At 43.0% G+C, this 1153433-nt stretch overlaps 3 protein-coding genes, 1 long non-coding RNA gene and 1 other non-coding gene across 61 annotated transcripts; 2 read left to right on the top strand and 3 right to left on the bottom strand.

Moving 5' to 3' along the window:
* The first annotated feature begins 163483 nt into the window (after positions 1-163483).
* LOC116974722 (arylsulfatase J-like) lies at positions 163484-184545 on the top strand. Its single transcript, XM_033023441.1, has 2 exons — positions 163484-164089; positions 182649-184545. The coding sequence occupies exons 1-2, from the start codon at positions 163782-163784 to the stop codon at positions 184018-184020; spliced, it is 1680 nt and encodes a 559-aa protein (XP_032879332.1). The 5' UTR covers positions 163484-163781; the 3' UTR covers positions 184021-184545.
* Positions 184546-290606: 106061 nt separating this feature from the next.
* LOC116974623 (calcium/calmodulin-dependent protein kinase type II delta chain) lies at positions 290607-560666 on the top strand. 19 transcript variants are annotated; one of them, XM_033023325.1, is made up of 21 exons: positions 290608-291278; positions 291762-291856; positions 361450-361509; positions 428271-428325; positions 460655-460720; positions 465157-465229; positions 476486-476588; positions 480893-480976; positions 483523-483617; positions 487121-487243; positions 487853-487936; positions 491444-491486; positions 496719-496756; positions 509266-509298; positions 520630-520689; positions 521253-521297; positions 525123-525171; positions 550947-551022; positions 556968-557062; positions 557163-557391; positions 558923-560666. In XM_033023325.1, the coding sequence occupies exons 1-21, from the start codon at positions 291214-291216 to the stop codon at positions 558924-558926; spliced, it is 1575 nt and encodes a 524-aa protein (XP_032879216.1). In that variant the 5' UTR covers positions 290608-291213; the 3' UTR covers positions 558927-560666. The 19 variants fall into 19 exon arrangements, with proteins under 19 accessions (XP_032879326.1, XP_032879216.1, XP_032879199.1 ...); XM_033023308.1 differs by having other exon boundaries at positions 496716-496756; XM_033023299.1 differs by lacking the exon at positions 465157-465229 and adding an exon at positions 464208-464280 and having other exon boundaries at positions 496716-496756.
* Positions 560667-600966: 40300 nt separating this feature from the next.
* On the bottom strand, positions 600967-601130 carry LOC116983423. Its single transcript, XR_004414685.1, has one exon. It is a non-coding gene; the product is annotated as a U1 spliceosomal RNA (small nuclear RNA).
* A 10194-nt stretch (positions 601131-611324) lies between these two features.
* On the bottom strand, positions 611325-1135483 carry ank2 (ankyrin 2). 39 transcript variants are annotated; one of them, XM_033023003.1, is made up of 54 exons: positions 1135405-1135483; positions 1053114-1053175; positions 1031318-1031410; positions 863192-863293; positions 856746-856844; positions 850349-850447; positions 819754-819852; positions 809205-809390; positions 805410-805433; positions 802454-802552; positions 797793-797891; positions 792377-792475; positions 790658-790855; positions 782844-782942; positions 782645-782743; positions 781757-781855; positions 778471-778668; positions 773921-774019; positions 770099-770197; positions 764567-764764; positions 762507-762605; positions 762033-762131; positions 759978-760076; positions 759442-759540; positions 755826-755898; positions 745073-745217; positions 738456-738467; positions 731977-732079; positions 731455-731558; positions 726987-727034; positions 725093-725125; positions 713889-714113; positions 712252-712350; positions 704577-704731; positions 697902-698113; positions 697559-697763; positions 692126-692222; positions 688971-689199; positions 688189-688314; positions 686200-686322; positions 677263-677295; positions 671006-671027; positions 662378-667966; positions 658863-658943; positions 655095-655226; positions 647959-648105; positions 639485-639773; positions 635880-636156; positions 633259-633348; positions 625154-625237; positions 624681-624845; positions 621160-621339; positions 616426-616517; positions 611325-611841 (listed from the first exon to the last, which is right to left on the bottom strand). In XM_033023003.1, exons 2-54 carry the CDS (start codon positions 1053132-1053134, stop codon positions 611658-611660), a joined length of 11859 nt encoding a protein of 3952 aa, XP_032878894.1. In that variant the 5' UTR covers positions 1053135-1053175; positions 1135405-1135483; the 3' UTR covers positions 611325-611657. The 39 variants fall into 39 exon arrangements, with proteins under 39 accessions (XP_032878894.1, XP_032878884.1, XP_032879036.1 ...); XM_033022993.1 differs by having other exon boundaries at positions 1135323-1135464; XM_033023145.1 differs by lacking the exon at positions 1031318-1031410 and having other exon boundaries at positions 1135323-1135464.
* Positions 978216-995004, bottom strand: LOC116974620. Its single transcript, XR_004412400.1, has 3 exons — positions 994831-995004; positions 991026-991028; positions 978216-978226 (listed from the first exon to the last, which is right to left on the bottom strand). It is a non-coding gene; the product is annotated as an uncharacterized LOC116974620 (long non-coding RNA).
* Positions 1135484-1153433: the final 17950 nt, after the last annotated feature.

The following is a 1153433-nucleotide window of genomic DNA, read 5'->3' as shown; positions in this document are numbered from 1 at the left end:
TGTAAGGCAGCAACTCTACCGCTGTGCCACCGTATCTCCCAAACTCTTCCTCTATGGTCCATTGCACTCAGTGGGGATGAGGCGATCATTTTATGGAGCGCCTGTGCTTTAACGCAACGGGCTTCTCAAGCTTCCAATTGTATGTCATTTTAACTCTTTCCCACTCCCTCACATGTCTCTTCTCGGCCTTCTCCATTGCTAAAGAGAGGTCAAACTTACAATAGAAGTGCATTTTCCATTTGGGTAGCTTATAACTAAATTGTATAAACATTGAACATTCGAATGTTAGGTAACCCTAGGAGAGAGAGGGGTGGGGGAGGTGATGTGAGAGGGGCGGGGCAGAGGTGGAGAGAGGGGATGAGGGGAAGGGGAGAGAGGGGTAGGGGGAAGGGAGAGGGGGAGAGAGAGGGGTGGGGAGTAGGGGGAGAGTGGTGGGGGAGGGGAAGAGGTGAGAGTATGGAGGGAGGGGAGAGGGGTAGCGGGAGTGGTGCAAGAGGGAGGGGGTAGGGGGAAGGGGGTGGGGGGAGAAAGGGGTGGGGGGATGGGGGCGAAGGGGGGGAGAGGGGAATGGGGGTAGGGGGGTGGGAGAGGGGGGGACGAGGGGTGGGAGAGCGGATGCGAGAGGGGCGAGGCAGAAGTGGAGAGGGGATGGCGGGAAGGGGAGAGAGGGGTAGGGGAAGGGAAGGGGAGGGGGGAGAGTGGGGAGGGAGGGGGAGAGGGGTAGGATGGCGTGGTGGAAGAAGGAGAGAGGGGTAGGGGGTGAGGGGACTATAAGGAAGCAACTACCGCTGCGCCATCATGCCGATTTATGCCAACCTTATTTATTGCAAAACACTATCCTGCCTTTTTGCGGTAGTTAGATCCTTGCAATAAATGAAACCCTCCTCTGTACAAAGCCAGCAACACAGAGTTGCTGGCAACAGGATCAAGGTCTCTAAAGCTGAGCGAGTAACATTTACTTTGCATTGTCAGGCAATATGTGAAAGAAGAGGCGTATTCCTTTGTGAATGGAAAAAGTGGGCATGTGGCACACAATGTCCACACCTGGACACCAATGAAGGATGTTAATTGCTGAGCAGTCTCTGTTCTAAGTGAAGCCTCCTCTGAGTATGCTTTCTCCCATTCTATGTACCCCAACAGATACAAGGCTGGAGACCACCTATGGGCACAGTCCTATCTTTGATGCTAATGTTATGGTATGTTGGTTTTTTACACTTTTAATCCATGTTCAGAACAAATCTGGATTTACCATAATTTAGTTTAGTTTAATTTAGTTTAGAGATACAGTGCGGTAATGGGTCCTTTAGCAGACCAAGTCTGTGCCGACCAGTGATCACCCCGTACACTAGCACTATCCTATAACATTAGGGACAATTTATAATCTTTACCGAAGCCAATTAACGTACAAACCTGCACGGCTTGGGATGGTGAGGGGGAATCCGGAGGACCCCGGGGGAAACCCAACCGGTCATGGGGAGAACAATGACCATATAACCAACACCTATAGTCAGGATGGAACCGTGGTCTCTGGCACTGTAAGGCAGCAACTCTACCACTGCGCCACCGTGCCACCCCTGCTGTGTCACAGGTTTGGAGAAATGGATTAGTGATATTTCATTAGCAATGAAAGCAACCTATTAAATAATGGATAAAAATGTAATCAGACTATTATTTCACTAAGGTGAAGGAACAAAGCATTGGAATAAAACCTTATCTAGTCCAGCTCCTTCATTCTAAATATATGTGACCACATTTCAGTTTCAATAAGCCCTCTTGCAGTCAATGACAGCTATAATATTTCAACCAGGTAACCTGAGACCTACACAGTAAGGTATATACATTTAATTAATTTATTTTTGATCAGTATCTGAAGCACTTGTAGGAAAATATACTGAAATTGCCATGAAATGCTTTTTTGTTGATATTGAACAATATGCATTCATTTCCACTGAGATATTCTCAACCGACCTTTTTCAATGCCTTATATATAATTTAAGCTGGAAAATACACATACACGTGCACATACAGAACAAGATCTTCAATTATGGTTTAAACATATTCTCATTGTTAAACAGTTGTAAAATTCATTGGTTTGTGTATTTGTGTTTTTATTTTCTTCAGTGTTCCATGTATCAGAATTGGTTCCTCACAGCAACTTGTTTGTTTTGGAACTCGGAAACATTGAGGATCTATTACATCTGTTACAGTGTGCAATGGCACGTTGTGCTTTTGGATTTTAAATGCCCCATGTAGTCCACTGTCAAAGTATCTACAGTCTCAGTATCAGTATCAGCTGCCAACAGAAAACATATGGTGGGACTCAGACATTTGGAATATCATTTTATTCATTTTATTTTATTACTTGCATATGATTATCATTTCTGTGGAAAATGTTCAAGTTAATGCTGCAGAAAGCCTGCCTCAAACCATCACTGATGAGGCAGATCAAACCAGATGTGCTGCTTCTATGAAAAAGAAATACATTTTCATGGCAAGGTGACAAAAGTTAAGTCGCTCGGGTGAATCTCCAATTTGTTCCTTTCAATATAAAAGGGATTTTGACATCAGATAAAAGGCTATTGTTCAGATCAATTTCACTGTAATTCTGTTAAATATATAATAATTATGCCTTGACATCTAGAAAGAGAGTTTGCTAAATAGTAGGAAGCAGAGGGTGGTGGTGGAAGGTTGGTCTTTGGACTGGAAGTGTGTGACTAGTGGTGTGCTTCAGGGACAGGTGCTGGGACCATTGCTGTTTGTCATCTATATCAATGATTTTACTTCGGAGTTACGTGAGTGACTACGTGAAGAAGCCCGCTAGGACGCATGCGTGTCATTACGCTACACGCATTGCGAAACGTCAGACGCGGTGGAAGGACGTTCCCCCGCGGCGGCAATTTGAAAAGCCGCTATTGCAGGTAAGATTTCTTACTCTGCCGTCTTTTTGCCCACTACAGGAGAAAGGCAAAAAGCAAACGGGGGCTGCGATGAAGCTGGTCAGGGAGGACCACGAAGCAGCGGACAGCCAGCAAAGCAGCCGTCGGCACAAGATCACCCGCAGTGGGATCAGCTGTGCCCTGTGTAGCCGCCGCGCCGGCCAAATCAACGCGGCCGGGCGGCAGGCAAAACACAAAACAAACAGAGTCGTGGACTCGGAGGAGTCCGACTCTGATACACCACGGGAGGCCAGCGACCGAGAGCGCTGGACCCGTATGGAATGGTGTTTGGAGCATCTGCTCCAGCATGACCGGCTCCGGGATTTGGAGTCAGGCCACTGTGGGCATATATCAAACCCACAGCAGCACCTTTTCAAGGGCTGCACAATATCTCCACCTTATCAGAGGGGAGCACCTCGAGTCAGTTCTGGGCTGACTTGGAAGAGGGGACCGCGGAAGAAAACACCAGTGCATGCATGGGGTGCAGGGTGAAGAAAAATTGCTGGATATGGTGGTAAGCTTCATGCAGCCAGACTAAACAGGGGCAAACCTGGAGCCTAAGCTTGCAACAAGCATTGACTACATGTCACTGAACCAGCTACAGGAACAGGCTGTGCTGGATACAACAGAGACATTTAACACCAGGAAACTGCATTTCCCTGAATGTGCCAATTGTAAACAGCTGCATCTGGAAGCACATCGGGCCACAGGCAGAAGCATGGATGTGAAGTTTCAAAAAGTCCTGAAGTTACTAAACTTCAGGAATAACCGCTTTTGCCCGTACGGTGGCACCACGGCCATGTCCCAAGGCCAACAGGACGCGCAGGCACTGCTATGCAACACTCAGCACGAATTAAATGGCATTAGAAAAAGTGCCATACAGCCAACGCTAAATCCAAAATTCGCGGGGCTGTGTAAGCCTGGAGCCACCAAACCGCCCATTCTCCTGTTCAGGAGGCAACTTGTCAAAGCAGGTAAAGGAGCTGGACGAAGAAGCCAGAACTTTGGGGTTAATTAAAGGATCAACCTACCCTGCTAAAAACCCACCATAACCTACGACAACACCCCTACATACCCACTGGCAGAACTGGTGAAATTCGAGGGCTCGGCACTCTAAACATGAGTCTTTTAGGCCATGGCCCAGGCCGACCCTCCTGGAAGATGCGGGTAACCCCAATAACACCAGCAACCAACCCGAAGAGCCAACCACCAGCACAGCAACGGAAGAACTTCAGGAAGAAGTAGTCCTGCCACTGGTAACAATGGAGGTAGGGGGTCTGGTTCCCCAAATAATATGGGAAGCATGGAGGTTGGGGGAAGACTGTATTAGGTTTTAAATGCATGGAGCATGCTAACATTCGATACTTACGTCTTAAGCAGTATCCAGGGATATGCCATAGAGTTTGTACACCAAAACAGCCCTCCAGTTCAACACAAACCAAACCGAGAATTTGTGCTCTCTAATAGGTAAAAAACAGAAGCACAAGTTGAACTGGAGCGACTTTACATAAAAGGTGTAATTCAGACAACACAACACGAACCATTAGAATTCGTGTCCAATATATGTACTAAAACCAAAAAAGATGGTGTTTGTCGCATCATCATAGATCTGACAAATTGAATACATTTTTGTACAATATATTCACTTCAAAATGGAAACCTTTGTTACTGCTAAACAACTAATTTCCAAAGGGTACTTCATGGCTAGCATCGATTTAAAAGATGCATACTATTCAGTACCCATACGAGGTGACCACAGACGTTACTTAAAATTTAACTGGATGGGACAACTCTGGCAATATAAAGCGCTGCCAAATGGCCTAACATCAGCCCAGGCTGTACACAAAAATTTAAAAACCAGGCCTAGCGTTTCTACGCAAACGCAAACATATGGTTATGGCATATTTGGATGACATACTCATGTGGGCATAACTTTGGAATTGGCCATACTAACTGTAACAGCCACAAAAACAGTTGTTTGGGAAAAACTGGGATTTATCATCCATCCAATTAAATCTAAACTAACACCGTCCACTACTATGGACTACTTGGGATTCACCATTGATTCAGTTCACAACGGTGACACTACCCAAGGGAAAGGCCAGAGAAATAATAGAGGTTGTAGCAACCTCATTGACATCACAAATCCATCCATCAGATTGGTAGCCAAAGTAATTGGTAAAATGGTGGCTGCTTTCCCAGCCACACAATTTGGATTACATTACCAAAACTTACAGAGAGCTAAAATTCAAGCTCTAAAAATCAATGCAGGTCACTTTAACAGACCTATGAGACTACCAATTCAAGCCAAAACGGAGCTAAAATGGTGGATCGATAACATCTGGCTTTGTTCCAAACCTATCATTGTCAGTAACCCTTCGATGGTACTACAAACGGATGCCAGTGCACTGGGGTGGGGAGCCACCAATACCATCACCAGCTGTGGAGATAGATGGACAGTGCAGGAGGCATCCTTCTTACTGACACTGGGTATAAATTACTTGGAAATGTTGGGTGCAGTTCATGGACTTACACACCACCAGCATGTTAGATTACAAATAGACAATACCACTGTGGTAGCATACATCAACCACATGGGCGGCAACAAATCGATATCATGTGACAATCTCGCTAGTTCAATTTGGCAATGGTGCATCCAGAGAAATATTTGGATATCAGCCACTTACCTACCACGGAGACTAAGTTTAGTGGCAGACACCAGGTCACGCAAATTTAATGAAAACACCGAATGGATGTTAAACAAAACAGTGTTTGCTGAAATCACAGCAAAATACGGGAAACCGGATATCGATCTTGTCGCATTTAGATGATATCTAACTATGTTTCATGGGAACCAGACCCTGGGGCAACGGCAACAGATGCATTTTCGTTGCATTGGGGGAAATGGTTTATTTACGCATTCCCTCCCTCCTGCCTCATCAGTCGGGTATGAAGGAAAATACAACAAGACTCTGCGTCTGGTATTTGGGAGTACCCGATTGGCCTACTCAACCATGGTTCCCAGTGGTGCAAAACATGGTATTCGAACCATGTATTACAATCCCACACAGACCAGATCTACTACTACATCCCGTGACGGGATAGCCATCCAAGCCATAAAGCTGGAACCTGCTAATTTGTAGAGTTTAAAAACACCGCTTCTACAATTGGGACTCACGGACCGAACAGCAAACATCATCTCGGCGGCCCAAAGAGAGTCAACCAAGAAGCAATATCTGGTCTACATCAGAAAGTGGGAAACGTACTACCATAAGAACAAAACCACCAACAGAAATATCAACATCCCATCTGTTCTGGAATATCTGGCAGGCCTCCACTATGATGAGGGGCTCAGCTACAGTGCCATCAACAGCGCCAGAAGTGCCCTGTCGACATACCTATGGCAAGGGACAGAGCGTTACACGGTAGGGACTCACCCTCTGGTAACCAAGCTCATGAGGGGAATATTTAACACAAACCCCAAAAAAACAGGTACTCCCATGTATGGGATGTAAGCATTGTCCTGAAAGCACTCAGGAACTGGTCACCAGCATCTACCCTGTCCCCATACAGACTAACGTTTTAAAAAACAGTCATGGTAATGGCACTGGTCACGGCACAGAGGATTCAGTGGACACAGACTGGACAACATGACCTCCTCACCTGACGATATTACGTTCCATATTTACGAACTAGTAAAACAGAACAGACAGGGATCAGCAGGCCTCAATATCCAATGTAGGTCATACCCTGCAGATGACCGCCTCTGTATAGTTAAACATCTATCACTATACATGGTGAAAACTAAAAACCTGAGAGGCAATGAGAAGGGACTGCTGATCAGCCATAAGAAACCTCACAAAAAAGTGACGGTCCAAACGATCTCGAGATGGCTGAAAAAGGTACTGACGCGGGCTGGGGTGGATACTAATGTGTTCAAATCTCATTCCACCAGGGCCGCAGCTACATCAGCGGCAGTACGACTGGATGTGCCCATGGACCAAGTCCTCGAAGCAGCAGGATGGTCAGGGGAAAGAACTTTCCAGTTATTTTATAACAAACCAGTGAGAGAGACTGGAACATTTGCAGAAAGAATTTTAAATTCTGTAAATTAATTAAAACCCATAAATAGGGTTATATTTGTGTTAATACATTTTATGATTTCAATAACGAATCATGTGCAATTATGTTAACACTATTCCTCCCACAGTCAAGGCAGACGTGTGCATGGACGTTTCTACGGCATGAGATCACAGAGCTTTGAAGTCTTCATGTAGTCACTCACGTGACTCCGAAGTAAAATAGTAAGATTAAACGAGAACTTACCAGTTTGAAGTTTGATCTGTATTTTATGAGGAGTTACGATGAGGGATTACGTGCCCTCCGCTCCCACCCAGATCATATATACTTAACTGGTACCTCTTCTCTAATCTTACTATGTTTAGTCATTACAGTTATCTGTGATCTCACACCGCTGCTTTGAAGAATGACACGCATGCGTCCTAGCGGGCTTCTTCACGTAATCCCTCATCGTAACTCCTCATAAAATACAGATCAAACTTCAAACTGGTAAGTTCTCGTTTAATCTTACTATTTAGTTAGTAAGTTTGCAGTTGACACTAAAGTAAGTACGATCATAGACTGTGAAGATGGTTATCGAGAATTACAAAAGGCTCTTCCACAGAAGACTGGAAGCCAAGTCATTGGGTATTTTTAAAGCAGAGATTGACAGGTTCTTGATTAGTTAGGAGGTCAGGGGTTATGGGGCGAGGCAATAGAATGGGGTTAAGAAGGAAAGATCGATCAGCCATGATTGAATGGCAGAGTAGACTTGATGGGCCAAATGGCCTAATTCTGCTCCTATCACTTATGAACTCTTGATCAGCTGGGTAAGTGGGCTGAGGAATTATAAATAGAGTTTAATTTGGGTGAGAGTGCAAGGAAAATTTATGACGATGTTGCCAGAGCTTGAGGGCTTGAGCTATACAGAGCGGTTGGGCAGCCTAGAACTTCATTCCTTGGACCTCGGGAGGATGAGGGGTGATCTTATAGAGGTGTATAAGATCATGAGGGGAATAGATAGAATAGATGCAGAGACTTTTACCCAGAATAGGAAAATAAAGAGCCAGATGACATAGGTTTAAGGTGTGAGGAAAGTGTATGGTTTTACTGATTCAACTGGGCTCTATCCCTGAAATTATTAAAGATGAATAGCAATAGGAACTGAAGGACAACCTTTTCCACACAGGGCAACCTTTTCCACGCAGAGCTAGTTAAGGCAAGCACTAGAACAATATTTAAAAGACATTCAGACAGGCACATGGAAAGGAAAGGTTTAGAGGAATATGGGCCAAATGCAGGAGAGTGGGACGTGCAGATAGGGCATCTTGGTTGGCAAGGGCTAGTTGGGCCAAAAGGCCTGTTTCCATGCTGTATGAATCTATTACTCTCAATGCATTTACGTGTGAAGTGTTGCATATTGGGAAGTCATATCAGGGTAGTACGTGCGCAGTGAAATGATAGGGTCTTGCTTGGGGCACGAGGTAGAGCAGGGGGATCCAGGAGTACAAGTACACAGCTTTCTGAATATGGTGTTGCAGGTAAGTAGGGTGTTGATGAAGGCTTTTTGCACGTTCACCTTTAATCAGTTAAGGAAATGAGAAGAGAAATTGAAGAAGGATTCACACTGTGTCCGGCTTCACAGTCGTGAATATAGAGTGAGTAGAGCAGGGGGCTGAGCACACAGCCTTGAGGTGCTCCAGTACTGATGGTTATCGGGGAAGAGGTGTTGTTGCCAATTCATACAGACTGTGGTCTATTGATGAGGAAGTCCAGGATTCAGTTGCAGAGGGATGCGCAGAGACCCGATGGCATAGTGGGGTAGCGGTAGAGTTGCTGCCTTACAGCGCCAGAGACCCGGGTTCGATCCTAACTACGGGTGGTCTGTACTGAGTTTGTACATTCTCCTCGTGACCTGCGTGGGTTTTCTCCCAGATCTTCAGTTTCTTCCCACACTGCAACGACGTACATGTTTGTAGGTTAATTGGCATGGTATGAATCTAAAATTGTCCCTACTGTGTGTAGGGTAGTGTTAATGTGCGGGGATCACTGGTTGACATGGACACAGTGAGCCGAGGTTCTTGTTGAGGTAGGAGTTAATATGCACCATAACTAATCTCTCAAAGCACCTTATCACCAAGGACGTTAGTGCCATCTGTCAATTGTTATTGAGGTATGTCACCATTTTCTACTTGGGCCCCAGTATTATTGACGCCCTCTCAAAGCAGGTGGGAATCTCATACCTCAGTAATGAGAGGTTGAACGTATCCGCAAAAACTTCAGCCATGTGGTCTGCACAGGTTTTAAGAACACGACCAGGTATATCATCAGGTCCAGACGCTTTACGAGGGTTCACCCCCCTGAAGGATCTTTGACGTCAACCTCTGTGACTGTGATTGTAATACTATCAGGAGCTATGGGGCCAAGGGAAGAGGTGTTGTTGCCAAGCTATGGGGCCAAGAACATCAGCGTTCTCCCTAACAAAGCGTGCGTAGAATGCATTGAGCTCGTCTGGGAGTGATGCTTCGCTGTTGCTTGAGCTGCCCCCTGATTTCGCCTTGTAGGAGGTGATGGCATTCAAACCCTGCCACAGTTGCCGAACATCCGCCTCATCTTCCAGCTTAGAGCAAAAGTCCCTTTTAGACTTTTTGATGGCCATATCACAAACAACAAATGTCCCACCACTGATTACTGCTAGAATAACAGTGTCAAGCTAGAATAACAACCCTCCACCACTACCTTCTGCTTTTTCTGATCAAGACAGCTTTGAATCCAAATTTCTTATGCCATCATTCAAATGAGCCCAAATTGTGATGTTCTTTTTAAGAAACGTTTCTCTATACTAAGTCAGTGGTGTAACTTTTCTTATCAGTTACGCTAATTAATGACTGTAGGGCAGGTGACAAGCTTTCTGCCAGATATTCCTCACAGTGGTGGCCAATTTTCCACATATTCTGTGGATTCATCGACAGCTGGAAGTGTATAATTTTCCAATTAATCTTTACAGCAGAAACTCTCCTGCATAGTATTTAGGGAATACATTCTTCAACTGTCACAATAGAATTCAAAAAATATCTAATTTGGCAACAATATATATATTAAGTGTTTCACTCTTTAAGTTCTATCCATTGAGATTCACAAATCTTATTCATTCATATGGACTTCTTTTGAACGAACAAATTTGAACATATCCTTTGGGAGCAAACTAATCCTTAGGAATTTGTGAGATCATAATTCACAACATAAGAACTTAAAATAGATATGCCGAAAGAGGGAAAAGTTTTATTTAATGAATATTATTGTCTTCTGTTCTGGGAAATGTTTTCAATCCCAGTTAAACATAATTCATACATGTTGAAGAAATATTGTGAGTGCAACCACCTTGACATCTCCTTAAAGTTATTTTTTTACTGATTCAACTGGGCTCCTTGCCTGAAAGGATGACTAATAAGGGTGGTTTGTCAATTATTAGATATATTTAAGTAAATAAGGTTTTCCAGTCTTAATAGTCTGGAAGTTATTTCCTCTATTTCATGTCTTGTGGTGTCTTGGCTGGTTTCCTTTGATTGGGTTGTAAATTAGGTTGGGATGCTAAGCATTGTTTGGATAATATCAGATTACCATCTATTCGCACATTATGCAGTATAATCATGCATGTTTTTTTTCCCCAATCTCCAGCCAGTTTGGGAAAAATTGTTCTTGCACTTTGGCGATACAATTAATAACTGGGATACATTTTTTCAGCAGTGATTCACCTAACTCCCTTGGTTCAAAAATGTTATTGCGCAGTTACATTATTTAATTTTCATATAGCTGATTGTTCAAGATATAAGCTCATAGCCTCTTAACAGAGCAAGCATCCTTATATCTTCTTAACAAACTAGATTTAAGAATAACAAAAACACATATCTATACATTAGATGCTGGAGGACTGACATAAAACACCAATTGCTGGAAACACTTCCATGGTTGGGCGGCATTGGTAGAAAGGGAAACAGAGACAACATTCAGTGATAGACACCAGCATCTCTGGAGAGAAGGAATGGGTGATGTTTCGGGTTGAGACTCTTCAACTAGTCTGAAGAAGGGTCTCGACCTGAAACGACACCCATTACTTCCATCCAGAGGTGCTGCCTGTCCCACTGAGTTACTTCAGCATTTTGTGTCTATCTTCGGATTAAACCAGCATCTGCAGTTCCTTCCAACAACATTCGGTGGTCAGGTCTGTGGCATTGAGCCTGGCCTTGTGGTACTGCAAAGAAGGGTAGCAACAGGCAGATCCATAGTGATAGGAGAATCATTAGTTAGTGGGATAGTCAGGCCATTCTACAGCAGCAAGAGTCTCCAGGATGGTGGGTTGCCTCCCAGGAGCCAGAGTTCAGGATATTTTGGAGCGGGCAACAGAACATACTCAAGGAGGAGGGCGAGAAGTCTGGTGTCATTGCAGGATGAATACAGGGAGTTAGGCAAAAGGTTAAAGAGCAGGATCTTGAGGGTAGTAATCTCTGCAATGCTCACGGAGCCACGTTAGTGAGGGTTAAAAAAGGAAGTTAGGACACGTGAATTTGTGGCTGAGAAGTTGGTGCAGGAGACAGGGATTCAGGTTACTGGACCATTGCGACCTCTTCTGGGGGAGAGGGGATGGACTGCACCTGAACGGGAGGAGAACCAATATCCTAGTGAGTAAGTTTGCGAGTGCTACACTGGACCATTCAAACTAGATTGTTAGAGGATGGGATCTGAATGCAGGACTGAGACAGGTGAGAGGCTGGAAGTCAGTTCGTAAGGTGATGGAAGCCAGTTGGTTCAAATTGCATTTATTTATTAATGCATTTATTAATGCAAGATGGCTGGCAGGTAAGGTGGATGAACTCAGGGCTGGGATAGGTATGAGCGACTGGGATATTATAGCTATTAGATACCTGGATAAGGAGGGACAGGGGGATGCTGCAAGGGAGAGGGCAAAGCTTGACCTGCTCTTAGGAAATTGGGAAGGCCAAACGACTGAGGTGTTCGTGAACAAGCCTTTTGGGAGCAGCACCCACAGTTCTATTAGCTTTATGGACAGTTATGGATAAGTACCGGGCAGGTCCGCAAGATAAAGTTCTGAATTTGGGCAAAGCCAACTTTGATGGTATTAGTCAGGAGCTTGCTAAAGTTGATTGGAATAGGAGGTTTGCGGGGGCAAAGGGACATCTGAAAAGTGGGATGTTTTTAAAAGGGTGAGGGTTGAGAGTTCAAGACATGCATGTTCCGAGAGCGAAGGACAAAGCAGCTGGGATTAAGGAACCCTGGATGACGAGATGAATTGAGGCTCTGGTCAGGAAAAAGAAGGATGCTTGAGCCAGATATAGGCTGTTGTGATATAGTGCAATCCTGGAGGAGTTTAGACTGAGGAGCATACTGAGGAGGGAAATCTGTGGGTCAATAGCACTTTATTTGTAAGGTAGACTGTAAGGTATACTATATAAGGCATAAAGTACAGTGAAATTCATTTTTGTATATGGTTCAGTACAAGTATCACTATACATAAGCATGTGTAGTAAGGAACTTCGGTTTACACCGAAGATTGACACAAAATGCTGGAGTAACTCAGCGGGACAGGCAGCATCTCTGGATAGTAGGAATGGGTGATGTTTTGGGTTGACCCTCCTTCAGACTGAGAATCAGGAGAAAGGGAAACGCAAGATATGGAAGGGTTAGGTGTGGTAAGGGTAAGGGCAGTGGTAAATCCCTTGATTCCACACCTTACCCTTCCATATCTTTAGTTTAGATAGGGTTTTGCCCTCTAGTGTTGGATATTTCCATTCTTTTTCCCAAGGTGGAAATGTCCAATGCTCGAGGGCATAGCTATACAGTAAGATGAGAGGGGGAAAGCTTAATGGAGATGTGTGTGTTTTTTTACGCAGGTAGTGGTGGGGTCTGGAAAGCATTGCCTGGGGTGGAGGTACAGGTGGGTATGGTAGTGGCGTTTAAAAGGCTTTTAGGTAGGCACATGGAAGTGCAGAGAATAGTGGGATATGAATCATGGAAAGGGAGATGAGATCAGTTTAATTTGACATCATGTTCAGCACAAACATTGTGGGTCAAAGGGCCTGTTCCTGTGCTGTAGTATGTAATCTGAGAGGCAATGTTAACGCTCAGCTTGGTGGGTATATGGAACAACCTGCCAGGGGAGGTAGTTGAGGCAGATGCTATAACAGTGTTTAAGAGACACTTGGACTGATACATAGATAGGAAGGGTTTGGACGGATATGGGCCAAACAGTTTAGCTCACAGCCCTCATTTACTGAGATAATGGCCCAGAACTTGCAGGAATAAGTTAGCAAATCTCTAAGGGTCATTAACAGAACATATGCCAGTGTTGGTAACTTTTACACTTACAAACATATACATATGTTCAAGGAAATTTGTCAGTCGCTGGCAACAACTTGGCTCTGGGTAACCAGCTGTGCTTGCAGTGCTTCCCAGCGTGGGAGCTGAAACATAGGCAAGAGGCCATCTGTATATGTTTTGCTGTTGGTAAAGAATCCTGTGGTTGGTTGGAGAAAACAAAATTAGTCCTTTTTTCTTGAATGGTTGAAAACAATTATGAGATCCTCTGGTCAGTGTTGCGTAATTTAAAACACAGTTATATTGGTTCTTAACATGAACAAACTCAATTAGTGACTTATCCTCTGCCAATAACTTTAAACCTATTACACCCCCATTGCGAAAAAAAAAAAAGACTTTATAAAAACACTCCATTGGCATCAACTGAATGAATACTGGAGACAAAACACATGCGGTGCTGGAGACACATGAGACTGCAGAACCGTGAACAAAAAAAACAAAGTGCTGGAGAAACTCAGTGGGTCAGGCAGCATCTGCAGAAGGAAATGGAGTCTTCTTCAGAATGTTGGAGTAGAGAGGGAAAAGCTGGTAAAGAGTGATAGGGGTGGGCAAAGCCTGGCAAGAGATAGATGGAGATCGACACAAAATGCTGGAGTAACTCACCAGGACAGGCAGCATCTCTGGAGTGAAGGAATGGGTGACGTTTCGGGTCGAGACCCTTCTTCAGACTGAAAGTTACGGGAAAGGGAAGCGAGAGATATAGACGATGATGTAGAGAGAAAGAGAACAAATGAATGAAAGAAAAACAAAGTAACAATGATAAAGGCCATTGTTAGCTGTTTGCTAAGTGAGAACGAGAAGTTGGTGTGACTTGGGTGGGAGAGGGATGGAGAGAGAGGGAATGCAGGGGTTACTTAAAGTTAGAGAAATCAATATTCATACCCCTGGGTTGTAAGCGGCCCGAGCAAAATATGAGATGCTGTTCCTCCAATTTAAGTTTAGCCTCACTCTGACAATGGAGGAGACCTAGGACAGAAAGATCAGTGTGGAAATGGGAAGGGAAATTAAAGTGTTTAGCAACCGGGAGATCAGGTACATCCTGGCAGACTGAGTGAAGGTGTCCAGCGAAACGATCGCCCATAGTCTCGCCGATGTATAAGAGTTCACATCTTGAACAATTGATACAGTAGATGAGATGCAAGGAGGAGGTGCAAATGCACCTCAGCCTAACTAAAAGGACTGTAGGGGTCCCTGGACAGAGTTGAGGGAGATGGTATAGGGACAAGTGTTGCATCTCCTGCGGTTGCAGGGGAAGGTACCTGGGGAGGGGGTGGTTTGGGTGGGAAGGGATGAGTTAACCAGGGAGTTGCAGAGGGAACAGTGTCTGCGGAAGGTGGAAAGGGTTAAAGATGGGAAGCTGTGAGTAGTGGCGGGTTCTCATTGGAGGCGGTGAAAATGTCGGAGGATTATGTGTTGTATGCGACGGTTAATGGGGTGAAAGGTAAGAACTAGGAGACTCTGTCCCTGTTGCGACTAGGGGGAGGGGGAGCAAGGGCGCAGCTGTGGGGTACCGAGGAGACTAGTGTTAGAGCATCATCTATGATGGAAGCTGTTCCTTAAAGAATGAAGACATCTCAGATCCTGGTATGAATCACCTCATTTTGGGTGTAGACAGAGGGATTGGTAGTAGGGGGATAGAATCTTTGCCGGACGCAGGGTGGGAAGAAGTGTAGTCGAGATAGTTGTGGGAGTCAGTGGGTTTGTAATAGACGTCAGTTGATAGTGTATTTCCTGTGATGGAGACGGTGACATCAAGAAAGGGGAGGGAGGTGTCAAAAGATGGTCCAATTGAAGTTAGATGGAGCACCAGGGGCTAGCGCAGGGATTCCCAACCTTTTTCATCCCTTTACCCCTGGAAACTTTAATAGCACATAACAATGTTATTTCACTTATTTATGAACAACTAATGATGAACAGATACTGTTATACCAGAATCAGTCAATGAGAAAAAATATGTACAAATCAAGAATCAACAAATCTACCCGCTGGGGGTAAATTTACCTGAGGTTGGGAACCCTTGGGCTAGCAGAATCAAGGGATATGAGGAGAAGGCAGGCATGGGTTACTGATTGTGGATGATCAACCATGATCACAATGAATGGCAGTGCTTGCTCGAAGGGGCAAATGCCCTCCTCCTGCACCTGTTTTCTATGTTTCTATGAATACAGATAGGTCGATACAGGCAAGGGGGGCTGTGATTACCAAATGGGTGAAGTAAATGACAAAGGCAAGAGGTGAAAATGGGGTAAGAGGATGTGAGATAAGAAAGAGGTGGAATTAAATGTAAAACATGAGGGGGTAATATTGGTGATAGAGGACAGGGAGAAGGGAAAGAGGGTGATGGGAGAAGTGGGAGATGAGCCTAAGGAGAAAGGAAAATGAACAGGGTGACAGTGGAAGAAAGGTGTGCACACAGGACTGAGAAAGGAGTTTGGGGGTTTACATGAAATTGGAGAATTCAGTACTCATGCCATTGGGTTGCAGGCTATGCAAGCAGAATAAGAGGAATGTGAAAACAAGCGGTGCTACTGATCGAGATTTACAAGCAAGCTGTTTCACTACTTTGAAGATAATTTCCAAGTTAGATTTTTCAAGTGGTTCTTTATGTTCAAATGTAAATAGAAGTATTTAGAACTTTCGAAGTGTTCATGTGTGTTTTGTCATTTATTGATTTTATTTTATCATTTATTTTTTAAGGTGTTTTTGGATGTTTGCGATTGTCTCAGAAGTATACATTTTTGTGTGTTTAAGGCTTATTATGCCATCCCAGCTGATCACATTTTTAAAGTGCAGCATCACACCACCAAGGATTCTTCCTGGTGCTGTTCAAAGGTTCCTGCTGGGAAGATTGCCAAGATATGTTGGTTTATTTCAACCGACAAGGATCAGCCAACTATGTTCTCAGCTAACCTCAAAATCTAGGCCATGAGTTTTTATCTCAGAAGCACCATTGTGTCAGCATCAATCTGAAACAAATATTCAACAAATCCTGCGATCTTGTATTTGTTGTTCATTAATGAGACACGGGGAGCTGATCTGACACATAAATGCATTTGACACGACCTGTAACCTTACCACCTTTAAACTGGGTTTGTTGATCCCTACAGTTCAAAATGTGATCTAGAGCGGAGAACTCTAGATCACAAATTGTGCAGAATCCATGAATTTCTGCAATGATGGGGAAGCACTATGGAAAACACTAATCCCTTAAAACGAATATTTTTAGTTTAGTTTAGTTTAGAGATACAGCACGGAAACTGGCCCTTCGGCCCACTGAGTCCATGACGACCAACAATCCCTGCACACTAACACACTATCCAAAACACTAGGGACAACGTACAATTTCTTTACCGAAACCAATTGACCTACAAACCAGGATGTCTTTGGAGCGATGGAGGAAACCGGAGCTCCGAAGAAAACCAAAGAAAACCCACGCAGGTCACAGGGAGAAGGTACAAACTCCATACAGAAAGCGCAGACGTACAGATCCGTAGTCAGGATCAAATCTGGGTCTCTGGCGCTGTAGGGTAGCAACTCCACCAATGCACCACCGTGTAATTAAATGTTGTGAAGGAATCTCCTGATCCCTCTAAACATACCTGTCCATGTACACATTGATATAACTTGATAGGTTTATAAATAACATACAAACCAAACTTATTGTAGAATCATAATCTATTCACTGGTTCCAAAATAACTGGCTCAAAGCTCTTGTTGGAATTTTGCTTACTCGTGATTTATTTTCAAAAAACTATTTTTGTACAATTCTACAAATAATGGACATACATTGCCATTCTCATGCTTTGGAGTCTGTTGTGTATAGAAATATATAAAGACTATGGAGATACAAGAAACTGCAGATGCTGGTTTACAAAACAACACAAGTGCTGGAGTAACTCAGCGGGTCAGGCAGCATCTCTGGAGAACATGGCTAGGTGACATTTCAGATCGTGACCTTTCTTCATGCTAATGCTGAAGAAGGGTCCTGACTTGAAACGTCACCTTTAAAGACAGGGGATTTGTTGCTCATCTTTGACTTGATTTTCTTAATTCTAAGGAAGGTTACAGAGCCATTTCCTGGCTGCTCTTAACTCAGTAGTAATACTCTCACCTCTACAGCAGTTGTCATGGGTTCAAACCACTCCACAGACAAGTATATCCCCATTTATCTTCAATGGTGTGTACGTCCTCGGATGTGTGCCCTCCGAAAGTCCATGATTAGCTCCTTGTTTTTTTTGATATTCAAGAGGAGGCCGGTGTCCTGACACCAGAGTGCCAGATCAGCCACCTCCTCCCGATAGGCTTTCTCATTGTTATCGGGGATCAGGCCCACCACCACAGTGTCATCAGCAAATTTGATTATAGAATTGGAGCTGAACTTAGCCACACAGTCATGTGTGTACAGGGAGTACAGTAGGGGGCTGAGGACGCAACCCTGGGGGGGTCCTGTGCTCAGGATGAGGGACTTCGATATATTTCCTCCCATCTTGACTACCTGGGGCCTGGCGGTGAGAAAGTCCAGGACCCAGGCACACAGGGGGGTGTTGAGCCCCAATTCCTGCAGCTTCTCGGCCAGTCTGGTGGGGACTATCGTGTTGAAGGCTGAACTGAAGTCTATGAACAGCATCCTTACATAGCCCCCCTTCTGGCTGTCAAGATGAGAGAGAGCGGTGTGCAGAACCTGGGAGACCGCATCGTCCGTGGATCTGTTTGGACGGTATGCGAACTGTAGCGGGTCCATGTTGCGAGGGAGGAAGGCGCAGGTGTGTTTCTTGACCAGCCTCTCAAAGCATTTCATGACTACCGAGGTGAGGGCCACCAGACGGTAGTCATTCAGACAGGCTGGGGAGGCAATTTTAGGTGTAGGTACAATGACGGATCTTTTGAAGCAGGCAGGGACCACGGACTTAGCCATGGAGAGGTTGAATATTGTAGTGAGCACCAGGGCTAGCTGCGTAGCACAGGACTTAAGTACTCGCCCCGAGATGCCATCGGGGCCTGCAGCTTTCCTCGTGTTCACCCGTGACAGGGCCCTCCTTACGACGTGCTCGGACAACAAGAATGTGTGCCCATCCCCAGCGATGGCCCTCCCTCCAGCCTGGCTAGCTAGAGAGCTGGCAGTGTTGTCGTTAGCTGGCAAGCCTGGGGTGATGTTGCCCGACTCGTAACGAGCATAGAAGGAGTTCAGGTCATCAGCTGAGGAGGTGCCGGCACTTCCGGATGGGGGGGGGGGGAGGGGGGGAGGGTGCTCCGGTAGTTGGTTACAGTCCGTAGCCCCTGCCACAGGCGTCTGGTGTCCTGCTGCTCCATCTGTGACTCCATTTTGCCTCTGTACATCCTTTTTGCGTCCTTCACCACCCTTCGCAGTCTGTAGGACTCCACCTTGTAGACGTCCATATTTCCGGATGCCAGGCCCGAGTTGTAGGTAGCGGTGCGAGCATTCAAGGCAACACGAATGGTCCCGTCCACCCAGGGTTTTTGATTCGGAAAGGTGCTAACCCTTACTGTGGGGACGATGTTGTCGGTTATTGTTGCGGTGAAGTCCGTGACTGCTTCCGCGAACTCACGGACGTCACTGGAACTTGCTTGGAACATATTCCAGTCGACATCGCTCAGTGCATCTTGCAGCATGGCCTGGGTCAGACCACCGCTTTACGTCCCTCGACACTGCCGCTTCCCGAACTATCCTCTGTTTATACTCCGGCAGCAGGAAAATGGCAGCGTGGTCAGATTTTCCTAAGGGAGGGAGTGAAACTGCCTTGTAGCTCTTCGGAACGGCGTATAGCAGTGGTCCAATGTTCTCTCCCCCCTAGTAGCACACGTGATGTGTTGGTAGAAGTTCGGCATGACCTTCTTGAGATTTGATTTATTAAAATCTCCAGCCACCACCATAGCCGCATCTGGGTTCTTGTTTTGGTGTCGACATAGCACATCGTGTAGGGCCGATAGTGCCACGTCGGTGTCCGCCTGCGGTGGAATGTAGACGGCTGTGACGATCACTGAGCCGAACTCCCGGGGAAGGTAGAATGGGCGGCATGAGATCGTCAGATGCTCCAGGTCCGGCGAGCAGGAACGGGAAAGCATCTTGATATTTCCAAGGTTGCACCAGTTGTTATTGGTCATGAAGCAGACTCCTCCACCCTTGGATTTCCCAGATGCTTCCGTTCTGTCAGCACGATGGACAGTGAAGGACTCGTTGGGCAGATTACCTGATCCGGAATCAGCGAGGTCAGCCATGTTTCAGTCCGGCAGAGGATGTTGCATGTCCCGCTGGAATCTGACCCTCGCCCTGAGGTCATCCAGCTTGTTTTCCAGGGACTGGACGTTCACCAGAAGAATGCTGGGCAGAGGATAACGAAAGGCTTGGGCTTTCAGCCTATTCCGAATCCCCCCCCCGCTTACCCCGCTGTTTTCTCCGGGTTTTCCTTGGAGCCGCGCTCCCATTGTTGTTGCCGCGGCGTTCTCTGTTGATCTCAGCTGGCCACGGTGGATCGGTAAGTACAGCGTTTAAAAAGTCTGCGTTTACGCTAGGGTTTAGATTTAAGAGGATTTCCCTGCCATACTTCGTTAGTACTAGGGAGTTAGAACTTAGAAATAAGTTAAAAAAGAACATGAAAGTTAAAAATATGCACAGTTTCCGCAGAGCTGCCATCTTGAAATGAGCTGCTCTGCCCAGGACAAGAAGGCTCTGCAGAGAGTAGTGCGTTCGGCCGAACGCACTATGGGAACTACACTCGCCCCCCTGCAGGAACTATACATCATAAGGTGCAACTCCAGAGCCAACAAGATCATGGGAGACCCCTTCCACCCCAGCAACGGACTGTTCCAGCTGCTACGGTCAGGCAAACGCCTCCGTTGCCATGCTGGGAAATCGGAGAGGATGAGAAGGAGTTTCTTCCCAGAGGCCATTAGGACTGTAAACTCCTATCTCACCAGGGACTAACTTTACTGAACCTTTTTACTGTTGTGTCTTTTTAAAATTGCTGTTTTTTTTCTTTTTTTCCCTCCCACAAATATGCAATATGTGAATTTGTGTTTCGGTTCCATTATGTTTTGTAGTTTTTTTGCACAATCCGTGAGCATTGCCACTTTTCATTTCACTGCACATCTCGTATGTGGAGGTGATGAATAAACTTGACTGACTTTGATAACCTGAGCAGGCACTTGAATTCAGGCCAATTCCACGATCAGAGACATAATTTTTAACTGAACTGATGCAGCAATGACAGGGGCAAAAGAGCTTTTACTATTATTTGGAGGAAACTGGTTGACATTTATTTGGAGAATCAGTCTGAAGAAGAGTCCAGACTCAAAATATTGTTTGTTCCTTTCCTTCCACAGATGCAGCGTGGACTACTGAGTTTCTCTGTCTGATTGTCATGCTGCTGGACATCTGTCTCTAAACTAACATGTCCAACCTTCTGTTGGATGAGAGTAAAACGGCTGCCACATTTCCCACATCACTGACAGCACTTGAAACTTTCTTCTGGCTATGAAGAACCTGGGACATACTGAGGTCATGAAAGATCCTCTTACAATGCAACGATTTGTCTCCAGATGAATAATGAACTGTAATACAGTTTTGTTTCTACAGATAATCCATTATTTTAGATTTTACCTGAAGTGACGTTCATGGTTTTAGTTTTAGTTTAGAGATACAGTATGGAAACAGGCTCTTTGGCCCGCCGAGTCCGCACCGACCAGCGATCCCCACACATTAACACTATCCTACACACACTAGGGACAATTTACACTTACACCAAGCCAATTAACCTACAAACCTGTACGTCTTTTGGAGTGTGGGTGGAAACCGAAGATCTCGGAGAAAACCCATATGGTCACGGGGAGAACTTACAAACTCCATACAGGCAACATCTGTAGTCGGGATCGAACCCGGGTCTCCGGCACTGCAAGCTCTGCAAGGCAGCAACTCTACCGCTGCTCCACTGTGCCACCCACCATTTTCCCATGTGTTGGAGTAGAATTTAACTTGTAGGTGTTTGAAAGTTAGCTGACTAGCACATTTATGTCAGCTTGTTGTGCCAATGCCTGGGGAAGTTTGGGTCTGGGACCAAAGCTTGGAAAATGCACTTGTCTGAGCTAAATTCCATCTGCCATTCTTTGGCTCACTTCTGGATCCAGATCCATCAGTAATGTTTGGAGTACAATATATATGGAGCTGCTATTGATGTGCTATTTATAATTACAGATCATTACTAAAATCCTTTTCTCTAGCCCCTCCAAGTTCTATTTCATATTCTCCTGCCCCACAATGAGTTTGAGTACCATGATTACATTAATGCATGATTACATTGGGCACAATAGGAAATTGCAGAATTGTCAGCAGGACATTTAAACCAAAGCCCATTGCTTAGGTTTGTGTTGTGGGTCACCTGTTTAGATGAGGAGTAACCAGATGATCTCCATGTATTCATCAACAACGTTATATTTATATTTAATGACCTGAAATTCTTCCTGTTATAAGTAAAACAAATTATGGTATTTATGAGTAATTAACAATGCACAAAGAGGTTGGTAATATGGAGCATTTTAGAGAGGAAATTCCAAAAGAGGAAGCCAAATTGACTGAAGGTATGTGTGATGGAACAAGTTAAAAACTGGACGAGCTTGTATTTCCAAATTGCCATGTCAACCCCAAAAGCCCTGAATATAGCTTAAGTCTGAGCAAACAAAGCTGTTTTTTGATATACTCGTTGAATATTCATCAACACAAATTCCACCACACCCAAAGCTTTAGGCACTTTTTTTCAGTGGAGAAAAAAAGCAAAGAGGTTGTGATATGCCCAAGGACATGGATGAATGCAAGTTGGATGGAAAGTTAAGGGCCTGTCCCACTTGGCCGTCATTTGCGTGCCATTTACGCGACCTGGTAGCGTGTGGGCAGCATGTGTATAGCGTGTGGGTAGCATGGGACAGGCGCATGGAGTGGCGTGGAGGAGTGTGGAATTGCACACGGTATCGCGCAGAGCTCCAGGATTTCGTTCTGCACGAAATCTTTGCGCGCCACCGGCCTGTCGCGTAAATGATGGCCAAGTGGGACACCCTGGATGCTGCTAAATAAGTAAAAGGAATTTGTGGCCGGGTGGGAAGTGTAGAGAGTGGAGCCAACTGCTGGAACGTGAGAAGCAGGAACACAAAGGATGCCAGTGCTGAACTTCAAATTCCTATGAGTCAATATCACCAACAACCTTTCCTGGACCACACATATTGAAACAATGACCAAGAAAGTACACCAACGCCTCTACTTCATGAGAAGGCTTAGGAAGTTTGTCATGTCCCCAGCAACTCTCACCAACGTCTACAGATGCGCCATAGAAAGCATTTTATCGGGATGCATCACAGCTTGGTTTGGGAACAGCTCCATCCAAGATCGCAAGAAATTGCAGCGAATTGTTGACGCAGCCCAGACCATGACACAATCCAACCTCCCTTCCATTTACTCCATTTATACCTCAAACTGTCTCGCCAAGTCCAGCAGCATAATCAAGGATGAGTCGCATCCTGGCCACTCCCTCTTCTCACCTCTCCCATCGGGCAAAAGGTATAGAAGTGTGAAAACGCACAACTCCAGATTCAGGGTCAGTTTCTTCTTTGCTGTTATCAGGCAACTAAATTATCCACCTACAACTAGAGAGCTGTCCTGAACTACTATCTACCTTATTCGTGACCCCCGGACTATCTTTGATTGGACTTTACTGGCTTTACCTTGCACTAAACATTATCCCCTTATCATGTATCTACACACTATAAATGGCTCAATTGTAATCATGTATTGTCTTTCCACTGACTGGTGAGCAAACGACTAAAGCTTTTCACTGTGCCTCGGTACATGTGACAAGAAACTAAACTGAAACTGAAATCGAAACTGCTACAAATTCTTGAGCCAGAAACAAAATTCTGGAGGAACTCAACAGGCAGCATTTGTGGAGGGAGATGGACTGACAACATTTCAGTCAGAATCCCTCTTTAGATTGCCTCCATCCATCATCCGCCTGACTTTATCCCTCCCTCCACTACCGGGTTCCATCTGCCCGTTATCATTCTATCACCTCCAGCTCTTGCTCACCGCTCTCGTCTCCACTCTCAGTTCAGGTGCAGGGTCTCGATCCAAAACATCTACAATTCTCTCCTTGTCCTGCTGAGTTCCTCCAACAGATTGTTTGTTGCTCCATAGTTTAATTGATTTAATAGTTGAATTGATTTTTAATAGTTTTGTTTATGCATATACATCAGAATTTCTCAGAAACATTTTGTCTTTGAAAGATCCAATTCGGTGAAGTAGCATGGCTTACCCAGCTGTCAAAATGTTTTCTTCTCTTCTGTCGGAAGGAGGGACTTTATTCTGGCCTCTCCATGTGTTCCCCTTCTGCCGACAGGGTTTTGTCACAAAGGATCCACCTGCGTTTTGTTAATTGGAGAATCAAGGCAGGTAAAATACTGCCAGCTACAAATTCTTAAGCCAAAAACAAACTCCTGAAGGAACTCAGAAGGCCAGGTAGTAACTGTGGGGGGGTGATGAACAAAAGATGTTTTGGGTAAAAACACTTCTTCAGATTGTCTTCATCCATCATCCCACCTGTCACAAACTCCCAACTCCACCCCTCCCTTCCCCCCTTCAGCAGTCTCGTGTATCTCCAGCTACAAATTCTTCTCCTCTTACACAATTTCTGGTGTTAAATGGGCACATTTGAAAGAAGAGTAATGACCTGCATTTTGCTGAAACGCAATGGTGCCTTAAGGCAAAGTGCAAAACACAGCATTTTCCATCAATCTCCCCTGCTATTTTGAAGTTGATGCAAAACCATATCATTGACCATGAAAGTCTCTGCAGCAAGTTAAAAGGGCTGTCCCACTAGGGCGACCTAATTGGTGAGTTTAGAAGAGTTTGAAAAAATGTCATGTTGAAGACCTCCTTCGACATCCTTCGACTATGTTGAAGACTAGTATCGACTAGCTACGACTAGTGGAGACTAGTACACACCGAATAGTGGAGAGTGAAGACGACCTCCTTTGATCTCCTTCGACTTCCCTTCGACTATGATGAAGACTATCTATGACTACCTTCGACTATCCTTGATTACCTACGACTAAACCTACGAGTAAAAAAAGTATCAATTATTTTTCATGGCGACCTTTTTTTACTCGCGGGCATTTTTCAACATGTTGAAAAATACGCCGCAACCTAACTGAGGCCTTGAGTACACGGGGACTACTCTCGAGCATGAAGGAGAGTTACAAAGACCTCCTACGATCTCGTGTCGACCATGCTGCGAGTATGAATCGAGGGCAAACTCGCCAGAACTTGCAGGTTAGGTCGCCCAAGTGGGACAGCCCCTTTAAGTCCAGCAATTATCAGTAGAAGTACCTTTTAAAGCATGAAGCATTTAAATGTTGACAATAACCCCTCACACCCAAAAAGTGACATTTAGAAATTAGTTATTCTCAATTCTTTGAGTAATTGTAGATTGAGTAATTTGGGTGATATTGATGTTAAAATGTAACGTGTCCCTTTTAACATACTGTATATTATTTTACCTTTCTTTCCCCTCTCTTTCTTCATCTGGAATTTCCCCTTTTAATTTATTTTTCAGTACCAGGCTTTGATTTTAAATATGCCTAGATATCAAACTTTGCTCTATTCATTTCTCAACCCTCAAATCTTTTTGATTAAGACGGCACGGTGGCATAGAGCTACCGCTTTATAATGCCAGAGAGCCGGGTTCAATCCTGGCTATGGGTGCTAGTCTGTACGGACTTTGTACATTCTCCCCGTGACCTGCGTGGGTTTTCTCCAAGATCTTTGGTTTTCTCCCACACTACAAAGACATACAAGTTTGTAGGTTAATTGACTTGGTATAAATGTACATTGTCCCTAGTGTGTGTAACTACTTTGGTTCCGTCTTCACTAAGGAAGACATAAATAATCTGCCGGAAATAGCAGGGGACCGCGGGTCAAAGGAGTTGGAGGAATTGAGTGAAATCCAGGTTAGCCGGGAAGTGGTGTTGGGTAAATTAAATGGATTAAAGGCCGATAAATCCCCAGGGCCAGATAGGCTGCATCCCAGAGTACTTAAGGAAGTAGCTCCAGAAATAGTGGATGCATTAGTAATAATCTTTCAAAACTCTTTAGATTCTGGAGTAGTTCCTGAGGATTGGCGGGTAGCAAACGTAACCCCACTTTTTAAGAAGGGAGGGAGAGAGAAAACGGGGAATTACAGACCAGTTAGTCTAACATCGGTAGTGGGGAAACTGCTAGAGTCAGTTATTAAAGATGGGATAGCAGCACATTTGGAAAGTGGTGAAATCATTGGACAAAGTCAGCATGGATTTACAAAAGGTAAATCATGTCTGACGAATCTTATAGAATTTTTCGAGGATGTAACTAGTAGCGTGGATAGGGGAGAACCAGTGGATGTGGTGTATCTGGACTTCCAGAAGGCTTTCGACAAGGTCCCACATAAGGGATTAGTTTACAAACTTAAAGCACACGGCATTGGGGGTTCAGTATTGATGTGGATAGAGAACTGGCTGGCAAACAGGAAGCAAAGAGTAGGAGTAAACGGGTCCTTTTCACAATGGCAGGCAGTGACTAGTGGGGTACCGCAAGGCTCAGTGCTGGGACCCCAGCTATTTACAATATATATTAATGATCTGGATGAGGGAATTGAAGGCAATATCTCCAAGTTTGCGGATGACACTAAGCGGGGGGGCAGTGTTAGCTGTGAGGAGGATGCTAGGAGACTGCAAGGTGACTTGGATAGGCTGGGTGAGTGGGCAAATGTTTGGCAGATGCAGTATAATGTGGATAAATGTGAGGTTATTCATTTTGGTGGCAAAAACAGGAAAGCAGACTATTATCTAAATGGTGGCCGACTAGGAAAAGGGGAGATGCAGCGAGACCTGGGTGTCATGGTACACCAGTCATTGAAAGTGGGCATGCAGGTGCAGCAGGCAGTGAAGAAAGCGAATGGTATGTTAGCTTTCATAGCAAAAGGATTTGAGTATAGGAGCAGGGAGGTTCTACTGCAGTTGTACAGGGTCTTGGTGAGACCACACCTGGAGTATTGCGTACAGTTTTGGTCTCCAAATCTGAGGAAGGACATTATTGCCATAGAGGGAGTGCAGAGAAGGTTCACCAGACTGATTCCTGGGATGTCAGGACTGTCTTATGAAGAAAGACTGGATAGACTTGGTTTATACTCTCTAGAATTTAGGAGATTGAGAGGGGATCTTATAGAAACTTACAAAATTCTTAAGGGGTTGGACAGGCTAGATGCAGGAAGATTGCTCCCGATGTTGGGGAAGTCCAGGACAAGGGGTCACAGCTTAAGGATAAGGGGGAAATCCTTTAAAACCGAGATGAGAAGAACTTTTTTCACACAGAGAGTGGTGAATCTCTGGAACTCCCTGCCACAGAGGGGGCAGTTCTGATGGGGAGGAACGGGACATTCAGCAACCGCGGGACATTCAGCAACCCCAAGTCGGCCGATCTGAGGGACCTGGAGTGGGTGAGAAGACTTTTAATGTAGGCGGGGGCAAGCCCATTGAGGGCTTTGTAGACAAAGAGGAAGGTCTTGAAATTTATTCGGAACCGCACAGGGAGCCAGTGGAGAGGGGCCAGGATCGGGGTGATGTGGTCCCTTTTTCGGGTGCCCGTCAGGAGTCTTGCTGCGGCGTTTTGGACCAGTTGCAGGGGGGATAGGGAAGATTGGCTGATGCCAGTGTAGAGGGAGTTGCAGTAATCTTGGCGGGAGGAGATAAATGTGTGGATGATCTTTTCGAGGTCATCAAACTGGAGGAATTGTTTTATTTTAGCTATCGTCCGAAGCAGGAAGAAGCTAGCTTTTACCACGGCATTGACTTGTTTGTCAAATTTCAATGCTGAGTCAAATATCACGCCAAGGTTTTTGACGTGAGGTTTGAGTAGTGGGGTAAGGCTTCCAAGGCTGCCTGCTATCATTTTGATTGAGTCCGAGGGGCCGAGAAGGATGACCTCAGACTTACTCTCGTTTAGTTGGAGGAAGTTCTGGGCCATCCAACACTTTATATCCTCGAGGCAGCGGGTAAGGTTAGGCAGATTTGATTGGTTTTTGGGCTTTAGGGGGAGATAGAGTTGTGTATCGTCTGCGTAGCAATGGAAGGAAATGCCGTGCCTTTGAATGACTTGGCCTAAGGGGAGCATATACAGGGAGAAGAGAATGGGGCCAAGGATGGAACCTTGTGGAACCCCACAGCAGAGGCTAGCTGGGGAGGAGAAAGAGTTTCCTATGTTGGTAGAGAAACTCCTTCCTTTGAGGTAGGAGATGAACCAGCTCAGGGCAGTGCCATCAATACCAACCCCGTACCGGAGACGGTCAATTAGGATGGTGTGGTCGACAGTATCAAATGTGCGGGGGTTGCTGGTTGGTGTCGACTCGGTGGGCCAAAGGGTCTGTTTCCACTCTGTATCTCTAAACTAAGTAAATAAACTAAACTAAACTGTCACATTGAGTTACTCCAACATTTCGCGTCTCTCTTAAACTAAACTAAGGGTCTGTTAGGGTTATCATGTACCCAGACCATTATTACCTCCACATCAGTTTCCAATTCAAGTAGCTTTGAAAACAATATATTGAAAACCTAACACATGCAAGCAAATTCTCTTCCCAATGTAATCTAAAACTGATTATTTTTGATGACATTAAAGCACGTGACTGCTTGGCCAGATGATGTTGAGTGCTTCCTCACAAGTAAGTCTATTACATTATGTCATGCTTTCTGCTGCACTGGATAAATAAAGGGCCTGTCCCACTTTCACGACCTAATTCACGACCTCTGCCCAGTTTGCCCTTGACACATACTCGCAGCATGGTTGTCACGAGGTCGTAGGTAGCAGGCCGTGATGCTAGTCGTAGGTACTCGTCGCATCAAGTAGGTCGGGGTGTTTTTTCTAGCCTGATGAAAAATGTCCACGAGTAAAAAAGGTCGTGAATTAGATCGTGAAAGTGGGACAGGCCCTTAAGATGTATTAGATTTGGGTGCGACTAGGATGTCAGCAGCCATTTCTGAGTCATTTATTCTATTTTATTCTACTGCTGTTTATTTTTTTAATACAAGATGCCCAGAAGTCTAATCCCTTGAATTATGACACACTTGAGCCTGATACATTTGAGGACAAAACTTCAACATGGAGCACTATCCATTCACTAGCATTATTGATATGAATGAAGTGTGCGTGTCTCAAATGGAAGTGGCGGCGCTGCCTTGCAGCTGCGGCTCGCCTGCAGTCCGTTTGTCTTTTCTGATTTTTGTTTTCTTTTGTCCTGTTTTTTACAGTTTATTTCGGTTTATTTAGCTGTGTGTGTGGGGGGGTGGGTGTAACATGTTTTTTGACTCTTCCTTCGGGGGGATGCGACCTTTCCTGCCGTATCCCCGTCTCCGTGTCCGTCTGTGCTGAGGCCTATCGCGGAGCTGGCGGCCTCCAACTGCGACCGACCTCGAGGCTGTGGAGGCAGAGCCAGGACTTACCAACGCGAGCCTGGCCGACTTCGGGGCTGTGGTTGCGACACAGCTTACGACCAGACTTTGGAGCCTCGGAGGCTCGGCCGCGGGCCAGTGGACGACATCATCGGGAGCTCGAGTTCTGTTTTCCAGAGCTCCCACAACTACAGCTGCGTCCGCTGGATTGGAGGACGGCAGCTTCGGCAGCTTCGACCGCCCCGGGCCGCGGAGTTTGAACCGGCCCGTTTGCGGAGCTCGGATTCAGCCGCGGGACTTACCTACCATCACCCGGCGGGGTCACAACATCGGAGGCTTGGATTGCCTCAGCGCAGAGGGAGAGCAAGGAGGGAAGAGACAATGACTTTGGGACTTTAAACTGTGTTGAGTGTTTGTTATTTATTCTATGTTATGACTGCAGGCTAAACCATATTGTTTGTTTTGTTCTGTTTTTGTCTTTTGTTTTGTCTCTTTTCTTATTGATTGATTGTGTTGTGATGTGTTTACCTTGTTTACCAGAGAGACTAAAGATGGAAATTAGCTACTGGCTACAATCTTGCGTATTACATGTAAATGTTTATTAATATGCACTGTCCCTATACAAATAAAACTAAATTCAAATTCAAATGATAAAATGCAGTGATTGAAATGTATGACAAAATGCAGTGGATGCACAATGGATGCATGGAGCTTAATGTTTTATCAAGGGCAGCATAATGGCGCAGCTGGCAGGGCGGCACGGCTGGTAAAGCTGCTGCCTCAGCGCCACAGACCTGGGGTTTGATCCTGACCTTGCGTCCTGACTTTGTGGAGTTTGCATGTTCTCCCTGTGACACCGTGTGGGGTTCCTCCGGGTGCTCTGGTTTACTCCGACATCCCAAATTCATGCGGGTTTTGTATGTTAATGAAACTCTATATGATTACTGTAGAAGAACTATCAGCACTCCCCGACTTACTTGATAGGCGACTGATGTAAACTCGCACTTATGTAAACAATTCTTTAAGCCCACTGACGCCCACGTGGACTCTGCATCAGAGTTCCCACGTGGTCAAAATGTAATAACAAGGAACTGCAGGTGCCAGTTTATACCAAAGATAGAGAAAAAATGCTGGAGCATCTCAGCGGTTCTTGCAACATCTCCAGAGACAATGGACAGGCATCGTTTCACATTGGGACCCATCTCCAGACTCATTGTGAGTCTGGGGAGGGTTCCAGACCTGAGGCGTCGCCTGCCCATCATCTCCAGAGATGTTGCCTGAGTTGCTCCAACATTTTGTGTCTATCTCCCCCATGGTCTCTGTGTAAATAGTAAATTTACATGTGCACTGTAGCACTTCCATTTCCGACTTATGCAAGGGTCAGCAAGACATGACACTTACGTAAGTTGGGCGTGTCCGCACTGTGGACCCGTTCTCGATGGACAACGTGGACTCGTCCGACCGAAGAACCTGTATCACTAAAACTAAAACTAAAACTAAATACAGAAAGAAATAGAGGTTCATAATAGAGGTATCTTGATAGATGGGGAGCAGGCTGGTCCGTTGACACTATAGGCCAAGGACAGGCTGAAAAAATAAATTGAAAAGTAAGCACAAAATTCATCATTGGTTCCTTGTGTATTTTGGAAATAATTCTCCAGATGTGCTGACATCGTTGTCCCTCTCTCCCTTCTGATTATTGTGATAACCTTCCTGACCCGTACTCTTTTCAGCCCTGCTGGTATCCTACGCTACAGGTTGTGTCCTCTATTTCTGCTACAATTGCTCCATGATTCTAGTCCTGAAATAATTATTGGTAATGATATGAATGGATAATGCTCCACGTTATTTTGTTCGCTATTGCAGTCTAAATATTAATATGCTTTATCGTGTTTTCAGTAAAGGGATGTGAGAGGAATACCTCAAACATCTATCTGCGGGCTCATAAGAAGCGATTTCTATGCTTAGGTTGGCTTCATATGGAAAAATGAGTATTCACTCCGCTTCACCTATGTCCAAATTGCTGCCCATGATTTCTGAGCTGTTTGCTGTCAAGGATATTAAATAAGTTGGCAGAATTAATTTTTCAAACCTTGCATGAAGAAGAATTCAAGAGATTTTTTCCAGACATTCTGTTCCGCGACGTTTTGTTTTTGTGCCTGGAGCTATTAACTTATACCTAGCCTTACCTAGCAACATAAACATAAATCTGGCAAATATAAACTGCTGAAATATTAGACAAAGGAAACTCATTGTTAAGATCATAAACAGTACTTAATGATAGAACACATTATTCATAAGTAACTTCAGTAAAAATATCTATGGAAGTGATCCAATATACTGGACAGTCATGAATAATTTAATCAAAGGAAAGGGGTTTTAATAATAATTTAAATTCTTCTGAAGACTGCCACTCATTTAGATTCTAACCATGCCTTAATAAGAAACGGCTGGCAGGCCAAGATAAATGTCTGTCTTTACTTACCATGATTTTTGCTTATTTTCAGGTTTTCATAAACTTGTTATCATTGAGAATCGTGCAGCCAAAAAAAACAAAGAAATATAGAAAATAGTTGCAGGAGTAGGCCATTCGGCCCTTCGAGCCAGCACCGCCATTCAATATGATCATGGCTGATCATCCAAAATCAGTACCCCATTCCTGCTTTCTCTCCATATCCTTTGATTCCGTAGAGAACAGTGAACATCATGTTCAACAGCAGTGAAAAGTCCACATCTGGTAGATGGCTTTAATTGCAATGGCAACATAGATGAGATCATCTATCCCCCTCTTTCCCCCTCTGAATGCACTGCCATTGAATCACTCCGCAAAAACCCAGATTGGTTCATCAAACCAGCCGACAAGGGAGGTGCCGTGGTAGTCTGGCGCGCCGATCTCTACAAAGCTGAGGCCACGCGCCAACTCTCGGACACCTCCTCCTACTTACCCTTGGACCATGACCCCACTGACGAGCACCAGGCCACTATTTCTAGCACCATCACCGACTTCATCAATTCCCACGCCCTGCCCGACCAAGCTTCCAACCTCATCGTTCCCCAGCCCCGCACGGCCCGTTTTTACCTTCTCCCCAAAATCCACAAACCCGGTTCTCCCGGCAGACCCATTGTCTCTGCGTGTTCGTGCCCCACCGAACTCATCTCCACATACCTTGACTCCATCCTATCCCCCTTGGTCAAATCCCTCCCCACCTATGTTCTAGACACCTCAGACACTCTCTGCCGCCTCCACGCATTCCACTCTCTGGGCCCTCACCCCCTCATCTTCACCATGGATGTCCGGTCACTCTACACCTCCATCCCCTACCAGGATGGCCTCGGAGCCCTCCGGTTCTTCCTCGACCAGAGGAGCAACCTATACCCAGCCACTGACACTCTCCTCCGCTTAGCGGAGTTGGTCCTCACCCTCAACAACTTTACATTTGACTCCTCCCATTTCCTCCAAACACAAGGCGTAGCTATGGGCACACGCATGGGCCCCAGCTACGCCTGCCTCTTTGTCGGGTACGTTGAACAATCCTTGTTCGAGACGTACCAGGGCCCCATCCCCGACCTCTACCTCCGTTACATTGACGACTGCTTTGGGGCCACCTCCTGCACCTACACACAACTGACTGACTTCATCCACTTCACCACCAACTTCCATCCGGCACTCCAATACACCTGGACGATTTCCGACACTTCCCTACCATTCCTTGACCTCACCATCTCCATCGCAGGGGACAGACTCCTGACCGACATACATTACAAACCCACTGACTCACATGGCTATCTGGACTACACGTCTTCCCACCCTGCCCCCTGTAAAGACTCCATCCCCTACTCCCAATTCCTCCGCCTACGCCGCATCTGTTCCCAGGATGAGACATTCCACACCAGGGCATCGGAAATGTCCTCGTTCTTCAGGGAACGGGGATTCCCCTCCGCCACCATAGATGAGGCTCACACCAGGGTCTCATCCATACCCCGTAACACTGCTCTCTCTCCCCATCCCCGCACTCGCAACAAGGGCAGAGTCCCTCTGGTCCTCACCTTTCACCCCACTAGCCGCCAAATACAACACATAATCCTCCGCCATTTCCGCCACCTCCAACGTGACCCCACCACTCGCCACATCTTCCCATCTCCCCCCATGTCTGCCTTCCGCAAAGACCGCTCCCTCCGCAACTCCCTCGTCAATTCTTCCCTTCCCTCCCGCACCACCCCCTCCCCGGGCACTTTCCGTTGCAACCGCAAGAAATGCAACACCTGTCCCTTCACCTCCCCCCTCGACTCCATTCAAGGACCCAAGCAGTCGTTCCAGGTGCGACAAAGGTTCACCTGTATCTCCTCCAACCTCATCTACTGCATCCGCTGCTCTAGATGTCAGCTGATTTACATCGGGGAGACCAAGCGTAGGTTGGGCGATCGTTTCGCCGAACACCTCCGCTCAGTCCGCAATAACCTACCTGAACTCCCGGTGGCTCAGCACTTCAACTCCCCCTCCCATTCCCAATCCGACCTCTCTGTCCTGGGTCTCCTCCATTGCCAGAGTGAGCAACAGCGGAAATTGGAGGAACAGCACCTCATATTCCGTCTGGGGACCTTGCGTCCGTATGGCATTAACATTGAATTCTCCCAATTTTGCTAGCCCTTGCTGTCTCCTCCCCTTCCTTAACCCTCTAGCTGTCTCCTCCCACCCTCCCATCCGCCCGCCCTCGGGCTCCTCCCCCTCCTCCCCTTTTCCTTCTTTCTCCCACCCCCCATCAGTCTGAAGAAGGGTTTCGGCCCGAAACGTCGCCTATTTCCTTCGCTCCATAGATGCTGCTGCACCCGCTGAGTTTCTCCAGCAATTTTGTGTACCTATAGATGAGATCATATTGATCTAAAATATTTTCTTCAATGCCAAGTAAAGTATTGATTGGCAAATCAATACAATCTTTAGTGACCACCAAATTAGTACAGTATTTGGATGGATAACTGTCTCCACTGTGTTCATCAAGTTAACTCCAACCCTGTTAATTTCCATGGCATGAAACATGGAAACATAAAAAATAGATGCAGGAGTAGGCCATTCAGCCCTTCAAGCTAGCATCGCCATTCAATATGATCATGGCTGATCATCTAAAATCAGTACCTGTTGGAGATCTATAAGAAGCAGAGCAGAGCCATCTCCATTATCAAGGACCCCCATCATCCATCACACCACATCTTCTCCATTCTGCCATCTGGGAAGAGGTACAGGAGCATCAGCTGCAAAACCAGCAGGATGCTACACAGCTTCTTCCCACAGGCAATAAGACTGGTTAACGGACTGTGTCCCCTCCCCATACATCATACACCAACACATCTAACCTCGCCCATACTTTGACAGCTAGGCAGGCACCTGTCAAAGTAAAGCCACTGGTCGGTCTGAATGTCTGTTTTTATTTCAATTTTTAGGCCTATTGTTAGATATAGGCTGTGGGCCGAGGAGCTTTATTCTACTGTTTCATGACCCAAGTCACCAAACTACATGAAATTTTCACATATTGTGTAAAAAAATTATATGATACGGCTGCGGCTCGCCTGCAGTCTGTCTGTTTTTACTTTTTTGTGTTGTTTTGTTTGTCTAGTTTAGTAAATGTTTTGGTTATTAGGTGGTGTTATGTGTGTGGGGGGGGGGGTGAAACAGGGCTTTCTGTCCCTCGACTTTTTTGTCGTATCCCCCTTCTCTTCTCGCGGGCGGCGGGGGGAGGGGGGGGTGGCTGTACATAATGCCGTCTGTAGCGGCCGTTTCCAGCCCCTGACCACGGGAGAAAAACGGAGGGTTATTGATCGCACTTTATAGGCTTCCATTGCAGTGAGAAATGGTCAGAAATGGTTGATGTTTCTGTATAAATGAATTGGTGATATGTGAACTTGAACTAGTTTTTCTATGGTAATAACCTATTGGTATTCTCATTAACATTCTTCTTGGTTTCTTGGTCCTCCAAAATATTCCAAATGGAATTTAAACTGGAGGTGGAATTTTATTAAGATTAATTAACATTATTTATTAACAATTATTAATTAATTTATTAATTATTATTAATTAACAAAATGTATTAACATTAAGAAGAGGTTGAAATTTTATGAATTGAAGTCCATGCAGACTTAATGACTATGAGATTTTTTTTTCTGTAGCTTCTACTTAAACTTGAAATAACTTATCAATTGTAGTAAATTACAGTGTAAGTCTCATTGACATTAAATAGAGGTTGACACTTTATGAATGGAAGTCCATGCAGACCTAGGTACTATGAGATGTTTCTTTCTCTAGCTATTCTGCACCCTCTGCTCCTGCACTTGAACTTGAAGTCCTATCCATGGCAGTAAATTACAGTGTAAGTCTCATTGACATTAAGAAGAGATTGACATTTTATGAATTGAAGTCCATGCAGACCTAAGTAATATGAGAGGTTTTTTTTCTGCAGCTTCTGCCCCATCACTCTTCAGAGCCTGTACACACAAAAGTGTTTTGTGTGGACATGCACTGTGCTTTAATGAACACTAATTTGATAATTTGCAGACTTGCCATCCCATCTACCTGGACATGCATACATGTTTAATTTCCTCATTGATATGTCGATATTGTCTTACATAATATAAAACATGAAAAGATGTAAAATACACCCTGACACATATTATCTTCTATTATTAGGAGGCAGAATGTATCCCGGGTTATCATGCAGAGTGCTATAGTCACTTCTGCAACATAACAACAATAAATTGAGCGATAGCAAAGTCTAGAAGGAAGAAAGGTAATGATAGGACAAACAACAAATCTTTTTACTTATGGTCATATGATGTTACTTTGAAAAATGAAAAGATATATTTGAGGATGTTGATTTATTTTACTTTTCATTCCTCTTCTGTTTTCATTTTCCCCTTTCAATTGAGTTCAAGATGCTGAAAAGCCTGAAGCAGGTGAATCACCTCAAGAAGCAGTTCCTGATGGTGAAGCAGATGAGCCGGCCCCAAAGAGACTGCTTCGATCCATGACAAGTCATAGTCAACAAACAGCAACTGTCGAGCACACTGACCGTAGGCATGTCCTACCAGCGCATTGCATCATTTGTAAAGGTTCAAAGTACACAAAATAAATAAATTGTGGAAAAAAATGATTATATAAAGTTTTATTTTAATGTGGATCGTTTCACTGTTTATTTGGTCAAATTATTTAAACAATGAGTGAATTACTTATGATAATGGCGTGCCGGTGAATGACTGCGACAATCCACCCACCGATCCACACATACATACATACGCACATCCACACACACACATCCATCCATACGCACACTTCCATGCATGCAAACACACACATACATGCACACATAAATCCGCGCACACACACACATTCACACGCTGACATACATGTACACATCCAAACATACATGCACACATACATCCATCCACACGTACATACACACTTACATCCACAGATACACGTTTGAAAGGCATACACAGACACACACACAAACTAGAGATAAACAATGCAACACTTTTAGGGTTCTTTTAGGTCAAAGGTAATAGCCCTCATTTGCAAAGGCACCATCGGGGGGGGGGGGGGGGCCTATAACATAAATATAAGCTCATTGTAGCTTAAAATGAATATTCATCGAGTAAACATCAGAGCATTCGATTCTTGGCCAGGATGTGACATTTACATCAGAAATAAGACAGGTCTCTTACAGGTCTGGCACTGCCCCAGTCCCACTATGGCCGTTACCCCCACTCTCCCCACTTTGGCAGTCAGCGGGGTTCAGTAAATGGGGAAACCTAGAGGATCTGTCCTGACCCTTTAATTAGACAGGTTCATGAGCCCTTAAATCCTGGGGCATCTGCTGCAGTCTCATTTAATTTCCTATTAAAGCGACTGGAACATGCCTGCCTGGCACTGCCCCAGTCCCACTATGGCCGTCACCCCCACTCTGCACACTGGCAGTCAGTGGGGTTCAGTAAAGGGAGGAACTCACAAGAACTGCCCTAACCCATTAATTAGGCTGGTTCAGGAGCAGGACCTCTGCGACAGCGTCATTAAAGAAAACACTCACAGTTATATTCATCATATTATTTTTATATAATATAATTATACTTAATTATATATGATAACATTCATATCAACAGGTTATATATATATATATATATATTGGTGTAATAATATATAGTTTAAATGGACTGCAACACGGAAATAGGCTGCCCATGGTGTAATATGGGCATTGGCCACTAGATGGCGCATATTTTCCCAATTTCATTTTCTAATTAGTTTAATTAATTAATGTGCAACTTTTGGCAATGACGAGTTATGACTTCCTTCTCAATTATATTTAATCTAAATCTGTGGAAAATTTCATGTAGTTTGGTGACTTGGGTCACGAAAACCTATTTCTAGACACATTTTTGATGCTCAGCCCACAGTAATTGGTATGGTAAAGCTATATGTATTTATTCTGTTTTCATTAACCGCACTGATGGGAACTGATCGAGAAACATTTTTTTTTGTTTCATCTGTTTATGTAAGTACTCAGTTAAAATGACATTAAAGTGAATACTGAATACTGAATACCAGCTTTTTCCACATATCCTTTGATTCTATTAGCCATCTATATTACTAAATCTCTGATCTTGATCACTTTTGGCCCACTGTGCTGCGATTTCCGACACAACGCCGCCACCTACGGCCGTCATTTTTGGCCACCTCGCTCAGAGCCCCCCTCCGCCTTACGGGTGCGGAGGATTTTTGTTATTGTTGAGATATTAATGTTTTTATAAAATTCACCATTCTCTCTGCTGCCCCTGCTGGAGGGAGGGGGAGGGACTATAAAACCAGGAAGTACTGTGCCTCACTCACTCTCTGCAAGATGGATGAAGCCAAGGTTTACGTCTCTCTGAGCTCTGAATAACACTGAACAAATGACTACACACCTGTGAGTACCCATAATGTGGTTTGAAAATGAAAATATGGTTTGTTTGAAGTAAAAAGGCACTGCCTGCAAATGGTTGTTTGGGTGCTTTGGCTTGAAGTTGAAAGACACTACTTACTGCAAATGGTGGCTTGGGTGCTTTGACGAAGTTGAAAGGCACTACTTACTGCAAATGGTGGGTTGGGAGCTTTGGTTTAAAGTTGAAAGGCACTAATTACTGCAAATGGTGGCTTGGGTGTTTTGGCTTGAAGTTGAAAGGCACTAATTACTGCAAATGGTGGCTTGGGTGTTTTGGCTTGAAGTTGAAAGGCACTACTTACTGCAAATGGTGGCTTGGGAGCTTTGGCTTGAAGTTGAAAGGCACTACTTACTGCAAATGGTGGCTTGGGAGCTTTGGCTTGAAGTTGAAAGGCACTACGTACTGCACATGGTGGCTTGTGTGCTTTGGCTTGAAGTTGAAAGGCACTACTTACTGCGAATGGCGGGGGTGATTTGGCTTGAAGTTGAAAGGCACTTCTTACTGCAAATGGTGTCTTAGGTGCTTTGGCTTGAAGTTGAAAGGCACTACTTACTGCAAATGGTGGCATGAAGTTGAAAGGCACTACTTACTGCAAATGGTGGCTTGGGTGCTTTGGCTTGAAGTTTAATTGCACTATTTACTGCAAATGGTGGCTTGGAAGCTTTGGCTTGAAGTTTAAAAAAATCACATTCTCCTGCTGCACCTGCTGGAGGGAGGGGAAGGGACTATAAAACCAGGAAGTGGTGTGCCTCACACTCTTGGGTGGTTGAGAGTTGTCCTTACTTTGGCTTGAAAGTTGAAAAAGCACTACTTACTGACAATGGTGTGGTGATTTGGTTGAAGTGAAAGGCATTGAATGTTGTTGGTGTTGCTGAATGAAAGGCACTACTTACTGCAAATGGTGGCTTGGGTGCTTTGGCTTGAAGTTGAAAGGCACTACTTACTGCAAATGGTGGCTTGGGTGCATTGGCTTGAAGTTGAAAGGCACTACTTACTGCAAATGGTGGCATGGGTGCTTTGGCTTGAAGTTGAAAGGCACTTCTTACTGCAAATGGTGGCTTGGGTGCTTTGGCTTGAAGTTGAATTGCACTATTTACTGCAAATGGTGGCTTGGGAGCTTTGGCGCTTTGGCTTGAAGTTTTAAAAAATCACCATTCTCTCTGCTGCACCTGCTGGAGGGAGGGGGAGGGACTATAAAACCAGGAAGTGGTGTGCCTCACACTCTCTCCAAGATGGATGAAGCCAAGGGTCACGTCTCTCTGAGCTCTGAATAACACTGAACAAATGTCTACACAACTGTGAGTACCCTTAATGTGGTTTGAAAATGAAAATATGGCTTGTTTGAAGTAAAAAGGCACTGCCTGCAAATGGTTGTTTGGGTGTTTTGGCTTGAAGTTGAAAGGCACTACTTACTTCAAATGGTGGCTTGGGTGCTTTGGCTTGAAGTTGAAAGGCACTACTTACTGCAAATGGTGGCATGAAGTTGAAAGGCACTACTTACTGCAAATGGTGGCTTGGGTGCTTTGGCTTGAAGTTGAAAGGTAATACTTACTGCAAATGGTGGCTTGGGTGCTTTGCTTGAAATTGAAAGGCACTACTTACTGCAAATGGTGGCTTGGGTGCTTTGGCTTGAAGTTGAAAGGCACTACTTACTGCAAATGGTGGCTAGGGTGCTTTAGCTTGAGGTTGAAAGGCACTACTTACTGCAAACGGTGGTTTGGGTGCTTTGGCGCGAGGTTGATAAGCACTACTTGCTGCAAATGGTGGCTTGCGTGTTTTGCTTGAAGTTGAAAGACACTAACTGCACATGGTGGCTTGGGTGCTTTGGCGAAGTTGAAAGGCACTACTTACTGCAAATGGTGGCTTGGGTGCTTTGGCTTGAAGTTGAAAGGCACTATTTACTGCAAATGGTGGCATGAAGTTGAAATGCACTACTTACTGCAAATGGTGGCTTGGGTGCTTTGGCTTGAGGTTGAAAGGCACTACTTACTGCAAATGGTGGCTTGGGTGCTTTGGCTTGAAGTTGAAAGGCACTACTTACTGCAAATTGTGGCTTGGGTGCTTTGGCTTGAAGTTGAAAGGCACTACTTACTGCAAATGGTGGCTTGGGTGCTTCGGCTTTAAGTTGAAAGGCACTACTTACTGTACATGGTGGCTTGGGTGCTTTGGCATGAACTGAAAGGCACTTCTCACTGCAAATGGTGGCTTGGGTCCTTTGGCTTGAAGTTGAAAGGCCCTACTTACTGCAAATGGTGGCATGAAGTTGAAAGGCACTACTTACTGCAAATGGTGGCTTGGGTGCTTTGGCTTGAAGTTGAAAGGCAATACTTACTGCAAATGGTGGCTTGGGTGCTTTGCTTGAAATTGAAATGCACTACTTACTGCAAACGGTGGCTTGGTTGCTTTGGCTTGAAGTTGAAAGGCACTACTTACTGCAAATGGTGGCTAGGGTGCTTTAGCTTGAAGTTGAAAGGCACTACTTACTGCAAATGGTGGTTTGGGTGCTTTGGCGTGAGGTTGATAGGCACTACTTGCTGCAAATGGTGGCTTGTGTGTTTTGCTTGGTTGAAAGGCACTACTTACTGCACATGGTGGCTTGGGTGCTTTGGCTTGAAGTTGAAAGGCACTACTTACTGCAAATGGTGGCTTGGGTGCTTTGGCTTGAAGTTGAAAAGCACTACTTACTGCAAATGGTGGCATGGGTGCTTTGGCGAAGTTGAAAGGCACTACTTACTGCAAATTGTGGCTTGGGTGCTTTGGCTTGAAGTTGAAAGGCACTATTTACTGCAAATGGTGGCAAGAAGTTGAAATGCACTACTTACTGCAAATGGTGGCTTGGGTGCTTTGGCTTGAGGTTGAAAGGCACTACTTACTGCAAATGGTGGCTTGGGTGCTTTGGCTTGAAGTTGAAAGGCACTACTTACTGCAAATGGTGGCTTGGGTGCTTTGGCTTGAAGTTGAAAGGCACTACTTACTGCAAATGGTGGCTTGGGTGCTTCGGCTTTAAGTTGAAAGGCACTACTTACTGCAAATGGTGGCATGGGTGCTTTGGCGAAGTTGAAAGGCACTACTTACTGCAAATGGTGGCTTGGGTGCTTTGGCTTGAAGTTGAAAGGCACTATTTACTGCAAATGGTGGCATGAAGTTGAAATGCACTACTTACTGCAAATGGTGGCTTGGGTGCTTTGGCTTGAGGTTGAAAGGCACTACTTACTGCACATGGTGGCTTGGGTGCTTTGGCTTGAAGTTGAAAGGCACTACTTACTGCAAATGGTGGCTTGGGTGCTTTGGCTTGAAGTTGAAAGGCACTACTTACTGCAAATGGTGGCTTGGGTGCTTCAGCTTTAAGTTGAAAGGCACTACTTACTGTACATGGTGGCTTGGGTGCTTTGGCATGAACTGAAAGGCACTTCTTACTGCAAATGGTGGCTTGGGTCCTTTGGCTTGAAGTTGAAAGGCCCTACTTACTGTAAATGGTGGCATGAAGTTGAAAGACACTACTTAATGCAAATGGTGGCTTGGGTGCTTTGGCTTGACGTTGAAATGCACTATTTACTGCAAATGGTGGCTTGGGTGCTTTGGCTTGAAGTTGAGAGGCACTACTTACTGCAAATGGTGGCTTGGGTGCTTTGGCTTTAAGTTGAGATGCACTATTTACTGCAAATGGTGGCTTGGGTGCTTTGGCTTGAGGTTGAAAGGCACTACTTACTGCAAATGGTGGCTTGGGTGCTTTGGCTTGAAGTTGAAAGGCACTACTTACTGCAAATGGTGGCTTGGCAGCTTTGGCTTGAAGTTGAAAGGCACTACTTACTGCAAATGGTGAAATGAAGTTGAAAGGCACTACTTACTGCAAATGGCGGCTTGGGTGCTTTGGCTTGAAGTTAAAAAGCACTACTGCAAATGCACTTACTTCCTGTTTGCTCTGTATATTCATTTTAGATACAACACTACCACTTACGGCTGTGATTTTTAGCCATCTTACTCAGTCCCCCTCCGCTGAGCAGGTGCAGAGAATTTTTCCCATCAATGAAAAATAAAAGTGTTATTAGTGTTTAAAAACTGTTGAGAATCTCTCTCCTGTCAATCACGCCCTGAAAGCCACACCATTTCTGGTCGGAGGGGGAGGGGTTATAAAATCCGGAAGTGTTGGTGTGGCTCGGTCTCTGCATGATGGGGGAGGGAGAGGTCATGACTGGCTGATCTGTGAATCAACTGAACACACTGAATGTCTACTGAACTGTGAGTTTGGTGTTTTGTGTGGTTTTATGGTGGTTTCACCCTGCATGAAATGGTATGAAGCTGCATTTGAATTTGGTGGCCTTCGACCCTGCTTGAAGTGGAATGAAACTGCACTTGAATTTGACGGCCTTGCATCCTGCTTGAAGTGGTATGAAACTGCACTGAATTTGGTGGCCTTGCACCCTACTGAAAGTGGTATGAAACTGCACTTGAATTTGGTGGCCTTGGATCCAGCTTGAAGTGGTATGAAACTGCACTTGAATTTGGTGGCCTTGCACCCTGCTTGAAGTGGTTGGAAACTGCACTTGAATTTGGTGGCCTTGCACCCTGCTCATAGTGGTAAGAAACTGCACTTGAATTTGGTGGCCTTGCACCCTGCTTGAAATGGTAGGAACATGGATTTGAATTTGGTGGCCTTGCACCCTACTTGAAATGGAATTTCAAGGAATAGTCATGAGTCAACAGCCAGCCCACCAGCCGTGAGTGAGCTGCCAGCAGATCAGGCTTGAGGGACTGAGCTGCCACCCCAAGAACCCATACCAGCACCCCAGAAAGCCCCCCCACTGGCCACCAATATTGGAATTGGTGGAGAGGTGGAATATTGCGTCTGGGGACCAGCCCTCCCGTGTGAACATGGGACCCAACGGGTCCCCCTTAGTCTAGTATGAGCTAAATCTGACTCTCTTGAAACCATCCAGTGAATTAGCCTCCACTGCCTTCTGTGAGAGAATTCCACAGATTCACAACTCTGGGTGAAAAAGTTTTTCCTCATCTCAGTCCTAAATGGCCTACTCCTTATGCTTAAACTGTGACCCCTGGTTCTGGTCTCCGCCACCATTGGGAAACATTTTTCTGCATCTACCCTGTCCAAACCTCTAAGAATTTTACATGTTTCTATAAGATACCCTCTCATCCTAAATTCTAGCGAATAGAAGCTTAGTCGACCTATTCTTTCATCATATGTGAGTCCCGTCATCCCGGCAATTCACCCGGTGAACCTAGGCTCTCACAGAGAGTGGTGAGTCTGTGGAATTCTCTGCCTCAGAGGGCGGTGGAGGCGGGTTCTCTGGATGCTTTCAGGAGAGAACTAGATAGGGCTCGGAGATAGCGTAGTCAGGGGATATGGGGAGAAGGCAGGAACAGGGTACTGATTGGGGATGATCTATTGTCTATTGTCTAGGCTGCACTCCCTCAATAGCAATAATGTCCTTCCTCAAATTAGGAGTCCAAAATTGCACACAATAGTCCAGGTGCAGTCCCACGAGGGCCCTGTAAAACCGCAGTAGGACCTCCTTGCTCCTAAACGCAAATCCTCTCACAATGCTGTACTTGCATGCTTACTTTCAGTGACTGATGTACAAGCGCACACAGGTTTCTTTGCATCTCCCTTCTCCTAATCTGACACCATTCAGATAATAATCTGTCTTACTGTTCTTGCCACCAAAGTGGATAACCTCACATTTATCCACATTATACTGCATCTGCCATGCTTCTGCCTACTCACCCAACCTATCCAAGTCACCCTGCAGCCTCATAGCATCCTCCTCGCAGCTCACACTGCCACCCAGCTTTGTATCATCTGCAAACTTAGAGATGTTACATTTAATTCCCTTGTCTAAATCACTAATATAGTATATTGTAAACAACTGGGGTCCCAGTACCGAGCCTTACGTCACCCCACTAGTCACTTCCTGCCATTCTGAAAAGGGCCCGTTAATTCCTACTCTTTGCTTCCTGTCTGCCAACCAGTTCTCTATCCATGTCAATACCCTACTCCCAATACCCTGTGCTCTAATTTTACATACTAATCTTTTGTGTCGGACCTTGTTACAGGCTTGTTACACTACATCCACTGGCTCTCCCTTATCTATTCTAAATGTTACTTCCTCATAAAATTCCAAAAGATTAGTCAAGCATAATTTCCCTTTCATAAATCCATACTGACTTTGACCGATCCCATCACTGCTTTCTAAATGCGCTGCTATAAAATCTTTTATAATCGACTCCAGCATCTTCCCCACTACCGATGTAAAGCTAACTGGTCTATAATACCCCGTGTTCTCTCTCCCTCTTTTCTTAAAAAGTGGAGTTACATTGGCACCCTCCAGTCCACAGGAACTTATCCAGAGTCGAGAGTACATTGGAAAATGATCACCAATGCATCCACGATTTCTAGGGCCACCTCCTTGGGTACTCTGGGATGCAGACCATCAGGGCCAGGGGATTTATCTGCCTTCAGTCCCTTCAGCTGCGCGGAGGCAAAATAGTGTCAACAGCATTCCATCTAAACGACAAGGAAGCTATGCGAGAGCAAGCTGTCTTCGTTAACAACAGGCGCTTGGACTTCCAACAAACACCCACTTAGCTCAGCGTAAAGCTGGGTAGGTCGCTTACATTTCGTCAACACCTGGCTGGTCTCCGCGACAAGGCCATGGCATGTAGCGGCCTCATCCGACGCCTGGCAGGAACAAGTTGGGGAGCCAGTCCATCAACTCTTTGCACCTCTGCCTTAGCTCTTGTGTATGCCCCAGCTGAGTTGGATGATCAGCCATGATCATATTGAATGGCGGTGCAGGCTCGAAGGGCCGAATGGCCTACTCCTGCACCTATTTTCTATGTTTCTATGTACTGCGTACCCGTATGGAGAAGAAGTAGACATATTAGCCTTGTAGACACGAGCCTGAACAGCAGCTTGTGAACCATCACTGGGTGCCTTCAACCTACTCCAGTCGAGCAACTCCCTATACTTGCGGGCATTCCGCCTGCAGGGATCCGAAGGCAAGCAGCAACTCTGGCACTATCTTGTCGTGCCATGGACCCAGATCATCTCCTCCATCAGGCTATCAGCAGAGAGCAGAGGCCACCCCGACTGAAGTCCCGTCACCCCTTTGCTCCACATGGAAAACAACTCCTAGCATCTATCCAGCCATCTGAGACAAAAGCACGTTGGATAGCCACCAAGTGGTCGCAGGAGTGGAAGGCAACCTCATCTCCATTACACAGCTACATCTCTTCACCATATAAAAGCTATCCAGGGTCTCACCTCCCCAGAGGAGCATGGGTGAAGCTCAACAGACTTTGTACTGGAGTTGGGCGTTTCAATGCCAGCATGTGGAGATGGGGACTCCGCCAGAGCCCAGCCTGTGAATGCGGAGCAGAACAACAGACAGCCAACCATGTCATCTCTGGGTGCCCGCTCTACCACCCACCAAATGGAGCTCAGGGCCTGGCAGACATTGATGGAGAGACAACAACCTGGCTGCTCAACACCCAGCTTGAGATCTAACTATTCCTTTAGTTTATGTTTCATTCGCAAGAAGAAGAAATCCCAACAGTTTACCTAACACCATTTTCTGGCTAATTCTCTTCAGTTCCTCCCTCTCACTAGATCCTCGGTCCCCTAGTATTTCCGGGAGATTGTTTGTGTCTTCCTTAGTGAAGGCAGAACCAAAGTACTCCTTTTAACTGTTCTGCCATTTCCTTGTTTTACATTATAACTTCACCTGTCTCTGACTAAGGGACCTACATTCATCTTCTTGAATCTTTTCTTTTTTACATACCTAAAGAAACTTTTACAGACTGTTACATATGCATGCTGATATATGTTTGTTGAAATCCTATTGAAAGATTGGCAGCAACCCAATTTGTGATTGTTTTAGAGTTTTGAGTGAATGTTCACTGATGCTCTTCAGCCAATTGGGTAAAACACAAAAACATCACCTTCACTGTATCCAATTGTTTTTTTGTAAGTTGTCATATTTCATAATTAAAGGACGTTCTTTTAGAAAGGAGACAAGGAGAAATTTCTTTAGTCAGTGGGTGGTGAATCTCTGGAATTCTTTGCCACAGAAGGCTGTGAAGGCCAAGTCAGTTGATATTTTTAAGGCAGATAGAAACATAGAAACATAGAAATTAGGTGCAGGAGTAGGCAATTCGGCCCTTCGAGCCTGCACCACCATTCAATATGATCATGGCTGATCATCCAACTCAGTATCCTGTACCTGCCTTATCTCCATGCCCCCTGATCCCTTTAGCCACAAGGGCCACATCTAACGCCCTCTTAAATATAGCCAATGAACTGGCCTCAACTACCTTAGTTGAGATAGATAGATTCTTGATTAGTACAGGTGTCAGAGGTTATGGGGAGAAGGCAGGAGAATGGGTTTAGGAAGGAGAGATAGATCAGATATGATTGAATGGCGAAGTAGACTTGATGGGCCGTATGGTCTAATTCTACTCCTATCACATGACTTTGTGACTTTCATTGGCTGCAAAGTATTCGGATTAAATACGAATGCAAGTATTTTATTTTGTTAATGCAGAATTCGGTTCCCTTATCTTATTCCATTATCAAGAAAAGAAGTTCAAAAAAAACCACAAGGTGATACGTTCAATTTACAGGACCTGTTCTCTTATAAACTTGGACTGACGGTGTCCTCACAATACATTTCAGCACGCCCTGGACTGCATTGTTATATGGATCAGTGTCCACTTAGTGTGATGTTTGGTGGACTGTGTGGGGTGGGAGGACCCGTTGCTCCTCCCGTGCAGCAGGTGGCGCTGCACAGGACAAAGGGAGATGTTTTGTATATGGTTCTCTCCTGTCTGTGCGTGTGTGTGTGTGCAGCCATTTTTAACTTATCTTGCTGTCAGTATTGAGTAAAGCATTAAAGATTTCTGGTGTAAATTGAAGACTATCAAGTTTTGTGCAGACCTAGAAAAAAAACACGAAAGTGGTGTCAGAAGTGCGATACTTCGGATTGCGTCCAAAAACCCAGATAAGAGCCTATTTTTTTTTATTTGAAAAAACCCCAGCTCAAACTAACATGTCTCAGCAATTCGATCGTTTCGATCCCGAGCGAGAAAGGTGGTTGTTGTATTTATAGCGCATTGAGTTTTATTTTGAAAGTATGGCAATTATGACTGACCAAAGGAAGAAGGCTCTCTTGTGTTCATCAATGTCTCCAGAAACTTTTGCACTGCTTCAAAATTTACTTACAGAAGAAGTAACTGAAGCCTCATATGCTGAAATCACAACGGCTTTGCAGCTGCATTTCGAAGAAAGTCGAAATTTCCCCGCAGCTCGCCTTGATTTCTACAGGACAGTGCAACAGGCAGGGCAATCGATTACTGAATTTCTTGCCGAACTTCGCACCAAGGCAAAGGCATGTGATTTTAAAACTCAATGCTGCGAAAAGTGCCAAGACAATGCGTTGCAGGATAGACTGGTCATGGGCTGCAGGCACGCATTCATCCAGCAGGTTACTGAGTAAATAACTGCACAAAATGGCCGGTGAAACAGCATCGAGGGTCCCTCAGGAGGTGCATACAGTTCGTCAGACTCATCCGCAACACCAGAAACCAGTTGATCGACCCAGAACAAATCCAGAGAAGGTGGGACAGTTTCTGAAGAGCAGTTCCCCTGTGGGGGGAGGATCGAAACACTGCTACCGGTGCGGCTCGACTGCTCATCATCACCGTAAGTGCCCGTATATCGAGTCTGTTTGTTATGCCTGTTACCGAAAAGGTCATCACACAGTGTGTCAATCTGTAGGAAAGCTGCGAAAGGGCAAGAAAGCACAAAACACAGTCAACCAAATCGCAGAGACCATTCCTATTGAAGTGCTCGGTGTGTCTATGATCATCGACAAGACGGGGATTTCGCTGCGGGTCTCGAACGTCGATCTACTGTTCCAGGCGGACACTGGTGCGGCTGTGTCGCTAGTGGGTCAGGACATCTGGGTGAGGATCGGATCGCCGAAACTGAAACCGGGCAACATCTGCCTTTTCGGATACGGATGACAGCCCATTCCCACGAAAGGCAAATGCATTGTTGCCATTTCTTGTAATGGTATGACACAGATGTTGCCGCTGATCGTCGTTGGTAAAAAAGGTACATCCCTGTGCACCATCGACTGGATCCATGCTTTCAAGCTTGACATGAACGCCTTGATCGACGATGGATTAACTATGGCATTGTCATCGACCACGGATTGCAACATGGTCAGCAAGTGCTTGAATAACCTGCGAAAACAGGACGTTGAATGGCACTGGTCCAAAGAGTGTGACCATGCACTCACCAGGTTGAAGGAGATGCTCGCCCAGAATACGCGTTTGGTCCATTATGACCCATCGAAGCCGATCTCGTTGGCCGCTGATGCATCGGGGTCTGGTCTTGGAGCACAAACGGCGCCGAACGGCAAGGAAGAACCAATCGCTTTTGCATCCTAAACGCTGACGACCGTCGAGAAAAACTACAGTCAAATGGAGAAAGAACAGCATTCAGATAAAGCAAATACTGATATCTCTTCAAAAGAGAACACTGAGGAAAACTCTGTTGATTCTGAGCATTTAGCAAGAGTTGTGAAATACAAAAAAGTCTGGAAAAAAGAGTGAAGCGAGGTCCAGCTAAATGGAGACGTTCAAACTGGAAAGGGGGAATGTGATGTTTGGTGGACTGTGTAGTGTGGGAGGACCGGTTGCTCCTCCCGTGCAGCAGGTGGTGCTGCACAGGACAAAGGGAGATGTTTTGTATATAGTTCTCTCCTGTCTCTGTGTGTGTGAGGGTGCAACCATTTTTGACGTATCACTGCCAGCATTGAGTAAAGCATGAAGGACTTCTGTTGTAAATTGAAGACTCTCAAGTGTTGTGCAGACCTAGAAAAAGAACACGAAACTTAGAAACAAATTTGAATTACTCTGATTTTTTTCACAGATGATCTCTTTAATCAAGTCTGATTTAATTTCTTGATGCGCCAGAATCACAAGGCTATAAATTATAAGCCCATCCAGTTTCCTGTTTGAATGTTATGATGGCTGTCAAGCAATGCTTTCATTTTACATTTGTGGGAAATCAGGGGAGTATACCATACTTACTCTTTCCCCATTTCTTCAATCAAAAAGCAGATTTTTGTGACAACTAATACATTTTCAGCAGCATATCTGTATCGTCTTAATATCCATACATCTAGTGGCCTGAAACTTAACAGCCCTATGCAGTGGCAAGTCTATCTAACAACCTGTTGAACATCACTGCAGCAATTATGCTTTGAAGATACACATGAATTATAATTATATTCATGCAGAAGTGCAAAATATTTGATTGATGAATAAATAATGCTCCATGAAATAAAAGTTCTGTTGGACATGTACATATATTGTGTATGTTTATTTTATTTTATATGTCTTCATGCATGTTAAATGTTCATTGATAAATCTTGGGAAAATTTACAATTTAACTCTCATTCGTTATATACATCAATGTTCAGCTGTTTGAGAAGGTGACATCAGCTAACATCAGATTTTTATGTTGTAATATATGGTGTCATCATAAAAATAATGCAGGAAACTTTATTTCTGTGCTTTTATGAAAAATTATATTCCAATAAAAATGTAAAGGATTTCAAATGTAACGATTGATCCAAGCACAACCTATTATGTTAAAAGAGCGGTCGCTCCAACCTACAACACACTGGTTGCATTCATGTGAAGAAGTACTAACTGAATACATTATTCCTAACACATAAACTGTGTTCAGTTTGCTTTTTAAGTGGGCTTTTGGAAATTAAAATAAGTGGAAAAGCCCTGGCGTAATTTCAGAGCGCAATTATGTTTGTAAGTAAAATAACTCCTAGTTTAGGATTAGTACACATGCAAGCACATACTTAATGCATGGCACACATTCAAGTTCAATGTGTTTTCAAGGAGAAATGGTTTCCGCTCTTTAAATATCTTTCGATACAACTGCCATATTTTTTCCATGTCTGTGCAGGTTTAATGAAGAAGTGGAAAACAAATCTCCAGTTTATACAGAGGCACAAGAAGGGCCTAAAGAAGGATCATGACCTGAAAAGTTGCCTATCCATTCGCTCCTCAGATACTGCTTGACCGCTGAGTTACTCCAGTACCAAGTGTTTTACCCAGTACCTGAAGGGGCTGCTCCTTACGTTTTGGCTGCATTTTAGCCCAACGCTCCTGATATTTGGGCACCCGGTACAGAGGGGGAAGGGTCGGGAGGGAGGGGTGGGTTTCCCTGTTGGTCAGCTCCTGGGCCTGGCCAAGATGGCCATTCGCGGTCCAGGCTAGTGGGTAGTCAACGGCCACACCGGGGTCGGCTACCTGCCCCTTTTCTGTCCCAGGAGAGGAACGGGGACTGTGGAGGCCTTCCGTGAACGTTGGTCATCGTGCAGGAGGTCTAGTGTAATACTGATGAGGATGACGATATTTTAAAATTAATGACTGTTGTTTTGTAAACTGCCACAGTCAGATTTGATCGTTTTTTTTTTTGTATGTTTGTTTTTGTTTTCTGAATAAAAGTATTTGTATTCAAAAGAAAAAGTGTTTTACCCAGTTTAAGCAGAGCTTTGTAACGTTTGACATAAGAGACCGATAAACAAAATGCACGTAGTAACACTAACCTCTGTTGGTCTTCACTTCATTATAAAATCAGAAGCAAGTCATAGATAGAAGAATAGATGCCATTTGTGAAACAAAACAATTTGTTGGTTAGCAATCTATCGTGTGCCTTGCTGACAATTGCTGTAATACTTTGGCTGGTCTTTATGTCTTTCTGTGTGAAAGCTTGTAACTCTACCAATCAAAACAGAGCCTTTTGCCACAAATGCATCAAATGCATAACAAGTCCTGAGCAAACTTTGTTACAGAAAAACTTATCGAAGATCGAAACAAGAGCACCAAGCTGTGCCCTGTCGCACAATGCAGTTTTCGAGCTTCAAGTCAACAAGTCAAGTTTATCTTAGAGTCATGGAGTCTTACAGCATGGACCTACAACCTACATATCATGTTTCTGTACACTGTGGATGGCTCGATTGTAATCATGTTTTGACTGGTTGGCACGCAACAAAAGATTTTCACTTTACACGTGACAATAAACTAAGATTTCACTTTACACGTGTCAAAATACAAAAACAAAAATTCTGTTCAGCATGACACGTAAAATTTTGCAAGACAAAAAGAAAGATGACGGCGCAAAAAACAATAAGACCTCAGTGCAAAACGCAATTAGTAAACGAACACAAAGTGCTGGAGTAACTCAATTGGTGAGGCAGCATCTCTGGAGAACATGGACGGGTGACTCTTCGTGTCAGGATTGTTCTTCAGGCCAGTGTACAATGGCAGTGCTCCATGTGGCAAACACCAAATCTCTATTTGCATTGGACTGCACAGATGCACAGAAGATTTTGTTGGCCTCCTTCTCTGCTTCACAGCAGCTCCAGGGCTGTTGTGTGGCACTGTGAGAATGAATTTCACATGGGCTCCAGAGAAGAGGTCATGCTTTGCTGTTTCACACAATTTCCCACAAGGGTTCGTAGATGGACTCCTCCATTCATCTACAGCAGGCCTGGCATTGCTTTCACCATCACACTGTGCATCCACTCCAGTCATATCAGTATGGAAATGAGGGCTCACCCTCTAGTAAGGCCCCACACCCTATGCCAGGTGCCAGATTGCAGCCGACCAGAGGTTGATGTGTCTCCCTGTGACACCCCTCACCGTGTCTGCTCATTCCTTGCTGTGCCACCCTATGATGGTGCTGTGGGGTGCCTGGCACAAAGATTCATTGCATACTTCATCATCATCATCTCCATCATCATCTGCATCCATGTCCTCTGCCTCCACAATCCCCGCACATTAACACTATCCTACACCCACTAGAGCCAATTTTTACATTTACCAAGCCAATTAACCTACAAACCTGGACGTCTTTGGAATGTGGGAGGAAACCAAAGGTCTGGGAGAAAACCCACGGGGGAACGTACAAACTCCATACAGCACCCTTAGTCGGGATCGAACCCAGGTCTTTGGCGCTGCATTCGCAGTGAGGAGGCAACTCTACCGCTGCGCCACCATGGCACCCCAGTTTGGGGCTTATGACTTATCTGCCGTAGAGTCACAGGATAGCCTCTATAATTTTTGGCAAAAACAAGCAGGCATTGTAATTGGACGATGCAGGGTCTTGACATCCTTTTGCCTCCACAAATGCTGCCTGAACTGCTGAATTCCCCCTGCAGTTTGTTTTCAGCTCAAGATTACAGCATCTGCAATCTCTTGTGTCTCTGTATGGGTGTGTACTGGATGGAAACCATTCCCATTTGTGTGGCCTCTCACGTGAGTCAACGAGGCCCGCAGCCATTGGTGCCTGGATCGACGGAGCCGCGGCTATGGCCTGGGTCAGCACCACAGAGGCGTCCGGAGAGGACCCGTTGGCGATAGCGGAGAGGTCGGTGTGGCAGTCAATGATGGCGCCGACCGACAGACGTGGACGGGCATGTTGAAGTGAGGACGCCACTTCTACGGGAAGGAACAATGGAGGACCCGGTGTGGGGGGACCGCCATGAGGGAAGGCGGGAGAACAAAGGGGGATCAGGCGCAGGGGTGCTTTGTAACTTTGTAAGCGCCCTTTATGGGCGACTATTTGTTTGTGTATGCAAGCAAAGAATTTTACTGTGACTTGTCACATGTGACAATAAAGTATTCAATGCAAGTCTCAATTCCCCTACTCTGTGCAGGAGATTCTGGAGTCTACCTGATTTATTCCTCTCATGATTTTGTACATCCTCAAAAGAGAGTGGGAAGAGGCAGCAGCACAGATCATTACAGTACTAGGAGTCTAGCCTGAAGCCCTGATGCAGTGCTGGAAGAAGTTTAAAGACCTTGATAGAGTTGTCAAGTAAGTTGATTTTAGGATTCGCACCCTACAAGTTGCCTCATTGAACTCAACAGTCACAAGTCGCAATCAATCAGGAGTCATACCTAACCCTTATATGTAGTCTGAAGAAGGGTCTCCGCCTGAATCGTCAACCAAGTCAAGTCAAGTCAAGTCAAGTCAAGTTTATTCGTCACATACACATACGAGATGTGCAGTGAAATGAAAAGTGGCAATGCTCGCAGACTTTGTGCAAAAAGACAACAAACAAACAACCAAACAAACTACAAACAGAATGGAACAGAATGACATATTCTTTTACATATTAAATATTGTGGGCGGAAGGAAAAAGGGAAAAAAAACAGAAAAAAACCCCCAGCAATTTTTTAAAAAGCAGTAGAAAGGTACAGTAAAGTTAGTCCCTGGTGAGATAGGAGTTTACAGTCCTAATGGCCTCTGGGAAGAAACTCCTTCTCATCCTCTCCGTTCTCACAGCATGGCAACGGAGGTGTTTGCCTGACCGTAGCAGCTGGAACAGTCTGTTGCAGGGGTGGAAGGGGTCTCCCCTGATCTTATTGGCTCTGGAGTTGCACCTCCTGAGATACTGCCTGTCCCGCTGAGTTACTCCAGCTTTTTGTGTCTATCTTCAGTTTAAACCAGCATCCGCAGTTCCTTCCTACACTTCATATGCAGTTCCTCAGCCCACAGTCCAAGCACTGTTGGAAGCCTAAACAGCCACAACTTACAGCTTTTACACATTACCAGCTGTTCAATCATTGCAACCACATTATCCAAGTATGATACTCATTTACAGGGGAATGTGATGCACAATGGGGGGGAAGCAGGAGGCGGGACTGAAGTGATAGAAGATGATGGTACATGCCGATCTTACCCTCCACTGCTTCAGTTCTTCCCTTATTTAGCTTCTGACTGAGAAGTTGCAGGTAATGTTAGAGCACTTCTTTTACATTCCTGCCTCCTCTCAGAACATGTAACCTGGTTGGACAGTCAATAAAACAATAGAAAACAGAGGCTTAATACAGTTATTCACTTTTACTCTTGGGGGGCAGCACAGTGACACAGCGGTAGAGTTGATGCCTTATAGTGCCAGAGATCCGGGTTCACTCTTGACTACAGGTGCTGTCTGTATGGAGTTTGTAAATTCTCCGTGTGATTGCGTTGATTTGCTCCGGATACTCTGGTTTCCTCCCACACTCCAAAGATGTACAGGTTTGTAGGTTAATTGGCTTTGGTAAAATAGTAAATTGTAAATTGTGTACGGGCTGACCTGGGTCATAGAAAATGGGTCGACTAGGCTTATATTCACTGGAATTTAGGATGGGATCTTATAAAAAGCTATAAAATTCTTAAGGGATTGGACAGACTGGATGCAGGAGAAATGTTCCCGATGTTTGGGGAGTCCAGAACCAGGGGTCACAGTTTAAGAATAAGGGGTAGGCCATTTTGGACTGAGATGAGGAAAAACTTTTTCACCCAGAGAGTTGTAAATCTGTGGAATTCTCTGCCCCAGAAGGCAGTGGAGGCCAATTTTCTGGATGCTTTCAAGAGGGAGTTAGATTTAGCTCTTAGGGCTAACGGACTTAAGGGATATGGGGAAAAAGCTGGAATGGGGTGCTGATTTTCGATGATCAGCCATGATCATATTGAATTACGGTGCTGGCTCGAAGGGCCGAATGGCCTATTCCTGCAGCTATTTCCCATGTTTCCATGATCGTTGGTCGGCGCGGACTTGGTGGGCCGAAGGGCCTATTTTCGCATTGTATCTCTAAATTAAACTAAACTAATCTGCCAGTTCAGATGTTGACACAGTGAATAATCTGGAAGACAGGGATGAATGCAGGTCAGTACCAATGGCAGCTCCCCAGAGAGATGCAGGAAAGATAGAACCAACGGCAGCTCTCAATGTTCTTAAGTAGGATTGTGCCTATGTACAGTAAAAATTTTACTGACCTGTATGCAAAAAACACATTTAATTCTACCTAGGTACATGTGACAATGAAGTACCATTAGAAACATAGAAACATAGAGACATAGAAAATAGGTGCAGGAGTAGGCCATTCGGCCCTTCGAGCCTGCACCGCCATTCAATATGATCATAGCTGATCATCCAGCTCAGTATCCTGTACCTTCCTTCTCTCCATACCCCCTGATCCCTTTAGCAACAAGGGCCACATCTAACTCCCTCTTAAATATAGCCAATGAACTGGCCTCAACTACCTTCTGTGGCAGAGAATTCCAGAGATTCACCACTCTCTGTGTGAAAAATGTTTTCCTCATCTCGGTCCTAAAAGATTTCCCCCTTATCCTTAAACTGTGACCCCTTGTTCTGGACTTCCCCAACATCGGGAACAATCTTCCTGCATCTAGCCTGTCCAACCCCTTAAGAATGTTGTAAGGGGTTGGACAGGCCCATTGAGCTCATCATAATGTGGATAAATGTGAGGTTATCCATTTTGGTGGCAAAAACAGGAAAGGAAAACAGGAAAGCAGACTATTATCTAAATGGTGGCCGACTAGGAAAAGGGGAGATGCAGCGGGACCTGGGTGTCATGGTACACCAGTCATTGAAAGTGGGCATGCAGGTGCAGCAGGCAGTGAAGAAAGCGAATGGTATGTTAGCTTTCATAGCAAAAGGATTTGAGTATAGGAGCAGGGAGGTTCTACTGCAGTTGTACAGGGTCTTGGTGAGACCACACCTGGAGTATTGCGTACAGTTTTGGTCTCCAAATCTGAGGAAGGACATTATTGCCATAGAGGGAGTGCAGAGAAGGTTCACCAGACTGATTCCTGGGATGTCAGGACTGTCTTATGAAGAAAGACTGGATAGACTTGGTTTATACTCTCTAGAATTTAGGAGATTGAGAGGGGATCTTATAGAAACTTACAAAATTCTTAAGGGGTTGGACAGGCTAGATGCAGGAAGATTGCTCCCGATGTTGGGGAAGTCCAGGACAAGGGGTCACAGCTTAAGGATAAGGGGGAAATCCTTTAAAACCGAGATGAGAAGAACTTTTTTCACACAGAGAGTGGTGAATCTCTGGAACTCTCTGCCACAGAGGGTAGTCGAGGCCAGTTCATTGGCTATATTTAAGAGGGAGTTAGATGTGGCCCTTGTGGCTAAGGGGATCAGAGGGTATGGAGAGAAGGCAGGTACGGGATACTGAGTTGGATGATCAGCCATGATCATATTGAATGGCGGTGCAGGCTCGAAGGGCCGAATGGCCTACTCCTGCACCTAATTTCTATGTTTCTATGTTTCTATCAGACACGTGAAATCTGCTGCAGATAATTCAGATGAAGGTTTTGTTGGAATAACTTCACGGGGAAGTTGATGGGAATGCAAAACAAATGTTTTGGGGAAATGTGTGTGAATGCTTCAGCAGGCCATGAGAATCCAGCGCCAGTCCGGCACAGAGTTTTTGAAAGGTGCCAACAAGGGACAATGGGTTCTTCCATTAAAATATCTGTTGAGTTGATCATCCTTATTCATCTGATGGTTACCACCTCCGGTTCCATTGCAGTAAAGCCTGCAGGTAGCAGAGTAGCTCAGTGGTTCAGTGTCACAGGAAGCAAGCATTTTCTCAGCACTTTCTCCCCTCCAGCAGAGTTGCAATTGTCCCATGAAATAAAACAACAGTATTGTCCCCCAAAATGACACTCATATTGTTCCCGCCTGGTCCCCCCTTTGCCTTTGCTGTTGTCTGTCATCCAGCCAGTGTAAACCACAGCAGACCAGAATGTGATCTGCAGTTCAAGATTTGATTTTCTGGACCTGGAGTAGCTAAGGCCACCTGCATGATTTAATTAACAAACGTGATTGTGTTAACTTTCATTTTTGCATTGTTGGAAGGAAGATGTTGTGTGGCAGAAGAAGGATGAAAGATATTTGGCATTTACTAAATGCAAAAATGGGGCTGTGATACTCCTTTTGTGCAAGCACTAGATAAACATTGTGTGTCTAGATTTCAGCCTTCCTCTGTTGCTCCTCTCCTGACTACTCCTCCTACAACTCCTTGTACGCCCCACCTTCCACCTGCTTTTGCTACTGTTCTAACAGCTTCTCATGGATAGGTGGCAGCAGAGGCTGCTGCTTTATGATGGTAAAGTGTACAGACTGCATCACCCGGCAACCAAGCCTGAGACCTGCACAGTCAAACCCTTCTAAGATATTGGGGAAAACCAAGTGTTATTTGAGGATTAAAAAAGACACCAGACCAATTCTTAATGATTGTTGGTCTCCATTTAATGACTTCTTGGATTCATGTGGTGCAACAGAATTGTAAAAACCAACTTTCAGGTCTGGGTGAAAGATGGTCAACAATATAAAAATTCATCTCCCATCTCCTATTTGCTAATCTCTCTCTTGCTCCTTTTTCTTTCTTACTTTTCTTCCTTACTATCTCTTTCTCTTTTCACACACACTACACGTTCTTCTACTCTCTTTTATCTTTCTCTCTCTCTCATTTCTTTTTTTTTTAAATGAAGATGTACATAGAATGTATCATGTCAACATATATTTGGCACCTGAAAAAAGGTGCCACTGTATTGTACTTACTTCTAATAAATAAAATTTTTTAAAAATAAAAAAGACGCCAGTGATGGAGTAACTCAGCGGGTCAGGCACCATTTCTGTAGAAGATAGACACAAAATGCTGGAGTAACTCAGTGGGACAGGCAGCATCTCTGGAGAGAAGGAATGGGTGACGTTTTGGGTTGAGACCTTCAGACTCATCTCTGGAGAACATAGACGGGTAATATTTCAGATCGGGACTTCTCCAGGCTGATAATGGGGTGGGCGAGGGAAGATGTAAGAAATGTGGGACAGGACAGGTGTAGGATTAGAGTAAATGGGTGGCTGATAGTCAGTGGGGTCTCCAGTCAGCCAGAGATCTCGTTACCTTTCCGTATCTTTCTCTCTATCATCATGATGTGGGGGGAGCCAGAGCACGTGGAGAAAACCCACGCTGTCCCAGGAACCCACGCAGAGAACTGTGACATCATGCAAACCAGCAACCCCCTCCCCAATCCCCCTCCCCTGCCCCTAATGACTATCTACACTTCATACTACCTCGAGAAGATACATAAACCATACAACCAGATTTAAGGACAGCCTAGGTAGGCACAATAAACTGGAGTAACTCAACGGGATCAATTGATAAAAGGAATGGGTGACGTTTCAGTTCGAGACCATTCTTCAGACTCAATGACAGCCTCTTCCCTGTTATTATCAGATTTGTGAACGGACTTCTCATAAGCTATAGATAAGTTGATTCCCCAATCTACCTCATTCCAACTCTTGCACGCTTCCTTTTATTTTCACTTCTTCTGTAACTGTAATACTATATTCCCAATGATTTGATTGAATTCCGGAACGGTTGTTTTATCTGGAGAGCATGCAAAGCCAAGTTTCTGCTGCATCTCGGTATATGTGACTATAGTAACAAATACCAACACCAGACAAAACCAGAGGCCAAGATCGAGCTCTATCTGTTCCGCCACTGCACCATCCAAATGTAAGACAAAGGGATCTTCTATTTCATAGCTCCTTTTATTCCACGGCCTTCAATCTTGATGACATCTAGTTGGTGCGCCTCGTATGTGTCACAGTGCCACCTTTTGGAATTGGCAATATCTTGTTATTGGTTGCATAAACAACAGTCAGCATGTCAGGCAGAAAACAACACAGAAGACATTTCACTCAGTCACACACAGGCCATCATGAACAGCACATCACAGAAAGTGAGGCACAGGTCCAACTATTCTCAGATAGCATGTCATAGAGGTGACCCTGTTTCAGACAGCACCTCACAGGCAGTAAAGGGGCCGTCCCACTTGGGCGACCTAATACGCGAGTTAAGAAGAGTGTCCTCGACCTTCAAGCTCGAGGGCACTCGCCTGGAAAGCCTCGAGCTGGATCGACCGTTCGCGTTGAAACCGCGAGCTGGATCGGCCGACCGCACACACACAAACACATCGCAAAAGCGGGGGCCAGGGAAAGCGGGGGAGCGCTGTCTGAAATTCACACCCGCGATGAAGAGGAAGATAAAACGGCTGCACAGTAACGGTAAGTCCTTTAGAGAGCGCGGAGGGGGGGGGGGGGGGGGCGAGAAGGGGTGGGAAGGGGAGAGCGGGGGAGAGAAGGAGAGAGAAGGGGAGAGAAGGGGAGAGAAGGGGAGGGAAGGGGAGGAGAAGGGAGGAGAAGGGGGGGAGAAGGGGGGGAGAAGGGGGGGAGAAGGAGTGGAGACACTTTTAAGAAGTATAATAAAGTTTAGCGAGCATTTAACCTACCGGTAGGTTTTCCTTGGTCCTGAAAACACCAAGGAGCCAATCAAAATGCCCGGTCAGCGAAGGAGATTGCCTACGGCTACCCTCGACTGCCTGTAACTAAATAGCGACCCCACTCCACTGCACTACCAGTCAAAAAGAACCATGCCGTCCAAAGTTTACTAGTGGGAAAATTTTCAACATGCTGAAAAAATGTCCGCGGCCTAGCTGAGGCCACGAGTATTCGAGAACTTCCCTCGAGCATGAAGGAGAGTTCCAGCGACCTCATAGGACCTCCTAGGACCATGTGTCGACCATGCTGTGAGCTTGAAGGTTGAAGACACTCTTCTAAACTCACAGATTAGGTCGCCCAAGTGGGACAGCCCCTTAAGACACTTTCTCTTCAGACCACATTGGAGACCTGACTTTATGACAAACATCCCAAACAACTCCGTAACACAGGACTCTCTGATTTCTGGGCTATTTCCAGGGACACAGTTCAAGACCGATATCAAGTGTTGCCGGGAGGCCATCAACCTGGTGAATGATGCCCTTTGCTCTGCCCGAAACTTGTTGGTCTTCTCACACAGCGAGATGTCTGACAGGGAATGTTGCTGAAATGAGGAGTAGGTGCTGAGAGCGTGGTGAAGCCAACAAGATGGCTGACTGGAGTAGGAGCACTTTCTAGGGGGCTTCCGCTGACAGACATTGAAGGGCAAAAATCCAGAAGGGCACCCCTTAAACAAGGGAAGAGATATCACCCAGGCATTTGAGTGGTAAGATAAAGATAGGTGCGAATGCTACTGATATTGACACTGAGAATGTATGAAGAGTTTTTGCACAGTTCTCGTTTTGTATATATTTTTTATTCTATGCAGTTTATTTTTGAAATCAAAATGCACATTGCCAACACCATCACATGGTGTAGACCAACCAAACTGCAGACAGACCCTGGTTAGGAAGCACAGCATGGGGAGATTTAATTGAGGTGTTTTAAAGTATTGTGAGGCCTGGACAGGGTGAACATGAAAGACTTATTTATTTAAAGGAAAGGATGATAATGAGTCATTGATTTAAGGCAAGAAGAAGGGAACTGAAAAGTTTATTTCACACAAGGTGCAGGAGGAGTTTGGAATTCATTGCCTTGATGTATTTTAGAAGTGGATACCCATATCACATTTAAAAACTGTCGGAATGAATATCACAGTGTACTGGTCCATGAATCAAAAGCTGCCACATGGGAACATCTGTAGACGGCTCATTATTAGACACAATGGGCTAAATAGACACCTTCTGTGCTGCAAATTTCTATCTCCAGATTCAGCCATAAATCATAGATTCATAGACTGATACAGCAGGGAAACGGGGCTTCGGTAACACTCATCCATGCCAACCAAGTTATCCTGATCTAGTCCCATGAGCCTGTATTTGGCCAATGCCCTTCTGAACCTTTTGTTATCCATGTACCTGTCTAAATGTATTTTAAATATTATAATTGTACCCACCTCAACACATTCCACTGAAAGCTGCTCAATCAGCTCTCTTGCACTAAAAAAAATGTATGTGGACTTTAATTTCCCAAAACTATGCGGCACTAAAGACTATTATAATGTTGTTTCCAAGCCAGAGGTTTGTGGGATTATATCTTGCCCCAGTGAACTGATCTACATCTTGCTTTAACCTCTGCTTTAATCCTGATCTAACCTTTGACAGCCTTCTTCACTATCCACACCTACTTCTCTGGACAGAAGGAATGGGTGATGTTTCAGGTCGAGACCCTTGTTCCGAGAATGTGTCCATGGTGGAACTGCATGCAGAAGAAACCATAAAATATAAAGGGAAAAAAAGCACAAGAGAGCCAGAAAGATAGATCACGGATAGTGTTCCTGGAGACCTCGACTGCATTTGACAAGCAGTTTGGGTCCTGGGAGATAGTGGTCTTTTTTTTTCTGATTAACAAGGCCTGATCACAGTCCTCAGAAGTAAACTGAGTTCAGAGATTTGGAACAGCATAGAAACATAGAAACATAGAAAATAGGTGCAGGAGTAGGCCATTCGGCCCTTCGAGCCTGCACCGCCATTCAATATGATCATGGCTGGTCATCCAACTCAGTATCCTGTACCTGCCTTCTCTCCATACCTCCTGATCCCTTTAGCCACAAGGGCCACATCTAACTCCCTCTTAAATATAGCCAATGAACTGGCCTCAACTACCTTCTGTGGCAGAGAATTCCAGAGATTCACCTGTGTGAAAAAAAAAATTCTCATCTCGGTTCTAAAAGATTTCCCTTTTATCCTTAAACTGTGACCCCTTGTCCTGGACTTCCCCAACATCGGGAACAATCTTCCTGCATCTAGCCTGTCCAACCCCTTAAGAATTTTGTAAGTTTCTATAAGATCCTCCCTCAATCTTCTAAATTCTAGCGAGTACAAGCCGAGTCTATCCAGTCTTTCTTCATATGAAAGTCCTGACATCCCAGGAATCAGTCTGGTGAACCTTCTCTGTACTCCCTCTATGGCAAGAATGTCTTTCCTCAGATTAGGAGACTAAAACTGTATGCAATACTCCAGGTGTGGTCTCACCAAGACCCTGTACAACTGCAGTAGAACCTTCCTGCTACTACACTCAAATCCTTTTGCTATGAATGCTAACATACCATTCGCTTTCTTCACTGCCTACTTTCAATGACTGGTGTACCATGACACCCAGGTCTCGTTGCATCTCCCCTTTTCCTAATCGGCCACCATTCAGATAATAGTCTACTTTCCTGTTTTTGCCACCAAAGTGGATAACCTCACATTTATCCACATTATACTGCATCTGCCATGCATTTGCCCACTCACCCAGCCTATCCAAGTCACCTTGCAGCCTCCTAGCATCCTCCTCACAGCTAACACTGCCCCCCAGCTTTGTGTCATCTGCAAACTTGGAGATGTTGCATTCAATTCCCTCGTCCAAATCATTAATATATATTGTAAATAGCTGGGGTCCCAGCACTGAGCCTTGCGGTACCCCACTAGTCACTGCCTGCCATTCTGAAAAGGACCCGTTTACTCCTACTCTTTGCTTGCTGTTTGCCAGCCAGTTCTCTATCCACATCAATACTGAACCCCCAATACAGTGTGCTTTAAGTTTGTATAACCATAACCATATAACCATATAACCATATAACAATTACAGCACGGAAACAGGCCATCTCGACCCCTCTAGTCCGTGCCGAACACATAATCTCCCCTAGTCCCATATACCTGCGCTCAGACCATAACCCTCCATTCCTTTCCCATCCATATAACTATCCAATTTATTTTTAAATGATAAAAACGAACCTGCCTCCACCACCTTCACTGGAAGCTCATTCCACACAGCTACCACTCTCTGAGTAAAGAAGTTCCCCCTCATGTTACCCCTAAACTTCAGTCCCTTAATTCTCAAGTCATGTCCCCTTGTTTGAATCTTCCCTACTCTCAGTGGGAAAAGCTTTTCCACGTCAACTCTGTCTATCCCTCTCATCATTTTAAAAACCTCTATCAAGTCCCCCCTTAACCTTCTGCGCTCCAAAGAATAAAGCCCTAACTTGTTCAACCTTTCTCTGTAACTTAGTTGCTGAAACCCAGGCAACATTCTAGTAAATCTCCTCTGTACTCTCTCTATTTTGTTGACATCCTTCCTATAATTAGGCGACCAAAATTGTACACCATACTCCAGAATTGGCCTCACCAATGCCTTGTACAATTTTAACATTACATCCCAACTTCTATACTCAATGCTCTGATTTATAAAGGCCAGCACACCAAAAGCTTTCTTTACCACCCTATCTACATGAGATTCCACTTTCATGGAACTGTGCACAGTTATTCCCAGATCCCTCTGTTCACCTACATTCTTCAATTCCCTACCATTTACCATGTACGTCCTATTTTGATTTGTCCTGCCAAGATGTAGCACCTCACACTTATCAGCATTAAACTCTATCTGCCATCTTTCAGCCCACTCTTCCAACTGGCATAAATCTCTCTGTAGACTTTGAAACTCTACTTCATTACCCGCAACCCCACCTATCTTAGTATCATCTGCATACTTACTAATCCAATTTACCACACCATCATCCAGATCATTGATGTACATGACAAACAACAGTGGACCCAACACAGATCCCTGTGGCACCCCACTCGTCACTGGCCTCCAACCTGACAAACAACCATCCACCATTACTCTCTGGCATCTCCCATTCAGCCACTGTTGAATCCATCTTGCTACTCCACCATTAATACCCAACCATTGAACCTTCTTAACCAACCTTCCATGAGGAACCTTGTCAAAGGCCTTACTGAAGTCCATATACACAACATCCACTGCTTTACCCTCATCAATTTCCCGAGTAACATCTTCAAAAAATTCAAGAAGATTAGTTAAACATGACCTTCCAGGCACAAATCCATGTTGACTGTTCCTAATCAGACCCTGTTTATCCAGATGCTTATATATATTATCTCTAAGTATTCTTTCCATTAATTTGCCCACCACTGACGTCAAACTAACAGGTCTATAATTGCTAGGTTTACTCTTAGACCCCTTTTTAAACAATGGAACAACATGCGCAGTACGCCAATCCTCCGGCACTATTCCCGTTTCTAGTGACATTTGAAATATTTCTGCCATAGCCCCTGCTATTTCTACACTAACTTCCCTCAATGTCCTAGGGAATATCCTGTCCGGACCTGGAGACTTATCCACTTTTATATTTCTCAAAAGTGTCAGTACTTCCTCTTCTTTGATCCTCATAGTTTCCATAGCTACTCTACTTGTTTCCCTTACCTCACATAGTATACTAATCTCTTATGTGGGACCTTGTCGAAAGCCTACTGAAAGTCCAGATATAACACATCCACTGGTTCGCCCTTATCACCTCTACTAGTTACATCCTCGAAAAATTCTATAAGATTCGTCAGACATGATTTACCTTTCGTAAATCCATGCTGACTTTGTCCAATGATTTCGCCCCTTTCCAAATGTGCTGCTATCCCATCTTTAATAACAGACTCTAGCAGTTTCCCCACTACCGATGTTAGACTAACTGGTCTGTAATTCCCCGTTTTCTCTCTCCCTCCCTTTTTAAAAAGTGGGGTTACATTAGCTACCCTCCAATCCTCAGGAACTACTCCAGAATCCAAGGAGTTCTGAAACATTATCACTAATGCATCCACAATTTCTGGGGAAATTTCCTTAAGTACTCTGGGATGCAGCCTATCTGGCCCTGGGGATTTATCGGCCTTTAATCCATTCAATTTACCTAACACCACTTCACGGCTAACCTGGATTTCACTCAGTTCCTCCATCTCATTTGACCCGCGGTCCCCTGCTATTTCAGGCAGATTATTTATGTCTTCCTTAGTGAAGACAGAACCAAAGTAGTTATTCAATTGGTCTGCCATGTCCTTGTTCCCCATGATCAATTCACCAGTTTCTGACTGCAAGGGACCTACATTTGTTTTAACTCATCTTTTTCTCTTCACGTATCTATAAAACCTTTTGCAGTCAGTTTTTATGTTCCCTGCCAGTTTTCTTTCATAATCTATTTTCCCTTTCCTAATTAAGCCCTTTGTCCTCTGCTGGACTCTGAATTTCTCCCAGTTCTCTGGTAGGCTGCTTTTTCTGGCTAATTTGTATGCTTCATCTTTTGTTTTGATACTATCCCTGATTTCCCTTGATATCCACGGATGCACTAACTTCCCTGATTTATTCTTTTGCCAAACTGGGATGACCAATTGTTGTAGTTCATCCATGCAGTCTTTAAATGCCTTCCATTGCATATCCACCGTCAACCCTTTAAGAGTCAATTGCCAGTCAATCTTGGCCAATTCACGTCTCATACCCTCAAAGTTACCTTTCTTTAAGCTCAGAACCCTTATATCTGAATTAACAATGTCACTCTCCATCCTAATGAAGAACTCAACCAAATTATGGCCACTCTTGCCCAAGGGGCCACGCACAACAAGACTGCTAACTAACCCTTCCTCATTACTCAATACCCAGTCTAGAATAGCCTGCTCTCTCGTTGGTTCCTCTACATGTTGGTTTAGAAAACTATCCCGCATACATTCCAAGAAATCCTCTTCCTCAGCACCCCTGCCAATTTGATTCACCCAATCTATATGTAGATTGAAGTCACCCATTATAACTGTTTTACCTATGTTGCACGCATTTCTAATTTCCTGTTTGATGCCATCCCCAACTCCACTACTACTGTTAGGTGGTTTGTACACAACACCCACCAGCGTTTTCTGCCCCTTAGTGTTTCGCAGCTCTACCCATATCGATTCCACATCCTCCAAGCTAATGTGCTTCCTCTCTATTGCGTTAATCTCCTCTCTAACCAGCAACGCTACCCCACCTCCTTTTCCTTTCTGTCTATCCCTCCTGAATATTGAATATCCCTGGATGTTCAGCTCCCAGCCTTGGTCACCCTGGAGCCATGTCTCCGTGATCCCAACTATATCATAATCATTAATAGCTATCTGCACATTCAACTCATCCACCTTATTACGAATGCTCCTTGCATTGAGACACAAAGCCTTCAGGCTTGTTTTTACAAAGCTCTTACCCCTTATACAATTTTGTAGAAAAATGGGCCTTTTTGATTTTTGCCCTGGATTTGTCTTCCTGCCACTTTTACTTTTCACCTTGCTACCTACTGCTTCTACCCTCATTTTACACCCCTCTGTCTCTCTGCTCACACATTTAAGAAACCCACCACCTCTTATTCTCTGTTTATTATTTATTTCTTCTTTCCCCCCCCTACATGTTGGGTATGAGTGCTTCCCTTCTCTGCCTCCTGCCTCACACACTGTCTATTAGCTTTCTCTCTTTGAGTCCCTCCCCCCAACCGTTCTAGTTTAAAGTCTCCGCAGTCCACAGCAGAAGAGATGTGACAACAATGTTTGGTTCTCTCTTGACTGCATTGATTGAACAGACTGTGTCTCATACTGCACTCATTGGGTGTCATGGGCTATTGAAAATGTGTTCATTTCTGTGCCAGGAACAGCAGAATGCAACTGTGGACTGTGTTTACATGAATAGTGCAAACTATTTGTTCTTGTTGCTAATTGTGGAATACATTTTCTCAAACATTAATTGGATCACAACCATAAAGTAATAAAACTAAATATAGACACAAAATGCTGATGTAACTCAGCTGGTCATGCAGCATCTCTGGAACAATTGTGGGCTCGACCTTTCCTTCATCATCTTGCTGGCTGTGATTTGTTCTTTTCATACCTTTTCATACCTTTCATTAATTTATTCTTTGTACCTTTTCATACCTCCAGTTTTCCTCTCCTCTGACTCTCAGTCTGAAGGAGGGTCGCGACCCTAAAAAATACCTATTCCTTTTCATTTGCGTGCCAAGGACACGTAAGTGGGACAGGCCCTTAACACTATCCTGCACACACTAGGGACAATTTACAATTATACCAAGCCAATTAACCTACAAACCAGTATATCTTTGGAGTGTGGGAGGAAACCGGAGATCCTGGAGAAAGTGCACAATTGAATCCAATATTTATTTGCTTTGAATTGACTTTGACCCTGAATTCATTTAATCTTTTCAGCCACTTTATGTCTTTGTTTTCATGCTGGTGTACATATGGTGTACATATAGCTGCTAAATTTGTATAAGATAATTATAAGCAGTTGAATAAGGGGTGGGAATGAATAAGCTTTAACTTCTTCCTGCTCCTTTTCGTACACATACGATTTCATTTATTTATAGATATTGTTTATGACACTATAAATATTCTTGTTTTCTTTATTGTATGCTGTTTCACACTTGCTTTTTATTCTTTTATTCTGTTTGAAATAAAGAATTAAATAAATAAATAAATGTCAAGTAAATATTTAAATTAAACTTTTCCTTTTCTCAAGAATACACATACCTGTAGTAACAAATATTTTGAATGATGCCTAGGACTTCCTGAAGCACTAGCAAGTACCAACAGTAGATCCAGAGCCTTATGAATATAATTTAAACACTCAATGTTGTTCAAATTTGGATAAATCAGACCTATAAGATTAAGCTGGACAAAATGCTGGAGCAACTCAGCAGGACAGGCAACATCTCTGAATAGAAGGAATAGGTGACGTTTTGGGTTGCGACCCTTCTTCAGCTGACCCGCTGAGTTACTCCAGCATTTTGTGTCTATCTTCGGTTTAAACCAGCATCTGCAGTTCCTTCCTAGAGAAATAAGATTAAGCAGTTGGAGCCAGCTATTCTTGTTATCTCTACAAATGAAATAGAATAACAGAACTTAATTAGTGGCGTCAGTCATTCCTGCAAGTATATGCAGTACACCAGAGTTTCTTTGGAATCACTAGACCATACTCAAATAGTCTGCATACAATTTACACACAAGATAAGGAAAGATTTTACTGGCTATCAAATCTCTCCCTTTCACGTACAAATTAGAAGTTTGAAATTCCACAGGCAATGATTTTTATCTTGTGTTTACTATTTGCTTTAAGTACAAAGCTTAGGTGGATATTTCAATTAGTATTTGATTCCACTGGTGCTCTTGCGCTTGAAGCACTGAAGCACTGAAATGGAATTATATGAAAAGTCACAAGTAACCCTGGAGGTTTCAAAATTGGTGATCTTTTCACCTCATCCATAACAACAGCTGGAAGCAAATAGTGCAAAAAGGCAAAATAGCACAATATGACTGTTTGAGAGGACAGGATTTTGATAACAAATTGAGAGGAATTAACAGAAAACACTACACTGGGCTTGAAGCCCATACATTTCTGGAATGTTTTAAAAATGTATCATTCACGCACGGAGTGCTGAGCCCTTACAGTGCAGACACTGCCCTTTCCTACTAACAGGAAGTTCACATGTTCTTGGTCGTACATTAAAAAAAAAATTTGCTTTGTGCAAGTTTTTGCAACAGTCATTAAAGAGCCAAGTGACTAGAATGTGACCGTCATCACATATGGTCCAAAAAGTACAATATTGCAGGGATAGAGCAATTATTAAATACAGAGTTAGTAAAAGCACAATATTACAGATACTGTGCAATTATTAAATCTGAGAAATATATGGTGCCTTCATACATGAATCACAGAAAGTTAAAATGCTACTATGACAAGCTAAGGCAAACACTAGGTGGTCAGTGCTGCGTGTACAAGGAAATCTTTCTGCAATTCTACAGAACTTGGTTGAAACCAAACTTGGAACGCTGTGCACACTTTTGTTTTCCTTACCTCAGAAATAATTATTTGCCTTGGAGGCAATGCAACAAACGTTTCTTCAATTGATTCCTGGGGTGAGAGGGCTGTCTGTTGAGTCAAATGGGTCTTTATTCTTTTTGTTTCATATATTTCAATGAGATAATCTCTTTTAAGAAATATGAGGTGATCTCATTGAAGTATAGTTGAACTTGGCATCATGTTCGCACGCACTTGGTTGGCCGAAGGGTATGTTCTTGTGTGGTGCTGTTCTATGTTCTATATGAGGTGATGAAGAACTTTGCAGGCTTGTCATTGAATAGTTTGACTGGAGAGATTAGAACATAAGAGCATTATCTCAAAATAAGGGTCAGATTTAGAATTAAAATCAGGAAGAATACAAGAAATTAGAATATCGTGATGGTTCAGAATTCCCTACTTCGGAGGGTTCAAGTCACTCTGAATGAAGTGCACATTTTCACAACCACATTTGTTTGTTGATGATATTCCACCTGTTTTTAGATTTAGCTTAGTTTAGTTTAAGATACAGCACAGAAACAGGTCCTTCGGCCCAACGAGTTCACGCTGACCAGCGATCCCCGCACACTAGCACTATCCTACACACTAGGAACAATTTATAATTTTTACTGAAACCAATGAACCTACAAACCTGTATGTCTTTGGAATGTGGGAGGAAACGGAGCACCAAGGGAAAAACTCAAGCGGTCTCAGGGAGAACATACAAACTTTGTACAGACAGCATCCGTAGTCAGGATCAAACCCGGGTCCCTGGCGATGTAAGGCAGCACCTCTACAGCTGTGCCACCATGCCGCCTGCATTGAAACTATTCCAGAAATATCTATCAAGAGAATTGATCCCACAAGCAGATTCCGTTCCTCCCCTTTTGACATATAATCTATCCCCCACAATTTCTCAAGTATCATGTAGCTTGGACGTGCCCAGTAAATTATGCCCCTGTCCCACTTTGGAAACCTGAACGGAGACCTCTGGAGACTTTGCGCCCCACCCAAGGTTTCCGTGCGGTTCCCGGAGGTTTTTGTCAGTCTCCCTACCTACTTCCACTACCTGCAACCTCCGGCAACCACCTGCAACCTCCGGGAACCGCACGGAAACCTTGGGTGGGGCGCAAAGTCTCCAGAGGTTTCCGTTCAGGTTTCCTAAGTGGGACAGGGGCATTAGGATTCCTGCTACCTAGACTCAGTTTGCCTCTGTCAGCCACTTTAGTGATTGATGATTCAATGAAAATGTTAGGCAAGCTTTCAAACACACTACAAGTTAACAAGAGTGGCAGAGGGTCGCGAAGATTGCTATAATCTTTCCCTGAAGATCAAGGGAGTGTGAATCTCTGCATCCATCCAGAAGGGAGAGCAAACTATTACATTCCTCTCTCCTTTGGTGTGTTTATTTAACCATCACATTTTGGATCCTGCTGGTCCTTCCTAAGCCTCAGAAGAGAGTGGAAATCAGGAATTGGAGGACCCCAAGGTCCATCGCTGCTAACACCACCTCCTTTACACATGTAAGAGAGAAATGGTCAATGTTTGTTTCATCATGGCCTGGGGAATGAAATCCTCCCAGCTAATGTGTTAGAAGTCAGTGGGGTATCGCAGTTCTAATCTTTCCATATTCTCCACCAATACCCCATTTAATGTAGGGCAAGGCTTTAGATTGGAATTCCCTTATGATCACAACTAAAGATCACAACCAAATGCCCTTTGTGCATTATGATCTGAGTGACACCAGCTACAGTAATAGAAATTCTCTCGTTGCTAATCTTTTATCCATAAGTGTACAGATATTTTGCCACTTCCCGTTAAAATGCAGCAATATTTCATTCTGACAACTACAGCACTGTTAAAAAAAAAAAGTAACATGAATTATGAGGTGCTATTGGAGCAGTTTCTCAGTGAGTTGTACAAAAGCAACCAGGAACTGTTTATGCAGACAAGTGCTAAGGGTTTCATACAGAACTGCATCATCCTGGAGCAAACAATTCCTTAATGAAGTGGAGGTAAAGTGCACATAAAGAACGATTTAGAAATCCAAGCTGTTGCATCAGTATTTGCCAGAAGTACATTAAGCAAATGAGATGTTGGCATGTATGCAAAGGTTAATATTGAGCACAGTAATGTGCAAAGGCAGCCACTTTATTACTCATTGCTTGGCAACATCTAGAATACTTAGAATCTGGATGTCATGCCACTAAAGAAATATGCAGCTATCAGGATACAAAAGAGAACAAGCAGGACTGATGAACAAGGGAGACTGGAGTATGAAGGAGACCTTTGTAAATGCTGCATGTTTTCAGTGGCACAAGAACAGACTGATAGATGAGGTGATTCCTGTTTTTATACATATTCTAAAAATAATAAGATAAAATGGATTAGGACAGGTTGGTTCACGTTATCCAGAAACGGTGCAGTCAAACAACATTGATTTTACTTGAAGTGTGGTAGAAAGAATAATAGGATTATTTTTATTAATATCTCTGGAAGCATCTGGCCAGAATTTACTGTTTGAATAATAACCCTTCTAATGGTGTTCACAGTTCCTAATGGACATATGGATAAATGTCCCACTCTCACTTATCACTCTCTCTCCCTCTCTGGGATTACGAAGAAGCTAACAGAGATGTTAAATGCAACAACTCTGGTTCAATGAACAAGCCACAAGCAGCAGTATCACTTAGCAATAAGGAGACAATGTGATCAAACTCCAGAATGAATGCATGCTAAATACATGCCAAGCAGACAAGAATAACATAATGGAAACAGAGTTGAAATATCCCACAGCCAACAAATCTAATCAAGGCACTTCAATGACGTACAGATATGAATATTGGGACCGGCATCAATTGGATGATCTCTCCTGGCGTTCTCCTACTGCGTATCACAGAGGCCAAATCCACTCATTCCAAGTATCAGGAAACAGCTGTGGATTTGATCAGGAATCATAGACTCTGAAAAATGTGACCACCAGGTTCAAGAATAGCTTCTTCTTAACACCATCTTGAACACTACACTGCACTAATCGCAACTATGAACTTTTATGGACTGTCCATATTTGTACCAAGTACTTTGGGGGATTTTTTGCACTAGTATTGTGGTTATTCATTTATTGATTTTTTTGTTTATTACACATTATATGCGTGTATTGTGTTTATAGGCCTGTTATGCATCTGCAAGTAAGATTTGACAATATAACACACAATTTGATTCTAGACTTGGTTTGGGAAAGTGCTGTCAAATAAATGTTGGCAAGCTGCCTCTGTATACACCACAAGTACTTTATGTGAATGGTGGAGGGTGAACTTGTTCAAAATAAATGAAGGGAAGACAATTCATTCTGCAGCATGCTGAGGTTCTCACATGTTGCTGAACATGAAAGTGTAAGAAATTAAAGATGAAACCAGTCATGCAGCCCTTCATATCTGCTCCTCTGCTTGTCTGCCACTCCATTTCTATGGCTGGATCTCCAACCCTTTAGATAGACACAAAATGCTGGAGTAACTCAGCGGGACAGGCAGCATCCCTGAAGAGAAGGAATCTGTGACGTTTCGGGTTGAGACACTTGCCCCTTAATTTTCTTTAAATCTTAAAATCTGTCTATTAATAAACACACTAAATAAATATCAGGGTCCAAAAATTACCAATGTTGCAGTTCTCCAAAATAAATTCTTTAACACCTCAAAGTTCAGTGAGTGAACCTTTATTGAGAGATTGTGTCCCAGGATTTAAATTTCACCAGCAGAGGAATTTATCCTCTCCGTAACTATCCGTTGTAAAACCCCTGTCTCATGGTGCGATCCCGAGTTTAAAACAAATCAAACTTGTAGTAATCACATAGAATTAACGTAGCGGGAACGTCGTAACACGTAACGCTAACGGCAGGTACTAAGGAAACTTGTTAACTCGTGAAAATCTTTCAACATGATGAAAGATTTCCACGAGTCAAATTCACTCTTGAAGTAAAATTTTTTAACTTTTAAACTCGTTGTAAGAACGTAGTAGCCCGTGAGTTCACCGTAGTGACTCGTGAGTCTACCGTGGGCACTCTTTAACTCAACGGGACAGGCAGCTTCTCTGGAGTGAAGGAATGGGTGACGGGATTGCGTTTCCAAAATTCTGCTGCGTCGTTGTGTTACTCCAGCACTGTGTGTTCACTTTTTGTCAACCAACAACTGCCCTTTCTTGTATATGACATTATTTGTATCCGTGGCAGTTGATTGTCACTCCCTTTAGTTTCCCAGGGGGTCGGGTCGGGTCGGGACGGGACGGGGGGCGGGGGGAGGGGAGAGAGTGGGAGTTGCTGCCTGGTCTCATTTATCCAACGAGTTACACTCTCTTTAAGGATTAATTTCTAAATAACCCGCCAATTTCTCTTCATTCGCTGTTATATCTGAGAACTGCTCCAGATGAACTCCTGGATTTGATTTTTTTTCCTCCCGGGGGTAAAAGAAAAAACAAATGCACTTAAAGCACCAGGGGTGGGGTAGAGGCGTACAACCAACGAACGGGGCGATATTATCCAGAATTAGTAAAATAAAACAAAAATTGGAGTACTGAATAATGGCACAGATTTGAGAGGTGCAGGAAGGAACTGCATATGTTGGTTTAAACCGAAGATAAGCTCAAAAAGCTGGGGTAACTCAGCGGGACAGGCAGCATCTCTGGAAAAAAGGAATGGGCGAGATTTCGGGTCGAGACCCTTCTTCAGACTGCAGTCTGCAGTCGCCTAGTCCATTTCTCCAGAGATGCTGTCTGACCCGCTGAGTTACTCCAGCTTTTCGTGTCTCTCTACGGATTTGAGAGAGTGAGATTCACTGCCAGACATCGTCGGTATATTAAATGTACAAGAGTCGTTTCGCATTACCGTAGTCAAGGAAACAGCAGCGTACCAATAGTCGGATTATCGTAGCGGTTTAGCAAAGACTTCTCTGCTGTCCGTATTTGGTGTTTCATATATTTGTTCTTCCCCCCTCCCCCCACCCTCCACATTTCCCTCCCAACTCCAGTCCCATCCCAACCCCCTGGGAAATTGAAGGGAGCGACAATCAACTGCCACGGATACAAATAATGTCATATACAAGAAAGGGCAGATGCTGGTTGACAAAAAGTGAACACACAGTGCTGGAGTAACACAAAGACGCAGCAGAATTTTGGAAATGTCACCCATTCCTTCTCTCCAGAGATGCTGCCTGTCCCGCTGAGTTAAAGAGTGCCCACGGTAGACTCACGAGTCACTACGGTAAACTCATGGGCTACTACGTTCTTATAACGAGTTTAAAAGTTAAAAATCTTTACTTCAAGAGTAAATTTGACTCGTGGAAATCTTTCATCATGTTGAAAGATTTTCACGAGTTAACAAGTTTCCTGAGTACCTGCCGTTAGCGTTACGAGTTCCGACATTCCCGCTACGTTAATTCTACGTGATTACCACGAGTTTGATTTATTTTAAACTCGGGATCACTCGTGGGTGGACTCGCACCGTGAGACAGGGCCATTACTCAAGATCTAATATGTTTCAGTCATATATTAAGTTAGAAAATGCTGGAAACACTAAGCAGATCAGGTTATGTTTCATTGTTCTTCTAATTCTCATTTTCTATACATCAGACACCAGGGGTCTAACCACTCCTCTGAAAATAACTCATTCATGACTGCAACGTGGTGAGTGAATCTTCCCTGCACTGCCCTCAAGGAATAACTATTCTTTTCTATGTGGGATTTCACCAAAGCCCTATACAGATGTAGCAAAGTCACTCCAATATTGCCCTCCATCTCCCATGTGATTCTGGGCAATGCCCCATTTGTTTCTCCAATAACTTGCTCTCCTAAATGCTGATTTATTTTTTTTAACGCAAATATCTCTCTGAACACCAATATCCCATAGTCTCACATTCATTAATATTCTGCCTTACTATTTTTCCTACCCAAGAAAATAAATGTATATTTCTCCACCATATACTCCATCTGCAGCATCTTGTCTTGCTGATTTATATTGGGTAGATTTATTAAGGCCCTGTCCCACTATATGAGTTTACCCAAGTGCTCTCCCGAGTTTAAAAAAAAATCGAACTCGTGGTATGTACGTAGAATGTACGTAGCGGGTATGCCGGAGCTCATGGATGTCTCTTAGTGGCTCGTAACATTAACGGCAGGTTCTCGGGAAATGTGGTAAGCTCGTGAATTTTTTTCAACATGTTGAAAAATGTCCACGAGAGCCCCGAGTACCTACGAGCAGCTGTTACCGTAATTCTCCGAGGTCGAATCAGAGGAAACTCGGGAGAACTCTTGAATTACCTCGTACAGTGGGACAGCCCCTTAACCCTTATTAATTCATGCCATTTATAATCTCCACTACACATATGTGCATGCCACCCTTTACAACTCTCAAGACCAGCAAGAGGAGAGCAGAGAGAGAGAGAGAGAGAGAGAGAGAGAGAGAGATAGAGAGAGAGAGAGAGGAAGAGAGGGAGAGAGAGGGAAGGAGAGAGAGAGGGAGGGAGTGGGGAGAGAGAGAGAGAGAGAGAGAGAGAGAGAGAGAGAGAGAGAGAGAGAGAGAGAGAGAGAGAGAGAGAGAGAGAGCATCTACGCTCTATGCCTCTCCCTCTCGCTATCTCTCTCTCTCTCTCTTCATCTCTCTCCTCTCTCTCTCTCTCTCTCTCTCTCTCTCTCTCTCTCTCTCTCTCTCTCTCTCTCTCTCTCTCTCTCTCTCTCTCTCATAGATGGCTGTTTAAATGGTCATGTTTGCATATGGAATAAAGATTGATCTTCACTATGTGTGTGTTGCTGTGGATCATTCATAACATGGTGTCTCAGCTAACTTAATATCGTACTTATATAATATCATTTTAAACATAGAAATACCCACAACAGATGGAATTAGAAGAGACTGGGAACAAGAATTAGCTATAAAAATTTCAAAAGAGAGCTGGGATAAACATTTACTACAGGTGCATAAATGCTCGATCAATGTACGACATACGCTTATCCAATTCAAAACATTACATAGACTATACTATTCAAAAACTAAATTAAATAAAATCTTTCCTAATGTTTCACCAATCTGTGATAAATGTCTGTGTCAAGAAGCTACCATAGCGCACTCTTTTGTTTTTTGTACAAAATCCAAAAATTCTGGCATGGAATATTTGATATTTTTTCAAAATTAATTAAAATAAAACTGGTACCAAAACCAGAATGGATCATTTTTGGGATATCGGAAGGTATCCCTGAATTAAACGTGTATCAGAAGAATTTAATTATGGGCTAATAATGGGGAAAAAAGCTCATACTTAAATTCTGGAAAAATGCGCCCACACCAACAATAAAAATGTGGATATCAAATATGTTTGAAACATTACATCTGGAAGAGATGAGATTCCTCTTAGCAGATAAAGCAAACCAATTCCAAAAGACGTGGTCTACGTTTATGGACCTATTACAAGCATGAGGTGCAATAGTAATTTTAAAAATAAATAAATAAATAAATGGTATCAGGACCTGGCATTGGGAGATAAAACAACAAAAACAGACTTGGTTGGTAGTCTTTCTGCGGAGTTTAATGTTATAATAGAGCGATTGTCCTTACTTTCTTTTTCTTTCTTTTCTAGGGTCTACTTTCTTACTTTACTTCCTTCTCTAACTTCTTTTCTAAGGGGCTTTCTTTTCCCAACACTCTCCTGCACTTCACAACTCTTGCGCACCTTCTTTACTTTCCTTACTTCTATCTTTTTCTTAAAGCTTTAAAAAAAAAAAAAATGAAGCGGTACAAAAAATGTATTAAGATATATGTGTTGTGTGTTATTGTAATTTACCGTACTTCTAATTAAAAAAAAATTAAAAAACAAAATAAACATGGTGTCAGAGTCTTGAACCACTTCACCAACTCTATTGCCTGAATTTATTTTAGTTTATTTTTGAACATCGAATCATGGCAGGTTCCTTCCATAAACCAAATCCTTTGGTGTTCGACAGTGAACTTGCCGAATGTTGGTGCATCTTTGAAGTGGAATTCGGAATTTTCATAGACGCTGCCCACCCTGGAGTTGCACCCCACACCATTGTATCAATTCTCCTCAACGTAGCGGACACAGAGGCTGCCCTGCGGGTGCAGGATTTCTACTATGCCCCAGAACATACCGATGCGGTAACACATGTTGTGACCCCGGCTGAGTCCATCAGAGACCCCATCTGCCTTCCCCGAAAGTTCAGAGACCTGTGCCAACTTCGCACTAACGTTATCATGGAGCACCACAAGTTTTTTTCTCGTACCCAACAAGAGGGCGAAACGGTCAAATCATACATTGGTGCCCTCAAGAGCATTGCAGCCAGATGCCACTTCCAAGACTGCGACGTGCTCATCCGCGGCAGACTCGTATATGGGAACTTGAATGATAAGGTGAGAAATGAATTACTCCGGGATGAAGAGTTTACACTAGATAAGCTTGAACGTGCCTGCCGGGTTACAGAATACACTGATACCCATACCAAAGCCCTGGGACTGGGGCCATACTCTGCCCACGATGTCCATGCCTTCTATAGGTCCCCGCGACAAACATTAACAACCCCTCGACAACTACCTACAGCCCCAGGGAGGGTAACTGATCTTCTGGTCCATAACCGTGGTAATTGCGGTGGCTCACACCCTAAATGGCAAAACTTGTCACTATTGCAAAAAGAAAGGTCATTTTACCCGATGCTGCGGCCCAGCCACAACAATCTCTCTATGCGCTTGGGTCCTCACTTTCCCACGAGCAACTGACAGAATCAACAGCTCCAGCAGAACCATGACCTCTCAAAGTCCCAGCCAACAACTGCTCGAACAATACAATGACCTCTTTGACAATCAGCTGGGCAGGCTTCCCACACAATACACCTTTGTAACCGACAAAGAAGTCATACCTGTCGTTCATTCTCCTCAACGAATCCCGCACGCAATGAAGGACCGGGTCAAAGCCGAACTAGACAGAATGGAAACACTGGGTGTAATAGCCCCTGTCAATGACCCCTCCTCTTGGGTCTCCACCATGGTTGCAGCAGTCAAGAAGACAAAGACAAAATAAGGATCTGCATCAACCATAAAGATTTAAACACTGCCATCAAACGGCCACACCACCCGATGCGAACGGTGGAAGAGGTCGCAGCCAACCTGGGTAAAGCCACAGTCTTCTCTGTCCTAGATGCAAATAACTCATTTTGGCAAATACTGCTAGACCATGCATCCTCCATGTTAACCACATTCGCAACGCCCTTCGGACGCTACCGATTTTTGCGAATGCCATTTGGCATCAATTCAGCCAGTGAGGTTTTCCAGCGTACTATGGAACAACTCTTTGCTGGCTACCCATGAGACATAATCGTGCACGACATCCTGATCACTGGGAGCAATGCACAAGAACATGACTCAACCTGAAGTGGGTCCTGGATCCTGCCAGGGAGGTAAATCTCAAATTCAACCCTCTCGTGCAGATTTTGGGTCGATGAAGTGACCACATGCTCACCAACAACGGACTCAGGCCAGACTCGTCTAAAACCAATTCCATCAATGAAATGCCAGCACCGACGGACGTAACAGCTCTCCAACGATTTCTAGGCATGGTAAACTACCTGGGAAAATTCATCCCAAACTTCAGCAAGCTGTCAGCCCCGTTGCGACAACTGACCCACAAGGATACATAGTGGTTCTGGTACCAGCACCAGCAGAGGGCATTTGAAACCCTCAAACAACTAATGTCTTGCGTTCCAACCCTCACATACTTCGATGCCAAGTTATCCGTCACCCTTACCTGTGATGCCTCTTAGTATGGACTGGGTGCTGCTTGCCTACAAAACGACGGTAAGGATCCCAGACCAGTTGTCTATGCCTCCCGTACCATGACCGACACTGAACAGCGCTACGCTCAAATCAAAAAGGAGTTACTCGCAGTAACATTTGCCTGCAAGAAATTCAGGGACTTTATCTTTGGCAACCCGATCACGGTTGAAACAGATCACCAGTCCCTGGTCATTATCCTCAGTAAATCGATCCACACGGCACCAGCGCGTTTACAACGCATGATGATGGAACTACAGAGATATGACATCAGATTAACCTACAAACGCGGTAAGGAGATACACTTAGCTGACACCCTCTCATGGGCAACTCGCCCAACCTGCAAAAAACACCTGTCTGATGATGAGCACGAGGGGTACATGGTTATGATGGTCTCCTGCCTTCCATCTGCCAGCTTAGACATCCTAGTGGCACAAACAGCTGCAGCCGAAATGCTACAATCGCTGGCCACTGTCATCAGCAGCGGCTGGCCAGACAAACAGCACCACCTGCCACAAGCTGTCCGCCCATTTAACCCTGTCCGCAATGAACTGGTCATTCAAGGCGGCGTCATAATGAAAGGACATTAGGCAGTCATCCCAACGTCTCTTCAGAGCAAGTACTTCAACATTGTCCATGGGGGCTGTAAACATGAGCCAGAAACCGTGTTTGATTTAAACACATCTTTAATGAGCACTAAAGCTTAACAGCGTTGATGACAACAGGTTATCAGTGCATCCTAGCTGCTCGAACTGGCAGTGCCAGGAATGAGTGTTAGTATAAGTGTTATAGTGGGGTGGAGTCAGTGATGCTGGCTTATGTGTGATTGGTTCACATGCATCATCAATCTACATCCTTCCCCCTTAGGATTAAGTGTGGAAAGGGCACCCATGCCATGGAGTTAAACATACTCGTCATATCTGTCTGGCGGCCTGCTAACACGTCCCAAGCGCGTGCGGACCCAGCCCTCCCCTCCCTCTCCTGAAAGATGAGGCGGAGAGCCTGGAGGCGAGAATAGCGCGGGAGAGGTTTGTGGGGACCAAAAAGGGAAACATGCGGTAGGTGAGGCCCCGTGGTTAGTGGAGGCCGAGGGATGAGGAGGGGTATAAGGCATGCTGGGACGGGTGGGAGACATCGCAGAAGGCAGCTGGAACTGGAACATAGATTTGCACATCTACAATTGTATTTTCAACAAATTTTGATGCAATGTACTCAATTTGTCTAGTTCATTGACATCAATTGCAAATAACTAAGGCTTTGGACTGATCCAAATGGTTCCTATTGGTACTAATTGACTGCCTTAAAAATGATTCTTTTTTTCATACCATCTGCTTTTTGTCAGTTCATCATCCGTCTTTCCATTGTAATATCTTGCCCTCAATACCATGAGGCTTTAAGAAAAATGTCACAATGAAATGCAGATGTCTGAACCTTTATTTTGAGCAGTCCCCTTCTATATGACAGGTCTTTGAATAACTTTTGGAAATCAAATAAAATAGTCTCAGCGTACCCTGCTATCCAATCTGCCAGCAACACACTCCAAGTGTCCCACTAAATTCGTCAGTTGCAACAACACTGCTTGACACAAGTCAGGGATGTAAAGCAATATGCAACACATGCCCACTTGATTGCGACTTCAGTGGGATTTGATGAAAGTGTTGTCGCAACTGACAAATGGATATGAGTTTTTGAAGAATCAGAGTTGCGTCATTCACTCCAAAATTCCACGTAGTACACTTGCACATAGCCGATCCAATTAATGTTTTAGTGTTGAGAGGGGTAAGAGTACAGGAGGCATTATTGAGAGAGGCAAGAGTACAATCAAGATTTTGGGGCCTTGACAGAGATCTTTACATCCTTTTCATTCACAGACAAGGTCCAAGAGGATTAGACCATAGGCAATATTGTTCCTCTGTTCAAGATGGAAAATAGAGCCAAACCAGGAAACGAGAGGGCGGTGAGCCTTGCGCCAGCAGTAGGAAATTCATTGGGGAAGATTCTTCGGAATAGGATCTATTCACATCTGGACATGCATAGCATTATTGAGAAAAATCAGCATGGTTGTGTGCAGGGAAGCCATGTCTTACAAACTTTATTGTACAGGGGGCAACAAAGATGATAGTAGGACATTGGCTGTTGTACACATGGACTGTAATGAAGCCTTCGACAAGGTCCCTCATGGTAGACTGATCCAGAAAGTTGGGGCACATGGAAACCACAAAGACTTGGTAGATTAAAATCAAAATTGCTTGGCCATAGAAGACAGATAGTTGCTATTCTAACTAGAAATTTATGATCAGTGGTGCTTCTCAAGGATCAGTGCTGGACCACTATTATCTGTTATATATTTAAAGATGGTTTGAACAGAAATGTAGCTGGGTTGACTAGTAAGTTAGCAGATGACACAAAAAATAATAGCGTTGTGGCAACTCCCGATTGTGGCTTCCTGAAAGTGGCAACAAATGAAATAGGGTGGTAAAGAAGGCGTACTGTACATCATAGTTGTCTTCTTTGGGCACAGCATTGAGTATAAAAGTTAGAATGTCAATGCAGTGGTATAAAATGTTAGTAAAAAATACATACACCGTGCTGGAGTAACACAGAGAATCATGCAGCACCTCTGGTTCTTCTGGAAGAGAGGAAGGGCAGGGCTGACAGGACTGTCAGACAAAGCCTGACAGGTAACACGTTGATACAGGTGAGGATGAGGGGGGGAGGGAAAGTTGATAGTCAGGTAAAGGATGGATAAAGGCCAGAGATGAAAAAACAAAAGGGAGACAAAAGGATTGAAGAGTTGTGAATTGGGAAACTAAAGGATAGAATGAAAGTGGAAGGGGAGGGGAGAGGAGAAATAGGTGCACGTCCAGGCAGGGCACATGGCAGGGGGAGGGGAGAAAAGAAAGGTGGGGTGTGGGGGAAGAAGGGGGAGAGTTGTAGTTATCTAAAATTGGAAAATTCAATGTTCAGATAGTTGGATCTACTCAAGCGAAATATGAAGTGCTGTTCCTCCAGTTTGCATGTGGCCTCGTTCTGGCAATGAAGAAGGCCCAGGATAGAAAGGTCAGTATGGGAATAAGAAGAGCAGTTAAAATGGTTAGCAACCGAGAGAACCAGAAGCACTGGCGGACTGAGCGCAAGTGTTCGGCAAAACAGTTGACGCTTTGTTCCGCCAATGTACAAGAGCCCACATCGGGAACACCAAATGCAATGGATGAGGTTAGAGTTAATGCACATAAACCATTGTCTCAGCTGGAGGGATTGCTGTGGTCCCTGGGCGGAGGTGAAGAAGAAAGTATATCGACAAGTTTAATAACTTTCATAAAGTCACATTTGGAGTAGGGTGTGCAGTTCAGTTTTGTGTGCTACAGGAAATATGTGGAGGCTTTGGAGAGGGGGCACGACGTTCACCAGGAATGTTGTCTGTATTAGAGAGTATGTGCTATAAGGAGAGTTTGGATAACTTAGCTTTGTTTTATCAGGGGTGTCGGAGGCTGAAGAATGACCTAATAGAAGCATATAAAATAATGAGAGGCATTGTCAGGGTAGATGGTCAGAGTCCTTTTCCCAGATGGAAATGTCAAATACTAAAGGGTATAGCTTCAAGGTCAAAGGGTGAAAGTTTAAAGAAGATTCATGAGGCAAGTCTTTAACATAGAGAGTGATAAGTGCCTGGAATGCACTGCCAGGGAAAGTGGTGGAAGCAGATAAGATAGCTTGATACATGAACAGGCAGGGTGTGCTATGACATATACAATGTGCAGGCAGATGTGCAGTTTAAAACAGCTTCATGGTCGGTGTTATGATATTTGAACTAAGTCACTCAGGCTGGTTGATATAAAAGTTGTTATTCATCAAGAGGAACTGATAATGTCCTGGAATCTCAAAACTCAATGTACATCGAGTCTTTATATTTTTTAAATACAAAGACGACAATAATGATTAACTACAGTTTCAATGACTATAATTATCTACTTGATGTTGAGTGTAGACATGTAACATGCAGAATTACATATTTACAATGTTAGCAAAATATAGCTGCCAAGACAGCTCTGAATATTCAAACACTTTTGCTGGGACTAAATAATTCATAGGGATGGACTAGAAGCTTCTGATAAACCCCCCAAATTAGCGTTGAGTACACAAATACCACAATTATTGACAGGAAAACAAATATGTTTTGGTGGTCTGAAGAACGACAACTGGAGTTTCCAACAGATCTTTATTCAAAAGTTTGATTTCCAGTATACAGGTTCTTTAGACATGTCTGCCCACAACGGTGGTCAGCCATGAACTAACGCGCGCAAGCAAAAACCGCGCGAAACAAGCGGCCCCTCCCGAGTCACGTGACCGCGGCTTCCGAACGCCGGGTTCGATCTCTGCGTACGCCAGCAGGCCCCGCTACAATGTTTTGTTTAATTTAGAGATACAGCATGGAAACAAGTGCTTCGGCTAACCAAGTCCGCACTGACCATCGATCACCAAATTCACACTAGCTCCACGTTATCCCATCTTTCTCCTCCACTCCCTACACACTAGGGGCAATTTACAGAAGCCAATTAACCAACAAACATCTTTAGGATGTGGGTGGAACCCGGAGCACCCGGAGGAAACCCAAACAGTCGCAGGGAGATCGTGCAAAATCCACGCTGACAGCACCCGAGGTCAGGATTGAGCCTGGGTCTCTGGTGTTGTGAGGCTGCAACTCTACCAGATATGTCACCTTGCTACCCATTATGTCTATGACCATGCTTGATGTGCAAAGTGACAAAACAAGTCCATTCTGGAAGCTTCCTTCATCTCTATCATAACGGTGTGGACGATTTCTGGTATGATCTAGGCCAATTAACATATCTATTGGCTTACATTCAGATGATACATATGAGAACAGGCAGCCCATCTGTTTCCAATGTACATGAGAACAGATATTTTGAAGACTAGTTCTTGTTTTGAATTAATGGCTGCTACTTCCACATATTATTACAACCCCTGAATAATCCCTAACATTAGCACAGACATCGTAGGCTGAAGGGCTTGTTTCCATTCCATGTCAATCATCCCTTTGCCTCCAACTATGCTGCCTGACCTGCCCAGTTCCTCCAGCCGTTTGTTACTACAGTATGATGTTGAGCATGAACGGGTCATTGAATTTCTTTTATTAACACATAGTTGTTGTCTGAAACTTTTTTGTTTGAAGTTATTGCCATACCAACATCATATTGTCCAGATTTAGCGGCACTTGAACCTTGAACCAGGTTTGTTTCACTTCTAAGGGAACGGAATAGTGCATTTACCACCAAATATGCCTCCCGCAGACACGGATGTGGGACATAGAAAATAGGTGCAGGAGTAGGCCATTCGGCCCTTCGATTCCAGCACCGCCATTCAATATGATCATGGCTGATCATCCAGAATCAGTACCCCGTTCCTGCTTTCTCCCCATATCCCTTGATTCCGTTAGCTCTAAGAGCTCTATCTAAATCTATCTTGAATAGAGAGAGGGAAAAATATTACTCATATGGAAAAGGAAGATGATTGGGCCTAGGCGATTGCCCTGAGTTTGTTCTGAGTGACCTTCTCTGCTCGAGGTGATTGATCACTAAAACAACACCACATTCCTTTGAGAAAAGGATGATTCCAGTCATTGAATTTAATTTTTCCTGGGGTCCTTGATGCTACATTTGATCAATTGCCACATTGATGGTGAGTAAAGCTGTCACCATCACTTCACTTCATGAATGTAGTTCTTTTGTGCTTTTTTGTACAAGGCTTAGATGAGGCCAGATCCAGAGGGAGCACAGAGTGATCATCAGTGAGCATGTTATTGTTGAAGAAGTGCCAATATTGTCAACATGGGGTGGGAGATTGCAACCTTCACGTGGTCCACCCTGTTTCAACTAATGCACTCAACCCGATGTGCACAAACAAATAGATCAAATAGAACAAGTTGACCTACAACTATAGGCTGTGCACACCATACGCAAGAAGAAGATTGTCCACATGACTTGATTAAAGGAAGCAATTAGCTGAACAAGATCTGTTCTGCTTCTTGTGAATCGGAGACACCTGGAAAATGTTGTACAGTGCAGGTAAAACTCCGGCAACATTTTCATCACCTTTTGATGTTGTTAAAAGATCAGATAACTACTTTGCATGAAGTATTAGATTCAGAGAGAGGAGTGGCAGTTCTTTTGTGGGCAAACATTCATCAGCTTCACATTTCCTTTCAAACCCGGATCAAATTGCATCAGTATTTCTTCTGAGTGCAAACCCTTGCTTTCCCACACAATTTTCCATGTTGTTTTTATTTCTCACAGGGATTCTCCTCGATGTCTTCATGCCTGCCGGCAGCTTGTTGCAGTTACGCTGTTACTCAGAATGACTGATTGCAAGGCACCTGCTCTCTCACCATCTCTCTCAGGCTCGCTCCCTTCTCAGTAGCTGTGCCAGCCCTATTATTCACGAGGGATGTGCTCCATGATCTCTCTACAGTTTAGTCCATTGATACTTACAGTCATTTGGCAAGTACTTTATTTTTGTAGGATCAAAGATTTATTGTGATTTGCTGAAACATGTCTATTTCTTACACTGAAGCAGCATGAACCTTGGGGAGGAATTGTTCGAGGAATTCATTTTTCATTTGTGTTTACTTCTTTTCACGCTGATTTTGGCACATCCCTGGCTTCGATACTCTTGTTTGCACAATTCCTCACAATGCCATTTCCTGCAGCATGTAATCCGTTCCCTCTCTTCATGTTTACCTGGATATTCTGATTCCAAAAGGTGACTCACTGCTGTGCCACCATGCCACCCTGTTCTATTATGAGTGATAGCATCAAGTTTAAACCCTTTATCGATCTCAGACATCAATCTCCACGTCATAGCAATTTTGTTTATGTATTGAAGAAGCCATTGAAATAAAACCACTAACAAAAAATCATGCACACGTCAAGAATATTTAAAAATAAAACTGAGATGGTTTATTTATATTAGTTTGAACTCACTGGGAGTAGTTTTGAGAATGATAATGTAAAACAGGTGATAAGGTTTCATCTGACTTTAGTTCAAATTATTTACATATCATTCTCCCATTTATACTCAGAATTATTACTAAGTTTTACATTATCATCCCCGTTGATCTACTGTATATTAGTTTAGAGTCAGCCAATGCCATTGATGCTCTTTAAATTCAATTTGCACTGTGGTTTCGCCCCATCTGTAAATCCAGCCTCTTGTATTTCGGCACCAATCCTCCCCTCACATCTGGCCTCCAGTTATCCACCCCTATGTTTCCTATATTTCTTTCCATAAATTTCGTTCCATAAAAATCTCTCTTCCTTTTAGAATCTCTTTGGCACCCACTTGTTGATTCAGCTTCAGATTCAGCTTTGGCACCCACTTGTTGATTATAAAGTGCACATAAATGTTAATGCTCCGGCAGATACCAGATAAAAGGCTTTGTTCTGATCTATCGTTCCTTTCATTGTGAGAAACATTTCTCCGTTATCTGAAATCCAACGTCACCACAGTACTTTTCTGCACTGGAAGCAATTCACAAAAGCTTTTCTCGAATCACAGTGGTGCAGCGGTGGAGTTGCAGCCTTACAGTGCCAGAGACCTGGATTCGATCCTGACTACAGGTGCTGTCTGTACGCAGGGGCAGAAATCGCTATCAAAACTTGGGGGGGGGGGACACATACGCGAAGCTTCGGAGGCTTCAGCCGTGGGGCTCTGTGGACGGTAATTAGCTCAGGATTCTTCCAGTTTCCAGCCCTGCGACATGGATGCTTCTACTAAGGGGCCGTTCGAATGAGTTAACTAGTGCAGATCTGTACCACAGATGTAAAATACACTGGACAACATGCTGGACAACATTATATAGGACAGGACACTTTCAAGCTGTATGGAAATCAAACTATTAAAACCAAGCAATATATAAATTATCTGCATTATAGGCATTATAGGCAACCTAAAACTTTGTATTCTTGGATGCATTAAACACAATTATATTTACTAAGGATTAAGGAATGCATATCAATGTAGCAGTTAACAGTGACAGTTAGCACATCGTTTTCGTCTCAGTCAGAGGAATGATGTGATAATCGACTCGAATCGTTCTCCAGTACACTACCCATTAAACCCGACACAATACTTTATAAAGCTTGTAATGAATATGGAATGGATGAGTATTTATCATTAACAAAGGATGACATTTTCAGAGTCTGTTCTGTTCAAAGTCTGAGCCAGCTGACCACGCATGCGGCCGTGACTCCTCGGCGGTTGGATGGGAACTGATTGCAAAATACATGTTTCACAAAACATGGGGGGATTGTCCCCCACCTGTGAAACATGGGTGGACACGCCCCCTGTCCCCCCCCCCCGGGATTTCCGCCCATGTCTGTACGGAGTTTGTGCATTCTCCCTGTGACCACATGGGTTTTCTCTGGGTGCACTGGTTTCCTCCCACACACCAAAGACATGCAGGTTTGTAGGTTAATTGGCTTTGGTAAAAATTGTAAATTGTTCTTAGTGTGTTGGATAGTGCTAATGTATGGGGATCACTGGTTGGCGTGGACTCAGTGGGCCAAAAGGCCTGTTTCCGCGCTCATCTCTAAACTAAAACTAAACTAAACTAAAACAAAAACTAAACTAAAAACAAAACCTGGAAATGGCACATCGTCTTATGAAGAAAGGTTGGATATGCTCAGCCAGAGTTCAGAAAAGTAAGAGGCAATTTGATTGAAACATATAAGAGCTTGAGGATATTGACAGGGTGGATGAGGAGAGGATATTTCTTCTTGTGGAAGAATCTTGAACAAAAGGACACTGTCTAAGATTAAGGAGTCACCTATTTAAGACAGAAATAAGGCAAAATATATTTTCTCTCAGAGGGCCATGAGTCTTTTGAACTATGCTCCTGAAAAGGTGGTGGGTGCAGTCTTTGCATCATTTTAAGGCAGAGGTAGATAGATTTGTGATTAGTGCGTGAATTAATATCATGGCTCGACAGGAATGGAGAGACAAGGATACAATTGGGTCAACCGTGATATGATTGACTTGGATTGGTGCAAGCTTGAAAGGGTTAAGTTGCATATTCCTGGGACTAATTCATCTGCTTCCTCACAAATCAACAGAATATTTTACATTTACAAACCATCAATGTCCCAACAATATCATCTCCTCCAGGTTATTCACTATTTATTGATCACTCATAATTGAACAGGGTGGCATGGTGGCACAGCAGTAGAGTTGCTGCCTTATGCCCCTGTCCCACTTAGGAAACCTGAATGGAAACCTCTGGAGACTTTGCGCCCCACGAAAGGTGTCCGTGCGGTTCCCGGAGGTTGCAGGTGGTTGCCGGAGGTTGCAGGTAGTGGAAGCAGGTAGGGAGACTGACAAAAACCTTCGGGAACCCCTGGGAACCGCACGGAAACCTTGGGTGCGGCGCAAAGTCTCCAGAGGTTTATGTTCATTATTCCTAAGTGGGACAGGGGCATTACAGTGCTTGCAGCACCAGAGACCCGGGTTCGGTCCTGACTACGGGTGCTGTCTGTACAGAGTTTGTACATTCTCCCCGTGACCGCATGGGATTTTTCCGAGATCTTCGGTTTCCTCTCACACTTCAGACAGGTTAATTAGCTTAGTGGAAGTGGAAATTGTTCCTAGTGTGTGTAGGGTACTGTTACTGTGCGGGGACCGTGGATAGTACCCCGTTCCTGCCTTCTCCCCATATCCCCTGACTCTGCTATCTTTAAGAGCCTTATCTAGCTCTCTCTTGAAAGTATCCAGAGAACCAGCCTCCACCGCCATCTGAGGCAGAGAATTCCACAGACTCACAACTCTCTGTGAGAAAAAGTGTTTCCTCGTCTCCGTTCTAAATGGCTTACTCCTTATTCTGAAACTGTGGTCCCTGGTTCTGGACTCCCCCAACATCGGGAACGTGTTTCCTTATATGTTTCAATAAGATCCGCTCTCATCCTTCTAAACTCCAGAGTGTACAAGCCCAGCCGCTCCGTTCTCTCAGCACTTTCTTGAGTGCAGGAGCACCTAAATGAGTACAGGAAATATTGCTGATCTCATGCTAGTATCTAATAAATTCTTGTCAGAGAGATATGCATAAGAACTGGGCTGGTCATGATTGTGGCAAAATGGCCATATATTTTCCAACCACTAACTAGACCTGATATGTGTGGAATGGTCACTTGGGTCCACACCCTTAAAATAATGCAGCAGATATGACTGGGCATTGCCCACTGAGTCTAACACCACCAGGAGAAAGTCCCGTCGCCTTTCTTTGAGTAAAGAATTGTGCGGGAACTATTAATCTTTGGTTTAATACTTTGTAATGCAGTCCTAATTATTTCAGATTAAAAAACTACAGATTAAGTTGGGAAGTAGCGGAGCTGGGAACACCTGGGAGGCATCTGAGTTAGCATTCATTATGTCATCTAGTAAAGAGTTGCTGTGGAAAATATATGGACCACACCAAAGTAAAACGAAAATATAGTCAAATAGACATTTGGACAGGCAAATGGATAGGAAGCGTTTAGAGGGATACGGGCCAAACAGGGCAGCCTGGTTGGCATGGGCAAGTTGGGATAAAGGGTTTGTTTCCATGCTGTATGAGTCAACGACTCCATAACTGCAGCTCTGCAGTTGTATTCAGTGCTCACAATGTGCCTTGACTATGTTGAAGAAACCCTTTCTTCAATGAGATGAGAGCAAATATCCCCCCAAAGTTGGAATCAAAGTTTTTAGGGTGAAGTTGCAAATGAACTGCGGGAGCTCTGTACAATAATGATATTTCAGCTAAGGTTGGGGCACGTTCTCAAGAGGGATGTGTAAAAAAAGTTGAAGCTCCATGGATAACTACAGAGGGAGGCAAAGAAGCCAAGCAGTGTGTAACGAGCACATGAGAGATGCCAGGTTGTTATAACCAGTGAGAATTAGACTGATTACAGAGGGAATGTCCCACTTGGCGATTTTTTCGGCGACTGCCGGCGACATATCAGTGTCGCCAAAAGATTTTGAACATTTCAAAATCCAGCGGCGACAAAAAAATGTTGCGACACTTGAGAAAACACCGCTCGTCATACATCATCATGCCGCATCACGCCGCATCACGCGGCAAATTTTTCAGTGACCTGATACATCAGTCAATGATGCCGGCAGTCGCCGAAATAAATCGGCAAGTAGGACAGGCCCTTAAGAAAATTAATCAAGAGACAAAGTGAAAGAGAGAGGGAGTGCGTGAAAAAGGCCAGCAGACAATATCAGGGTATCCACAAAGATTTTACAAGCATGTGAACAGGAAAAGATTTGTCAGAGGAGATCAAAAAGGAAATCTACTCATGGAGGCTGAGGCAGGTATATGGTATCAAATGAACGTTTTACATCAATCTTCACTGAAGGAGAAGATGCTCCTGGATGCACTGCAAAGGAAATGCAATTGACATTCTGGAAAGGCCAAAATTGGTAAAGGGGAACTACCAATAAAACCATCTGTGCTTAAAGTGAGTAAATCACCCTGACCAGATGGAATACCTTCTCGATTGCTGAGGCAAGGGAGGAAATTGCTGAGTTCCTTACCATTATTTTCCAAAAGTGTGTAGATGGAGTCCTGTGCTAGAGGACTTTGTGAAAATGGTGCTTGAGGACCAGCACCAAGAAAACAATAGCCCTGTCAATGTAACCGCAGCGGTTATAGTTATAGAGGCATAGAGTCATACAGCATGGAAACAGGCCCTTCATCCCAACGCTGACCAAGATGCCCATCTACGCTAGTCCCAATTGTCCACATTTGGCCCATATCCTTTCCTATCCATATATGTGTCCAAATGTATTTTAAATGGTGTTATAGTACCTGCCTCAACTACATCCGCTGGCAGCTCATTCCATATACCCACCACCCTCTGTGTGAAATGTCCCCCAGGTTCATATTAAATCTTTCCCCACTCATGCCCTCTGGTTCTCAATTTCCCTACACTGGGTAAACGAGTCTGTGCATTCACCCTCTCTAGTTCCCTCATGATCTTATCTACCTCTATAGGAATAAAGTCCTTGCCTGCCCAACCGCCCCCTATAGCGCAGGCTCTCAAGTCCTGGGAACAACCTCGTAAATCTTCTCTGTACACTTTCCAGCTTAACCTCAACCTTCCTAGAGCAGGGTGACCAACAATGAGCACAATTCTCTAAGTGCAGCCTCACCAATGTCTTATAAAGCTGTAACATCTCAACATCTCAATTCAATACCCGAACTGGTGAAGGGCAATGTACTAAAAGCCTTCTTGACCACTCTTTGTACCAGTAGCACCATTTTCAGGAAACTATGTACCTGCACCCCTAGATCCCAATGCTCTCCAATGCTCTCCAATGCCCTGCCTTTCACTGTGAAGGTCCTGCCCTGGTTTGACCTCAAAACGCAACACCTCACACTTATCTGCATTAACCTCCATCAACCATCCCTTCACCCACTTGACCAGCTGATCAAGATCCTGCTGTAATTTTTGATAATCAAAAATTGTGAAAGTTCTGGAAATAAAGTCATGACATCAATATTGCTGAGGTCATGGACTTTGAGGAATGGTGTTAAGGTACACAGTGGGATATAGATCAGCTACAGAAATGGGAGGAGAAATGCAGATTAATTCAAGCAAGGCCGAGGTGTTGCACTTTGGTACTTACTTGCTGCCTATTATGGCTCCTGGCATGTAGGGCAGCAACGAAGGTCCTCCACTCCTGTCTGATCTGGGCTAGCTTCTGGACACTACTCCAGGTCCCTTCCGGTGTCCAGTGCAGGGCTATTCTTGGGATGCTGTCTGGTTCTCCTAGCTTCTGTCGATAGCCCTGCAAGCCCATCACGCCCAGTAGTGTTGATTCCTTCAGTTGCTGTTTCTGTAACATATTTGTTTTACGAGACACGGTCGTTAGCCCTGTGCTCAACCTCCAAACTGGAGGACCAGTGGATCGCTCTTCGTCTCGCCTCTACCCTTCGACCTGTCCAGCATGGGAGACCCTAACAGGAGACGAATCTCCCGCTGGCATAGCTCTAGGGGTCACTAAGACACACAAGCTCCCCGACCACAACAAGGTTGCAATCTAATGGGGAGTGCACTTTGGGAGGTCAAATGTAAAGGAAAAATATGCAATTAATGTACAATTAATGGCATGACCTTCAAGAGCATTAATGTACTCAAGGATCTTGGGGTTCAAGTTCACAGCTCCCCGAAAATGGCAACACATGAAAATAGTGCTTAAGAAGGCATATGGTAGAAAAACAAGGAACTGCAGATGCCTTTTTTATACAAAAGTGTTGGAGAATATCAGCGGGTCAGGCAGCATCTCTGAAGAACATGGATTAGTGACATTTCAGGTCAGGATCCTTCTTCAGACTGGTTGTCGGGAAGGGGGAAGAAAGCTGGGGTAAAAGAGGAGCAGATTTTAAAGGAGATGTGCGAGGCAACTTATTTTACACAGACGGTGGTGAGTGCCTGGAATGCACTGCCAAGGTTAGTGGTTGAGATATTTACAATAGTGGCATTCAAGAGGTTTTTGGATAGGCATATGGCTATGAAGGGAATGAAGGAATATGGATTATGCACAGGTAGATAAAAGATGATCTTGGTATCATGTTTGCCACAGAGAATGTGGGCTGAAGGGCCTGTTCTTGTGCTGTACTCCTCCATGTTCCACGATAAAAATGCTGGGCGGAATTAACTATGATTGGATTATTGTGGATCGATTGCAGGGGTCGGCAACCTACAGCCCCTGGACCCGATCCGGCCCGTAACCCGAAATCATCCAGCCTGCAGGCATTTTATGTTCAATTAGTTTTTGCAACCTGGGAACTGCAGCCAGTCCCAGGGCACGCAGGGACCTGGTAACTGCAGCTAGTCCCGGGGCACGCAGGCGACCTGGTAACTGCAGCTAGTCCCGGGGCACGCAGGCGACCTGGTAACTGCAGTTAGTCCCGGGGACCCGAGGGATCTGGGAACTCTAGTTTAATTTCCATTTGGAATATTTTGGAGAATCTTGAACCAAGAATCAAGAACTGCAGAAAACTAATTGAAAAACACGTGAAAACTAATGTGAAAAACAACACCAAGTGTCAGACTAGGTAGTATGTATTATTAGTGTGTTATTACTAATTTAGGTATTATTAGTATGTATTATTACTAATTACTAATTTAGTTAGTATGTATTATTATTATTACCTCCATATATTAACTATGGCGTTAGATGTGGCCCGCCATCCGCTCACAGACATGGGTCCTGGCCCCTATGCAGAACAAGGTTGCCGACCCCTGGATTAGAGAAAGCTTGCATGGATTTGTTAAAGGCAGGTCATGTATGACTAATTTAATAGTTTATTAATGAAACTAACAGAGTGAGTCAATGAGAGACATGTGTTGGGGTGGTACTTCTTCCCCACAGCCATCAGGCTATTAAACACGACATCAAATAAGCTCTGAACAATAACAGTCTATTATTACTATTGCACTTTATCTGTTTATTTATTGTGTATATATGGTCTATAGACACAATGAACTTTATCTCCCATTATGTATTATGTTTATATATTCTGTTGTGCTGCAGCAAGTAAGAATTTCATTGTCCTATCTGGGACATCTATATAATTAAAAGTCTCATCTTGACCACTTCCTGTCTGCGCTGTATATTGATATTAAAATAAACGCTACCATATATCGCTATGATTTTTGGCCACCTTACTCACAGTTCTCCTCCGCTGAGCAGGCCCTGAGTATTTTTCCCATCGATGAAAAATAAAAAAGTTATGAGTGTTTAAAAAACCTTGAGATCCTCTTGCCTGTCAATCGCTGCGATGAAGGTAACGCCCATACCGGGGGAGGGGGGGGGGGCAGGATTATAAAACCCCGGATGCCTGGATGTGACTCAGTCACTCTGCAAGATCGCGAGGGAGAGGCCACGACTCTCATTCTAAGCTGTGAATCAACTGAACTGTGAGTCTGCAATGTACTTGCAATAAATGATTGGTTAGCCCTTAATTAAAATGCAATGAGCTGTTTGGCCTGCCCTGTGCTTGAAACTGCAATGGCAATGGAAATGAAATGAAAATGCAATGAGCTGTTTGGCCTGCCCTGTGCTTGAAACTGCAATGGCAATGAAAATGAAATGAAAATGCAATCAATGGCCTGCCCTGTGCTTGAAACTGCAATGGCAATGGAAATGAAATGAAAAATGCAATCAGCTGTTTGGCCTGCCCTGTGCTGGAAATTGCAATGGCAATGGAAGTGAAATGAAAATGCAATCAGCTATTTGGCCTGCCCTGTGCTTGAAACTGCAATGGCAATGGAAGTGAAATGAAAATGCAAACAGCTGTTTGGCCTACCCTGCGCCTGAATCTGCAATGGCAATGGAAGTGAAATGAAAATGCAATGAGCTGTTTAGCCTGCCCTGTGCTTGAAATTGAAATGGAAATGAAATGAAATTAGTTGTTTGACCTGCCTGAAACCACTAATTTCAGCCCACAAGGCCCCTATTAGCCGAGAAACCACTCCCTTTTGCCCAAAATGCCCGTATTAGCCCAGGAGGAGCATTTTGGCCCAAAAGGCCCGTGCCAGGCCAGGAAAAGTCCAGAAAAAATGCCTTTCACTGAGATTTCACTCAGATTTTGTTTTAAAAGAGCCCCTTCAGCCCATCAGGCCTGTAGTAGCCCAGGAGGAGTCCCTTTGGCCCATCAGTAAGTATTCCCCCTGTAAGTATTAAACCTCACCCCAGTATTTTTCTCCCTCTCTTCATTGGCTCCCTGTGAGATCCAGGCCAGAATAGACTTTCCTTCTTCATTGCTGAGATCTGCAAAAAAAGATGAAAAATGTCTAAAATTGATTCTCCACCCTCTCCCCCTTCTCTCTCACAGAGTCTCTCACCTGTTTTGGGCAGAATTTCTGGCAGTTTCTGAGCTGTCAGCCCATCAGGTCTGAGTGACTGAGCTGCCAGCCCACCAGGCCTGAGTGACTGAGCTGCCAGTCCACCAGGCCTGAGTGACTGAGCTGCCAGCCCACCAGGCCTGAGTGACTGAGCTACCAGCCCACCAGGCCGGAGTGACTGAGCTGCCCGCCCACCAGGCCTGAGTGACTGAGCTGCCAGCCCAAGAATACATTCGGCCCACAGTCCATACTAGCCCTCTGGAAACCAGTCCCTTCGGCCCACAATACCCATACTAGCTCTCCAGAAAGCCCCCCCACTGGCCATCAATATTGGAATAGGTGGAGAGGTGGGATATTGCATTGGGGGACCAGCCCTCCCGTGTGAACATGGGACCCAACGGGGCCCACTTAGTCTAGTATGACAATAAAACTCTCTTGACTCTTGACAGAGGATATTCAAAAGACATTTAATAAGGTGCCACATACTAGACATCATTCAGATAGTGGTCGGAAATCTTTCCGATCCTGCTTCTGAGTGGCAGTGCGGCTGATGTGATAACACTGCTGTCTCACAGCTTCAGCAACCAAGGGTCAATTCTGACGTCTATTGCATTTTGTGTGGAATTTGCACACTCTCCCTGCAATTGCATGAGCTTGCTCAAGTTTCTTCCCAAATCCTAAGGACGTGTGGGTTGCTGGGTTAATTGGCTGCTGTAAGTTGCTCTCAATGTTAGGTGAATTACAGAATTACAGAAGAGTTGATGGAAATATGGGGAGAATTAAATGGGATTAGTGTTGGATTAATATAAATGCTAGTGGGATGATCAGTGCAAAATTGATTGGTTGACCGGCTTGTTTTTGTGCTGTAAATCTCTATGACTCTAAGTAACAGGTATGTATTCAGTGAAATCCCTGTGAGACCAGAACTGAATCACTGCTTTTATTAATTGGGTCTATATGACACCATTTCTTGGAGTGAACCATGAAAAGATGCAGACAGATTGGTGAAGTGACAGGAGTGTGGCAGATGAAGTTTAATGCTGAATTTGACAAGCAGATTAAGAAGAGGCAATGTTAACCAGGGAGCATATTTCTAAAAGAGGTACTAAAGCAGGTAGATGTATAAATTATAGAATTTAATACAAAGAAATGTGAGGTGTTGCATTTTGGGAGCACTAACGTGGGCAGAACCTATACAGTTCTACATATGTTTAAGGAGATGGGGGAAAGATTTATTAGGAACCTGAGTGGTAACATTTTCACACAAAGGGTGTATGGAATGAGCTGCCGGAGGAGGTAGTTGAGGCAGGTACTATTGCAATGTTTAAGGAATATTTAAAGAGGTACATGGATGGGACAGGTTTAGAGGGATATAGGCCAAATGCAGGCAGGTGGGACTAGTGTAGCTGGGACATGTTGGCCGGTGTGGGCAAGTTTGGTCGAAGGGCCTGTTTCCATGCTGTAATACTCTATGACTCTACATCTGTTGTGCATTGAATGTGGCAAGCTGTATTGAACAGTAAGTGAAACCGTATTTAGGATCCTGAACTTTATAAATAGAAGTGCAAAGTATGAGAGCAGGTTATGATGCACATTACAAAACACATTATGAGGCACAGATTGGCCACACCTAGTCTTCATTTTGAGCATCATACTTTCGGAAAAATAGATGTGCAGAGGATATTTATAAAAAATGTTCTGAGGATGAAGGATTTTAGTTGTGATAAATTTAGTTTAGATGGACTGGAGAAGTTGGTCGTGCTCTTGGAGCAGAGAATCTAAAGGAAGTGATTAAAATCATGAAGGGTAAAGAGAAAAATGTTCCCATTGGTGCAGGAGTCAAGAACCTGGGAACATAGAATGAACCAAATCTGAATGAGGATTTTATAATATTTATAACAAACTAGACTGTGGGACCCGTTGGGTCCCAGCATCACACAGGAGGGCTGGTCATCCAACGCAATATTCCACCTCTCCACCAATTCTAATATTGGTGGCCAGTTGGTGGGGGGGGGGGGGCTTTCTGGAGCGCTAGTATGGGTGTTGTGGGCTGAAGGGACTGGTTTCCAGAGGGCTAGTATGCAAATTGTCTCAGTCAATCAAGCCTGTTGTGCTGGCAACTCACTCACTCACGGCTGGTGGGCTGGTAGTTGACTCACGGCTAATCCTTGAAATTCTATTTCAAGCAGGGTATAAGGCCACCAAATTCAAGTGCAGTTTCTTACCACTTCTAGCAGGGTGCAAGGCCACCAAATTCAAGTGCAGTTTCATACCATTAGGGTGCAAAGCCAATAAAGACAGCGAGTCATGACCTCTCCCTCCTCCATCTTGCAGAGACTAAGCCACACCCACATTTCCGGGTTTTATAACCCCTCCCCCCCCACCGGAAAAGGTGTGGCTTTCATGGAGTGATTGACAGGTGAGAGATTCTCAACATTTAAAAAAAAACTAATAACACTTTTATTTTTCATTGATGGGAAGAATTCTCTGCATCTGCTCAGCGGAGGGGGACTGAGTAAGATGGCCAAAAATCACAGCCGTAAGTGGTAGCGTTTTATCTAAAATCAATATACAGTGCAAACAGAAAGTAAGTGCATTTACAGTAGTGCCTTTTAACTTCAAGCCAAAGCACCCAAGCCACCATTTGCAGTAAGTAGTGCCTTTCAACTTCATGCCACCATCTGCAGTAAGTAGTGCCTTTCAACTTCAAGCCACACCCAAGCCACCATTTGCAGTAAGTAGTGCCTTTCAACTTCAAGCCAATGCTCCCAAGCCACGATTTGCAGTAAGTAGTGCCTTTCAACTTCATGCTACCATTTGCAGTGCCTTTTAACTTAATGCCAAAGCACCCAAGCTACAATTTTCAGTAAGTAGTGCCTTTCAACTTCAAGCCAAAGCTCCCAAGCCACAATTTGCAGTAAGTAGTGCCTTTCAACTTCAAGCCAATGCACCCACGCCCCCATTTGCAGTAAGTAATGCATTTTAACTTCAAGCCATTGCACCCAAGCCACCATCTGCAGTAAGTAGTGCCTTTCAACGTCAAGCCACACCCAAGCCATCATTTGCAGTAAGTAGTGCCTTTCAACTTCAAGTCAAAGCTCCCAAGCCACCATTTGCAGTAAGTAGTGCCTTTCAACTTCAAGCCAAAGCAACCAAGCCACCATTTGCAGTAAGTAGTGCCTTTCAACTTCATGCCACCATTTGCAGTAAGTGGTGTCTTTCAACTTCAAGCCACACCCAAGCCATCATTTGCTGTGTAGTGCCTTTCAACTTCAAAGCTCCCAAGCCACCATTTGCAGTAAGTAGTGCTTTCAACTTCAAGCCACCATTTGCAGTAAGTAATGCCTTTCAACTTCAAGCCATTGCACCCAAGCCACCATTTGCAGTAAGTAGTGCCTTTCAACTTCATGCCACAATTTGCAGTAAGTAGTGCCTTTCAACTTCAAGCCAATGCTCCCAAGCCACGATTTGCAGTAAGTAGTGCCTTTCAACTTCATGCTACCATTTGCAGTGCCTTTTAACTTAATGCCAAAGCACCCAAGCTACAATTTTCAGTAAGTAGTGCCTTTCAACTTCAAGCCAAAGCTCCCAAGCCACAATTTGCAGTAAGTAGTGCCTTTCAACTTCAAGCCAATGCACCCACGCCCCCATTTGCAGTAAGTAATGCATTTTAACTTCAAGCCATTGCACCCAAGCCACCATCTGCAGTAAGTAGTGCCTTTCAACGTCAAGCCACACCCAAGCCATCATTTGCAGTAAGTAGTGCCTTTCAACTTCAAGTCAAAGCTCCCAAGCCACCATTTGCAGTAAGTAGTGCCTTTCAACTTCAAGCCAAAGCAACCAAGCCACCATTTGCAGTAAGTAGTGCCTTTCAACTTCATGCCACCATTTGCAGTAAGTGGTGTCTTTCAACTTCAAGCCACACCCAAGCCATCATTTGCTGTGTAGTGCCTTTCAACTTCAAAGCTCCCAAGCCACCATTTGCAGTAAGTAGTGCTTTCAACTTCAAGCCACCATTTGCAGTAAGTAATGCCTTTCAACTTCAAGCCATTGCACCCAAGCCACCATTTGCAGTAAGTAGTGCCTTTCAACTTCATGCCACAATTTGCAGTAAGTAGTGCCTTTCAACTTCAAGCCAATGCACCCACGCACCCCATTTGCAGTAAGTAGTGCCTTTCAACTTCAAGCCACCCAAGCCATCATTTGCAGGAAGTAGTGCCTTTCAACTTCAAGTCAAAGCTCCCAAGCCACCATTTGAAGTAATAGTGCCTTTCAACTTCAAGCCAAAGCAATCAATCCACCATTTGCAGTAAGTAGTGCCTTTCAACTTCACGCCACCATTTGCAGTAAGTGGTGTCTTTCAACTTCAAGCCACACCCAAGCCACCATTTGCAGTAAGTAGTGCCTTTCAACTTCAAGCCAAAGCAACCAAGCCACCATTTGCAGTAAGTAGTGCCTTTCAACTTCAAGCCAATGCAACCAAGCCACCATTTGCAGTAATAGTGCCTTTCATCTTCAAGCCAAAGCAACCAATCCACCATTTGCAGTAAGTAATGCCTTTCAACTTCATGCCACCATTTGCAGTAAGTGGTGTCTTTCAACTTCAAGCCACACCCAAGCCACCATTTGCAGTAAGTAGTGCCTTTCAACTTCAAGCCAAAGCAACCATGCCACCATTTGCAGTAAATGGTGTCTTTCAACTTCAAGCCACACCCAAGCCACCATTTGCAGTTAGTGCCTTTCAACTTCAAGCCAAAGCAACCAAGCCACCATTTGCAGTAAGTAGTGCCTTTCAACTTCAAGCCAAAGCAACCAAGCCACCATTTGCAGTAATAGTGCATTTCAACTTCAAGCCAAAGCTCCCAAGCAACCATTTGCAGTAAGTAGTGCCTTTCAACTTCAAGCCAAAGCAACCAATCCACCATTTGCAGTAAGTAGTGCCTTTCAACTTCATGCCGCCATTTGCAGTAAGTGGTGTCTTTCAACTTCAAGCTACACCCAAGCCACCATTTGCAGTAAGTAGTGCCTTTCAACTTCAAGCCAAAGCTCCCAAGCCACCATTTGCAGTATGTAGTGCCTTTCAACTTCATGCCACCATTTGCACTAAGTAGTGCCTTTCAATTTCAAGACACACCCAAGCCAAGCCAACCAGGGGGGAGGGGAGGGGGGGGGGGCTTTCTGGAGCGCTAGTATGAACCATTTTAGAACCAATAGACATTTTCTGCAAGCTTTAGAACCAATAGTCATTTTTTTTGCAAGCTTTAGAACCAATAGACATTTTATTGCAAGCTTTAGAACCAATAGAAACTTTTTTCAAGCTTTAGAACCAATAGTCTTTTCTTTTTGCAAGCTTTAGAACCAATAGTCTTTTTTTGCAAGCTTTAGAACCAATAGACACTTTTTGCAAGCTTTTGAACCAATAGACTATTTTTTTGCAAGCTTTTGAACCAATAGACTTTTTTTTGCAAGCTTTAGAACCAATAGACATTTTTTTGCAAGCTTTAGAACCAATAGTCATTTTTTTGCAAGTTTTAGAACCAATGGACATTTTTTGCAAACTTTAGAACCAATAGACATTTTTTGCAAGCTTTAGAACCAATAGACATTTTTTGCAAGCTTAGAACCAATAGTCATTTTTTTGCAAGCTTTAGAACCAATAAACATTTTTTGCAAGCTTTAGAACCAATAGACATTTTTTGCAAGCTTTAGAACCAATAGTCATTATTTTTTTTGCAAGCTTTAGAACCAATAGTCATTTTTTTTGCAAGCTTTAGAACCAATAGCCACTTTTTGCAAGCTTTTGAACCAATAGACACTTTTTGCAAGCTTTTGAACCAATAGACTATGTTTTGCAAGCTTTTGAACCAATAGACTATTTTTTGCAAGCTTTAGAACCAATAGACTTTTTTTTGCCAGCTTTAGAACCGATAGACATTTTTTTGCCAGCTTTAGAACCGATAGACATTTTTTTGCCAGCTTTAGAACCGATAGACATTTTTTTGCCAGCTTTAGAAATGATAGACATTTTTTTGCCAGCTTTAGAACCGATAGACATTTTTTTGCCAGCTTTAGAACCGATAGACATTTTTTTGCCAGCTTTAGAACCGATAGACATTTTTTGCCAGCTTTAGAACCGATAGACATTCTTTTGCCATCTTTAGAACCGATAGACATTTTTTTGCCAGCTTTAGAACCGATAGACATTTTTTTGCCAGCTTTAGAACCGATAGACATTTTTTTGCCAGCTTTAGAACCGATAGAGACACTTTGTGCAAGCTTTAGAACCAATAGAGACACTTTTTGCAAGCTTTAGAATCAATAGACATTTTTTGCAAGCTTTAGAACCAATAGAGACTTTTTGCAAGCTTTAGAACCAATAGACATTTTTTTGCAAGCTTTAGAACCAATAGACATTTTTTGCAAGCTTTAGAACCAATAGACACTTTTTTGCAAGAATTAGAACCAATAGACACTTATTTTGCAAGCTTTAGAACCAATAGACACATTCTGCAAGCATTTTAGAACCACTAAGGACACTTACATTTGAGTAGACATGTGTTCAGTGTTATTCACAGCTCAGAGAAACGTGACCCTCTGCCTTCCTCCATCTTGAAGAGACTGTGTGGCACACCACTTCCTGGTTTTATAGTCCCTCCCCCCTGCCAGCAGCGGGGGCAGCAGAGAGAATGGGGAATTTTGTAAAAACATTAATATATCTGTCATTTTTAATCGACGGGAAAAATTCTCGGCACACATGTGGCGGAGGGGGGCTCTGAGCAAGGTGGCCAAAAATGACAGCCGTAGGTGGCGGCGTTCTCTCGGAAATCGCAGCACAGATGGCCAAAACCGGTCAAGAACAGACTTTTAGTAATATAGATGGTGAGGAGGTCTGTACCACATTCTCAGCTGATTTAGTTGTGGCAAATCCAACTATAGTGTTCATACATAGAACATAGAACAGGACAGCACAGGTGGAGGCCCTTCGGCCCACAATGTTTGTGCCGTACATGACTAGTCAAACTGATCTCAATTGCCTGTACATGATTCATATCCGTCTATTCCCTGAACTTCCATGTGCCGATCTAAAAGCCTCTTAAATGCCACTCTCATAACTGCCTCCACCACCACCCCTGGCAGTGCCTTCTAAGCCCCCACTACTCTGTGTAAACAAGCCAGGAGCTGGAATATGGATGGGTGCCCACTGGGCAGCGTGGATGTTGTGGGTCGAATGTGCACCTGTTTCAATGCTGCATGTGTCTATGAATTCATGACCCTGCAGTTTCCTTTTTGCCAAGCAAAATAATCCAAGTCCATTTCAAGTCAGTTAATAAATTAGCACAAATTTTTAATATTGGAGTTAATATATCACAAAGCAAGATAATATATCACAAGCCAATCATTTATAAAAGTTCGAGTGCTGCTGAAAAGGGCACCAACATGCTTTAACTTTAATCACTGACAGTTATTTACTACTGTGTAGTGGCAACACAACCCCGATACTGAAGGATCATTTGGAACTTGCAATTTTGCCCATTCTGGCCTTTCTAAAACTATCTTTGTACAGAATTGCTGTTTCAGAATTGCAAACACCGATGCCAGGGACATCCACAAGGTTACTTTGAAGAAGTCACTTTCAAATCACCACCAGCACATTTCTTGCAGCATCAGAGGGTCAAATACACTAGACCACTGAAATTCCACCACCATAGATGCCCATCACTCCATTCCTCACCATATCATTGGGAAAGTTGGACCACCTGGCTGTTCTCTTTTTTCATGCATATAGGCAGAGATTGAAAAGAGCAGCTCCAGTAGTGGAGATTGCATAGAACTGGGCAAGGGACGCAGAAGAATGATTCTGATACTGCTTTGCATTGGTAGAGGACTCAACAATGGACCTGAACAAATATGCCATGGCTGTTACCAACCAGATGGAAATGTGTGGAGGAGAATGTGGAGGAGAGTGTTCCCACCAAGGCATTCTAAGTGTTCCCTAAGCAGAAGCCTTGGATGAGTCAGGAGATCCGCAATCTATGACGGACCAGATCTTGTTTATATTTAGTTATATTTATATATTTATCTGTTATTGCCTGTAAAGATGTAGCAAGTATCATAGAAACATAGAAATTAGGTGCAGGAGTAGGCCATTCGGCCCTTCGAGCCTGCACCACCATTCAATATGATCATGGCTTGGAATATCATAATCATAATCATACTTTAATAGCCAAGTATGTTTTGCAACATACAAGGAATTTGATTGGCCATACAGTCATACCAATAAAAAGCAACAAAACACACAAAATACATTTAAACATAAACATCCACCACAGTGACTCCTCCACATTCCTCACTGTGATGGAAGGTGAAAAAAAGTTCAATCACTCCCTTTTTGCCCTCCAACGGTCGTGGGCCTCGAACCTTCCGTTGACGGGATGAACTTACTCCTGTAGCCAGTGGTGGGCCTCCTCGTCGGGGCGATCAAGCTCCTGCATCGGGGGTGAATCTCAACTCCCCCACGTCGGGCAATCTACCCCAGGTCAGGGCTAGTCGAACATCGTGTGGTTTTTGGAGCTTCACGACTCGGTCGCTACCCGAGACTGCGAGCTCCGCGATGTTAAAGTCCGCAGGCCATGGTTGGAGCGTCGATCCCAGGCAAGGAATCAGCTCCAATGTTAAGTCCACACCCCCTGGTGGGACTCAAAGTTAGATCCAAGCAAGGTCTCCAGCTCCATGATGATAGGCCGCCAAGCGACAAGAAATACGATCCGGAAAACAATCGCATCTCCGGCAAGGTAAGAGATTGAAAAGAAGTTTCCCCCTCTCCCCTCCCCTACCCCCCACATAAAGCAAACCAGAGACGTTAACACATACTTTTGAAACGCACTAAAAATAAAAATAAAAAGATGAAAAGGACAGACAGACTGTAGGCGAGGCTGCCATCGAAGCGCCACCCGGTGGAAATGAATTTCATTGTTCTATTGCTGTATATATGACAATTAAATTCCCTTGATTCTTGACACTAGACTCTTGACTAATAAGTCTTGGTAATTATTTGTCTAAATGCTTGTAGAGAATGACGCCACTGGTTTCTGGTGGGAGAAATTCAGTTGAACAGGTGGAGATTAGTTCACCCACTGAGCTGGAATAATTGAATGATGGAATAGTTATACATTTGGCAAATAGCCTGTTAACCAGTTTAGTGTTGCTGTTGATGGGAGAAGGCTGGCAGTCAGTGTAGGTTGCGGCTCATGTCAACAACTCCCATTTATTTTGTTTATTGGATAGCTGGACAGTCTTCATTCCTTGGGTGGCCTTAACTGAATTATTAAAATTGCCATGACCAATTTTTAATATCATCTTGTTGAGAGGGAAAAAAAAGAAAAGCTGGTTATTTAAATAAAATTGGAAACAAGGCAGAACTTGTAAAGAAATGAATTCAAATACCACACCAACTACAGAAGCAGACAAAGCATGTCAAATAAAAACAATTAGTTCAAGCTTTCTCTTCCACTGCTCAAACCAGTGATTATAGCCAATTTTACTTCGATAAACTTTGATACTAATGAGGCAGATCTATAAATCATTCATTCAAAATCTAGAAATAGCTGCATAATTACACTGGAAGGTACTGATTCATTGCTCTGCTTGAGTATTGACTAAATACTTGCCTTTGCATAGCAAGATCATATTATCACAGTAAAGAAAAACATAGTCGAGAACCGGAAAAGCAAATAATGCTGCCTCAGCTAGATGAGAGACCAAGGGTTGATGAAGGGTAGACATTTTAAAGGCCCTGGCCTCAATGATCTTCCTATCTGATTGATTAACACATAAAAATAATGCAGGTAAGTGGAAACATATGGGGTTCATAAATAAAAAACAGCTGGAATAGCTCTTGGGTAACAATGCTTCAATTGAGTCTTTTTATGAGAAAACAATAAATAGAAGCAGTTATATTCCACAGGGTAGGTTACTCTGGGAGGTTAGATCACATGGGATCCAGGGAGAGCTAGGTGATTGGATAGAGAATCGGCTTCATGGATGGAAGCAGAAGGTCGTGGTGGAAGATAGACACAAAAAGCTGGAGTAACTCAGCGGGACAGGCTGCATCTCTGAAGAGAAGGAATGGGTGACATTTCTTCCGACTGGTTAGGGATAAGGGAAACGAGAGATATAGATGGTGATGTGGAGAGATAAAGAACAATGAATGAAAGATATGCAAAAAAGTAACGATGATAAAGGAAACTGGCCATTGTCAGCTGTTTGTTGGGTGAAAACGAGAAGCTGGTGGGACCTGGGTGGGGGAGGGATAGAGAGTGAGGGAATGCCGGGGCTACCTGAAGTGAGAGATATCAATATTCATACCACTGGGCTGTAAGCTGCACAAGTGAAATATGAGATGATGTTCTTCCTATTTGCATTTAGCCTCACTCGGACGATGGAGGAGACCTAGGACAGAAAGGTCTGTGTAGGAATGGGAATTAAAGTGTCCAGCAACCGGGAGATCAGGTTGGTTCAAGTGGGCTAAGCGAAGGTGTTCCACAAAACGATTACCCAGTCTACGTTTGGTCTCGCCGATGTATAAGAGTCCATATCTTGAACAACGGATACAGTAGATGTGGTTGGAGGAGGTGCAAGTGACCCCCTGCCTAACCTGAAAGGGCTGTCGGGATCCCTGGACAGAGTCAAGGGAAGAAGTAAAGGGACAGGTGTTGCATCTTCTGCAGTTGCAGGGGAAGGTACCTGGGGAGGGGGGGGTTTGGGTGGGAAGGGGTGAGTTAACCAGGGAGTTTCAGAGGGAATGGTCTCTGCGGAAGGCAGAAAGGGGTGGAGATGGGAAAATGTGGCTTGTGGTGGGATCCCGTTGGAGGTGGCGGAAATTTCGGAGGATTATGTGTTGTATGCGACGATTGATGGTGTGGAAGGTAAGGACTAGGGGGACTCTGTCTCTGTTGCGACTAGGGGGAGGGGGAGCAAGGGCGGAGCTGCGGGGTACTGAGGAGAAACATGTGAGGGCCTCATCTATGATGTGAGATGGGATCCCCCATTCCCTAAAGAATGAGGACATCTCGGATGTCCTAGTATGGAACACCTCATCTTGGTTGCAGATGCAGTGTGGACAGAGAAATTGGGAGTAGGGGATAGAGTCTTTGCAGGAAGCACGGTGGGAAGAAGTGTTGTTGAGATAGTTGTGGGAGTCAGTGGGATTGTAATAGACATCAGTCAATAGTTCATTTCCTGTGATGGAGACTGTGAGATCAAGAAAGGGGAGGGAGGTGTTGGAGATGGTCGAAGTAAATTTGAGTGCAGGATGAAAATTGGTGGTGAAGTTGATGAAGTCCATGAGTTCTGCATGGGTGCAGGAGGTAGCAGCGATGCAGTCATCAATGTAACGGATATAGAGTTCGGGGATAGAGCCAGTGTACGCCTGGAACAGGGATTGTTCACAAAGGTTGTTTTTCATACTAGGCCTATGACTAGTGGGTGCACAAGAATCGGTGAGCCCATTGCTGTTTGTGTTTTGTATCAACAGTTTGGATGAGAATGAGACTAGGCATGATTAGTAAGTTTGCAGATGACACTAAAATAGGTGGTATGATAGACCTGGACCCCTTGTCATGTAAGCAAGGCATGATGAGCAAATTACTTCTTCTGTGATTTGTTCCATACCTCCATGAACTTTCAAGACATGCACATTGCATGAGTCGACATCCTGATGTCACCATTGGCTAGACGTCTGATTTAATCAGCACATAAATACCATGACTACATGAACAGCTTGGATTCAGTCTGCCATGGTAAATGACTACATCTCTGACTCCTCTAACAGGCACCTCCATCATCTATAACAGGGGTCTCCAAACTATGGCCCGCAGGCCACATCCGGCCCGCCACGAGATTTTATCCTGCCTGCAGCAAGCTCTTAACACGTTCCGTGCAGCGGTCTGTAAGCGAGTTCGGTATTCCGACTGCGCATGCCTAGGTCATCAGGCACTCGCCATAAACATTGTCGGGAGTGGATCTGCTGTTTTTAGACCTTCGTTTCAACTGGTGAGTGAGCGAGATCGTGCTGCTGCGTGGGGTCGGGGTCCGTGGTCTGGCCCGGGTCTCCGGCGCTGTTGAGTTGCTGCTGGGCCGTCCCCGTCCCCTCCCGGGTGCCCCGTCCCTGTCCGGGGGCGGCAGGAGGTGTCGGCCCGGGTTTGCTGCTAGCGCACGGAGGGGGTGCTGATTTCAGCTCGGCTCTTTGAGGGATTGCTGGTCGGTGCGGACCCAACACCCAGTATAGTCCCTGGTGGACTCTTCGCGAGTGGTGTCAGATAAGGAAACAGGAGGAGTGAAATGGAAAGCCCGAGAGGTATATAAATGGAAGAGGGCAGGGGAGAAGCAAAAGGGGGGAATAAAGGTGAGGTGATCCCGAATCCCTCATTTCTCTTTTATCCTCCTCATTCCTCTCCCCTCCAACCCATTTCACCTATATCCCTCTCTCATCACCTGTCCTCCCCTCCACAGATTCTGCCTCACCCACTGAGTTCTTCCTACATTTGGTGCTTTGACCTTACCTTTTAGGTTTGGATATTTCTGATTAGGTTTCTGCGCTACCTTTGAACCAAATCACTTATGATATCTTTAATATTGTGATAAGGTGATCTACCCCACCTCAGTGTTCACAGGCTGCCTTCAGCTTATGAAATGAGATATCGTTTCAATGTCTCTCCTGTTGTCCACTTTGGTAGGAACACACTCTCCTCATTCCATTCATTCTCCGACAGTCATAGCCACAACTTATTTTCTTCTTCTATCCACAATTCTTTTATCTTAGACACTTTTATCTTGGATTAAGATCCAGCACAAAAGCGATTAAATACACTTATGGGGCGGCACGTTGGTGCAGCGGTAGAGTCGCTGCCTTACAGCGACCGAGACCTGGTGCTGTCTGTACAGTTTGTACGTTCTTCCTGTGATCTCATGAGTTTCCTCCAGGTGCTCCAGTTTCCTCCCACACACTCCTCCTAATTTGTAGGTTAATTGGCTTTGGTAACATTTATGAATTGTCCTGGGTGTACGGGGTGATCGCTGGTCAGTGCGAACTCGGTGGGCTGAAGGGCCTGTTTCCATGCTATATTTCTAAAGTCCAAAGTCTAAACCAGGAACTGCATAAGAGTTTAAGAAGGAACTGCAGATGCTGGAAAATCGAAGGTACACAGAAATGCTGGAGAAACTCAGCGGGTGCAGCGGCATCTATGGAGCGAACAAAACCATTTCCTTCGCTCCATAGATGCTGCTGCACCCGCTGAGTTTCTCCAGCATTTTTGTGTACCCAGGAACTGCATATGCAGGTTTACAAAAAAAGGACAAAATGTGTTGGAGTAGCCCAGCAGAACAGGCAGCGCCTCTTGAGTACATGATAGATGTTATAGAATCAGGGTTTTACATATTCTGTTGTGCTGCTGCGAGTAAGGATTTCATTGTTCTATCTGGGATATATGACAATAAAACACTCTTGATTCCTGACTCTTATTTTAGCTCATCAATGTATTTGTGCAGTAACATAATGAAGAGGCTTGTGAGACCCCATGATTCCGAGAGCGAAGCCGTCGGAAGCACCAGCTTCTGGTAGGGCCACCCATGGCGGTAAGGTCGAGGATGAGGGTCCAGACTAAGAACGACCCAACCTACAAGACCTCAACCGCAGACCAGGCGAACAAAGTTATCTTGAACTCAACGGCTGTGAAGGCGGATGAAGGCTGCAACAGATCTGTCAGCTCCAATCATCTTGGTTCCCTTGCCATTGGAATTAGTTGATTGATTTGTGAAGGACCTTCTTGTGTGCTTCTTGGAGTGCAACATCAAGTACACGTTAAACAAACACACGCACAGGCGTCTCTCGTCGCAGTAACATAGATTTCTTAATGAATTATTCACTTGAGCATTTGAAGTCCATCCTCATAATTGGCTCCTCAATTAATTGTTTTGTTTTCAATATCTTCCATTTGTTTTACTTAAGATCTTTTTTGAGTTCATTAAATCTATAAAAATGACATTTCTTTATTTTTTCCTACGGCCCGCAAAAATGTGCCAAATATATAATGTGGCCCTCATGCTGAAAGGTTTGGAGGCGTCTGATCCATGACACATCTTGGCTTAATGTCGAAATAATCACACCACGTGACCAGAAGAATATAGCTCCAGCCAATTGTTTTTAAGATCACTCTATTCCTTTTTAGCTGCTCTTTATTAATCCTCCTGGGTAATGGTAGGTAATTCACTAGTGTAAATTACCCTTTTGTATAACTGAGTGCGTCAGAATCGAGAAGCATTGATGGGCATGGGAGACAGAGTTCATTATAGAGCTACAAGGCAACAATGCAGCTGGTAGAGCCGCTGTCTCCCAGAGCCAAAGACCCAGTTCAATCCTGACCTTGGCTGCTGTCTCTGTAAAGTTTGCAAGTTCTCCCTGTGACCATCTGGATTTCCTCTGGGTGCTCTGGTTTCCTCCCACATCCCAAAGATGTGCAGGTTTGTAGATTAAATGCGCTCTATAAAATTGCCCCTAATGCATAGGGAGTGGATGAGAAAATGGGTCAACATAAATCTAATGTAAACAGGTGATTGATTGATGGTTGGCCTGCACTCGGTGGGCTGAAGGGTCTATTTCCATGCTGCTTCTAAAGTAAACTGAACTACACGGGAATAAGATGATGAGGAAAGGGACTGATAGTATTGATCTACTGTGAAGCAGGATGAACCTGCCAAATGGTCTCTTTCTATGCCTTAATAGTTCAGCAAATAACTATCCTCTACACGACGCAGCATTCTTTCATGATCAATGTGTTCAAAATGCTCGTGCTTGTCTCACTTATAGATTGAGTGCGATTGATGGAAAAATTCAAGGAGATTGCGGGAGCCTTGACAAAGATCTTTGCGCCTTCTCTAGCAACAGGCGAGGTCACGGAAAACTGGAGAGTAATTAATGTTGTTCCTTTATTTCAGTAGTTTCTTCAGGATAGAATTACTTGCTGTTTGGAAGAGAATGGGTTAATTAGAGAAAATCAGAATGGCTTTGTATTTGGAAGTTCACATATTACTAACTTGGTCAAATTCTTTGGGGAGGGGACGAAGGTCATCGATGAGGGTAGAGTGGTGGATGTTATCTTCATGTATCTTTGATAAAGTCTTTTGATAAAGTCAAGTTGAATGTTGCTCACGTTGATAGGAGTAGGTTATTGGCAGGCAAAGGAATGGCCAGAAAGTGGGATGCTTATAAAAGTGGAGTTCAGGTAATGCATGTTCCTATTAGTGAAGGGCAAGGCAGAAGCTTGGATGACAAGAGAAATTCCAGAGATTTTGGTGGCCAAAAATGAAGGCATGGGAGAGGTGTACAGGAGGCAGCAGGGATGAAGTGTACCCCAGGAGGAGTTTCAGAAACTGAGGAGCACATTAAGGATAAGGAAGGAATGTACCTGTCCAAATGCCTTTAAGGAGGGGGGGGGGGGAGAAAGGGGACAAGAGATAGTTCTTGCAGATAATATTAAGAGAAAGCCAGAGATATTTTATGTGCATTAAAGAAAAAAATGTAACCAGAGCGAGAATAGAGGCCCCCAGGAATCAAAGCGGTCATCTCTGTGTGAAGCCACAGAGGATAAGCAAGATCTTCAATGAGTATTTCTCCTGTTTTTACAATGGAGAAAGAGATGTAGACCGGGAAACTTGGGGCAGTCAATGGAAGAGTTGAGGAGGTGCTGAACATCCAAATGGGTATGAAGGTAGACATATCTCCTGGGCCTGATCAGCTATATCCGAAGATGTAGTGGGAAGCTAGAGAAGAAATTGCAGGTGCCCTGGCTGAGATTTATGAGTCATCATTAAACACAGATGAAGTGCTGGAAGACTGGAGGGTGGCAAATGTTCTGCCTCTATTTAAGAAGGGTTGTAAGGATTAGCTGGGAACTACAGGCCAGTGAGCCTAACATCTGTGGTCAAAAAGTTACTAGAGAGAATTCTGAAGGGTATAATGTGCATACATTTAGATCAACAACGGCTGGTTATGGATAGTCAGCACGGTTTAGTACATGGGAGATCGGGTCTCACAAATCTGATTGAGTTTCTTGAAGATGTGACCATAAAGGTTGATGAGGACAGATCTACAGATATTGTCTATGTGGATTTCAGCAAGGCATTTGACAAGGTTCCACATGGTTAAGATCACATGAGATCCAGGAAGAGCTAGGAAGTGTAGGAAGGATCTGCAGATACTGGTTTATACTGAAGATAGACACAAAATGCTGGAGTAACTCAACGGGCCAGGCAGCATCTCTGGAGAAAGGGAATAGGTGACGTTTCAAATTGAAACCCTTCTTCATACTCATTCATGGGTATATGGAATGACCTGCTGGGTGAGGTAGGTGAGGCATTAACTACAACAACATCTAAAAGGCATTTGGACAGGTACTGTACATGCATGGGAAAGGTTTAGAGGAATATGGGAAATGCAGGCAGTGGGACTGGTGTAGGTGGAGCACCATGGTCAACATGGACAAGGCACGGTTTCCATGCTGTATGACTCTATGACTATAATTCACCCATGATAAACTGATCCAGAATATCAAGATGCATGGGATTAAGAGCGACTTGGACATTTGGATTCACAACTGGCTTGCTGAATAAAGAGGGGTAATGTGTGCCGTTTTCACACATTACCCCTCCATATCTCTAGACTCCCTCTCCGCTGACTCTCAATCTGAAGAAGGGCCTCGACCCAAAACGTCACCATTCCTTCTCTCCAGAAATGCTTGCTGTCCCGCTGAGTTACTCCAGCATTTGCTGTCTCAACACGCATGTATAGAAGTTGGGAGGTCATATTGCAGTTTATCAAATACATTGGTGAGGCCGCATTTAAAGTATTCATACTCAAAATCATAATCATAATCATATATTATTAGCCAAGTATGTTTTGCAACATACGAGGAATTTGATTTGCCATACAGTCATACCTATTAAAAAGCAACAGAACACACAAAATACATTTTAACATAAACATCCACCACAGTGACTCCTCCACATTCCTCACTGTGATGGAAGGCGAAAAAAGTTCAATCTCTCCTTTTTTTCAATATATCCAATCTTATAGAGGTGTACAAAATCATGAGAGGAATAGAATGGGTAGATGCCCAGAGTCTCTTGCACAGAGTAGGGGAATCGAGAACGAGAGGACATAAGCTAATGTGGATGTTCATGTTAAATTTTATGTAGTTGTGTGTCTTGTTGCTTTTTACTTGGTATGACAGAAAATGGTAAATCCATTTTTTTTGTATGTTCTTCTTACATACTTGGCTAATAAATTTCCTTGTAATCTTTGTAATCCTTGTAATGTGGTATGCTTGATTTCATAGTTAAAGGCATTGAGTACAAGAGTCAGCAAGTCATAATGCAGTTTTATAGGACTTTTCTTTGGCTGCTTTGGAGTATTGCATGCAGGTCTGATCATCCTATTACAGGAACGATGTGGATGGAGGCTTTGGAAAGGGAGAAGAGGTGGTTTACCAGAATGATGTAAGGAACTGCAGATGCTGGTTTAAACTGAAGGTAGGTACAAAAAGCTGGAGAAACTCAGCAGGACAGACAACATCTCTGGAGAGAAGGAATGGGTGACGTTTCAGACTGAAGAAGGGTCTCGACCCGAAACATTGCCCATTCCTTCTCTTCAGAGATGCTGTCTGTCCCTCTGAGTTACTCCTGCTTTTTGTTTCTATTACCAGAATGATGCCTGGATTAGGGGGATTAGCTATAGAGAGTGGTTGGACAGACGTGGATTGCTTTCTCTGGAATGCCAGAGAAAATCTATCAGGTCTCCCCCCATTGTGGACCTGACAAGTTTGAACCCTTTTCCCAGAATGAAAAAAACAAATACTGGAGGGCATATCTTTAAGGTGAGAGGGGAAAAGTTTAAAGGAGATGTGAAGGGCAAGATTTTTTACTCAGAGGGTGGTGAGTGCCTAGAACTCGCTTCTGGGGGTGGTGGTTGAGGCAGGTACGATAGTGACATCTGGGAGACTTTTGGATAGGCGTATGGATATATAGAGAATGAAAGGAGGCCTACAGAACAGCAAGGTCCAGTCTGAGGAAGGTCATCAGGGAAGCAAAGCACCGCTACACGAAGCGTATCGAGGAGCATTTTAACAGCTCAGACTCTCGACGCGTGTGGCAGGGCATCAGAACCATCACCGGCTACAACAGCTCCACACACGCACAAAGCTCATCCCTCCCAGACGACCTGAACTGCTTTTTTGCCAGGTTTGATTGCGCCGACAGCAGTGACAACATACGGGCACAGCAGGGACCCTCACCACCGGTGCTGACTCTGAGCCCCCACGACGTGAGACGGACCCTGCAGCACATCAACCCCAACAAGGCCACCGGACCTGACGGAGTACCAGGGCGGGTTCTAAAGCACTGCGCAGGGGAGCTGACTGCGGTGCTCACGGACCTGTTTAACACCTCCCTGCTGCAGGCCTCTGTCCCCACATGCCTCAAGACAGCCACAATCATCCCTGTGCCAAAACAATCAGCCATCAGGTCCCTCAACGACTATCGGCCAGTGGCGCTGACACCGATGGTGATGAAGTGCTTCGAACGTCTGGTACTGGGACACTTGAAGAACAGCATCCCCGCCTCCTTAGACCACCACCAATTTGCCTATAGGGCAAACAGGTCGACGGAGGACGCAGTGTCACTGACCCTCCACTCCACCCTGACACACCTTGACCAGCGGGACAGTTATGTGCGGATGCTATTCATAGATTATAGCTCCGCCTTTAACACCATCCCCCCCCATAAACTAGTCACCAAGCTGGACCACCTGGGCCTCAACACACACCTGAGCAGCTGGGTCCTGGACTTTCTCACCGGCCGACCACAGACTGTGCTCATGGGGAGGCAGGTCTCCTCCAGCATCACCCTGAACATCGGTGCACCACAGGGCTGTGTGTTGAGCCCCTTCCTCTTCTCCCTCTACACTCTCGACTGCAAACCCACCCACGAGGCCAACACCATATTAAAGTTTGCAGATGACACCATCGTGGTAGGCAGGATCACGAGTAACAACGAGGCCGCCTACAGGACAGAGGTAGAGAACCTGGTGAGCTGGAGCCGTGAGAACAACCTGATCCTCAACGCAGCAAAAACAAAGGAGATGATCCTGAACTTCAGGAGGAGACCGAAGACCTTCGTCCATCAGCCCATCACCATTATCGGCGAGACAGTGGAGGCTGTGCAGAACATCAGGTACCTCGGGGTCAACATCAGCCACGACCTGACCTGGACCGTCAACATCACGGCGACGGTCAGGAAAGGACTTCAAAGGCTTCACTTCCTGAGGTGCTTGAAGAGGGCACGTCTCCCACAACAGCTGCTGGTGAGCTTCTACACGTCAGCCATCGAGTCAGTTCTCACATACTGCATCACAGTATGGTACTCTGGCTGCACCGCAGAGAACAGGAAAGCTCTCCAACGTGTCATTAAGATTGCTGAGAGGATCACTGGCACCCAGCTCCCCAGACTGGAGGACATCTACCGGACCCGCTGCATCCGGAGGGTCAAGGGCATCATTAGAGACAGCACACACCCTGGACACTGCCTCTTCACCCTCCTGCCCTCAGGAAGACGATACAGGACACTGAGCGCCCGCACGACAAGACTAAAAAACAGCTTCTACCATAGAGCTGTGACACTACTGAACTCTATCCCCCTCCCACACTGATTCCCCCCCCCCTCTCTCTCACACACCCGCCCATACTCCTATATGTTTATAGTCTAATTTTTTAATAGTTCTTTTTTAAACGTATTTTTATACTCATATTCCTGTGCAGCTGGAGCTGCTCCAACAAAATGTCGTTGTCTTGTACAATGACAATAAAGATTATTATTACTATTATTATTATTATAAATACATATCGATTATGTGCAGGCAGATAAGAGTTGATCTTGGCACAATGTTCAACATAGATATTGTGGGCTGTAGGGCCTGTTCTTGTGCTGTACTGTTCTCTGTTTAAAGCAGTATTGTCAGAAAATATCTTCCTATCCTTATCACCCATTTAATATGCACAAATGATTGTATTTCTCTCAAGTGTACATTTATGTAGCAACTATATTTCTGCTTCTTATGAAGTTTTAGTTGTCGACATTTGAGCTGTAACCGCACATTCTCCTCTTTTATAAAGTTTAATTGGTTACACTTTTACGGGTTTTGTAAAGTTATGAGAACATTTTTTTACTATAAATTTTATAGTATTATGCTCAGTATAGTCAAATTATCCATTGAACCCTGCAAACCCAAACTGAACAAAAAACATTGGCCAGCCTTCTTGCCCTGACCTTCCGTTCAACAAAATATGTTTTTCTACGTGTAGTTAGGGTTTTTTGTGATAACGCAGAACTAGAGAAATCTTATTTGTGGAGTAATCTGATTTTAGGATATCTTGTATATAGAAAGAATCTCTTGAATATACATAAAAATGGCATCAGCTCATTCTCATCTTTTCTGACAGTTTGTCATTACTAGCTGATTATGTGGGAGATCACAGAAAACAAAGGGATATGATTAAGGATAAACAGAACAAGTTGCAGTTTATAGCTTGTTCATTTACTCCATGGATGCAATAAAAGAAAATTGGGTAATTGAAAGGCTATCAAATCAAATGAAACAATCTGTACTTTCTGATAATTCATTGGCGACCTTATTAACAATTTAACAATTAAAGTGCAATTTCTCTGAAAACGTAGAATTGCTCATCCAAGTAAAGCCAACTTTACTGGAACACATAAGTTATTCATTTTAATAGCAATCAATAAATTGTCTTAATTGAAAGGAAGTAATGATACATGTATTGGTTAACAAACAGGATGAGGTCAGTTAAATAGTTGCATGGACAATTTAACAAAGAGAGCTTTTAAAATAATAATACGCATTGGGGATACTTTGTTAAAGTTTATTGTAAATCTACCATTATAATTGGCTTGTCTCTTTTTGTAACCTAAGTAAAAATATAGTCGAGGTTTGATAGGAATTCCCTCCAGAAACTCTCCACAAGTTAGTACTGTCAGTACCATGGAAGTGAAAATGCCGTTGATCCATCCTGTTAAAAACATAGGAAATATATGGTTTTGATTTGCGTCTGACCACCAACAGCTGAAGAAACAAAATAACAGCTGGACTAATTATTTTATTTTATTCCTTGACTGTGTCATTCCATAACGTGCCAAAGGGAATCTAATCATTGTAACAGAATACCACTGCCCAATGGTGTGTAATGTTAAATAATGTTGTTAAACTGTTCACAGAAAAATAATCCATAAAAAGTCAAAGATAAGGCAATCTGTAATCTAACTTTTTTCAATTTAATTATTGTGAACCACAAGTTGTTCTGTGAATTTAATCATGCATTTAATACAATATTTAAATCAATGTATTCAATATATGTATAATTGTCAAAGCGAGGTTATTGGTTCAATTATAAATAAAGATGATCTAAAAGAAATGGTTTGATTTTGTTGGAGACTTGTGTTATTGCAATGATTCATTAAATATTTACACAGTTATTCCATGTTTTGTTCGATGTGAGCGTCTTAAGGAATGCATTGCTCGTTCGATTTTCATATTTGAACTTTGCCCTAAAAACATTTTGTCCTACAAAATTCTGGAAGAGCAAGCCAATAAAAAAGGCCTTAGTGAGGAATGAGCAACCATCAAACTCCATAGACAACAGCGCTGAGATAGAAATATCGGATTCATAGAGGAGTCTCCATTATGAATTAGACTCACAGCAAGTATGGAAAGAGAAATAGAATTACAAATCAAAGGAAAATAGGCACAGGAAGAAAAATAAGACAATTTTTCTTTCTGTGCCTATTTTCCTTTGATCTATATAAAATGTCTTTATCTATATCAAAATCTTAACTAATTCCTGAATATTAAACTCCACAGCTTCAACTGAAATTGCTTTTCAAGTCTTGAGTGATTGAGAGGTGCTGCAGAAATTTAAGAATATAAAACCATAAGGAACAGAACCAGGAATAGGTCAAATGGTCTCCCGGACTTGATTTACCATTGAGTTAAATTATGGATGATCCTCTGTCTTTCATTCAGTGTTCAAAAATTCATCAATGTTGAATGCAGTCAATTAATGAGCATCTACTTTCTGGGGAAGAGACTCAAAATCCTCTGCGTAAAGAAATGTCTTCTCATCTCAGTCCTAAATTGACAGCTTGCCATCTACCATGTTAATGCTCTTTAAAATCACCTGTAATTATTCTAATTGGCAGTTAGCATAGGGCAGTCTTATCCATGCTCTCCTCATGGGGCAATCCCTGGACCCATCAATCTGACTTCAAGGCAGGGGAATTCCAAAGAATTCAATCTGCACACACAGTACTTTTAATGAGCTTTCATTCATACAACCTCAGCAAAGCATTTGTACTCGTACCCTTTTGCACTAAGGACCAGCTTACAATTTTCTTCTTAATTGGTCCTGCCTTTTATCATTTTTCACGTCTCCTGAACCAACACTCTCAGGACTTGGAGACACAAGAAACTGCAGACGCTGGAGTCTTGCAGAAAGTCCCAGCCTGAAAGTCTTGTCGAAAGTCCCAGCCTGAAACATCACCCGTCCATGTCCTCCAGAGATGCTGTGTAAAGGGCCTGTCCCACTTTCACAACCTAATTCACAACCTTTTTTACTCGTGGACATTTATCATCATGCTAGAAAAAACGCCCCGACCTACTTGATGCCACGAGTACCTACGACTAGCATCACGGCCTGCTACGACCTACCTAGGACCTCCTACGACCTTCTATGACCACATGACGACCATGCTGCGAGTATGGGTCAAGGGCAAACTCGGCAGAGGTCGTGAATTTGGTTGTGAAAGTGGGACAGGCCCTTTACTCTGGCACTATGTGTTCTAATTTCAAGACTTCATGTGCACCAACATTTATTACTTTCTCACTGTCTAAAAGTATTCTGTTCCATATCCTTACAGCCAGAGTGCATAACCACAAAATTTCCCCACATTATACTGTATATGCCAGCTTCTCATCTACTTGTGTCTTCATAATTGATCACTGTGATATCTCTGTGGAAGCATATTCCCACTTCCTACTTTTGTTCACTTAAATTTTAATTTACTTTCAATTTAATATGAATCCTAAGTCTAAATTTAAATTTAAATTTAATTTACTTTAACTCCATATCCATGTGACTATATTACCATTATTTGTTAATATAAATAAGACCCATTGTTTTAAGTCTTAGAGTCATAGAGTCATACTGCACAGAAACCGGCTATTTGGCCTAACTTGTCCATGCCGACCAAGATGTCCCATCTAAGCAAGTCCCATTTCCTATACATTTCCTATACATATGCCTGTCCAAATGCCTGTTAACTATTATAGTACCTGCCACAACAACTTCCTCTGGCTGCTCGTTCTGTACACTCACCACCTTCTGAGTAAAAGAAGTTGCCCCCAGGTTTCTATTAAATCTTTTTCCTCTCACCTTAAGCCTATGCCCTCTAGTTCTTGAATTCCCCTATCCTGGGAACAAAGACTCCGTGCATTCACCTAATTAGTTCTCCTTGAAGTTCTCGAGAAAATCATTCCTTAGCCTCTGCGATCATAACCTTCCCAAACTGTCCCTAAATCTCAGGCACATGTGCTTTGGCAACATCTCGGCAAGATCTTCACGGCACTCTTTATGGCTCAATCACATCTTCCCGAAATTGAACATAAAACTCCAAATATGGACTCAAAAACATTGTACAACCGGAACATAATGTCTCAAACTCATGGATCCCATGCAATCTAATCTTCCAGAGCATGCAGAATGCTATTAAACGCCTTGATGAGGTCCAATTAGACTATGTCTTCGACAGTCCTCAACAACCTACTTGGTAATTTTTTCAAAGAACAATAACATTTCTGAGAGACAATCTCCCAGATATAAAAATGTGCTATCTATCCCTAATCAATCCATACATGTATATCTTATCCTTCAGAATCCTCTTCAGTAACTTGCCTAACACAGATACTAGGTACACTGGTCTATAGTTCCCAGGTTTTTGTTTGCAGCCCTTCTTAAATAGAGGCACCATCCAGTCATCCAGCACCTCACCTTTGTCCAATGATGATTCATATATCTCAGCCAGGACTCCTGCAATGTCTGCTCTAGCTTCCCACAGTGACCTGCATATACCTGATCAGGCCCAGGAAATGGATCTATCTTCATACTTCTTCATGCTTCCTTGGACAACTATCATCTCCTCCAAGGCCAGCAATGTGGCACAACTGGTAGAGCTGCTGCCTCACAGTGCCAGAGACCCATTTGATCCTGACCTCAGGTGCTATCTGTGTGTAGTTCTCACATTCTCCTTGTGACCACATGGGTCTATAAATTGCTCCTCATGTGTAGCGAATGGATTTAAAGTGGGATATGTTAACTGTGTCCACGTGGACCCTGTGGGCTAAAGTGTCTGTCTCATTGCTGAATCTCAAGCGTCAAGAGTCAAAAGAGTTTTATTGTCATGTGTCACAGATAGAACCATGAAATTCTGACTTGCTGCAGCACAACAGAATATGTAAACATAGCACATAATGGAAGTTCCGTCTGTTTATAGGCTTGTATTCACTGGAGTTTAGAGGGATGAGGGGGGTCTTATAGAAACATATAAAATTATAAATGGACAGGATGCTAGATGCAGGAAGAATGTTCCCAATGTTGGGCGAGTCCAGAACCAGGGGCCACGGTCTTAGAATAAAGGGGAGGTCATTTAAGACTGAGGTGAGAAAAAAAGAATTCTCCCAGAGAATTGTGAATTTATGGAATTCCCTGCCACAGAGGGCAGTGGAGGCCAAATCATTGGATGGATTGAAGAGAGAGTTAGATAGAGCTCATGGGGCTAGTGGAGTCAAGGGATATGGGGAGAAGGGAGGCACGGGCTATTGATTGGGGACGATCAGCCATGATCACAATGAATGGTGGTGCTGGCTCAAAAGGCCGAATGGCCTCCTCCTGCACCTATTTTCTATGTTTCTATGTTTCTATATACACATACACACATACTCAATAAACAAACAATTAACGTGCAATAAACTAAACTAAAGATTGGAATACGGACTGTTAGCCATTAACTTTCCCAACTTCCCTCATCTTCATGACTTTCTCTGTGCTGAAAACAGAGCAGAAATAATCATTGAGGACCTTTGCCATCCTCTGCGGCTCCACACGCACTGTAGATGAACTCTGGGAAGCTTAATTCTCTCACTACTTACCCTTTGTCATTTACTATAATGTATCTTTGGATTCGCCATAATCTTATCTGATTTCCTTCTTAATTATGCTCCTCAGTCCCCTAAACTCCTCCAGGGATAGACGACCCTATCTGCCTATACCTAACCCATGCTTCTTTCTTTTTCCTGACCAGGTCCTTAATTTCCCCTGTCATCTCGGGTTTCCTACTCCCACCTGCCTTGCCCTTGACTCTAACAGGAACATGCATACTTTGAACTCTCACTATCACATGTTTTAATCCATCCAACTTTCTGGGCGTCTCTCTGCCCACAAACAACCTACTCCAATCAACTTTTGTAAGTTCCTGTCTAATATCCTCAAAGTAGGTCTGCTCCAATTTAGAACTTTAACAGTGTGGAAACAGGCCCTTCGGCCCAACTCGCCCACACCGGACAACAATGTCCCATCTACCCTAGTCTCACTTGCCTGCGCTTGATTCATAACCCTCCAAACCTGTCCTATCCATGTATCTGTCCAACTGTTTCTTAAACAATGGGATAGTCCACTTGTGGGGACCTATGATTATTTTAAAGTTAATTGAACTGTGGTCATTGGTTAAAATGCTTGCCCACTGACACTTCTGTCACTTGCCTTGTCCAATTCCTTAGGAGTTGGTCAAGCTTTGTCCACTCCCTCTACATTTGGCCTTTGGAAACTTTCCTAGACACATTTGACAAATTCCACGACATCTAAAGCCTTGACACTATGGTAGTCCCAGTCTATATTAGGAGATTTAAAATCCACGACTGTGACAACCCTATTATTCTTTCAGCTGTCTGCAATAACCTGACATATTTCCTATTGACTATTTGGAAGCCCATAGTATTATAGACTCATCTTGACTCTCTGGATGATCCTTCAGTAATGTAATCTTAGACAATGTCTGTGATGCTCACCTTAATCAATAACGCACATCCCCCTCCTCTGTTACCCCTACTTTTATCTCACCTTGTAGCACCTGTACTTTGCAACATTATGCTGCCAACCCTATCCCTCTTCATCATATATGGTATCTGATTAAAGGCTTTATTTTTAAACTGCTGGGTCTACCTTATCTACTCTGCTACTTATGCCCACAGATTCTATTTTCCTTTCAAATACCTTCTTAATTCACAATAATCGTACAATTATAAAGCAGATTATCCACATACTTAATGATGTACTCCTGCATTTTGCCAAAAGTAAATGTCAAACTCATTAATCTATAGTTTGCTATTCTTTCTCTCATTCCAGTCTAACTAGTGTATTCCATTTATAGTCTTCCCATCTGCTGGTGTTGCTCCAATGTCCTGGGAACATTGTTATCCATCCACTAACTCGACACCACCTGTGCGATGTAGAGTTTTAAATCCAGAATTTTTTCTGTCTTCACTCACTCTGTTTAGGTTATCCAATACTTTTGGCTTCATGATATAATGACCATTATGGTCAGGCCCTAGGGAGTGTTGTAGAGCAGAAGGATCTAGGAGTACAGGTGCACAGTTTCCTGAAAGAGGTGTCACAGGTAGTAAAGAAGGTGGTAAAGAAGGCTTTCAGTACATTGGCCCTCATTAGCCAAGGCATTGAGTATAAAAGTTGGGACATTCTGTTACTGTTTACAAGTTATTGACGGAGTCGCATTGGGGGTATTGTGTTCCGTATTAGTCATTCTGCCATAGGAAGGATGTCAGTAAGCTGGAAAGAGTACAGAGAAGGATGTCACCAGGACTCGAGGGCTGACGATTGGGCAAGAGATTGGCAAGAAAGGACTTTATTCCTTGGAAAGCAGGAGGCTAAGGGGTGATTTTATAGAGGTGTTTAAAATCATGAGGGGGATTGATAGTGCACAGGGTCTCTTACCCAACTAGGGGATTCAAGAACAAGGGGACATGGTTTTAATGATAAAAAGGAACTGCAGATGCTGGTTTATAGAAACATAGACATAGAAACATAGAAAATAGGTGCAGGAGTAGGCCATTCGGCCCTTCGAGCCTGCACCGCCATTCAATATGATCATGACTGATCATCCAACTCAGTATCCCATTTGAGTATATAGAATGACCTGCCAGGGACCAAAGATGGACGCAAAATGCTGGAATACTTCAATGGGTAAGGCTATCTGGAGAATACCTGGATGGGCACCTACCCACTGAGTCACTCATGTATTCTGTGTCTATCTTAGGTTTAAGGTGAGATGGGTCAGATTTAATTGGAACCTCAAAGGCATTTTATTTGAGTATATGGAATGACCATCCAGGGAGGTAGTTGAGACAGGTACAAGAACAACCTTTAAAAGACACTTGGACCAGTACATGGATAGGAAAGGTTTTGAGGGATTTGAACCAAATGCGGGCAAATGGGACTAGCTTAGATGGGGCATCTTAGTCGGCATGAATAAGTTGGGCCAAAGGCTTCCCATTAAATACTTATTTTTCTCCCAAATCACAACTTGCAAAATTCTAAAACTGATTAAAAAGCCTGAACAATGTGGCTGAAATGAAGTTACTGTTGAAGCACCCTGTTCCAAGTAATCCAGCCTCTATTGAGAGGCGATCAAAGGTTTCTGAAAACAACGCGGTGACAAGAAAAAAGCAAACTTTAAATCATAGTCACAGTTATCCGATCTGTTTCTTTTACAAGTTAAAAGTGGTCCTGAAAAATATTGAGCACTGTGATTACTTTTCTTTCAAATAATTTATTTTGGTCTTCAAAAGCCTGAAATGAGATGTGTTCTAGGATTGATGGAAAACATAAAGGGGACTCAAGGTACTGGTCTCAATTACCTACTTGAGTGACTGCAATCATTGTTTCAACAGGTTGTAATGTGAGCTCATCGTTGGATCAAAGGAGGTCGTACGTATCTTATTAAGAGGCTCATCACTAACGTCACCACTCTTTGGATTCCAATGAATTCTCAAGTTTATCCTTTTCTTCATCTTACAGTTCTGATGGTTACCATTAGCCTGTCATGAATAAAGAGGTGTATGCTTGTCCATCATTCTGTTTGCCTGGATTTCATCATTATATATTTTATCCCTTCTGTGGAAGGTTTTGGGTGTCATGTTAGGGCCATCAGACTTACAGCAAAGGGTACAGCAGGGAGATTCAGATGTGCAGGCTAACAAGACATCAAAGGCAGAAACTCAAGCAGAAAAGTTTGCAAAATGTGTACAGAATGGAGTATTGTATTTTAGGAGGGTTTTAAATCTAATACGAATCCCAGGTGTATTTGAATCTTGATAACATAAAGTTTGATGTGTGATTTTGGATTCTACAATAGGGGTGGCATTGTGGAGCAGCTGATAGAGCTGCTGCCTCACAGCACTGGAGACCTGGATTTGATCCCGACCCCGGGTACTGACTGTGTGGTGTTTGCATGTTTTCCCTGTGACTGCTTGGGTTTCCTTTGGGTGCTCCAGTTTCCTCCCCCATCCAAAAGACGTGCAGGTTTGTAGGTAAATTGGCCTCTGTAAATTGCCCTGAGTGTGTAGGGAGTGGATACAAAAGTGGGATAACATTCAAGGTTTCAAGATTTCAAAGTGGAGTAAGATGAGGTGTTCCACACCAGGGCATCGCAAATGTCCTCATTCTTCAGGGAACGGGGGTTCCCCTCCCCTACTATAGATGAGGCTCGCACCAGGGTCTCCTCCACACCCCGTTACACTGCTCTCTCTCCCCATCCCCCCACTCGCAACAAGGGCAGAGTCCCCCTGGTCCTCACCTTGCACCCCACCAGCCGTCACATACAACAAATAGTCTTCCGTCAGATTCGCCACCTCCAACGTGACCCCACCACTTGCCACATCTTCCCATCTCCCCCCCTGTCTGCCTTCCGCAAAGACCGCTCCCTCCGTAACTCCCTTGTCAATTCTTCCCTTCACTCCCGCACCACCCCTTACCCGGGCACTTTCCCTTGCAACCGCAAGAGATGCTATACTTGTCCCTTTACCTCCCCCCTCGACTCCATCCAAGCAGTCCAACCAGGTGCGACAGAGGTTCACCTGCACCTCCTCCAACCTCATCTATTGCACCCGCTGCTCTAGATGTCAGCTGATCGATATCAGTGAGACCAAGCGTAGGCTTGGCGATCGTTTCGCCGTACACCTCCGCTAGGTCCGCATTAACCAACCTGATCTCCTGGTGGCTCAGCACTTCAACTCCCCCTCCCATTCCGTATCCGACCTCTCTGTCCTGGGCCTCCTCCATAGCCAGAGTGAGCAACACCGGAAATTGGAGGAACAGCACCTCATATTCCGCTTGGGGAGTCTGCATCCTGGTGGCATGAACATTGAATTCTCACAATCCTGTTAGCCCTTGCTGTCTCCTTCCCTTCCTACATCTCCCTCAGCTCTCGGGCTCCTCCTCCTTTTTTCCTTTCTTCTCCCCGCCTCCCCCCACCCCCCATCAGTCTGAAGAAGGGTTTCGGCCCGAAACGTTGCCTATTTCCTTCGCTCCATAGATGCTGCTGCACCCACTGAGTTTCTCCAGCATTTTTGTCTACCTTCAAGATTTCAAAGTCAGGTACAATTTATTGTCACATGTATCAATTAAGACAACATGGGAAAGTCCACGTGACAGCTTGGAGAGACAGCTGACAGGAGGGAACAGACCCCACTGGGGCCGTCATGGGCTAGCTACCCATGATAGCAGTCCCCAACGCTGTTTCAGTTAGTTGGAGACACCCGCTAAATGCTACTAAAAGTAAATTAAAGAGAATACCCCTAGAGCCTGCGAGAGCGGGGGCGGAAGATGGCTCACCGATTGATAACACGGTTACAGACCCAGGAACGGAAACGACTACGGACAAGGAGAGCATGGCACATGAGACATCCACAACAGCTGCGGGACACAAACTTCAGGTGTGCATTTGTGGTTGGGAGAAAATTACATCAGTGAAGGGCTTGAAGATCCACCAAGGGAGGAAAAAGTGCTTGAGAGAGCAGAGACATGGGCCTCGCATTGACCAGTACTTCTTACGAAGCAACCAGTCAAATCAGTCGAGTGAAGCACAGCGACAGGACTCAAACCAAAGTTCGCAGAGCATCAGCACCCATGTCACTGAAGAGGGTGATACAAGCACAGAAATGCCGGTGGAGGAGCCCACGCAACAACGACAAAGACCTCCATTGGAGGGAAAGATCAAAGGGCACAAACCTGGAGTGAAATGACCCAAAGCTGTTGAAAAGAAAGAGTGGGAGACGGTCAACAGTGACCTTATACATATCTTGGAGCAACAAGCGGGCACAGCAGTGGAAAAGCTTGAAAGGATGGGCAACACAATCTACAGCTATGGAGAAGAACGGTTTGGGGTGAGTAAAGGGAGAGGTGGAAAGAAATTACCAACACCAATCAAGTCCAGGAGGCAGCAGGAGATCGAGAGGCTAATCAGAGAGAGGAGACAGTTGAAAAAGCAATGGAAAAAAGCAACTGAGGCAGAGAGAGAAGGTCTCATGCTACTCCAAGAGGACATCAAGAGCCGATTGGCAACCTTGCGAAAAGCAGAGAACTTGAGGAAACTTCGCAGGAAGAAAGAACACACAAGAACACGGTTCTACAAAGACCCTTTCAAGTTCATCAAAGACCTCTTCGCAAAGGAAAAAAGTGGAACTTTGAAAACATCAAAACGGGAATTGGAGGAACACCTGGAAAAGGCCCACCAAGACACGAAAAGGCATGAGCAGTTAGTCATCCCACATGACATCCCGCCTATTCAACCACCTGAATTCAACCTGGACACCAGCCCTCCAAGATGGAAAGAGGTAGAGAACACTGTCCGGCGAGCAAGAGCAGCATCAGCTCCGGGGCCAAATGGAGTACCATACAAGCTCTACAAGAACGCACCGGATGTGTTACGCTTTCTATGGAAGCTCATGAGGGTGGTGTGGAAGAAGCAAACAATACCTAAGGCGTGGCGAAGGGCCGGCGGCGTGCTAATACCTAAAGAAAAGGATGCGTCAGACATCAGCCAATTCCGGCCAATATGTCTCCTCAACGTCGAGGGAAAAATCTTTTTCAGCATTGTATCACAAAGGCTGTCCACCTATCTGGTAACAAACAAGTACATTGATACATCTGTACAGAAAGCAGGAATTCCAGGATTTTCGGGCTGCTTGGAGCATACAAGCATGATCTGGCACCAGATCCAAGCAGCTAAGAAGGAGAAGAGAGACCTACATGTGATCTTCCTCGATCTGGCCAATGCATTTGGTTCAGTTCCCCATGAACTCCTTTGGGAATCTTTTGCCTTTTTCCATGTACCAGAGCTCATCACCACACTGGTCAAGAGCTATTTCCAAGACCTGCAGCTGTGCTTCACAACAGCTGACTTCAGTACAACATGGCAGCGCTTGGAAGTAGGCATCATGGCAGGCTGCACAGTCTCACCCTTGGCCTTTACAATGGCCATGGAAGTCATCATCAGGGCCTCAAAATGGGTGGTGGGCGGTGAACGAACCAGGGCTGGGCTCCGTCTGCCACCCATCAGGGCATACATGGACGACATGACCACACTAACCACTACTGCAGCATGCACCAAGCGGCTACTTGGAAAGCTGCAGGAGAACATCAAGTGGGCCCGAATGAAGATCAAACCAAGTAAATCTCGAAGCATCTCCATAGTCAAGGGGGTGCTTAGAGACACAAGGTTCTGTATCGGTGACGACCCAATACCAACAGTGTCTGAACAGCCAGTTAAAAGCCTGGGCAGATGGTACAACGCAAGTCTCAAGGATAAAGAGCAGGTGGAACAACTAAGGCAAGAAATTGTCAATGGTCTGGAGAACATCAATCAGACCCTACTGCCTGGGAAACTGAAGCTCTGGTGCCTACAGTTTGGACTCCTTCCTCGGACAATGTGGCCACTGACCATTTATGAAGCCCCAATAACAACTGTGGAGAAGATGGAGCGAACCATAACTTCATACGCGAAGAAATGGCTCGGGGTCCCACGATGTCTAACTAACATCGGCCTATATGGCAAAGGGGTCCTGGAACTACCTCTCACTAGTCTAACAGAGGAATACAAGTGTTCTAAAGTAAGACTTCAGATGACACTGAGGGACTCTAGAGACAAGACCATCAGTGCTGTTGCGCCGCCCCTAGTAACTGGCCGGAAGTGGACACCATCTGATGCAGTACAGCAAGCTTCATCAGCCCTGAGACACAAAGACATCGTGGGGCAAGTCCAGCAGGGAAGAGGAGGCTTTGGCCTTACGACAAGTAAACCAACTTGGCGAAAGGCCACAACATCAGAGCGGAGGACATTGGTGGTCGAGGAGGTGCGGCGACAAGAGGAGGCCGCAAGAAGTGCAAAGGCGGTCTCTCTTGCCAAACAGGGGCAATGGATGCAGTGGGAAGGTGTGGAGCGGAGGAAGATCAGCTGGAAAGAACTATGGGAAATGGAAGCAAGCAAGATCAGCTTCATCATCAGAGCGACTTATGACGTGCTTCCATCACCAAAGAACCTCCATCAGTGGTACGGCGAGGATCCAACCTGTGCCCTCTGCCCAACTCCAGCGACCCTCAAACACATCATGGTAGGCTGCAAGACCAGCCTCACGCAAGGGAGATACACGTGGCGGCATAATCAGGTACTAAAAAGCCTGGCATCAGCCCTTGAGAACAGGCGGTGTGCGACCAACTCCTTGCCTCCGTGAGCAAGCAACCCCCTCCCCCTAAGGGCAACAACCTTTGTCCGAGAAGGACAGAAAACATCTAAACATCCTTCCACCAGATCAGAAGAAGGAAACCTATGCAGGGCCCGCGACTGGAGGATGCTGGCGGACATCGGCCAACAACTAGTTTTTCCACCTGAAATTGCTTCCACCAACCTCAGGCCAGACTTGGTGTTCTGGTCCCCTTCACTGAAGACTGCTTACATCATAGAGCTCACAGTTCCATGGGAGAACTCTGTTGAGGAGGCCTATGAGCGTAAGAAGCTGCGTTACGCAGAGCTTGCAGCAGAGGCAACGCAGCGTGGCTGGAACACCAAAGTCTATCCAGTTGAAGTGGGATGCAGAGGATTTGTTGCGTCATCTACCATCAGACTGCTGAAGGAGCTTGGAATCCACGGTCAGGCTCTGCGGAAGACCATAAGATCACTCTCAGAGGCGGCTGAAAGAAGCAGCCGGTGGATTTGGCTCAAGCGGAAAGACCCATGCTGGGCCCCAAGTATTTCAGGGTGAATCTTTGGGACGGTTTGACACGGGACACGCGCTGAGGGCTGATCATCCTGCAGCGGGCCGCCCTTGTGGAGGGTGTATAGTGTTAAAAGGCCGAAACACCCAGTGATGCAAGGGTACACTACTGATGATGTGTCCTGTGCCCAACTGTCCTGAAGGTTACCCAGGCCAAGATATACGTATCCACTCCCCCCCCCCCCCCCACAGATGTTGAGCGTCTACCACTCTCAACAATCAACGAATGTCGTGAAATGCTCCCCACCTATTGGCACAAGGGACTTCTTAACATCTTGTCCTGTGTATTTGATTCAGTGAAATTTGATTTACCATACAGTCAGACTAAGTGAAAAGTAACAAGACACATCAAAGTGAACATAAACATCCAACACAGTGGATTCCACATTCCTCACTGTGATTGAAGGCAATAAAGTTCAACATTCTTCCTCTTGTTTCCCCGCAGTCGGGGCAGTCAAATCATCCCCTCCCCTTTCCCAGTTCTCCCACCAGTCCTACTGTCTCTGACTACATTCTATCTCTGTCCCACCCATCCCCCTGACATAAGTCTGAAGACGGGCCTCAACCCAAAACATCACCTTTCCTTCTCTCCAGAGATGCTGCCTGTCCCGCTGAGTTACTCCAGCATTTTGTGTCTACCTTTAACATGATATCTTATCTATTTCTGCTGGAAGAGAGGAATTGATGGTTTAAAATTAGAAGGGATGGGAGGCCAGGTAGCATCTATGGCAAGAAAATGCAGAGTTAATGTTCCAGGTCAAAGATCATGCATCCATTTCAGATTTCCAACATTTGCAGTTATTTAATTTTCATTTATCATTTCCATTGACTGACAGATTGAGAATATGAAAATGTTGAAACAAGACTAAGTATAACAATATTAATAACATTGTTGGGTTTATATAGCACCTTTAAAGTGGTGAACATTCAATGGTGCCCCACATGAGTTTTACAAAAAATGATTTAAGGCAGAGACCAGGGGAAACCACTTTAGTTCGAAGGTAGAAAGAACGCTAGGCAAGGAATATTAATTTTAAAAACAAGTCTAAAAGAAAAAGAGGAAATAAGCAGTTATAATCTCAGGTTGACGATGAAGATTTGTTTCCCTTCCCACAGATGCTGCCTGACCTGCTGAGTATTTCCAGCATTTTCTATTTTATTTCATGTAAGGTCGTGGGGAGTTCCCCCCCCCCCCCCCCCCACCACAGGTACCATGTAATCCCGTGCTACCTGTTCCATGGTCGTATAGTCGGCGACTAAACCGTCTCGCCCACCTGGTTTGCCAGGTGAGGAGGGGGCTGTGGATCCCTGGCAGGATCAAAAACAAAACCTGTCAAAGGGCGGATGAGCTTCTATCAAGACAACGACCATCCACACTTCAGTAGAAGTTGCTATCACTTGGCAAGATGGCGCCTGCCTGCGGCCACTTTTGCGGAGCTCCGGAAAAGAAAAGGTTCAACTACAACTTCCAACAACTTACCTGGATCAGAAAAACGGCAGACATCAGTGCCGTTTCGGACAAGCTGCTGGAGCACCTCAAGGCTCTCGCAAATTCGCGATCTCCCACAGCTGCGGGAACCCCGGACTTTAAATTTTCCCATGCTGGCTCCCGACCCGGCTGTGGATCACAGGTACTGTACCTTGAAACCCCGGGATGACCCCCAGAGCCGACGGGCTGGATCTTCCAGGAACAATGGAGCTGGAGCTGCCGACTTTGAGGGAACCCCTGTTCGTTACGGAGCTGGAGCTGCCGTCTGTGAGGGAATCCCCGTTCCAGCGCAGGTCCGCAGAAACAGCAGGTACAGCAAGTACAGTACCTGGAAACAAAGGGGAAGCCTCCATTGTGTCCGGAAACGTGGCCGTCGGGCAGTACTTCAGGTCAGAATGAAGCGCCTCTCCCTACTATGCTACTGGCTATTGTACAGTCCCTTGAAAACAAAGTGGAGGACTTAAGGGCAAGACTGCTTTATCAAAGGGAGCTGAGGGAATGCTCTGTGTTCTGTTTCACAGAGACATGGCTCACCCCCAGCTCCCCAGACTCAGCGGTCCAGCCTGAAGGGTTCTCCATCCACCGCATGGACCGTACCCTGGCATCTGGGAAAGGGAGAGGAGGGGGCGTCTGCCTCATGGTCAACTCTGCGTGGTGTTCCGACGTGGCAGTCCTGTCCAACTCCTGCTCTCCACACCTCGAACATCTGGCGGTGAAGTGCCGTCCCTTCTACCTCCCGAGAGAATTCACCTCCGTTATCCTGACCGCGGTCTACATCCCACCCCAGGCAGACGTCCGTCTGGCACTGGAGGAGCTGCAGGCCGTGGTCAACAAACACCAGACGTCTTACCCCGAGCATTTACCACCATTGCTGGGGGCTTCAATAAGGCGAACCTCAAGAAATCACTCCCCAACTTCCACCAACATGTCTCCTGCTGCACCAGAGGACCTAACACCCTCGACCACTGCTACACCACCATTAAGAATGCCTATCGTTCTATCCCTCGCCCTCACTTCGGTAAGTCCGACCATACCGCGGTGCTGCTTCTTCCTGCCTACAGGCAGCAATTAAAGAGCGCACCCACAGAAGTGAGGACAGTACAGAGCTGGTCGGGGGGGGCAGAAGAACAATTCCAGGACTGTTTGGAGTCTGTAGACTGGGCAATGTTCAAGGACTCGGCAACGGACTTGAACGAATATGCCACAGTCGTTACAGACTTCATAAAGAAATGTGTGGAGGACTGCATCCCTACAAAAACCTTCCGAGTGTTTCCCAATCAGAAACCTTGGATGCACTTTGAGATCCGCACTCTCCTGAAGTCCAGACACAGGGCATTCACCTCCAATGATACAGTGGCCTACATGAAGACCAGATACGACCTTGGTAAGGCCATCAAAAAGGCCAAAAGGGACTTCTGCTCCAAACTGGAGGACGAGACAGATGTTCGGCAGCTGTGGCGGGACCTGAATGCAATCACCTCCTACAAGGCGAAACCAGGAGGCAGCTCGAATGTCGGTGTAACATCACTCCCTGACGAGCTCAATGCGTTTTACGCACGCTTTGACAGGGAGAATACTGATGTGCCTTCCCGATCCCCCATTCGCTGTGATGGCATTTCAGTCTCAGTCACAGAGGCCAATGTCAGGAAATCCTTCAGAGGGGTGAACCCCCGAAAAGCACCTGGTACTGATGGTATACCCGGTCGTGTTTTAAAAACCTGTGCAGACCAACTGGCGGTAGTTTTTACGGACATTTTCAACCTCTCTCACTTCTGAGGTCTGAGGTCCCCACCTGCTTTAAAAGGGCATCAATTATACCGGTGCCCAAGAAGAGTAAGGTGACGTGCCTCAATGACTATCGACCAGTGGCACTAATGCCGGTGGTGATGAAGTGCTTTGAGAGGTTGATCATGGAGCAAATCAACTCCTACCTCGACAAAAACCTGGACCCACTGCAGTTCGCATACCGCCACAACAGATCAACGGTGGATGCGATCTCGCTGGCCCTCCACTCCTAACTGGACCACTTGGACAACAAAAACTCATATGTCAGGCTGTTATTCATTGATTACAGCTCGGCATTTAACACAATCATCCCCTCCAAACTGGTTACCAAACTCGCAGAACTGGGTCTCTGCGCATCCCTCTGCAACTGGATCCTCGACTTCCTCATCCACAGACCACAGTCTGTTCGTATTGGTGGAAATGTGTCAGCCTCGATAACAATCAGCACGGGAGCACCTCAAGGCTGCGTGCTCAGCCCCCTGCTGTACTCACTCTATACCCATGACTGCGTAGCGAACTACAGTGCGAACTCCATCATCAAGTTCGCTGACGACACCACTATTGTGGGGCGTATCACTGATGGGGATGAGTCAGAATACAGAAGAGAGATCGAGCAACTGTCCATATGGTGTCAGCGCAATAACCTGGCCCTCAACACCAGCAAAACCAAGGAACTGATTGTGGACTTTGGAAGGAGTAGGAGGGGGACCCACAGCCCCATTTATATCAACGGGTCGATGGTTGAAAGGGTCAAGAACTTCAAATTCCTGGGCGTGCACATCTCTGAAGATCTTTCCTGGTCCGAGAACACTAACGCAATTATCAAAAAAGCTCATCAGCGCCTCTACTTCCTGAGAAGATTACGGGGAGTCGGATTGTCAAGGAAGACTCTCTCTAACTTCTACAGGTGCACAGTCGAGAGCATACTGACCGGTTGCATCGTGGCTTGGTTCGGCAACTTGAGCGCCCTGGAGAGGAAAAGACTACAAAAAGTAGTAAGCACTGCCCAGTCCATCATCGGCTCTGACATTCCTTCCATCGAGGGGATTTATCGCAGTCGCTGCCTCAAAAAGGCTGGCAGTATCATCAAAGACCCACACCATCCTGGCCACACACTCATCTCCCTGCTACCTTCAGGTAGAAGGTACAGGAGCCTGAAGACTGCAACAACCAGGTTCAGGAATAGCTACTTCCCCTCAGCCATCAGGCTATTAAACCTGGCTCGGACAAAACTCTGATTATTAATAACCACTTTCTGTTATTTGCACGTTACCAGTTTATTTATTCATGTGTGTATATATTTATATCATGGTATATGGACACATTTATCTGTTTTGTAGTAAATGCCTACTATTTTCTGTGTGCTTAAGCAAAGCAAGAATTTAATTGTCCTATACAGGGACACATGACAAGAAACTCACTTGAACTTGAACTTGATCACTGTTGTTCATAGCATTGTAAGGAATGATGATAAAGCACACACACCAAAATGCTATACTTCCAGTGGAAGTCCGCAGAAACTGGAGGACAGAGATGTGTGGTGCGCCCGTCACCGTTCCCGTTGGAAACCAGCACCACTGCGCCACTATTGTTTTCAACAATGATGAATTTATGTAAGGTAAGTGGATAAAAGAAATCAATTATTGGAATAAAATTCAGCCTCTCACAGGGTCCCACTTTGTTCTTTGTGTTTGTCTACACCACAGGAACAGGCCATTTGGTCCAAAATGTCTGTGTTGAATATGATGCCCAATTAAAATAATCTCCTCTGCCTGCTCGTGATCCATATTGCACCATTTCCAACATATTCATTCTTGTGCCTATCTTAGTCTCACAAAACATATTGTATTTACCCCCACTGCCACTCCTGGCAGCGCAGAGAGTGGTGTGGCCTGCACCCATCACTCTGCAAAAAAGAATTGCCCCGTACATCTGCTTTAAACTGTGCCTATCACCCTGCGCCATGTATTCTTAAACAGTTCCATCCTGGGAAAAAGGCTATGACTATCTACCCAATTTATGCCTCTCATAATTTTACATACTTGTAACAGGTCTCCCCTCAATCTCTGACATTACAGAGAAAACAATCCATGTCTGTCCAAGCGCTCCCTCAAGCGAATACCCCCGGATCCAGGTAGCATTCTGATAAACCAGTTTTGCACCCTCTCCAAAGACTCCGCATCCTTCCTGTGATGGGGTGGCCAGAACTGCACACAGTACGATAAATATACCCTCATGAAAACTTTATAAAGCAGCAACATGACTTACTGACTCTTGAACACTAGATGAAGACAAGCCGACCATACACCTTCTTTACCACTCCATCTACTAGTGCTATCACTTTCAGGGAGCTACAGGCTCCACCCCAATAATCAATTATGAACATAAAATTGTACTTAAAATTGTCTATATATTTATGAGTACAGTCAAATGTGTACCGCACAGATGTAGACGCATCTTAATTCCAAATTAAATTGTCTCTGCTGTTGATCAATGTAGCCTTAAGGGAAGAGAATAACATGCATTTCAAGTATATGGGATTGGGACCAAAATCCTAATTTATTAATAAATGGGTAATAGTTTTCCTTTCTTTTCAACATATTGGATCCTTTAGTTTTGTCTTAGCACAAGCATGGATTTTAGAGTGCCAAACATTTTCAACTATAATTAAGGCTACATTTAATACAACTTCCTTTTGCTGTTTTATGGGGAATAACTGCTCAGGTGTCCAGAAATCTGATCCACTTTCTTGCCTCGGGGGAAATTGATAATTTCCCGTTGAGCAATATATTTTACTTCATCGCAAATCAATGTTGTAAGGGTAACTTAGCAAAATTGCAATCCCAAGAGGACGCCTCTCCTTCCGGCCCACATATTAAGAATTTGTCTGCATGACTCAGTGACATTCTGCCATTAATTATGTGCGTCATGTTTGTCCTCAGGAGGACAGAACACCCAGGAGAGGAGGCAAAGAGTTGGAACTGAACTGAATCATCATCAACAAGAATGCGAGTTGTTTCTCATGACTGCGCACGAAGAAAGTAAATTTAAAAAGATGCCAAAACATAGTTTAGCAGCTTATTGTGATGAAATGAATGAACTGAGCTTGATTTAGCCATGTTAAATAGCTGTTAAACTGAACGTAATGAAAAAAAGTACTTGTACTCATTGGCTCACGACAGCTTCCCTCCTTTCCAGCTGGAAGCAACACAAAGAAAGGCAAAAAAATCAATTGAGAAAGACCAGCTGGTCCATCAAATCTCTCCCACTTAATTGTGTTACAGCTTACAATGAGAGATCCCATAGTCCCCAACCTACCACTGGCCATGTATCCTCTTGGAAGACTTTTTTTAAGATGGATGAATCAAGAAAGCAAAACTGATGGGTATCTTTATTTTAAACCCCAAAGGCAAGGGATAAATAATACTTTCCAGAAGATACCCGGTGACCACAAGCTCCATTAACGTAATCGCCCTTCAATCTTCAGAATGCTATAAAGACACTCTCCTCCAGGAACACAGCCAACACCCTTATGAATGTTTGCAGTAACTCTGCAATCATTACATTGTAAATACTGTGCAAAATAGACTCTCGCCATCCATTTCATAGAGTGAGGAAGATGAGAGAATTTGGAGGCTTTCAATATGTTTCAGACTTTTGACGGAAAAAATTGTGAGAAATGTCTTTCTCTCTCTCAACTGAATTAGAGACCAAAGGCCATCGAGATATAATTATTGGTAAATGGTCGAGTGTAAACATGTCACCACATAAAGAGATGCTAAGTCCTGAAATAGACTTTCCAAAAAGGTGGTGAAATCAAATTCCATAGAATTCCAAAACGCCTGGAAGTCAAAGCAGGACATTCTCAATGAACAGCAGGGCACTGGGGAATGTTGTAGAGCAGAGGGGTGGAAGCGTACAAAGTGGTACCACGGGTAGATAAGGTGATGAAGTGCCTTTTGGCATATTGGCTTTCAGTCAGGAAATTGAATATAGAAGTTGGGACATTAGGCTATAGTTCTAAAACGTTGGTCAGGCTGCACTTGGAATTTGGCGTTCAGTTTTGGTCACCAGCTATAGAAAAGATACTATGAACCTGTAAAATGTACGAGGCTGTTGCCAGGACTTGAATGCCTGAATTAGAGGGAGAGGTTGGACAGGTTAGGACTTTATTCCTTTAAGCGCAGGGGTTTACATCAACGATTTGGATGAGAATGTAGAGGGCATTATTAGTAAATATGCAAATGAAACTGGGTGGTATCATAGATAGCTAAAATAGTTATCAAAAATAAAAACGGGACCTTGATCAGTTGGGCAAATGGGCTGAGCAACAGTTAATGGAATTTAATACATATAGGTGTGAAGTGTTGTATTTCTGGAAGTCAAACCCAGGTGAATGGCAGATCCCTGGAGAGTGTTGCAGAGCAGAGGGATCAAGGCTAAGCTGTTAAGCCTTATAGGCATATACGGTGCAAATATTGTTTCTATTTTGTGCATATTGTGCAAAGCTGTCCACATTGCACAAATAAAGGGTATAGAGTACAACATTTAGTAAAAGATATAACACTGTAGTCCGATAAAATCCGATTCAAGATAGTTCCAAGGTCTCCGATGAGGTAGATAGGTCAGGACCCCACTCAGTGGCACAGGGATCGAAAGCTTCAAGTTCGACAGGCAGCACGGTGGTCAGTGGTAGAGTTGCTGCCTTACAGCCCCAGACACCCGGATTCAATCCCGACTAGTGTGTATAGGATAGTGTACGGGGTGATTTGTGGTCAGCTCGGACTCGGCGGGCCGAATGGCCTATTTCTGCACGGTATGCCTAAACTAAACTCTAAGCTAAACACTCTAGCTGAAGAAGGCGACTGTTGAGTTGCCTGGTAACAGCTGGGAAGAAACTACTCCCGAATCTGGAGGTATGCATTTTCAAACTTCTACACCTCTTGTCTGATGGGAGAGGGGAGAAGAGGAAGTGAACCACATGACCAGTCCTTGATTATGCTGGTGGCCTTGCCTTGGCTGCCTAGCTGAGGCAGCGTGAAATGTGGATCGAGTAAATGGAAGGCAGATTGGTTTGTGTGATGGTCTGGGCCATGACAACAAATAGAAACATCGAAAATAGGTGGAGGAGAAGTCCATTTGGCCCTTCGAGCCAGCATCACCATTGAATATGATCATGGCTGATCATCCAAAATCAGTACCCCGTTCCTGCTTTCTCCCCATATGCCTTGATTCTGTTAGCCTTAAGAGCTATATTAGGCTGTGGGCCGAATTCGAAAAAGCATCTAGAATTTAAATATCATGACCCATGTCTGGTATCTACTTGAAATTTGGCACAGATTTAGATAAAATATCATTAAGAAGGAATTCGTAACTCGTCAGGGCCTAACGTTGCACACTAATTGATTAAGATAATTAGAAAATGTATTAGAAAAAGTAACAGCGCAATCTAGTGTACAATAATCAGTAGCTTAATATTACTCTATGGTGAGCTGGATTCCGTGCTGCGGGCTATTTACTTCCTGGCTCAGGAAGATCACATAACTGGGAGAGAGAGAGAGGAGAGAGAGAGCCCGGGTTGGAGCAGTCAGCCTTCCGCCCAGTAACTACTTGCCAACCACCACCTCCACCGGTTGCGCCTGTGCCGAAGGACACCATGGCTGGCTGCTGGGCCGGCCGGTAGAAGGCGCTAAGGTGGTGGCCGGTTCCGCTGTCCGGTCCCGGCAGCCGCTCACAGCCACCCGAGTCACTTCCCCCCCCCCCCGCCACAATGCGGTGGCTCCGCGCCCGGAACACCGTGGCAGCGGTGAGTGAGTTGCTGACATGATCTCACACTCCCTTCTTCTCAACACTCCTGCCTTCCCCGCAACTTTACCCCTGGCGGCCCAGTCAAGTTTGCTACTTTGTGCAGCCCAGGCCCTGCTGACCCGGGTTTCACCGGCTCCTGAACCAACCTAATTATTGGGTGAGGGCAAATCCTGTGCGTTCCCCACTGACTGCCAGTTACATTCCTCTGGTAGATACACTTGTTGCAGGCAGCATCTCTGGAGTAAACGGATAGACAACGTTTTGGGTCAAGACCCTTCTTCAGTTTGTGAGTGTGGGGAGAGGGAAACTAAAGATATCTGTGTCTCTCAGTCTGAAGAAGTGACTCGACCCCAAACATCACCTATTCCTTTTCTCCAGAGATGCTGCCTGTCCCGCTGAGCTACTCCAGTATCATGCGTCTACCAGAGGAAAGTAACTTTGTTTAGGTACTTTACACGAACCAGTGTCCAGGAACGTTGGACTTGATCTGGATGAGTAAGTACACTGTTCACTAAGTCTTAGCGGCCTCAATCACCGCCTGACCTCGGAGAATGAAGATCGGCCCGTGGTACATTTTTGGGTCACGGTGAGGCATATCCCCTCTCTGTACAGCGAGATCATTCCTCACTGCATTGCTGGGAACCTGTTGATTAAAATCGATCCAACCACTGTAAACTGATGTGAACAGGTGGACCTTTCTCATCCCTACAGTAATTGATGAGATGTGTTGTATTCCTCACTCCCGGGTTTATATCAATTCAAACTGGACACAATAAACAGCAAAAGTAGACTGTATATAATCATTTATTTTCTCAATCTTTTGGTTTAGAATTCATAGGTAGGTATGTCATGAATGGCTAGTTTACAAACAGAAACATTGCATTTTTATTTGTTTACTAGACCAAGTGGGACCCTACACTAACCACAACCCCCCCCCACACACACACACACTAACCACCCCACACACACACACTAAACACCCCCCTTCATATTATATTAATATTATTAATTCGCACCTTTTGCCCCATCCCCGCCCTATCCACTCACGCATAGCCCCCAACTCGCAGGCGCATCTAGAGGGCGAGAGGGAGGGGGGTAGTGAGAGAGGGGGCAGAGACAGAGAGGGGCACACAGAAAGGGGCAGAGAGAGGGACAGAAAGAGAGAGAGGGGCAGAGAGAGAAAGGGGCAGAGAGAGAGAGAGAGAGAGAGAGAGAGAGAGGTAGAGAACGGGGGGACAGGGGGGAGAGAGGGGGAGAGAGAGGGGGGTGAGAGGGGGAGAGAGGAGGGGGGGAGAGATGAGGGGGGGAGAGAGGAGGGGGGAGAAGAGGGGGGAGAGGAGGGGGAGAGAGAGGGGGGAGAGAGGGGGGAGAGAGGGAGAGGGGGAAGAGGGGGCGATGGGGGAGGTAGAGGGGGAGGAAGAGATGGAGGGAGAGGAGGGGGAGGAAGAGATGGGGAGAGGAGGGGGAGAGGAGGGGGGAGAGGAGAGGGGGAGGAGGGGAGAGGAGGAGGAGGGGAGCGAGGAGGAGGGGAGCGGGGCGGGCGGACGGGTAGCGGGGTGCAGCGGGGAGTGGGGAGCAGCGTGGAGCAGTGGGGGGGGCAATGGGGGGAGCAATGGTGGGGAGCAGCGGGGGGGCGCAGCGGGGAGCAGGGTTACTCACAGCACAAGCAAGACGACGCAGACCCATTTTGATGTCATCAACGAAAGAGTCGTTTTTATTTCAAAGTTTTGTCTGAATATTGAACATTGTCATTAATAACTCGAGAAATAAAGCATGAAATTTTCAGATAAGGCAATTTCGGACTCCAGGGAGAAAATCTCTTCCGGAATATGTAAAAATGTTACCGTTAGCACGTCAATTTTTCGAGAAGATGTGATTATACACAAACAAATAAACACTCGGGAGTTTTTACGGACATTTTCAACCTCTCACTTCTGAGGTCTGAGGTCCCCACCTGCTTTAAAAGGGCATCAATTATACCGGTGCCCAAGAAGAGTAAGGTGACATGCCTCAATGACTATCGACCAGTGGCACTAACGCCGGTGGTGATGAAGTGCTTTGAGAGGTTGATCATGGAGCAAATCAACTCCTACATCGACAAAAACCTGGACCCACTGCAGTTCGCGTACCGCCACAACAGATCAACGGTGGATGCGATCTCGCTGGCCCTCCACTCCGCACTGGACCACTTGGACAACAAAAACTCATATGTCAGGCTGTTATTCATTGATTACAGCTCGGCATTTAACACAATCATCCCCTCCAAACTGGTTACCAAACTCGCAGAACTGGGTCTCTGCGCATCCCTCTGCAACTGGATCCTTGACTTCCTCGTCCACAGACCACAGTCTGTTCGTATTGGTGGAAATGTGTCAGCCTCAATAACAATCAGCACGGGAGCACCTCAAGGCTGCGTGCTCAGCCCCCTGCTGTACTCACTCTATACCCATGACTGCGTAGCGAACCACAGTGCGAACTCCATCATCAAGTTCGCTGATGACACCACTATTGTGGGGCGTATCACTGATGGGGATGAGTCAGAGTACAGAAGAGAGATCGAGCTACTGTCCATATGGTGCCAGCGCAATAACCTGGCCCTCAACACCAGCAAAACCAAGGAACTGATTGTGGACTTTGGAAGGAGTAGGAGGGGGACCCACAGCCCCATTTATATCAACGGGTCGATGGTTGAAAGGGTCAAGAGCTTCAAATTCCAGGGCGTGCACATCTCTGAAGATCTTTCCTGGTCCGAGAACACTAATGCAATCATCAAAAAAGCACATCAGCGCCTCTACTTTCTGAGAAGATTACGGAGAGTCGGATTGTCAAGGAAGACTCTCTCTAACTTCTACAGGTGCACAGTCGAGAGCATGCTGACCGGTTGCATCGTGGCTTGGTTCGGCAATTTGAGCGCCCTGGAGAGGAAAAGACTACAAAAAGTAGTAAACACTGCCCAGTCCATCATCGGCTCTGACCTTCCTTCCATTGAGGGGATTTATCGCAGTCGCTGCCTCAAAAAGGCTGGCAGTATCATCAAAGACCCACACCATCCTGGCCACACACTCATCTCCCTGCTACCTTCAGGTAGAAGGTACAGGAGCCTGAAGACTGCAACAACCAGGTTCAGGAATAGCTACTTCCCCACAGCCATCAGGCTATTAAACCTGGCTCGGACAAAACTCTGATTATTAATAACCACTTTCTGTTATTTGCACGTTACCAGTTTATTTATTCATGTGTGTATATATTTATATCATGGTATATGGACACATTTATCTGTTTTGTAGTAAATGCCTACTATTTTCTGTGTGCTTAAGCAAAGCAAGAATTTCATTGTCCTATACAGGGACACATGACAATAAACTCACTTGAACTTGAACTTGAGGTACACACATCCAAGATCAGAGTTTTAAGTATATAGATACTTCCGGAATTGAATTGATTTCCTTCCGGAAGTGGCGGCGCTGGGAACGGCTGCGGCTCGCCTGCAGTCCATTTGTCTTTTACTTTTTTGTGTTGTATTTTTTCGTTTTGTCTAGTTACGTTTTTGGTTTTTAGGTCGTGTTTATGTGGGGGGGGGGGGTGAAACGAGGCTTGCTGTCTCTCCCTTCGGGGGAATACGACCTTTTTGTCGTATCCCCCTTCTCTGCCTCCGTCGACGCTGAGGCCTAATGGCGGAGCTGGCGACCTCGGGACTCTGGACTGACAGGACTCGCCCTGAGCTCCCGTGAGGGTGGCCCAGCCCGGGGCTGGAACTGCGCTCTCGTGAGAGCGGCCTGGCGAGGGGCTGAGAGACTTTCCCGTGAGGGGCTGTGGCCCGTCGGAGTGGCCCAGCCCGAGGGAGAACGGCACTCCCGTCGGAGTGGCCCAGCCCGAGGGGGGAACGGCACTCCCGTCGGAGTGGCCCAGCCCGAGGGAGGAGTGGCACTCCCGTCGGAGTGGCCCAGCCCGAGGGAGAACGGCACTCCCGTCGGAGTGGCCCAGCCCGAGGGTGGAACGGCACTCCTGTCGGAGTGGCCCAGCCCGAGGATGGAACGGCACTCCCGTCGGAGTGGCCCAGCCCGAGGGAGAACGGCACTCCCGTCGGAGTGGCCCAGCCCGAGGGAGGAGCGGCACTCCCGTCGGAGTGGCCCAGCCCGAGGGAGAACGGTACTCACGTGAGGGCGATCCGGCTCGGGGCTGGAACGGCGTTCTGGCGGCGGTGACCTGAGTCCGGGGTTCGGCCGCGGGCCAGCGGCTGCGTGTGCTGGACTGGAGGGCGGCAGCTTCGACCACCCCCGGGCCGCGGTGTTTGAAACGGCCCGTTTGCGGGGTTTGGTGAGCCGCGGGACTGTTTGTGCCATCGCCCGGTGGGGAATCGCCTCAGCGCAGAGGGAGAAGAGGAGGGAAGAGACAGTAACCCTAAGATTTTTGCCTCCACCACAGTGAGGAGGTGCTTGGAGGATACACTGTGGTGGTGTTAATTTGTGTTTATTGTTGTTTATTATTGTATGATTGTATGTATGACTGCAGGCACGAAATTTCGTTCAGACCGTAAGGTCTGAATGACAATAAAGGTATTCAATTCAATTCAATTCAATACACGTTGTACAAAAGAAAATACTATAATCTCACAATAATAATGATGTCTTGGACTGGTCTCCTTTTTGGAGAACATTGTTACTTTAGTACAGTTGGGTATACAAAGTATCCTTATCCAGAATCTTCCTCAAAGTTGAACTTTCAAATGTATGCATGCATAGTAATCTGCAGTTCACTCTCTTGCAAAAACTAGATGACAATTTGCTGAAAGTTGACAGCAATCATTAATCATACTGTCATGGTTTATTATAGTGTAGATAATCATGTGAGGTTATTTGAGTTATTGTTTTGACAGTTAAAACCTCTTGCACTAACCATCCTCTCTGCCATGATACCAGAGTGCACTCTGCCTAGCTAGCCTGAAACAAAGCACATGATTGGCCAATTGGAGTCCTACTCAATGTCAAACGTGCTTTGATTGGACAATTACTACTCGGAAAATTTGATTTTTCTTCCATATTTTAAAAATATGTGCAGGTTTTGTTCTTGGCGAGTTTCAGGTATGATTTCTATAATATTTTTACACAATCTATATTACTAAATCTCTGATCTTGACCGCTTTTGGCCCACTGTGCTGCGATTTCCGACAGAACGCCGCCACCTACGGCCATCATTTTTGACCACCTCGCTCAGAGCCCCTCTCCGCCTTACGGGTGCGGAGGATTTTTCCCATCGATGAAAAATCTGAGATATGAATGTTTTTTAAAAATTCACCATTCCCTCTGCTGCCCCTGCAGGAGGGAGGGGGAGGGAGTATAAAACCAGGAAGTGGTGTGCCTCCCTCAGTCTCTGCAAGATGGATGAAGCCAAGGGTCACGTCTCTCTGTGCTCTGAATAACACTGAACAAATGTCTACATAACTGTGAGTACCCTTAATGTGGTTTGAAAATCTAAATATGGTTTGTTTGAAGTAAAAAGGCACTGCCTGCAAATGGTTGTTTGGGTGCTTTGGCTTGAAGTTGAAAGGCACTACTTCCTGCAAATGCTGGCTTGGGAGCTTTGGTTTAAAGTTGAAAGGCACTACTTACTGCAAATGGTGGCTTGGGAGCTTTGGCTTGAAGTTGAAAGGCAATACTTACTGCAAATGGTGGCTTGGGAGATTTGGCTTGAAGTTGAAAGGCACTACTTACTGCAAATGGTGGCTTGGGTGTTTTGCTTGAAGTTGAAAGGCACTTCTTACTTCACATGGTGGCTTGGGTGCTTTGGCTTGAGGTTGAAAGGCACTACTTACTGCAAATGGTGGCTCGGGTGCTTTGGCTTGAAGTTGAAAGGCACTACTTACTGCAAATGATGGCTTGGGTGATTTGGCTTGAAGTTGAATTGCACTATTTACTGCAAATGGTGGCTTGGGAGCTTTGGCTTGAAGTTTAAAAACATCACCATTATCTCTGCTGCACCTGCTGGAGGGAGGGGGAGGGTCTATAAAACCAGGAAGTGGTGTGCCTCACTCACTCACTGCAAGATGGATGAATCCAAGGGTCACGTCTCTATGAGATCTGAATAACACTGAACAAATGTCTACACAACTGTGAGTACCCTGAATGTGGTTTGAAAATGAAATATGGTTTGTTTGAAGTAAAAGGCACTACCTGCAAATGGTTGTTCAGGTGCTTTGGCTTGAAGTTGAAAGGCACTACTTACTGTAAATGGTGGCTTGGGTTTTTGGCTTGAAGTTGAAAGGCACTAATTACTGCAAATGGTGGCAGGTGATTTGGCTTGAAGTTGAAAGGCACTAATTACTGCAAATGGTGGTGGGTGATTTGGCTTGAAGTTGAAAGGCACTTCTTACTGCAAATTGTGGCTTGGGTGCTTTGGCTTGAAGTTGAAAGGCACTACTTACTGCAAATGGTGGCATGTAGTTGAAAGGCACTACTTACTGCAAATGATGGCTTGGGTGCTTTGGCTTGAACTTGAAATGCACTACTTACTGCAAATGGTGGCTTGGGTGTTTTGGCTTTGAGGTTGAAAGGCACTACTGCAAATGCACTTACTTCCTGTTTGCACTGTATATTGATTTAAGATAAAATGCTACCACTTACGGCTGTGATTTTTGGCCATCTTACTCAGTCCCCCCTCCGCTGAGCAGGTGCAGAGAATTCTTCCCATCAATGAAAAATAAAAGTGTTATTAGTGTTTAAAAAATGTTGATAATCTCTCTCCTGTCAAGCACGCCCTGAAAGTCACCCCTATTCGGGTGGGAGGGGGAGGGGTTATAAAACCCAGAAGTGTGGGTGTGGCTCAGTCTCTGCATGATGGGGGAGGGAGAGGTCATGACTCTGTCTGAGCTGTGAATCAACTGAACACACTGAATGTCTACTGAACTGTGAGTTTGGTGTTTTGTGTGGTTTTATGGTGGTTTCACCCTGCATGAAATGGTATGAAGCTGCATTTGAATTTGGTGCCTTCGACTCCTGCTTGAAGTGGTATGAAACTGCACTGAATTTGGTGGCCTTGCACCCTGCTGAAACTGCACTTGAATTTTGTGGCCATGGATCCAGCTTGAAGTGGTATGAAACTGCACTTGAATTCGGTGGCCTTGCACCCTGCTTGAAGTGGTTGGAAACTGCACTTGAATTCGGTGGCCTTGCACCCTGCTTGAAATGGTAGTAACATGGATTTGAATTTGGTGGCCTTGCACCCTGCTTGAAATGGAATTTCAAGGAATAGTCATGAGTCAACTGCCAGCCCACCAGCCGTGAGTTAGCTGCCAGCAGATGAGGCTTGAGGGACTGAGCTGCCACCTCAAGAACCCATACCAGCACTCCAGAAAGCCCCCCCCCCCCCACTGGCCACCAATATTGGAATTGGTGGAGAGGTGGAATATTGCGTCGGGGAACCAGCCCTCCTGTGTGAACATGGGACCCAACGGGCCCCACTTAGTCTAGTATATTATAAATACAGGTCGATACGTGATTTGGGTCACAATATGAAACGAAAAAGCACCTCAGCCCACAGTCCATATCTAGCTCTCTCTTGAAAATCTCTGCAATTTCTTGTGATCTTGGATGGAGCTGTTCCCAAATCAGGTTGTGATGCATCCCGATAAGATGCTTTCACGTCACACCTGTAGATGTCTGTGAGGGTTGTTGGGGACATGCTAAACATCCTAAGCCTTCTGAGTAAGTGGAGATGTTAGTGTACTTTCTTGTCCACAGCTTCAATGTGGCTAGTGAGTATGTGAGTATACATGTGAGTATGTGTATATATAAACACACTGAGCTTTTTTTCTCATTTATCATATTGTTTACAGTGTACTATGTTTAAATATGCTATTGTGCTGCTGCAAGTAAGAATTTCATTATTCTACCTGGGACATATGACAATAAAACGTGACTCTTGACACTCTAGTCCAGGTCAAATTGCTGGTAATATTTATTCCTAGGAGCGTTAAGTTTCGACTATATCTATTTTGGCGCCAACCATGTGGCCTGAGGTGTGTGTACTGCTTGACTTCATGATGTCAATCACAATCTCCTTTGCCTTCCTGACATTGAGAGAATATTACAATCCAGGAGGCATTCTGATAAACCTCCCCTGCACCTCTCCAAAGCCTCCACATCTTTTCTGTAATGGGGCAACGAGACTGCATGCAATGTTCCAGATGCACCCTGATCAGGTCCTATGGAGCTGCATAATAACATCCTGACTCTTACATACAAAGCCCATAGGAATGAAGGCAAGCATACCATATGCCTTAGTTACCACCCCATATACTTGTGCTGCTACATTTCGTGAGCTATAACTCTAATCCCTCTGCACATCTATGCTGTTAAGGGTCTTGCCATTTACGGTATTATCTCTCATTACATTCAACCCTCTCAAAGTGCAACACCTGACACTTACTCGGTTTAAACTCCAGCTGCCATTTCTCCACCTATTTCTGCAACTGATCTATATCCTGCTTTATCTTCTGGCAGCATTCCTCACTGTCTACAACTTTTCGGATGTTGGTGCCATCAGCAAACTTACTCGCCAACCCATCAACATTTACTGATAGTCCTTGTTTTCTCCTTCCTTCCCATCCCAGCTCTCCCACAAGCCTATTGTCTCTGCCTCTTCCTTTATTTTACCCCCCCCCCCCCCCCCCCCCCCACAACATCAGTCTGAAGAAGGGTCTCGACCTGAAATGTTGCCTATTCCTTCTCTCCAGAGATGCTGCCTCACCCGCTGAGTTCCTCCAGCATTTTTGTCTACCTAACATTTACTTCTAGGTCATTTATATCACAAACTGTGCATCCAAAATTGGCCTCATCAGCACCTCAGAAGCCACTGATCTGTAAGAGAAACATATCATCCTCAACCTTCAGGCAATGTGTAAGAAAGGTCTGCCAAGGTAAGGCAAGTGATTATTTCTGCCTAGACCTGCTATATCTTCTGGTTGCTAACCTTTTTAACTCCCTCTCCCATTCCCATTCTGACATTGTCATAGATGCTGCTGCACCCGCTGAGTTTCTCCAGCATTTTTGTGTACCTCCCATACCGACCTATCTATCCTGGGCCTCCTCCATTGCTAGAGTAAGGCCACATGCAAATTGGACAAATATATTCCTCATATTCTACTTGGGTGGCTTACAGGTAACCTGGGTGGTAATGGCATGAACACTGAATTCTTAAATTTTAGCTAACACCCACCCAATTGATTTTCTCTCCCTTCCCTCCCACTTTCCTGACCCTGGTAGGCATCCATTCTCCCACTATCCCAACACTATTTATCCCCCCCCCCTTCGTACCCCTCCCCTTCGTACCCCTCCCCCTCCCCTGTCTCCCCTCAGCCCTCCCTGTCCCCTGTCCCCTTCCACCTGTATATCTTCTGGCTTTACATTTCACTCCTATTTCAAACCTCATCTCCTTATCCAGACCCTTTTGTTTCTTTTTCTAGCCCCTTTAAACTCCTTTTATCACCCTTTTCTCTTCATTTCACCCTTTGCCCAGCCAGCAATCAAACCCCCCACTATTTACTGCAGATATCTTGGAAATCTAACAAATGAGGCCAAGATGATTTGGATCCTCCGGATTTTTGCTTGAACTTGAGTGATGTAATGTCATTTATGCAACATTGACTTGAACAGAATTATTCCAAAACCGAGAATTAAAAACCAACAATTAGATTTCACTTGTGGTCTGTACATTCTTGCCATTCATTTTCAGGCTTTTCTATCTCATCGCTGCCAGGAAATACTGGCTGGCTGACTATGTTTCATCTGTTGAACAGTGTTCTCAAATCTCATAAAAAAGACTAGATTTTGAACAGATCCAAAAACTCCTGCCATCAGCTGAGTGAGGCAGCAGCAATAACTCCTAGCAGTGAGGCATTGACAATGGTCTGAAGCCACGATACATGATGGCTCAATGGTGCCATATACCATAGCCTTGCTATTGAGAAAAAAAAGAAGGGATTTACAGTTAGAAAATGAACATGCATTAAACAAGCAATGAATTGTGTTTTATGAACTTGTTCAACAACCAGCCCATTTTTGTACTTGCCGAGTTTATTTGATGAATTAAATGGAAGTATATTGAAGGACGCAGTTGGCAACCTTCCTTTCTTCGTAATAACAGAAAAAACTTGGCAAGTCATGGGAAGCTCTTGCAGCTGACTATGGTCCACATACAGTGCCTTTGTATGGGACCACATCACTCTCCCCAATAACACCTCAGCTTGTTTACATTGAGTACTTTCCAATTTCATTACCATTCATGAGCATTTTGCCTCAATTATTGCGCACATTTCTCTGAAATGCACTGATGTCACGTATTCCATGTCCTTGGAAAAAATTATTTGAGACCTGTTTTAAAAGCTGTTATTTATGCATTTTTCCAACAAGGTATCAAGAATATTGCAAACATAATAACTTGATAAACAAGTAAGAAACACAGGTATCTAAAATAAATCTGAATAAATCGAGGAAGAGTACCAAATTAAGTCTTTGTATCAAGTTTTGGCCAAATATAAATGCATGAAAACAAATAGTATTCATTTTATTATGAAGATAGACACAAATTACTGGAGTAACTCAGCGGGACACGCAACATCTCTGGAGAGAAGGAATGGGTGACGTTTCCGGTCGAGATCCTTCTTCAGACATTCATTTTATTATACCAGACCTCAAATGGGGATATAATTTGCTCATTTAAATACAAAAAAAACACGTTGTTGCCGCAAACAAGAAAAATGAAGCTTCTTCCCATTTGCTCCTTCCATTGTCTTTGCAACATAGACACAGCAAGGTGCAATGAGATCACTGCATTTAGACGTCACTTTGATTGATAGAGTAAAAAATATTGGAAAAATGGATTCCAAGATAAACACTGTACTACTGCGGTTTTAGCTCAAGAGGTTTATAAAGGAGAAAGCAGAACTGGAAAAACATGCTTTATTGTACAGCTGCAACCTACTACAGTATCTGTGCTGAAATCATAGTCTGGACTTCCAGGAATTCATGTGTTACATTTTTGATGTATAAATATTTTTGCCGTCCAGTGTCATTGATGTTCCATTAAGATGCATCTGGAGAATGATTTCTAAGGCTTACTATGTGTTAACAATACCATAAAAAGAATGAAGTTGTTCTTTTATTCTAATTGTTCTTCAATTGTTTATAACAAATATGCAATAATAAAGAAGTGTGACCAAAGAGAGTATTTTGATAGAAATCAATGATATTCAAAGCAAATTTACATACAGATGAAGATAAAATGCAGACGTATCATTTACAGCACAGGGAGTGTCCAAGTTATGTTTCTTGTAGTATTCAGCTTTGATCTTGAGTTTGTTTCAATGTAATTGAAGTAACATCAGAGCCATCAAGAAAGGTCTATTAATTTAGTTTAGTTTAGAGACACAGCAAGAAAACGGGCCCTACGGCCCACCGACCAGCGATCCCCGCACACCAACACTATCCCACACACACTAGGGACAATTTTACATTTATACCACTCCAACAAACCTGTTTGTCTTTGGAGTGTGGGAGGAATCCGAAGATCTTTGAGAAAATGCATGCAGGTCATGAGGAAAACATACGAACTATGTACAGACAAGCACCCGTAGTCAGGATCGAACTGGGTCTCTGGCATTGTAAGGCTGTAGCTCTACCACTGCTCCATCGTGCCACCCCATTCTGTTCACATTGGACCAAGCTGCCTTTGGGTAAGTGAGTTAAGGTCAGTTCTAGGATCAGAATCACGGGCCAAGAGGGGGTTTGGCTTGGGATGGGGGCAGAGCAGTGAGGTTTAGAGTTAGAAATAGATTCAGTGTACTCAAGATGAGGAGATTGTCGAAAGGCTGGTGGGGAAGGATCAGGAGTGAGAAACAGTGGAGAGTGCCAGATGAAGAGAGCCATGGGCTATGATGACAGGGGCTTCAAGGGAAAGCACCAACTTTCCTTGGTATCATGTGCAGACAATCTAATAAAGTTGCATCTTAAGCTGCAGGAGTACAACTGTGTGCCTCCTTAATCAATGAACTAAATTGCTAACAAATTCCATTAGCTTTGGCCAGGAAGGGTTGTTAGAATAAAGAATTTTGTGGCAAATATGATATAGAATGCTACGTCAAAAGAGGGAATGAACTGAGAAAGAAGGCAGAAAGGGAAAAACTTTTGTTCAAATCTCAAATACTAAATAAATTCTGAAGGATTAAGAAACAGAATTGTTGAATGCTGGGCAGTGTCTATGACTATGTTAAAAATGTAGTTATATAGAAATAGGGCGACTCAGTGACACAGCAGTAGAGTTGCTGCCTTACAGTGCCAGAGACCCAGGATCGATTTTGATCACAGGTGCTGTCTGTACAGAGTTTGTACGTTCTCCCTGAGACCTTAAGAATAAGGGGTAAGCCATTTAGAACGGAGGTGAGGAAACACTTTTTCACACAGAGAGTGGTGAGTCTGTGGAATTCTCTGCCTCAGAGGGCGGTGGAGGCAGGTTCGCTGGATGCTTTCAAGAGAGAGCTAGATAGGGTTCTTAAAAATAGCGGACTCAGGGGATATGGGGAGAAGACAGGAATGGGGTACTGATTGGGGATGATCAGCCATGATCACATTGAATGGCGGTGCTGGCTCGAAGGGCCAAATGGCCTACTCCTGCACCTATTGTCTATTGTCTATAGACCACATGGGTTTTCTCCGGGTGCTTTGGTTTCCTCCCACTTTCAAAGACATGCAGGTTTGTAGGTTAATTGGCTTCTGTAACTTGTCCCTAATGTGTAGGATAGAACAAGTGTATGGGTGATCATTGGACTCGGTGGGCCGAAGGACTTGTTTTCATGCTGTATCTCCAAACAAAACTGTCAAAGCACAATCTCTTAATTTATTTCTGCTTTTTCCTTCCTCCCAGATAATTTCTAACACATACCTCAAGGTTGCCTCCAACTCCCTGCATTATCACTCTTATAATCACCTACATGAAAATTCATCAAATTACATTTGAAAAACGACATCAATAGTTTTACACTAAGAATGTTTATCCAGGGATTGGCTATTCATTCCGATGAGTCTTTGTCAGTTTTTATGCTCTACACGAGCCTATCCCAAGCCTTTTCATTTAACATTTCTATTCCCACTGCCTATTTTTATCCAGTTTCACCTTCCATGTAACAATGATATTCATCTATTCCATGTGGTAGCGAATTCCACAGACTTCTCACTTTTTGCGTAAAGTATTCCAAAACTCCCTGCCATTATAAGTTCCATTTAATATTCATCTCTCCTTGTTTTGGCCTCTCCCACAATTGGAAACATTCTCTGCACATTGAAACCCATCCATCATGTTACAAATATCCTCAAAAAATTCCCCTTGATTATTCAGGGGTGCCCAACTCTTCACAGCTCTTCAAAGCACAAAGCTGATTAATTAATTTAAACTTGTCCAAGTGCTCGTTCACTCCATCAATTAAGATAGATTCCAAACATTTCCCTTAAACTGTGTTAGATCATGTAGTGTATGATTATCTGATTTTTTCTGCGCTCCCTTCCTCCCGACTATTGACTTTTTCCACTTCTCCAACATAGTGGTATGATTTCCAAATTGAATCAGCTTTGGAAAATGGATGAGCCAGATACTGGGAATTTGCCATTTCCTCGTGCTTAATAGGAAATCTCAAATACACTGACCACTGCTTGCCAACAGATTCCCTCATTGAAGTCGAGAGGCAGAATCTGGTTACAGCAATGACCCAGCATTGACCCTGGGGAATCTGCTTGAAGAACCCACGCCAGAGGAATAATCCAGGAGCACAGCTATGACAACTTACGGTAAATATTAGAACTTTTAGACGCGTGCATAGTTTGAATTTATCTAAAAATATGCTGAAAGGTTTTCACAACTTGGGCTCTGTGCCTCTTTTTATTTTTGTAAAGTTTGATAACTTGAAGAGTTTCCGGAATGGAGCTGAATCTTTTCAAATGTAGGGATTGTTCAGAAACATTCATTGTGCTTTGACAGTTGGCTCACCCCACGAGATAGCTAGCTGACTTAATATTCTTCTGCAGTTTTGAGGGCTGGGCTTGTTCTGCTTTCCCCATAAGTGGGATTTTGAGCAGTAGTTTCTGTTGCAGCACGAGGCTGTCATTGGAGCTTTTCCCCAACAACAGATCCTTTCTTCAGTTCTTTTTTCCCTTTATATTTAACAAGCCCCTTCCTATAAAAGTCTTTCAATTACCCTTTTTGTCTTCTTGCTTCACCTATGAAGATTTATTTTAAAAATCTGACATAAATCTGTTATCAAAAATAGTATCAACAACTATTGTATTTAATGCTCCAACATTGCCCTTTGTACTCTCTTTCTCTCAAAATGTAAATCTGTTCTTCGAGACTTCTGACATTTGTATCATATTCTGCTTTTGCACATCCTTGCTACTTGAATCTGTGTAAAGATCAGTCGTTTTGTTTCCGTCCGCTCACAGTCTATATTTTCCGATGGAGTTCTTGACCTCGTTTTTGTACACATCTGATGTATATCTGTAAATTTCTTTCCTGATGATGTAAGGCAATATAACTGGGTGGCACAGTGGTGCAGCTGGTAGAGTTACTGCCTCACAGCGCCAGGGACCCAGGTTTGATCCTGACCTGGGTGCTGTCTGTGTGGAGTTTGCACGTTCTCCTTGTTACCGCTTAGGTTTCCTACAGGTGCTCCCATTTCTTTCCACATCCCAAAGACGTATAGGTTTATAACTTAATTGACCTGACCATGCAGGGAGTGGGAATGTGGGATAACATTGAACTAATGTGAATGGGCGATCATTGGTCAGCGTGGTGGACTCAATGGGCCGAAGGGCCTGTTTCCATGCTGGATCACTATACTAAACTAAACTAAGCAACATCAGGCTTCAAAATGCTCACTGAGATGATGATGAATTTTCAAGTGTTCTATTATGATCTATTCAGTAGCACAACTGCATAGGGTCATAGACTCTTCAGCGTCAATCTGCACAGAAACTTTATTTAGCCCACCACAACGATGCCTACCATCAAGTACCCACATACTATCCCCATTTCCCAGCAGTTGGTCTGTATTGTCCATAACTTGATGATTCAAGTTCTCGCACAGATCACTTTTAAATGCTGTGTGAGTACCTCCATCCACCAGCTTCTCTGGCAGTCCATTCCAGATTGCAACCACCCTCTGGGAAAAACATTGAATAGAATACCTCTAACCCTGTTATTCCTCACTTTACACATCTTTGTTTTCACCATCAACTATATCTGCCTCTCATAATTGTGTCCACCTCTATCAGGTCCCTTACAGCATCTCCTATCCAAGGAAAATAAACTCTAGACTCTCCAGTCTCATATGTGAAAAGTTCCATCCTTGTAAATCTCTTGCTGTAGCCTTGTTGTAACAATGTTATAACATTGTATCTTGCCCTCTTTGTTCTTATATTCGATACACCATAGAAGGTCAGCATCCAATGAGCCATTTTCACCACCTATGCTGTAGGATGCAAAAGTGGGATAACATGGAACTGAAGTGTGGATAATCTATGGTCAGCGTGGAATCAGTGGGCCAAAGGGTCTGTTTTCATGCTGTATCTCCAAACTAAAGCCAAAAACACCCAGTAAATAGAGTCATAGTCATTGAAACATAGAACAGGCCCTTCGGTTCAACCTGTCCATGATGCATGCCCCTTCTATGTTAGTGCACCTGCCCACATTTGGCCCATATTCCTCTAAAGCTTTCCTATCCATGATCGGATGCACTTTGGTCCAATGCATTTTCCAAATTAATGTCCTATTACTGTATCTTGTCTGATGTAATTACAACCTAAAGACAAATTACTCGGCCAACCAAAACTCTGCTTTCATTGAATGAGGGCCTATTAATAAGGGAAATGATCTTGCTTTATTTGTATCTAGTAAATGTAACGTAAGGGTGAAACAGACTATATGTCAGCTAAAATGGAGTTGTCAGCTAAATTAGCAGCATCGCATTTTACAAACCCTGCTTAGGAAAACAATTAGATGTTTTCAAAGAATGCTTGGGCTAATTCAAATGACCAGTAGATCATGAGGGCACCTGTGAGGTCACTGAGATAAGCTTTGCTTTCATAATAATAATAATAATAATAATAATAATAATAATAATAATAATAATAATAATAATAATAATAATAATAATAATAATAATAATAATAATAATAATACACTTTATTGCCATTGTAAATACATGCAACTAAATTTCAGGCGCACTGCCCGAGCGGAGCTCCAATGTAACAGATAAATAATAACGACAATGGAAACAACAAAAACGTCAAGAAAAACGTCAAGTCAAGTCAGAATGTGCAATATTTCACAGTATACTGCTGTGGCAGTACAAAATATTGGCTATTGGGGCTGTGTGTTCAGTTCAGAATTCAGAGTGGTGATGGCCTTGGGATAGAAACTGTTGGTTAATCTTGTGGTGTGTGATTTGATGGACCTGCAACGCTTTCCTGAGGGCAGAAGGGCAAACAAGTTATGTGCGGGATGAGATGAGTCTTTTAGGATACGTGATGCCTTCCGCAGACAACGAGAGCTATAGATCTTCCAGGACAGGCAGGTGTGTGTTGGAGATCTTCTGGGCTGTATTAACGACTCTCTGCGGAGCCTTGTTGTCAGCCACAGAACTGTTGCCATTCATTGATCCGAATCCTTGAATCCTGCATATATTTTGTTCCAGTAAATGGTGTTATATTTATTTTCCCAGAGACATCCAAGACTAGCTCGGTGTCTGATAGGACACATGACTCACACCATTATGGTACCAAGGAAGATAGTTATTTCGATACATAATCACGTGTTGTTCTTAGTGATAAAAATTATTATATAAATACATGCTTCTACCATTGAAGCATGAGCTCCACCTTCGGGGAGAGAAAAGAGTGAGCTTGTGAGAGAGCGAGCTTGGCACCAGCCAAACAGGAGAATTGTATACGCAGAGGGGAGTGAGATCTGTTATTTTGTATTATTACTTCATTGATAGTTGATCATTTTTCTGTGTCATATTTGTATTTTGCTTTAATAAATAGTTATTTGTGCTCTTCAGTATGTGCTTTATCCATTCATTGATCCAAATTCTTGAATCCTGCATATATTTCGTTACAGTAAATGGTGTTATGTTTATTTGTTTCTATAAATATTTTATTAGAATTATATCCAAATGTTAACTTATAAGGTAGATTGGAATGCAAGGAGATAGCAGCAGGTGTGTGCTGTTCAGACTCTAAGATCACACTCCACCATTCGGTAGCATTAGGGTTGATCTGTGACATAACACCAAACACCAAACTCAAACGCAAACCTAAACTCAAACTCAAACCAATTGTCGCCTTTCCCCTAAATCGCCTCATCCATTTTTGGTTACCAAAAATATTTATTAGTCATACATGTAAAAGTAAAAATTTTTTTTAATATATTTTTTTATTAAAGGTAATCAATTACAATGCTTCAAACAACTTTATATCAAATTAATTCAATTTGCATTAAGTAAAACACTAGTAATACTTATCTACTGTTTTTTTAGAAATAATGATAGAGAAAGAATAGAGAAAGAATAAATCATTAAGAGAGTGATTAAATAATAATTTGATTATATATAAGAAAGAAAAGAGAAACGGAAAAAAAAAAAAAAAAAAAAAAAAAAAAAAAAAAACATTTTTAGTAACCACAATATGTATTATTAATAACACTACTACAAGTGATAGTATCAATAAAGACATATATGTAATTCCAATATAAAAATGAATTATTCTCACCAAATCCCGCAGGGTGCACGTCGAGCTGTGTTGCCAAGAACAGCTACTTCTCTAAATACTGTATATATGGAGACCATATCTGTTCAAAAGAATTATACTTGTCCAATAGGACAAATCTAATTCTTTCCAGATGTAACGTCTCCATCATCTCTGTTGCCCACATTTTGGTTGTGGGGGATAATGTTCCCTTCCAAAATTTCAATATGATTTTTTTTCCAATTATTAAACAGTAATCAAAGAAATTTCTTTGATTTACTGTAAGTGATAGATGTAAATCCGGAATTCCAAATATTATTAGCTTTGGGTTAGGGTCCAATTTAACTTTGATGACTTCAGAAATAACTTTAAAGATTTCTGTCCAGTAATAATTCAATTTAGGACATGTAACGAAACTATGTATTAAATTTGCCTCTGCTTTCTTGCACTTATCACAAATAGCGGAGAGATTCGGAAAAATACTATTTAATTTAGTTTTCGAATAATGTAACCTATATAATACTTTAAATTGTATCAGTATATGTCTGGCGTTTAATGAACACCGGTGTATTCGTTGTAGACTTTCTTCCCAGTTTTCTTTTGTTATAGCCTGTAAAAGTAAAAATTGACTTGACATCAATGATCATTTTATTTTAATTTAATTCAATAATTTAATTGCCACACAACCAAGGTCGGTGGAATTTGGGTTGCCAGCAGCGGTACAGTAATAAAGAACACAACCACAATAAAAATTTTACACAAACATCCACCACAGCATTCATCACTGTGGTGGAAGGCACAGAGCTTGGCCAGTCCTCCTCCATTTCCCCCCGTGGTCGGGACCTCCACCCTCCACAGCCGTTGCTGCGGGCGTCCAGATGGTAAGGGACAAAGTCAAAGTCAAGGTGAGTCCAGGATCGGCTCTTCCCAACCAGAGACCGCGGCTTCAGGCTGGTGTAGGCCGCAGGCCGGCGGTCAAAGTTTTAAAGTACCTGCCGTGCCGCAGCCAGAAGCACCGCAGTCTGCAGGGCCGGCGGTCGAAGCTCCCCTCCAGGGGAGATTGTAAGTCCATGCCGCACCCGCTGTAGAAGACGGCCGCGGGCCGGCGGTGGAAGCTTCTTCTTCCCCCCGGGTCCCCCACGAGGGATCCTGGGCTGTAGACGCCGCACCAGCTGGAGTTCTGCAGACTGCGGCTTCAGGCTGCCGGCTGCCGCGGGCCAGCGTAACGGAGCGCTCCCCTCCAGCGAGGTCTCACCCGCTCCACGCCGAGAGTCCACGCTGCGCCCGCCGCTGAAGTTCCGGGCGCGTCTCCGGGAAAGTCCGCGTCGATCCTTGCTGTTAGGCCACGGGGGAGGCGACCTGAAAAAATCGCCTCTCCATGGAAGAGGCGGCCGAAACGGTTTCCCCCTTACCCCCCCCACACCACCCCCCACACATAACACACAAAGAAACATTAAAAACTGACTTTTAAACATACTAAAAAAATAAAAAAATAAATAAAAATTGATTACAGAAGATTGTTCAAAACTCTTATGATCCTCTGGGCAGGAAAATGTCTTCACTCCTGTTTCTATATTTTAGACTGCACCCTCCCAAGGTCAAAATCATTGACTCCACAATCAGTGAAAAGTACATTTCGTGATCCATCGCATATTTCAAAAAGTTCAATAAAATCATCCCATGCCCTCCTAGATTCCTGAGACTGCCTCTGTAATTTGTAAAACCACTTTTTGTAATGCAGCCTGCAAAGTGCAGGGAGCACTCTTAGAAATCTCCACTGTACTCCCTCCAATACTAATATATTATTCTTATGATGGCGTACCCAGAACTGCTCACATAACTCCAGCTTTGTATAGCTGCACCACACTTCCATCCCTTGAAGTCCTCCAGATATAAACACCAGCATTCCATTACCCTTTTTGATTATTTTCTATGGCTACCCCTGACATTGTAGTGATCTATGTACCTGGGCTTTCGTGTTTCATTGGATCACCAATGTTTCCACCATTTAGAAAGCATCATGCTTTATCTTAAGAAGATAGCCTGATATTTAAATTTATTTGTCTCCGTTTATTTCCTCTGCGTTTAATCATAAAATTGGAGAATTGTACAGCACAGAAATAGGCCCTCTCAAGCCACTACATCTATGCTGACTATGGTGCCTGCATTTGCCTCACATTACTCAATGCCTTTTCTGTCCAAGTACAGGTCCAAATGCTTTTTAAATGTTGTAATTGTATCTGCCTCTACCACCTGCACTGGCAACTCATTTCAAATAACCATTACATGTAGGAAGAAACTGCAGATGTGGCTCAGCATCCACACCGTGCGGCACGGTGGCGCAGCAGTAGAGTTGTTGCCTTACAGCACCAGAGACCCGGGTTTGATCCTGACTACAGATCCTGTCTGAAGTACAGGTAGATAAAAATGCTGGAAAAACTCAGCAGGTGAAGCTGCATCTATGGAGCGAAGGAAATAGGCAATGTTTCGGGTCGAGACCCTTGGACCATGACCCCACAGACGAGCACCAGGCCATTATCTCCAGCACTATCACTGACTTCATCACTTCCGGTTCCCTGCCCTCCCAAGCCTCCAACCTCATCGTTCCCCAGCCCCGCACGGCCCCGTTTTACCTTCTCCCCAAAATCCACAAACCGGACTGTCCAGGCAGACCCATTGTTTCTGCCTGTTCGTGTCCTACCGAACTTATTTTCACATACGTCGTCGACTCTATCCTATCCCCCCTGGCTAAATCCCTCCTTTACCTATGTTCAAGACACCTCACACGCTATCCTCTCTCACTATCTGACGTACAGGTTTGTAGGTTAATTGGCTTTGGTAAAAATTGTAAATTGTCCCAAGTGTGTAGGATGGTATTGGTGTATGGGGATCGGTGGTCAGTGTGGACCTGGTGGGCTGTTCCCACACTGTATCTATAAACTAAACTGCCACTAAAATACACAATTAGGATTATGAAAGGTACAGCAATAAACAGGCCCTTTTGCTCACCAAATCTGCACTGATCATCAACCACCCATTTACACTAATTATCCTACATTAATTAAATTGTTATTCTCCCCCACATTCTCATCAACTCCGCTCACATTTATCCACGCGCCTACACACCAATATAAATTTAAAGTGGCCAATTAATATACCAATCTGCACATCTTTGATGTGCCTCGGAGCATCTGGAGAAAATCTCCACATCAAAATTAATTAAAAAATAAATAAACTTTACAAATTAAACTTTACAAATAAACTTTACAAATTCCAACTAGAATACAACTTGTGGCTTCTTTATTTAATCAAAAACATCACAACATATAAAATTACTCGAAAATATAACACACTTTCTTTTGCTGGACCATTAAATCTCCACTGAAATGAATGACTTCCAGATTTCAGAGCATAAATAAAAGCAGAAAATTTTGAAAATCTTTGTTCTTCTCCTCAGGCAGCTCCTTGTGATCAAAGATGACTTTGTTTCCATTCCGGTCACATGGGTTCCAAGTGCTGATGAGGCCCATGTGGGACCACAGACTCATCCACATATGGAGGTTGTGTTTGATGGGGCATAGAGGTGGGTCGCTGTTTGAGGTGGTTCACTCATTCTGCCCTTTACACAGGGCTTCTGTGTGTTCCTGGTGCAACGGCTCTTGCTTTCCACTACCATCCCAAATGCTGCTTCTCCTCTGTAAATGACCATTGCTGACACATGGTAGTCTGATCCAGAAAGTGAGTTCCAGAGTGAGCTACAAAGTCAGACACAAAATTGTCTTGGCAGATGGAGTCAGAGGGTGACAGTGGAGGCTTCCTTTTTAGATTGCGGGCCTCTGACCAGCGGTGTGTACAAGGATTTGTGCTGGGTCCACTGTGGCTTATCATATTTATTTATGATTTGGATGAGAATATAGGTGGTGTGATTTTGGATGACACCAAAATTTAGTGGTGTAGAAATGAAGGTGGTTATCTAAGGACATAACTGGATCCAGATCAATTGGTGAAGTGGGCAAGGGAATGACAAATGGTATTTACATTAGACAAGTGCAAAGTGATGGATTTTGGGAAGTTAAAGCAGCTTAAGATAACTACAGTGAATGGCAGAGGACAGGGGACTATTGTAGAACAGAGAGACCTAGTGATACAAGAATATAGTTCCCTGAAAGTGGCAACACAGGTAGACAAGGTAGTGAAGAAAACACATGGCATGTTTGCCTTCATCAGTTGGGGCAATGAGAACAAGTGTTGGGATAGCATGTTACAGCCATACATGACATTTATGAGACTGTACTTAGAATATTGTGTGCAGTTCTGGTCATCACACTCCAAGAAGGATGTGTTTAAGCTGGAGAGGATGCAGGAACAATTCACAAAGATACAGTTGGGACTAGAGGGCTCAAGTTTATGATGGGACACTAGATAAGCAGGGACTGTTTTCCACAGAGCAAAGGAATCTGTGGGGTGACCATATAGAGGTTTACAAAATCAAGAAGGTCTTACATAAAATGAACGCTCACAATCTTTTCCCCAAGATAAGAGAGTCTAAAAGTGGATGGCATATGTTTAAGTGAGAAAGGAAAGATTTATAGGGGACCCAAGACTGTGTTTTTCCACACAGAGGATAGTGGGTATATGGAACGCACTGCCAGAGGAAATGGCAGAGTCTCATACAATTCCAACATTGAAAAAGCATTTGAACAAGTTTCATAGCATTTGTAGAACATTGCAGCACAGGAACAGGCCCTTCACCCCACAAAGTTCATGCTGACCATTATGCCATTTTAAACTGCATATCTGTCTGGACATGATCTATATTATTCCATTCTCTGCCTGTTCATGTGTTTGTCTATATAGCTCTTAAACTTTGCTGTCATATCCACTTCCACCACTACTCTTGGCAGTACGACCCAGGTAACACCCATCACACTTTCCATTAAAAAAAACCTTGCCTCATAAATCTATTTAACTTCCACCGTCTCACTTAAAACTATGTCTTCCATTGTTTGACAATTCCATCCTGGGAAAAAAACTCTAAATATCCACTTTATCAATGTCTCTTGGAACACATATAGGAAAGGTTTAGGAAGATATGGGCAAACAGACAAATAGGAAGGCACTTTGGTTGCATGGATGAGTTGGGCAGAAGGCCCGTTTCTATGCTGTATAACTCCATGGCTTTCAATCTATAAAATATATTGGAATCTGCTTGTGGTGATTGGAAATAGGAGTGAAGTCAAGCGTGTTCAATCAAACATATCAGCAAAGGGGAAATTACATTTTTACTTGCTACACCTTTACAGGCCCATTAATGCAATAACACTTAAATATACAACAAATCAATAATACGAGTTCACTAGACAAGAACAGTGCAAAACCAAAGTACCAAGAGAAAGTTCATTGCTGAGATAGGGCTGTACTTAGTGTTGTGCAATGTTCAAGAATCTGACGGCTGATGGGAAGAAGCTCTTTTTGAACATGGAAGTCAGTTATCGGCTCCTGTACCTTCTTCCTGATGGTGGCAGCTAAATGAGAGCATGACCAGAGTGTTGCAAGTTTTTGATGATATCAGCTGATTTTTTGAGACGGCATCTTCTGTAGATCCTCTCGATGACAGGGAGGCTATTGCCTGTGATGAACTGAGCAATGTCTACCACTTTCTGCAGCCTCCTTCGTTCTTGGACATTCATGATAATTAACCATGTAGTGATGCAATGCATCAGTATACTCTCTACCGTACACTTGTAGAAGTTTGCTGGAGTATTCAATGACATGCTAAATCTCCTTAATCTTCCCAGTAGAAAGTAGAGATGTTATGAGCTTTCTTTGTAATTGAATCATGTACTAGGCCCAGGACTGATCTTCAGAGATATGTACACCCAGAAACTTGAAACTGATGACTATCTCAACCGCCACCCCATCGATGAAGACAGGTTTGCGGAACCTCAGCTTTCCACTCCCGAGGGCAGCAATTAGCATCCGTGTCTTGCTAACATGGAGAGCACAGTTTTTGTTCAGGCAGCATGCAATCAAATTATCAATCTCTCTCCTATACCCATTGTCCAACATTTATGGTATTTTCTACGAGTTTAATGCTGGCATTGGAGCTGTATCTGGTTACACATCCATGAGTACAGAGAGAGTAGAACGGGGCACTAAGCACACAGCCTTGAGGCTGAAGAACGCAGCCAGATGCACTATTGGTTTGATTTCCAAGAGTCCACTTTTTTTTAAATCATAAATGTAATCAATTTACAATGATACCCATAGTACAAAACAATACCAATAAACCCACTATCATAATACAAAGTAAAACAAATATTCTTAAATACCAAATTTACTGAAAATTATATAACTATGTTACAATCCTTGTCATGGATACATTCCACCCCCTGTGGAGCCCAGCGGTCCCAGAAATCCCCCAGGGTGCTCATGGACAGCGCGCATTCATTATCTCGTGACACACGGGTACGGACATAACCTCAGGAAAGGGGCAGGCAGCAGCTTCGGACTGAACCCTCTTCTGCCTGGTGCCGTGACTCACAGATGGAAAGCTTGGTCAGGCCCAGGAGCAGACCATCGCCACGGGAGGTTGCGTGTTTTGTTGATAAAGTTGGTGTTATATTAATTTGATGATCATTTGTTTGTAAAACTGTCAACATAGGCAGTCTTTGATTGTGCTAGTTTGTATATTTATTTATTTTTTTTTTGAATGGAAGTATTTGTATAATAATTGTTTTTAAAATAAAAAGGAGCAACCCATTCAGGACATCCTCAGTTCTACCGTCACCCCTATGCACAGGATGACCAAAAATGAGGATGGTGGGAGTGAAGTGCAGCTAGAAGGCAAGGAGCATCTCCTTCAGATATTTGAACAGAGTTCACTCTTGTAAAGGGTCTTCTGACAGCAGTCTCGATAACTGGGATTACATTGTCGTTGGTGATTGTGGGAGCCATAGGAGGTGCATTGAGGTTCTCCCTTTTGAAGAGAGCATAGAAAGCATTGGGTTTATCTGGGAGAGATGCATTAAGGTTATGTACATCTGGTTGTGCCTTACAGGTCAACATGGTTGCAAGTCCATCTGATCCTTCAGTTTAGACAAAATGGCTTCACTTTACTGAGCCTTAGAACTGTACATGTCGAATATGATGCCAAGTTAAACTAATCTCTGTCCATATCCCTCTGTTTGCTGCATATCCATGTTTCTATCCAAAAGCCCGGCAATGTCATATTGTATCTGCCTCAGGCACCACCCCAGGCAGTGGTCGGCAAGCACCCACCACTTAAGGTCATGACCCACTTGGGCGTCATTTGCGCATCATTAACGCGACATCCTAAAAATTGGTTGGTGCGTTGTGACACGCGCGTGGTGAGGCATGGTGGCGCGTGGTGAGGCATGGTGGCGCGTGGTGAGGCATGGTGGCGCGTGGTGAGGCATGGTGGCGCGTGGTGAGGCATGGTGGCGCGTGGTGAGGCATGGTGGCGCGTGGTGAGGCATGGTGGCGCGTGGTGAGGCATGGTGGCGCGTGGTGAGGCATGGTGGCGCGTGGTGAGGCATGGTGGCGCGTGGTGAGGCATCGTGGCACGTGGTGAGGCATGGTGGCGCGTGGTGAGGCATGCAGTGATGCGCGGTAATGCGCGGCACCTCGGGATTTTGCAGTTCTCAAAATCCTTGCGCGTCACCAACGTGTCGTATCCCTTACGCACGCTGACGTACTGATGGCGCACGCTGATGTACTGACAGCGTACGTGTAGCGCGTGGCGACCCAATGCTACGCACGGTGATGCACGAACATTGCCTATGCTAATTTATTATGCGTCAACGTCCGTAACCATGCGCCGCCCTACGCCATTGGCGCACCATTTGTGCATCATTTGAGCGCCGCACCACGTGACCACCCGGGTGTACAGCGTGCGTAGTTTAGAAAAAGTGTCACCATAGTATCTTTGATTTTCACTGGGAAAATCCTTGTCACGGGGATCGGACTAAGTACGAACGACATCGCAAATGGCTCCCAAAAGAAGCCTGGAACTCACGAGCACTTGGCGCGCGACTGTCGTACTGCTAGACGATTTTTGCGCGACTGTCACGCGTCAGTCACTACCGGCCTGTCGCGTAAATGACGCGCAAATGACGCCCAAGTGGGACAGGCCCTTTACTATGCAAAACATTTAACCTGCATGCCTCCTTTAAACTTTGCCCCTGAAAACTTGGCAATATTTCCATTCTGGGCAAAACATTCTGTCTATCTATTCTATCTAAACCTCACATCGTTCTTTACTTCGATCAGGTTTCTCTTCAACCGTCGGTATTCCAGAGAAAACAATTCACGTTCCTCCAACATTTCCTTATCGCTTATATCCTCAATTCCAGGCAGCATTTTGGAAAACCGCGTCTGCACACTGTTCTAAAGATTTAGTTTATCTCTGGGCAGGTGCTGCGTGGCCAGCTGGGGATTTCCAGCATTTCTTTCCATTAGTATTCCAGCATTTCCAGGTTTGTTCTCGCTCCACGCGCCGAGGAATTCCAGCAAGTTTCACGTTCGGGCAGAGGAGAGAAGCTGGGAGCTCAGCCAGCAAGTTCTGCTCATCCCTGTTGGTGAGAGAGTCCCGAACATGCTGGCACTGTCCCGCTGCTACGGCGACTGTTCGCCTGCAAAGTCCCCTCAATGACACCTCACTAGCCTTGGAAATACCACTTACAATCGCTTCATCTAAATGCCTGGTACTGTATCGAAATGAATAGGAATTACTTCACAGCTACAATCTGTTCGTTAAGAGATGTAGGTTTTGCTCCCATATACTTGACGATGCACAGGGCGACTTCTAGCGGACTTGCAGTTGTAGCAGACTACAACTCCAGTCCTCTATCCCACAACCATGCCTTATTTGTCCACATATTTTTCAACGTGCAAATCTTAACCGTGCTTCATTAATAAGACGGTTCTTATTCGATGAACGCGGGGCAATGCACATTCCTCCTCATGGCTGCAGTGTTGAAGCAGGGTTGGTGGGCTGGAGGTTCGCCCCTCCCGTCCGCTGCCGGGGACGGTGCAGCAACCAGTCCGCTCGGCTCGGCTCGGCTCCGCTCGCCGGCTGGGCGGTCACCGTGCACTGGGGGCAGCGGGCAGTGGGCGGAGAGAGACGCCGCCGGCCGAAAGAGGGAAAGGAAATGAACAGCGGCTACAACTTCAGCGGCTGCAACTTCAGTAGCTGCTCAGCCGACACCCACACGGGCAGCACCTCTGTGAACCGAGAGCCCAGCATGTTGGTCAACGTCCCCACAGAGTTGCCGCTGCCGCCACTATCCCGCACAGACCCCTCGGGACGGGTCAGCGGGATAGAGTAACCTCTGCAGCAATCCGGGAAGCTGCGCGGTGGATGTTTCAAAGGCGAGGGAGAGTTGCCGACCAGTCATGTTCGGCGCTCTGGCTGGGTTTTCAGTGGCAAGTTTACTGACGTTTGGTTACTTGTCCTGGGACTGGCTGGAGCCGGGGCTCCAACACCCCGGCGCTGGGGATCCGCTGACAGGCAACTCTAACCCGTCCAAACCTCACATCATCTTCATACTAGCTGACGACCAGGGCTTCCACGATGTGGGTTACCACGGCTCCGAGATCCACACCCCGACCCTGGACAGGCTGGCTGCTCAAGGGGTTAAACTGGAGAACTACTACATCCAACCCATCTGCTCCCCGTCTAGGAGCCAACTCATCACAGGCCGGTTAAGTATTGAAGCCGTTTCTCTTCACCCCACTGCCCGCTAGATAAACCTCGCTTTATTCATTGTAAGGACCCGAAATTATTTTGGCAAGTCCAATCGAGGCTCGGGACCCGCAATTTGTCCGCTAATTTGGCCCGTGTTACTGCAAGCAATGTTAAGGAGCCCAAAGGAGTAGCAATCTGCAGCTGGATGTTGCTTTAATAGTGTTAGTATGATGATACCTGCAGGTAATGCAAATAAAAACTCAGCAGGTGAGGTTATAAAGACGGTGCCGGAATACTATTAACATGCTGGCGTGTAGTGCCTCTATGCTAATGTAGGGGGGTAGAAACGTGATTAGGAAGACGATTGCATTATTTATGAGGTGTGGCAGAAATGTAATTATGTTTACTTGATGTGAACTTCATGTCAGTCCCCAAAGTACTGGGCAAAGGGATGCTTCAAGCCTCCTGTGAAAGAACACATATACAATTATTACTGAAGCATAATTGTGATTTCGTTACATCTACAACACAAGTGAAGGGAGTAGAGTCGCTAAATCCAAATTTGTGGACGGGATTAATTTGGGAGATTCTCTAAATTGTGTCGCTGAAAGTTATGAAGGGAGAGCGGGTGGCTAAACGTCAGGGAGAGAGAGTATGCATTTTGCATCTAAGGAAAAGAAACCAGATTGTTTTCTTATTGCTATGAAACTATGAGAGAGGAATTTGTCTTTAGATGGTAACTTTAATATCATCAATCCTACTTGTAGCCAAATTCACTGGCTTCATTGCAACTGACAGCTAATACTTTAACACTAATGAGCAAAAAATTACTTCCTTCAGACCTGTGGTGGAACAAAGAGATGTCAGTGTCCATAGATACAATTCATTAAAAACACATGGCATGTTGGCCTTTATCTCAATGAAGCTTGAACACGACAGTAAGAAAGTAATGTATAGGGTCTTGTCAGACCCTATCTGGCCTATTGTGTTCGATTTTAGACATCTGACCCGAGGAAGGATATATTAGCCTGAGAATGGCTGCTCTGCTGAATTATACCAGGGTTCGAAAGTATAAATGCATATTGTGTAAACTTGGCTTCTATTTTCTTTTGAGTTTGGGTAATTAATGTCTGATCTAATGAAACCTTTAAAATTAAAGGGTGGCAGTGGGATAGATAAAGGGAACTTTCTGTAGAAATACAAAACAAAGGGATCTAATCATAAATTTGGAACTATGCCATTTAAAATTGGTGAGGAAATACTTTTGTATCCAAATCCTCGTGGAAACCTGAACCTCTTACACAAATTTATTTAATGCCAGTCCAATTAAAATTCAAAATGCAAAGCGTGGGAGGAAATCAGCTGGTTAGGGAATGGACAGATGATGTTTGAGGTCGGGACCCTTCACAGGCTGATGGAGTAGAGAGGAGAAAGCTAGAAAAGAGAGATGGGGGTGGGACAAGACCTAGCAGGTAATAGGTGGATACTGATGAGGAAGGGTAATTGGCAGATGGGTGGAGATAGGGACACAGGCAAGGTGTGAAGTGAGAGTCGGGTAAGAAGAAAAAGGAGGGTGTCACATGAGGAGAGAAGAGGAAGAGTGGAATGTAAAGCTGGAGGGATATGGATGGAAGGGGTGGTGGGGAGGGGACAGAGGATAAAAGGAAATACAGAGAAATGTGAGGTTGCATTTTGGGAAGTCTAACATAGGCATAATCTACACGGTGAATGGTAGGGCTCTGGGGAGTGTTGTAGAGCAGAGGGATCAAGGCGTGCAGATGCATGGGCCCTTAAAGGTAGATAAGGTGGTCAAAAGGCTTCTGGCACATTGGCCTTCATCAGTCAGAGTATTGAGTATAGAAGTTGGGAGGTCATGTTGCAGTTGTATATTGGTGAGGCCATATTTAGAATGTTGTGTTCATTTCTGGATATAATTTTTATAGGAAAGATGTTGTCAAGCTGGAAAGGGTGCAGAGAAGATTTACGAGGATGTTGCCGGGACTATTCTGACCCATGGGGAGAGGTTGAGTAGGCTTGGACTCTATTCCTTGGAGTGCAGGAGGATGAGGGGTGATCTTATAGAGGTGTATAAAATGATGAGAGGGATAGATCGGATAGACCCACAGAGTCTCTTGCCCAGAGTAGGTGAATCGAGGACCAGAGACATAGGTTTAAGGTGAAGGAGAAAAGATTTAATATGAATCTGAGGTGTAACTTTTTCACACAAAGGGTGGTGGGTGTATGGAACAAGCTGCCAGAGGTGGTAGTTGAGACGGGGACTATCCCAACATTTAAGAAACAGTCAGACAGGTACATGGATAAGACAGGTTTGGAGCCAATGTAACTCCAGTTTTAATAAAGGAGGGACAGAGAACAGGGAATTATAGACCAGTTAGCCTTACATCAGCAGTGGGGAAGATGCTTGAGTCGATTGTTAAAGATGTTATAGCAGCGCATTTAGAAAACAGTGACAGGATCAGTCAAAGTCAGCATGGATTTATGAAGGGGAAATCATGCTTGACTAATCTTCTGGAATTTTTTGAGAATGTAATAAGTAGAATGGATAAGGGAGAGCCAGTGGATGTGGTGTATCTGGACTTTCAAAAAGCCTTTGACAAGATCCCACACAAGAGATTAATGTGCAAAATTAGAGCACATGGTATTGGGGGGGAAGGGTATTGACATGGATAGAGAACTGGTTGGCAGACAGGAAGCAAAGCTTAGGAATTAACGGAATTCAGACAGGGGTCACAATTTAAGAATAAGGGGTAGGCCAATTAGGACTGAGATGAGGGAAAACCTCTTCACCCAGAGAGTTGTGAATCTGTGCAATTTTCTGCCACAGAAGGCAGTAGAGGCCAATTCACTGGATGTTTTCAAGAGACAGTTAGATCTAGCTCTTGGGGCTAAAAGCAGGAATGGGGTACTGATTTTAGATGATCAGCCATGATCATATTGAATGACGATGCTGGCTCGAAGGGGACCTATTTTTCTATGTTTCTATGGAGGGATATGGACCAAACACGGGCAGGTAGGACTAGTGTAGGTGGGACATGTTGGCCGGTGTGTGGAAGTTGGGCAGAACAGCCTATTTCCACACTGTATCACTCTACGACTATAACTCTGTGGGACTAGGAGATTGAAGAGGAGCAGAATAACTGGGGTGGTGGGAGAGACTTGTGTGGGGGGAGGGGAAAGTAGGTTTTACTTGAAATTGGAGAATTCAATGTTGTAAACTACCCAAGTGGAATATGAGGTGCTGTTCTTCCAGTTTGCATATGGCCTCATTCTGGCAATGGAGGAGGCCAAGGATAGAAAGATAGATATGGAAAGGAGAGTTCAAATGGTTGGCAACTGGGAGCTCTAGTGAGACGTGGCAAACAGAGCGAATTGTTTGGCGAAATAATCACCTGGTGTATGTTTGGTATCATTGATGTAGAGAAACACATCGGAAGCACTGAAACAGACAAAGTGGAGGAGGTATACATGAACCCTTCCTGCACAGATGCTGCCTGACCCACTGAGTTACTCCAGCACTTTGTGTTTTGCTCAAGATTTCAGTTGTTGCAGTTTCTCGTGTCTATTAAAATTGAAGACATTGATTAATATGTTTTTGGAGGTGAGCATTTCAATGCATATTGAGCAAAAATAGGCGTGGATCTGAGGTGGCTGAGCCACTGAATGGCTGAACAGGTATGAAAAGTCTAACCTTGGTCCCCTCTTCCTTTATTTAGTTTAGTTTAGTTCAGTGATGCAGAGCGAGAACAGGCCCTTTGGCCCACCGAGTCCGCACTGACCAGCGATTCCCGCACAATAACACTACCCTGCAGTCACTAGGGACAATGTTTACATTTATACCAAGCCAATTTACCAACAAACCTGTACGTCTTTGGAGTATGGGAGGAAACTGAAGATCTTGGAGGTAATCCACACAGTTCACGGGGAGAACGTACAAACTCTGTACAGACAAGCACTCGGAACGTTTTCATACAAAGGGTGGTGGGTGTATGCAACGAACTGCCAGAGGAGGTAGTTGAGGCAGGGACTATCTCAACATTTATGAAACTGTTAGACAGGTACATGGATTAGACAGGTTTGGAGGAATGTGGGTCAAACGCAGGCAGGTGAGACTGCTGCAGCTGGGACATGTTGGCCGGTGTGGACAAGTTGGGCCAAAGGGCCTGTTTCCACGCTGTATGATTCTATGACTCTATATTACAGCAGGCTTGTTCAGTTAGAGAGTGTGCAAAATATATGGTTGACAAAAGCTGATTTTCTGATCTTTCACCACGTGCATAAATGTATCAGAAAGACAAGATATGTGTAGGAGGGAACTGCAGATGCTGGTTCAAATCGAAGATAGATACAAAGTGCTGGAGTAACTCAGTGGGACAGGCAGCATCTCTGGAGAGAAGGAATGGTTGATGTTTTGGGTCGAGACACTTCTTCAGTCAGGGGAGAGGGAGACTAGAGATATGGAAGGGTACATTTTGAAAATGACAGTAAATGGGGGCAGTCACGGTGGCGCAGCGGTAGCGTTGCTGCCTTACAGCGAATGTAGCGCCAGAGACCCAGGTTCGATCCCGATTACGGGTGCAGTCTGTATGGAGTTTGTACCTTCTCTCCGTGACCTGCATGGGTTTTCGCCAAGATCTTCGGTTTCCTCCCACATTCCAAAGACATACAGGTGTGTAGGTTAATTGGCTTGTGGATGTAGGATCGTGTTAATGTGCGGGGATCGCTGGTCGGCGTGGACCCAGTGGGCCAAAGGCCCTGTTTCCACACAGTATCTCTAAACTAAACTACACTAAATCAAAGCTGACAATGATCAAGGAAATGTAGAATGGTTCCTTGTTACAATCAGTAAAATTAATCAGAAGGACAGTGAAACTGGTCTGAGAACTAGGGCGGGGGAGGGATGGAGAGAGAGGGAAATCAAGGGTTATGGTTAGATAAATCGATATTAATTCTGCTGGGTTGTAAGCTGCCCAAACAAAATATGAGGATAAATATGAGCAGAGGACAGGATAAATGTATACTAAAATTTGACTACAGTTTCCCATACTGAAAAATAATTCGACTGTCTATATTTTAGGAAAATAACCAATGTAGAAAGTGGTGTTTAATGTTTAATATTTCCATAAGATGCAGCTACCATGGTATCATTTGCTTTTAGTAGCCCTATTCATGTTCCAAAACTGATAGTTACATTTGGCAGGTGAGCAATTTTTGTTTTGAAGATGCTGATTATCAGCGCGCAAACCAGGAACATTCTTGAAACAAGACACCTCAGCATTAACATGTGTAGAATAAAGAGCGTGTTTTTCCATAAAGTTGCTCCATTTTAATTCTGTCTAATGGAAAGCTGAGTTGCCATGCCATTGACAGGAATTTAGCATTATCCAGTGCAGTCACTTTATCAGAAAATCATCCTGATAACTATAAGAAGGTAACCAGTGGGCCCATCAGATCTCTGCCAGCTCCCAGTGGAGCAATCCCAATCATACGATTCTCATTCCCTCAATTTATTTTCTCTCACGCATGCTAATCAGCCCTCCTTTGATGCTGTTCACCATGAACCTACAATAAAATGTCACATGCTATGGCCAATTAATCTGACAATCGACACATTTATTTATGATGTAGGAGGGGCATGGAACAGATAAGATTTGAGAGCAAAATCGAATACAGGTCCTGGGTGCTGTGAGGCAGTAGCAATAACTACTTCCTCATTGTGCTTGGATAGGCTGGGTGAGTGGGCAAATGTTTGGCAGATGCAGTATAATGTGGATAAATGTGAGGTTATCCATTTTGGTAGCAAAAACAGGAAAGCAGACTATTATCTAAATGGTGGCCAATTAGGAAAAGGGGAGATGCAGCGAGACCTGGGTGTCATGGTACACCAGTCATTGAAAGTAGGCATGCAGGTGCAACAGGCAGTGAAGAAAGCGAATGGTATGTTCGCTTTCATAGCAAAAGGATTTGAGTATAGGAGCTGGGGGGTTCTACTGCAGTTGTACAGGGTCTTGGTGAGACCACACCTGGAGTATTGCGTACAGTTTTGGTCTCCAAATCTGAGGAAGGACATTATTGCCATAGAGGGAGTGCAGAGAAGGTTCACCAGACTGATTCCTGGGATGTCAGGACTGTCTTATGAAGAAAGACTGGATAGACTTGGTTTATACTCTCTAGAATTTAGGAGATTGAGAGGGGATCTTATAGAAACTTACAACATTCTTAAGGGGTTGGACAGGCTAGATGCAGGAAGATTGTTCCTGATGTTGGGGAAGTCCAGGACAAGGGGTCACAGCTTAAGGATAAGGGGGAAATCCTTTAAAACAGAGATGAGAAAAACTTTTTTCACACAGATAGTGGTGAATCTCTGGAACTCTCTGCCACAGAGGGTAGTTGCGGCCAGTTCATTGGCTATATTTAAGAGGGAGTTAGATGTGGCCCTTGTGGCTAAGGGGATCAGGGGGTATGGAGAGAAGGCAGGTACGGGATACTGAGTTGGATGATCAGCCATGATCATATTGAATGGCGGTGCAGGCTCGAAGGGCCGAATGGCCTAATTCCTGCACCTAATTTCTATGTTTCTATGTGCTGCCTACTTGCAAACATTTCCACTTTACACTTTAATTACTACACTTTTCAGTTTGTTTGGGAAGGAATTTTCAAAGAACTTGCATCTAGATCAAAAAACGATTACTAACAGCAATGAATTTTTGTCTCCAGTCTTGACAACATTTGCATGAAGAATGGAATAGACATGTAGAATAATCCTTCATGGCATTTTTGCCCAATGATATTTTCTTGGAACCTCTTGGAGAGGTAAAGATTTATCGTTCAACATTTTCACAAAAAGCAAAAGACTTAGATGCTGGACATAGAGTGATACTACGTGGCAGCAGTCCCTTCAGCCCAACCTGCCCACACCGACCATCTGACACAAAAATGGAAAATGTGAGAAATATCCAGCATATCAGTCATTTCATGATAAATGTTATCTTTCTTTCCCTCACCCGAAAGGCTAAAGAAGTTCTGAAGAAATGTCTCGACCCAAAACGTCACCTATTCCTTTTCTTCAGAGATGCTGTCTGACCCGCTGAGTTACTCCTGGTTTTAGTGTCCATCTTCATGCTAAATAACCTGTTGAATCAAACTGTGTTAACTTGTGGGCTCAGTACATCCTTTTCTGTTTCAAAGATTGTGTGAACTTGCTGATAGGACTTCAGATATCTTTATATTTCAGCTTTAATTAAATACTTTTAGTCTATGCTCTGTGGCCATATAGCTATGGAGATTATGGGAAAATAAGTGAACATAAATGTTCTGTAACTGATAGATTATTGTAATTTTGGATTTAGTTTTACTAACCTAAGCAATATGTGGCAAATGCTAAAATATAGAAACAAAGAACTGCAGATGCTTGTTTTTGTACCAAAGATGGACACAAAGTGCTGGAGTAACTCAGCGGGTCAGGCAGCATCTCTGGAGAAAAAAGAGCAGGTGGCGACCTGGGTCGAGACCCTTATGCAAACAATAAAATATGTTGTTTTCACCTATAAAGGGCATTGTCCATGAGCACATTCTCAATGTGAACAATTTAGATGTGGTTGGGAAAACCCTAATATATCATCTAGTGTTCTAGTTGTTTTAAAAAGAAACTACCCTTTTATCTTACATAACTATTCACATGTTTATGAGCACTAGATATAATTAAGCTGGAGAGAGTGCAGAGAAGATTTATGTTGCCAGGACTTGAGGGGCTGAGCCTATCGGGAGAGGTTGGGCAGGCTGGGACTATATTCCTTGGAGCACAGGAGGATGAATGGTGATCCTATAGAGGTGTACAAGATCATGCAGGAAATAAAGAGGGTGAATGCACAGTCTTTTACCCAGCGTAGACAAATCAAGAACCTGAGGACAAGGTTTATGGTCAGAGGGGAAAAATGTAATAGCAACCTTTTTCACACAGAGGGAATGAGGTGCCTACGGAGGTAGTTGAAGCAGGTTCTATAAAAACACCTTAAAGACATTTGGACAGGTACATGATAGGAAATGTTTAGAGAGATATGGGCAAAATGTAGGCACAGGTGATGGTATAGATGGGGCATCTTGGCAGGCATGGACAAGTTAGGCCAAAGAGCTGTATGACTCTATGACTATGACTAATGAGCTCTTATTATATCCAGCTATTTTCTGGAATGCAGATAACACCACATAAAATTCAAAGCAAAGCTTTATATCTATTTCCTTTATATCATTAACTTTCTTATCGTATATCATGCAGACTATCATGATTTCAATTTTGTTTTAAATAAAGTTTTGCTACCAACCCCATTTCTTGTGAGGCCCATAATGGGGAACACATTTTGGACTGGTGCCAGTAAAATTCCACATAAATTAGACCAACCTTAGTTAAACCAGAAAATGCAGAATGGCTTTAGCTTTCAAATATGCAGAAATGTCAGGAAGAATCAAATGGACTGAAAAAAAGTTGTGTTGATTCTTTTCATATGCATTTAACTACATTCTTCTGAACCTACCAAATGTTCTAATTTAGAATGGAAATTATCCCAAATAGTTTGCATTTTGATTACAACCAATTATAAATATGGCCAGCAACCAGATCCTTTAAACGGGCATTGTTATCTTAATACAGGTGCACAACCTTTTATCCGAAGATCCAAATAACGAAAACCTCCGAATAGCGGACATTTTTTCGGTCCTTGAAGAAAGGTCCTTGAAAACGTTCACCGAGGGCGGCCCGCAGAGGTGACAGCGGAACCTCCGGTCGGTCCTCGAAGAAAGGGGAACTAAATCCCCATTCATAAAAGAGAAGGTGAGGGTATATTGCGCGGGAGGGTTAATAATTGACAATATGCTGCTGCCTGCCCGCTGAGTTAAAAAGTTCCCACGGTAGACTCACGATACACAGTGTATCGTGAGTCTTGCGTGGGAACTTTTTAACTCAGCGGGCAGGCAGCAGCAGATTGTCGCTCCCTTCAGTTTCACCCCACCTACACCCCTCTGCTTCCCAGCCATGTGTGTGACCCCTTCCCTCCCCTCTCCAGCTCCCCGCTCATTGCACCGGCGCTGGGGCTTTGCACTGTCTTCACGTCGGCGATACCAGCAGGTCAGTGCCAGTCACCGGAGACGTCAGGACCAACGGGACACCGACCCCCAGGCCCACTGCAAGCACGGAGATCCCAGAGACCCACAGCCAGCAGCAACTCCAGCCCCGCTCCAACTCCAGAGGAACACGTAGGGGCAGAAGCTGATGGTGTGCAAAGTACGTCTTGTTCTTGGGGTGGCGGATGAGGGGGCACAGCTCGGGCTGTGGGCAAACTGCCACTTGTCGCCGTAGCGGCCCATCGGGGAGCGGATTCCTCTGGAGTTGGAGGGGGAGGGGGATATTGTGCTATTTGATCGCCCCCTGCTATCCCAGGGACAGGGAGACATAGCGGCTTTTTAGACTGGTAGGCAATCACTTCCAAAGTTCTGCCCACACAGTCAGTACACCTCTCCTACACTGCATTTCATACAAACATTTATTCTGCAAGAAAAAACTACATTGAAGACTCAAACTCGCGACCGAGTAACTGCCGGGATCAAGGCGCAAACTCGCGACCTTGCGGATATGAGCCGAGCACTCTACCACTGAGCCAGCCATTAAAATCTACGCTAAAAAATTTCCATTCCGAAGGCCGACAAATTCTGAATTACGAAAAGTGTCTGGTCCCAAGGCTTTCGGATAAAAGGTTGTGCACCTGTAATTACAAGGAGAAATAACACAGTTATGGCAACAGCTTGTATCTGCCTTATCTCTGCTTCTAGTAGAAAAATAGAGAATAATTTTGTGCAAAGTCACTGGGAATGCTTTTTCTGAAGAATTCACATAAAGATAGCACGTCACTGGTGCCACGGTTTCAGAAAAGCATGATAACCCAAGGCTGCCACCATAATGCATGTTGCAAAGTAACTGTTTAGTTAAATAATAATGCCTGAAAATGCTGGAAACATTCAACAAATCTGTATATGTAGAAAGAGAAATAGAGTTTATGTTTCAGGTCTGAGGTCCTTCATCAGAATATTAGACTATGTGGTGGAATCATATATTCTTTTAAATTAACAGTGTAAATGATAATAATCTGTGCTTTTGCCGATCTTTTCAAATTTGATTTTATTCCGCTTCCACCAATACCCAGTTTTAGCTTTGCATGTGTATGTGGAACACAGGAATTGGTAACTAATTGGTTACTGTCGAGCTATTTTATGCTTGGGCTTTAATTCAGAACATTGGCATCTTCCCAAACATGATGCAATAATACAGCGGTTGACAGGAGGGAGTGGGGTTTCATGTTGCTCTGCAGACAATGGTTGCCAGCACCAAGAGATATCCAGGGGGAGAAGGGTGACAAGGCTGAAGAGGAGAGTAAAACCCCTGATATCTTTCAGTGCCCATTCAAGAAAGGGAATGTAAACAGTGGCACAGCTGGTGGGGCTGCTTCCTCAAAGGGCCAGAGGCCAGGGTTTGATCATGACCTCAGGTGCTGTCTGTATGGAGTTTGCACGTTCTCCCTATCACTGTGCACATTTCCTCCAGGTGTTCCAGTTTCCTCCCATATCTAAAGACGTGCAGGTTTGTAGGTTAATTGGTGTGTGTAAATTGCCCCTAGTTTGTAGGGAGCAGATGTGAAAGTGGGAAACCATAGAACTAGTGTGAATGGGTGATCAATGGACTGCCTGGGCTCACTGGGCCAAAGGAGCTTTTTCCATGCTGTGTCTATAAACTAACATTTCGACCTTGCCTCCAACCACCATCAGTTCCCTTAGATATTCAGCACTCAAAGGGTTACACGTCTGTAATTAAATTCTAAGCATGGATTACATACTGTAACTTGATGCTGACATTTACTACAAAGCCTTCTTGTGCCAATAATGAACATGGAATATAGAACAGTACGGCACAGGAATAGGCCCTTCGGCCCAGAATGTCAAAGCCGATTATGATGACAAGACCAACTCTTGCCTGCCCGCACATAATCCATATCCCTCCATTCCATGCCTATCCAAAATCCTCTTAAACACCACTATCATATCTGCCTCTACCACCAACTCTGGCAGTGTGTTCCAGGTAACCACCGCCATCTGTGTAAATTTTTTTTACATTTTTTGCACATTTTCTTTAAACTTTAGCCGTCACACGTTAAAACTATGCCTTTTAGTATTTGTTATTTCCACATGGTTCTGCCCACACTATGTATGCCTCTGATTACTTCATATACTGTTATCAGATCCCCCTCAACCTATGGCGTTCAGAGAAAACCATCCAGGTCTGTCCAATCACTCCTTGTAACTAATGCCCTTTAATCCAGGCATCATTCTGGTAAACCTCACTGCACTCTCCGAGGTCTCCACATCCTTCCTGTATTAGGGTGACCAGAACCGCATGCAAGATTCGAAATGAGATCCTGAACCTGAGGGAAAAATCCTCAGCCAAAGGAGGATTTGGGCTGAGGAAGCCAGCTGTGAAAGGATTTAAAAAAGTATACTGCCCTATTTTAACTCTCTGTTCACCCAATTCTGGAAGGTGTCATACAAATTTTAAATACGCTTCTATCCATTTGCTTTGTCTGCTATTTTACCAGAGGCTTTAATCTGACTCTTTCCAAAGCTTTTTTGTACATATGTGTTATACATCCAAAAGCTAATATTTATACATCACACTTTTAAAGTTAGGATTTCTTGAGAAAGCAGGTGTTGGAAAGTCAGCCAGCTTTTGTAGACAGTGGGAATATTGGAACAATGTGGGTCAGGTTTCCCTCCCATTTTATTTCAATCTGGGGCTACAGTTCAGTTTTATTCGGTCACTTGTAAATGGTAAACAGCATTCCTCATTACTTTTAAATTGCAATTTCTGCTTTAATTTTCCCATTTGTCTTGTATGAGTCTTCATAATCCACAAAAAAATTGCTCCATTACTGTGTACCTTTTGGAATTATTGTTCATTGATTGCGGATTGATTTACTTCCTCATACAATTACATTTTGGGGATAATGTACAATGTTGCAGCATTCTGTAGCCTGACTGAGTGCCACACCTTCTTAATAATAAGCAGATGATTCTTGTTCCATTATAATCGCTGTCTAGGTGGAACAATTGAAAATCACTCTTAGTGAATTAACACATTGAGTCTTCAAAACTGGAATAAACTGAAATTTATAATCTGCCATAATCTGTTACTGTACATGAATTCTCAGTTCCATGAATGATAAATGCTTAGAAAAGATTCAGCCAAACCTTTCAGTGGGATCAGACTAGCATGTGGACATAATTTTAAACATATTATAATGTAAAAGGCAGTATTATAGTCTTGGCAACAAATTAAACACCCTCCTGAGTTTTGCTTCCATTGAGTATGAACATTAACTGCTCCTGATCCCAAGAAATCAGCAGGAGTGAAAGGGACCTTCCAGCAGGAGTGAAAGGAACCTCCCAACAGTAGGTAAATGTTTTAACTCACTGAGCTTGTGGTGAGATTCTACCCCAAGAGTACTGATACCTATGAAATGCTATGACTTAACGTTCTAATTTTAGGATCTTTTGACAGCATTACCATATTTTACCTTAATGCTATTACAAAATATTTTACAGCTGACAGTACATTACTGTAATCCCTGAGGTGAAAAGGCAAGAAACATTGGCAGCAAAATGAAGAGAATCCCTCATGTCACCCCTTGGAACAGCTTAGCATTGTTATTCAAAGAAATCTATTTGGCCTAAATTTAGCGTGTGCAACAGATCAATATTAGAAAAGCATGCCATATTCCCCGCATCAAAATCAATGGAATGCGCAATGCCATAAATTTATTTTTGAGATTAACTGATGAAATTAATGAAATCCAAAATTACAGTAACTTGTGTATTTTCTGAAAAGCCATTAGGTAATCAATCCTTTTTTCTTTCCCTGAGCACGCTCCTTTATATTTTATGCAGAAGAATAGAGAAAAGTCATGCAATTTGCTAAGAGTTATGGAACTGTATGCCTTGACACTGTACTGAGACTGCTTTATTAAGGCTTCAATATATACTGTGGGCTTGCATATTATTCATGTGTAAAATGTAACTTTGGGTTGCTATAGCAACAGAGCACCACCTGCTTGAGGCAAAGAATGTCTGGCACTCTTCAATCCTTTGAGAGCACATTCTGAATCTGTAATATTGAATTGCCACAATGATGTCTATCTTCAGAGTATACATTTATGAATGTCTGCAAAACTGGCCAATTCTCTCTATAGGGTGTGGGCCGAGGAGCTTTTTCGGTCAGGTTCGTGACCCAACTCATGGAACTACTTGAATTTTTAACATATTGTGTAAAAATATTATATAAATCATACCTGAAACGCATCAAGGACAAAACCTGCACATTTTGTTTAAATATGACAAAAACTTCCAATTTTCCGAGTAGTAATTGTCCAATCAATGCACGTCTGACATTGAGGTTGGACGCAAATTGACCAATCCCGCGCTTTGTTTTATGGTCACTAGGCAGCGAGGATCATGTCTGCCTCCTCATTACATCAATAGCAATAGCAACGTTTCCAAGGATAAAGGGAATGCTAACCTTGTTGATCATTTTGTTTTTCAATTGATTTATCTTTATAAAGTTATGATGTGAACTGTTAAATAAAAATGATAAATAACAAATGTACAGCTAGGGTCAAGGTCAGGGTCAGTGTCAGTCGGTCGGTCGGGCTGTCAGCCGGCCGGTGTTGCAGCGAGCGAGCGGGCGAACTGACGGAGCCGGCACTATGGGGGTGCTGAAGGCGGCCTGCGCGGCGTGCAGGGCAGTGCTACTCCCCACAATCATCATCACGACGATCCAGAAGGGCATGCTTGCCCAGGTGGACTCGCTGAGCGGCCACACGTACGGAGCCCGCATACGGTCCCAAAGCGGCTCCAGCTGTGGGCAGCTCTGGAAGGGGAGCGACTTAGGGTTAGTATAGAGTTAGGCATTTTCCTCTCAATGGAAGATGCCTTAGCCTTCCCCCAGCTTGGCACTGTCCCCAGTCCCACTATGGCCGTGATCTCCACTCTGCACACTGGCAGTTAGTGGGGTTCAGTAAACGGGGGAACTCAGAAAAACTGCCCTCACCCATTAATTAGGTTGGATCAGGAGCCGGACCTCTGCGGCAGTCTCACTCAAAAAGCACACACAATTATATTAATTATGTTATTTTTATATCATATAATGATGCACAATTATATATGATTACAGTCATATCCACAAGTCATATCTATCTTCAATATTATTAAATCTCTGATCTTGACCGCTTTTGGCCGACTGTGCTGCGATTTCCGAGAGAAAGCCGCCACCTACAGCCGTCATTTTTGGCCACCTCGCTCAGAGCCCACCTCCGCCGTATGAGTGCGGAGGTTTTTTTCCATCGATGAAAAATTAGAGAGATATTAATGTTTTTACAAAATTCCCCATTCTCTTTGCTGCCCCCGCTGGCGGCAGGGGGAGGGACTATAAAACCAGGAAGTGTCGTGCCTCACTCAGTCTCTGCCAGACTCAGGAAGCGAGATGGTCACGGCTCTCTGAGCTGCGAATAACACTGAACGCACGTCTACCCCACGGTGAGTCCCCTCGATGCGGCTGTAAAGTGGCTGCAGCCCTTTTTAAAAAGATTGTGTTCACAAAATGAATTTTGGTTGTCGGGTGTCTGCAGCCCAATTGTTTGCCTCGCCTTTTTTTTTAACAAGTTTGTGTTCACAAAATGAATTTTGGTTGTCGGGTGGCTGCAGCCCAATTGTTTGCCCCGCCTTTTTTTAACAAGTTTGTGTTCACAAAATGAATTTTGGTTGTCGGGTGGCTGCAGCCCAATTGTTTGCCTCGCCTTTTTTAACAAGTTTGTGTTCACAAAATGGCTTTTAAAATCGTTGCAACCGTTGGATGCCTGCCCAAGCATCCATATGGCCCACAATGTCTATACTAGCCCTATGGAAGCCAGTACCTTCAGCCCACAACACCAATACTAGCGCAACAGACAGCCCCCCCACTGGCGAGCAGTATTGGAATTGGTGGAGAGGTGGAATATTGCGTTGGTGACCAGCCCTCCCGTGTGATGCTGGGACCCAACGGGTCCCACTTAGTCTAGTATATATATATATATATATATATATAGATGGTATAATAATATATAATTTAAATAGACTGCAACACGGAAATCGGCTCCCCATGGTGTAATATGGGCATTGGACACTAGATGGCGCTTACTTTTTTGATCTCATTTTCTAATTAGTTTAATTAATTAATGTGCAACTTTTGGCACTGACGAGTTATGACTTCCTTCTCAATTATATTTTATCTAAATCTGTGCAAAATCTCATGTAGTTCCGAGACATGGGTCGCGAAAACTGATTTCTAGACACATTTTTGATGCTCGGCCCACAGCCTACTAACCATAGTTCTTCCTTTATATTTATTTTGTTTCATTCTACTGATCTCTTGTAGTTTAGTTTAATTACTTCGGCATGCCAACATTTTACATTAATATGATTTGGCTCTGCGATTATTTTATCCGATTCTTCTGTTTATCAGAGGTCCACCCATGCTTATCTTAACGCACCATATAACTATCGCTCTCATCCACTTTATTAACTCAGTTCTTATGTTTATGCAGGCAATTTGTACTGAGCGGCATTATGTTCTAGCTGCTCCATTCTATTCCAAGCACCAATTTAGCAGAAGTGGGGAGGTCTTAATTACTGTTCAACAACTTCTCTGGGACTGAAAATTAACTTGTAAAATCTCGTTCTTCCAGCACTTGATTATTGTCAAAATGTAAAAAATCATTTTTTGTTTCTTTTATCTCTCTCTCTGCCTTATTCTAAAATATCTATTCCTCCTTTTTTTTTCAATTATTGTACCACTTCTACAATGGCAGTTCAGTTTCTTCAGCCTGATTAACTTAGGATGGCAACAATTACTTGTCCCATTCAGACAGGTTCCAGGTGCCGAAGATAGACACAAAAAGCTGGAGTAACTCAGCGGGTCAGGCAGCATCTGTGGAGAAAAGGAATAGGCGACGTTTCGGGTCGAGACCCTTCTTCAGACTGAGAGTCACGTGAAAGGGAAACGAGAGATATCGACGGTGATATAGAGGGATATCGAACAAATGAATGAAAGATATGCAAAACAGTAACACTGATCAAGGCAACGATACATTGTTGGCTGTGGGACAGGTGTTAACAAGTTCTAAAGACAATTAAACTTCCCCTGACGACAGTGAAACAAATACAATGACTAGGGTGCGGGAGGGACACAGAGAGAGAGAGAGAGAGAGAGAGAAAGCCCTGTCACACTGTGTGAGCTGACCCATGGGGTACCCCGAGCGAAAGACTCGTGGTTGTGTACGAGATTCCGAATGTATGATCAAGAGTTTAACCGAGTTCCCACGGGTTTGACTAAGTTTGCCGTATACTTGTCATTTCTGCGATGTTCCAAGTTCGTCTCCCGAGTTACTCTTGAGTAACTACCAGGGTAGTAGGAGATGGTGGCGGAAATACTGAATGGAACACAAGCCTTGCTGTACTGTAGACTCTGCAGAAACCTGGTGGGTTTGAGAGGTTTAGAGGGATAGTGGCCAAATGTGAGACAAAGTCATCCCTCAGCCTCCTGCACTGCAAAGGGGAAAAAACTCAAACCTATCCACCTTCTCCTTGCAACCCAAGCCCTCCAGGAAGGACCTAGCTTGGCATGAACAAGTTGGACCGAGCGGGCTTTTTCCGTGCTTGGTTTTGACCCCCCATAACCAAACCATGTAAATCTCTCAGAGCGGGTGCCATTCTTGCCTCGCACGGAGATTGTGACAGAATCCCTGGTCTACAGGCAGGACACAAAGTTGGCGATGTATCGGATTCACAGGGACATTGGCCATCCCCTCGCCTCTCAGAGTATTTCTTCCCCCTACATTCGTCCTCTATTTGCAAGGCCTCCCTTTAACTGAAACACTCCACTTGATCGCTCTCTACCGCAGGGATTTGCTCCCACATTATGTAATTGTTTAGAATTTACAGCATGGGAACAGGACCTTTGGCCCACCGAGTCCACCCCAACCATCGATCACCCGTACCCAATTTATCGTTTATCCCACTTTCGCATCCCACACACTAGTGGCAATTTACAGGTCAATGAACCCACAAACCTGTACGTCTTTGGAGGTTTGCTCCTCCGTTCTGCTGGTCACAATAATTATGAATTAACCCCCCCCCCCCGGTCTCACGCACATGGAATTAGTTCTTCTATATACACGGTTTAAAGACCCATATCAGGTTTACCGCTTAATTTCCAATTTCAAAATCACTCCACAGTTCATTTTTAAAGAAAACGTGCCTTAAGGGGACTGCAAAGAGTTAATAATGTTTGCTACATATACTTCAGTAGTATATAAGTCTGTATATTTAATTCAAACATCAACATAAAATGGATTTGACACAAATGTTCACTGTCACCATTTTAATATGGTAGTAAAAACAGACGAGAAAAATGTAGAGAGTTTATAATAATGTCGATCTAGGTTAGTGAACGACAGTCTTGTGTTTGAGTGATGTAAAGCAACCTGTGCCCTGACAGGGATTACACTAGGCACTTATCTATTCCATCCAACCATTGACTTATTATTTAAGGAAATTCACACCATGCCACACATCACCATTGCAGGTCGACCTAATTTCAGTGTTTAGTTACAACGGGCAGATTACTTAAACAATCTTAAATATTGTCAGATAATTTATTAACCTGGGGGCTGTAAGTGGAAACAAATGGAAAGTATATTTAGAACATAAACCCAGAAAAATAATTGCTTTACCCAAAGAGTGACAAATGTTTGGAATAATCCTGTAAGGCAGAGAAGAGTCCAAATGAAATCATGACAGTTGTAGACTCACGAGTCACTAAGGTAAGCGCACGGGCCACTACGTTCTTACAATGTGTTTAAATGTTTCAATTTTTAACTTCAAGAGTACATTTTACTCGTGTAAAACTTTAAACATGTTTGAATTTTTTCAAGAGTTATCAAGTTTCACGGGTACCTGCCGTTAGCGCCACAAGTCGCTAAGTTGCGTCCACGAGTTCCGACGTTCCCGCTACGTTAATTGTACGTAATTACCACGAGTTAAATTTGTTTTAAACTCGGAGTACCTCGTGGGTCAGCTCGCACAGAGTGACAAGGGTTAGAGGGGATGCAAGGGTTACTTGAAGTTAGAGAAATCAATATTCATACCGCTGGGGTGTAAGCTGCCCAAGCGAAATATGAGGTGCGGTTCCTCCAATTTGTGTTTGGCCTCAATGGAAGAGGCTCAGGACGGAAAGGTCAGTGTGGGAATGGGAAGGGGAGTTAAAGTGTTCAGCAACCGGAAGATCATGTAAGGGCAGTCGGTCTGAGTGAGGCAGCAGTTTCAGTGACTGCACCCTGCAAGACCTGGTCATTCATTTTTCACAACGGATACACTGGTGCTACCATATTGTGCCGCTGATTGATCTTGGTTTTTGATTTCTTTCCTAGGTATCAGATACACACGGGACTTCAGCACTCTATCATACGGGCTGGCCAACCTAACTGTATTCCCCTAACCAATGTAACACTACCTCAAAAACTTCAGGAAGCTGGCTATTCAACGCACATGATTGGAAAATGGCATCTAGGATTTTATAAAAAAGAGTGTCTGCCGACACGTAAAGGATTTGATACATTTTTTGGGTCACTTACAGGCAGTGGTGATTATTACACCCATGATATCTGCGACGGACCAAAAACTTGCGGCTACGACTTGCATAAGGATGAAAATGTGGCTTGGGAATACAGGGCTCACTCTTACTCTACTTTCCTGTATACGCAAAAAGCAGTGGAAATTTTGGCATCTCACGACCGGAGGGAACCACTGTTTCTGTACATCGCTTTCCAAGCTGTTCACACACCTCTGCAAGTACCACACAAGTACCTAGGCCGCTACATGTCCATTGACAATATAGGTCGGCGGAGATATGCTGCTATGGTGACGTGTTTGGATGAAGCGGTAAATAACCTTACAAAGGCATTGAAAGCATATGGCTACTATGACAACAGCGTAATTATTTACTCCTCAGACAATGGAGGGCAACCGTTGGCAGGGGGAAGCAACTGGCCACTTCGTGGACGCAAGGGCACCTACTGGGAAGGAGGAATTCGTGGCGTTGGCTTTGTGCACAGTCCACTAATTAAAAACAAGGGGAGTGTCAGTCGGGGACTGATGCACATTACAGACTGGTACCCTACTCTGGTGACCCTGGCAGAAGGAGAACTGGAGGAAAATTTGGATCTCGATGGATATGATGTTTGGGAGACAATAAGCGAAGGTAAACCTTCACCACGGACTGACATCCTCCACAACATCGATCCCCTTTACACTCGTGTTAAAACCAGATCACCTCGTGACGGATTTGGAATTTGGGACACAGCAATTCAAGCAGCAATCCGAGTTAAAGATTGGAAATTATTGACAGGCAATCCGGGTTTCAGTGATTGGATCCCACCACAAACCTTCCCAAATTTTGCTGGGAAGTGGTGGAACCTGGAAAGAATACTATGGCCGAAAGGAAAATCAGTCTGGCTCTTTAACATAACCGCAGATCCATATGAAAGAGTTGATCTTTCTCAAAAATACCCTGAAGTCGTCAAGAGGTTACTTTTGAGACTTGTTCAGTACAACAAAACTGCAGTTCCTGTTAAATACCCACCTAAAGATCCTCGGAGCAACCCAAGGCTCAATGGTGGCGCATGGGTCCCGTGGGAGAATGGGGACGGAGAGGAGAATAATATAATTAATAGCATAGCAGACAAAAGTCCCTGTAATGTCTGTAACACAAAACTCCGCTTCAAAAAACCTGTTTGGGGTTAGTATTCACTTTAAAAAATTTAATTTATAAAAATGCTGAATGTTTAGCAAATGCCACGATGGCAGATTACACTTTAAAATGGCGCTGAATTTAGTAATTTGTGATTTCTAGACAACAAATTAATGCATATTCTGAGAGGGTGTTTCTACCTATCCATGTCCATTGTAACATCAACAATGGAAGATTAATGAGAACTGGTCGGGGACGGAGGAGGGAATTCTTCAGCACAGCTCGCCATACAGAAGAAAAACACCACGTGAAATAGCTTGTTAAAGAATGTGTCTATTAAGGCTGCCAATGTCTGTTTATTTTTAAAGAATGTTTAGTTACATTTCAGAAAAAAATCAGGATGTCCCTTTCTTCTCAGGGGTGCTTGAAAGTATATTTTTGTTAGCACTTGGTTCAAGTTTAGGAGCCGACATTCCTAACAAAAACAGTTGTTCAAGATTTCTTATAGAAAATGAAATTATTATAATGCGTTCAGTAAATAAATAAAATTCAGTAAATCATTTACTTTTCTCTGGTTCTGAATGTTTCCATGTGGAATGATTTTAAGCTGGCGGGGAACAGGTCGAAACCCCTTGGTGGGAATGTAAGACCCTGCAGCCTATAATGGCCAGGCATCATCGCAGTAATCTCAGCCAACTACTTGGCCATTTCTTGTCAAGACCAATGGCTGGGTAATGTACCAAGACAAAACCCAGGTGAACGGGAACTCATCCTCCCAACTCAGCAGAAGGTTGACAGTACCAACTTACACCTGTAGAAACCAGGAGCAGCAGATGCTGGTTTACAAAAGTGCCTTATGAGACTCAGTGGGTCAGGCAACATCTCTGGAGAATATAGATAAGTGACATTTCGGGTTGTGACCCTTTTTCAGACTGAATGGAAGGTTGTGGGGGAGGGGGGAGAAGGCTGGGGAGAGGAGGGCCAGGACAAAGCACGGGAGGTAATAGATGGAGGAAGGAACTGCAGTGGGTGGTTTACACTGGAAATAGACATAAAAGGCTGGAGTAACTCAGCGAGTCAGGCAGCATTTCTGGAGAAAAGGAATTGGTGACGTTTCAGGTCGAGACACTTCTTCAGACCAGGTAATAGGTAGATGCAGGTGATGAGGGTTTGTTGATAGGCAGATGGTTGGATGAATGCCAGATGAAAAGACAGAAGGTGTATCTCACACCTAACTGCCTGACCCGCTGAGTTACTCCAGCACTTTGTGTCTTCCAATTTCTACCTGTATGCCATGCATTGACAGAGTCTCATGACTGTGGTGGCCAGAGTGTCAAGAGCCCAAACTTCAAAGTTAGACACAAAATGTTGGAATAATTCAGCAGGACAGGCAGAAGAAGGGTCTCGACCAAAAGCGTTACCCATTCCATCTGTCTAGAGACACTGCCTGTCCTGAGTTACTTCAGCATTTTGAGTCTGTCTTCAGTGCAAACCCGCATCTGCAGTGCCTTCCTACAAACTTTACTTCAACTCTGCTTCTCTACTTTTCACCAAGAAATCCATATATTACTAAAACTCTCATCTCGTCTGTGTGTGCGCATGCATAATAATAATAATAATAATAATAAATACGTTATTGATCCCCTCAGGGAAATTCAGATGTCCAGAAGCCCCCAACCAACAAACCCACAGATTCAAAACGAACGCAGACAGAAAATACATAGAATACAATGTGGACACTACCTGTGAGCAATAAATACTTAAAAAGACCAATAATTAACAGTTAAAAATTAAAAATTGCAGAATGCATCCCCCTACAGCCTAGCGGTCCGAATTATAAAATCTAATGGCTGCAGGGGTGAAGGATCTCCTGAACCGCTCCGTTCTACAGGGCAGGGAGAGGAGCCGGTTGTTGTTCCGAGTGCTCTTTTGACTCTCCAGAATTACATGGAGAGGATGCCCGGGATTTTTCAGGATGACCTGCACCTTGTGCCTCATACGCCTCTCGAGCACATCCATCCCAGAGTCTACTCTCCCCTCCAGCACTGAGCTAGCTCGTTTAACCAATTTGACCAGCTTCTTGTTGTTTTTTGCACTAATGCTGTTGCCCCAGCAGACAACAGCGTAGAAAATAACGCTTGCAACCACAGTGTTGTAAAACATGTGCAGCATGTGATTCATGGCCTGAATTAAGCCAAAACGGTACACGATAGTGCTACAATATTTGGACCACCTTTGTCCTGTGGTGTGCTGTATCAAGTTTTGTTTACATTGATGGTATAGTTTACAAGTTATTCACTGTTGCAATCACAGAACACTGAATCCTGGCAGCAAGTTTTTAAAGTTTAAAAAGAGGAAGGGGAGGGAGTGCTGGGGGAGGCAGGGGAAGTGCAAATGGATTATTTTTTAAAGTCCTTACAGCAAGTTCAATTGCACTTTTTTAAAGTTCAAAAAGAGGGAGGCTGAAGAGGAGGAGAGGAGTTCTGGGGATAAGGGGAAATGATACGCCCCTGCGCAGTTGGGGGCTATGGGTGAGTGGTGGAATATTGCGTTGGAGGAACGGGTGAGTGGTGGAATATTGCGTTGAGGGAACGGTTTGCGTTGAGGGACCAGCCTTCCCGTGTGACGGGAGGCTTGGTCCTACTTGGTCTAGTAACTATTAAAATTATTTTGCCAGACCTTAGTGACACCTTGATTGGAGCACCTGATGGCACTGCTCAGTAGTGGATTAAGATTCCATTCATGGACCACACATTGCATTTATTAAAGTGGATCCTTTAGGTTCTGTGGCTGCCAAGGCAAATAATATTTGAATCGAGTGGGTGAGGAGTAATTCTTTTTTTAACTGGTTCTCATTTCATTCCTGCCGATTAGAGAAAGTAAACCAAAATCCTCTCACTTCTCCACACCTGTCAATAGACAATAGGTGCAGGAGTAGGCCATTCGGCCCTTCGAGCCATTCAATGTGATCACGGCTGATCATCACTAATCAGTACCCCATTCCTGCCTTCTCCCCATATCCCCTGACTCCGCTATCTTTAAGAGTCCTATCTAGCTCTCTGTCTTTCACTAATGATAATGGAAACTACAACATTTCATTAATTTAAAAGCATATTGTCCCTGTAAAATCATGTGTGAGATGATATCTCTAAGTCAATTATTTAATTGTTGTCAGACAAGTTACTTCCTCTTTCTCCCTTGTTCATAAAAAAATGCTATTTATTCTTGAACAGACACTTTTCAATCATTAAATCCCAAGGACCCATCGAGATTGGAACTAGTTGAAGAACATGCCTCCTATACAGATAGCATTTGGATTTTGCACTTCAATCAATGGAACCTACTATTAAAATCCATCTTGTTCCATGTCCACATGCAGTAGCAGCTCATTCCCTTTTCTGTTTTCCCTTTAGAGATACATACATGCAGTGTAGTTGCAAATCTGAAATAAAAATTATAATCCCTTGTGGGTCTTTAGCTCAGTGACGTGTTGGAATGAAATCATCATGAAAAGTCTGTGATTTATTTCTTTTTAATTTAATAATTATAACCAGCCCAGCATCATTACAGTTTTTGGATCCTTTTTGCAAAATGATACGTCCCAAAAAATTCCTGTGTGTGAAAAAATTCTTGTCATGGAACAGTGAACATCTGCAACATTTTTACATGAAGAAATGCTGATGGGGCAAACAAAATCGTTGTTCAGCATATTCATTCCTAACACATTCTTTAATCTTATGAAGAACTGCTGAGAATGGTCCATGGGAAATAATGATTCTGATGAATGTGAACAGTGGTGTTGCCTAAAACAGCCCACTGGGATGTACATCAAAAGGTCTGGAGAAATGAGTGAGGAAATTAATCTCTCTCTCTCTCTCTCCCAATTCACTAGGCTACAGCCTTCCCATTTTCACACATTCTCCTCATATTTTTCCCGTCGAGGCGATAAACATCTTCCCGTCGCATTTCCCTATATTACCGGACGATTTAATCGTTTAAAGTTTTTTAAAAAGCCAGAAAACTCACCCATTTCGGAAAAAAAAACCCGAGTGATGTCACAATCGACTTGCAAGGCAGGACGGGACCCTCCGGGAGGGAGGGAGGGGCACTCCAGCTCAGTCGCGTGGTGTCTGCTGCCGATGCCCGACAGGGAGGGTGGTGCTGGAGCTGGACCGAGAACCGAGCCGAGCTCGGGCCCGAAAAAGAAGCCGCCGCTGGACCCATGGAGAAGCCTGGGTCCGGGTTCACGGACGAGCCCACTGGAGCCCAGGCGGGTCTACAGCCAAGTTTGAGAAGCAGGTCGAGTTCCAGGAATATCTACCCTCACTCCCACCCTCTCTACCCCCTCCCTCTCTACCCCCTCCCTCTCCCTCCCTCTCTACACTCCCTACCCCCCCTCTCCCGCTACCCCCCTCCCTCTCTCTACCCACTCTCTGCCCCTCTACCCCCCCCCCCTCCCTCTACCCTCCCTCTCTACTCCTCTCCCGTCCCTCTCCCTCTCTACCCCCTCCCCCTCCCGCTCTTTCTCTACCCCCTCCCTCTCCCTCTCTATCCCCCTCCCTCTCTCTCTCAGCCGCGCCTACGTAGTTGGGAGCTATAGGTGAATGGTGGAATATTGCGTTCGGGGACCAGCCATCATGTGCGACGGCGCCCCCCCATCCCCTCCGCGTTGGGGGACAGGACCCAACGGGTCCCACTTGGTCTAGTAACATATACTGTAAATTGTGAAAATGCAATGTTCTTACATTTATGAACAGATTAATTCAATATCAAATAGTAAGTAGTTAACTAATAAACACTATAGACATACAAGGAACTGCAGGTGCTTGTCTACAAAAAAAAGACACAAAGTGCTGGAATAACTCAGTGGATCAGGCAGAATCTGTGGAGAACATGGATATGTGACGTTTTAGGTCATGACCCTTTTTCAGACTTCTTCAGAAGGTTATACTATGGGCAATTTGTCTGTATTTTCCCACACCAGTGTGTTGTACAGCTTGTTTAAACTGCTGCCTGTTCTAACTTTTTATAGTAAACTGGAATCCATCACTGCGAACCTATCAGCAAAACTCACATCTTTTTTAAGAGTGCTTTTTAGGTTTACTTGCAGTTACCGCAAAGCATGTGCCGCTTTGTTTGGCACTTTTATAACCATTGGAAGTGAATGAACATGATCGATGGATTGATGAATATGTCCTGGACATGCTGGTTCTTTCACTTTTTTTCCAGAGTGATCTTTTGCTGGTCCCTGATTCCCAGAATAAGAGCGGTCTAATGCAATGCAGTGACGTGCACGGCTAAGTATAACCAGTCAACAAACTCAACAGAAAAGCTTTGCTGCCCAGTGACGTCCCGTCCCCGGCTCACCAGCTATCAAATCCATTAACAGGTATTATCGTGTTCAACAAATGTGGCTATTCAAATAAAAAAAAAAGACCTCAAAACACAAACATACATGCACACATGCATGCACACATGCATGCGCACAATTTAAAATAGTAAATCTAATGTAATCATGTCATTTAGAATGCTCTGCTTATCTTTCTCCTCGACACTGATTTCCTGACATAAATGTCCATGGGACTCTGTAACCTGCAATGGATTTTCCTGCCACAGGTCAGTGGGCAGATTTCTCACTCTAAGATGTCAAAGTCGGAGTAAGTGGTTGTACTTCAACCCGTACTCACGATAACGGGTTGTAAGGACTCCTTACCTGTCGAGTCTCAATGGAAGGTAGACAAAAATTCTGGAGAAACTCAGCGGGTGCAGCAGCATCTATGGAGCGAAGGAAATAGGTAATGTTTCTGGCCGAAACCCTTCTTCAGACTGATGGGGGGGGGGGGGGGGGGGGGGGGGAGGGGGCGGGGAGAAGTAAGGAAAAAGGAGGAGGAGGAGTCCGAGAGCTGAGGAAGAGATAGGAAGGGGAGGAGACAGAAAGGGCTAACAAAATTGGGAGAATTCAGTTCATGCCCCCAGGATGCAGACTCCTCAAGCGGAATATGAGGTGCTGTTCCTCCAATTTCCGGTGTTGCTCGCTCTGGCCATGGAGGAGGCCCAGGACAGAGAGGTCAGATACGGAATAGGAGGGGGAGTTGAAGTGCTGAGCCACCGGGAGGTCAGGTTGGTTATTGCGGACCGAGCGGAGGTGTTCAGCGAAACGGTCGCTAAGCCTCCGCTTGGTCTCACCGATGTAGATCAGCTGACATCTAGAGCAGCGGATGCAATAGACGAGGTTGGAGGAGATGCAGGTGAACCTTACCGAGTCTCAATGGAAGATCACTCCAGACAATTTGTAATAAAAGATTCCTTACACCAGTGTAACTTAATGCCAACATCTAACAATGAGTTGAAGACCTAAAAGCATCCCCATCCCATCAGCTGCTACATCAAAGATCTCAATCAGAACTTCACATCTTTGACGATGCCCTGACCACCTGTGTAAAAGGGAGGACTTCCAAACTGAATGCTGGTTTGTTCTCAAGATTGTTACATTGTTAACAGTTAAAATAACGAGCATTATTTAATGAATACTCCATCACTCTGGATGAATATGTCATATTGGTAGTCATCCAAGGATAATAACGATATATAAATTGTTCATACTCTGACAAAATAATACTTCATAGAATCACATGGGTCATATAAATGTTGAGCTCGGAAGAGGCCGTTCAACCGATTATGTCCATGCCAACCAAAAATGGACTTTGCTTCAACCCATTTCCCGTGTACTGGTGCTGAGCTCTGCAGGGCATGACTCATGTCATACAAATGCTTTCTAAATATGGTAAAGATTTCTGCTTCCACTGCTTCTCCAAGCAGTGCCATTCAGACGCTAATAGAAGAGTGCAACAAAGAAACTGCCACATTGCCCATTTCATCCATGTTGATGTGGTGCTCATTTGCAATAATTCCACTTGTCCATAACAGACCCTTTATAGCTTTTCTATCCATGTACTTATCCAAACTGTATTATTACAAAATGCTGTAAATATATCTTCCTATACAACCTCTTCCAGATATTCAACACTTTTTGTGTGAAAAAACATGCCCCTCAGATCTCTTTAAATCTCTTCCCTCTTTCCTAAAACCCATGCCTCCGAGCTTTTCCCAATGGGAAGGAGTCATCGCCTCCCGGTGAAGACCCCTCTACTATCTCCAACATTCCCCTTTATGAAATCCCCCCACCGGCCTTCTACCCTCTCTAGACCTTTTTATTTGTCTAAAGCCTTAAATAAAGTGATGTAAACCACATGAAACTATGCTTTCAACAATTTTCTTAGTTGCCTCCTCAATATTCTCAAAATACTTCCATCCAATATTGTTTATTGGAATACACTAAGCATATGGTTTATTAGACATAGTGCAGTGCAGAGATGATTAGTTTAAACCATAAGGAAACAGTTAAAAAAGATATTGCCTTTTTGTTAAAAGGTAAAATAATGTTTTAATATTAAAATAATAGCACAGGTTGGTCACCAAAGGTTAAATATTGACAGTTCAGTTATTAAACTATTTTAATCCATTGGTATCATTTCAGGAATTTCATACATATGTCTATTAAAGGAGAGGGTTAAAGCTGGAACTTCAGTTTCATGAATGTACAACTGTCACAGTTATCATTAATTTTACTTCAGAGTCACGTGAGTGACTACGTGAAGAACCCGCTCAGCGTGCATGCGCGGCATTACGCCAGCAGTGCAACAAGCGGCGGCAGCTGGAGTCAGGCTCTCCAGCTGCAGGTTTAAAAAACGGACCTGAAGGTGGAAACTAACGGAGAGGAGAGTTGTGTGTGTTCTTTCTATTTTACAGAGATGAGTACACTGAGGAAAAAACTCTCAAAGAGAACTGCCCCCCGCAAAACTCCACCAGAGGAGCGTTCAATCTCAGGGGGACAGCAACAGGTGGCGGGACCACTTGTAGAGCGGTCCACCATCCCTGACACCGTGCCAAGCCCAGTCCCGCTAATGCCTGAACAGCGGACTGGGAAAAAATCCGCCAGTAAAACCAACCGGCCGGTGGTTTCCGACTCGTCGGACGGGGGCACGTCTCCACCTAAACGGAGGAGACACAGCCGCATGAGCCGCATGGAATGGCTCTTGGAGCAAGTACTCCAGCGAGTGCAGGAAAAGCGCTCTCGCGGAGGGAGGTCAGGCACCCTCTCCACAGTGTTCTGTACACTGCCCTCTGCTCCCTCATTACTGGAGGCTAGCATTGGTGACCAGGACTGGGCTGGTCTGCAACAGGGGTTGGCGGACGAGATCGGGAGTATGCAGGAGGTGCAGGAGCAGGAAGAGCTGCTGGGTGTGGTGGACCGCTATGTAGCAACCCCACGTGCTGGAAGACCGCTGGAACCGAAATTAGCGGCCAGCATTAATCAGCTTTCAAATAAGCCCTTGCAGGACAAGGTGCTCTCTGAGGCAATGGATCTCTACAAAACACCAGAGAACTGTGAGGCCCTCAGAATGCTGACTGTAAACAGCCAAATCTGGGGGCACGTGGGGGCACACATGCGCAACTATGAAGTTAAGCTACAGCGGATCCTAAGGCTCCTGACGTCGGCCATCACAGCCTTTGCTCGTTCTGTGGAAGACACGGAGATGGATACCTACCAGCAGGATGTACTGGCATTAATGTGCAACTTAACAACTTCCGGCGGGAAATCATAAGACCTGCCCTCAATCCCAAGTTTGCTGGCTTGTGTAAAACCCCAGCCGCAGAGACGGACGCTCTGTTATTCGGGACGGACCTCAACAAAAAGTTGAAGGACATGGAAGAGGCATCAAAAACTTTCAACCTCATGAGGGCAGGCCCCAGGACGAGCAAACCAAGACTTACAATACCCAAGCGGCAGCACCCCACGCCATCCACCAGTCGACGTCCTCAATATGGGACTGGTGAAAGCTCAAGGACCGCATTTTATCCCCAAAGATCTTTTTTAGATCAGGGCCCAGAGCGGACCCCATGGAAAATGCGCCAACCCCCAACATCGCCAACACGTCAGACAAGAAAAATCTTCACGAACACAAGGAAACAGAACAAACGACAATAACCCTGGAGGTAGGTGGGTCTGGTTCCTGCCAGCATATAGAGAGTAAGGGTGCTTTACTAACAGGAGGGAGATTACACTTGTTCAAAACAGCATAGGATAATGTCACGAGTGACAAGTATATACTCAACAGCATTAGTGGATATAAAATACAATTCATGTCAGAAAAATTGCGGCCAGTTCAACATTTGCCCCAAAGGGTATTTTCTCCCTCCGTCAAAGAGAAACGTGAGGGACAAGCTGAACTGGTGAGACTTATCACAAAGGGGGTCATCGAAAAGACCAAACATGAACCTTTGGAATTTGTATCGAATATATTCACTAAAACTAAAAAAGATGGTGGTTGTCGCATCATCATTGACTTAACATCACTAAACAAATTTGTTAAGTATATACATTTCAAAATGGAGACATTTGTTACTGCCAAACAACTGATTTCCAAAGGATACTTCATGGCAAGCATTGATGTAATGAGTAATGAGTAATGAGTAATGAGGAAGGGTTAGTTAGCAGTCTTGTTGTACGTGCCCCCTTGGGCAAGAGTGACCATAATATGGTTGAGTTCTTCATTAGGATGGAGAGTGACATTGTTAATTCAGAAACAATGGTTCTGAACTTAAAGAAAGGTAACTTTGAGGGTATGAGACGTGAATTGGCCAAGATTGACTGGCAATTAATTCTAAAAGGGTTGACGGTGCATATGCAATGGAAGACATTTAAAGACTGCATGGATGAACTACAAAAATTGTTCATCCCAGTTTGGCAAAAGAATAAATCACGGAAGGTAGTGCATCCGTGGATAACAAGGGAAATCAGGGATAGTATCAAAGCGAAGGATGATCCGTACAAATTAGCCAGAAAAAGCAGCATACCGGAGGACTGGGAGAAATTCAGAGACCAGCAGAGGAGGACAAATGGCTTAATTAGGAAAGGAAAAATAGATTATGAAAGAAAACTGGCAGGGAACATAAAAACTGACTGCAAAAGTTTTTATAGATATGTGAAAAGAAAGAGATTAGTTAAAACAAATGTAGGTCCCTTGCAGTCAGAAACAGGTGAGTTGATCATGGGGAACAAGGATATGGCGGACCAATTGAATAACTACTTTGGTTCCGTCTTCACTAAGGAAGACATAAATAATCTGCCGGAAATAGCAGGGGACCGCGGGTCAAAGGAGTTGGAGGAATTGAGTGAAATCCAGGTTAGCCGGGAAGTGGTGTTGGGTAAATTGAATGGATTAAAGGCCGATAAATCCCCAGGGCCAGATAGGCTGCATCCCAGAGTACTTAAGGAAGTAGCTCCAGAAATAGTGGATGCATTAGTAATAATCTTTCAAAACTCTTTAGATTCTGGAGTAGTTCCTGAGGATTGGCGGGTAGCAAACGTAACCCCACTTTTTAAGAAGGGAGGGAGAGAGAAAACGGGGAATTACAGACCAGTTAGTCTAACATCGGTAGTGGGGAAACTGCTAGAGTCAGTTATTAAAGATGGGATAGCAGCACATTTGGAAAGTGGTGAAATCATTGGACAAAGTCAGCATGGATTTACAAAAGGTAAATCATGTCTGACGAATCTTATAGAATTTTTCGAGGATGTAACTAGTAGCATGGATAGGGGAGAACCAGTGGATGTGGTGTATCTGGACTTCCAGAAGGCTTTCGACAAGGTCCCACATAAGAGATTAGTATACAAACCTAAAGCACACGGCATTGGGGGTTCAGTATTGATGTGGATAGAGAACTGGCTGGCAAACAGGAAGCAAAGAGTAGGAGTAAACGGGTCCTTTTCACAATGGCAGGCAGTGACTAGTGGGGTACCGCAAGGCTCAGTGCTGGGACCCCAGCTATTTACAATATATATTAATGATCTGGATTAGGGAATTGAAGGCAATATCTCCAAGTTTGCGGATGACACTTAGCTGGGGGGCAGTGTTAGCTGTGAGGAGGATGCTAGGAGACTGCAAGGTGACTTGGATAGGCTGGGTGAGTGGGCAAATGTTTGGCAGATGCAGTATAATGTGGATAAATGTGAGGTTATCCATTTTGGTGGCAAAAACAGGAAAGCAGACTATTATCTAAATGGTGGCCGACTAGGAAAAGGGGAGATGCAGCGAGACCTGGGTGTCATGGTACACCAGTCATTGAAAGTGGGCATGCAGGTGCAGCAGGCAGTGAAGAAAGTGAATGGTATGTTAGCTTTCATAGCAAAAGGATTTGAGTATAGGAGCAGGGAGGTTCTACTGCAGTTGTACAGGGTCTTGGTGAGACCACACCTGGAGTATTGCGTACAGTTTTGGTCTCCAACTCTGAGGAAGGACATTATTGCCATAGAGGGAGTGCAGAGAAGGTTCACCAGACTGATTCCTGGGATGTCAGGACTGTCTTATGAAGAAAGACTGGATAGACTTGGTTTATACTCTCTAGAATTTAGGAGATTGAGAGGGGATCTTATAGAAACGTACAAAATTCTTAAGGGGTTGGACAGGCTAGATGCAGGAAGATTGCTCCCGATGTTGGGGAAGTCCAGGACAAGGGGTCACAGCTTAAGGATAAGGGGGAAATCCTTTAAAACCGAGATGAGAAGAACTTTTTTCACACAGAGAGTGGTGAATCTCTGGAACTCTCTGCCACAGAGGGTAGTCGAGGCCAGTTCATTGGCTATATTTAAGAGGGAGTTAGATGTGGCCCTTCTGGCTAGGGGGATCAGAGGGTATGGAGAGAAGGCAGGTACGGGATACTGAGTTGGATGATCAGCCATGATCATATTGAATGGCGGTGCAGGCTCGAAGGGCCGAATGGCATACTCCTGCACCTAATTTCTATGTTTCTATGTTTCTATGATCTTAAAGATGCTTACTATCTAGTACCCATACACAAGGATCATCGCATATGCCTAAAATTTATCTGGATGGGGCAGCGATGACAATATAAAGCATTGCCTAATGGTCTAACTTCAGCCCCAAGATTATTTACCAAAATATTGAAACCAGCCATGGCAATATTAAGAAAACAAAAACATATTGTCATGGCATATCTGGATGATATTCTGATAGTAGGGAAAATGATGGAATTGGCTGTGGCAGCAGTATCAGCCACAAAACAGCTCCTGGAAACTTTGGAGTACCTGAGCTTCACAATTAACTCAGTCCATATGACTGTTACCTTGCCAAAGGCAAAAATGGTTGAATTAGCACAGTCATGCAACAATCTAATGGTCAACGAGCGACCAACTATCCGACAAGTAGCAAGAATCATTGGGAAAATGGTAGCAGCATTTCCGGCTACACAATTCGGACCTTTGCACTATCAAAATTTACAAAGAGCAAAGGTACAGGCACTAAAACGACATAAAGGTCACTATGATCGTATCATGAAATTACCCACTGCAGCAATATCAGAGCTACAGTGGTGGGCAGAAAACGTTTGGCATTATCACTAACCCTACTTTAGTTATTCAAACGGATGCCAGTGCTCAAGGCTGGGGAGCGACTAACTCCATATCCAGCACAGGTGGGAGATGGACTAACATAGAGTCATCATTACTACTCACACTGGGCATTAACTATTTAGAGGTGTTGGGCGCCTTTTATGGTTTAAAAGCATATGTATCTAATATGCGGCACTTGCATGTTCGGTTACAAATTGATAATACTACGGTGGTGGCTTACATTAACCATATGGGCGGCATAAAATCATTATCATGCGACAAATTGGTCAATATAATTTGGCATTGGTGTGTCGAAAGACATATTTGGCTATCAGCTACTTACCTACCAGGTAAGCTAAACACGGTGGCCGACACCAAGCCACGCATATTCAATGATAACATCGAATGGATGTTAAACGCTAAAGTATTTGCGAAAGTTATTAAGCAATATGGAATGCCAGATATTGATTTATTTGCATCAAGGCTAAATCACCAGGTACCTATGTATGTCGCATGGGAACCAGACCCAGAGGCAGCAGCGGTAGATGCTTTCACGCTGGATTGGGGAAATTTCTTCTTCTATGCTTTCCCTCCCTTCTGCCTCATCAGTCGGGTACTTCGCAAAATACAGATGGACTCTGCTTCAGGTATTTTGATGTTGCCCGACTGGCCTACACAGCCATGGTTCCCAGTCCTGCATGACATGGTGGTTGAATCACCAATGGTTTTTCCCAGTGATCCAGGATTATTAGCTCAACCAGTATCAGGCATAAGCCACCCATGCCACGAGAAAATCAATCTCCTGGGTTGCAGGTTTTGAACAGACCTTACCTAGAACTGGGACTGTCCGAACAAACCATCACCACCATGTCAGCATCCCTTCGAACATCCACCAAGAGGCAGTACCTAACCAGCATCAAAAAATGGGAGAAGTACTGCCAGGAAACAGGAACAACGTATGCAACAGCCACAGCCACCAATGTACTGGAGTTCCTGGCCCATCTACACCATGATGAAGGGATCAGCTACAGTGCCATCAACACAGCGCGGAGTGCGCTTTCTGCTTATCTCAAGCCACCGCCAGGACAACAGGCGATGGGATCCCATCCACTGGTGGTAAAGCTGATGAGGGGCATTTACAATATCAAGCCCCCTAAGCCCAGGTATACCCACATCTGGGACATCAGTGTGGTCCTGACATACCTCAGGGAATGGCCACCAGCCAGATCCCTCGGCCTCGAGCAAGCTACACTAAAGACACTCATGTTGATGGCACTGGTATCCGCTCAGAGGGTCCAGTCTCTACACATGCTAAGGCTGGACAACATGGTGACCACCCCAGATCAGATTGCATTCAGCATACAGGGTCTGGTGAAACAAAGCAGGCCAGGAACAGCCAATCCAGTAGTGGTATTCCGGGCCTACCCACCAGAGCCACAGTTGTGTGTGGTGACCCATCTACAACATTACATCGACACAACCTATAATATCAGAGGGAGTGAAAAAGCCTTATGGGTCAGCCACAAGAAACCTCATGGCCGGGTAACGAGCCAAACCATTTCAAGGTGGCTCAAACAGGTGCTGAAGGCTGCTGGAATAGATACTAATACATTTAAATCTCATTCCACTAGGGCAGCATATACATCAACGGCAGAGAGAATGGACGTACCGGTTGACCATAATCTGAATACAGCAGGATGGTCGAGGGAAACGACATTCAGAACTTTTTATAATAAGCCGTTGACAAAACCTGATTTATTTGTAGCCAGAATATTACAAGCTGCAAATATTTAATTTAAGCCCGGGGGAGCAATTATGTTTTGTTATTGTTAATAAATACCTTTTGTTTCTCGAAAAACAGATTCATTGGTTGGTTACGATAACACTTCCTCCCTCAAGAACTTCGGCAGTGAGTGAAATAAAACTGTTACACGGGTTGAAATCACAGAACTTTGAAGTCTTCACGTAGTCACTCACGTGACTCCGAAGTAAAATAGTAAGATTAAACGAGAATTTACCAGTTTGAAGTTTGATCTGTATTTTATGAGGATTTACGATGAGGGATTACGTGCCCTCCGCTCCCACCCACATTATATGGATCAAACTAAATAACTGAGGTCTCCTTTTCTTTACTATGTTTACTTCAAATAACTGTGTCTATCTGTGATTCCACACCGCTGCTTGGAAGTATGTGGAGTTCTTCACGTAATCCCTCATCGTAACTCCTCATTAAATACAGATCAAACTTCAAACTGGTAAGTTCTCGTTTAATCTTACTATTTTATATTAGTTTTGCCATTGGCATGAACTACACCTTTTCCCTTCTTTGGCAAAATTTGTAATTTCATGCATAATATACCCCGGGAATGAGGGGGAAATGATTACAATACCAAAGAGTGAGGGAAGTGGAAGTGGGTGAGCTCTGGGCTTCATGTTTGGTTCACATTATTTGAATATTAAATATGGAACATCAGATTGAGATTCACAAATGAAATCAAATCATGGTAACAGCTTGCAATCTGCACCAATCAAGGTGTCACTAAGGTCTGGTAAAATAATTGTAATAGTTACTAGACCAAGTGGGACCCGTTGGGTCCCTGTCACATGGGAGGCCTGGTCCCCCCAACTCAACCTGGTCCCCCAATGCAATATTCCACCACTCACCCATTCTGCAGCAGGGTGATGCCATCCAGTTCGACATCCGTAGGTGCCCACCCTAAAAAAGGGCGCATGCTATCTCCAACATTCCTCTTTATGAAATTCCCCCCACCCGCCTTCTACCCTCTCTAGACCTTTTTATTTGTCAAAAGCTTTAATAAATTGATGTAAACCACATGAGACTATACTTTCAACAATTTTCTTAGTTGCCTCCACAATAGGTTGGCGCCAAGCTGAGGCACTGCTGCTGTCTCTGTTTGTTGTTGTTCACCTGACTGAGGTCAGTTGACAGGGCGCACCACAGGGAGGTCGACAACATGAGCCCCTCTATATTCTATGAAATGCAGGAAAGACCATCAAAGTTTAAGAAATGTCTGAAAAAAAAGGCGAACATTTTTAAAGGTGGGGGAAAGGTTCATGAAGGGCACGTCGGAAAGAATGATGAGTGAGACTGAATATTTTACCAGGAATAGAGGAGAAAAGGCAAGAAGGAAGGTAAATCCTGTGTTTGAAATATATGCTTATAGATTTGGTTGCAGCTATAATGACAGAGTGGAGAAAGTCAGTTCGGGGATTAACAAAAAGAGGTACAATGAAGCGGTACAAAAAATGTATTAAGATATATGTGTTGTGTATTATTGTAATTTACCGTACTTCCAATAAAAATAATTTAAAAAAAAAACAAAAACAAAAAAAACAAAAAAAACAAAACAAAAAGAGGTTGATGATTTTCAGGAACTGCAGCTAGTTGAGATCAGCGAAAAATTAGGAACAAATAAATGAAGTTTCAGTGCCAAAGACACTTGGAATTCCACAGGGTGCCTTTACATGGAAGATATTTAAGATAGCATCCTACAACATTAGTTAGATTATTATTTCAAATAGAAAACCACAACATAACAGCAATGCAAATGAATTGAGAATTTGCAACAAAGCTGTTTTCACATTTTAAACCGATTTTAAACACTGTTAAATAAATGCAAAATAAATGCAACTATGGAGCCAATGTTGCCATCAGAGAATAAACAGATATCTTTGTTGTTATTCTTCAGTGATCGACTGAAATTAATTTTGCTTGATGTGATGATTTTTTTTCATTATATATTTCTCACTATGGCCACACTATTGGCAGTCACTGTAAGAATGAAAGTATTTAACAACTCACACATAATGCATTTGTTTATTGAAACAAAGTGAAAATATAGCATCAAATTACAAAATTCATCAAAATAATTTTTCTCATCACAGAACAGTCATTGTAGATTGGAAATAGTAGAGGACATGAAGAAGCCTCTGCTGAATTGGAGGTGGTATCAAGCAGTGACGTAAGGCTGGGCTTCGATTCTCTGACACCATTTGAAATTAAAGTCTTAAAGGACTCAAAAAGTAGACGTGGTGAAGATGTTTTCCTTGACTAAGGAGTACTGAAACAAGAGTTCCAGATCCAGAATAAAGCAAAGACCTTGTAGGCAGGCACGGAAATCGCTATCAAAATATGGAGGGGACCGGGGGACAAGGGGGGCACAATTTTGTGGTGGCCGCGCGCGCATGCGCACACTCACACACACATATGCGCGAGGCTTCGGAGGCTCAATCCAGCGCTAAATGCAGCTCAACTCTGCCTGTCTCGCCGGGTTAACCTACAGCCCTGTCTGGACTGACGGGATACCAGCGCTGCTTCTCCGCGTTGGCCATATCTGGTGGTGGCGCGACTCACTGTTGCAGTGGCCCCTACAGCCTGCATGTCTCATTTTTATTTTTTGTCTCGTTAAATGTAGTTAAATGTATTCTTTAATAGTGTTTTTGACTGTGTATATGTGGGGGGCGGGGGGAGGTGAAGGGGGAAACTTTGTAAAAATCCCTTCCCTGTATGGGAGACCCGACCTTTTTCCTGTCGGGTCTCCGTTGTCGTTGGGGCCTAGCACCGGGGAGCGACCTCCAGCCTGAACGACCCGGAGGCTCCAGCCACGGAGCCTGCGGAGCTGTGGACTACTTACCATCGTGGGGCTGGCCGGCATCGGAGCATGGGGAGCGGTGGTGACTCGCTGCTGCGGCCCGACCACGTAGCTCGGAGGCTCCAGCTGCAGCCACAGGTCCGGTGGACTGTTGGGTGGAGAGACCGCTTTCCGGAGCTCCCGCAACGAAACTTCTCCAGCCCGTGTCGCGGGGTTGGAACGACCCGGAGCGGGGCCGTACATCGCCCGGCGCGGCTTCATGGCCGTGGGACATTCCAACGCCCGCCGGGGGCTCCAACTTCGTGACATTTAGACCGGGAGCGGGCCCGTACATCGCCCGGCGCGGCCTAAAATGGCCGTGGGACTTATCATCGCCTGCCTGGGGCTTCGACATCGGGAGAGAAATGAGAACAGGGGAGAGAAAAGACTTTGCCTTCCATCACAGTAGGTTCACTGTGATGGATGTTTTTTGTAAATTGAATTGTGTGTATGTCTGTAGGAAATTGTTTTTGCTTGTATGGCTGTGGAAACGGAGTTTCGTTTGAGCCTCATTGAGGTTCAAATGACATGTAATAAATATTGATATATTGATTATTGATTGATTTCCCGCAAGCCCAGGCAGGTTCACCTGGTGGGACAGGCATAGTGAGCTGGGTCTAGCGCTGCTTCTCTGCACTGGCTGTGGGCCTGTGGGCGCCGCACCCGTCTGACTCCCGACCTCTCTGGCCACCCGTGGGGTGGGGGGGGGCACTTAGGTGGGGACAGGACAGCGCCGGAGACCCGGCCGGGGTCGATCCTGGCTGTGGATGAGGCGCAGGTCTGTGCCACGTCTCCCTCCTCCAATCACCGCACTCTATCCTCAGTCCCACCCCCCCCCCCACTCCTCCCTCCTCCAATCATCACACTGTATCTTCATGTCCCGCCCCCATTGCCTGCTGACCGACGTCTCTCTCGTCCAATTGGTGCCTTCAATCAGCAGTCCCACCTCCACTGTCTTGCGGAAAGCGGAGATATTAAAATCTGGATGGCAAAAACTTGGGGGGATGTCCCCCACCTCTCAAAACATGGGGGGGGGGGACGTGTCCCCTCTGACCCCCCCGGGTTTTCCGCCCCTGCTTGTAGGACAGCAATGAGAAGATATTTCTTCACTCACTGAAGTAATGATGCTGCTTTAGAAGTCATGGTCCAGCTTTGTAGGACATTGGTTAGGCCACAATTGAGGTATTGTATGCAGTTCTTGTCACCCCATTACAGGAAGTTTGCTTTGGTTAGGGTACAGAGATGGTTTACCAGAATGATGCCTGGATTATGGGGTATTAGCTATAGGGAGAGGTTGCACAGACTTAGATTGTTTTTTCTGGAACATCATAGGTTGCAGGGTAACCTGCTAGAAGTGTTTGAAATTCTGAAAGGCATAGATAGGGTAGACAGTCATAATATTTTTCCCAGGATGGAAAATTGAAATACTACAGGGCATAGCTTTACGATGAGAGAGGGAAATTTTAAAAGTTGTGAGGGGCAAGTTCTTTGCACAGAGGGTGGTAAGTACCTGGAACGTGCTGTTCGGAATGTTGGTTGAAGCAGATACATTAGTGGCATTTAAACGACTTTTGGATAGGTATATGGATATGTAGGGAGTGGATGGATTCAGATCATGTGCAGGTAGATAAGTGATGGTCTTGGCATCATATTCGGCACAGAAATTGTGGGCCAAAGGGCCTATTCTTGTGCTGTATGATTTATGTTCCAAAAGGTGGTGAGTTTTTGAAATTCTCTACCCCATAGGACTATGCAGGCTCAGTCATTACTTACATTTGATAAAGACATTGATACATTTCTGTACAGTTGAGGAACCAAAGAATATGATTTAGTGCAGGAAATTGATAAATCAGTAATGATCGTGTTGAATCTCAGTGTAGGTTTGAGGGATCGCATGACTTACTCCTTCTCCTATTTCTAATGTTTATATTCCAAGGAAAAGGATAAGGTTACAGCAAAAATGCAGAACAGTATTCTTGATGTTTTGCCTTTTCAATGTGGTAAGTTTAATCTTCAGACTGTGAGAAATGTTGTGTGGAGTAGGATTAGATTACCCATTGCTTTTAATGTTGCATTGACATAAAAGTAAATACATTTCATGACACAAATACTTACGGGCTCACAGCTAAAATGTTTTGGCGCAGCAATGTCGTTAATTGATAAATTTAGCAATAATTTATCTAATGTTTTCATCCAATAGCCAGCAACCATGAGTGGTCGCCAGGTGGAGAGGGTGGGGGGGGGGGGGGGGGAATAGCAGGATGACTTTCTATGTAGTGTCTGGCAATCAGAGAAGAGATCGGGGCCATGGCCATGGGAAGGAAGCGGGAAGGGACTCAGGCTGGAGAGGGAGGTTTCTGGGGGCAGTAGGCGGAAAGGGTTGTGGGAATTAAGTTATCATAAGATCATAAGATCAAAAGTGATAGGAGCAGAATTAGGCCATTGGGTCCATCATCTACTCCGCCATTCAGTCATGGCTGATCTATCTCTCCCTCCTAACCTCATTGTCCCGCCTTCTCCCATAACCCCTGACACCCGTACTAATCAAGAACAGGGATCTATTTATGCACAGAGAGGAAATCAGCAATCTAATTCCATCAAGGGATGAGCATGTGCTGTGGGGGTTGCTTCCTTTTGAAGTCATAGTGAGACACCATTGAAACAGTCATTACCCCACCACATCCAAGCCAAACAGTGGACTCCCACCCTATTAAAGCACATCCAGCATCTCGCCTATGGCCTTCAATGCCTGGGTGATAAAAATGCTCATCTTGACACTTCTTAATACTGCCAGTGAACAACATGCATCAGACAGTATAGTCCAGGTACTCATCACCCTCTGGGTGAAAAAGGTCCCCATCAGAACCCCTGAAATCTCTTCCCCCATATTGTAAATCTGTGTCCTTTAATTTTATTCCCCACTGATACAGAAAACGTTTCCTTCAGTCCATCCTGTCTATCCTCGTCATAATTTTATATACCTTAATCACATAACCAGGGAGGGCAGAGCAAGCTTCTCCAGTCTCTCCTCACAACTGAACTGCTCCTTCCCAGTTAACGCTTTGGTGAATCACCTCTAAACCATCTTAGCTGCTCTTGCACTTATAACTTTACAGGATTCTGGAAAATGAATGATTCTTCTTCTTCTTGCGTTTGAGGCAGCAGAGGTTATGTAACGCCCTCCAGGCGCTCTAGTCAGTTCAATGTGCTGTTGTCGAGGGCCGTGAGGTCTACCCCTCCACCAGAATGACAGCGCAGTCGAAAATGCGTTCTGCAATTGTTCAACACCTTCCAGCACCTCCTGTGCTTACTGTGCTTGGCTTAAGCAATGTAAAATGAGTGAACAGTGAAGACACATTCACCCAGCCTGCATTGACACCAATGATTATTATCAATGTTGCTCAAATCTGTAAACTAAGTTCAACGATGTGGAAATGTGAAAAGGTATTTCTAGATCAACATTTATTGATAAGGTTTATAGTAATAAATATAATTGTAATATAAATCCCATAAATGTTTTAATGACTGCACATATTGCATATTTTTTTCCACTTCTAGTTTTTTCAATAATTCACTCCCTCAAGAGGAGAAGTGAACTGTTGAAAGATTGCCTCAAGCCACCTTACTTGGATGGCCCCTTTCATGGATAGCATGGATAGCAGGTTGGCTGGAAGGCAGAAGGCAAAGAGTGGCTATAAAGGGGGCTTTTCTGGTTGGCTGGCAGTGACTAGCGGAGTTCTGCGGGGATCAGTGCTGGGGCCGTTACTCTTTACGTTGATGGGCCGAATGGCCTAATTCTGCTCCTACAACTTATGAACTTTTGAACTTATGAAATCCAAATGATAACATGTCTATTCATATCCTGCATTAAATTTATTCTTAACAGGTACATCAAAAATTTCAGTGGAAAGCTAGCAAAGTGTAAGGAACGATTTTCAAAAGGTTTAGCTTGTTTCAGTATTTAAATGAGCAGGTCAGACACTGATTGAATTGTGAACATAAAAATGGCGAGCAGAAAGCTTGGGTTGTAAAATTGAAATGACCTTACCACAATAATTCACATCCTTTCCTCTTGGGGCCTCCGTTTCCTGTTAGACTGAGTGTTGCACAAAAGTAGAGATTGAATACCGTTTATTATTTAAAACATTAGTTTTGAAAAGATAACGTGACTCAAACGACTACCCGAGCTGCAGAATGGCACATAAAGACAGGTTGTCCCGTGGTGAATATTTTGTCTTAAGTTTAGTTATTGTTACTTCTGCTTTCCAACAGAACATGGTTGCCCCCAAAACATATCTTATTTGCTCTCCTGGGAAGATAAATCTATTTGAAAAGGGAACAAGGAGCCTTGGTTTCCGTCGTGTCTGCAGGAAGACATAGCAACAGTGCAACATTCCCTCTGCAAGGCATTGATTGCCTGACTAGATATTCTGCTCATGTTTCTGGATTGGGACTCCCACTGGCTCAGCTCTGAAGCCAGAGTGCTATCCCCATGCTATGGCTGCTACCTTCAGTCCTATGTCCACAGGGAAGTGTGGATGTTTCCGGGAAAACGGGAACAAAATGAAAACCTGAAAATAGTCAGTATCTAATTTTCCTTTACATTTGCCACAAGGTAGCTGGTCATTTTTTTAACTTCCCTCAACGTTAGTGGTGTGATAACTGGCTGATTTGATGTCTGCTTTGTTGTATCGAAAGTTAACCTTATCCCAGGCTTTTATCAGAGAATCCAACCTGCTTGGATTGCCAGTACATGTCTGTGTCTGCTGTCAGCAACACATACCATGTGTCTGCAATTATTTGCCAATGAATATGGAATATAGAAAATTGCAGCAAAGGAACAGACCCTTCAGCCCACAATGTCTGTGCCAAACACGATGCCAAGTTAAATTAATCTCCTCTCAATATAACTGAAAAACTGCTTCCAATTATCTATGCTGTCCAGGGTCAAATTCCAAATCAACAGCTCTATCATTTTTAGTAAGGGATTCATTGCTATGGGTATTGGTTTATTATTGTCATGTGTGCCAAGATACAGTAAAAAATAGTTTTGCTTGCAATCCAGGCAAATTATACCATTCATGAGTACAACTGGTAGTGCAAAACTGGAAATAAATAGAGTACAGAATATGGTGTTACAGCTGCAGAGATAGTGCATATGTTTAGTTTAGTTTAGAGATACAGTGCGGAAACAGGCCCTTCGGCCCACCGAGTCCACGCCGACTAGCAATCCTGGCACATTAGCACTATCATACACATACTAGGGACAAGTTACAGTTTTACCAAGCCAATTACCATATTTGGAGTCTGGGTGAAAATCCATGCAGAGCACATGGTGAACGTACAAACTCCGTACAGACAGCACCTGTAGGCGGGTTCGAATCCAGGTCACTGGCGCTGTAAGGCAGCAACTCTACCGCTGCGCCACCGTGCTGATCTCATATAAAATATAGTACATGGGCGCAACACAGTAGATTGGGAGATCGAGAATTAATCCTTAACATATGATTTAAAGATTCTGAGTGAATATTTAGAAGATTAGCTGGAGTAATTTTGTGTGTGAATGATCGTGTAAAATGTGCTTTATTGGTTTGACCAATTTTCCACACAGTACGGCAACGAATTAGGGGTGATCATTGAGCGGCAATTGAGCGACATCATCATTTAAAGTCGCAATTAACCCTACTAGAGGCACTATGTATTTTCAATCTTATTGAAACGTACAAAGTTCTTAAGGATCGTGACAGGGTAGATGCAGGAGTGATGAGTCCCTGACTGTTTTGACAGATGTTAAGGAGTTATCTATCGAAGGAAAATAACAGAAATTTCTTCACCTAGAAGTGGTAAGACCTTGGAATTTGCTATGGAATAGGGCTGTGGAGGTTCAGTTGCTAAGTATATTCAAAATAGGGACAGATATTGATGGATTCAAGAGACATAAGCTTAGTGAAGGAAAGTGGCTTTGTGTAAAAGGTCGACTGTGATGCTTTGAATGGCTGAACCGGCATGAGGGTGTGAATGGCCTATTCCTGCTTTTATTTTTTATGTTCTTATGTGTAGGTGTAACACAACTCTGGTCAGCTACTTACAACCTTTAGTTCATATAGTAGTAAAGACCTGAAGATAGACACAAAAAACTGGAGTAACTCTGCGGGGCAGGCAGCATCTCTGGAGAGAAGGAATGGGTAACGTTTCGGGTCGAGACCCTTCTTCAGACTGGTTAGGGATAAGGGCAACGTGAGATACAGACAATGATGTAGAGAGATAAAGAACAATGAATGAAAGATATGCAAAGAGGTAATGACGATAAAAGAAACAGGCCTTTGTTAGCTGTTTGTTGAGTGAAAACGAGAAGCTAGCACGACTTGGGTAGGGGAGGGATAGAGAGAGAGAGGGAATGCCAGAGCTACCAGAAGTTAGAGAAATTAACATTCATAGTAAATGGATAAGCAACAGTAAAGACCTGTATTGGATCAGAATTCTTAATGCTATAAGGTAGAACATAGACCAGTATAGCACTGGGATAGGCCCTTTGACCCACAGTTTTCCCTGTGTTTTCTCTATGGTTTGATTCCAATCATTGATTGCCCAATGCAAAGTGTGGGTCACCATAATCTGAGCATTAGGTTACTGATAACATCTGAGTTAAGTAAATGTGGTGGTTTGCTGACTGTACCTTGGTACACGTGACAATAAACTAAACTGAACTAACCTAGACTGAAAGCAGCAATACAAGTTGATTCACCCAGATTGTTAAACAATACATACACATGCATTTTCATGCAGCAACTTTCCATTCTCATTTCACTGAACATCCACAGATTTATTCAATCACTATGGTAATCATGGCAACATTCCCATCTTTCGCAGTACTCTAAACTAATAGATTTCAGCTGCAGCCAAATGACAACTTTCCAATAGCATTTTGTTTTAAATATGTTCCAAATTTATCCTGAGCAGCCCAGTAAAGGCTCCAAACCTCCCAGCTGCCAAGATTCCCAAGTGATAGCAAAAATAATTTGTATGGAGATGGCCCATTTAAAGAGGTAAAATCATCCAGGGAACACCAGCAGACAAGATTTAACACTGAGCCAGGTAGGGAGGTGTTGAGCCAAGTTGAGTTGATTGTGACCAGCAGTTCCCGAGGGATCCACAATTATTCAGTTGCTTTCATCTTTCACTTCACTCCATCACTGGGCTTCACAAAACATCGCGTTTGTGATCGTACACTAGTGAATCTGGTATACGTTCTGGAGATCCAGACATCTGAAGAGAATTCCTGATCTGGAGACTGAGGGATGAAAAAGGCAAGTTCATCCATTTATCTTTTGCTTTTACTCTCATTTAAGGATGTGTATAATCTCTATCAATTTTATTTCTTAAAACTTGAATGACAATTATTTGATCATCTGAAATAATTTTGAATTCATTGCTTAAAAAAAACAATGTGATAAGGTTCCATCCTCATCCTTCCTTCTATCAGTAGTTGTCGTGACATTGTGGAGGCAGGGCCATGGTGGTTTGCAGAGTGTGACCCAGTTTACACCGCAGCTTGGCTATGTTTTGCTGTCCAACTGGAAGCTTGGGAAGCTCAGATCGATTGGCCTACATGTCTACGCAAGATTAGTATGGACATAGAGGGAACAGGCTGGTGAGGGTGGATAGATTGCAGATGAGAGTTTTAGTGTTGGGCTAACCTGTGCTTCAGGACAAATGACTACAAGTGTAAGTGTTAAGCATTTGGATAGATAGAGGCTGATTAGGGAAATGACAGAAGGATCTTGATCAGTAGGGGAAGTAGGCTAAGGAATGGCTAAGGAGGCTTAATGAAGATGAATGCAAGCTGTTGTATTATGAGTATTCACACCAAGGCAAGACCTTCACAATGAAGCGTAAGGCCCTGGGGAGTGTTGTAGAGCAGGAATGAAGAGACATAGTTCCCTAAAGTAGCGTCACAGGTGGATAAGATGGTCAAGGGGATTGGTCTTCGTCAGTCAGGATACTGAGTATAGAATTTGGGATGTTACGTTACTGTTGTACAACACATTGGTAAGACTGCATTTGGAGTATTGTGTTCAGCTTTGGTCACCCTGCTATAGGAAGGATGTCCTTTACAAAGGTGTTGCCAGGACCCAAGGGCCTGAGTTATAGGGAACTGTTGGGCAGACTAGGGCTCTATTCCTTGGAGTGCAGGAGGCTGAGGGATGATCTTACAGAGGTAGATACGATCATGAGGGGAATAGATAGGATGAACACATGGAGTATTTTACCCAGCGTAGGGGGATTATGAAGCCCAGAGGTTTAAGGTGAGTACAGTATCTGCACAGAGCCCAACAATACACCAACTTATGGAAGGACTGTTTAGAAACCTGATAATAGAGGGGGAAAATCTGTTTCTGAGCGTGGTGGGAAAAGAAGGAATGCTCGTTAGCGGGATAAGTTTATTTAGTTAGAAGGGGATCATAATTTGATTATTACTAGTGTTGGGATATGGGAAGAAGGCAGGAGGATGGTGATAAGAGGGAAAGATAGATCAGCCATGATTGAATGGTGGTGTGGAATGGTCTAATTCTACACCACCTTGATGGGCTGAATGGCCTAATTCTGCTCCTATCACTTATGAACTTATGAAGTTGCTATTCCTGCTATATGTGCCAAATGTATCACTCAGAAAACTAAAATTGAAAATAAATCTACTGATAAAGGATTTACAAAACAATTATATAAATTCTACATATTTACTCACTTAGTGCAAAGCAGCATAAAAAGCCTGTCTTCCTTAAAATTAAAAATAATTAAATTCATAATGTCTTGCTAATTCAAATCTCAATATTTACAATTATTCAGAGTTTTGTTTCTACTTTATTTGTTCCATCAACTCTCAATGAGTGATAGCATGGAAACAGGCCACTCAGCCCATCGAATCTGTGCTGCCCATTGAGCATCCATTTACTATAATCCAGCACTGCTACTATTTTATTGTCCCAACATCCCCACAATGATAAAATTAATCATTGGCCATGCCTTGTAACTGCAAAACAACTATAATAGATTTTGTATTAAAAATTTTAACAATGAAATTGATGAGAATTTTTATTGTGTGGTTGAAAATATTTTTCACATCTGAAACACTTTGGTATGGGAAGGTGACAAACGTTGATTTATATTTTAGTTTGTTTATATGTCAAACATTCAATTAACTACGTACTTGGAAATAGCATCACAGATGAGAAATGTGCCGCAGAAAATTTGAACATGGTAAGAAACATTTTAACTTTTCTTTCAGGTTCTTTTATAAGAGAGTTAAAAAGAGCATCATATAGTTGACCTGGCTATTATTTGGTGAAGCATGTCTTAGGCATTAAATTCCCAGTGCAGCTGTTCATTGTCTCCTATGCACCAGGTATCAGAAAGATTATTGGGTATAACAAACATTTGACATGTCGCAACTCATTTATTTTTAAACCAAAGCAAATAGCAAATGCTTAACCAACCTCTCATTAATGATTACATTGTGCTCAATAGCTTATTATAATTGCTTATTTATAATCTTCTGTTCTTTGAGTTTAAAATATGTTCCACCAACATTTTACAGCAGCAGTAAACTATAGTAAATCAACTGCTATAACTTCAAAACATATTACCAAAGAAAGAATTGTATTTCTAGCAGGAAGTTGAAGCATTACTTCATTGGCTGGTGATGATTGATAAAAACATCCGGATGGTACTGACGCATTGTAAAGGCATTAAACTAGTCACAACACATTTCTGCAGGAATTAGACTACTTTCCATGCTTACATCCACTTTCTAAAGTTACCATTAAATTTTAATTAAAAATATGGGTTTGGATTATGCAAACTGTGTGGTCTTGCAGGTCATTTAATAATTTACCAAAATATTCAAAGTAAATGCAAGTATAGGAAGAAGCAGCAGAAGCAAAATCTCAATATCAATTTATCATGCACTTTATATTTTTACTGGGCTGGATTCCAGCTACATGGGTTTCAACCCAACCCATTGGTTTATTTTCTCATTTATACATTTGGTCTATAGAGAGCCAGTAACCACTGTCCATTTCCCCATCTTTACCCTTATTCTCATCACTTTAACACTTGGTACTGGAAATAACTCATTAATGGTCCCTAGAACTGTGTTTCTGATAAGTTGTCTCAAATCCATGCTGTGTAAAACACCAAGCATTTTGGTAACATTTTTAAAAGCATTTCCTAACTAACATTTCTTTTCCATTACCTTCTTAAATATTAATACTCCGATATTTTCATAGACTATGGAGCAGATCCTTTGAGGTGAATACATTTGTAAGTTACTTAAACATTAGGGATAAGATGTATATATATATATATATTTGAATAGATAGGGACTGATGGTTGGCATGGTTTGGTATGTGGGAGGTTATGTCATATGATAGACACAAAAAGCTGGAGTAACTCAGCAGGGATAGGCAGCATCTCTGGTGACGTTTCAACCCAATCCTTCTCTCCAGAGATGCTGCCTGTCCTGTTGAGTTACTCCAGCTTTTTGTGACTATCTTCGGTTTAAACCAGCATCTGCAGTTCCTTCTTACACGTTATGTCTTATGAATTTGATGGTGTTTTGAAGAAGTAACTAAAACGGTTGATGTGGGCAAAGCCATAGATGTAGTCTATATAGACTTCAGCAAGGCATTTGATAAGGTTCCACATGGTAGGTGCGTTTGCATGGGATTCATAGAGAGTTTGCTGATTGGATAGAGAATTGGATTCCTGGAAGGAAGCAGAGGGTGACGGTGAAGGTTGGACTGGACTTTGCGGACTGGAGGTCTATGATTATTGGTGTGCCTCAGGTATCAGTGCTGGGCCCACTGCTGTTTATAGTTTATATCAACAAGTTGGATGAGAATGTGGAAGGCATGATCAGTAAATTTGTAGATTACACTAAAGTGGATGGTAGCATAGATCAAAAATTGTAGGACGCTCTTGATAATTTGGGCAAGTGGGCTGAGGAATGGTTGATGGAGTTTAATGCAGATAAGTGTGAGGTGTTACAGTTTAGGAAGTCAACCCAGGGCAGGACCTTCAATGTGAATTGCAGGGACTTGAAGAATGTTGTAGAGCAGTGAGATCTATGAGTGCAGCTAAATAGTTCCTTTTAATTTGTAGCATAGGTAGATAAGGTGGTCAAAAAGGCTTTTGGTACATCAGTCAGGGTACTGAGTTTAGAAGTTAGGATATAATGTTTCAATTGTTCAAGACGTTGGTGAGGCTACATTTTGAATATTGTGTTCAGTTTTGGTCTGTTGTATGATGTTATTAACTTGGAAATAGTGCAGAGAAAATGTATGAGGATGTGGTTAGGACTTGAGGGCCTGAGCGTTCAGGAGAGGCTGGGACTATTCCTTGGAGTGCAGGAGGATATTCATAGGGTGAACACACAGAATATGAAGAGAAAGAGGGTTATGGGCCAAATGAGGGCAGGTGGGACTGGTGTAGATTAGGCATCTTGGTCGGCATTAGCCGAAGGGCCTGTTTCCATGCTCTGACTTATTTTGAAAGGATAAAGTAAGTGAAATTATTCCTAGTGGCAGAAGGACCGGTGACCCAAGCCATTTAAAAAAAATTGTCAAAGATATGGATCGGAGATAACTATGATCTATTTTTCTCAGAGCTCTTGTGCTCTATCATTTCCTACAGTAAGGGTGATGGAACTCAGTTAAATAGTGCTGCCTAAAGCAAATTGCATACAGATTAATTTAAGATACAGCATGCTGCATGGGGCCCACTGACTCCACACTGACCATCGATCACCCATTCACGCTAGTTCTACGTTATCCCACTTTTTCATCTGCTCCCTACACATTGGCGACAATTTTCAGAGCCAATTAACCAACATACCCATACATCTTTGGGATGAGGGAGGAAAGGAAACACCCTGAGGAAATCCACGCGGTCAGAGAGAATGTGCAAACTCAACACAAATAGTACCTGAGGTCAGGATTGAACCCGAGTCTCTGGTGCTGTGAGGCAGCAGCTCGACTAGCTGTATTACTGCAAAGTCTTCAAAGATAAAACTTGCAATCCCCTGGGAAAGTCCAGAGAATTGGTACAAATTGGATAATTCATCCATGGGACAGACAGAGCATAATGGGCTGAAGCACTTCTTTCTGAGTCATAAGGTTTTACGTTTGAACTAGATTAAAACAACATTAATTGATGCATGTTTCATAAGTAACACTGGTTGGGAATCTGAAAATAAGAATCATTTTGACCAAAAATAAAAAATGAGATAAAAAAATAGATTTGTTGAAATCCTCCTTCCACTCATCTCCCATCCCTTCCTACTCTGAGTGCCCCAACCCCCCCCCCACCCAAGCCTTATGTCCCCTTCCACCCATATCCCTACAACGAGCTTTACATTTAACTTCTCTTCTTTCCTTACCATCAAGTCTTTGTCACTAACTCCACCCACCTGCCACCCCATGCACCTATATCTACCTATCACTTGACAGGCTTTGCCCCTCTCCCACATCTATTTCTCCCCCCAACCCCATCAGTTTAAAGAAGAATCCCGATCCAAAACATTGCCTGTCCGTTTCCCACCACAAACGCTGCTTGCCCCGACGAGTCCTTCTTGCTCTTTGTTTTTTGCATCTGATAAATGGAAGGCTTTTAAAAGTGAAATAGTAAGAAATGTGAGGGTAAAATGTAAAGATGCAAAGTCAACCTTGACTAACAAAGGATATTGAACATTTGATCAGGGAAAGGGAGGAAGTGTATGTCAGGGAGAGAAAATTGATATTGAATTAGTCACTTGAGGTTTACAGAGGCTAAAGAAGAAAATGTGAGAAAAAATATTAAGAGAGGTAAAAGGGCCATGAAATTACCTGGGCAAACAGGATTAAGTAGAGTCCTAAAACCTAGAAGCAAGAGGGCAGATAAGGATAGTGTGGGACCAGCAGGTTGCCGAAAAATGTAAACTTGTTGAAAATCCGGCGGCGACCAGAAAAAGGTACAACTCTTTGGGCGACTACTCACCACCCAACAGGCGTCACCCCGCGACATAAGAAGCAATTTGAGTATGGAGTGAATACAAAAGAATATTTAGTCAGAGAGACATAGAGAGATACAGCAGCAAAACATGCCTATTGGGTCCTCACTGTTCCATTTTACATTAATATAAAGATGAACAGGAAGCAAGAGGATTGGGTAATGTTTAAAGAACAACAGAAGATAAGATGAGCGAGTGCAGCGTAGGTTTACAAGATTAATTCCCGGGATGGCGGGACTGTCATACGCTGAGAGAATGGAGCTTCTGGGCTTGTACACTCTGGAGTTTAGAAGGATGAGAGGGAACCTCGTTGAAACATATAAGATTGTTAAGGGCTTGGACACGCTAGAGGCAGGAAACATGTTCCTGATGTTGGGGGAGTCCAGAACCAGGGGCACAGTTTAAGAATAAGGAGTAAGCCATTTAGAACGGAGATGAGGAAACACTTTTTCTCACAGAGAGTGGTGAGTCTGTGGAATTCTCTGCCTCAGAGGGAGGTGGAGGCAGGTTCTCTGGATGCTTTCAAGATCATACAAACAGCTGCAGACGAGCACGCCCCACCGCCCAGATGATCATCTTCGTGAAGGCCGGAGTGCAGCTGCCAAGAACCACAGCAGCCAGGAATCAGTCAGGAATCCTGGCAACTGCGCAGGACTGGCAGCTTTCTGTAGACCTGGTGAAACAGCTGAAGTTCCCACAGCACATTGCCACGACCGTCCTGAGGCCAGATATCCTCCTGGTCTCAGAGGCAACCAAAAACATCGTCTTGTTGGAACTGACAGTGCCGTGGGAGGACCGTCTGGAGGAGGCCCACGAGAGGAAGATGGCCAAATATGATGAGCTGGTCATAGACTGCCGTAAGCAGGGCTGGAAGGCAAGGTGTATGCCCATCGAGGTTGGCTGCAGAGGTTTTGCAGGGCAATCGCTCTACAAAGCCTTGAGTGCACTGGGCATCAATGGAGTGGCGAGGAGAAGAGCAATCAAGAACACCACAGAGGCAGCGGAGAAGGCCTCGAGATGGCTCTGGATCAGGAGAGGAGGTCCATGGGGAGGAGCGAATGCCACCTGAACACAAGTCGTGGTCTGATCAACCACGGCTGGGTCGCCTGGGTGAGGGTGTCTGATGTTGAAAGACCCGAAACACCCAATGACCCCAGGTTACATCACTGATGATGTGTTCAGGAGCATCTATCGATGTATTTTATCAATCAATATTTAAATTTCCAAAATAATTTAGTTTGGACTGTCTATAAATTGTCTGATGTTGTGCTCTAAGCTATTTCAATAAACTAATTTGAAGTAGTTACTTTATGTTTCAATGTTTAACTTTGTACTCGATGTAAGAGCCAGTCATGCTTGAAAGTGAAAAGACTGGGGAACAAAAACAATTAAGGAAATAAACATTTAAGGAAATAATTATGAAACAAGCTCCTATTTATTTTAACTCGCATTTATTGTAATGTGAGAAGTCTGTTGGGTAAGGTAGATGAACTCGGGGCAAAGATTGGTACACGTGACTGGGATGTTGTAGCCATTAAGGAAACCTGGCCAAGAGAGACATGACAGGCAATGTACTGTTCCAGGGCATAGATACTATGGGAGAGATAGAAGTGGGGGTAAAAGAGGAGGGGGTGTTGCTTTATTGATTAAGGAGAATGTTCCCGCAGTGGTCTGAGATGACATTGCTGATGGTTCACCAGTGAGGCTATATAGGTGGAGCTGAGAACTGTAAAGGGGAGATCACTTTGTAGGGAGTGTACAATAGGCCCCTGTACTACAGAGTAACACTAGTAGAACATGCAGCAGGGCTATCTACAGATAATATGATGGATGTAAAAGGACTTGGTGAACAATTAGATCAGATGAGAGAGAATAATAATAATAATAATAATAATAATATATCTTTTATTGTCATTGCACGTCAGTGCAACGAGATTTAGTAACAAGAAGATGGGGATGTTATAGAGAATGGACAAAATATTATTTAAAGATGCTGAGGCAGAGTAAGGCAGAGAGAGAGAAGCAGTGCAAGAATTTCTTAAGAAAATTAAAATATTCAAACAATATGAGGGGTCAATAAATAGAATGTTAGAGTGGGTAATATTTCGCAGGCGGAACATAGGGAACAGGTGTGTAATGTTTATTCCAATTGGCTAATGTCTCAGGTACAGGGTGACATTCTACCATGAGCCAACCACCAAGTCCCCAATTGGCTATCAATTTAACAACTGAAGCAGTGGAGTGGGGACATGCAACTGGACCTAAGATTGCTGACTGGATCGAGTGGGTCAGATATGTCGAGATGCTCAGGGAACATGTATTATTGGAGTTGTTCTCCATGTTCCACACCAGTTGAAGAATGACTTTTGTCCCACACTAGGTGTATAATATTGGACAATAGAAACAGAGACTCAAAATACCTCAAAGACGCAGCACCTCTGGAGAAAAGGAATAGGTGACATTTCAGGTAGAGACCAGACTGAGATAGGATCTCTATCCGATATGCCGTCGATTCGTTTTTTGCAGAAGTTGCTGCCTGACCCGCTGAGTTACTCCTGTATTTTGTGTCTGACATTGGTGTAAATCAGCATCTGCAGTTCCTTCCTACACAATATAACCAGGGAGCTTTGATAACAGTATGCACTGCTCCTGAAAAAGAAAGGAAGAGGCGGAGACAGTAGATTAGTGGGAGGGCTGGGAAGGGGAAGAAGGGTCTCGACCCGAAACGTCGCCTATTCCTTCTCTCCATAGATGCTGCCTCACCCGCAGAGTTCCTCCAGGATTTTTGTCTATCGTATTTAGAGTATTGTGTTCAGTTCTGGGTACCATGTTATAGGAAATATGTTATCAAGCTGGAAAGGGTACAGAGAAGATTTACAAGAATGTTGCCAGGACTGGAGGGCCTGAGGTATAGGGAGTTGAGTAGGCTGGGACTCTATTCCTTGGAGCGCAGGAGGATAAGGGGTGATCTTATAGAGGAGTATAACATTATGGGAGGAATAGATCGGCTAGATGCACAGAGTCTCTTGCCCAGAGTAGGTGAATCGAGGACATAGGTTTAAGGTGAAGGGAGAAAGATTTAATATGACTCTGAGGGGTAATGTTTTCACACAAATGGTGGAGGGTGTATGGAGCAAGCTGCCAGTGGAGGTAGTTGAGGCTGGGACTATCCCAACATTTAAGAAACAGTTGGACAGGTACATGGATAGGACAGATTTGGAGGGATATTAACCAAACGTAGGCAGGTGGAACTAGTGTAGTTGGGACGTTGGTTGGTGTGGGCAAGTTCGGCCGAAGGGCCTGTTTCCACGTTGTATCACTCTATGACTGTTTAAGTAAACAGGGAATTTCTATTGTATTTGTAAAATGCCTCAATGTTACAAAGGGTTACTGGTTGTCTTGATTCCAGAGGGTTTGTTGGCATGATTCCTCTTCAGGAAACCTTGCTCTGAGGCCACTACAACACCTGTACTGATATCCTGGTATCCTGGCCAGAAACATAGTCGTGGAGAGGGAAACCATCTCTGCCCCAGAATGGTATGCAGCGCCACCTGCTGGAAACTCAACTTGCCTGTTCAGGAGCAAACTGGTCACAGCAGTGTTTTTCCCAGCAGTCCAAGGATAGTTATTATAACCATATAATAACAATTACAGCACGGAAACAGGCCATCTCGACCCCTCTAGTCCGTGCCGAACACATAGTCTCCCCTAGTCCCATATACCTGCGCTCAGACCATAACCCTCCATTCCTTTCCCATCCATATAACTATCCAATTTATATTTAATATTCAGATCTGTATCCCATGAACTGCTGTTCAAAAACAAATTATTCTGAGGGGCTAATGGCAGTAAGAAAAATGCCAAAAAAGAGAAGAAGTGAGCTTATATTTTATGCAGTCATATATTGACACATTGTTGAAAGAGCGTTCTAATTCTTTATTCATTAGCATTTCCTTTTTATGCAGAATGTTGTTGAGGTGTCTGATGTAAGTTGAATGTCCTCTTCTTTTGTGCTTTCAAAGTCTGACCAAGACATTGCAAACATTTTGTCACGTTTCGGGAGCTAGAGAAGTGGAGAGCAAAACATTAGACATTGCAGAATGAGAAGCAACAGTTGGAGCAGAAACAAGGTCCACTAAAATTCTTATGTATAGGGGAGGGGAAACTAAGAAATTCTGATTGGGGGAAAAGGGCAAGGAATGCATTTGGAGAATTCCTGGTCTATTGCCGGAATTCAAGCTATAGTACTCTTGCTGGGCCAAACGAAATTCATGCCATTTTACAGATGGTTTGAATTCTATCGAAATCCTGTAAAAAGTACCCTTGAACTTAAGATAATCGTTCTTGGTTTGTTAAAGGTACCCATTACACCATTCCTTCACTTCAGGGAAATTTGGAATCATCTGCGGTATTTACAAGCCTCCACAATATCTGTGCATCACTGTTTTACTACACTTTACTGTCAGAGATTGAGTCTTCTATCTCGGACATAGATACAAAAAGCTGGAGTAACTCAGCGGGTCAGGCGGTATCCCTGAAGAAACGGAATGGGTGACATTTTGGGTCGAGACCTTTCTTCAGACCTTCTATCTCAAATTGCACTGTAGAATTACCTCTAAACATTCTATTTCTCATCCTTCATAGAATCGTAGTGATACAGTGTGGAAACAGGCCCTTTGGCCCAACTTGCCCACACCGGCCAACGATGTCCCAGCTACACTAGTCCCACCTGCCTGCGCTTGGTACATATCCCTCCAAACCTGTCCTATCCATGTAGCTGTCTAACTCTTTCTTAAATGTTGGGATAGTCCCAGCCTCAACTACCTCCTCTGGCAGCTTGTTCCATACACCCACCACCCAATTCCTTTTCAGTGACTATTTAAAATCTACATCTTACAACCAAGCACTTTGCCACTAGATCTAATGATTTGAATTTTGCAAAGAAATATTGCCAGTGCTCACATTTCCCCACATGACTGACAGCACTTTGCAATGTCCGCAGAAATACAGAATTCACAAAATTGCTGACTGCCGCCTGCGGTAGTTTTTAGTTAATGTACTTAGCATTGAACTCCATGTGGATCTGGTGAGGAAGTGCAAAGTTGTGACTATTCCCCACCACAAATAATAGGGAATCATCTTGGGGGAGAAACCCATCCGAAGTTAGAACTGGCATAACTGACAATGGTTGACAATGGCGTCTCTACTGATTTAACTAGAGGAAATCTGTTGTGCGATAATATACTTCCATTCTTTAATTGATTTAAATTAAATATTTTAAAGTTATGTTCCTGTGAGTGGTCAGAGGTTGGCACCCTCTGTAAGGCCAGGTGAGCTGTGATCATCGTTCAAGGAAGGGAGGGGTAGTACGTCACTGATCACCTATTCTGATCCAGTTGTTTATTTTGGGAGAGGTCTTTAAATGGAAGTAATCACAGGATGAGTAAAGAAAGGGCATCCAGAGTTCACGTTCCCTGTATGTCTAAATGTACAGAGATTAAAATAACAAAATATGAGGCAGTAATAAGCTAGGTACTTGCAGGCCAGTGCATTTAACCTTGACAGGGAAATTACTTGAAAATTATTCTGGGGGATAGATTTAATCTATACCTGGTAAAGGATGGTCATAACAACTCTGTTGGTATGATTCATTATTTGATTAATTTGGTAACGTTGTTTTGAAGATTAGAAGTTTAATCCAGTCACTGGTAACCCCAAGTAGAAGATTGGTCCAAAACATATATATGTATAAAACTTACTATACTTATTATTTATATTTTCACCATCTCTCACTCGCAAACATGCTCCCACCCACCAACCCAGACAGATTCAGACAGACACACACACACACACACACACACACACACACACACACACACACACACACACACACACACACACACACACTGTAGGTTAATTGGATTGGTAAAATTGTAAATTGTCCGTAGTGCATGTAGAACAGTGTTAATGAGTGGAATCGCTGGTCGGTGTGGACTCCGTGGGCCGAAGGGCCTGTTTCCATGCTGTATCTCAAAACTAAACTAAACTAAACCAAAGGTTTTTCTTTCAGTATAAGGTCCAGGCTGGTCCTTCCTCAAGTTGGACTATCCACATACAGCTTGAGGAAACCCCCTTCTTCTTCTTGTGTATGGCGTGCACAGCCTAAAGTTGTACGACAACTAATTCTATTTGATCTTATTTGATTGTGCACGCCAGGTTGATTGCATTCGTCCAAACAGGGCGGACCACGTGAAGGTTGCATTCTCCCACCCCGAAGAAACCCTTTTGGATACACTAACAAATTCTGCCCCATCTAATCCTTTTGCATTAAATAAGTCCCAATCTACATATCTGTTCCTCTAGCACCCGTTGGCCATTGGGGGTTTATAGTACAATCCCATTAGAGTAATTGCACTTTCTTTATTTTTAAACTCTACCAATAGCACCACAGTGTACAAACCCTTCAGTATGTCCCTTCTGAATGCTGCCATGACATTTTCCTGACCAGTGGAGCAACCCCAATTCAGATAGGCATCATGTTTGGCATTGACATTATTGGCTAAAGGGCCTTTTCCTGTGCTTAGTACTCTTTACCTTTTTTCCCTCCCTCTCAATCTTATCTGAAACATCAAAACCCGAGAAAGTTGAGCTGCTGGTTCTGTCCCTCTCACAACCAAGTCTACATATTGGCCACAACACCATTGTTCTAAGTTCATCTGCTCCACCCTTGATCCCACTTGCATTGAAATAAGCTCACTTCAGTCCATCAGATTCACCATATTCCTTTGCCTCTCCCTGCCTTTCTGTCCTTTGAGACCTACTGGTCCTAATCTTGACCTTTCCATCAGTCCTTCCATTTGTTGACCTTCTCCTCCAGTTCTTGCCCGCCCGACCTCTCTAGTTTAAACTCTCCCGAGTAGCACTAGTGAACCTCCCTGCAAGGATATTGGCCCCCTCCAGTTCAGATGCAACCACTCCCTCTTGTACAAGTCGCCACTGCGCAAGAAGTGCTCCCAATGCTCCAAAACTCCGAATCTCTTCATCATTTCCTGAGTTACGCATTCGTCTGACCTAGCCCTACCCCGACTAAGACAAGTCACCAAGAGTAATCTGGAGATTACTACCCTCAAAGTCCTGTATTTTAACACTGAAATCCCTGTATTCACTGTGCAGGACCTCACCCCTCTACTTATCTAGGTCATTTGTGTCAACGTGCACAATAACTTCTGGCTGCTCACCCTCCCCATTGAGAAGGTTGTATAACTGCTATGAGACATCCTAACCCCTGGCACCAGCGAGGCACCACCCTGGAGTCTCGCTTGCAGCAACATAATCTCTTGTCTGCCCTACTAAATAACAAGTTTACTGTCACCATCATTCTGTCTGACTTCACTCTTCCCAACTGTACCTCAGGCCTGACTGCTGCTGTTGATCTCCCCTTTCGGGTCATACCATCTGGGCTGAACATAATGCCAAGACCAACTCTTATCTGCCTGCATATAATCCATATGTCTCTCCAATCCCTGCATATCTATATGCAAATCCTAAAGTTTCTTCAGTGCCACTATCATATCTGCCTCAACCACCCCTCACCTTTTTGTGCCGTGGAGAAAGAATTGAACACGAGGTAACTTCAGAAAGTTAATGGTGATGTCTTGAGGGCAGTCTGTATTATAGTTGAGATGATGGACATCCCAAAATGTATGAATGTAGATACATCTCCCAAGCCTGATCAGGCATATGCAGAGACACTGTGGGAAGTAGGAGTAGGTTTGCAAATGACATAAAGTAGATGGTGTCGAAATTGGTTTTGTAGAATTACAATGGGATCTTGATCAGCTGGGCAAAAAGGCTGAAAATTGGCAAATGTAGTTTAATTCAGATATGTGTGAGTGGATTCAAACTAGGTCAAGCTTCATAGTGAACAATAGGGCCTTGAGATGTGCTATAGAACAGACATAAAACATCTGGTTCCCTGAAAGTGACATCACGGGTAGATGAGGTGGTGATGAAGGCTTTCATCCATCTGGGAATTGAGTATTAAAAAAATCTATATCATGCTGGAGTAACTCAGCAGGTCAGGCAGCATCTCTGGAGAACATGAATAGGTGACCTTACGTGTCAGGATCCTTCTTCAGACCCAACCCAAAATGTCACCTATCCATGTGCTCCAGAGATGCTGTCTTACCCGCTGAGTTACTCCAGCACATTGGATTGTTTTTTTAAACTAGCAACTGTAATACCTTGTTTCTACCATTGAGTATAGAAGTTGGTATGTTATACGGCTGTGCCATAACATAAGATGTTAGTGAGGCTGCCCTGGTAGTTCTGTGTTCAGTTTAGATCATTATCCTGGAGCAAAGATCTCATTAAGATAGAACGATGTCAGAAAGATTTACGAGGATGTTGTCAGGACTCAAAGGCCTGAGCTATCGAGAAGTCATGGAAAGTAGGCTGTGGGGTGATCTTATAGAGGTGTATAAGAGGAATAGATGGGGTGCATGAACAGTCTTTTACCCAGAGTAGGGGAATTAAGAATCAGAGCACAAAGGCTAAAATGAGAGATGAAAGATTTGATGCGTATGTGAATGGCAACCTTTTCACGCAGTGGTTATATGGAGCGAGCTGCTGGAGGAAATATTGGAGGCAGGCACAATAACAGCATTTGCAAGACATTTGGATAGGTATATGAAGCATCCTGGACAACATGGACAAGTTGTGCTGAAGAGCCTGTTTCTGTGCTGTATGATTCTATGAATCAATGGTGGCCTTCCTTCAGCTGCAGTGTGATGTTTGTAGACGGTGAATACATTTACAATTCAGTCTTTTTTTTAACTGCCGAAAGGAAGTGAGGACTCAGCAGGCATTCTTTTGGAGAAATAAAATTCATGCACAAATCTCAACCGAATGGGAAGGATTTGGGGAGAAAAGACTATTTCTGCATCTAAGTATTCAGTGATGATACTGTATAATGTATTGAGTAAATCTGCCTTACCAGAAATTTCAATACATTTTCTGAGTTTAATTTTCTCCATTGATCTAAGAGTAACATAACCAACAATATAAAGCTTTTTCCAACAGTTTGATTAAAGAATTGGAAAGCAGTGCAAAATCGTCGAAACATCACTGTATGAAAAATTATCGATTGTTTCCTAACTTCCATCCAGAAGTCCAGCAAGAGCGTTGGCCACTGGAGGAACACACACACAGTGGTTTTCTATGTTTTAATCAACTCACAGTGATAAACAATAAATATGAATTACATTCTTTTAATTATTGTCTTTAATATAAATGAAGTGCTATCCGATGTTTAGTTACATGCTTGAGTTTACAGCAATTGTGAACAGCAAAAATCCAATGCTATTGGAGTTGGGGAAGGCCACAAGATGGCACTGTAGTTTGTCTGAGAAATATTTGCCAGTCTCGATTGAATACATCCTTTGGCTATGTTGTAAAGCATAAATATCACATACCCTCTGTTCACATGCATGGTCCACAAAGCCTCACCTGCAATAGTCAGGCATAACAGAAAGACTGAACTTTAATCATTTCAACCCATTTATTACAACCTAAAATCTAAGCCGACTTTAGTTCCATGACTTTCATTCATGCACTGTAGTGAGTATTGAGTATTCACAAGTAATGGGTAAGAAGGAACTGCAGATGCTGGTTTAAACTGAAGATGGACACAAAAAGCTGGAGTAACTCAGCGGGTCAGACAGCATCACTGGAGAAAAGGAATAGAACTTGAAGTTAGCCCTTGCATCCCCTCTCTCTCCATCCCTCCCACGCCCAAGTTGTACCAGTTCAATGTCGTCTTGTGTAGGAAGGAACTGCAGATGCTGGTTTATCATAAGTGATAGGAGCAGAATTAGGCCATCAGGTCAATCCTGCCATTCAATCATGGCTGATCTATGTCTCCCTCCAAACCCCATTCTCCTGCCTTCTCCCCATAACCCCTGACACCCGTACTAATCAAGAATCTATCTATCTCTGCCTTAAAAATATCCACTGACTTCACAGCCTTCTTTGGCAAAGAATTCCACAGATTTACCATCTTCTGACTAAATAAATTCCTCTTCATCTCCTTCCTAAAGGAACATCCTTTAATTCTGAGGCTATGATCTCTAGTTCTAGACTCTCCCACTAGTGAAAACATCCTCTCTACATCCACTCTATCCAGGCCTTTCACTATTCGGTATGTTTCAATTAGGTCCCCCCTCATTCTTCTAAACTCCAGCGAGAACAGACTAATTGCTGTCAAACGCTCACCGAAGATAGACGCAAAATGCTGGAGTCAGTGGCGGACTGGGTCTAAAAATATTGTTTGCCAGGAGACAAAGGGCCCCCCCCCCCCCCACAACTACAATGCTATCATTTAACAGGGGCCCACTTGCCATCACTTGCTATCACTTCATCAGGGGCCCACTTGCAATCGGGCAAGCTGACACCCTGGCCAGTCCGCCACTGGCTGGAGTAACTCAGTGGGACAGGCAGCATCTCTGGATAGAAGGAATGATTGACGTTTCAGGTCAAGACCCTTCTTCAGATTGAGAGTCGGGGAGAGGGACACACAGGGATTAGGAAGTGTAAGGTGTGAAAACGAGACATCAAAGGTGATAGAGATCAAGGAAAATGTAGAAGATCATTGTTAGCTAAAGGCGACAATGAAGCATACAGAATATACTGTAATGGGCACACAATACTCCAAATAAAGCTGTAATATGAAGCTGCAACATGATTTCCTAACCAATGAAAAACAGCCAAACAATCGCCTTCTTTACTCATATTTGGTAGCATCTTTTATTTGGTTCGTAAAGACCGATAGAAAATATTTATTTGGTTTTTCATGTGGGCTTTCTGCCTCAATGCATAGTACACCTTCATTAGTTTTTTTCAAAGGCCTCATCTCTCCACTTAAAACACACCATCCAAATGCATTCTCTTTTCAGCTAACTGCTATTTCCTTCCATCTGCTCATCTTATTTTCCTTGTCACATTCCTTCACAGCTTGTGTTGATTAGGTTTAGTTGATCCTTCTCTGGGAAGAGCAGACAAAGAGTTGCTATGCTCCAGCACCATCTTAAATGGCACCAAGATCAGTTTAATTTCGCTACAACATTTTTATTTTATCGCTTGCTGTCAAAATATGTCTGACAAGCATCACATTGACCCTAATAGAGTCATAAGTGTCATACAGCACAGAGACATGGCCTCCAATCAAGATGAACCAATAACCCATCTCACATTCCCAAGTTTGGCCCGGGCAGTAACGTGTAAGTTAGAAAGTGTGGGTTGATTTTGATAGAAGCACAGTTAAAGAATAGGGATGAAAGAAAAAAGGTGAAAAGTATAAAGGCCCATCAAACTATTGTGTCAATCAGTAAAGTTGTAGCTGAACCTCTACAGCCATTCTCCTGCCTTTCATTACATCATTTGATATTGTTTGCACTCAAAACATCTATCGGTCTCGCTATTAATTATATACATCAACTGAGTGTCCAGGCTGGAAGAGAGGATTTTCCTGGAAGCAAATGGGGAGGTGTGGACACAATTGCAAGAAATTAACATTTAAAAAAACTTTCAGATGCTAGAAATCCAAAATAAAAACAGGAAATGTTAGAAACTCTCAGCAGGTCAAGCAGCATCTGCGAAAAGAGAAATAGAGTTACTGTTTCAGATTATAGGCTCTGCTGGAACTGAGATGGAGAGAAAGTAAGTTAGTATGAAGTTGGACGGAGGGCAGAGGAGCGACGGTTAGGACAAATGATAACAACGGGTTACTCCAGCCTTGTCCTGGGGATGAGCTGTAGATGGGTTCGTCTGTTTGTTAAATTAATGGGGGCAGGTAGTGAAAGAGAAAGTGGTTCTTTGTAAACAAAAAACTATGAAAAGAGGAGCAGGGTTTTACACAGTGTGGTGGGTGCTTGGAACTCCCTGCCACAGGTGATAGCGGAAGCAGATGTGATAGTAGTGTTTATGAGGCTTTTATATAGGCACGTCTAAAGCAAGGAAGTGAGCGGTATGGATTAAGTACAAGCAGAGGAGATTTGTTTAACTTGGTATCATGTTTGGCACAGATATTGTGGGGTGAAGGCCCTGTGTCTGTGCTGTATTTTTCTATATCAATGAGGGCAGTTAGAGGGACTGAACATAGATAAAGGAATGTAAGCATTGTGAAATGGGATGTTATAGGTTATGTCCAGCAGGGCAAGCAGTGCTAATGGAGAGGGGAAAACCGTGCCAATATCATGGGTGCCTGAAATGTCCATGCAGCTGAAATGCCAGTTGTGATATGGGCAGAGAAACGTAGTATTCGAAGGTGGTAGAAGTTGATAGAGAGACTGGCAAGCTGTTTTGTGCTCCAACAGAGCTTCTGTCTCATTCTAACAAGCAGAAGGTCACAGATACATGGATCAGAGAGGGATGGGGATCAAAGTGGCAGGCAACGGGGATCTCTGTGACGCCCCTGTGAACTGATTGCAGGAGCTTTGTAGAGCAGTTAACAAATCTCTGTGTCTCCACAGTAGTGAAGACTGCACTGAGAACATTAAATGCACTACGCTATATTGGAAGAAGTGAAGGTGAACTTCTGCTTCACTTGGAAGGACTGTTTCAGTCGCTGTGTGGTGAGAAGGGAAGTTGCATTTACGGCAGTGACACAGGGAGGTGGTAGAATGGAGAATGGTCGCTGGAGATGGAACAGCAGACCTGCCAGTCCATTTGAAATGGTGAGAAGACAGGGGAGAGGTTGATGTGACTACTGATGGAACATAATTACAACATAGACTGAAGAAAGACAGAACTGGCAAACCAATGCTCCACCACTGGTGGACTGCATAATTACTGCATGGCAGGTTTACTTTGCAGTCTCTCTCATAAACAAGGCAGGAGAAATTTACATCATAGAAAGTGACAGAATAGTGCATAATTATTTAAAGTATAAAACAGACATTAAAATCTATTATGATCCTGTGGTGAAGATCTGCCAAATTATATATAATATCTGCAGCATTTTTATACCCTTTCCTTAGCCTGATATTCCACTGCATTTTTATACCCTTTCCTTAGCCTGATATTCCACTGCATTAACACTGTATACATTTCAGCAAAGGAAGTGTGATTTATTCTGTAACACCCCATATCCCAATGTGTAACTCGTACATAAATATTTTATTAAAGTTTCTTTGTTTCAATATTTCTCTTCTTCTCTCTTCTGTATAGCTCATTGTGTGATGCTCATGGCAAAATCGTAAGTGTCCCACTTCACCTCAAGCACAGATTACATTGGCCTCTACTATGAGCAGAAGTTGTCAGCATACTTGTTTGTCATTTCACATTATCCATAGAAATAAACTTTACATTCTCGCACTTGGTTCCTTTAAACCTGCCGTGCAGTTCCGCTCGAATGTGTGTCCCAGAGACTCCACACAGGAACAATCTGGAGTGAGCAACTGGGACATTCAGAAAGTGCTGTCCTACTTATTCACTTCCAGAATTTGCTCATAACTCTGAGAGATAAATCACTACTTCATCTGTGACCACTCCAGCATGACCTTCACTTTCTAGGCAGCTAAACTATCAATCAAATGTTTCTAAAGGGAATTGTCACTACTGTAAAAATAAATCTAGCTTGAGAAAAAAATCTGAGAAAATATTTTTTCTGGAATCGATGAGGCAGAATGTTATAATCCTCAGTTTCAATGTACATTTAAAATAATTAAAAATAACAGCAAAGTAAACAGAACATATGACATGAGGTGGAAATCAGGTGAGTTAAGTTTGGAAGTTTCGAATCAAAGTGGTAAAAATCAGATAACAGAACCTAAGCAGTTGCAAATGTTCACGTGCCTAAGGTCTGAGCAGCCAGAAATAATTTTGTTTACTCCGTGAGGTATTCAGCTGGATCTTTGACCAGACCATGACTTGCAATCCCCACCTCACGCTAATAACTCCTACTTCTGCAATGTGGATCAAGCTGTGGACAGGAAGACATGGTGCAACTCTATGAGACTTTGGTTTAGGCCACATTTGGAGTATTGCATGCAGTTCTGGTCACCCCATTACAGGAAAGATGTGGAAGACTTGGAAAGTGTGTAGAGGAGGTTTAACAGAATGCTGCTTGGATTAGAGGCTTTCAGCTACAGGGAGAGGTTGTATAGACGGATTGTTTTCTCCGGAACGTCGGAGGTTGAAGGGAGACTTGATAGAACTATATAAAATTCTGAGAGGCACAGATGGGGTAGACAGAAATATTTTTTTTCCCAGGGTGGATATTTCCAACACTAGAGGGAATAGCTATAAGGTGAGAGGGCGAAAGTTTACTGGACAAGTATTTTACACAGAACGCAATGCCCGGGGTGGTAGTGGAGGCAGATACAATTGCAGTGTTTGGGAGGCTTTTAGTTTGGCACATGGAAGAGCAGGGAATAGAGGGATATGGATCATGTGCAGGCAGATGAGATCAGTTCAGCTAGGTCAAGCAGCATCATGTCCGGCACAAACATTACGTGCCAAAGGGACCGCTCCTGTGATGTACTGTTCTATGCTCCATGTTAAGCTGTAAGTGGTGACAGCCTCTGGCAGGTAATGTGATGCCTTCCATCAGACTGCACTATCATTCTCTCCGCACTCACAGTAGCTCGACAATTCCTCACCGTTGTAAAATATCTCAGATATTCATTCATTTAAAAAACACTTACATGGATTTTAACAAATATAATTATTTACAAATATAATGAAGATAAATTTTAATCACTATAACTTAATTATAAACATAAGTAACAAGTGAAATGAAGAAAACAAAAAAAATCTAACCTGAACTTTGCTTTGTGTTAAAATATTGGTGATCCCATTCTGCCCATAAGCCAGATGTGACTGACCTGAAGCTGAGGAACCAAATGTGAAGTACATCCGACCCCTCACTACATTATGATCGGGAACCACCCCTGGACTCAATACTCAGTCCAGCAGTAGAGCAGATGCTTGGTGTGTAGATATGGAAGTCAAACAAGCATTGGACAGCAGAGATGAATGGTCAGCAGTTCCCTCTGGCGCTGTCATCACATCCAACATGGATCCAAGTCAATATGTAGTCAGCTTTAATTTGGGCATTTTTAACTAATGTATACTTCTAGCGGCATACATTGACAGCAAGTGGTGCAGTTCTAGTAGTCATCACATATCAGGGCGGGCAGGAGGGACTAGTGCAGTTGGTCGGTGTGGGCAGGTTGGGCCACAGGGCCTGTTTCCACGCTGTATGACTCTATCCATATACAAAGTTTTCTTATATTTTGGTATACTTCCTTTGACCATTTTTCCATTTCGAACTATTGTATTTGAAATTTTGAGCTATTTCCCTTTACTGAAATCCCATCACCTGTGGATAATATTCAGCCCCTCAGCTGATCCATCATGAAAATCTTTTTGTTTCCATATCTTAGTTTCAATTTTCATCTAAATAATTCCAAGATGTTGCCCTATCTCAACTACTAGACCTACAATTCTGTTGCATACATTGGTCTTCTTAAAATTTCCTGGCACCAATCACAAATTGACCTTTTACTGATTTAAACCAATGGCTCATTATTCTCTAACTTGGTTTAAAAGTAGTACTCTGGGTTTGCTTTCGCTAAAGTATGCACTATTGCAGAGATCTGTATAAGATTTCTACACATAAACTAATATAGATTTCACATCGATATTACTCCAGTTTATTCTCTTAGTCCCATTCTCTGATTATGAGCTTTCAGTTGCATAGTTGGCCGAGGTCCATATATCAGCACATTGAATATGTACAGCACAATGACCTTCCTTCAGTCCCAAGGTCAACAATGGGAATGTTCACTGATCATTGCACAATTTCCAATTCCATTTGGAACTCCTCAGTAAAAAGGCCGTCCTTGTCCATATCCAGCAAGACCTACATTAGTGCATGGTCTGATGTTGGCAGGCAATGACCATCCCCTACAAGAGAGCCTAACTTGGACATTAAAAAGTGTTACTGCTGTGTTTCCCAATGTCAACATCCGGTAGGTATTACTGACCAGCCACATAAATACTCTGGCTACAAAATGATGGATATTCTGCAGCATATGACTTGCCTCCTGACAGCACAAAGCCTTTCTATCTTCGATGAGACAATGTCCTCTAAATGCCCAAATACATGTAGTTCCAAAAATGTTCAAGAACCTCAACACTATTCAACATTGCAGGTGGCATGATCAGCATCATATCCTCTATGTTAAATACTGATTCCCATGGCTACTGTGCATGCTATCCACAAAATGCATTCATCTAATCTGCTAAAACAGCACTTCCCAAAATATTGAAATTTCTCACTGAGAAAGACAAGGACTGCTGACACATGGGAACATCACTACTTGCAGGTTACTCATCATTCCGACATGGAAATATATCACTGTATTCTTTTACATCGTTGTGCCTAAATTGGCACAGGACGGCACAGCGGTAGGATCGCTACCTTACAGCGCCAGAGACTTGGGTTCGATCCTGACTACTAGTGCTGCTGTACAGAGTTTGTATGTTGGGTTTTCTCCAAGATCTTCCGTTTCCTCCCACAGTCCAAAGACATTTGTAGGTTAATTGGCTTGGTACAAAAATGTAAATTGTCCCTGGTGTGTAGGATTAGCATTGGTGTGCGGGGATTGCTGGTCGGCCCGGACTCGATGGGCCGAATGTTCTGTTTCTGTATCTCTGTATTGCTGTATCTCTAAACTAAACTAAATCCTGGAAATCCCATGCTAAAACAAGTGGGAATACCTTCAGTATACAAATTCCCACCGTCACTGCAGCTAGGCTTCAACCAATTTGACTCATTCCTTATGATATCAAGCAAATGAGAGCAGCTGACGCTACATAGCATGTAAAATGATAGCAGAGAGTTTTGCTTGTCTCTCTGATGCATTTTTATATTGCAAACTATTAATGTTTCCTGTTGTACCCTGAAGAGAGTCACAAACCACGAGGGTGATGGTGGCTGTTTATCAGTGCACAAGGCTTTAAATAGTAATTTAAAAGCATCTCATACCAGTTACCACTATGTTGTTTAGAGTAAGGTCAGTACTTGCAAAATGAAAGATTAGTCTGGCCAACAAATAAATCGAAGTACTGCAGGTCCCTACTTTACAAATAACTATTTCTGGCTCTTCGTGTCACGTGCTATGTTGTCTCACTGCCAATATGACCAATGCTACTTGTTTGGTGGTTGACACTTCTAGGTAGGAATGTGCAACTCTCTTGCCGTTCACTCTGAGTGGGGGTTGCTGCATTATAAATTATTGCTCTGCTGCAGAACTTGTAGGTTAAGATATTCAAAGTGCTTCAGCAACCACGACCGATACAATAGCAGGAAGAATTTTTTTTAAATCATGAAATAAGCTCATTACTCCAAGCAAGAAAATGTAATAGAGCTATGAATTCCAGTGAGAAGAGACCAGTGCCAGTTTCAGAAGGACAAATGATCACTCCTGCTGCTATGGCAATTAGTCAGTAATGGCACAGATTGTCTCCTGTGTATATATTTTTTCTTTAGCAGTGGTTTTTCTGGCGTTAATAACCTCAACTACTGTATGCTAGAGTGAGGCATCTTTGTAGCCATCTGGTAGATGTGGTCTCAGGCTGAAAATTGGCTGTTTCAGTTGCAGCAGTTGTGATCAGAATACGTGGTTGCAATGCTGATGAGGCTTATCATATCCTACTTCATAATTGATTGAGCATGCATCTGCTGGGATGCAGTGTCAAGGCACAATAGCTGACATGATGTGAGAGTTCGTCGCCATGAATCCCAAGCTAAAAAAACAAAGTCTGAGGTCTGCAAACTGACAGATGAATGGGTTATTTTATGGAAATAAATACCTTTATATTTATGAAAGTGAAAATAAAATAACAAAAGATGAAGAAATAATAAAACTGGGAGCTTACATGTAAACAGGATGCCTCAGATTAGATTACATTGGTAATCTTTTATAGTCATCTAGAGCTAAACATAATGATACCATACAAATAAAGTCTTCCACGATCAGGCTACATGAGTTCAACAGGAAATCAATGCAGAGTGCACCATTTGTAACATTTTTAGAATGTTTTTGTTAATGCTCTAACAGAACTCCATGTGTAACATTTCAATTTAAATCCTCTCTCCAACTTGCAGGTTTTCAGTTTTTGCTTGTAACAGCACGGTGGACTATATTTCAACTGCCAAAAAGATACGCGTGGTGTTATTTTTAAAACATGTTTAATTACTTATGAAAATGACGCAAGGGCCTGAAAAGTAAACACAAACTGATGTAAGCTGCATATTTGCTAATGTCAGGCTTTAAGGTAATATGGTATTTAGTCATGTCTGCATATTGGTGATTCCAATTTATCCATGCTTATGAAGAAAAAGGGTAGGAAATAATGGAGATCTATTTTTTAACTAGAGTAAGGCAAATTATTTCCTTCCTTCACTTCGTTAAAACATTTGTAATACTAATTTTGAACTTAGTGAAGCGAGGAAATAATGTGCCTTAGACTAGATAGGAAATGTTTTCTTGCAGGCAGCAACATGAATGCCCCTCTTCTGCTTTGTATTTTCATCTTTTGTATCTTGTTTCACATGCAGTCACCAGTTTTCTCCAATTATTATTTTTTCGTCCTGTCAGCTTTTGCCAGCTAGGTTTAAATTGAGAGGTGGGTTCATTGCATGTATACGATTCTAAGAAGGAGACTTGTCTGGATGAAAAATCTTTATTTCTGCCACTGCCTTAGTCTTATGTTAAACCCCTGACTATCAGTGATTGTGGCATTTAATTTTACTGGTACAAAGGCACTCAAAGTAAAAAAGAATAAGGGAAGGTGCAAACTATGCAGAAGCAGAGATTCATGATAAAGAGGTTATTGAAAGGCAACAAACTAGCAGACTCTTGGAAAATTGCCCTGCTCCTGTGCAAAGAGTAGGTTACTAAAACGTAATTGGCCTAGAAAATGTTTGCATTCCCTCAAATAGAATAGAATGAGAAAACTGCTGAAAGTGCCTTAATATGCAAAAAGGACTGCCTGGGATATGCACTCCGATAGCAAGTAAGTAGGACATGCTGTACAAGAAGAATCATCCAACCTAAGGGTGCTGTCTAAAGCTGAGGGGAGAGTTACTGAGCTCTTAAACATGGAGCCAGATCAAGGGAACTGCTCCACTAACCTAGATCATTCTTTACATTTGTTAATTTAAAGGTACATTTGTCAACTTTAAAGTAAAAGACTGATAATGATTTTGATTTTATACAGAATATTTAGATTTTCCAAGATATTTCCTTGGACAATGGATTTTGCATATGGCAAGAAAGGCTTATTAATGGAACATGAATCATGAACAAAACTGGGACAAAAAATGGTTGATTTTAGTAGGACAGAGAATAATCTTTTGATGTTTTCGTGGTGCACTGCCTTTGATTTCTCTTTTAGTTTAAGTACCCTATAATAATTGTGCTGCCCTCTTTTATGCATTCACTTTCAAATACATGCCCTGCCATCAAAAGGAGTATGGGAAATGGAAATGTATCCTCCATACACTCAGCAAATATATTTGCATTAAATATTAAATCCATTAACACTTGGTGGTTCAATGATTCAAACTTTGATCTGTGAGCTGAACTGAGTGTCAGGAGGAGAACATTCACAATGTTATGGCTCGTTGCTGTGCTCCCAGTTAAAGGGGCTGTCCCACTTGGGTGACCTAATCCGCGTGTTCTGGCGAGTTTGCCCTCGACTCATACTCGCAGCATGGTCAACGCGAGGTCGTAGGAGGTCTTTGTAACTCTCCTTCATGCTCGAGAGTAGTCTCCACGTACTCGAGGCCTCAGCTAGGTCGTGGGGTGTTTTTCAACATGTTGAAAAATGCCCGCGAGTAAAAAAAGGTCGCCATGGAAAAAATCAATACTTTTTTTACTCGTAGGTTTATTCGTATTAGGTCGTAGTAGGTCGGCAATTTATTCGTAGGTAATCGAGGGTAGTTGAAGGTAGTCAAAGGTAGTCTTCATCATAGTCGAAGGAGATCGCAGGAGGTCGTCTTCACTCTCCACTATTCAGTGTCCAATTTTCCCCGTTAGTCGTAGCTGTTCGTATCTAGTTGAAGCTGGTCTTCAACATAGTTGAAGGAGGTCGAAGGAGGTCTTCTACATAGTCGAAGGAGGTCTTCAACATGACATTTTTTCAAACTCTCCTAAACTCTTCTAAACTCGCCAATTAGGTCGCCCAAGTTGGGACAGCCCCTTAATCCAGAGTTTCCATACCTGATTGAACACCAGTCAGGTCTGCTAAAGGCAGACGTTCGTGAGATCAACATCGGTGTGATTTGATATCTCAACGGTCAAGAGGCAAGCTGACATGTTATGAAGACTTACAACTGATAAATGGACACTTGATTTGACCTCAATGATAATCTAGTAATAACAGCAAGGCAGTACTACATGGCATGCATGTAAACCACCTAAGCAGCAACTTCCAATTGAATTTTCAGTTAGCCTATCAAGTGTCATGTCAGGGTTAATCTCCGTATTACTTAACCGCAAAGGAAATAAAATCAATACCTCAGAATTAAGTTAGACGATCACCCAACTATTAAATATATATATACATTGAAGCTCCAAAATATTTAAACATTGTGCCATTTTGTGCATTTTGTTTTTGATTTCTTAAGGATTTGTTTTAAAGATTATGACTTTTTAACATAGAAACAAAGAAAATAGGTGCAGTAGGCCATTCGGCCCTTCGAGCCAGCACCGCCATTCAATATGATCATGGTTGATCATCCAAAATCAGTACCCCGTTCCTGCTTTCTCCTCATATCCCTTGATTCCGCTAGCCCTAAGAGCTATATCTAACTATCTCTTGAAAACATCCAGCGAATTGGCCTCTACTGTCTTCTGTGACAGAGAATTCCACAGATTCACAACTCTCTGGGTGACAATATAATGTCTGCCCATCTTTGTCTCAATTGCATTTATGGATCCCTGTAATCAGATTCAAATCCTTGCCAGAACACTGAAATGTATTTAGTGAAACTCAATAATCACATAATGACCACTATCACACATTTCTCAGCAATTGTCTTCCAGAGGGGTTGGTGCTGTGGGCAAACAGCCACTGTTTATATAAAAATGATATAAAATACTCATTAATATATCCAATTAGGAATGCTTAAGAAATCCAATTACAAAGCAAGTGATTTGAATGTGAAATTTGTCACCGCATTGCGTAAAGAAGGCATATGGTTTGCTTGCCTTCATTGGCCATGAAGTGCAGAGTCAAGAACTCATTATGCAGCTTTATAGGACTTTGGTTGGGCTGCATATGGAGTCTTGTGTGCACTTCTGGTTTCCCCATTATAGGAAGGATGTGGAGTCTTTGAGGAGGGTACAGGTTTACCAGAATCCTGGCTGGATTAGAGGACATTTGCTAAAAGGAGAGGTTGAATAAACTTGAATTATTTTCTGTGGAGTGTCAGAAGTATATAAAATGATGTGAGGCATAGATAGGGTAAACAGTCAAAAACATGTTTCCAGTATGGAAATGTTAAAGGCTAGATTTTATTACAGGGGCAAAGTTTAAAAGAGAAGTGTGAGCAGGTTTTTACAGTGAGATTAGTGGGTGCCTGAAACATGCTGCCATAAGTGGTGGAGGCAGATGTGACAGTGGCATTTATTAGACTTTTGGATGTGCAAGGGATGGACAGATATGGATCACAGGCAGTGGAAATTAGTTTAACCTGGCATCATGTTTGACACACGTGTTACAGGCCAAAGGGGCTGTCCCCGAGCTGCTCCATGATCTTTGGTAATGCAGATGTATTTAAGACGGAACAAGGTGATCACATTGGTGGGGGGGGGGGGGGGGAAAGAGAGGGTGATCCTTGTATGGATCCTACACGATGACAATGGCCAGCTGTGCTGAATGGTCCATTTTATGCTTTGGAACTATTGGGTAATGCCATGTAATTTCAAAGTTTTGAACTTGGTTGCAAGCTCTTTACTACTAAATCAATACCACATTTCAGGCATTGCTTCAGATTAAACCAGACTGTGGTTCAGAACTAATTCAGATTTCAATCCCATTGCCTCTCCAAAGACCATTTACCTTCCTCATATCTTCCTGCTCCCTCAGCCTTTCTGCTTCTCCTCCATCCAGTCAACATGCTTGCTCTTTGCAGTAGTACTGATTGGCCTACCATCTCTCACCACATTTAAAACTCTGCTGAAAATTTCCTATCCCACACCAAGATTATTTCTTATTAGATTATTTGATTAGTACTCGTGTCAGGGGTTATGTAAAAATGTAATTATCGTGGCCTTGTCAAACATAAGGTTTAGCACTACACGCTACGAATCCCAGTTGTGGAGACACTGGTATCGCTATCTTGTTGTAGGACACTGATATTTCTTTTTTTATTCTAGATTTTAAATAATGTATTGTGTTTTTTTTGTATATAATTCATGATGCCTTTATAAGTGATATACTAAGATTTTATATGTATTTTATGGTATTTTTATATGCAATGTATTTTATGTAATGTTGTCCCTTGTCTGGACCTTGAGTCCGAAATAAAGTTTAAAAATAATAATAATTATGGGGATAAGACAGGAGAATGGGGTTAGGAGGAAGAGATGGATCAACCATGATTGAATGGCAGAGCACACTTGATGGGCCGATTGGCCTAATTCTGCTCCTATCACTTATGACCAAGACTTGGTCACCAATCACACTTGCTCACTGATCAGGTATTTTATAACTCGTCATAGAGAGAAGGTTTTTATGGGTGTTCCTTGAATTTGGAGATTTCTGCTGTAATTTGCTAGATGTCTTCCATGGAACCCGAAGGAGTAAAAAAGCTTCTGCATAAATGCTGGAAGCAAGAGTATTATAATGTAATAAGAAAATGGAAAATGTTGTCCATACAATATTGGCTCACAGAATTGTCTTCCGTTTAAAGCAGATATCTTTGGCAAAGAGGATGCCTGCTCAGCCTCCAGAGATCAAATTGTGCTATTTAGTAATTTCATCCTGAAGTGTGAAACTGCTGCTGACGAATCGCAGTTGCAGATATGAAAAACCTTGTACCGAATGTAGGTCACTCTCTGAGCACTGATCTCAGTATAATTCATATCCAAGTAGGCTGGAAACTGTATTGATACCAACAGAATGATTAAGATAAATTACTTGCCTCTAATGTATTTTCAATTGCTATTGAGTCAATTCCCAGCTGTCCCGCACTTCAACCGCAATTATTAAGCAGCTCAATTTAATCTGAGAGTGTCCACATAATGTTACTGGGAAGGCTGAGTGCAATGTAATCGTGTGGTGATCAGTTTTGGAATTAATTTTTTTTGTCAGGCTATTTTCTTATTGAAATAGAGAAGTGGGAATAATTACAAATATTGTTCCTAAACCACTAGTAGGCATAATCTTATAATAAATTCACTTTATCGCATTTGATCTCTGCAAAATAATAAATTATAAAGGAATGGAACTGTTGAATTTGGGTTTTATAATATCAGTAAAAACAATGTGATCTGCACAATTAAAACAGCACATTCGTTCTCCGTTACTCAATGAACTTGATGGTTATGCTTGGTGTGGGCCTTTCATTTAGCTGGAAAGCAGATTGGCTAGTTAAGAGGAAATACAGAGCAGATAATTCTTCACTCCAGTTGGCATGATGTAATAAGTGGTGTTCTACATGGATTGATGCTGGTAGCTTATTGATTTTTTTACAACTTAAATAAATTATTTTGGTAAAAGGACCAAGGGCATGATTGCTAAATTTGCCGATGACACAAAGATAGCTAGAAAACTAGGTTGTGAATAGAACATCAGAAGGCTAAAAATGGATGTAAATGGGTTAAGTGACTGGGCAAAGATCTGACAAATGAGGAAGAAAGTTGAATTGAACCATGATACAGTAGGTTGCAGAACTCTGAGATGCAGAGGGATCTGGGTGACCTGGTGCATAGAGGCTGCCATGCAGTTACAGCAAATACTTAGAGAAGCTCTTTGAATGTCGTGTGATGCCAGGGGGATTGAATGCAAAAACGTGAAGGTGATGGTTCCGTTATCGAGGGCATTGGTGAGACCACATCCGGAATAGTGTGCGCAGTACTGGTGTCCTTTCTTAAGTAAGAATGGTAATGAATTGGCAATAGTTCAAAGAAGGTTTACTGGACTGGTAAATGGAATAGGTAACTTGTCATGGAGTTACATAATATGGAAACAGACCATTCACCCACCACACCCATGCTGACCGCTGGGCATCCATTCATATTAATCTCATCTTTTAGCACTTGGGCCACAGTCTTCTATGCCTGGGCAATTTCAGTGCTAATCTGGGCATTTCTTAAATGCTACCAGCGACTCTGCTCTCTAATTATCACTATTTGGGTATAAAATTTCCCGCAGATCATCTCAAAGTTATATATGCATGTGGGTATCCAGGGGCTGAATAGGGTTGTCAGCATGATTTTATATGTGAGAGATCATGACTTATGAAACTGATGAGTACTTTGGAAGAAGTAACCAAAAAGGTTGACGAGGACAAAGCCATAGAGGATGTCTATATGGAAGTTAGGAAGGCATTTGATAAGGTTCCACATGGTAGGCTGCTCTGGAACGTTAGATCGCTTGGGATCCAGGGATAGAAAGCTGACTGGATAGAGAATTGGTTTCATGGAAAGAAGCAGAGGGTGATGGTGAAAGGTTGATTTTCTAACTGGAGGCCTCTGACTAGTGGTGTGCTTCAGGGATTGGTGCTGAGTCCATTGCTATGTGCAGTGATTTGGTTGAGAATGTAGACGGCATGATTAGTAAGTTTGCAGATGACACCAAAGTAGGTGATATCATAGATGCTATTTAAATTACAGCAGAATCTTGAGCTGGGAAAGAGGGCTGAGTGATGGTTAATCGAGTTTAATGCAGATACTGTAAGTGCAAGGAGTTCTATATTAGGTAGTCAAGCCAGGGCATTACCGTTGCTGTGAATGGCAGGATGTTGTATAACCAGGGCTTCCTACTCTCACGCTGGTTGTGCAGGCTGATACAATAGTAGCCTTTCAGAGATTTTTAGATAGGCAAATGGATATACAAAGAATGGAGGATTGTGGGTTATGTGCAGGCAGATGAGATTTGTTTATCATGTTCGACACTGTGGGTGAAGGATCTGTTCCTATACTGTATTATGTTAAATCAAAAACATTCAGTTCCTCTGAGAGCCTCCAATCTGCACAGTGTAATCCTAGCTAAGCATAGTGCACACTGTGTCCTCTACTTTCATGTAAGAGGGAAGAAATTATGATCTCTCTGATCAACGATTTAATGACTTCCATTGCACAACGTGAGATGGGAAACCAAGAGATGCAAATACTTCCAGTCTTGGCATGAAAGGAGCCACAGTAATAAAGGTTTATTACCATAGTTAAACCAAGGGCCACTGGTTAAACTCTCCTTGTCCACCCTGCTCAGTATCTGCAACTATGTCTGCAATAAAATCATTTTTCACACAGAGTGGTGAATCTGTGGAATTCTCTGCCACAGAAGGTAGTTGAGGCCAGTTCATTGGCTGGATTTAAGAGGGAGTTAGATGTGGCCCTTGTGGCTAGAGGGATCAGGGGGTATGGAGAGAAGGCTGGTATGGGATATTGTGTGCGGTTTTGGCCCCCTAATTTGAGGAAGGACGTTCTTGCTATTGAGGGAGTGCAGAGTAGGTTTACTAGGTTAATTCCCGGGATTGTGGACTGGTGCGGCAACAACAATCTAGAATTAAACGTAGAAAAAACAAAGGAGATGATTGTCGACTTCAGGAGGTCGCAGCCCAAACACACACCCCTCAACATCAGTGGCACCACGGTGGAGAGAGTGGAGAGCATAAAGTTCCTTGGAGTGCAAATAACAGATAGTCTCACCTGGTCCAGGAACATCACTGGGATTGTCAAACGGGCCCATCAGCGACTGCACTACCTGAGGAAACTCAAACAGGTCTCACTTCCCACCAACATCCTCAGGACTTTTTACAGGGGCACGGTGGAGTCTGTACTCACGTACTGCATGAACACGTGGTACTCCAACTGTAACTGCTCAGACAGGAAGTCTCTGCAGAGGGTAGTGAGGGAAGCAGAGAGGATCATTGGTGTCTCGCTACCCTCGGTACAAGAACTGTTCCAGAGCCGCTGCCTGAAAAAAGCACTGAGCATAGCAAAGGACAGACTGCACCCCCTCCACACACATCTGGATCTCCTGCCATCAGGCAAGAGATACCGTAGCATCAAAGCCCGGACAACCAGACTGCTAAACAGCTTCCTTCCACAGGCTGTGAGGCTGCTAAACAGTCACTCCACCTGATTCTGCTGCTTTTGCACTGACAATTTAATAACTGGCACTGAGTAATAACTCTGGCACTGGCTCAGGTCACTTAAATCAGCTGCCCTGGACATTTTATGACTTTTTTAAATTGTATTTTAATGTTGCTTTTTACCTGCACTTTTTAAAACTATTCGTACTGTTTTTATCAGGAACTGGATTGTTTTTATTTATATGTGAAATGTTTAAGTTTTATGTGCGATTCCCTGAGAAACGTCTTCTCATTTTGCACTGTACAATTTGTTGCTTTGCATGATGACAATAAAGGATGATGATGATGGATGGCGGGACCGTCATATGCTGAGAGAATGGAGCAGCTGGGCTTGTACACTCTGGAGTTTAGATGGTTGAGAGGGGATCTTATTGAAACATGTAAGATTATTACGGGTTTGGACACGCTAGAGGCAGGAAACATGTTCCCGATGTTGGGGGAGTCCAGAATCAGGGGCCACAGTTTAAGAATAAGGGTTCAGCCATTTAGACGGAGACGAGGAAACACTTTTTCTCACAGTTGTGAGTCTGTGGAATTCTCTGCCTCAGAGGGCGGTGGAGGCCGGTTCTCTGGATACTTTAAAGAGAGAGCTAGATAGAGCTCTTAAAGATAGCGGAGTCAGGGGATATAAGGAGAAGGCAGGAACGGGGTACTGATTGTGGATGATCAGCCATGATCATATTGAATGGCGGTGCAGGCTCGAAGGGCCGAATGGCCTACTCCTGCACCTATTTTCTATGTTTAATAATGGACTGCTTCCTCTAAGAGCTTACTATTGAATTGGAGATATGTGGTTCAGTTAGGAAAGGAACTCCCTGAGTAATTCTGCTATACTTGGCTTCTTCTCCTCCTCCTCCTCCCCTGTGGTCTCTGTTCGTTCTGTCTCTCTGTTTACTCTGTCCAATAATGCTGTGTTCCAAGCAGAATGCAATAGACAAAAGACAATTGGTGCAGGAGTAGGCCATTCGGCCCTTCGAGGCAGCACCGCCATTCAATGTGATCATGGCTGATCATCCCCTATCAGTACCCCGTTCCTGCCTTCTCCCCATATCCCCTGACTCCGCTATCTTTAAGAGTCCTATCTAGCTCTGTCTTGAAAGTATCCAGAGAACCGGCCTCCACCGCCCTCTGAGGCAGAGAATTCCAGACTCGCAATTCTCTGTGAGAAAAAGTGTTTCCCCGTCTCCGTTCTAAATGGCTTACTCCTTATTCTTAAACTGTGGCCCCTTGTTCCGGACTCCCCCAATGCAATCCAATGTCTGCAAGCAAATGCCATAATGTCAGCAAATAATCGTTTCCCACCTGCCACACCCCATCCTGCAGAATTTTTCAACTTGAAACAACTACAGAAAGTATCAAACACTTGTAGAATTGAACATTTGTGACCAAAGCCACCCAATCTGGAATTAACCGTTGGTCATGGATGATTTCTAAATGATGCCGGTAGTCATTGGGTGACTGTCCCTTCAGCCTCACCTGTCTAAGGGCATGTAAAAGGCCTGTCCCTCCTCTCTTCCAGCTTTCGTTCTCCTACTCCCCTCCCCTGGCATCAGTCTGAAGAAGGGCCCAAACACTTCACGCCTATCCATGTTCTGCCTGACCTGTTGAGTACTCCATCACCTTGTGTCTTATTTTGTAAACCAGCCTCTAAAGTTCCTTGTTTGTAAGGGAGAGCACTGATATACAAGTTTCAAAAGCCCAATGTCAACATGAAATCGGCAATCATTGACTGATGTTATGATCTGCTTATCTCATGACCTTTGCCAGTTCTGGCCGATGTTTATTCTATCACACTGTACTGTAACATCCGCATGATTAATAGGCCCAATGTTACCAACAATTTCTCCTCAAACAACCTTATCCAAGAAACCTCTTAATGATATACTTTGACTCAAAAAGAAACTAGGTCCCTAAAGTGCCATATATACTTAATGGCACATAAGATGGTGTAACTCCAAGAATTCAGAAAGTAATACCATGTGCTACAATCCCATATGGCTGTCAGTGGAGGATTGCTCAACTAGATGAAGGGTCCTGACCCGAAATCTTGACTATCAATTTCCCACCGCTGCTGCTGCTGCTGCTGCTGCTGACCCAATGAGTTCCTCCAGCAGACAGTTGCTCATTCATTAAATGGCTTTGAAAGCGAATAAGATTTCGGCCAGGATATTCACTTGAACATCAGAGTAAGCTGCTCCTTTAGAAATTCATTAGTCCAGGAATTTTGGGATCCAATATCTAAAAACATAGAATGAATATAACACAGAAGGAAGTCATATGACTCTTCATTAACTATCTACCAGCATAACTCACAAAGTGCACTTCTTCTCCATAGACATGTAAATGCTACCTCACCATGTATTTATCCAATTCATTTGAAGACCACAATGGAATCTGCCTCCGCTGCAAGCAATGGATTCCAAGTTTCAACCCAAGGTGAGTATTCTTTTTTGCCTTGTGTCACTCTTAATTTTTTTCCTGTCGAATTCTGACCTCTGACCCATTCCTCAACAGGAATACCCTCTTAATATGTCAATAATTGAGGAATGCCTGCTGACGTTTGCACTACCTCTTTGAAGCCCAAAATCTTACCCAGTACTTTGTCTTAACTTTGGACAGTTGATCCACTGTGAAGCAGCACGGAGGACTACCTTGATAAGGAGGACTACCTACCCCAATGACTACCAGCACTATTTAAAAGGTGATCCACTACTAAAGCTTAATTGCAGGTTGGGTTCTTTTGGTTAGAGTTTGGTTGAATTCTACATTGCAGACCCATCATCATTTTACATCATTCGATAAGATCTCCCCTCGGCTTTCTATGAAGAAAACAGTTCCATCTTCTCCAATGTATCCTTCTAACTTGTTTCTCAACCTCGGAAATATTTTCATGAATGTATTCAGAACCTTCACGTTCTTCCTACTGTGAGATGACTGGAATTCAAAACTACACGCAAGTAGCCGAAACCATAGGATATTAGCACTAAAGTCATTTATCCCCATTGTAAGCTGATCAAATTCCTTCTGAAGATCCATTTATTTTTTTACCAGCTGTGGTTCCTTTATCCCTCCAATCAATTCATCAGAAAATTCAGAAAATGAGCCAAATGTCAAATATCAGAATTTATAATTCTACAATAGCTGACACTGATTACCCTTTACGTTTCCAAATACATCAGCACTTTCTCTCAAATTGCTATATATTAGATTGTCCATAGCAAGTCAAGTCAAGTCAAGTTTATTCGTCACATACACATACGAGATGTGCAGTGAAATGAAAAGTGGCAATGCTCGCAGACTTTGTGCAAAAAGACAAACAAACAAACAACCAAACAAACTATAAACACAATCATGAACACACACATATTCTTTTACATATTAAATATTGGAAGGAAAAACGTTCAGTAAAGTTAGTCTCTGGTGAGATAGGAGTTTACAGTCCGAATGGCCTCTGGGAAGAAACTCCTTCTCAACCTCCCCGTTCTCACAGCATGGCAACGGAGGCGTTTGCCTGACCGTAGCAGCTGGAACAGTCCGTTGCATGGGTGGAAGGGGTCTCCCATGATTTTATTGGCTCTGGAGTTGCACCTCCTGATGTATAGTTGCTGCAGGGGGGCGAGTGAAGTTCCCATAGTGCGTTCGGCCGAACGCACTACTCTCTGCAGAGCCTTCTTGTCCTGGGCAGAGCAATTCCCAAACCAGATGGTAATATTTCCGGACAAGATGCTTTCCACAGCCGCTGCGTAGAAGCACTGGAGGATCCTCGGAGACACTCTGAATTTCCTCAATTGCCTGAGGTGGTAAAGGCGCTGTCTTGCCTTACTCACGAGTGCTGTAGCGTGTGATGTCCATGTCATATCCTCAGAGATGTGGACTCCCAGATATTTAAAACAGCTCACCCTATCCACAGGATCCCCATTTATCCTCAATGGTGTGTACGTCCTTGGATGATGTGCCCTCCTAAAGTCCACGATCAGCTCCTTCGTTTTTTTGATGTTCAAGAGGAGGCTGTTATCCAGGCACCAGAGTGCTAGATCAGCCACCTCCTCCTGGTAGGCCTTCTCATCGTTGTCTGAGATCAGGCCCACCACCACAGTGTCATCAGCAAACTTAATTATTGAGTTGGAGCTGAACCTAGTCCACAGTCATGTGTGTACAGGGAGTACAATAGGGGGCTGAGGACGCAACCCTGGGGCGATCCTGTGCTCAGGGTGAAGGACTTCGATGTATTCCCTCCCATCTTGACTATCTGGGGCCTGGCGGTGAGAAAGTCCAGGACCCAGGTACACAGGGAGGTGTTGAGCCCCAATTCCAGTAGCTTCCCGGCCAGTCTGGTGGGGACTATCTTGTTGAAGGCTGAACTGAAGTCTATGAACAGCATCCTCACGTAGCCCCCCTTCTGGCTGTCAAGATGAGAGAGAGCGGTGTGCAAGACCTGGGAGACCGCATCGTCCGTAGATCTGTTCGGACGGTATGCGAACTGCAACGGGTCCATGTTGCGAGGGAGGAAGGCGCAGATGTGTTCCTTCACCAGCCTCTCAAAGCATTTCATGACTACCGAGGTAAGGGCCACCGGACGGTAGTCATTCAGACAGGCTGGGGAGGCATTTTTTGGTGCTGGTACAATGATGGATTTTTTGAAGCAGGCAGGGACCACGGACTTGTCCAGGGAGAGGTTGAATAATGTAGTGAGCACTGGAGCTAGCTGCGTAGCACAGGACTTGAGTACTCGCCCCGAGATGCCATCTGGGCCCTGCAGCTTTCCTCATGTTCACCCGTGTCAGAACCCTCCTCATGTCGTGCTCAGACAGCGAGAATGTGGGCACATTCCTCCCTTCAGCTTCGGTAGCCAGCCCGCTGGCGGTATTGTCGTTAGTCGGCAGACCTGGGGTGGTGTTGCCCATCTCGAAACGAGCGTAAAAGGAGTTCAGGTCATCAGCTACTGAGGTGCCGGCACTTGCGGATGAGTGAAAGTTAGACTTACTGGCCTTGCATTATTCCTTTTACTTCCCATTCCTTCACTAAGACGTGATCATGCAGTTGAGCAGCATGGAAGCAGGGGCTTTATTTTCACATGTTTAAATTAGAATGTTTATTTTTAATTGTCTGTGGTATATCGTGTGTTTTTATCCTTTTGCGAGCAAAGCATCAAGGCAAATTCCTTGTATGTATACATACTTGGCTAATAAAATTTTAATTCATTCAATATATTATTATTTAGACCGACTTGCCCATGCCAATCAAGAGCCCATCTAAGCTAGTCCCATTTAACTGTTTGACCCATTACCCTCTAAACCTTTATATCCGTGTCCCTGTTGAAATATGTACTTTGTGAGAAAAAGTTTAATTTAGTTTAGTTTAGAGATACAGCGTGGAAACAGACCCTTCGGCCCACAGAGTTCACGCCAACCAGCGATCCCCGGATATTAAAACTATCCCTCACACACTAGGGACAATTTACATTTATACCAAGCCAATTAACCTACAAACCTGTATGACTTTGGAGTGTGGGAGAAAACCAAAGATCCCGGAGAAAGCCCATGCAGTCACAGGGAAAACGTACAAACTCTGTACAGACAGCACCCACGGTCAGGATCAAAGCCGGGTCTCTGGCACTGAAAGCGCTGTAAAGCAGCAACTCTACTGCTGTGACATCGTGCCAACCACTGTCTCTTGGGTTCCACTATTTCCCCTCTCAACTTAAATCAACTGTTATATCCTCCAGTTCTAGATTCTCATGCCTGGAAAAAAAGAAAGCATTCACACCTCATGATTTTATCCATCTCTATAAGAACACCCCTCAGCCTCCAGCACTCAATATAATAATAAAATAAAATAATAATAATAATAATAATAATAATAATAATAATAATAATAATAATAATAATAATAATAATAATAATAATAATAATAATAATAATAATAATAATAATAATAATATCTTTTATTGTCATTGCACATATGTGCAACGAGATTTGGTATGCAGCTTCCAAATCACGTTGCACATATGTGCAATGACAATAAAAGATATTATTATTATTATATCGAGGGAATGAAGTCCAACCTCACCCTATAGTTCACCCCCTTGCATTTTGTCTACATCCTTGTGAATCTTCTCTTTCCAGTTTATTTCCATCTTTCCTATAGCAAGGTGACCAAAACTGAAAATCATACCCCAAGTCTTGTATAACTGCAACATCCTAACTTCTACAGTATACTCAATGCCCTTATGGATGAAGGCCAACATGACAAAAGCTGTCTTTACTCAGTTTACCCATGTCGCCAATGAACTATGTACTTATACTCCTTGGTCATTCTTTTCTACAGAACCCTCTAGATCTGTACCATTCACTGGGAAGTAGTGTTACCTCTGGTATCTCTCTTCTGACTTCCTTCAACAACCAGAGATGCATTTTGTAAAGGAGTGATGGTTCATCCAATTAGTTCTGCTTTATGTTTCAGAATCAATCCTTTTTCCTAAATTTTTATTCATTAAAACTGAAGCAAAATGTTTAACATTTTTGTTAGTTCTACCTTCAACTTTCTTTCTTTTTTTTAATTGTGAGATTCTTTTGCCATCCCTTTTTATGATTCCATGGAAGCTTAAAAGCTAAGAAATGTAGAAAATGTAGCTGCTCAAGCTTGTTCCTTCAACCACCTCTATATACCTCCCTTTGCTCCATTTCTCTTGATGCAGTTGATTAGCAGATATATGTATCAATTTCAAAATTACAGTCAATATAATCTGTTTGCCTTTATTAAATTCAACTTCAAAGTCACTGAAGCAGCTTGAACACATTCAACAAAAAGCAACCTAATGCTTTGCCAATCCCCTCATCCAGCGATGTTGCAATGTCTGCTGTCTCTGCCCTGCACAAAATGGATGGTCACAACTCGTCAATAATTTTTCTCCATTGACAGGCTATGCTTTGACTTTACCACAAAAAATGATGAGGGCTGAGGTACCCAATGATGAGGTACCCAATACAGCATACCAACTTGAAAATCCATTCACTCCTTTCATTTTGTCTCCGCATTCATAATCAGATTTGGTTTCCATTTGTCGATTTACTACAAGTATAAGGTGCAACAGAACTCTGGAAAAAATGGTTTCAGGACCTGGTGAGGGGGGAGGAAAAATACGAAGTTGGTATATCCCTTTTATCTCATTTTTTAAACTTTTAATATATCTTCTGTTTTCTTTTTCTGTTTTTCTTTTTCTATGGCTTACTTCTTAATTATTTTTTCAAATTTTTCGTGTCTAAGGGTCTTTTCTTGATCAATCTTTCACACACTTACTATCCTATCTCACTTTCTTAACTTTTCTTCTTTTTAATGTTTAAAATATGAAGTGATACAAGAAATGTATTATGTTATTTTTGGCTTATTATTGTAATGTACACTACTTCTAATAAATACAATTATTTAAAAAAAAAAAAAAATCATAATTCTTTCCTGCCACCTTTAGTCGGATTGTTTGATAATTACTGAAATAACTGATAACCTCCCAATAATTTCCACCACCTACAACTTTGAGCTAGAATAACCATTATACTCAATGAGGGAAGTTTAGATTTGTATTCAATAGTATTTAAAAGAATGATGGGTGGTCTAAATGAAATAACAACATTCTGACAGGGCATGGCAGACTGGATATGGGGACGATGCTTCCTCTGGCTGCGCTGTCTCGGGTCTCTAGGCAAGAGATTCAACAGTGAGATGAGATGAGATGAGATTTCTTCACCAAGAGGACAGTGACTCTGTAGAATTTGTTACCACAGAGGGCAGTATCGCTAAATCTAAACTAAACTAAATGAAAATGCAAAGCATATTCATAGATATCATTTAATGCAAAAACCATGGCTGATTAGCCTTATTTATTCCCTTTGTGTGTCTCCTGTGTGTCCTTGTCTGATGGACAGTTGCATCATTTTAGTGGAAGAAGTTGAAGAGGCTGTGAGGAGCAACCAACAGCGTTTCTGGGCTCAACTATCCTAACTATCCAGATTGATGGAGTGCTGCAACTTTGTCAAAGGTCTTTTGAACACGAGAATCCAGAGTCACAATGCAAGCAGTCTAAGCTTCCAGGCACCAAGTCAAATGTGTTTGGCGTCAGACACAACTTCCAGTTCAGCACTGCCACAATGCGTTACCTCAACTTGCGTTCCAAGACACACTATGACCTCAAGCTATTAAACCATGGTTGAATCCTGCAGAGAGGACAAGCAGTGAGAAAATGAGTAAAAGCTGGAGATTTAAGATAGGTCGTAGCTGGTTGGAGACTGTCACCTTTTGGTGGGGAAATCAGGGCCATGAGCCTGGAGTTGATAGTCTGGCACTATCAGGAAGTTGGGGAGTCTGGAGTAGAGTTACACAGCTTGGAAACAAACCATTCGGCCAAACTCATCCACCATTCTGAAGCATATTTTATTAATATCCATGTTTGCACCATTTATGTATATTTATCACTTTTTCAAAGCATTTGAATTTTTATTTAACTCTTATAACTTTAGTGTCCTTAGAAGCGACATGCAAAGTGGCAGACAGAAAGTGTGGGAAGTTAAAATACCAGGATTATCAAGATCTGGCACCAGAAACACAAATGTATGCACCCAAACACATTTGTAGCTCAATAGTAAAATATCTCGGCCCCAACACTTTAAATAGGGCTGAGATGTTTTACTCAACAAAAATACAAAGTACTGGAGGAACTCAGCAGTTCAGACCGCATCTGTGGAGAGAAAGGACAAATGACAGTTCGGGTCACGACTCGTCTTCAGACTGGTTATAGTAGAGGAAGAAACGGGGTGGGAGGGGGTGGGGGGGTGTGTGTGGGCAGGAGGGCTTGTGGGGGGGGGGGGAGAGGTGTGTGCTCGGGGGGATTTGTGTGGGGGAGAGGGGTGTGTGTGCGGGGAGGAGTTATTGGGGGAGAGGGGTGTGTGGGTGGGGGGAGTGAGCTCAGAGAAAAGACAGGGAAGAGCCATGGGGGAGAGGGGGCATCACGGGGGAGGGGGGTAGGAGCCAGCGAGGGGAACCAGAGGGGTAGTGGCTGGAATTGGAAGTGCGATGGGGACTCGCAGCGGGAGGACTCCACTCTTGCGGACTCAATCAGCACGGCTTGTGGACTCAGCCCCGCCTCCGGGATTTATCCTCCAGCGGGTGCCGGAAGATTTGAAGGGAAATGGACCAAGCGCATGCAGGTGGGACTAGTGTAGCTGGGACATGTTGGCCAGTGTGGTCAAGTTGGGCCGAAGGGCCTGTTTCCACACTGTATCACTCTATGACTCTATGACTCTATCTAGTAGGGTACATGGAGCGAAAATATTTCTTCTGGTTGGGAAATTTATGACAAAGGCACATGGTTTAAAATTCAGAGCCCAGCGTTTCAGAAGGAAAGTTAGTAAGCATTTCCTAAAATTAGGAAGTACTCACTTCTGGAAGTGACCATTGGTCTGACTTTAGTTATCCATTTAAAATCTGACATAGATATCTTTTTGATATTCAAAGGTGTAGGGATATATGAGAAGGTAGACACAAAATGCTGGAGTAACTCGGAGGGACAGGCAGCATCTCTGGAGAGAAGCAATGGGTGAAAAGAAACAATAATTTGAAAAGATGTGTAGCTGTCATGAAGCAGTTGTTTCAAGAGACCAAAAACGTGTCCCCCCCACCCCCCACATACACAACATAATAAACCAAAAATCAACTAAACAGGACAAAAGAACAACACAAAAAAAGAAAAAGAAAAAGAAAAAGAAAAACAGACAGACTGCAGGCGAGCCGCAGCTGCTAAGGCAGCGCCGCCATCTTTTACATGCTTTAATAGGGCATCGATTATACCGGTGCCCAAGAAGAGTAAGGTGACGTGCCTCAATGACTATCGACCAGTGGCATTAACGCCGGTGGTGATGAAGTGCTTTGAGAGGTTGATCATGGAGCAAATCAACTCCTACATCGACAAAAACCTGGACCCACTGCAGTTCGCATACCGCCACAACAGATCAACGGTGGATGCGATCTCGCTGGCCCTCCACTCCGCACTGGACCACTTGGACAACAAAAACTCATATGTCAGGCTGTTATTCATTGATTACAGCTCGGCATTTAACACAATCATCCCCTCCAAACTGGTTACCAAACTCGCAGAACTGGGTCTCTGCGCATCCCTCTGCAACTGGATCCTCGACTTCATCGTCCACAGACCACAGTCTGTTCGTATTGGTGGAAATGTGTCAGCCTCAATAACAATCAGCACGGGAGCACCTCATGCTGCGTGCTCAGCCCCCTGCTCTACTCACTCTATACCCATGACTGCGTAGCGAACCACAGTGCGAACTCCATCATCAAGTTCGCTGACGACACCACTATTGTGGGGCGTATCACTGATGGGGATGAGTCAGAGTACAGAAGAGAGATCGAGCAACTGTCCATATGGTGCCAGGGCAATAACCTGGCCCTCAACATCAGCAAAACCAAGGAACTGATTGTGGACTTTGGAAGGAGTAGGAGGGGGACCCACAGTCCCATTTATATCAACGGGTCGATGGTTGAAAGGGTCAAGAACTTCAAATTCCTGGGCGTGCACATCTCTGAAGATCTTTCCTGGTCCGAGAACACTAACGCAATTATCAAAAAAGCTCATCAGCGCCTCTACTTCCTGAGAAGATTACGGAGAGTCGGATTGTCAAGGAAGACTCTCTCTAACTTCTACAGGTGCACAGTCGAGAGCATGCTGACCGGTTGCATCGTGGCTTGGTTCGGCAATTTGAGCGCCCTGGAGAGGAAAAGACTACAAAAAGTAGTAAACACTGCCCAGTCCATCATCGGCTCTGACCTTCCTTCCATCGAGGGGATTTATCGCAGTCGCTGCCTCAAAAAGGCTGGCAGTATCATCAAAGATCCACACCATCCTGGCCACACACTCATCTCCCTGCTACCTTCAGGTAGAAGGTACAGGAGCCTGAAGACTGCAACAACCAGGTTCAGGAATAGCTACTTCCCCTCAGCCATCAGGCTATTAAACCTGGCTCGGACAAAACTCTGATTATTAGCAACCACTTTCTGTTATTTGCACTACCAGTTTATTTATTCATGTGTGTATATATTTATATCATGGTATATGGACACATTTATCTGTTTTGTAGTAAATGCCTACTATTTTCTGTGTGCTTAAGCAAAGCAAGAATTTCATTGTCCTATACAGGGCCACATGACAACAAACTCACTTGAACTTGAACTTGAACTTGAACTTGAAAATAGGAGACAAATTATTCTGTAATAATCAAGTTTAAACATAAACTGCTGGAGTAACTCAGCGGGTCAGGCAGCATCTCTGGAGAACATAGGTGGAGATGTTAAGGATTAGAACCCTTCTTCAAAAGAAGAAGGGTTCCAACCCGAAAGATCAACTATCGTGTTCTCCAAAGATGCGACCTGACCCACTGAGTTTCTCCACCACTCTCTGTCACATCTGCACCTCTTTGTGTCTCATTGCAAGTTGAGTTTATTGTCATATGCGCAGGTATGGTGAGGTACAGGTATAATGAAAAAACTTACTTGCATCAGCATTACAGGCAAATAGATCTCGACAAACATAGAACAAAAAGATGATAACTTAATTAGACAAAGTTTCAGAAAGAAAGAAGGCTATGTTAAACAAAAGACATTTGAGTAAAAACATAATTAGGAAATCATAAGCCTCTATAGGGAGAGGTGCTGCAGACTAGGACTTTATTAGACCAGGAGACGTAGGCGCAGAATTAGGCCATTCATCCCACCAAGACTAATCTGCCATTCGATCATGGCTGATCTATTTTTTCCTCTCATTCCCAAATGTTCTCCCCATAAACCTTAGATATCCTTACTAATCAAAAATCTAGCAATTTTCATTTTACAAAATAGCCAATGTCTTGGGCTCCATAGTTGTCTGTGGTATGGAATTCCACACATTCAGCCCAAGCTGGCTAAAGAAATTCCTCCTCAAATCCATTTTAAAGGTACATGCTTTTATTTTGAAGGCCATGCCTCTGGTTCTAGACCCCCCCCCCCCCCATTACTGGAAACATCTATCTACGCCGTTCATTATCTGGTAGGTTTAAATTAGATCCTTCCTCATTCTTCTAAATACCAGCGAGCACAGGTCCAGAATCATCAAACACTCTTTATAAGTTAACCCAATCATCCCCAGAATCATTTTCATAACCTTCTCTGGACCCTCTCCAACACCAGCACATCCTTCTTCTGATATGAGGCACAGAACTGCTCACAATATTCCAATGTTCCCTCACCAGTGCCTTGAAAAGGCTCAGTACTACATCCTTGCTTTTGCAGTACATGCTAGTCCCCTCAAAATGAATGCTAACATTGCTTTGCCTTTCTCATCACTGACTCAACCTGCAAATTAACCTGCAAAATAACAAAATCCTCTGATCTGATCCGGCACTACTTCACTCACTCCTGCCCCCCTGACTCTCTTCAATATCTGGGACATTCCTGTGTCTTCCACTGTGAAGACTGATGCAAAATATGTATTCAGTTCATCCACCATTTTAGTAGTAGAGGCAGGTATAATGACAACATGATGAATGTTATTAAATGAAATATATCATAAAACAGATGTTTAATTCATCCATCATTACCAACCAATAGCTTATTTGACCACAAAAATTCCATGAGCTGGAAATGCAAACTAAAATAATGACTCATAATTTTCTGGTAAATTCTGGTATTTCTTGTTATATTTTACCAAGTGAAGTTATAGCTTAAATGATCTATGTAAATTTGTCATCATATATTTATATTCTGTGAAGGGTCAATGCAGGACAGCTCGATTACAGAAATGCAATCACAGAATAGACAACTTCCGAAATAAATTATCCAGAAGATCTCATAATGGAAAATTGAAGTAGTGCATGAATGTGATGCTTTTTAATATCATGGGCTAAACATTCATTCACACAACTTCAATAAAAATATCACGTGTTAAATGTTGGATTTCATTTTTCATATACTCCTGATGTTCCCGATGTGGCCTCCTGTACATAGGGGAGACCAAGCATAGACTCAGCCACTTTTCGCTCAACACTTGCGCTCGGTCTGCTAAGGCCGACTGGATCTCTCGGCAGCTCACCATTTTAACTCCCTTTATGGATCTTTCTGTCCCAAGCCTCCTCTTTTGCTCGAGTGAGGCCACATACAAACTGGAGGAACAGCATCTCATTGGCTAGGTTACAACCCAAATTGAATTTTTCAATTTTGGAATTATTGAATTCTCCCACTAAATCCCTGCCACAATATCCCCTTCCCTTTTCTCCCCACCCCCCATCCTTTACCTCCCCCCTCCCCCTCTCCTCACATGTGCCTCATCTAGACTCGCACCTATTTCCCGCTCCCCCTGCTACTTTCCTCTCCCTAGCTTTGGAATTTGCAACTGTTCAAACCTGCCTCGCATCTTCTGCTTTTATCTCTGGCCTGTGATTCAACCATCTGCCTATCAAAACAAACCCTCGCCTGTGTCCACCTATGATCGTAGATCACCCTGGATCGGAGGGGGCGCAGTCGGGTATGGCTGCCCTGCCAGCAGCTGTTAGTCTTTTCACCCTTTTTAAAAAAAATTTAGTGAGGTTAAAGTGTTTGTTTTGGAGGTCATCTAGTCTTTTATGTGGTGGGTGGGGGGAGGGGAAGGGGGAAACGTTATTTCCTAGTCCCTACCGGGTCGGAGAGGCAGCTTCCCTCCGAGCTGCTTCTTTGCCCACCCCCCCTCCTTGAGGCCTACCATCGGACTGGAGAGGCCTTTCCTGTCGGGACCGGCCGGGCCTGCAGCTTCGGCGGCGGCGCAGTGCAGGGACACCATCACGGAGCGGGCAATGCCTTACCGGGTCGCCGTGCTGTGGGCTCCGGAGTGCTGAGGTCGCCGACTTCAACATCCGAGGAGCTGTGGCAGTGGGCCTCTGGCCGAGGGCGGCGCTGGATTTAAAACACCGCAGAGCCTGGGAGCTCCAGCCGGTGCGGCCTGAGGACTACGGGTGCGGCGATCTCCGGGGAGGAAGCGGCCGCTCCAGACATTTCCAAACTGCTGAAGAGCGTTCACCCGACGCCGAAGTTCCAGCTTTCAGGCAAGATGGCCTGAAAACATCGGACTGGCTGCGGAGGCCACAATAGGCCCGACTATGGGTGAACAGGGGATGGGACTGGACTTTGCTGCCTTCCCCCACAGTGGGAACCATTGTGGGGGGATGTTTTGATGTTGTTAAATTCTTCAATGTTGGGTCTTATCTTTATTCGTGTGCTGCAATGGCAAGTCAAATTTCACTACACCATTTGGTGTATGTGATAATAAATGTCCTTTGTATCCTTTGTATCCTATTACCTGCCATGCTTTTCCCTGCTTCACTCCTTTTCTAGATTTCTTCTCCCCTCCTTTAATCAGCCTGAAGAAGGATCTTGATCCGAAAAGTCACCTATCCATGTTCGCCAGAGATGCTGCCTGCCCTGCTGAGTTACTCCAGCACTTTGTCCTTTTACATATACCCTGGGCTTTCCATTCTCCCGTTACTGCTCCAGAACATGTAAATTATAATACCAAAATGTTATAAATATGAGACTTTCAAACCCATTTGTTTGATACATGGCAATTCTTATTCATCACAGGTTTATATTTAAACGACAAACACTCAATCTGCTTCTTTGAGATCTCTTCCAACCTTCAATGTAGCCTCACTCGTAGCTTTCTGGCCTTAGGCTGATCATTTCTGCATGCCTCTGTTTGCTGTAAAAAGAACCATCAGAATTCAATAAAGAACCAGAACTTCAATGAGAAGTGGAGAGAAAAGCACTGAACATCGCAACTGTGGAAAGAGAAACAGTCAATGTTTCAGATCTGTGATCCTTTGTCAAACTGACGAAGATTGCAATTGGTGAAATGTTGAATGCGCAAGCTAATGAGATGAAAGCTAAGTTGTGGAAAATAGATGAGGTGTACTCTAGGTTCAGTCCATGAAAGTAAAGGAGAGGCTTTGGTTGACGAGGAAGGAAGACATTTCTGAGGCAAGAGTGCAGAATGTCTTATTATCCGAGTAAATGTGACAGAGATGGAGTAATTCAGAGAATAGAGGATGTTGGGTGGGAGGAAGTATAATAGTAAGATTAAACGAGAACTTACCAGTTTGAAGTTTGATCTGTATTTTATGAGGAGTTACGATGAGGGATTACGTGAAGAACCCGTTCAGCATGCATGCGCGACATACTTCAAAGCAGCGGTGTGGAATCACAGACAGACACAGTTATTGAAATAAACATAGTAAAGAAAAGGAGACCTCAGTTATCAGTTTGACCCATATTATTGAGGGTGGGAGCGGAGGGCACGTAATCCCTCATCGTAACTCCTCATAAAATACAGATCAAACTTCAAACTGGTAAGTTCTCGTTTAATCTTACTATTTTACTTCGGAGTCACGTGAGTGACTACGTGAAGATTTTAAAGCTCTGTGATTTCAAACCGTGTAACAGTTTGCACTTCACTCACTGCCGAAATTTATTTCTGCAAATAAAGCAGGTTTTGCCAGCGGCTTATTATAGAAAGTTTGGAACGTTCTTTACCCCGACCACCCTGTTGTAGCCAGGATGTGGTCTATTGGCACGTCCATTCTTTTGGCCGCCGACGTGAATGCGGCCCTGGTGGAGTGAGATTTGTACATGTAAGTGTTTATACCAGCAGCTTTCAGCACCTGCTTGAGCCATCTAGAAATGGTTTGGCTCGTCACCCGACCATAAGGTTTTTTGTGACTGACCCATGTATTTTGGTTGTGTCTATGTAGGACAGTAGGTGGGTCATGGCACATAACCGTGGTTCTGGCAGGTAAGCCCGGAATTCCATGACTGGGTTAGGTGTTCCTGGTCTGCTCTGTTTGACCAGTCCCTGGATAATGAAAGAGACCTGGTCTGGAGCTATGATTATGTTGTCCAGTCGTAGAAGGTGCAGTGACTGGACCCTTTGAACTGATACAAGTGCCATCAGCATGATAGTCTTGAGCGTAGATTGTTCCAGGGTGAGGGACCTGGCTAGTGGCCATCCCCTGAGGTATGTCAGGACCACACTGACATCCCAAATCTGGGTGTACCTGGTTCTGGGGGGGTTAGAGTTGTAAATTCCCTTCATTAGTTTGACCACCAGCGGGTGGGACCCCATGGCCTGTTGTCCTGGTGCCTGTGTTAAATAGGCAGACAGAGCACTTTTAGCTGTGTTGATGGCATTGTAGCTGAGTCCTTCATCGTGGTGAAGGGCTGCCAGGAACTCCAGTACATTGGTAACTGTTGAATAGGTGGTTCCTGTGTCCAAGCAGTACTTCTCCCACTTTTTGATGCTGGACAAGGACTGTTTTCTTGTGGATACTCGGTGGGATCCTGTCATGGTGTTGATGGTGTTTTCTGACAATCCCAGTCCCAGTAATGGTCTTTTCAAAATCTGCAACCCAGGAGTTTGATTTTATCATGGCATGGGTGGCTTATGCCAGATACTGGGTGGGTTAATAATTCTGGGTTACTGGGAAATATCATAGGGGTTTCAACGACCATGTCGTAGAGTAATGGGAACCATGGCTGTGTAGGCCAGTCGGGTACTATCAAAATACCTGACACAGAGTCCATTTGTATTTTGCGTAGTACCCGACTGATGAGGCAGAAGGGAGGAAATGCATAGAAGAAGAAATTTCCCCAATCCAGCGCAAACGCAGCTACCGCTGCTGCCTCAGGGTCTGGTTCCCAAGCGACATACATAGGTACCTGGTGATTTAGCCTTGATGCAAATAGGTCAATATCTGGCGTGCCATATTGCTTGATAATTTTAGCAAACACTTTGGGGTTTAACATCCATTCGGTGTTGTCATTAAATGTACGTGACCTGGTGTCTGCCACTGTATTTAGCTTACCTGGCAGGTAAGTTGCTGATAGCCAAATATCTTTCGACACACCATTGTGTGGAGGAGGAGCCATCTTGGTGAACGGCTGCTAGCCAGCAGCCGTCCGTTTTAAATTCGTTTTTTTTATAGTTTTTAGTGAGTCCTGTTTTTTTGTTTGTAGGGGATATGGTCTTTTAATGTGGGGGGGTAGGTGTAACTTTATTTCTAGGTCCCTACCTGGTCGGTGTGGCAGCCTTTTCTCCGGGCTGCCCGTCGACCCGTCCTCGTGGCCTACCTGCGGGCCTGGAGCGCTGTTTCCTGGCGGGGACCGCCCAGCACCTCGGCCTCGGCGGCGGCACAGCGTTGGAGCGCTGGAGCGGAGCGGGCGATGCCTTGCCTGGGTCGCCGCGCTGGAGCGACGCGCTGGAGCTCTGGCGAGCTGGACCGCCGAGAGCAACATCTCCGGGCTGCGGGTCTGCGGAGCGGAGAGGCGGCGTGCGGAGAGTCGGCGGAGCGGAGAGGCGGCAGTGCGGCGAGGTGACAGTGCGGAGAGGCGGCGGTGCGGAGAGGCGGCGACGACTTTTTCATCGGGAGCCTGGAAGCTCCAAACCGGCGCGGCCTTGTCGGCTTCGGCAGCCGCGGGCTCCATCCAAGAAGCGGCCGTTCCAGGTGGCCCATCCGCCGAAAGGACTATCCCGACGCCGGGGCAAGACCACCCGGTGAGAACGGCCAGGGACATCGGGCCTCCGTAGAGGCAATTGCGGTGGCCTCAATAGGCCTGACTTTGGGGTGAACATGGGGTGGGGACTAGACATTGTGCCTTCCTCCACAGTGCTATCCACTGTGGGGGGATGATTTTTTTTGTCTAATTGTAGTCCTGTAGGTCTGTGTCCAAGATGGCTGCCGTGAAGGGAGAGTGGACGCTGGCGCGCTTTGGCTGCCGCTGCTCTCTCTTCACACTGTGTTTTTGATTTTCTGTTTTTGGATTGAATTCTGTTTTTAATTTGTGTCTCTGTGATGTCTTTTTTACCTGTTCTATTCCGATTATATGTTTTTATTCCGATTACTATGTAAGGTGTCCTTGAGATGTCTGAAAGGCGCCCATTAAATAAAATTTATTATTATTATTATTATTGCCAGATTGTGTTGACCAATTTGTCGCATGATATCGATTTTATGCCGCCCATATGGTTAATATAGACCACCACCGTAGTATTGTCTATTTGTAACCGAACATGTAAGTGATGCATATTTGATGCATATGCTTTTAAACCATAAAAGGCACCCAACATCTCTAGATAATTAATGCCCAGTGTAAGTAGTAACGATGACTCTGGGTTAGTCCATCTACCACCTGTGCTGGATATTGAATTGAATTGAATTGATTTTATTAGGGACAGTGCATATTAATAAACATTTGCATGTAATATGCAAGATTGTAGCCAGTGGCTAATTTCCATCTTTAGTCCCACACAAGATAAACACATCCCAAACAAGGTAAAAACAAAAGACAAAAACAAAAACAAAACAAACAATATGGTTTAGCCTGCAGTCATAACATAGAATAAATAACAAACACTCAACACGGTTTAAAGTCCCAAAGTCATTGTCTCTTCCCTCCTTGCTTTCCCTCTGCGCTGTGGCAATCCAAGCCTCCGATGTTATGACCCCGCCGGGTGATGGTAGGTAAGTCCCGCGGCTGAATCCGAGCTCCGCAAACGGGCCGGTTCAAACTCTGCGGCCCGGGGCGGTCGAAGCTGCCGAAGCTGCCGTCCTCCAGTCCAGCGGACGCAGCTGTAGTTGCGGGAGCTCCGGAAAACAGAACTCGAGCTCCCGATGATGTCGTCCACTGGCCCGCGGCCGAGCCTCCGAGGCTCCAAAGTCGGGTCGGAAGTTGTGCCGCACCGCAACCACAGCCCCGAAGTCGGCCAGGCTCGCGTTGGTAAGTCCTGGCTCTGCTCCACAGCCTCGAGGTCGGTCGCAGTTGGAGGCCGCCAGCTCCGCGATAGGCCTCAGCGCAGACGGACACGGAGACGGGGGATACGGCAGGAAAAGTCGCATCCCCCTGAAGGAAGAGCCAAAAAACACACCACACCCACCCCCCCCACACACACAGCCAAACAAACCGAAACAAACCGCAAAAACAGGACAAAAGAAAACAAAAAACAGAAAAGACAAACGGACTGCAGGCGAGCCGCAGCTGCAAGGCAATGCAGCCACTCCCACAAGGAGGATATGGAGTTAGTTGCTCCCCAGCCTTGAACACTGGCATCTGTTTGGATAACTAAAGTAAGGTTAACGACGATGATAGGGCTGGAACTATGCCAAATGTTTTCTGCCCACCACTCTAGCTCTGATATTGCTTCAGTGGGTAATTTCATGATACGGTCATAATGACCTGCATGTCGTTTTAGTGCCTACACCTTTGCTCTTTGTAAGTTTTGATAGTGCAAAGGTCCAAATTGTGTAGCCGGAAATGCTGCTACCATTTTCCCAATTATCCTTGCCACTTGTCGAATAGTTGGTCGCTCGTTGACCATTAAATTGTTACATGATTGTGCCAATTCAGTTGTTTTATCTTTTGGCAAAGTTACAGACATGTGAACTGAGTTAATTGTGAATCCCAAGTAGTCCATGGTTGTGGATGGCTTCAACTTAGATTTATCTGGATGTAAGACAAATCCCAAGGTTTCAAACAATTGTTTGGTAGCTGACACAGCTGATATAGCCAATTCCATGGTTTTGCCTACTATTAAGATATCATCAAGATATGCCATGACAATATGTTTTTGTCTTCTTAATATTGCCAGGGCTGGTTTTAGTATCTTGGTGAATAATCTTGGGGCTGATGTTAACTCGTTGGGTAATGCTTTAAACTGCCATTGTTGCCCCATCCAGGTAAATTTCAGGTATCTGCGATGATCCTTATGAATGGGTACTGAATAGTAAGCATCTTTGAGGTCAATGCTTGCCATGAAGTATCCTTTGAAAAACAGTTGTTTGGCAGTTACAAATGTTTCCATTTTGAAATGTACATACTTAACAAACATATTTAGTGAAGTTAAGTCAATGATGATGCGGCATCCACCATTTTTTTTTGTTTTAGTGAATATATTAGACACAAATTCCAAGGGTTCATGTTTAGTTTTTCAATGATACCCTTAGTGATTAGTCTCACCAGTTCAGCTTGTCCCTCTCGTTTTTCTTTAACTGAGAGGGAAAAGACCCTTTGGGGTGAATGCTGAACTGGTGGCAATTTTTCTAGTGTAAATTGTATTTTGTATCCACAAATGCTATTGAGTATATACTTGTCACTCGTGGTAGACTCCCATGCTTGCTTAAACAGGTGTAATCTCCCCCCTGTTAGTATAGCGCCCCTACTTTCTATATGCTGGCAGGAACCAGACCCACCTACCTGCATGATTATTGGTGTTTATTTTGCTTCTTCATCGGATGATGAGTCTTGTGTGTTACCTGACGTGTTGCTGTTGTTTGGGGGTGGCGCATTTTCCATGGGGTCTGCTCTGGGCCTCGGCCTAAAAAAGGCTTCCGGTGGTGATATGCGGACCCCGAGCTTTCACCAGTCCCATAGAGTAGACGTCGACTGGTGGACGCGATGGGGTACTGCCGCTTGGGTTTAGTGCTTTTGGTTTTGCTCGTCCCGGGGCCTGCCCTCATGAGGCCAAAAGTTTTGGAAGCCTCCTCCACATCTTTGACTTTTTTGGTGAGGTCCTTGCCAAAGAGCAGTGTATCTGGCTCTATCGTTGGAGTTTTGCACAACCCCGCGAATTTCGGGTTGAGGGCAGGTCTTATAATTTCCTTGCGGAGGTTATTTATTTCAAATTGAGTGTTACACAGCAGTGCGAGGGTGTCCTGCTGGTTTGTGGTCATTTCTGTTCCATCCACGGAACGAGCAAACAAGGTGATGGCTGACGTCAGGAGCCTGAGGATCCGCTGAAGTTTTAGTTCCTGATTACGTATGTTTGACCCAACGTGCCCCCAGATTTGGCTGTGAACAGCCGGCACTTTGAGCGATTCGCAATTTTCAGGAGCCGAATATTGCTCTAAGACCTCATTAACCACCTGTTCCTGTAGGGGCTTGTTGGATAGGTGGTTAATGCTGGCCGCTAGTTTTGGCTCAAATGGCCGTCCTTCACGTGGGGTTGCCACGTAGCGGTCTACCACACCCAGCAACTCTTCCTGTTCCTGTACCCCTGGCGTACTCCCGACTTCTTCAGCCATTGACCCCTCTTCTTGACCAGCCCAGCCCTGGTCGCCAAGGCTGCCCTCGGATGCGGGGGAAGCGATGGCCAGTGCACGAGGCACTGTGGAGGGAGTGCCTGAACTCCCTCTGCGAAACTGCTCCTCACGAAGCAAGTCTCGCTGGAGCATACGCTCCACGAGCCGCTCCATGCAGCTCAGGCGGCTGTCTCTGCCCCGAGCGGGCAGTGAGACGTCCCCGTCCGACGAATCGGAAACCACGGATGGTCTTCCGTGTGGCTTTACATCCAGTCCGCTGCTCAGGCGCTAGCGGGACTGGGCTCTGCTCGGTGTCGGGGATGGCGGATCGCTGTGTTAGCGGTCCTACTGCCTCCTGCCCCCCACTGATGGAACGCTCCTCCGTTGGAGTCGAACGAGGGGCAGGCTTCTTGGAGAGCCTTGTTCTGTTCCTTTTTTCTCTGTTGGAACAAAGCAAAACTCTTCTTTTTGCCAGGAAAAAACGACCTCAGAGTAGACTTACCTGACGGTCCGTCTTTTTTAAACTGTAGCGAGAGCGCCTGACTCCAGCTGCATCGCTGTTGCCCTGCGTGAACGCAATGTCGCGCATGCGTGCTGAACGGGTTCTTCATGTAGTCACTCATGTGACTCCGAAGTAAAATCCAGGTTAGCTGTGAGTGGCTGTGGGCTCATGGTGGAGGTTAGCACATGACCCAAGATGATCCAAAGCATTGACTATGTCTCTTTCCCCCAATGTTGTAAAGCAACTACATTCTTCATTTGGAGAGAAGGAATGGGTGATGTTACGGGTCGAGACCCTTCTTCCAATCCAGTCTGAAGAAGGGTCTTGACCCGAAACGTCACCCATTCCTTCTCTCCAAAGATGCTGCGTGTCTTGCTGAGTTACTCCAGCTTTTTGTGTCGACCTTCAGTTTGTGTCGATCTTCAGCATCTGCAGTTCATTCCTATACACTCTTCCTTTCTTCCACATCATCTCTACCATACCAAAACACACCTTTTCTCCTTCCTTTCACCTCTTGGCACCCCTACTTCAGACCACTTCATACTCATTGCTCTCCAGCTTCTCTGTCCAGTCCTGTTGACATTTCATGAGTACTGACGAAGAACTGGCAGAGATCTGAGTGAGCAGCTGCTGGGAAGTAGGGGGCTAAGATCCAACACAACTGAAAGGGCATGAGCTAGTGGACTTGCCAACAAAGCAGACAGTGCAAAATTCAGTTCGAAAATGTCAAAGCTAGTGTGTAGGAAGGAACTGCAGATACTGGTTTACACCAAAGATAGACACAAAATGCTGGAGTAACTCAGCAGGTCGGCAGCATCTCTGGAGTAAAGGAATAGGTGACGTTTCAGGTCGAGACCCTTCTTCAGACTGAGAGGCAGGGACTATCGCAACGTTTAAGAAACCGTTGGACAGATACAAGGATAGGACAGGTTTGGAGTGATATGGGCCAAGCGCAGGCAGGTGAGGCTAGTGTAGCTGGGACATGTTGGCGTGTGTGGGTAAGTTGGGCCGAAAGGCCTGTTTCCGCTCTGCACAACTCTATGAATTTATGACATTAAATAATTTTGTTGTTGGTCTGTTTAAATGTTATTTTTGTGGCTTTGCATGTTAGAACCCATATTGCAAGCTGAAAGTGGGTGATGCTACTTAGCTTTGTTAGTCGTTGATCAAAGAGAGAGCCATGGCAAATTCCACAGAAATAGGACTCTCCCAGGCATTGCAATTCTGGTGCCAACCACACATCCAATATACTCTTTTATATTATTAGCCTTGCTACAATGCTTTGGCTAGCTAATCATGAAACAAATAGCAGCCCAACTTACTGCTCTGTGAATTGATTACCAGACCATAGCTAACGACAGGTTCAGTAAGTTAGACATTCATGGTTCAGTTGGATAATGTTGCATGTTTCATAAAGAGGTTGTGGATCTTACTTATTGCAAAGGATAAAAAGGACTATACAAATCAGAGCTTGCACAAATAAGTAGAATGCATAGTAGACTATATTTGAAATTGTGATTCAATCATGCTTGCCATCCACCATGCTTGGGAGAGCATCCACTGTATTTTATACCCATATCAGTAAGTCTCAGTTGCAAAACATTATAAACAAAGTCAGATAAGTTATCTAAGATAATGTGCTAGATTGATAAAATTACAAATAACATATCGTGTTTCCCGACTTGCTGCAGGCAAATTATCTTTCAAGAATCTGTACTTCATCGACTTCTGTCTTTTCCCAGCTCGCATTCATCCTTTATGATACATCAGACATCTTAACGCTTTGACCAAACTTTTGCTCTTCTGCTCGAATAAACCTTAATGTAGGTCAGTTCTCCTGTGAAGCAAATCAAGGGTTTTTTAATAATAATAAAGGCATTATGTAAACATCATGCTGCTGCAAATTATGGCAATTTGCAACAATACATAGCACTTAGAACACAGAGCAGTACAGCACAGGAATAGGCCCTTCTGCCCATATTACCCATGTCAAATATGATGCCAAGTTAAAGGCAACTATCCATATGGTGCCAGCGAAATAACCTGGCCCTCAACACCAGCAAAACCAAGGAGCTGATTGTGGACTTTGGAAGGAATAGGAGGGGGACCCACAGCCCAATTTATATCAACGGGTCGATGGTTGAAAGGGTCAAGAGCTTCAAATTCCTGGGCGTGCACATCTCTGAAGATCTTTCCTGGTCCGAGAACACTAATGCAATTATCAAGAAAGCTCATCAGCGCCTCTACTTCCTGAGAAGATTGCGGAGAGTCGGTTTGTCAAGGAGGACTCTCTCTAACTTCTACAGGTGCACAGTAGAGAGCATGCTGACCGGTTGCATCGTGGCTTGGTTTGGCAACTTGAGCGCCCTGGAGAGGAAAAGGCTACAAAAAGTAGTAAACACTGCCCAGTTCATCAACGGCTCTGACCTTCCTTCCATTGAGGGGATTTATCGCAGTCGCTGCCTCAAAAAGGCTGGCAGTATCATCAAAGACCCACAACATCCTGGCCACACACTCATCTCCATGCTACCTTCAGGTAGAATGTACAGGAGCCTGAAGACTGCAACAACCAGGTTCAGGAATAGCTACTTCCCCACAGCCATCAGGCTATTAAACCTGGCTCGGACAAAACTCTGATTATTAATAACCCATTATCTGTTATTTGCATTTTATCAGTTTATTTATTCATGTGTGGATATATTTATATTATGGTATATGGACACACTGATCTGTTTTGTAGTAAATGCCTACTATGTTCTGTGTGCTGAAGCAAAGCAAGAATTTCATTGTCCTATCAGGGACACATGACAATAAACTCACAAACTTGGAATCACCTCTGCCTCATCATGATCCATACCCCTCCATTCCCTGCTTATCAAAGTGCCTCTTCTCAAGCTGCTAAAATGCCACTATTGTATCTGCCTCCAAAACCACCCCTGCATTGCATTTGAGACACCCACCCATCTCTGTGTAAAAAAGCTTTAGACTTGAGAGATAAAGCACAGAAACAGACCCTTCGGGCCACTGAGTCCACGCCGACCAACAATCACCCCGTTCACTAACACTATCCTACATACTAGGGACAATTTTACAATTTTATCAAAACCTACAAACCTGTACATCTTTTGAGTGTGGGACTTGCACACTTGCTCCGATTAAACTCCATCTGCCATTTCCCCACCCATTTCTGTAGCTGATTTATATCCCTCAGTATACTCTGGTAACTTTCCTCACAGTCCGCAATTTCACCAATTTTGGTGTCATAAGCAAATTTACTAATCAATCTATTTGCTTCAATCTACAATAACACAATATTTTCATTACTCTGAATATCCCCTAGAATTATTGACATTCATATTCATTGGGCATCATTTTTCTTGTAAACATTTATTTTCTTAAGCAAGTTGTTTTAGCTTAATACAATTATGCAACTTATTTAACTTATTTTCATGTTATAGCCAATATCACTTTCAGTTGCTTCGTCCCTGATATGGACTGTTCTTGAATTTAATGATTATTTACAAAAAATACAATCAAATTGCCTGAATTGAACTGAACTAAATAGCAAAGTACAATTGATATTAGTCATGAGCTGGTTGGAAAAACTCTCACCTAGGATTAATTCAGATTAAAAACAAAGTGCTGGAGTAACTCATCGGGTCAGGTAGCATCTGTGGAGGGAATGGACAGGTGATATTCCGGGTCGGGACACTTCTTCAGAATGATGGTAGTGGAGAAAGCTGGAAAAGAGTTGGGGGCAGGACAAACCCAGACAAGTGATAGATGGATACAGGTGAAGGGGGGGTCGATTGGCAGATGGCAGAAGTAAGTGACAAAGATGAAAAGTCTAGAGATGAAAGGATTCAAAAAGGAGACATTTAGTCTGTGACTTGAAACCCCATCCTAAAGACTTAATCTCAAAATCTGTCCCGATGTTCCAAAGGAGTCGTGATGAGTACCAAAGGAGTGCTGACGGAGATGCTGTGTCCTTAACAAGATGTTAAAGGGCCCACCTTCACTCTGAAGTGGCTGTCTAAAGTCGCATGGCACTGTTTCAAAATAGAGCTGGAAAATTCTCCATTATTTATCCCTCAGCTAACATCAATGAGCCAAACAAGTTGATTACTATCAATGTCCGGTTTGGGTTCATGCCACGTACTAGGTTCCTTATATCACAATAAACCCTTGTTTTAACGGGTGGGGTGGGAGGGGTGTGGGGAGGGGAGTGTTCGCACTCTGCTCACCCCGCACCTTCAGCTTTCGGCCTCACGCAGCAGATCCGGTCCCACTCTTGCTTCCGGTTCAACTCAGCAGCCTCCTGGTCGTGCTGGTCGCCGCAGAAGCAGACCGCGAGCCGCTGACTTCCCGCGAGCCGCTGATTCTCCGCAAGCTGCTCAACACACAGCGCCCCTTCAGCTTTTTATTCTCCTCGCTGCGTTATTGACAGCAGGTTCTGGAAGGGACGATTTTTACGATTTTTAATCCTCCATAACTTTTGTACTATTTCACCGATCAGAACAAATGTGGAGCAGAGGAGAAGGGTGAGTAAGGTGGTGAAAAATCGTAGCGCTATGCGGGATCGTTCTTGCGCAAATATAATTACAACGCAGACCGGAAGTGGTCAAGATGAGAGTTTTAGTAATAGTACAGATTTCAGTTATAGCGGAAGGACCTGCCGACACCACCCCAACTCCTGCTTCCGACGCCACTCCCACAAGGTGCACCAGCAAGCCTTTCTTCACCCACCACACGGTCCTTTGATGCAGCTGTTGTTGATGACCTCATGATGACCGTGCGCATCCTGTTGGTAGCACCAGCCTGAAGAATGAAGGTCCTGACGGGGGGCTACAGCCTGAGCCGCAACAACAGCCACGTCAACCGGTGTAGAAAGGCTCACGGGTGCAGACCTGCGGCCCCAGCTCCCAGTAATACAGAAACAATACAAAGTGCTGGAGTAACTCAGCAGACTGAATCAGTCTGAGCAAGGGTCTCGACGTCACCTATCTATGGTCTCCAGAGATGCTGCCTGGCCTGCTGAGTTACTCCAGCATTTTGTGTCCTTTTGGGTATTAACCATCATATGCAGTTCTTTGCTTCAACTACATACAACCTTACTCATTTATAGTGGACAATCGGCAATAACAGGCACCATCTCCCCCCCGACCATGGTCCTTTATAATGAGGATTCACTGTACTGCATTTTGAAAGCACTCCATTTTGTTGTCTGATGTTTTGTTCATCCTGAGGTATGTATGAATGTAAATCTATCTCTCTTATATAGTTATTTTTATCTTATTGGTGTCTCAAGGCATTTTGCAGAAATTATATATATGAGCAGATAATATTCATGTACAGCATAGATTCAGGCCTTTTGCCCACAATGTCCATGTCAACGTTTCTACCTATCTACTCCTACAATTTGCCCACATTAAGACCACCACTCTTTGCATGCTGGCCTTCATAGATCTATTCACATCTATTACAATCATTCAATTCTTTTAAATCTCAATCCTAAGACTATTGTAATACTAACAATGCTTTCTTAAATCCCTGTAATACTATATTTTGCACTCTTGATGATTTTCTCGTTTGCACTACCTGATGTACTCATGTATGATATGATTTGCCTGGATAGCATGCAAAAATGTTTTTCACTGTATCTCGGTATACGACAATAATAAACCAATACCAACACCTTCTACATCTGAAGAAGTCTGAAGAAGGGTTTCGGCCCGAAACGTCGCCTATTTCCTTCGCTCCATAGATGCTGCTGCACCCGCTGAGTTTCCCCAGCAATTTTGTGTACCTTCGATATTCCAGCATCTGCAGTTCCTTTTTGAACACCTTCTACATCTTGTCTTTTTTACTGCTAGCCTAAATGTCTCTTAAATATAGCAATTGTATCTGTTTCCACCATCTCCTCTGGCAATAAGTTCCAGTATCCCTCAGATCCCCTTTAAAACTCCTTCCTAAGTCCAAACTTACATGCCACAAAGATGACTTGATATGAACAGTCTGAACTTCCAATGCTGTTGTTAGGAAAACGGGTGATTGCTGATAGTGCTTCAGTGATAGTTGAATCAATTCTTGACAATATTCTCATAACTTGATCCTGTTTTTCACATCCTGCTCCCTCCTCGTCTTACAGTCATTTCTGATTTGATGATGTGGACATGCACACCTCCCGAGCTCTCATCAGAACCTGACTTTTCTATCGTTCTCCTTTCAGAAACCCCAGATGTGTGCCCTGCTCCAGGCAGACAATGGAGAGCGTGTAATTTTATGGCTACAGCCATCTTCTCATAAGATAACGCTATACATTTCGTAGGATGGAGAAGAGGAAACCTGCACATGGTGAGTATGTTAAAATGAGTGAGATTCATCCAGGATGGGACGATGGTGGGGGGAGGGGTGGGGGTAGAAGAGATATTACACTTGTCAATTTGTTGGAGGGCAAGATTGCCCACAGGTTCGCAGTGTGGACTATGATGGAGTCAACTACAAAAGCAGACTGAGATATACCTAACAAAATGTTTGGTGTAAGGGGAGGCTTGTTTGCTTTCAGTCTCAAACAACATGCATTAATGCAGCTCTGACTTGGTATAAGTTATGCCCAAATATTCCCCGTTCCTAATGTGTCATGGATCCGGCCAATATACTGTATTTATCGATTCCTCCATGGCCCCAATAGCTGTGGCCAATTCTATAATAGACAATAGACAATAGGTGCACGAGTAGGCCATTCGGCCCTTCGAGCCAGCACCGCTATTCAATATGATCATGGCTGATCATGCCCAATCAGTACCCTGTTCCTGCCTTCTCCCCATATCCCTTACTCCGCTATCTTTAAGAGCTCTATCTAGCTCTCTCTTGAAAGTATCCAGAGAACCTCCACCACCCTCTGAGGCAGAGAATTCCACAGACTCACAACTCCATGTGTGAAAAAGTGTTTCCTGGTTCTGGACTCCCCCAACATCGGGAACATGTTTCCTGCCTCTAGCGTGTCCAAGCCCTTAACAATCTTATATGTTTCAATAAGATACCCTCTCATCCTTCTAAGCTCCAGCGTCTACAAGCCCAGCCGCTCCATTCTCTCAGCATATGACAGTCCCGCCATCCCGGGAATTAACCTTGTAAACCTACGCTGCACTCCCTCAATAGCAATAATGTCCTTCCTCAAATTAGGGGACCAAAACTGCACACAATACTCCAGGTGTGGTCTCACTAGAGCCCTATACAACTTCAGAAGGACCTCTTTGCTCCTATACTCAATTCCTCTTGTCATGAAGGCCAACATGCCATTCACTTTCTTCACTTCCTGCTGTACCTGCATGCTTACTTTCATTGATTGATGAACAAGGAGCCCCAGATCTCGTTGCACTTCCCCTTTTTCTCAATTTGACACCATTTAGATAGTAATCTGCCTTCCTGTAATGTCCAGCATGATCTTCCTAGTGGAGTTAGAATATGCAGCTGTCCCTATCCCCTGTTTAGCTTGTGCTGCCCTACTTTGCCCTGCAACTGAGAAGTAAATGTGTTATTGCAGTAAGTGTTGAGTAATCTATCAGAGCGATGTAGTTGTCACACCTGAGCAGCTATCAGTGTATGCAACGAATAAGAAGTGAGTTTGAGTCTTGGCAGAAATGTAAGGGTGTGGCGAAGTACAAGAATGAAGAATCCTTTTTGATGACAGTTGTGCCGTGAGCGCTGAATGTTTGACAGACAAGTATATTTAATGATGCATTCACTGGCCTAACAAAAATATTATACAAGGAACAGAAATATATTATTCAGCATAAGCATTTTTGTTCCACAGGTTTCTCATCTGCATCAGTCAGCATTTATCCTTCATATGCTTGCTCATCCACTTCTTTAATAGTCCCTTCTCACGGTGTCTTTCTCAGCCACTTCCTCTAGTAGTCGTTGCACATTCTAACCACTCCTTCACCACTCATCTGAGGTCATTGAATATGTTATCGCACTATTGTCATGTCATTGGGGCAAGACGCCTGGTGTTAATCACTGAGTATGTGTTCTTGGCATCTTTTTGCTGTTTGTCAGAATAGACTCCTGGGGAGACAGGATACATCTAATACACACAATTATTGAACTGTGATGTTGTTATATGATACACAACTGAGCTCTTTAAAAGACCTGATTGTGTGCCAGTAATACACATGCACATTTGGATTCAGGCCCTCTCAGCATATAGCATTGATGTATCACTCATAGATTGCTGGCCATGCATCGCGATGCCAAATGGAACAGGCCTCTTGCACAGTAGCACGTCCGATAAGGAGATTTCAAGCCTGCCTCTGTGATAGTTGAAGAGGCCAATTATATATTTACCATTACAGGGTGACGGGGTGTGGTATCAATCCTGTTCTGTTAATGATCCTCAAGACCACTTTGTTGATGTCCTCATGTTCCTCCCACTTCCCTGTGATGATCTTCACAATCTCCATTTATCTTTCTCAAGTCCCATCCCACTTTTGTTGGCCAACCTCCCATCTAAGTAACCGTCTCAGGCACCTCTACCCTAATCACTTCTCCTGCAACCCCTCCCTGAGCAACACACCGGCAATGATCTCCACAAACTCTCTCTTTGAATGCCCCTACAGCTTCTACCCCAATCATTCTTACGTGACCCCATTCCTCTCCCTCACCTCCCTGAATTCCCTTCCTATATCCTCCGATCACTTCCCCTCCTCACCCGCAATTTAATGTCCAATGCGCTCCTCATATGAACTTAACTTGCTATAATACTGGGAAACAAAGAGAGGGAATGCAATCTTTAGGCTAATGGAGTATTGTAGGGTTCCATGCTCAGGTTCCATCTATTCATTATCTATAAGAACTATCTGGCCCACGGAATCAATATAACATTACCAAGTTTGCTGACGGGAATGTGAGTATTAATGAGGATTCAGAGGCATTTAGGGGATATAAGCAACGTGGCAACAAAACGATGATGTACAATGTGGGAAGGTACGGTCATTCACTCAGGTAGGATGATGAGTAATGGTGAGTATTTTTAAATGGTGAGATATTGAGAGATGTTGATATTCAGAAGGATCCTGACCAGATCCATGTCCTGCAAGCAGATGACATTCATGTGTATGGGGTTGAGGAGGAGCTGCTTGTTATGTGCAGTGATGACAAATGATGATGGCCCCAAATATTGTGCAGTGTCTTAACAGGAGGGTTGAAGCATGCTTCTGTGATAGTTCGAGAACTCAATCTTATCTGAGCCACTGCTAGGGAATCAGTGACATTCATCTTTCTCCTCAAAGTACTTGGCAGGTCGTGTCTCACAAACTTGATTGAGTTTGTCGAGGAGGTTCAAAATTTCATAAATTCTAGGAGCAGAATTAGGCCAATCGGCCTATGAAGTTTACTCCACCATTCAATCATGGCTGATCTATCTTTCCCTCTCAACCCTATTCTCCTGCCTTCGCCCATAATCCCTGACACCCTTACTAATCAAGAATCTGCCAATCTCCACCATAAAAATATCCATTGACCAGCCCTCCACAGCTGTCTATGGCAATGAATTCCACACATTCACCATCCTCTGACAAAAAAAATCCTTCGCATCTTTCTAAAGGTGCATCCTTTTATTCTGAACCTATGGCCTCTGGTCCTAGACTCTCACACCTGTGGAAACATCCTCTCCACATTCACTCTATCCAGGGCTTTCAGTAAGTTTCAATGAGTCCCCCCTCATCCTTCTAAACTCCAGCAAGTATAGGCCAAGTGCCTTCAAACGCTCATCATATGTTAAGCCCAATTATTCCTGGGATCATTCTTGTAAACCTCCTCTGGATCCTCTCCCATGCCAGCACAGTCTTCCTCAGATATGGGGCCCAAAATTGCTCATGTCATAATACTACAAACGCTGTCTGACCAGTGCTTCATAAAGCCTCGGCATTACATTCCTGTTTTTATACTCTTGTCCTCTTGAAATAAATGTTAGCATTGCATTCACCTTCCTTACTACCGATTCAACTTGCAAATTAACCTTTTGGGAATTCTACACCAATTCCCTTTGCACCTCCGAATTCTGAATTATCTCCCCATTTACAATACAATACAATACAATACAATACAATACAATACAATACAATACAATACAATACAATTTTAGTTGTCATTTGAACCTCGTTGAGGTCCAAATGAAATGTTGTTTCTGCAGTCATACATACAAAAAGCAAAAGACACAACACAATTTACACAGACATCCATCACAGCGCATCTCCTCCTCGCTGTGATGGAAGGCAAAAAACGTATCTCTCCCCTGCACTCCCTTCTCCCCCCCGATGTCAGAGTCAAAGCCCCCGGCGGGCGATGGTAATATCTACCATTTAAAAAATAGTCTATGCCTTTATTACTACTACCAAAATACACGACTCCATACATTGCTACGTTGTATTTGCCACTTCTCAGCCCACTCTTCAATCTGTCCAAGTCCTTCTGCAGAGTCCCTGCTTCCTCTACACTACCTGCCCCTCCACTTATCTTTATATCATCTGCAAACCTGGCCACAAAGCCTTCGAATCCCTCATCCACGTCATGAATATACAGTGGCCCCAGTACCGATCCATGCGGAACTACGATAGTCACTGGCAGCCAACCAGAAAAAGACCCCTTTAATGCCACTCTCTGCCTTTGCCACCCAGCCAACCTGCTATCCATGTTAGTATCTTCCCTCTGATACCATGGGCTCTCATCTTCTTTAGCAGCCTCACATGCGGCACCTTATCAAAGGCCTTCTAAAGATCCAGGTAAACCACGTCCACTGACTCTCCTTTGACCAAGGAGATTGATGATGGTAGGACAGTGGATGTTGTGTACATGGATTTTGTAAGGCTTTTGATAAGGTAGACTGATCCAGAGATTAAGAAGTGTGGGATTCAAGATGAGCAAGTCATATGGATTCGGAAATGGCTTGGTCGTAGAAGGCAGGGTGGAAGGTAGATATTCTGGCTGCAGGTCTGTGACCAGTGGGGTTCCGCAGGCATCTTTGCTGGGAATTTTGATATTGTGATATATATAAATGACCTCGACATAAATGTAGATGGGTTGGCGAGTAAATTTGCTGAGACGTTTTTGAGTAGTTACATGAAAGTGCAGGAATATAGGGATATGGATCATGTGCAGGCAGATGAATTCAGTTCAGCTGGGCTTCATGTTCAACACTAAAATTATGGGCCAAATTCCTGTCCTGAACTGGTCTATGAACTGAAGTATATTCTTTAATAATATTGTCACTTCCTTGTAGATATCTTCAGCCTTTCCTCATGCCCCATGAACCTGCACTTACTCTAATTCTCCATTATTATCTCAATTGTCTTCCTTGAACGTAAATCACTTGTTAATATGTGGGCACAGCAGCTAATTACTAATGCAAATTTTGCTTTTTATTGCAAAGGATTTGAGTGCAATTACACTGGGCCTTGGTGAGACCCCACCAGGAACATTGCAAAGATTTTCTCCCTTTTTCTAATAAAGGATACCCTTGCAGTAGAAGTGAGCAACAAAGATCCACCAGATGCGTTCCAGGATGACGGGTTTGAGCAGCGATTGGGTAGGCTAGGCCCCTCAGTACCTCCCCCACCCAAGTCGTTGTACCAGCTTCAAAGTCATCTTATTGGGTCTCATTGCGTGTAATTCATTTTCTCTTAGCCCACAACTAACAATGGCCTGTTTCCTTTATCATCGTTACCTTTTGGATATCTTTCATTCATTTGTTCTCTATCTCCCTGTTTTCAAGAGAGAGTTAGATTTAACTCTTAGGGCTAAAGGAATCAACGGATGTCGGGAAAAAGCAGGAACGGGATATTGATTTTCGAGGATCAGTCATGATCATATTGAATGACAGTGCTGGGCCGAATAGCCTACTCCTGCACCTATTTTCCTATCTTTCTATGTTTCTATCACTGTCTATATCTCTCGTTTCCCTTTCCCCTGACTCTCAGTCTGAAGAAGGGTCTCGACCCGAAACGTCACCTATCCCTTTTCTACGGAGATGCTGTCTGAACCGCTGAGTTACTCCAGCATTTTGTGTCTATCTTCATTCAATAGAGCTTGAGGATGAGAAGTGAAACAATATTTTAAAAAATATGTCAATTCCCCTGCCTGCACCATTAGTCTTAAAATACAACAGTTTTAGTTACTGAAAAATTATATGAAAGTTTTAATACTGCAAAATGTAGTGATTGATGTTGAATTTTAAGAATCTTTAGCATGCAGTTTTATACTTTAACACCTGGCAACAACTTACCCCTTAAGAAACAGCAAGTGAACCGACTATCTGTCTGTGATTCCTTTTAAATATTGCCAGAAAGGATACGGCAAACCTGTTTACTGGAGGCAAATTGCAGAAGTCTAAGGTGTCACAATGTCAAAATATAAATTATTGAATTGAGGAGAGGTTTCTTTACACAGAGAATCTTTGGGACTCTCCAACCCCGAGAATTATGGATTATCAGTCATTGACTGCATTCTAAAACAAAACATAGATTTTGAGATGAAGGAATCAAGGTACATGGCAATAGGTCTGGGAAATGGCATTTTGATCGAAGAACAGATATGATCTTGGATGCCAACCAAACAGGCTCAAGTGGCCTGATGATCTAGTCCTGTTTATTATTATTTTTTTAGTTTAGTTTAGAAATACAGAGTGGAAACAGGCCCTTTTGCCCACCGAGTCCGTGTCAACCAGCAATCCCTGCACACTAACACTTTCCTTCACACGCTAGGAACACTTTACAATTATACTAAGCCAATTAACCTACAAACCTGTATGTCTTTGGAGTGTGGGAGGAAACCAGAGATCCCAGAGAAAACCCATGCAGGTCACAAACTCAGCACAGACACCACCCGTGGTCAAGATCGAATCCGTGTCTCGGGCGCTGTAAGGCAGCAAATCTACCACTGTGCCACTGTGTAGCCCTTAATGTTTCATCTTATGTCTTATTATTGTTGTGTCTTTTGTTATATGAAAACCTTTTGAACCTATTTTTCTCTTGTAATATATGGACTACTGTGCAAAATATCCTCGGTGTAATGCATGACTGAATATCACTGCCGAGTGTGCTTTCCCTGCAGAGCTCTGCTTGCTTTAATGTGTATTTTTAGATGCACTATAATTCTAGGTCAATGTCTAATCTCCTTTCCATCTCTTTACCAAGATCCTCGGTAAAGCATCCAAAATCCTTGGAGTTTATTCTCTTCCACGCAGTGGCTTTCTTAAATGTTTCCAGGCTGATTAATTTCCTGCAAGACTCCCTGATTCTACCCCAGCTGTAATCTACCTCTCCTTTAAGTGATGCAAGCTAAATTTAACTTGTTTCTTAATTTGTATATTCCCATCCCAGATGGGCTCACAACCTCACCTGATGGTTCACAATCCACAGAAAACCCACCATGTTGCCTCAAATGTCAAATACCCCATTAGGATCTGGGACATCAGATTTCTGGGGGAGTGGAGTGGTCACCCTGCAATAGGAAGAATGTTATTAAGCTGGAAAGTGTGCAGATAAGATTTATGAGAATGTTGCCAGGATTCGAAGGCCTGAGCTATAGGGCGAGTTTGGACAGACTAAAACTTGAATTCTGGGAAGCTGGCCAGGAATATAAAGAAGGACAGTAAAAGCTTCTTTAGATACGTTATGGGAAAAAGAGTAGCAAAGTCAAATGTGGGTCCCTTGAAGGCAGACACGGGTGAAATTATTATGGGCAACAAGGAAATGGCAGAAGAGTTAAATAGGTACTTCGGATCTGTCTTCACTAAGGAAGGCACAAACAATCTCCCAGATGTACTGGAGGACAGAAGATCTAAGGGGGTAGAGGAACTGAAAGAAATTTTCATTAGGCGAGAAATAGTATTGGGTAGGCTAATGGGACTGAAGGATGATAAATCCCCTGGGCCTGATGGTCTGCATCCCAGGGTCCTCAGGGAGGTGGCTCTAGAAATAGTGGACGCATTGGTGATCATTTTCCAATGTTCAATAGATTCAGGATCAGTTCCTGTGGATTGGAGGATAGCTAATGTTATCCCACTTTTCAAAAAAGGAGCAAGAGAGAAAACCGGGAATTACAGACCAGTTAGCCTGACTTCGGTGGTGGGAAAGATGCTGGAGTCAATTATTAAAGAGGTAATAATGGGGCATTTGGATAGCAGTAAAATGATTAGTCCAAGTCAACATGGATTTATGAAAGGAAAATCATGCTTGACTAATCTTCTGGAATTTTTTGAGGATGTGACAAGTAAAATGGATGAAGGGGTGCCAGTGGATGTAGTGTATCTAGACTTTCAAAAAGCCTTTGATAAGGTCCCGCACGGGAGACTGGTGACTAAAATTAGAGCACATGGCATTGGGGGTAGGGTGTTGACATGGATAGAAAATTGGTTGGCAAAGAGTAGGAGTGAACGGATCTGTTTCAGAATGACAGGCAGTGGTGAGTGGAGTGCCGCAAGGCTTGGTGTTGGGGCCGCAACTGTTTACTATATATATTAATGATTTGGAAGAGGGAATTAAGAGCAACACCAGCAATTTTGCGGATGACACAAAGCTGGGTGGCAGTGTGAACTGTGAAGAGGATGTTAGGAGGTTGCAGGATGACCTGGACAGGTTGAGTGAGTGGGTAGATGCGTGGCAGATGCAGTATAATATAGATAAATGTGAGGTTATCCACTTTGGCGGCAAAAACATGGGGGCAGATTATTATCTCAATGGGGTTAGGTTAGGTAAGGGCGAGGTGCAGCGAGACCTGGGCGTCCTTGTACACCAGTCACTGAAAGTTGGCTTACAGGTTCAGCAGGCAGTGAAGAAAGCTAATGGAATGTTGGCCTTCATAACAAGAGGATTTCAGTATAGGAGTAAAGAGGTTCTTCTGCAGTTGTATAGGGCTCTGGTGAGACCAAATCTGCAGTATTGTGTACAGTTTTTGTCTAATTTGAGGAAGGACATCCTTGTGATTGAGGCAATGTAGCTTAGGTTCACGAGATTGATCCCTGGGATGGCGGGACTGTCATATGAGGAAAGATTGAAAAGACCAGGCTTGTATTCACTGGAGTTTAGGATGAGGGGGAATCTTATAGAAACATATAAAATTATAAAAGGACTGGACAAGCTAGATGTAGGAAAGTCCAGAACCAGGGGCCACAGTCTTAGAATAAAGGGGAGGTCATTTAAGACTGAGGTGAGAAAAAATGTTTTCACCCAGAGAGTTGTGAATTTATGGAATTCCCCGCCACAGAGGGCAGTGGAGGCCAAGTCACTGGATGGATTTAAGAGAGAGTTAGATAGAGCTCTGGGGGCTGGTGGAGTCAAGGGATATGGGGAGAAGGCAGGCACGGGTTATTGATAGGGAACGATCAGCCCTGATCACAATGATAAGGGTGCTGGCTCAAAGGACCGAATGGCCTCCTCCTGCACCTATTTTCTATGTTTCTATGTTTCTATGAATTCTTGGAGAGCAAGAAGTGACTTGGTGATCTTTGTAGAGGTGTAAAAATTCACGAGGGGATTGATAGGGAGAATATGCTCAGAATATGCTCTACCCAGGGTAGAGAAATCAAGAACTAGAGCAGATAGGTTTAAGGTGAGAGTAGAAAGATTTTATAGGAGCCTGAGGGACAACCTTTTCACTCAGAGGATGGTAAGTCTATGGAATGAGCTACCAGAGGAGGTAGTAGAGCCAGGTACTATAACAACAATAAAAGAGGTACATGGATAAGGAAGGTTTAGAGTGATATAGACCAAATGGGACATAGAATAATAGAAACATAGAAAATAGGTGCAGGGGTAGGCCATTCGGCCCTTCGAGCCTGTACCACCATTCAATATGATCATGGCTGATCATCCAACTCAGTATCCTGTACCTGCCTTCTCTCCATACTCCCTGATCCCCTTAGCCACAAGGGCCACATCTAACTCTTAAATATAGCCAATGATCAGCTTAGTTTGGGCATCATGGTCAGCATGGATGAGTTGGGCCAAAGGGCCTGTTACCTTGCTGTATGGTTCTATGAATCTATAATATTGACTGTCTCGCCCACTCCCCTGACATCAATCTGTAGAAGGGTCTCGAAACGTCACCCATTCCTTCTCTCCAGAGATGCTGCCTGTCCTGGTAAGTTACTCCAATATTTTGTGTCTACATTGACTCACCTGATATCTGTCCTGACCCAAGACCCGGAGATCAGAATGAACTTGGGAACAGTGGCCAGAGACTTTAAAACAGAAACTGAGAGACCGGAGACAGATGGACCAGACAGAGCAGTAACCAGAATAACCAGAGGTCAGAATAAGCCTGTGAGTAGGGACCAGAGACCAGAAAGCCTGTGACTGAAGGACAGAACAGAGCCTGGGACCAGAGACCCAGGAATCCAAATAAATCTGGGATTGGAGGTGGAAATTGAGAGACTGGAAATGTTTGAAATGGACATAAGCATGAACTTTGCACTGAATTTCTAACCACAGAATTGCACAGGCTGAAAATGTCTTGAGTAATCAACTTTTAGGATAATTTTACCCTCACTTGTTATCGGATATGTAGGTCAGACTTCAAATATAAGCTTTGTGTGTTGCGATAATTAATTAGAATAAAGAGGAATATGTTAAATATCTAAATGAAGATGTTAATGCTGATTATTTGACTGATTATATAAATATAAATGACTATATATATATAGAAATACAAATGACTTGAACGTAAATGTAGGCAGCTTGGTTAGTAAGTTTGCAGATAGCACCAAGATTGTTGGGGTCATGGACTGTGAGGAGGGCTGTCAAGGTATACAGTGGGACATAGATCATCTACAGAATTAGAACATAGAAGAGTACAGCACAAGAACAGGCCTACAGCCCACAAAGTCTGTGCTAATCATGATGCCAAGACTAACTCTTATCTGCTTGAACATAATCCATATCCTTCCATCCCCTGCTTATCCATATGCCTTTCCAAAAGACTTAAATGCCTCCACCGTATCTACCTCAACCATCAACCATCAACCAGGCAGAATGTTCCAGCTGTGTAAAAATAAAAACTTGCCCCGCACATCACCTTTAAACTTTGCCCCTCTCACCTTAAAGCTATGACCTCTGGTATTTGATTTTTCCACCCTGGGAAAAGGATTCTGACGGTCTACCCTATCTATCCCTCTCATAATTTTATATATTTCAATCAGGTTTCCCCGCAACGTTCCAGATAAAACAATCTGGATGTCAAATCTCTCCCGATAGTTAGTACTCCCTAATCCACACATCATTCTGGTAAACCTTCTCTGCATCCTTTCCAAAACCTCCACGTCCTTATTGTAATAGAGTGACCAGAACTGCACTTACTAAAAATCCACATAGACATCATCCACCACCCCATCTTTGTCACCTTCTCAAAAAACTCAATTAAGTTAGTAAGACATGACCTGCCGTGTACAAAGCCATGGTGACTGTCGCTAATAAAACCATTCTCTCCCAAATGGGTGTAAATCCTATCCTGCTGAATCCTTCTGAACTACTGAAAAGGGGCTCAACAGTCTGTAATCACCTGGATTCTCCCTACTTCCCTTCTTAAATAAAGGAACAACATTAACTATGCTCCAGTCCTCCAGGATCTTGCCTGTGGCTAGAGAAGATCTTTTTCAACACTTCCGCGTCTCCTCACTTGCCTCTCTCAATAATCTGGGATAGATCCCATCAGGTCCTGGGGATTTATCCATCCTTATGGTCTTCAAGAGCCCCAATGTCTCATCCTTCTTAATCTTACATTGCCCTGGCATGTTAGTATTCTCCACACTGATCTCACTGTCCCCCATGTCCATCTCCCTAGTGAAAACAGATGCAAAGTTATTGGTTAGTGCCTTGCCTAAATCCCCGGACTCCAAGTACAAATTCCCTCCGTTATCCTTGTGCAGTCCTTTCTCCTTTCTTAACCTCTTCTTTTTAATGTTGGCATAAAACACTTTGGAATTTTCTTTATTCCAACTCATCAAAGCTATTTTACAGCATATTTTGACCCTTCTAAACATCTGCTTCTTTCCTCCTTTCTTTGTATTCCTCAAAAGCTCTGTATGATTCCATCCTCTTTAAACTTGCTGCATTCCTTTTAATTTTTGACCAAATTTACTTTTCCATAGTTATCCCTCTTCCTTACTGCAATGTGCAGATCCAAAATATAGATGAACTGGCCTTTAAATGACCCATACAGTATGTGTCAGATGTGGGCCTGCCCAGTTTAGTTTAGTTTAGTTTACTTTAGTTTAGTTTAGAGATACGATGTGGAAACAGGCCCGTCGCTCCGCCGACCAGTAATTCCCTCCATGCACTATCCTGCACTCTAGGGAAAATTTGCAATTGTACCACGTCAATTAGTCCACAAACCTGTACGTTTTAGAGTGTGGAAGGAAACCGGAGCACCCAGGGAAATCCCATGCAGGTCACGGGGAGAAGGTAAAAACTCTGTACAGACAATACCCGCAGTCAGTATTGAACCTGGGTATCTGGCGCTGTAAGGCAGCATCTCTACTGCTGCGCACCGTGCCGCCCTTGAAGCAGTTACAGCAGCTTCCAGTGTACCCTCCCAAGCTGTTGTTTCATAATGTTGCAATCTGCCTTGGTCCAACCATGCATCAAATTTAGCAAGGCCCAGCCTTCTTCCTATTCAAAACAATCATAAAACCTGTGATCCCCAAAATGCCTCCTCCACTGTAACACCAGTCCCCTGGCCAGGTTCACTTCCCAACACATGATTCAGTTTGTTCTTTTCTCGGATTTGTGGACTATCCATAAATGGGCGGAGAAATGGCAGATTAAATTTAATCTAAACAAGTGTGAGGTTTGCACTTTGGGAGATTGAATAGAAACATAGACATAGAAATTAGGTGCAGGAGTAGGCCATTCGGCCCTTCGAGCCTGCACCGCCATTCAATATGATCATGGCTGATCATCCAACTCAGTATCCCGTACCTGCCTTCTCTCCATACCCTCTGATCCCCTTAGCCACAAGGGCCACATCTAACTCCCTCTTAAATATAGCCAATGAACTGGCCTCGACTACCCTCTGTGGCAGAGAGTTCCAGAGATTCACCACTCTCTGTGTGAAAAAAGTTCTTCTCATCTCGGTTTTAAAGGATTTCCCCCTTATCCTTAAGCTGTGACCCCTTGTCCTGGACTTCCCCAACATCGGGAACAATCTTCCTGCATCTAGCCTGTCCAACCCCTTAAGAATGTTGTAAGTTTCTATAAGATCCCCTCTCAATCTCCTAAATTCTAGAGAGTATAAACCAAGTCTATCCAGTCTTTCTTCATAAAACAGTCCTGACATCCCAGGAATCAGTCTGGTGAACCTTCTCTGCACTCCCTCTATGGCAATAATGTCCTTCCTCAGATTTGGAGACCAAAACTGTACGCAATACTCCAGGTGTGGTCTCACCAAGAGCCTGTACAACTGCAGTAGAACCTCCCTGCTCCTATACTCAAATCCTTTTGCTATGAAATGTTAGGGGAAAAGATACAATTAATGGCCTGACTTTTAACAGCATTTGGGTACAGTGGAATCATGGAGTCAAGGTCCATAACTCCCTGAAAAAGGCAACACAAGTGAGTGAGTGACACGTGTGAGTCATTTAAAGGCCAGTACAATACAAGTGGAAACAAAGGCATGTGGTATGATTGGCTTCATTGGTTGGGGCATTAAGTAAAAGTGTCAGAAACCCATGTTGTAGCTTTCTACATCTTTGCATTTGGAATATTGTGTGCAGTTCTGGTTGCACCGTTACATGAAGGGTGTGGAGGCATTCGAAAGGGTGCAGAGGAGGATTACCAGAATTTTTGTATGGATTTAGGGGTTATTAGGTACAGGAGGAGGTTGGACATACTTGCGTGTTTTCTCTGGAACACCAAAAGTTGCGGGGAGACCTGATAGAGGTATATAAAACTATGAGAGGACTGGATAGAGTAAACAGTCAGAACCGTTTTTGTAGGATGGAAATATCAAATACTAGTGGACTTTGCATTAAGGTGAGATGGGCAATGTTTTTGTTTAGTTTTAGTTTTAGAGATACAGCGCGGAAACAGTGACCAGTGATTCCCGCACAGTCACACCATCCTACACACACTAGGGACAATTTACACTTATACCAAGCCAATTTCCTACATACCTGCATGTCTTTGGAGTGTGGGAGGAAACCGAAGATCTCGGAGAGGACCCACGCGGTCACAGGAAGAACGTACAAACTCCGTACAGACAGCACCCGTAGTCGGGATCGAACCCGGGTCTCTCGTGCTGCAAGCACTGTAAGGAAGCAACTCTACTGCTGCACCACCGTGCCACCCTAGAAGATGTGGCAAGATTTTTACAAAGAGGGTGGTGAGTGTCTGTAACTCACTGCCGGGAGTGGTGGTGGAGGCACGTACAATAGTGGCACTTAAGAGACTTTTGGATAGGCACATGGATATGGAGGGAATGGAGGGTGATGGATCATGAGCAGATAGTTATGAGTTTTTGTGGCATTATGTTCCACACAGGCATTGTAGGCAAACGGTCTGTTCTTGTGCTGTTCCGTTCTATGTTTTACGGTTTAGGCAGAAGAAATGAATTATTCTCTTGAGTACAAAGGTTTGCATGGCTGCTCAAATACAGAATATTTTTGTAAGAAGGTGGGTTTCACAACATTTTCACTACAGCGTAGTAAAAACCTGCAGATGGTGAAATTCTGAAAGAAAAACTGAAAAAGCATTTGTCCCAAAAGGTTAGACAGCATAAAAAGTAAACATTTTGGGTCACTGATCTTTTATCTAAACTTAACATTTTTATCTCTTCAGAGATTGCACTGAGTAATTCAACATTTGCTGCTTTTACAACCATCCTCTTAAGGCATCCATGCAGAACCCTTCATGATCTATCAGTTTAATGAAAGGCAAAATGATTTGAATTTGAATTTGAATACATTTTATTAGCCAAGTATGTATACACACAAGGAATTTGCCTTGGTGCTTTGCACGCAACAACATGACATACAGTAGACAATTAAAAATAAAATATTATAATTTAAACATGTGAAAAATAAAATACCAGAGCAAAAGGGGGGGAAGGTTGCATCTAACAACCTTCTCGGCTGATCGAACAATGCGCTGTAGCCTCTGGATGTCGTGCTTGGTGGCTGAGCCAAACCAGACCATGATGGAGAAGGTGAGTACAGACTCTATGATGGCAGTAAAAAACTGGACCATCATTGCCTGTGGCAGATTGTGTTTCTTCAACTGCCGTAGGAAGTACATCCTCTGTTGGGTCTTTTTGACTGTGGAGTCGATGGTGGCCTCCCATTTAAGGTCCCTGGAGATGATGGTTCCAAGGAACTTAAATGACTCCACATGTGACTGTGGTGCTGTTGATTATGAGTGGGGGGAGGGGAGGGGGAGCTCTCCTAAAGTCTACAATCAAGCCCACCATCTTAAGAGCATTGAGCTCCAGGTTGTTGCGATGGCACCAGGCCACCAGCTGTGTCACTTCCTGTCTGTAGGCAGATTGCGCCCCATCCTGGATCAGTCCAATCAGGGTTGTGTCATCTGCAAACTTGAGAAGCTTGACAGAGGGGTCTGTGGAGGTTCAGTCGTTGGTGTAGAGAGAGTAAAGGAGAGGGGAGAGTATGCAGCCTTGCGGTGATCCTATGCTGAAGGTCTGCGGGTCCGCGATGTGCTTTCCCAGCCTCACATGCTGCTTCCTGTCTGTCAGGAAGTTGGTGATCCACTGACAGAGGTGTTCAGGCAAAGTCAACTAGGCATACACTAGGTGTAAATATGACATCTACACAACACGTAGTTTAAGATCATGTTTAATCCACATACAGACTTAACAGCATTTTAGTAGTCACTGCCTCCTGTCTGCTACCGAACTGCGTAGCATAGGAAGTGGGTGTTAATATAAATGATACAGTAAGGCGGGGTTAGTGATGCTAACCTATATATGATTGGTTGCATGCATAAACCAATCTACATCCTTCCCCCTTAAAGAGTGAGTATAGTGAGCACCCATGCCATTAGTTAAACAAATTCTCCATATCTATCAGGCGGTCTACTAATGCGGCCCGAACGCGTACAGACCAAGCCCTCCCCTCCTTCACCGGAAAGATTAGAGGGAGGGGGCGAACCCGGAAGCGGAAAAGCCGTGGGAGAGGCTTGTGGTGGCTGAAAGGGGAAGTGTGCAGGAGGGGTAATCCCGCGGTTAGCCACGGCCGCTGCTCGTGGAGGAGTATGGGACAAGCGAGGAGTGTGGGGCATGCGGGGATCGGTAGAAGGTTCAGCAGCGAACGGCTGGAACTGAAGCGGTGGAGCATAGGGTCCTGCCGGCGGCGGACGGGGTTCTCGCACAGCAAGCAGATGTTGACGACTTCTGCGGTAGACTGTCCCCTCATAGTCCACAAGGTAAGACCGAGGTTCGTCAGCTGTGCCGACAACAGTAGCCAGATGGGAATGTCCCCTGGTAGTTTGTAAACGAACGACCTGGCCCGGCAGTAGAGGCAAGAGGGGTTTGCATGATTTGTCGTGCGACCGTTTCTGAATATCGTGTTTCTCCTGAATACGCTTTTGGATTAAAGCAGGCTTCAGCGCTTGAGGTATCAGCTTCTGCTGATGCTGATATTCCACGTAAATATGTAAGAAAGAATTGCAGATGTTGGTAAAATCGAAGGTAGACACAAAATGCTGGAGTAACTCAGCGGGTGAGGCAGCATCTATGGAGAGAAGGAATGGGCGACGTCTCGGGTCGAGACCCTTCTTCAGACTGATGTCAGGGGAGGGGGCGGGACAAAGATAGAATATAGGCGAAGACAGTAACATTAGTGGGAGAACTGGGAAGGGGAAGGAGAGAGAAAGCAAGGGCTATCTGATGAAACTAGGTACTTGGATGAAGAGTATTGTTCTTGGGAGAGTTTGTTTCATGCTTTTCACACCATTGTGATGTTTTCAACAATAAAATATTCCACATAAAGCTATTGCAAATTTTAATTATTTTAATTTGCCTTCCCACATCAGGGGAAGCTCCTTTTCTCCAGTCCGAAGAAGAGTCTCGACCCGAAACGTCATCCATTTCTTCTCTCCAGAGATGCTGCCCGCTGAGTTACTCGAGCTTGTTATGTCTTTCTTCCTTTTTTTAATCATTGTTATACGTACTGATTTAGAAAATTAGCAGTATATTTGCAGTTAGATTCAAGGAGTAGTTTGTATAGTGTGTTTAATCAAAATACACTATACTGGACATTAATTTTGCATTGTGACTATGTTTTCCTTTTGTTGCTCTATAATCAATTAGGAAATAACTAATCATTTTGGAAAGTAATTTGGTCAAACCTAGTCAATATATTTAAATAAAGATAAATTACGTTTGACAAATTTGCTCACCGTTTTTGAGGGTGAGCCAGGAAGGGCTGATAGAGGGCAACCTTTATTTACAAAAGGTATTTTTGAGGCTGGAGTATAAATTAAAAACCCGGCAGGTTACAGGGAACGTGTTAGTATGGATTAAAAATTGGCTGCCACATAGAAATAATAGCTGCAATAAATTAGTCCTTTTCACACATGTAAGCAGTGTTCCAATCTCATCTTTCATTTATTTACTATTTACATTAATGACCTGGAGCAGCAAATGAATTGTGAAGTTTCCAAGTTTGCCAAATTAAATAGGTGGCAGGGCATGTTGTGACAATGATTTTGTGATTTTGCAATGATATAGTAGATTACGTCTGTAGGGAGGAACTGCAGATGCTAGTTTAATCGAAGTGACACAAAATGCTGGAATAACTCAGCAGGACTGGCAGCATCTCTAGAGGGAAGGAATGGGTGACGTTTCAAGTCGAGACCCTACTACTCTAGATAGATTAAGTGATTGGGTGAAAATCTGACAAATGGAGTTGAAACTGTTCACGGCCAAGTTTTTATTTTCTCTAGTGGCCATGATCCGAGTATACTCGGGTGTGGCACTGAACAGGTTAATATGAGGAGATGTGAGGTCATGCATTTAAGTAAGAAAAATAAAAAGCAGATTATTATCTAAATGGAGAGACTGCAAATACGTGATGTTCTAGTGCACGGCTCTCAAAATGTCGGCAACCAAGTTCAACAGGCAACTGGCATTTTGACATTTATTGAGAAAGAATTTGAATTTTAAAATAGGTTTCTATTGTTATAGCTGTACAAGGTGTTGATGAAGCCACACCAAGAATGTGGTGCAGATTAAAAAAAGATGTAATAGTATTAGAGACAGTTCAAAAGATATACAGCCAGCTCATTTGTTGGATGAGAGGGTTGTCCTATTTAAATAGGCTAGAACATTTGGAGCTGCATTCCTTGCAGTTTAGAAGAGTGGGACGGGGGGAGGGGGGGTGACCTTATTCAAACACCGAATCATAGAAATTGGCCCTTTTGGCCCACCTTGTCCCCCTGACTGCGATGACTACCTACACACATCCCATTTGTCTGCATTAGGCCCGAATCCCTCTACACCATTCCAATCCAAGTACATGTCCAAATACCTCTTAAACATTGTAATTGTATCGTTCTCTACCCCCTCCTCTGGTTATCCTCCAGATAACCATGAGTGTGAACTTGTTTGAATCTGAGTTCATCGCTGTGTTGGTTTTGCCCAATATTTTATTGGCACATCCAGCAGAAATTATTATTTACAAACTAAAATCAAATTAGTTTAGAGATTCATCATGGAAACAGGCCCTTCAGTCCAATGAGTTCATGCCAACCACAGATCATAAATTCATATTAGTTCTGTGTTATCCCACTATCTCATTCACTCCCGACACACGAGGGACAATTTACAGAGGCCAATTAACCCACAAACCTGCACCTCTTTGGGATGTGGGAGGAAACCGGAGTACCTGGAGGAAATCCATGTTGTCACAATGTGCAAACTCCACACAGACAGCACCTGAGGTCAGGATCGAACCCAGGTTTCTAGTGCTGTGAGGCAGCAGCTGTACCAACTGCACCACAGTGCTGTCCCTGGGCATTTTTCCCAATTATATATCTATCTCAGGGTCCTGTTGCAAACCGTCCCCAGTGTCACTTTGTCCCAATAAATGAGATGGGTTACACAAAGCAAATCTAGAAATAATGTCCCATGGAAGAAACAGGGTGCTAAGGATATTATCACCACCTGGCTTGCTGTTGCTGTCACTGCCACAAGATCTGTGCTTTGTAAACTTTTTTTTTGCATTTTAGCAACATTTCTTGAATGTATGTTATTGAATTTCATGTATTTGCAGTCTCTATTCTCTGAACCAGCATTCTCTACTCATACTAGTTAGTTGTAAAGAAATACAGCAAAGAAACAGGCCTTTGGCCCATTGAGTCTGCACCAACCATCAACCACTGCTTTTGGTTCAGCATTTCATCCATGTTTGAAAAAGTTCACTTAAAAAGATAGACAAAGTACAAATTATTAAGACCATACAAAGCTTTAATTTAACGCCTGACGGGTGTGGACCTAGAGACCTAGAGGCAACAGTTTTACATCTGAATCTCCAGCAGCACACACAAAGAAATACCAGAAAACCCGAGTTTATATACGTACAGATATAAAACCAATTGCATGATGTAATGTACAAAAACCATCAGCCACCTCCAAATATGGAGTTGTTTTTCACTCTTTGCCAAAAGCCAGTCATCCCAATGGCATCCTCTGGGCCCCTTCTTATCTGATTAACCTCTTCCACTTACATAAAAAAACTTGTAAGAGAGCTGTGAACTATTCAATTTAAGTTAAAAAAAAACCCTTGTCATGATGGGAGTTGTCGAAATCCCATCATGCAATCCCATCCCATCATGGCTCTTTACAACAGGAAAGCTTAAATATGACAACAATCAATTAATAACTAACTCTTTCAGGTTTGGGAATATCTAATCTTGCAAAATTCCTGTAACATCAAACATGCTGACTATAAGCTTCGAAAGAGTTTGATTCCCCACACAAACCAACTCTTCACAGAAACTGTCAATGGCAATGAGGGCGAGACTCTTACATTCAAATCAAATGGCCAATTATATTAAATAGCATTATATTTTGTATTCACTTAGCAACCTACTTATGAAAGGCCAGTTCCAAAAAAAGTAATATCTTAATAGCCTGTATAGTGATGTTATTTCTAGTACAAACATTGGTTGGGATAACAAGGAAAGCACCCTACAAAAAATATTTGATACAAAGCCACTTAATCATTAGCAAAGAACAAAGTGCTGGAGGAACTCAAGAATCAAGAGTGTTTTATTGTCATACGTCCCAGATAGAACAATGAAATTCTTACTTGCTGCAGCACAACAGAACATATAATCATAAAAAATAATATGATAAACTTAACAGACCAGGCATCATCAATGGAGGGAAAAGGACAGAAGGATCCTGACCCGAAACATCACCCATTCTTTTCCATCCATAGATGCTGTCCGGCCTGTTGAATTATTTTGTGGTTTGCTCAGAAACCAGAGGTCACGATATTTAACTCATAAATGGAGATTGAGCCTTCAACCACCTCATTCAGAATGAAGTATGTTTCCAACTGAGGGTAGTTGTTCCCGCAGCATTGCCAGGGAGATAGATTAGTACAGGTATCAGACGTTATGGGGAGAAGGCAGGAGAATGGGTCTACGAGTGAGAGATAGATCAGTTATGATTGAATGGCGGAGTAGACTTAATGGGCCTAATGGCCTAATTCTTCTCCTATCACTTATGATCTTGTGAAATCTATGAAAAGTTGGGCAAAACACGAAGTGCTGAAGGAACTCAGCGGGCCAGGCAGCATATGTGAAGGGAATGCCGCTTCGAATCCCGCTTGGAGTGCATACTGTCGTTGTGTCCTTGGGCAAGACACTTCACCCACCTTTGCCTGTGTGTGAATGTGTGTGAGTGATTGGTGGTGGTCGGAGGGGCCGTAGGTGCAGATTGGCAGCCACGCTTCCGTCAGTCTGCCCCCTGGCAGCTGTGGCTACAGAAGTAGCTTACCACCACCGAGTGTGACTGAGGAGTGAATGAATAATGCGATGTAAAGCGCCTTGAGTATTAGAAAGGCGCTATATAAATCCCATCCATTATTATTATTATTAATGCAGACTACGTTTCGGGACGGGAGCCTTCTTCAGACTGAAAGTTGTAGCTGATTTGTTTTTTTGATATCTTCAAACGCAGGCAACCCCACTGAGATCTAGAACAAAGATCAACCACGTAAGACATTTCTCGTGTATCTTCGGTACACAAAAATGCTGGAGAAACTCAGCGGGTGCAGCAGCATCTATGGAGCGAAGGAAATAGGCAACGTTTCGGGCCGAAACCCTTCTTCAGACTGATGTTGTAGCTGTCTGTCAATTACTTCTATTCAGAAGTCGGAACCCGGATTGCGTTTATTGTAACATGGTGCACTATTCCACAACCTCCACACCCTCCCCCACACATAAATCAGACGATTGAAGTGTTAAGGAAACGTGGATTAGGGATGAAATTAAGGAACTGTAATCTGTGTAAAACGAAAATAAAACACTGATAGATTCGGTGTCTGTCTGACATCAGCTCTGGTCCCAGGATCCGTGCTATTCAGACGCACCAGTTTACTCGCGTATATAACGCAGAATTCTGCGTAAATCTTTGTGACAATGGCAACCATCTCCACGAGTTTCGACATCCCCTTGCTCTCAGTATTGTTTGCACATATTGTACTCGTTTTCCAGCAGTCTGGAGCGGTAAGGTGACATGCGGACCACTCGATATGCGATACACTCTCAAAAGATGCCCACGTTGTTCATCAGCGGCCATCGCTTGAACCCGCAACCCCTCCAGCTTGATCGCTGCTGCAAATCACCACCAATGCTGATGCAATCGCCCATGTGTTCCACTAAAAAAGCCCCCGAAGACTGCCGCAAGGGTCATGGTGACCCCACTTGCCCCAGATGGGAGCGACAGCGAGCATTGGTCTGGAGGGCGGAGACCGGCGGGGGAGCGAGCAATCGCTGCCCAGGGTCGGTGGACGCCGGCTGCCAGCTGACCCCGGGGTCGGATGAAGTAACCCCAGACTGATATCTGACACAACTCGCCCACGGGCAAAGTTTCTCATTGACTGGTATCAAGCAAAGTGTTGATCGAAGCATATTTAATGCACCCACAGATTAAACAAACGGTTAATAAACGGCCGGACAGGGCATGGGACACGAATCCACTCATTTCTTTGCGACCGCAGCGTGTGTAGCTGCAGGGACATCTTTGCACAGCGCTGCCATGCACCGGCGTCTCGCCGTTTGTCATTCATGGCTTGACCAGGCTCTCGGCACAGATTGCACCGTCGCTTTCTATTCGTGATCCCTCTCCTCAGTGTGTAATCCAAGTTTTGCCCTGGTTGGCCCTTGACGTCAGTCCCCGTCCCCTCCTCTCTCTCCCTCCCTCCTCTGCCGCCGCCGCCGCAGCAACAGCCCAGACCTAGACCGCCGTTCAGTGACTTGTATCGCGAGATGTAGGAGCATCCGATCCTGGCTTTGCTTTGCTATTTGCCGCTGGTGTGTGTGAGTGAGTGGGGACTGAGCGGGGATTTGCTTTGCCACTTGCCGCTGCACTGAGAGCGGCTGAACGGGGTCTGACTCGGAGCAGGTGACTCGGAGCTGCTGACTCCCTCCCTCTCTCTCTGTCCCGCCCGCCCGCCTACCTGAGAGGAAAGATAAACAGCAGCCGGAGGGGGAAGAAGGTCACAGCGAGCGAAGCAGGAGGTGTGCGTGAGGAGCGGGGACACAGTGAGGTGACAAGTCGGTGGAGGAAGCAGCGGCGGCTCCACTCGCTCACTCACTCGCTCACTCACTCACTCAGTATCCGTGACTGAGCTCCAGAAGAGCGCGATTGCCTCGGTGCAGGGACAAGCAGGGCTCGGGAGGAAGGCGGACAGTGAAGGAGAGGTTGTGTGCGTTTGGAGCCAGCGTTGCCCCGGCCAGGTGGTGTGCACCGTGCGGGGATCTGCGAGCAGCTTGAACAGCGGAGACAGCAACAGCCACCGCCGTCGACATGGCTTCGACCACAACCTGCACCAGGTTCACGGATGAATACCAGCTCTTCGAGGAACTTGGAAAGTAGGGCAACAAATCTGGTTGATTTATATTTGTCTCTGAATGAATGGTTGGGTTTGTAGCGCGCTTCATTTGCGATAAGCATGAGTGCTCGAGCGGAGGGAGGTTCGCAACAGTGTTTCAGTCAAGTGCAGTGTAACATTCTGTGAATTTCATTGACGATGGGTTGCAGGCATAGAGTTTTAGCAAAATGTGTGCTGCGGTTTCACCTTTTTTTTTTGTAAATCTGATTCAGTGGGGAAAATGTTCTTATGAAAGATTAAACTGTTCTCTGATTTATGGGCCGGAAATCTTGAAACGCTTTTGCTTTCTTGTTGGGGAAAACGGGACAGCGTTGAATTATTTCTGTTTTTTTATGTTCGCCTTTTCACTTTATTTGCGTGCCAACCGCACTCAAGCAGTGTTATACGTTGGTGAAGCATCGTTCTTTACCTTTACCTTTTTTTGTACATGTGATGTATAAATATATGTCTATGTTGTTTTCAGGGGCGCGTTCTCGGTGGTGAGGCGATGCATGAAAATCTCGACGGGACAGGAATATGCTGCCAAAATCATTAATACCAAAAAGCTGTCTGCAAGGGGTAGGTGCTATATTCTTATTAATAATTAATGTAGGATTTATTATAAGAATGGTTGGCGAGTACAGTCAAAATGTCTGTCGTATAATATGATTTCGAAGTGTAGTATTTTATGACTAAATGATTTCATAAGATTGGATCCTAACATTTTAATATGTGAAATAATGTGCGTTAAGGGAGGGATTACATATATATTTATGGAAAGGTTAATTGTTGAGATAATGCATTGCGGCCATCAGAAAAGTTTAGCTTCAAGTACAACAAACCCAATTTGGCGAGGTAGGTTGAGTCTGTACTTGTGCACTTCACCACGTTGTCATGTCAGAGAGCATTCCAATCATTTGTAAACGCCCTTTATCACACCTTCCCATGAAAGCCAGGCGGTGGAATTTACCTTTCTATGTAATTGCAGAACCTGCTAGGCTCAACAATTGTGACAACAGTTGGGCTATGTCATTTTTATAATGTGCTCAATATCAAACATATCCTGCAGGTATGAACGTTCAAAACAATCTTCTGCACCAGTTAAAATATATTTGCGGTGTGTTCCACTTTATTTCTTCTTAATCCCATCTCCACCCCCCCCCCCCCCCCAACATTTTGAGACTGTGCTTCTCCACTGTGTGTTGGCTCTGTGCTTGGTTTACAACAGTCTAGTTCTATAGATTCTGCCAGTTGCAAAAGCCAAGCAATTTCTCCCCAAATAACGTGCCATTTTTCAGTTTTTCAATAAGCTTTTGGCTGTGGAATGAGCATTCAACCTGCCAGTCTGTTGATCAACCAGAGGAGCTTTGCAGTAGCTCAATGAGTCCTCAGAGGGAAGATAACAAGCCATGACACTCAGCAGTGACTCAGTGTTTGAACCTGAATAACTATATTTAGTGGAAAATGGCAGGTTGAACTTCAGCTTCTATCAAGTATGGGGAAGATTCTGGCCCATTTTTTATGAAAAGGGATATTAACGACGAGGTGTCCGAAGCAGGGTCCGAAACCAACATATTGCTTATCCATGTCCTCCAGAAATGCTGTCTGACCTAATGAGTTACTCCAGCACTTCATGAGTCAAGAGGGGTCAAGAGTGTTTAATTGTCATGTGTACCAAAATGGTAAATTAAATTCTTACTTGCAGCTGTATAACAGGTCTGTAAAGTCACTACTCAATAGATAACATAAATAAAAATCCCAATATTACAGCAAATCAAACAAAAGCCCGGTCAGCCTAGTGCAAACAAGACAGTTTGTTGTTCAAAGTATAGTTGGTGTTGTTGTGTTCAATAGTCTGATGGCTGCTAGTGTTCTATTCAAGATGTGATAGTTGGCCTCCTGACTCTGTCCTACTTTCCCCACCTTTGAAACTCATGTCCAATTTTGCAAAGTTACTGAACACCATCTCTAAGAGCGTGAGTCTGTAGACGTGCACTATGATGTATGCAAGGATCCTTGGAAAAATGGCATGGATCCAAGTTGCAGCCATGAAGATACTGACAGGATTGGTGCTCAGTATAAGACTAATGGCTTCATTGCATATGTGTAATGTCTGAAAGTTGACAGTTTTTATGTGGTTAGATATTTTCAAACATATACAATTGTATCCATTTATCTTTCAAATTATATTAATGTATTAATATTTGCAGTAACTAGTACTAGAGATTTTCAAGTAAAGATTCTATGTTCCTTGGAGATTACAGCATATTGTAACAACACATTTATTTAATCATTTTAATCTGTTAATGATTTATCTATGACAACTGCTTCGAAGTAGTTAATGTTTAAGCACTTAAAACAGGGAATTATTGTTTCCAACTAAGACATTTATCTTGCAAGATATGGCGTTGCTTTCCTTTTTGTTTATGCCTGAACTGTTTATTCTTTATAAATCCATTGGAGAGAACGTACCTATAGCAAGGAACTATATCATTAGTTCTCGTCTTGTATATCATTATTAAACTACAGTATCACTAACTTGCATAACCACAAGGAATTGTTCTCTGTGGCTTACAATCTGTTTTACATATTTCATCTTATTCAGTATTTGTTAAATTCAAAAGCACAGGTTTATTACATTGCATAATGGAGTGGTAGGGAGTTAATTATTCCATTCTTGCATTCCCATTGTCGCAGTCTTAGATTATGTACACCATGACCCTTTAACATTGGGTTACCAATTTTTTTTGCTCCAACCACTGATTATATAATATTGAATGAAGATTTTTGATATTGAAACCTGTCGAGAATTACTTTACGACCTGGATTTTACAAAAATAATTCCAAATTGCTTTGTATGTTGAAATTTTGTTTCAATTCTTAGTTAAATTAGTTTCACATTGAGGGGAATAAACACAATGACCCATGAATGTGGAAAGCAACATTTGGGCATTTGTTGAATTATTTCAACATTCAACACATTTAAGTTTGAAAATATTTCAATGAAGTTTGAGTAAATTGTTTATTTCTAAAACTGGAGAGGTATATTCCTGAACTAGATGTTCGAATTATTTTGGTTGCTGAAACTGCAATTATAAATTCATTACTTGTTTTGAACATGTCTATTCAACTGAAATGTCTGTTTTGAAAATATTTTGCCATGTTGTTTACTGAGAGTACTTAAATAATAAAATTATTATTCAAGGTGAGCTACAGGGCGATGCTATTAGTATATTTTAATGATTTTCCTACATTAAGAGGTATACACACTCTCGTAGAAAGGAGAGAATTGGGTCCGCCTTTCGTAACTGTCTAATTTCAACATTACATTCACTGTGGATCCTAGTTTTTTAATAGTTCATTGCTGCCTGCGATTTTAATCCAACTTTATCAAGGTTTTGTGTATGAGTTCCTGATGGCCCAGAACGTACAGTTGCCGCTGCTGATCCATGAAAGATTATACTGCATTGGTTCCCCCAATGCAAACTTAACTATAAAATGCTGGTCAGTGCCTTAGCAAAGGCCTCATGCCACAACTTGGCCTTGTAGGTGTGAATCTTATAATTGTGTTGTGGGGGGGGGGGGGGGGGGGGGAGTGGAGTAGAGGTGGATTAACTGGGGGGGGGGGGGGGGGGAGGGGTTAACTGGATGGGGTCAGATAAAACTCGCTCATCAGATAGCTGCAAAACAAAACCTTGATAGTAATTCAGCCAAGCCCATTGCTGATTTTGGTTACCAAAACTTATTCAAATAGCCAGGAGCATTCAAAAATGACACAAAACCATTCAAATATTCATCAATCTGTTACAATATTTAGCCTGTAAAAGATTACATTAAATATACACAAAAAAGGCAACATTTTAAAGCGTATACTGTCCGTATACTCCCAGAATTTTTTTTTTCCTAAAAGAAGACAAATGCTTACTGTAATGTTTGGATCAGTGAGAAGTTATAGGATCACAAGGCGCAGAGAAAACCCTTTAGGCCACCATGTCCACGTGAACATTGTCCTCCTACAGGCCCTTTATACAGCCGGCATCACCTACTCTCTCCTCCTTCCGGTGGTGTTGCCCACTCTCTCCTTCGGTTCCTGATCTTTGGGGGTGAGCAGGAGATGAGCCTCGAACCCACTTTTGGGCGGGTATCACGGCCGGCTGCCTGTTGTGCTTTGGCAACCGTTTGTCCATCGACACCGGTGGGTTGTGGCCGAATCCAGAGGTGGCTCCCCTCGAGAGGTCAGGCTTCCAGTCTGGTTCCACAGCCATGGCCCCTTGGGATGGCTTCTGCCAAACGGCCCTTGGAAAGGCTTTGTGAAGGCAAATGTTCCAAACACTTCTTCACAACACTTTCCACCTGTATCGTCACTATTATACACCTGTATTTCCAGATACTCTCCCCAACTTTACCGTTTACAATGTAAGTCCTGCACTGGTCTGACATTCCAAAGTGCAACACCTCACTTGTCAGTGTTAAATTCCATTTAACATTCCTTGGGCCACCTTCCCACCTGATCTAGATCTTGTTGTAAAGATGGACGCATTTCCTCACTCTCCTAGAATACCAATAATAGGATATGGATATAATTCCCCCCCAAAATCTACCCACCACTGACATCAGGCTTACCGGACTATAGTTACCTCGCTGATCCTTGCAGCCATTCTAAGCTTCCATGATCTTCTCAGTAAGAGCAGATGAGGTATTAATTTAATATCTCCCCTATCTCTTGTGGTACTACACAAATAGAGCAATATGGATCTTTAATTCTTTCCTTCACCATCATTTTATTAATATACCTGAAAAAAATATTGGGATATTCCTTGACCTTGTCTACCAGCTCCATTTCATGTCCCCTTTTTGCCCTCCTGATGGCTTTCTGAAGTGTACTCCTACACCAGAAAACAACCAGAGGTGTAAGAAGGTGTACTCCTACACTTCTTATACTTGTGGAGGGATTTGCTTGATCCTTCCTTTTCCTCGACCAGAAATACATTCCGTTCCCAATGCTCTGCTCTATTTTTCAGTTGACCGATATCCATTTGTGGCCTAAGATAGCCCTCATTGACTGTAACACTATAAATGTTGTGACATCTATAAACCTGCTAATCATACCTCCTTCATTAATATCTAGGTCATTTACATATAATCGCAAACATCAAATGTCCCAGTACCAACCTTTGTGAAAACTACTGGTCATGGCTTTCCAATGTGAAAAGCATCCTTCCATCAACATCCTCTGCCTCTTATTGCCAAGTTAATTTTTGGATCCAATTTGATGACTCGTCTTGGATCCTATGGATTTTAAATTTGGTTTTAAAACCTGTCAGGAGGAACCTTGTCAAGGGCCATGTTAAGGTCCATGTAGACAACATCTATTACACTTGGCAATCATTTCGCTGAACACTTTAGCACAGTCCACATCGGCCTACGTGAGCTCCCGGTTGCCAAACACTTTAACTCCCTTTTACGTTCACATACTGACTTTTCTGTCCTGTGCCTCCTCCATTGTCAGAGTGAGGCCAAACGTAAATTGGAAGAACAGCATCTCCTATTTAGCTTGGGCAGCTTACAGCCCGGTGGTATGAATATTGATTTCTCGCACTTCAAGTAACCCTTGCACCCTCTCTCCGACCCTCCCCCACCCGAGTCGTCATACTAGTTTTACTGTTGTCCTGTTGAGTTCCTCTGTCTGTACACTTGTTATAACCTGTTCCACAGCCAATAATGGCCTATTGGGTGCCACTCATTTCCTTAATTATTGTTGGTTTTTGCATATCATCCATTCATTTCTCCTAAGCACCGTCCATATCTCTCGTTCCCCTTTCCCCTGACTCTTGGTCTGAAGAAGGGTCTCGGCCCAAAACGTCACCTATTCCTTTTCACCAGAGATGCTGCCTGAACCGCTGAGTTACTCCAGCCTTTTTTGTCTACCTTTGGTTTAAACCAGCATCTCCAGTTCCTCCCATTCCATCAAAAGAAACTGGTTCTTCCTGATTACCCTGGCTGTGCTCTTGCAAATTTGTTCACTTCAATCTCTAGTCGATAATGTCTCTGCTGTTTGAAAGCAAGTAATCCCAGCCAATCCTATCTTTTTGCATATTACTAAGTTTTTCCATTCATCACAACATTCATGTAAATCTTCACTGTACTCACTCCAATGTAATCACTACTTTGCGATAAGGTGTTGAGAACTTAATGCATTGTTAAGCTGTGACCCAGTTTGTGCTATATGCATTTTTAGCACAACCTCTGTTGTGTTAAAAATTCAGTGCCTTGGCTAATAAAAGAAAGCACCATATCAAACCTGTTCTGCTACTTTAAGAAATAATGGAAGCAGATCTCACATTTTTTAATATCCTGTCATTTAATGTATGTTCCTTTCTCTTGTTGCACATTCTCGACTGCATTATCTCACACTTATGTCACCTTCCCCGTGTCCATCATTCTACATGAACACGAATGATCTCTTAACTCAACACCATTTTCCTTTACTAACCTATATTTGATTCCCTTAATATTCCAATATTGATCAGTTTCTGTAGTTTGGCAGCTGAGGCTCTGCAGCCTTCTACGGTAGAAAATTCCAGTTATTCCCCACTCGCTGATTGAATAAATTTATTTTCTTTTAATCCTGTTTGGCTAAACCTCTATTTCGAGATTGTCATTGCTGGTTCTATGCATTACAGCTAGGGCACATAATATCCCTGTATCCTTCTTGCCCTGTAAGAATTTTGTTTGCTTAAATTTGATTGCCTCTTGTTCTAAATTGTAGTGTGTATTGGCCCCTTATGCTTGACCTGTCCTTATAGGACAAACTCTTCATCCCACAAAATCATTCTAATAAGCTTTAGTAGCATTCCTTCTATTGAAAATATAGGGAGATCATGACATTCCATGTGTATTTTCACCGCACCCTATATATTTGCAGAGGGAATGTCCCCTACAGTGTCTGTGCCGAACATGATGCTGGGGCCATCATTTTTTTTTTACCTGCACATAACCTAAATCGCTCCATTCAAAGGTTTCAAAGGTCTTTTATTCACAGACAGAGGAACTCAACAGGACAACAGTAAAACTAATATGATGACTAGGGTGGGGGAGGGACAGAGAGAGAGAGGATTCAAGGGTCACTTGAAGTTAGAGAAATCAAAATTCATACCACTTGGTTAACCCTGACCCTGCATATCCATATGCCTATCTAAAAATTAAATGCCACTAATATATCTGCTTCACCTTTTTATTTTATTTCAAAATAGACTTTATTCAACCGGCTGTGTGTTCCAGGCACTCAAGATTCAAGAGAGTTTATTGTCATGTGTCCCAGATAGGACAATGAAAATGTTGCAATATATAAGCAGATAAAGTGCAATGGGCTATTAATGTTAAGAGTTTTGTTTGAGTTTAGTTTAATAGCCTGATGGCTGTGGGGAAGTAGCTATTCCTGAACCTGGATGTTGCAGATTTCAGGCTCCTGTACCTTCTACCTGAAGGCAGCAGGGAGATGAGTGTGTGGCCAGGATGGTGTGGATCCTTGATGATGCTGTCAGACTTTTTGAGGCAGCGACTGCGATAGATCCCCTCGATGGTAGGGAGGTTAGAACCGATGGTGGACTGGGCAGTGTTTACAACTTTTTGCAGTCTTTTCCGCTCCTGGGCGCTCAAGTTGCAGAACCACGCCACGATGCAACCGGTCAGCATGCTCTCTACTGTGCACCTGTAGAAGTTCGAGAGAGTCCTCCTTGACATACCAACTCTCCGTAATCTTCTCAGGAAGTAGAGGTGCTGATGAGCTTTCTTTATAATTGCATCAGTGTTCTCGGACCAGGAGAGAACTTCAGAGTTGTGCACGTCCAGGAATTTGAAGCTCTTGACCCTCGCCACCATTGACCCCTTGATATAAACGGGACTGTGGGTCCCCATCCTACCCCTTCCAAAGTCCACAATCAGTTCCTTGGTTTTGCTGGTGTTGAGAGCCAGGTTATTGTGCTGGCACCATTTGGTCAAACGGTCGATCTCACTTCTATACTCAGACTCATCTCCATCAGTGATACGTCCCACAACATTGGTGTCGTCAGCGAACTTGATGACGGAGTTCGCACTATGACCAGCTACGCAGTCATGAGTATAGAGTGAATACAGCAGGGTGCTGAGCACGCAGCCTTGAGGTGCTCCCGTGCTGATTGTTATTGAGGCTGACACATTTCCACCAATACAGACAGACTGTGGTCTGTGAATGAGGAAGTCGAGGATCCAATTGCAGAGGGATGCGCAGAGACCCAGTTCTGAGAGTTGGTAACCAGCTTGGAGGGGATGATTGTATTAAACGCCAAACTGTAGTCAATGAATAACAGCCTGACATATGAGTTTTTGTTGTCCAAGTGGTCCAGAGCGGAGTGGAGACCCAGCGAGATCGCATCCACCGTCGATCTGTTGTGGCGGTAAGCGAACTGCAGTGGGTCCAGGTTTTTATCGAGATATGAGTTGATTTGCACCATGATCAACCTCTCAAAGCACTTAATCACCACTGATGTTAGTGCCACTGATCGATAGTCATTGAGGCACGTCACTTTACTCTTCTTGGGCACCGGTATTATTGATGCCCTTTTAAAGTAGGTGGGAACCTCAGACCTCAGAAGTGAGAGGTTGAAAATGTCTGTAAAAACTCCAGCCAGTTGGTCCACACAGGTTTTTAAAACACGACTGGGTATACCATCAGAATTTTTCGAGGATGTAACTAGTAGCGTGGATAGGGGAGAACCGGTGGATGTGGTGTATCTGGACTTCCAGAAGGCTTTCAACAAGGTCCCACATAAGAGATTAGCTTACAAACTTAAAGCACACGGCATTGGGGGTTCAGTATTGATGTGGATAGAGAACTGGCTGGCAAACAGGAAGCAAAGAGTAGGAGTAAACGGGTCCTTTTCACAATGGCAGGCAGTGACTAGTGGGGTACCGCAAGGCTCAGTGCTGGGACCCCAGCTATTTACAATATATATTAATGATCTGGATGAGGGAATTGAAGGCAATATCTCCAAGTTTGCGGATGACACTAAGCTGGGGGGCAGTGTTAGCTGTGAGGAGGATGCTAGGAGACTGCAAGGTGACTTGGATAGGCTGGGTGAGTGGGCAAATGTTTGGCTGATGCAGTATAATGTGGATAAATGTGAGGTTATCCATTTTGGTGGCAAAAACAGGAAAGCAGACTATTATCTAAATGGTGGCCGACTAGGAAAAGGGGAGATGCAGCGAGACCTGGGTGTCATGGTACACCAGTCATTGAAAGTGGGCATGCAGGTGCAGCAGGCAGTGAAGAAAGCGAATGGTATGTTAGCTTTCATAGCAAAAGGATTCGAGTATAGGAGCAGGGAGGTTCTACTGCAGTTGTACAGGGTCTTGGTGAGACCACACCTGGAGTATTGTGTACAGTTTTGGTCTCCAAATCTGAGGAAGGACATTATTGCCATAGAGGGAGTGCAGAGAAGGTTCACCAGACTGATTCCTGGGATGTCAGGACTGTCTTATGAAGAAAGACTGGATAGACTTGGTTTATACTCTCTAGAATTTAGGAGATTGAGAGGGGATCTTATAGAAACTTACAAAATTCTTAAGGGGTTGGACAGGCTAGATGCAGGAAGATTGCTCCCGATGTTGGGGAAGTCCAGGACAAGGGGTCACAGCTTAAGGATAACGGGAAATCCTTTAAAACCGAGATGAGAAGAACTTTTTTCACACAGAGAGTGGTGAATCTCTGGAACTCCCTGCCACAGAGGGTAGTCGAGGCCAGTTCATTGGCTATATTTAAGAGGGAGTTAGATGTGGCCCTTGTGGCTAAGGGGATCAGAGGGTATGGAGAGAAGGCAGGTACGGGATACTGAGTTGGATGATCAGCCATGATCATATTGAATGGTGGTGCAGGCTCGAAGGGCCGAATGGCCTACTCCTGCACCTAATTTCTATGTTTCTATGTTTCTATCAGGTCCAGACGCTTTCCGAGGGTTCACCCCTCTGAAGGATTTTCTGACGTCGACCTCTGTGACCGTGACCAAAATAGCATCACAGCGAATGGGGGCTCGAGAAGGCACATCAGTGTTCTCCCTATCAAAGCGTGCATAAAACGCATTGAGCAGATCAGGGGGTGATGTTTCACTGACATGTGAGCTGCCTCCTGATTTTGCCTTGCAGGAGGTGATTGCATTCAGGCCCCGCCACAGCTGCCGAACATCCGTCTCATTCTCCAGCTTGCAGCAGAAGTTCCTTTTGGCCTTTTTGATGGCTTTACTAAGGTCGTATCTGGACTTCTTGTAGTCCTCGGTATCTTCAGACATGAATGCCTGGTGTCTGGTCTTCAGAAGAGTGCAGATCTCATAGGCTTCTGATTGAGAAACACTCGGAAGGTTTTTGTTAGGATGCAGTCCTCCACACATTTCTTTATGAAGTCTGTAACAACTGTGGCGTATTCATTCAGGTCCGTTGCCGGGTCCCTGAACATTGCCAAGTCTACAGACTCCAAACAGTCCTGGAGTTGTTCCTCTGCCCCCCCTGACCAGCTCTGTACAGTCCTCACCTCTAGGGGTGCGCTCTTTAATTGCTGCCTGTAGGCAGGAAGAAGCAGCACCGCGGTATGGTCGGATTTACAGAGTGAGGGCGAGGGATAGAGCGATAGGCATTCTTGATGGTGGTGTAGCAGTTGTCGAGAGTGTTTGGTCCTCTGGTGCAGCAGGAGACATGTTGGTGGAAGTTAGGGAGCGATTTCTTAAGGTTTGCTTTGTTGAAGTCCCCAGCTGTGTTGGTAAACATCCGTCTGGCACTGGAGGAGCTGCACGCCGTGGTCAACAAACACCAGACGTCTGCTTGGGGTGGGATGTAGACCGCGGTAAGGATGATGGAGGTGAATTCCCTCGGAAGGTAGAAGGGGCGGCACTTCACCCCTCTCAGTCTAAAATGTTTTGCCAAGCACATCTTTAAACTTTGCACCTCTCCCCTTCAAGCTATGATGTCTAAATTTAAGTCTTAATCATAAAAAAAAAAGTCACTGGAAAAAAGCAAGGTACGGATTACAGATCCCACCTGAGCCCCAATGCTAACAGCCTTCCATATACTTGCCAACCATTATCCTTTGCTTTTTGACTATGAGTGAATTTTAAAATTCTAGTCAAGCAAGTTGTGATGTTCTCTGGGCTGCATGCCTAATGATTTCCTTAGAGGGGTAGTTTCTGTGATGCAGGCACTTTGCATAAAGCAAATTCCCATTAAGGGAAGAATTAATAAAAAGGTTCTTTGTTTGATTTTTTGATTAGAGTACCAGTTAAATTTTAATTAACGTTGAATGATACCACAATGATCTTGTTATCTTCTTGATGGAAGGCCTTTGTAAAATGTTTTGGTTAAAAATAAGGCGTTATCTCCAGCAACTAGCCAGGCACAAAAAAAAGTGGTCAGAAAAACTACGTGGACAATTTTTTATCATTAGTTACTATTAAGAAATTAACATTCACATTGTCACTGTGCATCAGAGCTATGATGGCATGATAGTTCTCTTGCCATCTCCACAATCTCCAGAGATTGCTATAGTGTTCCAATTCTGACTGCATCTACATTACTGATATAACTAGCTTCATTGTCGGCAGCCATCCCTTCTAGATTTCTTAGTCTTTGCCTAAGATTTCATTCCCCACCCCGAAAACGTCCTCGTATCGCTTTGTTTGGTGTTGAGCGAGATGACACATGTGACTCGCTGCAGTGTGCATATTCCACATGATCTGGGCTCACTATTCCTGCATGATATACCGCCAGGTCCAGGGTCATTCTATACAGGGGTCAGATCTAATCCGTAACTGGTAGATTGAGTGCGTCTCCCTTCACTTAAATCAGTTTGCTGAACTTAATTAAGAAAGTAAGTTGGAACAAGAGATATGCTTACTTCAAAATATTAATAAAAAATAATTACTTTGTCCTTTGGGTTTTAAAGTTGATTTTTTTTTCGGATCATCAGATGTTTGCATACAGGGAAACGGACATCAATTGGTTCATGTGCGATACCATACTTCTGTTGCCTGTGGCCTGATTATCGCATGCAGTCTGCTCTTCCTTGTGGAATGAACCAGGTAGAGATACTGGCTTTGCCTTAGTAGTCGTGAGGTCACAAAATGTCAGTTCTGTTGCAGGCTCGAACTTGGAAGCGATTCAGAGGTCTAGGGTGGGTTAACCAGGAGCCAGTCCAAAATGTCTCTAGAGATTTTAATATTCTATATTAATATTCGTTGATGTTAGTGCCGGCTCATTCCTTCTTCCCTGTGTCTTTTCTGTGCTGGGTGATTATTTTACCACCTTAGCAAATTGCTGGCTTTTTTCTCTCCACTTTCCCCTTCTCCAAATGCTACCAAACTGCGTAATACCTCGCTGCTGTTCCTTTTGCAGTTTCACCTTCCACCAAGCTAAAAACACTATTAAATGCCTCCCACTTATCCACTTGTTATAACTGTACAATCTTGAATTGCAGTGTGCTTGGTTTTGTGGAAAAATGTAAATGCACTATGAAGCTAGGTCTAACCAAATTACTTCCTTGTTTGATCTCAGCATGTTAAACTGTGTGTGCATCATGCCTTGAGAGAGACAGGACAGCAATTTCAAAATGCCAATATTTCAAATATAGAGAAGCTGGTTTTGGGTCAAATTTAATTTACAAATCCAGCAATATCCCACATGGCCTAGCACTCCCCAGTTCAAGAAAGGCGACAATGAGGGTGCTGAGAGAGAAATAAGTATGCCAGTAAATATTTATCGCCCAGCACTGCATTCCTATTGCTCGTCTGAAATGGGTTTATTTCTAATACCTTTACTTCAGTCAACAGTCACAATGACTAGTGATGGTCTGACAGATGGGACAATGAAGAACCACAAATTCTGGACAGCAACTCCCAACTGTGTCATTTTGGAGGTTCAGAGTGCTGATTTGTCGGACCATCATGAGTCATTGTGACTTTGGACCTCGGCAGAAGGCCAGTAGAACAAGCTGAGCAAGTGACAAGTTGATGCTCACATGTGGAGAAAGGATCAGTGGGAAATGTGGCTTTCAAGGTCAGGCATAGTATGCAGGGTCTGTAAGTAGACAATAAGCTTTCTTCTGGGTCATCTCCGGTCATAGAAATACCTTGCAGTTTATGAGATCAAGACCTGCTCCATTTGGATCCAATGGACATGGTTTACCAGTCAGCCTTACTACTGCCCTCAAAACATTCCCTCTGGATCTTTTCTGAGCTTTGAGGGAGACATAGAACGTAGAACATAGAACGGTACAGTGCTTCGGCCCATAATGTTTGTGCCGAACACGATGCCAAGTTAAACTGATGCCTGAACATAATCTATATCTCTCTATTCTCTGCACTTCCATCTCCCTATCCAAAAGCCACTTAAACACAATTATCGTATCAGCCTCAAAAAAAGAGTGTGACAACTTGCCTGCACATCTCCATTAAACTTTACCCCTCTCACTTAAGAGCCATGTCCTCTAGTATTGGACATTTCTGTCCTGGGGATAAAGGTTCTGACTGTCTACCCTATCTATGCCGCTCATAATTTTTATATAGTTCTATCAAGACACCCCTCAACCTCTGCTATTCCAGAGAAAACAATCCAAGTCTATCAAACCTCTCCCTGTAACTTCTTCTTGGTCCTCCAAAAATATTCCAAATGGAATTTAAACTGGAGGTGGCAGAGGGTGGACTGAAGCAAAAAAGGGTTATTGAACTGAAACCCTCTAATCCAGACAGTATTCAGGTAAAACTCCTCTGCTGCCAACAGTGAAGCAAGTTATATCACTAATGTAGTTGCAGTCAGAATTGGAACACTATAGCAATCTCTGGGGATTGTGGAGATGGCAAGAGAACTATCATGACATCATTGCTCTGATGCACAGTGACAATGTGAATGCTAATTTCTTAATAGAAACTAATGATAAAAAACTGCCCACATAGTTTTTCTGACCATTTTGCCCCATTTAATCCTCCTATCCTGAGTAAATACCACTCAATATTGGGGAAATTAAAGTTTTCCACTACAACAACCCTGTGGTTCATGCATCCTTCCCTAATCTGTCTACATATCTGATTCTCCATCTCCCGTTTGCTTGTTGTGCGGTCTATACTATAATTCCATTTGAGTGATTGCTCCTTTCTTATTTTTGAGCTTGACCTGTAATGCCTCAGTAGACGTTCCCTCCAGTATGTCCTCGCTGAGTACTGCCATGGCATTCTCCCTAATTAGTAAAGCAACTCCTCCACCTCTTTTACCTCCATCTCTATCCCGTCTGAAACATTGAAACCCAGGCATTTTGAGCTCCCAGTCGTGTCCCTCGCAACCAAATGTCTTTAATGGCCATAACGTCATAATTCCAGGCTCCAAGTTCACCAGCTTTACACACAATAGGATTTCTCAAGTTGGAACACACTTATCTTGTTTCAGGGTTAGCAATTATTAATCATGTTTCTTGTAATGAATCTGGTCAGAAAAGCAGGTGCTTAGATTTGTGAGCCCGTTTGGTTTCACACGAATGCAGGAGGCCATAAACTGATAATTAAGGCACTCACAGATCACTCGTTCTGCCTGACATTTGCAGATTTAAGTTTAACAAAGTCGGTGAATAATGACCTGCAATATTTCTGTGCAGCTGCTGTTTGCTGAAGTCATTCATTTCCCCCACCCCCACCTGATCTTACACTTTGAAGCAGAGCTGCTGTCAAGCTGTCCAACATCCAAGTGTCATTGGGTAAAATGTGGCTGATCACACTTTTTAAACACACACAGGATGAAGACCTGAAATGATACAGGGGATGCTTTATGGCAGCCTGGTGTGTGATCGGCCAAACTACAGCATGTAGCCATGTTGGTTGAAACCGAAGATAAACACAAAATGCTGGAGTAACGCAGCTGGACGGGCAGCATCTCTGGGGAGAATGAATGGGCGACGTTTCGGGTCGAGACCCTTCTTCAGACTCAACGTTTAGGGTCTAAACCCTTCTTCAGACTCCAGTTTGAAGAAGGGTCTCGACTCGAAACGTCACCCATTCCGTCTCTCCGGAGATGCTGCCTGTCCCGCTGAGTTACTCCAGCATTTTGTGTCTGTCAACAGCATGTAACCAAATGGATCAGAAATATAACTGGACCAAGGGCAAATCAACCAGGGTGACAAGAGCAGATCAGAGACTGGATATTGTGGGTGAATGACTTGACTCCTTACACTTCAATCTTTCCATCAATATTAAGGCATAAAGCAGAAGTATGATGGAAAACACACTGAATGCTTGCTGCTGCAACAACTCATAGTTTAATACCATCCAGTTCAAATCAGCTCCCTTGATCAGTAACCCACCCATCACCGTAAACATTGATATGCAATTGTCAAATCTTACCCACTGGGCTTGTAAATACATTGTTGTTGCTTCATCACCCTTGGGTTTAATCCAACAAGTTCCTGCTCAGCAAGAAATTGGAAATACCAACAGGAGATAGATGTCAGTCTGAAGAAGGGTTTCGGCCCGAAACGTCGCCTATTTCCTTCGCTCCATAGATGCTGCTGCACCCGCTGAGTTTCTCCAGCAATTTTGTGTACCTTCGATCTTCCAGCATCTGCAGTTCCTTCTTGAACACAGGAGATAGATTGCAGCAGTTTCTAACAGTGGCTGTTAGGAATGGGCAATAAATGCTGTCTCTGCCAGAAATACCCACATCCTGGAAACAAACAGTTTAATACCAATTCCTAAACAAATGCATGAATCAAGTTCTCCAGAACAACTGTAGTGTGCTGCATGTGTGTAGAAATGAGATTTTGAGCCGAAGGAAGAACCGAGTACAATGCTGATGAGAAGGAAGACCTTCAGGAGGAGGTAGAAGGTGATGCAAGTAATTTTTATTGCTATCAGAGTTAATCATTATTTTTATCAATTATTTTTTTTGTATCCTGGATATATAATAAAATCTCAAATAGAAAATTGCTGCAATAACTCAGCAGATCAGGCGATATCTCTGTAGGACATAGATAGGTGACGTTTCAGATCGGTCGCCTATCCATTTCCTCCAGAGACACTGCCTGACTCACTGAGATGCATTGAGATTTTTTTTGTTAACCAGCGGGTGAGGCAGCATCTCTGGAGAAAGTGGATAGATGATGTTTTGGGTCAGGACCCTTCAGATTGATTTTAGGGGGGGTGGAAGCTGTGTGAGAGAGGAGAGGCAGGACAAAGTGGGCGAGTAATAGGTGGACACAGGCAAGGATTTTTTTTTTATAGGCACATTGTTGGAACAAAGGCAGGAGATAAAAGCAGGAGTGTGAGACACACAGTTTGAAGAGTTGCAAATTAGGGCAATGGGGAGGCAAGTCTCTTTAAGAACTGGAGATTGCTTCATGTGTGCCACCATCAAATCTGCCTTGCCTTTGTTGACTGGAAAATTGGAGATTGTATGCTGATGCACTCTCTAAAAGAAAATGACCGGGAGCATTGAGTTTACCATTTCTCATATGCTCTTGCCTCCAACCATCCTCGCCCAATGTCAACATGTTAAAATGCAACCACTTTTTAGTGTGCAAATGATGGTTCAATATCAGTTTACTGTGAGAAATTTTACTTAGCATTTTATAAAAAGTGTTCACCAATTGCAAGCTGCCTGCCTGTTTTCATTTTGCATTACAGTTAGCTTTCTGCAGCATGTTTATAAAGGAATTGAGTTGTTCAGAAACAAAAATTTGGAGCCAGATTAAATACTTTAATCTTCATGGACAAAATATGTTCATATCTCTTTTTCACAGTGCAGTATTTCATAATACACCCTTTTACCTAATAACAGTTAAAATCTTACACACGTCGTACATCATATCTTCATTATCATATACCATTGTATTTCTGTCTTTTGTCAAGAAGGATTAAAGGGTGCAGAAGGGTGCTACTGGGACTATAGGGCTTGATTTCTCAGCAAATACCTTATGGAGGTATATAAAGTCACAATGAGCAACGTTTTCACACAGAGGATGGTGGCTATGTGGACTGAGCTACCAGAGGAAACTAGATGCGAGTACAATAACACCTTTTAAGTAACATTCAGACAGGAACAAGGATAGGGAATGTTTAGAGGAATATGGGCCAAACCCAGGTAAATGGGAATAGCTCAGGTAGACAAGTTGGTTGGCATGGATGAGTTGGGCTGAGGAGCCTTTTTTGATGCTGTATAAATCTGACCAAATGAAAATTTAAGCAATCTACAGGAATAATCTTTCATGAACAGAAATTCCAGCATAATGCATACTTCTTATTTTATTTTAAAGATAACACTGATGGTTCTAATCTTCTAGATTTGCTCATTTCTCACTGCACTAATCCATGGTTTAAGTAAATTAATTGCATTTTATAATCTTAAAAACACATTTACACTTTATATTATACTTGGCATGAATAGAAGAAAACATAAAATAGACCACATAATTGGGGGATCTTGTTATCTAGATCTTGGGAGGAGGTGTTATCAAAGTTTAAGGTCACTAGGAAGTCTTGGATCAGGTGACTGAGATGAAGAAATAGTTTTGATGGACCATCATGAAGAAGGAAAGTGGTAGTGAGGTAGAGATGTTTTGCAAAGGTATTCCAGAGCTTAAGACTTGGATGGCAGAAGGCAAGACTCCAGTGGGGGAGTGATGGCATTTATTTATGGTCAAGAGGGTAGAATTGGAGCAATGGGTCAAAGGAAGTTCATCACCCACCAAGTTTTACAGCTGTCATGGTGTGATACAGTGTAGAAACAGGTCCTTCCACCCAACTTGCCAACACCGGCCAACATGTCCCACCGTGCCAGCTACATTAGTCCCATCTTGCAGCGTTTTGTCCATATCCCTCCAAACCTGTCCTATCCATGTACCTGTCTAACTTTTTTTAAATGCTGGGATAGTCCCTGTCTCAACTACCTCCTCTGGCAGCTTGTTCTATACATCCACCACCCTTTGTGTCAAAAAGTTACCCCCCAGATTCCTATTAAATCGCTTCCCTTTCACCTTAAACCTATGTCCTCTGGTCCTCGATTCCCCTACTCTTGGCAAGAGACTCTGTGCATCTACCCGATCTATTCCTCTCATAATCTTATACACCTCTATAAGATCACCCCTCATCATCCTGCACTCCAAGAAATAGAGTCCCAGCCTACTCAACCTTTCCCTACAGCTCAGACCCTCTAGACCTGGCAAAATTCTCGTCGTGACACAACAAGCTGTGTGCTTAAATGGTGCATGGATCTGTACCTGAATAAGCCAACTTTTATGACTTAAAACATTATATTGTTTCAGAAGCAAATGAAAGGTTTGCTTATTTTGCAGTTCATTTGAATTGAATGTTGAATTCTAATGATGCTATTTGAATTTGAAAGGAACATTAACAGAACAATGCTCTATTGTCCAACTTTCAGAAATATGTTTTTTTTCTCTCTGTCAATCCTTCTTGTCTCTGTCAATCCTTCTTGCCTCTGGACATGCTATATCAGAGGTTCTAATTGCTCCCAATATCTTATGCAGTTGTCACTTTTCAATGTGTTGGATGGACAATGCATGTTCCTATTTTGTATTTTTTGGAGGAAACCTCTTGAAGCATGAACTTGGCTATTGGTACCAGGCTACAGTATGTTATCTGTAACTTTAGCCTCTATGAAGCCGTTGAATTTGAGTCATAGACTCGTGCAGCACAGAAACACGCTTCTTGTACCAGATTATTGTACATCAACAGACTATTTTACCTATCTATACTAATTCCATCCACCTGCAGCCTTCTATGCCCAGGTGACCTGAGTGCTTGTCTCAGTGCCTCTTAAATGTTGTGAGAGTATTTGCCTCCACCATCCATTCGGCAGAGTACTCCAGATTCCAATTACTCTCCTTGGATTCTGTTGAAATGTTCCACATTCATCTGTTGTAACATGACATCCTCCTGCGTTTGGTCCCTATCCTTCCAAACCCACTTCCTCTGGCAGCTTGTTCCATACATTCACCACCCATTGTGTGGAAAAAGTTAACCCCTCAGAAATCATTTCCCCTTCACTCTAAACCAATCTGGTCCTCTGGTCCTCGATTCACCTACTTTGGGCAAAAGACTGTGCATCTACCCAATCTATTCCTCTCATGATCTTATACACCTCTGTAAGATCACCCCTCAGCCTCCTGCGCTCCAAGGAATAGCTCCACCCTCACCAGAGCAATCAAATCTATTCTATAGTGTGGTATTGCACACAACATCTCAGCTGTGGCTATGACCAAAACGTTTTCAGGTTGTAACATGACATCCTTCTGTCATGCCATGACTGATGAAAGCAAGCATCCTTTGTTCTGCCTTCACTATCCTATTTACCTATGCTGCCAATTTCACTGATCAATGGACTTTACCACATGCTCCCTCTGTTTATCTTTGGGGCTCGATGCTTTACTTTGTAAGTCGTATCCTTATCTGAGCTTCCAAAATGTATCACTTTGCACATGTTGGGATTAAATTCCATCTGCCTTTGCTCTGCCCCACTTTCCAATTGATAATTACCCTTGCTATCTACGACAACACTTTGTCTGCAACAACATACATTTTCATGTCTCAGCGTGTAAACAGGCCCTTCCACCCAACTTGCCGACACAGTCAACATGTCCCAGCTACACTAGTCCCATCTTGCTGCGTTTGGTCCATATTCCTCTAAACCTGTCCTATCCATGTACCTGTCTAACTGTTCTTAAATGTTGGGATAGTACCTGCCTCAACTACCTCCTCTGGCAGCTTGTTCCATACATCCCCCACCCTTTGTGTGAAAAAAACAGTGCTACTTTTAGTGCAAATAGTGCTAGTTTTGTGTCGTCTGGAAATTTACTAATTTATCTCCTACATTGATATTTATGTTGTTAATGTATATTACAAGCATCAAGGATCCACATGGTACACCACTGGTCAAAGCCTCACAATCAGAAAAGAAACCCTCTACCAGTATCATGTGCTGCTTATTACCAAGCTAGTGTTGAATCTAATTTGACAGCTTTCCATGTGCTCCAACCACGCAGGACCTTTGCAAAGGGCATTAAAATCCAAGTAGAAAACCATTACTGTACTACCCTCATCTATGTACTTAGTTACCTCCTCAGAAACTCAACAAATTAGTGAGACTGGATTTCTTATGAACAAAGCCATGCTGACATTCGTAATCAATTCCTGTCCATCCAGGCGTAAATAAATCCTGTCCCTTAGCATTTACTTTTAGTAAGTTTCCTACGACTGATACAAGACTCACAGGCTTGTAGTTATATTGTTGAAACTAACTGACCTTCCTGAATAATGAAATTGAGTTTGGTGTCTTCCAGTCATTTGGTTCCTCACCCATGGCTAGCGAAGATGGAAATATCTCCATCAGGGCCATGGAAAACTCCTCACTTGCCTCGCATGGTAACCGACGAGACTTTTCATCAGACTCAGGGAATTTATCCATCTTCTTTTGCTCCAAGACACCTGCTTAGGTAGCTTACAACCCAACGGTATTTATGCAGTATGTCGTATATTAATGAAGAATAATTCAGGAAACCCGTACAGTTCGTGTGTACCATCATGGTGTATTGTTTTCATTACACCACTTTGATTAGCACCTTCAAAAGAACTACACTTTAAAATTTAGGCATGTATTAAATGTACAGGCTTACAGAATTTCCAAAGTGATTTGCATTCAATGACATTAGTTCATTTGCTACATGAAAGAGTACACAATTTCCTTATTTCCTAACTGAAGCTAGAATTGTACCGATCAAATTAGAATGCTTTATGACATTTTTATTTATTGTAAGCTTATATAAATAAATGTCTTCAATGTCAGACTAATGGCCTCTTCAGAGAAACTCCAAAAAAAAAGTTGGGATTTACTTATGCTTTTGACAATACCTGAAATACATGTTAAGTGAATAGTGAATGTGTTTCTGTATTTGCTTCTCTGCAGTGATCAGCATATGAATTGACTTTGCTACATGGCAGTTTGGAATTCATGATTATTTGACTGGAAATACAAAATGTGCTGAGTGAGTCACCACTAGTACTTGGAGGCAGTTGTAGGTCACATTTGTATAAAATACAGCCATTCATTCACATTCTGTACAAAACAATATCCTTTATCTCCTTACAAAATTAACTTGGAAATTACAACATTTTTTACTCCTTATTAAACCAGTCTAATTGTCGTCCATGGTCATGATTTAAATATCCATGAATGACTATTCATAAGAGATTTTGAGGCTGAGATTTATACCTTCTTGTGAAATTTGTTGCTACTTGTGTAATACAAGTGGCCGTTCTAAATACATTGCCTCCTTTTGCAGATGGTGCCTTTGGTATAGGCAACTCCTGATATCTTGTTCTAATTGTGATATTATTATGATTATTCCATTTGGCTGTGGTGCCAATTTTTACACATGCACACTTTCTAACGTGGTCACTGGATGATAATGATGGTCATTGTCTTCCAGTTCTACCTAACGTTGGCATACCAGTGGGTATTTCAATACCCACCACACACCTTCTCCTCTGACAGGATGGTAAGCTTCTAGATATGCGTTCCATTTGGGATGCTGAAGGTGGTTGCAAAAATGTGGACGATAAATGGCTGTAAGTGTAAGCATTTATAATAATAAGGAATGAATATTGTGACAGACACAAAATGCTGGAGTAACTCAGCGGGACAGGCAGCATCCCTGGAAAGAAGGAATGGGTGATGTTTCATCCCGAAACGTCACCCATCCCTTCTCTCCAGAGATGCTGCCTGTCCCGCTGAGTTACTCCAGCATTTTGTGTCTATCTTTGGTTTATACCAGCATCTGCAGTTCCTTCTGACACATGAATATTATGATGTTGGATTACCATTATCAGTGGCACATAAAAGTATGTGCTTTGTACAATTTTAACCCTTCCTAGCTGGGGAAAGATTCATTCTGTCAAAGTTACCATTGATATATTCTCTGTCTGCGGCTAGTGAGTTGTAGTTCCTCCTGATCTTTCTGCTGTATTGACTTGCTAGGTAACTTCACTGTTCGTCAATTTATTTCTTGTGCTAATCTCAGTGGGACTGAATTTGCATAGTTACAATCCTGTCTTGTCAATGTATCTGGTACATACAAGTTTTCTTTCTGATTCCCTCCATGGTCCCTGCTCGTCCATACCATTGTTCACACTCTTTGTTACCTTCCCCTGTGATATGGGGTCTCCCAGATGAATGGTGGTGATGTCCAACATGATCTCTATCCAATCCATTACTAAACCAGCTTTTATCCACCTCCACTAAAGACATAATCCATGCTGTTGATGTATGTACACACAGACATTTCCTTGGTGGCCTGCACTCTTCATGAACTTCAAATTGACCAAACTCCACAGCCTTTGTTGAATCCTGCAGTGTCCATTTGACTTAAAGTCTCATCCTATCAAACCTAGATTAATTCCCTATCATTAATGAATTGTTTTTGAAATCTTAAAGTTATCTAGCCATCTCCAGAAATGTACTCCTATTACCAGTGCATCTCTTTACTCAATGCCACCTTCCAGATCCTTCAATTATGCTATCTGCTGTTCTGTTTTTGAGTCCTCGTCGGCATCTTGTATGCTGTCTGTATGGAGTTTGCATGTTGTCACTGTGACCACGTGGATTTCCTTTGGGTGCTCACATTTCCTCCCACATGCGCGTGCAGCTTTGGGTACTGAGTCTCTCTGAAAATTACCCCTAGTGTGTAGGAAGTGTTTGAGAACATGAGATAACCTAGAACTACTGTGCATGGATGATCAATGGTCACTTCATCAATCAATGTGAAATGCCTTTGCAAAATACTAACTGATTGACCATATCTAACCCTGCCATAGTGATATGGATTCCTGTGCATTCTAAAATGTTTTTCACTTGCAAGTTGTCATTGATGCATTCAGTTTCCATGAGAGAACCACTGAACAGTGTTTTATACACATTATGGTTGTTCACAATTGAAGAATGCTAATCAACCACTTGACAAGATGTGAATGCATGTGTTTTAGATCTAGACATGACTGTTGTAACACAGGCCATTGTGTTGAGATGCTGCCCATAGGCATGATTTTTTTTCTTACTTGAGTGTTGTTAATTAAACTGCAATTAATGGGTTTCAATGTTGATATTTCATTTGATTATAATTTACAGGGACCACCAATCTTCCATTCTAATCTATTGTTGCTTGTTTTCTTTTTTTGTTTGATTGGATTTGTGATAAGTTGAAAAATGTGAGGTAGGCCAATTGTTAAGATTTTGCATATGATTCAAATAGCAGCGAGCAGATAAACGGGCAAGGGGAAAAAGTTGTTCAGGAGCAATCATTTGTCATGAAGTGGGAAAATATCCAAAAAAAGTTGAAAATTTGCACATTGAATTAGAAAACTTCGATAACAATGGTGCGATTATAATGTGCAATTGTTCTGGGATAATTTTTGATACACGGTGTCCTAGATCACCAATTAGCAGATCAGGGAGCATGCGTTGCTGCTGTTGTTGAACCTTGGTATTGCTGATGAACAAATATTTGTTTGTGTGTATTAGGAAGGACCATGCTGTTCTAATTGAGCAAGTATTTACAATGTATCACAGCTTTAGGCATTGCATAATTTTTATTTTTAATAAGTTACATAAATAGTTTATCAAGTGTGTGAAGTTTATTTATTCCATTGACTTATGTTTAGTTACAAAAAATATAACTTGGTTAGCTTTCCACGGCATCCTTTGATCAGATTTGATTGTTTGAACATGGACTGTTATTTATTTTTGTTGTGGTCCAATTGATGTATATTTATTCTCTGCACATTCAACTTGATCAATTGGAGTCTGGGTCCTTTTTAAAATCTAGGGGAAATCCTTCGAATGGAGGAAGCTTGGGATGGGCAGCTTTAGTCAGAGCAGTATTTTATACAGGAGATGCTGCTCAGACCCTGAGGGGCTGATTCTCGCTCATCAAAAGAACTGGTTAGAAGACTTGTAAACTGTTTCAAGAATTTTGCTTTCAACAGTTGCAGATATATGTTAGATGCATTTTGAATTGTTATGTAGAAATAGCTGAGAGGTCACACGCATTCATTTAGATTATTTGAATGTAATGTTGCACCTTTTAAGTCTGTTTGAAATGGAATATGATGTCTGTCCCATTTTACCAGTAGTATATGATTTACTGCTATCCTTCTTAAATAATTGATAAAGGTGTCATCCTCTTTAAAGTGCAGCATTGGCACTCTTGCACCCTTTGTATAACTAGTAATGAAATGCCACTTAAAAAAAAAAGTATAAATATAGTAAGGATTTGCTGTATAACCACACAGGATTTAGGAAGAATCTTCAACATTGTTGCGTACTAATCTATTCAAAGATTTAATCCTTTTCATAAAGACGAACAAAGCAATTTGAATGGTCTGTTATTATTTGAAGTAATATCAGAAAATATTGGAACTTGCCTCAGAATTAATATATTTGTAAGGATTGTACTAAATAGACCAATAGTGCTCACAGAAGATAGCACCTGAAATGACTAAACTTTATAACAAGGTGTGAACAGATGGCTATTTATGACGGCATGCACAGGTTTAAATGGAGGAAGTGAAAGTGTAAAAATTGATTTGTTAATGGTGCGACAAGGTATTCTTCAGTTCTGTACAAGGCCCAGTGTTATTTACAGTGTTGCTTGTACTAAATTTAAACATTCCAAGCATTGATTGAATTTAGTTGCCGTTTATCAAAATACAATATATTTTCCTCTAGATCTCAATTAATTTGGGTGAACAGTATTAACTGATTTGAGTAGGAAGGAACAGCGGATGCTAGTTTAAACCGAAGATACACACAAAAAGCTGGAGTAACTCGGTGGGGCAGGCAGCATCTCTGGAGAGAAGGAATGGGTGACATTTTGGGTTGAGAATTGATTTGATATATTCCTCTCGAACATATAAAATTCTAGAATTCGGCAAATTTAACTCAACACAATTCCATTCGGCCAGATGCTTGGATGTTGAGCTGCCAGTTTTTATATTCAACGTACAGCAGCCTCTGGTCCAATTGGGTAGGACTATCAAATATTGGATATTTGCTATCAAACTGTATAACTCATCTCCCTTCTGACGTGGGGTAGACTGAGACTGACTGCCCTCGCCAATATTTCCACTCATTACTTTAATTTCATGTTTCATGTATTTTGTGTTTTTATGACTTGGCTGATCAATTTCCCTCCTGGGATAAATAAAGTTGTATCGTAGTTTAGATATCAATGGGCACATTAAAGTGATCGCCTTACCATGGGATTTGGTTCTGAGTTCAGAACTTCACTTCAGATATTTGGGCACATAATGAAGGTAGAATTTTCTTTAGGACATCTCGTGTGAAGTCTGAAGAAGGGTCTCGACCCGAAACGTCACCCATTCCTTCTTACCAGAGATACTGCCTGTCCCTGAGTTACTCCAGTATTTTGTGTCTATCTTTGGTGTAAACCAGCATCTGCAGTTCCTTCCTACACATGTAGTGTGAAAGCTGTTTTTCTGATAAAAATGATGCACAGCCTTTCATTGTGCATATTCATCAGAATTCAGTAGCTTACCTCATTAAAATGTTTGCATCGGTCACTAAACTGAACTGTCTTGCAAAAGTCGCTTTTGCCTAGTTATTCACCATGCGCCTTCCAGCACCTTCCATTTCTATGATGTTTGTATTTGAGTTGGTGGATGCAAGTAAATAACTCCTGGAGCTTTTAACATTGTCTGATGAGCTGACGGCTGAATGCCAAGAGGTTCCTGTGAATATTTGGTCGGAGTCCTGTCTGGCAGATCTGTTATGGCAGCATTTCAAGCCACGTTTGAAGAATTTGGCAAGAAATAATATTTGAAATTGCAGTCACTGCCTGGTCTACGTGTTAAGGACATTACAATTTTCCCTGCACTGTAAATGCCCTTGGACTTTTGATGGTGGCAGTTGTCTTCTCCCTTGCTACTTTATCACTTAGCTGCTCATATTGTGGCTTCTTGGTGGTGTGGAAACTTTTCTATTGAGTTCTGCTTTTTTAGTGAGTGCCAAAGACCTGTACAATGAACTTTCCCAGATATTCTAGCAGCAATACACTCTTTAAGAGAACAGTTGACAAGTTTGTACTTGCTTTGCTTGAGGGCTCTTACCACATGATGATCCACAAACCATAATTAGCACCAGATGCACTGATATCACTATTAGTAAGCACAATAAATTTTATATTCAGCCGGCATGGTATCAGAATGATGTGAGTGTATCTGACATTGAATTCACCGCAATTACTCTTCAAATGATAATTGAAAATCAAAAAGAAACTGACAAAGTTGGGAATCTGAACTAAAAAATAAAATATTGGAGGCAGTTCTGACAGCATCTGTGGGAAAAGAAAAAGAGATTGCTTCTTTTACCACAGATGTAGCATGACCTATTTTCAAGTTGCTGGGGAAGATGCAAGAGACTGTAATCATAGAAACATAGAAAATAGTTGCAGGAGGAGGCCGTTCGGCCCTTCGAGCCAGCACCGCCATTCATTGTGATCAAGGCTGATCGTCCCCTATCAATAACCCGTGCCTGCCTTCTCCCCATATTTCTTGACTCCACTAGCCCCTAGAGCTCTATCTAACTCTCTCTTAAATCCATCCAGTGATTTGGCCTCCACTGCCCTCTGTGGCAGGGAATTCCATAAATTCACAACTCTCTGGGTGAAAAGGTTTTAAATGACCTCCCCTTTATTCTAAGACTGTGGCCCCTGGTTCTGGACTCGCCCAACATTGGGAACATTTTTCCTGCATCTAACTTGTCCAGTCCTTTTATAATTTTATATGTTTCAATAAGATACCCCCTCATCCTTCTAAACTCCAGTGAATACAAGCCTAGTCTTTTCAATCTTTCCTCATATGACAGTCCCGCCATCCCAGGGATCAATCTCGTGAACCTACGCTGCACTGCCTCAATCACAAGGATGCCCTTCCTCAAATTAGGAGACCAAAACTGTACGCAATACTCCAGATGTGGTCTCACCAGAGCCCTATATAACTGGAGAAGAACCTCTTTACTCCTATACTGAAATCCTCTTGTTATGAAGGCCAACATTCCATTAGGTTTCTTCACTGCCTGCTGTACCTGTAAGACAACTTTCAGTACAAGGACGCCCAGGTCTCGCTACACCTCCCCCTTACCTAACCTATCCCCATTGAGATAATAATCTGCCCCCTTGTTTTTGCCGCCAAAGCGGATAACCTCACATTTATCTATATTATACTGCATCTGCCACGCATCTGCCCACTCACTCAACCTGTCCAGGTCACCCTGCAACCTCCTAACATCCTCTTCACAGTTCACACTGCCACCCAGCTTTGTGTCATCCGCAAACATGCTAGTGTTGCTCCTAATTCCCTCTTCCAAATCATTAATATATATGGTAAACAGTTGCGGCCCCAACACCGAGCCTTGCAGCACTCCACTCGCCACTGCCTACCATTCTGAAAAGGACCCGTTCACTCCTACTCTTTGCTTCCGGTCTGCCAACCAATTTTCTATCCATGTCAACACCCTACCCCCAATACCATGTGCTCTAATTTTAGTCACCAGTCTCCCGTGCGGGACCTTATCAAAGGCTTTCTGAAAGTCTAGATACACTACATCCACTGGCACCCCTTCATCCATTTTACTTGTCACATCCTCAAAAGATTCCAGAAGATTAGTCAAGCATGATTTCACTTTCATAAATCCATGTTGACTTGGACTAATCCTTTTACTGCTATCCAAATGCCCCATTATTACCTCTTTAATAATTGACTCCAGCATCTTTCTCACCACCGAAGTCAGGCTAACTGGTCTGTAATTACCGGTTTTCTCTCTCGCTCATTTCTTGAAAAGTGGGATAACATTAGCTATCCTCCAATCCACAGGAACTGATCCTGAATCTATTGAACATTGGAAAATGATCACCAATGCGTCCACTATTTCTAGAGCCACCTCCCTGAGGACCCTGGGATGCAGACCATCAGGCCCAGGGGATTTATCATCCTTCAGTCCCATTAGCCTACCCAATACTATTTCTCGCCTAATGAAAATTTCTTTCAGTTCTGTTCCAGTAATCCTGCTGGAAACTTGACAAAAAAGCAAATTGCAGGAGGAACTCAGTGGGCCAGGCGACAAATGTGGAGAGAAATAGACCAACGGTCTGAAGAAAGGTCCTGACCCGAAACAACGTTGCCTGTCCAAGTCTGAATAAGTATAGTGTGGGGTGTAACATCACCTCAGTGGCGTGTTTATTGGTTCCAAATGCGCAATGATTTTGGGCTTTCAGGCAGCTCGCTAAAGAAATCTTACCCAGTTACAAGGGACTAAAATCTCTGGGGTGCTAATTAATTGAGTTTAGCAGAGTGGTTGAATCTCATTAATGGAATCATCATTTTCAAAATTAATAATCACTATATTCTTCTAAATCCTTTGTGTGCTTAATGCTCTTTGTAGATATGCAAGTGCTTGGTGGTGTGTGGTACATTGAGCAGAAACTCATTGCAGTAGAATAATGCATTCTTGTTTGGTGAAAAGCAAAGTTAAGATTATTATTCAGTGTCAAAAGTAGAGTTTATGCTTAATATTGATTTCATAGCTATGAAACTGAGCACTTTTTTTTACTTCTTAAGATCAGATTTAAAATGTGAAAGTACAAAAACATAATCACTTGACCGGTGGATAGAAACAGAGTTGAAGTTTCAAGTCAATGCTCTTTTATCAGAACTTGGTAAAATTAAAAAAGAATCTTGCTCGATATTACTGAGAGAGTGGAGAGAACAAGCAGGGCCGGCCTTAGGCCGATTGGACCGATTTTTCCAAATTGGGCTCCGCACCCGGGGGGGGGGGGCGTTAATTTTCCGTATTTCATATGGAAATACAAATTCGCTTTGTTAAATAAAGATTTTTTTAAAAAACATTCGCCACATGGATTTTTTTTACAAAACGAACATGGATAACAACCGCTGTGGATAACGAATGGTGTTTTAACTGCTACTGTGGCACTTGTTAACAGCCAGTAGTTAACAAGTAGTTATACAATTGGTCATCAATGCATCGATTCACATTCCTCAGTAAATGCAATTGTGTTTTGATTCGCTGCCGCTGGAGCGGCCGAGACTCTGGTCTGGACCGGGGAGAGGGGAGGGTAGTACCGGGCTCTGGGGGGGTTTGGGAGTCTCACAGACCCCCGCCAGACTACCGTGTCCAGGCGCAAACAGGGCAGCAAGCCCCAGCACCGCAGCGAACTCAGTCGTGAGTATTCAATGCTAAACGTCGGGGACGGGCGGGGTGTGAGTGGGGGGGGGGGGTGTGAGAAAGGGTCAGATTTGTATGAAATCGGCGGCGTACCGGCCCACTCTTGGTCGGGGGGGGGGATAGAGTTAAAAGACCTGAAGCGAGAGGGAGACAATCTGGGAGGAATGGGAGACGGAAAGAGAGAGAGAGAGGGAGAGAGAGAGAGAGAGGGGGAGAGAAGGGGAGAGAGAGAGAAAATTGGAGAGAGAGAGAGTTCTCCCTTCTGCCTCACCACCACTGTTGGCTGCCCGTTGTGAGGTGATTGGAGACCAAAACCAGTTACCCTTTAGATCTCCCATTCTCTATGTCTCACTACCTCCCTCCCTCTCCCTCTTTTAGAGAGGGGAGAAGGATGAGGGAAGGAAGGGGTGAGAGGGCGGAGGGGAGAGAGGAGTGTGCCTTGCTTGGTGGGGAAGAGGGATGTGGGAACGCTGTACGCAGGTGGTGACTCACTCTCACACTGGGATCCCCCCCTGTCATTGCGCAGTCTATCTGACTCCCTGCACCGCCCCCCCCCCCTCTATGGAGTGAAGGAAATATGCAACAGACCCTGCCCGAAACATTGGCTATTTCCTTCGCTCCATAGATGCTGCCTCAAGCCGGCCCACTGTGAGAGTTCACCCAAGAGCTCTCCCGAGTTAAAAATCTCTGTGTAGCATCTCTGTCCCTATCTTCAAATTCCCACTTTGAAATCAAATACAACTTTCGACTTTAAAATTTCACAGCAGGATCGCGATTAGTCGATTCCCACGCTTTTTCAATCATCGTTCGATTCAGTGTAATTTTCACACCTGGTTGATAGTTTTTTTTTTAAAGATACAATACATTACAATAAATAGTTTCAAGCATACCGGTACTAAACGCACGAACATTAAGGTGGTTACTGATGTTACAAACGGTTATAAATGAATATAATTTCAAAGTGAAATAGGAGATTTCCGTGGAAAGAATATTTAACCAGAATATGGTGAGGTCACTGCAAAATGCTCACTTAAAACAATACGCCGTCAACTCAGGATTGTTTCTTAGCCCTCTGACAGGTGTTTCAATCTAACCTCGTAGCTCGCTGTTAATCGATTCATAGCTATTAATTTTCATTCCTGGTCCGTATCGAACTTCTCCAAATGCAAACACTTCAAGTTGCGCTTCTTGTGTGGTGGTAAGGGGGGGGGGGGGAGGGGGATGCTAGGATAAAATACCATATATTTGCATTTATATAGCGATCCTGCTGTGAAATTTTTAAGTCGAAAGTTGTCTTTTATTTCAAAGTGGGAATTGGAAGATAGGGACAGAGATGCTACACAGAGATTTTGATAGGAAGGAAACGTTACAGCAGCTGAGTAAAAGATGGTCAAATGGTAGGTTCAATGAAGATCGGGTGAGTGGGATTGGGGGTGGGGTAAAAGTACCTATAGCTTGGGACTTGCCTAAATGAGTACTGAGATGGATTATCATTCCACACCAAATTTCGTAGACAATAATACCTTTTATGCAATTATCACAATAGTTTGTTGGATATGAATCAACGGACTCTGTATGGTACATGCTCGTAAATTAGTAACACAAATGTTCTTCTTTAAGTACTGTTGTTTCTGGGATGGGGTGACTGATAACAAATAACCTACATTCTATATTTTGTCATAATGTGGCTGAAACAATGGCTTACAAAGATACAACTGAGTTTGGGCAAGATATTACCTTGCAACATTCTGTATGTCTGATAGATATTGTGAAATGGAACTCAGAAATTATGGGGGGATTACATAAAACTACAATTCAAAGGTAATGAATATACAGAGTATTCTTATTTCCATCATGAACATACAATAGTGATATTGGACCAGGTCCTACTACGGTAAAGTCACGAGCTACTACGGTATGACTACGTGTTAAAAAGTATCACATTTTTACATCCTGAGTATATTTTACTCGTGGCCATTTTTCAACATGTTGAAAAACCTTCACGAGTTACCACGTTTCCCAAGTACCTGCCGTTAGCGCTAAGAAATGGCATGTTGGCCTTTATAACAAGAGGAATCGAATATAGGAGCAAAGAGGTCCTTATGCAGTTGTACAGAGTTCTAGTGAGACCGCACCTGGAGTATTGTGTGCAGTTTTGGTCCCCTAATTTGAGGAAGGACATTCTTGCTATTGAGGGAGTGCAGCGTAGGTTTACACGGTTAATTCCCCGGGTTTGGTGGGACTGTCATATGCTGAAAGAATGGAGCAGCTGGGCTTGTACCCTCTGGAGTTTAGAAGGATGAGAGGTGATCTCATTGAAACATATAAGATTGTTAAGGGCTTGGACACACACGCTAGAGGCAGGAAACATGTTCCCGATGTTGGGGGAGTCCAGAACCAGGGGCCACAGTTTAAGAATAAGGAGTAAACCATTTAGAACGGAGACGAGGAAACACTTTTTCTCACAGAGAGTGGTGAGTCTGTGGAATTCTCTGCCTCAGAGGGTGGTGGAGGCAGGTTCTCTGGATGCTTTCAAGAGAGCTCGATAGGGCTCTTAAAAATAGTGGAGTCAGGGGATATGGGGAGAAGGCAGGAACGGGGTACTGATTGTGGATGATCAGCCATGATCACATTGAATGAATGTGATATGAAAGTGAATTAGGTGTCAAATTAAACTTCTTTTTATGCTTTATCTGATGGGATAAATTGCAGACTTGATTTTTTAAATCTCAAAATTTTGTGACATTGCTAGAAAATGTACCTGCATCTTGGAGACCGAAGGCTAGGTTGTTAGCCAAGAAAGATAGACTTTGTTATCCCTCAGTACAGCAACATCAAGAACGATGTTACTGTACTGAGTGATAGCCAAGTCTATCCCTCATTGCTAGTAGCTGATGGGAAGCGGCTGTAAAGTGGGAAGTGGCTGTAAAAGGACAGTGCTACTGGAGGAGGGGGGGAGGGCGGAGTTCCTTTCAGAGCATGTGGGTAGTCTGTCCAGGGGTAAAATTGCGGGGAGGGCAGGAGCGTTGAGAAGGAGGAGGTTGGCCGGGGATCATCCAGCTCAAGAGCGGGTCAGCGGGCGATGGATAACAGGACAGCGGGCGGTGGAGCTTACTTCATATGTCAGTGCGAGTAACCTCAATTGATCCCTTGTTCGCGCTGACACAGGAGTAAGCTCCACCGCCCGCTGTGATATTATCCATCACCCGCTGACCCGCTCCGCTCTATGATCTTTGCTCTTGAGCTGGTCCCCTCACTGTTCAGATGGAGAGCACTGCCAGAGGTGAGCGGGCTGGCAGAAGGCGCTGATATGGCAGTCGGTTCCGCTGTCTGGTGATGGAGGCCGCTCGTAGGTGAGCTGCTTCCCTCCCCGGCCACAATGCGGTGGCTCCGCGCTCGGAGTGCCGCGGCAGCGGTGAGTGAGCGAGTTACTGGCATGAACCCGACCCTCTCCTTCTCAACGCTCCTGCCCTCCCCGCAACTTTACCCCTGGCTAGACTCCCCACACGCTGTGAAAGGAACTCTCCCCCGAACTGTCATATTACTCACGACACGTGACTTAATTATAATTATTTATTTATATTTCTGTGAAAACTTTTCCCAATTGGACCCCGCACCTCTTAAGGCCGGCCCTGAGAACAAGGAAATGTCTGTGAAGATGGTGGAAACCAATAGAAAATAAATAACAGAAGTACTGGCTGAGAAAGTAATGAACTCTTGTTAATTGCAGCTGATTTTGTGGGGGAGCTGTGAATAAAAGACAATAAATGAGAACATGGAAAAAAGTGCAAGAACTGAGATACAGTACACAGCAGTTGTTGGAAATATCCATTGCTGAAAATATTAAGCAGGTTTGGCAGCATCTGTGGAAAGATTAAAACCTGCATTAACAAAAATAGCTTGACATTTAATCAGAACTTATAAAGTTATCTAAAATAGTTGAATTAATTTAGTCCCAAGGGCTGTAATGTGCCTCTGGAAGATGAGATGCTGTTCCACAGTAGCTTTAGTTTTAGAGATACAGCATGGAAACAGACCTTTCAGCCCACAAAGTCCATGCCGATGATCCACGATCAATCAATTTACACTGGTTCTATAAGATTAAAAAGACTGACTGCGAAGAAACTTACCAAATAGTGAAACGCCTGGATAGAGTGGATGTGGAGAGGATTGAAGAAGTAAGTAGGACAGGCAAAGGAGCGTCAGTAGATGTTGTTTACTTAGATTTTCAGAAAGCCTTTGATAAGGTGCCACCCGTTAGGCTGCTGAGAAAGATGAGAACTCACTGTATCAAAGGGCAGATACTAGCATGGATAGAAGTTTGGCTGGGTGGTAGAAGTCAAAGAGTGGCAATAAATGGGGGCATTTTCTGGTTGGCTGCCAGTGGAGTTCCGCAAGGGTCAGTGCTGCGGCCGCTACTCTTCACATTGTATAGCAATGATTTGGACGAGGGGATTGAAGGCTTTGTGGCAAAGTTTGCGGATGATACGAAAATAGGTGGAAGGGCAGGTAGTGTAGAGAAAGCAGGGACTCTGCTGAAGGACTTGGACAGGTTGGGAGAGTGTGCAGAGATGTGGCAGATGGAATATAGTGTAGCAAAGTGTAGAGTGATGCATTTTGATAGTAGGAAATAAAGGCATAGACTATTTCCTAAATAGGGTGAAAAACTAGAAATCAGAGGTGTAAAGGCACTTGGGAGTGCTGGTGCAGGATTCCCAAAAAGATAATGTGCAGGTCGAATCGGTAATAAAGAAAGGAAACTCAATGCTAGCATTTATTTCAAGAGGGCTTGTATACAAAAACAGGGATCTAATGTTGAGGCACTATAAGGCGCTGGTAAGGCCACATTTGGAATATTGTGAGGAAGGATGTGCTGGCTCTGGAGAGGGTACAGAGGAGGTTTACAAGAATGATCCCAGGGATGAGCAGGTTAACCTATGATGAGTGTTTGTCGGCACTGGGCCTGTACTCGCTGGAGTTTAGAAGAATGAGGGGGGACCTCATTGAAACATACAGAATAGTGAAAGGCTTGGATAGAGTGGATGTGGATTCTTGGATAGAGTAGATTGTCAATAGACAATAGGTGCAGGAGTAGACCATTCGGCCCTTCGAGCCAGCACCGCCATTCAATGCGATCATAGCTGATCATCCCGAATCAGTACCCCCTTCCTGCCTTCTCTCCTAGTGGGAGAGTCTAGGACTAGTGGGAGAGTCTAGGATTAGAGGTCATAGCGCAAAATTAAAGGACGTTCTTTTAGGAAAGAGATGAGGAGAAATATCTTTAGTCAGAGGGTGGTAAATCTGTGGAATTATTTGCCACAGAAGGCTGTGGAGGCCGTCAGTGAATATTTTTAAGGCAGAGGTAGATAGATTCTTGATTAGTACAGGTGTCGGAGGTCATGGGGAGAAGGCAGCAGAATGGGGTTTAGAGGGAGAAATAGATCAGCCATGATTGAATGGTGGAGTAGACTTGGTGGGCCAGATGGCCTAATTCTACTCCTATTCCTAATAACCTTATGAGGATGTTTCCACTAGTGGTAGAGTCTAGGGCCAGACGTCATGGCCTCAGAATTAAAGGACGTTCCTTTAGGAAGGAGATGAGCATTAGTCAGAGGGTGGTGAATCTGTGGAATTCATTGCCACTGAAGGCTGTGGAGACCAAGTAAATGGATATTTTTAAGGCAGAGATAAATAGATTCGTGATTAGTACTGGTGCTGGATCCTTCAGGAGGCTGATTCATCAGAAAGCATCTGGATCTGATGGTCGCATTATTAACCTGTGCAGACCAACTGGCTGGAAGATTTTGTGGACATCTCTCATTACTGAGGTTTGAGGTCCCACCTGCTTTGAAAGGGCATCAATAATACCCGTGCCCAAGAAAGGTAAAATGACATGCCTTGGTGACTACCAGCTGGTGGCATTAATGTTCATGGTGATGGAACTGGGTGTCACGGAACTGGGTCTCTGCACATCCCTCTGAAACTGGATCCTCAACAGAGCATAATCAGTCAAATTGGCAGCAACACTTCCTCCTCAATGACTATCAGCACAGGAGTACCTCAAGGCTGTGTGCTCAGCCCCCTGCTCTATTCACTCTATACCCATGACAGCGTAGCCGGACACATATCCAATGTCACCTTCAAATTTGCCAACGACACCACCATTGTTGGACAAATTATGGATGATGATGTTAGGCATCGACTGACCGAAGGATGCCAGAACAACAACCTTGCTCTCAACTTCAGTAAAACCAAGGAACTGATTGTAGACTTTAGAAGAGGAAGACTGGAGATCCACAAACCTGCCTTCATCGATGGAATGGTGCTGGAGAGACTCAAAAACATCAAATTCCTGGCTGTGCATTTCTCTGAAGATCTGTCCTGGACCTAGAGGATTGATGCAATCATAAAGAAAATCCATCAACGCCTCCACCTGCTAGAGCACTGAGGAGATTTGGCATGTTGACAAATGCTTTCTTGAGCTTCTATAGGTGTACTGTAGAGAGCATATTGACTGATTACATCACAGCCTGGTTCGGCAACTCGAATGCCCAGGGACAAAGAAGATTGCAAAAAGTGGTGAATGCTGCCCAGTTCATTATGCTTACTGACCTCCCCACCATCAAAGGGATCTACAGGAGTCACTGCCTCAAAAGCAGTCGGCATCATCAGAGACCCACATCACCCGGGCCACACATTCATTTCACTCCTGCCTTCGGGTAGTTTGTATAGGAGCCTGCAAACTGTAATGTCCAGGTTCAGGAGTATATTCTTCCCAACAACCATCAGGCTATTAAATACTACAACCTCGAAATAAGCTCCATTGGGTGGCATTGTTTTTTATCTCTGCACTATTGATGTTTTATACTGTTTTGTTTTATTGTTTTATACTGAACATTTTCGTGTCGTTATAGTGTTTAGAGTACTATGTTTATACATCTGTTGTACTACTGCAGGTAAGAATTTCATTGTTCTGTTTTAGGACATAGGACAATAAAGCACTCTTGACTCTTCAGAACAAGGGCAAAGGAGTTCTTTCTGGTGGCTGGGTATAATTTATCCAGTCAGCAACACTAAAAAAGATTATCGGGTCGTTTCACAATACTATTTAAGGTGACCTTGTTTAGTGCATACTTGTCATAACATTTTCTTTATTACAATGATGACTAAGCATCAATTTACTTCTTTGATTGTAACGTGCTTTGAGATGAATAGGTTTGTGAAGGCACTGCATAAATACAAGCAACCTTTTGGACGCAAGTGTTGAAAAGTTAATAGCTAACAAAGTGCTAATACAAAAGGATTTTCCTGCTCTTGTAAACTATAAGCAGTTTGCTAATGCCCCTGTCCCACTTGGGAAACCTGAACGGAAACCTCTGGAGACTTTGCGCCCCACCCAAGGTTTCCATGCGGTTTCCGGAGGTTGCAGGTGGTTGCCGGAGGTTGCAGGTAGTGGAAGCAGGTAGGGAGACTGACAAATACCTCCGGGAACCTCCGGGAATTGCACGGAAACCTTGGGTAGGCGCAAAGTCTCCAGAGGTTTCCGTTCAGGTTTCCAAAGTGGGACGGGGCATAAATTTCCTTTTAAATTTGGGTTTGGGTTCTTTTTACGCAGGTTTTCTGAAACTGATGAAGGGCACCTCTTTCTTGGTCCAGCTTAGGCTCTGCCCTGAGGGCCACAGAGATCACATAACATTCTGAACAAATGACATCAGAGTTTCTTAGCATTTCATGTATTGACAGAATCACAGTGGATTCGTTGAGCATTAGTTCTTCACCAGAGTTCTAAAGCATGTTGAAATATAAATGTGGAGCTTTGTGACCTTCCTGCACTATCAGATGGAGCCCTTGACTCCCGACAATGGCTATGTATAATGTAGGAGTACAGCTTGTACTTTGTGAAACTGAAGTACTTTCTGTAAATAATTAGAATCAATGAATGACAGTCCAATTTATTTGTGTTCAATTGTGGTCATGATTACAACTAGTTTCTGTTGAAGGTAATTAAAATTCCATGTGGGGGTTAATGGTAAATTGCCAATAGAATAAGTATTCTAATGGCGATCAAAAGAAAACTGGATCAGCGTGCATTTTGAAGTATAGGAGTTAGAATAAAATGACAAATTTAGCATGATACTCTACTTAAAAAATATTAGATTCTTGTGTTGAGCTGCAAAGTATGGTGTTGGTTCTATTAAATTCAAAATTCTCTGAGCGTAGCTTTTAAGGCATTAATATAACAAAAAGGAATAATTTATGTTCCTTGTTGAATGGTCTTTTTAAATCATTTTGAGGGATGGTTGAAACTTATATACTGTTCAGCAGTAGCCTGTTAATGGCAATGAATTGTACAGTAAGATGGATCATAATTGACATGCAGAGAGAGTGGACTTTATTGTGACTTTTTATTCTGCTCTAGATAGAGAAATGGAGTGAAACAGGCCCTTCGGCCCAACTTGCCTACACCGGCCAACATATCCCAGCTATACTAGTCTCACCTGTCAGCCTTTGGTCCATATCCCTACAAGCCTGTCCTATCCATGTACCCATCTAACTGCTTCTTAAATGTTGGGATAGTACCTGCCTCAACTACCTCCTCTGGCAGCTTGTTCCATACATCCACCTTTGTGTGAAAAATTTACCCCTCAGATTCATATTAAATCTTTTCCCCTTCACCTTAAACCTATGTCCTCTGGTCCTTGATTCACCTACTCTGGGCAAGAGACTCTGCATCTATGTAATCTATTCCTCTCATGATCTTATACAGCTCTATAAAATCACCCCTCATCCTCCTGCATTCCAAGGAATTGAGTCGCAGCCTACTCAAGCTCTGTCTATAGCTCAGATCCTCTAGTTCTGGCAACATCCTTGTAAATCTTCTCTCTACCCTTTCCAGCTTGACAACTTCTTTCCTATAACACAGTATCCAGAACTGAACACAATACTCTAAATGTGGCCTCACCAACGTCTTATACAATCCAATCCAATCCAACTTTATTTGTTAAGCACTTTAAGACAACCAATGTTGACCAAAGTGCTGTACAGAAGAAAAAACAAGACATCATAAACAGACAACATAACAGAACATAACATAACAGCTCACATAAGGCGCATAAATCACATATGAAATACAACAATAAATCAAAAGACATAAAACATGAGTAAAAATAATAGCCATGCAATAAGCAATCAAAATAAGAAACCAATCAAGCAAATAAAGTCGACATCTTACTGGGTATCAAAGGCCACGGAGAAGAGATGGGTTTTAAGATGATACAACTGCAACATGACTTCCCAACTTCTTTACTCAATACTCTGGCTGATGAAGGCCAATGTGCCAAAAGTATTTTTGACCACCCGATCTACCTGTGACTCCACCTTCAGGGAGCTATGCACCTGCACTCCTGGATCTGCTCCTCAACACTACCAAGAGCCCTAACATTCACTGTGTAGGTCCTGCCCATGTTAGACTTGCCAAAATGAAACACCTCACATTTTTCTGCATTAAATTCCATCAACCATTCCTCAGCTAACTTGGCCAATTGATCCAGATCCTGTGCAATTTTTCCAACCATCTTCACTATCTGTAAAACCACTCACTTTTGTATCATCTAAAAACTTGCTAATCTTGCCATGTATGTTCCCATCCAAATCATTGAAATGGGTGACAAACAGTAATGGACCCAGCACCGAACCCTGAGGCACACCACTAGTCAATCACTCTGACTTCCAAATCCTCACTTGTATTTTAACACTGCACGTTTTACCCCTTCATAACACATATTCACAGCACTTCCCCAAAAAGGTCAAGACTGTTACATATTCTCAATCAATTATCTTCAATAGATACTATAAGGTCAACTGCTGCTTCCAAACCTAACCAGCCATTTCCTGGATTGGTTCCAGTCGTATTGCTCACCACACCTGACATTGACAATTTCCAAACTTCCCGGAGACCAGTCGCTGATACTTCTCTCAATTTTCCAAAGCTCTACAAGTTTCATGGCAATCTAAATACCCAAGCCACCGATCAAATATTACAAAAATACATGATCTTTCCATTTAACAATAGTGTGCACTTGAAACAATTTTAAAGAACATTATTCTTCACATACTGTTATATTAAGAGGAGTCATGACATATTAAGAGGAGTCATGACATAAAGTTGAAGGCCCTTTACCTAACTTAAAGGAAACCGAACCACAATAGTTTCCACAAGGCAAATCCATAAATTCGCAATATTAATAGAAACACCGTTTCACTTGTAGTATCGCCATTAAATTAATCTCAGGGGATAGTTAAGATTCTTTAAATTCGTTATACTTTTAGCTTTGAAAAGTCCACCTGCAATACACAGTAAATAGTTTGTATACTTTTTGTACTCATTGCTTTGCTAATTGAGAAATTGATTTATGGTACTTTCATATGGTTAAACACGCGAGGTTCAATAGTTTCTGTGCAGTAATTACGGAGTGTTAGAATCACAAAGTCACAGGCACGGAAATCGCTATCAAAACATGGGGGGGGGGGGGGGGACCGGGGAAACACAATTTCTTGATGGCCGCATGCGCGCGCACGCACACACACACACACACACACACACATGCACGAGGCTTCGGAGGCTTCAGCTGTGGCCCTGTGGACGGTAATTAGTGCCGGGTGGAAAAAATCGCATAAGTGGGACAGGCCCTTTAATTTCCCATCGAGTCTTCAGCTCCCACTAGTCGAGATGCAGATGCTTTGTGATAAAAGCATTGAAGCTTTTTACTAAGGTGGATTTCCTTCTAAAATGTAGCAAATTGTATTGCATACCATTCAGTTTCTGGAAAGTTAGTTTGCCACCAGTGTCATGGAATCATATGGAGAAAAATCACGGGTGACGTTTCTGGTCGGGACCCTTCTTCAGACTTCAACCATTAGAGCTGCTGCCTCACAGCGCCAGAGACCCGGGTTCAATCCTGACTGGGTGCCATCTGTGTGGAGTTTGCCCATTCTCCCTCTGACCATGTAGGTTTCCTCCTGTTCGAACAAGGGTCCCGAACCGAAACGTCACCCATCCTTTAACTCCAGAGAAGCTGCCTGACCATCTGAGTCACTGCATCACTTTGCGTCTATCTTCATTTTTGGAGTTTTAAATAATCCTAACGTCAGACGGGAGCGGTGCCCCCAGGCCCGCAGCCAGCGCAGAGAAGCAGCGCTAAATCCAGCTCAACTGCCTGTTAACCTACCAGCCCTGCCTGGACTTACGGGAACGACGGCCCAGGCTTACGGCCAATGCCGAGAAGCAGCGCTAAATCCAGCTCAACTCTGCCTGTCTCACCGGGTTAACCTACAGCCCTGCCTGGACTGACGGAACACCAGTCCAGAGCCGTGGAGCTAGCGCTGCTTCTCTGCGCTGGCCGTAAGCCTGGGCCGTCGTTCCCGTAAGTCCAGGCAGGGCTGTAGGTTAACCTGGCGGGACAGGCAGAATTGAGCTGGATTTAGCGCTACTTCTCTGCGCTGGCAGGGGGCACCGCTCCCGTCTGACTCCCGACGTCTCTGGCCACCCCCGGGTGTGGGGGAGGGGAACTCGGGTGGGGATGGCGATGGTCCAGTGGCGGTTCGGCAGCGATTGCGGTGCCAGACACCCGGGATCGATCCTGCCTGCGGATGGGGCGCAGGTCTGTGTCCAGGGCTGCCGAGAGTGTTTTTTGCTTGTGACCCTATGACCTGGGCATGCAATTCAAGCTCCGCTCTATGATCTTTGCTCCACCGGGACGTCTCCCTCCTCCAACCACCGCGCTCTATCCTCAGTCCCACCCCCCTACTTCCGCCTCTGACCGACACCTCCCTCCTCCAATCATCGCGCTGAATCGATCATGTCCCGCCCCCACTGTGTCGTGAAAAGCGGAGATTTCACCAAGTTTTAAAATCTGGATTACAAAAAATGGGGGGGATCGTCCCCCACCTCTCAAAACGGGGGTGGGGGGGGGGGGACGTTTCTGCCCCTGCAAATTCAACACATGAGATACATGTTTCAAAGTCAAAGCATCAAATTCAAGCGATTACCTCACTTCAATCTGTCTGTAACTCCTATATAACTGCATCTCTTATCAACTTGAACAGATGCAATGTAGAAAGCGTACGTTGGAGTTGCATCACAGCTTGATTTGGGATCAGCTCTGCCTAAGACGGCAAGAAATTGCAGAGATTTGTGGATGTAGCCCGGTCCATCTGTAGACCAGTTGCCCCACCATCGATTCCATCTACGCTTCATGATGCTTTGGGAATGCAGCCAATATAATCAAAGACTATTTTCACCTGATCAATCCCTCTTCTCCACTCTCCTGTCAGTCCCACCCCCCTACAGGCAGAAAATACAAAATCTAGAAAGCACATGCCACCAGATTCAGGAACAGCTTCTTCCCCTCTTATAAAACTACTGAAACGATTCTTCCATAAGCTAGGGTGTAGTGTTGATTGGCCAACATTGGGGTCTTTGGACTTTTTCATTGTAAAACTATATTCTGCTCTTTGATATTTTTCTCTTTGTATGACCTGTTTTATTTCTATATGGCTTAATTGAACATACATATAGTATGATTTGATTTTACTGGATAGCACGCAAAATAAAGTGTTTCACTATATCTTGGTTAATACGATACGAATACCATTGGGTTTTTGCCTTGCTTTTACCAGGAGCTTTCAAGCTATCTATGGCACTTGTGGTTGCAATGTTACATTTGCATCTGTTGAAACATTGCTGTGAGTGATCACCATATGGTAGTTGGAACACACCTCTCCCCAAGGGCTTGTGCTATGTAGCCTAATGTACTAGAGTCATCAGGAAGTTGATAAATGGGCTCATCTTCCAAAATGCTTACATTTTTACCATTTTTAACTTGACACTCCAAATTAACTCCCCTCCCCCCATCCCTTGAGTGACTGAATTAGAGTCATACAATGTGGAAACAGGCCCTTCGGATAAACTTGCCCACACTGACCGACATGCCCCATCAACACTAATATCACCTGCCTGCTTTTGGCCCATATTTTTCTAAACTTGTCCTAACCATGTACCTCCACTGGCAGCTTGGTCCATATAACTGCCACCCTTTGTATGTAAAAGCTGCCACTCGGGTTCCTATTAAATCCTCCCCCCCCCTAGTTCTTGATTCCTCTGCTTTGCATTTCTGGAGAACATGGATAAGGTAAAAGATTGTGCATTTACCTTATCTATTCCTGTCATTATCTTTTCCACCTATATCTGATCACCCCTCATTTTCCTGCGCTCAAAGGAATAAAGTCCGAGCCTGCTCTACCTTTCCTTATTGCTCAGACCCTCGAGTCCTGACAACATTCTCATAAATCTTTTCTGTTTTAAATATGCTTAATTCATGTATATATTATTTACCATGTGAGTTATTTGAATTGGTTAATATTGATTTGTCTTCCATAAGTTAGGAACAGCTAATCTAGTCTAGTACTTCCTGCATTGGAATATTTGCATTGTTTGATAGTGCTACTGCACAAGTTGTTCTTTAGAAAGGGCAGCCTATATAACTCATTTCATTTGAGGAAACTAAATTTTAACATTTTAAAATGAAACAGTTCAAATTAATGACTTATTTTGCTTGCATATGAATTGTTAGAGTTTCTCATAGAGAGGCTCAACTATAATACACAAACCTATGTTTGTGCTTTTTTTTGGGGAAAACCCTTAAAAGATCATTTCCAGTTCATTAAAGTTTGCTGCCATTGAATTTTTCTCGCATCATGTAATTTGCTGCTTGCTATCATAATAAGATTATCCAAATTCCATACATGAGGAATGGACCAGCTATTTTCATTCGGCTCTCTTGAGTGGGAAGACTTGAGTAAACAGACTAGAGTATTTCTTTACATTGCAAGCTTTCTCCAATACAGGCACCTGTATGAAAGGACTGTCCTGATAGAGACCACTTTGTAAACCTTCTGCTTGAAGCAAGTGGTTGTAGCCCTGGATGGTCTCAATTTTGCAACTTCTCACATGAGATGTGCTTCCTAAAGGATTTTTTTCTTCCTAAAGAAATCAGCCTATCCTAGTCCTTCTGATTCCTGGGTGTACCCTTCCCTTCCCGCTGCCCATCCCCCCTCCCCCCCCCCCCCCACACCTCAACATTGCAGCTTGAAAAGTGTTATTTGTATTGCCGTGTGCCACTTTAAAATCTGACTCCAACGATCACACCTGATGGGCAACATCCACCAACTGTGAGAATTTGCAGCTTAGTCATAGAGAACGCTACACTGAAAATGACAGTGTCAGTTTCAGTGCTATGTTACTCACAGAAAAGTGACAACACTGTTCTGCGAACTTCACAACTAGAGATGTTATTCTTTCTGTAGTCTTCACAAGCAACATTAGAGTGACCAGCCATAGCTTACTTTCACCCACAGTGAAAGGAACTTTCCTCACCCTCAACAACCTCTCTTTCGACTCCTCTCACTTTCTCCAAGTTAAAGGTGTAGCCATGGGCACTCGCATGGGTCCCAACTAGTTCCGCCATGCGGAGGCGAGTGTTAGTAAAGGGAAATCGTTGGGTCTCAGTGCAATGATGAATCCGAGGGGCTTGAAACCTTTCTGGTGGAGGATGGAGGTCTAAAGGGCCTGCCTTTTGGTTCCTCGAACAGTGTTTGTTGCAGGCATACACCGGTCCTATTCCTCTCCTACATCGATGACTGCATTGGGACTGCCTACTGCACCCATGCAGAATACATTGATTTCATTTACCTTTCCACTAACTTCCAGCCTGCCTTCAAATTCATTTGGACTGTCTCTGACACCTCTCTCCCCTTTCTTGATCTCTCTGTCTCCATCACAGGGGACTGAAGTTTACTATAAACCTACTGACTCCCACAGTTATTTGGGCTACACTTCCTTCCACTCTGCCTCTTGCAAAGACTCTATCCCCTACTCATAATTGTTCTGTCACCGCTGCATCTGCTCCCAAGATAAGGTGTTCCATTCTAGGAAATCCGAAAGGTAATTTTTCTTTAAAACATGGTTGTCCCCACTGCCATCATAGACGGATACCGCACTCTCACCTCCTCTTGTCTCGTGGTTCTGCACTCGCTTCCCCTAACCACAATCAGAACAAGATATAGTTCCCTTGGTCCTTGTCTTCACCCCATCTGGCTTTGCATCCACACAGCATCCTCGGATATTTTCGTCACCTCCAAAGTGATCCCACCACCTTCCGCAGAGACGGCTCCTTCCGTAGTTCTGAAGTAAACCACTTTCTCAGTAACGGTAATAGAAACATAGAAACATATAAAATAGTTGCAGGAGTAGGCCATTCGGCCCTTCGAGCCATCACCGCCACTCAATATGATCATGGCTGATCATCCAAAATCAGTATCCCGTTCCTGCTTTTCCCCATATCCCTTGATTCCCTTAGCTCTGAGAGCGAAATCAAACTCTTTCTTGAAAACATCCAGTGAATTGGCACCCACTGCCTTCTGTGGCAGAGAATTCCACAGATTCACAACTCTCTGGGTGAAAATGTTTTTCCCCATCTCAGTCCTAAATGACCTACCCCTTATTCTTAAACTGTGACCCCTGGTTCTAGACTCCCCCAACATCGGAAATGTTTTTCTTGCATCTACCCTGTCCAATCCTCTAAGAATTTTATATGTTTCTATATGGTATCCTTTCATCCTTCTAAATTCCAGTGAATACAAGCATAGTCGACCCATTCGTTAATCATATGTCAGTCCCGCCATCCCGACATTAACCTGGTGAACCAACGCTGCACTCCCTCAATAGCAATAATGTCCTTCCTCAAATTAGGAGGTCAAAATTACACACAATATTCCAGGTGCAGTCTCACCCTGTACCACTGCAGTCGGACCTCCATGCTCCTAAACTCAAATCCTCTCGCAATGAAGGCCAGCATGGCTTTCTTCACTGCCTGCTGTACCTGCATGCTTTCGCTGTAATATTATATTCTGGTGTTTTAGCACAATCTGTTGTACTTGTGTATGATGTAACTGTACTCATGTATTGGACTGGATAGCACACAATCACTGTTTTTCACTATCATAAGATAAACATGCATTTAGATGGACAAAGGTTGTTTAGGGATATTCAGCATGGTTTTGTACATGAGAGATCATGTCTCATGAATCTGAGTTTTTGAAGATTTGTCCAAAAAAATAGGTGGGGGCAGAGCTGTAGACGTTGAATATATCGATTTCAGCAAGTTTCTGCATGGTAGGCTGCTCTGGAAGGTTGGATACCTTGGGTCCAAGGAGAGATAGCTGAATGGATAGACAATTGGCTTCATGGAAGGAAGCAGAGGGTGATGGTGCAAGGTTGATTTTCGGACTGGAGGCCCGTGACTCGTGGTGTGCCTCAGGGTTCGGTGCTGGGCCCATTGCTTTTTGGGCCCATTCAATAATTTGGATGATAATGTACATGGCATGATTAGCAAGTTTGCAGATGACAGAAAAGTGAGTGGCATTGTAGATAGTGAAGATGGTTGTCAAAAATTGCGACGGTATCACGTTAGGTTGAGCAGGTAGGTTGACGGAAATTAACACCGGGAAATGTGAGATGTTAGATTTTGGGAATCTAACATGGGCAGGACCTACACCGTGAATAGTAGGGCTCTGGGGAGTGTTGTAGAGCAGAGAGATCTAGGACTGCTAGTACATCATTCCTTGAAAATGGCATCACAGGTAGACGTTGCCAGGATTCGAGGGCCTGCGCTATAGGGAGAGGTTGTGCAGGCTCGGACTCTATTCCTTGGAGCACACGAGGATGAGGGGTGATCTTATAAAGGAGTACAAAATCAGGAGAGGAATAGTTTGGGTAAATGCACAAAGTCTCTTGTCCAAAGAAGGGGAATTGAGAACCAGAGGAAATAGGTTTAAAGTGAGGAGGGGGGGGGGGGGGGGGGGGGGGGGGGGGGGGGGGGGGGGGGGGGGGGGGGGGAGATTTAATAGGAACATGAGGGGGAATTTTTTTACACAAAGTGTGGTAGCTACATGGACTGAGGAGGTAGCTGAGGCAGGTACTATCGCAATATTTAAGAAACGTTGACATGTACATAGATAGGACAGGTTTAGAGGGATGTGCGCCAAACGCAGGCAGGTGGGACTAATATAGATGTGTCATGTTGGTTGGCGTGAACAAGTTGGGCCAAAGTGAGTTTCACACTGTACGACTGTGTCTCTATCTCAGTACATGTGACAATATAAACCTATAAGTGGGCAAATTGAAAATATTGTTTTTGTGTGGTCTGAATGGTTTATGATTACATGATGCGCATACTTGGCTTTTGCATAACCACACTGATTGCAGAACAAAACTCCCAAGTAATTTGAAAAGTGAAATGTTAACAGCCCTTGTGTTTTGTTCTCTATTAACATGCATGAACACTGTTTGTAAACCTTTTCGTTTCTCTTATGTTTTTGTCAGTTTATTCTCTTGCAGATTGCTGTATCCATATTTCCTCTGCAATTTTTCTGTCAAATTACAACAGCCACAGTAATTTGGCAGAACCTGCAATTACAGATAGCATTAAACATTTTTTTTTTTTAAATCACTCAAAATACGTTCTGAGAATAGTTTATTCTAAAGATTTGATATCAAATGTGCTTTTTGTTCTAATATCATTTGTCATTATTTTTTCATTAAAATATTGAAAAGTTCCCTACCACTCCAAAGGTCTGGGTTTGGATATAAATTTTATCCCCAGAGATGTGACCTCGAGCTGAAGTATGTGCAGTGGATTGATGTTCCCTTTTGACATTTTATGTTATCAAGTGTGCTGTATCTAGTGTCTACAAATTTCTCTCTATTCTTGGAATTTATTTCATGGATTGCTATATCTTTTCTCGTCAAATATTTATTTTAAAAGACATGAATTTCATAATTATCAATTTAATGCATTATTTCCTTTTCCATTTGTTGAAATTAATCTCTCCCTGCCATTTTTCTGCCCATATTTCTAACATAACCTGCTTTACCTCAATCTTCCTCACTATCTGTAACTCCACCAATTTACATATCATCTGATGACGTCCTGATCAGACCACCTATATTCTCATCCAAATCATCAGTTGCAACAATAGCGGATAAATGTTCTACTCCTATTTCATGCTTAAGCTGTTCATGTTGTATTTTAAGAGAAGCTAAAGTTATAAATTATGTTTAGATTGCCCAGTGTAAAGTCCTTCTGAATGTTTAATAATTAACCTTTTTTTAGCTGCTAATTATACTTCGTTCTGTGACTAAGAGTCCAATGTAAGATAACAGAATTACATTTTTGTAGACTGAAGTTATATTACATTTGCCATCTGGGACAACTTTGACATAGTGAAATATCATAGAACAGAGCAGCAGAGGAATAGGCCCTTCAGCCTACAATGTCTGTGTTACACATTATGCCAAGAAAGACTCTTATCTACCCACGCATATCCATATCCCTCTATTCCCTGCATATCCATGTGCCTATCCAAATGCCCCTTAAACTACACTATCTCATCTGCCTCTAATCCAGGAATCATTCAGGTAACCTTCTCTGCATTCATTCCAAAGCATCCACATCATTTGTTGTGATGATCAAAACAGCACGCAATACTCCAGATACAGGCCCACCACTGATTTTCTGTCAGCTGCTGGTCCAGCCCCTCCTTTGATCTGAACAAAATCCCCCCCACAAATGTGGTGCTTGGGTTGGGTGAGGCGGCAGAGCTCGATTTCACCAGAACTTCCGTGCCGACCAGCAGGTCGAATTTGCCCCCTGCAAATTGGGCTCTGGAAAGTTGGCTTGGATGGAGCCGGTAGATCCGTTCCCGTAGTCGACCTCCGTCGCCGACTGGCGGGTCAAAATGGCCGCCTGCAGCCGAGGCTCTAAAGCTCCAGCCCAGCCGGAGCTGACTTACGCAGATGAGTTTCGGAGCTGACTTACGCAGATGAGTTTGCGGGTTGGTATCTCCCCCTCCCCCCCCCCCCCCCCCCACACACACACACAAGGCTGTGACCTCTGATGGTCTGGCCAAATGGATAATCCAGAAAGGCTCAAACCAAGGGTGCTGTAAAATCGGTGGTGGACCACCATGGCCTAACCAAGGAACTATAAAGCTGCAAAATCACATGACTTCCTAACTCTTATACTCAATGCCTTGACCATTGACAGCAGGCATACAATATCATGGACACAAGTCCATAATAAATTTCCCACTTTCTTGCATTTTGGTGACAATTACAGTTCTGTCTAATTTAACTTACTGGTGTTTTTAGCTTGCAGTCATTTTTATTTTATTTGTTTTAATTGATTCCATGAATTTGTTTGGAGAAAATGTGGAAAATGGTATTGTTTACATTGGAGCAACCCTTTGGTGGCACAGCTAGTAGAGCTGCTGCCTCCTAGCTCCAGTGAATCCAAAGAAAGTCACAAAATGCTGGAGTAATTCAGCGGATCAGGCAGAATCCTTGGCGAACATGGATAGGTGACGTTTCTGGTTGGGACTCTTCTTACGACCGACGAAGGGTCCGACTCACATCAACGATCCATGTTTTCCAGGAATGCCTCCTGACCGGCTGAGTTTCTCCAGCATTTTGTGTCTTTCCTTGGTAAACCAGCATCTGTAGTTCCATGTTTCTACATCCTGTGGCCACAACATCCTTCTTCTCCACTCTTCTATTGGGCAATAGGTATAGAAGTATGAAAATGCACACCTCCAGATTCAGGGACATTTTCTTCACAACTGCTATTTGGAAACTGAACTATCCTATCAACATCTAGAGAGCAGTTCTGACTACTATTGACCTCATTGGCGATCCTTGGACTATCTTTGATTGGACTTTACTTGACTTTATCTTGACCTAAACATTATTCGCGTTATTCTCTTTATAATGTATCTGTGCACTGTGGATGGCTCAATTGTAATCGTGTATTTTCTTTCTGCTGACTGGTTAGTATGTAAAAGCTTTTCACTGTACCTCGGTACATGTGACAATAAACTAAACTCAAACTCAGTGATTCCAACTTTCCTGTATAGGTAACAAAATTTGTTGAAAAGGGTGGAAGGATACATCTGACAAGGACTTCAGCATGATACACTTGACAATAACCTACTTGGGAGACTAGCACAGACTATAGCAGCATGGAAACACACTCCTTGACCAGCTGAATCTGTTGACCATCAGACATCCATTTTTAGCACTAATTCTATAAATGAATAGCTCATTTTATTCTCCTGATATCATTTCCAAAGGTTAAGACCTATGGATTCCAAGAGGTTGTCAAATTGGATCCATAATTAGAGACATAAGAGACTGCAGATGCTGGAATCTGTAACAAAACACAGAGTGCTGGAGGAACTCAGCAGGTGTGACGTCATCTGTGAAAGGAAATGAACAAATGATGTTTCAGGTCTGGATTCTTCAGTCTGATGCAGTAAGGGGGAGAACGCTGGAAAAGAGAGGTAGCATCTGGAACACTGCCTGAGTGGATGCAGGTTCACAACACTTACAAAGTAACTGGTGCGCGCACCTGGTGATTTAAAGCATTTTGAAGGTTATGGACCAAGTGCTGCTTAAATAGGATTAATATAGAAAGCTACATCTTGGAAGGCTTTGACTTAAGGTGGTCTTAAAGGCCTGATTCTGTGCTATATGGCTCCACGATATAGTTATCAAGAATAATAGAACTTCTATGTTTGTGGAGAGAGAAGTGAGTCTGTGATACATTTCTGGCATAAGGGGGCAAAGGCAAAGTAACTTTATGCAGGGGAAGTAAGTTAATATAGTAAAGGAAGCAAGTGCAAAATGAATTGTTCTCGAGTAAATCAAGTGGCAGAAGCAACGTTTTAATAATCTGCAGAGTATTGTCAGCACATTTGAAAGCTGTGAAAACCACCGGCTATTTAATTGGTGGGACATTTGGGGGATGGGGGATGATGTGTACAGGAAGTTGGTTTCGCATTTCTACTGCAGCCACGCTCTTTCACTTTTGCAACCTACAAAATGTGCAGACTTGGTGTTGCAGGATTAGTGGCAAACACAAATTGCTGGAGGTAAATACAAATTTAGACTGTGAAAGTGTAGATGCTGGAATCCGGAGCACAAAATAAATTGCTGGTGGAACTCAGTGGGTCAGGCAGTTAGAGTAACAGTTAACATTTCGTGTCATGGCCCGGTGCTAGGACTGGTGCAAATGGAGTAAATATATAGTCAATGTAGATTATACTTAGATTGCATTTATGCTCCTTGAAACTCAAATGAGAATTGTGCTCTCAAAATTATGGTTATAGTTAACTTTATTACTTAGTGGTCCATTTTTGAAAGAGATAGATACTAAATGCTGGAGTAACTCAGTGGTTCAGGCAGCATCTCTGGAGAAAATGGATAGGTGACGTTTTAGTTTGCGACCTTCTTCTGACTAATTCTGTAGACAACTTTGTAGAAGTTCTATCTGCAGCTTGTTTTTAGTACAAGTTAAAAGTCAGTTCTTGTTTGAGATCTGTCCATTTCATTTGCCTAGTGTGAAATGTATGCATACAAATGTCACACTGTTCAAAATAATAAATGTTTTCAAATGGCTCTAGAAGCTTATATAGCTTAGTTGTTGGCAAAGCTTCCCTTTCCTCTGTAAATTGCACTGATGAGCAGAGGTATATCATGCGGTTGAGACCCATCATTTCTAAGGGCACAGCTGTTGCACAAGCTCTTCAGGGATGTTTCGGCTGCCTCATCACAAGTTCACAAATGAGGATGTTTGCTGCTGATTGCACAACTTTCAATTTCATTTGCAATTCCTCTGAAAGTGTACAGTCTGCTTTTTGAATCAACAAAATCCAGACAAACTTAATTTGACCAGTGACACAAACATTGTGGCCTCGAGAGCAGGTCAGAGGCTGGTCAGCACAGTGGCACAGCTGGAAGAGCTGCTGCCTCACGGTACTAGAGATCCATCCGGGTTTGATTCTGACTTTGGGTGATGTCTGTATGGTGTTTACAAGTTCTGCCTTTGACCATATGGCTCTCCTCCGGACATTCCGGTTTCCTCCCACATCCAAAAGCCATGCAGGCTTGTAAGTTAATTGGCCTCTGTAAATTGCCCCTAATGTGTAGGGATTGGATGCGAAACTGGACTAAGATAGAACTAGTGTGAACAAATGTTCCATGGTCAGCATGGACTTGATATGCTGAAGGGCCTGCTTCCATGCTGTCCCTTTAAACTTCAACTCAACGATCGTGGAGCATGTGGCTTATCTCCTGACATTTCCAAGATTCACGCCATCTAAAAAGATTGTCAGGAGTGTGGAGTAATATTCATCTTGTCTGAGTCAGTGCAACTTCAAGAACACAAGAACTTGAACAACATCCAGGGCAAAGAGGCAACATGAATGGTATGTCATTCATAATGGAAAATATTCACTGACTTGCACTCTGACCTGGTGGGCAACAACACCGACAAACAGCAAACTCCACCTCAAAGAACATCACAAACAGCAGGAGCAGGGAAGTGCAAACCCCAGACTCTCCTCCCATAACTGCACCTCACCATGTCTTGGTGAGGTATGTATTGCCTTTTCATGGTCATTCGGTCTAAATCCTGTAGCTCCCCTTCTTATACAGCTATACTGTAAGAATATCTTCATCTGAAGATCCATAAAGGTTCAAAAAGATGGATGACTTCCATTTTCTCAAAGACAATTAAGGGTGGATGAAGAATGCCTTATTGGCCAGCAATGCCCACACCCTAAAAATAAATATTAAAAAAACAACTTAAACAGTGCAATGAGTTACATGTTCTTTTGAAAAAAATATTCAAGATCATGTGCTGTTTTAAACTGGAAACTGAAATCTATTGATAAATTGGTCTATCTGTAAAAATAACTGAAAGTAATTGAAAAACATGGAAACATAATATTGGAAAAGAGGCAAAAATCAAAACAGAAAATACTAGAAATGCTGAGTAAATCAGGCAGAATTTGTCAACAGAGAAGCTGGGTCAATGCACAGGAAAGAACTGCAGATACTGGTTTAAACCCAAGGTGAACACGAAAATCCATGCTTCAGGAAAGGGTCCTTAAAGACCCTGAGCTTGAAAAAAACTGTCGGCTGTGGCTCAGCAGATGGCACATCTTCCTCCAAGAGGGGTTTGTGGGTTCATGTCTTATCCTAGACATCTAGCTAATGAAGGTCATCAACCTGATACATTGACCCTGTTATATATACAAAAAGCTGGAATAACCCAAAAAGCAGGCAGCATCTCCGGAGAGAAGGAACGGGTGACGTTTCTTCAGTCTGAAGAAGGGTCTCGACCAGAAATGTCACCTGTTCATTCTCTCCAGAGATGCAACACCTGTCCCTGTACCTCCTCCCTCGACTCTGTCCAGGGACCCCGACAGTCCTTTCAGGTTAGGCAGAGGTTCACTTGCACCTTCTCCAACCTCATCTCCTGTTTCCATTGTTCAAGATGTAGACTCCTATACATCGGCGAGACCAATCGTAGACTGGGCAATCATTTAGCTGAGTACCTTCCCTCAATCCGTCTGAACCTACCTGATCTCTCGGTTGCTAAACACTTTAATTCTACTTCCCATTTCCACACAGACCTTTCTGTCCTAGGTCTCCTCCATTGTCAGAGTGAGGTTAAATGCAAATTGGAGGAACAGCATCTCATATTTTGCTTGGGCAGCTTACAGCCCAGTGCGTCACCCATTCCTTCTCTCCAGAGATGCTGCCTGTCCCACTGAGTTACTCCATCTTTTTGTGTCTATCTTCTGTATCGCTGATGTTTTGTACATTACCTCATCGTGGCACAAGCATTGCTTGAATTTGTCATGCAAATCCTTACATTTGCATTCTGTGTCTATGCAAAAGTAACTAAGGTTTGATAAAAACGTTTCACATCTTGAATTAAAGAAATGACTTATAGGCCTTTCTCACGGGGCGACTTGACGCAAGAGGTAACCAGAGTGAGGTGGTCGTGGTCTAGCACGATATCACACGATATAACGGGGGGTAGATAAAGAGTTCCCACGGTACTCGGCATTTCTGTTATTTGTGCGAGTGACTTGTCCGTCTCCCGAGCTTTCCCGTTAAATCTTGAATGAACATTGTGAACTGTGAAGTGTTGTTAAATCATCACGTGGCACAAATAATGTCACTTTTTTTTTCACACACTATAAATATCCTCCCTTGGTTGAATTGGCTCATTTGGAGACATGCCTGTACTAATGCCGTGACTTTACTGCAGGAAGATGCCACATGACTTAGACGATGTTAGTTGCGCCCAAGTTTAAATTTCCAACGTGTGTTTCAGAGTAAAGAGTCAGCGCAGAATCCTTGATAATCAAAAACTGTCTGAATCAGCAAGTTAGACACAAAATGCTGGAGTAACTCTGCGGGCCAAGCAGCATCTCTGGAGAAAAGGAATAGATTCCATTTTTGGTCGGGACCCTTCTTCGGGATGATTGTAGGGGGGAACTGGAAGCAAGAAAAGACCGGGACAAATCAGGGCCAACAACAGATGACCTCAGCAGGGTATTTTGAAGAGGGGTCCCGACCCGAAATGTCGCCTAACCCTTTCCTCCAGAGATGCTGCCTGACCCACTGAGTCACTCCAGCACTTTATGTCTATATTTGGTTCCCTGATAGGCCAATTGTTGGCTAGGGATAGTGTGATCCCAAGAGGGAACCATCGTTGCAAACCTTGGACTGGTTAACCGACATTTACTGCATGGGGGAGGGGGGGGGGGGGCAGGAGGGGGTGGGCGGGGGAGAGAGAGAGAGTGTAAGTTACCTAAAATTAAATAATTCAATATTCATAGTGAACACAGACACTAAATGTTGGAGTAACTCAATGGGTCAGGCAACATATCTGGAGAAAATGAACAGGTGGCGTTTGTGTCTATCTTCGGTAAAAACCAGCATCCGCAGTTCCTTCCTGCACAATGGATCTCAGTGTCAGTCTCTGACTCCCGTTGGCAGGCCATTCGGCCCACAGCCCGCCCAGCGATGACTAACCCATGTCACAGGGGGATGGTGTGAAGGCGGAGTTAGACAGAGCTTGATTAATGTTATGGTTGGGGAATGGGCCATAATATGGCCAGGGAAACGCTGTTATTCGTGACGCCCCCTCCGCCCTTTCCCAGCTGTTCTCAATCGCACCCCTGGCCACACAAAAATTTATACTTTAAGAAGGAATACACGGAACATTTAAATTCAGAACGCTTCTAACAGAGTGAGCCATGTGAGCACTTTGATCATTCTCCCTGTATTTGCATTTGACAAAATAGTCGGAAAAAAATGTTTAAAAGTGTTCATACCTTTTGCTATGCCTAATTGGCCCTTACCTCTGCGAAAATAGTCTGATATTCGTAGGTGAAATGTCACCAACAATAATTGATTCTATTATTAATTGACTAATAATTGACTCTATTAGCGGAAAGATGCAATTCTGATCTAATATTATCAATGCCTCTGTCTTTGGAAGCAACACCAGCAATTTATTTAATCTGACTACATGCGGCACAGTGGTAGAGTTGCTGCCTCACAGCCCCAGAGACCGGGGTTCGATCTTGACCATGGGTGCAGTCTGTATGGAGTTTGTATGTTCTCCCTGTGACCGCGTGGGTTTTCTCCGAGTGCACCGGTTTCCTCTCACACTCCAGAGATTACAGGTTTGTAAGTTAATCGGCTTCGGTAACATTGTAAAATTGTCCCTGGAGTGTATAAGAATAGGTGGTCGGCGCGGACTCGGTGGGCCGAAGGGCCTGTTTCCGCGCTATATCTCTAAAATCTGAAGTTAGGTAATGTCTAAAGGAACTGCAGATGCTGGTTAATACGCACAAAAGGACACAAAATGTTGGTGTAACTCAGCAGGTAAGTCAGATCTGGGAAGAAAAACATAAAAAGCTGGAGTAAGTCAGCGGGTCAGGCAGCATCTCTGGAGTAAAAGAATAGGTGGCGATTCGAATCGGAACCCTTCTTCAGACATCCTAATCGGAATTGAGTCTGAAGTGTGTCTCGTCCCGAAACATCACCTATTTTTCTCCAGAGATGCTGCTTGACTCGCTGAGTTACTCCAGCTTTTTGTGTCTGTCTTCGGTTTAAACCAGCATGTGCAGTTCACTCCTTACACGGGTCTCTGGAGAACATTGATTGGTAGCGTTCCGGACCCTGCTTCGGAAAGGCATCGATCGCTAGTCGGCGAGGACTCCGAGCTGTATCTCTCAAAGAAGTACATGTGAAAAATTTCTCACGGACCATAAAAATGCGGGACCTTTCAGTAAAGTCCCTTTAAAAGATTATAGTTATTTTCTTGAATCTCATTAACATAACTCATGAATAAGTTGATGTCCATATGCGGATGCAAATCTTTATTTTTTAAATTCAATCCCACAGAAGACAATTTTTACTCACCTTCTGTCCACTCTGTCCAGCTTCCGGGTTCACCGTTCGCAGGAGTTCCCACGGTAAACGCAAGAGTTATTACGGATATCGCACTGGCCACTACGTCCATATAATGTTGCAATGCTCAACCACAAGTGTACAAGTCACTCTTGGAGAAATTCAAGCTTGCTTGAATTTTCTCCCGAGTCAACAAGTTACACGATTACCTGCCGTTAGCGCCACGGTGGTCCACGAATGCCGTACGGTTATCGTATGAGGTTCCCACGATGTTCAACTCTGGTTACCTCTTGCGTCAAGTCGCCCCGTGAGAAAGGCCTATTATGGTTTCACTATGATAATTATATCAGTCCAAACTTTATTTCTTGTGAAACTCAATTTTAAAGATTGACCCTGTATCCCGAGGCAAAGAAAACAATTCCCAGTTTTGCTTAGAGCGTGTGTTTACTTAGACACCTGCACAAATTGCACTGGTGTAGCAAAGAATGAGATGCAGGATGCAACATTTATTGTATGTGCACCCTGGTTATTGGAATAAAAGCAATAAGTTAAAGAAAGGAGCAGTAGTTAATGGTGAAAGTGTCAGTGATAATATGGATGATTGAAAAATAAATGAAAAACATTGGGGAAACGGCATGCTGAGACTGAAGGTGACATGTAATGATTCACATGGATATACAGGGAATGGAGGGATGTGGATTGACTGCAGGCAGTTGAGATTAGTGTGACTTGGCATTGTGTTCACAGACATTGTAGCCTGTCTGTTCCTTTGCTGTACTATTATATGGTCTATTGCAGTACCTGATAATTTTCAACTTTTGGTATGAATGCTCAAGTGAAATATTCCACGTCATAATATTTTTTTTAACCTGCAATTAGCACAGTCGTAAAATGCACACAAAATCAGTATAGAATATGTGTTACGAAAGGCATTAAACAAAGTATCATTTAATATGCTCATGCAGCATTACAGCTTTATAGTTGCATTCTTTATCTAACATACAGGTGCACAACCTTTTATCCGAAAGCCTTGGGACCAGACACTTCTCGGATTTCGGAATTTTTCGGATTTCCGAATGGAAGATTTTTAGTGTAGATTAGGTAGGTAGCGCGGGCGGCTTGAAAAGTCTGGAGCGGCTGCCTCCTCCCCGGAGACCGGGGAATCATTGTAAATCATTGCTTAAATGTTAGTCAGTTAGTTTGGAGGGATTTGATGTGGTGGGGGGGGGTGAAGGGGGAAACTTTAATTCTTAGTCCCCTACCTGGTCGGAGAGGCTGGGAGCGGGCAATGCCTTACCGGGTCGCCGTGCAGTAAGCTCCGGAGCGCTGTGGCCGCCGACACACAACATCGCGGAGCTGGGGGCTGCGGGCGTCCGGCCGCGGGCGGCGCCGGTTGGAGCTCCGACCCCGGCAACTCTACCCCTGGCTGCGCGGCGCTCCAAATCCAGCGCCGCCCGCGGCCGGACGCCCGCAGCCCCAGCTCCGCGATGTTGGGAGTCGGCGGCGTCGCAGTGCTGGGATACCAGCGGGGAGCGGGCAATGCCTTACCGGGTCGCCGTGCGGTAAGCTCCGGAGCGCTGTGGCCGCCGACACACAACATCGCGGAGCGGGGCTGCGGGCCGCGGGCCGCGCTGGATTTGGAGCGCCGCGCAGCCAGGGGCAGAGTTGCCGGGGTCGGAGCTACAACCGGCGCCGCCCGCGGCCGGACGCCCGCAGCCCCAGCTCCGCGATGTTGGGAGTCGGCGGCCACAGCGCTCCGGAGCTTACTGCACGGCGACCCGGTAAGGCATTGACTGCTCTCCGGCCAGGTAGGGGACTAAGAATTAAAGTTTCCCCCTTCACATAAAAGCCCTTCAAACTAACTGACTAACATTTAAGCAATGATTTACAGATGTTTAAGTGTCTCCCCGGTCTCCGGGGAGGAGGCAGCCGCTACAGTAGTACAGACCTGGATTGACCGTGGGTCGTTTCGGGTGAAGTTTGGCGCCAAACGTGAGCTTTGGTGTGCAGACGACATCCTGGAAAAAATGTCCGGTTTTCGGAGCTTTTCGGTTTCCGGAACTCCGGATAAAAGGTTGTGCACCTGTATTCTGTCGATAAGCCATAATTACAACAAAATTAGATAATTATAGATTATTCAGGTGGGAGTCACCAGACGATGATCTACCTTTACATAGAATTCAACCACTAATCCCTGGGTGCGCTGGTCTCATTGTTCGGGTTACTATCTCTTCCACGCAAGTCTTGAAGCTGCAAAATTTGATTTTGTTCAGCAGATTGCCCAATTAAATTGTGTGCTGTAGGGAAGCTACACAAACTGACATCAAGAAGAGCTAACGCATTGATGGACAAATCAAGGCACTTGATCTAATTTATGGAATATTACATTCCTGTTTGAGTGAAGGGCAAGGTAGGTAGGAGTAAAGGGCCTGTCCCACTTACGCGACCTTTTCGGGGACTGCCGGCACCAGTCATAGGTCGCCGAAAATTTTCAACATGTTGAAAACTCAGCGGCGACCAGAAAGACGCTACAACTCTTTGGGTGATTAGGAGACTTCTCACAACCATAGAGGCGACTCCTGGCGACCTCTCACGACCATACAGGCGACCCCCTGGCGACATGCCCCCTGGTACATCCCGCGACATGTCACCAGGGTGTCGCCTGTATGGTCGTGAGAGATACCGGGAGGCTGAAGGGTGGCTAATATTGTGCCTCTATTTAAGAAGGGCTGCAAGGAAAAGCCTGGGAAGTGCCTGGGAACTATAGATCAGCGAGCCTAACCTCTGTTGCAGGCAAGTTACTGGAGATTATTCTCATATATAAGGCAAGGCAAGTTGGTGTGCCTTGCATTGGTAGTAGTGAAAATATTGGAGAAGATTCTTCAGGATAAGATTTACCCGCATCTAGAAAAGCATGGACTTAGTGTGGATAGTTACGGTGCTGTCTTGTCTTACAAGCATTATTGAGTTTTTAAGGAGGTGACACAGATAATGTAAAACTGCAGAATTGTGCAAATTGGGAGATTGTAATGCGATCTTAAGTGGTGCAAGAATAATTATAGTAAAATAATGGATTAACAGAATGACTACAAGCATTTGGCAGCACCACCGGCAAAGGAGTATGAAGGAGGTGATTGGTTCAGAAGTCCGATCCCTGCGGGGAAAAAGCTGTTCGCAAGATTGGATGTTGGATCTTTCAAACTCCTGTATCTTATTAAGGAAGGTAGAGGAGAGATTAGGGAATGGTCAGGGCAGCAGGCATGCTTGACGATTCTCCCATCCTTCCTGGTGTAAGCATTGTGCAGATGGATTGGATGCAAGTGTGTGATGAGCCTCTGGGGTCCTGGGAAATACCCACCATTTTCTGCAGGTTCGGGCAGTAAAGAGAAGACCAGTTGCCATAACAGGCTGGGATGCATCCATTTGATTACTTACACTATCTGTAGGTTTAAAATAATTATTTTGGATATGTTGAATCTTCTGAGGTGCACAACAAAGTAAATAGGCTTGGTAGCAACAGTTAAACATCTTTGTGTTATACAGAATTTATGTTAGAAACACAGTGTGGAAACAGTCCCTTCTGCCCACCGAGTCCATGCCGACCGTTGATCACCCGTATACTGATTCTATGTTATACCACCTTCACATCCTACACACTAGGAGCAATTTACAGAAGCCAATCGACCTACAAACCTGCACGTCTTTGGAATGCGGGAGGAATCAGGAGTAATTGGAGGAAAAACCATGGGGTCACGGGAAGAACGTCCAAACTCCACACAGACAACATCTGGAGTCAGGATCGAACTAGGGTCTCTGTCGCTGTGAGGCAATGGCTGTACTGCTGGGTCACTGCGGCAGAATATTTATTGTAGATATAATTGGTGTAAGCTAAGTATTAGTTCTCTTAAAGTTAGCCATTACTTTCTACCGTATTGTAATGTCGTTTCCAAATCTACCACAATCCATTTGCATGTAATAACTTCATAGCTTGTTTTGTTTAGATTTCAAATTGAACTTAATCACATTTAATCCTTACATAACATCCTGACATATCATAATCATTCTTCCTTAACACGCTCTTAACCACAAGATTATTAATTACACCTTTCTCATTGCACCATATTAGATGCCAAATATCCTGTCCTATTTGGTTTTTCAATATCATATTTTATGGTTTCCAAGATTGGTAAGAGCATTTCTATCCTTTGGGGAAAATAGACATTTAAAAATTGACGTACATCAGTAGAAAAGCAAAACCCATATTAATGCAATTTCTTCTGGGAATCATCTTTGAAACGGCATTTGATTGGATGCTGTTGCTTGGCTTTTGTGGTTTTATTTCCGATCTGAATAGCTAAAAGCGTGAATTAAGATAGTAGTTGATATTAATCTTGCAATGTGTGAAATGAGGGTGCCAATACGAAACAGAAAAAGTAGTCATACAGCAGGGAAACAGGCATATCGCCCCATATAGGCATATCTAGTCCATACAGACCAAAATGTGTCTTTGCATTGCCCAGTCCCATTTGCCCGTGCCGGACCCATATCCTTCTAAACCTTTCCTATGCATGTAACTGTCCAAATGTCTTTTAAATCTTGTTATTTTAACTGCCTCAACTACTTCATCAGGCAATTCATTCCATGTTGCCACCAGCTGCTGTGTGGAAACCCCTCCCTTATCTGGTTCCACTCGTACCTCCCTTTCTCTTCAGATTCAAGGCTCACTTCCATCTCCCCCACCTGGCTCCATCTGCCCAACGTTCTCCCTCCTCAATTGCTTTCCAGCTCTTGTGTCACCACTCCCCCGCGGTTCTTTATACTGTCTGTCCCTCTTCTGTACTCCCAGCAGGGGCGGAAATCCCGGGGAGGCCGGGGGGACGATCCCCCCTCATTTGTTGTAATCCGGATTTTAAAACCTGGTGAAATCTCCGCTTTCTGCGAGACAGTGGGGGGCGGGACTGCTGATCGAGGGCGCCGATTGGACGAGAGAGACGTCGGTCAGTAGGCTATGGGGGCGGGACATGATGATTCAGCGAGATGATTGGAGGAGGGAGGTGTCGGTCGGAGATGGAAGTAGGGGGGTGGGACTGAGGATAGAGCGCGGTGATTGGAGGAGGGAGACTTCCGTGGAGCAAAGATCAGAATGGAGCTTGAATTGCATGCCCAGGTCATAGGGCCACAAGCGAAAAACACTATCGGCAGCCCTGGACACAGACCTGCGCCCAATCCGCAGCCAGAATCGATCCCGGGATTCCGGTGCTGCAATCGCTGCCGAACTGCCACTGGATCGCCCCCCCCCCCACCCTAGTGCTCCCCCCACGACCGGGGGCGGCCAGATACGTCGGGAGTCAGACGGGAGCGGTGCCCCCAGACCCACAGCCAGCGCAGAGAAGCAGCGCTAAACCCAGCTCAACTCTGCCTGTCCCGCCAGGTTAACCTACAGCCCTGCCTGGACTTACGGGAACGACGGCCCAGGCTTACGGCCAGCGCGGAGAAGCAGCACTAGCTGCTCGGCTCTGGACTGGTGTTTCATCAGTCCAGGCAGGACTCAACCCAAAATGTCTACGTCCAAAATTGCTATGAAGCCACAAAATTAAGCGCATAAATAACCTCCTCCAATCAACTTTAACAAGTTCCTGTCTCATACCATTGGTGTTGCCTCAATTCACAATCTTAACTTGTGGGCTTGCCTGTCTTTATCCACAAAAGGACAGAAAGTGCTGTAGTAACTTAACTGGTCCGGCAGCATCTCTGCAGAACATGGATAGGTGAAAACATGTTAGGACTCGTCTTTATTCATAACAATTTTAAAGCTAACTAGACCAAGTGCAGACCCGTTGGGTCTGTTCCCCCAATGTGTGTTTTAAAAGTATGTGTTATGATGAGATGGGGGGAAGGGAGGGGGAGAGATGGGGGGAAGGGTGGGGGGGAGGGAGGGTGAGAGGGGGGAGGGGGTGAGAAGGGGGAGGGGGTGAGAGGGGTGAGAAGGAGGAGGGGGTGAGAGGGGGGTGTGGATGAGAGGAGTGAAAGGGTGAGGGGGGAGAAGAAGGGGGGGTGGAGAAGAGGGGGGTGGAGAGAGGAGAGGGGGAGTTGTTACCGAACTAAACTCACTGTGGAATGAATCCATTAATGGAGCCACTCTGCTGCTGGATTCCATGTTGTCCCTGCCTTCCCTCTAGAAGCCTCCTCGTCCCCATCAGATGCTGAGTTACCAGAGCCCAGGTTAAACGCGGGGGCCGCTCATGGTTAAGTGTGTGAAAGCGGCCCCATCAGAGACTGTGAGCAGCAGCAGGGTTCACTATAGGAAGGACCATTGCGCCTATTGTAGCAGGTCTGGCAACAGCCGGCGTTCTGCTCTGTCTGGGGGGAGAGGGGGAGTGGGGGTGAAGGGGGGGAGAGGAAGGAGAGGATGGGGGAGAGAGGTGAAGTGGGGAGGGGGGGGGATTGGAGTGAGCGGGCAGGCGGGCGGGCTGGAGTCCAGCAGCGGGAGGCATGGCGCGAGCGTACTTGGAGGCATACTGGCGGGAGGTGGGCCTGGATTGGTCGGCATGTGGGCATTGTGACGTCAGCAGCTAGTAAGAGCCGTTTAGATCTTAAAAATTGAGTTGTGTTTGAGTTTTGTGATCAATTTTACTCAAAATCTGGGGAAATAATTGACCAAGGAGTGGATGTGCGAATGTAAAAGTAAAAGCACAAGTGAAATGTTCACAATCTCGGCGATTTTGCGTCTGGTTTGTGCGGAGTAATGAATCAAATGCAAAACGCCATACACCCACACACATACAGAGTTTTAAAAGTATATAGATAGAACAGTCGTCACTGGATCAAAAAGGCTTGCACGTGAACGCTTCAGTCGCTTGCCCTTCCGAATTTCCTAAGATTAGATCAAGCTTTGCCCTCTCCTTTGTAGGACCCTACATATTGCCTGAAAAAATATTCCTGAACACATTTGACAAATTCCACCCCACCCACCTAAGTCCTTGCACTATGACAGTCCCAGTTGATATTGCAAAAGATAAAATTTCCTACTATGACAACCTTATTAGTCTTGCAGGAGCCTGCAATCTTCTGGCATATTTATTCTTCTAATTTCTGCTGACTATTTGGGGACCTACAGTACACTCCCAACACTTCTCAGCTCCACCCATATGGCCTCACTGGGTGAACCATCAGTAATGCAATGTTGGACTACTGCCATGACATGCCCTTTAATCAATAAAGTAAACACCTCACTTCTGTTTTTTTTCTCCCACTTTTATTTCTCCTATGGCCCCTGGAATATTAAGCTATTCTGTCCACTGAACTTTCTTTCATCACCTTCCATACCAACCACCAGCCTCTCGCCCGCCTCAGTCCTGCATTGTTTAGTTTAGTTTATTGTGATGTGTACTGAGGTACAATGTTTTTGTTGCGTGCTATCCAGTCTTGGGTAAACATGATTACAACCAAACCATCCACAGTGTACCTATACAGGATAAAGGGAATAACGTTTTGTGCAAGATAAAGTCCAATAAATTCTGACTAAAGATAGTCCAAGGGTCTCCAATGAGGTAATGGTAGATCAGGACTGCTCTCTATGGGTCATCTCATTAACTGTTATATCCCATTATATTTGCCAGTGCAGCACCCCACACTTGCCTGGATTAAACTCCATCTGCCATTTGTCCGCTTATTTCTGTAACTGATCTCTATCCCGCTGTATACTTTAGGAGCCTTCCTCACAGTCTGTGATCCTAGAAATCTTGGTATCATCCATCGGCAAACGTACTAACCAACCTGTTAAGTCATTTAAATACATCACGAACAGCAGTTTCCAACATGGAGCCCTGCGGAACTCCACTGGTAGCAGACCTCCAGCCTGAATATTGTCCTTCCACCACAACCCACTGTCTAGTTCTGAATCCATATCATCATAATCATAATAGTACTTTATTAGCCAAGTATGTTTTGCAACATACGAGGAATTTGATTTGCCACACAGTCATACAAATAAAGAGCAACAAGACACCCGAATAAATGTTTAACATGAACATCCACCACAGCGACACCCCCACATTCCTCACTGTGATACACGGCAAAAAAAATTAAATCTTCTTCCCTTCTTTGTTCTCCCGCGGTCAGGGCACTTGAACCTTCCGTTGTCGGGGCAATCTTGGCTCCCGCAGCCGACGGTCGAGCACTCCGCATTGGTGCGATCAAGCTCCCGCATCGGGGGGGATCTCAGCTCCCCCGCGGCGGGTGATCGGACCCCGTGTCGGGGCTGCTCAAACCTCATGTGGCTTGGAGCTTCCTGACATCAGTCTCTACCCGAGACTGCAAGCTCCTCGATGTTGAAATCCGGAGGCCGCGGTTGGAGTGTCGATCCAGGGCAAGGGATCGGCTCTGATGGCAAGTCCACGGCCCCGCGGTGGGGCTCAAAGTCAGTCTCGAGCAAGGCCGCCAGCTCCTTGATGTTAGGCCGCAGAGCGACCTGAGATACGATCCGGGAAACAATCGCATCTCCGGCAAGGTAAGAGATTGAAAAAAGTTTCCCTCGACCCCCTCCCCACCCCTCGCATAAAACAAACCTGAGAACATTAACACATACTTTTAAAACACACAAAAAATAACATAAAAGACAAAAAGACAGACAAACTTTAGGCGAGGCTGCCATAGCTGACGACACCACGCAGCCACCAAGTCACCATTAATCCCATGCACCTTAATCTTGGATAAATCCTTTAACTGGATTTGATAAAGTAACCCTACCTTGGGTGACTTTATCAAATGCCTTACTAACCAAATTCCTCAAACAAAGTTAATCGTTAGTAAGATCTGATCTACTGTGTACAAAGCCATGTTGACTCTCCATAATTAACCCATTCTCCTCCAAATGGGAGTAAATCCTATCCCGACGAATCCTCTCCAAAAGTTTCATGACCACTGACCAAAGGACAAATGTGACTTTGTTTCACATTCTTATGTAATGTCAATATTGTAACTTGAATGGAATAGCTCAAGCCGCCATTGCCTTTGGTCTGTTTCTTGGGATCATTTGAACTGCACTGAATTAGCTGGAGACTGGCGTCTGTGAGAGTGCACATCTCAGAAGGTAGTTGAGATGGATTATATCATTATTTCCAGCTGAACATGGTTTTGATTGTTTCAACCTTGCTTTAGATCCTATATGCAACCCATTGCCAATACTAAGAATGGGTGTATTGGTTGTGAGATTGACTAGCTTGAATATGCCTGTCATTTAGCACACATATAGTCATGTATTGCAGTTCCCTTAGTCTGCACTTCATTTCTAGGTATACCTGGTGCTGATACAAGCAAGCACCTTGCATTCTTCATTGAACCAGGGTTGATGTCAGAGTCAACCCCATGGCTTAATGGCAGAACAATGATAAGATGGCCTTGATGTTGCAGATTGTGGCAGCATAGATTTTGCTTTTCTAATGGATGGCTGGTTTAAATTGCAGAATGTGCCCTGAGTCTGTTCCATTGTTTCATAATTTATTCTGTGTAGTTTTGCAGATAGCTTCAGAAGTCCTCAGCTATTCTGAATACTGCAGCTTCTTCAATTAAAAAAAAACTGGTAGTTTAAAACATTAGTACTGCGCTGGCTAATTAGTAGAGGTGAAAAGGTGAACTTTTGATGGACATCAGGAGCTCATTAAATCTTGCAGTGCTGATTGTTAAAATCGGTATTAAATTAAAATCAGTGATGAAAGTGTTATCCTGGGTGCATTGAGTTTCTGAATGCCAGGGAATGAGAAATAATTAGATATGTGTTTAGATGATCAGAGTCAACGTACATGTACCCAGGATTGATAAGGGAAGGACATCGTGGAAGACTTGAAAGAACTTAAAGCAGGTGATGGGTCTTCTAAAATTCTCATACCTTCAAGGTCAGACATAGCTAATTTGACTTTCATTGAGTCAGAAAGTTGAATAATACGTAAAAGTTCCAATTTGACAAAGAATGACCAAGAAACATTCATGTTGTGATGGAGGCATGAAGTGCAAATAGCAAGGTGGCAGAATATTTTCCCAAAGAGCCCAAAAAATAATCATTGCTGGTGGCTACTGACCTAACGAAATGTTTGATATTCATGAGGCGGGGCTGCTTTGCAAGAAGGTCCTCATGTCCATTTTGATGGATGGGGGAACTGCTACAAGTCTTCAAGGCAATCAAATACTGCCATACTTCCTCTTGGAGATAATACTGCGGGAGATCGGAAGCTGAGTTAGTGTTAAGGGCCTGTCCCACTTACACGACTTTTCAGCCAATTGTCTGCGACCTTCAAGCTTGGGGGCACTCGCCTGAAAAACCGCGAGCTGGTTTGACCGGCAGCACTGAGAAAACACACACACACACACACACACACACACACACACACACACACACACACACACACACACACACACACACACACACACACACACACACACACACACACACACACACACACACACACACACACACACACACACACACACATCGCAAAGGCGGGGGCCAGGGAAAGCGGGGGAGCGCTGTCTGAAATTCATACGGTGCAAAGCCAAGGTGATACCCGCGATGAACCGGAAGGTTAAAGACGTCTGGCACAGTGTACGGAAAGTCATAGAAACATAGAAAATAGGTGCAGGAGGAGGCCATTCGGTCCTTCGAGCCAGCACTGCCATTCATTGCGATCATGGCTGATCGTCCCCAATCAATAACCCGTGCCTGCCTTCTCCCCATATCCCTTGATTCCACTAGCCCCTAGAGCTCTATCTAACTCTCTCTTAAATCCATCCAGTGATTTGGCCTCCACTGCCCTCTGTGGCAGGGAATTCCATAACTTCACAACTCTCTGGGTGAAAAAGTTTTTTCTCGCCTCAGTCTTAAATGGCCTCCCCTTTATTCTAAGACTGTGGCCCCTGGTTCTGGACTCGCCCAACATTGGGAACATTTTTTCCTGCATCTAGCTTGTCCAGTCCTTTTATAATTTTATATGTTTCTATAAGATTCCCCCTCATCCTTCTAAACTCCAGTGAATACAAGCCTAGTCTTTTCAATCTTTCCTCATATGACAGTCCCGCCATCCCAAGGATCTCGTGAACCTACGCTGCACTGCCTCAATCACAAGGATGTCCTTCCTCAAATTAAGAGACCAAAACTGTACGCAGTACTCCAGTTGTGGTCTTACCAGAGCCCTATACAACTGCAGAAGAACCTCTACTCCTATACTGAAATCCTCTTGTTATGAAGGCCAACATTCCATTAGCTTTCTTTACTGCCTGCTGTACCTGCACGCCAACTTTCAGTCAACGGTGTACAAGGACGCCCAGGTCTCGCTGTACCTCCCCCTTACCTAACCTAACCCCATTGAGATAATAATCTGCCTCCTTGTGTCCTTTAAAAGAGCGGGGAAGGGGGGAGAAGGTGCGGTGGGGGGGGGGGGGGGGGAAGAGGAGAAGGAGAGATGGAGTGGAGACACTTTTAAGAAGCTAGACAACTTTTAATAAGTCAGAAATACACAGCTGTGAAGTTTAGCGGGCATTTAACATTACCGGTCGGTTTTCCTTGGTTCTGAAAACCCATGCTTATGGGTTTTTTTCCCCCAATGAGCCTATTAAAATGCCCGGTCAACAAAGGAGATTACCTACGGCTACCTCGACTACCTACAATGACATGGCAACCCCACCACCTCTGCACTACGAGTTCAAAAGTATTAATTTTCTCCAAGCCGACCAATTTTTACTCGCAGAAATTTTTTCAGCTTGTTGAAAACATTTCCGTGACCAAACTGAGGCCGCGAGTAGTAACCACTCCTTTCGACCTTGAAGGAGACTTACCAGTGACCACCTGTCGACCATGCTGTGAGCTTTTGGCGAGCGCAAACTCTCCTAACTCGCAAAAAAGGTTGCCATTGTGGGACACTTTAGTGTTAGCTATCTTAGTGTTATAGATATGTACAGCATACTGTATAATCAGGCCATACTGTATAATCAGGCCATTCTGCTCATCATGTCCATATCGACCACTCGTTCCATCTTCTGATCCATACTCTTCTCTGCCTAGGATATTCAAGTGCTCATCTAGAAACTATTTAAATATTGTCAGGACTCTAGTTCAACCATTCACCTTGGCAGGGCATTCCAGATGCTCTCCATTCTCTGGGTGAGAAAGGTCCTCCTCAGGTCTCCTCTTAATATAAACTCGGAGAATTTGACAGTCTTCAAAGAATTCTGAAAGACCAAGGTGCGATATTTTACTAAAAAAATTCTGGATAAATGTACTGCTCTTCCAAAGTTATTAAATGTTATTTCTCCTCCGTTCATTTGTGTTGTTTTCGGAAGTATTCTTTTGTACCACAAAAGATGATGATCCCAGTAAATATGGCCACCAGATAGAAAACAATGCAACTACATCTGAATCCAAGGGATAAAAATAGATTTGTTGAGTTATACATCAGTAGCTACTTTAAGCATCATTCATCAGCCACCCAGGGACAGTCTAAGAAGAATCCTTTCTGTTAACGTAGCAGATTCCAAGTTCAGTGTAACAGCATTGGTTTACCAGCAACAGCTTGCCGCTCGCTTCCTTTGCTGCTGCCTCGGCATGCCAAATCGCCATCGTCACAGAGATATGAATTAGGAGCAAGAGTGGACTCCACTGAATAAATGGTTACTGATCTGATTACAACTGTATTCTGCATTCCTGCGTATTAGACATAATAGACTCAAAAAGTTGGAGTAACTCAGCGGGACAGGCAGCATCTCTGGAGAGAAGGAATGGGTGACGTTGCGGGTCGAGACAATAGACAATAGACAGTAGACAATAGGTGCAGGAGCAGGCCATTTGGCCCTTCGAGCCAGCACCGCCATTCAATGTGATCATGGCTGATCATCCCCAATCAGTACCCCGTTCCTGTCTTCTCCCCATATCCCCTGACTCCGCTATTTTTAAGAGCCCTATCTAGCTCTCTTTTGAAAGCATCCAGAGAACCTGCCTCCACCGCCCTCCGAGGCAGAGAATTACACAGACTCACCACTCTCTGTGAGAAAAAGTGTTTCCTCGTCTCCGTTCCAAATGGCTTACTCTTTATTCCTAAACAGTGGCCCCTGGTTCTGGACTCCCCCAACATCGGGAACATGTTTCCTGCCTCTAGTGTGTCCAAGCCCTTAACAATCTTATATGTTTCAATGAGATATCCTCTCATCCTTCTAAGCTCCAGAGTGTACAAGCCCAGCTGCTCAATTCTCTCAGCATATGACAGTCCCGCCATCCAGGGAAAGGTCCCGAGACCTTTCTTCAGACCTAGTAACATTTTACCTTTGTTCATCAGGAATCTGCCTCAAGGACAATTGTGCTTCTACTAGCCTTTGCAGAGTAGATGACAAAGACCTGCAAGTTGTAGTGTAAAAAAAAAACAAATTTGAGTTGGTGACACCTAGTTTTTGATTCTCCCAAAAGAGGAACCACCCTTTTCACATCCACCCTATCAAAATCCTTCAGAATCTTGTATGTTTTACTTGGTCTGTACCCTTGAGAAAGAAAGCGTAATCAAAGTAGCTAAACACTGGTGTAATCTTCTGGGTCAACCCTCTGGGTTGAGGATTACCTGCATCTTTTAGAGGTCAAAAGATAACTGCATGAATTATTTTACTGTGGAGTGGCCATTGCACTCCATTATCACCAATCTTGTCAGAGCCAGCTCTTGGTCCAGTGACAAGAAGATCCATGGAGAGTAATTGGAGAGTAGGAACTAGAATTTGTTCCGTGAATTTAGAGTATGTATATTCGTGCACGAGTGCAAGTGCGAATATGTGCAGAGTTTCAGATGTGTAATCTGGCTCCATTTTGATAACTATTATATAGTATGAATTTGATATCTAAGTTTAATTTCATGCTAATGTAAAATAGGTCAATAGTTAATCGTGTGCATAGATAATATTGCCCATTGATCTGTTTATTTATTTTTCAGATGTAGCATAATATGTGCAACTAAAATGATTTCCATGTAATGTCAACAGCATTTAGTTCTATGTGCTTTCTTAATTAAGAAACCTGAGCCTAGAAGGTGCTCCCATTTAGGCCTGATGCATGGTCTTGAACTGAAATGTTGACCATCCCCTTACCTCCACAGATGCTGACTGTTACAAGGAGTTTTTTTCCAACAGTTTGGTTTTTTGTGCACATTTCGTATATGTATTGCACAAACGTCTATGGAATTTTTTCCATTATCATGCACTGAGCTACACAGAAAATTAATATGTTTTAACTGGAGGCAATACTTTGGACACTTGGCTATCCAAAAAGTTTGAATTTACATTTGTGATTTAGCAGTCAAGAGTGAGAAAAAAATGGATCCATGTCAGTTGCAGGATTCCTTCATAAACTTTATTTTGATTACTATATTGCTGAGCATTGTTCTTTACATGAATTTAAATTAGCTTCCACTTCTCTTTTTTATGACAGATCACCAGAAGTTGGAGAGAGAGGCTCGGATTTGCCGGCTGTTAAAACATCCCAATATTGGTAAGAATGGTTATCTCTTTGCATTTGAACCTACACTTCCAAATAAACTGGTTACAATGCTTTTGATTTTCTTAAGAATTCTACACAATACCAAGGCACATACTATTTACTGAAAGTCCATAGGTTATTGTTTTAACAATAGATGAATGGTGTTTGGCAGCCTTTTTCCTCCTCTGGTAATGTGCTTTATTTTTGTAATAGTCACGAGTATCTTGAGGGTTCTAGGTTCCATTGAACAAAGGCATTCGGTCAAGATAAATTATATTATTATGTTTATTAAATCTATTATGTGCCAGACTTCAGTAAACAGAGAATAGTTTAATATCTTGGATGCAGGACACTTAGAATTAAGAGGGTGGTAAATCTGTGAAATTCTTTGCCACAAAAGGCTGTGGAGGCCAAGTCAATGGATATTTTGAAGGCAGAAATAGATAGATTCTTGATTAGTACTGGTGTCGGGTTACGGGGAGAAAGCGGGAGAATGGATTTAGGAGGGAACGATAGATCAGCCAGGATTGATTGGCAGAGTAGACTTGATGGGCCGAATGGCCTAATTCTTCTCCTATCACTTATGACCTTATGACCTTAATTTGAGAAAGTGATGGACAAAGTGGAGGATAGCAGCATATCTCAGAAGAACGTACACTGCTGAAATGCACAGAAGCGAGTGTGTAGCTGAACCAAGGATGGGCTGGAAGACCTTCTTCAGTGATGTACCTTTCTCTGATCTGAAGCCAACATTCAAGCTCAGATTGTCTTGGATTCCAAATTGAAAGCTTCTATTTTAAGGCGGTTTCAATAACAATGTTAGGTTTAAGCTGTTATGGAGCTTTGATCTATTAATAGTTACTTCCCACCCCTTTTAAAAGGAATGACTTTATTTAGGTGCTGTCTGGCAATGTTCTTTCTAGAAGGAGATGAGAGCCTAATAATTTAAATCTCACTGCATCCCAGGTGGCAGCTTAAACTCCTTTTTTTTTTAACATGGGAAAATGTTAATTTGATGGAACCTTTGCTTATTGCTATAATTACTGCAATCAGTATTTGCTGTGTAAAGGGAAAGGGAGATCAAAAGCTCAATCTATTGTAAATTATGTTAACATTGTTGTTTATACCTATAAATTCATGGGTAAAAAGACTTTATCCATATTCTGATGCAACAAATAATATTTTTCCATATTCAGGTTTATGTATGCATAGCAATTAGTGATAGTTGGACCTGTTTGATTTTAGAACAGGGAACATAGAATAGTTCACCACAGGAACGGGCCCTTTGGCCCACAATGTTTGTGTGAACATGATGTGTAGCTGAACTGATCTCATCTGCCTGCACATGATCCATATCCATCTATTTCCTGCACTTCCATGTGCCTATCTAAATGCCTCGTACACTTACAGTCACATCTGCCTCCACCACCTGCCCTGGCAATGCGTTCCAGGCCCCCACCACCCTCTGAGTAAAAAAAAACTTGTTAGGCACATCTCCATTAAACTTTCCCCCAATTACTTTACAGCTATGCCATTTAGTGTTAGACATTTCCCCCTTCAGAAAAAGGTTCTGACTATCTACCTCATCTATGCCTCTCATAGTTTTATATACTTCTAATCATCTCCCCTCAACCTCCAACGTTCCAGAGAAAACGATTCAAGTCTATCTAACCTCTCCCTGTAGCTGAAATCCTCTAATCCAGGCAACATTTTGGTAAACTTCCTCTGCAACCTCTCCAAAGCCTCCAGATCTTTCATGTAATGGAGCGGCTAGATCTGCACACTATACACCAAATGCGACCTAACCAAAGTCCTATAGAGCTGCATCATGACGTCCTGATTTGTGTAATCAATGTCCCTAGCAATGAAGGCAAGCATACCATACGCCATCTTTACCACACTATCTACTAGTGCTGCCACCTTCAGTCAGCTATGAACTCGGACTCCATGATCCCTCTGCATCATCAATGCTGTTAAGGAACTTGCCATTAAAAGTATACTCTCTCCATACATTCACACTCCCAAAGTTCAAGATCTTGCTCTTGCTTGGGTTAAACTCCATCTGCCATTTCTCTGCCCATTTCTGTAGCTGTTCTATATCCTGGTATATCTTCTGATATAATTCCTCACTGTCTGCACCTCCTCCCAATTTTGGTGTCATCAGCAAACTTACTCACCAACCCATCTACATTTACGTTAAGGTTAATTTATATATAATCCAAACAGCAGAGGACCAAACACAGACTCCTGGGATACGCCACGGGTCACAGACCTCCAACCAGAACCTTCCATCACAACCCTCTGCCTTTATGAATAAGCCAGTTTCCGAATACATAGCCATGAATTCCGAATCCAAATCATCGTGATCCCATATATCTCAATCTTCTGCAACAGACTACCATGAGGGACCGTATCAAATAATTTTCTTTTTCACTTCCTCAAAAAAAAACTAAATCAAGATGGTATATTTAATATTGGTATAAATATAGGGGAAGTTACTGTCACCCACTACAACAACCCTGTGTTCTTGCATCCTTTCGTAATCTTTCTATAGATCTGATCCACTATCTCCCACTAGCTAGTCCCTTCGGTTTAAACCAGCATCTGCAGTTTCTTTCTACACACTCACACGAGTAATTGCTCCTTTCTTCATTTTGAGAATCCTTAATGCCTCAGTGGATGTACTCTACAGAATGTCCTTACCAAGTACCGCTGGGACATTCTCCCTGATTAGCAAAGGAACTCCTCCACCTCTTACCTCCCTCTATATCACACTAGACTAAGTGGGACCCGTTGGGTCCCAGCATCACACAGGAGGGCTGGTCATCCAACGCAATATTCCACCTCTCCACCAATTCTAATATTGGTGGCCAGTTGAGGGGGGGGGCTTTCTGGAGCGCTAGTATGGGTGTTGTGGGCTGAAGGGACTGGTTTCCAGAGGGCTAGTATGCAAATTGTGCGCCAAATGGATTCTTGGGCTGGCGTCTCAGTCAATCAAGCCTGTTGTGCTGGCAACTCACTCACTCACGGCTGGTGGGCTGGTAGTTGACTCACGGCTAATCCTTGAAATTCTATTTCAAGCAGGGTATAAGGCCACCAAATTCAAGTGCAGTTTCTTACCACTTCTAGCAGGGTGCAAGGCCACCAAATTCAAGTGCAGTTTCATACCATTTGAAGTAGGGTGCAAAGCCACTAAAGACAGCGAGTCGTGACCTCTCCCTCCTCCATCTTGCAGAGACTGAGCCACACCCACATTTCCGGGTTTTATAACCCCTCCCCCCCCCCCCCCCCACCGGAAAAGGTGTGGCTTTCATGGAGTGATTGACAGGAGAGAGATTCTCAACATTTAAAAAAAAACTAATAACACTTTTATTTTTCATTGATGGGAAGAATTCTCTGCATCTGCTCAGCGGAGGGGGACTGAGTAAGATGGCCAAAAATCACAGCTGTAAGCGGTAGCGTTTTATCTAAAATCAATATACGGTGCAAACAGGAAGTAAGTGCATTTACAGTAGTGCCTTTTAACTTCAAGCCAGCACCCACGCCACCATTTGCAGTAAGTAGTGCATTTCAACTTCATGCCACCATTTGCAGTAAGTAGTGCCTTTCAACTTCATGCCACCATTTGCAGTGCCTTTCAACTTAATGCCAAAGCACCCAAGCTACAATTTGCAGTAAGTAGTGCCTTTCAACTTAAAGCCAATGCACCCACGCCCCCATTTGCAGTAAGTAATGCATTTTAACTTCAAGCCATTGCACCCAAGCCACCATCTGCAGTAAGTAGTGCCTTTCAACTTCAAGCCACACCCAAGCCATCATTTGCAGTAAGTAGTGCCTTTCAACTTCAAGCCAAAGCTCCCAAGCCTCCATTTGCAGTTAGTGCCTTTCAACATCAAGTCAAAGCTCCCAAGCCACAATTTGCAGTAAGTAGTGCCTTTCAACTTCATGCCACCATTTGCAGTAAGTGGTGTCTTTCAACTTCAAGCCACACCCAAGCCACACCCAAGCCATCATTTGCAGTAAGTGGTGTCTTTCAACTTCAAGCCACCCCCAAGCCATCATTTGCAGTGCCTTTCAACTTCAAAGCTCCCAAGCCACCATTTGCAGTAAGTGGTGTCTTTCAACTTCAAGCCACACCCAAGCCATACCCAAGTCATCATTTGCAGTAAGTGGTGTCTTTCAACTTCAAGCCACACCCAAGCCACCATTTGCAGTAAGTAGTGCCTTTCAACTTCAAGCCAAAGCAACCAAGCCACCATTTGCAGTAATAGTGCGTTTCAAGTACAAACCAAATCTCTCAAGCCACCATTTGCAGTAAGTAGTGCTTTCAACTTCAAGCCAAAGCACCCAAGCCACCATTTGCAGTAAGTAGTGCCTTTCAACTTCATGCCACCATTTGCAGTAAGTAATGCTTCAACTTCAAGCCAATGCAACCACGCCCCCCATTTGCAGTAAGTAGTGCCTTTCAACTTCAAGCCACATCCAAGCCATCATTTGCAGGAAGTAGTGCCTTTCAACTTCAAGCCACCATTTGCAGTAAGTAGTGCCTTTCAACTTCATGCCACCATTTGCAGTAAGTGGTGTCTTTCAACTTCAAGCCACACCCAAGCCACCATTTGCAGTAAGTAGTGCCTTTCAACTTCAAGCCAAAGCAACCAAGCCACCATTTGCAGTAAGTAGTGCCTTTCAACTTCAAGCCAAAGCAACCAAGCCACCATTTGCAGTAATAGTGCCTTTCAACTTCAAACCAAAGCTCCCAAGCCACCATTTGCAGTAAGTAGTGCCTTTCAACTTCATGCCACCATTTGCAGTAAGTAGCGCCTTTCAATTTCATGACACACCCAAGCCAAGCCAACCAGGGGAGGGAGGGGGGGGGGGGGGGGGGAAGGGGGCGCTTTCTGGAGCGCTAGTATGAACCATTTTAGAACCAATAGACTTTTTCTTTGCAAGCTTTAGAACCAATAGAGACACGTTTTGCAAGCTTTAGAACCAATAGACATTTTTTTGCCAGCTTTAGAACCAATAGACATTTTTTTGCAAGCTTTAGAACCAATAGACATTGTTTTGCAAGCTTTAGAACCAATAGACATTTTTTTGCAAGCTTTGGAACCAATAGACATTTTTTGCAAGCTTTAGAACCAATAGAGACACTTTTGCAAGCTTTAGAACCAATAGACATTTTTTTGCAAGCTTTAGAACCAATAGACATTTTTTTGCAAGCTTTAGAACCAATAGACATTTTTTTGCACTTTAGAACCAATAGATACTTTTTTTGCAAGCTTTAGTACCAATAGACACTTTTTTTTGCAAGCTTTAGAACCAATAGACATTTTTTGCAAGCCTTAGAACCAATAGAGACACTTTTTACAAGCTTTAGAACCAATAGACATTTTTTGAAAGCTTTAGAACCAATAGAAATTTTTTTGCAAGCTTTAGAACCAATAGACATTTTTTTGTAAGCTTTAGAACCAATAGACACTTTTTTGCAAGCTTTAGAACCAATAGACACTTTTTTGCAAGCTTTAGAACCAATAGACACATTCTGCAAGCATTTTAGAACCATTAAGGGCACTTACATTTGAGTAGACATGTGTTCAGTGTTATTCACAGCTCAGAGAAACGTGACCCTCTGCCTTCCTCCATCTTGAAGAGACTGTGTGGCACACCACTTCCTGGTTTTATAGTCCTTCCCCCCTGCCGCCAGCGGGGGCAGCAGAGAGAATGGGGAATATTGTAAAAACATTAATATCTCTGTCATATTTAATCGACGGGAAAAATCCTCGGCACACATGTGGCGGAGGGGGGCTCTGAGCAAGGTGGCCAAAAATGACGGCCGTAGGTGGCGGCGTTCTCTCGGAAATCGCAGCACAGAAGGCCAAAACCGTTCAAGAACAGACTTTTAGTAATATAGATATGAAACATCGAAGCCCAGGCACTTTGAGCTGACAGTCATGTCCCTCTTGCAACCAAGTCTCTGTCATGGCAACAACATCATAATTCCGACCACTGATCCAGGCTCTAAGTTCATCAGCTTTACCTACAATCATCCTTGCATTGAAGTAAACACACTTCAGCCTTTCATGATCATAGAAACATAGAAAATAGGTGCAGGAGTAGGCCATGCGGCCCTTCGAGGCTGCACCGCCATTCAATATGATCATGGCTGATCATTCAACTCAGTATCCTGTACCTGCCTTCTCTCCATACCCCCTGATCCCTTTAGCCACAAGGGCCACATCTAACTCCCTCTTAAATATAGCCAATGAACTGGCCTCAACTACCTTCTGTGGCAGAGAATTCCAGAGATTTGGAATGTTAATCTCCATATTTGTGAACCTCTCCCTGCCCGTTCTTCCTTTGACACTCACTTACATTTGCTGACCTGCTGCTTTGGTTCCCACTCTCCTGCCATTCGAGTTCAAACCCTCCTGAGTAGTATTAGAAAACGTCCCTGCAAGGAAGTTGGTGTCCCTGCTGGGTGAAATTTATTTTCCTTGTATGTTCTCTAAATTTCTTAATCCGCAAATTAAACCTGTGCCCTCTGGCTGTGGGAAGGTGTTTGTGCTGTTTACTCTTTCTGTGCTCCTCATAATTCTGTATTCTGTGATGTGATCAGAGAGCCTTCTCTGCTCAAAGGGAAACACCTAATCCAATCTCTCTTCACAAGTGAAATACTCCATTCCAGGTAACATCCTGGTAAGTTTCCTTTTCCCACTCTCTCGAGCAATGTCCTTTCTCTTTCCACTGTCCTTTCTATAGTGAGGCAACCAAAATGCCACACATTGCTCTAGATGTGGTCTCACCAATGTTTTGTAAATCTGCACCATAACTGTTTATCGGCTTTTGAATATTATGCCCCAGCTAACGAAGACTAGCATTTCATATGACTTTTATACCGTCCCATCTGCCAGTGCTGTCGCCTTAACATAGTCATTAAGTCCAAATCATTAAGCGATCTTTGGACTTATAAAGCAAGATCCCTCTGTTCCTCAATACTGCACAGAGCCTTACCATTTGTTGTGCATGACTTGCCTTCATCTACATTCTAAGTTACATCACTTTATGCTTACAAGCATTAAATTCCATCTGCCATTGCCCTGTTCAATCTACTAGCTCTTCAGTATCTTTCTGAAGTCTGAGACTAGCTCCTTGTCATCCTCCATCTTTTATATCATCTGCAAACGTAATAATCATACCTCCCATATTAACATTCCAAAATCATTAAGGCAAACACTATGGGTCCCAGTATCAATATCTACCACATACTGGTCACTGACTTCCAATAATAAACACAACCCTCGACTATCATCCTCTGTCTCCTATTACCAGGGATATTTTGGATCCAAAGTGTCTTGGATCCCATGGATTCTAATCTTTAGGACCAGCCCACCATATGGAATAATGTTTAGCCATGAGCTATACTCTCCTCATCTATATACATATATCTTTGAAAAATTCCATTGAATTAATCAGACAACCTGCTCCATCAGCAAATACATGTTGACTATCCCTAATCCCTTTCTAAGTGTAGATTGATCCTGTCCCTCAAAACATTTTCAAGTAAATACTGTACTACTAATGCAAGATTCACTGGCCCATAATTACCTGGCTTATCCCTGCTTCCCTTTTTGAACAAGGGACACATTCCCTATCCCCCAATCTTTTTGACACTTCACCAGTATGATGCAGAATTATACTACATGGAAACAGGCCCTTTGGCACAACTTGTCCATGCCAACCAAGCTATCCATCTGAGCTAGACCTATTTGTCTGTGTTTCACCCATATCCCTCTAAGCCTTTCCTATCCATGCACCTGCCTAAATGTATTGTAAACAGTGTAAATGTACCTGTGTCTGTAGCGTCCTCTGGCAATGATTCCGTACACCCACCCCCCGACTGTAAAAGCAAAAAGTTGCCCCTTGGGTCATTTTTAAATCCTTCCCCTCTAGTTTTAATCTCCCCTAGATTGGGAAAAAGACGTGCTAATCCATTTTATCTGTTTATCATTTTATTTATAAGGGTCACTACTCAAATTTGTATACTCCTGGGAGAAAAACTCCCAACCTATCCAGCCCCACATTGTAAATTAAGCCCTCCAATCCCAATAATATCCTGGTACATGTTCTCTGCACCCTTTCCAGCTTAATGACATCCTTTGTGTAGCTGGGTGATTAGAAATGCACCCAACACAGAAAGCGTAGTCTCACCAGCAATTTGCACAGTTGTAAAATGACATCCCGAATCTGTGCACAATGCCCTAAATGATGAAGGCATCCATGCCAAATTCCACTTTCACCACCCTGTTTACCTTTGTTGCACTTTCAGGGAGCTACAGTATATACATATACCCCTAGGTGTCTCTGTTCTACAACACTCTCCAGGGAACTCCTATTAACTATGCAAGTCCTGCCTTAGTTTAACTTACCAAAATGCAATGCCTCACAATTGTTAGAGTTAACCTCCATTTGCTATTCCTTGGCCGATTTCCCCAGTTCATCTATATCCTGTGTAATCTTAGACAACCACCTTCACTGTCTACTACTCCACCAATGTTGGTGTAATTCGTAAACTTATTAAGTGTGTTAACAACATTGTCATTTAGATTGTTAATATAGATGACAAACAAGAGTGGACCTAACTGATCCACGCTGCACACTACTGGTTACAGGCATCCAATCTGAATAACAACCTACCATAACCACCCTCTGATTGCCTCTACCAAGCCAGATTTTTATCCAGTAGGCTAGCTCTATCTGGATTCATAGATTCTTGGAAAGGCATGGAAACAGGTAGTTCGGCCCAACATGCCCATACTGGCCAACATCTACACTAGTCCTCCCTGCCTATCTCTCCAAAACTATCCTATCCATGTACCTGTCTAAATGTTTCCTTCTTTAAATTTCTTTATTTATATAGCACATTTTTAGTCAACTTGCATTGACCCCAAAGTGCTTCACATAATTACATCCACACACACAGGCAAAGGTGGGTGAAGTGTCGTCCATTCCTAAACGTTGCAATAGACCCTGTCTCAACTACCTCCTCTAGCAGCTCGTTCCATACATCCACCACCCTATGTGTGAACAAGTTACCCCTCAAATTCCTATTAAATCTTCTACCCCTCGCCTTAACCCTACATCCTTTGTTCTCGATTCCCCTACTATGGGCAAGAGACTTTATGCGCCTACCCGATCTATTCCTCTCATGATTTTATACACCTCTGTAAGATCATCCGTCATCCTCCTGGGACAGTGTAATGGCCAAATGAATGTGATCCTGATGGTCATATGAGCAAAACTGCATAAGTGTCAGGTGGGTGGCATATCGGGTCATCTGAGTGAAGTTATAGGTTTTACAAGAAGCTAAGGGAAAGATATTTCTATATTCCTTTACCTATGATTTTTAGTTTAAAATTTCATATTTATAGAAAGGTATTATTCATTTGGAGCCATATCATGAATTTAAAGCTCAAAGTGTACAAAGTTTCATAAAAGCCAAATTAAGTTTCACTACTTAGTGGTCTTGTGTTTTGTGCAAAATTCACGCATTTTTTAAAGCACTCAAAGGTGTTATTTTCTTCAAATTCAATTTTATGAGCTTCAAATTCAGATTACTAACACATCTCTTGTCATACTTCTTCTGGATATTTCAGCTCAGTTCATTTTGTAAACCTGGGGTCTTTCTTCCCAAGTGACTTACTCCTATCAGGTTCCCAGAGATCTCTTTTCCCCTTTTATCCATCTTCCCTTCAGGCTCAAATCTTCTCCTTGACTAGTTTTTTGACATAATAGTCTTTGTCAATTGAACAAGGTTTTTGCACTTTAATGCCTTTTGAGTCTGAAGAGATGACAAATGCATTCAAAGTGGGCAGATTCTTTCAACTCATCTAAAACCAGTTTTTGCCTAATGGCTATAAACTCGATGGAATGCTTTGTGCCTCCTTGTATTTTAGATTGTGCAGTGAACAGACATGAATTATGAAATGGCAGGAGTTGGGCTAGGGATGGCTATGTTCACCTGAAGGGCACATCTTTAGTCAAAGTATGTTCTTCTCAGACTTTATTAACTCCATACATTAAACTGCGATTGCATCCAGAACTCTGCTTATTTATGCTGAATGTATAAATATCTTCCTAGGTATTCTTTGCACGATCATCTCCCAACAACCAACATCTCTTTTTGACAGGTGCTGACAATCTTGAGTTAAGTGCCTGATACATGATGGATGTCCAGATGAATATCTCATATTTTAAAATGTTGTCATTCATTTTGATTGTAAAAGGGAAACAAAAGTAACTTTTTATGCCTAGGCTAAATAAGAATGTTCCTGGGTAATCCCTCATAGCAAAAATGTATACAGAATTGTAAATTGATAATAATCCCATAATGATATGAAGATATATTTTCAGTTCCTTGGATGCCTTGAATCAATCATTCTAAAATTTGCAAAAGGTAATGCTCTAGTCAAGATAAAGCAACATCATCTCAGAACTATTGTTCCATAAGGTCATATGTTTTCGGAGCAGAATTAGGCCATTCAGCCCATTGAGTCTACTCCGCCATTCAATCATGAATAACCTATCTTTCCCTCTCAACCCCATCCTCCTGCATTTGCCCTTTGACACCCTTACTAATCAAAAACACAACAATGTCTGCTTTAAAAAATACCCGAAGACTTGGCCTCCACAGCTGTCTGTGGCAATGAATTCAGCAGAACTAGGTTTTGAAGTGTATAGCTTCAACAATTCAAAGGAGGCTTGCACAGGTGAATTCAGTAGGCATCGGGACTAAGAGTGTAGCTATTCATTTTGTCTGTAAGGGAGATAAAGGTAGAGGATGAAAGTTTTCAGGTATGAGTTAGGCCAGCTAAGATGATCCAATGATTGGAAGATGCAGGTAGATTTGGGAGGAAAGCTTGTTTGTACTAGTTTGAGGCCCCATATATATTATTAGTCAGATATTAGATATATCAGTTAGTCAGCGGATCGTATATTTTATAAAATTCATTGTGCCTTGGGAGAACTTAGTGCATGAGGCTTATGAAAGGAAAACGCTTAGTTATGTAGAGTTAGCAACAAAAGTAGAGCAGCGAGGATGGAAAGCATGAGTACGTCCGGTAGAGGTGGGTTGAGGAGGTTTCATAGCGCAATCAACCACGTCGCTATTTGGGGAGATAGGAATTCGCGGGCAGAGTTTGCGTCAGGCCCCAAAGGAAATGTCGGAGGCTGCAGAGCAAGGCAGGTGGATTGGGTGGAGAAGCAAGAGTGTCAATTGGTGACAGAAAGAAAATTTATAATGTGCAGTAAATGTATTTCTTGGTAAGTGTATTCTGTGTAAGTGTATCCCAGTTTTGCATGTGATGGTGATATTTTTGGCACTATGATTGTTTAATGATGGGTTAGGATAAGTGTAAGACAGGATGTGAGTGTTTAACGTTTGTTTGAGTGAATTAATTGTCTTTAGGTTTCCTTTATTTACTAGATAATGGTAGCATAGGTGGTGAGAGTAGGTATTGAGAGAGGTGGTTCTGGGACTCAAGAACTAACTGTTGACCCTTCCCGAGGTGTAATGGGCCTAACTCAACGAAACACCAGTGAAGGCAGGTGCCCACGTGATAACCCCATTGATATATTGGTGTCTACACAATTAGTTTTTAAGTGTTTGTTAACATGTAGATAGCTTGTTATTGCATATGGAGTTATTGGAGTTATTGTCCTATAGCTTAAGTGTGTATAAGTAGTTCAGATACTTTGTCTTTGAGCTTGGTTGAGCGCTTATCCTGGTGTATTTCATTAGTAATTACATATTTATTCCTCTGAATCCCATTGACTATTTGGGGGCCTAAAGTACACTCCTAACAAAGTGAACATCCCTTTCATATTTCTCAGCTTCACCCACAAAACCACACTGGATGATACTTCATTAATGTCTTCCCGGGCTACTGCCGTGATGTTCACTTCACCAAAAATGCAACCGCGCTCCTCTTTTACCTCACCTCTATCTCGCCTGTATTCAGGAATAATAGACTGCCACTCCTGTCTATCCCATAGCTGTATTTCTGTAATGGCTATAAAGCTCCAGCAACATTTAAAATTCAAAAATTAAATTTAATTAAAATTTAAAAAATTACATATAATTACATAACGTTGAGGGATTACGTGAAGAACCCGCCAGGACGCATGCGTGTCATTCTTCAAAGCAGCGGTGTGAAATCACAGATAACAGTAATGACTGAACATAGTAAGATTAGAGAAGAGGATACCAGTTGAACTTTATGATCAAGGGTGGGACCGGAGGGCACGTAATCCCTCAACGTTACTCCTCATAAAATGACGATCAAACTTCGAACTGGTAAGTTCTCGTTTAATCTTACTATTTTACTTCGGAGTCACGTGAGTGACTACGTGAAGATTTCAAAGCTCTGTGATTTCATGCAGTGGAAACGAGTCCATGCATCACATCTGTCTTAATTGACTAAGGGAGGAATTGTGTTTATTTAATATTATTTAATATATTTAAATATTTCATATTTAAACATGAATCCGACATTGAAAACCCATGATAAATTTATTAACAACAAATTATAGCCCCTTTTTCATGAGGTGAAATCATAATACAGAACTTAAAATTGTTTCTGCAAAAGTTCCAGGTTTAACCACTGGTTTATAGTAGAATTGTTGGAACGATTTGGTCCATCGGTACGTCCAATTCCATAGCTGCCGATGTAGCTGTAGCCCTGCTGGAATGAGATTTGAATATGTTAGTATCCACCCCAGCTGTTGTTAAAACCTGTTTCAGCCATCTGGAAATAGTTTGAACCGACACCTTTTTGTGGGGTTGTTTGTGGCTGATTAGTAGTGCCATCTCATTGCCTCTGATATTTTTGGTGTTCTCTATGTATAACAATAAATGTCTTATTATACAGAGACGATCATCTATAGGGTAAGACCTAAATTTTGAGGCCTGATGATCCCGGTCTGTTCTGTTTGACTAATTCGTGAATATGAAAAATTATATTTCTTGTTGAAGAAGTCATTGTCCAGCCTTAACTTATGTAAAGACTGTATCCTTTGTGCTGAGACCAAAGCCATCAGCATTACTGTTTTATGCGTCAGTTTTTGCAGGGACAGAGCTGTTGCTGGAGACCAGTTCCTTAGCAACGTTAGGACAATACTCACATCCCATATATGAGAGTACCTGGTTCTTGGGGGATTGGTATTAAAAATCCCCCTCATAAGTTTGGTTACCAGGGGGTGAGTCCCAACAGAATGACGCTCTGATCCTCGCCACAGATATGCTGAAAGGGCACTTCCGGCGCAGTTAATGGCACTATAACTGAGCCCCTCATCATAATGTAGGCCTGCCAGGAATTCCAGAACAGACGTTATGTTCATCGTGCTGTAAGTGATGTTGTTTTTTAAACAATATATCTCCCATTTCCTGATGTATACCAGATATTGTTTTTTGGTGGACTGCCTGTGGGCCGGTGAGATAATGTTCAATGTTCTGTCCGTCAGTCCCAGTTCCAGTAGAGGTTTCTTTAGACTCTACAAATTAATAAGTTTGTCGTATTATGACATGGATGGCTATCCCCCGTTACGGGATGAAACCAACAAGTCTGGTCGTTTCAGGACGGTGATACATGGTTCTAAGACCATGTCGAGAATCACAGGGAACCATGGTTGAGTAGGCCAACCGGGCACTACCAAAATACCAGACGCCGAGTCTTGTTGTATTTTGCGTAATACCCGACTGATGAGGCAGAAAGGAGGGAATGCATAGAAAAACAATTTCCCCCAATACAGCGAAAAGGCATCTATCGCTGATGCCCCAGGGTCTGGTTCCCCCACCATGGTGGTATTGTCAATCTGTAGTCTAACATGCTGGTGATGCATTCCAGAACAGTATGATTTTAAGCCATAGAACGCACCCAACATTTCCAGGTAGTTTATGCCAAGTGTCTGAAGTAATGATGCCTCCTGTGCATTCCATCTACCTCCACAGCTAGAGATGGAGTTGGTAGCACCCCAACCAAGCGCACTGGCATCAGTTTGTAGCACCACTGAAGGGTTGCTGACAATGATAGGGCTGGAACAATGTCGAATGTTATCCCTCCACCATTTAATTCCATAATTGCTTTGATTGGTAGCTTCATTGGTCTGTCGAAATGACCAGCATTAATTTTGAGTGCTTGTATTTTTGCCCTTTGTAAATTTTGGTAATACAAAGGTCCAAATTGTGTGGCTGGAAAAGCAGCCACTATTTTGCCAATTACCCTTGCTACCAATCTAATAGATGGTTCACTGATGTCAATGAGGTTGTTGCAGGTCTCAGTTAAGACTGTAGCCTTGTCCTTTGGTAAAGTCACCGACATGTGAACTGAGTCAATTGTGAACCCCAAATAACCCATTATGGTGGAAGGCGTTAGTTTAGATTTAAACATGGATGGATGATAAACCCCAGTTTCTCAAACAATTGTTTGGTGGCTGATACAGCTAGTTTAGCTAATTCCAAAGTTTTGCCCACAATTAATATATCATCCAGGTAGGCCATGACCATATGTTTTTTGTTTCCGAAGAAACGCTAGGGCTGGTTTCAAAATTTTGTTAAACAGCCTGGGGGCTGATGCTAATTCATAGGGTAGAGCTCTATACTGCCAGAGCTGGCCCATCCAGTTGAATTTTAAATAACGTCTGTGATCAGTCCGTATAGGCACTGAATAGTAAGCATCTTTTAGGTCGATGCTAGCCATGGTAGCCTGTGGAAATCAATTGTTTGGCAGTAACAAATGTTTCCATTTTGAAATGAATATACTGCACAAATGTATTCAATTTGGTCAAATCTATGATGATGCGATAACCACCATCTTTTTTGTTTTTGGTAAAGATATTAGACACAAATTCCAGAGAATCGTGTTGGGTTTTTTCAATAACCCCCTTAGCGTGGAGTCTCACCAGTTCAGCATGTGCTTCCAATTTTTCTTTTCGTGAAAGTACGAACGTTCGGTTCGGTACATGCTGAACTGGGGGCTATTTTTGTGCACAAATTCAATGGTATATCCCTGGATACTGTTTAGGATATGTGTCTGTTGCTAATGCACTCCATGCCTCCCAAAAGAAGTGTAATCTCCAACCGATATGTGTATTATCCACACTTCCTATAATTTGTAAGGGACCAGACCCACCTACCTCCGTGGTTACCAGTGGAAAGTTTACTTCTTCCTGTGTAGTCTTCGAGGAGGTTGAGGCGCCGGTGTCTGGGTTTGGGTTTGGGGTTTGCGCATTTTCCACGACGGCCAGTCTGGGCCATGGCCTAAAAAAACCCGCTGTCCTGTATGTCCGGCCTTTGAGCTTTCACCAGCTTCTGATTGTCTTGCTCTGCTGGTGGGTGCGTAAGGGTGCTGTCTTTGAGTGTAGGAGGTCCTTCCTGTTGTCGCCTTTATGAGCCCCATGGTTTTTGCCTCCTCATCGAGCTCCTTAACCTGTTTGGACAGGTTGCCCCCAAATAATAATATTGGTGGTTTTGTGTCTCCAGTTTTGCACAGGCCTGAGAACTTTGGATTTAAGGCAGGTTGGATGACATTCTTTCTGATACTATTGATCTCATACTGCGTATTGCAGAAGAGTGCCAGTGCATCCTGTTGTTCTTGCGACATTTCTTTCCCCTTCCTGCACCCCCTGCACACTTGTTGTTTGTTCAGCAAACCCCTCTTCAGGGTCAGCCCAGAATTGACCCCCAGTACTCCCCTCTGTCGAGGGAGATGCACTGTGCGGCCCTACGTAAGGTGCTGCTGTGGGTGTTTTGTATAACCCATGGTGACTAGACTCCATCTCCCGGAGTCTGTCACGTTGGAGCATCTGCTCCATAAGCCGCTCCATTTGGCCCCAGTAACGCTGGTCCCCGCGGCATTTCTTGCAGTCCGACTTGTCAGAGTCAACGGCTCTGTTCCGTATAGCCTTCCCGCCCGGCCGTGGTGTTGATCTGGCCGGCACTGGTGCCAAGTCGGGCACAGCTGATCCCACTAACGGTGATCTGGTGCCGTCAGCCGCTGCTAGCTGCCCGCAACTCCGCGGTTCTTCCCAGCCAGTGCAGCCCTTGTGGACTCTTGTCCATAGTTTCCCCTGTGAAAAACAGCACGGGAAACAAAAAACGACCACAGAGTAATTCCCTTACCTGTCGGTCTCGGTTTTAAACTTGCCGCTGCACTTCCATACACTAACGCTATCCTACACACTAGGGACAATTTACAATTTTACCAAAGCCAATTAATCTAGAAACCTGTACTTCTTTGGAGTGTGGGAGGAAACCAGAACACCCTGAGAAAAGCCACACAGGTCGTGGGGAGAACATACAAACTCCGTACAGGCAGCACTTTTAGCTAGGATCGAATCCGGATCCGAAATTTTGTTTCCCTGCAGTCATACATATAATTTAAAAAATGACAAAAACACACAATCAACACAAATTTAACATCCACCACAGTGAGTTCACCAAACACCTCCTCACTGTGGTGGAAGGCAAAATCTTAAAGTCTCTGTCTCTTCCCTCTTTGTTCTCCCTCTGCGCCGAGGCGACGGTTCAAACTCCGCGGGTGGTCGCTGCCTCCGCCACAGCTCCGAGGCCGAGTCGGGTCTCCGCTGCCGCTACCTCCGCCACAGCTTCGGGGCCGAGTCGGGTCTCCGCTACCGTTGCTGCAGCCGCTGCCGCCGCCACAGCTCCAGGGCCGAGTCGGGTCTCCGCTGCCGCTGCCTCTGCCACAGCTTCGGGGCCGAGTCGGGTCTCCGCTACCGCTGCTGCTGCCGCTGCCGCTGCCACAGCTCCAGGACCGAGTCGGGTCTCCGCTGCCTCCGCCACAGCTTCGGGGCCGAGTCAGGTCTCCGCCGCCTCCGCCACAGCTTCGGGGCCGAGTCGGGTCTCCGCTACCGCTGCTGCTGCCGCTGCCGCCGCCACAGCTCCAGGACCGAGTCGGGCCTCCGCTGCTGCTGCCGCCGCCACAGCTCCAGGGCCGAGTCGGGTCTCCGCTGCTGCTGCCGCCGCTACAGCTTCGGGGCCGAGTCGGGTCTCCGCTGCTGCTGCCGCCGCTACAGCTTCGGGGCCGAGTCGGGTCTCCGCTGCCGCTGCTGCTGCCGCCGCCGCCACAGCTTCGGTGCCGAGTCGGGTCTCCGCCGCTGCTGCCGCTGCTACAGCTCCGATGCCGCCAGCTCCGCCATTAGGCCTCGGCGCAGACGGAGACGGGGACGGGGAATACGACCGAAGAAAAAGTCGCATCCCCCGAAGGAAGAGACCAAAGCATGTCCCACCCCACCCACACACATACACAACTTAATAAAACAAAATTAACTAAAACATGACAAGGAACAAAACGAAAGAAAAAAAACAGACGGACTGCAGGTGGGCCGCAGCTGTTAAGCCAACGCCGCCATCTTGAAAGGCAACAGCTCTACCTCTGCACCACCCATTAAGTTATAATATAATTCCACCTATTGTTCATATCTGGCACCAAACAAAAACCTTGATTTACATTGAATACTGTAAAATGCATATTTATCCTTGTATGATTGCCTGTGTGCTTTTGACTTTACTGGATTCCTCATCGGTATTAAATAATCTTAAATGCATAATTGGCTGTAAAATACTTGTTTGTATTAAGCAGTTTAGTATGCCTAGAGCGTGGGTGAAAACACTGTACATTTCTGAAAGGATAACAAAGGGGGGAGCACTTCAAACTGTGAATTGAGCTCTCAGATCTGTGCGGTTGCCATGGAGACGGCAGCAGCTGGTGTTCAGGAAGTTCTTTTCATAAATGTGTTTCAGGCAGACAAAATGTGAAAAATATACCTTCTGTTCATTACACACTGAAGCCTGTCCTCTTATAAAGGGATTTGGTGAAACTGTTGAGTGGGTGGAAAGACAGTCTAGGGGATTTCCTGATAATTCTTTGACACCTAGAAACGACCATAATTTTTGATGTAACAACATGTAACAGCAATGAATGTGTAATGTTAAATAGAACAGGGCAGAATCAACTTGATAATTGGCAAGTCAATTTTTGCACCAGACATCACTCCCTTTTTAAGAATTTAAGAAATGGGTGCAGTAATAACCCCTCTGACCGTCGGACATTGAGATCATGGCTGACCTACTTCACCGCTGTTTTCTAACATTATCGCCAACTCGGAGGCACGAGACTGCAAATGCTGGAATCATGAGCAAAAAACAAACTGCTCGAGAAAATCAGCAGGTCAGGCAACATGCAATGTTGCAATGGAATGTGTTGTTTTTAGGTTGGGACTCCTTTCAGACATATTGCCATATCCGTTGATTCCCTTCACATCTAGAAATCTATCAATCTCGGTATTGAATGAACACAATGACGAACATCTACAGCCCTCCAGGATAGAGAGTTCCAAAGCTTCACCATTCTCCAAGTAAAAAAAAATGTTTCCTCATAGAACATAAGGCACAGCACATGAACAGGCCTTTTGGCCCACAGAATTAATGATAAGATAAATTAATAACCTCTGCCTGCGCGTGGTCCATATCCCTCCATTTCCTGCATATCCATGTGCCCATCCAAAAGTCTCATGAATGCCACTACAGGTGCACAACCTTTTATCCGAAATTCCGGAAACCGAAAAGCTCCGAAAACCGCGGGCGGCGCCGGTTGTAGCTCCGACTCCGGCAACTCTACCCCTGGCTGCGCGGCGCTCCAAATCCAGCGCCGCCCGCGGCCGGACGCCCGCAGCCCCAGCTCTGCGATGTTGGGAGTCGGCGGCCACAGCGCTCCGGAGCTTACTGCACGGCGACCCGGTAAGGCATTGCCTGCTCCCCGCTGGTATCCCAGCACTGTGGCCGCCGACTCGCAACATCGCGGAGCTGGGGCTGCGGGCCACGCTGGATTTGGCGCGCCGCGCAGCCAGGGGTAGAGTTCACCGGGGTCGGAGCTCCAACCGGCGCTGCCCGCGGTCGGACGCCCGCAGCCCCAGCTCCGCGATGCTGGGAGTCGGCGGTCACAGCGCTCCGGAGCTTACTGCACGGCGACCCGGTAAGGCATTGCCCGCTCCCCGCCTCTCCGACCAGGTAGGGGACTAAGAATTAAAGTTTCCCCCTTCACCCCCCCCACCACATAAAATCCCTCCAAACTAACTGACTAACATTTAAGCAATGATTTACAATGATTCCCCGGTCTCCGGGGAGGAGGCAGCCGCTCCAGACTTTTCAAGCCGCCCGCGCTACCTACCTAATCTACGCTAAAAATCTTCCATTCCGAAATCCGAAAAATTCTGAAATCCGAGAAGTGTCTGGTCCCAAGGCTTTCGGATAAAAGGTTGTGTACCTGTATTGTATTTGTTTCCACTACCACCACTGACAGCATATTCCAGACACCCACCACTCTGTGCATCATTATCCTAACAGCTTACTCCTTATTCTCAAATTGTGCCCCAGTCCAAGATTCCCCACCTGCAGAACACACCTTCTCTGCATCTAACCTGTGAAACACTTCAAGAACTTAGTATGTTTTGATGAGATATCCTTTTATTAATACACTCACAGTTTATTCAGTCTCTCCCCATATGACATACCTATCATCTCTGGAATACTTTGAAGCTAGTAAAATGACGGGTGGGGGAGGGACGGAGAGAGAGGGGATGCAAGGGTTACATCGTTTTACTCGCTTAAAAGTTGTCTTGTTGGGTCTCGTTGTCTGTAACTCGCTTTCACCCGGCCCACAGCTAACAATGGCCTGTTTCCTTTATCATCGTTACTTTTTTGCATATCTTTCATTCATTTGTTCTATATCTCTCTATATCACCGTCTATAACTCTCGTTTCCCTTTCCCCTGACTCTCAGTCTGAAGAAGGGTCTCGACCCGAAACGTCATGTATTCCGTTTCTCCAGAGATGCTGCCTGACCGCTGATTTACTCCAGCTTTTTGTGTCTATCTTTGGTTTAAACCAGCAACTGCAGTTCCTTCCTACACACTAAATCTGGTGGTTTGTGCCTTCAAGCGCTTGTATCTTCTGCCCGACGCGAGAGGGGAAAAGAAAGAGTGATCGGAGTGTAAATAGTCCTTGATTATGTTGGCTGCTGTCCTGAAGCTGGGGAAGTCCAGATGGAGTCCATGAGGATAAGACTAGTTTGTGCATGGGGTGGTCATTATTGGTCCCCACCATCGCCTTCTTTATTAGATTCCATTTATGGTAGCCTTTTATGTACCTGCTTATCATAGCTGTCTCCACCTCCCATCCTCCCCCCCCCCCCCCCCCCCCCCCGTCGTCTACTTTTCTTTTGTTTTCCGCCATCTAAAATCCACCTGTCCGTCTCCTAACTTCACTCCCTCCCCTCCCTTACCTGGCTCCATCTGCCTTTCATCCTTCACCCCTCTTTTGTGTACCAGCACTCACTGGCCCTGGTCTCACCCCTCCCCCCCCCCCCCCCCCCCCCCCCCGTTCTCTTGTTGATATCAGCTATCTTCCATTTCCGTGAGAGTCGATGAGTTTGTACTAGGTGCCAGTACATGGTCTGTCCACTGACCGGAGTCAGGGAGATCGAGAAAGGGGGAGAGGATGTTAGGACATAGTCTATTCCCTGTGAAGGAGATACTATTGCTTTTTCACTATTACTTTGTAATTATCATAGCTGTCTCCATCATCACCCTCCCATTCTCACATCTACATTTTTTTTGTCTGCCTCCATCTAAAATTCACCTGCCTTTGTCTCCCAACTCCACCCCCTCCCTGGCAAGGTGGCACAGCAGTAGAGCTACATCCTTGCAGTGCCAGATTCCCGAGTTCGATCCTGACTATGGGTGCTGTCTGTACAGAATGTGTACGTTCTTCCAGTAACCTGCGTGGATCTCTGGGATCTCTGATTTCCTCCCACATTCCAAAGAGGTACAGGTTTGTAGGTTAATTTGCTTGGTATAATTTAAAATTGTGGGGATTGCTGGTCGGTGCGGACTCAGTGGGCCAAAGGCCCTGTTTCCGCACTGTATCTCTAAACTAAACTAAACTATGTGGATTTCCTCCAGGGGATCCAGTTTCCCACCATATTTCTAAGACATGTAGATTGTTCTGTTGAACTCCCCCTCCCATTCCCAATCTGACCTTTCTGTCCTGGGCCTCCTCCATTGTGAGAGTGAGGCCCAGTGCAAATTGGAGGAACAGCACCTCATATTTCACTTAGAACATTGACTTCTCTAACTTCAGATAGCCCTTGCTTTCTCTCTCCATCCCCTCCCCTTTCCCATTTCTCCACCAGTCTTATTGCCCTGTCCCACGGTACGAGTTCTTTCCAAGAGCTCTCCCGAGTTTAAAAAAAAAATCAAACTCATGGTAAACACAGAGAATGAACGTAGCGGGTACGTCTGAGCTCGGGGACGTCTCTTAGCACTAACGGCAGGTACTCGGGAAGACTTGCTAACGACAGGCAAGCACGGGAAGACATGTTGAAAAATGTCCACGAGAGCCCCGAGTACCGACGAGTGGCCATTAACGTAAATCTCCGAGTTCGAATCAGGGCAAACTCGGGAGAACTCTTGGAATGAACTCGTACTGTGGGACAGGGGTTTTACTGTCTCCTACTACATCCTATTTCTGTCCCGCCCACTCCCCTGACATCAGTCTGAAGAAGGTTCTCGACCTGAAACGTCACCCATTCCTTCTCTCTAGAGATGCAGCCTGACCTGCTGAGTTACTCTATCATTTTGTGTCTACCTTCGATTTAAACCAGAATCTGCAGTTCTTTCCTACATAGACTGTTCAGTTAATTGGCAATTGTAACTTTTCCCTGTTTGTAGATAAGTGGTAGAATCTTGGGGGGGTATTTAAGGATACGGGGAAAATAAAATATAATTTGTGAGGAATAAGTATAAATGGTTGGTGTGGATTCAGTGGCCAAAGGGCATGTTTCCATGCTGTGTATCCTATATCTTGTTTTGTGTGAAGTGTCGACCACTTATTGCTGTGTTTTTTTGTATTGGACTGATTGACTTTTAGTTTTACCAGGGCTCCTTGATGGACTAAATAGTGCCCTGATGTCAAAAGTAGTCACACTGGTCTCACTTCTGGAATTCATATTTGGACCAAGATGATGATAAGGTTAGCGAGGTGTTTGCAAAAGCTGTTCTGGGTCATCATCATCATCGGCGATCACGCAAAACGAGTATGACTGCCCTCTCCTCTCCATAGGGTCGTCTACTTGTGGGTCTGCAGATGTCTGTAGAGGCCGAGCCGTCTTCCCCACACCTTGGTGCAACGTGGGCAGTGGAGACTGGCGGTGGTTGGTAGTCGTCGAGACCCCTTCTCTCTCTCTCCTTACGGTGCTGTCGCTTTGTCTCTGTGACACGCCGTAGTTCCATTTCATGACGTGCACCTCCTTCCTGCACGGATTTCCTCAAGGAGCGCCTGTCCAGTGCAATGTGCTCCCAGTTGCTCGATGTGATGTGGAATTTCTTCAGACTGTTCTTGATGTTGTCCTTGAAGCGTTTCTTTGGCTCGCCGGGGGCTCGCCGACCTTCCTTCAGTTGAGAGTACAGGATTTGTTTAGGGAGACGTGTGTTGGACATGCAGATGACATGGCCAGTCCATTGAAGTTGGTGCTGCATTATTGTGGTGGTGATGCTGGTCATGTTGGCTTCCTCCAAAACGCTGATGTTGGTGCGTTTGTCCTCCCAGCTGATCCTCAGAATCTTTCGTAAGGATCTTTGATGGTATTGTTCCAGGGCTCTCAGGTGCCTGCTGTAGGTGGTCCATGACTCGGCTCCATACAACAGGGTGGAGAGAACAACGGCTCTGCAGACCAGCAGTTTTGTTTGGGCCTTTAGGTCTCGATATTCAGAGACTCTTTTCCTGAGTCTGGCGTGGGCTCCACTGGCACAACTCAGGCGATGGATGACCTCAGAGTCGATATCAGCTTTTGAGGAAAGAATGTTGCCAAGACGGGGGAAGTGGTCAACGTTTTCAAGAGTGGTGTCGTCCAATTTTATAGTGGGCTAGTTAGACGGCTGGTTGGGTGAAGGTTGATGTAGGACCTGGGTCGTCTTGATATTTAAGGCTAGGCCCATGGCTCTGTATGCCTTGGCAAAGACATTCGGGATGCCCTGGAGGTCTTCTGCAGAGTGTGCTGCAACGGCGCAGTCGGCCGCGTACTGAAGCTCCATGATGGCGGTGTTACTGACTTTGCTCTTGACCTTCAACCTATTATGGTTGAAGAGCCCACCGTCAGTTCTGTAGAGGATTGGGATCCATTGTGGCAGCTCTTCACCAGTAAGGTGAAGTATGGCAGCAATGAAGACGACAAACAGGGTGGGTGCGATGATGCATCCTTGTTTGACCCCTGTTTCCACAGTGAAGGGCACGGACTCAGAGCCGCAGTTGCATAGCATTGTGACCGACATGCCATCATGTAGAAGCCTCAATATTCTGATGTACTTGGCGTGGCAACCGTACCTTGATAGTATGCTCCAAAGAGCCTGGTGGTCTACTGAGTCAAAAGCCTTTGTCACGTCTATGAAGGCCATATACAAAGGCTGCCTTTGATCAAGGCATTTTTCCTTTGGCGTGCTGTGAATATCATGTCTGCTGTACCTCTGGATAGGCGGAAGCCACACTGTGATTCTGGGAGTACCTCCACAGACTGTGGTAGAAGTCAGTTTGCGAGGACACGAGCAAGGATTGCCTGTTGTTGACAGGAGCGAGATGCCCCTGTAGTTTCCACATTCAGCCTTGTCCCCCTTCTTAAAAATGGTCACTATTAGAGCATCCCTGAGTTCTGAGGGAAATTCTTCTTTTTCCAAGACCTTGAGGAGTAAGGCGTGGATGTGGTACAGGAGCTCCAGTCCACCTTCCTTTAAGATCTCAGCTGGAATCCCATCTGGACCGGTGGCCTTGTTGTTCTTAAGGCTCTGGATGGCATCTTGAATCTCTGTCATAGTGGGAGGTTTTTCCATGTCTTCTCTGATGGGACTGAGGGATGCGGTGGGTAATGTCTGATCCAGTTGTGCTGTCACAGTTGAGAAGTTCCTGGAATTTCTCTTTCCACCGGACTTTAATGGACTCATTGTCCAGCAGTAGTTCTTGTCCGTCTTTTGAGCGCAGGGGGGTTAAGCAGCGGTAGCTTGGACCATAGACGACCTTAGTAGCGTAGCGCTGAAGAAGCCTCTGGTGTCACCCGAGTCTGCCAGTCTCTGGATTTCCAGAGCGTTATCTGTCCACCAAGAGTTCTTAAGCTCCCTCTGGATGTCCGCCATGGCTCTGGAGTGAGTCGCTCTTTTGGCCTTGCAGGTGAAATCATTTTGCCAGGCACGAAAGGCTTTCCTTTTCTTGGAGATGACCTGTTCTATCTCTGTTCCGGGTATTGGTGAGCCGATTATTGTTGAGTATGTGCTGCCGTATAACATGACACCTTCCAGTGAGTTAATGGTAGACAAAATTGCTGGAGAAGCTCAGCGGGTGCGGCAGCATCTATGGAGCGAAGGAAATAGGCAACGTTTCGGGCCGAAACCCTTCTTCAGACTTCAGCTGAGTTTCTACAGCAATTTTGTCTACCTTCGATTTTCCAGCATCTGCAGTTCCTTCTTGAACACCAGTGAGTTAATGGTTGACTGCAGACTTTGTAATCATTAAAGGGCCTGTCCCACTTGGCGATTTTTTTTCGGCGACTGCCGGTATCATTGACTGATATATCAGGTCACCGAAAATTTGCGGCGGTGACGAGGTGTGATGACAATAGACAATAGACAATAGGTGCAGGAGTAGGCCATTCGGCCCTTCGAACCAGCACCGCACTGTGATCATGGCTGATCATCCACAATCAGTACCCCGTTCCTTCCATATCTCCTGACTCCGCTATTTTTATGAGACCTATCTAGCTCTCTCTTGAAAGCATCCAGAGAACTGGCCTCCACCGCCCTCTGAGGCAGAGAATTCCACAGACTCACCACTCTCTGTGAGAAAAAGTGTTTCCTCGTCTCCTTTCTAAATGGCTTACTCCTTATTCTTAAACTGTGGCCCCAGGTTCTGGACTCTCCCAACATCGGGAACATGTTTCCTGCCTCTAGCGTGTCCAAGCCCTTAACAATCTTATATGTTTCAATGAGATCACCTCTCATCCTTCTAAACTCCAGAGTGTACAAGCCCAGCTGCTCCATTCTCTCAGCATATGACAGTCCCGCCATCCCGGGAATTAACCTTGTAAACCTACGCTGCACTCCCTCAATAGCAAGAATGTCCTTCCTCAAATTAGGGGACCAAAACTGTACACAATACTCCAGGTGTGGTCTCACTAGGGCTCTGTACAACTGCAGAAGGACCTCTTTGCTCCTATATTCGATTCCTCTTGTTATAAAGGTCAACATGCCATTCGTTTTCTTCACTGCCTGCTATACCTGCATGTTTACTATGACGCGCGGTGTTTTTTCAAGTGTTGCAACATTTTTTTTTGTCGCCGCTGGAATTTGAAATGTTCAAAATCTTTGACGACCCTGATATGACGCCGGCAGTCACCAAAAAAATCGGCATGTGGGACAGGCCCTTAACTGGACTGGATATGTGCTGCTTTTGTTGGCAGTATATACCTAGGCAATTCTCCATAATGTTTCATTTACATGGACTGCAACAGAGTAGCTGAAAGCAGGCTTGTTCTGGAGAGTATCTGCATTGCACTCTGCACTCTGTTTCCACAGCCATTGATATGTCCACATCTCAAACTGAGTCCTTGAAACCATGTAGTTAATCAAATTCCTCCTATTCCAGAAATGCTGCCTGTCCCGCTGAGTTACTCCAGCAATTTGTGTCTATAATCAAGTTGACTGATCTGTTATCGCTGATGATGAGGACCTCAGAACAGAGATAGAACATCCACTTAGTATATCTGGTTAAACACTGTTATAAATGCTTCAGGCTCATGTTTGATGTTCACATTCTGGACCCTGCCAACATTTATGATATGGATATTTTTGGAGCTGCCTTCTCCAGTTAGTTGTATAATTCTTCACCGTGATTCAGGATCAGATGTGGCAGGATTGTATGTCCATTGATCCATTGTATATGGGATAACTTAATATATGTTATATATATGTTGCCTCTGGTGTTTCACAGACATGTAATCTTTTCTTCTTCTTTACCAGCTTGGGGACTGGGGGGTTTTTACCATGCAGCTGTAAATGTCCCCATCTGACTCTTCATTGAACAGGGTTTTTTTCAAGGCGATGAATTTATGACTACAATTTTCTTCATTTGTAGCTGGCACAAACATGGTGGATTTGACGTTTTCCTTCCAATCATGAATCTAATGTGTATCCGGAGGAGTTTATGATGATTCCTGTGTATGTGTTTAGATTACTGACCTGTAACAGAGAAGAATTCCCAATTTGGATTTGGCTCACATTGCAGTGATAGTGGAATGTGCCCATACAGTGTTAACTGTATAGGTTACATGAAGTTCATAATGGAAAGAAGAGAGAAACTAGTTGCTACCTACAAATCTTTTATCGAGCCATAACATTGGGGATGATACCTGATTTTCTTCTGATTGGTATTGTGATTCTTCAGCATGTTCACACATTGCTGAATTCTCTATCCATTCATGGAAAAGGCTCCAGGAGTAAACCTCAAGAAAATCCGTAGTTGGAGCCCCTAAGACAGTTCGTCATTGTCTACAACCTCGCTCTGGCAGCTCCTGCTACGGTGCTGGTGCCAAACTGTAACGGCCCTGCTGTTCCTTTGGATCGATCAGCGATGTGGAGAGGGGGGACGTGCTGCATGGGCAACAGCCTGTCCTCCATATGACATCGCCCAGGCTTGCAACCGACCAGGATGCATCACCTATGGTCAGTCATGACCGAGAGGGGCCTACTACTCTCAACAGTGAAATTGTGTTTTATGGTCCGACCCAATTCAGTCCCTTGAGGTAGTGTTGAGAGCTGTAGAGAGTAATTCAATGTGTGGCTTTAAATGTTTGAAATCAAGTCGTAATTTGGAAGGAAGAGCAGCAAAACAATGGCCAAACAACAGATCATTCCCATGCTATGCTATTGTATTGGAGAATGAGTTCCTACACAAGTGAATGAACTGTTAAGGAAAGAGTGAAGAAAACAAGGGTGGCACAGAGCTACTGCCTTGCAGTGCCAGAGACGGCCCACCGAATCCACTTGGACCAGCAATCCCCGCACATTAACAGGTACAGCACACTTTGGACGGCACGGTGGCGCAGCGGGTGAGTTGCTGCCTTACAGTGCCAGAGATCCAGGTTCGATCCTGACTACGGAATTTGTATGTTCTCCGTGTGACCTGCGCGGGTTTTCTCCAGGATCTCCGGTTTCCTCCCACACTCTAAAGATGTACAGGTTTGTAGGTTGATTGGCTGGGTATAATTGTAAATTGTCCCTAATGTGTGTAAGAGAGTGCAAGTGTGCACGGATCGCTTGTCAGCGCTGACTTTGTGGGCCGAAGGGCCTGTTTCTGCGCTGTGTCTCTAAACTAAACTAGCACTATCATACACACTCCATAGAGGCAGCACACGAAGCAAGGATCAAACCCGGGTCACTGGCACTGTAAGGCAACAGCTCTACCACTGTGCCACTGTGCCACCCATTGTTAGAATTAATTAGAAAGCATTGTTCAATGCTGTAGTAACAAAACCAGTGGCATAACCGCAAAAGCAAAATATATGACAAAAGAGGTAGTAACAATGTAATCTTTGAGAAATGTGTTTTTTCTCCTGCTCATAATGGTCCATCACCAAAATATAAAATAGTGAGACTATGCACAATTTTTGCAGCTTTTTAACATCTAAACTAGTTGTCAGACTATTTGCATGAGACTTATACTTGTAAGGTTGGAGACATTAATTGAAGAAGTTCTTGTAGAAGAATCTGCTGAAATGTATAACAGAGTAGGTAATCAGTCTATGCATAAGGTTCGGCATACCCTGGGTTACTGATTTAAGACACATGGTCCATTCTAAAAGCTACAGTACATTTAGATTTAATGGCCATTTACTTTGCTTTGAAAGAATACTTTCAATCCAGCGGAACATACTTCATATCCAATAATTGTCAAAATGGTAAATGGTAGGATCTCTGGCATTTGTTTAAATCCAGTTCAAACCTTTACAATACAATACAATACTTTATTAGCCAAGTATGTTTTGCAACATGCGAGGAATTTAATTTGCCATGTCAGTCATACAAATAAAAAGAAATGGAACGCACAAAATACATTTTAACATAAACATCCACCACAATGACTCCTCCATATTCTTCACTGTAATGAAAGGCGAAAAAAAGTTCAATCTCTTTCCTTCTTTGTTCTCGCCTCAAGCCGTCCGTTGATGGGACGATCTTGACTTCCGCAGCGAGCGGCGTTCGGGCCCTCCACGCCGGGTCGATCAAGCTCCCCCATCAGGGGGATGTCAGCTACCCCGCGCCGGGCGATCGACCCCGGGGTAGCTGACATCCCCCTGATGGGGGAGCTTGATCGACCCGGCGTGGAGGGCCCGAACGCTGCTCGCTGCGGAAGTCAAGATCGTCCCATCAACGGAAGGCTTGAGGCGAGAACAAAGAAGGAAAGAGATTGAACTTTGGCGTTGGAATGCGGCGTTGGAGCTTCCGACTCGGCCTCTCCCGAGACTGCGAGCTCTCGATGTAAAGTCCGCAGGCATGGGATCGGCTCCGATGTTAAGTCCACGCCCCGCAGTGGAGCTCAAAGTCAGTCCGAGGAGGCCTCCAGCTCCAGGATGTTAAGCCGCAGAGCGACCGGAGATAACATCCGGAAAACAATCACATCTACGGCAGGGTAAGAGATTGAAAAAAAAGTTTCCCTCGACCCCCTCCCCCTCCCCCCACATAAAACAAACCGGAGAACATTTACACAAACTTTTTAAACACATTAAAAATAACAAAAAAAGACGCAAAAACAGACAGACTGTTGGCGAGGCTGCCAATCGTGCGGTGTCCCTGGGGGTAATTTGTTGGAACTTGTTGGAAAAGTCTCCTCAGGAACAAAAGCAATGCCAATAACCAGAGTTTTAATTTCTAACAGTATTACATTACACACACAAAGCAATAATTTGCATGCTAATGTTAGTTATTCATAACCAAGAGCTGTTCTGGTCCAACAGGTGGTTCTATGAAATGTATTGTCTGTTATGGGATCAATTTAACTTTTGAAGAAATTGGATACACTTCTGACTGAGCTATTGCTAATTGTAGTTACTGTCATGATAACTATTCTTTCAAAATTCAGAATTGTTCTTAAGCCATTAGTTTGTTGGGGAAATAAGCACAAGAAGACATTTAGGCAAATATAGCAGTCTTATGTGTGGGAAAGAACTGCAGATGCTGGTTTAAATCGAAGGTAGACACAAAATGCTGGAGTAACGCAGCGGGACGGGCAGCATCTCTGGAGAGAAGGAATGGGTGAAGTTTCGGGTCGAGACCCTTCTTCAGTCTGAACCCGAAACGCCACCCATTCCTTCTCTCCAGAGATGCTGCCCGTCCTGCTGAGTTACTTAAGCATTTTATGTCTAGCAGTCTTATGCAGTTTAATCAGAAGAATATCCAAGAAATGTGCATCGTTGAGTTTATTGGCATATGCAGCAGCATTTCTGGCACATACTCAGATAAAAAACAAAAACATAAATTTTACACCTTGTACCTAAATTTCAAATGACAGTGAAAAGAAAAAGTCATGACATTAGTGCAAAAATGCACAGGTTTGCAAGAAAGTCTACGAACGTGCAGGAGGATTGAATAATATTGTACACTAGACTAAATGGGACCCGTTGGGTCCCAGAATCACACGGGAGGGCTGGTCACCAATACAATATTCCACCTCTCCACCAATTCCAATATTGCTCGCCAGTGGGGGGGGGGGGGGGCTTTATGTTGCGCTAGTATGGGTGTTGCGGGTCGAAGGTACTGGTTTCCAGAGGGCTAGTATAGACATTGTGAGCCGAATGGATTCTTGGGCTGGCAGCCAACTGTTGCAACGATTTTAAAAGCCAAGCCAAGGCAAATAATTTGGCTACAGCAACCCAACACCAAAATTCATTTTGTGAACAAAAACTTTTTAAAAGGCGAGGCAAACAATTTGGCTGCAGCCACCTGACAACCAAAATTCATTTTGTGAACACAAACATTTGAAAAAGGCGAGGCAAACAATTGGGCAGCAGCCACCTGACAGCCAAAATTCATTTTGTGAACACAAACTTTTTAAAAAGGCGAGGCAAACAATTGGGCAGCAGCCACCTGACAGCCAAAATTCATTTTGTGAACACAAACTTTTTAAAAAGGCGAGGCAAACAATTGGGCAGCAGCCATCTGACAGCCAAAATTCATTTTGTGAACACAAACTTTTTAAAAAGGCGAGGCAAACAATTGGGAGGCAGCCACCTGGCAGCCGCATCGAGGGGACTCACCGTGGAGTAGACGTGCGTTCAGTGTTATTCGCAGCTCAGAGAGCCGTGACCCTCTCACTTCCTGGATCTGGCAGGGACTGAGTGAGGGACTACACTCCCTGGTTTTATCGTCCCTCCCCCCTGCCGCCAGCGAGGGCTGCAGAGAGAATGGGGAATTAAAAAGAAACATTAATATCTCTGATTTTTCATCGATGGGAAAAATCCTCCAGTCCCGGAAGGCGGAGGGGGGCTCTGAGCGAGGTGGCCAAAAATGACGGCCGTAGGTGGCGGCATTCTCTCGGAAATCGGAGCACAGTGGGTCAAAAGCGGTCAAGATCAGAGTTTTAGTAATATAGATATGGCTATATTATGGACTTGCTTAGCTAACTCTGCACCTGGAACATTATTAATCACCCTATCTTTGGCATTATTGGGTTCAAAGAAATTCAAAATATTAGAATTAGCACATAGCTTGTTGGAGAGAATGGAGCAGCGCAGTAGTGTAGCCAATAGAGCTGCTGCCTCATAGTTCCAACCCTGACTTCTGTGTGAAGTTTGTATGTTCTCTCATTGATTGCAGGTGTTTTCGCTGGATGTTCCTTTTTCCTTCAACAACAAAAAATATGGATTGGTAAATTAATTTGCTATTGTAAATTGCCCCTACTGTGTAGGTAAGCGGTAGAAACTACAGATGCTGGTTTACAAAAAAAGATACAGTGCTGGAATAACTCAAGGGATCTGGTAACATCTCAGGAGAGCATAGGCAGACAATGTTTTGAGTCAAGGCCCTTCTTCAGACTGATTGCAGTAAGGGGGACAAACCTAGGTGGGGGCTGGACAAAGCCTGCAAGTGATAGGTGAAAACAAGGAACTGCAGACACTCGTTTACAATAAAAAAGCACAAAATGGTGGAGTAACTAAGCATTCCGGCAGCATCTCTGGAGAACATGGATGGGTGATATTTTGGGTAGAGATCCAAAATGATAGTTGGATATAGGTGAGGGGGTTTTGTTTGGCAGATGGTGTATCAAAGTCCAAATTAAAGACAAGACGTGTGAGATAAGGAGAGACGGATAGAAGAGGCGTTATATGTGAAGCCAGAGGAAGAAATATAGGTGGAAAGCGACGAGGGAAGGGGAAAGGGAGAAATGGGTGTGCATCCAGGTGGGGTACATGGAAGAGAGGGGATAACTGGGGAGGGGGGATTTGGGGTTGTTTGTGGGTTGATCGTCTAAAATTGGCGAATTCAAAACATGAAAACATTTATATTAGCATTCTCTGAGAGAAAGCACAAAGTAATCCTAATTCAAAGTAAAGATTAAACAAAATATTATCTTGGTAGTGTTTAGGATCAGATCTTTATGCTTTTGATGAGATCTGCATTGATAGACACTAATGTCACTAAGACCATTGGATGAAACTGGGAATTCATCCCACAGGTCAAATCGATGTATTCGATTGAAAGATCAATAACCAATATCAAAAGAGTTTGATATTCCAAATTGGTTCAAAGATGAAAGGAAATGGTCTCCTACCCAAACATTTTAGGAGCTACATAAATGATACATAACACAGCAATTCTCCAGCAAAGAACCTAAAGGTTGGATGATCTCAACGGGTCAGGCAGTTTCTTGTGACACTAATTGTCTAACAAGCCTCATTGCTGTACATGCATTTGTCCATGGAAGTGCAGGGTTAGAGTGACCAATTGACAGTATTATTGGAAACAAAGTCCCATCTTCAACTTATTGTGGTTATTTTTGGTTATTGTGGTCTTTTCCCTGTTGTCTGGCTAACTGGGATCAGTTCAGTACGGATCTCGCTATTCAATGTTTTGCACTGTATGCAAAAACAAGGAATTACACTGTACCTTGGTACATGTAACAATAAAGTATCATTGATTGATTGATTGATTGATTGATTGATTGAAAGGAAGCAACCATGATTATGTGAGACATTAGCAACAATGGCATGATTGTACTCTGTAGTCTCAAGGTCTGGATATCCCTCGTTCACCCATTAACATTAAACCAAGGGATCAATCCTGGTTCAGTGCAAATCCGGTGCAGCGCTAGGTGTGACTTAATATAAGGAACCAATCTGGTGAAGCTTCAACGCAGGCTTTCTGTGCGCTAAGCAGCAGAAACATCATATTTTAAACAATCTTGTTATCGATCAGGTGTAGTTGAGTGCTCACTGATGGTTATAACCTCCTGTTATATGGTGCTCAAATGTCATTGAGTGATGCATCATGGAAACAAGCCCTTCGGCCCAATTTATCCCAGCCGATAAAGATGCCCCATCTACGCTAGTCCCACCTGCCCACAGGATGTGTGGGCCAATATCTTTTTTTACACAGAGCTAGTGAGTGCCTAAAACGTGCTGCCTCGGGTTATATGATCAGATTTACTTTAGACTTCAGAGATACAGTGTGCAAACAGGCCCTTCAGCCCACCGAGTTGTACCAACCAGCGATCACTCCGTACACTAGCACTATCCTACACACTAGGGACAGTTTATAATTTTAACAAAGCCAATTAACCTCCACACCTGTGCGTCCTTGGAGATAATCTGTAATCCTGGAACACCAGTGAAGCAACTGCTCCGGTGTATTTTAAACATTATATATTTGGATGACAAATCTGGTATGAAAAAGAGACAAAAGTAACTGCCTTTTTTTATTGTTAGTTTGCCATTCATCTAGATTAGATGCAAAATAACCAATGCCTATTGCAGTAACTTGGAAACTTAGCTTCAATGATTTAGAAAGCTTTGCTTGCTAAAGATATATTACACGTCCAATAAAAGGAATTGTGCTCTGTTCAGATTGCCTGAATATGAAGTACCTGTTTTCCACTTATGATTTAATCCATCATAATATTGGGTTTAACTGTTCCACTTGACTATAGTCTGAGTAGGTCGGGACACTTCATCACACAGAAGAAGGGTCCCTACCCGAAACGTCACCTATTCATGATCTCTTGAGATGCTGCCTGACCTGCTGAGGTTCTCCAGCAATTTTTGTCTTTTGTCCTTTGTAAACCAGCATCTGCAGTTCCTTTTGTCTCCAAGTGAAAGAGTGGACTTGATAAAGATTTACAATTGATTGGAATTAACAGATGTTTCTGATGCTGTTTACCAAGGAGGGGTAAACATAGATTTGGAGGGGTCAAAGTATCTTTTTGTATGGTGTGCCATCATTGTTTATAGTAGACTATTAAGAAAAATAAATATACTATTACACCAGTGCCTAGCAGGAAAGTATACCAAGGAAAATATTGAAACTTCCACGTAGAACCGCATTCTGCTGCATCATTTAATTATTAATAATATTCATTATTAACATTTACGATCACATTGGTTACTATGGAAAACGAATCTTGTCATATCAGTGTCTCTAAGATTAAAGTGGTACATGTAAAACAAATGGTTTGAGCTAATAGCCGGTACTGCAACATGGTTGTAGAGGGCTTAAGGTTGCAGATTAAATATTTTGGGATACTAGTCTTTACAAAAAACTTTCCATTTTGCTTATCTCTGTCAAAGGAAATAAATATTGCAGGCACCTCTGTAGACAGAGGTCAGGATATAGACAGTAAAGATAAAGAATCCTAGCTTGCAACAAGATGAAAAGCTAGATTAAAATATTTAATGATAGGTAAGCAAATATATAAAGAAATAATAACTTGCAATGAAAATACAATAACAACTCCATCAGAAAATTGTTGTAAATGCACATTAAAAAAAAATAAAAGTAGCATTACATTACAGCAAGGGTTCCCAACCTGGGGTCAATTTCACCTACCCAGGGGGTACATTTGTTGATTCTGGATTTGTGATATTTTTTCTCATTGACTGACTGTGTTCAGTTCTGGTTCTGTTTATCATTAGTTGTAAATAAATAAATGAAATAAGATTGTTATGTGCTATTAAAACGGGACGAAAAAGGTTGGGAACCCCTGCCTTACAGGGTTTAAAATATTGCTATAAATAATTAAACTGAGGAATGGAACGAAAAACACATAAGAAGTGATGTAAGTAACATATGAAAGTGTAACATTTGCTATGCTGATTATGGGTTTCTTATTTAGTAGAAAGACAAAGTACTATTTTGGTTGACAACATAACTGCACCATAAATTCTATAAATTTAAATCAGTTTGCATGTCAATGCAACTAAATAAACCTTGCCAGTGCATTATAGAACATTTCATTCCCATTCTCGGTTCTGATGTCAAGACCCAAAATAGTTCTATGGCAATATGGCAAAGTATGAACCTGCTGCAATTTGTGGTACAGGTACAGACCCAATATCCTATCTGCCACATACATTACAGAAACAAATGAAGCCTTATATCCACTGTGGCAATGGCGGAATAAATATGCCAGGTAACACAAACCTAAAACCATTTCAATCATCCTATACTGACGTAACAAATAGTCTGGAATAACCTTGGGCCATTATTATGAAGAGAAAAAGATTTGTTTGGAAGGTGGATTGTGGCATAAACCAAAGGCAATGGTTTTGGCTTTCCCAACAGCTGTAGAATTGCTCCTTGACAAAAACCAGAGAGGATGGGGGAATGCAAAATCACAAGTCTGTTTGCACCCAGAATGAATGTTGAGGCTGACCTTCACCTGTCTTCAGCAAAATGTCGGCAGTTCCCTGGTAAATACACTTCCTCAGCACTGCCCAGTGATAAGTGTTAAATGCTGGTGTTAGACTGAATGGTAATTTGTGCTTATAATTTTTGTTTAGTAACATTATGCATGCATAATATTCCAATTTTTATAATTTTATTCTTTACTTTTCCCATGGTTAGTAAACCTTCAATCCTATTGAGTAGTTGAAACAATATTTGATTCACCTGTATTCCCTGAGATAGCTGTCCTGTTTATTGTACGATAATAAGCCTTGGTATCTTTTGTTTTGTTCCTTGGGAATGGAGTGCATATTTTTGATAATTTTACAATCCATTCTGATTGGGGTGCTTAATATTTCAAATTACTCGGCTCAACCAATGTCATATATCGTCAGAACTAAAGAAGGTAAATTGAATGAGATGACAGGAAATATCACAAAGTAGCTGATGGGTATATGTAATCCCATGCCAGGTAGAAGCTGTGCAGCAAACAGCTGATCAAAATGCGGTTTGAATTTGCACAGAATTTTAATTTATTTAAATAGTGTTAACTTACCCTTGACTTTTCCCGTGCTATATTCAGTTAATAAAACTGACCTGCTGGAGGGGACTAAGGAGTATTGATTTCAATCAGCAGCAAGGCTAAGACATACTTGCGTCACAATATGTTGCCATGTAACAGGGAAGTACGATGCTGACAGATGTCTGCAGTCTGAGGTTTAGAGGCCATGATTATGTGTGTGATCACCAAGGATAGACATGGGGTTGCTTTGTTGAAGTAATGACTAATTCTAGCATTGAGCTGTCATTAATTTTTATTCACGCTCACTTAAAGCTAAGACTACATATTTCATTCAGTTACTCATTCATCCTTAAAAATAAAGTGCACATTTTAGTTGTTATTAATGATAATTTTGCAATTCAAGTGATATTCTGGAATACAAGAGTGACATTCAGTTTAGAATCCAGAAGCATTTAATACTTGTGTAGGAAATAACTGCAGATGCTGGTTTAAACCAAAAATAGACACAAAATGCTAGAGTAAGTCAGCGGGACAGGCAGCATTTCTGGAGAGAAGGAATGGTTGACGTTTCAGGTTTGAGACCCTTCTTCAGTCTAGAGTCAGGGGAAAGGGAAACATGAGTTCAAGTTCAAGTTCACATTTATTGCCACATGCACCAATTAAGGTACATGGGAATTTGATTTACCATGCAGCCACACAATCAAAAAGAGTACAATACACAATAGAATATAATATGAACATCCACCACAGTGGAATCAACATTCTTCACTGTTCAGTCAGTTGTCCTCCTTTGTTCATCTGTGGTCGGGGCCATGAACCCTCCGCAGTCGCCGCAACGGATGGCCCGATGTACAGGCTCTCTCGTCGGGATGCTCGAAACTCCGACGTTGGGACGGACGGACACTCCGCGGCTTGGAGGTCCCAAATCGGCCGCTTCCTACCGGAGACCGCGGCGTCACGATGTTATAGGCCGCAGGCCGGCGGTCGAAGCTCTTCTCCGGTGATCCCCGACGAGGGATCCCAGACTTTGCGAAGGAAAGTCCACGCTGCACCCGCGGCTAGAAGCTCCGCGGACCGCGGCTTCAGGCTGTTATAGTCCGCGGGCCAGCGATCGGAGTACTTCTTCTGGTGATCCCCGGCAACGGATCGCCCGTCTCCGCAATGGAAAGTCTACGCTGCGCCCGATGCTGATGCTCTGGGCCCGACTCCGGGAGAGGCCGCACCAATCCAAGCTGTTAGGCCGTGAGGGAGGGCGAAAATATGACAAGGAGAAAAGTCGCATTCCACCGAGGTAAGTGACCAAAATATGTTTCCCCCTATTCCCCGCCCCCACCACCCACACTAAAACACACTCAAACACACTTTTAGACGCTAAAAACAAAAAAAAAGTCGAAAGGATGAACAGCTGCTGGCGAGGCCGCTGGCTCGCGGCGCCACCCGATGGTCAGGTATAGACGTAGAGTGATAAAGGAAAAAAGGAATAGGATGTGTAGGAAAGAACTGCAGATGCTAGTTCAATTCAAAGGTAGACACAAAATGCTGGAGTAACTCAGCGGGAAAGGCAGCATCTCTGGAGAGATGGACTTGGTGACGTTTTGTGTCGAGGCTAGGTCTCGACCCGAAACGTCACTCATTTCTTCTCTCCAGAGATGTTGTCTGTCCCGCTGAGTTACTCCAGCATTTTGTGTCTATCTTTGAACAAATGAATGAAAGATATGTAAAAAAGTAACGATGATAAAGAAAACAGGCCATTGTTAGCTGTTTGCTAGGTGAGAACAAGAAGCTGGTGAGGCTTGGGTGAGGAAGGGATGGAGAGAGAGGGAAAGCCAGAGTTTGAAGTTAGAAAAATCAATATTCATACCAATAAGCTGTCCAAGCCAAATATGAGATGCTGTTCCTTCAATTTGCGTTTAACCTCACTCTGACAATGGAGGAGGCCTAGGACAGAAAGGTCCGTGTGGTAATGGGACAAGGAATTAAAGAGTTTGGCAACCGGGAGATCAGATAGGTCCAGGCGGACTGAGCGAAGGTATTCAACGAAATGATCGCCCAGTTTATGTTTGGTCTCGCTTATGTATAAGAGTCTTCATCTTGAACAATGGATACAGTCAATTAGGTTGGAGGATGTGCAGGCGAACCTCTGCCTAACCTGAAAGGACTGTCGGGGTCCCTGGACAGAGTCGAGGGAGGAGGTACAGGGACAGGTGTTGCATCTCTGGAGAGAAAGAACAGGTGACATTTCGGGTCGAGACCCTTCTTCAGACTGAAGAAACGTCACCCGTTCCTTCTCTCCAGAGATGCTGCCTGCTTTTTGGGTTATTCCAGCTTTTTGTACAGGTGTTGCATATCCTGCGGTTGCAGGGGAAGGTATCTGGGGAGGGGGTGGTTTGGGTGGGAAAGGATGAGTCAACCAGGAAATTGCAGAGGGAACGGTCTCTGCGGAAGGCAAAAAGGGGTGGAGATGGATAGATGTGAACCGTGGTGGGATCCCGTTGGAGGTGGCGAACATTTCGGAGGATGGGGGTGGCACGGTGGCACAGCGGTAGACTAGCTGCCTTACAGCACTTGCTTCGCCGGTGACACTGGTTCGATCCCGATTACGGGTGCAGACTGTAGAAAGTTTATATGTTCTCCACGTGACCGCATCGGTTTTCTCTGAGACCTTCGGTTTCCTCCCGCACTCCAAAAGACATACAGGTTTGTAGGTTAATTACCTTGGCGTAAGTGTAAATTATCTCTAGTGTGTGTAGGATAGTGTTAACGTGCGAGGATCACTGGTCGGCGCTCGGTGGGCTGAAGGGTCTGCTTCCGCGCTGTATCTCTAAACTAAACTAAACTAAATTATGTGTTGTATCCGACAGTTGATGGGGTGAAACGTAAGCATTAGAGGGACTCTGTCCCTGTTGCGACTAGGGGGAAGGAGAGCAAGGGTGGAGGTGCGGGGTACTGAGGAGACATGAATAAGGGCCTCATCTATGATGGAAGAGGGGAACACCCGTTCCCTAAAGATGTGGAATGATGTCAGAGGTCATGAGCTGAACAGTTGCCGTACTAGGCTAAGATGAATCCCATCAGAATACTTTCCATGGTGCATCCATAGAAGTTCAAAATATTTTTTGAGGACATCTCAAGTGTTCTCAGACTTCCAATATAGTAAACATGCTGATGTGTTTTCTTGATCACCACATCGACCGGGTACAATTACTGATGATATGGATTCTTAGAAACTTGAATAATTTCAACCTTCTTGATGGCAACTCCACTGTTGAGGATAGGGTCGTGTTCACCCCATCCTTCCTACGGTCAACAACCAACTTCTTTGTCTTGCTGATGTTAAGGCTTAGTTTATTGTCCTGACATTAGGTTGTTGATCTCTTTCCTTTACTCGATCTCATCAATGTTATTGATCCAACATCATTGGTATCATTTGCTTAATTAAAGATTGAGTTAACATTATACTTGATGACACATTTACAGTAGTACAGGGAGCTGGGGGCTGAGCATACAATTCTCAGGAGCACCAGTCTCGAGGTCAGGGTGGAGAAAATGTTGTGACCAATTCCAGCCGACTGAGGTCAAGAAATCTACAAGCCAGTTGCAGATCCCATGCCCATGATCCAGAAGTTTGGGGATACATTTATTTGGTATTATGGTGTTGAATGTTCAGCTGTAGTCAGTGAATAGCATCCTGACATAAGTGCTCATAACGTCAAGGTGATCTAGGTCTGGAATCTGGAGCAAAGAACAAACCTTTGGAGGAATTGCCGAGGCCCAATTATCTGGAAGACAGGCCCAAATGTGGCCTGTTACAAATTATGGTCGATGTTAGAGTTACTGGCCAAGAGTCATGGTGACAACTCACTATATTAGAAGGGATATTTAATCACATGCATGTTTGTTAGGGGTGTGATTGGGAAAGATTTTTAATTTGTTTAATTCTGGATTGCCAGGATTGTAGATTTTGCTTATCATTTGTTTATTATTGCTATAATGATAATAATTATTATTCTTAGTAATGGCTGTTACATTTTGGCTAAAATATGAGTGCTTTAATATCGGGCTTCCAAGATCATGAGAGATAGAAGAAGGCAGCCAAAAGGCAGGGATTCCTTGCCAGACGATTCCAAAGGAGGAGGTGCACGTGAAGGAGTAGGTGCAAAGAGGGTCAATCCAATCCTTTATGTCCACATGTCCTTTGAATAAGGTATCTGAAAGCCAAGATTATCAAAGCAAGTGGTGACTTTGATCTGTCACCTACTGCAGACAGCTCTAATATAATGCTGAACTATCTACTAATAGATATGAAAGATTGAAACATACACAATTCTCCTAGGGATCAGACAGCAATGACGGCTCCCTTAGGGTGTCCCAAAATAGGGCTCAAAGTCTCATAATAAAGCATCAACCATGGAGGAATGAGATGACAAGCAATTTCTGTGTCCTGAGTATAGTGAATCTTTGGAATTCTGTACCCAGGAGGGATGTCGAATCTTGGTTGTTGAGAATATTCTTGATGGAGGTTGACAGGTTTTTTTGATATTAAGGCAATCGTGGGATGCGGGGTTATTGCAGGAAAGCAGTGGAGCGATCAGACATGATCTTGTGCAATAGGACATGATCAGACATGATCTTGTGCAATAGGACATGATCAGACATGATCTTGTGCAATAGGACATGATCAGACATGATCTTGTGCAATAGGAAAGGGCACATAGCAACTGAATGGTCTAGTTTTGCTTTTATTTCTTATGCTCATGGTGTCATAGTGGTTCTGAATCTTATTACTCCATTTAAATGCAGGTCCCGTATTTTGCAATCTGCTGGCGTATTTAAAACGTGATGGAAGTTGCTTAAAAGGAATTTCACTTCCTTCACGCTGTCCATTAGACAAAAAGACTCATTGACATTCTTAAACATACATTCTATTGTCCAGATCATTCAGGAGACATCCTGCAGTACAATCTAGAGACAACATTCCACTTTATTATTGCCCATTGCTGCTTTATCATAATGTGATAATCCTTGTCCATTGCATAAGAACAAGAGGAAAAGGAGGAGGAAGAGGAGGAAGAGATAGGAGAAGAGTATGGCAACAAAGAGAAGCCCTCCATCACCATGGAGTGCTCAGTTGGGAATAGACAAGCATTCCACAAATTACCATTATTTGTTTAAGAAAGAACTGCAGATGCTGGAAAAATCAAAGGTAGACAAAAATGCTGGAGAAACTCAGCGGTTGAGGCAGCATCTATGGAGCGAAGGAATAGGTGACGTTTCTGGTCTCGACCCTAAACGTCACCTATTCCTTCGCTCCATAGATGCTGCCTCATTCGCAGAGTTTCTGCAGCATTTTTGAACTTCCACTAACAATTATTCGAGCTTGTTTGTTAATCTCTCACCATTGAACTTTGAAAATCATCCACATTCCAATTGTCATTTTCCGATCATCAACATTCTGAGATTTACCACTTGTCCAGAAAGCATTTCTTTTGTTCAGACACGTTTACTACAGATGTGGGTTAAGTTTGGAGCATTGTTTCACTTCATAAGGACCATTTGCATGGTGCAGTCAGACTTGTAAAATAAATGTTTTACTTGCCTCTTTTAGTGGAGGCAAAAGGTCTCGGTCAACATTTTGGATTGAGACTGCATCAGGACTGAGAGTGAGCATGAAAGATTGCCATCCAAATGCTCTTTTCACTACCCTATCCACCTGTTGCCACTTTCAGTGAGCTAGGGATTGTATCCCACAATCTCTGTGCAAATTAAAGCTGCTAAGGTCCCTGCCATTTACGCTATATGTCCCAAACAAATTTGACCTAACAAAGCGCATAACCACACACTTGTCTGTAAAGTGCCATCCGCCGACACTCTGCCCAACTTCCCTCTGCCTCCATTCTCCAAGTGTGTTTTGCATCTGTTTGCTAACATGAATGGATCCCTTGTTTCTTAACCCTTTGGACGGGCCACCCACATGGGACCTTATCAAAAGCCAATGTAAACAAGATATACCATTCTGGTCAAGTCGAGTCAAGTCAAAGTCAATTTTATTCGTCACATGCACCCGAAGGTACAGTGAAATGAATTTGCCAGCAGCGATACCCTTAAAAAGAACACATAATCTATATTACTAAAAGTCTGATCTTGACCACTTCCTGTTGTTCTGTATATTGATTTTGGAAAAAATGCTGCCACTTACGGCTGTGATTTTTGGCCATCTTACTCAGAGTCCCCTTGCGCTGCGCAGGACAAGCGGATTTTTTCCCATCGATAAAAAATAAAAGAGTTATTAGTGTTTAAAAATGTTGAGATTCTCTCTCCTGAAGGCCACGCCCCTTCCGGAGGGACTATAAAACCCGGAAGTGTTGAGTGCCTCAGTTAGTCTCTGCAAGATGGGGGAGCAAGAGGGTCACGTCTCGCAGTCTGAGCTGTGAATAACACAGAACACATGTCTACTAAACTGTGAGTGGTTTTACTGACCTGTTAGTGCCCTTAATTGAAAATATAGTTTATAGTATATAATAAAGCTGTGTTGCCTTTGGTTTGGAAATGCTAAAGCTGTGTTGCCTTTGGTTTGAAAATGCTAAAGCTGTGCTGCCTTTGGTTTGAAAATGCTAAAGCTGTGCTGCCTTTGGTTTGAAAATGCTAAAGCTGTGCTGCCTTTGGTTTGAAAATGCTAAAGCTGTGCTGCCTTTGGTTTGGAAATGCTAAAGCTGTGTCGCCTTTAGTTTAGAAATGCTAAAGCTGTGTTGCCTTTGGTTTGGAAATGCTAAAGCTGTGTTGCCTGTGGTTTGGAAATGCGAAAGCTGTGTTGCCTAATTAAAGTTGCCTTGCCTAATTAAAGTTGCCTTGCCTAATTAAAGTTGCCTTGCCTAATTAAAGTTTCCTTGCCTAATTAAAGTTGCCTTCTATATAATTAAAAGTCTAATCTTGACCACTTCCTGTTTGCGTTTTATATTGATTTTAGAAAAAACACTACCACGTGCGGCTGTGATTTTTGGCCAGCTTACTCAGTCCCCCTCCGCTCATCAAGTGCCGAGGATTTTTCCCATCGATGAAAGATAAAAGAGTTAATAGTCTTTAAAAAATATTAAGATTCTCTCTCCTGTCAATCACGCCATGAAGGCCACGCCCCTTCTGGTGGGAGGGACTATAAAACCCAGAAGTGTGGGCGTGGCTCAGTCTTTGCAAGATGGAGGAGGGAGAAGTCATGACTCGCTGTCTTTAGTGGCCTTGCACCCTGCATGAAATGGTATGAAACTTCACTTGAATTTGGTGGCCTTGCACCCTGCTTGAAATATAATTTCAAGGAATAGCCGTGAGTCAACTGCCAACCCACCAGCCGTGAATGAGTGAGCTGCCAGTACAAGAATCCATTGGGCCCACAATGTCCATACTAGCCCACTGGTATGGACATTGTGCCCAGTCCCTTCTGCCCACAACACCTATACTAGCGTTCCAGAAAGCCCCCCCCCCCCCCCCCCCCCCCCACTGGCCACTAATATTGGAATTGGTGAAGAGGTGGAATATTGCGTTGGGGGACCAGCCCTCCCATGTGATGCTGGGACCCAACGGGTCCCACTTAGTCTAGTACACAATAGAATTTAACACAAACATCCACCACAGCATTCTTCACTGTGGTGGAAGGTAACAAAGTTCAGTCAGTCCTCCTCCTTTGTTCACCCAATGTCATGGCCATATCCTCTCTGTAGTCGGTGCTACGAACGGCCGGATGTACAGACCCTTTCTTCGGGATGATCTAAACTCCGACGTCGGGACGGACAAATGCACTCCGCAGCTTGGAGGTCCCGACCGGCACTTTCCTACCGGAGACCGTGGCTTCTGGATGTTATAGGCAGGAGGCCGGCAGTTGGAGCTCTTCTCCAGCCATCCCAGGCGAGGGATCCCAGGCTCTGGATGGTAAGTCCACGCCACGCCAGCAGCTAGAAGCTCAGCAGACCGTGACTAAAGGATGTTATAGGCTGCAGGCCGGCAGTCAGAGCTCTTCTCTGGCGATCCCCGGCTAGGGATCCCAGGTTCCGGATGGTAACTCCACCCCACGCCCACGGCTAGAAGCTCCGCAGACCACAGCCCCACGATGTGAATGTCACCAGGCCAGCGATCGGAGCACTCCTGGCAAGGGTTCGCCCGCTCCGCGATGGAAAGTCCACGCTGAGCCTGCTGCCGGTGCCAGACTCCAGGAAAGGCCGCTCCAATCCATGGTGTTAGGCCGCCAGGGAGGCGGCATGCAAAAAGTCACCTCTCTGTCGAGGAGACGACCATAAGCTGTTCCCCCCTTTCCCCTCCCCACCACCCCCCACACAAGACACACCAAGTGATACCCAAACAAACATTAGACTGACAAAAAAACACAAAAAAGTCGAAATAACTACATCAAGAGCAGGGCAGCCGATTCGCAGCGCCCCCACCGACCTTGAGTTTTTTAATCCTTAAAAAAACTCAATCAGATTTGTGAGACTTGATTTCCCTTGCTCAAAACCATGCATACTCGAGTATGTCCTTTCAAGTGAAAATAAATCGTGTCCCTCAGAATCTTCAACAATTTCCCAACAACTGTTGCAAGGCTCAGCAGCCTGTAGTGTCCAGGCTAATCCCTACTGCCCTTTTAGAAGGAGGAGATAACATTTGCTATCCTCTCGTCATCTGGTACCTCACCGGAGGCTAATAAGGATGTAAAAAGTCTCAGTTGCAGCCCCAGCAAACTTCTCCCTGTGTCCCTTAACATCCTTGGATAGATCCCGTCGGGCTCTAAGGATTTATCCGTCCTAATATGCTCCAGTATATCTGGCACTTTGTTTTTCTTGATACGCACATGCTCCAGAATATTAGCAACTCCATCCCTTAACTTTCCACTCTTCATGTCCCTCGATCTTGACGGGATAGCTGAGAAAATTGATTAAGACAAAATGGTAAACCTTGTTTACATGTGCTTTTGATAAGGTCCCATGTGGTCGGACGTCTCGAAGGTTAAGACACAAGGGATCCATGCATGTTAGCAAACATTTCCAATACTGATTAGCAGTAATACAAATAATTTAGTACATCTAATTGAGACTAAATACAGAGTAGTTAATTTTTCAGTGTGTACAGTATGTATTCTCTTGTAACTGCCTGCCATTGCCACATTTTGATCTCTTGGTGGTTACAGCCAATCTGCTGGATGTTCGCTCCTTAAAGATCCCTTGAAGTTGAAGATGGTTTTAAAGAGTATCATGAACTGGTTTACTAGTTTGCGGAAATTTTAACTACTTTTGAGGTATCTCTCTATTTTAATTTGGTTGATCAAATTAATTGTTACAGGAACCAGTGTAAAGAAGATACTGCTTGGGCTTTAAAGGGTGTGAGGGGATCCCAAGTGTGACGGAGGTTTTGGTTAAGTAGAAGATTTTGTTTAAGTAGAAGTTTTGGTTAAGTAGAAGTAGGGACAGAAGTTTAGGGGTAACATGAGGGGGAACTTCTTTACTCAGAGAGTGGTAGCGTGGAATGAGCTTCCAGTGGAAGTGGTGGAGGCAGGTTCGATTTTATCATTTAAAAATAAATTGGATAGATATATGGACGGGAAAGGAATGGAGGGTTATGGTCTGAGTGCAGGTAGATGGGACTAGGGGTAAATAAGTGTTCGGCACGGACTTGAAGGGCCGAGATGGCCTGTTTCCGTGCTGTAATTGTTATATGGTTATAAGATATGTTTTTTAATCTACCCTGTGCCCCGTGTGATATGGTACTTTTGTATCAAACAGGTATAGAATGAGATTTAATTCTCCAGGTGAAAGGTAAGACTGAAAGACATGCTTTAAAATATGCAGGTTCTTTTGATCGTTGAAAGTGAAAGAGATAACATTATGCATCAACAATTTGCTTGTGCTTGTACTTGATTAACCCCTGTCAAAGTAGAAAGAAAGGAGCTGCTTGTGGAATCTAACAATATTAACAACTATGCCGGCATGATTGTAACATGGCAGTGAATCACTGATTGATGCATGCAAAGTGACAGATTGCTTACCCATCCACTTGTCAGCATTAAAAAAAAATCTACTTGTTCTTGCTGTATTGTGCACACATCAAGGTGGAATGGTCAGAATCGGATTAATTAGGTGGTAGTGCAGCCATCAATTATTTGAAATTAAAAAAATATTTATTAGTACAATCTTGGAGACATTTGTATATTATCAATTGCCAAAATAAGGGGTCTTTTTAATGTATTTATTTGCTTAAAAATAAGCATGAGCAAGTAAGCGTTATTATTTTCTTTTAACTTGAGTGACAGTTTAATTTCTTCATTACTAATCATTGCTTTATTTAGATAAGATGGATGTTTCTTGGTGAGAATGCATTCAAAGGCGTTATTTAACATCTTGTCATTAGACAGAATTGCAAGGATTTGGAAATAAAATGGCGAATCAGATTGGAATGATATGTTTGACTTAATTGAAAAGATTAAGACGTGCACATGGATTTCAGATGCTACAAAAATATCTGTAGACAATGTTCATGCACACCTCTTGCATCCTTCTTCACTGTTCCTTAAAATAGCACAGCTGCCAACGTGCCTTCAAAACAATAAGTGATGGGCTGTTTGTTGTACTTGCCTCCAGTTTGGGTTATTTTAAGCCTGTTTTGCACTGCATGATAAGCTCAAGTCATAGTGTTTGCTTTTGGAAGGCACTCATCTAATTCATTTGTTGTTCTGCTGGTTGATATATTTGACAGAATCATGGATCTTAAAGAGAATATTAACCCTCCCTGATGTACTGGACAGTGGAAGGTCACTACTTTTTTATTTTATTAAAAGGAAATCCACCATAAACACACCTAATTCAAATGTAATTGATCTGTAATCAGGAAAAGCAGAGGATTAGGGGTTAGGTGAGTATTCACTGGCAAGTGGAGGTGCTGATAAATATAGTATGTTACTGAGGTTATGCATTTGAGGTTTCAGCAACCGTCCAGATTTCTTGGAATGTAGGAAACCTGGCTGCCAAGAACCACTGAGTTCACCAGTTAAGAGCTTGACTATTTCTGCTTTTGGGAAAGAAATATAAATGTTCTTCTGGCTCTTCCGGCTGTTTTGAACTACTATCTATCTCTTTGATGACCCTCGGACCATCCTTGATCGGACTTTGCTCGTTTTACGTTGCACTAAACGTTATTCCCTTATCATGTATCTATACACTGTAAAGGATAGATTGTAATCATGGATTGTATTTCTGCTGACCGGCTGTACGCAACAAAAAGCTTTTCACTGTGCCTCGGTACACGCAGGGCTGCCAACTCACACGCATTGAGCGTGAGAATCACGCATTTCGCCCAGTTCTCACGCTCTCATGGTGATCACAAATTTCTCACGCTCTGTCGTGAGAAATTCTGTGATCAACGAGAATTTCAAAACTAATATCAACTGCATGTGCCTCGGCGGAGGGAGGGATGGAAGCAGAAGCAGCGGCGAGGACAGATGCAGATGGGGAGCCGGGGCTGGCGAGTGTTTGCCGGGCTGGCGAGTCGTTCACTGCAGCTCCGGCCATGGAGAAGCCTCAGTGCAAGAGTCCCGGGCCGTTGGAGGCGTCGGAAGCATTGCGCCTCTGTGCCGAATTCGCCCTCTGTGCCGAAATCGCCCTGGTGACCGGCATGGACCAGTCTGCGGCTCGGTGCATCCTGGAGGACAACCAATGGCTGCTGGTAGTAGGCACCAAGCACTAGGTAGAAGCGGTGAAAGATAGTGGCCTTCAAATGTGGGTGGTTGGAGAAAGCATCCTGCTTGCCTGCTAGATTTTCACTTACTGTAACTGCAGGAAAAATGTTCCCGATGTTGGGGGAGTTCAGAACCAGGGGTCACAGTTTAAGAATAAGGGGTAGGCCATTTAGGACTGAGATGAGGACAAACTTTCTTCACCCAGAGAGTTGTGAATCTGTGGAATTCTCTGCCACAGAAGGCAGTGGAGGCCAATTCGCTGGATGTTTTCAAGAGAGAGTTACATTTAGCTCTTGGGGTTAGTGAAATCAAGGGATATGGGGGAAAAACAGGAAAGGGGTACTGATTTTAGATGAATAGCCATGATCATATGGAATGGCAGTGCTGGCTCGAAGGGCCGAATTGTCTATTCCTGCACTTATTTTCTATGTTTCTATGCTTGAGTATATGGCAATAAAACTCGACCACTTGATTTTGAAGCATGCATGCATGGTGGAGGTATAATGTAGTCATAGAGTGATACAGTGTGAAAACAGGCCAATCGGCGCAACTTGCCCACACCCGCCAACATGTCCCAGCTACACTACCTGCTTTTGGTCCATATCCCTCCAAACCTGTCCTACCCATGTATCAGTCTAACTGTTTTTTAAATGTTGGGATAGTCCCTGCCTCAACTACCTCCTCTGGCAGCTTGTTCCATACACCCACCACCCTTTGTGTGGGAAAAGTTACCCCTTTATAACGTTACCTCTTAAAAATACTTCAAACAAAAAACATTGAAATCATACTTCTACAATGCACTAAAACATGATTAATACATCAATTTTCAAAAAGTCCGTACTGTGGGAGGGGGTTCACCCTCCTCCCACACCCTCCCCACACTCGGTTGCTCCACTCCCTTGTCAGGTACTCCCAAGGCCAGTGATCAGTGATCGCTCAGCCCCCCCACTTTCAAAAACGCTCGGCGACCCCTGGTTCAGACGGAGAGCACTGCCAGATGTGAGCGGGGGACTGAGGCCAGTTGTCCGTGATGTCTGGATCCCAATGCTCAACGTTTCGTGTTTCGGAGTTGGCTAATGTTATTGATTTGTAATTAGCCTGATTTGTAATTAGTTGATAAAACCTTAATTTATTAATCCGGAATATCCAGGGGGATGGTATAAGTGTAATATTAAAATGACATGCAAGGTGTCAGGCTGTCTGTCAAAACCTACAGCTCCGATAACCCATTATTTCATTCAGTTAAATATTGGGAAGGTAGCACTATTGTCATTTGTCACTCAATTATTATGTTTGTTTACCTCACTCACTATTTCTAACCCCCCCCCCCCCCAAATTCCTTTGATAGGTTGAATAAAAATGTCCCCAATCTCGTTGTTTTATTAATTGAACATGTAGATGAACATCCTCAAGGAGTGTAATCAGATGGAAACTGATTCAGATGCGATGTTTAAGAGCTTGTTCAAAGAAGGGGCATATTTTAAAGGAGTGACAGAGATACTTGCAGGGGAATGTGTGAGGAGGTTATTATTTGTCTTTAGTTTAAGCTTGGACATTCCTGGTGGCGGCGCGACTCGTTGCAGCGGCTCCTACAGCCTGTCTGTCTTTTTTTATTTTTTGTCTAGTTAAATGTAGTGTTTGGTGTTTTTTAAATACTGGTTTTTAAATATGTATATGTGGGGGGCGGGGGGGGGGAGGGGGAAACCGTTTAAAATCTCTTCCCTGTCCGGGAGACCCGACCTTTTCCCTGTCGGGTCTCCGTTGTCGTTGGGGCCTAGCACCGTGGAGCGGCCTCCAACCTGAACGACCCGGGGGCTCGGGAGACTGTGCTGCGGACTACTCACCATCGTGGGGCTGGCCGGCCTCGGAGCGTGGGGAGCGGTGGTGACTTGCTGCTGCGACTCGACTCCTGGGGCTCGGAGGCTCCAGCAACGCAGCCGCAGGTCCGGTGGACTGGGACATCGGGAGCTCACGGGTCCGGGGGAGAGAGAGACCGCTTCCCGGAGCTCCCGCAACGCGACTTCTCCAGCCCGTGTCGCGGGGTTTGGAACGACCCGGAGCGGGGTCATACATCGCCCGGCACGGCTTCATAGCCGTGGGACATTACAGCGCCCGCCGGGGGCTCCAACTTCGAGACTTCTAGACCGGGAGCGGGGCCGTAAATCGCCCGGCACGGCCTAAAATGGCCGTGGGACTTATCATCGCCCGCCTGGGGCTTGGACATCGGGAGAGACATGGAGAGCAGGGGAGAGAAAAGACTTTTGCCTTCCATCACAGTGGGTTCACTGTGATGGATGTTTGTGTGAACTTAATTGTGTGTATGTCTGTAGGACATTGTTTTTGTTTGTATGGCTGTGGAAACAAAATTTCGTTTGAGTCTCACTGGGGCTCAAATGACAATAAATTTGTATTGTAACCAGGACATCTGAAGATTCAAAGTTTAATACAGTAATTGTGCTGATACTGACTCCAACCAACCACGTAATGAATATCATCCATTCCGGAGGTTTTATTTTTCTGATGCCATTTAAACTTCACCTGGATTTCTATCACTTTAATGTAAAAGTAATTGGGAATGGGGAGCATTGGAACAAAAATTTGCCCTCGGTACATATTAACTGTAATATAATAATGTATGCATGTTGGTAAGTGCAATCAAAACAAAGATCTTTTTATCATTCTGAAGAAGGGTTTCGGCCCGAAATGTTACCTATTTCCTTCGCTCCATAGATGCTGCTGCACCCGCTGAGTTTCTCCAGCATTTTTGTGTACCCTATCTTTTTATCATTGTTGTGTTATGAATACCACATAAAATATTATGTACTCTCAAGATCACATTAAATAGAATATTATTGCTTAAATATATAGTTATTGGACTTTGCATTTTGGATAAGTCCCAGCTAAGAGGAAGACAGCAAAATACTGAAAATATTGCGGGTGAAAATGACTTCAGGATAGTTTGTTAGGAAGATGAAGGAAATGGTAACAGAATACTTATACAGCTGAGTGAGTATAATTTTATGGATGAGAAATTGTGTTCAACCAATTGATGACTTCTTTGACAAAGTAACTAGCATGTTAGATAACAAGGAAGCCAATGGATGTAGCAACTTTTGTCCGTGAGGTGCCCCATAAAAGATTACCGCATTAGATAAGCACTTGTGGACTTGAACGTAATAGGTTAAGTCCGGGGGTCAGATATGGACTTTATGTGTGGGCCAGATATATTGTCAGTGCAAAGGGACTAGGAACAAGGCCAAGTGTTCATCCAGAGTCAAGGTCTGGAATAGTACTGGGTGTGCAGTCAAAGCTGGGACAATGGTAGTGTTCAACATTGGAAACCTAAGCAGGTAAGCAGCTATGATCAGGGTAGAATAGGGGGGCAGGTGTAAGGTGTAAGGGGTCAGGAATGAGAGAATGTATGCAACTGGAGTCAGGGTCAGGAGTAGTACCAGGTGTGCAGTGAGACCCAGGTTGGTCAACATGGGCCAAGTGCTTGATTATAATCTGATTTCCATACATTAATATACTAAGATCATTCATGTGCTGCACCTGTTGATCGGAGCCTGGTTCTACTGTGGAATGTAATTAGGAATGTAATTTAGCCCAACCTTATTCATAGCTCATCCAATTTAAAGCATAAATATTGCATTCAAGTGTAAGTTAAATGACTCGTTATAGTATGCACCAGATTGCACGATTTCAAGCTGAAAAATGCAAAAGCTCCGTACCAATGGGAGGTGGGACACCTCCCTCCCACAACCTCCCCCCACCTCGGTCGCTACGCTCCCTCAGACTTGGTCTCTTGCAATTTCTCACTCCCAACTCTCACCCAATGTTGGCAGCCCTGGTACACATGACAATAAACAAAACTCAACTCAACTCAACTAAGATAAACTACAATTTTTTTTCCTCCCCACAATGTCCTGCAGTTTCCAAAGTTTATCCCTTATTGCTTATCTACTGACATCACACTGGTGTCCATTCCCTTTCCCCTTATTCCTCTGTTAGTAGTTTGCTTTTCACGACCCAGTTCCTGCATTCTGCAATTATCTCTCAATGGTACTTTGCTATGCTTCTTCTCTCACTTTCTTAAAGATGTCATTGTGCTCTGCATTTGTTTTTAACTTCCATTGACGTATTGTAATACAATCCTAAGAATATGTTTTTTTCAAATACAACAAAGGCTTGTGATACATATATAGAATGACAATGATGGACAAAGCAGGAAGAAAAAGATAAAGTTGTGCATGCAGCATGACTGAAAAAATCTGCATGTATATGATTGGTGCAGAAGCTGTTGGTAAAATATCAGTTGTATTTTTAATAGTAATTTTATTTCAAAATTGTTTTATGTCCAGCTTGTTAAGATGGTGCTAACTACCATCCATCAATCGGTTATCGTACGTGTATTAAAGTGGGATCACGGTCCTTCCATACATTTACAGAATGTATCTATGAGACTAAATACACAGTTTAATATGGCATGGATTCATTGACAAAGGTATAAGTTGAGCGAAAATTTGAAATTTGTGTTTCATTAAATTATATCAAAATTTAGTCACTAACTTCAAATAGCCCTTGCTTTCCCACTCTCTCCATCCCCTCCCCTTCCCAGTTCTCCCACCAGTCTTAGTCTCCGATTACATTCCATCTCTGTCCCACCCACTCCCCTGACATCAGTCTAAGGAAGGGTCTCGACCCATTCCTTCTCTCCAGAGATGCTGCCCGTCCCGCTGAGTTACTCCAGCATTTTGTGTCTACCTTCGATTTAAACCAGCATCTGCAGTTCTTTCCTACTAGTTATCTACAATAATTTTTTCAAAACAATATTCAGCCGTTCATTGAAACCTTACTTTTGAAAGAACCGGGAATATATCCTACTCAGTCTGGACGTTGCTATAAAATATCTGGATTACTTTCTCATTAATCTGAGCAATGTTTTCCTGGCATTGTCACTGTATAATAAAAGCAAATTATTGTCTCAGCAAACTTATTACATTATTTTCTTCATGGTAATTGAAGCATGATAAAACAGAGAACAAATCACAAGTACATTATTTAATTATTCACATCTTATAGCTGGTCTTTGTGACTTCCATCCAGTTCAGTTTGGGAATCAAAGTACTGTGAAGCCATATATCTCATTGCCCCCCTCTATTCCCCATGGCACTGGTAGACTGTTCCCTTTCACTATTTGGTTTTGCAGATGTCCCGGATGGAGTACCATTATTAATCCCTGTCCTTTACTCGTTATTTGCTGTATTTCACCATTTGCTGTGTAAGTTTGATATCTGGCTGTGGCACAGCATATTGCTTGAGAATTTGTGGTGGGAGGAGAATTGTTGACTTCCTAAAGATGGGCCACAATGTTACGCTCCACAGTGCCATCTCGTGAATGGATAGCCAATGGTGCACCTGTCTACTGTGAGCTAGAAAATACCCCCCATTTTTCTATCCTCTAGGCCCATAACGGGTCCAGGCAGACTTCCATTTAGTTGTCTGCTGTTTGAATTTGCCATGTGCTCCTGGAAATGATTCTCTACTCAGCCTGAACAGTATTCCATTGCTTAAGGAGGCACAGTGGCGCAGCGGTAGTGTTGCTGCCTTACAGCGAATGCAGCACCGGAAACCCGGTTTCGATCCTGACTACGGGTGCTTTTTGTACGTTCTCCCCATGACCTGCGTGGGTTTTCTCCGAGATCTTCAGTTTCCTTCCACACTACAAAGACGTATTGGTTTGTAGATTAATTGGCTTGGTAAATGTAAAAATTGTCCCTAGTGGGTGTTGGGGTGTGAATATGCGGGGATCGATGGTCAGAGCGGACCCGGTGGGCCGAAGGGCCTGTTTCCGTGCTGTATCTCTAAACTAAACTAAACCTGTGGACATGGCAATGGTTGAATTTTACAGATGGAGGCAAGATCCTAGTGAGTGAGGTTTAAGTGCTGTGGCTCTTAGTACTCACTGTTCTCCATTACTCTATTACCTTTTGGTGTCATTCGTGGAGCGCTTAGCATGCATGACCAGGGACTCTGACCATCCATCTGTGTACTGAGTGCTCCTTCATGGTTCTGCAATTGGTGCATATTATAGTTACCTGCCATCTGTTGCCAGAAATGCAAAGAGGAAGCTTTATGTCTTGTGCAGCTCGGCAATTTGCATGAAAAATATATGTCGTAAATTTGCATTATGATTGCAATCAGAATATGTGGCGCCTTCATGATATGTGGCAACAAATATTCATTGTTCATAGAGGAGCAAATTTTGCATGTCTGACAGTTTCTGGGGACGATCGTGTTCTTTGTCCAATGATCCATTTGATGCAATGGAGGAGAGCTGAGATTAAAAAGCAGTCCTGGGTCCATTACTAATGTAGGATTTGAGTGGGACCTTCTACCATGAGTCTTTTACTTATCTTTGATCCTTTTGTTTACTCAGACCAGCCAACTGATGTCTCTGATTTTCCCTACGATTCCAGTTCTCCAATTTCCCCTTGGTGTTCGGAAGGGTTTAAACTAGAATGGCAAGGGGGTGGGAACCAGTGCAGCACGTCAGCCAATGGAAGAGCCGATGAGAAAGTGGAGCTTATAATAAGAAAGTCTGAAAGGAAGGACAGGCCTGGAAGAAATTATCGTGGCTATCCCTCGAGGCCGAGGATGCAGTCTATGGTCCGTTGTTTTTATGGACTCTCAGGTGGCTTATGATTCCAATTCTGGCTATGAAAGTTCTTCGGCATTCAGGACAGGTAATTCCAAATGGCAGATTGACCTTTGGTTGTTGCTGCCTCTCTTTCCGTCCTCTAATTCTGCAAATCTGTTGGTTTCGAAGGTTGCTGTTCCTTCTTAGTTGATGGTTTGCCAGAGTTTCCTGTCCTTGGCATTGGCTTCCCAATTGTCAATGTCGATTTCACATTTCTTCATGTTGGCTTTTAAGACGTCTTTGTTACGTTTGCCTTCTATAGAAACATAGAAAATAGGTGCATAGATAATTTGTGAATCTCTTCCAGGCCTGTCCTTCCTTTCAGACTTTCTTATTATAAGCTCCACTTTCCCATTCGGCCCTTCGAGCCTGCACCGCCATTCAATATGATCATGGCTGATCATCCAACTGAGTATCCCATCCCTGCCTTCTCTCCATACCCCCTGATCCCTTTAGCCACAAGGGCCACATCTAACTCCCTCTTAAATATAGCCAATTAACTGGCCTCAACTACCTTCTGTGGCAGAGAATTCCACAGATTCACCACTCTCTGTGTAAAAAATGATTTTCTCATCTCGGTCCTAAAAGACTTCCCTCTTATCCTTAAACTGTGACCCCTAGTTCTGGACTTCCCCAACATCGGGAATAATCTTCCTGCATCTAGCCTGTCCAACCCCTTAAGTATTGTGTAAGTTTCTATAAGTTCCCCCCTCAATCTTCTAAATTCTAGTGAGTACAAACCGAGTCTATCCAGTCTTTCTTCATATGAAAGTCCTGCCATCCCAGGAATCAGTCTGGTGAACCTTCTCTGTACTCCCTCTATGGCAAGAATGTCTTTCCTCGGATTAGGAGACGAAAACTGTACGCAGTACGCTGGGAATAGATGGTTTGCTTTGGTAGACGCTCGTATTCCATCCGCAGGGTGAGCAGAGTGTTTCCTAAATATGGCTGCTCAGACATGAGTATTGTTACCGAACAACTTTCCTGCTTCTGTCCAAAGTTGAGTGATTGAATCAAGTATTCTGTGCCGGCTCTTGACTAGGAGCTTCCAGCTATCATGTGGCCTGCTCCCTTCGCCCTTCCCCGATCGACGAAAGTCTTGAGAAGTGTTGTGCTACTCACAGAACGAAGATGCCTGTGCATGCATTTGTTTAACGTGTACTTGATGTTGCACTCCAAGAAGCACATGGTCCTTCACAAACCAATCAACTAATTCCAAAGGCAAGGGAACCAAGACGATTGGAGCTGATAGATGTTGCAGCCTTCATCCGCCTTCACACCTTCAACACAAATTTAACATCCACCACAATGAGTTCACCAAACACCTCCTCACTGTGGTGGAAGGCAAAATCTTAAAGTCTCTGTCTCTTCCCTCTTTGTTCTCCCTCTGCGCCGAGGCGATCCAGGCTCCAGATGTTGTGACCCCACCGGGTGATGGTAAATCCCGCGGCTCAACCGTGCTCCGCGAACGGGCCGGTTCAAACTCCGCGGGTGGTCGCTGCCGCCGCCACAGCTCCGAGGCCGAGTCGGGTCTCCACTGCCACCGCCACAGTTCCGGGGCCGAGTCGGGTCTCCACTGCCGCCGCCACGGTTCCGGGGCCGAGTCGGGTCTCCGTTGCCGCTGCCGCCACAGCTCTGAGGCCGAGTCGGGTCTCCGCTACCGCTGCCGCCGCCACAGCTCCGGGGCCGAGTCGGGTCTCCGCTACCGCTGCTGCTGCTGCCGCCGCCACAGCTCCGAGGCCGAGTCGGGTCTCCACTGCCGCCGCCACGGTTCCGGGGCCGAGTCGGGTCTCCGTTGCCGCTGCTGCCGCCGCCACAGCTCCGGGGCCGAGTCGGGTCTCCGCTACCGCTGCCTCCGCCACAGCTCCGGGGCCGAGTCGGGTCTCCGCTACCGCTGTCGCCGCCACAGCTCCGGGGCCAAGTCGGGTCTCCGCTGCCGCTGCTGCCGCCACCACAGCTCCGGGGCCGAGTTGGGTCTCTGCTGCCGCTGCTGCCTCTGCCACAGCTCCGGGGCCGAGTCGGGTCTCCGCTGCTGCTGCAGCTGCCGCTGCCGCCGCCACTACAGCTCCGTGGCCGAGTCGGGTCTCTGCTGCCGCCACAGCTCTGGGGCCGAGTCGGGTCTCTGCTGCCGCTGCCGCCGCCACAGCTCCGAGGCCGCCAGCTCCGCCATTAGGCCTCGGCGCAGACGGAGACAGGGACGGGGAATACGACAGAATAAAAGTCGCATCCCCCGAAGGAAGAGACCAAAACATGTTTCTCCCACCCCACCCACACACATACACAACTTAATAAAACAAAATTAACTAAAACATGACAAAGGAACAAAAAGAAAGAAAAAAAACCAGACGGACTGCAGGTGGGCCGCAGCTGTTAAGCCAGCGCTGCCATCTTGGAGTGGGATCAGATGGGGCTTATGAGGAATATAAAACGAGTAGGAAAGAACTCGCAAGCAAATAGAAGGACCAAAAGGGGAGTCGGATTAAAGAAAATCCCAAGACTTTTTAAATGGATGTTAAAAATAAGAGGGTGACCAGGGAGAAGGTAGGAGTGCTCATATAAGAGTGCAAAGATAATAGAGGGAATCTATGCTCGGAGTCGTAGGATGTAGGTGAGGTACTAGGCGAGTACTTTGCACCTGTATTCATTGAGGAGATGGACTTGGAGGCCAGCGAGATCAGAATGGAGAATACAAAGATGCTAAAGCAGTTTGACATCAAGAAGGAGATGGTGCTAAGGCTCTTGAAAAACATTAAGGTGGAATAGTCTCCAGGGCTTCGTGAGATCTATCCCAATTTATTGAGAGGCAAGAGAGGAGATTGCGAGTGCCTTGACGAGGATCATTGTTTCTTCTCTAGCCACAGGCGGCACAGTGGTTGAGTTGCTGCCTTTAGACGTCAGACACCCAGATTTGACCCCGACTATGGGTGCTGTGGTTTCTCAGAGTGCTCTGGTTTCTTCTCACATTCCAAGTATGTGCAGGTTTGTAGGTTAATTGGTCTCTGTATATTCGATGGTCAGTGCGGACTCGGTAGGCTCAATGGCCTGTTTCCGCGTTGTATCTCTAAACTAAGGCCGGAGGGTGGCAATATTGTTCCTTTATTTAAGAAACGAACTAGTGAGAATCCAGGGAACTATAGACCGATGAGCCTCATGTCAGTGGTAGGGAAACTATGAGAGAGAATTCATAGAGATAGGATATACCCCCATTTGAAAGATAATGGGCTAATTAGAGATAGCTAACATGGTTATGCATGAGGCAGGTCATGTCTCACTAACTTGATTGAATTGTTTGAGGAGCTGACAAAGGAGATTGATGAAGGTAGCATGGTGGATGTTACATAGATGGATTTTAGTAAGGCTTTTGAAAAGTTCCCTCATAGTAGGCTGATCCGGAACATTATTATGTACGGAATTCACCTTGACTTAGTCGGATTCAGAACTGGCTTATTCCTAGAAGATTTAGGGTTGTGGTTGAAGATAGATATTCTGGCTGGTGGTGTGTGACCAGTGGAGTTCCGCAGGGGTCTGTACTGGGACCTCTGCTGTTTGCGATCTACATATATGACCTAGGCGTAAATGGTGATGGATTTGTGTGTAATTGTCTGATGACACCAAAATTGGAGGAGTTGCATACAATAAAACCCCTGTCCCACGGTGCAAGTCCACCCTCGAGTTATCCCGAGTTAAAAACAAATCAAACTCGCGGTAATCACGTAGAATGAACGTAGCGGGAACGTCGGAGCTCGTGGACGTAACATAGCGACTCGTAACGTTAACGGCAGGTACCTGGGAAACGTGTTACCTCGTGAAAAGTTTTCAACATGTTGAAAGATTTCCACGAGTCAAATATACTCTTGAAGGAAAATGTTGATACTTTTAAACTCGTTGTAATACCGTAGTAGCCCATGAGTTTACCATAGTGACTCGTGAGTTTACCGTATTAACTCGTGGGTAATCTTAACTCGGCAGCTGGACAGAGAAAAAAAAGGTGAGTAAAAAAAGGTTTGCCAAGTCTGCCTGTCAGGAATGATCCCCTGATGCTGGAGACACCATTGGAAATCTCACCTTGGCCTTTGGAATAGAACGACCAGCAACCAATATTTCCAGATTTCCAAGGGCAGGTCACTTCCCTTGTTTATGTGCCTTTCACATTACTGCTCAGATGTTTGATGTGGGGGGGGGGGGGGGGGGGGGGGGGGAGTGAATGCATTCCTGTTTGCTCCCGTGCACCAAATAACTTCAGTCAAAGCTGAAACCTTGACGGAGAGGCTGCCATCGTCTTTTCTCAAACCCTTTCCCCCGCTCGTGGTGCTTTCCCACTGATCATAAAGACTGCAGGACTGTGACTGGGCCACAAGATTTGTTCTACATGAGGTTAATTGTGCCGCAGACCAAAGAATACCTGCCCGATGGCCCAACAGCGTCCTTTAATGAATAAAGATCAGAGGAAATCCAAACACGGGCGAGAGATCTCAGATCGCACCAACAAATAGTATCAAACGAACGGGTAATCGCATTAAATTCAAAGCATTTACAGCTCAGACTATTGGTACAATCCTCATAATATTTGTCGAATGGGCCCTCTGATATTAATATAAAGCATCTGTAAATAACCTTTAATGTTGAATCAAATAGAATAACCCCCTCTAGAAGTTCCTGATACTCCTCTTCTGCCCCAGTTCAAAGTGACTATGTCCTAAACAAGTCTCGCCCATTGAGTGACTACTCGCAAATCTTGCTTTTGCCACGCGGAAAAAAAAAGTTCTCTTTTCCTTTCGTTGTGACAGGTCACATTCCGCCCCCTTTGTTGTGGGTTTGTTTAAGTAATCCCGCCCCTCCTTAATCTAACACCATTCTTAACACCATCGTTTTGTCTCTGGGTTTTCCAGATGAACGAATTTGTTGAGGCCCGCAGAGCGAACATGGTGACAAGAGGCTCTGCAAACTAGTGCGGACTGTGCGGGTAACAACTAATATAGCGTTCATCTCACCAGTACATGAAACGTGGTCATTCACTATCAATGCATAAGATTGAACATCCATTTGTTAGTTTAATAAAAAAGATTCGGGTGATGATTCAAATCTAGAATATTAGTTTCCCAGCATCTCTGGAGAAAGGGAATAGGCGACGTTTCGGGTCCGAACCTTTTTTCAGACTGAAGAATTCCTACCCGAAAATTCAACCATTCCTTCTCTCCAGAGATGCTGCCTGGTCTGCTGAGTGACGCCAACATTTTGTGTTTATCTTTGGCATAGTCCAGCCTCTGCAGTTCCTTCCTACACAGTAGTTTCCCAATTTGACGAGGAAGCCGAAGAGCCGAAACCCTGACTGTAAGAGGCAGGGAGTCATGATGCAGTTCTATGGGACTTTTGTTAGGCCGCATTTGAAGTATTGCATGCAATTCGGGTGAACCTATTACAGGAAAAATGTGGATGCATTTTTGAGAGGGCGCAGAGGAGGTTTAGAGGGATTAGAGGGTTTCAGCTACAAGAAGAGGTTGGATAGGCTTGGATTGTTTTCTCTGGAATGTTGGACGTTGAGGGGAGACTATAAATGTATATAAAAATTATGAGAGGCACAGATAGGGTAAACAGTATGTCCATATGTTATTAATCAATGTGTTCAATAATAGCAACAAAAGTGTATGTAGTTACGTTTTATTTGAGTAAAAATTCAGTGTTCCTGCTCTTGAACATCCATAAGATTGAAGTTGTTTGGTTCCTCAGGAAACATGGCAGCAAAAACTATTGTTTTCATTGCGGACTTTGACCATTGACCGAGCTGAAATTCTTTGCACTTGTTGCATAATAAATGGGAGTGCAATTTATTGTAGATAAGAATTATTTCAGAGTTCATTAGTAGTGATCACTGTTAACAAAAATAGCACTATTAAATTTGAGGCCTGCCTCCTATTTCCTGAAAAATAGTTTTCACTTGTCTGTTATGAGCAATTTATTTTTGTGGTTTGACAAGATTTTCAGTCCCTTGACAAGATGGCATCATCTGGGTCTGATTGTAGCTTCCAGGTTGCATTTCATCCTATAGCTTAATTGTATTTACTTTGTTAACAAACACTTACACATCTGATTTGCAACGTTTTGAACCAATTAATTCTTCACCTGGGTTTGACTCCCTAGGAGCACTTCTACTTAATCTGTTTTTCCAGGTTTCTCCTTTATTTTAATAACCAGCACAGCTCATTGCAGTTCGTGGGATAATTGAAATCCATTCACCTTCATGTAACTTACCCAGAAATGTTGTACAGACCAGCACCATAAGTTCATAAGTGACAGGAGAAGAATTAGGCCATTCGGCCCATCAATTCTACGCCATTCAATCATGACTGATCTATCTCTCCCTCCTAACCCCATTCTCCTGCTTTCTCCCCATAACCCCTGACACCATCATCACTTCCCTCCCACTGAGAGAAGCAAAACTTGCAACTCTGTAAAATATTGTTACTTAACTTAATGGTACAAGATACAAGATACATTTATTTGTCACATGTACCAATTGGTACAGTGAAATATGTGGTCACCATACATCCATCGGATAAAAAAGAGCACAACACACGATAGACTCCAACATAAAACATCCCCACACAGCAGAATCAAAGTTTCCCACTGTGAGGGAAGGCACCAAAATTCAGTCATCTTCCTCTGATGTTCTTTGATGTTGTTCTTTGATGCTCACCCGTGGGGTGGGGCCTCCCGAACCCTCCGCAGTCGCCGCTACGGGTGGCCCGATGTTCAGGCCCTCTCGCCGGGATGGTGGAACTCCGACGTTGGAACGGGAGAACAACCTCAGCGGCTTGGAGCTCCGAATCGGCCACTTCCTACCGGCTTCCGAAGTCCACAGGCCGCGCTATGCGGAGATTCACGCTGGCGGCCCTCGGCAAAGGGATCCCAGGACTCCGCGATGTCGAAGTCAGCGCCGCCCGCGCTGGAAGCTCTACAAACCACAGCTCTACGATGTTGAAGCAGCAGGCCCAACACTCCTGAGCTGAAAACGGCGATCCAGGTTGGCATCGCCCGCTCCGCGATGAATCCGGCACTGCGCCGCTGCTGCTGAAGCTTTGGTCCGGGCCCCGCCAATCCAGTTGGTGGGCCATACATACTTCCTCTGGCAGCTTGTTGCATACACCCACCACCCTCTGTGTGAAAAGGTTGCCTATCAGCTTCCTATTCATTTTTTCCCCTTTTCACCTTGAACCAATACACTTTTGTTCTTGGAGACACAAGGCACTGCAGGTGATGGAATCTTGAGCAAAACAAAGTGCTGGAGTAACTCAGTAAGTCAGGCCATATCTCTGGAGGATATGGACAGGTGCGATTCAGATTGAACACTTCTTCAGACTTGGGCAAAGGGCGCAGACCCAAAATCTCACCGATCCATGGCTCCCATGGATGTTGCCTGACCTATTGAGTCACTCCAGCGCTTTGTGTTTCCTGTTAGTTCTTGATTCTCCTACCCTGGGAAAAAGACTGTGCATTAATCTTATTTATTTTTGCTTCATTGTTTTATACACCTCTATAAGATCGCCCCTTATTCTCCCGCGCTCGAAGGAATAACGCTTGAGTCTGCCCAATCTCTCCCTATAGCTCAGGTCCTCAATTCCTGGCAACATCCTCATGTCCTCTCTGTACTCTTTTCAATGTAATAGCCTATTTCCCATAGCAGGATATTCAAAGCTGAACACAATACTTAAAGTGTTACTTTAGTGCCATCTGCAAACTTACTGCAAAATCATCTGCAATTTTTTTTCCCCTTGAATTTGTCTGAATGTCGCAATTGGACCTGCCTCCACTGACATCTTGTTTCACATATCCATCCCCTGTGTGGAAAAATGTACCTCAGGTTCTCTTTAAATCTATGCCCTCTAGTTTTAGATTCTCCTATCCTGGGAAAAAGATTGTGACCATTCACTTCATCTATGACACTCATGGCCTTGTAAATCTCAAAAATCTCATCCTTCACTTCCTTTGCTCCAGGGAAAACAGTCCAAGCTTATCCAGTGTCCCCCCCCCCCCCCATAATTAAACCTGCCAGACCCAGCAACATCCTTGTGAATCCTATCAGCACCCAGTGAACCCATGGCTAATCATAGTCCTGCTGCCATGAAGCACCATCCTCATTGTCATGTAGATGCATTGCATCAGACTTTAGATTTCTGCAGTAAAGGGCCTGTCCCACTTGCATGCGATTGCGTGCGTTTGGCGTGACCAAACAGAAGCGGAGTTCACGCGTGACGTCATTTGCGTCATGCTTACCAATCAGCTGGGCAGGAGACGGGCCGACTCAATTTGGGCGTCGCACGGCGTCGGGCGGTGACGTCATCGCGCAATGCCACGCCGGGCGGTGACGTCATCACGCAACATCATGCCAGCGGTGACGTCATCACGCAACGCCATGCGCTAGGCGTACGCCGTCAAGACGCTGCATACGACCGCAATGCGCCTGCATGCCGACAGGCCGTTGGTGCGCAAAGATTTTGGCCACTGTCAGAATTTCGGAGCCCCAAGCGATGTCGGGACCAGCCCCGCACAACTCCGCGCTTCTAAGTGGGACCGGCCCCGTGCGGCCATATGGTGCCCGTACACCTCAAGGGACCACGAGGTTGCGTAATTTGCGAGCCAAGGTCGCGTAAGTGGGACAAGCCCTTAATAGTCCACCAGTACTTGAGAAATGCAGATTTAAAAGTAGTTTGTGGGATTTAGATGTACAGAGAAACCTGGTATCAAGGGTCAGACATTTGTGTGATTACTCTTTGGACTTACAGTAAATCAAGAGTATACTCCACAACTGGTTTGCTTCCATTAAAGAATTGCCAGAGACTTTATTTTTGCATGACCTCTCACTGCCTTTTGCATAATTACTAGCAGGGATGAGCTCTTTAGCCAAACTAGTACTTGCATTCCAGGCAGCCCATCTTGCTTCTGTGGCACTGCAGTTAATTCACAGTAGTATTGTGCTCATAATAGAGGCACTTTTGGCCTTTATTTCCACTGCAGCTGCAATGTTTATAAATTAAATGCACACTGCAAGTTCCACTATCTGATAATGATGGCACATGCAGGTCAAATCTATTAATTCATATAGAAATAAATTCAAAATAGAACTCGCTTTTGTCAAAATACAAGGCCTGTGCTCTGGCATTGTGATCACCTGCGTCACAAAAGAACTGCATGCAACGTCTTCTTGCATATCAAGTAGACAAAACAGCGTAGTATTAACAGACCCAGGTGAACCTTCAATCATCAAGCCCATTAAAGTGCAGCAACTCTGTATGATTGGTGCTGAACAATTAAATACCTATTGGGAGGATGATTCTTAATGAACATTGCGATTCTCAATATCTGCAGTTGAGTGCATCTGAGCAATTGACAATTTTGAGGCATTTGCTTAAACGTTGAGTGATAATTTTTTGACCTGAAATACTCCCATCATAAATCCCAAGCTTCAGACAATTTCTAAACCATGAGAATTCAATTCAAGAGAGCCATTTATTCTTTGTGTGTGTGCGTTCCATTCCTGAGAATCCTCACATTGCTGCCCTTCCCCTTGATTGCTCATGTTTTAAATCATCTCCTGGCCTTTACACAGCAAACTGAAATGATGTATTTTGTTTCCATTTAGGCCTGGGTTTCAAAAAAGAAAAAAGAATGTCAGTGCATCTAATAACACGGGTATAAAAATTGTAGCAAATTAATAAAACTGCTCAATAGACACAGGAAGCAGTGAAGATGTAAGCGGTGCTGGCTCGAAGGGCTGAATGGTCTACTCCTGCACCTATTGTCTATTGTCTAAGATGTGTAAAATGTGATTAACAACTTTTACAAACATGATACAAATGAATGAAAGATATGCAAAAAGCAACAATGATCAAGGAAAGGTGGAGCCCACAATGATCCATTGTTGGCTGAGGAGGAAGGTGATAATGAGTGATATAAACAGTAAAACTCAGCTGCACGATAGTGAAACTAGTACGATGACTAGGGTGTGGAAGGAACGGAGAGAAAGAGGATACAAGGGTTACTTGAAGTTAGAGAAACACATATTCATATCACCATATTGTAAGCTGCCCAAGCAAAATATGAGGTGCTGTTCCTCCAATTTGCGTTTTGGCCTTGCTCTGCCAATGGAGGAGGCCTAGGACACAAAGGTCAATATAGACAATAGGTGCAGGAGTAGGCCATTCGGCCCTTCGAGCCAGCACCGGCATTCAATGTGATCATGGCTGATCATCCCCAATCAGTACCCCGTTCCTGCCTTCTCTCCATATCCCCTGACTCCGTGATGTTAAACATAATGAAATACTGTAAAAGTTCACTGCGTATAGTGAAGTGTGCATGATTTTAATTGGAGAATTAATTTCTCAACCAGTGCACCATAAAGAAGACACTATGGGCGGCGCGACTTTCGTCAGCAGCGGCCTCTGCAGTCCGTCTGCGTTTTTATTATTTTATGTCTATGTTTTTATGTAGTTTTTGTTATTTTTTGTTGGGGTATGTGTGTGGGGGTGGTGTGGGGGGAGGGGGTAACTTTTAAATCTCTCCTTGCACGGGAGACCCGACCTTTTCTTTGTCGGGTCTCCGTTGTCGTTGGGGCTGCAACGAGGAGCGGCCTCCAACAGGAAGACCGAGGGCTGTGGTGCCGACTACTCACCTCACCGTCGCGGAGCTGGCCGAGTCCAGAGCGGGTGGAGCTGTGGTGGACGCTGCTGCGGCCCGACCTCCGGAGATTCGGTGGCTGCAACTGCGGGTCTGGCGGACGTCGGCACCGGGAGCCCGCGGGTCCCTGGAGTGAGACCGCTTTTCGGGGCTTCCGCAACGGCGACTTCTCCCGCCCGAGTTGCGGGGTTGAAGAGCTCCTGGAGCGGGGCCTTACAGCACCGCCCCGCGTGGCTTGGAATGGCCGCGGGACTGCGAGCGCGCGCCGGAGCTCTAACATCTAGAACCCGGTGTGCGACCTTGCATCACCCGGCGTGGCTTTAATGGCCGCGGGACAATTCGCCATCGCCCTCCGGGGGCTTTGACTTTGACTGACATCGGGGGGGAGAGTGCAGTGGAGAGATAAGTTTTTTTGGCCTTCCATCACAGCAATGTGATGGATGTTTATGTAAATTATGTTGTGTCTTGGGTCTATTTGTTTGTAATGTATGGCTGCAGAAACGACATTTCGTTTGGACCTCAAGGGGTCCAAATGACAATAAATTGAATTGTATTGTATTGTATTGTATTGTATTGTATTGTATTGTATTGTATTGTATAAATGCCATTGAATGACCAAGATGAGCCATATTCGGGGATCAGAATTGATCAGATTTGATGGGGCATCTTGCTCATCAAGGTCCCCCTCCCGTACTTTATGCCTATAAATCAGCCTACACACAATTTTTAAGAATGGAACCCTGGGAACTGCCAGTTCATGTATATACACTGTAACTGAGTACATTTTCGGTGACAAAATAGCGAGCTAGTTGTGTCCCTTTCTTGCAGAGCTAGAGAAAAGTGTTCAAAACTCACCTCGGATGCCGTCTGTGTGGAGTTTATATGGATCATTGTGACTGTGTGGGTTTCCTCCAAATGCACCGTTTCTTCCCTCATCCCAAAGGCATGTGGACTTATCGGTTGGAGATGTCAGCATCTGGAATCTTGTGCAAAAAAAACCCAAAGTGCTGGCTGAATCCAAAAATAGGCTGCCATAAATTCCCACTTGTTTGAGTGATATAATCTGGGGGCGTTTATAAAGATGTGAGGAGAGTAAAAAATAAATTGGACTCTTGTTGGATATGGTAAATGGATTCATGACACAATAAACAATAAAGGGCTGAATAGCTTGGGGCAGCACAGTGGCGCCACGGTAGATTTGCTACCTTACAGTGCCAGAGACCCGGGTTCAATCCTGACCTTGGGTGCTCCCTGTGGCAGCGTGGGTTTCCTCCCATGTTGCAGAGACCTGCAGGTTTGTGGTTTGGTTGGTTGGCTGCTGCGGGTTGTGGGGGTTCTGTGGCGTTGCTGGTTCTATCCTGCACACTGATTTGTCCCTCGTGTGTGGGGTGGAGCTGATGTTCCAGTGGGGGACACACGGTCATAGGGCGCCTGGGGTCAGTGTCTGGTCTGTGGGGCAGTGGTTTACGGGGTTCATGGAGTTCACGGAGGCCCGTTGGGCTGCAGGTCTCCACACCTTTGCGGTGGGGAGGGGGGGGTGAGAGGAACCATTTCGGTAGTTCTATCCTACACACTGTGAATTGTCCCTAGGATAGAACGAGTGTACGGGTGTTCGCAGGTAAGCACGGACTCGGTGTTTCCATGCTGTGTCTCTAAACTAAACAACAGTGCTTCAAAAACACTATCCAAATGTGTAGTTCTCAGAATTATTCAAAATGTTTTTAATTGTACAGTAGTAAGGACAGTTGAAGAACCAGAGCAACATCAATGTACAGCACCAGTATCTCTAAAACTAAACTAAACCAAGAATTGCGTCATTCACTTAGTAGTCATAAACAACAAATTCGGTCTACAACAGATTCGATCCGTCCGCTATGACTGAAATCCATTATAAAGAGGTCCATTATTGCGAGGGTTTATTGTATTCTCCTTCCAAGTTTTTGTATGTAACATAGAAACATAGAAAATAGGTGCAGGGGTAGGCTATTCGGCCCTTCGAGCCTGCACCGCCATTCAATGTATGTTTGTATGTCCTAAAATGTGCAATGTTTTTGAAAGGAATAATAAAATAGTTGCCATCGTTTCAATTGTAAACAAGTAAATAATTCAGTCTTTTTTTTCTTTTTTCAGTCCGGCTCCATGACAGCATATCTGAAGAAGGGTACCATTATCTAGTGTTTGATCTGTAAGTACTTTTCCTCATTCAGCAGTTATTATTCTTTCACTCTTCGCAGTCAGGTGAAATCAATTTTACTTCATTACTTGCCCCAGTGGTGAACGTTTAGGATTTGTGCTAGTATTGTTTTGTAACTTGGGGGGGTGAACAAGTACACAGCCCATTGTCAGCTACATATAGGTACAGCAAGCAGTTTGGAAGGCAAATAGTATGCTGCCCACAAGGATTGGTAAAATGAGTAAAATTATCTTATTGCAATTTTTTTATGTTTCGTTGAGATAGTACCTGGATTATTTAGCATAAAAGTCTATACTCTTTGTAAGAAAGGATATACACGTGACAGAGGGACTGCAACAGAGATGTGCTGGGTTGATTGGAGATGGGGGGAGCCCTTCTTGTTTTATTTGCGCACAATGTTGTGTAGATAACATCAATCAACTTAATTTTTGTTATAGAAATTTCTAGAAACGTGCAGCAAGTTACTCAGCATCTGTGAAAAGAGAAACTGAGTGAATGGTTCAGGTTGAAGATCCTTCAACCTGAAATGTTAATTTTGTGTCTCATTCCACAGAAATTGGATAACATTTTTCCTCCCTTGATTACGGAGTTTGGGTGAGCTCCTAAACATAGCAATGAGCAGCAAACTGCATTCCAGGATGCCTGGAGTGATTCTGAAGCTTGGAAGCTGAGAGAGACGCTAAATATGACCTGCCAGAGAAAAGCAGGCAAAGCATATATGTATGAGGTTGCATTTTAGATTGCAAGAGGCAAAGGATGTACATGAGGATGCAGAATGGGGATTAAGATTTGTGATTAGTTCAGGTGTCAGAGGTTATGGGGGGGGAAGGCAGGAGAATGGGGTTAGGAGGCAGAGATAGATCAGTCATAATTGAATGGCGGTGTAGACTTGATTAGGTCATGCCTAATTCTACTCCTATTTCTTACGACCTTATAAGTGTTGTCTCTTTAAATAGTAAAGTTTCAAGAGAAACAAGATTAATGAAACCTTTTTGTTTCTGTGAGTAGATGAGTACTGTCATCATTTAGACCAAGTGAGATTGTAAATTTCATGGCAAGTGGACCTTGTGTGTTTTGCACCACATTTGGGAAATTTTGTGCTGCAGGAAAAAAAACATGCGACTTCCCTTTAGGAAATTCTCTATCTGCATCCCAGCAATTTTCATCATACATAGATGTCGAATTTATCATTAAAAAGTTTACAAACTGCATGCCGTCATGCTGGTTGTTACAATCTTTCATTGATGGTATGTCAAAACTTATAAGTGCATTGTAACCCATATAAATATCAGAATACATTGAAGAAGTTAATGTACACATTTAATTATCACTTTGAAAAAGGCAGTTCCGTGGACTCCAGCATCTGCAGCCTCTTGTATCTGGAAATTATCATTTGTTTTGTTGAACTGGTTACTTAAATCAAAATGTTTATGTTTGAAGAAAGAAACAATGAAGGGGAGTGTTTTGGAGGGGGTATATGCATCGTTGATTGTAAAGTTGCATCGTTGGTTTCCAAATATTATTGTCAGAACAACATAAGCAAAACCTCAAATGAAAACTTGGGAATTTCTAATATAGAAGGATTTGCATGTATAAAGCAAGTTTCATAACTTTTCAAAGTGCTGTTGAACAATTGAAGTAATTTTAATTAAAATAATATATTTGTTGGCAACAAATGTTCACACAGTAAGACTCACAGAAAGGAATGAGGTAATGACCGGAAGAATCCTTTTGTTCATTCTGGATGAGCAGCTCCCCTGGGTTGAGTTGATACAAAGTTAATACATGACAAAACGAGACAATTGGAAGGCAAATGGTGCAGACAAGATATGTGCAATAACTCCTCCAGAATTACCACAGGACTGGTTTATGCTCGATGTAGGTTCAGATTTGTTTATACAAAACTATTTTACAAATAGGCTGGACCAGACCCGACCTAATTTACAAAATGTCTTCACTGGTGTCCATGCTGGCATTGTACTTTGGTGGCAGCAATTCTACTATTTGAAACATATTGAATCTGCCCAGGTATTTGTCTTTGTGTTGACCTTTATATTCCTACCACCAGCTTGTTTCCTGGCAATAAATGAACATTGCATAGCAACCCGAGTACATGCTGATTCACTGGCATCGTGCCACTGAATACAAGTGGCTCTGCTATCATGAAACTTGCTGTGTTCCTTTTATTTACTAACTAAATCAATACTACTAAAGGGAAAATGTCAATTGGAGAAAGCCTAAAGCTGACAGGACTCCAAGGGATTTGCCATCTGGTATCAAACTGTCTGTCAGTATTGTACAGGACAGTATAACATCATTCAGGCAGTCCACTAAATTGAGTTCCTGCTGAGGTTTAGTCACTCAGCAGCTGATGAGCTAAAAAGCATCATCTGACAGGCTGTGCTCTACCTTACCTTTAATTTCTGTACAGGTTAATACATAATGGCATTGTCCGTAAAGCCAACAGTTTTAAACCTGGGTTTTAGGATGGACGGTGATTTTAAACTAGATAAACAAATAGGCGCGGTGGTTAAGTCCAGCTTCTTTCACCTAAGGAAGCTGGCAAAGGTGAAGCCCATCCTCGAGCGGCAGCATTTTGAAACAGTAATCCATGCCTTTATTACATCTAGGCTGGATTACTGTAACGCACTCCACTCTGGAGTCGCACGAGCTTCATTGGCTCGTCTCCAGCTGGTTCAAAATGCTGCCGCTCGCCTTTTGACCGGAACTTGAAAGAGGGAGCACATTACTCCAATTTTGGCCTCCCTTCACTGGCTCCCAGTGCACTTTCGAGTTCATTTTAAAATTATTTTATTTGTTTTCAAATCGTTGAATGGGCTCGCCCCGCCTTACCTCTCTGAGCTGCTCCACCTATATGCTCCTGCCTGGTGCCTCAGGTCAGCTGATCAGCTGCTCCTTGAGGTACCACGGTCTAAGCGGAAGCTCAGAGGGGATAGAGCCTTTTCTGTTGCTGCTCCGGCACTTTGGAACACCTTGCCGTTGCACATCAGACAGGCCCCCTCACTGTCCATCTTCAAATCCTCCCTAAAAACTCATTTTTATTCTCTGGCTTTCGACACTGGCTGAGACATTGCTCCTGTTCTTAGTGCTTTTAATGTCTTTTAATTTTTACTGTTTTTAGTCGTTCGTTTTACGGTTTTTAATGGTTTGTAATAACTTTTTGTCCATGAGTTCTCATGTACAGCACTTTGTGGCAACTGCGGTTGTTTAAAGCGCTTTATAAATAAAGTTAATTATTATTATTATTATTATTATTATTATTATTATTATTATTATTATTATTATTATTAATTTAAAAACATCTCAAATAATTTGAGATCTGAATTTTATTTCACTGACTAAAGGTTTAGGGAAATAACCCCTCCTGAAATAAAGTGAGTTCAATTAAAATTGCACAAATCAGCTGTTAACAACTTTCAGAATGTGTGCTTTGATATGGTTATCAAAAATAACATGTTTACAGTTGGGCATAATTTGTAATTTCTATACCTCCAAATCAGTTGACAACTTGTAAAGCCACATCTTGATGCTGGAGATGTTGGAAATATTAAATATTTGCACCGTTGAATTTGAGAAATCTCATAATGAAGACTGAAGAAGTTTATTGCAGAACTCCATGAATTTGATGAGGAGGTTGTATGATGGGATTGATTACACGATACACAAAAATGAAGGGCTTGAAAACATCAGATCTTGTGTGCTATAACTCCTCTTTATGCTGGGTTCTTACTTTTTTAATGATAGAAACTTATGAATATGTGGGTGAAATATTGTAGCACTTTGTACCCAAGTTTGCAACCTACCCTAAAACTTGTTTCTAAGATAGCGCTGATGATGACCGAGATTGTTTCATTTGATTATTTCCAGAAATTGCTTTAAATAAATAATGGATTGTCAATCGAAAAGTGAAGAATACGCCTGTTTTCCATAAAATTACATAAAATTCCATAGATTATTTTACCTTAAAATCTTCCACGTGGGTTATGCATAAAGCATTTAACATTCCTAGATAACACGCCGGCCAGAAATGTTCCATCATTATCCATTTAGCATTCTATAAGCTGCCTGGGGCTGAAGGTATGCCTGTGTAATGGTCTTCTGCTTTATCACTTTTTCCTTTTGAATATTTGTAGTTAAAAAGCAAAATGAACTGCATCCAAAAGTAAACGTGCAAGGTAGCAGGCTTTCATCAATTCCAATGATTTGTGTGAACACTCGATTGCCCGTTTTGTTACGCAAGGTGTAAACTGCAACAGTGTATCCGATGAGGGACCTTAAGGAGAAAATATAGGCAAATGTGACCTTATTTAATTTTAATAATTTGTGCACGAGATTTTCATTTGAACTAATCTGGTATCTGAGGCAACTGAAATTGAGATTGTATTGTAAACATATTTTATAGATTTAAGAATAAGAATAATAGATTTTATAGATGTCAGTTAAAGTGCCAGAAACAGTGCATTAACGTGCAAAAATTGCCTCTCCATTAAAATCGGCTGTTCAATGTCAAATTAATTGAAATCAGCATATCAAACATTAGATGATACACCAGATTAATGTGCAATGTGGTTGCAACAACAATTTCCATTTATATAGCAACAAAAAACACAAAGTGCTGGAGTTACTCAGCGGATGATTACAGCAACTGACAGATGACGTTTTGGGACTAAACCTTGCCTCAGAATTTACAGCCTCTAGCATCTCCAGTCTTTCATGTCTCAGTCAGGTGTAGGGAGTTAGGCCACAGATCAATTAGGATTTTGTTAAATTGCAGAAGAGAATAAGTGGTCTTCCATATTCCTTTGTGCAGTTGAAACCAATTACAGCAAGTTGCTGGGGAAGGCTGATTACAGTTTTCTGGTAAACGTGTCATAGTTAAGTTGGAGGTGTTGATATGACTAGTCCTTGAACTTCCTTGGTTTGCATTTAGCATATAGGATGAGGGGCTGTGTTCTATTCTCATTGTTGCATCTCTTTTTGAGATACAAATGTGACTGTCTAAATTATTCTGGACAAAGACATAGTTTTGCAAACTAGAATCTCATGTATCTATATACAATTGCATTATAGAATTAAAGTTTGAATTCAGCATTATCAATGCATATCCAAGCTCGATATTTGTACATTCCCTCTGTATTTTGAGTGTATCTGTGTAGTACATTCACTGTTAAGCTTTATGTTAGATGCTGCGTTTCACCTTGAGGGCCAATTTCAGCAAACAATAATCTGTGGTTATTGTTACCCTCATTCCCACAAGCATAAAATTGCTCTTTATGAGATAAAATGCATAAGGGATGGTTGTCAACATGTAAAATATTTTCATACATTCTTTAAAAAAAAATTCCATGATAATGTAAATTTTGTGGATATTTAGTCTTCACGTGAGTGAAGCAAGGAGGCATCAGCTGCGTGGAACAAAAGAACCATCTGTTTATGCTAGGCAGATGCAGTTGAAATGCATGCGTGGGTTCACTTCTTAAAATACATTACTTGACATACGAAATGCTTACTAACCTAATCTTCCTCATTTCACACTACTGTCACTTTAAAACTGACGAATGAAGTGTGTTTTTCTGATGGGAACACAACTATATTTAGTTTTGAGGCAGAGAATACCTAGCAAAAATGCTCAACCTCTCTTGATATTTGAACTAAATAAGAAAAGATAAGATGCTTCCACGTTGGAATGCAAGTTTAATATGAAGTTTACAATGTTTTAATATATACCAGTAAAGGTAAACATGTCATAGTTAAGTTGGAATATATGTTATTTATGAGTGCCATAGTAAGACATTAGTTTTTATAGTGCTGGAACAAAGAATATTACAACACTGGTCAGTTGAAAAGACATAAAGATTAATGTTACAGATATAATAAAGGTGACTAAGAGAGTCAATTTTAGCACTATTCAAAATGAGGAAATCTGCAGTCGAGATAAACTCAAAGACCTAGAACTGAGTGTTGCCCCACTTTAGCATTTGAATGATGGGTTGCATATTCATACAGGAAGTTTCACTACTGCTACTAAGGAGAGTTTAAGCTGGAGAGACAGGGGGGTTGGACCAGCCTAGTAGGTCAGCGTAGTTGGTCAGGATGATAAAAAGGTGGAGGTTAGGACCAGTAAGTCTCAAAGGAAGGACAGACAGGGAGAGTTGAAGGAATATGTTGAAGCTGATGGACTGAAGTGTGTTTTTTTCAATGTAAGGTCTCGGTAGACTGGAGAATAGCTAATGTTGGTCCTATATTTAAGAAAGGAAGTAGGGGAAATCCAGAGAATTATAGGCTGGTGAGTCTCACATCAGTGGTTGGGAAGCTATTGGAGAGGATTCTTGCGGATAGGATTTACTCCCATTTGGTAAAGAATGTGTTAATTGGGAAGAGTCGGCATGACTTTGTACACTGCAGGCTGTGTTTTACAAATTTGATGGAGTTTTGTGAGAAGATGACAAAAGTGGTTGATGAGGGTACGGTGGTGGATGTTGTCTACATGATTTTTAGAAAGGCATTTGATAAAGTCCCCCATAGCAGGATGATCCAGAAGATTACAATGTACGGAATTAAGAGTGACTTGGTCATATAGATTCAGAACTTACTGATACAAGACAGAGGGTTGTGGTGGAAGGACAATATTCAGGTTGCAAGTCTGTGAGCAGTGGAGTGTGTGCTGGGCTGTACTGGGTTCTCTGCTGTGTGATAAACATAAATGACTTGAACGTTACAGTAGATGACTCGTTAGTAAGTTTGCAAATGACACCAAGATTGCTGAGCTCACGAACTGTGTGGAAGGCAGTCAAAGTATAGAGCAGGATATTGATCAGGTACAGAAATGGCAGATGGAGTTTAGTCCAAGCAAATGTAAGTAGTTTCATTTTAGGAGGTCCATAGAGGATATGGGGAAAAAGCAGGATCTGATTTTGGATGATCAGCCATGATCATATTAAAAGGCGGTGCTGGCCAAACGGCCTACTCCTGCACCTTTTTTCTATGTTTACATGTTTCTATGAACGCAATACTCCAAACACAGCCTCACCAACGTCATGTACAACTGCAACATAATATCTTAATTTCTATTATTGTGGCCGATGAAAGCTAATGTGCCAAAAGTCTTCTTTACCAGCCTCGCTTTCTGTGATGCCACTTTCAGAGAACTATCTACCTGTACTTCTAGATCCCTCTGCTCCAAAACACATCTTGGGGTCCTACGATTCATTGTGAAGGTCCTGCCCAGGTTCGACTTCACAAATGTAATACCTTGTACTTATCTCCATTAAACACCTTTAACCATTCAATATTAATTTTTATTTGATAGCTTTTCTGTCATGCACCTTGTACCATTTTTATTCATTAAGATGTGATCAGTACATCTGCAATGGTAACGTTTATAGGTGTGCCTTCCCCATTTCCCTTGACATCTACTTTCCAAAACAAGCATAGAACATAGAAAAGTACAGCACTGGTACAAGCCCTTCAGCCCTCAATGTCTGTCGAATCCAACACTTATCTGCCTGAACATAATTCATATCCCTCTTTATTCCCTGCATATCCATGTACCTATTCAAAAGTCTCTTAAATGGCATTATCATACCTGCCACCACCACTCATGGCTGTGTGTTCCAGGAACTCCTCATCCTCTGTGTAAAAAAACTTTCCCTGCACATGTCCTTTAAACTTTATCCCACTCACTTTAAGGCAATGTCCTCTAGTATTTCCAAGTCTGTCCAACCTTTCCCTATATCTAACATCCCCTAATCTAGGCAGCATTCTGGTAGACCTCCATTGTACTTTCCAAAGCTTCCACATCCTTCCTGTAATGGGGCAACCAAATCTGCAAGCAATACTCTAGATGCAGCCTAACCAAGAGTCATATGTCCCAGATAGAAATTCTTACTTGCTGCAGCACAACAGAACATGTAATATAGTACACTGTAAACAATATGATAAATGAGAGAGAGAAAAAAATTCAGTGTGTATATATACACACATACGTTTGTGTGTGTCCGTGTCCGTGTCCGTGTCCAAAAGGCTCCTATTTCCAAAAAGCAACCCGACTGACATGACAATGCACTCGCAAGCCTAGACGGGACAAGCACGGAGATGAAGTCCTGCACTCGAGCCCAAGCGGCGGCAGAGCTGACAGATGGAGTCTACAGCCAAGGCCGGCCCGAGTACATGAACCAGGCCGAGTTCCAGGCCCTGGCGCTGCTCTATGACCTGGGTGGGTCCCGGGGCAAGGAATGGGAGTGAGGGGAGGAGGATGGGGGAAATGAGGAGGAGATGGGGTGGGGAGTGGGGTGATAGCAGGGGAGGGGGGGTTGTGGAAGAGGGAGATGGGGAGGGGTGGAGAAGGGAGATGCCCCCTCCCTATCTACCCTCAATCCCACCCTCTCAACCCCCCTCACTCTCTACCCTCCCCCCACTCTACCCCTCTACCTCTACCCTCTCCCTTTCTCTCTCTACCCCTCTCCCTTTCTCTCTCTGCCCCTCTCCCTCTCTACCCCCCTTCCCTCTCCCTCTCTACCCCCTCCTCCTCCCTCTCTACCACCCCTCCCTCTCTACCCCCTCTCCCTCTCTAGGGATTGAAGAGGGAGGGTGAAGAGGATGAGGAGGGAGTGCTGGGGGATGAAGAGAAATGAGCCGCACCTGCGCAGTTGGGGGCTATGCGTGAGTGGTGCAATATTGCGTTGGGGGAGCGGGTGAGTCGTGGAATCTTGTAATGGGGAGCAGACGCAACAGGTCTACACTTAGTATAGTAACTCCCTGAAAGTGGCATCGCAAGTAGATAGAGTGGTAAAGAAGGCATAGATAGGATAGGGTAGACAGTCAGAACTTTTTTTAGAGGATGGAGAAATCAAATGCTAGAGAGCTGGCTTTAAGATGAGTGGGCCAAAGTATAAAGGAGATTTGCAGGGCAAGGCTTTTTTTACACAAGGGGTGGTGAGTGCCTGTGATGTGCTGCCGGGGGTATTGGTTAAGGCAGATATAATAGTGGCATTTAAGACATGTTTAGATAGGCACATGGATATGCAGGGAATGGATGTATATGGATTATGTGCAGGCAGATATGATTCGGTCTTACATTGTCTAGGGCACAGATGTTGTGGGCCGAAGGGCCTGTTCTTGTGTTGTACAGTTCTTTGAAACAAGACCCAAAAAACCTAAACAATGTTTGTCTTGCAAGTGCACAGTGGGCCAGGACATGCCTAATAAAATCCACAGTGTGTAGTTGACACCTGGACTTTGCCTCCATTATTTTGTTTCAAACATCCTTATGTGTCCAGCCCCTACTACAATCAGTCTGAAGAAGATTCCAATCCAAAACGCCACCTATCCATGTCCTCTAAAGATGCTGGCAGACCTACATAGTTACTCCAGTACTTTGTGTTATGCTTATACGCTTTACATACAATGTAGGTAACATAAACATAACTTCACAATGTAGACGTGGCCTTCGTCATTATTGGAGCCCAGTGTTAGTAACCTGCTTCAGATTGAGCCCTGAGGTTCTCATGTGGCCTCTAACCCAAGGTTCTTTAATGCAGTTCCATCCTATTCATCAATCAAGTCAAGTGAGTTTATTGGCATGTGTCCCTGATAGGACAATGAAATTCTTGCTTTGCTTCAGCACAACAGAACATAGTAGGCGTTGACTACAAAAACAGATCAGTGTGTCCATATACCATTATACAAATATATACACACAGGAATAAATAAACTGATAAAGTGCAAATAACAGATAATGGGCTATTGATGTTCAGAGTTTTGCCGAGCCAAGTTTAATAGCCTGATGGCTGTGGGGAAGTAGTTATTCGTGAACCTGGTCATTGCAGTCTTCAGGCTCCTGTACCTTCTACGTGAAGGTAGCAGGGAGATGAGTGTATGGCCAGGATGGTGTGGGTCCTTGATGATATTGCCAGCCTTTTTGAGGCAGCGACTGCGATAGTTCCCCTCGATGGAAGGGAGGTCAGAGCCGATGATGGACTGGGCAGTGTTTACTACTCCATGTTTAATCCTGCTACAGTGTTTACTACTAATCCATGTTTAATCCTGCCTTCAACCAGTCACTAGACCGAGACGCCAATCGCGTCCTTCCTCAATGATCTGAATGACCGTTGAAGTTCTGATTTCCCCTTGTAACTGATAAGCCAAATCCCGCATCCTTCACAGGCACCAGTGCACATGAAGGAAAGGCCTTTTCAACACACATAGGGTGCCAGGCCAAGATATCAAGAAAATCATAGAAATTAGCTAAAATTGATTTAAACAATGAAATGACTATTAACCTTATTTTATTAAATACTACTATTATTAACATTATAAATAGTTATTAACATTATTTTATTAAATACTACTATTAATTAATTAAAAAATATATATACTGATAAAAAATGAACAAAAACCTAAAATTACTTCTTGGTGACCCAATTCAAATGAACACGGCCACACCAGATATACCAGTTTTGCATAGCGGATTGCTAAGGGACTGAATATGAAGTGTGTCCAATCCCTTAATCCAATATGAATTGTGAAGTCGGGTGCATACACATTTAATTTCCAGTGATTCTGCACTTTCTCGCCTTGACACTGTGACGCGGTATTCCAGACACGCTGACGTATTTACAGCAGCTGGCCAGCTGCTCTCCATGAAATCATCAATATGCCAACAGTGATATACATTGGATCCCAAAGGGATACTAGGCTGGACGACATCAATACTTACCCTTTCTTTTGTAACTGAGTGTAAGTGATTAACAACTAGATGCATGAAAGACCGAGACAGCAAAACCATTCTGTGCTCAGAAAGCTAAAGGCAAAGCAATTATTCAGTTTAGTTTATTGTCACGTGTACCGAGGTACAATCGAGCCATTCATTGTGTACAGATACATGATAAGGGAATAATGTTTAGTGCAAGATAAAGCCAGTAAAGTCCAATCTGAGATAGTCCGAGGGTCATCAATGAGTTAGATAGTTGTTCAGCACTGCTCTTTAGTTGTGGTAGGATGGTTCAGTTGCCTGATAAGAGCTGGGAAGAAACTTCCTGAATCTGGTGGTGTGTGTTTTCATACTTCAATACCGTCCAGAACCCGCCAGTGATGACCTTCATCTGCGCCCACTGCCCTCGAGTGTGCGGTCCATGAATTGGACTCGTGAGCCATGTCGGTACTCACCAGAATTGAGACTGCACATCCCGCCATCGTCGTTACCGACGGGCCATCACCATACGTTATGCATGATGGGAGAGGAGAAGAGGGAATGGTCAAGGTGCGACACATCCTTGATTATGCTGCTGGCGTTGACGAGGCAGTGTGAGGTATAAATGGAGTCAATAGAAGGGAGGTGATGGTCTGGGCTGTGTCCATAATTCGCTGCAATTTCTTGCAGTCATGGATAGAGCTGTTCCCAAGCCAAACTGATGCATCCTATTAAAATGCTTTCTACGGCGCACCTATAGAAGTTGGTGAGAGTTCTTGGAGACATGCCGAACTTCCGTAGCCTTCTAAAGAAGTAGAGACGTTAGTGTGCCTTCTTGGTCGTCGCTTCAATATGGGTCGTCCAGCAGAAGTTGTTGGTGATATTTACTCCTGGGAATTTGAAGTTTTCAGCCATTTCTACTTCGGCACCGTCAATGCAAACTGGGATATGTGTGTCACTCTGCTTCCTGAAGTCGATCATTATCTCCTTTCTCTTGCTGACATTGAAAGAAAAGTTGTTGTCTCGACAACAGGACGCAAGATTCTCAATCTCCTTTTTGTACTCCGTCTCATCATTACGATATCCGGCCCACAAGAATATTACGAATAGAGTCAGGAGAATTATTAAGAATGCTCCATTCCATAGAGAGCAACGTGACTTTGTACTTTACAATTCGCCTTTATGTTGTATTTTATTGTCTTATTAAAGTTCTGAACTGACAATTTGTTAAATGGCATGGTGTTGTCAATTTGGCGTTTCAGTGAGACCGTCTGAATGTTGGGTTCAATAGTTTAATCTATTATCTATAAGACTGGTTAAATTTAGGAGAATAAGATTATAAGTAGGAATGCAAGTAGGTCATTTGATCCTTTGGACTTGGACTTCTAATTTTACTGTACCTTTCACTGCCATTATCTCCATATCCCTTCTTAAAATCCAGAATCTCTCAGTCACTGTTTGAATGAACTCATCTCACAGAATGAGCCCCTGTCGGTTTAGAGAATTCATGAATAGTATTATATTAAAGAAAAAGAGGTTTTGAAAATAAAAGGGACAATGAAGATAGAAATGGAATGAAATAGGGACACATTAGATACAGAAGTAGGGGAAAAGAGAACTCGTAGACTGAGATTTGTTTAGTTTAGAGATACAACGTGGAAACAGGCCCTTCTGTCCAGAGAGTCCACACCTACCATATGAGGAGGTGAAAATATGTTATGCTTGTCTTTATTGTTAGGGGCATTTAACATAAGAGTAATGATGCAACTCTTTATAGGACTTTGGTTAGGCTGCATTTGGATATTTACATGCAATTCTGGTCACCCCATCACAGGAGAGATGTGGAGGGGTGCAGAGAAGGTTAACCAGAATGCTGCCTGGATCAGAGGGTTTCAGCTACAGGGAGAGGTTGAATAGACAGATTGTTTTCAATGGAACGTCGACGATTGAGCGGAGACTTGATAAAAGTATTCAAAATGACGAGAGGCATAGATAAGGTAGACAGTCAGGGCCTTTTCCCTAGGGTGGAAATGTTCAACAAGGAAATTATTTAAAACCATCTTCAAACATTGTGTTCTCTCTCATCGTTCTTTTTCTTTGTACAACTTTGATCAGCGGCACACCAGAATGATAATTCATGTCTTTAAAATGTCCTTATGACACGAATTGGCAATCCTTGATGTCGAAACTCATATCAATTTTCATTGCAATTTCTTGATTACAGAGTCCCACGGCATATTTCCCAAGGCTCCACAAAGATGGCACTAATCATCAGCAATATGTGACAAATTGAAAATTGTTGCACATCTCCCCCAACCCACCCACCCACACAAATTGTTCTGCATTTTAAAGCATGAACACCTGGTGGTTCCCTGGACTGGGCCAAAGGTCAGCCTTCAGAAGTGATATTTTAATTCTTTTAGAGTGCATGGGGGACGCTCATTATGTTCACAGCACTAGACATTTAGAAAAGGAATAGTCACCATTGAAAGAAACGCAGGCGATGAGTATGCAGGTATGTTGTCTGAAACTCTATTCAGAGTCTGAAGGTGTTGCAAGTTGGCTGTTTAAGCTTGCCTCGTAGGCAAAGGAGATGGTGGTTGGAAACAAACATGATAATGTTTAGCCAAGATTGATAAAGCATGGAGGCAGGCTCTTCATGTTAATGTCCATGCTGACCAAAACGTAGATCTGAGCTAGTCCCATGTGCCTACATTTGGCCATATCCATCTAAACCTTTACTATTCATGTACCAGTCTAAATCTGTTTTAAGCATTATGTCTGTACCCACCTCTACAGCTACCTCAGGCAGCTCATTCCATATATTTCCCACCCTCAGAAAAAAATGCACTGAACTCCCTTTTAAATAATTTCCCTCTCACCTTAAACATGTCCTCTTGTTATAAATTCCCCAACCCTGGGAAAAGGATCATGACCATTCACTTTATCTATGTCTGTTATGATTTTAAATACCTCTACAAGACCATTCCTCAGACCTCTATGGGGCTCTAGTGAAAAATGTCCCTGCCTTATCCAGCCCTCCTGATATTTCAAGTCCTTCAATCCCATTAGCATCCTTCTGATTATTTTCTGTATCCTTTACGGCTGACTTAATGACAACCTTCTGTAGCTGGACAATCAGAACTGCACACAATCCTCCAAGTGCGGTCTCACCAATGACGTGCCGTCTTCCCAGAGTTGTCTTCATCTTGAATGTGATGATGGGCAAACAATTTGATAATGTAAAGGTGACAAAGGGATAAAGGGCAATGGTGAAGTAGAGATGGTGCAATCGATGTGCATGTGAGGTCAGAGTACTTGTTGGACAACATTGCAGAAATAGACAACGGCTAAGCTTGGATCCTTAGAGGATCTGGAGGAGACTGAGGAATTAAGGAACTGCAACTGGGCAGATGAAAAGACAGAAACACCCAATGGGTTATTCGGTATCTGTGAAAGAGGAGTATCATTAATGTTTTTTATCAAATAGACTTCATCGGAACCCAATCCTGTTATGTTCTAATTATAAAATATAAACATAACAACGCCAAGTTCTGATGAAGAGGCTTCAATCCAAAACTGTTTTTCCTTCCACAAGTGCTGCCTGGCCCTTTGAATGGTTCCAGATTTTCTTTTCGTTCATTTCAGATTTCTAGCAGCTTCGGTTTATGGATTTTGGTTAAGAAAGCAATCAAGAGCAGTCTCATCCAACTGGAAAGCAGAAGTTGGAGAACGATAGTGTGGCCAACTGTGTCAAAGGCTACAGCAGGTTATGAAGCATGGCACAGATGCACAGAATGTCATTTGTGACAATAATGAAGCTATTTGTTTGCAAGCATGTAGGCGTTGCTGGGACAAGGAATTAGCAATGAATGCACATTTAAAGACTGGAATGAATGGAAAGGTTGAAGTACGAACAGTTCCAAAAAATAAAGGAGTAGAGATGATAAGGGATTTCTTCTTTGACGAGGATGGTCAGTGGAGAAGGAAATCACATGATCACTCTGGCAAGGGTACTGGGATCTGAAAAGCACCACATAAGTTAAACCCATTGTTATCCAGCCCTGTGTAGCTGAACTCTGGTAGTGCTGCTGCATTGCAGCAAGAAACAATGTTGCCTTTGCCTATATCCGCTGCCAATCTCATCGTCTGACGCTAATTATATCATCATTGGTATTTCTCTTCAATATCTGCATAGATCCCTCTGTTCCTCTTTCTCTCACTCTCTCAAACAAATGAACACATCAGGGCTAATTCTACTAAAAATAGCATTCTCTCCAGAATTTATTGGAGGGAGTTCTAGTGGGGGTTGCATTTGTGAATAATTGGGACTGTGGCAATTATAAATGGAGAATTTGTTAAACAAATTCCAAATGGCCAGTTGACATGCAACATGCACAGACTAGTACTAGTATTCACTGACAAATCAATTATTGAAGCGGTTTCTTACTAAAGCCACATATAAAGTGGGATTTGATGGATTTGTTTTGTGGAAAATCATCTTTGCTGTTTCACAGCTGGTAGGATATATGGTGAAATTCCAGAAAACTCAACCCTTAAGTAGATAACCTGATCGAATACAGTTTCATTGCATAAGCTGTAAAGTCTTGGCATGTTCAGTAACTTCTATTCATAACAAGGAAATTAAAAATTAGTTGATTGCTTTCAAAATTGAGGCAAATTCTCCTGACCTTTATTGTCTTTATCTCCAGGGTGCATGCTTGCTCTCTCTCTTCTATCCTTTAGAGTCCCTGGGGTCTAGTGATTGCTATTTGCATAATGAATAGTGTCAGATAATGTCACATAGGTTCATGCTTAATTGGAAATGAATAATTCCATAATTTCTGACATTCAGAATATGGAAGGTGCAGGCTTCAGTTTTTAATAAATTTGAGGGTGAAAACAATAGCGGAGAGTAGCTGTGACGGTTTTCTTTGTATCAACTAGATGTTGCTTTTTACGGAAGCGCTCACTATTTGTTGGGGAACGTGCCATGGACTTTTCACTCTTCAGGGTATGGCAGGTTTTATGTTGCTGTGAACTGCCGTGAACCATGTTCCCATGTGGCAAGGAATGCCTGCAGCTCCACAGCAGACGGCAAATCCATACTGTCAGTATCCCAAAAGCACATTCATATGTTTGGGCTATGCTTAAGTCATACGTTCATGAGCTGGGGAGGACCTGTAATTGTCATTTTGGCATCCTGAAGAAACCTGAAAGGATACACTGGGGAGGCTAATCAATTTGTCAAGCCATGAAACTAAATAGTGTACCAGAATAACATGGCCTTGTTATTAATGTAATCAACAGTTATGTTGCTTGCAAGTAATTATATAGTGAACTCATTCAGTCACAGGCCCTTCTCACGGGGCGACTTGACGCAAGAGGTAACCAGAGTTGAACATCGTGGGAACCTCGTACGATAACCGTACGGCATTCGTGGACCACCGTGGACCACCGTGGCGCTAACGGCAGGTACTCGTGTAACTTGTCGACTCGGGAGAAAATTCAAGCAAGCTTGAATTTCTCCAAGAGTGACTTGTACACTTGTGGTTGAACATTGAAATTATATGGACGTAGTGGCCAGTGCGATATCCGTAATAACTCTTGCGTTTACCGTGGGAACTCCTGCGAACGGTGAACCCGGAAGTTTGAGTTTGAGTTTATTTTAGTTGTTGGCCACTCACCATTTGGTGTGACATCTAGAGTCCTTATGTTAATGTGTGTTTTTTCCTCTTGGGCATTACTTTGTTTCTGTTGGAGGCTCCACATTTTATTATAGCCTGAAGTGTGATAAAGCTTTTAACTCAGCAGTTTGATTGCCAGTGCTTGTTTACCTCATTGTTAAATAAATATATTTTTTACTATCAGATTGATGTCTGCAATTCTTCATTAACACATCACTACAAGATGAATGTCTCTAATGTTATAATCCCTCTCATGCTGAAACACAAAATAGTTGGAGGTGATATAATCACATTTTCATTCTTTTTCATTTTTGAGTGTTCATGTCCCTCAATTGCTGAGCTATTTAAACGTTTGAAAGTTTCACCTCTCAGTAGATAATTAAATAAGACAATCATCACGGTCAATGTGAGACAAAGTCTTTATTCCTATTTGACAATATAAAAAGACGACTTCTTGCACATATTGAGAGAAGGTGCATCACACCAAACAACATTTGTCTAAAAAAGGGCTTCGCAAACATGAAAATCAACAAATGAGGCACGCTAGATTTTTTAAAACAGATTCTATTCATTAACCTCCGCAACAAGCCTAAACTCAGGCAATAAAAGGGACAATGCAATGTGCAAAATGGCAGGTTTTGCGGACGACCATCTTATAGGAAGCACTTTTCAGAGGACAACACTAGAAAGTGAAACAAAGAGAAGTAAGCAGGATTACAACGGGACATTATTATCAGCTTATTTTCTATGCAAGTCTGCTAACATGCAGTAGTGTTCCTGTGGTCGGCTACCCATCAATAGAGCTGTCCTGCCACGGCACACTCCCCAATTGTGAATTGTAGTAAGCGCAGAGATGGCCTCTTTGCTCTTTCCCACTGTATGTGCCCGAGTTACCTTTGAAACGCTGCAGTGGGACCATTTCCGCCTTGGTTGCACCACTTCTCCATGTACCTAGTGTTATTCCCCCTGTGTCACTGTCCACTAGGTCACCGTCCTGGATGGCTGTTGCTGATCCTGCAGCTGCACCTCTCATTCGGATCAGGTTGTGCAGAACACATGCTGCATATACTATAGTCTCAACATTCTTGGGCCTCTGCTCCATTGTCTTGAGCAAGCATCTAAATCTGTTTGCCAAGATGCCAAAAGAATTTTCTACAACCCTCCTAGCCCTTGACAGCCTGTAATTGAAGATCCTCTGTTCCCTAGTTAGATTCCTCTGTGGATATGGCTTCATAATCCAGGGCCGTAGTGCAAAGGCTTCGTCAGCAACCATCGCATATGGGATGTCCGGGCTGTCTTCTCCTGGCAGAGGTTCTGGATCAGGCATGCCTGCTGTTCCACCTTCCATTTTCTTTCCAGGTTTCTTTCCAAATCCGGCCATCACCAACACTTCCAGGTGTGCCCACATCCACATACAGGAAGTTGTAGTTATGATCAACCACCGCCAAGAGTACAATTGAGTGGAATTTCTTGTAATTGAAATAATTTGAGCCACCTCTGGGTGGACAACGGATTGCCACATGCTTGCCATCCAAAGCCCCACATGTGTGAGCAAAGTTCCACCTGTTTTCAAACCCCAGCGCCACTCTCTTCCGCGCATCTGGTGTACTGGGGCATTCCATCACTTCAGCTGCATAAAATTTGATGATCGCCTCGCAGGTTTCTCGGACAATACCACAGATGGTGTTGGTGGCGACAAGAAAGTTGTAAGATAGACTTTTATAAGAATCGCCTGAGGCGAAGTAGCGGAGGGTGATTGCTATGCGCAACCCTGGTTCCAGTGCCTTTCTCATTACATTGTCAGTCTTCTTCAGCAGAGGTCCCAAATTATTCTTCAGCTCATTAAAGAGCTCGGGTGGAATTCTGACAAAGTTTGTGAATACACTTTTATCCTCTTCGCACAGCACATTAAGCAGTTTATCATATTGTCCAAATAGAGGTCTCCGTTGAAAGATGGGCTTCACCCAGTGAGACTTCCTCTTAATTCTCTTTTTAATTAATCTCACCCTTCTGCCTTCATGCAAGCATCCTCGATTCACATAGAGGGCTGCTGCATACAGCGCGTCAATGAAAAACACCACCATCCTGTACTCGAAACTACTTAGTACAGGCATGTCTCCAAATTAGCCAATTCAACCAAGGGAGGATAATAGTGTGTGAAAAAAAAAGTGACATCATTTGTGCCACGTGATGATTTAACAACACTTCACAGTTCACAATGTTCATTCAAGATTTAACGGGAAGCTCGGGAGACGGACAAGTCACTCGCACAAATAACAGAAATGCCGAGTACCCGTGGGAACTCTTTATCTACCCCCCGTTATATCGTGTGATATCGTGCTAGACCACGACCACTTCACTCTGGTTACATCTTGCGTCAAGTCGCCCCGTGAGAAAGGCCTATTAGGCTCACAGGGCTATCTTTTTCTTAACCATAACTTTGTTTTTCACTGACTTTGCAAAAGGAAGAAAGTGGAACTGACAGAAATCACGTGAGGACTGCAGCATCATAAATAAATGATCACTGCATGGGTTGCAGTTATACTAGTGGTTTATGTAGCTTTTTAATCATTTTTTCCTGAAATCTTGTTTCTAGAATCTGCGGAATTCATCACTGTACCAAAAAAAAGGTGTAGAAATTGAATTGCTTAATACTGCTTGCTTCAGTGTTACATTATAGAAAAAGCACCATGGTATGAAACAATATTATTTTAATTCATTCGGGAGATTTGAACAAGAATTTCACTGAATATGAAATTTGCATTTATGACATGACCTCTGCATAAGCAGCTCATCAAATTGTAATATTTCCAATGCAAAACAAATGGTAGAGCTTTGTGGGAAACATTAGGATATTTATTTTTCTGGGAAAAAGTCTATATGCGTTCATCCTATCTATTTCCCTCTTGATTCTATGTTTCTAAGATCTCCCCCAGCTTCCTGTGGTCCAAGGAATAATGTCTGAGGCCTGCCCAAATATAAATTTAATAAGCAGCACTTATTCTAGTAGTTGTATTGACTGCGAATCGTTGGTTTTGGAATCAGAATCATGCAGACAAGTTATCACTCGCAGTCCAGAACAATGCCCGGTGTTCTCCAATCAATGACAAGCGTCTCCGTCCACAGCACGACCTGCAGGTTTCCTTTGGCACCAGCACATTGGATGTTACATTTGAATTTGTCAACTTCTTTCTTGGTAGATTCCTTATCAGCAATTAATGATTATGCGCTGGACACGTCTGCACTATGTTTACACAAGGTCACGATGGACTGTTACTACAGAATGTTTACATTGTTGTTCCTTGGTGACTGGTCACCCTCTATTTCCCATACCATCTCTTTAATTATTTCCTTTCAAGGAATCACTACTCAGTGTATTTACAACCTAAACCTCCTCTTACACCAAACTATAGCTCAAGCCCTTGAGTCCTGACATCACCCTCAGATGGACACAAAATGCTGGAGTAACTCAGCGGGACAGGCAGCATCTCCTCATAAATTATTGATCCTCATATATCTTCTCTGCGCTCTGTCCAGCTTGATGACATCCTTCTTATAACAGGGTGTCCAAAATTTAACACAACGCTCCAAATGCGGGCTCACCAATGTCTTGTACAACTGTAACATAACGTCCCAAATTTTCTACTCAATCTAGACACAAAAAGCTGGAGTAACTCAGTTGGTCAAGCAGCATCTCATGAGAAAAAGAACAGGTGATGTTTCGGGTCGAGACCCTTCTTAAGACTGAGAGTCAGGGGAAATGGAAACAAAGAGATATCGATGGTGATATAGCGAGATATAGAACAAATGAATAAAAGATATGCCAAAAAAAGGACGATGATCAAGGAAGGTGGAGCCCACAAGGCTCCATTGTTGGCTGTGGGATAGGTGATCACGAGTTATGCAGACAATGAAACTCAACAGGACGACAGTGAAACTAGTACGATGACTTAGGTGGGGGGGGGGGAGGGGGAACAGAGAGAGAGGCGGATGCAAGGGTTACTTAAAGTGAGCTGGGTCTGAAGAAGGGTCTCGACCCGAAACGTCGCCAATTCCTTCACTCCGTAGATGCTGCCTCACCTACTGAGTTACTCCAGCATTTTGTTCAACCACCGATGGGTTGTAACCTCTACTTTGTGCTCTGATTGCTAACTCCATTTGCTATTCCTCAGTGCACTTGCTCTGCTGACCGTGGTTGAGCAGTGACAGCTAGTTCATAAATTCATAGAATTATACATTATAGAATCAGGCCCTTCGACCCAACTGATCCATGCTAACCAAAGTACCTTGCTGACCTAGTCCCATTTGCTTGCATTTGGCCCATATCCCTCTAGAAAATTATGGAAGTACTCAGCAGGTAAGGCTGCTCCTATGGGATTCAAAAGAGAGTTAACATCTTGTGCCAAAGACGTTTTGTTAAAAATTGGAGTGAGACTAAATAAACTTGGTAAGCTGTAATGATGGGAGCGGGGGAGTGGCATGCACCTAGCATTCTCTGTGTAACAGGTAACCTTGATTGTTTACCATTACCTTAATGACCCCAAGGAGTGCAAAGTTTGCTGATGACATGACAGTAGGTGGGTGGGTGGGTATGTTGCAACTGGGGATATTTTGACTTTTGCACCAGGATATAGTTAGGTTGAACAAGGGGGAACATTCTTGGCCAACTGTGTTTAACGTATAAGGTTTTAATGAGAGAAATCTGAAGACAGGATTGTATCTAAATGGAGAAAAATTGCAGAGCGAATTACAGAGGGATCTAGATATTTTTGTGCCTGATCACCAAATGTTAGTGGGCGGGTGCAGCTAATGTTTTGGAAGGCAAATAACATATTGGCCTTTATTGCCAGAGGGCTGCAATTTATAAATAGGAAGTATTGTTACATCTGCACACAGTTGTGTTTCCCTTACTTAAGAAATGATGTACTAGCATTGGAATGAGTCCAAAAGAGATTCACTAGGCCAATTCCTGGAATGAGAGGGTTATCCTATCGTCATAGAAACATGGAAAAATACAGCACAGCAACAGGACCTTTGACTCATCATTTCTGCTTTGGCCATAATGCCATTTGCCTGTCGATGGTCTGTATCCCTCAATTCCCTGTATTCATGTGCCTGTCTAAATGCTTCTTAAACACAAAAAGCTGGTGTAATCCAGCAGTACGTTTCTAGTCAAGACCCTTCTTCAGACTGGTCTCGACTTGAAACGACACCCATTCCTTCTCTCCAGAGATGCTGCCTGTCCTGCTGAGTTAGTCCAGCTTTTTGTGTCTTATCTTCGGTTTAAACCAGCCTCTGCAGTTCCTTCCTACACATAAATGTCTCTTAAATCTGAATATCATATCTGCTTATACCACCTCCACTGGAAGAGCATTCCAGGCTCCTTCCATTCTCTATGTAAGAATAATTTGCCTCACAAATCTTCTTTGCACTCTATAATCCAGCAACAACCAGATGACATCTTCAGCATCTTCTCCAGAGCCTCCACGTCCTTTCTATGGTGTGACAAGCAGAACTGTGCACAATATAACCTAGCAAAGTTTAATGCAGCTTTAGCATGACTTGCCAACTTTTATACTCAGTACCCTACTTGATGAAGGCAAACACTTGATGCCTTCTATCTACCTGTGTTTCCAATTTCAGGGAGGTATGATCTTAGACACAAGGAACTGTAAGGGCCTGTCCTACTTGGCGATTTTTTCCGGCGACTGCCGGCAACATTGACTGACGTATCAGGTCACCAAAAAAATTGCGGCATGATTGACGCGCGGTGTTTTTTCAAGTGTCGTAACATTTTTTTGTCGTTGCTGGGTTTTGAAATGAATTTTACTCAGATGCAAGCTAAGGAATGGGATAATTGTCAGCTGTTAATTGGACAAAATCAGGACATTTTATTATTATTATCCAATTAACAACTGACAATTATCCCATTCCTTAGCTTGCATCTGAGTAAAATTCATTTCAAAACCCATTTATGGTTTACGATTATTTAAATGGTAAATGTAGCTTCAGAAGCGTTTTCTTTTTGCATGTTAAAACCCACCTGAGAACCATGGAAGATTTTGCAATTTTAATGATGGATTTTTCACTTTTAAAACTTTTTATATAACAAATGAATAAAGATAAAACATAATGCCTTACTTTTGATGAAATGCAGTGAGCAAACGCGATAATTCCCGATATTTTCTATCTTTATATCTCCACGGCCAATGTTTGCTAACAACTTCCGCTGTTTTTGCCCCTTCAGCTCCCTCTTGTATTTACCTTCGTTTTTCTTTCTCTTCTGGACTGTAAAGTAAGATAATTGTGCCTCACGGTCACCCCGACTGGCACAGTAATTTACAGCTCAAAAACGGGCCGTTTTCGCAGTTTTTAACAGGTTTGAAAGTGCGCGTTTTCAGCATCAATAACGTACCGGAAGTGACGCTTGTACCCCAGTTGGATTTTGCGGTCACGTGGGTGAGGATCTATGATCCAGTGATCTTTCGTGAAATCACCCTATAGTGGATAAATTCAATTATGAATGCTAATTACTGGCAACTTTGGACTGTGGTGTTTTTGTACACCTAATGTATATTGTGTGAAGGAATGCAATGAATAAGATAAGAGAGGAATGTTTAGAAGAGGTTTGTGAGGACATTTTTTGTTAAACACAAAAGCTGGTAGGTATGTGGAATAGCCAGGGGAGGTGGTGGACGCAGATATGATTGCAATGTGTGAGAGGCAGGTGAACAGTCAGGCATGTGAACAGGCAGGGAGTAGAAGGATACAGAGCATATACAGGAGGATGGGTTGAGATTAAATTGGCATTATGGTTTGCGCAGACATGGTGAGCTGAAGGGTCTGTTCCGGTGCTCGGTTCCATATTTCTGTGTTTCTCAGACGAAACATAAAAATATTTATTCATTGAATTTAATTATTGGATTTTATAATATTTGTAAATATTTCTTGAAGAATCATTTGTTTCATGAAGTTAGATTTCTTCAGGAGTAGTTTCCTTTGGATAAGGTGAAAAATACATATATTTTGCTGAGTGAAAAAGCTCTTCATTCAGATTTAGCTTAGTTTAGAGACACGGTGGGGAAACAGACCCTTCGCCCACCGAATCCACATCACCCACATACTAGCTCTATGTTATCCCAGTTTCGCATCCTACACACAAGGGACAACTTACAGAAGCCAATTAACCAACAAACCTGCACGTCTTTGGAATGTGAGAGGAAACCGGAGCACCCGGAGAAAACCCACGCGGTCACAGGGAGAACGTACAAACTCTGTACAGACAGCACCCGTAGTCAGGATCGAACCTGCATCTCTGGTGCTGTAAGGCAGCAAATCTACCACTGTGCCCTGTGCCTCCATAAACAAAGAACTTCCTCTCAGATGCTCCAAGAATCTCTGTGAATTGATCTGGCAATTTTATCCCCTGATTAATCTAATCTTCTCATGTGATCCACTATTATTACTGCCACTGTCTTTGTTGGAGTCCTCGGTGGTTTTCATAATCATGGAGACAATCTCTTCATTGATCATCAGTATTTCAATGAATCTATTCCACAAAAGCCCATGCCTTTTACATACTATAACAATCCTGCTGTTTTTTTAGTTCACATCTGAAATTTAAAGCCATCAAAGTTCTCACACTTGGTAAGTGGCTTTGGGTGGATGACAGGCATTTTGTTGCCCATTTCTCTAACCACATGTCCATTCAGTTGCTCTGCTGCTATTCTGAAAGATGAATTGCTTCTTTAATGTATTAACACCCAGCCATTAACCAGGTAACATCAAGCATCATTCTTGTGGTTGCACCTCATGCTACAAGTTATCTCTTGGTTCTTGACTGCATCAATGAAGTACAGGTGGGTGAATAAATATCCGTGGGGAAAATCCTGGATGCTAGAGGTTTCGTCCGCGCCGACCAGCGATCCCCATACACCAGCACTATCCTCCACACAATTTTTACCTAAGCCAATGAACCTACAAACTAGGCAGCAACTCTACAACTGTGTTTGTAAGAGTCACTGGAGACATGTCAAATTCCCTCAGTCCCTTCAGGTGTTGGTGTGCCTTTGTGGCTGTCACACCAACGTGGTTGTCCATCACAGATCATTGTTAATATTAACGTCAAGGAACTCGAAGCTCACAACCATTTCCACATCTGCATCATCAATGCCAATTAGGGCCATGTACTCCACCATGCTTCCTGAAGTCAATAACTAGCTCCTTCGTCTTGTTGACATTGAGGGAGATGATTGAGGGGTAACTTTCTCATCCAGGGTTTTCTTACCTTACAATACAATACAATACAATTCAATACAATTCAATTTATTGTCATTTGGACCCCTTGAGGTCCAAACGAAATGTCGTTTCTGCAGCCATACATTACAAACAAATAGACCTTTGCCGTCGTTATTGCCGTCGTTATCATGGTTGCAAGAGAGACACGATTAGCAGCTCGATGTTCTAAGGTTTTGATGTTTCAAATATGGCAGAGAAGGACGTAAAAGAGGTGAAGGATTTGTTTTACGAATTGGGGAGAATGTCACGGCGGTCCACAAGAGGTATTAAGAGAGGACCTACCGGAGTGTTCATCCATTGAGTAAATATGGGTAGAGCTCAAGACTAAGAAAGATATAATACTATGGGCCTCCAAATAGCTAGCGGGAAATAGAGGAACAAATGTGTAGACAGATTACGGAAGATGCTAAAGTAATAGTGGGTGACTTTAACTTCCCGAAAGAAAGAAGCAAAATGCTGGAGTAACTAGGTGGGTAAGGTGGCATCTCTGGAGACCATGGATAGGTGATGTTTATGGTCAGGACTCTTCCTTAGACTGGGAACTTCCACAATATTTAATTCCCCATTATTCCTCTATTTAATTTTCCCAATATTGACTGCGTAAAGGATTAGATGGAACAGAATTTGTTAAGTTTCCAAGAGGGTTTTCTGAAACAGTATTTGAATAGTCCAACCCTAGAAGGACCATACAGGGCCTTTAATTGGGAAACGAGCCTGGCCAGGTAACTGTAATGTTAGTGGATGAATATTTTGGGAACAGTGATCACAACTCTGAAGAAGGGTCCCGAACCGAACCAACCCGAAATGCCACCTATTCCTGTTCTCCAGAAACACTGCCTGATCTGCCGAGTTAAATTAGCACAGTGTCTTTTTGTTAATTCATTTTAAGATAGTCATGAATAGGAATAAATCTGGACTTTACGGGAACTAAGTTGTGGCAAGGCAGATTGCAGTATTATTAGGCAGGAGCTAGGAAGAGTATTGGAAGCGCTTGTTGTGGTGTAAGTCCACATCTGACATGTGGGGACAACTTAAAGGCCAGATGATCAGAATGAATGAATTAATACTTTATTATCACATGTGACAAGTCACAGTGAAATTTTTTTGGTATGCAAAAAGTCACCTCATAAAGGGTGTCGACAAAGTTTCAAAGTATCCCATGCCAGGTCCTCCTTTGTTCTGCTCCCCCTTCCTGCAGATGTCTGTAGAGGCCGATCCACGATCCACACACCTTGGTGCAACGTGGGCAGTGGAGACTGGCGGTGGTTGGTAGTCATCGAGTCCCCTTCTCTCTCTCTCCTTACGGTGCTGTCGCTTAGTCTCTGCAACACGGCGTAGTTTCATTTCATGACGTGCAGCTCCTTCCTGCATGGATTTCCTCCAGGAGCGCCTGTCCAGCGCAATGTGCTCCCAGTTGCTCGATGTGATGTGGAATTTCTTCAGACTGTTCTTGATGTTGTCCCTGAAGCGTTTCTTTGGCTCGCCAGGGGCTCGCCGACCTTCCTTCAGTTGAGAGTTCAGGATCTGTCTAGGGAGACGTGTGTTGGACATGCAGATGACATGGCCAGTCCATCGAAGTTGATGCTGCATTATTGTGGTGGTGATGCTGGTCATGTTGGCTTCCTCCAAAACGCCGATGTTGGTGCGTTTGTCCTCCCAGCTGATCCTCAGAATCTTTTGTAAGGATCTTTGATGGTATTGTTCCAGGGCTCTCAGGTGCCTGCTGTAGGTGGTCCATGACTCGGCTCCATACAACAGGGTGGAGAAGACAACGGCTCTGTAGACCTTGTTTGAGCCTTTAGGTCTCAGTCTTCAAAGACTCTTTTCCTGAGTCTGGCGTAGGCTCCACAAGAGCAGGAAACAGTACTCTAAACTCACAAGTTGCATGGACGATATAAAATTCCCAGGAGAAGCGGGTATCTCAAAAATCACAGATACCATTTTTAGTATATACTAGACCAAGTGGGACCCATTGGGTCCCGTCCCCCAACGCGCTCGGGGGGCGCACGGCTTCACAAGGGAGGGCTGGTCCCCGAACGCAATATTCCACCACTCACCCATAGTTCCCAATACCACTCCCTAGAGCAGGAGGGGTTAGAGAGGGAGGGAGGTTCAGAGAGGGATGGGGGGGGGGTAGAGAGCGAGGGGCGACAGAGAGGGAGAGGGAGGGGGTAGAGAGGGAATGGAGGGGGAGAATAGTAGAGAGGGTGAGGGGCAGAGAGGGAGGGAGAGACCTTACCCCATCTCCCTCCTCATTTCCCTCATCCTTCTCCCATTCCCTGCCCCAGGATCTACCCAGGTCGTAGAGCAGCGCCAGGGCCTGGTTCTCGTACTCGACCCGGCCCTGGCTGTAGACCTAGGCTCGTCCTTGCTTCTAGCGACAGCCTCCAGCCGGCAGCTCGGCTGCCGCCTGGGCTCTAGTCCAGGCCCACGCTCATCCTTAGTTCTAGCGATCAGCCTCCAGCCATCAACTCAGCCGCCACCTGGGCTCCAGTGCAGGTTCCGACTTCACCGTCCCTGACCCTGGACCCAGGCTCATCCTTGGTTCCAGCGGCGGCGGCTTTATTGGCCCCAGTCACGGCCCCATCCTAAGCCCCGGGCTCGGCTCTCACTGCAGCTCGAGCACCAGGCTCGGCTCCAGCCAGGGCCCGTGGCTCCACCCTCTCCACTAGATGTCGGGCGCCGGCAGCCGCCGCACGAGTGCTGCAGTGCCCCTCCCTCCCGGAGTGTCCCGTCCTGCCTTGCGTGTTCATTGTGTCAATCAGGGTTTTTTTCCAGAATTGGCTGAGTTTTCGGGCTGTTTTTAAAACCATAAAGGATTAAAAAGTTCAGAAATATAGGTGGGAATGCGACGGAAAGACGTTTATCGCCTCGAGGGGGAGAATGTGAGTAGAATGTGTGATAAATTGGGAAGGCTGTAGCCTAGCGTTTGTAAGGAAATGAGAATCAAGCAGATTGTGCCCAGATGACACACACCCACACACACACACACACATATACATACACACAAACAAGATGAGAGTTTTAGTTATATAGATAGAAGTAAAATAATAGCAATTACAGTATGCATGTAAAATTAATCAAACTACTACATTCAGTTGTAGTGCTGGTAACTCTGGTGTTTTGTGGCTTCAGTGGTGGCCAAAAGCAACCAAACACCATGGGTGACAAGAAAGATTTTTTCTGTTAAATAGCTTGTAGATTTTGCATGGATGAAAGAGGGCACCAGACATAACCAACAACAATCAGCTTAAGTACAGTAATTGGCTTTCTCTGTTTATTTGGTTGAGTGCAGGAATCCCCTGTGGCCATTCCACTTGAAAACACATTGAAAACATATATACCCTTTTAGAGAGGGAAAATATGAGAAGAATGTGTGAAAATCCACTTGAAAAACCCGCTGAGTTTCTCCAACACTTTTGTATACCCTTTTGGAAACTGTTCAAGGGGTGGGGTGGGGGGAGCAGCAGCAACAGCAGTCAGGTCTGTGGGTCAGAGGGGAAGGGTCAAGTCAGGACTGAGCGATTGTGATAGAAGACTAATTAATTAAGGGGACAAACAGGAGATTCTGTGGCTGCAAATGGGACTTCAAGTTGGTGTGTTGCCTCCTGGGTGCCAGGGTCCAGGATGTCTTAGAGCAGCTGCAGAACATCTTCAAGGAAGAGGGTGAGCAACCATAGGCTGTTGTGCATGTTGGCACAATTGTCTTGGGTAGGAATAGGGATGAAGTCTTGCAGAACAAATACAGAGAGTGAGGCATGAGGTTAAAACGCAGGACCTCAAGGGTAGTAATCCCTGGATTATTCCTATAGTCATGTACTGGTGAAGGTTGGGATAAGAAAATAGGACTGTTGAATGATGGCTCAGGAGTGGGTGTAGGGGGTGGGACTTGCATTTTTGGACCCCTGCTTTTCTGGGGCAGAGGTGACCTGTACAAGAGGGACAGGCTGCACCTGAATTGGAGGGGCTACCAGTATCCTTGCAGGGATGTTTGCTAGTCAGCTACTCGGATGTGTTTAAACTAAAGTGTTAGAGGAGTTGAAACCAGAACAAAATGTCAGCAAATGGATGGAGTGGTGGGAAGGAAGACATTAAATATGGTGAAACTAATGCGCTGAAGTGTTCTTAATTCCATACAGGAAGTTTCATAAAAAGAGCAGATGAAGTAGGAGACAAGGAACTGAAAATGCTGGTTTATGAAAGAAGACACAAAGTGCTGGAGTAACTCAGCAGGTCAGGCAGCATCTCTGGAGAACATGGATAGGTGACGTTTTGGATGTGAAGAAAGGTCCCAACCGAAAACTTCACCTATCCATGTTCTCCAGAGATGCTGCCTGACCCGCTGAAGTATCTGTGACCGACCAAGGTTTGTGGCCTCCAGAAGCAGAGCTAGCATCCCAAAGAGCAATGTCCTTAACTCCAGCAGAGACAGCAAGCTACTATTAATTTTTTTCTGCTGTATGATTGGGGATGTTTTCAGCTTTCTATTTTTTTCACTGCCTAGGTGATGGTCTTGTTGGTTGATGAATAGTTACGGAATTTAATTAACAATGGGCGAATGTCCTCTTTGTAAAATACGTCTGTTTGTTGTAACGGGGTGCTCTTTTAATTGCAGAGGTTAAATTATTGATGTCGCATGGAACCTAGTTTGTAAATTTGCCATTAATTGAGGACAAGAGCAAGGAAATTGTCAGTGGCTGACACTGAATTAATAAAATGGATATGCTGATCTGTATTCACCTTTCATGTTAATGCACCCAGTCTAATTATGGTGGGAAATTATTATTTCTTTTCCTGTGGTGAGTCAGCTCAGCTAACAAAATTCAGTAATGCTAAATTGGAATATGATATTTTCCTGCATAAATTTTGCCTTCGATCCAATTATAATGCCATCAATTATATAAATTACCATGGAAGCTTTTATATCACAATTTAACCACAACATAATTTATAAACAATAGGCACTGTAGCCTATTTTATGTCACTGAATCTGAAATCCAGAGTTTATTTTGCTCCTGTACAAAGGCAGTGTTTGCCTGCAGAAAGGTTTTATTTTGAACCCCTTCATTTGCCCAGACAATGATATGCTATACCGCTAAATTAATCTGAAAATAGAACACAGCCCAGTACAGTAGATAGTTCCTACATCAATCTGTTTCTTTAACTACTTGAGATGGGTCCACGTTCTGTGCATAAGAGAGATAGGGTGGTGGAAGGCTGCACTTGTGGGCGGAGGAGATGCTGAGGCACAGACAGTGGGTGAGCCTCCATAGATGTGTGTGGGAAGTGGGGTTGTCTCTGTGTGGCTAGCAGTACATCTGATGGGGTAAACTTCACACCAAAATGCCCCTATTTTCAGCCAATGGCTCCCTTTAGTGCAGAGTTGGTGAAGATAAAGACCACCATGGTGGCAGGAATGTACGAGGCCTTTGCTGACTTGATACCAAGGAGTAAGAGTTGAGCTGAAGATGATCTGTCAAGGACTAGAGGATGTAGCTTTACGCTCGGAGGAGCAAAGTTTAAAGGAGATGTGCGGGACAATTCTTTTCACACAGAAAGTGTTGGGTGCCAGGGGTGGCGGTGGAAACAAACAAATCCGATAGTGGCGTTTAAGAGGTTTTTAGATAGACAGACAGATATGTAGGGTATGGAGGTATATGGGTGACCTGCACGCAGATGAGATTAGTTCAGCACAGACATGATGGGCCTAAGGGTCTGTTCCTGTTTTGTAGCATCCTGTGATCTATGAAAACACTAACAGGTAAAACAGGTCAGGTCAAAATCTAGGCATTATGAATTTAGTAGAAGACATGCAAGAAACACATAATTACATAGTTAGATTAAGAAATAACAGTTTATTCACCTTTGCTCACATTAAATTATGGCTCAAAGACAAATAAAAAGTCTGGATATTATTTATTTTTGCTCTGAGTCATGGATGAATCAAACAATCGCAGCAAGCACTGTCATTCAATTTTGTCACAGTGGCTTGGACAGGCGTTTGGAGGAAATGTATTATGTTGATGGATCTATATCAAAAGAAGGGACACGTATAGTGCCACATATGTCCATTCCTAAATCTTAAATTTAGCACGGTTTCACTGATCAACCATTCCTGTTAGCAAATCCCTGATGAGAGAGACTCTGCAGCTATTGTTATACGTTGCCTCAATCATTCAGATAGTTTCATTCTAATGAGATTGTGCTTTCAAGTGAGATAAACAAAGGGAAATAATCCCTATCTGGAGAGAAATGTAATGCCTTCACAATGTAAATGGTTTCAGATGGGACTACAACCATCTGTGTGTTCTTAAGCTGAAAAAATAAAATAAAATGCAGAGGGCCGGGCTGGGCTATTTGCCTAGCTTCTGAGATGTTTAAAACGAAAATGATAGCTTCTGTTTAAATGAATAAAATGGATGATTAAATTAAAATTATAATCTAGGAATTTTAATTTGAAAGCGAAATAATTCCAAGCTGGTTTACACGCCGTCGGACCGAGAGCAACTTCGAGTTGTAATCTAATAAAATGTAATATGTAAGGAGCAGACCTTTCATTCCTTTGGGCTGACTCCACCACACATGGAACACTACAGCACAAGAATAGGCCCTTCGGCCCACATTGTCTATGCCATCACTTATCTACCTGCTCGTAACCCATATCCTTCCTGTCCCTGCATTCCAGATGCCTATCCAAAAGTCTTTTAAATCCCTCTAGTGTATGTACCACCACCACCACCACTTCAATCACCACCCCCGACAGCCCATTCCAGGCACTCTCCACTCTCGGTATAAAAAAAGACGTCCCACGCATGTCCTTTAAACTTTCACCTCAAAGCTATGCCCTCTGGTATTTGATTTTTCCACCCTGGGAAAAGAGTCTGATTGTCTACCTTATCTATGCCTCTCATAATTTTATATACTTATGTCAGGTCTCCCCGCAATCTCCAGCCTTCCAGAGAAAACAATCCAAGTTTGTCCAATCACTCCCGGTAGCTAATACTCCCTAATCCAGCCATCGTTCTGGTAAACCTCCTCTGCACCCTTTCCAAAACCTCCACATCCTTCCTGTAATTGGCGACCAGAAATGCATACAATACTCCAAAAACATCTGAACCAAAATCCTACAAATAGTCATTTAAATCATGGCTGATCCTCCATCTCCTTACCATTTCACCTGCAATATTTCCTTTGATTCTCTTAATGTCTAGAAACCTATGAACCTTCTTTTTGAATGAACTTAATGACAGACTCCATGGCACTTTAGACTAGAGGATTCTAAATATTCAGCAATAAATGTTTGCTCATTCTCAGTCCAAATGCCTACCATTTACTGTGAGACTGTGATCACCTAGCTTGATTACTTTCATTACATCCACAATGTCTGTTCTCTATCATGGAGCCAAATGCATATGAAATGCAGGATTTTATCATTCTATTGCATCCTTAAGATCATTAATTATTTAGTCTCCTTGCACCTCAGGAAGATGATTTGAGAGAGATGTCAACTACCCTTGGTTATAATTACAATCCAGTAGATAAAGTAACCCACTCTAAGCTATACCATGTCAGCATTTTCATCTTTTGGAATAAATTTTTAATACACTGTTCTTTATCTTATTAGAGTGACTGGGGGAGAATTATTTGAAGATATTGTGGCCAGAGAATATTACAGTGAAGCAGATGCCAGGTAAGTCTGTTCTTTCCACTGTAGGACTTCTAGGTCTGGAAATTCCTCAGAATAACCTCTAGGAATTTTCTGGCCTTGGATATTCTTTCACATTTTCTCAGTTGTGTATAGTTTTTTTTTCTCCAGGACACTCCTTAATCTAGTTCAAACATGTTTCAAACATTCATGAAAAGCTGAATTGATACAATTTTTTAAATTTATCTTTCATCAAATCTAATATATTTTTTTAATTTACTGAATGGACCTGCAATTATGAGACAGCAACCAGCCTATTTTCAATTATCTATTTTACAGTTTTCTGGTGTAAAATGAAGCAAACAACTATTTTCTGAAAATTTGAAATGGATATTCGTGTGATTTCAATGTAATTTAAAAAAAGCTTTCCATTTAGACAATAGACAATAAGTGCAGGAGTAGGCCATTCAGCCCTTCGAGCCAGAACGTTCAATGTCATCATGGCTGAAACATTTCTGAAACATTTTTGCAGACTTAAGTAGGATGAAGAAAATGGTAAAAGAAAGTGGATGCAAACCAAGGTGTTTTAAAAAATGAACAAGTATCAATAATTTAAATGTTCAAGAAGGAACTGCAGATGCTGGAAAATCGAAGGTAGACAAAATTGCTGGAGAAACTCAGCGGGTGCAGCAGCATCTATGGAGCGAAGGAAATAGGCAAAGTTTCTGGCCGAAACCCTTCTTCAGACCCTCTCTACTACTCACGACCATACACGACATGGGTCATCCGCGACATGTCGCCAGGGGTCACCTGTATGGTCGTGAGAGGTCTCCTAGTCACCGAAAGAGTCGTAGCGTCTTCTGGTCGCCGCTGAATTTTCAACATGTTGAAAATTTTCGGCGACCTATGATGGGTGCCGGCAGTCGCCAAAAAAGTCACGTAAGTGGGACAGGCCCTTAACTGTCATATGCTCTATGAACGGAACAATTAAAAGGCTTTGCATGTGCATTAATGCAATAACACAACAAATAAATATATAACAATCAATGAGCCAATGAATAATCAGTTACCAGGCCCTAATAGTTAAAAAAAACATTGAGCAACCTGAAGAAAGTCCATAATAAATAGTTGCTGCGATAGGGTTATCACATTTACATAAGTATTCAGACCCTTTGCTATGACACTCAAAATTGAGCTTAGGTTCATCCTGTTTCCATTGATTATCCTTGAGATGTTTCTACAACTTGATTGGAGTCCACCAGTGGTCAATTAAATTGATTGGACATGATTTGGAAAGGCACACACCTGTCTATCACGGTTGACAGTGCATGTCAGAGCAAAAACCAAGCTATGAAGATGAAGGAATTGTCCGTAGACCTCCGAGACACAGATCTGGGTAAGGGTATAAAACAATTTCTGCAGCATTGCAGGTCCCGAAGAGCACAGTGGTCCCCGTCATTCTTAAATGGAAGAACTTTGGAACCACCAGAACTCTTCATAGAGCTGCCTGCCCGGCCAAACTGAGCAATCGGGGGAGAAGGGCCTTGGTGAGGGAGGTGACAAAGAACCCGATGGCCACTCTGACAGAGCTCCAGAGTTCCTCTGTGGAGATGGGAGAACCTTGCAGAAGGACAACTATATCTGCAGCACTCCTCCAATCAGGCCTTTATGGTAGAGTGGCCAGACAGAAGTCACTCCTCAGTAAAAGGCACATGACGGCCTGCTTGGAGTTTGCCAAAAGGCACCTAAAGGATTCTCAGACCATGATAAACAAGATTCTCTGGTCTGATGAAACGAAGATTGAACTCTTTGGCCTGAATACCAAGCATCACGTCTGGAGGAAACCAGGCACCGGTCATCACGGTGAAGCATGGTGGTGGCAGCATCATGCTGTGGGGATGTTTTTCAGCGGCAGGAACTGGGAGACTGGACAGGATCGAGGGAAAGATGAACGGAACAAAGTACAGAGAGATTCTTGATGAAAACCTGCTCCAGAGCGTTCTGGACCTCAGACTGGGACGGAAGTTCACCTTCCAACAGGACGACGACCCTAAGCACACAGCCATGCCAACACAGGAGTGGCTTCGTGACAAGTCTGTGAATGTCCTTGAGTGGTTCAGCCAGATCCAGATTTGAACCCGATCGAACATCATTGGAGGGACCTGAAAATAGCATCGACGCTCCCCATCCATCCTGACAGAGCTCGAGGATCTGCAGAGAAGAATGGGAGAAATCACCCAAATACAGATGTGCCAAGCTTGTAGCGTCATACCCAAGAAGACGCAAGGCTGTAATCGCTGCCAAAGGTGCCTCAACAAAGTACTGAGTAATGGGTCTGAATACTTATGTAAATGTAATATTTCAGTTATTTCTTTGTAATTACTTTGCAAAAATTTCTTAACACCTGTTTTCACTTTTTTATTATGGGGTACTGTGTGTAGATTGATAATAAAAAAAAAAATTTAATCCATTTTAGAATAAGGCTGTAATGTAACAAAATGTGGAAAAAGTGAAGGGGTCTGAATACTTTCTGAATGCACTGTATTTCAGACCATAAACCAGTAAAATATTCAACAGAAACATTAAAAAAAGGGAAAGCTGGATGTTTTTTAATGTCTGTGCATATGGGCGACACATCCAGTAATGCAGAGTGTGTAGGAAAGAACTGCAGATGCTGGTTTAAATCAAAGGTAGACACAAAATACTGGAGTAACTGAGCGGGACAGGCAGCATCTCTGGAGAGTAGGAATGGATGAAGTTTCGGGTCGAGACCCTTCTTCAGACTAATGCAGAGCGCTCTTGAGATGTGATAGATTTCAGCTAGCGTAAAAAAACATAGAGGGACAATGATTCAAAGACAATGATTCTTCAGCTTCCAGTACCTTAAGTATGATGGTATTTTTAATTTTTACATCAAGATTATATTTTCACTTTGGACTAAAGTGAGCCTGGCAGTTAATCTCACCTTCTTCTCTAAAATAAAAAGCTGGAAAAAAATACTTTGCCCCTTTGCAATTAATTTATTTAGTTATCATTTTATCTGTGGTAAAAGGCACTTTTCTCACACCTGCTGATCATAGAATGAAACTGTTAATCCTATTTTTGTGGGTAGTGGGATCTTTACAGATTTTAAACAAATGCCTGAAAAGACTGGTGACAGAATTTGCACTGACATTTACCTTTATCTTACATATAACTATTCAGATGTGGCTTTATTATCTTGTTGAATGCAACTTGCTAGGTTTTGTCTGTCTGGAACATTTAAACTAGTTACCTGTAATGTTCTTACCTATCTATAAAAGCTTATTTTTTCTTTCGAGCTGATTAGATGTTTTTTTAGAAATTATTCTCTTTGACGACTGTGTTTCTGTATTTTAAACTTGTGTGGCCTTTGTTCACTGTCGCCGTTTTTATTATTTTCTCAATTTTAATGGAAGAAATTCTATTCAGTACTGTGAACTTTCTATGTGTGTGCTGTGAAAATGTACCCTAAATTTCTTCTCCCTTCCATTCTGCCCTTGTTTCTTCACAGTCATTGTATACAGCAGATTCTAGAAAGTGTAAATCATTGTCACCTTAATGGCATAGTTCACAGGGACCTGAAGGTCAGTATTTACCCATGAACTGCAAGCAGAATACCTTAAGAGGGGTGGGAAAACTATCTTAAAGATCTCTCTCACCTCAGTGCAATCTGCATGGTGCCTCTTACCAATTTGCAAGTCCACATGTCTGCTATGCATCATGGCTGAAACCTTTGGAATGCAATTGGGAAAGTCGTTTACATTTTAACATTCTGGGTGCACTATATTTCTGCAAAGCCTGACTTTGAACTTTTATGGTGAATTTCTAATATGTCACAATACTTATTGGAAAACTGGTTATGATGCATTGCCATGTGTGAAATAAAACACCACTTCTGTTCTGAGACTTAGGCTGTGATAGCAAGTATTTACACAACTGGTCACACGTTACTTCATTAGAATATGTATAGGCAAAAAGTGAAAATGAGTGGAATTATTAATATCTGACGACACTCATTTAAACCTAAATTAGCAACTTCATGCTGACTACTACTTAAATAACGAAACATATTAATGAAAAATGCAAAACAATGTTTATAACATGTTCTTGAAAAGCACTTGCTTTCCAAAGGAGGTTATGGCAATTGTTAAAATAATACAAATTGTTGAAGAAGTTCTGTTACTATTTTTCCATGGGCTAATCATAATGTTATGATTGAGGATCCAGCCAATAATTTCTCCCTCTTGAATAAATTTGCCCATATACAGAGTTAAAGAAAATGAACTACTGATTAATAAGCCAAAGGTTATTCTGCTGAAGCACGTGTGTTTAGATCCATTAAGGATGACTTGTGAAAATACCCGTTGTTTGCTATTAACCATAAAGCCAGTCTCTCCAGCAGTACACAGAGAGTGAGTGTCAGCTTGGTACTAACACACACCCCTGGTGTTTGCATGCAGTCATTGCATTCAGCAGATCCTGGAAGCTGTGCTACACTGCCATCAGATGGGTGTGGTCCATCGAGACCTGAAGGTGAGTGATTTAAACAAGATGATAACGTGAACAGTTCAAATAGTTCTGCAGTCATCCATGGAGTAGAATCAAAGCTCTATCCAATCGGCACACTCATTTTATTTAAGATACCATTGGGCTATTTCTTCCAAGAAAATCACCTCCCAAATGTCACTGCCCACAGCAAGGAAGGATATATAATCTGAAAATTATAACTGAGCAACTCTTGTTCTCCCTTCTTAGTCTTTTTGGTTGTTCTTCACTGTTGTCTAGAAGGAGGAGATTAATGCTACAGTATGATTGAATAAGTGCAGGCAGCCATATGCTTTCCCTAAGTGGTCATTTGTCACTTGCAATCTCTGTGAGTTTCAGTGGGCAATTTGATCTTGGAAAAAAAAGTGTTCAAGATACAGAGGAAGGCATGCTCAAGCATAGACATTAATACTTTTAATGCTAAATAATCTCAATTGTTTATTCTAGTTTTGAAAAAATAATGGTTTGGTTGAATTAATAACCATATAACAATTACAGCACGGAGACAGGCCATCTCGGCCCTACAAGTCCGTGCCGAACAATTATTTTCCCTTAGTCCCACCTGCCTGCACTCATACCATAACCCTCCGTTCCCTTCTCATCCATATGCCTATCCAATTTATTTTTAAATGATACCACCGAACCTGCCTCCACCACTTCCACTGGAAGCTCATTCCACACCGCTACCACTCTCTGAGTAAAGAAGTTCCCCCTCATGTTACCCCTAAACTTCTGTCCCTTAATTCTGAAGTCATGTCCTCTTGTTTGAATCTTCCCTATTCTCAAAGGGAAAAGCTTGTCCACATCAACTCTGTCTATATCTCTCATCATTTTAAAGACCTCTATCAAGTCCCCCCTTAACCTTCTGCGCTCCAGAGAATAAAGACCTAACTTATTCAACCTTTCTCTGTAACTTAGTTGTTGAAACCCAGGCAACATTCTAGTAAATCTCCTCTGTACTCTCTCTATTTTGTTGACATCCTTCCTATAATTGGGCGACCAAAATTGTACACCATACTCCAGATTTGGTCTCACCAATGCCTTGTACAATTTTAACATTACATCCCAGCTTCTATACTCAATGCTCTGATTTATAAAGGCTAGCATACCAAAAGCTTTCTTTACCACCCTGTCTATATGAGAATCCACCTTCAAGGAACTATGCACGGTTATTCCCAGATCCCTCTGTTCAACTGCATTCTTCAATTCCCTGCCATTTACCATGTACGTCCTATTTTGATTTGTCCTGCCAAGGTGTAGCACCTCACATTTATCAGCATTAAACTCCATCTGCCATCTTTCAGCCCATTCTTCCAAATGGCCTAAATCACTCTGTAGACTTTGGAAATCCTCTTCATTATCCACAACACCCCCTATCTTGGTATCATCTGCATACTTACTAATCCAATTTACCACACCTTCATCCAGATCATTGATGTACATGACAAACAACAAAGGACCCAGCACAGATCCCTGAGGCACCCCACTAGTCACCTGCCTCCATCCCGACAAACAGTCATCCACCATTACCCTCTGGCGTCTCCCATTCAGCCACTGTTGAATCCATCTTGCTACTCCTGCATTTATACCCAACAGTTGAACCTTCTTAACCAACCTTCCATGAGGAACCTTATCAAAGGCCTTACTAAAGTCCATATAGACAACATCCACTGCTTTACCCTCGTCAATTTCCCTAGTAACCTCTTCAAAAAATTCAAGAAGATTAGTCAAACATGACCTTCCAGGCACAAATCCATGTTGACTGTTCCTAATCAGACCCTGTTTATCCAGATGCTTATATATATTATCTCTAAGTATCTTCCATTAATTTGCCCACCACTGAAGTCAAACTAACAGGTCTATAATTGCTAGGTTTACTCTTAGAACCCTTTTTAAACAATGGAACAACATGCGCAGTACGCCAATCCTCGGGGACTATTCCCGTTTCTAATGACATTTGAAATATTTCTGTCACAGCCCCGGCTATTTCTACACTAACTTCCCTCAATGTCCTAGGGAATATCCTGTCAGGACCTGGAGACTTATCCACTTTTATATTTTTCAAAAATGTCAGTACTTCTTTTACTTTGAAACTCATAGTATCCATAGCTACTCTACTAGTTTCCCTTACCTCACATAATTCAATATCCTTCTCCTTGGTGAATACCGAAGAAAAGAAATTGTTCAATATCTCCACCATCTCTTTTGGATCTGCCCAAATTCCCAAATTGGGAATTGAAAGATTCCTACCAGCCTCAGTATAACGGTACCTCTGCAAGACATGATGGCTTGATTGGGAAGCAAGCAATGAAGTGCATATCATTCTGTGTGCATGATTCTCTTGCCTATTCAAATTAATGTGTGGGCAGTGGTGAAAAATGATATGTTAATAAATTTCCCTGATTTAACTTCTTGCCCTTAAGCAAAACGCTTGAAATTGCTCATCATTTGGCATTTTATTCTAAGTCCAAAAGATGGCAATATATGAGAGAAATAAATCAGTATGTGTGTGTGTTATATATTTACCAGAAAATACTGTGAGACTTTTCGGGTCTTTTGCCAGGAGCAAGTGATAGAAAGGGGGACATTCTTAATATCTTAAAAATGTATGTACATAAATATCCATTGCGTATATTGTGCACAATACGTCTGGGTCAAAGTCTCTCTAGTTATGGGTCCTAATACTCCTAGACTTCCAGTTGGCTGGGTTTTGCTGGGCAATGTAGACAACATTTCTTTTTACCTATATTCACATCATACAATCGATTATTTCTATACACTTGAGCATAAAATCCTATTTTTAAAATTTGTTGTTTTTGCAGTGAAATGGTTGCAAATATTGTTTGGAGAAAGGTTGTTTCATTATTTATATCAATGGGAAAACAAGGAAATTAGCCTGACATATGTGTTTCACATCACAGGAAAGTACTTTGACTTCTAATGTGCATGAGCACAGAGAGTGACATTTATTGGCGTCATGGAGTCGTACAGCACAGAGCGGGCTTCCTCACCCATCACGTCAAGGCCAATCGTGTTGCCCAGCTATAGTAATCCCAGGTGCATTAGGTCCCTATTCCACTATGCTTTTCCTATCCAAGTGCCAGTCAGGCACTGGTCAGGAAAAAGTAGGAGGCATGGGACAGGTATAGGAAGCCGGGATCAATTGTATCCCTGGAGGAGTTTCAAGCACTGAGCATATTTAAGAAGGAAATCAGAAGGGCAAAAAAGGGGGCAGGGGATAGCTCAAGCAGATAATATTAAGGGAAATCCAAAAAGATTTTATTAGTACATTAAGGAAAGAGGTTGACTAAAGAGAGAATAGAGCCCTTTAGAAACAAAAATGGATATCTCTGTGTGAAGCTGAAGGAGATTGGCCAAGTCCATAATGAGTAGGAAAGAATTGCAGATGCTGGTTAAAATCGAAGATAGCCACAAAATACTGGAGTAAGTGAGCGAGACAGGCAGCATCTCTGGAGAGAATGAATAGGTGATGTTTCGGGTCGAGATCTGAAACGTCACCCATTCCTTCTCTCCAAAGATGCTGCCTGTCCCGCTCAGTTACTCCAGCATTTTGTGTCCATAATGAGTATTTCTCCTCTGTGTTTACTGTAAAAATGATGTAAAGACTGGGGAATTTAGGGTAGCTGATGGAAGTGTTTGAGGACAGTCAGTATTACAGTCTAGGAGGTGCTGAACATCTAAGGGTGGATAAATCTCCCAGAATCTCCTCACGTATCTCATGAGTTTTTTGAGGAGATAACTAAAAAACGTGAAGACGGCAAAGCCATAAACGTTGTCCAAATGGACTTCAGCAAGGCATTTGATTCCGCATGATAGGTTGCTCTGAAAGGTTAGGTGGCATGGGATCCATGGACAGCTGGCCGACTAGATTGAGAATTGGCTTCATGGAAGGGAGCAGCCAAAGAGGGATACAGCATGGAAACAGGCCCTCGGCCCAACTTACCCACACCGGCCAACATGTCGCAGCTACACTAGTCCCACCTGCCCGCCTTTGGTCCATATCCCTCCAAACCTGTCCTATCCATGTACCTGTCTAAAGGGCCTGTCCCACGGGCATGCTACCTGCATGCGACCTAAAGGGCCGGTCCCACCAGCATGCGCCTGCATGCGGCAAGCGCGAACTAACGTGGTCGCTTGAGCGTGGTCTCGCGGGGCCGGTCCCACTTCGATCGCCGGAGCCGTATGGAGTTGTGCGGAGCTGGTCCCAACATCGCGCGGGGCTCCGAAAAACTGACCGTGCGTAAAAATATCGCGCTGCAATGGCCTGCCGGCCCGCAGCTGCCTTAACGTCGTGTCACTCACTTGACCTCCGTGCGGCTCCCGCTTCTGGTTTGGTCGCGCTTGCCGCATGCCGTACGGCTCAAGCGGCCACGTTAGGTCGCGCTTGCCGCATGTAGGTCGCATGCACGTGGGACAGGCCCTTTACTGTTTCTTAAATGTTGGGATAGTCCCAGCCTCAACTACCTCCTCTGACAGCTTGTTCCATACACCCAGATTCCTATTAAATCTTTTCCCCTTCAACTTAAACCTATGTCCTCTGGTCCTCGATTCACATACTCTGGGCAAGATAATCTGTGCATCTACCCGATCTATTCCTCTCATGATTGTATACATCTCTATAAGATCCTCCTGCGCTCCAAGGAATAGAGTCCCAGCCTGCCCAACCTCTCCCTACACCTCAGACCCTCTAGTCCTGGCAACATCCTCGTCCCGTTTCCAGCTTGACAACATATTTCCTATAACAAATCCCCAGAACTGAACACAATACTCAAAATGCGAGGGTGATGATGGATGGTTGTTTTACGGACTGGAGTCCTGTGACGTGTGATGTGCCTCGGGGATAAGTGCTGGCCCCATTGTTGTTAATGGTTTATATCAACGAGTCAGATGAAAATGTGCAAGGCATGATTTGCAAGTTTGTAGATTACACAAAAGTAGGTAGTCTTAAGTGCGAGGTATTGCATTTTGGGAAGTCAAACCAGAGCAAGGCCTTCACAGTGAATGGCAGAGCTCTACGGAGTGTTGTTGAACAGAGGGATCTAGGAGTACAGGTACAAATTTCCTTCAAAGTATCATCACAGGTAGATAGACTGGTCAAGAAGGCTTTTGGCACATTGGCCTTCATTGGTCAAAGTATTGAGTATAGAAGTTGGGAGGTTATGTTACAATTGTACAAGACATCGGTGAGGCCACATTTGGATTATTGTGTTCAGTTATGGTCACCCTGTTATAGGAAATATGTTGTAAAGCTGGAAAGGGTACAGTAAAGACTTACAAGAATGTTGCCAGGACTCGAGGGTCTGAGCTATAGAAAGAGGTTGATCAGACTAGGACTGTATTCCTTGGAGTGCGGGAGGATGAGGGGTGATCTTACAGAGGTCTATAAGATCATGAGGGGTAAATGCACAGAGTCTTTTACGCAGAGTCAGACGACATAGGTTTAAGGTGAGGGAGGAAAGATTTAGTAGGAACCTGAGGGGCAACTTTTTTAAACAAAGGGTGGTGGGTGTATGGAACGTGCTGCCAGAGGAAGTAGTCGAGGCTGGTACTATCAAAACGTTTAAAATAAATTTGAACATGTACATGGATTGGATAGGAGGAATATGGGCCAAATACAGCCCAATGGGACTAGTGTAGATAGGGCATGTTGATCGGCGTGGGCAAGTTGGGCCGATGGGGCTGTTTCCATGCTATATGACTCTGACTTTAAATGTCTTTTCAATGTTTTATCTCAAAAATTAATATACATGAACATGCCTTGGGAAGAGTTGGAATGAGGCCATAAAAGATAGCAATGATCCAAAGCTAGTAATGAATTATACCCCAAGTATTTTAACAGTATGTAATCACCATTAAAGATCTCATGCAGATTTTATTATCCAAAATAATTTGATAAATAGAGTTGTACAGCAGAGAAACAGGCACTATGCCGAGCATTATGCCAAAATATACTAATCCCACTTACCTGCATTAATTATTAATTCCATGAGCCTCACCACGACAGTGCTCATTCAAGTATATGAAGATGCTTCTTGAATATTTTTACTGTTCCTGCCTTCACCACCTCTGGCAATTCATAGAAATGTACAAAATAGGTGCAGGAGGAGGCCATTCGGCCCTTCAAGCCAGCACCACCATTCATTGTGATCATTGCTGATCATCCACAATCAGTAACCCGTGCCTGTCTTCTCCCCATATCCCTTCATTCCACTAGCCCCAAGAGCTCTATCTAACTCTATTTTAAATTCATCCTGTGAATTGTGCTCCACTGCCTGCTGTGGCAGAGAATTCCACAAATTCACAACTCTGGTTGAAATGTTTTTTCTCATCTCAGTTTTAAATGGCCTCCCCTTTATTCTAAGACTGGCCCCTGGTTCTGGACTCCCCCAACATAGGGATCATTTTTCCTGCATCTAGCTTGTCTAGTCCTTTTATAATTTTATTTGCTTCTATAAGAGATCCTCTCATCCTTCTAAATTCCAGTGAATACAAGCCCAGTCTTTCCAATCTATACTCGTATTACAGTCCCGCCATCCTGGGGATTAACCTCATGAACCTTCTCTGCACTTCCTCAATAGCAAAAATGTCCTTCCTCAAATTAGGAGTCCAAAACTGCACACAATACCCCAGATGTGGTCTCACCAGGGCCCTGTACAACTGTACTTTACTCCTATACTCAAATCATTATGAAGGCCAACATGCCATTAGCTTTCTTCACTGCCTGCTGTACCTGCATGTTTACTTTTAGTGACTGGTGTACAAGGACACCCAGGTCTCGTTGTACTTCCCTTATTCCTAATCTTACACCATTAGAGATAATAATCTGCCTCCTTGTTCTTGCCGCCAAAGTGGATAACCCCACATTTATCTACATTATACTGCATCTGCCATGCATCTGCCCACTCACTCAACCTGACCAAGTCACCCTGCAACCTCCTAGCATCCTCTTCGCAGTTCACACTGCCACCCAGCTTTGTGTCATCTGCAAATTTGCTAGTTACTTTTAATTCCATCATCTAAATCATTAATATATATTATAAATAGTTGCGGCCCCAGCACCAAGCCTTGCGGCACTCCACTCTTTGTTTCCTGACTGTCAACCAATTCTCTACCCATGTCAATACCCTACCCCCAATACCTTGTGCTCTAATTATGTCCACTAATCTCCTGTTTGGGACCTAATGAAAGACTTTCTGAAAGTCCAGATACACTACATCCACTGGCTCTCCTTCATCCATTTTACTTGTCACACCCTCAAAAAAATCCAGAAGATTAGTCAAGCATCATTTCCCCTTCATAAATCCTTGCTGACTTGGACCAATCCTTTTACTGCTATCCAAATGCGCCGCTATTACTTCTTTAATAATTGACTCCAGCTTCTTCCCCACCACCGATGTCAGGCTAACTGGTCTATAATTCCCCATTTTCTCTCTCGCTCCTTTCTTGAAAAGTGGGATAACATTAGCTACCCTCCAATCCACAGGAACTGATCCTGAATCTATAAAACATTGGAAAATGATCACCAATGTGTCCACAATTTCTAGAGCCACCTCCTTGAGTACCTTGGAATGCAGACCATCAGACCCTGGGGATTTATCAACCTTCAGTCCCATCAGTCTATCCAAAACTATTTCTAGCCTAATGCAAATTTCTTTCAGTTCCTATGTCTCCCTAGATCATCTGTCCTCTAGTACATCTGGGAGATTGTTTATGTCTTCATTAGTGAATGCAGAACCAAAGTACCTGTTCAATTCTTCTGCCATTTACTTGTTCCCCATAATAATTGCACTTGTTTCTGCCTTCAAGGGACCCACATGTATCTACTAATCTTTTTCTCTTAACATACCTCAAGAAGCTTTTACTATCTTTCTTTACATTCTTGGCCAGCTTACCTTCGTACTTCATCTTTTCACCCCGTATTGCCCTTATTGTTACCTTCTGATGTCCTTTGAACGTTTCCCAATCCTCTGGCTTCCCTCTGCTCTTTGCTATGTTATACATCTTCTCTTTTATTTTTATACTGTCCCTAACTTCCCTTGTCAGCCACGGTTGCCTCCTACTCCCCTTAGAATCTTTCTTCCTCTTTGGAATGAAATGACCCTGCATCTTCTGGATTATGCCCAGAAATCCTGCCATTGCTGTTCCACCGTCATTCCTGCTAGTATCCTTTTCCAGTCGACCTTGGCCAGCTCCCCTCTCATGCCTTCATAGTTCCCTTTGTTCAACTGCAACACTGACATTTCTGATTTAACCTTCTTCCTCTCAAATTGTAGATGAAAACTGATCATATTATGGTCACTACCTCCTAGCGGTCCCTTTACTTTGTATAAATACTCTTATTAAATCTGGTTCATTGGACAACACTAAATCCAGAACTGCCTTCTCTCTGGTCGGCTCCAATACAAGTTGTGCAAGAATTCATCTCGGAGGCACTCTACAAACTCCCTTTCTTGGGGTCCAGAACCAACCTGGTTTTCCCAGTCTACCTGCATGTTGAAATCTCCCATAACCACAGTGGCAGTATCATTTGTTACATGCCAATTTTAACTCCTGCTGCAACTTGCACCCTATAACCAGGTTACTGTTTGGGGGCCTGTAGATAACTCCCATTAGTGTCTTCTTACCGTTACAATTCCTCAATTCTATCCACAGCGACTCTACATCGTCAGTCCCTATGTCACCCCTCGCAAGGGACTGAATTTTATCCCTCACCAACAGAGCTACCCCACCTCCTCTGCCCACCTATCTGTCCTTTCTATAGGACGTATAATCCTGAATATTCAGTTCCCAGCCCCGATCCTCCTGCAGCCATATCTCTGTAATCCCCACAATGTCATATCTACCAATCTCTAACTGAGCCTCAAGCTCATCCACTTTACTTTTCATTCCAGATATCTATGTCTTTTGTGAGAAATCTACCCCTCAGATCCCCTCAGAAACCTATTCCCTCTTACCTTAAACATATGCCCACTAGTTTTAGACACCCCCTGCCACCCCCCTGCTCTAGCTATCTATGCCTTCTTTGCAATCTGGTACATTATTTTCAAATGATTCAATGATACTTTACTGTCACTTGTGAAATTCTTTGTTTTGCATCCAACGTGGTTAAATAATACAGCAGAACTCACCTTAGCAGTACACAGGAGTCGCAACATTTCTGGCCCTGACAAAGTTACATCAAGTTAGTCAAACAGACTTATCTTCTGCTCGCAGTGCTGAACCAGGCCTGCTGCTGCACATGACAGCAGGCGACCCAGGGCTGCGTCCCCCCACTTCATTCTTGACGGTCTTATGCCGTGTCTCCCCCTGCACTCTCGGTGACCCCTCGGCTTTCAGAGGTTGCTCGCGCGTCCTCGGTCCTCGACGGGCCTCAAGTGTGTCGGGCCCACTGGCGGCCACTCTAACCTCGGTCCTTGGCGATCCTTGGTCCCCAGTCTGCAGCAAGCGGGTTCAGTGGCAGGTGAGCCGGGCCTGCTGGTGTGCTTGGCCACAGCTCGCTGGGATGCTGCCAGTACCTGGTTCAAGTCCTCAACTCATGTCCCCCAATGGCAATTTCATTATTTCACAACATTTAGTGCAAGATTAAGTCCGACTAAAGATAGTTCAAAGTTCTCCACTAAGATAGATGGGAGGTCAGGACTGCTTTCAAGTCGGTTCAGTTGCCTGATAACAGCTGGGAACAAACTCCCTGAATCTGCTGCTGTGCATTTTCAAACTTTAATACCTCTTGCCTGATAGGAGAGAGGAGGAGAGGGAACGACCAGGTTGAGACTGGTCCTTGGTTATGTTGGCGGCTTTGCAGAGGCTGCATGAAGTGTAGATGGAGTTAATGGTAGGCATATTTAGCCAAAACTGTCCCTTCAATGAGATTGTATATTAACAGGGCTTATTTAATTTGGATAAGGAAGAAATATGCAGAAAATATTTTGGGAATTCTTCTAAACCAAATTAATTATGTGTATACAAATTAGCTTTGTAGTGGACCATGTATGACTGTAGATACTAGATTCTTCAACCTGAGATTGACATTAACCATGCTGCTAAACAAGTGAAGTATTGGCAGTGATGTGCATAACACTGTGTTAAATCATTTTATTCTTGTGCAATTATGATTTCATACACAATTAACTTTTACCAGCTTCCATGTTCTTAATTGCAATTGTTTAATTTCTTGTAACAGGTTACTTTTTTTTGTGATTTGGGCAATCAAAAATGGATTCTTGAAAAGGCAGAATTTGAAGTTTACAAAATCCTTTTGCACTCATTTTCCCAATTTTGATATTTGTTTGGGTTTCCCGAGTTGTGAAAGATCTATTCTACAGCATAATATCCATGATCCTCTGAGTCAGAGAATTGCAAGGATTTTCAATCCTTGTCATGTCATGTGTTTAATTTTTAGAATAACTATGACATGAATAAATTCAAAGGTAGACACAAAATGCTGGAGTAACTCAGCGGGTCAGGCAGCATCTCTGCAGGGAAGGAATGGGTGACTATTCACTTCGAGACCCTTCTTCATGAATAAGTTTAATGGAAACCAATTTTTGGAATTTCAAGAAAACTAGAGTATTGATCCAGATAAAATGTTAACTTCTAAGTAACTTTGAATTTATAAAAGGAATCGCAGAATTCAATTGTTGAAATTAGGAATCCTGACATACTGATACACTCCTTTATATTTAGCAAAATGTTGATTAACATTCATTTGAACATTTTTTTACATATAAACCAATGGTTCTTCTGCTGTTTTACCAGATTTGGTCCAGTAATCACCAATTAACTATAAAAATTTGAATGCAGAATACATTTTTTTCTTTCTGAACATAAGACAAGCACTTGAGACACCTTTAAAACTGCTCTAATGTTTTAAAGTTGGAATATTGCGGTTGAGACACAAACTAATAAATTTGCGATAACATCATGATTGGATTGACTGTTGGCAAATATTCACAGAGTTTTTCAATATTTATTTTTAAGCTCTCCATTTTACATGCTGTTGATATAATATTGCAATAACAACAAAAGCTGATTAAGTAAAGTGGTTTATTGGGTAGATTACCTGCTTAGAAAAACAAGTGGAACTTCTGATCAGTGACCATTTAGTGGAGAATTATTATGAATATTTTGCTTGGTGATAAGAGTTTATTATGTAATGATTAAGATTGATTATAATTTAAAGAATTTCTAAATCATATTCTTTCCTCCTCTTTTTAAAAAATGAAGCCAGAGAATTTGCTCTTAGCTAGCAAAATGAAGGGGGCAGCTGTGAAGCTGGCAGATTTTGGATTAGCAATTGAAGTCCAAGGAGAACAGCAGGCATGGTTTGGTGAGTATATTTGTAAAGTCAATTTCAAGAGTTGTGAGTCAAGCGTGTTCATTATCATATGTCCTGAAATGGAACAATTACATTTTTACCAGTAGCAGTGGAACAGGTATGTAAAGATAGTACTCAGTCAATACTATAATAAACAACATAAAGAAGTTCAATAAATAAAAACATCCGTATCGTACAAAAACGAAGCACAAAGTCACTACTGCGATTAGATTAGATTAGATTAGATTCGTTTTATTGTCATTCAGACCTTTCGGTCTGAACGAAATTTTGTTTCCCTGCAGTCATACATATAATTTAAAAAAATGGCAAAAACACACAATCAACACAAATTTAACATCCACCACAGTGAGTTCACCAAACACCTCCTCACTGTGGTGGAAGGCAAAATCTTAAAGTCTCTGTCTCTTCCCTCTTTGTTCTCCCTCTGCGCCGAGGCGACGGTTCAAACTCCGCGGGTGGTTGCTGCCTCCGCCACAACTCCAGGGCCGAGTCGGGTCTCCGCCGCTGCTGCTGCTGCCGCCGCCACAGCTTCGGTGCCGAGCCGCGGCTCCGCTGCTGCTGCTGCCGCCGCTACAGCCTTGGTGCCGAGCCGGGTCTCCGCTGCTGCTGCTGCCGCCGCCACAGCTCCAGGGCCGAGCCGGGTCTCCGCTGCTGCTGCTGCCGCCGCTACAGCTTCGGTGCCGAGCCGGGTCTCCGCTGCTGCTGCTGCCGCCGCTACAGCTTCAGGGCCGAGCCGGGTCTCCGCTGCTGCTGCTGCCGCCGCCACAGCTCCAGGGCCGAGCCGGGTCTCCGCTGCTGCTGCTGCCGCCGCTACAGCTTCGGTGCCAAGCCGGGTCTCCGCTGCTGCTGCTGTTGCAGCTACAGCTTCGGGGCCGAGTCAGGTCTCCGCTGCTGCTGCTGCCGCCGCTACAGCTTCGGTGCCGAGCCGGGTCTCCGCTGCTGCTGCTGCCGCCGCTACAGCTTCGGGGCCGAGTCAGGTCACCGCTGCTGCTGCTGTTGCTGCTACAGCTCCGATGCCGCCAGCTCCGCCATTAGGCCTCGGCGCAGACGGAGACGGGGAATACGACCGAAGAAAAAGTCGCATCCCCCGAAGGAAGAGACCAAAGCATGTTTCTCCCACCCCACCCACACACATACACAACTTAATAAAACAAAATTAACTAAAACATGACAAGGAACAAAACGAAAGAAAAAAAACAGACGGACTGCAGGTGGGCCGCAGCTGTTAAGCCAGCGCCGCCATACGTATATCTGTTTAAAAGGTAATTCGGAGTTTAGTTGGATTCACAGCGTTCAATAGCCTAATCGTTGCAGGGAAGAAGCTGCCCCTGAACCTGAATGTTACAGTTTTCAGGCTTCTCCCTGTTCTTCCTGATGGCAGCAATGAAACGATAGTGTGGCCGGGATAATGTGGGTCCTTGATGATGCTGGCTACCTTTGTGAGGTAGCGCCTCCTATAGATCCCTTTTATGGTGGGGAAGACAGTACCCATGGTGGGCTAGGCAGTGTTCACCACCTTTTTGCAATTTCCTCCGTTCCTGGGCATTTGATTTGCTGAACTAGGCCACGATGCGACCAGTCAATATGCTCTCTACGTACACCTGTAGAAGTTCAAGAGAGTATTTACCAACATACCTAATCTTCTAAGAAGTAGAGGCGTTGATGGGCTTTCTTTAAGATTGCATCAATGTGATGAGATCCAGGACAGATCTTCAGAGAAATGCACGTCCAGGAACTTGAACTCTCTCCACCACCAACCCGTCAATGAAGACGGGTTTGCTGATCCTTAGCCTTTCTCTTCTAAAATTAACAATCAGTTCCTTGGTTTTATACTTGTGGAGAGCAATGTTGTTCTTCTGGCCCCATTTAGGCAAATGATCTCCCTCCTATATTCTAACTCGTCATTATCCATAATTTATCCAACAATGGCGGTGTTGGCACATTTAAAGATGGAGTTGGAACTGTGTTTGGTTACACAGTCGTGAGTAGAGCAAGGGGCTGAGCATGCAGCCTTGAGGTGATATGCCTTGGGCCTTGAAGCACTGCCCTGTGCCGATGATTATTGAGGAGGAAGTGTGATTACCAATTCATACCATCTGTGTTCTGTTAATGAGGAGGTCAAGGATCCAGTTGCCAAAGGAATTCGCAGAAGTCCAGTTCCCTGAGCTTCATAACAAGGATGATGGTGTTGAACGGCAAGCTGTAGTCAATGAACAACAGACATTATTCAGTGATAGACACAAAATGCTGGAGTAAACATTTATCAATTGCAGATTTATACCAGTTAACAGTTCACATCTGTGCACCTTCCACGTATTCGGTAAGGTATCGATCAGTGAATTTACACATGGGATTTAAAAAAAATTCTGTGGTAACTGTTCTCATCATTGTAATTCTCAAGACCCAACGTATTGAATATAGAACAGTACAGAACAGGACCAGACCCTTTAGTCCACAATGTCTACACTGTTCACGTTGTCTTCTTTAGCTAATCCCATGTGCCCGAATATTTCATTTATTTATTTATTTATTTATTTATTTATTCCGAACAAGTAAAGACATTAAAGACATTAATATTAACAAAATCGAAATTATCAAACAATTGGACATTACAATCAATATTTACAAAGCAATGAGAAGAACAAAATCAAAGTTCCAATGTCCAACTCTGTGTCTGTACAAGCTCGAAAAGGAGTGAGAAGAAGAATAACTTATTAAATCTCACCCCTTTTCCCCAACACTTCTACCATATTTAAAATATTGTTCATGTTCTTCTGTTCACTGCCTGATCATGCGTCTATTTAAATATCTTTTAAATGAAACTATTATATCTGCTTCCACCAGCTCCCCAGCAGCTAATTTCAGGCTCCTTCTACTCTGTCTTTTGACGACCTTCCTCACTATTCCACATTCCGTAATTCCTTATGTAAATCAAATGTTATGCAAGTTGCAATCACCTTAAAACTAGGCAGAAACAAAGAACTGCAGATGTGGGTTAATACACAAAACAAAGTGAAGTGCTGGAGTAACTCACTGGGTCAGGCAGTATCTCTGAAGGACATGAATAGGTCAGGACCCTTCATCAGTCTGCCGAGTTACTCTAAAGGACCTGTTCCACGAGCATGCAACTGCATGCGGCTAGCGTGACCTAACGTCGCTTGAGCCGTACGGCCTCGCGGCGCCGGTCCCACTTCGATCGGCGGAGGCGTATGGAGTTGTGCGGGGCTGGTCCCGACATCGCGCGGGGCTCCGAAAAACTGACACTGTCCAAAAATTCCGCGCGATAACGGTCTGTTGGCCCCCAGCCGCATTGAGGCCGTACGCACCGTCTCGACGCCGTACGCAGCGTCTCGACGTCGTACGCAGCGTCTCGACGCCGTACGCACCGTCTCGACGTCGTACGCACCGTCTCGACGCCGTACGCCGCGTCTCGACGTCGTACGCAGCGTCTTGACAGCGTACGCCTAGCGCGTGCCGTTGCGCGATGACGTCACCGCCCAGCGTGCCGTTGCGTGATGGCATAACCGCCCGATGCCGTGCGACGTCCAAATTCAGTCGGCCCGCCTCCTGCCCAGCTGATTGGTGAGTATGATGTCGGGACCAACCCCGCACAACTCCAGACAGCTCCGCGGTTGGAAATGGGCCGTACGCCTCAAGCCACCATGTTTGGTAGCACTAACCGCATGCAGTCGCATGCTGGTGGGACAGGCCCTTAACACTTTGTGTCATTTCACCTTAAAACTAGACACCGATGCCGCTGGTGTGTACCAGCTAGCCATTCTTCTCCAGCTGCCATGCTGTCCTGTTGACACGGTTGTTGTTGCAGCTCATGTTGTAGCCCCTGGCCAACAGCGCTTTCTCCAGGCCGGCCACCGATAGGACCAGCTCGCTCACCGTGGGGCTCCTTCCCCTCCCACCAGCTACCGCCTCTTCCTGTTGGCTGTCACTTTATCCACCACTGTCACCACTGCCTCCTCCTTCCTCACTGCAGTCATGACCTCTTCCACCCGTGCCTATTGAAATGGGCAAGTAACCACTTCTGTCGACCCAAGTGCAATGATATCCTATGTAACGTATAGACTTTAGTATTTTTAGCAGTGACACAAAAACTTAAAGCTATTAAGCTGGCCATTATTTATGAAAATTACTGGAATATCATAATTCACATAAAGATTGGATTAATAATTTGTATGCCACCAACAAATGAAGTGGAAAATGCAGCGATACGTGCATTAACAATTTACCAAGGTGAATAATTTACTGATATTAAATTCTGTACTCATAATAATCCACAGGATTTGCTGGTACACCAGGATACCTTTCTCCTGAGGTTTTAAGAAAAGATCCATATGGAAAGCCAGTTGACATGTGGGCTTGTGGTAAGTAAAATGCATTGCTTCAATCATTACATCAACTGCATAAAGCAGTTTCGCCAACTGTTTTTACCCGTATCAATACAAGGATATATAGAAAGAGCCACAATAACTTGTAGCAGGAATAAGCCTTTTGATCCCTTTTGACGGCTCTGGAATAAGATGTTGGTAGTGGGGAAGTTGCTTGAGTCGATTGTTAAAGATGTAATAACAGCGCATTTGGAAAGCAGTGACAGAATCGGTCAAAGTCAGCATGGATTTATGAAGGGGAAATTATGCTTGACTAATCTTCTGGAATTTTTTGAGGATGTAACAAGTAGAATGGATAAGTGAGAGCCAGTGAATGTGGTGTATCTAGACTTTCAAAAAGCCTTTGACAAGATCCCACACAAGAGATTAGTGTGCAAAATTAGAGCACATGGTATTGGGGGTAGGGTATTGACATGGATAGAGAACTGGTTAGCAGACAGGAAGCAATGAGTCAGACTTAACGCGTCCTTTTCAGAATGGCAGGCAGTGACTATTGGGGTGCTGCAAGGCTTGGTTATTTACAATATATTAACGATTTAGACAAAGGAATTATATGTAACGTCGCCAAGTTTGCAGATGACAAAAAGCTGGGTGGCAGTGTGAGCTGCGGGGGGGATACTATGAGGCTGCAGGGTGATTTGGATAGGTTGGGTGAGTGGGCAGATGCATGGCAGATGCAGTATAATGTGGATAAATGTATGGTTATCAACTTAGGTGGCAATATTAAGAAGGCAGATTATTATCTGAATGGTGTAACAAGGAACTGCAGATGCTTGTTTTAAACCAAAGATAGATGCAAAAAGCTGGAGCAAGGAGGTCCTACTGCAGTTGGACAGGGCCCTGGTGAGACCGCACTTGGAGTATTGTGTGCAGTTTTAGTCTCCTAATTTGAGGAAGGGCATTCTTGCTATTGAGGGAGTGCACCAGGTTCACCAGGTTAATTCCCAGGATGGCGGGACTGACATGATGAAATAATGGATTAACAGGGTTTATATTCATTGGAATTTAGAAGGATGAGAGGGAATCTTATAGAAACATATAAAATTCTTAAGGGATTGGACAGGCTAGATGCAGGAAAATTGTTCCCGATGTTGGGTGAGTCCGAACCAAGGGTCACAGTTTAAGAATAAGGGATAGGCCATTTAGGACTGAGATGAGGAAAAACATTTTCAGCCAGAGAGTTGTGAATCTGTGGAATTCTCTGCCAGAAGGCAATGGAGGCCAATTCACTGTATGCTTTCAAGAGAGGGGTAGATATAGCTCTTAGGTCTAACGGAATCAAGGGATATGGGGAGAAAGCAGAAACTGGGTACTGATTCTGGATGATCAGCCATGATCATATTGAATGGCAGTGCTGGCTCGAAGGCTCGAATGGCCTCCTCCTGTTCCTATTTTCTATGCTTCTATATTGGCGAATCTCTATCCTGTGGTAGCTCCATTTTATTTCTCCCGGTGGCTCAGTCTGACCTTTCTATCCTGGGCCTCCTCCATTGTCAGAGTGAGTCCCAGTGCAATTGGAGGAGCAGCATCTCATATTTCGGTATAAATCTCTGACTGATTTACAGTTGTTTTCTTGTATTAATCTGTGAAAAGTTCTGGGACCTTTGGTGGGACGATGTTGAGAGAATATTGGAGAAAATTTGCTTACAATTAGAGCTAAAATGTGAAGCTTTCTGTTCAGATTTCAAATTTTGGAGATGAAAACCACTTTGCTATTTTCAAACTACAACAACATGGGAGGTACAAATGCTGTAATACTTTGGCAACCAGGGGTTGACAATGATGAACATCAGCAAGACCTTTAGAAATAAAGGGCAGCACAGTGGCGTAGTGGTAGAGTTGCTGCCTTACAGCGCTGGGTTCGCTCCTGACTATGGGTACTGTCTGTAAGGAGTTTGTACGTTCTCCCTGTGACCTTCTGAGTTTTCTCCAGGTGCTCCAGTTTCCTCCAACGTTCCAAGGTTAATTGGTTTCTGTAAATTGTCCATAGTGTGTAGGATAGAACTAGTATACGGGTGATCGTTGGTCTCCGCCATCTCGGTGGGCCGAAGGGCCTGTTTCCCCACTGTATCTCTAAACTAAGCTAAACTAAACAGCAGCAGTAGTGTCTCGCATGTCTAGAGTTCTATATAGAATCTTTATAAGGATGTTGTTGTATAATTAATCGAGGCTACAATGATTTTTTGAGATCCATTTCTTTTGTCGTGGGTATTCGGTAACTACAAATTCAGACCATCAACACTATGTTTCTAGAAAGTGAAAGGTTGAGATAATTGGTATTGATTTATTTCTCTGCTCCTGGTGACTAGCTTTCATTTTGCAGCAGGGCTGCATCAATGTACTAGAGAATATGTGCACTTCCATAATTCAAACTAAGTTGATGACAGCCATAATTGAGCTGAGTATTTTTTTAATTAAGTATTGGTTCTATGTTTTCTTAAAACTTAATTACTAAGGGTTGACAGCTTGGCTATATTTTTGCTGACTAATGCAGCGAGACATATTATCCTTAATTTCTGCAGGTGTTATTCTGTACATACTGCTAGTTGGGTACCCTCCTTTCTGGGATGAAGATCAGCACAGACTGTACCAACAGATCAAAGCTGGTGCTTATGATGTGAGTAAAATTGACTACCTCTCACTGATTCAAGGACTTGAAGATGTTTAATTGATGCACTAAAGTACTTCTTTTAATTTTTCTCTGATTGCATCATAATTAATGTAATAGCCATCATTTTTAAGTAGCTTGTAAAAAAAAATACACAACATGCTGGAGTCAGGCAGCCTATCTGGAGGACATGGACATGGATAGATGACGTTTTGGGTTGGACCCTTCGTCAGACTCCACATCAGATTAAGCAACGGGCTGTGATGTCACCTAAATTAGAACTGTTGCTTTTTTTCTCCTCTGAAGAACAATCCCTGATATGTGGCGACCACTTTTTTTGATTTGGTTTTGATTGGACTTTTTATTTGGTGCATTGATCTACCTGCACATAATGCAGTAGATATATTCTATTTTATTCTGACTTTCAGTGCTCAGGTTGGCTTTGAATTCTGTTTCTGGAACTGTGGTAACTAAACTATTCTATAATGGATTGGATATTCCCAGTTTAATGCTTAAAATTCAAATAGACAAATTGCTAAAGTTTAGGTATCTGCTCTTCCAAGAAGTAAGAGGAGAAAGAACAGTGATTTAAAATCAATATAGATTAAATAGTGAGCAACAGTCAAGTAATTGATTTCAATCAATTTAATTCTAGTTTCATGTCGAATTATATTGAGACTAAGTTAAATTAATTTGCACAGTGAAATATCACGGAAATATGGCCTTTGGAGTACAGAGTTAGGAAATATTTTAAATCCAGCAAAAAATCAGTTATCAAAGCAATTGTATTTAGAGTCATGGAGCTGTACAACATGAAAACAAGCCCTTCCACCCAACTCCATACCAACCAAGATGCCCTGTGTAAACTAGACCCATTCTTGCTCTAAGCATTTCCTATCCAGGCACTTGTCCAAATGTCTTTTAAACGTTGTTATTGAACACACTTCAACTACTTCCTCTGGTTGCTTGTTCCATATACCCACCACCATTTGAAAAAGTTGCCCCTTGTGTTCCAATTGAAACCTTTCTCCTCTCACCTTAAATCTATCTCCTCGCGTTCTTCGCCAGGGACCCCTGGAGGGGAGCTTCGACCGCCGGCCCTGCGGTCCGCGGTGCTTCTGGCTGCAGCGTGGTGGGAACTTTAAATCTCCAACCGCCGGCCTGCGGCCTACACTAACCTGAAGCCACGGTCTCCGGTAGGGAAGCACCGATTCAGGACGTACCTGGACTTTTGACCTTGTCTGCACATCTGGACGCCCGCAGTGGCGGCTGCGGAAGGTTGAGGTCCCGGCCACGGGGGAAAATGTAGAAGGACTGGCCAAATTTTGTGCCTTCCACCACAGTGACTAAATGCTGTGGTGGATGTTTGTGTTAAATTTTTAGTGTGTTCTTTTTCATTATACTGCTGCTGGCAAATTCGTTTCACTCGCACTTTATGTGCAAGTGACGAATAAAACTGATTGTATTGTATTGTATTTATTCCCTGACCTTGATGAAAGACTCTGTGTTTAGCTTACCTATTCCTATCATTATTTTATATATCTGTGCCGCCTCTGCTCCAGGGATTAAAATCCTAGCTTGCCCAATCTCTTATAGCACAAGTCCTCAAGTCCAGGAAACATCCTCATGTTTCTTCTTTGCACTCTTTCCAGCTTGACGGCATCTTTCCTTAGCAGGGTGACCAAAGCTAAACACAATATTCCAGGTACAAGCTCACCATCGATTTGTACAGCTGCAACATACCGTACCACCTGTTTCCATGCCCAAAGGGCCTGTTTCCATGCTGTTAACTCTAATGCACCAACTCTGAAACAATTGCTCCATCACTAACAACCACTTCAACTTCCAAACTTGAGAAGACTGGAATCTCATCCGATCTGTCCAAGAAGGAACTGCAGTTGCTGGAAAATCGAAGGAAGGCAAAATTGCTGGAGAAACTCAGCGGGTAAGGCAGGATCTATGGAGCGAAGGAAATAGGCAACGTTTCGGGCCGATACCCTTCTTCAGACTAATGCATCCCTGTAGATGCTGTTGTACCCGCTGAGTTTCTCCAGCAATTTTGTCTACAATCTCATCTGATCTACTTGATCAACCATTTAATCAATGTTTTAAGATTTTCTTGTATGACCAGAATATATCTGGTTAACCTCCTTTAGTTGTTTTACTACATTAAGGGGACTGTATAAGTGCAGTGCGTTGACTGCCTTCTATTTCTTCTGAGGTAATTTTCGTGATGTTTGAGAATGGTGCATTAGGACTGAGAGATATGTCTGCATTTTTTAGAAAATGTTAAATAGTTTAAAGCCATCTAGCACCAAAATGATCATTTCCATGATCACTGTATTTATTTTGTGAAATACTCCAATTAATTTTGAATGGAATTAATAGCATTTGTACTGTTTACCCTCAAAAGGACTGCCTTGCAGTGAATTTCCAATTAAACACATTTCTAATTAAACAAATAAAACAATAAACCATAGATTTATTGCCAAGATGTATTGGAAATGTGTTGTGTGGGTGAAAGTCAAGTTGCTAATGCTTGTACAGCAGCTCTGTCTTTTATTCTCTTTTGAAATTAAAACAGAAAATGTTTGTCAGGGCAGGCAGCAGCATTTGTAAAAAAAAAAACAGTTACCATACCATGGTGGCCGATTAGGAAACGGGGAGATGCATCGAGACCTGGGTGTCATGGTACACCAGTCGTTGAAAGTAGGCATGCAGGTGCAGCAGGCTGTGAAGAAAGCGAATGGTATGTTAGCTTTCATAGCAAAAGGATTTGAGTATAGGAGCAGGGAGGTTCTACTGCAGTTGTACAGGGCCTTGGTGAGACCACACCTGGAGTATTGCGTACAGTTTTGGTCTCCTAATCAGAGGAAAGACATAGAGGGAGTACAGAGAAGGCTCACCAGACTCATTCCTGGGATGGCAGGACTTTCATATGAAGAAAGACTGGATAGACTCGGCTTGTATTCGCTGAAATTTAGAAGATTGAGGGGGGGATCTTATAGAAACTTACAAAATTCTTAAGGGGTTGGACAGGCTAGATGCAAGAAGATTGTTCCCGATGTTGGGGAAGTCCAGAACAAGGGGTCACAGTTTAAGGATAAAATCTTTTAGGACCGAGATGAGAAAGAAAAAATTCACACAGAGAGTGGTGAATCTGTGGAATTCTCTGCCACAGAAAGTAGTTGAGGCCAGTTCATTGGCTATATTTAAGAGGGAGTTAGATGTGGCCCTTGTGGCTAAAGGGATCAGGGAGTATGGAGAGAAGGCAGGTACAGAATACTGAGTTTGATGATCAGCCATGATCATATTGAATGGCGGTGCAGGCTGGAATGGCCTACTCCTGCACCTATTTTCTATGTTTCTATGTAATACTAATGAAAGGTCTTAACCCTGAATTATTTTCCGTTTTACCTTCCGCCCATGGGGTTTTCATAATTTTTTGTATTTGTTTCAATTTTTCACCATGCGCAGTTTATTTCAAATCTTTTTAATTACATGTTTTTTAGTTCCCTTCACCAGAGTGGGATACGGTCACTCCAGAAGCTAAAGATCTTATCAATAAAATGTTAACCATCAACCCTGCCAAACGGATCACTGGCTCAGAAGCCCTGAAACATCCATGGATATGTGTAAGTGCCATCTCTTATATTGCATCACTGCCAACTGTATCATCCCTTGTAACCTATACTCAATTCCTATTAATAATAATTCTGTACTCCATCAGACGCAGGGCACTGTTTCATTATTTTGAAATATAACTAAAGGTGAACGTGAAAAGTTAATTAATTCTTTTTTAAACTTCCCGTTAGACCATCTCAATATCTACAGAACTTGCCTTTATATGGAGTCTTCCACAATTTCAGTACCTGACAAATTCCAAGGCAAAAAAAATGGAAGTGTATGAGGTTCAATATCTTTGCAGTTTCACCAATCACACTGAATCTGATTTTCACACACCATTTTACAAACTTGTACACCAAAATAGGACTCTGTGAGTCTTACCTGACATTGGTTATGATTATTTTGATTTACCTTTACCAGTGTTACTTACAGTATTACACGTATTTGGGGAAGGCATCCAATAGATTGAGGAACAGCAACAAATTGTTTAGTTCGTCTTTGTCCATAATTTTCCACGGATACTCGGGAGTGAAGGAAAATACAAATGTTTGTAATTAAATGTAAAATATTGCTATAATGGAAAGTACTTATTAAACATTTATGTGTTTGTTTTGTAGCAACGATCAACTGTAGCATCTTGCATGCACAGACAGGAGACTGTGGAATGCCTAAAGAAATTCAACGCTAGAAGAAAACTGAAGGTCAGATATAATTTTATTTAATTCTCTTAACCTGAAGCTGTATTTCTCATTTTTATTTTATTTGCTGATTTGAATTTTATTTATTCGGAAAAAAAATCAATGTGACAGCCCCCCCCCCCACACCCCGCCGTAAAAACAAACATGTATTAAATGAGGTCCTTTCATTGCATTGCAAGTGGCACTATAGATTGTTCTGACTTTGACTTTAAATGTTTGCTCTGAGCATTCAAGGCCATCCCATTTGTTGGCCATACACACTAGCAGGAGTACTTTTTCTTCTTCTTGCGTATGGCGTGCACAGCCTAAAGTTGTAGATCAAGGATAGACATCCAGGCCAGGACAGCATCAGTGACTGGGTGGATGACTTTGATGCCACCAGGGAAAAGCTTCAGTGAGCAGTCATTCACGATGTGTGGAATGGTCTGGTCTGGATGCCCGCAGTCGCAAGCAGGGCTGTCTGTCATCCCCCACTTATGCAGGTGATGGGCTGTTCTTGCATGGAGGATGCGGAGTACAACTGGTGAGTAGGACTTAATGTCAGCGCCTTCTTGAGGGGCAGATACATTGAGACATCAAGCATTGGCAGGAGTTTTTTTTTGAAAGATTACATCTTGACTGTAAGGAGTTGCAGAAAACCCGAAGGACTGCTAAAGGTTTCTAAATTGGACATCACTTGATTCTTTTCTTCATAAGATGTCTAAGAACTGAAACTCTCTTAGCAAGCTGGTGAATATGAAGAAATTCCTTCACTCAGATTTGCACTTAAAACCACAAGGACGGAGACATCTAAATATTTGTATTTTTGTACATAATGAAATAGAGGATCGAACTTGATAAATTTAGATATTTAGAGACAAGCATATGGTTGCCTGTTCCCATGGGATAAAGATTGTGCTTCAAATGCAACAAAGGCATCAGATAGGGACTTCAACGGGTGAGACTACAGAGAGTCTGCCAGACATACTTAAGGGTCCCACCCGAAACGTCACCCATTATTTCTCTCCAGAGATGCTGCCTGGCCCGCTGAGTTACTCCAGCGTTTTGTGTATATCTTTGGTTTAAACCAGTATCTGCAGTTCCTTCTTACATTTAATCAAACCTTGTCAGAAACCCTGTCATGTGGCCAAATAGCAAGAGTCATAGAGTCTTACAGTGTGGAAGCAAACCCTTCGGCCCAATTTGCCCATACTGGCCACATGTCCCATCTACACTAGTCCCATCTGCCTGTGTTTGGCCCATATCCCTCTAAACCTGCCCTATCCATGTACCTATCAAAATGCTTCTTAAACGTTGCAATATTACCTGCCTCAACCAACTCCTCTGGCAGCTCATTCCATGCACCTGCCACCTTTGCATGAAAAAGTGATCCCACAGATGCTTATTAAATCTTTTCCCCACTCACCTTAAACCTATTTCTTCTGGTTCTCGATTCCCCTATTCTGGGCAAGAAACTGTGCGTCTGCCCAATCTATTCCTCTCCTGATTTTATACACATCTTAAGATCACCCCTCATCCTCCTGCGCTCCAAATAGAGTCTCAGCCTTCTCAACCTCTCCCTATAGCTCAAGCCCTCTAGGCCTGGCAACGTTCTTGTAAATCTACCTGCCTCAACTACCAACTCTGGCAGCTCGTTCCATATACCGACCAAAAAGTTGCCCGTCAGGTTCCTATTAAATCTTTCCTCGCTCACCTTAAACCTGTGACCCGTGGTTCTTGATTCCCTTACTCTGTACATTTACCCTTTCTATTCCCCTCATGACCTTATACACCTCTATAAGATCACCCCTCATTCTAGTTGGTTCCAAGGAATAAAATCCTGGCCTGCATGACCTCTCCGATAGTGTGTAGCAAGGAACCAAGGCAGGAAGGATGCTGGTTTATTCCAAATATAGACACAAAATGCTAACGTAACTCAGCAGGTCAGGCAGCATCTCTTAACAAAATGAATAGGTTGGAACCCTTCTTCAGACCCGCATGTTCTCCTTGTGGCCATGTATGTTTCCTCCAGTTTGCTCCGGTTTCCTCCCACATTCCAAAGACGTGTGGATTTGTAGGTTATTTGGCCTCTGTAAATAGCCCCTTGTGTGTAGTGGGATAACTAGTGTGAACGGGTGATCATTTGTTGGCGGGAATTTGGTGGGATGCCAATGGTCCACGCTGCATCTCTCAAAACTCTATTTAATCCTTCAGCCTCCTTTATCAGGGGAAAAGGCCGAAGCTTATCCAGTCTTTCTTTATAACTCCAGGCCTCCATTCCAAACATCGTTCCCATGAATCTTTTCTGAATCCTCTCTTACATAATCACTTCCTTCCTGCCACATAGCGAACAAAACTGCACACATAACTCCCAAGTGTGATCTCATCAACAATTGTACAACTGTAACATGATGCCCCAACTCTTGCACTCGGTGCCTCAGCTGTTGAATCCAAGCATACCATCTCCTTCTTCACCATTCTGTTTACTTGTGTCGCCACTTTCAGGGAGAAGCGTACTTAATCCTCATGGTTTCTCTGTTCAAGATTCCCCAGAATTCTACATGACCTGGCCAGGTTTAACTTCCCAAATAAATCACTTTGCACTTCTGAGATAAATTCTGCCTGCCATTCCTTTGCCAACTCTTCTAGTTCATTTCTATTTTGTTGAAGCCTTTGACAGCCATCTTCATTGTCCACTACATCACCAATTTTGTGGTAATCTGCAAAACTTACTAATTATGACACCTATGTTCTCTAATCATATATGTGTACATGTATGTGTGTATGTATGTGTATATATTTATAAATTATAAAGGACACAGTACCGTCACTGCGGCACATCAGTGATTAAAGATGAAAAGAAGCCCACCATTACCATACACTACCTCCTACCACCGACAATTTTGTATCACATCTGCGATCTCATCCAGGATTCCATGTATTCTAACCATCTGGACTAGCCAACCATGTGGGACCTTGTTAAAGGCCTTAAGAAAGTCCATGCATACAACATCCACCGCCCTGACCTTATAAAGCCTTTTGTTCACCTCCTCAAAAAAACATAATTGACTTTCAAATATGATGTCTCAAAAACAAATCCAAAATCAATTCTTGACCTTCAAACTGCAAATGAATCTGTCCTTCAAAGTATTGTCCAGTATATTTCCCACCACTGACGTCAGACTCACAAGCCTGTACTTCCCTGGCGTCCTTGCAGCCCTTCTTAAAGGCACAACATTAGCTATCTTCCAGTCTTCCTCGATTGTCTTTCCCTTTTTTGTCTAGAAGACCAATCACATGCAAAATTGACTACCCTATTATCTTGAATACACAAAAAATATTGCATGATCAAAACTTAGAAGTTTAACCAAATACACATACAGGTACATAACAAAAGAAAGTCAAAATAACAATTTAATAAAATGTACTGCCAGTTGAATTATACCAGAATATTGATAGAAATTTACTTGTATAAATGTAGATTGTTGGTTGTTGTTCCTCATATATATTTTTTTGTTTTAACTCCTTCAGGGTGCGATTCTCACAACAATGTTGGCCACAAGAAACTTCTCAGGTGCGGGTGAAAAATTCTAATCTTGTTTGCACACAAGAATTATGCAGAATAAAATCTTAAAATTACATATCCTCATTTAGTCAATATTAGTGGTGGGATGGGAATTCAGCAATTTTAGAATCATTTAGATAGATAACAATAATTTGGTATGATATACATACTAAATTGTCATGTAATTTTTCATGTCTAAATCAATGTAAATATGACTGGTATAGTAAGAGATATTTATAATATTTAATGTTGAACGAAGAATACATTTTATCAGTCTTTGTCTTATACCAAGTTTGTTTCCTTTAAAAACTATATACATGTTTGTATTGTTTGTTATATAAGGTATTCAAGTACTTGTTAGGATATTTTATTTTTCCCCAAATGCCTTGTCATAAACCATAGGATTGGATCATCATGATTCTGAAAAGAGATAAATAGTTCATTCAATATTTTTAAATATTTAAGTAAATGTGAGATTTAGTTCATCACAAGAAGCGATAATAAGAAGCAATAAGAAGCTAGCATTAGGATAGTTAACTTCTAAGAGTTTCTAGAAATAAGAGGAAAATTACATATTATTTTTAAAAAATGAGTTCAAAGGACCATGAAACCAGAGAATATACATCAATGACTTGCAAATACTCGTAATCTGAAATGGAAATGGGCTAAGAGGTGGCACCGACATTGAGAGTGAGGTGTAAAAGAAGCACCAGGTAGAGTGGAGTAATCCCTAGAGGCAGCAGCAAGTCTGGCAACACTTGTGGGATCATCAAGAATGAGCTACAAAAAACGCAACTGAAAGAGTGGAGCAGAGCAAAGGCAATGCAGTCATTTTGTGAAGGGCTGTTGAGATCAAACTGCAGACTTTGGTGAGCATCAAACTTTGGTTGGAGGCTGAGTGATAAGAATGCGAAAGTACATATGCCACTGAGAGTAAGGATCATCACTACTAATCCCCAGAGAATGTGACAGTATCTGCACTTATTGCCAATCCTAATTTCCTTTGCACTGAGTTCCCTGCTGCGACATTTCAGAGGCCAGTCAGGACTCGAGCACATACAGGTCACATAGGTCAGAAGGCAGATTCCTTCCACCAAAAGACTCCAGAGTGATTTCCTTCTCTATGAGCCTTCACGAGTGTAGCCACAAAAATACTTTTAATTTTTGATACTATCCACGACAAGCTGTTCATACCAGTCCTGTACATTCACTCTCTCCATCACCAATGCAGTGTGTATCATCTCTGAAATGCACTGCAGCCACTCACTCGGGCTACTTCAACACCATAACCCCCAGCCTCTACCACCAAGAAAGGACACGGGCAGCAGCTACATAGAAATATGACCACCTGTGGGTTATCATCCAAATTGTGCACCATCCTGACTTGAAAACATATCATCATTCTTTCAACGGCACTGATGATGCAGTTCAAATCAGCTCACTATCACCTGGCCTTGATAGTTATGTTCACAAGCCAAAAATGAAGAAATAAATAAAGAAGGACATTAGAGACCCAGATAACTTCAGATCCAACTTGACGATTTGCCTTAGACCCCATGGGCTTTAACATTTTGGATCCAATATTCAATGTGGGACCTTGACGAAAGCCGTAATGAAATCTATGTAGACTATGTAGAACAGCACCTCATATTCCCAGCACCTCATATTCCACTTGTGGAGTCTGCATCCTGGTGGCATGAACATTGAATTCTCACAATTCTGTTAACCCTTGCTGTCTCCTCCCCTTCCTATCTCTCCCTCAGCCCTCGGGCTCCTCCTCCTTTTTCCTTTCTTCTCCCCGCCTCCCCCACCCCCTATCAGTCTGAAGAAGGGTTTCGGCTCGAAACATTGCCTATCTCCTTCGCTCCATAGATGCTGCTGCACCCGCTGAGTTTCTCCAGCATTTTTGTGTACCTTCTATGTAGACTACATCGACCACACTGCCTCTACATCAATGTATTTTGTTTCTGTAGTAGAAAAATTCTATCTAATTAGTGTGACAATATCTCCCACCACCAAAGCCAGGCAGATTACCCTTGATCAAATACGTCTTTTCTAAGTGCAATTAATGCTGTACTTCGGAATGTTCTTTCAATAACATTCCTATCAGTGACATTATACTCACAAGCCTGTAATTACTTGGATGCTTTCTTCAATAAAGCTGCCCAGTTTTCCATCCTCCGGTCACCCAAGGCCAGTAAAGGTTTAAAAATCTGTCAGGACCCCAACAAACTCTTTCGCTGGCCCTGGTTTCACAACATTCCATTTTAAAAGACTCCCACTTGTTGGATGTAGATTTATCAGCAAGTAGTTGCACTAAATCTACCTTTGTCAAGTGCTATATTACGATATTGAAATTGGCCTGCTCCCAATTCAGGACCTTAAATTCTAGACCATCCTTATTCCTTTCCATAACTCCTTGAATCTTAATTGTGAGGGGCATGTATAGTGATGATTGGAGTAATTTTTCACCACAACAGCAAAGGGGCATTAGGATTAAGGTGAGAAGTAAGAGAGGTACTTTTTTCCCTTCAGAAGGTGTTTGCAGACTGGAATACCCTGCATACATTTAATCTTAATACTTGAATCTGTCAGAGCAAGAAACAAACAAACTGCTGGAGGAACTCAGCAGGTCAGAAAGCATCTGTGGAGGGAATGGATAGACAATGTTTCATGTTTCACACTTCTTCTGACTGATGGAGGAGGGAGAAAGCTGGAAAGAGAGGTGGTTGTGGGTCAAAGTCCGGACTCTACCATTACCCTCTGTCTCCTATTGCAAAGCCAATTTTGTATCCCATGGACCTTTGGTCCAGCCTCTTATGTGAGATCTTGTTGAAGTAAACCATGTCTACTGCACTGCCCTCATCAATTCACTTTGTTCCCTCTTCAAAAAATGCAATCGAATTGCTCAGACGAGATCTATCTTTGACAAGGATGCTGGCTATCTCCGATTAATCCCTGCCATTCCAAGTAATTATTAATCCTGTCTCTCACAATTTTGTTCCCAACAACTTGCAATTATTTGAATTTGGATGTCCAAACATAGGATGTGCAATTGAAAAAAACTTTGATGAAACCACAGCTGAGGTATGGTGTACAGTTCTGGTCGCCACAGGATAGGAAGCATATGATCACACGGGAGAAAATGCAGGGGAGATTTGTGGCCTGGGGTAGAATGTTTCAATTATAAAGTGAGACTGAATATGCTGAGTTTGGTGTCCTTGGAGTGAAGAGGGATCTGATAAAGCTGAACCAAATTATGAGATGCACAGATAATGATGATTGAAGTAACTATTCACCACAGCAGCAAAGGAGGCATTTGTGTTTAAACTGAGTAAGAGGGTTACCTTTTTTTTCTCCAGTAGATGGTTGCTCTCTGGATTACACTGCATAGAATTAAATGTTCATGATGAATATTTCAATTGCCAGGCAATTGTAGCCTATGGACCAGGTGCTAATAAATGGGATAAATATAGATGGATACTTAATGGTCAGCATGGATATGACAAGGTGCAGAGCCAATTTCTATGGTGTATCACTCTGACGTAATGATTATTATTCTTCACCCACTTGTTCACATCCCTTTAAACCACTGGGTTCATTGTCCCATCTGTAAATTACCCACTGCCTTTCTGGCATGGTAGCGTGTGGTCATCCAGGAGCAACGCTCTCTAGTTGCTGGAAGATTATACTTTGTATTGTGGTGCAACGTCTGATTAAATCTGCAGTTCAGCTTCGGGCTCACATTTTGCAGTCAAGATGGCAAGCACAATTTCACCCAGAGATTAGTGAAAATTTGGAACTTGTCCAAAAAGTGGTGTCTTTCACAAAATTGTGATTGATATATTTTTGTTCGGTAGTAGTTTCAAACAATATGAATCAGGATTAGAATTCATTAGGATTTTTTAGGATTGGGATTCGGATTTAGGATGTAGAACAGTCATAATATCATTGAATGGCAAAATTTGTCTGCGGAATGAATGATCGATTCCTGTTCTAAAAATATCATAAATCAGTTATCAGAGTAATTTGTGAGTAAATCTGTAGATGTTTGATATAATCAGCAATAAACTTTTGAAGAAGCAAAGAACTATGTGAAGTGTTATGAAGAAACAGAATAGGTGACCTGAATTTGTATGGATTGGCTCAGTCTTTGATTCAATTTCTCCCAATCTTTAGCTATGATACCAGCTGAAGATTAATGAAACCTCTGCATGAAATTGGGCACATTGATTAATAACATCTTTAGAGAAGCATTCTAATTAAAATAATATTATCTTTATATTTGTAGCAACAATATTCCAAAATTACTGCTAAAATTTACACCGGTATCTAAATGTTGTTTTCTTGTTTCAGTGATTGGCACTTTAATAAATCTCTAAAAGATTGTTGTCCTGAAATTCAGTATTGTGCAGTAATGGCAGCATATTGGCCTCTAATTGGAAGATAAGGTCACTAATTGGAGCTACATTTTGGAAGTGAAGTACATATTGTCATTATTATGTAGCACCTGAAATATTTATAGCCTTCTGAGTTCCATTCTAGCTTCTTTGTTTTAAATGCTGCCTTTTTTGTTTGTGGTTGTCAACCAAGTCTGTTAAATTGATATATTTTATTTACCAATTTTAAGTTAATACAAAATTCACACAAAAGTTGTATCATACAGTTTGTTACAAATGTGATTAATCACTTAAACAATTATCCTTTATCAATTCATTGTTATTTTAGGAGTATTTTTCTTTAAAACTTGCATATAGTCAGTGACAAGAAAACAAATTCCCCATTTCCTTTAAGGTTTTAGATATTTTGTGTCACAAAATGTTGAGACAGAAGTAACCTGATCTTAAACCTGTTTGTTTTTGTTCCTACCTTTTTTTCCTATTTCCACTTTATTTGGAATATGTTCTCTGTAAGGTAAGATCTTACACCACTAATCGGGCATTTTTGTATCTTGAAGCAATCACTCTTTCATTGATTAATAACTCGAGCTTGCTATTTGAATTTAAAATTGACTTTTACCTGCCATCGATAAATTTGCTTTGGGTTTTCTCTGCCTATGATTGCTTTCAGCTGCAACAAAGTCAGTTTTGACTTGTAGCAGCTCTTTACCTTTCACTAGTGGCTCCGCTGCTGCTCATGTTGCTGCAAGTTAAACAGTACTGGCTTTCCCGAAAAGACAAGTCCTTGTGATTGTTGGAAATTATGTAACTGAACATACTGTTTGTTGTCAATTTACAGCAGCAAAGAGTCTGATGAACAAGAAGACAGATGGAGTTAAGGTTAGTTTGAATTTAACCATGTCACACAGACTAACAAATCATGTTCTTACTTGAATTTCTCTAGTGGGGTTTTCAGTCTTTTTATTACTGTTGACGGACTTGCAGGCTGGTGTGGCTTTCACAGAAATAGCTTCCCATCCTGCACACAAATTATAATTTATTTTTAACCAACTCTTTCCTTGCAGTTAAGACATCACTGAACATCACTAAGCCATTAACTGAATCAAGTTAATCTCTCATGCTGGGTCCACTTGTGGAGATTAGCTTTAGAACATCCTCTTCAATTACAAAAATAAAGATCCAGATATAGCTTTAATTATATATCTCCAATGGCTTATTAAGGGAATAGCCTGTATGACTACATACCTTGGCTAGATATGACACTGATACATCAAATTAACTGGCATGCTTACACTATGAGATTTGAGTTAGATCTGTCACCCGTTTGTTCATTTAGTTTCTGCAGTTTCAATTGTCAGAACATTAGCCAATTGTTAAATTGTTAACTATCTGCAAAATTATTATGATCTCAACTAGGATTTTGCACAGGTTGGAAAATAAAGATAAAGTCAGTAATGGAAAGAAAGATTGAAGGTATTGAACGCAATCAGGGTTAATCCTGACCAGGATGTTGCACATTGGCCCTAATGCTATATTTGATCAAATTAATTTCTCTGAGTTTTGGTTTGCATAATTTTTGAATTGTTCAATAACAAGCACTGTAGTTTAAAATTATACCCCATATAGAAAGTGATTCCTTTTACCGGATCGGAATAATTCATTTGTAAGCTCGTTCAATGACTCTAAGGAAAGTAAGGAAGATAATTTATTTTCTAGGTCAGCTGGGTTTGAAAACTTCTAAGAATTTTACTGTTCAGCTTCCAGTTCACCAGCTCCATACACAATTGACAGAACAATGTAAAAATTGAAACACTTTTTTGGCTAGTGTTTCAATCTCATTTCACTTGTGAAATAAGTGAATATACAATAATTTCAGGTCGTTTCCACAAATGTTTTTGAATCAGAATAGAGCTTGGTTAATAGAACTCATCCATACTTCAATATTCATAGAGCTTAATTCTTCATATGAGCTCTGGCAATAAACACTGATTGATGAAGACCAGTTAAACATTAATGAAAGCCCCTCTGATCTGGAAACAGTTTTAACAATATCTTATGTTATCCAACAAATCTTTGAGGACATATTTGTGGCCAGACATATTTTGCATACCTAGTTAATTTTGGGTTACTGATAAGTGTCTACAAAGGGGCTGGGGAAGATGATCAGATCAAGAGAGGTGGGTAAGTAATATTATAAGAGTGAATCACTCATTCAATGGATATTAAATGTGATGGATAGGTTGGAGGTTTGCTTACTGTTTTTGACATTTTTTGACAAAAGGTTATCATGGCCACCCAAAGTAGTTCCAAATCTAAATTTATAGCCATTTCATTATTTCGTTGAAAGGGGGGGAAACTTGTTAATTGTAGTAGGGCAACGGCCATCCACACTTCAGTAGAAGTTGCGATCACTATCGTACCTAGCATCGTAAGGTAACGTGCCTATTGATGTTTTCAACAATGATGATGATTTATAATTGTAGCATTTGCTATGGAAGAGCAAATTTTATAAAGATTATTAGAATTTGCCTAAATCACTCATTCTTAACTGGGAAATTATTACAAGTAAATATCATGAAAACAACACCAACATTTACCTTGAAAATATCCTTAAAAATTGTACTGTCGTTCATATTGTTCAACTGTATGTGCATCTCTTAGAACAGCTGATGTATCAACTAAATGTCTTCACGCCTATGACGGGTAAAGCTGTACCAGTCAGACAATTTTAACAAAGTTAATATAGAAGCAGAATGGTTTTATGAACCAGCATAAAAAAACTTGTCTTGAAGGAAGTTGTCATTACGTTTTACAGGCTTCAACTTTCCATTCTAATTTTTCTAACCATGTAAAAAATTCCTTCCAGATTTAGGAAGGATTTTAATAATGAACCCATGGGCCAGGTTGAAAGTATAAAGGGCATGGCACTGCAAGGCTCTATTTTCTGTAGGAAGATGGTCTTTATTAAAGGTTTTAAGATTACAAAAAAAATTAAGTGTCCCTGTACAAGGAACAACTGTTGTCTTGAGAAAAGTAATCTATCTTCAACACTGATATTGATGCTGCTTAAAAAGGATCGGTTGCATTTTTTGACTTCCCACTTGTTTTAAGACCATGCTTAAGTTGAAAGAAGAAATTTCCATGGTGAGATAATTAACCCTTTACTAAATCCATATTTCTCCATTGTGGCTATATGCCATACGTAAATGATTATAAGGAATTACTATTTACATTTCTATAGAGCCAGTGTTCATTCTCTATATCATGTATATCTATGGAGTTTTGTGCACTATGAGAAACCACTGATCATGCCTGTATATATTGTTTTTCTCTCTGGGGAAAAAAAACCTTACCAAAGTTTCTTTTTCATTCCATCTGCTTCCTGCATTAGCCAATGTTTAGTTATTTAAGCATGATTTATATACTATTTTCACATTTATGGAATTTGATTATTTAATTATGTTGTACTACTAAGTCTAAGATATGATTGTGATTTTTGTTTTACTAATTTGTGTTTGTTGCAACCCTGCCTTGGTTATTTGAAGTGGAGATTTAATTTCCTTCAATTTAAACATTTAACTGAGAAATAGTTTTGAAGGTTATGTTACTTATTCACAATGGGATGATAGTTTCAAGTCAAAATGTTATTAAGTTTGAGGCAAGATAATAATGAATTCCATATGGAGTATTTCCATGATATTTTGTGATAAATTGTTGGCATAGTTATGTTCTAACTTGCTCAATTTAGGTCTGTGTTCATATTGTGAGCTCAGGATTTTAACTGCAACGCTTCCCTATCAAATTGAGCGTATTAATTGTAACTACACTTTAAGTGTGTTCATTCAATTAGTTTAATCGTACGTACATAAAATACTTTGTTTTTTTTAGAATTTACAGTTTTTTATTCATTTTGCTGATAAGAGATTATGCATAATATCTCAGAAACTAAGGATTGATTTTTGGTTATTAGTAAAGTATTACTGATAGCTGGTCATATCGCTGTGAAATTATTAAACAAGGAAAGCAGAAGGTAGAAAAAATGCTGGAGAAACTTAGCGGGTGAGGCAGCATCTATGGAGCAAAGGAAATGGGTGATGTTTCGGGTCGAGACCCATCTTCAGCCTGATCAGACTGAAGATGGGTCTCGACCCGAAACGTCACCTATTCCTTCGCTCCAAAGATGCTGCCTCACCCGCTGAGTTTCTCCAACATTTTTGTCTACGTTAGAGGAATAAAAATTGTTTACAAAAATAGCATGACAGGGTTCATTATTTGCAGTTAGTGGAATGTAATATAAAGATCATCATTGAAGTAGCCAGTTGCCTGACCAATCTTTGTGTATGCTTTAGATCCCATTGTCATTTTACAATAACTGTTTTGATTGTTAGATTTAGTAAACTTTGGAAATTATTTAACCAATATGCTTTACGGTAAAAAGTGTAGAAACTTCTAGTAAATAAACTGGACTACTTACATTTTTTCTGATAATATTAATGGCAGAAGTATTAGAGAATCGACACATGGAAACATTATAATCACAGACACTGCTTTTGCCATGACAACTCAGAATAATTGTACTTTGCATCCTAGAAGGAGGCTGATTGACCAGTTGCATCTGTGTCCACAGATCAAAGAGCACAAAGAGTTCCACTCTTCCTCTTGGTTCTTCTAGCATCTAATGCAATATTTAAAGAAAAAATCAGTTTTAAATGCCAAGCACTTTGAAGTAGACACATGAATTCCGATTTGGAGAATAACTCTGCCAAGCAATTGTGTTTTAAAATATTCTTCATGTTAAAGAAATGACACGGGTTTGAAAGGTAGTCTCTCAGAACAAAATAGAGGTGCTTCTACCAATCATAATAATCATAATTATAATCATTTTATTAGCCAAGTATGTTTTGCAACATACGAAGAATTTGATTTGCCATACAGTCATACCAATAAAAAGCAACAAAACACACAAAATACATTGTAACATAAACATCCACCACAGTGACTCCTCCACATTCCTCACTGTGATGGAAGGTGATAAAAAAGTTCAATCTCTTCCCTTCTTTGTTCTCCCGCGGTCGTGGGCCTCGAGTCTTCCGTTGACGGGATGATCTTGGCTCCCGTAGCTGGCAGTCGAGCCCCCCGCATCGGGGCGATCAAGCTCCCGCATCGGGGGGACTCAGCTCCCAGGGCCAGTCGATCGGAACCCGGGTCGGGGCTGGTCGAACCTCTTGTGACGTTGGAGCTTCCCGACATCAGTCTCTACCCGAGGCTGCGAGCTCCTCGATGGTGAAATCAGCAGGCCACGGTTGGAGCGTCGATCCCAGGCAAGGGATCGCAGGCTCCGATGGTAAGTCCACGGCCCCGCGGTGGGGCTCTAAGTCAGTCTCGAGCAAGGCCTCCAGCTCCATGATGTTAGGCCGCAGAGCGACCGGAGATACGATCCGGAAAATAATCGCATCTCCATCAGGGTAAGAGAGTGAAAGAAAATTTCCCCCGAACACCTCCCCCACCCCCCACATAAAACAAACCAGAGAACATTAACACATACTTTTTAAAATACACTAAAAATAACGAAAAAGACGAAAATACAGACAGACCGTTGGCGAGGCTGCCATTGCTGACAACGCCACCCAGTGGGAAAAAATGGCAAAAGGAAGATAAATGTTAAAAGCAAGTTGATGGTCTGAGCAGATATGGAAGAGACATTTGTGTGAGAATGAAGATTTCAATTTTAGTTAAAGTTGGGTTTTGTAAAGTAATCTGGTAGACAGTAAAACGGTAGACAGAAAAAACTGGCACAAAGTATTGATAAGGGCAGATCATGTTGAATTCTGTTAAAAAAATTAAAAACTCAGCCAAAAGTTGGAATGTGATGAACATTATAAATGGCCTGGCTCAGTGTGAAGTGTTAATGGAGGGGAGCGGCGTTTGTGGTGGGAGTGAAAATTTGTCTCGACAGTGAATCATAGAATCAAAGATTCAAGTTGCAGGAACTGCTGTGCTTGCATGTTAAGCTGTAACATTGCCAGAGTTAGGTTTGGCTGTAATCTTTTGTGTATTATGCAAGATTTCTCAAATGGAGAAAACAACTGTCAAATTGGTAGATACAGCAAGAACATTATACTTTTAGTGCATTGCTACTGACTACTTTTTTAAGATGATAGTATTTATCTTTGTATTTTTAAGTAAATTGTTACTTATATTCTGCACCTGAATTTGAGAGCCAAAAAAACATTTTTGCAAATTATATTAAAATAAGTAACATTTATTTATTTTTTTCTTTTGGCACAGAGGGGATGTCAGTAGATAGCAATATAGGATATTTGATCTCATTGTGTTGCTGAGAACAGGAAGATGCAAAACACATGGACTAAATAATCAGAAGCAGACTTTGTGTGACAAGGTCCTTGTTGTTTCTCTACAACTGCAACTATATGCAGTTTTTTGCCAAAGTTGTTTTGTTCAGCCTTTGAATCTTTAGAAGCGCTCTTGGGGCATTTCTTCTGTATGAATATTACTGTAGAGGTCCGTCATGAGAGGAGGATGTATTGTGGGTGACTGTAATCAGTTTTGACCTGCCATTTTTATCAAGATTTGTACAGGATCTCTACCCAGCATTTCTATATGGGAATTGACTTAGTCCTTTTAAGAATAAGGATTAGACTAATTGTCTAAAATGGTTCCTTTTCTTCCAGTTAATTTGGATAATATTTGCCTCCCAGATGTAGAGATAACAATTCTTTGGAAAGGAAAATGTTACTTTTCCAGAAAGTAGCCAATTGAGCACAAGTAAAGGGCCTGATGCACTTAGGCGATTTTTTTCGGCGACTGTCACAGTCTTAGCAGGTCGCCGAAAAAGCGGCGACTGGACCCCCCCCCCCCCCCCCACGACAATGACTACGACAATGACTACGACAAACTACCAACTAGTCAACGTCAAGCTACGGTGCTACGGTAAGCTACTGACAACCAGCAACCCATTAGGACGTCCACCTACGACCACACCTACGACCACACAGGCGACAACCAAAGTCACCCTACGTCCACCCGCGACAAGTTACGATAAGCAACGTTGGCTACAACTGAAGACAACTGAAGACAATTCAGTCGCCGGTACCTGTCGCCGGTTGACTTAGGTTGACGTAGGTGGTCGCCAATGGAATTCACTGGTCAGCTCCCGGCGAAAACCAACGGCATCTGGCGACAACCTGCGTCATCCTGGCGACACCCTACGACAGCACCTGCGACAGGAGAAGACAAGCTACGTCAAGCCCACAGTCGCCGAAAAGTTTTGAACATTTCAAAATCCAGCGGTGACCAGAAAAACGTTACGACTCTTTGAGGAGACGACTCACGACCATACAGGCGTCACCCCGCGACCATGTGGCGACAGCCTAGTCACCTGTAGTTCCGAAAAAATTGCCGAAGTGGGACAGGGGCTTAAGGCAACTAAAATTTCCTACATCAGAGCACTTCTAAAATACTTCACTGTTCACCCCGTGATTCCAAATGTGTCTTACAAATGTCTTGTACAGTTATAACCTGACACCGCAACTGCTCTCCTCAGTTCCCTGAAGATGAAACGCCTTCTTTACCACTGGACTTTAACCTTGGAATAAGCGTTGTAGAATTTCTGTTCCTGAAAATTTACAACTATTGAATCTATTGACAACAACGTCTTGCCTAATTGTTGTCAGCTGTCAGTTAGGGACTGTTATATTTCTCATTATTGTTTTCTCAATAGAGCTTTGATTCCAGTAAGGACATATTTTTTGTTTTATGAATTGTGCTTTGTACATGATGGGAAGTCTTTAGATCTGAAGAGGAGAGTCTCCACTAAAATAACCAGATTCTAGCCTGCTCTTGTAACCACAATATGTATGACTGGTTCAAATATGTTCCTCATCCGTGATGCACCATTAAAGTTTGATGCTGGGGAATTCAATAATGAAAATAATAATAGTTGCGAGGATAAGTCTATACTTTCATTTCTTAGTGTGTTTTTAGATATCAGCCCAATGGGCCTGTCCCACTTACGCGACTTTTACGACGATTGCCGGCACTCGTCACAGGTCGTTACAGGTCGCCGAAGATTTTCAACGTGTTGAAAATCCAGCGGCAACCAGAATGATGCTACAACGAATGAGGAGACTACTCACGACCATACAGGCGACACCCCAGCGGCATGTCGCGGGGTTGAAGCTTGTATGGACGCGAGTATTCGCCCAAAGAGTCGTACCTTGGTCTGGTCGCCGCTGGATTTTCAACATGTTGAAATTTTTCAGCGACCTGCAACGACCTATGACAGGTGTCGGAAGTCGCCGAAAAAGTCGCGTAAGTGGGACAGGCCCATTAATATCAGTGTTATTCTTATGAGATAATTGTTATTCATGATGGGAAATGGCTGGTTACTCGGGGACATTTTTTTAATCAATTAGGTTATTAATCATTCCTTTAATGCCCACCAATTTCTTATTATTAATTGTGCCATTACTATTTATTATTTATTTTTTGGATCCGAGCATTGCTAGTAAGAAGTGCATGTATTTACTATCTGCAATCGCCCGGGAGGGGGGGGAATGAAGCATTTGCAATATATTTCCAGATTTTTTATGGTGTGGTGACTTGGAGGGAAATCTGCAGGTTTTAATATCCCACCGCCTTTGCCCTTCTTCGTGATAGAGATTGTGGGTTTGGGAAACGCTCTTAGAGAAACCTGAGCAAGTAAACTTGATTGTGGTGCATATCACTGCCACTGGGCACTTGCGTGGGAGGAAGTGAATGTTTCGGAAGGTTATTGGAATGCTAATCGAGTGGGCTACTTTGTCCTGTATGATGTCACACTTCTTGAGATTTGTGGATGCTGCACTCTTTCAGGCAAGTGGAGAGTGTTCCATCTCCTTGAAGATGCTAGAATGTTTCATCTAAAAATTAATCTTCCCTATTGAATTTAGTCATAAAATCTTCAAAGCTCCCTCGGTTATTCTGTATCATATTTGTCATCCTGTTAAGGTATTTAATCAAAATTGACAATTAGTTATTTGGCATATATATATTTGAATAGATACTTCATTAAGACCTCCCTTTTCTGAAACTGAGTTGTAACATTCCCTTCCATTCCCTTTTAGACAATGCTATTTGATAACCTCCAACTATTATGTTTCATCTGTATTCTGATCAGAATTGTTGTGGGGTAATGCTTTACATTAGATCTCTGTTCCCTCTAAGGACATCGATTGCTTTCATTGCTCGGGTAATTTATTGGTATCTTCAGATCCCTTTATGTTGTGTTCTACTGCCTAATTATATTGATTTATCGATCTTCTCCAATATAATCGCCATGCATTTGCTTATTTCAAGAATGTCCCACTTAATGTCCCCTGCTTAAATTTAATTTTGTCCTGTATTACAGCAACAAATGTGAAATTTCTATTTTCCTCAAAGTTGCTGGCATTTGATTGCCAGACCTATTTTTCATGAACTGAGTGTATAGCTGAGCCAATCCACAGTTAAGATTCAACCACTGCTCTTGGTTTGGAGCTGTATATAGCCTAGATCAGAGAAGGAGAGTTAAGGGCCTGTACCACTTAGGCGATTTTTCAGGCGACTGTCAAACTGGAGGGGTGACTGTCATAGTGGAACACACACACACATCGCTTCCTTCACCAACCGGTTTTGCAGGCGGGGGACAGGGCAAGCACAGGGTAAGCTGTCTGATTGAAAATCACAAGGTGCAAAGTCAAGGTCATACAGGAAGGTTGGCGCTGTAATTAAGCACAGTGTATGGTAAGTCCTTTAAAAGAGGGGGGGGAAAGAAGTGAAGACAACTTTTAAGAAACCAGAGACACACGACTGAAGCTCGGCAGACATTTAACATTACCGATCGGTTATCCTTGGTTCTGAAAACAATTGCTTACGTTTTTTTTCCCCAATGAGCCATTGAAATTCACCGGTCAGCACCGGCTACAACCCACGAGAACCTTCGACCTCCTGGCAATCCAATAGGACATCCTGGCAACCCACCTGCGGCACAAGAATTCTCGCTACTCTCCACGGCGGCTTCATTCTAGCCGCCGCTAATTTTTCAACATGTTGAAAAATTTATGGCGACCATAATGAGCCGCGACTAGTTCCCAGAATGCGGGAACTCATCACGACCATGAAGGCGACTCCCCGGCAACCACCCGCGAACATGTGAAAACTGCATAGTTTTCTGCACTGGCCTAAAAAGTTGCCTAAGTGGGACAGGCCCATTAGAGAATGAGATGGATTTTAAAACAATCACATCATTCATGGTCAGCAATATTGATGTTTCTCTTTTATTTCTGCCTTATTTAGTTTATTGAAATTAGATTTCAAGTGAGTTCAAGTTCAAGTGAGTTTATTGTCATGTGTCCCTGATAGGACAATGTAATTCTTGCTTTGCTTCAGCACAACAGAACATAGTAGGCATTGACTACAAAACAGATCAGTGTGTCCATATACCATTATACTCAGCTACATGATGGATTGAAAGATGAACAAATCATTGTTTCCGACATCTGCATTGCTTGAACACTAATTTAACCACAATAGTGCTGTCCTCTGTCACATTCAAACAATTATACCTTCCAGTTTAAACATTTAAGCCATAGTGCTTCTAGCACTGATCCCTGGAACACTAAGATTCTCCACTTTCACCATGCTAATAAGCACTTTCATGCATTCTAATGCAGACACATAAAATACCATTTTCCTGTATCAACTTGAACAATATTTTATCCAATGCAAAAGTGACTTTCATCCCATAATGTGCATTCAATGTTATGTTATTCGCCTATGAATTATTGCATCTGATTTTATTAAAAAAAAATATGAATTAATAAGTACTGACTGCCACTTAACCAGTAACCCAATTATGTAGGAAAGTGCAAATAATTACTACATTTCAGTTGTTTCAATAATGGTTTTAATAATTCTGTAAATTATGGTCATACATAGTGTATCTGCAACGGCAGTACTTGTGCTTGAAGGTTAAGCGGCAGGGATGTGGCAGCTCTAATGCAATATGAAATGATATTTACTACGTTTTTGTTGTATTGCCATCAGATAGAATATGGCGCTGATCATACAAGTCAATTTTATAGCCTAGAGAAGTACAATACTATTTTAAGCATGGTATTAGAGGAATTAATGAATAACATTATATTTGTGCCATATCATGAGGTCAAAATGTTATGGGGAACAGTGCCAGATCTGGCTGGAGTGGAATAGGGACAAGGCATCGCACAGTCAGTACAGGGCAGGTTTAAGGTTCAGGGCTGAGGAGGAATGATGACAGAGTAGCAGTAGGATGAGGGGAAGTAATTCAGTTAGCTAAGATAGACACAAAAAACTGGGGTAACTCAGCGGGACAGGCAGCATCTCTAGAGAGAAAGAATGAGTGATGATTCGGGTCGAGACCCATCTTCAGACTGATATGAACAATGAATGAAAGATATGCAAAAAAGTAAAGATTAGCTGTTTGTTGGGTGAAAACGAGAATCTGGTGGGACTTGGGTGGTAGAGGGATGGAGAAAGAGGGAAAGGGACTGCCGGGGTTACTTAAAGTAAGAGAAATCAACATTCATACCACTGGATTGTAAGCTGCCCAAGCAAAATATGAGATGTGTGAGGCCCTCATCTATGATGGAAGAGGGAAACCCCCGTTCCCTTAACAAATTAGGACATCTCAGATGTCCTGGTAGGGAACATCTCATCTTGGGCGCAGATGCAGCATAGACAGAGGAATTGAGAATAGGGGATAGAGTCTTTGCAGGAAGAAATGTAATTGAGATTGTTGTGGGAGTCAGTGGATTTGTAATGGAAGTCAGTCGATAGTCTATCTCCTGTGATGGAGGCTGAGATCAAGAAAGGAGAGGGAGGTGTCGCAGATGGTCCGAGTGAATTTGAGTGTGGAATGGAAATTGGTGGTGAAGTTAATGAAGTCAGATTCAGATTCAGATTCAGATTCAATTTTAATTGCCATTGTCAGTGTACAGTACAGAGATAACGAAATGCATTTAGCATCTCCCTGGAAGAGCGACATAGCAAATGATTTGAATAAATAATAATAAGTGGGGGGGGTGATTGGCAGTCACCGAGGTACGTTGTTGAGTAGAGTGACAGCCACCGGGAAGAAGCTGTTCCTGGACCTGCTGGTTCGGCAACGGAGAGATCTGTAGCGCCTCCCGGATGGTAGGAGGGTAAACAGTCCATGGTTGGGGTGAGAGCAGTCCTTGGCGATGCTGAGCGCCCTCCGCAGACAAGACATGCAGAAGTCCATGAGTTCTGCATGGGTGCAGGAGGTAGCACCGATGCTATCGTCAATGTAACGGCCATAGTGTTTGGTGATAGGGTCAGTATACCCCTGTAACAATGATTGTTCGACGTATCCTACAATGAGGCAGGCATAGCTGGTGCCCATGTGAGTGCCCATAGCTACGCCTTTGATTTCGAGGAAGTCGGAGAAGTCGAAGGGGAAGTTAAGGGTGAGGATCAGCTCTCCCGTTTCTTCCCACACCAAAGACGTACAGTTTTGTAGGTGAATTGGCTATGGTAAATATTGTAAATTGTACCTAGTGTGTAAGATAGCGCTAGTGTGTGGAGATCGTTGGTGCGTATTTGGTGGCCAATGAACCTGTTTCCGTGCTGTTTCTCTAAACTAAACTAAAATGGATTACTGGGAAGATCATTGCAAAATTTAGACATTCCATGTCATATCCTTTATGCCCTTTATTTATTTTAACTCTCATTTTGTGGCTTTTGTCTACCAGCCTGAGGGAGATAGTTTTATATAGTGGAATCAGGTATGGATTGGCAGAAATTATACATCGGAGGCATGGATGGTTGGAAACAAACTTAGTCTTAGAAAGTTCCTAGGAAATTTTTCTTTTATAAATGACACAGTGCAATAATTTATCAAAACACCTTTAGCTTTATTCTTGATGTAACTGGGCAAATTAATATCTATCTGCTCGAGTCAACTTGATTTTGACCATAAGATGGATCTTCAGCATTCAAAATAAATTACTATTTTGTGTTTCACTCCAACTCTATCATCCCGTTGTGCCATATGTAATCTCATCCTATTAACATCAAATAAATAATATGAGTATTTGTATTATTTAATGCTACTTTAATTTGTGTGTCTTGTCTATGGTGCATTTCTTTTTTTGCTATTAGTTGTTATCCTTTCTTCTCCAGTACAAATTTTGGTGAAAATTCATATATTTTCGCATTTTACTTTTGCCTTCCATATGTGGAACTTTTTTCTGTTTCCAGATGAATTTAACTGCAGCGCGAGACCGTTTCTGAAGAAATCATTTATTTAAGCTATGAAAATTATCTTCTTTTTCTTTCTCTTTGGTCAGAAAAGGAAGTCCAGTTCGAGTGTTCAGATGATGGTGAGGATTTTTGTCTGACAGCCATGTCTTTCTTGGGTTTTTTGTAATACTGTGTGAAAATACTAAATTTTATATTTTTAATTTTAAGACACAATTTTAGTTGATTTTGTGTCTTACTGGAATTTGTTCTGCTTATTGCAAATCAAAACCTCTGATTTGAACATATATTAAGTAAAAGCTTCCTTAAAAAAAATCCATATCAGAAATGAATTTATTTTCTAATTGTGAATGATTTTGATGCTGCAGAATTAACAAAATACATTCCTGGTATTTTCTTCCCTGCCTGCCAATTCATATGACAAATGTTGGTTTGCTCAATGCTTTAAAATTATAGAAATCTTTTTTTTTAAATCCTTAAAGATTAAGCGAGTATTTAAATTTTGTTTCAAAACAATTGTAGAAAAAGCTGAAATTCTGTATGGAGTTGTACATTTCAATGTTTAATAGTTAATATAGTATTGAATGACTTGGATGTTCAATTGGTATGTTATGGTAGCTTGCTGTAAAATATGATTTACATGTCTCATATTCATGCAAGTCTTGAGATCCATTAAGCACCAATATATAAAATAGGTGAAGATGAATGGTTCACCTTCAATTCCTATTTTTAGAAATTAATTACCATGCTCAGATCATTGTTAAAGTTTATGCAGGGAATTTTTTTGGTAACCGAGAAATACAATTTGATTTTACATTTGTATGATATAATTAGACAAATTGTTGATCCCAAGTATATAAATTATTAATCTGCAGGTAACATAAAGGGACGGTTATGCCATATATATCTTAAAGTGAATTTAATAAGCACTTTCTTGCTTACAAAGTCAGTTATTCAATTAGAATTTTGATTGAAAATTACTCCATTTTCCACATCAAGATGGCATTAGCTCATTAAAAATTCAGACCAAGATTCATTTAAAATTACATGTGGTATCAGAATATTTCATTCTCTGTTGTTTGAAGTTTAGATCTACAACAACATTAGTAGCTTTGGGGCAGCACATCAATCAGATGTTAAAATGTATATTAATAGATTCAGACATGTCTGATATCTTAAGGAATCTAGTAGATGACTAAATGTTGTAATGGGATGTATCAGCAGGAAGAACATTGGTGTGATACTTTTGTGAGGATGCATAAAGTTAAGTCCAGATGCACTTTTAAGAAATTGAAAGGAAAGGAAACCCCAAGTTTCAAACTTTTTAGTAATTGGCTTATGAACAAAACATTTGGGATAGATTCTGTAACCAACCCCTTCCCATTAGCAACAACCCATATGTGTTCTGGAGGAGCATTTTTTATATACTCGCTCCCTCAACCAATTCCTTTCATAATTTGTCAAACAAAGTAATTATAAACATTTTCAACTGGATTAATGAAGGTTTATTTTTGTAATTTAGTTTAGAGATACAGCGCGGAAACAGGCCCTTCAGCCCACTGAGCCCGCACTGACCAGCGATCCCCGCACATTAACACTACCCTACACACACTAGAGACAATGTTTACATTTATACCAAACCAATGAACCTACAAACCTATACATGTTTGGAGTGCAGGAGGAAACAGAAGATCTCGGAGAAAACTCAAGCAGGTCACGGAGAGAACATACAGACAAGCACCCGTAGTCAGCATTGAACCCAGGTCTCTGGCGCTGTAGGATAGCGTGCCTTTTTCAAATTATTTATTACAAACTAATTTAAATGGAAGTAAACACAAAATATATTCCAACCATCGTAATGACACCTCACAGTCAACGGGAGATAGAGGAACTGATATGTAGGCAATCAGTAAACAGTTGTGATGAAAATAAGATTATAGAACATGGGGAGTTCAATTTCCCAAATACTAACTTGGATTGCTTTGCCTAAAAGGCTCAGAGGGGAAGGAATTTTTGAGGTTTCTCCAGAAATGTTTTTTGAGACTATATGTAGATAGGCCAATGCTGCAAGGAGCATTAGTGGATCTTGTCTTGGCAATGTAGTCAATCAAATGGAAGGAGTGCCCATGGGGAAGCGTTGAGGCCATGACTGTGTATTTCACAGTGGTTGTGGATAAAGATAGAAATGGACCATGACCAGGGGTAAATGTGGAAGCAGATACAATAGTGGTGTTGAAGACTTTTAAATAGACCCTTAGATGTGCAAGGAGTAGAGGGATATGGATCATGTGCAGGCAGAGAAAATTAACATCATGTTCGGCATCATGTTCAGCACAGATGTTGTGGGCTGAAGGGCCTATTCCTGTGCTATTCTGTTCTGTGTTCTATGATTAAAGGTCTTAAAATAGGGGAAGGATCATTTCATTAAAATAAGGAAAGACCTGGATGTACATCTGGGTGAGCTGCTGCCTTACAGTGAGAGGACTAATGTGGCTAGGACACATACCATGAATGGTAAGGTCCGAGAGAGTATAGAGGAAGAGAGAGACTTTGCGTAAATCCAAAGATCATTGAAGGTGCCAGTGCACGTTGATAAGGAGGCATTTAGAATACTGGCTTCCACAAGTTGGGTCACTGAATACAAGAGCAGGGTGGTTATGCTCCAACTGTAAATATAAATGGTCAGACCTCAGCTAGAGGTCACCACTGTTGGAAGAATGTCATAGAGTCATACGGTGTTGAAACAGGCCCTTCAGACCAACTTGCCCAACACTAGCTACACTAGTCCCACCTGCCAGCATTTAGCCCATATCCCTCTGGGCCACGTGCTGGAAGATGGGATTAGTATTGATGGGTGCCTCCTGGTTGGCATGGACATGGTGAGTTGGTGGTCTGTTTCCATGCTGTATGATTCTAAGTTCCAAGATTCTAAAAGGTATAATTTAAATGAAAATACATCTTCAAATTGATATCTCCAAAAAATGCTCTGATGTTACAAACTATTGAATTGATTCTGATGATTTGGCTGAAGTTATCAAAGCAACTCTGTAGTTCTTTCATAGATTTATTTAGCTTATAATGCCACCAGGTAAATCATGGTTATGCCAACATGTCTTTCAATTTTGCATTGTTGCCATATCATTAAAATAACTTGTTCAAAAGGGAACTGCAGATGCTGGAATATCGAAGGTACACAAAATTGCTGGGGAAACTCAGCGGGTGCAGCAGCATCTATGGAGCGAAGGAAATAGGGGACGTTTCAGGCCGAAAATCCTTCTTCAGACGCTGAGTTTCCCCAGCAATTTTATTAAAATAACTTTATTCTTTAGTCTTTAACTTAAATTTAAAAATCTTCTGGAATAAAAGTTTTTGTACTTGAGAAATTGAGATATCACATAAACATAAGCTTAGTGAATATGTAAATGTTGCTCTTACGTAGGCAACAGGTTCAGTGATGTGTTTTACCTTCAAGGCATAATAAAGATTGGTGAGATCCTCATCAGCCACTGCTGCTGCAGTCATTTGCACTTTGAGATGCAATCATCTCTGGGTTATTTAGCTAGAGTTTAGAGTTGCAAATTTTACAATGCTTCTTGGAAGTGGAGAGATACCTTTACCAGGAGTGATCACCTTCCTTAGAGTAAGTAATGGCTCCAACCTGGTCAATGTTTAGGAACCAACGTATGTGTTCACAGTCCAGGCAGGTATTGAGGACCACGTGTAGTGATCGCAGAGCTTCAGCCTTTAATTCTAAATGACAAGTACAGTGTATGTACAGCAACTTCAGGGAGCACGGCACAATATTATATGAAGTCATTAACATAGTTATAGAATCATACAACGCAGAGTTGTGCTCCTCGACTCACCAAATTCATGTCAACGTTTTAGTACATTTACACTAATCCCATTTACCTGCATTAGGACCGTATCTTCTATGTCTATTAACGTGTAGAAAGTGCCTCTTTAAATGCCTCTTTAATGTGGTAATTGTATCTGATTCCAACATCTCCTCCGATAGAGCATTCTAGATGTCATCCACTTTATTTTTTAAAGAGATTTCCCCTCAGATCCCCAAAAAATACCGTCCTCTCACCTTACACCTCTGCCCTCTTGTTTTTGACACCCGTCCCATGGGTAAAAAGATTTTGGCTATCAACCCTCTCTATGCCTGTCATAATTGTGTATATCAGGTAACCTCTTAGTTTCCTTTGCTCCAGGATAAAACAAGCCCAGACTGTCCAATCTCCCCACTTCACTAAAGTCCTGTAATCCAGGCAACATCCTGGTGAATCTCCTCTACATTCTCTACATCACAAATACTTCCTATGGTGTGGCAACCAGACCTATGTTCAAAACTCCAGGTGTGGCCTAACCAGTGCTGCATAAAGTTGAAACATCATCCCAACTCTTCCACTCTGTGCTCTTACCTATGAAGACAAGCATGCCATTTATACCCTTCACCAATCTTATTGGCCTGTGTCACCACATTCAGGGAACTGTGCACTTGAACCCCTCTGTTCATCGACATTCCTTCGCACCTTACCGTTTACTGTCTATGTCCTACTCCTATTTGACTTCCTAAAGTGCCTCAGTACTTCTTAGGATTGAATTACAACTGCCATTGATCCACCCAAATGATTTGTATCCTGTTTTAACGCTAGACAGTCTTCCTCGCTATCCACAAACTTATTAATCATGTTCACATCCAAGTTGTTAATATCTATCACAAATAGCAACGGTCCCAGAAATTATTCCTGGATAACACCGTCATAGACTTCCAATCATAAAAATAAAACATCTTTCCACCACTACCTTCTGCCTCCTATCACTAGGAAGTTTGAGTGAAAAAAGAATGTGGTGTTGATAGGGGACAATATTCCAAGGGTTAGTTGTATAGAATATGTTGCCCGTTCACTGCTAGGTTCATTACATTTCTTTATAGCTGCAGGGGAAATTGGCGGAAAGGGAGAGATCTAGTAGTTGTGCGCCACATAGGAACCAGTAGCATAAGTAACATTTTTTAACATGTTTTTCAGAGAAAATATAAAGATTTAGGGTTTAAATTATTCAGCAAAACCACAAAGGTGATGATCTTTGGATTACTACCTGAGCCACTTTCAATTTGTGCAGGATCAAGAAAATGAGAACATCTGTAGGGTACTGGCCCTCCCAAATCCACAATATCTACCACCAAGAGGGAACAAGAACAGCAGGTCCTTGAAAACATCACTTGCAAATTTCCCTCCATGTTCATATTCAAATTCAGATTTCCATCTCCAACAACATTGTGGGAACAATTCACCAGACGAGCAGTAGCAGTAGCAGTTCAAGATAGCATCGCTCACCATTACCTTCTCCAGGCCATTAAGGATGGGCAATACATCCTGGCATTGCCACGACACTGACATCCCAAATCAGTGAATATATTTTTCAAATTGTAGCTCATATCTGAGTTTTGGAAACAAATATTTTGATTCATGGGGCACTGTAATCACAACCAACGGGCAAGGCCGGGATGGATCCATTAGTTTGGACCTCTCTTGAATCAGGCTAGAGTAATGCAGCGTAGGTTTACAAGGTTAATTCCCGGGATGAAGGGACTGTCTTATGCTGAGAGAATAGAGCAGCTGGGCTTGTATACTCAGGAGTTTAGAAGGATGAGAGGGAATCTTATTGAAACATATATGATTATTAAGGGTTTGGACACGCTAGAGGCAGGAAACATGTTCCCGATGTTGGGGGAGTCCAGAACCAGTGGCCACAGTTTAAGAATAAGGGAAAAGCCATTTAGAACGGAGACGAGGAAACCCTTTTTCTAACAGAGAGTTGTGAGTCTGTGGAATTGTCTGCCTCAGAGGGTGGCGGAGGCCGTTTCTCTGGATACTTTCAAGAGAGAGCTAGATAGGGCTCTTAATGATAGCAGAGTCAGGGGATATGGGGAGATGGCAGGAACGGGGTACTGATTGGGGATGATCAGCCATGATCACATTGAATGGTGGTGCTGGCTCGAAGGGCCGAATGGCCTACTCCTGCACCTATTGTCTATTATCCTGGCCAATCAAATACACGGGGCTGCAGACAAATGAGTAGTGGTGAGGTGGTCATTGGAGTTCCCTTCATCTGAAGGGAACCTTAGGCAGAATGAGATAATAATGCGGTGAGTGAATAAAAGTTAACAAAGTGTGACCAAAATGAATTGTTAAGACTGTGAAGGCTAATAGTATCAACATATGGGGCAAATAGAAGCAAGCCAAAACAAAATAATGCTTATTTGAATGTACAAAGTGTTTATACCATGATAGGATAGCATTGATACATGCCCATTGAGGTGATTGCAAGGTGATTTAAAGAGAGGGAACTGACATTTTCAATATTTTTGACATTTTAGAAAAGGGGATGTGTATTTCTGATAATAGTGAGAAACAATTGTGTCTCAAAATATCAGGAATTAGAATCAACCTGGATAGAGCTGAAACAAAACTAGATAAAGCTGGTGCAAGTTGTCTGTAGGCCTGATCATGATCACTATATTTTGGACATGCTATCAGTGGAAAAAATGAGAATCAAGCAGTTAGCGATGCTACATATTTGAAATAAAAAACGAGCAATGTAAATACTTGGCAGCCTATGTGGAACGAGGCAGAATTAATGTCAGGCTTATGTCCATTTGTTTCCACAGAATAACGCTTGACCTGTTGAGTATTTTCGAAGGCCTGTTATTATGTCAAATGGGAAATATTGGGGTCTCCAAACTAAGGTAGTGCGTTTAATATGGGGAATGTCAATCAAGACATAAGTAGAGTAAGTCAAGTTGGCAAGGGTGGTGTTGAGGACCTTCATTAAGTACGTTTGAGTGAGTAATAGGTCTGGATCCAAGTAAGGAACAGGTTCATTCAGATTCGGGTGTTTGCAATGAAATCATATTAATTAGTAATCTCACAATCAAGGATCATGTCCCTCGGAGTGAACTTAACATATTTGAATTTCACTTTCAAATTGGGAAAAGCAATGTGAAGTCTGAATGGAGTCTTAAATAAACAATAGCAGTTATGTAACTACAATTCCTCAACTCTAGAGTATGAACTTACATTGAAAGATATAATGGTAAAGGTAACAGCAGACATTAATGAGTACTTAATAATTCTTAATGAATACGCATCCTGTTAAGAATAAAAGATTCCATGAAGCAACTAACATTTGGTTGAAAGAAAAAATGTATGATTACAAAGAACTGCAGTTTATACAGTAGAACAAAAACAAGTTGAACAAGGGATTTTGTAACATCATCTAAGAAAATGTATTCAGCAAATATGACTAGATCTGATGGTCTGCTCTGTTGAGTTGCAGCAGTGGTGGTCACATTGGTTATCATCTTTCCTAAACTCCTGGACACTGAAAAATTCTAACTAATTGGAAAACACAATATGTTAGATTAAGATTAAAAAAAGTAGATTAAAAAAATGTGGAACTATAAATGTTGAACATTAGATGTCAGGAAAATGTTGAATCCGTAATTACGGATGCTGTAACAAAGTATTGACCAAAGTTTAACATGATTAGGTAGAGTCAACATTGTTACACAAAAGTTGTTCAGTAAACTTGCTTGAGTTCTTTGCATGTGTAAAATGTGAGATCTAATAAAGAGCTAATGGAGATAGTGTAATTGGATAAGTAAATGGTATTTGATAATGTGCCACATAACATTCCAGTGCACAAAATATTGGCTTGTTCAAGCCAGTATATTGGCATGGGTAGAGATGTCAGAAGACAAAGGAGAGGGATACATGCGGATCAGTTGTAACTAATGGGGTACATCTGGGATCAGTGCTGGGCCCATGGATATGTTTTTGTTTATATTGATTATTTACATGAAGGGACTGAGCAGAGTAATTTCAAATGAATTAGTTATGAAAATAAGTTGTAAGAAGTTGCAAAGTATTTTCTGCCTCAGAAAGCAGTGGAGGCCAATTCTCTGCATGCTTTCAAGAAAGAGTTAGAGCTCTTAAAGATAGCGGAGTCAATGGGATATGGGGAGAAGGCAGGAACGGGGTACTAATTGTGGATGATCAGCCATGATCACAGTGAATGGTGGTGCTGGCTCGAAGGGCCGAATGGCCTACTCCTGCACCTATTGTCTATTATCTGCAAATGGAATTTGAAATGTCAAGTGAGTAATAAAATAATGGTAAATATAGTATTAATCAAGGAAACGTGAGGTTGTTCACATTGGTAGGAAGAATCGAGAAGCATGTGTGGATTAAATGGTGAGAAATTATTAAACATTGTTTGGAGGCATCCCATATCTTTATACAAGAATGAGACATATACAAGAACCTATGGCCACAGATTGCATAAATGCAAGACTTCTTTATTTTTCTCTTTATCCCACTTGTAACATTCCCTTTGATTTGTAATTATCGGGCCAGCACAGATAATTACAAGCCAAAGAAACATTGCAAGTGGGATAGGGTAGAAAAATAATGCAGTCTTGCACATATGCAAGGCCCTAAGTGAGTCCATCCCTGGAATACTGAATCAAGATTTGAGATTTAGGGATGTGCTTACCTTTGAGGTAAAGGTATCGCTGGATTGATTCCGGATTGGGGAAGAGGGAAGGGCAATGGCAGAAATGGGATGAAATTATCTAGTAAGGAAAAAATGAGTCCAAGGAGCTATATTCTCTGGGGTTTAGAAGAATAAGAAATAACATAGACTTTTCAGGGGACTTAACATGGTTCATAATATGGGTCAACCCTGTCAAGTCCCCTGATTCAAGAACCTTGAAGAAAGAGGCATAGGCTCATGAGATACGGTCAGCCACCAAAGACAACTAATGAGAAATGTCTTTGCTCCGGTGATGGTGAATTCAGGAGATATTGACTCATTGTATTTTCAAGGTTAAGAGTGATATATACAGAATTCTTACAATTCTAAAGTTGGCAATTTTCCATACTAATCCATCCATCTATCCCACTGTGATCTTCCTTGCCGTTCTTTTGGATGGATTAAAATGCAGATCACAGAGTATTAACACAACTACATTCCTTCTGTACTCCATTCTGTGTAGTTTAGCAGGATTCCAACTGTTGTCTACTCTGAAACCTCTGGTTACTTAAACTTAATGCAAAGAAAATAGAATTACCATGGTAAGTGAACTAAAATGATCTGGTAAGGAAATTAAACCAAGGCAGGATATATACAGTGATTGGCAAGGCCCTGAGAGGTATTATTGAACGGAGAGACCCTTGGGTTACAAGTACAGTTCCCTGAAAGTGGAAAGACAGTAGATGCTTTCCTTCATCAGCCAAGATATTGAGTACAAGAGGGACGTAATTATATAGCTGTTCAAAACATTGGTTAGTCTACACGTGGAGTACTGCCTACAGGAAAGATTAATTAAGTTAGAGAGAATGCCAAAAAAAAAATCCAAGAATGTTGCCTAGATTAGAAGGTTTTAGTTGTAAGGAGAGATCAGATAGCCTAGGTCTGTCTTCCCTCTATCAAAAGGGGCGGAGGTGTGACACCGTAGAGATATAAAGTAATGAGAGGTATAGATATGGTAGATAGCCAGAGTCTGTTTCCCACTCTACAGGTGTTTAAAATAATATGGAGATGGTTTAATGGGGACCTGACAGGTAAATGTTCCACACAAAGAGTGGTTGGTATCTGGAATGAGCTGCTGGAGGAGGTGGTGGAGGCAGGAACTGGAATAACATTCAAGAAGCATCTGGAGAGGTATTTGAATGATAAAGGCTCAGGCGGATATGAAATTAATGTCAGCAAATGCAATTAGTACACAAAACCACATCTGGGACCACATCTGTTGTGACCACATCTGTTGGGACCACATCTGTTGGGACCACATCTGTTGTGATAAATTGGTTGGGGTTCTCTTTATTAAGTCACAGACTTGTACAACATAGAAACAGGCCCTTCAGCTCACTACATCTATGCCAACCATCATGCTTTTCAGATTCAGATTCAATTTTAATTGTCATCTGTACTGTACACTGACAATGACAATTAAAATTGAATCTGAATCTGAAAAGCATGATGGTTGGCATAGATGTAGTGAGCTGAAGGGCCTGTTTCTATGTTGTACAAGTCTGTGACTTAATAAAGAGAACCCCAACCAATTTAAGAAATGTTAGTAATGGGTGTTTAGGAAGGAAATGAATGACAGTATTGCCCGACCCCCATCTCACGAGAACATGTCTGGAGTTAATCCACTAGTTGCTCATCTTCAGATGTTTTTCAGCCAAATTAATTGCCTGAAATTTGCAAGGAATTACCAATACTTTCGCAATGTACTGCTGACATTTCTCCATGTAAGTGTCGGCAATTTGGGATTGTTGCATAAACACCAAAATTCTGAATATTCTTGCCAGTAATTTCCTAACAGCACTTGGCCTTTGGACTCCTTGTAAAGTCCAGTAGCAGATCCTGAACTAGTGGCAGGGTTACTGTTTAACCTGCACCAGGTTAAACCGATACGGTAACTGCAAATACATGCATCTTAGTGGAGAAGAATGACTGAAAGGGTGAGTATTAGTTAATTGATTAAATACTTTACTTTATTTTAAGTGTTTTTATTTTATTTCTGAACTTTTTAAATTTCACTTGAGCATTTATGATTGTTAAGATCATTCAGAAGTTCATGGTTTTGACAACCAACTAAGTCAGAAGATATGATTTAGCCAGCTGTCAACATGTTAATTCAGCTGTTTAATGAATGGACCTTATTTAGGCCCCCTCGTGAAATAGCATTACACCACTTAAAGCTCTGCTGCCATCTGTGTCTTACCATTTACACCACACCTGCCAACAAGTCAACACCGGTGGATTTGCTAATGGCAGAAAGTACGTGCCCTGTATATCAATGGATAGTTTTGGCTATTTATTCTGCAGTTCTGTTGTTGAAATGTGGATATCTGGCATTTGTATAAATGTCTTATATTGTCCGAAACGTAATGGTGTAATTAGTTTGTTAGCTTATAAAATATTGTGTTTTCCTTCTATCGCAATCACATTTCACAAGGAGCAGTGGATTAAAGAAGGCGGCTGATGAGTTCTAGTATAAATATAAATATTCTTTATCAGTCAGTGAAAATGCCCCAAGCTGTATTGGGACCACATCTGTTGTGATTGGAATCATGGGTTATTTTGTACACTTGTGCTGTTGATTATGTCTTTGTGCATGTGGTGTATTACAAACTAAATATAATGTTCTTTCTTAAATCTTATACTGAATCAAAAGTGTAACCAATACAATGTTTCTGCCACTTTATGCAAATTCAGTCACTGGGAAGTAGAAGTAATATCATAGGAAGACTAAAAAGCCCTTATTATTTCCCAGAAGATGTTTGTTTCAGATCAGTTGTAACATGGTCCAATATAGAGTGGAAAAGATATTTGTTGAGGCTTATGCATTTTCTATTTTAACTTATCTGCAGATAAACAACAAAGCCAACGTAGTAACCAGCCCAAAAGAGCCCATACCTACCCCAGCACTGGTATACCTTGATTCCTCTTTCTATTTCGTTGTTTTTTTCCATTTGCTTTCTGAGGCATCATTTGATTTAGCAAAATGTGCCTCGGTTCTGTTTTACGGGAAAATCCATTGTGAAGCAGCACATTTACGGTTCTTTATCATGACACTGAACATGGTTGTTACTGTTACTTTGCATGCGTAGTGGCAGGCTATTGCCTTTCTGCATGTTTCTCTTAGCTCCTCTACTGATATCAGCTTCTGTGCTAGAAGATGGACTGCTCTAAATTTAGCAGTGCCAAGTCTTTGACTTCAGGGAGCTAACACAAATGCTGCAAGGCAATTTAAGAAATTGCATGCCGCTATTTAGGTAATAAATAAGGCCATTTCCTGCAGGATGCCCAGCAGGTATTGCTGGCAGTAATATAACCCCATTTCTATTTTTGATTTTTGTTAAATGCGTTTAAGATTTTTTTCACATGACACTAGTAATATTGCTTTGGCCTCTCATTCCTGTAGCTGGTTCTTAAACATTTTGATCACTGAAGATAACCTTGACCAATGAGAGTTTTCTTTTATCTTGCTCAGGAGCCCCAAACTACTGTAATCCACAATCCTGCTGATGGAAATAAGGTATTCCAAGATGTGTTCATTACTTAAGCATTTCAGCAAGGTGTTCATCCACACGCATAGTAAAAGATCTAATCAGTATCCAAGAAGTGGTTGGATTCGTTATAGATGTAAGACAAAAAGCTTTGAGGAAAGTTCTTCAGCTTCTGCCATTTGTGCTTTGGTTGCCTGTTTTTGGTAGGAAGGGGGTTGCATGGACCATTTGACAACCATTCTGTGTGTGTTCTACAATACACTTCATCTTGATAAAATTATGGATGTATATTAGCATGCTGTGTTAACCTCTTCGTCAGTGGTGTACGGCTTCATGGGCTAAAGAGTGGAGAAAATTCCTGCTTATTAAAAACTGCAGCCTTTTTATTTTGGGTGTTTTGTCATTGTAACTACCTTAGCCACAGAACACACGAGTATTCCTTGAAACTAATGCTTTACCATTTTCCTAGTCCAAACGATGCAAGATACATGATGTGAGTTAGAGTCATTAAAAATCTACTTTTGAAGAGTCATTTTGTGGTTGCAAACTAAACTGTGAAGAAACTTTTAATGGATTTTCTTGACGGAAAAAATACAAAACGCATTCTAGTACAAATGCACATTTGCTGAGAATTTAACTAATTTTGAGAAAGATAAAAATAATTTGAAAGAATGAAGTGTAAGAATCAAGCATTTAAATGTACTACCATTTAACTAAATGTCCAATGGTTTTAACAGCAAAAAATTGCATATTTTGCAATTAGTGCTTCTAATAAATTATACAATTTAAAAATCCCAATCATTTTTATAATAATCACAAAATGACTGTTAATGGTTACTTTGTAAACACATACCGGTTGCAGCAGATCTGTGGCTAAGGTGAGACATTATTTTTTAAAATTGCGTTCATTATTTCTAGGCTTCATTCATGAATTTATTATCTCTGTCAGCAACTGCATGTTTTTTGGTTGTCACATACATCTGCTGGGTTGCATGTATTGTATCAGGTGATACAGTTATTTATTTATGGTGGCAAATTCTGCTGGCTTCCTTTCTGCTTATTGGTATCTTGACAGGCCAATGGATGTAATCTATGCCTCCAGTTTTTAACTAGGTGCACGAAATCGGTGTCAGTTCCTTTTGTGCTTCATTGTACAGTGTGTCCTAGACAATGCCTTTGTCATCTGGTATGGTGTTCAACCACAATCTATTGTTTCAAAATATTATACTGATTACATATATTGTGTGTATATATATATATCCAATTCAGATCGATAAAACTGCTATGTTTATTATTAATTTTACCATGCATTGTAAGAACATATCAATGAAGCTAGTTGACTTTTAAATATGTATAGGGTGATTTCACGAAAGGTCACTGGAGCGTAGATCCGCACCCACGTGACCGAAAATTTTAACTGGGGGACAAGCGTCACTTCCGGTACATGTTAGTGAATGGGAAAACACGCACTTTCACACCCGTTAAAAACATCGAAAACGGCCCGTTTTTGAGCTGCAATTTACTGTACTAGTCGGGGTGACCGTGAGGAACAGCTACCTAAATTTACAGTCCAAAAAAAAGATAGAAACTAAGGTAAATTCAAGAGGGAGCTGAAGGTGTAAATACAGCGGAAGTGCTTAGCGGACATTTGCCGTGGAGATTTAAAGATCCAAAATATCGGGAATTATCGCGTTTGTTCGCTGCATTTTATCAAAAGTAAGGCATTATTGACTTTTTATCTTTATTCATTTGTTATATGAAAAGTATTAAAAGTTAAAAATCCGTCAGTAAAATTGCAAAATTGCCCATGGTTCTCAGGTGGGTTTTAACATGCAAAATGAAAATGCTTCTGAAGCTCCATTTACCATTTAAATAATCGTAAACTATCAATGCGTTTTGAAATAAATTTTACTGAGATGCAAGCTAAGGAATGGGATAATTGTCAGCTGTTTGTTGGACAAAAGCAGGACATTTTATTATTTGCCAAAATATATTTCTCAATGTTTCTTGTTTAAAGCCTGCACAATCACCCAAACTACTTATTTATTTATTTATCATCTAATAACAGACAAGCCTGCAGCATGGAATGATGTCAACAATCCTGATTGGGCACCCACTGTGAGCAGGATAGACAATGTGCACAAGAACGCCATGCACGTGCAACAAGAAGAGAGTATTAAAGCAGATTTGGTTGCAGCTCAAGCATCTATAGCTCTGCAAGTTGATGGCGTTCTTGTGCACATTGTCTATCCTGCTCACAGTGGGTGCCCAATCAGGATTGTTGACATCATTCCATGCTGCAGGCTTGTCTGTTATTAGATGATAAATAAATAAATAAGTAGTTTGGGTGATTGTGCGGGCTTTAAACAAGAAACATTGAGAAATATATTTTGGCAAATAATAAAATGTCCTGCTTTTGTCCAACAGCTGACAATTATCCCATTCCTTAGCTTGCATCTCAGTAAAATTTATTTCAAAACGCATTGATAGTTTACGATTATTTAAATGGTAAATGGAGCTTCAGAAGCATTTTCATTTTGCATGTTAAAACCCACCTGAGAACCATGGGCGATTTTGCAATTTTACTGACGGATTTTTAACTTTTGATACTTTTCATATAACAAATGAATAAAGATAAAAAGTCAATAATGCCTTACTTTTGATGAAATGCAGCGAGCAAACGCGATAATTCCCGATATTTTGGATCTTTAAATCTCCACGGCAAATGTCCGCTAGCACTTCCGCTGTATTTACACCTTCAGCTCCCTCTTGAATTTACCTTAGTTTCTATCTTTTTTTTGGACTGTAAATTTAGGTAGCTGTTCCTCACGGTCACCCCGACTGGTACAGTTAATTGCAGCTCAAAAACGGGCCGTTTTCGATGTTTTTAACGGGTGTGAAAGTGCGTGTTTTCCCATTCACTAACATGTACCGGAAGTGACGCTTGTCCCCCAGTTAAAATTTTCGGTCACATGGGTGCGGATCTACGCTCCAGTGACCTTTCGTGAAATCACCCTATTGAATATAAGTTGTAATCCTTATCAAAACGATCCAACCTTAGTACTCATCCTAGTTAAAATAATAAATTCAAAGGAACTGTTTATGGTGGCAGCTGTCTATTGAAACATTCAAGTTAGAGAAGTGAGAATAACATTGTTTGAAAGCTGACCTGCTAAATGTTAAACTGAAGCCCCAAGAGTTAAATAATTTCAACTAGTATTAACTTGAGGAGTTTTTCAAGATTATTACCAATCAAATATTCTACTGAGTTGCATAAAAATAGAGGAGAAAATTAAACAGTTGGCCAAGGCATGGGTTTAAAGGGAGAGTATTAAAGGAAGAAAATGAGAGGGAGCAAGTTCCATAGCTAGGACATTGGTAGATGAAGGAATTGACATCTGTGGTGATTTAGATCTGGATACATTGACCAGACCTTATTAAAGAACATGGATGCCTTTGGTTTTGGTATAAGAGGATTATAGAGAGCAGTGAGGGGGGAATTTGAAAACAACAATGAAACTTTTAAATCAAAGTATGATTGATAAAGTCAAATAAAAGATTAGATAGCACAGATAATGGGTGCACAGGATATGATACAAGTTAGACAAATGTAGCAGAGTTTTGAATAGGAGAATAGAGAATAAAATAAAATAAAGGAGGACAAAGGAGTGCATTAGAATAGTTAACCTTTGACATAACAAACCCATGGATGATGGTTTCAGTAGCTGATGAAGTAAATAAAAACTCTTTCCTTCCTGTCCCTGTGTTCCCAGTTTTGTATTTCACAGTTTGAATTCATTCTTCAATGCTGAATGTATGTGATCACAATGTCTTCATGTTTGTTTTCCTCTTAGGAATCCTCCGAAAGTACCAACACTACCATTGAAGATGAAGATGTGAAAGGTAAATAAAATAAAGAGTACAATCGAGTAACACATATATTTAGTACAATTAAGTAACACATATATTCATATTCATACTGTTTTGCAACTGGTATAAGATTACAGTCAACAGGCTTCATTCAGATCTGCAAACATTATGAAACACAGTTTAGTGCAAGAAAGTTTTTGCCTAGAAATTGGATTTAATTGGTATGCAAATCCTGGTGTGCATGTGGTGTTAAGTTCCATCTCATTTAAAAAGTGGCATTTGACAAAAATACATGAGAAATAGCATGATGGTGGCTTACACTAGGAATCATTTGTTAAAATGGGACCTTTGTACTTCCTGTTGGGACACAGGCTTAATTGATTCTGTTTCTGACTGTTTGCCACTTGCAATTTCTGACGAGTGTCAGGCCTTAAAATCAGCAGCACGCGCACCTTGCCTGCTATGAGAAAAAAACTGCCGGGGTGAGAGAGTGTGCCCCTACATTTATTAAAAGTGGCCTTGTTCTTAATAGTGAGATAATTTCATCTAATATGATAGATTTTTTTGGATGAACTAGCAGAATGGGTTGATGACTGAAATGCAGCGAATAAGGGCATCCAGAATCATTTGATGCAGAACTCTAATAGTAACTTTGACTTCAAAATTGAAGACATGGATAACAAAATTAGTTAAATAGCAGACTAGTTGTAGTGAAAGTTTTTTTTTAGACTGGGAGTTTACTGTGGAGTTCCTCAAGGGTCAGTGCTAGAATAATTGATTTTTTTAAAATATAAACAAATGAGTTGGATAGGTGTACATGTAAATAGCTCATCTAAGCTCCCCACCCCCCCCCCCCCCCACCCCCCCCAGTCTAGTTTCTGTCAAAAATCACTGATTCAAGCACTTGCGCATCTAAACTTTATTTTGACAAAACACAATTACAGTTTCCACTACTATACCCAACCACCCGCGGGTTCGATCCTCATATCTGCCTGATCAGCCCTCTTTAGCCTCACTCAAGCAGAGACACTCCAGAAGGTCACACAGTCCCAAGCGTTCTTTCCTGAAGATCGACACAGGACCTCGTGGGAGCGACCTTTCATAGGTCCCCGAAACTTGTGGGGCCGAACCACATGGGGGTAGTCTCTATAGAGTCCAATAACAGATATCGATTAAGTACATGATGGACATTTTCCTAACCCAATAATACAGTAACTAATACATTGTATTCAAACGGTGCTTCTGAAAGGAAATGAATATCGCAACATTTGCCCAGATATTTAAGAAACCCAGACAAGGCTCAATACTTAATCCAATCACCATCTAGCAAAGTTAAGCTTTGCAACATTATGTGCAATGTGTATGTCTGGTTTGAATTCATCCAATCCATTACATGCAATTTGCACCTAATTGTCAGGATCTGCTGACGTTTCATTCTCTTCCTACAGCTCTTATCTAGGCTCTAGACAAACTAGCACCATTCTGCAGCTTGTCCTATTTCTGCAGAAGGCACATTCAAATGGCCTAGCAGCCCAGAAGCTTCTACTCAATTTTAGTGTCCTGGCCTCTCCAATTTGGCCAGAATTAACATACACGCCAATTTTGAAATTTGCTGATAACATGAAATTTGGTAGTGAAGATTGTGATAGATCAAAGCTGCTGGAATAGGTACAAACATGGCAGATGAAACTTGAGCTCAAAAATGTGAAGTATTGAATTTTGGTGGGGAGAATGAAAATATAAACCAGGAGGAAAAAACCTAGGAGGTACCAGAATAGCGAGGTATGTATATGTAGCTTGTTCAAAGTGGCAAGTTAGGTTTAGGAAGTAGTTAGATGTCAACGCACCCGGATTTTGAGTGGACTAGAATACAAAAACAGGGATGTAATGCTGAGGCTTTAGGCATGCAGATCAGACCTCATTCGGAGTATTGCGAGCAGTTTTGGGCCCCACATCTGTGGAAGGATGTGCTGGCACTGGAAAAGGTCCAGATGAGGCTTACGAGCATCATCCCAGGAATGAGTGGGTTAACATATGATGAGCGTTTGACGGCACTGGGCCTCTACTCGCTGGAGTGTAGAAGGATGAGAGGGTACCTCATTGAAACTTACCGAATAATAAAAGGCCTGGAAAGAGTGGATGTGGAGAGGATGTTTTCACTAGTGGAAGTGTCTAGGACTAGAGGTCACAGCCTCAGAATAAAAGGATGTTCCATTAGGAAGGAGATGAGGAGGAATTTCAAATTATTAGCATGTCTGGTTATAATAGATTTTAAATGACGATTCAAAAGCAAAAATTTTGAGAAGTTTTACCATGCCAATTATAAATTAATCAGGTCTGAATAAATGTCATTTGTTTATCATATATTTATGATTTTATTCATAGATGTTTCTGTCATTTCTCTTTGTATTTTCATGTCTTTGCTGTTCAGATGCCAGTTTAACTTGTTACTTTCATTCAACTTGTATGATGCAATGTTTTCCCAAATGTTCCTTAAAAAACATCTCTCCAAATAGAATTCCACTAACATTTGAGTGCATCAGTGGAAGATTCTTAAACCCAGCATTTTATCACTTCATAGTGCAGGTTATCCCTCACATTAGTGTTTGTATGTGTGGTTGTTCCCACTAGCATCCGTCATGCTAATGTGTTAACCCTAATCATATCTGGAACCCCTTCGCCTCAAGGATTGCAGCAGGTTAAGTAGTTGACTCAACACCACCTTATTAAGGGCAATTAAAAATCAGTTTCAAATGCTGACTTTGCTAAAGTCTCAGCATCCTACAACCATATAACCATATAACAATTACAGCACGGATCCTAATAAAATATTAACTGTACAGCAAAGTGATCCAGAAAACTATTGCAACTCAAAAGTGAATATCTATCATTATCGTTTCAAGACTGCAGATGATATGCATGCATATCTCTAAAGGTTTCTCTTACAAACTAGCATGATACTGCCAGTACATTGAAATTACAAAAAAGCTTGAAGGTTTATTCGCTTAAACTCAATTTGAAATGTACATTCTACTCTAGATTTTCCAGTTGACATTATTCAGCCAATTTAACAATATTTGATTTATCCATATACACTCCGGGGTATAACAGGCATTTTCAGGATCTATTACACTTGTGAGACTAGATTTCCATAATGGAATAGTTTTGATGCTCGCATTAAATTTGCCGTCATCAGTCGGAGCATTGAGTATAAGAGTCAAGAAGGCATGTTGTGGCTTTATAAAACTGGTTTGGCCGCATTTGGAGTGTTGTATGCAATCCTGGTCATCCCATTACAGGAAATGTATTGGGTCTTTCGAGAAGGTAAAGAAGCGGTTTACCAAGATGCTGTCTGGATTTAGAGGATATAAGTAGAGGTTGGATATACTTGGTTTGTTTTTTTTCTGGAGCATCGGAAGTTGAGGGGAGACCTTACTGAAGTACTTAAAATTAAGAGAGGCAAAGTTAGGGTAAACAGTGAGGACCTTTTTCCTTGTTGAGGTTGAGGGCATAAACTCTGCATATCCATGTTCCTATCAAAAAGTTTCTTACCGGCATAGTGTTCCAGGCACCCAGCACTTTATGTATGTAAAAAAAAAATACTTGCTTTGCACATCTCCATTCAATTTCCCCCCATCTGATCTTAAAAGCTATGCCCGCATGTGATTTTTTTCTATTACAAATCTCAAATTGTGCAGTACAGAGGAAAATAAATAAATGATGGGTTTTTGTCTCAAACATTATGGAGGGCACTGTATCTATTTAACAGGCAATCAGGCTGACTAAGCACAGAGATTAGATTTTGGAGTTTCTATTTACTTTCAAACATTCTGTACAATTAGGTAAAAGATATGCTCCTTTGTAGACCATATTTGATGGAGTCTTGCAAGAATGTGTTATGTCTGTTTGTCAATCCCTTGAATACATAGAAACATAGAAAATAGGTGCAGGAGTAGGCCATTCGGCCCTTTGAGACTGCACCGCCATTTGATATGATCATGGCTGATCATCCAACTCAGTATCCCATGGTACACAAAATTGCTGGGGAAACTCAGCGGGTGCAGCAGCATCTATGGAGCAAAGGAAATAGGCGACGTTTCAGGCCGAAACCCTTCTTCAGACTGATGGGGGGTGGGGAAAGAAATAAGGAAAAAGGGAGGAGGAGGAGGAGCCCGAGGGTGGGCGGATGGGAGGGTGGGAGGAGACAGCTAGAGGGTTAAGGAAGGGGAGGAGACAGCACGGGCTAGCCAAATTGGGAGAATTCAATGTTAATGCCATAAGGACGCAAGGATCCCAGACGGAATATGAGGTGCTGTTCCTCCAATTTCCGCTGTTGCTCACTCTGGCAATGGAGGAGACCCAGGACAGAGAGGTCGGATTGGGAATGGGAGGGGGAGTTGAAGTGCTGAGCCACCGGGAGGTCAGGTAGGTTATTGCGGACTGAGCGGAGGTGTTCGGCGAAACGATCGCCCAACCTACGCTTGGTCTCACCGATGTAAATCAGCTGACATCTAGAGCAGCGGATGCAGTAGATGAGGTTGGAGGAGATACAGGTGAACCTTTGTCGCACCTGGAACGACTGCTTGGGACCTTGAATGGAGTCGAGGGGGGAGGTGAAGGGACAGGTGTTGCATTTCTTGCGGTTGCAACGGAAAGTGCCCGGGGAGGGGGTGGTGCGGGAGGGAAGGGAAGAATTGACGAGGGAGTTGCGGAGGGAGCGGTCTTTGCGGAAGGCAGACATGGGGGGAGATGGGAAGATGTGGCGAGTGGTGGGGTCACGTTGGAGGTGGCGGAAATGGCGGAGGATTATGTGTTGTATTTGCCGGCTGGTGGGGTGAAAGGTGAGGACCAGAGGGACTCTGCCCTTGTTGCGTGTGCGGGGATGGGGAGAGAGAGCAGTGTTACGGGGTATGGATGAGACCCTGGTGTGAGCCTCATCTATGGTGGCGGAGGGGAATCCCCGTTCCCTGAAGAACGAGGACATTTCCGATGCCCTGGTATGAAATGTCTCATCCTGGGAGCAGATGCGGCGTAGGCGGAGGAATTGGGAGTAGGGGATGGAGTCTTTACAGGGGGCAGGGTGGGAAGACGTGTAGTCCAGATAGCCATGCGAGTCAGTGGGTTTGTAATGTATGTCGGTCAGGAGTCTGTCCCCTGCGATGGAGATGGTGAGGTCAAGGAATGGTAGGGAAGTGTCGGAAATCGTCCAGGTGTATTGGAGTGCCGGATGGAAGTTGGTGGTGAAGTGGATGAAGTCAGTCAGTTGTGTGTGGGTGCAGGAGGTGGCCCCAAAGCAGTCGTCAATGTAGCGGAGGTAGGGGTCGGGGATAGGGCCCTGGTACGTCTTGAACAAGGATTGTTCAACGTACCCGACAAAGAGGCAGGCGTAGCTGGGGCCCATGCGTGTGCCCATAGCTACGCCTTGTGTTTGGAGGAAATGGGAGGAGTCAAATGTAAAGTTATTGAGGGTGAGGATCAACTCCGCTAAGCGGAGGAGAGTGTCAGTGGCTGGGTATAGGTTGCTCCTCTGGTCGAGGAAGAACCGGAGGGCTCTGAGGCCATCCTGGTGGGGGATGGAGGTGTAGAGTGACCGGACATCCATGGTGAAGATGAGGGGGTGAGGGCCCAGAGAGTGGAATGCGTGGAGGCGGCGGAGAGTGTCTGAGGTGTCTAGAACATAGGTGGGGAGGGATTTGACCAAGGGGGATAGGATGGAGTCAAGGTATGTGGAGATGAGTTCGGTGGGGCACGAACACGCAGAGACAATGGGTCTGCCGGGAGAGCCGGGTTTGTGGATTTTGGGGAGAAGGTAAAAACGGGCCGTGCGGGGCTGGGGAACGATGAGTTTGGAGGCTTGGTCAGGTAGGTCGTGGGAATTGATGAAGTCGGTGATGGTGCTAGAAATGGTGGCCTGGTGCTCGTCAGTGGGGTCATGGTCCAAGGGTAAGTAGGAGGAGGTGTCCGAGAGTTGGCGCGTGGCCTCAGCTTTGTAGAGATCGGCGCGCCAGACTACCACGGCACCTCCCTTGTCGGCTGGTTTGATGACCCAGTCTGGGTTTTTGCGGAGTGATTCGATGGCAGTGCGTTCAGAGGGGGAAAGATTGGAGTTAGACAGGGGAGTGGAGAAGTTGAGGCGGTTGACGTCGCGGCGGCAGTTCTGAATGAAGAGTTCCAGAGCCGGGACTTTCTGAGGGGGGTTCCACGAGGAGGGGGTGCGTTGGAGATGGGAAAAGGGGTCATCATTAGGGGGCGAGGACTCCTTCCCATGGAAGTGCGCTGTGAGGCGGAGACGACGGTAGAAGCGCTCCAAGTCATGGTGGGCGCGGAACTCATTGAGATGGGGACGGAGGGGGACAAAGGTGAGACCTCTGCTGAGTACAGACCGTTGGGTGGGGGAGAGGGGGAGGTCGGGGGGGATGGTGAACACCCGGCAGGGGTGGGAGTTGGGGCCAGAGGAAGGCAGGTGGGTAGACTGGGGACGGGGCGATGTGTGGGGGGGGGGTTGTGGGTGTTGGAGGGGTGGTGGGTGGTCAGGGGGTGGGGGGGGGAGAGAGGGCTGTAAGGTGGGTGGGGAAGAGCGGGTGTGACATGGTTGGGGGGGGATGGGGGAGGGTCAGTGGAGCAGCCACTGAGGCTAGCACGGCTGGGCAGACGGGCGCTAGGACCCGGTGGAGTTAAGTCAAGGAGAGTGGGAGTAAGCAGCGTGAAGGCTGCAGGCCCAGTGCAGAGTCCAGGCTCCAGGTAAGGCGACGGCTGTGGGTTGCTGGAGGGGGGTGGAGTGGCGCGGGTCAACGGACCCGATGGTCGGAGTCGAGTGGCGCGGGTCACCGGACCCGATGGTCGGAGTCCTTCTCTCCATACCCCCTGATTCCTTTAGCCACAAGGGCCACATCTAACTCCCTCTTAAATATAGCCAATGAACTGGCCTCAACTTCCTTCTGTGACAGAGAATTCCACAGATTCACCACTCTCTGTGTACAAAATGATTTCCTCATCTCGGTCCTAAAAGTCTTCCCTCTTATCCTTAAACAGTGACCCCTAGTTCTGGACTTCCCCAACATCGGGAATAATCTTCCTGCATCTAGCCTGTCCAACCCCTTAAGAATTTTGTAAGTTTCTATAAGATCCCCCCTCAGTCTTCTGAATTCCAACGTCTACAAGCCGAGTCTATCCAGTCTTTCCTCATATGAAAGTCCTGCCATCCCAGGAATCAGTCTGGTGAACCTTCTCTGTACTCCCTCTATGGCAAGAATGTATTTTCTCAGTTTAGGAGACCAAAATTGTACGCAATACTCCAGGTGTGGTCTCACCAAAACCCTGTACAACTGCAGTACAACCTCCCTGCTCTTATACTCAAATCCTTTTGCTATGAATGCTAACATACCATTTGCTTTCTTCACTGCATGCTGCACCTGCATTCCTACTTTCAATGACTGGTGTACCATGACACCCAGGTCTCGTTGCATCTCCCCTTTTCCTAATCGGCCACCATTCAGATAATAGTCTACTTCCCTGTTTCTGCCACAAAAGTGGATAACCTCACATTTATCCACATTATACTGCATCTGCCATGCCTTTGCCCACTCACCCAACCTATCCAAGTCACCTTGCAGCCTCCTAGTATCCTCCTCACAGCTAACACTGCCCCCCAGCTTCGTGTCATCCGCAAACTTGGAGATGTTACATTCAATTCCCTCATCCAGATCATTAATATATATTGTAAATAGCTGGGGTCCCAGCACTGAGCCTTGCGGTACCCCACTAGTCACTGCCCGCCATTGTGAAAAGGACCCGTTTACTCTTACTCTTTGCTTCCTGTCTGCCAGCCAGTTCTCTATCCACATCATTACTGAACCCCCAATACCATGTGCTTTAAGTTTGTATACTGATCTCTTATGTGGGACCTTGTCGAAAGCCTTCTGAAAGTCCAGATATAACACATCCACTGGTTCTCCCTTATCCACTCTACTAGTTACATCCTCGAAAAATTCTATAAGATTCGTCAGACATGATTTACCTTTCATAAACCCATGCTGACTTTGTCCAATGATTACACCACTTTCCAAATGTGCTGCTATCCCATCTTTAATAACAGACTCCAGAATTTTCCCCACCACCGATGTTAGACTAACTGGTCTGTAATTCCCCGTTTTCTCTCTCCCTCCCTTTTTAAAAAGTGGGATTACATTAGCTACCCTCCAGTCCTCAGGAACTACTCCAGAATCTAAAGAGTTTTGAAAAATTATCACTAATGCATCCACTACTTCTGCGGCTACTTCCTTAAGTACTCTGGGATGCAACTTATCCGGCCCTGGGGATTTATCGGCCTTTAATCCATTCAATTTACCTAACATCACTTCCCGGCTAACCTGGATTTCACTCAGTTCCTCCATCTCATTTAACCCCCGGTCCCTTGCTATTTCCGGCAGATTATTTATGTCTTCCTTAGTGAAGACAGAACCAAAGTAATTATTCAATTGGTCTTCCATGTCCTTGTTCCCCATGACAAATTCACCTGTTTCTGACTGCAAGGGACCTACATTTGTGTTAACTAATCTTTTCCTCTTGACATATCTATAAAAACTTTTGCAGTCAGTTTTTATGTTCCCTGCCAGTTTTCTTTCATAATCTATTTTCCCTTTCCTAATTAAGCCTTTTGTCCTCCTCTGCTGGACTCTGAATTTCTCCCAGTCCTCTGGTAGGCTGCTTGTTCTGGCTAATTTGTAGGCTTCCTCTTTTGTTTTGATACTATCCCTGATTTCCCTTGTTATCCACGGATGCACTACCTTCCCTGATTTATTCTTTTGCCAAAGTGGGATGAACACTTGTTGTAGTTCATCCATGCAGTTTTTAAATGCCTTCCATTGCATATCCACCGTCAACCCTTTAAGAATCATTGGCCAGTCTATCTTGGCCAATTCACGTCTCATACCCTCTAAGTCACCTTTCTTTAAGTTCAGGACCCTTGTTTCTGAATTAACAATGTCACTCTCCATCCTAATGAAGAACTCAACCATATTATGGTCACTCTTGCCCAAGGGGCCATGCACAACAAGACTGCTAACTAACCCTTCCTCATTACTCAATACCCAGTCTAGAATAGCCTGCTCTCTCGTTGGTTCTTCTACATGTTGGTTTAGAAAACTATCCTGCATACATTCCAAGAAATCCTCTTCCTCAGCACCCCAGCCAATTTGATTCACCCAATCTATATGTAGATTGAAGTCACCCATTATAATGGTTTTACCTTTGTTGCACGCGTTTCTAATTTCCTGTTTGATGCCATCACCAACTCCACTACTACTGCTAGGTGGCCGGTACACCACTCCCACTAGCGTTTTCTGCCCCTTAGTGTTTCGCAGCTCTACCCATATCGATTCCACATCCTCCAAGCTAATGTCCTTCCTTTCTATTGCGTTAATCTCCTCTCTAACCAGCAATGCTACCCCGCCTCCTTTTCCTTTCTGTCTATCCCTCCTGAATATTGAATATCCCTGGATGTTCAGCTCCCAGCGTTGGTCACCCTGGAGCCATGTCTCCGTGATCCCAACTATATCATATTCATTAATAACTATCTGCACATTCAACTCATCCACCTTATTATGAATGCTCCTTGCATTAAGATACAAAGTCTTCAGGCTTGTCTTTACAACATTCTTACCCCTTATACAATTATGTTAAAAAGTGGCCCTTTTTGATTTTTGCCCTGGTTTTGTCTGCCTGCCACTTTTACTTTTCACCTTGCTACCTATTGCTTCTACCCTCATTTTACACCCCCCTGCCTCTCTGCTCTTGCACCCATCCCCCTGCCACATTAGTTTAAATCCTCCCCGACAGCACTAGCAAACACTCCCCCAAGGACATCGGTTCCATTCCAGCCCAGGTGCAGACCGTCCTGTTTGTACTGGTCCCACCTCCCCCAGTAACTCTTGCTTCTGGTTTCCTGGATCTCCATAAATATTCTAAATGGAATTTAAACTGAAGGTGGTGGAGGGCTGAACAATAACGGCCTATTGCATTTTATCTGTTTATTTGGTGCGTATATATATGGTCTATGGTATATAAACACACTGAACTTTTATGTCCTGTTCTGTATTATGTTTACATATTCTGTTGTGCTGCAGCAAGCAAGAATTTCATGGTCCTTTCTGGGACACATGATAATAAAACTCTCTTGACTTAGACTTAAGCAAAAAAGGGTTCTTGGGGAAAAAAGAGGTACCTTAAATTTAGTTGCATCTGGTTGGGTAACTATGGTAGGGTGAAGAATATTCCATGCTTTAATTGTGCGGGGGAACTCCGTGGAGCAGCCAGCATCTCTGGCTAGAAGAAATTGGGTGATGTTTCGGGTAGAGACCCTTCTTTAGACCCCCTCTGGTTTTAGTGTTTTTAGTTTAATTTAAAGATACAGCGTGGAAACAGGCCCTTCGGCCCACCGAGTCCACGCTGCCCATCGATCACCCGTACACTAGTTCTATCCCACACATTAGCGGAGTAAGTCAAGAGTGCTTTATTCTCTCACGTCCCAGTTAGAACAATGAAATCCTTACTTGCAGCAGCACAACAGAATATGTAAACATAGTACTCTGTAAACAACGTTATAAACGAGAAAACAAAACGCCGTATATTTATATATGAATATATAACTATATAAATATATATGTGTGTGTGCGTGTGTATAATATATATACCCACACAAACACTCAATTTCCCTCCTGGGATTAATAAAGTTTTATCGTATAGTATCGTGTGTGTAGGAAGGAACTGCAGATGCTGGTTTAAACTGAAGATAGACACAAAAAGCTGGAGTAACTCAACAGGTCAGACAGAATCACTGGACAAAAGGAAAATATTACGTTTTGGGTTGGGACTGAAATAGGTTCCTGCACACCTTTGGAATGTGGAAGGAAACAAGATCACCCGGTAAAAGGAGCAAACTTCATACAGACAGCACCCATATTCAGGATCAATTCCGGGTCTCTGGCACTTTTAGGCAGCAACTTTATGGCCAATGTACAGCCCCATAGTCTTGAACTTAATTAAAACGACAAGTGTAGCATTTCCTGCGGTTGCAAGGAAAAGTGGCAGGAGAGGGGGTGGTTTGGGTGGGAAGGGACGAATTGACCAGGGAGTTATGGAGGGAGCGGTCTCTGCGGAAAGCCAACAGGGGAAAAGATGGGAAGATGTGGCCAGTGGTGGGATCCCATTGGTAGACAAAAAAGCTGGAGAAAATCAGCGGGTAAGGCAGCATCTGTGGAGCGAAGTAATAGACGACGTTTCGGGTCGAGACCCTTCTTCAGATTGATGTCGGGGGGGGACATGAAAAAGAAAGGAAGAGGCGGAGACAGTAGGCTGTGGGAAAGCTAGGAATGGGAGGGGAAGGAGGGAGGAAGCAAGAACTACATGAATTTGGAGAAGCCAATGTGCATAACGCTGGGGTGTAAACTACCCAAACAAATATGAGGTGCAGCTCCTCCAATATGTGGTGGTCCTCACTCTGGCCATGGAGGAGGCCCAGGACAGAAAGGTCGGATTCGGAATGGGAAGGGGAGTTGAAGTGTTGAGCCACCGGGAGATCAGGTTGGTTATTGTGAACTGAGTGGCGGTGTTGTGCGAAGCGATTGCCAAGCCTGCGTTTGGTCTCACCGAGGTTGATCATATGCTGAATAATCCAACCACATTTTTGTTTGGAAGTGGAAAGAAATAATAGAAATTGCATTCATTGCAACGTGTAAAAAGAGTTGAGATACAGTATTATAATTTTGCTGCATGTCATTGTGGTATATATCATGTCTTGATTGGTGAATATGTTTAGTTTGTGGCTTTATTTGATGCAGAAATAATATGTGAATGCTTCATTGAGCATAATTCCGACTGGTAACTACGCACTTCGTCCAAGCACATTATCGCACGCACCTAAACTGTCATTTGGCAACTTAAAAAGCAGCCAAGGTTGCCCGACTGACAACAGAGAAAAAAAATTAAGTGAGAGCCCTGCAAGGTGCATAATATTTTTGACACTGTCATAGGCCTTTCTTACATATGCTGTTACAATGCACTGTAGTCTCTAAACAACCCTTCAGTAATTTTCCTTGTCCTCCATTTCAGAATAATAATGTTTTAAGCCAATAACTCCACACTAGCACTGGCAATAAATAAATAAAGCTCAACTTTCCAGCCCCTTATCTGATTGGCCACGCTCGGCTACAAATCGGTGTCAATCTGGTGGACCATCTTCCTCTAGTCGTGGGGGTGGGGGATTGGGGGGGGGGAGGGGCTCACAAGTGGAACAGCTTAGGGCCTCTCTTCATCTAAATCCGGCCCTGACCACACCTCTTCTTTGGATTGGATTGGATTGGATTCTTTATAGAGGTTCTTTACCACCCTATCTATTTGTGCTGCCACCTTCAGTGATCTGTGAACTATGACTTCAACATACCCCTGCATTTCAACGCTGTTAAAGGTCTTGCCATTAACTGTATACTCTCTCTTTACATTCAACATCCCTAAAGACAAAATCTCACACTTGCTTGGATTAAACTCCATCTGCCATTTCTCTGGTCCTTTCTGCAGCTGATGTATAACCCGCTCTACTGACAACATTCCTCATTGTCTCCAATTTTAGTGACAAAGGTAAACTTACTTACCAACCCACCTACATTTACGTCTAGGTCAAGTTAAATAAAATTTAAATAGTTGATGTTTAACTAATAGTTCAAATTATATTTCTACACTATACTTCCCCTTGATTATTAACCAGGCACGTGCCATCAGGGTAGGCAATGTAGGCAGTACCTACCCTGACTAAAATTATAAAAAGGTAATTATTAAATATAAATAGTAAAGGTTTCCAATTCATTTACCAAATTCAGTATTTATTATTAAATGGTTATTAATTTAACAATCGATCTCAGGTAGGCATAATTCTCCCGTGCCTTTCATACGCTGTACATGTAATACGCGTAACTATGCTCAACTCACGTGCTGTGGACGCTGCTTCAAGCCTTCACTTACAATGGGCAATAAAGGCAGCTGAAATCCTGCCTTTGCACCGTGGACTGCGTGCAAGGTGCTGCGCATGCCCACAGGAGAGGAGACCAATCTGCACATGCGCGGTTTTTAAAGATTTTAAAAAAGTCAACAGACTGCCTACAGGATCGATCTGCGCATGTGCGGTTTTATGAATTTTTTTTGCGCAAGCACTTTAAAAAAAATATGATTTTTTCATTTTGTGCGCATGCGTGGATTTTTATGATTTTTAAAAGTCGACTGACGGCCCAGTGCCTACCTTGAGTACTCACGGCACGTGCCTGTTATTAACCTATTCTCTAAAGGTATATCTTAATCTTTCATTGCTGTCAAGATTACTAACATTCATTCTCTGTTCAGCCATTTCCTATGTACACCAAAAACACAAAGCAAATCATGCTTATTTCTCACCTTACATTTGCCTATCTCAAATCCATCCTGTCTGTCCTAATGGTAATAGTAGAGCCATACAGTCATACAATAGACCCTTCGGCCCAACTTGCCCATGTCATTCTATTCCACAGTCAATTTAGTTTAAATTCCTATCTGAAAGTAAAGTATATGATGGCATGATGGCTATTGGCCTGCATTAAAAATATGCAGAGAACTGGGTTAAAATTCAAAGGTGAGAAATTAAAATTTGCTTACTTTAACAACAGTAATAATAACTATCAAACTCTGAGAAACCTATCCATCTCAAAAAAATCATTTCAGGGTGTTTACCTGACCTTGACCTTGTACCTCCACAGCAAAGTGATTAACTCTTAATTTCGTTCTCGAATGGCCTAGTCTGTTATTGCAGTTGCACCGTAAACTGCTCTGCAATGCAGAGTTTTGTAATCACTAACTTCACACAGGTAATTAGGGACTGGCAACAGATGTTAATCTTGCCAATAACGATAACCGCTCATGAAAACAAAAACAGCAAATCTTACTGCAATGACATTGATCTCGGTTCAGATATGCAAACTGTTCACTTTTTGCAAAATATCCCTTGACGCAAAGCTGTTTGCCACAGTCACAAGATTTAATGTCCTCCTAGCCATGCATTTTTGTAGCAGTCAGTTATTAACCTACTTCAAGTAATGCAGAGGTTATTATATTTTGAGGTGCTGCCCCATCAGTCCTGAAATAATGCTACATTCTTTCCTGCAATGTTAACAATTCTTCATGTGGAGTTCAGATTCTAGCAGATCTGCTTCCTTCCATTCATACGTTATGTATCTTCTGACTGATGTCATTTATGCAGGATGGGGACAGGACACAGAACACTCAATGTTTGCAGAAATTCCAGCTGCCATCACTGGATTGGTGCAGTTTTGTGTCAGGGAGTTGTACAGCATGCAGATTGGTCCCTTGACATCTGTTTGTCCGTCCACACTAATCCCATTGTACTGCATTAGGTCAATGTCCTGTTACGCCTAGCCGATTCAACTGCCTGTCTAAGTGCCTCTTAAATATGATTATATTAAATATAACAGATAGGCACATAGATATGCAAGGAGTGGAGGGGTATGTACAGTATCATGTGCAGGCAGATGGGATTAGTTTATCTTGGCCGTACATTCGGCACAGACATTGTCGGACGAGGGACCTATTCCTGTGCTGTAATGTTCTATGTGTCTGTTTCCACCACATCCTCTGACTGTGTCTCAGATATATTATCTATCTTAAAAAAAACTTTACATCTTCTAAATGAGGTCATGTACCTTGGAAGGTCAAGTTCTGGTAGGACGTAGAGTAAATGTCAGGGACCTGAGCTTGAGCTTGATGTACAGAGAAACCTCTAGGTTCAATTCCATAGCTTCCTGAAAGTAATGACAGGTGGAAAACGTAGTGAAAAAGGGCATTTAGTATGATTGCCATCGTAGGCCGATGCATGGGGTGTAAGCAGACACGTCCACCCCATATTTTGAGAGGTGGGGGACATCCCCCCCAAGTTTTTGTCATCCGCATTTAAAACCCGGTGAAATCTCCGCTTACCACGAGACAGTGGAGGTGGGACTGATGATCGAGGAAGACGTCGGTCAGCAGGCAATGGGGGCGGGACATGATTCAGCGTGATGATTGGAGGATGGAGGAGTGAGGGGGGGGACTGAGGATAGAGCGCGGTGATTGGAGGAGGGAGACGTGCCAAAACTCTCTCGGCACAGACCTGCGCCTCATCCGCAGCCAGGATTGATCCCAGTCTCCGGTGTGTCCCGTCCCCACCCGAGTGCCCACCTCCCCCCCCCCCCCCATGGGTGGCCAAAGAGGTCGGGAGTCAGACGGGCGCGGTACCCCCAGGCCCACAGCCAGCGCAGAGAAGCAGCGCTAAACCCAGCTCAACTCTGCCCGTCCCGCCAGGTTAACCTGCCTGGGCTTGCGGGAAATATGGCTAGCGCGGAGAAGCAGCGCTAGCTCCACGACTCCAGGCTGGTGTCCAGGCAGGTCTGTAGGTGAACCCGGCGAGACAGGCAGAGTTGAGCTGCATTTAGCGCTGGATTGAGCCTCCGAAGCCTCGCGCACGACCGCCAAAATATTGTGTGTGTGTGTCTGTCCCTTCCATGTTTTGATAGCGAGTTCCATGCTTGGGTGTAAGAGTTGGGACGTAATGCTGCAGTTGGACAAAACATTCAGTAAACCACACTTGGAGTATTGTGTACGCCTCTAGTCAGCACACCATAGGGAGGATGGGGTAGCATTCAAAAGAGTGCAGAAGAGATTAACCGGGATGTGGCTTGGAATGGAGGGCTGTAGTTATACAGAGAGATTGGATAGACTGTGTTTATTAATAGCCCATTATCTGTTTATTTGCACTTTATCAGTTTTATTTATTGATGTGTGTATATATTTATACAATGGGATATGGACACACTCATCTGTTCTGTATTTATGCCTTCTATATTCTGTTGTGCTGAAGCAAAGCAAGAATTTAATTGTCCTATCTGGGACACATGACAATAAACTCTCTAGAAGTCTTGAAGTTCTTGAAGTTTATTCTCACAGGAAAGTGGGAGGCTGTGGTGACCTGACACAGGTTTATGAATTATATCAACTCGCTCTCATCTGTATTAAATACCCATTCACTCAGATCCATTGGAACACTATTTAGATACTCACAGATCTGGTAAGCAGAGACATGCATTTTAATACTTTACTATACACCTCAATTTTGTACGAATTTGTTTAAATCAGTTTTGGGCACTATCTCGTCTGCAGTTTTCAATTTCAAATAACCACTGAAATGTTTGCATAATTGTGACCATAAATAATTAAGAATAATGGCTATAATTTATCTTCTGTAGAATCATCTATCTTACTGCATAATTTTCTGCCAAAATATGTCATGACACAGCTGTTCAATTACAACACCATGTTAGAATTGCAAATAAAACCCCAACCCCAGCAAAAAAGGATGTTGTTTCTAAACTAAAACAATGTTACTAAAAATTGTCTGCAACATTTGTGGATTACAAATTGGAACAACTGACACTTACAGTATTGTGTAGATTCTCTTTTATGAATCCCTCAAAGTTCAAGAAAAGAAGGAATCCATCAATTTAAAGCCTAGCTAAATCAACATATATAGTATGCCATTTACTGGAGTCTACAATTAAGGTATGAGTAATTGAGCTCCTTGAAAATGATAAAATGACTGACATTTTGTGTGCATATGGACAGGGTAGGCCAGATTTGATTAATCTTATTGAGATGTTTGCAAAGGTATCAGTAATGAGTAAATCAGTAACAATCAGTGCAATGGCACAGCTGGTAGAGCTGCTGCCTCTCAGGGACCCAAGTTCAATCCTGATTTCGGATGCTGTTTGTGTGAAGTTTGCACGTTCTCCCTGTGACTGCTGGGTTTCCTCCAGGTACATCTGTTTCCTCCCACATCCCAAAGACGTGTTGGGTCTGTATGTTAATTGACCTCTGTAAATTGTCCCCAGTGTGTAAGAAGTGGATGAGAAATGGAATAACATAGAACTAATGTGAACAGGTGATCGATGTTCGGCATGGACTCAATGGGCTGAAGGGCCTTTTCCCATGCTGTATCTCTAAACTAAACAAAAATAAAGCATAGACCTCCAGGTGAACACTCTAAGACACTGTTAATCACAATTTGAGCTTATGGAATTGCAGGTATATCATTGAACTGGTTAAGATATTGGCTGATTGATAGAAAAGGGGAATAATGGGCAGGTGAATTGATTCACAGGTGTGCCTTGTGGTGTCCTCTAAGGATCTGTGTGGGGATTTCAACTACTCTTCATATTAATTATTGTTTTCAAAGATTTTATAGAAAGCCACATATCCAAACTAGCTGAAGTTAAGCAGCATTGTATGTAATGATGGCACAACAATCGTCATTGAACAATTAGGCAAAGTTGTAGAACAGTGAATTTAAATGTAAGATTTTAGACCTAATTTGATTGCACAGAGTACTTTCTATATGGTAAGAAGCTAGAAATATTGAATTGGTCGGGATAGATGAGAGCAGGTTGATTGCATGTGTCGTGAACTAGTACAGAAAATAATCAAGACAAGGAACTGCAGATGGAGGTTTACAAAAATAGACACTTATGGGAGTATAAGCGGGTCACCAGACACAAAGTGCTGGAGTAACTCAGTGGGTCAGGCAGCATTTCTGGAGAACATGTTCTCCAGAGATACTGCCTGATCCACTGAGTTACTCCAGCACGTTGTGTCTGTTTTTTCTTACAGAAAATGATGAACGGTTAATGGAATGGTGGCCTTTATATCTAATAAACAAGAAAAGAAGAGAGTCGAAATACATATGCTTTACATATTCATAGATCAATTTGGACTACATAGTGGCTCCAGTGAGAAGTATATTACACTTTGGTAAGTGTGTATTGCCGTAGAGGAAGTGTACTACAGATATACCAGGATGATATCTGATTCAAGGGCAAAATTATAAAAGATTAAAGTAATTGGGTTGCATTCTCTGGAATTTAGTTAATTAAGGGATGATTAAATAGAACTGGTAATTTCTCTCCTTCCACTGAGAAAATCCAGGATGAAGGGAATAGAAGAAAAATTAGAGCTAGACCTAGACCAGAGTTAAATCGAGAGATACACAAAACATGGTGGAATTTGGAATACTTTCCTATGGCAGCAATTGACAATAGGTCAGTTGCCTCAAAATTAAAGACAACATCACCATCCAAAGGTATGAAGTATCCAAAGGTATATTCGACCAATGCAGTCATATAATGATAGGAAACTTATTGAAACAACAATCATATTAAGTTGCAGAACAACTTCAACCTCCTGACAAACTTACCTCTCGACCACTGGTCCTGAAAGGGAAGAGTTAATTATTCAATTTTCCTGATAACAGCACTTTAAAGCATGCTTATTTTCTTAGCTTCAAGGTACAGTTTCCCAACCTCAGTTGACAAACAATAATGCTTTTCAGATTGATCAAACCTTAAATCATTTTGCAGGTACTTGCCACTTTACATATGATGCGGTGTAATAATTTGAACATTTTGTCTTTAGTTCTATATTTATTCAACCTCCGTTAAAGCATAAAACTTTTGTTTTAATAGATTCAACCTTAATTGCCAGGCTTTTAATGCAAGGACATTCTTATAGTGCAGTTAAATGGGTTATTTTTTTGGCCAGCTGTTTCCCATAATTCATGCTTCCTGTAGGATCTGATATCCATGTACCAGTCCAAAATTAACATCCCTTGTGGTCTCCAGAAAAAGAGCTCAGGCGTTGCTGTTTTTATAACAAGCACTGATTCTGTCATTAGAATGTCTTGAAAATTAGTTCAGTCTCTGCATTGTCTGGGGCTGTTAGGAGTAAACAGACATAGTTCAGTTTGCTGTTGGATGTCAGCAAGAACATCACTCTTGGAAAATTTGCGTCCTTGTCTAAAGTACAAGACCTACACCGAGTAAATCCTGCACCATCTTTGGTGCCATACTTTGAGTTAGATTATATTTTGAAGTGAAAGTATAATTTAAAGTAAAAAAAAGTAAAAGTTAAAAAAAGTAAAGAAGTAAAAAAAATCCTGTGATGATATTTGTGAAGAACAGTGGAATGCTCCCTTGTATTCTGATCAACATTTGTCCAACAATGAACTTCATTAAAGGGATGTGGCTCTGTAGGCTGATCCGTCATTTAATTGCCTTTCCATAGTTGGCCTTAAGAAGGTGGTGGTGAGCTTCCAATTAAACTGTTGCAGTCTCTGAGGTGTGGGTATACCGACAGTTCTGTAAGGGAGGGAGCTCCGGGATTTTGACCCAGCGTCACAGAGGAATGGTGACATACTTCCAAGTCAAGAGTATGTTTTTGACTCGGAGGGCAACTTTCAGGTGGTGGTGCTGCCCTTGTCCTTTTATCTAATAGAGGTTGTGGGTTTGGAAGGTGGATTATTGGTGAGATGCTGCAATGAATGAATCCTTGTTTTCTTTGCCCAAGTTAAACCTGATACTATGAGATTTCATGGAACTCAGAGTCAATGTTGAGGACTCCCAGGGCAATTCCCTCCCCACTATGTACCACTGTGCTACCGCCTCTGCTGTGTCTGTTCTGCTGAAAGGACAGGACAAGCCCAGGGATAGAGATGGTGGTATCTAGCACGTTGACCATTAAATATGATTCTGTGAGTATGATTGTGTAAGGCCATTCAAAGAACTGATGCATGAATTCATGTATTACAACTTTGGTTGTTGCTCAAAAGTATTGAAGTCGGCTGTAAAATTTTGAGGTGACCTTTGTGAAATTTATTAAGTGAATATAAATCATTTCTTCCATAAACTAGTTGGATAGAAGACCAGCCATGATCATATTGAATGGCGGTGCAGGCTCGAAGGGCCGAATGGCCTACTCCTGCACCTATTTTCTATGTTTCTATGTTTCTATTGCTGGCATCTGAACAGGAAAACATCTTTGAATTAATTTCTCAACTAAATATTAGTATCTGTAACTGAATTGATTTTATGATTTTTGCTTTGTCTCATAATTTCATTCTTTGGCTTTTTTCTCCTCTATGCATGCCCAAACGCAGCTTGCGTCAAGGAATGTAATACAAGGAGGTTGTATTCTGTTCATTCGTCACCTTCTTCCTCCTCCTCCTCCTCCTCCTCAACTGCATCAACTTTCTGGTCTTCATCCTCCTTATTTCCCAGCAGTCAAGCCTGCTGTCATTGTCTCCTGAAAATTCTAGTCACACTCTACCTGTTCAGCTTTATTTGTTCATACGTTGTGTTTCTATCCATGAATTCAGTGGCCAGGTGTTCAGAAAATACCAATATTAACCAAAGCACACATTCAAAGTGTCACACGCATGAGTCAGAACCCTCTCAGAGCGTACCGCCCTCTGATCAGTGTAAGTCAAGAAAATAAAAGTCCATATGGTTCGAATGATTACTAGTTTGCTGAATTTGGTGCTAAAATGGCACGGTGGATATGTTACTGTGCTAGGGGTTTGGAGGGCTGAACCAATAATCTGGTAGTGGAATTCAAATCCAACCACAGCCATTGAGGAATTTAACTGTGGTTAACAATACAGAATTTAGTAAAACTTAATAATATGAAATATGATCAGAATGTCAACGTGAAGACCAACCTGATTCACTGATGCCATTCAGTGCAGTCTCTTTGTGGTTCCAGACACAGAGCATTGTACTTGACTTACTTGTTCAATTATATTAAATCGCTGGAGAATCAAGAGGCTGGCTTACCACCCCCTTCTCAGGCACTTAACATGGGTTGGTCTCATGAGTAACACCCAAATCCTGTAAATGAATTTTAAAAGTAAAACACTAATAGCATGTTATAAAGCACTGAGCTATACAACATGGATACAGATCCTTCAGCTCACCTTGTACTTTGCAACAAAGTTGGCATACTGGGCTAGTCCCATTTGCCTGCGTTTGACCAACAGTCCTCCGAACCCTTCCTATCCACTGGTATTCATTTGATTGTAACAGCAGTAATATCCTAGGTGTTAATTCTGCTTTCTGGCTAACTATATTTAATCGTTATGATAATGCCTTATTATAGCTGTGTTGCCTTTTATCTATGCTTTCTTGGAGTTCTGGTCCGAAGCATTGGCGTCATAAAATGCAGTCATGTGATCTGAAACCAAGGAAGAGAGGGATTTTGCTGAAGGAGAATAAGCATTCAGAATTTCCACTTTATTATTTCTAATTTAATTATTTTATCATTTAAGCTCCATTTCCTGGAGATAAATTTAAGTTTATCCTGTAAAATGTAAAGATCATTGCATTAATTTTACATGCTAGAAATTACTATATGACAGTGCTGCAGTGACCCGGGTTTGATCCTAATCTTGCAACTTTACAAAACACTGATTAGACTACACTAGGAGTATTGTGTGCCTTCTAGTTGCCAAAATATAAGAAGGATGCGATTGTGCCGGATAGGGTGCACAAGAGATTCACCTGGGTGTTTACTTGATTGGATGAATTTAGTTATGGAGAGCAATTGGAGAGATTGGGCTTGTTTTCCCTGGTGTATAGAAGGCTGAGAAGTGACCTGGAGTCATAGAGTCATACAGTGTGGAAACGGGCCATGTGGCCCACTTGCCCACACCGACCAACATGTCCCATCTGCAGTAATCCCACTCGCGTGCATTTGGCCCATATCCCTCTAAACCTGTACCATCCATGTGCCTGTCTAATTGCTTCTTAAATGTTGCAATAGTCCCTGCCTCAACTACCTCCTCCGGCAGCTCGTTCCATGCACCCACCACCCTTTGTGTGAAAAAGTTACTGCTCAGATTCCTATGAACTCTTTCCCCCTTCACCTTAAACCTATGCCCTCTGGTTCTCGATTCCCCTACTGGATCCCGATCTATTTCTCTAGTAATGTTATGCACCTATTCCCCTCATGATTACAATATATACCGTATTTCCCGGCGTCCAAGACGCTATTTTACCTGTGTCGAAGACGATTCGCCATTTTGTTGCTTTTCTTTCCACAGCGTGTGGGGAGTCTGGCCCGGCTGCACAAAGTAGTAACCTTGGCTGGCCGCCAGGTGTAAAGTTGCGGGGAGGGCAGGAGCATTGTGAAGGAGGGGGTTGGAGAGCATGCCAACAACTCACTCACCGCCGCGGTGCTCCAGGCGCGGAGGCTGCATTGTGGCCGGGGAGGGAAATAGCTCGGGTGGCTGCAAGCAGCCGCCGGGACCCGACAACGGAACCGACCGCCACTTCAGCGCCTTCTGCTGGCCCGCCCGTCAGCCACGGTGTCCTTCAGCACAGGCGCAACCGGTGGAGGTATTGGTTGGCGGGTAGCTACTGGGCGGAAGGCTGGCTGCTCTGTCCCGGGCTCAAAATGGCGATGCGTCTTCGACACAGGTACGTATTAATTGCCGGGACATACGGTACATCTCTATTTGATCACACCTTACTGCACTCCAAGGAAGGTTGGCCAAACTGTCCGTATAGCTCAGATCATCGAGTGTTGGCAAAATCCATGTAAATCTTCTCTGCGCTGCCTCCTGGTATTTATTAATGATTTGACTGCAAATTAACGTTTGAAAATGGAACGATTATTTACATGTACTTGGTTAATAAATCCTCACATGCAATAATCATGTTTATAGAAAGTAATAAAAAAAAAATATTATAATAAAGTAATACATTCCTGTTTCCTAAACAGGGAAATAGTTTCTCTGTCAGGATTATAGCATTACTACACTGCAAAGTTCACTCATATCACCCTGCAGTGTTCCGAATTCCATGGACTATGACTGGTTCATATAATTTCTCGTCACGATCAGAATTTAGCCCTTGGAGTCCCAGAACCATTCTGGTAAATTTGTACTGCAGTCCTTTCCAGGGCCAGTATAATATTGCTCAGATGTGGTACTGGAATTACCCACAGCCCCCCTGATGCAGCCTGACTTGGGCATTAACTTAATTTATTAATATCTTGTGCTGGGACTATATTTACCACATTGATATTGTGGTTTTATATCCTTTCAACTAAATAATTTAAATTAAAGCAAATATTTGTGGCTGCAACACAGATCCTTGCAGAGCATCGCTCATCATATGACATCAATTTGCATATCTGCCTCCAATCCTTAATCGCTTTTCTGTTTCTCAATCAATCTCTGAGCTGAATTAACTCAAAAATTTGCCTCCAGTTCCTTGAACTTTGATCTTTGTTTGCATTTCCTCTCAGTGCCATACAGGATGGAAATAGGTCCATGAGTCCATGCCGAGCATCCAACATCCATTTGTACACTAATCCAACCATAACGCACTTCAACGTAATCTCAAACCAGACACATCTTACCATCTTTACTCCTTCCTGCTTTTGTAGGAGCCATTCTCCCTGCTCACCCCTTTCTATCCCACCTGCTCATTTTCCACTGCCACTCCTCCCCAGGTACTTTCCCCTGCAACTGCAGCAGGTATGACACCTGTCCGTATATCTCCTTTCTTGTTTCCACTCCAGCGGCCCTTCTAGGTGTGAAAAGGTTCATTTGCACATTTACACCCTCAGCTATTGCATTCGATGCTCCTCTTACGGCCCCTTCTACAAAGGCAAGACCAAGCATAGGACCAAGATCAATCACTAGGTGACAACTTCGTTGAACAATTGCACCGAGGCCTGTTGGCGCTTCTAGTTAGTAACCATTGTAATTCCCTTTCCCATATCAACGTTTCACCTCCATCTCCCTTTTATCTGGACACTTTCCCCTCCCCACTATCCTCTTCCACCCCTACCGCTCCCTCCGGCTATCCCTCCTCTTCTTATTTGACGGCATTTTTACTCCTTTGCCACTCACTGCACCCATCTGCCAATCTCCCCCCCCCCCCCCCCCCGCTCCCTATACCACCTAATACTTGCCAGCCTTTGTCCCACACTTCCCTTTTCCAGCTTTCTCCCACATTCTCCATCAATCTGCAGAAAGGTTTTGTACTGGTCAACATAGTCCAGGATCAATGGATGAATTTCCTGGCCTAAATTCTGGGAAATCTTTAGCAGTCTGCTCTCCCCAAGAGGTTCAGAAGGTTTGCGCCGTTATGTTAGAAGACAGTCAGATTCAGATTCAGATTCAACTTTCATTGTCATTGTCAGTGTACAGTACAGAGACAACGAAATGCAGTTAGCACCTCCCTGGAAGAGCGACATAGAATATGATTTCAATAAATAAAACTATTTACATGCATACAGACATAGTGTTTTTCCTGTGGGAGGAGTGTCCGGAGGGGGGGAGGGGGGGTGATTGGCAGTCACCGAGGTACATTGTTGAGTAATGTGACAGCCGCAGGGAAGAAGCTGTTCCTGGACCTGCTGGTCCGGCAACGGAGAGACCTGTAGCGCCTCCCGGATGGTAGGAGGGTAAACAGTCCATGGTTGAGTTGAGAGCATAGAACAGTGTTCTATGTTACGAGTTTGGCTTACTAATTTTATACTATTATCACCCCTCAGTGGGATTTCACTGAGTCTGCCAGCAAAAACTATGCCCCAGCTTCATTTGTACTTGTTAATAGTTGGACATCCACTTATAGCAGATTCAGCTCAATAATCAGCATTGCATGTGATATATATTTCCATGTAATTCAACTATTGCTTCACTACATTTCACTACCAAATTACAATGCTTTGCATTGAACAGGTGTGTCTGCTTGCCGTAGTCTGTCATTTGTTTGTGTGAGTGGCGCACTGCTGGATGCAACACACCTTTTCTAACTCGCTGATAAACGCAGGTTTGCTATTGCTGGCAGCGAGATGTGACTGCTACATATAAAGTAATCGCTATACCAATGTAGTTTGACAAAAACGACATGTTGCTTTGCTGAGCTTTGAGCTAATGTGAATGATTGTAATTTTGTTACTGAGTCCACTTGAGATAAAATAATTCTGCTGATAAAATAGTGGAAGTGATGAACAGCCTTAAAGGTAGGAAATTGTGTTGCAAGGTTAATTATAAGAAATTAGCAGTTGTAGCACTCAATGACTACATTAATGTATATGTATGACTCCATTCTTTCATTTTAATATTACATATTTTATTTGTATTCAGTGCATTTTGAAAATAAAAGTTCTGCATTGTGAATAACTTGTGCTTGAAAAATCACAATTTGACAAAGATGACATAGCCACTTTTGCAAGATTTTTTTTGGTGTACAAGCTCTTTTAATACTTAATTATATTGCATTTAATTGGGTTTTATGCACAGTTATATATTGCACAGCTTTTTTTCTCAGTTTTTTACAGATCTTATTCCTAGTCAACCATTCTGCTTAAATCTATGGGACGGGACAGTGGCGCAACTGGTAGAACTGTTGCCCCACAGCGCCAGAGACTCTGGTTCGAACCTGACCTTGGGTACTATCTGTGTGAAGATTGCACATTCACCCTGTGACAGTGCAGGTTTCCTCTGGGTGCTCTAGTTTTCTACCACATCCCAATGACGTGCAGGGTTTGTAGGTTAATTTGCCTCTCAAAAGTTACTCCGAATGTATAGGGAATGGACAAGAAAGTGGGAGAACATTGAACAAGTGTGAACGTGTGACCAATGGTCAGTGTGGACTGAATGGGTTGAATGACCTGTTTTGAAGCGGTATCTCTAACATTAAAATCAGAAACAAAACATATTCCTGCAAAAACTACTTGCTGTTTACAAGGAAGTGTCCATGACGGAGAGACAAGACAAGGATGAAGTAAGAATAGTAGAGAGGAAATGGTCTGTGAATTGATTGTTAGAGTGGAAATATTAGTGCTTCATTTAGTACCTGTGAGTGTTTTTCATAACTATTTGTTTTGTTTATTCTTAGCTCGCAAGCAAGAAATTATTAAAGTTACAGAGCAGCTGATTGAAGCCATTAACAATGGAGATTTTGAAGGCTACACGTAAGCAGTCATTTGTTTTCTTTTGTCACATTAAGTTAAATTATTCATTTTGAGCTGATTTTGAAATACTGTTCAATTTTTTTGTGAAATTATGCTTTATTGTTTTTGGAATGGAGTTAATTTTTTTCAAATTTTCATTCCTAAGGCAGTCTCCTCCACCGATGCAGAATAGCAAATTGATTGTTAAGCTCTTTGAAATGTATCCAAATATTCCTGCAGTAACATGCTCATAAAATTATTCCTTTAATGTTCAGTTTCATGAAAAATACATAATCTGACTTTTGACTAAATCCAACAACAATCCAGAGAAAGAAAATTATTTTGTAATGAAATCTCTTTTGTCATATATTCATTATAATATTTTGGTCCATTGCTTCTCATTCTCAAAATTAGTCTATGTTTCATGTCACTGTGGCCCCATTTATTGAAACTAGCTGGGAACAGAACATTTGATCCCCCAAGTGGATGGCAAGTCCTAAGATTGAGAGAACACGGAGGCAGACCTCATTTTCCAAGAGTCTGAGCTAGAAGGTGATGGTGTGAAAGCAGGAATTAATTACTGGAGTTTAATGGAAATTGCCTTTGGCTCCAGGCAGGATCTCCGGAGGCAAAGAAGAACTCTGGTGTTGAATAGTCATTCATAATTTTGGGAAATCTAATTGTAGTTGGTGAAGTAATCTTTGGCTGCAGTTATCTGGCCAAGAGGAAAGGAGTCCAAAGCTTTTTTGTGAAGCCTAGAACATATTTGATATCGCCTGGTCCTAGTCTGCATGTTGCTAAGAAGGACACATTCTCCTTAAGCTGGAAATTTAAAATTAAGACACAGTGGGATCAAAGGGAGCAAGTGTCTAAATGTATGTTTTAATGTGGGGAGTGGTGGGGGGGAATAGGGGGAAACCGTTTTTCAGTCATTTACCTCGACGAAGATGAGGCTTTTCTCTTTGTCGCTCCTTCGTCCCCCCCCCCCCCCCCCCTCACGACCTAACAACTGGAGTGGTGCGGCCTTTCTCAGAGACCAGCCAAGAGCTTCAGTAGCCGGCGCGGCGGACTTACCATCGCGGAGCGGGGCGATCCCTTGCCAGGGATCGCCAGAAAAAGTGCTCCGACCGCCGACCTGCGGACAATAACATCGTGGACTATAACATCGTGGACTATAACATCGAGAACTATAACATCGCGGACTATAACATCGCGGACTATAACATCGCGGACTATAACATCGTGGACTATAACATCGTGGACTATAACATCGTGGACTATAACATCGAGAACTATAACATCGCGGACTATAACATCGCGGACTGTAACATCGTGGACTATAACATCGCGGACTATAACATCGTGAAGACGCAGTCTCCGGTAAGAAAGTGGCCAATTCGGGAACCTCAAGCCGCGGAGTGTGTGTTCCGATCCGTCCCGATGTTGGAGTTTCGATTATCCCGACAAGAGGGAATGTACATCAGGCCGTTTGTAGCGGCGATTGCAGAGGGTTCATGGCCCCGACCACGGGTGAACAAATAAGGAAGATTGAACGTTATTGCCTTCCATCACAGTGAAGAAAGTTGATTCCAAAGTGGTGGATGTTTATGTTAAATTCTATTGTGTATTGTGCTCTTTTTGATTGTATGGCTGCATGGTAACTCATTTCACCACCTTAATTGGTGCATGTGACAAATAAATGTGAACTTGAACTTGTTGGCTGTGACATCTTAATGAGATCTTAAATGATTGTTCTTATAAGTATCTTCCAGTGATGTGAAAGACTATCTGACATAGGTTTTTATTTCTCCACCTAGCCCATTCTTTCTTGCATGTTTTTCCTAGTAAACTGATAGCATAATAACCTACTTCTATGTTTTCTATTCTGCACTAAACTCCATGCAAGAGATTAGACATTGATGAAAGGCTTTCAATCTATTTATGTTTGACATTCCTAAGGCACAAGCCGGCACCTTATAATGAGCAGCCCAATGCACCAGCAAGCCATTCGATTTTCTAGATTCAAAAATTTTAATAAGGAATTGAGAATCTTTCTTTACAAAAATGAAATCAAAATATTCAGCATCGGAAGCTTAACACATAATCTTGTAGATCTGTAGAGTTGGCATAAAAAACACTTCTAAGTGAACATCTATAATAATTAATTTGTGTAAGGTAGAATGGACCTATGTAAAAGGCTGCAAGTTCTACTGGTTAAATCTTCACTAAATTATTGTCCAAATAATGCACAAGTAGATAATCACATACTAGAAACTAGCTGCCATCCAGCCACAAACTATTTAGATCTAGATAGTTTGTAAACCACAGATTGTTTAATAAGCATGGAATTCTGGAGTTTAATAAGCATGGATTTCTGGAGTTCTAGACTTTTTTATGTGGGGGGTGGGGGGGGGTAAGGGGGAAACTACCTTTCAGGGTCCCTACCTGGTCGGAGAGGCAGCTTTTCTCTGGGCTGCAGTTTCGACCCATCCTCGCGGCCTACCAGCGGGCCTGGAGCGGTGTTTCCTGACGGGGACCGCCCAGAACCACGGCTTCGGCGGCGGCACAGCGCTGGAGCGCTATCGTGGAGCGGGCGATGCCTTGCCTGGGTCGCCGCGCTGGAGCTCTGGTGAGCTGAAGACCGCCGGGAACAACATCGCGGAGCTGCGGGTCTGAGGAGCGGCCAGCTGCGGGTGGCGGCGCCGAACTGTACACCGGGAGCCTGGGATCTCGCGACGAGATCGCCAGTTGTGGAGCTCCAACCGGCGCGGCCTTGTTGGCTTTGGAAGCCGCGGCCTCCAGTACGGAAGCGGCCGTTCCAGGTGTCCCAAGCCGCTGTGAGGATTCTCCCGACGCCGGAGCACCATCACCCGGCGAGAACGGCCAGGAACATCGGGCCTCCGTAGAGGCAACTGTGGAGGCATCAATTGGCTCGACTATGGGTGAACTGGGGTTGGGGACTGGACATTGTGCCTTCCCTCATGGTGGGAGCCATTGTGGGGGGATGTTCTTTATGTTTAAATCTCTTATTAATGTTATGTCTGTATTCTTTCTTTATGTGCTGCATTGGCAAGAAGCATTTCACTACACCTAGGTGTATGTGACCAATAAATAACCTTTGAACCTTTTTTTTTTTTTTTAATCGAGTGGTACAGCACAGAATAGACCCTTCTGCCCATAATTTCCATGAAAAGCTTTTTGTCTACCTACACTAATCCCATTGGAATATATCCTCTATGCCTTACCTATTCCAGTGCCTGCCTTAAATGTGAATGTGTTTGATTTCATGCCTTTTAAGGGAAAGTTACCCTTCCGATCCCCTTTACATTTCCTACACTCACCTTAAACCCATGCCCTTTTGTTTTGATACCTCTATCATGAGAATAGATTTTGACTATTTTCCCTATCAATGCCTCCAAAGATTTTATATAGGTCTATCAGGTCTCACTACAGCCACCTTCAGTTCGGGAAAACAAGCAAAGTCTATCCCATCTATCCCCTATGTAGGACTCTGGTCTCACGATACAAGCAACATCTCCTCTGCAGTCTCTGCAGCACCATCACATCCTTTGTATGGGGTGGCAACCAGAACTGCACACAATCCTCTTATGTTTCATAAATACTTCACAAAATGGATCATCTCACGTTGGTCAGGATTAAATTCCATCTGCCACCACTCTGACCAACTTTTCAACTGATCCGTTTACTGATATGACCACAGTCAACCTTCCTCGCTGTTGAGGATGCTCCAATTCTTGTGTCATCCACAAACTCATTAATTATTTGCCACTATCATATCTGCTTTCACCACCAACGGCAGCACATTCCAAGCACGTACCACTCTTGTGTGTAAAAATAAAATTGCCACGCACATTTCCTTTAAAGTATCCTTCAATTAACTTAAAACTGTGTCCTCTAGTCTTTGACATTTCTACCTTGGGGGGGAAAAAGGTGCTGACTGTTCACCCTATCTATGCCTCTCATAACTTTATAGATTCAACTAAGCCTCTGACGCTCCAGAGAAAACAATGCAGGTTTGTCCAATTTATTTTGGATGATCAGCCATGATCGTATTGCTGGCTCGAAGGGCCGAATGGCCTACTCCTGCACCTATTTTCTGTGTCTATGTTTCTATATCTAGTACCCTCTGATCCAGGCAGCCTCCTGGTACACCTCTTCTACACTCTCGTCAAGGCCTCCCCATTCTTCCTGTAACGGGGTGTGCAGAAATGTAATAAAATAAACTGAAATAAAATGTGCATTAACAAACCCACCTAACCCTCGCTCTATTATAGTATTCAATGATTTCCCCCAAATTGTTTTAAGTGTATAGTCAATTGGTGCAGGTTTTCAAACCTTAACATGTAATATTCTGCAATAATTTCATTTGGAAAATAAGTATTCAATTAATTAAATTTTTAGTGCATGATCTTGGTGGCTGCTTAGAATCCTCCCGCATTTCCCATAGATTTCCCTATAAAACCTGCCCATCAATTTCAGCAGTGAGTGAGCAGCTGACGGGAGGAGATTTAAAAATCGCCATTCATGTCCTGGATTAACTGCAGTGCATTAAAAGGAAGCAGGAACCAATGGAACATCCTACTGGCAGAGGCCATTTTGGTAGAAGCTGTACATTGTGATGTTTCTGCTATGTTTGAGATTATGGGACGACAGATGGCAAAATGGGCTAAGTGTTCGGCTGGCAACCGGAAGGTAGCCGGTTCGAATCCCGCTTGGAGTGCATACTGTCGTTGTGTCCTTGGGCAAGACACTTCACCCACCTTTGCCTGTGTGTGAATGTGTGTGAGTGATTGGTGGTGGTCGGAGGGGCCGTAGGCGCAGAATGGCAGCCACGCTTCCGTCAGTCTGCCCCAGGGCAGCTGTGGCTACAGAAGTAGCTTACCACCACCGAGTGTGACTGAGGAGTGAATGAATAATGCGATGTAAAGCGCCTTGAGTATTAGAAAGGCGCTATATAAATCCCATCCATTATTATTATTATTATGTTGAATTGAGTGATAGTCAAACAGCACGGAAAGCAGGAAAGCAGATCCAATCTGTCCATGCCGACCAAGATGCCCTATCTAAGCCAGATGTTTGGCCCGTATCTCTCAAAACCTTTCCTATCCATATACCTCTCCATGCCTCCACTCTAGCCACATGTGAGGTCTCAGAGGTCTGGAGAGTGGTCAATGGTGTTCCATTGCCTAATAAAGGAAGTAGAAAGAATCCAGGGATATTTTTAAAGCAGAGATTGACAGATTCCTGATTATTATGGGTGCCAGGGGTTATGGAGAGAAAGCAGGAGAATGGGGTTAAGAGGGAAAGATAGATCAGCCATGATTGAATGGTGGAGTGGACTTGATGGACTGAATGGCCTAATTATGCTCCTATCCCCTATGACTTATGACCTTACAATACCACCCACCTTAGTGTATTAAAAAGAATCAGTGCATTTGCTGAAGGGATCAAGGGATTTTTTTTCCATTACCAAAGGAGTCCAAAGGAGAGGCGTTATTGGATATTATAATAGAAACAGTTTTTAGCCCCACAGTTGTGCAAGCAAGAAATGTATGTATAATCTACAACAAACTGGATGAAAATTGAACAATGATGGCTGTACATTTTGAATATTGGTGAAGGCTTAGAGCAATAAGGCTTGGAGAATTTGCATGTATGCCTCCTGATTCTTTCTGATCTTTAAAGAAGGAGTTTCTGTGCCATAACTTGCTGATTGACTTTTTGCACTACGTCATGGCATCTACTATTCCTCCCCCACAGTGGGTCTCTGCACCTTCAGAAAAACAGATGTTTACATGTTGATATTATTAAATGTTGATATGCCTGTATGCATTATTTACTTGACTTTTGGGCATTACAGTTTAGTATTCTCCCAAGTATATCAAATGCACTGAATGAGATCTTCTTTATATATTTTAACATTTACAAATTATTTTTGTTTGCAGGAAAATTTGTGATCCGGGACTCACAGCATTTGAGCCTGAAGCACTTGGTAACTTGGTTGAAGGAATGGACTTTCATAGATTCTACTTTGAAAATGGTACGCAGCATGAAAGTTATTTCTGATTTTCTAAAGGATTAAGCTGTGGTATGATTTTCATAAATTAAATCCACATTTCGTTTTTTGTTTTTTTTTGCAGCATTGTCTAAGAATCAGAAGCCCATTCACACCATCATATTGAACCCCCACGTGCACCTGATTGGCGATGATGCAGCCTGCATAGCGTATATCCGCCTCACTCAGTACATTGATGGCAGCAGCATGCCGAAAACCATGCAGACTGAGGAAACCAGAGTATGGCATCGCCGGGATGGGAAGTGGCAAAATGTCCATTTCCATCGCTCAGGGTCCCCAACTATACCTATCAAGTAAGGTGCCTTTCTAAATTGGCAAAACATGCAAAGAGTTGATTCTGCAACACTAACATGGAAAATATTCAAATTCTGCAAGTTAATTTTTGATTTGTTTTCGACTTGTCAGATTAAATTTGAATAAGATCATATTATATAGTTTGTACAAAGTATTGAAACAGTGAGAAATTTAAAGACAAATTTCAAAACTAGTAAATTGGATTTAATTTTGGAAAGTTGACCTCTCATATGTGCACTCGCGTAGCTTGGCTCAGATGTATAGCCCTCGTCTTTATTCAAATTCTTAAATTGAAAAATCAATATGTCAAGTTCAATGTGACCTAGTTTAACACAGTGGGTCAGGCAGCATCTCTGGAGAAAAGGAATAGGTGATGTTTTGGGTTGAGACCCTTCTGAAGAAATGTCACCTATTCCTTTTCTCCAGAGAAGCTGTTAAAGAATTGCAAGATAAGGCAGGGTAGACAAAATGCTGGAGAAACTCAGTGGGTGAAGCAGCATCTATGTAGCGAAAGAATAGGTGACGTTTCGGGACGAGACCCTTCTTCAGACTGAAGAAGGGTCTTGACCTGAAACGTCACCTATTCCTTCGCTTCATAGATGCTGCCTCACCAGCTGAATTTCTCCAGCATTTTGTCTACCGATTTTTCCAGCATCTGCAGTTCTTTCTTAAAGATAAGGCAGGGAATGTACTTCCTCCAATTTAAAAAATAAAATAAAAGTTATTTTGTAATATGTTGAAAGCATGGAGTATTTAAAGTAAAATAGAATTAAAAAACAAAATATTTATTGGTAACTTATTGGGCTGAAAGGATGACTGCAAAATTCTCCCATTAATGGAAAGGATAGATACAGTGCGGAAACAGGCCCTTTGGCCCATCGGGTCCATGCCGACCAGCGATCCCCGCGCATTAACGTTATCCTACACACAGTAATGGGCCTGTCCCACGTAGGCAATTTTTTTTGGCGACTACAGGCGACTGCCGCAAAATTTTCAACATGTTGAAAAATGGGCGACCATTTTTTATTGTCGTAGGTTGACGTAGCTGTTATCGTAAGTTATCGTAGGTTGACGCCGGGTATTGTAGGTGAATTCCATTGAAACTAGTCCCTGGCAGTCACCTAAAGAGTCGCCTAAGTGGGACAGGCACATAAGGATAATTTTTACAAAAAAATTAACCTACAAACCTGTACGTCTTTGGAGTGTGGGAGGAAACCGAAGATCTCAAAGAAAACCCAAGAAGGTCACAGGGAGAACGTACAAACTCCGTACGGATAGCACCCATAGTCGGGATCGAACCCGGGACTCCGGCGCTGCATTCTCTGTAAGGCAGCAACTACCGCTGCGCTACCATGTTGTAAGGGATATTGAAAATTATATTTGCTGGTTGTGAATGTGAAAGTGGTGTTGGGGTTTGCACCGATTGGTTGTGATGTTATGAGTTTTCTAAGTGAACATTTTTTAATCTAAGTTCTTGGCCTTGTTTTGGAATGGGAGGAAATTGAATTTCATTTCTGTGCTTTGTTCCAGCTAAGAGAAATGGTGCCACGGCTGGATTCTCAGCATTGATTCTGGACTGGAAGATTACAATCATACTATCAGCACTTCTAGTCTATTTTAACGCATGTTTCTGAATGCATGATGCTCTAGTGACATGTCCTTTTCTGTTAATTCTGTAAATTTTTGTTTGCACTTCATAGGAAGAAATGTTACAAACAGAATGAAACCAAAGGAAGGAAAAATGTTGAGAGTACTTTTTAACCCTATATTTATGCCAGGTTTCCTAACTTGATATAATTGTAAACGTCTAAATGAAAACTTATTTTTTTCTGGATTTCAAGTATTTTAAAAACTACTGTACCCCTTAATCGTTATAAAAACAGTGTAAGTGGCACATAGTCTTATTCTCTTACTGTAGAAATACTTTTATAATAAATATAGAAGGGGATGTCCTTAAGGTGGCAGGGCACGTATATACTTCCAAAATTTGTTTTTCCAAGCTGGAGTCATCAGCCTGAAGGAACACCGACTGAAGTTGCTGAACAGCCATTTTATTCATAGTTTTTTACCAGCTGAAAGATATGGAAGATTATCTTACAAAAAATTAAATTTTAATGTGCTGGTTCTATAACTAACCTTTTATTTGTTGTATTTCATCACTGTCAGTATTTAGGATCATTTTCAAGTTGACACTTAATTTTTAATCACTTTGGGTGCAATACATTTCAGACAATCAAGCTTGCTTTACTATGGTGATGTGCAGGTCGTGATTTGAGTCAAATGCTTATTGCTTAGATGGAAATAGCATTAGAATTTTGTGAACTATGTTAATCTGCTATTGGTAGTTACATAGTATCAGATTTAATAATAAAAACGCAGGTCCATTGAATTTAATCATCAAATATAGTGGACCTCTGTGATTAACATGCATCATTAGTGGACCTCTGTGATTAACATGCATCATTTATATAAGAATCTTCTCGCCTCGGCAGCTGATCAACAAACAGATCAATTTTTTATTCATTTTCTCCTAAGGACAGGAATTGTTCTTTTGAGGTCATCTGTGATTATTGATAGTTCGTGAAATGGAATTTTGCTTCTGCTTCCGTATTCTTGTAAGATGTTCTTGTAAGGATTCCATTTACCAAATATATATTGCCTTTTAGGAAGGGCACTTCCTCCTCATTTCGTTGCTGCTTCTATATTTAGAGGATTATACAATAATGCATGTTATCTCAATTGGTGTTTTCTGTGATTTTTGACAGACATGATTCGCATTTAGTGATTAATTCCAGGCAGAATTAACTTATTTGTATTATTTCCTGTGTGTGTTCATTCATCATCCCAAAAACTGATATGCTTAGCTGCTGTTGCTGGTAAAATAGATGGCAATAAAGTGTACCAATTACCCATGGATTCAGAAGTTGTGTTTAAATGAGCATGTATGTTTATGCGCCATATTAATCTGCCAATAAATTCTATGGAAAAATAGGGAAAACCTTTATTTTCTTGGTGACTGGCTGTAATAACATTGCAGTATAAAAATCTATATGTATTATCTTGACATTTTAAAACCACATCAAGAGCAAGTCTGTCTTCCACACCAGTTCTGATGAGCGGTGATTGTTATTTTCCACCACAATTGAAATAATACTTGGGTTCTATCACTCTGAAAAGCTGCTGTTTATCATGGGACACAGTGTACAGGATTCTTGCCATAATGGTAAATGATTGATCTGTTAAAATAAAATAAATTTGTGATTATTTCTCCTGATTGCTTTTTCTTTCTAAAGTGTGTTTTTTTTAAAAAGCAAAAATACAAAATAAAGTATATCGTAACAGAGCTTGTGCTCAGGCATTCAAAGTGAATGTAAGATATTCTGATGAGGTCATGAGAGGAATAGATCGGGTAGACGCTCAGTCTCTTGCTGAGAGTAGGGGAATCGAGACCAGAGGACATAGGTTTAAGGTGAAGGAGAAAAGATTTAATAGGAATCTGAGGGGTAACATCTTCACACAAAGGGTGGTGTTTGTATAGAACAAGCTGCCCGAGGAGGTAGTTGAGGCAGGGACAATCGCAATGTTTAAGGAACAATTAGACAAGTGCACGGATAAGACAGGTTTAGAGGGAAACTAGACCAAGTGCAGACCCGTTGGGTCTGTTCCTCCAACGTGAGGTTGCGGGGGGGGGGGGGGGCGGCATGCGGCATCACACGCACAAACCACCCCTACACATGCTAACTACCCCCCTTGGTATACGAATATTATTAATTAGCTCCTTTTGCAGCATAACCGCCCTATCCACAGACGCATAGCCCCTAACTCGCAGGCGTGTCTAGAGGGGGGGGGGGGTAGAGAGTGAGGGCAGAGAGAGAATGGGGAGAGACAGAGATTGAGGGGCAGAGACAGAAGAGCAAGAGACAGGGTGAGGGGGGTGGAGGGGAGGAGGAGAGGGAGGGTGGGAAGAGAGAGATGGGAGGAGAGAGAGAGGGGGGGTCTGTGAAGGGGGGAGGGGTAGAGGGGAGAAGGGGGTTTAGAGGAGGGAGGGGGGAGAGGGAGAGTGGGGTGAGAGAGAGAGGAGTGGGGCGGTGCGGCAGGTCGCGGGGGACCCCGGAGTGAGCCCGGAGCGATCCGAGGAACAAAGATCCTATTGCGAGCTATAGGCTCTTTGCTGAGGACTGGCAAAAGCTTCCGCCAGCGTTACAGATGATCGAGCCCCGGACGGAGAGGAGGTCGTCCCCTGTGACGGGTAGAGAGGAGAGGGGAGAAGGTGAGAAATCCATTCGAACAAATCACTGGTGATCCGGATCAGTCTACCATGGGGAATGTTACCAAATGCCTTACTAAAATACATATATAGACAGCATCCCCCTGCCCTCCTCACATTGATCTCCTTTATCATCACCTCAAAAATCGTGATCAAGTTAGTTAGACACAACCAGTCACGTGTACATGCTGGCTGTCCCTAATCAACCCATTCTCTTCCAAAGGGGTGTGAATCCTACCCATAGAATCCTCTCCAATACCATAGCTTCCCTACCACTGACATGAGGCTCACGCCTACAATTCCCCAGATTCCCAGTACTTCCCTTCATAAATAAAGAAATAACATTAGTTACTCTCCAGTCCTCCGAGACCTCACCTACGGCTAGAGAAGACACAAGGATTTTTCTCAAGACTCCCACAATTTTGTCTACCTCAATAACCCAGGATAGATCCCATCAGGTCCTGGGGATTAATGTTCTTCAAGAGCCTCAACTCCTCCTCTTCGAAAGTACGCATTTAGTACCTTGCCTACAATCCAGACTTGAAGTCCCTCCTTTATACGAGCAGTCATACCTATTCCCTGGTTACCTTCTTGTATTTAATGTGGGATTTCCTTTAATCTGACACTCCAAGCTATTTTGTGGCCCTTTTATGCCCTTCCAATCCAACACAGTTTTAGTTCACTCATTTTGTTTTAAAAGATGCTATGTTGCTGTTAGTATAACATTTCATTGAACCTGGTAATTTTAAATGTGCAGCTGGAGACAGAAAGGGGTAAATTTAAAGGGAGCGCAGTCAAGAAAACCAGGTGCGATTAAGGTGAACACAGGAAGTTGGGCTGCAGTAGGTGATGGAGGAGTGGCAGAACCTGAGCCTGGTACGTGTTTGGAGAGCACTGGAACTGGGGAACCCATAAATGATAGGGAGTGCAGGAACCCAAGTCCCTGGGAGTACAAATTGCAAACATCACCTCGTGAAACAGATGCAGAACCATTGGGATTACTAACTGGTTGGATAACAGATTATTAGAGTTTTCCTGGACTCGAACAAAAGTCCAAATAACTTGGTCAAAGAGGTCGAGTTCAAGCAATGTCAAGTGATAGAGGAAAGGTGGAGGGTTTTAATGAGGCAATCTCAGAATTTTAAATTTTGGTGCCCAAGTTGCAAAGAGGAAATCTTCTAAGTAAAAGTCCGGATGTCGAGAAGCGCTAACATCTTCTATAAAGGTGGAATGGATTACAGTCATAAGGAGGGATGGGACCAGGGGGGAATTTTTAATAGTAATTTGAAAATTGAGATATTGTGTAATGAGCCATTGATGGGCAGGAGATCTAACAGGCAGATCATATCCATCTGCCTATTAAAAAGTCACCTAAATGCCACTATCGAGTCTGCCCCAACCAAGCCTCCAGCAACCACTGGAGAAAATGTTGCAACAGTGCAGAGGCAGAAAACGGATTCAGAATCAGTTAAATTAGATGGTAGATTTAAAGAGTTTGTGTGATTGCATGGGGCAGTGATGGGAGATGATGAGGATAGGTATCAGTAGCTGCTTCGGAATGAGATTGTGGGGGAATGGTCCCTTCACAATAACCCTTTGTAGGAGGAGAGAGGCAGATGTGTGTTTACGTGAGACTAGCTTGGTGTTGTCATCAATGGCAGAGAGTGATCAGCTGAACGGGAAAAAGACTGGTGAGATTAAAGGTGAGGACAAGTCGCGGTGCTCAGTAGAGTGCAGTAAGAATGTTGGAAGTGGAACACTGTCATATCGCTTGAAAACAATAACAAATGTGGTCCAGGGAAAGGAACACACATCAAATAAATGCAGTGCAGAATATTTTAAAACAATAAATTTGCTTCGTAGCCACAATGGTTGCGGGCTAATTTAGGAACCAAAGATGCATCATTCATAAATGTGTTCTGCACAATTGAGTTTGCCTTTTTGCAACTGTTCATTAATCATGTACTCTCATAGACACACTAATGAATCATGAGCAAATGGTGGACATAAAATGCTGGAGTAACTCAGCAGGACAGCAGCATCTCTGGAGAGAAGGAATGGGTGACGTCGACTCGAAACGTCTGTCGAGTCCCGCCTGTCCCGCTGAGTTACTCCAGCATTTTGTGTATACCTTCGATTTAAACCAGCATCTGCAGTTCTTTCCTACACATGAACAAATGGTTAAATGGGTGTATTTTCTCCAGGAAAAAGCTTTAAAATTTGACTGTATAAGATGAAATTATTTTAATTTTATTATAGAGTTCATGAAGTACCGCAATTCCCTTTTGAATGTGATATTAAAGTAAAATAAGTGCAGCTCAGATTGTTCATCTCTATTTTGTATCAGACTATTTAGCAAATATTGCCTATTTGTGAAGATGAATCACACAATTTTGCATCAGGATGTATGGATTTGCACAAATGTATAATTATGTATCAATGATATGATGAAGTAATCATTTGTGTGGAACTATAATTATTCGTCCTATTTTGAGTTTGAGTTTGAGTTTGAGTTCAGTTTATTGGCACGTGTACCGAGATACATTGAAGCTTTTGTAGCGTACTAACCAGTCAGTGGAAAGGCAACACATGATTACAACGTGAATAACGTTTAATGCAAGATAAAGTTAGTAAAGTTCAACGAAGATAGTCTGAGGATCTCCAATGAGGTAGATAGTAGCTCAGGACTGCTCACTACTTGTTGGTAGGATGGTTTAGTTGTCTGATAATAGCTGGGAAGAAACTGGCCCTGAATCTGGAGGTGTGCGTTTTCACACTTCTATACGTTTTGCTCTATGGGAAAGGGGAGAAGAGGGAATGGCCAAGGTGTGACACGTCCTTGCCGAGGCAGCATGATAAATGGAGTCAATGCAAGGGAGGTTGGTTTGTGTGATGGTCTGGGCTTCGACCACAATTCTCTGCAATTTCTTGTGGTCTTGGATGGAGCTGTTCTCAAACCAAGCTGTGATACATCCTGATAAAATGCTTTCTACTTTACTATATCTATTTTATTTGTCAAGTCATAACTCTGATGTTCTAGCTTTGATTTTTTTTTCCTGCTCTCCCATCATTATTCCATCTCTCCCCCAGGATTTTTCCTTGACTTTCTCCTGTTTCCCAGCTTCACCTTGCCCCTCTGTAAGAGCATGCAAAAAGGCCAATTTGGTTTCCTCCTGTCTACAGAAGATATCACCATCACTTTTCTCAACTCTTCTAGTGGGATTCATTCATCAGATTCATGATGGCGGCCGGTGCAGCACGGCGTGCTGTGGGAGAGTTTTCTCAAGAGTTTTCGCGAATTAAACCGGAGATTTACCATACTGAAGACGGTAGAGTCATAGTCGAGGATGAATTGCTGAACTTTATTGTGGTCAAAATGCGAACACTAAGTCCACGATGATATTGTGACGATAGTTACGAGCAGTTTCAGCTCCGAGCGGATTGAGTCCTCAAAGGCAGTTTTGTCAGAGCTCTTTCCACACAACAATGATGGATCTCCTACAGGGGACAAAAGAAGGACATTAACAATGTCAAAATGTGCCTGCAAGTGATTAATGAGTGCGGTGAAGAGATCCCGAGATTTGTATCGCACTTTCTGGATGAATTACCCCCCGTCTCATTTAAACACATTGATGTGTCTGCGCTCCTCGGGAGAATGCAGCAAATCAATGCTGACGTTGACTACCTAAGAAGAACAATGGGAACACAGGTAGCTGCCTGTGAAACATTGCGGGAGGTTTCTGCTAAACTCGACGGCCGGCTGGCTGCTGTGGAGGGGGCTTGTGGCCCGGACGCTACTTTTTCGGCTGCCTGGCTCTCTGCTGTGGAGATACAACCGGGCTCTGCGCCCGGTGCGACAGGTCTTTCCTCGACTGTGATGGAGAAGCCGCCGGGCGCTGATCCTGCCCCCTGCACTCCCTCTGTGGTTAATGGATGGTTGACAGCAATGCCTGGCGGGACCGAAGGTAGACAACCAGCCCAGCCTGTAGATCCAGCCCTGGGACGAACGTAGACTCCCCCGTGGAGCATGGTGGTGAAGGAAGGGCGCCGACTGAAGCAGGTACCTGAGAACTCTGCCCATCGACGCCCTACACCTCGCACTGTAAAAACTCCAGCGAGGCGTGTGAGAAAGAAGACCGGCATAATCGGGACTGGTGTGGGTAGCAATATACTGGCTGTCAAAACAAAGGTGGTAAAGGTATTTGCTACAAAGTTTGATCTCAGCTTAGACGCCAACACTCTCAGTGACTACTTAAAAACGAAGCTGGGTCGGGAAGTGATATGTAGAAAAGTAGAGATGACAGAGTAGATTCAGCTCCTTCTGTGTCACCGCTGAATGTAATGATGTGGTGGAACTGTACGATCCGCAGCTTTGGCCCGCTGGGTCTTTTGTCCGACGCTACTATGAGCCTCGTCGCCCTAGAGGAGCAGACGGAGGTCCGGCTGGTCCAGAGGATGCCCCTCGCTCTCAGGATGAGGAGCTGCTGCACGGTAACGATGCTGGGGTGCCTGTCGCATCTGTGGGTGAGGACGGGATGAAGGCCAGCTGTTCCGCTGGTTGCTTCATACAACACTCGCGGTTTGCGAGTAGGTCATTCTGCTACTGATAGATCAAGACGGCTGGTGGTGGACACACTGCTAGACCAATGTGACATTCTGTGCCTGCAAGAAACTTGGCTGGCGAAACAAGATCTGGATAAGTTGAACACTCTACACATGAGCTTCCATGGGGCTGGAGAGTCCACTACCGACCTCAGTACGAGGTTGGTTCGGGGTAGGATAGCTGGTGGTGTAGCTATACTGTGGAACATCAAATATGACTCGCTGGTGAAGGTGGTGCGTCTAAATGTTGACTGGGCCATAGGGCTGGAGTGTAATTATAACGGAAAGAAATTTACTGTCTTAAATGTTTATACACCGTATGAATCATATGAGCATGAGGACGAGTTTCTGAACAGGTTAGCTTTTATTCAGTCCTTTATAGAGGACAACAGCTCATCTTGTGTCTACGTCATGGGTGATTTTAATGCTGACATGTCAGATAGCAAATCTTTATTTGCAGCACACCTGCAGCAGTTTTGTAATGAGTCTAAACTAATTCTATCGAGTAAAGCTCTGTTGCCTGACACAAGGTTTACCTATGTTAGTGAAGCGTGGCACACAACATCCTGGTTAGACCATATTGTGACCACAGCTGATGCTCATGCCTCACTGGAAAAGGTGGAGATTTGTTATGAACTTGCCACCTCTGATCACATACCTATTGCTGCACGGTTAAATGTTGAGAATGCACCCCTGCTGTCCAGTAATAATAATGCTGCTTCCTCAAGTAAACTGGACTGGTCAAAACTGAGCAGTGATGCTATGGCTGGATATTCACTGCAAACGGACAATTTTTTAAATAATATTGAATTGCCTCAAGAGGCCCTAATGTGCTCAGATATGAATTGTAAGGACGTGCAACATGCTGAAAAACTCTGTGCCATGTATGATGTTATTGTGAAATGTCTCATTGCCTCTAGTGATCGCTTTTGTAAAAGCAAATGTAAGGTACCCAACATCAGACCTGGGTGGAATGAGTTTGTGGCTGAGCAGTATGCTGAGGCAAGAGAGGCCTTTAGACTCTGGTCAGAGGCAGGTAGGCCTAGACAGGGAGTATTGCTAGATATGAAAAAACGCACAAATGCTAGAGTTAAATATGCACTTCGTTTTATTAAGAAAAATGAAAACACAATGAGAGCAGACTCGCTTGCCAGGAAGCTACAGAATAACAACCTTACTAACTTCTGGAAAGAGGTCAGAGTAATGAATAACAGCAAAACACCCCTACCGTCTGACATTGAAGGTGTTAGTAGCCCAGAAAAAATAGCTGAGAGTTGGCGTGAGCACTACTGTAACCTTTTTAACTGTGTTAAAAGTAACCCAGTTAGAATCAATCATGAACTTATTGATCTCTCTGTAGATATGGTAGTTAGGGCAGCTGATGTCTATGATGCCATTAACATGTTGTATAACAACAAAGCCTGTGGTATGGACTGCATTACTGCAGAACATCTAAAATATGCCAGCTATAAGCTCTGCCCTTTGCTTTCCATGTGCTTTAATGGCTGTCTGGTTCATGGTGTCTTGCCAAATGATATTATGTCTGTAATGCTAGTGCCTGTGATTAAAGATAAGGCTGGTAGGCTCAACAGTATTGATAATTACCGACCTATTGCACTAGCCAGTATCTTATCTAAAGTACTGGAGAGAATACTGCTGACAAAGCTAGAAATGTATGTCCTTACTACTGACAATCAGTTTGGGTTCAAAAGAAAACATGGAACGGACCTGTGTATTTATGCTCTTAAAGAGATTGTGTTCAGGTACACAAGCCTGAATTCTTCTGTATTCCTATGTTTTATTGATGCGTCCAAGGCATTTGATAGAATTAACCATGAACACTTGTTTGTAAAATTGCTAAATAGAGGTGCCCCTAAATTCTTAGTGAGAATCTTAGTGTTCTGGTATGCCCATCAAACGTTTCACGTTAAATGGGACAATGATGTATCTGCTCCATTCTGTGTTAGTAACGGAGTGCGGCAAGGAGGAATTTTGTCTCCTATTTTATTTAATGTTTATATGGACAAATTGTCAAATCAGTTAAATAGGCTAAAAACTGTCTGTCTTGTGGGCAACACTATTGTTAATCATCTGATGTATGCAGATGACCTGGTCCTGCTCTGTCCATATAGTGCTGGGCTGCAGCAGATGTTGAAGGTGTGCTCTCAGTATGGCCTTGATTATGACATTAAGTATAACGCTAAGAAAAGCCGCATAATGGTAATTAGAAGCGCTGAGGACAGGGAATCAACTTTTCCGACCTTTTATTTGTCAGACAGTCCTCTTGCTGTGTGTGAGGAAATTAAATACTTAGGTCATGTCATATCTGATGACTGGAAGGATGACAAAGACCTCTACCGATAGCGCTGTAAAATTTATCTTCAAGCCAACATGCTTATAAGGAAGTTTTATATGTGCTCTGATTCTGTGAAGTGTTCCCTGTTCAGAACCTACATCACACCGTTATATACTGCTCAATTGTGGTCTAATTATAAGAAAAAGAGTATGCAGAGGCTTAAGGTTGCATACAATGATGCAATGAGGTTGCTACTTCATGTCCCTAGGTGGCATAGTGCCAGTCAATTGTTTGTGTCCACTAGAGTGCCAACCTGTGAGGCACTCTTAAGACAGCTGATGTTTAGTTTTATGTGTCGCCTGGACAAATCAGAGAACCACATAATTGAAGCCCTAGTCAGCCCTCTGAAAAGCTGCTATAGATTCACTTCTAGGCTAAGACGGCATTGGTGCAATAGCTTATATATATTTTAGGCTAATATGCAATGTTTTAATGTATCTTTGTAATTCTTTGTACCGTTTGATGTGTTATATGGACCTGTGTCTGAAATAAAGCTTTAATAAAATAAATAAATTGCCTGTCTGACATCCATAGAAATTATCTACAATTAAATTATATATTTTGAGTCAAGATTCATCCCTGTTACCAGTTCCTTTCCCTGATAACTGAGATTTGAACCAGGACAAGAGGCACATCAGACCACAGCTCTGTAATACAGACCATCTCTATGTTGCCTCATTTTCATCAGCTTGTGGGCCTTCATCCTGCCATCAATTCCAAAGCTGTCCAGGCTAACGTCCTCGAGCATCATCCTTTGTAAAAATGATATCATTTCCTGTGCTTCGTTCCATTCATTCATCAAATTTCTACTTGCTGACCTACAATGTATTCCTGTTAAGTAATATCTTGGTTTTAAAATACTTCTCCCTATCTCCATAATCTCCACTGGGTCTATGTCCTTGGAGAGATTTGTGCTTCTCTGCACCTGACCCTTTGGTTATTTCTGAATTTAATTGTTCCATCATTGCCAATCAGTTTCCAAGACCCTAAACTCTGGGACAAACTCCCCAAACCTTTCCAACTCCATTTCCTCCCTGAAGATACTTTTTAAATAGTAAGATTAAACAAGAACTTACCAGTTTGAAGTTTGATCTTTATTTTATGAGGAGTTACGATGAGGGATTACGTGAAGAAACCATCAACCCGCATGCGCGTCAATCTTCAAAGCAGCGGTGTGAAATCACAGATAACAGTAGTTGACCTAAAGATAGTAAGATTGGAGAGAAATAGAACTACCAGCTGATCTTTTTATGAGGAGGGTTGGGAGCGGAGGGCACGTAATCCCTCATCGTAACTCCTCATAAAATAAAGATCAAACTTCAAACTGGTAAGTTCTTGTTTAATCTTACTATTTTACTTCGGAGTCACGTGAGTGACTACGTGAAAATTTTAAAACTCTGCGATTTCATGCCGGATACGAGTCCAGGCATCACACACTGCATCAATTGACCATGGATGAGTGAAAAAGATTAATGCATTCAGACATGACATAGTTTGCTAAAATGCTGTTGCTTAACCATCAAAGGAAATTAATAGTGACCCTTCCCGTCCTGGGGGGAAACTATGAAACAGAACATAAATGGAATTGGCAAATACCCCCGGTCTGGTAATGGGTATTATAAAAATTGGAAAGTTCGTTTGTTTGACCATCCTACAGCCGCTAGGATGTGGTCCAGTGGAACGTACATAACCCTGCAGCTGATGTTGTAGCAGCCCTAGTGGAGTGAGATTTGAAAATACTCCTGCATAAGCCAAAACCCGTTTTGACCACCTGGAGATGGTCTGGATTAATATATTTTATGATGTTTTTAGTAACTAACAATCATTGCTAGTGCAGAGCCTCTAAGGCTCTAGGTGACCTTGACATATTGTTGTAAATGTGTGACCACACACAACCAAAGGTCCATGGGGTATGCCATGAGAAAATGTTTGGGACCTGACGCCCCTGGTCTGCTCTGCTTAACTACATCATAAAACATAAAATATATATTATTAGCAGATGTAACCATCCTGTCCAGTCGCAATTTAAGTAGTGGCTGGACCAGTTGCGCTGAGACTAGCGCCATGAGCATAACCACTTCATAAGTGAGTTGACCAGGGATAGAGATGTAGCTGGGCCCTACTGGCGAAGCAGTTTAAGAACAATGCTAACATCCCAAATTTCTGAGTACCTGGGACTGGGAGAATTTTCGTTAAAGATATCCTTATAAATCTGGATATCAGAGGGTGAGACCCAACAGAGTGGGTCAAGATTGCTGCAGCAACTATGATGAGGAAGCACGTTGGCACCGTAGTGGTACTATAACTTAATTAATTGTCAAAAGACCCATCTGAAAATTAACTGCGAGACGTTAGTTATCCGTGCCATATTAAAAGTAACATTGGCATGAAACAAAACACTTCCCATCTCCTGATGAGGAAAAAATGTGCTGCTTTCTCGGTGCTATCCCTGCACTCTGTAGTGAGCACATACATAGATCGGTCTGGCAACCCATGCCGCCGAACGGATCTCAGAGTCTGCAAGTCTATAAATTGATTTAATCATGCAGAGGATGGTCTCCCGAGTCACGGGGTGAACCACCAATTTTTTGTGTTTAGGATACCATATAAGGTCCTATATCATTCCCAACATTAGCAGGAACCATGGCTGCATAGGCTCGTCAGGCAGTACGAAATGCCTGAGGCGAGATCTTGCTGGATTTTGTGCAAGACCGGACTAATGAGGCAAAAAATAGAGGAAAGACATAAAGAACTTTCCTCCTTAGTGTAGCGAGAATACATCTATTGCCACTGGGCCACATATTTTGCAATGGTGATAGAGCCTAGATGCAAAACATATTGATATTCGGTGTTCTATCGAAGCACAATGTCATTAAAATTTTGTGATACAACATCCATTCTGTGTTGTCATGGATTTATACGTGATGATACACCTAGTGTCTTATAGGTAGTTGATACCATATAACTGAAAAATAGGTAACTCATGCAAAGCCCATCCGCCTCCGTAACTAGAGATGGTATTCGTAATTTCATCTTTGAGTACTAGCATCAGTTTGTAATATAACTGAAGAGTTACTGAGCAATGTTAGTTCTGATAATGCAAAGGCCCAAATGCACAGCTGAAAACACAACCGCAATATTGCCAATTACTCTTGATGAAAAGAGGCTGCTTTATAACAACAATGTTGTTACAGGCTTTAATTAATTCCAATCTCTTGCCGCAGGGCAGAGTCACAGCAAATTAATAGAGTTAATGGTAAATCACAATAATCAATCATTCTAGTTGGTATCAACTTAAATTTAACTGGATGGATGCCGAAACAGTTAATTTTAGCAAAATACAGAGTTTTAGAATCATGTAGATAGGCTATAGCAAGTGTTTTTGAGCTCTAAGCAGCCCAAGCACCGGTTTTGCTATGTTCATTTTGTACAAAAAATAAGTATTACCAATTTGTAAATGGTCCACATACCCCATGTTTCGGAAAGAATCAGACCCACCTACCTTCATGGTTATCGGTGGTCTTATGGTAAGCCCAAAGGCCCCTGATGTGGGTACTATTTCCGTCCTTGATTGGAGAGTAGGACTGGCAGGATATGTGGATTCCATACTTTTCCTAAGACCGGCTTGGGCCTTGACCTAAAAGCCCTCTGCCCAGCTTGCTCGCTGCCACCAGCTTCAGTGAACCGCTTACTGCCGATGGAGGCGTGGGGTGTATTGTTGCCAAAACGATGCGGCTGTTCTCATAGTTCGACAATTTTAGCTCCCTTATGTAGGTCTCACCTGTTGAATAGGTTTACCTGAAGAGAAGATTCGGCGGCTGGTTTCCTGGGGTCCATGCCCCTCCAACGTCACCCCTGATAGCGCTGTTCACTGCCGGTACTTTCAGGAACTCCACTTTGTGCCACGGACATACACTGAGTTTGGAGTCAGTTACACACTGACCCCGACTGCTCCCGTGCTCAGAGAGGGAGGCAGTGTGCAGCCCTGTACACAGGTGCCGTTGCCATGGGCCCCGAGGAGACCTGCGCTGATATGGCCCCTCCATGGACCATATCCTTCGTGCCTCGTGGTATGCTCCTGGCTATACCTCCGTACTCTGAGTCAGACAGAACTGACCCCGACTGCTCCCCTCCTTAGAGAGGGAGACAGTGTTGCAGCCCTGTACACAGGTGCTGTTGCCGTGGGCCCCACAGAGACCCGCGGTGATATAACTCCCTCCTTGGAGCATACCATTGTGGAGCACCTCTCCATCAGGTGCTCCATGTGGGTTAAACGTCCGAAGAACGCCACCCATTGAAGGAGGGGATCCTCTCAATCAAGAATCCTCCTTGCCCGACCCTCCATTCCCTTCTCATCCATATGCCTATCCAATTTATTTTTAAATGATACCAACAAACCTGCCGCCACCACTTCCACTGGAAGCTCATTCCATACCGCTACCACTCTCTGAGTAAAGAAGTTCCCCCTCATGTTACCCCTAAACTTCTGTCCCTTAATTCTGAAGTCATGTCGTCTTGTTTGAAACTTCCCTATTCTCAAAGGGAAAAGCTTGATCACGTCAACTCTGTCTATCCCTCTCATCATTTTAAAGACCTCTATCAAGTCCCCCCTTAACCTTCTGCGCTCCAGAGAATAAAGACCTAACTTATTCAACCTATCTCTGTAATTTAGTTGTTGAAACCCAGGCAACATTCTAGTAAATCTCCTCTGTACTCTCTCTATTTTGTTGACATCCTTCCTATAATTAGGCGACCAAAATTGTACACCATACTCCAGATTTGGTCTCACCAATGCCTTGTACAATTTTAACATTACATCCCAGCTTCTATACTCAATGCTCTGATTTATAAAGGCTAGCATACCAAAAGCTTTCTTTACCACCCTATCTATATGAGATTCCACCTTCAAGGAACTATGCACGGTTATTCCCAGATCCCTCTGTTCAACTGTATTCTTCAATTCCCTACCATTTATCATGTACGTCCTATTTTGATTTGTCCTGCCAAGGTGTAACACCTCACATTTATCAGCATTAAACTCCATCTGCCATCTTTCAGCCCATTTTTCCAAATGGCCTAAATCACTCTGTAGACTTTGGAAGTCCTCTTCATTATCCACAACACCCCCTATCTTGGTATCATCTGCATACTTACTAATCCAATTTACCACCCCTTCATCCAGATCATTGATGTACATGACAAACAACAAAGGACCCAACACAGATCCCTGAGGCACCCCACTAGTCACCTGCCTCCAACCCGACAAACAGCCATCCACCATTACCCTCTGGCTTCTCCCATTCAGCCACTGCTGAATCCATCTTGCTATTCCTGCATTTATACCCAACAGTTTAACCTTCTTAACCAACCTTCCATGAGGAACCTTGTCAAAGGCCTTACTAAAGTCCATATAGACAACATCCACTGCTTTACCCTCGTCAATTTCCCTAGTAACCTCTTCAAAAAATTCAAGAAGATTAGTCAAACATGACCTTCCAGGCACAAATCCATGTTGACTGTTCCTAATCAGACCCTGTTTATCCAGATGCTTATATATATTATCTCTAAGTATCTTTTCCATTAATTTGCCCACCACTGAAGTCAAACTAACAGGTCTATAATTGCGAGGTTTACTCCGTAGCCGGATCTGTGGCCGGGATTCCCTGCGATCTGTGGCAGGGCTTCCCCAGCGGTCTGTGGCCGGGATTCCCCGAGGTCGTGACCGGGATTCCCCACGGTCCATGACTGGGACGCGGTCCATAAAGGTTTCTCCGCGGCCCGTCCCGACTTCGCCTCGAAATCCAGCAGGAAACTCTGTGAGAAGAGATTCCTGTAATAGAAACATAACCTGGAAAGTTTAAAACTTACCTAGCAGGTTTAAACTTACCGCTGGCAGGAGCAGCGCGCCTGCCAGTCAGCGTTGCGCCATGCGCCAGACGTAATGACGCGCATGCGGGTTGACGGATTCTTCACGTAGTCACTCACGTGACTCCAAAGTAAAATCTGTTTGTGCAAAATGAACATAGCTAAATCGGTGCATGCTTATCGTAAAATCTATTTCTGTGCTTCATGGTCAACCTTTGTTCAATATTTCACCTGTGAAACCCTTGGAACATTTTACCAAGTCAAAGCTGCCATATAAAAAGAAGATTGGTATTGTTCAATTGTGGAAACTTCAATGATCTGATTGCTTGGTGTATCTGGCACTTGTGTAGTGACCCAGAACCAGTGCATAAACAAATTGAGTGCAGGCAGCAGTCAGGAGAGAGTGTTGATAGTCATAGGGTCATATAACATGGAAACAGGCTCTGCAGCCCAATATGTCCATGTGAACCAACGTACCCCATTTACAGTAGTTCCATCTGCCTGCATTTGGCCCATATCCCTGTAAGCCTGTCCTATCCATGTACCTGTCTAAATGTTTCTTAAAGGTAGCAATTGCACCTGCCTCAACTAGCTCCCCTGACACTCCCCATACACCTACCACCCATTGTGTAAAAAAGTTGCCCCTCAGGTTCCTATGAAATCTTTCCCCCCTAACCTTAAACCTATGTCCCTTGGTTCTCAAGTGCCCTCCTCAAGGGCAAAAGACTGTGCATTTATCCTCTGAAGACCTTATACACCTCTGTAAGATCACCCTTCATCCGCCTGCTCTCCAGGAATTAAGCCGACCAACCTCTCCATATGGCTCAAGTCCTCGAGTCCTGGCAACATCCTTGTAAACCTTTTGGGCACTCTTTGCAGTTTAACAACATCTTTCCTATAACAGAGTGACCAAAAACTGAACACAATACACTAAATGTGGCCTCACCAATGTCTTGTACAACTGTAACATGACCTACCAACTTCTGAACTCTATACTCTGATTGATGAAGGCCAATGTGCCAAAAGCCTTCTTGACCACCCTATCTACTTGTGACGCCACAAAATGCAACATCTTGCACTTCTCTGTATTAAACTCCATTATCCATTCCTCAGCCCACCTGCCCAACCGATGCAATTTTTGACAGCCATCTTTGCTATCCACAATATCACCCACTCTAGTGTCAGCTGCAATTGATCACCTGATATTGTAACGGAGTATAAAATGAGCTGCTGGAGGAGCTTAGTGGGCCAGGCAGAATTTGCTGAGACAAAGAATCAAATTTTCGGGTTGAAACCCTGCACCAGTCCTGAGAAAAGATCTCGACACAAAATATCAACCTACTCTTTGCCTCCACAGTTGCTGCCTGACCCACTGACTTCTTCCAGTAGCTCAGTGGGTGGCACAGTGGCACAGCGGTGGAGTTGCTGCCTTATAAAACCAGTGACCCGGGTTCGATCCTGACTGCGGGTGCTGCCTGTATAGAGTTAATACGTTCTCCCTGTGACCACGTGGGTTTTCTCCCGGGTGCTCCGGTTTCCTCCCACACGCCAAAGATGTACAGGTTTGCAGCTTAATTTGGCTTCATTTGGTAAATTGTCTCTGGCATATAGGATAGTGTTAGTGTATGAGGAGATCATTGATCAGCGCGGACCCGGTGGGCCGAAGAACCTGTTTCCATGCTGTATCGCAAAAGTCTAATAATCTAAAGTAGCTCTTTTTTTAAAAGAACACAAAGCAGGGAAAAGCCTGGTAGAATATTTTAACATTAGCACGTACTTGGCATTCCTTTTGCACTCTGAATATTTTCTTGTTTTCCTCTTCTCTCTCCTCCTCCACCCTTCCAAAGCAAAACAAAAACAATGTCCCGGCCTTAAAACATGCTCTGAAGTTTACGCCTGTTCACTTCTGCCATGCTAATTTACCCATTCATAAAGATTACACACTCATCAATTACTCCCACACAGGGAATCATCTCAGCACTGAAATTGCCAAATCACTTTACTGTTACCAAAGCAAGAGCAGGATTATGAACGATGACTCATCTTATTTGTGTGCTGAGATCCAATTCAATCAATGTTAAAAATAACATTTGCTGCTTAAATGCCATTATACTATATAACGCGTTATAAAGTCAATAAATTATGCATATGAAATATAAACGCATAAATTGTGCGTGATGCCTGACATCATGCCTCTCCAGAGCTAATTCACATCACCATTTTACTGCCTGCGATGAGAGTCTTCATTCTAACTCAATTATTTTGTGCAAATGTAAACTCTTTGCTGAATTGTGTGGTTGACATCTGGCACTGTTGAAGGCAACCACTGGTTATCATTTGCCCCTCAATGTGTTTCAGAATCTAAAGTTGTATAGCTTGGGAACAGGCCCTTCGGCCCATCACTTCAAGACCAAGCATCATGCCGACCTGTACCAATCGTGTTAGTCTGCATTAATTACATATCCCCCTGCGCCTTGCTCATTCAAGTTCCCATAAATGTTCTTAATGTTTCCCCCTCCACCACCTCCTCTGGCAATTAATTTCCGGCTGCCAACTACTCTTTGCATAAAATGTTTACCCCACAAACTCTTTTAAACCTCCCTGGACCCTGGCACCAGGGAGGCAAAACGCCACCCTGGAATCCCATTTGCTGCCACAGAATCTTCTGTCTATTCCCCTAACTATTGAGTGTCATGTTCACTATCACTGTGTTTGATCTCACCCTTCCCCGCCCTGCCTCAGTGCCAGTCTTGGTGCAACAGACTTGGCTGGTGCTGCTGTTTTCTCCTGCACGGCCATCCCTGCCAAATGTTTCCAAAATGATATTCTAAGTTTTGAGGGGATTGATCACAGTACACTCTCTAACTACTCCCTTTACCTACCCTGGTTGTCCCCCAGCCACTTTCTGTTGGCACGTTTGGTGTGAGCACCTCTGACCTTAAACCTATGCGCTCTGGTTTTAGATTACCCTACAAGGAAGCTTGCTATCTGACTATCTATCTAAGCCTCTCATAATCTTACAGATCTCTCATGTCACCACCTTTCAACCTCTCTTGCTTCAGAAGAAAAGACTCAAGCTTATAGATTTCAATCTGAACTGCAAACAATACTGCAAATGCAGCCTAACCAACAATTAGTACAGCTATAGCATAATTTTGAAACTCATAGGCATAGAGTAATCCAGCAGGAAACATGCCCTTTGGCACATCGTATCCGTGCTGACCAATACACCCATCTAAGATAATCCCATTTGCCCACATTAGGCCCATATCCCTCTTAAACATTTACTAACCACATACATGTCCCAATAATTTAAAATGTTGTTATCATACCTGCTTCCACAATTTCCTCTGTAGCTCATTCCATATATACACTATTCACTGTGCAAAATAGTTGCCTCTCTGGGGAATCTTTCTTCTCTCATCCCATTTATTCCATCTAGTTTTAGACTGCACTAAACGTTATTCCCTTATCGTGTATCTACACACTGCAAATGTATTGGTTCTGAACATGTATTGTCTTTTTGCTGACAGGTTAGCACGCAACAAAAGTTTTTCACTGTACCTCGGTACACGTGGCAATAAACTAAACTGAAACTGAAACCCCTATCCTGGGAAAAAGATTACCTGCCCTTCGTGATTTTGTACACCTCTGTACCGTCACCCCTCAGTCTCCTACGCTCCGAATAAAGTCCTAGCCTGCCCAACCGCTCCCCGTAACTCTGGTCCTTGAATCCTAGCAACATTCTCATCAATCTTTTTTTCACCATTTGTAGCTTAATTGCGTCTTTCCTATGTGAGAGTGACCAAAAGTGAATATAGCACTCACTATATTCACTGCCATTGTACACCACTGTATACTGTACTTTGTACACCATTGTACACCATTGTACACATATTGTACACCACTACTCACAGGCATCCAGTCCAGAAAATAGCCTTCCGCCATCATCCTCTGTTTCCTACCATCAAGCCAATTATGTATATCGATGTGTAGGGAATGGAGGTGTATAGCTCATGTGTAGGCAGATGAGATTAGTTTAGCCTGGCATCATGTTTGGCACAGATATATTATGGGCAGAAGATTCTGTGCCTATGCTGAATTTTTCTATGTTCTATGCTCCATCTCATGTCCTCTCTTTTCCCTCCTGATTTCCCTCAAAAGTTACTCCGACATAGTGCTCAAAAGATTCACTAAGTTTAGATAACCTTCTTCACAGACCACAATGCCACCAATGTTGGTGTTATCTGCAAGCTTAATAATGGCACCACTTACATTCTCGTCCAAGTCATCAATGTAGATGCCAATCAACAGTGGGCTCAGCATTGATCCTTTTGGTGCACCATTAGTCACAAGTTCCAAATCTACCATCTGCCACCTTTCACCAAGCCAATTTTATATCCAGTTTGCTAATTCACCCTGGATCTGATGTGTTTTAATGTTCTGGACCTTGTTAAAAGTCTTGTGAAAGTCCATGTAGACAATGTCCGCTGCCCTGCCGTTATCAGTCATCTTGGATCATTTTAAAAAACACAATCAAATTCATAAGACACATACCTACATGTTGACTGTGCCTAATCAGTCCTTGCCTTCCAAATGCAAATAAATTAAGAAGGTTGTCCCCGCACATTAATTTCCAATAACTTTCTCATGACTCTCATAAGGCTCAATAGACAATAGGCAATAGACAATAGGTGCAGGAGTAGGCCATTCGGCCCTTTGAGCCAGCATTCAATGTGCTCATTGGCTCTCAGCATTTTCTTTGCAATCTCCCATAAATAAAGGCACACCATTAACTAATTTCCAGTCTACTTGTATCTCACCTCTACAGAAGCTTGGCCAAATGTGGAAACTGGTCATTTAGAAGGTTAAATATTGACACATCGAAGTGAGTAAGTTCAGTTAAAGTGTGATCATCAGACAATATGGACCATAAAAAATCTCTCTAACTCTCCAATGCACTAGTAGGAAGCAATCCAGGAGGACATTAAAAGATTTTTATTCCGAAGTGTTCAAGAGTCAAGTCAGAGTGTTTTATTGTCATATGTCCCGGACGGGATAATGAAATTCTTACTTGCTGCAGCACAACAGAATATGTGAATATGTAAACATTGTATATAACGGGGAAAAAAAGAAAAAGTTCAATAAATAACAAATATAGTGCAAATAACAAATAATAATAGTCTATTGCAGTTCAGAGCTCAGAGCTTATTCGTTGTGTTTAATAGCCTGTCGACTGTGGGGAAGAAGCTGTTCCTGAACCTGGACTTTACAGTCTTCAGGCTCCTGTACCTTCTTCCTGATGCCAGTGGTGAGATAAGTGTGTGGCCAGGATTGTGTGGGTCCTTGATGATTTTGGCTGTCTTTTTGAGACAGCGACTACGATAGATCCCTTCGACGGTGGGGAGGTCAAAGCCGGTGATGGACTGGGCAGTGGTCACAACTTTTTGTAGTCTTTTTAGCTCCTGGATGTTCAAGTTGCCGAACCAGGCCACGATGCAACCAGTCAGAATACTCTCTCCTGTGCACCTGTAGATGTTTAGGAGAATCCTCTTCGACATGCCGAAACTCCGTAATCTTCTCAGGAAGTAGTCACTGATGTGCCTTCTTTACAATTGCATCAGTGTGCTGGGTCCAGGAAAGATCTTCTGATATATGCACGTCCAGGAATTTGAAGTTATTGACCCTCTCCACCATTGTCCCGTTGACATAAACAGGATTGTGGGTCCTCATCCTTCCCCTACGAAAGTCCACAATCAGTTCCTTGGTCTTACAGATGTTGAGAGCCAGGTTGTTGTGCTGGCACCATTTGGTCAGTTGGTCGATCTCACTTCTATACGCTGACTCGTCCCCATCAGTGATTCGTCCAACCACAGTGGTGTCATCGGCGAACTTGATTATGGAGTTCGCACTATGACCGGCTGCGCAGTCATGAGTATAGAGTGAGTAAAGCAGGGGGCTGAGCAAGGAGTCTTGAGGTGCTCCCGTACTAATTGTTACTGAGGATTAAGTGGTTCCTCAATTCGAACAGACTGTGGTCTGTGGACGAGGAAGTTGAGGATCCAATTGCAGAGGGATGCTCAGAGGCCCAGTTCCGTAAGCTTGGTGACCAGCTTTGTTTTTGTTTTTTAAATTATTAATCCAAAAAAAAAATGTATTCAATTATTAAAAAATAATATTTACACTACAATAAAACAAGCCAGAACCCACCACCATAATACAATACAAACATGTATCCATAATAAACTACTATACAACTATGTTACAATCCTTATTGAGGATACATTCAACACCCTGCGGAGCCCAGCGGTCCCGGAACTCCCTCAGGGTGCCCGTAGACAGGGCGTATTCCCTTTTTAACCCCACCCGGGCACGGACGTAACCCCGGAAAAGGGGCAGGCAGCCGGCTCGGGTAGAGCCTTGGTAACCAGCTTGGAAGGAATAATGGTATTAAACGCCGAGCTGTAGTCTATAAACAACAGCCTGACGTAGGTGTTTTTATTCAGGGAGGTGTTTTTGTTCAGAGAGCAATACAGATCAGAGGGAATTTGGTCATCTCCAGAAAAGCATGCAGAATCTGTCTCTGTTGAAGTTGCTGGGATGAACATGGAGATGGAACTTGGAGAGGTAAAGAACAGCCATGCTTCTCTCTTTACTTTGTTCTCCCATATTATCTCTTCAGCCAGAGTCCGTTCCATAGAGCAGGAAGAGGAGTGCTCATATTACATCTCACAAAAGGCTCACAGTGGGGGCTCTGTGATCCACAACCATAGAAAGAGGGTGCTCAGTAACATCCTCACAGGCAGACATGTTGAGGGTCTGCAAATCATTGAGTACCAGTCTTTATGAAATAAGGCCACAGACAGCACGCGCTCCCAGAACTTTATATGCTCTAATTTTGATGTTTAAGACAATAGCAAGCATGATAATCTGGACCAGCCAAAGTAAAGAGAAGCATGGCAGTTCTTTACCTCATCATTCATTTAAAGAGCATTTATTTCAAGAGGACTAGAATATAAATACACAGATGTAATGCTGAGACCCAATAAGGCACTGGTCAGACCGCATTTGAAATATTGTGAGCAGTTTTGGGCCCCAAATCTGAGGAAGGGTGTGCTAGCCTTGGAGAGGGTCCAGCGAAGGTTTACGAGGATGATCCCAGGAATTAATGGGTTAACATATGATGAGCATTTGTCGACACTGGTCCTGAACTCACTAGAGTTTAGGTGAATGAGGGGGGAACTCTCTGAAACGTACTGAATAGTGAATGGCTTGGATAGAGTGGATGTGACAAGGATGTTTCCACTGGTGAGAGAGTCTAGGCCTGAGGTCATAGGCTCAGAATAAAATAACCTTACCTTTAGAAAGGAGATGAGGAAGAATGTCTTTAGTCAGCGGGTGGTGAATTTGTGGAATTCATTGCCACAAACGGCTGTGGAGGCGGTCAATGGATATTTTAAATGCGGAGATTGATAGGGTGGCACTGTGGCACAGCGGTAGATTTACTGCCTCCCAGTGGCAGAGCCTCAGGTTCAATCCTAACCATAGGTGCATGTCTTTACGGAGTTTGTACGTTCTCCCTGTGACCTGCGTGGGTTTTCTCCGGGATCTCCGGTTTTCTTCCCATACTCCAAAGACGTACAGGTTTTTAGGTTAATTAGTTGGGTATAGTTGTATATTGTCCTTAGTGTGTGTTAGTGTGCGGGGATTGCTGGTCGACGAGGCCTCGGTGGACTGAAGGGCCTGTTTCCACGCTGTATCTCTAAACTAAACTAAAGAAACCGATGCTTGATTAGTAATGGTGTCAGGGGTTATGGGCAGAAGACAGGAGAATGGGATTGAGAGGGAAAGATAAATCAGCCAAGATTGAATGGCGGCGTAGACATGATGGATCAAATGGCCTAATTCTGCGCCTAGAACTTATGAACTATATTATTAACTTAGGAATCATCCACAAACCTAGTAATGTTACCAAAACAAGAGACTGCACATGCTAGAATCTGGAGTCACTTCAATTTGTTCAGTTACAAGTAACTCGCTCCCCCTCTGTCTCTTTCTCCCACCTTCTGAATTATCCAGCTCCTCTCAGTCACACCCTTCTTTGCAAACACCCCATCCCGTTCCTAGCTCCTTATCACTGTTTCTTTCCCCGCCCCCAACTAACCCAGCCGAGCATCTGATGCATCACCCACATATTCCTTCCAAATATTCCTGAACCTGCAGCTCTTTCTTGTCTCCACTTATCCCCTCCCAGCTACTGTTGTTATTTCCTTACTCATGTGACTTTATCTGGCAATCAACCCCCCCTCCCCCCTCAACTATATCCATAATTGTTTACCAGCTCTTGCAAGCACGCCCCTTGCACGTAACTCTCTATAATGACTCCCTCCCCTCTATCCTATCGGCCCAGATCAAAGGTCTTGAAATGAAATGTTTCCTCTCCTTTTCCCTGCATATTTTGCTGCCTGGTCTGTTGAGTTCCCCCAGCAGTTTGCTTTCCACTTTAAGGCAGAGTGCTTCTCAGCTTATGTTACCTCGAGAATTGCAAGGAGTGATAATGGCGAAAGAGGAAATGAAACTGGAGATTAGGCTCATAGCATTTCAAGTTTACGACCATCCACTACATTAACCCTCATCAATCAAGGTGTGACAAGTTGCTGCCTTCCTTGGTCTGGTTGTAGGTGGGACACTCTAGTGGGAGCTTCACAGGCTCCCAAAATGGTATGTGTTGCCTAGGAGCCATGGACAATCAGAGCAGTGATCTAAGCTGTCTATGTTCCTGCACAGATACAAAGGTATCTCGTAGAAGTCCAATTAAGAAAAATATTTTTTTCGAATTTGTAGTTATTAAACCATCAACTGGAAAAAGTGCAGAGTAGATTTATGAGGATGTTGTCAGGACTTGACGGCCTAAGCTACAGGGAGAGGCTGGGCAGGCTAGTATTTTATTCCTTGGAGATAAGGAGGCTGAGGAATAATGTTGTAGAGGTGTATACAATCATGTGGGGAATAGATAGGGTGAATGCACAGTCTTTTTCCCAGAGTAGGAGAATCAAGACCAGAGGATATAGGTTTAAGGTGAAAGGGGAAAGATTTAATAGGAATCTGAGGGGCAATTTTTTCACACAGAGGGACCTTTGGACAGTTGCATGAATAGGAAAGGTTTGGCATATGGGCCAAACATGGGCAGGTTGGACTGGTGTAGATGGGCAAGTTGGGCGAATTGTCTGTTTCCACGGTGAATGACACTATGACTGTGACTCTAAATGCATAACAGTTCATGACATTGTTTTCATTTTTGGCCACATTTTTCATCATTTTTTAAAATCCCTCATTCGCTGTCCATTTTAATTTCTGCATGACAAGTGGTTGAAACAATAGTCAGCCATGAATCGAGCTGAGCAACAAGGACCTCTGAGGTACAGTGGTGTGGAGCTGCTGCCTCAGTGTCAGGCATCCAGGTTCGACTCTAAACTTGGGAGCTGTCTGTGTGGACCTTGCACGCAGGGCCGGATTTAGCTGTACCACTTGTGAGGCCCCTCCCAATCCCCCACTCCCATGACTAGAGGACGATGGTCCACCAGATTTACACCAATTTGCAGCCGAGCATGGCCAATGAGATAAGGGGCTGGAAAGCTGTACTTTTTTTAATTTATTTATTTATTGCCAGTGCTAGTGTCGAGTTATTGGCTTCAAACACTATTATTCTGAAATGGAGGGCAAGGAAATTAATGAAGGGTTGTTTAGAGACTACAGTGCGTTGTGACAGCATATGTAAGAAAGGCCTATGACAGTGTCAAAAATATTATACACCTTGCACGGCTCTCACTTAATTTTTTTTCTCTGTTGTCAGCCGGGCGACCTTAGCAGCTCTTTAAGTTGCCAAATGACAGTTGGTCATTTAAGACGGCTTGCATGACACGTGCGATAATGTGCTCGGACGAAGTGCATAGTTACCAGTCGGAATTATGCTCAATGAAGCATCCACATATTATTTCTGCATCAAATAAAGTCACAAACTATACATATTCACCAATCAAGACATGATATATACCACAATGACATGCAGCAAAATTTTAATACAGTATCTCAACTCTTTTTACACATTGCAATGAATCCAATTTCTATTTTTTCTTTCCACTTCAAAACAAAAATGTGGTTGGATTATTCAGCGTTTGATCAACCTCGGTGAGACCAAGTGCAGACTTGGCGATCGCTTCACACAACACCTCCACTCAGTTCATAATAACCAACCTGATCTCCCGGTGGCTCAACACTTCAACTCCCCCTCCCATTCTGAATCCGACCTTTCTGTCCTGGGCCTCCTCCATGGCCAGAGTGAGCCCCACCACATATTGGAGGAGCAGCACCTCATATTTCCTTGGGTAGTTTACACCCCAGCGGTATGAACATTAGCTTCTCTAATTTCAGGTAGTCCTTGCTTTCTCCCTCCTTCCCCTCCCATTCCCAGCTCGCCCACAGCCTACTGTCTCCGCCTCTTCATTTCTTTTTTGTGTCCCTCCCCCCTTTCCCCCGACATAAATCGGAAGAAGGGTCTCGACCCGAAACATCGTCTATTCCTTCGCTCCATAGATGCTGCCTTACCTGTTGATTTCCCCCAGCTTTTTTGTCTACCATTGGGATCCCACCACTGGCCACATCTTCCCATCTCCTCCCCTGTTGGTCGTCCGCAGAGACCGCTCCCTCCGTAACTCCCTGGTCAATTTGTCCCTTCCCACCCAAACCACCCCCTCTCCTGGCACAGTCGGCATAGACTCAGTGGGCAGACAAACCAGTTTCCTTGCTATACCTCCAAACAAAACTAAACTAAAGAAGTTATCAAACAAATTTAGAGCACACGGTGTTGCCGGTTAGTTATTAACTGTGTTAATATAAAAAATAATGAAAAAAAACTAATAATGAAGGTTAATAACTGCATGAAGATTAGTTAATGAACAGAAAACAGAAGGTACATAATGTTTTAGTTGACGGGCTGTAACCAGCAAGGCGACACAGATAACAGTGCTGGAGCCCTGGTGTTTTGGATGAAAATACCACATTTAAGATGCTCAAGTTTGTCAAAATTAGGTGGCAGCATAAATTGTGAAGGGGATGCAGAAACACTTTAAGGGGTCATGGAAGGGTTAAGTGAGAGTATTATAGGGAAAATATGTTGTAATCCTTAGAAAGGCCAAGTATTTTTTAAATGATAATAGATTGAAAAGTGCTGGTATTTTGGGAAGGGCTGTAGGGTGCTGTACTAGAAACACTGCATGTATTTGCAGCAGGAATAAACCTGGCAATAATGAGAGGGTCTCAAACATCAATGTGTTTTACATTGGTTAAATCACATTCTAGCTCTTCCTCGTTTTATTTTATAATCCCTGGTGTATGTCAGTATTTTTTGACTGCTTGACCCACTTCTACCAGTAACTTGATATCCCGAATGCAAAGTAAAGGAAAATATGAAACTCTGTATATCTGTGGGATGGTCCAAGAACTAGTTTAGTTTTGGGTAGACACAAATTGCTGGAGTAACCCAGCGGGTGAGGCAGCATCTATGGAGAGAAGGAATGGGCGACGTTTCGGGTCGAGACCCTTCTTCAGACTGATGTCAGGGGAGGGGGCGGGACAAAGATAGAATGTAGCGGAGAAAGTAAGACCTGAGGGGAGGGGATGGAGAGAGAAAGCAAGGGATATCTGAAGTTAGAGAAGTCAATGTTCATACCGCTGGGGTGTATTATTGTCATATGTACTGTGGTACAGTGAAAAGCGTTTGCGCGCTATCCAGTCAAAGAAAAGACTAGACATAATTCCAATCAAGCCATCCATAGTGTTCAGATAAATGCTAAAGGGTACAACATTTAGTACAAGATAAAGTCTAATGAAGTCTGATTAAAGATGGTTCAAAGATTTCCAATCAGGTAGATGGAAGGTCAGGACAGCACTCTAACTGATGTCAGGCCCATTCAGTTGCCTGATAACAGTTGAGAAGAATCTGGAGGTTTGCATTTTCAAACTTCAGTACCTCTTGCGTGATGGGAGAGGAGAAGATGAAGTGTCCAGGGTGAGACTGGTCCATGATTATGCTGGTGGCCTTGCCGAGGCAGCGTGAAGTGTAGATGGAGTCAATGGAAGGGAGGTTGGTTTGCATGGTGGTCAGGGCTAGGTCCACAACTCTCTGTAATTTCTTGTAATGTTGGATCAGCTGTTCCCAAATCAGGCTGCGATGCATCCCGATAAAATGTTTTCTATGGCGCATCTGTAATACTTGGTGACGGCTGTTGGGGACGTGCCAAATTTCATTAGCCTTCTAAGGAAGTAGAGGCATTGCTGTGCTTTCATGGCCATAGCTTTGATGTGGCTGGTCCAGGTCAAATTGCTAGTGATACTTATTCATAGGAACTTGAAGATTTCAACCTTCAGTACCATCAATTTGTGTCAACTGCATTGCTTCCTGAAGTCAATCACAATCGCCTTTGGCTTGCTAACATTGGGGGAAAGGTTGTTGTCTTGGCACGAGTTTACAAAGTTCCCTTTCTCTTTTCTGTACTGCATCTCATCATTGATTGATATCTGGCCCACTACAGTGATGTCTTCTGCTAACTTGTAAATTGAGTTGGGTTGGTATTTGGTTGCACAGTCGTGCGTGTACAAGGAGTGTAATAGGGGGCTGAGAACACAACCTTGCAGGGCACCAGTGTTGAGGATTATTGTAGAGGATGATTTGCCACCTATCCTCACTGATTGTGATCTGTTGGTCAGGAAGTCGAGGATCCAGTTGCAGAAGTGAGAGCTGGCTCCAAGTTCCACAAGTTTGGAGATGAGCTTGGATGGGATAATGGTATTGAAAGCAGAGCGGTAGTCTATGAATAGGAGTCGGATGTGTGTGTCCTTCTTATCCAGGTGTTCCAGGGATGAGTGTAAGGTCAGTGTGATGGCATCAACCGTGGACCTGTTGTGGCAGTAGGCGAACGGCAGTGAATGAAGGCCACGGGTGGCTGGATTTAATATACGCCCTAACCACTCTCTCGAAACACTTCATGATAGTGGATGTCAAGGCCACTGGATGGTGGTTGTTACAGCATGAAATCTTGCTTTTCTTTGGCAGTTGGTAAAAAACAAATGAGTTTATCAGGTACATAACGTCTTTTGAATAATAATGCAAATCTAATTTGCAAAGGGCTATTCCTGAGAGGTTCAGCTCAGGACGTGCAGTATGATTTGCTTATTACATCACTAGAAGCTGCATAATTTTGCTTAAATACAGCCTGAGGGTTATGCATACTTGACTGACCATTTATCTAAGTAAATTGCAATTGAGAGATGTAATCCATGGGGTACGTTTTTCACCCAAAGGGTAGTTGGTACCAGGAATGAGTTCCCAAAGGATGGTGGAGTCAGGAAGAGTAACAATATTTAAGAGGCCTCTGGATAAGTGCTAGAATGAACATGATATAGAAAGATATAGAATTAATGCAGGTGTGGTATTAATATCGATAGACATGGTCAGCATTTAAATGGCGGGCCGCAGGGCCTGTTTGTATGCTTTAAAACTTTGAATTCGCCTTCTTGTGTTTCCTATCTGATTTATTTGTGCAAACATTGAACAATGTTTCATGGATACAGGTGCAGCAGGAATAATGAGAGGGTTTCAGCATCAATATGCGTTACTTCACACTGTGTTTTTGATTTTCTGTTTTTGGATTGAATTCTGTTTTTAATTTGTGTCTCTGTGATGTCTTTATTACTTGTTATATTCCGATTATATGTTATTCCGATTACTATGTAAGGTGTCCTTGAGATGTCTGAAAGGCGCCCATTAAATAAAATGTATTATTATTATTATTATTACTTGGGAAATTCAGTATCTAAATCTTTCATAAATGTTACACTGTGGGATCATCTGAGGACGCTCTGTGCTCTACAGTATAACAACCATACTTTGAAAAGCATAGTCGTTTTAATGCTGTGGAGAGTTCAGATCACCACAACGGCTGTTGTATACTTGAGGCTATCTCTAGATTTACCTGACACCAGACACAGATCTAGACTTTGGACAAAAATGGCAAAAATATTCAACACCCTTTATAAAGCTCCTTCCTCTCACCGTAAGCTAATTTTCTCTTGTTTTGATATCCTGAACATAGAAAAAGGTTATGATTATTTAACCTATAGTTTTAGGTACCTTGATCAAGTTACCCCTCAGGCTCCATTGCTCCAAGGTCAGCCTCTCTACTCCCACCACATATTCCTCTAATGCAGCAACATCCCGCTGGATCTCCTGTACACTTGCTGCCTCACAATGACCTTCTTCCTACAGTGTGGGAATCCAGAACTGTATGCCATCCTCTCAGGGTGTTTCAACTAGTGCTTTGTAAAGTTGCAACAAATTTATCTGTCAGAGATTATGGGGAGAAGGCAGGAGAATGGGGTTAGGAGGGAGAGATAGATCAGCCATGATGGAATGGCGGAATAGACTTGATGGGCCGAATGGCCTTATTCTACTCCTAACACCTAACCTATGAGCATGCCATATGCCTCCTTCATCACACTATCCCTCTGCTGCCACATTACGGAAACTATGGACTTGAACCCCAACATCACTCTCACCGTTCCCTAGTGCTCTGTCATTTATATATCCTACCCCTATTTGGCTTCCAAAAATGTTTCACCTCACACTTGTCAGGATTAAAACCCATCTGCCAATGCCCATTTTCCAGGCTAAATTATTCATCACTATCCACTTTTGGAGAGGTTGGAAAAGCAAGGACTTAATTCCATGACCCACAGGAGGCTGAGGGTGTATAATTGAGGTGTATAATATCATGAGGGGAATATATAGTATGAATGCATGGAGTCTTTTTTCCAGGCTGGGAGAATGAAAAACTAGAGGGCATAGGTTTAAGGTAAGAGGGGAAAGATTTAATACAAATTGGAGGAGCAACTTTTCACACAGAGGTTGGTAAGTATATGAAACGTGTTGAGGAAGTAGTTGAGGCAGGTACAATAGCGACATTTAAAAGACATTTGGACATGTACATGGATAAGGTTCATAAGGTTCATTTATTGTCACATACACCAATTGGTGTGAAATTTCACTGGCCAGGTCAGTAATACAATTTTAAAAAAGCAACACTCAAAAAACACATTTTAACATAAACATCCATCACAGTACACAGGCAGGTACTATCGCAACGTTTAAGAAACATTTAGATAGGTATATGGATAGGATAGGTTTAGAGGGATATGGGCCAAATGCAGGCAGATGGAATTTGTGCAGATGGAACATGTTGGTCAGTGTGGGCAAGTTGGGCCGAAGGGCCTGTTTCCACACTGTAAGACTCGATGAATACAGGCCCAGAGCCATCAAATTCTCCTCATATGTTAAGCCAATCATTCCCAGGATCATGCCCATAAAACTCCTCTGGGCCCTCTCCATGCCAGCACATTCTTCCTCAGATATGAGGCGCAAAACTCCTCATAACATTCCAAATGTGGCCTCACCTTTGCCTTATAAAGCCTCAGCATTACAGTACATCCTTGCTTTTATATTCTAGTCCCCTAGAAATAGTAAGATTAAACGAGAACTTACCAGTTCGAAGTTTGATCGTTATTTTATGAGGAGTACGTTGAGGGAATACGTGAAGAACCCCGCCAGGGCGCATGCGTGTCATTCTTCAAAGCAGCGGTGTGAAATCACAGATAACTGTAATGACTGAACATAGTAAGATTAGAGCAGAAAATACCAGTTGAGTATATGATCAAGGGTGGGAGCGGAGGGCACGTATTCCCTCAACGTACTCCTCATAAAATAACGATCAAACTTCGAACTGGTAAGTTCTCGTTTAATCTTACTATTTTACTTCGGAGTCACGTGAGTGACTACGTGAAGATTTCAAAGCTCTGTGATTTCATGCCGTGGAAACGAGTCCATGCATCACATCTGCCTTAATTGACTGTGGTAGGAATTGTGTTAACATGTTTAGACATCAATCCAACATTGAAATCCATGATAAATTGTTAACAACAAATTATAGCCCCTATTTATGGGGTGAAATTATATTACAGAACTTAAAATTGGCTCTGCAAAGTTCCAGTTTAACTACTGGTTTGTGGTAGAATAGTTGGAACATTTTCCCCTGATCCATCCTGCTGTCTCGAGGATTTGCTTCATTGGTACATCCAACTCCATAGCTGCCGATGTAGTTGCAGCCCTGGTGGAATAAGATTTTTAATATGTTAGTATCCACCCCAGCTGTTGTTAAAACCTGTTTCAGCCATCTGGAAATAGTTTGAACCGACACTTTTTTGTGGGTTGTTTGTGGCTGATTAGTAGTGCCATCTCATAGCCTCAGATGTTTTTGGTGTTCTCCATATAGAACAATAATTGTCTTATTATACAGAGACGATATCTGTAGGGTAATCCCTAAATTCCATTTTGAGGCCTGATGATCCCGGTCTGTTCTGTTTGACTAATTCGTAATATGAAACGTTATATTCCTGTTGAAGATGTCATATAGTCCAGCCTTAACTTATGTACGACTGTACCCTTAGTGCCGTGACCAAAGCCATCAGCATGACTGTGCGTCAGTCTTAGCAGGGACAGAGCTGTTGCTGGAGACCAATTCCTTACCAACGTTAGGGCAATACTCATATCCCATTTAGAGAGTACCTGGTTCTTGGGGGATTAATATTAAAAATTCCCCTCATAATTTTGGTTACCAGGGGTGAGTCCCAACAGAATGACGCTCTGATCCTCACCATAGATATGTTGAAAGGGCACTTCTGGCGCAGTTAATGGCATTGTAACTGAGCCCCTCATCATAATGGAGGCCTGCCAGGAATTCGAGAACAGACGTTATGTTCATCAAACTGTGGGTGATGTTGTTTCTGTGACAATATATCTCCCATTTCCTGATGTATACCAGATATAGTTTTTGGTGGACTGTCTGTGGCCCGCTGAGATAATGTTCAATGTTCGGTCCGCCAGTCCCAGTTGCAGTAGAGGTTTCTTTAGACTCTACAAATTGATAGGTTTGTTGTTTTTGACATGGATGGATTCCCCTGTTACGGGATGAACCAATAATCTGGTTGTTTCAGGATGGTGATGCATGGTTAAAACCCATGTTGAGTATCACAGGGAACCATGGTTAAGTAGGCCAATCGGCACTACCAATTAACAGACGCTGAGTCTTGTATTTTTCGTAATACCCGACTGATGATGCAGAAAAGGAGAGAATGCATAGATAAACAATTGCCCCCTCAATGCAGTGAAAAGCATCTGTCCCTGCTGTCCCAGGGTCTGGTTCCCAAGAAACACAGTTTGGTAACTGGTGATTAAGTCTTATTTTATTGAATTTGCGTGACCTGATGTCTGTCACTGAATTTTGGGATTACCTGGTAGGTAAGTAGCTGATATTCCAATATTTCTCTGGATACACCATTACCAAATTGTATTAGTCAGATTGTCACTCTGTAGTCTAACATGCTGGTGATTTATCCCAGAGCAGTATGACTTTAGGCCATAGAACGCACCCCACATTTCCAGGTAGTTTATGCCCAGTGTCTGTGATAATGATGCCTCCTGTGCCTTTCATCTACCTCCACAGATGGAGATGGAAATTGGTAGTACCCCAACCAAGCGCACTGGCATCAGTTTGTAGCACCACTAAGGGTTTGCTGATAACGATAGGGTTGGAACAATGCAGAAATGTTATCCCTCCACCATTTTAATTCCATAAGCTTTGATTGGTGGCTTATTGGTCTGTCGAAATGACCAGTATTAACTTTGAGTGTTTGTATTTTTGCCCTTTGTAGATTTTTGGTAATACAAAGGTCCAAATTGTGTGGCTGGAAAGGCAGACACTATATGCCAATTATACTTGCTACCAATCTGATAGACGGTTCACTGATGTCAGTGGAGTTGTTGCAGGCCTCAGTTAAGACTGTAGCCTTGTCCTTTGGTAAAGTCACCGACATGTGAGCTGTCAATGTGAACCCCAAATAATCCATTATGTTGGTAGGCGTTAGTTTAGATTTAACTGGATGGATGATAACCCCAGTTTTCACCCAATTGTATGGTGGCTGTTACAGCTAGTTAGGCCAACTCCAAAGTTATGCCCACAATTAGTATGATCATATGATTATGTATTTGGTAGAGCTCTATACTGCCAGAGCTGCCCCATCCAGTTGAATTTTTTAAAATAACGTTTGTGATCAGTCCGAGTAGCCTTTGGAAATCAGTCCTTTAACAGTTACCAGTTCCCATTTTGTACTGAATATATAGTACAATGTATTCAATTTGGTCAATTCGATGATGATGTGACTGTCACCATCTATTTTGTTTTGGTAAAGATATAAGACACAAATTCCAGCCAATCGTGTTGGGTTTACCCATTACCCCTTTTGCACAATTCAATGGTATATCCCTGGATACTGCTTAGGATATAAGTGTCTGTAGTTAATATACACCATGTATCCAAAAGAGTGTAATCTCCCACCAATGTGTGTATTATCCACTCTTCCTATAATTTGTAAGGGACCAGACCCACCTACCTCCATTGTTACCAGTGGAAGTTTGCTTCTTCTGTGTGGTCTTCGTGGAGGTTGAGGCGCCGGTGTCTGGGTTTGTTTTTGGGTTGGGGGTTTGCGCATCTTCCAGAAAGGCCGGTCTGGGCTATGGTCTAAAAGACCGCTGTCCTGTATGCCCGGCCTTTGGGCTTTCGCCAGCTTACTCTTGTTCTGCTGGTGGGTGCATAAGGGTGCTGTCTTTGGCTGTAGGAGATCCTTAATGTTGTCGCCTTTATGAGCCCCAGGGCTTTCCTAAGTCCTGCTCCGATATGTTTCCAGATGCTATTTCCACGACTGGAACATTCAGGGATGCGCCGTTTTCTGGTCCCAAGTATTTTTGCAGTGGTGTCCATCGTGGTCTGGCTGTATGTATTTGGACACCATGACCCGTAGATTTTGCCTTCCTGCACCCCCTGCACACTTGTAGTTTTGTTCGTCAAAACCCCTCTTCAGGGTCAGCCCAGAATTGACCCCCCAGTACTCCCCTCTGACGAGGGAGATGCACTGTGCAGCCCTACGTTGCTGCTGTGGGTGTTTTTTATATCCCCACGGTGACTAGACTCCATCTCCCAGAGTCTGTCATGTTGGAGCTCTGCTCCATAAGCCGCTCCAACCGGCTCCAGCGCTCACGGTCGCTGGCCGCTTGCGGCTGCTCAAAGTCGGACTCATCAGTCAACGACTCTTTTGGTTTTCTTCTTGCCTTCCCGCCCAGACACGGTGTTTAATCTGGCCGGTGCGGGGGCGAAGTCGGGCACAGCTGTTCCCTTACGGGTGATTCCTGTGCCGCCAGCCGCTGCTGGCGTCCGCAACTCCGCGGTCTTCCCCCGCCAGCTTTGTCGCAGCTCTGGTCGACTTCTTTGCCTTGTGTATGTTTCCCCCACCTGTAGAACAATATGGGAACAATAAAGACCGCAGTATCACTTACCTGCAGGTCCAGGCTTAAAACTTGCCGTTAAGGGGGAACGTCCTTCCACCCCTGCTCCTGCCGTTTTGACTTGTCAAAGCCAACGGCTCCGTTCTGTATAGTCTCCCGCCCAGCCATGGTGTTTAATCTGGCCAGTGCGGGAGCGAAGTCGGGCACAGCTGTTCCCTTACGGGTGATTCCTGTGCCACCTGCCGTTGTTTGCACAGCTCTCCATGTTTCCCCACCTGTGAAACAGTATGGGGAGAATAAAGACCGCAGTTTCACTTACCTGCAGGTCCAGGTTTAAACTGTCACTACGGGGGAATGTCGTTCCACCCCGCCTCCTGCCGTTTCGACTTGTCAAAGTCGACGGCCCCATTCTGAATAGTCTCCCGCCCGGCCGTGGTGTTCAGGCCGGCGCGGGACCAAAAAGTCGGCACAGCTGATCCCTTACGGGGGCTTGTGCCTTCAGCTGCTGCTGGCTCCCGCAACTTCGCGGTCCTCCCCAGCCAGTTTTACTCGCAGCACTTGTGGACACTATTTTGTCCAGCTTCCCCCCCCCCCGTGTAAAAACAGCGCGGGGACAAAAACTACCGCAGAGTAAGTCACTTACCTGCAGGTCGCGGTTTCAAACTTACCGCTGCGGGAGAACGCTCCACTCCGCCTGTCGTTTCGCAAGCGTGAAAGCGATCTGACACGCATGCGTCCTGGCGGGGTTCTTCACGTAGTCACTCACGTGACTCCGAAGTAAAATACATTGCATTTGCCTTTCTTTGCGCTGTACCGCTGCGCCACTGTGCTGCCCAACATTGTCTGAGTTTTGTTTGCCTATCCTGCTTATTACCTCGTCCAAAATCTCCAACAGATTTGTCAGGCAAGATGTCCCCTTCACAAAACCATGCTGACCTCAGCCTCTTTTATCATTCTTAAAAATGGACCCTGAAATTTTTCCGACCACTGAAGTCAGGTTAACTGGCCTATAATTTCCATGCTTTTGCCACGATCCACTCTTAGTCATCTGGAACCATTCCTGACTCTAGTAATTCTTGAAAGATCACTCTAATGCCTCGACAATCTCGGCAGCTACCTCTTTCAGAACCCCGGAATGTAGTCCATCTGGTCCAGGTGACTAATCCACTTCAGACCTTTCAATACAATACAATACAAATTTATTGTCATTTGAGCCCCAGTGAGACTCAAACGAAATTTTGTTTTGCTGTAAATTTTACCTTTCAGCTTCCCAAACACCTACTCGGTGATAGTGACTGCATTCACTTCTGTCCCCTGACTCTTGAATTTCCAGCACAGTGTTCGTGTCTTCCACTGTCAAGACTGGCGCAAAAAATATATTAAATTCATCTGCCATTTCTTTGTTCACTATTACTACTTCTCCAGCTGTCCACTCTTGTCTCTCTTTTATCATTTATATATTTGGAAGAAAAAAAATTGGTGTCCTCTTTAAATATTATTGGCTAGTTTAATTCATTTTGCATTTTTTTCGCCTTATTGCTTTTTTAGTTGCCTTCTGTTGGTTTTTAAAATCTTCCTAATCCTCTGGCTTCCTTTGCCATGTTATATGACTTCTCTTTTGTGTTTATACTGTCTTTGACTTTCTGTATCAGCCACAGTGGCATCGTTCTGCCCAAAATGTTTCCACCATTTGGGTTACTTCTGATCCATGCATACTTATGGTACACACTTTAAAATTCTGTGATTTCATGTTTGTGGTTCACATTGACATTGCAAAATCTAGGACAGTGTGCCATCTTATGGCTAATCCATAGCATAACAAACTTGATCTGTAGGAATGAACTGCAGATGCTGGTTTAAACCGAAGATAGACACAAAAATCTGGAGTAACTCAGCGGGTCAGACAGCATCTCTGGAGAAAAGGATTAGGTGACGTTCGGGTCGAGACCCTTCTCAGTCTGAAGAAGGGTCCTGACCCAAAACATTACCTATTCCTCTTCTCCAGAGATGCTGTCTGACCCGCTGAGTTACTCCAGCTTTTTGTGTTTATAGCAAACTTGATTGTTGAAGAATTTAATGCAAAACGGCTTCTTCTAACATATCAATGCAAAATGCCTTTTCTTGCAGCGTGTTTGCCTTCTGCTATTATTTTAATTTTATTATCAAACTAATGAAATTAGCTTAGTCCACACTGCCCTCTCTCAGCCGATATATCTGCTTTGTCAGCATTGTTGGCTGAACGTATTGAGTCAGGCAGTTTCTTCAGGTGCATCATATATGAAAGGAAAGTGAGGTTGTCTGCAAAGTCAGATCTACAAGTGAAGAGAAGTGTGTCCATCAGATGCCTCTTGCTATAGCCTCAGTCTTACACCACATTACCCATCCAATGGAAATATCAAGGAGAATTGCTGTCATGAGACAACCCTGTTTTGACTTAGAATCCTAGAGTCATAGAGTGATACAGTGTGGAAACTGGCCCTTCGGTCCAACTTACCCACATCGGCCAACATGTACCAACTACACCAGTCCCACCTGCCCGCTTTTGATCTATATCCCTCCAAACCAGTCCTATCCATGTACCTGTTTAAGAATGAACTGCAGATGCTAGAAAAATCGAAGGTAGACAAAAAATGCTGGAGAAACTCAGCGGGTGAGGCAGCATCTATGGAGAGAATGAATAGGCGACGTCTCGGGTCGAGACTGAGGTTTAGTCTGAAGAAGGGTCTCGACCCGAAACATTGCCTATTTCTTCTCTCCATAGATGCTGCCTCACCCGCTGAGTTTCTCCAGCATTTTTTGTCTATTATCCATGTACCTGTCTAACTTTCTTAAATGTTGGGATACAATGTTGGGAGGTCCATGCCTCAACTACCTCCTCTGGCAGCTTGTTCCATACACCCACCTCCCATTGTGCGCCACTATTCCACTACTTTTGATATTTGTCCTTTAACCTCTGGAATTTTGTGTCGCTATGTCATCCCAAAGACGTGGGGTTTGGAGGTTAATTGGCCTCTATAAATTGCCCCTAGTGGGAAGGAAGTGGATGTAAACGTGGGCTAGCATAGAAGTGTGAACAGGTGATCAATGATTGGTGTGAGCCTGGTGGGCTGAAGGGCCTGTTTTCATGCGTAATCTTTTAATCCAATAATCAATCTCATGTATCATGGATAATCCACTCTTTCCTTTCTTCTGACTGTACTGAAATGGGCTTCAATTATCTCTTAGGTACACAAAATTGCTGGAGAAACTCAGCGGGTGCAGCAGCATCTATGGAGCGAAGGAAATAGGTGACGTTTCGGGCCGAAACCCTTCTTCAGAATCTCTTAATGGATTGGCATTAATTTATCCTACTGCTTGTTCATCTCCTCATTTACATTTCCACTCTCTCCACTGAAAGCAGCAAGTGCATCAGACCGATGGCTTAATTGCAGAATTAAAGCTTTCTATAATCTCTTTATTTCCTTATTTCCATGCGATGTCTTGTAGAAACAAAGAAACATGGGAAAAAGGTGCAGGAGTAGGCCATTCGGCCCTTCGAGCCAGCACCGCCATTCAATATGATAATGGGTGATCATCCAAAATCAGTATCCTGTTCCTGCCTTCTCCCCATAGTCCTTGATACGACTAGCCCTAAGAGCTAAATCTAACTCTTTCTTGAAAACATCCAGTGAAAAAGACTGGATAGGCTCGGCTTGTACTCGCTAGAATTTAGAAGATTGAGGGGGGATCTTTTCGAAACTTACAAAATTCTTAAGGGGTTGGACAGGCTAGATGCAGGAAGATTGTTCCCGATGTTGGGGAGTCCAGAACAAGGGGTCACAGTTTAAGGATAAAGGGGAAATCTTTTAGGACTGAGATGTGAAAATCATTTTTCACACAGAGAGTGGTGAATCTGTGGAATTCTCTGCCACAGAATGAAGTTGAGGCCAGTTCATTGGCTATATTTAAGAGGGAGTTAGATGTGGCCCTTGTGGCTAAAGGGATCAGGGGGTATGGAGAGAAGGCAGGTACAAGATACTGAGTTGGATGATCAGCCATGATCATATTGAATGGCGGTGCAGGCTCGAAGGGCCGAATGGCCTACTCCTGCACCAATTTTCTATGTTTCTATGTTTATGTTTCTAAGTTTGGTATTCCGACTGCGCATTGCCCAGGTCATGGGTCACTCGCGATAAAGATTCTCTCCGGCTGTGCTGCTGCCTGGGTGTAGACCTGCATTTCGTCCATGGTTGGGATCGGGCCGGGTCTCTGGCGCTGCTGAGTTACTGCTGGACCATTCCCGTCCCTTCCCCAGTGTCCGGACCCTGTCCTGTCCCTGTCCGGGGGCGGTCGGGGATGTCCAGCGTCGGCCCATTACAGTCCAGTCCTGAGCTTGCAGCCGGAGTGGAAAAAAGGCATTGGCTCCAGCTCGGCACTGCCTGTCCCACCAGGTTGACCGGTGGCCCTGGAATGGCGGGATTGCAGCCGGCACGGAGAAGCACTAGTTCCACTGTTCTGGTGCGCGTGTCCTGTCAGTCCAGCGCTGTCAGTTAACCTAGTGGGACAGGCAGAGTTGAGCTGGAGTTGGCTCTTTTTCTCCGCACTGGCTGTGGACCTATCCCGTCGGTCCGGGGTCGCCCCGAGCGTTTCCGGACGACCCCCGGATGGGGATGGGGCACTCGGGGGGGGGGGGGGACGGAGATGGACCAGTGGCGGTTCAGCAGCGCCAGAGGCCCAGGTTCGATCCTGGCTGTGGATGGGGCGCGGATCTGTCTATGCGGCCGTATGGTTGCCAGGGGTGTTTATTGCGAGTGACCTTTGACAAATCCTATGATTCCTTGCGTTTTTCAGAATACCGAACTTGCTTATTGGCCTCCACTGCCTTCTGTGGCAGAAAACTCCACAGATTCACAACTCTCTGGGTGAAAATGTTTTTCCTCATCTCAGTCCTAAATGGCCTACCGTTTATTCTTAAACTGTGATCCCTGGTTCTGGACTCCCCAACATCGGGAACATTTTTCCTGCATCTAGCTTGTTCAATCCCTTCAGAATTTTATATGTTTCTATAAGATTCCCTCTCATCCTACTAAATTCTAGTGAATATAAGCCCAGTCAATCCATTCTTTCATCATATGTCAGTCCCGCCATTCTGGGATTTAACCTGGTGAACCTACGCTGCACTCCTTCAATAGCAAGAATGTCCTTCCTCAAATTAGGAGACCAAAACTGCACACAAAACTCCAGGTGTGGTCTCGCCAGAGCCCTGTACAACTGCAGTAGGACCTTCCTGCTCCTATACACAAATCCTCTCGCTATGAAGGCCAACATGTCATTGGCTTTCTTCACCGCCGCTGTACCTGCATGCTTACTTTCAGTGAATGATGTGCAAGGACACCCAGTTATCGTTGCACCTCCCCTTTTCCTAACCTGATACCATTCAGATAATAATCTGCCTTCTTGTTCTTGCAAAGTGGATAACCTCACATTTATCCACATTATACTGCATCTGCCATGCTTCTGCCCACTCACCCAACCAAATCACCCTGCAACCTCATGGTATCCTCCTCGCAGCTCACACTGCCACTCAGCTTTGTGTCATCCGCAAACATGGAGATGTTACATTTAATTCCTTCGTTAATATATATTGTAAATAACTGGGGTCCCAACACTGAGCCTTGCAGCACCCAACTAGTCACTGCCTGCCATTCAGAAAAGGACCCGTTAATTTCTACTCTTTGCTTCCTGTCTGCCAACCAGTTCTCTATCCATGTCAATACCCTACGCTCTAATTTTGCACACTAATCTCTTGTGTGGGACCTTGTCAAAGGCTTTTTGAAAGTTCAGATACACCACACCCACTGGCTCTTCCTTATCCATTCTACTTGTTACATCCTCAAAGAATTCCAGAAGATTAGTCAATCATGATTGAATCCCATTTTCTGTGGACCTACAACAAACGTCGACCTGTGCACTTCACCTTTTACCTTTTCATCTTTCTATCAACTTACAGTCAGTCAGGTTCTCTACCAGCTGAGAGAATTCATGTCCATTTCAAAATGTTGAAATAATTTTCCACCATTGACTGGATTATTTATATTACAGAGATCAGCAAGTCTCCCGTCAATTCCATTCTATGTAGTGTACACGTTTGCATTCTCATTAATGTAATTTTTGTTTTAATTTGCAAAATTTCATTTTTTGCATGCAATTCAGTACAAATCTTACGTACAATTGTGTAACACAGGATATTACACTGAGTTAGTATACAAGTGGCATCACATTTCTGGCACCATCTTGCACCCCTCAAGTTATGGTTGTTAAAAGAGTCTTAACTTGTCCATAAAGGACCTTGGTGGTGTCACTGGGTTGCAGTTACCACATAAAGTTACAAAGTATTCCATTATATACAAACCATTTTAAACACATTCCATTTGTGGTCCCCCTTAGTTCTCGGTGGTTCTTCCACGCTGGGCTCCTTCTTCGCTCCTCCTCACAGCGGATCCTCCTTTGTTTTCGTCCGCGCTTCCATCCTCCTGCACCCTCGTGGGCTATCGTCGATCGCCAACGCCAGCCTCAACCGCTGACCTGACATCCTTGCCGACCTGACCTCCTCTCCTCTCCTCTGCGATCTCTTCGTCGGCCCGACCAAAACAAAAGTGAACATAAAACTTCCAAAAGAAAACGGTGGTATGTATAAGATTCAGAGCGTCTCCCATCCATGTCCTCCAGAGATGCTGCCTGACTCCTCCGAATTAGTTTATTTAGAGATACAGCGCAGAAACTGGCCCTTCGGCCCAAAGATCTTATAGCTTATATGCTATAGGATCTTTGCTTTGGCCCACCGAGTCCACACCAACCAACGATCCCACCACACTTTCTACTAGGGACAATTTACAATGATACCAAGCCAATTAACCTTCAAACCTTTGGAGTGTGGGAGGAAACGTAGTTCACAGGAGAGAACATTAAAACTCTGTACAGACAACACCTAAACTGCAACACCAACAAAACTCCAGCATTTAATTCATATGCACTAGTTCTATTTTTATTTTTTAAATCAGGGGAGAGCGTGAACGCAGTCCCCCACTACCAACAAAAATGCAGTCGATCATCCCGCATTTGGGGACATCGCAGGCGTCAGCACTCCCAGAGTGCAATGGGATAGCCTCGTCCTGGGAGAGCAGCCTTGGTGATCACAGTCTCTCCCCTGCCAGGTAAGTATGTTAGATCAATGCAGCCGCTCCCTGCCATCTCACTCTTTACGGGCAGCACGAGGCATGTTCAAAAAATATCATCTTGCATTTGATTGCTGAAAGCAGACCAAAGGACATACGCCGTTCACGTTCCGCCTTTCATTGCCCGTTTTACTACTGATCTTTTACACATTTTCCTGCTTTCTTTGCAGCTCGTTGAATTTGCATTTCTTCCTTAAAAGGAAGCAGCGTTTGCCGAATGGCTGCCGACTTGCAGTTACTGAACGTCGCCTCCAGGTGTCAGTGTGCTCCACCGCCCGTCTTTCATTCACTGATGTGGCTGCGAATCCAATGCATGCCCACTCTGTGCCTCTGCACCCACCATGGTCAGGACACACACAACCAGGGCCTTTGAAGACAAGGTCACAGACTGTGCAAGAGGTCTCCTCCGTTGGGTTGTAAGCTGCCCAATGCTGTTCCTCCAATTCGCAGAGCTTCGTCCGAGACGTCAAAAGTTAAGAGTGTTTTATTGTCATTTGTCCCAGAAAAAACAATGAAATCCTTACTTGCAGCAACACAGCGGAATATGCAGACATGTGTAGGATGGAACTGCAGATGCTGGTTTAAACCGAAGATAGACCGAAGAGCTGGAATAACTCACTGTTATGCTGCCTGTCCTATGAGAATATGTAAACATAGTACATTGTAAACAATATAATAAATGAGAAAAAAAGTTCAGTTTGTGTAAAATCACACACGCACGCGTACACATAAAAAGCAAACAAACAATAATAGTGCAATAATCACAATAATAGTCTATGTACTTCAGAACTTATTTGAGGTTGGAGTGTTTAATAGCCTAATGGCTGCAGTGAGGAATCAATACTTTGCTCTTGCCATCATTCTGATATAAGTTAATCTTCGTCTCATCTGTCCACAAGACCTTTTTCCAGAACTGTAGTTGCTTTTTTAAGTACTTCTTGGCAACCTGTAATCCAGCCATCCTATTTTTGTGGATAACCAGTAGTTTGCATCTTGCAGTGTAGCCTCTGTATTTCTGTTCATTAAGTCTTCTGCGGACAGTGGTCATTGACAAATTCACACCTGACTCCTGAAGAGTGTTTCGGATCTGTCGGACAGGTGTTTGGGTTTTTTTCTCTTTATTATAGAGAGAATTCTTCTGTCATCAGCTGTGGAGGTCTTCCTTGGCCTGCCAGTCCCTTTGCGATTAGTAAGCTCACCAGTGCTCTCTTTCTTCTTATTGATGTTCCAAACAGTTGATTTTGGTAATCCTAAGGTTTGGCTGATGTCTCAAACAGTTTTATTCTTGTTTCTTTGACACGTAATGGCTTATTTGACTTTCATTGGCACAACTTTGGTCATCATGTTGATAAACTGGAATAAAAGTTTCCAAAGGTGGTGGAAAGACTGGAGGAAAGACTAGATGCTGAGAGCTCTCTTATACCTGCATTAAGGAGGCAATTAAACACACCTGAGCAATTACAAATGCCTGTGAATCCATGTGTCCCAAACATTATAGTGCCCTGAAATGGGGGGACTATGTATAAACACAGCTGTTATTTCTACGCGGTGAAACCAAAATGTATAAAAATGGCCTTTAATAAAATCTGACAATGTGCACTTTAACCACATGTGATTTTTTTCTATTACAAATCTCAAATAGAGGCAATAAATTAAAAGATGGGTCTTTGTCCCAAACATTATGGAGGGCACTGTACGTCACCTATCCATGTTCTCCAGGGTTGCTGCCTGGCCCGCTGAGTTACCCCCGCATTTTGTGTTGATCACAACCGATACAATCCGATTCCTTATAACTCAAGCCCTCCAATCTAAGCAACACCCTTGCGAATCTTTACCGCATCCTACCTAAGTTTATTGCATCTTTCCTGTAGTGTAGCAATCGGAGCGGCACATACAATTGCAGGGGGAGAGGGTGGTTGTACACCGATATTCTGAAGCATGTCTGTATGAGAAAGGAAGAAGTGTTAGAATATTGCTGCACATCAGGGTGAATGAATACCTAGGGTCTGACAGTATCTTTCCCAGAGAAGCAGGGGAGGAGATTGAGTTTCTGATGAAGATTTTTCCTTCTTCATTAACCACGGATATGGTACCAGCATAGTGGAGGAGAGCTAATGTTGTCCCTTGTTCAAAGGGCAGTGGGGTTAAGCCTGGATATTGCAGGCCAGTGAGCTGTACATTCATGGCAGACAAGTTGCTGGAGAAGATTTTGAGGAACAGGATTTATATTCACTCGGAAAGGCTGGGATTAATTCGGAGGCGGTATGGTTTGTGCAGGGAACTTCATGTCTCACAAATAGAATAGAATAGAATAGAATAGAATAGAATAGAATAGAATAGAATAGTTTCTTTATTGTCATTGTAACATGAACCATGTACAACAAAATTGTAAAATGTCAGCCAGTCAGTGCACCATTCAAACATTTCTAAAAGCTAACGATACATACAAGGTAAAATATTTAAAAAAAGATAAACAACTAAAATAAATATCATGAAAATAGCATGCATAAACACCCAGCCCTACATCCTTCTGTCGATTTCACAGTCTCTTAGTATGTATCGCCCCTGCGTTCCTTGGCGGCTACATTTAGTGCCTTTATAGCAGTGGGGTAAAAACTGTTTTTAAGTCTGTTTGTACTTGTCCTTGTAGATCTGTACCATCTGCCTGACGGTAACAGTTCAAACAGGGAGTGTCCGGGGTGGGAAATGTCCTTTATAATACTCTGGGATTTTTTGATGCAGCGGGAACTGTGTAAGTCCTCCAAGGTAAGGAGAGGGCAGCCGACAATCCTCTGGGCGTTGTCAATGGCCCTCTGGAGCGCTTTTCTCTGAGCCGCTGTGCAGCTGGTGTACCATACGCATACACAGTATGTTAGGATGCTCTCAATGGAACACCGATAAAAGGACAGCAGCAGTCTCTGAGTGATGTTATTCTTCCTGAGCACCCTCAGGAAGTGCAGTCTCTGCTGGACCTTTTTCATCAGACTGAGTATTGGAAGGAGTCACTAAGCACAGTGATGGAGACAGCCTGGTTTCCATCGACTTCCATGACAGGACCAATGAGTTGATTGTTGACCTCAAGAAGGGAATGTTAGGTGTCCATCCGTCTTCATTAAAGGAATGACCGGAGAGAGATTCAACAGCTTCAGGTTCCATGCTGTGCAAATCTCTGACGGTCTTGGTTCAACTGCAAAGAAAGCTCATTGACATCTCAATTTGCTCAGAAGATTGAGGAGACATGGTATATTGCTGAATACTCTATCAAACCGCCCCACTTGGACCACATTCTCATCTCGCTACTACCATTAGGGAGAATGTACAGGAGCCTGAGAAATGTGACCTCCAAGCTCAAGTCCAGCTCCTCTCCCAGCACCCATCACTCTCTTGAACACTGCACAACATACCCACAAGCCTCTCAGCAACTATGGTCTATTGTATACTTGCTTTTGCACTGTTATGTTCCGTTTACATGGTATTTTTGATTATAAATGTATTTACTGTTGATTATTGTTGATTATGTGTTAACAGGCCTGTAAAGCTGCAGTAAGATTTCCATTGTTCCATTGCATTCCGGTACATTTGACATTTAAATCTAGAATATAGAACAGGCCCTTCGGCCCACAATGCCTGTGCTGGACCATGCCAATATCTTCACTTTTTTACCTGCACATAACCCATGCCTCTCCATTCCCTGCATTGGATGCCTATCCAAAGGTCTTTTAAATACCACTAATATATCTGCTTCAACCACCACCCTCAGCAACACGTTTCAGGCACATGATTTTTTATATACATCTAACAGGTCTCCCTGCAATTTCCAACGTTCCGCCGAAAACAATACAAGTTTGTCCAATCTCTCCCTGTAGCTAATACCTCCTAATCCAGGCATCATTATGGCAAACTTCCTCTCCACCCTCTCCAAAGCCTCCACATCCTTCCTGTAGTGGGGCGACCCGCATTGCAAAGTCAAAGTCAAATTTACTCCTCACATGCACCCGAAGGTGCAGTGAAATGAATTTGCCAGTAGCGATACACTTAAAAAAAGAACACATAATACACAGTAGGATTTAACACAAACAGCCACCACAGCATTCTTCACTGTGGTGGAAAGCAACAAAGTTCAGTCGGTCCTCCTCCTTTGTTCATCCATGGTCAGGGCCATAAACCCTCTGTAGTTGCCGTTACGGACGGCCGGATGTACAGGCCCTCTCGTCGGGATGATCCAAACTCCGACGTCGGGACGATCAAACACACTCCATGGCTTGGAGCACCCTATGCTCCAAATGCAGCCAAACCAAAATCTTATAAAGCTGCATCATGACTTCCTGATTCTTAAACACAATGCCCCAACCCATGAAAGTAGGCATACCATATGTCTTTTTTCCCCACTTTATCTACTTATGTTGCCACTTTCAGGAGTTATGGATTTGGATCCCAAGATCCTTCTGAACATCAATGCTGTGAAGTGTCATGCCATTGATTGTATATGTTCCCCTTACATTTCACCTCCCAAAATGCAACATCTCACACTTCCTTGGTTTAAACTTCATCTGGTATTTCTCCACCCATTTCTGTAGCTGATCGACATCCCACGGTGTATTTTGACAGCCTTCCTCACAGTCTGTGACCTAATCATATTCTGTCCCCATATGCAATATTTATCTAATACTAGTTTCATCTTCACTTTTATGCAATAACTGAAGGGGAGATTGGTCTTTGACATGCATGTGGCTCAGGTGACGGAAAATTGGCAGTCTTTTTTAAATCAATCAATCTGCCAGATTTTCATTTCCAATCTCTTCCAAAACATAAATGTACTCTTTATGGGAGGGGGGGGGGGGGGGTGCCATCCATCCATCCATCCACCCAAACTCTACCTCTATACATAACTAAAACTCTGGTCTTGTGCTTTTCCGGTTTTGAGGTTTTTTTCTATTTACGCAAATAGCACTACGTTTTTTCCATCACCTTGCCCACAATTCACCTGTGCTACATGGGCAATAAGTTTTGATTTGTTTGATGGTATATTTTAAAAGTTATTAAGGTTTAAAGATCTTTAAAAACACGCATGCGCAGATTGGTCTCCTCTCCTTTCAGTCGCCTCAACGCAGATTGGTCTCCTCTCCTGTCAGTCGCCGGGACGGAGACGCCCCTTCATGCACCATCGCCGCACTGATTGGCTGGGTCCGCTGTCAATCACGGGCGGCGCCCACTTCGCCCGGCTAGGAGAATATAAAGCTGAAGGAGCGGAGTGAGCATCACACGCTCCGCCGGCTGGAGCTGCGTCTGCGGGCGCCTCCGTGGTGCCGAGCGGGTGAGCCCACTTCATGGCCTCCGTGGTGCCCAGCCGCGGGAGCTGTCGGTCGCTTTGTTCTACCCGGGCTTCTACCCGTGAGGCCCTGGCTAGGTTCTACACGGCGACCCAGGAGGCATCGAGACCACGGCGGCGGTGGGGCCTCGGTGGTGGCTGTGGGGTCTAGCCGAATTTCAAAATCCGCGGAGAAATCTATCTCTTCCTCTTTTTTTCATTTTTTTCTGTGGGGGTCTGGCGGGGGAGGAGGGGGAATAGAGGGAGAGGAGGGGGCGAGTGGGGGAGGTAGGGAATAGTGAATAGAGGGAGAGGAGGGCAGTGGGGGAGGTGAGGAGTGGGGGATAGAGGGATAGGAGGGGGATAGGGAGGGGAGAGGAGTTATGGAGGGAGGGAGGGAGTGACTGAGGGTAGGGGAAAGGAGAGGGAGGGTGAGATGAGGGAGGGATTGGGGAAGGGAGGAGGAGATGGGAAAGAAGAGGGAGGGTGAAGAGGGAGTGCTGGGGGATGAGGGGAAATGAGCTGCACCTGTGCCGTTGGGGGCTATGCGTGAGTGGTGGAATATTGCGTTGGGGGGATGGGTGAGTGGTGGAATATTGAGTTGGAGGAGCAGGCCCAACGGGTCTCCACTTAGTCTAGTGTATTGATTAAAATTGGGAACCAGTATAGAAATGCATCGCCCATGGCTGGGTCAACCATAAGGCCAATCTAAACTTATCCCATGCCCTTGATCCTCTTCGATGTCTGTTCATCTATTTGCCTAAATGTCTCTTAAACTTTGTTTTCACTTGGATTGTGGTGGAAGGGAGATAGTGTTGAAGTTTCTTGAATAATACAGGTGTCAGGGGCTATGGGGAGAATGCAGGAGAATGGGGTTAGGATGGAGAGATAGATCAGCCATGATTGAATGGCATAGTAGACTTGATGGGCTTAATTATGCTCCTATCTCTTATGAACTTATGGCTGGAGGTCTGTGATCTATAACATTCTGCAGGGATGCGTGCTGGGACCTCTGTTCTTTGTGACATATATAAATGACTTGGAAGTAAATGCAGATGGATTGGTAACTTTGCTGACAACACCAAAATTGGAGGAGTTGCAGACAATATCAGAAGATACAAAGGGATATAGATTACCTGCACAAATGGGCAGAGAACTGGCAGATGGAGTATAATCTGAGCAAATGTGAGGCGTTGCACTTTGGGAAGTTGAATGTAAGGGGAGAGTATACAGTTAACGCCAAGACCCTTAACAGCATTGACGTGCAAAGGGATCTTGGAGTCCGTTTGTAGTTCACTGTAAGGTGGCAGCACAAGTCAGGTATGCTTCCCTTCATTGCGAGGAGCTTGAGTATAAGAGTCAGGATGTGGTGTAGTTCTAGAAGACTTTGGTTAGGCCGCATTTGGAGTACTGTGTGCAGTTCTTGTCGCCTCATTACAGTAAGGATGTGAAGCCCCTTGAGAGGAGGTTCTGGTAAACCCCAGAGGTATTTTACCAGAATGCTGCCTGGATTAGAGAGTTTCAGCTAAAAGGAAAGGTTGGATAAACTTGGATTGTTTTCCCTGGGACGTCAGAGGTTGAGGGGAGACTTGATAGAAGCAAATAATATTATGAGAACCCTAGAGTAAACAGTTAAGGGCCTGTCCCACTTACGCAAACATGCCGGCACCAGTCATAGTCGCAGCAAGTCACCAAAAATGTTCAAAATGTTGAAAATCCAGCGGCGACCAGAAAAGGGTACGACTCTTTAGGCGGCTACTCACGACTATACAGGCAACATGCGGGTGACGCCTGTTTGATCGTGAGTAGTCGCCCAAAGAGTCGTACCTTTTTCTGGTCGCCGCTGGATTTTCAACATTTTGACATTTTTCAGTGACCTGCTGCGACTATGGCGGGTGCCGGCAAGTCGGCGAAAAAATTGCGTAAGTGGGACAGGCCCTTAACTGTTTAGGAAATGTCCAAGACTAGAGGGCATCGGTGTCAGCTGAAAAGGGGAAAGTTTAATGGAGATGGGCGGGGCATGATTTTACATAATTGGTGGGGATCTGGAACACATAACCCAGAGGATGTGGTGGTGGAGGCTGATTATAGTGGTGTTTAAGAGTCTTTAGATAGGCATGTGGAGGTGCAGGAAATAGAAAGATATAGATCATGTACATGCAGATGAGATCAATTTGACTTAGCATCATGCTCGGCATAGACATTGTGGGCCAGAGGGTTCCTGTGTTGTATTGCTTCTTCTATTTCCCCAGGCATCAATCATTTTCTGTGTAACAAACTTTCATTTCAAATCTTCTTTGAACTGTCCTCCCTCACCTTAAATCTATGCCCTATGGTATTTGACATATCCACCCTGTGGGAAAGACTGTGACAAAAAGAGTGTTAAGATGAAAACCCTTCAGCAGGAGTGATTGAACAAAGTTCCTTGTCTCAGTTGCACAACTGATGCCAAGTGAAGGCAGGAGATGAAACACAGGAATGGAGAATGAGTCAGTGCTGACAAACAAAATCTGCATGGTTGACAACAGTACACGAGCAGAAAGTTGGCAGCAGGAGTCCTGCACTATGTAAATCAAAAACAACATGTTTCTTATACCCCTGTAGCAAGATCATCTGGTAAATGAAACGTAAATATTTTCGTTCAGCTATTTGTGCTGCCTTACAAGCTTATTCAATTAAGAGGTTATATTAGGTGACCTTATTTTACTAAAGATGTAAGTAAGGAAGTTCTAGTACTATATATATATGTCTGTCTGTCTGTCTATCTGTCTGTCTGTCTGTCTATCTTAAAAACTCTGTATGTGTGTGTTTGTGGGTGTCAGATTTGGCTTTTAATTCCTTGGTCCGGCAAAACCACACGCAGAAACTCCGAGAATTTTTCCATTTCGCTAGCCATTTCACTTTTACATTCACTAATCCACTCCTCATTACATTTAGACATTTTTATGTACACATTTTTTAATAAAATCTTTCCCCCCCCCCCCCCATCACTCAATTTTTCGCCTCCTACTGGCCAGCCACCATAACGGCTGCTGCCGCCCGGCTCTCCTCCAAAAACGCCGAATTTTTCACATTTCGCTCGCGATTTTCGCTGCAGCCGCCCGGCTCTCCTCCACTCCCCCCCCCCCCCCCCGGCCAGGCTCTGTCACGCTGACGAAAGGCACAGATCGGCTGCTCCCCTGATGCTTTTCACCATCCCCGCGGGCATGCACTCTTGGAAAATCCCGCGCATCAACGGCCTGTTGGCCCGCAGGCGTATTGAGGGCTTATGCAGCGTCTCGACGGGTGTTCGCAGCGTCTCGACGTCGTACGCAGCATCTTGACGGCGTACGCCTATCGCGTGGCGTTGCGCGATGATGTCAGGCCGCCCTCCCTTGCAACCGCGCGTTGCGGGAACAGACCCAACGGGTCTGCACTTGGTCTAGTATATATATATGTGTGTGTATGTGTGTGTGTGTGTGTATATATATATGTGTGTGTGTGTGTGTGTGTGTGTGTGTGTGTGTGTGTGTGTGTGTGTGTGTGTGTGTGTATATATATATATATATGTGTGTGTGTGTGTGTGTGTGTGTGTGTGTGTGTGTGTGTGTGTGTGTGTGTGTGTGTGTGTGTGTGTGTGTGTGTGTGTAAGTTATTTTTCTACAGCAAATGCTCTGGCACCCACCAAAGCATTATAATCACTTCCACACACTACAGTTGGCAATGTAGGCACACACTTATGGTGGATACAGGAGAAGAATAAAAATATATCTTACATGTAACACTTGTACATTTTATTTTAATTAAATCAGCCATTTTACACATTGCAGTTGCTATGTATTTGTTAGTGTTTTAATTTTTCTTCCATTTATCTTTATCCTAATACATGCCCTCATAGATATCATATACAATATTTGTTATCACCATGGGAACAAGATGCTGATTCATCAACTTAAAATCCACTTCTCACTGTTCTGAAGTTCTTCGATTACACAGCAAATAAAAAGATAGAGATAAAAATGTAATTACAGAGACATCATCTGCGCTGCAAGTAACACCACATGGCATAGCCAGAACAATACACACTCTCTCTGTTGGTTTTTATCATCACTCAGTACAGGCCTTGACACTGACATAACAGAAAACAGATATTCTGCCTGCACTGATTGGAGGAGTAAATAATAGACTGATTTAACTTCTTGAGTACTCAATGAATATTGTCCTCATATTAGCAACTTTCTGTACTATAATAACTTAAAAAAAGAAAATAATAAAATCTTATGAATACATTGAAGGGTAGACTGGAACAGTTAAAAATACCACATATTTATCATATTCGGTTCCTTTTTTGTTTGTCGCTTTATGTTGAGACAACAAGCTGAAACATTTTCCCAATGCAAAGATGTTTAAACAACCGTATAGATGATTACAACAGCTATAAATACTACATGCATGTACAAAAAGAAGCCAGTCTTGTTACATACTGCTGAAATAACCAAAGGGCTCTGTTCACTTTTCTTGTTAGGTTAATCTCAGTTCCAGTTATCTACAGTGCAGGTGCCAGTAGAAAGTAGTAGATCACAGATACAAGACTATGTGTGTTGGTGAAAGCAGTGAAGAAAGTTGCAAATTTCTGGAAACCTGTATGGCGGCATGAATGCACATCAAATGGAGCTTGCCACGCCCATTGCTTAATTCATACTAATGCAATTAATGGAGAAATGTCTGATACGATAAGTGCAGGTGCTAGCATATTTATTACGTTTTGAGAAGCTTTGAGGGACTATAAAATGTTTACGTGCTCCCCACTAGGCCTGCACACTCACATTCTGTTACGATGGCGACACTTAGTCAATTCGGCAATGAAGAAAAGGACCTTGTGTTTGGTGTTTTGCTATTTACACATTTATTTTAGAAAGTCCTTCTGCGACAGAAAATGGGAAGAGGCCTGTGGCTGAAGTATTTTCTGGATTTTGACATTGTTGCCAGAGTTTGCATGTTCCTAAAACTGGCATATCAGGAAGATCTAATGTTCAAACAGTATTAGTCATCCGAGATTTGGATGCCATCTTTGGTCACAAATTTACTTACGATAAAAGGCTAATTCAGATCTATGCTTTCCACACAGCTATGCCAGCGATTTTAGATGGAAATAACAATATGCAATTTCTTCATGTGAGCAAACTGTGCAGTGGTAACATAACAGGTAATGCGCAACTTGAGCTATTTAGGTTTTTTCCTGTTTCCAGTCCTCACTGCAAAAGCGACCGAGAAGTTGCTGTAGGTCGAATTTCAGGTCATCTTTCTGAAGTGCTTCAGGCACATCCTCTAGCTGTTCTTCATGAATATGTTTCCCTTCCCGATCCTCCACCACAGTCCTCTTCTGTGTGCTGGCTTTACTCATGGTTACCCTATGGAAATGGGCCAAGAACAAAAAACAGAGAAAAAAGAGAGGACACAGTTTAGGAGAAGAGAATTTGAAGGACCACAAAACCAAAGTTGAGTAATAGAAAGGATTAAAGATTTCCCAAAGCCACTTAGTTGAGTCTTAGAGATAATCAACCCTCAAGTCAGAAACTGACACCACCACTCCGGTTGTACAATAGATTAGTTCATTAAACAATGTTAAACATTTAAAGCAATGCTATAGTACTCAAAAAGAAAATTAGGGAGAAAGATTAGAAGGGACATCTGGCTGAAGTAGCAAAAATGAACTGCAAGCAATGCTTTACCATCTCTCTCATGTGGAACAGACAACTCAAGTCTTGCCCTACTACAGAAGTAGCAGGCCTGTGAGAAATAGTCCTTTTGTACAATGCAAAACGAATAACTAAAGAAGTCACATTCTGGCAGCACATGCTTTTCTGCAGCTGCACCTCTGTGTTTCATGGGTTACATCTAGATTTGAAAGGGACCAATATTCTAGCAGGAAAGGCACGGGAAACTGCAGATGTATAATTGGGAGCAAGAAAACAACTGCTGGAGGAACCCAGCAGGTCAGGTAGCATCTGTGAATGGTTGGCATTTTGGGTTGAGACCCTGCAACAAGGGTGCTTGCGAATGTGGTGTGAGTGGCTGATAGTTTCAACTACATTTATTTAATGCGAGGAGTCTCATGGGAAGGTCAGATGAGTTTAGAGCATGGAAAGATATTATTGCAATCACATAACCATGGTTGAGTGAAGGACAGGAGTTACAGCTCAATGTTCCAGGCCATCAAAGTTTCAGGTGTGACAAAGGGACGTCATGCCTTGAATCGGGTGAGCAACACAGCAGTATGAAGAGAGGATATGGAAGGTAATGAGTTCTGGGAGGGATGCATTGATGTGAAGTGCTGGAAGGAAGGAAGATATCCTGGGAGCACTGTCCAACGGGGCCACATGGGTAGAGTTTAGGGATAAATAGAGGGGTGATCACTTTAATGGAGGGTTATACAAAAAGGCCTCCTAATAGTTAGCAGGAATTAGAGAAACAGATATAAAAGCAAATCGCAGAAAAGATCAAAAGCAATAGGATTACAATAGTGGGAGATTATAAATTTACTAGTATTGATTGGGATTACTTCAGTGCAAGGCATAAGGGGGGGGGGGCGAATTTTTAAGTGCGTCTATGATCCCTTTGAGACTGGAGACCTGAGAAGAGGCTGTACTTGACCTCATCTAACACCCGCCGCGCTGGTCAAGAAGGCCACAGCAAAGACTCGTTTCTCCTGAGGACAGTTAAAAAAGAACTGGTCTGGCCCCCAACAGCCTGTTTTCTGACAACCGTTCTACCGCTGCACCACAGAGAGCATACTAACGTATGGCATCTCTGTGTGGTATCTCAGCTGCACGGAGGCGGAGAGGAGAGCTCTTCAGCGCGTCGTCAACAGAGCGCAAGAGGATCATCGGGACAGAGCTACCAGCCTTGGAGGGCATCTACCACACGCGGTGCCTCAGGAAGGCCCTCAGCATCCATAAGGACTCATCACACCCCTGCCACGGTCTGTTCAACTACTTCCCTCCGGCAGACGTTACAAGGACTTCTACGCCCGAACCTCCATACTCAGGAACAGTTTCATCCCAAGAGCTATAGCGGCATCTGAACCGGCCTAATGAGTGCCCCCCTCCCCATCCCACCCCCTTTGGACAGTCTCCGCTAAGATGGTCACGTCAATCAATTCAGCTTGTTTATGTATTGTATTTATTTACCTGAAACTGGGCAGATGGTGGAAGTGAATTGCTGGGGAACAACTTTGGAAATAGTGATCACATTTATGTAGGTTTAATGCTAGTTATGAAAAGCAGCAAGGTTGGTCATCAAGCCAAGGTCCTAAATTGGGGGTAGACTCATATTGATAGCACAAGAGATGACCTGGTGCAAGTAGACTGAGGGTAAATGTTTTCAGTTTAAACACGTCTGACAGGTGGGGGTCTTTTAACAGAGAGTTAGCAAGAGTTCAGGGACAGTATATTCCCATAAGAATAGACAATAGACAGTAGACAATAGACGATAGGTGCAGGAGTAGGCCATTCGGCCCTTCGAGCCAGCACTGCCACTCAATGTGATTATGGCTGATCATCCACAATCAGTACCCCGTTACTGCCTTCTCTCCATATCCCTTAACTCTACTATCCCGAAGAGCTCTATCTAACTCTCTTGAAAGCATCCAGAAAACCAGCCTCCACTGCCATTTGAGGCAGAGAATTCCACACACTCACAACTCTCTGTGTGAAAAAGTGTTTCCTCACTTCTAAATGGGTTACCACTTATTCTTAAACTATAGCCCCTGGTTCTGGACTCCCTGGTTCTGGAGAATGAAAGGAAAAGATGGCAAGGTTACGGAACGGGTCTCAAGGGGTACTGTAGTGTCTTTGTGAAGAGGGAGTTAGGTAGAGGCAGTAATTTTAAACTTTAGGGTCCAGGCAGCTGATGACACTTTTGTTGGAATATTATGTTTAGCTTTCAGAAGCATAGATTTGGACTTTGAAATGCCGGCAATGGCTCACAAGGATGATACCTGGAAAGCACTACTGAGTGTTTCATGTTTGCTATGATTTGAGAGACAATCAAATTACACTGCCTGCCGTGGAAGGGATTAAACAGAGATATGAATAAAAATAAAAAAGGAAGTGGCAAAGTTTGGAGAATATCTTCCACTGGTAGGTTATTTCAAAACAAAAGACTGTTCATGTCAACATTGAAAACAAGCTGATTGAAAGAAAATTAGACATTAAAAGAATTTCTTCATAACATAGTGTGAGCATATGCCATTGCTTAAGAAGGATTTGGTGTAAAATAATTAGAGGTATTCGAAAGTGGTAGCTTTAGAAAATGTGGAAGCATTAGTAGTGATCTTCCAAGAATCACTAGATTCAGTAGTATCAGAGAATTGGAAAATTACAAATGTTACTCCACTGTTCACGTCGGGATGCAAAAGAGGGGAAACATTTGGCCAGCTAGCCTGACTTCAGGGGTCAGTAGGATTTTAGAGTCCATTATTAAGGATGAGGTGGAATTTATTGAGGTAGTATAGATGTTGAGGTCAGTTGATGTAGTTTACGGACTTTCAGAAGACCCTTTTTTCTGGTTGGCTGCTGGTGACTAGTGGTGTCCCATGGGGGTTGGTGTTGGGTCCGCTAATTTTCACATTGTATATTAATTATTTGGATGATAGAATTGATGGTTTTGTGGCCAAGTTTGCAGATGATATGGATGGGGTTGAGAGGGAAAGATAGATCACCCATGATTGAATAGTGGAGTGGATTGAGGGGCAGGTAGTGTAGAGGAAGTAGAGTCTACAGAAGGACTTGGACAGATTGGAAGATTGGGAAAGGATGTGATAGATAGCCAGGTGTGCAGTGATGCACTTTGGTAGTAGGAATAAAGTTGTAGTCTATTTTCTAAATGGGGGAAGGATTCAGAAATTATAGTTGCAAATGGAAATGCTGGTGTAGGATTCCAAAAAGGTTCATTTGCAGGATGAATCGGTAGTAAGGAAGGTAAATGCAATGTTAGCATTCATTTCGAGAGGACAATAGTATGAAAGTAGGGATGTAATGCTGAGGCTTTATTGGTCGCTGGTCAGACCTCATTTGGAATATTGTAAGCGTGTTTGGGTCCCATAGCCGAGGAAGTATGTGCAGCCATTAATGAGGCTTCAGAGGAGGTTTACGAAAATGATCCCAAAGATAATTGGGTTAATGTATGACGAGCGTTTGAAGGTTCTGGGCCTGTACTCGTAGAGGCATCATTGAAATTATCATCGGGTACCTTTACAATGGAGATGAGGAGGAATTTCTTTAGCCAAAGGGTGGTGAATCTGTGAAACACATTGCCACAGATTAACAGGTGATTGCAGAGATTAACAGGTTCTTGATTAGTAAAGGTGTCAAAGGTTAAGGGGAGAAGGCAGGAAAATTGGGTTGGGAGGGAAAGATAGATCAGCTATGATTAAATGGCGGAGTAGACTGGATGAGTCAAATGGCCGAATTCTGCTCCTGTGACTTATGCACTTTGGAATTTATATGTGCTCAGTTAATTGTAAACCACGATGAGATAATGGGTCCCGGAGAATAGTTGCAGAATATTATCAGTGTAAACAGCAAACGCACTTTTCATTCATTTAACACAATAAAAATGTAAGAGTGCGGAGGATCAGCATGCACATTCCTTGCATACTTATCACATAAAGTTTCCAGGACAATTGACAATACATGGCAATTATTATTTGACAATAATTTTTTTAGTTGAGTCATGTTGAAGTCTCGATTCAAAACAACAAAATAAGTTTGTGAAACACATAGGCAAGGTTCACACAGCTCCATGCAACTTCTGTAAAATTACACAAATGAACGATTGGCATACATTGGGCACATTGTGTTAAACGACAGCGCAGACTACCTACCAAATATTACCTAGTCACGCACGGCAAGACGTAGAAAATCCAGACTACATATTAACTAGTTAGTAATACAAATGTTGAAAAGAAAAGAGCAGTGGAGGGCAAATCAAACCTTTTAATTACAGATCCATCCTCTTTTACAATCTCTCTCTGCACTACATTTGGAATGTGAACCTTTCCTTGGTTCCCTGCGAAACTAAGAGCCTGGGCAAAATGAAAACAGCACAGATACATAAAACAATATTACTGCACTAAAATGAACTGAAAAAACAAAGCAAAAAATGAATGCAATCCTCAGAAATGAAAAATGACTCCATAAACAAGCTGATGGAAGAACTCAGTGAATCAAGTCCTGATGCAGGATCTTGATCCAAAACGTGGACCATTTGTTTGTCTCCATAAATGCTGCCTATCCCACTGAATATTTGCAGTGGTTTATGTTTTGCTCCAGGTTCCAGCATGGGAAGTCTTAATGTTGTGTCAAAGTGATCCAGATTGTTTCTGGACTCTTTACACCGTTGCTGTTAACATAATCATTAATAGCGTTATTTTCAGGGTTCCCTCAGAAAGAAACTAATTTTTCCCAGGCGTAAAATTGGGATTCATGTTTTAGTTGAAATTAATTTGTGTTGCAGCTTTATTGAGTTGTCAAATAGTTATATTTTATGACATTTGCAATTTAGCAAACATGTCGCCGAGGAGGTTGCAGATCTTGTGAAACCATTGAGGATAAAGCCTGAAATAAAGGATTTAAAAAAATCTACATTAAGCTTCTTTACGGTATTTTAATATGCCATAATTATAAACGCTTCATATGAGAGATAAAACATGAACTCTTTACTGCTTTGGCCCTGGACATAAATGCATTGAACAGTACAGCACAAGAGCAGGACCTTTGGCCCACAATGTCTGTGCAGAAAATGATGCCAAGACCATCTCTTATTTATCTGCACATAATCCACATCCCCCCCCCCCCCCAAATCTTTGCATATGCTGTTAACGTATGTGCCCCAACCACCAATCCTGGAAGCACGTTCAGACTAAAAACGATTTAAAACACGTTTTAAATCACTTTAAAACTATGCCCTCCAGTATTTTATTTTACATCCTGCGAAAATGGTTCTGACTGTCTACCCTATCTATGTCTCTCTTAATTCTATATACTTCTATCAGGTCTCCCTGCAAACTCCGGCACTCCAGAGAAAACAGTCTGAGTTAGTCCAAATTCTCCCAGTAGCTAATACCAGCTAATCGAGGCAAACCTCTGGTAAACCTCCTCTGTACCCTATCCAAAGTCTCCACATCCTGTCTGTAGTGGAGCAAGCAGAACTGCACGCAATATTCAAAATGTGGCCCAAACAAAGTCCTATAAACCTGCATCATGACACCTTGTCTCTTATACTCAATGCCCTGACCAATGAAGGCAAACATGTTTTTTTACCATCAACTTGTGTTGAGAGCTAGATAGGGCTCTTAAAGATAGCGGAGTCAGGTGATATGGGGAGAAGGCAGGAACGGGGTACTGATAATGGATGGGTTTATATAGCGCCTTTCTAGATACTCAAGGCACTTTACATCGCATTATTCATTCACTCCTCAGTCACACTCGGTGGTGGTGAGCTACTTCTGTAGCCACAGCTGCCCTGGGGCAGACTGACGGAAGCGTGGCTGCTAATCTGCGCCTATGGCCCCTCCGACCACCACCAATCACTCACACACATTCACACACAGGCACACACAGGCAAAGGCGGGTGAAGTGTCTTGCCCAAGGACATAACGACAGTATGCACTCCAAGCGGGATTCGAACCGGCTACCTTCCGGTTGCCAGCCGAACACTTAGCCCACTGTGCCATCTGTCGTCCCATGTACTGATTGGGGATGATCAGCCATGACCACATTGAATGGCGGTGTTGGCTCGAAGGGCCGAATGGCCTACTCCTGCACCTATTGTCTATTATCTATTACTTTCAGCAAAGTAAGGACTTAAACCGCATGACCCCTCTGTACATCAATGACATTGAGGGTCATACCATAAATTGTGTATTTTCCCCTTGTATTTGACCTCTCAATGTGCAACACCTCGCACTTGCTCAGATTAAACCTCATCTGCCATTTCTCTGTAGCTGATCTATATCCTTATACATTGACAATACAATAAAGTCCATTTTGTTTTTAGAATTGTTTACTGGGATTTTCCAGCTATCTTTTACAAATCCAATTACCAGTACACTGATTTTATGTTGGAGGAAGTCAATATCAAAATCTGATTTGTGTTAAGGGGCATCCATGTTATGCTTTTCTCACTATTTTCTCTCCAGTAACTTTCTTTCCATTCACATAGAAACATAGAAAATAGATGCAGGAGTAGGGCATTCGGCCCTTCGAGCCAGCACTGCCATTCAATATGATCATGGCTGATCATCCAAAATCAGTACCCCGTTCCTGCTTTCTTCCTATATAAAAACATAGAAAATTGGTGCAGGAGTAGGCCATTTGACCCTTTGAGCCAGCACCGCCATTCAATGTGATCATGGCTGATCATCCAAAATCAGTATCCCGTTCCTTCCTTCTCCCCGTATCCCTTGATTCCACTAGCTCCAAGAGTTCTATCTAACTCTCTTTTGAATGCATCCAGTGAATCGGGCTCTACTGCCTTCTGAGGCAGAGAATTCCACAAATTCACAACTCTCTGGGTGAAAAAGTTTTCCTCATCTCAGTTCTAAATGGCTTACCCCTTATTCTTAAACTGTGGCCCCTGGTTCTGGACTCCCCCAACATCGGGAACATGTTTCCTGCATCTAGCTTGTCCAATGCCTTAATAATTTTATATGTTTCTATCAGATTCCCTCTCATCCTTCTAAATTCCAATGAATACAAGCCCAGTCAATCCATTCTATCATCATATGTCAGTCCCGCCATCCTGGGAATTAACCTGGTGAACCTATGCTGCACGCCCTGAATAGCAAAAATGTCCTTACTCAAATTAGTAGACCAAAACTGCACACAATACTCCAGGTGTGGTCTCACCAGGGCCCTGTTTAATGTACGTATAAAACCCTTTGGATTCTCCCAAATGCCAGAGTGATCTCCTTTTGCCCTCCCGATTTCCTTCTTAAGAATGCTCCTCAATCCCCTAAATTCCTACAGGCATACATTTGAGTTCAACTGAAAAGTGCGATACACTTCAGCAGAAAGAATTTGTAGAGGCAATAGACAATATGGGCAATAGACCATAGATAGACAATAGGCAATAGGCGCGGCAGAGTTGCGCAGCGATAGAGTTGCTGCCTTACAACACCAAAGACCCAGGTTCAATCCCGACTATGGTATGGAGTTTGTACGTTCTCCCTGTGACAGCATGGGTTTTCTCTGGGTGCTCCAGTTTCCTCCCACATTTGAAAGACATGCAGGTTTGTAGGTTAATTGGCTTCTGTAAATTGCCCCATAGTGTGCAGGATGCGAAACTGGAATAATATAGAACCAATGAACGGGTGATCATTGGTCAACGCAGACTCGGTGGCTTAAGGGCCTGTTTCCACGCTGAATCTCTAAACAAAAAACGAAATCTCACATTTCTAAATGGAATCCAGGAACAGGGGGACCTGTATGTACCTGTGCATGTTATTATGTGTGTTTAAAGAACGCTTAGTAAAATACATGCTCCTGGTGTTTATTAACATTAGCATGGAATACAAAAGCATTGTGTTATAGCCGTAAGAGCCATGACTGATTTAACGCTCATTTTGGCCACTGGGGTTTTGTAAGGGTGTGAAGATTCTGGAGAGATGCAGGAAAGATTTACTTGAATGGTTTCAGGGATGAGGGATTTCAGCTGAAATGCTCCTTGGAATAATAGATATTGGGATTAGGTCGAAGTGTACAAAGTTACAATTGGCTTAAATTGATAGAGGGAAATATTGTATTAACAAGTGAGTTAAGAACCAAGGAGCACAGATGTTTGATGTTTGAGCAAAGGAGAGAAGGAGAATGTGCAGAATGCTCTTTTATTTGGGGGTGCGGACATGCCAATGAAGGTTGAGTACTGAGGCAAAGGTTTGGAGGTGACTATCAGGCAAGTGGCCATGGGCTGAGGGAATGGCAGGGTGGTGGAAGAAGGAAATTGCCATACTGGATCTTTCAGGGTAGGGAGTAAGGCTACTGACAGAGTAATGGGGAGATGGTATCACCAGAATATCAGGGATCCATCAGGAATTGAAGAGCTTGGGGAAGTTGTGCAGATTAATCTTGAAGGGTTGGGGTGAGAGGGAGCGGGGTGTATTAGGAGGATCTAAAACAAACTACAAACTGGCCAGGGGTGATGTGGAGCAATATTGAAAATTACTTCAGTTACCCATGGGTAATGCACTAGGAACTATGCTCACTTCAAAGTTTATTTTCCCATTTGCTATATATTGCCAGGAAACTTTGTTGTTTAATTTGACATAGAAGCTGAGGCCCCAGTGCAAAATCTGGATGCACTCCACTAGTAACAAATTACTGGTCTGAAGATAATCTATTGAAACGTACCAGTTAGGAGTAGGATAAGGCTGCTTGGATCCACATGCTTGTTCCAACATTTAATAAGATTATAGCAAATCTGATCGTAACTTCAATTGCGTTTCCAGCTACCTCCCCATGACTATCTAGTATCCCTTAATAATATTAGAAGATCCATTTATTCTTATGTTCTGCTTCCGGCTCGTGAATCAATTTACTAACCAAGCACCCTTATTTTGTGCATTCATTACTATACTGTACCTTTAATTGGTACAATAGAGATAAATTACTACTCTGAGATTCTACTTGAAATAAAAAAGCTTAATTGAGGGTTTGAAAATATCATACCATGTTAAAATCATCTTTGGCTGTTGGAAGGTCGGAGGCCAGCTTGGGGTCTCCAAGATGCTTCTCCATTCTGTCTCCATGGACCACTGTTGTTTTGACGACCCGACTGACTCTCCGACCCTCAACGTGCTCTGACTGGAATTCAGATCCAGAGGCCGCTTGTGGTTCTGTAAATGTCATCTGTGTGGACACAAAAGTGATCTTGTGGTATTAATTATTTTGTACATCCATAAACAAAATAACATCCAGAAATATTTATATAAAAGACAAATGGATCATCAATCATTAAAAAAAAATGCTGGGTTTGTATGGAACAACAATCAGTAAAGCACAAAATATGACCCTGTTTTTAATAGGACGCAGGGGCAAGATATAAAAGTTGGAGTGATGGGATAAGTCTGTTGCAGTGCCAAAGACCTGCTAGGATGAATGACATTCTTCTGTGTTGTAGTAAATAAATAAACATTGATGTGGTGGCAAAGTGGGTGATCTGGAATCACGGATATCTAACAATAAATTGCAAATGCTCTTTCTCAAGGGAACTAAATCATTGTGACATTAGACAAGTCAAAAATTCTGGATGCCTGGCTTGGGACCCAGATAAATGGGTGACATGGGTCTGCACTTGAACGTGACAAAAGATTGGCACAAAGAAGGCCAATACTCATTGTCTTTGAAAAAAATGCTGTGCAAAGGTGTGGAAAGTCTTCTTCCTGTAAATCTTTCCTTGTGGCAATTAGTGGATTGCAATGATATAGAAAATAAAGACAGGTGCAGTTACAACTTTTTGCTGCTTAAAGTTTCAGAGAAAATGTACCTGGTCAGATTTCTACACTGTGGAAGTCAAATGTATCATCTTGTGGATTAATTGTTTATTAACTATGTTCCTTTGAACCCTGCACAATAAATAAACTCACTAATATTTCTTTATTTAGTCTGTTGAGTCTTGATTTGAGAAATTGACCCAGTTTTGTTTTCACTCTTTATGTGATGACAATCTTACCTTGTATTTTCAACCATTTTAGTTTTTAGTATTTTAGGATTCTGGGTTAAATACTTCAGTGTTTTAGGAATGGCTTTGATTTCATACAAGGCAGTTGTTAGCACATGACTGGTCCATATATTTTGTGAGATACAGTGCCCTCCATAATGTTTGGGACAAAGACCCATCATTTATTTATTTGCCTCTGTACTCCCCGATTTGAGATTTGTAATTTAAAAAAAAATCACATGTAGTTAAAGTGCACATTGTCAGATTTTAATAAAGGCCATTTTTATATATTTTGTTTCACCGTGTAGGAATTACAGCAGTGTTTATACATAGTCCCCCCATCTCAGGGCACCATAATGTTTGGGACACAGTGATGGCATGTAAATGAAAGTAGCCATGTTTAGTATTTTGTTGCATGTCCTTTGCATGCAATGCCTGCTTGAAGTCTGCGATTCATGGACTTCACCAGTTGCTGTGTGTCTTCTCTAGTGATGCTCTGCAGGCCTGTATTGCAGCCATCTTTAGCTTTTGCTTGTTTTGGGGGCTAGTCCCCTTCAGTTTTCTCTTCAGCATACACAGTGCATTCTGAAAGTATTCAGACCCCTTCACCTTCTCCACATTTTCTTACGTTACAGCCTTATTTTAAAATGGATTAAATTCATTTGTTTTAATCATCAATGTACACACAATACCCCAGAATGAAGAAGCGAAAACAGGTGATTATAATTTTTTGCAAAGTAATTAATAAGAAATAACTGAAAAATCACATTTACATAAGTATTCAGACCCTTTACTATGACACTCAAAATTAAGCTTAGGTTCATCCAGTTTCAATTGATTATTCTTGGGATATTTCTACAACTTGATTGGAGTCCACCAGTGGTAAATTAAATGGACATAATTTGGAAAGGCACACACCTGTCTATTTATGGTCCCACAGTTGACAGTGCATGTCAGAGCAAAAACCGACATGAAGTCGATGAAATTGTCCGTAGACCTCCGAGACAGGATTGTGTCGAGACAGATCTGGGGAAGGGTATAAAACTATTTCTGCAGCATTGCAGATCCCGAAAAGCACAATAGCCTCGGTCATTCTTAAATGGAACAACTTTGGAACCACCAGGACTCATCATAGAGCTGGCAGCACAGCCAAACTGAGCAATCGGGGAAGAAGGGCCTTGGTCAAGGAGGTGGCCAAGAACCCGATGGTCACTCTGACAGAGCTCCAGAGTTCATCTGTGGAGATGGGAGAACCTTCCAGAAGGATAACTATATCTGCAGCACTCCACCAATCAGGCCTTTATGGTAGAGTGGCCAGATGGAAGCCACCCCTCAGTAAAAGGCGCATGACAGCCTGCTTGGAGTTTGCAAAAGGCACCGAAAGGACTCTCAAACCATGCGAAACAAGATTCACAGGTCTGATGAAACCAAAAATGAACTCTGGTTGCTCTTTTAAGTACTTATTGGCAACCTGAAAGTGGCCATCCTATTTTTGCAGCTAACCAGTGGTTTGCATCTTGCAGTGTAGCCTCTGTATTTCTGTTTATGAAGTCTTCTGCAGACAGTGGTCATTGACAAATCCACACCTGACTCCTGAAGAGTGTTTCTGATCTGTCGGACAGGTGTTTGGGGGTTTTTCTTTATTATAGTGAGAATTCTTCTGTCATCAGCTGTGGAGGTCTTCCGTGGCCTGCCAGTCCCTTTGCAATTAGTAAGCTCACCAGTGCTCTCTTTCTTCTTAATGATGTTCCAAACATTTGATTTTGGTAAGCCAAAGGTTTGGCTGATGTCTCAAACAGTTTTATTCTTGTTTCTCGGTCTCATAATGGCTTATTTGACTTTCATTGGCACAACTTTGGTCCTCATGGTAATAAACAGCAATAAAGGAAGGATTGGAGGAATGACCAGGTGCTGAGAGCTCTCTTATACCTGCATTAAGGAGGTATTTAAACACACCTGAGCAATTACAAAGACCTGTGAATCCATGTGTCCCAAACATTATGATGCCCTGAAATGGGGGGAACTATGTATAAACACAGCTGTAATTTCTACATGGTGAAACCAAAATGTATAAAAATGGCCTTTAATAATATCTGACAATGTGCACTTTAACCACATGTGATTTTTTTATTACAAATCTCAAATTGTGGAGTACAGAGGCAAATAAATAAATGATGCGTCTTTGTCCCAAACATTATGGAGGGCACTGTAAATAGAGTAACGAGAATAATAGTCCGAGAGCTATAACAGGCCCTTCTGCCCAACTTGTCCATGCTGACCAAGTTGGTATGTTGAGCTTGTTCCATTTGCATGCATTGGGCCCACATCCCTCTAAATCCTTGCTTTGCGATTATCTGTCCAAATGACAAATGTTGATAATCTCAGGTGTAGACAAACGACATAAGACTTGGATTAATCACTGACATCAAAAGATATACAAGTGTCACATTTACTAACGCTGTAATTGTTTGTTTTTTTTTAAACCAAAAATAATTAATTAAAGAAAGTAGGAACAGTGTGAAAAGCTGACCTCTGTCTGCTCACTGTCACTTTTTAGTACAGTCCGCTTTAAAACTTTCGAATATCTGTCACCATTTTCAATTCCAATTGGTTCTTGCTCTGCTCCTTGCATTATTACTTCCTCCTTTTCAGTGCCGTCAGGTGAAACTAAGCGCCTAATAATCTTCCTGGTAATCTAAGGAAAAAAATGAGAACAAAAAAATTTAATAAACCACTTCCAAGCATACAATTAATTGTTTTTTACATTCCCAGTTCTGATGATGCAATTGACCAGCAAACTTAACACTAATTCTCTCTACAAGATGCTGCCTGACCTGCTGAGTATTCCCAGCCTTTTTTCTGCTTTTATTTCAGTTTGGTTTATCGTACCTCTGTTATCTTGAGCAATGTAATAAGTTGCAATGAATAATGGATATGTCATGTTGAAGTCTGTGGCCAAATGGATACATCAAAATGCTACATAAAAGTTACTCATTGCATTACCTTTTTCACAATAGTATTTCCATGCTCATCCGTATATTGTTCTTCTGTGACCGACTCCGGTTGCATATCGGGCATATCATCGGCCTGGAAATTAACAAAACTCTATGAATTCCAAATAGTGAAGTTTCTGCTGTGCAATTGAACCTTAAATGCAAATTACCCTACTTTCCATAAAATTAATTTGTTAATTGTGAATTCATTCATCTGCAAGTCACTGAAAGTAAAATCTTCAGTGAGTTGAAATAATCGGGTAGCATTTCAGAATGCTTGTTTTCCTGGCATTAAAATATACTCTTTGATATCTCTCGAGTTAGAAACCAGTGCAGTTGTAATTACACAGGCTTTTCACAAAAAAATTCATAACAAACATTCAATCCATATAATATTGGTTAATGAACATGATTTAAATGACTACACCAAACTACTTAGTAGTTTATTGATGTAGAATGGACAGTTTTAATAGTTTAATATTATAAAAGGACTGGACAGGCTAGATGCAGGAAACATGTTCCCAATGTTGGGCGAGTCCAGAACCAGGGGCCACAGTCTTAGAATAAAGGGGAAGCCATTTAAGACTGAGGTGAGAAAAAACTTTTTCACCCAGAGAGTTGTGAATTTGTGGAATTCCCTGCCGCAGAGGGCAGTGGAGGCCAAATCACTGGATGGATTTAAGAGAGAGTTAGATAGAGCTCTGGGGGCTGGTGGAATCAAGGGATATGGGGAGAAGGCAGGCACGGGTTAGTGATTGGGGACGATCAGCCATGATCGCAATAAATGGCGGTGCTGGCTCGAAGGGCCGAATGGCCTCCTCCTGCACCTATTTTCTATGTTTCTATTAACTATTCTTTAATGTTTACATTATTTAAAAAATATTGTTTTTTTAATAATTTAATTTTATTGACTTCTCAACAGCCTGCAAACAGACAAGAAGTAGCTACCAACACTAATAAATTGCTGGTCTGCATTCCATGAATCCTGTAGTTGAAAACCCTCCATATCTGTAAAAGGGCTGCAGGGAAAATGCTGGGAATTATAGGCCGGTGAGCTTACCATCTGTAGTTGGTAAGTTACTGGAGAGTATTCTGAGGGATAGGATATACATGCATTTGGATGGGCAAGGGCTGATTAGGGATAGTCAGCATGGTTTTGTACATGGGAGATCGTGCCTCACAAATCTGATTGATTTTTCTGAAGACGTGATCAAAAAGGTTGATGAGGGCAGAACTGTAGATGTTGTGTACATGAACTTCAGTAAGGCGTTCGACAAGGTTCTGCATGGTAGGCTGCTCTGGAATGTTAGATCACATGGAATCGAAGGAGAGATAGCTGAATGGATAGAAAATTGGTTCCAGGGAAGGAAACAGAGGGTAATGGTGGAAGGTTGCTTCTCAGACTGGAGGCCTGTGACTAGTGGTGTGCCACAGGGTTCGGTGGTGGGCCCATTACTGTTTGTCATCTACATCAATGATTTGGATGAGAACATACAGGGCAAGATTAGCAAGTTTGCTGATGATACAAAAGTTTGTGGTTTTGCAGGTAGTGAAGATGGTTGTGAAAGATTGCAGCAGGATCTGGATCGATTGGCCAGGTGTGCGGAGGAATGGGTGATGGAATTTAATACAGAGAAGTGTGAGGTGTTGTCAAACAAGGGCAGGACCTTTTTGGGATATCAAACAAGAGCAGGACCTACACAGTCAATGGTAGGCCTCTGGGTAGTGTTGTAGAGCAGAGGGATCTAGGAGTGCAGGTGCATGGTTCCTTGAAGGTCGAGTAGATAAGGTGGTCAAAAAGGCTTTTGTCACTTTGGCTTTCATCAGAGTATTGAGTATAGAAGTTGGGAGGTCATGTTGCAGTTGTATCAGGCCGCATTTAGAATATTGTGTTCAATTCTGGGCACCATGTTATAGGAAAGATATTGTCAAGCTTAAAAGGGTTCAGAAAAGATTTACGAAGATGTTTAAGAAACAGTTAGACAGGTACATGGATAGGACAGGTTTGGAGGGATATGGACCAAGCGCAGGCAAGTGGGACTAGTGTAGCTGGAACATTGTTGGCTAGTGCGGGTGAGTTGGGCCGAAGGGCCTGATTCCACACTGTATCACTCTGTGACTCTTCACTGGATAAGTAAATTGTACTGGAGAACCAGCACTTCCAATTAAAACTCCAGATCAGTTTCTTTACAAAATAACCAATCCTCATGGTGTGAGTGAGGGGTTGGGGTGGATGTGATGGGTGAAGAAATTTAAAAGCCTTCAAGAGTCCATTAAAGAATGAGTCCATTAAAGAATCTTAAATATAAATAGATATTATCTAAATATTTTCCTATGAACCTCTGCAAATATTTATCCTTTAACTATATAACAGCACAGAATATGAATATTAAAGTTCTGTTTTGTATTTTAAATAATTGTTCTATTTTCTAGTCTCTGCTGTCTCTCTTGGAGAACTGTAAACCTGAGACCTTGACTGATATTTTAAATGGCTGCCCTAATTATAAACCATTTTCTCTTTCTACTGCAAGCATTTCTGAGATTTTTTGTGGTGTTGTAGGAATTACATTGTGTGATTCTGGCTGAGTTTAAATGTTGTCATTCATCTATCGTTGACATGGTAAACTGACTTCTCTCTGTCATTAAAGTGGACGCCTGGAATAATAATCAGTCTTGCTAGATTATTTCCTATAATCTCGTAAATTTTCTCAACATAATTGTAAACTCATAATGGATAAAGTGAACGGTCAGAGCATTTTTCCCAAGGTACAGGATTGTACAACCACAGGGCATTAGCTTAAGAAGAGTCAGGAGAGATTTAAGAGGGACCTCAGGGGCTAGTTTTTCACTGGGAGGGTAGTCCATATCTGAAATGAGCTGCCAGAGGAAGCTATTGCAGTGGATACAATTACAACTTTTAGAAGACCTTTGGACAGATATATGGATAGGAAGATTATGTGCCAATGCAGGCAAATGTGACAAGACCAGTATGCAAACTTGGTCGGCATGGACAAGGTGGCTAGAGGGATCTGTTTCTATGCCGTATAACTCCCTGCCTCTATGACTACAACTGTCCATGAGAAAGCTGTTGGGTTGATTTGTGTGTAATTTAAACATGAAGATGTCTAAGTTACCATATACTTTCTTGCAAACTAAGAATTTGACAAAAAGTATACCCTGCATATGCAAACAGCCCAAATGTCACTGAGAACCAGGTTTAAAACTTATACTTTTTGCTTCCTGAGTTCAATGGGATAAGTAATGGAAACAATGCACACAATGCCAGAATAACAATGATAGATATTACTTTCAATGATTTTTTAAAGTAATAAATTGTGGAACAGCGTAAAGTAATTCTCTATATATCATACACAGAATGTGTATATTATAGAGTAGGATCCCTTAGAACCCAAAGCAGTCATCTATGTGTGTAGTCGCTGGAGTCAATGAGTATTTCTCCTCTACGTTTGGTATGGAGCCGAGCGAACATGGGACAGTCAAGGAATAAGATACTATGTATTTGGATAGACAGAGGTTGATTAGGGATAGTTAGCATGGTTTTGTGCGTGGGATATTGTGTCTTACGAATTTGATTGAGTTTTTTGAAGAGGTACCCAAGAAGGTTTACAAGGGCAAGGCCATAGATGTTGTCTGCATTGACTTCGACAAGGCCTTTGTTAAAGTTCTGCATCGCAGGCTGCTATGAATATGCTATGCATGAAAGGTTAGATCACATGGGATCCAGGGAAGGCTAGTAAACTGGATACTGAATTGGGTTAATGGTCAGATGCAGAGGGTGGTGGAGGAAGGGTGTTTTTCAGACTGGAGGCCTGTGACAAGAGGTGTGTCTCAGAGATCAGTGCTGAGCCCATGGCTTTTTGTGGTTTATATCGATGATTAGGAATGACAATGTTCAAGGCATTGTTTGCAATTTGTTAGTTTGCAGATTACACTACAGTGGGTGGTATCGTAGATAGCGAAGTTGGTTCTCACAATTTACAGCAGGCTCTTGATCTGCTCAGCAAGCGGGCTGAGGAATGGCTAATGTAGTTTAATGCAGATAGTTGTGAGGTGTTGCATTTTGGGAAGTCAAACCAGGGCAGAACCTTCACAGTGTGTAAGAAGGAACTGCAGACACTAGTTTAAACTGAAGATAGACACAAAAAGCTGGAGTAACTCAGCGGGCCAGGCAGCATCTCTGGAGAGAAGGAATGGGTGATGTTTCGGGTTGAGACCCTTCTTCAAACTTCACCTTCACAGTGATTGGTAACTGCCTGGGGAGTGTCGCAGAGCATAAGGACCTAGGGTACAGCATTCCCTGAAAGTGTCATCACAGGGTGATATAGAAAGCTTCTGGTACATTGGCCTACATCAGTCAGGGCATTAAGTATAGAAGTTGGTGCTTTATGTTACATTTGTACAATATGTCGGTAACACTACACTTTGAATGCTGTGTTCAGTTTTGGTCGCTTTGTTATAGAAAGGTTTTCAATAAGCTGGAAAGAATGCAATGAAGATTTACGAGAATGGTGTCAGTACTCGAGGTGCTGTGCTATAGGGAGAGGTTGGGCAGGCTAGGACTCTATTGCTTGGAGTGCAAGAGGCTGAGGGGTGATCTTATAGAGATATGCAAAATCTTGAGGCACACTCTTTTATCCAGAGTAGGGACATCAAGATCCAGAGGACATTGATTTAAGGTTAGATGGCCAAGATTTAATAGGAACCTGAGAGGCAACTTTTTCACTCAGAAGGTGGTGGGTGTATGGAACGAGCTGCCAGAGGAGGATGTTGGTGCACATACTAAAACAGCATTTAAAATACACTTGGACAGGTACATGGATAGGAAAGGTTTAGAGGGATACGGGCCAAATGCAGGGTAATGAGACTAACTTAAATTGGGCATCTTGGTCAGCATGAATGAGTTGGCCGGAAGGGTAATCCATATCGAATTACTCTATGTGGCCATGAACCGAGTTCCCACATAACAGAAGATGCCTGCAGTGTTGCAGCATTGGGGAAATCCATCCCGTCGACCTACCAAATGCTCTTTCATATGTATGTGCTGTACTTAAGTCAGGAAAGGACCTGTATACTTTAATTTACATTTAATTGGCCGGGTAAAATTAGCAAAGTGCTGGAGTAAACCAGCGGGTCTGGCGGCATCTGTGAAGGATATGGATAGGTGACATTTAGGGATGGGTCCTTCCAAATAATACCTGTGCATTTCACCCACACGTCCTACCGGAGCAGATGAATTATTCTAGCACTTTGTGTTTTGCTCAAGATTCCAGCATTTGCAGTTTCTTGTGCTTCTTGTGCTTTCAGTTTCTTTTCAGCTTAATTCTCCATCTCACTCTCATTCTGATATCTTCCGATTTTAACTTGAGGAACAGTGTCTCATCTTCATCGGCATTTCCACGAAATGCTACTTGCCCTGCATGTACATGATCGCTCATATCTAATGGTTCCAGCATTGTAATTTCTCCCCTTTTTCTTTTTATTCTTCTTCTTTGAAACAGATCAGTTATGAATATCACGCCTTCATCATTTGAAATGTCAAAGACTAGAGGGCATAACTTTATGGCCAAAGATGGCAAGTTTAAAAGAGAATTTTTTTTGAACAGAGGGTGGTGGGAGTCGAGAGCACACACGACGAGAGGTGATTAATGCAGATACGATAGTGGCATTTAAGAAGACAACATGTTTAAGAAAGAACTGCAGATGCTGGAAAAATCAAAGGTAGACAAAAATGCTGGAGAAAACTCAGCGGGTGAGGCAGCATCTATGGAGCGAAGGAACGGGTGATGTTTCAGGTCGAGACCATTCTTCAGACTGATGTGGGGGTGGGGGGCGGCAAGAAGAAAGGAAGAGGTGGAGACAGTAGGCTGTGGGAGAGCTGGGAAGGGAAGGGGAAGGAGGGACAAAGCAAGGACTACCTGAAATTGGAGAAGCCAATGTTCATATCGCTGGGGTGTAAACTACCCAAGTGAAATATGAGGTGCTGCTCCTCCAATTTTTAGGTGGAACTCACTCTGGCCATGGAGGAGGCCCAGGACAGAAAGGTCAGATTCGGAATGGGAGGGGGAGGTGAAGTGCTGAGCCACCGGGAGATCATGTTGGTTAATGCGAACTGAGCGGAGGTGTGCGGCTGCATGAGGCGAAGCGTAGAGCCAAGGCACATGGGCACCAAGTGTCACTACCTGCTGAGGTTCTACCTGTCTCCAGGTGTTGCGAAGGATGGGCCTGGCGCAGTTGCCACGCAATGTGCCAGTCAGCTGGAGATTGCCGCACCATCTGTCGTTCATGGAAAGGACCAACACCTTTGACCACAAGTCCGTCGGGCAGTGGTCAGCACGGAATGTCCTGCAGGCACTGCAGGGAAATTGCCCCATGGATCCTGTGGCGTGGTTCCCTGAGCAGACTGCCCAGCTTGTCTGGCAAAATGCCTCATCACCAGAACTCACCAACAAGCACCAAGACCTGGCTTGGCTGGCGGTGAGGAGAGCCCTCCCAGTCAGATCCTTCCTGCACCATCAGAACCTCACTACCAGCACACGCTGCCCTCGGGACGGCTGCTATGGAGAGGAGATGGTTGCCCACCTCTTTGCAGTGTGTGGATTCGAAAAGAGAGTCTGGAGATGTCTGCAGGGTCCCTGTCACGGTTTATTCCGAACAGCTCCGTCACAGAGGACTCTGTGATTTACCGGCTGTTCCCAGGGACGCATTCAGAGACGGACATCGAGTGCTGCTGGAAGGTCATCAACTCGGTGAAAGACGCTCTTTGGTCTGCCCAAGCGTTGTTCACCACCAGTGGAGCGAGATGTCCGTCGGAAAATGGTGCCGACTGGCCCGCTGCAGACTGCAGGAGTACGTGCTGAGGGTCACACTGAAGCTCGGTGCAGCCAACACCAAGGCTCGGTGGGGAAGGACCACAGTCCAGGGTCCTTCCGCTGGTGGACATGGGGGGCACGGTGTGGTGGAGACGCCCCTCTAAATTAGGGAAGGGATTCCACGCGAGTGGGCCACCTGAGTGGCAAGGTAGGGGGGATAAATTTGTGATTTGGGAAACTGTATTGTACATATGTATAGCCTCCGAGAATGTCGGATGGAGTTTCGTAAGGATCATGTATTGCATATATTTATTTCTCGAATAAAGTCTATTTTGAAATTTAAAAAAAAACTGAGTGTAGGTGTTGGGCGAAGCGATCGCCAAGCCTGCGCTTGGTCTCACCAGTGTAGAGCAGTTGACACCTAGAACAGCGGATGCAATAGATGAGGTTGGAGGAGGTGCAGGTGAACCTCTACCTCACCTGGAACGACTGCTTGGGTCCTTGGATGGAGTCGAGGGGGGAGGTAAAGCGACAAGTGCAGCATTTCCTGCGGTTGCAAGGGAAGGTACCAGGGGAAGGGGTGGTTTGGGTGGGAAGGGACTGGAGTGGCATTTAAGAAGCTCTTGGACAGGCACATGTATATGCAGTGAATGAAGGTAGAGGAGATTAGTTTAAGCTAGCATCATGTTCGGCACAGACATTGTAGGCTGAAACATCTGTTCCTGTGCTGTGCTGTTCTATGTTCTAAAAGTAGCTGATGATTGTCAGTGTAATAGTACATTGACATCTTTGAGGCTTTTTGTTTAAGTAGATTTGCATCTCTTGTGACATTTTTGATACATATATTTGCATTTGCTACTGATATGTAAAATGCATCCTGCTGATATGTTTAGTCTTGTAAAGAAACTCTAAAAGCATGGCATGGTTATGCAACTAGTAGAACTACTGCCTCACAACTACAGTGAAATTTTGTGCAAACATGTAATCACAAGCAACAAATTACAAATAAAAATCATGATCAGCAGCAGTGCACATTTTGAAGACACTCTTTGCAAGCAACAGTGAAAAGAAAGGAAATTACAAGCAAAAAGATAGTTTTGTTTGCTTTAAAATATGCAGACCAGTTCACTCAAACGTTCTACCACTAAGAGCTACAGCTATTCATAACATGCCAGGAATTAAAGCATGCATCACTACAGAAACCAGATAGAGCTGATTCTGTTTGATGTGAATTGAAAGCTTTATTTTATAATAGATCAAAGGGCAGCATTCCAGTGCTGGGTACCTGAATGATCACCCGTCGACGGATGACCCTGGTGGTTACAGTCTCCTCATCAGAACTGCTCTCCCGTTCCCCCAGCTCTTCCACTATCTCCTGGTGAAAGCAGTTAATCAGACAGAATTGCAAAGCTAAAGGACTGAAGTCCTGCACCTTACTTCACAAGGCTATCCTTTGCTTTATTCAAATACCTTTCCACTCAGAAATACTTCAAAGGCTATCCTTTGCTTATTCGAATACGTTTCCACTCAGAAATCTCTAATTTAAATAGCTGATTGTAGCTTTCAACATCATCATTTTAATTTCCCTTGTTGCACGTGTAGAGTTTGCACATTTCCTGTGACCCTGGGGGTTTCCTTTGGATGCTCCAGTTTTCTTCTCCAAGTTACCCGAGTACTGTAAATTAACCCTAGTGGGTAGGTGAGTAATACAATCCAGGGGAAGTTGATGGGAATGTGGGGAGAATAAGACTGAATAAGTGCAGGATTACTCTGGATAAGTGGGTGCAGGATTAGTGCATCAAAGGGTCTGTTTCTATGTAGCATGACTCTATATTGTGAATGATATTTTGCTTTTGGCTGTACACACAGGATAGGGGAGGCATTAAGTAAGTACAAGCTATGTTTCTGAATATTTTTAAAATGCTTCTTCCCTTTCTAGATTTCCTTTGCAGCAAGTGTCATAAACAAGTGACTGGCAAAAGGCTTCAGCAACACAATTATAAACGGGGCGATCTATGACATTCAAGAGTAAATAGGTGACATCCACTGATTCTCCTTTTACCCACCTTAGGAAATGGAAAATACATCAGTTTCCCTCCACTTTTATGTGGTGGAGATGCAAACCAATGATTGCTGATTAAATCTATTAATCACATCAATAAACCAATTTACAGCAGATTAAATTCTGATTTAGATTTATTTTGTTTATCCAGAGACAGCCTGCTGCTGCAACTGAAATTTGCCTTGTGGCAGCAAGGATGTTTGTGCACGAGAATGGACAGATCATTTTCTCCCTTAGAAAAGTCGATTTGACCCCAACTACTTAAATACGAGTCTGGTGAAGGAAGGGTTAAAAAAACATTGGATAATAAATACCAATTGTTAAATGTCTCCTGTATAAATCTATTGTAATGGAGTTCAATTACTCTTCAAGAATGGGATTCCCCACCACTGCAACGCGGACCATCTTCATTGGAATCTTCAATGTACTAAGACCTGACATGATGATTCACAAATGAATAGTCAGACACTAAGCCAAAGCTGTAGATATTACCACGTTCTAAATGTAGGATATTGGTGAGAAAGCAAATGAAATATTGTGTGCAGTTCCAATCATCATATGATGATGGGAAGGATATGGGAAGGATATGATTAAGCTAGAGAGGGGGAAGAAAACATTCACAAGCTTGCTGCTGGAACCAGAGGGCTTAAATTATAAGGAGAGACTGGATAGGCTGGGACTGTTTTCCCTTGAACAACAGAGGCTGATTGGTAATCTTACAAAGATTTAATGGGGGGGCTTTCCAAAACCAGAGAGCTTGCGTTTAAGGTAGAGAGAGGAAAGAATTAAAGAGTTTTTCATACAGAGTAATGAGAAGAAACTGCCAGATGAAGTGGTTGAGGCAGGTACAATTATAGGATTATGGGACTAGCTCTAAAAGGCACCTTCAGTGGCACGGATGAATTGGGCTGAAGACCCTTGATTTCCATACTGTATAACTGCATGACCATTTATGTAGAGTGTTAAAAGAACAGAGAGCTGCAGAGTAAGGCATGTTTCAGTGTTGAATACTAGATATTACGGTCTGGGACCCTAAAGCCACTAATTGGTTAGAGAACAACGATGCAGGGTCTTGAAGAGTTGCAACCCTGAAGAAAATTAGAGGTCAAGGTTGAGAAAGGCCCGGGGACACAAAGACAAGAAAAAGTAACGAAGGGGATTCAGGAACCATGAGCCAACATAAGTTAACCAATATTGTGCAGATGAATGGTGCATGGTAGGTTACAGTCAAGGTTTTGATAAGCTCAACTGTGTGGAGGGTGGCAGATGGAGAATTGCCAGAAAACATTGGAACACCTCTGTGTTAAGTGAAAATCAGATGGCCAATGTTTATTATTCTTGCTATAGCAGGTGGAAAATCAACTTAGTAATAACAAATTAGGTTGCCACAGTTATGCACAAAGGAGCTGATGTCTTACAGCTTCAGCAACTGAGTTCTTACAGCTTCAGCAACTGAGTTCCATCCTGGCCTCTGGTGTTTGCCCATTTTACCTGTAACTGGGTGGGTTTTTAAACTGTGACTGGGCGAGCTTCCTGTCTTTGTTCTGGCTTCCTCTCAACCCTGCAGTTTGGAGGTTTTTTCACCATTGTAAATGAATGGTAGAATTGTTTTGTTTTTTTTGGGGGGGGGGGGGGGGGGGGGGGTGATTAATGGAAATGCAGGAAAAATAATATGTATTAGGGTAGGATTAGTATAAAAATGTATACTCACTCAGTCACATTCATAAGTCTCCCAGCATATAAACTGACCAAGTTCTAATGCAAAACTGGATAGTTTCTCTCATATATTATGTCTCAAAAGAAAATGTTCAATACGTTGATGTTTTACTGTAGCTTTATATTACCTTTTCTAGCGATTCCTCCTCAAAAGATCTCTTAATGTTCTCTGGCTGTTCATCGGTTGTTTCCACTATAGTGGCACCAGCTGCCTGGACAGCTTGTAAGCCTTCACCAGCCTCCTGTATAATTGGACTTTGTTCGTCTATTCTCAGGGTGACTAGTTCTGTACTCCCCTCATCTGCCTCTTCTTCATCGTGGACATCACATTTGTCTAGTTCCTTGGACTTTCCTTTAGAGAACTCAGTGTCTTCACCAGAAAATGCAGATTCTTGATCCTTCATTCTGTTCATAAGCAAAATTAATGAAACAGGATCATTACAAATATTTATACATTTATAATAAAACTATATCCAATAACAGTAAAGATTGGAATAATTAGTGTTCTAACTTTGTGTTCAATTCAATATCAACCATTGTAATGCACTCCAAGTAACTCCATTTAAAGCACAGATGAAATCAATAAACAATTTTCAGTATAGTATGATTTTAAATGAGGGAGGGAATAAATCATTTTCAAAGTCCCATGGTAGTGCTATTGTGCAGTTGCCATGCACCACATCCATAAACTGAGTTATAAATAGTGCTTAAGAGCTTGCTTCAAATCTAAGTCTGAGAACTCTGCTGCAACATATGTTTATATCATTGGAGTTTTACCAAGTTTTACCATATGGACAGATTCGCAATATTTTTTATATAACTTTAGAACCTGTGAAACAGATTTAACTACAGTGGGTGGATAGATCAGATTGGTACTGCACGATTGAAGTTTCTTGAGGGAAGTTCAGGATGGACAATAAATGCTAGACTTCCAAGACCAGGTCTGAAAATAAATTTTAAACAGGTGTTGCAGCTGCTACCTTACACCGTCAGAGACCCGAGTTTGATCCTGACTACGAGTGCTTGACTGTACGGAGTTCTCCCCGTGACCTGCATGGGTTTTCTCCGGGATCTCCAGTTTACTCCCACACTCCAAAAACGTATAGGTTTGTAGGTTAATTGACTTGGTATAATTGTAAATTTTCCCTAGTGTGTGTAGGATAGTGTTAATGTGCGGGGATTGCTGGTTGGCACGGGCTCAGTGGGCCGATGGGCCTGTTTCCGCCCTGTATCTCCTCTAGTCTAAACTAAATTAAGAAGTAAACTTTCCAATATTGTGAGTAATATTATCTATTAAAAATAATCTCTGACAATGCAGGTCAAGTGAATCAGTCTTGATTGCCTTCAAGACTGCTATTTCCTCAATGATATCATGTTATAAAGACAATTTTGTCATTGGGATAGGACATTAGGGCAAGGGTTTCAGATGCGCAATAACAAAGTTAATATTCCTATTGGATTTTCAAAAGTAAAGGTCTTTTCAATAGCAATAAATTAATTTTTGTTATTGCAAATTAAAATTATGAAAGGGTGTAGGTTACATTGTTAAATAAATTATGGTTGCACAACTGTCAATAGATATGATTGCTTGTCAATTTCAGTGGGAAATTAAAGTAGCAATGGCATTCCTAAGAGACAGTGGTGACTGTTTATTGGGGGTGGTTACATGGAAACAGGTTTTCTGTTCCCCTTTTCTGTTTAAATCCAAAACAGCTTTTTTTCCGCTTGTCAGTTTCCGAAATAACTTTTAAATGGTTCCCTGGTTCCTGATCGAAATCGCAATGTAACCAATTTGGCTGTGTAATACAAATAGTTAATTCATCACTCACATTACATGCATATCATGTTATGGAAATACACATTAGAGCAATACTACCTGCACATAATAAATGAAAATCTAAAACTGCAGATGCTTGAAATCTGAAACATGAACAAATGGGTATGCAGGGAATGAAGGAATGTGGATTATGTGCAGGCAGATAAGAGTTGGTCTTGGCATCATGTTCAGCACAGACATTGTGGGCAGAAGGGCCTGTTCTTGTGCTGTCTTGTTCTATGCATTAAATGGCCAGGTGGTCTGAAAGCATCTTTGAAAAGAGAAACAGTTAATGTTTCAAGTTTGAAACCCTTTGCTAGTTGTATTTCCATTTTCAACAAATCCTACTTACCCATTGAATGTTTCCAGCATTATTTAGGTATGTTACAATACTTACCTTCAGCGGCGCTGCAGTTCTGCCACTGACCGTGTGCGCGACTTTGGCGCCTTTGAAGGGGGGGGCAGAATTAAAATGCCGTTTTCTCCTGCCTGTCCAAGATATATTTTCCCGGGCTGTAGCTGATGCTGAAAAATCGTTCCAACTTGCGTTCTCGTAAGTTTAAAAAAAAAATTGCGGGACAATTTAATCGCTGGAGTAAAATTAAAAAGCGACTTCTAATGCCGTCAACGCCGACAACGGGACGGATCTCACGTGGGGGACAAAACATAAGGTAAGTAGTTTATTTTACATATAAATTCGCTTCTTAGGATGACTTTAATCAAAATTTCATTGGCGAAAATGTGATTATGGCAGGACAGTGTTTTTCCTGCCGATATGGTGTTCAATTCACTGCAACCGCAACGTTCCAATCAATCGCGTTCCACAAAAACCCACTCGCAAGATGATTAAAATGGCCATTAATTTACGGGAATTGAACATTAAATTCCTTCCATTTGGCCTATAAATTCATGCAATGAGATTTAAAAATCATGTTATATTGTGAATTCTTGTGTGAATGTTATTTGGACACTTAGGCTATGTTTAGATCTAGTAATTGAATTTTGTAATTAGCTACAATTAGGTAACTAACTAACTAACTAACTAATATGCTTTAATTTCAGGTCATCCAAGTAAGATTGTTTCATATTTGTTTCAGAATGCTTCAATCTATAATAACTGAAAATTTCTTTCAGTTCTCTTAAGTTTTAAGAAAGTTATGGGCTTTTGACTGTCCTCGATCACAGGTTTTGTGTTAAGTCAATGGAAAAGCAATAGGGAACAAGATGCTAATTTCCTAGTATGAAAATGGGATAAATGATCAGATGGGATATCAGATGGGATAAATTGCAGACTTGATTTTTAAAATCTCAACATTTTGTAACATTGCTACATTATTAGTTTTCATTTCAATATACAAATACATTCGTAGATTGAATGCATTATACATTGAAATGAAAATAGAAGCTCTGCATTTACCAAATTTGGTTCTTGTTCTGTACTAGTGAGCATGATGTCAATATGGCCTAGCTAGATAACTGGTGTATACCCTCTATAATGTGGGAAATTTGTAGTCTATTGGAGAATAGAAATTATGTTCATGTAGGAACGTTGAATAGTCTAGTTTAGTTTAGTTTAGAGATACAGAGCGGAAACAGGCCCTTCAGCCCATCGAGTCCCGCCAACCAGAGATCCCTGTACACGAGTACTATCCTACACACTAGGGACAATTTACAATCTTTATCCAAGCCAATTAACCTACAAACCTGTACCTCTTTAGAATGTAGGAGGAAACCAGAGCACCTGGGGAAAACCCACACGGTCACAGGGAGAATGTACAAACTCAGTACAGACAGAACCCATAGTCAGGATTGAATCTGGGTCTCCGGCGTTGTAAGGCAGCAACTCTACCTGTACACTTAATACAGACGTGATAAATTTCATCCACTGAACGAAAATACTGGCCAAGAATATCTTACATAGATTTTTCCTTTTGAAGTGATGTATTTTGGGCTTCAGTTTTGATCTCATTCTGAGCTTGTCTTAAGAGTTCCGAGATGGATAGCTCTTGGTCCCTGGATTTTGTCCTAGCCTGTGGGCTGGCTTCCTGAGGCTTTCCACAACTGATGGAGCTATCTTCCTCCAACACAAGAGGGGGTTGTGCTCCCTCTCCATGTCGTGCTCTTGGGCTGGAATGCTCTTTTGAAATTTGGTGTCCCAGTCGTGTGATCTTTGGACTGCACAGATCATCAGAAAGTGCAGAGAAACCTAGAAACAGAGAAAGTAAAGTGTTTTTCTAGAGCTCTTGCTGGAGCTTTAGATCATGCTAAGACAATGATGTCATAGGGTCAGTAAGTCATACAGCATCAAAACAGGCCCTTCGTCCCAACTTGTCCATGACTAAACAACCCATTTGCCCACCATGTTTGCTCCATATCCTCCAAAATATTTCTTATCCATGTACCTGTCCAAATGTCTTTTAAATGTTGTTATTGTTCCTGCCTCAATGACTTCCTCTGGCAGGTAGTTCCATATACCCACTACCCTCCGTGTGAAGAAGTCACCCCTCTGGTCCATTTTAAATCTTTCCCCCTCTCTTAAATTTATGCCCTCTAGTTTTAATTCTATTTCCATGTGAAAAAGATTCAGAGTACCCTTGTGTTTTTATACACCTCTATACGTTCACCCCTCAGTCTCTACTGTGAAGCAATGATACCTGGAACATACAGCCAGTGGTGATGGAGTCAGGTACAAGTAGGGCTGCACGGTGACGCAGCGACAGAGTTGCTGCCTTAAAGCACTTAGAAACATTGAAAAATAGGAGCAGCAGTAGGCCATTCGGCCCTTTGAGTCAGCATCGCCATTCAATATGATCATGGGTTATCATCAAAAATCGATACCCCGTTCTTGCTTTTTTCCCATATCCCTTGATTCCTTTAGCCCTGAGAGCTAAATCTAACGCTCTCTTGAAAACATGCAATGAATTGGGCTCCACTGCCTTCTGTGGCAGATAACTCCACAGATTCACAACTGTCTGGGTGAAGAAGTTTTTCCTCATCTATATTATTACTAAAACTCTCATCTTGTCCTCTTCCGGTTTGCGTTTGTTTAATTTGCGCAAAAACGGTACCCTATATCGCTAGGATATTTTTTGCCACCTTACTCACTGTTCTCCTCTGCTCCAAGCGCACCAAGTTTTGTTCCGATCGGTGGAATATTACAAAAATTATGAAGGTTTAAAAAATCGTGAGTTCAGCAGATTGGTCTTCTCGCCTGTCAGTAACCATGAAGGTAACGCCCCTTCCGGCACCCGCTGTGATTCACCAGGGCGAGGAGAATAAAGCCTCAGAGGCGGGGCCGAGTTCACAAGCCGTGCTGATTGAGTCTGCAAGCCGTGCTGAGTGATCCCGTAAGAGTGGAGTCGGGGAAACCGCTGTGTGGAGTCGGGGAAGCCGATGAGTGGAGTTGGGGAACTGTTGAGTGCAGCCGGGAGGTGCTGTGTGGTGCCGTGGCCGCTGGCCGCTGAGTGGAATCTACCCCCCCCCACACCTCCCTCCACACACCCACATCCCCCTTTCCCCCTTCCCACACCCCCCCTCCCCTACACCCTTCCTCCCCCCACACACCACCCACACCCCCATATCAACCCGCCTCCACATCCCCCATCTCCCGCACACACCCCACCCCCCCCCTTTACCCCTCCCCCGTTCCTCCCCCCTTCCCCCCACTCATACCACCCCACCCCCTCACCGCACCCACCCACCTCCCCACACCACCCCATCCTCCCCACACCACCCCACCCTCCCCACACCACCCCACCACCCTCTCCCCACCCCACACCACCCTCTGCCCCCCACACCCCCTCCCCCACACACACCCCCTCTCGTAAAGAAAGGCCAACATGCTATTAGCTTTCATCACTGCCTGCTGTACCTGCATGCTTATTTTCAGTGACAGATGTACAAGCACAGCCAGGTCACGTTGCACCTCCCCTTTTCCTAATCTGACACCATTTAGATAATAATCTGCCGTCCTGTTCTTGCCACCAAAGTGAATAACCTCACATTTATCCACATTATACTGTATCTTCCATGCATCTGCCCACTCACCCAACCTATCCACGTCACCCTGCAGCTTCATAGCATCCTCATCGCAGCTCACACTGCCACCCAGCTTTGAGTCATCTGCAAACTTGGAGATGTTACATTTAATTCCCTTGTTTAAATCGTTAATATGTATTGTAAATAACTGGGGTCCCAGCACTGAGCCTTCCGGTACCCCAATAGTCACTGCCTGTCATTCTGAAAAGGACCTGTTAATTCCTACTCTTTGCTTCCTGTCTGCCAACCAGTTCTCTATCCAGGGTAGACACAAAATGCTGGGGTTACTCAGCGAGACAGACAGCATCTCTGAAGATAAGGAATGGGTGACGTTTGGGTCGAGACCCATCTTCAGTCTGAATCTTTAATATTACATCTTTAATAATCGACTCAAGCATATTCCCCACTACTGATGTAAGGCTAACTAGTCTATAATTCCCCACATTCTCTCTTCCTCCTTTCTTAAAAGGTGGAGTTACCTTAGCTACATTCCAGTCCATAGGAACTGATCCAGAGTCTATAGAACATTGGAAAATGATCACCAATGCATCCACGATTTCCAGGGCCACCTCCTTGAGTACTCTGGGATGCAGACCATCAGAACCTGGGGATTTATCTGGCTTCAGTCACGACAGTTTACCTAACACCATTTCCTGACTAATGTGGATTCTCTTCAGTTCCTCCCTCCCACTAGAACATCGGTCCCCTAGTATTTCCGGGAGATTGTTTGTGTCTTCCTTAGTGAAGATAAAACCAAAGTACTCCCCAGGTACCTTCCCCTGCAACCGCAGAAGATGCAACACCTGTCCCTATACCTCCTCCCTCGACTCCCTCCAGGAACCGCGACAGTCATTTCAGGTTAGGCAGAGGTTCACTTGCACCTCCGCCAACCTCATCTACTGTATCCGTTGTTCAAGATGTGGACTCTTATACATCAGCGAGACCAAATGCAGATTGTGCGATCATTTCGCTGAACACCTCCGCTCAGCCCACCTGAACCAACCTGATCTCCCGGTTGCTGGACACTTTAATTCTCCTTCCCATTCCTATACAGACCTTACTGTCCTAGGTCTCCTCCATTATCAGAGTGAGGCTAAACACAAATTCTCCCCGTTGGATTGCAACCTTGTCGTGGTCGAGGAGCTTGTGTGTCTCAGTGATCCTTAGAGCTATGCCAGCGGGAGACTCGTCTCCTGTTAGGGTCTCCCATGCTGGACAGGTCAAAGGGTAGAGGCGAGACGAAGAGCGATCCACTGGTCCTCCAGTTTGGAGGTTGAGCACAGGGCTAACAACCCTGTCTCATAAAACACATATGTTACAGAAACAGCAACTGAAGGAATCAACAAGGAGTAGAGGACCTCCATTGCTGCCCTACATGCCAGGAGGCAAAATAGGCAAAGATGCTAAACGCAAATTGGAGGAACAGCATATCATATGTCGCTTGGGCAGCTTACAGCCCAGTGATATGAATATTGATTTCTCTCACTTCAGGTAGCCCCGGCTCTCTATCCCTCCCACACCCAAGCCACACTAGCTTCTCATTTACACCCTACAAACAGCTGACAATGGATTGTTTCCTTTATCATTGTTACTTTTTTGCACATCTTTCATTCATTGTTCTTTATCTCTCCACTTCACTGTCTATATCTCTCATTTCCCTTATCCCTAACCAGTCTGAGGAAGGGTCTTGACGCGAAATGTCACCCATTCCTTCTCTTCAGAAATGCTGCCTGTCCCACTCAGTTACTCCAGCTTTTTGTGTCTATTCCCAGCTAACAATGTACTATTCTACATTTCCCTTGAACTTCATTCCCTTTGACCTATTTTCACACCTTACATTTCCTTATCTATCTCCCACTCCCCTTACATCAATCTGAAGAAGAGTCGAGACCTGAAATGTCACCCATTTTCTCCAGAGATGCTAGCTGTCCCGGTATTGTATTGTACTCCAGCTTTTTGTGTCTATCTTCGGTTTAAACCAGCATCTGCAGATCCTTCTTACACAAAGTACCCGCTTAACTGTTCTGCCATCTCCTTGTTTCCCATTATAAATTCACCTGTCTCTGATTGTAAGGAACCTACATTTGTCTTCATTCATCTTTTCCTTTTTACATATCTAAAGAAGCTTTTGCAGTCAGTTTTTATATTCCCCGCAGGCTTTCTTTCATGCTCTTTTTTCTCCCTCTTAATTAACCCCTTTGTGCTCCTCTGTTGAGTTCTAAATTTCTCCCAGTCCTCCGATTTGTTGCTTCCTCTGGCCAATTTATATGCCTCTTCCTTGGATTTAACACTATCCTTGATTTCCCTCATCAGCCACGGTTGAGCCGCCTTCCCAGTTTTATTTTTTCGCCAGTCAGGGATGACCAATTTTGGAGTTCATCCATGCGGTCTTTAAATCTTTGCCATTGCATCTCCACCGTCAACACTTTAAGTGTAATTTGCCAGTCTAGAATTTAGGGTAGAATTTAGAACTAAGGAAGGTGGGATCTGTTTGATGGGATTATATTATATGCCCCCAATAGTCACCAGGGATTAGAGAAGCAAAGATGGAGGGAAATCACATGGGAATAATGGGGTTGAAATAATTGGTGATTTTAACTTTCCAAATATTAACTGGGACTGTCAGAATCATAGGGGATTAGATGGGATAGAACTTAAGTGTGTCTTTAGTTTAGTTTAGTTTAGTTTAGTTTAGAGATACAGCGCGGAAACAGGCCCTTCGGCCCATCGAGTCCGCACTGGTCAGTGATCCCCGCATATTAACACTATCCTACGCATACTAGGGACAATTTACATTTATACCAAGCCAATTAACCCACAAACCTGTATGTGTTTGGAGTGTGGAAGGAAACCGAAGAACTCGGAGGAAACCCAAGCTTTCATGGGGAGAACGTACAAACTCCGTACAGACAGCACCCATAATCAGGATTGAAATTGGGTCTCTGGTGCTGCCTATATCCAGGAATGTTTTCTGAAGAAATATGTAGATTCTCCAACTACAGAAAGTGCTACAAAACCTCTTAGGGAGCACATGGTTGATGTGTCAGTGGCGGATGAGTAACCACAATTCTATCAGTTTTTAAATAGTTATGGAGAAAGTTAGACTGGTTCACCAATATGGGCAAGGTGATTTTTGATAGCATTAAACCGGGACTTGCAAAGGTGATTTAAGAAGGGCTGCAAGGACAAAGCAAGGAACCAGTAAACCTTACAGAAGTGTGGGAAGGTTTTGGAGAGGAAACAGAATTTATTTGCTTTTGGAATGGCAAGAACCGAATATAGTTTGTCAGCTTGGCTTTGTGTGGAAAATCATGTCTCATGAATTTGAATGAGTTTTAGAACAGGTGACAAAGAGGATTGACAAGGGCAAGGCACAGACTTTACCAAGGCCTTTGCAAGGTTCTGCATGGTTTGCTGGTCTAGAAGGTTAGAACATGTGAAGGTCCCACATAAGAGATTAGTATACAAACTTAAAGCACACGGTATTGAGGGTTCAGTATTGATGTGGATAGAGAACTGGCTGGCAAACAGGAAGCACAGAGTAGGAGTAAGCGGGTCCTATTCACAATGGCAGGCAGTGACTAGTGGGGTACCGCAAGGCTCAGTGCTGGGACCTCAGCTATTTACAATATATATTAATGATCTGGATGAGGGAATTGAAGGCAACATCTCCAAGTTTGCGGATGACACTAAGCTGGAGGGGCAGTGTTAGCTGTGAGGAGGATGCTAGGAGACTGCAAGGTGACTTGGATAGGCTGGGTGAGTGGGCAAATGTTTGGCAGATGCAGTATAATGTGGATAAATGTGAGGTTATCCACTTTGGTGGCAAAAACAGGAAAGCAGACTATTATCTAAATGGTGGCCGATTAGGAAAAGGGGAGATGCAACGAGACCTTGGTGTCATGGTACACCAGTCATTGAAAGTAGGCATGCAGGTGCAGCAGGCAGTGAAGAAAGCGAATGGTATGTTAGCTTTCATAGCAAAAGGATGTGAGTATAGGAGCAGGGAGGTTCTACTGCAGTTGTACAGGGTCTGGGTGAGACCACACCTGGAGTATTGCGTACAGTTTTGGTCTCCAAATCTGAGGAAGGACATTATTGCCATAGAGGGAGTGCAGAGAAGGTTCTTGGGATGTCAGAACTTTCATATGAAGAAAGACTGGATAGACTCAGCTTATACTCGCTAGAATTTAGGAGATTGAAGGGGGATCTTATAGAAACGTACAAAATTCTTAAGGGGTTGGACAGGCTAGATGCAGGAAGATTGTTCCCGATGTTGGGGAAGTCCAGGACAAGGGGTCACAGCTTAAGGATAAGGGGGAAATCCTTTAAGACCGAGATGAGAAAAACATTTTTCACACAGAGAGTGGTGAATCTGTGGAACTCTCTGCCACAGAGGGTAGTTGAGGCCAGTTCATTGGCTATATTTAAGAGGGAGTTAGATGTGGGCCTTGTGGCTAAAGGGATCAGGGGGTATGGAGAAAAGGCAGGTACGGGATACTGAGTTGGATGATCAGCCATGATCATATTGAATGGCGGTGCAGGCTCGAAGGGCCGAATGGCCTACTCCTGCACCTATTTTCTATGTATCTATGTGTGTATGTGGAATCCAGCGTGAGCTAACCAATTGGATACAAAGTTGGCTCCTTGGTAGGAGGCAGAGGATGATAGTGGAAGGTTGTTTTTTCAGAGGAGACCTCTGAGCAGTGTTGTGCTGCAGGGATCAGGGCCGAACACCTGTTATTTGTCATATATTTTAACAATTTGGAGGAGAATGGAGGCGGATATTATTAATAACTTTTGTGGAAGACCCCAAATGTTTTGTGGACAGTGAAGAAGGTTGTCTAAGGTTACAACAGGATCCAAATCAAATGGAAAAGTGGGCAAAGGAATGGCTAATGAAAATTACCTCAGACAAATGTTACGTGATGCATTTTGTTAAACCAGGCCACGACATACGCAGTGAATGGCAGGACCCTGGGAAAGTTTATCCAAGGGGCAAGATTTTCACACAGAGGGCGGTGCTTATATGGAACGAGCTCCAGAGGAAGTAGCACAATTACAACATTTAAAAATTATCTGGACATGTTGAGGGTGAGAACAAGTTCTGCCAGGCAGAGGAGAGGGTTAGAAGAGGGAAATTGATTTGGTCTCTGTTCAAGGAAGAACCGAAGGGCCTTGAGACCTTCCTGGCCGGAGGTGGATGTGGAGGTGTAAGGGGACTGGACGTGCATGGTAAAGACGAGGCAACGGGGCCTTAGAAGTTGAGGAGTCGAAGCGTGTGTGAAGTGTCTTGGATGTCGGTGAGAAGGGACTGGAAAAGGGGGTGCTATGATGGAGTCAAGGTCTTTGGAGATGAATTCTGTGAGGCAAAAGCAGGGGGAAACAATGGGTCTGCCAGGGTAGTCCTGTTTGTGAATTTTGGGTAGAAGATTGAAGCGGGCAGTGTAGTGCTTGATCTGGAAGGGTCCCAACCTCAAACATCACCTACCTATGTTCTCCATAGATGCTACATGATCAGCTGAGTTACTCCAGAGGGAGTGCAGAGAAGGTTCACCAGACTGATTCCTGGGATGTCAGGACTGTCTTATGAAGAAAGACTGGATAGACTTGGTTTATACTCTCTAGAATTTAGGAGATTGAGAGGGGATCTTATAGAAACTTACAAAATTCTTAAGGGGTTGGACAGGCTAGATGCAGGAAGATTGCTCCCGATGTTGGGGAAGTCCAGGACAAGGGGTCACAGCTTAAGGATAAGGGGGAAATCTTTTAAAACCGAGATGAGAAGAACTTTTTTCACACAGAGAGTGGTGAATCTCTGGAACTCCCTGCCACAGAGGGTAGTCGAGGCCAGTTCATTGGCTATATTTAAGAGGGAGTTAGATGTGGCCCTTGTGGCTAAAGGGATCAGGGGGTATGGAGAGAAGGCAGGTACAGGATACTGAGTTGGATGATCAGCCATGCTCATATTGAATGGCGGTGCAGGCTCGAAGGGCCGAATGGCCTACTCCTGCACCTAATTTCTATGTTTCTATGTTTCTATGTTTCCAGCACTATGTGTCTATTTTCTTGGTTCTACTGTTTAAATTAAGCAGCCACTCTATTGATCCCATCAAACTAGATAGGGTACCATATCTCAATATTTAATTGTAGTCAAAACAAATTTCACTGATATCTTTATCACTCGGAAAGCGGTTCCTAATTTCTAAAATGGCAGGAAACCAATGATTGCAGTTTGAACACCTCTTAATTACCTACACCAGTCCCCACAGAACATGCTCCAGCTTGGAATGACACTTGAGTGATTTATTTTTATGGATTTTTTATCATTTTATTGTGAGATAGGTTTTTACCTTCACTGTGATCTAGAGCCATTGTCTGCTCAATCTCTGCATAGGTTCGGGAAATATGGTCTCTACTGGGTGAAGTTTGTGTGGTTTCTAGTAGGTTGATAATATCCATTCGATTGATTTTGTTCAATATCTGCATTAGTTTTTCATCTGGGAATGAAAACAGAAAAAGTATTTAACAAATCACCATTCAGCAGAATTAAAATAAGTCTAGTTTGACAGAATGTATTTCTGTATTCCAAGCTAAAATTTCAAACTTATTAAGTTCTAGAGCTCACACCACCATGACATTCCTGTACGTCAGGAAATTAAGTACATTCTCACAGATATTTTCTAAACCTAGCAGGATGAAATGAAGACAATGAATCAAGTGTCGCATATATTTCAGTATTCAAACAAGCAAATAAAGAGGAGATACAAAGAATTACAGATGTTGGTTTACAAAAGAAGACAAAAGTACTGCAGTAACTCAGTGGATCTGTCAGCATCTCTGGAAAACATGAATAGGTGACGTTTCAGATCAGGACCATCTTTAGTCTGACGAGACCTGTGATTAGTGGTGTGTCTATTGTCGTTTGTCATAGAAACATAGAAAATAGGTGCAGGAGTAGGCCATTCGGCCCTTCGAGCCTGCACCGCCATTCGATATGATCATGGCTGATCATCCAACTCAGTATCCCATCCCTGCCTTCTCTCCATACCCCCTGATCCCTTTAGCCACAAGGGCCACATCTAACTCCCTCTTAAATATAGCCAATGAACTGGCCTCAACTACCTTCTGTGGCAGAGAATTCCACAGATTCACCACTCTCTGTGTAAATAATGATTTTCTCGTTGCATCTCCCCTTTTCCTAATCGGCCACCATTTAGATAATAGTCTACTTTCCTGTTTTTGACATCAAAGTGGATAACCTCACATTTATCCACATTATACTGCATCTGCCATGCATTTGCCCACTCACCCAACCTATCCAAGTCACCTTGCAGCCTCCTAGCATCCTCCTCACAGCTAACACTGCCGCCCAGCTTCGTGTCATCCGCAAACTTGGAGATGTTGCATTCAATTCCCTCATCCAGATCATTAATATATATTGTAAATAGCTGGGGTCCCAGCACTGAGCCTTGCGGTACCCCACTAGTCACTGCCTGCCATTGTGAAAAGGACCCGTTTACTCCTACTCTTTGCTTCCTGTCTGCCAGCCAGTTCTCCATCCACATCAATACTGAACCCCCAATACCGTGTGCTTTAAGTTTGTATACTAATCTCTTATGTGGGACCTTGTCGAAAGCCTTCTGAAAGTCCAGATATAACACATCTACTGGTTCTTCCTTATCCACTCTACTAGTTACATCCTCGAAAAATTCTATAAGATTCGTCAGACATGATTTACCTTTCATAAATCCATGCTGACTTTGTCCAATGAATTCACCACTTTCCAAATATGCTGCTATCCCATCTTTAATAACTGACTCCAGAATTTTCCCCACCACCGATGTTAGACTGTAATTCCCCGTTTTCTCTCTCCCTCCCTTTTTAAAAAGTGGGGTTACATTAGCTACCCTCCAGTCCTCAGGAACTACTCCAGAATCTAAAGAGTTTTGAAAAATTATCACTAATGCATCCACTATTTCTGCGGCTACTTCCTTAAGTACTCTGGGATGCAACTTATCTGGCCCTGGGGATTTATCAGCCTTTAATCCATTCAATTTACCTAACACCACTTTCCGGCTAACCTGAATTTCACTCAGTTCCTCCATCTCATTTAACTCCCGGTCCCTTGCTATTTCCGGCAGATTATTTATGTCTTCCTTAGTAAAGACAGAACCAAAGTAGTTATTCAATTGGTCTGCCATGTCCTTGTTCCCCATGATCAATTTGCCTGTTTCTGACTGCAAGGGACCTACATTTGCTTTAACTAATCTTTTCCTCTTCACATATCTATAAAAACTTTTGCAGTCAGTTTTTATGTTCCCTGCCAGTTTTCTTTCATAATCTATTTTCCCTTTCCTAATTAAGCCTTTAGTCCTCCTCTGCTGGACTGAATTTCTCCCAGTCCTCTGGTAGGCTGCTTTTTCTGGCTAATTTGTACGCTTCGCCTTTTGTTTTGATACTATTCCTGATTTCCCTTGTTATCCACGGATGCACTACCTTCCCTGATTTATTCTTTTGCCAAACTGGGATGAACAATTGTTGTAGTTCATCCATGCAGTTTTTAAATGCCTTCCATTGCGTATCCACCGTCAACCCTTTAAGAATCATTTGCCAGTCTATCTTGGTCAATTCACGTCTCATACCCTCTATAATATACCATCTCATACCATCTATCTTTATGATTTGGATGAGAATGTACAAGGCATTATTAGTAAGTTTGGATATGACACTAAAATAAATGATATTGTACACAGTGAAAATGGATGTTAAGAATTACAGCAAGATCTTGATCAAATGGTAAGTGGTCCGAGGAATAGTAGATGGAGTTTAATTCAGATAAGTGCGGTGCTGTATTTTGGAAAGCCAAACCAGGACAGATCCTTGACAGTGAATGTTAGGTCCCTGTGTAGCATTGGAGAGCAGAGGAATCTGGCATAGAAATTAGGACATTATGTTAGTGAGGCTGCACTTGGAGTATTGTCTTCAGTTTTGGTCAAGCCAGCAGAAAGATGTAATTATGCAAGAAAGAGTGCGGAGAAGGTTTACAAGGCTGTTGCCAGGTCCCGATGGCCTGTTAGGGGAGTGGCTGTGCTGAGATGAATTGCTTTTTCAAGGGTAAGTGTGAGGCTTTGGATCAAGAGGCTGAACAAAGGAAACAATATGGTTTTTCTTGTGTGCGATTGCTGTGCTTTTTTCTCTCTTGGTTTTAGTGTGGTAGTGATGCAGATAGAATGATGAAATGCTCCTCCTGCAGGATGTAGAAAGTTAGGAGAACTGCTGGTATTCAGGGTGACCACATATGTGGGAAGTGTGCCCATGTGCAGCTTCTTACAGACAGCGTTAGGAACTGCGTTACGATCTTCTGGGAGAAGAGAGCTTCATAGAGAGGAGTTATAGTGAGGTGGTTATGCCTAAGAAACAAGAAGAGCGTAGATGGGTGACCATAAGGAAATGGAGTAGAGAGAGAGTGCGTGAGAGCTCTGAGGTCATTCTCCTCCAAAACAGGTACACCATTTTAATACTGTTGAGGGGATGACTTGTCAGGAGTGAGGAGCAGCAGCAGCAGTCAAGTCTGTGGCACCAAAACTGGCTCTGAGACACAGTGGGGAAGAATGGAAGGCAGTGCCATAGTGGTCGGAGACTGATTAGTTGGGGGACTGACAGGAGATTATATGGCATCAATAAAGACTCCAACGTTGTGTGTTGTCTCACTGGTCCCAGGGTCCAGAGTGTCTTGGATCAGCTGCATGACATTCGCAAGGGGAAGGTTGAATAGCCAGAAATCTTTGTGCATGTTGGCATGAATGACATAGGTAGAAACAGTGATGAGGTCCTGTGAAGTGAATATCAGGAGGTAGGCAAATGATTAAAAAGCAGGACCTCAAGGATAGTGATCTCCGGACTACAACTGGTGATGGTAGGAACAGGAAGATAGGTCGTGTGGCTGAGGAGTTTGTGCAGGCAGCAGGGATTCAGATTTTTGGCCCATTGGGATCTCTCTGGGGCAGAAGGGACTTGTACAGGAGAAACATGTTGCACCTGAACCAGAGGGCAACCAATGTCCTGGCAGGCAGGCAGGCAGGTTCGTTAGTGCTTCAGATGGGTTTAAACCAGATTAGCAGGGCGCGGGATCCAATGGATGACTGAGGCAGGTGAGAGGCTGGAAGTTGGTATGGAAGATAATGAAAGAAAGTTTAGTGGACAGGATAGGCAGGAGCATGGCAGGGAGCAAGAGAGGACTGTTAGATTGAATTGCATTTATTTTAATGGGAAAGGCCTGATGGGTAAGGCGGATGAATTTGGGGCTTAGATAGGTACATGCGACGTTGCAGCAGTTAAGGAAACCTGACTAAGAGAGGAACAGAACTGGCAGCTAGAGTACAGGTGCTAGTGGTGGGGGTATTGGGGCAAGGGATGTTGCCATCTTGATCAAGGAAAATGATCCAAGTGAGTGTACAATAAAGACATGGCAGAAAATCACAACTTGATTTCCAACAGCGCCGATATATTTGCATTCTCAAAAAGTATGGAAATGAACCAAGGAGGGGAATAACATTCTTCAACGTGATAGATGAAGTGGGAATTCATAGTGTCTGCAAAATTTAACACAGAAATGTTCAGGTGATACATTTTATTTGGAAGAATGAAGAGCAACAATGCAAGTCAAAAGTTAATATTAAAAGTGTTTTAAGCACATAGCGTGTTTGTACAGAAATCTTTTAAGGTGGAATGACTAGTTAAAAAATACAATTAATACAGGATATGGGATCATGGGCTTCATAAATGGAGTTATTAAGTTCAAGAGCAAAATGTAAACTAACCACCTAAAACGCATTACTAGTTTGGGCAATTCTAATATCGCAATGTGAGGAGATTGGATTCCACCAACTCCTCCATAACACAACTTAGAACCCACTGTTGCTATAGGAGTACCCCACGGTTTGGGAGACAGATCAAGCATACTTGTGCCAGGAAGAATAGTTGTATTCCTCATAACACTCTTGCCACCTAATAACTCCCCCTCCCTCATGCCAGATGCTACCGAACTGGATCTGCCTTCTGCCCTCTGCCATTGACTTACCTTCTCAATCATTTCTACAACAAACCCATTGATTCCCACGGCTATCTGGACTACACTTCTTCCCACCCTGCTTCCTGTAAGGACTCTATCCCCTACTCCCAATTCCTCCGTCTACGCCGCATCTGCACCCAGGATGTGGTGTTCCAAACAAGGGCATCGGAGCTGTCCTCATTCGACTATAGATGAGGCTCTCACCAGGGTCTCTGCTATATCCTGTAGCTCCGCTCTCACTCCATATCCCCCCACTCGTAACAAGGTCAGAGTCCCACTTGTCCTCGCCTTCCATCCTACCAGCCGTCACATACAACAGATAATCCTCCGACATTTTCGCCACCTCCAACGGGATCCCTCCACTGGCCACATCTTCCCATCTTCTCCCTTTCGGCTTTCCGTAGAGACCGCTCCCTCTGTAACTCCCTGGTCAATTCATTCCTTCCCACCCAAACCACCCCCTACCCTGGTACTTTCCCTTGCAATCACAGGAAATGCTACATTTGTCGCTTTACCTCCCCCCTCGACTCCATCCCAGGACCCAAGCAGTTGGTCCAGTTGAGGCAGAGGTTCACCTGCACCTCCTCCAACCTCATTTATTGCAACCGCTGCTCAAGGTGTCAACTGCTCTACATCGGTGAGACCAAGCGCAGGCTTGGCGATCGCTTCGCCCAACACCTCTGCACAGTTCGCAATAACTGACCTGATCTCCCGGTGGCTCAGCACTTCAACTCCCCCTCCCATTCTGAATCCGACCTTTCTGTCCTGGGCCTCCTCCATGGCCAGAGTCAGTCCCACCGCAAATTGGAGGAGCAGCACCTCATATTTCGCTTGGGTAGTTTACACCCCAGCGGTATGAACATTGACTGCTCCAATTTCAGGTAGTCCTTGCTTTCTCCCTCCTTCCCCTTCCCTTCCCAGCTCTCACACTGCCCCGGGGGTGCCAGGGGGGGCATGTCTCCCCTCCCCTGTTTTGAGTGGTGGGGGACGATCCCCCCCCCATTTTTTGTAATCCAGATTTTAAAACCCGGTGAAATCTCCGCTTTCCGCGAGACAGTGGGGGTGGGACTGCTGATCGAGGGCGCCGATTGGACGAGAGAGACATTGGTCAGCAGGCAATGGGGGCGGAACATGATGATTCAGCGCGATGATTGGAAGAAGGAGGTTTCGGTCAGAGGCAGAAGTACGGGGGTGGGACTGGGGATAGAGCGCGGTGATTGGAGGAGGGAGTCGTCCTGGAGCAAAGATCATGGAGCAGAGCTTGAATTGCATGCCCAGGTCATGGGGTCAGCCCTGGACACAGATCTGCGCCTCATCCGCAGCCAGGATCGATCCCGGCTCTCCGGCGCCGCAATCGCTGCCGAACGGCCACTGGATCATTCCCGTCCCCACCCGAGTGCCCCCCCCCTCCACGCCCGGGGATGGCCAGAGACGTCGGGAGTCAGACGGGAGCAGTGCCCCTAGGCCCACAGCCAGCGCAGAGAAGCAGCGCTAAACCCAGCTCAACTCTGCCTGCCCCGCCAGGTTAACCTACAGCCCTGCCTGGACTTACGGGAACGACGGCCCAGGCTTACAGCCAGCGCAGTGAAGCAGCGCTAGCTCCATGGCTACGGACTGCTGTCCCGTCAGTCCAGGCAGGGCTGTAGGTTAACCCAGTGAGACAAGCAGAGTTGAGCTGGATTTGGGCCCACAGCTGAAGCCTCCGAAGCCTCGCGTGTGTGTGAGTGTGCGCATGCGCGCGCGGCCGCCTAGAAATTGTGCCCCCCGGTCCCCCCCATGTTTTGATAGCGATTTCCATGCCTGCAGCTCCCTACTGTCTCTGCCTCTTCCTTTCTTCTTCCCGCCCCCCCACATCAGTCTGAAGAAGGGTCTCGACCCGGAATGTCACCTATTCCTTTGCTCCATAGATGCTGCCTCACCCGCTTTCTCCAGCATTTTTGTCTACCTTCTCAATTAGATGGTCCATTAAGTGCGGTTGGCTCTGAGCAGGACAGGTACTAAGAAATAATATTAAGAATGTTTTTGAAATTGTCAAGCGTGGTTGGATCATTGTGCTCTTTATGTGATATTCATTCCACAAATTTCTCAGAAATAGCATCCTGTCGTGATTTGCTTACTACTGGACGTATGCTTTATGTTCTGTATTGTGCTCCTCAAAGGAAAATCAATGCAAATTCTTTGATTTGATGGATTGAAGCACTACACCATTGCTGAGCCTACTCAAATGTTTCCAGTACCTTATAGCGGGCATAATATTAGATCAAATACCAGAAGGTTGCATTACCACATAAAAAACTGTGGCAAAACCCATGGAGAGCTTGCAAATTGACTGCCATGGAACATTCACTTATCACTGACTACAACAACAATAATATTTGTTGACTTACAACAATATTCAAAGAGTGTAAGGCTTACCTGAGGCACAGTTGCCATCCCTTTCCATCCAATATTTCAAGAGTGCCTGACTCTGATCCACTAATGAATTAGGATTTTCAATTCTGATCTGATGAATCTGTTCCTCACTGAAGTCCAGTTCTCTGGCCAGCTCTGACAAATAAACCAATCATATTTACAAATGGTATCATTAATTTATTTTCGCAGAATCACAAAACACTTTTGATTTGGGTTTTTAAATATCAGATTATTCATGGATCCAGAATTCAATGCCCGAGAGTGTGGTGGCCTGAATGTCTACCCTTGATCTACAACTTTAGGCTGTGCACGCCATACGCAAGAAGAAGAAGGTGGAAGCAGAACTGATAAAATCATTTAGGAAATGTCTAGATGAGCCTAGCACAGAAAGCTATGGGTCACGTGCTGAATGGTGGGATTAATACTGCTGGGTGCTCACCAACTGGCAGTTGGTGAGCAGTTGTGTCAAATGGCCTGTTTCCATGCTGTATGTTTCTACGACTATGACTCTGCTATGAGGATATTTGTTTGTGCTGAGGAAATAAATTTATACAAGACAAAGCATGCTCACAAATGGACCAAATGATGTAGACTGCAATTAGCATCAATTGGTTAATAAAGCGGTTAAGGGGCTGTCCCATTTGGGCGACCTGATTGGTGAGTTCAGATGAGTTTGAAAAAATGACATGTTGAAGACCTCGTTCGACTATGTAGAAGACCTCCTTCGACCTCCTTCGACCTCCTTCGACTATGTTGAAGACCAGCTTCGACTAACTTCGGGAAAATTGGACACCGAATAGTGGAGAGTGAAGACGACCTCCTTCGACCTCCCTTCAACTATGATGAAGACTATCTACGTCTACCTTCGACTACCCTCGATTACCTATGGCTAACATGCCGACCTACTACGACCTACTACGACTAAAAAAAGTATCAAGTTAATTCCTGAATATTTTGCCCCCTGCATGTCATTAAAGTTTTTATTTAATCGTTTAATTAAGGTATAGAAATATAACAACATAGATTCTTCACAAAATAACGATTTGAGATTATTTGAGACACGCAACGCTTGTAATTTGTGATAGGTACAAAACCAGTTAGTTTGGATAGATACATTTGAGGGGAGATCCATCTTCAGGCCAGATTTCAATTTACCTTTCATGTGCTCATAATATTTCTAACCCTACACTTTTAGAGAATAACGCCTCCATATCCCCCAGTGTTGTAGCGCAGAAGGGTCCAGGAGTACAGGTACATAATTCCCTGAAAGTGGAGTACAGGTAGATAGGATAGTCAAGAGGCTTTTGTACATTGGCCTTCATCAGTCACAGTATTGAGTAGATAAATTGAGATGCTATGTTACAGTTGTACTAGACTTTGGTGAGGCAACATTTGGAGAGTACTGTGTTCAGTTTTGGTTACCCTGCTATAGGAAGGATGTTACCATGAAGATTTATGAGTTTGTTGGCAGGACTTGAGGGGCTGAGGTATAGGGTACATGGAAGGGTGCTAAGGAATGTTGGTGAACAGAAGGATATTGGGGTTCAAGTTCATTGTTCCGTGAAAGTTGCAACACAGGTAGATCAGGCAGCAAAGAAGGGATGTTACAAAGAGTAGGGGAATCAAGAGCCGGAGGACACAGGTTCAAGGTGAGGGGGGGAAGATTTAATAGGAACATGAGCTTTTTTTACACAAAGGGTGATGGGTATATGGAACAAGCTGCCAGTGGTGGTAATTAAGGTAGGCACTATCAGAATGTTTAAATACCATTTGGACAGTAACATGGATAGAGGTTTGGAAGGGTATGGGCCAAACTCAGGCAGGTGGGAAGTGTAGATGGGGCATGTTGATCGACGTGGGGAAGCTGTGCTGAAGGGCCTGTTTCCACGCTCTATGATTGTGACACAGAATATAAAAGTTGAGACATAATTTTGCAACTTATACTGGTTAGACTGACCTCAAAGTGTTGTGTGCAGGTCTAGTCGGCACATGATAGGAAAGATATGGTTGTGTTGGAGATATAAATTCACCTGTCTTTTACCTGGTTTGGAGGACATTAGTTGTGGGAAGAGATTGGATAGGTTGGGCTTATTTTCCATGGAACAAGGGTGACTATGGAGTCAGTTGACAGAGGTATATGAAATTTTAAGAGTTATACTCAGAATCCCCCCCCCCCCCCCCCTTGTGGTACAGGTATCAAAAACAAGAGGGCAAAGGTTTAAAGTGATGGGAAGGAATGTTAAAGGGCATTTCTTCACAGACAATAATGGAAACTTGCGGCCAGAGGAGAAGGTAGAGTCTGATACCAATCAGTCCTTATAAGAAACATTTAGGCAGGCACATAAGTAGACGAAGCACAGAAGGATATGGGGCCCAATATGAGCAATTTTGATTAAGCTAGATGGGCGAATAGACTGCCCTGGATGTGATGGGCCAATGGTCCCATTTCTGAGCTGTTCAATTCTGTGACTCCTTGAGAGAGGCTAAGCATTGTCTGTAGATTAAAATAATCGTTGTACTTGCAGCCATTATAAATCTGATGCACCTTCAGTTGCATATGTCAAGTTGCAACTTTATAATACATTGGTTAAGTGGTATCTGGAGTATTGTGTGTAGTTCTGGCTACCCTTCTACAGGAAAGATGTAGAGGGCGCAGAAGAGGTTTACCAAATGCTGCCTGGATTAGAGAGGATTAGCTATAAGGGAGAGGGTGGCATAGTGGTAGAGTTGCTGCCGATTAGTGAGTGAATAGTACACTGCCACAGAGAGTGAATAGTACACTGACATGTCTGGTGGTGGAAACAGAGGAGTGTTTAAGATGCTGTCAGGTAGGCACATGGAATGCAGGGATATGGATTGTGTGCAGGCAGATGAGATGAGTTTTTAAGAAGGAACTGCAGATGCTGGAAAATCGAAGTTAGACAAAAGTGCTGGAGAAACTCAGCGGGTGCAGCAGCATCTATGGAGCGAAGGAAATAGGCAACGTTTCGGGCGTTGTTGAATAGGAGTTGCTTGTGCATCAGGACAAGCTATGTGACAAATGCTGGATAGGTCACTGATAGGTATTGTTTAAAAACTAACTGTTCTATTCTGGCCCTTCGTTACCGTGAATAAACTCCATCTTGAAGAGGAATTATTGAGAGGAACAAGATGACACAGCTTGAGACAAAGGTTCACGTGCACCCACTCTAACCTCATCTACAGCATCTGTGTTTTCCAGTGCAGCCTCCTGTACATCAGTGAGATCAAGCGCAGACTCACCGATCATTTCACCGAACACTGGCGTTTGGTTCGCATTGGCTACCGGATCTCCTGGTTGCTAACCATTTTAACTTCCCTTTCCATTCAATTGCTGACCATTATTGTATCTCCCTCAACCCCCTCAACTGGCAATGTGTTCCTGGCATTCACCACCCTCTGTGTACAAATGTTCGATAAATTTGCCTCACAAAATGTCCTTTACATTTTGCCATCTGACTTTTCCATCCTGGCTAAAAGGTTCTGATTGTCTACTCTATCTATGCCTCTCATTATTTTATATTCAATCGGGTATCCCTGCAACCTTCAGTGTTCCAGAGAAAACAATCCAAGTCTGTTCTACCTCTCCCTGTAGCTAATACTCCCTAATCCAGGCATCATTCTGGTAAACCTCCACTGTACCATTTCCAAAGCCTCCACATCCTTTCATTAATGGGGCAACCAGAATTGCACGCAATGCTTCAAATAATGCTCATGACTTAATGCACAGGGTAACTGAGTTTAAATTCTTACCTGTCCAGCTGAAACCAAGGTGGTCGGCAATAAGATAGAGTCGTTGCTCAGCTCTTTCAGAGTCCTCCTGAGCATCCACGGCTTAAATTAAACAAACAAGGAACAGCAAAGGCATGTATATACAATTATGGCAAAACAGTTTATCCATACCAAAGATAATAATCCCATCACTATTGTTAGCAAGGTGCAATACTAAACAAACTCTTTGAAAACTCTTTGGAAAGTTAATGTCACTGACAAGCCAGTTTGGAGTGAAAGAGGACTAAACTCACTCCTGCCTTTATAATTTTGGAAAGGTCTTCCCATTTTCTGAATTTTTTATCCTTTAACTTATCTGACTACCATTTGAAAAGAATGCTATTACGATGCTGTTGTCAGTAGACTGCACATCCAACAACCTTCCTCAGATGTTCGAAGCATAAAAAAAAATTGCACGAGATATATGAAATAAACATTCAGACAGGGAAACCTGCCACAAGGAGATATTCCAATAATCTGAATGTCAACTAACCGCCAACCAGGAATACAGCAGACATATTCAACAGTATAAAAAAAGCATGAAAATAATAATTACTTGATGTGAATAATGTTTTTATAACTATTTTTGATGTGAATCTGCATCTTTTTTTACAATCTGAAATTTTTTTTTGGTAAGATTTCAAGGATGATTTGGGAAAAAAATATTGAAACGTTCCATGTCTGAACTACATCATTGAAACAGCTTAGACTATATTAAGTCCCGTAGCACTTGAGGCAGGGTCGGGAGCAGAAAGTTTATTGAACATATGAACAAATTTTAAAGAAGGCATATTAAAAGTATTTCTCTTAAACTGTATATTTACCAATAGAAAGGAAAAAATCCAGGAACATTATCTAAATTAAGTTATGGGAATAAAGCAAAAGAGTTTTATCTGAAATGTTAATGTTTGTTCCCTCCACTGACATCGACTAATCTGTTTTGTGTTTTATTTCATATTTCTAGCATCTGCAATATTTTATTTTTTAATTATTTGCTTGCCTTGTACATTGTTGTAGGTCTTCGCTAAACTGACAAAATCCCAAACTCTGTCGGCAGCACTGCGATATTGTGTGCAGTTCTGGCCACAGCATTAAAGGAAGGCATTGGAGAGGTCACAAAACAGATTCAGCAGGATGTTGCTGTGCTTGGAGATTATTAGCTATGGGAGAGGTTAGTCAAACTTGGTTGTTTTCTCTGCTGAGGCTGAAGAGTGACATAATAGGAATATATAAAATACTGAAAGGCATAGATTAGGGAGATTCTCTCAATCACAGGGTGGAAATGGCATGCACCAGAGGACATAGCTTTAAGGTGAAAGGAGGAAAGTTCAAAGGAGATTTATGAGATTAATTTTTTTGCAGAGAGAATGGTAGGTGCCTGAAATGCGTTGCCAAGAAAAGTGATGGAAGAGTGTTTAAAAGGCATTTGGTCAGCACATGAATAGGCTGGAAATGGATGGATATAAACAGGCAGATAAGATTACTTAAAATTGCCATAATGGGTGACAGACATTGTGGGCCGAAGAGCCTGTTCCTGTTTAATGTTCTATGATTACTCCTGCACAATGTATAGATATTCAAATATAAGTTCAGAATAGCTCAAATAGACATGCAGTGAGCTTCTGCAAGGGAATTCACACTCCAAGTGAAAACCTAAAACAACTTAGCTAGCGATATTTAGATGATTTCTCTGGATTTCTGGTGTTCTTCCAATGTTGTTATCGTAGATGGGAGGGCACATTCTCATGACAATCCACTTCCTATATGTGATTATAGCTTTTAGTCTCAGCATAACATTATAAACTGGTGCTTACAGTCACATGCTTTGAGGAATTCCAGCCAGAAGACTCCAAGCATCATTTTAGAGTTTTACTTTCACCAATCATTTACTGCAAAGTGTAAATTAAAATGTGTTAATCCTATTTCATTGGCAGAATAGTTAAGATTTAATTATGTAGCTCTCTTTACACTTGGTCTTCATAGATGTCAGTGTGACCAGTTCTGTTTTGGAAAATTATTCATATATTTAGGAAAACTAAAATATCTGCACTCTTCATCTTTGATTTTTATTTCTACTCTGGAGATGTGGGAAATGATGACAAGATAATACTTACTCCTTGGCTCGAGTTTCCCCGACACCTTCAGATCAAATTCACACAAGGAATTGGAATTATATACAGATAACAAGTCACTTTTCCGATAAACAACCTGGTCTTTGCAGAAATTCTGCAGCATTTTTCCAAATTCTGGTTCCACTGTGCAACTACTAGGCTTATTACAATCAGTTTTACAACTTGCCATGCTGGGATTTTAACTCATAATCACCAAGTTAAATCTTCTTGTATATAATGGATGCTAGTTGAAGCTATCATACCTATTTTATATATAAAAACATTCCATCACTATACATATGGTGAAAGAAAGTGGCAAATCCTATCACTCACAATGAATAGTATAATGGGATAATGGGGGGGGGGGGTCTTTTATTATTAAAATAAAATCTCACATTAACATACAAATGTTTATACAGGAAGAGTATCGGCAATTTGTTTGGAAAGCCAGTGTGAAAAATCCATAAACCTTAAAAATGTATCTGTTTTATGATTAACCGTCCCCAAACTTTCAATGAAATGATTTCTTCCACTCACATCAGTGCTGAAGTCTAATAAAACTGCTGCTCTTTGTGCTTGTGAGAAACAATAATCCCCTTGGCCTGAGGCAGATCATGCAGATATATTACCAAAACCAGAGGTCTAAAACATATCCTTCTAAAACATATCCTTCCTAAAACAAAAGGAGTTTATTTATCTTTTTCACTCCAAACTGGTAATGTAGGTGTAATTGAAGCATTGGTCTCCATATTATATATGAAGCTGGATTTGCAGTGGTATATCTTTTTGAATTTCAATTTTCCCAGTCTAAACAAGCAAATGTTATGAAGCCAGATGAACATTATATAAAGTAAATGTATTATTTCTCATGTTGTTGAACATTTAAAATGTTTTATGTAAATAATGTTTTTATGTTGCATATTATTTGTTTAAAATCACATTAAATATTATGATCAATGCAAATAGACGGAAAATTAAAGTCAGATATAATCCCTTAATTATGTCCAAATCTGTATAATTTTTAACACCATTTATCAGTAATGCTAGTTTTGGAGTATCTACCTAGTGTCATAATACTTGTTGTATAAAGTGGGAAAATCAAATTCAAAATAGTCAAAGGTTTCTAGTTGCCAATGCTAGTTCCCATTGGTGTTTTACTATTGCTTTTCTATGCTTCTGCTTCAGATAGTCTCTTTTTGCCTTTCTAGCTTGCCAATCTTGAGATCAGTCAAGTAGCACATTACAAAACATAGAAATCATAAAGCCACAACACAAACTCTCACAAGACCACATGAACAACCACAAAAACTTTAACCGAATGAACTGCAAAGCTAACTACAAATTCTGCAGCGCAATAGCACAATGAACCCAGTAGATGGCTGGTACCTTCAAAATGATCATGGCCATTTTCTTCAGGAATTCTTTCAATTTGGGTTTCAACAGATTCGTCCCAGATTGGCCTCACATCAAACAGGTCTTCTGGAAGAGGCTGGTGTACTTCACTGGGCTGCTCAGTTTCTATAATAGAACTATCTACAGCACTGCTATCATCATCTGATAACACTTCATGTTCTCGCTCTTCCTCTGTCAAACGATCCACCAACTTTGAAGCCTCATCACTTATTTCTTCAAAAAATTCAATTGAATGTTTATAAAGTTCAAAAAATTTATCTTTGCTGCCCTTAGTATAACCAGTAGCAGCTTGTGAACTATAACTAGATTTGGTCTTCACTGGAAGTCTTGATTGGAATGATTTTGGTTTATTACTTTCAGATGTTTCTGATCCAATGAAAAATTGGGACACAGGTTCTTTTGCATCAGGTTCGGTATCACAGCTCTTCCCCTTATTAAGAAGTTTACTTCTCATCTCAGCAGAATTACTGGCATCTGACTCAGACTTGCTCCGTGGTTCCTGTCTTACTGGCAACCTAGATTTAACCTCATGGATTTTAATGGTCTCTGAAGTCTTTTTCATATCTGGTAACATTGGTGACGAATGGTGGTCTATTCTGTGTGCAACGGCCTTAACAGGAATTCTAGATTTTGATTTTACTACATCATCTGTAGATCCTTCCTGAACACTGGCAGAAGATGAAGATGCCTTATCTATGGGTGCAGTTGGTACACGAGGAATTGCAGTTACAACTGCAGTATGTCTGACAGGTAACTTTGATTTTGCCTCTGTCTGATAGGTTTGTTGAATAATTGCAGTAGGAATTTCAATAACTGAACGTTGCTCTTCAGGTGATGAGTCTGATGAATCATCGTCACTCCTATCAGCCTGTTGTGAAGATATGGTCACTGTAGAAAAGTCCAACTGGACATTATTCGCAGATGACTTGGGAGCAACAATATCTACTTCATCATCTAAGATGAAAGGTTTTACTTCAGCCACTTCAGGCGCTGCAGTGTCTTTTTTTGAAGATTTGGCAGATGCAGAAATGCCCATTTTGATTGGAATTCTCGATTTTTGCTCATTTTTTGTGGCTATTTGTTCATCAGTGCAACTAAACTCAATAGGGGATTGAAGAGCTGCATCAATAGTGGGTGGTGAATCTGACATTGAACCAGATTGAATCTCAGTCTGAGAAAGGTTGAGTACTCCATCAGTCACGCACTCAGTTTCAAGAGGCTTCACCTCATCCTCACTTCCTTCCATTTTTGACACTTCAATTAAAGCCTCAGCATCCTGGTCTTCTCCAATTTGGAAAAAATGGAAGCCGTCATCTCCATAGCTCCTTTTGCTCATATCAATGGCACCACTTCTGGTCATTTCAAACAATTTTCCCTCTTGAAATAGGAATGGGTTTTGTTCATTGGTTGGTGTACCATCCTCAATCGGAGTTCTTGCTGGTGTGGTATCAGGAGTTGTACCACGAGATTGTCTGTCAACCATTAGGCCAAATATTTTCTGCTCTTCCTCTATAAGACGAGCTGCAAATACGTCATCATCTTCTCTGATTGTATTCCAAGCATCAAGCTCCGGCTTTGTTTCAGTTATTATTATTTCGCTACGCTGTTCCTCAGCTGCTTTATTTGAACGCATGTCACTTAATGCAGATTCGTCAGCAGGAGCTGCTTTATATTCCACACAGTCAATTACAGGTGATGAAGATTTTTCTATCATTCCATCCTGGCCCTCATGCCTCTGGTCATGTGCTTTTGCTTGATATTCTTCAGATCTGCTATCGACCCACAGTTCATCTCGCTTTTCTGCAGCTTGCTCAAGACGCTGTACATCTTCCTCAGTAAGAATATCTTCCTCTTGCAGCTCAGGCACAAAAGCTGGTGCTTCTGAAGAAACTGGCTCTTCAATAGACTCACCAGTGGCTGTACAAGAATGAACTGCAGAGGAATGATGAGTTTCAACATTGTCACAAGGCACTGCTTCAGAAACCTGTGAATCAATTGAAACACCGCAATCTTTGTCCACGCTTCTGTTTTCTACTGTTATGCCACTATCACCTGTTGGTTCACTTGATTCTTTCTCGTGATCTATTATCTTAAAGGTGTAGTTTTTGTCCGGTATGAGAGGAAATTCTGCATCCTCAGGACTAGAAACAGGGAGGAGTGGAGATGGAGGGTTAACTCGAATAACTGGTTCCATGAGCAGTCCACTTTCAGCCTCTTTGCTTAGTTGAGTTAGTTCTGGCTCACTTTCTGAAGAAGAGGAGCTCATTCTATGCTCGGCATGAGATATAACTATAACTTCTGCATCTTCTACATTGGATATAGCAGGGGTTGACGACATATCAGAATGCTTCTGCTCCTTTTTACTATCACGTTTTAATCTAGCATCCTCCTCTAGTTCATCAAACGTTTTGATCTTGGCTGCCATTTTGAACATCTCCTCTTCTGGTGTAAATCTTTTCTTTGATTCACTGTCTGGAGGGGAATCATCATCAATTTCCTCTTGGATTTCTGGAATCACAATTGGCTTGTCAGCAACTGAGAGTATATGCGTGTCAGGTGTTTTAGGTGTGACTTCATAACTGATCTCCTCAGAGCTCGGAGTTTCAGGTGAAAGAGGGCTCTTTCCTGAACTTTCCATTTGAGACACTTGGTCCAAACTATCTTCCTCTGTGCTCCCATCAGGTGACATAAGTTTCCTTGCTTCTCTGCTTATGGGTCCTTCTCCTCGCATTTCCCTGAGAATTCTACTCCTGGCTGATGTAGAATCCAAAGAAATATCAGTTTTGTCACTTTTTTTCTCAGTGATCACGATAGAAGCCACTTTTTCACTCTTCAGTGCCATGGAAATTGCTGTACTTAACCTATGCTCCACTGGGCTACTTTCGAGAGAATCTGGACATGGAGATTCTTTTAATGGGCTTGGCTCCAGTGAATCTGGGGATTTGTGTGAAGTTGTATCAATATCATCCTGTGTGGGACTACCCTCCAGAGAATCCTTATGGCTGATCAAAGATTCATCTGCCATTGGACTAAGATTATCAGTATCAAGCGAAACTCCGGTGAGACACAATTCCAATAGTTGACTTCTTGGTGTGGCCTCTGGTGAAATGGAAGTTACAACTGGTGAAGCATTTTTTTGGTCAGTTTCCTTCACTGCAGTATCTGGGGCTAATAACGCTCCTGGTTTTCCATCCGACATTGAAACACAAATGCTTCTATCCTTGCCTTTGAATCCACTCTCCAAAGAATCATCATGCCCATCATGAAGGAACAAAGATTCTGATTCTTCCTGCATAAAAGCATCTTTTTCACTGGTATCATCTGTAGCTTTAAGGGCAGAGACAGATTCACTTGTGCTCTGCTCATCCACTTCATCTACGAGAGATGTGGCTTGAGTTATTTCTGTCAATTGCAATTCATCATAATCAACACAACCAGAATCTGCAGTTAGTTCTGCATCAGTGGCATCTAAATATTCCTTTGTTACCTTTAAGCCAGAAATGTCTTCAGTTGAGATTACATTTTCATACTGTGCAGAAGGTGTGCTTTTCTGAAAACTTTGGTCCTCGTTGTCTATTTTGACAGGATCTCCAGCATCTTGCTTTTCTGACGTTTCCTGATCATTTTTCTTTGGTGAAAGGGAGAGACTTTCAGGGCTTGTCTCAGGAGTTTCTGCAAGACCTTCATGTTTATAGCTCTCCTCTGAGCTGATTTGAGGAGTACCATCACCCAAGCTAAAGCTCGGAGAGTCAGCAATGCCTTCATGCTTTAGGCTTTCTGAACTGTCATCAAGGGCACCATTTTGTAATGCTACATCTGGTGTAAATCCATCTTTCACATACTGTGGTGGAAAACTAATGTTCAGGTGATGGTGAACTGGGCTTGTCACTACCTGTTCAAGGTAAAGTTCAGCATCTGGAGTATCTGAAGTTTTCCTAAATTGTTGATATTTGTCGTTATCTTCTAATTCCTCTTTAATGACATCAGTGAAATCAGTGGATGTCTTCCTGTCTGGACTGATCTGTAAATCGCTAGTCACAGTTATTCTGCTGCTGTGTATCTCAGTTTGCTTTTCATGATCTTCGGCAAAAACAGACTCAAAGTTTTCTGATGTTTCAGAACTTGCATCACCTCTTTCAATTGTGAGTACCTTCTTATCTTTGCTTGATGGTATTCTTTTCCTTTCTCTACTAATTTCCCTCGTGCCTTGTGTTACTGAACTAATTGCAGCTATTCCATTCTGATCTATACGCAATGTATCCTGTGAAAGCCCTTGTGGCTTGAACTTTCCTACATCATCTGCTTTTGCTTCTATAAGTACATCATGAGACACTTCTGGTTTTGTTAATTCTTCTAAAGTTTGCTTTTCTGCTTGTGAAGCATCAGATGCATGTTGGAAGAGTCGAGTCATCTTCTTGGATGGATCTTGTCCTGACTGAAATGCTTTCATCAGTTCACGCACTGACATTGTTTCTTCAAGCCTTTCTGTAACAGCGGAAGTAGGAGCCTCTGTGCATGATACTCGTTTAGTAACTGATATGCAAATCTCTTCCTTTACTGCTGATTTTACTTGTTTTCGTTGCCCTTTCTCTGCTTCCACACGCTTCTGGAGAGCTTTGACTTTCTCTTTTATTGAACCAATGGGAGTTTCTTCTACCACAGGTGAGGTAGATTCTGCAATGGTTGGAGGCACTAATGTTGTTTCTTCCTTGGTGGAATCAGATTCAGTGTAAATATTCTGCTGTACTTTTTTAAGCTCCATCGTTGATTCTTTAGTTTGGGATTGAAATGCAGGATCCTTAAAATACACTGCGGTATTTTCTGCCTTGAATCTCTGAAACACTGGCTTTGTCTTTCCCATATCAAGTTTACTTTGGTCTTTTGCTTTGTGCGATTCCTCTTGTTCACTGAGCTCCTCAGATCTTGAAGGTTTGTAAATCATCTGATCAGTTCCTTTTTTAATATCTTTGGCAATGAATGTTGCTTCAAAACTTTCTTGGACGATATTCATTTGACAAGTGGCTGGAGGTCCTGTTGCTACTTCCTTTAAATATGTGTCCAGGTCATTTTCTAAATAGCCCAACATTCCATTCATATCTTTCACAACCTTTTCTCGGGGCCCTCTGTCAATTCTGTGCTCCACAAACAAAGATTCAGTGACCTCTGCTGGTACTTCTCGTTTGACTTCATCAATTTCTTCGTCGCTGATAATTACCCAGCTTTCTTCGAGTTCTTCACCAAAGGCCTCTTGTAGAGATTCGTCACCCGTGTATGTTCCGCTTCTTAAAATCTCACTCACTTTTTCCAAGTCTTCTTTCACTTTCCCTACAATTTCAAAAGGCTCACCTGGTTCATCTTCAGCCCCTTTTGCTAATTCTTTCACCTCTATAGGGCTTCCTTTACTTCCTGATGTTTTTAAGATCTTAGTGACCTTGATCAAGTCTTGTTTCATGTCAGATACATCTGAAAGCAAGTCTGGGCTGGCCAGCACAGGGACATCATGGACAAGATGGGATTTTATGGCTGAAGAAATCTCTGCAGATTCAGTCTCCTCCTCTTCATCTTCGTTTTGACATAAATGTTTCAATTTAAAACAAAAATGGGTCAAGAAAGAAATTGGAAAATGTGATTTGGGTGACACAATACAGATTCTGAAGGGATGGGTCAAAGTAAGAGATGGATTGAATGGCAGATGGATATCCACAAGGTCTGCAGGTGGGTACAATTGCGAAGCAAAGCCAACTCAAAATTGGGAAGTAACAGGCAGGAAATAACTTGCTTTATTTTCACCAGAACACATCCACACCACTTACAACACCAAAGCAATAACAAATCGAATCGAAACCAAGACACCAACAAACTGAAATAAATAGGAGCAGTGCATTCGCACAGAGATAGGAATCTCAAGATTGTTTAGATGTAACAGATTCACGTCTAAAGAAAAAAGATCAGAAACCACAGATAACTGATTTCCTCTTAAAGAAAGCCAGTACTAGCAAACTGTCAGAACAACATTTGTTGTCTTCTATTTCAAAAATAAATTTTAAACAAAAGCTTACTTTTTTAGGAACTAGAACTAAAAAAACACATTGAACATCATATTATTTAAACCAGCTGCAAACCGGCAAAGAATCTCAAACCTAAATGCACATAGTGTAAAGAAAAAGCTACTGAAATGAAGTGAGATCCTTTCCTTGGAACATCCTAGTTGTTCTGACAACTAAACAAAAAAAAACCTTTGCAAATACGAAAACACAAATTAAGAAGAAGGGCAAACCAAACGAGGATCTACTGAAAGAGATCAAAAATATAACCAGTGGATGAAGTCAGAAAACAAAATATGGTGGATAGAGCAAAATTAAAAATTTGCAACACTCACACACACAGAACGCTTAAGCCAAGTTATTTCCATGCAAAACTAGAGTTCTGACAGCATGAGGCATGCAGCCATATGTAAGCACTAATTAACATAGACATTTTGCTTTAGTTAGGTGGCATTGTGGTGAAGTACAGTGGTTGATGTAGGTTATTTAAAAGCAGGAAAGACTTTTCCTAGAATGGCATATTTGTTCAAACATAACAATAATATCCAGCATTAAATAGTATCCACTTTTAAGGAAAGAACATTTCATCGGCTATCTAAACAGTTTTCAAATTTAAATAAAATCTACGATCATTTTGTGTTTTATTGTTATGTTCTGAAATAGGCACTGGGTTATTCAGTTATAATTCAATGTTGGCCAATAATTTTGTGTTCAAAATATCTGAGCTAAATGGTGACAAGATCTTTATTACATTTCATTTTATGGGCAGCATTTTCTTTTCCTCAGCTTGCACCTCAATACAACAAATAATAACCACTAAAATGACTAAAGAAAGAGGAGCAATGTAATGTAGCAAACTCTTCTCAATTATCCAATACAATTTTTCAACTTTGCTCATTCAATTTTTATACATCTATGTGCAATATATTCCAATGGAGATGCCAACAAATGGAAATAAAATAATTTGTATTATTTATAGTTTATAGAGAGAGATGTGAATTGGTGTATACAGTAAAAATCCTGTTTGAAAATCAACATCTATGGTATGTGTGTTGCTCATTTAACTCCACACCAAAATATAATGTCATCCACTTTATCCAGTTTACCTTTGTTAAACATAGAACACATAGCATAGTACAGGACAGGAACAAGTCCTTCAGCCTACAATGTCTAGTCCCTTCTGCCAGCACTTCTTCTTCTTGCGTATGGCGTGCACAGCAAGTTGGACAACTTGTTCTATTTGATCTTATTTGATTGTGCACGCCGGGTTGATTGCATTCGTCGAAATAGGGCGGACCCCTAACAGCACTTGATCCATTTTCATCATATCCATATCCCTCTCTAAATAGCCCCTATTGTTTCTGCTTCCACCGCCACCCCAGGCAGCATATTCCAGGCACTCGCAACTCTCTGTGTAAATAAACTTGCTCCACATCAATCTTTTCCCCATCACCTTAAAGCTATGCCCTCTAATATTTGACATTTCAATCCTGGTAAAAAGATTCCGAAACCCTTCTGATAATTTATAAACTTCCATCAGATCTCCCCTCAGTCTCCAAAGCTCCAGAGAAAATATCTTCAATATGTCCAACCTCTCTTTATAGCTAATACCCTCCAAGGTTGTAGGTTAATTGGCTTCAGTAAGAATTGTAAATTGTCCCTCAGTGGGCTAAAGGGCCTGTTTCCACGCTGTATCTCTAAGCTAAACTATCCAACTTTTTAGCATGGTTCTATTAAAGAACAATCTTACACATTGTAGCACAATCTTACACGCCCTCAATGCTAGTTAGTGTTAAATATCCTACAGTGACCAGGACAGGTTACAGACCATTGGCAACCTCAAGAAACTTTGGAATCGTATTAGTCAATGTCATTCTCTATATAATTGCATGATTAGTATAAATCATTATTGCAGTCATACACTGAACAGGATAGTTTTCCACGCAAATAAATGTGGAAAGCTGTTTTTGTATGGATTTTGGAAAACACTACACATGTGTAAAACTGTAATGATTAAAATGCAATGAATACATTTGATAGTATGACACATTACAAATTTATCACCAGCAATATCCACAAACAAAATAATTCATAAATTATTGTTAGGTATTGCTATTTCATTTTTGGGTTTAATCTTTGGTACAAAAATCTGAACTGTACTTCACCACAGTAGTTGCCATTCTGATGTAGGAGCATTTTAAAAATCGTATGGACAAAATGTCAAGTGTGACATGGAGCAGGCATGCTCTCCGCTCTTCAAGGAGCATGAAATTTAACAAGATAAATATGAAAAATAGAAATAATTTAATGATAATGCCACAGGCACCAGCAGGACCATAAGGGATGTTAAAGGAAAGTGGATGCTTAAATGATCATTTAGTTATTAATCTATATGAATTTAGTTTAACACTAGTAAACTATTAATCAAGTTAACAATTATTAAACATAATTACTGTTATCTCAACAAGCATTAGTAACAAGCTGTTAAATTATTTTAAATATTTTATAGTCATGCTGTCATAATACATTTTGTTGTACAGATCGGAAACATTCTTACATTTATCTTGACTTCCAGTCACCTGTGAACAATAAAAAGTACAAAATAAGTATAAGATGCACTGCATCAATTAGAGTCATTTGTTTTTAAGAGTATTGTTTCGTATAGTTAGTATGATTTATTAGAAATAGTGTGGCAGCAACAGCAATCTTAATCACAATCTTCCAAGATTTCAAATCCCCAACCTCATTACACTACAAATATTGAATGGAGTTACATTATGCTTGCGACAGTGTACATTTTATCCATTGGCCCAAGCTAATACTACTATTTCAGTCATTTTTTTGGACTTAATGGTTTTGGTTACATATATATATATATACAGACAGACACACAGGTAAATATATGTATGCACAATGATACTTTTAATACCAGGCAATAATAAACCAAACCTGAACACAAACGCTATTTTCAGTACACCTTTTAAATAAATTCCTCGCAATAACAACATATAAAATCATTAAAAAAAATTAAATGCTAATATTAATACAAGGCCAGGAAATATTCCATTTTGTATTGTTCAAAAGAGAATGGCATCGGAAAATGTTTTACTATGTCAAAGGCACTATATAAATGCCAGTGGTACTTATCTGGTAACTCATCAATTTCTTTCTTTTATACTTTATTGCACAATAATGTATGCAATAGCATAGGAATGTTTGATCCTGACTACAGGTGCTGTCTGTATGGAGTTTGCATGTTCCCCCTGTGACCGCGTGGGTTTTCCACATTCCAAAGACGTGCAGGTTTCTGGGTTAATTGGCCTCTGTAAAAATTTCCCCTGGTATGTAGTGTACGGGTGAAGATGGTCGGTGCAGACTCGGTGGACCGAAAGGCTTGTTTCTATGCCATATCTTTAAACTAAACTAAAACAAAACTTTGGGAATAAAGTATTTTAGGAATAAAGTATTTTAGGTCACGGTGGCACAGCGGTAGAGTTGCTGCCTTACAGCGAATGCAGCGCCGGAGACCCGGGTTCGATCCTGACTACGTGGGCTCTCTGTACGGAGTCTGTACGTTCTTCCCGTGATCTGCGTGAGTTTCTCAGAGATCTTCGGTTTCCTCCCACACTCCAAAGAGGTACAGTTTGTAGGTTAATTGGCTTGGTAAATGTAAAAAAAGATGCTAGTGGGTGTAGGATGGTGTTAATGCGCAGGGATCGCTGGTCGGCGCAGACCCGGTGGGCTGAAGGGCCTGTATCTGTGCTGTATCTCTAAACTAAACTAAATGAATAGCTTTCCACTGCATACTCTCTACTTTCCAGCCTTGAAATGCTTAAGCACTTCATTACAAATTTAGTGTCTTCAATTTTAACAATCATAAAATAATTCAGTATTACAAAACAGAAACAGTCCCCTTGCACACCATATCTATGATGACCATCGTGCGTGTCGATCCTACTAATCCTACTTGCCTGCATTAATTCCATACCTCGCTATCCCTTGGTCATTTAAGATGCCTCTTAAATGTTATTGCTATTTTTGCCTCCGACACCTCCTCTGGCAGCTCTTTTCAGATACGAACCACTTGTTGCATGGAAATCCTTCCCCTCAGTTCCCCTTTAAATGGGACTAGTGCAGAAGGGACTAACCAATGATTTGTAAAACTGTAACATGATGTCCCACCACATCAATGTACCCAATGCCTCTGTTGAAGGAGGAATGCATGCCATACCCCTTCTCTATCAGGGATCTATATATACTTCTATTCCTTGGTCTCTCTGTTCAAAAGCACTTCCCAGAACATTGCCTAGGTCCTGCCCGGTTTAATTTCCCAAATGCATAATGTTGCACTTAAAGAGCCAGACAGCTCGAAAACAGGCCCTTTGGTCCAACTCGTCCATGCAGACCAAGGTGCTCTATCTAAACCAGGGGATTCTAAACTATGACCTGCGGGCAACATCCGGCCCACCATGAGATTTTATCCGGCCCGCAGCAAGCTCTTAACACGTTCCGTGCGGCGGGCTATTAAGCGGGTCTGGAGGCGGGCAAGCTTGTGATCCTTGGTAGAGTCCAGGAAGGCGAGGAAGCGTTTGTTGAGGGTGTGGATCTGGCGTCGAATGAAGTAGAGTTGTGGTTCATTGCAGGTGTGAATGTGTGAGTGAGTGAATGAGTGAGTGAGTGGGTGTGTGGATGTTTGAGTGTGTGCGAGTGGATGTCAGTGTGTGCGGGTGGGTGAGTGTGTAAGTTGTGTGCGAGTGTGTGTGTGAGTGAGTGGGTGAGTGAGTGGGTGAGTGGGTGGGTGCGTGAGTGAGCGAGGGATGAGTGAGTGAGTGAGTGTATGTGTGAGTGGGTATGAGTGTGGGTGGTTGAGTGAATGTGTGTGAGAGTGGGTGAGTGGGTGGGTGAGTGGGTGATTGGGTCGGTGAATGGGTGGGTGAGTGTGTGGGTGAGTGGGTGAGTGAGTGAGTGTGGGTGTCAGTGTGTGCGGGTGGGTGAGTGTGTAAGTTGTGTGTGAGTGTGTGTGTGAGTGAGTGGGTGGGTGAATGGGTGAGTGAGCGAGGGAGTGTATGTGTGAGTGGGTGAGTGGGTGAGTGAGTGTGTGTGGGTATGTGGGTGTGTGAGTGTTGGAATGAATTTTGAAATCAAAAAAGCAGTTCCATCCTTCCCAATAATGTGGTTGCATAAAACTTTATGATTTTGTTGGTTAACCTTAATTGATGGCTACAAGTTTTGTTTTGAATTTCTTCCATTTGTTTTAAAGTTCTTTTTTGAGTTCATTAAATTTATAAAACTGGCATTTCTTTATTTTTTCCTACGGCCCGCAAAAATGTGCCAAATATATAATGCTGAAAAGTTTGGAGGCCCCTGACTAAAACTAATCCAACTGCCCGCATTTGGCCCATATCCCTCTTAACATTTCCTATCCATGTACCCTGCCTAGTGAAACTTACAAAATTCTTAAGGGGTTGGACAGGCTAGATGCAGGAAGATTGTTCCCGATGTTGGGGAAGTCCAGGACAAGGGGTCACAGTTTAAGGATAAGGGGGAAATCTTTGGGACCGAGATGAGAAAAAAAATTTTCACACAGAGAGTGGTGAATCTCTGGAATTCTCTGCCACAGAAGGTAGTTGAGGCCAGTTCATTGGCTATATTTAAGAGGGAGTTAGATGTGGCCCTTGTGGCTAAAGGGATCAGGGGATATGGAGAGAAGGCAGGTACATGATACTGAGTTGGATGATCAACAATGATCATATTGAATGGCGGTGCAGGCTCGAAGGGCCGAATGCCTACTCCTGCACCTATTTTTCTATGTTTCTACCCGTCCAAGTGTTGGGATCAGCTATTGGGATTTCCCTGCGAGAATGGGAGCAAGTTAAATAGACAAGTCTCACAGTTGCTGGTCTCAGCTATCAGGATTTCCCCACTAGAATGTGAGCAAGGCAAGGCAAGTCTCACAGCTTGGTCGGCACAGTGGCCCTGAGGCAGAGCAGGGTAGGATGAGGTCAGGCAGAGCGATAGTGATAGGAGACTTGATAATTAGGGGACAGGCAGGAGATTTTGTGGCAGCAAACGGGACTCCAGGATGGCCTGCTGCCTCCCTGGCACCAGGGTCCTAAATGCAAAACATTCTCAAGGGGGAGGAGGAAGTCGTGGTGCACGTCAGAACAAATGACATAGCTTGGAAAAGAGATGACGCCCTGCGGAGTGAATATAGGGCAAAATTCTAAAATGCAGGAACTCGAGGGTGGTAATCTCCAGATTCCTACTGGTGCCATGTGCCAGTGAGAGTAGCAATAGGAAGATCGGGCAGATGATTACATGTCTGAGGAGTTTGTGCAGGGGAAATCATATCTGCCTTTACTTCCAATCCTAGCAGCATGTACCAGGCACCCAACACCATCTGTATAAAAAACTTGCTCAAAAGAGCTCTCCCTCGATCCTATGCGATTTCTGTAGCTGATCTCCATCTAGCTGTATACTTTTGACAGTCTTCCTCATAGCCCACAACTCCAGCAATCTTGGTATCATCTGCAAACTTACTAACCAACCCATCTACACGTACGTCCAAGGTATTTATAATATAACACAAACAACAGAGGTCCCAGCACAAATTCCTGCGGAACTCCACTGATCATTGATCTTCTGCCTGAAACCTAGGTCTTCGATCAGTAAACCAGTTATAAAACTCATACGATGAAGTCATTATGTATCTCAACAAATTTAATCAGTCTACTATGGTTTTCCCCAGGTGCTCGGGTTTCCTCCCACATTCCAAAGACGTACTGATTTGTAGGTTAATTGGCTTCGGTAAAAATTGTAAATTGTCCATAGCGTGTAGGGTACTGTTAGTGTACGGGATCGCTGGTCGGCATAGACTCGGTGGGCTGAAGGGTCTGTTTCTGTGCTGTGTCCTTAAACAAAACTAAATAAATTGTAGCTATTAAAAAGACCCTTATTTTTAATATAAACATTTTAATAGAAAAGAATAGTTGTGAGTCTGAAATTCTCTAGCCCTTAACCCCATTTCCCCATGGACAAAATTGTTCTTATAACCTGATTATCTATAATGCAACTTTTCTTAGTTGTCTTATAGAATTGTCGTGTTATAGAAGAACTACCCGTTTCGTCAATGACTCTATCCTCATGGGCCTGTCCCACTTAGGCGATTTGTCAGGTGTCTGCCGGCGAATGTCACGTAGCCGGTAGTCGCCAGAACGACCGGCAAGTGGAACGGCGACTGTCAGAGTGGAGAAACACACACACACATTTCCCCCCCCCCAAAGGCAGGGGCCAGGGCAGGCAGGGGGAGCGCTGTCTGAAATTCACACGGTGCAAGGCCAAGGTGATACACTGCGATGAACAGGAAGATTGGCGCTGTAATTAAGATAGCTAGCACAGTGTACGGTAAGTCCTTTAAAAGGGGGGGAGAAGGAGGGAGAAGGAGTGGAGACAACAGTTAATAAGCTAGACAACATTTAAGAAGCCAGAGATACACGGCTGTGAAGTTCGGCGGACATTTAACATTACCAGTCGGTTATCCTTGGTTCTGAAAACTACTGCTTACGTATTTTTTCCCCAATGAGCCAGAGAAATTCACCAGTCAGCACCGGCTGCAGCCTACGAGAACCTAAGAGAACCTTCGACCTCCCGGCGACCCACCGACTTCTCGAGAATTCTCGCTACTCTCCATAACGGCTTCATTCCAGTCTCTGATAATTTTTCAACATGTTGAAAAATTCTCGGCACCATAATGAGGCCACGACTAGTTCCCAGAATGTGGGAACTCCTCACGACCACGAAGGCGACTCCCGGCAACCACCCGGGAACATGTGGTGACTGCAAAGTCTCCTGCAGTTGCCTAAAAAGTCGCCTAAATGGGACAGGCCCATAAGAAATGCTGGAGTAACTCACTGGGTCAGGCAGCATCTCTGGAGAAAATGGATACATGACGTTTTGGGTTGGGACGCTTCTTCAGACTGATTCAGTTCATTCGTTAGGGTGGTACAGTTGCTGCCTTACAGAACCAAAGATCCGGGTTAGATTCTGACTACGGGTGTTGCCGGTATGACGTTTGTATGTTCTCCCTGTGACGACGTGGGTTTTCTCCAGATGCTCTAGTTTTTTCCCACACTCTAAAGCCGGACAGGTTTGTAGGTTAATATTGGTAAAATTGTAAATTGTCCCTAGTGTGTTGGATAGTGCTGGTGTACGGGAATCGCTGGTCGGCGCAGATTCTGTGGGCCGAAGGACCTGTTTCTCTCTTTAGTTTAAAGACTCGGCCATAACTGTAAGTGACCTCAGGAATCTTAACCTGGGGAGTATAAATTCAGCAAGGATTCAGATTCTGCATGTACGTCTGTGGCCTCTGCTAGAGCATTTGTCAAGGGCAAGATTGTGAAAAGCTTAACAGTCAAATGAAAGTTGGCAAATAATTAATGTCTGCTTGAATAGGAACATCCAGGTTGGTCAAATTGCATTCCAGTAAGTCTAGGATACAACCAGAAAACAAAGAACATGTTGATGGAATTATGTTGGAATTATCATGGTCTCTGAAGTGATTACTGCTCATTGTGTGCAGTTTGCTGCCAGGAATTGCCCAGAAATCTGCAGGATTCATTTCATTCTAATCGAATTCTAATTCACCTCAACTGAAATGACCCTGGAATTGAGAAAATCAGAGCTCAGTTACTGAGTGACATGACTGCATAATTAGTAAAACAATTAGAATTACATTTTGGAATCAATTCCGGGCCTTGTTAGAGTATAATTTGTTATCTACTAAAGTAAGATTGGAATACTACTTGTTAAAATTACCTCTTCCTCTTGCTCCTGATCTGAATCTGACTCCTTCTCATCCAAAGTTGACAAGAGGTAAAAGAATAGGTAGAGCATGGAATAATCAGACAAGATTGCAGTAGGAATAAAAATAAAAGAGCACAAATGAGTTAAAGCTCATCAGCATGACAAATTATTCCACAGGATCAATATGAAAAACAAAAGCAAGCAGCATCTGTATTAATGACACAAAGAAAGTATAAAAAGATTGAATGCATTCTATACATACAACGCAAAGTAACGTACAAGATTTTAGTTCTAATGGGGTTATTTAGTAAAAAGCTTGTACGGCTCTGAACAATGAAAGAGCAATGCATAGATTAGGCTCTCATAGAAGGAGATAAAACATTATCAGTAGATAGTAACACTTGTTAATCATTGATTAAGCCTAACTGTTACTTTCTAATTAGCACAGATCTTCTTATATTTCAATTACATGTGTGAAGATGGTACCTTTAAATATGTTGCACAAGATCAATATATAGATGTACTCTCAGGTGAATACTATGAAGAAATGGCAAATATCTGTCAAATGATACTTGAATGTTCACCCACCTAAATTTGCCAACATTAAAGAGACTATCTTCGGAGATATTTCTAGGAGTTAAATATTAGGAGAGATGTTCAGCAAGGCTCTAAACCTCTATATTTCAGTTAAGCAGCAAGTTGTAATATCCTCCTTCACTTAATTTGATAATTGGCGCCTGCAAAAACTTGCAAAATACTATTTTCTGCTTAGATTGAATCAATACCTTTACTTGAAATGAGGGTTTATATTTCAACCATAAAGAGTCAGGTTAAAAGTCTGCCTTCCCTGCACACATAGTTGGTAACGGAAAAGTCAGACAATTAAGGAAGCCTTGTTGCGAAAAGGGGAATAGAGATCACAGTAGAAAATGTTTACAGTCATGTGGTATGTGTCAATATGATGTGTGACCTTTAAATATCAGAGAAACAGAGCTCCACCATCTTCAATAAGCTAAATGTAAAAGTCAACAGGAAGTGCAGAGGTGAGACAAGAGGTAGATACATTTTAAGAGATACAGTGCCCACCATAATGTTTGGGACAAAGACCCATCATTTATTTATTTGCCTCTGTGCTCCACAATTTGAGATTTGTAATAGAAAGCATCACATGTGGTTAAAGTGCACATTGTCAGATTTTATTAAAGGCCATTTTTATACATTTTGGTTTCACCATGTAGAAATTACAACTGTGTTTATACATAGTCCCCCCATTTTAGGGCATCATAATGTTTGGGACACATGGCTTCACAGGTGTTTGTAATTGCTCAGGTGTGTTTAATTGCCTCAATGCAGATATAAGAGACCTCTCAGCAACTAGTCTTTCCATCACCTTTGGAAACTTTTATTGCTGTTATCAACACGAGGACCAAAGTTGTGCCAATGAAAGTCAAAGAAGCCATTATGGGACTGAGAAACAAGAATAAAACTGTTTGAGACATCAGCCAAACCTTAGGCTTAACAAAATCAACTGTTTGGAACATCATGAAGAAGAAAGGGAACACTGGTGAGCTTACTAATTGCAAAGGGACTGGCAGTCCAAGGAAGACCTCCACAGCTGATGACAGAAGAATTCTCTCTACTATAAAGAAAAATCCCCATACAACTGTCCGACAGATCCGAAACACTCTTCAGGAGTCGTGTGGATTTGTCAATGATCACTGTCCGCAGAAGACTTCATGAACAGAAATACAGAGATTAAACTGCAAGATGCAAACCACTGGTTAGCCGCAAAAATCGGATGGCCGGGTTACAGTTTGCCAAGTGCTTTAAAGAGCAACCACAGTTCTGGAAAAAGGTCTTGTGGACAGATGAGACGAAGATTAACTTATAGCAGAGTGATGACAAGAGCAAAGTATGGAGGAGAGAAGGAAATGCCCAAGATCCAAAGCATGCCACTTCATCTGTGAAACGGAGGGGGTGTTATGGCCTGGGCATGTATGGCTGCTGAAGGTACTGGCTCACTTATCTTAATTGATGATACAACTGCTGATGGGAGTAGCATAATGAATTCTGAAGTGTATAATAATAATAATAATAATAATAATAATAATAATAAAGCTTTATTTCAGACACAGGTCCGTATAGACACATCCTATCTGCTCAAGTTCAAACAAATGCCTCAAAACTCATTGGCCGGCGGTTCATTCTGCAGGAAGACAGTGATCCCAAACATACTGCTAAAGCAACAAAGGAGTTTTTTTTTTAAAGTCAAAAAATGGTAATTTCTTGAGTGGCCAAGTCAATCACCCGATCTGAACCCAATTGAGCATGCCTTTTATATGCTGAAGAGAAAACCGATGGGAACTAGCCCCCAAAACAGGCATAAGCTAAAGATGGCTACAATACAGGCCAGACAAAGCATCACCAGAGAAGACACCCAGCAACTGGTGATGTCCATGAATCGCAGACTTCAAGCAGTCATTGCATGCAAAGGATATGCAACACAATACTAAACTTGACTACTTTCATTTAAATGACATTGCAGTGTCCCAAACATTACGGGGCCCTGAAATGGGGGAATATGTATAAACACAGCTGTAATTTCTACATTGAAACCAAAACATATAAATATGGCTTTTATTAAAATCGGACAATGTACACTTTAACCACATGTGATTTTTTCTATTACAAATCTGAAATTGTGGAGTACAGAAGCAAATAAATAAATGATGGGTCTTTGTCCCAAACATTATGGAGGGCACTGTACAGCAAGAATACAATTGTTAGAAGGAGCATATACAAGAGGTGCCAACACTCATATGAAAGGAAGTAGTTGTGTCATCTAGTAGAACCTAAAAAAACCCTGAGGACTCCACGGCCATGTTGAAACAAGTATCATGACCGTATCATGCTAACAAAGATAAAAGAACATTCAAGTGTGGGCAAGTTGGGCCAAAGGGCCTGTTTCCACACTGTATCACTCTATGATTTGTCACGTTGGCGCAGCAGTAGATTTGCTGCCGTACAACGCCAGAGACCCGGGTTCAATCCTGACTGTGGGCGCTGTCTGTCCGGAGTATGTACGTTCTCGCCGTGACGTGGGTTTTCTCCGGGATCTCCAGTTTCGTCCCACACTCCAAAGTCGTATAGGTTTGTAGGTTGACAAAAATGCTGGAGAAACTCAGCGGGTGAGGCAGCATCTATGGAGCGAAGGAAATAGGCAATGTTTCGGGTCGAAACCCTTCTTCAGACTGAAGAAGGGTTTCGACCCGAAACGGTGCCTATTTCCTTCGCTCCATAGATGCTGCCTCACCTGCTGAGTTTCTCCAACATTTTTGTCCACCTTTGATTTTCCAGCATCTGCAGTTCCTTCTTAAACATTAGGTTTGTAGATTAATTGGCTTGGTAAGATTGTAAATTGTTCATAGTGTGTGTAGGATAGTGTTCGTGTGCGGGGATTGCTGGTCGGCGCAGACTGGGTGGGTCGACTGACCTGTTTCATTGTTGTATCTCTAAACTCTAAATGTGGTGAACAGGGAAGTAAGACTCAAATAGCAGTGTAATTTTTCCCAGACACAAGAGACAAATAACATCCTTTGGATTATAGAAACAAAATGCTGGAGTAATTCAGAGGGATATTCAGCATCTCTGGAGAGATGGAATGGGTGATGTTTTGGGTCGAGACTCTTCTTCAGATTTCAGTCTGAAGAAGGGTCTCGACCCGAAACATCACCCGTTTGTCTGTCCCGCTTGGTTACTCCAGCATTTTGTGTGTATCTTCGGTTTGAACCAGCATCTGCAGTTCCTTCCAACACATCCTTTGGGTTATTTTTGATGTAATATTCCTTGCTTAGAAACAAAGCAAGAAAGCTCTTTTTTTTCTGGTGACATCAGAAGTTTAAAAATTCAGCCTTTGATGTCTTATTTCAGAAATTATATTACATCTCCATGAGGTCTGACTGATTATCACTGCAGAATTTAGAGCATGAAACATCCAGTTATAACTGCATTCCTTTTGCACAAGAAACTACACAATACCATGGAATACCAGGCCACAGGGCAGAAGCAACATAATAATTGATTTAGATTCCAGCTCGCTTGTAGGGAATGGAGAGGGAGTGTACCCTCAGTGGCTTCATGAGAAGTTAATTATGACACTAAATATTCTTCAATCTCTTCAAAAGTCATAGTTTCTTCCTAAGATACCCACGAAGTAGCTGATTATGTTAAATGAGATCAAGGACCAAGCTTCCACAGTGATTGAAATGGGATGCAGCTAAGGTTTTTATTAAGAAAGCATATATTGCAATCATCGATAACTTTTTCAATTGCTGACATGCTTTTCTATTCAGAAAAGATGAAAACAAATGAAAACTGAGAATTAGAGTCATGTGCAGATGTGGAATCTGATGCAATTGATTGGAAGCTTAAGATGCATTAACATCTGGTTGGAACAGACGATGTTGCTTCTGGTGAGGAGAAAAACAAATACTGGGGTCGCACACATGAATGTTTTTTGCAGCCTCTTCCACAATGAGTGACAAATGATTGTGATAGTGGTGTGGCAGTAAAGAAATGATGCAGCTCATTTCAGGACAGGTTTCAGAATGAACAAAGCTGCAATGTTCCTTTAATAGTGATCAGCCAGAAATCTACATTGCGAAGCAAAATGCTATCAGCTTGGAGGGATTTTCCGTTAAAGAATGAGTGACAATTTGAATTCTGTGAGACCCACACCACTGGAATAAAAGAATATGGTGTTAGCGTTAGATGAAGCCTGCTGAGGAAAAGGCCGGTGTAGAGCACTATCATTAGTATGGATAGTTAGTTTTCTCCTGCTGTTTCTATCCTGCCTCTTCTTTATTGTTACATTCTTCTAACTTGATAAATGGATCTCATCAAATGGACCCTTTTAAATAATGTGGCATCCCGGTCATTCCCTCGTTTCTCCTCTCTTGTTGGGCAGAAGATACAAAAGTTTGAAAGCACGTACCACCTAATTCAGGAAAGCTTCTTCCCCATGTTATCAGAACAATCTTCTCATAAGCTGAGGATCTTCCAACTTACCTCATTCCGGATGTGGACTTTTTCCTCTGTAAATTGTAACGCTATAATGCTGTAACACTATATTATGCATTCCAATAGTTTTCACTGTGTCGTTACATGTGACAATAGTAAACCAATACCAACTCCATTTAGGTGCTGCTTCATCATAATCATTGATCATATGGAATTAGAAGCCTGGATAAAACTTAATGAAACCTTGTCCTTACTAAAATGGCTTTGCTTCATAGAACACGTAATTGCCAAATGGCAGTATCTTCATGATAGGAAATATTTGAGTCTGCAGTTTGAACAAACAAAAGCCTATAGACCGTGGAACGAGATGCCTTTTCGTTTCATTTTGTGACCCAAATCACGTATCTACCTGTATTTATAACATACTGTGTAAAAGTATTATAGAAATCATACCTGAAACTCGTCAAGAACAAAACCTGCACATATTTTTAAAATATGAGAAAAACCTCAAATTTTCAGAGTAATTGTCCAATCAAAGCACGTTTGACATCGAGTCAGACGCCAATTGACCAATTGTTTTGTTTCAGGCTAGCTAGGCAGGGAGCCCACATGATGGCGGAGAGTATTTCTACTGATGCTAGTGTTACTGGAGATTCCGATTAAGGTTCTTTGGTCTTCTGTGCAATACATGTCGGAGAAACTCACAGCAATTGAATTTAGTGAGAAAAGCATTAAGAAGTGTGAAGAGTGTGCAGCTAAGTGGATAGAAGTGGAAGAAAGTCTGGAAAGCAAAGTCGCTGCCAAGGTGCTGCAACACAAAGAGGATAGCCAAGTCGTGAAACCAGTGAAACATTGTGAAGCAACTGGAAGGTAAGATATCAAGTCAGAATTTATGAAAATTACCCTGCGTGGACTTTAATTAATGAAATTTCAATCTCTTATAATGTGAGATATTAGATCTTGAGGCTGAAGTTGAGGACTTGAACTTTGTCTTTCCTGAACAAATTACATTAAAAGTTGTCACTAAATGTCAGCTTGTTGAAGTCAAAGAAGAGTCTTTAAATTTTAATCGCGGATCTGCCTGTGATCATTTGCCGAGAAGAAGTGCTCCACTCTTCAGAGCCTCATGCACATCACACAAAAAAGTGTTTTGTGTGGACATGCACTGTAGGCGTTCCAGGTGGCCCAGCCACCGAAAGGACTCTCCCGACGCCGGGGCAAGACCACCCGGTGAGAACGGCCAGGGACATCGGGCCTCCGTAGAGGCAATTGCGGTGGCCTCAATAGGCCTGACTTTGGGGTGAACATGGGGTGGGGACTGGACATTGTGCCTTCCCCCACAGTGGTATCCACTGTGGGGGGATGATTTTTTTGTCTAATTGTAGTCCTGTGGGTCTGTGTCCAAGATGGCTGCCGTGAAGAGAGAGTGGACGCTGGCGCGCTTTGGCTGCCGCGGCTCTCTCTTCACACTGTGTTTTTGATTTTCTGTTTTTGGATTGAATTCTGTTTTTAATTTGTGTCTCTGTGATGTCTTTATTACTTGTTATATTCCGATTATATGTTATTCCGATTACTATGTAAGGTGTCCTTGAGATGTCTGAAAGGCGCCCATTAAATAAAATGTATTATTATTATTATTGTGCCACATAATGAACACTAATGTGATTATTTGCTGATGCCATCCAATCAACCTGGACATGGGACATATATATTGCTCCCTTGATATGTTGATTTTGTCTTACATAATATAAAACATAAAAAGAGGTAAAATACTCCCTTACACATTTTATCTTCTATTATTAGGAGGCAGCAGTGTATCCCTGGTTATCATGCCGAGTGCTATCGTCACTTCTGCAACATTACAATAATAAATCGAGCTATAGCAAGGTCTCGAAGTAAGAAAGGTAATGACAGGACTCAAACAACATTTCTTAGTATTTATGGTCATATTATGTTACTTTGAACAATGAAAATATATATTTGAGGATGTTGACTTATTTTACTTTACTTTTCTTTCCTTTTCTGTTTTCGTTTTCCTCTTTTAATTTAGTTCAATCCACAGACGCTGAAAAACCTAAAGCAGGTGAATCACCTCGAGAGGCAGTTCCTGATGGCGAAGCAGATGAGCCGGCCCCAAAGAGACTGCTTCGGTCCATGACAAGTGATGGTCAACAAACAGCTATTGTCTCACTACAAAAGATTTGGAATCTGATGAAGAATATTCAGATGAAGAGTAGATGGAATGTAAACCAAAAGATTGGTAAAATTAATGATTATATAAAGTCTACTTTTAGTGTTTAGTGTTTTACTGTTTATTGTGTCGAATTATTTAAACAATGAGTGAATGGCTTATGATTATGGCATACTGGTAAATAACATGATATGCTGCTATTGTGCTGGATGCTAAAAATGTGTGTGCGCGTGTGCGTGTGCGCGTGTGAGCATGTGTGCTGGTGTGGCCATGACTGTAAGGAGGGGAGGGTAATAAGAGGCAGGTGACATTTTGGACCATATTGTCTCACTCAACATACACCTCTAGTCGGACTCACAATTATATTCATTATAGCATGTGAGAAACTGTGTGCTATTGTTAGCATGAAAATGTCAAGCCAGCCATTCAGCTCACTTTTGATCTGCACAGAACTGCAGCATATTGCTAGATCGCTTAACTCCACGAGGGGCACTTTGTCTCAGAATGCAAATAATTTGTCATTTTAAACTGCCGAGCTGCCGAACTGCCAAGCTCTGGCTATACCGCATGCTGCGCAAAGCTGCCGGCACGGGCCGCGCACCTTCTGTGTCTGGGCTTCACTGTCAGGATCGGGAATGTCAATAGGCCGGGGACGAGTGAGTGTGTGTATTTGAGCCACCGCCTTCAGGACAGAGCCGAGGCAATGGTCCATAGGTTCGCCATGTTCGTGAGCGCCCCTAACTAATAACTAGGGGCCAGTGCTCCGGGTGGCGTCCTCGAAGGGGCGGAATCTATGTGAACACGTGATTTGATGCCTGCCATCCGGGGAGGGATGGGAGCGGGATCATGTGTACACGTGATAAATGTGGCCTGCCATCCGCTCACAGACATGCGTCCGGCCCCTATGCAGAACAAGGTTGCTGACCCCTGGTTTAAATAGACTGCAGCACGGAATTAGGCTCCTCATAGAGTAATATGAGCATTGAGCACACGAGGGCCCTGTTACTTTTTCAATCTAATTTTCGAATCATCTTAATTAGTGTTCAACTTTTGGCACTGACGAGTTAGGAATTCCTTCTCAATTATATTTTATCTAAATCTGTGCCAAAATTCAAGTAGATATAGCAAACATGGGTCACAAAAGTTAAATTTTCGATGCTCGGCCCACGGCCTACTAAGTTGATTCAGCTTTTACCACTGCTATATCCCACTCTGAGCTCATGCATGACACTCTTTTTAATCTGTAAGGGGTTTAATATGTCATAATCATGAACTTGCATGTCACTCACTTGGTAAAAAGGGCAAGGCAATTTGCAAACACAATCAATCACTTTGGCAGTGTCTCTGCAAGTCCATCACGGAATGGCTAAAGTGTGAGATAAAGAGTAGGCCGAATTTAATATGGTAATCAAAGACTGGAATACATGGGACTACTAATTATGACATGTGTGCAGCTGAACGTGGCCTGTGTAGATTCTGACCAGCATCAGGTGTCAATCCAACTGAAGAGAACCCATGAATTGATTTCATTTGAGCCGGTAGAAACAGGATTTCTAGTCTCCACTAACCCATCCTGGGTCATTATTTCTCTGGTGTTCTCATCTAGTTCACCAACATTCTAATCAAATCAAGGCCTGTACGATATTTTGCTATTAATAGTGATAATATTCGAACATTTCTCCTTTATACGTTATGAATATTAGACCAATGTTTGCAAAGGCTGAAAAAAGCTTCATTACCTTGTTGTATAGGGGTAGCGTGATATTTAGGTTGCAAATAGGATGTTGTATAAGACCTCTTGCTGACTTTGGTTCTTTTATGAAGGATAATCTTCCACAAGGTTCCTGAGTTGTATCTCGTACCTGTTAATACATGGTTCAGAATATGAGTTTTACTCATACACAAGGAAAGCAACAAGATCCATTAAGAAAAGAGAGAGTGAAACTAGTGAGTCATATACTCTTTAAATGGCCATTTATTACAACATAACTAAAAATAGGTTGATTGAACAATTTGAACATCTGCAGTTGATTGCAGAGATTGTGGGGTTAAAGAAGGAAAGTATGTTTTACCTGATGAAGCTGACAGAAGCTTTGAACATACACCAGGATAAAGAACATGTGAATGTTTATTGTTCTGACTGCTCCAGTAACTGCTAAGTTACTCCGGCACTTTGCGTCCTTTTGAATATATATTAATGTTAATTACAGTATATACAGGTTGAACACCGAATTCCTGGCACCTTCAGTTCCAGACCCTTTCTGGATTGTTAGTTCTTCTGTACCAACAGAACTCACATGATAATGAAACAACAATACATCTCTCCTGTGTCTCTAAAGCACCATGGAAAGCCAGAAACTTTAGTAAAACAAATATAAAATGTAAAACGAATGTGGATGGAATAATCTGCCGACCCATCCCCAGCTCCCACCATCTCCCCGGCCTTTTCAAGGTCCGGCTTCCGACCCCACTCCTGACTCAAGGTGCACCAGCGAGCCCTTCTTCCCTCACTGCATGCTCAGGTGACACGGTTGTTGTAGCCTCTGGGGACAACGTTTTCTTCGTGCTACCGACAGAATGCGCTTGGTCATCATGGGGCTCTCTCCCCTCTCACCTGCTGTCGCTTCCAAAGTGGAGCATATCAGAAACTCCGGGGGAGGAGGAGCAGGCAGTGGTGATGGGGGGAGTTAAGGAAGGGGGGGGGGGGGGGGGGGGGGGAGGCCGAGTAGACAGAGCAAATGGGGGAGGAGGCAGCAGCTGTCCAGCGCGGAGTGGAAAAAGACACCGCAAACAGCAAGAAACAGCAGCAGGTGGGAGGAGAGGGAGTCCCACGGTGACCAGGCATGTTCTGTCGGGGGTGGTGGCCTGAAGAAAGCACTGTTTCCAGGGGCTACAATGTGAGCCGCAACAGCAGCCGTGTCACCGGACCGTGTGGTGGGTGAAAAAGGGCGAGTCAGGAATTGGGTCGGATGCCGGAGCTCTAAACGGCTGGGGATATGGTGGGAGCCGAGGATGGGTTGGCAGGTCATTTTACTATATCCAAAATTTGTTATAAAAGGCTCAGGAAAATGAGGGTTTATTGTATTGTCTTTGCGGAACAGTTAGGAGAGAAGATTGAAAGCATAGTTGAAAAGAGATTTTGGCAAGCAGCCTTTTAAAGGTGCCCAGTAAATTAGTGAAGGCTTGACAGGAAGTTCAGAATTCTAGAGGGCAAGAAGAAACTGAACAGAATGGTGGGGACCAGGCCGAGTTGAAACACAAATAAAAACCTAAACATAGAGCAGCAGAGACAGAATTAGACAAGGCCAAGGAGGGATTTCAATGTTAAGATGTAAACAAACAACTCTTTCACGATGGAGGAAATCAACGTGAGATGAAGTGAGAGTGAAACTAGTGAGTCATAGACTCTTTAAATGGCCATTTATTATCACAATGGAGGACATGACCGGAAAGAGCGCTTGCCACTCGCAATGCCACTTGTGGCCGCTTCGGGAATTTCAACTGGGCTCTCATACTTTCGTCCGGATTAAAGGGGTGGGCGGATCATCAGTTGTCGGAAAATCTGTTCAACCTGTAATTTTTACCAAAAAAGCCCCCAAACTTTTGATAAAGATACATTTAAGCTGGAAAAATTGCAGAGACGATTTATGAGGATGTTGCCAGGACTTGTGGCCCTGAGCTAAATATGGATGTAAATAAGTTCTGATATAAATAGTGATATACTGTACCTTGACAAACAATGCAAGTCTATTTTCTTTAAAAGCATAGAAACTGAATAGGTGGTGCTGTCCACTCTTTGTAAGAGGCACAAGGTTGCCAAAACAGTCAGCATAAATTGGCTTGCCTTCCAATACCTAGAGGAACACAGGCACGTTAGGTGAAAAGATTCTCGGCTAAATTAATAAAGTGTGCCTATTATATTAATGATTTTTTCCATAAGCTTCTTCTGTGTGGATGTAAATGAAGGAGGAAAGGGTAAGAGGAGAGAGGGGAGTGGGAAGTGTGAGAAATAACTTGGCTGATTTCAGCTAACATTTATCGTCAAAATAAATACATTTAAAAGTTGTCCGAAATCAGAGGGAACTGCAATTTAGTAATGCCCTTTACAAAATAAAGAATAACTATGGTTTATTTTGAAAAATAAAACTATTGGGCATAGCTTTAAGGTGAAAGGGGCAAAGTTGATGTTAGTAAGATGTTGTGGGCAAATGTTTTTGTTACACAGATGGTGGCAAGTGCCTAGAATGAACTACAGGAGGTGATGGTGAAGACAGGTATGATAGTGGCTTAATAGACTTTTAGATAGGCACATGGATATGCAGGAATGGAGGGATATGGTTGGCATCATGTTCGGCACAGTAGGCATCATGTTTGGCGCTGATCCTGTGCTGTACTGTACTGTTCTATGTTTTAAAATGATGTCCCCGAGCAAAATTTCCTTAGTTTTAGTGCTTTAGTTTAGTAAATCACCTGGGCACAGTGAACAATGAAAATCTGCAAAATGTGATACCTCAACATCTCTGCTCCTAGCAACTTCTGTGAAATTTTCCTGCTGTTCCAATGTTTTGTCCACCTTGTCATCTGTCATGCAGAAGCATCTCAAACGTGCCTCAATTGGATCAAGTGATTTGGCAAAAACTACAAATTTGGCCATGTATGGTACACAGATAATTTCTCTGTACACTTGTGTGGCAAAGTTCACAGATTCTTGGATCTGCCGACAGTCTATGAGCCAGAACCTGTGCACAAGCAGAAAAAAAACAGACATTTTATTTGTCTCAACAATTGTTTGCTATATCATAAGTTGGTAAGACATAGGAGCAGAATGAGACTATTTGGCCCATCCAATCTGCTCAGCCCTTCAATCATGGCTGATCTATTTTTCCCTCTCAACCCCATTCTGTCTTCTCCCAGTTACCTTTGACTCCCTTACTAATCAATAATCTATCAATCTCTGCTATAAAAATACCCAATGACGTGGCCTTCACCCCTATCTGTGGCAATAAAGTTCACAGATTCACCAACCTCTGGCTAAAGACATTCCCATCATCTCCATTTTAAAGGTACGTACTTCTGAGGCTGTGCCCTCTGGTCCTAGACACTCCCACGACTGGAAACATCCGCCCCACATCTATTCTATCGTTTTTTCATTATTTGGTAGGTTTCAATGAGATCCCTCTCATCCTTCTAAACTCCAGCGAGTACAGGCCCAGAGCTATCAAGCACTCCTCGTACGTTAACCCAATAATACCTGGGATCATTCTTGTAAACCTCCTCTGGACCTCCCCAATGCCAACACGTACTTCCTCAGATATGGGGCCCAAAACTGCTCACAATATCCCTAATGTGGTCGATCTAATGCCTTACAAAGCCTCAGCATTACATCCTTGCTTTTATATTCTAGTTCTCTCATAATGAATGCTAACATTGCATTTGCCTTCCGTACTGCTGACTCAACCTGCAAATTAACCTTTTGGGAATCCTGCACCAGCACTTCCAAGTGGCTTTGCACCTCCTATTTCTGAATCCACTCCCAATATAGAAATTAGTTCATGCCTTTATTCCTTCTACCAAAGTGCATGAATGTACACTTTGCTATGCTGTATTCCATCAGCCACTTCTTTCTCCACCCTCCCAAATTTATCAAATCTAGTTCATTACAGAACAAATCCAGAATTGATTTTCCCTGTCTACCCTCATATTGAAATCCCCCATGATCACTGTGACATTCCCTTTCTTGCATACGATTTCTATCGCTTGTTGTAATTGGTACCCTACATCCTGGCTGCTATTCGGATGACTATTTATTACTCCCAACAGGGTATTTTTACCCTTGCAGTTTCTTAACTGCAAGGGTGAAAGGATTCTACTTCGGCTCCTATGTCGTTTCTTGCCAATGATTGGATTCCATTCCCTACCAACAGAGCCACCCACCCCTCTGCCATCCCAGCTCTGTTCCTCTTTCAGCCTCTATCCCCACAATCACCATACCCGCCAATTTCTAACTGCGCTATAAGCTCATCCACATTGTTTCTTATACTGTGTGCATTTGGATATACAGTAACACCTTCAGTTCTGTATTTACAACACCTCTTCTCAAATTTGTCCCCATGTTGACTGACGTTAGACTCTTATCCCTTTCTAAACTTTCTGTCCTATTTCTTATTCTGGAGACTTCAGTAAACTCTCCTGCTTTCTCCTTATCTTTATCTAAATTTGTTAGAGTAATAATGAAAAACTGCACAAAGAGAATTATATATCGAGTGTGGCAATTCATAATTAGGGTATTCAACTCATTAAACATGATCTACCTTTCACTTAGAGAACTGTATCTCACTTCCACAGTGGTGCAGCGATGGAGCTGCTGCCTTATAGCACCAGAGACTCGGGTTCTATCCTGACTACATGTGATCTCTGTACAGAGTTTGCACGTTCTCCCTGTGACCACGTGGGCTTTCCCTGGTGCTCCAGTTTCCTCATACATCCCAAAGATGTCCAGGTTTGTAGGTTAATTAGCTTCTGTAAATTGTTCCTAGTATGTAGGATAAAACTAGTGTACAAGTGCTTGTTGATCGGTGGGGACTTGGTGGGTCAAAGGTCCTGTTTCCATGCTGTATATTTAAACTAAACTAAACTCCACTTAGCTGTTAAGTGTCTATATCCCTTAATATCCTTTCCTTACTAAATTTATCAAGCTCAATTTTCTAATTTGGTCTCAGCAGAATTTGAGGGAAAGAGATCGAATACCATTTTATGTGAAGATGTATGAGCTGATAACATACCTGGAAAGCGTTCCTCTAATTTAATACGTTCTTGATCTAGATTTGCGTGCAAGCAGACCCTTCAACCCACCCATTCACTAGTTCTATGTTAACCTACCTTCGCATCCACACCCTACTCACTATGGGCAATTTACAGTGGCCAGTTAACCTAGAAACAGGCATGACTTTGGGATGTGGGAGGAAATCGAAGCACCTGGAGGAAACTCTCACTGTCACACGGAGAATATACAAATTCTACACAAACAGCACCCTAGGTCAGGATACAACTCGGATCTATCAAATTCCTGAATGATTCACTCTTCAATAATATAAACCCTTAATCTCTATACTTGGGGACAGTGATATGAGTTTGTATCTAAACATTTTAGCCCCTTTATCAGCCCCTTTATAACATTGAAATTGTGCTGCATTCATCCTATGAGGAATATATCCTTTCTGGTCTGCTCACAGTTAAAGCTCTAGATTAAATGTATCCAGGCAAATGTACAAGCACATGCAAAGCTTCGAACCCTTTGTAAATTACCCACTTTTTTTAATGGGTTTTTAATGATTTTGTTTTCTATCTGTCAACTGGTTCTCACTATTTTCTGCACTTGGTTACTCAATTTCCCATGGTCATCCACTTTTCCTAAATTTTCGCCGTTTGGAAAAGATGCAGAAATATCTTTACCAAAAAAGGATGGCCTCCTATTTCCCATTTGCCATCACCTTGCCGAGTTGTTTAAATCTCAGGAGATTCTCAGCAACCTTCTTATTATATCCTTGTTAATTATTGCAGCATATAACTTAGGGTAATTATAGTTAAGTTTGCAAACTTTCTACAATCAGATGCATATTAAAAAAATCATGGTTGCACAGCTCTCATCTTTTCTATGATCCATACCTAGCAGACACATTTGTTGTGAAAGAAACACATTCATTGACAAATGACAACGGAGTTGTTCCAGTTATATCTTCCCATTGTGCTGGTGTTGTTCCGCCTGGAAAAAAAAAGAGAAACGCAAAACCAAAAATTGTCATTCCAATACTACAATGTGGGTATTTCAGTCCAATGGCAAAATAAGAAAATGAAGAGTGGGTTTTCTTTTTTTTTCTTTTTCTTTTATTTATTTTTTATTTTATTAGAAGTAAGTACAATCATATGGCACCAAAGTGCCTAATATATATTTTCATAATACATTTTATGTACAACTTCTTTTTTTTTTGTTACATTGAGAAAAGATTAGAATAAGAAAAAGAAGTTAGATAGTAAAGGATACAAATATGTGAAATATATAGTGTGTGAAGAAAGAAAACGAGTAAATGAAGAAAGTTGAGTAAGAGAAAATAGAAAAAAGAAAATAAAATTAAAAAAAGGAGATCATTATTTATAATCTTGACCAACCCTCGACCAGTCCTGAAACAGTTATTTTTTACAATTGTGTTGCACCATATGATTCCAAAAAAACGACGAATGGAGACCAACTCGTTATGAATTGGTCTGATTTATCCATTAGGAGGAATCGCATTTCCTCAAGATGAGCGGTGTCCAACATACTTGCAATCCACATTTTAAGCGTTGGTATTGATGTACCCTTCCAAAATTTAAGTATTAATTTTTTTGCTATTATTAAACCATAGTTAAAGAATAGATTTTGAGATGTGTTCAATTTATTCCCATCTTCCATTACGCCAAATATAATCATTTCAGTATTAGGTTCCATTCTTGTCTTGAATAATTTTGTAAATATTTCAAAAATATCATTCCAAAATCTATAAAGTTTTATGCAGGAAACTAAGGAGTGTGTTATAGTTGCATTTTGGGCTAGACATTTATCACAAGTGGCGGATATATTTGGATAAAATTTGTTCAATCTTGTTTTTGAATAATATAATCTATGTACAATTTTAAATTGAATTAGATTATGTCTTACATTAATTGAACATTTGTGAATATATATCCAGTATTTTTCCCAAGTAACCTTCGTGATTTTTATCATTAGTTCCCGTTCCCACTCTTCTCTAAGTACCTCTGTCGATGGTAGGTCTATATTTAGAATACTATTATATAAATATGATATTAATTTTTGTGAGTCAGCTTCAATATTCCAATATTCAGAGGTTATTTTTTGATATCCTTGTATATATTTTTTCATGAAATCGCAAATCTGAAGATATTTAAAATATTGGTTGTTTTTCAATTTAAATTTTAATTGTAATTGTTGGAATGATAGTAGGTTTCCCATTTCGTACATATCCCCGATCCTTCTAATTCCGAGACTTTCCCATTGGTTATATGTCTTATCAATAAGAGATGGTTTAAATAAAGGGTTATTCGCTATTGGCATTAACAATGATAAATTTCTTAATTTTAAAGATAATTTTATTTGTTTCCAAATTCTTATTGTACCATATATAATTGGGTTCTTCTTATATATTGTGTTATTCAGTTTTTTTGGGGAGAAGAGGATCGTTCCTATATTACAAGGATGGCAATCCTCCTTCTCCATTTTTATCCATTCTGTCTGTTGGGTAGAACTATCCAACCAATAAATCATATTCTTAATATGCACTGCCCAGTAATAATACATAAAATTCGGAAGTGAAAGTCCCCCGACCTCTTTTGGTTTACATAAGTGTTTTTTTGTGATACTATGTGATCTATAGTCCCAAATATAATTAGTAATATTAGAGTCTAATTTAAAATATATATATTTTGGTATATATACTGGTATAGTAATTGTGGTAGGAAGATCATTTTTATTGCATTTATTCTACCTAATAATGATAAGGGAAGTGTTTTCCAAAATTTAATCAGCGTATTAAGTTTATTTAATAAAGGTATGAAATTAGCGTTGAATAATGCTTTATATTTTCTAGTAATCTGAATACCCAAATATTTAAATGTTTCTGTTGCGATTTTAAAGGGGAACTTCAATAAGTGTGTAGGTTCTTGAGGTTTTAATGTCATGATTTCACTTTTATTCCAGTTTATTCTATATCCAGAAAAAGACCCAAATTCCTCTATTAAATTTAATAAATTTGGTATGCTCGTTTGTGACTTTGTAATATATAAAAGTATATCGTCTGCATATAATGAGATTTTATTCTTTGAGTCCCTGGTATTATAGCCCTGAATATTCGGATGAATTCTTATACTTTCAGCCAGGGGTTCTATCATAAGGGCAAATAGCAGGGGTGATAATGCACATCCCTGCCTATTACCCCTTGATAGTTGAAATTTTTGAGATAACATGTTATTAGTTAAAATTCTTGCCATCGGTTTATCATATAATAATTTTACCCATGTTATAAAATTCTCTCCCATATTAAATTTTTGTAGTACTTTATATAAGTATTGCCACTCTACCTGATCAAATGCTTTCTCTGCATCCAAAGAAATAATTGATATATCTTCTTCCTCTACTTTATGCGAGTACATTATATTAAACAGACGTCTCAGATTATTAAATGAGTATCTTTTAGGTATAAACCCTGTTTGATCAGGGTTTATCAATTTACTAATATATTTGCTTAATCTTCTTGCTAAAATCTTTGCTAAAATTTTCTGCTCTGTATTTAAAAATGATATAGCTCTGTATGAGCCTGGATCTTCTAAATCTTTATCTTTTTTTGGAATAAGCGTAATAGTTGATTCTGTTAGTGTTTCAGGTAGTTTGTTTTCTTTAAAAGCATGGGAGTGGGTTTTCTGTGCATTATATCTGCACATTGTAAGCACGAAGAAGCTAAGCCTTCAAGGAACACTTTAACGTAAATAAGACTGCATTCACATTATGTAAGTTTGGATAGGTGTCAGTGAGACCACACAGAACACTGTGCAGGTCTGGTTGCTCAGCTATAGGAAGGATCTCATTAGATTGGAAAGGGTGCATAAGCGATTCACCAGGATGTTACCTAGATTTGCAGACTTATGTTACAGGGAGAGATTGAATAGGCTATTACTTTTTGCTTTGGAGCATAGGCTTAGGGGAGATTTTATTGAAATGTACAACAAGATCATGAGAAGCGTGGATAAAGTGAACACTTATTTGCAAAACTAGAGAGCAAAGACTTAAGGTAAGATTTACAAAGGACCACAGCGGGAAGCTTTTCACTCAGCGAGTAGTCTGTATCTGGATGAACTGTCAGAAGAAGCTAGAGAAGTAGATACAATTATGATTTTTGGACAGCTATATGAATCAGAGGGTTTAGAGGGCTAGCATCCAAATACAGGCAAATTATGCAAATATAATATAATAAAAATAATCATTAATTTAGTGGTTTCTGTCAATTAATAAACTAGTGGAATTAAATATAATTAAAACCTAAAACTCTCAAATCAGCATAAAAGCTATATCTTTTACATGTATTCATTAAAAGGAAATGGGATAGGGTGGGCCGTTTGGTTTTGGCTATGGGGAAGGAGGGTACGGAGGAAATTGGGATTCTCAGTCAATCACAGGGGTAAAATAATACAAAACAAGCTTGATGAGCATCCTTATTTCTATTAACACACAAGCAGTGCTCAACAAGCTTCTAAATCTGGCCCTCAACACTGCCAGAAAATCTGGCAGCAGATATTAAAAATAATGGGAGGTCAAGCAAGAAAGCAACTGAAATTGAATACAGCACATACATGATGCCAAATTAAATGAATTCCTTCTGCCTGCAAGTGATTTTTATCACTCCATTCCCTGCCTATCATTGCACCAATCTAAAAGTGCCACTATCATATTTGCTTCCACCACCACCTGTGGCAGCATCTTCTAAGCAGTTATCACTCTGTAAAAAAATAACTTGCCCCACACATCATCATATCATATCTATATTACTAAAAGTCTGATCTTGACCACTTCCTGTTGTTCTGTATATTGATTTTAGAAAAAACTATTCTACTCACGGATGTGATTTTTGGCCATCTTACTCAGAGACCCCCTCCGCTGCGCAGGACAAGAGGATTTTCCCCATCGATGAAAAATAAAAGAGCTATTAGTGTTTAAAAAATGTTGATATTCTCTCTCCTAAAACCCGGAAGTGCTGAGGGCCTCAGTCAGTCTCTGCAAGATGGGGGAGCGAGAGGGTCACGTCTCTCAGTCTGAGCTGTGAATAACACTGCACACATGTCTACTAAACTGTGAGTGGTTTTACTGACCTGTCAGTGCCCTTAATGTGGTTTGAAAATATAGTTTGGAAATGCTAAAGCTGTGTTGCCTTTGGTTTGGAAATGCTAAAGCTGTGTTGCCTTTGGATTGGAAATGCTAAAGCTGTGTTGCCTTTGGTTTGGAAATGCTAAAGCTGTGTTGCCTTTGGTTTGGAAATGTTAAAGCTGTGTTGCCTAATTAAAGTTGTCTTGCCTAATTAAAGTTGCCTTGCCTAATTAAAGTTGCCTTGCCTAATTAAAGTTGCCTTGCCGTCTATATAATTAAAAGTCTCATCTTGACCATTTCCTGTTTGCGCTTTATATTGATTTTAGAAAAACGCTACCACGTACAGCTGTGGAAATTTTACATAGATACATAGATAGAATTATTTCTATTTCTATATATAATTTCACAACAATTCACCCTAATTTCATTCTCCATCACTCCTCTGCATTAACCAATAAGCACCCATTTTTATATTAATCTTATGTAACCCACTAATCCTATGTAACGCACTCCAGAACCAGGGCCACAGTTTAAGAATAAGGGGTAAGCCATAAGAACGGAGACGAGGAAACACTTTTCTCACAGAGAGTGGTGAGTCTATGGAATTCTCAGCCTCAGGCAGGTTCTCTGGATGCTTTCAAGAGAGAGCTAGATAGGGCTCTTAAAATAGTGGAGACAGGGGATATGGGGAGAAGGCAGGAATGGGGTACTGATTGGGGATGATCAGCCATGATCACATTGAATGGCGGTGCTGGCTCGAAAGGCCGAATGGCCTACTCCTGCACCTATTGTCTATTTGTCTATTGTTCCCACATTCCCATCAACACCCGCAGATTCTACCACTCACCTCTACACAAGGGCTTATTTACAATGGTCAAATAACCTACACACCCATACATTTTTAGCATCCAGGAGGAACTTGGAGAAAACCCAAGCAAGCATAAGACAACATTTCAACTGTAGCACAAAAGTTCAGGATTGAACCCGCCTGAGCTTGGGATAAAACTCTGACTCTGTCACCCAGTGAGGTTAATCCCAGGAGTAAATAAAACAGGTTTATGATTGTTTCCAGGTCAGCTTTCATGCAAATTTACGAACGCCAATAATCACTCTAGCAGATTATCACCATGTAGTGAAGCAGAAGTCAGTGCCTTTGATTCACCATTTAAAATCAGGTATGGATTTCTTACCTGTTATACTGCAAAGTAACCTGAGAGTTGGGGTGTCTCCACCATAACCATTCATTAATCCGTCAGTAGAAGACTTTGGAATGGGAATTGTCATCGTGATAGGTTTATGGAATTTCCTTCTTCTCGGCTCAAGGGTGACTATTGGACTAAAAGTCGCCTTATTGCCCAGGATTTTCTTGACTAATTCAACATGCATGGGTTGGGCCTGGACATTAATTAGAAAAAAATGAAATAGCATTTAGTAGATTAACTCCATTAAACATGTAGTGATATTCCTCATTGTCATTGAAATAAACATGTTCTAGGTTTGGTGTGTTATTGAAAACATTGAAAAAACAGTCACCTGGAGTCCAACTCGAATCCTCTTGGTTAAAGCTCCTTCAGGGAAGACAGCTTGAACCTGTGGCACCACAGTGCTGCTCAGCACACCTCCTTCTGGTCCAATCAGGTTACTGTCCTGTCTGACCCTGGACACTACTGCAAAGTATTGTGGGAAGTCCCTGGTAACGATACGGCAAATACGTTTTCTGTCAAGTTCCTCTGGACTATCAAGTACTGTAAAAATAAAGAAAACATATCCATTGGAGATTTTCTATTTAAATGAACTATTTTTTATCATAAATTTACATGCCACTAATTTAGTCAAGATAATTTATTGTCATGTGTCCCAGATAGGACAATTAAATTAGATTTCTGTTTGAACTGAAACCAAGTTACGAAAAGCTTCATACGTCTAAACAGTACTCAACCATTAAATTGCAAAAATATATTTTCCGAATACATCCAAGATGGTTATTTTCAATCCATTAAGTCAAAATGTTTTTCTTTATTGGCAGATTTCAATGTGAAAGATGAAGTCGTTTGCATTCTTTACTCTCAACCAATAATAGATGCCAATAAATTAGATTGCCTAGTATCTGTTTTAGTGGTACTACAACTTTTAACTACATCCAAAGTAGATTGTACTGGAGATCACTGTCGGTGAAATCACGTTAGGCATGAAATGGGACCAAGCGCTTCAGTGTGCAGTTAACATTAATGCTTGAAGAAGGGTCCCGACCCAAAACATTGCCTATTCATGTCCTCCAGAGATGCTGCATGACCCACTGAGTTATTCCAGCACTTTGTGTTTTACTCAAGATTCACCACTTGTGGTTCCATGTCTCTCTATTTAAGTGCTTTTTATGTTTTCTCATAGCAGAAAAGTCACAGAAGAATAAGGAGCGCGTTTGTTGTTTATTTTGCCTTTTAAAGGTTACTCTGCTGACACCAGGCAAACTGCATGGATTATTTCAAAAGTCTATAGAGTGTATAAAATGAAGAGGCAATGCTTTCTCCAGGATTCAGCTGGTGAGATACTGGAAGCCCCAGAAATGGCAGCAAACAATTACCATAAATATATTTTACCCAATTGTTAGCCACTTGAGATGGTCAGAAACCTCAGGGCAGGAGGCAAAGACATGCCCATTTATTCAAAGTCTTCACAAAGATGCCACATCCTATTTGTACCTATGTGATGAGCATTATATTTGGAATGCTGTCATCACTAAGCTACATCAAATGCTGCTCCGACCTGCTCTTGTGCCTGAACTGCTCTCTCCACGGAGTTCACGGTGACCTGGGCCCTCAATACCCACATCACGGGATCTCTACAAGTGCCAAAGAAGCTCTCTGCAATGTCTCCCAGTTTCCTATTCACTTAATTGACAGAGCGATTATCCAAACACATGAGGCATATGATTTCAGTGAGGAATAGTTTCATCTCAGATGCAAGGATTTGCAGGCACTGACCACTTTCTTGTGCCCATAAAGGGTCCATTAACCCCAAACCTTTTATGAATAAGAAGGGTTTCCATGACATCAAAGTGCAGGTGGTTGTACAGCACAAGAATATCCTCATGGTGAATGCCACGTTACTGAGATATATCCACCATCCAGAAGGAAAACACACCGCTGGACATTTTTGACTGCTGGCACTAGCTGGAAGGATGAGTCCTGGAGGTCAAGGAATATTCTTAATTCTTCAGTCTGAAGAAGGGTCTCGACCCGAAACGTCGCCCACTCCTTTTCTCCATAGATGCTGCCTCACCCGCTGAGTTTCTCCAGCATTTTTATCTATTTTCTTAATTTCACCAGTTAGTGATCCAATTACAGCAGTTGCAAACAAACACTCCAAGAGCAATGAAATGATTAGATAGCAACAGCTACATTGCTGGATGCTTGAGGGAACCTGCATTGTTTCCATTTGTGATGGGATTGGAGCACATGGCAATCAGATGGGGGAGATATATTCCTGCTGTATAGTGTAACTTGCAGGCTGCCAGAGGTAGTGCGGCAAGATCTACAACCTGAAGAGCATGGTGGAGTCGGGGAGCAACAGGAGAAGGAGGAGGAAGAGAGAAAGAGTTACTAGGAGTTGTCCTTGCTGAGCGTCCATTACCTCATCACTCAGCTCAGTGGAAAAGGCAATACTGGCTGCACAGGACCTCTCAAGAAGGACTCTTTGATACCACACTCAGCCACATAGAGCGCAGATTTCAATGGGTTTTCTGCGGGATCTCCAGTTTCCTCCCACACTCCAAAGGCGTCCAGGTTTGTAGGTTAATTGGCTTGGTATAATTGAGATACAGCATTGAAACAGGTGCATTGGCCCACCAAGTTCATGGCAACCATCGATCACCCATTCACACTAGTTCTATGTTATTCCACTTTCTCATCAACTTCTTCATCAACAGAGACCAATTAACCCACAAACTTGCACATCTTTTAGTTTAGTTTAGTTTACTTTAATTTAATTTATTTATCATTGTCACATGTACCGAGGTAGTGAAAAGCTTTTTGTTGCATGCTACCCAGTCTGCAAAAAGACTATACATGATTACAGTCAAGCCGTCCACAATGTTACAGATACGGGATAAAGGGTATAACATTTATATAAAGTACAATAAAGTCTGATTAAAGATAGTTCGAAGGTCTCCAATGAGGTAGATGGGAGGCCAGGATTGCTCTCTTGCTGGTGAGAGGATGGTTCGGTCGCCTGATCAGAGCTGGGAAGAAACTGTCCCTGAATCTGGAGGTATGCAGTTTCAAACTTCTGTGCCTCTTGTCTGATGGGAGAGGGGAGAAGAGGGAGTGACTAGGGTGAGACTGGTCCTTGATTATGTCAAGGCAGCATGAAGTGTAGATGGAGTAAAGGAAGGGAGAGTTCATGATGGTCTGTCTATGTCCACATCTCTCTGTAATTTCTTGCAATCTTCGATGAAGCTGTCCCCAAAACTATGTTGTGATATATCCCAATAAAATGCTTTCTAAGGCACAACTAGTGGGTGTTGTTGGGGACATGTCAAACTTCCTAAACTTTCTGAGTAGAAGCATTGGTGAGCTTTCTTGGCCATTGTCTCGATGTGGCTGGTCCAGGACAAATTGCTGGTGATATTTATTCCTAAGAAATTGAATCTTTTAACCATCTCTACTTCGGTGCCCTTAACTGGGGTGTGGGTACCGCTTCACTTCCTGATTTTGAGGGAGATTGGGATGTGGGAGCACCTCGAGAACACCCATGCAGTCACAGGGAGAACATGCAAACTCCACACAGACAACACCCGAGGTTGGGATGAAAGCTGGGTCTCTGGTGCTTTGAGGCAGCAGCTCCACTGTGACATTGTGTCACCTATTTGTGATACAACTGAGAAATTGTAATTTATTTAATAGCCCTCTTCCCATAAAAGTGATATAACATGTTCTGATTTACACAACCAAATTCTGGAGTATTTTAATTTAAAAAATGAATGCAAAGGGTAATACTTTAGCGTGGGAAAGTTAATGTGTTTGCAATAAATAAATCATTATCCTAAGAAAAATAGCCTTTACAGCCTTCACAGAATATTATAATTTGATTAAATACATGGAGTTAGGTGCAATAACAGGAAATGAGTCATCATGTTTTTCAAATAATGACCATCTAAGGATATGAAATATAATAACAGAATGCTGGAAATATTGAGCAGGAGACAAATAGTTACCATTTCAGCTTGATGACCTTTTATCATAAATGAGAAAATTTAGAAATTAAGTGCCTTAGGCTACACAGAAGGGCAGCATTGGCAAGAACAAAGGGAATATCTGTCTCAGTGGAGAATGAATATGTGTGATTTATGAGAGGATTAATTGCAAATAAACTGTTCAGAGGAGCTGGAAACAGGAGATTGCGAAACATAAAACAAAGAAAAGATGAAAACGGAAGAATAGAAATGTTGGAATCGTGAGATACAATTTAGGTACTGGAAATCTACATACTATACAAAGTCTCTCATCTTGTTTCAATGTGTGTGTGTTTGTGTGTCTGTCAGTGTGATTGTATTTTCACCAAAACGGTACACGGTAGCGCTAACATTTTTGCAGAATCTTACTCAGCTTTCTCCCATAGTCGGTCCGATCAACCTTCCTTCAGATTTGATGTTACATTTCACAAGTTATTGATATTTAAAGGTTTAAAAAAGCCAACTTTAACAAGATTTTTACTGTTAAAATCCTTCCTGCCAGCTTCCACCAAACTTCGATACAAAGTTGCAATACAGGAACACTCTGTGCTTCCACCAACTTTTCACCTGAATAGGATATCATAGTCCTCCACCCGACATTTGCAACAATGTTGCCATCATACAACACTTACTCCAGCTCCTGGCAGGACAGGAGGGGGAGGGGGAATTAGTATTGCAATTGGGGAAGTGCAATTGCAAATTTTTTTAAAGTCCAGTGCTGGGGGAGGCAGGGGAGTTCTGGAATCTTACGTTGGGCAAGTTCAAGTTCAAGTTCAAGTGAGTTTTATTGTCATGTGTCCCTGTATAGGACAATGAAATTCTTGCTTTGCTTAAGCACACAGAAAATAGTAGGCATTTACTACAAACAGATAAATGTGTCCATATACCATGATATAAATATATACACACATGAATAAATAAACTGGTAGTGCAAATAACAGAAAGTGGTTGCTAATAATCAGAGTTTTGTTCGAGCCAGGTTTAATAGCCTGATGGCTGAGGGGAAGTAGCTATTCCTGAACCTGGTTGTTGCAGTCTTCAGGCTCCTGTACCTTCTACCTGAAGGTAGCTGGGAGATGAGTGTGTGGCCAGGATGGTGTGGGTCTTTGATGATACTGCCAGCCTTTTTGAGGCAGCGACTGCGATAAATCCCCTCTATGGAAGGAAGGTCAGAGCCGATGATGGACTGGGCAGTGTTTACTACTTTTTGTAGTCTTTTCCTCTCCAGGGCGCTCAAATTGCCGAACCAAGCCACGATGCAACCGGTCAGCATGCTCTCGACTGTGCACCTGTAGAAGTTAGAGAGAGTCTTCCTTGACAATCCGACTCTCCGTAATCTTCTCAGGAAGTAGAGGCGCTGATGAGCTTTTTTGATAATTGCGTTAGTGTTCTCGGACCAGGAAAGATCTTCAGAGATGTGCACGCCCAGGAATTTGAAGTTCTTGACCCTTTCAACCATCGACCCGTTGATATAAATGGGGCTGTGGGTCCCCCTCCTACTCCTTCCAAAGTCCACAATCAGTTCCTTGGTTTTGCTGGTGTTGAGGGCCAGGTTATTGCGCTGGCACCATATGGACAGTTGCTCGATCTCTCTTCTGTACTCTGACTCATTCCCATCAGTGATACGCCCCACAATAGTGGTGTCGTCAGCGAACTTGATGATGGAGTTCGCACTGTGGTTCGCTACGCAGTCATGGGTATAGAGTGAGTACAGCAGGGGGCTGAGCACGCAGCCTTGAGGTGCTCCCGTGCTGATTGTTATTGAGGCTGACACATTTCCACCAATAAGAACAGACTGTGGTCTGTGGACGAGGAAGTCGAGGATCCAGTTGCAGAGGGATGCGCAGAGACCCAGTTCTGCGAGTTTGGTAACCAGTTTGGAGGGGATGATTGTGTTAAATGCCGAGCTGTAATCAATGAATAACAGCCTGACATATGAGGTTTTTGTTGTCCAAGTGGTCCAGTGCGGAGTGGAGGGCCAGCGAGATCGCATCCACCGTTGATCTGTTGTGGTGGTACGCGAACTGCAGTGGGTCCAGGTTTTTGTAGATGTAGGAGTTGATTTGCTCCATGATCAACCTCTCAAAGCACTTCATCACCACCGGCGTTAGTGCCACTGGTCGATAGTCATTGAGGCATGTCACCTTACTCTTCTTGGGCACCGGTATAATTGATGCCCTATTAAAGCAGGTGGGGACCTCAGACCTCAGAAGTGAGAGGTTGAAAATGTCCGTAAAAACTCCCGCCAGTTGGTCCACACAGGTTTTTAGAACACGGCCGGGTATACCATCAGGTCCAGGTGCTTTTCGGGGGTTCACCCCTCTGAAGGATTTCCTGACATCAGCCTCTGTGACTGAGACTGAAATGCCATCACAGCGAATGGGGGATCGGGAAGGCACATCAGTATTCTCCCTGTCAAAGCGTGCGTTGAGTTGGGGAACCATGCCTCCCGTGAGGGCTACAGGTTAGTGGTGCAATATTGCTTTGAGTTGGGCGATCAAGCCTCCCATGTGACAATGACCCAACGTGTCCCAGTCTAGTATTAATATTAAATAAAAACAGAATGCAATAAAAAGGAACTGCAGATGCTGGTTTATACCAAATATAGACACAAAATGTTGAAGTAAATCAGTGGGTCAGGCAGCATCTCTGGAGAAAATGGATATGTGACGTTCGGGTCCCAACCCAAAATGTCACCTATCCATTTTCTCCAGAGATGCTGCGTGATTTGCTGAGCTACTCCAACATTTTGTGTTTAAATAAAAACAGAATCCTGCTACCACTCAGTTGGTCAGGTAGCATCTCTGGTGATGCTTTACAAAAAGATGTATGTTCTCTTTTTTTCTAAATGTAGCAAGAATATTGACTTCATTATGACTCACTGTTTCAATGCCCACCCTTGTTTCAAAAAGTACAAACCATTTCAACATATTTCATATATCCTCTACCACCCCCCTTTAATCCAACAGGATTGTTACCTTCATCCATCCCATTCAATATTTCATTCAGCTCTTCCTCAGTATATTCACACTGATGCTCCTTCCACGTCTCTCCAGTTTCACTGCGCAGCACCACCAGCTCTCGTTCCTTCCCACGTACGGCTGCAAAATGTGGAATCTCCACAATCACAGGCCTGAAATATCAGGGGTTAGAAGTGAGATAAATGGGGAAACAGACCAATATCAATATGTCTCATGCCACGTCACCATTTTAAATATAGTCTGTAACAATGTGAACTATTGTTCATTTTCCAGCATGGATACAAGATAATCAGATGGAATCTGTTAAAGTACTAGCGCAGTATTTGCCAGTGTCCGGTTACATCCATCAGGCTTTAACACCAACAGAAATGCATTTCATTATTCAAAATGAAGTACCTGAAAATGAAAGCCCATTTTTTAGTTTTTGATTTCACACTTTTTCCCTCAGGAAGAATCTATCCATTTAGGAAGCTGCACTCAAACATTGAAATATTTAGTCATTGGAATTTTATCCTTCAGATAAACAGAAGTTTTCATTCAAATATGTCAGACATATTAGCTGAAGTTCGACCACCAAAATACCACCAGGGGCTCTGAACGATTGACAGCCCCGCCAACAGCCCCGTCTGTTTTTCGTTTTTTTTTTTTTTTTTAGTGCGTTTTATAAGTTTGTGTAAATGTTCTCTGGTTTGTTTTATGTGGGGGGAGGGGGACGGAGAGGGGGTCGGGGGAAACTTTTTTCCAGTTTCTTACCTTGCCGGAGATGCAATTACTTTCCGGATCGTGTCTCCGGTCGCTCTGCAGCCTACCATCGATGGAGCTGAAGGCCTCCTTGGACTGACCTTGAGCGCACACCCGGGGCGTAGACATAACATCGGAGTTGATCCCTTGCCTGAGATCACTCCAACTGCGGCCTGCGGACTTTACTATCGAGCTCGCAGTCTCGGAAGAGGCCTAGTCGGGAGCTCCAACGATGCAGAGGTTCGACCAGCCCCGACGCGGGGTTCGATCGCCGGCGGGGAGGAGCTGACATCCCCCCGATGCAGGAGCTGATCGCCCCCAATACAGAGGGCCCGCCGCCGGCCACAGGAGTCAAGATCGTCCCGTCAACGGAGGGCTCAAGGCCCCCAAGAGAGCAAACAGGGGAAGAGATTGAACTTTTCTTTTCGCCTTCCATCACAGTGAGGAATGTGGAGGAGTCACTATGGTGGATGTTTATGTTAAAATGTGTTTTGTGTGTTCTGTTGCTTTTTATTTGTGATTGACTGATTTGGCAAATGAAATTACTCGTATGTTGCAAAACATACTTGGCTAATAAAGTATTATTGTGATTGTGATTATGATTGTGATGAAAAGTGGATGGATTGGAATTTCGCCAGAAACGCAACAGGAAATTGAAAACAAAACTCAATTCCCATAAGTCCGGAAGTGGCGGCGCTGCCTTGCAGCTGCGGCTCGCCTGCAGTCCGTTTGTCTTTTCTTTTTTTGTTTTCTTTTGTCCCGTTTTTACAGTTTATTTCGGTTTATTTAGTTGTGTATGTGTGGGGGGGTGGGTGTAACATGTTTTTTGACTCTTCCTTCGGGGGGGATGCAACCTTTCTTGCCGTATCCCCCGTCTCCGTGTCCGTCTGCGCTGAGGCCTATCGTGGAGCTGGCGGCCTCCAACTGCGACCGACCTCGAGGCTTCAGAGGCAGAGCCAGGACTTACCAACAGGAGGCTGGCCGTCTTCGGGGCTGTGGTTGCGGTTTGGCCCAACTTCCGACCCGACTTTGGAGCCTCGGAGGCTCGGCCGTGGGTCAGTGGACGACATCGTTGGTGACCTGTTTTTCTGGAGCTCCCGCAACTACAGCTGCGTCCGCTGGACTTGAGGGCGGCAGCTTCGGCAGCTTCGACCGCCCCGGGCCGCGGAGTTTGAACCGGCCCGTTTTGCGGAGCGGATTCAGCCGCGGGACTTGCACACCATCACCCGGCGGGGTCGCAACATCGGAGGCCTGGATTGCCTCGGCGCAGAGGGAGAGCAAGGAGGGAAGAGACAATGACTTTGGGACTTTAAACTGTGTTGAGTGTTTGTTTTGTTATTTATTCTATGTTATGACTGCAGGCTAAACCATTTCGTTGCACTGAGAAGTGCAATGACAATAAAATTGAATCCAATCCAATCCAATCCAATAACTTAAATATTAGAACAAGTTTGCTGATGGGATTGATTTTAATCACAAATGGCTAACTTTCCCAAGCCTCAGGAAAGAGCAGAAGAAAAACAACTCGGAGAGCAGAATCCACCTTCCATGAAAAGATTGCTGTTGAATCGGGAGCAGCATAGAAACATAGACATAGAAACATAGGCCATTCGGCCCTTCGAGCCTGCACCGCCATTCAATATGATCATGGCTGATCATCCAACTCCAACAGTTCCTGTACCTGCTTTCTCTTCATACTCCCTGATCCCTTTAGCCACAAGGGCCACATCTAACTCCCTCTTAAATATAGCCAATGAATTGGCCTCAACTACATTCTGTGACAGAGAATTCCAGAGATTCACCACTCTCTGTGTAAAAAATGTTTTTCTCATCACAGTCCTAAAAGATTTCCCCTTTATCCTTAAACTGTGACCCCTTGTTCTGGACTTCCCCAACATCGGGAACAATCTTGTACGTTTCTATAAGATCCCCCCTCAATCTTCTAAATTCTAGCGAGTACAAGCCAAGTCTATCCAGTATTTCTTCATATGAAAGTCCTGACATCCCAGGAATCCGTCTGGTGAACTGTACTCCCTCTATGGCAAGAATGTCCTTCTTCAGATTAGGAGACCAAAACTGTACGCAATACTCCAGGTGTGGTCTCACCAAGACCCTGTACAACTGCAGGAAAACCTCCCTGCTCCTATACGCAAATCCTTTTGCTATGAACGATAAACCGTAATCAAGCCTTCTGCAATTTGTCTGCGCTACCAGATCTATAACCATCAGGTAACATTATTCATTATTGACTCTCCTCCCAAACCCCAATCAACCATACTTGCCTCCTTCTCCAACTACATATAGATTTAGCTTAAGGTTTAGATTAGCATTAATATTGACATGTGTAATGGTTCGCTTTGCATGATATCCAAAACTTCAGATATACCATACATGAATATAATCAAATTTAGCTCTGGTACAATAGATGGAGCAAAGCGGAAGATACAGAATGCAGAATATAGTTCTCAGCATTGTAACGCTTCAGTCCAATTGCCCAATGTCTAAGGTCCAATGTCCACCTTGGAGTAAGGACCAACTTACCACCCCGTTCCAACCCTCCATCACAAACCCAATTGATCGTTAACTAACTTTCTAGCTGCTTATCTGACCATCTAGCTGCCCGCCCTTCTAGACCACTGTTGGAATATTGCCAGACCTGCATTATAGCTAGTAATGCCTGCACACAATACTCCAGTGTCTGGACTTCCTGCAAGACCACATGCAGTCAGCTCTCCCAATCCCTGCGCATAATCAGAGCCACAACCATCATCTGATTAGCATCGGACCCCCTGATCGAAATTTAACTTACCCTCCTACTACCATCTGTTGCTCGACTTCACCAAGACCGAAGTCAAACACCAGCCATGCCGACCACCATCCAGTTCACTTCCAACCACTACCTGTTTATTCAACCTGGCACCAAGGAACATCCCAGTATGAAAGGGAAAATATTCCTTCACAATCACAATCCTCTCCTCTCTCTGATCATTCCCAGCCCTCTTATCTATCAATATATTTAGGTAGTAGAAACGAAGAACTGCAGATACTGGTTAATACACAAAAGGACACAAAGTGCTGGAGTAACTGGTCAGTCAACATCTCTGGACAACATAAATAGGTGATGTTTTGGGTTGAGATCCTTCTTCAGAATGCCACCCAGCCCTCTAATTCACCTGGACTATCACAGACACCTCCCTCCCCTTTCTTGATCCCTCGATCTCCATCATAGGGGACAGGCTATTGACAGACGCCTACTATAACGCTACTGACTCCCCCTTTTATCTAGACTACACTTCCTCCCACCTTGCCTCTTGCAAAGATGCTACTCTCAATTACTCCATCACCACTGTATCTGCTCAAAAATAAAACTTTCTATTCTAGGACATCAAGATGTCGTCTTTCTTTAGTAAATGTGGGTTCCCCTCTTCTGTCATAGATGGTTCACTCAACCACGTCTCCTCTGTCCCATAGTTCTGCTTTTGCTCCTCCTTCCCTCAAAGTGATCCCACCACTAATCCCATCTTTCCATCTCCAACCCTGTCCGCCTTCTGTAGAGACCGCTCCCTCCGTAACTCCTTGGTTCACTCATCCCTTCCCACCCAACCCACCCCTTCCCTAGGTACTTTCCCCTGCAACCACAGGAGATGTGTAACACCTGTATATCGCCTCCTTTGCCTCCATCCAGGGAGATTCCCTTCCGGGTGAAATAGAGGTTCACATGCACCTCTTCTAACCTCATCTACTGTTCACAATGTGGCCTCCTGTACATCGGCAAGACAAAGCTTAGACTTGCGTAGACTACTAATTCGGATGGATGATAACTATTTTACTCCCCTTGCCATTCCCACACTGACCTTTCTATCCTAGGCCTCCTCCATTGCTGGAGTGAGGCCAAGCGTAAACTGGTGGAACACCACCTCATATTCCACTTGGGTAGCTTACAGCCCAACAGTATGAATATTGATTCAATTTTAGGTAACCTCTCTCAAATCCTCACAACTCCTCCCCTTCTTCCCCAAACCCTCTCCTCTTTATTCCCCTCTCCATTCCTCCCTGCCCCGAGGCCCATCTGGCCTCCCACCTATCTCAACCTATTGCCTGACAAGCTTTGTCCTGCCTCTTCCCTGTTCATCCTTTCTTCTCCGCTACCTACAATCAGTCTGGGGAAAGGTCTTGAGCTGAGCGTAAAGGTCTGAAGAAGGGTCTCAACCCGCCTATCCATGTTCTCCAGAGATGCTACCTGACCCACTGCAGCATATGTGTCCTTTTTTCTATTCAGGCAGATTTGAGCCAAGCAAAGCACATATTCATAGTCATACAGCATGGAAACAGGTCCTTCAGCCAACTTGCCCACACCGACCAAATTATGATGCTGTCAAACGGATCTCATCTGCCTGTACACGATTCATACATATATCTCTGTTCCCTACCCTTTCGTGTGCTCATCTAAAAGAATCTTAAACTCTAAAGGGCCTGTCCCATTTGGGCGTCATTTGTGCGCCACGAAGATGGTGCGTGAAGATATTGTACATCCCAAAATCCTGGGGCGTCGCACGCGACCGTGCGTCACTGCTTACGTCACCACGCACTATGCGCGCGTAATGCGCACCATGCTCGTCTTGACGCGTAAATGATGTCGCGTAAATTACTCGCAAATGACGCCAAAGTGGGACAGGCCCTTAACCCTAATGCAATCTGTTCCAGGCCCCCACCACTCTCTTGTGTAAAAAAACTAGCCCAGCACATCTCCATTAAACTTTCCTCATCTCAGCTATGTCTTCTATTGTTGGACATTTCCACTCTGGGGAAAAGGTTCTGACATTCTACCCTGTTTGTGCCTTTCATAATGTTATATACGTCTATCGTCTCCCCTTTTCATGCCACTTTTCATTTCACTACACATCTCGTATGTGTATGTGATGAATTGACTTGACTTGAACATCGGACATTCCACAGTAAACAATCCATGTTTATCTAACCACTCCTTGTAGCTGAAACTCCCTAATCTAGGCAGCTTTTCGTAAACCTCCTCTGCACCTTTTCCAAAGCCTCCACATCCTTCCTGTAATGGGACGATCAGAAAGGCACACAATACTCCACATGCGGCCCAAAACAAAGTATTATAGAGCTGCATCATGACTTCCTGACTCATGCTCAATGCCCCGAGCAATTAAGTCAAGCATACCAACGTCTTCTTCACCACCCAATCTACTTGTGCTGCCACCTTCAGGGAGCTATGAACTTGGACTCCAAGATCCCTCTGCACTTCAATATTGTTAAGGGTCTTCCCTTACATTCAGCCTCCCAAAGTGCAACACCTCACACTTGCTCGGGGTATACTCCATCTGCCATTTCTTCACCCATTTCTGCAGCTGGTCAATATCGCACTGCATCTTCTGACAGCATTCCTCACTGTCTGCAATTCCTCCAATTTTAGTGTTGTCAGAAAACCTACTCACCAGTCCATCTACATTGACACCCAAGTCATGTACATGTATTACAAACAGCAGAGGAACGCCACTCCAGTGGCATTTACTTGTTTATTTGTAGAATACAGTATCCATTCTTTTGCAATAATTTGGATGGAACAAAAATATAACTATGGATTGACGTAAATTAATTAGGGCTGCTTCCTAACCCAGTAATAATGCTGCCTGCATGCATTGAGGCACGTATACATTTATACAGAATAACAAGCAAAGAAACATTCTTCAGTAAATTAAACTCTCTGCAGCATCCTTTCTGATATCCAGAAAGATATACATCTTGCTTCCCTTTTGTTGGTGGAACCAGCTCTCTACTTAATTAGTTTAACATGATTCATAGTCAAAAAGCTGCTGTAAAATATGATAATCAAATTATGCTGCAGGTATGGAACTATAAAACTCCAAGTCTCTCATTTTATTGTGTAAAAACCAATCACATTGAACTCGTGTTACTGGGCATAGTGCGCAGAATGGCAGTGCTAAGGAATGGAACAACAGAATTGACAAATAAGTCTCCAAAGATTGATAGGAGTAGTCAGAATACAGGAGAATTAATTGACAAGGTCATGAGGATTATTGGTGATTTGGAAAACAATAATGGAGGAAAATGTGACATTTTCCAAATGATTGCAGCAAAATAAAAAAACCAGTGGAAAATATTTTAGGAAATAAAAATGAAAATTTAAATAGTAATGTATGGGTAATATAATCAATTAGACCCTATTACTATCATGGCATATGTTAAATATTGTCATTGCTTATCTTTATCCCAGTTGCCTTATCTTAATCAGCAATTCAACATTTGATTAACATTTAATGTTGCAAATAAAGGAAAGGAAAAAAGCAGGAATTACAGGACAGAAACTAATAGTAAAAGACAATTAGGACCACGCTGTATATAAATAGGCAAGATACTGGTTTGACATTCAATTATGGGATTCAAAAAGTTAAGCTCTATCGAGACACAGAACTTAACTATTTTAAATCCTTACAGGATCCTCGCCTATAGATAGGTAACAAGACACAAGCACTTCAGCACATTTGTATTACATCCTTATAAAAAAGACCGCTTTCATTTTCCAATTCACTTTGTTACAGACTACAATTTAATACACAGTTTAACAAGGATCGGAAAATATGAGCGAACATTTATAATGTTCATCGACACATGAGGAATTAACAAAAGGAATGGATGGGAAGGAGAGCAACATGGGGATTTTCTTGCTGTGCTGAACATGTACATTCCCAGCAATGACAACATTCACAACACCAAGCCACAAAACATCACACATTTACATTTAGCAAATATGATATATGTAAAACATATAAGGGAGAAAGATGGTAGGGTATAAAATAAGTGTAAGGAATGCTGTAAAAGGTTGCAAGGAATAAGCAAGGAGGCATCCAGTAAATTCTTCACTGAACATTTTGTTTGTCTCTCCTACCCAAGGAATTTGGTTCCTGATGGCCCAAGCTGCAGGATTCGGCTAACCAAGCTTTCTCCCTCATTTAGAGGGGGAGGAGAATTAGGAAGATGCAGTTTACTGATTAAATCCAAAGCAGCAGAGGAAGAGAGAAGATGAAAATGATAAAACCAACACATATTCACTTTTGTTCCTGATTGTTTTTTTGTTAGTCACAACTTTATTGGTTGCTAAAATCTAAGTTATAAAAATGCAATGAATTAATTTATTTTCAGTTTCTTCAGGGATTTTATAAGAGACTGGTCAAAAGGTTTATTGCTTAGTAAGAGATGACCAGTTATTGTTTATAATCATTCAATTATTACATGTGACTCTGAGGAGTTAAAACAGCCAACTGGAAATTTATTCAGCAATTGCCTACTGGGAAATTAGTGAAAACTATGAGTAATCACAAAAGGTAAATTATTCCTCCTTTAGTTTCCCGATGTCTGACAATCTACTTCATTCTTAGCTTATTGAAGTCTGCACTTCATTGCAGTGGGCATGATTTTTTTAGACATCACTGTTCCATTATAAGTAAGGTCTGTCAGAGAGTAGGCCAGAAGCATGTGGGCAGATATTAGATTAGGAAGTAAAATGCAATGATCAATTCTTTTCCACTTCAATGTTAGTACAAATGTCCACATGCAAAACTATTATCATTTTGATTTGATAGACTATTCATTCATTAATGTTTATGTAGCTTTCCATAGTAATTAGAAGGTGATTCCCTGTTTAAATAAGTAGTTTTACTAATTGATTGAGTTGCTTGGACCTAGTTAAACTCTCAGTCTTAAATTCGCAGTTTTTATTTAATATGATCTTTATGTTGGTAATACTAATAAAACTTATAACAACATTTAGAAGTTATTTGAACTTTGAGGGATATGGGCCAAACGTGGCCAAATGGGACCAGCGTAGATGGAGCATCTTGGTCAGCATGGACACAATGAATCAAATGGTCTGTTTGCATGCTGTATGACTAATCAGGATTTAAATCCATTTACTAGGCAGTCCCATTCATTGCAGTGGAGAGAGAAAGGATTACAAGGACAAGACGTGAAGATGGGAAGGTGGGGTTGTTAATCAAAATGAGAATTTAATGGCTGCTTTTGAATGTCTAAATTCTGATGTTCCCATATGCTAATATAAAATTTGTAACATTTAGCCTCAATGACATATTAAAAAGTTATTTTACTTACTATAATTTAGAATTTTTCCTTTTTACAAAATAACCTGCTAATAACTTTGTGGGCCACCATTTATGATATTTTTTATGTATTTTGTTTACTTTGTATGAACAATTCACATTTCACACTTTGCCAAGTTTAAAAGTAAAGTACCAAAAGTGCATAATGTACTTCTTGTAATTAACACAAACTACCATAATATCACACTACCCAGGTCTACAGACAAGCACATTCTTGCATATCAACAGGCTGGCCCAAAGCATATGACATGTACTGACAAAGTAATCTTTTAATTCTCAATAGAATAATGTATCTTTAAATTTATCAAAATTACTTAAATGCTAATTGTTTTAAAACAAAACAGGCAATTTTAAATAAAGCAAAAGATAAATTTGGTGGCACGTGTAATTTGCAAATTGAGGAACTTACCCAAGGAACTGAGCACCTGATGGTCCAACTTCAATTAACCTGCTGGCATGACCCTCTCCTTCCACCATAGGAGGCATTGTGGCCAGTCTGTGACGTTTAACCAGGCGGCAAGTGACACGGGTTGGAGCTGTGCATTTCCGAGGGGGAATGATAATGCGAAGTCCGTTATGGCGACAGCCTCGCATAGATCCTCCCCGAGCATCCACCATGAAACTAACCAGAAAGCTGGAATAAACACAAAGACGTTGTCATCCACTTCATAATCAGAGATTATCGTTTAGGTTTGTAGCGCGGGATGTGCAGCATTTACGTGTGGCAGAATACAGATGGTGAAAAGAAACAGCAACTCAACCTATAGCAAAAAGGAATATATGTAGGCATAACGTTACAGAGTTGTGGCAGATTCAAAGGTGCCACCTGAATGGACTCTGCTGGAGTTGATTCTCTTAGTTTTAGTTTAGTGATACAGCGTGGAAACAGGCTGTTCGGTCCACCGAGTCCACACCGACTCGCACGCTAGCACTATCCTACACACACTAGGGACAATTTACAATTATACCAAGGCAAATAACCTACAAACCTGTATGTCTTTGGAGTGTGGGAGGAAACCGTTGATCCTGGAGAAAACCCACGCAGGTCATGGGGAGAACATACAGACTCCGTACAGACAAGCACCCGTAGGATTGAACCCGGGTCTCTGCCGCTGTAAGGCAGCAACTCTACCACTGTGCCACCGTACCACTTTCTATTTGGTAGACCAGGTAACATTTCCAATAGTGGTTATGGAGTCATGCAGCACAGAAACAGGTATTTTGGCTCAACTTGTCCATAATGACCAAGGTGCTCCATCTAAGCAAATACCATTTGGTTCATATATCTCTCCAAATATGTCCTATCCATGTACCAAGGACAGCAGGTGGAAACGTTGTCTGGTCAGACAGAAATAAATTTAGTAAAGGCTGTGCTAGCCAGATTAGGATCAATCTCAGTGTTAACCTTTATACCATGTTATATAAATGTCACAGGTGCATTAGCAGTTTCTTCTGGGCAATACTGCCAAATATTAAAGGATTTCCTGACATACTTATACTAACCAAAACATGAGAGCTATTTTTGTTTCATAGTTTTACCAGGAAGATTAAATAAAATCAGTAATAGGACAAAATCTTCTTAATTGACTTGCTTTATACATTTACCTGAGTTTCAGATTATTCAGGCTTATCTTAACATATGGACTAATTACCTAATACCACAGAATATCTTCAAAATTGTCGAAAAATGAAGTGAAAAGCACAAAACAATATGACTGTCTTTCCATATTTTAAGACATTTTAAATGGAGTTTGAATAAGATTGTACATTTTTTCTGATGTTATCCATCAAATATCAATGTAATCGTTAGAAATATGGCATTATTTTGTGTTTGGAGTTCCTGCAGTACTTTGTACAGGTTTATTTTAAATACAGTGCATCAATCCCTGGGCAAGAAAACACAATGACTGAATCACCAAGGCAAATGTCCACAAATTGCTGGAATAACTCAGTGGGTTAGGCAGCATCTCTGGAGGACAGGAATAGGCACCATTTTGGGTCGAGACCCTTCTTCTGACCGAATATAGCGTAGGTCAGAAAGCTGGAAGAGAGGAGGGGGGAAGAACAAAACCAGGCAAGTGATAGGTGGAGTGTTTAAGAAGGAACTGGCAGATGCTGGAAAATCGAAGTGATAGGTGGATCCAGGTAAGGAAGATTTGATCAGCAGACTTTATTGGGGAAAGGCCAGAAATGAAAAGACAAAAGCCTGTGACCCTAGGGGGAATGCCGGTGGTGCAGGAATGGCAGGTGTTTCTGTGAGTCATTCAGAAGAGGCAGGATCTTTTCATTCCAGAGAGGAAGAAACGTACCAACGGGAGAAGGAGACGACCATGTCTGACAAGAGAAGTCAAAAACAGCACAAAAGCAAAAGAGAAGGCATATAGTATGCAGATTAGTGGGAAGCTGGAGGATTTCGAAGCTATTAAAAACCAACAGAAGGCAACTGAAAAAGGACTAAGGAGAAAGAAAAGATGAAATATGAAGGCAAGCCAGCCAATAATATACATGAGGATACCAAACGCTTTTTCAGTTATATAAATAGTAAAGGAGGACTGCAGGAAAATGAAGCTGGAGAAGTAATAATGGGGGACAAAGAAATGGCAGATGAACTGTATAATGGAAGACACCAGCGACATGCCAGAAATTCAGGAGAGTCAGGCAGAAGTGACTGCAGTCACTATTATTAAGCAGAAGGCCTTTGGGAAGCGAAAAGGTCTGAATTTGGATAAGTCACCTGGATCAGATGGACTACACCCCAGAAAGAGGTAGCTGCAGAGATTGTAGACACATTACTAGCGATAACATAGAGCCTGGACATAAACATAGAGCAGTTACACCACAAGATCAGGCCCTTCAGCCCACAATTGGTGAACTGAACATGATGCCATTAAACTGATCTTATCTCCCTGTACATGATCCATATCTCTCTATTCCCTGCACTTCCATGTGCCCATCTAAAAGTCTATTAAAGGCCACTGTCGTATCTGCCTCCACTTCCATCCCAGACAATGCTTTCCAGGCCCCTGTTATTTTGTGTAAAAAAACTTGCCCCGTATGTCTCCATTAAACCTTTCCCCTCTCACCTTATAACTATGCCCTCTAGTATTGGACATATCCACCCAGGGAAAAGAGATTCTGATTGTCCACTCTATCTATGCCTCTCATAACTTTTGTATACTTCTATCAAGTTTCCCTTCAACCTCTGACATCCCAGAGAAAACAATCCAAGTTTAATCCAACCTCTCTCTCTGTAGCTGATGCCCTCTAATCCAGGCAGCATTCTGGAAACCTCTTCTACACCCTCTCCAAAGCCTCCACATCTGGATGAGATTTTTGGGGTACTTGGAAGAACATGATAAAACAAGTTGAAGTCAGAGTGGTTTTGTTAAGGGGAGATCTTTGCCTGACAAACTTGTTGGAATTCTTTGAGGATAGACAAAGGAGAGTCAGGAGATTTTGTTTACTTGGATTTTCAGAAGGCATTTGATAAGGTACTGCACATAAGGTTGCTCAACATGATAGAAGCCTATGGTATTACAGGCAAGGTAACAACATAGATAGAAGATTGGCTGACTGGTAGAAGACAAAGAGCGGAAATAAAAGCCGTCTTTTGTGGTTTACTAATGGTGGCTAGTTGCGTTCCGTAGGGGTGGTGTTTTAGTTGTCTTATCTTGTCTTGGTTTCTTGGTCCTCCAAAATATTCCAAATGGAATTTAAACTGGAGGTGGTTAAGGGAAGGCTTAACTTAGAGATGTAGCATGGAAGCAGGCCCTTCAGCCTACTGGGCCCCAGTGAGACCACATCTGGTGTATTGTGTGCTGTTTTGGTCCCCAAATTTGAGGACGAACATTCTTGCTATTGAGGGAGTTGGTTCACAAGGTTAATTCCCGGGATGGCGGGACTGTCATATGTTGAGAAAATGGAGCGGCTGGAATTGTATAATGTATACTCTGGAATTTAGAAGGATGAGAGGGTATCTTATTGAAACATATAAGATTATTAAGGGTTTGGACACGCTAGAGGCAGGAAATGTTGGGGGAGTCCAGAACCAGGAGCCACAGTTTAAGAATAAGGAGTAAGCCATTTAGAACGGAGATGAGGAAACACTTTTTCACACAGAGAGTTGTGAGTCTGTGGAATTCTCTGCCTCAGAGGGTGGTGGAGGCCGGTTCTCTGGATACTTTCAAGAAAGAGCTAGATTGGGCTCTTAAAGAGGATATGGGGATATGGGGAGAAGGCAGGAACGCGGTACTGATTGTGGATGATCAGCCATGATCACATTGAATGGCGATGCTAGCTCGAAGGGCCGAATGGCCCACTCATGCACCTATTGTCTATTGTCCATGCCTCAGGTATACTGTTCACTGGTGATCTACTGGGTTCTATGGTATCCCACTTTCTTACCCTTTCCCTACACAAAAGGGGCAAATTTTGACAGATGCCAAACAAGCCCGCACGTCTTTGGGATGGGGGAGGAAACCAGAACACCTAGAGAAAACCTATTTGGTCACAGAGAGGACGTGCACGCTCCACTCAGACAGCACCTGAGGTCTGGATTGAAGGGGGGTATCTGGCGCTGTGAGGCAGCAGGTTTAACAGCTCTGCTACTGCGCTGTCACTCTGTTGAGACCACTACCTTTCATGTCTTATGTTAATGATCTGGATGATGGAATTGGTGGCATTTTGGCCAATTTTGTGGATGATACGAAGATACATACAGAGTCTGCAGAAGAACTTGGACAGGCTGGGAGAGTGGGCAAAGAAGGTGGCAAATGGAATACAGCATAGCAAAATGTATGGTCATTGACTTTGGCAGAAGGAATAAAGGTATAGACTATTCCCTAAATGAAATGGTTCAAAAATTGGAGGTGCAAAGTGACTTGGGAGTGCAGGTACAGGGTTTCCAAAAGGTTAATATGCAGGTTGGGTCGATAGGAAGGAAGGCAAGTGCAATATTAACATTCATTTCGAGAGGGCTAGAATCTAAAAACAAGTATGTAATGCTGTGGCAATATAAGATGCTGGTCAGGCAATATTTAGAATATTGTGAGAAGTTTTGGGCCCCATATCTGAGGAGGGATGTGCTGACATTGTCGGGGGGGCCAGAGGAGGTTTCCGAGAATGATCCCAAGGATGATCGGTTTAACGTACGAGGGGTGTTTGACGGCCCTGGGTCTGTACTCGCTGGAGTTTAGAAGGATGAGGGGGGGATCTCATTCAAACCTACGGAGAAATGAAAGGGCTAGGTAGCTTGGATGGAGGAGCTTACGACCATGGAGGAGCTTACGACAGCATCAGAAAAAAAGATTTTTTTTTTAGCTAGCGGGCAGTGAAACTGCAATGAATTGCCACAGACGGCCGATGAGGCCAAGTTATTGGGTATTGTTAAAGCAGGGAATGATAGGCTCTTGATTACTAAGGATGTCAACGGTTATGGGGGGAAAGCAGGAAAATGAGGTTGAGAGGGGAAAATGGATAAATGATCGAATGGCGAGCACACTCGATGGGCAATATGACCTAATTCTGCTGCTATGTCTTATGGTGTGATGAGGAGATAAGGAGTGAAGACGTGTGAAACGTGGTCAGAGGAAGGGATGTAGGTGGAAGGAGGCAGGGAGGAGAAGGAGAAACGGGGGCAGGATTGTGGGAAAGGTAGGTGCGCATCCAGGTGGTCACAGGGAAGTGAGAGTGGAAAGGGGGGGGGAAGGGACTCACTATGGCATTGGAGTAGGCCCAGGACAGAAAGACCATGATGGACAGGAAGGAGAGTTAAAATAGTTACCAACCAGGAGATCCAGCAGACCTTGGCGGACCGAGCACAAATGTTTGGTGAAATGGTCGCCTAGTATTAGCTTGGTCGATGTTAAGGCCGCATTAGGAGTACTGACTACAGTAGATGCGGTTAGAGGATGTGAATCTCGGTCTCCGCTGCTTGGGTCACTGGATGGATATACTGGAGGAGGTGTAGGGACAGGTATTACATCTGCTATTGCAATGGAAAGTACCTGGGAGAGGATGGTTTGGGTGGGAAGGGACGAGTGAACCAAGGGGTTGCAGAGGGAGTGGTCTTTGCAGAAAGCAGAAAGTGGTCGGGATGGGAACATGTGACTGGTGGTGGGATCGCATAGGAGGTGACAGATGTGGTGGGTGTGGAGGCTGATGGAATGAAAGGTAAGGACCAGGGGAACTCCACTGCCAGAGTGAGGCCACATGCAAACTGGAGGAACAACACCTCATCTCCCCCTCGCGTAGCTTATAACCAAACAGCAAGAACGTTGAATTCTGCAATTATCGGTCACTAACCAACAAATAAGCTTCCTCCCTTTTCCCCCTCTCTCCACTCTGCCAAACTGCCCTCACCTATCATTTGCCTGGCTTTGTCCTGCCGTCACCCCTCACCCAGCTTTCTGCCCCCAAATACAATTAGTCTGAGAAAGGGTCGCAATACGAAACATTGCATGTTCATGTTCTCCAGATATAGAACTAATGTGAACATGCAATCGATGGTTGGCATGAACATGTTGTATATCTGGACTTCAGCCACGCATTTGCCAAGGTTCCACATGGTAGGCTGCTCTGGAAGGTTAGATCACGTGGGATCCAAGGAGAGATAGCTGAATGGATAGAAAATTGGCTTCATGGAAGGAAGCAAGCAGAAGGTGATGGTGGAAGGTTGCTTCTCGGACAGGAGGCCTGTGACTAATGGTGTGCCTCAGGGTTCGGTGCTGGGCCTACAATATATGAATGATTTGGATGAGATCTTACATGGCAAGATTAGCAAGTATGCTGATGATGCAAAAGTGGGTGGTATTGCAGATAGTAAAGACGGTTGTCAAAAATTGCAGCAGGGTTGTGCAGGTGGGCTGAGGTATGGTTTATGAAATTTAATACAATGTGAGACGTATAGGAGTGCATGTACATAGTTTCTTGTCACAGGTAGATAGGGTGGTCAAAAAGGCTTTTGGTACATTGGCCTTCATCTGTATTGTATCGGAGTTGGGAGGTCATGTTACAGTTATAAAAGACGATGGTGAAGCCACATTTATAGTATTGTGGTGAGTTCTGGGCACCATGTTATATGAAAGATGTTGTCAAGTTGGAAATGCTACAGAGAAGATTTACGAAGATGTTGCCAGGATTCAAGGGTCTGAGTTGAAAGGAGAGGTTGAGCAGTCTGGGACACTATTCCTTGGAGCGCAGGAGGATGAGGGATCTTATAGAGCTGCATAAGACCATGACAGGAATAGATCAAGTAGATGCATAGTCTCTTCCCCAAAGCAGGGGAATCGAGAACCAGAGGACATGATTTATGGTGACCGGGAAAAGATTTAATCGGAATGAGAGGGGTAACTCTTTCACACAAAGGGTAGTGGAGGTAGCTGAGGCAGGGACTATCACAACATTTAAGAAACAATTAGACATGTACATGGATAGGACAGGTTTAGAACGATATGAGCCAAACGCAGGCAAGTGGGACATTTTGGTCGGTGTGAGCTATAGACAATAGGTGCAGGAGTAGGCCATTCGGCCCTTCGAGTCAGCACCGCCATTCAATGTGATCATGGCTGATCATCCACAATCAGTACCCCGTTCCTGCCTTCTCCCCATATCCCCTGACTCCACTATCTTTAAGAGCCTTATCAAGCTTTTTCTTGAAAATATCCCGAGAACTGTCCTCCACCGCCCTCTGGGCCAGAGAATTCCACAGACTCACAACTCTGTGTGAAAAAGTGTTTCCTCATCTCCGTTCTAAATGCCTTACCCCTTATTCTTAAACCATGGCCCCTGGTTCTGGACTCCCCCAACATCGAGAACATGTTTCCTGCTTCTAGCGTGTCCAAACTCTTAATAATCTTATATGTTTCAATAAGGTGTCCTCTCATCCTTCTAAATTCCAGAGTATACAAGCCCAATCGCTCCATTCTTTCAGCATATGACAATCCCGCCATCCCGGGAATTAACCTTGTGAACCTACGCTGCACTCCCTCAATAGCAAGAATGTCCTTCCTCAAAGTAGGGGACCAAAACTGTACACAATACTCCAGGTGTGGTCTGTACAACTGCAGAAGGACGTCTTTGCTCCTATACTCCTCCTCTGGTTATGACGGCCAACATGCCATTCGGTTTCTTCACTGATTGCTGTACCTGCATGCTTACTTTCATTGACTGATGAACAAGGACCCCGAGATCCCATTGTACTTCCCCTTTTCCCAATTTAACACCATTTAGATAATAATCTGCCTTCCTGTTTTTGCTACCAAAGTGGATAACCTCACATTTATATACATTAAACTGCATCTGCCATGCATCTGCCCACTCCCCCAACCTGTCCAAGTCTCCCTGCATTCTCATAGCATCCTCCTCACACTTCACACTGCCACCCAGCTTTGTGTCATCTGCAAATTTACTAATGTTACTTTGAATCCCGTCATCAAAATCATTGATGTATATTGTAAATAGCTGCGGTTCCAGCACCGAGCCTTGCGGTCCCAGCACCGAGCCTTGCGGTACCCCACTAGTCACTGCCTGCCATTCTGAAAGGGACCCGTTAAACCCTACTCTTTGTTTCCTGTCTGTCAACCAATTTTCTATCCATGTCAGCACCCTACCCCCAATACCATGTGCTCTAATTTTGCCCACTATTCTCCTATGTGGGACCATATCAAATGCTTTCTGAAAGTCCAGGTACACTACATCCACTAGGTCTCCCTTGTCCATTTTCCTAGTTACATCCTCAAAAAATTCCCGAAGATTAGTCAAGTGTAGCGGCACCAAATGTGGTGAATAAGGCCAGATGTCAGGCAGATTCAAACAGTAGTTTTATTCAGGTGTTACATGTTAAGTTGTTCCGCTAATGTAATTGTCATTGCTGCTGTAGCTGAGCGAGGTTGTTCTCTCAGGCTCAGCTACCTGTTGACTCCCTTGGTCTCAAGGTGAGATAAGCTTAAGTAGCAGGACACTCCCCTAGGCCGTGAAGACACGTGCCAGCCCTCGTAGCTACTGACGAGGGTTCAACCATAAGTGGTCAGTGTATCAGCTGACGCCACACAAGCATGATTTCCCCTTCGTAAATCCATGCTGACTCGGACCGATCCTGTTACTGCTATCCAAATGTTCTGTAATTTCATCTTTTATTATTGACTCCAGCATCTTCCCCAACACCAATGTCAGGCTAACTGGTCTATAATTCCCTGTTTTCTCTCTCCCGCCTTTCTTAAAAAGTGGGATAACATTAGCTACCCTCCAATCTACAGGAACTGATCCTGAATCTATAGAACATTGGAAAATTATCACCAATACGTCCACAATTTCTAGAGCCTCTTGCCTAAGTACCCTGGAATGCAGACCATCAGGCCCTGGGGATTTATCAACCTTCAGTCCCATCAGTCTACCCAACACCATTTCCTGCCTAATGTGGATTTCCTTCAGTTCCTCCGTCACCCCAGATCCTCTGGCCACTAGTACACCAGGAAGATTGTTTGTGCCCTCCTTAGTGAAGACGGATCCAAAGTACCTTTTCAACTCATCTGCCATTTTCTTTTTCCCCATAATAAATTCACCTCTTTCAGTCTTCAAGGGTCCAACTTTGGTCTTAACTATTTATTTCCTATTCACATACCTAAATAAGCTTTTACTATCCTCCTTTCTATTCTTGGCTAGCTTACCTTCGTACCTCATCTTTTCTCCCCGTATTGCCTTTTTAGTTATCTTCTGTTGCTCTTTAAACATTACCCAGTCCTCTTGTTTCCCGCTCATCTTTGCTATGTTGTACTTCTTCTCTTTTATTTTTATACTGTCCCTGACTTCCTTTGTCAGCCACGGTCGCGTCTTACTACCCTTAGAATCTTTCTTCCTCTTTGGAATGAACTGAACCTGTACCTTCTGTATTATTCGCAGAAATACCTGGACCAGATTGTATTCCCAGAAATACAAGCTAGTTGGGCCGAAGGGCCTACTTTCCTCGCTGTATGACTCTATGACTATGATGGACTGAAGGGCCGGTTTCCATGCTGCATCTTGAAAATTAAACTAAAACTAAACTAATAATGAGTCAAAATCACACTTTTCCACAAAAATATTACTAGATTATATAGTTCAGTATGTTCATTGTTTCGAGCTAAAAGTTAAAGAATGCAAAACACTAATAATTTCAGATTTAGATTGCAACTTGTGTTTGGATCACTAATCACAGTCAAAGCAATAGCTCCATCCCATTCTGTACTCCCAAAGAGGTCATGAATTAAAGGTTTTCCTTACAAACCAAAAGAAAAATATACCAAAATGGATATCGCAATAAGAAATTAGTTTTGTTATTTCTTGCACGCCTATGAGAAAATGATACCTCAAAGGATACTCAGAAGATATCAAAGCAACTCATGAAGTAATGGCAAATGAACATTGTTAAATCATTAGTAATATTTAAATCAAGCAACTGTTCTGCATTGTTGTTACTTAATATACAAGAAGTGTGGAGATGATTCTTGGAAATGTTGTTGCCATTTTAATTATTCTAAAGTATAAAAAATAACTTGTAATTTAAAGCCTTATGACATTCTAATTTGAAGCATTATTTTTAATTTTAACATTACATTTTCTGTTGCCACTGCTGGAAAGCATCTCATACGAAGTGATTTCATTCTGATAAATTATCTGTACAATCGACTGAAACACTATCTACAAAAACATTAGCAACCGAGGCAGCAATCCCATTTATATTCATCTCAGCACAAATTGTATAAAAAGAAAAATCACTTCACTGATCTGCATTATCGATGCCCTTAACCTTAGCAGTGAAAATCATCTGTATGAATGACATAAGCTTTTTAAGTGCAATACTTGGAGAGCAACTAGTTATTTAAAAAACACCTCAAAAAAACACAATTATTATAGGGTTGTCAACACTTTACAATGGTTGCTTAATGGTAACCATGAAGTTCCAACGTTTGTGAAATGTTTTCATGTTTGTGAAAATATTCTTTCCACACAGCAACTGTCTAAACTGTTCCTCTTCTATCACCCCCAGTATATCACATACATTTCTTTTCCTCTGAATTTAAAAGGAGAATAAGAATTTGGTGCAAGTTTTCGCTGGCGAAAAAAGTCTTATAATAGCACAAGAGGCCATTTGAGCCACCGTGCCCATACTACCTCCTGGGGAGCAATCTCATTAGTTCCATTGCCCATCTCGTTACCTCCCTTACTTATGCAAATCCATCTCACATGCTCATCAACTTCCATTTGATTATGTTTGCCATGCATTTACTTTGAGTGTACGCTACCATAGGTAATTAATCTACCAGCATTACTTTGGGACATGGGGGTAAATTCACACTGTCACAGAGGAAACATGCAAACCCTACACACAAATCCCACTATCTGAGGTTAAGATCAGGCCTGCAAGCTGTGACAACAGCAGTACCTGCTGTGCCTCCATGCTGCCCTATGACTACCAGGCTAGAAAACAATATTGTTTTAAATATTTATTAATGGCACTTGCATTTGGTTAATGCATCCATAATAGACAAAGCATTGAAGACATTTTGAGGCAAGGTTAAAGAGGGCAGCAAACAAAGTAAATGGAGCCACGCCGAAATCCACGATGCAAATCATCACCTTGATTCACCGTCAGCGACTGGAGAAGAATAGCTGAAACAGAACATGTATGTAAGCACATGGAAAGCAGAGCATTAGAAAACCAACAGAATTACTAGAGAAGCCACATTACCATGATAACTCAGGATTATGACAGGCAATTGGCAGGAAGAGTGTGAAAAGCAGTTGTCAGGAGAGCAAGATTAGTGTTGATCTTTATTGGTGATGGCTTCCAGGCTAACGGACAAGTCGAGAATTTCAGAAAAGAAGTAAAAAAGATGAAGGGGCAACGCGTCTCTTGGTGGGAAAGGAAAAGAAAGGAAAGGCAAGAGGGACAGGAGGGAAGAGGTTTCCTTGTGGAGCCTGCTTAGCTCTAACAAGAAAGCAGCAGCAACTCTCTGCTCAAGACCAATCAAATACCCCCAGAGTCACATTTATTTAATTAGATTCTGATCACCAATAGTGCGTGAGATCCCACTGATTCAGTTGGATCTTAAACTTGAACTCTTCAGGTTAATCACAAAAAAAGCTGTTTAGTGTTGAGATTTGTGCAGATGGTTAACCTGTTAATTGATTTGTTTCAATTGTCAGAGTTTTGCTAAAGGAGAGGATTAAAATGTAATCTCATGTCCCTATAACAATAACAATTAGAGGACTTTAAATATTTATCCTCAACAAGCAAATAATCATGTGGCAGATCGCAGGTCTTGATCCAATAATGCCTTTTGTTTAAAAAAAACCAGGAACATTTACTTTGTTTGCTCATTATGACTTTGACAACAGATCACCGATCCAACAATGGGATAACCTAACAAGGTTTAAAGTCTGAAGAAGGGTTTCGGCCCGAAACGTCGCCTATTTCCTTTGCTCCATAGATGCTGCTGCACCCGCTGAGTTTCCCCAGCAATTTTGTGTACCTAAGGTTTAATTTAAGGTAGACAAAAGTGCTGGAGAAACTCAGCGGGTGCAGCAGCATCTACGGAGCGAAGGAAATAGGCAACGTTTCGGGCCAAAACCCTTCTTTAGATTTAAATTTAAAATTAAATTGTGAACAATTAACTGTAAACAGATTCTTAAATAGGCATAGAAAGATATGATCCTATTGTGGACAAATGGGATTAGTGCAGACAGGCAAAAAGGTTTGAATTCATGTGGTAGGCCAAAAGGTTTATTTCTTTGCTGTATAACTCTATATCCTCTATCTTTTTCTTTATCTCTATCTCTTTTTCTGTTCAGTGAAAGAAGATTCTACCAAATAATAAGTAATTGCATTGCAACAGACCGTTCCTTTAATTCTTTGGGGGGTTTTCTCCTTGGTAAAGAATTTTCACAAAAATAATGCCTTACTGTAATAATGCCTTACTGTAATAATGTCTCAAACATATTGAAGGGTGGAAATTCCTCTTATTAGTGGGTGCGTGACTCAGACCTGAAAATCATCCTGAAAGCAGTTGTAACTTCGAGAAATTAAATTAGCTTCATTATTAGTGTCAAGTTTATTGATAGGTACCCAAAAAGTTGTTTGGGTGATGTGACAACAAAACATTTTTCTTGAAACTTGCAGGAACACAACATGTGTTCTGCCTGCCCCCCACAAAGAAAGCACCAAACCTACCTGCAGAGCAAATGGTATTGGAGGTTGAGGATAAAATTGCCATCAGATCCCATTAGAATCCAAATGGCAAAGGGAAAATGGTCATTATAATTTTACCAGTTGTGGATGAGCATCCTAACCTACTATCTACAATTATCTTTACGATGTGGATTTGGTGGGATCTGGGTTGTTTGCTGGTAGGTAAGTAACCTGGACTATTTTATGTGCTTAACACCCTGAAAACACCGAATGTTTGGGCTTAATATCCCCTCCCGCCCTATCCCAAGACAGTCCAGACAGATAGGTTAAAAGTCTTCTCACCCTGCTGGCTGTAAGGTTCCTATGTCTTGCACCATCTTGCTCCAGTAGCTGAGGATATGATACAAAGATGGGAGGCAGCAATGGGGGATTTAAAAAAGATGAATAAATGGAGGGGGACAATAAAGAAATGAGAAGTAATTCTAACCATAGCAACCCTGTCAATTTTATAGATACTGAAAATATTATTGCATTCAATACAACTAAAAAGACAATACGAGCCATTGATTTAAAAAAGATACCTCATGGGAAATATTTAGATTATTGAGTTTTGTACAGACAATATGCAATTAATGCTACCGGGCCTTAAATGTGTTGGTTTCCTTATCAGCCTGATACACAAATTAATGATAAACGGTGAAAAATAATTTTTTTATGTCGAAGTGGAATGGATGTATTTCAAATTGAACTAAAACAGTTAAAATGCATGAATTTTTGTTAAAACTGTATAATGAATAATTAATTCAAGATCAAGCTCCGCTTGCACAGCTGAGCCTTGGGGAGATGGATGTTTGATTATCCCCACCAAGTAACCTACTGATTTCTATTTCAATCAGATAGGATATCAGTCATCAATAGGATTTAGACATTCTACCCCGTTAAAAATGTTAGCAGAACTCAACATTAATTGCCTGGACTAATAGGATGGAAAACAGTAAATTGTGTCGCACAAAGTAATGTTGATGAACAGAGAGATTATTAGTCCAAATCCATCGGGCAATAGGGTTGTTAAGAAACATATGGCTGATAGAAAGATATAAAAGTACAATAACCATGGACAGGGTAGATAGTTAAAATCTTCTCCCCATGATAGTGGTATCTGATGCAAAAAGGTGTGTGAGAGGAAGGAATATTAAAGAGGATTTGAGAGGCAATCTTTTACACATAGTGGTTGATATCTGTAATGTGTGACCAGAGGAGGCGGTGGAATCAGATACAATCATAGGTTTAAGAGGCATTTTAAACTGGCACTTAAATAAACAATTCATAGATGGATTAAAATCCTAACGCAGGAGAATGGGAATAATGTAGATGGGCACAAATGTCAGCATGGAAGTTGGGGGCTGAACTCATCATTACTGTGCTGTATGAATTTGACTTCCGAATCTATGAATGTGGTTGGTCTGCTTAATCAGCAGGTCCATCTATTACAATGCATGAGGTAATTCAGTTTTCACTTGGCAGGACACTTTATCTGCAGAACTTTCAAACCAGGACCAAGAACTTGCTTGGTTGCTGGTGAGACGGATGTTCCCTTGAAGTACCACAGAATCTTAGCTGGGAATGAGGAAATCATCTACTTCCTGGAATGTGCAAGATTTCTTGGTAGGAGTTGAAGCGGTCTTTATTGAGGTTCATTCTGAATAGCCAGTTCCCAGGGATAGAGGTGTAGGAAGGAATTGCAGATGCCTTCTCACTGGGACAGGCAGCATCGCTGGAGAGAAGGAATGTGTGACGTTTCGGGTCGAGACCCTTCTTTCAATGCTGCCTGCCCCGTTCAGTCGAGTTTAGTTTAGTTTAGAGATACAGCGCGGAAATAGGGCCTTCGGCCAACCGAGTCCAGGCCAGCCAGCAATCCCCGCACATTAAAGCTATCCTACACGCACTAGGGACAATTTACACTCATACCAAGTCCATTAATCTACAAACCTGTTTGTCTGGGTTATGGGAGGAATCCGAAGATCTCGGAGAAAACCCACGCGGTCACAGGGAGAATGTATCAACTCCATACAGACAGCACCCGTGGTCGGGATTGAACCCAGGTCTCCGGCGCTGCAAGCGCTGTAAGGCCGATACTCTACTGCTGCACCACCGTGCCGCCCTGAACTGTTCCAGCATTTTGTGTCTATTCCAGGGATAGATACCGAGTCAAATATCAACTAGGATTAGAAACTGTGTGGAGGATTCTCTCTCTGCATAAGTAATTTTTTTTAATGCATGGAGATGCTTGTTACCAAATGTTGTGGATTGGCATATTCCAAGCTTGGTCTGAAGAGACTGTATTTTGCAAATCCTTGGAATATCTTTCTCTCAGGCCTAGCTTGGCAGTAGTGGGGGAGGGAAAGGGTGGTACACCTGGCAGAGTACTGATATTACTGTGATATGGTGGGCAGTAGGAGTGTTTGGGAATTGGGCAACTTGACCAACACTTTCTAGGAGGCATCAGATGCTGGGCTTGGCAATGCTGGAATTGATTGTGGATTGTGACTAATGGCAATAGATGAGTGATGCGGACTGCAAATGTTTGAACTGAGGGAATGGTAGGAACTGGGCATTAGGGCTGCCATTGTTCAAAGAGAGAAGAGGAAATGGGACTGGCAATATACTAATCGTTATTTGAAGGAGATTCTGGTGATTGTACCTAAATGCAAATGAACACAAGAAAATAGGAGCTGGAATAGACAACTGAACCCCATCAGCCTACCTCTCCGTTCAATTGCTGATCTGTATTGGCCTCAAATTCTCTTTAGTTTAGTGTAGCGATACAGTGTGGAAACTAAGAGATACTAAGTGTACAGTGTCGATCCACCAAGTCCAAGCCGACCAACGATCATCCATACACTAGTTCTATCCTACACACTAGGGACAATTTACAGAAGTCAGTAACCTACAAACTTGCACGTCTTTGAAATATGGCAGGAAACCTGAGCAGCCAGCGAAAACCAGCGCAGTCACAAGGAAAACATACAAACTCCGTGCAGACAGCAATCATGGTCAGGATTGAACCCAGGTCTCTGCTACGCCACTGTGCCGCCTCTTCTGTGCCAGTTCCCAAAAATCTTCAATCTTTCCTCAAACACTAATTTCCTTGATCAGCAATATTTGAAGAAAGAATTGAGGTTTGAAACTGATATTGGTTGATGGAAGAATTGGGCATTATTGGAAGGGATGTTGTAATGTTTTGTTCTTTGATTGGTGATTGTGAATGGAAATGTTTAAAGAAAGGAATTGGGGAATGAGCCTTGCAAAGTTTGAAGGATGGCTAGGACTGCATTATTTGAAGGAGAGTTTAAGGATTAGGGACTGGTGGTGCTTGAAGGGACATAGGAGATCAGGGCTAATGTCTGAAGGTGGATTGGAATCGTTTACTGGCAATGTGGTGAATGATTGCCGATTGGAATTTATAAAGTTGGAATGGGGGATAGCTGATCAGATTAGAATTTGATAAGGCTGTGTTAGTTCAGTTGTTGAGTTTGTACGAAACAGAGATCCATTGGTTTCTGAATGTTAAGTGAATCAAGGGATATGGGGATTGCGCAGGAGTGTGCATTGGAGATAAGTGGTCTTGAACGATGAATGGTGGAACATACTTAAAGGGACAGATGCCTACTCCTTCTCGTGTTTATTATGTTCTTACATTTCTCTCTGGCAGAGAACCAAAATTGGACAGGAATAGTTTCTTTGACTGGAATTAGGGAGAGAGATGGGAAATCGGAGTGGGACGGGGTTGAGGTTGGAGGGGGAAATGAGGAATCTGGATTCTCAATGGAAATGATTGTGGTGTCAGAGAATTTATCTGAGAATGTGATGCAGTTTCATTGCAATTTTGGGGTTGGGATAACCAAGGACAATGTTATTTACCTGGAAGGCTGTCTCTGTTTTAACATATGGGCATAAAGATGATGTCTCAGGAGTACACACGAACTGGTTCTTCCAGGACGAGGTGCTAGCTTTCAAAAGGTGCAAAATACGGGGAATTACCCCATTCTGGGTGGCCCTGAATGACTTCAGAGTGACTCAGTAGAAGAAATGCGAGGATGAATTTTTGGAATGATGCAAAATAACCCAGACATCGTCGCTACTGTGTTTCAGTTGCATCATGCTTAAAATAGAGCATTACCCAATAGAATTTTAAACATGAATTTTAATAAATGGTGATCAAATTTGTAATTTTGAGATCCGTTTCAGCCTTTATAAAATTTGTTTCAGGTATTTCAAATGTCAGTATAACTAACCATTTCCCTAGATAGATAACTTCATTTAGAGAATATTATGTACTACACTAAATAGAGTGGAATACTCATTGAAGTGATGTGGTGCTAAATGCACAAGTTAAGCAGAACAGTACCAACTTACTGTATGAAAAGTACATGTCCTCAATTGGACTTATGTTTGTCTATCTCATACATATGAGGTGCCTTTCTCCTGCGTTTGATTATCACCCCTGACGTCTGTATATCACTTACAAAAGTATAACACTAAGGATTTACAGAATCTTTAAAAAAGTGCTTTGATTTTGAGAAATGCAAAAATAATTTCAAATATGAAGGATGACCAGTTTTATTAAAACAATGTTATTCTCTCATTTAACTAAGAAGGATGCAAACATATGATGCATTTAAGAATTTGTTGATCAGCTGACACATTCATACTGAATGCAGAATAACATAAGTTAATTTTTCAGCTGCCCCACAAATACACATACTGCTTCACATTATTTCTGCCTGCTGGATGTGTGTGTATGTCTCACCCTGAATGTATTGGGCTGCAAGAGAGTGCCACATTGTCCAAGTTCTCCGTTTCCCAATTTAAGCGATGTGTGGAGTCCTTCTCTGGGCACTTAGCCAGAGCTACCTGTAATTTCAAAATAACATTTCCTTTTAAATCTCAGTTATGAGACTGGTTACACATTGTCAATAACATTAACGCTATTGGGCGTTAACACACATTTAATGATACAAGTCCATTTCGAAAGATATTCAAAGCCAATTGGATCCAAAGTTATCATTCTGGGAACATTAAAAAAATCTTACAATAAAAGCCTGTACTGTTTATCTGTATAACATTTATGGACAAAACAAATACATTGCTTCATTAAATTGCTTTTTTAGTTCCAATAAAAGTAGAAAATATACATTATTTGAAAAGGTTCTGAATGAAATTTAAAATGAAAATCATCAAAGATGTGGCTTTATTTTGTAAAAATGCTTTACTTTAAAAAAAAAAAGGTATGAATAGATGTTAAACTAACACGTATTATAAAGTTACATACCTGGTTACTTGTAGCTGTGATTAACTCTTCAATCATGGCACTGTCTCTGTAGTACGGACCATGGCTTGGTGTGTTGGACCTGTCTGAACTGAAGGATCGCAGGCTGATGGATTAGCCAGTTGCCGTGGCAATGCAGCAGCACAGCAATGCAGTGGAATGGGCAGGAGAGTGAAGAAAGCATGCAATTAACATTTTGCAACTTCCAGGGGATTAGGAGCTAACAAAAGGAAAACAAAAATAAGCCTATGGGGACCATTCTGTATATTCAAGTCAAAATATTCGTTCCAGACATTCTGGGAGCAGGCAAATAAAATTACCCACAAAGCCTTTTGATAACAATGGATCATTTCAACTGAGTGAATCGTACATTCTGGCCTTTGAAATATAATAGGCTATATAAAGAGAATGTTTGAATAACCGTGCTGTATTTTGATTTTGTTTCAATTAAGGTAAACAAATGTATTATAAACATGGAAAGAAAGTGTAGAATATTCCCCGCTGTGCTTTATAAGATACAAAGAGATTGCCGTGCATCAATAGATCATGCCTCCTTCACATGAAACAATTTAACACTTCATTCAAGCTGATCTACCAGAATCAGAAGGCTTTAATGGGGATTTATTTCTAGAAAATAACATGCAAACAATTAAAGAACAATAATCTCAAAATGCAATTAGCTAGCTCTCCTTTGGCTTTGTATAAGCTTTTCAGCAACATAAATGCAGATTATTCAGTGGAAACCCCTGGAAGGTACATGGAGGCAAGTGGTAGTCCGTTACATGCATCTTATAGTAACCATGTGACTATGTTGTGCACTAAAAGTCTGCAGAAGCTGGTGTTAACTATGAGCTGAATTCTATGGATGGTGTTCTAACCCTATAAGTGTTCACAGATCTACTTGAGTCACGTCATGAAGAGGTCAGATTGCTTGAGATATTAAAGCAGGGAACTGAAAATGTCATCAAGCCAAATAGTTTTCCATGACAAAAAAGTACTGAGTATAGACGTTGGGAAGTTGTTACAGTTGTACAAAACATTGGTGGCCACATTTAGAGTAATGTGTTCCGTTTTGGTCACCTTTTTATAGGATAGACGTTGTTAAGCTGGAAAAGATGCAGAAATGATTTACGAGGATGTTGTCAGATCACAAGGACCTGAGCTATAGGGAGAGGTTGAGCAGTCTAGGACTTTATTTCTTGGAGCACAGGAGGATGAGGGGTGATGTTAGAGTTATTCCTCAAATTCATGATAGGAATATATAGGTTAAATGCACAGTCTTTTACCCAGATTAGGGGAATCAAGAATCATGGGACAGAGTTTTAAGGTGAGGGGGCGGGGGAGATTTAACAGGAACCTGATTGGCAACTTTTATACACAATGCATGTATGGAACAAGCTACCAGAGGAGTTAATTGTGGCAGGTACTGTCACAACGTTTAAAAAAACATTTGGACAGGTACATGGATAGGATAGGTTTTGAAGGATGCGGGCCAAAGGAAACAGGTGGGACTATTGTAGGTGGGGCATGTTGGTCAGCATGGGGAAGTTGGGCTGAGGGGACATTTTCCACGCTCTGTAATAAGGTGATGCAAGTGAAACAAAGAAGCTAAGACTTGAAGAGATGGTTTGTTCAAACACACTCATCTAAAGGTGTGAGAGTTGCATAATAAGGTCCTGATTAACATTATCAATTATTGATAGTGTATTCAAACAACAGTGAATTGAAAATTTAGAACTTTTAGAATTGAGTACTATTCTGAGAAATAGAAACAAGGAACCGCAGATGCTGGTTTACGCAAAAGGATACAAAGTGCAGGAGAACCTCAGCAGGTCAGGGAGCATCTATGGAGAATATGGATAGGTGACTTTTTGGTTATACAGTTGGGCTGTAAGCTACTCAAGCAACATATGAGGTGTTGCTTTTCCAGTTTGTTGTGTGGCCTCACTCTGGCAATGGAGGAGGCCCAGGTCAGAAAGATCAGTAGAAAGGTCAATGGCAAGGTGAGTTAAAATAGTTAGCAACCAACTCTCAGACATCTCATACCTACCCCTTGACCATGACAACATAGATGAGCATCAGGCCATCATCTCCCAGATTGTTTCTGATCTCATCGCCTCTGGCAATCTCCCCATCCATAGCCTCCTATCTATCATTCCCCAGCGCCACACTGCCCGCTTCAATCTCGATTCCAAAATTCACAACAAGCCCCCTTGCAACCTCATCATCTATGCCTGCCCCTGCCCCATTGAACTCATCTCCACATGCCTTGATTCCATCCTATCCTCCTTTATCCAGCCCTTTCCCACCTACATCCAATACACTTCACACACCCTTTAAGTATTCAGTAACTTTCAATTTCTGATCCCCATTGCCTCATCATTTTCATGGAGATCCAGTGCCTTACACCTCCATCCCCCACCAGAAAGATCACAAGACCTTCCAGTGCTTCCTTGAAAAGAGACCCAATCAATTTCCTCTACTAATACTTTACTCCACCTGGTGAAACGTCCTCACCCTCAATAACTTGTTTTTTGACTCCTCTCACTTTCTCCAAGTCAAAGGTGTTCACAGGTTGGCACTTCCATGGGTCCCTGCGTTTTTCCCAATTCTTGTATCAGGTTGTGACAGCACCCTCTCCTTAGGATGCCGGTCTGATCCCTTTAACTGGCTGACAGACCAGGAGAGGCCAATCCTGAGCATCATTGGTAACAGTTGGGTCCAGTTAGCTGAGATTATTTGGCCACTTGAGCCTTGTCAACCCACTCCCTATAAAACCCAGGCATTTTGGGGGAGAGGGACAAAATGGAATGACTTCCTTTGAGTTGTGTCCCTCTGTTGCAGGTTTTGGGAAGTCTGAGCCACTGGGACAAAACAGAGACCACCAGTGCCACCATGTGGTCAAGACTGGACTGTTGGGGAAGTGCTAGACAGCCAGTGCCTCTACTGAGGCTAAGACTGATTGGCCGGGGCAAGCCTGAAATTCCAGTACCTCTTCCTGCCCACAGACAGCGAGGGACTGTGCCCACACACAGAGGCAAAGACTGGCTGCCAGGATAATCCAGAGACTGTCGGCCAAAACTCTTTTGGCCCTAACCCGAGCTGACAGGAAGAAGCCTCTACTGCCAGCACCTCCTCTCGAAGCAAGAGTGAATTGCAGGAAGAAGCATGAGATTGCCACGCCTCCTCCTTCTTCAAAGACCAGGACTGGGCTGCTGGGACAAGCCTGAGATCGCGAGCGTCATCGCACATGTGCTCTGACAGTGAGGGACAGTGGTTGCATTCAGCCCTGGATTTTCTTACCACTGTAAATAAAATATATCATGCAAGTTCAACCTACTGCGACTGTCTGTGTAGTCACTGCTGAACCCAAAGTCATTCGCATACGCCACAACGCGTACACTGGCATTATCCCTCAATTCCTTCACCGCTCCATTGACAATTATATCGAGATTTAATTAACTTCACCCTTAAGTTCCACCCTGTCCTCAAATTCACTTGGACTGTCTCTGACACCTCTCTCCCCATTCTTGATCTCTCTATCTTCATCTGACGTCGACTGCCTGATGTCTACTATAAACCTTTCGACTCCCACGGTTATCTGGATTACACTTCCTCCCACCTTGTCCCCTGCGCAGACACTACTTCCCACTCACAATTCCTCTGCCTTCACTGCATCTGCTCCAAGATGAGGCTTTCTATTCCAGGACATTTGGCGATATCCTCTATTTTTAGTAAATATGTTTTCCCCTATCCCTTCTGTGATAGATGGATTCTCCACCACTCCCCCCTGTGGTTCTGCTCTCTACTGCCAGATGGAACAAGGATGAAGTTCCCCTGGTAATTGCCTTTCACCTCACCAGCCTCTGCATCCAACACAACATCCTCCAACATTTGTTTCACCTCCAACTTGATCCCACTACCAGTCACATTTTCCCATCTCCAACCTTTTCTGCCTTCTGCAGAGACCACTCCCTTCGCAAATCTACCATTCGTACACAAACCACCCTCTGCCTAGGTATCCACAGAAGATGTAACCCCTATCCCCCTACTTCCTGCCTCGCCTCCATCCAGGGACACCAGCAGACCTTTTAAATGAGACAGATATTCAAGTCCACCTCCTCTAACTCATCTACAGCATCTGGTGTTTCCTGTGTTGGCCTCCTGTACATCGGCAAGACCAAGCATTGACTCTGTAACCGTTTCACCAAAGACTTGCGCTCGGTCCGCCAAGGCTTACTGAATCTCCTGGTTGCCATGCATTTTAACTCTCCTTCTCATTTCCATACTGACCTTTCCATCCTGGGCCTCTTCCATTGACCACGCCAACTGGAGGAACAGCTCATCAAATTCTGCTTGGGTAGTTGGGAATTGTTCAATGTTCGCTAACCTTCCACCCCTTTACTTCCCTACCTTCCCCTTTATGTACTTCACCTGGACTCCAATCTATTTATCTCCTTGCCCTCCCTCGCCTCTTACATTCCTTTCACTTGCTTCACAATTTGTAACTCTACAATCAGTCTGCCTCACACCCTCGGCTTTTATCATTTGGCCTTGTTCCAACCATGTGCCTATCACAAGCTCCCCTCGCCTGTTACCTGCCATGCTTTGTCCTGCCTCTCCTCTCTCCCAGCTTTCCTGCCCGTATCCATTACTTCCCATTTACTTCTCTTTTTGTACCCTAATTCAGTCATCTTCATATTTATAAAATTTCCTTTACAAACAAGAACGTGCATTTTGGTAGCTCTTTTAATTCAACAGAATTTTCCATTGGACTTAGTTTTTAGTTTTAGAGATAAAGCGCAGAAACAGACCCTTCGGCCCATCACATCTGCATCGATGAGCAATCCCTGCACACTAGCACTATCCTACACTCTAGGGACAATTTACAATTATACCTAGCCAATGAGCCTACAAACCTGTGGCTCTTTTGAGTGCAAGGGTGTGTGGAGTCCTACCAGAACCATTTTAGGAATTCTGTCACTTATATCTAGAATTATGGCTCCTTGTTTGTTTTCCTAAAGTAAAAAATACTTCTTTCATGAATAATCCTTGCAGAACTATACATTCAAGCAAATTATCCACCGTTTTTGTACAGTTGATATAATGGTGACAGGCTATCCTTAAAAAAATTCCACTGCAGCAAACAATCTATTTTTTTAAATTGGAGTCGATCCCAAAAAGATGCTGTCATAAGGATGAACACAAGAAGCCCAAGAATAACATTTGTTTTTTTAATGGTCACTGTCCAGCATCCTGTCATATTTACCACAATGCGGAACTCCCGCCCAGCCTTCAATAAAATAATGTCCTGAAAATATTGGCATCCTCCTAACCTCCTTACAATGACCTTTGTACTTTGCTTAGATTTGGAATCAAATATTCAAGATGTCAGCGCATATAAATTTCTGAAAAATCCCAATTAAAATTATATGTAATCAAACAGCGATCAATAATTTTATAAAGCAGCAAGTTTTTCTTTGTGATGTATTTTATTTTTGCTTCAGCATTTAGAGTTTCCTTTGTACATTTCTCTGTGATTTTCACTGAGTGGCTCAAGTAGAAATGTGCTCTGAAGGGGTTAAGAGTATGTTTTGTTCATTCGAGTCTAAAGATAGCAAGGTCAGTGATGAAGATGTAAGGGAGAACTGACGCTGTGCCACCCCCATCCCCCTAGGGTTAAGTATTACCTTAAGGTGGCAGCTAAATAAGTCAGCGTAACAAGAAACCTACATGGATGGATTCAGTACATAGTTTATGTGGCATAACAAAAGATTATTAATGGACAGACAAATCATGTAACCATTTTCAAAGGATGTTATTAAAGCTTTCATTAAAAGCAATCCAACATTTAGAAAATAACATTCATAATTTATATAGTTAAAACATAGGTTTTATCTAATTCTTAACAGGAAAGCAGTATATGTCAGAAACGGCAGTAATAATATTCAGCGTAAACACTAAAATAGGTGATCACGGTTAGCCACTATGTGGCTGCCAGCGAAATAAAAACAAACTGCATTTAAATTTGTTTTAACAACAAATACCTGGAGGAGAACAAATTGAGTCCCTGCAGCAAGAATGCATTCCTAAACATATACACCCAGCAACCCACTGCTGTGGAAAAATATAAAATAATAATCAAGCTTCAACCCAACTCTCCCCTCCCACCCCTATCAAGTCAATCATTGGTAGGCTCCTGCTGAATAATCTAAGATGCTGAATCTCAGGCCAGCAGTCACAGGAAAACGAAGGCAGTAATGGCAGCAATTTCAGCATTATTCCAGTTTTATAACCCCAGCTTGATGTGAGCAGCTCAGCAGCAAACATTCAAAACCATCAGTGATGCAGCAATGGAAATAGGTCGAGTGCACAAAGTGAAAGCCTCTACCCTCTACCACAAGCAGCATTGTTGTACCAGCAAATGTGGATTGTAGACAGCCACAGCACTGTGACAATATTCTTGTGTCAACACCACCTACCTGTTTACAGCACTAAGTGAAAGCATATGAAAAGGAGGGAAAATAGCACTGATGAAGGATGGGTGGCAGAACAATGACGACAGAAATATTTCACTCACGCACAGTCATTCACACATTTACATACACATAAACATACTTATGTTCACAGATGTATATATATATTCATATAAATACACTCATACACATAAATATTCAGACAGGTAAATGCACACCCTACACACACACACACAGACTCACACAAGTACACACTTACACATGTACACATTCACATGCGTACATACATTTACGCATATACATACACTCACACCTATGCATACACTCACATGTGTACATGCGCACACATGCATACTCACCCGTAAGTACATAGTCACACACATACAATCACAAAGAGAACAAAGAAGGGAAGAGATTGAACTTTTTTGTAGGCTTTCATCACAGTGAGGAATGTGGAAGAGTCACAGTGGTGGATGTTTATGTTGAAATGTATTTTGTGTGTCTTGTTGCTTTTTATTGGTATGACTGTATGGCAAATCAAATTCCTCGTATGTTGCAAAACATACTTGACAATTGACAATAGACAATAGGTGCAGGAGTAGGCCATTCGGCCCTTCGAGCCAGCACCGCCATTCAATGTGATCATGGCTGATCATCCCCAATCAGTACCCCGTTCCTGCCTTCTCCCCATATCCCTTGACTCCACTATCTTTAAGAGCCCTATCTAGCTCTCTCTTGAAAGGATCCAGAGAACTGGCCTACACCGCCCTCTGAGGCAGAGGAATCCACAGGCTCACAACTCTCTGTGTGAAGAAGTGTTTCCTCGTCTCCGTTCTAAATGGCTTACCCCTTATTCTTAAACTGTGGCCCCTGGTTCTGGACTCCCCCAACATCGGGAACATTTTTCCTGCCTCTAGCGTGTCCAAGCCCTTAATAATCTTATATGTTTCCATAAGATACCCTCTCATCCTTCTAAACTCCAGAGTATACAAGCCCAGCCACTCCATTTCTCTCAGCAGTCCCGCCATCCCGGAATTAACCTTGTAAACCTACGCTGCACTCCCTTAATAGCAAGAGTGTCCTTGGCTAATAAAGTATTATTATGATTATGCACGTGCATATACACACACAGAAACATGTATGTATGTGCACAGGCACCCATACAGACTCACCCATTCGCCTACGATTACACGCATACGTGCACACACTCGCGTGCATATATATGTACATATACTCACATATGTACATACATTCGCACACAAACATCCACTCACACACAAATACATACATACACAAACATATGCATACTCACATAAATGCATACATAACAACAATGTTGACAGACAGATTAAAAAGTGCTATTTTACTATTAATCATGTATTGAATTTATGGGTTCAACTGAACAGTTAGAAGAATGGATTTTTTTCTTGGAAAACTCAGAGCATCAACCCAAAAAACCCAGACACACTTTACTGACACTGAGGTACAAACATACCTACTTAGAATAAAACAAAAAAGTTAGCAGAAAATTAGTCAAAAACACGGTTAGTAACAGATATTGGCAATATCCAAGGCCTCATAATTTTATATGCAGCTTGATACCGTACCAAAGTACTAAGCTATATATTTTTAACAATCTAATTCAGCAATGTTTTCATTATTTCATGAGACTTTATCTCTCTTTCTCTTCACACAGATGCAACCTGACCGGGTGAGCACTTCCAGTATTTTCTGTTTTTATTTTAGATTTCTAGCATCTACAATTTATCTTTGATTTATGCACACATTCTGATGTAGGGTTGAAGCGCACACATTATAGAACCGATATCAGTAATTAACATGCTAACAATTCCAAGACACTGTGCATTGAACTTGAAAAATTATATGTTGTCGTGCCATCCAGAACATAATTTTCAATTAAGTTCACACTGATTTACATGTATCTTAAGTACGAAAGCCAAAACATAAAATTTGCAAAAGGTCAAACTAAATCTCCATCCATCCAAGAGTCCATCCATCTACAGGCCATCCATCCAAGAGTCCATACGTCACAATGTTATGTGCAATGAAATTCATTAGACAAGAGATTATTTTGCTGAGATATTTGAACGAGTAACAGTGAAAATATTAATTCTCCCACAAATCTTCGAGACCCAAAAGAACCAAACTGAAACTTACACCGACTCTCATTTATTCATTTATTTCATGCAGCATAGGCATGTACAGGTTTTTAAACGTTCCCTGGATGGTAAAAAAAGGTTGCTCAATTCACGTGGCTCCTAATTGGCAGGTAGAAATGCCACTTTCTTAGAAAGTGAACTAAATAACAATAACCGAAAACCTATTTTAAAATACTCATGAATAATAATCCTATCAATTATGAACAGACCGTTCGCAAATCAATGTTGTGGCTGAGCCGACGATGAGATTTTAAACTACATTTGTTCCAATAGCCACTATTCTGTACTTCCACTTCCACAGCACTGTCCAACTCCACCAGTTTACCTTCTGCTCAAACATTTATCCAAGGCATTATTATTTCTACTCTTATTTCTACTATTGCTCTCTTGTCAGGCCTTCCTTCTTTCAACCTGAATTAATTGTTGAGGCTTGTTCACCCACTGTTACAGAGTCATACAGTCGTAAGGCATGGAAACAGGCCCTTCGGCCCAACTTGCCCATGTCAACCAAGATGCCCCATCTACACTAGTCCCACCTGCCCATGTTTGGCCTCTATCCCTCTAAACCTTTCCTATCCCTGAACCTGTCCAAATGTCTTTTGAATGTTGTTACAGAACTTGCCTCAAATACCTCCTCCTGCAGCTCAATCCATATACCTGTGAGACGAAGTCGCTCCTCGGGTTCCTATTAAATCTTTCCCCTCTCACCTTAAACTTACGTCCCTGATACCCGATTCCTCCAACTCTGGGTAAAAGACTATGCATTTAGCCTATTACTCTCATGATTTTATAGACCATAAGATCATTTTCATGCTCCTGCGCTCCAAGGCCTAGCCTGCCCAACCTCTTCCTGTAGCTCAGACCCTTGAGTCTTGGCAACATCCTCGTTAATTTCTCTGCACTCTTTCCAGCTTAGCAATATAATTCCATAGTAGGGTGACCAAAACTGAACACAATACTCTAAATGAAGAAGAGGTCGATCAGCCATGACTGAATGGCAGAGCAGACTTGATGGACCAAATGGCATAATTCTGCTCCTATTACTTATAACCTTATGACTTCAGCAAGGCATTTGAGTTTAGTTTAGTTTAGAAATACAGTGCGGAAATAGGCCCTTTGGTCACCGAGTTTGTGCCAACCAACGATCCCCACATACTTATGTCCCTGTCCCACTTAGGAAACATGAACGGAAACCTCTGGAGACTTTGCGCCCCACCCAAGGTTTCCATGCGGTTCCCGGAGGTTCCCAGAGGTTTTTGTCAGTCTCCCTAATGGTCGATGCTAGTTGAAGGTGGTTGCCGGAGGTTGCAGGTGGTTGCCGGAGGTTGCAGGTAGTGGAAGGTAAGACCTTCCACTACCTGCAACCTCTGGCAACCACCTTCAACTAGCATCGCAACCGGCTTCGACTAAAAAATTACCGATTTTTAAAACGGGAACCGCACAGAAACCTTGGGTGGGGCGCAAAGTCTCGAGAGGTTTCCGTTCAGGTTTCCTAAGTGGGACAGGGGCATTACACTAACCTACACGCACTAGGGACAATTTACAATTATACCAAGCCGTTTAACCCACAAACCTGTACATCTTTGAAGTGTGGGAGAAAACCCACGCAGGTCACAAGGAGAACATACAAACTCCATACAGACAAGCACCCGTAGTCAGGATCGAACCTGAGTCTCTGGATCTGTTAGGCAGCAACTCTACTGCAGTGCCACCATGCCGCATTTGATAAGGTTCTGCATGGTCGGCTGCTCTGGAAGGTTAGATCCCATTGGATCCAGGGAGAGCAACTGGATTGAGAACTGTCTTCATGGAAGGATGCAGAGAGTGCCGGCGGAAGGTTGCTTCTCAGATTGAAGTCTTGCGACTAGTGGTGTGTCTCAGGGATCAGTGCTGGGCCCTTTGTGGTTTGTGGTTTTTATCAACGATTTGATTGAGAATGTACAAGGCTCGATTGTCATGTTTGCAGATGACCAGAAAGTGGGTTGGCATTGTAGATAGCGAAGATGGCTATCAAATATTGCCCTGGAAAATTATACTGCCAGTCCTGTCCCTCCCTTAGTCACCTGTAGCTATCCACACATTTAATTCATCCACCTTATCAGCCAACTCGCTCGCATTGAAATAAATGCAATATAATCCAACAGTCTTCCATCACTCCCTGCCATGCTTCCACCTATATTGTCTAGCAAACTTGCTTTCATCACTTTCCCTACGAACTTCCAGCCTCTCATCTGCTTGAGTCCTGCACTGGACCCCATCCCTTCTGCCAATCCAGTCGAAACCTTCCTGGGTGGCAATAACAAACCTGTCTGCCAGGATAGTGGTTCCCCTCCAGTTGAGATGCAAACCATCAATATTGTACAGACCAACTGCCCCAGAAGAGATCTTAACACCCCCTGCACCCACTCCTCAGCCACACATCTGCTCGGAGTTGCCACTCTGGATGCTAACTGCTTCTAGTTACTCAACTGAAACTGACCCTATTTTCTTCTAATAATTACAGGTATGAATGCCATGGGTTTTCCTCCCCAGCCTCCACTTCCTTAACTCGAGCAATAAATTCAAGTACAACACCATAACTACTGTAGCATAGTGGTCCTTGCAGCACAGAGTAAGAAGCAAACTACAGAGATTTTTCGACATGTTATTTTTAGTTCATTGCCATCCTATTAGGCTTTTGGGGAAAGAGACAAGAAGATTTCATTTTTGCAATATCTGCAAAGGAACCTTGGATGTTGGCATTTATAGATTCACCAGACCAAGTGGGTTGCGGGGGTGGTGGCCTGCGGCATCACACATACTAACCACCCCCCAAAACACAAAAGGGGAAGGGGGGGGGGGGAAAAGAGGGGGGTAGAGGGGGGGATAGGGGGTGACGGAGGGAGAGGTGGAAGGGGGGGGTGAAGAGAGGGGGCAGTGAACGAGGGGGATAAGAGGGGGAAAGGGGAGGGAAAGAGGGGGGGAAAGAGGGGGGGAGGGAAAGAGGGGGGGAGGGAAAGAGGGGGGGGAGGAAAAGAGTGAGGGAGGAAAAGAGGGGGGGAGGAAAAGAGGGGGGGAGGAAAAGAGGGGGGAGGAAAAGAGGGGGGGAGGAAAAGAGGGGGGGAGGAAAAGAGGGGGGGAGGAAAAGAGGGGGGGAGGAAAAGAGGGGGGAGGAAAAGAGGGGGGGAGGAAAAGAGGGGGGGAGGAAAAGAGGGGGGGAGGAAAAGAGGGGGAAGGAAAAGAGGGGGGAGGAAAAGAGGGGGGAGGAAAAGAGGGAGGGGAAGGAAAAGAGGGGGGGAAGGAAAAGAGGGGGGGAAGGAAAAGAGGGGGGGAAGGAAAAGAGGGGGGAAGGAAAAGAGGGGGGGAAGGAAAAGAGGGGGGGAAGGAAAAGAGGGGGGGAAGGAAAAGAGGGGGGGAAGGAAAAGAGGGGGGGAAGGAAAAGAGGGGGGGAAGGAAAAGAGGGGTGGGGGTTATCTGAGTCTTTCCAAATCAACAGCAATTTTTTTTAACGCTGTCAAAAATCTGTCAAAATCCGCGGAGTAAATAACCGCAAACTTTTAAAATTGTAAAGAAATTAGTGCCGGAAAAAAACCAGGAAGTAACAAACGTGGAAAAGCAACGTTAGAGATATATTTTAAAATTTTAAAAGCGCTGTCTTTGAAATTAAATGTTATCTTTAAGAATTTGTACGGTTAAGTGAGACACTGGAAAGTCTTTAAAGGACAAAAAATGCAACGTTTTTGAAGTTAAACCAAAAGAATGAAGTTCAATCAGACTCTTATCTTTAGAGACTTGGAAGTCAGCATTAAGCCTCATTCATGAAAGTAAGCAAGCCGGGAAGCTCGTGAGCGCTCGTGACCTCGGAAGCCCTCGGGAGCTGCAGTACAGAGCCCACTTGCTCATTCTTTCAGGGTCTTTTGAAGAACGGGGGGGGGGGGGGTTGGGGGGGAGGGGCCGAGGGGGGTGACGTCACTCGCTGCGCGTGGAACATAGCGCAGCAGGCCGCGAGGAGCACAGCCATTGTGACGTCATCAGCAAGACCATCTTGTTTATTTTCCAAGTTATGTCAAATTTTTGAACATTTTCATAACTGACTCGATAAATAATGCATGAAGTTTTGAGATAAGGCGATTTTTGACCTCATGGCGTAAATCTGTATCAGAATGTGTAACAATCTCACCATTCGCACATAGTCTTTCCGAGGAGCGAGAGACACACACACACACACACACGCAGTTTTGACAGCCGGACATCTTCCAAAATGTTAGCATAAAATCTTACTGATTTTATGAGGTCACAAAGGCTCAGGCCCACACATAAGAGCATGTTTTGTTAGCTTCTTGGCAGCAGACATACGGCATTTCACACAAACACAGAAATATCTCTTAGCAAATGTCTTTAAGCCTTCTATCAGTTTTTGCAGCATTTTGATCAAGCTTGTCAAAACAAACAGACTGAATCTACCTGTCTGAGCGCTCTCCAAGACGTCCTAATCCTCTGTACATCATATTGTCCAGATAGTGACTGCTGGGAAGAGAATCATCTCCAAGCTCTTTTAGGTCCTCTGGTCTAAGGTACTCTCCTCCATCACCTGTCATTGTGTCATCTCCTTTGGGGTCAAAATACAGTTGATCAATCAGCAGAATGGTTGAAGTTGTCATTGGATGCCAAAATAAAAAAAACACACAGCTGTAATCTACTCATTCACAGTAAAGCAGCATTGGAACAACAACTGCTTATTACTAAGACTTGAGGGAAATGTAGTAAGGACCTACTAGAGGCAATACATCACAACAGAACTTCCACAGCAATAAGCTAGACCTTGGATGACCATTTATTATTATCAAATGGTTGCCTAAAGTAAACATGTTAATGGCCATCTTCCCAAAATCCATTTCCTTGATTCTGCCTTTCAAAATTATTTACAGAATTTTATGTACGGATAAACGGAACTGAAAAATCAATTATGTAGTGTTGTAAACCAAAAGATAAATCGACAAAGTCCAGGATGCACAAATGGAAAATTGTGCTCTTCATGTTTAATTGCAAAAATGTCAATATACCCCAAGGCTTTTATGGTGTGCTTTGTTTAACAGAAGTGTTCGGTTATACTCTGCAATAACGTTCCAGGTGGAATATTGTTGGCACCTATTTCCCCTCTCCAGTCCAACAATGATTTGCAAACAGAAGTACTCAATCTGCAATTCATTATGTCAGAAATGTAGACACAAGAGACTGCAGATGTTGCAATCTTGAGTTAAAAACAAAGTGTGCAGGAACGCAACAGGTCAGGCAGCATCGGTGGAGGGGAATGGATAGATAACATTTTGAAGACCATAACATTATTTGTTCATTTAGAAACATAAAAAAATAGGTGCAGGAGTAGGCCATTTGTCCTTCGAGCCAGCACCCCCATTCAATATGGTCATCAATACCATGTTCCTGCATTTTTCCCATATCCCTTAATTCCTTCAGCTCTAAGAGCTAAATCTAACTCTCTATTGAATACATCCAGTGAATTGGCCTCTATTGCATTCTGTGGCAGCGAATTCCACAGACTCACAACTCTCTGGGTGAGGACGTTTTTCCTCATCTCAGTCCTAAATGGCCTAACCCTTATTCTTAAACTGTGACCCCTGGTTCTGGACTCCCACAACATCAGGAACATTTTTCCTGCATCAAGCCTGTCCAATCCTTTAAGAATTTTATATGTTTCTATAAGATCTCCTCTCATCCTTCTAAATTCCAGTGAATACAAACCCATTCTTTCATCATATGTCAGTCCCGCCATCCCGGGAATTAATCAGGCGAACCTACGCTGCACTCCCTCAATATCAATAATGTCCTTCCTCAAATTAGGAGACCAAAATTGCGCACAATACTCCAGGTGCGGTCTCACCAGGGCTCTGTACAACTGCAGTAGGATCTAAACTCCTAAACTTGCTCCTAGGACTTGCTCCTAAAATCAAATCATCTCACAGTGAAGGCCAACATGCCATTAGCTTTCTTCACTGCCTGCATGTTTACTTTCAGTGATTGATGTACAAGGACACCCAGGTCTCGTTGCACCTCCCTTTTCCTAATCTGACACGATCTAGATAACAATCTGCTTTTCTGTTCTTGCCACCAAAGTGGATAACCTCACATTTATCCACATTATACTGCATCTGCCATGCATCTGCCCACTCACCCAACCTATCCACTTCACCCTGCCGCCTCATAGCATCCTCATCGCAGCTCACACTGCCACTCAGCTTTGTGTCATCCGCAAACTTGGAGATGTCACATTTAATTCCCTCGTTTAAATCATTAATATATATTGTAAATAACTGGGGTCCCAGCACCGAGCCTTGAGGCACACCACTAGTCACTGCCTGCCATTCTGAAAAGGACCTGTTAATTCCTACTCTTTGCTTCCTGTCTGTCAACCAGTTCTCTATCCATGTCAATGTCCAATCACCAATACCATGTGCTTTAATTCTGCACACTAATCTCTTGTGTGGGACCTTGTCAAAGGCTTTTTGAAAGTCCAGATACACCACATCCACTGGCTCTCCTTTATCCATTCTACTTGTTACATCTTCAAAAAATTCCAGAAGACTAGTCAAGCATGATTACCCCTTCATAAATCCATGCTGACTTTGTATGATCCTGCACTGCTTTCCAAATGCGCTGCTATTACATCTTTAATAATCGACTCCAGCACCTTCCCCACTACCGATGTAAGGCTAATAATTGTGGTCTATAATTCCCTGCTTTCTCTCTCCCTCCTTTCTTAACAAGTGGAGTTACATTGGCTACCCTCCAGTCAACAGGAACTGATCCAGAGTTGAGAGAACATTGGAAAATGATCACCAATGCATCCACGGTTTCTAGAACCACCTCCTTGAGTACTATGGGATGCAGACCATCTGGCTCTAGGGATTTATCTGCCTTCAGTGCCAACAGTTTACCTAACACCATTTCTTGACTAATGTGGATTCCCTTCAGTTCCTCCCTCCCACTAGATCCTCGATCCCCTAGTATTTCTGGGAGATTGTTTGTGTCTTCCTTAGTGAAGACAGAACCAAAGTACTTGTTTAACTGCTCTGCCATTTCCTTGTTTCCCATTATAAATTCACCTGTCACTGATTGTTAGGGTGCTGCCTGACCTGTTAAGTTCCTCTTGCAATCTGCATTTATGTCAAAAATGGATCTTGCTCTAGCCTAGATGGACAACATCATATCTTTGTGCCCTACTGGAGAACTGGTCAAAGAATGCTCTGACAGCCTTTGACAGAAGGCAAATTTGGGGTCAGAAATGTTATTCTTCTGTCAATGTTGTCACTTGACTTGGAAAGCCTTGGAATGTCTCTGGTATTGTAAAAGTAATACAACTATTACAATTACAATAATTAATATATAAATAAGAGTAAAATAAAGTTAAAAGCCCAATAGTTGAAGCCAGCAAGCTTAAGTTGCCTTCCTCTTTGCCTCCTGAGCTGAAAGAGATCCAGCACTAAACGTGACCCAGCATTGGGTTGGTGTGGAGATCCCCCAGTGTAAAGCTGGGGATTCGTAGTTTAACAGGGCTCTGTCACTGATCTCCATGGCATATCCAGTGGCAAAACAAACAGATTAATCTCTCACCAATCTGTCAGTAAGGCTTGTTTGTAGTGAGTGAGTGTGAATTAGGGATTATTTGAATGGCTGAATGGTACAGCTAAAAACACAATAGATTGGTCGATTGAAAAATCTGCCGGTATGAAGCGCAATAATGTCAATTCTGATCATTGAAAGATATCGACTGTGGCTATAATTTTATGAACATTTACAATTAATAATGTTAATCAAAAAAACAGACATCTCTCACTGTAATCACATCTCTCACTGTAATCACACCCGAGGCCTTTGCTCAATGAGATTGTTAATTCCTTGTACAATGTGAACAGTGATTAGAAAGAACATAGCAGTTAATCAGACAGAGTTTTATTTTTCCTTGTGGAAATTGTTCAAACATTACTCAATACTCCCATCTCCATTAGACTGAGCAAATGTGGATGAAATAAACATGTTCAGATCTGCATTGGATTCAACTTGCAGTGCTTGTGTCTAAATCATTCTAGCTCCTTCATCATAAGGGTTTTTTGTTACTTCCAGCTTTGAACAAGTTCAGATACTTCTTGTTCAAAAGGTAACGAAGAATGTTTTTTCAATTAATTTATTTTGCCGATCTCTGTGCTCACCAGTTTGGGATTTGATTCCAAATACAAGCATCTTATTTTCTCAATAGTTTGTAAGACTTCAATTCAAAAAGGTTGAAGGTTGTCAGAGGCATTAGAGGGGCTCTCAACAGCCAACAGAGGATGAATTGTTCAGGTTTCTACTGACTGAGGGTACATATTTTAAGTAGGACAATCTCATTATAGTCATAGAATAAGAATAATACCGGCTCTACAGCTCTGGTTGAGCTGGTGCCTCACAGTGCCAGAGACATAGGTTCAATCGTCATCTTGAGTACTCTCTGTATGGAGTTTGCATGTTCTCCCTATGACCGCATGGGTTTCCTCCCAGTCCTCCCGTTTCCTCTCATATCCCAAAGATGTGTGGGTTTGTAGGTTAATTGACCTCTGTAAATTGCCTTAGCATCTAGGAAGTGGATTCAACAGTGGGATAACATAGAACTAGTGTGAACGTGTGATTTATGGTTGGAGACACAAAATGCTGGAGTAAGAGAAAACGCTTTATCAAATCTTTTGGGCCGTTATCTCGCGGCAAAATTTCTGGTTGGGTGTATAACAGTTTAACAGGCAGCATCTCTGGATAGAAGGAATGGGTGACATTTTGGGTCAAGACCCATCTTCAGACTGAGAGTCGGCGAGAGGGACACACAGAGAAAAAGGAGGGTAAGGTGTAAAAAGGAGACATCAAAAGAGATGTAGATCAAGGAAAATGTAGAATAGTTCATTGTTAGATGGGAGAAGGTGACAACGAAGCAAACAGAGATAAAATTTAATTGGGGACAGTCAGACTGGTGGAGAACTAGGAAGAGGAGGGATGGAGAGAGAGGGAAATCAAGGGTTACTTGAAGTTAGAGAAGTCAATATTCATACTGCTGGCGTGAAGGCTGCCCAAGCAAAGTATGAGGTGCTGTTCCTCGCTGGGCCTCACTGACAGTGGAGGAGGCCTAGGACAGAAAGGTCAGTGTGGGAATGGGAGGGAGAGTTAAACTGTTTAGAAACTGGGAGATCAGGTAGATTTAGTCGGACTGAGCGGAGGTATTCAGCAAAATGATCGCTGAGCCTGCGCTTGGTCTCGCCAATAAATAGAAGTCCACACCTGGAACAGTGGATACAGTAGATGAGGTTGGAAGAGGTGCAAGTGAACCTCTGCCTCACTTGAAAAAACTGTGGGGGTCCTTGGATGGGGCCAAGGGGGGGGGGGGGGGGGTACAAGGACAGGTGCTGCATCTCCTGCGGTTACTGGGGAAATTACCTGGGGAAGAGATGGTTTGGGTGGGAAGGGACGAATTAACGGGAGTTACGGAGGGAACCGTCTCTACAGAAAGCGGAAAGGGGTGGAGATGGGAAGATGTGGCTAGTGGTGGGATCCCGTTGGACGTGGTGAAAATGTTGGAGCATTATGTGCTGTACGTGGCGGCTGGTGGGGTGGAAGGCGAGTTCAAGGGGGACTCTGTCCATGTTGCGGCTGTGGGGAGGGGGCGCAAGAGCAGAGTGCGGGATATCAAGGAGACCCTAGTGAGGGCCTCATCTATGATGAGGAGGAGAACCCCCATTCCCTAAAGAATGAGGACATCTCAGATGTCCTGGTGTAGAACATCTCATCTTGGGCGCAGATGTGGCATAGATGGAGGAATTGGGAATAGGGGATAGAGTCTTTGCAGGAGGCAGGGTGGAAAGAAGTGTAGTCTATATAGATGTGGGAGTCAGTGGGTTTATAATAGTTGTGAGTCGATAGTCCATCTCCTGTGATGGAGACGGCGAGATCAAGAAATGATATGGAGATGTCAGAGATGGTCCAAGTGAATTTGGTGCAGGATCATGGACTCGGTGAGTCAAAGGGCTTGTTTCCATACTGCATCTCTAAACTAAACTAAACTAAACTTGTCCATGCCAATAAAGATTCTTCCCAAAGCTGGCCTTATTTACCCACCAGCCCATAACGCTCTTACTTTTCCTCAACATCAACATGTCTAAATTACTTTTAAACATTCTAATTCTCCTTTTTTTTACCGGCGGCTTGTTCCATACATCTACCCTTCTCTGTTAAAAAATATGCCCATGAGGTCCCTTGTAAATCTTTCCCCTCCCACCTTAAACCTATAGCCTCAATGTTTAGACTCCCCTACATTGGAAAATATACTGTGACCATCCACTTTATCTTCTCGTTATTTTTATAAACCTCTATTCTCCAGTTGCTGGAGATGGAAAGACGACACTTTCCACTCAGTGAAAGGTTATTCAGACTTCCTTGGAGATTGGGCAATTCTGATTGTACCTACAAGAGCTAAGATATCTGCGATTGATGTGTGGAGATAGACAATGCCGTGAGGTAAGCTACAAATGCACTTGTTGCCAGTTGGGCAATGCATAGCCAATTCCAATGCACATTTTTTAAGTTACTTTCTCCAGAGGGAGAGCAAATTTCTTGTGATCGTGTGACATTATCAGAAAATATTATCAGATGTAAATATTTAACGTTGGCATGCAAACGATAAGAAGGGACTGGTCATCTTTCAATTATCCTGTCCATTGGAAGATGTGTACTATTGTATTGTATTGTATTTTAATGACCACACAGCCAGGCTGGTGGAATTTGTTATCAGTACAGCTCGGTACAGGTTCCAACATTTCATCAAACATTAAACATATAACATAGATATACATACACAGACACATTACATAATACATAAGGGCCATGCTTATTCTTATTCCTCACCGTACAGAGTTTAAAATGTTAATTGCAGTGGGAATGAAACTGTTTTTGAAGCGGTTTGTTTTGGAGGCAATTGTCCTGTAACGCCTCCCAGAGGGCAGTAGCTGAAAGGCATAGTGTGCAGGGTGAGTGGGATCAGAGATAATCTTGCGGGCTCTGTGTAGTGTCCGTTTGTGGTAAAGTGATTCAAGGGATGGTAGGGGTAAGCCAATAATTTTGGATGCTCTGTTGATGATGCGCTGTAATTTCTTCCGGGAGAGTGAGTCGAGACTGCCAAACCAGACTGTGATGGATGAAGTGAGGATGCTTTCGATGATGGCTGTATAGAAGCGGAGCATGAGATGAGACCTTACTCTGAACTTCCTGAGCTGTCGGAGATGGAAAAGTCTTTGCTGGGCTTTTCCATAGATATGGTCTGCGTTTGTCCTCCATTTGAGGTTGTTGCTGATGTGGGTTCCAAGGAGTTTGAATGTGTCAGTGATGGAGATGGATTCACCTTTAATGAGCACAGGAGTTTTGGGGGATGGCTGGCGTCTTGGGTCGATGATGAGTTCTTTTGTTTTTGATGAGTTGAGTAAGAGATCATGGTCTGTGCACCAGGTCACTGCTTGGTTGACCTGTGCACGGTATTCAGTTTCTTGGTTGTTGGTGATGAATCCTATGATGGTTGAGTCGTCCGCGTACTTGTACAGGTTGACAGAGCTGTGGTGGGATGTGAGCTGGTTTGTGTAAAGGGAGAATAGCCAGGGTGAGAGAACACAACCTTGGGGTGTGCCTGTACTGAGGAACAGAGGGGAGGATGTGTTATTGTTGATCCTCACCCTCTGTTGCCTGTTCCAGAGAAAGCTGTGAATCCAGTGACAGATGCATGGGTCAATGTTCATGTCCAGTAATTTATTGAACAGTTTGGCCAGGTTTATTGTATTGAATGCAGAGCTGAAATCCATGAACAGGATGCGGGCATATGTGTTTGCGGACTCCAGGTGGTTCAGAATGTGATGAGTTGCTAAGTTGACGGTGTCCTCAACTGACCTGTTGGCTCTGTATGCAAATTGGTATGGGTCCATGAGTGGGGTGGTGACAGTTTTCAGGTGATTGAGTATGATGCGCTCAAATGATTTCATGACTGCCGATGTCAAGGCAATGGGTCTGCAGTCATTGAGGCAGGAGATGGTCTTGGTCTTGGGAACCGGGATGATAATGGATTATTTGAAGCAATTGGGTACTGAGCTTTGACAGAGGGAGGTGTTGAAGATGTTGGTAAAAACCCCAGCCAGTTCCGCAGCGCAGTGGTGGAGAACGGAGGGGCTGATGTTATCTGGGCCGGGGGCTTTATTCCTCTTAAGTCCCCTGAAGGTGCTCCTCACCTCCTCCTCGTAGATGGTGAAAGGGGGGGTCGGGAGGGGGTCGGGGGGAGATGGTGGTGGAGCCGGTGCCTGCTCAAACCTCCCATAGAAAAAGTTGAGTGTATCAGGAAGCTGATTGTCACCATCAAGTGTGGGGGTGGGTTTCTTTTTGTAGTTCGTCATGTTTTGGAGTTTTTTCCAGATGAAACGTGTGTCACTGGTAGTGATTTGTTCTTCTAGTTTAGTGGCATAGTTGGATTTGGCTCTTCTTATAGCAGATCTCAGTTTGTATTTGGCAGCCATATATTATTCTTTGTTTCCTGCCAGATGTGCTGAATTTTTCTCCTTTCGTAATTTTTTAATGTCCTTGTTAAACCACGGTTTATTATTATTGTAGTGTTTGACTTTTTTGAGTGGTATGCACAGGTCCACGCAGTAGTTGACGTATGACGTCACTGCAACGGTGACGTCGTGGAGGTCACCTGCAGCATGGAAAACATTCCAGTCTGTGCACGCGAAACGGCCCCGGAGTTTTTCGATGGCTTCAGGGGACCAGCACCGGACAAGTTTTGTTGGTGTCTTGGAGGATTTAGCTTTTTGCCTGTATTGTGGAATTAGCAGCAGCATTGCGTGGTCGGACCTGCCCAGCGGAGCCCTCGGAAATGCACGGTACGCCTCTTTGATGGTAGTGTAGCAGTGGTCCAGCGTGTTGGTCCCTCTGCTGGGGCAAGTTACCTGCTGATGGTAGCCGGGGAGCTCAGATGACAAATTGGTCTGGTTAAAGTCCCCAAGGATGATGACTGCTGTGTTCCGGGTGTGAATTTTCCACTGAGGAGACGTAGTTGGCTAACTCGGCTATGGTGGTGTTAGCGTTGGCCTCAGGTGGAATGTAAACACAGATCATAATTACTGATGCGAACTCCCGTGGGAGGAATGATGGTCTGCATTTGACAGTGAGGTATTCCAGGTGCGGGGAGCATACATGGGTGAGTTCTGTAGAATTTGTACACCAGTGTTCATTGATCATTATGCAAATGTTGGATAATCCACTATTGTCCACTTCCACCACTGGGGAAACTTAATATTAACACATACTGTAAATGTAACTTGGATTTATAAGTGTATTTGCGCTGCATATTAAAGAATACTATTACAATTCACTCACTGCTAATAAGAAGCTTTAAGTTCTTACTGCAGTGCTAAACTGAACACTGGGTGCTGCATTACCAAAAGCATTATCACTTTTAGGCCATCTATAAGACGTAATCAAACTTCATTGAACATTGTTCTGTCAGCAATGATGAAGCATAAAATAGCTGAGGCAACTATCATAAGACACTGATGAAAGCAAATTAAGCAACAAAAAATGCAACCTACTGTACAGATGGAATAATTTCTGGGAAGATTGTGAATAAAAGTGTTCTGTTAATTAACAGATAAAAGAGGAAAATAGAATTAGATTTAATCATTCAGAACTTTATGTATTAGTCTGGATAGTTACAACACATGAGCACACTTACGACTAAGTGGCATATTTAACATAAAATATCCCAAGGAGCTCAACTGTAAATTATTTTGCTCAGGCACACATTCGGACAAACTATTTCCTGAAAGCAAATCGTTAATGGAAATGACTTAACAGAAAGAAGTTGTAGAAATGGTGGAAGTGGAATTAACGATTGTCGCAAATGATACACAAATATGTCATTATTATCATGGTGCGACATTAAGCAGCCTCTGACTACGTGCCCCTCAATACCCGATGCTACTTCTTTCAAAAAATAAATCAGAATTTATGAATTCAAAATGTAATTCTCCACTGGGATACGTTTACTGTCCCATCTGTTCCTTGTTGACTTTTATTCAGGATGACATGTTTAAATTATGGGCTTAAGATTGGTTTTGAAAATTGCCTCATGTTATCTAATCAAAATAATTTACTGTTTATTACAGAGATACAAGAGAGTGCAGATGTTGGAATCTTGAGCAAAATAAAGAGTGCTGAAGGAATGCAGCAGGCCAAGCAGCATCAATGGAGAGAGTAGACAGACAATGCGTTGGGTTGGAACCCTTCTTCAAACTAAAGAAACTGAGCAGTTAGTTTTAAGGTCATCATTAAATGTAACATACATTTTGTAATGTAAAATTCATTTTTATACAGGATGGAGATTCTCCACTTGAAAATATTAAGCTGATTATCATTGGGATAACAATAATTCCTTCTTAGGATATGACAACCATTAACTCATAGTAGACTTTAGAGATCCTACATGGAAACAGGCCCTTAGGTCCACCGAGTCCGTGCCAACCAGGGATCACCCCTTACACTAACAGTATCCTACACACTAGGGACAATTCACAATTTTACCAAAGCCAATTAAGCTACATAGCTGTACGTTTTTAGAGTGTGGGAGGAAACCACAGCACCCGGAGAAAACCATGGTAGGCTGATCAAGAAGATTAAGTTTATTGAGATACATAATGACTGTCGTATGGTTTTATAGCTGGCTTACTGATCAAAGACCTAAGGTTGTGATGGGATGATGTTAGAGATGATGGAAATGTCAGCAGCTAATTTGTTGGACGCTGTGTGAAAAGATGCCCCTCAGGTTCCTATTAGATTTTTCCCCTCTCACCTTAAACCTATGTCCTCTGGTTCTTGATTCGCCTATTCTGAGTAAAAAAAACTGTGCATTCACCATCTCTATTCCCCTCATGATTTTATGCACTTCTATAAGTTCACCCCTCATCCTCCTGCACGCCATGGAATATAGTCTTGTTCAATATAACTTTTTACTTAAATTCTAAGTTAAAACTGATTTAATGGTTTAGTACTTTTTAAAAGAATATCACACATTAAAGAACGAGGAAGACAATTTTAGCATGGTAACAATTCACATCATTGATATTATTGCAAACAAGAATGCATTTCTCACCTTCCTCATCTGACACATCCAGGATCTCAGTCATTGTCTCAGGGACATTCAGCTTATGTTTTTCAGTTACAGTCTGTTGCAAGCAAATACAGGAATATGTTAACAGCTCGTATTGAACCACTGGATGGCAGCATAATTAGCGAGCCACTGCTGTCACTACTGTTCTTTGGATTTCCTTTGACACTTCTATCCTTTGCAACGTGTAGCCGAATACATTTATATCAATGAGACGCCATGACATAAATCAGGGAATACACATTTTCATTCACATATTTGGGGGAAAACTGTTTATTGACTTTCTTCATATTTTTAATTTGGCTCACAAATTTCTGTAGTATACAGAACAGTGAAGACATGATTTTCATGGCATTAAGGATGCCTTTCCCTTGGGATTACTTTCCCTTGAGCCCGCTCCTCTGATTACATAAAACCTGTTTGGGGAAGATGGAAGTTGGCCCCAAATAGGATCCATATAAACCCAAAATCTACCTTAGACTCAGGCAGTCCATGCTATGCTCTGATATAGTCTCATATTTTCAGGGTCCGTATGGTCACCACAAAATTCATTGGTGCTTCACAAGGTTAAAGGAAAATATAAATGAATTAGCTGGTGATCAATAGCAGCATTCAGTGTAAATCTGACACCATCACAACATGGTGTCATTAACTGGTGTTGAAAATGGGAGAATATAAATAGGCCACGAAAAAGACAAAGCTATTCATTTCGCATTATGAAGGTCCTTATGGTAACCTTAATTTCTGATAAAAGATATTGCAAAGGGTTATATTAACTGACAGTTGAGGTTTCATATTGATTATTTAAACTATTGATTTACTCTATATAATTGATGAGTCACTTACATTTATGTTTTATTTTAAAGTGCATACGAATCTATTGTTCCTACCATCAGGCAGACTTACATCAGTGGCAGGAATATTATTGGAGCAAACTTAAAGGGAAAGGATTTATGTACATTTAGAAATGCAGGGATTGATTAGGAATAGTCATCTTGGCTTTGTACAGGGGAAATTCTGCCTCACTAATTGAATAGAATCATTGAGGAGGTGACCAAGGAGACTGATGAAGGCAGCAGGGCAATTGATATTGTTGATTTGGACTTTCGTAAAGGGCCTGTCCCACCAGCATGCGATAGCATGCGTTTAGCGCGACCAAACATTGTCGCTTGAGGCATACGGCCTCGCGGGGCTGGTCCTACTTCGATTGGCGGAGGCGTATGGAGTTGTGTGGGGCTGGTCCCGACATCGCGCAGGGCTCCAAAAATCTTGTACTGTCCGAAAATCCCGCGCGACAACGGCCTGTCGGCCCGCAGCCGCATTGAGGGCGTACGCAGCGCCTCGACGGGCGTATGCAGCGCCTCGACGGGCGTATGCAGCGTCTCGACGTCGTACGCAGCGTCTCGACGTCGTACGCAGCGTCTCGACGCCGTACGATGCGTCTTGACGGCGTATGCCTAGCGCGTGGCATTGCGTGATGACGTCACCGCCCGACGCCGTGCGACGTTTAAATTCAGTCGGCCCACCTCCTGCCCAGCTGATTGGTGAGTATGATGTCGGGACCAGCCCTGCACAACTCCATACGCCTCCGCGGTTCGAATTGGGATCGGCCCCGCGAGGCCGTACGCCTCATGCCACCATGTTTGGTCGCGCTAGACACATGCAATCGCATGCTGGTGGGACAGGCCCTTTAGACACGTGACAAGGTCCCACATGATAGGCTGGAACAGAAGGTTAAGGCACACTAAGGCGAGCTGGCTAATTGAACTGAATATATGTTTGGTGACAGGAGGCAGAGGGGGGTAGTGGAAGGATGTTTTTCTAATTGGCAGTCTGTGGCCAATGTTGTACCACAGGGAACAGTGTTCAGACCTTTGCTGTTGGTTATAGATATTAACAACTTGGATGTACGAGCTATGATTAAGTTTGTTAATGGCACAACAATTGGTGGTGTCATGATTGCGAAGAAGTTTGTCTGGGGCTACACCAATATATTCACCAGATGGAAATTTGATCAGAGAAATTTTAAGCAGGTAATTTGGGAAGTCAAATAGGGGAATGCACATACTATACTCTGTATGCTACTAAAGAATGCATTTAATTGGAGACCAAGATGTCCAAGACTACTTTTCCGACAGTGGTAAGACAGGTGAAGGCAGCATATAGCATACTTGCGTTCATAGGTTAGGGAAGAGACTCCAGTGTAAAGAAGGGTCTCGACCCGAAACGTCACCCATTCCTTCTATCCAGAGATGCTGCCTGTCCCGCTGAGTTACTCCAGCATTTTGAGCCTATCTCCCAACTTCTATATTCAATACCCAGACTAATGAAAGCCAATGTGCCAACAGCCTTCTTGACCACCCTCTCTACCTGTGACACCACTTTCAAGGAACTATGTACCTGCACCCCTAGATCCCTCAGCTCTACAACACTCCTCCAAAACCCTGCCATTCACTGTGTAGGTCCTGACTAGATTAGACTCCCCAAACTGCAACACCTCACATTTCTCTGTAAAAAACTCCATCAGCCATTCCCCATGTCTGTCTTTCCAACCAATTCTCTCTCTGGTTAACCTTTTTCCCTTAATGTGTGTAAAGTCTCTTGGGATTATCCTTAATATTAACTGCCAGAGCTATATCCTGTCCCCTTTTTGCCCTCTTGATTTCCTTTTTTAGCATGCTTGTAGCGAACCTGCTTGCCAGGATATTTATTCCCCTTTAGTTAAGATGTAACCTATTCCTCTTGTCCAGGTTACCTCTGCCCCACAAAAGCTCTCAATGGTCCAGAAATCTGGATCCCTGTCCCCTGCACCGACTCGTCAGCCACACATTCATCTGGCCTATCTGCCTGTTCCCACCCTCACTTGCATGTGGCACTGCAAGTAATCCATATATCACTACCCTGGAGGTCCTGCTTTTTAACCTTTTACCTATCTCCCTATGCTCATTTAGCAGTACCTCATTCCTTTTCCTACCTATGTTATTTGTGTCAACTTGCACAATGACTTCGTGCTGCTCGCCCTCCCCCTTGTGAATGTCATGCAGCTGCTCTGAGACATCCAGTACCTTGGCACCAGGGAGGAGACACATCATCATTTTGAGACAGTCTCAATTACAGGAATGTTTGCAAAAATTGTACACATTTTGTTTCTAATCAGACTGGAATAGCATCGGGGCTTCAATTCATTGCTCTTGCCCCATTAAACGTAAATAATATCTTTGTATTCTTCATCTCTCTTTCCTCAATATATTTTTAAACGAGACCTCTGTTGCAGTCAAGATAATGTTTTGATTTATTAATGGCAGATACATCATGCAATATATAATCCTCCATCAAATCCCTCCAATAGAACTCTGATTTCCCACTTATGCTGCTGGTTGAATCTCACCAGAAATATCATATCTCTTAAGTATGTATTTAAATTAATGTTTTGGTTAAATGGTTTAATATCTAAACTTCGTATGATGGGACACAGGCTTATAACATTAGTTTACAATCAATTATGTCGAGAATTCTGCAAAATATGCATCAAATTTATTCAAAAAATGCAACGAGAGACTCTGATGCACTCATGAGATATTGTTACTGTGGATGTACTCACAGTTGTAGTGGTAGTGACCTCTTCAGTGACAACCTTCAGAGTATCAACCACAGAGATGTATCCAAGGCGTCTTGCAATTGCCAAGGCAGTGTTGCCGTTCTGCAAGGATAGACAGTTATGTACAATTTTCACCAAATTTCTACGTGAGCTGACGATTTGATGATTTTAAACATCTAAACTTTAATTTAATTTCATCCATTTGACTGGTTCAGGTTCGATCCCTGCTTTCAGCAACACTTCCGATTGTTCAGTTAACTTGAGGGGTGATTATGAGTAACAGTTGAATGACACAGAAACCATTTGTGTCATCCTTTTATTAGAAAAGCTAATCCAATACGGTAATGAAAAATAGATGATGCAAGATTTTTTTTAAACACAGCTTGCTCTGAAATCTAAAAACAATGCTAAAATCAATAGATTGTGACCTCTTGGGAAGACAACAACAATCACTATTAGCATCAATGATGCTTACTGAGGCAAGTGCCTTTTGTGCAGACAGAATGTCCAGTATCACTTCCAAGCAAATAGATACTTACTGCAGTAATGGCATTGGCTCTGGCTCCATGTTGAAGGAGGACATTGATGATGTGAGTGTGGCCCTGCTGTGCTGCCTGGTGCAAAGGTGTGTATCCATTCTGAAAATGCAGTCAGATTCATTCAGGAACAGTCGGAATGAAGGAAAACCAAATGACATTAATGAGAAATATTAGCAAAACATTGGCGACACGTTGCTAGAATAAAATGAGAAACTCCTCTCCATATTGAAACTGAAACCAGTTTGATCCATGAAACAAATTTAGAAACAATAGCACATTACAATTATTCTCAGGGCCTAGATGTTGCACATAAGCCATCTTACATTGCACATTAATATTTGCCCTTAAAGTGGTGAAGAACCAGCATCCTATACTGCATGGTTGAATAGTTATAACTGAGGAGTTACAACTGGTCTCCCTGTAACCGTATGTGTTCCTCCAGGTACTCAGGTTTCACCTCATATCCCCAAATGTATGGGTCGGTAAACTAATTAGCCACAGTATATTGCCCCTAGTGCATAGGTAAATGGAAGGATCCTGGGGTAGCTGATAGGAATGTGAGGAAAATAAAATAATATTTCGATAAGATTAATACAAATGTTGTTTCTGACTTGGTGGGCTGTAAGGATCTGTTTCCAAGTTGTATCTTTCTGTAACTCTAACCAATGCTAAATAAGCTGCATAGACTTACTCATAGAAACAGACCATTAAGTCTGATGAGAAACAGACTTATTCATAGTGGCAGAGAAACAGACCATTAAGTCCAAATAATGTGCACTGGAGTTATATGTATACACCACATGCAAGTTCTCCCATTCCATATGCTCATCACATATGGTTTTGGTTTGAAAACATACGTTGTTTACCTAAAAAAAGAATTTTCCTATGTTTATTTGAGAGCAGGAATTTTCCATTTTTATAGTGGATTTATCAGTAACTATCTTATATTAATGGGCCATAGTCCTATTGATTAACCCACAGTCTGGCCATTTTATATCTTCACCATGATAGATGGAAAATACTCTAACTTGTTTTCCCCCCCCCCAATAGTTTTTCTGGTGCCAACCTTGGGACTTTCTCGAGTCCAATAAAGTGCCACTGTTTTGAATTTTCTTAAATCTTTTTGTCCTTTTTCTACTATGGAAACCATTCGAAACATGATGTTGTTGAGTTGATTTTAAAAATACTTGTGCTTCTCCTGTTCTCCGCAGCAATTAGCTGAGCCATATCTAGCAGTGTCATGTTAATGTCCTGATTTATGATCAGTTTCACTGAGAAGACAACTATCACGTCCTTGGAAATGAAGAAACACATCAGCCTAAGTTTGTGATCCTGATTGTTTAATAACAGATTTGCCAGACGTGTACAGGTGAGGAGAGGGTCAATCTCAGCTGCAATATTCTCAAGGTTGCAGAATAACCAACATCCCTAGAGAATTATTTTTAAGCAAAGTGTCATAAATCTTTTGGAAAAATTGAGGTAAAGTAAGCAAACAGAAAATCGCAGGAATAGACACATGTTCAAGACCAAGCTCAGATGGGGATTGGCAAGAGGCAATGTGATAGGTTGGAGATAAAGTGTATACACATTCATGATTGACCTCTTCCATCCAGCACAGACAAGTCTATAGAGACCAGCTGAGTTTGCACCGCCCATGCTAATAAAGCTGTCTGCGCTAGACTTTAAAGCGATCTTGCTACTTGGTACAATATCAAGCAATTGTGGCTGCAGTATATTCAGCATAGTGTGCATTAGAGCACTTTAACTGGTCTTCCTAGTCCTTTAAATTGACCATTAAAATAGTGAATTAATTTAAATTATATTCATGTTATACTCTAACTTGTGCACCATCCTGACTTGCACATACTCTATTTCTTCACTGCTTCTGCTTCAAATCCTTGAAACTGAGAGGGGCATCTTCACAATTGTCATCAAGGAAAATAATGTCTGGGTCAACTAAGGATGAACAATGTAATAAGAAAAATATTAAAATGCCTTGCCCCGTTCCCATATACTGAAAATAAATTGTAAAATATCCTCTACTTTTTTATTTACCTTGGTTTTGGAATTGACATTGGAACCATGTTGCAGGAGAAAATTCACCATCTTGATGTTTCCATAGTGACACGCCACAATCAGTGGAGTATAGCCCACCTGAAGGAAAGAACATTATTGGAGAGCATAGACCAATAATATGATTGCAGGAAACCTGAACAACAAGTAGTACTAATGTTAGTGTCTCCAGGGCACTTAGTGTCAAAGTGCATGAGGTCAAAGTGCATGAGGGGAGAATAATTAATCAAAAGATGTTCAATAAACTCTAAATTACTCATTTTAATTTGGTTTTGAAGCAACATTGGAATCATTCAATTGACATTGGACTATGATAAAACTTGAGCAAATTTTGCTTGCATTTTACCCTCTGAAAATACTTGATATAAAGTTTCATAAGTTTACCTAGTTTATGAATAACTGTGAAATGTAAAATATAATAATAATAAAATAACATTATATTTAACAAAAATATACCTTGGTCTGTGCGTCAAGATTTGCACCTTGTTTTACAAGGATTTCTGCAACATTAACCCTGTCTTCCTGAGCTGCCATGTGCAATGCCGACAGTCCGCTCTAAATACAGCCATAGGAGAGAAATGATTTACAAACTGGTTATTTGTAAAACACAAAAACATCCATCTTAATTAAACTGAGTTTTATTATTTTTTTTGGGGTGGCTTTTGTTACTCTGATCTATTAGTAGATCCAATATTGTTAGCATGATGCTCCAAATCTTTTATCATTGGAGCAATCAACAAAACCAATGTTACTTACTCTTCCAGAACTATTGAATATATTCCCTTCTGCTTCTGCTTGGTAGGAATCCCAATCCTACAGTCTAACACACTGTAGGCATTGTGGAAACAAAGAACTGCAGATGTTGGTTTATATAAAAAAGACACAAAGTTCCAAAGTAACTCAGCTGGTCAGGCAGTTCTCTGGAGAACATGTGTGACATTTCAGGTCAGGACCCTTACTTAGATTGATAGTTGGGGAGGGAAGGAAAGCTGGAAGAAAGGAAGGGCAAGACAATGTCTGGTAAGTAATAGGTGGATATAGGTGAGGAGGGGTGGGGGTGACAGGCAGATGGTTGGATTTATTTTTTTACATTCTACTTTTTGTGCCATGGCCTATATTAAAATTCCAATTCAGCAGCATAAATTGAGTAGAAATTCAAGCTGGACTTCATAGGTAAATTAGTGTTATTGAATCTGCTGTCCGTTATCTATTCATCACATTTTCAGTTCTACTGAGCTCAACGGAACTGACTATCAGGTGGGACATTCAGTAAATATCCAAAGGACAACATGTGGGTCGTACTCCTATCTGGAATGAAATTCCACTCAATCCCATTGTCACCTCATTGATATCCTTTAATATTACTGGACCAAAAAGAACATGCATATATCAGTGTCTCATAGCACAACTGGTCGACGGTGACATAATTTAAAAAGACATTTGGGCACATAAAAGGTTTAGAGGGATATGGGCCAAAGACAGGCATATAGGTCGAGCTCGCATAGACATCTTTGTCAGCATGCACAAGTTGGGCAAATGGGCCTAATTTCATGCTGCATAATTATATGACTGTATTATCTAAAATTCCCTATTCCCAGGAAAGTGAAGGAGCCATGCCTCCCTGATGCTGTTTTGAACAAATCTTGTGGGCCATGAGACGACTGGTGCTTCAATGATGCTTGGTTCCCTCATGCAATCATAAACTCACTCTCCTTCCTGCTATGAATGGCAACCTCTTCTAAAAGCCAAGACCTGCAACCTTCCTACTTCTGGATTGTCTTATAAGAGTCTGTGGATAAGAATTCTTACTCGGTTGCCTAGTAGAAAATCAATATGACCAACTGCTGGGTGGGGAATGGAATAGAAAGGATTATAACCAGGTTAAATTTATAAATTTATAAATTTAGTTTTCAAAGTTCCCTCCTCCATTCCTGTAAATAGAGAGTCTGACAATCAGAAATGTGGAATTTCATGAACGCGCCGCACAAGCCAGGGTACAGACACATGCAGATGAGACACTTTTTCATGATGTTTCATGACAGACAGAGAGAACAGGCATCTAATGTGAACCTGTTATTTCATTATTACCCCGGTGAATATCCAGCACCAATTTAGTATTGCAGACTAACCCAAAGTTTTGTCAAGGTCTGAAGGGGGTAGAAAGAAGAATGCAGTCTTGCATTCTTGCAAAATGCAGAATAAATCTTGCAGTCAATAAATACAAGAAAGAAATCCACGAACACACTTGCCCATTGATTAATGTTGAAGACCCTAATTAAATCTAAAATTCAAGTTTTCATAAAAATAAAAAAACATACAAGGTAGAGCCAGGACAAGGAATGGTTATATATCCTAAAATCAGGATATTAATTAGGAATTTTAGGAATTAGAAATTTAGAACCACTGACCTTTAGGAAGTACTTTTAGGAAATACCTAAAATGCAGGCTTTGCTTTATGTTTAATAATAAGTAACTACAAAGATAAATGTCTTTGGCACCATTATTTCCTTGATTACCTTTGTTGCCACACTGACATTGGCATTTTTATCCATCAGACATGTAACCATTTCCACGTGTCCCTCCTGTGATGCCAGGTGAAGCGGAGTAACCCCCTGCTTTGTTAATGCATTAGTCTCCGCTCCATATTCCAGTAAGGTTGTAGCAATTTCCATCTGATTCTTCTTAGCAGCAATGTGCAGAGGTGTGTAGCCATTCTGGAACAGCATTAACAGTTAGACCAGAGGCAGCTTGCATTTATTGGTTTATGCTAATTTTTCAAATTAACTTTGCAGAATGTTAGCTCTAATTAAAAACACAAATTATTTAATTTGCTGATAAAGAATTAACTAGCAAAGTCTTTAATCAGGATATTATTTACCATGTGTATAAATCTGATTTTCAAAGTTAAAACTAATTGACAAACTCTAACTGCAAAGTCATTTCAGTATCTTTCAAAATGAACAATTAGTCAATATCTAATTGCATAAGTTATATTTAACATGGATAGACTACAGAGAAAAGGTCCGGAGTAGCATCAAACAAACCATTAATAAAACTTTCGGCCGCAGTGAATTCTGGATCACTTTGTAACCGTTTTGTACCAATCCATCCTCATTTTGTTTGTTTTACCCCATTATTTATAATTAACAATAATTTTGTTGACTTGAAAACAAATATATTCATTATTATTATACCTGATAATCATCCACGAAAATTAGGCTATAATGACTGGAGATGCCCATGGCAACCAAAAGAATAAACTTTAAACTTGAGAATATTATCATAGTCTCATGGCTCAACTGACCATGAGAAAAATAATGTGTTGGAAAGAACTGCAGATGCTGGTTTAAATTGAAGGTAGACAAAAAATGCTGGAGTAACCTAGCGCGTCAGGCAGCATCGCTGGAGAGAAGGAATGGGTGACATTTCGTGTCGAGACCCTTCTTCAGACTGATGTCAGGGGAAGGGGCGGGACAGAGATAGAACGTAGTCGGAGACAGTAAGACTAGTGGGGGAAGTCAAAGTCAAAGTAGCCTTTATTGTCATTCAGACCTTGCGAGAACTGGGAAGGGGGAGGGGATGGAGAGAGAAAGCAGGGATTATCTGAAGTTAGAGAAGTCAATGTTCATACCGCTGGGGTGTAAACTACCCAAGCGAAATATGAGGTGCTCTTCCTCCAATTTGTGCTGGGCCTCACTCTGACAATGGAGGAGGCCCAGGACAGAAAGGTCAGATTGGGAATGGGAAGGGGAGTTGAAGTGCTGAACCACCGGGAGATCAGGTAGTTTAAGACAGGCTGAGCGGAGGTGTTCAGCGAAATAATCGCCGAGCCTGCACTTGGTCTCGCCGATGTAGAGAAGTTGACACCTGGAACAGCGGATACAGTAGTTGAGGTTGGAGGCAAGTGAACCTCTGCCTCACCTGGAAAGACTGTTTGGGTCCTTGGATGGAGTCGAGGGGGGAGGTAAAGGGACAGGTGTTGCATCTCCTGCGGTTGTAGGAGAAAGTACCTGGGGAGGGGGTGGTTTGGATGGGAAGAGATGAGTTGACTCAGCGGGACAGGCAGCATCTCTGGAGGGAAGGAATGGGTGACGTTTCAGAACCTTCTTCAGACTTATGTCTTGACCCGAAACATCACCCATTCCTTCTCTCCAGAGATGCTCCCTGTCCCGCTGAGTTACTTCATTTTGTGTCTACCTTCGATTTAAACCAGCATCTGCAGTTCTTTCCTATCCATTCCCTGCATATCCATATGTCTAACAAAAGTATTTTAAATGTCACTAACATGTCTGTTTCAACCACCATCCCCTGGAACATGTTTCAGGCAATCACTATGCTTTGTTTAAAAATCTTGCCCTGCTCATTTCCTTTAAACTTTGCCCCTCCAGAGAAAAGTTCCAGAGAAAACAAGTCAAGTCTGTTCAACCTCTCCCTGGAGCTAAAGCGCCCTAATCCCGGGATCATTCTGGTGAACCTCGTATGCAACCATTTCAAAGACACCACATCCTTCCTGTAATGGGGCGACCAGAACTGCATACAATTCCCAAATGCAGCCTAACCAAAGTCCTATAAAGCTGCATCATGACTTTCTGACTCTTATAATCAATGCCCCAACTCAAGGAAGCAAACATACCATAAGCATTCTCTACCACTCTACCTATTTGTGTTGCCATTTTCAGGGAGTTATTGACGGACCCCAATATCCCTTTCTACATCAAAGCTATTAAGGATCATTGCATTAATCGTATAGTTTCCCCTTACATTTGACCTCCCAAATTGTAACACCTCACACTTATGTCATAAGGTCATAAGTGATAGGAGCAGATTTAGGCCATTCAGCCCATCGTCTACTCTGCCACTCAATCATGGCTGATCTATCTTTCCCTCCAAATCCCATTCTCCTGCCTTCACCCCATAACCTCTGATACATGTACTAATCAAGAATGTGCAACTCCTTATGCTATTTCCATGCCCATTTCTACAGCTGATCAATATCCCATTGTATGCTCTGACAGCCTTCTTCACAGTCCGCGACACCAACAATCTCGGTGCAATTTGCAGTGGTCAGAGATGACAATACTCCAGTGAGGATATATGGGTTGAGAAATAAAGAGAAAATGATCACCTTGTTGGGAGTATACTACAGGCCCCCAAATAGTCACCGGGAATTAGAAGAACAAATATGGTAGAAGATTGCTGGCAGCTGCAGGACTCATAAGGTTGTCATTGTAGGGCTTTTAACATTCCCCAAATTGACTGGGAATGTCATCGTGCAAAAGGTTTAGATGGGGCAGAATTTGTCAAATGCGATCAGGAAAGTTTCCTCAGGCAATTTGTAGAGGGACCTACATGGGGGAGGGCAATGCTAGATCTAGAAATTGGGAGAAGCAAGTGGATGAAGCCTTTTGGGACCAGTGACCACCGTTCTATTAGATTTAAGATAGTTATGGATGGAAACAGGGCAGGCCCACGAGTTAAAATTCTAAATTGGGGTAAGGCCATCTTTGAAGGTATTAGACAGGAACTTGCTCAAGTTGATCGGAGCAGGTTGTTCAATGGAAAAGACGCGTCCAGAAAGTGGGACGATTTTAAAAGTGTGCTGACAAAAGTCCAATGCCTGCATGTTCCTGTTCGAGTGAAGAGCAAAGCAGGTGGGTGTAAGGAAGCTTGGAGGACAAGTGAAGTCGAGGCTCTGGTCAAGAATAAGGAGGCGGCATGGGGCAGGTATAGGCAGCTGGGCTCGTGTATCCATGGAAGAGATTTTGGGACTGAGGAGGAAACTAAAAAGGAAATCAAGAGGGCAAAAAGGTGACAGAATATTAAGGATAATCCCAAGAGATATTATAAATATATTAAGGGAAAAAGGATATCCAAAAAGAGAAAAGGGCCTCTCAGGAATCAAAGCAGTCAAACTCGTGTGGAGCCACAGGAGACGTTTTTACCCTGGAATGTCAGGACTGGGGAACTTGGGGAGTCAATGGAAGCATCTTGAAGGCAATCAGTATTATGGTCGAGGAGGTGCTGAAGATCCTAACACGTATGAAGGTAGATAAATTTCCGGGCCTACCCAGACATATCCGAGGAAACGAGGGAAGCTAGAGAGAAAAATGCAGGTGCCCTAGCTGAGATTTATGAATCATCATTAAATATAGGGGAAGTGCCGGAAGACTGGAAGGTGGCAAATGTTGTGCCTCTATTGAAGAAGAGCTGCAGGGAAAAGCCTGGGAACCACAGGCCATTGCGTCCAACATCTGTGGTTACGAGAGAATATTCTGAGGGATAAGATACACATGCATTTAGATGGACAGCAGGGTGATTGGGGAAAGTCAGCATGGTTTGTACATGGGAGATTGGGTCTCACAAATCTAATTGAGCTTTTTGAAGATGTGACCAACAAGGTTCATGAAGGCAGAGCTCTAGACATTGTATATATGGATTTGACAAGGTTCCTGAAGTGGACGAACAAGTCACGGGGTAGGACCTACACAGTCAATGGTAGGGCTCTGGATGTGTTGTAGAGCAGAAGGATTCAAGAATGGAGGTACGTAGTTCCTTAAAGGTGGCGTTGCAAGTCGATAAGGTGATCAAAAAGGCTTTCAGCACTTGGGCCTTCATCAGTGAGAGTATTGAGTACAGACGTTGGAGGGTCATATTGCAATCACATAAGATGTTGGTGAGGCCACATTTGGAGTATTGTATTCAGTTTTGGGCACCAGGTGGAAAGACATTGTCAAGCTAGAAAGGGTGCAGGGAGACTTTACAAGAATGTTGCCAGGACTCAAGGGCCTGAGTTATAGGAAATAGTTGTGCAGGCTAGGACTCTATTCGTTGGAGCGCAGGAGGATGAGGGCTGTTCTTATAGAGGTGTACAAAATCATGAGAGGTATAGATCGGGTAAGCACACAGAGTCTCTTGCCCAGAGTAGGGTAATAAAGAACCAGGTTTAAAGTGAGGGGAAAAAGATTTAATAGGAACCTGAGGGGTAACTTTTTTACACAAAGGGTAGTACGTGTATAGAACGATCAGTCAAAGGAGGTAGTTGAGGCAGGTACTATCGTAATGTTTGAGAAACATTTAGACAGGTACATGGATAGGATAGATTTAGAGGAATATGGGCCAAATGCAGGTATGTGGCACTAGTGTAGATGGGAAATGTTGGTTGGCGTGGGCAAGTTGGGCAGATTTCCACGCTGTATGACTATGATTCTAAGGTTCCACATGGTAATCTGATCTGGAAGGTTAGATTGCATGGGATCCAAGGAGAGCTAGTTGAATGGATAGAAAATTGGCTTCATGGAAGGAAGCAGAGGGTGATGGTGGAAGATTGTTTTTCGGACTGGTGCCCTGTGACAAGTTATGTGCCTCGGGGTTCAGTGCTGGGTCCATTGCTGTTAGTCATCTATATCAATGATTTGGATGAGAACATACAAGGCATGACTAGTAGTTTTGCAGATGACACTCAAGTGGGCGGTTTTGTTGATGGCGAGGATGGTTATTAAAAATTGCAGCTGAGTCTTGATCGGTTGGGTAAATTAATCTGCAGTTTAATTCCAGAATTTTCAGATTATATTTAGAGGTATGGCAGCGTAAGTTCCTCTTTGAACCAGAGCAGCCAAGATGGGCTCTGTCCTACATTTAATATCCGGAGACCTGAACTAAATTTTGATTCAGGATTCAAACACATTGCTTAATTCGGATTCCAAATCCATAATTCAGAACAAAATACAACAGTGTTGTATCATTTTCATGTGGAAGAATATTATATATGCAACAGATATTCATCTGCTGTTTAGGTCTATAATATAGCACCAATCATGTATTAACTGGTGCTGCAACTGTTGCATGCATAATAGTTTCCATTTTTTTTAATGAAGGCAGTGTCCCTTAAATCTGCATACCACCAGATTTCCCTTTTATTTGTTAGCAAGGGACATGACATTAAAATGCAGTTGTTAGTTAAAATATTACAAGACACAGAAACATTAAAACATTGACAGCATTTTGTTTTGAGGTTGTCGACTGAGTTATTAACCTGCAGCTATTTATACCTTTGCGGAGGAATGAGGAGAGGCACCTTTCTCCAGCAGCAATAATGCCACCTTCTGGTTGTCATAATGAGCAGCAACGTGGAGAGGGGTTAGGCCGTTCTGTAAGAATTCATTGTTGTTAATACGTGGTGTTAATAGCTACTAGTATATTAGTAAACCACAAATACAGAAAGAAAAAAACTGTTTAGTAGTGTTTAATGGAATAAAAACATTAGAAATGGAAGACATGCAAAGATGAAGGGATTAAAGCAGATTTTTCAGCATGCTGGGGTTTGTCAGTACCAGACCTTTTCTGTTGACCTGCTGAGCTTCCACTGCATTGCACGTGAAGAAGCTTTTGGTAATTTCTGTACATGTGCAATAAATTGGAAAGGTAATTTTATTTCTTGCGATAAAGCACGACCAAAATGCTGTAATTATATTTTGGATGCACATTGAGGTTGGGATAGAAACAAAAAAAATAAGGCAATTTCATTCAACGACAGAAAGTTAAACGAGGAGACACATGCTGACTTCTTTGACTAATGTTAATACATAGTTGGTGTGGCTGTACAAAGCACCAGCCATCCATGAGGAGTGAGTCATCTGCAATGCATAGGGAATCATCATTAAAAGGCATATTGTAGCGACACCTGGTGGTGGCTCTGGGTAATCGAACCCTCGTGATTGGCTGGAGAATCCACATGACCGCGGGTGTTTGATTCACGGGTTTTTTACTGTATTGATTCAATCTAGCGCCACATCGTGTATTTGGCTGTCTTTGAGTAATTTCATTGTTTTCGTCTTCATAATAAAACTATTTTACTCACTCACCATCTCGACTCGCCCAATGATTGTGGATTGGCAATGCTAACTTTTAAGGAATTTTATACACTATATCAGTTAAACATTCCTTTGTGGAACAAAAACACAAAAGGAAATGCAATTCAAGCAGGGCTAACAAAAGTTAAGGATTTTATTAGGTCCAAAGAGGAGCCATATATAGTCGGCCGTAAAAGTAGTAAATTGGGAGCAGTTTAGAATTCAGCAAAAGTGGGCCAAGATATCTATTAAGATTGGGTAAAATATAGTATGAGAGTAAGCTTGTAAGGATCAAGGAAGTGGAGTGTAGAAGCTTCTACAAGCTTCGCTTAAAAGAGAAAAGATTACATGATAAATTTTCATTACAGACACTCAGAGAAAAGGGGGAAAAAAACTTCAGTTCTGTCTTCACACAGGAGTCCACAAATGACTTCTCAGGAATGCTGGTAAACCAAGTCTACTGAAAAGATAGAATTAAAGGAAATTAGTATTTGTAAATAAAATAAATCTCTGCCTCAAAGTGGAATTCTCTGCCTCAGAGGGCAGTGGAGGCTGGTTTTCTGGATCCTTTCAAGAGAGAGTTAGACAGAGCTCTTAGGGATAGCAGAGTTAAGGGATATGGGGAGAAGGCAGGAACGGGGTACTGATTGTGGATGATCAGCCATGATCACATTCAATGGCAGTGCTGGCTCGAGGGGCTGAATGGTCACCTCCTGCACCTATTGTCTATTGAAACTATGGAGACTATTTTGGGACTTGAATGCAATAAATCCCCAGGATTTCTGCATTCCAGAAAACAAAAAGGAATATAAATTTAAATAATGGATCCACTGGTTTTTATCTTCCAAATGTCAATAGATTATGCAAATGTTCCTGCAAGTTGGAAGGTGGCAAATATAAGTATTTTTTTAATAAAGGGTGCAGTTCTGGTGACTATACTCTAGGAAGGATATGATGCGTTAGAGGGACTGCGAAGGATATTCACCAAGATTTTGCCTGGATTGGTTGACTTCAGTTATCAGAAGAGAATGGATAAACTGGGCAGGTTTTCTCTGGAGCAAATGAAGCTGATGGGTGCCCTGATGGATTACAAGAGGCATAGATAGGGTAGATATTCAAACACTTTTTTCCCCATAAAGAGGGTATCAAAAACAAGAGGGCACAGGTTTCAGGTGAGAGGGAGGAATTTTAATGGTGATTTGAGGGGTATGTTTTTTTATACATGGAGTGGTAATGTCTTGAATACATTGCTGGAGTTAGTGGTGGAATTAGATAAAATCACTATCTGTAAGAGGCACTTAAAGCAAGACATTGAAAGATTCAGAAACAAATGGCATTAATGTGGATGGGAAAAAAGTTTAACATGGACATAGGGCCCATTTCAGTGCGGTACAACACTATGTCTTCAAAGATTAAAATAAGTGAACTGATGCAAATGTTTTAAGTTTGCAGACACCATTAAATTGAGTGGGATTGTGAATGGCAAGGAGGGTGCCAAGAGGAAATTTCTCAAGGAAATTTGGACAAAACATTTTCCCAGGGTAGTGGAATCAAGAACTAGAAGGCATAAGTTTAAGGTGAGAGTGAACAGAGGATGGTGGGTTTATGGACAACTTGCCAAAGGAAGTAGTTGAGGCAGGTACAATATCACAATTTAAATAACACTTGGACAGGCACATGTATAGTAAAGGTTCAGAGGGATATGGGCTGAACGTGGGTAAATGGGAATAGTGTAGGTGGGATATCTTAGTCGGCAAGGATGAGTTTGGCCAAAGGGCCAGTTCCTGTGCTCAATAACTCTGTGATCCCTTGACTGAGAATAAGGACACATTTCTTCATTCAGAAGGTGAATGGACTTCTCTGATACTGAAGGCCGTGGAGATCTTTGCTAAGTATATTTGAGAAGGCGATAGACACAAAGACATATATGAAGGATTTTGGAGAGAATGGGAACATGGTATTGAGGTGGAGGATCAGCCAGGAATGTAGCAGAAACCATGGGGAAAATGGGAGAACATTGTTATGGCTCTGCAATGCACATGCTGAGGAGGAAATGCTACTTAGAAATATTAAGAGAATATAATGCAGGCCATGGGTATTCCATTACTACACGAGCCCCATCCTGTTTATTCAAGGCTAAATCGGTAAACATCGGTTAGTCATTGATTATATTGGTCCTAAGGAAATAAAACAACAGAAAAGCAGATTTTCAATCAGGAAACACCTGGTCTTGTTGGGCCCTTGTGGCATCATCACCTCTTCTGGTACACTGGAGGCAAGAAACATGTGTTCCATAAAAGTAGGTCCATAAGGGTGGTCAATAGTAAGCCCAGATATTGTTACATATCTTTTGAGAATCACTTGCTTGATGGAAGGAAGATGAAGCTTAGAATTAAAATTAAACAGATGATATAACAGTGTTAAAACCTTCTGTAAAACAGTTGGCAGATGATTCTTGGGTGATCAGAAATCCTAAAAAATGTTTCAATCTTAAATGTTTGGAAACCACAGGAAGACAATAGGCAGGCAGAATATTAAAGGAGTGCATTATAAAATAATAAAATAAAGGAGTTACAAATTAAGCACATCTACTGTCCCATGTGATCATGCACAACTCCAGAAAGGTACTGAGAGATGAGAATTGCCTGAGGTTTGGAAAAGAGCAACCTAAACATGAGCGGAGGAGTGAGGGATAATGACCATGCAAGTAGTACTTTAACATGCAAGACAATTTGGACAAGCCACTGGAAAATGAGACTCAATTGCAATGACATTCAGTACTTCATATACACTGGCATATTGGTAATAAAAATATATTCAGTGGCAGAAAAGGCCATGGATATTGTTATCTTTTATGCATGAACCAATGAGATTGTGATTCTTTTAAACATCAATGCAAATGTATTTTTATGGTCCAAAACATTACAGGCCAGAATTTGACTAGTTTTGTCTTCTCATTGCAGATAAAACTTGTACACATGCACATTCCCACTGAACTTTTAAAGTTCTCTCTTAACTTGCCTTGCCAGCAGAGTCTGGAGAAGCTGAGCGCTGCAGAAGGAGTTTTGCCACATCTAGGCTTCCGTACTTAGCTGCGACATGTAGTGGGGTAAATCCCTTCTGCGATAGGGGACAGAGGATACAGAACTGCTACTTAGTTAAAGAAGCATGCTTGGAATACAGTATAAATAAAGATGAGGATGTGTGTATACTGTATTACACAAAAAGGAAAAATGGGTGAGGGTACACAATGGTAAAATAGTTTTACCATTTACCATAAAGGAGACATTTGTCAGCAAAATTTAGGGATAACATGCATGGAGTAAACTTGTAATATAGTTCCTCGACTGACCAGGTTCATCAATTATCCAAAACAGAAGAAGCAGTGAGAGTGGGTACCACATCGGTATCTGTGGGATATGCCAACTGAGTGGATAGCTTTCACTTCCCCGACATAGGTCACCTTGAAATCGTATCAAATTTCACATTAAAATGAATATGTGTTGTTAGAAATGGAAAAGGTCACAGCCAACAGCAAAACATGATAAATACTTTCACTTAGGAAGCTGAGCATAACTCACTTTTGATAGTGTCCCTTGTGTGCTAGCTGGTCAGCCTTGGTTCTGGTGAGATTTATCATTTCTCAGTGTTTGTCCATGTGATACACATATTAATATACACAGTGTCTCTTAGGAGCCATATTGGGAAAATTGAGTGAGAGTGAATTAGCTGAAACTGTAAAATAAATTGCTTAACAATATGTCTTGTTAAATTGCATTTGTCTTATTAGACAAATGATCACCTGCATATTTAGAATATGCAATTGTAAATATTGTGTTTAGCAAGTATTCAATGACTAGAAGTGAAAACTGCTCTTTGCCTTTTTTCTTTCATTTTCTTTTATTGCTTTTTATTCTCCACCTTCCCCCCAGGAGTAATTGCATGGCTCTTTGGGGTTGCACAGTAGGTAAACTCATGGCTCACAGCATCATAGACCTGAGATCAATCCTGACCTAGGGTGAGACAGCTCCAAGAGAAATGATGGCAGCAGCATCAGTATTTTACATCTTTTTTCCTCACATCACAAAGTATTTGACTACTTTGATTGAAGGTGACTGGAGGATCCTTCTTAAATTTCACTCCCCTCAGAAATGAGTCTCTTTCTTTTCTCTGCTACAGGATGGAATGCAAGGTTGACAATCTCAGGGCACTCTGCTGTCAAGCAATATGCGTCATCACTAATATTTTCTTCAATCTTTATGTTGAACTAAGACTCCTTCTGGAGTTGAACAAATATATAGGATGAATATGTAGAAATAAAGAACTGCAGATGCTGATTTACCAAGGAAAGCCACAAAATGCTGGAGTATCTCAGCGGGTCAGGCAGCATCCCTGGAGAATAAGGTCAAGTGACGTTTCAGGGCAGGTCTGAAGATGGGTTCCTACCCAAAGTGCCACCTATCCATGTTCTCCAGGGATACTGTCTGACCCGCAGAGTTACTCCAACATTTTGTGTCTTTACTATAGGATGAACACATGGACAGGTATATGGATAAGAAAGGTTCAGAGGGATATGGCCCAAACACAGGCAAATGGGACTAGCTTAGATGAGGCATCTTAGTCGGCATGGACGAGCTGGGTGAAGGTTCTGTTTCTGTGTTGTATGACTATGAATGATCAAGAGTTTAATGATCAGTCTGAAGAAGGGTATTGACACGAAACATCGCCTATTCCTTCTCTTCATAGATGATGCCTCACCCGTTGAGGTCCTCCAGCATTTTTGTCTACCTAAGAGTTTAATCTACATTATCTCCACTCCAGAACCAAGATCATTCCAACTTAAGGATAAGGGGGAAATCTTTTAGGACCGAGATGAGAAAAACATTTTTCACACAGAGAGTGCTGAATCTCTGGAATTCTCTGCCACAGAAGGTAGTTGAAGCAGTTCATTGGCTATATTTAAGAGGGAGTTAGATGTGGACCTTGTGGCTAAAGGGATCAGGGGGTATGGAGAGAAGGCAGGTACAGGATACTGAGTTGGATGATCAGCCATGGTCATATTGAATGGCGGTGCAAACTCGAAGGGCCGAATGGCCTACTCCTGCACCTATTTTCTATGTTTCTATGTTTCAATTCACAAGCTGCTGTGTATAAATGATACTTTGCACACTGCTAAAGACCAATCTCGAAGCTACTAAAAGGGCTTTGGAGATTATCATTATCGTATCTGCCTTCACCACCACCCCTAGCAAGGCAATCCAGGCCACCACCACTGTCTATGGAAAAACATGCCTGCGTTAAACTTCTTTCCTCTCACCTTATAGCTATGCCCTCTAGTGTTGGACATTTCCACCCTTGGACAAAAATTCTAACTGTCTACCCCATCTTTGACACTCATAATTTTATATATTTTTATCAAATCGCCCCACAACCGCTGACCCATTTGATAAGGTACATGGTAGGCTGCTCTGGAAGGATAGATCGCGTGAGATCCCGGGAGAGCTAACCGACTGGATAGAGAATTGGCTTCATGGAAGGAAGCAAAGGGTGATGATGGAAGAATGTTTTTCGGACTGGAGGCCTGTGACTAGTGCTGTGCCTCAGGGATCAGTGTGCCTGTGGTTTATGTCGACGATTTGGATGAGAATGTGCATGATTGACAAAATTGCAGATGAAAGCCGGTGGCATTGTAGATTAAGAAGATGGTTATCAAAAATTGCAACAGTATCTTGATCAGTTGGGCAGGTGGGCTGAGGAATAGTTAATGGAGTTTAATAAAGATAAATGCAAGGTGTTGCATTTGGGATATCTCACCAGGGCAAAACCTTCACAGTGGATGGCAGTACTCTGTGGAGTGTTGTAGAGCAGAGGCATGTAGGAGTGCTGGTACATAGTTCCTTGAAAGTTGCATCACAGGTGGATGGGGGGGGGGGTCAAGAAGGCTTTCGGTACATTGGCCTTCATCAGTCATGGTATTAAGTATAGACATTGGGAGGTTATCGTAAAGTTGGACTAGACATTGGTGAGGCCACATTTGGAGTATTGTGTTTAGTTTTGGTCACCCTGTTATAAGAAAGATGTTGTTAAGCTGGAAAGGGTGCAGAGAAGATTTACGAGGATGTTGGCAGGACATGAGGACCTGAGCTACATGGAGAGGCTGGATGGGCTAGGATTTTATCCGATGGAGGGTTGGAGGATGAGGAATGATAGAAGATTCTAGAAGTGTATGATCATGAGGGGAATAGATAGAGTAAATGCCCAGTATTTTACCCAGAGTTGGGGAAACAACAATCATAAGTTGACGGTGACAGGGGGGGACAAAGGTTTAATAGAAACCCGAGGGACAACATTTTTACACGGAGGGTGGTGGGTGTATGGAACGAGCGGCCAGAGGAAGTAGTTGCGGCAGGTACTATCACAACATTTAAAAGACATTTGGGCAGGTACATGGATAGAAAAGATTAAAATGATATGGGCCAAATGTAGGTAAATGGAACTGGTGGAATGGGGGTATCTTGGTTGGCAAGGGCAAATTGGGCCGAAGGATCTGTTCCCATGCAGACCACCACTGTTTTCTTCATAATATCATCTGAATCAGTTGGCAAGTCAAGCTAACAAATATCTGTGTGTTCCTCCGAGCCAAAATTCCCTGCATTGATGTCTTGGTTACACTCAATCAGTCTGGTGGGTATGTTCGCATGCCCAACTGCTTTTGACTCATCAACCTCAAGAAAATATATATGCCCTCTTCAATGAGATTATCCCCCTTTCATTTTTGCCTGGCCTGCTAATGTTTCATAATTTTGTTCTCTTTTTTCTCTGGAAATTCATGTCTGACTGAATCAGACCGAGTGATAAAAAATTCCCATCTTTCCCACTATGTTGAAACCCAGATTAACTTTGACAGTCTCCATTCCACTTGAAATTGTCAATAATACTCGCATGTTTAACATGAAAAGAATAAAAATTCACTGTGATGAAGGTGTTCTTCTGATTGACGAAAACATTGATATTTTGGTTGATGAACCACCTAAATTAACTTCCAGTGCATTATAAAGTGTTTTTTTAAGATTAAAGTGGAGGCATTAGTCCTAAAATTAATGAATAAGAATACAACATTAGTTTGAAAGTGGGAAAAAAGCAGCAGCAGGTAACAAACAATTCAAGGGAACCGTAATTAGTAAAAGAAGCAAAGAAGCAAGCATCAGGGATGGGGAGATAAACACAATACTCTCATTTACAATCTGATGCATTGCTTTGGTCTACACTAGTAATTGTCAAACTGCCAAGGAGGAAGAGAAAATGGAAAACTAAAATGGTATAAAGTTCCACTCCCTGGTGGAATGAGGCCTCCCTGGTGGAATCACAATATCCAGAAAATGCCTGTAAAAAGACCATTTATTATCTCTATCAGTCCCTCCAGGATTTTCAGTCCACACAATCATAGACGTTTACCATATAGAGCTGTTCAAAGCAATGGGTCAGCACTATGTTAAATGGCTGTGTCGTCTTATAATGTTGCAGTTCAATATTAACTCATCATTTTCCCATTCCATCAAACAATGTCTTACCTTTGTGCCCAATGAGTGTGAAGCACCTGCCTCAAGCAAAATGGAAGCCACATCCTCCTGACCCTCCCTTGCAGAAATGTGCAGAGGGGTGTAGCCATTGGTGGTGCACGCATCTGGAAACGCCATGTGCTGCAGCAGCAGTTGCACTATTTCAGTTTTACCCAGCCTTGAGGCAATGTGTAAAGGAGTTTGATCCTCCTGGGGAAATAAACAGCATGAATGCTAGATATTGTTCCTTCACTGTAGCTAAAATACAAGATTAAAAAAAAGAAGTCTGCATGTTTTTGTATCAAATAAATATTAAAACCTGACTTAAAGAATTCTTAGGGACAATAAATAGATATTGCGAAATGATTTTCTTAGAAATAGTTAACTTGAATACCACTCTATCCGTGCTCCATGTAGTTTGAATAACAAATCACAAGCAAATTATTCATTTTATTCAACTCTTAAATGCGGATAATCACATTAATATTCAGAACAATTGAATAGAGGTGTATAAGTAGGTATGTTGCAAAGCCTACCTGAAGCGTCTTTGAAAATCTGCCGCTGCCCGTGTGCGCGATTTTGGCGCCGTTTAGAGGGGGCGGGTTTAAAACGCGATTTTCTCTCGGCTGTTCCAATCGAAAATGTTCAGCCTAGTTAATTATTAACGAAAAATCGCTGGAAGACCCCGTCGCAAAAGCTATTATTAGGTTTAAAGGCCTCGTAAAATAGTTATAGTAGTTTAAAAATCAATCTGTAAACCCGCGACCGCCAGCAACCGCAGGGTCTCATAAAGCAAATAGCAGAAGTTAGGTTGTATATTTTTACATTAAAAAGGGCTTCTAAAGATCCCTTTATACAAAATTTAATATTGCGAGTAGCTCATTTGGGCCCATTATATCGCGCAGTATTTTTCTGGGCATTTGGGGCACAAATCTACCGCAATGTGAACGTTCTAAACCAGCGCGTTCCACAGGGACCCACTGGAAAGCTGATTTAAATGGGCATTTATTTACAGCAATTGAACACTGAATTCCTTCCATTTGGTCTATAAATTAATGTAAATGAGATTTAAAAATCATGTTTTATTGTGAATTATTTGTGAATATTATTTGGACATTTAGGCTATTTAAAAATGTTAATAATTTATTAAGAAATGGATAGATGTTTAGATCTAGTAATTGAAGTCTGAAATTAGCTACAATTAGGTAACTAACTAATTATATGCTTTAATTTCAGGTCATCCAAGTAAGATTATTTTATATTTGTTTCAGAATGCTTCAATCTATGATAACTGAAAATTTCATTCAGTTCTCTTAATTTTTAAGAAAGTTATGGGCTTTTGACTGTTCACGATCACAACTTTTTTGTTATGTCCATAGAAAATCAATAGGGAACAAGATGCTCATTTCCGAGTATGAAAATGGCCATAACTTTTTAAATACTTGAGATATGAAAGTGAATTAGGTGTCAAATTAAACTTATTTTTATGCTTTATCTGATGGGATAAATTACAGACTTGATTTTTAAAATCTCAAAATGTTGTAACATTGCTAGTATAAGATCATGAGAGGAATAGATGGAGTAAATGCACAGTCTTTTACCCAGACTAGGGGAATTGAGAACTAGAAGACATAGGTTTACGGTGAGGGGGGAAGGATTTCATCGGAACCTGAAAGGCAACTTTACTAAAGGGGCTGTCCCACTGCGGCGACCTAATCTGTGAGTTTAGAAGAGTTTGCCCTCGACTCAAACTCGCAGCGTGGTCGACAGGTGGTACTAGGAGGTCCTATGATGTCACTGGAACTCTCCTTCATGCTCGAGGGAAGTTCCCGCATACTCATAGCATCAGTTTGGTCGAGGAAACATTTTCAGCATGTTGAATAAATTTTCACGAGTAAAAATTGGTCGGCATGTTTCTTTTGAACTCGTAGTGCAGTGGAGTGGGGTCGCTATGTAATTATAGGCAGTCGAGGGCAGCTGTAGGTAATCTCCTTCCCTGACCGGGCATTGCATTTTAATTGGCTCATTGGAGATTTCAGGACCAAGGAAAACCGACCGGTAATGTAAAATGTCCGCTAAACTTTATTATAAGTTGTCTGGCTTCTTAAAAGTCTCTCCACTCCTTCTCCCCCCCCCTTCTCAGGTGTGAATTTCAGACAGCGCTCCCCCGTTTTCCCTGGCCCCTGCAGAGAGAGAGAGTGAGTGAGTGAGTGAGTGAGTGTGTGTGTGTGTGTGTGTGTGTGTGTGTGTGTGTGTGTGTGTGTGTGTGTGTGTGTGTGTGTGTGTGTGTGTGTGTGTGTGTGTGTGTGTGTGTGTGTGTGTGGGTCCATCCAGCTCGAGGTTTTTCAGGCGAGTGCCTTCGAGCTTGAAGGTCGAAGACTGTCGCTGAAAGGTCGCATCAGTGGGACAGGACCTTTACACAAAGGGTGGTGGGTATCAGCTGCCAGAGGAGGTAGTTGAGGCAGGTAATATCACAACATTTAAAGAACACGTACATGGATGGGATAGGTTTAGAGGCATATGGGCCAGATGCAAGCAGGTGGAACTAGTGTAGTTGGGGCATGTGCGGTCCACATGGGCAAGTTGGGCCGAAGGGCCTGTTTCCACGCTGTCTGACTCTATGACTCTAACTCAATAACAAAAAAATCCTTTCAAATTATTTTTGTATGTCTTGTCACATATTGCAATGTCTGGTTACAACAAAAATATTGTTACTGCAATCTCACCTTTTCAGGGGATTGTTTGATTGAATGCATTATTTTCAAATGAACCAAAATCAATCATAATATTTGGTGCTGTGTATCAATGCTTTTCTGCAATATTTAACATTGAAAGGCACTGTAACATGAAAAGTTTGTTACAGGTACCTACTTTGATATTATCATAATTATCTTCTTGTTGATGGTTCTGCCTTACATGGTTAATCAACTAACTCGAGCTGAATCACAGATATGATCTGAACCCTGGTGTAATGAAATACGGAATGGAATAATACATTTCAGTGATTTACATCTTCTTTATCCTGATTTGTGCCATATTTCAGTCTTCCCTCCACATTCTGGGAGCACAATAGCAGCAAGTAGGGCAAACGGTCACCTGACATTGGAGTAAACTGCTTTCTTGCTTAAGTTTTGAAGCTAGGTCACCCAATAACTTGCATAAAAATATGCATTATTAAACTTTAGTTGGACACCCTTGGCAAGAGGTGTGTAAGGCCTTTACATCTATGATCAGTATCAATATTGGGAAATGCATCATCAGTAAACACATTGTTGTGTTGTCCTATCTGGATACCTACCCTGGCTTTAGCATCCACCTGGGCTCCATTGCGCAGTAGGCAGCGCACTACTTCCACCTGTCCAGCTCGTGCCGCCATGTGCAGGGCCGTTTCACCACGCTGCAGAAAGGAAGATAATTCACAAGTTGCTGGAGCAAAACACAAGCTCTAGAAAATGCAAGCTCTACACTACTATAACATTTACAATCAAATACAGAAACATTCAACTATTGAGTTGTTCTTTAAAAAATCTCATAAAATAGAAAAAGTATGCTTTTCATAACTTTAATAGATGGGTAAACATAGGAGTTGCTGAATTCAGAAAATTTCTGTTCAAATGAAATGTTTTTGGCACAGATTAAGGATCAGATATTTATTAGGCCAGGTTATATGGCCAGGGTTGGAATGGAATGGGGTGGCATGGGAGTAGGGTGGAATAACCTAAAACCAAATAGGTCCACTCCCCTACCTTTGGAGATGGTGACATGAGCGAGGAGAATCAGCAGTCCTTCAACTTGAAGAACATGGTGGGCCAATTAATTAGGCTCTGACCTGGGATTAGAGAGCTCAGTGCACCAATCCCAGTACATGTCTGACATCATTGAGGAGGATGGCTTCTGGAAGTGTAGAAGTTGAATGGGGCTGGAAAGGGCTGTGGAGAACCACTCATGCTATTTCTGGCCGTAAAGCAGTGTTGTGAAGACATTTATCTTGCCCCAACTCCACTTCACCCCATTCCCCTCCCTCATCCATAAGGCTGAAACTGCATCACTGCAACTGGCGGCTTTCTCAACATCTGAAACCCACCAACCACAGTAGAAATCTGAATTTCAGGTTAAATCAAAACCTTTACAATACCTCACCATCTTGTGGGGGCTGTCTGACTCAACTCCACACTTGTATACTCACAATGTTAGACACATCTGGAGATGCTCCATTCTGCAGCAAAAGGAGGACAATATTCAAGTGGCCCATGAAGGCAGCCACATGTATTGGTGTAAGGCCAGACTGTGAAACAAAGCAATAGCATTTTAGTTCTCTGAAAAGGATGAAATGTGTTTTAATTGGTGTGACCGAGGTAGTGATTAAATATTAAAACTTCCTCTACCTCTGTTATGGCTTGGATTGAGGCCCCGTACTTCACAAGAAGTTCCATGACTTTAACACGGTTTTTCTTACATGCAATGTGCAGTGGGGTAAAGCCATTCTGTTTAAAAAAAGCAACCGGTTAACACTCATATCAAACGTGCAGAAAGTAGTCACCCAGGATCATGCATTTAAATCTCAAGTCGATTTAGTGCCACAAATATCACATGAGACATTATTTTAACTGCAGCTCAGTATGGAAAATGATTAGAAATGATTCCAACAATGAACCACTGTAAGTTCATTGTTTATGCTATATTACCCCACAATGTAATATTAAGAACAGGGGTAGGTTCTACATACACCTGTTTGTAGTCATATCTGATACTTACCAGTAATGCAATATTCAAAAGAAACCATACTCTCAAAACATGTCAAACTTTTATAATACTGATTACTCCATTATGAGCATCTTCAAGTCAGGCAGCATCAATGGAGGGAAATGGAAAGACAATGTTTCATGTCAAGACACTGTTCAATGGTCCTGATCCAAAATATTATCTGTCCATTTCCTTCCATTGCTGCTACTTGACACATTGAGTTCCTCCAGCAGTTTGTTTTTTGCTCATAATTATAGCATTTGTTTCCCTTTTAAAATCAATCTCAGACACAACACAAGATTCATGGTCACTTTTCTGACACTGCAAAAGGGACCCATCATTAACTTTTTTTTACAGTTTGGGAGCATGCACTGACTGATACCAATGCTCGTATTATGGTCGTAATGCACTGCTGGTAATATTCCAGTGTAAGGTTTTTCAATAGGTTTCTCATAGTTAGTGGCACACATTTTATACCGTAGTTTTAGATGCAAAATAGTTCACTATTTTAAAGGGTATTTCTTACCAAAAAAAAGCTACATTACTTAATCTCTATAACAATAAAATTGTTGCGGTCTGATCATGATTTATTGAATTTGGATCCAGTTATATATTCCTAAGGAATACAATCCATGCACAAGGACACTAAGAAATTAATATAAAAATAAACAAAAGATTATTACATTGGACAAAGTTTGCCACATTTAACAACAGTGTTCAATAATAGAGTAAATATAAATATATTAAATTACGGAGTAAATATAAAAAAATTCACACACCAGAACAGTTTGTGCATTTTCACAACCCTTGGTTAACTGTATTTTAACTGATGATTCTTGAAGAATGATACTGTATGGAAGGAGGCATACTTTGAAGAAATTCTCCTCCTGTCTCACATTTGCTAACAATGTTAACTCCCCACCCAAATCCCGCACTGACCTTTCTGCCCTGGGCCTCTTCCATTGCCAGAATGAGGCCATACACAAACAGGAGGAACCGCACTTAATATTCCACTTGGGTAGCTTACAAAACATTGAATTCTCCATTTTTAGGCAACTATCTCTCAAACAACCCTGTCCTTCCCCTCCCTCTCTTCCCTGTACCCCATCAGGACCCAAAAGCATTTATCCCGTCCCCCCCCCCCCTCCCATTCCACCTATATTCCTTCCTCTGACTTCACAATTTGCTTCTCTTGGTCATTCAATCAGTGTCATAGAGCACGGAAACTGGCCCTTCAGCCCAACTTGCCCATGCCGAACAATATGTCCCACCTACACCAGTTCCACCTGTCTGTGTTTGGCCCAAATCCCTCTACACATTTCCTATCTATGTACCTGTCCAAATGTCTTTTAAATTATGTTGTTTCATCTTCTCTCCTTCTCACATCTTTTGTCTTTTCATCTCTCGTCTGTGCCCAACCATCTTGCTATCAAAAAGCCCCCTCACGCGTATCCACCTATCACTTGCTAGACTTTGTCCTGCCCTTCCTCTCTTGCTTTCTCCCCCACCACCCACACCACAATTAGTTCAAAGAATGGTCTTGAGCCAAAACATCACTTATCTCTGTTCCCCAGAGATGCTGCCTGACCCACTGGGTTACTCCAGCACTTTGTGAATTTTACTGCTCTTAAATGTGTAAACCAAGTCGTCAACATTGTGACAGAGCTATTTTGTGTAACAAGAACATTTCACTGAATTTCTGACCAAAAATGCTGCTGACCATTGTAAATGTAAGATAGGTAAAACATTTTAATTTTCAGATAGAATCAACAACCTCCAAAATGCTTAATTATAGTTTATGATTTTGATATGCAGCAGTAATGTGTTAAGGAGTCTGTATTACTTAGAAACCCCTGCTCTTTACTGAGCATTCCCCACTTGAGGATGGTCCATAATTTAGGTTTATACTTTACCCAAGGTAATATAGAACAAATAACATAGACAGCACGAGAAAGAGTCCTCCAGCCCACAATGTCTGTGCTGAACATGATGCCAAAACCACCTCCTATCAACTTGCACATAATCCCTACCCCTCCATTCCCTACATAGTCATATGCCTACCCAAAAGTATCTTAAATGCCATCATGGTATTTGCCTCAACCTCAGCAGTGCCTTCCAGGCACTCCTCACCATCTGTGTAAAAAACGTGCTGCACACATCTCATTTAAACATTGTCCCTCTCACTGAAACTTATGCTCTCTGGTATTTGATTTTTTCCACCATGGAGAAAAGGTTCTGACTGTCTACCCTATCAATGGCTCTCATAATTTTATATACTTCTATATAGGTCTATATAGGTCTCCCCATTACCTCTGGCGTTCCAGAGAAACCAATCCAAGTCTGTCCAACCTCTCCCTGTAGCTACTACCCCCTAATCTAGGCATCATTCTCATAAACATGCAGATGAACCAATATGTAGAGGAACCAACGAGAGAGCAGGCTATTCTAGACTGGGTATTGAGTAATAAGGAAGGGTTAGTTAGCAGTCTTGTTGTGCGTGGCCCCTTGGGCAAAAGTGACCATAATATGGTTGAGTTCTTCATTAGGATGGAGAGTGACATAGTTAATTCAGAAACAAGGGTTCTGAACTTAAAGAAAGGTAACTTTGAGGGTATGAGACGTGAATTGGCAAAGATAGACAGGCAATTGATTCTTAACGGGTTGACGGTGGATATGCAATGGAAGGCATTTAAAGACCGCATGGATGAACTACAACAATTGTTCATCCCAGTTTGCCAAAGAATAAATCAGGGAAGGTGGTGCATCCGTGGATAACAAGGGAAATCAGGGATAGTATCAAAACAAAAGAAGAAGCATACAAATTTGCCAAAAAAAACAGCCTACCAGAGGACTGGGAGAAATTCAGAGTCCAGCAGAGGAGGACAAAGGGCTTAATTAGGAAAGGGAAAATAGATTATGAAAGAAAACTGGCAGGGAACATAAAAACTGACTGCAAAAGCTTTTATAGATATGTGAAGAGAAAAAGATTAGTTAAAACAAATGTAGGTCCCTTGCAGTCAGAAACAGGCGAATTGATCATGGGGAACAAGGACATGGCAGACCAATTGAATAACTACTTTGGTTCTGTCTTCGCTAAGGAAGACATAAATAATCTTCCGGAAATACCAGGGGACCGGGGGTCAAATGAGATGGAGGAACTGAGTGAAATCCAGGTTGGTCGGGAAGTGGTGTTAGGTAAATTGAATGGATTAAAGGCTGATAAATCCCCAGGGCCAGATAGGCTGCATCCCAGAGTGCTTAAGGAAGTAGCCCCAGAAATAGTGGATACATTAGTGATAATTTTTCAAAACTCTTTAGATTCTGGAGTAGTTCCTGAGGATTGGAGGGTAGCTAATGTAACCCTGCTTTTTAAAAAAGGAGGGAGAGAGAAAACGGGGAATTAAAGACCAGTTAGTCTAACATCAGTAGTGGGGAAAATGCTAGAGTCAATTATTAAAGATGGGATAGCAGCACATTTGGAAAGTGGTGAAATCATTTGACAAAGTCAGCATTGATTTATGAAAGGTAAATCATGTCTAACGAATCTTATAGAATTTTTCGAGCATGTAACTAGTAGAGTGGATACGGAAGAACCAGTGGATGGGTTATATCTGGACTTTCAGAATGCTTTCGACAAGGTCCCACATAAGAGATTAGCATGCAAACTTAAAGCTCACGGTATTGGGGGTTCAGTATTGATGTGGATAGGGAACTGGCTGGCAAACAGGAAGCAAAGAGTAGGAGTAAACGGGTCCTTTTCAGACTGACAGGCAGTGACTAGTGGGGTACCGCATCGCTCAGTGCTGGGACCCCAGCTATTTACAATATATATTAATGATTTGGATGAGGGAATTGAATGCAACATCTCCAAGTTTGCGGATGACACGAAACTGGGGGCAGTGTTAGTTGTGAGGAGGATGCTAGGAGGCTGCAAGGTGACTTGGTGAATGGGCAAATGCATGGCAGATGCAGTATAATGTGGATAAATGTGAGGTTATCCACTTTGGTGGCAAGAACAGGAAAGTAGACTGTTATCTGAATGGTGGCTGATTAGGAAAAGGGGAGATGCAACGAGACCTGGGTGTCATGGTACACCAGTCATTGAAAGTAGGCATGCAGGTACAGCAGGCATTGAAGAAAGCGAATGGTATGTTAGATTTGAGTATAGGAGCAGGGAGGTTCTACTGCAGTTGTACAGGGCCTTGGTGAGACCACACCTGGAGTATTGCGTACAGTTTTGGTCTCCTAATCTGAGGAAAGACATTCTTGCCATAGAGGGAGTACAGAGAAGGTTCACCAGACTGATTCCTGGGATGGCAGGACTTTCATATGAAGAAAGACTGGATAGACTCGGCTTGTACTCGCTAGAATTTAGAAGATTGAGGGGGGATCTTATAGAAACTTACAAAATTCTTAAGGGGTTGGACAGGCTAGATGCAGGAAGATTGTTCCCGATGTTGGGGAAGTCCAGAACAAGGGGTCACAGTTTAAGGATAAGGGGGAAGTCTTTTAGGACCGAGATGAGAAATTTGTTTTTCACACAGAGAGTGGTGAGTCTGTGGAATTCTCTGCCACAGAAAGTAGTTGAGGCCAGTTCATTGGCTCTATTTAAGAGGGAGTTAGATGTGGCCCTTGTGGCTAAAGGGATCAGCGGGTATGGAGAGAAGGCAGGTACAGGATACTGAGTTGGATGATCAGCCATGATCATATTGAATGGCGGTGCAGGCTCGAAGGGCCGAATGGCCTACTCCTGCACCTATTTTCTATATTTCTATGTTTCTAAACCTCTGCACACTTCCAAAGCCTCCACATCCTTCCTGTAATGGGGCAACCATAATTTCAGGCACTATTAAATGTTGCTAGATCGTTGAAATTAATTTCATCTGAAAGATCTTGTTAAAACGAACACATAACAGGAATATTTTTGGATGAAACTTCCTTTATCAGTTACATAATTTAGTGCTTACGACAAAGATCTTGTATGCCTGGAATCTTGAATGATGGTAATATTGCGAATTTAGTCAAATAGAAAAAAAGGAAACGTATGTAACATTTAAGCAGCTAAAATTGGGCAGGCTCTTTGAAAAATATAAACAAAGAAGGAAACAGCTTTAGCTTTTACAATAATTGATAGATAGAGCGAAAGGTTGCCAAATAATTCAGTGGGATATAAATTAGTGGGAGATATAGCAAGAGGAGACAGATGGATTTTAAGCTGGTCAAGTGTGAGATGTTGCACTTTGGAAGGTCACATCAAGGAGGAAAATATACAATGAATGGCAGAACCTGAGCAGCATCAATAGACAGAGGAATCTTGGAGTGTAGGTGCATAGTTCCCTGAAAATGGCAACATAAGTAGGTGGGATGGTAAGGAGGTGTTCTCATGCTTGCCTTCAGCAATCGGGTTTTTGAGTATGAAAGTCAAGAAGTAATGTTGCTGTTGTATAAAACTTTGGTTCGGCCACATTTAGAGTATTAATGTGCAGTTATGGTCGCTGCACTACAAGAAGGTTATGGAGAGGGCGCAGAAGAGTTTCACCAGCGTTTTGCCTGGATTAGAGAGTGTTAGCTACAAGGAGAGGTTAGACAAATGTGGATGTTTTCACTGGCGTGTTGGAGGCTGAGGGATGTACGTCAAATTATAAGACGCATAAATAGGGTAGAAAATCAGTTATTTGCCAAGGATGGAAATGTTGCATGTCCAAATACCAGAGGGCATAGCTTAAAGATGAGAGGGTAAAATGTCAAAGAAGATTTACGAGCAAGTTTTTTTTTTACACAGAGAGTAGTAGGAGTCTAGAATGTGATGCCAGGAGAAGTGGTGCAAACAGATATAATAGCTGATCCCCTCAAATCATCTCATCCTTCACCTCTGGTTTTTGACATCTCTATAATAAAGAAATGTTTCTCATTATCAACCCTATCCACACCCCTCATTATTTTACACACTTCCATCAGATAACCTCTCAGCTTCTTCATCTCCAATAAAACCAAACCCAACCTATCCAATGCTTCCTCATATCTGATACATTCCATCTTAGGCAACACCCTGGTAAATTCCATCTAAATCCACTCTTTTGTCCTTCAACGTGTTAGTCCTTCCTGCAGTGTTGTGACTAGAACTGCGCATGATACTCTATCTGCAGTCTAATTAAAGTTATATATTATACCGAGCTATTTAAGGGCAATATCCCGTTCTTCACCACTTTATGCATCTTTATGACACTTTAGAGATTTATGGACATATATAGCAATGTCCCTCTGTTTCTCAGTACTCCCAAGGACCTGCCATTCATGGGTTATGTCCTCCTCTTATTACACCTCCTAAAATCTATGAATTTTCAGTTATTAGCTTTAAAATCTACCCACCAATGTTCTGCTAATTTATCTGCTGATCGATATCATTCTATGACCTAAGACTACCTTGCTCACTACGAACACCAATGTATCATTTGCTAAAATTAATCATAGCCCCTACATTCCTATTCAACATATATGACAAACAGCAAAGGTCCCAATACTGATTCTTATGATAACTAACTTCCATGAACATTGAATTCTCCCAATTTTGTTAGTCCTTGCTGTCTCCTCCCCTTCCTCAGCCCTCCTGCTGTCTCCTCCCATCCCCCAGCTTTCGGGCTTCTCCTCTTTTTCCCTTTCTTCTCCCCGCCCCCCCCCCACCCCCGATCAGTCTGAAGAAGGGTTTCGGCCCGAAACTTTGCCTTTTTCCTTCGCTCGATAGATGCTGCTGCACCAGCTGAGTTTCTCCAGCTTTTTTATGAACCTCCATTATTATTGTTTGTTTCCAACTACCCAACCTACGGTGGGTCCAATTCGCCAACTTGCTGTGGATCCCATGAAGTCTAACCTTTTTGGACTAGCCTTCCATGAGAGGCCTTGTCAAAGACCTTTCTGAAGTCCATATATAGGACTCCTCAGTTGATGAATGCGTAACAGACAGCCCGTGCAAAAGATCAAGTGGCTGAGAGACTGCTGGATGGATTTGCTAACAGCTGCAGGGTTGCTGCCGACTGTGTTCATACTGGCTGGAATTGTGCCACATTCTAATTAACACATTGATATCTATTTTGCAAATCCTATCGGGAAACATGCCACCCAGGCCAGCAGCCATGTTTATTTTAAAACAATCAATAGCAGTTAAAACCTGGTCTGCAGTAAAATCTTTTTAAATAATATCATTATTAGCTCGTCAGGCTACATCTGTTAATATCAAATTTATTATTAAGAATAGCAACACAAGAGTTAAAATGCTTCTCCAGATTATTATTTCAAGACAACCAATCTCTGCAGGCCACTTCTGTTGTGTGGGAATTTGGTTTGGAGATACATTTGTGAACTGTTCAGTTTACGGTCAGCTCTCTGGAACAAACCCCTGTCATAACCTGTGAGGATCTGAATAACTACATCAACCAACAAACATATCATTGTTATTTACCAGTGCCCGGGCATTGGGATTGGCTCTCTTGTCCAGGAGGAGCTTGGTGACCCTGTAGTGACCACAGTGAGCAGCCACGTGCAATGCAGTGAGATAGTCAAGCGTAACATCATCAACAGGTGCCTTGTGCTGCAGCAGATGCTTGACACATTCCACATGATCTCCTTGGGCAGACATATGGAGGGGTGACAAACCATTCTGTTCACAAGAAAATAAAAGAAAGATTATTACATTTTCACTCAAAAGAGGTGAAGATTACCTGGAAAGAGGATAGTGAATGAAATGGCTTCCACGAACACTCTACCATAAACAGAAAGACAGAAACTTCAGATATTTGTCAATGCGTTGTAGATCAGTTGCAGCAATTTTTGAGAGAGTTCTGCTAAACAACCATAATAAGTACCTGAAGCTTCTGTTTATTCTTTATTTTTTACAAAAATGTTTATTAATTTACAGTCTGTGGACCCATCATAATGTCATAAGTAATAGGAGCAAAATTAGGCCATTTGGCCCATCAAGTCTACTTCCCCATTCAATCATAGCTGATCTATTTCTCCCTCCTAACCCTATTCTCCTGCCTTCTCCCCACAACCTCGGACACCCATCACTACCGGGTTCCACCATTTTATTGCATGTGTAGCTTAGAGTTGGAACAGATCTGCTGCCACCTGAATTTACAGTGGGATTGGGCAACTCCAGGACTTAGTTATCCACATCGGGCTGATAGCCAGTGGTTCCCAATGGAACCACCAGACTCAACTATTTAGCCCAATGGTGCATTGAGCATTCATATAACATTTAAATGAAAACTGTACAACAACACACTGGTTTTCATAATTCATGAGGTTGCACCGAATAATTGATTAGCAGCACACACAGCAAGCTTGGCTTAGATCATCCTCTGAATGATGAGTCTCTCAAGCTCACTGAACACCTGTACCCAAAACTTGGTCTAACCTTCAATAGGACGTTTCAACAGATTCAATTTCGTACTGACAGAGGAGATCATCACAGACCCTTTCTAAGTGATCCCAATATGCTGTAAATATGCCCCAAGAACTGCCCAGGAAGCCTTCAGAGCCCTGCCTCCATGTTACTTGCTGTCAAAGAGACTGAATGACTAACAATATTTATGATATTGACAAACATTCAAAAATTATAAGAATTTTAAAAAGCTATTAACATTTAAATTATTTAAAATAATTAAAACAATTACAACTTTATAGTTTAACTCTTGTCTGCAGTGATTCTTTCCTATTTGAATATTGAAATCAATGGCCTGCCGAGTTTGTGCCAGTTTCAGTGGGTGGATTTTCCTGTCAAATCTCTGTGTTGGTTGTGTTCACCACCAGTACCACACGAGTAGTCCAAACTGTGGTTCACCACCACCAGTACTCCACAAATGAAGTTATACAGGAATCACTCATCATCTGAATGGAGGTTCAGAATGTCTCTTTCTGCCTGGGACTTCCAAACTTTCACCAAGCTTAATGGGTGACATCAGTTTCATTGACAATTCTGGGCTGCTAAGGTTGAGGGTGCTCAGATCAAACTTATAATGGACAACTGATTTCCCCAATTCTAACAGCCAGGGTGAATTTTTTCCCTAGATTTCACGAATTAAATAATTAATCTATTAAGCTTAACTCTGAGACAAACTTTGTGAACTCATACACTAGCTAATTAATTCAAACGGCTTAACACTGAGCACATAATCACCTTCGTTCTGGCAAGCATTGGGGCTCCCCTCTCGAGCAGAATCTCCACAGCTCCATCATGTCCACTCCTGGCTGCACAGTGCAGTGGGGTCAGCCCATCCTGACAAGAAGTACAATGCAGGTTAAACACATACATCTGGGTAAGTAGCACAAGTTGTATAGGGAGGGCATTTGCAATCCAGAAGAACTATCACAGCAAATTAATCACTAACATTCATTTATTTTAAATGAATTATTCTCTTCACTACATCCAGACCACACTCTAAAACACCCAACACCACAGTATCACTGCCCCACTGCCTCATTATTAAAACTTAAAGGTAATTATGAAAAATAACCTTCCAGAAATGTAAACAATTTATCTCGAAATCTTGAATATGTTTCCTAAATGTTATTTCCAAATTCATGCTGCTTGCCAACACATAGCTTCAACATAGCAGCACTGTCAAATTTATATTAACCAATAGAAAATAAATCAGACTGGAGGTCTGTGACTAGTGGTGTGTCTCAGAGTTCCGTGTTGCGGCCATTGCTGTTTGTAGTTTATATCGAAGAGTTGGATGAGAATGTGCAGGACATGATTGGTAAGTTTGAAGATGACACTAAAGTGGGTGGCATTGTAGAGAGCGAAGATAGTTATCAAAAATCACAGCAGGATCTTGATCAGTTGGGCAAGTGGATTGAGGAATGGTTAATGGAGTTAATGCAGGTAAGTGCGAGGTGTTGGATTTTGGGAAGTCAAATCAGGGCAGGACCTTTACAGTTAATGGCTGGACTCTGGGGAGTGTTGTAGAGTAGAGGGATCTAGGAGTGCAGGTACATTGTTCCTTGAAAGTGGCAGCTCCAGGAACAGCTTCTTCCCTGCGGCTGTTACATTACTTAACACTGTACCTCGGAGATTGCCAATCACCACCCCCCCCGGACACTCCTTTCATCAGGAAAAATAATAATAATTGCACTACTATGACTATATGCACGTAAATATATTTATTTATATATTGCTCATATTCTATGTCGCTCTTCTAGGGAGATGCTAACTGCATTTCGTTGTCTCTGTACTGTACACTGCACAATGACAATAAAGTTTGAATCTGAATCTGAATCTGATATGGTGGTCAAGGCGGCTTTACACGCATCATCAGTCAGGGGTAATGAGTATAGAAACTGAGATGTTATTTTGCAGTTGGACAAGATGTTGGTGAGGTCACATTTGGAGTATGTGTTCAGTTTTGTCACCCTTACTATTTATTTATTTTTATTTATTAGTTATTTATTTCAGACAGAATAAAAGAATAAAAAACAAATGTGAAACAGCATACAAAAAACAAAACAAAAATATTTATAAAGTGTCATAAACAATATCTATAAATAAATGAAATCATATGTGTCCGAAAAGGAGCAGGAAGAAGTCAAAGCTTATTAATTCCCACTTATTCAACTGCTTGTAATTATCTCAGACAAATTTAGCAGCTATATGTACACCATATGTACACCAGCCACTATATGTACACCAAATTATTTACATTTGAACACTAATCAAATATTTACAAAGCCATACAAAAAAGAAAAAAAGAAAAAGAAAAGAAAAAACCTGCAAATACTATACAGTATCTTAGTCATATTTACAACCCATCACTCTATAATCACCCTTCCCAATACAATCAGTATAACAAACATCACAATAACCTATCCTCATCCCAATATCCTTTAGGAAAGATGTTGTTAAACTGGAAAGAGTGCAGACAAGATTTACGGGGATGTTGCCAGGACTTGAAGGCCTGTGCTATGAGGAGAGTTGGGGCAGGCTGGGAATGCATTCCTTGGAGTGCAGGAGGATGAGGGGTGATCTTTTAGAGATGTATAAGACCTTGATGAGAATAGATGTGGTAGATGCACAGAATCTTTTACCCAGACAAGGGGAATCAAGAACAAGTGAGAGGGGATAGATTTAATGGGAATTGAGGGTTGTGGTATATGGAACGCTGCCCAAGGAGATAGTTGAGGCAGGTACTATAACAGCATTTAAAAGCCATTTGGACAGGTGCATGGATATGAAAGGTTTAAAGGGATGTGGGCCAAACACAGGTGGAACTAGTGTAGGTTGGGCATCTTCCTCAGCATGGCGTGATTCCATGCTGTATGATTCTTTAACTCTAAATGAGACCAGTCAAATCATAAGGAGAAAATGACAATGATCCGATAAAGGATTACATTTTATTTTATATCATTAGTTTTTCTATTTGTTCTACAGTCTTACCGTTACATATAGTGTCCTATCTATTACTATATATAAATTAATTTCTGCAAAGAAATACCACAATTCCAGACAAACTATGAAAAAAATATATTTTGCTAAAAGCTCTGCGCTGGAGAACGTTTATGAGAACAATGAGTTTGAAGTTCCCGAGTAGCTGGAAGGATGCTGTTCTTCTTTCTGGATTACTTGACACACAATAGAGTAGCAGTGCTGGAGTACTTGCATTAGCATTTGAAGAGGAAGGTGGTGATCACATTAGAATGATGTCAGTATTGGTTAAAAGTAGAGATTTTGGGGTGGGACGAATCAGAACATAATGGAGTTAATGATTTGGTTTATTGAAATAAATTCAGTAATCATTTATGATGAGAACAGTGGAGCAACTCCAGTGCGATATTCAAGATGAGCATCGTGTGTGTCCAGGCATAACAATGAATGCAATAAATAAATACAATAGATAACACACAGCAAATAAAATATTCAACTGTAAAATAATGCAGAAGAGGCTTGATCCTCTTTATGAATGATCTTCGGCTGATAGGAATCTGCGTATTTCTCAAATCAGACTGCTTGAATATAATGAACTGATATTCTACTGACCCTTGGTCAATAACTTAATTAGGTTAGTTAGTTAGTTTAGTTTAGTTTAGTGATACAGTGTGGAAACAGGCCCTCCGGCCCACTGTGTCCACGCCAACCAGTGATCACCTATGCACTTGTTTTAGAGTCATACTGTTTGGAAACAAACCTTTTTGCACAACTTGCCCACACCAAGTAACAAGCCCCCTTCTATACTAGTCCCACTTGCCTGAATTTGGCTCTACTAGTTATATCCTGCATACTAGGGATAATTTAGAGAAAACTTATGTGGTCACAGGAGAATGTACAAATTCTGTACAGACAGTACCTGTAATCGAACCAGGGTGTCTGGCGCTGTAAGGCAGCAACTCTAACACTGCACCTCTGCTGCCCCACTTAGCTGTTATTTACATAATATCTAATTTTCTAAAGCAGTCCCTTTCCATCGGTATGACTACATATTTTTCAAATTAATTAAAAACATTAAATATATAAATAAAATACACTCAGGGCGGAGGATTTTACCGGTTCCCTCAGAGGCAGAACATTTTTTAAACTATTGAAAACAACAAAATTAATGAGTCTGAAAAAGGGTCTCGACCCGAAACGTCACCCATTCCTCTCCAAGGATGCAGCCTGTCCTGTTGAGATACTCCAGCATTTTGTGTCTACCTTCAATTTAAACCAGCATCTGCAGTTCTTTCCGACTAATTCATGTACTGACTGGCCAAATTGTGAAATTATGCTGATGAAGGTATGGTTGTCAAATCAAGATACGTTTAGTGGAACAGATTTCCTTGTCATCTATGTTGTTACTTTCACTGAGTTTTCTAAAGTTAGCCTGTCCCACAGGAGGGCTGGCACCTTCAAAGATGCAAAAAATGTGTTCAATTGGAAGATGTGGTAGGTCATACCTTCTCCCTTAAATGCACAGGACAGGCATGCAACAATGAACCTACCTTATCAATACACTACAAACCCACAGCCATAGCAAACATATGGAATGCAATTAAAGAGAGAGACATCAATAATGTAAAAACAACACCGAAGTAAACCAGGCAACATGTTCAAATAACCATTATACACAGCATGTGAAAATACACACAACAAAGAGACAAAAAATAAGAAAAGCATCTGCATGTCATATTTTGGAATCCTATTAAAATTATGGTTACGTTGTGTTATTCTTTATACTACATTTTCATAGTCATAACTTGATCATTTTTTACAGTGCTGATGTTAGCTCAGGTCCTATTATGAAATATTAGAAGACAAGGGAATGATAATCAACAAGTTCAGCAACAGGCGGTCAATCTACATTGATGGAATAAAATAAATTATTGAAAGCTGATCAAGTTGGAGATCATCGATTCACACTGCCTACACTTCAGAACACGATCAGCAGTGGCCTCCAGAAGTTCATTTATTAGCTAACTGCACAGACTCAAGAAAATCAGTTTATGCCCAGCATATAGTAAATCTAAGCAGTTGAAAGAGCTGAGCACTCGTACTTTTACACAATTGATAACTATATCTACAAGTATTTTAAAAATATTTGAAATATTGTTGATATTCTTCAATTGTGTTTATATTTCAGCTTAATATTATTGTGTATTTAATAGCACAAACTCCTTGAATAATCTCTAAAACAATAATCTAAAAATTAATCTCATTTTCATTCCTTTAAAAAAAAAATTTCTAAAATACTTAAATTAAAATTGCACCCCGACACAGAATTGATGACTCTAGGTACGTCTGTCAGAAGCCTGCTCTGCGCTAACATTATTTCAAAGTCGTTTTCCTTAATTATGGCCTGATAACGGCAAAAAAACTAATACTTAAATTTTGGAAACACACATTAGTCCCTACTGTAAAGATGTGGATTACAAACATGTCCGAGACAAATACATCTGGAAAATATTAGGCTTGGCTTGGCAGAAAAACCAGATCAACTTTTCAAGGCATGGACACCTTTTACCAAATTCTTACAAGGATAGTATGGCGAACACAAATTTGGATTTAATCCAACTATGGGTTGAGTGAGGTGGGCGGGGGGGGGGGGGGGGGGGGGATGGGGGGGGGGGGGGGGGATGGGGGGCGAGGGGCAGTGGATCTCCACTTTTTTTTTTTTTTTTTTTCTTTTATTTTCCTCTCTTATATCTTTATTCCCTCTTTGGCCACACTACTAGGGGTTCTATTTTTTTACTTTTCTCTCTTTCCCTCTCTCGCTCTTTCTCTCTTCTTTTAGGATTAAATGGTCAAAATTGAAGCTGTACAATAATTGTATGATTTTACATGCCGAATGTTTTATTCTTGTACAATTGCTTCCAATAAAAATAATTAAGAAAAAAAAAGGTCATTCCTTTATCCAGTATTGTTTTATTTTTGGCAAATTTGACTGTGTATTGAGCTGATGTAAACATTGCATGTCTCTCATATAGCTCCACAAATTTGCAGTTACATGCAAAAGGCATGACCCTTAGCCAACCCATAATGCAGCCATTCCTACAACAATGATATGTTACCTGGACCGGTGACGCATCAAGGGATAGCTATAAAACATGAATCAAGAAAGACTCACCCTTGTTTTAGCATCTATATGGGATCCACGATCCAGTAACAGTTTCACCATATTAGTATTCCCTCGTTTGGAAGCTACATGTAGAGGAGTAATTCCATTCTGGATTGGGATTTGGAAAGGAGAAAAGAAAACACAATCATATTAAAAATCACTAGTTCAATTCCAACTTCATTACATTTAGTAAGGGCATTCACTCTGGTTGGAAAAGGGAAATCAATAAGAAATGTAGAAATTTGAAAAAATGTGTAAAACCAATGTAACCCGAGCAAATCTACGAATTTGAAAGAGTTGAGTGCTCTGACTTTTACATAATTCATAACCCTACCTGCAAGTTTAAAAAAAAAAACTTTACATTCAACATTTTATAAATCTCCTCTATTTCATCCTAAACTTAGACTTATCTGGTATCTCAACTGCAACATTGGCACATGCCGCATTCGGGCAAATCTCTACATTCACAGTGAATTATTCATAGAATCATACAGCATGGAAACAGGCCCTTTCAGCACGACTTGCCTATGCTGACCAAGATGCCCCATCTACACAGGTCACACCTGCCTGTGATTGGGCCATATCCCTCTAAATCTTTCCTATCATTAAAATGTTCATCAGAGCATTAACATTTACCATTAACCTGCTAGTTTCATACATTAAAAACAAATCTTCTGATAAGCTTGTACTTTTTTTGCTTGAAATTAATAATGGTATATTCTTAGTTGCCCGAAATTTTAGCCTGGGAAATTTCATGTTTGTATGTTATTTCAGGGATCTCATTGGACACATTTTCAATTGCAACCAGTCAATATGGTGATAAGAAAGATTCACTCACTGCTATGTTCTAAATTGTTTTTGTTTATTCCTTTTTGCTGGCTTATCTTCTGTCTAAATAACATAAGATATGGTTCATCATGAATTTCCTCTTTACTGGTAACATTCTGGTAACATTGTATCCATGTGCTTTGTGGTGAATTTCCAAGTCATACTTAACACTGGTTTTTAGTTATAAAATAATTGCACATTCTATTACCAATAAAATATTTTAACATATGTCTCCATTTTACTAATTTGTAATTCTGCCATGATCAGGATTCGTGTTTCAATGTGAGTCTCTAAATTTCTATCTATTTGCTATCTATTATAATTAGAGTCATGGACTCGTATAGCTTGGAAACAGGCCCTTCGGCCCAATTTACTTACGTCGACAAAGATGTCCCATCAACACTAGTCCCACAAACCTTTGTTTGGCCCTTATCCTTCTAAACTTTTCCGATCCATGTACCTGTCCAAATGTCATTGTAATGTTGTGATCGCACCTGCCTCAACTACTTCCTCTGGCAGCTCTTTCCATATACAAACCACCCTTTGTGTGAAACGTTGCCCCTCAGGTTCCTATAAATCTTTCCCCTCTCACCTTAAATCTATTTATACATTAGAACCTTTAGAAAATCCAATTCAAATCATTCCTTGACCCATGATATCGTTTATTGTCAATTTGCAATATCTTATGAGAAATAAAAGAACTGCTCTGTCATTTCCGTACTTGTAACTTGTGAAACAGAGTCAGTACAAACTAATATGAGGACCGCTTAGACTCGTACAGCAATGAAGCAGGCCCTGCGATGCAACTTGTCCATGCATATCTACGCTAATTCCTTTTGCCTGCATTAGGCCTTTAGCCACCTACACTTTTCAAATCCAAGTATTCATATAGATGTAGATATACTGTAGATATAGGGCGGCACAGTGGCGCAGCACTAGAGTTGCTGCCTTAGTGCCAGAGGCCCGAGTTCGATCCCGACTACAGGTGCTATCTGTATGGAGTTTGGATGTTCTCCCCATGACTGCATGGGTTTTCTCTGAGATCTTCTGTTTGGTAAAATTGAAAAACAAATTGTACCTAATGTGTGTAGGATAGTGTTAGGGTTCGGGGATCACCGGTCAGCGCAGATTCCGTGCTGTATCTCTAAACTAAACTAAACAGATCTACTAGAGAAATGGGTGGAATAATGGCACATGGAGTTTAATCCGAGCAAGTGTGAGATGTTATACTTGGGGAAGTTGAATGAAAGGGGAAAATATACAATAAATGGCAGGACCCATATCAGCATTGAACATCTTGGGGTCCAATTCCATAACTCCCAAAAGCAGCTACACAAGTAGATAGAATGGTAAAGAAGCCATAGGTAAAGAAAGGCTCGCCTTAACTGGTCAGAACATTGGATGTACGAGTCAGGAAGTCATGATGTAGATATTTTGAGCCACATTTGGTATATTGCCTGCAGTTGTGGTCGCCCCTATACAGTAAGAATGTGGAGGCTTTGGAGGTTTATCAGAATGATTCCTGGATAAGGGAGTATTAGCTACAAAGAGAGGTAGATTGTTTTCTCTGTAATGCAGAAGTTGAGGGGAGACCTGATAGAAGTATATAAAATGATGAGAGGCATCAATAGGGTATGCAGTCAGTACTTTTTTCCCAGGATGGAAATCAAATACTAGAGGGCATAGCTTTAAGAAGGGCAAAGTTTAAAGGAGATGTGAGGGACAGGGTTTTTAATCACACACACGGCGGTGAATGTCCGGAATGCACTGCCAGGGGTGGTGGTGGAGGCACAAGTGATACTTTTAAGAGACTTTTGGATAGGCAAATGCAGGGAATGGAAGAATATGGATTATGTGCAGGCAGATAGGAGTTGGTCTTGCCTTCATGTTCGGCACAGACATTGTGGGCCTAAGAGCCTGTTTCTGTACTATATTCTATGTACTTATCCAGGTATCCTTTATGCACTGTAAATATTAGTGTCTTTGCCATGTCTATAGGCAACCTCTTCCACATAATTCAACTGTTTTTTTTTCCATTTCTGTGACTTGCAGAATCTTACATCATAGTTGCTTAGTGTATGGTCTAAATAATAAAATGTGTACTATGCTTCACGATATTTAACCAATTTAAAAAATTTAAATGGACAGATTACATTTGAAAATTTTTGCTTGAATAATTCTTTGTCTCGATTTTAACACCAAAGAATGAATCATATCTGTCCAATGCCGGCTTTATTTTTTTAGTTCAGTTCAGTTTTATTTGTCATATGTAGGTTAACACAGGGTCAACGGTACAATGGAATGTGTTTGACAAGACAACGGGTCACCTCAGCAATGATATTACAAGGATAAATATAAGGTTAAAAAAAATGATAAAAGTGACATTGGTAGGTAAAAGACAATAATAAATAAAATAATCAACACATATGATGTGTTTATGAGTTCAGAAGCCAGATGGCATAATGATAAAAACTGTTCCTATGTCTGGTGGTACGTGCAGCCATGCTCCTTAATCGTCTGCCTGACGGCAACAAGGAGAACAGTCTGCGTGCTGGGTGGTTGTGGTCCTCGATGATGCTGTGTGCCTTCCGCAGGCACCGCCTGTGGAAAATGCCCTGAATGTCCGGGAGACAGTTGCCAGTGATGTGCTGTCCCCCCTTCACCTCTCTCTGTAGTGATTTGCGGCTGTGGGCAGAACAGTTCCCGTACCAGACTGTGATACAGCCCGTCAGCAGACTCTCGATGGTGCAACTGTAGACGTTTGTGAGGATGCTGGCGTTCATGCCAAACTTCCTCAGACTTCTCAGGAAAAAGAGCCGCAGGCGGGCCTTCAGTTACTGTGTCCGTGTGCAGTGACCAAGAGAGGTCCTCAGTGATGTGCACACCGAGGAACTTGAAGCTGCTGACCCTTTCAACCTCAGCATCACCGATGTGGATGGGGAGGTGTCCAGTCCCCTGCTGTCTCCTGTAGTCCACAATCATCTCTTTAGTTTATGTAGCTTATGTTATATTTGATTGATATTTTCCCCTATTTACCAAGAATATACACCAAAAATGTGCTCCTAATATTTCATATCACAAATCACTTCAGTCGATAGAAACTAGCTCTATTTAAATATGTTAATGTTTTTGTACACCAAACTATGATTTTCCAGAACACAAATTTCCATTCGCCATTGCTTGTAATTATAAACCATACAAATCAAGTTGCCAACTGATTAAACATTTTTGTGTACTGTGATGGAGACCATCATACTACACTCATTCAAGGTTACCCACCTTCTCAGTCCTGCTCACCTAGTTTAACCTGCACTATTATTTCCATCCAGCCAAACTTGCAGGTAATAATAGTGGACTAAATGCTATAGATCCCTGCTGCTTGCTCAAATTCATTAATGTATTCATAAATATATTTTCAAAACTAACATCTGAGCCTCACTCATTTCAATTGTAAATTGCATTTTGTGTTGTTCCCTTTGTCCATCTATAAAGAAAATATGAATACATTGATATATTTGGGATTATCATTTAATTATGTAATAGCTAAGCTTTCTATCAGCCTTATTCAAAGGTAATATGTAGGTGAAAGATTGTTTTCACATAAGAGTGTACAGTGCCATCATAGTGCGTGCTATGGAACTTTGCTCAATTGCTGATTTCAATAACTCTTCAAATGTCATTGGCCAATTAGCAAAAGATGAAAGGTGAACGCGTGTTACCATGTTTTACCGGGATGAAAGGCAAAATTATCACAGAGATCAATTCCTCATGAGTTGCAAAAACATTGCAGAGTTAAAGTAAGAACAGTAACTCAAATTAAGAGCAGAAAGTACATAATTTACCCGGGCTGTGAAATCCACAGCAGCTCCTCGGTTTAACAGCAGAGTAGCTACATTCACGTTTCCATAGTGGGCAGCAATGTGAAGAGGAGTGAAACCACTCTGTGAAATAGAGAGAAAGATAATGTCAAGTCAAGTTTATTTGTCACATACACATACAAGATGGACAGTGAAATGATAGTGGCAATGCCTGCGGGATTGTGCAAAACAACAGAACAGAACCAGTATTTACATTAAAAAAAAGACACAACCGTATTTACGTCCTGGTGAGATCAGAGTTTACAGTCCTGATGGCCTGTGGGAAGAAACTCCGTCCCATCCTCTCTGTTTTTGCTGCGTGACAGCGCTGGCGCTTGCATGACCGTAGCAGCTGGAACAATCCGTTGCTGGGGTGATAGGGGTCCTTCATGATCTTGCTGGCTCTGGATTTGCATCTGCTGGTGTATAGGTTCTGCAGGGGGGGGGGGGGGGGTGGAGTGTAGTTCACTACTCTCTGCCGAGCCTTCCTGTCCTGGACAGAGCTGATGCCAAACCAGATAGAGATGTTTCCGGTCAGGATACTTTTTACACCACCAGAGCAGAAGGATTGAAGGATCCTCATACCTACTGAGATCAGTATGTATTGTAACTTCTCAAGGGGTCTAATACTTATACCTACAATAAGATCCTTAATCACCCAAAAGTAGCCTCAAATTTTAAACTGTCTTACGGCAAACAAGTAACTCGGGTCACCAGAACATGTCTTTGTTTGACTGTGAGGACAGAGGGCTCTAGTTTGCTCATTTTTGTGCAAAACTTTGTTTTCCACCTGTTTCAATTCACTACCATTATGATAAAGTGCCATTGAACCGTTGCTGTGTCCTGTGCCTCTATCTGCACGAGGCAATGCACACCATTGATTTGCAATATGGTGATGACATGATTTCAATCCATAGCTCTGACTTGTGGGGAATAACTTCCAGCAGAGCCAGTGTAACCTTTCTGTGATAGTGTAACTAACATAGTGAATGTAATGTGATGCCAGACTCTCCAATTCATGCACGTGGTAGGAGTTAACTCACTGCACACAGGGACACAGATAATATACCCATTCTGGTCATGGTACTATTTAGTGATGAGTTGACTGAAAGATTCCAAGCATACTTAAACGAACATTGATCTTGAACTATTACAGATTCACTATTACAGATTATCTTACGGCTTATGACGGATCAGGTTATTATTATATTAAAATATTGCTCCCCATTCAAAACCCAAAATGCATGGAGACGTACTGAGTTCGTGGACAGATTTCTGAACAGCTGCAGCCCATTAGCAGCTGAAGACACTTTTCAGTAGATCTTTCTGCAATCCAGACAGGAAGGAGGCAAATATCCACTAACCAACAATCAGTGCCTGGCTTGACAACAAACTGGACATCCCTGAGCAACAACAGTTAAAACACATTCCATTCCATTGCAACTCCATTAAATAACTGTGGCACAACCCCTTGGTGCTGTAATTATTGAAAGGAGCATCAATTCAAATGAATTATGCACAAACCTCATAAGTGTAACATGCTGGCTAGGCACATTGGGCAACAAGCATTACACTCGGTGTAGGGAAGGTTTCAGTATCCAAGAACATGAAGACCCTGTTCCTGTGCTGTACTGGTCCATGATCTGTGTAATACAATGGTGCTCAGAAAATGACTGATCAGAAGACAGGCAAGAAATGGGAAGGCAAAGCTGTGACTACAGATGCCGTGTTTATTTTTGTGGAGATAGAATACGCCTTCTCTAATTACTTTTTTTAGAAAGTCTACAAAGTCATACAAATCACACTCTCCACACAGTAGTCAGTACACAAGTTCACAAGTTATAGGAGTAGAGTTAGGCCCATTGAGTCTACTCTGCCATTCAATCATGGCTGATCTCTGCCTCCTAATCCCATTTTCCTGCCTTCTCCCCATAACCGCTGACACCCATTCTAATCAAAAATCTGTCTGTCTCTGCCTGAAAAAAATAGCCACTGACTTGGCCTCCACAGCCCTCTGTGGCAATGAGTTCCACAGATTAACTACCCTCTGACTAAAGAAGTTCCTCCTCACCTCTTTTCTAAAACAGCACCCTTTAATTCTGAGGCCATGACCTCTGGCAAATTAACTTCCGATTTCTGGATTCTCTCTCCATTTAGAAAACACAATTTGATTTGAAGTTCAAAGGGTTCACTAAGCAAACAACTATGAGGTGTGAATTAAATCGGCAGCAAGGCGATCAAACTCAGTAACTCGATGTTAACAAATTAAAATCAAAGCCAAAATAAATTAAATTTTCGAACTTTCTACTGGATTTTCGATAACTTTAATTCCATGGAGTTGTCCCGATTTATTTGCACAGTTTCAGCAGGACTGATCCGATAACAGTCCTGCATGGAAGGCTGGTACAGAGGTTAGGTGATATGTGATCCAGGGCGAGCTCATTAAATGAATGGAGAATTGTTTTCAGATTGTAGGCTTGTGACCAGTGGTATGCTACAGGGATTGGTGCTGGGACCTCTGTTGTTTTTTTTTTAACAATTTGGATGAGATTACAGGTGGCGTGATTAGTAAGTTAGGTGGCACTAACATTTGTAGGGTAGTGGGCACTAAAATTGGTATGGTAGTGGACTTTGAAGAAAATAGTTTAAGGTTCCAATATTAACCTATTGTACCACTTCAACATGATCAGTATGCATGTTTTTTTTATAAACAACATTTTAATCTAATTATATTATTCATTTGAATAATTATATATTTAAGTTAGATTTTGTTTTATTTACACCGAGAGTCATAAAACAGTTTCATGGAAATAAATGCAAACATCATGATTGCCAGCATAACACAAGTAACAGTGGGTATAGCAGAGAGTATAGCATTATAAATCTTACGCCACCTTTAAAATTATAAATGAGAACATTTGAGAAAGTCTTTGACAAGTACCTCTGTGGTTCTATTCACCATCATCTGGGACAGCATTAATAAGAAACAGAAACATTATTGTAAATAAGGACGATAAATTAAAATGTTAAACTGGAAACAAATTCCAAATTCTATCAGTGAAGATAAAGGATTATTTTCAATAGAAACCTGCAGAGTGAACACATTGTGCATCAACATGAAGCTCTGTATGAAGATGCATAATCCATATGTTAAACCTATTAAAAGCAGCAAATACCAACAGTTTGAAATATGTCCTAAGGTCATGGAAGATGCGATGACAATTACATAACAAAGCTTATCAGCAAGGTGTCTTTGCTGCTTTTTAAAATTTTTAAATCATTACATCAGGATATCTTCAGAAAACCACAAGAACACAAATATATCCTACACAATGCATTTATTATTTGTCTTTTAAAATTAATGTATATCCTTCTGAGTAGGATGCTGATTAACAGGTCAGCATCAAAACTATAATATTATCAATTATTTGATGGCAAAATACACGTCAAAGTTTGAGGTGTGAGGGCTGATCCACAATCATCTCTTCTAGGAAGAACCTGCATCTTTCTTGCCACACTTAAAAACTTACATTTTATTCTTATTATATATGTAACTTTTTTAAGGGAAGTAAGAGTCCAGGAGGCTTTAATTACTGGGTGTTAGTTTTAATTATGATTCTAAAATTATTAAATTTTGACAAAGGGACTTAATTGGATCCACCGTATAGTGATCCATTTTTGTGGATCCCACAGTGCAGCTTTCCGGCCTCAAGTCATATTGAATCATCAAACTTCACACTCATTTGTACCACTCAGAAGGTCAGATAGGAAAGAAGAGGAAGAATATATAACACATAATCCTTCGAAATTTCCACCACCGCCAACGGGATCCCACCGCTAGCCACATTTTCCCATCTCCATCCCTTTCTGCCTTCCGCAGAGACCGTTCCCTCCGTAGCTCCCTGGTTAACTCATCCCCACCCAAACCACCCCCTCCCCAGGTACCTTCCCCTGCAACCGGAGAAGATGCAACACCTGTCGCTTTACCTCCTCCCTCGACTGTCCAGGGACCCCGACAGTCCTTTCAGGCCAGGCAATGGTACACTTGCACCTCTTCCAACCTCATCTACTGTATCCGTTGTGGACTTTTATACATCAGCGAGACCAAACGCAGACTGGGCGATCGTTTCGCGGAACACCTTCACTGAGCCAGCATGAACCTACCTGATCTCCCGGTTGCTGGACACTTTAATTCTCCTTCCCATTCCTACATAGACCTTTCTATCCTCGGTTTCCTCCATTGTTAGAGTGAGGCTAAATGCAAATTGGAGGAACAGCATCTCATATTTCTCTTGGGCAGCTTACAGCCCAGTATGAATATTGATTTCCCTCACTTCAGGTAGCCCCGGCATTCCCTCTCTCTCTATCCCTCCCCCACCCAAGTCACACTAGCTTCTCATTTTCACCCTAAAAACAGTTTACAATGGCCTGTTTCCTTTATCGTTACTTTTTTGCATATCTTTTATTCATTGTTCTTTATCTCTCCACTTCATTGTCTATATCTCTCATTTCCCTTATCCCTAACCAGTCTGAAACATAGAAACATAGAAAATAGGTGCAGGAGTAGGCCATTCGGCCCTTCAAGCCTGCACCGCCATTCAATATGTTCAAGGCTGATCATACAACTCAGTATCCTGTACCTGCCTTCTCTTCATACCCCCTGACCCCTTTAGCCACAAGGGCCACATCCAACTCCCTCTTAAATATAGCCAATGAACTGGCATCAACTACCTTCTGTGGCAGAGAATTCCAGAGATTCACCACTCTCTGTGTGAAAAATGTTTTTCTCATCTCAGTCCTAAAAGATTTCCCTCTTATCCTTAAACTGTGACCCCTTGTTCTGGACTTCCCCAACATCGGGAACAATCTTCCTGCATCTAGCCTGTCCAACCCCTTAAGAATTTTGTAAGTTTCTATAAGAGTCCCCCTCAATCTTCTAAATTCTAGTGAGTACAAGCCGAGTCTATCCAGTCTTTCTTCATATGAAAGCCCTGCCATCCCAGGTATCAGTCTGGTGAACCTTCTCTGTACTCCCTCTATGGCAAGAATGTCTTTCCTTAGATTAGGAGACCAAAACTGAAGAAGGGTCTCGACCTGAAACGTCACCCATTCCTTCTCTCCAGAGATGCTGCCTGTCCCGTTGAGTTACTCCAGGTTTTTGTGTCTCTCTTAAGAATGAAATATAAAGCTGGCGAGAGGAATATGGGGGGGGGGGGGGGGAGGGATAGGATAGAGGAGCAGGAGAAAGAGGGGATAAAAGGTCATATTGGAGTTGGGGATAGGAGATGAGCAGATGGAGGGCATGAATGTATTGGGTTGCATGATGAAAGTACATACTCCTCGGTTCCAGAGCCCTTTTAGATTATCAGGTTTCTATATCAACAGAGTTGGAAGCGCAGCCCCGTTTTTCAACCTTCAGTCGCTGTCCTCTCAATTCCCCACCCATGATTCGGAGTCATCGACATACTCCACCTTGGAATCTCCAGTAAGTGAGAGTGGTGGGAGTCTCACAGTGACCAAGCGCATTCTGTCAGTGGGGGCATACTGAAGAGCTACAACGCGGGTAGCAACAACAGCTGCGTGACCGGTGAAGACGGGCTCCCTGGTGCAGACCAGCGGCAACGGTGCTTAGTTTTCAAGTGAAACGTCACAAAGTGCTGGAGTAACTCAGCGGACTGAATCAGTCTGAGGAAGGGTCCCAATGTCACCAGTGATCCTTACTCTAGCACTTTGTGTTTGTTCGGTGGGTGAAGAAGGGCTCGCTGGTACACCATGCGAGTTGCAACAAGGGCTCCAGGGAGACAATGCGAGCCGGGGATGGGTTGGCAGGTTCGTCCAGTGTATCTGACATCTGTCAGGGGAGAATATTGATTCCTTCACGGCGGAGGGACAAGACCGGGAAGAGCGTTCGCCACTCTCAATGCCATCTGTAACCACTCTGGGAATTTCAACTGAGCTCCAGTGATTTTGTCCGGATTATAAGGGTGGGCGGATCATCAGTTGCCGGAAAATCGGTGTTCAACCTGTAACCACTTATGAACCGAAAATATATATCAATAACAGTGTAAACTAATCTTCATGTAATACCATCAAATGAATTACTTGTGTTTGTAACGATACAGGTCATAATTTGCATCAGATCTATCCATAATTATGGATTTTCCTTCAAACGCAAATCCACGTTTTTTTGCTGGATACACATTTTGGTGTCCTTGGTGAAGTAAACTTATTCTTCATAGCTGAAGTTATAGCTTTGCTGCATTTAATGAAGGGAAGAATTCTCCACTAACACCAGTTATATGTGGAATGGTTAGGTATTGCAACTTGTTTCAACTGTTCTCCACAAGTTGCAGTCCCAGCGTGCAGCATGTTGCCCAGCAGAGATGGGAGACTTGAAAGAAAATGTTGCAGATCAGTTCTCTTATTAAATTACAGAAGGGAATCAGTGAAAGATCACTTGCCCAATCCAAGCCTGTGGGATACGTTGAGTAAAGGGCAGGATATAAAAATGTAAGACTATGAGAGGACAGTAAAAGCAAAAACTTGCTTTGCATCATTCTGTTGCTGTTTTGCAGAACAGACAGTATATTCCATAATGATCTTAAGTAAGACAAAGACATCAGAATGAATGTACTATCATCCAAATAACAAAGTTAAAACATAATCTTATTAAAATAAACAACGTACTTTTTAAAAATCATATTCAATCTTTCCTTTACAATGTGCAGTGTCCTACCTTGGACTGTACATCGGCATTGTGGTCATTCTGTAACAGCAAAGCTGCGGATCTGGTATCATCTTTCCGTGCAGCAATATGCAGGGCCGGTAAGCGCACTTTTCCCTTTGTGTCATTCTCCAGTAAAATAGCAACGACTTGGTTGTGACCCTGTTGCAGCGCGACAGCTAGGGGAGTGAACCCATCCTGACAATGCAGAAACAAGGACTTTAGTTCAATTGTGAGCAACAATATATTTTGCTAATCTGGAAGTTTAAAGGCAAACTGAATGGACAAGTCTATGCAGCCCACAGAAGAAGAGGAGCTTGTTTTACCAGAGCAATTATCTAAACCACCAGAAGACTTGTGAGAGTTACAAGAATCAGTACAGACGTTTGATGTTTTTGAAACCATCAAGAGAATTAGCAAGATGAAACAATTCACAGGGTGGGGCCTTCTACAATAAAGGTCATAAAATTATAGTTATACAGCACAAAAACAGGCCATTTGACCCATTGGATGGAGCTGTTCCCAAAACATGCAGCAGAGCATGAAACAACTCCATCCAAGACTGCAAGAAATTGTCAGCAAGACAAAGGTGATAGTGATGGACTTCAGGAAGCGATGCGGTGCACATACTGCAGTTTACATTGACAGTGCCAAAGTTGAGATGATTGAAAACGTCAAATTCCTTGGAGTAAATATCGGCAACAACTTCTCCTGGAACACCCATATTGAAGCAACAGCCAAGAAAGCACACCATCGCCTCTACTGCCTTAGAAGGCTTAGGAAGTTCGGCATGTCACCGTAGAAAGCATTTTATCGGGATGCATCACAGCTTGGTTTGGGAACAGCTCCATACCGGATCGCAAGAAATTGCAGGGAATTGTTGACGTAGCCCAGACCATCAGACAAAGCAACCTCTCTTCTATTGACTCTATTTATGCCTCACGCTGCCTCGTTAAGGCCACCAGCATAATCAAGGACGACTCGCCACTCCCTCCTACCCTCTCCCATCGGGAAAAAGGCATAGAAATGTGAAAATGCGCACCTCCAGATTCAGGGACAGTTTCTTCCCAATCATTATCAGGCAACTGAACCATCCAAAACAACTGGAGAGCAGTCCAGAAACACTGTCCACCTCATTGGAGAGTCTCGGACTATCTTTGATTGGACTTTACTGGCTTTATCTTGCACTAAGCATTATTCACTTATCATGTATCTGTGCACTGTGAACGGCTCGATTGTAATCATGTATTGTCTTTTCACTGACTGGTTAGCACACAACAAAAGCTTTTCACTGTACCTCGGTACATGTGAATATAAACTAAACGAAACTAGACTAAGACAATTGTGAAAGCAGCTCAGACCATCACGCAAACCAACCTTCCTTCCATTGACTCAATTTACACCTCACGCTGCCTTGGCAAGATCACCAGTATAATCAAGGACAGTTTGCACCCCGGCCACTCCCTCTTCTCCCATCTCCGATCAGACAAAAGGTATAAAAGCATAAAAACGCACACCTCCAGATTCAGGTATAGATTGTTCCCAGCTGCTATCAAGCAACTGAACCGTCTTACCATCACCTAGAGAGCAGTCCTGAGATTCTATCTACCTAATTGGAGGCCATCTGACCATCTTTGATCAGACTTTCCTGGACTTTATTTTGCACTAAATGTTATTCACGTTATTCGCTGTACCTGTACACTGTGGATGGCTCGATCTCTCCAGAGATGCTGCGTCTCCAGCATTTTGTGTCTATCTTCGGTTTAAACCAGCATCAGCAGTTCCTTCCTACACATTGCCTAAATCCCTATCTGCTGGTTTTATTCATATCTGATAAGGAGAAAGGATTCCTGCAATCCACCCTATCTATATCCCATTTAAGCTTATGTTTCTCAATAATGATCTCTTTTAGCCTCCTCCATGCCAGGGAAACAGACCCAGCCTCTCCAGTCTCTCCTCGTTAAATAAAATGCTCCCACAGACTCTCCTCTGCACTGTTAGCAGCCTGTCTTAGTGAAAATTCGCTGATATATGCCTCCAATATCTACATCTAAATTATTCATGTATATTGAAATGCGGAAGGTTACCAGCACCAATCTCTGTGGAACATCACTAGTCATAATCATCCAATCACAAAAACAAGCCTCTATCAACACCCTCTGTCTCTTATCACCAAACCAATTTCAGACACAATTTGTTAACTTGCCCCAAGTCCCAAAGGCACCAACCTTTTAGACCACTCTCCCAAATGGAAACTTGTCAAAAGCCTTTCCGAAATCTATGTAAACATACCATATAACCATATAACAATTACAGCACGGAAACAGGCCATCTCGACCCTTCTAGTCCGTGCCGAACACATAATCTCCCCTAGTCCCATATACCTGCGCTCAGACCATAACCCTTCATTCCTTTCCCATCCATATAACTATCCAATTTATTTTTAAATGATAAAAACGAACCTGCCTCCACCACCTTCACTGGAAGCTCATTCCACACAGCTACCACTCTCTGAGTAAAGAGGTTCCCCCTCATGTTACCCCTAAACTTCAGTCCCTTAATTCTCAAGTCATGTCCCCTTGTTTGAATCTTCCCTACTCTCAGTGGGAAAAGCTTTTCCACGTCAACTCTGTCTATCCCTCTCATCATTTTAAAAACCTCTATCAAGTCCCCCCTTAACCTTCTGCGCTCCAAAGAATAAAGCCCTAACTTGTTCAACCTTTCTCTGTAACTTAGTTGCTGAAACCCAGGCAACATTCTAGTAAATCTCCTCTGTACTCTCTCTATTTTGTTGACATCCTTCCTATAATTAGGCGACCAAAATTGTACACCATACTCCAGAATTGGCCTCATCAATGCCTTGTACAATTTTAACATTACATCCCAACTTCTATACTCAATGCTCTGATTTATAAAGGCCAGCACACCAAAAGCTTTCTTTACCACCCTATCTACATGAGATTCCACTTTCAGGGAACTGTGCACAGTTATTCCCAGATCCCTCTGTTCACCTACATTCTTCAATTCCCTACCATTTACCATGTACGTCCTATTTTGATTTGTCCTGCCAAGATGTAGCACCTCACACTTATCAGCATTAAACTCCATCTGCCATCTTTCAGCCCACTCTTCCAACTGGCATAAATCTCTCTGTAGACTTTGAAACTCTACTTCATTACCCGCAACCCCACCTATCTTAGTATCATCTGCATACTTACTAATACAATTTACCACACCATCGTCCAGATCATTGATGTACATGACAAACACACAAGTACTGCACCACCCTTGTCATGACACATTGTTAACTCCTAAAACAAAATCTAATTAATCAGACACGATTTGCTCTTAACCTAGTCAATCTGACTATCCCTGATTAATCAATGCCATGGAAACATAGAAAATAGGTGCAGGAGTAGGCCATTCAGCCCTTTGAGCTAGCACCGCCATTCAATGTGATCATGGCTGATCACCCACAATCAGTACCCCGTCCCTGCCTTCTCCCCATATCCCTTGATTCTGCGAGTATTAAGAGCTCTATCTAACTCTCTTTTGAATGCATCCAGTGAATCGACCTCCACTGCCTTCTGAGGCAGAGAACTCCAAAAAATTAACAACTCTCTGGGTCCTCCAGAGATGCCACCTGACCCGCTGTTCGCTAACACTTTGTGCTCTAAACCTCTGATTAATCCCTGCCTTTCCATGTAATCATTAATCCTACCCGTCAGAATTTATACCAGTAACTTCTCTAATAATGACGTTAAGCTCATTGGTCTGAATTTGTCAAACTTTCCCTGCTGCCCCTCTTGAGAATATTTTCCCATCCTCCAGTCATCTTGTACCTCCCTCGTGGCCAGAGAAATTAAAACATCCCAGTCAGTCCCAGCAATCTCTTCCCGTTTGTGTCATAGCAACCTGGGATAAATCTTCTCTGGACAAGGGATAAATCTCATCTAAACGGGATAAATCTCATCCAGAATGGAAAGACGGTTGATGCTCAAGATATCAGGTTCAGAAGGGCACACTATGAAATCTGGTTGAAGGGGGTTTGAGATGATAGGATAAGAGAAGCCTTTGGAGGGACTTCTGAATAATGATCAATATTTTAAAGTCAATGTTTTGGAACGTGACTAACTAATGGTGATTTGTAAGAGTGATAAATGCATGAAACTCAACATGGCACAAGACATTGACCAAAATTACAGAATTATAATTTATGTGGAATGAACATTTTGTGGCCCGTTAAAAAGTCAAGTTAGAAATCTTGACAATCCAGACAAACTATCTTAATTGATCTAACATCTAATGGAAGAAAAATAAACAGGGAACATATTGGGCACTCAATTTTGCTACAACTGATAATTTCACCCAAGGAAATTGAGATTTGCCCAAATATTTAACTGACACAAATTCAGAAGTGAAACAAAGTACAATGGTGTATTTTGTCTAACAACAAGGACAAATTTCTACTCTACTGTGCCCAAACAGGAGGCAAAGCAGAAATAAATATGATTTAGATTTAGATCAAATCAAGAAAGGACAGGAAACAGATGGGATTATAAACACAGATGAAAAATGAAGTGTTTAAAAAAAATAGCATTATTAATTTTCATCTGTGCTAATGAAATAATTATGCAGTGAGAGAGAAGATGTCCAACTGGAATGAACACCGAAGAGGGCATTGACATCACTTACAGCTAAATACATTGGCCCTAATGCTTTCCTCCAATGTTGATGGGAAACAAAGTGGCAGCCCTGTGATCAGCTCAGTGATCACAACTCCAAATGCAGTGATCACAGCACAGGCTTTAAGATTGTTTTGAATAGGGATAAGTTCAGCTGTTGGAGAAAGATACTTAATTGGGCAAAGCAGATGCCAATGTCATTAGTCAGGAGGTAAGGAGGGGAGATTGGGAGCAGTTGTTGTTGTTGGGTAAGTCTACAGATAACACATGGGAGTCGTTTAAAGCCCAGCCTGTTAAAAGAACAGGATCAGCATATTCCAGTAAGGAGAAATAATGAAGGCAAGCCAGGGAACCGTGGATGACCAAAGGGGTTGTGAACATGGTCAGGAAGATATAGAAAGCATATGTCCTTTTGCTCTGGTATTTTATTTAATTCACGTTTAATCAATAATGTTTTATTATTAATGTTTTATGTGTCATTCCTAACTGTCACTGTATGCCGTTGTCACTTGTGGACGGAGCACCAAGGCAAATTCCTTGTATGTGAATACTTGGCCAATAAACTTAATCATTCATTCATGTCAGGTGTAAGAAGGTGGTATTAGATGGAGCTTACGAGGAGTATAAAGTGAGTAGTAAAGAATTTAAGCAGGCAATAAGTAGAGCCAAAGGGGGCCATGAAATGTCATAGTTGAGTCAGATAAGGAAAATCCCAAGGCTTTTTATATGTATGTTAAAAATAATGTGACCAGCGAGAAGATAGGACTGCTCAAGGATAAAGAGGAGAAATGATGCTTGGAGTTTTAGAATGCAGGTGAGGTACTAAATGAGTACTTTACATCTGTATTCATGAGGAGAAGGACTTGGAGGACAGTGAGGTCAGTGTGGGGAATACAAATATGCTAAGGCAGTAGAAGAACATTAAGGTGGATTGTTCACCAGGGCTTTATTCAAGATTTTTAAGAGTTTAAGAAGGAACTGCAGATGCTGGAAAATCGAAGGTACACAAAAATGCTGGAGAAACTCAGCGGGTGCAGCAGCATCTATGGAGCGAAGGAAATAGGTAATGTTTCGGGCTGAAACCCTTCTTAACTGTGGGGGCCTGATAAGGATCTTTATTGCTTCTCTAGCCACATGCAAGGTTCTAGAAGGCTGGATAGTAGCCAATGTTGTTCCTTTATTTATAAAGGGAACTAAAGTGAATCCAGAAGACCAGTGAGCCTCCTTATCAGTGGTAGGGAAACTATGGGAGAGAATTATTTGAGATAGGATTCACTCCCATTTGGAAGAGAATGGGCTAATTAGAGATGGCCAGCATGGCTTTGTACACAGCAGATTGTTTCTTATTAACTTGGTTGAGTTTGACAACATGGCAAAGGGGAATAATGACAGTAAGATGGTGGACATTAATATTAGTAAGGCCTTTGATAAGGTCCTGCATGGTAGGCTGATCCAGAAGATTAAAAATTGGAGAGTTTGCATAGAGTGAGGAATGCTGTCAGAAGATATAACGGGGCATAGATCAACTGTAGTAATGGGCAGAGAAATGCCAGAAGGAATTTAACCTAAGAAACTGTGAAGTGTTGCACTCTTGGGGGTTGAATGTAAGGGGGGTGTATACGTTATTACCAAGCATTTCAAAGGTCACTGAAAGCGGCAGCACAAGTAGATAGGGTGGTAAAGAAGGTGTCTGGTATGCTTGCCTTCATAGCCTCGGATCAATAGCCAACATAATCAAAGACTTGCCCTGATCATTCCTCCTTCTCCTACTCTCTACTCTGGCACAAAAAGTACAAGAGCTTACAAGCGGCACCCCCAGACATGGGTACAGCTTCTTCCCCTCTGTTATCAGGCTTCGAATGGTCATTCCATAAGCTAGGGTATTGACCAATTCACCTCTACCCCAATGTAAACATTGGACTTTGTCTCAAACTAGTGCGTTACAATAATGCAAACTATATTCTGCACTCTGTATCTTTGCCTTTGCTCTATTTATTATACTTGAGTTTGGCTTGATTGTATTTATGTATAGTATTATCTGATTTGATTAGATTGTATGCAAAACATCACTTCTCTCCGTACCTTGGTACTTTTGACAATAATAAACCTAAACTAATGCTCCGTGATGATATTAGCATGATAAAATCTATGCTCTGTGGACCTAGAACAAGTAGCATCTTCCATGCCTGAAATTAAATAGAACTTTACAATCAAATTTCTTCGTATTTATGCTGTACTGATTGGCTAATAGACTTCCGAACATTAGTATGAGAAATGATCCTGAATTAAATTAACTAGATAGCTTTTTCAGAGAAGAAGTGCAGTCATACCGTGATGAATGTTCTCTTTCTGTCAAGAGTCATGAGTGTTTAATTGTCATATATACCTAAATAGAACAATGAAATTCTTACAATGTGGAGCAATACAATGATTGTCCTCCAGCATTCTAAGATTCTCTGTTAAAATATTAATTACATTGTAATTGTGTGAAACCAAATGTTAGTTTTCAAAAGCAATCTCAGCTTTTTGCTGATATGATATGAATTGATGAACATCAACCCCCAAGTGCTTTGGGCTAAATTCTGATCTCAGCTGCACAAATACTTCATTATTTTCTGGACCATTATTTTGCTCTTTCTAACCGCCACTGAAAATCTCAAATGCAAAATGAGAGGGAAGGGAGAAGCTGACAGCAAATCCATAATACAAAAATCCAATAGTGTCCTTGCCCTGAAAACCTCACATCTGTCATTATGTTGAAATTCCCTCCTAGAAATTCCCTCCGAAGGCTGGTAATCACAACGTCTTTGAAAATATCCACAAAACATGGTAAAGTCAGCTCAAAAGATGGAAGGAACAAGGGGACTCTGATTGCAGATGAATGATCAACTTAAAGTTCTGAAATTGTTGAAACGATCTTATAGGGTAGATCAGGCGATTTTGTCTTTTTTGATGGGTAACAAAATCGGGTAGCAGTTTATACAGGAACAATTGAGACATCAAACTTCCTTCTCTCAAAGATCAAAATAAGATTTAATGAAGATTTGGTCGCATGATTTCAGAACTAGATCGGGAACAATATCAAACAAGGTTGAGCAATACAAGAAAACAGTGTTTAAGGACAGAATTTTTAATTGCATTGTGAAAAAGGCAGGAATGACTGAATGTCCCTCCGTATTGCAATATGGAGATACACATTATATTACAGTCCCAAATCTGTAATGAGATAGAGCAATCAGATAGTCAGTGCTCACCATTATAAGGCATTTCATTCTGATAGCAACATCTGCTGGGGGCACAATTAGACATAGGAATTCAAGGGACATTATCAGTCATTCTTGTTTTTTCACAGTGTGTGCTGCTTGACAACCATTTCCAATGTGATCGGGGGTTATCAGTGAACTGATCATAATTCAAAGCATTTATGAATTATTCTTGTTGTAAACAACAAGAAAATTGACATTCTGGCTTTTTGCACAAGGTATAAACCGATTTATTTTAACGTCAAACTGAACTATAATCAGCCTTCAAAAAAATCACTTTTTAGTTAGCAATTATGGAATTTTGAAATATTTAGCTGAGAGAATGATAGTCACCATATAAAATAAGATTGATATGTACTAACGCTTATGCTCTGGTTTTTGATGTCTTATGACACTAGCCTCCGCATCTATTTTCTTCATATTTTGTTCACATTTAACAGGTTTCCCCTTCTGCCTCGAAGGAAAACAAACCCAACCCAAAAGACTCTCCTCCTAACTCTCCTCTTTTCCCCAGGATGGTGGAATCAAGAACTTGAGGGCATAGGTTTAAAGTGAAAGGGGAAAGATTGAATAGAAACCTGTGGGGCACATTCTTCACACAGAGGGGGATAGGGATATGGAATGAGCCGCCAGTTGAAGCAGCTGAGGCAGGTATTACTGCAGCATTTAACAGACTTTTGTACAGGTACGTAGATAAGAAAGACTTAGAGTGATCTGGGTCAAATACAGGTGAATGGGTCTAACGTAGATGGGCATCTTGGTTGGCATAGATGAATTGGACCGAAAGACCCACAGAGGAGAAATACTCATTGAGGACCTTGCCCATCGCCTGTGACTGCACACAGAGTTGCCCGCTTTGATTCCTGAGGGGTCCCACTCTCTCTCTACTTACCCTTTTTCACTTTATGTGCTTATAAAATCTCTTGGGGTTATCCTTAATGCTGTCTGCCAGAGCGATCTCCTGTCCGCTTTTTGCCCTTCTGATTCCCTTTTTTAGCTTATTCCTTGGTTCCCGAAACTCCTCCAGGGATACACTTGATCCCAGCTGCCTGTGCCTGTTACATGCCTCCTTCTTACTCTTGACCAAAACCACCATTTCCTTCCTCATCCAGACTTCCTTACATTTGCCTGCCTTAACCTTCACTCTAACAGGGACGTGCATGTCCTGAACTCATGTCAGCACACTTTTAAAAACACCACACTTTCCTGACGTCTCTTTTCTATCAGATAACCTCATCTAATCGACTAATGGGCCTGTCTCGTTTTGGCGATTTTTCTGGCGACTGCCATCGACTGTCAAGTCGTGGCAGGTCACTGAAAAACCAGAGATACACGGCTGTGAAGCTCAGCGGACATTTAACATTACCAGCCGCTTATCCTTGGTTCTGAAAACTACTGTTTACTTTTTTTCCCCGAATGAGCCAATGAAATTCACCTGTCAGCACCGGCTACAACCTACGAGAACCTACGACAACCTATGACTTCCTGGCGACCCACTGCACCTACGGCACGAGAATTCTCACTACTCTCCATGGCGGCTTCATTCTGGTGGCCACTAATTTTTCAACAAAAAACTAGTTCTGAGAATGCGGGAACAACTCACGACCATGAAGGCAACTCCCCGGTAACCACCCGCGAACATGTGGCAACCGTATAGACTCCTGGGGTCGTCTATAAAGTCGCCTAAGTGGGACAGGCCCATTAGTGAGTTGATGTTTCATACCCTCAAAGTTGGCCTCAAAGCAATGCTCTCTCCAAAGCAGCAGTTTCTACTTTCCTGTCCATTCCCCTACCACTTGAGAAGTTTATAACCCATTCAAAAATGTATCAATTTTCCCTTTTAAATGTATTGTAGGTATGCACATACCATATTTTTCATGGAATATTTCACATAAGTTGAACTTCAGTGGGTCTGATGAGAACCTTATTGGGGAGCAAAGAAGTGATGTTTGTTCATCAGGAAGAATTTAGGACCGACAAACCCTTTATCCAATGCCAGGGAGTATAGAGAAGTATTTAGCCCATTTGGGATGTTATTTTGCGACTTTACAAATCTTTTACTTAGAGTGTTGTGTACCTGTCCGGTCTCTGCAGTATAGGAAGGGTGCCTTTATGCTGGAGAGTGAGAAAGAAATTCACCATGTTGCCTGGATTGAAGAATGTTGGTTATGGGAGAGGTTGGATAAGCTGAGCATGTATTTTCTGTCGCATAGGAGGCTGCTAAAATTATGAGAAGAATAGATAAGGTAGATGGAATCTTTTTCCTTTGAGGTATCAAAAATAAATTAAGTATTACAATATTAAGTATAAACAGTTAAGGAGAGAAGAAGGATCTTTAAAAGGAATCTGAGGGATCCACAGAGATATTTGGAACACATTACCAAAGAAGGTTACCATTACCAAAATAGCTATAATCACTATTTTAAAGAGGCATTTGGACAGACTTAGAAACATATGGTCCTAATGCAGACAATGGCTTCAGCATAGTGGGTAATAATGTTGGCATGGAAGTGGGCTGAATGACCACTTGTGTGCTGTATAACTCCATCATTTCAAAGATGCTTGATATTCTGTAATTACCAGTGGAATGAATTGCACCATTGAGTCACTTACCTCAGTGGCTGTGCTCTGGTTAGCTCCAATTTCCAGCAGGAACTTGACAACATCAAGGTGATTTTCCTGGGCAGCCATATAGAGTGGTGTGAAGCCATTCTAAGAACAATCAAAAAATCCATTGTTACATTCAGAATCCAGCAGCAGCTCCACAAGGATTTGAACTTGTACCCCTTCCTCCTACCCTCAAGGATAGACATCTAGCCTATATAAAATCCCATAAAACCATGACAGCTCTCCAAGTTTCTTGTGAGAATATACAAAATGTATGTCAGGATTGTGCAAATTCTGTAGTTCCACCATTTCAGTCATCTTCTTGATAGCTGCATGCTTCTTGGTTTAGCATTATTTCAAACCCTGGAGGCAAATCTAAACATGAAAGTGAACTGACTTTTTTATCATGATTTAAAAAAAATCTGATCCAGCAAAAATCTGAAAGTAATTGACCACCAATTTCTCATTTGAAAATAGGCACCCAAATTCAATTCTATCAAAACTTAATTTCATTATTGCATGAGAAAAGGTTGACAAAATATTCCTCATATTGTTAAGGACTTTGTCTTTTTCAATGCTCTTTATTGAGAATCAGTCATTAAATAATCTTGGTGGCTGACTCCAATGGTAAAAGCAATGGCAAGAAATCCAGAGATGTTTTAATATCAGCCGAACAATTTTATGTAAGGATGAACCAATGAACGATGTCTTGGATAAAAAAGTGAAACATCATTACATGCAATAATGCCTGAAGGAATGAAATGCATGCAAATTAATCCCCACAGTGACATTTGCAATAAAATGGCAATCTTAAATTACTAATTGTACAATTAAGATGAAATATTCCATGTTTAATAATAAACACATGCTTTTTGTCAATGATTATTTTTTTTCCAGTGATATATCACTTTATCAAGGAAAAAACTGGCCTCACTAAATGAAACTTCAAGGTATTTTATTATAGACTTTATAGTACAATATTATCAAATCTTCTGCAGAGAATATCACATGACCAATCTTTCACCTGCATCCAAGATATGCACTAAACCAGAAAACAGCTGCACTTCCCATCTATACATCCTCCCTGCTATATGCTAGACAATGCTGGGAAAGAGGAACCTACTGAATAAGTGGTGATAAGAGTATGTTCTTTGGACCAAGATAATCCTGATAGGAAAACTCTAACTTTGAGATTACTTCAGTAACATAAAAGATGGAACAATACAGCAGAAGAACACACGCCGTGTTCTGTGACGAAAATGATGTTAGGTTAAAGTAATCTTCCCTTTATGCAGAATATAGACGGAAAAAGCTGGAGTAACTCAGCGGGTCAGACAGCATCTCTATAGAAAAAGAATAGGTGACGTTTCGGGTCGAGACCCTTCTTCAGACTGAGAGTCGGGGAAAGGGAAAATGAGAGATATAGAGAGATTTAGAACAAATGAATGAAAGATATGCAAAGAAGTAATATGCAAAAAATATGCAATAAAGGAAAAAGGCCATTGTTAGCTGTGGGCTAGGTGAAAATGAGTTACAGACAATGAAACTTAACAAGACAACTTGAAAGCTAGCACAAGGACTTGAGTAGGGGAGGGACGGAGAGTGAGGGGATGCAACTTACTTGAAGTTAGAGAAATCAATATTCATACCGCTGGGTTGTAAGCTGCCCAAGCAAAATATGAAGTTGTTTTATGCATGTGATCCATATCCCACCATTCCCTACATATTCATGTGTTTTTCTGGAAACCTCTTAAATGTCGTATCTGCCTCCACCAAAACCCTTGGCAGTGAATTCCAGTGAAGTCTAGTGCAACATTTGCTTTCCAATTCCACTGGCTGCTGATGGGTTTTAAATTTGTACTTCCTGGTCGAGGATGCAACTACTCTCCGAGTCACGTCTCCAATCCCATATTGTCCTAATAACAGGGATAGCAACTTTTAAAAAAATACGCCTGTTCAAATTTGCATATTTCTATTGGAACTCCACCAGGTGCACAAATGTATTATCTTAGTTTAATTTAGTTTAGTTTAGAAACACAACATGGAAACAGGACCTTCGGCCCAACGACTCCACGTCAAACTGTTCATATTAGTTCAATTTTATTCCTTTATTCACCCCCCCCCCCCCCCCCCCACCACCCTCACATCAGTCTGAAGAAGGGTCTTGACCTGAAACGTTGCCTATTTCCTTCACTCCATAGATGCTCTCCTCACCTGCTGAGTTTCTCCAGCATTTTTGTCTACCTTAGTTCAATGTTATCTAACTTCCCCACATTAGGGCATTTACAGGGACATTTACAGAATTAATTTAACCTGCAAACCCACACGTTTTTGGGATGCGAGGAGAAATTGGAGCACCCCGAGGAAACACATGTGGTCACAGATGTGGACTCTGCACAGATAGCACCCAAGGTTAGGATCGAACCCGGGTCTCTGGCGCTGTGAGGCAGCAACTCTACCAGAAGCGCCACAGTGTCACCCTGACTACCTTGCTGTATTATTTTCTTTGGTATTATTTGGTGAAAAACAATAAAAGCAATTAATTTTTGTTCAGTGTTTTATATCACAGTGATTTTGTCGTTGAATGTGAAGAAGATTTGCGGGTTTAATAAACCCAATCTATTTCGCTATTCACAAAACATCTATAAATATTTGACAATGGAAAATAATTTAAATTATAAAATAGACCCGCACAGACCTGGGCAGCTGTTAGCTATTAGTACTATTAATAAGTGTGCCACATGCTTTCAGTAATATATTAGCTGCCATAATGTAATACAACAATCACAGCAATGCAGTGATATAATTTGTTTTTGTTCAATCATCCCACAAATCCTTTGGGTCGATTCTTCCTGCAGGCATTGCAATTATTTCCTGAATTTAGCATGATTTTGCATATCATTCATCATTTAAAGAAAATGTCAGCACCCAGACTGGTAAGGATCTTGAAAAGCACTGTCTGAACGGAACATTCAATAACAGCACACAAGGGAATTGGAAACATCAGTGAAAAAGGCAGGGCTATGGGGAAAACTGTGAGTGGGAGTAATTGGGCATTGCTTGTAAGAGCTGCCTTTGGAATAATAACTGAATTACTTCCGACAGTGTCTACCACTCTGCAGTCCCATCATAATGGCTTACCAATTGATTAGGTCAGTGAGGATGACTTTAGAAATAGTGGGGACGGGAGGGGGGTGATGATACATGCTGTGGGATTCTACATCAAGGCTTTTTATTGATATAATGGGCAGTCATGACAAATACAAGTAACATTCATCAACGTGTATTAAAATATATAAAGCTTTCCTCACAGAAATAATAACAAGCTACTGCTCTTAATCCAAAGTTTTCCAAATATGAGATCAGTTCAAGTATCCTGGAAATCAGAGCACAGAAGGACATTCTAATGCATATTAGTATCATAGATAGATATCTGTTTTAATCCCCTTTTTCTACTCTTTCCTCAGCCTATAATAATGTTCTTCTTTGCATGATGACCTAACTTAAACACTTGATTGAATCTGCCATGTTTGCGAATGCATTTCCTATTGTAACAGCCCTTTTTAATAAAGGAAGAAAGCAAATCAAAAATGAACTGTGATTTTACTTCGGAGTCATGTGAGTGACTACGTGAAGAAGGGCCGTCCGTCTGCCAAGGTGCGCGTCATTACGTCTGAAAGCAACGCGCGCAACGGACTGGAGAGGCACTGCGTCTTCCCAGCCGTTGGGGAAAAAAGGCGGCAGGTAAGAAAAGTTGAAGGTACACAAAATTGCTGGGGAAACTCAGCGGGTGCAGCAGCATCTATGGAGCGAAGGAAATAGGCGACGTTTCGGGCCGAAACCCTTCTTCAGACAGAGTTGAACCACTTACCCTGCGCTTTCTGTTCGGGCTAGGGAATTACTTGTTTTTCAGAGCCCCAAAAAATGTTGAAGAGACGGTCCGCGGGGAAACCGGCTGCCGAAGACCGCAGCATTCCCGGTAGCGGACGACGGTCATTTTCGCCGACATTGCCGCCGGCAGCAGCAGACTTGGTGCAGAAGGAAAGCACCGTGGTGGTCCCGGCGGGACGTAAAGCCACCCATAAGTCTGCCAGACCCGTAGACTCGGATGAGTCCGGGGAAGAGGGATACCCTCCCTCATCGGGAAGCGTCCGAGGACGACTCTCCCACATGGAGCAGCTTGTGGAGAAGCTGCTCCACAATGATAAACTCCGGAGAAAGGAGCAATATCAGCACGAGTCCCTTCTACAGACCGTGCCAGCAGCCTCATACTCTGGGCAGCAATATGTCTTTCCCATGGAAGGGGGAAGTACATACGGGGATTACCCGAATTCAGAGTTTGGAAGCACAGGGGGAAACACTCCCAGGGGAGATTGGAGGAAGTACCTCTACTATCAAGGTACCCCCCACCATCTAACTGTGCTTCCCTCAAGGTTCAAGCGGTGAACCGTATAATTTGGGGGCAAATAGGCCGCATCATCAGGAACCAGGAACTGAAGTTCCAAAAAGTATTAAACCTGCTGGGGTCTGGAATTACTCCATTTGCAGGAGGTGTGGAAGGAGGCCTCCTCACTGACCGGGAACAGGATACCATGGCACTGCTATGTAATGCCCGCTTCGAAATAAACTGCATTCGGAAAGAGGCAATAAAACCAGCAATAAATTCGAAGTTTGCAGCTCTTTGCAAAGCTAGCGACATCCAGCCCGCAAACTACCTGTTTGGGGAAGACCTGTCAAGACAGGTACGGGACCTGGATGACGAGGCAAAAACCGTGCGCCTCATAACAAAAGGTCAGGCCACACCCAGGGGTCCATCCATGAGATTCCACCCCTGCAGCTCTCTGCGTTTTTACACCTAGAGAGCCAGGCACCGGAGGAAGATTTACACCCTAGTCAAGGTCCTTTTTAGGGGCATGCCCCAGCAGGCCGACAGCGAGGATGAGGAGAGAGCAACCACCAGCTCTGCTCCCCAAACCTCGCGGACGAAAACCAGCGCCACGCCGCCAGTAACAACAGAGGTAAGTCAAATCAGTTCCTCAGGGAACATACCAGACGAACCTCACTTACAGGTGGGGGGAAGGTTAGAATACTTCTTAAAAGAATGGTGTTGGGTTACTAAGGATCCATTCATACTGCACAGTATAGAAGGATTCAAAATTGAGTTCAATTTGAATTCATCACCACCACCAACACATTCTAATATTCGCACATATGTCTTCCCAAAAAGAGACAATGAATATACAAAAAGAAATTGAAGCGTTATCTGACAATAATGATATTGAGAGGTCATACACAGAACCTCACCAATTTATATCCAATTTATTTCCAAAAGAGAAAAAAGATGGAGGGATCCATATTATTTTGGATTTTACGGAACTCAATACATATGTGCAATATAAACACTTTAAAATGGACAATTTTGGAACAGCAACTCAGTTGGTTTCCAAAAATGACTATATGGCATGCATCGACCTCAAAGATGCATACTATACGGTGTCTATTCACAAAGAGTATAGGAGATATTTGAAGTTTACCTGGATGGGTCAATTATGGCAATACAAGGCTCAGCCAAATGGATTGACATCAGCGCCTAGAATATTTACCAAATTACTGAAACCAATTCTGGGGCTGCTAAGATCTTAAAATCACATAGTCATGGCATATTTGGATGACATTTTCATCTTTGGAGTCACCAAAGAATTGGCAGAAGCAACAGTCAAGGCAACCAAAACCCTGTTTGAAAAACTTGGGTTCCTAATCCATCCAGTTAAATCAAAATTAACTCCTACCAAGGTAATTGATTACCTAGGATTTACTATCAATACAGTAACCATGTTGGTGACTTTGCCTAAAGGCAAACAACAAGACTTGAGGAAAGCCTGCAATGATCTGATAGAAAAACACAAACCAACTATCAGACAAACAGCAAGTGTAATTGGCAAATTGGTAGCTGCCTTTCCTGCAGTATGCTACGGACCTTTGCATTACCAGCATTTACAGCGGGCAAAGGAACGAGCATTGAAATTGCATGCAGGTCAGTTTGGCAAATCTATGCGGTTATCAGCTGAAGCCATTATTGAACTACAATGGTGGATGGCAAACATAAGACTCAGCTCAAGAAAAATCTTACTTGAGAGCCCATCAGTGTTCTCCAAACCGACGCAAGCGGTTTAGGATGGGGAGCCACAAACACAGTCAGGAGCTGTGGAGGCAGATGGAATGAGCAAGAGTCTACTATACTCCAACTATATGGAATCAATTACCTAGAATTGTTGGGGGCACAATATGGGCTCAAGTCTCTCTGTAACAACATGCAACATGTGCATGTTCAAATTCAGATTGATAACACTACTGCGGTAGCATATATCAATCACATGGGTGGTGTAAAATCTGTATCCTGTGACAGATTATCTAACCTCATTTGGCACTGGTGCATCGAGAGGGATATTTGGGTCAGGGCAGTATATCTACCAGGAAGATATAACACGGTGGCAGATGCAAGGTCACGAATGTTTAATGATAATATAGAATGGATGTTGAATCGTACGGTATTCAATGAAATAACTATACGATTTGGCACTCCAGATTTGGATCCGTTTGCATCTAGATTAAACCATCAATTACCCAGATATGTGTCCTGGGAGCTGGACCCAGGAGCAGAGTCAGTGGATGCTTTCTCTAAACTGGGGAGGAATGTATATTTATGCTTCCCACCATTCTGCCTCATAAACCGATGCTTGATTAAAATCAAGCAAGACAAAGCCACAGGCATTTTAGTAGTACCAGATTGGCCTACACAAGCCTGGTTCCCGAAAATATTGGGGATCATAGTCCAGCCATTAATGGTTGTACCTAAGAGGAGAGATCTCCTAGTAAACCCAGTTTCAGGGAGCAACCATCCACTTTTCTGACCGGATTAATTTGTTGGTTTGCAGATTCTGAGGAGGCCATTTCAAGACATTAGACTATCCGAACGAACTGTGGATGTCATCACAAAGGCATGGAGGGACAGTACCAAAAAACAGTACGCCACTCATATGAAGAAGTGGGAAGCTTTCTGCCATGCAAACGATATAACATACAACACAGTTCGGATAACGGATGTCTTGGAGTTCCTATCAGCCCTGTACTATGACAATAAATTAAGTTATAGCGCAATCAACAGTGCCAGAAGTGCACTATCCTCCTATCTGACACTGGAGGCAGGGCACGGGCCGATAGTAACGCACCCCTTCGTAATAAAATTCATGAAGGGAATTTACAATTCGATACTCCCAAGGCCTAGGTACACGGACACATGGGATGTGAGCATGGTACTGACCTTACTTCGTCAGTGGGGACAGCCAATGGCCTTATCTTTGTCAAAACTAACATTGAAAGTGGTTATGCTGATGGCGCTAATAACAGCCCAAAGAGTCCAGACACTACAAAAACTACGACTGGACTACATGACCAGCAATACGAATAACATAACATTCGTTGTTAAGGACCTGATCAAACAGAGCAGGCCAGGAATGCCAGGGATGAAGATCCAGTTCCTGGCATATCCAGAGGACCAACGATTGTGTGTGGTAACACATTTACACCACTACCTGAGAGTCACGGAGAACCTCAGAGGCTCAGAACAATCGGTCCTCATCAGCCACAAGAAACCACACCGAAAGGTGTCAACACAAACTATCTCCAGATGGTTAAAGGAGGTAATTGTGGTAGCGGGAACAAATACACATATCTTTAAATCTCACACCACCAGGGCTGCATCTACGTCGGCAGCAAGAACGATGGACGTGCCCCTTGATGACATCCTAGCGGCTGCAGGATGGGTGAATGAAAGAACGTTCCAGCGGTTTTATAACAAACCCATTATCGGACCAGGGGTATTTGCTCGTGCCATCTTAAGTTCTGTTACCTAGTTTTCCCACAGGTTCGGAGGGGAAGCTAATAAAACATTTCCTTTTCTTTATTTTAAAGCATCAGTGTCTTTACTAACTACGTTATGTCTGAATGCTTTAATAATACTCTCATCCATGGTCAATCCATTCAGTGTGTGACGCCTGGATTCGTAACCGGCGTGAAATCACAGAGCTTTGAAATCTTCACGTAGTCACTCACGTGACTCCGAAGTAAAATAGTAAGATTAAACGAGAACTTACCAGTTTGAAGTTTGATCTTGATTTTATGAGGAGTTACGATGAGCGATTACGTGCCCACTGCTCCCACTCTCATATTATCAAGGTCATATGAAAGTTCTAGTTTTTCACAATCTTACTATTCTCAGGTCTTCTTTTTTATCTGTGATTTAACACCGCTGCTTTGAAGATTGACGCGCACGCAGACGGATGGCCCTTCTTCACGTAATCGCTCATCGTAACTCCTCATAAAATCAAGATCAAACTTAAAACTGGTAAGTTCTCGTTTAATCTTACTATTAGCACGAGTTAGTGGTGCAATTATACTTCCACTAACGTCATTGCAATCATCAAAATCATGAGGCATCAATTAAATGATAAAATTATAAATTGATTCCACAAATAACAAAGGGGAGAAGAGTGGTGGAGGGCGGGGTGGGAACTTATATTGACATTAGACAGATTATTTTTCTCAACAAAATGCAACGTATCAATCCCCTTAAATGGAGAAAATATAATGCCAGAAATGGTATAATCACTTACATATCACACAAAATTCTCAAATCAGAAAATGGTAGGAGTTTATGTACGTTCCGAAAAAATGGATAATACATGGAAGTACAAAGACTCGACACAAGGCTTTAGCTGGACCGAGATAAATAATGCAGTTTGCAGAGAATTTCCCAGAAGAGTAAGGAAATCATGTGTAGGTATAATTAAAAAATAATGGGGTTATATTTTATTCCCCTTCAAGCAACATTTCCCTCCAGGCACAAATCTGACCAGCTCATTTATGTTGTGGCAGCTACCCAGCTATTTCTGTCAGATCACCGACTTGGGATGAAGCAGGAAGTCACCTCTGGAGACCTGTAGTGCATCTTGTCCAGTGCAATTAATTGCCCCAGGGTCAATTGCTCAAAGCAAACATTACCACGTAATTATTTGTAATCCAAACCAGTACCACCACTGCTCCAATCGCTGCTCACACCCCTCTTCGGAATCTTCTTTGTTTCTTTAGCAATGGTGCTCATGAGCACTCATGCACTATGGCATTTTTGCTGTTTAATATTCCTCAGAAGCTGCAGATGATGAAATGACAGCAATGTGTCTGCATCATGACATTATCATTTTAGCATGGCTTCCCAATATAACCCAGTGTATTGTGTTTGCTGTCATTTCCTGAAAACAATGATGAATAAGGCATCTGGATTTGAAGCCAGGCGGGGGAGGGGGACAGTGGCGGTAAAACTGCTTGTATTTGCATAGAGGTTTCAATTTGCTCCTCCAATTTGCACCCTTGTTTATTCCAAAGCTAACAAGAATCGGGTAAAGAGATAAATCAGGAATATTGACAAAATATCAATTACCAATGAGGAATTTAAAGTGAGCAGGAGGATGACAAATTGCTCAAAGTATTTTATTTTCATTCAAAACTGAATTTTAAATCTATTGGAGATTTAAAAAAAACTTAATTTCTCTCATGGCTTAACTTGCAGAAAAATTGTGCAAAGTATGTGTGTAGAGATAAATTCTTGTTAGCTTTGGAGTCCTATTGAAAACAAACAATCTTGGTGATCTCTCTCAAACAGTATTTTCGGCATGGCCAATATAATGAATGTACTTTGTAGCATATGCCTTGTGCCACCTGCAAGTGAACTGCATCACATGCACCAATTATTTGTTTTATTAGATTGGTCACTGAATTCATAACTAATAATGTTAGTCTGAGAACCAGACACTGGTCCTGATGAAAACTGGATGCTGAACTTTAAGATGGTTAAAGAACTTGTTTCGCTTATCCTCAAAACAGCCATTTTCAGCAACAAAGTAAATACAAATGTCAAATTCTCAGTTTGATAATAATAATAATAATAATAATAATAATAATAATAATAATAATAATAATAATAATAATAATAAACTTTATTACGGACTCAAGGTCCAGACAAGGGGCAACATTACATTAAAATGCATTGCATATCAAATATCATAAATATATATAAAATCATGGTATATCACATAAAAACATCATAATTTATATTTAACAAAAACCCACAATACTTAAGTTAAAAATCCAGATTAAAAGATGATCAATGTCCTACAACGAGACAACGATACCAGTGTCTCCACAACTGGGATTCGTAGCGTGTAGTGCTAACCCTTATGTTTGTCAAGGCCACAATAAGCACATTTCTAGAGTCATTTATCCTGCAAATGAATTTATACATGTGGTGTCTTAGGATAGCTTCTAAAGTACTGACTCCTGCAGCCACAAACATATTACTGGCACTACTCCATCTAGGTTGCCTTAGCAGTGTTCTCATGGCATCGTTATATGTCACCTTTAGTCTCTGCATACTTGTCTTTAAATAGTTTGACCACAGGTGCGCAGTGTAGAGTGGTGTGCAGTATGCTCTAAATAGCGACATCTTCACCACATCTGCACACGCACCAAATTTACGCAAGAGGATATTTGCCTGTACATACAGCATGCGTCGTTGCCTATAAATATCCTCATCATCTGTAATTTGTTCTGTAATAATATGCCCTAGATATTTTATCTTATTACAGACACTAAGATTGTTGTCAGACAATTTAAAAACAGGATATTTTAGGCTTTTATCCTCTTTGGTTCTACAGACCATAACAGCACTCTTACTAGCATTATATTTAATGTCATGTTCCACACCATACACGGAACATATAGTAAGGAGCTACTGGAGACCAGCGCTAGATGGACTAAAGACCACAAGATAATCTGCATACATAATATGGTTCACTAAAATATTACCAATCACGCACCCAGTGTTACAGGCTTTCAATTGTTTAGACAGATCATCAATATATAGATTAAAAAGGACTGGGGACTAAATTCCCCCTTGTCTAACACCATTGCTAACCCCAAATGGGGCTGAGACCCTATTGCCCCATTTTATTTGCATAGTCTGGTGGGCATACCAGTAGGCCAGAATTCTAACAATGTATTCAGGCACCCCTCTTTGACTCATTTTACCAAACAGCTTTCTGTGATTAACACGGTCAAAGGCTTTGGAAGCATCAATAAAGCACATAAGGATTGAAGAGTTTTTGCCTCTATATTTGTTTACAATCTCCTTTAGGTCATATATGCATAAGAGTGCCATGTTTAGCTTTAAAGCCAAACTGGTTATCTGTGGAGTTAACAAACTCATTTATTCTATCCAGCAGAACTCTTTCTAAGACTTTTGACAATATGCTGGCTAAAGCTATGGGCCTGTAATTATTTAGGCTGCCCACTTTACCAGCTTTGTCCTTAATGACCGGCACTAACAGGACAGACAACATTGAGTCTGGTAACAAGCCATGAATCATAAAGCCAGTAAAACAAATAGCTAGGAGAGGAGCTATCCTCATACTCGCATACATAAGATGTTCAGCAGAGATATGATCCAAGCCACTTGCTTTGTTGTTGGACAGCTTGTTCATGGCATGATACACCTCATGTGACATAATCACCATCGAGTCATTACTCTCAATATTTTCCACCCTATACAAGTCACCTTGGACACAGTTGAATAAAGTGCTATAATGTTGTCGCCATAACTCCGCAATATTAGCTGTTCCGGAGATTCCATCTACAGTACATGGTAGAGATGTTTTGCAACTGCTAAGAGCTCTCACTTCCTTCCAAAAATCTGTAGCATTGTTACTTAGCAGCTTCTTAGCCATGGAATCAGCCCTCGTAGCTTGCTCATTTTGATACTCAGTATGAACAATTAAATCTTAATACAGCATGCAAATGTCAGTGCTACAGGAAGAGATTGAAAGGATAATGGACTCCACTTGTCCTTATGCCTCCTGGCTCCACAGAATGATAAACAACCCTTACGCTATTAGTCCAACATTTTTGTTTCAATTAAATGATCTCATTCTTTTAAACTCCACTGATTAAAGGCCTATTGTAAAAAAACACACCTCAGGAAAAATACATTGTAGTTGCTGATTTCAGGGAAGTGGATGGGGAATTCTGCATGTTCGCATTAAAATACGAGATTTCTTGGCACTAATCAAGGTGATTAATGTTGAGAACCTGGTGATACATATCTCAGACTGCTATAGGTTACAGGGAACAAGATTGCTGCAGTCCTGACAGAAATATCAGATAATTGGAGGACATCCAATGCAATGCCTTTAGGTATCAGAACAGCAGTAGGGATAACCAGACAATTACAGTCCAGTGATTTTGGTATCAATGATAGGGATGTTATTGGAAAAAATGATGAACAAAATGAATGTACACTTGGATAAACTAGTTTATGTACACTTGGAAAACACATGGATAACCATCATGTATGTCTTTGTTGCTGGGAAAACCGATTAGACAAACTTGATTGAGATTTTTGGAAACATAACAAAATATAATGATATAGTCTACGTGGATTTCATTAGGACTTTAACAAGGCTCCTCAGGTAAGGCTGGTGCTAAAAGGTAGAGCCTATGGGATCTAAGGCAGGTTGGCAAAATACATTCAAAGTTATGTCCCACCGCAAATTGGAGCAGCAGTCCCACTGCAAATTGGAGGAACAGCACCTCAGTTTACCCAATTTCAGGTAGTCCTTGCTTTCTCTTTCCTTCCCCTCCCTTTCCCAGCTCTCCCACAGCCTACTGTCTCCACCTCTTCCTTTCTTTCCTTCCCCCCCCACGACATCAGTCTGAAGAAGGGTCTCGACCCAAAACGTCGCCTATTCCTTCACTCCAGAGATGCTGCCTCACCCTGCCTCCAGCATTTTTGTCTAAGTAATATTGCTAATAGGCAAAGTTATTTAGCTTTTGTAATTGAGGCCTGCAACCAGAGATGCACCACAGGGATTGATGTTGGTACCTTATTGTTTGTCATATTCATTAATAATTTGAATATGAATGTAGTGTTATGATTAATAAGCTTGCAGATGTCAGGCTGTTGTTATGGGCCAAGTGCTGGTAAATGGGGTAAATATGTAATGGTCAGCATGAACAACGTGGACTGCAGGGTCTGGTTCTGTGCTATATGACTCAATACATCTACCTCCTCAAACTAAGAACATCTAGAAAATGTGTTGCACTGCCTCAATGGAAAATATATTCTTCCATAGGTATACACTACTCTAGGTCTGATTCTATCAGAATTCTACACATTCCAGCAGGAATTTCTTACTTTCATCCTCTCTACTGCTCTCTTTACATAATTGTTTCCCACATATTTGTATTCCTTTCTGAACAAATCAACCACATTTTCATTCCAGATTCCTATCCTACAAAGTTTTTTTTTAACCTGAGCAAGGATGGATACTGAAGAACGTATTTAGGCTATGATTTTTCCTGTGCTCACGCAACAGATTGTGAGTTACACTTTGATCTGGCACTGCAAAACAGCCTCAGTGGTAATGAGCAAGTGCACCTGATGCCTTTGAATCATACCCCAGCAAGAACAACCTCTCACATGCAAGGCAGGAAGAGAGGAAATATAAAGCAAATTGAAATATACTTTTCATAGAAAACAATATCTTTCTGAAATAACTGGTTGTAAGGACATTTGCCAGCAACACATGATAACTAAATAATTCAACTAATTGCTGATCCGGTGCAATTATGCTAACTGTATTTTGTGTACGATCGTAAGTGCCAGTTATAAGTTAAATGACCAATGTAAATTGCACCTAATCAGTAGATGAAAGGTACAATCTGGGGATAGTTGATGCGAACATGGGAATAATAAAGAAATGGGAGTCACAAAGATATGCAGATGCTGGAATATTGAGTAAAACACAAAGTGCTGGAACTCAACAGGCTAGGGACCATCGTGGGGGGAAAGGAAAGGTGGTGTTTCGGATCAGGACTGTTCTTCAGACTGATTGTAGTGGGAGGGGAGCTGGAAAAGTGGTGGGGGTGGACAAAGATGGGAAAGTGATCGTTGGATACAGGTCAAGGAGATTTGATTGGCAGATGGGTGAATAAATGCTAGAGATGTAAAGGAGACAAAAGGGTGTCAGATAAGGACAGAGGATAACTGAAAAGCAATGTCAAAGGCAGGGATATAGGTGGAAGGGGCCAGGGGCGAGGGGAACAGGGGGCAGGATAGTGGAAGAAATGGGTGCTCAGCGGGGTTGAGCAGGGCACACAAAAGAGAGAGAAGAACAGTGAGTTGTGACCTAAAATTGGAGAATTGAATGCTCCTTCCATTGCGTTGTAATGCCCCTGTCCCACTTAGGAAACCTGAACGGAAACCTCTGGAGACTTTGCGCCCCACCCAATGTTTCCTTGCGGTTCCCGGAGGTTTTTGTCAGTCTCCCTACCTGCTTCCACTACCTGCAACCTCCGGCAACCACCTGCAACCTCCGGGAACAGCACGGAAACCTTGGGTGGGGCGCAAAGTCTCCAGAGGTTTCCGTTCAGGTTTCCTAAGTGGGACAGGGGCATTAGATACCAAAGCAGAATATGAGGTACTATTCTACCAGTTTGCGTGTGTTCTCATTCTGGTAATGGAGGAGGACCGGACAGAAAGGTTGGTATGGGAATGGGATGGGGAGGTTGAATGGTTAGGAACCGGGAGATCCAGCAGGCCTTGGTGCATTGTGTACAAGTGTTCAGTGAAGCAGTCGCCTAGTCTGCGAAATGCAGATTAGTGTAAATGGTGAGCGTGGACTCAATGGGCCGAAGGCCCTATTTCAGTGCTGTATAACTCTTTCATGTTAATGTCAGTTTTATAGAATCATATTTAATTATATCATAGCACGGGGGAAGTTGGGTTAATTCAAGAATCTCAGCCACAGAGGGGAAGCATGCGGAAAAGAAAATTGACATATTGGTACTCAGCTGTAACCTTGACTCACACATCCAGCGTTTGGTAAATGAGATCAGTATAGTAGTCACACTCATTTTTTTCCAAAAAACATTAACATTAAATTAGATTCTGAGTAGGATGGATATGCTTTTGATTTTAATTATATTTTTAGCTTTATTTTAATTCAAAATCAACATTTTTGGTGTTTCATTATTAGTCTGCTAACAGATAAGCATCAATGCGCATTTTTAGTTCTAGCTTTAGAGTTACAGTGCGGAAACAGGCCCTTCAGCCCACCCAGTCCGTGCCGACCAGCGATCCCCGCACATTAACACTATCCTACACACTCTAGGGGCAATTTACACTTAAACCAAGCCAATTAACCTACATACCTGTACGAATTTGGAGTGTGGGAGGAAACCGAAGATCTCGGAGAAACCCACGCGGTTACGGGGAGAATGTACAAACTCTGTACAAGCAGCACCTGTAGTCGGGATCGAACCCGGGTCTCCGGCGCTGCAAGCACTGTAAGGCAGCAACTCTACTGTCCCGCCACCATGGCGCCCTACAGACTACACATCTAAAATCCTCATGCAACGTTATGTCATTATAAATGCTTATCTATGCAATTTCAATGAACTAGTCATTGACTATCATAGTCATAGTCATACAACATGGAAACAGGCCCTTTGGACCAACTTGCCTGTGGCCCATCTACACTGGTCCCAACTTGCATTTGGCCCATACCCCTCTAAATCTTTTCTATCATTGTACCTGTCGAAATGTATTTTACACATTGTAATAGTACCTGCCTCAACTACCTCCTTTGGTAGCTGGTCCATATGCCCACCACCCTCTGTGTGAAAAAGTAGCCCCTCGGGTTCCTATTATATCTTTCCCCTCTCACCTATGACCTTTGGTTCTTGATTCCCCTACTACGGGTAGAATACTCTGTGCATCTACCATCTCTATTCCTCTCCTGATATTATACACATTTATAAGATCACCCCTCATCCTCCTGCACTCCAAGGAATAAAGCCATAGCCTACCCATCCCCTCCCTATAGCTAAGAGTGATCATATTGCATGCAAGTACAAACTGCTAGATGATGCCTGGATCTCTTCCCAATTATTTTTTCACGAATGGCAAAATTAAACGAAGATCATTTAGAATCAGTCATACAGCATGGAAAGAGGCCCTTTGGCCCAAATCGTCCATTGTCGACAAAAATGCCCCATCTAAGCCAGTCCCATTTGCCCTTGTTTGACTCGTATCCTTTTAAATCTTTCCTATCCATGTACCTGTCCAAGGTCCCAAGCTTTTCCTTAAAAATAGGCATAACATTAGTTGCCCTCCATTTATCCCTCACTTCACCTGTGTCTAACGATGATTCAGGCAGTGCTCCCACAATTTCTTTTCTAGCTTCCCACATTGTCCTCGGATATATCTGATCAGGCCTGGATGACTTATCTACCTTCCTATGCCTGATAGGGCTCTTAAAGATAGCGGAGTCAGGGGATATGGGGAGAAGGTAGGAACGGGGTACTGATTGGGGATGATCAGCCATGATCACATTGAATGGCAGTGCTGGCTCGAAGCACCAAATGGCCTACTCCTGCACCACTTGTCTATTATCTTAGGATGTCCAGTACCTTCTTGACCCTAATACGGACTGTCATCAAGACATCTCTATTAACTGACTGAAGTTCCTTAGCCTTCATGTTGTTCTCGACAGTAAAAATAAAAAATAAAAATTCATTGCCCTTCTCCTGTGGCGCCACACATAGATGATCGTTTTGGTTTCTGAAGGACCTTATTCCCTCTCTACTCTCCAGTTACCCTCTTAATGTACATAAAATCTCTTTAGATTCGCCTTAATTTTTATCAGCCAGAGCTATCTTCAGCCCCCACTTTGCCTGATAACTTCCTTCTTAGGAATGCTCCTTAGTTCCTATTACTCCTTCAGGTATACGCTTGATCCCAGCTGCCTATACCTGGCCCATGCCTCCTTCTATTTCCTGACCAGAGCCTCAATTTCTCTCATCGTCCAGTTCCTTACTCCCAGATTAGTTTAGTTTAGTTTAGAGATACAGTGCGGAAACAAGCCCTTTGGCTCACCAACCAACGATCCCTGTACACTAGCACCATTCTACACACTAGAGCCAATTTTACAATTTTACTGAAGCCAATTAGCCTACACTTCTTTGGAATCTGGGAGGAATCCAGAGCACCCGAAGTAAACTAACGCAGTCACGGGGGAATGTACAAATTCCATACAGACATCATCTGTAGTCAGGATCGAACTGGGGTCTCTGGCGCTTAAGGCAGAAACTCTACCGCTGCACCACTGTGCCGCCCTTCAAGACACCTTGCCCTTCTTTCTAATAGGAAAGTGCATGCCTTGAACTCTGACCATCACACTTTTAAAACCATCCCACTTTCCAGACATCCCTTTGCCCGCAAACATCCTACCCCAGTCAACTTTAGCAAGTTCCTGCCTCATACCATTAAGGATGGCTTTGCCCAATTCAGAACTTAACTTGTGGGACTGGCCTGTCCTTATCTATAACTGCTTTACAGCTAATGGAACTGTGGTTATTAGGCCCAACAGGTTCGTCTACCAGCATTTTAATCACTTGCCCTTCCCAATTTCTTAAGAGTAGATCAAGCTTTGCCCTCTCCCTTGTAGGGACCTCTGCATATTGCCAAAGGAATCTTTCCCAAACACAATTGACAAATTCCATCGTGTCTAAGCACCTGGCACTCGGGCAGTCCCAGTCTATATTGGGAAAGTTGAAATCACCCACTGTAACAATCCTATTAGTCTTACGGCTACTTAAAATCTCCCAACATATTTGGTTTTTGCATTTCCCGTTGACTATTTGGGGCATATTGTACATTCTCAGCAAGATTTCTTAGCTGCACTCATATAGCCTCAGTGGACAAAACATTAGTAATGTCATCTTGGACTACTGCCATGACATTATCCTTAATCCCCCTCCTCTTAAACCCCACCTCTGCCTCACCTGTGGCAACCATACCCTGGAACATTAAGCTGCCAGACCTGTCCCTCCTTTAGCCAGGTTTCAGTAATGGCTACGTCCCAGTCACATGTACCTATCCACGCCCCAAGTTCATCTGCCTTACCCGTCATGCCACTCGCATTGAAATAAATGCAATTTAAAGTTACAGACTGCTTCGCTCCATACCATGCTCCTGCCTATACTGTCTACTGAACCTGCTTCCATAGCTTTCTGTATCAATTTCCAGCATCTCACCTGCCTCAGTCCTGAATTCTTCAGTCTTCCCAAAATGCAACACCTCTCATTTCTCTGTATTAAATTCCATTAACCATTCCTCAACCCACCTGCCCAACCAATCAAGATCCTGTTGCAAATTTTGACAACCATCTTCACTATCTACAAAAAACCCTCTGTTTTGTGTAATCTGCAAACTTGCTCATCATGCCATGTAAGTTCTCATTGAAATCATTTATTCAGATGACAAACAGCAATGGGCTCAGCACCGAACCTTGAGACACACCACTAGTCACAGGCCTCCAGTCCGAAAAACAACTTTCCACCATCACCCTCTGCTTCCTTCCATGAAGGGAATTTTCTCTCCATTCAGCTACCTCTCCATGGAAGCCATGCGATCTAACCTTCCAGAGTAGCCTACCATGAGGGACCTTGTTGAATGCCTTGCCGAAATCCACATATACAACATCTACAGCTCTGCCCTCATTAATCAGATCAATCAGATCTTGGGTGAACATATTAGAAAATTGGCAAATTGGCACAATATACGGACTTTCCCACATCAGTAGTATCTGATTTGATTAGATAGCATACAAAACAAAACTTGTCGTTGTACCTTGGCACACGTGACAATAATAAATCTAAACCTAAATCTATTTCAACCGTACAAGACATTGGCAAGGCCACATTTCGAATACTTTACGCAGTTATTGTCGCCCTACTATAGGGTAGATGCCATTCAACTAGAAAGGGTGCAAAAAGGATTTATAAATTACCAGGATTAGAGTGTTTGAGTTATAGGAAGAGGCTGGATGAACTCGTTCTTTATTCCCAGGACCACAGGAGGTTGAGCTGTGATCTTTTGGGGGTATATAACATCATGGGCACAGTTGGCACAGTCAGGGTTAATGGCAACATTCTTTTCTCCAAATAGTTCCCAAAAACTAGAGGGAAGAGTTTTAAAATTTGAGCGGAAAGGGAGAATTGGGGACTTTTGCACTATATTAGCTATTTGTTTTAACTTATTGTGCTTTTTTTGTTTGTTTTATTATATTATCTTTTGAATACTGCGTTTACAAATCTGTTGTGCTGCTGCTGCAAGTAAGAATGTCATTGTTCTGTTTTGGTAGATATGAGAATAAACACTCTTGACTTACAATAACAATATTTCAAAGACATTTGGACAGGTTCATGGATAGGAAAGGTTTAGACGGATATGAGCCAAAAAGGGGCAGATAAGACTAGTATAGATGGGGCATCTTGGTCGTCATGGGCGAGTTGAGTAGAAGGGCCTGATTCCGTTTTTATGACCATGAGAGTAATGGAGAATGAACCAGAAAATGACACAGAACATAGATAGTACAGCAGAGGAACTGGCCCACAGTGTCAATGCCAAACATGATGTCAAGTTAATCTTCTCTGCCTCCAAATGATCCATATCTCTCCATTTCCTGCAATATCTTATGCCGATCAAAAAGCCTCTAAGCACCATCATATCTGCTTCCACCTCCAACCCTTACATCACGTTTCAGGCATCCACCACTCTCCATGTAAAAAACTAGCCCCACATTTCTTTTAACTTTCCCCCTCTGACAAACCTATGCCCTCTAGTCTTTTGAAAATTCCATCCTGGGGAAAAATATTCTTACTACACTAACTGTGCTCTCATAATTTCGTATACTTCTATCAGTTCTCCACTCATTCTCCAAAGTTCTGGAGAAAAGAATCCAGGTTTGCCCAAACTCTCCTAAGGGTGAGTACCCTCTAATCCAAGGCAGCATTCTGTTAAATCTCTTCTGCACCCTCTCCAAATCCTTCACATCCTTCCTATAATGAAGCAACCACAGTGGCAGTATATTTTAGAAAGACACACAAAAATGCAGGGAATAAAGGGATATGGATCATGTTACAGGTGAGATCAGTTTAACTCAGCATCGTGCTCGACACAAAAATGTGGGCCAAAGATCCCGTTCCTGTGCTGTTCAAAGTCCTATTTTCTAATACATTTTTCTAGTCCAAATGCATCCTCAACATTTTATAAAGCTGCAACTTGACTTCCTGACTCTTCAATGCCCCAACTGACAAAAACAAGTATACCTTAAGGGCCTGTCCCACAGGCATGCGGCCTGCATGCGGCAAGTGCGACCTAAAGGGCCGGTCCCACCAGCATGTGCCTGCATGCGGCAAGCGCGACCTAACGTGGTCGCTTGAGCCGTACGGCATGCGGCAAGCGCGACCAAACCAGAAGCGGGAGCCGCGCGGAGGTCGAGTGAGTGACTGGATTTTTGAACACGGTCAGTTTTTCGGAGCGTGATGTTGGGACCAGCTCCGCACAACTCCATACGGCTCCGGCGATCGAAGTGGGACCGGCCCCGCGAGGTCGTACGACTCATGTGACCACATTAGGTCGCGCTTGCCGCATGCAGGCGCATGCTGGTGGGACCGGCCCTTTAGGTCGCGCTTGCCGCATGCAGGTCGCATGCCCGTGGGACAGGCCCTTTACGTGTCACACTTGCTTGAATGAAATTCAAGTTACCATTTCTCTGCCCATAACTGTAACTGATCTCAGTCTGCTGTAGTATAAAATTATGACCCATCAGAACACTGCGTCCAGAAGGGGAGGAGAAGGGAGACCATGACGCTGTGGCCATTGTGGAAATGTTGTCCGAGGATCACAACTGGCTGTTCAATTTTCCAGGGTTTACGTGTTTCAGACGTGATCAAGAGGGAGTCAAAAGAGGTGGAGGAGTTGTGGTACTAGCCAGGGAGAATGTCATAGTGGCAATCAGAGGGAATACACTGGAGGGTTTGTCTGCTGAGGAGATATAGGTAGAGATTAGAAATAAGAAAGGTGCAAGCACTCTAATGAGGTTGTACGATAGCACCCCCAATAGCAAGCAGGAAATAGTGAAACAGACATGTGGATAGCTTATTGAAAGATCCCAAAGCAACACGGTTCCCTTAATGAAACTCAGCAGGTGAGGCAGCATCTATGGAGCGAAGGAATAGGTGACATTTCAGGTCGAGACCCTTCTTCAGACTGAAACGTCACCTATTCCTTTGCTCCATAGATGCTGCCTCACCCGCTGAGTTTCTCCAGCATTTTTGTCTACCTTCGATTTTTCCAGCATTTGCAGTTCTTTCTTAAACTGTTCCCTTAATGGGCGACTTTAACTTCCCAAATATTGACTGAGATGCTAAAGACTTAGGTGGGGCAAAATTTGTAAGGTGGATCTAAGAGGGTTTCTTGATAGTACAACCGTGAAGGAAACATACAGAAATTTGTGTTGGGAAATGAGCCTGGTCAGGTGACTGATGTTTCAGTGGAAGAGCATTTTTGGGGATAGTGATAACTTGCCCCCATCCACATTAGTCCCACACTAGTCCCATCTGCCCATACTTTACCCATAACCCTCTAAACCTATCTTTTCCATGTAACTGTCCAAATCTATTAATATATAAAACTCTCGCCCAAAATTCCGAAACGGAACTCCGTCCGGCTGTCACATTTCTCCCATTGATTCCCTGCAACTCCGAAACTGGACGCAGAATCGCCGACATCTTTTCCATTTCGGTAGAGATTTCACTTTTCTTTCTAAGTATCCGCTCCTCATTACATTCCGTCGTGTTTAAGTACACGTTTTTAATCAAATCCTTCCCCCCCCCCCCCCAATATTTCAAAACTAAACTGGCTTCACACCCACAGAACCTTCACCAGCCCCAGCCCCTGCTGAACGTTCCATCGTGTGATGTCACAATGCCCAATCTTCACATATGTCCAATCGGAATGGATCCATTTACATATGCCTATGCAGGAGCCCAAGCCAATGGTGAACGTTCCATCGTGTGATGTCACAATGCCCAATGCTCAAAGACATCGTTGCCATAGAGAGGGAGTACAGAGAAGGTTCACCAGGCTGATTCCTGTTATGTCAGAACTTTCATATGAAGAAAGACTGGATAGACTCGCCTTGTAATCGCTAGATTTTAGAAGATTGAGGGGGTATCTTATAGAGACGTTTAAAATTCTTAAGGGGTTGGACAGGCTAGATGCAGGAAGATTGTTCCGGATGTTGGGGAAGACCAGAACAAGGGGTCAAAGTTTAAGGATAAGGGGGAACGCTGAATCGCCGACATCTTTTCCATTTTGGTAGAGATTTCTCTTTTCTTTCTAAGTATCCGCTCCTCATTACATTTCGACGTGTTTAAGTGTACGTTTTTAATCAAATCCTAAACCCCCCCCCCCCCCCAATATTTCAAAACTAAACTGGCTTCACACCCACAGAACCTTCACCAGCACCAGCCCCTGCTGAGCGTTCCATCGTGTGATGTCACAATGCCCAATCTTCACATATGTCCAATCGGAATGGATCCATTTACATATGCCTATGCAGGAGCCCCAGCCAATGGTGAACGTTCCATCGTGTGATGTCACAATGCCCAGTGCTCATAGACATCGTTGCCATAGTGACAGTACAGAGAGTCAGATGTGGGCCGAGGAGCCTTCAAGACAACATGAGATGTTCCCATATTGTGTGAAAATATTTACGTCATTCACCCCTGAACCTCGATAAGAACACCACCTGCACATCTTAATTAAATTAGAGAAAAACGGAAAAGAGGTCGGGCATTTACACTTTTAAGGCTCTGTGTGTGTCGAAGCTTCGTGTGTGTGATGCCGCACCGCTAACCCCCCCACCACCCCCCCCACGCGTTGCCGAGACGGACCCGACTTCGACGACTTCAAGATACGATATTTTAAGACGGCAGGGACCCGACTTCGACGACCAAATCTTCCCTGGGGGCTACAGGTAGGGAACGGTCTTTATGCACTTTTCCAACTCTGTGTGTGGGGGTGGTTAGTGTGTGTGAGGCGCCCGCCCCCCACCCCCCCCCCCCAGTGGGGGCTACGGGTAGGGAACGGCTGCGTTGGGGGATCAGACCCAACGGGTTTGCCATTGGTCGTCGTGTTTAAGTGCACGTTTTTAATCAAATCCTAACCCACCCCCCCCCCCCCCCAATATTTCACAACTAAACTGGCTTCTCACCCATAGAAGCAGCACCAGCCCCAGCCCCTGGTGAACGTTCCATCGTGTGATGTCACAATGCCCAATGTTCAAATACATCGTTGCCATAGAGGGAGTACAGAGAAGGTTCACCAGACTGATTCCTGGGATGTCAGGACTTTCATATGACGAAAGACTGGATAGACTCGGCTTGTACATGCTAGAATTTAAAAGATTGAGGGGGTATCTTATAGAAACTTACAAAATTCTTAAGGGGTTGGACAGGCTAGATGCAGGAAGATTGTTCCAGATGTTGGGGAAGTCCAGAACAAGGGGTCACAGTTTAAGGATAAGGGGTAAATCTTTTAGGACCGAGATGAGAAAAACATTTTTAACACAGAGAGTGGTGAATCTCTGGAATTCACTGGCACAGAAGGTAGTTGAGGCCTGTTCATTGGCTGTATTTAAGAGGGAGTTAGATGTGGTCCTTGTGGCTAAAGGGATCAGGGGGTATGGAGAGAAGGCAGGTACAGGATACTGAGTTGGATGATCAGCCACGATCATATTGAATGGTGGTGCAGGCTCGAAGGGCCGAATGGCCTACTCCTGCACTTAATTTCAATGGTTCTATGTTTCCCTCTCCGCACCCCTCTCCCACCCATCCCTCTCTCCCCCACCCCCCTTCCCTCTCTACGCCACCCCCTTCCTCCTACCCCTCTGTCCCTCTTCCATCACTCCCCCTACCCCTCTCCACCTCCCTCTCCACTCTTTCCCCTCTCTCCCCCACCCCTCTCCCCCTCCCTCCCTCCTTCCCTACCTCCCCATCCTCCCCCTCCACCACATCTATCTCCCCATCCCCCTCTCTCACCCCCTACCCCGCTCTCCTTTCCCTCCCAAATCTGTCCCATTTCCTCCACCTCCTCTCCCCTCCCTCCCCTCTTCACATCCCCCCTCCCTCCCCCCACCTGTGTGTTTGGGGGTTGGTTAATATGAGTTTGATGCCGCAGCCCCCCCTCCCCCCCCCCCCCCCTGCAAAACGCCGTTGGGGAAACAGACCCAACGGGTCTGCACTTGGTCTAGTGTCTTTTAAATGTTACAATGGTACCTTCCTCAACTACCTCCTCCAGCAGCTCATTCCATATACCCATGACCCTTTGTGTAAATGGTTACCCTTCAGGTTCCTTTTAAATCTTTTCCCCCTCACCTTAAACATATGTCCTCTGTTTCTCGATTCCCCTACTCTGGTCAAAAGGCTGCATTTACCCGATCTATTCCTCTCATAACCTTGTACACCGCTATAAGATCACTCCTCATCCTCCTGAGCTCCAAGAAATAATGTTCTAGCCTGCTCAACCACTCCCTATAGCTAAGCCATGGAGTCCTGGCAAAAATCCTTGTAAATCTTCTATGCACCTTCTCCAGCTTTACAACATCTTTCCTATAACATGGTGACCAAAACTGAACACAATATTCTAAACGTGGCCTAACCAATGTCTTGACAAGTATAACATGACTTCCCAACTTCTATACTCAATACTTTGACTGATGAAGGCCAATGTGCCAAAAGCCTTTTTGACCACCCAATCTACCTATAATGCCACTTTCAAGGACCTATGAACCTGCACTCCTAGATCTCTCTGCTCTACATCACTCTCCAGTGCCCTGCCATTCACTGTGTGGGTCCTGCCCTTGTTAGACTTCCCAAGAGATTTTAATATGGCATTTGATAAAGTGCCCCATGGTAGGCTAACCCAGAGGATTACAATGCACGAGATTAACAGTGACTTGGTCCTGTGGATTCAGAACTGGTACATACATAGATACATAGACAATAGGTGCAGGAGGAGGCCATTTGGCCGTTCGAGCCAGCACCTCCATTCAATGTGATCATGGCTGATCATGCACAATCAGTACCCCGTTCTTGGTTCTTGGTTCTTGGTTTCTTGGTCCTCCAAAATATTCCAAATGGAATTTAAACTGGAGGTGGTGAAGGGAGGGCTTAAGCCAGAAATGATTATTGGGAAGAAAGAGCTACTTTAAATTTAGTTGCATCTGGTTGGGTAACTATAGTTGGATGGTGATTATTCCATGCTTTAATTGTGCGGGGGAAGAACGAATTGCTGTATACATCTGTCTTTGTAGCTGGGATCACAAATTGGATCGAATGCCCTCGTCTGCTCCTAATTGGTTTGGGTTTGGTGTAGGTCTTGTAATCTATGTCGAGCTGACCATTTAACATTTTGTAAAAACAGGTCAAACGGTGAGCTTCACGTCTGTCTTGGAGAGGGTTCCACCCCAGAGAATTCAGAAGTTTGGTGACACTCGCTTCTCTCTCGTTCCTGCCTTCTCCCCGTATCCCTTGATTTTGCCAGCCCTAAGAGCTCTATCTAACTGATACACATGAATGACTTGGAAATAAACGTATACAGGTTGGTCGGTAAATTTGTAGAGTACACCAAGACTGCTGGCAAGGTTGTTAAGAGATGTAGATCAGCTACAGAAATGGGGCTCGAAATGGCAGATGGAGTTTAATCCGACCAAGTGTGAGGTGTTGCGCTTTGAGAGATCAAAGTAAGGGGAAAATATACAATTAATAGTATGACCCTGAAGAGCATTGATGTACAGAGGGATCTTGGGTCCAATTCCATAACTCCATGAAAGTGGCAATACAAGTAGATAGAGTAAATTGGTTTCATAGGTTGGGACATTGGGTAGAAGAGGCAGGGAGTCATGATACAGCTTTATAGGATTTGAAGGTAGACACAAAATGCTGAAGTAACTCAGCGTGACTCCCCATTGGAATGCAACCTTGTCATGGTCGGGGAGCTTGTGTGTCTCAGTGACCCCTAAAGCTATGCCAGCGGGAGATTCGTCTCCTGTTAGAGTCTCCCATGCTGGACAGGTCGAAGGGTAGAGGCGAGACAAAGAGCGATCCACTGGTCCTCCAGGTTGGAGGTTGAGCACAACTCTGTCTCGTAAAGGCTAACAACCCTGTCTCGTAAAACAAATATGTTACGGAAACAGCAACTGAAGGAATCAACACTACTGGGCGTGATGGACTTGCAGGGCTATCGACAGATGCTAGGAGAACCAGACAGCATCCCAAGAATAGCCCTGCACTGAACACCGAAATGGAAAAGGAAAAGAGGGAGTCCCAAAACCACCTGCCGTCGAACTGTAGAGGAGGAAATGAAAATAATGGACCTGACCTGGGGTAGTGTCCAGAAGCTAGCCCAGAACAGACAGGAGGACCTTCGTTGCTGCCCTACATGCCAGGAGGCATAATAGGCAGTAAGTAAGCAAGTAAGTAACTCAGCGCGACAGGCAGCATCTCTAGAGAGAAGGAATGGGTGACGTTTCGGGTCGAGACTCTTCTTCAGACTGATGTCAGGGGAGTGGGTGGGACAGAGATAGAATGCAGTCGGAGACAGTAAGACTGATGGGAGAACTGGGTAAGGGGAGGGATGGAGAGAGATGGAAAGCAAGGGCCATTTGAAGTTACAGAAGTCAATGTTCATACCGCTGGGGTGCAAATTACCCAAGCAAATATGTTGCTGTTCCTCCAATTTGCGCTGGGCCTCACTCTGAAAATGGAGGAGGCCCAGGACAGAAAGGTCAGATTGAGAATGGGAGGGGGAGTTAAAGTGCTGAGCTACTGGGAGATCAGGCAGGTTAAGGCGGACTGAGCGGAGGTGTTCAGTGAAACGATCGCCGAGCCTGCGCTTGGTCTCGCCGATGTACAGAAGTTGACACCTGGAACAGCGGATACAGTAGATGAGGTTGGAGGAGGTGCAAGTGAACCTCTGCCTCACCTGAAAAAACTGTTGGTGTCCTTGAATGGAGTCGAGGGGGGAGGTAAAGGGACAGGTGTTGCATCTCCTCCGGTTGCACGGGAAAGTACCTGGGGAGGGGGTGGTTTGGGTGGGAAGGGACGAGTTGATCAGGGAGTTGCAGAGTGAACAGTCTTTGCAGAAAGCAGGAAGAGGTGGAGATGGGAAGATGTGGCCAGTAGTGGGATCCCGTTGGAGGTGGCAAAAGTGTTGGAGGATTATATGCTGTATGCGACGGCTGATGGGGAGGAAGGTAAGGGCAAAGGGAGGTCATTGTTGCGAATGGGCAGAGAGGGAGCAAGAGCGGAGCTGCAGGATATTAAGGAGACCCAGGTGAGCCTTATCTATAATGGAAGAGGGAAAGCCCCGTTTCCTAACGAATGAGGACATCTCTGATGATCTAGTATGGAAAACCTCATCCTGGGCGCAGATGCGGCGTAGACGGAGGAATTGGGAGAAGGCGATAGTCTTTACTGGAAGCAGGGTGGGAAGAAGTGTAGACTAGATAGCTATGGGTGTCAGTACATTTGTGGTAGATATCGGTCAATAGTCTATCTTCTGTGATGGAGACGAAACAGTGGGGAGATGTCGGAGATGGTCCAAGTAATTTTGAATGCCGGATGGAAATTAGTCGTGAAGTTGATGAAGTCAGTGAGTTCTGCATGGGTGCAGGAGGCATACTACTTGATGCAGTCATCAATGTAGTGGAGTTTGGGGATAGTGCCAGTGTACGTCTGGAACAGGGATTGTTCGACGTACCCAACAAAGAGGCAGGCATAGCTGGGGCTCATGCGAGTGCCCATAGCTACGCTTTGGATTTGGAGGAAGTGGGAGGAGTCGAAGGAGAAGTTGTTGAGGGTTAGAACCAGCTCTGCTAGGTGGAGAAGAGTATTGGTAGACGGAAATTGGCTGGTTCTGCGGTCGAGGAAGAAATGGAGGGCTTTAAGACCTTCCTGGTGGGGGATGGAGGTGTAGAGTGACTGGACGCCCATGGTAAAGATGTGGGAGTGGGGGCCTGGAAAACGGAAGTCGTGAAAGAGACGAAGAGCATGTGAGGTGTCTTGGACATAGGTAGAGAGAGATTGGATCAGGGGGGATAGGATGGAGTCGAGGTATATGGAAATTAATTTGGTGGGACATGAACAAGCAGAAACAATGGGACTGTCAGGACAGTTCTGTTTGTGGATTTTGGGGAGAGGATAAAATCGGGCCGTGTGGGGCTGGGGAACGATAAGGTTGGAGGCTTCAGAGGCCAGAGTGCCGGAAGTAATATACTCTGAAATAGTATTTGATATTAAGGTCTGGGGCTCGTCTGTGAGGTCATGGTCCAAGGATAAATAGGAGGAGATGTCTGAGAATTGTCGCCTGACCTCAGCCCGGTAGAGGTCAGCACGTCAGACTACCACGGCACCTCCCTTGTCGGCGGGTTTGATTATAATGTCAGGGTTGCTACAGAGTGAGCGGAGGGCTGTACATTCAGAGGAGGGAGAGGTTAGAGTAATTCAGGGGAGTAGTAAAGTTGAGGGGGTTGATGTCCCACCAGCAGTTGGACATGAAAAGGTCTTAAGAAGGTAGAGGGTCATCTGGGGGAGTTCAAGGGGAGGTGGTCCGGTGGAGATGGGAGAAGTAGTCATCACTGGGTGGTGAGGACTCCTTCCCATAGAAAAAGGCACAGAGGCGGAGGCGACGGAAGAAGAGCTCCACATCGTGGCGGACCCAGAAATAGTTGAGGTGGGGGCGGAGGGGAACAAGGGTAAAGCCTCTGCTGAGGACAGGCCGTTCCATATCAGAAAGGGGGTGGTCAGAGGGGATGGTGAACACACGGCAAGGGTGGTGGTTGGGGTCGGAGGAATGCAGGTGAGTAGATGGAGGCCGAGGCGATGTCTGGTGGGGGGGGGGGATGGGGGGTGTTCAGAGAGGAGGGGGCATGAGGACTTTGGTTAGTCTGCATTTGGAGTATTGTGTGCACTTCTGATCGCCCCATTACATGAAGGATGTGGAGTCTTTGGAAAGGGTGCGGAGGAGTTCTGCTAGATTGATGCCTTGATTTGGGGCTATTAGCTATAGGGAGAGGTCGGACTGACTTTCTCTGGAATGCCGAAGGTTGCGGGGAAACCTGATAGGATTATATAACATTATGAGATGCATACATAGATACGGTAGTCAGGTGGAACAGCGGAAGAGTTGCTGCCTCACAGGACCAGAGACCCGGGTTTGATCGTGACTGCAGCTACTGTCTGTACGGAGTTTGTACGTTCTCCCCATGAACCACGTGGGTTTTCTCGGGGAGCTCCGATTTCCCCCCACATTCCTGTCAGGAATGGGGGAATGGAAATCACTAAGGAAAAAAATAAGGCATATTGGCAGCACTGGTGGGAAAGATAGCATAGTCAAACTAATGGCACGAGATGGTGAAACCAGGATAACAGGTAGCAGCCCATACAGCAGCAGAGTGGAAGGAAGTCTTAAATGTTAGATAGGAACCTAGAAGATTGTAATGGAAACAGAAAACAAGTGCTATCACCTGAAATAGAGAAACAGAAAACAAGAAATGTAGGAGTTGGAGATGGGCATGGTGAACATTGAGGCAAAGTGGAAGCAAAGATGATAAAACATTTGTGTCCTATTCAGGAGCAGGAAGTAGCACCAGTACAATCACCAAATCATCAAATCACCAGAACAAATAGAAAATTTGGATGCCCAAGCAGGAGTGAAAGAAGAAACATTCTACATATTGCAGAATGAGACAATCATAGTTTTTTTTACCATTGGATTTGCCACACCTAAAGCTTTGATTTGGGGGAAGTGGTAAAATTACGATAGAAGTTGCTAAAATCAAGTTGTAAACATTACTATTCTAACGAATTAATAAAAAATTCAATTTGCAGATGTACAGCTTCAAAATTGAAATGAATTAAATAATTTTAAATTTCGGAAACAGCAAATGCAACAAAAGCATGGTGCATTAGAGACACAGTCACACTGTGTGGAAATAGGCCCTTCGGCCCAATTTGCAGACACCTACCAACATGTCCCATCTACACTAGTCCCACTTGCCTGCGTTTGGCCCATATCCTAATTGCTTCTTAAACATTGCGATAGTCCCTGCCTCAACTACTCATCTGGCAGCTCGTTCCATACACCCACCATCCTTTGTTTGAAAAAGTTACACCTCAGATTTCTATAAAATCTTTCCCCCTTCACCTTAAACCTGTGCCCTCTGGTTTTCGATTCCCCTATGTGCAAGAGACTCTGTGTCTACCCGATCTATTTCATGATTTTATACACCTCTATAAGACCATTCTATATGAATCTGAACACCATTTTTTTTTTTACCTTCAATTAGCTTACAATTTATTCTCTCAGTGTTACGAACTCAAATTAATCAAAGTATCAAAATCTAAATGAATGGGAATGATAAGATTTCAAATCTGCAAACCAAAATGATTCTTCACTTTATTAACAACAAGAACCATTGTCAGAATCTTTGGTGATTCAACAAAAAACTAATTTTGTGCTAGTTGCTCCCCATTTGCTCCCTCAAATGTGTCTTTGCTCCAAGGCAGTTCAGTTACTTACCTGAGACTGTAAGTTGATGTTGGCACCCTGCTTCATAAGCATGCTGACCACATTGATTTGTCCAGCCAGAGATGCAATGTGCACGGCCGAATTTCCTTTCTAGAAAAAGAGCAAAAAAGCTAAATTATCAACCATTATTCAAGACAAAGAAAGGGGGGAATCGGAATGCCAGAGCAAGAATATTCATTTACAGGGCACAAAGTATTCAGCAAAATTTCTACCACACGTTTAATAGTTCTTTTATAACAGAAGATATAATATTTCACTCTAAAATTATTTGAAGATGACATAAATTTAATAAATGTAACACGAGTCATGGAGTTATACAGAACTATGGGTGACACATTGGTGCAGCGGTAGAGCTGCTGCCTCTCAGCGCCAGACAGCTGGGTTCGATTCTGACCTCGGCTGCTGTATGTGTGGAGTTTGTATGTTCTCCCTGTGGCCGCGTGAGTTGCCTCCGGGTGTTCCCGTTTTCTCCCACATCCGAAATACTTGCGGGTTTATAGCTTAATTGGACTCTGTAAATTCCCCCTAGTGTGTAGGATAGAATTAATGTGAACTGGTGATCAATTGTTAGTGTAAACTTGGGGGGGCCTAAGGACCTGGTTCTACACTGCATCTCTAAACTAAAAACTAAAGAATGGAAACAAGCCCATTGGCCCAATTCTATCCATGCCAACCAAGATGTCTTCCTGAACTTGGTCCAAATGCCTGTATTTATCCCTCTTTTCCAAATATCCAAATCATCTAAAACATTTCCAAATATCTTTTAAACATTGTAATTGTGCCTGCCTCTACCAGTTCCTCTGGCAGCTCATTCCATCTATCCACCACCAATCCATCTTAACTACGCTCCTCATGATTTTTCAATCCTCTAAAAGTTCATTCCTCAGCCTCCTTTGCTGCAGAGAAAACAGTACTGGCCTATCCAGTCTCTCTTTACACATCATTCCATCCAGTCCCAGCACCATCCTAGTGAATCTTTTCTGCACTCCTCATAGATTAACCACATTCTTCACATGGTATGGTGACCAGAGTTCTTGGTTCTTGGTTCTTGGTTACTTGGTCCTCCAAAATATTCCAACTGGAATTTAAACTGGAGGTGGTGAAGGGAGGGATTAAGCCAGAAAGGGTTATTGGGAAGAAAGTGCTACTTTAAATTTAGTTGCATCTGGTTGGGTAACTATAGTTTGGTGGAGATTATTCCATGCTTTAATTGTGCGTGGGAAGAACGAATTGCTGTACACATCTGTCTTTGTAGCTGGGATCACAAATTGGATCGAATGCCCTCGTCTGCTCCTAATTGGTTTGGGGTTGGTGTAGGTCTTGTGAACTATGTCTAGCTGACCATTTAACATTTTGTAAAAACAGGTCAAACGGTGAGCTTCACGTCTGTCTTGGAGAGGGTTCCACCCCAGAGAATTCAGAAGTTTGGTGACACTCGCTTCTCTCTCATAGGTGTTAGTAACAAATCGAGCGGCTTGTCTTTGGACACATTCGATGGATGAAATGTTTTTATCTGTGTATGGGTCCCAAGCTGCAACTGCGTAGTCCAAATGAGGTCGAACGAGGGTGAAATACAGCTTCTCCTTGACAGAAGCTGAACAATGATGAAAGTTGCGCCTCAGGAAGTTTAGGACACCTGTTGCTTTCACTGTTGCATGATGAGTCTGACCATTCCAACGCAGATCATTTTGCAATTTGATGCCAAGATACTTGGTTTGTTTGGATTCTTCAAGGGGTTAGAGGGGCATCTATCTTCAATTGAACACTATATTCCAGATATGGTCTCACCAATGACTTGTACAACATAGAAGCATATGGAACAGGATCAGGCACATCGCCACACAATGTTTGTGTTGAACATAATGTCTAGTTGAACGGATCACATCTGCCTGTACATGATCCATGCCCCTCTATCCCCTGCACTTTTATGTGCCTATCTAAAAGCCTCTTAAATGCCACCATCATATCTGGCTCCACCACCACCCAGGCAATGCTTTTCAGCCCCCCACCATTCTCTTGTGTAAAAGACCTACCCCTTTCACCTTACATCTATGCCCTATAGTGTAAGTAAGTAAGTTTATTGGCCAAGTATTCATATACAAGGAATTTGCCTTGGTGCTCCACCCACAAGTAACAGCATGACATACAGTGACAGTTACGAATGATGCAGAAAACACTAAACATTAATAATGATAAAACATTAATGATGTTAGTGTTGGACATTTCCACCCTGGAAAAAGGTTCTGAATGTCTACCCACTCTATGCCTCTCATAATTTACATACATTACATTCCATTCTCCTCCCAACCTCTGGCGCTCCAAAGAAACCAATCCAAGTCTATCCAACCTCTCCCTGTAGCTGAAACACTCTAATCCAGGCTGCATTCAAGTAAACTACTTCTGCACCCTTTCCAAATCCGCCCCATCTTTCATCTATTGGGGACGACCGGAACTGCTTGTAATACTCCAAATGCAGCCTAACCAAAGTCCTAGAGAACTGCATCATGACATCCTGACTGTTATATCCAATGCCCCCTGTAATGAAGGCAAGCATACCATATGCCTTCTTTACTACTCTATCTACTTGTGCTGCCACCTTTATTGAGCTATCAAATTGGACTCCAAGATCTATCTGTACATCAATGCCGTTAAGGGTCTTGCTATTAACTGTATACTCCCAAATATACCTCCCAAAGTCCAACACTTTACCCTTGCTTGGGTTAAGCTCCACCTGCCATTTCTCTGCCCATTTCTGCAGCTGATCTATACCCTGCTGCATCATCTGACTGCATTCCTCACTCACTGCAACTCCTCCAAAGTTGTTGTCGTCAGCAAACATACTCACCAATTAATCTACATTTATGTCTCGGTCATTAATACATATAAACTTTCTGTACATACACATATACTGTCACATGATATGCCAATTCTTGTACTCAATGTCTCATCTAATGAAGGCAAGCATGCCCATATGCTTTCTTCATCACCTTGTCTGACTGTGTAGCCCTTTCAGCAAACTGTGTGCTAGTACCCCAAGGTCTCTCTGTTTTACATCATTTTGGAGGAAATAGTAAGGTAACCTGTGAAAAATGTTCCCTTTGTTTATGTCCCCCTGACTTTGTCAGTTTAAAACTTATAACATATAATTAAATACATTGGATCCCAAATTGCTAGTGTTACTATTTACTAAAAAAAAAATCACTCTTGGTTAACTTTAAATTGTTTGACAAGTGTTTGGTTCTATTAATTTCTGAACAAATTATTCTATTCTGCCAAAAACACGATACAAAGTGGTAGAATAACTCAGCAGATCAGGCAGCATCCCTGGAGAACTTGGATAAGTGACATTTTGGGTCTGGACCCTTCATCAGACATTCTGTTATGCCATGCATATGCCTATAGCCTTTCTTGATTTGCCAATGGCCTTTCTTGATTCCTTCCTGATTATACAATTTCAGCTGCAGTTGGATCCTCATACCAATTGACCCAGCAAATCTTTCCATTCTTCAAACATCAACATGCTTCACTCACCAAGCAAATCTACTCACTCAGTCGCTGCTAATTCCACTCAATATTAATTAAATTAAAATTTGTGCGTATCTTGCAGGAAAATGATTAAGTGACTTGCATAGAAACATAGAAAATAGGTGCAGGAGTAGGCCATTCGGCCCTTTGAGCCAGCACCACCCAAAGGGCTGAATGGCCTATTCTTGCACCTATTTTCTATGTTTGACTTTAGAAAATATATCTGGCTATTTTCTTTAAAAAGACGCAGATTTTGAAATGCATATGTTTATATTGACAAAAATATTAAACTCAAGCCACAACTTCTAAGATTTGTTACTCCATAATCTTGGCATAAATTAACTCAAAAGCCTAGTGGGGGAACATAAACTGCTATTCTTGTTAATTTTCCATTGATGGGTTCAAAGAGAGAAACTCTCAATATCCTTTGGTAATTTTAAGCTGCTAAAAAGTTACATAACGGCTAAACCTGTTAGATAACAGCTAGACTCTGTTGAGTCTACTATTACTGCATTATAAAAAAACACACCGTGGTGGAGTAACTCAGCGGGAATGGCAGCATCTCTGGAGAACATCGTTAGGTGATGATTCAGGCCGGGACCCTTCAGACTCATGATATGTTATGTTATGCTTCTTTTGATCATTTTGTGAGGTATTGTAAGAAGAAAACATGGTTGTTGCTTTCACTTCCAACAAATGTTATTCCCTTAAATTCATTTAATTCAGTGTAAAATTCAAGCAGGTGTTGATGTAAATATTTTCACCATATTTGAAGTATATTTTAACTTTCCTCACACTCCTGGGAGAAACACAAGAACAAAAAAATCCAGTCCAATTAGGGATCATTCTCTTACCTCCATACTCCCAAACATACTCTTTAATATTGTTATATTCAATTCATTAACGAGTCTGCACTTTTCTACTCAAAATGTCTCATATGCTCTTATGTCACTGGACTTTACTTTAGACTTTCGAGATACAGCATGGAAAAAGGCCCTTCAGCCCACCGAGTCCGCGCCGACAAACGATTGCCCGTACACTAACACTATCCTACACATTAGGGACAATTTACAAAACCAAATTTATAAAAGCCTTTGTAATCTTACAACCTTCTATCATCACCCTCTGCTTCCTTTCATGGCCAATTTCCTATCCAGTCAGCTAGCTCACCTAGATCTCCCTGGGTCTCATGCAATCTAACCCTCCAGAGCCGCCTACCATGCAGAATTTTATCAAACACCTTGCTGAAATCTATATAGACAATGTCTGCAAATCTGCCCTCACAAACCTTTTTGTTCGTGAGACCTTGGCTATGCCAATTAAGAATCATTCTCTTACCTCCAAATTCCTAAACACACTCTTTAATATTGTTATATTGTTCATTAATGACTCTGCACTTTTCAACCCAAGATTGGGAACTATGCACCAGTACTGTTAGATCCCTAGTCTACAACACTCCCCGGGACCCAACCATTCACTTTGAAGACCCTGACCCAGTTTGACTTCCCAAAATGCGACACCTTCGGTGGGCGGCGCGACTTTCGTCTGCAGCGGCCTCTGCAGTCCGTCTGCGTTTTTATTATTTTATGTCTTATGTTTTTATGTAGTTTTTGTTATTTTTGTTGGGGTATGTGTGTGGGGGGGTGGGGGTGGTGTGGTGGGGGGGGGTGGGGGTAACTTTTAAATCTCTCCCTGCACGGGAGACCCGACCTTTTCTTTGTCGGGTCTCCGTTGTCGTTGGGGCTGCAACGAGGAGCGGCCTCCAACAGGAAGACCGGGGGCTGTGGTGCCGACTACTCACCTCACCGTCGCGGAGCTGGCCGAGTCCAGAGCGGGTGGAGCTGTGGTGGACGCTGCTGCGGCCCGACCCCCGGAGATTCGGAGGCTGCAACTGCGGGTTTGGCGGACAGTGACACCGGGAACCCGCGGGTCCCTGGAGGGAGACCGCTTTTCGGGGCTTCCGCAACGGCGACTTCTCCCGCCCGAGTTGCGGGGTTGAAGAGCACCTGAGCGGGGCTTTACAGCACCGCCCCGCGCGGCTTGGAATGGCTGCGGGACTGCGAGCGCACGCCGGGGGCTCTAACACCAAGACCCGGTGTGCGGTCTTGCATCACCCGGCGTGGCTTTAATGGCTGCGGGACAATCACCATCGCCCGCCGGGGGCTTTGACTTTGACTTTGACTCTGACATCGGGGGGGAGAGTGCAGTGGAGAGATAAGTTTTTTTGGCCTTCCATCACAGCAATGTGATGGATGTTTATGTAAATTATGTTGTGTCTTGGGTCTATTTGTTTGTAATGTATGGCTGCAGAAACGACATTTCGTTTGGACCTCAAGGGGTCCAAATGACAATAAATTGAATTGTATTGTACCTTGCACTCCATTAGCCATTCCTCAGCCCACTTGCCCTGCTAATTAAGCGCCTGCTATAATTTTTGATGATGACCTTCACCGAAAATTATTTTAATTGTGCTTCTCAATAGTCAATTTACATTGATGATCAATCAATCAATTAGATATTAAAGAAATCAAGGGTACAGGGATCAGTACAGGGAAGTGGTGCAGAAGCAATATATCAACTCTCGTCTTATTGATATGTGGAGCAGGTCTGAAGATTGACCAGGCTAATCCTGTTTTTATTTCTTGTGGGCTTATCAGCCTCAAGAGTAATCTCAACTATTAAAATTTAATGATGCATAAATCCCAAAAAACAGAAAACATAATTTCATAAGATGGAAATTCAGTGCCACCCTGAGTAAATATTATCTGAGCTGAATGACATCAAGATCTCTGATTTATTCGATAGTTCAAATATCAAGGCACAGCATAAAGGAGGTATTTCTCTGGTGGATTTTAGATATTACCTTTGATAATGAATCAACCAATGCACCTCTCTCCAAAAGTTCTTGCACAAGATCCACATGTCCTTCCTTTGCTGCCAGGTGCAATGCATTGAGGCCATTCTGCAATACAAAAGCAAATGTACCACAGTCAAGCTATAGGGAAATCATAGAACATTTATAAATATGAATACTTTGTTCAGTTGCAACAATTTAATGTACCAAATACAACATATTATTCTCTGAAACCTTTAGCCAAAGGTGTAAGAAAGTTTTGTCTTCAAATTGCAGGGTTTGGCTGCTCCATGTCAATCGCCATCACCTTTGCTCTCCCAGGAACATTCTTTGCAGAATTTCCTAATCATTTTGGAATGCAAGGTTAGATCCTGCCTGGTATCCCATCTCCACTACCCTCGACTTTAATAGGTGTGAGGAGCCAGTGGGCATCTTGAAAATGAGATTGAGGCCATCTCTTTGTCTATCTCAATAATTCCCTTCCTCCTACCAAACTTTCTTCAAGATTTCCCTTTGTCCCAAATCCAATTTTGCAGAATTCTCCATTTAAAAAAAAATAGAACATAGAAAAGAACAGCACAGGAACAGGCCCTTCAGCCCACAATGTCTGTGCCAAACATGATGCCAAGATAAACAAATGTAATCTGCTTGCACACGATCCATATTCCCTCCATTCCCTGCATATACATGTGCCCATCTCAAAACCTCTTAAATACCACGTATCTGGCTCCACCACAACCACTGTAAGGGAGTTTCAGGCACTCACCACTCTTGGTGTAAAAAACTGGCCCCGCACATCTCCTTTAAATTTTGCCGCTCTCACCTTAAAGATATGACATCTAGTATTTGATTTATACACCCTGGGAAAGAAAAGTTTCTGATACCCGCTCTATGCTTCCTATAACATTATATATGCAGTCGGAGGGTGGTGAATCTGTGGAATTCTTTGCTATAGAAGGCTATGGAGGCCAAGTCAGTGGATATATTTAAGGCAGAGCTAGATAGATTCTTGATTAGTACGGGTGTCAGAGGCTATGGGGAGAAGGCAGGAGAATGGGGTTAGGAGAGAGAGATAGATCAGCCATGATTGAATGGTGGAGTAGACTTGATGGGCTGAATGACCTAATTCTACTTCAATCACATGATCTTATGATATGTCTATCAGATCCCTCATCAAGCTCCAGTGTTCCAGATGAAACAATTCAAATTTGGCCAATCACTCCATGTAGCTAATACCACCTAATTCAGGCGGCATTCTAATAATTCCACTCGACTCCAAAACCTCCACATTCTTCCTATAATGGGACGACCAGAACTGCACACAACACCCCAAATGCAGTCTGATCAATTCTTCCAATTCTTATACTCAATATGTCGGTCAATGAAGGCCAGCACATCGTTAGCCTGCCACTACTACTTGCCTTGTGTTGCCACTTTCAGGTAGCTGTGGTACAGGACACCAAGATCCTTCTGCATATCAGTGTTGTTCAGGGTCTTGCCGTCAAACACAAAGCTTCACCTTACATTTGACATCCCAAAGTGTAACATCTTACACTTTCTCAAATTAATCTCCAACTGCCATTTCTCCACCCATTTCCGTAGCAGATCTCCTCTCCCCGACTTATGGAAAAGTTCCGTAAACCCTTACCCCAGTCAGATTTTACGTAAGTCAGAATCACCTTAAAACCAGGTACAAACAAGGAAATGCAGATGTGGATTACTACATAAAATGCCACAAAGTGCTGGAAAAACTCATCTGGAGAACATCTGGAGAACATGGACAGGTATTGTTATAGGTCAAGATCCTTCTTCAGTCTGATTCAGTCTTGAGCTACTCCAATGTTTTATGTCGTTTCACTTTAAAACTAGGAAGCATTAAAAGACCAGGACAAATCAGGGCCGGTAACAGATGACCTCAGGCAGAGTGGTTTCCTGATAGGTCAAATGTTGGCTAAGGACGGCGTGATCCCAAGAAGGGTGTGAAATGTCGATCTGATTCGCTGATGTTACCTGCATTAGGGGGTATCAGGGAGAGCTTGGACAAACTTGAAGTTCATTTCACTGCACTTTATTGTGCACGTGACGAATAAATCTGACTTGAATTGAATTGTTTTCTCTGGATTGCCAGAGCTTAAAAAGAGACCTGATAGAAGTTTATAAATTAATGAGAGACATAGACAGGGTAGAGAGACAGAATATTTCTTCCAGGATGGAAAGATCAAATACCAGAGGACATAGATATAAGGTGAAAGGGGCAAAGTTTAAAGGAGATGTACGGGGCAAGTTTTTAACACAGAGAGTGGTGAGTGCCTTGAATGCAGTTCCGGATACGTCAGTGACATTTCAAAGACTTATGGATGGGCATATGGATATACAGGCACTGGAGAGTTAAGGATTGTGTGCAGGTAGATAAGTGATGGTCTTGGCATCATATTTGGCACGGCCATTGTATCTCAAAGGGCCTGCTCATGTGTGGTATTGTTCTATGTTCTAATGGGGCAGAGATGTATTGGACAGTATGCTAACTTATGCCAGGACCGTTTTAACAAAAGCCTGATAATTGACCGAAGAAGGATCTCGACCCGAAACGTCACCCATTCCTTCTCTCCAGAGATGTTGCCTGACCCACTGAGTTACTCCAGCTTTTTGTGTCACGTTGGCAGCTAGTTGAAGCAAGATGCATTAGTATTTCTTTAGGCCCTGAAACCTGTTGTGTGTTTTTTGTTCAGTATAATAATTCCTCTCAACGGAAGACGCATCATCAATACTTTTCTCAACGATTTAACTGGCATGTGAAAATAATTAGGATATGTTTTACCTTGTGACCACATTTGTAAAGCAAGTTATTAATTATGTATCAAAATTATTATTTTGGTTTCCATGTTGCTTGGCAGGAACTGGGAATTTTTTGCAAAAAACCCACATCATTTTATCACCTTCCTTTACCACAACCTATGCCACAAACCTCCCCCATGCACAATGTATAACAAAATCCAGTGCAATGCCAACATCCTCACAATGTCCTCAATAAGTGGCTGATTCTCTAAAAGGATTTACCAGGCTATGGGTGGATGATTTAAAATATGTTTGAAAGAGAAAGGGAAGCTGCAAAAATGCTGCTGCCTTCACCAGGCATTCCATAGCCTGTTGGCATTGCTTAGGACTCCCCTTTGAAATAATTATTTCCTGCTTGGCTGCTCTGATAAGATGATAGATGGATTTCACCTTCTCCTCCTGAAAGATAAACTACAGACCAGCACTGCCTCTTTCCCCTGCTTCCTCCATTCCAAGGAAATCCACCTCACCACATAAGCAAAACAATCCCTCCCAGGTACTATCCGAGTAAATCTTTCTGCAACTTCTCCAGAGCAGTTACATCCTTCCTATAACAGGATGATCAGAACAGCATGCAATAGCCAAGCTGTACCCTAACTATACAGCTGTATGTAATTAGAGCACAGCATTCCCACCCATATTCTATACTCATTTAATAGTCTATATTAATAAAGGAAAGCATTCTGTCACCACTTTATTGACGAAAGAGAGGGATAAGATGAAATCAGATATGTTGGTATTACTGCTGAGTAAAGATAACTGCAGAGGCACGAGGGAGGAGCTGGCTAAAGTTGATTGGAAAGGGACCCTAGCAGGAATGATAGTGGAGCATTAATGGCATGAGTTTCTGGGAGTAATTTGGAAGATGCAGGATCATTTCATTGCAAAGAGGAGGAAAGATGTTAAGGGGAGAATGGGGAGACTGTGGCTGACAAAGGAAGTCAAAGACAGCATAAAAGTAAAGGCAAAGGCATATAATATTGTAAAGATTAGGGAGAACTGGAGGATAGGGAGGCTTAAGAACCAACAGAAGACAACTAAAAAGCCAATAAGGGGAGAAAAGATGAAATAAGGTAAGCTAGCCAATAATATAAAAGAGGATACTAAAAGTTTCTTCAGATATATAAAGAATAAATGAGAGGCAAGAGTGGATATTGTGCAACTTGAAAATGAGAAATAGTGATGGAGAATAAAAAAATGCCGGATGAATTGAATACGTTTTTTGCTGCAGTCTTCAAAACATAAGACACCAACAATGTGTCATAAATTCAAGATAGTCGTGGAGCAGAAGTTAGTGGAGTTGCTATTACGAAGGAGCAGGAGCTTGGGAAGCTGAAAGGTCTGTAGATGGATAAGTCACCTGGAGCAGATGGACTACACCCCAGGGATTTGAAAGAAATAGTTGCAGAGATCTTTCAAGAATCACTGGAGCGGAGGTAGAGGTCGGAGATGGGGACCTGGTACATCTCGAACAAGGATTGTTCGATGTTCCCTACAAAGAGGCAGGCATAGCTAGGGCCCATGCACATGCCCATAGCTACGCCTTGTATTTGGAGGAAATGGGAGGAGTCAAACGAAAAGTTATTAAGGGTAAGGACCAGCTCCGCTAGGCGGAGGAGAGTATCTGTAGACGGGGATTGGTGGGTTCTACGGTCGAGGAAGAAACGGTGGGCTTTGAGACCATCCTGGTGGGGGATGGAGGTGTTGAGTGACTGGACGTCCATGGTGAAGATGGTGGGCCTAGAGAACGGAATTCCTGGAGATGACGGAGAGCGTGTGAGGTGTCTTGAACATATGTCGGGAGGGATTTAACCAGGGGGGATAGGATGGAGTCGAGGTATGTGGAAATAAGTTCGGTAGGGCACGAACAGGCAGAGACAATGGGTCTACCAGGACAGTCAGGTTTGTGGATTTTGGGGAGAAGATAAAATTGGGACGTGTGGGGCTGGAGAACGGTGAGGTTGGAGGCTTGGGGGGGCAGGGAGCAGGAGTTGATGAAGTCAGTGATGGTGCTAGAGATTGTGGCCTGGTGCTCGTCTGTGGGGTCATGGTCCAAGGATAAGTAGGAGGAGGTGTCGGAGAGTTGGCGCCTGGCCTCTGCCTTGTAGAGATCAGCGCGCCAGACTACCACGGCACCTCCCTTGTCGGCAGGTTTGATCACCCAGTCTGGGTTGTTGCAGAGTGAGTGGAAGGCTGTACGTTCAGGGGGGGAGAGGTTAGAGTGAGAAAGGGGAGTGGAGAAGTTGAGGCGGTTGATGTCCCGCCGGCAGTTTTGGATAAAAAGGTCTAAAGCCGGAAGGCCATAAGGGGGGGTCGAAGAGGAGTGGGTCCATTGGAGACGGGAAAAGGGATCATCAATGGGGGGGGTGAGGGCTCCTTCCCATGGAAGAACGGTTTGAGGCAGAGGCGACGGAAGAAGAGCTCCACATCGTGGCGGGCGCGGAACTCATTAAGGTGGGGACGGAGGGAGACAAAGGTGAGGCCTCTGCTGAGGACAGACCATTCGGTATCAGACAGGGGGAGGTCAGGGGGGATGGTGAACACACGGCAGGGATGGGGGTTGGGCAGGTGAGTGGACTGTGGCCGAGGCAATGTCTGATGGGGGGGGGGGGGTGATGGGTGGTCAGGAAGGGAGGGAGGGGGTATGAGGACTCGAGGTAATATAGGTATATGTAATGCTGAATCTTTGTCAGACACTGGTCAGACTCCATTTGGAGTAATGTGAGCAGTTTTGACCCCATATTTGAAGAGGGCTGTGCTGGCATTGCAGATGATCCAAAAGAGGTTTAAGAGAATGATCACGGGGATGATTGGGTGAGCGTTTGACGGTTTTGATTATGATTAACAGCATTTCGTTCAGACCGAAAGGTCTGAATGACAAATAAAGGATTCAATTCAATTCAATTCAATTCAATTCAATTCATGATGGACATTTGAAGGCTCAGGACCTGTACTAGGAGCAGTTTAGAAGGATGAGGGGGTACCTACAAAATAATGAAAGGCCTGGATAGAGTGGATGTGGAGAGGATGTTTTCACTAACGGATGAGTCTGGGACCAGAGGGCACAGCCTCAGAATAAAAGGATGTACCTTTGGAAAGGAGATGAGGAGGAATGTCTTTAGCCAGAGGGTGGTGAATCCGTGGAATTCATTGCAACAGACCGCTGTGAGGGCCAAGTCTTTGGGTATTTTTAAAGTAGAGGTTGATAGATTCTTGATTAGTACGGGTGTCAACAGTTACAGGGAGAAGGCAGGAGAATGGGGTTGAGCGAGAAAGATAGATCAGCCATTATTGAATGGCGGAGTAGACTCAATGGGCCAAATAGGCTAATTCTTCTCCTTGGACATGGACAAATACTTTGTGGTGGTTTCTATTTTAAAATCAAACTTCTGCCATCACTCGTTATTTTCAATTTGCATTTATATTTTCCTGCAGTGTAAAGCTTCCCCCTCATGGTGATCACTGAGCATTTATTATATAAACTAAATATTTCTGAAATAAATCTATGCAAAGGTCTAGCAGTAAAATACAAGCAATGCCAAGCAAATGCTTGGCTAATGGTTACATCATAGGGAGGGGAATTTAAGAAATCATTCCATGATGACATAAAGTCTGCATACCTGATTCGATGTGTTGATATCTATGCCTCCTTTGAGGAATTCAAGCACTTTGTCAAGGTTTCCTGCTCTTGCAGCACGGAGGAAGCTTGCATTGCTGTCAGACTGGAAAAGAGGAATACCATTGATTAGTGATACACTTTGACCCAGTGAATACTCACAACAAATTAGGTCATACGTGATAGGAGCAGAATTAGGCCATTCAGCCCATCAATCATGGCTGATCTATCTCTTCCTCCTAACCCTATTCTCCTGCCGTCAAACACAATGGGAAACAATAGGTATCGTTTGCAAGAAACTATAGGGGTGTCCAATCTACATAATGCAAACTTCAATGCAAGTCCAAAGCATTGCTGGATTGAGGCTGATTCTATTGAGTCAAATAATTCAATACAGTTTAACAACTACTAATTATTTTCCACAATATTCCATGGTACACTCCATTCACAACATATGCTTTGGTCCTCTCCATGTAGAGCTATTCAATACAACTTAGCAAAATATGTGTCCTCCATTGCAGTAGGGAAATCAACAGTCTGACATTGTCTGACGTACAGCATTCTTAAAGGAAAAGTAACATTTGAAGAATACTTAAACCAGCAGTTTGATTGAATTGTTCTGATACAAATCAGAAGAATCAAATTTTAGTGCTACTGTTCTTTAAATTATACAAACATTTACTGCGGCAGTACAAAACTGACAAGAATATCAATAGCAGTTTCTTGGGTTCCCATATTCAAAATGTAACTGACTGTCAACATGAACAAGCCTGGAGAAAACATCCAACAAACAAAATTAAATTAAAAATTGAAAATAGAGATTGCTCAAATGATGTCAATTTTTGTTCTTTACAGTCAAGTCAGCCACAAGCAGAGGACAAATGGTTAAACTTGAGGTAATAGAACAATGAACAAGGATATGTCAGAAGAAATAGCCACTGGAAAACAGAGGGAGCAAAAGATGGCAGGAAGAAATATGTCTAAGAATGCAATAATCCTAGCTGTTAATACATTTTATTTCGAAGTCACGTGAGTGACTACGTGAAGAGCCCGTCAGCCCGCATGCGCGTCAATAAGTCGACGCATGGCGTGGGAATCGGAGCAGTTCGAAACTGCTCTGGCAGGAAAGCCAATTTTGTTTTCAGGAACGGGCCGCTGCGGTATAGCGGGCCCGGAGTAGCTGACAGGCACAGCCTGTGCAGCTGCCGCCGTTGGAGCTCAGAACGGGAGCAGGCGGCCGGATTTGAAGGCCGCCGTGGAGGATAGCTGCGGCCAGGATAGTGACCGCCATGGAAGCACAGCTGCCGGGTCAGTATTCGCTGTGGGGATCTCCTCAGCAGCTAGCATTTTAAACATAGATGCTGCTGGCTGAGGTCGGTTCAGCATATACTGTAGAGCAGCGTTTAGCGTATGCTCTATTTATAGGGCAGCTATAAATAGAGCTGGCGGTTGATAATAGCGGCTGCCTCTCGGTCACCTTTGTGACTACCGTGGCAGAATGGGGCTCCACTGGAGCAGGCGGCTGTTCGGAGCATCTCACGGGCAATGCCTGTACATATTGATGCTCCGAAAGGGAGTCAGCCAGAGGCCTGAGGAGGCAACACCTGATTCAGGGTTGCGTTCTATTTTCTCCCCTAAGAAGCTCCGGTGAGGCTCCTGAAGGGAGCAAGGAGCTCCTGGCTTAGGAAGCTTTTTGAGCTGAGTCTATCAGACACCTGTGGGAGCAACACCTGGTTCAGGGTTGCGTCATGATAATTTCCGCTCAGTAGAGGGGACTGTTGGAGATTATTTTATAAGTGACTCCAACTATGTGGATTTTGATAAAGCAATCAAATCCCTGAACTGATGGGGATATGCTTCATTTTAATCATGTGAACAAAATTTGCTCCGTGCACCGGAGGCATTAACAGGCGGCTCCAGCCATATGACTGTGGCAACACCTGGCAGGGTTGCAGAATTTCTCCCACTCTGTCGAGGGGAGTTTCGGAGAGAGGTGACTCCGATTATGATGCCGGCTCGCCCGGGTCATATGCGGGCCAGAGGCCTGAGGAAGCAACACCTGGTTCAGGGTTGCGCTCTATTTCCTCCCCTGAAATACTCCGTTGAGGCTCCAGAAGGGAGCAAGGACTCCCTAGAGTCACTAGCAGGCGCAACCTGTCTGGTAAGTACAATAAATAAATGAATAAGCAAACAAACAAATATTTAAAGGGGCTGCTGCGAAACCAACAGCAGAGGACCGTGGCAGTGCAAAAAGCCAACGGCCATCCGTTTTCCACTTCAGAGTTGCTGGCAGCGCCGGTCTGCACAGCTAGTTCCGATTTGGCTCCTAGAGGGAGCAGCTTGGCAACTCCGAGTCGGGGCAAAGCCAAAGCCATGTCTGTGAGACAAGTCCTGTTGGACGATTCGGGACAAGAGACTTCTGTCCCCACATCTATGGCAGATGTGATTGGCCGTTTGTCTCAATTGGAATATCTGATGGAACAGATGGTGGCACATAATATGCTCCGTATTACGGAGGCATGCACAGGCAGTTCGAGCCATATGCCTGTGGCAACACCTGGTTCAGGGTTGCAATATTCCTCCCACTCGGATGAGGGGAGTGTCGGAGATCAGTATGGAGCTGACTCCGAATATGAGTATGTGCCTGAATCCCATGCTTTAATGCATGATATGCGGGAGTCGCATAAGGAAGAGCTGCCTGCTCTTGCCTCTAAATTTGCTGTTCCCTCGGGGACGGGCAAGCCATTGCAAGAGGAGTTGGCCAGCAGCATCAGCTACCTAATATCACACCAGCTGAAGGAAGATGTTATACTGGAAACGGCTGGGAGATATCCCAGTCCGGGAAATTGCAAAACCTTGGATGTTCCAATAGTCAATGCTACCATTGGGAATAAACTGGTAGCGTGGCCTGCACAATAAAGCTCCAGCAAGGCCTGTAGGTCGAAGAAGTGGTCTGTCGCACTCGGCTCAGGAATGCTGGCAGGCGTGCCTTGCACAGCAATATCACTTTTGAGCTCTGGAAACGGGCTGAAGATGTGGTCAGACAGGGTCTGCAAATGGAACTTCACTGAAGCTCCAACAACCAGATCGACCCGGGTTCAGAGACGCTGGCAGGTAAGGTCTCTTTAATAACATCCGTAAAACTCCGAAATGGAGCAGTCTGTCGGCCCAGGTTTGGATTTACTGGCAGCATGGGCTGTCTAGTATCTTTTCACTGTCTCTGGAGTAGATCAGGTTGATGCAGAGACATTGGCAGGGTGCCTTGCATACTAACCTGTGTAATATCCAAGTAGGAACAGCTTGGTTACCCTGGTTCAGGGTAGACCATCCTGGAACTGGCTGGCCATATGGGTCATATTGACCAGGGAAGCACTGCCTCAACATCTGTGATTGAGATTATCAGGCTGATCAGTAGAGTGAAGTAGTTGAAGTCTCCCTCAACACATAATTAAAATTCTGCTCAGTTAGTGGAGTTGCCAGTTCGTTGAAAACATCATTGCCATCCTCTCTGGGATAGGTAGCAACTAGCAGGAAGCCGCTCTGGCATATAGTATTTTATCTGACCTGCAGGTTCATGTTGTAAAGGTATATATAATAATCTGTAGGCTCTCAATACCAGTATTCCTGATTGAGTGGCTGGTCGCAGAGATTGTGTTGCACACACTGGTGACTCAGACAGGTGATTTCAGTCAGAGGACTGCGAAGCAATTCCTGGTTCAGGCTTGCATCTGGCTAATTTCCACTCTAAGGTAGAACGCTGAGGATTCGTGGTGACTAATAGTCAAGAGTTGACAGGGAACTCGTATTCTCACATCAAGTGGATACGGTGTTTCAGCTCTAGTCATAAGGTTCTGATTATATGTTATCAGCGAATTGAATGAATAACTAGATAATGCATCCTCCGTGGCAAGAGAAGCCAATAAATTTCCGTCCGTATGGTCAATAGAGGAACGGTGGTTCCAAGTGGAATCAGTGACATCTCACAGAGGATGAGTAGTCTGCCCAAGAACAAAAGGGATATATTTCTGATATTTCTCAAGATTGTAGGAACATGGAGCATGCCAAATCAGGTTAGGATTTGGCTAATCTGATCATGTGTTTGGTTACCCAGTTTGAGATGGCTGATTGGCTTTCAGCAATTTAGCTGATTCAGAGAATCGATCTTGAAGATGCATACTTTGCCATATCTATACACAAGGGGCACAGATATATTTGGTGTTTCATAACAAAGCCAGTGGTGGAAGCTAATGCTACCCTACTCAGATCAAAGGGCGTTGTGTCATCAAGTTTTAGATGACATGCAAAATTTGCAGCTGATAAGACTTAGGGGTTTATCAGTAGATGCCTCTTACGATATTAAGGATGAGGCAACATTAAATTTAATTGTGCCAACTCTGCCTATTCATTCAGGCCATGGTAAGGCGGCTAAAGAAGCTCCTATTTACTCGGTCACGAGTGATGGCTGTTGCAGCCTTTTTTCTCGGGCAACTAGCTCTCCACAATTGTATGGGAAGCTTGTGAACAAGATATGTGAGTTAATTTTAAACGGAAATAACAGAGGTTTGTGTTGCTTTCAGTTTGGGCTTAGAGAAGCAATTAAGTGATAGCACAATTAACACTGCTTGTGCTGTTTTGTCATTCTTTATAATTCCATAAGTGGGACAATAAATGATTGGCTATTCACCCGCTGTTCACTAATGTTATGCAAGGTGTTTTTTTATATGGCCGCTCTAAAAGCCTACAGTCATCGTAGTGTGCAATGTATATCAGTAAATTAGTATGCCGAGATTCATCTACTGTTTCCTAATGGGAGCAGTATCTTTAAGTTGATTATGCTTTTAGCAACTGATTTCAGCGTCTGGGTCATAACTGACATTAGGGTAGCTTGTTATGGGAATGATCTCAGAAAGCAAAACGGGCATGATTGCGTACATTTGAAGTTGACAGCATACCCACCAGATCGGAGATTGGGGGTGTTATTATGTATACAGGTACACTGAGCTAGCTAGTACCTATGAGATGAAAGATAGTTTCTTCATTGTTATTTAATAGTCTCTCAAGAGATTGCTGATGGCTCATTAGCAGCCAATAGAATGGACATTTCCCTTTCATCATACAGCAAGAGGCTTACATAGTGTGTGTTCAGAAGTTATAAAATTTGGTTGAATATGTCAGGATATTTGCAGATAGAATTCTGAACAGGGTTGCATGAGTTATTATTTAACTCAAAGCCAATTGGCACTATGGTCCGATTAAGAGCAATGGCCATGTATGCAAGTTAGCATCATGGTATTAATAACCCATGTTTTCTACCATTTATGGTTTTATCTGTTTAAGTGTTTCACACACAGATTGGGTTACTGCATGAAACCACAGAGCTTTGAAGGCTTCACGTAGTCACTCACGTGACTTCGAAATAAAATAGAAAGATTAAACGAGAACTTACTGTTTGAAGTTTGATCTTTATTTTATGAGAAGTTGAAATGAGGGAATACGTGCCCTCCACTCCCAACCCTGATTCTCATAAAAGATCATCCGGTAACTCTAGGTCGTTAGTCTTTCTATATATGACAACATGACATACAGTGACAGTTAGGAATGTCTGGAATGTCAGAGGTTGAGGGGAGAATTGATAGAAGTATGTAAAATTACGAGAGGCATAGAAAGGGTTGACAGTCAGATTCCTTTTTCCAGCGTGGAAATGTTCAACACCAGAGGCCATAGCTATAAGTCGAGAGGGGGAAAATTTAATAGAGATGTACGGGGCAAGTGTTTTACACAGAGGGTGGTGGGATCCTGGAACGCATTGCCAGGGGTGATGGTGGAGGCAGAAATGATAATGGTGTTTAAGAGGCTTTTAAATAGCACTTGGATGTGCAGGGAATAGAGGGATATGGATCGTGTGCAGGTAGATGATATCAGTTTAGTTCAGTACAAACATTGTGGGCTGAAGGGCCCAGTCCTGTGCTGTACTGTTCAATGTTCTAGAGAGGCAAGTTGTTTACACAAAGGCTTTTGGATGCTTGGAATGCACTAGAGCGCTATATGTTCTACATATGAAAGTTGGATATATATACATATATTTTTTGCACGGGAGTCATTATTCCAGTGCCTTTGGCATGTGGATGACACCATCAACATGTGCAATGCTCATTTCCTCATTAGTGACTGAAACTGGTGCAAATATGTGCAACATACAACCTGTGTTCTCAGTTACTGTCAAGAAAGCTGCAAACCTCACACCAAGTTGCCAATCATCGGAGAGTCAAAGTGATCCCACTGGGACATCTGTGTTTTTTCCTTCCTCACTGTCTCTGCTGACGGATCACTAACTGCTGCAGAGCACATCACTCCAATGTTTCAGTGCTTGCAGACACTTGGCATATCTGCGATCACCAATTTGATTTCTTCCTGCAAGATGATCTGTGTGTGTCTTCCCTTATATTTTCCCTGCTCTCACTGACAGCTTTTTGTGTGGTTGCCATGGTTGCCATGGAGACGGGTGATCATAGTGAGAATGACGCAGTATTTGCAGACTCCACAGAGTGTTGGCTTCAGGAAATGTGGGGACAGCATTTCATGAAGAGAAGGGGATGTAAACCAATCAAATGAATTTTACAAGACAGAAAATTTATGAATTGTAGGATAGAGCACAATCCATATCCATTTAGCTTGCCAGCGATTTGTTTAGTCCGCTATTTAACTAATCTGAAAAACGGTTGTTTTCATAAAATATGCAGGGAAATAGGAGGAATATCACCCTCGCACCATCAGTGGTGCTTCACACCACTTTCCACAACCAGGGATATTTGAACTAAACTTTGAACTGAATTTCCTGTGCTAATAATTTTGCCGTGTGAATCATTTACACTTTTATACTTCCATACACCATAGTTTGTTTTACACCTAATTTGCACATTCCTTCTACCATCGTTATCCCATGCACATTTCTCATTAACCAGCCTGGCCATATGTTTTGCCAGAAGATAGACACAAAATGCTGGAGTACCTCAGCGGGTCAGGCAGCATCTCTGGAGAAAAGGAACAGGTGATGTTTCGAGTCAAGCCCCATCTTCCGAGCCTGAAGAAGGTTCTCGACCCAAAAGGTCACCTACTCCTTTATTCCAGAGATGCTGCCTGACCCGCTAAGTTACTCCAGCATTTTGTGTCTATCTTTGGTGTAAACCAGCATCTGCAGTTCCTTCCTACATCATTTTTGCCAGATTACTTGAGGAATGTTGGTGTCATGGAGATTAATTTGCCCCACCATTTTCCATCAACAGATTTTGCTGTCCATCATTTCTTCCTTTACCCTCACCATCAAGGGATGATTGCAACCCATGGTCCTTCCTTATAACTTCAACCAATCTGATAAAGAAGCATGCCCAGTACTGATCGACAGTCTTCAACCTGAAAACAACCTTTATTTTGCTACCTGACCTGCACAGTGCTTCCGCATTTTCTGTTTTTCTTTCAGCTGGGTAAGCATATGGAGGATCCTGCAGTGATTGTGGTGATTCAATTCTTAATCCCATAATATTTCTTTCTTTCTTGTTTTTACTTGAGGAATCTCCTATCTTCACATGGTAATAACATGCTGAACCTACCCTTCTGCCCCACCCAACTCCAGAGCCACATCTCCAACAAAGACTGTGGGTAGAAATAAAAACTTGCCTGTTCCTGTGAATCTCTATGCTCGGGGACAATGTGAACGTCTGCAGTTACAATCTAACAATATAGCTTTAACAATATTAAATATAGTGACTTGGTGTTTACATCAGCAGTTAAATTGATTTTCAGCCTCAGGTACAACAGCGATATTTGGTTTAAAAATTTATAATGTTTAAAAACATGCAATTAGAAATACTGCGTCTCATATTTTACCAATGAAAAGGCTCCAAGAATACTGCACTGCAGTGGTCACAATCACTGGCTTGTTCATTGCACATCATGAAGTACATCTTCTACAAATACAGGTAGGATTTATAATTACACAAATCTATGTAGGAACATGTTTCCCCAAACTCAGGCCACAATATACAAGTTATCTTCCAGCTGCTCCTATTTAGCTGAACTTTAAAAGAGAAGGAAGTGTAGCATTGCAGCCGTGCGCTGCAAGACGACATGACAATCTGCATTAATGCGCACAGCAGATATCCTGCAGCTCCTCTTAATCAACATTGTAACCAATCACTGCATGGACGTTACGTATGCTGCAGTTAACAACAACATCCCCAGAGCCTGCAGTGGCAGGGCGTGGGCCCATCTGGAGCATCAACGTGAAAACATCACTTCTGCTGGAGCTCCGCACAAGCCTTGTTTCACTCCAATCATGAGGAAGGCTTTTTCTGTTTAAACTGTTCCATAAGTATTTAACAGTCACATTTCCCGTCATTTCCATGAATTATATTTTGCCAACCTCACTGGTTGTACACTACCACACATTACAAATGTATGTGACTTGACTAGCCCACAAATTCTGCACCAATTAAAAGTCAAATTTCATTACCCCGACGGCAGTGACCACTCCAGTTTCGAGCTCAATCAATTCATTGCAATTTCCCGAACTAAGTTAACTTAAATATCAATTTGCATTGTAACAAATGTATTGTAAATACATTACATGATCTATATTTATATGTATATATTATCTATCAGTGTATTATATTTTTGTAAACAGGGGTCTGCAGTTCCTTGTTTCTAGTGTTTGATATCTACTACCTATATTTGTATGCACGGTGAAGCCAAGAATTGTCAGAGTTCCAGTGAAAATTATTATCATTGCAAACATTTTGCCACCCATGGACAGTGAAATGCAAACCCAATATAAACCATGCAGTAGAAATGTCACCTATCCATGTTATCCAGAGATGCTGACTGATCCGCTGAGTCACCCTAACACTTTCTGTAATCTTTTGTAAACCATGGAGTATACTGACTCATTTATAACTCATTTATAACACTCCAATTTAATCATTAGATCTCTGTGTGAGATTTAAGGACTGCTGCTATACTATAGATATCCAGTATCAGTATGATCTGTTATCATCAGATGCGTAGAATACACTTTTTATTTATTTTTTTGTATTGTATTCAATTTATTGTCATTATCTCAATTAGAGACAACAAAATGAATTTTCCTTACAGTCAGGTATCATAAAAAATAAATAAATAATAAATAAATAAAACATATTAAACTTTAAAAAAAGCACAAACACAGAAGTCCACGACACAACATAACACAGTGGCACCAAGTTGAGGAAGGTACCATAGTCCAGCCAGACTCCCCTCCGATCTTCCCAGATGTTCACCCGTGGTCGGGGCCTCCCGAGCACCCGCAGTCGCCACCACGGGCGGCCCGATGCTCAGGCCCTCACGCCGGGATGATGGAACACCGACGCCGAACCCCGACGGAGAACATCCTCAGCGGCCCGGACCTCCAGATCGGCTACCTCCCACCTTAATATGTCTATGTTCCTTCCAAGACAGAAACTGCAAACAGGCTACACAGAGCTACATCACTTAAATCCAATCATCAGTTACATTAGTGTAACTGCATCTGCTTCTTTACTAATGTTCAATTTTAATTTAGTTTAGTTTAGAGATACAGCGCGAAAACAGGCCCTTTGGCCCACCGAGTTGTGCCGACCAGCAGTCCCTGCACATTAACACTATCCTCCACACTGGGGACAAACTATATTTTTTACTCAGCCAATTAGCCTACAAACCTGTATGTCTTTGCAGTGTGGGAGGAAACAGGAGATCCCGGAGAAAACCCACTCAGGTCCCGGGGAGAACGTACAAACTCTATACAGACAGCACCCATAGTCACTATCAAACACTGGTCTCTGGCGTTGTAAGGCAGCAACTCTACTGCTGCGCCACCGTGCTGCCCCAAATGCTGTCTCAATTGAAAATAAACGTACCCAAATAATCCACTAGACAGAAGTCAAGGAAATTTTCAGTGTCTCTGAGGATTATACCTGTGGTAGTGCGTCCAACTGCAGAGGAGTCCTGACTGACTGCTTGAGGCAAGAATTGCTGTGGCTGGATGACCTCAGGATTGTCTGGGAGAATGGATCATAGAATGAGGGCGTCATAGAAGAGGACATCTCTTGCCTCCCTTGTGCCAGGGTCCAGCATGACTCGGGGCGACTAAAGAGCATACTCAAGGGAGAGGGTGAACAGCCAGATGTTATCGTGCATATTGGCATAAATGCAGAGGTAGGAAAAGGGACAAGGTTCAAAAGTAAGACCTCCATGGTAGTGATCTGCAGGTTACTCCCAGTGCCATGTGCTAGTGAGGGTACGAATAGGATGATAGGACAGGGAAGTGCAGAGATAAAGAGTTGGTGCAAAGGGCAGGGATTCAGAATTTTTGGACCATTGGGATCTCTTCTGGAGCAGGGGTGACCTGTGCAAGAGAGAAGGGTTTCACCTGAACTGAATCTGGATCAATATTGATTATTGATTATCAGTTGTGATTAGTACAGGTATCAGAGGTTATGGGGAGAAGGCAGGAGAATGGGGTTGAGAGGGAACGATAGATCAGCCATAATTGAATGGCAGAGTAGAATTGATGGACTGAATGGCCTATTTCTGCTCCCATCACTTACGAACTATTGAATATCCAAGAGGGCAGGTTGGCGAGTGCTACTCAGAAAGATTAAAACTAGATTGATAGGGATATGGGATCCCATGCAGTAGTGTGGCAGGTAGAAGGCTGAAAGTCAGTCCAAATATCAATGAGAGCAAATTCAGAAGACCGGATAGGAAGGGCATGGTTGGAAACAAGGTACGATGGTTGGATTAAATTGCAATTATTTCAATACTAGAGGCCTGACATCTAGCCTCCAGCAGAGATTGTTGGTGATATTTATGCTGGGAACTTGATGAACACAGGGCATGGTATATGTGAACGGGACATTATAACCTGGCTAAGGGAAGGTCGGGATTGGCAGTTTGATGTTCCACCATAGAGGTGCTACGGGTGAGATAGAGGTGGGGGTAAAAGAGGAGGAGGAGTTGCTCTAATGACTGAGGAGAAGATAACGTCAGTAGTCCGAGATGAAATTACTGAAGGACATTCAGTGAGGCTATCGGGTGGAATTGAGAAATGTGGGTATGTAAATGGAAAGGGGAGTTTAAATGCTTCGCAACCAAGAGATCCAGCAGGCCTTGGCAGGTAGAGTACGGACAGAGTTTTCGGGAAATCAGTCATAGAAACATAGACATAGAAAATAGGTGCAGGAGTAGGCCATTCGGCCCTTTGAGCTAGCACCGCCATTCAACATGATCATGGCTGATCATCCAGAATCAATGCCCCGTTCCAGCTTTCTCCCCATATCCCTTGATTCTGTTAGCCCTAAGAGCTATATTCAACTCTTGAACACATCCAGTGAATTGGCCTCCACTGCCTTCTGTGGCAGTGAATTTCACAGATTCACAACTCTCTAGGTTAAAAGGTCTTTCCTCATCTCAGTCCTAAATGGCCTACCCCTTATTCTTAAACTGTGACCCCTATTTCTGGACTTCCCCCAACATTGGGAACATTTTTCCTGCATCTAGCCTGTCCAATCCCTTAATAATTTTATATGTTTCTATAAGATCCCCTCTCATTCTTCTAAATTCCAGTGAATATAAGCCCAGTCGATCCATTCTTTCAACATATGTCAGTCCCTCCATCCCGGGAATTAACCTGGTGAACTAAGCTGCACTCCCTCTCCCTCCCGAAAGAGTAACCTTGCACTATTTCAAATGAGCAAGGTTACTGTAACATTCTGACTAAATATTATCAAAAGAATTGCTTTCAAAACAGTCTCATCCACACAATACAACTGGATGCATGTCATGACAATTCAGCATATCATAATAATAGACTAAATGACATTCCCTCTTTCCTTTGGTTTATCATTCTTTCTATCAGCAAAGTGAAAGGTAGATGTCTGACACGTCTATAAATCCTCTTGCAAACAGCAAAAATAAATTTGCCAACAAGCATAAGAAGCACTCAAATTAATTAATGCTGAGACACTAACCCACTGCCGCACCAAAATCCAATAAATGCATGAAACGACTACACAGTAAAACTGTTATCTAAAAGCTGATAATGTACAAGATTCCAGAGAAAACCTCTTTCATTAGTTAAATCAGATGATAAACTAGTTCGGGTCAATCACTTTACCAGTACTAACCTAAATTTAGGTATGAAGAAATTATTTTTGGATACTACGCATGTTACCTCTCTGCAGTCTGCAGCATAATTCAAATTCCATGGTGACATTTTAGGAATGAAATGGAGTTCAGGATTATTTACAAAACTCGGAGGCATTATTTTTACACAATAAAACCAACATGATTGTTTGCACAGATGTATAATGTGAAACCTGGATAATTGCAAGTTGTTTTGTTTTAACAAGTTATAATACGATTAGCCCATTATTATGGATATCAAATTACATGTTACTAGTTACTAGTTATCAGTCAACATTTGTAGCTGTAAGGGCTTTCCCATTTCACCTAAAGCCTATGGCCTCTATGTTTAGAATCCTCGACCTTGCGAAAAAGGCTGTGAGTGTTCATTTTATTCATGCCTCTCTGATCTTGTACACCTACGATGAGATCATCCCTCATCCTCCTACACTCCAAAGATAAAAGGCCTCAGTCTATTTACCCTGTCCCTATCAGTAGAAATGTTACAACATTTTGAGATTTAAAAAATCAAGTCTGCAATTTATCCCATCAGATAAAGCATAAAAAGAAGTTTAATTTTACACCTAAAACCCCTGTCCCACGGTACAAGTTCATTCCAAGAGTTCTCCCGAGTTTGCCCTGATTCGAACTCGGAGATTTACGGTAATAGCCGCTCGTCGGTACTCGGGGCTCTCGTGGACATTTTTCAACATGTTGAAAAATCTTCACGAGTCTTCCCGAGCTTACCGCATTTTCCAAGTACTTGCCGTTAGCGTTACGAGCCGTTAAGAGACGTCCCCGAGCTCCGACGTACCCGCTACGTTCATTCTCCGTGCTTACCACGAGTTTTTTTTTTTTAAACTCGGGAGAGCTCTTGGAATGAACTCATACTGTGGGACACGGCTTTAATTCACTTTCATATCTTCAGTATTAAAAAAAGTTATGGCCATTTTCATACTCTGAAATTAGCATCTTGTTCCCTATTGCTTTTCCATTGACTTAACTCAAAAGCTGTGATCGAGGACAGTCAAAAGCCCACAACTTTCTTAAAAATTAAGAGAACTGAATGAAATTTTCAATTATTATAGATTGAAGCATTCTGAAACAAATATGAAACAATTTACTTGGATGACCTGAAATTAAAGCATATAATTAGTTAGTTACCTAATTGTAGCTAATTCCAAAATTCAATTATTAGATCTAAACATCTATCCATTTTTTAAGAAAAGGTTAACATTTTTAAATAGCCTAAGTGTCCAAATAACATTCACACAAGAATTCACAATATAACATGATTTTTAAATCTCATTGTCATGAATTTATAGGCCAAATGGAAGGAATTTAATGTTTAATTCCCGTAAATTAATGGGCATTTTAATCATCTTGTGTGGGTTTTTGTGGAACGCGATCGATTGGAACGTTGCGGTTGCAGTGAATTTGAACCCCATATCGGCAGGAAAAACACTGCCGGTTCGTATGGGGCCAAAATCACATTATCGCCAAGGAAATTTTGATTAAAGTCATCCAAAGAAGCAAGTTTATATGTAAAATAAACAACTTACATTTTGTTTTGTCCCCTATGTGAGAATCCTCCCGTAGTAGGCTTTAGAAGTAGCTTTTTATTTTAGTCCAGGGATTAAATTGTTCCACGATTTTTTTTTTTAAACTTCCGAGAACGGAAGTCGGAACGATTTTTCTGCATCAGCTAGCAGCCCGAGAAAATATATCTCGGACAGGCAGGAGAAAACAGCATTTTAATCCCGCCCACACCCCCCCCTCCCTCCCTCCCTCCCCCCTCAAAGGCGCCAAAGTCACGCACACGGCCAGTGGCAGAACTGCAGCGCCGCTGAAGGTAGGTATTGTAACATCACTACTGTGCATATCTTCTGGCATGCTTTTCAACTTAATAACATCTATATTACTAGAAGTCTGATCTTGAACACTTCCTGTTGTTTTGTATATTGATTTTAGAAAAAACGCTGCCACTTACGGCCGTGATTTTTGGCCATCTTACTCAGAGTCCCCCTCCGCTATGCAGCACAAAATGATTTTTCCCATCGATGAAAAATAAAAGAGTTATTAGTATTTAAAAAATGTTGAGATTCTCTCTCTTGAAGGCCACGCCCCTTCCGGAGGGACTATAAAACCCAGAAGTGTGGAGGTGCCTCAGTTCTTTGCAAGATGGGGTAGCGAGAGGTCGCAATTCTCAGTCTGAGCTGTGAATAACACTGAACACATGTCTACTAAACTGTGAGTGGTTTCACTGACCTGTCAGTGTCCTTAATGTGATTTGAAAATGTGGTTTGAAAATGTAGTTTAAAAATGCAAAAGTGTGTTTTGGTTTGAAAGTGCTAAAGCTGTGTTGCCTTTGGTTTTGAAAGTGCTAAAGCGAGTTGCCTTGCCTTTGGTTTTGAAAGTGCTAAAGCGAGCTGCCTTGCCTAATTAGAGCTGCCTTGCCTAATTAGAGCTGCCTTGCCTAATTAGAGCAGCCTTGCCTAATTAGAGCTGTCTTGCCTAATTAGAGCTGTCTTGCCTTCTATATAATTAAAAGTCTCATCTTGACCACTTCCTGTTTGCGCTTTATATTGATTTTAGTAAAGACGCTACCACGTACGGCTATGATTTTTGGCCATCTTACTCAGTCCCCCTCCGCTCATCAGGTGCCAGGATTATTCCCATTGATGAAAAATAAAAGAGTTATTAGTGTTTAAAAAATGTTGAGATTCTCTCTCCTGTCAATCACGCCATGAAGGCCACTCCCCTTCTGGTGGGACTATAAAACCCGGAGGTGTGGGCGTGGCTCAGTCTCTGCAAGATGGGGGAGGGAGAGGTCACGACTCGCTGTCTTTAGTGGCCTTGCACCCTACTTGAAATGGTATGAAACTGCACTTGAATTTGGTGCCCTTGCACCCTGCTTGAAATGGAATTTCAAGGAATAGCTGTGAGTCAACTGCGAGCCCACCAGCCGTGAGTGAGTGAGCAGCCAGCACAACAGGCTTGAGTGACTGAGCTGCCAGCCCAAGAATCCATTCAGCCCACAATGTCCATACTAGCCCTCTGGAAACCAGTCCGTTCAGCACACAACACCCATACTAGCGCTCCAGAAAAGCCCCCCCCCCCCCCCTCATTGGCCAACCTCACATTTATCCAACTCCCCCTCCCATATTGGAATTGGTGAAGAGGTGGAATATTGCTTTGGGGAACCACCCCTTCCGTATGATGCTGGGACCCAACGCGTCCCACTTAGTCTAGTTCTTCTAGTTCAACAAACTTATTTTCAATTTTAAAATCAAGAGTATACCCAAAGAAAGTCAGAGGTTTATTAGGGACCAAAAACATTAACGTACATCCATGAAGTCTGCAGTTATTACCATTGAATTACAAATTTAACAGTCTGGAACTTAGTTTATTTAATTTAATTTAGTTTAGAGATACAGTGCGGAAACAGGCCCTTCGGCCCACTGAACTGCACCAACCAGTGATCCCTGCACATTAACACTATCCTACACACATTAGGGACAATTTGTTTACATTTATACCAAGCCAATTAACCTACAAACCTGGACGTCTTTTGGAGTGTAGGAGGAAACCGTAGATCTCAGCGAAAACCCACACAGTCACGGGGAGAATGCGCAAACTCCATACAGACAGCACCCGTAGTTGGGATCAAACCCAGGTCTCTGGCGCTGTAAGTGCTATAAAGCAGCAACTCTAACCATGTGCCACCATGCCGCCGCAAGAAAAGACAATATTTTTAATTGGTATCGTTGATATCTCATTTTTATTTTGTTGATTGTCATTATTTGTACTTGTTTTCAAAGGGATTGGGACAATTGAATTCAGTGGTGTGAACTGATTTGTAAGATGAATTGAGATAATATGATGTTTTAAATTGACACGGCATATGAATAATAAAGGTGATTGAACTAGAGCATGAAGTGTTGATAATTTCTTATGCAAGAAGTTGACATAAGGGATCTAATAGACATCACCTTGTAGCCTAAGATTATCTTGCACTCTAACTACAACTGCTCCAACCTTCGGGTTTTCTTTAAATTTACTGATCGTCCCCAAGATCCATATACAAATTGTCACGTTATAAGACAAACAGCAGGGTCGAAGAACTAATGCATGTGAAACACTACTCTTCATAGGCGTTAAATCACATAAACAACCCTCTACCATGACCCTTTATCTCCTGTCACCAAGCCAATTTTGGATTCAATTTACCAATGTGCCTTGAATCCCACAGGACCTAATCTTTGTGACCTGTCTCCTATCTGGGACCATGTCAAAGGCATTACTGAAGTCCACGTAAATCACATCTATTGCACTGCCCTCATTCATATAATTTGTTAACTCCTTAAAAAAAAGCAATCATATTGGTCAAACAGGATTTTCCCTTGACCAAGATATGTTGAGTGTTTAGTTTTGTTTAGTTTATTGCCACGTGTACCGAGGTACAGTGAAAAGCGGTTGTTGCATGATAACCAGTCAGTGGAAAGACAATACATGATTTCAATCGAGCCATTCACAGTTTACAGATACATTATAAGGGAATGATGTTCAGTGCAAGATAACTCCAGTAAAGTCTGATCAAACATAGCCGAGGGTCACCAATAAGGTAGATAATAGTTCAGGACTGCTCTCTAGGTGTGGTAAGATGGCTCAGTTGCCTGTAAGCAGCTGGGAAGAAACTGTTCACACTTTTTGCCTGATGGGCGAGGGGAGAAGAGGGAATTGCCAGGGTGTGACTAATCCCCCCTGATTATGCTGCTGGCCTTGCGAAGGCAGCTTGCGATATAGATGGAGTCAATGGAAGGGAGGTTGGTTTGTGTGATGGTCTGGGCGGCGCCCACAGTTCGCTGCAATTTCTTGCGGATGCGATAAGTCCCTTCCAACTACAAAGACCATTTCGTTTGTGAATACCAATGAGAAGTTAAATGTAATGGGGTGGTTGAATGTAAGGCAGTGACTGGTAATATCATTAATAGCATCGATGTGCACAGGGATCTTGGAGTCCAAGTTCATAGCTCGCTGAAAGTGGCAGCACAAGTAGATAGAGTCGTAAATAAAGTGTATGCTATGCATGCCTTCATTTCTATGGACATTAAATATAAGAATCAGGAAGTCACGATGCTGTACTATAGGACTTTGGTGAGGTTGCAATTAGATTATTGCGTGCAGTTCTGATCGCCCCATTTCAGGAAGCATGTCGAGGCTTTGGAGAGTGCCGAGGATGTTTACCAGAATGCAGCAGGGTTTCAGCTGCAGGAGAGGTTGGATAGACTTGGGTTGTATTCTATGGAAAGTCAGAGGTTGACGGGAGACTTATTAGAAATATACAAATAGAAACATAGATAATAGGTGCAGGAGTAGGCCATTCGTCCCTTCGAGCCAGCACCGCCATTCAATATGATGAAGGCTGATCACCCAAAATCAGTATCACATTCTGGCTTTTTCCCCATATCCCTCGATTCCCTTAGCCCTAAGAGCTAAATCTAACTCTCTCTTGAAAACATCCAGTGAATTGGCCTCCATTGCCTTCTGTGGCAGAGAATTCCAAAGGTTCCCAACTCTCTGGGCGAAAAAGTTTGTCCTCATCTCAGTCCTAAATGACGTATCCCTTATTCTTAAACTGTGACCCCTGGTTCTGGACTCCCCCAACATCGGGAACATTTTCCCTGCATCTACCCTGTCCAATCCTCTAAGAATTTCATGCGTTTCTATAAGATCCCCTCTCATACTTCTAAATTCCAGTGAATACAAGCCCAATCGACCCATTCTTTCATCACGGAAACCTTGGGTGGAGCACAAGGTCTCCAGTGGTTTCCGTTCAGGTTTCCTAAGTGGGACAGGGGCATAAGGAATGAATGTGACGTGGTAGATGGATTGCCAATTAAATTGCAGTTTTGTTCTGGTAAGTGATGAACTTTGAGTATATCTTGCTATAGCTTGTATCTGATGTTAAAGAAGTTGTTAGCCCACCATGAAGTTAGGTTTGTAAAATGAAAAGAATGAACTAATCTTCAAGCCTACTTTCTGCCTCATCCTGCATCAGTAACACATATTATTACCCTATTCCAATATCGTTGAAACAGGTCTATTTATGCACCCACTAGGAATTTTCATCTGTGTTATAGATTACTGCTGATGGTTCAAGAAAATCAGTAGCAGACCGAAGCTCTGAAAATAAAAACACGTCTGCAATTTGGAGCTGAGCAAAAGCCCTCAACTCATGCAGTGCAACTCAGGCAGCAATTCCACATAAGGCTCATACTACCAATAAATTATGAGGTTATCTGTTTCCTTGGACCACGCGTTTAGCAGAGTCTTTTGAGCTTAATAAAATACGGCATTTGGCAAAACCCCAGTAGTCCTTTAGGCTATGGTGCACCATTTATTGCCCAAAGTGTAAGGTGCTGGCATATCAATTCACATTTCCGATTCAATGATTCTAGAATTATAATTCAACTACTAAGATCACCATGAATGCTCCCCACAGTACAAATAGATATTCCATTTGGCATGGATTTTAAGTTAGTAGCAAAGGTGCAGTTGGTGCAAATTAAGGTCAATAATAATAAAACAATATGGCATTTCTAAACTAGGATTTAGAAAGATAAAGCTTAATTATGTTGTGAGGGTAGCACAGAGCTGCTGCCTCACAGCGCCAGAGACTGGGGATCGATCCTGACCTGGGGTGCTCTTTGTGTGGAGTTTGCGTGTTCTCTCTGTGACTGCGTGGATTTCCTCCGAGAAACACATTAATGTGCTCCGGTTTCCTCCTACATCCCAAAGATATGCAGGTTTGTAGGTTAATTGGCCTCTGTAAATTGCTCCTGGTGTGCAGGGAGTGGATATATAGTGGAATAACATTGAAATAATGTGGAAGATAGACACAAAATGCTGGAGTAACTCAGCAGGTCAGGCAGCATCTCTGGAGAAAAAGAATAGTTGCAACTGCAAGCGTTGACTAAGCAATCGTTTCACTGAACACGTACGCTCAGTCCGCCTTGGCCTACACGATTTCCCGGTTGCCAAACATTTTAACTCCCCTCCCATTCTCATGCTGACCTTATTGGCCTGGGGCTCCTCCATTGTCAGAGTGAGGCCACATGCACATTGAAGGAACAACTCCTCATATTTTGTTTGAGCACCTTACAACTCAGCAGTATGAAAGTTAATTTTTCTAATTTCAAGTAACTCCTGCATTCTCCCCTCCCCCCCCCCCCCCCCCCCCCCCCCCCCTTCTCATTCTCCCCTCCTCCACCCTAGTCTTCCTACTAGTTCCACTGTTTGCCAACAATGAGCCATTATGGACTCCACCCTTCCTGAGATCATCTGTTGCCGGCTTGTTTTGTTCTGGCCTTCTCTGCTTTTCAGTCTGAAGTAGGGATCCGACCCGAAATGTCACCTATTCCTGTTCTTCCAGAGATGCTGCATTACCTGATGAGTTACTCCAGCATTTTGTGTCTATTTTCAGTATAAACCAGCATCTGCAGTTCCTTCCCACACATTGAAGTTATGTGAAGAGGTGATCACTGGTCGGTATGGACTTGGTAGGCTGAAGGATCTGTTTCCACGCTATAACTCTAAACTCAAGGGCCTGTTTTACATTGTACATGCATAACAATACTTTGAAGATATTAGTGCCATTGTTAATTTGTTATAAGGCAGATGCACAGGCAGATTAGATCAGTTGAACTTGACATCATGTACGGCACAAACATTGTGAACTGCAGTGCCTGTGCTTGTGCTGTACTCTTCTATGTTCTACAAGGTACAAAAAATTACAACTAGACTAATGTACCCTTCACTCTGTCAATTGGTTATCCTAATCAATGGTTCTATTTTTAAAGTGACATTCAGTGCACAAGATCCAGCTGTCACAACAGCTTAAAGTCAATGAGTCCAGCTACCCTGTCTTTTCAGCTTACTTTTCCTTCCCTGTTGATTTCATATGCAAGTAGAATGTTCTTCAACAATCACAATCTTACCATCTATGTTATGAACAATAGTTTTGAGATTTCTTTGGAAAGATTTACAATATGCTTTCTCCATCATTCACTTGTTGTCAACACCTCTGCTTATGGATCTAATCCCAAACCACGGGAAAGTGACACAAAGATGAATAGTATCCAAAACAAATTAACCTAGTATTATGGGAAGGTTCCATCTATAAGAAATGCAGATGGACACATGTGAACATGTCTAAGAGTAACAGCAATAACAATACAAATAATTACTGAATTTGAACTTGTCATTACACATGCAAAATCAGGAACCAAATAACTATAACCATTGTTAATGTTGAACAAAGATAGACAAGCTTTTAGCCTTGCAAGCAAACAAACAATGTCTTTCTGCTGCTATTACAGGTTATCATATCACTATCAAAGGCCCATGTATCATTTATATAATTCAACTTCATATCGATGAATAGGGTCATTCTTTAAACAGGTCACTTCAGATTTAGTTAACAGAAGACTCACCAGTGCCTCGGGTTCTTTGCATATTTCTGTGTAATAGTCAGGGTACGTGTCTAAGTTCCGATACTTCGTATTGCTTGGAATACCTTTGTTTGTGTGACAAGAATGGCAGAGTGGTGCATTGCCCATAGCAGTCCCCTCTAAACAATTACCCGCGAGAGGGACTTGAGCCACTAGATTCACCAAACAAGTACAAATAATACAGGTTGTTACAGCTGCCTGGCTGTCCAAACCACTCCCCACACTAACTACTGGTCACCCAACACTGAAAAAAACGATAAACCCCATAACAGTTGGCAGGCAGCAAACTCCAACCATTCCCAATTCAGACACTGCCTGGCTATTTTTACATCCACATGCAGGCTATGTATGTAAATGATGGTCTGGACTGCAAAATACCATATTCATACTGATGTTTCATTGTAGCACCATACAGTGTAGATCAAGTACCGCCAGAGAAAATAGTGTAGCAGATGTAACTGTGTAACAGATTTTGCCTTCGCTCATACTTTATCTAAGTTTTAAGCATCCTAACTAAACAACAGACTTTACAAACACTAATTTGCCTGAATATCTTTCAATATTATGTTTCCAAGTATCCTGTTAGCCCACTGCACACATGGAGGAAATTTTATAGAATAGAGAGTGCAGAACAGGAACAGGCCTTTCAGCCCATAATGTTCATGCTGAACATGATATCAAATTAAACTGATCTTATCTGCCTGTACATGATCCAAAACCCATCTATTTCCTGCACTTCCATGTTCCTACCTAAAAGCCTCTTAAACTCCACTATCGTATCTGCCTTCACCACCACCACCCCAGGAAATGTGTTCCAGGCCTCCACTATTCGATGAGTTAAAAAGGTTACGCTGTATAACTCCATTAAACTTTTCCTTTCTCACCTCATAGCTATGCCATCCAGTTTAGTTTAGAGATACAGCATGGATATAGGCCCATTGGCCCACCAAGTCCACACCAAGCAATGATTACCTGTAAACAATTCTATCCTGCACAATAGGAACAATTTACAGAAGCCAATTAACCTACAAACCTGTACTTCTTAGCAACGGACATTCCACCCTAGGAAAAAGGTTCTGACAGTCAACGCTTTCTATGCCACACATAATTTTATATACTTCTATCATGTCTCCTCTCAACCACCGACATTCCAGAGAAAATGATCCAAGTCCATCCAACCTCTCCCTGCAGCAGAAACCTTCTACTTCAGGCAACATTCCTCTGCACCCTCTCCAGGCCTCCACATCATTCCTGTAAAGGGGCGACCAGAACTGCATGCAATACCCCAAATGATTGATTAGTACGGGTGTCAGAGGTTATGGGGCGAAGGCAGGAGAATGGAGTTAGGAGGGAGAGATAGATCAGCCAATGATTGAATGGCGGAGTAGACTTAATGGGCCGAATGGCCTAATTCTACTCATATCACATGATTTTATGAAATGCGGCCAAACCATAGTCATGTAGAGCTGCATCATGACATCCTGACTCTTATATTCAATGCCCCTAGCAATTAAGGCAAGCATACCATACACCTTCTTAACCACCCTATCTACGTGTGCAGCAACCTTCAGTGAATTATGAAGACACCTCTGCACATCATTAATTCAACATTAATTGCCATTAATTCCTTATATGCAACCTCCCAAAGTTTAATACCTCACACTTGCTCGGATTAAACACCGTCTGCCATTTCTCTGCCCATTTTTGCAGCTGATCTACTTGCTGCATCTTCTGACAGCATTCCTCACTGTCTGCAGCTCCTCCAATTTTGGTGTTATCAGCAAACTTACTCACCGACTCATCTGCATATAGGAATCCATATAGTTCCCTGGATTCTCTCTACCTCCTTTCTTAAGCAAAGGAACAACATTGGCCACTCTCCAGTCCACCGGGACCTCGCCTGTGGCTAGAGAAGAAACAAAGATCCTCTCCTCTCTTGCCTCCCTCAATAGCCTGAGATAGATCCCATTAGGGCCCGATAAGTCTTAGGGGACAGCCACCTTAATGCTTTTCAAGAGCTTCAGCACCACCTCCTTCTTGATCTCAAACTGTAATTCTCCACTGATCTCCCTGTCCTTCAAGTCCCATTCCTCAGTGAATACGGATGCAAATTACTTGTCTAGTACCTCACCTACTTCCTCCGACTCCATAGATTCCCTCCTTTATTTTTTAGCTGTCCTATCTTCTCCCTGGTAACCCTCTTATTTTTAGCATCAAAAGCCTTGGGATTTTCCTTAATCTGACTTGCATCCAACTGACATTTCTTGACTGCTTTTGGCCCTTCTAATCTGCCATTTGAGTTCTTTCCTACCTGCTTTATACTGCTCATAAGCCCTGTCCAATGCCTCCTTATTAAACCTGACATATAGTTCCTTTTTATTCCTGACCAAGTTCACAACCTCCTGGTCATCCCTGGTGCCTTCCCATGTTTATCCCTCCTCCCTGCTGATCTATGTTGATTCTGCACTTTATCAACAAGTCCCAGGTGTCATCTGTGGACTTACCCAATACCAACTGCCATGTCCCATTTGAAAACTTACATGAAGTCACAGAGTTCACTTTTTATTAAATAATATCTTCTGCTTGTGTATCTATTTTTTGTTTGAAACAAGGGATGTCATTATATGGATTCCTGCCCTTTTCCTGTGGTGCAGAATTATGAAGCATTGCATCCAACTGCAGCTTCTAAAGTTATTCCAGTTGTTTCTTCAATGATATACTTTTCTGGACCAAGAAACTGACTGTGAAATCATTTTACCAGATATGTAAAATGTAATATGCAGCAAATGATTTTCTATTATTGTGAGTTAGCTTTTATTTTGTTAAGATTAGAGATACAGAGTGGAAAGAGGCCCTTCAGCCCACCACGCTGACGAGCAATCACCCATACACTAGTTCTATCCTGCAAACCTGCACTTTTTGGGAATGTGGGAGGTCCCGGAGCTCCCGGAGAAATCCCATGTGGTTACAGGGAGAACCTACAAATTCCTTATAGACAGAACCCGTAGTCAGGATCGAACCCAGGTCTCTGGTGTTGTAAGGCAGCAAGCCAATCCTGAAAACGGATTTAAATATAATATTTTAAAACATGAAAAATGAAACAAAAGAAGTTTTTCTATGGTTTTCCTGGTTTGGAACAGCCTGCCACAGCTGTTACAACTCCTGTGAGTTGATGCACACTAAAATATCACACAATTTATGGGATAAGCTTTCACTGCCAATAGCTCAGGGATGATGTAATGTTTCATAATACCCTGCATTATAATCAATTATATCATGTGACCAGTTTTCACCAATGATAATTTATATGTGAAATAATTGTACATTATATTTATTATGTTTCAGGAATATCTCAAAGCACTTTTTACGCTCAATTAGAGACATACAGCACAGAAACAGGCATGCCGACCAAGATGCCTCATCTAAGCTAGTCCCCTGTATCTGGGTTTGGCTCAAATCCCTCCAAACCTTTCCTATCCGTGCACTTCTACAAGTGTCATTTTTGAATTACAGTTACCATTGTGACATGATGCACAATATCACAGAAATTAAATTAATTAAATGATTAACTGATTTAATTTCTGAGACATCAGAAGAGACTTCAAAGTTGGTCAAAAAAATAACTTGTTTCCGATTTCAAAAGGTGCCGTGGGTTGATGGAATCTGTCTCAACTGTTATAACATGCAGATATAATTCAATTTTGCTATCTTAATTGGTTAGCAAGTTTGACAATTCAGACATTAGTTTATATCATATGCTCAACACTTGAAGAGAAGTCTAAACTGCTGACATTGCTGCTTTTACAACATGGAAACAAATATATATAATAAACTATGTGATACTTGCTCAGTCCTTGCTTCATTCTCTGATACTGCTATTAGATATGTTACATGAGCCAAACACATCCTAAAGCTGACCATTTCCTTTTTCAGCAATGCTGCGAGAACAAAAGATCAATAACTCAGGTACTGGACCTACATAGAAACTATTATTGTTTGCAATATATGATAAAAAGATAAGCAAGTTAGTGGATCATGTTGAAAAGCTTTTACCATTGCTGCCATTTACATTTTTATTATGTGCAATTGCAGCAGAATTACACCAAAAATGTTGAATGAATTCAAGACTTAAGAGAAAGGTATGTTTCAATTGTGTTTAAGCTTAACTATGCCACTTGAAAACATACCTATATCTCCAGCAGTCATGTTTAAGAAAGAACTGCAGATGCTGGTAAAATCGAAGGTATACACAAAATGCTGGAGAAACTCAGCGGGTGAGGCAGCATCTATGGGGAGAAGGAATTGGCGACGTTTCGGGTAGGACAAAGAAAGAAAGTGGGTGGAGACAGTGGAACAAAGGAAGAAAGGAAGTTAGTCCTCTCACTAACCCACCCCCTTCCCAGTCATCCCACTAGTCCCACTTCTCCGCCCACTTTCTTTCTTTGTCCTACCCCCTCCACTGACATCAGTCTGAAGAAGGGTTTCGACCCGAAGCGTCGCCAATTCCTTCTCTCCATAGATGCTGCCTCACCTGCTGAGTTTCTCCAGTAGTCATTGTCTTTTGCTAAAAGCTGATGTAATTTGATTGAAATTTGTTACTAAATGCAGACTTCCCAAAGTATTAAATTAAATATAATCGCTTAGAGTGGCAGGTTCATATATATTTTGTAAACCATAATGATTTCATTACCTTCCCCTCTAATGGGCGCAAATCTAGCTAATAGGCTAAAAGTTGGTCATATTCAAGTAACTATTGTATGTTTTGAACACCTAGACATGGGTAAGTTTCTTTAGGTATTCGTTAGATGGAAGTTTGGAAAATATTTGACAGACCTGATATATAGGAGCAAGAGTGGGCCATACAACCCTGTGAGCCTACACCATTCACAAAGATTGTGGCTGATTTGATCTTAGCTTCAGTTCCACTTAGTGTTTACAAAATACTCAACTGTCTGTACGGAGTTTGTACGTTCTCCCCATGACCGTTTGAGTTTTCTCCGAGACCTTCGGTTTCCCCCCACACTCCTAAGACAGTTTTGTAGATTAATTGGCTTGGTATAAGGGTAATATTGTCCTTAGTGTGTGTAGGGTAATGTTCATGTGTGGGGATCGCTGGTCGGCATGGACTCGGTGGGCCGAAGGGCCTGTTTCCGCGCTGTATCTCTAAACAAAACTAAACCTCATTTCATTTAAAAACACCTTCTTTCCAGAAGCCCATGAACCTTCTCTGCACTACCTCTAATGTAAATATATTCATAAGACGTAAGTGCAGAATAAGGTCATTCTCCATTGAGTGCCATTCGATCATGGCTGATCTATTTTTTCTTCTCAATCCCATTCTCCTGCCTTAACCCCATAACCTTTGACTCCCTTACTACTCAAGAACCTATCAATCTCCTCTTTAAAAATACTCATGGCTTATCAAGAAAGAATCATCCTTGCCTTTAGTTTAGTTTAGTTTATTGTCATGTGTACCTAGGTATAGTGAAAAGCTTCCTACAATGTTTCTGAGATCTGGAGTACCTCATGCACTTCCCATCAAGACATATGGTCATCCAGCACAGAAACAGACTTGGCCATGCTGTTCAGGATACCCCATCCAAGCTAGTCCAATTGCCAGTGCCTGGCCCATAACTTTTCCTATCCATGTACCTATTCAAATGTATCTTAAAATATGTTATTGTACCTGCGTCAACTACTTCAACTGGCATATAACCACTGGACTCTGTGTGAATCCGTTGCCCTTCAGATTCCTATTAAATCTCTCCCCTCTCATCATAAACCTATGCTCTGAGGTTATTGATTTCCCTACGCTGGGAAAGAAAAACTGTGCATTAACTCCATCATGTTTTTATACACTTCTCTCAGATCGTCCCTCAGCCTCATGAGCTCCAAGAAATAAAGTCTTAACCTGCGGTACCTTCCCTGAAGTTCAGGCCTTTGAGTCCTGGCAACATCCTCGTAAATTGTCTTTGTATTATTTTTAGCTCATTGGCATTTTCTCAATGGCAGGGTGACCAAAACGGAACACAACACTGCAAAGAGACTTCAAAAACTTCCACATTCACCGAATGATTGGCGACCCATATTGGTGTTTTATACATAATTATAGTCAGTTAACTCCACTGACCAGGTCATATTGTTTGCATGTCCAACACCAGACTCCAAACTGACAGTCTACTCTTAGCTCTATCATGGGAAGAGATTAACAGATGGACAGAAGAAAGATTCAAGAATGTTGTTTAGTTTAGTTTAGAGATACAGCGCGGAAACAGGCCCTTCGGCCCACCGAGTCCGCACCGACCAGTGATCCCTGCACATTAACACTATCCCACACTAGTTACAATTTTTACATTTATACCAAGCCAATTAACCTACAAACCTGTACGTCTTTGTCTTCAAGAAAGATTCAAGAGAGCATTGTTGAAAAATGCAACACGCCCACTCACTCCTGGGAAATTGTGGCAGCAGTCCAAGTGCAGAAGGAATATTTGAGCTAATATTGAGACCTGGGACTATGTATTGAGAGTACACAGAAGTCCCATGGAAATAGCAGGTGTACTGCATCGATCACAAATTACCCACGCCCTGCCTTACAGCTGGAAGAGTTGTGAATGCCACATTGGCCTCTTCTGTCATAAAATCAGAATGGAAACTTGATCTAACAGAAGAGGACGAAGAGGAGTAGAAAAGGAAGAAGTCATTGGCTTTTTTTGTGGCCAGAAGTAATTTAACATTTTAAGCCCTGTGCTTCAATGTCGTCTCAGTCTTTCTGTGTACAGGCAGAGAGTGATTCATTTGCTAAATGAAATGGTGAAAAGGGTCTTGACCCGAAATGTCACCTATTCCTTCGCTCCACAGATGCTGCCTCACCCGCTGAGTTTTTCCAGCATTTTTGTCTACCTTTGATTTTTCCAGCATCTGCAGTTCCTTCTTAAACAGGTGATGAAATGGGTAATTTACACTCCAAGCACTGCTCTTTGAGATTGAAGTAAGGCAAGAAGTGCCGCGCGGGGCACAGGGAAAATATGGGCGGGAAGAAGGTGGGGGGAGAGAGAGAGGATTGTATAATTTGTTCCCCTTAACTTTATGGGCAACTTTTTCAAACAGTGCTTGGTGGGTACATGGAACGAGTTACATGAGGAAGTATTTGAGGTAGGTACAATAACAACATTTAAAATACATTTTGACAGGTACATGACATGCTCCACAAATTGGACACACATTATAGTTGTCATTGTGAGTTCTAACTGTTCACAATAGCCATTGACCAAGTCCCAACATAGCCAAAAGCCCATTTCATAGTTCAAGTGTTAGTGATCCTGGACAGTGATCAGAAAGGATTGAAAATGAAATTCTAATGTAAATATTACAAGCATTTCATTTCCATGCTTCCTTCAGCTTTGGTTTGTATATCATTATGTTGGGAATGATGCATGTTGCTAGCTGCACTTGCAGACTTGAGTTATAGGGAGAGGCTGGGACAATTTTGGAGCTTAGGAAAGCTGAGGGGTGATCTTACTGAAGTGTACAATATCACGAAGGGCACTAATAAAGTGAATGTTCACAGACTTTTTCCCAAGGTAAAGGTTTCTAAAACAAGAGGTCTAATACTTAAGGAGAGAGGGAAGGAATTAAAGAGGTACTTCAGGGGCGACTATCTCATTCATAGGGTCGTCGTATCTGGAGTGAGCAGCCAGTGGAAGCTATAGAAGCACTTATGATTTTAAAAGGAGATTTGGACATTTATATGGATAGGAAGGATTTAGAGGAAAACGATTCAAATGCGGGCATATGGAACAAGACCAGAATGGAACCTTGGTCGGCATGGACAAGATAGTCTGAGTGACCTGTTTCTATGTTGTACAGCTCTGTCACTTTCTGACTATTAATCTCACTTTATATGTGGAACTAATTAATACATTGCTTAGAACCATGTGTTATTACCATAAACCAAGTGTCATTGTTGCACTTCTGGTCTTTGCAGTTCAATAAAAATACTTTAAGATATCTGTTGAAGCCCCCCAATAACTGTTACAATCAGCAACAGTGTAGAGTTTGTGTCCAATTCCTGACCACAGCTAAGTCGTCATGAGAAGATGCCTTTATTGAAAACGCATGAGATTCAAAATTGTATATGATTTTCAATTGTTAGTTTCAGTGTCATTGCTAGCTATCATCAAGCTACCTTTCCTCGTGAAAGATGCACAGGCTGGAGAAACTGAGAATGGAAATTCTGGAGAAGGAAGCAGTGTGGAAAAATATCTAATATTAAAATTCCAAATAAGGCATAATTTAAAATGATAGACAATGTATTTTTTTGCCTGCATTCAATATGGTTCTTGCAAAGTAAACACAATTACATGGTGAACAATATATCAATTTCAGCAACAAAAAATAAACACTAATTTGTTTGATGAAAAATGTCATGGATTTTGGGTCAGAACCAGATGTCCAGAATTCTTCATGTGGTAACTGTGCTTGGATCTCTGTGGTCCATATAGATTTCCCCAACTGACAATCTAGCAGCTAGACCTGTGTTTGTTTTTCATTGACCTAGGTGCCATTAACAAGTAGTGTGGAAACTTCATTCTTTTCACGAGAGTTATGAGAAATCCCTACCCTAATAGGCCTTTCTCACGGGGCGACGACGCAAGATGTAACCAGAGTGAAGTGGTCGTGGTCTAGCACGATATCACACGATATACCGGGGAGTAGATAAAGAGTTCCCACGGGTACTCGGCATTTCTGTTATTTGTGCGAGTGACTTGTCCGTCTCCCGAGCTTTCCCGTTAAATCTTGAATGAATATTGTGAACTGTGAAGTGTTGTTAAATCATCACGTGGCACAAATGATGTCACTTTTTTTTAGACAAGCATTACAAGTGCTTTGACACATTGACACATGTTCCATTGGCGATATTGAGACCACCTTTTTAAGAATGGATGTTTTACAGAGAGATGTAAACATACTAGAAGCGATCGTTCCCTTCACATACAGAGAAAGTTATATGGCATCGCTAAAATCAATATGCATTCCGAGTATTAAATATAATCATTTATACTCAATGTTAAACGATTACAGATCATAGAAATGTAGTGAGTCCAACGCGATTGTAAACGGCTTATACGGTCCAAATGGGAAAAGTCGGTTTGTGCCAAGTGTATCTGAGTGAGCCGCATACAGAAAACCACTGAAATCTCGAATTCACGAGTTCAGAATTTATAAACAAAGTACTTAGAGAATCATAGGAACAGAAAATAGGTCACATAATTTATATAATAAGTAACCACCATTCCAAAATCAAATAGTATCGAATCAAATGAGTTCAAAAGAGATGGACAAAGCTTGAAAATAATCAGAGGAAATTCCCTGAAACACTCAAATACATCAGTACCGGCAGTTGGTTCCCTAACTGTAGATCTATGCGTTGACAGAGGAAAGTTCTACAAAAGAAAAAGAGCTACTTTCTGGGGAATTCCTCCGTCTTGGAAGGGCTTTGAAGAGTTTTTCCCACAATTAAACCAGCTTGTGCCAAATTACATTGGTATAACTCGTCAGACGCATTGTGGCAACTGCGAACCCTCACAGTTTACATAAAGATAATAGCATCGATATTCGCCAAGGCAGCAACTTTGTTTATCTAAATGCCACTTTTAGTCTCCCGTTGATTTAATGAGTATTAGAAAAAAATAGGACAAAATCACAGGTACATATTCTCTAAACGCTGGTGGCAATTCTACCGAAACTTACCAGACGTTGGAAATAAACACTTCATTTAAAATGACCTCTTGAAGGCTGCAGATTGCTGGTGAGACACTTTTGGAATGCTCTTTTATATATAAACAGCCTGGAAGCTCCGTAGAGATCGTGTGGGCAGAGAACGACCAGCATGTTAATTCCAGATTACTCACCTTCTGTCCCCTCTGTCCAGCTTCCGGGTTCACCGTTCGCAGGAGTTCCCACGGTAAACGCAAGAGTTATTACAGATATCGCACTGGCCACTACGTGCATATAATGTTTCAATGTTCAACCACAAGTGTACAAGTTACTTTTGGAGAAATTCAAGCTTGCTTGAATTTTCTCCCGAGTCAACAAGTTACACGAGTACCTGCCGTTAGCGCCACGGTGGTCCACGGTGGTCCACGAATGCCGTACGGTTATCGTACGAGGTTCCCACGATGTTCAACTCTGGTTACCTCTTGCGTCAAGTCGCCCCGTGAGAAAGGCCTATTACCAGGTAAGGTTAATTAACTGCCCAAGTAACTGTCAATGCAGTGAAGACCTTATCTGGAAAGAAATAATTTAACTAAGTGTTGGGTGGGGTGATGATGTGATAAATGAAAGTTTACAGAAAAACAATAAAATCAAAAAGTCATAGACTTATACAAAATGGAAACAAGCCCTTTGGCCCATCATGAGCATGCTGACCAAGTTTTCCGCCAGAGCTAGCCACATTTGCCTGCATTGTCCATATCTCACAAAACTTTTCCTATCTAAAAACATATCTACGTGTATTTTAAATGTTGTAATTGTACCCACCCTTACAGCTTTCTCTGGCAACTCACTCCAAATATCCATCCGATGTGTAGAAAAAGTCCCCTTTAAATCTTTTCCCTCTCACCTTAGATTTGCACCCGCTCATTTTTGACGCCCCAATCGTGGGAAAACCCTACAGCTGTAGCTTCGTGTTCAATACCATAAATCAACGACTCATCTCCAAACATCTAGAACTACAATTCAGCAAACACCTCTCCCCCTCCCACCCCTCTGTAATTAGATCCTCGATTTCCTGACCAATAGACTGCAATCAGTAAGCGTAGATGACAAAATATCCTCCAGGATAATGCTTTCTCATCACCAGCACCCTGCAAGGATGCGTTCTCAGCCCCTTACAACACTCACTGTACAGTCACAACTGTGCAGCCACATTGCCACATTCTGCTCTAACTCCATTTACAGGTTTGCAGATAAAACCACTGTAGTTCGCTGGATTTGAAACAATGATGATTCATGTGGTGCAACAGTATCGTAAAAATTAAAGGTTTCGGGTATGGGTGAAAGACGATCAACAATATAAAAACGAATCTCCTTGCGGCTATTTGATAATCTCCCTCCTGCTCTCTCTTCTTGCTTATTTATTTTCCTCACTATCTCTTTTTCCCCCTTTTTATTTACACACACTACACTTTCCTCTATTCTTTACAATCTCTTTCTTTCTTATTTCTCTTTTTTTTTTAAATTTTAAAAATGAAGTTGTACAGAGAATGTATTATGTTAACATATTTTTGGCACCCGTAAAAAGGTACCACTGTATTGTACTTCTAATAAAATTAAAATTAAAAAAAAAACAATGATGAGATTGAGTACAGGAAGGAGATGGAGAACTGCAACAATCTTAAATGAATGAATGAATGAATGAATGAATGAATGATATCTTTTATTTCGAACGATTTAAAAAAAGAAGAAAAGAAAAGATGAAAATGAATAAATGAAAGGAAAATTATATATATACATATATATATACATAAATACATACACACATACATACATATACATGTACATATATACATACATACATATACACATATACACATACACATATACATAACATATATGTACATACATAAATTAAAAAATCAAAATCCAATTTCAACATAATACACATTAGACTCCTTCGAAAATCATACCTGCTAAATACCAGTATAACTTTGTTCCTCTGGACAACTCACAGCTATCCTGTGAGAACAGCCCAGCTCTGTTCAATCTATTTGTACTAAGCATGCTAATAAAGGAATTGGCATTTCAATTTAATTTAATTGTTAAAAATAAAAACAGAAAATGCTGGAAATACACTGCAAGTGAGAATGAAGGAGCTACAGTTTAATGGGTTTTCTTTTTATTTCAGATGTCCAGTTTCTGTAGCGATGCCTTTTGTTCAATTATTTCACGCTACAAATACATTCTGCACAATCTAGCTATGATGTTACTACAGTTCCTCATTTCCAATTCATGTTTCAAAGGTCAATATCATGAAGTGAAATGAATACCCAGAAAATCAAAGGAAATGCTGCCTTCACAGATTAACTTAAACATGGGCATTGATTGGTATGGAATAAGTCGGTCTAAATGACCTGTCCCACTTTCACGACCTAATTCACGACCTCTGTCGAGTTTGCCCTTGACTCATACTCGCCGCATGGTCGTCACGAGGTCGTAGGAGGTTGTAGGTAGGTCGTAGCAGGTCGTGATGCTAGTCGTTGGTACTCGTGGCATCAAGTAGGTCACGGCGTTTTTTTAGCATGATGAAAAATGTCCACGAGTAAAAAAGGTCGTGAATCAGGTCGTGAAAGTGGGACAGGCCCTTAATCATTCTTTGGATGATCTTTAAGTATCAATTTACCAAAAAGAGTACTTATACACTAGCTAATCATTTATTTGTAAGTTATAGCAAAAAGTGATGTGGCGCTGTGTGAAACTCTGCTGTTCAGTGGCAGTAATTTTCTACACACCTAACATTCCTACATAGGAGTTTCTGATCTCAGCTGTGCCACTGTTGACAGATGCTGAGTGGATTCAGAAACATCCCTGGACCACTTAAATGTCCTTGCTCGAGAAGCCATCTTAATTGACTCTGGGCCTTTTCTCTCAGCTGGGATTTTGAACGGTATAGCCATGCCAGCAGAAGGAAAGAGGGAAACAATGTAAAAGTCACTGCCGTTGTAAATATTGCAATAGACTTCCATTTATATTTTATTAAGTTCATCATTTTTAATTCATTGAACTGACTGCGATTAGGAGACAGGAATTTCTGGCTTGCAAGCCAGATATTCCTGGTAGCATCAATCATTTATGCATGGTTTGAAATTTATCAGACTGACAAATGGTTATGCCCTCTCTCTTTTCTTCAGTAAATAGAGTCTAGTCATAGATCGATACAATGTGGAAACAGGCCCTTCGGCCCAACTTGCCCACACTGGCCAACATGTCCCAGCTACACTAGTGCCACCTGCCCGCATTTGACATGTATCCCTCCAAACCTGTCCTTTCCATGTACCTGTCTAACTGTTTCTTAAATGTTGGGATAGTCCCTGCCTCAACTACCTCCTTTGGCAGCTTGTTCCATACACCTACCACCCCTGTGTGAAAAAGATAATATCTATGAAAGACTCATAGCATTTAAATGGAAACATACAGATAGTATAAATGGAAATGGACAGATAGTAATTCTATAATTATTTCTCATTATCTTTCTTACATTTTCAAAATGTATTATGACAGCAATGGAAGCTGTACTTCTATGAACCACATGCTAACTCTTGGTGTTACCGCATTAGATAACTATCTCTCCCCAACTCTCCTTGCACCTTTTCGTTTCTGACAAAAAGTCTGAAACATTAATTCTGTTTCTACTCCAAGAAATGTGGCTTGCATTGCTGAGTATTGCCACCATTTTCTGTTTTTATTTTAGATTTATCGCATCTGTATATAATTGTATTTTCACAATAGGCTGCAGTTTGGCAACATGGAGACAGAAACGACTCTAGACTTCCCCAGAGGACTCAGAAGAAGACCACAAGGTCTGTCTCATTACTTCCTTGTGGTCTGTTTCATTGCTTCCTATGACTCAATGAGTCATAATCCTGACTGGGGGTTATGTTGAAGCGCTGTGAGATATTTGTTGAGCTGCCAGGACTGTCTCACTGGAAGCAATGAGACAGACCTGACAACTTCCAGTTCCTGAATAAGGATAGGTCTGGACATTGGGGGAAGGTACTAAATAGGAGTAAGTCAGACTACAGCGTTGCTGGGCCCAGGGCCAGGTAGAGTAAATTGGAAGCGGTTGTTATTGAATAAGTCTTCATCTGACGTGGGAGTCATTTAAAGATCAGCTGCTCTGAGTTCAGGACCGGCATGTTCCGTAGAGGAGGAAGGACAAGGAAGGCAAGTTAAAGAAATCTTGGATGACCAAAAAGGTTGTAAATTTGGTCAAATAGAGAAATGAAGCATATATAAGCGGCACTGCCTTGCAGTGTCAGAGATCCGGGTTCGATCCTGACGACAGGTGCTTGTCTGTATGACGTTTGTACATTCTCCCCGTGACCTGCGTGGGTTTTCTCCGAGATCTTCGGTTTCCTCCCACACTCCAAAGACGTACAGGTTTGTAGGTTAATTGGCTTGGTATGAATATAAAAATTGTCCCTACTGCGTCTGGGATAGTGTTAGTGTGCAAAGATCGCTGGTTTTGAGCAGACTTGGTGGGCCGAAGGGGCTGTTTTCGCACCGTGTCGCTAAACTAAACTAAATAATGTTATGAAAAATGAAATCAGACAGGGCATCTGAGAAATATAAGGCAAGCAGGAAGGAACTCAAGTGTGCAACTGGAAGTACCAAAAGCGGCCATGAAATGTCATTGGGGGAGGGGGGGGGGGGGTCAGAGGCTCAAGGCTTTTTATGCGCAAAATAAAAACAAGAAGGTAACAAAGGAAAAGGCAGGAAGGATGTGGAGATTTTGGAGAGAGTGCAGAAGATGTTTACCCGAATGCTGCCTGGATTAGAGGGTATTAGCTATATGACGAGGTTGAACAAACTTCAGTCTGAAGAAGAGTCTCGACCCGAAACATCACCCATTCCTTCTATCCAGAGATGCTGCCTGTCCCGCTGAGTTACTCCAGTGTTTTGTATCTATCTTCAGTATAAACCTGTATCTGCAGTTCCTTTCTACTGAGAGTTGACTCTGATGCAGAACAATTACAGTAAATCAGCATTCCATGATGTGTTCCAGAACAAATCTTGGCTACACTTGCCTGCTCCAATTTCAACAAGTGCTCAGCTGCCATGCTCCATCATGAACATGGGAAATTATGAATCTGTAATATGTATGAAAGTTTAAAAATAGTGTGCATATCTCAAGGACATTATTTAAATTGTGTCAAAATAAAGTTCAGCTATCACCTGTTTCGACCAGGATTTTGGAGTCTTTGAACATTATTTCTAGAAGGAAGGATTCAATCATCTTTCCAATATAGTTCACTTACTTACAAAAAATCAAATGAGACAATTATAGATGTCACCATTTTGTCCTCATGTCTTGATCCAATATTAACTATCCTTTGCTGTTCATTAATTTATTGATAAAAATATAAAGAATAAAATGTTGTTCAGAAGTTAATGTTCAACTGCCTGCTGTTTGCTGCAATACCTGGGGTGGGGAGGTTATTGGACAATAATATCTCCATTAAATATGTATAAAATGAGAAAAATAAGTCTTAATTACCGGTAATCCAACCAATTATTGCGGTCAGGCAAACGCCTCCATTGCCATGCTGTGAGAACGGAGAGGATGAGAAGGAGTTTCTTCCCAGAGGCCATTAGGACTGTAAACTCCAATCTCTCCAGGGACTAACTTTACTGTACCATTTTACTGTGTGGTGTCTTTTTTAAATTGCTGTTTTTTTTCCTTTTTCTTCCCTCCCTCCCACAGATATGTAATATGTGAATATGTGATTCTGTTCCATTCTGTTTGTAATTTGTTTGTTTGTTTTTTGCACAATTCCCGAGCATTGCCACTTTTCATTTCACTGCACATCTCGTATGTGTATGTGACAAATAAACTTGACTTGAATTGTATCCCAAGGATGTCTGAAAGTCATGCAATCAGGACCGGTTTGTCTATTTGCCAAACTTTTGTGGAACCCAGCCAAAATGGTCAAGCCTTTTATATACTGTATGCATAAATGGAATTCAAATTAACGAAGGAGATCAAACCAGTTCTCCTCAAGATTCTTAAACCTCATTATCGAAAGCACAATATTTGGATATATCTTCTGAACTTTGAGATACTATTGTTAATGTAATGTGTGATTATCTTTAACCCAAAAAATGAAAAGAATTGTGTGCATTTGTGTTAATTAAAATACCTCGATGGTAGTAATCAGCAGGTTAGGATTCAACAACATTTAACAAGGCAAATTTTACTTGGCCAATGTTAAATTCCAGGCACCAAACCAATACCTATACTTACTGCCTTACCCAGCTCTGTCTTTGAAGTCTTTGACAATATTTCATCCATTTTAAATTCAGCTTAATCACATGTAAACGCAAATTTGTTCAAACACAAATAGGAAGCGTATGCAAGGTCTAAGGAGATTAAATCAGTCGATCTTTGAGGAGTAAGCAAGGAGGAAAGAACTCAAGCAGGCAAATAGAAGGGCCTAAAGGGGCCACCTTATGGCTTGGGATAAATATCCCAAGGCTTTTTATATCTACGTTATGAACAAGAGGGTAACCAGGAAGAAGCAACAACTCCAGGATAGTGTGTTGCCTTCCTGGTGCCCGAGACAAAGATGTTTCAGAGCAGCTGCACGACATTCTCTAGGGGGAGGGTGAACGGCCAGAAATGTTTTGTACATGGTGGCACAAATGACAAATGGTAGGAAAAGTGATAAGGTCCTGTGAAGTGAATATAAGGATTTAGGCAAAAGGTTAAAAAACAGAACCTCCAGAGTAGTCATCCCTGGATTACTCCCGGTACCATGTACTAGTGAGGACAGGAACAGGAAGATAGGATAGGTGAATGCGTGGCTGAGGAGTTGGTGCAGGGGGTAGGGACTTATATTTTTTAATCATTGGGGTCTCTTTGTAATCTTTTGGATCAACCTACCAAGGAGGACTTAATCAAATGCCTTTCAAAAGTCCATATAGACAACAGCCGCAGCCCTACCCTCATCGATCATCTTTGTCACCTTCACAACAAGGTTGATAATTCATAAGCTCAGAAGTGATAGATGCAGAATTGACCATTAGGCCATTTGGCCCATCAGGCCTATTCTGCCATTCAATCATGGCTGACATACCTTACCCCCTTAACCCCATTCTCCTGCCTTCTCCCCATAAACCCTGACACACATATTAAGCAAGAATTTATCTTTCTTAAAAATATCCATAGACTTGGCCACTACAGCTCTCTGTGGCTATGAATTCCGCAGATTCACCACACTGTAACTAAAGAAATTTCTCCTCATCTCCTTCCTAAAGGAACGTCTAATTCTTTGGCTATGACCTCTGATCCTAGACTCTCTCACTAATGGATACATCCTCTCCACATCCACACGATCCAGGCCTTTCACAATTCGGTAATGGTAAATTTGGTGTAGTAATAGCCACTCCACTAACTTCCACCCCCTAACTCTTGAATTTTACACACCTTGATGGTGTCTTCCACTGTGAAGACTATTGCAAAAAGGTTATTCAATTCCTCTGCCATTTCTTTATTCCCCTTTATCACTTCTCCAGCATCATTTTCCAGCGGTCCAACGTCCACTCTTGCCTCTTTCTTAAGGGCCTGTCCCACTTGACTGTCATTTGCGCGTAATTTACGCGACATCATTTACGCGTCACGATGCAGGAATGCGCATGGTACGCGTTACTCATGCATGGTGCGTGATGACATAGGCAGCGATGTGTGGCTGCGCGTGGCATCGCAGGATTTTGTGATGTACAAAATCTTCGCGCGCCATCTGAGTGATGCGCAAATGACGGCCAAGTGGGACAGGCCCTTTACTCTTTATGTATCTGAAGAAACTCTTGCTACCCTTTTTTATATTATTGGCTAGCTTATCTTTGTATTTCATGCAGTTATATGCCTTCTCTTTTAATTTTATGCTGTCTTTGATTTCCCTTGTCAGCTACGGTCGCCTCATTCTCCCCCAAGAATCGTTCTTCCCCTTTGGAATGAAAATGATGGAATGATCTAGTAAGATACGACTTGCCATGTACAAAGCCCTGCTGACTACCCCCAATTAGCTAATCTTCTAAATGGGCATAAAACCTATTCTGAAGAATCCTCTCATATACAGTAACTTCCTACCACTGATGTGATGGGGTGTTGACAAAGATGGTCGATGAGGACTGTAACATAATTTAGTATTTAGAGATACAGTGTGAAACTAGTCCGTCAGCCCAATGGGTCCTCGCCAACCATCGATCACCTGTTCACACTAGTTCTACGTTATCTCTCTTTCGCATTCAAACTCCACACAGACAGCACATGTGATCAGGCTCATGAACTGCCCTGAATGGTCAACTTCCGTGTATGTGCGGCGGCATCTTACACGCATGCGTGGCAGCACCACGTGCGTATGTGCGCTGGCATCGTACATGCATGTGCGCTGGCATCCCTGCCAGCCAGGAGTGTCGTGAGTGCGTGTGTGTGGTGGTTTGGGAACACCTTCCAATTGCATAAGATTTGCCTGGGACACCCTTTATTAGGCTGCAGCCATTTTTATGTAATTTAGGGAGATGTACCATGTTCAAAGTTAATTAGTAATTACTGTTTAATTACTTACACCGTTGTTACGGCTCGGGAAATACATAACAGTTTGAACCCAGGTCTCTGAAGCTGTCTCTTGCAATCTCGAAATCGTGACTCAATGCTCAACACCGTGACTAATGAAGGTCAAAGTACCCAAAGCCTTCGTGACCCCACTTTCATGGAACAATGTATCTGTACTCCCAGATCCCACTGCACTACAACATTCCCCAGGGGTCGACCATTCACTGTGAAGGTCCTGCTCTGGTTTGAATTCCTTAAATGCAACTCCCTGCAAAGCACTAGGCCCAGCACTGATCCCATGGCACACCATTAATCACAGGCATCCAGTTTGAAAAAATCACCCTCTGCTTCTTTCCATGAAGCAAATTCTCTATCCAGTTAGCTAGCTCTCCCTGGATCCCCTGTGATATAACCTTCCAGATCAGCCTACCATGGGGGACCATATCAAAGGCCTTGCTGAACTCCATATAGACAAAATCTATGGCTTTGCCCCATGTCATCCTTTTTGGTTATTTCTTTAAAAAATTCAGAATCAGATTTGCAAGACATGATCTCACATTAACAAAACCATATTGCTGTCAAGTTCCTATCTATCCAAATGTATATATCTTGCCCCTCAGAATCCGCTCCAGTAACTTGCCTACCACTGATGTTAGGCTCATGGGTCTATAACCCTAGTTTTGTCCTTGCAACCCTTCTTAAATGCAGGCACAACATTAACCACCCTCCGGTCTTCTAGCACCTTATTTGTATCTCATGATGATTCATATATCTCAGCCAGGGCCACTGCAATTACTTCTCTAGCTTCCCACAGTGTCCTCGGATATATCTGATCAGTCCCTGAGATTATGTTCCTTCATACGCCTTAGAACGTTCAGCACCTCCTCCACATTAAAACGGACTGTCCTCAAGACATCTCTATTAACTGTCCCAAGTTCCCCAGTCTTCATATCTTTCTCCATAGTAAAAACAGAGTAGAAATTCTTGCTGAGTATCTTGCCCATATCCTGCTGCTCCACAGTACTTTGATTTCTGCGAGGCCCTATTTTCTCTCGAGTTACCCTCTTTCCACTGATATCTCTTTGGATTCTATTAATATTATATGCCTCCTTTTTACCCTCCCGATTCCCTTGTATGCTTCTCAGTACGCTAAACTCCTTCAAGGATACACTTGATTCTACCTGTCTCATATCTCCTTCTTTTTCCTGACAGAGCCTCCATTTCTCTCTTCATCTAGGCTTCTTTACTCCCACCTGCCTTACCCTTCACTCCAACAGGGACATGCATGTCGTGTCATCACACTTTTAATAGCATCCATTTTTCTAAACATCTGTTTACCTGCAAAGAACCGACACCAATCAACTTTATCAAGTTCCTGTCTAATAACCTGAAAGTTGATCTTGTCCCAATTCAGAATTTTTACCTGTGGCCTGCCCTATCTTTATCCATAACTAATAGCTTGTCGCAAAAGGCTTGCCCACTGATACTTAGTCATTTGCCCTTCCCAATTTCCGAAGAGTAGATCAAGCTTTGCCTCTGCATTGTAAGGTCCTCTGCATATTGCCTGAGGAAACTTTCCTGAACACAATTGACAAATTCCAACCCATCTAAGCCCTTGGTACTTTCACAGTTCCAGTCAATATTGGGAAAGTTAAAATACCGTACTATAATAACCCGATTAGTCTTGCATATTTGTTCTTCGAATTCCCATTGCCTATTTGATGGCTCATAGTACACAACCAATAAGGTGATCATCCCATTTGTAAGTCTTATCTGCACTCATAGAGCCTCACTGAAACATTAAGCTTCCTGTCCTGTCCGTCTCGTAGCCAGGTTTCTGTAATGGCTATTACGTCCCAGTCAAATGTGTCTATCCATGACTTAAGTTCATCCACCTTAGCCCATTAGGCCTCTCACATTATATAAATGCAATTCAATCTAACAATCCTCCTTTCTCCATGCCGTGTACCTGTCCACTGAACTTCATTTCATCACCTCCCATACCAACTTCCACCCTCTCACCTGCTTCAAACCTGTATTGGATGCCTGTCCTTCTGCCAATCTAGTTTAAACCCACCCGAGTGGCACTACAAAACATACCTGTGTAGGAAGGAACTGCAAGGGAGAGGGAGATGCAGAGATAAGGAACTGTAAGGTGTGAAATCGAGTCAAAGGGGATGGAGTTCAAGGAAAATGTAGAATAGATCATTCATAGCTCGGAGAAGGTAACAACAAAGCAGACAGAGATAAAATGTAAATGAGAACAGTCAGACTGGTCGGAGAACCGAGAAGGGGGGGAGGGATGGAGAGAGAGGGAAAGCAAGGGTTACTTAAAATTAGAGAAGTCAATATTCATACCGCTGGGTTATAAGCTACCCAAGCAAAATATGAGGAGTTGTTCCGCCGATTTGCGCTGGGTCTCACTCTGACAGTGGAGGAGGCCCAGGAAAGAAAGTTCAGTGTGGGAATGGGAAGGGGGATTAAAGTGTTTAGCAACCAGTAAACATACCTGCCAGGATAATAGCTCCCTCCTAATTCAGGTGCACCCTGTCCCTCTTGACCCAGAACAAGTCCCAGTGGTCCAAAAATATGAACCCCTGTACTTACTATTGAGGGAATGCAGCATAGGTACACCAGGTTAATTCCCTAGATGGCGGGACTGTCATATTTCGATAGAATGGAGTGGCTGGGCTTGTATAGTCTGGAATTTAGAAGGATGAGAGGCTATCTTATTGAAACATATAAGATAATTAAGAGTTTGGACACGCTAGAGGCAGGAAACATGTTCCCTATGTTGGGGGAGTCCAGAGCCAGAGGGCACAGTTTAAGAATAAGGGGTAAGCCATTTCAAATGGAGATGAAGAAAACCTTTATCACACAGAGAGTTGTGAGTCTGTGGAATTCTCTGGTTCTCTGGATGCTTTCAAGAGAGAACTAGACAGAGCTGTTAAAGATTGCGGAGTCAGGGGATATGGGGAGAAGGCAGGAATAGGGTACTGATTGCGGATGATCAGCCATGATTACATTGAATGGTGGTGCTGGCTCGAGGGGCTGAATGGCCTACTCTTGCACCTATTGTCTATTGTCGCGCACCAACTCCTTACATATTTTATAAAACATGATTTACTGCAAATAAAGAAGGCCAATCCTGCAGACTCTTCACACCCAAGTGTCAGGCAGCGTCCAAAGTGTGATCAGCTCTGAGGTGGCTCAGAACTGAGGTCCTATCGCTGGAATATTCTTGACAAAATGGAAAATTGGGGGAAGAGTCTGCTGTGTCAGAGCTGTGAAGGATTTTCAATGGTTCTTGTATGCACAGATATTCAAAAACGCTTCTAAACTTTGGAAAGTGATGTAAATAATTTATAAATAATTTATTTTCCGAACCAGAGCATCGGAGATGTCCTCATTCTTCAGGGAACAGGGGTTCCCCTCTTCTACTATAGATGAGGCTCTCACCAGGGTCTCTTCTATACTCCGTAACTCTGCCCTCACTCCCCATCCTCCCACTCATAACAAGGGCAGAGTCCCCCTTGTCCTCACCTTCCACCCTACCAGCCATCACATACAACAAATAATCCTCCGACATTTTCGCCACCTCCAACGGGATCCCACCACTGGCCACATCTTCCCATCTCCTCCCCGTCTGCTTTCCGCAGAGATCGCTCCCTCCCTAACACCCTGGTCAATTCGTCCCTTCCCACCCAAACCACCCCCTCTCCTGGCACTTTTCCTTGCAACCGCAGAAAATGCTATACTTGTCACTTTACCTCCCCCCTTGAATCCATTCAAGTACCCAAGCAGTCTTTCCAGGTGCGGCAGAGGTTCACCTGTACCTCCTCCAACCTCATCTATTGCATCGGGGGTACACACAATTGCTGGGGAAACTCAGCGGGTGCAGCAGCATCTATGGAGCGAAGGAAATAGGCGACGTTTCGGGCCGAAACCCTTCTTCAGACTCTATTGCATCTATTGCATCTATTGCATCCGCTGCTCTAGTTGTCAGCTGCTCTACATCGGTGAGACCAAGCGTAGGCTTGGTGATCGCTTTGCCCAACACCTCCGCTCGGTCCGCAATAACCAACCTGATCTCCCGGTGGCTCAGCACTTCAACTCCCCCTCCCATTCCAAATCCGACCTTTCTGTCCTGGGCCTCCTCCACGGCCAGATTGAGGGCCACCGTAAATTGGTGGAGCATCACCTCATATTTCACTTGGGCAGTTTACACCCCAGCGGTATGAACATTGACTTCTCCAATTTCAGGTAGTTCCAGCTTTCACTTCCCCTTCCCAGCTCTCCCTCAACCCACTGTCTCCTACCCTTCCTTTCTTCTTCCCCCCCCCCACCCCCACCCTCACACCAGTCTGAAGAAGGGCCTCGACCTGAAACGTCGCCTATTTCCTTCGCTCCATGGATACTGCCTCACCTGCTGAGTTTCTCCAGCATTTTTGTCTACCACCAAATAATTTATAAAATAATTTCTTTAAAAATTCATTAAAAAATATTTTAGCATGTTCAAGCTACTAAATCATTACACTGGAATAAGAATTAAAAATAGTAACTTTCATTCTTTCCTCGTTTGATTCAATGGAACTTGACTTGGCATAGAAACTGAAAGTGATTTCACACTGTAATGCTACGCATTCCCAACAAAGCAATATTGTGGGCATTCTACATGAAGACAGGCAGCAGGATACCCTTGTCAGTGTGTACTTGTAGCTGTTGCAGGTGGAATTTGGGCCAGAGGAGGTCTTTTCAGGATTCCTCACACCAGAACTAGATTCAGTAGTTCCCGAGGTCCCACCAGAATGCTTTGTACATCCCTTGCCCTGGGGTTTTCCAACTTTCCCCTCCGGTGGCATTCATTGTTCCTCACCACTCAACCGAGTCCCTAGTGTGGTCTGCTGCTGCTGAATTATTAAGTTCCATTACTGTTCAAGTAGTGCAACTAGGTTAAGTTTGACTGGGTCAGCCGGAAGATTCATGGCAACGAGGACCTTGAATTTGAATTGAATTGATTGACTTGAATTGAATTGAATTGAATTTTGAATTTTTGAATTGATTTTTTTATTAGGGACAGTGCATATTAATAAACATTTGCATGTAATATGCAAGATTGTAGCCAGTAGCTAATTTCCATCTTTTGTCCCAACACAAGGTAAACACATTCCAAACAAGGTAAAAACAAAAGACAAAAATAAAAACAAAATAAATAATAAAGTAAAAAAAATAGCAATTAAGGAGTACCATAGGTTATTTTTAATGTAGATTATGATTGCAATTTTGATTTTGCAGTAACCATATTTTTAGATGTTTGGTAAATGAGGTAAGGGTTGGCAGATCCCGTATGACGCATGGTATCGCGTTCCAGGTCTGCGACGCTCGATATGAAAATACTGACTGCCCAAAGACGCTTTTCCTAAACGGGACTATACAATCACCCCTGGAGGCTGCTCTTGTCGACCTATTTGTGTTTTTCTTTATGAAGTCCTTTAACGGAGGTGGGGCTAGTCCACGGAAGATTTTGTAAACCAAAATCGAGTCCGAATATTTTATTACGTTTTCCCAGCTCAGCAGATCAAATTTCTTCAGGATGTTACAGGATGTTACAGTGATGGTACCTTAAACTCTCCTATTGTTTTTAAATGGAAATTTGTAATCATTCCATTCACTTCTGTGCAGTAAAGAAATTGGAGATCTCTGGCATTAGGTACTAAAAATTGGTAAACAGGGCCCACAATGTTTGTGGCGAATACGATGCCTAGCTGAATTAATTTCATCTGCCTGCACATGGCCCATATCCCTCTATTCCCTGCATTTACACGTGCCTATCTGAAAACCTCTTAAACGCCACTATCGTATCTGCCTTCACCACCACACTTGGTAATGCGTTCCAGGCCCGCACCAAGCTCTGTATAAACATAATTGCACAGAACATCTCCACTAAACGTTCCCCCTGTCACCTTTTAGCTATGCCACCTGGTGATGGGCATTTTCACCCTGGGAAAAAGATTCTGTAGATGTATGTGGATGTAATCTGTAGATGTCCTTTATTGAGGGATATTACTATTGCTGCATACATTGCTCTGTTCTTACCTGAACTCAATGGTGTCAGGCTCTGAAGTCTACACAAAGGACTGAGAATAGTGATCAATCTGGATTAAATGGCGCGCTGAGACACTGTCAATTTATACAAGAAAAATGGCAATGAATGTCTTATTGTTTTACTTGTTTGTCACATGTGGAATGAATTGCCAAATACGGATATGTGCCTCATCAAAGGGAAGGGCTAATAACAAAACACAGAACAAAATGTTTAATGAGGAATGTGTCCCATTCCACTGCAACAAACTCTAACTTAGTGTGACCCTGGTGCTAAACTTACTCTAAAATGGCGCACATTTTACATGTTGTCTCCATCTGCTTTAACCTGATTTTCAAAGGATATATTGCAAGCAGAATAATACTATATATAATACTACATTATATTGTTTGCAATATAATACTACATAATCCACAGCAATAAAATATGTTATTGTCTGAAACAAATGGTCCTAATTTACCAATTTATTTTGAATCTTTGAGGAATACACATTTTGGAAGATGTTTGAAAATGGTAGAACTTCAATGTTTAACAGTATGACTTACTTCTGTACTTATTCAAAAGATTAATTTATAAATATTTCAAATGTATATCTGAAGTTGAAACTGCAGAACATACAAAAAGACATAGAGCGGGATTTTGTTCAAGTGTGGCCCACTACTTATACCTGTACTTGATACCCACACTCAACACACCTTCCCCAACTATGGAAAATTGTTTACAATGGTCCAGTTGATCTATGATTTAAACATTGAGATCCTAAGTGGGTGAAATAATGTGATGATCAGGCAAGCCAAAAAAAAAACAACACATACACAAACTGCCCTACAGTTTTTAACATGGCCCCAACATGGCCAACTGTCAAAGATAAAGATGTTCAATGTTTACAAAATAAAAATGGCATATGGTCTGACAGAATGTTTCCAGTGTAAGTGCTAGACGTTACAAAGTCCTACTCTATCACAGGACTCATTGATCACATCTTCCCTACCGCAAAATCTTCTCATTCTCTTGTCTCATCACATCACCAATTTCCTATTAATATCAAATGTTTGCCCCGTTTTGTCTTTTTTTCCTAGCAGTCGCCTAAATGAAAGCACACTGGTAATCTTTGTATGATAATGTTCCACTTCTTATTTTGAGGTTATGACCCTGATTGTAGTCCCTTTGTTCCGCCCAACCATCCTGTAAGAGGAAACAAGCATCCATCCTATTTAGCACCCGTTAGGATTTTACATGACACAATGTGGGTACTTTATTCCATTACAACCAGGGTAGGCACTCTGGTCCATAAGAAATGCCAACCTGCTTTGTAAAAGGGCATTCACAGTGCAATCATTGACTATCCTCTTTGTGGAGGGAGAGTTAGCAAGTGAGCCCAGAGTGGATGTATAAACACCACCAGAGGTCAGGATTGAAGCCAAGTCTCTGTGAATCCACAGCTCCACTTGTTGTGCCACATTGTCACCCAATGCATCAGAAGCACATAGAAACCATGTGTAAATGGCAGATGGAAGGCACCACCTCATTAACATCCAATCGGGGCGGCAAGGTGGTGTAGCCGTAGAATTGCTGCCTTACAGCTCTTTCAGAGCTAGAGACCAGGGTTCGGTCTCGACTACGGGTGATGTCTGTATGGAGTTTGTACTTTCTCCCTGTGACTGCGGGGGGATTTGTCAGAGATCTTCAGTTTCATCCCGCAATCCAAAGACGTGCAGGTTTGTAGGTTAATTGGCTTTGTATAAATGTAAATTGTCCCTAGTGTGTGTAGGATAGGTAATAGTGTGCGGGGATCGCTGAACTCGGTGGGCCGAAGGACCTGTCTCCGCGCTGTATCTACAAACTATACTAAAACTAAACATGTAAAAGATATTTGAACGGCCCACATTGTTTCATAAAGTCACAGCGTCACATTCTAGTGCATTCTAACAGTCCAAACTAGTGGGAACGTATTTAAGTGATTTTATTTGCTTATCATCTCGTGCTTATATTTTGTCTGTGGGAGTCCATGCATCTCCACTGTTCAGTATTTTTGCAACAAACCGTTACACAATATACGGCAATAATATGAGATTCTCAAGATGATATTTCAATTAAAAACAAACTCAAGTATTTATTTGCATGCAGAGTACATTGATCAGCCAGTAATTAGCCATGCAAGCTATCAAACTCATTAAACAGAAAAGAGAATTTTGATTAAAAATTGATGTCCCAATGGCCTTTTGCAGCTTTTTCAGATAATCTAGTCATGCGACAAGATTAAAAACAGAGACATCATGGAAGGATTTCTGGTGGGATTGTAGACTTGCCCTAAATCTTAAGAGCTCCCTTATTGCCCTGGAGACTATCCCGACTGAAGAGTGTTTATGTCTCAGTCTGACGGTCATGTTTAGCATGCTGATGAAAGGCTTGCCTAGGCAGTACTGAATATTAATAAAATACATGTGATATTTTCAGGTTCTGATACTCGACATAAAATTCTGAGGTTTGATGTAAAACATTTCATTTTTCAGCTGGTGCTGATGTCCTTTTTTCCAAGAATACAGTAACCATGGTGGCATTTGAGACTGAATTGTCTTGAAAAAAAAATGTTGTACAGTATGTATCTGGCCATAAATTCTATTTGAGGACTGTACTGTCATGATTTTCAACGTTATTCAGATTCAGATTCAGATTCAGAAAACTTTATTGTCTGTCGTAACAGAAAATCTTCTTTGACGTGGCTCAACATACAGACAGGACAGTGTACTGATAAGCAGTCAGACAACACAGATTTCTGCGAGCACACACAGTGTGTATAGATCTTAAAAACAAGTATACAGATTAAAAACTGTAAAAATAGACAAGATAAAAGTTGTGGATACGTGTAAAGTGACAGTGCGTCAGGGTTAATTTGTCCATTGTTCAGTTTTTATTTAAGCTGTTTATGGCAATGGGTATGAATCAGTTTTTGTGGATGTTTTTCATGGATAGGGGGACTTTATATCGGCGGCCTGATGGCAGAAGTTGGAAGGACGTGCAGGGGGTGGGTGGGATCCTGTGTAATGAGGTTGGCTTTCCTTTTAACTGCCTGGGTGTGGAGTACTGATAATTGATTTTGAGTTTTGCCAGTTATTTTGCTTGCTTGATTGATGATCCGGGAAAGCTTTGATTTGTCTTTGACAGAGGTGAGGGTGAACCAGGATGTGATGTTAAAGGTGAGTACAGATTCTATAAGTGATTTATAGACAGCTGTTAAAATGTCCTGTCTGACATCAAAGCTCCTGAGTTTCCTCAGCAGGAACAGGCGTTGCTGTGCCTTCTTGTACACAGAGTCTGTGTGCTGGGAGAAGGACAGGCGGGTGTCAATCTCTGTGCCCAGGTATCTAAAGGCCTCTACCTGCTCAACTGTATGCCCATTCAGCCTCAGAGGTTCAAAGAGAGGTTGGGGGGAAGATGTTCGCCTCCCCCCACAACACAGCTCCTTGGTCTTGGAGATGTTAAGCTCCAGAGAGCTCTCTTTGATCCACAGCATCAGGGTGTTGACCTGCTGATAGTAGGCAGCCAGAGAATTGTGATCCTTGATGTGGGCCACCAGGGCCATATCGTCTGCATACTTAAAAAGGGGAATGTCACTGTTATTGTTTGTTATGTTGTTTGTGTAGATTAAAAATAAAATCGGTGATAAGACACAACCCTGAGGGACACCAGTGTTTAAAATCATGTTCTTGGATTTAATTATTAGGTTTCTCTCTCATATTGGTTCAGTTAAATCTGCACCATCTTTAAATCTTTTGACAAAGTACCCTATTTACAAGAATTTAACAGCATGAAAGGGCCTTTTCACGGGGCGAGTTGACGCAAGATGTCACCAGAGTGAAGAGGTCGTGGTCCAGCACGAGTCTCGCACGATATAACGGCAGTAGATAAAGAGTTCCCACGGTACTCGGCATTTATGTTATTCGTGCGAGTTACTTGGCCGTTTCCCGAGCTGTCGCGTTAAATCTTGAATGAACATCGTGAACTACACGTGACACAAATGATGTAACTTTTTTTTTCACACACTATATATATCCTCCCTTGGTTGAATCGGCTCAAATGTCTTCTGTATTATGGCAAGAAAGTAAATTGCAACGTAGCCATCAAAATGTTTGCAACTGGATTTTAAATGAATGGGAAACTTTTAAATGGAGGAAAATAGTTTTTATAAATTAATAACTTTTGTATGGCGATCATTTAAATGTCTAAACTATGGTTTATCCCAGGCGCTATTCATAAAGACGAAGCTTGCACATATGCATATAAAAATCTTACATGTGCACACATTTACCAGTCAACTTTTCAATTCGTGAATTCGTTTTACTTTTATAACGGGAGTGCCTTTATTAATCTATCCAGTAGTAACCACAGATGCTGTGATTCCAGTACTTGCTTTGATTTGTAATGCTTCAAACCTAACTTACTGGCCGAATTGCACTTTATGATCTTCCAAGGTGGTGAAAGGCGCCACGTAAATGCAAGTTCATTGGCAGTATATGGGCAGAGACCCATTGGCAGGAATGTGCAAGTTTACTCGGAGCTTGCATTAAAAACGTGGACGTGAATGCAAAAACGATGTGAAGGAAGGACATGACCTTTTACAGAGAGGGTGTTTACTGCTGCCTCGCAGATGATCCATCCCTGCACCGTGATCTGCTCCGATCAGACTAGGGGGGTAGGGAGGTGGCAATAGGGCCTCTGTCTCCAAATGGGACAGAGCAGCAAGAAAGTGCCTGACCTGCAGAGTCACAAGGAGGAAGAGCAGGGCGCAGCAGCACAAGCAGTGCAACCAGAGGCATCTCCTGCCGCTGCTGCCGCTGCTGCTGCTGCTGTTGTTGTTGTTGTTGCCGCGGCGCCGCTGCTGCTGCTGCCCCCGCGCCCACGGCTCCTCCATCTCGCTACAGTAACAAAGGGGGCATGGTCCCGCCCACCTCGCCCGCTCCCATTGGCCCGCCCGCTCCCTCCCCGACCCCTCCCTTTGTGACGTCGTCGCCGCCTGCCTGCGAATGGTCGCCTCCGCTGTCAATCAACCGCCCCCCCCCCTTCTCCCCACGTGACCCTTTCGGTGGACCACCCACCCTCTGAGCTCCTTCTGGCTTGCTAGATGGGTCCCTATTTGCTCAGCCGCTTGCACGCCAAGCCCACATCTGGCAAGCGTGCCAGGCATGCACAGGGGTCGGAAGAGCAAGACAGTTATCTGCATTAATTGAGAATTCTAACCATATTTGTGCAAAGTCATTAAGTAATTGGGCACGGAAGCAAGCCCTTCGGCCCAACTTGCCCACGCCAACTAGGGTTGACAACTTTCTCACTCCTAAATAAGGGTCAAAGGGTCAAAATAAGGGACAAATTTGCCGACGGCAATTCGTTGACCGAGCCGGTGGGCCAGCTGAGGAGTTTTGGCCCGGGCACCGGAGAATATTCGGCACCCCATCCAACTCATGAACCGATGATCGGCCATGAGAAGGAGGGCTGGAGGTGTCGGCGGTAAGCGAAAGTCTAAAGGTCGAACAGCTGGCCAGGCTGCCGAACCTTGCTCACCCTCTCCCTGCTCCAAGGAGCCCACAGGCAGTGTTATCTGTGGCATCTCCTGTTGCCTCTCCACCTGTCTCTCTTGCTGCGTCTCCTCCTCATTCTCCTGCATGGCAAAAACATCTCTGACCAGCTTTACCCCCTTCCTTTGAGATTTTCTGGGAGCCATCTCTGCAAGTGTTCCTGTTAAAAAGATTATCCAACAATGACAATTAGGTGGGACGTCCTCGAAGGACACATGTTCCCATGTGTCCTTTTGAGACCACCTTTTTTAGTCACCCTCTGTCCCCTCTGTCCAGCTTCCGGGTTTACCGTTCGCAGGAGTTCCCACGCGCTATATCTCTAAAATCTGAAGTTATGTAATGTCTAAAGGAACTGCAGACGCTGGTTAATGCTGGTTAATATGCACAGAAGGACACAAAATGTTGGTGTAACTCAGCAGGTAAGTCAGATCTGGGAAGAAAAGCATAAAAAGCTGGAGTAAGTCAGCGGGTCAGGCATCATCTCTGGAGAAAAAGAATAGGTGACGATTCGAATCGGAGCCCTTCTTCAGACATCCTAATCGGAATTGAGTCTGAAGATGTGTCTCGTCCCGAAACATCAGCTTTTTTTCTCCAGAGATGCTGCTTGACTCGCTGAGTTACTCCAGCTTTTTGTGTCTGTCTTCGGTTTAAACCAGCATGTGCAGTTCACTCCTTACACGGGTCTCTGCACAACATTGATTGGTAGCGTTCCGGACCCCTGGACCCGAGGACTCCGACCTGTATCTCTCAAAGAAGTACATGTGAAAAATATCTCACGGACCATAAAAATGCGTAACCTTTCAGTAAAGTCCCTTTTAAAGTCCCTTTTAAAGATTATAGTTATTTTCTTGAATCTCATTAACATAACTCATGAATAAGTTGATGTCCATATGCGGATGTAAATCTTTATTTTTATTTATTTTTTAAATTCAATCCCACTGAAGATAATATGTAATCACCTTCTGTCCCCTCTGTCCAGCTTCCGGGTTCACCGTTCGCAGGAGTTCCCACGGTACCCGCAAGAGTTATTACGGATATCGCACGGATATCGCACTGGCCACTACGTTCATATAATGTTGCAATACTCAACCACAAGTGTACAAGTCACTCTTGGAGAAATTCCAATTTTCTTGAATTTTCTCCCGAGTGACCAAGTTACACGATGACCTGCCGTTAGCGCTACGGTGGTCCACGGTGGTCCACGAATGCCGCACTGTTATCGCACGAGGTTCCCACGATGTTGAACTCTGGTTAACTCTTGCGTCAAGTCGCCCCGTGTAAAAGCCGCATAAGAGACATTTTATGTAAGAAATTATGCCTTTGTGAAATATTTTTTTAAATGTTGAATTGAATGTCTTACATAAGAAGAAAATCATAACATTTCCAATGTACACTTTCTCCCACAGAATATGCAAAGCACGGTGATATGTATTTTGTTTTGTTTTAATTTAAGTACAAGTCTAGAAATGTACTAGCATAGCGTCACACCTCTGTGCATTTTGTGATACAATTCCAATATAAAAAAATAATTGATAAAGAAAAATCAGAAATTACTGCCAATTTCATATGGTACATGGGTCTTCTGTAAGTCACGAATGCATGGAGGTACATAGATACAATGCATTCAGAAAGTATTCAGACCCCTTCACCTTTTCCGCCTTTTGTTAAGCTACATCCTCATTTTAAAATGGATTAAATCCATTTTTTAGCATCAATCTACACACAATACCCAAGAATGAAGATGTGAAAATAGGTGTTAGAACATTTTTGAAAAGTAATTAAAAAGAAATAACTGATATATCACATTTACATAAGTATTCAGACTCTTTGCTATGACACTCAAAATTGAGCTTAGGTTCATCCTGTTTCCATTAATTATCCTTGAGATGTTTCTATAACTTGAGTGGAGTCCACCAGTGGTAAATTAAATTGATTGGACATGATTTGGAAAGGCACACACCTGTCTATATAAGTCTATATGACAGTGCATGTCAGAGCATAAAACAAACCATGAGGATGAAGGAATTGTCCGTAGACCTCCGAGACAGGATTGTGTCGAGACACATATCTGGGGAAGGGTATGAAACAATTTCTGCAGCATTGCAGGTCCCGAAGAGCACAGTGGCCTCTGTCATTCTTAAATGGAAGAACTTTGGAACCACCAGAACTCTTCATTGAGCTGGCCGCCCGGCCAAACTGAACAATTGGGGGAGAAGGGCCTTGGTCAGGGAGGTGACCAAGACCCCGATGGTCACTCTGACAGAGCTCCAGAGTTCTTCTGTGGAGATGGGAGAACCTTCCAGAAGGACAACTATATGTGCAGCACTCCACCAATCAGGCCTTAATGGTAGAGGGGCCAGATGGAAGCCACTACTCAGTAAAAGGCACATGACAGCTCGCTTGGAGTTTGCCAAACAACATGAGAAACAAGATTCCCTGGTCTGATGAAGCCAAGATTAAACTCTTTGTCCTGAATGCCAAGCATCACGTCTGGAGGAAACCAGGCACCGCTCATCACCTGGCCAATACCATACCTACGGTGAAGCATGGTGGTGGCAGCATCATGCTCTGGGGATGTTTTTTAGCGGCAGGAACTGGGAGACTGGACAGGATCGAGAAAAAGATGAACGGAGCAAAGTACAGAGAGATCCTTGATAAAAAAAGTACAATGACCCTAAGCACACAGCCAAAACAACGCAGGAGTGGCTTTGTGACAAGTCTGTGAATGTCCTTGAGAGGCCCAGCCAGAGCCCGGACTTGAACCCGATCAAACATCCCGAGTAAAGGATCTGAATACTTATGTAAATGTGATATTTCAGTTATTTCTTTTTATTTACTTTGTAAACATTTCTAAACACTTGTTTTTGCTTTTTTATTATTGGGGTATTGTGTGTAGATTGATGATAAAAAAAATGAATGTAATCCATTTTAGAATAAGGCTGTAACGTAACAAAATGTGGAAAATGTGAAGGGGTCTGAATACTTTCTGAATGCACTGTATATTAATTAGTATCTAATGCATGTATCAGGGATTTTCAATATGCAGCTATACAGAAGAGGCAAGGCATCACAGAGCTTAAGATGATACAAGAAACTGCAGAAGCTGGAATCTTGAGCAAAACACAAAATGCTGGAGGAATTTAGGCGACATCTGTGGGGAGAACTGACCACTAAGTAATATATGTATCGATTTCAACAGCATTCACTTCAGGTCACCTTGTTCAAAATCTTTGCCTGGACTTCTTCCCCCCACCCTTCTGACAATCGCTATTTGACCCCACCCACCTCATGCCCCATTAGAATGCCATGGAAAGATACAGCATCATAACACCAAATCCATGCCAACCATCAACCACCTATTTACACTAATACTACATCAAGCACATTTTACTCTCCTTGCATTCTAATCAACTCCTCCCTGACTTTACCAATCACCTACATTCAGGGCAATTTAAAGTGTTCAATTAACTTACCAAATTGCATGGTTTTTAATAGGAAGAAACCAGAGCACCCAGAGAAAACCCATGCAGACACAGGGAGAGCATGTAAACTCTACACAGACAGCATCTTAGGACAGAATTAAAGGCAGGTCTCTGACGCTGCAAGACAGCTGATCTACTAGTTGCGCCACTATGCCTCCCTAAATGTAATTGCTTTCCATCCATCTATTTGCTTCTCTAACCTTGCAAAGTGGACCCGGGTTTGCCCAATTCCTTGCAAGTTTTCTATTCAAGAAAGGCTGCAGGGAAAAGTCTTGGAACAATGTGGGAGGTCGCGTTGCGCAAATCTGATTTGAGTTCCTTAACCACTCCGGGTGGGCGGCGCGACCTCACGTCGCAGCGGCCTCTGCAGTCCGTCTGTCTATTTTTATATTTTTACATTTTTGTCCTGTTTAAATGTAGTTATAGTGGGTATCTGTTTCACACAAGGGGTGGTGGGTGTATGGAATGAGCTGCCTGAGAAGGTAATTGAGGCAGGTACTATCGCAACTTTTAAGAAACATTTAGACAGATTAATGGAAAGGATAGGTTTAGTGGTTTATGGGCCAAACACAAGGTGGGACTAGTGTAGATGTGGTGTGCTGGTCGGCGTGGGCAAGTGGGGTCGAAGGGCCTGTTTCTATGTTGTATAACTCTATGACTCTAATATTGCAACATACTGAGCCCAGCACCCCTCACCTCTCTTATTTTATACTATGCCTTCTCTTACTTCTTTCATGCTGACAAATGCAAAACTGCTGGCATTACTGGCAATACCAAGGGCAGGAATTTGCTATGTTGGACATTTCTGTTTCTCGTAGTGTTGTGGGAACCTGTCAGACTAGAATGGTGAAAGCAAAACTACATATTGACCCATTGAAGAGTATGCACAACTTATTGATGTTTTTTGCTGTTCATTGGTCACGACACATTGTAGGAAAGATTAATTTTATTGTTGAATTGTTTCAAGACAGTCCAATGACGTACATGTTTGTAAGTTAATTGGCTTGGTATTAATGTAAATTGTCCCTAGTGTGTGTAGGATAGTGTTAATGTGCGGGGATCGCTGGTCGGCGCGGACTTGGTGGGCCGAAGAACCTGTTTCCGCACTGTATCTCTAAACTAAATGACACTAAACTAAACAAGTAATATATTTGGTAAATTATAAATTGCAAAATAATAAGATACAACAACAATTTTGTACAACAATTATGCACAGCATATTTTTAACAGAAACAGTTTCTGTATTTGGATTAATTGGCCCAGATTTCTTGATCAGACACTTAATCTATTTCTCCTTAATAGGTTCCTGCATGTCCTGATAAAACACTGCTTGGAACAATTATACAGCAGAACCTAATGCTTGAAAATAAAAAGCAGAACATAAAATGTTCAGTGTGCAGCTGAGCAATGCTGAAAATCAAGCTTTAATTTAAAATTAAATATCTTATTGGCTCTGGTAAAAATTGTAAATTGTCCCTAATGTGTAGGATAGTGTTAGTGCACAGAGTTGATTGCTGGTCGGTGCAGAGATGGATGGCTGATGTGTCTGTTTCTGTGCAGTATCTCTACAGTCTAAAGATGTATAAAGTAATGAGAGAAATAGATAGGGTAAATGCACAGTGACATATTACCAGCGTGAAGTTTCATAGACCAAATAAATTGAACAGGAACCAGAAGGGCAATTTTTTCACACAGAAGGTCGTGGGTATATGGAACGAGCTGCCAGAGGAAATGGTTGAGACAAGTGTAATCATAATTAAAAAACATTTGTGCAGATACACAGATAGTAAAAGTTCAGTGGGATATGGATCAAATGTTTTTTAATTGCCATGTTTAGAACACAGATCCAAATTTGAAAGGTTAAGTTACTGCATTAAAATCTCTCCATTATATTGACAACACAAATCTTGATAAAGTTTAATTGGCAGTTTGGTTAACAGTTTTTCTTCCGGCAAGAGATTTTGGAATCCGCTGTGGTGGATGTTTATGTTAATTTTTATGTAGTTGTGTGTCTTGTTGCTTTTTTTTTAGAATGGCTGTATGGTAATTCGAATTTCACTGTACCTTAATCGGTACATGTGACAATAAACTGACCTTCAAAACATGATTTGAACAATTATATGGATGAATAACCATATCCGCACTGTCTTTGCACTTGGACTTTTTTGCAGTTATTAACATTGATTTTTTAAATTATTTTATTTAACTATGTGTATAGCATTTATGGACCTATTAAGCTGCTGCAAATAAGAATTTCATTGTTCTGTTGTCGGTACATGAAAAATTAAACGTTCTTGACTCTTGAAATTCCAATATATTGAATGAGACTTTCACAAGCCAATAGAAGGCAATTTAAAAAAAGCAAAAAATGAGAGAAAAGATGAAATATGGAGGAAAGCTAGCCAATAATATAAAAGAGGATACCAAAAGTTTTTTTCAGACATTATATGAAAGAGAGGCAAGAGTGGACATTGGACCACTGGAAAAAGATGCTGGAGAAGTAGTAATGGGGAACAACGAAATGGTAAATGAACTGAATAAGTTTTTTGCATCAGTCTTCACAGTGAAAGACATCAGCAATGTGCCAGAAATTCAAGAGAGTCATAGAGCAGAAGTGGATGCAGTCGCTGAGGTGTTTGCGAAGCGGAAAGGTCTGAAGTTGGAAAAGTCACCTGGACCAGATTGAATACACCCCAGGGTTCTGAAGGAGGTAGCTGTTGAGATTGTGGATGCATTAGTAATGATCTTTCAAAAATCACGTGATTCAGGAATGGTTCCAGAGGACTGGAAAATCACGAATGTTACTCCGCTGTTTAAGAAGGAATCGAGGCAAAATAAGGAAATTAGTTAGTTTGAGTTCTGTGGTTGGTAAAATTTTAGAGTCCATAATTAGGATGTGGTTTTGTGGTACTTGGAAGCACATGATAAAATAGGCTGAAGTCAGCATGGTTTTGTTCAGGGAAGATCTTGCCTGACAAATCTGTTGGAATTCTGTGAGGAAATAGACAATAGAGAGTCAGTGGATGTTGTTTATTTGGATTTTCAGAAGGCCATTGATAAGGTGCCACAACGGAGGCTGCTAAACAAGATAGCAACCCATGGTATTAGAGGCAAGGTACGAGCATGGATTGGGTGACTGGCAGAAAATAAAGAGCAGGGATAAAGGAGGCATTTTCTGGATGGTTGCTGGTGTCTAGTGGTGTACATCAGTGGTCTGTGTTCAATCCACTACTCTTCACGTTATACGTTAATGATCTTTCATGACTTTCTGGCCAAGTTTGCAAAAAGATACAAAGACATGTGAAGGGGCAGGTAATGTTGAGGATGCAGGGAATCTGCTGTACAACCTGGACAGGTTGGGAGAGTGGGTAAAGAAGTGGCAAATGGAATAAGTGTAGCAAAGTGTACGATCATGATAGAAGGAAGGATTTGATAGAGGGATAGACTCATTTCTAAGTGGGAAAGGATTAAAATATTGAAATAAAAAGACTTGGGAATGGTGGTGCAGGATTCCCAAAACATTAATTTGCAGGTTGAGACGGTGGTAAGGAAGATAAGTGCAATGGCAGCATTCACTTTGAGGGGGCTAGAATATAAAAGCAAGGATGTAATGCTGAGGCTTTAGAAGGTGTTGGTCAAACTACATTTGGAACTGTGAGCAATTGTGGGCTCTGTATCCGGGGAAGAACTTGCTGGTGATGGAGAGGATTCAGAAAAGGCTTACGAGAATGCTCCTAGGGAAGTTTGGTTTAATATATGAGGAGTGTTTGATGGCTCTGGGCCTGTACTTACTGGAGTTTGGAAGATTGAGGGGAGGATCACATTGAAACCTACTGGATAATGAAAGGCCTAGATAGTGTGGACGTTAATTCTACATGATTACCACTAGTTTGATTTGTTTTAAACTAGGGATCACTCGTGGGTGGACTCGCACCGTGAGACAGGGGTTTAAGTCAACTACCCCCTCTGGCAGCTTGTGAGCCAAAGGCCTACTCCTGTGCTGTACTGTTCTATGTTCTATATTCTACATACTGTTCAGAAATATTCCCGAGTACCTGCCGTTAGTGTTACGAGTTCCGAGGACCTGAGCTATAGGAAGAGATTGGGCAGACTGGGAGTCCATTCCTTGGAGCACAGGAGGATGAGGGGTGATTATCGAGGTAGAAAAGACTATGAAGGGGAATTTATAGCGTGAACATTTACCCAGAGTACAGGAATGAAAAACCAGAGGACATAGGTTTAAGGTGAGAGGGGAAAGATTTAATAGGAATCTGAGGGACAACCTTTTCACACGGAGGATGACGGGTATATGAAACAAGCTGCCAGAGGGGGTAGTTGATGCCGTGTGCGGACGTGGCGCCGACGGACGAGAAGCCGAAGCAAAGAAGTGGACGCCAAATAACCAAATGGAAACGAAGCCGAAACGCCAAATAACCGAATGGAAACAAAGCCGAAACACCAACTAACCGAAAGAGTGGGGCGCCTAAATGCAAACTAACCGAAAGGGCGAGACTCCTAAAAGTCAACTAACCAAACGGCTGCGTCGCCTAAAGCAAACTCACCGAATGGCCGCTCTGCCGAAATGCCACCTACCCGAATGGCGGCGTCGCCTACAGGCCAACGGACCGAATGCCGCTCAACAGAAAAGTCAAATAACGGACATGACGTTGCCGGGGGGGGGGGTACTTGTCAGCGATTGGTCCAGTCCCCCGCGTCCATCACATCACTGTGGAGGGATGAACATTGTCCCGCACCTCCACTCCACCCGACCCACAGCCCCACGGAGGGTGGCCGTGGGAGAGTGGGGGCTGTCCCGAGGGATGCGCACCTTCGGCCGCTTACAACTTGGTGCTTGGGTTCAGATTGCCCAGTCATCTATGGCTTGTGTGGGAAAATGACCCCCACGCTCCCGTCTCCCCCTTCTCTCTCCCCGATTCTCTTTCTCCCTTCTCTCTCCCTTCTCTCTCTCTCCCCCTCTCTCTCCCCCTATCTCTCCCTCCTCTCTCTCCCTTCTCTTGCTCTCTCCTCCTCCCTCTCCCCCTCCTCTCTCTCCCCCCTCTCAGGGGGGGGGGGGAATCACTCTGGTGTGGGGGTTGGGATCAGATGGCGGTCAGTGACTCTGGGTAGGCGGAGGGACCAGCCTGTCCCACACCTCTGTTCCACCCGACCCACAGCCCGTCACAGTGAGGCCGCACGGGGGAGACGAGGCAGAGGGTGGCCTTGGGAAAGCGGGGGCTGTCCCGAAGGATGCGCACCTTCGGCCGCTTACAACTTGGTGCTTGGGTTCAGATTGCCCAGTCATCTATGGCTTGTGTGGGAAAATGACCCCCACCCTTCCTCCGGTGGAGACGGAAGAGAGAGAGAGGGGGGAGAGAGAGAGGGGGGAGACAAAGAGAGAAAGGGAGAGAGAGAGAGAGGAGAGAGAGAGAGGAGGGGGAGAGAGAGAGGAAACATAGAAACATGGAAAATAGGTGCAGGAGTAGGCCATCGGCCCTTTGAGCCTGCACCGCCATTCAATATGATCATGGCTGATAATCCAACTCAGTATCCTGTACCTGCCTTCTCTCCATACCCCCTGATCCCTTTAGCCACAAGGGCCACATCTAACTCCCTCTTAAATATAGCGAATGAACTGGCCTCAACTACTTTCTGTGGCAGAGAATTCCACAGATTCACTACTCTCTGTGTGAATTTTTTTCTTCTCATCTCGGTCCTAAACGACTTCCCCCTTATCCTTAAACTGTGACCCCTTGTTCTGGACTTCCCCAACATCGGGAACAATCTTCCTGCATCTAGCCTGTCCAACCCCTTAAGAATTTAGTACGTTTCTATAAGATCCCCCCTCAATCTTCTAAATTCTAGCGAGTACAAGCCGAGTCTATCCAGTCTTTCTTCATATGAAAGTCCTGCCATCCCAGGAATCAGTCTGGTGAACCTTCACTGTACTCCCTCTATGGCAAGATTGTCTTTACTCAGATTAGGAGACCAAAACTGTACGCAATACTCCAGGTGTGGTCTCACCAAGGCCCTGTATAACTGCCGTAGAACCTCCCTGCTCCTATACTCAAATCCTTTTGCTATGAATGCTAACATACCATTCGCTTTCTTCACTACCAGCTCCACCTGCATGCCTACTTTCAATGACTGGTGTACCATGACACCCAGGTCTCGTTGCATCTCCCCTTTTCCTAATCGGCCACCATTCAGATAATAGTCTACTTTCCTGTTCTTGCCACCAAAGTGGATAACCTCACATTTATCCACATTATACTGCATCTGCCATGCATTTTCCCATCACCCAACCCATCCAAGTCACCTTGCAGCCTCCTAGCATCCTCCTTACAGCTAACGCTGCCCCCCAGCTTCGTGTCATCCGCAAACCTGGAGATGTTGCATTCAATTCCCTCGTCCAAATCATTAATATATATTGTAAATAGCTGGGGTCCCAGCACTGAGCCTTGTGGTACCCCACTAGTCACTGCCTGCCAGTCTGAAAAGGACCCATTTACTCCTACTCTTTGCTTCCTGTCTGCCAGACAGTTCTCTATCCACATCAATACTGAACCCCCAATACTGTGTGCTTTAAGTTTGTATACTAATCTTTTATGTGGGACCTTGTCGAAAGCCTTCCGAAAGTCCAGATATAACACACCCACTTGTTCTCCCTTATCCACTCTACTAGTTACATCCTCGAAAAATTCTATAAGACATGATTTACCTTTCATAAATCCATGCTGACTTTGTCCAATGATTTCACCACTTTCCAAATGTGCTGCTATCCCATCTTTAATAACTGACTCTAGCATTTTCCCCACCACCAATGTTAGACTAACTGGTCTGTAATTCCCCGTTTTCTCTCTCCCTCCCTTTTCAAAAAGCGGGGTTACATTAGCTACCCTCCAATCCTCAGGAACTACTCCAGAATCTAAAGAGTTTTGAAAAATGATCACTAATGCACCCACAATTTCTGGGGCTACTTCCTTAAGCACTCTGGGATGCAGCCTATCTGGCCCTGGTGGTTTATCGTCCTTTAATCCATTCAATTTACCTAACACCACTTCCCGACTAACCTGGATTTCACTCAGTTCCTCCATCTCATTTGACCCCCGGTCCCCTGCTATTTCCGGCAGATTATTTATGTCTTCCTTAGTGAAGACAGAACGAAAGTAATTTTTCAATTGGTCTGCCATGTCCTTGTATCCCATGATCAAATCACCTGTTTCTGACTGCAAGGGACCTACATTTGTTTTAACTAAACTTTTTATCTTCACATATCTATAAAAGCTTTTGCAGTCAGTTTTTATGTTCCCTGCCAGTTTTCTTTCATAATCTATTTTCCCTTTCCTAATTAAGCCCTTTGTCCTCCTCTGAATTTCTCCCAGTCCTCTGGTAGGCTGCTTTTTCTGGCTAATTTGTATGCTTCATCTTTGGTTTTGATACTATCCCTGATTTCCCTTGTTATCCACGGATGCACTACCTTCCCTGATTTATTATTTTGCCAAACTGTGATGAACAATTGTTGTAGTTCATCCTTGCGGTCTTTAAATGTCTTCCATTGCATATCCACCGTCAACCCTTTAAGAATCAAATGCCAGTCTATCTTGGCCAATTCACGTCTCATACCCTCAAAGTTACCTTTCTTTAAGTTCACAACCCTTGTTTCTGAATTAACGATGTCACTCTCCATCCTAATGAAGAACTCAACCATATTATGGTCACTCTTGCCCAAGGGGCCACGCACAACAAGACTGCTAACTCACTCTTCCTCACTATTCAATACCCAGTCTAGAATAGCCTGCTCTCTCGTTGGTTCCTCTGCTTGTTGGTTTAGAAAACTATCCGCATACATTCCAAGAAATCCTCTTCCTCAGCACCCTTGCCAATTTGATTCACCCAATCTATATGTAGATTGAAGTCACCCATTATAACGGTTTTACCTTTGTTGCACGCATTTCTAATTTCCTGTTTGATGCCATCCCCAACTCCACTACTACTGTTAGGTGGCCTATACACAACTCCCACTAGCGTTTTCTGCCCCTTAGTGTTTCGCAGCTCTACCCATATCGATTTCACATCCTCCAAGCTAATGTCCTTCCTTTCTATTGCTTTAATCTCCTCTCTAACCAGCAATGCTACCCCACCTCCTTGTCCTTTCTGTCTATCCCTCCTGAATATTGAATATCCCTGGATGTTCAGCTCCCAGCCTTGGTCACCCTGGAGCCATGTCTCTGTGATCCCAACTATATCATATTCATTAATAACTATCTGCACATTCAACTCATCCACCTTATTACGAATGCTCTTTGCATCGAGACACAAAGCCTTCAGGCTTGTGTTTACAACACTCTTACCCCTTATACAATTATGTTGAAAAGTGGCCCTTTTTGATTTTTGCCCTGGATTTGTCTGCCTGCCACTTTTACTTTTCACCTTACTACCTATTGCTTCTACCCTCATTTTACACCCCTCTGTCTCTCTGCTCATGCTCCCATCCCCCTGCCACATTAGTTTAAATCCTCCCCGACAGCACTAGTAAACACTCCCCCAAGGACATTGGTTCCATTCCAGCCCAGCTGCAGACCGTCCTGTTTGTACTGGTCCATTCTCCCCCAGAACTGGTTCCAATGCCCTAGAAATTTGAATCCCTCCCCCTTGCACCATTTCTCAAGCCACGTATTCATCTGAAATATCTTCCTATTTCTACTCTGACTAGCACATGGCACTGGTAGTAATCCAGAGATTATTACCTTTGAGGTCCTACTTTTAACTTTATCTCCTAGCTCCCTAAATTCCTTGTAGGACCTCATCCCGTTTTTTACCTATATCGTTGGTGCCAATGTGCACCACGACAACTGGCTGTTCACCCTCCCCTCCAGAATGTTCTGCAGCCGCTCAGAGACATCCCTGACCCTTGCGCCAGGGAGGCAACATACCATCCTAGAGTCTCGTTGCGGCCGCAGAAATGCCTATCTATTCCCCTTACAATTGAATCCCCTATTACTATAGCCCTTCCACTATTTTTCCTCCCCCTCCTGTGCCGCAGAGCCACCAACGGTGCCATGAACTTGATAAGGAGTAGAGAGAGAAGGGGGGGAGAGAGAAGGGAGAGAGAGAGAAGGGGGGGAGAGAGAAGGGAGAGAGAGAGAAGGGGGAGAGAGAGGGAGAGAGAGGGGGGAGAGAGAGAAAAGGGGAGAGAAATAGAGGGGAGAGAGAAGGGAGAGAGGGGGTAGAGGGGGGAAGGGGAGAGAGAGGAGGATAGAGAGAAGGGAGAGAGGGGATAGAGAGAGGGAGAGAGAGGGGAGGGGGAGAGAGAGAAGGGAGAGAGAGAGGGGGAGAGAGAGAAGAGGGGAGAGAGAAGGGGGAGACGGGAGTTTGGGGGTCATTTTCCCACACAAGCCATAGGTGACTGGTCAATCTTAACCCAAGGACCAAGTTGTAAGCGGCCGAAGGTGCGCATCCCTCGGGACAGCCCCACTCTCCCACGGCCACCCTCCGCGAGCTGCGGGTCGGGTGGAGCGGAGGTGTGGGACAATGTTCATGCCTCCACAGTGATGTGATGGACGCGGGGGTTTGGACCAATCGCTGACAAGACCCGCCCCCCAGCAACGTCATGTCCGTTATTTGACTTTTCTGTTGAGTGGCATTCGGTCCGTTGGCTTGTATGCGACGCCACCTTTTGGGTAGGTGGCGTTTCGACGTAGGTGGCGTAGGTGACGCAGCTTTTCGGTTAGTTGGCTTTTAGGCGTCCCGCCCTTTCGGTTAGTTTGCATTTAGGCGCCTCACCCTTTCGGTTAGTTGGCGTTTTGGCTTCGTTTCCATTCGGTTAGTTGGCGTTTCGGCCTCATTTCCATTTGGTTATTTGCCTTCCACTTCTTTGCTTCGGCTTCTCGTCCGTCGGCGCCACATCCGGGTACCATTTGAGGCAGGTACTGAAATAACATTTAACAGAAATTTAGACAGGTACATGGATAGGAAAGGTTTAGCGGATATGGGCCAAACATGATCAGGTGGGACTAGTGTAGAAGGGGCATCTTAGATGGTGTGGGCAAGTCAGGCCAAAGAACCAGTGTCCATGCTCTGTGACTCTATGGCACGTTCAACTACTTAGCATTGAAGGCTCATCATTTACAGATCACAAAAGTCCACATCAAAATGCACCATGAGAAAGTTAAATGGTCATAAGCAAATCCTGGCTACAACCAGTGGACAAAGATTTCTAATTCCGAAAGTTGTAATCACACCTTAATATAAAACATCAAATTTTCTGCCACTGATAGCTCAGGACACAGGACCCCGAAGGAACTACATAAAAATCTGTTTTATTTTAAATGTCAGCGGTTGTGGTTGGTGGAACAATGTATTGTGTCCATAAAATTTGGACAGTATGCAAATCTTCTCTGGAAGAATCTCCGGAAGAGGCACTATTGAGAAAGCTACAAATAAAAAGTAACATGCTTGTGAAATCAGCTCATTAATGCTACTTGCGGCTTAGGCAAATACTAAGCTTATATACCATGAAATTCTATCTGATTGTCCAATTCACTTAGTGAAAGGTCAGTGAAAAATTCAGCTTTTACATGCAACAATTTCAACACCCAGTAATGGTAAAAGTTTCAATGAGTGACTTGAGATCAAACCAAGGAAATTGGCAAGGCAAGTTTCAGCTCCGCCAGCTTAAATGTTATCATGAATGTTACTATTACATATCACTATTTCTTTCACTCTCTCTCTTTTTTGTTCTCTCTTTCGTGTTCTATTTTTCTCTTGTTAAATTAAAAATAGAAGATGTACATTAAATGTATTTTGTCATATGCTGCAGTCTATACAAAACAAAGATGAATGCTATATTACAATGGGAAATGCCATTGATAATAATTTCCTCTCTAACACACATCCACAAATGTAGCTGTCACACTGAATCGATTAACCCAGGTAACATTACCCAGAAAGGAGTTTATGGGATATTAAAGTGACTATTTTTGAAACTGATCAAAATGACATCCAAGCTTCTGAATGAAGCCTGTTTTACTTGCACTCTTACACGTCATTCAAAGAAACTCAATATAGTGCATTGGATTCTGTCCAGGTCAATGGTGGCATAAACCAGAGATTCATCAACATAGCAGAATGTGCAACGGTGACACTTGGCTGAGCACCCAACATCGGGATAGGCTAATTATATTCTTATAAAATAAAGCATCATCTTCAGATTCAGGAAGCAATTAACGAATAAAAGTAATCATGAAATTTACTTCTCCGTTCTTTAGAAGTAAGATCAAAACATAGTATTTTCAAAAAGTATCTAAAGGTATGAAGCTCAATGGTAATCATAATGAAAAATGTAAATTTGATGATAATGAAACATGTAAATGTAAACAAGGTTAATTCCCGAAATGGCAGGACTGTTATACGCTGAGAGAATGGAGCGGCTGGGCTTGTATACTCTTGAAGGTTGAGAGGGGATCTTATTGAAACATATAAGATTATTAAGGGTTTGGACACGCTAGAGGCAGGAAACATGTTCCCGATGTTGGGGGAGTCCAGAACCAGGGGCCACAGTTTAAGAATAAGGGGTAGGCCATTTAGAACAGAGACGAGGAAACACTTTTTCACACAGAGAGTTGTGCGTCTGTGGAATTCTCTGCCTCAGAGAGCAGTGGAGACTGGTTCTCTGGATACTTTCAAGAGAGAGCTAGATTGGGCTCTTAAAGATAGCGGAGTCGGGGGATATGGGGAGAAGGCAGGAACGGGGTACTGATTGTGGATGATCAGCCATGATCACATTAAATGGCCAACTCCTGCTCCTATTGTCTATAGAGTTACCCAGTTGTAAATGAGGTTGGGAAACTGGCTGAATGAGATCAGGTGCTATTTAACAGTACGCCAGTAGATCCTCTCCTTGTGGGTGAGATCAACGTTATCCTCTTATATTTATTGTGAGAAAAAGTATTAGTATTTCTTTGTACAGACTTGAAATTGCAAAATATGTTCATAAGTTTTTATTACGTGCTCAAGAGCTATCATTTTTCCTTCCATCTGCTTGAGCAGGGTTGTCAAAAGGCAAATAGACTGTCCTTTACGTAATCAGTAAAGGTTGTCCCATTTCCTTTATTGGTTTTATGAACCTGAGCACAAGAAATAAAAGGATTGAATTACGACAGTTCCTGAACTTAATGACCTGCAGCCTCCCGAAAGACACCAGAGACCATAATTTTGCTGTCAGCAGTAAACAGTTCACACATGCCCTCTAAATTACACAACGCATACCTTGGATTGGTACCCAGCGCTGCAAGAATAGTACCCAAAGAAGCCTGGCTAAAGAACAATATTGGTAACCCTATTTTGGATTGGCATGCTCTTTCCTGGGTCATTTTTTATCTTCGTAACATTCCATATATTAGAGTATCATACTTTACTTGGCTTTCTTAATTTCAGGGAGTGTGAAGAAAAACTTAAATTGCAGAAAGCTCTCTGGGAAAATCAAAACATTTTCAAATCTGTCAACAGAATGACATTCTTCTCTCATTAAAACCTACAATATGTAGTTGTTCCGTCAAAATATTAGAACGTCGAAAAGTACAGCACAGGAACAGGCCCTTCGGCCTATAATGCCTGTGCCAAGCACGATGCCAAATTAAATTAATCTCATCTACCTGCATATAATCCATGTCCCTCCATTACATGCAAACCACGTGCCTATCTAAACACCTCTTAAATGCTACTATCAATCTGCCTCCACCACCACACTTGGCAAAACATTCCAAGCACCTACCACTCTCTGTAAAAAAAACAGCCCTGCACATCGCCTTCCACCTTTGCCCCCCTTACTACGAGCTGTGCCCTCTAGTCTTTGGCTTTCCACTTTTTCAAAGAGCCATTTACACTGCAAGACTATTAGCAGTAGCCAGCATCCACAGTATATGTATCAATGCTGCAAACACAGAAATAATTTTGTATCCACAACTGTACAATTAGATTGAGGGAGCTGCCTTTCAAGAGGGCACCAGTACTTTCACTTCCACACTGCTTTTCACATAACAGTGCAATTATTAACTACTGCAACGTAAGCCAATTTATCAAATCAGAATGCAGCAAGTGCAAAAGTACTTTAAGTTAAGATGCCATGTTGCACATACCCCGCCTTATTAACTGCACTGTCAACATCCAACTGCAGCATGTTCCCACAGCAGCTCTGAATGGACTTTCATTACCAACCATAAGCCAAATAATGAGTGTCAGACAGCAGCGATTTCCTGATGGAATATAAATGCGTTTGAGAGCAGACAGGGAGTTACAATATCAGTGAAGGACGCAGCTGCTCCTTTAGCCAGGCAAGCTGCTGAATTATTTACCAAGGAAAGGAAATCTAAACACAAACCAACAGAGTTCCGCAAGGGTCGGTGCTGAGACCGCTTCTCTTCACGTTGTATATTAATGATTTGGAAAAGGGGATTGAAGGTTCTGTGGCCATGTTTGCAGATTATGTTAAGATAGGTGGAGGGGCAGACAGCATAGATGAAGCAAGGACTTTGCAGAAGGATTTAGACAGGTTAGAGAGTCGGCAGAGGAGTGGCAGATGAAATTCAGGATAGCAAAGTGCAGAGTCATGCATTTTGGTAATAAGAATAAAGGTGTGGATTATTTTCTAAATTGAGAGACAATCCAGAAATTGGAGGTGCAAAGGGACCTGGGAGTGGTGGTGCAAGACTCGCAAAAAGTTAATTTACAAGTCGAATCAGTAGTGAGGAAGGCAAATTCAATGCTAGCATTTATATCAAGAAGACTGGAATACAAAAACAGAGAGGTATTGCTGAGGCTCTATAAGGCGCTGGTCAGGCCACATTTGGAGGACTGTGAGAACATTTTGGCCCCATATCTGAGGAAGGATGTGCTATATCTGGAGAGGGTCCAGAGTAGGTTTACAAGAATGATTCCAGGAATGAGTGGGTCAGCATATGATGAACACTTGACAGCATTGAGCCTCTACTCGCTGGAGTTTAGAAGGCTGAATAGGAACCTCATTGAAACTTACAGAATAATGAAAGGCATAGTGGATGTGGAGAGGTGTTTCCACTGGTGGGAGAGTCTAGGACCAGAGGTCATGGCCTCAGAATTAAAGGGTGCTCTTTTAGAAAAGAGGTGAGGAGGAACTTCTTTAGTCAGAGGGTAGTTTAGTCAGAGTGGAATTCATTGCCACAGAGGGCTGTGGAGGTCATCAGTGGATATTTTTAAGCAGTGATAGACAAATTCTTGCTTAGAATGGGCGTCAATGGTTATGGGGAGAAGGCAGGAAAATGGGATGAGGAGGCAGGGATCAGCCATGATTGAATGGCGGAGTAGACTCGATGAGCTGAATGGCCTAATTCTACTCCTATAACTTGAGAACTTGTGAAATTGTCTTTTTTTTATTTTAGTAAGTTACCTATTAATTCTTGAATGACGTTCTAAGATAGTTATATTTACGCTAAGGTTTGAAAGATCTATCCTATAAAGACAAAATAATATATACAACCTGAAAATATTTCATAATATTACCTGTTTTGAGGCTATCACATTCCATCACTAGCTGAATTAACAAAAGTATTGTTATTTATTTTTCATTTGTTATATTCACATCAGACTCTGTAAAGGGGAGTACCATAGAGTCACAGTCATATACTGCAGTATGGAACCAGGCTCTTCGGCCCAACTTGCCCATGCCGACCAACATGCCCCATCTACACTCGTCCCACCTGCCTGTGCTTGGCCCATATCCCTCTAAACCTATCCTATCCATGTACCTGTCAAAATGTTTTTTAAACGTTACGGTAGCACCTGCCTCAACTACCTCCTCCGGCAGCTCATTCCATACACCCACCATCCGGTTCAACATCCGGTGGCGCAGTTGCCAGCTGCCTCCGCCCACGGTCTGGCTCTCTTTTTTAATTTTGTTATGTTTAGAGTGTGTTTTATTTTATTTTTCCGGTATTTTATGTGGGGGAAGCGGGTAGGGCTAGGGGGAAACCGTCCTTCAGTCGCTTCCTGGCAAGGATGCGGCTATTATCCGAGTCGCGTTCTCGCGCCCCCCACCCCTCGCAGCCTACCAGCTGGATTGGCGCGGCCTTTCCTGCCGGACCGGACCAGAGCTTCAGCAGCGGCGGCGAGGCGCTGGAAACATCGCGGAGCGGGCGAGGCCTACCTGGGATCGCCGCTTGGAGATCCGGAGTGCTGGGACATTGCTACAACATCGCGGAGCTGTGGGTGCGGAGTTCCCAACACGGGCGGCGCTGACTTTAACATCGCAGAGTCCTGGGACCCTTTGCCGGGGGTCGCCAACGCGAATCTCCACCCAGCGCGGCCTGTGGACATCGGGAGCCATGGACTCCGGTGGAAGGTTGCCGACGAGAGGTTCCCGGCGAGAGGGCTTGAACATCGGGCCGCTCGTAGTGGCGACTATGGGTACTCGAGAGGCCCCGACCACGGGTGAACATTGGGGAACATTAGCGAGGAGGTTGGCTGGACTTTGGTTCCTTCCCTCACAGTGGGGAACTTTGGTGCCGCTGTGGGGATGTTTGTGTTGTGGACTACTGTGTTCTGTGTTTTGTGTATTTTTTATTTTATTTTTTTGTATGACTGTAAGGGAAAAATAATTTCGTTTTCTCTTCATTGAAGGCAATGACAATAAATTAAATCAAATCAAAATCACCACCCTTTGTGTACAGAAATTGCCCCTCAGGTTTCTATTAAATCTTTTCCCCTTCACCTTAAACCTATGTCCTCTTGTCCTCGATTCCTCTTCTAAGCACCCTTTCCAGCTTGACAACATTTTCCTGTACCATGGTGACCAAAACTGAACACAATACTCTAAGTGTGACTTCACCAATGTCTTCTACAGCTAAAATATATCTTAACTTCTATACTCAGCCATTTTGGGGTTCAAGTATGTTCTTCGGTATTTGCCTTGAAATTCCATTTCACCCCATTGGGGTGCTTAATATTCCCTGCACAATGAGATAGAACTACTCGTGAGGATCTGAACCCTTCAGCTCAAATCGGTACTGTAAAGATTATTGACAGGCTATAACGTAGAACATACATAGACATATGGGCTGCACGGTGGCAACTCTACAGTTGTTGCCTAACAGTGCCAGAGACCCGGTTTGATCCTGACTATGGATGCTGCATGTAAGGAATTTGTATGTTCTCCCCATGAGCTGTGTGGTTTTCTCCGGGTGCTCCGGTTTCCACCCACACTCCAAAGATGTACTGTTTCACTGTACCTGATTACATTTTACTGATTGTATGCCTCGTTGACACCTTCTCCACAGCTAACAATGATCCGTTCTACATTTTCCTTGATTATCGTCCACTTTGATCTCTCGTTTTCACACCTTACCTTTCCATATCTCTACGTCTCCGTCTCCCCTGAGTCTAAAGAAGGGTCTCGACCCGAAACGTCACCCATTCTTTCTCTCCAAAAGATGCTGCCTGTCCCGAGTTACTCCATCATTTGTGTCAATCTTCGGTGTAAACCAGCACCTGCAGTTCCTTCCTACACAAGCCATAGGCTGCATTCAGACATGGGCTGCTGATAAGGAACACATAACATTTGCTCCTTGAAAGGGCTGGGTAGTAATTCTGTAAATGGAGAGTTTTCAACCACTTATCCCTCACATTCAAGTGCCCTATCATCAATATGCTGGGGCATCACCCAGCAAAGGTTTAATATAAAAGTGGTTGTTTTTAGTTAGCACAGACTCAGAGGGTACAATCTCGATCTAAGCTGTGCCTGTTGTGGAGAGAGTGAATGTTTGGTATGGTTGTTTAGAGTGTCAGTTGGATATGGTCTTGAGGGAAGTGGAAAGCAATGCATCATGACAGTCATGGAAAGATGCACTTCCCTCAAGACCATATCCAACTGACACTCTAAACAACCATACCAAACATTCACTCTCTCCACAACAGGCACAGCTTAGATCGAGATTGTACCATCTACAAAAAACACTGCAGTTATTCATTTAGGAGAGTCCAGATGTATCCACCAAGTAGCAAAAGAGTTTTAAGACAGTAGAAATACCACCATCTGTAGGTTTACCTGCAAGATTTGGTATAGTGAATCCCGACACTCTGACAACTGTCCGAGTGAGTTTTTGAGTGGGATGGGCGACAGGTGAGTATATTGTGAGTAGGTGGATATGTCTACTTTCCTTAGTACTTTAATTCATTGAAGTAAATAGATCGAGCTGATTACTAAGTGTCAATCCAGTGGCTATATTCTACTTTTCTTTAACTCGGTTAGTGACTTTAAATTGAAGTTTAAAATAGGAAGTCTTTAACAAAACTCTAAAACTCTAGATTTTGGACCCATGGAATGCTCCTCCATAATACTGAGAAATCATAGAGACCTTTGGTGTTCCTAGTAACGATTCTGCAAGAGGTGTGGCCAGATGTAACTCCTGATTTACCACATGAGTTGCAGATGGACTCACCTTGAAGCACTGGCAATGTTGACGACACCATATTGAGTATATTTAGCAAACTGGAGACATCGGAGACCGCTGCTCAGACAGAAATGTGGTGGGTTACCACCAGGAAGAGTATCATAGAGTCATAATCCTATACAGCAGGAAAAAACTTCCTCCCTGCCAACCAAGTTGGCATTCTGGGCTTAACCCATTTGCCTACATTTGACCCATAACCCTCAAAACTCTTGTTTATCACAGGGTAGATGTACACAGTTAGTACAGTGGCAACCCTTCTCAATGAGATGGATCGTGTTGGATTCTGTTTGGGGGGATAGTGGAGGAAGGCCTCTCTGATCAAAGCAGCAAAAGCCAAGCTTGCAGCATCATGACTGAACCTGGTGCCTGCAGGGAAGAAGCCAATGAGAGCCAAAGGGAATTTTAGTGTAAGGGAAGCAGATGGGTGCTTCTGTGGCAGCAAATTAGTTTTTCAAAAGTTCGTATTACATGTCAGTTCATATGTCAGGAGCATCAAACATGAGGGGACAGGTTTTAAGGTGAGAGGAAGGACTTTTAATTGGAATTGAGAGGTAACTTTGTCTAAACAGGATGGTTGATATCTGGAATGTACTGCCAGTGGAGGTTATGGAGTCAGATCCAATTACTAAATTGAAGAGGCATTTAGAGACATTTCAATAGTCAAGGTATAAAAGAATACAGATTCAGAAGGGGGAATGGGATGAGTGTAGATGGGTTAAAAAGAGAGCATGAATGTTATGCACCTAAAGGCCTGTATCTGTGCCTGTATGATTGAAAGTGGCATGCGGTTCTACATCATAAATTTCAGGAGTTGGGTAGAAAACAAAAGAACAGGGCTGGTAAAGTTATAACGTCTAGATTACTACCAGGAAACTATCTCCTGCATCCGAGTATAGAAATAGGAAAAATATAGAAACAAAGAACTGCAGATGAGGTTTATGAAAGAAAGACACAAACTGCTGGAGTAACAGCGGGTCAGGCAGCATCCCTGGAGAACATGGATAGATGATGTTTCAGTCTGAAGAAGGGTCCCAACCCAAAACACCACCTATCCATGTTCTCTAGGGTTGCCTGACCCGATGAGTTACTGCAGCTTTTTGTGTCTTTACCACAGAAATAGGAATATATTTCATCTAAATGACTGGCTAAAGGGATGGTAGGAGAGGGAACCTTAGATTTCGGGATCATTAGGGTAATTCTGAAGTTTCTGGGATAGATTGAACCTATTAAAATAGGAAGAACTAGAATGTGTTCAATTGCTGGTAAGAAACTGTGGAATAGCCACAATTAGATAGGGTGGTAAAGAAGGAATATGGTATGCTTGCCTTCATAGCTAGGAAGTCGGGAATACATGATACAGGTCTATAAGATTTTGTTCAAGAAGGAACTGCAGATGCTGGAAAATCGAAGGTAGACAAAAATGCTGGAAAAACTCAGCAGGTGTGGCAGCATCTATGGAGCGAAGGAAATAGGCAAGGTTTTGGGCCAAAACGTTGTCTGAAGAAGGGTTTCGGCCCAAAACATTGCCTATTTCCTTCGCTCCATAGATCAGGACTCGAAATTAACAGTTGCCCGGGTGCCATTGACCACCCAAAGTGCCGTCGGGCAACCTAAACGCCGACTCATTTTGCCCGGCTTGGCACTGCAGATACTGGTTTATACCGATAGACACAAAAAACTGGAGTAACTCAGCAGGTCAGGCAGCATCTCTGGAGAAAAGGAATGTGACGTTTCGTGTCGGCGATGGCTGTATTGCGGGGCAAAGATACTATGAGCGGGGTGACGAAGGGTCGTAGCGAATGACGGGCCCCGCACAGCGGCAGCAGCGGCCGTGAAAGCGGCTCCACTCCTCCTCTTCCCGCACCCCGCCTGCCCTGATAGTGGCCGCTACCTGCCACTCTGCCAACGGCGCTTACAAAACAAACCCTCACACGTCGAGGCCGGGAGGAGGGAGGGAGGGGGAGGCCTCTTTCCGCCGTCTGAAGCAGCTGCACCAAAGATCCTATAGCTATAGGATCTTTGAACTGCACCGGTCGGCCCCGCACCTTGCTTTTGGCTGGCGGAGGAGGGGAGGCGGTGGCGAGGAGATCACAACCGCCTCCCCCTTTGGTGGAAAAGATGGCGGCATAGCTATAGGATCTTTGCTTGGTGGTGGACAGGGACGGCCAAGGCAGCGGGGCGATGTTGTCCGAGGAGTGCTGACCTTCCTTCCTCCCAACCTCCTCTGCCCTTCCCCTCTCTCTCCCTCTCTCTCTCTCTCTCTCTTGTAAGCCCCCTCCACCCCTCTTTTCCTGGGACCCCTCCTCTGCATCCCGTACTGATCCCCATTCCCGCCTCTATTCAGTCCTCACTGACATCCCCTGTGCTCCCCTCCCCATCTACCCCCCCCCCCCCAATCTATTCATCCTGCACTGATCACCCTATCCACCTCGCATTGATTCTCCTGCCACCCCATCCATCCTACACTGGTCCCCCAATTCACCCTGTACTGAACCCCCTTCCCATCCATCCTCCTGCACTGATCCTCCCATTCATTCCGTGCTGACCCACCCTCCATTTACCCTGCACCGATCCCCCCATCCATCCTGTAGTGATCTTCCCATTCATCTTTTACGGAATTCCCATTCATCCTGTACTGATCGCCCCATTCATCCGGCGCTGATTCTCCCCCCCCCCCATCCATCCTGTACTGGTCCTCCAATTCAAGAACAATGGGGGGAACAGTCTGGAGAAGGGTCTCGACCCGAAACGTTGCCTATTTCCTTCGCTCCATAGATGCTGCCTCACCCGTTGAATTTCTCCAGCATTTTTGTCTACCCCCATTCATCCTGTACTGATCCCCCCACCATCCATCCCACACTGATCCCCCCATGCAACACCACTGACATCTCCCGTGCTCTCCCCTCAGAATTTTACATACTCCAACCAACACGTACTAATTCACCTGCCTCAATCCATCCATTCCACACCGATTGCCTTCTCAACCCCCCGCCCCCCCCCCCCCCCCCCCCCCCGCCATCTACCCACCCCGCACTGAGTCACACACACCCTGGCCCTATTTGTGCTGGAAATGTCTTCAGAGCGAACAATGACTATGTTTGATAACAGAATGCAATCAAATGTGTTTTAATTCCCAATGTTATTATTTGTTTTAATCCATAAAGATGGATTAATTAAATTGTGAACACGTGGAACATTAAAACCGGTGTTCGATTGTCACTGCTACCGTTGACACGTTATTACAGAATTCATTTTAACGGCAAATCAATGCTCTTAATATGGAGTATCAGTACTGTAGTTATTTAATGAGCAACATTCACAACTATACGTTGGATTTATCCTGGTTTTACTTCTACTGTCGGTCATATGCATCACAAATTTGGTCAGGAGATATTTCATCTGAAATTTTAACGTTAATTCAGAAGTGGGAATAATGGAAACAGCGTTTATCAAATTTTTTTTTTTTAAATGTGTACAAACTGGGTATCTTCATTGCTGTTCACAACACGTACATCTAATCTGAATGTCCGGTAATGTGGCATTTTGACACCTTTAAACATATTACCAAAAGAACATTTGCTGCAGTTATGTCCTTTGGCCATCTCATGTCAGTTAGTGTAATGTTTAACCTGTCAATGGGTCTAATCGGTTTTAACAGCTATTATCATAAAATGCCCTTAGAAATTTATTTGCAACCTGTATATTTTGTTATGGATAGATAATGTGGGAAGCCAGAGTGTTTCTTTACCAAAAGCAATAACGACCCATGCTATGGCCATGTCATGGTAATTTTTGGTCCTTCACAGAAAACATGCTTGCATCAATCTGTAGTGTGCATGGTTAAGCACAATGACATGTTACCATGTCATTGTGGTATATATAATGTCTTGATTAATGAATATGTTTAGCTTGTGAGTTATTTGAAGTAGAAATAATATGTGAATGTAGACAAAAGTGCTGGAGAAACTCAGCGGATGCGGCAGCATCTATGGAGCGAAGGAAATAGTCAACGTTTCGGGCCAAAACCCTTCTTCAGACTGATGTGAGGGGAGAGGCGGGAAGAAGAAAGGAAGAGTAGGAGACAATGGGGTTGAGGGAGCTGGGAAGGGGAGGTGAAAGCAGGAACTACCTGAAATTGGAGGTCAATGTTCATACTGTTTCGGCCTGAAAGTTGCCTATTTCCTTCGCTCCATAGATGCTGCCGCACCCGCTGAGTTTCTCCAGCAATTTTGTCTACCTTCGATTTTCCAGCATCTGCAGTTCCCACTTGAACATAATATGTGAATGCTTCATTGAGCATAATTCCGACTGGTAACTATGCACTTCGTCCAAGCACGTTATCGCACGCGTCATGCAAACCATCTCAAATGACCACCTAAACTGTTATTTGGCAACCTACAAAGCTGTCAAGGTGGCCCGGCTGGCAACAGGAAAAAAAAGTTAAGTGAGAGCCCTGTAAGATGCTGCCGCACCCGCTGAGTTTCTATAAGATTTTGGTTAGGCAGCATTTGGAGTATTGCGCGCAGTTCTGGTCGCCCCATTACAAGAAAGATGTGGAAGCTTTGAAGAGGATGCAGAGGAGTTTTACCAGAATGCTGCCAAGATTAGAGGATTTCAGCTACGGGGAGAGGTTGGGTAGACTTGGACAGATATTTGAAGATCGCAACACAGTAGATCGAGATTTACAGCATAGAAATTAGTCTTTTGGCACATTACATCTATGCTGAATTTTTTCCTTTCCATGTATGTGTTGGCATCAAGAATTCATGAATCACTGGTGTTGGAAACCACAATCATGGTGTCAAAATGTAATAAATGCCCAGCAAGATCTCTGTGGTTTTGGGGGTAAGTTTTATGGTCAGAGGGACAAAATTTAAAGGATATGTGCGGGGAAAGATATTTTGGGTACCTGGAACATGTTGCCGGGGGTGGTGGTGGATGCAGATACCATAGTGACATTGAAGAAACCTTTGGATTTGCAGGAAATTGAGGGACATGGATTATGCGCAGGTAGATTTGGTCTTGGCATCATGTTCGGCACAGACATTGCGGGCCGAAGTGCATGTTTCTATGCTATATGGTTCACTCATGTTGTAAACTATGTAGGAAAAATAAAGGCAACCTTATCCAAATTAGATTTGTTAACAATAGCGTTGGCCATTGGTTCTGCTAACATTTCAGACTTTCAACTCTTATAAAGAATGTATCCCTTTGAACAATTGTGCTGTGTTAAGTTCAGAAATATAGAAACCTCTTAACAATGAAATGATGAAAACAAAGAGGTGGGAAATTGGCTGGATTGATCTTAATGTTACAGTCTGCACCCAATATTGGAGAAATAATAATTGGAGTTTGTATGAATCAGTAGCAGTTGTGAGGGAGGGAGATGCTTGAAAACAGCTTGTTGTCACAGCAGTAAAAAGAGAAAATGCTGGAACAACTCAGCAGGTCAGGCAGCAGTTGTGGAAATGGAAACAGTTAACCTCTTAGGTCAAAGATCCTTCGTGAGAACTGTTTCTCTCTCCACACATGGTGCCTTGTTTTTGCTGAGTTTTTCCAGCATTTTTTAAAATTTCAGATTCCCATCATCTACAATTCATCTTCTTAGCAAACGCATGGATTGGAAAATGGAAAGGAAATTACATCTCACAGACCACTGAATTTTAATGAAATGAATTCATCCTTTAATTTAAAAAAGGGGAAACAAACAATCAGTGCTGAACAAGATGCCCCTGTAAGCTCATCCCATTTGCCTGCATACTACCCATATCCCTCTATCCTGATCATTTACATGCCCAAATGGTTTTCAAATGTAAACCAAAGATAGATACAATTACAGGAAGCATTTCTGGATAGAAGGAAAGGGTAACGTTTCAGGTCGAGACACTTCTTCAGACTGGAATGTTGTTATTGTACCTGCCTCCACTACATCCTCTGGAAGCTTGTTCCGTTTTCTCCCCTCCCTATATGTGAAAACAATGCCTTTCAATGTACTATTAAACCTTTCCCCTCTCATCTTAAATCCATGTTACAGATTCCATCACCCAGGGAAAAAGACTTAGCACATTCTCCTCAACTATTCCACTAAAATCACAGCAAATGTATGAAAATCATTGCATGCAACATCACTCACGAGTTGCTCTTTACTCCTCTACTCATTTTGATGCTGATTTGCATGTGATAGTCAGAGTGGTAAAATACTGTTCCTTACAATCAGAAATACCTTAAGATGGTTCAATCATTGGATGTGACTATATGAGAGAAACTATTAGAGATTTACAATATGAAATATCACTTATTTGTTTGTATATGTGTTTGATTCACAATTGTAGCTATGGCATCTTTAGGTGTTTATGTCAATTGGGCAACAAATCTGTAGAACAGATTGGTACACAATTCCTGATTGTTAGAAGATTTAAGATTGGAGACGAGGCGAGTCAACAGATGACATTTGGTAAAATGTTTCCAAATTGTTGCATGTTAAATGGTTATGCAATAATGATATATAGTCTTGTATGATGAACAGTAAAGTAGGTGCTGCCAGAGATTTATGGAGCAATGGATTAAATTGTGCATCCGGCATAAATAAGTAATATATCTGCCTTCCTTAGTTAATGCAAATATGTTCAATTAGGAACATTGACTATTGCCTTCTGCACTTCATCATAATGTCTATTGGAAAGATGTTGTTAAGATGGGAAGATTTTATGATGATGTTGCCAGGATTTGAGGGCCTGAGCTATAAGGAGAGGTTGGGCAGGCTAGGACTGTATCCCTTGGTGTGTAGAAGGATGAGAGGTGATCTTAAAATGGTGTTTAGGATCATGAGGGGAATAGAAAGGGTAGATGCGCAGAGTATTTTACCCAGAGAAGGGGGATCACAAACCAGAGAACATAGGTTTAAGGTGAAAGGAAAAATATTTAATAGGAATTCGAGGGACAACCTTTGCACATAGAGGGTGATGGGTATATGGAAAGAGCTGCCAGAGGAGGTCGTTAAGCAGAAACTATAACAACATTTAAAAGACTGACATCAGTCTGAAGAAGGGTCTCGACCCGAAACGTCAATCATTCCTTCTCTCCAGAGATGCTGCCTGTCCCGCTGAGTTACTCCAGCATTTTGTGTCTACCAAAATTTAAAAGGTATTTGGACAGGAAGATGGAAACAAAAGGTTCAGAGGGATATGGGACTAGAGGCACTTTGGTCGGTATGGACACACTGGACTGAAGGCATCATTCTATGACTCAAGGATTGTGAGACTTACATGCAAAGACCTTGGATAACTGAGGACTGCATAAATAAGGAACAGGTCAAAGTCTAAACTATATAAATTCCCACATCCCTCAGAGAAATTATCACCATACCGCAGGATTTTTTTTCTATCTGTAAACACATAAGGAATACACAAGAACATGGTAACAGGAGTAGGCCATCAGACCCTACACCCTGTCGGGCCATTTAATGTGATCTTGGCTGATCTATGTTTGCTTCAACTCCTGTGCCAGTTCACCATTCCTCAATCTTTCAAGTATTTACTATCTCTGTCTTTAATACAACTAATGTTGCCATTCTTTTACATTCCAAGCATTATAAACCCACACTGTCTAGCTTTCTTGATATGACAACCCTCACATCCTGGAATTAGCCTGGTAAATCTTCTTTGAGTGACTGCAACATTACTATATTCTTTATTGATAAGAGGAACAAAACTGAATTGTGATATACCATTGACATTTAAATACTGTTTACCTAAACTGTTCATGTTTATGACAGATTAATTAGGAATGTTGATGTAGCAAAAAGTATAAGAAAGATGAGTAGTTTGTAATATATTAAACCCAAGAGATTATGTTCTGGGAGAACATGATGGGAAATGATGCCAACATTGTGAAGGGAACTTATGGGTGTTAGTAGAGGCAATAAATAGATTTATCAGGTATAAAATACCCATGTAAAAGGCAATAAATGTGTCTTTTATTGCATACTTTTGCAAGGTAAATGGAAGAATTGTTCCCTCGTAACAGGAAACGGGAGGTTAAAGATTACTTTGGGGAACTGAAAAAAGAGAGGCTGCAGAGACATTGATCAATGGTGAATAGTTTCAACAGTTTAAAATCCACATGTAGCCATTATGTGGTGCGAATATATAAATGCTATGGGTGCTGAGAATCTTTGAAACACTTTGGGTTCTCTCAAGAGTTTCCCAATGCCCACTGTTAAAATAAACCGACTGGTTTGAGAGACTTACCACTGCTCTATGGGATGTTATTTGTATCTGTTCCTATCTGAGTCGTAGTTAAGAGGGCAACTGAACCCCATGTAAAACCCACCCAGACTCAGGATATTGGTTAAGCACAATATTTCCTCCAGCAAATAGGGTAACACAGTGGCACAACAGTAGAGTTACTGCCTTATAGCTTCAAAGACCCGATTCGATCCAGACTATGGTTGCTGTCTGTACGGAGCTTGTATGTTCTCCATGTGACCGTGTGGGTTTTCTGCGGGTGCTCCGGTTTCCTCCAACACGCCAAAGACGGACAGGTTTGTAGGTTAATTGGCTTTGGTAAGTTGCAAAAATTGTGTGTAGGTTAGTGTACAGGGTGATCATTGGTCGGCTTAGACTAGGTGGGCCAAAGGGCCTGTTTCCACACTGTATCTCTAAAGTATAAATGTAAAATTATAATTCTTTCATTTTATTTACTGAAAATTGTGCAGGTCTCCAATATCTTTCAATGCAAAAAGGGAACAATTATCTAATTCAAAGTATTAATGTGGCAACAATTCATGGAAGATAAGCACAAGGTGCTGGAGTAACTCAGCGGATCAGGCAACATCTCTGGAGAAAAAGTTTGGATGAAGAATTCGATCTTTCTATGTCATTTCTATTTAATTGTTTGTGTATCTACCTTCCAGCACAACCCTCTGTCAAACTTCATGAACACAATGGACATAGGGGCTAAAGGGTATCTACAAGGATTGAGACAGAATAATCTTGGTTTAATTTTGTGGATTGAAGGTGATACCTGAAGTGTTATTAATTAAGAATTAGGAGTGTCACAGATAGGGTAAATAAAAGAACGTTTTTCCTCACGCCGATAATCCTCAAGACTGGCGCCCGCAAGGATGTGTTCTCAGCCCCCTACTATACTCCTCATACACTCATGACTGTGCAGCCAAATCAAGCTCATATTTACACGTTTGCAGATGACACCACTGTAGTTGGCCGGATAGCAAATAATGATGAGACGGAGTACAGGAAGGAGATTGAGAACCTCGTAACCTGATGCCAAGACAACAATCTATGTCAGCAAGACAAGGAACATTGCGATTGTCTGTAACAGGTTAACCGCCTAAGCAGACCGACACTTTGAAACGGCAGCGCATATAAAACCGCTGGAGCAGAAATTCTAAAATTTGGCGGGGTGGGCCTTGTGGCACAAATTTGAAGCCTAATTTCCCTTACCTGAAAAGGAAACATGGAATGTATGACATAATATCATTACATCTGTGAGTGGTACAGAAAAAACTTTGATTAGCTAAAGAAAATTAAACTGCCTGTTCCAATTTCCTAATGGGCACAATTTCATCCAGGAAAAATTGACCACAATATGACCTAAATTAAATTGATTTGGTGCATTAATGGCGCAATAAAAAGGACACAAATCGATTCTATATCTAGACAATCATAGCACCACTAAATTAAAAAAAAGGTTGCTTACAGTTGCATCCTGAAAAAGGCACTGCAAATCAAAGATCTTAGAGCAGAGCTCTTTGCTGCTAATTAGCTAATTACTATGGATTGTAAGAATAGGTGAAAACACTTTATTCTTAATTTCACTATGCTACCTCACTTTTTTAAAAGAACCATGCAAATTGAAATTACTATAATCTATTTTTTTCAAAATCAATTAGAATTTGTTTTAAACTAAACTAAATTTCTTTCACTTCAAAGTTCAAAGTATTACTATAATTTACCTTTCATTATCAACACAGATGAAGCATTCTTGCCACACTTTATCCTGCCCCTCCTTTCTTCTCGCTTTCGTATATCCCCCCTCCCCCTACAAACAGTCTGAAGTTGGGTTCTGACCTGAAACATCACCTATCCAGGTTCTCTAGCGATGTTGTGTTCAAAAGGGAACTGCAGATGCTGTTCTCTAGCGATGTTGCCTGACCCAGTGAGTCACTCCAGCACTAAGTGTCTTTTTTTTCAAACATTCCTCCATAAAGTTGAAATAAATTGTCAGTCAGCTGGTTCTAAAGCTCAGAATGAAGCAAGTTGTTTCATGAATTCTGACAGCCCTTCATAAATTTTGTAGCTATTTTAATAGGCCCAAATAGGACCAGTAGCCCTGTCGGAGTACATGCGGCGGTAATCAAACCAATACCAGAGAAAATCAACCTGACCTGATCTTGAGCAATCTACTCACACGGATGCATCTGAAACTTGAAAATGCTGGTGGTGTGAAATCTCCACACTGAGGACACTTTCCAGACTTGGGCTGCGAGCTGAATTCCAGAGGTGGCATGATTAAGCAGGATGAACCTCAACAAACTGTGGCCGAGTGACAGACGAGGTAGACGCAAATGATGGAAAGTAATTAACTCTTAACTCAGTAATGATAACAGTCAATGGGCTCAGTTATTTCCTGGGGGAAAACCAACCTAAACAACATAAACACTCTGTATTAGTTTTTTAAACACAATAAAGTCATACCACATGGAAACAATTTGTCCATGCCTACAAAGATGCTTCTTCTAAGTTCCATTTGCCCGCATTTAGCCATTATCCCTCTAATCCTTTCCTATCAATATACCTGTCCAAGCGTATTTTAAATGCTTTTATAGTGTGTGCCTCCTCTGCCAGCCTATTCCACATACCAAGCACTCTCCGAGTGAAAAAGTTGCCCCTTAGGTTCCTCCTAAATCTTTCCCGAATCACTTTAAACCCATGTCCTCTGGCTCTTGATTCTCCACCCAGGGTAAAAGACTGTGGTGCATTCACCCTCTCAATTCCGTTCATGATTTCTTTCCATTTAGAGGGAATGCCATCCAATATGTTCTCCCAAGCGCGAGCAAATGGCTGAGCTCACAACTTTTGCACCCATATTACAGGGGAAACCGGATCTACAGCTGCCATGGAAAATGCGAAAAACCAGAGAGGGAAGGAGAGGGACTGAGGGAATCAGGGAATCTGAAAAATGGATACATCAGTGAGGTAGGACATTAGCATCAGATTCTACGGACACCAATACGAGGGAGCCGGCCAATTTAGTGCCACTATTGTTCACGTTGTTTGCACAGACTAGTTTGCACAGCTGCACCCATTTACCTGGGTGATTCTTCCAAAAATATACTCCATTCATAAAATATGGTTTTCCAAAAAAAGTATATGGCATTGGCTTCATTCACTCTCCCAAACATTTTTTTTAACATCTTTACAAGTATGTTAATACATCAAGAAAGGTACAGGAATATCCCAAGAGATTCTCCAGGAATAGTAAGAATTATGGGGTGACTGGGGAGAAAATTGATCATCTCATATGCTCAGTGTATCCATCTTTGTGCAGGTCCTCAAGAGATGGGCAAGATATTAAATAAATATTTCCGTTTGTATTTTACTGAGGAATGAATTGCAGAGGCCCTTGAGAGCTATTTGCATCATCGTTAGCCATAAGTAAAGTTCCGAATGACTGGAGTGTAGCGAATAGAGTCATAGAGTGATACAGTGTGGAAACAGGCCCTTTGGCCCAACTCACCCACACCGACCAACAATGTCCCAGCTACCCTTGTCCCACTTGCCTGCGCTTGGCCCATATCCCTCCAAACCTGTCTTATCCATGTACTTGTCTGTTTCTTAAACGATAGGATAGTCCCAGCCTCAACTACCTCCTCTGGCAGCTTGTTCCCTACACTCACCAACCTTTGTGTGAATAGGTTCCCCCTCAGATTCCTTTTAAATCTTTTCCCCTTCACCTTGAACCTATGTCCTCTGGTCCTCGATTCCCCTACTCTGGTCAAAAGACTCTGTGCATCTACCCGATCTATTCCTCTCATGATTTTGTATACCTCTATAAGATATCCCCTCATCCTCCTGCGCTCCATGGAATAGAGACCCAGCCTACTCAACCTCTCCCTACAGCTCACACCCTCTAGTCTTGGCAACATCCTCGTAAATCTTTTCTGAACCCTTTCAAGCTTGACAATATCTTTCCTGTAACACGGTGCCCAGAACTGAACACAATATTCTAAATGCGGTCTCACCAATGTTTTATACAACTGCAACATGACCTCACAACCTCTATACTCAATACTCTGTCTGATGAAGGCCAAAGTGCCAAAAGCCTTTTTGACCACCTTATCTACCTGCTAATCGACCTTCAAGGAACCATGCACCTGTACTCCTAGACCTCTCTGCTAATGTTGAAGAACTATTTATGAAGGGCATCATGGACAAGCCAGGAAACTACAAGTCAGTGAACCTGACATCGGTGGTGGGTAAATTGAAGGACAGGATCTGGAAGCATATGGATAGGTGGGGTTGATTATATCGAACATAGATATACAGCTTGGAATCAGGTCCTTCAGCCCAACTTGCCCACGCCGACCAACATAGAACAGGAATAGGCTCTAAGGCCCACGATGTCTATACCGAACAAGATGCCAGATTAAACTAATCACTGCCTGCAGGTGATCCATATCCCTCCATTCCCAGCATATCCATGTGCCTACTCAAAAGCCTTTTAAATGCCGCTATTGTGTATATCCACAACACACCTTGCAGCATGTTCCAGGCATCCACCATTCTTTGTGTAAAAAACATTTCCAACATATTCCTTTTAACTTTGCCCTTTCACCTTAAAGCTGTGCCCTCTGGTCTTTGACATTTCCATCCTCGGAAAAAAAGTTCTGACTGTCTACCCATTCTATGCCTCTCATATACACTTTTATCAGGTCTCCCTTCAACATCCAGCGTTCCAGAGTAAACAATCCAATTCTGTCCCAATGTCTCCTTATAGTTAATGTCCCCTAACCCAGGCAACATTCTAGTAAACCTCTTTTGTATCCTCTCCAAAGCCGCCACATCCATCCTGTAATGGAGTGACCAGAATTTCAATCAATACTTCAAATGCGGCCTAACCAATGTACTATAAAGCTTCATGACTTCCTGACTCTTATACTTCTGTGACCAATACAGGCATAGGCCTTCTTTACCACTATATCTACTTGCGTTGCTACTTTCAAGGAACTAGGGACTTGAAGCCCTAGATGCCTCTGTACACCAATGCTGTGAAAGTATACATTGCTTTTTAATGTATACTTTCCTCTTTTGATCAACCTCCCTAAGTGCAACACCTCACACTTGCTTGGATTAAACTCCATCAGCCATTTCTTCAGATTCAGATTCAGATTCAGATCCATCACCCATTTCTGGTGCTGATCGATACCCCGCTGCATACTTTGACAGGTTCACTCACTGAGAAACTCAACCATATTAAATAGGTGAAGGAAGCACAACATTGCTGCATTGAAGACTACTCCAAATTATTCTTGGTATTACAGGAAAAGAAATCAAGAATTGCCATTTATTATATTTCATAAGTAAAATGACCGTACACCAATCGCTAATAAAAAGGCACCATCATTATTTGTAACAAGGTATTAACTATAAGGTATTATTTTAATAGTTAGTTAGTTAATGTTACGTCATTCAGTTCAAAACGGCTTAGATTTTGTGTGTGTTTCCAATTAATTAACAATTAAGAAATATGGTCTTCAGTTATATAAATGCCTGGTCTGAATCAGCAATTTCTTAAAATTCCTCTTTTATTTCTATTACATGTGAAAAGATGTAATAATCTATGTAATGTACTATATAATGATTGTAAAAAAAGATTAAGTGTTCTCTCTGCATTGGTCTAAGAACGATGGGTTCAATATCTGCAATATTTATCACAACAACTAAGTTTTAAACAAGTGCTTCTTTTATAATAATTCCCTAACCAATCACCACTGAACACTTTACCTGCAGTGGCGCTATTCAGGAATAAATCCCACTACTGGAAGGAATCACTGAATGCGCCAAACTGATTTATAGATTCTTGTGAGCTCCAACATACAAACATAGAAAAAATCATTACCTGTTGATTAGCTGCACCAGTCAAAATTCACTAATTAAATCAACCATTTTCTTAACCATTGAAAATGTTATATTTTCTGTGTTTTTTTTACTGGCCTTCACTTAAACTCATTTGATACATAACTAAAAATAGACTTCTTACACTAAATACTATTTTGGAATTAATGTGATATTAATGAAAATTATCTGAGACTTCAAATCATTCCTATCGTTCATCAAAACAATTTTGCATCAGTTTAAAACATACCCATCAATAAACATTTTGACAAGAAAAGGTGTTGCCTAAAATCCAAATAATTTGTTGCAGTGCAAGGGCACAGTATATTGCATATATTTCCAATGTTGTCGAACCATTCTCAAATCTCATTATGTTTTTTACTGCAGCTAACTTAGAATCTCAAACCCTACTGTCAGAAATGGAAAGTGCGAGATTGCTAATTGCAGCAGTTCCTTATAATGCATCCTGGTGTTACTGGACAGCAAATGATTCCCACTGCAGGAAAGCATTTGAATTGTCCTATTAAACAGTGCCATCTCAGCTACTTTAATTACATTTTGGATGATTTAATATGACATTTTAAAATAAAAGCAGCAACTAGCAATAATAAAAGCATTTCATAGAAAAGGATTTATGTTAGATGTCACAATAAAGAAGACAAATATATTTATTTAAAATATTTTTTAGCATTACATACAAGCTGTAGTACATGAAAACAGTCCCTCGGCAGAGCAGAAGCAGTTGAGCAGTTTATTGCAGATACTGTTTGCTGCAAGGTGTATGGCCAGCTAGTGTCTCTGTGCATGCTGGTGATAGAGGATTCATGCACACGCAAGCACATACATACACACACACGCACTTGAATAGCACTGATGGATATAGCATAAGCATTGTATGGAAGCAAACCACAGTTGCAATCTGAATCAAAGAGAGCTAAAAAAAAATCTAATCCAGTCAATTAAACCTGGTATAGTATCCTGCATAGAGCATCTATTGATAGGTACTCAGCTTGGCAATGTTATCAAATTAATGCTGTGCTGAGGGGGCTGGCAGATCTCCACAATGCAGTGAATCTGTAAGCATTGCTGAGTAAAGTCACGTATAGTAGGTGTTTTTAAAAACATTGAGGGACACTATATTTTTGGTAAGTTGCCATACCTTGCGTTTACGACCTAACTGCTCACTGCTTCTTCTCGATTGCCTCTTTCTCTCTTTTTCTCTTGCCTTTTCCTTATCCTTCTCCTTCTCCTTCTCGTCATGATCAAAATCCCGGGCTTTTTTAAGGTGAGCTGCAGCATGAGCCATTACAGAAGGAAAACAACAAGAGACCCTGGTTTTAAAAACTCAAGTCACCCCAACTAGAGATTGTTGGCAAGGACAAAGCAAAGGAGGCTGGAATCAAGGTCTGCAAGCCCATTGGAAAGGTCACCTCCCAGGTAAAACACTTGCAGCACTATTAATTCAAAATATAATGTAGCTCCACGGACATAATCCTCCCAGAGAACAGGGAAGCAAGTTTGAGCCCAGCTCTCTGCAGATCTGCAATAGGTAATAAGGCAACAGACTTAGAGCACATCCTTGAGCACACGCGTCAGAATAAGGCCTTCTGGGCCCTGGGACTGGCTGTGTCCCCCGACTAAGAGGAAGCAGGACTCATATTGATGGAACTTGAGGGGGAGCCGAGAAATGGTGCAGTCTGTTTTAATGCCTGTACTGCTGCTGTCTCTACTGGAGTACTGAATATTTATCTTTTAAAGCTATTTTTTTCCTGACCATGAATTTCTGCAATCAGCGATTGTACAATAATCTAATAGGTATGTAGATGGAAAATAGATTTTTTTATGGTTTTGTATCTTATCTAATCTAATGATTTTTGTTTATAATGATTTGTTTTTCTACTCAAATATCTAAACTATTTAATTAAAGATGACCTTAGAGCCTGTTTGTATAATGTAGTACATATCTCAAACTATGGATTGTCTGGGTGGTGTTTAATTAATTATAGCTGTTTCATTAGCAGATAAACGCAGCATCAGTAATATGCTCACAATAACACCCTTGAAACTGAATATTGAATCTTAAAACAGGTATTTTCCTGAAAGTAAAAATCAAGGGCAATGTAGCTCATTGAATAATTACTTAACAAAGTCAGTATGCACAGATAATTAATCTAAATCTCCATGAATATACAGTCCAAACACTGCGTCAAACAACATGGAACACTAGCAAAACTGAACCCAATAATTGAATACCATTCTACAATTTTCACACTTGCTTATTTTGATATTTTTCCCTCAGAACATACAATTAAAACTCTAATTATAACTTAACATCAAATTTAACATTAACATACAATGGGGTTTTTTCTGTCTTAAAGAGAAAAAGTGATCAGATGGCGGAAGGGGGGTTAAAAGGAAGGAGATAGAGAGAAGCCTTAAGGGCCTGTCCCACATGTGACGTCTGTTTGATCGTGAGTAGTCGTCCAAAGAGTCGTACTTTTTTCTGGTCGCCGCTGGATTTTCAACATGTTGAAAATTTTCGGCGACCTGCTGTGACTATGACGGGTGCCGGCAGTCGAGGTAAAAATCACATAAGTGGGACAGGCCCTTTAAAGTGATAAGTGGAAACAAGAGGATTCAAAAGCTGACAAGAAAGGAAGATGATAATTTGAACCAGATAAGTGAGTGGGTAGTGGGTAGTGGGTAGATACGGCTGTAGGTAATGAGCACATGAAACTGGGTGGGGGAGAATTAAACTGGGGGTCGAGTGACATAGTAGGGCAGGTAAGGACTGACTAGGGACAGTTAACATATTTTTGTAAGGGTGAAATCCTGCCTCATAATTTTGATTGAGATTGATGGTTAGGAAAGTTCTAGAGGGAAATGGACCAAACGCGAACAACTTGTACTATCTTAGATGGGGCACCTTGGTCAGCGTGAATGTACGGCCGAAAGGCCTGTTTCTATTTTGAGAAGGAGACCTTCATGAATTTGATATAATTTTTTTTGAATAGGTGACCAAAAGGATTGACAAGGGAAGGGCAGTAGATGTTGTCTACCAGCTCTCCATAAAAGTGGCCTAATTTACTGAGTACTTCCAGAATTCTGTTTAAATTGAGAAACTGGATGAGTGCACCTCCCAATACTAAAGAAATATGGAACATAGAACAAGTGATTCTATTCTGCGTGCACATGATCTCTATCCATCCATGCCCTGCATATTCATGTCCTTATCTAAACGCCATTTAAACGCCAGTATCATATCTGCTTCCACTAGCTAGCAGTGTATTGTAGGCACCCATCACGCTCTCTATAAATATTCTGACCCACATATCTCCTTTAAATTTATACTCCCTGACTTTAAAGCTATGTCCTCTTGTCCTTGACACTTCTACCCTGGGGAAAAAAGATTCTGACTGTTTATCATATTCGAAAGGATTTAATTGACATAAGCACGAGGAATGGAACAATTAAATTGTTTGCTGCAGTTTTGCAGGCCCATTAACACAATAAGGCAAGAACAAATATACACAGTGTCATAGAGTTACAGAGTTATACAAGGTGCAAACAGGCCATTCAGCCCACTTTGGCATACTGGTAATTATTAGCATACTGCTCCAATTACTGGTATTTGGCCCAAAGCCCTCTTAACATTTCCCATCCATACATCTGTCCACGTATTATTTTAAGTCGTAGTTGTATCCACATCCACAGCTTTCTCTGGCAGCTCCTTCCAGATATGACGACGTCGTGAGTGATAAAAACTCTTAAAACTCTCCCCTCTCACCTGAAGCCTATGCCCTTTAGTTTTAGAATCTTCAACCCGGGGAAAAGACTATAAGCGTCACTTCATCCATGCCTTTCATGATCCTGCACATCTCAATAAAATCACCCCTCAGTCTCCGACACTCCAAAGAAAAAAATCCCAGCCTATCCACCCTCCACTTATAACTCAACCCACAAGCCAAGGTAACATGCTAGTGAAACTCTTCTGCACACTTTCCAACTTCATGACATCCTTCCTCTAGCTGGGCGACCAGAACTGCACATAGAACTCCATGTGTGGTCTCACCAATACCTTGTACAGCTGCATCATGATGCCCCAATTTTTGTACTCAATACCCAATGAAGGCAAGCGTGCCAAATGCCACCTTCACCGACCTGTCCACCCGACTTCAGGAGTGCACACACCTGCACTCCAAGATCTCTCTGTTCTGCAACACGCTGCAGGGCACCACCAGTCTTGCCTTACTTTAACATATGAAAGCGCAACATCTCACACTCATCAGTTTCTTGGCTCTCCATGCCAACTGAATTAGATCCTGTTGTAAACTTAGATATCCGTCCTCATTGTCCGCTATACCACCAATTCTGCTGTCATCTGCAAATATGCAAAAAATGTACACTACATCATCATCAAAATCGTTAATGTAAACAACAGTGGACTCACCACGACCACTGAGGCACAGGCCTCCAGTCAGATAAACAGCCCTTTACAACTACCCTTTAAATCCTTCCCCCAAGCTAATTTTGAATTTACTTAGGATTCCTGTGCTTTAGCCTTCCAGTCTAACCTACCACACAGGATTTGTAAAAAACCTCACTAACATGCATTGCCCTACCCTTATCAATCCTCGTGGTAACCTCTTCAAAAACCTCTATCAGGTTTTTGACACATGATTTCCCATGCACAAACCCTTGCTGACTATCTCCAAATCAATTTTTGCCTATCCAAATGCTGCTATCCAACTTCCCACCACTGATGTCAGGCTCACCAGCCTATAGTTCTCTGGCTTGTCCTTGCTGCCTTTTTTAAATAATGGTACAACATTCGCCAACCTCTAGTCTTCCAAAACTTCACCTGTGGCTAAAGGTGATGCAAACGTCTCTGCACGAGCTTCCACAATTTCGTCCATAGTTTCCCCACAAGGCCCGATGATACTCTTGGAATGGGAATCTGTCCATCTTAATACACTTTTACACAGCCAATACCTTCTCTGGTAATTTATATCCGATCAAAGACAGCACAATTCCTATGTCTCAATTCCTTAGCTTCCATGATCTTCTCCTCAGAACTCGTAGAGGGATTTGGTTGATCCCGAATGTCTAATTCTAATGTACACTTCCTTCTTTTTCCTGACCAGAGCCTCGATATCTATAGTCAACCAAGGTTCCCTAAACACGGCAGCCTTGCTCTTCAGACTGACAGGAACACCTTGCCCTGTACTCATGCTTTCTACCTGCCATGAGACTCTCCCAATCGACCACTGTGAGTACCCTCCTAATGCTTTCAAAAATCAGCCTTACCCCAGTTTAGCACCGTATCTTGTGGGCCTACGCATCTACGCATAAAGCCTCATTGATTGCACAAGGACGCACCTATCATTTGCAAAGCTTCGTCCCGCCCACATCTCTCTTTCCGTTTTTTACCTCCGTCGACAAATCAATCTGAAGAAAGGTCCCAACCCAAAATGTGCCTCCACAGATGCTGCTGACCCACTCAGATACTCCAGAACATTGTGTTGCTCATGCCTCACTGGACAATTTCCAAAGATTATTCTCTCTGAGCACTGTGGTTATGTCCTCCCTCATCAAGTCTCTCATCGTTTATCTGCATCTCGATCACATTTGTAGAATCTATTCCCTGGAACATTGAGCTGCCAGTGTTGGCCATCTCTCAGGCATGTTACTGTTAAGGCTATAATATCCAGACCCCCAGCCCAATCTACACACGATCCTTATTGTTGATCCAGAACTGTTGTAAATAACAATCCACGACTGCACAGCCATGTATAAATCTAATTCAATGTTCAAATTTGCAGATGACACCACCATTGTGGGCCGGATATCAAATAATGATGAGACAGAGTACAGGAAGGAGATTGAGAACCTCGTGTCGAGACAACAACCTTTCTCTCAACGTCAGCAAGTCAAAGGAGATAGTGATTGACTTCAGGAAGCAAATACCCCAGTTTGCATTGACTGTGGCGAAGTGGAGATGGTCAAAAGCTTCAAATTCCGAGAAGTCAATATCACCAACAACTTCTCCTGGACCAGCCATATTGAAGCAACAACCAGCTTCCTTAGAAGGCTTCGGAAGTTCGGCATGTCCCCTATACTCTCACCAACATCTGCAGATGCACCATAGAAAGCATTTTATCAAGATTCATCACAGCTTGGTTTGGGAACAGCTCCACCCAGAACCTCAAGAAATTGTAGCAAATTGTAGACGCAGCCCAGGCCATCACACAAACCAACCTCCCTTCTTTAACTCCATTTATACCTCAATCTGTCTCGGTAAGGCCAGGCGCATAATCAAGTATGAGTCGCAGTCTGGCCACTCCCTCTTCTCCCCTCTCCCATCAGGCAGGTGTAGAAGTGTGAAAACGCACACCACCAGATTTGGGGACAGTTTTTTCCCAGCTGTTATCAGGCAACTGAATCATCCTACCACAACCAGAGAGCAATGCTGAACTACTATCTACCTCTTTGAAGACCCTCGGACTATCCTTGATCAGACGTTGCTGGTTTTACCTTGCACTAAACGTTGTTCCCTTATCATGTATCTATACACTGTAAATGGATCGTTTGTAATCATGTATTGTCTTTCTGCTGACTGGTTAACACACAACATAAGCTTTTCATTGTACCTCGGTACATGTGGCAATAAACTAAACTGAACGGAGCTAACAAAGAAGATTTTCAAGGCTACAATTGACAAAAAATAGATGGAAAGTGAGGTGCAGCAATGGCAAATGAAATGTAATCCTGACAAGTGTGAGTTGATGCATTTCGCTGACACACAGCATAAATGGTAGTGTATTAGGAAATATTCAGGAACACCTTTGGCCTTGGATCATGTCATAGTTCATCGATCTCTGAAAGTGGCAGCACTGGTGGATAAGGTGATGAAGGAAGTATATGCGATGTTCGTCTCCATAGGCTGTGGCGCAGCATAGAACATTATGGTACAGTTTAGTTTAGAGATACAGAAAGGAAACAGGCCCTTTGGCCCACTGAGTCCATGCTGACCTGTTCACAATAATTTTTTCCTACTTTCTCATCCACTCCCTACACGTTAGGGGTAATTTACACAGGTCAATTAATCTACAAATCCACCGTCTTTGGTGTGTGGGAGGAAACTGGAGCACCTCCAGGTGGTCACAGAGGAAACGTACAAACACTCGACAGACAACATCCAAGTCTTTAATGCTGTGAGGCAGTCGCTCTACCAGCTGCGCCACTGTGCTGCCCATTTTGTAAAACATTGGTTCAGCCGTACCTGGAATATTGTGTGCAGTTGTGACTGCACCGGATAGGAAGGATATGATTACACTAGAAATCGTAGAAAGGATATCCACCTCTGTTGGAGCATTTCAGAGAATGGATACGCTGTTTTTTCCCTCTGGAGGAGAGAAGTCTGAGGGGGTGACTTAATAGTAATATATAAAATTAGACAATAGACAATAGGTGCAGGAGTAGGCCATTTGGCCCTTCGAGCCAGCACCGCCATTCAATGTGATCATGGCTGATCATCCCCAATCAGTACCCCGTTCCAGCCTTCTCCCCATATCCCCAGACCGCTATTTTTAAGAGCCCTATCTAGCTCTCTCTTGAAAATTATGGTGGAGGTGTTTACAACAGGAGGATATGGTTTCAAGGTGGGAGGAAGGAAGTTTAGAAGGGATCTGATGGCAATTCTTTAGGCGCAGAGTGTGTTTAGGTCTGGAATAAAAGGTAGTGAACACAGATATTCTCACACTATTTAAGTAGCATAACGACATGAATTGCCAAGACAGAATCAGTTGCAGTGGGTAAATGGGATCAGTGTAAATAGATACATGAATGGCCTGTTTCTGCATAACTCTGCCTCCATTTTGTTTCCATTTTCCAAGTTTATTTTCCCTACACTGAGACATCCATTCCATGCCTTTGTATATGCATCAACAATGCTTTGTTAGTAACCATAGCACTACATCCCAGCTCCTACTTCTAGAATATTATTTTGTACATCTCCACTATCTTTTAGTTCACATTTCCTAATTCCATTCGTCCAACATACCAAGAAATAAACAAATAATTTGGTGTTCACCGTTAGTTGCTGCAGATTTGCCTGATGACTGATCATTCCTAATGTATTGGGCATCTAGGCACATAGAACAGTCTGGTGGGTTTAAATACAATTGATCATGGACTAAGAAACATTAACTCAGTCTATGAAATATACCCTTAAAAAGACTGCTTTGCCTATCAAAAAATCTATAAGCCCCTTGATTACTCTTGTGCCATCTTCATAGATGGCTCTAATTTTAAATTAATTATATAAAAAAGCTTCACAGGGAGCTTTAAAATATCTTAATGTCAAACACTGGCCTCAAATAATACTTTATCTATCACCCTATGTGTTCTTGCACTGATTTTCATGGAAAACAAGGTGCCGATCGACTCGGTGTTTCTGTTACACTTTTGATCAGATTACTTGCCTGTTTAAAATTCATGGGCTAGATGATATCAATTACCCAAGCCTGCACTGCTAGGGAGCAACTTCAAGTGTTGGCGACTCGGATCTGTTATTTCGAGAGGTGGAACACAATGGGCACTGAGCTTCCACACAGGTACAGCCAATGGCAAAGATCCCCTTGGGCAATGCAGACCCTGTCACTGGGCTATCTGGTAAAACTGTCACACTTACAACTAATTCTGTAAGAAACTGTCTTTATTACATTATGAACTTTTTCGCTTACAGAAAGGACTGATGATATATGTACTTAAGATTAGCAAGATATTCAAGATATTGAACTTGTACAATATAATATGTAGGAAGGAACTGTAGATGCTGGTTTAAACCGAAGATAGACACAAAATGCTGGAGTAACTCAGCCAATATAATGTTTACACACTGAATTTTGAGATCAATTCAATAATTGAAACCATTCACAAAGCTACCGTTTGTTAGCTTGATTTTTTTTATCATTACACATTTTAAAGAGCATGGAAACAGGCACTTCGGCCCATCGAGCACATGCCGACCAGCAATCACCAAGGTAGCTCAACAACTCATCCTTTTTCTCCTCCGACTCCTCCCACGTCCTCCAAATGAAAGGCGTAGCCATGGGCACTTGTATGAGCACCTGTGCCTGCCTCTTTGTAGGGTACGTTGAACAATCCCTGTTCCAGCTGTACACTGGCTCTATCCCCAAATGCTATCTCCACTGACGACTGCATTGGTGCTACCCCTTGCACCCAAGCAGAACTCATAGATTTCATTAACTTCACAACCAATTTCCATCCTGCACTCAAATTCATTCAGACAACGCCCTCCCCTTTCTTGATCTCACTGTCTCCATCACAGGAGATAGGCTGTTGAATGAAGTCTATTATAAACCTACTAACTCCAACTATATAGACTATACTTCTTCCCACCCTGCCTCCTGCAAACACTCTAGCCACTACTCCAACTTCATCCGTCTACGCTGCATCTGTGCCCAAAATGAGGTGTTCAGGGCATCTGAGATGTGCTCCTTGGTACCCCACAGCTCCACTTTTGCTCCCACTCCCCCTCCCCCCCAGTCAGAACAGGGACAGAGTCCCCCCTAGTCCTTACCTTTCACCCCATCAACCATTGCATACAACACATAATCGACAATCTCGCCACTTCCAATGGGATCCTACCACTAGTCACATCTTCTTTTTTCCACCTCTTTCCGCTTTCCGCAGAGACCGTTTCCTCCGCAACTCCCTTGTTAACTCATCCCTTCCAACCCAACACAACCACCTCTATAGGTACTTTCTCCTGAAACCGCAGGAGAGTCAACATCTGACCCTATAGTTCCCCCTTTAACTCTGTCCAGGGACCCTGACAGTTTTCAGGTTAGGCAGAGGTTCACTAACACCTCCTCTAATCTCATCTACTGTATGGTAGACACAAAATGCTGAAGTAACTCAGCCGGTGAGGCAGCATCTCTGGAGAGAAGGAATGGGCGACGTTTCGAAGCGGGACCCTTCTTCAAACTGATGTCAGGGGAGGGGGCAGGATAAAGATAGAATGAGGGCGGAGACAGTAAGACTAGTGGGAGAACTGGGAAGGGGAAGGGGATGGAGAAAGAAAGCAAGGGCTATCTGAAGTTAGAGAAGTCAATGTTCATACCGCAAAATATGAGGTGCTGTTCCTCCAATTTGCGCTGGGCCTCACTCTGACAATGGAGGAGGCCCGGGACAGATAGGTCAGATTGGGAATGGGAAGGGGAGTTGAAGTGCTGGGCCACCGGGAGATCAGGTAGGTTACGACGGACTTAGTGAAGGTGTTCAGCGAAACGATCGCCGAGCCTGTGCTTCGTCTCACTGATGTAGAGAAGTTGGAACAGCGGATACAGTAGATGAGGTTGGAGGAGGTGCAAGTGAACCTCTGCCTCACCTGGAAAGACGTTTGGGTCCTTGGATGGAGTCGAGGGGGGTGGTAAAGGAACAGGTGTTGCATCTCCTGTGGTTGCAGGGGAAAGTACCTGGGGAGGGGGTGGTTTGGGTGGGCAGGGATGAGTTGACCAGGGAGTTTCGGAGGGAACGGTCTCTGCGAGAAAGCTGAAAGGGGTGGAGATGGGAAGATGTGGCCAGTAGTGGGATCCCGTTGGAGGTGGCGAAAATGTTAGAGGATTATATGCTGTATGCGACGGCTGATCTACTGTATCCTTTGTTCCAGGTGTTGACTGATACATCGGCGACACCAAACGTAGACTGTGGGATCGTTTCGCTGAACGCCTTTGCTCAGTCTGCCTGAACCGACCTGATTTCCCGTTTGCCAAACACTTTAACTCCCCTTCCCATTCCCACACTGACCTTTCTGTCCTGGACCTCCTCCATTGTCAGAGCGAGGCCAAGGGCAAATTGGAGAAGCAGCATCTCATATTTTGCTTGGGCAGCTTACAAGTTACAACCCAGCAATATTGATTTCTCTAACTTCAAGTAATTGTGCAAGTACATATTCATTTCACTTGCACTTTATGTGCAATGTGACGAATAAACCCGTATTGTATTGTATTGTATCCCCTCTCCCTCTTTGTCCCTCTCTCACCCTAGTCATTGTACTAGTTTCACTGTTGTCCTGGTGAGTTTCATTGTCTGCAAAACTCTTAACACCTAGCATACACCCAACAACAGTCTGAAGGAGGGTTTTGGCCCAAAACGTTGCCCATTTCCTTCGTTCCACAGATGCTACCGCACCCGCTGAGTTTCTCCAGCACTTTTGTCTACCCAACAATGGACTGTTTTCTTGATCATCGTTACTTTTTCGCCCATCTTTCATTCATTTATTCTATATCTCTCTATATCATCGTTTATATCTCTCGTTTCTCTTTCCCCTGACTCTCAGTCTGAAGAATGGTCTTGACCCGAAACATCACCTATTCCTTTTCTCCAGGGATGCTGCCTGTCCTGCTGAGTTGCTCCAGCTTTTTGTGTCTATCTTTGGCATTTATAATGCTGGAAATGGAAATTATCCAGCAGTATCTGGTATGAGTTGGAACTGACAGGTGCAAGTCATCTGTTGTGTCCCAAAATAAATAGAACTTCCGTGGTGTGCTCCCCAATGGATTAACCAGTGGCTGTTTAGTGTGTAACCAGACAAGGTTTCCAAAGCTAAAAATACAAAAGCTTCTATATATTTCATTTGCATACATTAATGGGTTACACATTAATGGCTTTCACAGGTATGCAATATCTATAGTGAATTTGGCGCATTGGTGTAGCGGTAGAGTTGCTACCTCATAGTGCCGGAGACCGGATTTCGATACTGACTACCGTTGCTGTTTTGTCCGGAGTTTGTACATTATCCCTGTGATCACGTGGGTTTTCTCCGGGTGCTCTGGTTTCCTTCCACATTCCAAAGACGTGCAGGTTTGTTGGTTAATTGGCTTCTGTAAATTGGCCCTACTGTGTAGGGTAGAACTAATGTTCGGGAATTTCTGGTCAACGTGGACTCAGTGGACCGAAGAGACTATTTATACGCTGTATTTTTAAACTAAACTAAATCAAACTATAGATAGATAAAAAATGCTGGATGAACTCAGCGGGTCAGGCAGCATTTCTGGAGAAAAGGAATAGGTGCCGTTTTGGGTTGAGACCCTTCTTCAAGCCAAACTAAACTAATTTTCCCAATGATATAATCAGTTACATGAATGCGGTGATGCCTTTCATGTTTTCAATTCATATTTTTGTGGCTATGCATTTTGGGAAGTTAATAGGGGTAGGACATATACCATGAAAGACAGAGCACTAAAGAATACCTCAGACCTAAGGATTCTTGGTATACAAGTCGATAAACTCCGACCTAAAGGTAGACATGTGGGTTTTATGAGATGGGATGAAATATTAGTTTTTAAGTTTTAGTGATACACCGTGGAAAATGACCCTTCAGCCCAACGAGTCCATGCTAACCAGGAATCACCCTACCCTAGTTCTATCCTATACACTAGGGATAATTTACATAATTTACAAGGATCATTTTGTTTATCCTACAAACTACACGTTTTTAGAAGCGGGGAGGATATTGGAGCACCCGGAGGAAACCCATGCGGTCCCAGGGAGGATGTAGAAACTTCATACTGACAGAGCTCGTAGTCGGGGTCGAACCCACATCTGGCAATTTACGGCAGCAACTCTACCACTGCACAACTGTGCCAATGCCGGACTTCATTAGCCAAGCATAGAATATAGAATATAGAATATAAAATATGGCAGAGTCATGGTCCAACATTATAAAACTTTAGTTAGACGCACTCTAGAGTATTGTGTCCGGTTTTGGTCACCGCTCTACAAAGAGGATGTGAATGTACCAGAGGAAAATTAGAAAGATGTTGCCTGAAATTAAATATTTCAGTCATAAGGAGAGACTTGATAGGCTGGGTTTATTTTCCCTAGTGTGTTAGAGGCTGAGAGGAGACCTGGTGGAGTTTAGGAAATATACCATCCATCCATCTGCGAGAAATGATGGTGTGTCTTTGATGTTGTCCTGTTTGCATTGATCTGTGGTTTCATTTCCTGCTGTGGCTAACAAGGCCCAGCCTTGACAAAGCAGGCCCTCCCACAGAAGTTGTCTCTGGCCACTAGATTGGGGAGTGTGTTGCTGTTGATCGTTTTGTGGCGTTGGTGCCTGGCCTCCAGGGTCTTAGAAACGTAGAAACATAGAAATTAGGTGCAGGAGTAGGCCATTCGGCCCTTCGAGCCTGCACCGCCATTCAATATGATCATGGCTGATCATCCAACTCAGTATCCCGTACCTGCCTTCTCTCCATACCCTCTGATCCCCTTAGCCACAAGGGCCACATCTAACTCCCTCTTAAATATAGCCAATGAACTGGCCTCGACTACCCTCTGTGGCAGAGAGTTCCAGAGATTCACCACTCTCTGTGTGAAAAAAGTTCTTCTCATCTCGGTTTTAAAGGATTTCCCCCTTATCCTTAAGCTGTGACCCCTTGTCCTGGACTTCCCCAACATCGGGAGCAATCTTCCTGCATCTAGCCTGTCCAACCCCTTAAGAATTTTGTAAGTTTCTATAAGATTCCCTCTCAATCTCCTAAATTCTAGAGAGTATAAACCAAGTCTATCCAGTCTTTCTTCATAAGACAGTCCTGACATCCCAGGAATCAGTCTGGTGAACCTTCTCTGCACTCCCTCTATGGCAATAATGTCCTTCCTCAGATTTGGAGACCAAAACTGTACGCAATACTCCAGGTGTGGTCTCACCAAGACCCTGTACAACTGCAGTAGAACCTCCCTGCTCCTATACTCAAATCCTTTTGCTATGAAAGCTAACATACCATTCGCTTTCTTCACTGCCTGCTGCACCTGCATGCCTACTTTCAATGACTGGTGTACCATGACACCCAGGTCTCGCTGCATCTCCCCTTTTCCTAGTCGGCCACCATTTAGATAATAGTCTGCTTTCCTGTTTTTGCCACCAAAATGGATCTTGAACCATATGCGGTCACAGTGCCTCATGCCCGCCAGGAGGTCCTTCCTCTACCTCTCCCGGTCCTCAGCAGCTGCTTCCCAGTTGTCAGTGCCAATATTAAAATTTGTCATAACTCTTTTAATCGTATGCTTGTGGCGAACCTTTAGACTTTCTCTTAGCCTGCGTGCATTGACAACCTCCCCATTTAGCACATCTTTGGGTATGTGTCCATTTCCCATCCTGTTCACATGTCCAAGCAAGAGGCAGTCTGTCCATCAGCCCCTGAAGTCCTTCTTCCATTGAGTGCAGCATCATCAGCGTACAGGAGTGCCCTTATAAGCACAGTTCTTACCCTTCACCTTGGCTTTCAACCGTGCTAGATTGAAGAGCTTGCTGTCACTTCTGGTGTGAAGATACACCCCTTCCATGTCTGTCGGGAAGGCAAAGGGCAGAAGGGCCTTGCTTCACTCCACTTTGCATGGGGCAATTGTCCTTTCTACCATTTAAACATTTTCTATCATTTTACAAACTTTAAACATGTTACCTCTGAACCTCCTCTGCTTCAAAGAAAACTGATCAGCTTCTCCAGTCTCTCCTTATATCTGAAATACCCCATCCCAGGCAACATCCTGGTCATTCTCCTCTCCACCTTCTCCAGCACTATCACATCTCTCCTACGGTGTAGTGACCAGAACTACACGTGGTACTCCAGCTACCATCAGGCAAATCTTTTATATAATCAGAGCATAACCTCCTCACTCTTATATTCAGCTCCGACCAATGAAAGCCAGTGTCCTTATACCTTATTAACCACTTATCAACCTGCACTGCCATCTTCAAGGGGTTTTTAACTTGCAAACCAAGATCTCTGCGTTCCTCAATACTCCACAGGATGAGATGCCATTCATGTTATATGTCCTGTGCTCTTCCAAAAAGCACTGCTTTATGTTTATCAAGATTAAATGCCATTTGTCATTTTGATTACGATTACGATAAAACTTTATTCATCCCAGGAGGGAAATTGTTCTGCTGACAATTTCAATACACAAGGTACACGGAAACTTGAAATTAAAAAGTGAAAACAAAAAGAAAAGGACAAGCGACTGTTGTCTGGCTGCCGTGTGCACAGCGACTTCACCGGAACAAATCAACAAACACACAAATGCAGACTTATCCCCTGGGCAGAGGATTCTAAAATAGTGCCCCTCCCCCTCCCCCACACCGGGTCCCCCTTTGTTCTCCCACCGTCCCTCACGCGGCCCCCCCAAGGCGGGTCCCCATTGTCTTCACATCCCCCTCACGCTCAACCACAAGGCCCCACCACCCACTGAGGCTCCCTTTGCCGCTGAGTCACCCGCTGCCGCCACCGAGGCTCCCATCGCCACCACCACTGAGGCTCCTTTGGCCTCGCCACTCAGTTTCACCACAGTCCTCTGGGAGGCGGGCCTCCCCGGGCGCATTCCAGTCTTCGGTCGTCGTTCTGCTTGGTGGCGGCACGGTTGTTCAGCAGGTGGATTGGGCTCCCGGGACACTCCCATCGTGTGCACAGCTCCATTTCTCAACCCATTTCACCAACACATCAATATCATTCTGTAGCGTATGACTACCCTCAATGTTATCAACAACTCCACCAATCTGTGAACTAAGTGATCTTGCCATCTTCATTCACACCCAAATTATTCACATATATTATGTACCAAGGATCCTAGCACCAATCTATAAGACCATAAGAAATAGGAGCAGAATTTGACTATAAGCCAGTTCGGAATTCCTAGGTCCTAGGTCACTCGGGCTGTGCCGCTGCATGGGTGCAGACCCGCGTCTCGTCCCTACCCAGCCGCCTTTGGGCCGTACCCGTCCCCTCCCAAGTGTCCCGTCCGAGGGCGGCCACGGGCCAGTGGGAGCAGCGTAGCGCAGAGGGAGGGGCGTCATGTCCAGCTAGGCTCTGCCTGTCCCGGCAGGCCACTGGCCCGTCACAGCGGCAACCCAGGCCCGCAGGCGGCGCAGAAACGAGGCACCAACTCCAGCTCAACCCCGCCCATCCCGCCGGCGGGACAGGCAGAGTCGAGCTGGGGCGTCGCCTCCCCTCTGCGCTGCCTACGGGCCTGGGCCGACACTCCCGTCCAAAGATTATAGAGCAGAGCAAGATAGACCACTCCTCCGAAATCCAATGACGTGTAGTACGTAACGGAATGTCACGGCCGCCATTTGTTTATGCTAAACGCAACATCTTTGGTAGCGGGGAAGGACTCCACAGTTATACAATCTGTTCTTATATCAGGTCGCAAGGAAAAGCAGAGATACTAGTATCCTCTAGTATCTTTGGGGGAAGAGGACGTTTCCTCCACTCCTGAGTTGATCCAGGACTGATTCTCGGTCCCCCCGATACCAGATTGATGCGGCCGGCAGGAGAGCCTCAAGCGTCTGCTTTCCCGAGGCAGCGGGCAATGCTCGTCTAGTATCTTTGGTGTAATCTGTTCCAAAGATTGATCCGCTCAATCATCTTTGGTGTAATCAGTGTTGTAGGGAACAGTGTTTTATATAGCATCGATCACCACATATTTAGTTAATATTATTGTAAATTTTATTAATATTATTGTAAATTGCAGCTCAATAAAATGGCGTCATGTCGTACCCATGTCATACTACGCTTTTTTCGCAGAGTGGCGCATCTTGCTCTGCTCTATAATCTTTGCTCCCGTCAGCGGACCTCTGGATAGAAGACCCTCCTTCAGACTTCCTACACATTAAATTTTTGCACCGTGATTGGGATGGATGAGAGCGGGGATTTCCGCGGGCGCAAGGAACAAATTACCTAAAGTTTGCGTTGAGTGAACTGAGTGTTCTTAACATCCTCGTTGTACACCGCTGTTTTGTGAGAGTGGCTGGTTCCCAGCCTCAGCTCAACCAACGTCAGTCGCATTATCCCGACAGGTGGCGGGGATCAGGAGCTGATGTGAGGCATCGGCGATGCTCTGGAATCCTAGTCAGCCGCCACGGAGCAGCGGGGTCAAGGAGGCAGCGCCCTACCCAGGGAGTCAGTTCTTCCAGCGGCGAGCGGAGAGGCACCAGCTACCGCAGTCCGTTCACCTGTCGGGCGCTGACTCCTCAATCCCGGGTTCCAACCACTCTCACAAAACGCCGGTGTACGATGAGGACGGTAAGAACACTCTGTTCACTCAATGCAATATTTAGGTCATTTATTCCTTGCGCCCGCGGAAATCTCCAGCGCGGTCGAGACGAGGGGTTCTGAAGTTGCATTCTCTTGATTGACATTTTCTCAACTCTCCTAGAAGCAACGAGCCATGGCTTTACCGGTGGTTGTCTGTCTAAATGAAACCTCTCTTTTTCCACCTCTCACCGTCTCTCCCTGTCTCCCACTCGCATCTACCCCCTCTCTCTTGCTGTTACACCCCGCTCTCCCCCACTACCAGGCACCCCGTTCGCTTTTTTTATTCTCGAATGACCTTTGAAAAATCCCATGATTCCTTGCATTTTTTGGAATACCGAACTGGCTTATTCAGCCCATCGACTCTGCTCCGCCATACGACCATGGTTGATCTATTTTTCCCCCTCAATCTCATTTGCCTGCCTTCTCCCCGTAAGCTTTGATACCCTTATTAATCAAGTACTTATCAATCCCCATTTAAAAAATATTCAATGACTTGGCCTCCACTGCAGTCTGTAGCAATGTATTCTACAGATTCACAACCCTCTGGCTAAAGAAATTATTTAGTTTAGTTTTAGATTAAAGATACAGAGCAGAAACAGGCCCTTCGGCCCACCGACCAGCGATCCCCGCACATTAATATTCCCTACACACACTAGGGACCATTTTACATTCATACCAAGCCAATTAACCTACAAACCTGTACGTCTTTGGAGTGTGGGAGGAAACCGAAGATCTCAGAAGAAACCCACGCAAGTCACGGGGTGAATGTACAAACTCTGTACAGACAAGTCTCTGTAGTTGGAATTGAACCAGTGTCTCTGGCACTGCAAGGCAGTAGCTCTACTGCTACCCCACCGTGCTACCTTCCTCATCTCCATTTCAAAGGTACATCCTTTCATTCTGATGCTATGGGCTCTGGTTCTTGATTCTCCTACTAGAAATATATTTTCCACATCCACTCTATCTAGGCCTTTTAATATTCAATGAAATCCCCCCTTATCCTTCTAAACTCCAACCAGTACAGGCCCAGAGCCGTCAAACGCTTCTCATACATTAACCCAATCACCTCCAGAATCATTCTTGCAAACCTCCTCTGGACCCTCTCCAACGTCAGCACATCCTTCCTCGGATGTGGTGTCCAAAACTGCTCACATTATTCCAAATATGGCCTGACCAGTGCCATATAAAGCCAAGGTAGACGAAAATGCTGGAGAAACTCAGCGGGTGAGACAGCATCCATGGAGCGAAGGAAATATGCAACGTTTCGGGTCGAAAACCTTCTTCAGACTGAACGCCATATAAAGCCATCCTTCCTTTTATATTCTAGACCTCTTGAAATGAATGCTACCATTGTATTTGCCTTTCTTAATGCCCACTTAACCTGAAAATTAACCTTTTGGGAATCCTGCACTTAATGTATCACTTTGCACCTTCAATTCTGAATCCTCACCCCAGTCAGAAAATAGTCTAATCCCTGTGGAGCACCACTAGTCACAAGCATACAATCACAAAAACACCGTCTATCATTAACCATTGGTCTCCTATTGCCAAGGCATTTTTGGATCCAATTTACAAACTTTTCCATTCATCTGTTTGGCCCTAACCTTTTGGACCAGTCCACTGCACTACTGCATTGCATCTTATTGCAGAGGGGATCTTATTGAAACATATAAGATTATTAAGGGTTTGGACATGCTAGAGGCAGAAAACATGTTCCCGATGTTGGGGGAGTCCAGAACCAGGGGCCACAGTTTAAGAATAAGGGGTAAGCCATTTAGAACGGAGATGAGGAAACTTTTTTTCACAGAGAGAGTTGTGAGTGTGTGGAATCTCTGCCTCAGAGGGCGGTGGAGGCTGGCTCCCTGGATGCTTTCAAGAGAGAGCTAGACAGAGCTCTTAAAGATAGCAGAGTCAAGGGACATGGTGAGAAGGCAGGAATTGGGTACTGATTGTGGATGATCAGCCATGATCACATTGAATGACGGTGCTGGCTCGAAGGGCTGAATGGCCTACTCCTGCACCTATTGTCTGCACTGCCCTCATCAATACACTTTACTACCTCTTCAATAAATTCATAACTATGAATCAAAGCTTCAGGATGAAAGGTATATTCATTGGACTGGCTACACTGTGGTATTGAACATTAGAGTGGCGCAGTGGTCCTAATTGGAGAGCTGCTCCCTCATAGACCCAGAGCTGTCTGTGTAGAGTTTCCACATCTTCTTTGTAACTGCATGAGTTTCCCCTGAGGCCCCAGTATCCGCCCACATCCCAAAGACATGAGATTTGGTAGGTTAATTGGCCACGTAGCCCCTCGTGTGTAGTTAGTTATTTATTTATTTAGTTTTAAAGATACAGCACGGAAACAAGCCCTTTGGCCCACCGCGTCCACACCGACCAGCGTTTCCCGCACATTAACACAAGCATTCAAACACTAGGGACAATTTACACTTATACCAAGTACACAAGGAGGGAACCAAAGAACTCGGAGCAAACCCACGCGGTCACGGGGACAACGTACAAACTTCGTACAGACAGCACCCGTAGTCGGGCAGTGTAGGTGAGTAGTAGAATTTGGGGGGAGTTGATGAGATTGTGGGAGGAAAAAAAAAGGGATTGTTGATATTTGTTTTCGTGCTGTAACCTTTTGTGACACCATTAATTGAGTGGGTAGCATTTCCTCTGCCAAAAGTTTAAGGAGACATGAGCCAGGTGCAGGTAAACAGGACTGGCTTGGAATTTTGGTCACCGTGGATGAGTTGGGCTATAGGGCCTGTTTCTGTGAAGATTTTAAATTTCAGCTTTAACTGCCTTAACTATATCAAGAAAAGATCAGTCCTTGTAATTTGCAAAATAAGGTGATATAAAACAAGAGGAATTTAATTAAATAATAGACTATGTTACAGAGATTTTTCCACTGCCCTCTTCCTGCTTCCATAAACTCCTGAGATCATAGAAACATAGAAAATAGGTGCAGGAGTAGGCCATTCGGCCCTTCGAGCCTGCACCGCCATTCGATATGATCATGGCTGATCATCCAACTCAGTATCCCATCCCTGCCTTCTCTCCATACCCCCTGATCCCTTTAGCCACAAGGGCCACATCTAACTCCCTCTTAAATATAGCCAATGAACTGGCCTCAACTACCTTCTGTGGCAGAGAATTCCACAGATTCACCACTGTGTAAAAAATGATTTTCTCATCTCGGTCCTAAAAGACTTCCCTCTTATCCTTAAACTGTGACCCCTAGTTCTGGACTTCCCCAACATCGGGAATAATCTTCCTGCATCTAACCTGTCCAACCCCTTAAGAATTTTGTAGGTTTCTATAAGATCCCTCCTCAATCTTCTAAATTCTAGCGTGTACAAGCCGAGTCTATACAGTCTTTCTTCATATGAAAATCCTGCCATCCCAGGAATCAGTCTGGTGAACCTTCTCTGTACTCCCTCTATGGCAAGAATGTCTTTCCTCAGATTAGGAGACCAAAGCTGTATGCAATACTCCAGGTGTGGTCTCACCAAGACCCTGTACAACTGCAGTAGAACCTCCCTGTTCTTATACTCAAATCCTTTTGCTATGAACGCTAACATACCATTTGCTTTCTTCACTGCCTGCTGCACCTGCATTCCTACTTTCAATGACTGGTGTACCATGACACCCAGGTCTCGTTGCATCTCCCCTTTTCCTAATCGGCCACCATTCAGATAATAGTCTACTTTCCTGTTTTTGCCGCTTAAGTGGATAACCTCACATTTATCCACATTATACTGCATCTGCCATGCATTTTCCCACTCACCCAATCTATCCAAGTCACCTTGCAGCCTCCTAGCATCCTCCTCACAGCTAATACTGCCCCCCAGCTTCGTGTCATCCGCAAACTTGGAGACGTTGCATTCAATTCCCTCATCCAGATCATTAATATATATTGTAAATAGCTGGGGTCCCAGCACTGAGCCTTGCGGTACCCCACTAATCACTGCCTGCCATTCTGAAAAGGACCCGTTTACTCCTACTCTTTGCTTCCTGTCTGACAGCCAGTTCTCTATCCACATCAATACTGAACCCCCAATACCGTGTGCTTTAAGTTTACATACTAATCTCTTATGTGGGACTTTGTCGAAAGCCTTCTGAAAGTCCAGAAATAACACATCCACTGGTTCTCCCTTATCCACTCTACGTTACATCCTCGAAAAATTCTATAAGACTAAGAGATCGTATGTTTAGAGATACTGCCTGGAAACAGGCCCTTCTGCCCATCAAGTCCATGCCAACCAATGATCACCCGTGCACTAGTTCTTATATATCAGTTTCGCAACCTACACGTCAGGGGCAATTTGTGGACAAATTAGGAAAATGGTCCTGTTTGTTCAGGTGTCCATAAATGGACTGTGTTCTACAGAACGTTGACAGTCTTTAAGTGCTAGCCCTCTCATTAGTTACAAAGTAGACTGTATTGGAAAATCTATTTTAACAAGAGATCCTTGGGTCTGCCCAAGTTTAAATGTTAACACGAGAGAAATTTTGCAATTCAAACTGCTGGATGAATCTCAGTGGGCCAGGTAACATCTGTGGAGAGAGAAGGTCGGCTGACATGATGATTTGAGATCCTAATGCAGGACCTCAACCTCAAATGTTGACCATCCCTTTGCCTCCACAAATGCTGCCTAACCAACTGTGTTCCTCCAACAGTTTAACTAAGTTTAAATGTTGTTGATGGAGGAACCCCCTGCTTCCTTCCATGAAGTCAATTTTCTATCCAATGGACTAGCTCTCCCTGGTTCCCATGCGATCTAACCTTCCAGAGCAGTCTACCAGATGGAACCCTATCAAATGCAATGCTGAAGTCCATGTAGACAACGTCTACAACCCTCCCCTCGTCAACCTTTTTGGTTACGTTTTCAAAAAAACGCAGATTTATGAGACATGATCTCCCATGCACAAATTCATGTGAACTATTCCTAGTCAATGCCTGTGTATCCAACTGCATATATCTTAGAATCCCTCAGAATCCTCACCAGTAACTTGCCTACTGCAGATGTTGGGCTCACTGGTTTATAGTTCCCAGGCTTTTCCCTGCAAGTCCTCTGCTAGTCCTTCAAATATTAATGCTCAGTTCAGTTTTGGCTGCAATATTTAAGCAACCAAAACTGAGAGTGAGTCTTCAGTACCAAGTTTAATCAAAGGGTATAATTTTAATCTATATTGTTAACCTTGTATAAAGCACATTGATAAATTGGAAAACTTAACTCGAGATTACTAGAGCACACATGCCTGCTATTTGTGCCTCAAACTGCACACATTGTTTCAACTCTGATTAATTTATGAGCATTTTACAAGAATTTTTACTTTACTTGGCTGGGCATTCATTATACAATCAGAATTTTATAGCTCAAAGATCTCATTCGACCCACGATATCAATCTTATATACATTTTGGTCATGCTCTCTTTCCTCTGACCCAAAGCCTTTACAATTTATTCACTTTTGTTTTTCCCAGGTCAATTACGGATTCTGCTATCACAAAAAGTTGTCAAAATGTTTGTGTATTAAAATCTTTTTACATTAATGATAAAGAGGTTTACCTCGTCATTATGTTTTGGTGTTGGCTATAAATTTAAATTTAAATAATTTAGTTACCAATATGTGGACCCGTGGAAATAGTTTGCTCAGTTTATTTACTTCACCAAACTCTTTAAAACTCTGATCATCTCAAGATCCTCCCTAAATTCCTAAAACATTACTTTTTTTAAAGATCTGTGCAATGTTGGCATGTTCTGATGAATACATTAACAATGTAACATATCAAACTGAAAGTGACCCAAAAATAACAACACATTCGGGCATCTTTGCCTTAAGAAATTATCATGGTCTGCTCCATCTCAAGATCATGATAACTAGAGCTACAAATTAAACACACAGCAGCTGTTTTCAAGATGAACAGCTGCTGCATCATTTAACACTGACCCTTAGGAAGATGGCCAATGCTTTTAAAGAGATCTCACCATGGCAGCAACCATTTGGTCTATCGATCTATAAACTGCATTTACGTTGACAGCAACCTTGATCCTGCCTGCATTGACTGTTTTCTAATAAAAAATTCATGGGACAATGTACTGTGTATAAAATATTCCAAGGGAGAGTGTGGTGTTTTCTGTGTGATGTACTTCTTCTTAGTTGATTACAAAGGTCATACATTGGAAGCTCTACATCCAATTTCTGTTGTTGAATTTTTTTAAATTGCACACTTAAGTGACATTATCATATGTGGGAAAGATGATGAATCATGCGGTAATGTCTTGGAAATGCCTGATGGGTGGATCTTCCACCAGAGACGAGTGTGAACTCTTCAGAGCATGCTGATTTTGCACTTTATGCATTATTAACACAAAAAGGAAACTGCCACAAAGGGATTCAATTTCATCGCATATCGTTTGCTGCCTTACACCCAAAACACATTGGTCTAGAAATTAAATCACATAGTAAGTATACTTTACACGATTGGAACAAAATTGATAATCTAAAGTTTCCGGTATTTCTCACTATGCACAGCACAAAATTGGAATATGAACTGCTTGCTTTAGTGTGTATAGTACTTCCACATTTGGAAATAAAACACTATCATCATTTTCTGTGAAGAATGGATTTATGGAATAAATAGGTCAGACCACAAATGGATCCTTGTCTTTTTGCTAATCTCATGGAGTCAAGGATGATCTGTGGGGTCAAAAATGGCTTATGAAGCCAATGTGATTCACAGACGTTTCTCCAATTGTTTCTGAAAAGACACAAAATGCTGGAGTAACTCAACGGGTCAGACAGCATCTCTGGAGAAAAGGCTGATGTTTCAAGTCAGAACCCTTCTTCAGACAATTGTTTCTTCTGTCCATCTGATAATCTCCCCATAACAGTGCTTGGATTATACTGTAGGTCTGCTTTGGGAGTCTGCTGTCAGACATACAAACAACATGGCCAGCCTAATGGTGCTGCCTGACAATGATTGGAATCCTAATGGATCAGTTCACAGAAACTCTTTAGTTTAGTTTAGAGATACAGAGCAGAAACAGGCCCTTCGGCCCACTGAGTCTAGAGTCAAGAGTGTTTTATTGCCATATGTCCAAGACGGGACAATGAAATTCTTACTTGCTGCAGCACAACAGAATATGTGAATATGTAAACATAGTGCATAATGGGACAAAAAGAAAAAGTTCAATAAATACCAAATATAGTGCAAATAACAAATAATAATATTGCCTTTTGCGGTTCAGAGCTCAGAGCTTATTCGTTGTTGTGTTTAATAGCCTGATGGCTGGAGGGAAGAAACTGTTCCTGAACCTGGACGTTACAGTTTTCAGGCACCTGCACCTTCTTCCTGATGTCAGTGGTGAGATGAGTGTGTAGCCAGGATTGTGTGGGTCCTTGATGATTTTGGCTGCCTTTTTATAGGCAGCGACTACAATAGATCCCTTCGACGGTGGGGAGGTCAAAGCCGGTGATGGACTGGGCAGTGGTCACAACTTTTTATAGTCTTTTTCGCTCCTGGATGTTCAAGTTGCCGAACCAGGCCACGATGCAACCAGTCAGAATGCTCTCTACCGTGCACCTGTAGAAGTTTAGGAGAATCCTCTTCGACATGCCGAATCTCCATAATCTGCTCGGTAAGTAGAGTTGCAGATGTGCCTTCTTTCCAATTGCATCGGGGTGCTGAGTCCAGGAAAGATCTTCTGATATATGCACCCCCAGGAATTTGAAGTTATTGACCCTTTCCCCCATCGTCCCGTTGATATAAACGGGATTGTGGGTCCCCATCCTTCCCCTGCCAAAGTCCACAATCAGTTCCTTGGTCTTACTGATGTTGAGAGCCAGGTTGTTGTGCTGGCACCATTTAGTCAGTCGGTCTATCTCACTTCTATACTCTGACTCGTCCCCATCTGTGATTCGTCCAACCACAGTGGTGTCGTCGGCGAACTTGATGATGGAGTTCGCATTATGTCCATCTACGCAATCATGGGTATAGAGTGAGTAAAGCAGGGGGCTGAGCACGCAGCCTTGAGGTGCTCCTGTACTAATAGTTACTGAGGATGAAGTGGTTCCTCCGATTCGAACTGTAGTCTGTGAATGAGGAAGTTGAGGATCCAATTGCAGAAGGATGCGCAGAGTCCCAGTTCCGTGAGCTTGGTAACCAGCTTGGACGGGATGATGGTATTAAATGCCGAGCTGTAGTCTATAAACAACAGCCTGACGTAGGTGATTTTATTTTCCAAGTGATCCAATGCGGAGTGGAGAGCCAGTGAAATTGCGTCCTCCGTTGACCTGTTGTAGCGGTATGCGAACTGTAGTTGGTCGAGGTTCACTCCGACCAGCAATCCCCGCACACTAACACAAAGAGTAGGGATTAAGGGGCCCTTTCAGAATGGCAGGCAGTGACTAGTGGGGTACCGCAAGGCTCGGTGCTGGGACCGCAGCTATTTACAATATACATCAATGATTTGGATGAAGAGATTCAAAGTAAGATTAGCAAATTTGCAGATGACACAAAGCTGGGTGGCAGTGTGAACTGTAAGGAGGATGCTATGAGAATGCAGGGTGACTTGGACAGGTTGGGGGAGTGGGCAGATGCATGGCAGATGAAGTTTAATGTGGATAAATGTGAGGTTATCCACTTTGGTAGCAAAAACAGGAAGGCAGATTACTATCTAAATGGCGTCAAGTTGGGAAAAGGGAAAGTACAACAGGATCTGGGGGTCCTTGTACATCAGTCTATGAAAGTAAGCATGCAGGTACAGCAGGCAGTGAAGAAAGCAAATGGCATGTTGGCCTTTATAACAAGAGGAATCGAATATAGGAGCAAAGAGGTTCTTCTGCAGCTGTACAGAGCCCTAGTGAGACCACACCTGGAGTATTGTGTGCAGTTTTGGTCCCCTAATTTGAGGAAGATATTCTTGCTATTGAGGGAGTGCAGCGTAACTTTACAAGGATAATTCTCGGGATGGCGGGACTGTCGTATGCTGAGAGAATGGGGCAGCTGTGCTTGTACACTCTGGAGTATAGGATGATAGGGGATCTCATTGAAACATATAAGATTGTTAAGGGTTTGGACACGCTAGAGGCAGAAAATATGTTCCCGATGTTGGGGGAGTCTAGAACCAGGGGCCACAGTTTAAGAATAAAGAGTAAGCCATTTAGAACGGAGACGAGGAAACACTTTTTCTCACAGAGAGTGGTGAGTCTGTGGAATTCTCTGCTTCAGAGGACGGTGGAGGCGGGTTCTCGGGATGCTTTCAAGAGAGAGCTAGATAGAGCTCTTGAAGGCAGCGGAGTCAGGGGATATGGGGAGAAGGCAGGAACTGGGTACTGATTGGGGATGATCAGCCATGATCACATTGAATGGCGGTGCTGGCTCGAAGGGCCGAATGGCCTGCTCCTGCACCTATTGTCTGTTGTCTATTGTCCTGCACACACGAGGGACAATTTACAATTATACCAAGCCAATTAACCTACAAACCTGTACGTCTTTCAAATGTGGGAGGAAACTGGAGATCCCGGAGAAAACCCACGCAGGGCACGAGGAGAACGTACAGACTCCGTACAGACAACACCAGGAATCAGGATCGAACCCGGGTCCCTGGCGTTGTATGGCAGCAACTCTACTACTGCGCCACCGTGTCGCCCACTGTTGTGGAAACTGCTGTGGCAAACAAAGTATTATTTCCTGTTGGACCAGACCTTGCATCTCGTCTGTAGTGTCAATCTTCTCACTTCAGTTTAGTTTATTGTCACGTGCACCGGGGTACAGCGAAAAGCTTTTGTTGCGTGCTAACCAGTCAGCAGAAAGACAATACACGGTTACAATCGAGTCATTTAAAGTGTATAGATACATGATAAGGGAATATGGTTAATGCAAGCAAAGTCTGATCAAGGATAGTGCGAGGGTCACCAAAGAGGTAGATAGTAGTTCAGCACTGCTCTCTGGTCAACTATAATATTTGCACAGTTCAGAAACAGCACGCTTGCTCTCATGTCTACTGCACCATACTTGCCATTAGGAAGTTTCCATTGGCAACTACCAATTATGAGCCCTGGCATTATGCCAATAAATATTAACCAAGTATGAAAGTATATGGGATAAAGCAGTGGTTCTTAACCTGGAGGTCATGACGCCCTATGGGGGTCGTATGGGGTCATGAAGGGGACACAAATAACACATCAATTTGTTGAGCCCATGTTTAGGAACCTAACAAAGGTACATCCGACATACAGTATTTTGTTCACGTATGCGCGTACTGGTGCCAAAAAGGTTAAGGACCACTGGGATAAAGGCTATGTAAGGTCTCACGTCACAGTGGTTTCACTAAATGATGTGATCAGTTTAAGGGGCTGAATGGTCTCCTGTGCCTCCTGGTGGTACCATGTTTCCATCATTTTAACTAAACATCATAAAACAAAAATGTATTAACAATATAATGAGTAAATGAAGAAATTACATACATATGCAATTAGTATTCACACTGTTTTTAGATTGGTAATAAATGGTAGATTGATCAACATCTAAAAGGAAAAACAACGCGTTAATCAATGACTACAATTTTACCAAAATGCAGTCCCTAAATCTATTTCAACATTATCCTCTTGTCCTTGTTCACTATATTGGTTCAAACTACAAAATTATTAATTAAAAGAGTTGAAATAATTTAACTAGAAACGTTTTACTTTACTGTATACCTCGATGCCTTCACTGTACCGAAGAAGGAGGCAGGAGCAAACATGATTAATTTTACTTTTTTTAATTGTCTCTTAGCTGATACAGGCCTCGCATGTGGTTAGAAAGTTATGGATTCAAGTTCCATCTTGCATAGAACACAAATTTGCATTTAATAAATTTGAGAAAAAGTAAGTTTGCTGTGCACTTAAAATTTCAATGCACATTAAAACTACCAGATTGTAAATTTACTTATCTCTCCAAGGAGATTATAGACGGTTCAAGCTGTGGAAGATTCAAATATTTATATAACTAAATGTCTCATCTTGACCACTTCTTGTCTGCGCTGGAAATTGATTTAGAAAAAACGCTACCCTATATCGCTATGATTTTTGGCCATCTTACTCACAGTCCTCCTCCGTTGAGGCAGCCCAGAGGATTTTTCCGATCGATGAAAAATAATAAAGTTATGAATGTTTTAAAAATCAGCTGATTGGTCCTCTCGCCTGCCATTCACCATGATGAAGGTAACACCCCTTCCGGGGGGAGGGCAGGACTATAAAACCCCGGATGCCTGGATGCGAGTCAGTCACTCTGAAAGATCATGAGGGAGAGACCACCACTCTGATTCTGCTGTGAGTCTACCGAACTGTGAGTCTACCGAACTGTGAGTCTACCGAACTGTGAGTCTACCGAACTGTGAGTCTACCGGACTGTGAGTCTACCGGACTGCGAGTCTACCGGACTGTGAGTCTACCGAACCGTGAGTCTACCGAACCGCGAGTCTACCCTTTATGTGCTTTATGTTCTTTATGTGCTTTATGTGGTTATGTGCTTTATGTGGTTAACCCTTTATGTGCTTGCAATAAATGATTTGTTCGCCAGCAATGTGCTTGCAATGAATGATGATTTGTTAACCCTTAATGTGCTTGCAATAAATGATTTGTTAGCCAGCAATGTGCTTGCAATGAATGTGTTCAAAAGGGAACTGCAGATGCTGGAATATCGAAGGTACACAAAATTGCTGGAGGAACTCAGCGGGTGCAGCAGCATCTATGGAGCGAAGGAAATAGGCGACGTTTCGGGCCGAAACCCTTGCAATGAATGATTTGTTCACCCTTAATGTGCTTGCAATAAATGATTTGTTAGCCAGCAATGTTATTGCAATGAATGATGATTTGTTAACCCTTAATGTGCTTGCAATAAATGATTTGTTAGCCCTTAATGAAATGAAATGGGTTGATTGGCCTGCCCTGTGCTTGAAATTGAAATGGAAATGAAATGAGTTGTTTGGCCTGCCCTGTGCTTTTGCTTTGGCTTTGCTTTTCTTGAGCCCACTGAAATGAAAGCAAATTGATTGTATTGTTGGCTGGCCCCTCCGGCCCTGTGCTTTTGCTTTTGCTTTGCGTTTGCTTTGCTTGAGCTCACCTGAAATAAAAGCAAATGGATTGTATTGTTGGCTGGCCCCGCCTGCCCTGTGCTTTTGCTTTTGCTTTTGCTTTGCCTTTGCTTTGCTTGACCTCACCTGAAATGAAAGCAAATGGATTGTATTGTTGGCTGGCTCTGCCTGCCCTGTGCTTGACTTGACTTGACTTGAAATGGATTGTTGGCCCTGCACTCACTGCGCTTGACTTGACCCACAACACCTATGCTAGTGCTCCAGAACCCCCCCCCCCCCCCCCCAAATTATGTAATCTGTGCCAGTGAGTAATTATAGAAACATATAAAATTATAAATGGACTTGACAAGCTAGATGCAGAAAAAACGTTCCCAATGTTTTGGGGGGGGGGGGGGGGGGGGGAGGGGGTTCCAGAACCAGGGGGCACAGTTTAAGAATAAAGGGGAGGCCATTTAAAACTGAGATGAGAAAAAACGTTTTCACCAAGAGAGTTGTGAATTTGTGGAATTCTCTGTCATAGAAGGTAGTGGAGGCCAATTCACTGGATGAATTTAAAAGGGAGTTAGATAGAGCTCTATGGGCTAGCGGAATCAAGGGATATGGGGAGAAGACAAGCACAGGTTACTGATTGTGAATGATCAGCCATCATCACAATGAATGGCGGTGCAGGCTCAAAGGGCCAAATGGCCTCCTCCTGCATCTACTTTCTACGTTTCTGTTTCTATGTATTTCTCAGGAAACTGGGTCTTGATCCCCAGATAATAATAATAACCATGACCTCCAGGTTCAAGAACAACTTTTTCCCAGCAACTATCAGGCTCTTGAACATGGACCATTCATCAACGGTTTATGATGGATTTTGAAGGACACAAAGTAGTGGAGTAACTCAGCGGGTCAGGCAGCATCATTAAAGAACTTGGATAGGTAGCATTTCGGATCGGGACCCTTCTTCAGACTTGGACATTGGGATTGGTTACAATAGATACTTTGGTTTTACACTATTATGTACTCGTTACTGATTATTACTGAGTATGAATTTATTGCATTATTGATTATTAGAGTCATAGAGTCACACAGCGAGGAAACAGACCCTTCATTCCAACTTGCCCACACCAACCAACATGTCCCATCTACACTAGTCTCACCTGCCTGCGTTTGGCCCATATCCCTCTAAAGCTGTCCTATCCATGTACCCGTCAAATAGTTTCATAAACGTTGCGATAGTCCCTGCCTCAACTATTCATTTGGCTGCGTGTGCCATACACCCACCGCCCTTTGTGTGAGCAAGTTACCTCTCAGATTCCGATTAAATCTTTCTCGAATCACCTTAAACCTATGTTCTCTGGTTCTCATTTCCCTTACTCTGGGCAAGAGATTTTGTGCGTCTACCCAATCTATTCCTCTCATGATTTTATACACCTCTGTAATATTACCCCTCATTCTCCTGCGCTCCATAGGAATAGAGTCCCAGCCTGCTCATTTTTTTCCTTATATCTCAGGCCCTCGAGTCCTGGCAACATCCTCGTAAATCATCTCTGTAGCCTTTCCAACTTTACAAGATCTTTCCTATAACATGGTGCCCAGATGGGAACACAATGCTCAAAATGTGGCCTCACCAACATCTTGTACAACTGTAACATAACATTTCAAACCCCTGACTGATGAGGTCCAATGTGCCAAAAGCCTTTTGGACCATCCCATGATGCCACCATCTTCAAGGAACCTACAGTCCCCACAGCCCCACCATTCACTGTGTAGGTCTTGCCCATCCTGTGTAGTCCAGTTAGACTTTTCAAAATGTAACACCTCGCATTTCTCTGTTTAATTTCCATCAACCACTCCACAGCCCACCTGGCCAACCAATCAAGATCCTGCTGTAGTTTCTGACAACCATCTTCACTATCTGCAATACCACCCACTTTTGTATCATCGGCAAACTTGCTTATCTTCGCATGCATGTACTCATCCAAATAATTAGATGACAAACAGTAATGGGCCCAGCACTAAACCCTGAGGCTAGTTACAGGCCTCCAGTCCGAGAAGCAACCTTCCACCATTACCCTCTGCTTCCTTCCATGAAGCCAATTTTCTATCCATTCCGTTACATCTCTCCTTGGATCTCAGGGGATCTAACCTTCCAGAACAACATACCATCTGGAACCTTGTTGAATGCTTTGCTGAACTCCATATATACATCAACAGCTCTACCGAATTCAACTTTTCTGGTCACGACTTCCAATGTACAAAATCATGCTGACTCTCTCTAATCAGCTCGTCCATCTAAATGCATGTATATCCTATCTCTCAGAATTCTCTCCAGTAACTTTCCAACTACAGATGTTAAGATCACTGGCCTATAGTTCCTAGTCTTTTCCCTGCCGCCCTTCTTGAATAGAGGCATATCATTTGCCACCCTCAGTCTACTGGCACCCCTCCTGGATTTAATGACAACTCGTAAATTTCAACGAGATCTCCTGCAATTTTTACTTGGGTTTCCGATAGTATACTCGAATATATCTGATCTGGCCCGAGAGATTTGTCTACCTTAATATGCATCAGGAACTTCAGCACTTGTTTGTCCGTAATATTGACTGCTCTAAAGTCAGTTCATTAACTGCCCCAAGTTCCTTAGTCCTCCTGTCTTTCTCTACGGTAAAAAAGAGAAGAAATACTTAGTGAGGACATTGCCCATCTCATATGGCTCCTCACAGAGTTGACCGCTTTGATTCCTGAAGGGTCCCACATACTCTCTTGTTACCCATTTTCCTTCTTATAAAATCTCTTTGGATTATCCTTTATGCTATCTGCCAGAGCTATAACCTGTCCCCATTTTGCCCTTTTGATTTCCTTTTTTAATTTGTTCTATAGTTTCCACAATTCCTCTCGGGATACACTTGATCCCAGCTGCCTATACCTGTCCCATTCTTACACTTGACCAAACTCTCAATTTCCTTTGTCATCCAGGCTTCCTTACATTTGCCTGTCTTGCCATTCACTCTAACAGGGACGTGCATGTCCTGAGCTCTTGTCAGCATAATTTTAGAAGCCTCCCACTTTCCTGGCGTTCCTTTTCCTTCAGTATATTTCAGTAAAGTATATTTATTTGTTGCATTATTGCGTTAATGGGCCTGTTAAGCCCACGAGCTGCAAGAAATAATGTAATTGTTCTGTTCATGGTATATATGACAATTAAACACTCTTGACTCTTTAATTCAAATTAAAAATATTCAACCATATGTTCAAATCCCATTCATTCTTGCCTTTCCTAAAGGGCCTGTCCCACCTGGGTGTCATTTGCGCGTCACGCAGATGGCGCGCGAAGATTTTGTACATCCCAAAATCCTGGGGCGCCATGCACGGCCGCGCGTCACTGCCTACGTCACCATGCACCAAGCGCGCATAATGCGCACCATGCGCGCACGTCATGCGTCGTTACGCGTAAATGATGTTGCGTAAATGACGCGCAAATGACGCCCAAGTGGGAAAGGCCCTTAAAGTTACTACTTTCTCCAATTCTGTAATGTTGGATTCCTTATTACCGTCCCCATGGAGGTTGTGCCCACAGCCTGTCTACACTCTGAATACTACCCACCATCCATCGACCACAACTCCATTTTGTTTATCGAAATAGCTTCAATTGTGCCCTTTTCAGATTAATTATGCTTTCTAAATCGTTGCAATTGCAGCAGCAGGAATTAATTTCCTTGAATCTTAACACAAACAGCATTCAGCAGAGGTCACTCAATCACATCCAAGATATCTCGGATTTTCCTTGCCCAGTGATGTTTGCCAGTCCAGAGCCTCCACAGGTTGCAGAAAGCTTCCGTTCCTGTGAACTGCCCGTGTCCCAGGCAGTTCACAAGTCAGAAATACAAACCAAGTTCCCAGTCCGTCAGAACGTGCCTGCAGCTGCTGGGCCTCAACAGCCAGCAGAACAAGCCGGCTTTCCAAAGCTCACTCGAATGTATGAGCTGTACATAAATTAGGCGCTGGCAAACTGGGGCCAACCTGTTATGCTGGAATAAAATAATAAACAATTAAATAAAGAGACAGCTGCAATATTCTGCCAGAGTAGATTTTAAAAATTCTGTTATGTGTGCCCGAAAAACGTTCAATTCACATATCATGCAAACGTTCGAGCATCTGTAAATTTAAGGCAGTATTTTGTTATTCAACAGAGTCTAAATCTTGGTTTTATTCAAGTGTTTTTGACATTTTCTGCCATATTGAACTCAGTTGCATTTTGATGTAATAAAATGTTTTGGCGTGGAGACATACTACAAGTTAATTCACATTGTTCACAATGTGTTCATTTTCTCCAGTATTAATCTGCACCATAACTGGTAGGGGGCAACCTTACCCAAGTGATCGTCACAGACAAGTGTGATCCCTTCATCAAATTATCACTGATGCTTCTGAAGCCATCGGAAAATGGCTATGGCAAAATAGTTTTAAAAAATAAATACCACAACTCATTGAACAATTAGGTGTGAGCACATAACACAGAGAGACATAAGGCCATTTCAGCCCAATTTGTCCGTGCCAAACAAATTTCCAAACTGAGCTAGGCCCATTTTCCTGAACCTGGTCCATATCTCTCAAAACCTTCCCTTTCCATGTACGTCCAAAAGTCCTTTAAATGCCATAATTTATCAGACTTCTGAACGGTCCTTCCATCGGCTGGGGTATTGTTCGATTCATCCCTACGCCATCTGTGGAATTGATGTGCTGCAATGCTGAGAAAGATATTCTGCACTCTATATATTGCCCTTTGTTCTATCTATTGTACGAGTCTGATTTGATTGCATTTATGTAGGTTATATCTGATCTGTTTGGATAGCATGCAAAACAAAGCATTTCATTGTACTTCAGCACAGGTGACAATAATAAACCTAAACCTAAACATACCTCTATATCTTCCTTTGGCATCTCATGCCATACACTGTTTATGTGAAAAAATTACCCCCGAGGTCCCTTTACATTTTTTCCCTTCTCACCTAAATCTATGCCTTCAAGTTTGAGAGTCCCCTACCCTGGGGAAAAGGCAGTGGTTGCTCACCTTATCTATGCCCATCATGATTTTATGTATACGCTCATCCATGGAAAAAGGTCGCAGCCTCTCCTGCTCACCTCATAATGCAAATTCGCCAGTCCAATAAAAGCCTAGGAAATCTTTTTTTGCACCTATTCCAGTTTTGTGATATCGTTCCTAGATTAGTACAACTAGAACTGTACAGGGTACCCCAAACATGAGCTTATCAACTTTTGTATAATTGTAACATGACGACCAACTCAGTACACTGAACATGAAAGCACAAATGCCTGGTTCACCACAATATCTACCTGTCACCACTTTCAAGGAACTACGTACTTTCAACTCTATGTCTCTCTGGCCTATATCAATCTCCAGAGACTTATCAGTTGCTGTGCAAGTCCTGCCCTGATTTGTCCTACAAAAATGTAACTGAGCATTTATCTAAATTAAACTTCATCAGGCATTCCTTGGCCCATTTCATAAAGTAATAATGTAATAGAGCTATCCAGCAAGGAAACAGGCCCCTCTGTACATTTGTCCATGTTGACCAATTTGGCATTCTGGGTTAGTCGCATCTGTTTGTATTTGGCCCATATCCTGTCTTGTGCTCTCTAGTTATGGAATCCTCTGCCCTGGGAAACATACTGTGAGCATTCACTTTATCCACATCACTCATAATCTTGTACACCTCAATAAGGTCTCCCTTCAGCCTCCTATGATCCAAAGAAAAATAGGTCCAGGCTATCCAGCCTCTCTTATAACTCAAGTTCAAGTCCAGGTAGCATCCTGGTGAATCTCTTCTGCATTCTTTCTAACTTAATGACATCCTTCTTATAGCTGGGAGACCAGTACTACATGCAGTAGTCCAAGTATGGTCTCACCAATAACTTGTACAGCCTCATCATGATGTTCCAACCTTTGTACTCAATATCCTTCCCAAAGAGGGGAAGCGTGCAAAACATCTTCTTCATCACACTGTCCACGTGACTCGGTACTTTCAAGGAACTATGCACCTGAACACCCATATCACTCGGTTCTACAACACACTCTATGGCTCTAACATTTAACGTGTCAACCCTGTCCAGGTTTGACATACCAAAAAGCAACATCTCTCACTTGTCAGAGTTAAATTCCATTTGTCATTCCTCAGCCAACCTTTCCAACTGATTTAGATCCTGTTGTAAACTTGGATGTCACTGTCTATTATATCACCAACGATGGTAACTATATTGTCACCCAAATTGTCAATGCAGATAAGAAACAATAACAGACTCAGTACTGAGCTCCACAGTACTCCAATGGTCACAGGCCTTTAATCAGAGAAACTACCCTTTGACTCATTCCTCTGAACCAATTTTCAATCAAATTGCTCACCTTGGATTCCATGTGATCTAACCTTCCAGACTAGCCTACTTTGCAGAACCTTGTCAAAGGCCTTGCTAAAGTCAGAACCCCTGCCCTGACCTGATTAATTGTCTTGGTGATCTCTCCAAAAATATATGATTTCCGATGCACAAAGCCATGCTGATTATCCCTAATCAGATCCTGCCTGTCTAAATGCTGATAAATCCTGTCCCTTACGGGCCTGTCCCACTTAGGCGACTTTTTAGGCGACTGCAGGAGACCATGCAGTCTCCACATGGTTGCTACATGTTCACGAGTAGTTGCCGGGGAGTCGCCTTCATGGTCGTGAGGAGTTCCCGCATTCTGAGAACTAGTAGCGGCCTCATTATGGTCGCCGCAAATTTTTCAACATGTTGAAAACCTCGCGGCGACCATAATGAGGCGGCAACTAATTGAAGTCACCATGGAGAGTAGCGAGAATTCTCGTGCTGTAGGTGGGTCGCCAGGAGGTCCTAATGGGTTGCCAGGAGTTCGAAGGTTCTCGGAGGTTCTCGGAGGTTCTCATAGGTTGCAGCCGGTGCAGACCAGTGAATTTCATTGGGTCATTGGGAAAAAAAAGGTAAGCAGAAGTTTTCAGAACCAAGGATAACCGACCGGTAATGTTAATGTCTGCCGAGCTTCACAGCCGTGTATCTCTGGCTTCTTAAAAGTTGTCTCCACTCCTTCTCCCCCCTCTCCCCCACCACTGTGCTTTAGCCGTCTTTTTACAGCGCCAACCTTCCTGTTCATCGCGGTGTGTGTCTGTATCACTTTGCTTTGCACCGTTGGCATTTTTTAGACAGGGCAAGTGGTGGGAGCACTGTGTAAAAAATTCACAGGGGCTGGTGAAGGAAGCGATGTGTTTGTGTGTGCGTGTGTTCCACTCTGACAGTCAATGTTCCAGTTGTCGGTTTTTCAGGCGACTGCCAGCGACTTGACAGTCGCCGGCAATCCGCTGAAAAATCGCCTAAGTGGGACAAGTCCATTAGAATCTCCTCTAACAACCATTCCACGCTGCTGTCAGGCTCACTGGCCTGTTGTTTCTTGACGTCTTTCTTAAACAACAGTACAATTTTAGCCACTCTCCCATCTTTTATAACTTTGCCTGCGGCTAAAGATGGTGCAAGAGGCTCCACAATATCCTCCCTAGCTGCCCACAAGGTCTGAGGATGCATTTCAATCAAATCAATCAATCAATCAACCTTTATTGTCATCTGATTTACGTGGCCAGTGCCAGAGTTGTTATTAAATTGTCAGTGCAAAAAAGCAGCTGAATCAGGTGGAGTGACTGTTTAGCAGCCTCACAGCCTGTGGCAGGAAGCTGTTTAGCAGTCTGGCTGTTCTGGCTTTGATGCTATGGTTTCTCTTGCCTGATGGCAGGAGATCCAGGTGTGTGTGGAGGGGGTGCAGTTTGTCCTTTGCTATGCTCAGTGCTTTTTTCAGGCAACGGCTCTGGAGCAGTTCTTGTACCGAGGGTAGCGAGACGCCAATGATCCTCTCTGCTCCCCTCACTACCCTCTGAGGAGCCTTCCTGTCCGAGCAGTTGCATTTGGAGTACCACATGTTAATGCAGTACGTAAGTACAGACTTCATCGTGCCCCTGTAAAAAGTCCTGAGGATGTTGGTGGGGAGAGAGGCCATTTGCTCAGGACTTGGGGATTTATCCACCTTAATGCATTTAAAAACTGCCAATACCTCCTCTTTGGTAATTCTTATATCATCTGAGACATAACAATTCATATACCTTGATTTCTAAGCTAGCAACATGTTCCCGATGTTGGGGGAGTCCAGAACCAGGGCCAGAATTTAAGAATAAGGGGTAAGCTATTTAGAACGGAAATGAGGAAACACTTTTTCACACAGAGGGTTGTGAGTCTGTGGAATTCTCTGCCTCAGAGGGCAGGGGAGGCCGGTTCTCTGGATACTTTCAAGAGAGAGCTAGATAGGGCTCTTGAAGATAGCAGAGTCAGGGGATATGAGAAGAAGGCAGGACCGGGGTACTGATTGGGGATGATCAGCCATGATCACATTGAATGGCGGTGCTGGATCGAAGGGCCAAATGGCCTACTCTTGCACCTATTGTCTATAACATCTCCTCAGCAAAATTAGATGAGAATTATCCATTTAATGTCTGCCCTATCACATAGCTCCACACAAAAATGATCATTCTGATCTTTAAGGGCAACTATTTTTCCTCTAGTCACCCTTATATACCTGTGGATTTTCATGAACCTGCCAAATCCATTTTATGTCCTTTTCTTACCCCCCATTCTCAAGTGTACTGCTACACTTCTTATACTCGTAGAGGGATTCACTTGATCCAGAATACATAAATATTTCATACTACTACATAAACCACGTGCTCTCCAGAGATGCTGCCTGACCTGCTGAGTTACACCAGCACTTTGGGTCTTTTTTTAAGTCAGCATCTGTAGTTCATTGGACCCAAATAAATCTTACTCCTTTATCATGACCAGAGCCTCAACGTCTCTCATCAACCAAGGTTCCCTGAACATGCCAGCCTTACCATTCACCCCAACTGGAATATACTTCCCCTGTAGTCTTGTTTGAAATCCTCCCACTTGCCAGCCGTCTCCATACCGGCAAACAAACTCATATCTGTCACTATCCCTCAGAGAAGGTCCTGTCTTGCATCCTCTCTAGCTCTCTAGAAAGGTACTCCATATATTTATAAAGGAAGCATTGTTGGATATATTTAACTAATTCCACTTTGTCCAAGCCCTTTACACAAAGGAGACCCAATTAATATTAGAGAAGTTAAAATCTCCCACTGATTCTATCCTATTATTTTGACAGCTATCTGAAATCTTCTGTACATCTGATCCTCTAATTCCTACTAAATGTGACATAGGGTGAAAGGGTGGTGCTATAATACAGTCCCATCAAAATTACCAATCTCCTGTTTCTAAGTTTTACCCAAATAGCCATGTTGTGCTAGAACACTAACCTTGCTCACAACGTCAGTAAAAGCAAGGAACTGATTGTTCTGTAGAAAGGAACTGCAGATGCTGATTTAAACCGATGAAATACACAAAAAGCTGGAGTAACTCAGCGGGTCACTCTGGAGAAAAGGAATACGTGTTGTTTCGGGTCGAGTCTGAAGAAGGGTCTCGACCTAAAACCTAACCTATTCCTTTTCTCCAGAGATACTGGCTGGCCCGCTGAGTTACTCCAGCTTTTTGTGTCTATCGTCAAACTAATTGTTGACTTTGGAAGAGGAAAGTTAAGGATCCATAAACCTATCTTCATCCATGAGACGGTGGTGGAGAGGGTCAAAAACTTCTAATTCCTGGGCGTACATATCTTAATATCGCCACCACTATTTCCTTAGAAGATTGAAGAAATTTGGTATGTCAACGAATATTCTCTTGAACTTCAGTAGAGAGCATATTAACTAGTTGCATTGCCGGTTGCTTTGGCAACTTGAATGCCCAGGAATGAAGTAGATTGCCCAATCCATCAGGGGTACTGACCTCTCCAGCATCCAAGGGGTCAACAGGAACCGCTGCTTGAAAAAGGAATAAAGAATCGGTGGGAGATTGCAACCTGCACCTGGTCCTCCCTGTTTCAACAAATGCAATCAACCTGGCGTGCACAATCAAATAAGATCAAATAGAACAAGTTGTCCTGCAACTGTAGGCTGTGCACACCATATGCAAGAAGAAGAATATAGGGAGCAGGGAATGAGGGAGAGAGTGCAGGGGGCAGCAAGAGGGAGAGGAAAAATAGAGGAGACAGGGAGAAGGAGAGAGGGGACGGGGAGAGGGGGTGGGGGAGGAGGAGAGGGAGAGGGAGAGGGAGAGGGAGAGGGAGAGGGAGAGGGAGAGGGAGAGGGAGAGGGAGAGGGAGAGGGAGAGGGAGAGGGAGAGGGAGAAATTAGGAGAGCGGTTGGAAGAAGTAGTGTGTTAGAGTAATCTTGTCCATTTAAATAGCTGGCCCTAGTGATTTCTGAAAATTGGCACTTGGTTGCCACCACCTGAGACCTGCACTTTGGGAATGAAGGTAACGTTCCCAGTCAAAACCAATAGTCTGATCAACTGCACCAATATCCCAACATCTATAATAGAACTAGACCAAGTGCAGACCCGTTGGGTCTGTTCCCCCAACGTGCGGCTGTGGGGGGGGAGGCGGCATGCAGTGTCACACACACTAACTATCCCCCCCCCCCCCGCACTCACGCTAATTACCCTCCTTGATATTATATTAATATTATTAATTTTCTCCTTTTACCCCATAACCACCCTATCTACTGACGCATAGCCCCCAACTTGCAGTCACATCTGGGGAGGGGGGGGGGGGGGGTAGAGAGTGAGGGCAGAGAGAGAAGGAGCAGAGACACAGAGAGAGGGGCAAGAGGGAGAGGGGGTGGCGAGGAGGAGAAGAGGGAGGGTGGGTGAGAGGGGAAAGGTGAGGGTGGAGGGGAGGAGAGAGAGAGGGTGAGAGTGAGGGGGAGAGAGGAGAGGTGAGGGGAGGGGGAGAGGTGAGGGGAGGGGGAGAGGTGAGGGGAGGGGGAGAGCAGGGAGGGTGGAGGGAAGGGAGTAGGGGTGTGGAGGGGAGGGGGGGTTTAGGGGAGGGACGGTGGGGGAGGGGATGGAGGGGAGGAGTGGGAGAAAAAGAGGGGAGAAAGAGAGAGGGGGGGAGAGGAGAGGGGGGGAGAAGAGAGGAGAGAGGGGGGGTTGAGGAGAGGGGGGGAGAGAGGGGGGGGAGAGGAGAGGGAGGAGAGGGGGGGAGAGGAGAGGGGGGAGAGGAGAGGGGGGAGAGGAGGAGGGGGGGAGAGGAGGAGGGGGGGAGAGGAGAGGGGGAGAGGAGAGGGGGGATGGAGAGGGGGGAGAGGAGAGGGGGAAGAGGAGCGAGGGAGCAGAGGAGAGGGGGGAAGAGGTGAGGGGGGAGAGGCGAGGGGGAGAAAAGAGAGGGGGGAAGGAGAGGGGGAGAGGAGAGGGGGGAGAGGAGAGGGGGGAGAGGAGAGGGGGGGAGAGGAGAGGCGGGGAGAGGAGAGGGGGGAGACGAGAGGGGGGGATTGGAGGAGAGGGGGGGGAGAGGAGAGGGGGGAGAGGAGAGGGGGCAGAGGAGAGGGGGGGGAGGAGAGGCGGGGGGGGGAGAGGAGAGGGGGGGGAGAGGAGAGGGGGGGGAGAGGAGGGGGGAGAGGAGAGGGGAGAGGAGGGCGGGAGAGGAGAGGGGCGGAGAGGAGGGGGAGAGGAGAGGGGGGGAGAGAGAGTGCCTTTTTATTTCAACCCAAACCCCCCAAACAACCATTTGCAGGCAGTGCTTTTTTACTTTAACCATATTTTCATTTTCAAACCACATTAAGGGTACTTACTCACAGTTGTGTGGACATGTGTTCAGTGTTATTCACAGCTCAGAGAAACGTGACCCTCTGCCTTCCTCCAGCTTGCAGACTAATTGAGGCACACCACTTCCTGGTTTTATAGTCCATCCCCCCTGCCGCCAGCGGGGGCAGCAGAGAGAATGGGGAATTTTGTAAAATCATTAATATCTCTGTCATTTTTCATCGACTGGAAAAATCCTCGGCACACATGCGGCGGAGGGGGGCTCTGAGCGAGGTGGCCAAAAATGACGGCTGTAGGTGACGGCGTTCTCTCGGAAATCGCAGCACAGATCGCCAAAACCGGTCAAGAACAGACTTTTAGTAATATAGAAGATATTGAGCTTCATGAATAAAATTTCCAGAACATGATAAAACCAGCCAATGACATAATCCCTTGTCACTCATAATGTTTCTTATGTTTCTGCTGAACCTTGAGTATGATGTAATATGAAATGAAATAAGGTGTTGCGTACTGATTTCTGTTTTTAAATCCCAAATGTTTCATCTAGGGCATTCACATACTCTCTTCCAGTCTCTCATTCATAAGGTCATAAGAGGTAGGAGCAGAATTAGGCCATTCGGCCCATCAAGTCTATTCCGCCATTCAATCATGGTTGATCTATCTCTCCCTACTAACCCCATTTTCCTGCCTTCTCCCCATAACCCCTGACATCTGTATTAATTAAGAATCTATCTATCTCTCTCTTTAAAATATCCACTCTTGGCCACAGCCTTCTGTGGCAAAGAATTCCACAGATTCACCACCCTCTGACTAAAGAAATTCCTCCTCATCTTTCTAAAATAACTTCCTTTAATTCTGAGGCTATGACCTCTAGTCCCAGACTCTCCCACTAGTGGAAACGTCCTCTCCACATCCATTCCATCCAAGCCTTTCACTATTCTAAACATTTCAATGAGATCCCTTCTCATTCTTCTAAACTCCAGCGACTACAGGTCCAGTGCCATCAAACGATCATCATATGTTAACCCACTCATTCGTAGGATTATTCGTGTAAACTTCCTCTGGGCCCTCTCCAGAGCCAGCACATCCTTCCTCAGATATGGTGACCAAAATTGCTCACAATACTCAAAATGCAGCCTGAACAGTGCCTTATAGAGCCTCAGCATAACATCCCTGTTTTTGTATTCCTAGACATGAAAGCAGACATGTGATTTGCTTTGACATTGACTCTTGGAAGGCTATTCCATTGTATTTGACAGGTGAAAATGTGAGGGGATATAAATCAGGACTGGTTAAATCTTTATCTCTTTAGTCTAAGAATACCAAAGCCAACTGAAATGATCATGTTCATGGTTGCAGCTGAGGAAAGCTAAATCAACCCCAGATCAGAAATTGAACTTGAAGTCTCAGCTAATGCCAATTTACTTCCAAAACCAGAGTGTTCAAACTCATTGTTTCTGCTTCATGCGGTTCCCTCGTGTGTTCAGCTGTTCCTTTGAGTTCCAAATTCTATTCCTGCTGTTTTATCAGCTGATGACAGCAACTTGGACTGTGACTTTCCACAATATCTCTGGTATCAGCAGAAGAACAGTCAATCAAGCTCATTCCATCTGCTAACTATCCAACAACTTGCCGCAAACTTTACTTCAATGGGCATCAGGTATGGCAGGAAGTAGTTAAGCTAGAAACAGAACAAAATATGCAGAGCAACTAAGCAGACAAATGGAATAGTCAAGTATATTAACAACGAAAGCAGGAATGATGACTTCAGCTGATGTAAACATAACTGGGTAGTTTTTGGGGCTGTCATCATGGCAGAATTATAATGTGGTTGGAAGATCACCTCACAGCCAAATAAAAAAAACCAAGAATGAGAAGGATCTGGCTTAGCCACAGATGGTTATCTGCAGTGGAATACATTTAATGATCTCACTATTGCCCTGTGCGATAGTGAGATCATTAAATGCAGAATAAAATTGAGAATAACATTTATGATGAGTACTGAAGACAATTTTCTGAATGATCAGTTAAAGGAAATTTCTATTCATCCAGTCAGAGATGTCAGATCAACAGTGTACTGAAATTATATTTGATACAGTGAAGAGGTTGTGCTCAGATAGTGGTAGTGCCGCAATCATACACGCCACACCTCATACGTTTTGGTCTTATACAAGAGCTACCATATAAATCCAATTAGGATGGGACAAGGATAAATTCTTGGGGGACATGGGAACAGCAAGATAAATCATGCCAGCAATTGTGCATAAATAGACTAGAGTTCCACCCTAAAGGCTGATTAAAGAGAGACCTGTGCGTGGAGTTATGCAGTTAACTATGTCCAAGGCTGCGGACAGGTCAAGTATGAGGTCGGCTAGTTTATTGTCGTCAAAAATCACAGAAGGATGTCACTTTTAAACCTGATCAGGACATGAAATGGAGCTGGCAGACAAGATAATGGGAAATCCTGAGATGCTTTACAGATTTATTAAGAGTAAAAGTGTGTCTAGGGAAATAATAGGTCCCCATAAAAATCAGCGTGGACGTCTTTGTACAAATCCACAAGAGATGGGGGAGATATTAAATGAATATATTAAATGAGTTATAAGAAAGATGTTGTTAAACTGGAAAGGGTGTAGAGAAGATTTACAAGGATGGTGCCAGGGCCTGAGCTATAGGGGGAGGTTGAGCAGGCTAGAGCTCTATTCATTGGAGTGCAGGAAGATGAGGGGTGATCTTATAGAGGTGTACAAAATCAAAAGAGGAATAGATTGGGGAGACACACAGAGGCTCTTGCCCAGAGTAGGATGAATCGAGAACCAGAGGGCATAGGTTTAAGGTGAGTAGGAAAGATTTAATAGGAACTTGAGGGGTAACGTTTTTACGCAAAGGGTGGTAGGTGGAGGGAACAAGCTGTTGGAGGAGGTGGTTGAGGCAGGGATTATTGCAACATTTAAGAAACAGTTAGACAGGTATATGGATAGGAAAGGTTTAGAGGGATATAGGCCAATTGCAAGGTAGGTGGGTTTAGTGTAGATGGGACATATTGGCTGGTGTGGGCAAGTTGAGCTGAAGGGCCTGTTCCACTCTGTAAGACTCTATTACTCTAATATTTCTCATCTGTATTTACTGAGGAGATTAACATGTAAGTTAAAAAATTGAGGCATATACAAATTACCAAAAAGTTATAGGTGGTTTTAAAGCAAATTAAGTTGTTTAAATCTCTGAGGCCTGACCAAGACTATCTTTCAACCTTGTGGGAAGCCAGGGAGGAAATTGTAGAGGCCCTTGCCTAGATATTTGCATCATTCTAAGCCACAGGTGAAGTTGCGGAAGACCAGATGATGGCTAATGTTGTACTGTTATTTAAATAGGGCAGCAAGAACTGTCAAACCTATCTGTGCCTCTCATAAATTTATATGACGGCGGCAGCAGTGAAGCCTGGCGACGATGATGCCTCGGTGGTGGTGAAGCCTCCTGGCAGCAGTGACCCATGGTTGTCGGTCGATGAGAGCGTGGAGGGCCACTGTGAGGGAGGGCAAGGGAAGAACAATGGAGGACTCGTCGTGGGGAGGTGGGGGGAGAACAATGGACAATGAGGGGGGGGAGACAAAGGGCAATGGGGACCCGGTGTGGGGGAACGACGACAAATGGGGTAGCCGGCGTGCTTTGTGGCTTTGTCAGTGTGGTAGGTAGCTGCTATTTGTATACATTGTGTATGCAAGCAAAGAATCTCACTGTGCCTAGTCACGTGTGACAATAAAGTATTCCTATTCCTATATACTTCTATCAGATCTCCCCTTGGCCTCTGATGCTTCCAATTTATTCCAACCTATACCGACAGCACATACCTTCCAATGCAGGCAGCCTTCGGGTAAATCTATTGTGCACTCTTTCCAAAGCCTCCACATCATTTCTGTAATGGGAGTGGGGGAGGACAGAACTGCACACAATACTCCGAAGGCAGCCTAACAAATGTCCTATAAAACTGCAACGTGACTTCTTGACACATATACTCAATGCCCCAAACAATGAAGGCAAGCACGATTACTTGAGTCACCACTTTCAAGGAGGTGTGGAATGGTTTGGTGGGCTATGTGCCAAATGCAGGCCAATGGGACTGACCCAATATGCCAACAACGCCTGTTCATCTTAAATTATATGTCATTAAGTGAACTACTAAGTTTTGAAAACCAAGTTTAAAAAAAATCATGCATGAAGAAAGAACAGATACACAGACTGAAGACCACATAACACATGTGCATAGAATTATCAGAGAAAATAGAACTTAATGCAATAGAGCAAAGAACACAATATCTGTGCCAACCATGATGCAAATTTAAACTACCCATCGACCTACACATGGTCTACATCACTCCATTCCCTCCAAAATACTTTCAAAACATTTGAAACGCTGCAATGAAAATGTTCAAAATATAGTTACATGATGTCATTGGAGAGGTACAGCTCTGGTGGGGGTGGGGTGATTCCCTTAATTAACAAAAATGGACCACATTGCAAAATCTTCTAGACTTATGTTTATCATATTTACGTGGACACCTACACCCAATGTTAGCCCACAAAAATATATTTCTCTTTTGGCTACAAAGTGAGGACGCTTTTTGCAAATTAAAACATTGGGTTCAGAAACCTAGCCCCTTGGAGAGCACCGAATTCCCACATGGTTTCCTCCTATCCATTCACCACATTTCAAGCAAAGATTCAGTGCAAAGCTGATTGATTAAATGACTGTTCTTGCCTTTGTGATTATCAGTGACAAAGTGACAAAGGGTGTGAAAACCCTGCAGCACCGTCATCTTTTAGAGGAAAGTTTGTGAAAACCCTAAGGTGTAGTTAATAAAATAGTACCTTGAGTAACCTTATCATTTGTACTGTATATTTATCTGTTAAATTATTTATAGTTTTCCATTAAAGCATACTTGTGACAAATCAAAGTATGACAGCACTCTGGTTTCTACAAATATCAATGCAGTCAATGATAGCAGTAGAAAACATAATCCAAAGATGAAGTATTGCTATTGGTGACACAAGAGACTGCAAATGCTGGAGCCTCGAGAAAAAAACAAACTGCTGATGGAACTCAGTGGCTCAGGCAACATCTGTGAAGGCAATGGACAAATTAAATTTTGTATCGGGATCATTCTTCAGACGTGGACCAATTAAGGTACAGTGACATTCGATTTACCATACAGCCATACTAAAAAAAGCAATAAGACACACAACTACATAAAAGTTAACATAAACATCCACTACAGCGGATTCCACATTCCTCACTGTGATGTAAGACAATAAAGTCTAATCTTCTTCCCTGTTTATTCACCCGCAGTCGGGGCATTCGAACCATCTGCAGTTGGGGCAATCGAAGCTCCCGTAGCCGGCGATCAAAACCCCACAATGTTAAAGTCCACAGGCTGCCACGGTTGGAGTGCCCAAAGTCGATCCCCAACAACAGGCCGACAATAGATAATAGGTGCAGGAGTAGGCCATTTGGCCCTTCGAGCCAGCACTGCCATTCAATGTGATCATGACTGATCATCCACAATCAGTACCCCGTTCCTGCCTTCTCCCCATATCCCCTGACTCAGCTATCTTTAAGAGCCCTATCTAGCTCAGCTGCTTGATGTTAGGCCGCAGTGCGGATGGAGATATGATACGGAAATAAATTGCATCTCCGTCGAGGTGTGAACAACTGAGGTTTTGGAAAACAATCCTGGACTGAAAAAGAAACCTGTTCCTCCAATCAGAGTGCGGTTGGTCCAAAATTAGCAGCCATAAAACAAAATGATTAATCTGCAAAATAAGACTTATTCTTTTCCTCATCTTACCCAGAAGTTCTGAAGTAAAATTCAAAACTTCCACACTGTTTGAAATAAACTTATATCTGGCAGCGAATTGAATGTCATGACATGGAACCTACCTTCCATTTCCCCTTCAAGCAGATTAACATAATGGTATAAAATGCTTTGTGTGTTTGGGCATACAGATAAGGGTTTGAATTTTGTATCTTCAACAGTTACATGTCACAATTCCATATCAAGCATGAATTTTACAGACTAATAAAAGAAATGCTGAATGATTTTTTGTTTAATCATATTAAGCACTATCTGTATTTAAGGTAGACAAAAATGCTGGAGAAACTCAGCGGGTGAGGCAGCATCTATGGAGAGAAGGAATAGGTGACGTTTCGGGTCGAGACCCTTCTTCAGACTGATCATCTGTATTTATATAGTTTTACAATGTGCAAGGATTTCATCAAAACGCTTTGTCAATGGTGATCTTGTCAGCTTAAGATTTGAAGGCAAAGCATTACAAAGTAAAGGGTAAGTACAGTAGGTACATTTTCTAAATGTGCTTATGATAAGAGTGCTAAAATTTACTTTGTTGGCACTGTGATGAAGCAAGCAAAATTTGGTTGGCTCATTACAACTAATTATTCAGTAACCCTTGTTAAAATGACACTGCTTCTCCTGCTATGAATGCTGAGACGTCTGTGTTTGCAGCTCTCAGTAGGATCCAGGATTTCATTAGCAACAATACAGTCAGCCACCTGAGGTCCAGGCCCAACATTGCAATTTAAATCCCAAAGTGAAAATGATGATTTCTTTAATTATTCTAATTTATTTACCACAAATGAGGGCTGCGGCTGCTCGGAATGTCTACTCCAGAGACTTGCCAGGATCAGCATATCGTGGGTACGTACTAAATAATGTCTGCATCAAACATTCATTCTCTAGGAGTATCAGGTTTAAGATGCATTGGGTCTAAAGAGGGCTAAAATGTTCACTAAGCAACCATGCAGAAAAGAATGGCTGTGCTCTTTTTCAATCTTCCTCATACCTCTTCCGCTCGGCACTCACCAAGATTTCCCTCATAAACAACTATCATGTGCTTGTGCACCTCTGGTAACCACGTCACCAAGTTAGGCAGTCAGAGCTGTGAAAAGATTGAACTGATTTGTTGGTTTTCCATCAAACTATTACCACAAAAAACATTGCCCTCGCAAATAAAAATTACATTTCTAATTATGGGGTGAGATGAAGCAAAGTGAGAAAGTACCTACTGTGCCAAAAGCATCAGAATACATCTGCTGTGCAAATATATTCACGTGCCACAACTTCGCATTAAAGGTGACAATTATCTACTCGTTTATACACACAGCTTCTGACTGTTAAAGGATGCTCAAGGTTTTATGGTGTAGAACTGTGCCAGCAAGACCTCATTAACTGATTTCACTCAAAGGAGTAGTGGAGGTCCCCTTCATTCAGGAAGCAGAATTTTGATCCCAGGTACGTTGCAGTGGAGATTGGGCTCAGATGCAATGCTTTTTTCATGCAAACAGCCTGTCATGCTTTCATTGAAAGAATAAATTCAAGGCACCGCTGCACTGAAAAATAACTGAGTATAATCCAATGTCTTTAGGAGTCGAAAAGAGAAAAATAAAAGCAATGCTCTTACTGCCATATTTAATGTAGATTTCAGGGCAGATGTCATTTCACATGAAAGGGCTGCTGTGTAAAATTGGTTTGCAGTCACTCCTCTTTAGAACCACACCCTATAAATGCATATTCGCATCCAACCGCTCGGTTCTCATGCACCATCCTTCCTCCTATACATACAGGTTTGAAGGTTAATTGGCTTACGTAAATTGTCCCTAGGATGTAGGATACAACTAGTGTACTGGTGATCATTGGTCAGCACGGACTCGGTGGGCCGAAAGGCCTGTTGCCACATTGTATCTAACACTAAAACTATTAAGGGTAGAAGATGCGTAAAATGTGATGCCAGAGGAGTGAAGGGGTGGAAGGGGACGGCGGGAGGGGACGGTGGGAGGGGTAAAGGAGAAATGAATGTGTATCTAGGTGGGGCACTGGGAAGAAGGGGCGGGAGAGAAGAGTTTGTAGGTAGGTTTGGAGAATTCAAAGATCATTCTGATGTAAGCTACCCAAGTGGAATATGAAGTGCCGTTACTCCAGCTTCTGTATGCATCACTCTTGCTCTGTGTACTCCAAGATCCATCTGCTCCACAACACCCTTGCTCACTGTGATAGTTCTGCCCTGGGTTGACATCCAAAATGCAACACCTCACATTTATCTGACTCATTAGTCATTCCTTGGCCCACTTGCCCAGTTGATCGAGATCCCGCTGTAATTGTTGATAGCCATCTTCACTTTCTACATCATTTATTTTTGTGTCTGAATGAAATAAGTAGAAAATTCATTTTGAAAAGTATTTTGTCATTTAATTAATATATGTTAGAAAGATTTAGACTGATAAATAAAAATCTTCATTTAAATTATTTTAAGATCCAAGCATATATAAAAGGATTGCAGAACTAATTCAAATGTAAAAAACCAAATGGTAATAAAAGCAACTGATCTGTAAAGCTGAATTAATTCTATATACTAAATGTTTGTTTTCTTCCAGTTGTCATACCATAGACATCAACAGGCAAAATAAACAAATTTAATGAACATTTTCACAAATATAGTAATGAAAGACTCAATGTGATACGCCCCCTCACCTAAAAACTAAACATATATTTGGGACTTTTTAAATTAGTACTCTCCATGGAAATGTTTGACACCAAACGAGTCAAATATTAATTTGAAGTTGTTCCTTTTCAAAAAACCTCACCACCTTTATTTGTTGTGTGAGCAATCAGAAGCTGTAACTAGCACAGGAGCTATTTATACAACACTTGGTCACTTTTTGTTCTCCAGGTCCAGGAGGTACTTGTTCAATACTCTCCTGGGAATTTTTTCTGCTAAAATTCTATGTTGTTAATTTTCCATAAAAATTGAAATTCTTGGAAAGATACTCAGAAGAAGGGTCTCGACCCGAAACGTTGCCTATTTAGCTTCGCTCCATAGATGCTGCCTCACCCGCTGAGTTTTTCCAGCATTTTTGTGTACCTTCGATTTTCCAGCATCTGCAGTTCCTTCTTAAACATGTCACAAAACATGGTTCTTTGACAAGGTGGTAAACACTCACAATTTGGAACTCTCATTCTGATAATTACGTATTTATTAAAAAAATTACCAATATCATTGTTATAAATCTTCAACTTTAGCTATTGCAACACTTAATTAAGACATTAAGTAAGAATTTGCAAATTCACTGGCAACCTCCAAAATAAATTTAAAACGCGATTAAAAGAAGATATTCCAGGTTTGTTTTTAGAATTTCTAGCGGACACTTATTTGTAATTTACTAAGCTGGTTACAAAACAACATGGTGGAATAAATGTATCACCATAAGCTCAGGCAGATTTCTTTATAATGATATTTACTGCATTGTACATTCACTCACTGTCATATACAAGATCAGGAAAGCTCACCCTAGAGAATTTGTGCAAATGCAGTGTATTCTGCTATCATAAGATTTTGGAAAGTGCTTTTCCAAAAACACTTTCAGAAAGACCAAGTGAGTGGTAATTTAGACAGCAAACCTGAATTCCTTTTAAAAGGAAAATGTGCATACTGCACTCTGTATCTTTCCCTTTGCTCTGTTATACTTGGGTTTGACTTGATTTATGTATAGTATATCTGAACTGTTTGGATAGCATGAAAAACAAAGCTTTCCACTGTGCACGTGACAATAATAAGTCTCAACCTCTTTGTGATTCTTCTCTTGAACATTGCCTGGGCAACAATTACGAAATGAACATGGTTTATTTCGACAAGGCGAACATTTTAACATGTTAAACTGGATAAAATACTTTTGACTTTAGTAGTGCTGTACATCCAAATAAAATATTTGTAAAAATAAATATTTACGATATTAAAGCAAACTAAACTGGATCACTATCCCTGACCTGTGAGTTCTAGGACGATAGCAGATATGTTGTTTTGTGAATTAATACAATAGTACACAAGCAACAAATATATTTAATTTATCGTGATGTACTCTAACAAAAACACAAAAGCACTGTTTAGGTTTATAGGTATTGTCACATTTACTGAGATACAGTGAAAAACTTTAGTTTTGTGTTCCAGCCAGGCACATCGTATGATACATCGAGGTATACATACATCAAGGTAGCGCAAATTAGAAAATTAAACAGAATTTAGTATACAGCTTTATAGCAGCAGAAAACTGCAGATAAAAATGTGCAAGGGCCGCAACAGGTAGGATGGGAGATCAAAAATTCTTCTTAGCGTATGAAAGTAACGTTCAAGACTCTGATCAAAGCAGGAAAGAAGCTATTCTTGTTCTGGCAGTATATACCTTTAAAGAACCTAAACAGAATAGTATAGCATGAGAACAGTACTTTGACCCTCAATGCCCGTGCTGAACATGATGCTGAATTAAACTAATCTCCTCTGCCTACACTCTTTAACTGTGACAATAATAATGCCTAAATTTAATGCATATGTTTGTGTTTGAGATTTACATGATCCATATCTCTCCATGCTCTGCATATCCACATTCTCTGCATATCCACAAGCCGCCTCCACCAACCCTGGCAGTGTGCTCCACACACACACCACACTGTGTAAAAACTTAAGGGCCTGCCCCACTTGAGCGTCATTTGCGCGTCACTCAGATGAGCGCGAAGATTTTGTACATCACAAAATCCTGGTGCGCCGCGCGCGACCGCGCGTCACTGCCTACGTCACCACGCACCATGCGCATGTAATGCGCACCATGCGTACATCACTACATGCGACGTGACGCGTAAATAATGTCACGTAAATTACGCACAAATGACGCCCAAGTGGGACAGGCCCTTTACCCTGAACATCCCCTTTCAACTTTGCCTCTCTCACCATAAAGCTATGCCCTCTAGTCTTTGATATTTCCACCCTGGGAAACGGTTCTGACTGTCTACCCAATCTATGCCTCTCATAATTTTATATACTTCTATCGTTTCCCCTCAGCCTCCGATGCACCAGAAAAAACAATCCAACTTTATCCAAATTATCATTATAGCTTATACCCGCTAATCTAGGCAATGACCTGATACATCTCTTCTGCAATCAATCTGAAGCCTTCCTGTAATGGGGCAACCAGAATTACACAGAGTAATAATAATAATAATGGATGGGATTTATATAGCGCCTTTCTAATACTCAAGGCGCTTTACATCGCATTATTAATTCACTCCTCAGTCACACTCGGTGGTGGTAAGCTACTTCTGTAGCCACAGCTGCCCTGGGGCAGACTGACGGAAGCGTGGCTGCCAATCTGCGCCTACGGCCCCTCCGACCACCACCAATCACTCACACACATTCACATACATTCACACACAGGCAAAGGTGGGTGAAGTGTCTTGAATGTGGCCTAACTGAAGTCTTGTAAAGCTGCACATGATGATTTCACTACTATACTCAATTACCTGACAAACATGTCATGTGTCTTCTTTACCAATCTATCTATTTGCGTTGCCAGTTTCAGGCAATTGTGGACTTGCACTCCAAGATCCCTCTGTACATCAATGCTGTTAAGGGTCCTGCCATTACCTATACACTTTCTACATATATATTCGGCCTCCCAAAGTGAAAAACCTCATGCCTGCTCAGATTAAACTCCATCTGCCATTTCTTCGACCATTTCTGATGGTTGCTGATCTCTATCACGTTACATACTTTGTCAATCTCTTTCTCTGTACACAACTCTGTCTGCAAACTTACTAACCAATCCATCTACATTTACATCCAAGTGTGCAAATTTTGACTGGTGAACCAAAATACAATGGTTTTTTAATCTTTTTAACAATATCGTGGATGGGAGGCTTATATTCAATCAACTCTTTGACAAGATGGTCAACAAATAATTGGCTTTAAAAAAAAAATAGCTTAAGCAAGAATGTCCACATATTTAAGGCATTATTACATTATCAGACGATGTTAATGACAACTACATTTTGTATGGGCAGGCTATGCTTTAGTTTTCAGTGTTATTTTTTTCTCAACCAATTAACTTTTGAAAGTGAGGAAATGCTACCGAGGCATTTTTATTTATATCATTTTATTTATATCATTTTTATTGTTTGGATTTTTTGTTTTGCCTTTACGTTAAAGCATTTTCGGTTACAATAAAGTAATCAGATTATCCATGCAGACGAGGATTTGACTAGTGGCAGCTTAGTGGCGCAGCAGTTGAGTTGCTGCCTTACAGTGCCAGTGATCCGGGTTCGATCCTTACTATGTGGGTTGTCTGTGCGGAGTTTGTACGTTCTTTCCGTGACCTGCGTGGGTTTTTCCGGGAGCTCTGATTTCCCCCCACACTCCAAAGAGGTACAGGTTTGTAGACTAATTAGCTTGGTAAAATTGTAAATTGCCCCTAGTGTGTGTAGGATAGCGTTAGTGTGCGGGGATCGCTGGTTGGCGCAGACTTGGTGGGCCGAAGGGCCTGTTTTCCACGCTGTATCTCTAAACAAAACAGACTAAATGGATCTTTTACAGTTTGTTTAGAAATATCGTTAATATTAAGCAAGGTTTTTACTGTTCAGCAATAGGTGGGTATATACAGTGCCCTCCATAATGTTTGGAACAAAGTCCCATCATTTATTTATTTGCCTCTGTACTCCACAATTTGAGATTTGTAATAGAAAAAAAATCATATGTGGTTAAAGTGCACCTTGTCAGATTTTATAAAGGCCATTTTTATATATTTTGGTTTCACCATGTAGATTACAGTAGTGTTTATGCATAGTCCTCCCATTCAGGGCACCATAATGTTTGGGACGCAGCAATGACATGTAAATGAAAGTAGTCATGTTTAGTATTTTGTTGCATATCCTTTGCATGCAATGACTGCTTGAAGTCTGCGATTCATGGACATCACCAGTTGCTGGGTGTCTTCTCTGGTGATGCTCTGCCAGGTCTGTATTGCAGCCATCTTTAGCTTATGCTTGTTTTGGGGGCTAGTCCCCTTCAGTTTTCTCTTCAGCATATAAATGCATGCTCAATTGGGTTCAGATCGGGTGATTGACTTGGCCACTCAAGAATTGGCCATTTTTTAGCTTTGAAAAACTCCATTGTTGCTTTAGCAGTATGTTTGGGATCATTGTCTTGATGTAGAATGAAACGCCGGCCAATGAGCTTTGAGGAATTTGCTTGAATTTGAGTAGATAGGATATATCTATACACTTCAGAATTCATTGTGCTTCTACCATCAGCAGTTGTATCATCAATGAAGATAAGTGAGTCAGTACCTTCAGCATGACTGGAGGAAAGACTAGGTGCTGAGAGCTCTCATATACCTGAATTAAGGAGGCAATTAAACACACCTGAGCAATTACAAACACCTGTGAAGCCATGTGACCAGAAAGGGTAAAGAGTTGAAATATAAATCTGCCCAGGTCTAGATGTAAAATGATGGAGATAATCTTTTCATGATTTATCTGAAATCTCGAAGGAAATGACAGTGAGGAGTGCTATACAGTAGGGGAGATGCAGCGAGACCTGGGTGTCATGGTACACCAGTCATTGAAAGTGGGCATGCAGGTGCAGCAGGCAGTGAAGAAAGCGAATGGTATGTTAGCTTTCATAGCAAAAGGATTTGAGTATAGGAGCAGGGAGGTTCTACTGCAGTTGTACAGGGTCTTGGCGAGACCACACCTGGAGTATTGCGTACAGTTTTGGTCTCCAAATCTGAGGAAGGACATCATTGCCATAGAGGGAGTGCAGAGAAGGTTCACCAGACTGATTCCTGGGATGTCAGGACTGTCTTATGAAGAAAGACTGGATAGACTTGGTTTATACTCTCTAGAATTTAGGAGATTGAGAGGGGATCTTATAGAAACTTACAAAATTCTTAAGGGGTTGGACAGGCTAGATGCAGGAAGATTGCTCCCGATGTTGGGGAAGTCCAGGACAAGGGGTCACAGCTTAAGGATAAGGGGGAAATCCTTTAAAACCGAGATGAGGAGAACTTTTTTCACACAGAGAGTAGTGAATCTCTGGAACTCCCTGCCACAGAAGGTAGTCGAGGCCAGTTCATTGGCTATATTTAAGAGGGAGTTAGATGTGGCCCTTGTGGCTAAGGGGATCAGAGGGTATGGAGAGAAGGCAGGTACGGGATACTGAGTTGGATGATCAGCCATGATCATATTGAATGGCGGTGCAGGCTCGAAGGGCCGAATGGCCTACTCCTGCACCTAATTTCTATGTTTCTATGTTTCTATGTTTCTATACAACTTACTACAATTAATCCAACCAAAAATACCAATGATTCCACCACTTTAGCTTGCAATTCCATCTCAATTCCTTCAAGGCTCTTACCCACCAGTGTTTTATCAATGAGTACATGCTGTGTGCCAATCAATTCTGCCATTGGACACAAAATTTTTTTCCATTAGCTTAGACTACATTTTGTATGCATTTTGCTTCACTGTTTAATATGTATTTTCGATATTCTGATGAGTGAAAAAGTTATACAGCATGGAAACTGGCTCTTCAGTCCACCTTGTTCATGGCGATCTAGTTGGCATTCTGGGCTTGTCCCTTTTGCTCACATTTGGCCCATAGTTCTCTAAACCCTTCCTATCCATGTGTGTGCCCAAATGTCTTTTAAAAGTCGTAGTTGTATCCGCCTCTATAATTTCCTGTCAGGTCATTCAATATGTGGACTGCCTCTCAAATGTAAACGTTGCCACTAAGTCCCTCTTTACCCTCTCACCTTGAGCCAATGCCCTCTAATTTTAGAATCCTTTCCCGAGGAAAAGACTGTGAGCATTCACTTATCCATAGTCCTCAACATTTTGTCTATTTCAATAAAATCACCCCTCAGCCTCCTACGCTCCAAAGAAAAATATCTCAGCCTATACAGTATTTCCCTATATCTCAAGCCCACAAGTCCAGGTAACTTTCTGGTGAACCTTTTCTGCTCCCGTTACAACTTAATGAGATCCTTCCACTAGCTAGGTGACTAGAAATGCACACAGTTCTCAAGTATGGTCTCACCAATGCCTTGTACAGCTGCATCATGATGTTTCAACCTTTGTATTAAATACTCTTCAAAATGAAGGCAAGTGTGCCAAATACCCTTCTTCACCATACTGTCCACCTGACTCGCCACTTTCAGGAACCATGCACTAATACTTCCAGATCTCTCTGTTTTACAACACTCTCAACAGCTCTACCATTTACTGTGTAAAGCTTGACTTGGTTTGATATACAAAAATGCAACACAATATACCTGTCAGAGGTAAATTCCATTTGTAATTCTTTGGTCCATAGTCCCAACTCATTTATAACTTGTTGTAAATTTTGATATCCTTCCTTACTTATTGCCCACTATGCCATCAATATTGGTGTCATCTGTAAATATACTAACAGTGTTCATTACATTGTCATCCAAATCATTAATGTTGATTGCAAACAACAGTTCTCTACGTTAATCGATAGTAAGTTAACAGCTATCTACCTGAGCTCTGACCCCTATTCTTCACTGGTCATGTGCCTCCAATCAGAAAAATAACCCTCCACAACTACACTTCGATTCCTTCCTCAAAGCCAATATTGAATCCAATTGCCTAGCTCATCTTTGATTCCGTGTGTCTTAACCTTTCAGACTAGTCTACCATGCGGTAACCTTGTCAAGGTCTTGCTAAAATACAAATAGATGACGTCCAATGCCCTGCTTTCATCAATCATCTTGGTGACCTCTTTGAAAAACTCTCTTAGATTCGGGAGACGTTCTTCAAACTTTCGCATTTTTGTTCCTCCTAACCAGAAATGCATGAACCCATGTGCTCTTTTATCTCTTTACATCTTTTTCACCACAATCTGAATTTCTGGCCGTGCATATTTCTGAAGATCTATCCTGAACCAAACACAATGATGCAATCATAAAGAAAGTCCATCAACGCCTCTACTTCATTAATGACCAGTCCCACGGGCGTCATTTGCGCGTAATTTACGCGACATCATTTACGTGTCACGACGCACGACGCGCACGTGATTCGCGCATGATGCGCATTACGTGCGCATGGTATGTGGTGACGTAGGCAGTGACGCGCGGTTGCGCGCGGCGCCCTAGGATATTGGGATGTACAAAATCTTTGCGCGCCACCTGCGTGACGTGCAAATGATGCACAAGTGGGACAGGCCCTTTAGAAGATTGAGATTTGGCATGTTGATGAATACTTTTTTGAACTTCGTCTGGTGTACGGTAGAGAGACATTGACTGGATGCATCATGGTCTGGTTCAGCAACTCGAACACCCAGAAACAAAGAAGGTTTCAAAAAGTGGTCTATCACGGGTACAGACCTCACCACTATTGAAGGGATCTACAGGAGTCGCTGAACGAAAAAGACATCAAGCATCATCAGGGACCCACATCACCCTGCCACACTTTCATTTCACTCCTTCCATCGGGTAGAAGGTAAGGGAGCCAGAAAACAGTAACAGCCAAGTTCAGGAGCAGCTTCTTCCCAACAACCAACATCCTATTAAACACTACAACTCCAACTACGCTCATCACTACATAGAGTTGGGGAGCATTGTTTTTGTCTTTGCACTAATATTGTTTGATTTTTTTAATATACTGAACTTCTTTTTGTTGGTCATTATGATGTTTATAAAGTACTATGTCCATGTATCTGTTTTGCTGCTGCAAATAAGAATTCCATTGTTCCATTTCGGGACATATGACAATAACACGCTCTTGACTGTTCTTGACCACATTCAAACTTCAACATACTGGCTGAATGAGTCATTGTTGAGCACGATGTATTTCAGATTAAATACTATGTTGAAACCCAAGCTGCCTGTTTATGGCGACAGGAAAGATCTCAATGAACCACTGAAAGAGTAAAGTCCTTTACAAATATCTTACCCGACGTTTCCACCCAAAAAATAACCAATGTGTACTCAATGCCCTGACCAAACTGTGTACTTGGAGGAGATTACTAAAGATTTCTATTTATTTCATTAACTCATCCTTATTATGATCTGAAAATAGTGAAACTGTTTATTTCACTCAATTTCTCTTTCCTACGAGAACCTTCAACAGCGAAACATTGGAAATTTCTGCTCTTTTTTGTTCTTTTGAAATGTGCATGTGCCCTTTTTTTTTGTTTCATTCGTAAAAATATTTCAATTTTTAAAGAAACAATGACGCATGATTCAAATTTGCCACGAGACTGCAATGGCACTGGAAATCCTTCTCAATGGAGGCAGGTTCTCTGGATGCTTTCAAGAGAGAGCTAAATAGGGCTCTTAAAAATAGCGGAGTCAGGGGATATGGGGAGAAGGCAGGAACAGGGTACTGATTGGGAATGATTGGCCATGATCACATTGAATGGCAGTGCTGGCTCGAAGGGCCGAATGGCCTACTCCTGCACCTATTGTCTACTGTCTATTACCATTCATAGCAGCGCATGAAGGCAAAACATTGAAAAATCAACTATAGAACTTTTCACAGACTCCAATCACCATGTTAACTAGTGTCAGTATTAAAATAAAGTACCTGTTTAAAAACTCTGCTGGGAATACCCTTTCTCTGTATTAGGAGCCCCTAAACTTGTGTAGTGAAAGAGTAGCACCAATGGGAACAAAAGTTGAATTTTCTGACCTGAATTCTTACCTTTGTAGAGGCTGACGTCAAACTTTCCTGATTCTGCTGAAAACACAAATCCCTTTCAATACATCAAAGTGATGGCGATATTTATATTGCTTACCCACTTGATCTGAAGGCAAGGTAATTTTTAGCGGACATCAGAGCAAATTAATTCCTCATCCATCTTATGCCTGGTGAATTTTCCATCTCTACATATATGACCAGATTTTGTTTATCCTACAAATATCTGTTTATCCTACAGTTTTATGTATATTATTAAATTCCATGTTCCACATCTTTAACAAAATAATACTGTACTTTTATTATTGAAAATTCTGAACAGCACATTTTTACTCTTCAGTAAGCAATTGTAATGTCGGCTTTCAGGAAGAAAACGAGAGCTGTAAACAAGGTTACTTCATGTAAGAAAATTGCCCACAGTTTGACCATGCAGCCTTATTTTACAGAGGGTCAAATGTAAGGGAAAAATGAATGGCATGACCTCAACAACGTCGGGGTCCAAGTCCATAGTTTCCTGAAAGCGGCAACACAAGCAGATAGAAAGGTAAAGATGTCATATGGTATGCTTGCCTTAATTGGTCAGGGCATTGAGTATAAGAGATAGGCTGTCATGATATAGCTTTATAGGACTTTGCTAAGGCCACATTTGGAATATTTTGTGCATTTCTGGTCTCCTCATTACATGGAGGGTGTGGAGATTTTTGAAAGGGAGCAGAGCAGGTTTACCAGAATGTAGCCTGAATTAGGCGCAGGGAGAGGTTGGACATACTTGGATTGTTTTCTCTGGAATGCCGGAGGTTGCGGGGTGACCTGATAAAATTATATTAAATGATGAGTGGCATAGATAAGGTTGACAGTCAGTATCTTTTTTCCCCATGATGAAAATAACAAATACTAGAACTAATAGCTTTAAAATGAGCAGGGCGAAGTTTAAAGGAGATGTGTGGGGCAACTTTTTATTTTACACAGAAGGTAATGAGTGCCTGGAATGCCCTGCCATAGTTGGTGGTTGAGGCAGATACGATAGTGACATTTAAGGGACCTTTGAATAAGCATTGAGATGGAGAAATGTGCAGGTAGATGAGAGATTGCATTGTGGGCCAAAGGGCCTATTCTTGTGCTGTACGTTTTATGTTCCAGGTCACATCCTTGGTACTAATGACCTTTGTATCAAGCTTACAATGAAATGTGGTTAATTAAAATAAAGGAACTGCTACTGTGGAATTAGGTGCCAAGTGACAGTCAAGCATAAAAATTATAACAGAATAACATTTCAGAAATGAAATGTTCTGAACCATACAGTATAGAAACATAGAAAATAGGTGCAGGAGGAGGCCATTTGGCCCTTCGAGCCAGCACCGCCATTCATTGTGATCATGGCAGTATGCAGTAAAGCAATTAATAAATCAGATCAGAACCAACTGGAGCTTGCCCCCTTGCTGTTTAAATGTCAAATAGATAGAGATGACTCTTTGAAATTTCTCCCACTGTGGCACTGCATTGAAACCGGTCCTTTGGCCTACTGAGTCCACACCGACCATCAATCATCCATTCTCATTAGATGTACATTATCCCACTTTTGCATCCACACCCTACACATTAGGGGCAATTTACTGAGGCCAATTAACCTATAAACCTGCACATCTTTGAAGTGTGGGTGGAAACCGGAGTACCCAGAGAAAACCAATGGTCACAGGGAGAATAGGCATCTCCACACAGACATCACCCAAGGGCAGAATGGAATCCGGGTCTCTGGCGATGTGAGACAGCAGCTCTACCAAATTCGCTACAGCCCTGTCCTTAGCAGATGTGAGCTGAAGACCTCACCAATGTACAGGGCTACTGAAACTCTTAAGAGATTCACAATGTATTTCGAAATATGAAATTATTTAACAATTTAGGTTAGTTTAGTTTGGAGATAAAGCACAGAAACAGGAACTTCGGCCCACCGAGTCCACACCGACCAGCAATCCCCACATACTAACCCTATCTTCCACACACCAGGGACAATTTTACATTTATACCAAGCCAATTAACCTTCAATCCTGTATGTCTTTGGAGTGTGGAAGGAAACCAAAGATCTCGGAGAAATCCATGCAGGTCACGGGGAGAACGTACAAACTCCGGACAGATAGCACCTGTAGTCAGGATCAAACCCAGGTCTCTGGCGTTGTAAGGCAGCAACTCTACCACTGCGTCACCATGCCAGTTCTGGATATGATCTTACAATATTTTATATCACAAGATTCTTTCAATCACATTGAATGTTGGATGCAACGCATGGGCATAAGACATAGCAGAAGTCCTGAAAATTGGTACCAACATGTATTACATAGTAGTCATATCACAATAATCTAGAAAGGATAAGCAGGAATTCAGCAGCTCAAACTCAGATAACAGGAAAACAAATATTGGGCCATTATATGTATGCATCTACATTCAAACTAGTTTGAGTGAGTGCAAATTGGCTGCGGTTTATCATCCCTTTGTAAAGATGATTAGTGCTGGTAAAACCACTGCAAACAGATATTTAATAACATCTAGGAAAAGATGTTGAAAGAACAACAGCTTTGATTCCATATTGTGGGTTACGGCCTTCCTCGACAGTTACATCATAAAGTAATGCTGATTGTAGTTGGGGAGGGAGAGAGCTGAAAAAGAGATGGGGCAGGGCAAAGCCTAGCAAGTGACAGGTGGATAAAGTGAGAGGGATTTGTTTGGCAGATGGGTGCCAGTGACAAATGCGCGCGATGAAACGGAGGCAAAAGGATGTCAGATAAGAAGAGAAGTGGAGTGAAATGTAAAGCCAGAGGAAGGGATATAAATGGAAGGGGATAGCAGGGTGAGGAGAGTATCAGAGGGGTGGAATAGTGAAAAAGATGGATGCACACTGGGGGGGGGGGGGGGGGCAGGGGGCACAGGAAAGAGAGAGGTTTGAAAGGGGGATGTTATTTAAAATTGGAGAATTCAATATTCATGCCATTGGATTGCAAGATACACAAATCTAATATGAGGTGCTGTTCCTCCAGTTTGTGTGTGCAATGTCCTGGGCAATGGAGGAGGCCCAGGATAGAAATGTTGGCTTCTTCTTCTTCTTGCATATGGCGTGCACAGCCTAAAGTTGTAGCACAACTTGTTCTATTTTATCTTATTTGATTGTGCACGCCAGGTTGATTGCATTCGTCGAAACAGGGCGGACCACGTGAAGGTTGCAATCTTTCACCCTCGAAATGTTGGCATGGGAATGGGAAGCGGAGCTAAAATGGTTAGTAACGGAGAAATACACCAAGCCTTGGTGGACAATGCCCGTGTTCAGCAAAATGGTTGCTTGGTCTCACCAAGGTAAAGATGGTCAAATCAGGAGCACCGAATACACCAGCCGAGGTTTGAAGAGGTGCATGTGAACCACTGTCCCACCTGGAAGCACTGTAGTCCATGGATGGAGGTGAGGGAGGAGGTGTTATATCTCATGTGGTGACCTGTTCAAAAGGGATGGGTTGTACTTACTTCCTCAAAGATTTCCAACAGGTTCGTCAAGGAAAATCGCTGTTTCACAAAACCATGCTGAATTTGGCCTATGTTATCATGTGCTTCTAAATACTCAGAAACCCCATCCTTTACAATGGAGACTAAAATCTTACCAACTACTGGTCAGGCTAACTGGCCTATAGTTTCCACTCTTCTGCTTCACTCCCTTATTGAACTGCGGAGTAATATTTGCAATTTTCCAATCAACTGGAAGTCCCCCCTGATTCTTGTGATTCTTGAAAGATCACAACAATTCCACAATCTCTGAACCCACCTCCTTCAGAACCCTGGGGTGCGGTCCAGGTGACTTATCCACCTTCAGACCTTTCAGTTACCTGAGCACCTTGTCCTTCGTGATAGCCACTCCACTAACTTCCACCCCCTGCTCACTTGAATTTACGGCATGTTGCTTGTGTCTTCTTCTGTGAAGACTGATGCAAAAAACGTATTCAATTTATCTACAATTTCTATATTCCCCATTATCACTTCTCCATCATCATTTCCCAGTGGTCCAACATCCACCCTTGCCTCTTTCTTACTCTTCATATATCTGAAGAAACTTTTGCTATCCTCTTTTATATTATTGGCTAGCTTGCTTTCATATTCCATCTTTTCTCCCCATATTGTATTTTTAGTTACCTTCTGTTGTTTTTTATAAGCTTCCCAATCCTCCAGCTTCCCATTAATCTTTGCATTAATCTTACCTTTTCTTTTAGTTTCATGCTGTCTTTGACTTCCTTTGTCAGCCACAGTCACCTCATTCTCCCGTTAGAGGTGCACAATAAGATATGCTTACACAATTTCAAATAACTAGAACAGTTCCCAGAGAAGGGGAATCAAGAACCAGAGGCTTAAGGTGAGAAGGAGAATATTTAATGGGAACCTGAGAGGCACCTTTTACCACAGAGGATGGTGGGCATATAGAACGAGCTGCTAGAGGAGGTAGTTGAGACAGATACTTTCACAACATTTAAAATACATTTAGACAGGTACAAGGATAGCAACTAGGGACTAGTATGCGTCTTGGCGAGGACAAGCAGGTCTACATCCTAAGTGTTTTTAAGAAATCTCATATAGCAGTAATGATTAATAATTATTTTTCAGAAGTAGGTTTGGTAATGGGCAATTAGTGAATATACATTTTATTTTTTGCGAACACTATTGCAGTTTTGACAGAATGTTTGCACAGTCACAAAAATCCTCCCCGTTCCATTGCACGTACTATATTGCAGGAAGAAAACAACGCAATTACTGCCAGCATCAACTTCTGTTGCCATAACTACTATAACATTCATCAACATCAACGCTCATGCAACAATTCCATTTTCAAAACAATCCAGGTATCCCAATAATGAAAACATTACTTCAAGAATTTCATCAACACCTAGCAGATTATTCTAGAAGGTTACAGTTATTCACAGTTTCATAAAGCAGTTGCCACACCCAAAACCTGCCATTTGCACCAGAGGAAACAACATTTGAAAATGAACAATGTTACCCTCTTTTGAAGTAAATGTTCAAGTTTGATTGGGATTTGTTTAATATTCTTAATTCAATGTATATGTTACTGTTTTTACATACATATCTTATTTCATGTTTGTTAAGTATTGGTTAAGTATGATTCAGGTTCCCATTATTCAGAAAACATAAAATGAAACCTAACAAAATATGCCTCCGCAAAATTAATTTTGATCGGTATCATATTCAATAAAATTAAAAACAATCGTTAAAAAAAAACACATGAAGAAGCACAACGCATAAGATTTGATGTAACCTTTTGCACTGGATAGATAATTTTGTTAGAATATTCTGGATAGCTCCAGCCTTTTCTTGTTCTAATATTAAATTCATAATTAGAATCCTGTTCCCAAACACCATACACTGTTTAACAAAACAACAACAATTTACATTAGATTATTTAAATCTTATATATAAATACATTAGCCATACCTTTGTTTATGGTCAGTTATGATGCAATTCTTCAATATAATTATGCAGTCAAGTTGATTGGGGTTAACCAAGAAATGCCACATAATATTAGGCGAAGGTTTGAGTCTTCAACATAGATTTTTCAATATATTTGTCAGAACTAATTTCTGAAATTTGGAACAACACCTTTCCTCATTCTCTATTTCTTCATGGTGACCAATAAGCTGACAGGGTGACTGTAAAATCACATCCATTTACTTAGTTGTGAAACCAGAAATTGATTTTATTATTTGTGGGAAGTCTCTGAACACAAATAATTACATTTAAAAGCACCATGGTTACATGGATGAGTCAGAAGCTTTATTGGCACTTCCTGGGCGGGATTGTCCTCATTAACATCATCGTGGGAATTAGTAAGGACCATCACACTTCATGGTAAAACAGTTGTATCAGTTGGGATTTTGATATTTCATATAACAACTTCAGAAGCAAACATTTTATGGCTTTGTCACACAGCTGATTTGTTTTTCTGAGAGTTTGCAAAGAGACATAAGGAGGGGATCAGCAATGAAAGGTAGTATAATAATGGAAAAAAAATCCTGCTTGATAGAAGCCTAACATTTATTTGAATATTAACCAACACCTAAACTATTTGGTAAAATACAACCTTTAGTATGTTTAGCTTGCAGTAACAATTTTAAAAAAAACTTATACCTATTAGCATGATCTTTTGAAAAAAAAATCCTGTGGAAAAAAATAACTGTTATTGCAAGTCTGAAACTTTCTGGCCCCTAATCCCCCTTTCTCCATTGCACATTGTTTATATAATACTCCCTATTAGAATTAAAAGGGAGTGGATCTCTGGATCGGCTTGAACAAAGCTAGTCTAACATTTCCATAGTGTCTGTTGCCACAGATTAAATTCTAATGCTTACAGAGATAATACTGTTGGGATATCTTAAGTATGTTCAGGAAAGATGTAAACCCTAGACATTTTATTGATAAATTCTGCTCAAGCTGCAATAAAAGATAAGATCCTGTTTTAAGTCAATGCCATATTTTATTGTTGGCTGCCATGGTGAAAATGCAAATTGGGACAAGGGAAATTTAAAGGTGTGATATCTGAAAGACCTGCCTTCAGGTGAGTTAATTGAGTACATACACCAGATATTAGATCGTGCAAGACAAGTCAGCAGCAATCTAGTGATTAAACAGAGCATGTTTCTGGCATCAAATGATTCGGCTGGGCTTCAGAATCTTTGCCCAAAATGTCCCCACCTGACTACTTGATTACATCAAAAACATTCATTTTTTTAAATTCTTTAAGGTAACAATTAATCCTTTGGTTACCAAAATAATTTAAAAAAAACTTTCCTTCTCTCTCTATTGTTTAATTATCATTTATCTTCTTGCAGTTATTCAGACAAAATACAACAACCTGACAAATTCTGCACCCCAGGAGCATTGCCATAGTTAACATACAAAGTACTGAAATAAGACACAAGATACAATGCTGCAGTAACTCAATGCTGAAGCAACTCAACTGAAATAAGAGTTTGATTGAGCATATGCAATACCAATTTTAAAACAAAACATCATTGCCATCAGAACCATAATCCTGTTACTCCTTTTTGCTGGACTATTTAATGTGTGCCGTCAGTTAAAAGCAATTTTGTGATTATTATCAGCCGAACTACCTTATCAACACTCATTCCTAGTAGCTTCCCAATTCAGCGAGAGTCTTTCGCACAGAACTGCATAATGATCTGCTAACACGCCTGCCTGCTCGCTTGTTTTCAGAGGGAGCAGCTCCCTGTAAATTCTCTCTTAGTCCTGCAAATTCTATTCTTACCTTTTTAGGTCTTTTTCGTTTCTCTCTGTTTCCATTGCACTTAACTCCATCATCACTTTTCTGGGCTTCATCACACATCATTTTCTACTTGTGTTTTGATTTGGAAAGAGCACTGATTCTTTAATCAAAATCCCCGACTGCACACGACAGACTGAGTGTGTTGTCACCGGCATTAAGGAGGGGAGGGAGGAGGAGGAGGAGTTGGGTGGGCAAGGATGATGACGTTCCCATGGTTGCTGTCATCACATCAGTTATCTGAATGTGCTGCTGAACCTGATTTCACCAACAATAAGTAAAAAATACCGTTTTAAGCAGAAAGAGAATGGGGAATATCTGGACCTCTGCAATGCATGTCTCTCCCTGCCTAACAAATGCACCTGCAATAATTAAAACATTGTCATGTTCCTGGTAGAAGTCAAGTAAAGGATCCGAGTAACGCAACTAGCAAATCAGGACAGTGTTTTGAGCTACAGCATGGAAACAAGCCCTTCGGCCCAGAATCATCGGCGACCATAGAACTACGAGTGATCAATGTTATTCCTTCCACCTTCTCAACCACATCTACACAGTAGTGGCAATTAACCCACAAACCCACATGTCTTTGGGATGTGGGAGGAACCCAGAGCACCCAGAGGAAACCCACCTGGTCACAGGGAGAACTTACAAACCCCACACAAACAACATTCAAAGTCAGGATTCAGTTTATATATTGTCACGTGTACCGAGGTACAGTGAAAAGCTTTTGTTGAGTGCTGACCAGCCAGCGGAAAGACAATACATGGATGCAATCGATCCATTCACAGTGTACAGATACATGATAAGGGAATAAAGTTTAGGGCAGGGTAAATCCAGTAAAGTCTGATCAAAGATAGTCCAAGGGATCCCGGTGAGTTAGATAGTAGTTCAGGATCGAACCCATGTCTCTGGCATTATGAAGCAGCAGCTCTACCAGCTGCACCACTCTAAAGATACAGGTACAGGTACAAGTCAAGGTACAGATACAATCTTTTATTCTACTGATGTTTTCATTTTCCTGATTTTTTTTCCTTATCTCCTAAAGCCAAAGACGATTACATGAGTTGTATTTAATGACTTCCATCAGCGCTCCAAGATCTACTTGTGGTCAATTTTCACACATGCACTTTGAAAGTGGTTGAAAGTTACAGTGGGAGTCAGGCCCTTTATTCCACCAAGTCTGCACACATTGTCAAACACCATTTCACACTACTCTCGTTTCATTCTTACTACATTCCCATCAGGTCATGCCCCCCCACCACCATCCCCACCCATTCCAATGCCAACACCCATATTCTTCCAAGTTTAATTAAACCACCAATCTGTATATTTTTGGCTTGTGAGAGGAAACTTAAGCCAGGGAAACCCATGACTGTGGAAAATGTGCAAACTCTACAAAGTCTTCGGCAGCATTGATAGGATATTGAATCCCAGATAGCATCAAAGCCACTTGGCGTCCGTCTCAATATATTGTCCAGTAAAGTCACCCCATATTGATCAACAATGGGCTTCCTGGTCAATTTTTATTTTCCTTATCGCGGGATGCTAAATATATTGGTTCAATCAAATAAGCTGCTACTTCCAAGTGAATAATCATAATTCGGCATTAAACATAGCTCATCCTTTAAAATAAAAATACCAGGAAAATGCATCCAGGTAACATACACCTAGTTACTATTGAGTAACTCCAACTCGAAGGCCAATCTTTATAATGGGAGGAATGGCCATTCAAGTTCAAAGAGCCTGCAATCTTGGCACGAGGCACAAATGGTAGAGTTGCTGCCTTACAACGCCACAGCACTGGATTCGATCATGACTACGGGTGCTGACTGTACAGAGTTTGTACATTCTCCCTGTGACCTACACAGGTTTTACCGGGATCTCTGGTTTCCTCCCACATTATGAAGTTACAGCTTTGTAGGTTAATTGGTTTGGTATAATTGTAAATTGACCCTTGTGCGTGTAGGATAGTGTTAATGTGGAGGGACCGCTGGTCGGCGCATACTCAGTGGACCGAAGGGCCTGTTTTCTGCACTCTAAACTAAAAAAATAATTGTCTTCAATAAACAACATGATTCAATCTGCTCACTATCGTTCACCACACCTGGTTCACTTTTCACCTATCATTCACTGTCCCATCCCAACCCTCATGCTGCTGTATTTTGGTCTTTTCTTTCCCTCTCAATCGTGATGCAAATTCCATACCTGAAACATGGTCTTACACCATTTGCCTCCAGAGATGCTGCTTGACCTACTGTGCTCTTCCAGTGTTCTGTGTTTTATAACATAAAGTCCGTTTTGGCCTGGCCGCTGGTATCAGTGGATTAGTTTCCAACACGTTGCCACTTTAAGAAGATGGCATACAGAAAGATAAGAAGCAATGAAGTACCAACAATCCTGAGCAGCAGGACTGAGAAAGCCAAGCTTCCTGATCGGTAGGCTTTTTGATCACGCAAGTAGTAAAACTAATAAATTGGGATACTTTAGATTTTATTCAAAAACCCATTCCTGTCATATTGATCAGGAATCTTATTTTTGTTAATATGATAATCACCTGTTCAGAATCAAGGCCCACAGTGTAGTCATGGCCACAAATACCTGGGCTGAATACCGATGGCCTCCCTCACTGACCCTCCACAGGCAAGAGACCATCAGACTTACCTGGACAGCAGCTGAGCACCAGATGGTGCACTAGGAAAGTCTCACTGAGAAACAACTCTGCTGACAAAGCTGGCTTGAGATTTTGCTAAATGAAGACATTAGTAATTCCAGCTTAGTATTTTTAAAAGTTATTTTAAATAAAATTAATAAAACTGTAAACAACAAATTAAAAAAACACAAATAATTAATAAACATTACAGAAAGGTCAGCACACTGGTAGAGCTGCTGACTCACATCACTAGAGACATGGGTTCAAACCTGACTTTGGGTACTGTAATGCCCCTGTCCCACTTAGGAAACCTGAACGTAAACCTCTGGAGACTTTGCGCCCCACCCAAGGTTTCTGCGCGGTTCCCAGAGGTTGCAGGTGGTTGCCGGAGGTTGCAGGTAGTGGAAGCAGGTAGGGAGACTGACAAAAACCTCCGGGAACCTCCGGGAACCGCACGGAAACCTTGGGTGGGGCGCAAAGTCTCCAGAGGTTTACGTTCAGGTTTCCTAAGTGGGACAGGGGCATTAGTGTGGAGTTTGCATGTGCTCCCAGTGACCACATTGGTTTCCTCTAGCGCTCTTTCCACGTTCAAAACATGTGCTAGTTTGTAGGTTAATTGGTCACTGTAAAATTGCCTCCCATGTGTAGAGAGTGGATGTGAATGTGGGACAACAAAGAACTCGTGTGATAGGATGATCGATGGTCGACATGGACTCTGTGGGCCAAAGGGCATGTTTCTATTCTGTATCTCTAAACTAAACTGAACTAAATCAAGAGTCCAGAGAGACAATAGTGTCTTATTATCATTTGTCTCACAATAGGAACAATGAAATTCTTACTTGCTGCAGCACAACAGATATATAAACACCTAATAAACAAATAAACAGTTCAGTATATATGTAAAAAAGAAACAAACAATAGTGCAAATACAAAAATAATGCCCCCAAGTCTAGGCTTGGAGCTTATTTGTGATAAATAATTTAGTTAACTTTCTACAGTTTATAATTTCCATTTAATGGGCTCGCCGATCCTCTCCTAGATCTGACCTGGAACAGGACCGAAAATGCTATTTCCCAACATAACACGAGAGAATCGCAGCAATGCTAGTCTCTGCTACAGGGTTTTTACATGGAATCTAGTGATAAAGCCTAATGATAAATTCAGGGTTCTGAACCTGTCAGTAAGTTCCAAATGTTTGCATTTCACATTGTCACAGTTCCGATCAGAATTGTCAGCACAAGTCTGCAAGATCTGGCCCGTTATTTATTTTTGGATATATTACTGACTGGGACGTACCTCTTGTCCATTTGAACAACCACACAGCTGCTGTTTATGGCACAAAGCATTCACATTGCACCCATTCTTTAATCATGTCCCGGGGAAAAGTACTGATGTCTTCAGTTCTGCTTCAAATGATTATTTAGATTCAACCAACTGAATGGCAGATGGCACACTGTCACTTTAATTGTCTAAGTTCCATATGGATGGCTTGTTAATTAGTATACAAGCCACCAAAGGGGCTGCTGCAAGGGTCTGCTGAGAGATTTCACTTACTCTGCATAATGAAGGGTGTCAATTGGTTCGCTGGGGTTCCCCGATCCTGATGCAGCTGGCTGGCTTCACTCAGACCAGAACAATATGAAAAAAATCTATGTAAACTGTGACTTGAAAAAGATAACACTTTGTGGCAATCATCCATGTACAGGTACCTTGTAATTATGGCGTTGTCTCAGATGTTGCATGGCTATTACTATAGCAACTGGATCTCTTACTGGAGACAATCTGACTGTACAGAATCCTTTGGGATTCCAAGAACAGCGAGCTGAAAATTCACTGCTTCTTTTCCATCTATATCCCTTCCTTTGGCTTCACATTTCATGCCTCTTCTCTCCTTATTTCACAAGTAAATACACAAAAACAGAGAGAAACTACCATATGAACAAATGCAGAAACGCAAAAGGAGTGTCAGATATTTTTAATTTAAAAAAATACCATACATAAAAAAATCCTCCCAATATTAACTTTATTGATATAAAATGCAGAAATTCTGTTTTCTTTAAAAAAAAGCTCATCCTATTTTCCTAAGCTCCTCCAGTTAAACAGCTGTAGATTCAATAAGACAAGTCAAAGCAAACAGAAATATGTCATAAATTTCACAGACGGGTATGGAAACAGGTGGAGAATTGTCTGCACAGAATAATGCATAAAGAAATGTCAAGCGGTATTCAATTTGAGTCATAGAACCATGATTTTCAAGTTAAAAGGCCAGCATCCAAAACAAGAAATGTGCTTTGGAAATCTGGTGGTGAACCCTTTCAGATGCTGCTGTTAATCATAGAACAGGCTCCTCGGCCCACGATAGCTGTGCCGACCACAATGTCAAATTAAGCTAATGATCTGTCTGCAACAATAGCTGGAAGCATACTTGAAGGGTCTTGGTCTGAAATGCCGACTGTCGATTTCACTCCACAAATGCTGCTTGTCCCGCTGAATTCCTTTAGCTACTTTACATTTTTAGCTCTCCCTGTAGCTAATACTCTCTAATTCAGGCGGCATCTTGGTGAACTCTTCTGCACCCTCTCCAGTGTCTCCACATTACACCTACATGGCAGCAATCAGAACAACACAGAATACTCCAAGTGAAGAACACTAAAGTTTCATATCGTTGCAATATTACTTCCCAATATCTACGTGCAACGCCCTGACTATTCAGTATGCATTCTTTACCAACCTATCTGCTTGTGTACAGCCCAACAGTATGAACACTGAATTTTCTCATTTTAATTAACTTACTGATAACATCACTCTGCTCTTTCTCCTTCCCTCTCATCTCTGTGCCCTACCTGGATCCGCACCAATTTATCCCACTATCTCAACCCCTTTCCCCTTCTCCTGATCCTTTCCATCTATATCCCTCCATTTGGCTTCACATTTCATGCCTCTTCTCTCTTTATTTCACAGCCTTTTGTTCTCTTCCCACCGATAACCTTTCTCCAACAGTGTGCCAAAAAATTATTGCCTGTATCCACCTATCACTTGTTCAAGAATGAACTGCGGATGCTGGAACATCGAAGGTAGACAAAAAGGCTGGAGAAACTCAGCGGGTGTGGCAGCATCCATGGAGCAAAGGAAATAGGCAACGTTTCGGCCCGAAACGTTGCCTATTTCCTTCGCTCCATAGATGCTGCTGCACCCGCTGAGTTTTTCCAGCATTTTTGTCTACCTTCACCTATTACTTGCCTGGCTTTGTCCTGCCCCCACCTCTTTTCCAACTTTCTCCATCCCATTACAATCAACCTGAAGAATGGTTCCGACCAGACAAGTCGCTGCCTGACTCGTTGACTTACTACACATTGTGGGATTTTTCTTTTGTAAACCAGCATCTGCAGTTCCTTGTGTCTATATCTACTTGTGTTGCTATTTCAGGGAGCAGTGGACTTGGGTCCCAAGATCCCTCTGTACATTTATGCTCCCGAGGGTCCTGTCTTTTACTGTATACTTTCCATTTGAGCCCCCAAAGTACAAGACACCATTTTGACCAGATTAAACACCAGCTGCCATTTATCTGCCCATCTCTCCATATCTGCACATCCATCTCTGATCTATATCCTTATGTATCTTTTGACTGCCTTCTTCACCATTTATAACTCCACCAGTTTTTGTGTCTGCAAACTTACCAATTATCCATCAACATGACATGCAAAAATGGATGGTTCTTATACAAAGAGAAAGAAAGTTAACTAAAATTGGATAGTTTGATATTGAGACTTCTAAGCTGTAACATGCCCACACAGAAGATAAAATGTTGTTCCTTGCACTTGTGTTGGACCTGATGTCAGTGCCAGGGTAACGCCAGAGTAAGAGTGGGATGATGAGTTAAAGTGGCTGGCAACTGGGTGTAAGTTATGGGCCTGTCCCACTTAGGAGACTTTGCAGTCGCCCCATGTTCGTGGGTGGTTGCCGGGGAGTTGCCTTCATGGTCGTGAGGAGTTCCCACATTTTGGGAACGAGTCGCGGCCTCATTATGGTCACCAAGAATTTTTCAACATGTTGAAAAATTAGCGGCGACTAGAATGAAGTCGCCATGGAGATTAGCGAGAATTCTCGACCCATAGGTGGGTCGCAAGGCGGGCTTAGTGGGTTGCCTCTTAAAAGTTGTCTTTACTCCTTCTCCCTCCTGCTCCCCCCTTCTCCCCCTTCTTTTAAAGGACTTACCATACACTGTGCTTTAGCTTGGCTTTACACCGTGGGAATTACACAGGTGCGGACTCAGTGGGCCGAAGGGCTTGTTTCCATGCTCTATCTCTAACTTTAATTAAACACCAAATGCAGTACTGGTAATTCTGATATATCGCAATAATTGCAATCCTAAGAAACTTTGTGTTATAGAAAATAGTGTTATTAAAAAAATGGTGTCAATGGAGAAAAGCGAGTTAGTTGCCAGATAGATTTAGACCTGCAATAACAGCTGCTTTCCCTTCAGGATTTTTAAAAATTAAGGTATTTTTAATAGTGATAAGTTTATTTTTGTTACTGCCAGTTGAAAATACTAAATGCTGTATGTCACATTGTTTCGTCGAGTATCATTGTATTAGTGTCAACAGAAGCAATTGCGTTTCAATTTCAATGGCCACCTGCGGTGTGCCAGTGTTCTTAAGAGACAATGATGTCTGATTACTGTGGGGAAGTTATATAGAAACAGTTATTTTACCCCTGGACTGTTCCTATTTCCCAATGCAGCTTTTCTTTTGCTTGACAATTTCCAAAGTGACTTTAACTGGAAATTGTCCCAAACAAAATCCCGTTATCGCCAATACATAATTCCTTAATTCATCAATAATGTGATTTAATTCATCAGTAACATTATAGCCAAATTGCGTTATTGTAACACGCTTTATAGCAGAACTACCTGTACATTGCATTGTAATTGTCTGTTGTTTCATTTCTGGATTGTGGGAAAATGTGAAAGGACAGTTATTGTATCTCTAGTCTTTAGCTTTCGGCATTCCACCCCTGGCGACCACTCCCTGTTGTATACACCTGCTGGTGATGAGATACATGTCCCTTCACCTCTTCCCTTCCCACCATCCAGGGGGCCAAACAGTGTTTCCAGGTGAAGCAGCAATTCACTTACATAATCTAGTGGTACTGCATTCAATATTCACAATGTAGACGTCTCTACCATTGAGAAACTGCTGATGGTATGTCTGCAGGGCACGGCCAGCAGGCTTGTCAGTACAAAATAAAAATAAAACGGCTTAATTTTTTTATTGTCGGGGCAACTGAGTATGTCCAACGGTGCTGACTGTAACAGCACATTACATTTCATTGCGCATATAATCTGATCTTAATTGTCTCTTAACTGCCAGAATAAATTATTCTGTCTCAATGCATTGGATAAATTCCCCTTATACCACGTATCCCCCTCCTCCCCCCCTCCATCCCCTTCCCTGCTACCTGTACAAACTTGTTCCTTCTTTTTCAGTTCTAATGACAAATCCCAGACTTGAAACATTATCTATTTTTCTTTCTATTGATGCTGCCTGACCTGCTGAGAGTTTCCAGCATTTTCTGGTTTATTATTAACCGATGGGTCCTTGAGGCCTTATAGTCAACAAGTTAATACTTAAAAACATGTGTGACAAGTCAGCATCCAGATTTCCCCAAGGAGCCCTGTAATTACACTAAAAATAACATTCTGATTTCAAATGGAAGTCAGGATCAGTGGCATGCATTACTCCAGCAAGTGAAAACAAAAATGGTATTGTAGGTTATAATAATATTATCCGATGCAGACAAGAGGATGCTGCCAGGACTCGAGTACCTGAGCTATAGGGAGAGATTAGGGAGGCGAGGAGATTATTCCTTGGAGCACAGGAGGCTGGGTGGTGATCATATAGTGGAGTGCAAAATCATGAAGAGAATAGATAAGGTGAATGCAGTTTTTTAACCCCAGGGGAGAGGAATCAAGAACCAGAAAGACCAAGTTGAAGGTGAGAGGGAAACGATTTAACAGGATTCTGAGGAGCAACTTTTTCCATTCAGAGGATGGTGAGAATGTTAAAGGAGCTTCCAGAGGAAGTAGTGGAGGCATGTACAATAACCACATTTATAAGATGTCTGAACTAGTACATGGATAGGAAAAGTTTAGAGGGATATGTGCCAAATGCGGATAAATGTGACTTAGATGGGGCATTTTTGTCTGCATAGATAAGTTTGGCTAAAGAGCCCATTTCCATGCTGTATGAATTTATGACTCTTTAAGAACAACTTTCACATATACAGCACAATTAACGGTGAAATATCACTAGATATTTACTAGAACGCTAAATATCACTAGATATCATAGAAACAAGGAGTACCATGGAATCACAGTCTTTCAGCATGGAAACAGGCCCTTCAGCCAAGCTTGTCAATGCCGACCAAGGTGCCCCATCTACACTCTTGCCAGCTGCCCACGTTTGGCCCATATCTCTCTGAACATTTTGAATCCATATACTTGTCCAAATATATTATAAATGTGGTTATTGTTCACGCCTGAAATATTTCCTCTACCCTATGTACCCATCACCCTCTGCATGAAAACGTTGCCCCTCAGGTTCCCATTAAATATTTCACCTCTCACCTTAAACTTATGTTCTCTGGATTTTGATTCCCCACTCTGGGTAACGATTCTGTGCATTTACCCTATCTATACCCCTCATGATCGTATACATTTCTATAAGATCACCTCTCATCCTTCTATGCTCCAAGGAATACAGTTCTAGCCTGCCCAACCTTTCCCCATACCTCAGGCCCTCAAGTCCTGGCAACATCCTCGTAATCTTCTCTGCACTCTTTCCAGCAAAACAATATATTTCCCAAAGCAGGGTGACTGAAACTGAACACGTACCCCAGCTGTGGCCTCAACAGCACCTTGTACAACAGTAACATAGCATTCCAACTTCTACACTCAAAACCCTGACTCATGAAGATCAATGTACCAAAAACCACCTTGACCACCTAATCTACCTGTGATGCCACTTTCAAGGAACTATGTACCTGTGCTCCTAGATCCCTCTGCTCTACAACACTCCCCAGAGCCCTGCCATTTACTGTGAAGTTCCAGCCCTAGCTAGACTTCCCAAATGCAAGACCCCACATTTATCTGCATTAAACTCCATTAACCATTCATCTGTCCACTTGCCCAGCTGATCAAGATTCTGCTGTTACCCTATGATAACCATCTGTCATCTATAATACCACCCTTTTATACTACCAACTTACTAATCATGCCTTGTACATACTCATCCAAATTGTTGATATAAACCACAAGCAACAATGGGTCCAGCACCAATCCCTGAGGCACATTACAAGTCACAGGCCTCCAGTCCATGAAACAACTCTCCACAATCACCCTTTTCTTCTTTCCATAAAGCCAATTGTCTATCCAGTCTGAAGAAGGGTCTCGACCCAAAATGTAATCTCTGGAACTCTCTGCCACAGAAGGTAGTTGAGGCCAGTTCATTGGCTATATTTAAGAGGGAGTTAGATGTGGCCCTTGTGGCTAAAGGGATCAGGGGGTATGGAGAGAAGGCAGGTACAGGATACTGAGTTGGATGATCAGCCATGATCATATTGAATGGTGGTGCAGGCTCGAAGGGCCGAATGGCCTACTCCTGCACCTATTTTCTATGTTTCTATGTCACCCATTCCTTCTCTCCAGCGATGCTGCCTGTCCCGCTGAGTTACTCCAGCATTTTGTGTCTATCTTCACTTTAAACCAGCATCTGCAGATCTTTCCTACACAGTCGGCTAGGTTTTCTTGGATCTCATGCGATCTAATCTTCCCGATCACCACACCATGCAGAACCTTGTCAAATGCCTTGCTGAAATCCATATAGACAACTTCTACAGCCTCAACAACCTTTTTGGTTACATCATCAAAAAACTCAATCGGATTCGTGAGGCCCAATCTCCCACATACAAAACCATTCTTAGTATCCCTAATCAGCCCTTATCTATAGAAATGCAGGTATATATTATCCATCAAAATACTCTTTAGTATCATTCTAACCACAGATACTAGGCTCACTGACCTGTAGTTCCCAGGCTTTCCCTTGCAGCCCTTCTTAAATAAAGGCACAACATTTGCCACCCTCCATTCTTCTGGCACCTCACCCATACTTAATAACTCATATATCTCAGCCTGGATACCTAGAATTTCTTCTCTAGCTTCACACAGTGTTCTCGGATATATCTGATCAGGCCTGGGAGATTTGCCTACCTTAATACCTGTTAGACGTTCAGCGCATCCTTTACTGTAATAATGACTGACTTGCAGATATTTTCATTGACTGTCCCAAGTTCCCTGTTCCTCAGTGCCGGCCCATATATTTGCATTTATATAGCGATCCTGCTGCGAAATTATTAAGTCGAAAGTTGTATTTTATTTCAAAGTGGGAATTGGAAGATAGGGACAGAGATGCTACACAGAGATTTTGATAGGAAGGAAACGTTACAGCAGCTGAGTAAAAGATCGGTTCAAATGGTAGGTTCAATGAAGATCGGGCGAGGGGGATTGGGGGTGGGGGAAAAGTATCTATATCTTGGGACTTGCCGAATGAGTACTGAGATGGATTATCATTCCATACCAAATTTCTTAGACAATAATACCTTTTATGCAATTATCACAATAGTTTGTTGGATATGGATCAACGGACTCTGTATGGTACATGCTTGTAAATTAGTAAAACAAATGTTCTTCTTTAAGTACTGTTGTTTCTGGGATGGGGTGACTGATAACAAATAACCTACTTTCTATATTTTGTCATAATGTGGCAAAAACAATGGCATATTTTGTGATATTTATTGAGATAGAAAGATACAACTGAGTTTGGGCAAGATATTACCTTGCAACATTCTGTATGTCTGATAGATATTGTGAAATGGAACTCAGAAATTATGGGGGGATTACATTAAACTACAATTCAAAGGTAATGAATATACAGAGTATTCTTATTTCCATCATGAACATACAATAGTGATATAGGACACCAGGTCCTACTACGGTAAACTCACGAGCTACTACGGTATGACTATGTGTTAAAAAGTATCAAATTTTTACATCCTGAGTATATTTTACATGTGGACATTTTTCAACATGTTGAAAAATCTTCACGAGTTACCACGTTTCCCAAGTACCTGCCGTTAGCGCTAAGAAATGGCATGTTGGCCTTTATAACAAGAGGAATCGAATATAGGAGCAAAGAGGTCCTTCTGCAGTTGTACAGAGTTCTAGTGAGACCACACCTGGAGAATTGTGTGCAGTTTTGGTCCCCTAATTTGAGGAAGGACATTCTTGCTATTGAGGGAGTGCAGCGTAGGTTTACAAGGTTAATTCCCGGGATGGCGGGAGGTTTACAAGGTTAATTCCCAGAGAATGGAGCAGCTGGGCTTGTACACTCTACGTTTAGAAGGATTGAGAGGGGATCTCATTGAAACATATAAGATTTGTTAAGGGCTTGGACACGCTAGAGGCAGGAAACATGTTCCCGATGTTGGGTGAGTCCAGAACCAGGGGCCACAGTTTAAGAATAAGGGGAAGCCATTTAGAACGGAGACGAGGAAACACTTTTTCTCACAGAGAGTTGTGAGTCTGTGGAATTCTCTGCCTCAGAGGGCAGTGGAGGCAGGTTCTCTGGATGCTTTCAAGAGAGAGCTAGATAGGGCTCTTAAAAATAGCTGAGTCAGGGGATATGGGGAGAAGGCAGGAACGGGGTACTGATTGTGGATGACCAGCCATGATCACATTGAATGGCGGTGCTGGCTCGAAGGACCAAATGGCCTTCTCCCGAACCTATTGTTTATTGTCTATTGAAATGTTCCGAGCTCCGACGTACCCGCTACTTTCATTCTACGTGTTTACCACGAGTTTTGATTTTTTTTTAAACTCGGGAGAGCTCTTGGGTGCTCACACAGTGGGACAGGGCTTCACACGCGCTGAGTTTCTCCAGCATTTTTGTCTACCTTCGATTTTCCAGCATCTACAGTTCATTCTTAGACGTTTTGCGGTGATGGCTGCATCTGCGGTTCCTTTCTGTTGGGGGGGGGGGGGGGGGGTTGTTGTTCAATGTATCCCAATCAAACCACTATCTGTTTTGAAAATGTGTTTCATCCATTCACATCAAACTCACCTTCCTTGGAGAGGTAATATTCTCTTCACAGAGGCAGTAGTTCAGTTTAGTTTAGTTTAGAGATACAGCGCGGAAATAGGCCTTCGGCCCACCGGGTCTGTGCCGACCAGCGGTCCCCACACATTAACACTAACCTACACCCACTAGGGACTAGGGATAGCAGTAACAGGATCGGTCCAAGTCAGCATGGATTTACGATGGGGAAATCATGCTTGACTAATCTTCTGGAATATTTTGAAGATGTAACTAGGAAAATAGACAAGGGAGAGCCAGTGGATGTAGTGTACCTGGACTTTCAGAAAGCATTTGATAAGGTCCCACATAGGAGATTAGTGTGCAAAATTAGGGCACATGGTATTGGGGGTAGAGTGCTGACATGGATAGAGAAGTGGTTGGCAGACAGGAAACAAAGAGTAGGGATTAACGGGTCCCTTTCAGAATGGCAGGCAGTGACTAGTGGGGTACCGCAAGGCTCGGTGCTGGGATCGCAGCTATATGTTCTGGTTATCATGAGTATATGTATACTGATCTTCATCCAAACAAGGAATTCTATTGCATTCAGGTAGGTGTATATGTCAATGAACCAATGCGAATTTGAATCTAAAATTGAATACTTTTCCACACCTAACATGCAACATGTACATTGTTTAGCTAACAATGGGACTAGCTGGAAACAACTTGTTGGCTTCTAAGGCTGTCTCTTGATTCAAACTTCATTGAACTGGGGCGATGTCCTCGCAGTGTTATGGGAATTTACACAAGGCACAAATATTTAGACAAAACTGCAGCATATTCTTAGCAGTCCTTCCACTGGATAAAACTTGAATTTTGTTGTCAATGCAAATAACATAGAGGCTCAGGATTAAATAATAACGTTGGAAACACACAAAAAGTCAGGCAGCATCTGTGGACGAAGTCAGGCTAATATTTCGGGTTGAAGACCCTTGGCCAGAATTGGAAACATTAATTCTACTTATTTTTCAATAGATGGTACTGATTGATTTGAACACTTTTTGTTTTTAATTTGGAATTCCAGAATTAACAGTTTATTATTGGCTCAGATTTATGAAAAATCTTGAAAATGTAGTTATGGTTACACCTGCAAATGGAAAATCAGACAGCCCGTAGTTAATGGCATTTAAAAAAAAAGAATTAAAAATCTCGGGATGGCGGGACTGCCATATGCTGAGAGAATGGAACAGCTGGGCTTGTACACTCTGGAGTTTAGAAGGATGAGAGGGATTCTCATTGAAATTGGTAAGATTGTTAAGGGTTTGGACACGCTAGAGGCAGAAAACATGTTCCCGATGTTGGGGGAGTCCAGAAGCAGGGGCCACAGTTTAAGAATAAAGAGTAAGCCATTTAGAACTGAGACAAGGAAACACTTTTTCTCACAGAGAGTGGTGAGTCTGTGGAATTCTCTGCCTCAGAGGGCGGTGGAGGCGGGTTCGCTGGATGCTTTCAAAAGAGAGCTAGATAGGGCTCTTAAAAATAGAGGAGTCAGGGGATATGGGGAGAAGGCAGGAACGGGGTACTGATTGGGGATGAACAGCCATGATCACATTGAATGGCAGTGCTGGCTCGAAGGGCTGAATGGCCTACCTCTGCACCTATTGTCTATTGTCATTTACCAAGCCAATTAACTGACAAACCTGTACGTTTTTGGAGAGTACACTGAACAGAGATGAGCAAATACTCTATGATACTCTCGGATCCAAATTATTTCCCGGGTTTTCTCTGTCTAAACCATAAAATCACAGAATCTCCACCCAGCACACACACCACCTCTCTATCCTGATAAAGACTGCTGTCCAATCATGGAAATGGTGGCAACAAAGTTACACGGTTGGCCCATAATAGAAGAGAAAATCTTGACACTTATAATCAGTTTGTTCTAAGGAAAGGCTTCAAGAATCGTTCATTTTTGTGCTTTCTTGAGCATCTGTGATTTGGCATGTCCACGTGGATTCTCCCGAATTTCTACACACGCACTATTGATTGTGCATAGTGTAATGCACTTAAGCCTGGTATGGCAACTGCTCTGCTGTTGACTCTGAAACTGCAGTGATGAATACAGACCAATCCATCACAGGCTTGTCACTTCATCTTCATGGTGTGCTTATAAAAAGGCTGCAAGTATCATCAAAGATGCCAGCCACCCTGGTCATTCCCTTTTCGTTCTTTTACCTCAGGGTGAAGATACAGGAACTTGAAAGCCTGGACATCCAGACTTAGGAACATCTTCTTTCCTACTGCTATCAGATTCCTAAATTAATCATCTCTTTCGCACCCATTTCCAGGAGGTGATGCCAAATATTTCTACTCTTAACTCTACCTCATTTGGTTTTTTTCCCACTACTTCAATTTGCACCACAATCTTTATACTATTCCACTGTCATTGTACTTATTGTTCTGGTTATCATGAGTATATGTATACTGATCTTCATCCAAACAAGGAATTCTATTGCATTCAGGTAGGTGTATATGTCAATGAACCAATGCGAATTTGAATCTAAAATTGAATACTTTTCCACACCTAACATGCAACATGTACATTGTTTAGCTAACAATGGGACTAGCTGGAAAGCAACTTGTTGGCTTCTAAGGCTGTCTCTTGATTCAAACTTCATTGAACTGGGGCGATGTCCTCGCAGTGTCATGGGAATTTACACAAGGCACAAATATTTAGACAAAACTACAGCATATTCTTAGCAGTCCTTCCACTGGATAAAACTTGAATTTTGTTGTCAATGCAAATAACATAGAGGCTCAGGATTAAATAATAACGTTGGAAACACACAAAAAGTCAGGCAGCATCTGTGGACGAAATCAGGCTAATATTTCGGGTTGAAGACCCTTGGCCAGAATTGGAAACATTAATTCTACTTATTTTTCAATAGATGGTGCTGATTGATTTGAACACTTTTTGTTTTTAGTTTGGAATTCCAGAATTAACAGTTTATTATTGGCTCAGATTTATGAAAAATCTTGAAAATGTAGTTATGGTTACACCTGCAAATGGAAAATCAGACAGCCCGTAGTTAATGGCATTTAAAAAAAAAGAATTAAAAATACATTTTGAAATTCAGACCGATCCATAATTTTCTATCAAACTTAAACTCAGAATGATTTTTCACCTGATTACCTGTAGTATAAGGTCCTTGTAAGTACTAGCCACAATTCATTAATTTAATCTTCATCAAAATTTTGGACCTCAATAAAACTTCTGCAATGCAAGACAATCAGCTTCATAATACAGAATCACATTTGTTATTGCACCAGTTTTGGAATTGATCGTTTTATCTGAAGTGGTTCACTCAAAGCATTATATTTTAAAGAACAAATTTACCACAATGTTATATTCATTGGACCTTTCCGTAATAACAAGACACGTAACAAAACAATCCATTTAGCTGAAACAAAGCATTTAGTGATATGGTTAATACATGCAAATGATGGATCTGCCAGGATTACAGACCACAAAATGCACGAAACAGGGGGGAAAAAGATCATTGGTTTGTTATTGTTGGGGAAAAAGCTGGTTAAAAGCTGGTTAATAATGTTTGTGTGACTTTTACATGGACAGGCAAAGCATGACGTCTCTTAATTTGGGTCTCAAGATTCCTTTAGAACTATGACAGAAGTCCAGCACCACAAGTACTTGCTTATTAAGCTTTACCTCCTGACGACTTGGGACCATCTGATCCTGGAAAGTTACCCTGTGACGTGACAACCTCTCCCGGGGAATGGGGGGTATTTCACTCCCACCTTGCTGTCATGTGGGAATTAAAAAAAGAAGAGTCATGGTGCAAGAAAGTAAAACAATGGCAATGTATTGTGGTATTACACTGTTTGCAAGGAAATATCAGGAACCTTCAATTCCTGGAATTAAAACTGTTGCAAAGTGTCACTTTATAATAAGCAATGTAGGGATGAGCATTTTTTGTTCATCATAATCATAAAAAACCTGGTTATTCATAAACCCATTCATTTGCAGGTCTTGTTCTTTATTAATTTGATACCTGTGGCCTAAATATAGCAATAAACTAAAATTAAGACTCAATTAGATAAATGTCAATAAACTGGAAATAATATTAATACAGTTTTAATCTTTATAAAAAGATGCATCAATTTCTTATTGTTCCTGGAATCAATGTAGATGCTATGACTATGGTTTTAGCACATGTAAACCCTGCCAAGGTTTTCCTCATGCCAAGTACACTTTTCAGTTTCCTTAAGTACAGTGGTTTTGAGGGAAATCAATCTGAGGACACATTTGCTTTTTAAGTGACTATAACAAGTCATACAACATCCCAACTCATTCATGCCAACCAAGGCCCCATATCAAATCTATTCCCATTTGCCTGGGTTTAATCCATACCCGTTTCAACCTTTCCCATCTATGTATTTGTCCAGATAGCTTATAAATTTGTTGTTGTAACTACCTCAACTATGTTCTCTTTCAGCTTGCTCCATCTCCCCACCACCGTCTGTGTGAAAAAATTGCCTCTCAGGTTCCTAAGACATCTTTCCCTTCTCACCTCAAACTTCTCACTATCTATTCCCCTCATGATTTTATGCACTTGTATAAGATCACTCCTCAGCCTCTAGTGCTCCAAGGAACTCTTAGGTTGTCCAACCTCCCTGCATAGCTCATACCTCCTACATCCTTGTAAATCTTTTCTGCACTCTTTCTACCTTAATGGCAACTTTCCTATAACAGGATAAACCAAAATTGAACACAATAATCTAAGTTCAATCTCACTAACATCTTGTATGGCTGTAACATAACGTCCCAACTTCTACATTCAATTTTCTGACTGAAGACCAGTATACCCAAAACTCTCTTCACCACGCCTAGATCCCTCGATTCCAAAACACTCTCCAAGGCCCTAACTTTCACAGGAAGGTCCTGCCCTGGCTTGATCTCAAAACTACAACACCTCACACATATCTGAATTCAAACCCATTTGCTATTTCTCGGCCCACTGAACCAACTGATCAAGATTCTGTAGATAATTTTTGATAACCATCTTTACTGTCTACGATAACACCTATTTTAGTGTCATTAAGAAATTTACTAATCGTGCCTTACATATTCAACCAATATGTTGATATAGAAGGCAAAGATAAGCCACATGTTGGGGATGTATCCATTCCTGATATCAGTTCTGACTGTTGGGATTGAAGTAATCTATCACACATATACACAGAATTTTTTCAAATGCTCATCCCTAGTGAATAATACAGGAACATAATTGTATTATGTGGAGGTTCTCGTCAAAATTTAATATTTAACATTGTTTTTCAGCTTAACGCAAGCAATCAGATATCACTTCCACAATAAACAGTTCATAAGTATCCTGCACATTCACAAAATTTTGCAAGCAGTGCTTACTTAAAATACTACGCAAGTATGCATTTCACAAATCTGTTTAGTGAATAACAGATTAAGTGAATCTATATGAAACATATAGATAGATAGATAGCAGAAATTGAACAAGAAATAAATTTCAAAAAAGAAAGCAGTCAAGCTTTAAAGACAGTCATGTTTCCATTAAACAAATTTCTCAATAGTTCCATAAGCACATGCACTGCAGCATATGTTAAGCCATTCTGACCCCTTCCTCAGTTTGGAAGAAGATAGAGTCTGTTTTCAAGTGAGGAATTTACATTGCAGAAGCATAATGAGGAGAGGGTGCTGTGCAAGGGATGAGGAAGGAGTGAAGTTTCTAAAAGCAAATAATAGGCCAGGAAGTATTATCTACCTGCTAACATATTCATTACCATGCTTGAATGATAAATGATTATAAACTCATGTATTATAATTTTAAGCCAAATAATACAGAAATGGTCAGAGGCATGTTGCCCTAGAATTCTACAGCAATTAAAATGTGAGGTAGCTTTATGAGAATTCTGTGTTCTTTAATTTTCCTGTTTACCTGTTAATCCATGAAATAAACGCTCATGAATGTTATAATCTGGCCTTACCCACCATATTCAGAACCATTTAGGCTAACTTGTCACATATGAAACGTGTCATGTGTGATGGAATACATCACCATGACAATAAAATCAAAATTGTCAAAAGTATTCTCAAAGAAGGGAGATCTGGCCAAGTACTGAGTCCAAACATACTAATCATTGTGAATAGATGCCATCAAAGATGGTGATCTATCATGTGTAGGAAGGAACTGCAGATGCTGGTTTACACCAAAGATAGAAACAAACCACATGAGTAACTCAACAGGTCAGGCAGCATCTCTGGAGAAAAAAAATAGGTGACGTTTCAGGTCGAGACCCTTCTTTAGACCGAGAGAACGTCCATAGTAGAACATCCGAGGTGTCCTAATTCTTCTATCATAGATGAGGCCCTCACACGTATCACATAGCTCTGCTCTTGCTCCCCCTCCTTATAGCACATAAACCGCCAGAATTTTCACCATCTCCAACAGGATCCCACCACTGGTCACATCTTCCCCTCCACACCTTTTCGCCTTCCGCGGAGACCATTCCCTCTCCACAACTCCGTGGTTAACGCATCCCTTCCCACCAAAAACCACTCCCTCCCCAGGTACATTCTCCTGCAACCGCAGGAGATGCAACAACTGTCCTTGTATCTCCTCCCTCAACTTCATCCAGGGACCCAGACAGTCCTTTCAGATGAGACAGAGATTCACTTGCACCTCCTCCAACCTCATCTACTGTATCCGCTGTTCTCGGTGTGTACTAAATATCGGCGGGACCAAGCGCAGACTGGGCAATTGTTTCGCTGAACACCTACGCTCAGTCTGCCTTGGCTGACGCCATCTCCCGGATGCCAATATCCCCTTCCCATACTGACCCTTCTATCCTGTGCCCCCTCCACTGTTAGTGTGATGCCATATACAACTTGAAGGATCAGCACCTCATATTTCACTTGGGCAGCTTACAACCCAGCGATATGAATATTAATTTCTCTAATTTCAAGTAACTTCTGCATTCCTTCTCTCTCTCTATCCCTCCTCCACCCTAGTCGTCCTGCCAGTTCCACTGTTCACATTCATATATCCCTTCGTTATCACCTCTTTCCCAGTCAACAATGGACCATTGTGGGTTCCACCTTTCTTTGGTCACTGGTGCCGGCTCTGATTTTTTCTGAACATTTTCAGACCTCTAGTTTTCCTCCCCCCTGACTCAGTCTGAAGAAGGGTTTTGACCCGAAACGTCACCTATTCCTTTTCTCCAGAAATGCTGCCGGATCCACTGAGTTACTCCAGCATTTTGCTTCTATCTTCAGAGATCTATCATGGTTGTCAACTAAAACGTGCTGGGCCATCTCGAGATAGAATTTACAGCAATGAATTTGATAGATTTGCTTGGGATGGAAATAACTTTCATTGTATTTCTAAATTGATGTAGATTTGAACCAGAATAGAGAAAATAAATTTCATGCCAAACATGAAATATCAAAACATAAGTAGAAGATGAAAGAGAAAAAAAAAACGTAATCTTAAGTAAATTTTCCTTAATAGTTTATCTACATTAATAGAAACTCTAAAGAGCCTAATTGGCAAGTTTAGAAGAGTTTAGGAGAGTTTGAAAAAAATGTCATCTTGATGACCTCCTTCGACCTCCTTCGACTAAGTTGAAGACTAGCTTCGAGTAGCTACGACTAGCTACGACTAACTTCGGGAAAATTAGACACCGAATAGTGGAGAGTGAAGACGACCTCCTTCGATCTCCTTCGACCTCCCTTCGACCATGATGAAGACTATCTAGGACTACCTTTGACTACCCTCGATTACCTACGACTAACATGCCAACCTACTATGACCTACTACGACCTACTATGACTAAACCTACGAGTAAAAAAATTATCGATTTTTTCCATGGCGACCTTTTTTTACTCGCGGGCATTTTTCAACATGTTGAAATATACGACGCAACCTAGCAGAAGCCTCGAGTACACGGGGACTACTCTTGAGCATGAAGGAGAGTTACAAAGACCTCGTACGACCTCGTGTCGACCATGTTGCGAGTATGAGTCGAGGGCAAACTCGCCAGAACTCGCGGATTAGGTCGCCCAAGTGGGACAGCCCCTTATTGCACAACTGTCAGACTCTGACATTCCAGTTCAAAAGTATGGTGTTTTAGGTACAACACAAAGATGCATTTTTTGAAGAGGATACATGATAGGACAGGTTTGGAGGGATATGGACCAAATGCGTGCTAAATGAGGCACTAGTGTAGCTAGGACATGTTGGGCCGAAGGACCTGTGTGGGCACGTTGGGCCGAAGGACCTGTTTCCACACTGTATCACTCAATTACTGTATGATGAACTTTCTGACTAATCTTACCAAGTGCAGGTTGCAATAAAATATTCCCTTGCCTTCTGTACATTCTAGCACAAAGGTAAATTTGTTATTTTATCACAAGTAGCCAATTGTTGTTCCATACCCGCTGAGAGCGTATATACTTAATTACTCTCCCAAATCCTTAAAATCATTATCAGATCTCTTCCAAAAAAGATTTGCTAAGAAATTTCACAACAAAACATTTTATATGATTGCAACACCAGTGTCCTGAAAAGTAGCAGTAAATAAATCTTTCCATTAATTTGGTTACAATTTATCAAATAATAAACTTCGAAAACAGACATTTCTCATAACGGTCAATGGGAACTTCTATAAATTGTCCGCGCACCATTTTGTTCTTCAGGATGAGGTGTGAAAGCTCTTACTTTAAGTGATGAGTGTAAGCAAGCTTTCGTTGTACAATTCCTATAAACCTTGTTTCCATTAATCATTTTTGTCCAGGTGAAGAGAAAAATACAGCAGTATGCTAAAAGAACCATGAAATGTTAGTTGTGTAGCAATTTATCAAGGCAAATGCTTTGAGAGGTATGGATTTCAATTTCTAATGATGACTATGTACACTCAGACATATTTCTGTTTGCAATTTAGACAATCCATTTCACGATGCCTGTCTCACATAAAGCATAGATAGTTCATTTAATTGTCAAAATAATTGTTCACCATTCTGTTATAATCGTGGAAAGAACATCCGCCTTCACACTAGGTGATTAGGTACACTGTTGAAACTTAGTTGATCCAGTTTGATTATGTGGCTTGGTTTTATAGCAGGCTACACTAGTTTCAACCCTTAATAACCATTGGTCTAAACAGTCTGGCGTGGGTGTCATTTCATAAAATGTACATTCTTCCATTCCATCGAGCCCATCTCTTCTTCTCTTGCTACATATTTTCATGAGTTCACTGTAAAATCAACTAAACTCATTTCAAAAGCCATGGCAAATAAGAGATGCCCAAAATCTTACTTTATTTGACCCAAACAATTACAAATTACAAACAATTAAAACTAATCACTTAGTAAAATATACAAATCTTCGTTAGTTTTGTGGTATATTTACACATTTGGCTCTAGTTGCCATCCAAATAATTATTACAATACTTAACAAACCAATGAAAGTTAATACATGTATACAATCAATAATATTATATTTTACCAACCAAAGCTAAAGATAATACTCAATGATAAAGTATTTTTTTCTGTTCAAACTATGCAAGTGTGTTATTAAAACTTTTACTTTATGAACATTATTTCTTTAAAAAACATGACCTCAACTCATGAAACATGCAGATAAACAGAAGCAGTTGAGCACAATAGTATGTGAAGGTTTTTGTTACATATTTACCCAGGCTATCAAGTGCATCTTGTAGGATAAGTATTGTTCAGAATTTGACTGACAATCTCATTTTGATTAACATTCAACTTGATTAAATCAAATAATTGTAAATGTCAGATTGGGAGTGTTCAGAGCCAGCATGATACTATTGGAGTGAAGGGCGAGGCTGGCAGGTTCTGGGAACCATTGTCGATGAAGGATATTGATGCTCTGGTCAGGAAAAAGGAGAATGCATATGTCAGGTTTTGGCAGCTGTGAAGTGAACCTGGAGCATAAGGGATGTAAAAAATACACTTAAGAGAAATTTATGTGGGCATGAGCTAGCTTTAGCAGGTAGGATAAAAGAGAAACATGAGGCTGCAGAGGTTGAAATCCAGAACAGCAAAGAATCTGCTGGAAATCTCAGCAGTTTGAGCACCATGTTTTAGTTTTAGAATTTTAGAGATACGACATGGAAACAGGCCCTTTGGCCCATCGAATCCATACTGACCATTGATCGCCCAAACTCTAGTCCTATCCTACACACTAGGGTCAATTTACAAAAGCCAATTAACCTACAAACCTTCACGTCTTTGGAATGTGAGATCCACCCGGAGAAAATCCAAGCAATCACAGGAAGAATGTACAAACTCCACGCAAACAGCAGCCATAGTCATGATTAAACCCAGGTCTCTGGCTCTGTAACGCACCAACATTACTGCTGCGTCACAGTGCCACTCATTGAAGCAGAGTGGAAGGGGGAGGAGTGGGGGGGATAAACTATCGATATCTCAGGTTCAAACTGCATCAGAACCAAGAGTGGAGAGGGAAAATAGCCAGCATAAAAAGGAGAAGGGGATGAAGGATGATGTTCAGATGGTGCCAAGTAGGGGAGGATAGTAGTATTTTGAGACAGAGGCAACTTGGTTTGGCCAGCCCTGTCCAAGAATTGTGGATGCAGCCTAGTCCAAGATACAAATCAGCCATCCCCCACCATCGACTCCATCTACACTTCAAACTTCCACGGGAAAGCATTGCCCAGGGTACACCATGGAGGCACTATAGTTACATGTGGCTTGATTGTACCAATGTATTGTATAATTTGACCAGAGAGCAGGCAAACAAAGTTTCACTGTATCTCAGTACATGTGACAATAATAAACCAATGTCAATACCTAATTTCTAGAGTCGGTGATAAATGGCGTTATATCAGTGCACCTTAAAAAAGTGGAACAATTTGAAAAAGTCTGTATGGATTTGTGTAAGGGAAATCCCGCTTGACTAATCTACATATGCAGCAGAATGTTGCTGGATTATGTGGTATTAGCTATAAGGAAAAGTAGGGCAAACATGAATTGTTTTATCTGGAATGCTGGAGAATGAGGGGAGATATGATAACAGTATATAAAATTATAAGAAGTATAGTGGACATCCAAGGACCCGACGTGGGGAAACCGCCGTGAGGGGGAGAGAACAAAGGAGGGCCTGGCACGGGATATTTTATAACTCTGTCAGCACCCTTTATGTAGCAATACCCTGGGTATGCAAATCAAAGAATATCACTGTGACGTGTCAAATGTGACAATAAAATATTCATTCAATAATTCAAAGTGGAGAATTCAATGTTCATATACAAAAAGTAATCCTCCGTCAGTTTCGCCACCTCCAACGTGACCCCACCACTCGCCACATCTTCCCATCTCCCCCCATATCTGCCTTCCGCAAAGACTGCTCCCTCCATAACGCCCTTGTCAATTCTTCCCTTCCCTCTCGTACCACCCCCTCACCGGGCACTTTCCCTTGCAACCGCAAGAGATGCAACACTTGTCCCTTTACCTCCCCCCTCGACTCCGTTCAAGGACCCAAGCAGTCTTTCCAGGTGCGACAGAGGTTTACCTGCATCTCCTCCAACCTCATCTATTGCATCCGCTGCTCTAGATGTCAGCAGATCTATATCGGTGAGACCAAGCGGAGGTTGGGCGATCGTTTTGCCGAACACCTCCGCTCGGTCCGCAATAACCAAGCTGACCTCCCGGTGGCTCAGCACTTCAACTCCCCCTCCCACTCCGTCTCCGACCTCTCTGTCCTGGGTCTCCTCCATGGCCACAGCGAGCAGCACCGGAAATTGGAGGAACAACACCTCATATTCCGTTTGGGGAGTCTGCATCCTGGGGGCATGAACATCGAATTCTCCCAATTTTGTTAGTCCTTGCTATCTCCTCCCCTTCCTCAGTCCCCCTGCTGCTGTCTCCTCCCATCCCCCAGCCTTCGGGCTCCTCCTCCTTTTTCCTTTCTTGTCCCCACCCCCGAACAGTCTGAAGAAGGGTTTCGGCCCGAAACGTTGCCTATTTCCTTCGCTCCATAGATGCTGCTCCACCCGCTGAGTTTCTCCAGCTTTTTTGTGTACCTTCAATGTTCATACCATTGGGTTGCAAGCTACCCAAGCAGAATATGAGGTGCTGTTCCCCCAGTTTGCCTGTGGCATCACGCAGGCCCAAAATAGAAAGATCAGTGTAGGTATCAAGAGATGAAGACATTTCTTTGCATAGTGTGGAAAATCTGTGGAATTCACCAACACATAGCATTTGAGCCTAGATCATCATCATTGAGTCTAAAAGTCAGAAGAACGTTGTAATTTTATCAAGTTCACGTTATGCCAAATATGCAGTTTTGGTCGTCCCTTCACAGGAAGGTTGTGAAAGCTTTGGAGATGGCGCATAAGAGGTTCACCAGGATACTGCATGAATGAGGGAGTATTAATTATGAGAGATAGGACAAACTTGGTGAAAGAAGGACTTGGTTGTTTTCTCTGCTGTGTCAGAGGCTGAGGGAAGACCTGATAGTAGTATATCCAAATAACCAAGTCATCATGGTCATTTGGATTCAGAACTGGTTTACTCATGTTGTAAGGTTGTGGTAAAAGGGTGATATTCGGGCTGGATGTCTGTGACCCATGGAAGTCCGCAAGGATCTGTGCTGGGACTTCTGTTGTTTGTGATATATATAAATGGCTTGGACGTAAATGTAGATGGGTTGCTTCATAAAATTGCAGATAACACCAAAATTGGTGGAGTTACATACAGCGAGGAAGGCTGTCAAAGTATACAGGGAGATATAGGTCAGCTACAGAAATGGGCAGAGAAATGACTGATGGAGTTTAATCTGAGCAAGTGCAAGGTATTTCACTTTGGGAGGTCAAATGCAAGGTGAAAGTGTTCAGTTAATGGCAAGACCCTTAACTGTATTGATGTATAGAGGGATCTTGGGGTTCAAGTGCATAGCTCGCTGAAAGTGGCAACACAAGAAAATAGAATGGTGAAGACCTTCATTGTTCAGGGCACTGAGTATAAGGTTCAGAAAGTCAAGAAAGCTTTATAGCACATTGATTAAAAGCAAATGTGTGTGCACTGAGAGAAAAGACAAAGTAGATACAGGAAGGATGTGGAGGTTTGGAGAGTATGAAGTAATGTTTTATCAGAATTATTCCCAGATTAGAGGGTATACGTTGTATGGAATGTTTTCCCTGGAACTTCGGAGGTCTGATAAAATTATATAAAGTTATGAACGGCACAGACAGATATTCAGAATTTTTTTCAAGTGTGGAAATTACAAAGGTGAGAGGATATTGCTTTAAGGATCAAGGGCGATAGTTTAAAGTAGATGTACGGGTGGGGCAAGACAAACGGTTACTTAAAACAAAATACAAATAATTTTTAGAAAGGGTTAAAGACTTGTGATATGTTTGGCACATATATTGTGGGCCAAAGGCCTGTTCCTGTGCTATGCTGTACTGTTCTATGTTCTAAGTCTCGTTCCAGAAGTGTTTTTGTAGTTGGCACAAATTTTTTCTAAATATTACTCAATTAAGTGCTCAATTAATTACTTTTTTTTTTTTAATTTATTAGAAGTGAGTACAATGCATTGGTACAAAAATTATGTTAACATATTACATTCTCTGTACAACTCCTTTTTTTTTAAGAGAGAGAAGTGAAAAAAGAGAGAAGAAAAAGAGGTTGTGAAAAGTGAAGAATAGATTAGTGAGCGTGAGTGAAAAACAGATAAAGAAAAAGTGAAAGAGAAGGAATAAGTGAAGAAGGAAAGCACTTACTTTAAATTACTTTAATACCAACAAACAATATAATAAAATAGAGGGATATTAAATAAACTGTAATTGAATGCTTAAAGGAAATCCTTATAAGAAAAAGTCATGTTTTTAAATAAATTGGTTGAACAAACAATTGGAATATTCTTAACACTGTGGTCAGGCGAATGAACCCTCTATTTGAAACAAACCACAACATTGCAACAAAGTGTGCATTTTCATCTGTGTATGAAGGCATTGTCAAAATGTTTATTTTTAAATAAATTGTCTACACTTTGAACTGCCAGTATGACGTGTAATAGCTGAGAACAAATGTCTGCAGGTCTACAGAAAAACTCAATGCTTATACTTTATTCATATACAGCTAGATATTTGAAATCCAGCTGTTTCCCATGGGTGCCACTTTGATCAAATGTATCCCCGAGAAAGATTTTTGAAATTCGGCCTGCTGAAATTCAGAGATAGTATTACAAGAAATAATAAAACAACAATAAAACAATGCAAATGTCAGGCTTAGATTGGTGTCATATGGGCTATGTTTTCTGGTTCTGCAAATGCATATAAACAATGGGTTCCAAGATATCCTAGGGGGAATGGGCAGACCTGTCCTTTTTGAAATGAGAAGGAATAAATGTCACCAAAGAAATAATGAAGAACCGTGGCTGCTAACTTATTAAAAACTAACTATATTTAAGCAGTAAAAATAAATGCTAGTGGAATTAACATAGGTACTATTTAAGAATGGCCTTAATCGGTCTGTTTTAAACTAGATTATTAAAGTAAAAACAGAAACTATGCATGATTAAGAGTAACATTTACAAAGGGGAGACCTAGAACTCAAATTCTACTTAAAATAATTCCCCTTAGGTATAAAAATGATAGTGTGTAATAATTGTCCAGTAGGAGCAAACATTGTGTGTACAGTGAGAGTAGCCACAGGGTAGAATAGAAAAAGCTGAATAATGAGATGTTTATTACGGTTCAGTACTTAATCAAATAGAATACAATACATAATGCAACATCTCCCATAAATTACAATATATTACATTATTTTGGCACTGGAACCAAGTTAACCCTGATGGACAAATAATGCAGTTTCTCCAGTTGAGGTGAATAGTGGGAGAACAACAGTACTTGTACATGACAAAATAAAATCCACTTTTGCAATTAGCCAATCATTGTCTACAATTGTGATTAACAATAGCAAGCCAGAAGTAAAGATATAAACAAGGACAATAAAATTCAAACAGGCATATAAAAGCCACAGTGCGATACAAAGAAAATGTTTTTATTATCATGGAAACAGTGGAAAAGAGGAATGTGATCCCAGAAGAAAACGGGCAGCGTACTTATCATTGGAAAGTGCCAGTTATTAAATGTTTTATTATCTGCTTGTGACAATGGATGAAATGTCAAAAATAGTGGTGGTAAAAGAGAACTCAAAAATAGGCAACGGGAAGAATGGTGACTACAAATTAAATAATTTTGTAATGGAGAAAATAAATGGCCTGACAAATGGTTTCTACCCCAGGCTATCAAATTAAATCATAAATTGTCAATGCTCTACCAACCGAAAAGCTGAAAATGTCACTCCCTTGCTTAGGGGATGAGAGTGAGTCAAGTGGCAGTAGAACTGTCAACAACATCAAAATGATGGGAGTTTCTTTTATCATCAAAGACTGTGACAGGACTCGGATATTAATCATCTTTCAAAGAATGGCAGTGTGAATTGGTGAAGGTCACGTTATTTCGATGAATAACTTGATTTTTTTAAAGTGCGTCAGTGATTGTTCTCCTTAAGGATTTCCAGAAGGCATTTTGTTGCGTTTTACCGATATACATTAGGGTTATAGGACATAAAAATCTGGAGTAGCTCAGCGGGTCAGACACCATCTCTGGAGAAAAGGAATAGGTGACGTTTCGGGTCGAGACCCTTCTTAAGGATTGAGACACTTCTTCAGGTGCTGTCTGTCCCGCTGAGTTACTCCAGCTTTTCGTGTCTAACTTCAGTTTAAACCAGCATCTGCAGTTCCTTCCTACACAGGGTATAGGACATGACGTCTTACAAAATCCTGTTTTTTCCAAAAAATGTAAATCTTTATATAACTAATTATGGCCCCATAAAATAAGTCCTGGATGTTCAATATTTAGGTCATTCATCATGATGATGGGAATCTCAATAAACAAGAATTGTGGATGATTTCCAATTGTACTAAAGTATTCAAAATGTATCAGACGGATCTGTAAGTGAATGTGTATAAAATCCATATGTGGCAGAACTTGGAATCCTGATCTGCATAATAGCACAGAATAAAAAACAAGGAAGTTATGTTGAATTTGTATAAAACACTTACTAGGCCACAACTGGAATACCACAATTTAGGAAAGACATGAAGGTTCTAGAGAGAATGATAAGAAATCAACAGCGACCTGAAGGCTGAAGTAAAACTAAAAGAAGTGACCAAATGAACAAATGATGGTGGAAAGAGCATGAAGATAGACACAAAATGCTGGAGTAACTCAGCGGGTCAGGCAGCATATCTGGATAGTAGGAATGGGTGTTGTTTCAGGTCGAGACCCTTCTTCAGACTGAGGGTCAGGGGAGAGGGAGACACAGAGATATGGGAGGGTAAGATGTGAAAACATGACATCAAAGGGGACGAAGGTCAAGGGAAATGTAGAATAGATCATTGTTAACTGGGGAAGGTGACAACGAAGCATATAAAGATAACATTTAATCAGGGAGACATTCAGACTGGTCGGAGAACTAGGAAGGGGGAGGGATGGAAAGTGATGGAAAGCGCAGGTCACTTGAACTTAGTGAAGTTGATATTCATACCGCCGGGTTATAAGCTGCTCGAGCGAAATAGGAGGTGCTGCAGATTCGGCAACTTAATGATAACCACCACTTATGTAGATTCTTCATCGCTCCCATGCCCAGCGAGGGCCCAAATACTCAAATGTCCTCCCTGTTGTCAGCCAAGAACAGAGATGAACTTATCAAGGACAGTGAAAGTCAGCACCGCTGGTCCTAAACCATGACACTTCCCTTGACTCTATCCCACATTAAGTTAAGTGGTCGAGTTACTTTGCCACCTCCAACAAGACATAAAGGCAATTTCCAAATAAAAAATAACAAGGCCTTGTAGACAGAGAGTATCCTTTCTGATTTTCTTGGCAGAGGGGAACTTCAGTCACAAAATTCTACTTCATCAATATTTAGAAGGAAGAGGGTGTCACCTTAGATAAATGGCAGTCATGGCCAAGTCTAACATAGAAAATAGGTGCAGGAGGAGGCCAGTCGGCCCTTCGAGCCAGCACCGCCATTCATTGTGATCATGGTTGATTGGCCCCTATCAATAACCCGTGCCTGCCTTCTCCCCATATCCCTTGACTCCACCAGCCCCCAGAGCTCTATCTAACTCTCTCTTAAATCCATCCAGTGACTTGGCCTCCACTTCCCTCTGTGGCAGGGAATTCCATAAATTCACAACTCTCTGGGTGAAAAAGTTTTTTCTCACCTCAGTCTTAAATGACCTCCCCTTTATTCTAAGACTGTGGCCGCTGGTTCTGGACATGCCCAACATTGGGAACATTTTTCCTGCATCTAGCTTGTCCAGTCCTTTTATAATTTTATATGTTTCTCCCTCATATCCCCTCATCCTTCTAAACTCCAGTGAATACAAGCCTAGTCTTTTCAATCTTTCCTCATATGACAGTCCCGCCATCCCAAGGATCAATCTCGTGAACCTACGCTACACTGCCTCAATCACAAGGATGTCCTTCCTCAAATTAGGAGACCAAAACTGTACACAATACTCCAGATGTGGTCTCACCAGAGCCCTATACAACTGCAGAAGAACCTCTTTACTCCTATACTGAAATCCTCTTGTTATGAAGGCCAACATTCCATTAGCTTTCTTCACTGCCTGCTGTATCTGTAAGCCAACTTTCAGTGACCGGTGTACAAGGACGCCCAGGTCTCGCTGCACCTCCCCCTTACCTAACCTAACCCCATTGAGATAATAATCTGCCCCCTTGTTTTTGCCGTCAAAGTGGATAACCTCACATTTATCTATATTATGCTGCATCTGCCATGCATCTGTCCACTCACTCAACCTGTCCAGGTCACCCTGCAACCTCCTCACATCCTCTTCACAGTTCACACTGCCACCCAGCTTTGTGTCAACCGCAAACTTGCTAGTGTTGCTCCTAATTCCCTCTTCCAAATCATTAATATATGTGGTAAACAGTTGCGGCCCCAACACCGAGCCTTGCGGCACTCCACTCGCCACTGCCTGCCATTCTGAAAAGGACCCGTTCACTCCTACTCTTTGCTTCCGGTCTGCCAACCAATTTTCTATCCATGTCAACACCCTACCCCCAATACCATGTGCTCTAATTTTAGTCACCAGTCTCCCGTGCGGGACCTTAGCAAAGGCTTTCTGAAAGTCTAGATACACTACATCCACTGGCACCCCTTCATCCATTTTACTTGTCACATCCTCAAAAAATGCCAGAAGATTAGTCAAGCATGATTTCCCTTTCATAAATCCATGTTGACTTGGACTAATCCTTTTACTGCTATCCAAATGCCCCATTATTACCTCTTTAATAATTGACTCCAGCATCTTTCCCACCACCGAAGTCAGGCTAACTGGTCTGTAATTCCCCGTTTTCTCTCTCGCTCCTTTCTTGAAAAGTGGGATAACATTAGCTATCCTCCAATCCACAGGAACTGATCCTGAATCTATTGAACATTGGAAAATGATCACCAATGCGTCCACTATTTCTAGAGCCACCTCCCTGGGATGCAGACCATCAGGCCCAGGGGATTTATCATCCTTCAGTCCCATTACCCAATACTTTTCTCGCCTAATGAAAATTTATTTCAGTTCCTCTACCCCCTTAGATCCTCTGTCCTCCAGTACAGTTCTCCACTTTGTGTCTTCCTTAGTGAAGACAGATCCGAAGTACCTATTCAACTCTTCTGCCATTTCCTTGTTGCCCATAATAATTTCACCCGTGTCTGCCTTCAAGGGACCCACATTTGCCTTTGCTACTCTTTTTCCCTTAACATATCTAAAGAAGCTTTTACTGTCCTTCTTTATATTCCTGGCCAGCTTCCCGTCATACTTCATCTTTTCAGCCCGTATTGCCCGTTTTGTTTCCTTCTGTTGTCCTATGAAAGTTTCCCAATCCTCTGGCTTCCGGCTACTCTTTGCTGTGCTATACATCTTTTCTTTTAGTTTTATTCTATCCCTAACTTCTCTTGTCAGCCACGGTTGCCTCCTACTCCCCTTAGAATCTTTCTTCCTTTTTGGAATGAAATTATCCTGCGTCTTCCGGATTATGCCCAGAAATTCCTGCCATTGCTGTTCCACCGTCATTCCTGCTAGGATCCCTTTCCAGTCTACCTTGGCCAGCTCCCCTCTCATGCCTTCATAGTCCCCTTTGTTCAACTGCATCACTGCCACTTCCGATTTAACGTTCTCCTTCTCAAATTGCAGATTAAAACTAATCATATTATGATCACTACCTCCAAGCGGTTCCTTTACCTCGAGTTCTCTTATCATATCTGGTTCATTGGACAACACTAAATCCAGAATTGCCTTTTCTCTGGTCGGCTCCATTACAAGCTGCTCTAAGAATCCAACAAAGGAGACAAATCAAATTCAAAGTAGGAGATAGAGGAACAGATATGTAGACAGTTTACCAAACAATGCAAAGCACCAGGGTTGTTTTATTGGGTGACTTTAACCTGCAAATATTGACTGGGACTTGCTCACTACCAAACGCTTATAGAGGGCAGAGTTTGTGAGGTGTATCTAAGAGGGTTTCTCAAGACAAAATGTGGATACTGGTGTTGGGAAATGAACCTGGCCAGGTGACTGGTATTTTAGAGGATAGTGATCACAACGACATAGGTGTTAATGTATAAGTAGGAACTGCAGATGCTGGTTAAACGGAAGATAAACACAAAAAGATGGATTAACTCAGCGGGTCTGGCAGTATCTCTGGAGAAAAGGAATAAGTGAAGTTTCGGGTTGAGACCCTTCTTCAGATTGAGAGTCAGGAGAAAGGGAAATGAGAGATATAGACAGTGATATAGAGAGATATAGAACAAATGAATGAAAGACATGCAAAAAAAGTCACAATGATAAAGGAAGTTATTAGCTGTGGCCAGGTGAAAACAAGTTGCAGACAATAGAACTCACGACGACAACAGTGAAACAGCTAGGGTGGGGGAGGGGCAGAGAGAGTGGATGCAGGGGTTACTTGGTTAGAAAAATCAACATTTATACCGCTGACTTGTAAGCTGTCCAAGCGAAATTGGTGCTGTTCCTCCAATTTGCATTTGACCTCACTCTGACAATGGAGGAGGCCCAGGGCAAAAAGGTCAGTGTAGGAACGGGAAGGGGAGTTAAAATGTTTGGCAACTGGGAGATTAGGTAGGACCAGGCGGACTGAGCAAAGGTGTTCAGAGAAACGATCGCCCATTCTACGTTTGGTCTCGCCAATGTATGAGTCCACACCAGGAACAACGGATACAGTCGATGAGGTTGGAGGAAGTGCAAATAACCCTCTGCCTAACCTTTCAGTCCTGGGCCTCCTCCATTGCCAGAGTGAGTGAAGGAGTAGATGTTGAGGTGTTATTGAAGAGCATTAAGGTGGATACATTTTCAGGACCTGATGGGATTTATCCCAGGTTATTGTGGGAGGCAAGAGAGGAGATTGCAGGTGCCTTGACGAAGATCTATCTATGTGTCATCTCTAGCCACAGGAGGGCAGGAGAGTAGCAAATGTTTATTTAAGACAGGGAGTTGAAATAAATCAGGGAGTTATAGGACAGTGAGCCTCACAACAGTGGTTAGGAAGATATTGGAGAGAATTCTTCAGGACAGGATTTAATCCAATTTGAAAGACAATGTGTTAATTTGGGACAGTCACCATGGCTTTGTACACGGCAAGGAAATGTATAACATGCGGTATGTATATTTCTTTGTAGGTGTATTCTGTGCAAGTGTATCCTGTTATATGCAAGGTTGAATTTGTGGCATTACGAGTTTAATGATGGGTTAGGATAAGTGGAAGAGAGGATGCGAGTGTTTAACATTTATTAAAAATGAATTAATCGTGTGTAGTTTTCTTTATTTAGTAGATACTGGTAGCATAGGAGGTGAGAGCAGGTATTAAGGGGGGTTGTTCTGGGATGCCAGAACTAACTGCTGAGCTTTCCTGATGTGTCGTGGGCCTAATTCAACGAAACACCAGTGAAGGGAGGTGCCCACTTCATAACCGCAATGATATACTTGCATCAACACTATCAGTTTTTTTTAATGTGCTTTCGAACATGTAGGTAGCCCCATCTTTTCCCGTTCACTTTGCCATCTTGTTCCCCCAACCTAGAAAAAGTCTATGCATTCACCCTTTCACCTTTTCTACTCCACTCGAGATTTTATAAACCTCAATGATATCACCCCTCAGTCTTCTGTGGTCCATGGAATAAAGTCCCAGCCTGCCCAACCTCTCCCTGAAGTCCTGGAAGTATCCTCATAAATCTTCTCTGCAGTCTTTCAAGCTTGATGACATTTTTCCTAGAGCAGGATGACCAATACGGAGCACAATACTCTAACTGTGGCCTGACCAATACCGTGTACAATTCTAACATGACATCCCAACTTTAATACTCAATTGAAGATAGACACAAAATGCTGGTGTAACTCAGGCAGCATCTCCGGAGAGAAGGAATGGTGACGTTTCGGGTCGAGACCCTTCTTCAGACTCAATACTTAATTCCCTGACTGATGAATGCCTTCTGCACTAACCTATCTACCTGCGACACCTCTCAGTAAACTATGTACTGATACTCTTAGATCCTTAGATACTTTTAGGATGGCAGGCACTGGGGTGCCGCAGTGGGGTACCACTAGTGGGGTATCGCAAGGCTCGGTGCTGGGACCGCAGCAATGTACCATATACATCAATGATTTAGATGAAGGGATTCAAAATAACAATAGCAAATTTGCAGATGGCACGAAGCTGGGTGGCAGTGTGAACTGTGAGGAGGATGTTATGAGAATGCAGGGTGACTTGGACAGGTTGGGGGAGTGGGCAGATGCATGGCAGATTAAGTTTAATGTGGATAAATGTAAGGTTATCCACTTTGGTAGCAAAAACAGGAAGGCAGATTACTATCTAAATGGTGTCAAGTTGGGAAAAGGGGAAGTACAACGGGATCTGGGGGTCCTTGTTCATCAGCCTATGAAAGTAAGCATGCAGGTACAGCAGGCAGTGAAGAAAGCGAATGGCATGTTGGCCTTTATAACAAGAGGAGTTGAGTATAGGAACAAAGAGGTCCTTCTGTATAGGGCCCTAGTGAGACCACACCTGGAGTATTGTGTGCAGTTTTGGTCCCCTAATTTGAGGAAGGATATTATTGCTATTGAGGGAGTGTAGGTTTACAAGGTTAATTCCCGGGATGGCTGGACTGTCATATGCTGGGAGAATGGAGCGGCTGGGTTTGTATACTTTGGAGTTTAGAAGGATGAGAGGATATCTTATTGAAACATATAAGATTATTAAGGGTTTGGACACGATAGGGGCAGGAAACATGTTCCCAGTGTTGGGGGAGTCCAGAACCAGGGGCCACAGTTTAAGAATAAGGGGCAAGTCATTTAGAACGGAGACGAGGAAACACTTTTTCTCACAGAGAGTTGTGAGTCTGTGGAATTCTCCACCTCAGAGGGTGGTGGAGGCCGGTTCTCTGGATACTTTCAAGAGCTAGATAAGGCTCTCAAAGATAGCGGAGTCAGAGGATATGGGGAGATGGCAGGAACGGAGTACTGATTGGGGATGATCAGCCATGATCACAATGAATGGCGGTGCTGGCTCGAAGGGCCGAATGGCCTAGTCCTGCACCTATTGTCTATTGTCTATTGTCTTCCCAAAAACTTCAACACTCCACAACACTGCCCAGGATCCAACTGTGAACGACCTGACCTGAATTGACTTCCCAAAATGTAGCACCTCACACTTATCTGAATTAAACTCCATTTGCCATTCCTCAGCCCACTTGTCCAACCGACCAAGGTCCTGCTGTAATTCTTGATAATTATCTGTGCTGTCTACTATATCACCCATGTTAGTGTCATCTGCAAACTTACTAATCATGCCTTGCACATTAAGTTGGCAAAAAAATATATATTGGGTATGCAATCCATTCTGTCACTTAATTATGCAGAAAAGACGTATACATCTCCTGGAGTGTAAGAATTTAAGTCACAATGACTTTTGGATAGGTAGCTCTAGTAACGTATACTATTGGAAATTTTAGAAGACTTATCGCCTCCACAATAAGTCTCATACACCAAACCCTAAATAAAGATACACACTATGTTAAAACACGTAATAATAAAACTGTCAGAAAAATGTGAATATTTTGGCTGTTAAACTTATCAAATAAGCCCACGAGTCTTTCTCTCTCTCTTTCGGATATTAGCTGCAAATTTCATTTAAAATCCTGGTTTGCCACTTCTTATTAAGATGTTTTAAATTCATAACAAAATGAACCAATTATTAATCACTGGAGACCATATAAATTGACGGAATAATAAATCAATTTCAGCATTCCTGTGTATCCAAGTTGTGCTTTGGTAATGTCATACAATTCCAGCAGATGGCACAGGAGGGATTGTTAAGAGATGATATTTCTGCACAAAAAAAGTTTTGATTTGTTGAAGCTCTTCGCAGTTCTTTCTATGAAGCTTTGTTCTTTGTCCTCCACAGAAGCTGCCTGACCCACTGAGTTACTCCAGTAAATTGAGTTTTGCACAAAATTCCAGCATTTGCAGTTCCTTATTTCTTCATTAATAACAGAGACACAAGGAACTGCAGCAGCTGGAACCTTGAGTAAAACAGAATATGCTGGAGTAATTCTTCAGGTCAGTCAGCACCTGTAGTACGAATGGATAGGCAATGTTTCAGGTGGGGACCCCTTTTAAGACTGAACAGTCCAGCGCTAAACTTCGCCTATTCATTCCTTCCGCACTTGCTACCTGACCTGCCGAGTTACTCCAGCACTTTGTGTTTTAATCATTATAAATAACACAACTCTTTTAAAATATACCTTGATTTTCCCTTTACATAAAGTAGCCAAAGGAGACATGGTGACGGGTGACCCCGTCCCTTTAACTTCATTTTTTAGTTTAGTTTAGAGATACAGCGCGGAAACAGGTCCTTTGGCCCACCAAGTCCGCACCGACCAGCGATCCCCCCACATTAACACAAGCCTACATACACTAGGGAAATTTACACTTATACCAAGTATAGAAAATCCACGCCAATCAACCTACAAACCAGTACATCTTTGGAGTGTGGGCCGAAACCGAAGATCTCGGAGAAAACCCACGCAAGGACAGGAACGTACAATCTCCGTGCAGACAACACCCGTAGTCGGGATCGAACCCGGGTCTCTGGCGTTGAAGAGCTGTAAGGCAGCAACTCTACTGCTGCACCACCGTGCCGCCCTATAATGTATAATAGGGCTTCAGCAGAAGAATGCTACATAGTGATTCCAGAGTGTGGGACTACAGCATAGATTTTTCAGCGATCTGATACACTTAAGTCCTTGATCAACTCATGGTTTGCTAAACCATATCTTGAATAATTCATCAGATGTCATCCAAGTACTGCCAATCTCCTTTTTCAAGGAATTGGATGGAGAAAAAAAGACAAAAAATCTAGATCACTAAAAATAAACCATGTCCAGCTCTGCACTATGAATCACATATTCTATATGCTTTCAAATGTTTTGCTGAATCATTTAAAATAATTCATTATTTGAATCATTATCTGTGGAAGGAATGGATAAACATTAACCAAAGTTAATCAAAAAAGATAAACTGAGAGTAGCCGGCATGAATATAACCATTTGACTGAAGGTTACCTCGTTTTAAATCAGTGTATTGAATTAAAAGATAATTAAGTGTAAATATGAAGCTAAATATACAAATTATTCAAGTAGAATCTGTTGAATTGGCTTGGTGCATTTGGGGAGTCCTTGTAAAACGGATGATTTCCCTATTCATGAGATCATTTTTCGGTACAATCAGAAAAAACAGGAAATAAAGCGGATTCTATCCCTGTAATTTGGAGTTGGATTCAAGTTGAATTGGCTTGGAGCAGTTCCGGTTCAACTATACTTCACCTATGCAAGGCCAGAAGGCAAACATATGCTGCAATGACTTGACAGTATGAGGTCACCCAGTGCCATGGCACTGTGGTACATATATCACAGTGTGCTTATCAATGTATTGGCCACATCATTCCTAAATTCTGAATGTTAAAAAATACAGGAAAATTGAGAGCTTTTACATTGTACAGCACAATGCTCCTTTAAATTTAGATTTATTGACACGACTTTAAACCACTAATACCCATCCTCTTGCCAAGACTAAGAGGCAATGTTGACATCAAGATGAGCAAGATTCGCTTACATTTATATTTGTACTTGGAAGAAGCTCCAATATGTCCATTTTGTTAGTTGAGCAGCATTCATTAATTCACAAACCTTACTAAAAACAGACAAGGTCAAAAGGAATGAAACCAAAGGAATGGAAGCTGAGAATCCTGAGTTTACCCAGAAATCTAGCAGAGGCAATTATTTGGGGCATCTCAATACACCAGTAAAATAGAACAGGTACCTTCTGTAACATGGTGCTCATCTTTCCATGTCAGTTCCTCATAATAATGTTCATTTACTTACCTACAAAAGAAAAACATAAATAATTAGACAAAAATGCAACTAGCAAATGCTTACGTTATTCCTCAGTTTTATTACTAGAAACAAAAAAGAAAATAACTAACATTGATTAAATTTGTATTTTGATCATAATCACCAACCAAGCAAGATTTGAATACTTTACTATATTGAACAAAGAACAGCATAGGAATGGGCTCTTCGGACCACAATGTTTGTGCTGAACACATTGCCAATTGATCTCACTTGCCTGTACATGATCCATATCCCTCTATTCCTCGCACTTCCATGTGGCAATCTAAAAGCCCCTTAAATGCCACTATTATATCTGCCTCCCCCACAACCCCTGGCAATGTGTTCCAGGCCCTCACTACTCTCTGTGTAAAAGACTTGCTCCGCACATCTCCATTAAACTTTCCCCTCTCATTTTATAGGACATGTGTTGGACATTTATTAATGGGGAAAATGTTCTGGCTGTTTATCCTATCTATGCCTCTCATAATTTTATATACTTCTATCAAGTCTCCCATCCACCTCCAACATTCCAGAAAAAATAATCCAAGTCTGTCCAATCTTTCCCTGTAGATGAAACCCTCTGATCCTAGCAGCATTCTGGAAAACCTCCTCTGCACCCTCTCCAAAGCCTCCACATCTTTCCTGTAATGGGATGACTAGAACGGCACGCAATTCTCCAAATACTTTTTGAGTAACATTTATAAATCATATGATTTATCAGCAATACTCAGCATTTTAAAAATGAGGATGAATATAAAATTATTTTTAGTTTAGTTTAGTTCCGAGATACAGCATGGAAACAGGCCCTTCGGCCCACCTACTCTGCGCCAACCAACAATCCCCGCACACCAACAATATTGTACACATATTAGGGACAATTTACATTTATACCAAGCCAATTAGCCTACAAACCTGTACGTCTTTGGAGTGTGGGAGGAAACCCGAGCACCCAGAGAAAACCCACGCAGGTCATGGGGAGAACGTACAAACTCCATATAGACAAGCACCTGAAGTCAGGATTGAACCCAGGTCTCTGGTGTTATAAGGGAGCAACTCTACCGCTGCACCACTGTGCTGCCTTCAATCAGTTTATTCTGGAGCAGAGAGCTACTTAATCTTTATTTCTGAAAACACCAATTCCTGAGGCTTCAAAGTATGGGTACCTCATGCTAGAGTTTAACAGCGAGTCTTTGGAGACTATCAGATTATGCAAGTCCACACACAATATTAAATTATTTGTTTTTTCATCAATGGACAAGGAAGTACAATAGACAGCAGAAACCAAGGCTGATATTTTTGCTCCATATCTCTCACCTGTATGTGAGCTCAACTAGCTTTCAATCTAGCAGTCAATAAGAAGCTCAATAAATGAATTTAGACCCTGCCTCATAGATTTTCATTGGTTTCAGATCGGGCCTTTTAAGAATGAACTTACTGATTTCAATAGCTAAGTAGAGAGCGGAGTTGTGAAAATTAATGTTCAATTGATCAGAGTTATGTTTTCACCGTGACAGAGAAATGATCAGCATGACATCATTCATATCTAGAATAATCACCGATTCCACCTGAAAATCAGTTCTCATTCATCATAAAGTAGGTGGGTGCGGGGTACTGAGAGCATAAATATGTATAAATATGCCTGTGTCCTGTTGACATATATCAAAAATGTTTGCAGGACCAGAATAAGCAAGTTCAGTATTTTGATAAACGCAAGGAATCATGGGATTTGTCAAAGGTCATTCGGGATTTTTAAAAAAGAGAACTCAGCGCTGTATAAACTGTGTATAAATTGTTAACTATTCTACCAAGGAATTAATCTAGAATTCTGTCAACTCAATAGCTTCCTTTCTTGTTCTGCTGTTCACACACTACACAGTCCCAGTTCTAGTTCAATTCATTAATCTGCAATTATGAGATATTCAAAAAGTTAAAGGATTCATTATTTACATTTAATCCTTAATGTGTTTGCTACTGGAATAAGAAAATATTACTTGTGTTTGAAACATTTTCTTATCATCATTCATAATTTATGTGTAAAAATATATTTAATTTGATGTTGTTATTAAACTGTTCCGACTGCGGCATCGCCAGCTCTCTCCCAGATCCCCCACCCCAACTGTTGACAAAGTCTGTCTGAGAAAATACTCCCACTCATATTACGGGTTGGCAACACGTTTGCCCACTCGCTGGGGCGGGCAGCGCCTCCTTCAAAGAGAACAAGAACAGGTCCCGTCAGCTGGGGAGCTGCGACCCACTCCTGAGTGAAGCCACTAGTTTGGCTGCGGTTCAAATGGCTGCAAATTCTCATAATTATCACCGCCTGGTCACCCAGATCCGGCTCCCAACTGTGTGCCCTGACAGACTGGAACCAACCCCAGAGGCTAAAGCGACAACATCTTTATTTAAACCAACCCACCTTGAAAGTTTAACCAGCATGTTCGAATCCAATCTGACAATATGACCTTCCCAACCTATTGCACATTCTCCTCGTTTCCTTCAATCCAGGAAGGTTGTTTAGTTAGGAATGTAAGAACTGTCTCAAATTGGTTGACCACACAACTTGTAATTCGTGTAAATCAATATTGAATTTGAATGGCTGTGACAGTAATGCCAGGGATTTGATAATTGACAGGTTTGTTCCAGGCATTCTTGCGTTTTCAAGGCAGGTGCTGTACTGAGTCAACAATTTAAACAGATATAATTATGGATTTATGCAGCCCGCTGTGGCCTACTGCTGACATATTTGACGGATACATTTATTTATAAATCTCATTGAAATGAATACGTAGGTCCGTACACACACAGTAGCTCAGCTGGCGAGAATGATTATCTCGAATGAACAATGACCTGGGCATGCGCAGTTGTAATACCGAACTCGTTTATTGTCACTGATATTTTGACTTCACATCACTTCACAACTGTAGTACTAAAGTCCTTAGGAACAGTTAGGAACTGTAGTACTAAAGTCCTTCGGCTTTCCGCAGAGACCGTTCCCTCCGTAACTCCCTGGTCAATTCGTCCCTTCCCACCCAAACCACCCCCTCCCCTGGTACTTTCCCTAGCAACCGCAGAAAATGCTACACTTGTCGCTTTACCTCTCCCCTCGACTCCATCCAAGGACCCAAGCAGTCTCTCCAGGTGAGGCAGAGGTTCACCTGCACCTCCTCCAACCTCATCTATTGCATCCGCTGTTCCAGGTGCCAACTGCTTTACATCAGTGAGACCAAGCGCAGGTTTGGCGATCGCTTCGCCCAACACCTCCGCTCAGTTCGCAATAACCAACCTGATTTCCCGGTGGCTCAGCACTTCAACTCCCCCTCCCATTCCGAATCCGACCTTTCTGTCCTGAGCCTCTTCCATGGCCAGAGTGAGTCCCACCACAAATTGGAGGAGCAGCACCTCATATTTTGTTTAGGTAGTTTACACCCCAGCGGTATGAACATTGACTTCTCCAATTTCAGGTAGACCTTGCTTTCTCCCTCCTTCCCCTTCCCTCTTCATTTTTTTTTCCCGCCCCCCCACATCAGTTTGAGAAAGGGTCTCGACCCAAAACGTCGCCTATTCCTTCGCTCCATAGACACTGCCTCACCCGCTGAGTTTCTCCAGCATTTTTGTCTATCTTCGATTTTTCCAGCATCTGCAGTTCTTTCTTAATCATTGTTCACAGTATCTTTCAAAGGCAAAAATCTCCACATTTTAATCCATCACACCCAAATCCAATAAACTGGAAGCAGATCTGTAATCCCTAAACTATTTTCATTGGGGAGGTTCCCAATTTGACAAGCAATGAATTATTGATATCAGACAGGGCAGTGAAACCCAATACAGTTGCTGCACTAGATTGGAGAAGAGAGCATTTGCTAGGGCTCCCACATGCCACATCAGTTTGAGAACCTTCCTGGGAGCTGTCAGAAGAAGGGATCAAACTCAAATAGTGCATCCTTCATAGATTGTCAACCAGCATCCAGAAGAGGTGCAAGAAGATGCCTTATGCCTGTGGAACCATGCCCGGGCAAGGAGGTCAGCAGAAGAAAAATAACTTGGAAATCTGACAATTGAGATTGTTTCACACCACTGTGATATTTTATAATGCAATTGGTCGAGGCAATCATAAAAATAATACACTAAAACACTAAACAAATTAAATAAATATAAAAGAAACATTCTGTAGGGAGACGTTTACATCTCATCTGAAAGAGACTGCATATCATTGGACATGGGTGAGGTCCCAGAATTGTAGGGTGACTGATCATGTAACTCTGATTAAGAAGAACAACAAAACAAAACCTGGGATCGAGAGAACAATAAGCCTAACGTCTCTGGTAAGAAAGTTACTGTACAGACAGTAAGGCAGTTATCGGTAAGGAAGGTTATCTAAAATTACAATAGGATGTAGATGAAGTGGGGAATTGGGCCAAATGTGAGGTGTTCACTTCGTGAGGGGTGAATATAAGGGGAAGGCATGTAATACAAAGCATTTGTGTTTTGCTGAAGGTATACAATCGATGGCAAGGCCCTTATCAACATTGATGTGCAGAATGATCTAAGGGGCAAGGTCCTTAGCTCTCTGAAAATAACAACACAAGTAGACAGAGTGGTAAAGAAAGTGCGTAGAAAGGAACTGCAGATGCTGGTTTAAACCAACGATTGACACAAAAATCTGGAGTATCACAGCGGGACAGGCAGCATCTCTGGAGCGAAGGAATGGGTGGCGTTTCAGGTTGAGACACCTCTTCAGAAGAAGGGTCTCGACCCGAAGTGTATCGAAAGTGTATGGTATGCATGCCCACATTGTTTGGGGCATCAAATACCAGTGTAACTAAGTCATGACACAGCCGCATAAGACTTTGGTTAGGCCGCATTTAGAGTACTGCGTGCAGTTCTGGTCATCTCAGAATAGGAAGAATGTGAATGCATTGTAGAGGGTGCAGAAGAGGTTTTCCAGAATGCTACCTGGATTAGATGGTATCAGCTCTAAGGAGAGGTTGGACACATTTGGGTGTTTTCTCTTGAACGCCGGAAGTTCAGGGAAGAACTGGAATATCAGCAAGGCTTTTGACAAGGTTCTGCATGGTTGGCTGCTCTGGAAGGTTAATCACATGGGATCCTATGAGAAATAGGCAACTAGATAGAAAATTGGCTTCATGGAAGGAAGCAGAGGATGATGGTGGAAGGTTATTTTTAGACTAGAAGCCTGTGTCTGGTAATGTGCTACAGAAGTTGGGAGGTCATGTTAACATTGCGCAAGACATTGGCAAGGTCACATTTAGAGTATTGTGTTCACTTTTAGTCACCTTTTTATTGGATAGATATTGTTAAGCTGGAAAGGGTGCAGAGTAGATTTACAAGGATGGTGCCGGGACTCGAGGGCCTGAGCTGTAGGGAGAGGTTTAGCAGGCCAGGACTTTATTCCTTGGAGCTCAGTAGGATGATGTATGTATAAGATCATGGGAGGAATACAGGGTAAATGCAAAGTCTTTTACCCAGGGAAGAGGAATCAAGAACTAGAGGACATGGGTTAAAGGTGAGAGGGGAAAGATTTAATAGGAACCTGAGGGGCGTTTGTTTTACACAGTATGTGGTAGCTAAATGGAATGAGCTGCCAGCGGACATAGTTGAAGCAGGCACTATCACACATGGATAGGAGTCAAACACTGGTAGGTAGGACAAGTGTAGATGGGACATGTTGGTCAGTGTAGCAAGTTGGGCCAAAGGGCATGTTTCCGCACCATGTGACTGACTCCCTATGACTCTATAACATTAGCCATCCCCCAGTCTTCTGGCACCTCACCCATGGTTAAAGATGATGCAGGTATCTCAGCCAGGGCTTCTGCAATTATGGCCAGAGGCTCAATATCTGTCATCCAGAGTGCCTCACTGCTGTCAGTCTTGCCCTTCACTCTAACAGGAACATGCAGGGTTTGTACATTCGCTATCTCACTTTTTAAAAGCCTGCCATTTGCCAGACATCTGTTTGCCTGCAAGCAAACTACTCCCATCAACTTTTGCAAGTTCGAGCTTAGTACCGTTAAAATATGCCTTTAAAACTTTTAACTTGTTGATCACTTCTGTCCTTTTCCACAACTATTTAAAAACTAATAGTACCCCAGTTGCTGGTTACTAAGTACTCCAGTACCGACATCCCAGTTGCTTGCCCAGCTCTATTTTTCAAGAGTAGGTCAAGCTTTGTCTTCTACATATCAGGGCCCTTTATATATTACTAGGGGAAACTTTCCTGAACACACTTGACAAATCCAAACCCCAATAAATATCAGCGCTTATCATCGGCGGTCACCCGAAATGAGTATGACTGTCCTCTTTTGGGAGGACGCCTGTGCTTGACTTTGTATAAAGTGGGGAGACTGGTCCACAGACAGTCACCACATGGTCCTTGACAGATCTGGGTCAGGATCCAGTGGCATGGAGTCCAATACGACTGGGGACCCTTTTCTGCTGCAGCCTTCATCTGCCTTCCCAGCCATTGTGACACTCCATTAATTAATTCTCCATCTGTTCCACCGTTGGGGTCTTGGTTGGATTGCTCTTTGTCAGGGACCTCCCCCTCGACCTTACCGACATGGGTGGCCCTACCAGGAGCATAGCTCCAGATGGCATCGCTCTCAGGATCTCAGGACCCCACAAGCTTCTCCACCACGACAAGGTGACAATCCATGGGGAAACTCTTAGCACTAGGGTAGTCCCAGTCTAGGTAAGAAATTCATCTGCTTCACTACTGCTTTGGATCCGACCCACCTAACAATCGAGTTTTAACCCCCCCTAACAGCGCAAGTAAATCTGCCTGCCAGTATATTAGATTTCCTGTGGTTCAGGTGTAACCCGTCTCTGTACTGGTCATTTCAGCTCCAGATGTGATCCCAATAGTCCAAAAATCTGAATCCCTGCCCCCTGTACTAATTCTTGAGCCATATGTCCTTTCCTTCCATTCGTGCTCTCACTAATGTGGATCGGGGAGTAATGACATTATGATTCTCGAGGTCCTGCTTTATAACCTTTTTAACTCCCAATATTCACTCAGTAGGATCTCATCTCATTTTCTACCCATGCAATTTGTGCCAATTGTAGAAGAGCTTCTGGCTCTCACCCTTCCCTTTGAGAATGTTCTGAAGCAGAGAGGGTACGACATACCAGCACGTCTAAAACGTTGAAAGCTAGATAGTGTTGCCTGAAATGTGATAGGCATATCAGAACCTTTTGACTGCAAAAAAACTGACCAGAACTGTATACAGTGCTCCAACTGTGTGGTCTTACCAATATCTTCTACAGCTGTAATCAATCCTGCGCTCAGTACATTGATGAAGGCAAGTGTGCCAAACTGGTCCTTCACCGCCCTATCTCCCCATGTCGCCACTTTCATGAAACTTTGTACATTCCTTCCTCTGTTCTACACTCCTGACTGCAAGTCCTGTTCTGGCTTGTTTACCAAAGTAAAACATCTTGTACCTTTTTGAATGAAACTCCATTCCTCCTCTCGGATCCAGTTGACCAAGATCCCATTGTAATCTTAGCTAACATTTTTCACTATCCACTATACAATTTTAGTGTCATCTGCAACTTTTTAGCTAAGTAAGATTTCACTGATTTCACTCCTCCTACCTCGGAGTCGCCGACATCTTCCAAGGTGAGTATGTTGTCCACTCCGGGAAAGAAGGAAGAGGAGGTGGTGGTGGAGGGGGGGGGGGGGGTGAAGCGGCACAGTGGACAAAACGATGGCCAACTGGAAGATGCGGCAGCTGATGAAGAGGGAGCAGCCCCACGGTGGCCAAGCGCGTCCTGTCGGGGGCTATAACGTGAGCCACAACAAAAGCTGCGTCAACCGAACCATGTGGGCAGTTGGTGAAGAAGGGCTTGCTGTGGCACTCTCTACCCCCTCCACCGTCACCTCCTTCTCCCCCAAAGTCGCTGACATTGTCCACCTTGGAAGATGTCGGCAACCCCGAGGGAAAAGGAAGAAGAGGCTGTGGCAGAGTGGACAAAACATCGGGAAAAGAAGAAGGAGGAGGAGGCAGTGGTGTAGTGGACAAAGCAACGGGAAGAGACAGTTGGGGGGGGGGGAATGGACACAAAGACGGTCAACAGAAAGAAGCAGCAGCTGGTGAGAGGGGAAGGGAACCTATAGTGTCCAAGTGTGTACTGTCGGTGGTGGTGGCCTGAAGAAGGTGCTGTCGGCCAGGGGCTACAACGTGAGCTGCAACAACCAGAGGATGTGGGCAGCCAGGGCTGTGACAGGCGGGGAAGACGGTGTAAGCCAAGGTCCATCCGTTATAACCAAAATCCGTTATAAAGAGGTCTGTTAAAACTGTTCACTGAGGCTTGAATAATCAGGTTAATTTATTTTTAGATTTATTTTTGCAGGAATCTTTTTTATATGCGGTTGTCTTAATATTTCTCCTTACTTCCTGTCACTCAGTTATATGTATGATACTAATGGATCAGCACAAAGCTTTTCAGCAAAGTACAAAGTGAATCCACTGAAAGTTGTACCAAGATCACAGAGAAGTAATGATATACAAGAAATTGGCCGTGGTACACAGCTTCCAGAGGCCCTGGTCCACACATTGCATTAGAGCAGCATACTAAATTAAACAAGATTTGTTGAGTGCTGGGCAGATCTAACAGTTGCAGTTTTTCAGATTTCTTACTGACAAAAATTCAGGTCTTAAGGAAATAATCAATAAGGGCAGCAGAATCTGGATAGAAAATAATTTGATGAATTTCTTTCAAAAAATAACATCCCATTGTTTTCCAATTATTGGATTTAAATGTTCTCATTGTCATATATAGTTCGATTTTAACCTGTTATTCAATGGTTAAATCGTGTTTGCTTAATCTAATTCCAAATGAAATAAATGAGAAATCAAATGGGAAATCGAAGATAGGAGGACTGAGGAACTTGTGGAAGTTAATGGAAAGAGCAGTCAGTATTACGGTCAAAGAGGTGTCAAAGGTCCTGATGTGTATGAAGGTGGACAAATCTCCCGGGTCGGATCAGATATATCCAAGGACCGTGGGAAACTAGAGAAGAAATTGCAGAAGCCCTGGCTGACATTTATGAGTCGTCATTAAATACAGGAGAGGAGCTGGAAGACTGGGGGGTGGCAAATGTTGTGCCTCTATTTAAGACGGGCTGCAGGGAAAAGTCTGGGAACTATATGCCAGTGAGCTTAACATCTGTGTTGGAAAGTTACTAGAGAGCATTCTGAGAGATAGGATATACATGCATTTGGATGGACAAGGGCTGATTAGAGAGAGTCAGCATGGTTTTGTACGTGGGAGGCTGTATCTCACGAATCTGATTGAGTTTTTTGAAGATGTGACCAAAATGGTTGATGAGGGCAGAGCTGTAGATGTTGTATATATGGACTTCAGTAAAGCATTCGACAAGGTTCCACATAGTAGGCTGCTCTGGAAGATTAGATCGCATGGAATCCAAGGTGAGATAGCTGAATGTATAGAAAATTGCTTCATGGTAGGAAGCAAAGGGTAATGGTGGAAGGTTGCTTCTCGGACTGGAGGCCTGTGACTAGTGGTGTGCCTCAAAGTTCGGTGCTGGGCCCATTACTGTTTGTCACGTACATCAATGATTTGGATGAGAACTTACATGGCAAGATTAGTAAATTTGCAGATGATAAAAAGTGGGTGGTATTGCAGATAGCGAAGATGGATGCCAAAAATTGTGGCAGGATTATGATCGGGTGGCCAGGTGCCCGAAAGAATGGTTGATGAAACTGAATACAGAGAAATGTGAGGTGTGCAATGTGTGCAGTTCTGGGCACCATACGGAGAGGGCACAAAGAAGATTTACGAGGTTGGTGTCAGGACTCGAGGGCCTGAGCAGGAGGAGGTAGTTGAGGCTGGGTCTACCTAATTATTAATACTTAAAAAATGATGGAGTTGTCATCACCATCCCCAGATGCTTTTTCCACTGCAACACCAGTCAACAGGCCAGACACATTTCCAGGTCCATGGTCCTGTATGGCCCTCCTCGAGTCGGACGATCAAGATACTTTTTAAGAAAACAGATGGTGGTGGGTGAATGGAACGAGCTGCCGGAGGTTGTAGTTGAGGCAGGTATAATTTCAACCTTTAAGAAACAATTAGACAGGTACATGGATAGGACAGATTTAGAGGAATATGGGCCAAAAGCATGCAGGTGGGGCTAGTGTAAATATGTCATGTTGGTGGGTGTGGGCACGTTGGGCCGAGGGCTTGTTTCCACACTGTATGACTTGATGAATCTCTGACTCTACAAGATATAAAGCACCATTATTAGCATTGCAGCTTGCAGACCCATTGTACAGGTAATTGAAATAAATTATTGCAAGAGATAATGTGGGTAGTGAATGCGAGACAGCTCTTTGTTCAGGACCATGGTGGAAAAAAATAAGGTGAACAGATAAATGGCTCAGTTTCATATAATTATTTGCCATTACCGAAATTAGATAAAGAATGGATGCAATATGAAAAGTGGTTCGAACCTAGAACTTGCTATCTCAAAATCAAAAAGCTTTTCTTTGTGCCAAAGCTGATGTTGCCATTAGGACTTCTGAAAATCTATTAGGTGTTTGAATATTTCAATTACATCCTCTCATGGTGTATTTAGATCTAATATAAATAACCCTATAATTCCAAGCCTTTAATTGATTTACATTCACTGATACTGTCAGAAAGTACAGCACAGCAACAGGCCCTTCAGCCCATCATGCCCATGTCGACCTTATTTTCCATCTGCACTTATCTTATCTGTTGGGATTTGAACTACGCCTTGCCTATTTAAATATTTATCTTAATGCTTCTTAATCATATGTAATTGTATCAGATTCCACCACCTCCTCTGGCATCGCGTTGCAGCAATCAACCATTCTCAATGTTAAAAAAAACTTCCCCACAGATAGATCTCCTTTAAAACTTTGACCTTTTACCTTAAACCTACAGCTTCTTAATTTGGACACTCCTACTATAGGAAAATAATTTTGACTGTCGGCATGGATAAGTTGGGACAAAGGGCTTGTATTTGTGCTGTACCCTATATGTGCTTCTTGTACTTCATCAGATCACTGCTCAATCTCCTTTGCTCCAGAAAAAACAAACCCAGCCGATCCAATCTCTCCCCATAGCTAAAGTCCTCTGAACCAGGCAATATCCTGGTGAATCACCTCTGCATTCTCTCCTGCCCAATCACATCCTTCCTGTAGTGTGGCACCCAGACCTACGTACAATACGTCAAGTGCACCTTAACCAGTATTTTGAAAAGTTGCAACACGATGTCCCGATTCTTCTATTCTATGCCCTGATCTATGAAGGCAAGCATGAAATATGTCTGAAGGGTTCCGACCAAAAAAGTCACCTATCCATTTTCCCCACAGATGTTGCCTGACCCACTGAGTAACCTCAACATTGTGTGTCTATCTATGAAATATTCCTTCTTCAGCACCCTATCCACCCGTGTGGCCACTTTTAGAAAATAATGGACCTGGATCCCAAGGCCTGGTATATCTGCTGCTTCTCAATGCCAGAGACCTGGGTTCGATCCTGACTTTGGATGCAGTCTGTGTGGAGTTTCCACGTTCTCCCTGTTATGCACGGGTCTCCTCAGGGTGTTCCGGTTTCCTCCTACATCTCAAGATGTGCAGATCTCTAAGTTGTCCCTTGTGTGTAAGGAGTGGATGGGAATTTGGGATAACATAGAACTAGTGTTAATGAGTGATCAATGGTTAGCGTGGACTCAGTGGGCCCAAGGGCTTGTTGCAAACAACTGTTCTTTTTTTTTTAAACCTAATTTGTGCATAATCAACTTCTGGAATAGGATACCCAAACTGACTCAATGTTTCATATAAAATCTCAGTATTTAGTGATTGTGCCAACAGGAAGTACTCGTGTTTAGGAGCATAATTTTCAGCTTAAGTGACCCGATAACCTATTAGGGCAAATTCCACCTAACAAGTCAACCTACTTCTGTTTCAATGAAATGAAAGATATTCTTGTAATCAAACAAGTTTTGTGTAAACATACAACGCACAACTAGGTTGAAGAAGAAGTTAGCTGAGATAACAACGTGATCCAGATGAATTCAAGAAGTGAGCCAAGTAATGACAATTGAATGTTGCATTTTGCAAAGTTAAACCAGGACATGACTTGCATGGTAAATGGTAGGTCCCTGGAGAGTTGTAGAACACAGAGACCTCAGGGTACAGGTAATTAAATCCCTGAAAATGTTTTTTATAGGTAGACAGGCTGCGTGCCATGCTTACCTCCATTGGTCAGGTCATTGAGTACAGGAGTTGGAATGTTGTGTTTTGATTACATGTTGTTCGCCAGAACACAGTTTGATTATCGTGTGCAGTTCTGGTCACCCAGCTATAGGAAGGGTAGCATTAAGTGGAAAGGGTTCACAAGTTCTGGGAAGAAACTGCTTGGCATTTTTCCCTCCATTTTCCCTCCAAACACCAGAGGGCCAAACAATCTGCCGAGGCCCAAGACTTTTCCATACCTCTGGAGCTACCTCTCAGCAAACGCAGAAATCAATTTCATAATATACTACTGCCTCCGGATGCCCAGTACAGCTTTCAGTTATCAGGGAAGAAGATCATAGCCTCAAACCTGACCTCAGCATCATGGTCTACTGGGTGGTGATGATCCTCAACATCCTGTGTGCTTCGGGGACACTGACTATCTACAGCAAGCATCTCATAGCACTGGAATACCACCAAAGCTGGCTCCACAAGTCCTCCAAATCCATTAACAGTATAAATTAACCAACATCAGCATTCTAACTCAGCCAAATGTCCCTATCATTGGGGTTTTAGTTACAGTCAACCCACTTTGATGATCGGTTATGGTATTTCCGAAACTTGACTCCAAAGGCAGGCACTCTATTCACTGAGTAACAGAGAGAAAAAGGCCCTTTGGCTCTCAGACTTCATCAACCCTATCACATTAATTCTACATTAATCCTAATTTTAGTCTTTCCATGCTCTCAGGTTCTTATAATTAGTTCCCCATGGATTCTACAACTCACTTAGACACCTTGAGTCATTTACAGTGGTCTATTGCCACAGCATTTACAGTGGCCAGCAGGGCTGCCAACATTGGGTGAGAGTTAGGAGTGAGAAATTGCGAGAGACCAAGCCCAAGGGAGCGTAGCGACCGGGGGGGGGGGGGGGGGGGGCGGAAGGAGGGTGTCCCCCCTCCCATTGGTACGGAGCTTTTGCATTTTTCAGCTTGAAATTGTGCAATCTGGTGTATACTGTAGCGAGTCTTTTAACTTACACTTGAATGTAATATATATGCTTTAAATTGGATTAGCTATGAATAAGGTTAGACTAAATTACATTCCTAATTACATTCCACAGTAGAGCCCAGGCTCTGATCAACACGTGCAGCACATGAATGATCTTAGTGTATTCATGTATGGAAATCAGATTATAATCAAAACACTTGGCCCATGTTGACCAATCTGGGTCTCACTGCACACCTGGTACTACTCCTGACCCAACTCCAGTTGCATACCTTCTCTCATTCCTGACCCTGAATCCAGCCTTACACCTGGCCCCCTATTCTACCCTGATCATAGCTGCTTACCTGCTTAGCTTCCCAGTGCTGAACACTCCCCTGGTCTCAGCTTTGACTGCACACCTAGTACTATTCCAGACCTTGACTCTGGATGCACACTTGGCCTTGCTCCTAGCCCCTCTGCACTGACAATATATCTGGCCCACACATAAAACCCCATATCTGACCCCCTGAACTTAACCTATTACGTTCAAGTCCACAGGTGCTTATCTAATGCGGTAATCGTTTATGGGGCACTTTACAGACCAAATTATGTATAACAAAATTTGCTACATCCATTGGCTTCCTTATTATCTAACATGCTAGTTACTTTGTCAAAGAAGTCATCAATTGGTTGAACACAATTTCTCATCCACAAAATTCACTCAGCTGTATATGTATTCTGTTACCATTTCTTTCATTTTCCTAACAAACTGTCCTGAAGTCATTTTCACCCCCAATATTTTCAGTACTTTGCTGTCTTCCTCTCAGCTGGGACTTTTCAGAAATGCAAAGTCCAATAACTATATATTTAAGCAATATTATTCTATTAAATGTGATCTTGAGAGTACATAATATTTTCTGTGGTATTCATAACACAATAATGATAAAAAGATCTTTGGTAGACAAAAGTGCTGGAGAAACTCAGCGGGTGCAGCAGCATCAGACTGGGTCAGTCTGAAGAAGGGTTTGGCCCGAAACGTTGCCTATTTCCTTCGTTCCATAGATGCTGCTGAACCCGCTGAGTTTCTCCAGCACTTTTGTCTACCTTCGATGTTCCAGCATCTGCAGTTCCTTCTTAAATAAAAAGATCTTTGTTTTGATTGCACCTATCAACATGCATAAATTATTATATTACAGTTAATATGTACAGTTAATTTTTGTTCCAATGCTCCCCATTCCCAAATATTTTTACATTGAAGTGATTGAAATCCAAGTGAAGTTTAAATGGCATCATAAAAGTAAAACCTCCGGAATGGATGATACGTGGTTGGTTGGGGTCAGTATCAGCACAATTACTATATTAAACTTTGAATCTTCAGATGTCCTGGTTCAAGCTAAAACTAAAGACAAATAATAATCTCCTCACACATTCCCCTGCAAGTATCTATGTCACTCCTTTAAAATATGCCCCTTCGTTGAACAAGCTCTTAAATATCGCATCTGAATTAGTCTCCATCTGATTACACTCCTTGGGGATGTTTATCTACGTATTCCATTAATAAAACAATGAGATTGGGGACATTTCTATTCAACCTGTCAAAGGAATTGGGGGGGGGGGGGGGATTAGAAATAGTCAGTGAGGTAAACAAACATAATAGTTGAGTGGCAAATGGCAATAGTACTACCTTCCCAATATTTAACTGAAGGAAATAAGTGGGTTATCAGGGCTGTATGTTGTGACAGACAGCCTGACACCTTGCATGTCATTTTAATATTACACTTATCCCATCCCCCTGGATATTCCGGATTAATAAATTATGGTTTTGTCAACTAATTACAAATCAGGCTAATTACAAATCAATAACATTAGCCAACTCCGAAACATGAAGCACTGAGCATTGGGATCCAGACATCACGGACAACTGGCTTTAGTTCCCCGTTCACATCTGGCAGTGTTCTCTGTCTGAACCAGGGGCCGCGGAGCGTTTTTGAAAGTGGGGAGGCTGAGCGATCACTGATCACTGGCCTTGGGGGTATCCGGCGAGGGAGTGGAGCAACCGAGTGGGATATGACTAAATGACTACATTATACCTCCACCATGCATGAATACTTCAAAATCAAGTGATCGAGTTTTATTGCCATATACTCAAGCATAAAAACATAGAAAATAGGTGCAGGAATAGGCCAGTCGGCCCTTCGAGCCAGCACTGCCATTCAATATGATCATGGCTGTTCATCTAAAATCAGTACCTCTTTCCTGGTTTTTCCCCCATATCCCTTGATTTTGTTAGCCCCAAGAACTAAATGTAACTCTCTCTTGAAAACATCCAGTGAATTGGCCAAAACTGCCTTCTGTGGCAGAGAATTCCACAGATTCACAACTCTCTGCGTGAAGAAAGTTTGTCCTCATCTCAGTCCTAACTGGCCTACCCTTTATTCTTAAACTGTGACCCCTGATTCTGAACTCCCCCAACATCGGGAACATTTTTCCTGCAGTTACAGTAAGTGAAAATCTAGCAGGCAAGCAGGATGCTTTCTCCAACCACTCCCATTTGAAGTCCACTATCTTCCACCATTTCTACCCAGTGCTTGGTGCCTACTTCCAGCAGCCACTGGTTGTCCTCCAGGATGCACCGAGCCGCATCCTGATCCATGCCGGTCACCTGGGCGAATTTGGCACAGAGACTCTCACGGCAGCGGCGCAAAGCTTCCGACGCCTATGACGGCCCGGGACTCTGGCACTGAGGCTGGTCCATGGCCAGAGCTGCAGTGAGCGACTCGCCAGCCCAGCAAACACTCACCAGCCCCACTCCCCGTCCGCATCTGTCCCCGCTGCTGCTTCTGCTTCCAACACCCGTGGCCCATGCAGTTGATATGAGTTTTGAAATTTTCGTTGATCACAGAGTTTCTCACGACAGAGCGTGAGAAATTTGTGATCAGCGTGAGAATTTGGCTAAATGAGTGATTCTCACGCTCAATGCATGAGAGTTGGCAGCCCTGCCTCTCTATCCCCCTCTCTCCCCCCTCTCTCCCCCCTCTCTCCCCCTCCCCTCTCTCTTCCTCTCCCACCTCACTCTCCCCCACTCTCTCTCCCCCCTCTCCCCCCTCTCTCTCTCCCCTCCTCTCTCCCCTCTATCTCTCCCTCTCCCTCCTCTCACCCCCTCTCTCTCCCCCTCTCCCCCTCTCTCTCTCTCTCTCCGTCCCTCTCTCCCTCTCTCTTCCCCTCTCTATCACTCTCTCTCTCCCTCTCTCTCCCTCTCTCTCTCTTTCCCCCCTCTCTCTCTTCCACCTCTCCCTCCCACCTCACTCTCCCCCTCTCTTGTCCCCTCTATCCTCTCTCTCTCCCCCTCCTCTCTCTCTCTCCCCCCTTTCCCCTAACTCTCACCCCCTCTTTCTTCTCTCCCTCCCTCTCTCTCCCCCCTCTCCCTCTCTCTCCCCTCTCGCTCTCCTCACACACTCTCCCCTCTCACCTCTCCCCCCTCTCTCCTCCTCTCTCCTCCCCCCTCTCTCTCCCCCATTTCTCCCTCCCATCTCCCTCTCCCCCCTCTCTTTCTCATCTGTCTCTCTCCTCTTTCTCTTTGCCCACCCCCCTCTCTCTCTTTCCCCCCTCTCTCCCTCTTCCCCCTCTCTCTTTTACTACCCCTCTCTCTTCCCCCTCTCACCCCACTCTCTCTCCCCACTCTCCCACCTCACTCTCCCCCCTCTCTCATCTCTCTTTCCCCCCTCCCCCTCTCTCTCTCCTACCTCTCTCCCCCCCTTTCTCCCTCCCCTTTCTCTCTCCCCCTCGCTCCCTCCCCTTTCTCTCTCTCCTCTGTCTCCCCCCTCTCCCTCCCCCTCCTCTCTCTCCTCATTCTCTCCCCCTCTCTATAATAATAATAATAAATTTTATTTATGGGCGCCTTTCAAGAGTCTCAAGGACACCTTACAAAAATTGAGCATGTAGAGGAAAAACATGTAAGGGGAATGAAATAAATAGTAGAGACATGACTAGTACACAAAGTAAAGACAGAATTCAATACAAAACACAGTATGAGGCAATTAATGCACAGATGAAAAGGGACGGGGACGTGGGGCTAAGGATAGGCAGAGGTGAAGAGATGGGTCTTGAGGCGGGACTGGAAGATGGTGAGGGACACGGAATTGCGGATCAGTTGGGGGAGGGAGTTCCAGAGCCTGGGAGCTGCCCTGGAGAAGGCTCTGTCCCCAAAACAGCGGAGGTTGGACTTGTGGATGGAGAGGAGACCGGCTGATGTGGATCTGAGGGACCGTGAGGGTTGGTAGGGGGAGAGGAGGTCAGTGAGATAGGGGGGGGCCAGATGGTGGAGGGCTTTGTAGGTGAGGACCAGGATTTTGTAGGTGATCCGGTGGGAGATGGGAAGCCAGTGAAGTTTTTTGAGGACTGGAGTGATGTGATGCCAGTATTTGGTGTGGGTGATGAGTCGGGCGGCTGCGTTCTGGACCAGTTGGAGTCGGTTGATGTAGGTGGAGCTGATGCCAAGGAGAAGTGAGTTGCAATAGTCCAGTCGGGAGGAGATGAAGTCATGGATGAGTCTTTCAGCAGCAGGCGGTGTGAGAGAGGGTCTGAGTTTGGCGATGTTGCGGAGATGAAAGAAGGAGGTTTTAATGACATGGCGGATGTGAGGCTCAAGGGAGAGGGTGGAATCAAAGATCACGCCAAGGTTGCGGGCCTGGGGAGATGGGGAGACAGTGGTGCCGTCGATGGTGAGAGTGGGGTTATTGATTTTGCTGAGTGTGGCTTTGGAGCCTATGAGGAGGAATTCTGTCTTATCGCTGTTGAGTTTGAGGAAATTATGTTGCATCCAGGTTTTTATAGCTGACAAACAGGAGTTGATATGGGAGAGGGGGGGGGTTGTGGAGGGATTTGGTGCCAAGGTAAATCTGGGTGTCATCAGCGTAACAGTGGAAGTCCAGATTGAAGTGGCGGAGTATCTGACCAAGGGGGAGGATGTAGATGATGAAGAGGAGGGGGCCGAGTACGGAGCCTTGGGGAACGCCTTGAGTGACTGCGGCTGTAGCAGAGGTGTGGTTGTGGAGAGAGATGAAGTGGGATCTGTTGGAAAGGTAGGAACGGAGCCAGCTGAGTGCAGAGCCTTCAATGCCGAGGTCTTTGAGTGTGGTGAGCAGGATGTTATGGTTCACTGTATCGAAGGCTGCGCTCAGGTCGAGGAGGATGAGGATGTTGAGGGAACCAGTGTCAGCAGAGGTGAGGAGGTCGTTGAGGACTTTGAGGAGAGCAGTTTCTGTGCTATGGAGGGGGCGAAAGCCAGATTGGAGGGGTTCAAGTAGGTTATACGCAAGGAGGTGGGAATGAAGTTGCGACGCAACGATACGCTCCAGGGTTTTTGAAAGAAAGGGGAGGTTTGAGATTGGGCGGTAGTTAATGAGAGAGGAGGGATCAAGACCAGGTTTCTTTAAGATTGGTGTAACGGCAGCAGTTTTGAAAGCGGAGGGGACAATTCCTTGGGACAATGAGGAGTTGAAGAGATTAGTGAGGTAGGGGCAGAGAACGAGGAGGCAGGACTTCAACAGGGGAGTGGGGAGAGGGTCGAGGGAGCAGGTAGTGGGTTTGGAAGAGCTGATGAGTTTGGAGATTTCAATAGGGGTGACCAGGTCAAACTGGGAGAGGAAGCAGTGTGGAGGAGGGGTAAGGAGGTCAGTGGAGATGTTGAAAGGAGGGGCCTTGGTAGGTGTTGGAGTAGATGCTGGGGAGTCGGGTACAGGGGATAAAGATTGATAGATGGTGCTGATTTTATCAGCGAAAAAGTGCTTCCATGAAAAGTGCATTCTCTCTCCTCTCACCCTCTCTCCCCCCTGTCTCCCTGTCTCCACCCCTTTTCTCTCCCACCCTCCCTTTGAGAGTCTCTGTCCTTCGGCACAGAGACTTTCACGGCAGCGTTGCAACGCTTCTGATGCCTCCGACGGCCTGGGACTCTTGCACTGAGGCTGCTCCATAGCCAGAGCTGCAGCAAGCGACTCGCCAGCCCAGCAAACACTCGCCAGCCCGGCAGACACTCGCCAGCCCGGCAAACACTCACTAGCCCCGTCATCCCGCATCTGCCGCCGCCGCTGCTTCTGCTTCCATCCCTCCCGCAGCCCCGGCTCTCCAACACCCGCGGCCCATGCAGTTTATATGAGTTTTGACATTTACGCGATTCACAGAAGACAGAGCGTGAGAAATTTGTGTGTGAGAGTAAGAATTTGTCCAAATGCATGATTCTCATGCTCAAAGCGTGAGAGTTGGCAGCCCTGGGCCAGTTACCAACCTGCACAACTTTGGGATGTGATGGGAAACCAGAAGACCTGGAGGAAACCAATGCCCAGGGTTTAAACATAGGGTGAATAAGCACAACTCACAGCCAAGGTCTGGATTGAACGCAGGTCTCTGGCACTTTAAAGTAGCTGCTCTACCAACACCCTTCTAAGTTATTTTCATGGCAAGAGATTTATAAAAAGGGATATGTTTCAAGCAAATAAAAACAGTGTTGTTGGAGGAACTCGGCCGGTCAGGCAACATACTGTACATGGACAGTCAATATTTTGTTGAGAGACCCTTCATCCGGACTGGAAAAGGGGAAATCAGCAAGGCATTTGACAAGGTTCCCACAAAGTAGGCTGCTCTGAAAGGGTAGATCTCATGGGATCCAAGGATAGATAGAAAACGCCTTCATGGAAGAAAACAGAGGGCGATGGTGGAAGGCTGTTTTTCGGACTGGTGGCCTGTGTGCCTCAGGGTTTGGTGCTGGGCCCATTGCTGTTTGTCATCTATATCACTGATTTGAATTGATGAAGAACGTACATGGCATGATTAGCATGTTTGCAGATGACACATGTGAGGTGCTGCATTTTGGAAGGACTAACATGGGCGAGTCTTATACAGTGAATGGTAGGGCTCTGGGGAGTGTTGTAGAGCAAAGGAATCTAGGACTGCAGGTATATAGTTCATTGAAAGTGGCACCACAGGTAGGTAGGGTGGTCAAAAAGGCTTATGGCACATTGCCCTTCCTCAGTCAGAATACTGAGTGTAGATGTTGGGAGGTCATGTTGCAGTTATATAAAACATTGGTGAGGCTGCATTTAGTGTTTTGTGGCAATGGTGCAGAGAGGATTTATGAGGATGTTGCCACGACTTGAGGGCCTGAGCTAGGGAGAGATTGAGCAGGTTAGGACTCTATTCCTTGGAGCACAGGAGGATGAGATGTGAATCCTGTAGATCCCTTTGATTGTGGAGAGGACAGTACCCATAATGGACTGGGCAGTGTTCACCCATCTTTCCCCCTTCACCTTAAACCTATGCCCTCTGGTTCTCGATTACCCAACTCTGAGCAAGATACTCTGTGTGTCTATCAGATCTATTCCTCATGATTTTATAAACCTCTATAAGATCACCCCTCATCCTCCTGTGCTGCAGTGAATAGTGCCAGCCTGCTCAACCTCTCCCTATAGCTCAAACCCTCGAGTCCTGGCAACATCGTAAATCTTCTCTGCACGCTTTCCAACTTGACAACAACTTTCCTATAACATGGTGCCCAGAACTGAACACAATATTCTAAATACTCAGTACCCTGACTGATGAAGGCCAAAGTGCCAAAAGCCTTTTTGACCACCCCATCTACCTGTGGTGCCACGCCACATGTGAGACTTTCCAAAATGCAACACCTCACAATTCTCTGTATTCCATCAACCATTCCTCAGCCCACCTGCTCAACCAATCAAGACCCTGCTTGCTGTACACCATTAGTCCAGCACAAAAAGCAACCTTCCACCATTACCCTGAGGCCAATTTTCTATCCATTCAGCTATCTCTCCTTGGATTACATGTGATCTAACATTCCAAAACAGCCTTCCATGCAAAACCTTGTATTTGCTGAAATCCACATATACAACGACAACTCTGCCCTCATCAATCCTTTTGGTCACATTTTCAAAAGACTCAATCAGATTCATGAGACATGACCTCCCACATACAAAATCATGCTGACTATCCATAATCAGCCTTTATCCATCTAAATGTACATACGTCCTTTACCTCAGAACATTCTCCAGTAAATTTCCGACTACAGATGTTAAGCTAACTGGCCTATAGTCCCCAGCCTTTCCCTCCAGCTCGCCTGTATTTAAAGACGACTCGCAGGGCTCTCGCAATTTCCTCTTTCGTTTCCCACTGACCTCGGATATATATGACCCGGCTCAGAAGATTTGTCTACCTTCATATTTATCAGGACCTTCAGCATCTCAAAGGTGTAAAGGAACTTGGCAGTGCTGGTGCAGGATTCTCAAAAAGTAAATTTGCAAGTCGAATCACCAATAAGGAAGGCAAATGCAATGATACCATTTATTTCGAGAGGACTAGAAGATAAAATCAGGGATGTAATGCTGAGGCTTTATAAGGCACTGGTCAGGCCCCATTTGGAGTATTGTGAGCAATTAGCCCCATATCAGAGGAAGCATGTGCTGATGCTGGAGAGTCCAGAAGAGGCTAACGAGAATGATCCCAGAAATGATTGGGTTAACATATGATGAGCATTTGACGGCACTGGGCCTGTACTTGCTGTTGTTTGGAAGGATGAGGGGAGACCTCATTGAAACTTACCAAATAGTGAAAGCTCTGGATAGAGTGGATGTGGAGAGGATGTTTCCACTAGTGGGAGAGGCTTGGACCAGAGGCCATAGCCTCAGACCTTTAGGAAGGAGATGAGGAGGAATTTCTTTAGTCAAGGGCTGGTGAATCTGTGGAAATGATTGCCACAGAAGGATGTGGAGGCCAAGTCAATGGATATTTTCAAGGCAGAGGTTGATAGATTCTTGATTAATACAGGTGCCAGGGATTATGGGGAGAAGGCAGGAGAATGGGGCTGAGGGAGAGATAGATCCGCCACGATTGAAGGACAGGGCAGATTTTATGGGCTGAACGGCCTAATTCTGCTCGCTTTTACGAACACTTATGGACTGCTCCAAGTTCCTCAGTCCTCCCATCTTTCTCCTTAAGAGGTTTCAATCTCTGGATTACCCTTTTCACCTCTCTAGATCTCAGGCAACTGCACCCTCTTAATCATTCGTCACTGTCCTCCAACCTTCAACAGCCCATTCCTCCATTTCACCAGGCTCGGAACAAAGTTCCGGACTGCTGTTCCTGTCTTCCCATTCGTCCTGACCCCTGCAAAAAATCACCCTTAATGTGCAATTGTGAATGCAATAATCAATTGCCAATTGACCATTTTGTGCCTGATGCTTTCGACCTCAGATGCTATTGAATTTTGCAACGGCAGGCTGACCAACTAAATATTTCATGAACATATTACGCAATTGCCCTTTATCATCCTTTCAATTACCCAGATCAAGGCCATATCACTTCAATATTAAAGTAAATGTAGGGTTGATGGAATGATCCAGAAACTCAAGGTAAACAACTCTTCCATTAAATTAGGAAGAAAGTGATCAAGACCAAGAAAAAGCTTTAGATAATAAAGTCAATAATAAAGTTATTTCAAAGAAATGGCCTTCATTGTGTGGAATATGTTTGCAATTAAATAATGAATAATAAATGATGCATGCATTATAAAAGTGCCAACCTTAAAGTACACATAGATAATTCCACAACCAGATGCAATCATATTTTAAGTGCTATAGTGTTCCTGTTAAAGTGAGTGAAACATTTGAAAGCTCTATGCCAAACATGATGCCATGCTAAATTAATCTCATCTGCCTGCACATAATCGATAGGCCTCCATTCCCGGCATATCCATGTGCCTGTCTAAAAACATTGCCAATGCCACTATCGCATTAGCCTTCATTCCAGGCAGCCACCACCTTCTTGTTGTGTAAATCTCCTGTAAACCTTGCCCCTTTCATCTTAAAACTGTGCCTCTAGTCTTTGACATGTCCTTAAATACACCAGAACATCATACAGCACAGAAACAGGCATTTCTGCCCAAATTGTCCATGCTGACCAAGATGCCCCTTCTATACTAGTCTGCATTTGACCCATATCCCTCAAAACCTTTCATCCATATATCTGTCCAAATACCTTTTAAATATTGTATAGTACCTGCCTCAACTACATCCACTTGCAGTTCGTTCCATATATCCACCACCCTCCATATGAAAAAAGTTGCCTCATCAGGTTCCCATTACATTCTTCCTCTCAAATCTTATACCTATGTCCTCGGATTCTTGCTGTGCATTCACCCTTTCTATTCCCCCATGATCGAATAAACCACTACAAGATCACTCCTTGTCCTCCTCTGCTCCAGCACCTAGCCTGCTTTCCCAGGTTGGGTAGACTTAGCCTGCCCAACCTCTACCTACAGCCCAAGCACCTCAGGAAAACTTTTTTCACAGGAACTATGTTCTTTTACTCCTAGATACTTGTGCTCTACAACACTCCCCATGGCTCTGCCATTCATTGTGTAGATCCTACTCTGATTTGACTTCCCATAATGCAACACCATGTACATCTGAATTAAACTCCATTAACCATTCTTCAGCCCACTTGACCAACTGATCAAAATCTTGCTGTAAATGTTGATAATCATCTTCGCTATCTATGATACCATGTGTTATAGCATTTACTTTGTGTTTTAATTGTAATTTTAGTATAATCTACAAACTTATTAAGCATGTCTTCCACATTCTCATCCAAATTAGCTGGAGAAGGCTGTATCATGGAGTGATATAATCAAACAGCATGGAAACAGGCCCTTTGACCCAACTTGCCCACTCTGACCAACATGTCCCATCTACACTAATCCCACCTGCCTGCGTTTGGCCCATATCCCTCCAAACCTGTCCTATCCATGTACCTGTCTAATTGTTTCTTAAATGTTGCAATAGTACCTGCCAGAGAGTGGTGAATCTCCGGAATTCTCTCCCGCAGAAGGTAGTTGAGGTGAGACCACACCTGGAGTATTGCGTACAGTTTTGGTCTCCAAATCTGAGGAAGGACATTATTGCCATAGAGGGAGTGCAGAGAAGGTTCACCAGACTGATTCCTGGGATGTCAGGACTTTCATATGAAGAAAGACTGGATAGACTCGACTTGTACTCGCTAGAATTTAGGAGATTGAGGGGGGATCTTATAGAAACTTACAAAATTCTTAAGGGGTTGGACAGGCTAGATGCAGGAAGATTGTTCCCGATGTTAGGGAAGTCCAGGACAAGGGGTCACAGCCTAAGGATAGAGGGGAAATCCTTTAGGACCGAGATGAGAAAAACATTTTTCACACAGAGAGTGGTGAATCTCTGGAACTCTCTCCCACAGAAGGTAGTTGAGGCCAGTTCATTGGCTATATTTAAGAGGGAGTTAGATGTGGCCCTTGTGGCTAAAGGGATCAGGGGGTATGGAGAGAAGGCAGGTACAGGATACTGAGTTGGATGATCAGTCATGATCATATTGAATGGCGGTGCAGGCTCGAAGGGCCGAATGGCCTACTCCTGCACCTATTTTCTATGTTTCTATGTTTCTATCTGTTTCTGTTTGTATGGCCACTTTCAGGGATTTATGGACTTGGACCTCAAGATCCCTTTGTACATTAAGCATATATTTTCCCTTCGCATTCAACCTCCCATCGTGCAACACCTGAGGCCAAGTCATTAGATATTTTTAAGGCAAAGATTGAGAGATTCTTGATTAGTAAGGGTGTCAAGTGTTATGTGGAGAAGGCAGGAGAATTGGGTTGAGAGGGAAGGACAGATCAGCCATGATTGAATGGAGGAGTAGACACGATTGGCCAAATGGTCTAATTCTACTCCTATGATTATGAATCTCACACCTACATGGATTGCATTCCATCTGCCAATTCTCTGCCGATTTCTGTAGCTGATCAATATCCCATTGTATACATTGACAGCCTTCCTCACAGTATGCAACTCCAGCAATCTTGGTGTCATCTGCAAACTTACTAACCAATCCATCTATATTTTTGTCTGTTATTTATGACAAATAACAGAGGTCCCAGCACAGAACCTTATGGAACTGCATTGGTCACAGACATGCAGCCTGAATAACACCCTTCCACCACCACCCTCTGTCTGCTATTAGTAAGCCAGTTCTGAATCAATACAACCAAGTCACTGTAAATTTGCCCACCATCCTAAACTCATCAGTCACCTATGTCACATCCTCCAAAAATTTGATCAACTTAATAAGACATGACCGGCTGCACACAAAACCATGCTGACTCCCTAATTAGCCCATTTTCCTCCAAATAGGAATAAATCCTATCCCAAATTATCCTCTCCAATAGCTATTGGAGAGGATAATTCTCTCTACTTCCTTTCTTAAACAAAGGAACAGCATTGGCTCCAGGACCTTGCCTGTGGCTGGCGAAGATACAAACCTCTTTGTCAAGGCTCCTGCAATCTCCTCTCTTGCCTCTCATTATAACCTGGGATAGATCCAACTTAAGCCCTCAGGATTTATCCAACTTAATGTTCTTCAAGAGTCACAACACCACTTCCTTAGAACATACAACAGTACAGCACAGGAACAGGCCCTTCATCCCACAATGTTTATGCCGAACATGATGCTTAGTTAAATTCATCTGTCCGTACATGATCCATATCCCACTATTGGGACGACAGATGGCACTATGGGCTAAGTGTTCGGCTGGCAACCGGAAGGTAGCCGGTTCGAATCCCGCATGGAGTGCATACTGTCGTTGTGTCCTTGGGCAAGACACTTCACCCACCTTTGCCTGTGTGTGAATGTGTGTGAATGTGTGTGAGTGATTGGTGGTGGTCGGAGGGGCCGTAGGCGCAGATTGGCAGCCACGCTTCCGTCAATCTGCCCCAGGGCAGCTGTGGCTACAGAAGTAGCTTACCACCACCGAGTGTGACTGAGGAGTGAATGAATAATGCGATGTAAAGCGCCTTGAGTATTAGAAAGGCGCTATATAAATCCCATCCATTATTATTATTATTATTCCCTGCACTTCCTTGTGCCTATCTAAAAGCCTCTTAAACACCATTATCACCCATCACTCCAGGAAATGCGTTCCAGGCCCCCACTGAGTGAAAAAAAATGTATCCTGCACATCTCCATTAAACTTTCCCCCTCTCGCCTTATAGCTATGCCCTCTAGTGTTGGACAGTTCCACCCTTGAACAAAATTTTCCGATTGTCAACCCTACGTATGCCTCACAAAATGTTTCTATATTTCTATCAACATCCCAGAGAAAATAATCTCAGTCTATTCAACCTCTCCGTAGCTGAAACCTTCTAATCCAGACAGTTTACTGGTAAATCATTTATTTCATTTTACACTCCTCTTACATAGAAACATAGAAAATAGAAAATAGGTGCAGGAGTAGGCCATTTGGCCCTTCGAGCCTGCACCGCCATTCAATATGATCATGGCTGATCATCCAACTCAGTATCCCGTACCTGCCTTCTCTCCATACCCCCTGATCCCTTTAGCCACAAGGGCCACATCTAACTCCCTCTTAAATATAGCCAATGAACTGGTCTCAACTACCTTCTGTGGCAGAGAGTTCCAGAGATTCACCACTCTCTGTGTGAAAAATGTTTTTCTCATCTCGGTCCTAAAGGATTTCCCCTCTATCCTTAAGCTGTGACCCCTTGTCCTGGACTTCCCCAACATCGGGAACAATCTTCCTGCATCTAGCCTGTCCAACCCCTTAAGAATTTTGTACGTTTCTATAAGATCCCCCCTCAATCTTCTAAATTCTAGCGAGTACAAGCCGAGTCTGTCCAGTCTTTCTTCATATGAAAGTCCTGCCATCCCAGGAATCAGTCTGGTGAACCTTCTCTGCGCTCCCTCTATGGCAAGAATGTCCTTCCTCAGATTAGGAGACCAAAACTGTACGCAATACTCCAGGTGTGGTCTCACCAAGACCCTGTACAACTGCAGTAGAACCTCCCTGCTCCTATACTCAAATCCTTTTGCTATGAATGCTAACATAACATACACTCTTGTGTATTAATATTTTCCACGCTGATCTCAGTCTTCCATGTCCTTCTCCTTGGTGAATACAAGTGCAAATTACTCACTAGTACCACGTAAATTAATCTAATTTTCTATATTTGAATGAGAGTCTGGATTTTTTTTCTAGTTAAGAATGGTGCCAGAAGTGTATTGAAACTGGACTTGTTTGATTCTGCCTTATTTCTAACAGTAACGTATAATTTTAGAACTCTAGTACTATAGAGATTTGCTGCCCAGACAAGTCCATTCTTCTTCTTCTTGCGTATGGCGTGCTCAAGGCAAGGCAAGGCAAGGCAAGGCAACTTTATTTATATAGCACATTTCATACACGAGGCAGACTCAAAGTGCTTCACATAAAAACATGTCATACAATAAATGAAATAATAAAATGAAATAAAATAGAAGAACTAAAAGAAAAGAAAAGCAAAATTAAAAATGCATTATAAAAAGTGCAAAAGTTAAAAGTCAGCCTAAAGTTGTAAGCCAACTTGATCTGTTTGATCTTCTGTTTATGCATGCCAGGTTGATTGCACTCGTCGAAGCAGGGTGCACCACGTGAAGGTTGCAATCTCCCACCCAACAAGTCCATTCAACCCTCCTGTCCGTGCTGGTCACAATTACTATTTAAAGTACTGGGGCGCTACGGTGGCCCAGCGGTAGAGTTGCTGCTTTACAGCGCCAGAGACCCAGGTTCAATCCTGACGATGGGTGCTATCTGTATGGAATTTTACGTTCTCCCCATGACATGTGGGTTTTCCCCAGGTGTCCCGGTTTCCTCCCACACTCAAAAGACATACAAGTTTGTAGGTTAATTGGATTTGGTAAGAATTGTAAATTATCCCCGGTGTTTAGGATAGTGTTTGTATACGGGGTGATGGCTGGTCGGTGCGGACTCAGTGGGCCGAAGGGTCTATCTCCACACTGTATCTCTAAACTAAAAATGAATGTACTTTACAGTTCCTTGGGGAGTAACAGTGCAGATCAAGAGTTTATTCAAGCACTACTTAAATATGATGATTTCTAACATCCATTTTACAGGCAATGAGGTCGATACCAGCATTGGGTACAAAACCTTGTTCCATTACAAAACATTAAAAGTTTGTAAATAATTGTAACATTAATTTTTTGTTGTAAAAGATCATTCAAACTGAAAAAAATAAATCATGATGGAAAAAAATAAATAAGACCGAGGCACAAGGAACTGCAGATGCTGGAATCTAGAGCAAAAAACATGCTGAGGAACTCTGAGGCAGTATCTGTGGAGGGAATGCACAGTCTGAAGAATGCTCCTGACCTGAAAGACTATGTGTCCATTCACAGACGCTGGTTGACCCGCTGAGTTTCTCCAACATGTTTTTTGCTGAAAAAAAACTCGATTTTATCGCCCTAATCATAAGGTCAAAAGTGATAGGAGCAGAATTAGGCCATTCAACCGTTCAAGTATACTCTGCCATTCAATCATGGCTGATCTATCTCTCCCTCCTAACCCTCCTTCTTTCTACTGCCTTCTCCCCATAGCCCTTGACACCCGTACTAATCCCCAGCTATGAATCCTCATTATGAGCTGGTATAAGATGGGAGGGACAGATTTCCCAGTGCTTGTCTAGACACACAGCAGAGTGACAGATGGACCAGCATATGTCACTCTATCTGTCCCAGATGCTATAGGTATACACATTTTGCATTTAGCTCTCTGGGATCATCTGTGTAAACAGGTTGGTGTCAACCTATTCTAAATAAACTCATTGGAAATATTGATTAAAAAACAGTCCAGAAATATCAAAAGTTCATGGACATAAGAGAATGTATTCACAGTTGTGATTTGACAGTCCCAGATGGTAGACTGACCAGAATGTTAGAACACATGGGGTCCAACATGAGCTAGCTGAATTGGCTTGGTGAGAGGTGGCAGTGGCAGATGGAATTTAATGCCAACAAGTTCATGGTGATGCATTTTGAGAATTCCGATGGGAGGATAGGACATATACAGTATATGATAGGGTACCAAGGAATGTTGATGAACAGAGACCTCGGCGTTCAACTTCATAGTTCACTCAAAGTAGTTAAACAGATAATAGGGGGACGAACGCAGCATATGGCAGCTTGTCCACATAGGGCAGGGCATAAAATGTAAAAGTTCAATGCTATGTTGCAACTTTAGAAAACATTGGTTCACTTGCACTTGTAGTAGTGTGTACAATTCTGGTGAGTTCACCGGTTGACGCCACCAACAGTTGCTGTCCTTTCTTCTTTTTTGGTATTTTTAGTATGTGTTAAAAAATATGTTTTAGTGTTTCTTGGTTTGTTTTATATGGGGGGTGGATTGAGGGAACATTTTTTCAATCTCTTACCTCGACGGAGATGTGATTTTTTTTCCTTATAGTATCCCCGTCCGCACTGCGGGGCCTAACATCGTGGAGTTGGTGGCCTTTCCTGGAGACCCACGGGCGCTCCAAGCCGCGGGAGTCTGCGGGATTTTAACATCGGGGATCGAAGCTCCAACTGTGGGGCATGTGGAGGCCGACTCGGGATCTACATGTTGCGGAGAGAGTTTCACCCGCCCCGACGTGGGAGTTTCGATCACCCCGACGGGGGCTTCGATCTTCGGCTGCGGTGGTTTTGATCGCCCCGACTATGGATGGTTTGATTGCCCCGACCGTGGGAGAAGAAAGAGGAAGAATGTTGAACTTTATTGCCTTCCATCACAGTGAGGAATGTGGAATCCACTGTGGTGGATGTTTATGTTAACTTTTATGTGGTTGTGTGTCTTGTTGCTTTTCACTTAGTGCGGCTGTATGCTAACTCAAATTTCACTGTATCTTAATTGGTATATGTGACAATAAACTGACCTTGACCTTGAAAAAAAAGTTGTGACTAGCTGGAGAGATTCATCCAGGAGATTCACCAGGATGTTGCCTCAACTGGATGGCCTGAGTTATCTGGAGAGTTTGCAGAGGCTGGCTTTGTTCCATCTGGAGTGCAGAGGGTAAGAGGTGATCTGACAAAGCTGTATCTGTCTATATTACTAAAAGTCTGATCTTGACCGCTTTTGGCTCACTGTGCTGTGATGCCGAGAGAACGCCGCCACCTACGGCCGTCATTTTTGGCCACCTCGCTCAGAGCCCCCCTCCGCCTTCTTGGACCAGAGGATTTTTCCCATCGATGAAAAGTCAGAGAGATATTAATGTTTTTTTTAAATTGCCATTCTCTCTGCTGCCCCTGCTGGAGGGAGGGGGAGGGACTATAAAACCAGGAAGTGGTGTGCCTCACTCAGTCTCTGCAAGATGGAGGAAGCCAGAGGGTCAAGTCTCTCTGAGCTCTGAATAACACTGAACACATGTCTACTCAACTGTGAGTGCCCTTAATGTGGTTTGAAAATGAAAATATGGTTGGTTTGAAGTAAAAATGCACTGCAAATGGTTGTTTGGGTTGAAGTAAAAATGCACTGCAAATGGTTGTTTGGGTTGAAGTAAAAATGCACTGCAAATGGTTGTTTGGGTTGAAGTAAAAATGCACTGCAAATGGTTGTTTGGGTTGAAGTAAAAATGCACTGCAAATGGTTGTTTGGGTTGAAGTAAAAATGCACTGCAAATGGTTGTTTGGATTGCAGTAAAAATGCACTGCAAATGGTTGTTTCAGGGGAGTTTTGGGTTGAAGTAAAAATTCACTGCAAATGGTTGTTTGGGGGGGTTTTGAGTTGAAGTAAAAATGCACTGCAACTGGTTGTTTGGGGGGTTGAGATTGAGAGAAGCTACATTTAAAAGTATATAAAATGATATAAGGCATAGTTTAGAGTTTAGTTTAGTTTAGAGATACAGTATGGAAACAGGCTCTTTGGCCCAGAGTCCATGCCAACCAGTGATCACCTATGCACTAGTTCTATCCTACACTCCAGGGTCAAATTTACAGAGGCCAATTAACCTGCAAATCTCCACATCTTTGGGATATGGAAGGAAACCGAAGCACCTGGAGGAAACCCATGGGGTCACAGGGAAAACGTGCAAACTCCACACAGACAGCACATGAGGACAGGATCGAATCTGGGTCTCTGGCGCGGTGAAGCAGCAGCTCTACCACTGCACCACTGTGTCATCCTCGGGTTCACAGTCAGGCCCATTTTTCCCCGGGGTGGAAATGTCAAAGACAAGTGGGCAGAATTTTAAGGTCGGAGGGGGAAAGTTGAAAGGAGATTGCAGGCAGTATTTTTTAAACATAGAGAGTGCTTGGTGCCTTGGAGCTTGCTGGTTAAAGCATACTATAGTGGGATTTAAAACACTTTTAGATAGCCCCATGGAAATGGAAAGATATGGATCAGAGGAGATTAGTTTCACAGCATCATGTTCGGAATAGACATTGTGGGCAAAATACTTTTTTACCTCTGCTGCACCGTTTGACATTCCAAGTGTACAAAATTATAAAAGGAATAGATAGTATGAATGTAAAGATATCTTTCCCCCATGGCAGAATTATCTAAGACCAGAGGACATAGACTTAAATAGAGGAGTAAGGGATTTAAAGTAATAAAAGGATTTTTTTTTTCACCCATATGTGTTTGCAACACATTTCCTGAGAAGGTCAAAAGAGTCAAGGGTGTTTAATTGCCATCGTGCCACAGCAAAACAATAAAATTCTCACTTGCTGCAGCACAACACTTTTGTACATGCAGTACTCAATAGATAATAGAATAAATAAACCAAAAAAAGTTCAATAAATTAAAAAAATAACAGGTCAAAATAAAACAAAGCCCAAAGTCCCTAGTGCAACCAAGACAGCTTGTAGTTTAGATGGAGTTCATAGCGTTCATGGTTGTTGGGAAGAAGCCGTTCCTGAACCTGGCCGTCATAGTTTCTTCCCTATGGCAGGAGCGGCCAGTGTGGTGTAGGTCTTTGATGATGATGGCTGCCATTTTCAGGCAGTGCTTCCTATTGTTCCCCTCAATGGTGGGGATTGGGAGGGTCAGGACCCGTGATGGATACCCGCAGTGTTCACCACTTTTTGTAATCTCCTTCGTTCTTGGGTGTTCAAATTGCCGAACCAGGCCACGATGCAACCAGTCAATATGCTCTCCACAGTACCCCTGTTCCAGGTCTAGAGGGTATTCGCCGACATACTGAATCTCCTCAATCTCCTTACATGGATTGATGTGCTTTCTTTATGATTTCATCAATGTGCTGAGTCCAGGACAGATCTTCAGAGATATGCACACCCAGGAACTTGAAGTTGTTAACTCTCACCTTCACCAAGACAAGTGCATTTGGATATGACATAGTAGGCTACAGATCTATTGCTGGCAAATAGTATTACAGTAGGTAGGTACTTAATAACCAACATAGACGCGATGGGCCGAATAATCTGTTTGTGCTGTATGACTACAAATATTCATTATGGTTGTTCTCACTCCAATATAGCTTTAGTATTAAATCTCTGAGATTCTTTTGATTTAAACCTAAACATTGGTTAGTAAGGTTGCAGATGACACCAAGATTGCTGGGTTCATGGACTGTGAGGAGGGCTGTCATGGTATACAGTGGGATATAAATCATCTACTCATATAGGCGTAAAAATGACAGATAGAGTTTAATCCAAACAAGTGCGAAGTGTTGCACTTTGGGAGGCCAAACATATGGGGGAAATGTGCAATTAATGGCAATGACCTTTACCATGGTTGATAGACACAAAATGGTGGAGTAACTTAGCGGGACAGATGGCATATCTGGAGGGAAAGAATGGGTGATGTTTTGGGTCGAGTTGATGTATACAGGGATCTTCGTGTCCAAATCCATAGCACTCTAAAAGTGGCAACACAAGTAGACAGAGTGGTAAAGAGGAATATGGTATGCTTGCCTTCATAGGTCGAAGGGTCAAGAGCACCAGGGGTCAGTTTAAGAATAAGGGGTCAGCCATTTAGGACTGAGATGATTAAAAAACCTTTTCACCCAGAAAGTTGTGAATCTGTGGAATTCTCTGCCACAAGCAGTGGAGGTCAATTCACTGGATGTTTTCAAGAGGGAGTGAAGGAATCAAGGGATATGGGGGTAAAGCAGGAACAGGGTACTGAGTTTAGATGATCAGCCAGGATCATATTGAATGGCGGTGCTGGCTCAAAGGGCCGAAAGGCCTACTCCTGCACCTATTTTTCTATGTATCTATGAGGCATTGAGGATAGGTGTCAGGATGTCATGATGCAGGACTGGTTAGGCCCCATTTGTAATATTGCATGCAGTTTTGGTTGCCCCATTACAGGAAAGATGTGGAGGCTTTAGAAAAAGTGCACAGGAGGTTCACCAGAATTTGCCTGGATTAAGGAGTATTAGCTGCAGGGAGCGGTTGGACAGACTTGGATTATTTTCTCTAGAATATTGGAGGTTGTGATAGAGGTATTTAAAATTATCAGAGGTACTGATAAAGGAAACAGTCAGAACCTCTTTCCCAGGTTTAAAAAATCAAATACTAGATGGCAAAGTGAGAGCAACAAAGTTTAAATTAAAATGTGCGTGCCAACTTTTTTAAAATTTAGAAAGTGATGAGTGCCTAGAACATTCTGCCATAGTGTTAGTTCGATAGTGTTATTTAAGAGGCTTTTCTATTGGCTTATGGATATGCAGGGAATGAAATGATATGGATTATGCACAGGTAGATATGAGATGGTCTTGGCATCATGTTTGGCATGGACTTTGTAGGCCGAAGGACCTGTTCTTGAGCTGTACTGTTCTATGTTTTACAACGTGGACCAAAATTTGAAAAAGGCTCTGGACAATCTAAGCCCACATAACTTTAATTTTGGGAGAGATCAAATATACTGGACTTTCTTAACTTCACCTCCACCCTGCCTTTAAATTCACCTGGACTATCTCGGGCACCTCTCTCCCCTTTGTCGATCTTTCTGTCTGCATCACAGGAGACAGACTATCGACTGACGTCTATTATAAACCTACTGATCCCTCGTACATCATAGATGAAGCCCTCACACATGTCTCCTCAGTACCCGCAGCTCTGCTCTTGCTCCCCCTCCCCACAGTCGCAACAAGGACAGAGTTCCCCTAGACCTCACCTTTCACCCAATTAGCCAACGCATACAGCACATAATCCTCTGACATTTTCGCCACCTCCAACTGGATTCCAGCAGTCACATCTTCCCATTTTTACCCCTTTCTGCAGAGACCATTCCCTCCGCAACTTCCTGGTTAACTCATCCCTTCCCGCCCAGACCACTCCCTCCCAAGGTATTTTCTCCTGAAACCGCAGGAGATGTAATACCTGTCCCTATACCTCCTCCCTTGACTATGTCAAGGGACCCCGACAGTCTTTTCAGGTGAGGCAGAGCTTCACTTGCACCTCTTGCAACCTCATCTTCTGTATCCACGGTTCCAGGTGTGGACGCCTCGGCGAGACTAAGTGAAGACTGGGCGATCATTTCGCTAAACACCTTTGCTCAGTCCTCCTTGGCCTATGTGATCTCCCAGTTACCAAACACTTCAATTCCCCTTCCCATTCCCATACTCACCTTTCTACCCTGGGCCTCCTCCATTGTCAGAATGAGGTCAAATGCAAACTGGTGGAACAGCACCTATATTTCGCTTGGACAGCTTACAACCAGTGGTATAAATATTGATATTTCTAACTTCTATTAGTGATCCTCGCATCCCCTCTCTCTCTCTCTCTCTCTCTCTCTCTCTCTCTGTCCTTCCCCCACCCTAGTCGTCGTACTAGTTTCATTATTATCCGGCTGAGTTTCACTGTGTCACTCATTATCACTTTCCCCACAGCCAACAATGGACCATTGTGGGCTTCACCTTTCCTTGATCATCGTTGCCTTTTGCATATCTTTCATTCATTTGTTCTATGTGCCTTCTATATCTCTTGTTTCCCTCTCCCTTGACTCTCAGTCTGAAGAAGGGTCTCGACCCGAAAAGTCACATATTCCTTTTCTCCAAAGATGCTGCCAGTCTTCTAATATACTGGGCTTGTTTTCCCTCGAGCAAAGGAGGCAGAGGATTAATCTGATGGAAGCGTCTGAAGATTATGAGAGGGATGGAGCAAAAAGGCAAAATCTTCTATTTTCCTTATGGATATCAAAAACAAGACATAGGTTTAAGAAAGACACACAAAATTGTACATGCTAGAATCCTGAGAAAGCCATAAAAGTCCTGGAGGAACACGGCAGGTCAGGCAGCATCTGTGGAGGGAATGACGTCTTCAAACTAAGCCACAGGTTTAAGGTATAAGAAGTAATTTTGAAGGGGATTTAAGGCGTTTCCCACCACACAGGCTGATACCAGCAGGGGTAGTGGAATTATATAAATTCATCAAAGAGGCATTAATACAGACCTATATATAAGCAAGATATAGATGTTTATGGCAATAATACGAACAAATGGGATTTGTGTAGATGGGAAAAAAATCTTAGCAGAAGCATGATAGAACAGAGGGCTTGTTATTGCATTGTACTGCTATAACTAGCACTCTATGTTCAGAGGATCATTAACCATCGCATGTACATACTGGGCAAGTGGAAAAGAATTAATGGAACAATCTGAAATTAGTGATATGTTGTCTCCAGAATCGATATAAGGCTTATGGGCCTGTCCCACTTAGGCGATTTTTCAGACGATTGCCAGTGACTGTCTAGTTGCCGGCAGTCGCCTGAAAAACCAGCAACTGGAACGGCGACTGTCAGAGTGGAACACACACTCACACACACATCGCTTCCTTCACCAGCCCGTTATGCAGGCGGAGGACAGGGCAAGCGGGGGGAACGCTGTCTGAGTGAAATTCACATGGTGCAAAGCCAAGGTGATACAGACACACACCGCGATGAACAGGAAGGTTGGCACTGTAATTAAGACGGTGAAAGCACATGTACGGGAAGGGTCACGTAAATGCATTAGCTAACTGAACAAAACACAAAGTGCTGGAGTAACTCAGCAGGTCAGGCAACACCTGACCTGCTGAGTTGCGGTGGGATGAAGCCTCTGGCAAGTGATAGGTGGGTACAGGTGAGAGGGTTTTGATTGGCAGATGGGAAGAGTAAGTGTAAAGGTAAAATAAGAAAAGGAGACAAAAAGATGACAAGAGGAGTGAAATGTGGAGCTAGAGGGAGGGATATAGATGATGGGGAAGGTAAGGAGGTAGCTGTGCAGGATAGTGGGAGATATGAGTGTGCACCGGGGTGGAAGATTGCAACCTTCACGTGGTCCGCCCTGTTTCGACGAATGCAATCAACCTGGCGTGCACAATCAAATAAGATCAAATAGAACAAGTTGTCCTACAACTTTAGGCTGTGCACGCCATACGCAAGAAGAAGAAGAAGAAGTGTGCACCAGGGTAGGGACACAATAAAGACAGAGGGGGAAGGAAGAGGTGCAACATAGAATTGGAGCATTCAATGTTCATACCATTGGGTTGTAAGCTAATACGAGGTGCTGTTCCTCCAGCTTGCATGTGACTTCACTCTGGCAATGGAGGCGACCAAGGACAGAAAGATCAGTACGTGAATGGGAACAGGAATTAAGAAGGTTAGCAACTGAGAGATCCAGCTATTGTGAACAGTTTGCAAGTGGCAGATATTACCGATAATCTCAAGAGATTTTACATTAAGGGAAAAAGGGTAACCAGGATCAAAGTGTCAACTCTGCGTGGAGCCACAGGAGATGTTTTTGAAGATGCGACCAAATAGGTTGATGAGGTAGAGTTGTGGGCATTGTATATATGGATTTTAAGGTTCGCATGATAGGCTGCCCAGAAAGGTTAGATCGTATGGGTTACAAGGAGCAAAAGGCTAATTGACTTCTTGGAAGGAAGCAGTGGGTAATGGTAGAAGGAAGATATACAAGGATGTTGCCAGGATTCAAGGGAGAGATTGAGCAGGGTAGGACTTTATACCTTGGAGTGTAGGAGGATGAGGAGCGATCTTGTAAAGGTATATAAGATCATGAGATGAATAAAAGCAGTCTTTTACCCAGTTGGGGAATCAAAAAACAGAGGATATGCGGTAGATATAAGGTGAAGTGAATAAGATTTAATAGGAACCTGAGGAACAACTTATTTTACACAAAGAGTAGTAGGTGTATGGATCGAGCTGCCAGAGGAGGTAAATGAGGCAGGTACTATCACGACATTTAAAAAAATATTCGGGCAAGTACATGGAGAGGATAGTTTCAGAGGGATATGCGGCAAACGCTAGGGTAATTGGAATGTTGGTCAGTGTGGGCATGTTGGCCATGCTTCCACACAATGTGATTCCATTACTATGTCTATGGTAATGTTAAGGCAATTTGGGTGCCGAGAATTATATGTTATTATCGTGTTGAAAAGCTTATGTGGTGTTTCTGATTTAGGTAGGAAGAGACTGCGCAAGGGGAAATAAGATGTCCAGCAAAAAGGCAGACTGATCTGCATCCTTGTTCCCAACACACCCCAGCACCAATCCCCAGCTCTTTCTCCTCTAAATTGACAACTGCATCCTGCACCCATCCAGAACTTTTTGATTTCATCACCTTTACCACTAACATGCCATCAAATTCTCTTAGATAATCTCTGATACTTCATTCCCCTTCTTATTGCAGGCAGTTGTAGATGTAACCCAGTCCATAACACAGACCAGATTCCTCACCGTTAATTCCTTCTACACTTCATGCTGCTTTCTCAAGAAAACAGTCAACATAATCAAAGACCTTTCCCCACCCCGGTCATGCCTACTTCTACCTGCTTGAATGCAGAAGCGTGAAGGCACACACCACCAGACTCAGAAAGAGCTTCTTCCCCTGTCATCAGGCTTGTGAATGGCCTACCTCAATTCTCCAACTACCTAAATAAAGGTAAACCTTTCTCGATCTCTCTGTCTCCATCGCAGGGGACAGACTATCGACTAATGTCTGCTACAAATCCACAGATTCCCACCATTACCGTGACTACAACTCCTCCCACTATTGCAAGGATGTCATCCCTTTCCCTAAATGTCTCCATATCTGCACCTGATGGGAGGCTCCCTCTCTCACTGGATCCTCGATTTTCTGACCCAGACACAATAGAAACCTAGAAAATAGAGGCAGGAATAGGCCATTCGGCCCTTCGAGCCAGCACCACCATTCAATATGATCATGGCTGATCATCCAAAATCAGTACCCCGTTCCTGCTTTCTCACCATATCTATTGATTCAGTTAGCTCCAAGAGTAATATCTAATTCTCTTGAATATATCCAGTGTATTGGCCTCCAGTGCCTTCTGTGGTCGAGAATTCCACAGATTCACAACTGTCAGATATGCTTTTCCTCATCTGTCCTAAATGGCCTACCTTTGGTTCTGGACTCCCCCAACATCAGGAACATTTTTCCTGCATATAGCCTGTCTAATCCCTTCAGAATTTTATATTTTTCTTTAAGATCCCCTCTCATTCTTCTAAATTCCAGTGAATACAAGCCCAGTCGCTCCATTCTTTCATCATATGTCAGTCCCGCCATCTCGGGAATTAACCTGGTGAACCTATGCCGCACTCCCTCAATAGCAAGAATGTCCTTCCTCAAATTAGAAGACCAAAACTGCCCACTATACTCCAGGTGTGGTCTCACCAGGGCCCTGTACAACTGCAGTAGGACCTCCATGCTCCTATACTCAAATCCTCTTGCTATGAAGGCCAACATGCCATTTGCTTTCATCACTGCCTACTGAACCTGCATGTTCACTTTCAGTGACAGATGTACAAGGACATCCAGGTCCCGTTGCACCTCCCCTTTTCCTAATCTGACACCATTCAGATAATAATCTGCCTTCTTGTTCTTGCCACCAAAGTGGATAACCTCACATTTATCCACATCTGCCATGAAGATATGTGATAACACCTCAGTAATTCTCAATACAGGTGCCCTGCAAGGATGTGTTCAGTCTCCTACTATTCCCCAATATACTCACAAATGAAAAACCAAATTCAGCTACAACTCTATCTACAAGTTTGCAGAAGACACCACAGTAGTACACCAGATCACAAACAATGATGAGTCGGAGTACAGGAAAGAGACAGAGAACTTAGTAACATGGTGTCAGGACAATAATTTCTTCCTTAAAGTCAGAAAGATGAAAGAGCTAATTATCGATATCAGGAAGCATGGATAAACATCAGCATTAATGGTGCCGAAGTGGAAATGGTTGAGTGCTTCAAGTTCCTTAGCATTAATATTACCAACAATTTGTTATGGACTAAGTACATTGATGTGATAGCAAAGAAGGTGCACCAACATTTCCACTTCCTGAGGAAATTCAACATGTCTCCAATGGCTTATAAATTTCTATAAAACTATGGAAAGCATACAGTCGGGTTGCATAACAACTTGGTTTGGGAACTGTTTTGCCCAAAACTGCAAAGTTAAGATGTAGCCTTGTCTATCACACAGGCCAGATTCTCCACTATTGATTCCAACTATACTCTCCACTCCCTCAGAAAAGCAGCCAATATAATCGTACAGTAGGAACTTGATCAGCTATGTTAGTGGGCTGAGGAACAACTCACGGAGGTTGATGCAGATTTAATGAGAGAATTCAGAAACTGGAGGTGAAAAGGGACTTGGGAGTGGTGGCGCAGGTTTTCCAAAAGGTTAATTTGTCGGTTGAAATAGCGATAAGGGAGGCAAATGCAATGCTAGCATTCATCTCACGGGGACAAGAATATAAAAGCAAGGATGTAATACCAAGGCTTCATCAGGCGCTGGTGAGGCCACATATGGAATATTGTGTATACCAAAGATAAACCCAAAGCACTGGTGTAACTCAGCAGGTCAGGCAGCATCCTTGGAAAAAAAGGATAGGCGACAATTCAGGTCAGGACCCCACTTCAGATGGGGGAGAGCTGGATGCGAGAAAAGATCAGGACGAATCAGGGCTGGCCACAAATGACCATGGGCAGGGTGATGCCCTGCTAGCTCCTTTGCTGACTGGGCAAGGCTTCATCTAAAGAGGGATGGAATGTGGTAAACTGGAACTATTTAAACAACTAGAGTGGGGGAAGGGGCAAGGTGGCGTGGGGAGAGGGGAGGGGGGTGTAGGTAGAAGTTCATACTGCTGGGTTGAAAGCAACCCAAGCGAAATATGAGGTACTGTTCCTCCAATTTGCATGTGGCCACTCTCTGCCAATGGAGGAGGTCCAGGACAGAATGGTCAGTATGGGAATGGGGAGTTGAAATGGTCGGCAACCGGGAGATCCTGTAGGCCTTGGTGAGACCAGGGGAAACTCTTTCCCTGTTGTGTCTGGAGTGAGGGGGAGCGGGAGTGAGAGCAGAACTACAAGACACAGAGGAAACACATGTGAGGGCCCCATTTATGACAGATGGGGAACCCACATTCCCTGAAGGATGAGGACATCTCGGATGTCCTAATATGAAACACCTCATCCTCTGAGAAGATGCAGCGGAAAAGGAGGAACTGAGAGTAGGGCTCAGCATCAACAAGAGGCAGGGTGGGGAAGTATAGTCCAGGTAACAGTGGGTCGGTAGGTTTGTAATGAATGTCCGTTAATAGTCTGTCTCCTGTGATGGAGACAGAGATATTGAGAAAAGGGAGTGAGGTGTCCAAGATAATACAGGTGAATTTGAGGGCAGTGTGGAAGTTAGTTGTGAAGTTAATAAAGTGCATGAGTTCTGCAGAGATGCAGGAGGTAGCCCCGATGTAGTCATCGATGAAGCAGAGAAAGCGTTGGGGGGTAGATTCAGTGTACACCTGGAATAAGGACTTTTTGACGTATTCAACAAAATGGCAATCGCAGCTGGGGCCCGTGATTTGGAGAAAGTGGGAGGAATCATGTTTTTGACTGTACAAGGGGGGGGGGGGGGGTAGGATAAAATTGAAATATGAGGAGATGAATTTAGTGGGGCAGGAGTATTCAGAAACAATGAGCCTGCCAGGGCAGTCCTGTCTGTGGATGTTCGGGAGGAGGTAGGTGTGCGCAATGAGGTGCTAAGGAACAGTGAGGATGAAGTCAGAGAGAGTCTGGGAGATAATAGCCTGGTGCCCAACTGTGGGATCATGTTCAAGGGGTAGGTATGAGGAGGTGCCCGAGAGCTGGTTTCCAGCCACAGCATGGTAGAGGTCAGCCCGCCAGACCACAATGGCATCTCCCTAGACGGAGGGTTTGATGATAATGTTGGGATTGTTGTGAAGTGAGCAGAGGGCTTGGTGCACAGAGGGAATTTGATTAGAGTAGGTAAGAGGAGTAGAAAAGTCAAGACGGTTGATGTCTCTCCAGCAGTTGGAGATAGAGAAGTCCAGACTGGGTAAATAGCCTTCTGGGGGAAGTCTAAGAGGAGGGGGAATGTTGTAGATGGGAGAAGGGGTCATCACTGGGCCTTCCCATTGAAGAAGGCACGGAGGCAGAAGCGACGGAATAAAAATTATCTGTCATGGTGAATGTGGAACTCCTTGAGGCATGGAAGGAGGGGTATATAGAAAAGGACAGACCGTTCTAAATTGTAAAAGGGAGGTCAGGGTGGATGGTGAAAACATGACAGCGGTGAGGTCTGGGGTCGGAGGTGAGCAGAGGGGTAGAAGGAGGCTTGAGTGAAGTGCTGTGAGGGGATGACGGGGGTTCAGAGAAGAGTGGGGGGGGGGGGGTGTGAGGTGTAGTATATGGCTGAGGGGTGGTCGGGGTTATGTGGATTAAAGAGGGAGGAGGCAGGAAGACCCAAGAATATTGTGAGCCGTTTTGGACCTCAAATCTGAGGAATTATGTGCTAGCTTTGGAGAGGGTCCAAAGAAGGTTTGTGAGAATGATCCCAGGAATGAGTGAGTTAACATATGAGGAACATTTGATAGTTCTTGGCCTGTACTCGCTGGAGTTTAGAAGGATGAGGAAGGATCTCATGAAAATCTACCAGGTAATGAGTGGCCAGAGTGGATGTGGAGAGGATTGTTCCAGTAATGGGAGAGTCTATAACCAGAAGGCACAACCTCAGAATGTAAGGACATATTTTCAAAATGGAGATGAGTAGAAATTTCTTTCGCCAGAGGATGGAGAATCTGTGAATTCATTGCCTTAGATGGGTGCAGAGACCAAGATTTGGGGTATATTTAAGGCAGAGTGCTAGGTTCTTGATTAGGAACGTCAGGGTGAGCTGGGCCTCGCTGGAGGGGAGCGCTCCGTTTCGCTGGCCCTGGGCAGCCGGCAGCCTGAAGTCGCAGCCTGAAGTCGCAGCCTGAAGTCGCGGTCTGCAGAGCTCCAGCTGGTGCGGCGTCTACAGCCCGGGATCCCTCGTGGGGGACCTGGGGAAGAAAAAGCCATCACTGCCGGCCCGCAGCCAACTTCTACCGCAGGTCCGGCATTGACTTACCATCACCCCTGGAGGGGAGCTTCGACCGCCGGCCCTGCAGTCTACGGTGCTTCTGGCTGCGGCGGATACTTTAAATCTCGACCGCTGGCCTGCGGCCTACAACAACTTAAAGCCGCGGTCTCCGGTGAGGAAGAGCCGATCCTGGACTGATTCTGGACTCTGGTCCTGTCCACGGGGGGGAAATGGAGGAGGACTGGCCAAATTTTGTGCCTTCCACCACAGTGATGAATGCTGTGGTGGATGTTTGTGTTACATTTTTATTGTGGTTGTGTGTTCTTTATTATTGTATCAAATCCCCACCGACCAGCAGTACCCGCACATTAACACTGTCCAACACACACTAGGGGCAATTTACATTTAAACCAAGCCAATTAACCTACAAACCTGTACGTCTAGAGTGTGGCAGAAAACCGAAGATCTCGGAGAAAACCCACGCAGGTCACAAGGAAAATGTACAAACTCCGTACAGACAAGCACCCATAGTCAGGATCAAACCTAGGCCTCTCGCGCTGTAATATCGCTGCGTTAGTGTGCCGCCATGATTGAATGGCAGATTCGACTCAATGGGCTGAATGGCCTAATTCTGCTCCTATATATTTCAAAGGTGGGAAAGTTACTGGAGGAAATCTTGAGGGACATGATTTATTTGCATTTGTTGAGGAAATGACTGACTTGGGACCATCAGCATGGCCAGGCACAAGGCAAATCCTTTTTCAGGCATTTGACTTTTTTTTAAGTGATCAAGAGGATTCTCTGAGGATAGAATTATAGACATTGTTTACCGGGACGTTAAAAAACTTTTTACAAGGTCCTGTGTGGCTGGCTGGTCCAGAGGGTTGGAACACATTGGATCCAGGATACAGTTAGCAAATTGGATACAAAATTGGCTTAGAGATAGGAGGCAGAGTGTGAGCTTGGTGGGTTGGAGGCCTGTGTCTAGTGGTGTACCACATGGATCAGTGCTTGATCATTCATTGTTTGTCATATATATGGTTGAGAATGATTTGGATAAGAATGCAGGTGATATGATTAGAAAAAATACTTAAAATTGGCAGTCTTGTGGATAGAGAAGGCTGTGGAATGGCAGACTGAATTTAACTTGGACAAGTGGAAAGTTATAGATTTTGGGAAGATAAACCAGGGCCGTCACATATTGAAAGGCAGGTCCCTACAGCATGTTGTGGAGCAGAGAAACACATACCTTGTACCTAGTTCCCAACAATGGGAATAGAAGTGGAGAGGGTGGTGAAGAAGGCATATGACAATTGTTTTAGTGGGTCAAGACATTGAGCACAAGATTTGAGACATTATGTCGCAGTTTTAAAAATTGTAGGTTATGCTGCACTTGGAGTTTGGTGGGCAATTCTGGTCACCATGCTATTGGAAAAGTATGATTAAGCTAAAGAGGATGCCGAAGAGATTCACAAGGATTGGAGGGCTTGCAATATCAGGAGAGATTGGATAAGCTAGGTCTGTTTCCCCTGGAGTGAATAAAGCTGAGAGGTGACAATGATAAATAGTATAGAAAACTATGGGAGGCATAGTCAGTGTTTATTGTATGAGTGTCTAAAACTAGACAGTTGAGTGGGAGGTTCAAGGAGAATCTGAGGAAAAAACTTTTCACACAGAGTAACTGGTGTCTGGAATGGGCTGCCAAAAGGCGTGGTGTAGGCAGGGACATTTAAGAGGTATCTGCAAATGTATTCCATTTGGTACATGAATGAGCATGGCATAGAGGAATGTGTAATTAATCCAGTATATCGCACTACACTCCACCAGATACAAGAGGACTAAATCCGAGGAGTTGACGGCCTCTGCTGGAGACCAACCGGGAGCTCCACCAGGGGTGCCTGTGGACTTAGCATCATGAAGCTCGCGATCCCTTTGCCAGGGGTCGACCTCCGAGCTCTACTGCGGGTGCCTGCAGACTTTAACATCGTGGAGCCCGCGGTCTCTGGTCAGAGACTGACTTTGGGAACTCCAAGCCGCAGGAGCTTTGACCGCCCCCACGGGGGAGCTTCGATCGCCCCGACGCGGGGGCTTCGACCGCCGGCTGCGGGAGCTTCGATCGACCCGACAGATGGTTCGACTGCCCCGACCTTGGGTGAAGAATGAGGGAAGAAGATTGGACTTTATTGCCTTCCATCACAGCGAGGAATGTGGGGAGTCCACTGTGGTGGATGTTTATGTTAACTTTTATGTAGTTGTGTGTCTTGTTGCTTTTTTTTTGGTATGGCTGTACCTTTTGGTACAGGTGACAATAAAAGACCTTTGAAACCTTTGAAATGGGAAAGAATTTAGCTCATGCATCACTTTAAAATAGCTCCATTTCAAATACTAGTTAAAAATAAAACATTTCCTTCGTTTGGATTAACTGTATGCTTAGAAGTGATAGCATTTTTTATTCAGAAAATATTCAAAAAATAAATATTCTTTATTCAGAATATACGCAAATTAATGTATTTCATGCTTTGAATAAGAAAACCCGTCCATTTTTCGGCTGCTAAGTCAAACAAGTGCACAGCAAGGTTAACATTATTATATCTGTTTTCCGTGAGCTTAAATGGCTGGTCCCGGAAGTAATTCTGTACTGGCTAGCATGCTGAGAAACATATCAAGGACACTCAGATTAAGGACAGAGTTGGAGCTGCAGAGTTATTTGTGGTGTCCTTTTATGGACATTGATATCCTTCCTATCCTTAACAAGGTCACCTCCACTTGATTCAGTAAAATGGGCCCTCGAGTATTTGTGCTATAAAATAATCTTAAAGGGCCTGTCCCACTTGGATGTAATTTGCGCGTCATTTACACATCATTTACTCATCATGGCGCATGACGCGAGCGCCGTGACGCGCACGTGATGTGCGCATTATGCGCGCATGGTGCGTGGTGACGTAGGCAGTGACGCGCGGTCACGCGCGGCGCCCCAGGATTTTGGGATGTACAAAATCGTCGCTCCCCCAGTCTGCATGACGCGCAAATGACGCCCGTGGGACAGGCCCTTAACAGCACATCCTGGGTGCTAATGAGACCCTTTTCCCAGTGTTCTTGCCACCCATCTGTTCTTTTTATAATATGCTTTTTTTGTACGATCTCAGTCTTTGGGAGCCTGTTGAGCTGTTCTCCATAATCTTCATGGAAAAAAATGTGGCCAGCTGGTCTGGTTTTATAAAACTGCACAAAATGGTTAAATCAGAGATCAAAGTAAACTACTGAATTTGAGAATGGTTATTTTAGTTTTTAGATAAAGAATGGAAATAGGCTTTGCAACCCACCAAGTCCACACCAACCATTATACTATCGATCTCATTATTGTGTGATCGACCCGATCACACTAGTTCTATGTTATCCCACTTTCTTTTTCACTCCTTACACATTATGGGCAATTTACAGAGGCGAATTAACCTATTTGGGTTGTGGGAGGAAACTAGTGCACCCAGAGGAAACCCACGTGCTCACGGGAGAACGTGCAAACTCCACACAGATAGCAGCTAAGGTCAGCATTGAACCCGGGTCTGTGGCTCTGTGAGGCAGCAGTTCTACCAGCTGCACCATTTTCCACTGTGCTACTGCAAATGTCAAACATCATGGCAATAAATTGTCAGTTTTCTGGTTGTTCTCCCTCCCTGTGATAAATAGCAATTTTCCTTAGACCAACTCAGTTCAAGGTGTTTTTTTAAATTTATTTACAGATCACAAATTACTCTAGGTCTTAAACTACAGTTTAAGTACAGATAGTGTTTGAGAAAATGGAGCTTGCAAAATGTACCCACTGACACCGGAGTGACACTATGACATTCACCTGGCACTTAATGGTTTCCTGTCACCAGGGAAAGAGTGCTTCCTGTGCACATCATTTCCATTAGTGTGGACATTATAAAGTAGCAAGAGATCCATCCATGTATCTGCAGAAGTCAGAGTGAAACTATGCTTCTTCAATCATTGCCAAAATCAAATGACTCACAAATAGAATATCGCACTACGCTTCACCAGATACAAGAGGACTGAATCCCAAATCATTTGCACTTTCTCCATATGTGTGGAGCCGAATGAGATGTGCAAGGATCTTTATGAGTATTTTTTCTCTGTGTTTACTGTGGAGAAAGATGTGATGACTGGGGAATTTGGGACAGTAAATGGAAGTGTCTTGAGGACAGTTAATATTACTGTCGAGAGGTGCTGAACGTACTAGGTTGTATGCAGGGGCGAAAAACCCGGGGGGGCAGAGGGGACACGTCCCCTCCATGTTTTCAGAGGTGGGGGACATCCCCCCCAAGTTTTTGTAATCCTGTGATCGAGGGCGATTGGAGGAGAGAGACGTCGGTCAGCAGGCAATGGGGGCGGGACATGATTCAGCGCGATGATTGGAGAAGGGAGGAGTTGGGGGGGGGGGGTGGGACTGAGGATAGAGAGTGGCGATTGGAGGAGGGAGACGTGGCACAGACCTGCGCCTCATCCACAGCCAGGATCGATCCCGGCCGGGTCTCCGGCGCTGTCCTGTCCTCTCCCGAGTAACCCCCCGTGGGTGGCCAGAGAGGTCGGCAGCAAAGATCCTCCGCTACAGGATCTTTGGTCGGCAGATAGACGGGCCAGCGCAGAGGAACAGCGCTAAACCCAGCTAACTCTGCCTGTCCCGCCAGGTGAGCTTACAACCCTTCCTGGACTTGCGGGAAATATGGCCAGCATGGAGAAGCAGCGCTGGTATCCCGTCAGTCCAGACAGGGCTGTAGTTAACCCGGCGAGGCAGGCAGAGTTGAGCTGCATTTAGCGCTGGATTGAGCCTCCGAAACCTCGCGCGCGTGTGTGTGAGTGTGCACATGCGCGAGTGTCCGCCAAAAAATTGTGTCCCCGTCCCCTCCATGTTTTGATAGCGAGTTCCGCTCTTGGGTGTATGTATGTGGGTAAATCCCCTGGGCCAGATCGGAGAGATTTGAGGACACTGGAAAGCTAGAGAGGAAATTGCAGGCGCCGTGGCTGAGATACATGAATGATCATTAGACAAGGGTGAGATGCCGGAAGAGTGGAGGATGGCTAATGTTGTGCCTCTATTTAAGAAGGGTTGCATTGTCACCTTGTCGTGGTGGAGAAGCTTGTGTGGACCCGAGATACTGAGAGCGATGCCATCTGGAGCTATGCTCCTGGTAGTGCCACCCATGGCGGTAAGGTCGAGGGGGAGGACTCTGACATAGAGCAATTCAACCAAGACCTCAACGGTAGAACAGGCGGAGGATGATGGCTGACCTTAGTGGAGCGTCACAATGGCTGGGAAGGCAGATGAAGGCTGCAGCAGAAAAGGATCTCCGGTCGTCTTGAACTCCATGCCACTGGATCCTGACCCAGGTCTGTCAAGGACCTTGGGGTAACTGTCTGTGCACAAGTCTCCCCACGTTAAACAAAGTCATGCACAGGTGTCTCTATATAAGGAATAGCACGCTGGAGACACCCATGGTCAGCCATGATCGAAGGGGGCCTAAGAATAAGAAGATGAAGAAGATGGAGAAGGAAGGAAAAGCTTGGGAACTATAGACCAGTGAGCCTATGTCTGTGGTAGGAAGATTACTGGAGAGTATTCCGAGAGATATGATCATATGCATTTGGATAGATAGGGGCTGATTAGGGTCAGCGTGGTTTTGTATGTGAGAGATCGTGTGTGATGAGTTTTTTGAGGAAATAACTAAAAAGGTTGAGGAGGACAAAGCCGAAGATGTTACTAAATGGACTTCAGCAAGGCATTTGATAAGGCTCCGCTTGTTAGGCTGCTCTGGAAGATTAAATGTATGGGATCCAGGGTCCAGGAAAGCTAGCTGACTGGATAGAGAATTGGCTTCATGGAAGGTCTTTTTCCAGACTGGAGGCTTGTGACTAGTGGTGTGCCTCAGAGATCAGTGCTGGACCCTTTGCTCTTTGTGGTTCTAATCAATGATTTGGATGAGAATGTGCAAGACGTAATTAGCAAGTTTACAAATGACACAAAAGCAGGTGGCATCGTAGATAATGAGGATGCCTATCAAAAACTTCAACAGGATCTTCATTGGTTGGGCAGGTGGCGTGAGGAATGCTGTCTGGAATTTAATACAGAGAAATGTAAGGTAATGTATTTTGGGAAGTCAAACCAGGGTAGAACCAACACACATGAAAGGCAGGGCTCTACAGAGTGTTGTAGAGTAGAGACAGCTCGGAGTGCAGGTACATAGTAACATGAAAGTGGCATCACAAGTAGATAGAGTGATCAAAAAGGCTTTTGGCATATTGGTCCTCATCAGTCAGTGTATTGAGTACAGAAGTTGGGAGATTATGTTACAGTTGTACAAGACATTGGTGAGGCCACATTTGGAGTATTGTGTTCAGTTTTAGTCACCATATTGTAGGAAAGGTGTGAAGTTAGAAAGGGTGCAGAGAAGATTTGCGAGCATGTTGCGAGGACACAAGGGACTGAGGTATAGGGAGAGGTTGAGCAGGCTAGGACAATATTCCTTGGAGCACAGGAGGATGATGGGTGATCTTGTAGTGGTGTATACGATCATGAAAGGAATAGGTAGGGTAAATGCACAGTCTTTTACCCAGAGTAGGGGAATCAAGAACCAGAGGACATAGGATTGTCAGGGGGGAAAGGCAATTTTCTGCCTAAAAGACATTTTTTTACATGATGGGCGGTGAGTATATGGAACGAGCGGCCACAGAAGGTAGTTGGGGCAGGTACTATTACCACATCTAAAATACATTTGGATGGGTTGAAAGGACATGGGCTAAATGCAGGCAGATGGGACTAGTACAGGTGGGGCCTATTGGTTGGCGTGGGCAGGTTGGGACAGAGAGCTTGTCTACTTGTGATGTCACTTTCAAGGAACTATATACCTGCACTACGAGATGCACTATGTACCTCCACAACAACCCACAGAGCACTGCCATTCATGTGTGTTGGTCCTGCCCTGGTTTGACTTCACAAAATGCAACACCTTGTACTTGTCTGTATTGAACTCCATTAACTTGCCCAACTAATCAAGATCTTGCTGCAATTTTTGATAACCATATTCACAATCTATGATGCCACCCACGTTCGTGACAATATAGTCATACAGCATGGAAACAGGCCCATTGGCCCAGCTTACCCATGCCAATCAATGTGCCCCATCTTCACTAGTCCTAGCTGCCCACGCTTGGCCCATATACCTCTAAACGTTTCCTATTCATCTAACTGCCCAAATGTCTTTTAAATGTTGTCATACTTTCTACCTCAACCACATCCTCCAGCAGCTTATTCTATATACCCAAGATTCTATGTATGAAAAAGTTGCCCCTCAGATTCCTATTAAACCTTTACCCTCTCACCATAAATAAATGCCCCTGGTTCTTGACTTCCTCAACCCTGTGCATTTACCCTACCTATTCCCCTCATGATCTTATACACCTCTGTAAGATCACCTTTCATCCTCCTGAGCTCCAAGAAATAGTCCTAGCCTGCCTAACCTCTCCCTAAAGCTCAAACCCTCATGTCCTGGAAAAACCCTTCTAAATCATCTCTGCATTCTTTCCAGCCTAACAAAATCTTTAAAATAACAGGGTGACGAAAACTAAACACAATACTCCAACTGTGACCTCACCAGCACCTTGTACATCTGTAACATAACATCCATCTTCTGTACAAAACCCTGACTTATGAAGGCCAAAGTGCCAAAAGCCTTCTTGACCACCCTATCTACCTGTGACGCCACGTTCAAGGAACTATGTACCTGCACTTCTAGATCCCTCTGCTCCGCAATACTCTTAGAGTCCTGCCATTTACTGTGAAAGTCCTACTCTGGTTAGACTTCCCAAAATGCCATACCTCACATTTATCTGCATTAAACTCTGTTGCCCATTCCTCAGCCTACTTATCCAACTGATCAAGATCCTGCTGTAAACATTGATAACCATCTTCACTATCTACAATACCACCCACTTTAGTGTCATCTGCAAAGTCATGTGTTGTACACTAACTTATGAAACATGCCTTGAGCACCAGGTGGCGTCACCAGCAGTGTCTGCCTCGCCAACAGTCTGTCTGTCCTTTGTTCTTTTTGGTATGTGTTAAAAAGTAGGTATTAGTATTTTTTGGTTTGTTTTATGTGGGGGGTGGGGGGGGGCAGTTGGGGGAAACTTTTTTCAATCTCTTACCTCGACGAAGATGCGATTTTTTTCGTATCGTATCTCCGTCCGCACTGCGGCCTAACATCGTGGAGTTGGCGGCCTTTCCTGAAGACTGACTGGCGCTCCAAGCCGTGAGAGCCTGCAGGACTTTAACATCGCGAACCTTGCGATCCCTTTGCCGGGGATCGAAGCCTCCAACTGTGGGCCCTGTGGATTTTAACATCGTGAAGCCCATGGTCTCTGGTGAGAAGAGACCGATTCGGGAGCTCCATGCCGCGGAGAGAGTTTCAACCGTCTCGACGGGGGAGTTTCGATCACCCCGATGGGGGTCTCGATCGTTGGCTGCGGGGGCTTTGATCGCCCCGACAACGGATGGTTTGACTGCCCCCACCGCAAGAGTACAAAGAGGAAGCAGTTTGAACTTTATTGCCTTCCATCACAGTGAGGTTGTGTGTCTTGTTGCTTTTCATTTAGTCTGGCTGTATGGTAACTTAAATTTCACTGTACCTTAACTGGTACATGTGACAATAAACTGCCCTTGAAACCTTGAATGCAAACTTTCTAATCACGCCTTGAACGCAAACTTACTAATCCTGCCTAGCACTTATCATGCCTTGTGTCATCTACAAACTTCAGATGCCTTGTGCATTCTTAACCAAATCGCTGATATAATCCACAAACTGCAGCACTGATCCCTGAGACACAGCACTAGTCACAGTCCTCCAATCTGAAAAATAACCTTTCACCATCACCCTCTGCTTCCTTCCATGAAGCCAATTCTCTGTCCAGTTGGCTAGTTCTGCTTGAATCCTTTGTGATTCAACCTTTCAAAACAGGATACCATATGGAATCTTATCAAATGCTGTGTCCATACAGGCAACATCTATGACGTTTCCCAGCAACATCTCTCGATTTCCTTATTATCTAAAATCTGACACAGAATGTAGCTTTCAACATCTAGTTCTACCCCAGTGTCTGTCCCATAATTCGCTGGAGCAGTCATTCACTGTGTATGTCCTGACTTGATATAACTTCCTAAAATGAATCATTTTGTACTTATCTGAGTTAATATCCGTCTGTCATTGTCTTGTCCACTTTCCCAGTTGCTACATATCCTGCTAGACAATCTTCTTTAATGGTCCACCACACCACCATTTTAGTGTTATCTGCAAACCTATTAATCATGCCACCTACAATCTCATGCAAATTGTTAATACACATGACAAATAACCAGCGTTCTAGCACCGATCTCTGCAGCCCTCCAATGGTCACAGGCCTCCAATCTGAAAAATAACACTCAAGACCCATTCTCTGCTTCCTGCCACCAAACACTACAACAAACACAAAGAAAACAAAAAATATACACCAACCTGCACCAAACACCATTGGTGACGAGGTCAAAGAGATAGGAAAGACCTTCTCTGCTTGTGGAAGATTAAGTAGTATGGGAATGAAAATGAATCAGCCTAAAGGGCCTGTCCCACTTGGGCGTCATTTGCGCGTCACGCAGGTGGCGCGCGAACATTTTGTGGATCCCAAAATCCTGGGGCGCCGTGTGCGACTGCATGTCACTGCCTACGTCACCATGTACCATGCGCGCGTAATGCACGCCATGCGCGCGCCGTGCGTCGTGGCGAGTAAATGATGACGCGTAAATGACGCACAAATGACGCCCGTGGGACAGGCCCTTAAAGATCAAACTTGAAGCTACATCATGCTATTGTCATACCAACTCACATTTTGCTTTCGAGATATGGAAAGTACACAGCAAGTCATGACAGGCAGCTTAAATATTTTCCACATCACCTGTCTTTGCAGAATACTTCACATCAAGTGACAACACAAGATTCCAGACACATCGATTCTGCCTCAAACAAACTTCCTCAGCATTGTTGAAAGAAGTACAGGTCAGGTGGGCAGGGACATGTCAGATGAATTTCTGAAGACGGAATCCCAATGAAGCTACCATATGGGGAGCTCACCGAGAGCAAATAATCATGCAGTGGATAGAAAAATACATCAAAAGATTCTCTTTGAAGAGTTTCAACATTTGTACACATCTCAGGGAAGAACAAGAATTAGATTGTGGGTTAATTAGCTTTGGCAATTTGTCCCTAGTGTGTGGGATAGGACCAGTACATGGGCAGTTAAAAATTGGCAAGTACAACGTGTGCATCACACAGTCATGGATGAATGAAGATCAGAGCTGGGAGCTGATCATCCAAGGATACCGATCCTGCCGAAAAGACAGGCAGGAGGGCAGAGGGGGTGTGGTGGCTTTGTTGGTAAGGAGTGAAATCTAATCCTTAGCAAGAACGATGTAGGATTAGTAGATGTAGAATCCTTGTGGGTAGAGCTAAGAAACTGGAAAGGCAAAAGGAACCATGTGCAAGTTATATGCAGGCCTCCAAATAGCAGCTCGGATGATGTAGGGTACAAATTACAGCAGGAGGTAGAAAAAGGCATGCAAGAAAGATAATGTTACAAATGTCATGGGGGATTTCAATATGCAGGTAAACTGGGAAAATCAGGTTGATACTGGATCCCAAGAAAAGGAATTTGTGCCTATGTGATGGCTTTTTAAGCAGCTTATGGTCGTAGGCAGAGGCAATTCTGGATTTCCTATGGTGTTGTGTATTGAACCAGATTTGATTAGGGAGCTTAAGGTGAAAGAACCCCTAGGAGTAATCATAGAAGGATAGAATTCAATTCACAGTTTGAGAGGGAGAAGCCAAATTTGGATGTATTGGTATTACTGTTGAGTAAAGATAACTACAGAGACGCAAGGGAGGAGCTGGCTAAAATGTATTGGAAGGGAACTCAAGCAGGAATGACGGTAGAGCAGCAATGGGAGGCGTTTCTGGGAGTCATTCGAAAGGCACAGGATATTTTCAGCCCAAAGAGGAAGAAACCTGCTAGGGAGAGAATGAAGCAATCGTGGCTAACAAAGGAAGTCAAAGACCGTATAATAAAGCATATAATATGGCGAAGATTAATGGAAAGCGAGAGGATTGGGAACCCTTTAAAAAAAGAAGACAACTAAAAAAAGGGGGAGGGGAGGGAGAGAGGAGGGGGAGGAGGAGGGGGTGGGAGGGGGGGGGGGGAGGGGGAGGATGGAAGGCAGAGACTGAGACACATGAGGGCAGGTTGAAAAAACGAAGACAACGAAAGCTGTTGGAGGCAACGAAAGCTGCCTTGCATAACACTCTACAAGTGAGTAACAGAAGCAGGCAGATACGGTGTTGTTACATACATCTGTTTTGCCTAGTTCTTCTTCATGTTGGTAACGTGTGCCCGCGATTAAAAAAAAACAAATAGCACGCAGGAAGCATTTTTGAAAATTTCAGGAAATAGCATCAAATTCCAGGAAATTTGGGATTCTATTTCAGGAATCTTTTTTTTTGAGGTGTGGAAGCACTGCCTGGATCAGATGGCCCCCAGGATTCTGAAATTGTGGAGCCATTAGTAGTAATCATTTTAGAAAGCATTTTATCGGGTGCATCACAGCATGCTTTGGGAACAGCTCCATCCAAACTGAAAGAAATTGCAGAAATATGTGCATGTCACCCAGACCATCATGCAAACCAGTCTCCCTTCCATGGTCTTCATCTACACCACGCTGCCTCGGCAAGGCCACCAGCATAATCAAGGACCAGTCTCACCCCGATCACTCCCTCTTCTCCCCTCTCTCATCAAGCAAGTGGTACTGAAGTTTGAAAACACACATACCTCCAGATTCAGGGATAGTTTCTTCCTAGCTGTTATTGGGCAACTGAACCATTCTCTCACCAGAGTGTGACCCCGACCTCCCATCTACCTCATTGGAGATCTTTGAACTATCTTTAGTCGAACTCTATCATGTACTAAATATTATACCCTTTATCTGTACACTGTGGCCCTCTCGACTGTAATCATGTATAGTCTTTTCATTAACTGGATGGCACACAACAAAAAGCTTTTCACTTTCACCTCCGTACACGTAACAACAATAAAACTAAACTAATCTTCCATGATTCACTATAGTCAAGAATGGTTCCAGAGAAATGGAAAATCACGAAAGTAACTCCACGGTTTAAGAAGGAAGCAAGACAAAAGAGAGGAAATTATAGGCTGGTTAATTTGACTTCAGTGGTTGATAAAATGATAAAATAGGTCAAACTCAGCATGATTTTGTTAAGTGATCTTGCCTGTCAAATCCATTGGATTTATTGAGGAACGAACAAGCAGGATAGACAAAGGAAAGTTAATGGATGTTGTTTACTTGTATTTTCAGAAGGCCATGCTATTAGAGGCAAGGTATTAGCATGGATAGAAAACTGGCAGAAGGCCAAGGTTGGGTATATAAGGGGGCTTTTGATGTTGGCTGGCAATGACAAGTGGTGTTCCACAAGGGTTGTTGTTCTGTCCACTGCTTTTCACGTTATATGTTAATGATCTGGATGATGGAAATTATGATTTTGTGGCCATGTGTACGGATAATATCAAGACAGGTGAAGGGGCAGTTAACAATGAAGAAGCAGAGATTTTGCAAAATGACTTGGACAGGTTGGGAAAGTGTGCAAAGAAGTGGCAGATGGAATAGAGCATAGCAAAATGTACGATCATGCATTTTGGTAGAAGGAATAAAGGTGTAAACTATTTTCTAAATGGGGAGACGATTCAGAAGGGGCTTGGGAGAGCTAGTGCAGGATTCCCAAAATGTTAATTTGCAGGTACAAATACAATGTTAGCATTCATTTTGAGAGGTCGAGAATATAAAAGCAGGCCATACTTAGAGAATCATTGAGAGTCATAGAGTCATACAGCATGACAACAGGCTCTTTAGCCCAACTTGCCCACTTTGACCAACATGTCCCATTTACATTAGTCCCACCTACCTATGTTTGGCCCATATCTCTCAAAACCCATCCCATCCATATACTGTCCAAATATTGTTTAAATGTGATAGTACTTGTCTCAACTACCTCCTCCGGCAGCTCATTCCATATACTTACCACCCTTTGTGTAAAAATGTTGCCGCTCAGGTTCCTATTAAATCTCTCCCCCCTCATCTTAAACCTATGTCCTCTGGTTCTTCATTCCTTTTCGCTGAATAATAGACTCTGTGCATTTACCCTATCTATTCCTTTCATGATCTTATACACCTCTATAAGATCACTCCTCATCCTCCTGCACTCCAAGGAATAAAGTCCTAGCCTGCTCAGCCACTTCCTTCTACAATTTCTGTGCACCCCATTTAGCTTAACAACATCTTTCCTAAACAGGTGAACAAAACTGAACACAATTCTCTAAATGTGGCCTCACCAATGTCCTGTACAACTGTAACATCTTCTATACTCAACTTCTATACTCAAAGCTCTGCCTGATGAAAGTCAATGTGCCCTAAGCCTTCTTCACCATTTTCTACCTGTAATTTCACTTTCAAGGAACTATGTACCTGCACTCCTCTGCTCTACAACACTTCCTAGAGCCCTGCCATTCACTGTGTAGGTCCTGCCCTGGTTAGACTTCCCAAAATACAACACCTCGCATTTCTCTGTATAAAACTACATCAACCATTCTTCAGCCTGCCTGCCCAACCGATTAAGATCCTGCTGCAATTTTTGACAACCATCTTCACTATCACCCAATTTGGTATTTTCTGCAAATTTACTAATCATGCCTTGTACTTTCTCATCAAATCATTGATATGTATCACAAAGAAAACATGTGGGGCAAGTTATTTTTTTGTTACACACAGAGGTTGGTGAGTGCCTGGAGCGAGCTGCTGGGTGGTGGTTGAGGCAAATACTATAGAGACATTTAAGAGACTTTTGGATAGGCACATGGATATACAGGGAATGGAGAGTTGTGGATAATATGCAGGCAGATGGGAGTTGGTCTTGGCATCATGATCAGCACAGACTTGCGGACCGAGGACCTGTTCTTGTGTCGTAATGTTCTGTATTTTATGTTCTAGGGGTGTCTAAAATTAGAGGGCATTGGTGAGAGGGTAAAAAATGTAAAGTACCAATGGGGCAATTTTTTTAAATGTTTTTTTTACACAAAAACACATGGTAGTGGATATGTAGTCGCTGTTGAGGCAGGCACAGTTATAATGATTAGAAGACAGGTACATAGACTGAAAAGGCTTAGAGTCAGGTCAAATGCATACCGACCGGTCAGATGTATACAAATGGTCAGCATGTTATGAGGTGGGACCAAAGGCATGCTTCTGTGCTGTAACTAGTCCAAACTAGGGGTACAGTTTAAGGATAAGAGGGAAGTATTTTAGGACCGAGATGAGAAAATCTTTTTTTACACGGAGAGGGGTGAATCTGTGGAATTCTCTGCCACAGAAGGTAGATGAGGCCAGTTCATTGGCTATATTTAAGAGGGAGTTAGATGTGGCCCTTGTGGCTAAAGGCATCAGGGGGTATGGAGAGAAGGCAGGGATGGGATACTGAGTTGGATGATCAGCCATGATCATATTGAATGGCGGTGCAGGCTCAAAGGGCCGAATGGCCTACTCCTGCACCTATTTTCTATGTTTTTATGTTTCTATAACTAAGGTTGCCAACTGCTCCGTATTAGCCGGGACATCCTGTATTTTGGGCTAAATTAGTTTGTCCCATGCGGGACAGCCCTTGTCCCGTATTTGGCTGCTGCTACTCGGGTCGAGGGGACTGTCAGGTTGGAGTGCCGTGTCTGGCTCCGCCTCACCCGTCCAGACATAGTGCAGTCCATGGAGTGCAGCAGCAGTGGCTCGCCCGTGGCCCTGTCGGTCGGCAGCCCGGCCAGCTTTCCGACCTTCGGACCTTTGCTTACCGCCGACACCAACACCGCTCCTTCTCATGGCTGATCATCGGTTCATGAGTTGGATGGGATGCTGGACTTTGCGTGCAGCAGAACACAAAGCCCAGCGTGGGCCAGCTGAGGAGTTTTGGCCTGGGTGCCAGACTTTGCGCGCGACATCGCGCGGCCCGTGCCAAAACTCCTCAGCTGGCCTGCCGGCTGGGCTTTGTGTGCAGTCCAGCACCCGTGCCAACTCATCATTCACCCAGCCACGGCCGAGTCGGTCAACGAATTGCCCTGGACTTGGTGACTTGGTTGACGTCCTGTCACTTTCCGTGCATCAGTTGCACGCCTGGTTCGTCGAAAAGATCAAAATTCAAAATTCGAAGTACGGTTTCTACTGAATGTGTATCGCTTTTGCACCATCGTAAAGTCGAAATATCGTAAGTCGAAGCATCATAAGTCGAGGAGCATCTGTACTCTGTAATCACCAGAGGGCATGCTTACAGACAGATCCTAGATCTGATACAACAGAGTGTGTGCTGCATGTACTGTTGACGACACGCACGAGTGATTCACCTGTCATCCAATCACAGGCCCCCTTATGCACATCAGCTATATATTGCCAATTCCTGACAAAACAAAACGTTTCAGTAACGTCTGGTGTTTTTCGGTCGGTTTGGCATGTGCACATATGGATAAACCTGCAAAAAAGACTGTGCAGCTACACACAAGCAATGACAAGCAAAAAAGACGTGGGTTAGGCCGATCAGAGGTAACTCGACGTAGGCCTTCTGTACTTTATGCCGTCGGGAATTTGTCCCTTCTTTTGATCTTTTGTCCCTTATTTGGGAGTGAGAAAGTTGGCACCCCTAGCTGTGACACAATTATTCGCCAACTCTAACCACGAAGAGATGCTGCTGGAATATTGTCTTCCATTTGAGTGGTACCACTAAAGGCACAAAAAATTTAGATGTTTTACTTTTAGGCCTGATGCGAATTCAGTAGTTCACAATATTTGAGCCATGCAAAAATAAATCAGTCAAGTCCAATAGAAACATAGAAAATAGGTGCAGGAGGAGGCCATTCGACCCTTCGAGCCAGCACCGTCATTCATTGTGATCATGGCTGATCGTCCCCTATCAATAACCCGTGCCTGCCTTCTCCCCATATCCCTTGACTCCACTAGCCCCTAGAGCTCTATCTAACTCTCTCTTAAATCCATCCAGTGACTTGGCCTCCACTGCCCTCTGTGGCAGGGAATTCCACAAATTCACAACTCTCTGGGTGAAAAAGTTTTTTCTCACCTCAGTCTTAAATGACCTCCCCTTTATTCTAAGACCATGCATCACAGGTGGGTCATTGAAGATCACTTATTTAATACGAGATATCATAATTTCTTTATGTGCACTTTGAACTATTCTTGGTGAACTCTGAGGGTGCTCCACAGACGACCCTTTGTGTGCTAGTCAAAGAAGTGGATCTGCAATCGCGCATTACAATCGCTCCACTCTTTTCAATCCCTACTTCGACAACAACATCTCTTACTTTAACTATGCTCTTCGTAATCTTCTCTCAGATCTGCCCATTCTCCCACACCCGGGACCAGAAAACCAACCACAATCACTCCTAGCGCCGTGAGGACATGCCCAGCGAGGCCTACTGCAACCGTCGAGTATACTGACCTACGGCATCACTTCCTGGTTTGGGAGCTGCAAGGCTTATGAACAAAAACAACTTAACAGGATAGGATCATTGGTGCTCCACTCCCTTTCGTGTTGGAGATCTATCAGAAGCGCAGCATCCGCAGAGCCATCTCCATTATTAAGGACCCTTATCACCCATCACACCACATCTTCTCCATTCTGCCATCTGGGTAGAGGTACAGGAGCATCAGCTGCAGAACAAGCAGGATGCTACACAGCTTCTTCCCACAGGCAATAAAACTGGTCAACGGACTGTGTCCCCTCCCCATATATCATAGACCAACTCATCTAACCTCGCCCATACTTTGACAGCTAGAATCTGAATGTCTGTTTTTAGTTCAACTTTTAGGTCTATTTTAGATATGTTAATTTTAAAGTTGTATGTATTTATTCTGCTTTTATTAACTGCACTGACAGGAACTGATTGAGAAACAGTTTTTCGTTTCTTCTGTGTATGTAAGTACTCAGTGAAAGTGACATTAAAGTAAATACTGAAATACCTACAGCCTACCAGAGCATCCTAACGATTCTGCCGTCCTTTCCCCGGAGCTCGCAACCCCACGACTAGATCTCTGGGCCCGACCATCAACAGACCCCGACCCACAGGTATCAATTCTACAGTACTAATGCTACCTTTGTTCTCCCCTCAGGTCTACCGCGACCGACCCACCCTGTGGCCTACCGTCCCCCAGGAGCCTCCAGACGGCCTGACCAAGTGCAGGCATCCATTGCCACGGCCTTCCAGCGCCAACTCCAGGCAAGGGAATATACTCACGAGGTCAAAGTGCTGCCACCTAGTGAGGAAATGGGGTGAGCGTGCCGGGCTACGTGAGGATATAACAAAGCGGATTTAAGACCTCCCAACCTAACATACTACTGGCTAATATGCAGTCAATGGAAAATTGATTCACTTAAAACTAGAATTACTTACTTCAAAGACGTGAGACTCTGTTGCGTGCTCTGTTTCACAGAGACATGGCTCACTCCTGACATACCAGACTGTGCCATTCAATCCCAGGGCTTCTCCCTACCTTCAGGCAAGGTTAGAGATGGCTACTTTCTAATCAATACCTTGTGGTGCTCAGAGGTGGCAGTCCTGGCGAGCCCACACTCCCCAGACCTGGAATATCTGATAGTGAAGCCTGAGAGGGAATTCACCTCAGCAATCCTGACAGCAGTCTACATTCCCACCCCATGCAGATGCCAAGCTAGCTCTGAACATACTGTACTCCCACTATCAATAGCTTGGAACAAAACACCCATGAAGCCCTGATCACTGCAGCCGGAGACTTTAATCAAGCCAACCTCATGGGCTTAATATCAATGTACTACTAGCATTTGTGGAATTCCCTGCCACAGAGGGCAGTGGAGGCCAAATCACTGGATGGATTTAAGAGAGAGTTAGATAGAGCTCTAGGGGCTATTGGAATCAAGGGATATGGGGAGAAGGCAGGCACGGGTTATTGATTGGGGATGATCAGCCATGATCACAATGAATGGCGATGCTGGCACGAAGGGCCGAATGGCCTCCTCCTGCAACTATTTTCAATGTTTCTATGTCTCACCAGGGGCCAGAACACCTACGACCACTGTTGCACATCAATAAAAAATGCCTTTCATTCTCTCCCTCGTCCAGATTTCAGGAAATCTGATCATCCTACTAGGCTTCTGCCCCCTGCCCACAAACAAAAACTGAAGCAAGAGGATCCGGTACAGGGAATTGTTAAATGCTGGTCAGCAGACACGGATGACATCCTACACGACTGCTTTGAGTCAGTGGATTGGTCCATATTCAGGGATTCTGCAGCTAACCCGAATGAGTACGCCATTGTGGATCAGAGATCAAGAAACGATGAGACGGACTACAGGAAGGAGATTGAGAACCTCGCGACCTGGTGTCGAGACAATAACCTTTCTCTCAATGTCAGCAAGACAAAGGAGATGGTGATCGACTTCAGGAAGTAAAGCGATACATATAACCTGCATTGACGGCACTTAAGTAGAGTTGGTCGAGAGCTTCATATTCCTAGGAGTAAATATCAACAACAACTTGTCCTGGACCACCCATATTGAAGTGATGGCCAAGAAAGCACACCAACGCCTCTACTTCCTACTTCGGCATGTACCCAACAACTTTCACCAACTTTTACAGATGCGCTGTAGAAAGCTTTTTATTGAGATGCATCACAACGTGGTTTGATAACAGCTCCATCCTAGATCGCAAGAAATTGCAGAGAATTGTGGACGCAGCCCAGACCATCACACTAACCAACCTCCCTTCTATTGACTCCATCAACACCACATGTTGCCTCGGCAAGGCCACCAGCATAATCAAGGATGAGTCGCACCCCGGATACTCTCTTTTTTCTCCCCTCTCAAGCAAAGGTGTGATAATGCACACCTCCAGATTCAGGGACAGTTTCTACCCAGCTGTTATCAGGAAATTGAACCATCCTACCAACAACTAGAAAGCAGTCCTGAGCTACTATTTACCTCATTGGTGACCCTTGGACTATCTTTGATCAAACTTTTTCTTGACTTTATCTTGCACTAAACGTTATTCCCTTTATCATGTATTTGTACACTGTGGATGGCTCGATTGTAATCACATGTTGTCTTTCTATTGACTAGCTAGCATGCAACAAAAGCATTTCACTGTACCCTAGAGTTGCTATCTTACCGTGCCATAGACCCGGGTTTGACCCTGACTACAAGTGCTATCTCTAAGGAATTTGTACATTCTCCCGATGACTGTGTGGGTTTTCCCCGGGTGCTCCGTTTCCTCCCACATTTGAAAGACGTATGGGTATTTTGGTTAATTGGCTTCGGTAAAAATCATAAATCATCCATCGTGTGTAGGTTAGTGCTAGTGTACAAGGATCGTTGCTTGGCGCCGACTCGGTGGGCCGAAGGGCCTGTTTCTGCAGGCTTCCAGATATGGGCTGATATCAGCAACAGTCTCTCTGCCAGCTCTTTCAACTCTCCACAGCCTATGCACTATCATAATGAATATTGGCACATTGTTTTTTCACAGAATCAAAGAATCCTACAGCACAGAAACAAGCCCTCTTGACCCTCTTCATCTATGCAGACCGTCGCGTATTTGCTAATGCTATTTGCCTGCTTTAGGCCCCTATCCTTCTATCCATTTCCTATTCAAATGCCTTTTTACACTCTTTACTGTGCTTGCCTCTACTATTTTCTTCAGCGGCTCATGTGAGACAACCGCCATCTTCTATGTGAAAAATGTAACCCTCAGATCTCCTTTAAATTTCTCCTCTCTAGTTCTACACCCCCTCGTCCTGGGAAAAAGATTCATTTATTCGATCTCTGCCCTGAATAATTTTATAAACATGCAAGGTCACCCTCAATCAACATCGTTTCCATGTGTTGCCACATTCAGGGAGCTATGGACGCATCCCAAGGCTCCTCTATACATCAGTGCTTTCAAGGGTTCTACCATTTACTGTATAGATTATAGATCCTGTTTGTTGGGTTCATAACCCCTTAACTTTCAGGACTGCCTACAATTCAAAGCTTTCTCAAATACCTGACTAAAGTTTACTTAAACCGTGTTTCTCACTCTGCCTTCAACAATTTTAATGGTTGCCATCTCAAAAGCTCAGTCAGATATGTGAGGCATGATCTTCCCCACACAAAAACATGCTGACTTTCTAATCAATCCCTGCCTTTTGAAGTGAACATACATTCTGTCGCTCAGAATTTTCTCTAATGGTTTCTCTATCACTGAGTTTCCAGGCCTATTTCCACTGCCCTTTTTGACAAATGGAGAATTTTGGCTACTCTCCACTTTTCTGGTACCTCACCCATGGGTGACAAAGATGCAAAAATCTTCACAGAGCCCCAGTAATCTCCTGCCAGGCTTTCTGCTGCTCCCCTGTGACCCTAGGGATTTATCCATTCTAATGTGGGCCAATATTTCAACCAATTCCTTATTTTTTCTACCCACTGCTAGAAATGTTTGCCCTCTGGTTTTTAAACCATCAAGAAAAATCACCCTTCCCATTTACTCCATGCATATTTCGCTATTAAGTCTCTCCAATATCACCTTTGAAAAACTACCCTGGCTTATCAATTCTATGTTCATCACTACCAACTTCCAGTCCTGACAGTATTTTAATAAATCTCCCTTGAACCCTCTTTAATTCAAATCACATCTGTGCTATAATATATGGAGCAAAGCTGCAAATAGCACTCCAATTGTTGTCTAAGTAGAGTTCCATTCAGCTAACATGATCATATGTTCAATATCTTGACTAACAAAGGAGAGCATCCTACATATCTTCTGGACCATTTCATTGATGTGCAGAATTAACTACAAGAATATAGAAACATAGAAAATAGGTGCAGGAGTAGGCCATTCGGCCCTTCGAGCCTGCACCGCCATTCAATGTGATCATGGCTGATCATCCAACTCAGTATCCTGTACCTGCCTACTCTGTCCACAAGGGCCACATCTAACTCCCTCTTAAATATAGCCAATGAACTGGCCTCGACTATCTTCTGTGGCAGAGAATTCCAAATATTCACCACTCTCTGTGTGAAAAATGTTTTCCTCATCTCAGTCCTAAAAGATTTCCCCCTTATCCTTAAACTGTTCTGGAGTACAATATATGATACACATTCCAAAATCTCCTTGTTCCTTCAATCACTCAATGTCTGACTAGTTATTAATTGCATTAAAGTGGGAAGACTGAAAGTTTGGCTACCATTGCAAAATTTTAACCTAAAATTTCCAGAGCACTATACAGGAAGTACTGGTATAACATTATTTCAGTGATACGATATACATGCATTTGGAAAGACAGGGGTTGATTAGGAGCACTTAATACAAGGTATCACGAGAGCAAGCATTTGTATGGATTTCAATAACGCCTTTGATAAAATTCTGCATGACAGGCTGCACTGGAAGGGTAAATCGCTTGGGGTCCAGGGAAGAAAGACCTAGCCTGTCCAACCTCTTTCCGAAATTCAGCTCTCGAGCCCTGGGAACTACTCTGCAGCTTAATGGCATCTTTCCTAAAGCAGGGTGACTAAAACTGAACACAAAACTCCAGGTGCCACCTCATCAATATCTTATACAACTGAAACATAATGTCCCAAATTCTATGTTCAATTCCCTGATTAATGAAGGCCAATGTGCCAAAAGCCTTCTTCATCACCCTAACTACCTACAATGCCACTGTCAGGGAACTATCTACGTATGCACATACCCCTCTGCTCTAATAACACTCCCCAGGGCCCTATCATACACTGCAATGATCTTGTCCTGGTTTGACTTCCCAAATTAGAACAACGCACACTTATTTAATTTCGCCATTCCTCAGCCCATTTGACCAGCTGATCTATGGATCGCACTGATAATCACCTTCACTGTCTACAATGCCACCTTTTTAGTGTCATCTAAAAACTTCTTAAACATGCCTTGTACATTACCATCAAAATCATTAATATAGATAACAAGCAGCAATGGGCCCAGTACAAATTCCCAAGGCACACCACTAGTCACAGACCTCTAGACAGAAAAACACCCTTCCACTACCAACCTCAGTTTCCACCAGGAAGCCAATTCTATATCTAGTTAGCTAGCTCGCCCTGGAATTCATGCAATCTAACTTTCCAGACCAGCCAACCATGCGGAACCTTATCAAAAGCCATGCTGAAATCCATAGAGTATGTTTTTGGCCCTGTCCTCATCAACCATCTTAGTTACTTACTCAAAAAACTCAATCAAATTCATGAGATATAATCTCCCACGTCCAAAACCATGCTGACTATCTGTATGGAGTAGGCCATTCGGCCCTTCGAGCCATTTACTATGATCATGGCTGATCACTCACATTCAGTACCCCATTCCTGCCTTCTCACCATATCCCCTGACTCCACTATCTTTATATCTAACTCTCTCTTGAAAGCATCCAGAGAATTGGCCTCCACTGCCTTCTGAGGCAGAGAATTCCACAGATTCATAACTCTCTGCGTAAAAAATTGTTTCCTCATCTCCGTTCTAAATGGCCTACCCCTTATTCTTAAACTGTGCCCCTGGTTCTGGACTCCCCCAACATCGGGAACATGTTTCCTGCCTCTAGCATGTCCAATCCCGTAATAATCTTACATGTTTCAATAAGATCCCCTCTCATCCTAAATTCCAGAGTTTAGAGGGATGTGGGCCAAGTGCAGCCATGTGGGACTAGCATAGCTGTTGGTCATCATGAACAAGTTGGGCCGGAGGGCCTGTTTCCGAACCGTGTTACACTCTGACCTGATTGAAGTATATAAAATGAGATACATGAATAAGGGTGGAAAGAACCTATTTCTGAGGGTAGAAATGTCAACGAGTAGAGGGCATAGATTTAGACTGAGAGCGACAAAGTTTAAAGAAAATATGCAGAACAGGCTTTTATCCTACACAGAGGATGGTGAGTGCCTGAAACGTTCTAACAGGGATGCTGGTGAATACAGATACAATAGTGGCATACAAGAGATTTTTAGATAGGCATACGGATATGCAGGGAATGGAGGGATATGGATCATGTGCAGGCAGATGAGATTAGTTTATCATGGCATCATGTTTGGCACAGACGGGCCTATTCAGTTTTGAAGGCCCGTACGGTTCTGTTCTAAACCAGTTAGATGCATCTTCAAGTATAAAAATCAAGATTCAGGTCATGTGTAAGAGATATGAATAAATTATAATCTATGGTGGCATCATAAACTTTGTGGAATTTAAATGACCCAATTGCATTTGTTCTTGTGCAATTGGGTCAAACATTATTCATAAATTTGGAATTATTCAATGTAGTTCTTCTGCCATCATTCACTGTACCAAAAATATCATTACATTCATTCACAAATACATGTGATATTTACATGCTAACAATTCTCCCACCAATAATTTTCAGATGATCATTCCACCCCTTCAGCATCAAGTAGGGAAAGGACCATAATTTGCCACCATTTCCCACGGAGACTTTGCAGTAATTGTACCAAACTTTGACACGCCCTCAGCACTTGGTCCTGCATCCTGGAATGGGCTTGTGTGCAATATTCAGTTACTGGTAACTCCTTGCACTGAAAGATGAGCACATTTCAGCAGATCAATGTTCATCGTTCACTGAATTGATGATCTTTCATCAGTTTAGTTTAGTTTAGTTTAGTTTAGAGAAACAGTGTGGAAACAGCCCTTCGGTCGACAGAGTCCGCACCATCCAGCGATCTCCGCACCATAACATTATCTGACATACACTCGGGATAATATACAATTTTACCAAGCCAATTAACCTACAAACCTGTACGTCTTTGGAGTGTGGGAGGAAATCATAGAACCCAGAGAAAACTCACGCAGGTCACGGGGAGAACATACAAACTCCATACAGACAGTTCCCATAGTCAGGGTCGAACCCGGGTCTGGTGCTGTCAGGACGCAACTCTACCACTGCGCCACCGTGCTGCCCTATTGCGTAACCATGTTGGCCCATCAGCTGTTGATATTGATCTCAGAATGCATCTCTGCGAACAGCCTGTGCAAAATAACTGCTTGGGGTGTACCTTGACAAACCACAATGCTAAACAGAGACATGGGAAGGAGATTAATCTTAACCTTATCTGCACTGTAGTCACCTCAAGGCAGGGTGCAATGGGATTGTGCGTGCATGATCTGATCTTGAAGTGGTGGTGGTGGGGCGACAATCCATCTCTTGTTGCTTGTTTGAAAGTTCTAGTGAGACTACCTGCACATGCCAGTTAAAGACCTGAGGCGACCAGCAAATGGTGACCAGCAGGTTAGTGATCATCTGGCAGCTCCAGGTCATGGACTGGCACACAGGCAGTGAGCGTTAGATTCTATTATAGGGCTCTTGGACTGAGACGGAAAGAGCCCTTCGGCATCTGCACCCATGACTGACCTACCCTATTTAGCTTCCACTTTGTTCATCCCAGTATTTATTTATTGCTTGGTAAGGTATTTATTTGTCACATATACAGAGGTACGGATGACGATCCACCTCAATACTAACCAGATGACCACTATAGTGTCCATAGTGACCACCATGTCCCACACTGGACTCATAGAAGGAAGTCAAGGAGACCTTCTATGTTAGCCTGGATACAATTATTTCAGATATCCTCAAAGATAAGATCATTCTTCGGGGACTTCAATGCCAGAGTCAGTTGTGATCACGTATTGTGGAATGGCACTATTAAGAAGATGGGAACATCAACTCCAATGGAGTCTTCCTAACCAAAACACAAATACACATCATCATAAACATTCTCTTCAGAGAGAAAAATAAATTAAAAACATCCTGGATCCACGCCCGTTCAAAATGCTGGCAACTGATTGGTTATGTCCGAGCCAAAGATATGCATGACACAAGCCTCACTAGGGCAATGACCAGTGTGGACGAATGTTGGACAGAACACCATGTCATTCATTCCACCATTTCCATTAAGCTGATGCCAAAATAAGCGGCTGCAGAGGGAAATGAGCTGGCCCAGATTTAATATCAAGAGCATGGAAAACATGAATGGCTGAATGAATAAGTTTATTGGCCAAGTATGTACACATACAAGGAATTTGCCTTGGTGCTCCGCTCGCAAGTAATAGTACGACATACAGTAACAATTAAGAATGACACATAAAACATTAATAATAAAACATTACAATTTAAACATGTGAATGAAATAAAATACCAGAGCAAAAGGAGGCTACAGACTTTTGGTTATTGAGTAGAGCTACTACCCGTGGAAAAAAAGCTGTTTTTATGTCTGGCTGTGGCGGCTTTGACAGTCTGGAGTCGCCTTCCAGAGGGAAGTGCTTCAAAGAGTTTGTGGCCAGGGTGAGAGGGGTCAGAGATGATCTTACCCGCTCGCTTCCTGGCCCTTGCAGTGTACAGTTTCGTCAACAACCTTCTCAACTGATCAGACAATTCGCTGCGGCCTCTGGATGTCATGCTTGGTGAATGAGCCAAACCAGACCATGATGGAGAAGGTGAGGATAGACTCTACAATGGCGGTATAGAATTGGACCATCATTTAAGTCACAACTATTTTTCCAAGCTTCCCTCAATAACAATCTGCCCACAAAGTATCCCAATGATACTGAGGTGCATTGGGATATGCTAGAGACCACAGTCCTTGATACCAGCAGGAACATCAATGTCACAAAAACAATGAAATATCAGAACGGGTTTGACAACAATTTAATACTGAAATTGAAACACCAATTGCTGACAAACTGAAAGTATTTTGTGCCTGGCAGAATGACATCAATTGCCAGGCTGTGAGAAAAGTGCACGCCAGAGCAAGACGAATGGCTAGCGGCAAGTGAGGGAACTTAAAAATAAATATTGGATTTTAAAAAACCCCTAGAGATCCAGTCAACATCAGCGCTGATTCAGACATCATTCGGGCACTTTGTGTCTATCCTATAAGGTAGGGGTCGGCAACCTACCGCCCCCGGGCCGAATGCGGCCCGTAACCCGAAATCATCCGGCCCGCAGGCGGATTTTCTTCCCCGTAATCATCCGGCCCGCAGGCGGATTTTCTTCCCCGTAATCATCCGGCCCGCCGAGCTCCCCGAGCAGCGGCCGGGCACCCTGAGCAGCGGCCGAGCTCTGACTGTACCGCATCCTGCAAAAGCAGCCGGCACGGCCGCGCACCTTCTGTGAACACATTTAAGAATGAACTGCAGATGCTGGAAAAATCTAAGGTAGACAAAAATGCAGGAGAAACTCAGCGGGTGAGACATACAAGGATTGCATGAGGCTGCCTCACCCGCTGAGTTTCTCCAGAAAATTTGTCTACCTTCGATTTTGATTTGATGCCTGCCATCCGGGGCGGGATGGGGGCGAGATCCATGTGTAGACGTGTATTCTGAAGGAGGATGAAGCAATCAATTGCCGAAGGAGGGAACTACTTCCAAGAACTTCTAAGAACCACTTCCACCACCAAGTCCCAACTACATCCCAACACTAATACCTCTCACCCGTGCCCACACTGCAATAAAGTCTATGGATTCAGGATCAGTCTCTTCAGCCATCTCAAGACCCACAAAAAGGACCAACCAGGAGGACAATCATACTTGACTTCAAGTGATCATAGATGATGATGAAGAAGCCTAATGGGTCTTGTGTGGTTAACAATGTGCAATATGCAAACTCCTAATGGTTGACTACAGTTTTGCCTCGCATTACCATAGTCCCATACAAACTAATTTCCAAACTGCTAGACCTTGGAGGCAGCACTTCCCTTGGCCACTGGACCCTAAGATTTCTGACCCATAGACCATAATCAGTGAGGATAGGCGACAATATATTCTTCACTATAATTCTCAACACACGTGTGCTGCAAGGATGCATTCTTAGCGCAATGTTATACTCGCTATACACTCACAAGTGTACAGCCAAATTCTGCTCTAACCCCTTCTATAAGTATGCAGATGACCTACTGTAATGGGCTGTATCTTGATCAGTGACAAAACAGGGGACTACAGGAAGGAGATAGAGAGGGTCCCGCCTGCCTCCATTTGGCCCCTATCTCTCTAAACCCGTCCTATATAAATCTTTCTTAAATGCGATAATACCTGCCTCAACTACCTCCTCCGGCAGCTCATTCCATATACCTACCACCCTTTGCGTGAAAAGGTTACCTCACAGGTTCCTATTAAATCTTTCCCCCCTCACCTTAAATCTACATCCTCTGGTTCTCGATTCCCCGACTCTGGGAAAGAGACTCGGTGCATTCACTCGATCGAGACTGCTCAACGTCTCTCTATAGGCCGTCGGGTCCTGGCAAAATCTCGTAAATTCTCTCTGCGCCTTTTCCGGCTTTACACCATCTTTCCTATAACATGGTGCCCAAAACAGAAAACAATACTCCAAATGCAGTTTTACCATCTTATACAACTGCAACATGACCTCCCAAGAACGTTTGACGGCACTGGGCCAAAATTCGCTGATTTAGAAGAATGAGGGGGACCTCATTGAAAATGTACAGAATAGTGAAAGGCTTGGATAGAGTGGATGTGGAGAGGATGTTTCTATTAATGGGAGAGTCTAGGACTGGAGGTCATAGCCTCAGAATTAAAGGAAGGAGATAAGGAGGAATTTCTTTAGTCGAGGGTGGTGAATCTGCAGAATTCTTTGCCAGAAGGCTGTGGAGGCAAAGTCAGTGGATACATTTAAGGCAGAGATAGATTCTTGATTAGTACAGGTATTAGAGGTTATGGGGAGAAGGTAGGAGAATGGGGTTAAGAGTGAGAGATAGATCAGCCATGATTGAATGGCAGAGTAGACTTGATGGGTCGAATGGCCTAATTCCACTTCTATCACATGATCTTATGATCTCCCAACTTCTATACTCAATGCTCAGACTGATGAAGGCCAACATGCCAAAAAACTATGTACCCGTACTCATAGATCCTTCTGCTCTACCACACTCCTCAGAGCCCTACCATTCACTGTGTAGATTCTGCCCATGTTATTGCTCCCAAAATGCAACACTTTACATTTCTCTGTATTAAATTCCATCAACCATTCCTCAGCCCACCTGCCCAAGGAATCAAGATCCTGCTGCAATTTTTGACAATCATATTCACAATCTAAAATATCACCCACTTTTATGTCATCTACCAACTTGCTAACCATGCAGTGTACATTCTCATCTAAATCATTGATATAAATGACAAACAGCAATGGGTCCAACACTGAACCCTGAGGCACATCACTAGTCACAGGCCTCCAGTCCGAAGAGCAACCTTCCACCATCACCCTCTGCTTCCTTCCATGAAGCCAAATTTTTGTCCATTCAGCTATCTCTCTTTGAATCCCATGAGATCTAACCTTCCAGAGCAGCCTACCATGCGGAACTTTGTCAAATGCCTTACTAAATTCCAGGTATATAACGTGGCTCTGCCTTCATCGACCTTTTTGGGCACATCCTCAAAAAACACAATCGGATTCGTGAGACATGACCTCCCACGTACAAAACTAAGTTGACTATCCCTAATCACCCCTTGTCCATCTGAGTGCATGTATATTCTATCCCTCAGAATACTCTCTGGTAACTTTCCGGCCACAGATGTTAATCTCACGGGCCTGTAGTTTCCAGCCCTTTCCCTTCAGTCCCTCTTGAATAGAGGCACAACATTTTTCCTCCCTCCAGTCTTCCGGCACCTCGCCCGTATTTAACGATGACTCATAAATCTCCGCGAGGGCTCCTGCAATTTCCTCTCTAGCTTCTAACAGTGTCCTCAGATATACAGTATCTGCTCAGGGCCAGGAGATTTGTACATCTTCATACACGTCAGGACCTTCAGTACCTCTGCAACCGTAATACCAACTGCTCTCAAGGAAGGCATTTCCATTGACCACCTCTAGATCCCTCAGTCTTTCCCCACGGAAAAAGAGAGGAGAAATACTCGCTAAGGACCCTACCCATCTCCTGTGGCTCCACACAGAGTTGACTGCTTTGATTCCTGAGAGGTCCCACTCTCTCTCTCTGGTTGTCGTTTTTCCCCTTTATGTACATAAAATCTCTTGGGGTTATCCTTAATCAATGTCAAGCTAATTATGGACTTCAGGAAACCAAGTGGTGCCCTAATCAGCATCAATGATGCTGAAGTGGAAATGGTTGAGAGCTTCAAAATCTCGGAAAGGTGGTTCATCGCAATTATCAGTGGCCAAATAACAAGAAAATTGTGCAGATGAGGTAGATGGAGTTGGGGCAAATGTAGCACCTGCCCAATGGCAAGGTCCGAAAAAAAATTGTTCAAAAAATTGTTCGGTTGATTGCTAGCTGCCTGTGCTTAAGCACAGTGGTCGGTGCGTACTCAGCGGGCCGGCCGGCCGGCCTGTTCCCGCATTGTATCTCTAAACTGAACTAAAAAACAAATAGCTTACCAACTAAATGAAAACATCCAAAATGTTTAAAATTGTTTAGCCATGAGCTTCTAATGAATTACAGTTAAAAGGAATACATATTTTCATAAATATAACAATATTCACTGATTAGTGAGTTAGTAACTCAAGGGCATTCATCTAATTTAGGTCACTCAGAGAATCAAAAGGAACTTTTTTTTTAAAACAGTATTATTGTCAAAAATAAGAAAAAAACATTTAAATGACAAGAGCATTTGTAAATTGGGCCAATCAAGGTGATCAAGGTGATGAGTGAGTTAGTAATTTCCTCCTATTTGAAAGATTCAGCATGGAAACAGGCCCTGCGGCCCACCAAGTCCACACAGACCATTGATCACACATCCAGGTTAGTTCTATGTTATCCCACTTCCTCATCCACTCCTTACACACCACCGGCAAATCACAAAGGCCAATTAACCTACAAACCCACACATCTTTTGGATGTGGGAGGAAATCAGAGCACCTGGAGGAAACCCACAGGGCACTGGGGGAATGTGCAAACTCTACATAGACAGCACCCGAGTTCAGGATCAAAAGTAGTTCTCGGGCGCAATGAGGCAACAGCTTTACCAGCTGTGCCACTGATAGTTAAAAAATCTATAAATATCAAAACAAGATAAAGTTACTGGTGTATAAAAAAAAGGGAAGCACGGATTCAATGATAACCATTGATTTTAGGGCAATTAACAGAAAGAAACCAATGCATGCCATCTTAAGAGCAGTCATATTTGAAGCATTGGTGGAATAGTTCAGAAGAGGAATGTGTACAGAAATACACATGTGTGCAGAAATATAGAAACTGAAGAAAGACAAAATAAAAGATTGTAATGGAGAGGCTAAAGTTCACAAACAAGCAAGTAATTGTTCTGACGAGAAGCAAACTTGTATCCTGGGCTGGAATGCAATACCAAGCATTATGAATGCTTTGTTGTTCTCAACAAATGAGTGCACAGTTTAAGATAAGCCAAAAGCTTAGGGTTGAACATTAAAAATTAAATTATGACTTCAAATAGTAATAAGAACATACTCTTCTTCACTAAGTGATTTTAATTCCCATGTAACACAGCTTTCAGTAAGTGGTTAAATTAATATCTGATCAGAGATTATTTAAAGAGTAAACTGTACTGACAGTAAAAGTATAAATCATAGTACAGGTCCACCATCAGTTTTCCGGTACCCTTGATTCCAGAACCTTGCCAGATTATCCGTTTTCCCAGACTAACAGAGGTCACAGCCTCTGGGGGCACTGAGATATCAGCCCGCAAAGGCTGCCTCTGAAGTCGGCTATGGGAATAGATCTGCCTGCTCCGGCCAGGCTCAATTTCCACAGCCCTGGCCGCAGAGGGCAAATTTAATTGCCGATGAAGTAGTGAGTGAGTGAATCCCTCTTTTGATTCATAGGACGTATCTGCAACAGGCTGGTCAGTCTTTCGATCAAATCTGGATAGCAAAGCACCACTTTAAGAGATAAGAAGCTATTCGGCTGTGCTAGCAAGAAGTCACTTCCTGCCAATTAAAGCTGAGGTTAAGAGACCACATGCCCAGGTAAGAGAAGCAGGTGCTTTTGTGTGTGGCCTAGTCATGGACATTGAAAAAAAATTGTGGACCTATTTTGTTCCTTCATCTGGTTGTCACCAGAATTTACTTGTACAACTGAACCTAGACAGTACTGTTGCAAAATTTAAAAACTGGATACAGGCCTGAACCATCTCAGCAGAGTTCAATGTAAAAAAAAGTATATATAGAATCATAACAGCACGGAAACAGGCCATCTGGCCCAATGGGATACAAAGATGGCCGGGCGAGGAGAGGAGAGGGACGTCTGACCAGGTTGCCTACCCTTCTTACCACTTCCTCTGCCAACTCTTTCCACAAACACAGTAAATGTTAGGGCTCTGTCTAAAACCAAAGGGCATAGCTTTATGGTGAGATGGGAAACATTAAAGTAACATGAGTGGCAACTTTTTCCACAGAGGGTGGTGAGTATACAGAACAAATTGTCAGAGATGGGTACAGTTACAATGTTAAAGATACATATGGCTGGGTTTATGAATAGGAAAGATTTTAAGGAATATGGGCCAAATGCAGGCAATTGGGAATAGCTCAGATAGACATCTTCATTATTGTGGACAGGTTTAGCTGAAGGGCCTGTTATCCTGCTGTGTAACTGACCCACAGTCCTACGTGCGAAAAAGTTCCCCTTTAATGTCCCCTTTAAATCTTTCCTCTCCCATCCTAAATCTATGGCCTCTACCTTTAGACTCTCTTCTGCTGGAAAGAAAAACTATCCACTCACCTTACCTACGCCCTCCTGATTTTATATACTACTAGACCAAGTGGGACCCATTGGGTCCCGTCCCCTCAACACATGGTTGCGGGGGGTGGGTGCGGCCTGTGGCGTCACACACACACTCACACTAACCAACCTGCGCACACACACTGACCACCCCACTTGATATTATATTAATATTATTCATTCACTCCTTTTACCCCATCCCCACCCTATCCACTCACTCATAGCCCCCAACTCGCAGGCGTGTCGAGAGAGGGGCAGAGAGAGAGGGGGGAAGAGAGTGAGAGGGGCAGAGAGAGAGGGGGCAGAGAGAGGGGCAGAGAGAGAGAGAGAGAGAGAGAGAGAGGGGCAGAGAGAGAGATGAGACGAGAGCGAGAGAGAGAGAGAGAGAGAGAGAGAGATAAGGGGCAGAGAGCAGAGAAGAGAGAGCGGAGGATGAGAGAGGAGAGAGAGAGAGAGAGAGGGAGAGAGAGAGGTAGAGAGGGAGAGAGAGAGGAAGAGAGAGAGAGGGAGAGAGAGAGAGAGAGAGAGAGAGGGAGAGGGGGGGGGGGAAGGGGGGGGAGAGGGGGGGTGGGGGGGAGAGAGGGGGAGAGGGGGGGAGAGAGGGGGAGAGAGAGGGAGGGGAGAGAGAGAGTGAGGAGAGAGAGGGGGAGAGAGAGAGTGGGGGGAGAGAGAGTGGGGAGAGAGTGGGTAGAGAGTGGGGGGAGAGAGAGAGAGAGGGTGGGGAGAGAGAGAGAGAGGGTGGGGAGAGAGAGAGAGGGTGGGGAGAGAGAGAGAGAGAGGGTGGGGAGAGAGAGAGAGAGAGAGAGAGAGGGGAGAGAGGGGGGGAGAGAGGGGGGAGAGAAGGGGGGAGAGAGAGAGGGGAGAGAGAGAGGGGGGGAGGACCCGAGCTGAGCCGGTGCGCGAGCGGGCGAGCGTCGACCAAAGGACCGCGAGTTGGACCGCTGCAGTCTTCAGCTATGATCTTTGGTCTTCAGTCGACGGCCCGATGTTTGAATAACGGGGGGAGGAGGAAGGGGTGGGAGGGTGACGTCACTCGCAGAACGAGGAAGAACGGCACGCAGATCCATTGTGACGTCATCAACGAAAAACAGTCATTTTTTTTCAAAGTTTTGTCAGATTTTTGAACATTTTCATTAATAACTCGAGAAATAAAGCGTTAATTTTTTAGATAAGGCGATTTTGGACTCCATGGGAAAAATCTCTACTGGAATATGTAAACATTTTACCGTTAACGCGTCTTTTTTTCGAGAAGATGTGATCACACACACACAACCAAGATCAGAGTTTTATAAGTATAGAGATAATAATGCCAGCTCTCAGCCTCCTACAATACACAAAACCCCGCAGTGTATCCATTCTCTCCTCATAACATCCCCCATCCTGTCTGAATGATTGGCACTAAATCTCAATTAGTTACAACATGGAAATCATTTATTGTATGGTCATATAGTACATGTTGAAGAACCAATTAGTTACTTTTTTAATTGTTCACACATGTGGAATAAGCTGTAAAGGTGGGCATGTGGAATAAGCTGTAAAGGTGGATGAAGCAGGCACAATTATAATGTTTAAGGGCATTTGGGCATTTGGGCATTTGGGCAGGAACATGGGTAGAAACGCTTTAGACAGATCGGGCCAATGCAGGTTTATGGGACTAGCTCGTGTAGGCAGCTTGGTTGGCATGGATAAGCTGGGCCAAAGACACTGTTTCCGTACTCTATGACTCTCTTAAATTCAGTTACTCAGAATCTAATTTGCCAGTTACAGCCTTTTTGGATCTTGAATTTAACATATCCCTGATTTTGCAATATGATAGATGAATATATTGATATGCTCCGTTGCCAGCAGTACATTGAAGACATTGCTCCACAAAATTGTTCCCAAAATGTTTCCATGTTGCAAATAATGGAACGCATATTTATCATCCATCATAAGATCACAAGATACATCTATATTACTAAAAGTCTGATCTTGACCGCTTTTGGCCCACTGTGCTGCGATTTCCGAGAGAACGCCGCCACCTACGGCCGTCAGTTTTGTCCACCTCGCTCAGAGCCCCCATCCGCCTACCGGGACTGGAAGATTTTTCCCGTCGATTAAAAATCTGAGAGATATTAATGTTTTTTTTTTAAATTGCCATTCTCTCTGCTGCCCCCGCTGGCGGCAGGGGGGGGAGGGACTGTAAAACCCGGAAGTGTAATCCCTCACTCAGTCTCTGCCAGACCCAGGAAGTGAGAGGGTCATAGCTCTCTGAGCTGCAAATAACACTGAACGCACGTCTACTCCACGGTGAGTCCCCTCGATGCGGCTGTAAAGTGACTGCTGCCCAATTGCTTGCCTCGCCTTTTAAAAAAGTTTGTGTTCACAAAATGAATTTTGGTTGTCAGGTGGCTGCTGCCCAATTGTTTGCCTCGCCTTTTAAAAAAGTTTGTGTTCACAAAATGAATTTTGGTTGTCGGGTGGCTGCAGCCAAATTGTTTGCCTTGGCTTGGCTTTTAAAATCGTTGCAACAGTTGGCTGCCAGCCCAAGAATCCATTCGGCCCACAATGTCTATATTAGCCCTCTGGAACACCCATACTAGCGCAACAGAAACCCCTCCCCCACTGGCGAGCAATATTGGAATTGGTGGAGAGGTGGAAGGTTGCGTTGGTGACCAGCCCTCCCGTGTGATGCTGGGACCCAACGGGTCCCACTTAGTCTAGTTTAGAATAAAATTGCCCTTCATTCCAGTTGATTTTGCCTTTCATGAAATAAACAACCCTAATCTCTTACCACTGAAGATGTAGCTGTTACTCAAATAGTTCCAGTGTCTCGCCCTCTGCCACCTTTTCTGGTAACTTGTTCCAGATATCGATCATCCTCTGTAAAATAATATTTCTGTCCCAAACGTGTCCTTCACAACTCTAAGCATGTGCTCTCCTTTCTGTATCTGAAGATATTCTGGATTACATTCTTCACCTTCTTATGCATTTGAGTTAACTCTTGTATATCACACAGTCATTACTTTAGGGTTCAACAGCCCTAATGTTTTCAAGTCATCCCCAATCTCATCTTCCAACTCTTATTTTGAATTCTTTGGCATCTCAACTAAAAATTGTTTTAAGAACGATTTTAATGGTCAAGAGTAAGATTGGAGAGAGGAAGCCAAAAAGAGCAACAAAAAAGGTAAAACAAAATCATAATTTTTCAGGTTGATTTTTGGGGCTGAATAAACATATAGAAAAGTGGAGTAAGGCGTGGTTACTGGAGAGTATTCTGAGGCATAGGATAAACATGCATTTAGATGAACAAGGGCTGATTAGGGATAGTCAGCATGGTTTTGTACGTGAGAGGTCGTGTCTCATGAGTCCGATTGAGTTTTTTGATGTGACCAAAAAGGCTGTAGATATTAATTTCACTAAAGCATTCAAAATGGTACCACGTGGTAGGCTGCTCTGGAAAGTTAGATTGCATGGGATCCAAGGAGAGATAGCTGACTGGAGAGAAATTTGGCTTCATGGATGGTGCAAGGTTGCTTCTTGGACTGGAGGCCCATGATTAGTGGTGTGCCTCAGGGTTTGGTGCTGGGCCCATTACTGTTTGTTATCTGTATCAATAATTTGGATGAGAATGTACTTGGCAAGACTTGCAAATTTGCAAATGATACAAAAGTGGGTGGTATTGCAGATAGTGAAGATGGCTGTCAGAAATTGCAGCAGGATCTTGATCAGTTGGCCAGGTGGGCTAAGAAATGGTTGATAGAATTTAATACAGATAAATATGAGGTATTGCATTTTGGAAGGTCTAACATAGGCAGGACACACAGTGAATGGTAAGGCTCTGGGAAGTGTTGTGGAAGCAGAGGGATCTAGGAAAGCAAGTACTGTACATAGCTCCATGAAGATGGCATCACAGGTAGATGGGGGGGGGGGGGTCAAACAGGCTTTCAGCACATTGGCCTTACAGAGTTTAGAAGTTGGGAGATCATATTACAGTTATACAAGACATTAGTGAGGCCGTGTTCAGTTCTGGGCACCATGTTATAGGAAAGATGTTAAGTTGGAAAGGATGTTGCCAGAACTCGAGGATCTGACTTATAGGGAGAGGTTGAGTAGGCTGTGACTCCATTCATTAGAGTGCAGGAGGATGAGGGGTCATCTTACAGAGGTGTATAAAATCATGAGAGGAATAGATAGAATAGAATAAATAGAATGCCTTTTATTGTCATTCAAACAGCATATTGTCATTCAAACAGCATGGAGTCTCTTGCCCAGAGTGGGGGAAATAGAGAACCAGAGGGCATAGGTTTAAAGTGAAGGGGGGGGAGATTTTATAGGAATCTGAGAGGTAACATTTTCATGCAAAGGGTGGTGGGTGTATGGAATGAGCTGCCGGAGGAAGTAGTCGATGCAGTGACTATTGCAACTTTTAAGAAGCAATTAGACAGGTAAATGGATAGGTACACAAAATTGCTGGGGAAACTCAGCGGGTGCAGCAGCATCTATGGAGCGAAGGAAATAGGCGACGTTTCGGGCCGAAACCCTTCTTCAGACTGATGGGGGGTGGGGAAAGAAATAAGGAAAAAGGGAGGAGGAGGAGGAGCCCGAGGGTGGGCGGATGGGAGGGTGGGAGGAGACAGCTAGAGGGTTAAGGAAGGGGAGGAGACAGCACGGGCTAGCCAAATTGGGAGAATTCAATGTTAATGCCATAAGGACGCAAGGATCCCAGACGGAATATGAGGTGCTGTTCCTCCAATTTCCGCTGTTGCTCACTCTGGCAATGGAGGAGACCCAGGACAGAGAGGTCGGATTGGGAATGGGAGGGGGAGTTGAAGTGCTGAGCCACCGGGAGGTCAGGTAGGTTATTGCGGACTGAGCGGAGGTGTTCGGCGAAACGATCGCCCAACCTACGCTTGGTCTCACCGATGTAAATCAGCTGACATCTAGAGCAGCGGATGCAGTAGATGAGGTTGGAGGAGATACAGGTGAACCTTTGTCGCACCTGGAACGACTGCTTGGGACCTTGAATGGAGTCGAGGGGGGAGGTGAAGGGACAGGTGTTGTAAATGGATAGGACAGGTTTAGAGGGATATGGGCCAAATGCAGGCTAGTGGGCAGGTTGGGCCAAAGGGCCTGCCTCCATGCCGCATGACTATGACTCATAGTCATATGGACAAGAATACAAGACTTATAGACAAGAATAAGCTTTTGAAAGAAATGAAACCAGAACCAGAGCCATCATGTTATTAAAGACAAGCATCCTTGGATGTGATGTAGCTGAAAGTGTTCATAATGACAACATAGCACATTGTTCATTTGAATTTCATATATTCACTAAACATTTTGATTTTCTAAATATTTGGCCAGAAGATCCAAATTTAAAAATATTTCACAACAAGAATTTGTGAACTGAGCATTTGCATTCACAAAATCCACTTACTCAAAATAAAAGTTGTGTCAAAACCCCATATATCAAATTGGATGTGAAAATATTTATCTCCTGTGAGCCAAATCTAGAATAATAAAATATCACAACTAGCTTTTAAAACACGTGGCCGAGTGGGATGATACATACCAACTTCTTCCAATGTTATTATGTCACATATATTTCTTCCATTATTAGCCATCACTTTCTTGCAACACCATGTTATAAAATTGCAAATATTGAGGAAACTGATGACTTGGACAATTATCCTTTTAACATTAAAAAAAACCCAATCAGAAACCAGTGGACTGAAGTCACTGCTGGATACCTAATGTTATTGTGGTGACGTAGGCATCCAGTGGACAGAAAGAACGTCGTTTCTCGTACCTTTCATCCGTTCAGCTTGTTTACTATTCTAATAACCAAAGAATATACCAACACAGTAACAGTCAGTGATTGCTGTAGAAATCCCCACTTTGTACTACATATTCATCTGTGCTGCATTCATCTGCATTCTGAACAGAACAAGAGAACAGTAGAGGTCTTTTATGAACTTAACACTGTGTCAGTATTCACCTCACTCAATCCTATGACACGTTGGCATTTGATTTGTCCTTTTGCCGTGCAGCTCATGTTTCTTTTTGGCAGAGCTCAGCAATTATCATCAAATCATCATTCATAAAAGGAATGTTCCAGAACGAGTCATGGAAATGTTTTCTGGTTTAGCCATTTTGTAGATTGCAACGTTATAAAAGTATGGTAATACAGAACCGCTGTACCAAAGTTCCAAGTCACTCCCCCCCAAACCCCACCCATATTTCCACACAGCAACATTTCACATTTGTTCACTTGTTTGATTGATTGATTGAAATAAAGATACAGGATGGAAACAGGCTCTTCGCTTACTGAGTCCACATTGACCTTCAATTATTCGTTCATATTAGGTATATGTTATTCTACTTCTGCGTCCACTCGCTACATTGTAGCGGCAATTTGCTTACAAATTGTATGCCTTTGGGGAGAAACTCACGCGATCACAGGGGGAACATGCAAACTCCGCACAGACAGGAATCAGAGGTCAGGATTGAACCAGGGTCACTGGCACTGTGAAGCAGCAGCTCTACCAGCTGCACCACTGTGTGGCTCTTACTTCTCCCGTCATTAATTCGTCATCATTATTATAACACTGAAACCATATTTTCTACCTCACTCATCCATTTATGGAACATTTTCCAAAAACCAGTGTAAAAACACTGGATAAATAGGAGTTAACTCGTGTTCAATTTTCTTTGCCGAATGTACAGGACAGAAATTACAGTTACTGAGCCATATGAACACTGAGCCACCTGCATTATTACCCACAACACACTATAATGAGCTCTTTGCTCATGCCAACTAATGTAATAAGCCAACAATACCATTAACAATATAGATTGGTTGTCTGCAAAACGGATTTAAAGCCACTCCAATTTGCCACAGGACACTCGTTCTTCTAATTTTGACTATAATACTCACATTATTGGGTTACATGTTTCTACGAAAGAGAGATCGCTGGAGAATGATTACCTAAATGACTTACCAAAATCAGAAGGTTTCTGAGTACATAATTATTAAGCAGTCAGAATTTTCTATTTCAGCATCACGTCTTTTATTCAAAATTAGCGTGATAATAATGCAACATCAATGCATGATTGCCACTCCATAATAACATGTTTTATTTACAGGAATGTAAACAAAAAAAAACGGATAGCATTAACTTTGTATTGGCATACTGCAAGATCGTTTATAAAAGATACACTATGGAAGAGACATAGGCAAAAGTAATCTGATGTTGCTGAGAAAGTGAGAACACAAAGGCAAGGGTGGGGCTATTTCCTGTACAGTACAACCTTCCAATGATCCGTTAAGGCAAGCCCATAACCTTTAGCAGTTGCCAGGTTAATGAAAAAAAGTGATACGGATTTTCCATACAGCAAAGTAAAGTAGCTGTATATTAAACATCACTTTCTCTATCATGCAATCGTCACCAATGTCTGCACTTGCACCAACTGAACTGTTCACACCCAAAGATAATAAACAAAAATATCACAGCAATAAGTATTTTGACCAATTCAAAACACAATAGCCAAAGGACAAATAGAAAAATAATTTTTAAAAATTCAATGACCAAAAATACATAAGATTTAAATTTTGAGGTTATTATACACATCTAGTGTTAATTAAAAAGAGCCAATGTTAAAAACCCAAATGCAAAGCAAATCACTTAACACAACCAAATAAACACGCACTAATAGATTATGTACAGCTAAAATTATCAATGTAACTACAAATAAAATCAAGAAATCACCACGGTTTTATTCAACAACACATCAAATTACACACTCACTTATGAAGCTGCTTATTCTGCCGAAATGCATATGATTTGATTCATCAGTCAACAAAGATACACTGAGGTTGTTAGTCCTTACAAATGCCAGCTGAAAGATGTCTAGCAGACAATCTGTTCTTGATATTTCAACAGTAATGCATGTGCTTCCATTCCACCAGTCACAGCTCACCTACCATCACATGATTGTCAAATTACATCATGAACAGCCACACCAATCACTATTCTCCTTATGCCTTTTCTTCCTGCCCCTTCTATTATTCATCAAATATCAGTGAACGGGTGGGGGGATTCACTCTCGCAGTTAGTATGGCCTTTGTTACATCAAATTCACAATCGATTTATTCATGAATTATGAATGGGAATAACAGGCCGACTCGTATGGTACATCACTTACCAATGTCGTCATTCAGTAATCAGATTTATTTGTCTGCATTGTCCCTATTGTCTATTATTTCTGCTTGAGAATTAAATTAATTACTATATTGTCAGAAAAAGACAAAATTGTTTCACATCACAGTTTTTTCTTGCAATTACAAAATGTTACAACCCCAGTTGTATGGGATGTTGTTTCCACTAAAGACAATTTTACTTAAAATATACAAAATCTTTTCCAACGTAATGTACCCAACAATGAGATTTATGATCTGGAGAAAGACGAATCTTGAGCATGTGAATACGGTGGCAATTTATCATCATCTAATTATACAAGATATTTCAACAGTAAAATATCACTAATACAGTAACTTCTGCCAAAGCTAAAGTAAAAACATACAAATTACTTCAAATTCATTAATATTACAGTAGAGTAGCTGGATTATATTTCTGATTATTTTCCTCAACTACTATTATTAATCCACAGACAACATATGGCTCTGCTGCTGCCTCTTCAATTCAATCTGTTCTTTCAGGATTCAAATCATCTAATTGCCTGGTTTAATGGATTGGTTCTCCTGCATGACATAATGAGAACAAATAATCCATGTAAAGTACTCTAGATTTTCTCCTATATAGACAGAAGTACACTGTCCAGTTAACAATTTTACTGTAGCATTGAAACAAGGCAGTCTACTGTTTTAAAATAATGTTTTTACAGTGAAAAACTATCAAGGCTCAGCCCGCTCAAAATCACAAGGCTCCTGTAATTTGATATAGGAGTGTTGCAGAAATTGAGCTCACATGGCAACCTTTAGTAAATGACCCGCAATGGATTCTACCACATCTGTTCCACTTGTTATTTATTCTCACTGATGTCATAAAAAAACGTCAGAATAGATTTGCAAAATTATAAAACGTAAATTATTAACCAGGTCTTGAAGCAAGGAAACTGAAAATTAAAAAAGGCACAAAGGTGCTCAGTTCAATTTCTACATAAAATAAACAAAACTGATTTCCATTCCAATGTTAACTCGAACCATAGGAGAACCTAAGAAGAATGGGCCTTTCAGACCACCATGTCCATGCTGACCTTTTTACCCAATTGTACTAATCTTATTTTCCCACATTGAAGTCATATCGTTCAATGCATTGCCTATTTAAAATGTCTTCCTAAATGCCTCCGCGACTTCATCTGGCATCACGGTACAGGTATAAAGTGTGCAATAGAACTTGCTTCTCAGATCCCCTTCACTACTACTTCCTTTCACATAAACATACCTTGTTTTTGATACCCCAACCACAGAGCTGTGAATGGTCAGGAAGGTTGTCCAAGATTCAACAGGATAGAGACCAATTGGAAAAATGGATGGAGAAATGGTAGATTCAGTTTGATCCAGCCAAGTATGAGATGTTACAATTTGGGAGGTCAAATGTAAAAGGAAAGAATACAGTAAATGGATCATTGGAAACATTATGTACAGAGGGATATTGGGTTGTAAGTCCATAGCAAGACACTTGTAAAGAAGGCATACAGCATGTATGCCTTCATCAGTCAACATGTTGAGTATGAAGGTTGGGAACCAAAACACTGTGTACTGGAGGGAAGGGAATTGATAGGAAAAGGCAAAGTTTGAGTTTGGGACCCAATCCAGGATCGGGGCAAGAGTCTGAAAAAGGGTCCAACCCAGAACATTGCCTATCCATTCCCTCCACAGAAGCTTTCTGACCCGCTGGGTTCCTCCATTTTGTGTCTTAACCTCTTCCCTGGGGAAACAATCCCTGCCATCTCCTATATCTTTGCTTCTAATAATCTTGTTTATCTCTACCTTGTCTTCCCTTAATCTCCTCTGCTCCAAGGAAAACAAGTCCAGCCTATCCATTCTTTCATCTTAACTAAAACATTGCTTCTTAGGAAACATCACTGTGAATCTCTTCTGGGAGAGACATACGTGTATTCAGAGATGGTTCACCAATTTAAAAGGTGAAAATATAAAATTAATTCAGCTGTATAAAATCCTGAGGAGCCGTGATAAAGGTAGGTGCTGTGATGATTGTCAGAGAGTTATACAGCACAAAATAGGCCATTCGGCCCACCTCATTCATTCCAATGAAGCTCCCTTTCTCAGCTAGTCCCATTTTCCTTTGTTTGGCCCACATCCCTCCAAACTATTCCTGTCCAAATGTCTTTTCCATAATGTAATTGTACCTGCCTCTGCAGCTCCCTCTGCCAGCTTGTTCCGCATACCCACCACTTTCTGTGTGAAAAGGTTGGAAAAAAAATGTCTACACCTTTTCCAGCTTAATCAAATCCTTCCTAGAGCTAGGTGACCAGAACGACACACAATACTCCATGTGTGGTTTCATCACTTTATTGTGCATTTGTTTCATGCACAGTGCCCTCATACATGAAGCCAAGGAGTCAGAGTCATACCATTTGGCCCAACTTGCCCACACCAACTAATATATCCCATCTACAGTAGTCCCACCTGCCTGCGTTTGGCCCATATCCCTCTAAACCTGACCAATCCATGTTACCTGTCCAAAATTTTCTTAAATACAATACTACCTGTCGCAACTGCTTCCTCCAACTCCTTGTTCCATACACCCACCATCCTCTGTGTGAAAAGGTTACCACTCAGGTTCCTATTAAATCCTTCCCCCCTCGCCTTAAGCTATGTCCTCTGGTTTCCGATCTATTACACTCATGATTTTGTACATCTCTATAAGATCAGCCCTCATCCTCCTACACTCCAAGGATAGTCCCAGCCTGATCAACCTCTTTCTACAGCTCAGACCCTCGAGTCCTGGCAACGTAAATCTTCTCTGCACTCCAACTTGACAACATCTTTCCGACAACATGGTGCACAGAACTGAACGTAATACTCGTAAATGCAGCCTCACTAACTGCCACATGACCTCCCAATTTTGAAACTCAATATTCTGACAAATGTGCCAACCATCTTGACTATCTACAACACCACCTACTTTTGTATCATCTACAAACTTGCTAATCATTGCATGTATCTTCTCATCTAAATTATTGATATAGATGACAAACCATAATGGGCCCAGCACTGAACCCTGAGGCACACCACTAGTTACAGGCCTCCAGTCAGAAAAGCAACCTTCCACCATCACTCTCTGCTTCCTTCCATGAAGCCAATTTTCCATTCATTCAGCTATCTGTCCTTGGATCCCATGGCATCTAACCTTCCAGAGCAGCCCTCCATGAGGAACCTTGTCAAATGCTTTGCTGAAGTCCATATATACATCTACAGGATCCTATACATCTACAGCCGTGCCCTCATCAACCTTTTTTATCGCAGCTTCAAAAAACTCAATCAGATTCGTGAGACACGTCCTCCCACTCACAAAACCATGCTGACTCTCCCTAATCAGCCCTTGTCAATCTAAATGCACGTATATCCTCTCCCTCAGAATACTCTCTAATTACTTTCCACCTACAGATGTTAAGTTCACTGGCCCTTAGTTTCCAGCTTTTTCCGTGCACCTCTTCTTGAATTAAGGCACAACATTTGCCACCTCCCGTCTTCCGGCACCTCTCCCGCATTTAATGACAACTCGTAAATTTCAGCCAGGGCTTCTGTAATTTCCTCTCGAGCTTCTCTCAGTGTCCTTGCTATATCTGATCTGGCCCGGGAGATTTGTTTCTATGCGTTAGGATCTTTAGCATCTCTTCGACCGTAATACTGATTGCTCTCAAGACACTACCAATGACTGCCCCAAGTTCCTCAATGCCGTGATGGGCATTGCTACTAATTGTATATTTTCTGCTTACATTTCTCCTCTCAAAACGCAACCTCACAATTGCTCAGATTAAACTCCATTTTCTATTTTTCTGCTCATATCTATAATTGATCTCTCATTGTTCTGCGCCCTTCCTTCCTTTTAGTGGCTGCAGTGCCTCTTCCTCAGCTACTGAAACACCTACTTCTTTAAATGTCACACCTCAAAATAAAACTATACTCAAAATTGATTTCACTCCTCTCAAAATGGTTGCTCATACATTCTCTCCTCCACTTTGAAGGTAGAACAAATTCTCTGAAACAAAATCAATTCTGAAACAACACCCTCCATTCTAGATTTTCTTATGAATGTTTTTATTTTCTTATTTTGGCCATAGAACCATAGAGTTGGACAACTTGGAAACTGGCCCTTCAGCCAATCTCGTCCATGCTGACCAAGTTGTCTAAATGAGCATGTACCATTTGCCTGCATTTCTACCATAGTTCCTATCCATGTAGCTGTACAAATATGTATTTTAAATGTTACAATTGTACCAGCTTCTACAGCTTCCTCTGCCAGCTCATTCCACCATCTATGTGAAAACATGCTTGAACCTATGCAATCTAGTTTTGGACTCTTCTATCAATAGACAATAGACAATTGGTGCAGGAGTAGGCCATTCGGCCCTTCGAGCCAGCACCGCCATTCAATGTGATCATGGCTGATCATCCCGAATCAGTACTCCTTTCCTACCTTCTCCCCATATCCCCCGACTCCGCTATCTTTAAGGGCCCTATCTAGCTCTCTCTTGAAAGTATCCAGAGAACCTGCCTCCACCGTCCTCTGAGGTAGGGAAGTCCACACTCACAACTCTCTGTGTGAAAAAGACACTCTCTGTGTCTACCCTGGAAAGACAACAGTGCCCATTCACTTTCTTTACCTATGCCCTTATGTCATCACCTCAGCTTTCTGTATTCCAAGAGAAAAAAAACGAGCCTATTCAGCCTCTCGATTTAACTCAAGCACTCTAATCCCAGTAACATCTTCATTAACCTTTTCTGTACCAGCTTAAACACATAATTCCTATACCTGTATATCCTCTCCAACCACAGGCGGATGTCCTGGGGGACTGTAGAGTAGGCAAGAGTAATATATTGGTTATAGGTCTGTGACCGGTGATGTTCTACAGGGATTAGTGCCAGGACCTCTGTTGAATGTGATATATACATATAAATGACTTGGACGTGAATGTAGATGGGGTTCATTGGTACGTGTGCAAAGTTTACAAAAATTGGTGAAGTTGCAGGTTGTGAGCAAGGCTGTCAAAGTTTTGGATGTGCTGATATGGCAGGTGGGATATTGTAATGCTCCACCTACAGGATGCTGGAAGTCAGGGGGATTTCCAGTGTCCCTGAGGACTACACCTGCAGTAAATGTGTTCAGCTGCAGCCCCTTAAGCACTACGTTAAGGAACTGCAGCTGGAAGACCACATGATTATCCGAGGGTATGAGTGTCATAGATAGGAGTTAAAGTGAGGTGGTCATGCCTAAGGGACTTGCACCATACGTGTGGCACAGTGGTAAATTTGCTGCCCTGCAGAGCCAGAGACCCAGGTTCAATCCCGACCCTGGGTGCTGTCTGTACGGAGTTTGTACGTTCTCTCTGTGACCGTGAGGGTTTACTCCGAGTGCTCCAGTTTCCTCTCACATTCCAAAGGCGTGCAGGTTTGTTGGTTAATTGTCTTCTGTAAAGTGTCCCCAGTGTATAGGATAGAACTAGTGTATGGGTGATTATTGTCAGCATGGATTCGGTTGGCTGAGGGGCCAGTTTCCACTCTGTATCTCTAAACTAAACTAAAGTGCAGGAAATAGGTGGATGACCACAAGGAAAGGGAGTAAGCAGAGAGTGCAGGAATGCCCTAGGCCCATTCCCCTCCACAACGGCACACTTCATTCAATGCTGCTGTGGGGTAGGACTGGCCAGGGGAGAGCAGCGGCAGCAACGGTTGCTCTGCAGTGTCAGGCAGGGCTCCGAGCAACAGCGGGAAGGGAACTGTCAGACAGAACCATGTGGTAGGAAACTCGTTAGTTAGGGGAGCAGACAGAAGATTGTGCTGCACCAAACGGGATTCAAGGATGGTGTGTTGCCTCCCTGGTGCCAGAGTCCTCAATGTCTCAGAATGGTTGCAGAACATTCTGAATGGGGAGGGCGAGCAGCCAGAAATAGTTGTAAACGTTGGCACAATTGACATAGGTAAGAAAAGGGATGAGGTCTTGCGAAGCGAACATAGGGAGTTATGGGGCTGTCCCACTGTACGAGCTAATTCAAGAGCTCTCCCGAGTTTAAAAAAAAATCAAACTCGTGGTAAGCACGTAGAATGTACGTCGGAGCTCGGGGACGTCCCTTAGCGGCTCGTAACGCGAACGGTAGGTACTCGGGAAATGTGGTAAGCTCGTGAAGACTCGTGAAGATTTTTCAACCCGAGAGCCCCAGGTACCTACGAGCGGCCATTACAGCAATTCTCAGAGTTTGAATCAGGGGAAACTCGGGAGAACTCTTGAATTAGCTCATACAGTGGGACAGCCCCATAAGTCCAGAAGATTAAAAAGCAGAACTCTAAGGGTAGTAATCTCTGCATTACTCCTGGTGCCATGAGCTAGTGAGGGTAGAAATAGGCAGAGAGTATGGATGAATGAGAGTATGGATGAATGAATATTGTGGAGAAAGCAGATGAACTTAGGTCCTGGATCGGTTGTGGCTATTGTGGAACATGGTTGTGAGAGGGATACTACTGGCAGCTCAATGTTCCGAGGTATCATTGTTTCAGTTATGATAAAGAGGGAGGCAAAAGAGGTGGAGGAGTTGCGCTACTAATCAGGGCAGTACTCACAGATGACATACAGTACAGTACCAGACGGTTTGTCTGCTGAGGCGATATGCATGGAGCTTAGAAATATGAAACGTGCAAGCACTATAACGGGTTTGTACAATAGCAAGTGTGAGTGAGGAAAAAAATATGTAGATGGATCTCGAAAAGATGGATTTCCAAAAGATGCCAAAAGTGGGCGACTAACTTGTCCAATACTGAAACGGACTTGTTCAGTACCAAAGGCTTAGACAGGGCAGAATTTGTCAGGTGTATAAGGTTTCTTATGTGGATAGTCCAACCCGCGATACGAGCATACAGGACCTTGTTCTGGTAAATTAGCATGGCCAGCTGACTGGTGTTTCAGTGTCAGAGCATTTTGGTGATAGTGATCACAACTCCATAAGTTGTACGTGCCTTGAATAGGGAGAAGACTGGAACTTGAGGGAAAGTTTTAGATTGGAGTAAAGCAAACTACAACTTAATTATGTGGGAGGTCAGGAGTGTACACAATGAGCAATTGTTATCAGGCAAGTCTACATCTGACGTGGGAGTTGTTTAAAGACCAGTTCAAAACTGGCATGTTCCAGTGAGGATGAGAGATTATGGCAAAGTAAAGGAACCTTGGGTAACCAAAGTGGTTGTAAATTTGCTCAAAAAGAAAAAAGGAGTGCATGCAGATTTAAGAGAATGGAATTAGCCCTTACCTTGGAGGAATATAAAGACAGAAGGAAAGAACTCAAGAGGGCAATTAGAAGGGCCAAAAGGGGGCCATGAAATGGCTTTGGCGAGTCGGTTTAAGAAAATGTCAAAGCTTTTTCTATCTATATTGGAAACGAGGATAACCATCTGAGGGGGGGAGGGGTGGGGGAGAGGTGTGGGGGAGAGGTGTGGGGGATGTGTGGGGGAGGGGGGATGTAGAGGGGTGGGGGAGGGAGCTGTGTGGGGGAGGGAGTGTGGTGGGGGAGGGAGGGTGTTGGGGAGGGGAGGATGTAGAGGCAGTGGGGTGCGGGGGAGGGAGGGTGTGGGGGAAGGGGGGGGGGGATGTAGAGGTAGGGGGATGGTGGGGGAGGGGGGATGTCGAGGGGGGGGGGGGAGTGTGTGGGGAGGGAGGGTTTGGGGGGAGGGGGATGTAGAGGTGGGGGGGGGGGGGCGTGTGGGGGAGGTAGGGGGGGGGGGGCGTAGAGGTGGGGGAGGGATGGGTGTGGTGGGTTGTGGGGAGGGGGGATGTGGGGGTTGTGGAGGGAGGGGGGATGTGGGGGGGAGGGTTGGATGTGGGGAAAAAGGGGGGGATGTGGGGAAAGGGGGGAATGTGGGGAAAGGGGGGGTGGAAGGAGAAGGGGTTGTGGGGAGGAGGGGGGGGGGCTTCCCCTGAGTTACTCTAGCATTTTGTGTCTATCTAAGCATTTTACCTTTATTTCAGCATGCATTTCTTTAACCACATCTATGAACCAATGCCAAAACTAACATTAATACTTTGCTTGTGGCAATTTATTTTTGCTTATGGATTGTTCTAATCAATAATGTGAGCCCAAATACGGAATATATTTTTTGTTATTCAGTTACTGAACAAGGTCAGCATTATCAAGGCCGGTGTTTATTTCCCTTGATGGTGAGCCATCTTTTTAATATACAGCAGTCTTCTTTGTAAACTATTCTCATGGAGTACTTGGGGAGGGGTGGTTCCAGGATGTAGACACTATATCAATGAAGGAATGGCAATATTGTTTACAAATTCAAAACCTTTTCTAATCTCGTACCTTGACGGAGATGCGATTTTTTTCCGTAATATATCTCTGTCTACACTGTGGCTTAACATCGTGCAGTTGGCGGCCTTTGCTGGAGATCGACCGGGAGCACATCGCGGCAGCCTGCCGACTTACCATCACTGAGCTCGCGATCCGTTGGGGTCATCTTTGGGGCTCCAACTGTGGGAGCCTGCGGGACTTTAACATCTTGGAGCCCGCGGTCTCTGGTTAGAGACTGACATCGGGGACTCCAAGCCACGGGAGTTTCAACCGCCCCGATGCGGGGGCATCGATCGCCCCGACTGTGGATGATTCGACTGCCACGACCGCAGAAGAATAAAGAGGAAGGAGATTCGACCTTATTGCCTTCCATCACAGTGAGGAACATGGGGAATCCACTGTGGTGGATGTTTATGTTAACTTTTATGTAGTTGTGTGTCTTGTTGCCTTTTTATAGTTTGGCTGAATGGTAATTCGAATTTCACTGTACCTTAATTGGTACATGTGACAATAAACTGACCTTGAATAGGGGTAAAATTAGGCCATTCGACTCATCAAGTCTACTCCGCCATTCCATCATGGCTGATCTATCTCTCCCTCCCAACCCCATTCTCCTGCCTTCTCCTCATAACCTCTGACACCTGTACTAATCAAGAATATACAGTACTATCAAGTATATAGTAGAACATTAAAAAAATTGCATAGCAAAAAAACAGAAAGTGCTGGAAATACAGTAAACCCTTCTTATAACGGACCACAGGGGGAATGGTGTCTGTTATTGCCGATTGTCGGCTATAACTGAGTAAGGTATTATCATTGTATAAGTTGTAGAAACAGACAACTGCAGTTTTTGGTTAAGACACTAAAGGACACACAGTGCTGGAGTAACTCAGCATGTCAGGCAGCATTTCTGGAGAACAACAGGCAAGCAAATGCCAGAACCAATCAGGGCTGGCAACAGGTTATCTCGGGAAGGGTGGAGCACATAATGGCCCATTGTTGGCTTGGGAAGGTGTGATAATGAGGGATACAAGGATGCTGGTAGGATGACGGGGGGAGAAGGGGTGGGAAGGGAATGCAGGAGTCACTTGAAATGAGAGAAATTTAACGTTCAGACTGGTGGGTTGTAAATTGCCCAAGCAAAATATGAGATGCTGTTCCTCCAATTTGCATGTGGCCTCACTCTGACAGTGGATGAGACCCAAGTCAGAAAGGTCAGTATGGGAATGGGAACGAGAGCTAAGATGTTAGGCAATTAAAAACTCACATAGGCCAAGTGGGACTGAGCATAAGTGTTCAGTGAAACAATCGCCAAGTCTACACTTGGATTTGCCGATATATAGGAGCCCATGCCAGGAACACTGGATACAGTAGATGAGGTTGGAGGAAGTGAAAGTAAACCTCTGCCTCACCTGAAGGGACCATCGGGGTCCCTGGAGTTGAGGGAGGAGGTAGAAGGACAGGTGTTACAACTCCATCGGATCTCTGCAAATTGCCGCATTGCCTGCTATGTTTTTCCAGCACTTTCTACTTTTATCTTTTAATTTTTAGTGTGTTTTTTTATAGTCCTTCGTTTTACGGTTTTTAATGGTTTTTAATTGTTTGTAATAGCTTTTTGTTCATGATTTCTCATGTACAGCACTTTGTGGCAACTGTAGTTGTTTAAAGTGCTTTATAAATAAAGTTATTATTATTATTATTATTATCACACATACAACTTGTGCGTCATTGATGGAAGTGGCTCAGCAATCTAAAGGCGATATAGTCGTAGATTCCAAGATCACCTCGTAGCCACAGTATTCAACTGTGTTTGTAATGATGATCTTCCAGGAAAAGGATGCTTGGACTCAATGATGGCAATGTTATTGAATTCAAGCGTAAGTGGTTAGTTTTGCTTATTGACTAGCAATTGTATAGCACAATTTTTACTTCTCGTTGACCACCCATGCCTAAATATTGTCCAACCTATGCTGCACACAGGCATGGACTACTTCATTTTCTAGAGAGCTGTAGTTGGCACTGATCATTGCACAATTATGATGCACAAGAGACATTTATGAAGCAGTTGAAAATGGCAGGGTTATGGAGCTGTAATGAGATATCCATGTGGCAAAGCCCGTAACCAAAGGATCAAACATGATTAAACACAGAAGAAGACCAATCAACTATGAGTCTGCGTCAATTGAAGAAGGGCACACAGCCAAATCCCACCTTTAGTTTAATTTTAGAGCAGCTGCCTCGTAGCTCCGGTGACACCGGTTCAATATAACCTCTGGTGGTGTTTATGTGGAATTTCCATGTACTCCCTGCAATTTATGAATAGAAAAGGTTTAGAGGTATACAAGACTGTGGGACCCGTTGGGTCCCATGTTCACACGGGAGGGCTGGTCCCCCAACGCAATATTCCACCTCTCCACCAATTCCAATATTGGTGGCCAATGGGGGGGGGGGTCTTTCTGGAGCGCGTGTATAGGCGTTGCAGGTCGAAGGGACTGATTTCCAGAGGGCTAGAATGGACATTGTGGGCCGAATGGATTCCTGGGCTGGCAGTCACTTGGGCTTGGTGGGCTGGCAGCTCAGTCACTCGGGCCTGGTGGGCTGGCAGCTCAGGCCTGGTGGGCTGGCAGCGCAGTCATTCGGACCTGGTGGGCTGGCAGCTCCGTCACTCGGACCTGGTGGGCTGGCAGCTCCGTCACTCGGGCCTGGTGGGCTAGCAGAGTCACTCGGGCCTTGTGGGCTGGCAGCTCAGTCACTCGGACCTGGTGGGCTGGCAGCTCCGTCACTCGGGCCTGATGGGCTAGCAGAGTCACTCGGGCCTGGTGGGCTGGCAGCTCAGTCACTCGGACCTGGTGGGCTGGCAGCTCCATCACTCGGACCTGGTGGGCTGGCAGCTCAGTCACTCGGGCCTGGTGGGCCGGCACCTCAGTCACTCGGGCCTGGTGGGCTGGCAGCTCAGTCACTCAGGCCTGGTAGGCTGCAGCTCAGTCACTCGGGCCTGGTAGGCTGCAGCTCAGGCACTGTATATAAAGGTTATGGCCAAGTTGGATAGGCTGGGTGAGTGGGCAAATTTGGATAGGCTGGGTGAGTGGGCAAATGCATGGCAGATGCAGTATAATGTGGATAAATGTGAGGTTATCCACTTTGGTGGCAAAAACAGGAAAGTAGACTATTATCTAAATGGTGGCCGATTAGGAAAAGGGGAGATGCAACGAGACCTGGGTGTCATGGTACACCAGTCATTGAGGTGCAGCAGGTGCAGCAGGCAGTGAAGAAAGCGAATGGTATGTTAGCATTCATAGTAAAAGGATTTGAGTATAGGAGCAGGGAGGTTCTACTGCAGTTGTACAGGGTCTTGGTGAGACCACACCTGGAGTATTGCGTACAGTGTTGGTCTCCAAATCTGAGGAAAGACATTCTTGCCATAGAGGGAGTACAGAGAAGGTTCACCAGACTGATTCCTGGGATATCAGGACTTTCATATGAAGAAAGACTGGATAGACCCAGCTTGTACTCGCTAGAATTTAGGGGTTTCTTATAGAAACTTACAAAATTCTTAAGGGGTTGGACAGGCTAGATGCAGGAAGATTGTTCCCGGTGTTGGGGAAGTCCAGGACAAGGGGTCATAGTTTAAGGATAAAGGGGATATCCTTTGGGGCTGAGATGAGAAAAACATTTTTCACACAGAGAGTGGTGAATCTCTGGAATTCTCTGCCACAGAAGGTAGTTGAAGCCAGTTCATTGGCTATATTTAAGAGGGAGTTAGATGTGGCCCTTGTGGCTAAAGGGATTAGGGGGTATGGAGAGAAGGCAGGTACAGGATACTGAGTTGGATGATCAGCCATGATCATATTAAATGGCGGTGCAGGCTCAAAGGGCCGAATGGCCTATTCCTGCACCTATTTTTCTATGTCTCTATGTTTCTAAGTTGCTGCATCTCCTGTATTCCTTTCAATCACCATCTGTTCTTTCGGGAACAACTTTTGGCCTGGAGATGCCTGTAAATCAATTTCTGTACCTTTGATTTATGATGTGTTCCATCCAATCACATGTTTAAAATTAATTGATAAATTGAATTAAATTAAAAATTAAATGCGTTTTGATAGGGAGAACACTGATGTGCCTTCCCGAGCCCCCATTCGGCATGATGGTACTTCAGTCAGTCACAGTCACAGAGGCCGACGTCAGAAGATCCTTCAGAGGGGTGAACCCTCGGAAAGCACCTGGACCTGATGGTATACCCGGTCGTGTTCTAAAAACCTGTGCGGACCAACTGACTGGAGTTTTTACGGACATTTTCAACCTCTCACTTCTGAGGTCTGAGTTTCCCACCTGCTTTAAAAGGGCATCAATAATACCGGTGCCCAAGAAGAGCAAGGTGACGTGCCTCAAGGACTAACAACCAGTGGCACTAATGTCTGTGGTGATGAAGTCCTTTGAGAGGTTGATTATGGTGTATATGAACTCCTACCTCGACAAGAACCTCGACCCACTGCAGTTCGCTTACCGCCACAACAGATCAACGGTGGATGCGATCTCACTGGCTCTCCACTCCGTTCTGGACCACTTGGACAACAAAAACTCATATGTCAGGCTGTTATTCATTGACTACGGCTCAGCGTTTAATAACATCATCCCCTCCAAGCTGGTTACCAAGCTCTCAGATCTGGGTCTCTGCGCATCCCTCTGCAATGGGATCCTCGACTACTCATCACAGACCACAGTCTGTCCGTATTGGTGGAAATGTGTCATCCTCGATAACAATCAGCACGGGAGCACCTCAAGGCTGCGTGCTCAGCCCCCTGCTTTACTCACTCTATACTCATCGACTGTAGTAGCCGGACTATAGTGCGAACTCCATCATCATGTTCGCAGACGACACCACTGTTGTAGGACGAATCACTGATGGTGATGAGTCAGAGTATAGAAGTGAGATTGACCGATTGACCAAATGGTGCCAGCACAATAACCTGGCTCTCAACACCAGCAAAACCAAGGAACTGATTGTGGACTTTGGAAGGGGTAGGATAGGGACCCACAACCCCCTTTATATGGTAGAAAGGGTCAAGAACTTCAAATTCGTGGGCGTGCATATTTCCGAAGATCTTTCCTGGTCCCAACACACTGATGCAATTATAAAGAAAGCACATCAGCGCCTCTACTTCCTGAGAAGATTACGGAGAGTCTCTATGTCAAGGAGGACTCTCTCGAATTTCTACAGGTGCACAGTAGAGAGCATGCTGACCGGTTGCATCGTGACTTGATTCGGAAACTTGAGCGTCCAGGAGCGCAAAAGAATGCAGAAAGTTGTGACCACTGCCCAGTTCATCATCAGCTCTGACCTCCCCACCATCGAAGGGATCTATCGCAGTCGCAGCCTCAAAAAGGCTGCCAACATCATCAAGGACCCACACCATCCTGGCCACACACTCATCTCTCCGCTGCCATCAGGTAGAAGGTACAGGAGCCTGAAATCTGGGACAACCAGGTTCAGGAACTGCTACTTCCCCACAGCCATCAGGCTATTAAACACGTCATCAAACAAACTCTGAACTATAACAGCCTATTGCATTTTATCTGTTTATTTATGTGTATATATATGGTCTATGGTATATAGACACACTGAACTATTCTGTTGTGCTGCAGCAAGCAAGAATGTCATTATCCTATCTGGGACACATGACAATAAAACTCTCTTGACTCTTGACTTAACTGGTTGACTTTACAAAAAAGTGAGTTCAGGAAGATGTGACTACTGGTACGATCACATTGAAGGTGGCATTCTTAGAAGATATTTCCTTATTTTGGGAGGCAGACAAAGAACTTGAGAGTAAGGAAAGATCCCTGAAGGTGGCAACACAGGTAGATCAGTTGATAAGGAACACTTACAGGGACACAGCCTTCATTAGCCAGAGCACAGAATATAAGAGTTATGGTATTAGGGAGTCATCTCTATCTTGAACGAGCTGCAGGGGAAGCTACGGAAGCAAATATAATTACAATTTTCAAAAGACATTTAGTCTAAATGATTTGGATAGCAGGGCTGCCAACATTGGGTGAGAGTTGGGAGTGAGAAATTGCGATAGACCTAGCCCAAGGGAGCGTAGCGACCGGGGGGTGGGGGGGATTTTCAGCTTGAAATTGTGCAATATGGTACATACTGTAGCGAGTCTTTTAACTTACACTTGAATGCAATATATATGCTTTAAATTGTGTTAGCTATGAATAAGGTTAGACTAAATTACATTCCTAATTACATTCCACAGTGGAGCCCAGGCTCTGATCACCACGTGCAGCACATGAATGATCTTAGTGTATTCCTGTATGGAAATCAGGTTATAATCAAACACTTGGCCCATGTTGACCAACTAGGGTCTCACTGCACACCTGGTACTACTCCTGGCCCTGACTCCAGTTGCATACCTTCTCTCATTCCTGTCTGTGTCCAGCCTTACACCTGGCCCCCTATTCTACCCTGATCATAGCTGCTTACCTGCTTAGGTTCCCAGTGCTGAACACTCCCCTGGTCCCAGCTTTGACTGCACACCTAGTACTATTCCAGACCTTGACTCTGGATGCACACTTGGCCTTGCTCCTAGCCCCTCTGCACTGACAATATATCTGGCCCACACATAAAGCCCCATATCTGACCCCCTGGACTTAACCTATTACGTTCAAGTCCACAGGTGCTTATCTAATACAGTAATCTTTTATGGGGCACTTCACAGACCAAATTATGGATAACAAAATTTGCTACATTCATTGGCTTCCTTGTTATCTAACATGCTAGATACTTTGTCAAAGAAGTCAGCAATTGGTTGAACACAATTTCTCATCCATAAAATTCTACTCACTCAGCTGTATAAGTATTCTGTTACCATTTCTTTCCTTTTCGTAACAAACTGTTCTGAAGTCATTTTAACCCCCAAAATGTTCAGTATTTTGCTGTCTTCCTCTCAGCTGGGACTTTTCCGAAATGCAAAGTCCAATAACTATATATTTAAGCAATATTATTCTATTAAATGTGATCTTGAGAGTACATAATATTTTCTGTGGTATTCATAACACAACAATGATAAAAAGATCTTTGTTTTGATTGCACCTACAAACATGCATATATTATTACATTACCGTTAATATATACCGAGAGCAAATTTTTGTTCCAATGCTCCTAATTCCCAATTACTTTTAAATTTAAGTGATTGAAATCCAAGTGAAGTTTAAAGGGGATCATAAAAGTAAAACCTCCAGAATGGATGATATTCATTACATGGTTGGTTGGGGTCAGTATCAGCACAATTACTATATTAAACTTTGAATCTTCCGATGTCCTGGTTCAAGCTAAAACTAAAGACAAAAATAATAATCTCCTCACACATTCCCCTGCAAGTATCTCTGTCACTCCTTTAAAATATGCCCCTTTTTTGAACAAGCTCTTAAATATCGCATCCGAATCAATTTCCATCTGATTACATTCCTTGAGGATGTTCATCTATGTGTTCAATTAATAAAACAACGAGATTGGGGACATTTTTATTCAACCTATCAAAGGGGGGGGGGGGGGGGGGGGTTGTTTAGAAATAGTCAGTGAGGTAAACAAACATAATAATTGAGTGGCAAATGATAATAGTACTACCTTCCCAACATTTAACTGAAGGAAATAATGGGTTATCAGGACTGTGTGTTGTAACAGACAGCCTGACACATTGCATGTCATTTTAATATTACACTTATCCCATCCCCCTGGATATTCCAGATTAATAAATTAAGGTTTTGTCAACTAATTACAAATCTGGCTAATTACAAATCAATAACATTAGCCAGCTCCGAAGCATGAAGCGCTGAGTATTGGGATCCAGACATCACGGACAACTGGCCTCAGTTCCCCGCTCACATCTGGCAGTGTTCTCTGTCTGAACCAGGGGCCGCGGAGCATTTTTGAAAGTAGGGGGGGCTGAGCGATCACTGATCACCCGATGAGGGAGTGGAGCAACCGAGTGGGGAGAGGGTGTGGAAGTAGGGTGTGTCCCTCTCCCAGGGTAGGGAAATTTGATGTATTTAAATCATGTTTTAGTGCATTATAGAAGTATGATTTCAATGTTTTTTGTATGAAATATTTTTAAGAGGCAACTTTTTAAGGGGTAACTTTTTCCACACAAAGGGTGGTGGGTGTATGGAACAAGCTGCCAGAGGACGTAGTTGAGGCAGGGACCATCACAGCATTTAAGAAACAGTTAGACTGATACATGGATAGGACAGGTTTGGAGGTATGGACCAAAAGCAGGTAGCGTAGCTGTTAGCGGATGTGGGCAAGTTGCGCCGAAGGGCCTGTTTTCACACTGTATCACTCTATGACTACAGTATACCTCCACCATGCATGAATGCTTCAAAATCAAGTGATCGAGTTTTATTGCCATATACTCAAATATAGAAACATAGAAAATAGGTGCAGGGATAGGCCATCGGCCCTTCGAGCCAGCACTGCCATTTAAAATGCTATTCATCTAAAATCAGTACCTCTTTCCTATTCTTTCCCCATATCCCTTGATTTTGTTAGCCCCAATAACTAAATGTAACTCTCTCTTGAAAACATCCAGTGAATTGGCCTGCACTGCCTTCTGTGGCAGAAAATTCCACAGATTCACAACTCTCTGCGTGAAGAAAGTTTGTCTTCATCTCAGTCCTTACTGGCCTACCCTTTATTCATAAACTGTGACCCCTGGTTCTGAAATCCCCCAACATCGGGAACATTTTTCCCGCAGTTACAGTAAGTGAAAATCTAGCAGGCAAGCAGGATGCTTTCTCCAACCACTCCCATTTGAAGTCCACTATCTTCCACCGTTTCTACCCAGTGCTTGGTACTTACTTTCAGCAGCCACTGGTTGTCCTCCAGGATGCACCGAGCCGCAGCCTGATCCATGCCGGTCACCTGGGCAAATTTGGCACAGAGACTCTCACAGCAGCGGCGCAACGCTTCCGACGCCTCCGATGGCCCGGGACTATTGCACTGAGGCTGCTCCATGACCGGAGCTGCCGTGAGCGAAATCGCCAGCCCGGCAAACACTCGCCAGCCCTGCTTCCTGTCCGCATCTGTCCCCGCTGATGCTTCTGCTTCCAACACCCGTGGCCCATGCAGTTGATATGAGTTTTGACATTTTCGTTGATCACAGAATTTCTCACGACAGAGCGTGAGAAATTTGTGATCAGCGTGAGAATTTAGCGAAATGCGTGATTCTCACGCAATGCATGGGAGTTGGCAGCCCTGCCTCTCTATCCCCCCTCTCTCCCCCTCCCGACCTCCACCTCTCTTTCTCTCCTCTCTCTCTCCCCCTCCCATCTCATTCTCCTCCCTCTCTCTCTCTCTCTCCCCTCTC

Source organism: Amblyraja radiata, chromosome 1 (genome assembly GCF_010909765.2).
Source record: "Amblyraja radiata isolate CabotCenter1 chromosome 1, sAmbRad1.1.pri, whole genome shotgun sequence".
Taxonomy (NCBI): domain Eukaryota; kingdom Metazoa; phylum Chordata; class Chondrichthyes; order Rajiformes; family Rajidae; genus Amblyraja; species Amblyraja radiata.
Note: the sequence above shows the minus strand (reverse complement) of the source record. Positions and strands in the feature narration are given on the sequence as shown.

Excerpts from the sequence above, each read along its gene's own strand:
- LOC116974722 (XM_033023441.1), top strand. The coding sequence starts at position 163,782 with ATGTTCGGCGCTCTGGCTGGGTTTTCAGTGGCAAGTTTACTGACGTTT. Across the intron at positions 164,090-182,648 it reads AGCCAACTCATCACAGGCCG|GTATCAGATACACACGGGAC; the intron begins GTTAAGTATTGA and ends TTTCTTTCCTAG.
- ank2 (XM_033022934.1), bottom strand. The coding sequence starts at position 950,308 with ATGGCTCATGCTGCAGCTCACCTTAAAAAAGCCCGGGATTTTGATCAT. Across the intron at positions 636,157-639,484 it reads CTTCAAAAGGAAAAATCTAT|AATGAAGGATCAAGAATCTG; the intron begins GTAAGATATTCT and ends GCTTATGAACAG. Across the intron at positions 625,238-633,258 it reads GTCGACGGGTGATCATTCAG|GCCGATGATATGCCCGATAT; the intron begins GTACCCAGCACT and ends GTTAATTTCCAG.
- LOC116974623 (XM_033023308.1), top strand. The coding sequence starts at position 291,214 with ATGGCTTCGACCACAACCTGCACCAGGTTCACGGATGAATACCAGCTC. Across the intron at positions 460,721-465,156 it reads TACAGTGAAGCAGATGCCAG|TCATTGCATTCAGCAGATCC; the intron begins GTAAGTCTGTTC and ends GTTTGCATGCAG. Across the intron at positions 483,618-487,120 it reads TCAAAGCTGGTGCTTATGAT|TTCCCTTCACCAGAGTGGGA; the intron begins GTGAGTAAAATT and ends CATGTTTTTTAG.